This window comes from Ovis canadensis, chromosome X (genome assembly GCF_042477335.2).
Source record: "Ovis canadensis isolate MfBH-ARS-UI-01 breed Bighorn chromosome X, ARS-UI_OviCan_v2, whole genome shotgun sequence".
Taxonomy (NCBI): Eukaryota; Metazoa; Chordata; class Mammalia; order Artiodactyla; family Bovidae; genus Ovis; species Ovis canadensis.
The window spans coordinates 65,959,807-67,113,239 of NC_091727.1; the positions used below are offsets into that span (position 1 = coordinate 65,959,807).

At 40.8% G+C, this 1,153,433-nt stretch overlaps 14 protein-coding genes, 1 long non-coding RNA gene, 5 other non-coding genes and 3 pseudogenes across 43 annotated transcripts; 10 read left to right on the forward strand and 13 right to left on the reverse strand.

Moving 5' to 3' along the window:
* Window positions 1–15,201: 15,201 nt before the first annotated feature.
* Window positions 15,202–92,173, forward strand: LOC138931074 (NHS-like protein 2). 8 transcript variants are annotated; one of them, XM_070291809.1, is made up of 10 exons: window positions 35,915–35,973; window positions 38,711–38,779; window positions 69,737–69,910; window positions 70,882–71,037; window positions 73,911–74,038; window positions 74,345–74,540; window positions 76,332–76,463; window positions 77,825–80,152; window positions 81,885–82,017; window positions 82,882–92,173. In XM_070291809.1, the coding sequence occupies exons 5-10, from the start codon at window positions 74,036–74,038 to the stop codon at window positions 83,204–83,206; spliced, it is 3,117 nt and encodes a 1,038-aa protein (XP_070147910.1). In that variant the 5' UTR covers window positions 35,915–35,973; window positions 38,711–38,779; window positions 69,737–69,910; window positions 70,882–71,037; window positions 73,911–74,035; the 3' UTR covers window positions 83,207–92,173. The 8 variants fall into 8 exon arrangements, with proteins under 8 accessions (XP_070147913.1, XP_070147914.1, XP_070147909.1 ...); XM_070291807.1 differs by lacking the exon at window positions 69,737–69,910 and having other exon boundaries at window positions 35,876–35,973; XM_070291810.1 differs by lacking the exon at window positions 38,711–38,779 and having other exon boundaries at window positions 35,920–35,973; window positions 73,914–74,038.
* RTL5 (retrotransposon Gag like 5) lies at window positions 66,050–70,546 on the reverse strand. Of its 2 annotated transcripts, none has more exons than XM_070291816.1 (2): window positions 67,066–70,546; window positions 66,050–66,621 (listed from the first exon to the last, which is right to left on the reverse strand). In XM_070291816.1, the coding sequence occupies exon 1, from the start codon at window positions 70,394–70,396 to the stop codon at window positions 68,675–68,677; it is 1,722 nt and encodes a 573-aa protein (XP_070147917.1). In that variant the 5' UTR covers window positions 70,397–70,546; the 3' UTR covers window positions 66,050–66,621; window positions 67,066–68,674. The 2 variants fall into 2 exon arrangements, with proteins under 2 accessions (XP_070147917.1, XP_070147916.1); XM_070291815.1 differs by having other exon boundaries at window positions 68,827–70,536.
* A 39,940-nt stretch (window positions 92,174–132,113) lies between the features above and the next one.
* Window positions 132,114–140,779, forward strand: PIN4 (peptidylprolyl cis/trans isomerase, NIMA-interacting 4). Its single transcript, XM_070291818.1, has 4 exons — window positions 132,114–132,289; window positions 134,745–134,818; window positions 139,876–139,995; window positions 140,604–140,779. The coding sequence occupies exons 1-4, from the start codon at window positions 132,247–132,249 to the stop codon at window positions 140,760–140,762; spliced, it is 396 nt and encodes a 131-aa protein (XP_070147919.1). The 5' UTR covers window positions 132,114–132,246; the 3' UTR covers window positions 140,763–140,779.
* On the forward strand, window positions 134,976–135,079 carry LOC138931309 (U6 spliceosomal RNA). The gene has a single exon (XR_011446551.1). It is a non-coding gene; the product is annotated as a U6 spliceosomal RNA (small nuclear RNA).
* A 1,339-nt stretch (window positions 140,780–142,118) lies between the features above and the next one.
* TRNAE-UUC (transfer RNA glutamic acid (anticodon UUC)) lies at window positions 142,119–142,191 on the forward strand. The gene has a single exon. It is a non-coding gene; the product is annotated as a tRNA-Glu (tRNA).
* A 6,424-nt stretch (window positions 142,192–148,615) lies between these two features.
* Window positions 148,616–180,334, reverse strand: ERCC6L (ERCC excision repair 6 like, spindle assembly checkpoint helicase). The gene is made up of 2 exons (XM_070291817.1): window positions 180,212–180,334; window positions 148,616–152,668 (listed from the first exon to the last, which is right to left on the reverse strand). The coding sequence occupies exons 1-2, from the start codon at window positions 180,277–180,279 to the stop codon at window positions 149,008–149,010; spliced, it is 3,729 nt and encodes a 1,242-aa protein (XP_070147918.1). The 5' UTR covers window positions 180,280–180,334; the 3' UTR covers window positions 148,616–149,007.
* On the reverse strand, window positions 165,832–165,904 carry TRNAW-CCA (transfer RNA tryptophan (anticodon CCA)). Its single transcript has one exon. It is a non-coding gene; the product is annotated as a tRNA-Trp (tRNA).
* Window positions 180,335–223,462: 43,128 nt separating the features above from the next.
* RPS4X (ribosomal protein S4 X-linked) lies at window positions 223,463–227,820 on the reverse strand. Its single transcript, XM_070291819.1, has 7 exons — window positions 227,701–227,820; window positions 226,768–226,845; window positions 226,387–226,567; window positions 226,067–226,164; window positions 224,739–224,910; window positions 224,145–224,302; window positions 223,463–223,632 (listed from the first exon to the last, which is right to left on the reverse strand). Exons 1-7 carry the CDS (start codon window positions 227,701–227,703, stop codon window positions 223,531–223,533), a joined length of 792 nt encoding a protein of 263 aa, XP_070147920.1. The 5' UTR covers window positions 227,704–227,820; the 3' UTR covers window positions 223,463–223,530.
* A 31,350-nt stretch (window positions 227,821–259,170) lies between these two features.
* Window positions 259,171–264,840, reverse strand: CITED1 (Cbp/p300 interacting transactivator with Glu/Asp rich carboxy-terminal domain 1). 9 transcript variants are annotated; one of them, XM_070291824.1, is made up of 4 exons: window positions 264,248–264,362; window positions 263,883–263,901; window positions 260,353–260,477; window positions 259,171–259,774 (listed from the first exon to the last, which is right to left on the reverse strand). In XM_070291824.1, exons 3-4 carry the CDS (start codon window positions 260,410–260,412, stop codon window positions 259,247–259,249), a joined length of 588 nt encoding a protein of 195 aa, XP_070147925.1. In that variant the 5' UTR covers window positions 260,413–260,477; window positions 263,883–263,901; window positions 264,248–264,362; the 3' UTR covers window positions 259,171–259,246. The 9 variants fall into 9 exon arrangements, with proteins under 9 accessions (XP_070147925.1, XP_070147923.1, XP_070147922.1 ...); XM_070291822.1 differs by having other exon boundaries at window positions 264,242–264,322; XM_070291821.1 differs by lacking the exon at window positions 263,883–263,901 and adding an exon at window positions 263,227–263,703 and having other exon boundaries at window positions 264,242–264,310.
* Window positions 264,841–285,175: 20,335 nt separating this feature from the next.
* Window positions 285,176–548,066, reverse strand: HDAC8 (histone deacetylase 8). Of its 2 annotated transcripts, XM_070291830.1 has the most exons (11): window positions 545,387–548,066; window positions 544,510–544,562; window positions 541,294–541,424; window positions 538,498–538,639; window positions 473,433–473,545; window positions 469,473–469,550; window positions 468,773–468,881; window positions 438,984–439,156; window positions 436,439–436,533; window positions 317,483–317,588; window positions 285,176–285,734 (listed from the first exon to the last, which is right to left on the reverse strand). In XM_070291830.1, exons 1-11 carry the CDS (start codon window positions 545,495–545,497, stop codon window positions 285,712–285,714), a joined length of 1,134 nt encoding a protein of 377 aa, XP_070147931.1. In that variant the 5' UTR covers window positions 545,498–548,066; the 3' UTR covers window positions 285,176–285,711. The 2 variants fall into 2 exon arrangements, with proteins under 2 accessions (XP_070147931.1, XP_070147930.1); XM_070291829.1 differs by lacking the exon at window positions 544,510–544,562 and having other exon boundaries at window positions 545,387–545,849.
* TRNAC-ACA (transfer RNA cysteine (anticodon ACA)) lies at window positions 413,860–413,931 on the forward strand. Its single transcript has one exon. It is a non-coding gene; the product is annotated as a tRNA-Cys (tRNA).
* TRNAS-GGA (transfer RNA serine (anticodon GGA)) lies at window positions 454,034–454,106 on the reverse strand. Its single transcript has one exon. It is a non-coding gene; the product is annotated as a tRNA-Ser (tRNA).
* Window positions 542,666–542,763, forward strand: LOC138931236 (U6 spliceosomal RNA; annotated as a pseudogene).
* Window positions 548,067–554,953: 6,887 nt separating the features above from the next.
* Window positions 554,954–726,478, reverse strand: PHKA1 (phosphorylase kinase regulatory subunit alpha 1). Of its 6 annotated transcripts, none has more exons than XM_070291832.1 (32): window positions 726,048–726,478; window positions 724,886–725,044; window positions 717,979–718,026; window positions 715,080–715,248; window positions 703,606–703,688; window positions 700,070–700,150; window positions 690,612–690,710; window positions 689,540–689,686; window positions 688,316–688,369; window positions 686,592–686,714; window positions 682,605–682,700; window positions 681,594–681,701; window positions 677,633–677,711; window positions 670,794–670,928; window positions 628,428–628,537; window positions 627,340–627,484; window positions 604,076–604,154; window positions 601,562–601,728; window positions 599,092–599,268; window positions 597,223–597,314; window positions 596,716–596,855; window positions 588,081–588,237; window positions 587,543–587,622; window positions 586,041–586,119; window positions 585,771–585,900; window positions 584,482–584,583; window positions 582,824–582,939; window positions 582,657–582,695; window positions 561,103–561,273; window positions 558,737–558,790; window positions 556,878–557,078; window positions 554,954–555,565 (listed from the first exon to the last, which is right to left on the reverse strand). In XM_070291832.1, exons 1-32 carry the CDS (start codon window positions 726,123–726,125, stop codon window positions 555,392–555,394), a joined length of 3,672 nt encoding a protein of 1,223 aa, XP_070147933.1. In that variant the 5' UTR covers window positions 726,126–726,478; the 3' UTR covers window positions 554,954–555,391. The 6 variants fall into 6 exon arrangements, with proteins under 6 accessions (XP_070147933.1, XP_070147932.1, XP_070147936.1 ...); XM_070291831.1 differs by having other exon boundaries at window positions 582,648–582,695; XM_070291835.1 differs by lacking the exon at window positions 599,092–599,268.
* LOC138930088 (large ribosomal subunit protein eL31-like) lies at window positions 613,931–614,328 on the reverse strand (annotated as a pseudogene).
* Window positions 726,479–726,534: 56 nt separating the features above from the next.
* On the forward strand, window positions 726,535–778,436 carry LOC138931082 (uncharacterized). 2 transcript variants are annotated; one of them, XR_011446351.1, is made up of 4 exons: window positions 726,535–727,014; window positions 727,622–727,733; window positions 746,660–746,788; window positions 776,167–778,436. It is a non-coding gene; the product is annotated as an uncharacterized lncRNA (long non-coding RNA). The 2 variants fall into 2 exon arrangements; XR_011446352.1 differs by lacking the exon at window positions 776,167–778,436 and adding an exon at window positions 746,884–747,800 and having other exon boundaries at window positions 726,577–727,014.
* A 37,203-nt stretch (window positions 778,437–815,639) lies between these two features.
* On the forward strand, window positions 815,640–820,224 carry LOC138930323 (uncharacterized). The gene has a single exon (XM_070290344.1). The coding sequence runs from the start codon at window positions 817,163–817,165 to the stop codon at window positions 818,738–818,740; it is 1,578 nt and encodes a 525-aa protein (XP_070146445.1). The 5' UTR covers window positions 815,640–817,162; the 3' UTR covers window positions 818,741–820,224.
* A 36,711-nt stretch (window positions 820,225–856,935) lies between these two features.
* Window positions 856,936–858,846, reverse strand: LOC138930738 (centromere protein R pseudogene; annotated as a pseudogene).
* A 46,788-nt stretch (window positions 858,847–905,634) lies between these two features.
* On the reverse strand, window positions 905,635–908,438 carry PABPC1L2B (poly(A) binding protein cytoplasmic 1 like 2B). The gene has a single exon (XM_070290345.1). It carries the CDS (start codon window positions 907,924–907,926, stop codon window positions 907,141–907,143), a length of 786 nt encoding a protein of 261 aa, XP_070146446.1. The 5' UTR covers window positions 907,927–908,438; the 3' UTR covers window positions 905,635–907,140.
* A 56,995-nt stretch (window positions 908,439–965,433) lies between these two features.
* DMRTC1B (DMRT like family C1B) lies at window positions 965,434–968,085 on the forward strand. Its single transcript, XM_070289603.1, has 4 exons — window positions 965,434–965,648; window positions 965,732–965,892; window positions 966,547–966,683; window positions 967,984–968,085. The coding sequence occupies exons 1-4, from the start codon at window positions 965,434–965,436 to the stop codon at window positions 968,083–968,085; spliced, it is 615 nt and encodes a 204-aa protein (XP_070145704.1).
* A 13,326-nt stretch (window positions 968,086–981,411) lies between these two features.
* Window positions 981,412–984,063, reverse strand: LOC138929944 (doublesex- and mab-3-related transcription factor C2-like). Its single transcript, XM_070289604.1, has 4 exons — window positions 983,849–984,063; window positions 983,605–983,765; window positions 982,814–982,950; window positions 981,412–981,513 (listed from the first exon to the last, which is right to left on the reverse strand). Exons 1-4 carry the CDS (start codon window positions 984,061–984,063, stop codon window positions 981,412–981,414), a joined length of 615 nt encoding a protein of 204 aa, XP_070145705.1.
* A 118,948-nt stretch (window positions 984,064–1,103,011) lies between these two features.
* NAP1L2 (nucleosome assembly protein 1 like 2) lies at window positions 1,103,012–1,104,391 on the reverse strand. The gene is given in 3 exon segments (XM_070291191.1): window positions 1,103,012–1,103,417; window positions 1,103,419–1,103,614; window positions 1,103,617–1,104,391. Coding segments are annotated over 3 exon segments (1,377 nt in total).
* A 29,263-nt stretch (window positions 1,104,392–1,133,654) lies between these two features.
* CDX4 (caudal type homeobox 4) lies at window positions 1,133,655–1,142,301 on the forward strand. The gene is made up of 3 exons (XM_070289605.1): window positions 1,133,655–1,134,153; window positions 1,140,704–1,140,849; window positions 1,142,095–1,142,301. Exons 1-3 carry the CDS (start codon window positions 1,133,655–1,133,657, stop codon window positions 1,142,299–1,142,301), a joined length of 852 nt encoding a protein of 283 aa, XP_070145706.1.
* Window positions 1,142,302–1,153,433: the final 11,132 nt, after the last annotated feature.

The following is a 1,153,433-nucleotide window of genomic DNA, read 5'->3' on the forward strand; positions in this document are numbered from 1 at the left end:
GAGTGGAACAGGCCAGTGGAGACCTCAGACAAGCTGCCTCCTCTCACTTAGCTTCCATTTAGGCATCTATAAAGAGGATCAAGGGATTTCTTGGGTGACTCAGTGGGTAAAGAATTCACCTGCAGTGCAGGAGATGTGGGTTCGATTCCTGGGTCAGGAAGATCCCCTGGGGGAGGGCATGGCAACCCACTCCAGTATTCTTCCCTGGAGAATCCCATGGACAGAGGAGCCTGGCGGGCTACAGTCCATAGGGTTGCAAAAAGTCAGACATGATTGAAGCGACTGAGCACGCAGTGGGCTGAACTGATATATATTCAGGGCTATTGTGAGATCGCAATGATGATTTAAAAACTGCTTAGAGGGGGGCTTTTGTAGACCAGGTTAGGCTAAACTTGTTGACTTGGGTAGTGTGTACACAGGTGTTTATCATTCACTCATTCCCCAGCAGCTTCCTCCCTCCCCTTACTCCCCAAACGCTTCCAAAGCATGCCTGTTCCTATTCAGACTTCCTCACCTGACCCCTGAGAATATCTTCCGGAGTCCCATGTGCACAGCCCAGTTGAGTTCGATTCTGCTTTGACTCTCGGGGCATCCCATGCATTTTAGGACCATCTCAAGACATCGTGGTTCTGTCTCTTCCAGTCTTCTCTAAGCTTTTTTCAGCCCATATTTACAACTTTGAACCTACCCAAAACTCATATCTTGGACCCAGCATAAGTGAACAAGAGGGCAGGGACCAAACTTTCCCCAAACCTTACTTCCAAGTTTTTGCTATGTTCATAAATCTTTAAGGTTTTTTGCATTAATCTGTTTTCCCAAGATGCTTCACACTTCGTCCTTCACAGTTGTTGTGGGACCTCTATTTCCCAAGACCTCTTTTCTGACCTCCAGTAGGTCCTCTTGGAGGCCTCCTGACACTTTCTATAGTGAGCTGCAAAGCCCAAGCAAGGATCACACCATCCTGTGACTGCTCAGTATAATTATCTATTTCCCCAACAGGGCTTTAGGGAGCCTTAAAGGCAGTGTCTGCCTCCCTCTGTAGCCTTGTTCTGGCACAAAGGTGGAGGTTAAGGGATGTGTGTGGAATTATTAAAGAAAACTGAAGAGATCCTTGATGTCTAGGGGCCTGGCAGAAGATGTTCCTAGCACAGGTACTTGTGTTTAGTTGCTCACACTTGTCTGACTCTGAGACCCTATGGACTGTAGCCTTCCAGGGTCCTCTGTCCATGGGATTTTCCAGGCAAGAATACTGGAGTGGGTTGCCATTTTCTTCTCCAGGGAATCTTCCTGACCCAGGGATCGAACCTGTGTCTCCTGCATTGCAGGCAGATTCTTTACCAGTTGAGCCACCAGGGAAGCCACGCAGGTACTAACTATACCAAATATTTAGCAGTCTAGTAGTGTTGGTTGCTCAGTTGTGTCTGGCTTTTTGCGACTCCATGGACTGTAGCCCACCAGGCTCCTCTGTCCAAGGAATTCTCCAAGCAAGAATACTGGAGTGAGCTGCCATTTCCTTCTCCAATTTAGCAGTCTACCCTTTCCCTTTCTGGGTCTGGCGAATTCTTCTTCATCCTTCTTGGCCCACTCAAAGAGTCACTTCCTCTGGGAAGGTAACTCCATCTCTTCCAGACCAGAGAAGTTTTTCTCTCCGGTGTTCCCTCAACATGTGACCCTTTCCCTGGAATAGCAGTGATCACACTGTACTGTTGTGGTCTGTGGATACGTTGGTCACCCCTCCTAGATGGTGACTTAAACCTCTGTGTCCCCAACACCTAACACGAGGCCTGCCTGGCCAGAGCAGATCCCTGGGGACTGTTGAAAGAATGACTAAAAGACTGAATGGGAGAGTGGGTGAGTAGATGGATGGATGGACAGACAGATGGATCCCATTTTAGACCTCTTGTCCCAAAGTCAGGAAGTTCTGCTTTATGGGTAGTACAGAGCCCTAACTCTGCCAGGCTGAGGCTCTAGTTGGACCTGCACCCACAGTGACCGTGACAGACAGGCCCCCTGTGTCTGTGAGCATAAGTCTGATGACATCAGCCTTGGGCAGTACTACAACTCCGCTAAGTAAGTGAAGTCACTCAAGGCTGTCTGGCTCTGGCAGAGTTGATTCCAGGAGTCATGGCCCTTCCTCTTTGCCAGGCTATTGAGGCTGGAATGAGCTGCCAATCCAGCACAACCTGCCCCGTGTCATTTATCCCATGGGGCTGCAGCACTTGCAGTGAGCAGCTGCATGTGTGTGTGAGAGAGAGAGAGAGAGGATTTACAATGTGACTCATGGACAGAGCCTTCTCATTGGCTGCCAAGGGTCCCGGCACCAGTCTGTGAATCTCTGGGCTGCCAGCACTACCCTCCCCGGGGAAGGCAAGGCAGGAGAAAGAGGGGAGAGTGGAGTGAGACTCCAGGTGTGTCTGACAAGGAGCCAGGTACGCCTAGTGGCCACACTGGGCATGCAAGAGACATCTGGCTGCGTTCGTTCCCAGTCTGCAGCCTGGCAGCCTCATGTTCTGCCTAGATTTTCCCAGGTCTCGGTCAGGACTGGAGCCCAGAGTCCATTGGCAGCTGTCACTTACAGAACTGGATCCGTCCCCCAGCGGAGCGGGGAGCTGTGTCACTTAGAACTCCCGAGTACCACATTCCTTCACTGGTCGCTGTCACACTCCCGGATTAGGCTCTGTTATTGGCCCCTCAGTCCTGCGAGCTTCTGCAGACGGAGCTGTGAGCTAGCGGCAGCAGAAATGACAGCACTGGGGACAGAGGCGGCCAGGGCTGGTGAGGGCTGGCAAGGTGGGTCCCCAAGGGCACCCGTGCTGGCCCCGTCTGCAGAGGCAGGTCTGATGGGGGCTCACTAGGGTTCTCCTGGAACCTGGGCTGCTCGACCTGAGTGGAGCACCAAGCAAGGAGGAGGGGGAGGAAGGGGGAGAGCGAGGAAGGGAGGGAGAGAGAGAGGAAGGGAGGGAGAGAGAGAGGGAGAGGGAGGAAGAGAGAAGAGAGAGGCTGGGAGAAGCTCCTAGCAGGCTCTAGTCCAAGTGAGAGGGTCAGGTCTGGACAAATGTGTGCCAGGAGCACAAGTGGGATTTGGATGAGCCATGTGTGTGAGAAGCAAAGCTGAGGTGATGTAAGCACCTGGGGAGGAGCACAGGCAGAGGAGGAGGAGGAGGAGGTGGGGGGAGGAGGAGGAGGAAAAGGAGGAGGAGGAGGCGGCGGCGGCAGCCACAGGGCGGCTGCCAGTCCAGAACAGAATGATGGGCAACTCTCACCACAAGCAACCGAGGAGTAAGAGCCAAAGCGGGATGCATTCAGCAACAGGTACTCTCTTCCCTTCCCTCCTTTTTCCGGGGCCCCTCCAGCCAGGGCCTCCCCAGCTACAGCCGCGCGGGGGCCCCTGACCCTTGGCGTGACTTTCAGGGGCTGGCTGGGGGCGGGGAGAGCTCGAGGGAGATGCCGGTGAACTCCCAGCTCCCCTGCTCCCGCGCCAGCCTGAATTGCATAAGTCAGAGCTCCCCAAGCTGGTAGGGGCCAGCCTCTTTGCCAGCAACCCCACGTAGCCTCTGGAGGGTAGCTGGAGTGTCAGGGAAGTGAGCAACGTGCCATGGACTGAAGTTTATTGCTAAGACTGTGCTTTCTGTCTGCATCCAGTAGGCAGAGACCTGGAACCATGCATGGCTTATCCTTTACGAGCCTCCTTTGTTATTCCAGCCTTCACCTCCCCAGCTGCCCCCGCCCTGCACTGAACACCTACACCTCTCCTGCCTCTGCCTCCTACGCTGCATGCACGGAATGATCCAGATGAATCTGTTTCTTGCTGTGTAATGCCCTGCCCCCACCTCCTGCCCCAGCCCTGGCAGAGAGCTCTCCTCTCCGCAAGGGCGAGAGGAGCATGTGCCAGCTTTGAGCTTGTTGCCCTCCTACCCTGGGTGTGCCCTGCTTTGCCCCTGGGCCCTCTCCAGACAAGGACTCACTCAAAGGTGCTGGCATAGCTCTCCCTAACAACCCCTTCCTGGATGCTAACAGCGTGGAAATCAGGGAGACGGGATCTGCAGACAACTTTTCCTAGCCCACCATCCCAGACTGTGCAAGAGCAACATGGATGCAACTTCTCTTGTCCTGTTCACTCCCCACCAGCTCTTTTCCTTCCTGCTTTTCCCTTGGTCACTGGGAAGCACCCGATCAGGCAGCAGCAATTAAGCTGAGGGTACCTTTCCTGTCCTCCTCCCTCTGTCTGGATGGTGCCCCCCTCCCTTCTCAGCATCTCTCCTCGCAGAGAAGCCTGTGGTTTTCCTCTTTACCTGTTGGGGAGGCCCTCAGCTACCATTCAGGCCAGTGGGAAGAAAGAAAAAATTTTTGCTAAGTTTAATACCAGTTTACCATCAGAAAGCAGCAAATAGGTGTCTTGCTGAAAGCCTGCTATGTCAGGCCCAGAGGGTTGTCCAGCCTTTTCCTGGGGACTCAGCTGGCCATCAGGTTGAAGGAAGTTGTCCAGAGCCAAGCAGTCCTAGGGGCAGCCCTAGAACGGGAGTCTCATGGGGTATAGTGGGAGGGAAGCTACCAAAAGTGACCTGGGATGTGCTGCCATGCAGGCTGATGGCCATGGGGGCCCACGTGTCAGAGCAGGTTCTGGTTTGGCCTCCTGGATGGGCTGAATTGGGGCCCCTATGGTGGACTGAGGCAGTAGCAAAGGTTCTGGTCATTGGAGTTTCTTTGGAATCTTCCGTGGACACACTCTTCTAAGGCCACCATTAGGTCAATGGCCCAACTGCCAGCTGCTAGCATCCTGCATCTCTGCCACAGAAGCTCAGGACCTGCTGGTGTTAAATAGAGATGCCGTGTACAGGCCACGATGGGAGCTTGAGGGTAACTTTCCATGTAACTGCTGGTGCTACAGCTCAGGACAGTTACTGACTGCCATTTCATCTTTTAAAAACTGCTCTGCATCTTCAATGCCAGCTCCAGTCCAAGGTCATCCTGGAAGCGGTAACTACTGGACCAGCTTCTGGCTGCCTGAGAAGGGAGTCTCATGACCAATTCTCCTTCTCTCTCTCACTCCACCTCCTGCCCTGCTTCACTTCTTAGCCCTTGGCTTCCCCCAGCACTGCACCTGCACACTCAGCATCCCTAGGCAGTCCCAGAAGCCTTGGCTGAACATTCATGCTCACCGGGCTAACTAGAGAAAGGCTGGTTAGCCTCCCAGGCCCAAGCTGCCCACAAACTGGTCAAAGAGAGGAGGGAAGCACGGGAGACAGTCAGCTAGTGGTCTAAGGGAGGGAGTGATGCATTGACCATGGGAGGCAGTCTGTCCTGTGGTTACTAGGAAATGCTTCATGGAGAAAAAACACCTCCTCCATTGCCCACCCTTACATGCAGATTTCTTTCCTCGGAGCACTGTCTCAGACCTGTGTCTCCTCCTACTCTACACCCTCTCCCCTGGTGGTTGAGACCACACCCAGAGACCACCTTCAGAAGCTTGGCCTCTAAACCTCTACCTCCAGCTCAAACTAACATAGTGGATTGCTCCATCTCCATCTGAATAGTACACAAGGCTCTCACACTCAGCCGAGTACATCTTCATGTTCCACCCTCCACCCCTGCAGAGAAGCTCCCCTTTCTGTTTTCCATTTTCACTTGCTGACACCATCATCTGTCCAGGAACCCAAACTAGACACCTGGGAGTCAGCTCCTCTTGCTGCCTCATCTCACACTTACACTCTTCCACCCACCCATCCATCCATTCATTCAACAAGTCTTTATTGTCGAGTCTTCTCTGAGACCTGGAAACCCCTCCTCTTATCACACTGTCAGTGTCTGAGTCCAGGCCTTTATTATCTCTGGCCCATTCCAGAGCTAGGCTCACTGCCTCCACATTTGCCCTTCTCCCGGCCATGCCTAGCAAAGTCCCCAGAATGATCTGCCCCGCACTCCCTTGCTATGAACCCAAAGCTTGCTAATTTCAGGAGGGGAGGTCAGGATTGCTCCCAGCATGTACCCTGCACATCCCAGGGGGCCCAGGAGTTCATTTGCACGTGGTATAGACAAAACATTTTTGCCTTTCAGAGTTCTGGGCATATTTTAATGTGCATTAGGAAAAATATAACTAGTAAATCCAACCCACAGTTACTCATATATTTTTAATTAGGGCAAAATTAAGTGTTTTTAGAGTAAATCTCTTTTAATAAAATGGCCAAGTAAGTAAATAGTAGTATAGGTGGTGCATGAAAAAAGTTGAGAATGCAAAACAGTATTGCCTGAGGTTTGGGAAGCACCAGTTTCTAGCGTAAAATGTATGTTCCTTAGCACAACTTAGAGACCTTCCATAATTAGACCCTGCCTACCTCTCTGGCCTTACCTCCTTTCACTTCCTGTTGAACTTGATGATCCACCCATCTTGAATCACTTGTGGTTTACCAAATACACCATGCCCATTCAACATGTCCATGCTCTTACAAGTGCACTTTCCTCTGCCTGGATCCCTGCCTCTAACCACCTATCTTCTCTTGGCAATTTCCTAGCCATCCTTCAAAACCCTGATTAGGTGTCATCTCTTCTTTAAAACCTTACCTGACCAATCTCCTTCCTCCATACAGAATTAATTAACAGAGTTCATCCTTCGTTCCTCTGTACTGATTTGGGAACTTGTACATAATTTTATCATTGTTGGCATTGTCTTTTTTTTTTCAATGTGCTTTTCTTCTGTCTTTTTAAAAGTAAGGCCTTTTATTTTTAAGAACAGTTTTAGATTCACAGGAAAATTAAAGAGATGGTATAGAGATTTCCCATATGGCTCCTACCCCCACACATGCATAGTTTCCCCCATGGTCTACATCCCCACCAGAGTGGTACATTTGTTGTAATTGATGAACCTACATCGACACATAATAACCCAAAGTCCATAGTTTACATTATGGTTCACTCTTGGTGTGGTACATTCTGTGGGTTTGGGCAAAGGTATAGTGACATATATCTATAGTTACAGTATCATACAGAATATTTTCACTGCCCTAAAAATCCTCTCTGCTTCACCTCCATCTCCCCTCTACCACCACCACCAATCCCTCTAGCAACCACTGATCATTACAATATTAACATAGCTTTGCCTTTTACAGAATATCATATAGCTGGAATCATACAGTATGTAGCCTTTTCAGATGGTTTCCTTCCAACAGTGTCATTTTTATGGTTGTTGTTACATGCTTATATGCCCTAGTAAAATGTGAGCTTTGCTAAGATAAGGCCTAAAATTGAGCTTCCCTGGTAGCTCAGCTGGTAAAGAATCTGCTTGCAATGCGGGAGACCTGAGTTCGGTCCCTAGGTTGGGAAGATCCCCTGGTGGAGGGCATGGCAACCCTCTCCAGTATTCTTGCCTGGAGAATCCCCATGGACAGATAAGCCTGGTGGGCGACAGTCCATGCTGTCTCAAAGAGTTGGACATGACTGAACAACTAAGCTGAGCATAGCACAAAACTTATTTACCAGAGGTTGGAGAAAAACTGTTAACCAGGTCTTGGAAGGCTTGGGTTCTGATCTCTCTTGGCTATGAATCAGCAGTGTGATCTTAGGCAAGTAATTCACCTCTGTTACTCCCATCCTTCAACTATAAAGCTGTAAATCCTTAAGGGGGATTCTTATTACACACACCTCTCCCCAAAACTGCCAAGGGGGCTTGGGAAGATATGATATGAGATGCTAGGAGAGCTTTTAAAAAGTTGAGATTGCTTTTCAAATGAAACAAGTAATTGTAGTTGTAGATAGAAGAATAGCATGGGTCTTGCCCTGAGAATGGAACCAGGAGTGAGCTTGGTATGTTTGGGGGACCATGGGGAGCAGCCAGTAGAGTTGCAAAGCAAATGCAAGTGGAGGGTAGGGGCAGGGAAGTCACAGCATGTGGAAACCCACCATGACCTTAGGGTATAGTTTGCTTTGACTCTGAAAAGACTTGTCTACCAGGCTCGTGAGTTGGAATTGACTTCTCATCAACTTTCACACCCCCTTTCACTTCTTGAGTGAGTGTAGCCATGTTGCCCTATGAATATGCATGGACTTTAGGGGAGATACATGCTAGCGCCACCCTAACTATGCAGCATTTGCATAGCTGTGCACATATGAACCATCTATGTGAACAAGTATCCCACAGAGAAGAGACAGGGAACCAATATCACACACGTACTGTATACCAGCACATCTTTTATTGACGTATAGCTGATTTACAGCATTGTATTCATTACTGCTGTACAGCAAAGTGATTCTGTCTTACATATATATACATTCTTTTTTAATGTTGTTTTCCATTATGGTTTATCATAGGATATTGAATATACTACTCTGTGCTATACAGTAGGATCTTGTCGTTTATCCATTCTGTATATAAATGCCAGCATGTCTCATTTACAACTTTGCTTAACTGTCAGAACAACCTCCAAGCAGGGACTGATTTTTTTTCGGGGGGGGGGTTGTTTTTTGGAAAATGATAGAGAAACATTTTTTATTTTGATAATTCTCACATATTGCATTCAACTTCCCATGTAGTATAGCTCCTATTTGTTCTGTGAAACAGTTTTCAAAAATGGTTCGCCTGAAGGTGAGATGACAAGTCACAGTCTTGGATTTGATCGATCTCTCCTTGTAAATGACCCACACCAAGTTTTACTGCTCCCTCCCCACCCCCATCCCCACTTTCCTCATCCAGGTACCCCTCACCTTTTCCCCCAGAATGCCTCTGACCTGTACCAGCTGGAGCTAGCCTCTGCTCATGGGTAGTCTTGTCTCTGCTGGGCAGGCAGGGACTATTGACACCATTTTACAGAGGAAAACACTGACACTCAGGGGTGAGCTCCCTCATGGTCCAATAAAAAAGAAGTTGTAGAGGCAAGATTGGAAGCCAAGCCTGTTAGACTGTCAAAGCTTGTGCCTACTGCGCCATGCCATGTGCTTTTCAGCATCTTTGCATCTGTGACAGGAGTTAGTAACCCTGGAGGCCGGGTGTGGCGAAGGGTGGATTCTACAGTTCTATGCTGATAAGGCTAGCAGATCTCTATAGCAACAAGGACTGTGATTCCCAGCCTTTAGAAGTCCCACCATATATCTGTCTAATGACATGTTTTGCTTGTTGGAATAACTGAACTGAACTCATTTGAAGTTCCATGTTGGTTCCAGAAGCTAGAGCTGATTCCTGAGCTAGTGAGAAAGTAGGGGAATTCATTGAGAAGGGCTTCCAATGTGGAGATAACTGATATCATACTGGTTTCCACCTCCCTTTCCACCTCACCTTGCTCATTGTCAAGCAGCAAGTTGACCTGTGCTTCAAGATGAAGATGAGCCCACCATTCTCTCCTCTGTACCTAAAAACAATGGAGAAACTATCTCATTGCATTTACCAGGCATTTTGGTAATTGACCTAACCCTTTCATAGTCCACAAGCTTATGGAATCCTCAAAATCTTTGATTTCAGTTTGATGGATGCTGAAGTGGCAGAGACTTATAAGGGAGTCAGGTAGCCTCTATTCCCCTGGGAAACCTTCTTCCCAAAGGCATAATTCCTAATCCAATTTAATGAGCCCATTGGAAGGTATGGAAAAAGTTGAAACTCTAGGCCACCAAACAAAATATTTCCTGGTGCTCCTCACCTCCCACAAATGAGAGACGTGTTGAAGGTATAGGCATGGGCCCTGGGCTTAAGGCCAATGGTGATACTCCCACATTCCTTGGACCAGAACTAGAAGAAAACAAAAAGTGGGTATAAGAAATTACAGTAACCCCCCCCATTGTCAAATAATAGGATAATGGCTAAGTAAATCTGATGCAGCCAACCTCACTGAAGTGCAGTGGAGTGCTAAAGAGCTAATTGTGAAGACAGTTGAGCAACATGGACAGTGCTTATAGTAAAGCATAATGTAACATGCAAATGGCATGATGTAAAATTTTATCGAGGCTGAGCTTTACAAACCCTGTAAAAAAAAGCATGTCTGCACATGAGCGAGGATTGGAAGGGTATTTGTGGAAAAAGCAAAACTTAATTTATTGTGGGTGGCAGGCTTATTGGTGAATTTTTCTTTCTAGACTTCCATTAACGTTGTTATAATGCTTGTGCAAAGAAAAATAAAAACCATTAACATATAGAACAAGCACCCTGGAAAATCATTCTGTCAAGCTGAGAGACCAAATCATATCATGTCCCTGAGCCAACAGACATAGTTGAAAGACATAAATGCAAAAGTCTGCACCTCTTTTTACAGAAAGAAGCAGCCACAGGGAACGGGGAAATGTGTGGATTTAGTGTGGGAAACCTCAGGTTTGAATCCAAGCTCTGACTCTTACTTAGGGTCTTTAGCAGAAGTAATTCACTGCTGTAGCCTCAATTTCTTCATCTGCCACAAGAGGATAATCAATCACCACCACCACTTTACAGGGCCGCGGTAAGGAGCCAATGGTGCAGGATGTTCTAAAGGGCTTTTTGTGAGGTGTAAAAATGCTGCACAGTGTAAGCCTTATCATGGTAGAGATATGAAGACTTGGAAACAAAAGTAATAGGTATTGTTTGTCCCTGTTCCACCTCAGTTGACAACAAAGCCAGGCTGGGCCTGTGCCGCTGGGTGGTTTCAGATGTCTTCTCTGATTATAGAATGCCAGTGAAATGTGGTCAAGCATGTGAAGCTTTCTGGTTTTAGCCATAGTTGGGGAATATTTGGGGCAATGTTATAGGTTTTTCTCATCTAAAATGTTTAAAATTCATGGAGAGATGAGAATCATGGATATAGAACTTGGTGAAGACTTCCACAGCTCCTTGGGTTCTCAGCCAGACTTGGCCACCTACTAGCTGTAGGCCTTTGGGCAAGGGACCTAAGCTCTCAGAGTCTCTGTTGCCTCCTTTATCTGGTAGGATTCATAGTGTCTCCCTCATAGGGTGGTTGTGAGGATGAAATAAGATGCTGCATGCAAAACCCCTGGCACATAATAAGCAAGGAGAGCAGGTGTGCTGCCATCATCACTGTCTGAAATTGTCAGAGGAAGAGAGGTCTCTAGGGATCACTCGATTCCAAGCTTCTCAATGGGTGCTGAGAGGGATGTGAAAGGAGTCTTGTGGGAGCACAGTGTGAACATATTATAATATTTGCGTGTCAATGTTGAAACGTCTTCTGTGGGAAAAGTAGACTTTTTGTGTATCATGGTGAGACCTGGTTATTTTAACCCACTAGACTCCCACAAACCTTGCATTTTATAGACCCACACAAGTGAGGTGATGTGCCCACAGTCACCTAACTACAGAGATGAGATTAATGTGGGCCACAGTCCAGCTGCTCTCTGCCCCTACCCTCACCCCTACTGCTGTTGCCACTGCCCAAGAGATGTCTTCATGGCCTCTGGGATTTCCTCATCACCCTGGTGGAGACACCCTGTGCCACATAGCCACAGCCGTATGACCAAACTAAGAGAAGACAGACAAAGCTTTGACATGGAGAAGAGGCAAGAAGGATGCTTGAGATGATGAAGAAAGATGCCCCTGCAAGGTGGTCCTGCATGCTGACAGGTCAGCTCTGCATCATCCCCAGGTGGTACTTCCAAGCAATCTAGGCTGACATGGCCTCCTAAGTGCCATCTGCATCCCTGTAGAGTAAATGGTCTTTGATGAAACCTTCATCTTTCTCAACAGCAGATTTTCTATTTAAAAAGTCAATCTCCTGTCAAATTCTCCAAGAGCACAGATGGAGGGCTGTGGGATCCCAGAAGTGAGATGAGGCTCCCAGTTGCTCCTTGCCATTCGAGTGGAGCATGTTATCCACATCTGGTTTCTGCCATTGGGGAGGGTAGCACAGAACCACCTCTGTGAATTTCTTTTGTGGAATTTGTAGACTTGGAGGTTGGTGGGGAGTGGGCGCAGTTTACTGATTAGGCCCTTTAGGCTTGACTCAGAGATGTTCCCACCTCCAGTGCCACACAGGAGATAAAAGGCACATACTATGTCTTGCAGAGTGCTCCTTTGAAATAGTCTCACCCACCTAGCAGCCTGGGACCTTACTCCTGCTTCTGAGAACCTAACTTCAGGGGCCTGGCTCCTGGGATTTCTGAGTTACTTTCATTGCAGAACATTGATGCTTCCCCCATCTCTTTTTCCAGACACTTGACTACCCCTGTCCCTGCACCGTGGATGTCTTCCTGGACATCTACTCCCACCTTTGATTCTGTCACCAGCTCCTTCCTCTTCTCTGGATACTTCAGGGCCTGGCCTAGGGGACAGGAGCTGTCTGATTAGGGTAAAGGGCAGAAGGGGGAAGGGCGAGATCTCTTTTGGTGGCCACTCAAGCCAGAGTCCTGATCCAGAGAGCCCAAGGTCACACCGCTTGTTCTGAGGATGAAGACAACCGCCATCCTCGTCATTGTCAGGCTTCCACCACCACCCCCCAAAATGAAGTGTATGTTGTAGAAACTGACACACACCAATCATTTCCCCACCCAGGGGTAATTGTTTGCCCCGAATCCAGCCAAAAGAACACAAAAACCTGAGTTGGGAGACAAAAGGCAGATATCAGCTGAGACTCTAATTGTGGAGTCTTCCCATCCCAAACAATGTGGCTTCAGTTATGCGTGGTAGTGGCCCCCTATCACAGCAACAGCAGCTAGCTCCAGCCTAGAGGAACCCAGGTGAGAAGAAGCTGCCAAGGGGGATGACAGACTCCAGCGTGAGCCACGCAGGCCAGGGATGATAGCTGATGGGAGACCAAACTGACCATGAGACAGTGGAAGACATAAGCCAGCCCCAACATTGCTTCTATCGAACTAGGCAGTATTCTGAGCACTTTGCAGATATTAACTCATTTGATCCACACAACAACCTGATGGTATAGGTACTTTTATTATCTTCTAAAGGGATATATAGTTTAGAAACTGTCAATTATGTAACTAATCTATAGGTTAGAAACTAAGGATCAGAGAAGGTAACTTGCATAAGGGCACACAGGTGAGACTGGGGTTCAGGTGCAGATAGTAGGTATCTCAAGTCTGTCTCTCTAACCACTCCGCTAAGCTGCCAACGTAGGAGAGCTAAGCCAATCAGGCCAATTTGCCTTCAACCCACTAGCTGGGCTAAGGCTGGACTTCAGTGTCTACTAAGAATTAGTGTAATCATTCCCAACCTGAGGAGATTTAGACCATCAATGCCTAGTCTCCACGCCTGAGAAATTCTGGTTTAATTGGTCTGAGGTGAAGTCCAGCACACAGGGGATATGGAGGATAGGGTGAGCGGCAATTTTGGTGAGAGCTCCTCGACTTAAAAACACACAGCACCTCTCCCATCCTGACAAACATCTAACTCCCAGCCAGAGCTCTGTCACTCCCTCCAGCTATGGCTCTCTTTCCTCTCTAACCACAGCCAGACTTCCTGAGAGTTGTGCCCCCTCCCCTCCCATTTCCCTCCTTAACCTGCTGCCGTCTGGCCTCTGCAAGCCGGCCTTGCCAAGGCTACTACCCCTCTTGGTACTGCCACAGTGCACATTCACTGCTTGGTCCTCAGCCTACTTAAGTTCTGGAATGCAATTCCTGATGTCAATTGGTCCTTGCTCCTAGAAGCTAACCTTCTCCCAACCTTGGGGTCACAAACCCATTGTCCTCGTCTGGAAATTTCACATCAGTCTTTTTAGAGGGCTTCCCTGGTGGCTCAGAGGTTAAAGCATCTGCCTGCAATGCGGGAGACCTGGGTTCAATCCCTGGGTCGGGAAGATCCCCTGGAGAAGGCAATGGCAACCCACTCCAGTACTCTTGCCTGGAAAATCCCATGGACAGAGGAGCTTGGTGGGCTACAGTCCACGGGGTCGCAAAGAGTCAGACACGACTGAGCGACTTCACTTGTCTCAAGTCATACAAATATTTTCTGGGGCCAGGGCCTCCAGAGACCCACAACCCTGCCCTTGAGGAGCTAAAAGTGAGCACAGGAGGGATTCAGTATCCTTGTCCTTGAGGTGACAAGGTGGTTCCTCAAGGGGGGCCCCCCAACTCCTTCCCTCAAGTTGCTTCCCTGTCTCTTTGCACTTCTGGCAAAAATAGGAAAGAGAACAAAGCTCTGGCTAGGTCTTTTCACTTTGTGAGCAAGAACTCTCAATACATCTTTTCCAGTTAAAAGCCGGTTACTGGGACAGGGCGCAAGCCAATGCCTGTGCTGTTTTTGCCAGAAGAGTCATGGAGTCCTCTGCAATGAGCTTCTGGCATGCATGGGTTGTTTCCTGGGCCCTTGTGTTTCTAAACACACAGAAACAAATTGAACAAAAATGCATTTTAAGTGTTTTAAAACCAGGGATTCTCTCCTGTTTTGTGTCCTGGGAAAATAGGCTTTGCTAGTATTTGCAGTACTGATTCTAGAATGCTGGAAGGGTGAAGATGGGAGAAGCAGTGAGGGAGGCCAGCAGGGTTCTCCACCCGATGCTATGGAGAGAAAAGGTGGACTCTGAGTCGCACTATTCTCTGGCTGTTGGGCCTTGGGAAAACCCCTTTCCCTCTCAGAGCTTCAGTTTCCTCCGTTGGTACTGGGACCCATCATCATTAGCTCCTCTGTCTGTGGCAAGGATGCTGGGAGATAACTCCTACCTGCTGGAGGCACAATACTCTGCTGGAGTAAGCACTCGCTAGGAGTGGTGGAAGCTGAACTGAATTGTGTTCGGCCATCATGCACAAACTTGTTCTAGGCCAAGAGAGAAAGTGTGTGTGTGCAAGAGAGATTTGCAAAAAACAAGGCCTATCTCTCTGCACGTCTCTCCTCTGGAAAGGAAGGGGCCCACACGGTGACAATAGACCAGGGGCGCTGACTCAGACAGCCAGTTCCTGCTTATTTCCCCTCGCTGCAGGACGGCCACCGAGCGGGAGGTCAGCCCTCCGTGGGGCTCTGATTCAGGCCTTTGGCTGAGAACCTTTCCTAGAGAAAGACGAGACCAACTCACAAACAGGTCTCTCTGTGAGAGGACGGACTGGACCAGTGTGGCTGTGGGCAGGCAAGTGGGGGCAGTGGGGAGTGGAAAAAGAGAGAGAGGAAACTCACTCTTTGAATCCTGCATTGCTTTCCCTGGGCTGGGCAGCCTAGAAACAACTTTACAGGCAACAGAGCATGTGACTGAAGGGGCCAAACTGAGCCGGCCAGGGTGCTGGGAAACAGGGTTCAGGAGGAGTTGCTGGGTGCCCACGGAGGAGCCCAGGAAAGGGATTCAGAACAGCGTGGAGCTCCTTGGCTCCCTGACCCCAGTGTGGAGTTGCCGGATGTGGAGTCTTAGTCGTCCACACCGCTAGGATGGAGAGAGCCGAGGCTATCACCCTCTTCTGGAGCCGGGGAGGTGAGTCGCATGGAGGAGGAGCAGGTTCACGGGCTCAGCAGAGGGGGCATGGGGAGGAATCAGCACTCGCTGAGGGAGAGGGTTGAGCACTCGGAGGTGTCCTGAGGCAGCCTGGACTGTTTGGGGGAACATAGGTCCCTTTTTAGTCCTAGAGGCATATGAGGAGGGACAGGCTAACCACTTGGCAGAGGGGCTATAAGAGGAATTAAAAATTGGGTGGCTTTGGAGGAGGGGAGGGTGGATGTGATCACATCCCAACCCTGATAATCTGGCATTCTAGAGGGATAAGAAAAGTGACTGAAGAATTGTAAGTATGTGTGTAAGAAACACTCTCTCATCTTCTATAAATCGACTTAGCATGCTCTCTGAAGCCTTGTCCCTTGCATGGTGGAAAATGCTGTTTCCGTCACCCTCAGGGCTTTACCCAGCTCCTGGACTGCTGCTAAAATGCTAATTTTTTTCCCACAATACCGACAGGGAGGACAGGGAGGGGCAGGAAAGTGGTGTCTGTCACTAGTCATCCGTCAACACAGGTGACTACTAAGGGACCAAGTGCTTGCTAAGTGCAGGTCAAGCCAGAAGTAGTGGCAGTAGGGTGGAATCAATTTCAGGGTCCTGAGCCACACCAGGGGGCTCCTCTCTGTTTTGTGTGACAAAGATGTTGCCTGCCCTTACCAATGTTCCTGAAGATCCAGTTACAGCTGCAGAGGTAGCTAACAGGAGCAGGAACTGGCCCTCTGTGGCAGACTTAAAGGAGTTTATGAACTGAAGGAGTTTGCAAAGCAGAGTGATGGCGCTGTGTGAGGACTACATGCTGTCTGGCATGGAGAAGAAGCAGAGGAAAGTGGTCTTTGGTATTCAGGTCTTTGAGGGTCTGTCACAGGGTGAAGGGAATTGAGAGGGGCTCAGGAGACAGAGCTGTGTGACCTATGGACAAGGAGAACTTTCTAACAGACTCTTGACTTGCAAAGAAGTAACGAGTCTGAGTGCCTTTGGGAAATCACAGGGTGAGCCCTTGAGAAGACAAGGGCGAGTGAGAGCTGGCCTTCTTCCAAGGAGGAGCGGCGGGGGGGGGGGGGGCGGCACCAGGATTACCTGGGCTCCCTGCTTTCACTCTTGCCCCTCTCCAGCTCATTCTCCACTCAGCGGCCAGAGTGCGACCTTATAAAACAGCCCCAGCTGCTCAAAAATCCTCCAATGGCCGCCCACCACCCACTGATGCAAGTCCAGATTTATTTCTCTTCTCTATTGCCTCCTTTCTACTCTCTAAAAACAGTGCAGAGATAAGATCGTTTCTCACTCTAACGCAGATCTGACATTTCATAAATCTATGTCCTAGACAGCTGGAAAGGGCTATATTTAACCTTCCGCCTTGTAGCTTATAATGGAGGGACTCGCTTCATGCGCTGCCCTCTAAAGCTACTGCAGGAGACCAGTGCCTTTTCTTTGTTCTCTGTAAGACCAAGACCTCAGCCAGCCTCTCCCGCCAGTGGGGGCAGGCCATTTGCCCCAAAGCACCCACCCTCCCCTTTGTCTCTAGGTGAGGGACATTCCTGTCCCACCCCCTGGAGTGTGCCCCCTCAGCCTTCTTATCTGCAAATACCTGAAAGACTCTTTAGGAAACCTATAACCCAATATGTGGGACAGCAGATGAGCTCAAGAATAGGACAGAGGACAGGGCCAGGAGGCATGGGCTGGGCTAGGCAGGGGAACCAGTAGAGAAGAAAACCTCATCAGAGGTCTTGCTGTGGACACAGAAAGGGGGAAGGGAGTAATGCTGAGTAATGTGCTGTGGTCCCTGTATACGATATTTTGTACACATTGCCTGGTTGTGATCCTCCTAGCACTCCTAGGAGGTAGGTACTGATAGTACCCACCATCGTCTCCAGTGAGGAGATGGGCTCAGAGCAGTTGAGTGACTTTACCCAAAGTCAGACATAGCTGGAAAGTGACAGAACCGGCATTGAACCTAGGCCTGTCAAACTCCAAATCCTCCCCGACTGAGTAGGAACTGCCCTTTGGAGCAGCTCTCCCTCATTTCCTTGCGTGTCTGCAAATGCTAGAGCCTCTTGAAGGCTCTGTCCACGCTGCCCATCATGCAGGCCCCAGGCCCACCTCAACCTCCACCCCTAGCTGTGGAACCCAGCCCAGGAGATCCAGTCTTTCGATGGCACCCCCATGCTCTCAGGCCTGACGGGCTGACTTCCCCCATCTCTGCTTCCACAGTCGGTTCTCTTCGGCCTTGCAGGTAGCAGCTACTAGGACCAGGAGTCTCAAACAGTAAGCTTGTTTGAGAAAGAAATATGATTCTTTCTTCCATGTCTGCCCCCTAGACTGCTAACACTAACACCCTCCGTGGCCTTAGACAGATTGTGTCCCTGCTCTGGTCTCAGTTTGCCCAGATGTAAAGTGGGAAGATAGGATGTTCTGTAAAGGTCCTCCCAGTTCTAAGAACTTGTGTTGCCCAAGATCCCGCCCCTCTCCCAGCCCCACCCTGCTGCTTTCTCTCACATAGTGTGGGGAATGACGGTCACCAGAGGCACTGGTTTGGAAATCTTCACTAAGCCAAATGAAAGGACAGCTACATCAAAGTAACTGCCCCAGTGCCAATGGACAAAACAATCAAGTTGTACTAACAACCACATTTGTAGGGCACTTTACTGTTTATACCAACTGCTCTCACAGCCAGCAGAGTGCTAGGTAGGGGGACTCCAAGGTGATTGCGATGGTACATGGTACAGCTTTAAAAAACACTAAATTACATGGTGAGAAAATGATTCTTGCTTCCTTCTCTTTTCCAGCCTTCTGATTACATCAAGGAAAAAAGCTCAGTGTGATGCTATTCTTCACCTTCTGTAATGCTTGCTAATCTTCTTTCAGAACAGAACGAGAGCAGGCCTCAGGCTCAAAGACAGTGACAGGCAATGATATCTACATAGAATTTAATTACTCTGTTCTATTTCTTTGTATTTATTTTTACAGTTACTTTCTATTTCTGGCAAGTATTATTCTTTTTGGTTCTTGGGTGCTATATAAAAAATTAATATACATTTCTTTAAGCAAAAAAAAAATTCACATTGAGAAAAAGATAAATAGTAAATACAGCCAGCAGTGCCTAGATATGGCAACACTTGTGGAGTGGTTCCTAAATGGTGGAAGCTTGGGCAACACTGAAAGGCGGCATTCATTCAACACCAAGATCCTCAGTGTGGCCCATAGGGCCCTGCACAGTTTGCCCCTGCTAGTATCCCAGCTTTTGTTGTCCCTTACTCCCTTTCCTCCCACACCTTACACCCTTTCATGCCTGCCAGCCTTTGCACATGTTGTACCCTGTGCCTAGAGTGCCTCTCCCACATCCCCTGTCCACCCATCAAAGTCTAACTCAGCCTTCAAGACTCAGATTAAATGGCACCTCCTCTAGGGAGCTTTCCTTCAGCTAAGCACTAAGTTCATTTATTTCTCTATTGTAGTGTCTCTCTCGGGGCTATGTTTATTTTCTTCTAGGCTAATATCTTCTACCCTATTGGTTCCAAATGCATTTTATAAGAAAGAGAGAGAGAAAGAAAAATGTAACTGTGAGAGAGGCGTGTGCACAGCTCCTGGGATCACTTGGAATTGAGACTTCCCAAATGCTGATCCAGAGCCTACAGAGGCCACAAAGCCGACCTGCGGGCTACCTCTGAGGGACAGTTGCAGGCCACATGTGGAACGTTCATTGGGGTGCCTTTGAGATCAACACCTGGGATCTAAGAGAAGACAGCAGGATTGGTTCAGGAAGAAGTTGGGCTGGCATAGCTCATGACAGCCTCAGCTGACCATGAGGAGCTCTGGAATCGGGTTGGCCCTTCAAAGTTGTTCTGAGTTAGGGTGAGGGGCTCAGACATTGACATCAGCCAATATGGACCACTTATTCTATGCAGGCTGTCCCCAGGGAGGGAGCACAGTCTTGGGCAAGGCAGCATGGGTCTGAGGAGGTGGCTGGGCAATCCTTGAAGAGGACTGTCAGCCAACAACACTCAGTCCTAGGCAAGTATGTGAAGGAGGGGTATCACTGTGTTCACAACAGGACCTTGTCTTCCCCACGGGACTTCAGTGCTGGGAGGGCAGGGAGAATACTACAGTGGTTTAAAGGGCAGAATGTAGCTGTCAAGAGTTGGAAACTGGAAGAGTCTAATAAATGTTCATTTAAAAATGAATGTCCGAATATGAGGTTCAAGGCAATGTGCTTAGAGGCAAACAAGTCACAGATAACTTCCGGTAGAATTAGGGTGACAGATATGGAAAGAAAAAAAAAACCTATTCCAGAACAACATGTGTAGAACCATGTGTACCAAAGACCATGTTGCCACAGCATCTCGTTCTTGCTTCTGTTGGAGGCTTTAGCTTACCGCCCTTCTGAAAACCCTCTAAGGCATGAATTCTTGTCCTCACTCTACACATGTGGAAATTGAGAGCCCCAGATTTGCTCTAAAACTCACTGCCACTCAGATCCCCCAAGCAAGCAGCCCTAAACCACCCAGCCCCTCTCCAAGCCACGTGCAGTCCTTTACAAAGTGCTTATTACATATATTCTATCTTGTCGCAGCACTGTGAGGGAGCAAAACAAGGCTGCCAGAAAAAAGTTGTTTTTTGCCTTTATTTTCTTAACCTGCCTGGTATGCTTTCAGATATATTCTGATCATATTTAAAACAGTGACATTCTTTTTTATTCTGTTTTTTTCCTACACATTCTTAACCACCTGTGAAATTCTTCCACTACACTCATCTGTTCTTCCATATTTTATCTCAAAAATGAGAAAATTATGATCAAAATCCAGTTCATTCCTTTTTTTAAAAAAAATGTTTATCTTTATTTTACTTTACAATACTGTATTGGTTTTGCCATACATTGACATGAATCTGCCACGGGTGTACATGAGTTCCCAATCCTGAACCCCCCTCCCCCCTCCCATCCCATATCATCTCTCTGGATCATCCCCGTGCACCAGCCCCAAGCTTGCGCTGTGAGGGTGGGAATTATGTGGGTTTTTTTTTTTTTTTTTTTTTTTTACTTTCAGCCTTACTCAGGCAAAACTTTCTTGGTTTGAAACATTAAAAATGTATGAAACCAAGAATATCTCAGATTCTACATGTGATTAATACTCTAGGAGAAATGTTCTGTGGGGGAGATTGTATAGTTTGAATAAAAGACCACTTAGGAGCAACTAAAAATCCCCCTTGTGGAGTTGGGTCTTGGGCAGGGTTGCTGCTCCTTGCTGCCTCTACCACCACCCCAGGCTGTGCCCTCTCCCCACGTTTGTGCCCACCATCCTCCTCAAGCTTCAGGCTAAGGTTTTTCTTCTCTTCATTCACAGCCTTAAAGATTTTCTGTCAAATGATGATGAAGGCAGATTTTAAAGCTGCCTCCCCCAATTCTAGCATCTCTCCCAATAGATTCTGTTGTAGTCTCTCTGGTCCCAGAGTTCATCTAAAGCAAAGCTTTTCTCTAGAGTTTTGCAAGCAGAAGCTGTCACATTGCAGAGAACCGACAGTTGCTCTGTGTTGCGCAGGAGAAAAGTCTCCATATGTTCCCAATGAAAATAAAGATTTACACGATCTGTGTCCATGCCTAGCCCTGTGTGATACTATTTGCCATCACTATTACAGGACCATAATTAAAATTTCCCCTCTCGTTATAACTACTAAAATACCATGCTGGCCTCATGGGCTAAAGAGAGCCGCCTTTCTACTCATTTCCTTGACTTCCTTGTAGGGAGTTTGCAATAGGCAATAGAAGCTGAAGTGAGGTACAGGAGTCAATTTTGTTTTAAAGATTAGCAAGGTAAATAGATCACCCTAATTGAAGTGTAACTTTCAAAAAATTAAAAACATGACTCTCATTGAAATATATAGTGATCACCTATCAAAAATTTATTAAACTCATTGATGAAATAAACAGCGTTATGGTAAAGCTGGTTTTAAAAGAAATGAGATTTTAGCAGTTCCTCGAAAAGTTAAATATAAAATAACCATGTGATGATGTGAAGTTGCTCAGTTGTGTCCAACTCTTTGCGACCCCATGGTCTGTAGCCTACCAGGCTCCTCCGTCCATGGGATTTTCCAGGCAAGAGTACTGGAGTGGGTTACCATTAATTACCATATGAGCTAGCAATTCCACTTCTAGGTATATATCCAAAAGAATTGAGAATAGGGACTTGAACAGATACTTGTACATTAATGTTCATAGCAGCATTATTCACAATAGCCAAAAGGTCCATTGTTCACAACCCAAATGCCCACCAATAGATGAATGAATAAACAAGATGTGGTATATCCATACAATGAAATGTTATCCATCAGTAAAAGGGAGTGCAGTTCTAATCCATACCACAGTACGGATGAACTTGAACACATTATGCTCAGTGAAAGAAGCCAAACACAAAAGAAATATTGTATGATTCCATTTATGTGAAATATCTAGAACAGGCAAATTCATAGGGACAGAAAGTAGACTGGAAGTTACCAGGGGTTGGGAAAAGAGGGAAAGGGAAATTACTGCTTAATGTTCTTGTTTGAGATGATGAAAAATTTTGGAAATGGATAGTGGTAATGGTTGTACAATATAATGAGTATAATTAATGCCACTGAACTATATGCTTGAAATGATCTTAATGACAATTTTGTGCTCTCTCTCTCTCTCTCTCTCTATATATATATATATATAAAACTTCATTAAAATTAGAAAAAAAAAGTGTGAGAGGCCAAAAGATATTGGAATTTTCAAAAGAATGCTGGGATAAGATAAAAAAAGCTGGATACAAAACTAGTTCTACAAGATAATAAAACTGTAATCTTTGGGGCTATTTTTTCTACAAGACAGAAATAATTTTCATTTCTACCAGGCAAAAATCACTTGCAACTTATCAATCTTCTACTAGCTAATGTTTAACTTTACAGAGTGGGCCTTAATTACTACTGAATAGTCAAACAACAAGGATTTAGTGTATAGCACAGGGAATTGTATTCAGTATCTTGTAATAAACCCTAATGGAAAAGAATTGGAAAAAAAGACTATAGATATACACAGATATATGCATAACCAAACCACTTTGCTGTACACATGAAGCTAACACAACGTTGTAAATCAACCATACTTCAATTTAAAAATGTTGAAGTAGTGGATAGTCCAACAATCACATAGACGATGCTCTCCTGTGTTCTTGAAAGGGCATTCAGTAATATTTTTTGCCATGTCAGTTTCAGATAATTCTTCTTGACACTTCAAATAATACATGATGAGCCACAGCTCTCATAGGAGTCTCCATGAAGAGAACTCAACTTTAGTTTCAAGGCCTGACTCTCATGGCATCAACATCTTGGTGGCATCTTCTGGGTGGCACCCAGCAAGTGCAGTCCTTGGCTACTTGTCAGGCTCGCTTCAGTCCATGCTAGATCCAGTATGAATCCACCAGGCTGGTCTTTCAAAACATCACTTTCACTGTGTCCCTCCTACGCACAGAACTGAAATCACTCCTGATGTAGTCCACACTTCCCAGACTGGTTCGCAGAAGCCTCTGGAATCTAGCCTGGCTCGAAATTTGAAAGAAAGCTTTCAAGTTTCATTGCCCTCAGTCCCAGTCAGGTGGGTCTCTCCAAACCCCTTGCTGAGTTTCTGACCTTCCGGTAGGCAGACACTCCCATTTTGTGTCTCTGGCCCATCTCTTATCCTAATGGGCTTATGGCAGTTTCCCAAATTTCAGTCATCCATGTACTGCTGTCACAAATTTTGTTTGCTGTCTGTACTGTTTTCTGATTAAAAAAGAAATGACTCTCTTTTAAAAAGTTACTTGCCCCAAACTGCAGGTTTGATAAGCTGTTTAAAAAAGAAAAATTCACTGGTGTACCACTTCAAATCACATTTATTTCATATGTGATTGTATTCTAATTGTTCAGTGTGTTTGGCCTCACGTGAAGATGGTAAGCTCCTTGACGACAGGTACTATGGTTCTGGTGTCCCTCATCATACAGCACTGGCCTAAGCCCTTGGCATGTACTCACCACAAAACCTTTGGTTGACTGAGTAGCTGTCTTCCTTGATAAACTTCTTCTCAGAACACTGCTGACTTTCCCTCTGTCCCTTTAGTGTGCAGAGAAATGTTGAAAATGTACTCCCGGTCCTCCAGGGACTTATTATATTCTGGCTGGAAAAACAAAATCAGGTGTTCTTGGTGAGTCCAGCAAATGTAGCTTCCCCCTTGTCCATTTTCTACTTATGTTACCTTGAAGAAGAAACCTCTCTGCCCCTCGGTTTCCTCATCAATGAAATGAAAATAGCAATGATCATACCTGCTTTGCCTCCCTCATAGAATGGATGGGAGGCTCCAATGAAGTGATACTCATGTAAGTGCTTTGTAAATAAGAACATGATATCAATATTTTAGTGAAATATTTCCATAAAGTTTCCATAACAATACAAGATGGCCAAATAAAAAATGTCATAAGGCAGTTTTCCAAGCTCCACATGAGTCCCTCTGGTACTCGCTTAGTAATGGGCAGAATGGTTCCAGAAGGCTTCTTGAGATGGGCTGTGAAGCAAGAGCAGAAGGTCAGTAAGGAGTGGAGGTAAGGAAGGGGAGCAGAGATAGGTGTGGAGCAGGAGGAAAGCAAATTGAATAAGGAAGAAAAACAGACACCTGCTTGGGGCTGATGAGGAGTGAGGAGGCCAGGTGGGATACACAGAGCAAAGTGTGAAGGGGCAGTGGGGAAATGGGGAGGTGAGCCACACCCGGAGACCTCCAGTGCCAGGCTAAGGTGCTGAGCCTTCCTGCCATGTCACTGGGCAGCTTTTGAACAGAGGAACAATCTAAATCAAGCTTTAGAATGCAGCTTTCTCTAAGATTGGACTTCTTGTTTTCCTCATGATTTATTTACCATTTGTATATTTTTATTATGAGATAAAATATAGTCATTATACCAAAAAAATCACAAGTAAATCAACAAGTATTTAGGGGGGAAAAAAAGTTCCCCTCTTATCTCTCCTCCCTCTCCCCCTAGCCACTCCCAGTCACTTTCAGACACTACATCTGTTCTTTGTATGTTGTGACTCATTCTAGATCTTTTCCTATGAATACGCCTGTGAATGTGTATCTTTTTACATAAGTGGGGTTCTTTTATACATCTTTTACAGAGCCTTGATATTTTTAGCCTAATATGTCTATGGACAATTTCTGTGGCAGAATCTCTTCTTCTGAATGGCTGTGTAGCATTCCTTAGTAAGACTATATTGCAACTTGTTTAACCAACCCCTGTTGATGAAGACTTCTGCAATTAATGTTGCTTTTTCTTTTTACTCTCATGTCTTTAAGTAACATATGCATGTGGCAAAAGAAACTCAACAGTAAAAAGCAGGAAAAGTAGTTATCCTGACTATCCGTAACCCCCACCCCCACTTTAATAGCTCCCCTTTCAAGAGGCAACCACAGAGACCAGTAGTTTGTGTGTCCTTCCAGAAGTGATCTATGTACCTGGAGATGATTTATGCATATACATAGATCACTTCTATGTATGAGTGTGTATGTGTGTGTGTGTGTTTGTGTATGGAGAAGGAGGGACTTTCCAGGTGGCACTAGTGGTAAAGAACTTGCCTGCCAATGCAGGAAATGTAATAGATGTGGGTTTGATCTTTGGGTCAGGAAGATCCCCTAGAGGAGGAAATGGCACCCCACTCCAGTATTCTTGCCTGGAGAATCCCATGGACTGAGGAGCCTGGCGGGCCACAATCCATAGGGTTGCAAAGAGTCGGACACGACTGAAGTGACTTAGCACATGGAGAAGGAGAGAGGGAGGGGGGCAGAGAAGGAGAGAACATTCTATATCAGCACATATTTTAGCTGCATGATTCTTCTTAATGGCTGCAGAGTGTTTTATCATATGGCTAAACCACTGTTTATCTAGTGTATCTTCTATTGAAGGGGTTATTGCTAGTAGTTTGCTATTGTACATAGTTTTATTTGTTTGTTCTGTCGTTAAGTCATGTCCGACTCTTCACAACCACAAGGACTGCAGCACACCAGGCTCCTCTGCCCTCCACTGTCTTCCAAAGTCTGCTCAAAGTCATGTCCATCGAGTCCCCATCTCATCCTCTGCCGCCCCTTTCTCCTTTTGCCTTCAATCTTTACCTGCATCAGGGTCTTTTCCAATGAATCAGCTCTTCACATCAGCTGGCCAAAGTATTGGAGCTTTAGCATCAGTCCTTCCAATGAATATTCAGGGTTAATTTCCTTTAGGATTGGATGGTTTGATCTCCTTGCTGTCCAAGGGACTCTCAAGACTCCTCCAGCACCACAATTTGAAAGCATCAGTTCTTTGGTGCTCAATCTTGATTTTTGTCCAACTCTCACATCCATACATGACTACTGGAAAAACCATAGTTTTGACTATATGGACCTTTTTGGCAAAGTAATGTCTCTGCTTTTTAATATGCTGTCGAGGTTTATCATAGCTTTCCTTCCAAGGAGCAAATGTCTTTTAATTTCATGGCTATAGTCACTGTCTGCAGTGATTTTGGAGCCCAAGAAAAAAAATCTGTACATAGTAGTATAATTTATGTCTTTGTTCACTTGCCTTCATGTGTACGTTGCCTCTAGTGAAAATTCCTAGAAGTGACATTGTTGGGTAAAGTTCAGTTCAGTTCAGTTCAGTCACTCAGTCATGTCCAACTCTTTGCGACCCCATGGACTGCAGCACACCAGGCCTCCCTGTCCATCACCAACTCCCACAGGTTGCTCAGACTCATGTCCATTGAGTTAGTGATTCCATCCAACCATCTCATCCTCTGTCGTCCCTTTCTCCTTCCACCTTCAATCTCTGGGTACAAGGAACATGTATTTACACTTTTGACAGATAATGCCAAACTGTCCTCCCAAGAAGTTGTTCCAGTTAACCCTTCCACTAGCTGTGTGAATCCTGTCCCCATATACCCTCTCCCCATCACAGTGGGTAATAAAATTTTTTTCATCTGTGCCAGAGGAATAGGATGAAAGCCTGAGATGGTGGGGTGGGGTGGGAGTGTCATCAGGGAAGGCAGAGATGGCCCGGTTGTTGCCCATGTTCCCCATTGGTATGGCTGAGACTCGTAACAGCTCAACAGTGCTTGTAACTCAAAAACATTGTGTCCCCAAGACTTTAGGTGTCTAGTGGCACCCAGAAATTACCCATGATCCACAAATCCATGTAATGCAGCCTTGGATTGCCCAAAGAGATCCTTTTTGGGTCTTGCCAGCCTCTTACAGCTTTACACAGAACCTCTTCTGGACTTCTTCATGTGCATCACCAGCCAGGACCGAGAAGCCTGGATGACGTTCTGCTAGTGAGCAGAATTTTTCACCCACTGTTCCCAAATTCACGCACACACACACAAGGACTAACTACAGAACTCAACACCCAGGTTCAGAATGCAAGCCTAGGTCTTGGGAAGCACAGCTCACGTGCGGTCTGGGTTCCCAGACACTTGAGGTTAATCAGTTGCCAGAACAAGGGTGTGCCTCAGTTTCCTTGGGCAGCAGGCCATGAGTGTGAGGATTCATGCATAAGTGAAGGAGAGGAAGTCATCTCCAGCAGCCGCTGTTCTTCACACCTAACGCATCAGCAGTGCTTTACAAGACAAGCAGTGTCTGCCACTTCTCCCACTCAGTCGCTCTCTGCCATTCCCTCTCCTGCTGCTCCCCGTGGCTGTGCTTTGCCTGCTCCCTGTGGCTTCTGCTTGCTGCTGTCCTCTGGGCTTCTGGACCACCCCCACAGCTTGTGCTCTCCTGTCTGTGTGTATCACATCTCATTCCCCAGGGAAGGAGTCTCACAGGGTCAGTGGTCACTCTGCATTCTGGAGTACCTGTCTGTCTGGGTCCTCACTGCAGAACCCTCCCAGCCCAGTGTGTGCCCTCAGAGCCAGCTGGCAGATGACTTCCCTTGACTCAAGCACAGACTTGCTAAATTATTCAATCACAACCAAAAGAACAGTGCCTGGCACAGAGTAGCCACTCAATAAAATATTTCTTGAAAGAATAAACAATCATCCAGAATCAAGAAATCACTACTGTACACTTTGTTCAGAAGGGGCTATGGGTGAGGCAGGCACACAAAGCATTGTGGGACCCCTCTCTAAGGTCACATTCAACAAATTAGTTACCTGGATTTCTGATATACTTCTGTCTCAAATGTAGAGGTGCAATACTATAAGGAGAAGAATGCAGACAGACCTGAACTCAAATCCTGACTATCACCAACTCTGCAGCTTTGGGCAGATTCCTTGACCTCTTCATGTCCTTACCAATAAAATGAGCCTCATAATATATCTGGGGCTTCTCTGGTGGCTCAAATGGTAAAGAATCTGCTTTCAGTGCAGGAGACATGGGTTTGATCCCTGAGTCAGAAGATCCCCTGGAGAAGGGATTGGCAACCCATTCAGTATTTTTGCCTGGAGAATCCCATGGACAGAGGAGCCTGATGGGCTACAGTCCATGGGTCACAAAGAGTCGGACACGACTGAGCGACTAACATTTTCACTTTCATAATACATTTATCTTATGGTGTTATTAGGAAAACTAGTCTAGACGAAGAATGCAGTGCCTAGTACTTAAAGGTGTTTAAGAGGCGTTATCTATTGTGGTTATTAAAGTCATTTTAAAAAGTTAAACCTTCTGGCTTTATCCATTAAGCTCCCAGTAAATGAGAGCATGCTTGCAATTTTAGAGATATGCTTGAATGTCTCAAGTCAAATACTCCCAGACACCACAAACATTTCCTCTTATTGATGTTTGTTACCAAAAGAAAAAGCCTTTTCTTCCTTTTCTTTCTGTTCGGCATTTAGCTTTGAAACAAGGCAAGTCATCTCATCAATTTGCAAATGTTTCTTTCAAATACTTATGAGTTCTGTCTCCTTCTGATAGTTCTACAACCTGAGTTCTAATTTATTCCTTGGACTACTTCCCTATTTTTTTTTTTAATTGATTTCCAAGAAAGGCACCTTCCCAGCAGACTGGAACTCTAGTCAGGTCTCCATAAGGCAGGAGTGAGGGTATCTCCATCTAATACATCAGCAGTTATGTCACCCCCCTGGTACCTGGCCCTGTGCTATGAGCAACATTATTTCTTCAGTCCAGGAGTTAAGGTAGTAGGTGAGAAAGGGACTGCTTAACATTGCTTTCTTGCAAACTCTATTCCCTAGGGTAGGGGTCCCACAAATTGTTCATCTGCCCCGCTCTACACTGATGGACACTGAGAATGTTTCTAGTTTCACCCAAGTACTAACAACGGGGTGATGAGCATTCTCGTACATAGATCTGTGTATATACTGGGGCTTCCCAGGTGGCGCAGTGGTAAAGAACCTCCTGCCAATGCGGGAGATACAAGAGACTCGGGTTCGATCCCTGGGTCAGGAAGATCCCCTGGAGAAGGAAATGGCAACCCACTCCAGTATTCTTGCCTGGAAAATCCCATGGACAGAGGAGCCTGGCAGGCTACAGTCCATGGGGTTGTAAATTATCAGAAATGACTGAGCAGTTGAGCGTGCACATGTATGAATACTTACCTAGTCTAGCTTGATGAAAGTGCAGTTACTGGGTCAAATACAGTATGAATAGTTACTTTGGATAAATATTAGAATATTGCCTCAAAAAAGCTTTTAAAATGTACACTTCCATCATTTACCTCAACTATTGCATGCCTAGGTATATATCCTAGAGACACTCTCATACAGGTGGACAGTGATACATAATGCCATGAATGTTCATGACAGTGTTGTTTACAAGAGTAAAAGCTTGAGAAACAACAGGAGGACAGATAAATAAAATCATTGATTATTGTGGATTCAAACAGTGGAATACCACACAGCATAAAAATGTCTGAACCAACATCAGTGTGACTATTTCTCACATATCTAATGTTGAACAAAGAAAGCACATTGTAGAGGATATGTACAGTTCAGTAATAATTTGTATAAAGTTTAAGGATGTGAAAAACAATACTGTATATTGTGTATTGTTTATGAGCATATGCAGAGTATATTTTTAAATGTGCATGTGAATCATAGCCTGTCAGTTCAGGGGATGGCTGCCTTTGGGAGGAGGGACACAAGAGGCTTCAACTGACCCTGTAATAGTTTATTTCTTTAAAGGAAATATTCTAGGACAAATACTGGGAAATGTGTTGTTCCTAATACTTTTCTGTATGTTTGAAATAGTTCAACATCTTCAAAACAGAAGGAAAGAAAAGCAGGGCAAAGACTCCCTCTACTCTTTTTGTGAAGATGGGAAAACTGAGGCTGAGACAGGTTCACAGCCCCTCTGGAGTTCACCCTTTTGTCCAGGGGCAACCAGTACACCAGAGAGACCAGTAACCACTATGAGAATGGAGCTCGCACCCTGATTCACTGAGAACCTCCTTCTGTTTCAGACTCCAGTACAAATCCTTGAAGTCATGATGCTTGATTTGCCGACCTAAGAGGGTGACCACTGAATTTTTGCTACTGTCACCCAAATGCTGGAGTCTGCCTGCCCACCCATCTAGGGATTCTAAGTGTACTCAAATCAAGTGTTTGGGGCAAATGTTAGATCCAATCCTGATTTGGTAACACCCTTTACCAACACCCTTTACCCTACCACTGCACCACAGATGCAAGGAAGCAGGAATATTGCCAGGCTTTTCCTAGAACTGAAGTTTTGCCACAATGCCTCCTGCAAGCAGCAGTGCCCTGATTAGGTGACACAATGGAGCCATTAGGCCTTATCAGCAGCACTTGGTCTAAAACAGAAGCTAGGAGGAATAGGAAGGGCAGTCCTCAGTGCTTGGCCCTGTTGCCGTGGCCGCTGTTGCCATGGTTCCCAAGCACTTTTGCTTACTATTTCTTTCAACCATTCATGGCATCCATCAGCAAGCAGGACCTAGAAGCTCTCTGAGGCAGACCAGAGAGAAAGTGATTAACAGAAAAGGTAAGAGTGAGTAGGGAAGTAATTAAACAAATGAAAAGAATTTGGTGTATAGAAACATGAGGCCGAAAACACAGTTTCTTTTAAGGACTCTTCTTGAGATGTGATGGATCGAGGTGGCTGGGTCAGAGTTAGCTGAGAAGTGCCCATTATGCAGCTGCTTTGGGTTTCAAGTATAGCAACTCTGCGCCCTAGATTTTCCAGAAAAGTCCCAGTTTAAAGTATTGGGTTCTGTTTGTCAGACCAAGGATCCTGATTTGAGACTCAGAAAAATAAGGTCACTGTCGTTACAGTAGCTCTCTAAATTATCCAGGAAAAGCTGACTTAGAATTCACTCTGCCCCCACTGGGTGGCAGGGAATCCCCACAGTGCCTGCCCCTGGGCACTAAAGACTTGAGTGAGGTGGCCTTTTATACTGCCAACAAGCATCAGAGTGCCTCCTTGCCCTCCACACCCCTGTAGCTCTCTATGGGGTGTGTAGCCAGAAAGGGATAGGTTTTGACCCCCATAAACCTAGGTTTCAATATTCTCTGCATTAATTCTGTCAGTTTGGGCAGTGCTCTGAGCCCCAATTTCCTCATCTGTAAAATAAGAACAACAATACCAGGTTTATTCCAAGCAAATATCAAATGAGATGTTTACCTTTAAAGCTCAAACAAAAGTTAGTTATTAAAATTAATCCCTTCATTCATCCAATAAGTGTCTACTACATGTCAGGCTCATATGAGGCCAGTCCTGGGGGTACAGACATGAGCAAAACAGACAAGGTCCCTGCTAGCATGGAGCTTTCAGCCCAGGGGAGATGGCAGACATTAGCTAAAGAATCACCTATTCAAAGTTCACACAGAGGAGAGATGAGGTAGAGCTGTTCTTTCTAAAAGCTGGCTCTGGCTGCTTTGTAGAGTGAGGCAGTGAGAGAAGGGGCTGGAGGCCACTGAGGAGGCTTCTGCCAGCCACAGTAGCGTGGGCTAGGGTGGTGGCAGTGGTGGCAGTGATGGTGAGAAGGGGTCAGATTCTGGATCTATTTTTGAAAGTAGAAGCAACAGAACTGGATGATGGACTGACGTTTCGGAGCAAGGAAGAAGCAAGGAGGTGTCTTAGCTAGCTGTGTCCCCAGGGCTGGGGCCACTGGAGCCACAGAGACAGTCCCAAAGCTGCCGAGGGAGCCCATGTGTAGCTTGGGTTTCCTCTCTTCTCTGTAGCTCAGATGGTAAAGAATCCACCTGTAATGCGGGAGACATGGGTTTGATCCCTGGCATGGAAGATCCCCTGAAGGAGGGCATGGCAACCCACTCCAGTATTCTTGCCTGGAGAATCCCCATGGACAGAGGAACCTGGCAGGCTACAGTCCATGAGGTTGCAAAGAGTCGGGGCAACCACAATTGAGCAACTAAGCACAATCACCCTTCTGTAGAATGGTGCAGTTCCCATCAAATCTGTTTGCTAGACTTGATCTTAATCATTTAGTATTTAAAATGTTGCTTTATAGTTGATAACAAAGGCAAATATATGGCATTCTGTCTTTATAATAAAGGCAGATTTCCTCTTATTGGGAAATGCTTTGCTTCCAAATTTCAAATGGAAATTTTATTTCCAAATATTTTTTTTATTTATTTTTAATTGAGGGATAATTGCTTTACAATACTGTGTTGGTTTCTGCCATACATCAACATGAATCAGTCATAGTTACACATATGTCCGCTCCCTCTTGAACATCCCTCCCACCTCCCACTCCATCCCAGCCCTCTAGGTTGTCACAGAGCACTGGTTTGAGCTCCCTGAGTCATACAGCAAGTTCCCACTGGCTATCTGTTTTACAAATGGTAATGTATATGTTTCCACGCTACTCTCTCCATTCGTCCCACTCTCTCCCTACCCTCTGCATCTGCAAGTCTTTTCTCTGTGTCTCCATCAAATGCAATGTTACTTTAAAAACAACATAGTTTCCATTCATTTACGATGCTGAAAAACTTCAATCTAGGTGATCTCAGGGCCAGCATATGTTCTTTAAATTAAATTGCATTCCTTTCAAAGTTCGGCTTGGTATTTTTTGTTCTGAGAGGCTGGGAAAGAAGACGGCCTGAAAGGAGAGGGGGAAACAGGAAGGCCCAAAGACAAGGTTGAGTTTCATAACAATAATGGACCATACTTTATGGTTTTCAAAGGAATTTCATGCCAATTATTTGTTGTCATGTTTTGTAAATTCAGCTATGTCCTGACTCCCAGTCTGGTGATTTTGCTACTTAGAGCGCTGCCAAATCCTTAACTTTGGGGGCTAGGTGGGGGAGGAGCAGAGCTCTCCATGAAAAACAAAAATGTTTCAGTAGACGTACAAGGCCCTTCTTGATCGAAGCAATTTATTTCATTTGCATTGAGAATGATTGTTAAAAGAAAATTTGGTATTTTCCCACACCACTTGTCCCCTACACATATCAACAGGGCTTTCATTTCTCAGTCCTTGCAGGCCCACCCTTCAGAAGCTATTATCTGCTTGACAACTGGCTGAGACCTCTTGTCTCTTTTCCTCTCTCAATTAAACACTAAGGATTGAGGTTCCCATCTGCCCTGGAGCAGACAAATCTTTTGTTATACCTGTTTCCAAGAAGCTGAATAGCTTTATTGCTTTCTCCAACCTCTGTAGTTCTCTTTTCAAAACACTTGACCCTCAACTGCAGATGTACATGAAATTGGTTTCCCAAACTTTGAGCAAGGCTCTCCAAAGCCCACTTGCTTCAACCCTGCCTCCACCTATCCCTGAACCAGGAAAGAAAAAAAACCACACACGTTTTCCTAAGTTGTTTTTTTCTTCTCTTTTCTAAGCAATCTCATCTTAACATGAAGGTGGCAAACTCCTAGGGAGAAACGGTAGGATGTATCTCCACTGAGTAGGTTTTTCTCTCCGTAGTGGATGGGGCTGACCTGGCCGTCTTTGATAATGCTGCGGGTAATCATGCTTTATGCAGGATGGCACCTTCCTCTTCTACGGGAAGACAGAGGGCGCCTCAGGTTCAAGCTGAGCAAGGAGCCAGCAGATGTGGGCTGGCTCCCCATGCACAGGGTTTTGAGGGTGAGAGGAGAGGGCAGGTGAGGAAAGAAAAGGGCAGGAAAGGAGGAATGAGAAAGAGTAAGGTGAGAGGGCTATTTGCAAGTAGAAATAAAGCTATGAAAAAAATAATAGAACCTCTAATTTTTTTGGTTGAAAAATATTAATACTTTTATATAAACTATTATAATAAATTATTTTCCAACATATAAAATTTAAATGAATGTAATGGTTTCATTATTGTAAGAATATCACATTTGTCGTTAAAACTTCAAATAGCACTGAAGAGTTTAAAGTGAAAAATCTGGGTCGGAGTCCTTCCCCTTCCCTCTCAAAGCCCTCCTCACGGCCCCCAGAGGCCTGTTAGTGGTAACAGTTTTTGTGTGTCCTTGGCAGACAGACTAGCTCTGTTCATATGCAAACTTAAGTGTGCTTTCTAGATGCATAAATGAGATCATACTACTTATTATGGCCCATTCCTGGCCCTTTTTTCCTTAAAATTAATAATAACTATCTGGAATTTTCCCATTTCATTTTTAATTTAATGTTTTTGGTAGTTTAACAAAGGTTTTTTTTTTTTAAAATTGAAGTATAGTTGATTTACAATATCGTGTTAGTTTCTGGTGTACAGTAAAGTGATTCCATTATACATATATATATTCTTTTTCATATTTTTTTCATTATAGTTTATTACAAGATATTGAATATGGTTCTCTGTATTATACAGTAGGACCTTGTGGTTTATCTATTTTATATATCCCAAACTCCTAATATATCCCTCCCCTACCATTTCCTCTTTGGTAACCATAAGTTTCTTTTCTATGTTTGTGAGTCTGTTTCTGTTTCATAAATAAGTTCATTTATATCATTTTTTACATTCCACATATAAGTGATATATGATATTTGTCTTTTTCTGACTTACTTCACTTTTTATGATAATCTCTAGATCCATCCATGCTGCTTCAAATGGCATTATTTCATCCTTTTATGGCTGAGTAGAATTCCATTGTACATATGTACCACATCTTCTCATTTATTTTCACTGAAGTATGGTTCATTTACAATATTTGACGTATTCCCATTTCTTCTCATAGAGATCTACTTCATTCTTATTAATGGTTGCATGACATCCCATTGTATATGTGCCCTGTGTTGTGTGGGACCCTGCTGATGGACATTTAAATGAAATAGGGAGCCCAGAGCAGCACCACTCAATAGAAATAAAATGTGAACCACAAATGTGAGCTGCCTATAGAATTTTGACATTTCTAGTAGTAGCCATATTTTCTTCTTGCTGATTGGAGATGCCACTTTTATACATGAAATTGGTTTGGACTATTTTATTTCATTCACCAATTTGCCTATTTCTATACCATTTTCAGTAGCCACATTTAAAAAGTAAAAATAAAAAAAAGAACTTCTAGAAACAATTTTTAGCGTAGTTGGTTTTTTCCATTATATATCTTGCTTCAGTTCATTTCCGTACTCAAAAAAAGCAAAAAGAAAGAGATGAATTTTTTATGAAAATGTTGTAGATACTTTAGTATAATATAAGATTGTTTTTCATTGAAGCATAGTTGATTTACAATGTTGTATGTCAGGTGTACAGCAAAGTGAGTCAGTTACATATATGTGTGTGTGCATGTATATATGTATATTGATTCTTTTTCAGATTCTTTTCCATTATAGGTTATTACAAGAGACTGAATATAGTTCCTTGTGCTATACAGTAGGTCCTCATTTATCTCTTTTATATACATTAATGTGTATCTGTTAATCCTAAACTTCTAATTTATCCTCTCCCCACCCTTTCCTTTTTAGTAATCATAAGTTTATAAGAAAGAGATGGAAGTAATCTTAAGAATATATTTTATTGAATCCCATGTATCAAAAATATTATTTCAACATGAAATCAATATTAAATATTATTAGTAAGATATTTAACACTCTGTTTCATACTCAGTCTTTAAAATCAGGTGTGAATTTTACACTTCTAGCACATTTCAGTTCACACTAGCCAATTTCAAGTGCTCAAAAGCCACACAGGGCTGGTAGCTGTGGTCCTGGGCAATGGAGGTCAACCAGACAGAGGCCCAAAATGTCATGCAAGCTGTGTGTCTCTGTGGTGGTAGGAATGGCTTAGATGGCGGAAGCTGAGGATGAAAACCTCAGTGTCACCACTTGGGATAACTCCTGGGTCCTCTTGGGTCGTTTGCGTGTGGATCCCATAAATTTGCTGTATGCTGCCCTGGTGCAAAGCAAAATAGCTGACCCACGTACAAAAAGCCCAGCTCCTTACCCCTGAAGGGCTCTAGCTCTGCTGGCCACAGAGATAAAGAAAGGACCTTGAGTGCTCAGGAAGTGATTATCTGGGGCCTGTCACAGGTTCCCCTTCCTTTGCTTCCAGAAGTGCATCTGTTTGCTGCTTCTCATTGTACTTAATGAGCATTGTACCCAGTGCTCCATTTCCTTTTTTCAAAAGTAGAGTGATGTGCCAATGGGGCTCTGAGGAAAGTCCTTCACTGGTGTCAGGGAGGGTGTGGTGGGAGGAACCCACACTGTGGCTTACTCAACTGTAAGGTCTTAACCCAGAAGCTCCCAGAGCTACTGTGTTCCCTGGTGGCAGTGGCAACAGCGATGGTGGCCCAGCCTAAAGCATGGAATGGTGAGCATGGGCATGATTTCATACGGCAAGGGGATTTGCAATGGGGTTGGAGGTTGGAGGTTGGCGCCTGGATGGGTGCTGGCAGTATGGGAGGAGGCAGGTGGCTGGAGGACACTGAGGACGGGGAGGCCATCCTTGGCCAGGTTTGGGAAGCATTTGGACTTCCCAGCAGGCTTGAGGGCTTGCCCCCAAGTTGGCAGGAAACTGAGAAATATGATTATCTCCTGCAGCACAGCATGCTGTCCCTGGGCAAAGGCAGTGGCCTCATGCCCACTGCCTGACTGATTTCCAAACCAGCCCTACCCCAGCCTAGCCTTTCCCTGCTGGCCAGCCACAAGAATCTACGCATGGCAGTGAGCTGCTCCAAGGGCTCAGAGTGGGCTCTGAAACAGGAGAAAAGGAGCTCTTCTTCACTGGCCCCACTCCCAGTTTCCAGTGACTGCCTTACATGGGGGTGGCTCAGCCTTTTTTATGATCCAACTCTCACATCCGTACATGACCACTGGAAAAGCCATAGCCTTGACTAAACAGATATTTGTCAGCAAAGTGATGTCTCTGTTTTTTTATATGCTGTTTCTAGGTTTGTCATAGCTTTTCTTTTTTTTAATATAAATTCATTTATTTTAATTGGAGGGGCGTTCAGGATGGGGAACATGTGTCATAGCTTTTCTTCCAAGGAGCAAACATCTTTTAATTTCATGGCTGCAGTCACCATCCTCAGTGATTTTGGCGCCCATTAAAATAAAATCTGTTACTGTTTCCACTTTTTCCCCATCTATTTGCCACAAAGTGGGACCAGATGCCATGATCTTAGTTTTTTGAGTGTTGAGTTTTAAGCCAACTTTTTCACTCCCCTCTTTCACCCTCATCAAGAGGCTCTTTAGTTCCTCTTCACTTTTGGCCATTAGAGTGGTATCATCTGCATACCTGAGGTTATTGATATTTCTCCGGGCAATCTTGATTCCAGCTTGTGATTCATCTAGCCTGGCATTTTGCATGATGTACTCTGCATATAAGTTAAATAAGCAGGATGACAATATACAGCCTTAACGTACTCCTTTCCCAATTTTGAACCAGTCTGTTGTTCCATGTCCGGTTCAAACTGTTGCTTCTTGTCCTGCATACAGTCTTCTCAGGAGACAAGTAAGGTGGTCTGGTATTACCATCTCTTTAAGAATTTTCAACTGTTTGTTGTGATCCACACAGTCAACGGCTTTAGCATAGTCAATGAAGCAGCAGTAGGTGTTTTCTTGGAACTCTCTTGCTTTTTTGATGATCCAGTGGATGTTGACAATTTGATCGCTGGTTCCTCTGCCTTTTCTAAATCCAGCTTGTATATCTGAAAGTTCTCTGTTCACGTACTGTTGAAGCCTAGCTTGAAGGATTTTGAGCATTACCTTGCTAGCATGTTAAATGAGCATAATTATACAGTGATTTGAACATTCTTTAGCATTGTCTTTCTTTGGGATTGGAATGCAAACTGACCTTTTGCAGTCCTGTGGCCACTGCTGAGTTTTCCAAATTTGCTGACATTTTGAGTGTGGCACTTTAACAGCATCTTTTAGAATTTGAAAAAGTTCAGCTGAAATTGCATCACCTCCACTAGCTTTGTTTGTAGCACTGCTTCCTAAGGCCCACTTGACTTCACACTCCAAGATGTCTGGCTCTAGGTGAGTGACCACATCATCATGGTTATCCAGGTTCTTGAGACCTTTTGTGTGCAATTCTTCTGTGTATTCTTGCCACCTCTTTTTAATCTCTTCTGCTTCTGTTAGGTCCTTGCCATTTCTGTCCTTTATTGTGCCCATTTTTGCATGAAATGTTCCCTTGGTATCTCTAATTTTCTTGAAGAGATCTCTAGTCTTTCCTGTTCTATTTTGTTCTTCTATTTCTTTGTATTGTTCACTTAAGAAGGCTTTCTTATGTCTCCTGGCTATTCTCTGGAACTCTGCTTTCAGTTGGGTATATCTTTCCCTTTCTCCTTTGCCTTTTGCTTCTCTTTTCTCAGCTATTTGTAAGATCTCCTCAGACAACCACTTTGGCTTTTTGCATTTCTTTTTCTTGGGGATGTTTTTGGTCAACATCTTCTGTGCAGTGTTATGAACCTCTGTCCATAGTTCTTCAGGCACTCTGTCTATCAGATTTAATTTGAATCCATTTGTCCCCTCCACTGTATAATCATAAGTGATTTGATTTACGTCATACCTGAATGGCCTAGTAGTTTTCCCTACTGTCTTCAATTTGTCTGAATTTTGCAATAAGGAGCTCATGATCAGAGCTACAGTCAGCTCCTGGTCTTGTTTTTACTGACTGTATACAGCTTCTTCATCTTCAGTTGCAAAGAATATAATCAGTTTGATTTTGGTAGCTTTCTGCCTGATCCTCTAAGCTGAGGCCTCCCAACAAGTTGAGCCTGGGCCAGAGTAAAAGTACTAGGAAGACAGAGCAGCTTCACAGCAAATCAAAGTCCCGTATGCACACAGTGGCCTCACCCCAGTTCCACTGTGCCAGTCCCCTTCTCCAGCTGACCACAGGGTGGAACCCTGCTAATTAAGACTCATCCCTGAACGTCAGTAGCTTAGCATAGAGCCTGGCACATACATGGGAGCTACCCAGTAGAGTTTTCTTGGATTGATGGATGAATGATCATGTTCTAGATTTTGTCTTTGCTGTACCACTTTCTCCCAAAGCCCTCAAACTAAAATCTCTCATATCACTTTTGCTCCTTCTACTCCAGGTGCCTCAGCTGCCACTAATCTCTACTAAGAAAAAGTCATGAGTACAGCCAACCCACGGACTCCTGAGGGTAGGCTGGGAGAATGATCTCACTGCACATTATTGCTTCTCTCTCTTCACGTTATTGCTTTTAGGGTCTTCTGGGCTGAATCATCCTACTTTGAGAATCAAAAGCATGGGATTGGATTCTAGTCTCAAGCCTGCTTTTCCCTATTAACATGACCTTAATCAAAAGTTACATAGCCTCTCCAAGACTTAATACTGTGCTTTGTAAAATGGAGCTGAAAATACCTATCTGGGATTGTGGTAAGGAATAAATGAGAAAATGTGTTAGGATGAACCCTAAGAAATTGCCCCAAAACAGTTGAACACCAGCGGTTTTGTACAATTCAACCTAATATATAAAGTGCTTCCTCCTTTTCATCAGAATGCAGGTCAAACTAATAGTAGCAGCTACTCCTCCACCAATCACAGCTGCAGGCATTTCCTGGAGTAGTTTGGCCTGGGAAATCGGGACCAGGTATTTTTAAGAGACTAGACTGGTTCATGGAAAGCAAAGGAGATGAGAAACAGGGTGACTTCTGGCAGCTCCTACCTGGGAATGATTTACCCAGAAGAGCACAGTAGGAGTTGGCAGCTTCTCCTGACCTGGACAGGAATGCCCACTTCATAAGTCAAGTTCCAAGGCAGAAATGGCCTAGGACGGGCTTCCCTTCCCAGGAGCAGAGCCACAGGGGCCCCAGACCATCAGGCATTTGGAAGAAATTGAAAGCAGCTGCCTGCCAGCTTTTTTCTGCCTAGTGGCAGCTGTCAAGCCCAGCTTCTCTTAATCCAGCAAAGATTCAGGCCTGACAAAGCTCCAGTTTGGAACCAACAGCCATGATGATCACAGTAAGGAAAGCCCTCTCACCATTCTACATATCTGCTATTCAATCCCAGCTCTATCTGTAAAATTCATGGGGTTTCAAGTGGGAGGGGGATGGGATAAGTCCAAAATGATGCCCATTGACTGGCTGCACCTTGGATGCCAGTGCTCCAGGCCGATGGAGACGACAGGGGCACTAAGCAGGTATTTATAGAGTGCCTACTCAGTGTTTCCCACTGAGGGCACAATTGTCATTTTGGTCAATACAGTTCATTGTACTGGACTGTCCCATGCATTGCAGGACAAGTAGCATCTGACAGCAAGATAAGGATAGGGCGCACCTTGTAAGCCTAAGAGCCAAATGAGTCCCAGTCACTGAAGCTCAGGAGAATGGCCCCATCAGAGTGGTAGCCTCTCCATCACTCTGAATGGCACCTTGAAGATGACTTTTTCAAGTAGATGCTCCACAACTACGTGTTGGCCTGATGGCCATGAGCTATCCCATGAACCCAGTGACTGGGTGATCTTGACTGGGCCAGTGGAAACGTGTAAAATCAGTCAGATGGGGCCTGGGACCTCAGGGTAGAAAAGCCAGGAAAGATATTCCCCCAGGAGCTGCCCGAATGGGGGTTATACCCCTGGCAGGCAGTGAACCACTCTGCTCAGGGACCCAAGCCCTGGCCAGCCTGTGCCAAAGAGTCCACGCAGAGGGTGGGGCCCACTCAACCCCAGGCCCGGGTGCCAGTTACCCAGCATCAGGCAGGATGGGAGTGGGATGTGTGAAAGTTTTTCAGGGAAGTATGATGAATCTCCAAGCTGAGCTACAGCGTTGACCCCACCAGAGCACAGAGGTGCTTGACCAGGAGTCCATGTACTTGGATGGGAAAAAAATTACAACTTTATCTTCACGAACCTCTAATTGAAATTTCGACTTCCCTTCCATTATGAATGCAGCAACACCCTGCAGTTATATTAGCACTACCAGCGACTTTGTCTCCAATTAAAACTGCGGAGATTTTTATATCCTATTGCTCTTGCTGTGGGCTTCCCAGGTGGCACAGTGGTAACGAATCTGCCCGCTAGTACAGGAGACTCAAGCAACGTGGGTTCGATCCCTGGGTCAGGAAGATCCCCTGGAGTAGGAAATGGCAATTCACTCCAGTATTCTTGCCTGGAGAATCCCATGAATAGAGGAGCCTAGTGGGCTACAGTCCATGGGGTTACAGAGTTGGACATGACTGAGCATACACACACCACCACATCACTCTTGCTGCAGATATCTTGAAATATCATTACACTCATAGCCATGAGTGTGGTAGTTACTGGACCTGCCACTAGATCATATTACTCTATATGCTAATAATGAAACATCTACTACTATATCACAAATTTTAAAGCATACATGTTTATAATAATCTTTAAAAATAATTGACTTCCCTTGGTATCCTATGTATCTTATTTTATACTCATAGAAACATTCCAAGAAAGGGTCCGTAGGTATCATCAGACTCCCCAAATGGTCCAAGCCATAAATGTGTTAAGAAATCCTGGGTTTGAGATTTGGCAGGAAATCAGGCCAATTGTGGTCAACAGGGAAGGCCTGGATGCCGGAAGAGGCAGCTCAGGCTTGTGCTCTGTAGGCACCAAGAGGATACTAAAGGTTTCTAAGCAGGAGACTGCCCAAGATGGTGCTAAGGTTTCCAGCCTGGGATTCCAGAGATGGTGGTAGCATTAACAGAAATAGAGAAGTCAGGAGGAAAGGTCAATTAAGGTAGTGGGAGAGACTTTTGTTTTAAACATATTAAATTCAGGACTAAAAATTGGACATCTATGTGAAATTGTCCACCCAGCTCTGGAAAATGCAAGTGAGCAGACTGGGAGAGTGGCCATTGCAACAGAAAAGACTTGAGGGGGTCATCCTTCAAGATGGTCTTAGAAGAGTTTAGAGTAATTGTAGCCTTCAATAGAAAAAAGACAGTGGGAGAAAAGAGGCCAAGGCAAGAGGCTGTCATAGGCTGGATTCTCTGGGAAACAGATTCTGAGACAGAGATTTGCATGCAGGTATGCAAGGAGAATGGCTTCTAGAACGCACCTATGAAGACGTAATTGAAGCAGGATTAGTCAAAGACAAGAGTTGAACTGCAAAACATAGTCACACTGGAGACCTTAGCTGATTCCATGAGGAGTTCTGAACTGGGATGTCCTTCATAGGGTCCCAAATGTGGCCGGGTAGCTGGGTCTTTCTCTTCCTACCACCCTCGCCCCCATATTTTGACTAGTCTTTGGATATAGGCTGCCCTCCCCCGGGGCATTTCCTTGGATAGGGACTCAACTATGAGCCACCAGCCAACATCCCTAGCAACTAGGGGGATGAGTTCCTTGCTCCTGAATGAGGGAAGGGAAAAACTTCAAGTCTGCTGTCCCAGCCCTGTGGAAAGTGCAGATAACTACCCCCAACCCTGCACAGGCCTTTGAGGAAGTCCCATCCTGCAGTCTACAGCCAATTTTAGGAATCTAGGGACAGGGAACCATGGCCTAAAAGGAATTTGAGTCTTTGGTGCCTGTAATACAGAGTTCTCAGTATTTACTCCAACTTCTCCCATTTAGGGCTAAGCTGGGGGGAAGTTGGAGAGAGCTGAGCCATTGCTATCCTCCACTGTTTGTTTTTAAGAGGTTACCAAACTAAGCAAACCAACCACAGCAGAAACAAGTTCTGTGGCCTCTGGGTCCCTCCCTTCCCTTTGGGGTGACCCACATCTCAAAAAGGGGATGTCACCACAATTGAGGTGAGAACCCTGCTCACAAGGCCTGCAGTCTGTCCAAGAAATGATACTGTTAGAGCTGCCAAGTAAAAGGAGGTTGGGCTTCATTTTGAAAGTGACACATGTACAAACTAGACTTTTGGTTTTGACATTCATGTCCTAAGACCAAAAAAGCAAACTAAATAGCAACCAAACTTATTAGGCACAAGCTCTTCCCAAAATGCAAAATCCAGAAAAATTGATTCATTTGTTCATTCATTCCATAAAAAAAATAACAAGCTTTGAGTTTGCAAAATGATAGGCCCACAGTTGGCCTGAAGGTCAGTTTTTTCTTGTTATTGTACATAGTTTTTAAAATAATTTGTTAGTTGCCAACTCACTTTTTAAAAAATTCTAAAATCTGACCGCAGTGAACCTGTCAGTTAGAACTGAGAAGTCCTGTCCCCTTGTGAATGGGCATACCTCCTATCCCCTAGTTTACCTCCAGCCCCATTCAGCCCCCTGCTCTCCTGAGTAGAGGCCCTGCATGCCAGCATTCATGTTCATGAACACTTGTTCAGTCGCTCAGTCCTGTCTGGCTCTTTGCCACCCGATGGACTGCAGCACGCCAGGCTGCATTTGACTCCTGATTGATGCTGCTTCCCCTACAATACATTGCTCCAAAGTATGCATCCAGACAGGATCTCAACTGAGAAGGTCCAGGTTGTTCCATTTTTTCATTCTTGTTTATTTAAAAAACCTAATTGAGAGAAGGTAGATTTGCCCCTCAGAATGCAAAGCAGAGTTCCCAGTCAGTGAGAAAGTCATCCTGCGCCCGTGGGAGATGCAGCTGAAACCCAAAGGACTGAGCATCCCCTGGAGGATGCAGGAACAGAAGGGCGAAATGCCTCCCTCTGGCCCAGGTATCTTTTCTCAACCAACTTCTTGTTACACAGAGTGTGATATGAGGACCAGCAGCAACAGCAGCACCTGGCTCTCAGTGAGGAACGCAGCATCTCGGCACGCACCCCTCTCCGCCTACTGATTCAAACCCTCATTTTAACAAGATCCTCAGGGGATTCTTATGCATGAAAAGTTGAGAAGCATTGACCTAGGGGGCAACCTTTGAGATTGACCTGACTCCTCACTAGATGGGAGCTCCCTGAGGGCAAAACTGTGTCATCTTGTGCCCCCAGGGTCCTTGCACAGGGCCAGGCACCTAGCAGGTACTCAGTGATGTGTGGTGAATGAGTAAATTTCTGAAGGAATCTAGCCACATACAGCAAGCTTAGGTACAGATAGAATCATGTACCAGGCACATTGTGCAGCCCTGCCTGCACTTGTCACCTGCTCTTGCAAGCTGCCCAAGGCAGAGGGTCCAGCCCTGGGGCTCCCTCCCAGCCGATGGTCCCAAGAGGGAGGCCCACCAACAGGAGGTTTGTCTCTATAGGCCTTAGACTTTGGATAGGATGCCAAATAGGCTTGCTTCCTCCATCCTCCCATCCTGAAAACCCCAAGGAGGAACTTCGGAGGCACCTACACTCTGTTTTTGCTCTCTTCAGAGGGCCTGGCCTCCTCAGCACAAGTGACCACTGCCATCCCCATGTCGTTTCTCAAAGGCATTCCCCTCCTGGAAATCCAGATCCCTTCCAAGGTGCAGAAGGTGCTGCCAGGTGCTGGCTACCAAGCCCTCCATGAGTGTGCAACCAAAATAAACCTCTGTTGATATGGAAACGGGTCGAATTATTTTAAGAAAAAAAAATTGCTCCTTCATTAAGTCACGTTGTTATGGCAACTGGGATTAGGAAAGTTACTTGGCCAAGGAGGTTATGTTCAGTGTTTTGGGACTGAGAGTTTTCGGAAGAGCAGAAAACAATTTGTGAGCTCATCTCTCCGTCTCCTGGCTCTGCCTAGAGTGGGGAGGTGGGGAGGAGGAAGAGGAGGGCCAATTGAGAATCAGGCTGTCCCACCTGGATGGGCTTGTGCAGGGGGACTGGGGGCCACTCTCAGGGCCCTGCCTGTGGTGATGCAGGCTGAGGTCATAAAGGATATGTGGGAAAGGAAACTGCTGGGGAAGAGGATATCCTGACCAGAGGTCCAGCACTGCATGTGCAAGCAAGCCCACTACTCTGCTGCCAGAGGAGTGCTGCAACTTCCTGGAGTAAGGGAAAGGTGGGAGAGTTGAAGAAAAATCACAATAGCTACTCTTGATTGGGTCTTTACTGTGTGCTGGGCACTGAGCTAAGTCCTTGACACTCTCACATTCAATCCTTGCAACAACCCTGCCAGACAGTATTATTACCTCAGTTCTTCAAATAAGGGGATGGAGTATTAGGTCAATGGGGTGACTTGTCGAAGGTCACACAGGAAGTGCAGAGCTGGGATTGGAATCTTAAGTCACTGTTTGCAGCCTCTGCTACAAAGTCAAAGGACTAATCACCTGAAACAAGAAACCAGGTAATATCTTAAGCCCACATTCATTCATTCAGTTAAAAATCATTTATGGAGTACCTACTCTGTGCCAGGCCCTGAGACGAGCATACACATATTGCATCTGCTTCTTGCCTTCAAGGAGTCAGAAACCTTGTGGGGGAAGCCTTGCAATAAGGTGGGCACCAATACAGGTGGCCCCAGGCAAGATGCTAAGCAGTCAGGGAGCCCAACAGCCCTGAACAGAAGAAATGGCAAAATCTGCCCTTCCTCAGAGGGGCCCTGCTCTCCCTTCCTGCTTCCCTCTCCCTTTCAGATATTCCAAAGTGCTCCTTAGACTCAGGAAACACTGTCCTTTGGCATGGAAAGCAGAGAGGTTGAGGGGTTCAGGCCAACAGAAGAGAGGGGCAAGAGCACCTGAGACTCCAAGGGTCAAGAAGGGAGGCCAGTCAGAGGGCCCAGCCTTGGTCACGTTTTCTGCTTCCTTCCCTACAAGTCTGGGGAATGCACCAGAAACCTCACAGTGACAGAGGTTAGGAGGCTGTTGTGAGGTGTCCTGGACCCACTAGAAAAAGCGGGTTTCATCCGGCTAAACCGAGTCATGGCACAACAAAGCTTTTCTTCACACCTAGCGAAATTTGTTGCTGCTTTTTAAATTGCCAGTTAGTATTATGTGAATAGTGCTGAGGCATTTTGCCCTCTTTTCTCTCTAGCCTCAAATAGGCTACTGTTGTGAGATTATCACCAGTGTGTTGTGTGCTAGTTTGCTGTCAGTGTAGGCTGGGGCCTGGCTGAATAACAACTTAACAAGGGCCCCTAACCCAGCCCAAGACAAAGCCTTCAGAGCCTGCCTGGAGGATCACCAACCTGGGACCCAGTGGGTACACCCTTATCCCAGCACAGCTTAGTCAGTGCTCAGCAGGGAATACAAAGGGGTTCCATCTGCACTCCAGAGACTCACTGAGGACCCTCACACACACACACGCTCACACCAGGTCTTGTGCAGTTTTGAGTGGGGGAATAAAATTTGCTAGAAATTAAACATCTCCATTCCCATTTACTCCTCACTGCAAGGTAGATGCTATTTTCCTCATTTTATAGAAGATAAAATGGAGACTCTCAGAAGGCTGGGGAAATGCCCATGGTCACACAGATGGGAAGTCACAGAGCTGGGACTAAGAACCACAGAGGTTCTCATCCCTTACTGCTTCCTGGGCTGAAGAACCCCCCAGAAAACTGCCTTATGACTCTGTTGACTGCCTCAGCAGCCCCAAGGAGTATTTACATTCTGCTCAGCGTTAGCAAAGCCACTGCCCACTGGAATCACTGGGGATATATCTGATTAAGAAGTCATATCTGTTTCTGCAAACTGGATTGGGAAATTAACTGTCAGAGAGACCTGAATTTAAGTGTAGGGCTATTGTTTACTAGCTACGTGATTTACAGAGCCTCTCAATCTCATTTTTAAATGAAAGTTTGTTGTAAGAATTAGAGATAATATATACACAGGGCTTACCTAATGCCTGATATACAATAGGAACCAAATAAAGGGATAAATAAAAGAATCGTCTGGAGAGTTTTTGAAAACAGCCCATGTTGGAGCCCTACTCCAGACCAAGTAAATCAAAATCCCTGAAGGTGGAGCCCAGGGATTAGTATTGTTAAGTTCTGCAGATGGTTCTAAGGTACAAGTGGGGTTCCAGGAATGATGCCCATGGCCCCTGTCCACAAGGAGCTCCCAACAAATGGAAAAGACAGAGGCAAGCAACCACAGCCCATTGAAGCCAGGACTGCAACCCGGTACTGGGACAAGGATTGGGTTGCAGCTGACTACAGGCTATAAGCGCCATCTAAAGCTAAATTAAAGCATTACAGGGAATTCCCTGGTGGTCCAATGGTTAAGACTCTGTGATTCCACTGCCAAGGGTGCAGATTCGATCCCTGATTGGGGAACCAAGGTCCTACAGGCCATACCAGGCGGCCAAAAACAAACAAAAAAATCCAGCAACAAGAAGCAGCTCCACAGTAGCATGTTACCAGTGAGGAGGGGCTGCGCTGACCCTCTGCACACTCACACTCAGCCCCCCTCAGCATCAGGAGTGGATATTTGCAAGGACAGCTGGCTGGAGTGGGCTTCCCTGATAGCTCAGTTGGGAAAGAATCCACCTGCAATTCAGGAGACCCTGGTTTGATTCATGGGTTGGGAAGATCCGCTGGAGAAGGGATAGGCTACCCACTCCAGTATTTTTGGGCTTCCTTTGTGGCTTAGCTGGCTGGAGTGAGATTCTCTCGTTTATTCATTCAGCATGCATTTACCGAGCACCTACTGTATGCTAGGCATTGTGGATACACTGGTGACCAAGACAAAGTCCCTTGCCTTGGGGAGTTTACCTCCAATGAAAGGCAAACAGATAGGAAACAATAAAATCAATAAACCAGAAAAGTTTCAAGTGGCGGAAGTACTATGAAGGAAAGCAAGCAGAGATGTGGCCAGGATGACTAGGATCTGGGCACCATAGGACTGCAGGATCAAAGAAGGTCTACCTAAGAAGGTGATATTCGAGTGAAGACCCAGACAAAAGAAGAAAGCAAACCATGTGACTACCTGGTAGAAGAGTGTTCCCGGGCAGAGGGAGCAACCAGTACCAAGGCCTTGAGATGGGAATGGGCTTGGCATATTTGAGAAGCAGCAAGAAGGCAGCAGTGACCAAAAAAGAGCTTGCAAGGAGAGTGGTAAGTGATGAGGCCAGAGAGGAAGCCAGAGGCCAGATGATGGTAGGGACTTTTCATCTTCATATAATGTGATGAGAAGCAATGGGAAGGTGTGCTGGGGAACAATAAGATATAATAAACTTTTTTCTTTAGTAATAGGTTTATTGAGATATTACTATAATTCATATGCTATACAATTCACCCATTTATTTATTTATATTGAATATAGTTGATTTATTAATACAATGTTGTATTAGTTTCAGGTATACAGTAGAGTGATTCAGTTATATCTATATATGTATGAAAATAGATGCATATATCTTTTCTAGATTCTTTTCCATTATACTTTATTACAAGACATTGACTATAGTTCCCTCTGCTATACAGTAGGTTCTTGTTGTTTGTTTTACACATAGTAGTTTGTATCTGCTCATCCCAAACTCTTAATTTATCCCTCCCCTACCCTTTCCCCTTTGTAACCGTAAATCTGTTTCCTATGTCTGTTTTATAAATAAGTTCATTTGTATCATTTTTTAGATTCCACATATAAGTGACATAATATGATATTTGTCTTTCTCTATCTGACTTCATTTAGTATGATAATCTGTATCTAGGTTCATCCATGTTGCTGAAGTGGCATGATTTCATTCCTTTTTATGGCTGAGTAGTATTCCATTGTGTGTGTGTGTGTGTGTGTGTGTGTGTGTGTGTGTGTGTGTGTGTACCACATCTTTTTATCCATTCATCTGTCAACAGACATCTTCCGTTTCTTGGCTATTGTGAACATTGGGATGCATGTATCTGTTCACCCATTTAAAGCATAAAATTCATTGGTTCTTAGTATATTCCCATATATGTGCAACCATCAACAGTTTAATTCCAGAAAGCTTGCAACCCTTTACCCATTAGCAATCACGTCCTGCTTTCACCGTCACCTACCCTGGCCATTGGTAATCTCTAATCTACTTTCTGTCTCTTGGATTTGCCTAGTCTGGACATGTCACATGAATAGAATCATACAATGTGTTACCTTTTGTGACTAGCTTATTTCACTTAGCATAATGTCAACAAAGTTCATCCATGTTATAACATGTATAAGAACTTCATTCCTTTTTACTGGCAAATAGCATTTCATTGTGCGGATATACCACATTTGGTTTATCCATTCATCCATTGATGGACATTTGGTTTGTTTCTACCTTTTGGCTGTTATGCATAGTATTGCTACAAGCATTCATGTACATGATTTTTTATGAACATATGTTTTCAATTTTCTCGGGTGATAACTATGAGTGGAACTGCTGGATCATGTCATAATTCTACGTTTAATCATTTGAGAAACTGCAGTCTGTTTTCCATTGTGGCTGCATAATTTTATATTTCCTCCAGCAATGTACTTGTGGCCAATTCCTCCACATCCTTGCCAACACTTGTGACTGTCTGATTCTAGCCATCTTAGTGAGTGTGAAGTGGGATCTCACTGTGGTTTCAGTGCGCATTTCCCTGATGACTAAAGATGTCAAGCATCTTTCCATGTGCTTCCTGGCCGTTTATGTATGTTCTTTGGAGAAATGTCTCCCTATTTGCACATTATGTTAGTATTTGTCTTTTTAGTATTGAGTTGTAAGAGTTCTTTATATATTCTATTGATAAATACAAGTTCCTTATCAGGTAGATGATTGGCAAATATTTTCAGTTCTGTGAGTTGTTCTTTTCATTTTCTTGATGGCGTTGTTTGAAGCATAAAAGGGTTTTTTTAATGAAGTACAGTTTATCTTATTTTTTTTTTCTGTTGCTTGTGCTCTTGGTGTCATATCTAAGAACCCATCCCCTTGTCCCTTAACTTCGAGAATGACTCTCCTGGCCACCGTGCTGGGAACAGATGGCAGGCAGGGACGCAGAGTACTGAGCAGAGGCAGAATGAAAGTGGCCCTGAGGGGTCACTCTGAGCACTCAATGCAGAACCTCGACCTCCTGATTGAGGGCTGGGCTCCAAAGCCTGCAAAACAGCCCAGACCCGGACACAAGCATTTACATGCTGTCCTCATTTTCTTGCCTTTCTTTTATGCAAATCCTGCATGCACCTGTTGGAAAACTCAAATGTCTGGAAAATAGGCTCAGATGTGGATGGCCTTGGGTGGCTGGGGAGGAGCCCCTCTCACACTAACTCAGTGTAGGACCTGAGAAGGCACCTTTCCTCTTTCTGGGCCCCAGTTTCCACATCTCTGTTATGTGAGGGGCTGGACTTGGGTCTGCTGTCCACAGGCTTCTGGGTCTTCACTTTCCCAGTCTCACAGGGTAGCTAAATGAGGCTGGCAGAAAAGATTTGTTGTGGGAGTGAGAGCAAACCACAGAGCAATATTTACAATATGAGCCCATGATTTGTTTGGCATAGGAAAACTTCTGGAAAGATACACCCAAAGTATCAGCAGTGCTTGTCTCTGGCATGTGGAAGATGATGCGTTTTTGTTTTTCCTCTTTCAGTGTGCTTGTATGTTCTGATTTTTCACTTTGATAAACGTGTTTTGCTTTTGTAACAAGGAAAAAAAGAAAAGCATAAGAGAAAGAATGTGAAATTGACATTTTAAAATTAAATTTTATTTATTTATTTTTGGCTGTGCTGGGTCTTCGTTGCTATGCGGTCTTTTCTCTAGTCGTGGCAAGCGGGGGCCACTCTCTCATTGTGGTACGCTGGCTTCTCATTGCGATGGCTTCTTGTGGAGCATGGGCTCTAGGAGTGGGGGCTTCAGCAGCTGCTGTGTGTGGGTTCTAGGGCATGGGCTTCAGCAGTGTGGCACACAGACTTGGTTGCTCTGCAGCGTATGGAATCTTCCCATGCCCTCAGCATTGGCAGGTGGATTCTTAATCACTGGACCACCAGGGAAATGCTAAAATTGACATTTTTTAAAGAGAGAAATTGCCTAGAGGTCATCAACAGGGAAAGGGAGCAAAAAAGATAGTCTCTACCAGAGCCAGTAGGAGCACGTGTCAACACACCTTTCAAAACATGAGGTGCGCTCTCCACCAAGGGAGGTTGGGTGTCCCAGAAATTGGACTCTGAGATGGAGATGAGTGTGCAGGAAGTGTATTAGGGAGGATCTCAGGATCTGCAGCTTTGGAAAGAGAGTGAAGAAGCAGGGTTGTGCAGGTGGGACAAAGAGCACTGCTGCCCTAAGGCCTTGCTCAGTCAACCTAAGTGGGAGTCTCTGGCTCTGAGCCAGCAATTCAGAGTTGGCCTGACTGGGGATGAAAGAGCCACCCTAAGAAGAAGGTATGACATTTGACAAGGAATCCGCACAGATTCCCCAAAGCAAAGGGCTCCCCAAGGAAAGCAAAGGAATCCCCAAAGCAGTACAATGCTGCCTAAGGCAGCTCTGTAAACACTTAGGAGACTAAATTGTTTGTCCCTGAGGTGAGACCTGGGCAGCACATCGGTGTCTGCTATCAGGAGATTGCCTGGCAAAGGAGACCTCCATAGGCAGATGTTAGAGGGGTTTTCAAAGAGGAAAGCATCATTTTTAAATTCAGATGCCTGGCTGCCCTCCCATTCTGAGCCCTAATCTCTATTCCAGTTTGTCTCCTCAGGCAGTGACCTTTGAGGGCCACTGATGGGCCAGCCTTTAGTTTAGGTGCTTTCCACGATCCACAACACTACTCCCAACTTTATCTCCTAGGATACTTTCATTGCCCTGGAATACAGACAGAATGGAAATATTCTGAGCACATTTTATCAATGAGGAATCCTAGGTTCAGAGAGAAGACCCAGCTAAGTTGTGATGATGTAGGCTCAGAGCCAGCTCTGTCCAGCCCCAGGTCCCACCCTCTGTGTCCCTGGTAACACAGCTGCCCAGACTTTCAAGTGATTTGTTTTGTGATCAAATGGACAAATCTGTTCCTTCTCATTATTGCTAAACCAGTTTGTTCCCCATGCCCACCAATCAGTTTCCAGATGAGCCCATCTCAATCCTGCAAATCACAAAGTGCACTTTTACTTAGTTGATGCAACATGAAATCGCCCTTCCTCTCCTGGAAAGCTGCTGTCTTTGGAGGGGAGCAGAGCTCTCTTGCACCTGAGCCTCCTCAGTTTGGGGGGACATGGGAGGCTGAAGCCAGTCTGGCTGAGTTAAGCTTGAGTTAATCTTATTAACCTGTGAGATCAATTGGCTGAAGGCACCAGGCAAGTGACGGTACAGGCATTAATTCAGTAGTGACCAGAGCAGCCTGACAGCCAGGGACTGATTTATCAGTCTTTTTAATGGATGGGATTGCATCTAGCTAATTGAGTCTGAGCCTGGCATGAATATGCTCTCTCTTCAGGCAACCCCCTTGTAACAAGGTGCTCCTGCGTGGATGTCCTACAGAGGGAATAGTGAGGGAAGACGAAGCAGGTAGCAAGTAATGCCCCCTTCCTGTCAGCACGCTGTAAGGACTGGTTTGGGGACCCAGGTACCTAACTTGCATGCTGCTCTCAGGAGGCAGTGGTTCCCAAATGTGATCCTCACACCAGCAGGGTCAGCATCCCTTGGCAACTTGTGAGAAATGCAGAATTTTGGACTCTACTCCAAACCTACTCGATTATAAACTCTGGGAGTGGGGCCCAGCGATTTGTGTTTTAAGAGGCCCTCCATGGAATTCTGATTCTCAGTAAAGTCTGAGACTCACTGAAGGAGATGTGAGCACAAACTCTGGCACCAGGCAGCCTGCGTTACTAGCTATGACTTTGAACAAAAGACCTAACGTTTCAGTATCTCAGTTTCTTCATCTGTAAAATGGGGGCTATAATAGTACCTGCCTTACAGGGTTCACAACAATCCTACAAGATTAAACTTGCGAAGTGCCTAGACCAATGTCTGGGACATGTAAGGAGCTATATTTATAAATGTTGTCTTTGTGTTGTTCAGTCACTAAGTCATGTCCAGCTCTTTGTGACCACATGGACTACAGCACACCAGGCCTTCCTGTCCCTCATCATCTCTCAGAGTTTGCCCAAGTTTGTGTCCATTGAATTGGTGATGCCGTCCACCCATCTCATCCTCTGCCACCCTCTTCTCCTTTTGCCTAGTGTAACATTTATGTATGTTAACAACTGTTATTGTTGGAAATAATGGAGCCTAGGGCTTCTGTCTGCTCCTTCAGCATGACAGTGATTCTAAGTAAAAAACAGGGTCGTAAACTTTCTATGATTTGGTAAGTAAAAAAAAAAAGTACAAAGTTGTATCTTTACTGTTATTGCACTTATGTAAAACTGTGTATGCGCATGAACAGGGTAACATCATGGGCGATTTCTTTCTCTAATCACAAACATTTGCATGTGATTAAATATATCTTTGGAATCAAAATATTAAATAAATCAGATTAGACAAGAAAAATGTATCGCATCATAGACAACCAATGGGTGGAGTTGAAGAAAAAACTGCTCTAGAGCACTCAAGGTATAGGACTGCCGTATGTTGTCCCTGTCTCCATTCAGGTACAGGAGGGCAAAACTAAAGTCCCTCAAGGTTAAAATGGAAGAGATGTGAGCCAGAGTCTGGTCCAAATAAAGAACCTCAATAGTGGCACCAAAGTTGGCTGAGAGGTGGGCATGAGGGCTGGACAGTGAACTCATCCTCAGAAAGGGAGAAGCATTCCAGCTGAGACTCAGCATGGTCTTGGGAGCTCAGACCTTGCTGATTTCTTGGAAACATCTGAATATTTGGTGAGAGCTTCAACTAGATCTCCATCTCTAAAGGGAATAAGTCTAACTAGCTGGCACATCTATATCCCCATCTTTCTACCTACATATATATTTAGGTACCAGGGGACTCCTGACTGGACTGTAAAATCCTAGCCTAAGGTCAGAATAGCTGACTTTAGGATCAAGGTCCAGGTCAGATGACTGGGGTAGGTATGTAGTAAGTTTGAAACTTCAGGCATGTGTGCTACTTCCAGCTCTACTTTCCTCTTTTAAACTCTGCTACTTAGAACAACGACTCTCCAGATAGAGTTTACGAAGATCTCTACAAGCAGTATTTCTTTGTACCTTGGTAACCAGTTTACTTTTAAATGGTAGCATATCTGTTGATACATGGTCACTATGGAATCTAAGACATACTAGAATTTCTGCAGTTTATCAATTAGCTACCATGATCTTGGGCTTCCCTCGTGGCTCAAAGGTAAAGAATCCACAAGAGACACAGTTGATCCCTGGGTTGGGAAGATCCCCTGAAGAAGGAAATGGCAACCCACTCCGGTATTCTTGCCTGGAGAATCTCATGGACAGAGGGGCCTGGCACAGAAGGGCTGCAAAGAGTCAGACAAGACGTAGTCACTAAACAACAACGCTGATCTCATCTTGTGGCCTTTGTTTTGACACTTGAGTATGATATTGTGGTACACTTCTGACTTACCAAGGTTCTTTTTCATGTATATAACAGCTTTATTGAGACATAATGCATGCATTTACCATACAGTTCACACATTTTAAAATGTACAATTCAGCGGGTTTTAGTATATTTAAAGAGTTGTACGACTGAACAACAAGAGTTCTGCAGCGATCACCCCAATCTTGGAACATTTTCAGTACCCTGAAAGAAACCTTAAACCCCCTTCCCAGCCCTAGATAACCACTAATCTACTTACTATCTCTATGGATTTGCCTTTCCTGGGCATGCCATGCAAATAGAATCATTCACTATGTGGCCTTTTGTGTCTGGCTTCTTTGGTGTGGCATAATGTTTTCAAGGTTTATTGATGTTGTAGTATGTCTCATTACTTCATTCCCTTTTATGACTGGATCAGTTCAGTTCAATTCGGTTACTCAGTTCTGTCCCACTTTTTGTGATCCCATGGACTGCAACATACCAGGTTTCCCTGTCCTTCACTGTCTCTTGGAGCTTGCTCAAACTCATATCCTTTGAGTCAGTGATGCCATCCAACCGTCTCGTCCTCTGTCGTCCCCTTCTCTTCCAGCCTTCAATCTTTCCTAGCATCAGGATCTTTTCCAATGAGTCAGCTCTTCTCATCAAGTGCCCTAAGTATTAGAGTTTCAGCTTCAGCATCAGTCCTTCCAAATGAATATTCAGGGTTGATTCCCTTTAGGATTAACTGGTTTAATCTCCTTGTTGTCCAAGGGACTCTCAAGAGTCTTCTCCAACACCACAGTTCAAAAACATCAATTCTTCAGTGCTCAGCCTTCTTTTTGGTCCAACTCTCACATCTGTACATGACTACTGGAAAAACCACAGCCCTGGCTATATGGACCTTTGTCAGCAAAGTAATGTCTTTGCTTTTTAATGCACTATTTAGGTTTGTCACAGCTTTTCTTCCAAGGAGCAAGCATCTTTTAATTTCATGGCTGCAGTCACCATCTGCAGTGATTTTGGAGCCTAAGAAAATAAAGTCTCTCACCATTTCCTTCGTTTCCCCGTCCATTTGCCATGAAGTGATGATGCCATGATCTTAGTTTTTTGAATATTGAGTTTTAATCCAGCTTTTTCACTCTCCTCTTTCACCTTCATCAAGAAGCTTTTTAGTTCCTCTTTGCTTTCTGCCATAAAAGTGGTGTCATCTGCATATCTGAGGTTATTGATATTTCTCCTGGCAATCTTGATTCCAGCTTGTGCTTCATCCAGCCTGGCATTTCACGTGGTGTACACTACATATAAGCTAAATAAGCAGAGTGACAATATACAGCCTTGACAACAACAACCAGTCTATTGTTCCATGTCCAGTTCTGTTGATTCTTGACCTATATACAGGTTTCTCAGGAGGCAGGTAAGGTAGTCTGGTATTCCCATCTCTTTAAGAATTTTCTACAGTTTGTGATCCACACAGTCAAAGGCTTTAGCATATGACTGGATAGTATTCCATTGTATGACTACACCATATTTTGTTTATTTTTTTATCTATCCATCAGCAGATGCACACAGGTTGCTTCCTCTTTTGGCTATTGTAAATAATGTGGCTATAAATATTCATTTATAAGTTTTTGTGTGGATGTGTATTTTCATTTCACTTGGGTGTATGCCTAGTAATGCAAGTACTGGATTGTATGATGACCCCGTATTTAACATTTTGAGGGACTGACCATTTTCCAAAGCAGCTGCGCTATGTTACATTCCCACCAGCAATGTGTAAGAGTACCAGTTTTTTCACATGCTCATCAACATTTGTCTGACTTTTTGATTCTAGCCATCCTAGTGGGTGTGGAGTGGGATCTCACTGTGTTTTTTATCTGTAGTCTCCTAATGACTAATGATGTTGAACATCTTTTATGTGCTCATTGGCCATTTGTATATCTTGGAGAAATGTCTAATCAGATCTTTTACCCATTTTTGAATTCAGTTATCTGTCTTTTTATTACTGATTTGTAAGAGATGTTTATATATTCTGGGTACAAGTCTGTTATTAGGTACATGATTTGCGAATATTTTCTGGCTTCTGGAGGCTATTTACTTTCATGTATTTATTTATTTATTTTTGTCTGCCTTAAGTCTTTGTTGCAGTGCATGGGCTTTCTCCAGCTGTGGCAAGTGGGGGCTGCTCTTCCGTTGTGGTGTGTGGGCTTCTCATGGTGGCGGGTTCTCTTTGTTGTGGGGCACAGGCTCTAGAGTGTGTTGGCTTTAGTAGTTGTGGTGTGTGGGGCACACACTTAGCTGCCTCGTGATACGCGGGGTCTTCCTGGACCAGGGATGGAGCCTGCGCCCCCTGAACTGGCATGTGGATTCTTAACCACTGGGTGGCCAGAGAAGGCCAGGGTTCTTACTCACTCAATGGCATTATTTATAACACATTTTTAAAATTTTAATAAATTCCAGTTTATTTTTTCTTTTGTTATTTGTGCAACGTGTCACAACTAAGCAACTGTTGTATAATCCAAGGTCTCAAAAATTTATGTCTATATTTCCTTCTCAGTTTCATAGTTTTAGTTGTTATGTGTAAGTCTTTAATCTAATTTGAGTTTAATTTTGTGTCAGTGTAAGAATTCCCAAGTTCATGCTTCTGCATGTGGAGATCCAGTTGTCCTAATACCACTTGTTGAAAAGACTGTTCTTTCCCCATTGAATGAATTTGGCACCCTTGTCAAAAATCAGTTGGCCATGAGTATTATTTCTGGATTCTCAATTCTGTTCCATTGATCTATATGCTATCCTTATACTGCTACTACTAAGTCACTTCAGTCATGTCTGACTCTGTGCGACCCCACAGACGGCAGCCCACCAGGCTCCCTGGTCCCTGGGATTCTCCAGGCAGGAACACTGGAGTGGGTTGCAAGTGGAAGTGAAGTCGCTCAGTCGTGTCCGACCCTCAGCGACCCCATGGACTGCAGCCTTCCAGGCTCCTCCGTCCATGGGATTGTCCAGGCAAGAGTACTGGAGTGGGGTGCCATCGCCTTCTCCAATCCTTATGCTAGTAGCACATTATTTTAATTACTGTGCATGTGTGCTCAGTTGTATCCAACTCTTTGCAACCCCATGGGTTGCCCACCAGGGTCCTCTGTCCGTGAAATTCTGCGGGCAAGAATGCGGGGGTGGGTTGCCATTTCCTACTCCCAGTAGCTTTGCATAGAGTTTTGAAATTGGTGGGAAGTGTGAGCCCTCCAACTGTGTTCTTTTTTAAGTTTGTTTGGGTCCCTGGAATTTCCATATGAATTTTAACCTCAGCCTGTCAATTTCTACAAGGAATTCAACTGGACTTCTGATCCAAATTGCATTCAATCTGTAGATCATTTTGGAGAGTATTGCCGTCTTAACAATGTTACGTATTTGGTCTTTCCATCTGTTTCAGTCTTCTTTCTTTTGTAAGTTTTCAGTGTACAACTCTGGCACCACTTTTGTTTAATTTTTTCTAAGTGTTTTATTCTTTTGATGATATTGTAAATGGAGTTATTTTCTTAATTTTACTTCAGATTGTTCATTACATGTATATAGCAATACAATTTTTATATTGATTTCATATCCTACAACTTTGTTGAATTCATCCCATTACTTTGAATAGTTTTTAGTGGATTCCTTAGAATGTCTATATACAGGATCATGTCGTCTGTCCTTTTTCCTTTCCAGTCTTTCCAGATCCTTTTATTTCTTTTTCCTATCAAATTGCTCTGGCTAGACCCTCCAGTACAATGTCAAGCAGAAGTGGCAAGAGAGGATACCCTTGTCCATTCCTAGTCTTGAGGGAAAACTTCTAGCATTTCACTACTTTGATGTTCTTGTGGGTTTTTCACAGATGCCCTTTGTCAACTTGGAAAACTTTCTTCCTATTTCCATTGGTTGAGGGTATTTTTTTTTATCATGAAAGGGTGTTGGATTTTGTCAAGTCCTTTCTCTGTGCCTTTTGAAATAATTACGTTTTTGCTTTTTATTCTATTGATATGCTGTATTTCATAAAATGATTTTCAAACATTACAACAACTGTGCATTCCTGGGATAAATCCTACTTGGCCATGGTGTGTGATCCTTCTTTTTTTAATTTATTTATTTTTAATTGAAGGATAATTGCTTTACAATATTCTGTTGGGTTCTGCCATATGTCAACATAAATCAACCATAGATATACATATGTCCCCTCCCTCTTCAACCTCCCTCCCACTTCCCACCCCATCCCACCCCTCTAGGTTGTCACAGAGACGCAGGTTGAGTTTCCTGAGTCATACAGCAAATTCCCACTGGCTATCTATTTTACATATGGTAATGTGTATGTTGCTGGATTTGGTTTGCTCATATCTTGTTGAGGATTTTTGAGTCCATAATAAGAAGAGATGTCAGTCTGTAGTTTTCTTGTTATGTTTTGGGTCTGTTTTTGTTATCAGGATAATACTGGCCTCATAGAATGAGTTGAGAAGTATTACCTCTTCTTCTACATTTTGAAAGAGTTTTTTAAGAATTGACATTAATTCTTCTTTAATTATTTGGTAGAATTCATCAAAGAAGCCATCTGTGTCTGGGCTTTTCTTCATGGGTAGTTTTGATTATTAATTCAGTCTCTTTACTTACAACAAGTTTATTTGGAGCTTTTGTTTCTTCTTTGTGTCTTTTCAATAGTTTGTATCTATCTAAGAATTTATGCATTTCATCTAACTTGTATAATTTATTGTCAAACAATTGTTCATAGTATTCTTTTATAATCTTTTTTATTTCTGTAAGGTGGATTATAATGTCCCCTTTTTAATTTCTGATTCAAGTAACTGGGATCTTCTCACTTTTATTCTTGGTCAATCTAGCTAATCAAAGTTCTTTTGAATTCTCATGTGATCCTCAGTTTCTTTCTGCCTATGTTTGGGAGACTTGGCCAACCTAAGAACATACATATATTTCTTTTATAGTCAAAAGAATAAGTCTTCTTCACATTCCAGCACATGAAGCTCTCAATCTAAACCCCCAAAGCATACTATTCTGTTCCCTTGGCTAACTGAGGCAGATTCATTGTGAACCAGCCTCTTTATTAGCCCCGGCTGTAGTTCATAAGACTGTCACAATCTCAGCCACTCATTTTAGAAAATAAGCTGCAGCCCTTTTAGCACACTGGCCATCAGCCAAGTATTGCTTATTTCTGAATAAATATGGGGACCTGGGGAAGAGCAGAAGGCAGCAGACCCTGGCTAGCTAGAAGCCCCAAGCAAAGCATTGTGAGTAGACCTGAGGCCTGGTCTTGATAAACAGTGCTCTTTGCGTTTTGAATGAGAACAGAGGCAAGTTAGAAAGGCCAGAGGCCTCCTGCTGTTCTGACCATTTGTCTCCTTAGCCATGGCGCCCAGACCGTGCTGCCCTGGTTGGCAGGGATTCAGCTGACAGGTGGCAAAGTCAGGAAGTCAGGAAAAGGCATTTGGTGTTTTGGGAAAGTGCCAATTTTGACTGGTGGTCTGGGGTGCATAGCACAGTTGGTGATCTTTTCCCTCTCTGCAAGCCTTAAGTCTGGCTGGGGTGTTGGGGTTAGAAGCATCTATTATCTCAGAAAATGTCTTTGAGCCAATAAAATGTTCGCTTAAAGATTATTTCCAGACTAATAGGAAATCTGTATGTGCAAGCAAGTCCAAATTTTAAAAGGGAGCAAAACCCACTGAGATTTCACTGGAAAGGAAGTGGCAACAAATCAGCTCTTAGGGATGAGTGTGTGGTGAGCTTGAAATTCAAACCAAGTGTGACAGCCTCAGCCCCACCCTGGGCTGCTGACTCAGGACCAAGAGGAAGAAGGAGCTGCCAGACTTCATGATTTCTGTAAACAGTTCTTGAAAGAGAAACCACACACTTGTCTTTCTGCCAGCCCCTAGCTTCTCCTTAGAGCTTAAAATGCAGCTATTGTCTTTTCTGTGACACTGTAGGGCAGGGCTTCTCAACTTGAGCTCTGTGGACCTCCAAGCAGTTTGTGGAAAGAATTTAGGGGGTCTATGAACTTGGATGGGAAAACTATTTGATCCTTTTCCACTAATCTCTAACAGAAATTTAGCATTTCCTCAAATTTGGAATGTAGGCAGCAAGCCATAATAGTATTAACAGTATCTGTGACTTTATCTGTCTCTCCAAAGTTATTTATGTTCAGCATCACTTCAAAACTCCGAATCTATAGACTTGTCACTCAGTCTTGTAACTTAATGCATTATTAAAGTAATATAACTAGATCATAATTTCTTAAAAGTATTCTTATAACCATTTCAATATGATTCATTTCCTTTGTAATTCTATGCATTATATTTTATGGTCTGAAACCCATATTCTGAGGTCCAGAGGTTTGACCAAACTGCTAGAGGGACCGATGACCAAAAAGAGGCTGAGACCCTTGCCCTATATCCTGGTGCTCTCCTGCTCCGCTGGCTTAATTTCTGATCTACAAAACTTTCCTTATCTTATTGGAGGGCTCAAAAACACTTGTGTGCTAGTGGTGTGACATTAGGCAAATTCAAATTTCCCTGCTGCTTCTCAATCTGCAAAGTGGGGAATAACACTACCAACTTACCTACTTTTATAGGGTTGTTGCAATGACTCAATGAGTTAATACATGTAAAGCACTTGAAAGTGAAAGTGAAGTCACTCAGTCGTGTCCAACTCTTTGCGACCCCATGGACTGTAGCTTATCAGGCTCCTCCGTCCATGGGATTTTCCAGGCAAGAGTGCTGGAGTGGGTTGCCATTTCCTTCTCTAGGGGATCTTAATAGTAGCTGCTCATAAGTATTAGTTATTTTTATTATTGTTGTTCATATCAATTATCTCACTAATATATATCTATATCTCCTAATATATATATATGTGTGTATATATATACTATTACTATCTCTGTTTTTAGAAAAAGGAAACTGGAGCTTAGGGAGGTGAAATGACTGACCCAAGGATACACACAAGGAAATGGCTGAGCCAGAGTTCAAAGCCAGGTCTGTGTGACTCTCAAGGCCAGCAGAGGTCTCTCTTCACCACATGGCTGATTAGAAGCAACTGCCCGTCTCCCCCAAACAGATGGGGACCATCAAGGGGGGAGTCGTTTGGGGATGAACAACTAGCTCTGCACTCTCTTCCCCAACTTGTTCCTACTGTCCACACCTCCAGCTTAATGGGGGGAGAGGGCTGCTCCCAGCTCCACTTATATGCCGTCAGCCCTCAGCCAGATCTCAGGAGGCCAGTCCTCCCATCCTCCCAAAGTCTATTGCCAGTGCAGCCCCTACACGTGAAGGGGACAAATGAATACCAAGCTCATTTGGGGTCATGAACCAGCCTCTCAGTTCAGTTCAGTTGCTCAGTCGTGTCCAACTCTTTGTGACCCCATGAATCCCAGCACGCCAGGCCTCCCTGTCCATCACCAACTCCCAGAGTTCACTCAGACTCGCGTCCATCGAGTCAGTGATGCCATCCAGCCATCTCATCCTCGGTCGTCCCCTTCTTCTCCTGCCCCCAATCCCTCCCAGCATCAAAGTCTTTTCCAATGAGTCAACTCTTCGCATGAGGTGGTCAAAGTACTGGAGTTTCAGCTTTAGCATCATTCCCTCCAAAGAAATCTACTCAAGCCTTATAGAGTATTGGAGTTTGGGGTAGGGGAGCAACTGGGGACTCAGAAATGGATGAGCTTGTCTGGGCAGTGAAAGCGGCATTAAGAAGGAAGTGGTCTGGGAGCAGAGGAGATCACCAGTTGGAGTGGGCCAGGAGTGCTTATGAATTTTTAAGGCAGAGGGAATAGGCCATGCAAAGAGCCAGAGGCATAAAAGAGTCTGGTATGTAAGGAAAGAAGAAAGTAATTCAGGATGTCTGGGGCTTGGATTGAATGGAAGAGGGAAGAAGGTTGGCATGGGCAGATGAGATGGCAGTTTATTTATAACCAGATAGTGAGGAAGGCTGCAGCCATGAAATTAAAAGATGCTTTCTCCTTGGAAGAAAAGTTATGACCAACCTAGTCAGCATATTAAAAAGCAGAGACATTCATTACTTTGCCTAAAAAGGTCCGTATAGTCAAAGCTATGGTTTTTCCAATAGTCATGTATGATGTGAGAGTTGGATGATAAAGAAGGCTAAGTGCTGAAGAACTGATACTTTTGAACTGTGGTGTTGGAGAAGACTCTTGAGAGTCTCTTGGACTACAAGGAGATCAAACCAGTCAATCCTAAAGGAAATCAGTCCTGAATATTCATTGGAAGGACTGATGCTGAAGCTGAAACTCCAATACTTTGGCCACCTGATGTGAAGAGCTGACTCATTGGAAAAGATCCTGATGCTGGGAAAGATTGAAGGCGGGAGGAGAAGGGGATGACAGAAGATGAGATGGTTGGATGGCATCACCGACTCAATGGACATGAGTTTGAGTAAACTCCGGGAGTTGGTGATGGACAGGGAGGCCTGGCGTGCTGCAGTCCATGAGGTCACAAAGAGTTGGACACAACTGAGTGACTGAACTGAACTGAGTGAGGAAGGTCAGAACCTGGTCCACAAATGTTCCAATAGAGGAAGGAGAGCCGTTGAAAAGTTTTTATATAGCAGCAACAGGACCAGATTTGCCTGTTCAAAGAACTATGCCCACCCACCCCACAAGCAAGCTTGCAGAAGGTGGATTGCTTAGAAGGGGTAGAGACTAGAGGCTGGTTAGACCAACAGGTAGTGCTACTATAAAGAACCTGCCTGCCAATGCAGGAGACAAAAGAGACTAGGGTCAGGAATATCCTCTGGAAAAGGAAATGGCAACCCACTCAACTATTCTTGCCTGGAGAATCCCATGGACAGAGGAGCCTGGTGAGCTGTTGTCTATGCAGTTGCAAAAGAGTCGGATATGACTGAGCAACTAAACCACAACAAACAAGCCCAATAGGGAGGCTACTTCAGCAGTGGGCAGAGAGATGAGGAGGGGCTAAACTGGGAAGGGAGGAGCCTGGAGCTTCTGACATTCCCTCTGGCTCAGCCTCTGCACTAAGTGGTGAGGAGGAGGTGGGATCAGGACCACAATTGCTGGGGGTGCTTGCCCTCCTCAAGTTTCATTGTGTTTGGAAAGTCTTCTTTGCGCCAAAAGACAATCGCTGTGAATTCATAGGCTAACACTTCCAAGAGCAGAATAAATAGCCAGGACCCTACTTTCTGGCCCTGCCCTCCTAGGAGAGTAGCTGAGATGAGAGGCCCCAGCTCTACCCCTCTGCGTGGTAGGCAGGAAGGAGAGAGGGGGCCTCAAAGAGCAGGTCAGAGCCTGCCCTCAGTCACAGGAAATATCCACCCTCCTAAGCCTTTCAGAGACTGTTTTCTTCCAAGTAGGTCCTGCTGTTACCAGGGCAACGAAGAACCCTGGGCTTTGTGTTTCTGTCTGTGGAGTCCCTGGAGAGAAGTGATCTGTGGAGCTTTCCCTAGTCTAGGCAGGAAGCAGGAAGTGCTAGCTGGAGGTGGAGCCCCTACTCCTACTTAGAGATAATCTCTTGCCTTGTTAATGCCTTTCTTCATCCCCCGGGAGGGGCCAAGGCCCCAGGAAAGTCAGTTCTGGCAGCCTAGGCTCTGGTGGACCTGGTTTCTCAAGGCCAGGCCCATCTCATGGCACACCTCTCTCAGGAAGGGCAGTCTGAGCAAGTGTCCTGGAGGGGTAAGCTCATACCAGGCCATGCTACATGCTGGGGGATCACTGCACAAATATTTCTTGATCCCATACTACATGCTAGTGCAGGATTTCCAGGCTGGCTCCTGCTCCAGGGAGCTCTATGGGAAGGCTCAGAACCAAACTGGCCACTAAATGTCACCTGAGCTGGTTGGCCTCCAAGGCTCTTTTCTGCACTGGGCTGGGCTAGTCATTAGAATTGCCTAGGGAGCTTTTTAGAAATAGAAATTCCTGGAGATTCTGATTCCACCAGTGTGGGTGTGAGTGGAGGGTGGAGGCTAAGTTCTGGATGTCTAATTGCTAGACCTCACAGTTGAACTCTGCAGACGGAGCAAGTGACCTTAAGCTGCCTCTTTTGGGCTTTTGTTCTATTTCCTTGTTTGGGGCATGCAAATGGGCTTCTGTGAGATACAGCCTGCTCACTTCCATTGGACAGCCAGGATCCCAGGTACGGCCCGCCATCTCCTGAGTCCTGCATGCACTCTGTTGCAGCAGCCCTGAAAGGTATTAGCATTTCTGGCACCCATGGCACTCTGCTGATTAATCCTGAAGCCCGCATCACCTCAGGCCCCCATCAACTTTCAGTTTTTTTTCACAGCTTTCTTCTCATCCACATCTTCCCCACTCAGGCTTCTGCAGATGGTTTTGTGAACGTAACTGCAAGATATCACAGGTGCACCTAGTAAAGGTCATTTCAGCACATCCTTCCAAGTTAGATTGGGAGGGGGTGGTTCCTGACTCCATTTTGGAGGGGGTCGTCTAGTCCTCCAACTTAATGCCATCTTGCTAATGCCCTTGGCAGCCTACCTCTAGGTAGCAGCCCATGTATTCTTTGTTTATGTACTAAACTAGGGTTGTGATCCTACTGTGTGGATCATGAAATGCTAATACCTGTGCTGGATAGCTGTGTGCTGGGTCCAGGGGACTATATGGATGAGGAAACTATGTCCTAAGCAGGATTCGGAGTCACACAGGGTCCCAAATCCAGTCAGTGGTGTGACCAGACTGGAATACAGGGCTCTTTTTCCTATACTTATAGGGCTCCCCACTGCAAGGGTTGGCAAGGCTGAGCCTGCTCTTACTTGCCCCCACCTCCTTTGACAGGCCATCACATACGCAATCTGGGATCACCTAGCTCTCCCTGAAATGGCATGAGAAACGCCATTGGGTGCTGGAGACTTAATCTGATCCCCTAAAGCAGAAAGGGGAGCTCCAGTACTCACTGATGCTTCTCATGGCCCCACAGCCTTGTTCCTCCCCAAAAGGGGGCAGTTGTCAGCCACACACTCATGCATACTCATCTCCATAAAATCAGCCCTGCCACTGGCCTGCCTTGCTCTTCAGGCCCTTCCCTGAAGGACAGAACTGGCTGGTTCTGGAACTTCCAGAGATCGGGCACCTGGTTGCTTTGGCAAAGACCCAGAATCCGGTCAGGTTAAGGCTTGAGCATGTGGCGGGGTTTTCTTGGGAAAAGGCTTGGAGTATCAGAATTGAGAGAGTGTAAATCTGGGAGTCTCAATGACCCGAGTCCACCATGCAACCTAGTATCTCTGAAATTCAGGTCCCTCAGTTCTAAAAGAAGACGCCATTACCTTCTTCACTGAGCGTGGGAATGAAATGTGGTGAAAGTGCCTGGCACACGGTCAGAAACACGCTAGTTTCCGCCCTCTTTTCTCCCTCCTTCCCTTTGTTCCTTCCCCATAAAGAGGCATAGCAAGCGCACATCTGATGCGGGGCTTTGTTTCTCACATGTCTGTACGGTGGTGGGCCGGGCAGGACAGACCCTGTTGGAGGGCCAGTAGAGGGAGGCGGAGAGGGGTGAAGCATCCCTAGAGCTGAGGAATGGGCAGCTGTGGTGCTATGATAGCGCCACTTAGCAGCTGTAAACCTTGGGCCAGGCTTTCTCCTTTCTAAGCCTCAGTTTCCTCATCTGTAAGAGGAGAGTGAGATGAATGAGATAACGGCTGTGAAGTCCCTGGCAGAGCCACTGGTAGGGACTCCATAAGCATTCTCACCCACTGTCCCAGGTGGGGAAAATTCAGCTCATGGCTGGGAAACTTGAGCAAATCCCAGAATGGGATTCAGTTTCTTCTGAGCCCACAGTCTGTGAGGAGCAGTGGATACTTGCTGGACAGTGTCTGCGTGGACTTGCTCTGAGAGTGTATTTGAAAATCTTCACCAGCTTTCTCACTGATGCCCCATAGCGCCATCTAGTGCCAAGAAGTGGAAGGGCCTTCCCCCCTTTCCCTCTCCCTCCCTCCAAAGTCCTGTGTGCGCGTGTGTGTTGTGTTTGGAGGCCAGGGGGACTGCACTGTTACAGGATGGTAAGGCTAGTACGCTTGTATCTTTATATTAGTGGAGAACTAATGCTGTTTTTTAATATGCCTAGTCCCTCCACTTCCCTCCTGATAGCTTCTGCCATTCACAGATTCAGTAGGCTGGAGCCCTTAGTTTGAAGGACTTCAAGGCTTCAGGCTAGGGTTGATCCAGGCGAAGTGCCAGGGAAGTACCTAATGCCTCCTAGGTGGTCTTCTGTGCTTGCTCAATAACCCAGAGAAACACAGTCTTTACACACCCTTTATCTTTTTATTGAGGAGAAAGCTTTAGCATACAGAACAATTTCTCATCTTCACAACACAGTAAAACAATAACACATTGGTTTCAAATGATTTCTCCCCGGGTCTCTGGGAATCCCTGGGCTGCCCTCATACCCCTGCATGCATACGCCCACCCCCACCCACCCCTCTTTAAACCCAAGAAATAGCCCAAAGCCCATAGTTCCTCTTACAACTATTGTGGCTGTTAGATCACAATATTGAAGATCTGGGAAAGGAGGGGAAGAGGGTCAAAGGGGAGCCCAAGCTCCCTTGCCACCAGAGGGCCACAAACCAGCTCACTGCTCAACTGTTCTTTCCCTGACCGAGGCTACATGGGCTCAGGATGAAAAGCACCATGGGAACAGGCAGGGCCTGTGATGAGGGGTCCCTGGAAGCGTGGGTGGAAGGCACCTGTCCTTTGGACTTCTCTGACAGGGACATGGGCAGCAGGGCCAGAATGTTGATTAACCATCAGCAAACAAGAGTCCACAGCTTTGAAGAATGGCAGGCCTCCTTCTGGAACTCTCTCCTGAGAAAATAGCTGAAAAACAGACAAAATTTTCTTTACAAGCTTATTTACTTTTGAACTGGTGGGGATGGGGAAAACCAGGCAATTGACATGTCCAACACATTAGGAGAAAGCTCAAATGTTATTCAGTCTGTGTGATTACATAGGTGGCAGCCATTTTAAGTCCTGCTGATCAAGAGCTCACAGATCTCAGCTTTGAAAAGACATGGCAAGAACACACTAGAAAGAAAGGCAGCAAAGCGTTAAGAGTGTGGCTCATCTGTGTGGTGGGATTCTGAATGTGGCTTTTGGATCCCCATCATTTTCTCTATTTGCCAAATTTTCTATAATGATTATGTATTACTTTTCTATTTGGAGAAGGGAGTAGCTTTTTTAAAAGATAGCAACAGGTTATAGGAACCTGGCTCCACCAATCCCCAGGCTGAGAAATGTGTGAGCAACAGAAGTGCTTCTTACCTCCCACTGATGAATAGAGACCTCACCGGAAACCAGTCGGAGGACTGGGTTTCTGTGACTCCTCTTCCTCCTGCTCCTTTTTCTTGCCTCTGAGCTCAAACTCCTAAGGCTGGGCTGAGGTTATCTGTCAGACTCCAGTGAGGAACAGAGGTTTAATTGACTATGTTTTCTTCCCTCTGGCCACAGACACTTTGGCTGCACTTGCCCAGCCGCCAGGCCCTGTGCAGGAAGGCCAGTGTGGAGGGCAGTCCAGGCCATCAGTGGATCTGGCTGCCATTCTGTGGCCAGAGTAACATAGTATGTACTTTTCACTGCAGAACCGTGTCTTCTGGACCCAAGGCCAGCAGCAGGTCTCTGTGAAGGCCCCTAGGTTAGGACCCAGAAGCCCCAGGAGTTACTAGGAGGCAGTCAACCTCTGAAACCTCACCATCTGCTCAATGCCCAGCATCAGGCTATGGCTTGCCCCTCATGTGAGAGACGTGAGGTCATCCCGGTTGCAAAGCTGCAGGAGGCAGTCTCTGTAGAGAGAACCTTCCTCTCTCCTCTCAGTACTAAGGAGTCCTTCACATTGGAGTTGAAGAGCAAGCTTTGGACCTCTCTCTCTGGCATTCTGGGAAGGAAAGGCCAATTAACCCACCTCTGGAACCCCAAGAATGGCAAATCTTCTGCCAAGACCTGCGGCTGGAGACTGCAGTCCAAGCCCTGGCCAGCGGAGGAGACCACCATCCCTAAGGAAAGAGTCACTCCTTACAGGGTCAAATTGAGTTGTTGCTGCTGCTTTCTCCTCCTCCCTGGCCTAACTGCCTACCCTTTAGGCAATGTCAAGGAAAGGAGTAGGGCATGGGATATTGGGCTGTGTCCACTAGGGATGCCCAGGAGAGCAGTGAAGTAAGAGGAAAGGGTCCCAGATCTGGCAAGCTCTCAGGCCCTAAGCCCATGGTCTGTGGGAAGGTGGAACCAGCTTGCTCAGTCAGTTGAAGACAGGTCTCAGCTGGGTGATCCACTGGACATGTGGCTTTGCATTCTCTCACTGGGCTAATTGGAGGGGCCTCTTCAGGGCCCTCCTGCTGGAGGGGTGACCTGAAGCAAGTGTAGGCTTCCAGGTACGTTTCTTGATAGCATCCTGCTGTCCACCAATTATACCTAGTAAGTGGCTTCAGTGGCTTTAGAAGTTCAGTGGAGCCTGTCCGGGGCAGAGCAGTGAGCCATTGGGTGAAGTCCAGGTTAGCCAGCCAGAGGATGAAACCATAGAATACAGTGTGAATTAACACAGGGGAGGTGAGGGCTTGGAACTAGAGGGGAAATACAAGAGGGTGACCAGTTCATTTATGGGAACAGGCCCATAAACCTGCTCTCTAGATCCTGGCAGGTATGAGCAGAGTGCACACCGAGAGGAGACCTATCACTGCGCCTTCCTTTCCCGAGTGTCACTCCCCAGTCAAGGTCATGGGATGGTCTGGAGTCCTCCAGGTTTTCGGGTTCTGCAGGTCTGGAACTTAAGTTCCCTTAAGTACTGGTCAGTGAATGAGGCAGGTGTGGCAGCGAAAGCAGGGGCAGGGAACACAGTGGAAGGGTGTGTTGTGGGGGAGGGGGCAGCTCACTCCAGCTCTCACACGCGAATACGGCCCCGTGCAGCCCGGTGGCCCCCCTGCCTCGGAGTGAGGCGGAATAGCACTGGGGGACGGCGTCGAATTTGGCGTTGCCCCAGGCGACCTGCGCGGCGAATTAGCGGTGGTGAACTGTAGAATGGTGAATTGATACCTGGAAGGCCCTCCAGAAGTGGGAGTCGATTCTGGTTCCTGCGTCTGCTGGGCTGTATGATGGGAGGCGACACATCTAGGAAGTTTTCATGATAGTAGCCAGAAGTCTGGGATGAAGCGTTGGCATAGGTGGGCTCCATCTCCATCAGCTCATCCAGGTCATCGTCTTGGGTCTCATCCTCTGTCTCCTGCTCCTGCTCGGGCTCTTGCGCGGGCTCCTGCTCTGGTTCCTGGCGGCCACCCTCATGTTCCTCTTCTTTCTTATCCTTACTCTGATCTTCCTCCTCCTTCTTCCTCTTCTTCCTCATCCCCTCCTCTTCCTCCTCTTCTTTCTCCTCCTCTTCTTCCGCCTCCTCTTCTTCCTCCTCCTCCCCGTCCTCCTCCCCTTTCTGTTTCAGCTCCTTCCTCATCTCTTCCTCCCTCTTCCTCCTCTTCTCCTCCTCCTCCCCCCTGGTCTCTTGCTGGATTGCTCTCACGCGCCTCCGCTGGTCCTTGTTGAGAATCCTGCGCCTGCGTGCCTCTTCATCTTGATCCCCACTGTGGCACTCTTCTCCCTCTTCACCTTCGAGATTACGGTCTGCTGCAAAAGGGAAGAAGATATTGCGAACCCCAGGGAGTGGCATTGGCTTGGGGACACGCACTTTTCTTTCTATCTCCACACACTCGAGAATCAGCTCATCCAGGTCGGCCATTTCAGTTGACCATAAGAGCTCCTTGCGGAAGAACTCTGATAAGCCTTTGAGGAACTGGTTTTGAAGGCGGCAGTCATCCCAAGACAAGAATTGAGCCAGGAACTGAAAAGCATCTGCATAGCTGCCCAGGGTACAGTCTCCCTGCTTGAGCTTGCGGATGGCTTTTTTTGCCACGCTTGGGGGAATGGGGCCACAGAATTGCTTACGGATTTCATCTAGGAAGCGCGGAAAGTTGGCATGCAGGGGGCTTCCTTCCTGGGTGACTGAGACGGCCCAGTCCTTGGCTTCACCAGCGAAAAAGGAGATCAGAAAGGCCACCCGCTCAGCGCCCCCGGGGAAATGATCCTCATGGTCGGCTATGAAAGTCTCTAGCTGCATCAAGAATTCAGCCAGGTAGACTGGGTCGCCCGAGAAGGGCTCTATCTCAGGCCGCTCCAGCGGCGGCAGAAGAGGCTGCGGGGGCAGCTCCTTGGCCGGAGACGGGGGCAGCGCCGGCGGGGGTGGACTGGGCATCGGGGGTGGGTCGGTGGGTGCGCCGGAAGTACCGCAATCCTGGATCACGCTAATCAACAGCTCGTCCGGGGCACACTCGGGCTCGGTGCGCGGGGGAGGCCAGCACAGGAAGGGCAGTTCTCCCTCGGGAGCGGCGTCGATCTCACTGAGCGGGAACTCAAAGTTCTCCTCAGAAAGGGCGGGCACCCCGGGGACCGGCCAGCGCATGTAGCTCGAGACATTGCCCCGCAAGGAATTGACCTCGGCCAGGGCTCTGCCGAGCTGAAGGCCCAGATTGGCATTCTCCCCGCGAAGGGCATTTAATTCTTCTCGCAGGGCCACGTTCGCCATGCGGAGGCTATTGAGATTGCCGGCCGCCTCGGACATCAGGACTAGCCGGGGCCCTGGGGCTGCGGGCAGGGGTGGGATGGGGAGATAGGGCCGTGAGAGGAGCCGGGGGCCGCGGCGGGGCGCGCGGGGGGCCGAGCCACACCCACTGGAGCGAGCTCGGAGGGCCTGGCGGCTCCGCCCGGGGCGCGTTACCTCGTCCCGGGGATCGCAAAGGGCGGGCGGCGGCGGGAGCCGGGAGGCGCCAGGCGGAGAAGGCGGGCGGCGAGGCAGCGAGGCGGCAATCGGGCGGGCGGAGGCTGGCGGCGAGGTAGGGAACTGACTGCGGCACGATCTGTCGAGGAAAAATCTTGCGGCTGGCGCGTCCCCGCCTTTTAAGCGCGGCCCGCGCCACCACCCCCCACCCCCGGCAGGGGCGGGTCTTAGGGAACCGCGGGAGCCCACTGGCCGCTGCGTGCCGCCCCCCTCAAGCCCCCCCGCCCCCCCGCCTGGCGGCGCCTCTCACTGCCTCTCTCCTTCCCTAGCTGCAGCTAACTCGGGTCGGGAAAATGCGACAGCGACTGCCCACTCGAGGTCGTCATGGCGACAGCCAGTGAACGTGTTCCTCTCCTCGGGCAGGCCCCCGAGTGTAGAGGAGCTGCTTCGCGAGGCGCAGCTCAATCTCCAGAGCCTGTTGCAAGGTACTGAGAGGGAGGGGGGCTGCGGCCAGAGGCCACGGGCCCAGCAGCGGCTAGAGGGAGGCGACGAAGAAAGGACAGGGACCCGCGAGAGAAAAAGCGAGAATAGTAGAAAACCTATTGAGAAACAAAAGACACACTTGCTCTCTTTCACCTTCCAAACTACTGACTCCAAAAGACCCTAATTTTAAGGCTGTTTACACCCCTTGCTCCCCCCTTACTTTTATTCAGTTCGCTTGTCTCTGAGAGAAAAGGGACAGAGGCCGAGACAGAGCCATGAGTCAAGTCATTTACAAACACTAGATGAGAGACTCCAAAAATGTGGGTCCGCATACCCTCAGGTCTTCTCTTGCCACATCACCCAAGCCTTTGGAATTCTGGCACCGGAAGACAAATGAGGCATCAACAGGGTCTCCCTCTCTGGGCTTCACTCTCTCTGCTTTTGAAATAACCTTGTTCATGTGTCTCCTGGGTCACTCCTGCCTCACCAAGTAAGCCCAATACACAACACTCAGACTTCATCTCATTCCCAATTCCCAACTCAGTGTCTTTGAGGTATTCTGATGAGCACCTTGTACACAAAGCTGGGTCCACACAACCAGAGAAACAGCCCAGTCATAACACCTGAGCAGTCAGACTGCTTGCACCAGGTGGAGTGAGAAAACCCATACTTTGAAATCAGACAGAGCCAGAATCTGGTTTGAATCCTACACCTAACTAGCTGTGTGACCTTATGCATATTACCCAACCTCTCTGAGCTTCAGATTAGTCATCTTCAAAATGGGGATTCCAGTTCCCCACATGGCAGAATTTTGTGAGAACTAAAAATAGGGTGTTCCTAAACCAATTAGCAACAATATCTGGCAGCTGGGTAAAATGATACTGATAAAATGCAATATCAGCTCCTGATTGGTGTCCTTTGGAACACAGGCTGATCTAGACACAATGTTAAAATTAAGGTAAAAGAAAAAAACAATGTGGTCCCTAATAGATCTTACAATATGAAAAACATACACATTGGCCAGTGGGATTTATCCAGTGTAAGTGGCAAGAGGATTAAAACTCAATGCTATGAGAGAAACTCAGGGTGCTGCAAATATCTGGATGGCGATTACAAGGGGCATGCATATATCAGAATTCACTGAACTGCACACTGAAGATTTGTGTACTTTACTGTAGGTAAATTAGATCTCAAGAAAAAAATACAAATAAAACCCCAGTGCTAGTCACAAGCTCCTTATACCCTCCAGGCACTCATTGTCCCACTTGAGGCTCTTTTCCAAGCAGAGAAGCCCTTCCTCCCTCTTTCTCACTCCAATCCTTAGACTTTCTTCCAAGTTCTATGCTTGCTGACTCCAAGAAGACCTTTAACGCTAGTTCTTCACTTTGCATCATTCCCTCCCTAAGCAGTCATACAAGGCCCTTTGTACCATCTAGCTCAAAAGGACTTGTATAGTTCTGAACTGATTTTCCTTTCACTTACTCATTTGTTCATTCACTCATTCTTCTGCTAATCCCAGGTATATATTTTGTCCACCTAACCAGACTGGGCTTCTCAATGTAAAAGATCACATCTCTTAGAACTCTCAGGTTTCTGGGAGCACCTGGCGTAGGGCTGCATCTGCAAGAGCGCATGTGTTGAATGAACATTAAAAGCGAAAAGAGGTCTTATCAGCTGTCATTTATGCATTACCAACAAAGGCTAACTTTTATGGAGAATAGAAAACTTCAGAGTGGCCACCCAACTGGCCAACAGCCATGACCCCCACCTCCCTGCCAGGGCAGTGGCAAGCTTAGAGAAGCAAGATTCCAAGGGATACCGTGAGCCTTGTATTCTGATGAGAGGAGCCGCCATGCAGAAAGAGTCAGTGTGCTCTGTGTTACCGCCATGGGCAGAATGAGGACAGGTGGGTGGAAACCTAGGGGGAGGTGGATTTCACCTCAAGATAAGGAAGAACTTTCCATATGCCTGCCAGCCCCAACTGTCCTTGGATGGAATGAGCCACCTTGGGAGGAAGGCTGCTTCCCTTCTCTGCAGGCAGGTGTGTGCAGAGGCTGAAGAAACACCTGGAAGGGCTGCTGAGGAGGAAACGGGAGCCTAGAATGAAACATTGGGCCAGAGAACCCTCGAGGCCCCTCCTGACTCCAAGTGTTCTATGATTCTTCAAGTCTCTGTTCAAATGTGCAAGCTCTGACTGTTGGTTCTTTAGCCTCACTTCCTTCCTTCATTCATTGAATCCATCACTTAAATAAAACCCATTCAAACCTTCTGCATCCTTCTTATTCCCTGACAATGCCCTAAACTTCTCTTTCTCCTCTGCCACTACCTCTGCCTTCCCTCTCTTTCACCTTAGCCCCACTGGAACTGACATCGCCGCCCACCACAGTGGGGCTAAGGTGCAGGGAACCAAGCCCTTAGAGGCTGAGGTAAGAGTTCTCGGCATCCAAGGGAAACTTCTATATTGGACTTTCCAAGGCATATTTCTTTGTGCTTCACACAGGTCATGTCCCTGGAAGGGTTGCGTAAAAACCTAGAGAGCTGCAGGGCTTCAAAGAGAGGGCCTTGGAGCAAAGAGTGGCCAAAGGCATCTGCATCCTGAGCCTCTTCCCTGAGTTGAACACTTACCATGGGGGCCATGGAGACAAAGGCTTAGTCCCTGAACCAGCACAACTCAAATCCATTGACTCTCTTTTCTCCTCATAGGAAGTAGGCATTTTTCCATTCCTGAATCCAGAGGCTCAGACGCTGGGAACTAACTTAAACAATGCGAGTCAGACCTGGCAGCTAGAGCAGGAGCCCCCAGCTTGTGGTCCTTCCCCAGCCCGGCGCTTGGCCGTGTCTCCCTAGAGTGTGTATCCACTGTGCTGTTTTTCAGAAGACTATGAGGAACAGTACTCGGAGGCCAGACTTCTGGGGCAGACCTTCCGCTCTGCTGATGAGGCCCCTGAGCCCACCCCCAGCCCAAGGCTCCAGTCTGCCAGGCGTCTGGAGTTTATACTGATGGTGAGTTGCCTCTTCCCCGACCTGGGAGAGCCAGCATGCAGAGCTTGCCCCACGCCCTTTGACGGGGGACCTGAAACAACTTTCATTACCCACTGGAAGCTGCTACTTACCTCTGCTCACCAGCAGAGCCATCCTGAGGCCCCACTGAGGTGGGCCCTGCACAGCAGGCATCTGGCCTGGCAGCCTATCCATGCTTTCCTGCCTCCCAGATGAAGCCTCTGACCACCCTGCCTAGACAGCCATCCTGTGGGCACAGCTCATCTCCAGTTGGAAGCACACCCTTCCCATCACCTTCTTTCCCAACAGCCCACAAAATGGCAGCTGAGCGAGGATGAGACTACCATGCAGGGTGTGAGGGCCCCTGAGGCCTCCCCGAGCCTGCCTACCACAGCCGACAAGCAAGCTGCCTGGAATAGCCCCTTTTCTCTGCCCATCCTAGAGGAGAAGCGGTGGCTTCAGTCTTGTCCCACACACTCTGACATCGTGCCCATCAACGTCTCCGGTAGAGTTGCTTAGCATCACCTCTGTTCGCTTCCCTCCATGCCAACTATAGATCATCCTGTCCAAATGCACTGGGTGCTGGGGGAGGGAGCAAGACTTTCTTTGCTACTGGCTCACCCCGCACTGTCAAGGTCGTGGATCTCACCAGGGAATGGAGGCATGCTCTTTCTTCACTTTCTACTGGCCCTGCCATGCTAACTGAGACCATTTGATGGCAAAGGAAACTCTCTTACCAGAAAACTCTAAAACTTTATGAATTTGTGTGCTTTTTGGAGCATTGTGGAAACTTAGAGTGTATGAGTTATGTTTGGTTTGGGGAAAGAAAACTTGTGCCAGAAGCTGGGTTTTGAGCACATAGATAGGAGTTTCAGGGGACGTGTGGGGTTCAGGGTGTTGGTGGTAAATAGTAAGATCAGACACAGAGCACAGACCAAGGGCCTTGCAGCACTTTGAGTGGTCACTCCATCTCCTGGTGGGGGTGGGCCGCCTCCTATTGTGTAAGATCAAAGAGGAACCCGGTACTACCTTGAGATGGGAAAAATACTGTACACAGCTCAGCTGGCTTTTTCTCTGGGGACATGTGGAACCCTCTACCATGCCCATTATTAATTCATTCACCACACTTCACCAGCTATAAGTGGAAGAGGAGGAAGGTCAACCATTTCAGGAGATAGGGCCAACAACTTGATGAGATCAAGACCTCCTAACCCAAGGGGACCGGAGGCACCCTGTGAGCCAGCATTGGCCTGTGGTATGCTGGAAAAAGTTGATGAAGATGGTAAGGACAGCTCTGGCCACAGGTGGTGATACTCCCTGGATATGAGGTCATCTGATGCCACTGGTGACATCTCAGGAAATCAGAGGCAGGAAACAGCTCAGAGCCTCAGGAGATATACTCAGAAGTGTGAGGGCCGAGAGGAAAAGCTCACAAAGTGATGGTGGGCACTTTGTTTTTGAACTTCTACCTTGCCCTCAATGGGGCTGGCCCTGTGTTTTGTCCACAGAGCCACTTACTGGGGAGGGGGGTACCTATGTTTCCATGGGACTGAGAGGGGAGGGTTTGGTTAGCCAGCCGCTGAAAGAGAGACAGTGGTGGGAAGCAGCAAACTTCACTCCACTGCCCTCACCCTGTCCCTGCCCTAGCAACTCCATAGAAGCAAAGACTGAGCCGGTGCTTTGAGAAAAGTAGATCTCAGTCACCACGCAGGGTGAACTTTGATCAAACATGATCAGGGGGCTGGAGGGCAGGTTATCTGACTGCTTCCTGGATGCCGGGATGGGGCAATTTCTTGGAGATACTCACTGGCCCAAGTTAAAGCATTCTCTGAGAAAAGATTGCAATCAAACAACAGCTAGTCTCAACCTGTCTCTCCACTTCAGGGGTTCTCACCCCAGGTTGTACATCTGAACAATCACCTGGGGAGTCTGAGAAAATGCTTCTACCTGGGCCATATTCCCAGAGTGTTAAGTGTTCTGAGATGGGGTCCAGTTGTTAGAGTTTGAAAAGCCACCCAGTTTATTTCAATATAAAACCAGGATTGAAAACCACAGCTCTCCGCCACCTAAGACTCACAGGTGACCCCAGGGTGGACCTCTGAAATTCAGCATGCATGCTTTGGAGCTGCGGGTGCCCAGGGCCTATATGGGAGGGATGGGGAAGAAGGGTCACCTGCCTGAATGCTATTCATTCTCATCGCTACTGCCATCATCCCTTCTGTCTACCTCAGGCCAGTTTCTACCATACTGTGAACAGAAACCAGGATGCACCCAAGTGTCTTTATTTTGGCTACAGGGCAGCAGTTTGATAAACATGCAAGTTTGCGACACTCGTTGTTTAACACAGAGACAGCCGTGAACCCCAAGTCCACCCTGAGGCGGAGGAGGACCATTATTGGATTCTCTAACTATTCCCAGCGAGACCAAGGTGACCCCACCATAGCTGATCCCCCAAACCTTTTCCCTTGCTCACTCTTACCATTTCTGCAACCCAAGTGTTATTGCTGTGACAGAGAACAGGAGTGATTGGGGGAGAGGGGGACTTTGGACATCTTGAAAAAGGCAATATATTAATAGTAATTAAGGATAACCAAAAGCCTTTTGTAAAGGGCAGCAACTGAAAATGGACAGGAGATCTCTAGGCTAATAAATTTGTTATGTTATTGTTTCCCATTATAAGTAGAATATAGCTCTATATGTCAACTTTAGGCGGATAAAGAAGGAAATCATCACTAAAAGTAGCATCTTCACAAAATCATTACTGCCATTAAATGAATGCCATCCAAAGAGCACAGACCAGAGAAATGTGAATACGAATTCTGGCCTCTCCACTTCCTAACTGTGAGGCCTTAGCCAAGTTCCCTAACCTCTTTAAGCCTCGGCTTCTTCATCTGTGAATGGGGATGATGGTTCCAACCCATGGAGTGGTCGTGAGGATTAGAGTTATTGTATGTAATTTTCCTACCATGTGCCCAGTACATAGTATGTGTTCAGCAAACAGTAGCAGTTATTATAAATTATCATAAGAGTAGTCATCTTCATCGTCATCCTCATAACAGTAATAATTGTTATGTATATGAGAAAACCTTTGGGGGTTTTCAACATCTGAATGGTTTCCTCACATTGTAAGTTATCCTCACTTTCTCCTGTTGCCAATCTAAAAAGCCAAGAATGCAACCAAACAACTTTTCAGCTGTGGCGTACTCCCACTGTGCTGCTGGAACTGAAGGTCACACTGCTGTCCTTTATCAGTTTGAAAGCCTCTGCTCTCATCTCTGGGGAGGTGAATGCTGAGGGCTGTGGTGGCTTCCTGAGCCTGGGGTGAAAACCTGGGGGAAAAAAACCATGGCTGTCCCACATGCTACTTCAGCTCTGAAAGGCATATTCAAAGCTGGAAAGTCAGAGATGTACGTATGTCCCCTCAGTCTTGAACCTCCCTCCTATGGCTGATTCATGTTGATGTGTAGCAAAAATCAAACTAATGTTGTAAAGCAATCATCCTTCAATTAAATATATATATATATATATATATATATATATTAAAAAGCTGGAAAGTCTTTGGCAGCCCTCTGGACAATTCAAGGGCACCCTGTGACTCACTGTGTGGTGATGGGTAAGGACTCAACTTCCCCAGCATCCTCAACTATGGAAAGGAAGAACCAAGGAATTCTGACCAAGCTATTGGCAAATGCTTCTTGACGAAAAATCGGTGATTCCGTCTCTTTGGTGACAGCTGCTGCTGTGGGATCCCTAACCACTCCACTAACATTCTGTGTTTGCCTCCTCCAGGTCACAGCAACAGCCCAGCAGGCAGTGTGGCCCGCTCTACCACCTCAGACATCAGGCCCAGCCATTCAGTTCCAGAAAGTGTTCACGGAAGAGTTGCACTCGGTCAGGAAGCTCGGTTCCCAAATCTCACCTCACCAGTACTAAGAAATCCTTCTAGTCATCCGGAAGAACCTCTCCAGGCATGGGGTGCCACAAAACCCCCTGGAATGGAGAGCATGGGGATGGTGTACAGCATTCCTGGTTCTTGCAATGGACCAACAGAATCGACATTCTCTGCTTCCTGGAAGGGGGATGCTTTTACCTATGTGACTCCAAGTGCCACTGCTCAGAGCAGTCAAGTCAATGAAAATGGAAAAAATCCTTCCTCTGGGAATTCTTGGGTCTCTCTGCACACACTGCCACCTCTTGTTCCTAAGGAGGCTGCTACCCTCTTTGTCACTCGTGATAGCCCAGCAGGGTGCAGTGGGCCTGCTGGCTACTCTCAGCATCCTACTCAACGAAGCCAAGTATCAGAACGACCCTCCAAGATTGGCCTTCTGACCGGTGGTACCTCAAGGCTGGAGACAGGCCCAGGTGGGGCCAGCAGGTTCCGGGAGCGGTCACTGTCTGTACCCACAGATACAGGTACCATGGATGTGGACTATGAGGAGCAGCAGAAAGCCAGTGAAGCCTGTGCCCTACCTTATGCCAGTACGAGTTCTGAGGGCAGTAACAGTGCTGACAACATTGCCTCCCTCAGTGCCCAACAGGAGGCCCATCACAGAAGGCAGAGGTCCAAGAGCATCTCACTCAAAAAGGCCAAGAAGAAGCCTTCCCCTCCGACTCGCAGTGTCTCACTGGTCAAAGATGAACCAGTCCTCTTGCCAGAAGGTGGGTCAGTACTACCCAAGGACCAGAGGCCCAGGAGCCTTTGTCTCTCCTTGGAACACCAAGGACATCACTCATCCCACCCAGATACTCAGGGTCACCCAGCTGTGCCAACCTTCAAAGACCCAGAAGGTACACAATTTGCCCATCACTGGTATCTTACTGACTGGAAGTCTGGTGACACCTACCAATCCTTGTCCAGCTCCAGCACTGCCACTGGCACCACAGTCATTGAGTGCACCCAAGTTCAGGGCAGCTCAGAGTCTCTTGCCTCCCCTTCCACTTCCAGAGCCACGACACCTTCTCAACTTTCCATCGAGGTGGAGGCCAGGGAGGTATCCTCTCCAGGAAGGCCTGCTGGGCTGATGTCACCCTCCAGTGGATACTCCAGCCAGTCAGAGACACCAACACCCACTGTCTCCATGTCATTGACCCTGGGCCACTTGCCCCCTCCAAGCAGCAGTGTCCGGGTGCGTCCAGTGGTACCTGAGAGGAAGTCATCACTACCCCCAACATCACCAATGGAGAAAATGTCCAAGTCACGGCTATCGTTTGACCTACCATTGACCTCTTCAACCAACCTGGATCTGTCTGGGATGAGTATCTCAATCCGAAGCAGAAACAAGGTGAGCCAGCATCATTCAGATACAAATTTGGGGGCCAAGCTGGCCCAGAAAACTAGCCCCAACCAGCCAATCATGCCCATGGTTACTCAGTCTGACTTACGTTCTGTTCGCCTGAGGTCAGTCAGCAAGTCTGAGCTGGAAGATGACATTGAGAGCCCTGACTATGCTGAGGAGTCAGGAGCTGAAGTCTTCACCTTGCCAGAGAGAAAGATGAAACCTCCCATAGCTGAGAAGCCCCCTCTGGCCCGAAGGCCTCCAAGCTTAGTCCACAAGCCACCATCTGTCCCCGAGGAGTACCCACTAACTTCGCCTACCTTGGCTATGACTCCTAAGAGCTCAATTCAGCACATAAGGCCACTCCCTCAAGATATCTACACAGTAGTGCGGAAATCAAAGTCCTCCAGCTTCCCTGAGAGCAGAAGCCCAGGGGAGTCCACAGCACCCTCATCTCTTGTTTTCATGCCTTTTTCCAGTTCCTCTGGTGCTTTCTTCTCAGGAACACAGCAACCTCCCCAGGGAAGTATGGAGGATGAGGGCCCTAAGGGGAGAGCCCTGCCTGAAAGAATTAGCCTCCAGAGCCAAGAAGAAGCTGAGAAAAAGAAAGGCAAGATTCCACCTCCTGTACCAAAAAAGCCCAGCGTGCTGTACCTGCCTCTCACTTCACCCATGGCTCAAGCGGAGGCCTATGTGACTGAACCAAGACTGCCCCTCAGCCCCATTATCACCCTGGAGGAAGATGCCAAGTGTCTCCCAACTGATGACCACCTGCCATCTGCTGGTACAAGGATGACCTCAATGCCACAGTCCAACAGTGAAAGGGAAGCAAGTCCTCCAGGTTAGTAAAATGTCTGTGGGCTTTTCCTTTCAATCCCAGAAGAGACAAGAGTGAGGATGGGGTGCCAGAGGCAGAAGCAAATGCCCCCAGATAATGAGCCTGATCCCAGGGCAACCAAATCAAGAGTGGACACTGCTTGAGGTTTGAGTTACTCTAAATTGGTCTCACTGCCCTTGGGGTCAGGATTGATCCGGGGGTTGGGGGGATCTCCACAGCGATCAGTGGAGTATGGGACAGTATGAAACAGTCTACGCTGGAACCCCCAGTGGTGAGCTAATGAAATCAAACTAGGTCTCAGCACCCTAAGACCTTAGGAACCCATCTTCCTCCTCAGGCAGGCATCTCCTGCCCTAGGAACCGCCTCTCCATCTCACTTGACAGCACTTTTCACCAGCTTCCACTAAATTTAGTTTCATGCATGGGACTAAAGTACCCTCCCAGTCTGAGTTCAAGTGCCATGGCAGACTGGCGGGCTTCAAGCAGTGTAATATATTACCACCAGCAGCTTCTCAGTGTTTTCTAGAGGAAAAGGGGCTCACTTTCTTGGATGGTTTGAGCCTATCTCCGCCTGGAACCATAAGACCAAGCTAGATGATATTTCATATCCTTTCAGGTTGTTTTTTTTTTCTTGTCTCTTTGCTTTAACTGTGGTAAAATACATATAATGTAAAATTTACCATCTTAACCATTTTGAGGGCTTCCAGGTGGCACTAATGGTAAAGAACCTGCCTGCCAATGCAGGAGACATAAGAGATATGCGTTCAATGACTGGGTCAGTAAGATCCCCTGGAGGTGGAAATGGCAAGCCACTCCCAGTATTCTTGCCTGGAGAATTCCATGGACAGAGGAGCCTGGTGTGCTCTAGTCCATAGGGTTGCAAACAGTCGGACATGACTGAAGCAACTTAGCATGCATGCAACCATTTTTAAGTGCACAGTTCAGTAGGTGTTAAGCACATGTATAGTGTTGTGCAACCATCACCACCATCCATCTCCAGAACTCTCTACATTTTGCAAAATTGAAGTCAGTACCCACAACAATAACTCCCCATCATCCTCTCCCCCCAACCCCTGGCAGCCACTCTTCTACTTTCTGTCTCTATGAATTTGACTCCTATAGGGACCACATATATGTGGAATTATATAGTATTTGTCTTTTGATGACTGGCTATTTCATTTAACATAATGTCCTCCAGGCTCATCTGTGTTTCTCATCCTTTCTGAAACCCTTAACACAAACATCAAAATCTTATGGCCTTCCTTAAGCTGATTTGGATTTTCAACATAAGTTAAATCATTGTAACTAAAACAAGCAAACAAGTCAAACCACAGGTAATTTTAGAATCTGCTTCCTCAAACTTCACAGGCTCCCTCTGAGATTCAGATAGGTCCCACTTCCACCCACTGGTTGAGTCATTGCTTTAGATTGTTCTCAGTGCCTTGAGTTTTAAAAATGATACATTTAAAACAAGAGAATGCTCAGGCAACCTAAGCATTGTTGTAATGGAAAAGGCATGAGAAAACAGGGAGCCAGGCTGGTCTTCATCATTCCCTCCACATTGTGCAGGCCAAATCACTAACCTTGGGAACATCTTGTTTTCTGCAGAATGGAGACAAGTTTTTGCCCTGTTTCCCTCCCAGAGTTGCTCTGAACATCAGATGAAATACATCTGAGAATGTGCTTTGTCCTAATGATTGTGGTCAAAGTAATTCTTTCTGGTTTTTATGCCTAGGGAGTTCAATGGAACCAAGCACCGAAGAAAAAAGTGTAATCAGTGATAAAACAGCCGAGTGGATTGCAGAAGATGATGATGATGTGTTTGTGGCTTCACGTACAACTGAAGATTTATTTACTGTGATCCACAGGTCTGGACCAATTTCTTTAATTCCCATTATAATTGCCTTCCCTCCTTATACCAGAAGAAAAACTGCTACCTCTAAGCATTAGATTGGAAACTGGAGACTAAGTTCAGATGTCCATGTATGTGAACACAGTCCAGGGCCTCACATCTCTGATTCACTGACATCTTCGGGTGAAGTGGAGGAGGGGCAGGCAGGGAAGGGAGGACCAGGTGCGGAATGAGAGGCCCCTCGTCTCTTAGCAACCACATGGCCTATTGTGGCTCCATCTGCTCTCTCACAGCTCTGCCTACAGTCAGAGACATTTAACCCTTCATAGAATTCCTGTACCAAAAAAAAAAAAAAATCAAAAAGTGAAGTGGGACACCAGGCTGAGCATCAGAGCAGAAACTTAGCCAAAGGATGACCACACGGGGACCCAGTTATAGACAAAGAATGACCACAGGGGGACCCAGTTATTGGACTGGGGCACAAAGCAGGAATTCAACGGTGAGGAAACTGGAAAGAGCCCAGTTATTGGAGTTGGAGCACAAATTCAGAACAGGATCAGCTCCCAGGCTGTCTTGATTCAGTCACTGAGCTACTAGCCTTGACTCCTGAAATTCTTCCTTGGTCCCAGAACCTGGGCAGGACTGAGCCTGCAGGCACAGGCCCAGTGACTCCAGATGTGGGGACTGAAAGGAGTATAGGGACAGGAGACCAGACGAGGAACTCTGAGGACTTAGCAGAGAGAAAGCTGGTAGGTATAACTGCTCGCCAAGCTGTTGCATGGAAGTTCCCAGGTCATGTCACTGACACTCGTGACACTATATGAAGCATTAGGAAATGTTTGCACATGAATTCACTGAAAGCACACTTTCTCTTATTCAGGTCCAAAAGAAAGCTGCTTGGCTGGAAGGAACCTGGTGAGACCTTTGCTGGCAGCAGCAGACCAAGCTCCCACTCACCAGTAAGGAACCCACCTGAGTCTCCAGTCAGTGAGTTGGCTGCCTCTGCAGGGTCAAGCGGCAGTGCCAACCTAGATGCTGGCAGAAATGATGATTTCAAGGCCTTGCTACAGAAGAAGGGAAGCAAGGCAACTCCAAGGTCCCGCCCCTCAGCAGCCGAACTGCTGAAGACCACTAACCCACTGGCTCGGCGAATTATTGCACAATTTTCAAAAGACTACAAAACCCCTGATAACCCCAGTACCTAAGCCCTGGGTTCAGCAAACAAGGTTTAGTTACTAAACTTGAGTAGAGAAGGGGGAAGAGGAAAAGAAGGTTTTGAAAAAGAACATAACAAAAAAGCCTGCATTTCTTTGACATTAACTTACACTCTGGACAGCAGGAGAGAGGCCACATCTAGAACTAAATTTATCAGGCACTTTAATCATCTTCAGACATTTTACATTTTCATACTTAAAATCTTGCCATTACTGAGTACCGATTTTCTCCGTATTTCCCCCAGTGGTATGCACTTAGAAGAAATTCTCAGATGCAAGGGCACATGTGCCATCTTTTCAATCAATCACCAGGCTGCTCCATCCCTGGCTTCTGTCACTGAGGGGCACAGTGAGAGAGCAGTTTGAGGGCTGCCAATCCCAGGGGATATAGGGTGCCAATGGTGATTATTCGCTTTCTCATCAAGGCCCTGATGACCTTGTATGGAGAAACAGAAGGACTCTAATGCCTCTTCAACCACAGTTAACTCTCTCCCATGAGAGGTTTGCAGGTGTGCACTTATTTTGGCATGGGGTTGATTGGATGGCTTTTGTAGTGCAAAATATGAATGTGACTCTGTCCTGAACTTCATGCCTTTTTCAGTTTGATTGTCTACACGGAGATCAGGGTGATGAGTTTCAGTAAACATATAGACCTCCCCCTCCTCACTCCTCTGCTAAAAAAGGTCAGAACTGGCTTGCTTTGGATGAACCAATCTCAGTCAACAAACAAGGCAGCCATTTGTTCACTCACATCTACCCAAGGTAACTCACACATGTGCTTTGAGATCCTTCAAGTGTCTGCCACCAACGATAGCTAGTGTCTGTGCCCAGCTCACGCTGCATTCGAAGAACTCTGGTTTTATTTGCATATAGCATTCATTACAGGAAGTCATTAGCTGAAGGAAGAGCATCCTCAGAGGCTCAAGGAGGAGAGAAATTAAGTGTAACTTGCCCACCACCATTCAGTTCAGATTGTGGTTGGTTTTATTTTGTTTGAAGGAGATCTTCCTCTGTTCCCAAGCGAGAACATACACACTAAAAGGATAGAGCGAAAATCTGACAGGCAGCCTTGCAAGTTACTGTGGTCCATAACCCCCCCAAAAGGGCTACTTTTTGCCATTTAGGTTCTGCTGGTTGACCAGTTTTCAATTAACCATGCTAGGGGAGAAAGTAAGAACTTTGTTAAATGGGATGCTGACAGAGCACCAGAACAATCATTGTGACGCCTTCCCCCCACCCTCTGCCAAAGCTTATAGACACTAACTATTCTTGTCAGTTCAGTTTTCTAAGCAAAGCAAGAGCCATGATTCATTTGATTTTCATATGTCTGGTTTCTGAGAGGTTGAGGGGAAAAACAGACAGCTTTGAACAAAGAAAACTAGCTGACCAATAATGGAAAATTAATTGTCCACCATTCCCAAGAAGGAAAAAAGAAAGTCAAATGAAATTCTCAAAGAGGGTATCCTGACCTCTTCCTCCTTCACCCCCAACCCAACAGATTCATTGGTCAACCTCTTGGAGGATGTGGAAACGTCCCCCCAGAGACAAGCAGATCTTGATTTTGATAGGTCTCAATAAGAAGCAAACCCTTTAGCCCAGCTGCCCACACAGCAGACAGAGCAGCTGGAAGACCACACTAAGCGCTGATGGGACTTGGGCCTCTCGCACAGGGGCCCTAGGCCTGGGCCCTTGGTTGGTTCAGTTTTGAACCCTAGACTTCTGAGTACAGACCAGGCCCATCCACTCCCTTGCCATCAGCACCTCCCCCTGATTTAGACAGAAGCTACTTCAAATAATAGACAGTTACCAAAAGCTCAGTTGCTTTTGAAAGCATTCCAACTAGTTGGTGCAAAGGCCCTGACTAGATTTCAGAGGTTTTGCCTAAAGTAAAAGAAGATTCATTCCTAGCCTTAATTTATATACAAATACCACACTTGTCTGCCCTCAACACAGAATTTCAAAGGACAGAAACATTTTCCTCTGTGGGGAAATGGAGTGTTCATTCTTTTGCCTAACAAAAGTGAAAGACTGCCGGGGCCCTCTACTCTTGAACCATTATGAGCTATAAAACAGAGTATGAGACTCACGTTGTATAAGACTTGTTACTTCTGCTGACCTTTTGGAAGCTTCTTGTTTGCAACTTTTGTCTCTCGCCTCATTTTGCCGCCTCTGGTGGTTTTCCCCAAAGATTCTAAAGCGGAATACCCAGACATCTTGACATTTTTTCCTCTGCAATATTCTGCATGCCTGCAATTTTTAGAAAGTCTTATACATCTTCACTATGGCCCTCCAATACCCAGTGTTGTTCCCATTAGCAGAAAAGGATTCGGGGCAGAGATGGAGTGGTCAGAGGTAACACTGAGGACTGGTAATAATCATTTAATATTGCAACAGGTGGACTTAGTCCTAAACAAACAACCAAACTATAGAATTTCTATCAATCTTTGATGAACATCATACCAGACAGCTCTCTTAGTCCTAGCACTCAACATTTTGCTTCCCCTTGTTTATCGTAACGCCAACTCTGTCTCCCACCTAGGCACAAGCCGCAGTGTTTGCTGCCTTCTGCACCTACTCTGCCAAGATGAGAAGAGAGGCAGAAAGCCCCTTCCAGTCAGACTTTCAGAAAACGCACTGTTGCCACTATTACTAGTGTGAATAAAAATAATAATTTTTGAAGGTGGAATACAGAAGGGATTCAGATGAAATGAAGTTAGCCCCAGGAAATCAACTTCCAATTCAAGTTGTTTCTGTCCCTTTGTTTCCTCTGATTCCAACTAATAGCAGCAGGGTTCTCCGCTGGACTGACTTCTGTCTAGTCAGGAATAGAGGGAGTCATCCCCAGGGGGGAAGGTTAATCGATAGCTAAGAGCACTTTGCCCTTGGTGAGTATTCATTATGTGTTTGTGGTTCAAAGGTTGAGGGTGGAGAGCAAGTCATTTTCAGCACAACAGGAATCTTTGCTGCTGTCTCTTGTCCTTTGCCTGCCTCAGTCTGTCACCTGGGCCTTCCACCTGGCGCCAACATGTCCCTCAGTACGTATTCCTGTGAACTTTTTTTTTTTTTTAAAAAAAAAAGAGGCAAGATCATAGGAAGCAAAAAAGCTCATGCTAGCTTACTGACCACAAATCAACCAGTTGATCTGGAAACATTACCTTGAATGTACAAAGACAGAGGAGAGTCTGCAAGGCTCTTATAACAAGATTGTCACCAAAGACCCATTTTAATTCTCCAGTGACACAGGTCAGATTGTGATCCCACAAGACCCATCAGTTTGAGCAGATCTGTCCATGCACCTGCCCTCTTCCTCATCAACAAACTGTTCCCTAAAAGGACAAGTTCATAGTCAGTGCTCTGTTCCTCCAGTGCAGCCTTCGATTATCACCAAGTATGTAACACAATGGCCAGCCTTCATTTTAATATGATTTGCCAGGGCCAGGGCTAGAGTGGGGTGAGTGAGGCACCTGGGGTGCAGAATTTAAGGAGGCACCCACTCTCAGGGCCATGTAAGTGCCTTACCCTAATCCCGGCCTTGCAATTTGCACTCTGTAAAGTAATATCAATTTAACTTCTTCCTATGGACATGTACGGTTCTTCTGATTTGAAGGGGGACGGTAACTCCCTATCTGTTGTTGCACCAAATGTTTCATTGCCATCAATTTTTCCATGGTTCTAAACCTTTGTATGCCTATACATCAAAGACTCTTCAATATTATCAGAAAACGTGGCTGATTTCTAAGTAACCTGCTCCAAGTGGCAAGTTAGCACTCATTTCAGTAGGAATCCTGACAGAGACAGCCCTTCAGCAAAATAATGAATGAGTTGGAGGTCTGTCATTGGCATCCTCTGTCTCCTCTTTCTGCTCCATTCCCCGCAGACCTTGCTTCTTGGTACCTACTCTCCTGAATGCCTCCTCATTTGTCCTCCTCCTTGCTAAGGAAAGCATACTCTCAGGAAAGGAAGAAATTCCTTTACTTTGAGATTATAAGGCTTATTGAAACCTCTTTGGAGGGCCACTTGCATTTTAACAGGGAAAAAGCCTTAAGCCAAAGGAATGATGTTCTACTTGTAGAATTTTAGGCATCTGTCAGTTACAGAAGTATATTTTTCACCATGGAAAGGTCAAATTCACTGATAACTCATTCCTAAATATAGAAAATACCTTAATCTCCTGGAACTATCTAAGTAAATTGCTGATGGTCAATTAAATTCTCCTGATTCTCAGTGCTGTTCAGTATGGTTTCTACCAAGGGAGTCTCAGAAATGGCTACTCAAGACACTTAGAAGGCCTAGGTAATTCCTGTTGTACCTTAACATTTTTACACAAATGCAATTAGTACTACTTATCATTTGAGTAAAAAACACAAGGATTTGAAGAGTTTGTGAAAATGTGTCTTGTTTATGAAAGGTGAAACTGTCCAGTAAGTGCCAGATCAGTGTCAGCCATCTGGTATCAGTGGTGATTATTAAACTTCTTCAAGGTGCAACTTTACTGCCCGCAGCCTCGGCCCCAACCCTTACCTTTTCTTTGTGCTACCACTTCCTCTTGGTGTGAGAATGAGACCAGATCTATTCCAGAGTACGGTCCCTCCAAAGCCTTTGTGTGTTTTTCAGCTATAAGTGACTAAACTATTATGGATTTAAAATGATGAGAGTGAGAAAAAGATGCAAAGAGCTAACTTTGTAAAAGGGTGGCAAAAATGATAAGGATTTTAACAAGGATACGAAATAAATTTTTTAATAATCTGAAACATTTTGTAGAGGAATACAGTAGGAAATGGTCATAGGCACACATTTGAGGCACTTTTAATAAGTTAAGCAAAAAAATTTGCATAAGTAATGAGTTATGTGAAATAGGTATCTACTTCTGTTCAGTAAAGCCCAAAATCTAGGCCAGTGGTTCTCAAAGCATGGTCCCAGGACCGGCAGCAGCAGTATCCGAATAGTGTGTGTGTGTGTGTGTGTGTGTGTGTGTGTGTGTGTGTGCGCTAGTGCTGTTACTTCTTCAAGCTCCTGAGTCACTATAGCCATGACTCGAAATGATTCTAGCCTTTCCTATCTTTTCTGCTGTCATTGTATTATGTGATCAATCTCCAGCCATGTGACTTATGTTATCATGTTCATCAGATAATATGTTTACTTGGTGTTAAGTAATTATCATATTGAATCAACTACTTGCTCAACCTGCAGAAACTTTTGATTTGACTTAGCCAGCACATCTGGCCTGTTTTTGGTTTAAAAACAATTTTTTAATCCACAAATAGGAAAAAGAAAAGGTGTTACATTTGTTTGATACTGCCAACCCTTAAATGTCTATCTTCCCTGTGGTGGCTATTCTCTAGGGAGGTTCTTATAGAAGTAGATTTAATTTTTAAGATTTTGCATATTTGTGGAATTTGATATCAACAAATCTGCAAAAAAATCTGAACTGCAGCAACTAGTTAACTACTTTTTCTTTATTCCTTATGTGGTGTTGAGCTCTTTTTAATGTCCAATTTTACAAAATGTTCTGCATGCAAACGCAGCATTGTGCTCATTGTACAAGTCACCAGACACTCATCTCCTCCTCCATATGTATGATGGTGAAGAAATAGCAACATGTATGTTCTTACCTCTCCTAATCAATTGTAAATTACAAATCTTTTCATTAATTTTTAAATGAGATATATTTACTCTGGCTAGTAGTTAAAATTTAATTCTTTTTATTATATTTCATTGCTACTTTTTTCTACTGACTCCAGAGCTTACTTTGGGGATTATTTCTTATTTTTAGATTGTTGTATTGATCTTATTTCTATATTTATCTGTAGTCATGGAATGTTAGTGCTGAAAGGGACCAACCTCTCCTCTTACAGATGAGGAAACTGAGGCCCAGAAAGTTAAATAACTTACACAAGGTCATGCAGTGGCAGGGCCCAGCCTCAATCCCAGTTCTCCTGCCTCTGGGCCCAGTGTTTTTTCATCCAAATCACTGCATTTATGGAAGACCCACAGCTGGCTTCTACTATTATGACACATGAATTTCCTAGGTATGTCAGTGAATAATACATATGCTTTAAGGAAAATGTTCATGAATCCAAAGACAAATCTGATTTTCAGTATGGAAACATTCATTTCCCTCCAAATTAAATATATATGCCCTACTCTTTACAGTGGATGTTTTCTCTAAGAGTTATTTGAAAAACTGAATTTTTGTAGGTCAAATTCCATGTTTTAAGAGAGAAGCTTCTTACAGAAGGGCATCTTCTGGTGACTTCTTTTGAAAAATGAAAAATGCTCTTGTCCATATCCCTCACACCTCTATTTTCTTTTTCAGTGTGAACTTTTGTAACTGGTATTTATTTAAAGTATGGCAAAGCAATATAGACTTTCCTAGAATCTACTTTATTCTTCCCTTATTAAACTTTACAAGATAGTTTCAGACTGTTAGATGCTCATGAGATACTTACTTGTGTTCTAGAAACTTCTTGATATTTTATCAATCCCTGGGCTCAAACTCTATCTCAATTTTATCAAACAATAACTGAATTTTCTCATCAGTACTGAGCTCTGCATGCTGTTTGTTTTCCAGAACATGCTTTGCCTAATGTTCCTTATTATGACTCTCTCTTTAGCTATTCTCAGGCTTCCTTCCAAAGCTCATGTGTACCTCACTAGTGTGGTTTAGTGGAGTTGCAGGCAGTACTCATCAGATGGAGTGGTGTTTTCAGTTATCCCACTGTTCCAGTCCTTCTCCTGAACCTGCTCTGGTTTCCCTTTTCAGGAATACTCAGAGTTTGGTGGGATTTTCCTCTTCATCTAGACCAAGGTTTGACAAACTGTTACTATAAAGGTCCAGATAGTAACTCTTTCAGGCTTTGTGGGCAAGGAACAGATGGTCTCTGTAGTATAGTCTTCTTCTTTGTTAGTGTTTGTTTGCTTGCTTTACAACACTTTAAAAATGTAAATACTATTCTTAGCTCTTGGGCGGTACAAAGCTGCAGACTGAAATTGTCATAGTTTCCTGACCCCTGGGTCGGGCATTTCTGTGACCCACGTGATGACTGGGTTGTGTGCTGGGTGATGTGCACACTGCCCTTCCATGTACCACGGTGTCAGACTCAGCTGCACAGAGGTGGCTGGAAAGGCGTTGCACATGCCAACCAGTACTCTCTGACAGATGCCCTTCCTAGACTCTCTCAGTCTGTCTCTGTCTCTGCCCCTCTCCCTCTCTGACTACCTCAGTGTAGAACCCTCATTCTTTTCTCCAGATCTCCTGTACTGGTTATCTAATGTGCCTCTGCTTCCTCGAGTGTGGGTTAAGCTGGCAGGAAAGAATGGTTTTCTGAGTTTTCTTATTTCATTCATTCCAAACTGTGATCAGGGACCCCTGGCCCTGGTCATCAGTCCCACTCTGCCCAGTACTTCCATCACATGTTCAGGGCCATCTCTGGAAAGGCTGGTGGCCCAGGCCATGAGATTCCAGTTCCGTCTACAGTTTCCTAGGAAAATCACCAGCTCTCTTGGTTCCAATGGCTGGTTTTAAAATCTGAAATGTCCATGTGCCCATTTTAATGTGATTTGGACTTGTTCTAGACTCAGCCCCAGCAATGAAACCAATGAGGTATGGAAGGTGTTCTATGTCCACAGTTTTCCCCTGCCTAAACCGCCTGCATCCCTGACCCCCAGCCCCAGGAATAGGCTCCTTGGGATGCCCCACGCAGCACCACAGCCAGCAGGCATTCAGCACACTGCCACCTCCTGTTTTCTGAGCCTCTAGAAGGATTCCTTAAAGCTCCTCCACATCTCTCTTCATCTCACTCCTGTCTCTACCTCTCATGCTGCTTGGGAGTGTAAAGCTCAGTTTCACATTTTCACATTTGCTCATATAAATATTGGAGGATACCAGTGAATATCAAGTTATGTGCCTGTGTGTGAGAACAACATGGTTTCTCCACCTAGACTGTGAAGGTCCCATTTGCTAGTGTATCTTACACGCACACACACACACTATCCAGTTCTCTCATCAGTTCTCTGGTCCAGTTCCAGGTCTGATGGGGCTGGTCAAGGAGTAGGGGATAGTAGGGGCTCCGGAGATATTTCCCTTTTTTTGTCTTTTGAAACCTTCTTTCCGCTGGCTTATGCTCACTTCTCCCAGGAAGCCATTTGAAGATACTCCTCTGGGGCAGTTTTGGACAGCCAACATACAGAGAGCTAGGACTTTAATCCCATATGAATTCTGTCACTTAGACATATTTCTCAGGCTGCAAGATTTTTTAAATCTAAGAACTTTGTTTCTGGGGACCTTTAGTTTGCTTTCTGTCATTTGAGCCCAGGGATTTACCCACTTACTGAAATCCACATTTTTAAAGATCAGAGACACTAGTAATTTTAGGATTTCCCTATTTAAAAACATTCATGAAACAATTCCTTTCTGCATTTTGATTAGGATTTCCAGCCTTGAGGGAACCAGGCTTGTACCCTGGACTCTAAAGCAGCAAAAGTAGCACACTTGCCAAAAACAAAATGATGAAAGAGGATTGGCTAGTCGTACTCTGCAGTCAGGAGGACTTTTGTTAAGTTAGTGCTTACCATTCAGTGCTTACTGAGTGGGTGTGATGCGCTCTAGAAAAATTAGGGAGATAGGAACTTGCAGACCAATATCCTAAACTGAAAGACAGTGATGAGGCAATTCCCCCAGTGATGAGACTGTATCCCTGGATTGAAATTTCAAGAAGCAACATAAACTAGGAGAAGAGTGTCATCCCAGTCTTTTTGGAATTACAACACAGAATGGAAGGGGGCCCTCTGTGGGGTGATATTACAAAGGGTCTTGTTTGTCTTTCTTTCTTTTTATTTTTTCCTTAAAAAAAAAAAAAAAGCATTCCTTACTGGCTTGCTACCAGCGATTGAACTGTATTCTTTATATAGCTAGAGCTGTTTGTGTCTTCTTAAAATAAATTTTTTCTGTTAAAATCATTTTCTGTTTCATCCTCTCGTTCTCATTATAGCAATGATTCGTTTATCCAGATACTAAGCCTAGTTTGTGAGTACCTTTTCCCAACAACACAAGTATGGGGCCCACAAACATGAGCTTTGATTCTCACAGACCCCCGAGAGCCCAAAACAGATATGCAGGACAGTGTCTTACAGAAACATAACCCATCCATCTGTGAATCTACGTTATATGGGCAGGGAATCCATGCTTAAGGACTTTGTCTCAGGGATTCTCATTCAACTACTCCTGGAAGCAACAAGGGGTCTCAGACAAACACAGCTCTGCTGAAGTGGGCAGCAGTCACCAGGCTCCTGAGGGGAGGAGGTTGCCATAGCAACTGTGCTCAGGGCACGCACTCCCTCTTTGTTCTTTGGCTCAATGAAGCCACCCGGCAGGGGCAGATTAGAGTGAGTCAGGACTGGGAGCGAAAAACGCAGACCAGATGTGGCTCAGATTACCTCCTTCCTCGAGAAGGGAATGGTCCCACAATACTAGTGGTGACAGCTATACTCATGGGTCAAGTCCCATCCAAAACTTTGTTCTCATCCCAATCGGCTCAGGCCTCTAAGGGTGAGGCCCTTGCAACCAGCCTTCTTGTCTTCCCAGTCCCCGTGCTAGCTCACCTCCCCTGATACCACTGGACTGATCTTCCAAAAAGACACTGCAGAGCTGGAAACAACCTAGAAAGTTTACAGGGGAAGGGAGAAGGTCCAGGGCTACTCTCAGACAATAGCAGGTATCAAGACTTAAGACCAAGGTCGGAGAAGGAGGTTGTCTTGATGTGGGCCTCACGGCATGCAGTACCTCAATGAGACCCTGTGTTGATTCCAGCAGGGTCTGGGCCCCCTTTCACCCCCAACCATGAGCTGGGGAAGCTTTGAGGGATTGATCCACATTGACCAAAGTCACAAACTACATGTTAAAGGCAAAGAGATATTTTGCCTTCAAATACTTTAAATATACCAGTATATTTAACCAAAGAGAGAGCATACCTTTAAAGCACAGGTCATACAGGTCAACAGGAAGCCCACAGACTGAATTGAGTTCTTATACATTGCCCAGAGTACTTAATGTTGGTTTTTAATTTTTCAAAATGTAGATGGGACACAAAGTCCACTTTACACAGTTCCCCACCACTCCCTGTTATATGAAGTCCAACTAGCTTCATTCATTTATATCACCTGCCAGGCTCCTGAAGGCATTTGAGCCTGTGACACCTTGTTGTAGTTGGGTTCCCTGGGAAGCAGACTCAGAGATGGAGTTTGGTGTATGGGATGTTTGTTAGGAAATGTCCGAGGGATTGACATCTGTGAGAGAGAAGGGAAGGAAACAGGCTTAGGCTGAAGGGGAAAAGAGCAGCAATGCAGGCGCCAGATAGCCTTGGCTGACTCTACAGAGAGCTCCAGCAGTAATATGACCCATCAGAGTTGTCCTGCACCCCTGCTTCAGTCAGTCCCTGGCTACGGGCCATCCCATCAATGGCCTGACTTTGGGTGAGGTGACTTTCTCCAGCAGAGGCAGTCCCCACAGGCGGGGGACAGCTCTAGAAAGTTCTTGGCTGACAGCACTCCCAGCAGCTGGAGCAACATCTGCCCTTGAAGAGGGATCTGGCCAACACAGTTCTGTGTCCATCACAGGTGTCTTTCTCCCAAGCACAGTGCAGGTTAAACACTTACAAATTCTGGGACTTCCCTAGTGGTCCAGTGGTTAAGAATCTACCTGCCAATGCAGGAGACACAGGTTCAATCCCTGGTCCAAGAAGATCCCACATGCCATGGAGCAACTAACCCCCTGTACCAAACCACTGAAGCCTGTGTGCCTATAGCCCATGCACTACAACAAGAGAAGTCACCGCAATGAGAGGCCTGAGCACTAGAGTAGACTCTGCTCACCACAAATAGAGAAAGTCTGCACACAACAGTGAAGACCCTGCACAGCCAAATAAATCTTTAAAAAAACACACACACAAATTCTTATTTTCTGTTACCTCAGACAGATGACAGTTCATTTGATGAGGTGTATAGCTTTCTTAAATTGTTGTCACCATTTCAGGATACATGCCAGTAGCCTTAATTGGCCTTTGGTGTTTCACAAGCCTCATTCATGCCCATTAGCAAACTTTCTCTGAAGGCATGTCATAGATGCAAATGGATAAGTCAATCCATCATAGACACTAGGAATAAAATGGTGTCAGCATCTATCAAGCATGAGAGATGGCTCAGACATTGTGTGCTCCCCCAGCCACTTCTGTTATTCATCCAATCAGCAAAAATGTAACAAGCTCCTTCTACCTAGCTGGCTGAGTGCCGAAGAATTGATGCTTTTGAACTGTGGTGCTGGAGAAGACTCTTGAGAGTCCCTTGGACTGCAAAGAGATCAAACCAGTCAATCCTAAAGGAAATCAACTCTGAATATTCATTGGAAGGACTGATGCTGAAGCTCCAATACTTTGGCCACCAGAGATTGAAGGCAGGAGGATAAGGGGACAACAGAGGATGAGATGGTTAGATGGCATCACCAATTCAATGGACATGAGTCTGAGCAAACTCTGGGAGATAATGAAGGACAGGGAGACCTGGCATGTTGCAGTCCATGGGGTCACAAAGATTTGGACGCAACTGAGCAACTGAACAACAACAGCAATCTGCCTGGCAGGGTGTTAGGTGCTGAGGGTAGAGTAGTGACCAAAACAGATAGTGTGCCCATTCCCCATGGAGTTTACAGTCCACTGGGGCCACTGCTGAGACTAGTTCACTCTACAGCCCTGTTGATGAAGCAGAGCCATTGAAAAGGTGAAGGTGATACTAAGTCAGTCATACAGAGAAAGACAACTATCACATGATATCATTTATATGTGGAATCTAAAAAAATGATACCGAACAGAAATAGACTCATAGACATAGAAAACAAACTTATAGTTAACAAAAGGGAAAGGGGTGTACAAATTAATGGCATTAACAGATACACAGTACTATATATAAAATAGATACTCAACAAGGATCTAACTGTATAGCACAGAGAACCATATTCAATGTCTTGTAATGACCTATAATGGAAAAGAATGTATATGTATATACATGTATATGTAATACATACATATATGTATAATTAAATCACTTTTCTGTACACCTGAAACTAATACTACATTGTAAATCAACCATATGTCAACAAAATTTTTTAAAAAAGAAAGAAAAGGTGAGAGTGAATAATACCCTGAATACAGGAGGAAGGGTTGGCTGGCTTTTTATAAGGAGTGAAGAGAGTTGTTTCATAGTAACAGGACAGAAAGCAGAGTATTTGGGCATAAACACAGGTTTTATGGACTGGTGTGAATATAGGAGCCTGAGGAAGTTCATTTCTGGCTACTTCAAATTTCTCAGTGAAATAGGAAGCAAAGCCATCAGCTGAGATGGTGTGGCCTTTTGGGTGGAGAGGTCACTCTCTGGAAATAACAAGGCAATGTGGAGGTCATACAATAACCTGGGATTCCTTTCTCCTGACTCCTGGATGGAACAGAGACCGCCATATCTCTTCATCCTAAACATGACTCTTCCTGAACCTCACATCACTTCTCAGCCACCATCCCATGTCTCATCTCCTTTCATTAAAATTAACATCATGATAAAAATGAACTTATTTACAAAACAGAAACAGACTCAAAGACATACAAACTTACTTTTGGTTACCAAAGGGAAAGCAGGGGAGGGGATAAATTAGGAGTTTGAGATTAGCAGAAACACCCTGCTATACATAAAAGATAAACAACTAGGCCCTACTGTATAGTACAAAGAATTACATTCATTATCTTATAATAACCTATAATAGAAAAAAAATGTGAAAAAGAATGTATATATGTATGTATGTGTATATATTATATATATGTATATTTTATACACACACACATATATCTGAATCACTGTGCTGTACACCAGAAACTAGCACAATATTGTAAATCAACTATACTTCAACTTAAAAAAAAATCAGGATAGGATAATCTTTAACATTAACTACACTTTAACTAATTTATTTCTTTCAAGAGTTGATGATGAAAACAAATTTTAATTTTTGATCCTTCATGAGTCAAAAGTCTCAACTCTGCACTGCTGTGTGAAATAATATTTTGTGAACATTTGCAATTTATGAAAAGTCATTTTACTTATATATTTTAAAATTATAACACCTCAAATTCTCCTAAGGAAGGTTATCTATTCTTTGGTTTTGCTTAATATCAAACCAACAAATATGAAACCAATAGATATTGAACAAGAAAAAAATTAACATCATGAAAGAATTGTCACCACTGCCCAGCTCTGTTCTTCATGTGTCACCCTTTCACAACTCTCTCTGATCTGAGTTCTACCCTCCTCCTTCCACCATGTCCACATATTGTCCTGAGGACACTGAAGAACTCCATGTCAAAAATTTCCAGTGATGCTTTCAGTTCTGTCTTATACCTTTGAAGCACTTGGTACCATTGAGCACCGTCTTCTTCTCAATAAGCTTCTTCTTAAAAGAGAAGCTTCTTCGTTTGGCCTCCCTGACATTGTACTCTCCTGGCTTCCCACTCACTTACCTGAGCACTCCTTTGCAATTTCCCTTGCTTCTCTCTCCACCATATTTTTTTTTAATTTTTATTTTGTGTTGGAGCATAGTGGATTAATAATGTTGCAATAGTTTCAGGTGAACAACAAAGGGACTCAGACATACATATACATGTATCCATTCTCCCCCAAACTCCCCTCCCATCCAGGCTGCCACATAACATTGAGCAGAGTTTCATGTGCTATACAGTAGGTCTTTGTTGGCTACCCATTTTAAATACAGCAGTGTGTACATGTCTATCCCAAACTCCCTAACTATCCCTTCCCCCATCCTTACCCTGGTAACCATAAGTTCACTCTCTAAGTCTGTGAGTCTCTTTCTGATTTGTAAATAAGTTCATTTGTATCATTTATTTTTAGATTCCACATATAAGGGATGTCATACAATATTTCTTCTTATCTGTCTGACTTAGTTCACTCAGCATGAAAATTTTTCAGTCCATCCATGGTGCTACAAATGGCATTATTTCATTCTTCTTAATGGCTGAGTAATATTCCATTGTACATACATGCCACATCTTCTTTATCCATCCCTTTGTCGATGGATATTTAGGTTGCTTGGCAATTGTAAACAGCATTACAATGAACATTGGAGTGTGTGTTTCCTTTCAGACCAAGTTTTCCTCTGGCTTTATGTCCAGGAGCGGGATTGCAAGATCAAATGGTAGTTATATTTTTAGTTTTTTAAGGAACCTCCATGCTGTTCTCAATAGCCTCCATTCTTGAGTTGATGCCAGGAGCCAGCATGAGGAGTCCCGCCCGTGGCAAAGGTCATGAGGTTAAGGGGTCCAACAGGCAAAGGCGAGTCCGGCCTTAAGGGAGCCTCGCTGAATCTGCTTGTGCATCTGCCCCAAAACCAGAATCTGCCTGCCTTACTGCGTTGTGCTTTTTGCCTACTTTTCTGACATTAACAGGGGGCTGTCCCCCCACCACCTTTTTCTGGAAAAAGTTAATTTAGAGCTTTTAGATGATAAGTCTCCTAGGCATAATAAGAATATTTCAATCCAAAAACCCCTCTGATGGCTTTCTAGCCTGCCTGCAGGACTCTTTCAGCTGCGCATGTGATTGTTTGCGGCCTCCCGACTGCGAGAGGCACAGGAAGCTCAAAACATCCTAGGAATGTAGGGGCTTCCAAGGAGTCAAAATCATTAGAATAGGGCTGATTAAGGGCTTCATTGTTGAGCCAATACTTGCTGCCAAATTTTCATATCTTTTATTTGTTGATATAGTTGGTATACAGAAAAAAAAACAAGTAGCAACATAGATCTTTGAGTTAAGTACCTTCTTTGTTATAACCCATTGCGCCTTTGTTCTATAGAGATGTAACTTTAGTGCTTTGAGGGTGATGCAGATTAAAGAAAAATACTCAGGGGAAATGAGATTAACATTCATTAAAGAAGAGAGCCATAAAGTGTTAACAGGCCTCTTGGCCAGAAGGTAATGTAAATCACCTGAGACCTTTTGTATACAAAAAGATATACAGAAAGGGTTAGGACTGCTGCCCCTGCATGACTCTCTATCTTCCATTATGTAAAGCTTAGGGTATATAAACACCTTTTAAATAATAAAGTTATGGGGGTTTTGCACAAGCTTGGCCTCCCCCGTGTCGACTCTCTCTCTCTCTTTCTCCCTCTCCCTCCCTCTCTTTTTCAGGCTGATCCCTTGGAATGTGAAGGCTCTCCAGTGTCTACTTATTTGCTTGGGCTTCTAAGACCCACGCTAGAGGGAGCCCAAGGTGGGGCACCCTCCGCTATTCAAGTGGGCGTCTATGGCCTAACATAGACGGTGCAAGTTCCTTGTCTTGGAACTTTATTGGTTTTCCACATAAACGAAGTTATTCAGCATCTTTTCTCCACTCATTTTTCTACTACACTATTTCTTTCTAATCTCCCTCCATATCTTTAATTAAGCAATTAATTCCTAAGACACCGACTCCATCCCCCCTTCGAATTACCCTGGATCCACCAGAACTAGACCCTGGCAAGTTGGAGTACTCAGGCCTGTATTTCAGACTTTCTCCTCCTTCTCCTTTACAGATTTTCCTGGGCTGTCTCAGTCACACCTATTACCCTTCTTCTTGTGGTTCATTCCTTAGTGAATCATGTCATCATCCACTCATTTGCATGAGTCAGGGGCCTGGACACCTTCATAGATGTCTCTTCTTACATTCAATAAGCTACATGCAATAAGCTTTGCAGATTCTATCACATAAATATCTCTTGTATTTCTTCATTCTTTATTTTTATTTGTTGCTGTAAGGGCTCAATAAATACTTAGAAGACCATCATTCTGTTATTTATTTCACACAATAAAAAGTGAGCCTTACCCATAGTAGGAAATTGGTTCCAAGTAGACAAAAACCTAAATATGAACAGCAAGGATATAAAGCTTTTGGAAGATAATGAAGGAAAATATATTCATGCCTCAAAGTTGAGAAAGATTTCTGAAATAAGATACAAAACCACTAACCATGAAGGAAAATTGATAAAATTCAACTATTTGAAAACCAATACAATATTGTAGAGTAATTAACCTCCAATTAAAATAAATAAATTAATATTTTAAAAAACCTAGGAAACCATTTAAAGAGTGAAAACAAAAGCCACAGTAAAAGAAAAGATATTTCAACACTTACAACCAACAAAAGATTGGTATTCAGAATACACAAAGAACTCCTACAAATTAGTAATAAAAAGAAAACTCAATAGGAAAAATGGGTAAAGGACTTGTATAGACTCATTATAAAAGAACTCCAAATATCCAATAATCATTAAAATGTGCTTAACCTCATCTAAGAGAGAAATGAAGATTGAGGGGCGACAGATTACCAAGGGGCAGTGGAAGCTTAGGAGGTGATGGATATGTTCATTATATTGATTGTTGTTCTGGTTTCACAGATGTTTACTCATCAAACTGTCACTTTAAATACATATAGTTTGGTTTACATCAGTTATACCTCAATAAAGCTGTAAAACACACATATACACAGTAACATACCATTTCACACCCACCAGACTGAAAAATATATTTTATTTTATTGAAGTGTAGTTGATTTACAATGTTGTGTTAGTTTCTGCTGTACAGCAAACTAAGTTTAATTGTTTATTTTTTTAATTTTTTTTTAGTTGTTTATTTTTAAGTTGGATTTTCACTCTCCTTCTTCACCCTCATCAAGAGGTTCTTTAGTTCCCCTTCACTTTCTGTCATTACAATTGTATCATTCGCATATCTGAGGTTGTTGATATTTCTCCCGGCAATCTTAATTCCAGCTTGTAACTCATCCAGCCCAGCATTTTTCATGATGTGCTCTGCATATAAGTTAAATAAACAGGGTGACAATAAACAACCTTGTTGCACTCCTTTCTCAATCCTGAACCAGTCAGTTGTTCCATACAAGGTTATAACTGTTGCTTCTTGACCAGCATACAGGTTTCTCAGGAGACAGGTAAGATGGTCTGATATTCCCATCTCTGAGTCTTCAACAGCTTGTTATGATCCACACAGTCAAAGTCTTTAGCGTAGTCAATGAAACAAAGATAGATGTTTTTCTGGAATTCCCTTGCTTTCTCTATGATCCAGCAAATGATGGCAATTTGATCTCTGATTCCTCTGCCTTTTCTAAACCCAGTTTGGACATCTGGAAGTTCTCGGTTCATGTAATACTGAAGCCTAGCATGCAGGATTTTGAGCATAACCTTACTAGCATGGGGGATGAGTGCAATTGTTTGGTGGTTTGAACATTCTTTAGTACTGCCCTTCTTGGGAACTGGGATGAGGATTGACCCTTTCCAGTACTGTGGCCACTGCTAGATCTTCCAAATTTGCTGATATATTGAGTGCAGCACTTTGATAGCATCAACTTTTAGGATTTTAAATAGCTCTGCTGAAATTCCATCACCTTCACTAGCTTTATTGACAGCAGTGCTTCTTAAGGTTCACTTGACTTCACATTCCAGAATGTCTGGCTCTGGGTGAGTGACCACATCATGGTTATCCAGGTCATTAAGATCTTTTTTGTACAGTTCTTCTGTGTATTCTTTCCATCTCTTCTTGATCTCCATCTCGAGTTCCAGAGGATAGCAAGGAGAGATAAATAGGCCTTCTTCAATAAACAATGCAAAGAAATAGAGGAAAACAACAGAAGGGGAAAGACTAGAGAGCTCTTCAAGAAAATTGGAAATTTCAAAGAAACATTTCATCCAAAGACAGGCACAATAGTGGACAGAAATGGTAATGATCCAATAGAAGCAGAAAAGATCAAGAAAAGATTCTACGTATAATAGTTTTCTAAATCTTATGGCAAAATATTTTCAAGTCTGACAACAAATAGGGTTGAGGAAGAGGTATAGGAATAGAAACTATTATACACCCTTAGTGGGGATCGGCAGAGAAGGCAATGGCACCCCACTCCAGTACTCTTGCCTGGAGAATCCCATGGACAGAGGAGCCTGGTGGGCTGTGGTCCATGGGGTCACTAAGAGTCAGACAAGACTGAGCGACTTCACTTTCACGCATTGGAGAAGGAAATAGCAACCCACTCCTGTGTTCTTGCCTGGAGAATCCCAGGGACGGGGGAGCCTGGTGGGCTGCTATCTATGGGGTCACACAGAGTCGTACACAACTGAAATGACTTAGCAGCAGCAGCAGCGGGGATTGGAATTGCTTCAACCACTTTGGAAAATAGTTTGTAATTATCTATTTAAGTTGAAGGTACACATCCCCCAGGACCCAGCAATTCCACTCCTAGCTATATATCTTAGAGAAATGTGTGCCTATCTTTCCCAAAATATATACAGAAAATACATAGTAGCATTGCATATACCAGCCCAAACTGGAACCATCATACAGTTCATCAAAAGGAGAATGAATAAACTGTGGAATATTATACAGCAATGACAATTAAACTATAGCCATATGCAAGAACATGTATGGAACATACAGATATAAAGTTGATCAAAAGAAGCAAGGTGCAGGGGAGTTTCCTGGTGGTCCAGTGATTAGGAATTTGTGCTTCCAGTAAAGGAGTTCAGTTCAGTCCAGTACAGGGGGCACAGATTCAATACCTGGTCAGGGAATTAAGATCCCACATGCCATGCACCTTAAAAACAAACAAACAAAAAAGAGTAAGGCAAAAAGGAACACATATAGTATGATTTCATTTAGATAAAGTACAAAAATAAACAAAACTAAACTCTTGTTTAGGGATACATAGATGGTAAAAAAAAAAAAGACTTGTAAAAGAAGCAAGGAAACTGTTATAAAGTTAAGAGAATGGCTCCTTATAAGAGGAAGGGTAAATTGTAATTAACTGTGGAAAATTCTGAAAGAGATGGGAATACCAAACCACCTGACCTGCCCCTTGAGAAACTTGTATGCAGGTCAGGAAGCAACAGTTAGAACTGGACATGGAACAACAGACTGGTTCCAAATAGGAAAAGGAGTACGTCAAGGCTGTATATTGTCACCCTGCTTTTTTAACTTATATGCAGACTACATCATGAGAAATGCTGGGCTGGAAGAAGCACAAGCTGGAATCAAGATTTCCAGGAGAAATATCAATAACCTCAGATATGCAGATGACACCACCCTTATGGCAGAAAGTGAAGAAGAACTAAAGAGCCTCTTGATGAAAGTTAAAGAGGAGAGTGAAAAAGTTGGCTTAAAGCTCAACATTCAGAAAATGAAGATCATGGCATCTGGTCCCCATTACTTCATGGCAAATAGATGGGGAAACAGTGGAAACAGTGGCTGACCTTATTTTTGGGGGCTCCAAAATCACTGCAGATGGTAATTGCAGCCGTGAAATTAAAAGACGCTTACTCCTTGAAAGGAAAGTTATGACCAACCTGGACAGCATATTAAATAGCAGAGACATTACTTCTCCAACAAAGGTCCATCTAGTCAAGGCTATGGTTTTTCCAGTGGTCATATATGGATGTGAGAGTTGGACTATGAAGAAAGCTGAGCGCTGAAGAATTGATGCTTTTGAACTGTGGTGTTGGAGAAGACTCTTGAGAGTCCCTTGGACTGCAAGGACATCCAACCAGTCCATCTTAAAGGAGATCAGTCCTGGATGTTCATTGGAAGGACTGATGTTGATGCTGAAACTCCAATACTTTGGCCACCTGATGCAAAGAGCTGACTCATTGGAAAAGACCCTGATGCTGGGAAAGATTGAGGGCAAGAGAAGGGGATGACAGAGGATGAGATGGTTGGATGGCATCACCAACTCAATGGACATTGGTTTGGGTGGACTCCAGGAGTTGGTGATGGACAAGGAGGCCTGGCATGCTGCGGTTCGTGGGGTCTCAAAGAGTGGGACACGACTGAGCAACTGAACTGAACTGAACTGAAACTGTAATTGGTGAGAACACAGGAGAGGCTTCTAAGGTGCTGGCAAGGTTCTAGTTTTGTATACTGAGTAGTGGTCATACCGGTGTTCGCTTATAGCTGTTATTATAAACATACAAATAAACTATACATTTGTTTTAAACACTTTTCTGTATGCATGTCTGTGTGTTATATTTTACAATAAGAACATTTTTAAAGACTCAGGATACAATTCTGAGTTGCACCAAATTTAAGGCAAAAGCTGCAGGAAAAGGAGTATAGAAAAGAGATAGGGCAAGCAGCAAACCAGAAGAGAAGAAGCTACCAAATTTCCAAAGGGAGTGGATCACAGCACCAACTCCTATTCACCCCTGCTCCACAGGAGGCATTGCAAGCAGGTCTGAGAGCCACCATTCTGGGTCTTTGCACCCATGACAAGAATGTGCTTACATGAAAGGAAAATAAGTGAAGGCACAAACAGATGGGAATACTATTAGAAGGAAAAGTAAAAGTGAAAGTTGCTCAGTGTGTCCGCCTCTTTGCAAGCCCATGGACTATACAGTCGATGGAATTCTTCAGGCCAGAATACTGGAGTGGGTAGCCTTTCCCTTTTCCAGGGGATCTTCCCAACCCAGGGATCAAACCCAGGTCTCCCACATTGCAGGCAGATTCTTTACCAGCTGAGCCACAAGGGAAGCCCAAGAGTACTGGCGTGGGTAGCCTATCCCTTTTCCAGGGCATCTTCCCAAGCCAGGAATTGTACCAGGGTCTCCTGCATTGCAGGCAGATTCTTTACCAACTGAGCTATGAGGGAAGCCCATTAGAAGGCAAACATATGGGGAAACGCATACTCTTTTTTAATGAGGTAAGACATACAAAATTTTAAAAACTGAATGGCCATTTTTTGCCTATCATAGTAGCAAAAATTGAGAGGAAGCAGAAGAAATCACAATATGTCAGGCTGGAAAGAGTACCAAATTGAAGCCTGGAGTTACTGGCTGCTGATGCTATGAATAAACACGATCCCTTTAAAATAAAATCTGGCAATATGCATCAGGAAATTGTAAATGCTCATACCATCTTAGTAATCTTACTTCTGGGAATCTGTGCTAGGAAAATCATGCAAGGAAGGAAAGGTTATATGAACAAATCTGGAAGTGACTCAAGTATCCCTTAACAGGGAAACCACTGAATAAACTTTGTTAAGCACCACTAAGTAAAAATCATAATTATGATAATGGGAAGGAAGGAAACTAACGTTTATTTAGTGATATGTCTTAACATGCATTATACTAAGTGCATTACTTTATCTAGTTTAATGCAGCTACCTCCAAAGTCTTTTATTGTTACTGTCATTAAAATATGAAGAAACTGAATCTCAGAGAAGCAAATTAACTTGCCAAAGACCACACAGGTAGTGAGGTGCAGAACCAAGATTTGAGTACATACCTATCTGATTTGAAAATTCTGTTATTTTCACCCCATTATACTGCAACATTAAAAAAAAATACTTCTAGCATTTCTTGAAGTATTTTTTCCCAAAAGACATAAGACATTACTAATAGGCCTTTTTTGGTGTGTTATTTATTTTTTTAACATTTTTATTTATTTATTCCTAATTGAAGGATAACTTCTTTACAATATTCTATTGGTTTCTGCCAAATATCTACATGAATAACCCATAGGTATACATATGTCCCTTCCGTCTTGAACCTCCCTCCCACGTCTCAGCCTGTCCTACCCCTCTATGTTGTCACAGAGCCCTGATCTGAGATCCCTGAGTCATAGAGCAAATTCCCACTGGCCATCTATTTTACATATAGTTGTTGTTCAGTCGCTCGGTTGTATCCAACTCTGACCCCATGGACTGAAGCTTACCACGCTTCACTGTCCTTCACCATCTCCCAAAGTTTGCTCAAATTCATGTCCATTGAGTCGTTGATGCCATCCAACCATCTCATCCTCTGTCATCCCCTTCTCCTCCTGCCTTCAATCTTTCCCAGCATCAGGGTCTTTTCCAATGAGTTGGCTCTTCACATCAGGTGGCCAAAGTATTGGAACTTCAGCTTCAGCATCAGCCCTTCTAATGAATATTCAGGATTGATTTCCTTTAGGATTGACTGGTTTGATTTCCTTGCAGTCCAAGGGACTCTCAAGAGTCTTCTCCAACACCATAGCTCAAAGGCATCAATTCTCTGGTGCTCAGCCTTTTTTATGATCCAACTCTCACATCCATACATGACTACTGGAAAAACCATAGCTTTGACTATATGGACTTTTGTCTGCAAAGTGATGTCTCTGCTTTTTAATACACTGTCTAGGTTTGTCATAGTTTTTCTTCCAAGGGGCAAGCATCTTTTAATTTCACAGCTGCAGTCACCATCTGCAGTGATTTTGGAGCCCAAGAAAATAAAGTCTCTCACTGTTTCCATTGTTTCCCCACCTATTTGCTGTGAAGGGATGGGACCGAATTCCATGATCTTAGTTTTTTTAATGTTGAGTTTTAAGCCAGCTTTTTCACTCTCCTCTTTCACCCTCATCAAGAGGTTCTTTAGTTCCTCTTCATTTTCTGCCATAAGGGTGGTGTCATCTGCATATCTGAGGTTATTGATATTTCTCCTGGCAATCTTGATTCTGGCTTGTGCTTCATCCAGCCTGGCATTTGGCATGATGTACTATGCATATATGCTTCCCTTGTGGCTCAGCTGGTAAAAAATCTGTCTGCAACACGGGAGACCTGGGTTCGATCCCTGGGTTGGGAAGATCTCCCGGAGAAGGGAAAGGCTACCCACTCCAGTATTCTGACCTGGAGAATTCCATGGACTGTGTAGTCCACAGGGTCGCAAACAGTCAGACACAACTGAGCGACTTTCACTTTCACTCTGCATATAAGCTAAATAAGCAGGGTGACAATATACAGCCTTGATGTATTCCTTTCCCAGTTTAGAACCAGTCCATTGTTCCCTGTCCAGTTCTACCTGTCACTTCTTGACCTGCATACAGATTTCTCAGGAGGCAGGTCATGTGGTCTGCTATTCCCATCTCTTTAAGAATTTTACATATGTTAGTGTATATGTTTCCATGCTACTCTCTCCTTTCATCCCACCCTCTCCTTCCCCTCCCCCGACATCCATAAGTCTGTTCTCTATGTCTATGTCTTCCCTGCTTCCCTGAAAATATGTTCATCATTACCATCTTTCTAGATTCCAAGTATATGTGTTAGTATATGATATTTGTTTTTCTCTTTATGACTTACTTCACTCTGTATAATAGGCTCTAGGTTCATCCACCTTATTAGAACTGACTCAAATGCATTCCTTTTTATGGCTGAGTAATATTCCATTGGGTATGTGTACCACAACTTCCTTATCCATTCATCTGCCAGTGGACATTTAGGTTGCTTCCATTGTCCTAGCTATTGTAAATTGTGCTGCAGTGAACACTGGGGTACATGTGTCTTTTACACTTCTGGTTTCCTCAGGGTATATGCCCAGTAGTGGGATTGTTGAGTGATATGGTAATTTTATTCCTAGTTTTTAAAGGAATATCCACACTGTCCTCCATAGTAGCTATGTCAGTTTACATTCCCACCAACAGTGCAAGAAGGTTCCCTTTGCTCCACACCCTCTCCAGCATTTGTTGTTTGTAATTTTTTGATGATGGCCATTCTGACTGGGGTATGATATTCTGACTGGTACAGTGATATTTCACTGCAGTTTTGATTGGTATTTCCTCAAACAATAAGCGATGTTGAGCATTTTTTCATGCTCAACATGAAAAAATGTATGAGCCATCTGTATGTCTTCTTTGGAGAAATGTTTGTCTAGGCCTTCTGCCCACTTTTTGATTGGGTTTTTTGTTTTTCTGGTATTGAGTTGCATGAACTCCTTGCATATTTTGGAAATTAATCCTTTGTCAGTTGTTTTGTTTGCTATTATTTTCTCCCATCCTGAGGGTTGTCTTTTCACCTTGTTTATAGTTTCCTTTGCTGTGCAAAAGCATTTATGTTTAATTAGGTCCCACTTGTTTATTTTTGTTTTTATTTCCATTACTCTAGGAGGTAGGTCATAGAGGATCTTGCTGTGATTTATATCATAGACTGTTCTGCCTATGTTTTCCTCTAAGAGTTTTATAGTTTCTGGTCTTACATTTAAATCTTTAATCCATTTTTAAGTTTATTTTTGTGTATGGTGTTAGGAAGTGTTCTAATTTCATTCTTTTACACATAGCTGTCCAGTTTTCCCAGCACCACTTACTGAAGAGACTGCCTTTTCTCCTTGTATAGTCTTGCCTCCTTTGTCAAAGATAAGGTGTGCATAGGGGTCTGGGTTTATCTCTGGGCTTGTTATCTTGTTCCATTGGTCTATATTTCTGTTTTTGTGCAAGTACCATACTGTCTTAATGACTGTAGCTTTGTAGTATAGTCTGGAGTCAAGAAGGTTGATTCCTCCAGCTCCGTTCTTCTTTCTTTGGCTATTGAGTTTTTTGTATTTCCATATGAATTGTGAAATTATTTGTTCTTGTTCTGTGAAAAATGCCATTGGCAATTTGATAGGGATTGCATTGAATCTGTGAATTGCATTTGGTAGTATAGTCATTTTCACAATATTAATTCTTCCAACCCAGGAACATGGAATATCCCTCCATCTGTTTATGTCATCATTGATTTCATCAGTGTCATAGTTTTCTATATATAGCTCTTTTATCTCCTTAGGTAGGTTTATTCCTAGGTATTTTATTCTTTTTGTTGCAATAGTAAATGGGGTTGATTTCTTAATTTCTCTTTCTAATTTTTCATTATTAGTGTATAGGAATGCAAGTGATTTCTGTGTATTGATTTTATATCCTGTAATTTACTAAATTCACTGATTAGCTCTAGTAATTTTTTGATAGTATCTTTAGGGTTTTCTATGTATAATATCATGTCATCTGCAAACACTGAGAGTTTTACTTCTTCTTTTTCAATCTGGATTCCTTTTATTTCTGTTTCTTCTCTGATTGCCATAGCTAGGATTTCCAAAACTATGCTGAGTAATACTGGAGAAAGTGGGCATAATAGGTCTTTTTTAATACCAGATTTTAAAGGTTTCTTTAGTAGCAATCTTGGACTTCTCAGGGATTTCATTACACATTTATTCATTCAGCAAGTAATTTTTGGATATGTCAGACACCCAGCTGTTGGGAATATAGCAGTGAACAGAGACACAAGATCCCTGACCTCATGAAGCTTATATTCCAATCAGAAGAGGCACAATATAAGTAAATATGCCAAATTACTTCAGATTTCAGCAAGTGCTGTGCAGGGAATTAACAGGGTGACATGGGAGATGGGAATAGAGAGAAAAGAGCTACTCTAGATGGGCTGGTAACAGAAGGTGCCTTTGGAGTGACCTCAAGGAGCCTGAAAGGAGAATCTTACAGGCAGGAGAACAGCAAATGCAAAGACCTGGATGAAGGAGAGAATTTGTTGTTTTCAAAGAATAGAAAGAAGCCTGGCATGATTGGGAGAGAGTGAGTGAAGCAGAGTGACCAAGCTAAGGAGTTGGGAATCCTAAGAAGAAAGGAAAGCCCTTGGAGGGTTTTAGGAGAGTCACTGACATTATTTGATTTGTTTTCAAAACTGTTCTCACTGCTCTGTGGAGAATAGAGTGGGGTGAAGCAAGAATGAACACAGAGGACCAGAGATTACTGCCACAAGCCGGGCAGAGAGGACAGCAGCTTGGGGCAGGGTAGCAACCAAGGACATGGGGAGAAATGGAAGTATTTGGGTTATATTTTGAATATTGGGTTAACTAGACCTTCTTCTGACATGACTGAGCGACTTCACTTTCAATTTTCACTTTCATGCATTGGAGAAGGACATGGCAACCCACTCCAGTATTCTTGCCTGGAGAATCCCAGGGACGGGGGAGCCTGGTGGGCTGCCGTCTATGGGGTTGCACAGAGTTGGACATGACTGAAGCGACTTAGCAGCAGCAGCAGCAGACTTTCTTCTGGTGACTTGGAAGTGGATGACAAGTGAAAAGGAGAAATCAAGAATGACTCCTAGTTTGGCATTAACATGTACACACTATGATGTATTGGAGAAGGGAATGGTAGTATTCTTGCCTGGAAAATCCCATGGATAGAGGAGGCTGATAGGGTTGGATGGGATTGCAAGGAGTCGGACACAACTAAGCACACACACTACTATATATAAAACAGATAAACAACAAAGTCCTACTGTAGCACAGGGAGCAATATTCAATGTCTTGTAATAATTTATAATGGAAAATAATCTGAAAAACTATATATATATATATGTATGTGTATATATATATATATATATATATATATATATATATAAATTGAATCACTTTGCAGTATACCTGAAGCTAACACAACATTGTAAATGACCTATACTTCAATTTTTAAAAAAATCATTATTAAAAAAACTCCTAGGTTTGAGGCTTCAGCAGCTGCATGGATGTGGTACCATTTATTAGGATGATGAAGATTTGACCAAGAGTGGAGTTGGGAGAGACCAAGATTATGCTTTATATATATTGAATCTGAATTGCCTATTAGACATTCAAGGGGTGATACCAGTGGACAGCTGGATATACAGATAAGCAGTTCAGGGCAGTAGTCAGAGCTTGAAGAAATTTGGGAGTTCTCTTAGGACACTGATGGTTTAATACCTTAAGATTGCATGAGTTCACCTATGGAGCAAAAGAAAATAGAGAAGAGGACCCAGGAAGAGCCATGGGGCTGTCCTGTGTTTAGATACCCAGCAAAGAAGGAACAACCAAGAAAGGAAGCTGAGTTGTGAACTGTCAAGAGAAGAACTCTAGATTGCAGTGTTCCCAAGTCTAATTTTTTTAATTTTAAATTTATTTTTAATTGAAGGATAATTGCTGTACAGAATTGTGTTGGTGCTGTCAAACATCAACATGAATCAATAGGTAAACATATGTCCTGTCCCTCTTGAATCTCCCTCCCACTTCCCTCCCCATCCCACCCCAGGTTATTGATCATGGAAACTTTTTCTCATGGGGTGGCTTGTGCTCAGCAAAACACAGGAGAGAAATCCTGGCTTATGCTACAGTAAATGGAGAGGCAGGCTACAAAATTATGATTGAAACCATGTACAACCATGTATAGAACATGCCTGGCACATGTGTTTGTAAACATTTGTTGAATGAATTAAGAATGAAAAGTAATATACATATGGCATCACAACCACTATAAGGGAATAAACAAAAATGACTGTAGTTGTTACTAGTGAGATATGATTAGAAATAGTTTCTCCAAATTTTCTGCAATGTTTTGTTGCCATTTTTCTCTAACAGTGTTTTGCCAATTCCATGTATCCATCTGTTTCTGATGCGTTCAGGGCCACTGTTCCCAAACACTGTAGGAATCCATTCTGCCTGTTCTCTCCTGCTTGCTTCAGAATCCTTAACACCATTCTTGGCCCATTTAATTTTAATTCCATTTAGTGCCATCAGTAAATATTTACTGAATCATCTTCAGCCTAAAGAGATGATTAATACATGGAGCAACTGCCCTCACATTGCTCACAGCCAAAAGGGAGATAGACACGTAAACCTTGTGCAAACTCCACTTGCCCTGTAGTCCCTCTTTCTCAGCCTGTCTGTGAGCTTTGACCCCTGTTTATTTACACTTTCCTGTTTTCAGTCAATTCCTTCCAGCTTCCAGCTGTGACCCTAGCCCTACCCTCTCCAAATAGCCCATTCACATATCTAATGAGAGTAAATAACCTCCATGGACAAATATCAGGAATAAAAGGTTACAGTGGAGTTTCTACCACAGTGGTGATTTCTGAGTTCCTGCATGAACTGTCTTTTATAGACAATTGTTCATTGCTGTTTAATGTATCTCTATATGTGTGACTTCCTTCTCTTTGCTTTTGGAATAGCTTGTTAGGGTATTTATTTATAGGTTTTGTTAGGAGAAGGCACCTTATACTGTAAAACACCCTACCATCTACCAGGATATAATCTCACAGAACTTTGATTATGTTAATTAACACACTTTGCCCAAAAAAAGAAAAAATACTGGCTCATGCAAACATAATAATTGTTTATCTTTGTTGAGAGTGTACCATGTGTTAAGCATAGTTCTGAATGCTTTATTCAAATTAATTCTTGTAATCCTCCTAATGTCCTATGAGGAAAATACTAATATTACTCTGCTTTGTAGACAAGGCCAGAAAAAGTAACTTACCTGTGATGTTACAGCTGGTAGGTGACAAAACTAGGATTCATACCCAGATAGTCACTATACTCACTATAAACCTACTCCCATATACAGATATACCATACATCAATTTTTGTATTGTTTTAATTCATTCCACATTGATTACTACCTTACTCACACTAACCTCTTACAGCAGACCTAGCATACTTTCACATCATTAAGTTAGAAGGGGCAAAACTTTGAGACACTAGAATGACCCATTAGGCCATCTGAACGTCATATCCTTTTGAGAGAAAAGCATTCTGTTGAGGTTACAAAATAGAAACATGCCTAACTTTGCTAAAAAAATTTACTATCTTGAAATATTTTAGATGTAATCCTAGTCCCAAAGGAGCTAAGCCCCCAAAGGCCTGTAATGAATTTACTTTGCTTACGAAATGTTTCAGCAGAGCAAAGACTACCACATTGGAACCTTGCCATGGCACTGTTCCACATAAAACCACTTTAGTATTAGGCCAGAGGCCTTGGATGGGATGCAAAGGGGGGTAATTTCTGAAGTAATCAGAGATGCTTCCTAGATGGTAACCTCCCTTCCAGAGGTAGTACTATGGCCTGAATACAGAGAAAGTTTTCTAGAATGATCTTGTTAAATTATTAGCTAATTAAGTAACTAAGGCAGCTCTTTTAAGAATAAAAGGTTAGTAGAGAAATAGTTGCCCTTACACATGGTCAGTGGGAATGTTGGCTGGTCTTCTCTCTTTGGAGGGAAATTCAGTTCAGTTCAGTTCAGTCGCTCAGTCGTGTCCAACTCTTTGCGACCCCATGAATCGCAGCACACCAGGCCTCCCTGTCCATCACCATCTCCTGGAGTTCACTCAGACTCACGTCCATCGAGTCCGTGATGCCATCCAGCCATCTCATCCTCTGTCGTCCCCTTCTCCTTCTGCCCCCAATCCCTCCCAGCATCAGAGTCTTTTCCAATGAGTCAAATCTTCGCATGAGGTGGCCAAAGTACTGGAGCTTCAGCTTTAGCATCATTCCTTCCAAAGAAATCCCAGGGCTGATCTCCTTCAGAATGGATTGGTTGGATCTCCTTGCAGTCCAAGGGACTCTCAAGAGTCTTCTCCAACACCACACTTCAAAAGCATCAATTCTTCAGCGCTCAGCCTTCTTCACAGTCCAAATCTCACATCCATACATGACCACTGGAAAAACCATAGCCGTGACTAGATGGACCTTAGTTAGCAAAGTAATGTCTCTGCTTTTGAATATGCTATCTAGGTTGCTCATAACTTTTCTTTCAAGGAGTAAGCGTCTTTTAATTTCATGGCTGCAATTACCATCTGCAGTGATTTTGGAGCCCAAAAAAATAAAGTCTGACACTGTTTCTACTGTTTCCCCATCTATTTCCCATGAAGTGATGTGACCAGATGCCATGATCTTCGTTTTCTGAATGTTGAGCTTTAAGCCAACTTTTTCACTCTCCTCTTTCAGTTTCATCAAGAGGCTTTTTAGCTTCTCTTCACTTTCTGCCATAAGGGTGGTGTCATCTGCATATCTGAGGTTATTGATATTTCTCCTGGCAATCTTGATTCCAGCTTGTGTTTCTTCCAGTCCAGCGTTTCTCATGATGTACTTTGCATATAAGTTAAAAAAGCAGGGTGACAATATACAGCCTTGAAGTACTCCTTTTCCTATTTGGAACCAGTCTGTTGTTCATTTGACAATTACAATTGCAGTGCATGCACAGGACCCTTTGAAGGAGGTCACCATTGTCTTCATTACCTCCACCATAGTTTGGCCTGAGGTCAAACAGCAGGGAGGGAACACAGCCCCACCCATCAACAGAAAATTGGATTAAAAGTTTACTGAGCATCAGTTCAGTTCAGTCCTGTCTGACTCTTTGCAAGCCCATGGACTGCAAAGAGTCCATGGACTTCCCTGTCCATCACCAACTCCCAGAGTTTGTTCAAACTCATGCCCACTGAGCCTGTGCTGCCATCCAAACATCTCATCCTCTGTTCCCCTTCTCCTCCCACCTTCAATTTTTCCCAGCATCAGGATCTTTTCAGATGAGTCAGTTCTTCACATCAGGTGGCCAAAGTATTGGAGTTTCAGCTTCAACATCAGTCCTTTCAGTGAATATTCAGGACTGATTTCCTTTAGGAAAGACTGGTTGGATCTCCTTGTAGTCCAAGGGACTCTCAAGAGTCTTCTCCAACACCACAGTTCAAAAGCATCAATTCTTCAGTGCTCAGCTTTCTTTATAGTCCAACTCTCACATCCATACATGACTACTGGAAAAACCATAGCTTTGACTAGACAGACCTTTGTTGGCAAAGTAACATCTCTGCTTTTTAATATGCTGTCTAGGTTGGTGATAGCTTTTCCTCCAAGGAGCAAGGGTCTTTTAATTTCATGGCTGCAGTCACCATCTACAGTGATTTTGGAGCAAAAAAAAAAAAAAAAAAAAGTCTGTCACTGTTTCCATCGTTTCCCCATCTCTTTGGCATGAAGTGATGGAACCAGATGCCATGATCTTCATTTTCTGAATGTTGAGTTTTAAGCCACCTTTTTCACTCTCCTCTTTTACTTTCATTAAGAGGCTCTTTAGTTCTTCGTTTTCTGCCATAAGGGTGGTGTCATCTGCATATCTGAGGTTATTAATATTTCTCCCAGCAATCTGGATTCCAGCTTGTGCTTCATCCAGCCCAGTGTTTCTCATGATGTACTCTGCATATAATTTCAATAAGCAGGGTGACAATATACAGCCTTGACATACTCCTTTCCCAATTTAGAACCAGTCTGTTGTTTCATATCCAGTTCTAACTGTTGCTTACTGAGCACGGCCCTGCCCATCAGAACAAGACCCAGTTTCCCCCACAGTCAGTCTCTCCTATCAGGAAGCTTCCATAAGTCTCTTATCCTGATTCATCAGAGGGCAGACAGAATGAAAACCACAATCACAGAAAACTAATCAAACTGATCACGTGGACAACAGCCTTGTCTAACTCAATGAAACCATGAGCCATGCCATGTAGGGCCACCCAAGATGCACAGGTCACGGTGGAGAGTTCTGACAAAACATGGTCCACTGGAGAAGGGAATGGCAAAGCACTTCAGTATTCTTGCCTTGAGAACCCAATGAACAGCATGAAAAGGCAAAAAGATGGGACACTGAAAGATGAACTCCCCAGGTCAGTAGCTGCCCAATATGCTACTAGAGAAGAGTAGAGAAATAATTCTAGAAAGAATGAACAGATAGAGCCAAAACAAAAGCAACACCCAGTTGTGGATGTGTCTGGTGATGGAAGTAAAGTTCAATACTGTAAAGAACAATATTGCATAGGAATCTGGAATGTTGAGTCTACGAATCAAGGTAAATTGGAAATGGTCAAACAAGAGATGGCAAGAGGGAACATTGACATTTTAGGAATCAATGAACCAAAATGAACTGGAATGGGTGAATTTAACTCAGATGACCATTATATCTATTACTGTGGGCAAGAATATCTTAGAAGAAATGGAGTAGCCATCATATTCAACAAAAAAGTCCAATATACAGTATTTGGGTGAAATTTCAAAAATGACAGAATGATCTCTGTTTGTTTCCAAGGCAAACCATTCAAGTAATCCAAGTCTATGCCCAAACAAGCAATGCTCAAGAAGTTGAACAGCTCTATGAAGATCTACAAGACCTTCTAGAACTAACACCAAAGAATATAAATCTTTTTCATTATAGCGAACTGGAATGCAAAAGTAGGAAGTCAAGAGATACCTGGAGTAACAGGCAAATGTACAGAATGAAGCAGGGTAAGGGATAACAGAGTTTTGCCAAGAGAACACACTGGTCATAGAAAATACCCTCTTCCAACAACACAAAAGAAGGCTCTACACATGGGCATGAATAGATGGTCAATACTGAAATCAGATTGATTATATTCTTTACAGCCAAAGATGGAGAAACTCTATACAGTCAGCAAAAACAAGACTGGGAGCTGACTGTGGCTCAGATCATGAACTCCTTATTGCCAAATTCAGACTTAAAGAAAGTAAAGAAAACCACTACCGTTCAGGTATGACCGAAATCAAATCCCTTATGATTATACAGTGCAAGTGACAAATAGATTCAAGGGATTAGATCTGATAGAGTGCCTGAAGAACTATGGATGGAAAAAAAAAAAAAGAACTATGGATGGAGGTTCGTGACATTGTACAGGAGGCAGTGATCAAGACCATCCCTAAGAAAAAGAAAGGCAAAATGGTTGTCTGGGGAGGCCTTACAAATAGCTGAGAAAAGAAGAGAAGCTAAAGGCAAAGGAGAAAAGGAAAGTTATACCAATTTGAATGCAGAGTTCCAAAGAATAGCAAGGAGAGATGAGAAAGCCTTCCTTAGCAATCAATGCAGAGAAATAGAGGGAACAATATAATGGGAAAGACTAGAGATCTCTTCAAGAAAATTAGAGATACCAAGGGAACATTTCATGCAAAGATGGGCACAATAAAGAACAGAAATGGTATGGACCTAATAGAAGTAGAACATGTTAAGAGGAGGTGGCAAGAATACACAGAAGAACTGTAAAAAAAAGATCTTCATGACCCAGATAACCACAATGGTGTGATCACTCACCTAGAGCCAGACATCCTGGAATGCAAAGTCAAGTGGGCCTTAGGAAGCATCACTACAAACAAAGCTAGTGGAGGTGATAGAATGCCAGTTGAGCTATTTCAAATCCTAAAAGATTATGCTCTGAAACTGTTGCATTTAATATGCCAGCAAATTTAAAAACTCAGCAGTGGCCACAGGACTGGAAAAGGGCAGTTTTCATTTCAATCCCAAAGAAAGGCAATGCCAAAGAATGTTCAAACTACTGCACAATTGCACTCCTCTCACATGCTAGCAAAGTAATGCTCAAAATTCTCCAAGCCAGGCTTCCACAATACATGAACTGTGAGCTTCCAGATGTTCAAGCTGAATTTAGAAAAGGCAGAGGAACAAGAGATCAAATTGCCAACATCTGTTGGATTATCAAAAAAGCAAGAGAGTTCCAGAAAAACATCTACTTCTGCTTTATTGACTACACCAAAGCCTTTGACTGTATGGATCACAACAAACTGTGGAACATTTAAAGAGATGGGAATACCAGACCATCTGACCTGCCTCCTGAGAAATCTGTATGTAGGTCAACATGCAAGTTAGAACTGGACATGGAACCACAGACTGGCTCCACATCAGGAAAAGAGTTCATGAAGGCTGTATATTGTCACCCTGGTTATTTCACTTATATGCAGAGTACATTATGCGAAATGCCAGGCTGGATGAATCACAAGCTGGAATCAAGATTGCTGAGAGAAATATTAGTAACCTCAGATATGCAGATGACACCACCCTTATGGCAGAAAGTGAAGAACTAAAGAGCCTCTTGATGAAAGTGAAAGAGGAGAGTGAAAAAGGTGGCTTAAAACTCAACATTCAGAAAACTAAGATCATGGCATCCAGTCCCATTACTTCATGGCAAATCAATGGGGAAACAATGGAAAGAGTGAGAGACAGTATTTTGGGGGGCTCCAAAATCACTGCAGATGGTGACTGCAGCCATGAAATAAAAAGACGCTTGCTCCTTGGAAGAAAAGTTATGGCCAACCTAGACAGCATATTAAAAAGCAGAGACATTATTTTGCCAACAAAAGTCCATTCTGTCAAGGCTATGGTTTTTCCAGTAGTCATGTATGGATGTGAGAGTTGGACTATAAAGAAAGCTGAGCACCAAAGTATTGATGCTTTTGAACTGTGGTGTTGGAGAAGACTCTTGAGAGTCCCTTGGACTGCAAGGAGATCCAACCAGTCCATCCTAAAGGAAATCAGTCCTGAATGTTCATTGGAAGGACTGATGTTGAAGCTGAAATTCCAAAACTTTGGCCACCTGATGAGAAGAGCTGACTTATTTTAAAAGACCCTGATGCTGGGAAAGATTGAAGGCAGGAGAAGAAGGGGGTGACAGAGGATGAGATTGTTGGATGGCATCACCGACTCAATGGACATGAGTTTGGGTAAACTCTGGGAGTTGGTGATAGACAGGGAGGCCTGGCATGCTGCAGTCCATGGGGTTGTCAAGAGTCAACACGACTGAGCGACTGAACTGAACTGAACTGAGGGCTTCCCTGGCGGCTCAGTGGTAGAGAATCTGCCTGCCAGTGCAGGAGATATGTATTTGATCCCTGATCTGGGAAGATTCCATGTACCGTGGAGCAACTAAACCCGTGCACCACAACTATTGAGCCTGTGCCCTAGAGCCCAGGAGCCACAACTACTGAAACCTGTGTGCTCTAGAGCCTGTATTCTACAACAGGAGAAGCCAGCCAATGAGAAGCACATGCACTGCAACTAGAGAGTAGCCCTGCTCACCGTAACTAGAGAAAAGCCCATGCAGCAATGAAGACCCAGCACAGCCAAAACAGATTTTTAAAAACCTTTAAAAAATAAAATAAATGTTGACACCTAAATGAAACAGACCGATTCCTATGAAGAAAACTGAATATGTAACTAAAAGTCTGTCCAAAAGAAATATTCAGTTTTGGTGGTTTCATTGGACAGCTCTACCAAATATCTAAAGAAGTATTAATACCAAGTCTATATAATCTTTTTCAGAAAATAGGAGGGAACTTTTCCCAATTCATTTTATGAGGTTAGGCCCTATACAATAACCAAAGGCAATACAAAATAAACTACAGATCAATATCCTCCATGAGTATGGATGTAAAAATCCACAACAAAATATTATCAAATAGAATTCAGCAATATATACTATATGACCCAGCAATCCCACTCCTGGGTATATACCCAGAGAAAACCATAATTCAAAAAGATATATACACATCAATGTTCATTGCAGCACTATTTACAGTAACTAGGACATGGAAGCAACCTAAATGTCTATCAATGGAGGAATGGATGAAAAAGATGTGGTACATATATACAATGGAGTATTAGTCAGCTATAAAAAGGAACAAACGTGTCATTTGCAGAGACATGGATGGACCTAGAGACTGTCATACAGAGTAAAGTAATTCAGAAGGAGAAAAACAAACATTATATATTAATGCATATATGTGGAATCTAGAAAAGTGGTACAGATGGTCTTATCACAAAGCAGAAATAGACACAGATGTAGAGACCAAATGTATGGAGGCCAAGGGGGAGAAAGGTAGTGTAGAATGAATTGGGAGATAGGGATTAACATATATATATACTACTATGCACAAAATAGATAACAAATTATAGCACAGGGAACTCTACTCGGTGCTCTGTGGTGATCTAAACAGAAAGGAAATCCAAGAAAGAGGGGATATACAGGGACTTCCCTGGTGGTCCACTGGCAACACTCCAGGTCATAGCTAGGGGGTCCACATTAGATCCCCTGGTCAGGGAGCTAGATCCCATATGCTGCAACCAAGTATTCGCATGCTGCAACTAAGACTCGGTGCAGCCAAATTAATTAATTTTAAAAAGAGGGGATATACATGTATACAAATGGCTGATTCACATTGCTGTACACCAGAAACTGACACAGCAGTGTAAAGCAACTATACTCCAATTTAAAAAACTTAGAAAGAATTTAGCAATATATAAAAAGAATTATACTCCATAACCAAGTAGGGTTTATTCCAAGGGTTTGCATCAATAAATCCTTGCAGCTGGTTCAACATTTGAAAATCAATCTGTGTAATCCACCATATTAACATACTAAAAAAAATCACATGATTGTATCAATTTATGCAAAAAAAAAGCATTTGACAAAATTAACCACACATTCTTTTTTTTTTTTTTTTTTACTTTATTTTACTTTACAATACTGTATTGGTTTTGCCATACATTGACATGAATCCACCACGGGTGTACATGCGATCCCAAACATGAACCCCCCTCCCACCTCCCTCCCCACAACATCCCTCTGGGTCATCCCTGTGCACCAGCCCCAAGCATGCTATATCCTGCATTGGACATAGACTGGTGATTCGATTCTTACATGATAGTATACATGTTTCAATGCCATTCTCCCAAATCATCCCATCCTCTCCCTCTCCCTCTGAGTCCTAAAGTCCGCTATACACATCTGTGTCTTTTATGCTGTCTTGCATACAGGGTCATCATTGCCATCTTTCTAAATTCCATATATAGGTGTTAGTATACTATATTGGTCTTTTTCTTTCTGGCTTACTTCACTCTGTATAATCAGCTCCAGTTTCATCCATCTCATCAGAACTGATTCAAATGTATTCTTTTTAACGGCTGAGTAATACTCCATTGTGTATATGTACCACAGCTTTCTTATCCATTCATCTACTGATGGACATCTAGGTTGTTTCCATGTCCTGGCTATTATAAACAGTGCTGTGATGAACATTGGGGTACATGTGTCTCTTTCAATTCTGGTTTCCTCTGTGTGTATTTTTAAAAAACTTTTTATTTTGTATTGGGGTATAACTGATTAACAATGTCGTGATAGTTTCAGGTGAATAGCACAAGGACTCAGCCATACATATACATGTATCCATTCTCCCCCAAACTCCCCTCCCACCCAGGCTGCCACATAACATTGAGCACAGAACCGCACATTCATTTAGAAAACTAGGAAAAGAGGGGGAGCTTCCTAAAGTTGGTAAAGAACATCTGTAAAACCCCTACAACTAACATCATCCATACTAAATGCTTTTCTCCACTAAGACTGGGAGCAAGGCAAGGATGTCTCCTTTCACCACTCTTAATTCAACACAGTACTGAAAGCCCTAGCCAGATAAGAAAATGAAATAATAGGCATACAGATGGGAAAGGAAGGGGTGAAAAAAATCCCCTATTTGGAGATAACATGTTGGTCTATATCAGTTCAGTTCAGTTCAGTCGCTCAGTCGTGTCCCACTCTTTGTGACCCCATGGACTACAGCATGCCAGGCCTCCCTGTCCATCACCAACTCCCAGAGTTTACCCAAACTTATGTCCACTGAGTTGGTGATGCCATCCAACCATCTCATCCTCTGTCATCCCCTTCTCCTCCCACCTTCAATCTTTCCCAGCATCAAGGTCTTTTCAAATGAGTCAGCTCTTTGCATCAGGTGGCCAAAGTATTGGAGTTTCAGCTTCAACATCAGTCCTTCCAATGAACATTCAGGAATGATTTCCTTTAGGATGGACTGGTTGGATCTCTTTGCAGTCTAAGGGACTCTCAAGAGTCACCTCCAGCACAACAGTTCAAAAGCATCAATTCTTCAGCACTCAGCTTTCTTTATAGTCCAACTCTCACATCCATACATGACCACTGGAAAAACCATAGCCTTGACTGGACGGACCTTTTTTGGCAAAGTAATGTCTCTGCTTTTTAATATGCTGTCTAGGTTGGTCATAACTTTCCTTCCAAGGAGTAAGCATCTTTTAATTTCATGGCTGCAGTGATTTGGGAGCCCAGAAAAATAAAGTCTGACACTGTTTCCACTGTTTCCCCATCTATTTCCCATGAAGTGATGGGACCGGATGCCATGAGCTTAGTTTTCTGAATGTTGAGTTTTAAGCCAACTTTTTCACTCTCCTCTTTAACTTTCATCAAGAGGCTTTTTAGTTTCTCTTCACTTTCTGCCATAAGGGTGGTGTCATCTGCATATCTGAGGTTATTGATATTTCTCCCAGCAATCTTGATTTCAGCTTGTGCTTCTTCCAGCCCAGCATTTCTCATGAAGTACTCTGCATATAAGTTAAATAAGCAGGATGGCAATATATAGTCTTGATGTACTCCTTTTCCTGTTTGGAACCAGTCTGTTCCGTGTCCAGTTCTAACTGTTGCTTCCTGAATTGCATACAGATTTCTCAAGAGGCAGGTCTATATAGAAAATCACAAAATATCTGTAAAAACAAATATAAAACCCAACCTTCTAGAACAAATAAATGAGTTCAACAAGGTCACAGCTCACAGGATACACGATCAACATATAAAACTCAATTGTACTTCTAAATATCAGCAATGAACATGTGAAAACCAAAGCTTAAATTACAATATTATGTGACTTCATGGTCCAGTGGTTAAGAATCCACCTTGCAGTGTAGGGGGCATGGGTTCAATCCCTGATCGGGGAGCTAAGATCCACATGCCTTGGAATATTTAAGCCCATTCGCCGCAACTAGAGAATCTGTGTATCACAAGGAAAGATCCTGAATAACACAATGAAGATTCCACATGCTGCAACTAAAACCTGATGCAGCCAAATAAAAACAATTTCCATATCATGCACAAATCACTCAAAGAAAATGAAAAGATATATAAATCTAAGAAAACATGTACAGGACTTGTGTGCTGAAACTGCAAAACACTGATGAAAGAACTCAAAGTAGAACTAACTACATGGAGAGACATACTGTGTTCATGAATTGGAGGACTCCACAGAGTAAGGATGTTAATTATCCCCCAAATATTTTACAGTTTTAACAACATTCCTATCAAAATCTTATCAACATTTTTGTAGATATAGACAAGATTATTCTAAAATGTACATGGTAAGGTAAAAAAAAAGAACTAGAATAGCTAAAACAATTTTGCAAAAAAGAATGAAGTGGGAAAAATCACTCTACCCAATTTTAAGACTTAGTGTGCAGCTACAGTAATGAAGGGTGCATGACACAGTGTAATACTGATGAGGGGATAGACACATAGATAAATGGAACAGAACAGAGAATCCAGAACAGATTCACACAAGTACAGTCAACTGATTTTTTAAAAAAATTTATTTATTTGGCTGTGTCAGGTCTTAGCTGTGGCATGTGGGATCTAGTTCCCCCACAAGGGATTGAACTCAGGCCCCCAGCATTGGGAGCATGGAGTCTTAGCCACTGGACCACCAGGAAAGTCCCCAGCCAATTGATTTTTAACAAAAGTACAAAAGCAATTTAATGAAGATCAACATTTCCAACAAATGTTGCTGGAGTAATTGGACATCTATATGCCAGAAGAAAAAAAAATAGACTTCAATATAAACCTCACATCTTCCACAAGATTTGCTCAAATGGATCATACATTTAAGTGTAAAACATACAGCTGTAAAACTTTTAGAGAAAAATATAGGAGAAACCATTTGAGACCTACAGCTTGATAAAGAGTTCTTAGACATGACACCGTAAAAGCATAATCCATAAAAAAAAAAAAGGACTTTTGCTCTGCCAAAAAAACCCTCAAGAAGATGAAAAGACAAGCTAAGAGACTGGGAGAAAATATTTGCAAACCACATAGCTAACAAAGTACTCATATTTAGAATCTATAAAGAGCTCTTGAAACTCAACAACAAAAAAAATTCATTCAGAAACTCCACAAAAGACATGACATTTATTTCACTGAAGAGGATATACAGATAGCAAAATCACATGTGAAAAGATGTTCAGTATCATCAGCCATTGCTGCTGCTGCTGCTGCTAAGTCGCTTCAGTCGTGTCCGACTGACTCTCTGCGACCCCAGAGACAGCAGCCCACCAGGCTTCCCCATCCCTGGGATTCTCCAGGCAAGAACACTGGAGTGGGTTGCCATTTCCTTCTCCAATGCATGAAACTGAAAAGTGAAAGTGAAGTCGTGTCCGACCCTCAGTGACCCCATGGACTGCAGCCTACCAGGCTCCTCCATCCATGGGATTTGCCAGGCAAGACATTAGAGAAGTGCAAATTAAAATCACAATGTGATATTAGTACACATCTATCCAAATGACTAAAATGAAAAATTTTAATGACACAAAATGCTGGCAAGCAGGTAGAGAAAGTGGATTACCCATTCATGACTGGTAGGAATGTGAAATGGTGCAGACACTCTGGCAGTCTCTTACAAAACTAAAATGCAATTACCATACACCTCACAATTACACTCTTGGAAATCATCCTAGGGAAATGAAAACTTGTATTCATGCAGAAACTTGTACACAAATATTAATATTTATAGCCACTTGATTTGTAATAGCCTCAAACTGGAAACAACTCAGATGTTTTTCAATGAGTGAATACTTAAATAAACTATGGGCAATCGTGTTATGGCCTGCTACTTCAAATAATACAAATGGCAATATAAGCATAGGGTGCTTTGGGAGCACAGAGGAGTGCCTAGTCCAACCCGGGAGAAGGTATAGAAGAGGGCAGGGAGGGCTTCCAGGAGGAAGTAACATCTGGTCTTGGGCTTGAAATGTAAACAAGAGTTGTTGTTCAGTCACTCAGTCATGTTCGACTCTGCAGTCCCGAGGACTGCAGCACAACAGGCTTATCTGTCCTTCACCATCTCCTGGAGCTTGCTCAAACTCATATCCATTGAGTCAGTGATGCCATCCAACCATCTCATCCTCTGTCATCCCCTTCTCCTCCTACCTTCAATCTTTCCCAGCATCAAGGTCTTTTCCAGTGAGTCAGTTCTTTGCATCAGGTGGCCAGAGTACTGGAGCTTCCGCTTCAGCATCAATCTTTCCAATGAATATTCAGGAATGATTTCCTTTAGGATTGACTGGTTTGATCTCTTTGAGGGCCAAGGGACTTTGAAGAATTTTCCCTAACACCACAGCTCAAAAAGCATCAATTCTTCAGTGTTCAGCCTTCTTTATGGTCCAACACTCACATCCATAAATGACTACTGGAAAAACCATAGCTTTGACTAGACGGACCTTTGACAGCAAAGTGATGCCCCTCCTTTTTAATATGCTGTCTAGGTTTGTCATAGCTTTTCCTCCAAGGAACTAATGTCTTTTAATTTCATGGATACAGTCACCAACTGCAATGATTTTGGAATCCATTTCTATTGTCTCCCCATCTATTTGCCATGAAGTGATGGGACTGGATACCATGATCTTTGTTTTTCCAATGTTGAGTTTTCAGCCAGCTTTTTCACTCTACTCTTTCATCTTCATTAAGAGGCTCTTTAGTTCCTCTTCACTTTCTGCTGTAAGGGTGGTGTCATCTGCATATCTGAGGTTATTGATATTTCTCCTGGCAATCTTGATTCTGGCTTGTGCTTCATCCTGCCTGGCATTCTGCATAATATACTCTGCATATTAGTTAAATAAGCAGGGTGACAATATACAGCCTTGATGTACACCTTTGTCAATTTTGAACCAGTCTGTTGTTCCATGTCTGGTTTTAACTGTTGCTTTTTGGCCTTCATACAGCTTTCTCAAAGGCAGGTAAGGTGGTCTGCTATTTCATCTCTTTAAGAAAGTTTCACAGTTTATGTGATCCACACAGTCAAAGGCTTTAGTGTAGTCAATGAAGCAGATGTTTTTCTGGAATTCTCTTCCTTTTTCTATGATCCAGTGGATGTTGGCAATTTGATCTCTGGTTCCTCTGCCTTTTCTAAATTCAGCTTGAACAGCTGGAAGTTCTTGGTTCATGTACTATGGAAGCCTAGCTTGGAGAATTTTGAGCATTACTTTGCTAGCATGTGAGATGAATGCAATTGTGCAGTAGTTTGAACATTCTCTGACATTGTGCATCTTTGGGATTGGAATGAAAACTTACCTTTTCCAGTCCTGTGGCCACTGCTGAGTTTTCCAAATTTGCTGGCATATTGAGTGCAGCACTTTCACAGCATCATCTTTTAGGATTTGAAATAGCTCAACTGTCATTCCATCACCTCCACCAGCTTTGTTCGTAGTGATGCTTTCTAAGGCCCACTTGACTTTGCACTCCAAGATGTCTGGCTTTAGGTGAGTGATCACACCATCGTGGTTATCTGAGTCAGTAAGATCTTTTCTGTACAGTTCTTCTGTGTATTCTTGCCACCTCTTCTTAATATCCCCTGCTTCTGTTAGGGTCATACTGTTTCTGTCCATTATTGTGCCCATCTCTACATGAAATGTTCCCTTGGTATCTCTAATTTTCTTGAAGAGATATCAGTCTTTCCCATTCTATTGTTTTCCTCTATTTCTTTACATTGATCACTTAGGAAGGCTCTCTTATCTCTCCTTGCTATTCTTCAGAAGTCTGCATTCAGATCAATATATGTTTCCTTTTCTTCTTTCCCTTTCAATTCTCTTTTCTCAGCTATTTGTAAGGCCTCCTCAGACAACCATTTTGCCTTTTTGTATTTCTTTTTCTTGGGGATGGTTTTGATCACCACCTCCTATACAATGTTACAAACCTCCATCCAGAGTTCTTCAGGCACTCTGTCTATCAGATCTAATCCCTTGTATCTATTTGTCACTTGCACTGTAAGGGATATGATTTAGGTCATACCTGAATGGTCTAGTGGTTTTCCCTACTTTCTTCAATTTAAGTCTGAATTTTGCAATATGGAGTTGATGATCTGAGCCACAGTCAGCTCCTGGTCTTGTTTTTGCAACTGTATAGAGTTTCTCCATCTTTGACTGCAAAGAATATAATCAATCTGATTTCGGTATTGACCATCTGTTCATGTCTATGTGTAGAGTCTTCTCTTGTGTTGTTGGAAAAAGCATATTTGCTATGACCAGTGCTTTCTCTTTGCAAGACTCTGTTAGCCTTTGCCCTGCTTCACTTTGTATTCCAAGGCCAAACTTGCCAGTTACTCCAAGTATCTCTTGACTTCCTACTTTTGTGTTACAGTTCCCTATGATGAGAAGGACATCTTTTTTTTGGTGTTAGTTCTAGAAGGTCTTGTAGGTCTTCATAGAACAATTCAACTTCAGCTTCTTCAGTATTAGTAGTTGGGGCATAGACTTGAATTACTGTGATTTGAATGGTTTGCCTTGGAAATGAACAGAGATAATGCTGTCATTTTTGAGATTGCACCCAAGTTTTGCATTTCAGACTCTTTTGTTGACTATGAGGGCTACTCCATTTCTTCTAAGGTATTCTTGCCCACAGTAGTAGATATAACGGTCATATGAATTAAATTCACCCATTCCAGTCCAGATAATCACGATGGTGTGATCCCTCACCTAGAGCTAGACATCCTGTAATGTGAAGTCAAGTGGGCCTTAGAAAGCATCACTACGAACAAAGCTAGTGGAGGTGATGGAATTCCAGTGGAGCTATTTCAAATCCTGAAAGATGATGCTGTGAAAGTGCTGCACTCAATATGCCAGCACATTTGGAAAACTCAGCAGTGGCCACAGGACTGGAAAAGGGCAGTTTTCATTCCACCCCCAAAGAAAAGCAATGCCAAAGAATGCTCAAACTACCACACAATTGCACTCATCTCACACGCTAGTAAAGCAATGCTCAAAATTCTCCAAGCCAGACTTCAGCAATACGTGAACTGTGAACTTCCAGATGTTCAAGCTGGTTTTAGAAAAGGCAGAGGAACCAGAGATCAAATTGCCAACATCCGCTGGATCATCAAAAAAGCAAGAGAGTTCCAGAAAAACATCTATTTCTGCTTTATTGACTATGCCAAAGCCTTTGACTGTGTGGATCACAATAAACTGTGGAAAATTCTGAGAGATGGGAATACCAGACCACCTGACCTGCCTCTTGAGAAACCTGTATGCAGGTCAGGAAGCAACAGTTAGAACTGGACATGGACCAACAGACTGGTTCCAAATAGAAAAAGGAGTGCGTCAAGGCTGTATATTGTCACTCTGCTTATTTAACTTATATACAGAGTACAGAGAAATGCTGGGTTGGAGGAAGCACAAGGTGGAATCAAGATTTCCGGGAGAAATATCAATAACCTCAGATATGCAGATGACACCACCCTTATGGCAGAAAGTGAAGAAGAACTAAAGAGCCTCTTGACGAAAGTGAAAGAGGAGAGTGAAAAAGTTGGCTTAAAGCTCAACATTCAGAAAACTAAGCTCATGGCATCCAGTCCCATCACTTCATGGCAAGTAGATGGGGAAACAGTGGAAACAGTGTCAGACTTTATTTTTCTGGGCTCCCAAATCACTGCAGCCATGAAATTAAAAGATGCTTACTCCTTGGAAGGAAAGTTATGACCAACCTAGACAGCATATTAAAAAGCAGAGACATTACTTTGCCAAAAAGGTCCGTCCAGTCAAGGCTATGGTTTTTCCAGTGGTCATGTATGGATGTGAGTGTTGGACTATGAAGACAGCTGAGCGCCGAAGAATTGATGCTTTTGAACTGTGGTGTTGGAGAAGACTCTTGAGAGTCCTTTGGACTACAAAGAGATCCAACCAGTCCACCCTAAAGGAGATAAGTCCTGGGTGTTCATTGGAAGGACTGATGTTGAAGCTGAAACTCCAATACTTTGGCAACCTGACGCGAAGACCTGACTCATTTTAAAAGACCCTTATACTTGGAAAGATTGATGGCAGGAGAAGGGGATGACAGAGGATGAGATTTTTGGATGGCATTACCGACTTGATGGACATGGGTTTGGGTGTACTTTGGACAGGGAGGCCTGGCATCCTGCGGTTCATGGGGTCACAAAGAGTCGGACACAACTGAGCAACTGAACTGAACTGAGCCCATCTTAGTTCACTGATTCCTAAAATGTTGATGTTTACTCTTGCCATCTGCTGTTTGACCACTTCAAATTTACCTTGATTCATGGACCTAATATTCCAGATTCCTATGCAATACTGTTCTTTACAGTATCAGACTTTACTTTTATCACCAGACACATCCACAACTGGGTTTTGTTCCCTCTTTGGCTTAGCCTTTACATTTCTTCTAGAACTATTTCTCCCACTATTTCTCCTCTCTTCTCCAGTAGCATATTGGGCACCTACCAACCTGGGAAGTTCATCTTTCAGTGTCATATCTTTGTGCCTCTTCATACCGTTCATGGGCTTCTCAAGGCAAGAATACTGAAGTGGTTTGCCATTCCCTTCTCCAGTGGACCGCATTTTGTCGGAACTCTCCACCATGACCTGTCTGTCTTGGGTGGCCCTACATGGCATGGCTCATAGGTTCATTGAGTTAGACAATAGTTAGCTAGATCAAAAATGGGGGAAGGGTATTCCAGATACAGTATTATGTGCAAAGGCATGGAGTCTTAAGAGAGCCCTGTGTACTTGAGGGCCTGCAGATGGTAACTTGACATGGTTAGAGCCCAGTGTGGACCAGCATGAGATGAGACTGCAGATGCCAGGAGAAAAGCCCTTGGGTCTCTAGGCTAAGTAGCCTCTCAAATAGTCAGAGCCACTGAAGAGTTTTCACTGAAAGAGAGTCAGATCTGTTTCTGAGAGCTCTCTATCAGTCGCTGGAGAGGGTAGATTGGAGGGGTGATGAGACTGGCAGCTGAGAGACCAATGTGGAGGCTGTTCCAGAGGTGATTGCTGAATTCTAGTGAAGTGTTCATTGTTCACTCTAAAATGATGAAGGGTGTAGATAAAGAGGTGTTTAAGTGGCATAATCCATTGCAAATGGAGACCAGTTCCTGAGCACACAGAAGACCTCTTTCCAACTGTCCTCTCCTCTGCCTTGGCCACGGCACTCTGCCCGCTGGCTCCCACCCCACTGTGTTCCTTCTCCTCACTTCTGTGTTTCTGAGCTTGGGATGTCCAGCACTGTAGGTAGAGGTGATCACCTTCTAGATTACTCCAAACCAACACAATGATGCATAAACCAGAGGGAAGTTTATTTCTTTCTTGTGGTGGGGCCATAACTTTGCTCTGGTGCCTCTCAGGCAGAAACACCCCTGGGGAAGCTGATTTGGAGAACAGGCACCCAGAACAAAGGTATTCTTGAATTTCATTTAGAGAATGGCAAAGCCTACAGCAGGGTCATCATACAGAGAGTACCAGCTTGTAAGTTACACAGGCCTAAGTTCTGAGCCCAACCATGCCACAATCCTTAGCTGTGAAACTTTGAACAGATTTCTTAACTTCTCTGAGCCTGTGTCTTCAGTTCTGAAATGGCAATGGTGATTGACCAATAAGACTGTTCTGAAAAATAAAAGAAATAATGAAAAGTGCCCAGTTCATGCCACATATGCCATTTGTGTCCATTGTTTTTCATTGTCTCAACTGAACACTGCCTCAGAAGACAATCTTCTCCCAGTAGATACTGGAATATTAATGTCCTCCAGAAACTGCAGTTCTTTTGCTTAGGCAAGGCTGAACAAACCTAGATGGAATCTTGTTCTCTGACATTCTTTTTAAAAAACCAGTTCTTGAATGCTTCATTATCTCATGTCAGACACGTTACAACAGCATGAAGAAAACAGAAACTTTTCTGGCCACTGACTATGCTCAGGAGACACATACATCCCATTGGCAATGTCCCAGCATCCATTTGCCTTGATGGGCGGTTACTTCTGCAGGTGTACATCCACCGTGTACTGATTTTTCCTGGCTTCAGTGTCCAAAGGTGACCTTTTCCCACCCTCATCCCTAGAGTCTTGGGCCCAGAGCTCCGCATACACTGACCACCTCTGAATGGGATCAACTAGAGCTCTGTGTTTTATAGCTTCAAGGCCCCCTTTCAAAATAAGCTCTGCTGGCACCACAAATGGGAAAGAAGCTGCAGCCCTTTGGTTGTGGAGCAGCTGGGCTGGGTCAGTGAGTTTGGGTCAAGATTTGTGAAACTGTGTCCTGAGAAGCAGGCTGCCAGCTTCCCTTCCTGATTTTCTTCATTTAAGAAATGCATGGAAGAATCAGTCTGAGGAGATACCTAATAGAAAATACAACTGGCAGCCATCCCTGGCTCTGACTCACTGTGCACACTCCCGCAACTGTTACCATGGTTTCAAGGCTGAAGTTTTCTCTGCTTTGCCCCCCTGCCCCTTCTGCTGTTCATTCGTCACTCTGCTCCCACAGATTCCTCCACAGTCGGCCTCCACAGACTGGTGCAGACTTAACCCTGTATAGAGGCTAGCTTTTCTGTTGTTTGTTTTACAAATAACATTCACTGCCTTTTTTCTTGAATTAAAAAAAGAATACATGCCAATTCATATAAACAGAATATAATTTAAACAGAAAAAAAAGAAAGCTAGCCATAAACTTACATCCCAAGACTAACATTTAAGATGCCTGTGATGCATACTGCATAGTTGAGATTGTACATGATTTTATCAGTCCTAAAGCGCTTTTGACCTATGCCCATCATTTTCGCCTTTGAACTACTGGCCTCTAGGCACTGCTTCGGGCAAATTCAGCCACTTACACAGGCTTATTATTGTTGTTGCTGTTATCTGCTGGAACACACAGAACTCTCACAATGTTCCAGACACCAAGCATTTGCAGATACATCAGCCATTTAACGCTGGCTCTTCACTGGGGTCTGAACTTTGCCTCATTCCCACTCTTAAGACTGCCATAGCCAGTGGTCACAGGAAAGGCTGTCCCCTATGAAAAACCAGAAGTAAAGGTGTCCTCTTGGCCTCCTGGCTGTAGATGAACTGTTGAACATGAGGCCATACTATTATTGTCAATCTGCCTCATCTCCAGCAGGACTTTGAAAGTCAATACATAAGTGGGATCCACCTCAGAAGTGAGGGACCAATTATCTCCCCAGCTCTGGATGTGTTTCCCACAGTTGATCACTACCAATCCAAACCAAGGAGTGCCTAAACTGTGCCTGTTCAGAAATGACAGCAGTAAAACAGGGGGCTGCCTGTAACGCATGAGTTCGGGGTGGCAGTCTCAGAAATACCTGATCGCTGGCAAGTAGCATCTGAAGTCCCACAAGACTCAATTCAAAAACTAAGCTCTGAGCTGGAGGACCATTCTGGCTGGCATGGGCAAGCTGAGAGAGCTATCGCATGAAGTGGAGGAAAAGCCCTGATCTTACAAAAGTCGGGAGAAGAGGGGTTGTGGATAAGGGTAAAAAGTTTGAGGATGTAAATTCAAAACTCATTCACCTTAAGCTAACACTCCACAAGCAAGTCATTGTTTTATGTGCTTTACAAACTTGTTTAATTCTCTTTACATCCTATAAAGTCAAGTCAAGTCAAGTTGCTCAGTTGTGTCCGACACGACCTCATGGACCGTAGCCTACCAGGCTCCTCCCAGTACTGGAGTGGGTTGCCATTTCCTTCTCCAGGGGATCTTCCCAACCCAGGGATCGAACCCAGGTCTCCGCATTCCAGGCAGACGGTTTAACCTCTCAGCCACCAGGGAAGCTTACATTTCCTTCTCCAGGAAGGAACCTGGACCCAGGGATTGAACCTGTGTCTCCTACATTGCAGGCAGATTCTTAACCATTTTGAGCCACCAGGGAAGCTGCACAGGTACTAACTACAGCAAATATTTAACAGTAGTAGTGTTAGTCGCTGGAGAAGGACATGGCAACCCACTCGTGTTCTTGCCTGGAGAATCCCAGGGACAGAGGAGCCTGGTAGGAGGCCGTCTATGGGGTCGCACAGAGTCGGACACGACTGAAGCGACTTAGCAGCAGCAGCAGCAGTGTTAGTCGCTCAGTTGTGTCCGCCTCTGCCCATCATTTTCTCCTTTGAACTACTTGAGGCACTGCTTTGGGCAAATTCAGCCACTTATACAGCCTCGCTACAAGCTGTAAAATAACTAAAAGCGAAAACCTAAAACGAAGGGCAGGCCGGTGTGTATGAGTGCGCGAAAGGGGTAGGCGGCCGCCGAGGTTCTTCCGGCTATGCCTTTGTCTAATTGCCCCGCGTGATTGGCTGGAACCCCGCGCCGAGGGACTGCAGAGGCGCCCCCCAACCCCCACCCCTCCGGCTTCCGTTACGCACGCGTGGAGGAAGCGGGTAGGGCAGTCGGGGAAAGGGCGCAAAGAAGGGCGTGTGAAAGAAGCCGCAAAAAGCACAGAGGCGTAACTCCCCCCGCCCCGCCCAACCTTTGGCTCCGCCCCTCTGCCCCGGTCCGAGCTTCAGCCCCATTGGCCCAAGAGTCAAAGGACCGGGCCTGCCCCAAGATATGCCTGCTTCCGGAGCCACGGTAAGGATGGCCAATTGCGATGCCACTTTCTGGCATATGTTTAGGACACACCGGTGGGGCCTGAAGGGGGTTTGTGCGGCAACCTAAGCAGTTGAGAGTTCAACGGCAGATTTTGGAAATGCCCCCGAAAGGAAAAAGCGGTTCTGGAAAAGGGGGAAAAGGTAGAAACCAAGAAGAAATGGGGTTGGGTGAGGAGCAAGGCGGAGGGAGCAGACCGCCGGGGTCCGGGGCGGAGGCAGCGGGTTGCCAGTGACTAGAGGACTGACCAGGAAGTGATGTTAGAAACAATCAATACAGACTTCAGTTTTTATTTAAAAGCATGGGGATTAGATGGTGGATAGAAGAGGAGAAAGGATTACAAGAAAGTTTGATTTTGTTAGTTTCTTCCGAATGGGCAAAACTTGGGAGTGAGGCTGTCATGAAGGATCCATTAGTTAGGTAAAGCTACAGGGTAGTGAAATTTGGGAAAAAAGAGGTAGAGCAGTTAGTTGACTTTGAGAAGGAGAAGGGACATCTTAAGCTTGACGTCACAGAGATGAAGATGGATGTGGTGATAAAAAGTGGAAGGCAAGAGTAGTTTTTAAAACAGCAGGGCAAGTACTGAGTAGGGGTCTTGAGGACAGTGTTAAGCGTTTGGAATAGTCATTGGGGTGGTAAGAGGAGATGAAACACTTAAAAAAGGATTGCCCTTAGGGCTGAGAGCTTAAGATTGAAGGCTATGAATTTCTGTAGGACACAATCTGCTAAGTCATGATTTACCTAGTACCATATAACTGGCACAATACAGGATTGAGACGAGCTAAGTATAACCTGTAGCCAAGGTTGAGGTTTTGTTGGACAATGATAATAGAAGAAAAGCAACACAAGGGAATTACGAATGCCACTAGGGACACGGTTCAGATGATCAAGCATGGGATCCAGACTGGGAAGGGAAGAAGTTTGATAGCATAGGAGAACATAGGAGGATAAAGGAACTGAATGGGGGGAAGGAGGAGGTGTTTCTGTGACATTAAAGAACCTGTGTTGTGGGAGTGAGGCATGAGAAGGCTGGAAGAACAGAAAGTTGTAGCCAGAGATTGAATTAGTTGTGAGTGGCACAGTTTGATCACGTGCCCCTGGGAACAGGTGGCCTGGAGTAAAAGGCATGGGTATTTGGGAGGGAGGTCTAGAAATGTGAGGTTAGGCTGTTGGATGGTTCCTCTGAATAGATAGTGAAGTCACCCAAGATTAGGGCAGTAGTGAGGATGGAAAGGAAGCCTGAAGTTGCTGCCAGAGTTCTCAGTCAGAGGGAGTGAAGGGGCATTCAGAAGATGATAGCATCCATTGGGGCAGGGGGTGGGATGACCAGAAGGCATCTTTGTTCTAGAGAAAATAAGTTTAGTGTAATAAAACTCCTTTGGCAGTAACATTTTCTTAGGCATTTGGTGGTTGGCATTTTGGATATTCAGTTTTGTGGAACATTTATTGAACAACTTTTGGGTGCTCGGCATTGGGGTTCCTAAGACAGGATGGAGTCTCCTGAATAAAATTTCAATGCGTCCCTATTACTTCTAGGATAAATTCCAAGTTCCTTAATGGAGCTCAAAGGCCCTCATGCCCTAACCCTCAGCCACCTCCCCTGGGTTCCTCTCACAGCACTCCCACTTCAGATTTGGCTTCGTCCCTAGTTTCCCCCCACATACTACACTGTTCCCCTACCCTGGAATTCTCCTCACCATTGTCCTGTCTTTGCCTGTTCAGCTCCTACTCATCCAGGAAACCTTCTTTAACTGGCTAAAATGTACCTCTGTGCTTCCACAGCCCCCTATTTATACAGCATAGCTCATCCTCCTGAAATGATCTTTTACATGATTTTACATAACGATATTCCCGAGTAGTATATGAGCCCCCTGAAGGAATGTATTATGCCATTTGGGCTTGTTCATCTTTGTATCTCCAGTGTCTGGAACTTAGTTACTTAGGAAATGTTTATGAACTGAACACTTAAACCAACAATAGTTCTTAGGAACATCAGCCTCTAACAGTAAATATGCTGCCATCAAAACAGAAACTGGCATAGTAGCAAAATGACACAGTAATAAAATGTAAAATACTGCCCATTGTGTTAATCTGAATATTGATAACTTCTTAGGAAGGTTATCAGTAGGCAATGTCATTGACTCCAGGAGTTTGGACATGAATGTATTCTTTACCCAAATATGGGTGGTAGGAAATTTGATCTTTATTTAAAATATATTCTTGGACATTTTACCTCCTATAATTGTGAGTATCCAAGTACATAGCTGCCGTGCTTATTAGAAATCTCACAAGAGCTCCAGGGTTTGCTCTTAGAAGGCAGGATTTCAAACTGGGTCTAGAGAAATCAGGCCAGGTTTTTGGTGCTCCCATTCAACTATTAGCACACTCACTTGTGTATCCATTTTCCATGAAGGGTTTTTGTAAGGCACAAATTTCTTGTTTTAAGAGGTATGTTACAGGTTAATTTAGCTTGATGTAAAGTGTCTGCAGAGTTCCCTTTTGAAGCTTGGTGCTGTGATGGAAGTATCAACTCCTATTGTGTTGAATAATAAGGTGAAAGTGTAGTTTAAATGAGTACTTGTCATGTCTTCTCTAAAGGAAAAGCAGCCTCTGGGAGTGAGAGTTCTGAGAAGAAGGCTCAGGGTCCCAAAGGTGGTGGCAATGCAGTAAAGGTGAGTTACTCTGCTCTTTTCTTTTTTTTTTTTTCATTTTAAATATAAATAACATATACATCTGTTATTTTGGTACACATAAAAGGAAAAGACAGCATGCTTAACTCATCCTAAGGCTAGCCTAATACTGACAGAAGATCAAGATAACACAAAAGTGGTGCTCCCTTCGGCAGCACATATACTAAAATTGGAACGATACAGAGATTAGCATGGCCCCTGCGCAAGGATGACACACAAATTCGTGAAGCGTTCCATATTTTTCAATGTATGGCAAAACCAATACAGTATTGTAAAGTAAAAAAAATAAAAAAGTTAAAAAGTTAAAAAAAAAGATAACACAAAAGTGGAAAATAATAGATCACTCACTTATGAAAATAATTCCTTTTAAATATTTCTTAAATGTTTTCTCAGACATCCAGAAATTCTTCATACTCTAGTATTTTTCCTTAAAATATATTAAGTCTTTGCAAGTAAGTGAATGAGTTATTTCTCAGAATGAAATACTACTTGACAAAACCAAGAGCTGAGATGAGCAGGCAAAGGCACGGGTCTCATTAGACAGCTTCCCCACTGGTGAGCTACAAGCCAGAGCCCTGACCATGAAAATTAAGGTGGGAGACAACTGCAAATAATTACTTGAAGTTCTTGACATAGTGCCAGAGGTATGTCTGCCCTGGGAAAATATAATCTGAAATAGAACTATACTGTTTAACACTACATAAAAAGGCAATTTCCATGTTTCAGTCAGGATGTGGGATTCCATACTTTGATTCATTCATTCCTTAAGGATTTAGTGACATCTGCTCTGTGCCAAGCAGTGTAGTAAATTCTGGATATTAAAAAAAAAACAGGTAAGAGATGGTTCCTGTTATTACAGTCTAGTTGGGAGCAGTTAGGTAAAGAAAGAAATTTCATTGCTATATGAGAAGAGCTATAGTGGAGTTGTAGCATATAAATGCACCTATACGTATGCAGCCAAAAGAAAGAGCGAATGTAAATAGAGAGGGCCATTCTGCCCACTTTTCTACTCAGTGAACCCATAGAAAGATAGAGAGATGGGAGACATGAATTTGCTTTTCATAATAGTTGACCTTCGTTCTCATATGAATATCCCACCATGTGAAGTGGGATTCTGGTATCCAAAGATAATTTTCATAAAACATGGTGCCTAAATGCAAGCCAGCTACTTTGTCCAGGCATCCAGCTGAAGAAGTGGCTTTAAAGAGGCATCTTGCCCTTTCTGGAAACAAAAATAAGTTCAGTGTGGCTATATTTGAGGTATATGGAAAGGTGGTGGTGGTTCAGTCACTCAGTCCTGTCCGACTCTTTGTGACCCCATGGACTGCAGCACGCCAGGCTTCCCTGTCCATCACCATCTCTCAGAGTTTGCTCAAATTCATATCCATTGAGTCTGTGATGGTATTCAACCATTTCATCCTCAGTCACCCCCTCCTCCTCCTGCCGTCAATCTTTCCCAGCATCAGAGTCTTTTCCAATGAGTTGGCTCTTTGCATAAGGTGGCCAAAGTATTGGAGCTTCAGCTTCAGCATCAGTCCTTCCAATGAATATTCAGGGTTGATTTCCTTGAGGACTGATTAGTTTGATCTCCTTGCTGTCCAAGGGACTCTCAAGAGTCTTCTCCAACACAAGTTTGAAAGCATCAGTTAGCTAGGAAAGTCAGTTAAGGTTAAACTCTTTTGTTAAACTCTTCCTTTTGAAATAATTTTAGACTCACATTCAGTTGTAGGATAGATGTACTTTTTGTACATGTACATGTGCCTTTTATCAGGGGCTTTCCAGATGGTGCTAGTGGTAAAGAACCTGCCTGCTAGTGCAGGAGATAAAATAGCATGGGTTCAGTCCCTGGGTTAGGAAGATCCCCTGGAGGAGGGCATGGCAACCCACTCCAGTATTCCTGGATAATCCCATGGACAGAGGAGGCTGGCGGGCCACAGTCCATAGGGTCACAAAGAGTCAGACACAACTGAAATGACTTAGCACTATACCTTTTATCCTGTTTTCCCAATGGTAACATCTTACAAAACCCTAGTACATTAGCACAACCAGGAGATTGACGTTGCTACAATCAAGATCCAGACATTTCCATCATCCCTCCTGTTGCCCTTTTATAGCCATACCCACTTCCCCCCTGGATCCCCTACCCTCCATGACCTCAGAGCAGCAGCTAATCTCTTCTCCATTTCTATAATTTTATAATTTCTATATAAGTGGAACGATACAGTGTGTAGCCTTTTGGCGTTGGCTATTTTCACTCACCATAAACCTCTGGCGATTTCATTCCACTTGTGTGTATCCACAGTCTGTTCTTTGTATTACTGAGTAGTGTTCCATGGACACATGAAAGTAGTGTGTTGAACTTTTCACCTGCTAGGGGACTGGTTTGTCTCCAGTGTTTGTGAAGGACCCAGTAGCAGAGGGACCCCAAACCCTTCAGCCTTTTAGGGTCTAGGCTCCTTCCATACCTGCCATTCTGCTCTAGACCACACTCTTGAACCCAGCTCTGCCCTGTGTCACTAGAGCTGCCCAGATTCTGAAACCTACCTTCCGTTCACAGCTTCCTTCCTTCCTCTTGTTTCCCACCTCCCCCAATCCTGTTCTATTCCTCTCCATGCAGACCTCTAGGCCCTCTAGCCTGCCCTGTTCGCTTCATCTTCTCCCAGGCTTTGTGCCTGTTCTCTGAGCCCTGTATGTCTTATAGGCTGGAAGTTAGATGGATCATGGAGCCCTGACTCCTTTCCTTTTGGTGATCCACTATGTCTATCTGCCAGACCACAACTCAGAATAAATCCAGTGATCTCCTTTCTTTACACTCAAACCCAGAACTGCTGAGGCCCACTGGAGAGTCACACAGCCTCGGGGGTTGGGGCCACTGATTCCTCGTCTCTGCCCTGAGCTGGGCCATCAGAACTGCACGGAGATCCCTTGCCACTCGCCTCAAGCCATCCACCACCCTCCTCCAGTCAATCAGCAGACAGCTTTTTCCAGTGGTTCTCAACCTTGGTATACATCAACTTCACCTGGAGAGCTTCTGAAAGTCTCCATGCCTAGGGGTCTACCCCAGACCAGCTGCCTCACAGTCTCGAGGGGTGGGGACTAGATCTTGGTATATTTTTTAGAAGCTCTTGGGGTGATTCTGACATGTGCCAAGGTTGAGAAACACTGATTCAGTCTCGCAGGGTTGGTGTGAAGATTTCATGAGATCACGCATGTAAAGCACTTAGCACAGTTAGTGTTAAGTACTCAATAACTGAAATATTATTATAATTGTAATAACAATTATCAAGAAAATGTAATTCTTCATTATAAGGTCCTGGATCCTCATCATTCTGCAGCATTTAACCCTGTTGCCCATTTCCTCCTTGAAACTTTCTCTTGCCTTGGTTTCTGTTAACACACCTTTCTCTCTACCTGTCTGGTTTTTTATTATGCTTGTTGAGCTTCTTTCTTTGCTTATTAAACACCAGTATTCTCCACCAATGAGTCTTAAGTGTACTTTGCTCTTCTTCTCATTCTGTGTACTTCTCATTCTGTGTAGCCTCCTTGGGTGATCCATCACCTCCCATAGCATCAGCTGCTACCTCCATGCTCATCACTCCCACATTCTCTCTGGAGCTTGGCTCTTTTTTCTCATCTTTTGTCTGTACCACCAGGCATGAAGGATCTTAGTTCCCCGACCAGGGATCGAACCCAGGCCCCCTGCATTGGCAGCATGGAGTCTTAACCACTGGGCTGCCAGGAAAGACCCTTGGTTCTCGTCTAAGATTTCAGTCTCATACAGTTGCCAATTGGTTAGTCACACTTGCAAACTCCACAGGTACTACAGACTCTGTCAAACTGTGTAAAACCAGAATACTTGCTTATTCATTTGTAAAGTGGTAGATTGGATCCCCTTTCTGTGATCACGAATGCTGTGTGCACTTTCCCAGTCATTGAACCAGGTTTGCTCTGTGAATGTAGAAGCAGAAAGAGGGAAACAGTGGAGAAGCAGTTTTAGCCAGGCTAAGATGAGGTCTGAGGAACCATCCTCATCCCCCAACATGTATCTCTCTAGTGTCCAGATTGTCCCTGTCTCCCCTAGGCAGTGCTGGACACATTCTATAGAAGTTTGCCTCTCTGAGCCCTGCTTTTTGACACATTTTTTTCTTTGCTGTGTCTGTCTTCTGTGTAGCTCCTCCAGTCCAGGATTCTGTCATTCCCAGTTTTACTAACTGAACCCTGAGGACATGGTTTGTCTGTCTCTAAATTTATAAGGGAGACATCTTTAGGCCCTACCCTAGTGTATCACCTATAATAAGAAATGAATAATGGATTCTATTTGAGTGAGAAATGGGAAATCCTACAAAACCTATCTTGACAAAAGCATTTCTAAGGACATAGTGATTTTTTTAAAAACATGACTTTATATAAATATAAGTTACATTTGAATACTTTTTTAGGGTTGAGTATTCTTAATCTTCAACCTATGATTCTTTTTCTAAGTGTTAAATTGTGGAGGGGCTTTATGCAATTGGCCTCTTTTGGTAAAAAGCATTTCTTTGTGGGTTTTTTTCATATCATTCCACCTCTGATAAATTAATAGGTAACCTTTATTGAGTGCTAGCTGCATCATCTCAGTCTTCACAACACAGTTACTGTTATTTCAGTGCACAAATGGGAAAACATTTAGATATTTAAAACATACCTAAGACCATACAGGAGAGTGGGGATTTGACTCCAGCTCTCAACCATTATCATGTTTCCTCCTCTTGTTATCATTGAGGTACATGGTAAAGGATGGGAGCATTCCTCAGCCAGGTGCCCATTTTCCATCTAAATCTGGGTTCTAAGATACTGTCTTATACAGGAAATGGGTTTTTGCCCCATTGGACTATTGCCCAGTTGGGCAGACTTCCAGAATTTTCCATTGCCATGAGTGAATGCGTTTGTTTTTTTTTTTTTCCACTAGTATGGGGGTAATCCTGATGTGACTGGTTTATTGTGAGGAAAGAAATCATTTGGGTCTCCAGCTATTACATGAACATGTTTTTTCCTTGTAGGTCAGACACATTCTGTGTGAAAAACATGGAAAAATCTTGGAAGCCATGGAAAAGTTAAAGTCTGGAATGAAATTCAATGAAGTGGCTGCACAATATAGTGAAGATAAAGCCAGGCAAGGGGTATGGTGCATTCATCATTTAAAATGTCTCTTATGGAGGACACACAGCAGTAGGGATTATTTTTGTTTTGCCATTAGTTTTAGGCATATCTTAAAGATCTTAAAAGCAGAAATGTCCAACTTGTGAACAGTTGAATACAGGTCATCTTTGTCTAAACCTTGGCATAACCAAATTTACACAGCTAACAGATACCTAGGGCTTCCCTGGTGGCTCAGATGGTAAAGAATCCGCCTGCAATGAGAGAGACCTGGATTTGATCACTGGGTTGGGAAGTTCCCCTGAGGAGGGCAGCCAGCAACCCACTCCAGTATTCTTGCCTGGAGAATTCCATGGACAGAGGAGCCTGGAGGGCTACAGTCCATGGGGTCGCAGAGTCAGACACAACTGAGTGACTAAGCAGAGTAGACACCCAGTAACACTGTGAGTGTTTGTGTGTGCAGCCCAGGGTTGGGCCTCTTCCCTATTTTGTGCTCATTGAGTCGTCTTCTCTCCAGCCCAGATGAATAAACCTAGGAACCTTAGCATTCATGTTGTGAAATTTTCAAGCTACAGTAGAACTGTTCCCTCTTCGGGGCCACTTGATATCACGTATCTTTTGGATTTTCCAGGGTGACTTGGGTTGGATGACCAGAGGGTCCATGGTAGGACCATTTCAAGAAGCAGCATTCGCCTTGCCTATAAGTGTGCTGGATAAGCCTGTGTTTACAGACCCTCCAGTAAAGACAAAATTTGGGTATCATATTATAATGGTTGAAGGGAGAAAATAAAATTGTATGAAAGACTACATATGTCTTATACATTATTTCTTTAAAAGGTGTTGAATAATCATTGTATTTTATGAACTCTGTCATTGTGGGTTTGTGGGTACAAAATCAGGTGGGTAAAGGTTGGTGTGCACAACAGTAGGTATTTAGTTGGTAGTTCTCTAAGATAAGTCAAGCAGACTCCTTTTAAACCTGTTAGTCCCTTCCCCAAGAACTGCTTTATCTGATTCTCAGTATATCCCATAAGTTAATTTAGAAAGCTTCTCTAGAAAAGTCAAATATCAGCTCATACAATTCAGACTGAATTGGATATTGAATAGATGGATTAGCATATGAAAATCATAAAATAAGTCTCTAGACACTTGTTTTATAAGGTAGCCAACATTGATCTGCCAGGACAGTTGTTATTAGCTCCACTGTCATAACATAGCACATGGCACATTCAACATTAGGCCATTCAATATTAACTCCTTTCTTTTTAAATAAACGTTTGTTGGAAGAAAAAACACTCAGTTCTTCTGTCAGGTTTTTGTACTAAACAGTAACCGTTGACAGTAACTGCTGATTAAAGGGGAAAATGTTGGAGTTCCCTGGCGATTCAGTGGTTAGGACTCGGAGCTTTCACTGCCAGGGCCTGGGTTTGATCCTTGGTCAGAAAACTAAGATCTCACAAGCCACAGGCCAAAAAAGAAAAAAAAGAAAACAACAGACAGGGAGGGATGTCAGCCTAAAAACGTTCCTTCATCCTCAAATGTATGGGTTACATTATGACAGTCCTCTCCAGGGTCAATGTTCTGGGTATCTACATTTTTTTAATGCCACTTTTATGACATAACAAAAAAGTATATAAATATTATAAATACGATACTACTTCAAAAATCAAAGTTTGCAAGTGCAACTGTGATTATTAATAGTGATTTTTTGAACACACTGTGTTCTCTCTCAGCTGCATTTGACATACCCGCATTATGCCACATAGCAGCAGTTCACCTTAGTTAAGTTTCCCATTTTAGACATTTCTGACCACCTGTGCTTCCATGCAATATTCCCCACTGAGCAGACTAAAGGCTGCCCACTCCCTAGAATACATAGATATGATACAGAGGGATGATCAAAATAGTAGGCATCAGATGAAACTGATGTGATTTAAAACCACATTTAAAACACTCTCTAAATAAGGGCTATAAATTCTGAAAATCGTGAAGAAAAGTCTGAAAAGAATGTTCATTTTAAATGAATACATAGAACTACAAAGAACATCAATTCTACTGAAATTGAGTAATCAAAATATTGTTTTATATATAGCTCTATTAATACATTGAGATGTAGTGGTAGGACTAAAAACCACTGTGAGGGAATTCCCTGGTGGTCCAGTGATTAGGACTCTGCACTTTCACTGCCATGGGCCTGGGTTCAACCCCTAGTCAGGGAATGAAGATCCTCCATGTGACATGGCCAAAATTAAAAAATAAAACCCACCATGATTTTGTGGTGGTGAATATCAATGGTATTTTGAAATTGATGCAATAACTATGGAATCTCTGTGATTTCTGTTAGCAAGAAAGTTGTGGTACTGCTATTTCTGTACTTTGTTGCCAACATTCATAATGAAAGGAAACATTAAATTTCAGATAAGAGTACAGTAGTGGGGGAGGAGGGGGAGATGTAACTCTTCCCATCCAGATTCAGACTCTGAATTCTTCAGTTTAAAAATCCCTGCCTTATATACTGTTTTAACATTTTCCCAATACCTGTATTTCCCCCGCCCCCCCGCCCCCACCAAACTGTCATTATAGGTACTCAAGAAGCACTGTTGTTTTTCAGTGAGAAATACATCTAGGACCTTTAAGTCTTACTCTTCAGATCAAATGGACACAGGCCCTGAAAGCCTCCTGGCAAGCAAATAAATCACGTGGGGGCCTTTTTTTTTTTCATATCAAGTGAGAGAAGAATTTATTAGCTGAATTTTCACAAACATTTGTGTTTGATGGGAGACTTATAAGATGTAGGACACAGCCAATGATGCACTTGCATGACGACAGTCATTCAGTTCTTGTAGGAAAACTGGAACTGGAGTTAGATGCAGACTATGAATTGCTGAATCACAGTATTAACAATGGGATTTTTTTCAATGATACACATTGAATCATATCACCCTCTCTAAAATAAAAGTCGGCCCACTCTTTCCATGGTTCTGCATTAGCAGATTCAACAACTGCAGATCAAAAATATAATTTTCAGAAAGTTCCAAAAAGTAAAACTTGAATTTGCAATGACTTGCAACTATTTACATAGCAGTTATACTGTATTTACAAACTTTGCAATTTACATTTATGTTGTATAAGTGGCGTGGGTGGCTGCAACCAGCTCACTAAGCGTGGGCGAGAAGAGCTACCCCACGTCTGAGGTCAGGGGTAGCGGCCGAGAGTGCCAGGCTGCAATGGCGCCAGAACGGCGGAGAGGAGCTATCCCGCGTCGGAGGTCAGGGGCGGCAGGGAGGAGCCACCCCGCGTCCGGGGTCAGGGGTGGCGGCCTGGAGGAGCAACCCCATGTACAAGGAGTGCTGGCTGCGCAGGCGCAGGAGGGCCTAGAGGAGCTATCCCACGTTGAAGGTCAGGAAGGGCAGTGGTGAGGAGATACCCTTCCTCCAAGGTAAGGAGCAGTGGCTGCACTTTGCTGAAGCAGCCGTGAAGAGATACCCCACGCCCAAGGTAAGAGAAACCCAAGTAAGACGATAGGTATTGCAAGAGGGCATCAGAGGGCAGATACACTGAAATCATACTCACAGAAAACTAGTCAATCTAATCACACTAGGACCACAGCCTTGTCTAACTCAATGAAACTAAGCCATGCCCACGGGGCAACCCAAGATGGGCGGGTCATGGTGGAGAGGTCTGACAGAATGTGGTCCACTAAAGAAGGGAATGGCAAACCACTTCAGTATTCTTGCCTTGAGAACCCCATGAACAGTATGAAAAGGCAAAATGATAGGATACTGAACGAGGAACTCCCCAGGTCGGTAGGTGCCCAACACACTACTGGAGATCAGTGGAGAAATAACTTCAGAAAGAATGAAGGGATGGAGCCAAAGCAAAAACAATACCCAGCTGTGGATGTGACTGGTGATAGAAGCAAGGTCTGATGCTATAAAGAGCAATATTGCATAGGAACCTGGAATGTCAAGTCCATGAATCAAGGCAAATTGGAAATGGTCAAACAAGAGATGCCAAGAGTGAACATCGACATTCTAGGAATCAGTGAACTAAAATGGACTGGAATGGGTGAATTTAACTCAGATGACCATTATATCTACTACTGTGGGCAGGAATCCCTTAGAAGAAATGGAGTAGCCATCATGGTCAACAAAAGAGTCTGAAATGCAGTACTTGGATGCAACCTCAAAAACAACATAATGATCTTTGTCCATTTCCAAGGCAAACCATTCAGTATCACAGTAATCCAAGTCTATGTCCCAACCAGTAACACTGAAGAAGCTGAAGTTGAACGTTTCTATGAAGACCTACAAGACCTTGTAGAACTAACACCCAAAAAAGATGTCCTTTTCATTATAGGGGACTGGAATGCAAAAGTAGGAAGTCAAGAGACACCTGGAGTAACAGGCAAATTTGGCCTTGGAATGTGGAATGAACCAGGGCAAAGGCTAATAGAGTTTTGCCAAGAAAATGCACTGGTCATAGCAAACACCCTCTTCCAACAACACAAGAGAAGACTCTACACATGGACATCACCAGATGGTCAACACCGAAATCAGATTGATTGTATTCTTTGCAGCCAAAGATGGAGACGCGCTATACAGTCAGCAAAAACAAGACCAGGAGCTGACTGTGGCTCAGATCATGAACTCCTTATTACCAAATTCAGACTTAAATTGAAGAAAGTAGGGAAAACCGCTAGACCATTCATGTATGACCTAAATCAAATCCCTTATGATTATACAGTGGAAGTGAGAAATAGATTTAAGGGCCTAGATCCGATAGACAGAGTACCTGATGAACTATGGAATGAGGTTTGTGACATTGTACAGGAGACAGGGCTCAAGACCATCCGCATGGAAAAGAAATGCTAAAAAGCAAAATGGCTGTCTGAGAGGCCTTACAAATAGCTGTGAAAAGAAGAGAGTTGAAAAGCCAAGGAGAAAAGGAAAGATATAAGCATCTGAATGCAGAGTTCCAAAGAATAGCAAGAAGAGATAAGAAAGCCTTCCTCAGCAATCAATGCAAAGAAATAGAGGAAAAGAACAGAATGGGAAAGACTAGAGATCTCTTCAAGAAAATTAGAGATACCAAGGGAACATTTCAGGCAAAGATGGGCTCGACAAAGGACAGAAATGGTATGGACCTAACAGAAGCAGAAGATATTAAGAAGAGGTGGCAAGAATACACGGAAGAACTACACAAAAAAGATCTTCACGACCCAGATAATCACGATGGTGTGATCACTCATCTAGAGCCAGACATCTTGGAATGTGAAGTCAAGTGGGCCTTAGAAAGCATCACTATGAACAAAGCTAGTGGAGGTGATGGAATTCCAGTTGAGCTGTTTCAAATCCTGAAAGATGATGCTGTGAAAGTGCTGCACTCAATATGCCAGCACATTTGGAAAACTCAGCAGTGGCCACAGGACTGGAAAAGTTTGAGCATTCTTTGGCATTGCCTTTCTTTGGGATTGGAATAAGAAAGGCAATGCCAAAGAATGCTCAAACTACTGCACAATTGCACTCATCTCACACGCTAGTAACGTAATGCTCCAAATACTCCAAGCCAGGCTTCAGCAATACGTGAACCGTGAACTTCCTGATGTTCAAGCTGGTTTTAGAAAAGGCAGAGGAACCAGAGATCAAATTGCCAACATCCGCTGGATCATGGAAAAAGCAAGAGAGTTCCAGAAAAACATCTATTTCTGCTTTATTGACTATGCCAAAGCCTTTGACTGTGTGGATCACAATAAACTGTGGAAAATTCTGAAAGAGATGGGAATACCAGACCACCTGACCTGCCTCTTGAGAAATCTGTATGCAGGTCAAGGAAGCAACAGTTAGAACTGGACATGGTCAAGTCTGTATATTGGCACCCTGCTTATTTAACATATGCAGAGTACATCATGAGAAACACTGGACTGGAAGAAACACAAGCTGGAATCAAGATTGCTGGGAGAAATATCAATAACCTCAGATATGCAGATGACACCACCCTTATGGCAGAAAGTGAAGAGGAACTAAAAAGCCTCTTGATGAAAGTGAAAGTGGAGAGTGAAAAAGTTGGCTTAAAGCTCAACATTCAGAAAACAAAGATCATGGCATCCAGTCCCATCACTTCATGGGAAAGAGATGGGGAAACAGTGGAAACAGTGTCAGACTTTATTTTGGGGGGCTCAAAAATCACTGCAGATGGTGATTGCAGCCATGAAATTAAAAGATGCTTACTCCTTGGAAGAAAAGTTATGACAAACCTAGATAGCATATTCAAAAGCAGAGCCATTCCTTTGCCGACTAAAGTCCATCTAGTCAAGGCTATGGTTTTTCCAGTAGTCCTGTATGGATGTGAGTTGGACTGTGAAGAAGGCTGAGCACCGAAGAATTGATGCTTTTGAACTGTGGTGTTGGAGAAGAGTCTTGAGAGTCCCTTGGACTGCAAGGAGATCCAACCAGTCCATTCTGAAGGAGATCAGCCCTGGGATTTCTTTGGAAGGAATGATGCTAAAGCTGAAACTCCAGTACTTTGGCCACCTCATGCGAAGAGCTGACTCATTGGAAAAGACTCTGATGCTGGGAGGGATTGGGGGCAGGAAAAGGGGACGACAGAGGATGAGATGGCTGGATGGCATCACTGACTAGATGGACGTGAATCTGAGTGAACTCCGGGAGTAGGTGATGGACAAGGAAGACCTGGCATGCTGCGATTCATGGTGTTGCAAAGAGTCGGACACGACTCAGCGACTGAACTAAACTGTATAAGTAATCTAGAGGTGATTTAAAATATAATACATGTGAGAATGTATGTAGGATATATGTAAATACTACATCATTTTATATGAGCAAATTGAGCATCTGTGGACTCTAGTATTTGCAGAAAATCCTACAAGCAATCCCCCTTGGATTTGAGGGACACCTGTAATAATTTCTTTTGGTAAGAGCAAAGTTTTGTACTATCAATAGGTAACCTATTATTTAAGCTTCAGCTCATCTTTTTCAAGCTTCTATCTGTATATTTTATAATACGTATAACAGTAACGTGTACTACATGTCATTTACAAGTAGCTTTCATATGTGTGTGTGTTAGTTGCTTAGTCATGTCCAACTCTTTGTAACCCCATAGACCACAGCCCACCAGGCCCCTCCATCCATGGGATTCTCCAGGCAAGAACACTGGAGTGGGTTGCCATTTCCTTCTCCAAAATAAACTAGAGAAATAAAGAAAATTTGCTCAGTCGTGTCCAACTCTGCGACCCCATGGACTGTAGCCTACCAGGCTCCTCCATCCACGGAACATTCATATGTGTGTATGTGATTAAAAGAATCTTTGTCTCTAGTTACCGGCAACATGGCTCCCTTGGAATCTATGTAGTAATTTGGCCTTTTTTATGGTAATGATATGATTGGTGGCTGAGGGCCCCTCAAGAGCTTCAGGATGGGGACTGGTCACCAGAAAGAATTAGTGGCTTGGAACTCTTGGCCCCACCCCCTGGCCTCTAGGGAGAAGAGAGGTGCTAGAAATAGTTATTTACCAATGGCCAGTGATTTAAATGATTTAAACAATCATGCCTACACAATGAAACCTCTGTAAAAATATTCTAAATGACAGGGTTCAGAGAGCTTCAGGCTGGTGAACACATCAAGGTGCTGGAAGTGTGACCATGCCCAGAGAGGACACAGAAGCTCACACACACCTCATTCTCCATATCTTGCCCCATGCATCTCTTTCATTTGGCTGTTTCTGAGTTGTAGTTATTAAAACCAGTAATAATAGGTTTTCCTAAGTTCTATGCACCGCTCAAACAAATTACTGAACCTGAAGAAGCAGCCATCCTCAGGAACACTCCATTTGTAGCCAAGCTGAAGAGAAGTGTGGATAACATGGGACCCTAATACTAGTAACTGGCATCTGACGTGAGGGCAGTCTTATGGGAGTGAGTCCTTAAACCTGTGTGCAGTTTGACTCTAGTCCAGGGAGTGTCAGAATTGAGTTCAATTGTAGAATAGCCAGTTGGTGTCTGCAAAGAAATGGAGAACTGCTAAGGTGTGGAAAAACCCCACATTTGGTGTCAGAAATGTTGTGAGTAAAAGCAGCTCAGTTATTATAGTGGCTTGTTACTAGGTAACACATGGTTAACAATCCATTTCACCCTTTACTGTGTGATCTTGGGCAGGTCACAGTCTCACCAAGCCATTTCAATTAAAAAATGGAAATGCTACCCTTGACCTCAAAGGATTATGGTAAGGATTAAACAAGAAACCTATGTAGAGTACCTAATACACAGATGGTACTTGATAAACTCTCCAGTGATAGAGCACAGAATGCTATGCTGCACTTTTTATTTTTAGGAGGGAACCAGACTCCTTTTCAGTCTACAACCTGAAGATATGATGTGTGGTATGGTGGTGACTGACGGATGGTCAAATGGTCTGCAAAGGGACTCTAGGGTAGGGCACTAGTGATAAAGCAGCCCAGCACCAGGTACCTTACCCCAGGCTGGCTGTAGTAAACCAACAGCCTACATGCTAGTGCATGTTAAGTGGGTCTTAGATCTGGAATACTAATGACAGACTTCTGCCTAAGTGATTTTTACATGCATTTGTCAATATCAACCATCTCAGTGAAAGAAACTGAATGAAAAATGCTTGAGAAAAGTAACTTTAATATTATTAATATCTGGACTATGATGTACAAAATTGACATTCTCAGAGTAAAATTTAAAATGGCCAGAGTAATGTTACAAAAACTTCTCTAGAAATAACATAGTTCTATTAAGTTTACAGAGTATGCCTAAAAGAAAAATATAAGAATACTTGAGTAAAGAAATATTAACCTAGCGCTCAGAATACCAAAATAGATGTATGATGGAAAGCAGGTAAATACAAAATTTGCAAAAAAAGTTAGAACAAAAACTCACTTTTTGAGTTCTCTCACCTTAAGCCTGAAGGCTTCATGCTCCCAAAGAATCCAATTATGGGAACAAATTACCTCATACTCAAGTTTTGCTCTAAAATACTATAAAACAGGTTTTATTCTCAAGTTTTATTAAGTTGTTTATATAAACTTAAAGTCATGAGCATGACTTCAGGATCTGAGCTTTTTATGTCAAGTGCTTTAACTAAGCAGTCTAAGGCCTCCTGTATTTTTCCACACTCTTTCAGTTCTTTTCCATGCAAGACAAGAGTGTCATAGTCATTCACAGCCTCCATTGCCTCATCCTGGGGAGAGTCAACCAACTGTCCACCAGACAAAGGCTCAGGGTCACCTGGAGAGGTCTCCTGAGCCAGAGCACCAGGCTTAGATGTACTTAATTGACTGGATTTATTTTCTGAAGACAGTGTTTCTCTGGAAGGATCTTCTTTTGTGTGCTCTGGGGCTTCGTCACCGCTCTCCTCTGCTCCTTCCTCCAGATTATCTTCAACAACCTTTGCTTCACTGCTGTTGTCAAGTCTTTCCTCCATATCCTCCACGTGGTCTAAAACCACATTAATAAGAGACCTCCTAGAAGCCAGGGATCTTCTAGAGTTTACAGACTTATTTATACTTTCAGATATTTTAGGTGAAAAGAAACTTCCAGGTGGACTGATGTCATTTTTGGGAGTTGAGGCATCAAATTGTTTTACAGATAAAAATGGGAAGGGAGATGTGTTGAATGGATTTGTGCTTGAAGTATCTTTAAAAGTATGTTCACCTTCGTCATCTGAATCAATTCGTCTGGCTTTTCTTCTGATTTTCACATAAACTATTTCTGGCTCATCATCTTCCTCAGAAAGATCCACACTGAGACATGCTTTGCTATGCACTGACTCTGCTCTGGAATTAGCTGCAGAGCCACACAAGCTATTTTCTTTCTCCACGTGCTCCAAAAACTGACTGGAAAGATTTTGTCCATTGTCTGCAGAGTCTTCCAAGAAAAGATTGAAATCACATGCATACTGTGCTGAAGAGGCTAAAGGTTCCTCTTCCAATTTGGCCTCATTTGTTTGAGCATCCTGCAGTGCACTGTGGGCTGCTGCTAAGTCATCATCAGCTATTTTAATAACAGATACATTCGATTCTGGCCTTTGATATTCCTTTGTTTTGGGATTAGCAGGCGAGGGATTGCAGTGATGTAAAATCTCATCATCCTCTAGTTGATCTAGATTTGGTCCAAGATCAACACTGGCTGACTTGCTAGGTAAATAATTAAAACTTCCCAGAGGGCTCTCTTGCTCTGACTCCTGCATAAACCCCTCTTGTGATGCCTCTTTTTGTAGCGCCATCCCTGATAAAGAGTCAGGGAAAATCTCTTCGATATCTCCACACCCCTTGGGTAAACTAGTGACAAAGTCATCATCAAATGTACTTACACATGGGTGCTTACCATCTTGTGGGATGGTATCATTCATCTTTGTCCTGGAGAGATCTTTCTCACCCTCTTTGGGCAGATCATCAATGATTACGCTGGCCATTAGAGAACTGATTTCTTCTTCCTGGGTGTGATAAATAGGTAGACGAGATGAAGGCTGAGGCTGTGGTTTATTTACTTCGGGATGTTTCTTCTTTGTTTGATATACAGGTTCTCTCAGCCAGATGCCCTCATTCCCCGTTTTTTGTCTTTCCATTAAGAGCTCTGTATTTTGAGACTCGCATTCAACAAGGAATTGAGCTTTCTGAACCCTTTGTTGAATATAGTGAGAGTCTTTGATCACATCAAGCTCTTCTTTAACAGACAGGTCACGTGTGTACATCAAGTCATGGTCTGAGATTCCAGCGATCCTCAAAGAGTGCAGGAAGGCAATATGTTCATCTAGGTTCTTATCAGATCTCCTCTGAGCAGCATGCAAAGACTGAAGCTGCAGCTGAGTTGCAGAGTTCTGAAAATCCTCAATTGTAAAGAGCTCTCTCAATTCTTGTTTACTAAAATATCGGAAAGGGTTCTTCTTATCACCAGTAGTTTGTCTTATTAATGAGTCCTTGAAAACCTGTCTTCTGTATATTTTTTCCTCTACAGTTCCACAAGTGATGAGCCTATAAACTACAACATTTTCTTTCTGTCCAATTCGGTAAACCCTATCCACAGCTTGAGCATCAGTTGCAGGATTCCAGCTAGGGTCAAAGATGACCACTCTGCTTGCTGCAGTTAGTGTTAAGCCAACACCACCTACTTGAGTGGTAAGCAGAAAAACAGAGTAATCTTTATTTTGCTGGAATAAACTAATTCTTTTTTCTCGTTCCACAAGATGAGTAATTGTTCCATCGATTCGCAATATCTTAAAGTGCCTATTCTTTAAGAGACGTTCAATGATGTTTAGAATTCGTCTTGACTGGGAAAACACCAGAGTTTGATGCCCTTCATCTCGCAGTTTCTTAAGCAGGTCCATTAGAAATACCATTTTTCCAGATTCTTCCATCAGTGTATCATCACTTATTTGATCAATATGGTCTACATCTGAGGAATCTTCCCCTTCAATTTCATCCTGAACAGAGAATTTGGCAGCTCCTAGATTCAGCAAACCACAAGCTCGTGCAGATAGCAGCCTAGGATGATCACAGAGCTTCTTTAAGACACCCAGCTCAGCCAAAGGTGAGCGTGTCTCCATTAACAACTCCTTGATATGATCTAGAGACACAAATTTCCTGTATATTTCTTCTTGTAAAGGTACAAGACGTATCCAAATAATTAAATCATTTTTCCTGGAAAGGGAAGGCATTTCACATATGGCACCAACATCTGGACTCTTTTCACTAAGCTGGGCCTCTGGGTTGCTTGACTTTTTCTTCTGTACCTCTTCTTTAGTCCTCCTGAGAAAATAGGGCTTTATGATTGCCATTAAGTTTTCAGATATTTTAAATCCCAAAGCTTTTTCCTCTGGGGTAGCATCCTTCTCTCTTGCTCTAGTAATAGGATTTTCATACTCCATTTTAAAAGTTCTTAATGTTCCTAGCAGGGACCCTTGACAAGCAAAATCAAATAGGGACCATAGTTCTTGTAAATTATTCTGGATTGGGGTTCCTGTGAGGAGGATGCGATTACTGGCAGGGATTGCACGAGCACATATTGCTGACTTGGTAGATGAGGTTTTTATTTTATGTGCTTCATCAAGGATGACATAGTCCCACAAAAACTCTTGGCCATTCAAGCTGGAAAGCTGCTGCCAATTATTGATTAACATTTGGTATGTGGTGATAATGACACCATTCCTTTGCTGAATCCGACAGAGGTTTCTGGTACGTTCATCCTTGCTAGGACCATGAAAGGTTTTGACTCTCATTCCTGGAGTCCACTTGACAAATTCTCTTAGCCATATGCTGATAAGACTGGTTGGCATGATCAGAAGCACATGGTTCACAAGTGAAGCATCAAACATACCAGAAAGGAAAGCAATAATTTGAACAGTCTTTCCTAACCCCATATCGTCTGCCAGAATGCCACCTTTCCTTCCATCCCTATACAGGCTATAGAGGAAAGCTACACCTTCCTTCTGGTACTCATATAGTTGGTTGTGCAGTTCTTGATAAAGCAGCAGGCCAGAGTTGCACACATCTATGAATTCATCATCTCCATGTTCTGCCAACTCCTCCAAGGCTTCCTGTATTTTTTGGATTCTGCTCATCACCTTTTCGTTAGGAAAAATGTCCTTTGCCAAGTTGAAAAGTTTAAGTGCTTCTTCCAGATCTCCATTCTTAGTTGCTTCTTTGGCCTCCTTCACATATCTGTAAAAATAAGGTTTAAAAAAGCTATGCATACATAGAGAGAGACTGATAGGTAGAAGATTAGAAAGGAAACAAATTGAACATTCAGTCTAAGAATGCTTTAGAGTCCATTTTGGAACCCAAACCATAGTTGAGCTTTCAATATCCTCAATTCAGGATGGGAAAGATTAGCACAGAAGATACCAATGAAAGCTGGCATCACTTAAGACACAAATATCCACCAAACCCTGCTAGCAACAACTTCAGGTACTAATTGTAGGAAATAACCAACCTATATTGTGGGAGCATGGAAATAAGAACATACATAAGCACTTCTCAGGCCTTATTTTTCTAGATCTCTGTGATACATTTCACACTGTTGATCACTCTGTCCTTGCAAATCCCTCCCTCCACTGGATTCATATAGATTCCTCCTGGTTTCCTCCCCCATCATTAGCCATTTCCTCTTTGTGTCTTTCTTAGGTTCCTATTCTTCCTCCCCAAAGGCTCAGTCCTAGCCCTCTTCTCACTCCTTTTCCTTTCTCCTTATTGTCTCCTAGAGCTTCCACTCCCACCTATGTGTTCCTAACTCCCCAAACACTTTCTCCAACCCAAGGCTTGCCCTCAAGCTCTAGTCTAGACCCATATTCCAACTGCCTTCTGTACATCTCCACTTGAAAGTTTTACAGGCACCTCCAATTCAATTAATTTCAAATTAAACTTATTATTTCCCCTCTTAAGGCGTGCTTCTCTGTTTGTATGGTAATAAATGACAGTAACATCCACTCAGCCATACAAGCTAAAAATCTGAAGATCATCCTTGACTCCAACCCAAACGAGTGATCCTTGACTTCTCTTTCTAACCACCTCATCCCTTAGCCAACAGTCTCCCAAGCCCTCCTAACTTTATTTCCCAAAAATAACCTGTGTCTTGCTCTCTTATCTCTACCACTACTGTGGTTCAAGTCACCATCATCTCTGGATTGGATAACTGCAACTTCCTACTCATCGGTTTCCCTACATCCACTCTTGGCCCCTCCAACATATTCTCTGCATAGGAGCCAGAGATATTGTCTTAAAACATAAAAGAAATTGTGGGTCCTTTGCTTAAAAGTCTTCAGTGGTTTACAGTTGATAGATTTTGAAAGGGTGCCACAACAATTCACTGAGGAAAGAGTAGTCTTTTCAACTAAATATCCATGTGCAAAAGAATGAAACTGGTCCCCTACCTCACAACATACACAAAAATTAATTCAAAATGAATCAAAGACCTAAATATAAATGCTGAAACCACAAAACTCTTAGAAGAAAGTTAGGTGTAATAGGTATAACTCTGTCATGACCTTGGATTTGGCAATGGTTTCTTAGATATGATGCCAAACACATGTGCAACCAAAGTAAAAAATAAATTGGGCTTCATAAAAGCTAAAAACATTTGTGCTTCAAAGGATGCCATGAAGAAAGTGAAAAGACAACCCAAGGAATGAGAGAAAATACTTGCAAATCTTGTACCTGATAAAGGATTTGTACCTAGAATATATAAAGAACTCTTACAACTTAATAATTAAAAGACAAAGAGGGACTTCCCTGGTGGTCCAGTGGTTAGGACTCAACACTTTCACTGCCACAGCCCTGGGTTCAATCCCTCATCAGGGAACTAAGATCTCACCCCCCCCCCCCGAAAAAAAGACAAGTAACCCAATTAAAATGGACAAAGTATCTGACTATTTCTCCAAAGAAGATATACGAATAGCTTACAACCACATGAAAAGATGCTCAACATTATTAGTCATCAGGGAAAATGCAAACCAAAACCACAATAACACTTCATGCCCATTAGGATGACTAGAATCAAAAAGAGAAAATACCAAGGGTTGACAGCAACATGAAAAAGTGGAAAAATTGAAACTCTATAACACTGCTGGTAGGAATGTAAAATGGAGTTGATGCTTCAGAAATTAGTCCATCAGTTCCTTAAAAAGGTACACATAGAGTTACCATGTAATTTAGGAATTCTACTCCCAGGTATATACCCAAGAGAAATGAAAACATTTGGTCACAGAAAATCTTGCACATGAATATTCACAGCAGTATTATATTATTCACTAAACCAAAAGGGGAAATAACACAAATGTCCATCAAATGATGATATACCAGATAAAAAGGTGATATGCCCATATAAGGGAATACTATGCAGCCATAAAAAGGAATGAAATAATGCTACAGCATGAATGAGTCTTAAAAATATTTTGCTACATGAAATAATAAGCCAATCACTCATTGATACAGAGAACAAATTAGTGGTTACCATTGGGGAGAGGAATGGGGGTCATGGTGGGCAACATAGGGGTAAGGGATTAAGAGGTACTATCAAGTATAAAATAAGCTACAAGGGTATACTATACAACACAGGAAATATAACCAAAATTTTATAATAACTATAAATGGATTATAAGCTTTAAAAATTGTGAATCACTAAATCATACACCTGTAACTTACATAATATTGTACATTAACTGTACATAAAAAAGCCAGTCACAAAAGGGCATATATTTTATCATTCTATTTATATGAAATGTCCAGGTTAGGCAAATTCACAGAGAAAGTAGATTAGTGGTTGCCAGGGGCTGGCGGCTGGGGCATTCATGGACTGGAGAGGGTATGATGGCTGAAAGGTAAGGAATTTCTTTTAAGGGTGATGAAAATGTTCATGTTTGGGATCGCATGTACACCCGTGGTGGATTCATGTCAATGTATGGCAAAACCGGTACAGTATTATAAAGTAAAATAAAGTAAAAATAAAAAGTTAAAAAAAAAAACTAACTGTGGTGATGGGGTGCACAACTCTGTGAACATACTAAAAATTATTAAACTGTACTCTTTTACGGTTTGAGAATGGAATGGTACATCAACAAATCTGCTAACAACAACAAAATCTTCAGTGGCTTCCTATGGCCTAAGAATGAAGTTTAAGCTCTGTAGCCTGGCATTCCAGGCCCTGACTGATACAGCCAGGAAATGCTGATCTCTCTGCCTTAACTTCTGCCACTTCCTGCCTCAAACATTTTCTTTTAACCCCTTATGTCCATCATACTACTTTGTCCTCTAAAGCTTAGCCTCATACTACCTTCCTCTTCTGGACTATACTCTTCTCCAAGCTGACCTCACTTATTCTTTAAGACACTGTTTCTCAATGTTCTGCACAATCTCCTGGCTGCTGCTGCTGCTAAGTCGCTTCAGTCGTGTCTGACTCTCTGTGACCCCACAGATGGCAGCCCACCAGGCTCAGCCATCCCTGGGATTCTCCAGGCAAGAACACTGGAGTGGGTTGCCATTTCCTTCTCCAATGCATGAAAGTGAAAAGTGAAAGTGAAGTCGCTCAGTTGTGTCTGACTCTTCACAACCCCATGGACTACAGCCTACCAGGCTCCTCCACCCATGGGATTTTCCAGGCAAGAGTACTGGAGTGGGTTGCCATTGCCTTCTCCACAATCTCCTGGAGGGCTTGTTAAAACACAGATTGCTAGACCCCCAACATCAGATTTTCTGATTCTGTAGTGAGGCCCAAGAATTTGCAGTTCTACAAAGCTGCTTTAAGATCAGGCCTCACCTGTGGTTCCTCTAGGATGCCTTTCATCCCTACCCTCCCCCATCAGTTGTTCCACCTCAATATTCCCCTATATGTTCATCTCTATCAGTACATTTAGCACACTGTATTAAAATCACCATGAAACAATCTAGCTGTATTACAAATGTATGAAACAACCTCACTGAAGAGGTTGGAGGGAAAATGTGCTGACCTAAGTAACCTAGGAAATGAATGAAGTCTGTAAGAGTAAAACCAAAAGAAACATAAGCATGTACTCTAGTGGATACAGTTGTTTCCCATGGGGGTATGAGGTAAAAGTTCTGATATGAAATGCATGTATGCTAGAGTTAAAGAATTAAGTAAATGGATGGCAGATAATGGGAGCTATGTTTCTCATTGTTGGAATGGGAGTTTACAGACTGGTTAAGAGAAGGTTACAATGATCCAGGCGGTAATGGATCAGAATTAGAAACATCACTATAAACCTATGTTCAACATAAATACAGATCAGTTCAGTTCAGTAGCTCAGTCGTGTCCAACTCTTTGTGACCCCACAGACTACAGCACGCCAGGCTTCCCTGTCCACCACCAACTCCCAAAGCTTGCTCAAACTCATGTCCAAGTCGGTGATGCCATCTAGATAGATAAACACAGATAGTTACAGCTAAAAATATTTATAGATGTGGATATACATGGGTTAGTATATATATAAATACACATATTTCCTCGCTCTATCAGCTAAGAGGGCCTAGAAGCAAGGAAACCCCAGCAGTAACAAGCACATCAAGCACCCAGATCTTGATTTCTAGTACCATTTGCCAATAACAGGACCAGACCTCCTTGGAAAAATGGCATTCTAGGGTTATGGCAAGAAATCTATAAGATGAGCCTGGAGCATGCTGTATTGTCAGAAAGTAAGGAAGTGGTCAAATACAAACAACATCCCACAATGATAGGAGTATGTCAGAGACACAAGTGCCAAATGAAAGAGCTCCCAATGGTCAAAGCCAGAACAATTTGAGCAATATAATAAAGTAGTATTGGGTTATAACTCAAAGTATAAAATAAATATTCATGAGTCCACAGATATATTAGTCCAATATAAATGAGTGAATAAGTATAGGAAATGAGGCAAATCTCCTGTGCAGAAGAATTTCAAATAATTTATACAGATACTCTACCCTCAGGAAAATGAAGCATAATTCCTAATCCTTAACTGTGTAGTACACATAGTAACATCCTTCCAAAGAGTACAGTATGGAAAAGTGCAGTACAGAAAAGAGTACCTTTAAAGTGAAGAAACTGGGAATTTCCTGGTGGGCCAGTGGTTAGGACTCCGTGCTTCCACTGCAGGGGGCACGGGTTTGGTCCCTGGTCGGAGAACTAAGATCCCACAAACCATGTAGTGTGGCCAAAAACAAAACAAAAATAAAATGAATAATCTGGCAAACAGTACCTCAGCCAGGTGACTACAGTCAACATCAACAGTGATAAGTCATGTGGGTAATATGTACCCTTTTTTGGTTTCCCTGATAGCTTAGTTGGTAAAGAATCCGCCTGCAATGCAGGACACCCTGGTTCGATTCCTGGGTCAGGAAGATCTGCTGGAGAAGGGATTGGCTACACACTCCAGTATTCCTGGGCTTCCCTTGTGGCTCAGCTGGTAAAGAATCTGCCTGCAATGTGGGAGACCTGGGTTTGATCCCTGGGTTGGGAAGATCCCCTGGAGAAGGGAAGGGCTACCCACTCCAGTATTCTGGCCTGGAGAATTCCATGGACTGTAGAGTCCAAGGGGTCGCAAAGAGTAAGACACGACTAAGTGACTTGTACTTTCACTTTGATATGATTTAATGAAAAGGGTAATTTACCTCTGTAGTCTCCCCACCCCCACCCCAAAACCAAAAGCCCCAGTCTAAACATAAGAAAGTACACTGACAAATCCCAACTAGGGGAACAGTATACAAACTGCCTGATCAGTACTCCTCAAAATGGTCAAGGTCATCAAAAATACTGGCAAGTCTAAGAAACTGTCACAGGCAAGAAGAACCTAAAGAGACAGATGACAAAACGTAATGTGTCCTAGACAGGATACAAAAAGGATATTAGGCAAAACCTAAGGAAATTCAAATAAGTATGGATTTACTGAGTAATAATGTATCAGTATTAGTTTATCATAATGTACCACACAAATGTAAGATGTTAAGAATACAGGAAACTAGGTTCCGGATATATGGGAACTCTCTGTATTATCTTTGTGATATACTTGTAAATCCAAAACTACTCTAGAATTAAAAGTTTTTTTTAAAAAAAAAGAAAAAAAAAAGTCCATTTGTGGACTTGCCTGTTGGTGTGGTGGATAAGAATCCACCTACCAATGCAGGGGACATGGGTTCAATCCCTCATTCAGGAAGAGCCCACATGACGTGGAGCAAATAAGCCTGAATACCACAACTACTGAAGCTGAAGCTTCAATACTTTGGTCACCTGATGCAAAGAGCTGACACATTAGAAAAGATCCTGATGCAGGGAAAGACTGAGGGAGAAAGTGGAGAAGGGGACGACAGAGGATGAGATGGTTGTATGGCATCACTGACTCAATGGACATGAGTTTGAGCAAGCTCTGGGGGATGGTGAAGGACAGGGAAACCTGGGAGCAGAGAGGAGGTGGGGAGGAGGAAGAGAAGGCTGGGCAGGATCAATTCATTCTCCCTAGGAGAACACAGGGAGCAATTTCCAGGCTGGGAACAACAGGGAGGGAACACATTTCTGCCCATCAACAGAATCTGGATTAAAGATTTACTGAGCATGGCCCTGCCCATCAGAACAAGACCCAGTTTCCCCCACAGTCAGTCTTTCTCATCAGGAAGATTCCATAAGCTTCTTATCCTTATCCCTCAGAGGGAAAATGAAAGTGGTGTTGCTCAGTCATGTCCCACTCTTTGCGATCCCGTGGACTGTAGCCTACCAGACTCCTCTGTCCATGGAATTCTCCAGGCAAGAATACTGGAGTGGGTTGCCATTTCCTTCTCCAGAGGATCTTCCCAACCTAGGGATCAAACATGGGTCTCCCGCATTGCAGGCAGACGCTTTACCCTCTGAGCCACCAGGGAAGTATCCTTTAGGGGGAAGACAGAATGAAAACCACAATCACAGAAAACTAATCAAACTGATCACATGGACAACAGCCTCGTTTAACTCAATGAAACTATGAGCCAGGCCGTGTAGGGCCAACCCAAGACAGACAAGTCATGGTGGAGAGTTCTGACAGAATGTGGTCCACTGAAGAAGGGAATGGCAAAGCACTTCAGTATTCTTGCCTTGAAAACCCCATGAACAGCATGAAAAGGCAAAAAGATAGAACACTGAAAGATGAACTCCCCAGGCTGGTAGGTGCCCAATATGCTACTGGAGAAGAGTGGAGAAATAACTCCAGAAAGAATGAAGAGACAGAGTCAAAGCAAAAACAACACCCAGTTGTGGATGTGACTCGTGATGGAAGTAAAGTCTGATAGTGTAAAGAACAATACTGCATAGGAACCTGGAATGTTAGGTCCATGAATCAAGGTAAATTGGAAGTGGTCAAACAAGAGATGGCAAGAGTGAACATCGACATTTTAGCAAACAGTGAACTAAAATGGACTGGAATGGGTAAATTTAACTAAGATGACCATTATATCTACTACTGTAGGCAAGAATCCCTTAGGGAAATGGAGTAGCCCTCATAGTCAACAAGAGTCCGAAATGCAGTACTCGGGTGCAATCTCAAAAACAATGATCTCTGTTAGTTTCCAAGGCAAGCCATTCAATATCACAGTAATCCAAGTCTATGCCCTGATCAGTAATGCTGAAGAAGCTGAAGTTGAATGGTTGTATGAAGAACTACAGGACCTTCCAGAACTAACAACCAAAAAAGATGTCCTTTTATCATAGGGGACTAGAATGCAAAAGTAGGAAGTCAAGAGATACCTGGCTGCTGCTACTAAGTCGCTTCAGTCATGTCTGACTCTGTGCGACCCCATAGACAGCAGCACAACAGGCTCTGCCATCCCTGGGATTCTCCAGGCAAGAACACTGGAGTGGGTTGCCATTTCCTTCTCCAATGCATGAAAGTGAAAAGTGAAAGTGAAGTCGCTCATTCGTGTCCGACTCTTTCAGACCCCATGGACTGCAGCCCACCAGGCTCCTCCGTCTATGGGATTTTCCAGACAAGAGTACTGGAGTGGGGTGCCATTGCCTTCTCCCAGAGATACCTGGAGTAACAGGCAAATTTGGCCTTGGAGTACAGAATGAAGCAGGGCAAAGGATAACAGAGTTTTGCCAAGAGAAAGCACTGGTCATAGCAAACACCCTCTTCCAACAACACGAGAGAAGACTCTACACATGGACATCACCAGATAGCCAACAGCGAAATCAGACTAATTATATTCTTTGTAGCCAAAGATGGAGAAGCTCTATACAGTCAACAAAAACAAGACCAGGAGCTAACTGTGGCTCTGATCATGAGCTCCTTATTGCAAAATTCAGACTTACATTGAAGAAAGTAGGGAAAACCACTAGACCATTCAGGTATGACCTAAATCAAATCCCTTATGATTATACAGTAGAAGTGATAGATAGATTCAAGGGATTAGATCTGATAGATGGAGTGCCTGAAGAACTATGGATGGAGGTTCGTGAAATTGTACAGGAGGCAGTGATCAAGACCATCCCCCAAAAAAGAGATGTGAAAAGGCAAAATGGTTGTCTGAGGAGGCCTTACAAATAGCTGAGAAAAGAACAGAAGCTAAAGGCAAAGGAGAAAATTAAACATGTAACCATTTGAATGCAGACTTCCAAAGAATAGCAAGGAGAGATAAGAAAGCCTTCCTCCATGATCAATGAAAAGAAACAGGAAAACATCAGAATGGGAAAGACTAGAGATCTCTTCAAGAAAATTAGAGATACCAAGGGAACATTTCATGCAAAGATGGGTACAATAAAAGACAGAAATGATATGGACCTAACAGAAGCAGAAGATATTAAGAAGAGGTAGCAAGAATACACAGAAGAACTATACAAAAAAGATCTTAATGACCCAGATAATCACAATGGTGTGATCACTCACCTAGAGCCAGACATCCTGCAATGTGAAGTCAAGTGGGCCTTAGGAAACATCACTACAAACAAAGCTAGTGGAGGTGATGGAATTCGAGTTGAGCTATTTCAGATCCTAAAAGATGATGCTGTGAAAGTGCTTCACTCAACATGCCAGGAAATTTGGAAAACTCAGCAGTGGCCACAGGACTGGAAAAGGTCAGTTGTCATTCCAGTCCCACAGAAAGGCAATGCCAAAGAATGCTCAAACTACTGCACCATTGCACTCATCTCACATGCTAGCAAAGTAATGTTCAAAATTCTCCAAGTCAGGCTTCAACAGTACATAAACCATGAACTTTCAAATGTTCAAGCTGGATTTTAAAAAGGGAGAGGAACCAGAGATCAAATTGCCAACATCCACTGGATCATTGAAAAAGCAAGAGAGCTCCAGAAAAACATCTACTTCTGCTTTATTGACTATGCCAAAGCCTTTGACCATGTGGATCACAATAAACTGTGGAACATTCTTCAAAAGATGGGAATACCAGACTACCTTACCTGCCTCCTGAGAAATCTGTATGCAGGTCAAGAAGCAATTAGAACTGGACATGGAAACACAGAGTGGTTCCAAATTGGGAAAGGAGTATGTCAAGTCTATATACTGTCACCCTGTTTATTTAACTTATATGCAGAGTCCATCATGCAAAATGCCAGGCTGGATGAAGCACAAGTTGGAATCAAGATTGCTGGGAGAAATATCAATAACCTCAGACACGCATATGACACCACCCTTATGGCAGAAAGTGAAGAGGAACTAAAAAGCCTCTTGATGAAAGTGAAACAGGAGAGTGAAAAAGTTGGCTTAAAACTCAACATTTAAAAAACTGTGATCATGGCATCTGGTCACACTATTCATAGCAAATAGATGGGGAAACAGTGAGAGACTTTTGGGGGGCTCCAAAATCACTGCAGATGATAACTGCAGCCATGAAATTAAAAATGCTTACTCTTGGAAGAAAAGCTATGACCAACCTAGACAGCATATTAAAAAGGAGAGATATTACTTTGCAAACAAAGGTCCATCTAGTCAAAACTATGGTTTTTCTAGCAGTCATGTATGGATGTGAGAGTGGGACTACAAAAAAAAGCTGAGCACCGAAGAATTGATGCTTTTGAACTGTGGTGTTGGAGAAGACTCTTGAGAGTCCCTTTGACTGCAAGGAGATCAAACCAGTCAATCCTAAAGGAAATCAGTCCTGAAAAATCACTGGAACAACTAATGCTGAAGCTGAAACTCCAATACTTTGGCAATCTGATAAGAAGAACTGACTCATTGGAAAAGACCCTGATGCTGGGAAAGACTGAAGTCAGGAGGAGAAGGGGACAATAAAGGATGAAATGGCTGGATGGCATAACCAACTCGATGGACATGAGTTTGAGCAAGCTTCAGAAGTTGGTGATGAACAGGAAGGCCTGGCGTGCTGCAGTCCATTGTGTTGCAAAGTCAGGCATGACTGAGTGACTGAACAACCACAACTACTGGAGCCTGTGCACTCTAGGGCCTGCAAGCTGCAACTACAGAGCCCGCGTGCCACAACTACTGAAGCCAGCATGCCTAGAGCCTGTGCTCCACATCAAGAGAAGCCAGAGCAATGAAAAGCCTGCACACCTCAACAAAGAGTAGCCCCCACTGGCTGCAACCAGAAAAAGCCTGTATGTAATAAGGAAGACCCAGTGCAGCCAAATATAAAACAAAATTTTAAATGGTGACTGTCTGCCTAGACTTCTTACCACCAGCCCAAGACTCATACTTCTGGGTTCTTTCTACCCATCCTCTGAAACATCCACATTTGTCAACCTTCTGCCTGAACCACAACTGGAGTTTACAGTATTTGTTGGACAGCACCATTTTCTGGCTGGGTCAAACCCCTGCTGTCAGCCAAATTACCTTCCCAGTCCCTGGAACACCCTAATTAGCAGATCTAACACTGTATCTCAGTTCTTCCCCTCCACCCTGTCTGCTCCAACAATAAAGTTAGACCTAGGACAGTATTCTTTCCCTATAATGGAACTGGGGGAAAAATGAAACCTGCTTTTTGTAGCACTGCTCTGGATATCTTATTATTTACAAAACTACAATGCTTTCTGTAATACAGTTTGGTTTAGCTACTTAACCTCCAATCCTGGGCTTGGAAGGAAAACATGTCATTTTTACTACTACTGCAATCATGTGTCCATCTATAACACATTGTATTCCTAATGATCTGGAGAACTCAGCTAATAGTTTAAGGGCTCAAATATTTTTTTCCAAAATTGCTCCCCTATTCTCCTTGGGCCTGGTTGGGAGAAGCCAGGACTGCTTGGGAGCCAAGAGGACAAGGGAAGAGTAACCAATTCAGCAGAAAGAACATCCTCTCCAGCAGGACAACAAGGAGAAAAAGAGTGCTAGAGTGTGGGGGGAGAGTGTCAGTTTTTATTTTCATTTACCCATTTAATAATTTCCAAAAGATATTTACATATGAAGCTCTAGTATATTAAAGAACTATTCAGATGCAAAACCATCAACCCAAAAGAGATTTTAATTTCATAGCAAGGGATAATAAAACCTTTTACATTTTAATGATTATACCCCAAATTACATGCTTAGAATATGGTTCCCTTTAAGGAATGTTTTGAAGGACACATAGACTGTATACAAACAACTGCCGGAGAAAGACACAACCATTAAACACAGCCTCTACCTGCAAAGCTACCCTTTCATTGGCAGAACTGCCCAGCTACTAATTCCCTGGATCCTAAACCCACCTGAATATCTTTGCCTTAAAGTAGCCACTTAAAACCATTTCTTCCCAAAAGCACTTTCTGTTTCCCCAGATGCAAAAATCTGCCTCAATCACAGCCAACTAACATCTCAACAATCCCATCCCATCTTCCATCCTTCCATTGCTTGCCTGATCCCTCGAGAAGCATTTCATCTCCACAGAGGGAATGCCAGGCTTACATACTGCAATGTTTTCCTACCGAGAGAAACCAATTAGCTATGGTTTCTATACCATAACTATACTCTCAAAAGCTGCTGCTGCTAAGTCACTTCAGTCGTGTCCGACTCTGTGTGACCCCAGAGACGGCAGCCCACCAGGCTCCCCCATCCCTGGGATTCTCCAGGCAAGAACACTGGAGTGGGTTGCCATCTCCTTCTCCAATGCATGAAAGTGAAAAGTGAAAGTGAAGTTGCTCAGTTGTGTCTGACTCTTAGCGATCCCGTGGACTGCAGCCTACCAGGCTCCTCCATCCATGGGATTTCCCAGGCAAGAGTACTGGAGTGGGGTGTCATTGCCTTCTCCTCCCAAAAGCTAAGCCCCACTAAATACAGCAGTGTTTGCAAATCAGCAACTGAAAAGACACAAACTTAAACTGCAGAGACAAGCACTAGGTTTTCCTTAATCTGGAGGGCCCTTTGCAACATGCCCTATGCTGTTCTTCTGGAATGTGACAAGATAAGGAACTAAATGCAAAGACCCTGACCCAGTAAAACTTTATTGATGTCACATGCACACCAACCAGAAGTTGCTCTTTTCTAACCTGACCACCAGCCACAGGGTATAGAAGCCTGGTCTTGCGAATTTCGGTCCATGTGAGTATAATTATGGCTCTCCTTCCCACAAGAACTCAGTTTCCTATAACCTATAATGGAAAAAAAAATCTAAAAAAGAATATATATACACACACACACATGTATATGAATCACTTTGCTGTGATTTGCTATTTAATAACACAACACTGTAATCAACTATACTTCAATACAAAAATTTTTTAAAAAGAACTCAGGAACTTCCCTGGTGATTAAGTGGTTAAGAGTCCACCTGCCAATGCAAGGGATATGGGTTCAATTCCTGATCTGAGAAAATCCCACAGGCCACGGAGCAACTGAGCCCATGGGCCACAACTATTGAAGCCCATGCACCTAGAGCCTGAGCTCTGAACAGGAGAAGCCACTGCAGTGAGAAGCCCGCACACCAAAACAACGAAGCTCTGTTCACAACTAGAGACAGCCCCTGCACGGCAGTGAAGACCCAGCACAGCCAAGAAAAAAAAAAAGAAATCAGTTCCCCTATCCTGATCCAACCCCCTGATAAGGAGCTTCTTGACACATCTCTATATCTACAGCCCCCATGTCAAGATGCATCACATACAATTCTCAATCAGAATCAATAAGTCATGTGTGGCTGACATAAAAATTGCAGATGACCTGAACGCCAGTATTGGAAACTGGCCCATTAAAGCCTGGATCACAGAATTAGCTTGGGAAGATGGCTGCCTTTTGGCCTTACTTCCAGGGTGATCGTTTTAATCAAAGTGGAAAATAATTTATCATAATGTTAAAGTGAAAGTGAAGTCGCTCAGTCATGTCCGACTCTTTGCGACCCCATGGACTGTAGCCTACCAGGCTTCTCCGTCCATGGGATTCTCCAGGCAGGAAGAATACTGGAGTGGGTTACCATTTCCTTCTCCAGGGGATCTCCCTGACCCAGGGATCGAACCGGGGTCTCCTGCACTGGAGGCAGACGCTTTAACCTCTGAGCCACCAGGGAAACCCATCATAATGTTAGGTAGGAAGTTAAGCGTGAGCAACAAGGGGTGACCTAGCTGAAAAGGATGCAAGCTGATCTCTAAACCCCATCCCAGACACACCCAGAAGAGCTCAAAGATATGCTACAAAAATAAACACAGACTTTTCCAACTACTGCACATGCGCCCTAGGCACACAGTGGATACAAACTAACCACAGGGGCTTCCTCAAGTAACCTTAGGCAGCTAGAAGCCCATTCATAAATATTTACACATATATACATCTGATTATAACAGACTGAATTATGGTAAGACATGCACAACAAAGCCTATTGTTATGTAACTTGCAACTGTCAATCGGCCTTGAGCATATGCCTATTTCCATTCCCTTTCTTGATTGGTGGTGGGTATAAGCCCTATTTTGCACAGGGCACAACCAAAAGGAGGAGAGTGAAGTATAAATAGGGAAGCCAAGAGAGATCATCACAATGTTTACACAGGTGTAAACTGGATATAACTGAGCGACTTCACTTTGACTTTTCACTTTCATGCACTGGAGAAGGAAATGGCAACCCACTCCAGTGTTCTTGCCTGGAGAATCCCAGGGACGGGGGAGCCTGGTGGGCTGCCGTCTCTGGGGTCACACAGAGTCGGACACGACTGAAGTGACTTAGCAGCAGCAAGCGTTTCTTGGTATGTAAATTTTACTTCAAAAGAAAAAAACCCTAAAATATTGAAATCTAGTTAATGCTATAGGACTTCCCTGGTGGTCCAATGGTTAAGAATCTACCTGCCAAGGTAGCGGGCAGGGGTTCAATCCCCGGTTCAGAAAGATTCCACATGCTGCAGGGCAACTAAGTCCGTCAGTTTAGTTCAGTCGCTCAGTCGTGTCTGACTCTTTGCGACCCCATGAATCGCAGCACGCCAGGCCTCCCTGTCCATCACCAACTCCTGGAGTTCACTCAGACTCGCGTCCATCGAGTCAGTGATGCCATCCAGCCATCAAATCCTCTGTCGTCCCCTTCTCCTCCTGCCCCCAATCCCTCCCAGCATCAGAGTCTTTTCCAATGAGTCAACTCTTTGCATGAGGTGGCCAAAGTACTGGAGTTTCAGCTTTAGCATCATTCCTTCCAAAGAAATCCCAGGGCTGATCTCCTTGAAGTCCAAGGGACTCTCAAGAGACTTCTCCAACACCACAGTTCAAAAGCATCAATTCTTCTGCGCTCAGCCTTCTGCACAGTCCAACTCTCACATCCATACATGACCACTGGAAAAACCATAGCCTTGACTAGACGGACCTTAGTTGGCAAAGTAATGTCTCTGCTTTTGAATATGCTATCTAGGCTGCTCATAACTTTTCTTCCAAGGAGTAAGCGTCTTTTAATTTCATGGCTGCAGTCACCATCTGCAGTGATTTGGGAGCCCAAAAAAATAAAGTCTGACACTGTTTCTACTGTTTCCCCATCTATTTCCCATGAAGTGATGGGACCAGATGCCATGATCTTCGTTTTCTGAATGCTGAGCTTTAAGCCAACTTTTTCACTCTCCTCTTTCACTTTCATCAAGACTATAACTATTGAGTCCTCGTGCCCTAGAGCCCATGCTTCACAACAGGAGAAGCCACCACAATAAGCCCACACGTTGCAAATAGAGAGTAGCCCCTCCCTGCAACTAGAGAAAGACTGAGCCCAGCAACAAAGACCCAGAGCAGCCAAAAATAATACATAAATTTTTAAAAATAAAAATAGTTAATGGTATTATGCTGAAGTAGGAGGAAATATCCTGATGTCTACAAGTTACTTTGAAATGCATCCAAAAAATAAGATGACTTGGTATAATAGATATGTGATAAAATAAGTACAGTGAAATATTAATAATAGAATCTGGGTAGTGGGTCAAAAAAAAGAAGGGGGCCACTTTGCCCATAGGCTGCTGCCTCTCAGTTCAAAGGCTCACAAAACGGAGACATAATACACGACAATGTGGCTTCTCACCTAAGCACCCTAATGCAGCTGTTTTCACAGGGCACCAACAACCTCCATACTAGCAAATCAAATGGTTATTTCTTGGTCTTTCTTGACCTTTGTGCTGCATTTAAAGCCACTGACCACCATCTCCTTCATTAAGTTTTCCCTTCTCCTTGGGTATAGTGGTATACAACACTTTCTCCTGGATTTCTTCTTACCTCTCTAATCATTCCTTCTCAGTCTGAGTCTTGAATTCCTTCCCCTCTGCCCATCCTCATATAGACGTTGGTATTTCCGAGGATCTTTGTGTTGTCATTGCCCTTCTGACTCTATGTACTTTCCTCCAGAAGATTTTATCCACAGCAGTGGCTTTCTATTGGATCGAACAGTATCCCCCCAAATTTCACGTTGACCTGGAATGTATGAATGACCTTACTTGGGAAAATAGGGTATTGGCAGATGTAATCAAGTTAAGATGCAGTCACCCTGGATTAAGGTGGGTCTTAATCCAACATGACTATTGTCCTTATAAGAGGTATATTGCACACAGAGAGACAAAGTGGAGAACGCCATGTGAAGACAGATGCAGAGAACGCAGCGATGCTTCTACATGCCAAGGAATTCCAAGGATCATCAGCACCACCAGAAGCTAAAAGCAGCACAGAACAGATTCTCTCTCACAGCCTCCAAAAAGACACTAACCCTGCTGACACCTTGATTTCAGACTTCTGGCCTCTGGAACTATGAAAGAATAAATTTCTGGAGAATTTTTTGTTGTGGTGAAATCTATGTAAGATGAAATTTGCCATTTTAACCATTTTAATTGTACTTCAATAGCATTAATTACATTCATCATGTTGTAAAACTATCACCACTATCTATTTCTAAAACTTTTGCATCATCCCAAGCAGAAACTCTCTCCATTCCCTCCTGCCCAGCCCCTAATAATCTCTATTCTACTTTCTGTCTCTATGTGAATTTGCCTATTCTAGGTATCTTATACAAGTGGAATCACACAATATTGGTCCTTTTGTTCCTGGCTTATTTCACTTAGCATAATGTTTTCAAGGTTCATCCATATTGTAACATCTATCACAAGTTTACTCATTTTCAAGTCTGAATACTCCACTGCATGGAAACCTATTTTATCCATTTATCAGTGGACACCTGGGCTGTTTCCACCTTTCAGCTCTTATAAATACTGCTGCAATGAACACTGGTATACAAGTATATGTTTGGGCCCCTGTTTTCAATTCTATTGGGTATACCCCTAAGAGTGGAACTGCTGGTCACATCAAAATTCTATGTTTAACTTTTTGAGGAACTGCCATTTGTTCAAGAGGGTGGGTGTGGGAAGGTGGGAAGTAGAGCAGTCTGGAAAAGATACAATAATTTGGCTAAGAGAAGGAACAGAACAACTGACCCAGGCCCAGATATCCCCATTTTATAACATAAGGAAAGTGAGACTCAGCATATCATGGTCAAATGAATTGTCTGAAGTTACCCAGCTAGCAAAGCAAGTGGTAGAGCTAGAATTTTGACTGAAGCCTGAAAAAGCCAAAGCCACTGCTCTATCTTTCTACCTTGCCTCCATGTTATATTTTTCCCAGACAAGGAAAAGGTCCAAAGATCTGCTACCATCTACCATCAAGGTCCAAAGATCTGCTTTCACTCCTCCAACTTTCACCATATTCCAGCAATCCTAAACTCCTACCCTGCCCTGAAGGGGCCATGCTTCCTCTTGCTTCTAAATCTTTACACATAAAACTGTCTAGTATGCCATGTATGTCTAGTATGCCATCAGCTTTTTCCCCACTGCTTAATTCCCACTAATCTTTAAAAGTCAGTGTTTTTTTCCTTAAGAAGGCTTCTCTGACAACTTCCCCCCTTCACACACACACACACACACACAATCTGGATTGGAGACATATCTTGTGTTTTTTTATCTATCATATGAAATTTTCCATGTCATCTTATGAAACTGGTGGCTCAGACAGTAAAGAATCCGCCCGCAATGCTCGAGACCTGGGTTCAATCCCTAGGTTGGGAAGGTCCTCTGAAGAAGGGATAGGCTACCACTCCAGTATTCTTGCCTGGAGAATTCCATGGACAGAGGAGCCTGGCAGGCTACAGTCCATGGCATCGCAAAGAGTTGGACACAATTGAGCGACTCTCTCTCTCTCTCTCTCTCACACACACACACGATTATAAGGACATGTATGTCTTTCACCACTGCATTCTAAGCAACCAGCAGAGTGAGCTGGTCCACATGAGGCATTTGGTCTATGTTCACCAAAGGTATGCAATGGTGAGATCAAGATACTCAGAAAGTTAAACAACTTTCAGATACAGTGGGCAGTCTATCATCTTTCTAGGAGTTTGCAACTCTCCAAAAACTTCACTAGCAGACTATAATCTGACTGACCATCTAAGACCTGGATGTTTGAAAACCACTGCCTTCAAGACAGGATATAAAGCAGAATTCAGAGACAGTCACTTCAACATTAACACAATTAAAATGCTTTTATAAGCAGCCTTATTTAAAAACAGCCTTGTTCAGGTAGCTGAAACCTCAGGCTACTAGAGATCTTAATGGAGGAACTTGAGCTTAGCTATAAGGTCCAGCAGAAGCTTAGATCCTGAGACACAATTGCTTCTGAATTAGCACAGGTTTTTCCAGTAGTCATGTATGGATGTGAGAGTTGGAAAGAAAGCTGAGCATCGAAGAATTGATGCTTTTGAACTGTGGTGTTGGAGAAGACTCTTGAGAGTCCCTTGGACTGCAAGGAGATCCAACCAGTGCATCCTAAAGGAAATCAGTCCTGTTCATTGGAAGGACTGACGCTGAAGCTGAAACTCCAATACTTTAGCCACCTGATGCGAAGAACTGACTCACTGGAAAAGACCCTCATTGGAAAAGATCGAAGGTGGGAGGAGAAGGGGACGACAGAGGATGGGATGATTGGATGGCATCACTGACGCAATGGACATGAGTGTGAGTAGGTTCTGGGAGTTGGTGATGGGCAGGGAAGCCTGGCGTGCTGTAGTCCATGGGGTTGCAAGGGGTCAGACACGACTGAGCGACACCTGAACTAGCACAGGTAGCACAGAGGCAGCAATCCCCAGTAAGCTGTCTCTCAGAATATTCCCCTATGATAATCACCCAATGTATACGGGTTCTCCACTGGTGAAATTGTAACCACTGTCTTTGGAGGATATTTGACCAACCAAAGTAAGCTACGGAACATTCACTTCATCAAATTTGTATTAAGCATTTGCTGTGCTGTACTTAGTTGCTCTGTCATGTCTGACTCTTTGCAACCCCATGGACTGTAGTCCACCAGGCTCCATGGGATTCTCCAGGCAAGAATACTGGAGTGGGTGGCCATGTCCTCCTCCAGGGGATCTTCCCAACCAAGAGATTGAAATCAGGTCTTCTGCACTGCAGGAAGATTCTTATCATATGTCAAACGTTGTGCTAAACACTGGAGATACAGCTAAGAACAAAACAGGTCTCTGCCTTCATGCAGCTCATGGTACACGAGACTGACATCTATCAAAGAATCACATAAGTAGCTACAAACTGTTGTAATGGCTGTGAAGGAAAAGTATAGAGGGCTATTAAAGCATATAAGAGAGGGGCTCAGGGATGAAGAGCAGTGGGCCTCAAACCTTACAGTATTCTATTTTAACTCGTCAGGTTTGGTCCTTGCCGAATACACCCAACGTATAGAGGTCATAAAGCAAAGACCTATAGGGACAAGGCAAGTAACAGAGGTGTGAAGCTGCTATATTGAAAGCAACACTGAGGAATATGCCCCATGTAAAGGAGACAAGCTGTAATTCATCTTTGGATGGTAATTCCAACACAGGAATAAGAGCCCAGAGTTCTCAGGGCTTGGCGTGGCAGCCCTGCCGCATGTTGGGACCGGGGTCTAATATGGAAAGCCCATCATTCTGGGACACAGGGTGCCGCCCCTCGCCCATCACACACAAGCTCCTGTGGAAACTGGTGTTAAACCATTCATAGAGGACCTGCCTCCAGGTCTGGCTTTCATACACAGCAGAGCAGCTACCTCCCTGCAATCTATTAAAACTAAGCCTTCCAAGGGTTGTAAAAATAAAACAAACCAAAGGGAAAATGAAAAATTAGTTTAAAAAAAAGTAGTAAACTAAGATTTAAAAATTAAAAATTTATTTTAAAAAAATAGAAAAAAAGTAAAAAAAAAAAAAAAAGTCCAGAGTTGCCAAGATTTTCTGATGGTTGAAAGACAGTTGGAAATTCTGATTTTTATGTGAATTCTCCTGATTTTTAAATAGTAACTAATGCATACATGTTTAAAACACTGGGTCAGACAAATAAAATTTATCTGTGAATGTGGCTCATGGACTGCCAGTTCATGACTCCTGGTTTATCTTAGAAAGAAAAAGTACCATCAACTCTGGCTGTATCCCTTCTCCAAGTGCTTTCCCCCACCCCTACCCCAAAATGGTAAGCCTAGGGCTCTGAGGATAAGACCCTACACAAGCTTTTCACATTGTCCATATATGTACTCTGTTTCCCTCTATTGCTTAAAACAGTGTAAGGCTTTCTGTAGTATTTATCTGTGTCACTGGCTTGGGAATCTAGACAAGAACTATCTGGACCAAACCAAATGGACCAAAAGAGATCCAAGGTTCTTAGTGCTCTTTCAGGTCCTCTGAACCCTGTCAGAAAGAGAATATAAGGAGGCAAGAAGAGCAAGGCCTGTTTCAAAGGCAGATAGGGATCTGCCACCCTCTTGTAACTTAAGACCTAACAATTTTGGTTGAACTGGACAAATATTCTACCAGAAAAAAACAGGAAGATAGCATCTCTTACATGTTAACAACATGCCATCAGAAAGCAGATGAATCTGCTAATGACTCCAGAAAAAGCAGCTAATTCATAATTATGCCAAAACCAAAATTCTCTGTTTTTCTTGACATAGAGGATATGCTTTGGCATTCAGATAGATTATACCAACTAATGCTCTTCAGCAGGAAAGTTTCATTATTCAGGGGAGCATTTTGTGGTTAACATCCTGACTGGCCCTTTGGGATAAAGTCTAACTAAAAATGAAAAATTCTCCAGGAACAATATTAAGTTCTTTTATGGTAGAAAAGAACTTTGGTACCTCCAGCCCTCGATATTTCAGCCCAAGGTTATCTGGTTAACTATGGCACTGGAGCGCAAAACTCTGGGGCTTCAAGCAAGCAATTAACCCAGAATCTGAACAAACCTAGGGTTGTTTGGGAAAAAGTCCTAAACCCTCAAGTGTGCCTTCAGTTAACCTTCAAGCCACCTCAGTGTGCAAACAGGTAAGACTTTCCATTAAGACAAGAATACAAATCCAAAAACAAACTATGACCTAGGTAGTAATTATAATGATAATTCATTAAATTGAATATTTACATTTTCTTATATATGTCTTATGTCTTATATTTCAGAAGAAAAATGTTAAAAACTATTATCTTGCCCACCTTAGTGGCCAAAGGATAAGATCACCAGAAGAGGGTAGATGTGAAAGCTTGCTGAACAGATCAAAACAAAACAAAACAAAACAAAACAAAACACTATAGCAACCATAATCCCCTCAGTTCAGTTCAGTCGCTCAGTCGTGTCCGACTCTTTGCGACCCCATGAATCGCAGCACGCCAGGCCTCCCTGTCCATCACCAACTCCCGGAGTTCACTCAGACTCACCTCCATCGAGTCAGTGATGCCATCCAGCCATCTCATCCTCTGTCGTCCCCTTCTCCTCCTGCCCCCATTCCCTCCCAGCATCAGAGTCTTTTCCAATGAGTCAGCTCTTCGCATGATGTGGCCAAAGTACTGGAGTTTCAGCTTTAGCATCATTCCTTCCAAAGAAATCCCAGGGGTGATCTCCTTCAGAATGGATTGGTTGGATCTCCTTGCAGTCCAAGGGACTCTCAAGAGTCTTCTCCAACACCACACTTCAAAAGCATCAATTCTTCGGTGCTCTGCCTTCTTCACAGTCCAACTCTCACATCCATACATGACCACAGAAAAAACCATAGCCTTGACTAGACCCCTATACCTAGTAAATACCTGAAGTATGGGTACTTTAGCTATTCTTGCCTGGGAAAACCATAGCCTTGACTAGACGGATCTTAGTTGGCAAAGTAATGTCTCTGCTTTTGAATATGCTATCTAGGTGGGTCATAACTTTTCTTCCAAGGAGTAAGCGTCTTTTAATTTCATGGCTGCAGTCACCATCTGCAGTGATTTTGGAGCCCCAGAAAATAAAGTCTGACACTGTTTCCACTGTTTCCCCATCTATTTCCCATGAAGTGATGGGACCGGATGCCATGATCTTCATTTTCTGAATGTTGAGCTTTAAGCCAACTTTTTCACTCTCCTCTTTCACTTTCATCAAGAGGCTTTTGAGTTCCTCTTCACTTTCTGCCATAAGTGTGGTGTCATCTGCATATCTGAGGTTATTGATATTTCTCCTGGAAATCTTGATTCCAGCTTCTGTTTCTTCCAGTCCAGCATTTCTCATGATGTACTCTGCATATAAGTTAAATAAGCAGGGTGACAATATACAGCCTTGACGCACTCCTCTTCCTATTTGGAACCAGTTTGTTCTTCCATGTCCAGTTCTAACTGTTGCTTCCTGGCCTGCATACAGATTTCTCAAGAGGCAGGTTAGGTGGTCTGGTATTCCCATCTCTTTCAGAATTTTCCACAGTTTATTGTGATCCACACAGTCAAAGGCTTTGGCATAGTCAATAAAGCAGAAATAGATGTTTTTCTGGAACTCTCTTGCTTTTTTGATGATCCAGCGGATGTTGGCAATTTGATCTCTGGTTCCTCTGCCTTTTCTAAAACCAGCTTGAACATCAGGGAGTTCACAGTTCACGTATTGCTGAAGCCTGGCTTGGAGAATTTTGAGCATTACTTTACTAGCGTGTGAGATGAGTGCAATTATGTGGTAGTTTGAGCATTCTTTGGCATTGCCTTTCTTTGGAATTGGAATGAAAACTGCCCTTTTCCAGTCCTGTGGCCACTGCTGAGTTTTCCAAATGTGCTGGCATATTGAGGGCAGCACTTTCACAGCATCATCTTTCAGGATTTGAAATAGCTCCACTGGAATTCCATCACCTCCACTAGCTTTGTTCGTAGTGATGCTTTCTAAGGCCCACTTGACTTCACTTTCCAAGATGTCTGGCTCTAGATGAGTGATCACATCATCATGATTATCCGGGTTGTGAAGATCTTTTTTGTGTAGTTCTTCCGTGTATTCTTTCCACCTCTTCTTAACATCTTCTGCTTCTGTTAGGTCCAGACCATTTCTGTCCTGTATCGAGCCCATCTTTGCATGATATGTTCCCTTGGTATCTCTAATTTTCTTGAAGAGATCTCTAGTCTTTCCCATTCTGTTCTTTTCCTCTATTTCTTTCATTGATTGCTGAAGAAGTCTTTCTTATCTCTTCTTGCTCTTCTTTGGAACTCTGCATTCAGATGCTTATATCTTTCCTTTTCTCCTTTGCTTTTTGCCTCTCTTCTTTTCACAGCTATTTGTAAGGCCTCTCCAGACAGCCATTTTGCTTTTTTGCATTTCTTTTCCATGGGGATGGTCTTGATCCCTGTCTCCTGTACAATGTCACGAACCTCATTCCATAGTTCATCAGGCACTCTATCTATCAGATCTAGACCCTTAAATCTATTTCTCACTTCCACTGTATAATCATAAGGGATTTGATTTAGGTCATACCTGAATGGTCTAGTGGTCTTAAGCTATGCTAATGTACTATGCATTTACCCCAAACTCTGTCTTCAATTCAGTTCCGCCTTTTTGGGCTCAGAACCTACTTGATAAACCAGTATGTCATACTCCAATATTGTTCCTCTGGGGGCTTCCCTGGTGGCTCAGACGGTAAAGCGTCTGCCCGCAATGTGGGAGACCCGGGTTCGATTCCTGGGTCAGTAAGATCCCCTGGAAAAGGAAATGGCAACCCACTCTAGCACTCTTGCCTGAAAAATCCCATGGACGGAGGAGCCTGATAGGCTAGTCTATGGAGTCTAAAGAGTCACACAGGACTGAGCAACTTCTCTAATCTATGTAAATGACACTATTTGTATGGTGTTCTGCCCTTCTTCAAGATTCAAGTTAATCCTTTTATGGCCCATGATAAACCATTTGGAGCCAAAATTATCCCAAAATACATCTTATGGGTGAGGGGCCTGGTGCCATTCTAAGTTTTGATACATTCCTTTCTTTCATTAACAGACTGCTGGTGACTATATAACATCCAGCTAAAGACTAGCAGGGGGGTACTCTTTCTGGCCCCGTCTGATGCCTATGTCAGAAGCTTTCTCTATCTACTTTATACTTTAATAAAACTTTGTTACACAAAAGCTCTGAGCGAGCAAGCCTCGTCTCTGGCCCTGGATTAAATTCTTCTCCTCCGGGGGCTAAGAATCCCAGCGTCTTAATTCAACAACAACCTTTCAAGTCCGTGGGGTCACAAGAGTCAGACACAACTTAGTGACTAAATGACAACAAAAAATGGGTGCTTTATGTTGTTACAGGAAAGAAGAGTCTAAACTCTTCAGTTCTATTCCATTGATCTCTATGTTTATACTTATATATATAACCTGACTACCACAGCTTTGTAGTTAGTTTTGAAATCAGGTACAGTGAGTCCTCCAATTTTGTTATTTTTCAAGATCTGTCCTCTGCTTTTGACAAGTTTGATATGTCTATTATCAAGTAGAGATACAGAGTAAGTAGCTGGATACAGGAGTCTAGCATTCAGAATAGGTCAGGACTAAAGACAAAAATGTGAAAATTCACAACATAAAGACAGGATTTAGGGACTTCCCTGGTGGTCCAGTGGTTGGGAGTCCGCCTTTCAATGCAGGGGACACAGGTTCAATCCCCAGTCTGGGAAGATCCCACATGCCAAGAGAAACTAAGCACATGAGCCACAACTACTGAGCCCACATGCCACAACTACTGAAATGCCCATGCTGTAGCGTCCATGCTCCCCCAAGAGAAAAGAACAAGAGAAGCCACCACAATGAGAAGTCCATACAAGGCAATGAAGAGTAGCTCCCATCTGCCACAACTAGAGGAGGCCTGTATGTGGCAATGAAGACCCACTGCACCCAAAAATAAGTTTTTTTAAAAGATGAAATTTAAAACCAAGAACCTGAATAGGATCACCAAAGAAAGGAGTATAATTTTTAAAAATGGTATTTCAACATTAACAGAAAGAATTTCAGCTAATTAATACAGAAAGAATGGTGAAATTAGAAAACCATCACTCGTAATACCTAATGAAATAATTGATTTAGGCATTGATAATAATTATATTATTGATAACAATGATTGTCAATGGATGAAAGGCTGATGGGGAAGTGGGTATTCATAGGATGCTAAAGTATCCCTGACATATTATTTATTCATCACAAGGGGGGAAATGCAACTTTGCAAAGGAGTGATCTGCCTACGACTACCTGAACTCACTGATCAACCATAAAATTACTAAAAGTAGAAAAATCAGACAGTGTATACTTCCTGATATGTTGCAATATGAAGTACATGACCTTACCTATGAAGAATTCTTGACAAAAATACTGAATCTTAAATCTTTTTGTTTTGGCTCTAGAATAGTTTTTTAAATTTTTTATTGAGATATAATCAACAAACAGCATTGTATTAGTTTCAGGTGTACAACCTAATGACTTGATATTTATATGTACTGTGAAATGATCACCACAATAGGTCGTTACCATCTGTCACCATACATAATTACAGATTTTTTTGTGATGAGAACTTTAAAAAATTTTTAAGATTTACGCTCTTAGCAACTTTCAAACATGCACTATATATTATATATATGTGTGTGTGTGTGTGTGTGTGTGTGTGTGTGTGTGTGTGTATATACACACACATACATACATATATAGTTTTCCCTAGTGGCTCAGACAGTAAAGAGTCTACCTGCAATGCAGGGGACCTGGGTTCAATCCCTGGGTTGGGAAGATCCCCTGGAGAAGGGAATGGGAACCCACTCCAGTATTCTTGCCTGGAAAATCCCATGGACAGAGGAGCCTGGCGGACCCCAATCCATGAGGTCGCAAAGAGTCAGACATTCTTTGCAACCTCAAGTCAGGAGATTGAGGGGCCCCGGTGGCCAAATGGATCTAGCATTTTGTGGAGAACTGCTCTACTCTGTCAAGTACTACTGGTAGGCAAAGGAAGAGGAGGATTATGAACTGACCATTAGATTTAGCTATATGAAAGTCACTGGTGACCTTGACCAAAGCAATGGGAGTAGAATGAAACAGAAGCAATAAAAACCTGAACCTCAAGCTCTCCCCTGTGTGCTGTGGGACACAGACAAGTCCCTCTTGGGGCCTCTGTCTTCTTATGTATGAAATCAGATTATAATTATATTCACTTCCCACAGCTGTGGTGAATATATTAAATAAAAAGATGTTATGAAATTCATCTCTAAATTCAAGGTACACTTAAAATATTGTTATTTCTAGTTTATGTATAGATAAAAGGAAAGTATATAGAAATATGAAAAGTTACATTGGAATAAATATATCTCATACCCATAAAAAAAAAGAAATTAAATAGAAATTAAATAGCAGAAGAAAGTGGGTGACATAGAGAAAGAGAACAGATGGGTGACAGCAAGAGAGAGTGGACAACATAGAGGACAAGCAAGTGGGTCAAAAAGAGAGTGACAGTGAGTGACATGGCAGAGAGGGTGGATCATAGATAAATAGAGGTCAGATAACTCTGTCAGTCATCATTTATTACATCTCAGTTCCAAATTTACCCCTCAATACCTGCTCTATGATGACAGAATTCCTTTAAGCATCTCTCCTCTACAGCCAGCACAATGCTATGCTTTCTCAGTAAAGGATGCCTGAGGCACACTGAAGGAGGACAGGGCTCTCCTGAAGTTGCCTACTGCTGCTGCACAGTGGATGAGCAGTGACACACGGCCACTCACCCAGAACACACAGTCCTTCATCGACCTTGAAGTCTCTACCTGGCCTCGCAGTAACCTTCTTGCACCCCTCTCTCCATGGAAAGAAGCCACCTTAGTGGCTGCCTGTGCCCTGAGCCCTACCCCTTCTGTGCTCCTACACCACGGGTTTTGGAGTTTGGAATTAGCAGATGCAAGCTATTATATATAGAATGGATAAACAAGGTATATAGCACAGGGAACTATATTCAATATCCTGTGATAAACCATAATGGAAAAGAATATGAAAAAGTATACCTGAAACTATAATAACATGATGTTGTAAATCAACACGATGTTGTAAATCAACATGATGTTGTAAATCAACATGATGTTGTAAATCAACAATACTTGAATTAAAAAAAGTTTTTAAATCCTAAAAATATATATGTATAAATCAATCACTTTCCTGTATATCAGAAATCAACACACTGAAAATCAACTATACTTTCATAAAAAATAAATTAATAAAAAAGAATGGCTAAGATGGTAAATTTTGTTTTATTTTATAACAATTTTTAAAAACATTTAAATGTTCATTCCCCCATCCTTAGCCATCTGGTGAAGGAACATTCCTTTCTCAACACCAAAGTCTCCTCTTGTGAGCCCTTCCCTCAGCCCACTGACCCTTGTAGTTGGCCATTCCCTACACATTTACCTATCTCTTTCCACCGCTAGAGTATAAGCAATCTGGGGGCAGGGACAGTGTTTTACTCCTCTGTATCCCCTAGGCCTGGAGCTTGGTAGACTGGAAAGACCCAAGAAAAGCTTTTTTTGTGGGGGGGGATGTTAAAATTTATGTTTGTGTATTAACGCACAAATGCACAAAAATCGTTGGAAAAATAAAAAGGGAAAATATTTTTACTACATATAATGTGAATTTTATATCTTTAATGTTACTATATTTCAAAAAAATTTTTAACTATTTCCAAACAGAAAGGTGAGTGCTTAACCCTGACTGAAAACGATACATTAAATTATAAAAGGAAAATATTTAAATTTAGTAAGAACAATACCATAATGTATCACCACTTTTTATGTATTGAAAGAAAATGGATTTCAAAATAGTAATTTTGAAAGCTGAAGACCCAAGAAAGCCTGGATCGATTGAAGTTCTGGCTCTTCAATCGAGTTCATACGGGAGAGTTATTTGACCCGGCATCGGAGGCTCCCCAGGATTTAGAAATCTGCAGGTATTCCCACATCCTCTTCGGAGGACAAGGGCGCTCGCCCTTGTCGGCACTTTGGGCCCCTGAGTCCAGGAGACCTTCATCCCCACTCCCGGCCAGGGCCGGTGAACCAGACCCGCCCACCGTCCCAAACATACCTCAGGTAACTGGCAGCCTGCTCCGGGCTTAAGGGCCCAGCTTCCGAAAAACCTCGGGACACCTCCATGACGCCTCAGAGGGCTTCCGGTATCTCGGCCGCGGATTGAATTTCCCTCGTTCCCGCGCTGCACATGCGCCATGCGAATGGAGGCGGGGCCTGGTCAACCGTCGACGTCCCGGCGGCCAATCCGCTGTATCACGCTCTGGCGCCACCGCCTAGGCCCCGCCCATGAAGGTCGCGCGCCTGCGCATACGCTGGCTGGGTGGGCGTAGAGGCAGTCGCCAGCGCAGTGGCGCGGGCTCGATTGCGTCTTTTTGTCTTGCATTTCAGTCCAGTCCAAATCATGCTGCGGCAGATTCGTGTGTGGGTGTGGGTGTGGGTGTGGGTGTGATATCCTTGTGAGTGGGGTAGACTGTCTCAAAGGATCTCAGTCGTTTTAATGGCCCCTAGAAAGCTCCTCAGCGTCCCCAAATATTCTCCTTTCCCAGTTGGGCGATGTCCGACACTGAGCGTACTTTTAATTCAAACACCCCAGGAGGCATAGCGGAGAAGGCAATTGCACCCCACTCCAGGACTCTTGTCTGGAAAATCCCATGGACGGAGGAGCCTGGTGGGCTGCAGTCCATGGGGTCGCGAAGAGTCGGACACGACTGAGCGACTTTACTTTCACTTTTCACTTCCATGCTTTGGAGAAGGAAATGGCAACCCACTCCAGTATTCTTGCCTGGAGAATCCCAGGGACGGGGGAGCTTGGTGGGCTGCCGTCTATGGGGTGGCACAGAGTTGGACACGACTGAAGCGACTAGCAGCAGCGGGAGGAGGCATAGACCTCGTTGTAGGGTAAGGGAGTTAGAGAAGGCGAGGTTTCGAAAAAGGAGGAGACAGGCACTTCTTACAGGAACAATCACCTTTAATGAGGAGAGAAGGGGCAGGAGTCAGATTAGCCAGCTGCTGCACTTATCCAGGAAAAGAGTAAGTATATATGTGCATGTATATGTGGAAAGTTACTGTCTTAAGGCGACCTGTTCTTCTCCAAGGTTGTTCGGAGTAGTTATCTCTTAAACGGCTGGGGCAAGGAATTTTGGAGATCCACCAGCGGATGGACCGGCTGGGAGCTGGGCGTAATCAACCTTAAAGACCATTTTTTTCTTTGGGTGAGAGAGTTCTTTGTTTTGCATAGAATGGTGGGGAGGACCTGGAGGGGAGTTTTAACTCCAGGCTATTTTGAACCGTGTAGCTCCTTCACTCCTAATTTAAATTTACGGTGAAGAGGTGGCTTCAAAAATCTAGCCAAAAGTCTCATTTAAGAAATAAGCAGTGGGATTTCTCTGGTGGTCCAGTGGCTAAGACTCTGTGCTTCCAATGCAGGGGATTCAGTTTCAAACCCTGGTCAGGGAATAAGATCCCACATGATGCAATTAAGACCTCATGCAGCCAAATAAATAAATAAATTTAAAAAGAAAAGAAGTAGTGCTCTGGGGTATTGTTGCTGTTCAATCACTAAGTCGTGTCCAACCATTTGTGACCCCATGGCCTGCAGCACCCCAGGCTTCCCTGTCCTTTACCGTCCCCTGGAGTTTACTCAAACTCATGTTCACTTAACCAGTGATGCCATCCAACTATCTCATCCTCTGTCGCACCCTTTTCCTCCTGCTGTCTATCTTTCCCAGCATCAGGGTCTTTCCCAGTGAGTTGGCTTATCACATCAGGTGGCCAAAGTATTGTAGCTTCAGCATCAGTCCTTCCAATGAAGAATATTCAGGGATGGTTTCCTTTAGGATTGATTAGTTTGAGCTCTTTGCTGTCCAAGGGACTCTCAAGAGCCTTCTCCAGCCTCAGTTTGAAAGCATCAATTCTTTACCACTCAGTTTTCTTTATGTTCCAACTCTCACATCCATACATGACTACTGGAAAAAGCATAGCCTTGACTAGACAGACCTTTGTTGACAAAGTAATGTCTCTGCTTTTAAATATGTTGTCTAGATTGGTCATAGCTTTGCTTCCAAGGAGCAAGCATATTTAAATTTCATGGCTGCAGTCACCATCTGCAGTGATTTTGGAGCCCAAGAAAATAAAACCTGTCACTGTTTCCACGTTTTCCCCATCTATTAACCATGAAGTGATGGGACCAGATGCCATGATCTTTGTTTTTTGAATGTTGAGTTTTAAGCCAACTTTTTCACTCACCTCTTTCACTTTCATCAAGAGGCTCTTTGGTTCTTCTTTGCTTTCTACCATGAGGGTCATGTCATCTGCATATCTGAGGTTATTGATATTTCTTTTGGCAATCTTGATTACAGCTTGTGCTTCGTCCAGCCCAACATTTTGCATGATGTACTCTGCATATAAGTTAAATAAGCAGGGTGACAATATACAGCCTTAAAGTACTCCTTTTCCGATTTGGAACAAGTCTTCTGTTCCATGTCCAGTTCTAACTGTTGCTTCTTGACCTGCATACAGATTTCTTAGGAGGCAGGTCAGATGGTCTGGTATTCCCATCTCTTTAAGAATGTTCCACAGTTGGTTGTGATTCACACAGTCAAAGGCTTTGGTGTAGTCAATAAAGCAAAAGTACATGTTTTTCTGGAACTGTCTTGCTTTTTCAATGATCCAGCGGATGTTGGCAATCTGATCTCTGGTTCCTCTGCCTTTTCTAAATCCAGCTTAAACATCTGGAATATCTACTGTACACGTAACATATACTGTACATATACGTTAAATAAGCAGGGTGACAATATACAGCCTTGACATACTCCTTTCCCAATTTTGAACCAGTCCATTGTTCCATGTCCGGTTCTAACTGTTGCTTCTTGACCTGCATACAAGTTTCTGAGGAGACAAGTAAGGTGGTCTGGTATTACCATCTCTTAAAGAACTTTCCAGTTTGTTGTGATCCACACAGTCAAAGGCTTTAGTATAGTCAATGAAGCAGATGTTTTTCTGAAATTCTCTGGCTTTTTCTATGATCCAGCGGATGTTGGGAATTTGATCTCTGGTTCCTCTGCCTTTTCTAAATCCAGCTTGAACATCTGGAAATTCATGGTTCATGTACTGTTGAAGCCTAGCTTGAAGAATTTTGAGCATTACCTTGCTAGCATGTGAAATGAGCACAATTGTACAATAGTTTGAACATTCTTTGACATTGTCTTTCTTTGGGATTGGAATGAAAACTGACCTTTTCCAGTCCTGTGGCCACAGCTGAGTTTTTAAAAAATTGCTGGCATATTGAGTGCAGCACTTTAACAGCATCATCTTTTAGGATTTGAAATAGCTCCGCTGGCATTCCATCACCTCCACTAGCTTTGTTCATAGTGATGCTTCCTAAGGCCCACTTGACTTTGCACTCCAGTATGTCTGCCTCTAGGTGAGTGACCACACCACTGTGATTATCCAGGTCATTACGACCTTTTCTATATGGCTCTTCTATGTATTCTTGCCATCTCTTAATCTTTTCTGCTTCTGTTAGATCTTTGCCATTTGTTATTTATGGTGCCCATCTTTTCATGAAATGTTCTTTGCTATTTCCAAGTTTCTTGAAGAGAATCTAGTTTTCCCATTCTATTGTTCTCCTCTGTTTCTTGGCATTGTTCACTTAAGAAGGCTTTCTTATCTCTCCTCGCTATTCTCTGGAACTCTGCATTCAGTTGGATGTCTTTACCTTTCTTCTTTGCCTTTTGCTTCTCTTCCATTCTCAGCTATTTTTAAGACCTCCTCAGGCAACCACTTTGCCTTCTTGCATTTCTTTTTGTTTCAGATGGTTTTGGTCACCACCTCCTGTACAAGGTTATGAACCTCCATCCATAGTTCTTCAGGCACTCTTGTCTATCAGATCTCATCTCTTGAATCTAATCATCGCCTCCACTGTATAATCATAAGAGATTTGATTTAGGTCATACCTGAATGGCCTAGTGGTTTCCCCTACTTTCTTCAAGTTTGAATTTTGCAATAAGGAGCTCATGATCTGAGCCACAGTCAGCTCCAGGTCTTGTTGTTGCTGACTGTATACAGCTTCTCCATATGTGGCTGCAAAAAGTATAATCAATCTGATTTCAGTGTTGACCATTTGGTGATGTCCACTTGCAGAGTCATCTCTTGTGTTGTTGGAAGAGTGTTTGCTATGACCAGTGTGTTCTCTCAGCAAAACTTTGTTAGCCTTTCACTGATTCATTTTGTACTCCAAGGCCAAACTTGCTTGTTACCCCAGGTATCAGTGGTGTATGTTCACTACCATTTCTTTGGAAGCTCCAACTTAAATGCAGCATATTTTCAAAAGCAGACCTTAGGGCTTAGGTAATAGGTTTGTGAGCCAACAAAAATTGTTCTTGTTCATATAGTGGTAAGAACATGACATTACAATTCCTCAAGGCACTAATTAACAGTTAGCATTTGAAAACTCACCTATTGCCCCTGTCACATGTCTACCACATGTCCAGAGGATTTTAAACTTTATATAAATTTCGTAGGTCATTCAGAGTTAAAAAGGGAACTGAGAGAAGATGGTCTGCTCTCCTGGTGTATATGACTTTAAATCATATATGCTTTAGGCCCTCTGTCATGAGGGTTTTCCCCATTTTTCAGATGTGAAAATTGAGGTTCAGAGAAAAAAATGACTTGGCCCAAGTTTCCAAAGTTAGGAAATGGGAGAGCCAGAATTCCATACCAGGTAAATATGGACACAAATCTGTGCTCATTCACTATGTCACACTGTCTATTGCTGGAAAGAAGAGGGGAGTGGTGGAAAATGAGGTTCCAAGGGTAGTTGGAAGCCAGTTTGTGAAGGAGTTTGTTTACGCTGCTGAAGTGTTTGAATCACTTCTTTTCCTGGAGCCGTGTTTGTATTGGGATTGGGAGTCGGGGCGGGACGGGTAAAGTGTATAGGTGCCCTGGGTACCCAGAGGATATGTGGTGAGAAGAAAGGCTGGTGGAAAGAATTCCATAGAAAAGAGAGATGGGATCACAAAAATCTTTATCTCAAGTCTGAGGAAAGCCATCTCTAGTTGTGGGAACTCAAGATGAAGCAAAGCAGAACCCTGATTGCTGCCTTAGGCAGCTGCCCGTATGTTGGCTTTAGAGAAACACTCAAAGGAATGCCCTCAGGAGCTGCGCTGCTCCCTCTCTGTTTCCCAGTGACAGTAATATCTTCCCCTGATCCTTAGATGAAAGGACCAACCCTCCTGCTTGCCTGCCTTTAGGTTATTGGATTTTTCTCAGTGCCATTTTCACACAACCACGAGACTCCTCTTTAAACCCACTAAGTCCTCCAGCTCTCCTTCCGTTCCACTCAGTCCAACAGTAGCCACTTCCTTGGGGCTGTTTTCAGTGCCTTCTGGGGTCCCAGTTCCCATTCCAGAGTGCTGATAACCCAGGAAGCTTGCCACCCAGGACTCCTAGTCCTCCTATCACAGGCCAAAAATAAGAGAGAGGTTGGGGAGGATTTAGAGTGGATAAATGGAGAGAATGAAAGAGGATCAAAATAAGAGTTACTACTATATTCCATTTATGTGTCAGGTCCTGTTCAAAGCACTCATATTAACTCTCATGGCTCTTCCTCATTTCACATCTACCCCTAAAGCAAGGGATTGAATTCTCTCAGCTTCTCTCAAGGGAATGGAGTTTTTAAACCTTCCCTAATTATTGTTCATTTGAAAAGTGTGATGATGGTATTGTATGTTTTAAAGCCCTTATCTGCTAGATATACGTAATGGAGTATTCTCAGATAAAATGATATGACATCTGGGATTTACATTAAAATATTCGGTAGAGAAAAAAATGAGAGATAGATGAACATAGATTGGCAAAATGTTGATAATTGTTGAAGCTTGTTACAGAGGTTCATTATCCTCTTCTCTCTGCTTTTCTGTGTGTTTGAAATTTTCCATAACAAAAAAAGACCCTTTGCTTTTTAGTCTGCAAATTACACTGAGTCACCCATACTCACAGACTGGAAATAAGATAATGAGACCATGTGGGAGAGTTCAGAATAGGTAAATGCAGAAATGGATGAGGCAGAATAAGAACAATAGCTATTACTAATGGAGCACTTGAGTGTCAGGCCCTGTTCTACATGCTTAATACACCTATATTAAGTTTAATATAGGTGTATTTAATCCTATATTAATCCTCACAACAACCTTGTTAGGTAGTGTATACTATTGTTAAAGTCACTTTATATTGATAGATAAGGAAACTGAGGCATAAGGAAGATTTAATAAGTTACACAAGTTTGTATAGCTTGTGAGTGGTAAAGTTGAGTTCTAAACCCAAGCAGCCTGGCTTTTGACTTTTTACTCTTAAACATAATGCTAGTTAGGTGTTAAACATGATACAAGCAACTGATACATGAAGAGGAAGGAATCATTCATTTCTTATTCATTTATTTAGTAAATATGTGTTAAGTCTTTACAAGATTGCCAGTCAAGGATCTGTTTGCTGGGGTACAGTGGTGAGCAAAACAGACAGGTTCTTATCAGGAATTTAGTCTGATGTGGGCCTGGGGGTAGGGGTAGGTAGACTTGGAACAATGATTACACAAGCCTGTGGAAAATTGCAAACCATGATGAGGTTTGTAGGCAGGAAAATTCCAGGGACTTCTGAGAGCATCTGATGAGGTACCTGACCCAGTCTGGAAGGCCTGGGAAAGGTTTCTCTGAGAAAGTAGTATTTGAGCTGAGAGCTAAGGATAAAGAGGAGTTAATCAAACAAAAGGGGGAAAGGGAAGAGCACGACTTAAAACGCTGTGACAGGAGAAAGCCTGATGCATGGGAAGAAGTGAAAAAGCTAAGGTGATTGGGGCAAAGCCAGAAACGCCAGAGTTGGAACGGTTTCTGGAGTCTAGCGTAATGTCACAGGTGAGGGAACTGCCACTGGGAAAGAAGGAAGTGATTGTCCAAGGTTACAGCCTGAATCGTTGGCAGAAATGGGATTCAAACCTAAGTTCCTTCATTCCCAGCCAAGTGGTCTTTCCAGCACAAGCCTTGGCTTCCCTGTGTATGAGGAGGAGGAAAGCCAACTGGGTGCCAGCAAAATGCTGCACTTGGGGACTGAGAATAGGAGAGGGTATTTTTAGAGATAGACATAAATAAACAAGTGAAGTTTTCTTGGGCAAGGAGGTCAAGAGTGGGCTTGGGGCACAAAAAAAGAAGAAAGTGATTTGGAAACAGGAAGAATTTAATTTGTGATTCCCAGATACCTAATTAGGCTTTTTGCCCCTATTTCTATCTAGGGTTCTAAAATGAGTGGAGGGTTTGTTTGTTTGTTTTTGGCGGGTGGAGAAGAGGACTGAGGTTAAGGTCTTAATTCCCTGTTTGAGGATGAGAGGGATCTTGTCCCAGTTTGGAACCGGGAGGAAGGGTGCCCTCCAGCTCTGCGCCAGGAGGTGCGTCATCTCCAGCTCTGCCAGCAGGGGGAGCCAGAAACCAAATTTCCTAAGAATGGTAACTGGCCTGGCCCCAGGGTTGGATAAATTCTTATTGGAAACTGGTCAAGTCAGCCTAAGATGCTGTGGAAATGACAGGAACTGAGAGGAAAGAGGGAGCCAAGAGTTAGGATTATCCACAGGGTCTTTGCATTAAATTGCAAAGTGTGATAAGTGCTTTCTAAACTACCTCCTACGGTTTGAGCTGAAGCAGGCACCAAAGTGGAGGGAATCCTTTGACAGGAAGAATGGCACTGCTGCAAAAAACGTGGCATCATCCATTCTCCTCAGGCTACCTCTTTCACTCCCCAAAAGTCAGAATTCTGTCTCTAGCCTCATCCTCCCCCCTGAGTTTCAGACCTAGATGTCCAGATGGCTACAAGACATGTCTTCCTGGAAGATTGAACTCAACATGACACTGACTTCATTTCTCACCCTCCCCTCCTACACCTGTTCCCTCAATACTCCCATCCCCAAGAGCAGCTCTACCAACCCCTCAATTGGTCAAGTCAGAAACTGAGTCCTGTTGACTCCACCTCCAAAATATATCTCAAATCTAAACATTTCTTTCTATTTCCACTGCCACCATTCTGGTCTATGCCACCATCATCTCTAGTGTGGCTCACTGCAATTGCCTCATGACTTTCTTCCAGCTTTTATATTTGTGCCTGTTCCCCACCCTCTCTGCACCCAGAAATCAGAGTGATCTTGCAAAAACACCAATCTGATCATGTCCTGGGCCAGTCTAAACCCTTCAAAGCTTCCTCCTTGCACTCAAAATCAACTCTCCTCCTCACCATGGCTTACAATGCCTCCCTCAGTCTGGTGCTGACCGCTTCTCCCACCTTATGTCCCATCTTCCACCTTCATGGCCCCTACACACACACACACACACACACCACAGTCCTCTCAAACTGAACCACCTCCACTTTCTCAACTCTTGCCTCTAGGCCCCCTCACATGCTGATTCCTCTGTCTGGACTTTCCACTTTGTCTAACTATGCCCCTATCTACTCTATGAGTCTCAGGTCTCCCTCCTTCCAGGGCCCTTCCATGATCCTTCCCAGCAGTGGTTCTCTGTGAGGCAATGTGACACACCCTGCCTTTATCATTGGGTTTGGTCTATGGAATGTGACTGCCTGATTACCTCCCTGGCTTTCCCATGTTCACATGAGCTCTGTGAAGGACAGATCCTTCTTTTGCACAGTTATAGTTTCACAGAGTTTAGCAAGTACCTACACATAGTAGCTGAAAGTAAATATTTGTTGATGGTGAAGGACAGGAAAGCCTGGCGTGCTGCAGTCCATGGGGTCACAAAGAATCGGACATAACTGAGTGACTGAACAACAACAAAATATTTGTTGGAGGGGTGGATGGATGAATTGTCAATTCACTAATCCTAAAGGAGAGCAATGGGTACCATGTTAGAGAGCTCAAATGAGGCTGTGAGTGGGATTGATACATTCAAAGCAATAATGGGGACCAGGAACCAGAGAAGAGGGGAGGTCCAAGCATGTCCATCCCAACCACTCCTCTTGCCAGTATTGCTCCATCTCCTTCCTGAACCTGCCTCAAGAGGGACCTGGAAATAGTGCAGAGGAATCTGAGTTACACCCAGGGACCGGATATTCCTTTTCTATTCCTTTCCCAAATCGTGTGCAGGGATAAAGCCATACATGCTTGGCTGTGAGATGGATGGGCCAAGTGTTGGTAGATTCTCTTGAGCCCTGCACTCACTTGTTTCCCAGGTTAGGGGCATTTCTGGGAGCTCCCTGTGAGTTCCTTTTCAGCATCTTCACCCTCCTGAAGCAGCAGAGAAACCCTCCCTACATGGATGAGTGCCTCTCCCAAAAGCTAGAATCAAGGCTCCTCTCTGGTGCCAGTCCAACAACGGATTGGGGGGAGTACCTAATCTTAACATCTTAACCACTGTGGTCCTTTTTCTTACCTCTTTGGCACTAAAAGAGACAGACAGTAAAAACTACAAGCTCTTGAGTGGGGGATGAGGGTTATGTTTTTCCCTAGTCCTTCGAAGGCCTTGGCCCCCTGCCCAGATCTGAGTCAGGAACTGTATGTCCCAGAGAACTGGCTTTCCAGCCATCTGCTCTGAGCTTAAAGAGCCTAGGGGCCCTCGTGGGATGCTCTGTTCAAATTAGCCAAGAAGGGCAGGGCGAGGACAACAGAGTAGGGGGGACCTTGGCCAGTCTAGGCCCCTGAAGGTGTGGAGAGGAGGAGCAGATACATGACACCGGGGCATGTTGAGGGCATGGCAAATCCCCAAGCAGGGAGCGCCTTTCACAGTACAGCTGCCCTGCTTCTGAAGCCAAGCTTTCCCAGCTTCCCTTTCAAGGGAACTGATGGCTTTGTGTGCACCTACTTTATGCCAGGCATTTCCCCCACAACAAGCAAGAAATGACTGTTCTCCTTCATCAGCCACAGGAATCAAAACTCAGGGAGGTTAATTGCATCATGCAAGGTCATGCAGCAAGTGCACAGCACATTCAGAGAGACCAGAACCAGGCTATCAACTCTCAGCCCGTTGCTGAACGGTTGCCAGGCTGTTAGAAAGTGAGTCTCCCTTTCAGTGAGTAGGTAGGCGGACTGAGGACAATGGGTGGGAGGAGATATACAAATTCACATTCTTTCTGTGCCTGGGATATATCTTGCTCCATTCAGGAGAAAAATTTGTCTTTGTCTCTTTGACACACAGCCATCCCTGATAGCTCACTTGGTAAAGAATCTGCCTGCAATGCAGGAGACCCCTCTTTGATTCCTGGGTCGGGAAGATCCGCTGGAGAAGGGATAGGCTACCCACTCCAGTATTCTTGGGCTTCCCTTCTGGCTTAGCTGGTAAAGAATCCGCCTGCAATGTGGGAGACTTGGGTTTGATCCATGGTTTGGGAAGATCCCCTGGAGAAGGGAAAGGCTACCCACTCCAGTATTCTGGCCTGGAGAATTCCATGGGGTCACAAAGAGTTGGACACAACTGAGTGACTTTCACTTTCACTTTGACACACACCATCTCAAGGTGGTAGGAATGGGTCAAGCAATAAGATCAAGTATCACATGAAGAAAATTTTAGGGTAGACACAAGAAAACTACTCACTTAAGGTCTCACATCAGAGGATAAGAGAACAGTTCAGATGAATAGACCTGTTCAAGAAGCCAGACAGATCCACAGAAGGCTGGCAAGGCACCCCTCACTCCTAAAATCCTCATAACCCTGGATATTCATAGGATTGAAGAATCAGTCCTCAGGCATAGTTGCCAGGAGGCAGATTTGGGGATCCATAAAGTTAGGGCACCTCTGGGGCTGGTCTTTAGTGTACCAGGAGTTCTCAACCCTAGATTCATGATAGAATCACTAGGGATCTTTTAAATGGTGATTTTATTTACAATACATGTATCTGACAAAGGACTAGTATCCAGAATATATAAAGAGTTCCTCCAAATCAATAATAAAATGATTGACTCTAAAATGTCCCTGGTCCAAATGTCCCTGGATGTATGAATGGCTAAACATACTTTGATGTATTTCAAAGATACATCAAGAGAATACCACACAACAATAAAAAGGAAGTTGATTAGTACAACAGTTTGGATGGTATTAGCATTGCAAAGCCATTACGCCAAGTGAAAGAAGCCAATCTCAAAATATTACATACTGCTTGATTCCATTGATATACATTTTTAAGAACAATCAAAATGAATCTATAATAGAAATCAGACTGGTGACTGCCTCTGGCAGAGGTGGGAGCATTGACTGGGACAGAGGAAGTGGTCTATGTTTTTATTGGAGCAGTGGTTACACAAGTGCCTACAATTATCACAATTCATTGAACTATATGCTTAAGACCTATGCATTTTACTGTGTGTTAATCACATCTCAATTTAAAAAATCATGCCCAGGCCCCACCCTTCCCCACCCTTGACTAATTAAATAAAAATTCTCTAGAGATGGGACCTGGGCAAGGGCATTTTTTAAATCTTCTCTGCACTAATGTGCCAGTCTGAGAACCACTGATTAAGATTAGCACCACCTTTCCCTAGCAATAAACCGTCTCAGCCTCCTCGGTCATGGAGGCTTTTCAAAGGTGCCCAGTGGAAAAAAATCCCTCCCACTATTACAGGCAGAGGTGGGAACAGAAGGTGAGTGAGGGTAGGCACTTAACAATATATTTCAGATGGTGTTTAAGATCAAAACATAAAGACACTGAACATTACACTTTAAAATGGTTAAAATAGTGAAGTTAATGTTATGTGAATTTTATCTCAATTAAAAAATAAAATAATAATAAAAACATCAAGAGCTTCCTTTGTTTTAATGGCTGTATATATGCCATTGTAAGAGTGCATTTTAATTTATTTGGCCAGTCCCATTGATGGATATTTTTTCCGATCTTTTGCTATCACAAATATTGTGGCAATAAATATCTTGGTACATACATTTTTGTGAATATATGTGAGTATATCTGTAGGATAATTTCTTAAAAGAGGACTTGTTGGGTCAAAGTGTATATATCTTTCTCATTTTGATAGAACTTGCTAAATTGCCCTCCATGAAGGTGAAAGAGGAGAGTGTAAAAGCTGGCTTAAAACTCAACATTCAAAAAACTAAGATCATGGCATCCAGTCCCATCACTCCATGGCAAATAGATGGGGAAACCATGGAAACAGTGACAGACTTTATTTTCTTGGGTTCCAAAATAACTGTGGATGGTGACTTCAGTGATGACATTAAAAGATGCTTGCTCCTTGGAAGAAAAGTTATGACAAACCTAGATAGTGTATTAAAAAGCAGAGACATTACTTAGCCAACAAAGGTCCGTATAGTCAAAACTATGGTTTTTCCAGTAGTCATTTATGGATGTGAGAGTTGGACTATAAAGAAGGTTGAGCACTGAAGATGCTTTTGAACTGTGGTGTTGGAGAAGACTCTTGAGAGTCCGTTGCACTGCAAGGAGATCCTAAAGGAAATCAGTCCTGAATAATCATTGGAAGGACTGATGCTGAAGCTCCACTTCTTTTTTTTTTTTTTTTTTTTTAATTTTAGTTTTTTATTTTTTAAATTTTAAAATCTTTAATTCTTACATGCATTCCCAAACATGAACCCCCCTCCCACCTCCCTCCCCATAACAACTTTCTGGGTCATCCCCTTGCACCAGCCCCAAGCATGCTGCATCCTGCGTCATGAAGCTCCACTTCTAAAGAGCCGACTCATTAGAAAAGAGCCTGATGCTGGGAAAGACTGAAGACGGGTGGAGAAGGGTGCGACAGAGGATGAGATGGTTTGGATGGCATCACCAACTCGATGGATATGAGTTTGAGCAAGCTTTGGGAGCAGGTGATGGATATGGAAGCCTGGCGTGCTGCAGTCCATGGGGGTGGCAAACAGTTGGACATGACTGAGTGATTGAATAACAACAGCAAAGGGATGGGTAAACTTACATTCCCGTCAACAGTATATGAGGGTGCTGCTTCCCCACATCTTTGCTAACAGTGCTTTCTAACCTTTCGATCTTCACCGTTCTCATTATTAAAAAGGTATACCTCATGGTTTTATTTTGCCTTTCTGAGAGTAAGTCTGCACTGAGACAGATCAAGGGCATTCTTTTGGAGGGCAAGGGTATTGTTTTGGAGGCAGGGAGGGAGGCAGTTATTCCCCTCTAGCCTAGGGTCAGCTTTGAACAAGTCAGCAAAAATTCCAAGAACTCTTAGCTAAATATTAAGGATTTCCAAATGTCTTCCAAACCTCTCAGGTGAACCTCAGGCTCCTATATTAAGGTCTCCCTGACATCTCACATTGAAAACATCAAAAAGATAAGTATCGGTTCCCAACCCTCAAATCTGATCTGCTCCAGTCTTCTCCATCTCTGTACATGACACCACTCGCCACTCAGTTGCTCAAGTCCCAAACCCAGAAACTAGAAACATTCTCTTCTCTGTCTCTCATCTAATCCATCACCGAGCCCAGTGGGCTCTGTCTTCAAAATACATCCTGAATCTCTCCACCTCTCCCCACCCAACTGCAAGTACCCAAGCCTAAGCCACCTGGCATTTACCAATGGCTTCCTAACCACCCCTATACTCCTATTCCTGTCTCTCAGTTCATTTTCTTATTAGGAAAATCTAATCTGCTCTTTAAATAGCAGCCAATAATCTTTTTAAAAAAATATAAACCAGATCACATCACGCCTTTGCTTAAGACCTTTCCGTGAGTTCACAATGCACTGAAAAAAATGAACCAAACTCCTTACTGTGGCTGTAAGTCCCTAGTGACCTGGCTGGTCCAAATCTCATCCTGTTTGTTCAGTTTGCCTTAACCACATTGGCTTTATTTCTCTTCTTTGAACCACCAAGCCCATTTCCACAATCTTTGCATTTGCTATTCCCTCTGCCAGGAACACTTTCCCCTAAAATCTTAGTATGGCTGGCTCCACCTTATCATTCAGATCTCAGCCACCTCTCCCTCAAGACCTTCCTGTTTATATTCTTTGCAGCCCTTACTATTATTTAAAATTATTTCCTTTTTATTTACTTCTATATTATCTGTTCCTCCTCTAGAACATTAGCTGCATATTTGGATCTTCAATACCTGCAATAGTTCTGGTGCATAGTAGGTGCTTAAAAAATGTTTGGAATGAATGAATAGTTCAATAGTACTTTCTTGTTTTCAAAGCTTTGTCCTGGTCAGGATCTCAGATTTAGAGAGAGAGAAGAGGCTATTGCAGAAGGAAGGCCTTCTTGCTTTTCATCTCAAAACTGATTTTTAAAGGACTTAAGGTCTGCATCTATCCAAACAATTAGCAAAAGTGGTATCTGGTATCTATTCACTAATTAAGGCTCTCCTTTGAAACACTCGGGAGCTTCCTTTGAATTATCGCGTGTCGTTGCAGGCAATAAAACGGCATTTCTTTGTCAATATGCTTCAAAGTTGTCACTAATTCCAGCTGGCCTCGTCCCAGCCCAACTGAATGACTGAAAGGCAGAGTAAATACAATTTAATCAGCGGCTCGGCCCCCGCGGGATGAGCTGGCGGTGTCTCTGTGGGCCGCATCACTAAAAGGTGTTCCAGGGCCGTGATTTTTGCACTGAGTAAAGGCTGGCCAGCAGGGCCCCTGCTCCTGAGGCGGCGGGGGAATATGGCAGGCGCTGGTTCCGGGCGGGGGCGAGGGGACCGGGGGGAGTCGCAGAAAGGCAGGGAGAAACAAATGGGAAAGGAGACCATTCCACGCAGAATAGTCATTGTTCTCATAACTAGCCTGCGATTTACACTTTTACAGATTGCTTCAACCATTATCTGGTTTCTGCCCCACAACAGCCCGCATGCGGGTCAGCATAGCATCCGGCGGGAGTTACCGGGAAACGGAGGCTGGGCTGGGAGGGCCTCTGTGGCAGGGAGCCCTACCCGCCGCCCGGAACCCGGCAGCGCCGGGGCCGTTGCTATGGCGTTTCTGGAGTGCCACAAGTGCCCAGGAAGCATACAAATCGACCTGCGTGGGACACAGCCCTGTGCAAAACAACTTCCAATTTACTCGCAATGATTACCATCCTCAGATAATCGCCTGTACCCGGGCGGGCGAGGAGGGCTTGGCTGGGGGAAGGAAAGGGGCAACGGAGGGAGGGAGGTCGAGCAGAGGCGATCGAGGCTGGGGTTTCAAGGAGGAGTGGGGAAAACAGGGCGTCTTCCTGCATTCGGTACTGAGTCCTGTGGAGGACTCAGTCCTGTGCCCTTTGAAGAAAAACACACAGCCTAACAGTTTCAAGTTGTTTTTTGCGGGGAGGCGGACATGGGATGGGGCGGGGAAGAAAACCTTATTGAGGACTATAGCCTGAGAGTCAACCTCTCACATAGCTCTCAGGAACTGCTCCTAAGGAGAAGTCAGGATACACAGGAATTTTTTTTTTCCTGAGAAATAGGTAATGTCAAGCATGCATGTTGGGAATGTATGAGCTTCCCTGGTGGCTCAGAGGATAAAGCCTCTGCCTGCAATGCAGGAGACCCAGGTTCAATCCCTGGGTTGGGAAGATACCCTGGAGAAGGAAATGGCAACCCACTCCAGTATTCTTGCCTGGAGAATCCAATGGACAGAGGTGACTGAGTGACTTCAGTCCACATCTTGGGAAAAGTTACTGCTAGTCATGAGGATCAGATATCTCAGTTAATTGTTTTAGTGATCTTTCTACTTCTGAGAAGATGCAGGAGTCCTAGGTCACTGAAATTCTTCCTTAGATATGCATCTTAACTATCTAAGGCCAGTCAATCTCCAAAGCAAGGGAATGTTTTCTGTTTTTCTCCATCTGAATTCCCCTCAGGGTGCACCGTGTCAGGCGGCCTTGGGGGTGGGATGGGGAGGCTGCAGGGCTTGATGGCGGCAACATTTTATGTTTACTGGAATGGCAGGCCAACATTCTTTGTCCATACCTCTTTGGTTCTGGAAGCATACCTCTTTGGTTCAGCATTCTGGATGGATCGTATCAAGGCATTTTGTTCAATACGTACTGGGAACCTTTGGTGAAAGTTGCTTTGCCTGGCATTGGGGATGCAAAGGCCAGTCTGTAGTGGAGCATGTCACAGACTCCTGGGAGACACACAAAAGACACACAAAGTACAATTATAAGGGCCATCATTCATTCAACATGTTTATTAAGCACCAAGCATTGTGCTGAAGATACAGCAGTGAACAAAACACACAAAAATCTGTGCCTTCGGAAAGTTTACGTTGATGTGATGGGAGACCAACAACTTTTTCCTTAAGTAACAAAGGTGTACTGTTGGTTGGTGTATTTGTCTGGGTTCCCCAGAAAAACAGAACCAATAAAATAGGATGTGTATATATACATAAAAAGATTTATTAAAAGGAATTGGATCGTGCAGTTTTGAAGGCTGAGAAGTCCAAGATATGCAGTGGGTGAGTTGGAGACCCAGGAGAGCCAATGGTATATATAGTTATTGTCCAAGTTCAAAGGCCTGGGCCAGGAAAACCAATAATATAAGTTCCACTACTAGATCAAAGGCAAGAAAGAACTGATAGCACTCAGGCATAGAAAAAGGATTTTTTTCTTCAATCTTTTATCATATTCATGCTTTCAATGGATTGGGTGAGACCCACTCACACTGGAGAGGGCAATCTGCTTTCCTCAGTCAAATCTCATCCAGAAACACTCTCACAGATACACCCAGAGAGATACTGCTTAGCCAAATATCTGGGAACCCTGTGACCCAGTCAAGTTGATACATAAAATGAGCCATAACAGTTAGTTATAAGTGCTAACAAGGGAGAAAAATTAAACAGGCAAATAGGAATAGGAAGTGATGGTGGAGCAGGGGTGGAAAATTTAAACAGGGTAATAGTAAGAGTCTCACTGAGATAATTATCATTTGAATGACAATTTGAAAGAAATGAGGTAGTAAGCTGTGCAAGAATGTTCCAGACAGAAGAAACTAAATACAAAGGCCCTGAGGGACTTCCCTGGTGGTTGAGTGGTTAAAACTTTACCTTATAAGGCAGGGGGTGTGGGTTTGATCCCTGGTTGGGGAGCCAAGATCCCATTTGCCTTGTGGCCAAAAAACCAAAGCATAAAACAGAAACAATATTATAACAAATTCAACAAAGACTTTAAAAACAGTCCACATCAAAAAAGAATAAAAGACTCTGAGACAAGAGCATGTCTAGTGTATCCAGAGGAGCAGCAGTGAGTCCAGAATAGCTGGAGCAGAGTGAGCGAGGGAGAGAGGGCTAGGAGAGAGGCAGAGACAGAGCACGCAGGCCATGAGGGGCAGCATAAGGACAGACACTGTAAGGGAAAGAAGAGCCAGGGCAGGATTTTGAGTTGGGGACATGACATGACTTAACTTGTGTTTTAATAGTTTCCCTCTGTCTTCTGTGTGATGAGTAGACTGTGTGTGTGTTGAGGCAAAGGGTGATAAGAGGTAGGGGTGAAGCAGTTAGGAGCACTGTGGGGAGCAAAAGAGCAGTCAGGATACTACTGAAGTAATCCAGGTGAAAGGTGATGGAAGCTTAGTCCAGGGTGGTGTCTGGGGAGATGGTGAAGTGGTAAATTCTGGATATAACTTTGAAAGTAGAGCCAATGGGATTTGCTGGGACATTGTGGTGGGATAAAAAGAAATTGAAGGCGATCAAGGACGGGCGGTGCCATCTAATCCAGAGAGAGTTCAAGTCCATAGCGCCTTGGGAGTTAAATTGAGCTAGATTTCGTCCCTTCTTAGCTGCGGAAATTTGGGCAGGTTGCTTTCTGTCTCCGAATCTGGGATCCTTTACCTGTAGAATCTCACAGAGTTCCTGTGAAGATTGAATGAAGTGAGGTGTGCAAACCCCCCAGGGCTACAGCTGGCACAGAGTAGGTGCCCCCTGATCACTTGTCCCCTTGCCCTTCCCTTTCTGGGGAAGCTGAAGAAGCTTCGCAGAAGAACCAACATTGGAGGGGACTGTAAGGATGAATGGGGCTTTGTTAGAAGGAAAAGAGGGGCAAAGAGATTCATCTTCACAACAGGCAGAGTGAAATGGAGCCAATAGCCAAGCAGGCCTTAGTGGACATCCTGGGGTGGGGAAAGCTGCAGGAGAACAGGGAGCATCTGGGCTTAGAAAGATGTGAGGGAAGGTCCTGTGCGAGGAAAGGAACCCCAACAGAGCTGCGTGAGGGGCTGGGAGGCCAACCTTTCTCCTCCCTGGCTGTGCCTCTGGCCAGCCTCAGCCCAGAGGATCTTTGAAACCTTCTGAGTTATGGGATGAAGCTGGTTGTAACTATGGCACACAGATTCCAACCTGGTGAGGGGTAGTGAGCTCTGTGCTGTGTGGAGTCACACAACAAACATCTGGCTTGGTCACTGGTCAGGACAGGCCCCCTCACCCCCACCCTTCAGACCAGAGGTGCATATACTGATTGTGAACATAGGCCCCCAAGAAGGGGGCTTTCCAAAAGAGCCATCTTTACCTTCTGGCCTGAATTGGCCTGGCCTGGGTCTGCCACCAGGGCCCTCTTACTCCTTTACTGTTGTATGGAAGTATGAATTACCCTTACTTGGGACTACTTAGGCCGAGGAGCTCTCCTCCAGAACCATGAACACCAAATGTCTACTTCTTGGGAGGCTCTGACAACAGACTGCCTGGGTTTCCATCCAGTCCCATCCCTACTCATTGTGTGAACTTGCATCACGTTCTTGACCTCTCTGAGCCTTATTTTCCATCTCTACAAAGATAGATATAAATGACACCTCCGCAGACTTGAAGAGAGGCTCAAATGGAAATACCTGAGACTATGATCCAGAGGCTCAGGACTGAAAAGATGTAGATTCTTCCTCAACACCCCTCTACCTACCAACTCCACATCAATATTATTGCTATTTGTAGGTAATTCAGAGTAAAACTTGATCACAAAATGTAAAAAGGGGGAGAAAGTCCAGCTAAGTTCTGATCTTTCCTGTGTTGAACCCAAAGCATTTTTATTGAGCAATCAGGCCCTGAAGAATTTGGATTTGGAAACAGTAATCAGATGCTTGGGGCTGGTGCACTGGGATGACCCAGAGAATGGGGAGGGAGGTGGGAGGGGGGGTTCAGGATTGGGAACACATGTATACCCGTGGCAGATTCATGCTGATGTATGGCAAAACCAATACAGTATGGTAAAGTAAAATAAAGTAAATTAAAAAAACAAATTCAATAAAGACTTTAAAATGGTCCACATCAAAAAAAAAAAAAAGGAAACTGTAATGGATCAGATACATTCTTGTTGGCCAGGATCAGCTAACTCAATAGAGTGTGGTACCTGCCACAGAATGTTCTAGTTCATTTTATCCTCACAACAAATGATGTTGGTACAATTATTATCCCCATTTATGGATGGGAAAGCTGAGAATTGGGGCAGGGGCTGAATTTACTTGCCCAACATTGCACAGCTAGTGAACGTTGGTGGGGGTTTTGAAAAGAGACTGTCTCGCTGTAAAGACCATATGTTTAACAACAAGGTCCACTGTGTAGCACGGGGGACTCGACTCAATATCCTATGATAAACCATAATGGAAAAGAATATGAAAAAAAATATATATATATATATAACTGAATCACTTTGTTGTATACCAGAAAGTAACACAACACTGTAAATCAACTACACTTCAACACAGATTTATAAAAACAATGAAACTAAATTTTAAAAAAGAGACCAAGCTATTTCTTTAAACAAAGGCCATATGCTAGACCAATATGCTATACTGTCTCTTTAAACAGTTGGCTCAAACCCTTATCACACAGGTGAGAGCTTTATATGCCAAGGAGGGCTGGGATGGGTCGAGGGAGTGAGAATGGCTCTCAGTAGCCCTCTCCATGGCTGGAGACCCAGTCCCCCAGCCCATGCTCACTACAAAATACATGAGTGCTGAAATTGGCATTTGGGCTGCCCACTGTCCCTCTTTGGGGAGGCATCTATAATTAAGAGGCAGGTTTGAACTAAATACTTTCCAAAGGCGCTTTCAGGTCAAGAAGTCAAAGTCTCAAATGTACCTCAGGCTTGCCAGCTATCTCCTTCCAGAGGAGCAAGCTGACTCTTGGCTGCTCCCTGCAGACCCTCCTCCCTGGACCCTCCCTCAAACGGGTTGGGTACATTCACCCTTGCCTTGCTCTCTGTGTGCACATGGGAGACCTCATCCCTCTATGGCTGGAGTCCCCTTCTTCTTCCTGATGCCTGATCCACACCTCTTCCCTGAGCTCTAGAACCATCTCTCTAGCTGCCTTTTGAGCCTTTCCTCCAAGGACCTGGCACTTGCCCTACAGTGTGAACTCTACAGGTGTCTTCATCCCTAGAACCTTTCTCCTCCCATGATTCTCCTCTTTTTTAAAAAATGTTTTTCCATTTTTATTGAAAATATTTTTCAAACAATAAGTATATCTCTTATTATTAACAGATATTTTCATTTTTCCTAAGCCTGACACAGGCATATATAATTTCTACATAGTAGTAATTCATGTCCATATAACTCTGTATTTTTTTGTTCAGTTGATTGTTTTGTTGTTGTTGTTTGGCTGCACCATGTATTTGCAGAATCTGTTTCCTGACCAGATATTGAACCTGGCACTGTCAGTGAATGCCCAGAATCCTAACCACTAGGCAACCAAGGAACTCGTTGTATATTTTTTTTAAGTGAAAATGAAAGTCACTCAGTCGTGTCCAACTCTGTGCACCCCCATGGACTATACACTCCATGGAACTCTCCAGGCAGAATACTGGAGTGGGTAGCCTTTCCCTTCTCCAGGGGATCTTTCCAACCCAGGGATCAAACCCAAGTCTTCTGCATTGCAGGCGGATTCTTTACCAGTTGAGCCACAAGGGAAACAAAATCAAACATTACATAGGAATGGGCATCCTTTGTCGGTCATACACTTAAAAGTGCCCCGCACAAGTTTGATTTTCTTGATAGCTGCTGTGAAAACTCAAAACACATCTTCTTTCTTAAGAGGCTGCCTTGGGAAGATGTCTGTGTGTCTCACAGGTTTATAGTTCTGCAGACTGGAAATTCATGTAGGACACCTGTTTTTTTGTTTTTGTTTTTTGTTTTTTGCTGTACTGGGTCTAATTGCTGCACACAAGCTTTCTCTGGTTCTGGAGAGAGAGGGCTACTCTTTTGTTGCGGTCGATGGGCTTCTCATTGCATTGGTTTCTCTTGTTGCGGAGCACAGGCTTTAGGCATATGGGCTTCAGTAGTTGCAGCACAGGGGCTCATTAGTTGTTGCTCTCAGGCCCTAGAGCTTGCAGGCATCAGTAGCTGTGGTACGTGGGCTCAGGAGTCGCCACCGTGCTCCTCTTCTTGAGGAATGGTTCCTCCATTTATTCATTCGCTTAAGCCAGAAACCCGGGAGGCATTCTCCAAGTTTTCCTTGCCCTCACTCTCGCAGGCACCAGGGCCTGTCAATATTACCTCTTATGTACCTCATGAATCCACTGCCTTCTCTCCATCCCAGTCACCACCTTCCTAGTCCAAGCCACCACCAACTGAGAGAGGAAGTAGAAAGCAAAGCCTTCCCCTGCCCACTCTGCCTCTATTCTCTTCCTTCCAATTCATCCTCCACCCTGCAGCCAGGATGAGCTTTTGAAAACAAAATTTGAGTGTCTCTCCTCTGCCCAAAACTCTTATATGACTTTCTCTTAAGCTTAAGTCCAAATTCTTATATACATCTGTTGAGGCACTGTGCTATTAGACAAACCATTTTCCAGGAAGGGTTCTGGAGTCTATATATATGTTTTTAATTGAAGTATAGTTGATTTACAATGTTGTGTTAGTTCCTTCTTTTTCAGATTCTTTTCCCTTATAGGTTATTAGAAAATATTGACTATAGTTCTCTGTGCTATACAGTAGGTCCTTGTTGTTTATATGTAGTACTGTGTAATGTTAATCCCAGACTCCTAATTTATCCCTTCTGGAGTTGATACTAAACTTCAATCTTGTAAGAATTAAAGATTTTAAAATTAAAAAACTAAAAAACAAAAACAAAACAAAAAAACCTCAATCTTGATGTCAGACCAGCCACTTAATAGCAAATGTGACTTTCAGTACACTTCTTAACTTCTCTAACCTGCAGTTTTCTCATTTGTAAGGTAGGACAATAGTAACACCTACCTGGTAGGCTTATTGTGAGAGTGACGGAAGATAATGCCTGGAACGCACTGAGCTTCATGCCCTGCCGAGATGCTCTTCATTCATTCAATGCAAGTGAGATCTTGTGATTATAAAGTTAGCAGTGTCAGTCATGTGAACTATTATTGATTGAATCAACTAATGATGAATAATTACAATTAGTAACATCATGGATCTTCTTATATTATATTAGACATTATTATTATGAAATTGTTATTATATTATTTTGGATTTTATGATTATTTATCCAGCCTCACCTCTCACAAGCCCCTGCCCCACATCTTTTCCCTTCTTTTCATTGCCACAAACTTTTGTCCCCCCCCAGCCTTTTCACTCTCTCCTTGGAAAGTTCTTTTTAAAAAAAAAAAAAAAAAGATTTATTGTTTTTGGTGTTTAAATAAAAATTAAAATTAAAAAAGTAAAAATTATTTATTTAACTATAGTTGATTAAGTTTTAGATATACAGCACAGTGATTCAGTTATACATATATATATATATAATATATACTATTTTCAGAATCTTTTGCCTTATACATTATTACATAATATTGAGATTAGTTCCCTGTGCTACACAGTAGATCCTTGTTGATTATCTAACCTTGGAAAGTTCTCTTCTCCTCATCCTCTGATTCCTCCAGCCCCTTTCTTTATTGCTAAGTCCCTTCTGGTATCAACTCAAGCATCAGTTCCCCTGGGAAGCTTTCCCAGACCCTCCCCAGACCACTGTAGATGGCTCTTCTATGGGTTCCCAGAGCACTCCGTGCTTCCCTTCTCAAAGCCTCTGTCACACCATGTTTGTAAACATTTACTTGTCAGACTCCCAGAATTAGGCCCTCAGTTTGGGGAGGAGCTCTGTCTCGTTCACCACTCTAGCCCAAGCTCTTACTGTTGTGCTCATAGTAGTTGTCCAGTAAATGTTTGCTGAATGAACAAAAGACTGGCCTGGTAGCAGTCCTCCCCAGCACCCCTCCCCACTCTCCTTTCAAGGGGCCCAAGGCTGTAAGCTAAAACTTCTTCAAGGCCAAAAGCAGTTAACTGAGCACAGAATCAGACTGAACCCAGCTGGGTGGGTTGACTATCTGGTCATGGCAAGAACTTTCTGTCCCTGCTCTGGAGGTATTTCTGTCCTTGGGTTCATAAACTTCATACTCCTCCAGGTTTAGTGAAGGTGTGGGTGTTAGTGCTAGGGAGCGATTTAGGGCAAGTTGACTCACCTCCCTGAACTTTATTTTTGTTATCTGTAAAACGACAAATAAGACCCACTTAGTGGGATCATCATGGACATTCACTGAGGTAACACACCGGAGGTGCTTTGTAAACTGCAAAGGACTGCGTGAGCACTTGATGACAATCAAACACAGAAAATGTGCCACTCTTTGGCTCAACTCTTCTCAAGACCCCATGTAGACAAGGGCCCTCCTGCCCATATAGCATTATCTACAGGAATTAGGTTACAATTGATTGACATTATCACTTTCTTTGTATTTGGCAGATTCCCAGCCTGTGGCAACATGCTGGTCACCATAGAGATCCAAGAAGCACCCTTGTCGCATTGATACCACATTTTCAAACCAACTCTTAAAGTGGATTATTTTGCAGATGGCTGATCTCTTCTATTCAGTGTCGATTGTATTAGTTCCGATTTGAGAAGGTGACATTTTCTGACCTTGTCCCCTTAAGCACAGGCAAAAGCTGTGGCTTTTTAATTTAGAAAATGAAAAACTACAAGGTGTTCTTGTGGAACAATAGGGAAAGATGGAGGCAAGGGTTTGTAGGGGAACTGCACAATATACCTCTCATTCATTAATTCAGCACTCACAATATGCCAGTTACTGGGCTAGATACTGGGGATACAGCAGTGAGCAAGATTAGCCTTAAGGACCTCTCAGTCTCCTGGGAGGGACAAACAATTAAATACACAATTATGATACAGTGTGCTAAATAAATCCCATGATGAGAAGAACAGGGGAATGGAGGGCCATGGGCCCCTAATCTTTCCAGAGGTTTCCTGGAGGATGCAATATTTCAGCTGAGACTGGAAGGATGGATGAGAGTCTACCAGAAAAAAACAGATAAGGGAGGGCATGCAGAAGAATGGAATGGGGAAAAAAAAATGTTCCTGGAAGAAAAAAGTGTCCAAATAATATTAAGAGAGACAAGAAAAGGGTAAATTTGAGGGCCTAAGTGAAAATCATGGACTATAGGAATAGAAGCACTGTGGGGGTAGGAGGGAGAGGAAAGGATGCGTTCTACTTGGGACATGCTGAGGGAATGTCCAAGAGGAGACTCCGGCTGGCAGGTGATTATGTGGGTCTGACTCCAAGAGTGAAGTTGTGGGGAATTAGAAACCTGGAAGTTGGGAGCTAGTGTGTTGTTCCCTATTGAAAAAACAGCTTAGGATCATATTGTGCAGTGTGGGGGTGGGGAGACTTGCAAGGGTAGTCCAGGCATTTGGACTTGATTCTACAGACAGTGCATTTAAACAAGAAGTTTTGAAGAGGAAGCGACACAACTCAGGTGGGAGCATAGAAAGTTGCCTATGGCAGAGGTGGCCAAAATGATGGAGGAGGGCATATGTGAGAGGTCCTGAGGAGGCACACTCAATAGGACCAGTGCAGCCGGCTGGATCTCAGCATGACCCACTGGGCTGTGCTGAAGTGGGCTCATACCAGCTCACCAGAGCCAACTGACAAATTTTCAGGAATTTCCTGAGCCACTTGTTAAAAATAGCCTTTATTTTAAAAATATAAAAGAGAGGGAGGGGTGACATAAAAATGTAAAAGAGAAGAAAGTAGGGGTGTGGGATTAAGGGATATAAACAACTATGTATAAAATAAATTAGCAGCAAGAATATATTGTACAATGCAGGAAAAGATAGCCATTATTTTGTAATAACTTTAAATGGAGTATAATCTATAAAAACATTGAATCTCTTTTGTACACTTGAAACTAATACAATATTGTAAATCAAGTATAATTTTAAAATATATAAATACTAAAAAATTTCTAAATGTTAATATATAAACTTACAATTAAGTGAATTATATTTAATACAAAGGTAATAAATAAATATTAAAACTCATTTTTAATTATTTTACTACATTTTACTATTACCTATAATCTTGAAGTTATTTGCACCTGTTGTATCTGAGTGGTGGAAATGTGATATAATGGCGTGCTACTTCATACTTCTTCCCAGCTGCCTGATCATGGGGGTAGCTTGAAATTAGCCATGGAAATTGGTAAACATTACAAGCCAGAACTAGGTTAACTATTTTGCTGATTGTCTAGTGTTAAGGAACTGATGGAAAAAAATGTCAAAATGTTGATAAAACTTAGAAATGTGTTGTGTTTTGTAGCTATTATATTGTAAATTGTACAAAAAATTATGGAAACACTCAACATTTGAAAACTGTTACCTGATTCAGCAAATAAGTTGTTCCCATCATTGACAAATGAGTGAAGCCCTAACATAGGTCTTGATTGTTTCACGTTTGTCTTATTTGTCAATACAAACGAAAATATCAACCAACACTCTTTTCAGAACTACATTTGTCAATTGCAACCAAGATGATAGGTTGATATGGATATAAGAGTTTGGCAAAAATCAATGGAAACATTTTGTGAGCATCAACTGACTATATGGAATTCACAGTAAAGAGTCTTGCCTACTTTTATTTTCAAGTTGTGATATACACCCTTTTTATCAGTAAAATTTACAATTAACCTATGTTTATACACACACATATTTTTTTCCAGAGAGCTGGACGTTAAAGATTTACCAGCACATCGCTAATTATACATGTTCATCATTTCTAGAAAAGCTGAGAAAAATACAAGAGCATATCCCTATAAAAGTCACTGGAATAAACTGAAAATCTGTTGGCCATTGAGAAGTTTCTTCTTTCTGTTGTGGTTGCTGTTAAAAGCTATTTGTTGTCTCTAGGGAACATTTGATTTTATTGTTATTATGATAATTATTCATTTATTATCCAGACAGTACCACATCCTCAGAAGGCAAAGTGAAAGAGAAAAAATTTGACTCACAAACTCCTGCCTGAACAACTCAAATCTTTTCATTTTTCATTTTCTCTTTGGACTTTAGAATTGATCTTTGGGTTTAGAGAATTTTCCAGGCTCAACAACCTGGGGCATATGAGTGGATTCACCTGATTTAGGATGGATAAGTCCTCCCTGAAAAGAGAGTGAGAACTGGACCGTAAAGAAAGCTAAGCACTGAAGAATTGATGCTTTTGGACTGTTGTGTTGGAGGAGACTCTTGAGAGTCCCTTGGACTGCAAGAAGATCAAACTAGTCAATCCTAAAGGAAAACCCTGGATATTCATTGGAAGGACAAATGCTGAAGCTGAAGCTCCAATACTTTGATGCAAAGAACTGACTCATTGGAAAAGACCCTGATGCTAGGAAAGATTGAAGGCAGGAGGAGAAGGGTATGACAGAGGAAGAGATGGTTGGATGGCATCACTGATTCAATGGACATGAGTTTGAGCAAGCTCCAGGAGTTGGTGCTGGATAGGAAGACCTGGCATGTTGCAGTCCATGGGTCTCAAAGAGTCAGACACAACTGAGCAACTGAACTGAACTGAACTGAACAGAACTGAAAAGATAGGATCCCTCTTGGGTATATAGTTACCCAAGGTAATATGGAGGCAGTTATCAAGATATACCCATCTGAATGCAAAGCTCCAAAGAATAGCAAGGAGCAATAAGAAAGCCTTCCTCCATGACCAATGCAAAGAAATAGAGGAAAACAATAGAATGGGAAAGACTCATAGAGATCTCTTCAAGAAAATTAGAGATACCAAGGGAACATTTCATGCAAAGATGGGCACAATAAAGGACAGAAATGGTATGGACCTAACAGAAGCAGGAAATATTAAGAAGAAGTGGCAAGAATACACAGAAGAACTTTACAAAAAAGATCTTCATGACCCAGATAACAACAATGGTGTGATCACTCACCTAGAGCCAGACATCCTGGAATGCAAAGTCAAGTGGGCCTTAGGAAGCAGTGCTACAAACAAAGCTAGTGGAGGTGATGGAATTCCAGTTGAGCTACTTCAAATCCTAAAAGATGATGCTGTGAAAGTGCTGCACTCAATATGCCAGCAAATTTGGAAAACTCAGCAGTGGCCACAGGACTGGAAAAGGTCAGTTTTCATTTCAATCCCAAAGAAAGGCAATGCCAAAGAATGCACAATTGCACTCATCTCACACACTAGCAAAGTAATGCTCAAAATTCTCCAAGTCAGGCTTCAACAGTATATGAACCGAGAACTTCCAGATGTTCAAGCTGAATTTAGAAAAGGCAGAGGAACTAGAGATCAAATTGCCACCATCCATTGGGTCATAGAAAAAGCAAAAGAGTTCCAGAAAAACATCTACTTCTGCTTTTGACTACACCAAGCCTTTGACTGTGTGGATCACAACAAACTGTGGAAAATTGTTAAATTTATGGAAATTCCAGACCACCCTACCTGCCTCCTGAGAAATCTGTATGCATGTCAAGAAGCAACAGTTAGAACTGGCACTAATGATCAAGGAAGGGATCAATCCAAGAGGAAGACATAACAATTGTAAATATCTATGCCAAAGCCTTTGACTGTGTGGATCACAATAAACTGTGGGAAATTCTGAAAGAGATGGGAATACCAGACCACCTGACCTGCCTCTTGAGAAACCTATATGCAGGTCAGGAAGCAACAGTTAGAACTGGACATGGAACAACAGACTGGTTCCAAATAGGAAAAGGAGTACGTCAAGGCTGTATATTATCACGCTGCTCATTTAACTTATATGCAGAGTACATCATGAGAAACACTGGGCTGGATGAAGCACAACCTGGAATCAAGATTGCCAGAAGAAATATCAATAACCTCAGATATGCAGATAACACCACCCTTATGGCAGAAAGTGAAGAGGAACTCAAAATCCTCTTGATGAAAGTGAAAGAGGAGAGTGAAAAAGTTGGCTTAAAGTTCAACATTCAGAAAACAAAGATCATGGCATCTGGTCCCATCACTTCATGGGAAATAGATGGGGAAACAGTGGAAACAGTGTCAGACTTTATTGTTTTGGGCTCCAAAATCACTGCAGATGGTGACTGCAGCCATGAAATTAAAAGACTCTTACTCCTTGGAAGGAAAGTTATGACCAACCTAGATAGTATATTCAAAAGCAGAGACATTACTTTGCCAACAAAGGTCCGTCTAGTCAAGGCTATGGTTTTTCCAGTGGTCATGTATGGATGTGAGAGTTGGACTGTGCAGAAAGCTGAGCGCTGAAGAATTGATGCTTTTGAAGTGTGGTGTTGGAGAAGACTCTTGAGAGTCCCTTGAACTACAAGGAGATCCAACCAATCCATTCTGAAGGAGATCAGCCCTGGGATTTCTTTGGAAGGAATGATGCTAAAGCTGAAACTCCAGTACTTTGGCCACCTCATGCGAAGAGCTGACTCATTGAAAAGACTCTGATGCTGGGAGGGATTGGGGGCAGGAGGAGAAGGGGACGACAGAGGATGAGATGGCTGGATGATATCACTGACTTGATGGACGTGAGTCTGAGTGAACTCTGGGAGTTGGTGATGGACAGGGAAGCCTGGCGTGCTGCAATTCATGGGGTCGCAAAGAGTCGGACACGACTGAGCGACTGAACTGAACTGAACTGAAGAAGTTTGTGTAAGCTTCCTGATTGGAGGGACTGGCATGGGAACAACTGCATCTTGCTCTGGTGGGCAGGACCTTGCTCAGTAAAGCTTTAATCCGATTATCTACTAAAAGGTGGGGTTCTGCTCCCTCCCTGGTAGTTGTTTGGCCTGAGGTGATGCAACCCTGGGGTCTACAGGCTCTATGGGGGACAGTAAGGGGGACTTTTTGGGCCTCTTGCTGCCAGTGTTCCTGTCCCTGTGGTGAGCCCCTGCCAACCCATGCATCCACAGGAGGCCCTAGCAGGTAGTTTTGGTTCAGTCTCCTGTGGAGTCACTGCTCCTTTCCTCTGGGTCTTGGTGCTCGGAAGATTTCGTTTGTGCCCTGCAAGACTGGAGTCTCTGTTTCCCTCGGTCCTGTGGAAGTTCTACAATCAAATCTCACTGGCCTTCAAGGTCAGATTCCCTGGGGATTCCCAGCCCCTTTGTTGTATCCCCAGGCTGTGAATCCTGACATGGGGTTCAGAACCTTCACAACAGTGGGAAAACTTTGGTATTATTGTTCTCCAGTTTGTAGGTCACCCATCAATGTGATGTGAAAAGACACATTTCATTTTCACCAAGAACGTTATTGAACAATGCATTCACCATTTTTTCCACTACCTTCTACATTTTCCAGGGAACTTCATAATTCAATCTTTCCAAAACTTTTTATCTTTTTGAGCAAAGAACCATTCCGGGTGCCTTTTACAGTCTTCCAAGGAGTGGAAATATTTTCCATTAAGAGAATTTTGTAAAAACCAAAATAAATGGGCATCTGAAGGTGCAATGTCTTGGTGAATACGGTGGATGAATCAGAACTTCACCACCAAGCTGTAACCATTTTTGCCTTGTCACCAGAGGGAAATGTGGTCTTGAGTTATCCTGATGGAAGATTATGCATTTTCTGTTGACTAATTCCAGATACTTTTCTGGAAAGCAGTTGAATGCTGCTTTCAGTTGGTTTAACTAGGAGCAGTACTTGTTGGAATTATCATTTGGTTTTCCGGAAGGAGCTTATAATAAAGGACTCTTCCAATCCCACCATACACACACCATCACCTTCTTTGGATGAAGACCAGCCTTTGGTGAGCTTAGCAGTTGTTCATTTTGATTGCCCCATGATCTCTTCTACTCCACATTATTGTACAGTATACATTTTTCATTGTCCATCACAGTTTGTTTTTAAAACGGAAAAGAATTTGTTATGTTTAAGTATAGAATTGCATTCGCAAATATGTTTAAGAAGGTTTTTTTTTTTTTTTCGGTTAACTTTTGTGGAATCCAAACATCAAAGCGATTCACATAACCAAGCTGATGTAAATGATTTTCAGCCCTTGGTCTGGGTATTTTGAGTATGCTGGCTGTCTCCCATGTGATATAAACATTGATTGCTCTCAATGAATATCTTGATTTGATCACTATCAACTTCAACTTGTCTACCTGACCATGCAGCACCCGACCATGGGAAATCTTCAACACAAAACTTCACGAATCACTTCTGACGTTTACGAACACTCACAACACCTTCTCCATACGCTGCACAAATCTTTTTCTGTGTGTCTCAGGTGCATTTTTCCCTTTCTTGAATAATAAAGCATTATATGCTGAAAATGTTGCCTTTTTCCTTCCATCTTCAATATTAAAGTGGATACACAAAATGCACCAATTTTGATAAATTTTTAAAAAGTGTTCACTGATATGACAGCTGTCACAATACAAACTGACAAAATTGGTTAAAATGAAGTTAAGTGCTACTAGAGCCATCTTACCAAAAAAAAAAAAAAACCTTAATGAACATCTTGACTAACCCAATATTTGAAAAAGTTTATCATATAAACTAGCTGTATGAAAAAATAGTCTATGTGCTCGCTTTGGCAGCACATAGACTAAAACTGGAATGATAGAGATTAGCATGGTACCAGAGAAGGCAATGGCACCCCACTCCAGTACTCTTGCCTGGAAAATCCCATGGACAGAGGAGCATGGTGGGCTGCAGTCCATGGGTCGCAAAGAGTCAGACACGACTGAGTGACTTCACTTTCACTTTTCACTTTCCTGCATTGGAGAAGGAAATGGCAACCCACTCCATTATTCTTGCCTGGAGAATCCCAGGGATGGGGGAGCCTGGTGGGCTGCCATCTCTGGGGTCGCACAGAGTCGAACACGACTGAAGCAACTTAGCAGCAGCAGCAGCATGGTACAGGGAGGCTTAGTGTGCTGCAGTTCATGGGGTTGCAAAGAGTCAGACGTGACTGAGTGACTGAACTGAACTGAACTGTGCAAGGATGACACAAATTTGTGACACATTCCATATTTTCTCTCATAATAACCTATAATGGAAAATAATCTGAAAAATAATATATGTGTATGTGTATAGCTGAATCACTTTGCTGTAAACTTAAAATATCATAAGTCAACTATATTTCAATAAAATGTATATATATTAAGAAAAAAAAAAAAGAGTCCATGCAAGGTGCTAAGACAGTAGAGTACTTCTCTAGTTCAAGAAACAGTAGCAGAAACAAAACACTAAAAACCAAAACAAACAAGAAAGAGCAGGAGGCCAGTGTAGCTGGCACAGATCAAGCAGGGGGAGAGTAATAGAAAATGAAGTCAGAGGCCAGACTGTGGGAGGCCTCATGGGACCTTGTGTTCACTACAGTTTTTAGTCTGAGTAACATGGGAGCCACTGGGGCCTCTGGGAAAATGAGTGATCTGAGCTGGCTTACTTTAAACAGTATCCCTCTGAGACTTCCCTAGCTATACAGTGGTTAGAACTCTGCACTTCCACTGCAGGGGTTGTGGGTTCAATACCTGGTTGGAGAACTAAGATCCCACAAAGTCAGGAAGCCAGTCTGGGGTTAATGTTATAATCTATAATGTAGGTGAGGGTTGTTGGTGTCTCAGATCAGGGTAGTAGCAATGCAGGTGATGAGAAATGGTCTGATATTGTTCGGGGGGTAGTGTGAATCGGGAGGGCACACACCACAGCATTTATCTATTAGTCTCTTTATAAGTTTACTGTGAAAAATGTCAAACATACACAGAAGTGTTGTGACTGGTGTAGCAAACCCCATGGACCCATTACCAGCTTCAACATTATCAGTACAGTTCAGTTCAGTTGCTCAGTCGTGTCCAACTCTTTGCGACCCCATGAATTGCAGCACGCCAGGCCTCCCTGTCCATCACCAACTCCCGGAGTTCACTCAGACTCACCTCCATCGAGTCAGTGATGCCATCCAGCCATCTCATCCTCTGTCGTCCCCTTCTCCTCCTGCCCCCAATCCCTCCAAGCATCAGAGTCTTTTCCAATGAGTCAACTCTTCGCATGAGGTGGCCAAAGTACTGGAGTTTCAGCTTTAGCATCATTCCTTCCAAAGAAATCCCAGGGCTGATCTCCTTCAGAATGGATTGGTTAGATCTCCTTGCAGTCCAAGGGACTCTCAAGACTCTTCTCCAACACCGCACTTCAAAAGCATCAATTCTTCGGCGCTCAGCCTTCTTCACAGTCCACTCTCACATCCATATATGACCACTGGAAAAACCATAGCCTTGACTAGACGGACCTTTGTTGGCAAAGTAATGTCTCTGCTTTTGAATATGCTATCTAGGTTGGTCATAACTTTTCTTCCAAGGAGTAAGCCTCTTTTAATTTCATGGCTGCAGTCACCATCTGCAGTGATTTTGGAGCCCCCCAAAATAAGCTCTGACACTATTTCCACTGTTTCCCCATCTATTTCCCATGAAGTGATGGGACCGGATGTCATGATCTTCATTTTCTGAATGTTGAGCTTTAAGCCAACTTTTTCGCTATCCTCTTTCACTTTCATCAAGAGGCTTTTGAGTTCCTCTTCACTTTCTGCCATAAGGGTGGTGTCATGTGCATGTCTGAGGTTATTGATATCTCTCCCAGCAATCTTGATTCCAGCTTGTGTTTCTTCCAGCCCAGCGTTTCTCATGATGTACTCTGCATGTAAGTTAAATAAGCAGGGTGACAATATACAGCCTTGTCGGACTCCTTTTCCTATTTGGAACCAGTCTGTTCTTCCATGTCCAGTTCTAGCAGTTGCTTCCTGACCTGCATACAGATTTCTCAAGAGGCAGGTCAGGTGGTCTGGTATTCCCATCTCTTTCAGAATTTTCCACAGTTTATTGTGATCCACACAGTCAAAAGCTTAGGCATAGTCAATAAAGCAGAAATAGATATTTTTCTGGAACTCTCTTGCTTTTTTCCATGATCCAGCAGATGTTGGCAATTTGATCTCTGGTTCCTCTGCCTTTTCTAAAACCAGCTTGAACATCAGGACTTTCATGGTTCACGTATTGCTGAAGCCTGGCTTGGAGAATTTTGAGCATTACTTTACTAGCATGTGAGATGAGTGCAATTGTGCGGTAGTTTGAGCATTCTTTGGCATTGCCTTTCTTTGGGATTGGAATGAAAACTGACCTTTTCCAGTCCTGTGGCCACTGCTGAGTTTTCCAAATGTGCTGGCATATTGAGGGCAGCACTTTCACAGCACCATCTTTCAGGATTTGAAATAGCTCCACTGGAATTCCATCACCTCCACTAGCTTTGTTCATAATGATGCTTCCTGAGGCCCACTTGACTTCACATTCCAGGATGTCTGGCTCTAGATGAGTGATCACATCATCATGATTATCCGGGTCGTGAAGATCTTTTTTGTACAGTTCTTCTGTGTGTTCTTGCCACCTCTTCTTAATATCTTCTGCTTCTGTTAGGTCCATACCATTTCTGTCCTTTATTGTGCCCATCTTTGCATGAAATGTTCCCTTGGTATCTCTAATTTTCTTGAAGAGATCTCTAATCTTTCCCATTCTGTTCTTTTCCTCTATTTCTTTGCATTGATCACTGAAGAAGGCTTTCTTATCTCTTCTTGCTATTCTTTGAAACTCTGCATTCAGATGCTTATATCTTTCCTTTTCTCCTTTGCCTTTCGCTTCTCTTCTTTTCACAGCTATTTGTAAAGCCTGCCCAGACAGCCATTTTGCTTTTCTGCATTTCTTTTCCATGAGGAGGGTCTTGATCCCTGTCTCCTGTACAATGTCATGAACCTCATTCCATAGTTCATCAGGCTCTGTTATCTATCAGATCTAGGCCCTTAAATCTATTTCTCACTTCCACTGTATAATCATAAGGGATTTGATTTAGGTCATACCTGAATGGTCTAGCGGTTTTCCCTACTTTCTTCAATTTAAGTCTTAATTTGGCAATAAGGAGTTCATGATCTGAGCCACAGTCAGCTGAGGAGCTACCCCACCTCCGAGGTCAGGGGCAGCGGCCAAGAGTGCCAGGCTGCGATGGCGCAGGAATGGCTGAGAGGAGTCACCCGGCAACCGAGGTCAGGGGTGGCGGCCAGGAGGAGCAACCACGCGTACGAGGCCAGGAGCTCGGCCAGGAATAGCAACCCACATCCAAGGAGCGGTGGCTGCACTGGCGCAGGAGGGCCTAGAGGAGCCATCCCACGTTGAAGGTCAGGAAGGGCAGCGGTGAGGAGATAGCCTTCGTCCAAGGTAAGGAGCAGCGGCTGCGCTTTTTGGAGCAGTCATGAAGAGATATCCCACACCCAAATTAAGAGAAACCCAAGTAAGATGGTAAGCATTGCAAGAGGGCATCAGAGGGCAGACACACTGAAACCATAATCACAGAAAACTAGTCAATCTAATCACACTACGACCAGAGCCTTGTCTAACTCAATGAAACTAAGCCATGCCCCCGGGGCAACCCAGGATGGGCGGGACATGGTGGAGAGGCCTGACAGAATGTGGTCCACTGGAGAAGGGAATGGCAAACCATTTCAGTATTCTTGCCTTGAGAACCCCACGAACAGTATGAAAACACAAAATAATAGGATACTGAACGAGGAACTCCCCAGGTCAGTAGGTGCCCAATATGTTACTGGAGATCAGTGGAGAAATAACTCCAGAAAGAATGAAGGGATGGAGCCAAAGCAAAAACAATACCCAGCTGTGGGTTTGACTGGTAATAGAAACAAGGTCCGATGCAGTAAAGAGCAATACTGCATAGGAACCTAGAATGTCAAGTCCATGAATCAAGGCAAATTGGAAGTGGTCAAACAAGAGATGTCAAGAGTGAACGTCGACATTCTAGGAATCAGTGAACTAAAATGGACTGGAATGGGTGAATTTAACTCAGATGACCATTATATTTACTACTGTGGGCAGGAATCCCTCAGAAGAAATGGAGTAGCCATCATGGTCAACAAAAGAGTCCAAAATGCAGTACTTGGATGCAATCTCAAAAATGACAGAATGATCTCTGTTTGTTTCCAAGGCAAACCATTCAATATCACCATAACCCAAGTCTATGCCCCAACAAGTAACACTGAAGAAGCTGAAGTTGAACGGTTCTACAAGAAGACCTACAAGACCTTTTAGAACTAACACCCAAAAAAGATGTCCTTTTCATCATAGGGGACTGGAAGGCAAAAGTAGGAAGTCAAGAAACACGTGGAGTAGCAGGCAAATTTGGCCTTGGAATGCGGAATGAAGCAGGGCAAAGACTAATAGAGTTTTGCCAAGGAAATGCACTGGTCATAGCACACACCCTCTTCCAACAACACAAGAGAAGGCTCTACACATGGACATCGCCAGATGGTCAACACCGAAATCAGATTGATTATATTCTTTGCAGCCAAAGATGGAGAAGCTCTATACCGTCAGCAAAAACAAGACCAGGAGCTGACTGGGGCTCAGATCATGAACTTCTTATTGCCAAATTCAACATTATCAGTATGTGGTAAATCTTGTTTCATTGTTATTGCCTACTCACTAGATTATTTTAAAGCAACTTTCAGATTGCTTATAATTTCTTCTGCAGATCCTTCAGTACTTATCACAGAAAGATAAAGACTCATTATGATTATCATACATTTTGAAAGGAGAGCCAACAGAATTTTCTAATAAAATTATGGAAATTATGTGTAGAGCATGAGAAAAGGAATCAAAGAGAGGACACATCTGAAGTGTTTGACTTGAGTAACTGGTAAGATGGAATTTGTTGTGATGTGAGATGGGAAGACTACCCTGGTGGCTCAGACGGTAAAGTGTCTGCCTACAATGTGAGAGACCTGGGTTTGATCCCTGGGTCAGGAAGATCCCCTGGAGAAGGAAGTGGCAACCCACTCCAGTACTCTTGCCTGAAAAATCCTATGGACAGAGGACCCTGGTAGGCTACAGTCCATGGGGTCACAAAAAGTCAGACGTGACTGAGTGACTTCACTTTCACTTTCACTTTGAGATGGGAAAGACTTTGGATAGAACTGACTGACTTGGGTCAGGGACAGTTCAGTTCAGTTCATTTCAGTTCAGTCACTCAGTTGTGTCCGACTCTTTGTGACCCCATGAATTTCAGCACACCAGGCCTCCCTGTCCATCACCAACTCCCAGAGTTCACTCAGACTCACGTCCGTCGAGTCCGTGATGCCATCCAGCCATCTCATCCTGGGTCATCCCCTTCTCCTCCTGCCCCCAATCTCTCCCAGCATCAGAGTCTTTTCCAATAAGTCAACCCTCCGCATGAGGTGTCCAAAGTACTGGAGATTCAGCTTTAGCATCATTGCTTCCAAAGAAATCCCAGGGCTGATCTCCTTGCAGTCCAAGGGACTCTCAAGAGTCTTCTCCAACACCACAGTTCAAAAGCATCAATTCTTTGGCGCTCAGCCTTCTTCACAGTCCAACTCTCACGTCCATACATGACTACTGGAAAAACCATAGCCTTGACTAGATGGAACTTTGTTGGCAAAGTAATGTCTCTGCTTTTCAATATGCTGTCTAGGTTGCTCATAACTTTTATTCCAAGGAGTAAGCATCTTTTAATTTCATGGCTGCAGTCACCATCTGCAGTGATTTTTGAGCCCAAAACAATAAAGTCTGACATTGTTTCCACTGTTTCCGCATCTATTTCCCATGAAGTGATGGGACCGGATGCCATGATCTTCGTTTTCTGAATGTTGAGATTTACGCCAACTTTTTCACTCTCCTCTTACACTTTCATCAAGAGGCTTTTTAGCTCCTCTTCACTTTCTGCCATAAGGGTGGTGTCATCTGCATATCTGAGGTTATTGATATTTCTCCCGGCAATCTTGATTCCAACATGTGCGTCTTCCAGCCCAGCGTTTCTCATGATCTACTCTGCATATAAATTAAATAACAGGGTGACAATATACAGCCTTGACGGACTCCTTTTCCTATTTGGAACCAGTCTGTTCTTCCATGTCCAGTTCTAACTGTTGCTTCCTGACCTGCATACAGGTTTCCCAAGAGGCAGGTCAGGTGGTCTAGTATTCCTATCTGTTTCGAAATTTTCCACAGTTTATTGTGATCCACACAGTCAAAGGGTTTGTCATAGTCAATAAAGCAGAAATAGATGTTTTTCTGGAACTCTCTTGCTTTTTCCATGATCCAGCGGATGTTGGCAATTTGATCTCTGGTTCCTCTGCCTTTTCTAAAACCAGCTTGAACATCAGAATGTTCACAGTTCATGTATTGCTGAAGCCTGGCTTGGAAAATTTTGAGCATTACTTTACTAGCACGTGAGATGAGTGCAATTGTGCGGTAGTTTGAGCATTCTTTGGCATTGCCTTTCTTTGGGATTGGAATGAAAAGTGACCTTTTCCAGTCCTGTGGCCACTGCTGAGTTTTCCAAATGTGCTGGCATATTGAGGGCAGCACTTTCACAGCATCATCTTTCAGGATTTGAAATAGCTCCACTGGAATTCCATCACCTCCACTAGCTTTGTTCATAATGATGCTTCCTGAGGCCCACTTGACTTCACATTCCAGGATGTCTGGCTCTAGATGAGGGATCACACCATCATGATTATCTGGGTTGTAAAGTACTTTTCTGTACAGTTCTTCTGTGTATTCTTGCCCCCTCTTCTTAATATCTTCTGCTTCTGTTAGGTCCATACCATTTCTGTCCTTTATCGAGCCCATCTTTGCATGAAATGTTCCCTTGGTATCTCTAATTTTCTGAAAGAGATCTTTAGTCTTTCCCATTCTGTTCTTTTCCTCCATTTCTTTGCATTGATCGTTGAAGAAGGCTTTCTTATCTCTCCTTGCTATTCTTTGGAACTCTGCATTCAGATGCTTATATCTTTCCTTTTCTCCTTTGCTTTTCGTTTCTCTTCTTTTCACAGCTATTTGTAAGACTTCCCCAGACAGCCATTTTGCTTTTTTGCATTTCTTTAATGTCATGAACCTCCGTCCATAATTCATCAGGCACTCTATCAGATCTCGTTCCTTAAATTTATTTCTCAGTTCCACTGTATAATAAGGGATTTGATTTAGGTCATACCTGAATGGTCTAGCGGTTTTCCCTACTTTCTTCAATTTAAGTCTGAATTTGGCAATAAGGAGTTCATGATCTGAGCCACAGTCAGCTCCCAATCTTGTTTTTGCTGACTGTATAGAGCTTCTCCATCTTTGGCTGCAAAGAATATAATCAATCTGATTTTGGTGTTGACCATCTGGTGATGTTCATATGTAGAGCCTTCTCTTGTGTTGTTGGAAGAGGGTGTTTGCTATGACCAGTGCATTTTCTTGGCAAAACTCTATTAGCCTTTGTCCTGGTTCATTCTGCATTCCAAGGCCAAATTTGCCTGTTACTCCAGGTGTTTCTTGACTTCCTACTTTTGCCTTCCAGTCCCCTATGATGAAAAGGATATCTTTTTTGGGTGTTAGTTCTACAAGGTCTTATAGGTCTTCATAGAACTGTTCATTCTTACTGTCATTGAATGACTGTGTTGCCCTGAGTGGACCACGAGGCCCAGTCTGCTGAATGCACAAGGGAAGTATATCAACCACCCACAAGTTCTGCTCACTGCAGTCATTTTAATCTCAGGACCATTTGCCTTTCTGCTGAGATGATCTCTAAGGTTCTCTTCAGCTCTAAGATTTTATGAATCAAACTGGAAGTCTTAAAAAGCCTACAACGACCCAAGCCATATTATTTGGAAACTGTATCTCATTCCAATGATACAGGCTGCTTTGGGCTAAGTCAAGTGATACAACCTGGTGTGAGGACGGAAATCTGCACATTGGGGCTAGTTGCTTAAAAAAAAAAAAAATAACCCTGTGCTAGTTTAACAAATAAAAAAACCAAAATAAACTTAGGTTGTAAAGGGGACTTCTCTGTGGTCCAGTGGCTAAGACTCTGCTTTCCCAGTGCAGGGGGCCCGGGTTCAACCCCTGCTCAGGAAACTAGATCCCACATGCTACAAGTAAAGATTCCGTGTTCAGTTCAGTCACTCTTTTGTGTCCAATCTCTGTGACCCCATGGACTGCAGCATGCCAGGCTTCCCTGTCCATCACCAACTCCCAGAGCTTGCTCAAACTTGTGTCCATCGAGTCGGTGATGGCATCCAACCATCTCATCCTCTGTTGTCCCCTTCTCCTCCTGCCTTCAATCTTTCCGAGCATCAGGGTCTTTTCCAATGAGTCAATTCTTCGCATCAGGTGGCCAAAGTATTGGAATTTTAGCTTCAGCATCAATCAGTCCTTCCAATGAATATTCAGGACTGATCTCCTTTAGGATTGACTGGTTGGATCTCCTTGCAGTCCAAGGGACCCTTAAGAGTCTTCTCCAACACCACAGTTCAAAAGCGTCAATTCTTTTGGTCTCAGCTTTCTTTGTAGTCCAACTCTTACATCCATACACAACCATAGCTTTGACTAGATTCCGTGTGCTGCAACTAAAACCCAACATAGCCAAAAAAAAAAAAAAAAAAAAAAACCCAACACACAAAACCCTGGTGATGTGAGGAGAATGCAGCCAAGTAACACCAGTTCCTCATTTGGACAAGATGAGTGGTCCAGTGAGCATCTAGGATAGCACTGGACCTGTGGAAAGAACCAACTTGGAGGCCTCTCTTCCTCCATATTTGCTTTGGTTCCTTATCTAAACTTCAACAAATCATTTCTGTCGTCTGCTGAGCTGACACAGGACAAACCTAGAAAGAAATGCACTGAGCAGGGTGGCAGCAAGAGAATCCAGCTGCATTCAGTTCCCCTGCTTTCTCCTCTCCATTTCTCAAGGGGCACCATAAAAATTACTTCTGATCTGGCCCCTCCTAACGGCTTCTGGATGAGCTCTACTCTCGGCAAGAGAAGGCTTAAGTAACATGTGACTGGCAAGCCCTTTTCTGCAGCCCTCTACTTGGCTGGACCCAGTTCTGCAGAAATTCCCTTTAGGCTGCTTAAGCACAGTTCTGTTGGCCCCTTCAGGTATGACCTAAATCAAATCCCTTATGATTATACAGTGGAAGTGAGAAATAAATTTAAGGGTCTAGATCTGATAGATAGAGTGCCTGATGAACTATGGAATGAGGTTCCTGACATTGTATGGCAGACAGGGATCAAGACCATCCCCATGGAAAAGAAATGCAAAAAAGCAAAATGGCTGTCTGGGGAAGTCTTACAAATAGCTATGAAAAGAAGCGAAGCGAAAAACCAAGGAGAAAAGGAAAGATATAAGCATCTGAATGCAGAGTTCAGAGAATAGCAAGAAGAGATAAGAAAGCCTTCTTCAGCGATCAATGCAAAGAAAGAGAGGAAAACAACAGAATGGGAAAGACTAGCGATCTCTTCAAGAAAATTAGAGATACCAAGGGAACATTTCAGGCAAAGATGGGCTCGACAAAGGACAGAAATGGTATGGACCTAAAGAAGCAGAAGATATTAAGAAGAGGTGGCAAGAACACACAGAACTATACAAAAAAGATCTTCACGACCTGGATAATCACGATGGTGTGATCACTCATCTAGAGCCAGACATCCTGGAATGTGAAGTCAAGTGGGCCTTAGAAAGCATCACTATGAACAAAGCTAGTGGAGGTGATGGAATTCCAGTGGAGCTATTTCAAATCCTGAAAGATGATGCTGTGAAAGTGCTGCACTCAATATGCCAGCACATTTGGAAAACTCAGCAGTGGCCACAGGACTGGAAAAGGTCACTTTTCATTCCAATCCCAAAGAAAGGCAATGCCAAAGAATGCTCAAACTACCGCACAATTGCACTCATCTCACATGCTAGTAAAGTAATGCTCAAAATTCTCCAAGCCACGCTTCAGCAATACGTGAACCATGGAAGTCCTGATGTTCAAGCTGGTTTTAGAAAAGGCAGAGGAACCAGAGATCAAATTGCCAACATCCGCTGGATCATGGAAAAAGCAAGAGAGTTCCAGAAAAACATCTATTTCTGCTTTATTGACTATGACAAACCCTTTGACTGTGTGGATCACAATAAACTGTGGAAAATTCTGAAAGAGATGGGAATACCAGACCACCTGACCTGCCTCTTGAGAAACCTATATGCAGGTCAGAAAGCAACAGTTAGAACTGGACATGGAACAACAGACTGGTTCCAAATAGGAAAAGGAGTCTGTCAAGGCTGTATATTGTCACCCTGCTTATTTAACTTATATGCAGAGTACATCATGAGAAATGCTGGACTGGAAGAAACACAAGCTGGAATCAAGATTGCCGGGAGAAATATCAATAACCTCAGATATGCACATGACACCACCCTTATGGCAGAAAGTGAAGAGGAACTAAAAAGCCTCTTGATGAAAGTGAAAGAAGAGACTGAAAAAGTTGGCTTAAAGCTCAACATTCAGAAAACGAAGATCATGGGATCGAGTCCCATCACTTTATGGGAAATAGATGGGGAAACAGTGGAAACAGTGTCAGACTATTTTTTGGGGCTCCAAAATCACTGCAGATGGTGACTGCAGCCATGAAATTAAAAGATGCTTACTCCTTGGAATAAAAGTTATGACCAACCTAGATAGCATATTTAAAAGCAGAGACATGACTTTGCCGACTAAGGTCCGTCTAGTCAAGGCTATGGTTTTTCCAGTGGTCATGTATGGATGTGAGAGTTGGATTGTGAAGAAGGCTGAGTGCCGAAGAATTGATGCTTTTGAAGTGTGGTGTTGGAGAAGAGTCTTGAGAGTCCCTTGGACTGCAAGGAGATCCAACCAGTCCATTCTGAAGATCAGCCCTGGGATTTCTTTGGAAGGACTGATGCTAAAGCTGAAGCTCCAATACTCTGGCCACCTCATGCGAAAAGTTGACTCATTGGAAAAGACTCTGATGCTGGGAGGGATTGGGGGCACGAGAAGTGGACAACAGAGGATGAGATGGCTGGATGGCATCACTGACTCGATGGACATGTATCTCAGTGAACTCCGGGACTGGTGATAGACAGAGGCCTGGCATGCTGCGATTCATGGGGTTGCAGAGTTGGACATGACTGAGTGACTTAACTGAACTTGCAATATGGAAGGCAGGGATGCCCTGTGGAGCCAAATCTGGGTCTGGGAGACCCCTCAGCAGTTTTTGCTAGTATGTTTGTTCAGTTCTTTGGCTTGACTCCAAGCCCAGGACTCATCCTGGGGAAAAGGATGCTGCCCCAAACTACAGCTCCTCAGCAGGCTTCCCGGTCCACTGGACCCATAGGCCCAGGCACCAGGGATAACAGTAGACATGCCCAGTTAAATTTGCAGTGATTTCACACAGGTTCATTTTATCTCAGATGAAGACATCTAAAACAACTGTTTTTCACTCCAAATCCTGCCAGAAGGCAAAAGGGCAATTTAGTTGTTTTTAGCAGTCTGTAGCTAGATGTTATGTGAAGGTGATGGTGATATATACAGGGCAGTGGTTAACACATGGGCATTTTGTTCCTCTGGGGTATCTGGCATTATCTCAAGTCAGTTTCTGATTATCACAACCAGGAAAAACAAAGGGCTGTTCCAGTGGGTTAGGGGCCAGGGATGCTGCCCAACATCCAACACACAGGACAGCCATCCCCTCCCCCACCCTGCTCCCACAGAGATTGAGAAAAGCTCTGCTATGGTAACCCAAGGTGGTTTTAGGTCTTAGCAGCAAGACATGTGGGTTGATATCACAACACAGGGTAACTGACACTTGTAAGAAGCCCAGAGTTTGAAATCAGGAATAGGTCTAACTGCTGGCCCCTTGCCAACAGAGGCACCTCCCAAAACTGGTAAAAACATTATTTTGCAGTCCTGAGAAATGAAGTTGAGGACTGAATGCTATAGTAGCTGGAAAATGTAAGGACAAAGTCCAAGCAAGTGTATTGCCCATACCTTTATGATGATCTGTATTCAAAACTGGCCATTTTTATCCTGCCATTTGGCAAGCTGGGCACAGAAGTGAGAAAAACAAATGAGCCAGGCTTATATATGGTCTTATATAAAGACCAGAGAAAAGAGGGGGATTAAAAAAAAAACAAAACAAAACAAGATACTGTGTATAAAATAATTTACTTGCGTCTCCTTGCCAAGGTTTGATATGTTCTCCTACCATCACTGAAGTCTAGCCTATAGGAGACATCATATCCCAGAATGCCAAGCCTGCCTGAAAATTCAAAGCAAGCAAACAAACCAAAAACCCAAACCACAGCAAATACCAGAGATGCTATTAATCACTTGGTATTATCTTTAATTACAAAGACCTTTCCAATCACATCACATAGCGATTGTTTTATCCACTGCTCTGTTTGGCTGCCAATCTCTTATCTCTCTCCTCAGCAATGGTAAGGCGAATACCCTTTCCACGGGGAAGAGAGATCCATGGTTTGTTGCCCTGAAGGAGAAAACAAGGAGAATCAAAACCTGCTACATACCATTAACAGGCTGGCACATGCTATGTTTACATTTGTCAAGAGGAAGAGAAGCCTGTTTGTGAAAGCACTCAGCAACAGTCAGGCAGTCATTTATCTGAAATGCCCATTGAAAATTTTTTGCCCATGTATGTAAATGCAAACTACAATATCCTTCATAATTAGTCTTAGATATATTGAAATTGTGCCGAAGGCCAAGCATTAGCTTACCACCCCCCACCACAATCTCCCACAGGTACAAATTAAAGAGCCAAACTATAAGGTATATTCATCCCATTACTGGCACTTTTCACCAACCCAGGTGATCCGGTCCGTACCCCCAATCCTGTGATGCTGAAAAAGCACAGGTTTGCCTCAGCCCTGCTGTGAGCCCTATCCCAGAGGAGGCTTTATTTTATAACAGGTTTAGCAGGAACCAGGAGCTACAATCCCAGCATTTCACAGGTTTCCCTGGACTAGAGAAACCCAGACTTACTTTGCCAATAACGAAAATGTTCGAGAGCCGAGTGGCAAAGCTGTTGCCGTTTGCATCTTTCACATGAACTACATCAAAAGAACCTGGATGTCTCTCCCGGTTTGTAATCACACCAATTCTTCCCAGGTTAGCACCTCCAGTCACCATGCACAGGTTACCTATATAGGAAGGAAATGGTAGTCAGTGAGAGAGACAGGTTTCAAACAAAGTTGTTAATCTTTCAAGGTACAATTAATTTTCTGCTACTACTGTGAACAGATTTGGAGGATGAGTCAACTACAAAAGGCTGTATCTCAATTCCCTCATGGCCACCAGAAAACAATGACACAAGGCTTTGCTTTTATACATTCACTGAACATTTCTTAAAAGACTTGCCTTGTTCCCCATCTGTTACTATATCAACAAAAGACATCTAGCTTTGGTTGCCAATTAGGTGTATATTAGACCACGAACCCAAAAAATAAAACCTTGTACCCAGGCCTTGTGCAAGTCCTAGATTCAATCAATTTAAAAAGTAAAAGCAAAGTACAGCTCTTATGCCTGCCTATGAGAATTCTGCCTAAAGAGAATGCCTGCGTAGCAGAGGCTGCTTACCAGTGTCAAATTTGATGAAATCAGTAATCTTGCCAGTCTCCAAGTCAATCTGAATGGTATCATTCACCTTGATGAGGGGATCAGGGTAACGGATGGTACGAGCATCATGGGTTACCAGATGAGGGATTCCTTTTGTCCCCACAAATATCTTTCTTACTTTGCACAATTTATACTAGAAACACACAAGGTTTAGTCACATCAGTCCAGCTTACATGCACTATGCTCCAGAGTACACTGACAGTTCTGTCACCACCTTAAAGATGTAACCAGCAGCTAAAGAGCTACAGCTGAATAATGGTGTTCTTGACTTTTCTTCCCACTCCCCAATAAATTCACCTTGCACACTATCCCCTCTTCTAGATTAATCTTCCTATTTCTTATGTGTTTTCTTTGTAGCACTGCATCAACCCCAAGGCTAAAAGTTCAAGGCACTGGAAGGCCTCACAACCTGGGAACTACCAGGTAGGCTAATCACCACCATTTCCTCCCCCCTCAAATGCAAGTTACAGCCCCTTTCTCAGGTTCAGTCTGGGACAGCTTGAATTCTTCCCTTCTACTCACCCAACTAACAAGTGCCTCTTAATGGCTCCCTCTACATCACAATTGAGTTCTGTCTCACAAACTGCAATTGCATTACCAGTTCATCGAATCAACTATTTCACAAACCATTTCACTTTTGGATTTTTCACTCTCCAAAAGATTCTTTAAATGAATCAAATCACCTTGATTCCATTGGACAGGCTGTCCAGCCTGCTGGTAACAATGCAGGCAGCTAAGGAAATTAGGAGCTCAATCACTCAATTGAATTAACCTTCATTTACAGCCAATAATGGAAGCCGCCATGAACTTATACATATAACCACCACAACAAAGTGGATTAAATAATCAATGTCTGTAACCTTTTGCGTTATCTCAAATTAGTGCCCTGAAGGCTATTGGTCCTTTCCATTAATACCTTTCCCCTCTCCAGAATAAAGCTAGACAAAAGGCCAACTGGACTGGACTAGACATTGGGTTTTCTGGCCCCTTATCCTTTAAAGGACCCACACTTCAGATACTCAAACATTTCTAGAATTCACTCTCCTTGCCTCAAACAAAAAAAACCACCAGCAACAAGAAGTCACTGTTCAGTGCGAATTCATTTCTGTGATAAAAAAGGTAACAATCTGTTGAGGATGCTAACCCGACTAGATGTTTCCAGGTATAAGATTATAAGGAATCCTAATCAACCTACCTCATCACAATGCATCAGCCCATGTACTTAATTCAGGCTGTAACTTAGAATCAACTACTTTAAAACAACAGCCCAGCCTGCTTGCATCACTCACCTTGGCCTCCTCAGGTGTAATACGATGAACAGCAAAACGACCCTTGGTGTCATAGATCAAACGAAAATTCTCTCCAGTCTTATCAATGCTGATGACATCTGATATCAAACAATAACTCAGGTTACTACAGTGAACCCCAGTAGACCATGCTGAGCAACAACCACATGAGGAAAAAAAATCCATATGCTTCCCATTTTGAATACCAACGACGACTCTGACAAAAGTTCACCAGTATTTAATACAACCACCTTTTTAGAGAGCAAGATTTAAAAAAATATATCAAAGGGGCTACCACCAAGTGCCCACCAGTAACCACTTACCCATAAAACCAGCAGGGTAGGTTATATCTGTGCGGACTTTGCCATCGATCTTAATGAAACGCTGCATGCAAATCTTCTTTACTTCATCTCCAGTTAAGGCATACTTAAGTCTATTCCTTAGGAAAATGATTAGGGGGAGACATTCCCTTAGCTTGTGGGGGCCGGTAGATGGACGAGGGGCCTGTAAATGATCAATTTATCATTTTAAAAAATGTACCTCTCAAGTCCCGAGATTCAGACTGCCCTGACCCCAAAATGACTTCTGGCAGGCAGTGAATTTTCCCATCCAGTAATCAGGGATATCCGACACATAAAGAAACAGTACAAAATGTCTCAAACATACAACGTAAAAAAACATGGTTACAATATAATGATACTTACAAACACACCAGTCAGTTTATCCAGCATCCAATGTTTTGGAGCTGCTACGCGTTTCAGGTGCTTCTTGGGACCCCGAGCCTAAAGTTTCAGATTTTAATACTGTTAAATTGCTTCAGGTGTTTTCAAGAACAGCTTACACAATTATTCTCGAAAGAACAGCATCGTTTCCTCTTCAATAAAAACACACACACTACCCAGCAAATACTACAGGTGCTGCAAACTGCAACCAGTTTCCTACTAGTTATGTACATATTACTGCTTAAAAGTGTGTATGCTTCTAGAGGATGTTTTCACTAGGACACTGCTGGTGAAACAGCCAGGGGATGGACTTCAAGGCACACAGCCAGCCAGCAACAGAAATGGACCGGAACTCAATTTGTGCTTCTCTATCAAACAGAAATCTTCTCGAAACATATCTGGCTTTCAAGTGTTAGCTGTTGAGGTACTGGAACAACCACGTGCCAATAGCTGCTTCCTCAAACTCTAAAGTAGCTAAGATCATTTTCCACCTTAAAGTGAGAAAAAAAGCCTTTTTAAGGCCATATACTGAATCTCACCAATCACATTAGCTAAAATCAGAGCGTGCTAAAGACACGACGGAGAGAATCTCTTCTCCTGCCCCGGGCCAGACGTCTATCCTCCGGGCCCACCCGGGGATCCATTCTGGGAAGCAAGCAGCTCCTCCCAGGGCCGCATGATGCGTGGTCGGCCCAGATACCGCGGCCTTCCTGCCAGCGGTACCAATTTCCCCCTACAGCTGAAAGCTGGTGTTCGCTCTCACCATCTACCCTGCCTGTGCCCACCCCACGAGGTCCCTCTCCCTTCGCCTCGGCCTGACCACCCCCCGCGAGAGTCCCGGAGTCCCGGGCAGCCCCAGCCCTGGGAGGATGGAGGCTGATGGATCTTCAAGAGCTCGCAAAGAATCCGCCTTACCATGGCTGCGCTAGGCACGAAAAGAGGCCCGCCTTCTTCCGGCGAGCGGAGAAAACAGGGCCGGCGTCTGCGCGCGCAGGAACCTTGGACCCTCCTACCAGCTCCGCCCTTTTATGGCACGCGAGGAGGCTATCTTGCCACCTACTGGTGGGAGGTCAGAGGTCCGGGGCTTGGAAACCGCCGTGGAAGAGCGGGTATCCCCGAAGGGCGAGTTCCTCCCTCTCCTTTCCCGCCCTCATCCCTCCAGTATTTGCTGAGAACCTCTGGAGCGCTTGATTCTGTGTTAGGTGCTGGACCAAGATGAGTTAGACAAGCTTTCTTGCCTAAAGTGAGGCTATTTTAAGTCCCACATATAAATGACCATATACTCACTAGAATACACTGAAATGAATAAGGTCCTACAGTGTAGCACAGGGAACTACATTTAACATCGTGCAATAAACTGTAGTAGAAAAGAATCTGAAAAATAATATATCTATATACATATGTCCATATGTATATATCTGAATCACTTTTCGGTACAACTTGAAAGTAACAACTTTGTAAATCTACTATACTTCAAATAAATAAATAAATGAAATCTAAAGAATACATTAAAATGAATAACTAATACTGTTCCTTAAACCTATTGTCTGTTCCTTCTCCTGAGTTCCCTGCAGCCAGTCGGCCTGCCCTTACTATAAGTTGGGAAGAATCAATATTTTTTCCCTCTGGCTTCTCTGCAGATTGCCAAAGGGGTGGAGTGTAGGGGGTGGGAAGGGATCTCTGCTTGAACTCTGCCCCTCCATTTCTGTACAGTGCATTCGGCACTTACCATAAAGTTTCAGGGAAGAGAGGAGGCGTTAGAGATCATCTGGTTATCTAACTAAAATGTAGACCTAATCATGTGATTTCCCTACTTCGAAAGTGCCCTTGGGGCTCCTGCCAGGCCCCTCAGGTCCCTCTGCCTTTCACCTCCTGCCTCCTGCACTCATCAGGACACCCATTGCTCCCTTGGTGAAGTGAAGTGAAGTCGCTCAGTCGTGTCCGACTCTTTGTGACCCTGTAGACTATCCCAAACCTCAAAGCGTAAGCCACTCCAAGGTGTCACTGCTCTGACAAAACTGCCTCTTTCAAGCCTCCTGATAGTGGACCTGATGATCCCTCAGTTTGGAACTGCCATGGACAGCCCAGCACTCTTCCTGGGTACCTAATCCCACTTGTCTGCCTTGGAGATGCATACAGCTCAGGTCCTTCTGGCTCTGTGAGCACCCGGTCCCCTCAGGCAAGGTCATGCCACATTCTTCTGCCCCAGAGTCCTCGGTTCAAATTCAACGGCAACACAGTAGCAGATCGGGTTGTAATTAGTTTATTCGTCTGTCTTCCGCTAGACTGTGAGTATCTTCATTCAAGAGCCCGCCTTAATTCATCTAACGGAGAGGTTAGTGCAATGTCCAACACTTGGTAAATCCTTGTTGAATGAACAAATTGAGTCAACATCCCAGTCATTGTGCCAAGTCTCACTATACTCTCCCTGACTCTGCCTGGCCTCCCGCAACCATGAGGTCAAAGTCCTAACCCAGGAGGTTCCATTTTACAAGTCTTTGTCTCTGCCCTCCTTTTCATCCCCCAGTAGTTTGCAGAGGAGCAAGAGAGAGGAAAAAACGGTTGCCTTTTTTCAATCAGACAGTACTCACTAACTAGATGGACAGGAAGTCCTCTTTGTCTAAAATTAGTTCTACAGTAAAGCATGCTATATGCAGTATATATCATGAGAAACGCTGGACTGGAAGAAACACAAGCTGGAATCAAGATTGCTGGGAGAAATATCAATAACCTCAGATATGCACATGACACCCTTATGGCAGAAAGTGAAGAGGAACTAAAAAGCCTCTTGATGAAAGTGAAAGAAGAGACTGAAAAAGTTGGCTTAAAGCTCAACATTCAGAAAACGAAGATCATGGCATCCGGTCCCATCACTTCATGGGAAATAGATGGGGAAACAGTGGAAACAGTGTCAGACTTTATTTTTGGGGGCTCCAAAATCACTTCAGATGGTGACTGCAGCCATGAAATTAAAAGAGGCTTACTCCTTGGAAGAAAAGTTATGACCAACCTAGATAGCATATTCAAAAGCAGAGACATTACTTTGCCAACTAAGGTCCGTCTAGTCAAGGCTATGGTTTTTCCAGTAGTCATGTATGGATGTGAGAGTTGGACTGTGAAGAAGGCTGAGCACCGAAGAATTGATGCTTTTGAAGTGTGGTGTTGGAGAAGAGTCTTGAGAGTCCTTGGACTGCAAGGAGATCCAACCAGTCCATTCTGAAGATCAGCCCTGGGATTTCTTTGGAAGGAATGATGCTAAAGCTGAAACTCCAGTACTTTGGCCACCTCATGCGAAGAGTTGACTCATTGGAAAAGACTCTGATGCTTGGAGGGATTGGGGGCAGGAGGAGAAGGGGACGACAGAGGATGAGATGACTGGATGGCATCACGGACTCGATGGACGTGAGTCTGAGTGAACTCCGGGAGATGGTGATGGACGGGGAGGCCTGGCGTGCTGCGATTCATGGGGTCGCAAAGAGTTGGGCACGACTGAGCGACTGAACTGAACTGAACTGAAAGCATGCTATAGATGATTATTGGCAAGAAGGGGTAATTGATTGGAGATGGGGATTAGAGAGAGAGTGAAGTTGGTGAGACAATAGAAGGTGCATTCTGAGAGTTTCAGTCTGAGGGCGTTGGGAAGATGGTGGTGCAGCCAACAGAAACGATGGGAGTTCACCTGGGGGTGAGGAATTCCATGGGAAGTCCATGGGACCCCTGGCTTGAGAGAATAGGAAAAATGGCTGGTTAGAGCCGCAGATGTTACTTAAGATCACACAGCTGGTTAGGAGTGGGGGATGGGTTAGAGAGGCTGATCTCTTGCCTCCCAGGTCAAGGGTTGGTTTGTTTTTGTACCATAGCTTGTCAAAGGACTTGACGAAATCAAAGCACCTTTTCCAGTATATTTTTTTTCTCTGTCAATTTGTATTTATGCACAAATGACATTCTAACAACAATAAAGGGAATTGGGAAAGAGCTAAGAAAATCACAAAACAGTACCTCCCCAACACCCTAAACACATCATCTGTATTCATTTGTTCTTGTTCCTGTTCTTGTTCTGATCGGTTTGTGTGCATGCATACTTTTACATAATTTCACTCCTAGCATACAGACTATTTTGCATTCTGCTTTTATTATACTAAACACTTTCTGAGTTGCTACATAATCTTCATAATGAGTATTTTAACAACTGTGTCATATTTCATTAAATGGATATCCCATAATTAATAAAAGTTCCTTATTGTTGAACATTTAGTTTTTAGTGCTTTTTCTTTATTATGAATGTTGCTACAGTGAATAGTTTCCTTTATATGGCTTTTTCCTTCAGTGGAACAACTTCCTTAGAATAAATCCATTCCTTCACCCAACAGTTTTAGAGTACCTACTCTGAATCAAATTCTGTATTATGAGCCAGGGAAACAGAGATGATTAAGATCTAGTTCCTGGTCTCAAAGAATTCACATTAGAGTGGAGAGGTAGGGTGGGAGGAGGGGATGGAAAGCTAGAAGAAGCTCTCAGAGGAAAGATGGTGGTGAGGCAGTTTGGAACATGGAGGGCTGTTAAATCTTAAGAATTTGGACTTTAGCCTGTAGGTAGACATTGAGGAGTCACTGAAAGATTTTAAAGAGGAGAGAATCAGCTTTGTGCTTCAGAAAGATAACTGACTGCTTCTTTTAGAATGGTTTGAAGGAAGTGTGACTGGTTTGGGTCAGGGAGGAGATGGGTCAGAGCTGTTTCAACAAGGCAAGCAAGAAACAGAAGGGCGAGACCCAGGTCTGTGACTGTGGGGTGGAGGAGGAGGGGGCAGATTCAAAAGACATTGCAGATGGAGTATTGGCAGAATCTGACTAGGAAATGACATATGTGCAGGGGTGAGGGACAGGGAGGTAATTAGGATGATTCCCAGGTTTCTGGTTTGGTGACTCAGTAGCACATTCACGGGGAACTAGGAGGAAGCATGTTTGGTGTGTGTGCTGTGGGACTGAGGGGGAGGACCAGCTGGAGATGCTTTATAGACACAAACCTTAGCACAGGTGTGTGATATCTGGGCTGGAGACTCCCATTTGGGAGAACTGGTGCATCTGTGCTTAGTCCACGGGAGTGGTTGGCAGTAACTGTTGGAAAGGGAGCACTGTGTTAAGGGTCTGAATACTTTGAGAGTGGTATTGTGTATTGACAAAGACCTTCCTCAGAGCAGCCTTGCAATTTTACTATACTCATGCCAGCCTGGTAATCACTTATTTTTAACTTTTACTAACATAATTGTTTTAATTTGCACTTCAAAAAATCACTAGTGGGGTTGAGCATTTTGTCATATGCTTGTTTACTCATTCCATTTCCCCTTGTGTGAAGCATCTCTGCCTATTAATTTTTGGGGACATGTTTTTCTGATCAATTTGCATGGGTGCTTTACAGAACACAGAAGTTCATCATTTGTCATATTTGAGGCATATATTTTTACCAATTACTTTCCTTTTGATTTTATTTTTCTACGTACAAAATTCAACTTTTTAATATAGCCAAATCTGTTGATCTTTTCTCTTGTAATTTCTTCTTGTCAATCCAAAGATTAGAAGGTTACTCTCAGTTCAAAGATCTGCTAAATACTCAATTCTATTTAATAACATGTATTTAGTTCTTTACCAACTTGGGGTTGATAAAGATAAATGGAATTAAAGATAAACAGAAAACAAATCTATTTTCCCCAAAACGCTTAACCAATTTTCTCATTACAATATGTTGAATGATCTTTGTCTTCGTTGTTTTGTAAGAACTGCTTTAACATATCATAAATGAATCCATGCAGTGCATAGTTCTATTTCTGTAAGTGTGGGCATGGGAGACGATGAGTAGGGAACTGAGATGTACAGACATCCCCAGCATCCTGTCCCAGATTGCCAAAGGTAAAGGATGCGTATGAGTGGTTCATGTTCAAAAGTCACACCATGAGTGGAGTGGTCCAAGCCCCTCAGTCTTCATCTTAAAGAGTAGCCCTTCATGCCTCAGATTCCCTGATCGATTTATTGTCGATGAACCAGCACAGCCTTCTCCTCACTTTCTCACATTCCTGTGAGACAGTGAAGCAGAGGTGAAAGAGCATAGTTTGAATCTATCTCTGTGTGCCTTTGAGTACATGGCTTTACTTCTCTGAATGACAGGTGCTTTATTTGGAAAATAGGGATAACCATACTCAGTTTGAGAGATGATGTATCAAATGCATAGAACATAGAGACTCAGTCAATGAATTAGTGCTCCAATTCCCTTCTGGATGCTTCCTTCTGAAATTTGGGTTTTTTCAACAGCTTTATTGAGGAATAATCAACATACAGTAAATGGCACGTATTTAAAGTATGCAGTTTGACAAATTTTGATGTGTGTATACACCTAGTGAAACCATTTGTCACTAAGATAATGAACATATCCATAAGCCCCAAGTTTTCTCATGTCTGTTTGTAACTCCTCAGTCCAGCTCCTCCCCCTGCACTCCCAGACAACTGCTGATCTGCTTTCTGTCACTACTGATTAATTTGCATTTTTTAACATTTTGCATAAATGGAAATATTCCAGTCTGTACTCTTTTTTTGTTTAGCATCTTTCATTCAGAATAATTATTTTTAGATTCATTCATGTTGTTGCATGTATCAATAGTTTATTCTTTTATTGCTTAGTAGTTCCTCATATACATCATATAGTACATGTATACATATATGCATATACACATGTATGTATGTATGCCTTGTAGCTCAGTCGGTAAAGAATCTGCCTGCAGTGCAGGAGACCCGGGTTCGATCCCTGGGTTGGGAAGATCCCCTGGAGAAGGAAATGGCAACCCACTCCAGTATCCTTGCCTGGAAAATCTTATGGACAGAGGAGCCTGGTGGACTGCAGTCCATGGGGTCACAAAGAGTTGGGCACGACTGAGCGACTAACACTAATACCATAATTAGTTTATCCCAGTCACCCGTGGATAGACATTTGAGTTGTTTCCAGTTTTAAGCAATTACAGATGAAGCTGCTATGAACATTTCTATACAAGTCTTTTTATGAACAAATGTTTATATTTCTCTTGGTGAAAACTTATAAGTGGAAGGCTAGGTTATATGGCAGATGTATGTTTTAATATTTTGAAAAAAATTGCCAAACTGTTTTCCAAAGTGACTGTAATATTTTACATCCCCATTTTCAGTGTTCCAGTTGCACCATGCCCTGGCTAACATATGTTAAATCAGTTGTTGTTTTTTTAACTTAACTTTTAATTGGGGTTCCCTCGTGGCTCAGTGGTAAAAAATATGCCTGCCAATGCAGGACACACAAGAGACCAAGTTCAATCCCTGGGTTGGGAAGATTCCCTGGAGAAAGAAATGGCAACCCACTCCAGAATTCTTGCCTGGGAAATCCCATGGACAGAGGAGCCTGGCAGGCTATAGTCCATGGAGACACGGCTTAGTGACTAAACAACAACAAATACATAATATTAACCATTTTGACCATTTTAGAATGTACATTTAGGGACTTCCCCAGTGGTCCACTGGTTAACAATCCACCTTCCAATGCAGGGGACATGGGTTCGATCCCTCGTAATCCCTGGTCTGGGAACTAAGATCCCATATGCCATGGGGCAACTAAGCCAGCACACCAAAACTACTGAGCCTGCCTGCCACAATGAAAGATCCCTCATGACACAATGAGGATCCTGCATGCGGGACCCGACTCAGCCAGATAAATGAATATTTTAAAATAAATAGATAAATGAAATGTACATTTAGGGGACTTCCTTGGTTGTCCAGTGGCTAAGACTCTGAACTTCCACTGCAGGAGGGAAGAGTTTGATCCCTGGTTAGGGAACTAAAATTCCACATGCCACACAACACTGCCAAAATATTTTTAAAAAACCAAAACCAAAAACAAAATTAAATGTACATTTAAGTGATGTCAAGTACATTCTCATGGAAAAGATAAATGCATCCCAGTGTTTACAACAGTACTATTAACAATAGCCAGAACATAGAAACAACCTGTTTCCATTGACAAATGAATGCATAAAGAAGATGTAGTACACATACACCCACTCCAGTACTCTTGCCTGGAAAATCCCATGGACGGAGGGGCCTGGTGGGCTGCAGCCCATGGGGTTGCAAAGAGCTGGACACGACTGAGTGACTTCACTTTGACTTTTCACTTTCATGCATTGGAGAAGGAAATGGCAACCTACTCCAGTGTTCTTGCCTAGAGAATCCCAGGGACAGGGGAGCCTGGTGGGCTGCCGTCTATGGGGTCGCACAGAGTCGGACACGACTGAAGCGACTTAGCAGCAGCAGTACATATACAATGGAATGCAGAGGTGGTTTAGTGTCTAAGTCATGTCTGACTCTTGTGATCCCATGGACTGTAGCCCACCAAGCGCCAAAAAAGAATGAAACAACACCATTTTCAGCAACATGGATAGACCTAGATAGAGATTAGTATACTAACTGAAATAGTCAGAGGAAGAAAAATAGATGGTATCACTTTAGCTCAGTTGGTAAAGAATCCGCCTGCAATGCAGGAAACCCTGATTCGATCCCTCGGTCGGGAAGGTCTGCTGGAGAAGGGATAGGCTACCCACTCCAGTGTTCTTGGGCTTCCCTTGTGTCTCAGCTGGTAAAGAATCCACCTGCAATGCGGGAGACCTGGGTTCAGTCCCTGGGTTGGGAAGATCCTCTGGAGAAGGGAACGGCTATCTGCTCCAGTATTCTGGCCTGGAGTGTTCCATGGACTGTCCATGGGGTCGCAAAGAGTAGGACACGACTGAGCGACTTTCATTTCACTATACGTGATACAGATCTAAATCTGATACAATCTAAAATAATGATACAAATAAACTTATTTACGAAACAGAAAGAGACTTACAGACATGGAAAAGAAACTTATGGTTAGCAGAGGGGAAAAGGGCAGGGGGAGGGATAAATTAGGAGTTTCAGATTAACAGATAAAAACTCCTATATATAAAACAGATGAACAAGGAGGTCCTACTGTATAGCACAGGGAACTATATTCAAAATCTTGTAATAACCTCTAATGTAAAATCATATGAAAAAAATCTCCATACTGTCTTCCATTCCCACCAACAGTGCAAGCGGATTCCATTTTCTCTGCATCCTCTCTAGCACTATCATTTGTAGAGTGGTTTTTTTTTTTTCTCATTTGTAGAGTTTTTGATGATGGCCATTCTGACTTATGTGAGGTGATACCTCACTGTAGTTTTGATTTGCATTTCTCTAATAGTAACTGATGTTGAGCATCTTTTCATGTGTTTTTTAGCCATCTGTATGTCTTCTTTGAAGAAATTTCTGTTTAGGTCTTGATCAGATTATTTATTTTTCTGGTATTGAGTTGTATGAGCTGCTTGTATATTTTGGAAATGAATCCTTTGTCAGCTGTTTCATTTGCTATTAATTTCTCCCATTCTGTCTTTGCACCTTGTTTATAGTTTCCCTTGCTGTGCAGAAGCTTTTAAGTTTAATTAGGTTCTACTTGTTTATTTTTGTTTTTATTTCCATTACTCTAGGAGGTGGGTCATAGAGTATCTTGCTATGATTTATGGAGAGAGTAGCATGGAAATATACACATTACCATATGTAAAATAGATGCCCAGTGGGAATTTGCTATATGACACAGGGAACTCAAACCAGGGCTCTGGGGTAACCTAGAGGGGTGGGATGTGGTGGGAGGTGGGAGGGAGGCTCAAGAGGGAGGGGACATATGCATATCTATGGCTGATTTATGTTGATGTATGGCAGAAACCAACACAATATTGTAAAGCAATTATCCTTCAATTAAAGACAAATACATTTTTTAAAGTATATATATCTGTGTATATATATATATATATGTATATATATATATATATATAAAATAACTGAATCACTTTACTGTATACCAGAAACTAACATAATATTGTAAATCAACTATATTTGAATAATTTTTTTTAAAAAGTACATTCACCATGTGCACTTATCACCACTCTTCATTTTCAGAGCCTTTTCATCTTAAAGAGTAGACCCCCTTTACCCCTTGGCCCCAGCTCCTGGTAACCTCTATTCTACTTTCTTTCTCTACGTGAATTTGTCAATTCTAGGCATCTTATATAAGTGGAATCATACAATATTTGTCCTTTTGTATCTGGCTTATTTCACTTTGCATGATGTTTTAAAAGTTCACCCATACTGTATTAATAGCATGTTTCAGAGTTTCACTACTTTTAAAATCTGAATAATATTCCATTGTTTGTATACCCTGCAGTTTGTTTATCCATTCTCTGTTGATGGACACAGGTCATTTCCACCTTTTGGGTATTATGAATACTGCTGCAATGAATACTGATGTATAAGTATCTGAGCTGCATTTTTCATTTCTTTTGGGTCTGTACCTAGAAGCACAATTGCTTGATCATATGGTGATTCTATGTTTAAGTTTTTGAGGAATTGCCAAATTATTTTCCATAATGGCATTTACACTCCCATCAACAATGCACAAGCATTCCAGATTTCCCCATATATATATCTTCACCAATGCTTGTTATTTTTCCATTAAAAAAAATAACCACCCTAATGGATGAGAAATTGTACCTCACTGTGATTTTGCTTTTCATTTCTGTAATGATTAGTGATATTCAGCATCTTTTCATGTGCTTATTAGCCATTTGTATACCTTCCTTGGAGAAATATCTATTCAAGTCCTTTGCCTATTTTTGAATTGGGTTGTTTGGTTTTTTAAAAATGTTGAATTTTAGGCATTCTTATATATTCTGTATACTAATTCCTTGTCAGGTACATGATTTGCAAATATTTTCTCCCATTCTGTGGGTTGTTTTTCACTGTTTTGAGTTCTTTGATGCACAAATGTTTTGATCTGATGGAGTGTAATTTATCTGGGCTTCCCTCCTAGCTCAGTTGGAAAAGAATCTATGTGCCTATAATGCAGGAGACCTGGGTTCAATTCCTGGGTCAGGAAGATCCCCTGGAGAAGGAAGTGGTGACCCACTCCAGTATTCTTGCCTGGAGAATCCCATGGGCAGAGGAGCCTGGCAGGCTACAGTCTATGGGATCACAAGAATCAGACATGACTGAGTGACTAAGCACACAATTTATCTACTTTTTTTCTTTTGTTGCCTATGAAGGTCAGTCTTTTTAATTTTAGCCATTCTAATAGATATGTAGTTATATATCATTGTGGATTTATCATGCATTTCCCTGAAAGCTAATGATGCTCAACAGCTTTTCATGTGTGTTTTTTTTTTTCCATCCATATATCTTCTTTGGTGAAATATCTGTTCCAATGATTTGCCCATTAAAAAAAATGGGCTGTTTTTTCTTATTAAGAGTCCTTTATATATTCTGGATGCAAATCCTTTATGATATATGTGATTTGAAAATATCTTTTCCAATCTATTGTTTGTCTTTCATATTTTAATATTGCTTTCAAAAAGCAGGAGTATTTAATTATGATGAAATCTGATTTATCATATTTTTTATTTTATGGACTGTGCTTTTGGTATTGTATCTAAAAAATCTTTGTCTAACTTTAGATCTCACAGATTTTCTCCTATGATTTCTTCTAGAAATTTAATAGATTTAGGTTTTATATTTAGGTCAATGATTCATTTTGTGTTAACTTTTTAATATGAAACAAGATATGGATAGAGGTTATTTTTATGCTTATGGATAGCCAATGCTCCAGAACTATTTGTTGAAAAAATAATTCCTTATGGTCACTTTTTGCTATTTCCTTATTAAACTTTAAAACAACTCTTTTTAATCACACAAGTCACAGATGAATATATTCTCCGTATAAAATATAGACTCATTTTTGATGACACTTATATCCAATCAGACATACCCCAGCATTCACCACTGCTGCTGTTGCTGTTGCTGCTAAGTCGCTTCAGTCTTGTCCAACTCTGTGCGACCGCATAGACGGTAGCCTACCAGGCTCCCCTGTCCCTGGGATTCTCCAGGCAAGAACATTGGATTGGGTTGCCATTTCCTTCACCAATGCATGAAAGTGAAAAGTCAAAGTGAAGTCGCTCAGTTGTGTCTGACTCTTCGCGACCCCATGGACTGCAGCCTACCAGGCTCCTCCGTCCATGGGATTTCCCAGGCAAGAGTACTGGAGTGGGGTGCCATTGCCTTCTCCGAGCATTCATCACTAACAACATCAATTTGAAGAGTATTCTTCCAGGTCTATATATATATATATCAGTTCACTTCAGTTCAGTCGCTCAGTCGTGTCCGACTCTTTGCAACCCCATGATCGCAGTATGCCAGGCCTCCCTATTCATCATCAAATCCCAGAGTTCACTCAGACTCACGTCCATTGAGTCAGTGATGCCATCCAGCCATCTCATCCTCTGTCATCCCCTTCTCCTCCTGCCCCCAATCCCTCCAAGCATCAGAGTCTTTTCCAATGAGTCAACTCTTCGCATGAGGTGGCCAAAGTACTGGAGTTTCAGCTTTAGCATCATTCCTTCCAAAGAAATCCCAGGGCTGATCTCCTTCAGAATGGACTGGTTGGATCTCCTTGCAGTCCAAGGGACTCTCAAGACTCTTCTCCAACACCACACTTCAAAAGCATCAATTCTTCGGTGCTCAGCCTTCTTCACAGTCCAACTCTCACATCCATACATGACCACTGGAAAACCCATAGCCTTGACTAGATGGACCTTAGTCGGCAAAGTAATGTCTCTGCTTTTCAATATGCTATCTAGGTTGGTTATAACTTTTCTTCCAAGGAGTAAGCGTCTTTTAATTTCATGGCTGCAGTCACCATCTGCAGTGATTTTGGAGCCCCCAAAAATAAGGTCTGACACTATTTCCACTGTTTCCCCATCTATTTCCCATGAAGTGATGGGACCGGATGTCATGATCTTCATTTTCTGAATGTTGAGCTTTAAGCCAACTTTTTCGCTCTCCTCTTTCACTTTCATCAAGAGGCTTTTGAGTTCCTCTTCACTTTCTGCCATAAGGGTGGTGTCATGTGCATGTCTGAGGTTATTGATATCTCTCCCAGCAATCTTGATTCCAGCTTGTGTTTCTTCCAGCCCAGCGTTTCTCATGATGTACTCTGCATGTAAGTTAAATAAGCAGGGTGACGATATACAGCCTTGACAGACTCCTTTTCCTATTTGGAACCAGTCTGTTCTTCCATGTCCAGTTCTAGCAGTTGCTTCCTGACCTGCATACAGATTTCTCAAGAGGCAGGTCAGGTGGTCTGGTATTCCCATCTCTTTCAGAATTTTCCACAGTTTATTGTGATCCACACAGTCAAAGGCTTTGGCATAGTCAATAAAGCAGAAATAGGTGTTTTTCTGGAACTCTCTTGCTTTTTTGATGATCCAGCGGATGTTGGCAATTTGATCTCTGGTTCCTCTGCCTTTTCTAAAACCAGCTTGAACATCAGGACGTTCACGGTTCACATATTGCTGAAGCCTGGCTTAGAGAATTTTGAGCATTACTTTACTAGCGTGTGAGATGAGTGCAATTGTGCGGTACTTTGAGCATTCTTTGGCATTGCCTTTCTTTGGAATTGGAATGAAAACCGACCTTTTCTCCTGTGGCCACTGCTGAGTTTTCCAAATGTGCTGGCATATTGAGTGCAGCACTTTCACAGCCTCATCTTTCAAGATTTGAAACAGCTCAACTGGAATTCCATCACCTCTACTATCTTTGTTCGTAGTGATGCTTTCTAAGGCCCACTTGCCTTCACATTCCCGGATATCTGGCTCTAGATTAGTGATCACACCATCATGATTATCTGGGTCGTGAAGATCTTTTTTGTACAGTTCTTCTGTGTATTCTTGCCCCCTCTTCTTAATATCTTCTGCTTCTGTTAGGTCCAGACCATTTCTGTCCTTTATTGAGCCCATCTTTGCATGAAGTGTTCCCTTGGTATCTCTAATTTTCTTGAAGAGATCTGTAGTCTTTCCCATTCTGTTGTTTTCCTCTATTTCTTTGCATTGATCGCTGAAGAAGACTTTCTTATCTCTTCTTGCTGTTCTCTGGAACTCTGCATTCAGATGCTTATATCTTTCCTTTTCTCCTTTGCTTTTCACTTCTCTTCTTTTCACAGCTATTTGTAAGGCCTCCTCAGACAGCCATTTTGCTTTTTAGCATTTCTTTTCCATGGGGAGGGTCTTGATCCCTGTCTCCTGTACAATGTCACGAACCTCATTCCATAGTTCATCAGGCACTCTATCTATCAGATCTAGGCCCTTAAATGTATTTCTCACTTCCACTGTATAATCATAAGGGATTTGATTTAGGTCATACCTGAATGGTCTAGCGGTTTTCCCTACTTTCTTCAATTTAAGTCTGAATTTGGTAATAAGGAGTTCATGATCTGAGCCACAGTCAGCTCTTGGTCTTGTTTTTGCTGACTGTATAGAGCTTCTCCATCTTTGGCTGCAAAGAACATAATCAATCTGATTTTGGTGTTGACCATCTGGTGATGTCCATGTGTAGAGTCTTCTCTTGTGTTGTTGGAAGAGGGTATGTGCTATGACCAGTGCATTTTCTTGGCAAAACTCTATTAGTCTTTGCCCTGCTTCGTTCCGCATTCCAAGGCCAAATTTGCCTGTTATTCCAGGTGTTTCTTGACTTCCTACTTTTGCATTCTAGTCCCCTATAATGAAAAGGACATCTTTTTTTGGTGTTAGTTCTAAAAGATCTTGTAGGTCTTCATAAAACCGTTCAACTTCAGCTTCTTCAGCGTTACTGGTTGGGGCACAGACTTGGATAACTGTGATATTGAATGGTTTGCCTTGGAGACGAACAGAGATCATTCTGTCGTTTTTGAGATTGCATCCAAGTACTGCATTTTGGACCCTTTTGTTAACCATGATGGCTACTCTCTTTCTTCTAAGGGATTCCTGCCCACAGTAGTAGATACAATGGTCATCTGAGTTAAATTCACCCATTCTAGTCCATTTTAGTTCATTGATTCCTAGAATGTCGACGTTCACTCTTGGCATCTCTTGTTTGACCACTTCCAATTTGCCTTGATTCATGGACTTGACATTCCAGGTTCCTATGCAATATTGCTCTTTACTGCATCGAACCTTGCTTCTATCACCAGTCACATCGACAGCTGGGTATTGTTTTTGCTTTGGCTCCATCCCTCCATTCTTTCTGGAGTTATTTCTCCACTGATCTCCAGTAGCATATTGGGCACCTACTGACTAAAACATACTGGATGCTTGGGGCTTGTGCACTGAGATGACCCAGAGGGATGGTACAGGGAGGCAGGAGGGAAGGGGGTTCAGGATGGGGAACACGTGTATACCTGTGGCGGATTCATGTTGATGTATGGCAAAACCAATACAATATTGTAAAGTAATTAACCTCCAATTAAAATAAATAAATTTATATTTAAAAAAAACCATGTTTTGTTTGGATAGGATCATCCTATAGGTATCATTCTGAATTTAGCTTTTTGGTACATAACAACTCCTTTCATAGATCTTTCCATAGCTGAGCATAGCAATTTACTTCATTTTTTTAGCTGTTTCAGATGATTCCCTAGTACCACTATACCTTCCTTTGTTTCTCAATTGCCTTCTATGGAGATGAGTATTTAGGTAGTTTCCATTTTTGTCTAACTGCTACAAACAGTATTGTAGATGAGCATCTGTCAGCCTGATGTGGTGTACATGTGTTTCCCTAGGTAAATATTGAGAAGGGGAATTTATGCACAAATGCATATATAACACTTGTTATTGCTCAGTCGCTAAGTCATCTGACCTCATGAACTGCAGTATGCTAGGCTTCCCTGTTCTTCCTTCACTATCTCCCGGAGCTTGCTCACATTCATGTCCACTGAGTCACTGATATTATCTAACCATTTCATCCTCTGCCGCCGTCTTCTCCTTTTGCCTCCAATCTTTCCCAGAATCAGGGTCTTTTCCAATGAGTCAGCTCTTTGCATCAGGTGGCCAAAGTATTGGAGCTTCAGCTTCAGTATCAGTCCTTCCAATGAATATTCAGGGTTGATATTCTTTAGGATTGACATATAACACTTACTATGTGCTCAATTCTGTTCTAAATGCTTTACATATATGAATTCAGTTAATCCTCACAACAAGCCCATATTTTATCCTTGTTTTACAGATTAGGAAACCAAGGCACAGAGAGGTTAAACAACTTAACAAAGGTCACACAGCTGGTCAATAGCAGGCCCAGGATTTGAACTCAGATAGTTTGGTTTCAGAGTTCAGTTTGCTGGGTCATAGGGCATGAGTATTTTTAATTTTAAAAGATCTGCCAAGTTGTCCTTCAAAGAGGCTGTATGAATTGCCTATCAGCAGTGTATGAGAGTATTCATTTCCCTTCACTCTTGCTAACACTTAAACCTTTAAAAATAACATTTTTACTGATTGTTAATAGCAATGTATAACAATAATTAGTATTTTTTGAACATTAACTATTTCTAGCACTGTGCTAAGCACTGCATATGTTTCTTATTCTTTTACCTCTATGTTCCAGTATTGTACTAAACATTTTATATGCTTTCTCTTTTTTCACCTCACTTTGCTTTACTTTTCCTGATAGTATTAATACCATCTTTGCTGATATGTATTAATTAGTATGTTTATTTATTGCCTCTCTTCTCCCCACTAGAGTGTCACCTCTATGAGAGTAAAGATTTTTGTCTCTCTTGTTCACTGCTATCCTCAACACTTGGAACTAAGCATTTGTTGATTGACTGAATAAATGAATGAAAACCATTTTATGAATGTGGAAATCAAGGCTCAAAGAAATTAAGCAACTCACCCAAATATTTGGTAGTTCACTGTGCAGCTGGATCTAGAAGCCAATCTCATTCCAGGGTTTGTCTATGCTCTTGTTTAGCCTCCCGTGTTCTGTTTTCCATTGCTATATAATTCTTTTATTTCATGGATGTTACATACATGGAATCATGTAGTATGTATCCTTTAAAGATTGGCTGTATTTCACTCAACATAATTTCCTAGATGTTTATCCAAGTTGGTCATTACTCTGTTTTTTTTTTTTCTTGAATAATATTCCATAGTATGGATGTGCCACTGTTTGTTCAACCCAAGGAAGTGTATCTGAGTGGTTCCTGTTCGGGGCTTTTAGGAATAAAACTGCTACGAACATTTGTGTACAGGTTTTTGTGTGAACATAAGTTTTCATATTTCTGACACAAATGCTCAAGACTGCAACTGCTGGGTTGTATGGTGAGTACAACTTTGTATATTTAGTTTACTTTGATTAAAACTGCCGTATTCTATGCGATAGTGGTTGTACCAGTTAACATTCCCACCAGCAATGTGTGAGTGGTTCAGTTTCTCTACATCTTTCTCAGCATCTGGGATTGTCACTACTTTTTAAAATTTTAGCCATTATGACAGGTGTGTAGTAATATCTCACTGTAGTTTTAATTGACATTTCCCTAATGGCTGAATATCTTTTCATGTTCTTATTTGCCATCTGTTTATCCTCTTCAGTGAAATGTCCATGCATGTCTTTTGCCCATTTTCTAACTGGATTTTTTTTTATTGTCACATTTGGAGGATTCTTTACATATGGTAGTTTTCAGAGCGCTTCATGTAGTCTAGATACTAGTTCTTTGTCAGATAGGTGGTTTAGAGTTATTTTCTCCCAGTCTATAGCTTGTCTTTTCATCCTCTTCACACAGGCTTTCATAGAACAAAAGTTTTTGTTTTTGCCAAGATTGAAATGATCAGTGTTTACTTTTATGGATTGTGCTTTAGATGTCAACTAAGAATTCTTCACCTAACCTTAGGCTTTGAAGATTTTCTTCTATTTTTTTTTTTTACCTTTTTTCTAAAAAATATTTATTTATTTGGTCGCACTGGGTCTTAGTTGCAGCATATGGGATATTTGATCTTCATTGTGGCCTGTGAACTCTTAGTTATGACATGTAGGATCTACTTCCCTGACCAGGGATCAAACCTGGGCCTCATAAATTGGGAGTGCAGTCTTAGCCACTGGACCACCAGGAAAGTCCCTGTGTTGTTTTTTTTTTTCCTAAAAGTTCTACAGTTTGTTTCACAATCTAATCAATTTTCAGTTTGAGTTAATTTTTGAATATGATGTTCAATTGCTCCAGTGGCATTCTTTGAAAAAGCTATTCCTTCTCCTTTCAACTGCTTAGCACCTTTGTCAAAAAATCATTTGGTCAGATTCCTGTGAGTCTATTTCTGGGTTCTCTGTTCTGTTTCATTGATCTATCTATTGGTCTCTCTTTCCACCAATATCACAATCTTTTAATTACTGTAGTGATATAGTAAGCCTTAACATTGAAGTGATTCTTTTAACTTTATTATTTTTTATTTATTAATTATTATTGTTACTATTTAGAAGCACCTCCCAAATCCTAGCTCCCTGACCAAGGATGTAAGCCAGGCCCTTGCTAGTGAAAGTGTGGAATCCCAAGCATTGGACTGCCAGGGAATTCCTTACTTTATTCTTCTTTAACAAAATTGTTTTAGCCACTCTGGTTCCTTTTTCCTTCTCTGCACATTTTGAAATAAGTATGATTATGTAAAAAAAAAACCTTGCTGATATTTTGATACAAATTGCATGAAATTTGTAAATCAATTTAGGTCTTCTTTGATTTCTATCATCAATATATTGTTATTTCAGCATGTTACCTAGAGCCAGACATCTTGGAATGTGAAGTCAAGTGGGCCTTAGGAAGCATCACTATGAACAAAGCTAGTGGAGGTGATGGAATGCCAGCTGAACTATTTCAAATCCTAAAAGATGATGCTATTAAAGTGCTGCACTCACTATGCCAGCAAATTTGGAAAACACAGCAGTGGCCACAGGACTGGAAAAGATCAGTTTTCATTCCAATCCCAAAGAAGGACAGTGCCAAAGAATGTTCAGACTACCACATAATTACACTCATTTCATGTACTAGCAAGGTTATGCTCAAAATCCTGCAACCTAGGCTTCTATAGTATGTGAACCGAGAACTCCAAGATATTCAAGCTGAATTTAGAAAAGGCAGAGGAACCAGAGATCAAATTGCCAACATCCATTGGATCATAAAAAAGCAAAAGAATTAAAAAAAAATCTACCTCTGCTTCATTGACTACACTAAAGCCTCTGACTATGTGGATCACAACAAACTGGAAAATTCTTAAAGAGATAAGAATAGCAGACCACCTTACCTGCCTCCTGAAAAACCTGTATGCAGGTCAAGAAGTAACAGTTAGAATTGGACATGGAACAACAGACTGGTTCCAAACTGGGAAAGGAGTATGTCAAGGTTGTATATTGTTATGCTGATTATTTAACTTACATGTAGACTACATCATGCGAAATGCTGGGTTGGATGAAGCACAAGCTGAAGCACAAGATTCAGTACAGTTCAGTCACTCAGTCATGTCCGACTCTTTGTGACCCCATGGACAGTAGCATGCTAGCCTTCCCTGTCCATCACCAACTTCCCAGAGCTTGCTCAAACTCATGTCCATCGAGTCAGTGATGCCATCCAACCATCTCATCCTCTGTTGTCCCCTTCTCCTGCCTTTAATCTTTTCCAGCATCAGGGTTTTTTGTAATGAGTCAGTTCTTTGCATCAGGTGGCCAAAGTATTGGAGCTTCAGCTTTAGCATCAGTCCTTCCAACGAATATTCAGGACTGATTTCCTTTAGGATTGATTGATTTCATCTCCTTGCAGTCCAAGGGACTCTCAAGACTCTTCTCCAACACCACAGTTCAAAAGCACCAATTCTTCAGCACCCAACTTTCTTTATGGTCCAACTCTCACATCCATATATGACCACTGGAAAAATCATAGCTTTGACTAGTTGGACCTTTGTCAGCAAAGTGATGTCTCTGCTTTTTAATATGCTGTCTAGGTTGGTCATAGCTTTTCTTCCAAGGAGCAAGCATCTTTTAATTTCATGGCTGCAGTCACCATCTGCAGTGATTTTGGAGCCCAAGAAAATAAAGTCTGTTACGGTTTCCTTTGTTTCCCCATCTATTTGCCATGAAGTGATGTGACCAAATACCATGATCTCTGTTTTTTGAATGTTGAGTTTTAAACCAGCTTATTCACCCTCCTCTTCACCTTCATCAAGAGGCTCTTTATTCTTCTTCACTTTCTGCCCTAAGGGTGGTGTCATCTGCATGTCTGAGGTTATTGATATTTCTCCCAGCAATCTTGATTCCAGCTTGTGCTTCCTCCAGGCCAACATTTCGCATGATGTACTCTGCATATAAGTTAAATAAGCAGGGTGACAATGCACTCCTTTCCCAATTAGGAACCAGTCCATTGTTCCATGTCCATTTCTAAATGTTGCTTCTTGACCTGCATACAGATTTCTCAGAAGGCAGGTCAGGTGGTCTGGTATTCCTATCTCTTGAAGAATTTTCCACAGTTTTTTGTGATCCACACAGTCAAAGGCTTTAGTGTAGTCAATGAAACAAAAGTAAATGTTTTCCTGAAATTCTCTTGCTTTTTCTATGATCCAACAGATGTTGGCAATTTGATCTCTGGTTCGTTTGACTTTATTGAATCCAGCTTGAACATTTGGAAGTTCATGGTTCACGTACTGTTGAAGCCTAGCTTGGAGATTTTTGAGCATTACTTTGCTAGTGTGTGAGATGAGTGCAATTTTGCAGTAGTTTGAACATTCTTTGGCATTGCCTTTCTTTGGGATTGGAATGAAAACTGACCCTTTCCAGTTCTGTGGTCACTGCTGAGTTTTCCAAATTTGCTGACATAGTGAGTGCAGCACTTTAACAGCATCATCTTTTAGGATTTGGAATAGCTCAGCTGGAATTCCATCTAGCTTTGTTTGTAGTGATGCTTACAAGGCCCACTTGACTTTGCACTCCAGGATGTCTGGCTCTAGGTGAGTGATCATACCATCATGGTTATTTGGGTCATGAAGATCTTTTTTGTATAGTTCTTCTGTGTATTCTTGCCACATCTTCTTAATTACTTCTGCTTCTGTTAGGTCCAGCCCATATTATTTCTGTGTTTATTGTGCCCATCTTTGCATGAAATGTTTTCTTGGTGTCTCTAATTTTCTTGAAGAAATCTCTAGATTGCCAGGAGAAAGATCAATAGCCTCAGATACGCAGATGACACCACCCTTATGGTAGAAAGCAAAGAGGAACTAAAGAGCCTCTTGATGAAGGTGAAAGAGGAGAGTGAAAAAACTGGCTTAAAACTCAACATTCAAAAAAACATCCAGTCCCATCACTTCATGGCAAATAGATGGGGAAACAATGGAAACAGTGTCAGACTTTATTTTCTTGGGCTCTAAAATCACTGCGGATGGTGACTGCAGCCATGAAATTAAAAGACGCTTGCTTCTTGGGAGAAAAGCTATGAGGAACCTAGGCAACATTTTAAACAGCAGAGACATTGCTTTCCCAACAAAGGTCCATCTAGTCAAAGCTATTGTTTTTCCAGCAATCATGTATGGATGTGAGAGTTGGACTATAAAGAAAGGTGAGCACTGAAGAATTGATGCTTTTGAACTGTGGTGTTGAAGTCCCTTGGACTGCAAGGAGTTCAAATTAGTGAATCCGAAAGGAAATCAACTCTGAATATTCATTGGAAGGACTGATGCTGAAACTGAAGCTTCAATACTTTGGCCACCTGATGTGAAGAGCTGACTTATTAGAAAAGACCCTGATGCTGGGAAAGATTGAAGGCAGGAGAAGGGGACGACAGAGGATGAGATGGTTAGATGGCATCATGGACTCAAAGGATATGAGTTTCAGCAAGTTCCAGAAGATGGTGAAGGACAAGGAAGCCTGGCGTGCTGCAGTCCATGAGGCTGCAAACAGCTGGACATGACTGAGTGACTGAACAACAGGAACAACTTTTCAGCATAAAGATCCTGACTAGGTTACAAACATAAGTAGATGTATATTTAGTGATTGTAAATGGTACTATCAAGTCCTAAATTTCAGCTGGTATGTGTTTATTGTTAGTATATAAAAATGTATTTGCTTTTTGTGTGTTAGTGTATCTTTTGAACTTGTTGAGCTCACTTATTAGTTCTAGGAGTTTTTTCTGTAAATTTCTTGGGATTTTCTACATAGCCAATCATGTCATTTGCAAATAGGGAAAGATTTTTTCTTCCTTCCTTCCTTTTTTTCTTTCTTTTCTTCTTTCTATCTGTATGCTTTTTATTTATTTTTTCTTGCTTAACTGCATTTGACTTACTTCCAGTGCTATGTTGGATAAAAACAATGAGTGTGTATTCTTGTCTTGTTCCCTATCTTAGAGAGAAAGCATTTAGTTTTTTTCCATTAAGTGTAAGGCTAGGTGTAGGGTTGTTTTTTTTTTCTAATGCTCTTTGTGAGGTAGAGAAAATTCCCCTCTATTCCCAGTGTTCTGAAAGTTTAGTTTCTGCTTTTAAATAATGACTTGGTGTTGGATTTTTCAGATACTGTTTTGCATTAACTAATATGGTCATATATTTTTTCTTCTTTAGTTTGCTGATATGGTAAATTACATTGATTGAGTTTTGAATGATGCATCAACCTTCAGTTCAGTTCAGTTCAGTTCAGTCCAGTCGCTCAGTCGTGTCCGACTCTCTGCGACCCCATGAATCGCAGCATGCCAGGCCTCCCTGTCCATCACCAACTCCCGGAGTTCACTCAGACTCACATCCATCGAGTCAGTGATGCCATCCAGCCACCTTATCCTCTGTCGTCCCCTTCTCCTCCTGCCCCCAATCCCTCCAAGCATCAGAGTCTTTTCCAATGAGTCAATTCTTCACTTGAGGTGGCCAAAGTACTGGAGTTTCAGCTTTAGCATCATTCCTTCCAAGGAAATCCCAGGGTTGGTCTCCTTCAGAATGGACTGGTTGAATCTTCTTGCAGTCCAAGGGACTCTCAAGACTCTTCTCCAACACCACACTTCAAAAGCATCAATTCTTCGGCGCTCAGCCTTCTTCACAGTCCAACTCTCACATCCATACATGACTACTGGAAAAACCATAGCCTTGACTAGACAGACCTTTGTTGGCAAAGTAATGTCTCTGCTTTTCAATATGCTGTCTAGGTTGGTCATAACTTTTCTTCCAAGGAGTAAGTGTCTTTTAATTTCATGGCTGCAGTCACCATCTGCAGTGAGTTTGGAGCCCAAAACAATAAAGTCTGACACTGTTTCCACTGTTTCCCCATCTATTTCCCATGAAGTGATGAGACTGGATGCCATGATCTTCGTTTTCTGAATGTTGAGCTTTGAGCCAATTTTTTTACTATCCTCTTACACTTTTATCAAGAGGCTTTTTAGTTCCTCTTCACTTTCTGCCATAAGGGTGGTGTCATCTGCATATCTGAGGTTATTGATATTTCTCCTGGCAATCTTGATTCCAGCTTGTGTTTCTTCCAGCCCAGCGTTTCTCGTGATGTATTCTACATATAAGTTAAATAAGCAGGGTGACAATATACAGCCTTGACGGACTCCTTTTCCTATTTGGAACCAGTCTGTTGTTCCATGTCCAGTTCTAACTGTTGCTTCCTGACCTGCATACAGATTTCTCAAGAGGCAAGAGAAAAGAGAGAAAACTCTCTCAGGTGGTCTGGTATTCCCATTTCTCTCAGAATTTTCCACAGTTTATTGTGATCCACACCGTCAAAGGCTTTGGCATAGTCATAGTCATCCTATCTAGAATAAGTTTCACTTGGTCATGGCATATTATATTTATATATTATTAAATTGAATTCGCTAAATTTTTGTTTAGAATTTTAAGTTCAGGAGAGATATTGGTCTTCAGTTTTCTTCTTGTATGTATTGTCCTTGTCTGGTTTTGGGGATCAAGGTAATACTTAGGTATTTCCTCTTATTTTCTGGAAGACATTGTGTAAAATTGGTGTTAATGTTTCTTTACATATTTAATAAATTTGTCCAGTGGAAAAAATATGGGCCTAGAGATTTCTTTTTCAGAAGCTCTTTAATTAATCACATGCAATTGCATTAGTGGTTATAGGACTATTAACATTATCTGTTTTATCTTGGCTGAGTTTTGGTAGCTTTAGGTTTTGAGGAATTAGTCCTTTCCTTCTACACTGAATTCATGAGCATGAAGTTGTTCATAGTATTTCCTTACTATTCCTTTAATAGCTTCAGAATCAGTAGTGATAACCCCTGTTTCATTCTGAAATTAATAATTTATGTTTTCTCTCTTCTCATTGATGTCAGTCTTACTAGAAGTTTGTCAGTTTTATTAATTTTTTCCCCTGAAGAACTAGCTTTTTGTTTCATTGATTTTCTCTATTGTTTTTGTTTTCGGTTTCACTGATTTCTGTTCTTATCTTTATTATTTCCTCTCTTTTCTGCTTAGTTTGGGTTTATTTTGTTCTAACTTTTCTTGGTTCTTGAGGTAGGAATTTAAAGCATTGGTTTGAAACCTTCTTTCTGTTTCTAATGGAGGCATTTAGTGTTTTAAGTTTCCCTCTTGACTTTAGCTATGCTCCACAAATTTTGATATATCATATTCTCATTTTCATTCAGCTCAGTATGTTTTTTTTTAAGTTTTCCTTCAAGACTTACTTTTTGATCCATAGATTATTTAGAAGTATGTTGTTTAGTTTCTATGTATTTGGCGATTTTCCTGTTATATTTGTCATATTTTCTAGATTGATTTTATTAGAGCCAGAGAACATACTCTGTATTATTTCAGTTCTTTCACATTTAATAAGTTTTGTTTTATGACCAGGGTATGGTCTATCTTGGTCAATACTCCATGAGCATTTGAAAATAATATGTATTCCTCTGTTGTTGGGTGAAGAGTTCTATGTCAATTAGATCCTCTTGGTCAGTAGTGTAGTCAAGTTCTATATCTTTGCTGAACTTGTCTAGTTGTTCTATCAGTTGCTGAGAGTGTGTTAAATTCTTCAACTCTTGTTTCAGATCTGTCTCTTGCCTTGTAGAGCTTTTAGTTTTGCTTTATGTATTTTCAAGCTTTGTTGTCAGTACATACACTTGTAGGATTGTTATGTCTTCTTGGTGGATTAATCCTTTTAACATTATGTAGAGTCTCTCTTTGTCCCTAGTAATTTTCTTTGCCCTGAAGTCTACTTTATATGATATTAGTATAGCCCCTTCTGCTTTTAAAAAATTATATTGGGAATTACCTGGTGGTCCAGTGGTTAGGACTCCATGCTCTCACTGCTGAGGATGTTCAATCTCTGGTTGGGCAACTAAGATCTCACAAGATGGGTGGCCAAAAATAATTGATAATAATTAATATTTGCATCATGTATTTTTTTTCATCCTTTTACTTTCAATCTACTTATGTTGTTTTGTTTCTTGTAGACAGTGTATAGTTGGGTTGTGGGGTTGTGGGTTTTTTTTTTTTTTATCCACTCTACTTATTTGTTTCTCTTAATTGGTATAGTTAGTCTACTTACATTGAAATGATTATTGATATGTCAAGGCTTAAGTCAGATGTTTGATTCTTTTCTGTTTCTCATTCTTTTGTTTATTCAAGTAATTTATTTGTTAATTTGAAATTTAGCTGACTTATAATATGTTTTGTTTTCTCTTGCATCCCTGTGAGTTACTTGAATATATTTTACAGTTCCATCTGAATTTACTTATAATGATTCTGAATATATATATTGCTTTTTATCGTTTTCTTAGTACTTGATCTAAATAGTGTCATAAACACATATAACTTATCATAGCTTACTGGTGTTTAAGTGAGTTCAGATTGACTAAGTTCTTTTGATCTGTCTTCAAGGTCACTAATTCTATCCTCTATTTCCTTCTATTCCATTATTGAGTCTGTCTGTGAGTCTTTTTCCTTCAGTTATTTTTCTTTCATTCTATAATTTCTACTTAGTTCTTTTTTAATAACTTGTATTTCTTTGTTGAGACTTTCAATTTTTATTTCAAATAAGTTTGTAATTACTCGTTGAAGCTTTTCTGTGACAGCTTCTTTAAAACCTTGTCAGGTAATTCCAACATCTTGGTATTGGTGTCACTTGACTGTCTTTTCTCATTAAAATTGTGGTTTTCCTGGCTCTTGCCAGGAAATGAGTGATTTTCTATTGTATCCTGGAAATTTTGGTTCTGTTAGGAGACCCCTGATCCCATTTCAATCTTCTATTTTAGTAGGAAGTTACCCTGTTTAGGTTTAGCATGTATGTTCTGGTCTACTTCTGTGGGTTGTAGTTCCAGTGACAGTTTCGTTTTACACACCCTTGCAATGCTGTTTTTGTCTGCTTCATTCTTCTGTTGTCCATGCAGCTCGTTCTCCATCCTTGCTGGTGCTGTCTGCAGCAGCTCATTTTTGCTGGGTGATCTTCTGGGGGAAGAGGAAGTTGCTAAAATCACTGTATCTGGGTCTCCTTTTGCCACTGTGGAAGGTAGGAAGTGGAGGGTAGGATGCTGCTACCAAAAGCAAAGCAGGCTTCCTGTTGGCTTTTCAGTTCTGGAGTGGGGACTGAGACAGCCCAGAACTTTGCTGCTGGCAAGCAGGTCAGACCATCCACTGGAGCCCTGGTTGTGGAGCAGAGTTTAGGTCCCCCCACTAGGTCCTTGTTGGGCTTCTCATTTCCCATTGTGTGTGTGTGTGTGTGTGTGTGTGTGTGTGTGTGTGTGTGTGTAGCTGTTGGCTTGGGGTTGCCCACCTCTTTGGCACCTACTTAGGGGTCTATGAAAGATTAAAAAGAAAACAGGAAACTCACTATGTCATTCCTCAAGTCCTGAAGTTCCTAGCCTGCTTTCCTGCTTTAAGAGTCCTTTCATCATTGACTGTTGAATAGTTTCTAGGGTCTGTAGTTCTATTTGAAGAAGAGGAACACAGAAAGGTAAGACTGCATCATCTTGCTCTGGAACCAGAAGTCCCCTAGTGTAGTTTTAAAATACATTTCTTTTAGTATGAGTGGATTTGAACATCTTTTGATAAGTTTTAAAATAATTTTAATTTTTTTCTGTATTTCATGTTGATATTATTTGCTCATTTGTATGTTGAATTGGTGGTCTTTGATGCTTTGATTTGTAAGAGTTTTTGTTTTCATTATGAGTTGCAGATATTTTCTCAGGTTTATTATCTTTTAATTTACCTTTTAATGTTTCTTTTTTTTTTGCCATACACTTTTTTTTTTTTTTTACAATGTAGGGTTTTGTGTCATTCTTGGAACAGTCTCTTCATATCAAATTTTCTTTTTAAATCCCTTCATATTTTCTTCTAGTATTTTTATAGTTTCATTTTTTTTTTTGTTTTAAATCTTTGGTCTATCTGGAATTCATTGTGGTGTTTAGTATGAGATAGTGTATCCAGTTGTCCCAAAGAATTTATTGAATGTTTCCTCATTTTCTCTCTACTTGGAAATACTAACTTAAAAATTGTGATAAGAAACACAGAAAGATTGACCATTTTAACCCCCCTCCCCGCTTTTTTTTGGCTGCACCATGCGGCTTGTGGGATCTTACTTCCCTTAGTTCCCAAGATTGAATCTGGGTCCACAGCAGTGAAAATGCCAAGTCTGGACCATCAGGGAATTTCCATCTAACCATTTTTAAGTGTGCAGATCAGTAGTGTTATTACAATGTTGTGCAACAGATTTCTAGAACATTTTTTATTTCACAAAAGTGAAGCTCTATACTCATTGAACAACTCCCCATTGAAATGCTACTTTTCATCATAGACTAATTTCCTGTCTGTTACTTTTTTGTTTGGATCATTGTAACAGCTTTCTAGCCTCATCATAATTTCAATCTGTCATGTACCCTTCATTTTCCTCATGCATGCTTTGACCACAACACTCCTTCATTCAAAACCTTCAGAAGCCCTCTTGGATACTGCAGTTAAAATTAAGTTCCCCATTTGCAGCAACATGGATGGACCTAGAAATTATTACACCAAGTGAAGTAAGTCAGACAGATAAAGACAAATATCATATGATATCACTTAAATGTGAAATCTGAAAAAAATTATGCAAATGAACTTATTTACAAAACAGAAACAGACCCACAGACTGTTGAAAACAAACATGATTAACAAAGGGGAAAGAGGGGCAGGGATAAATTAGGAGTTCGGGATTAACATACACACACTACTATGTGTAAAATGGATAACCAACAAAAATCTACAGTATGACACAGGAATTCTACTCAGTATCTTGTAATAACCTTATAGGGGGAAAGAATCTGAAATATATATATATATATATATATACACACACACACAACTGAATTACTTTGCTGTACAACTGAAATTAACAGATTATAAGTCAATTATATTTCAATAAAAATTTTAAAAAAGAAATCAAGTCCTTCATTCTACTCTTTCATAACACCTATACCTTTTCTTGTGTCACTTCTCATAATTCGTGGTTTTAATGATCTGCAAAATTATTTGACTGTTGTTGATCTCCTTGCTAAACTTCAAGCAAGGGCAATGAACTCATTGCCTATTCCCCACTGTTTTGTGTGTGCTGGTACACAGTAGGTGCTCAGTCCATGTTTGTGGAATGATACTTCCCTCACCTGTGGAATAAAGTAGAAACGACTACAAGGTCTGATTCCAACTTACCTTGTCTTTGTCCTCTGCCCTTCAAGGAAGTCAAGCTGCTGAACTTTACTGAAAAAGCTATGGGCTTCCTAACATTTCATTCTGGTTTACACCATGTTCTGATTTTATCTTTTAATTTGAGCTCTAATTGTCCCTTGAGAAATCTGTATGCAGGTTAAGAAGCAACAGTTAGAACTGGACATGGAACAACAGACTGGTTCCAAATCGGGAAAGGAGTACGTCAAAGCTGTATATTGTCACTCTGGTTATTTAACTTATATGCTGCTGCTGCTGCTGCTGCTAAGTTGCTTCAGTCATGTCCGACTCTGTGCAACCCCATAGACGGTAGCCCACCAGGCTCTTCCATCCCTGGGATTCTCCAGGCAACAGCACTGGAGTGGGTTGCCATTTCCTTCTCCAATGCATGAAAGTGAAAAGTGAAAGTGAAGTCGCTCAGTTGTGTCCGACTCGTAGTGACCCCATGGACTGCAGCCTACCAGGCTCCTCTGCCCATGGGGTTTTCTAGGCAAGAGTACTGGAGTGGGTTGTCATTGCCTTCTCCAACTTATATGCAGAGCCCATCATTAGAAATGCTGGACTGGATGAAGCACAAGCTGGAATCAAAATTGCCGGGAGAAATATCAAAATCAGAGAAGAACTAAAGAGCCTCTTGATGAAAGTGAAAGAGGAGAGTGAAAAAGTTGGCTTAAAACTCAGCATTCAGAAAACAAAGATCATGGCATCTGGTCCCATCACTTCATGGGAAATAGATGGGGAAACAATGGAAACAGTGACAGATTTTATTTTTGAGGTCTCCAAAATCACTGCAGATTGTGACTGCAGCCATGAAATTAAAAGATGCTTGCTCCTTGGAAGAAAAGTTATGGCCAACCTAGACAACATATTAGAAGGCAGAGACATTACTTTGCCAACAAAGGTTCATCTACTCAAAGCTATGGTTTTTCCAGTAGTCAGGTATGGATGTGAAAGTTGGACTATAAAGAAAGCTTGAACTGTGGTGTTGGAGAAGAATCTTGAGAGTCCCTTGGACAGCAAGGAGATCCAACCAGTCCATCCTCAAGGAAATCAGTCCTGAATATTCATTGGAAGGACTGATGCTGAAGCTCCAATATTTGGTCACCTGATGCGAAGAACTGACTCGTTGGAAAAGACCCTGATGCTAGGAAAGATTGAAGGTGGGAGGAGAAGGGAACAATAGAGGATGAGATGGTTGGATGGCATCACCAACTCAATGGACATGAGTTTGAGTAAGCTCCGGGAGTTGGTGATGGACAGGGAAGCCTGGCGTGCTGCAGTCCATGGGGTTGCAAAGAGTTGGATACGAGTGAGTGACTGAACTGAACTGAACTGAACTGAACTAACTGTTCCTTGTGCCTGGAGGTCATGCCCTCCCCTTACTCTCCCACCAGAATTGATGCCTTATGGAAATATAGGTCACCCTTTGAGGCCATGCCCACCTCTGGACTGTGAGTTCATTGAGAATAGGAACATAATCCCCCTCATTTGTCCCCAGGGAGCAGCTCAGCTCCTGAACTCTAGGAGGCACTCTTGCTTACACATCTCCATCTGCTCCCAGGCTATAAGCTCCTAGTGGGTAGGCAATGTTGCTTTACCTGTGTGCATCTGGGAGCCTCGTTTTCTAACCCCCGGGGCATGGCCCAGGGTGAGACTTGGTGTTGGCTCTGGAATCTCCTGGAGAGAGAGATGAATGTGCCTGGTCTTGTTGTGAGAGGCAGGGCAGGGGCAGAGGCTTCCCTGCCCTCCCCGACTGTACTCTTTGATGTCCCCTCCCCTGCCCCCATGGACAGAGGAGCCTGGCGGAATATGGTCCATAGGGTTGCAAAGAGTTGGACGTGACTGAAGCGACTTAGTGCACACACACACACATTCCATCATGCCCTTTCTCCAGCAATAAACAATTACCACCCCACACCCTCATCCTGCCCCATCCCCCCGACTCCTAGGACCCCATGTTTCCCTGTTCACAGCCTTAAATGAATCCAGCCATCCACCTTCAGTGGGATCATTCCAAAAATCAAAGTTGGTTAAGTCTTTGCTTTCTTACAAATTTCCAGAGAGACTCCGCAAACCACAGGGATGGTGGTACCAAGGGGAAAGTCACGCTCCCAGCTTGGTCTAGAAGGCCCTTTGAGCCCTGCCTGCTCACAAACCTGCTCTGGCCCTGTGACCCTGCTTGCTGAACTCCTGTTTTGTAGCATGTGCAGCCCCTTTCATAAACATGCACTTACATAACAGCTTTCCCCCTCACTCATTGTTTCCTTGGTTGACTCTGCTCTTGTTTTTAAACCCAATTGTTTCTGTGGGTAAAGTCTCTGTGTAAAGACATACAGCAAGGCCATCGAGGATACACCACAAACAGATAAGCAGTTGCTACCTCTGTGGAGGGCAAGAGGCAATCAGGATTGAGGGAGAGAGCTGGTCAAAGGGTATTTTGGCCTTATCTGTAGAGTTTCTACTTTTCACAAAGAGATTGGATCATGTGTTTATTACTTGTGAGACTTAAAAACAAACAAATGAACTAGTTCAATACTAGGAAGCCTTCCCCAGACTTCCCAGGGAGATGGAGCTGTTTCCTGTTCTGGGATCGAATAGGATGCTCCCCTGTGTTATAGGAAATACTGTTTTATGTAATTTGTTGATGCCTTTCTCCATCTAGATGGGGGACTCCTTCAAAGGTACTAACTTTAACTTATGCTCCTGGTGCCTAGCAGAGTGCCTGAACCAGAGCAGATGCTCAGGGAATGCTGAATCCAATGCCTTGCTTCTCTTGGTGGGCTCCTTTGAAAGCATTTGCTAAGGGACGGGCCCCATGCTAGTCCTAAAAAGCTGATTAGTTTTCACAATGTCCATGGAAGAATGTCTCCGGGAGTATGAAATGTGGGTAGAGGAGTCTCTAGACTCTTGGATTGTGTCCATATGAGGACAGGGCTGGATTGCACACCAGCACCACAGCCCGCCCTCCCCTCCCCGGCAGCTCAAGGCTGGGATCCAGTTCAGTGCTCCGGTTTTGTCACTTGGAATTCTTCTAAAGCCACTGCCTCCTCAGCAGTTAATCTAAGGGCAACAGACATATCCTCAAAGGTTGACCTTGTTGAGCTCAGCGCTGATCTGTGTCTCCAAGATGGAGAAGCCAGCCCACAGAAACAAGCTGTCCCCATACAGTGTGGGCCAGGAAGGCGAGAGTTAGGGGACATTTAGGCCTGCTCAGAGTGTCCCAGGCATGGAAGTGGGGGTTGTGCAACTGTCTGAGGGACTTCAAGTCATCTAGAATCTCAGTTTAATGGTCTGTAGCTTTTGCAATTTTCAAGAGAAATCTGAGCTCCCAGGTCATAGGCTCCTTCTTGGGTCATACCTACTGCCTTGGGCAAAAAGGCAAAGGAGTGGCCTTAATGCATCAACTGGATGGGGGCTAGAGAGTGAGTGGGGTGGCTCTTGAGTTGGTGAAACATGTGCCCTGTGGCTAGGGCAACCTTTTAGCCTTGGATGTACAAGGTGAGGAGGCTGTAGAAGGGTCTGGATCAGTCTTTTTTCCAAGAATGCTCCCAACCAGCCCCTGTCATCAGCCTTGAATAGGACAGTGTTCCTGTGGTCTTAGGGCACTGAGACTAGGTACTTGGGCTCCTGAAGTAGGAATTCAGTGAGTAGCATCCTCCACCACACCCCCGGCATCCCGGTCTTTCCCTTTCCTCCCATTCAACCAAGTTCCCTCCCAGCTATCCACCGACAACCTCATCATGGGTCTCATAATTGTTAAAAGAACATTGGACTGTGCCACACCCATTTAGATCTCAATGAAGAACACCTCCAGTAGGCCCATCTCTTTGTAAGTAACTTTTATTTTTATTTACAACAGAATTGGTGGCTTTATTCCTCCATCTTTAGGAAAAATTGGCATCAGCTGCCAGATGGAAAGTCTGCCGTGAAGTCAAACTCATTCTGCCCCAGCCACAGCTCCGGAAGCTCATTGGCCCGGTCCAGTCCCAGTTCCACCACCAGCGACATCAGCACCTCTTCATCCACCGGGTCTGAATCGATGATGGCAGGGCTCTGGGCACCGGCAGAAGGAGAGAGTGATCCCGCCCCCCCCGCCTGAGCCCCAAAGCCCCAGTTTGGCAGGGGCTCTGCCTCTCCGGGTTGGCCCGGAGTGGCAGCAGCCATCCCATGATACTGGCTATTTAGTTTCTGCAGCTGCATACTGGCCAGCAGGTGAGGGGCGGGGTGCAGGTTGAAGGGTGGGGGTTTAGTGGGAGGGGTGGCAGTAGGAGAGCTTATTGGAGATGGAGATACCGAGGAACTAGTGGGAGCCCCACTGGCCTTGGTTCCATTCGAGGCTACCCCGGGGTAGTGCAGGATGGCCACCGCTTTGCGATCTTTCACCCCCAGGTTAGAGTAGGCCAGAGAGTTCATCTCTGGGCTGGCATTCTAGAAGACAGAGAAAGGCACAGCATGGTACCCCTGCTCTACATTTTGTTCCTCACCATTCATCAGGCTTCAGAAGTGTTTCATCGGGGGATAGTGGTGGGGAGGTAGCAAGAAGGCCCCCTAGAAAGGTAGGCTCCTTTCCTAGTTCAAGTTGGGCTCAAGTATTCTTTTGCCACTGTGGCTCCAAGCACTGTGTTCAGCTCTAAGTCTTCATGCCGGACACCCACCATCTTAAAGGAGTTCACTGCTTTCATCTCCTCTCGACTCTACCTTCAGCTCACCATTCTACAAAAGGGGTCTCATTTTCCCCCTCTTCTCAGTCTCACTTTAATCCATTGAGACAATGGAGTGATCTCTTCCAATTCTGCTTCTCTCTCTGCCATCTTTCAATACCCCTAGTGGGTTCCAAGTGACCATATTTAGGGAAAAGCCATTTTCATTCTCCCCTGAGAAAGCTCTGCTGTCTCCAGTCTACTAAAGGACACCAGACACCACAGCCAGGAGGACCTACCATGTGGCCCCAGACCACGTCATCTTTCCCACTCCAGTGCTTCCATCTGTAAAATGGCAAAAGTTACCTCCTTCGCAGGTGAGGTGCCACCCTTGACATCAAGTGCAGGCCTCGACATAGTTGGCATTTCAGAGTCTTGGCAGAAGTTGGATAAATTGGTGGGAGGAGATGCTGCCAGCTGGAGCTGTTGTGCTGTATGTGAAGGAGAAGTGGTAATAAGGGCAAAGGCTTTATTGACCAAGAAAGTAATAGCAAAGCCTGAAGCTGGGCCATTCCACACAGCTACAAGGCAAGGATGGTGATGGGTTAGAGCCAAGACCAGACACTACCTGAGCAGAGGGTCTCTGCTGGAACTTTTGCCTGAGGTGGGAAAGGTGCTTGATTTGTCCAGGCGCTGCCTGGACCGCCAGCTACCCACATCGCCAAGAGAGGACAGACGTGACTGTTTCCTCATGCAAGTGAGGTCCGTGCCACCAGCGCAGGGGGCACTCTTCTGATTCCAAGGACAACAGTGTCCCTGAGTACACAGCACACTGTCTCAACTGGCCACTGGCACTCGGGCCAAAGAGCTGTGGTCTCCATTGGAACTGGGAGAACGTGGGAAGGAGTCATGGTGAGGACGACTAAAAAGCTGGTGGCTGCCATCCAGAGAAAGAATAGGTCCCCAAAGCAAATGTCATGAGGTCCAAAGTTCTGCCTTAGGCATGGTTTTGTGTGAGAGAACCGGGCTGATTACGGTAGTCTGGGGGTTCTGAAGCAGCCAGAGAGCAGCTAGGGATGTCTCAAGTTCCTCCGCACTGCAAGTCCCCTCCAAGACAGCCCTGGTGGCACTTGGCTTTCCCAGGACACCTGCTCTGAGCCCAGCCACACTCATTTGTAGTGGCAGGTGGATATAATTCTTCCCAGAGGGAAACTGAGGCACAGAGGTTCCATGGATTTCCCATCAGGTGGCGGTGGCTCTGGGAGAAGGATCCAGCACTCCTATGCCCACATGCCTCATGTGACCGCTGGCTAAGATGTCATACCTAGAATGATTCAAATGGCTTCTGAAGAAATTATCCCCTAGTTCAAATGCCAAAGGAATAAGATAAGGGGATGAGGGGAAAAGAATCTCCCCAAACCAGAAAATATTTTTAAAAAATCTCTAAAAGCTCTTAAGTTATTTTCCAAGAAGCTTTTTTTTTAAAGCCCCATATATTCTAGCCTTTATGATGAATTAGAGATGTAAAAATTTACATTTATAAATACCTCTTGGCCCAAAGAATCTTCAGGATCTTAAAAAGTCTCTAATCTTTCCAACAAGGCTAGAGTTCTCTGTGACACTTCCCTCCCCTCGGTGGTCATTAAGAATCTGCTCAGACACTTCTAGAAAGTGGCCACTTATTACCTCTCTCATCTTTGCACCACTTCCTGGTAGGGGAGGGAGGCAAGAAAAATAGAAAAAGGAAGAAGGGGGAGAAGCATGAGAAAACAATCAGTTGCTGGGTCCATCACCACTGCTTGATTGGAGCCCTGTTTCTTCTGTGAGGCAACCCGAAAATATTTCAAGCCAGTGACCACAAGACAAGGAATCTAATTCATGTCGTCTTCAAGAGCCCTGCACCTTCAGTATCAAGCAATTTTCATGTCCTAAGAAAAATGTCTGGGTTGGAGGTGGCTGTCCATCTTTTCTTGTTTCTATCCAGCCTTTCTTCTTTCTTTATGCTACCTGTTACCTGAACTATATATAAGGGGGGAAAAAACCCACAGCAGCAAAAACAAAAGGAAACAGAAGTGGGGCGGGGGAGAAAGAAGAAAAACAGAGAGAGAGAAGGAGAAAAAAAAGTATGTTCCTGGGGAAGACCATTTTACCACGTCTCCCCCTTCAGGCTGTTGCACTCCTTTAGGCAGGACGCTGTTTCCATTCAGATATCTGTTGCCTCCCGTCGCCGCCTTCCCCTCCACCAGCCCTGACCCCCGACCTGGGTCTATGCTCGGTAGGTGCTCAGTAAGTATTGTTGAATCCGTTTAAAGAGGTAACCACATTTCGATCGGAATCCTTACCCTTGCTTCCCCGACTTTCTGTCTCCCCTCTGCCACCCACCCAGCCCATTCGAAGACAAAACTTGGCAGCGAGGAAACGTCCCAGCTCACTCTCCAAGCCGCGAGCTGACCACTGCGAAACGGCTGCGAGAGGCGGCTGGGCAACCTAGAGCAACAAGTGCCTCCTCGCCCGCCGGTGCCTCGCTGGCCCCGGCCACCAGTTCCCGGTCCCGCCGCCCGCTCTTCGTCACAGAGTTTCCCGTGGGCCAGAAGCCCCCTCCCGCCTAGATGGGGGTGGGAAAGGGAGAGGAAGAAGAGAGAGGGCGAGAGGCAGGTAGGGGGGGCCGCGTCTTTGACCTGTTGGGGGACCAAAAGTTAAAATGGCACCAACTGGATGGCTCCATTTCGATTGCTATTTTCTCACTCAGGAGAAATTTAAAAATCCAAACTACTGCGACTTGATTTGGATGCGATCTAACTAGGCTAGTCAATTTCACCACCTGAAAACTAAAGGCCCGATGTTTGTGGACAGCTTGGCCGCCCTCCCCGCCACATCCCAGGTGGAGCCGCGGGAGCTGAGGGCGGCCGGGAGCATCCCTGCACTGTGGAGAGCGAGCACCCGGGCCACCAGGGCCCCGAGCGTCAGTTCCCGCGAGTGCCGTATCAGGAACCGATAGTGAAGACGGGATGGACAGGCGAGGTCTCGGCCTCGCTGGCGAGTTTGGGGCCCCGCAGTGCTGCCGCGCGCGGGGATGCACTCCGGCGGCGCTGGCTGCGGCCACTCCCGCGCCTCACCAACACATGAGCGCCGGCTGAGCACCCGACGCGGCCGCGGGCTGAGCCTACCCCCGAGCGAAGTCGCCTGTGGTCAGTGCTATCACTCAGCTACGAGAAGAGTGAGAGAGGTTCAGTAACTTGCCCAAGGTCACAGCGCTAGAAAGTGGCGAGCCGGGATTCGCAGCCAGATCTGTCTTCCTCCAAGTCCTGAGCTCGCTGAGGCTGGGACTCCGTGAGCGGCCCAGCCCAGCCACTGGCATTTATAGGCAGAGGGGTGTGTGCGTGTGGGGGCGTGTGTGTGGGCGTGAGTGTGGGGGAGAGCAGAGGTCGACTGGGCAGTAAAGGCAAGTTGCCCGAATTCGCTAACTTCCATCCCTCAATTCCGCTGAACTCGGCCCGAAAAGCCCCTCTCGCCTTCAGCCCCTGAAGGAAACCTGAGCTTTGTGCAGCCCTAGAGTCGGAGCGTCCAGATGCGGTCCGGGTGATTAGCAAAGTCGGTGGAAGCCAAGCTGGAGAAAGCGCGGGCGCGGGGAGAAAAGGTGCTGCTGTCTCCGGGGGAGAAGCGGGCGCTCGGCCCGGCTGGCCGGCAGACGGGCGCGCTGGCGAGCGAACCGGCACGCTGGCTGGAGGGCGGGCGGGTGGCGGCCCCTCCGCTCCCAGCAGAGCAGCTTCCAAACAGAAAATAAGTCCCCCAGAGCCCCACAGCCAGCCCGGCCCCCGCTCGCTCCCCGCGCCCCCTCAGCTGGAGTCCCCGGCCCCGCCGCCCAGCCCAGCGCCCTGCCGGGCGGCCCGGCTTACCTCCGCGAAGCCGCCTGCCCTGGAGAGAGGGAAGCGCGGAGCCCGGTGAGCCGCGGGCACAGCGGCGGAGCCCCCAGCCCCTAGCACGCACGCCGCCACCGCCGCCGCGAGCCGGTCGCGCTCAGTGCCACCCGACCCCGGGGCGCCTGGGAAAAGCCCGCACCGCCACGCCGCGCCGCGCCGCCGCCGCACCGCACCGTGCCGCGCCAAGCAGCCCCAGCCAGCGCCCGTGCCCGCCCGCCTGCCCGCCCGCAGCTTCGGCGCCTGACTCCGGGGCGGCGGCGGCCACCGCGCTCCTTTCCCGGCGCGAGGGAACCGGCTCTCAAGCCCCCATTGCTGCCCGGAGAGCCCTGACGCACACGCACACAGCAGCAGGCTGGCCTCGGCTAGGAATCCCAGGAAGGACAGACCCTTTCCCCCCCTTTTCTGTCTCCCCCCAATTTCCACGTCTTTATAACCGGCTCAGGGCATTATTAGCACATGTCCTGGCTCGTGGGCGAGTTGGTGGCAAAATCTGAACTGGATACTCACCCAAGGGCCAGAGCGGGTGCTGCGCCTTCTTCAGCCCTTTTTTTCCCCCTTGCCAGAAACTACCCCTCGCCGGCTGTCTGTGGGCGGGCAGCCGGGCGGAGCGAGCCTCCTCTCGGCAGCTCAGCGGTGCCCCTTCTGCAGCTATGCCGCTGGGACCATTTTATAGCGGCGGCTGGCGTGTGTGGCCCTTTAAAGGCGCTCGAGCTGGTGCAGTCACAGCGGATCGTGTGAAAGCGAAGGGCCGGCTGGGGAACGGAGTCCGAGCGGCCCCGCGGGTCCGCCGGCGCTGGGGACCGGTCACGGCTCCCGGGGTGCAGCTGGCGGGCCCAGGCCGTGGTCGCCCCGAGCCCCGAGCCCCCGGCCGACGCCTGCTTTTCTAAAGCAGGAGGGGGCCCGGGCCCGGGGCACGATCTCTCCCCACCGCCCTGCATGGACTTGCCCAATAAATTGCACTTAGTAATTTCGCTGAGGCGAGGGAGAGCTGTTAGTGTCTGTTTTCTGACCTATATATAGAGGGTGGTCAGAGCGGGCTTCAGGGGGTTTGAAAGGAGAGTTATGGGCTCAGGAAATGACCCGGGTGATGGGGACACACACACACGGGACGGGGCCCAAGGGGCACAATTTGGGTTTTGTGCAGGGCTTTCTAGGAGCCTGTCTGCCCGCTTTGGGCTGCACCATATCCCTGGTTGAAGGGCTGAGGCTGAGGGGTCCCTTTCCCCTTAAAGTCGCCAGATTCCAGACAGAGCTTCATGGAAGCTGGCTGGCAGCAGTGATTTATTTTCCTCGAAGATCTGAGCTGGGATCAGTTTCAAGGGATTCTCTCCTGTGGGCTGAAGGAGGCTGGCAGGTTGCTTCGTGGCGATGGGTCAAGGATCGTGGGGCCAGGTACAGCTCACAAGGCACAGCCAAAAGGCCCAGAATGGAACAGAGTAGGAAGAGCTTGCCTGGGGGCTCGCAGGGATTCCTCTTGCCTTCCCAGTATGCCAGGTTACTTTATGATCATTATATAATCATTCCCAAGTAAAAAGAATAACATTTTCTATTAGGGTCACATCTTTCTTGGGTTGGGATGTTATCTTACAAATCTTTTCGTTTAGGAGGTTCCAGTCTTCTTCATTTTAGTTCGTGCTTCTCTCGCCTCCTCCAGGAAGGCTACCAGGATTATTACCCTTCTAACCGAACTCCCCCCTCCCCTTTTTGGCCCCTTTCAGCAACAACTACTCCATTTACAGTGTTTATAAAACATGCTCCTTTTTACAAGTCCTGATGTTAAGAAAAAAGTGGGGAGGGAATGTCATGAAGTCGTTTTCACTATGTATGTGTTCTGTCTTCTTAATTGGATTTGAAGACCTAAAGGTCTTTTCCTTTCCTTTTCTTTCTTATTCTTTTTTTTTTTTTCTTTAGTACCCCAAAGTGCCCTGCATTCGCTCTTTGAACAAAGTTCTGTTTGTTGATGGACTGACCGGCTCACTGACGTAAAGATGAGGAGCAAACAGAGGGACAGATCAAGGCCCTTCTTTGGCGCCTGGAGGAAACGGGGCGAGTGCTCTGGACGCCAGGTAAACTCATTCCCCAGCCCCCAAAACTACCTTGCCTGTCTCCCTTCCCCTCACCCTGAGTCAACTCAAACCCCAGTAACAACCGCATCCCACACACCATCGTCTCACTTTCTCGCGTTGCACAAAGATCTTAGGTCGCGCCCAGTTTCCTTCTGATAAAAGGCGGTATCTGTCGGGACCCTAAAACCTTATGAAGTTTGCTTGTGAAATACACCCTCAAGCTACCTTGGTATTTGCCTGGCGTAAGCGACCCCGGGCTTTGGAATTGTGTTTTGTTAATTTGGACCTCCGACCTACCCTTCACCTCAGTTCCCGCTCGGGAGCGAGTCTGGAAACCGCGGCAGCGTCTCCGCGGTAGGCTCCGGATCCGGGAGGTTCTGGATCCGCCCTCCATCTATTGGATGGCTCCCAGGTCAATTGTTAGAAAGAGGCATATGTTCATCTCGGCTTCTGGAGTGTCTCCGGAGCAGTTGCTCAACAGCCAGCCCCCTCCCCCATCCGGACCATTGAAGGGCAGAAAAAGGAGCGCCCTCGGCCACATTTCTCTATGCCCACATGCCAAAAAGTGTCTCCCCACTGGTGACTTCCTGTCATCTCCGCTGTCTACCTCCTGGGGAGCAGGATAGAAAAGGGTTTCGAGCACTTAGCTTTGGAGCACAAAAGCCACCCCTTTCCTTTGGGGGGTACATGGAAGGGGAGGTTAGTTGCAGAGGCCGGGAGAGAGCAAAGGAGACATTTGCATTTCTCTGCAAATATGCCCTGGATCACTGACTTCCCAGTCGGCTCCAGCCGAGCTCAGAGCTCTCCACTGAACTCTTATCTTCAACTTGGCAACTAGACTGCGAGCTCGCATGCGGAGGAGAGGACAGGGATAATCACCCAGCAAGAACTTTCTGTGCGCCAGCATTGGACCTGGCCTGTTCCCATCCATTATCTCATTTAATTCCCACGCCCTGTGAGGTCGGGTTTACCAAAGGTGAGAAGGCGTCCCAGAGATTTGCCCAAGTTCACACAGCCAGGAGGCCAGGCATTTGAATCCAGGTTAAGCTAACTGCAGAATCCTCACCTTCACCCTTGCACCTTGTTGTTTGGCAAGGTAAAGGGACATCTAAAATGTGGTCAAGAGTACAGGTTCAGGGGCCAGTCCGCCTGGGTTTAAATCCCTGCTCTGCTATTTACTAACTCTGTAATGAAGCCCGATAGCTTCATTCTTCAGGCCTCAGTTTTTCTCATCTGTTAAATGGGGATTATAATGGTAGCGACTATGAGGGCTTGTTGCAAGGATCAACGGAAAAGCTTAAGTTGATGCCTGCTACGTAGTAAGTTGTCCACAAATGCTGTACCTTCTGATTCTTTTCCTTTTGCCTCCTAGTCCTGCCTCAGCTTACATACTTCAGGTCCAATAATACTTGCTGACTGATAAATTTAAAAACCAGGCTGTGAGGGGATGAAGGAGGTCTATAAACACAGCCAGGGGAGGAAGAGGAAAATGCAGATTTGTTCTCAGAATCCCACTTTTCAGAACCAAGGGCTATCTGAATCTTATGACAGGAGTAAATGGAAGACCAATAGAAGATGATAACTTTTTATAGGACAGTCTGTACGCATAGAGTGGTCTCTAGAAACATATATTCAATAAGTGTGTAGAAAAGTTAAAAAGCACATGTTACCATGTACCTTGCAGGATCTCAGTTCTCCCACCAGGGATGGAACCCAGGCCACAGCAGTGAAAGGCTGGAATCCTAACCACTAGGCAACCAGCTGCTGCTGCTGCTAAGTCACTTCAGTAGTGTCCGACTTTGTGCGACCCCATAGACGGGACTCCCCCAAAAGCAAAAGTCTGCGTTCAAGAATGTTTTGAGCAGAATTGTTTGTAATAATGAAAAATGGAAAGCAATTTAAATGTCCATGATGAGAGAGCATCTTTCAGTACCTTAACACTAACAAAAAAAAATCTTGATTTCAAAAACTTTTATTCATGGAAAAATGTTCACAAAAATATTAAATAAAAAACACTGGGTACAAAGTTGCATAAATATGATGTGCCAAGTTGCAAAGGGCATGAAGAGCAGAAAATTAAATAGTCAGTATGTTTCCAACCATGTATAAATATGGACAATGAAGCAATGGTCAGGAAAACAAACCAACAGTGTCAGTGGTAGGATTGTGAGGTATTTCCCCCCCTCTTTTCTCTGTTATGCAATATGTTTATATTATTCTTATAATTAAATATAAATTTATAGTTAATAGGCTGCATAAACAGTGTGCTTCTACTATTGTTAAAATTATTTGTGCATAGAAAAAATATTGGAAGAAAATATACCAAAATGAGGACTTCCCTAGAGGTCCAGTGGCTAAGATTCAGGGGACATGGGTTTGATCCTTGTCTGGAAACTAAGATCCCATACACTGTAGGGAAAGGCCCCCCTAAAAAAGTATCTAAAGGAAAAAAAACCTAAAAACAAAATCAAAATACCACATTGTTAATAGGGATTAAAACTGAGTGGTGGGATTATGCATGATATTTAAAAAATTTTTTTCTGCCATAAGATTATATTATTTTCTCCCATAATTTGAAAATCTTCATAATTTTAAAAGTGCATAATCAGTACAATCTCACTGGTGTTAAAAGTATGGCTGTAAATTGAAAAAAATGGGAGGGAAATATATTAAAATATGAAGTTTTTATATTAAGTGGTAAAGGATTATGGGTAATTTCTCCTTTTTTCTTGATTTTTTAGTAATGTGATTTTATTACTTTTATAATTAAAATAAAATGAATACGTACAAATGGCATAGGATCCGATTTTTGTTTAAAATGTGTATGTGTGTGTGTGTGTGTGTGTGTGTGTGTGCATGCGCATAAAGTAATAATAAAGTACTCCAAAACGTGGTTGTCTCTGGGTGGTGGGGTTCTGGGGTGATTTATGTTTTCTCTCTCTTTCTTTAAAAACTATACTATATTGACGTATAGTTAATTTACATTGCGTTGGTTTCAGGCACACTGTTTTCTCTTTTATACATGATTTCGACATTTTCCAATTTTTTTTTACATCTCTCATGTATTATTTCTTAATTGTTAAAAATATAAAAAAGAATTCCATACTGAAGTATTTATGGGAAGAAAGAGCATGTCTGGGATTTGCTTTGAAATATTCCAGTGGGGATGGGAGAAAAGTGGGTGGGGATATAGAAAAAATAAGATAATTGTTGAAAAGGGTACATGGGCCTTCATTATAATGTTTATTTGTGATTATAGTTGAAAAGTTCCATAAATACTGTTTAAAAAACATTCTCATATCCATTATTTTTTTAATCTTATGACAACCCTATGGGGTTGATTATCTCCATTTTGTAGAAAACTGAGATTTAACGAGTTGAAGTCACTTGCCCTACGTCTCACACAACTTGAAAGTGAGAGAGTGGTCTTGACTTGGGGCTCCTCACTCCAAGCCCAGGGCTCCCCACCACATCCCAGTTGCTGCTTCTTTTTTTTTTTTTGGCTGCACTGGATCTTTGTTGCTGCTCGTGGGCTTTCTCTGGTTGTGGAGAGCAGGGGCTACTCTCTAGTTGCAGTGTGAGGGCTTCTCATTGCAGTGGTTACTCTTGCTGTGGAGCATGAGCACTAGGGTGTGGTTTTCAGTACTTGCAGAGTGTGAGCTCAGTAATTGTGGTGCACTGGCTTTGTTGCTCTGTGGCATGTGGAATCTTCCTGGACCAGGGTTTGAACCTGTGTCCCCTGCATTGGCAGGTGGATTTTTAACCACTGGACCACCAGGGAAGTCCTGCTTCTTTTTAATAATTAAAAATAGTTAACATTTCATCTGGTGATAAATGTCATAATTGTTCCCTACACACAATTTGGACATAACAGAAAAACACCAGGAGGAAAACAGCATGACCTACTGGCATCATCGTTAACCCTTTGATGTCTGGTCATGCAGGCTTTATCCTGGCTGCCTCTTACCCCAGAGGTAATGAGTGGAGCAAACGTAGTACAAGCAGTGAAAGTGCTGTTATTCCTAATGGGCTAGTGAGGGAAGCTGCAGCTGTCTGGGGATCCCTTTATGTGTGGAGGGCTCAAGAGATGGTGAGTACTAGCCACCTCTTCCCATTCTTCCCTGTTGCCCCCTCCAGATACTGCAATCTGGATCACAGTTCTTCCCTATATTCTTCCTTCTACTGTAAGATCTCAAGAACTGCAAGTCCAATCGAAGAAAGTTGGGGTGGCCCTCCTTCCCTTACTTCATCTGGAGACCCTGCCCAGAAGCCCCCTTTGGGCTCCTGTGAATCTGCAACCACATCGAGTATGATTGTGCCTCCATTTCCCCATCTGGAAGATGCTAGTGAGAATAGCAGACTGGTTGGCCTCTGCCAGGGAGTGATGAGCTAATGTCTGTAGTGCTTTCCAGCCCCTCGGAGCAAGGTGCCGGAGCCTCCCCAGCGCCTTGCCTGCTGCTGCCAGCCTGAGTGAGCGCCTGGGCCTGGCTGCCCTGTGCTGAGGGAGTGGCCGCATTCCTCTGCCCTAGGCCAGTGGGCTTGGACTGGCACTCACTTCTGCTCCTGTGTTAAAAAACAAAGGTGGAGGGAGGATTTAAAAGAAGAGAGGATGAATAAGAAGAGCAGACTAAGGGAACAAGATTAGTTCTGGGGAAAGGGCCTTGAGAAGCAGAACACTGAGAACAGAGCAGAGAGATAACAGAGCATCTTTGGGTACACTCCTATCAGCTTTGAAGACTGTAGCCTTGGTTTCCTGTTTACACAAGTGGATGGGGGAGCTTTGGAAAGGGCCAACAATTGAGGCCAGTTGAATTGATTCCCTACTTGATTTCCTGTTATTTATAGGAAATAAATGGGAAAACTGCAAATATATATGGGCTTCCCTGGTAGCTCAGCTGGTAAAGAATCTGTCTGCAATGTAGAAGACCCTGGTTTGATTTCTGGGTAGGGAATATCCCCTGGAGGAGGGCATGACAACCCACTCCAGTATTCTTGCCTGGAGAATCCCCGTGGACAGAGAAGCCAAGACTAAGCAAGAAAGCACAGCACAAGAAATATATACAGACAGCTTCAGCCACCTAGCCTTTCACATCCTTCATGGCTCTGCCCACTCCAGGCTTTGGAGATGTCATTCCAATACATGCCCCTTTGCTCTACTTCCTCTTGGGATTTAACTGTCTAGGAAGGCAGCATTATCATCCCCATTTTAGAGGGAAGGGCATTGAAACCCAGAGAGGTGAAATAATACCTCCAGATTGCAAAGCTAGTAAGCAGCAGAGCAGGGATGTACAGCCCAGTGGGACTCACTCCTCAAGCCAAACTCTCCTAGTAGGCTCCCTGCTCCTCTGTTATCTGTGTCTATGCTCTTCTTGCTTCCAGAACGGATGCTCAGCCTCACGCATTGCAGTCAGTGGTCAGTGTGTGTGTGGCTAGAAGGTAATCATGGCCCAGGTTGAGGAAGAGACCCTCAACCTGGGATTGAGGGGAGTCCCGTTAGGGGTTGTGGCAGGAGTTTCCAGGGATGAGGTGCCAGGTGAGAGATGGCTGCAGCCCGAGGATGGCAGAGAGGACTCTGAAGAATATTATCTAGGGAAAAGCACAAAGTTCAAAGGGAGGGAGAAAGATGCTGGTATCAGGAACAAAGAAACAGCTGAGCCGGCCAAACCCCGGGCTGTTCGGGTAACAGCAGTGGAGTTGGAGGCCTTGGGAAGGTGTGAGGCTTTTTGCGGAGGAAGAGAAACTCTGCTTTAAACATGTTTAGTTTAAGCCATTGGCAGAACATCCAAGTGGAAATAGCTTGCACACAGCCAGGAATATGGGACTGGAAAGAAAGTGTGAGGTTGTGTCAGAAAGAGCAATCGGCAGGATGACTTTTGGCCAAACTGTGGGGAACTCTCCTCTTCCATCTCCACCAGCACAGAGAGGGGCTTTCTCCCCAGGCCCAGGAGCTGGTGCTTCACTGCAGTGCTCGGTTCCTCTGCCTGTCGCTGCCCCTCTAGCCCAGCACAATTGTGGCCACATGCTTCAAATCCCTAGAGTGGGATGAGGGGATCTCAGTCCGTAAGTTTTCCCAGGCCATCGAGTGACAGGGGTCTCATCTTACTTTGCTAAATACATTTCGCCAGGTCTTCCCTCGTTTAATTTCAGCTTCTAGAGTACAAGTCTTTGGGGTCTTGTATGTTCTCTCTTTTCTGCCACCCGCCATTTTTAGGTCAACGTGGTGTCTCTCAGCTGACTTCATCCTTCTAAAGATGAGGCCATTTTAGTGGCCTTGCTTCCAGCAGCGTCAGGCTGAAACTGCTCCCTTCACCTGAGCCCTGAGGTGATGTGGCAGCCCCTTGGCCCTCAATCTCCTGTCTATGCTAGGAGCACTTCCCTGCCCTCACCTCTCTTGGGCTACGAGGCCCTGCCTTCTCAGCTTCCCAATATCTGATCACACCTGAGACCTCAAACTTCCACTCCTTGCCCATCACAGACCCCAGTTTTTCTCTAATCAGAGCCCCGCTGGCATGGAGAGGTTTCCCATCTTGGATCAGTAGCCCTGATTGCCTCTGGGATGGGCTCAGACAATCATGATGGTGTGAATGGGGTTAGGGTGCATTTCACATGTACAGCTTCAGGGATTGGAGATTTCCCTGGATCCCCACAGCCAAAGACACTTATCCTTCTGGGGATCAGAAATCAGAGCTGGAGATAGATGGAGGATGTAAGGTAGCTCAGGGAGTCAGGGAGCAGACTCTGCCGCCAGCCATGAAAAGAAGACAACAGGCCCAGTGGACCCAAGATCCCTCTGCTGCCTCCATACCAAGACAATGCCCCTCATACCGTCTCCTTGTGCCAATCACAAAAAGGCACTTCCTCTGGGAGGGCCTATTAGAAATAGGTGCTGCTCCCTCTGGTTTTTATATAACCCTTACCCCAGGGCACTTGGCTTTGCAGGAGGAACATAAGGTGAATTTTTAGGGTCCTTGTGTGGATAGACCTGCATAAGCATACTTGGAGGCCCTGCAAAGAAATGACTTTGGATGATCATATGGCTGAGGTTCCTGCAGTGGCCCAGCATAAGAACACCACCTCAGGGGAGTTTTATCTCTGCTAGCTCTGATGAAAAACATCAACGATAATGTTTCCTGGACACTTACTAGGTGACTCGTGTCTGACTCTGCGACCCCATAGACGGCAGCCCACCAGGCTCCCCCGTCCCTGGGATTCTCCAGGCAAGAACACTGGAGTGGGTTGCCATTTCCTTCTCCAATGCATGAAAGTGAAAAGTGAAAGTGAAGTTGCTCAGTCATGTCTGACTTCGCAACCCCATGGACTGCAGCCTATCAGGCTCCTCCATCCATGGGATTTTCCAGGCAAGAGTACTGTTCTTAGCAGTCTGTGTTTATTCTCTCCTAGAATCCCCACAGCAACCTGAGGCGCTAGGTGATTACTATTGCTCAGTTCAGTCGCTCAGTCGTGTCTGATTCTTTGAGATCCCATGAACCGCAGCATGCCAGGCTTCCTGTCCATCACCAACTCCCATAGTCTACCCAAACCCATATCCATCGAGTCGGTGATGCCATCCAACCATCTTATCCTCTGTCGTTCCCTTCTACTCCTGCCCTCAATCTTTCCCAGCATTACTATTGTAGTCATCTCTATTTTGCTGATAGAAAATGTAGGCACAGATGTTAGGCAGCTTGCCGACATCCTACACCTTGCTTGTTTTGCACTGAGGATTCAAATCAGACCCCAGAGCCTCGCTGGTGACCAAAGGGCCTCACTGCCTTCTAAGTCATGCCTGCTGGAACCTGCCCCTTTTCGGTCCTAAAGGCCTCTCCCACCCGTGAGCAAGATCAGTTGATACCCCTCCTCCAGTGTGAGGTTGTGGCTATTATTATCAATCCCCTTTTACAGAAGGAGGCTCAGAGAGGGGAGGCAACCTTACCAAGGTCACACAGCTAGCAAATGAGCATGTCGGAGTTGGAACCCACTTCTGCCTGCTCCCATCTCCCTTCCTTGCTCTCTAGCTACTCCCTCACGCCTAGGTTCTTGCCTTCCTTCAAAACTGAAGATCTGGTGTGGCCTGGGGAGATGGCCTCATCTGCTACAGAGGAGGAAACTAGCACCACTTTGCTACCTTGTTAGAGTCAGAGGGAAAGAGACAGATTGAGCATAAAGAAATGTATTCAATGGAGAGAGCAGGAGGGAGCAAAAGAGCAAGAGGGTGAGTGCCTGGGAAGAAAACAAGGCAAGGAAAAGAAATCAAACGAGAAAGAGAAAGGCCCAAAGTGGGGTAAAGGCCTAAGTGACCAGCCATCTGGAAGCAGCGGTGAGCTTGGCGGGGGCGTGTGTTTGTGAAGCAGGGGAGCCAGACCGACAGGTGCGAGGGCCTAGCTGCTGCCAGGCAAGAACTGTCCGGGCTCCGTGCCCAACCGGAAAGAAGGCACGTCCCCCGCAAAAGACTTCTCCAGGGGGGTTGGGCTAGGGCAAACTCTCAGCCAGCCTGGTGGGGCTTACCCCCAAAGCCTTCCTTGGGGTGAGGAAGCTTTCCACAGCCCCTTTGCATTTGCTTCAGACTGCTCAGACCTGCCTGCTCTGAGGGGATGGATAAATGCCAATTCATGCTGCCACCAGCTTGAAAGGTGGGACAGACAGGTGGGGAAGTGGAAATGCCCATCCAGACCTGACTGGTCACCTTTTCAGTCAGCTTGAGGCCTGACTTAGTTTGATGTCCAGAGTCCAGGTCTTTGCCATCGGACTGACATTTGTTCAAGACCCGAGGCTGTCACTTCCTAGCTGCGTGACATTGGACAAGTGACTTTAGCTTGTTGGGCCTCAGTTTCCTTCCATGTGAAGTGGGAGAAGTAAGAATATCTACCTTATGAGGCTGTGCCAGGGTCGAATGAGATAATGTCTGTGGCTATAAACTCTCAAGTGCTATACACATGTGAGTAATTACTCTTCTCTGACCCCTGTTCCCTGCTGCTTGGGGGATGGAGTCAGCCTTCCAATCTGAGTCCAGTTCCAAGCTTGACTTCACCTCCTTGGCCGTGTTTTCCTCATTGTCACATATGCCTGTGTGGGAAGTCAGGCCTCCTGACCCGTCGGGGTGGGCTAGGGGCTGGTTGCTGTTCCTATGCAGTTGTTCCTTCAGGCCACAGACATGAACTGAGCCCCTGCTCATCCCTGTTTTGGTCACTAAGGCCTCAGAGGGGACCATGGTGCCAATTTGACCCTTAAGGAGTTCCCAATACAGTTGGGGAGATAGAGAAGCAGACTGATCAAACCAAGCGGGAGACAGGAAGAGGTGAAATCTGAGGTGAAGGCCAGCATTCACCAGGTGTTGGGGACAGCATATGCAAAGGCATTAATGGGAACTAGGAGACCAGCACAGGATGGGGTCAGTAAGGTCACATGAGTTGGACTTCAATGCCATGTTAAGAAATTCAGCCTTGATGTGCTCACTGAAGGTGACGTGGGCAGATTATACATGGAGCCTGGTAGAGTTTGTTACTCAGTAAAGTATGTGCATTGCCCCAACCTTCTCCATCCACCCTCCAACCCCACCAGCAGGCAGCTGAGCTGAACCCTAAGCATACAGGAGAGATCTCAGCTCTTTCTCTTGAACTCAGGCCAATAAGGCACTTGATCCCCTGTTTCCCATTCCACCTACCCCACTCCCTGCCAGCTTCCCAAGCTCAGTAAATGGCGCCTCTATTCACTACGTTTCTCAGGTCCCAAACCTTGTCTTTCCCACCGTATGTCCAATTGATCAGCGGATTCTGTCAGCTCTCTCTAAAATATATCCAGTAGTCAAGTCACTTCTGACCACTTCCACAGCCACAACTCTGGTCTAAGTCACTGTCATCTCTCACTCTCTTTAAAAAAATTTTTTTTTAAAAATTGAAGTATAGTAAATTTACAGTGCGGTGTTAATTTCAAGTGCACAGCAAAGTGGTTCAGTTATACATATATAGCCACTGTCATCTCTTACCTAGATCGCTGCCGCAGCTTCCTGACTGGTCTCTTTGCTCCTGCAGTCTGTTCTCTACAAAGCAGCCAAAGGGATCCCTTCCTTCTCTGCTCAGGAGGCTCCAACAGCTCTCCATCTCCCACAGGGCAAAGATCGAAGTCCTAATAGTACCTGTAGTACCTTGGCCCTTCTACTTCTCCACATTTTTCCCTCCTCCCCCCTCCCCATTCCCTTTACTTTAGGCACAGTGGCCTCTATGTTTTCACAGGTGACAAGGTGGTTTCTGTCTCAGGCGCTTTGCATTTTGCTGTTCCCCCTGGTTGGAATACTTTCCAAGAGAGACACATGGCTTGTCACCTCACTGCATTCAGGTCTTGGCTCAATGTTACCTCTTCATATGGGCCTTCTTTGGGCACTCTATCTGAAACAGCAACCCTGTCACTCTCAACTCTCGCCTTGCTTTTTCTCCATAGCACTGATCACTACTTACCATATTATATTTATCTGTCTGTCCAGCTAGAATGCACGCTCTGTCAGGGTAGAGATTTCTGTATTTTGTTCACTTTTGAATCTCTGATGATTAGTATACTACTTGGCACATAGCAGATGTTCAAATATCTGTTGAATGAAGGAATGGCTGAGCCAGAGAGTCTAGCTTCTGGGTGTGGGAGGAAGAAGTTGCAGGAGAATCAGAAGTGACCTGGGGCAGAGATTAGCCAAATAGACTCAGGAGTGGAATATGAAACAGATTCTGCAGAATATTCCTCAAAGGAGAAAACGATATGAATGAAAGTCAGATGGAGGCTGGTAATTCATGGGCAGAGCGGGTAGGGCTGGAAGGATGGCAGTTGCCCCTCTCTCCCGCCTTCTATGCTGGTGACCCCAGAATCATGCCATGGAGCTGACAGGCACCTTCAGAGGAGGAGGTCCAGTCAGCTAGGAAGCTTCTGGGGAGTAGCCAACAGCCCGGCAGAGAAGCAAGCCAGGGAATACTGGAGAAGACCTTGACAAATAATAGTTGTCCCTGTCCCCTTCTCCCCACCCCTGTTCCCAGTATACAGCTGTGATTTTGGTGGTTTCTCTTCCGTTTGTCTGCATTCGCAGATACACATAAACATTTTTTCCACCTCTCAGTTTAATCCTCATTCTTACCCTTATTCTATCTTTATCTCCATTTCCAATACAAACCCATGCCCTCCATGCCACTCACAGTGTGGATTCCAGTTGATAGACATTTGAGTCATCTCCACCTTTTGACTATTATGAAGAGTTCTGCTCTTCATGAATATGAATGCTATGAATACTCATGTACAAATATTTAAATTTAGGTGACTTTCTGGGGGAAGATGTGTTGGAACTGCACTGGATGTTGAGAGTTAGCCGGGGCACCTGGGGGCACCAGGAGGAGCTGACAGTCACTGCTTTCCCTTCAGCTCCTCACCACATTCACCAGAGTCCTACTATGTGCTGGTCAGGCATTCAGGAGTGCTGACATGAATACAGGTAGGAAAGGTCTTGAGTGTAACGGAAGAAACAGATAGTTAAAGAATAACTTACTGCTAAGCATATAAAAACATGTTCAACTCCACTAATAAAATCAGAGCAACCAAAATTCAAACAACAAACACTTCTGGTGATCAAAATCCATCACCGGTTTTGTTTGTTTTTAATGTTCACACCCTTTGATTCAGCAGTTCCATTTTAACAAATGTATCATAAGAAAATAATACAACAAATGTGCAAGGGTGTAAGAGAGGATCTTCATTGCAAAAAATTTTCTTTGAGGCAAAATTCACATAACATAAAATTAGTCATTTTAAAGTCAATAATTTGGTGGCATTTGGTGTCACACAACCACCACCTCTGCCTAGTTTCAAAATACTTTTATTACCTCAAAATAAAATCTGTGCCCATTAAACAGTTACTCATTTCCCCCTCTGTCCAGACAACAACCAATCTGCCTTCTGTCCTTATGCTTTTACTTATTCTCGATGTTTCATATGAATGGAATACACTGTGCGACTTTTGGTGCCTGGCTTCTTTCACTTAGCATGAGGTTTTTGAGTACTGTAACATGTGTCCATACTTCATTCCTTTTTATGGCAGAATAATATTTCACTGGATGCATATGCCACAATTTGTTCATTCATTCATCTATTGGTAGACATTTAAGTCATTTCCACCTTTTGACTATTATGAAGAGTCCTGCTATGAATACTCATGTACAAGTATTTGAATATGTTTTCAATTCTTTTGGGGCATATATCTAGGACTAGAATTGGTGGGTCAAATGGTAATTCTATGTTTAACTTAAGGACTGCCAAACTGTTTTCTACAGTGGCTGCACTGTTTTGCATCCCCATAGCAATATACAAAGGTTCCAATTTCTCCACATCTTCATACCCTCTTGTTATTTTCTGCTTTATTTTTATTATAGCCATTCAAATAGGAATAAACTGGCAACTCATTGTGGTTTTGATTTGCATTTCCCTAATGACTAATTCAGTGTTTTTATTTGTAAGGAAAAATGAGAATATTCTGAATGTTCAGCATTAAAGGACAGGTTAAACAAATTTTGGAGCATCCATATAATATGACCACTTTAAGGGATCAGGTATGCCAGATTTTTTGGTATGTCTGAAATACGTCATAGTAAAAGATAATATGGTAGCTCTTTGTGGATTGATATGGAAAACTGTCCATGGCATATAACGAAGTGAGAAAAATCAGGTTACCAGACAGGATGATTTCATTTGTTAAAAAAAAAAAGTCAAGTGGTCATATATGCATAATGCCAGCTCCCTAGGGTCAGGGATTATTGTCTGCTTTGTCCACAGATATGACCCCAGTGCCTGGTACTCTGCATAGTACATAGTGACTAGTGACTAGTGAATAGTGAAGTCGCTCAGTCGTGTCCGACTCTTTGCGACCCCATGGACTGTAGCCTATCAGGCTCCTCTGTCCATGGGATTTTCCAGGCAAGAGTGCTGGAGGGGATTGCCATTTTCTTCTCCAGGGGATCTTCCCAACCCAGGAATCAAACCCAGGTCTCCCTCATTGCAGGCAGACCCTTTACCGTCTGAGCCACCAGGGAAGCCCATACTACATAGCAGGTAGTCAATATATATTTATGAAAAAAATGAAAAAAGTCTGGAGACAAACACCAAACTGCTAATAGTGGTGTTTGCTGAGGTATGGTATTATGAAGGAACCATTTTCTTATTGTTTGAATGTTTTCCTTGAGTCATCTATTGCAAAAAAAAAAAAAAAATGTCTTTCCATTACTTTCTCTCTCACCAAATAAGAAAGGCTCTGTGGGCCAGTTGAGGGAGGAAAGCATTAGGGCTCCTTCCGTCAGAGGTAAACAGAGGTTTCTCAGCAACTTTGGAGCTGAGCCTCAGCAGGCTCACTTCAGTTATCCCAGTGGCTACAGCGATCTTTTTAAAATACAAATCTGATCAAGCCACTCTTTGGCTTAAAAGTTTCTGATGGCTTCTTACCTGCAGGATCAAGTCTCACCTCCTCTACCTGGCACAGAGGCCCTTTGTGACTGGCCCTTGCTATTTTCCTTCTTGTCACTCACTAATATATATTTCAGTTTTTTCTTATGGAAATTTAAAAGCACATAAAAGTAGAGAGAATAGTACATCCAACTTCCACGTGTCCATCAAACATGAAGCTTCAACAATGATCAACATTTTTCAAATTTTGTTTCATTTATCTCAACCCACACACCCATAGACTGCCACACACCCATACACTTGCCCCTTCTGGAGTAATTTTAAAGAAACCTCAGATATATTATTTCACCTGTAAATAGTTCACTTTGTATTTTTAACAGTTGAGGACTTAGATAAATATGTAACTACTATGTTGTTATCATACTTAACAAAATTATCAACAATTTTTTAACATCACCTAGTCTCTGTCCAAATTTCCCCTATTGTCTGAAAAACATCTTTTCACAGTTGATTTACTTGAATAGCCTAATATTCTGTGTTCTAGCAGCACTGAACTGCTTGTCACTTCCCTAAATTTCACGTGCCTTTGCCTGAAATGTCTGCCCCTGATGCCTGCTCCAAGATCAGCTTAAATATCATAGCCTTCATGGTTGCCCCAGTCTAGATTGCCTGCCCATTTCTGTGTCCTGTAATACCCAGAATGTGAAACATTGCTTTGTTTCACTGTGTAGTTTCACCATCACGTAGGTATGTATGGAGAATTACAGGTGCCAGGTACCATGCCCAGTACTGGGGTACAGCAATGAAACTGCCAAAGTTCCCACCCTTCGAGGGCATGTGTGTGTGTGTGTGTGTGTGTGTGTGTGTGTGTGTATGTATGTATGTGTAGGAATAAAAAAGAATAAGATAATGGTAAATGGTATGAAAATAAATGGTATTTTGGAACAAAGAGAGCAAGGTGGCTACTTTAGATGGCATGGCTAAAAGGAGCCAGTCTGGGGAAGATCTGAGCATTGCAGGTAAAAGTACTAGCCTATGCAGAGACCCTAAGGTGAGGGTCTTGGATTGTCCCCATCTTCAAAGGCACTATTCATGTCTGTCTTTACATTTGCAGCTCTCAAAACCTTTAGTAGGTAGCTTTCAAAACCCTGTTGAGTATTGAGAATCTAGTAATAGCTATGTCTCTTTGCCCCAGAACAATGTACCAATGCACAACCACATTAATTTGCATTCTCTTCCCCTAATTTCTGAAGCCAGAGAATGTCAGGAAGATTCTTTGCCTAGATTCTTTACCTTTTCATTTAGGGCAGGAGCAGTGTCTGATAACTGACATCTAATATGTATGCTAAATGTGTTTTCTTCCATGATCTCTTTGATCCCTCAAAATCAGCCAATAAGGTAGTACAGGGAGTATCTCCATTTGATGGATGAGGAGACTAAGGCTCACAGAGAGCATTTCTTGGCCAAAGTCACACAGCTAGTGAGTAACAGGGAGGGGAGTCAAACTTAGGCAGGTTGAAGCCAAAGTGCATACGTGCTGCTGATCAGCTTGGGGCCCAGCACTGAGCAGGTTTGGGGGCTCGTCCTTGGCCAAGGTTGGGGAGGAAGTGCTGCTGAGTTTTCCATGCAGAGGCTTAGAGATGTCAAAACCTGATTAGCCTTGATGGCTGTTTGCTTTTCTTCTTTTTCTTCCCTCTTTTTGTCCCCCTCTTCTTTCTCCTCCTTCCTTTTTGGTTGAATCACAATATTTGATTTTCTTATAAAGAAGTTTTTCTGCCTTAGAAAGAGTCTTTTAAATATAGAATTGGAAATATACCCCTCTTTCTGTGACAGCTCACAATGGAGGCAGCAGAGGCAGATCCACCCCCTCCCCCCAAAGGGAAACTGGCTTGGGATTTTTCCATTGGCTTTTTATATATATATAAATATATGTATATGTATATATGTATAGATATATGTATATTTACTTTGGCGGGGGGGAACCAGGTAGTACATTCACATGATTCAAAAATCAAAAGATACAAAAAGGAACATAGTGCAAGCCCCCCTTACTCCTCTGCCACATGGTTTTCCTGCCTGAGGTGCAGGAAACTGAGGTGCCCCAGTTTCTTGTCTCTTTCCAGAGGTGTTTTATGCAAATAAAGGCATATCCTATATATATATATATATATATATATATATATATACATATATATATATATACATGCTTTTTAAAGGGTTATTGTCTAAACCTTGAGTTGTGAACACAGCCTAAAGCTCTCTTTTGGTCTCTCTGGCCTCTCTGTGTTCCTTGGTGAGAGATAGTGAAGGCCTGTGGGGCTCCTGGGAGCCCTGGGTTTTCCTCAGAGGTTGGTCTTTCCAGGCTCATTTTTCTGGCAGGCCCTCCTGCACACTAGACTTTAGATTCTTTTCAAAGTCCTTTCATCTAAGATAATTCATCAAGCACTCACAATAGCACATGAAGTGCGGGAATTATTTGCCCCACTTTACAGGGATAAGGAAACAGACCCAGAAAGGTCGAGTAACTTGCTGAAAAGCACACAAGTACTTACTCTTGTTGATGTGAGGGGAGGGTTGCAGAGCAGCATAAGGCTTGGTCCAGCTTGGACTTTGGAAGCAAGAAGAAAGTTGTTTACTCCAAAGTCACAGTTTAAAAATCTTTTAGTGGCACTCAGTGTGGGGTTGAGGGGGAGGGAACGACGGGGAAGTAAGGGAACTTGTAGTTCCAGCTGGGTTGGCTTCCTGGCTCTGCCACTGACAAGGGGCAAGTTACTTCACAGTTTGTGGCCTCAATTTGCTAATCTATAGAATAGAGATGATAATACCCACCCAGCAGGGTGGATAGTGACATAGTATAAATAAAAGTGATTTGTAAAATGGGGTATATTCTAAGCCTTGCTTTGTGTTATTACTATGGTTATGATGGCTGGTCCTTTTGGGCAAAAAGGCGGATGTTTCCTGAAGGGAAGGTAAGCTCAAACTGGGTACAAAGTTGCCCTTCCTTCAAGCCACCTTATCTAAAAAGACCCTCTCTGGCTGAGTGAATCGTAGATCAGCCCTCCAGCCGGACCAGTCTTCCTTGCCAGCTCAGAACCTCCTGGGCTGTTAGAACAGCCCTGGGGCCTAAGCACAAACACTTCCTCAGTGGATGTCTTGAATTTACTTTGATCTGTAACTTCACCTGCAGATCAATTCTTTTTATAAAGAGTTTATGTATTTATTTTTCCTATTACAAAACTAGATCATGCTTATTAAGAAAACTGGGAAAATATTGAAAAGTAGAAGAAACCAAAATTAAACTATCCTTATATCTTCTTCCTCCACAGAAGCCCACCTCAGTTAATATCTTGGTGTATTTCCTTTCAGTCTTTTTTCCTCTAGGCAATTAAGATAATTCTTAGCAAAGAAATACTTTTTTCTTTTTTAAAACAGCTTTACTGAGGGTGTAATGGATAGACAAAAAGTTGCACATATTTAATGTGTATAATTTGATGAGGTTAAACTGAGCGGAATAACTCAATCTGTCTTGTTTGTTTTGAGAATACCACTTTTGTTTGGTATTTTAATTGTAAAAAATGGAAAATGATTCCGAGTTCCATCTATGAGATTTTTTTTTGCCTAACATTTTAACAAGAATGGAATGAAGAGGAATCCTGAAGGCCATTGCTGCTTCTGCTTCTGCTGCTGCTGCTGCTGCGTCGCTTCAGTCATGTCTGACTCTGTGCGACCCCATAGATGGCAGCCCACCAGGCTCCACCATCCCTGGGATTCTCCAGGCAAGAACACTGGAGTGGGTTGCCATTTCCTTCTCCAATGCGTGAAAGTGAAAAGTGAAAGCAAAGTCTCTCAGTCGTGTCAGACTCTTTGCGACCCCATGGACCACAGCCTACCAGGCTCCTCCATCCATGGGATTCTCCAGGCAAGAGTATTGGAGTGGGGTGCCATTGCCTTCTCCTGAAGGACATTGAGGCCACTGAGGTGGTGCCATGTCTCAGAACAGGCCTGGCCTAGGTTCAGCAGCTCACTCTGGGGCTCAGCCAGCAGAGCTGGTGCTGCTGAGAAGGTAGCCCTGGCTGCCCAGTGGGAAAGGGCTCCTTCTGGTTCAGGCTCATTCCTCTTGAGAGGAAAATGAAGCACTAGTATTCACCACTTTACCCTGTAGTTGTGTCTTGTGGCTGAGTCCTTCACAGGAATTTGGGTGATGACTTTGGAAGGTGGGTCCCTTAGGAAGGATTTGGATATCAGACCCAGCAAGCTTTTGAAAGGACAAATCTTGGCAGGTGGTTCTTCACAGGCTGAGAATTCAGAGTTTTTGTCTTTCTTGGCTTCCTCCACACCCCCACCTGCCCCATTCAGTGCCTCTCCCTCTTCTATTTTTTAAAATCTTACATTTTGGTATAAGTAAAATTATCCTTAAGCTGAGTGTATAATTAGAATTGTGGGCATTTGAAGTGACTGGTATTCCTAGCCGTCCAGGTACTCCAATGCTGTTTAATAAAAGTTTGGCTATTCCCATCCAGGGAGGCCTGGCGTGCTGCAGTCCATGGGTCACAAAGACTTAGACACGACTGAGCAACTGCAGTCCATGGGTCACAAAGACTTAGACACGACTGAGCAACTGAACTGAACTGAAATGAACTGATTCCCATCCCAGGACATGTTCAAGGCTTTTTCCACTCCCTTCTGCAGAAGCCCTTCCTCCTCTCAGTAGCCTGGAGAAATACAACATCCTACAAGCCCCAGTTCAAATATCATCCCCTTTGAAATGCTCTGGGATGCTGCCCTGGCCTGGTAGGTTGCTCTCTCCTCAGTGCTCTTAGAGTTCAGGACTCCTGTTTGTTACAGAGCATGAAGCATGTTGGGATCTGGTTCCTTCTCTCCTCCTTTGCCTTGTCTGGGAGTCTCTAGATGGCCAGGATGGGGTTGTGTCCTTGTCTCCCATCCAAGTCCCAGTAGCTGTAGGAGCTGCATACTTGGTGAATCAAATTCCAAAACTGTGACATTTGGCTGTCACTTCTGCTTTCTTATCTCTCTCAAGACCCCCATCTGCATTTTGCCATCTTTTCTTTGCCTTTTCTGCTGCTGCTGCTAAGTTGCTTCAGTCGTGTCTGACTCTGTGTGACGCCATAGATGGCAGCCCACCAGGTTTCCCCGTCCCTGGGATTCTCCAGGCAAGAACACTGGAGTGGGTTGCCATTTCCTTCTCCAATGCATGCAAGTAAAAAGTGCAAGTGAAGTCGCTCAGTCATGTCCGACTCTTCACAACCCCATGAACTGCAGCCTACCAGGCTCCTCTGTCCATGGATTTTCCAGGCAAGAGTACTAGAGTGGGGTGCCATTGCCTTCTCCATCTTTGCCTTTGAGGTTATAGGAAAACCAACACATTACACCTGTATCCCATTTTCATCAAGCGTGCTTGATGGGAAGTAGCCTCTATTCATCAAGATGTCCCTCTTGGATCTGACCTGCCACCTGCTCTTCCCACTGCTGAGTCACTCCCTAGGCAGGATAGATTCTCTCTGGGTAGCCAGCAAGGCCTTCCCCATGGTTGCAGCACCTGTATTTCTGTGAGCTCTGGTCAGGCCCCAGCACAGGTTAGAGCTTGGCTTTCTGTCCCCGGGACTTAGTGGAAGACACATTAGTTTCTCAGAGTCACCCTATCAGGCTGGGGCTGAGCAGAACAGGGAAGCAGCAGGGTTAGTCTTTATACTTCAGTGAGAGGAAATGTTCACAACTATGTGCTGTTAGTGGTACTTCACAATGAGGAAAATGGAAGAGAGGTAGGTTTGCAAAGATTTTATTAAAAAACAAAATAAATTTGTAATCCTGAAAACAACACAGGTGGATTTCTCCCCATCTGTGACCAGATCCCCCTCCCCCAAGGTTCCACCTGGATGATCCTGAGGCCCAAACCCTGACTCTCATCTCCCTACTGCCCCACCAACTGCCAACCAAATCTCCATGCTTTCCTCCAGCTTCTGATCTGTCTCCTTTAAGAAAATAAAAATACCCCCTCCCCAACTTGCCTAAAAATAATTTTCAAAGATTAGAAACGGCATCTGTGTGTTTTTTAAAAATAAACACTTTAAATGTTGGAAATGTTTGTCTTCCCCTAGGTCTAGTTGAGGCCTCTGGGGTGCCTGCCTGCTTCATGTTAGGAGGCCAGCTGCCACTTGGTGCCCCTTGGAAATTTTCAGGAAGTAATTTCTTCCAAATTTCCCCTGCAGTCACAAATTCCACACACTGCTCGCATAAACACGCTGTCTTCATTATAGGCACTGCTCTTTGGCTCTGGAAATTTGATCTCTTTTTGTCAACTAGACCACGTGCTTCAGATTCCCTGCAAATAGGAGAGAAAACAAAATTCAAAGTCAAGTAACATATGTGAACTATACCTCAATAAAGCTGTTAAAAAGGCACTTTCATTTGGGGGCTTGTTCTCTTGCTGTCCTTGGGAACCCTGCCCACCCCCCCCCCCAACATAGGAACAAGCTCAGGCTAGGCTGCTGGATGGTGAGAGACATCTGGTCCAGTTACCCCAGCAACCACCAGCCACCCATCAGGCATGTGAGTGAGGCCTTGGACAGCTGGCCGACTGCAGTGCTAGGTGAACTCAGCCAAAACCAGAAGAACCGCTCAGCTGAACCCAGCCCTATTGCCAACTCACAAAGTCATGAGCTAAACAAATGGTTGTTTTAAGCCACACATACACACATGCACAAATTTGGGTAATACTTTTCAGAGTCTATACTTCACTAATTGCATCAAATCTTTCCGCATCCCCAACATTTCTTCCCCCGCTTAGCAAGGTACAACCCTTTTAGCATTTTCTCTCACGAGCACCTGTGAAAGATGAATTGGGGGATTTCCCCCTACTCTCAGGTCTAAGAATCTTTGAGGGAAAAGCAATCACTTGAAATCCTACAGCACTGGTCCCTCCACAGTCTTCTTCTTGACCTACTTCCCCAAGCCAAAATACTGGGCTCCAAACCCTACTGACCACTTTTACTCTAAAACAGGAAGGATGTTCCATGAGGGCAAGGACCTAGCTGCCTTACTTTTGGTTGATATCTAGCACAGTGCTTCACACATAGTAGGTGCTCAATAAATGGATAAATGGAAGAAAGGAAGGAAAGAAAAATCAGCACCCACTTGCCTATCTAGTTTAATTTTTAATACAGTATTAAATATACACAATGGAATATTACTCAGCCATTAAAAATAATACATTTGAATAAGTTCTAATGAGGTGGATTAAACTGGAGCCTATTATACAGAGTGAAGTAAGCCAGAAAGAAAAACACCAATACAGTATACTAACACATATATATGGAATTTAGAAAGATGGTAACGATAACCCTGTATGCGAGACAGCAAAAGAGACACAGATGTATAGAACAGTCCTTTGGACTCTGTGGGAGAGGGAGAGGGTGGGATGATTTGGGAGAATGGCATTGAAACATGTATAATATCATATATGAAATGAATCGCTAGTCTAGGTTCGGTGCATGATACAGGATGCTTGGGGCTGGTGCACTGGGATGACCCAGAGGGATGGTATGGGGAGGGAGTTGGGAGGGGGATTCAGGATGGAGAACACGTGTATACCTGTGGCAGATTCATGTTGATGTGTGGCAAAACCAATACAATATTGTAAAGTAATTAGTCTCCAATTAAATACATTTATAATAAAAAAATAAAATTTCAATTAATAGAAACTTGGGAAAAAATAAACATACAGTAAAAGTGACTTTCTTTGCTATGTGCAGTTCTATGATTTTTAACACATGTCAAGATTCTTAAGACAGATTGGTCCCATTACTCATCAAAATTTCTTCTGCTTTCTTTTTGCAGTCACATCCTCCCCTCCCCCTCTTACCACCTGGCAATACTGACCTATTCTCCATCACTGTAAGTGTTGTCTTTTTGAGAATGTTATATAAATGGAATCATCAGTATGTAACATTTTAAGACTGGATTCTTTCAAGCAGCATAATGCCTTTAATTTTCATGCAAATTTTTAGGTAAATGCAAATTTTTAGTGTATCAAGTTTATTCCTTTTTTGGGGACAGTACTTAACTTTGTAATTTTAAAATTACTATAGATTTATAGGAAGTCGTAAAAAAAAAAAAGTACCAAGAAGTAGCCTTCACCAAGTTTTTCCAAGTGGCAATATCTTACATAATTATTATTTAATATCCAAACCAGGAAATTGACACTGGTATAATTCACAGACCATATTTAAATTTTGCCAGTTTTATATGCACTTATATGTGTGTGTGTGTGTATATTCTATGAAATTTTTATCACATGTGTAAATTTGTATAACCCCCACCACAAAAGGGCTTCCTTCATAGCTCAGTTGGTAAAGAATCCACCTGCAATGCAGGAGACCCCAGTTTGATTCCTGGGTCAAGAAGATGCCCTGGAGAAGGGATAAGCTACCCACTCTAGTATTCTTGGGCTTCCCTTGTGGCTCAGCTGATTAAGAATCTGCCTGCAATGCAGGAGACCTGGGTTTGATCCCTGGGTTGGGAAGATCCTCTGGAGAAGGGAAAGGCTACCCATTCCAGTATTCTGGCCTGGAGAATTACATGGACTGTGTCCATGGGGTTGCAGAGAGTAGGACACGACTGAATGACTTTCACTTTCATTTTCCACCACAAAAAGATACAGAACTATTCCATCACCAAAAGATCTCCATCAAGCCACCTTGTTAACTCCCTTCCACCCCCTATCTTTAAGCCCTGACAACCATTAATCTGGTCTCTAGGTCTATAACTTTGTAATTTCAAGAATGTTATATAAATGAACTCATACAGTATATAACATTTTGAGATTTTTTTTCCCCTCACTCAGCACAATGCTCTTAAAGATCCATTAAGGCTGTTGTGTGCATTAAGTTAGTTCCTTTTTGTTCGCTGAGTAGTGTTCCATGGTATGTACCCCACCAACACTGTATGAAGGATCTAGTTTCTCAGCATTCTTGTTAACATTTAGTGGTGTCACTAGTTTTTATTTTGACCATTCTGATAGGTGTGTAGGGATCTCTCATTGTGGTCTCAATTTTCATTTTCCTAATGGCTAATTATGTTGAACATCATTTCATGCACTTATTTGCTGTCTGTATATCCTCCTCATGTCTTTTATTAATTGGATTTTTTTTACTGTTGAGTTTGGAGAGTTCTTTATATGTTCTAGATATAAATCTGTTGTTGGATATATGATTTGCAAGCATTTTATCTCAGTATATAATTTGTCTTCACATTCTTCTTTTTTGGTCAAGCCATGTGGCTTGTGGGATCTTAGTTCTCTGACCGGGGATTAAACCCAGGCCCTTGGCAGAGAAAGTGTAGAGTCCTAAACCACCGGACTGCCAGGGAATTCTGATTTTTCATTCTTCTAACTTAAGTTTTTGGATCATGGCTTGGGTGTTTTCAACCCTTAAGTTCATAATCTCTGGATAATCTTTGATTCTTCATCTTTTACTCTCCACATCTTATGAGTTGCCAGATCTAACCTCAAGATGTCTTCCAAATCTGTCCTCTCTTTTCTGTTCCCCTCTCTCCACCTTAGTCATAGCTCTTGTCACTCAGGTCACTGCAACAGCCTTTTAACTGGTGCTCCCACTTCTGGAGCTGTCCCCCACACAATTCTAGCTGTGATCACATGCCTCCTCTGCTCCATAATAACTTTAGCAGCTCCCGAGTACCTATGAATGAAATCTAACACCTTAGCTTACATGTGTCCCATCCATACTTTCCCATCTCCATGTGAGCCTTTGCGTGTGTTGTTGACTCTGCTGAGGAGACCCACAGGGGGTCCTGGTGCTGAAGCGAGGGTGCTTCCATCTGTAAGAATAGCCAGAGCTTGATGAATGAGTGAGTGCACATTTGAACAAAACCCCATGTCTGAGTGTCCCAATGACACATGTTCACAGAAAGGAAAGGTGGGTGCTGTGTTCTCTACTGCTCTGTCTCACTCTCTAGTTACATTTGGAGGCAATTAAGAAAAACAACAGAAATAGTTTCCACCAAAAGTTGATGATGAGCAATATTGAGTTTGGGTAACAATGAAAATGTAAGCTTAAATAATGCCCATTGTTTTCCCCTCACATCTAGCTTTTCCATCAGTGGGTGGCAGCCTGAGAAAATTCTAAAGGCCAGCATGGTCTGCAGCCTGGAGAGACACAGAGTACAGATCAGAGGGGCAAACTCAAATGTCTATAGAGGCCAAGAATATACTGGATGTCAGTAGAACAGACTGGGGGTAAGACAAACGGATCCCTCTGGATCCTTTTCCTTTTCCCTACTTTGCAGAATGGTCTGAATGTAAGAAATAATTTCCTCTTTTCTTAACTCTATTACAAAAGAAAACAGCACCAAAATGGTGTCAGCAAGATGAGAAATGGAAACTCACACTTGGCCTAGAGCAGGAGATACAACAGGGAAAGGTGGAATTTGTGGCAAACAGGAACGTACCTGCTTACAAAAGGGGGCAGCTGCTACGTGGTTCCAGCCATTCACTAGTGAGCAGGAATGTGGGTCAGATCTTTCCACTTTCCAAGAGAAGTCAGACATTCACATCTTTATACAGAGTTTTCATAGTGTTAAATGTGGACAACTGCTTTAAATGTTTAAAGAATATCACGTGGCACATTAATCTGATAGGCTAAACAAAACAATTTTGGAGATAAGATGTGGCTCACAGGCTCCTAGTTTGTGATCTCTGGGATAGTTCTGACTTATACCCATGGCACCCCATTTCACTCTCAAGTATCTTGGTTTTGACAATACATTATATCCTCATCCTACCTCTGATGTACAAGAAGGAGTACTGAACTGGGGCTCAGGAGGCTTGGGTTCTATTGATTCATCGACTGACTAATTCATCTGTTCATTCATTTATTCAATCAACATTTATTGAGTATCTATTCTTTGCCAGTACTAGATGCTTGTGAGCACTCTACTCTTTCTCATTGTTGCTGCTAATTAATAGACTTTATTTTTGGAGCAGTTTTAGGTTTACAGAAAAACTGAGCAGAAAGTGTAGCGATATCTTATATTCCCTGTTCCTCATCTCCCCCCCAGGAGGCAATTTCCCCTAGTATTAACATCTTGCATTAGTATGCACATTTTTTATAGCTGATGAATGAATATTGATACATTATTATTTAGTCCATAGTTTACATTAGGGCTCACTCTTGGTGTTGTACAGGCCTATGAGTTTTGAAAAGTGTATAATATTATGTATCCATCATTACAGTATCACACAGAATAGTTTCACTGCTCTAAAATTCTTATGCTCCACCTATTCATCCCTCCTTCCTTTCCTTAATCCCATCACAGCCACTGATATTTTTACTGTCTTTATAGTTTTGTCTTTTCAAGAATGTCATATGGCTAAAATCATGCAGTATGTAGCCTTTTGAGAATGGCTTCCTTTACTTAGCGATACACATTTAACATTATTCTACGTTTTGTCACTTAATAGCTCATTTCTTTTTAGTGCTGAAAAATATTCCATTGTCTGAATGTACCATAGTTTATCCATTCACCTACTGAAGGACATCTTTGTTGCTTCCAAGCTTTGGCAATTATGAATAAAGCTGCTACAAACACTCATGTGCAGGTTTTTGTGTGGACATGAGTTTTCATCTTATTTGAATAAATAGCAAGGAGCAGGACTGTATGTTAAAACTATGTTTTAGTTTTGTAAGAAACTGCCAAACTGTCTTCCAAAATGGCTGTACTATTTTGCATTCCCACCAGCAATGAATGAGTTCCTGTTGCTCTACATCCTTGTCAGCATTTGGTGGTGTCATTGTTTTGGTTTTAGCTATTCTATTAGGTATGTAGTAGAACTCACTGTTTTAATTTGTAATTCCTTAGTGACATGATAGTGAGCATACCTTAATGTACTTAACTGCCACCTGTGTAGCTTCTTTGGTAAGGTGTGTATTAAGACCTTTGGCCCATTTTTGGATTGGGTTGTTTTCTTATTGTTGAGTTTTAAGAATTCTTTGTATGTTTTGGCTAATTGTCCTTATTGGATATGTGTTTTGCAAGAATTTCTCCCAGTCTGTGGCTTGTCTTTTTGTCCTCATAATTTTTAGTCTTTTTAATGTAGAGCAGTGCTGTCCAATAGAACTTTCTGGGATGATGGAAATGTTCTATATCTATGCTGCCCAATATGAGAGCCATTAATTACCTGTGGCTACTGAGCACTTGAAATATGGCCAGTACAAGTGAGGAACTGAATTTTAAATTTAATTTTAATAACAAATTCAAATGGCCACATGTGGCCAGTGGTGACCATATTGGACAGTACAGATATAGAACAGTTCCCTTTTGCTTTTTTTTTTTTTTTCTTCATGACATTGACTGGGGTCGTTCTTATTTGCTCTTTCATTTATAACCTCCCTTTCAATCCATTAGGAAGTCCTGTCAATTCTACCTCCAAAATATTTTCTAAATCCACCCATTTCCCTCCAATCTTCACTGTGATAACTTTACTCCAAGCCACTGTCACCCCTTGCATGGACAACTCTAATAGCCTCAACATTGGTCTTCTTGCTTCTATCCTTGCCACCTACAACCCTTCCTCTATATAGCAGCATGATTATTTTGTTAAAACTTAGGTCAGATCACATTACTTGTATGCTTAAAGCCCTCTAAGGCTTCCAATCACACCTAGAATAAAATTCAAACTTAGCCACCAAGCTCTGCAGGGTCTGGCCTGTCCCTGGTCTCTTTTCTGCCTCTGCCCTCTTTGCACTCTCTGTTCTGGCCACATGGGACTTCTTTGTGTTATTGGAACACACTAGTCATTTTTCCCTCTTAGGGCTCCCCCTTCTTTGCACATGTTATTCCTTCCACCTAGCATGCTCTGTTCCTGGATATTCTCATTCCTGACTCTTCTTATCACTCAGGTCTCAATCCAAAAATCACCTCTGAGGGGCCTAATGACTACCTAGTCTAAGTTGTCACCCCCAGTCACTCATTTTCTGCCACATGATTCTATTTTCTTCACTGCACTTAGCACACCAAACACATCTTGTGAGGGCTGGGATGTGTTAATCTTGTTCATCACTATTGTTAGCCACTTTGACAGTGCACAGGAATCAATCAATTAGTATTCACTGAAAGATACAGTTCTTGCAATTAAGGAGCTCTCAGTCTAGCAAGGAAAGCATATATGGAGACAAACACATCATAGTCCATAGCAATAAGGCCATATAATACCAATCTGTACAGAGTGCTGAGGGCATTTGAAGAGAGGGCGTGGAAGGCTTCATGGAGGAGGTGTCATCTTAAAGGGCAAATGGAGAGAGAATGTACCAGGCAGCAGGAACAGAGCATGATGTATAAAAGCACCTGCAAAGCTTTTGTGGCCAGAACACAGAATGAGGGTCAGGGACAGGTTTGTTTGTGTGGGTGTGTATGTGTGTGCACGTGCAATGAGGCTGGAGAGATTGTTTGAGGTCAGATCATCAAGGGTCTGGAAGGCCATAGTCTTATCCTAGAGGCCATGTGGAGACTCCAAACAAGTTTAAGATGGGGAGGAGTCTCATCTAGTGTGATCTAGGGCTAGAGTAACTTCCCTAGTAGCTGCCTCATCACATCAGGCTTGAGGGTCTCACTCTTTACCTGGGAACAATGGCAGAACAAAGGATTTCTAGGAAGCCTTAGGTATGTGCTGAAATGGATGGGTGATTTTAGTTTTTAGCTCTTAATTGTTAACTATATTGTTTGTCTTAGAATGTAGATCCCTCTTGTCATCAGAAAGCCTTTCAATGACAATTAGTATAACCGCCAGTTACCACTTGTCTGCCTCTGACCTGAAATAAACCTGAGACTGTGAATTAATCCCACCAGGCTTCTGGCATCTATAGGATATCAGCACTTAAAGGATAGTACCCTGATGTTTTGGGTGCTCTGGTTTTAACTTGCAAGGGACTACTGCAGTCTCAAACTGAATTGAAGCGATTTCTGAAATAGCCTATGATTCATTTTTTCTCCCCCCCGTGCCTAAATCTGCTGGCTCCATGTGGAGGGATAGGCACCAGTAACTGGAGAGGTGACATCACAGGAGTGGGCTGCATGCCTGCCAGCCAGGCAGCTTGTAGAGCTCGGCCTCAAGCAGTCTATCTGCTGGGCCGGGTGATGCCTCCCAGCCACTTTGGAGTCATAGCTCTAGGTTCTTTGGTCCATGAGCTTTCTCCACATTTCTTTTTCAGACAAAAACTCTGGGCTGGGAAATCCAGGATAATGGGAATAGCAGCAGCAGGAAGAATAATACAGCCTTACATCTGTATAATGATTTAGAGTTGTGAAAGCCATTTGCTCCATTTTGCTCTTCCCAAACAGCAGTGGGAAATGGAAGCTGGGGTTTTAGGCCTGAACTGGGGTTGCACAAAAGAACAAAATGCTAACATTCCCTGTTCTCCACAAGGTACACCATGATTGGGCCTTGGATGCCACCAGAAAGTCAGAGAGATTCCTTTCAGCTTCTAGGTGCTTCCTCGAAGAGTAATTCTCCAGGACAAACTGCCTGGCAGGCACAGTCTATGAACCACACTATCCTGATGGAGCCAGCAAGTTGTGCCAGTCCCAGCACTGTCAACTCTTTCTGTGCACCCTGGCTTACAGTCCTCATGGTCCCAAAGCCTTTTACTGGAGCCAAAGTCATGGCCTGTGACTGTGGAGGGCTGAAGGTAGGGTGTGTCTTGAACATCTGGAAATGCCAACAGCTGCCAGGGTAGCTCAAGAGCCCGTGAAACGAAAAAACACCAACATATCAGTCATCGTTGTGGATCCGCAGTGAAGAGCCACTGAGCCTTCCTGTGAACAGCTGAGGAGTAGGGTGAAGGGCGTCTTTTCTTGGAGAAGCCATAAAAATAGTTTAGCAGTGGTCTCGTGTTGGCTTTGTGATTTTCAAGCACCTGGTCTTGGCATAGCTTGGTGTCTCCAGTGCCCCACTGCCATCACTAGCATAAGAAGCCTCCCTGCCTGACTCCCCTCTCCTGCTCCTCCATGCATCATGGCTACCAGGCTGGACACCAAAGGGGTGGCATACTCTTGCTTGGACTTCTTGGTTTTATATTAAATTTCAGTGTCACTTGTGTGTGTGCATGTGTGCTTGTGTGTGTGTGGTGGTGGTGGTGGGGCCTGGCGGGGAGTGGGGTGGACATGACAAACCCACAGATGCTTAACAGTATTGTGAGAGTAGAAGTTGCTGTGGCTGCTGTAGCTGCCATCACCGTTAGCACCACCACTATGTGAATTCAGAAAGACCCACTGAAAGACCACGTGTGCTGGTTAGTGCCATGAAAATGTCATCTTGGTAAACCAAGATGCTATACTCAGGCAATTCTGTCTGTTGGAAACCTTGGCGGGGTATAAAAGTGATCCTTTGGAAATTTGAATCTGTAAACCCATATGTGGCAAGTGACAGGCAAGAGGAGAACATCCTTGCCTCCAAAGCAGAGAGGCCTCCCATAACTTGTTTTCCAGCTCAAGGGAGATATGTGCGCCTATGAAAATAGATTAAGGATCACTGCCTTGGCCTGTTTTAGAGATGTGAATAAAAATCTTGGCTGGGGACTGCCTCCTTTCTGGTTGACTGATTTTTCAATTGATTTGTATTTATTAGCTAATGAAATTAAAGTTGTAAAAATGATAACAGAAACACAATAAATCTCTCCCACAACTGGCTGTTTCTATGTCACTATGGTGCATTCCTCACTTTGATTACTTCAAAGTCTATTATTTTGTTCTCAATTATTCTGTTTTTCTGGCACTGGAGAAAATCAATTTGTTTTATTTTCTCTTATTCATGCACTCAATTATACTCTTCGGGCACATTTAATCACTTTGATGTTTTCATTTTATGGCCCATCTCTAGGCACTTCAGCTGCATTGCTGCCAACGGGCAAGCAGGACTAATTTGCATGTCACAATAGACGTGAAATTCTAACTCAATTTAGAAATCTTTATGAAATCTCCCTCCAAAATATGCTTGGAGCTGCAAAGAGGCAGAAGGATGTTAGTAAACCAGAAGCCTATAAAGACGCTTCCCTTTCTCAAACACTGAGAGCTCTTTGGTGGCCTGACTGTAGATTCTGGATGTCCCTATCCAGGTACAGCAGAGCAGTTCACAGGATGGGATGTTTGCAGAGCTTCCCCTGGAACTTTGTGGTGAGAATCTTGCAAAGGCTGTCCTCAGCAGCAAGGCCAGGGAGATTGGGCCTGCTTACTCTGGCATAAACTGCCCCTCAGCACTGCTGGATTTGGCGGCTGTGCTAAAGACAGCACCTGAATCTCAGTTGGTTAAAGGGCCTCCGGGTAGATAGAGAGAATTGTCAACAGTTAGGCATTCCAGAACCCTGAGTGGTTTAACCTTATTTTCTCTGATAAGCTCCAACTCCCCTTTTGCCCCTTGATTATTTTAGAGCTAAAGGCTGGAGGGGACTAAAGTGATATAATTGCTTTAGGCATGAACTTTGAACAAACAGAAAAAAAGCTTAATTAAACAACTTATAGGTCTCCAACTATTTTTCAAAAGTTTTTGGTTTGTTGTATGCAAAGCCCAGCAGCTCCACCCAGCAGAAGGAAAATTTCACATTTCTTCTTCTAAACGTTGATATGATCTTCATTTTCTCATGTGGAGTCCCAGCTCCCTTGCTTCTTTACTGTGTAAACTTGTGCAAGCTAATCAACCTCCCTAAGTTCTATTTTATGTTAAACAAGGCTAATAACATTATCTACTTCAGAGCTAGGTTTGTTTCCTAAACTTCAGAACTGTCAAGAATTTTGCCCTGTTCACATATCACTTATGTCAAAACCTCTCTTTTCTTTTACAGTCTTTAAACACTTAAATTCATCCAAAGCAAGGTGTCTGTGAAATCAAAGTGTTTGATGTGGTAGTTAGAATTTTTTGAATACACATCAAAACATATTTACATGAAATAAACCAAATTCATTCCTGTTTCAGAATCTTTGCTCTTGCTCTCCTGTTCATCCAGAATGTTCTTCATCCCAATTTTTGAAAAGTTCCTCCCTTTACTGCATTTAGATCTATTCCCAAATGTCACCTCCTCAGGAAGGCCTTTACTGACCATCCTACCTAAAAAAGTACCCTTTCTGAATTTACCAGTAACCAATTACCAAATATTTATTTATTTGCTTACTGTCTTTCTTCTCCATTAGAAAGAAGTAAGCTTCATGATGGGCAAGGCCTTCACCTGTCCTTTTTACATCTCTATCACGTAGAATAATGCCTAGCATATATTAATACCAATTACATATTTGTTGAATGAAAGAAACATGAAAGTAAAATGTCAGCCAAGTGGTAACCAGTCTCTCTTTCCACCCAATGAGGGTGGTGTCAGAGAAGGCAGAGTGGAAAACCAGGACTTTTATCCAAGCTCGATGGCAAGGAGGCCCACCTAGTGGAGGTCACATGAAGAGTAGTAACAAGGTGCCACTGCCATTCTTGGGCAGGGTGGTACCCTGAGGTGGAGTAGGGGGAGCCAGAATTTCCAGTCCTGCCCAGGAGTAACGAAGACCCCTCCTCCCCCAGGCTGTCAATGAGAACTCAGTGGGAAACCTAGATTTTTACCCCCATCCGGAGGTAATGGGGTGGAGCCTCCCTTCCTTGCCACCATGGTATCAGAGGAAGCCTGCTAAAACTGAAGATTTAAATAAGATGCAGGGTTTGGAGATAAGAAAGGCTTCCTAAATGATCAATGCACATAGAGGAAAATAGAGATCTCTTCAAGAAAATTAGAGATACCAAGGGAACATTTCATGCAAAGATGGGCACAATAAAGAACAGAAATGGTATGGACCTAACAGAAGCAGAAGATATTAAGAAGAGGGGGCAAGAATACACAGAACTATACAAAAAAGATCTTCATGACCCAGATAACCACAGTGATGTGATCACTCACCTAAAGCCAGACATCCTGGAATGTGAAGTCAAGTGGGCCTTAGGAAGCATCACTGCAAAAAAAGCTAGTGGAGGTGATGGAATTCCAGCTGAGATATTTCAAATCCTAAAAGATGATGCTGTTAAAGTGCTGCACTCAATATGTCAGCAAATTTGGAAAACTCAGCAGTGGCCACAGGACTGGAAAAGGTCAGGTTTTATTCCAATCCCAAACAAAGGCAATGCCAAAGAATGTTCAAACTACCACACAATTGCACTCATCTCACATGCTAGCAAAGTAATGCTCAAAATTCTCCAAGTCAGGCTTCAGCAGTACATGAATCGAGAAATTCCAGATGTTCAAGCTGGTTTTAGAAAAGGCAGAGGAGCCAGAGATCAAATTGCCAACATCTGTTGGATCATTGAAAAAGCAAGAGAGTTCCAGAAAAACATCTACTTCTGCTCCATTGATTATGCCAAAGACTTTGACTGTGTGGATCACAACAAACTGTGGAAAACTCTTCAAAAGATAGGAATACCAGACCATCTGACCTGCCTCCTAAGAAATCTGTATGCAGGTCAAGAAGCAACAGTTAAGAGTCAGACATGGAACAACGGGCTGCTTCCTAATTGGGAAAGGAGTGTATCAAGGCTGTATATTGTCACCCTGTTTATTTAACTTATATGAAGAGTACATCATGCGAAATGCTGGCCTGGATGAAGCACAGGCTGGAATCAAGATTGCTGGGAGAAATATCAATAACCTCAGATATGACACCATCCTTATGGCAGAAAGTGAAGAGGAACTAAAGAGCCTATTGATGAACTTGCAAGAGAGGATTGAAAAAGGTGGCTTAAAACTCAGCATTCAAAAAACTAAGATCATGGCATCTGGTCTCAATACTTCATGGCAAATAGATGGGGAAACAATGGAAACAGTGACAGACTTTATTTTTTTGGGCTCCAAAATCACTGCAGATGGTGACTGCAGCCATGAAATTAAGACTCTTGCTCCTTGGAAAAAAAGCTATGACCAACCTAGACAGCATATTAAAAAGCAGAGATATTACATTGCTGACAAAGGTCTGTATAGTCAAAGCTATGGTATTTCCAGTAGTCAAGTATGGATGTGAGAGTTGGACTAGAAAGAAAGCTGAGCACCAAAGAATTGGTGCTTTTGAACCGTAGTGTTGGAAAAGACTCTTGAGAGTCCCTTGGACTGCAAGGAGATCAAACCACTCAATCCTAAAGGAAATCAGTCCTGAATATTCATTGGAAGGACTGATGCTGAAGCTGAAGCTCCAGTATTTTGGCCACCTGATGTGAAGAACTGACTCATTGGAAAAGACCCTGATGCTGGAAAAGATTGAAGGCAGGAGGAGAAGGGGACAACAGAGGATGAGATGGTTGGATGGCATCACCAATTCAATGGACACGAGTTTGAGTAAGCTCTGGTAGTTGGTGATGGACAGGGAGGCCTGGTGTGCTGCAGGCCATGGTGTCGCAAATAGTTGGACACAACTGAGCGACTAAATTGAGGATTTATACAAATATCTGAAATGTTCAGGATATAATAGAAAATCACTCATACCAACAACAGAAAACTCTCAACTTGAATGAGAAAAAGGCAATCGAGAGACCAACATAGAATGACAGTGATGTTGGGAATATCCAATAAGCAGTTTAAAGCAGCCATCATAAAAATACCTCAACAGGCAATTATAAACATGTTTGAAACAAATTAAAAATAGTCTCAGCAAAGAAACAGAAGAAATATAGAAAAACTAAATGGAGATTTTAAAATAGAGAAGTACAAATAGTGAAATAAAAAACTCAACAGATGGACTCAATAGCCAAATGGACAGGGCAGAGGAAGAATCAGTAAACTGGAATATATAGAATAGAAATAACCTAATTTGAACAAAAGGGAAAAAAATAGTCAAAAATGAGCAGAACCTCAGTGACCAGATGGGACTATGATAAAAGATCTAATATTCATGTCACCAAAGTTCCATAGGAAGAGGAGAAATAAGGTAGGACTGAAAAAGTATTTGAAGAAATAATGGCTGAAGATTTCCCAAATTTGGCAAACGATAAAACCTTAGAAACAATGTAAATAGTGACAGAGTTCATTTTCCTGGGCTCCAAAGTCACTGTGGATGGTGACTGCAGCCTTGAAATGAACAGACGATTGTTCCTTGGAAGAAAAACTATGAAAAATCTAGACAGTAGATTAAAAAGCAGAGACATTACTTTACCAACAAAGGTACATATAGTCAAAGCTATGGTTTTTCCAGTAGTCAAGTATTGATGTGAGAGTTGGACCATAAAGAAGACTGAGTGCTAAAGAATTGGTGCCTTCAAACTGTGGTACTAGAGGACTCTTGAGAGTCCCCTGGACAGCAAGGAGATCAAAACAAGTTAATCCTAAAGGAAATTAACCCTGAATATTCATTGGAAGGATTGATGCTGAAGCTCCAATACTTTGGGTACCTGGTGGGAAGAACTGACTCGTTGGAAAAGACCTTGATGCTGGGAAAGATTGAAGGCAGGAGCAGAAGGGGATGACAGAGGATGAGATGGTTGGATGGTATCAGCGACTCAATGGACATAAGTCTGAGCAAATTCTGGGAAATAATGAAGGACAGGGGAGCCTAGCGTGCTGCAGTCCATGGGGTCGAAAAGATTTGGATATGACTGAGCAACTGGACAACCACAACAAAAACCTTACAGATTAAAGAAGCTGACTGAATTCCAAACTGCGTAAACTCAAAGATCTATACCAAGATCTGTCATAATCAAATCCCTGAAAACTACAGAAAAAGAAAAATCTGGACAGTAGGAAAACAAAAACAAACACTTTCATATAAGGGAGAGATAGTTCAAATGACAGTGGTTTTCCCATCAAAAACCTTGGAGGCCAGAAGGAGGTGGTACAGCATTTTTTGGGTGCTGAAAGAAAATAACTGTCAACCTTGAATTTTACATCCAGTGAAAATATCCTTCAGGAATGAAGAGGATATGAAAATATTCTCAGAAGAAAGAAAACTAAGAGAATTTGTTGTTACTAGACCCACCCTAAATGACTAGGTAAAGGAAGTTTTTGACAGGGAAAGGAAACGGTGATTGAAGATAGCTTGAACACCAGGAAGGAAGAAAGAACAATGGAAAGGATAAAAATATAGGTAAATATCAAATTTTTATCTCCTCTTGAATTTTTAAAATTATGTTTGATGATTAAAGGAAAAATTATAACATTCTCTGATGTAGTTCTGAATAAACAGAGGAAATATCTATTAGATTATATAATAACACAATAAGGTTACAAGTGGGGAAGAGGAAAGGGACTTAAAAGTAAGGTTTCTACACTTCACTCTAACTGGTACAATGTCAACACCAGTAGACTGTAACAAGTTACATTATGTATAATATATACCTAGCTGCTGCTGCTGTTGCTAAGTTGCTTCAGTCGTGTCTGACTCTGTGCGACCCCATAGACAGCAGCCCACCAGACTCCCTCGTCCCTGGGATTCTCCAGGCAAGAACACTGGAGTGGGTTGCCATTTCCTTCTCCAATGCATGAAAGTGAAAAGTGAAAGTGAAGCTGCTCAGTCGTGCTGACTCTTAGCGACCCCTTGGCCTACAGCCTACCGGGTTCCTCCATCCATGGGATTTTCCAGGCAAGAGTACTGGAGTGGGGTGCCATTGCCTTCTCCAATATATACCTAGAGCAACCACTTAAAAGCCTATACAAAGATAAACAATCAAAAACCAAAGAGGGACTTCCCTGGTGGTGCAGTGGATAAGAATCTGTCTGCCACTGCAGGGGACATGGATTCAATCCCTGCTCTGGGACGATCCCACATGCCGTGGAGCAACCAAGCCCATGTGGCACAACTACTGATCCTGTGCTCTAGAGCCCGTTTGAGCTGCAACTACTAAGGCTGTGTGCTACAACTACTGAAGCCTCTGCACCTAGAGCCTATGTTCTGCAACAAAAGAAGCCACCACAATAAGCCCGTACATCACAACGAAGAGTAGCCCCCATTCACTGCAACTAGAGAGAGCCCATACATCACAGCAAAGAACTGACACAGCCAAAAATAAACAAATAAATATCACTACAGAGAAATCAAAATGGAATTTGAACAAAGGTATAAGTCACCAACAGTAATGGTAAAGAAAACAGAAAACAAAGAACAGAGGGACCAAAGAGAAAACTAAAAATAAAATGGCAGATTTAATTCTTTTTTTTTTTAGATTTAATTTTTACTATCAAAATTACATTGATGTAAATGATCTAAATACACCAATTCTAAGATAAAGATTGGCAGAGTGGCTCAATCCATCTATATGCTGTCTCTAAGAAACTCAGTTTAAATATAAGTAGGTTGAGAGTAAAAGGATAAAATAATATATGCCATGAAAAATTAGTCAAAGGAAAGCAGGAGTGGCTACATTGATATTAGGTAAAGTAGATTTCAGAGGAAAAAAAATTACCATGGACAGAGAAGGACATTACAGAACAGTTAAAGAGTCAATTTGCTGAGAAGATACAGCAATCCTAAATGTGCATGCACCAGATAACAGAGCTTTGGAGTACCTGAAGCAAAACTTGATACAGCTATAAGGAGAAATAGATGGATTAGAGTTTGAGAATTCAACATCCCTCTCTTAGCAATCGGAGAAGGCAATGGCACCCCACTCCAGTACTCTTGCCTGGAAAATCCCATGGACGGAGGAGCCTGGTGGGCTGCAGTCCATGGGGTCGCAAAGAGTTGGACATGACTGAGTGACTTCACTTTCACTTTCATGCATTGGAGAAGGAAATGGCAACCCACTCCAGTGTTCTTGCCTGGAGAATCCCAGGGACAAGGGAGCCTGGTGGGCTGCTGTCTATGGGGTCACACAGAGTCAGACATGACTGAAGTGACTTAGCAGCAGCAGCAGCAGCAGCAGCAGCTCTTAGCAATTGATAATAGAACAACAAGACAGAAAATGAGCAAAGATATAGAAGAACTCAACATTGCTACTAACCAACAGGATGTAAGTGACATTGATAGGATAACCCACCAAACAATGGCAGAATACAAATTCTTTTCAGGGATTCACAGAACACGTGCCAAGATAGACTATATACTGGGTCATAAAACAAACTTCAACAAATTGAAAATATCTGAAATTATACAGAACATGTTTTCTGACCACAATGGTACTAAAGTAGAAATTAAAAAAAAAAAAAAAAAAACCTCCTGAAAAAAATCTTTAGGCCCACATGGTTTCATTGGAGATTTCTACTAAAAAAGGACATTAACACCAATTCTATACTATCTCTTGCAGAAAATACAAGAAAAGGTAACATTTCCAAACTCACTTTTATAGGACTAGTACTGATCTGAAACTGAGAGCAAATGATGGCATTACAAAATATAAAACTACAGACTAATATCCCTCATGGATATTGATGTAAAGTCTTCAATAAAATATCAGCAAATATAATTCTTAGTTTTTAATTCTTAGAATTAACAATTTTTACATATATTAGCTAATTCAAAAAACTACATATGGCAGTCCAAGATGGTGGAACAGAAGGACATATGCTCATCTTCTCCTGCAAGAACTCCAAAATTACAACTTGCTGATGAGCAGCCATCAACGGGAAAATGCTAGATCCCACCAAAAAAAGATACCCCTCGTCCAAGGGCAAAGGAGAAGCCCCCGCAAGACAGTAGGAGGGGTGAAATCACATTTAGAATCAAACCCCATACCCACCAAAGACACTCAAAGGGCTCAATCAAACCTTGTGCGCACCAGGACCCAAAGTTCCCACAGAGGCTGGGCCAGAACTGTGCTTGAGTGTCTCCTGCAGAGGTGTGGGTCACCAGTGGACTGCTGCAGGGGCAGGGGCTCTGGGTGGAGAAACAGACTCTTGGAGGGCACAAACAAAAGCTTGTGTGCACCAGGACCCAGGAAAAAGGAGCAATAACCCCACAAGAGACGGAGCCAGACTTGCACAAGAGTGTCCAGAAGTCTCCCACAGAGGTGTGGGTCGGCAGTGGCCTGCTGCAGGGTCGGGGGCACTGAGTGCAGCAGTGCATGAATGGGACCTTTTGAAGGAGGTCCACATTATCTTCATTACTTCCACCATAGTTTGGCCTCAGGTCAAACAACAGGGAGGGAACACAACCCAGCCCATCAACAGAAAATGGGATTAAACTCAGCAGTGGCCACAGGACTGGAAAAGGTCAGTTTTCATTCCAATCCCAAAGAAAGGCAATGCCAAAGAATGCTCAAACTACTGCACAATTGCACTCATCTCACATGCTAGTAAAGTAATGCTCAAAATTCTCCAAGCCAGACTTCAGCAATACGTGAACCGTGACTCCCTGATGTTCAAGCTGGTTTTAGAAAAGGCAGAGGAACCAGAGATCAAATTGCCAACATCTGCTGGATCATGGAAAAAGCAAGAGAGTTCCAGAAAATCATCTATTTCTACTTTATTGACTATGCCAAAGCCTTTGACTGTGTGGATCACAATAAACTGTGGAAAATTCTGAAAGAGATGGGAATACCAGACCACTTCACCTGCCTCTTGAGAAATCTGTATGCAGGTCAGGAAGCAACAGTTAGAACTGGACATGGAACAACAGACTGGTTCCAAATAGGAAAAGGAGTACATCAAGGCTGTATATTGTCACCCTGCCTATTTAACTTGTATGCAGAGTACATCATGAGAAATGCTGGACTGGAAGAAACACAAGCTGGAATCAAGATTGCCAGAAGAAATATGAACAACCTCAGATATGCAGATGACACCACCCTTATGGCAGAAAGTGAAGAGGAGCTAAAGAGCCTCTTGATGAAAGTGAAAGAGGAAAGTGAAAAGTTGGCTTAAAGCTCAACATTCAGAAAATGAAGATCATGGCATCCGGTCCCATCACTTCATGGGAAATAGATGGGGAAACAGTAGAAGCAGTGTCAGACTTTATTTTTCTGGGCTCCAAAATCACTGCAGATGGTGACTGCAGCCATGAAATTAAAAGATGCTTACTCCTTGGAAGAAAAGTTATGACCAACCTAGATAGCATATTCAAAAGCAGAGACATTACTTTGCTGACTAAGGTCCATCTAGTCAAGGCTATGGTTTTTCCTGTGGTCATATATGGATGTGAGAGTTGGACTGTGAAGAAGGCTGAGCGCCGAAGAATTGATGCTTTTGAACTGTGGTGTTGGAGAAGACTCTTGAGAGTTCCTTGGACTGCAAGGAGATCCAACCAGTCCATTCTGAAGGAGATTAGCCCTGGGATTTCTTTGGAAGGAATGATGCTAAAGCTGAAGCTCCAGTACTTTGGCCACCTCATGCGAAGAGTTGACTCATTGGAAAAGACTCTGATGCTGGGAGGGATTGGGGCCAGGAGGAGAAGGGGACGACTGAGGATGAGATGGCTGGATGGCATCACGGACTCGATGGACGTGAGTCTGAGTGAACTCCGGGAGATGGTGATGGACAGGGAGGCCTGGCGTGCTGCGGTTCATGGGTTCACAAAGAGTCGGACACGACTGAGCGACTGAACTCTAAGCATGGTCCCACCCTTCAGAACAAGACCCAGTTTCCCCTTCAGTCAGTCTCTGCCATCAGAAAGCTTCCATAAGCCTCTTATCCTTCTCCGTGGGAGGGAAGACAAAATGAAAACCACAAACACAGAAAACTAACCAATCTGATCACATGGACCACAGCCTTGTCTAACACAATGAAACTATGAGCTATGCCATGTAGGGCCACCCAAGACGGACAGGTCATGGTGGAGAAGTCTGACAGAATGTGGTGCACTGGAGAAGGGAATGCAAACCACTTCAGTATTCTTGCTTTGAGAACCGCATGAAGAGTATGAAAAGGCAAAAATATATGACACTGAAATATGAACTCCCTAGGTCGGTAGCTGCCGATTTACACTACTGGAGATAAGTGGAGAAATAACTCCATGAAGAATGAAGAGATAGAGCGAAAGTGGAAACAACACCCAGTTGTGGATTGGACTGGCGATGGAAGTAAAGTCCGATGCTGTAAAGAGCAATATTGCATAGGAATCTGGAATGTTACGTCCATAAATCAAGGCAAATTGGCAGTGGTCAAACAGTTGGCAAATTGGCAGATGGCAAGAGTGAACATCGACATTTTAGGAATCAGCAAATTAAATGGACTGGAATGGGTGAATTTAACTCAGATGACCATTATATCTACTACTGTGGGCAAGAATCCCTTAGGGAAATAGAGTAGCCCTCATAGTCAACAAAAGAGTCTGAAATGCAGTACTTGGGTGCAATCTCAAAAATGACCGAACGAGCTCTTCGTTTCCAAGGCAAACAATTCAATATCACAGTAATCCAAGCCTATGCCCCAACCAGTAATGCTGAAGAATCTTAAATTGAATGGTTCTATGAAGACCTACAAGACCTGCTAGAATTAACACCAAAGAAAGATATCCTTTTCATCATAGGGGACTGGAATGCAAAAGTAGGATGTCAAGAGATACCTGGAATAACAGGCAAATTTGGCCTTGAAGTACAAATTGAAGCAGGTCAAAGGATAACAGAGTTTTGCCAAGAGAAAACCCTGGTCATAGCAAACACCCTCTTCCAACAACACAAGAGAAGATTCTATGCATGGACATCACCAGATGGTCAATTCCAAAGTCTGATTATATTCTTTGCAGCCAAAGATGGAGAAGCCCTCTACAGTCAACAAAAACAAGACTTAGAGCTGACTGTGGCTCAGATCATGAACTCCTTATTACAAAATTCAGACTTAAATTGAAGAAAGTAGGGAAAACCACTAGACCATTCAGGTATGACATAAATCAAATCCTTTATTTTTATACAGTAGTAGTGACAAATAGATTCCAGGGATTAGATTTGATAGACAGAGTACCTGAAGAACTATGGACTGAAGTTTGTGACATTGTTCGGGAGGCAGTGATCAAGACCATCCTCAAGAAAATGAAAGGCAAAAAGCCAAAATGGTTGTCTGAGGAGGCCTTACAAATAGCTGAGAAAAGAAAAGATGCAAAAGGGAAAGAAGAAAACGAAAGATATACCCATCTGAATGCAGAGTTCCAAAGAATAGCAAGAAGAAGCCTTCTTCAGAGATCAATGCAAAGAAATAGAGGAAAACAACAGAATGGGAAAGACTAGATATCTCTTCAAGAAAATTAGAGATACCAAAGAACATTTCATGCAAAGATGGGCTCGATAGAGGACAGAAATGGTATGGACCTAACAGAAGCAGAAGATATTAAGAAGAGGTGGCAAGAATACACAGAAGAACTGTACAAAAAAGATCTTCACGACCCGGATAATCACAATGGTGTGATCACTCATCTAGAGCCAGACATCCTGTAATGTGAAGTCAAGTGGGCCTTAGAAAGCATCACTATGAACAAAGCTAGTGGAGGTGATGGAATCCCAGTGGAGCTATTTCAAATCCTGAAAGATGATGCTTTCAAAGTGCTACACTCAATATGCCAGCACATTTGGAAAACTCAGCAGTGGCCACAGGACTGGAAAAGGTCAGTTTTCATTCCAATCCCCAAGAAAGGCAATGCCAAAGAATGTTTAAACTACTGCACAATTGCACTCATCTCACATGCTGGTAAAGTAATGCTCAAAATTCTCCAAGCCAGTCTTCAACAGTATGTGAACCATGAACTTCCAGATGTTCAAGCTGGATTTAGAAAAGGCAGAGGAACCAGAGATCAAAGTTCCAGCATCTGTTGTATCACTGAAAAAGCACAATAGTTCCATAAAAAGATATACTTCTGCTTTATCGACTACGCCAAAGCCTTTGACTGTGTGGATCACAACAAACTGTGGAAAATTCTTCAAGAGGTGGGATTCATGTCGATGTATGGCAAAACCAATACAATATTGTAAAGTAATTAACCTCCAATTAAAATAAATAAATTTATATTTAAAAAAATAAAAGACAGAGCTAAAAAAAAAAACAAAACACCTAAGATCATGGCATCCAGTCTCAATACTTCATGGCAAATAGATGGGGAAACAATGGAAAGAGTGAGAGACTATTTTTGGGGGCTCCAAAATCACTGCAGGTGGTGACTGCAGCCATGAAATTTAAAGATGCTTGCTCCTTGGAAGAAAAGTTATGACCAACCTAGACAGCATATTAAAAAGCAGAGACATTCATTACTTTGTCAACAAAGGTTCGTCCAGTCAAAGCTATGGTTTTTCCAGTGCTCATGTATGGATGTGAGAGTTGAACTGTGAAGAAAGCTGAGGGCCGAAGAATTGATGCTTTTGAACTGTAGTGTTGGAGAAGACTCTTGAGAGTCCCTTCGATGGCAAGGAGATCCAACCAGTTCATCCTAAAGGAAATCAGTCTTGAATATTCATTGGAAGGACTGATGCTGAAGCTGTAACTCCAATACTTTGGCCATCTGATGTGAAGAACTGACTCATTGGAAAAGACCCTGATGCTTGGAAAGATTGAAGGCAGGAGGAGAAGGGGATGACAGAGGATGAAATGGTTGGATGGCATCACTGACTCTATGGACATGAATTTGAGTAAGCTCCAGGAGTTGGTGATGGACAGGGAAGCTTGGCATGCTGCAGTCTGTGGGGTCACAAAGAGTCAGACATGACTGAGAGACTGAACTGAACTGAAATATACATATATTATATATATTTTATATAATATACATATGTATTGTATATACATTATATAATATACCTATGCCATATATATATTCATATATCCTTACTAATATATATAAGATATAGGGGCTTCCCTGATGGTGGTGGTTTAGTCACTAAGTTGTGTTGACTTTTGCGATCCCATGGACCTGCCAGGCTCCTCTGTCCATGGGATTTTCCAGGCGAAAATACTGGGGTGGGTATTTTCTCCTCCTTCTCAGAGGATCTTCCCAACCCAGGAATCAAACCCAGCTCTCCTGCATTGCAGGCAGATTCTTTACTGACTGAGCTATGAGGGAAGCCCTTCCCTGGTGGTGGCTCCGTGGTAAAGAATCTGCCTGTAAAATGCAGGAGACGTGGGTTTGATCCCTGTGTCAGGAGGATCCCTTGGGGAAATAAATGGCAGCCCACTCCAGTATTCTTGTCTGGGAAATCCCATAGACAGGGAAACCTGGTGAGCTACGGTCCTTGGGTTTGCAAAAGAGTCAGACACGACTTAACTACTAAACAAAAGAAAACAAGAAGTAATAAATATATAAAAAATATATATTTATTTCTAGGAATTAAAAACTAAGAATTCTATTTGTTAGTATTTTATTGAAGGCTTTACATTTCGTGAAGGATATTAGTCTGTAGTTTTCTTTTTTGTGATACCATCATTTGTTTTCAGTATCAGGGCAATACTAGTCCTATATGGACTTCCCTAATGGCTCAGATGGTAAAGAATCTGCCTGCAGTGTGGGAGACCCAGGTTTGATCCCCAGGTCGGTAAGATCTCCTGGAGAAGGGAATGGCTATTCACTCCAGTAGTCTTGCCTGAGGAATTCTATGGACAGAGGAGACTGGCAGGCTACAGTCCATGGTGTCACAGAGTTGGACATGACTGAGTGACTAACACAATTAATCACAACATATAATATGGGCTTCCCAGGTGGCACTATTGATAATGAATCCACCTGTCAATGCAGGAGATGTAAAAGACGTGGGTTCAATACCTGGGTAGGGAAGATCCCCTGGAGGAGGGCATGGTAACCCACTCCATTATTCTTGCCTGGAGAATCCCATGGACAGAGGAGCCTGGAGGGCTCCTATGGACTATGACCCCACAGTCCATAGGGTCGCAGAGTTGGACATGACTGAAGTGACTTAGCACATACACAATATATAACATATCTAATCTAATCTAAATATAATCAGATTTCATCTAATCTAATATATAATATACTATATACATTACACCATGAACAAGTGGGATTTATCCCAGGTATATAAAGCTAGTTCAACATTTGATAATCAATCAATGTAACCTACCATGTTAAAAGGCTAAAAAGAAAAATTACATATATGCCAGTATTAGTGTCAACTGATACAGCAAAAACATTAAATAAAATTCAACATCCATTCATGACATAAATTCTCATGAAACCAGAAATATAGAGGGGTACTCTCTCAACTTTTAAGGGAAATCTATAAAACCTAGAGCTGACATCATACTTATTGGTAAAAGAGTGAATGCTTTCCCTCTAAATTCTGGAACAAGGTAAGGATATCTGTTCTCACCACTCTTATCCAACATAATACTCGAAGTCTTAACCAGTGTAATAAGGCAAGAAAAGGAAACAAAAGGCATATAGATCAGACAGACAGAAAGAAAACTGTCTCTATCTGCAGATGGTGATCTATGTAGAAAATCCTAAGGAGTCTACAAGAAAACACCTAGAAATTATAAATGAGTTCAGAAGTGTCACAGGATATAAGCACAATATACAGAAAATATATTTCTATATACCAACAAACACATGGAAACCAGAATGAAAAACATAATAACTCAATAAAAGAAAAACTTTTATAAAACCTGTTAATGATATGTATGCTGAAAATTACAAAATGCTGATGAAGGAAATAAGAGAAGATCTTGATAAATTGAGAAATATACCATGTTCATGGATTGAAATTCTCTCCAAATTGATATACAGATTTAACACAACTCCTAACAAAATCTCAAGGTGTTTTTTTTTTTTTAAGATATAGACAAAGTTATTGTAAAGCTTATATGGAAAGGCAAAGAAACTAGTATAGCTAAAACAACTTTGAAAAGGAAGAAAGAGGAATCACTCTACCTGATTTTAAGATTTATTACATAGCTACAGTAATCAAGACAGGAATAGACACATAGATCAATGGCACAGAAGAGAAAACCCCAAAAGAAAGACAGACAGTTGCCTTGGAGAATGAGACTTTTTGAAAGGGTGGTGGTCCTAGGGAGCTATCTGGATTTTCTGCCCTTCTATTAGATTGAAGAGGTTTTACATCATGATATGCTTTTCAAGACAAAAGGAAGCACCCTAGAATTACTAGAGGTACCTAAGAAAGGAATCAGTACTTCAGACATGTAAAATAGTCCATCTCCAGTCCCTTATTTGCAGCTACAGTGACCAGATTTTATAAACTAAAAATTGGGACATAAGGTATGATAAAAGATTATTGTCTGTTTCTTAAAAAGTTCCAACATGTATTTCTTTTTTCTGACTATAAAAGTAAGACATGTTCATATAGGAATTTTGAAAAATAACAGAAAAAGAATAAAGAACAAGTAAAAAATTACCCATAATTTCAATTCTACTATCAAAGATAACTACTGTTATAATTTTTGGTACGTTTCCCTCTAGTGTTTTGCTATGCATAGCTATACATTCACTCACACACACATTATGTATATTTACAAAGTTGAGACTATATGGTATTAAATCATTTCACACCCTGTTTTTTTCACTTAAGATTGTTACCATGAGCAAATTATTCTCTTGTCATCAAATTAGCTTTAAAAATTTCTTTTTAATTGGCCGCAACAAATTATTCCATGTAGTTATACTAACATTGTATCATATCTCAAATTCAATGTATTAAAAAAGAACACATCAAGTATATGTTTCTGTAAAACTATCCCCTACTCCTGATGGCTCCCCATCCCAGTTGGTATCAAGGCTGGAAACCTCAGAGTCATCTTTACTTCTTCCTTTCTCCTTGATCCCCTATAAATGATATATCTCCAAATGATATACCTCCAAATGCTATTGACACTCTCTTCCTAACAGCTCTCAGTCATTCAGGAGGAATAGGATAGGGAGTATCCTACCACCAGTGTTCTGGTCCAGGTCTTTGAAGGCTCACCCTTGAAATACCACCATGATCCATCCAAATATCACTGGATCATGTCATGCCTTAGTTTCAGAACCTAGAATGGCTCCAACTTTACTGTATTGATATGTACAATTTAGTATGAAATTCAAGGAAACCTGCCATCTCTCCCTGGCCCCCACCTATCCAAGTTTCCCCTGCTTATGAGCACTTCCCTCTTCTATCTATTCAAAACATCCCAACCTTATGAAAGAACTCTCCCTAAAGTTTTACTTCTCTTCTTCTATCTTGCATCAGCCCTTATTAAGTCCTGACCTGTCTAAGGGGGTTAGTTTTGGCTCCTCATCTCAACTTCTCAGCTGTTTTTCAGAGGCAGGATTAATGTCTTAAACTTCTCTTATATGTCTCATGACACTAAGCACATGGGAAGTTCCAAAAAATATTCATTGATTGATTTATCTGGGCTTTAATGTGGAGACACAGTGATACTTCTTAAGATCAACCTGGTTCAGAACCTCACTTTGGGAGACATTGCAAGGTGGGAAGGGGTGACTGGAAAGAGCAGACGTGGGATGATGACTAGACTTGACCGAGCAATAGTGCCAAGGAGAGGAGAGGCACCAGGCCTAGCTTCAAATCCTGATGTCATCACTTACTTGTTATGAGACCGTGGGCATATTATATTACCTCTGCAGGCACCAGTTTCCTACCTTATAAGGTAATAGTGAGAAAAAAATGAGATCACATATGTAAAGAATATAGCATGGTGATGCGTAGTAGGCTTTCAATGATAGGAGTTCCCACCTCCTGGATTTAGGTAGGTATTTCAAGTCTTCAAAAGTAACCTGTCAAGGGTTCTTATGGTTTGTTAAAAGCTGCTGTTGAAATTACTGGAACTTTGGGGAATAGCCTTCATTTTCATTTTAGAATTTCTAAAATACTCAGTATGACATATTGACAACTTTTTCTGTGTAACAATGACAACAACAACAATAACCAAGCTTTCCAATTCTTACACCATTTAGTGAAGCAAGAGAGGTTCCTAGAAGAGACCATAGTGAGCTGGAGAGGGATAAAGAAAAAGGACAGAGGATGGCAAGGGGAGATAAGGGATGGACAGCACGGAGATCCTCACCTGAAGTCATGCAAATTGGCTCATAGTAGGCTCCAAAATCCTGCTCCAAAGTCCTTCCAAGAAGCCCTGAAGCAAATGGTCAATCTGTCTTGGGTCTGGCCCTGCCTTTCAATTTATCCTCATGGCTTCTTAGGGAGCAAGAGAGGGTGTGGAAATAAGCTGAGTTTTCATGCTGTGGAGTCCCACCAGGCAGGAGCACTGCTTCAAGTTGGGGACTCCAGCAGGTCTTGGACATGCCCAGACCTGATGCCCCAATTGCTAGTCCCTAGAAGAATGTCAATCCCAGACATCAGGCTGCCAGAGGAGGTGCTGCTTACACTGAGCACAGTGGTTCCCCCGAGAATATTACCTGTAGATGTGCAAAGGGTCTTGGCTTGGGGCTGTGGAACTGTAAATAGACTGGGACTGGTGATCACAGCACAATTCAGACAGTAGGAGTCAGGTGGACTTGCTTCTTCAACCTGTCCTTCTCTTTTACTTCTCTACTCAGCACAAAATAGAGCTGGAAGGTTCAGTTACAGTGTAGTAAGCGGGGGGGGGGGGGCATGGCTAAAAGGCCTACATCAGGGACAAGAATTTCAAATGCTGCTTATAGATGATTTCTTCCCATTTCCAGAGAGAAATCAGGTTTCAGGTGCTTTGGATCAACCACACAGAAGGAGTCAGGTATGTAGTACAAGGGGGAAGGGGTTTACCAGGGGTGACTGGAAAAAGTAGATGATGAGTAGGCTTGATAGGGCAACACTGCAAAGAGAGGAAAGACTCTGGAAATGACAGACCTGACTCCCAAGCCTCAATTCAGACAGCCCTGGGTTCAAATGTTTGCTCCACTGCCTATTAACACAGTGTGCGGCACAGGGGAGGTGCTTAGTAATTACTTGCTGAATGAATAAAGGTGACCTTGGCCAAGTAACTTATACTCTCTGAGCCTCAGTTTCCTCATCTATAAGATAAATAGTAGCTATTATTCTTATTATTTCTCCTGTGGTGTCTCTCCCAACACCCACATGAGTTTGCTGGTCCATCTCCCCAACCCTGCACCATAGAGGCTGCCATACTAAGTCTCCTTCATTAAGGGTCAGAAAGGGCAGATGTCCATAAGATCTGCTCTTCCCTCTTATTGCCTCCTATTTTTTTCTCTCCTCCTCCTTACTTCCTGGTCCCATTTGTTTCCTTTTCTATCTCTGGCAAATGTAGGGTAGAGTCTGGGAACTCAGAGCAAGTGTAGAAACCTCCAGTTACAACTCCAACACATTCTCACATATGCACAACTCAATCTTTCCTGCCCTTCCCCCACCAGGTCCGGCCTGGACTGCAACATGAAGCTTTTGGCCCCCTAGGGACTTTTACTTGATTCAAATGTCATCAGGACCAGGGATTAGAAAACCTCTACCCCTGTTTCCCCATGCAGAGCTAGGCAGGCTCAAGGAGCTAGCTGCCTCTGGGGATTGATCACATCAGCAGTGTTTCAACTCTGGAAGGTTCTCTGTGAGCTAACTCCTCTGGAGTACGTCAACCAGAGAGGAAAGGCAAACAAGTTTGAGCACATGAAGATGGTTCAAGGGTGATTTTACAGTAGTGGTCATGATCTAGGTTGAATGATCCACGTTCTAACCTATACTTCCTTGTGAACAATCACACAAATCTTCAAGATTCACTGACATGAGAAGAACGATTTGTGGGAACAACACAATAGTTTTTCTCTGTATAAACCTAACAGCTTGAATAGACTCTCCATGGTTTTATTTTTGTCTTTTTTTCCTCTCTCAGAAAGTCTAATAGGGAGTAAAGACAGGATAAAGTGAGGTCCAAATTTGCCAGTCATCCTGTAGCATATGGAATTTATCACTATAAGATAAACCTCCTCAGGTTTGCTCTCCAATATAGGTTAAAAAAAATCCCATTTTTTTGTGCTTCTAAGGGATGTGGTGAGAAAGAGAGAAAACCCAAGCTCAAAGGCTAAATAAATTCAACCAGATATGCTGGTGAAACTCCTTCCCATAGAGTGGAATGTAGTCCATCCACTCCCTCATTGCCATCCACTTCCCCAAATAATCTTTGGCTCTGCCCCACCACCTTTGTTTTGAATGGGGGGAGGTGTGGAGGGGGAGAGGGAGAGACACTGGAAGAAGTGGCCAGCCTCACTGAGGTTTTATATCGAAGAACAGATGATAGTCTTTTACGCAGGTTCAGGAAAATCTTTCAGAATGCAGAAAATTCAGCAGCCTTTCCACACTGACCATTGTCATGGCAACGCACTATCTGATGGCAGCATGTCACCAGGCTGGAGGGGCATGGTCTCAGTATAGCAGGTTAGCCTGGCCATTTTTAACATTTGGGCTTCTTTCTAGCCTCTTCTTGTAGGTTTAACTTCATTTCTTTTCGGTTCTGGATTTATGTGCTCTGCTCATTTGCATGGCTAGAACACAAGACTTTGTCAATATGAAAGGGATGGCTAAATGGAAAAATCTGAAGATTCCTAGTAATCTATAGCCATTGTATTTCCTGTCTGCCCTCCCTGGCTCCTCCCCACCCACTCTTAGCCACTTCGTTTCTTTTCTTCTCCTCATCAGTTCTTTCCTATACACAGTATTACCTCCCCCACAACCCCCCCAACTATGACTCATCAACCAACCCCTGCATTCTCATCTTCTTTTTATTGTTTTTGTATTTTCACATAATTAATGTACAGTATCCTAGAATCTTAGGATTGGAAGGAACCTTAATGATAGCCTAGTACAATCACCCTCCTCCAAATGTAGGACTCCATCTACAATATGACAGCCAATCTTGTCTCTTGTCTCTGTAGGTCTCCAGTAATAGAGACCTCATTCCTTTCTGGGCAGTCTGTTTCACTTTGGATAGCTGTAATCATTGTAAAATTCTTTATCTCAAATGAAAATCTGCTTAATCTGCCTTGTAATAATATCTACCCATGGGTCCCAGCTCTGTGCCCTGTGACCACATAGACTCTGTCTATACCCTCTGCTCTGTGACAGCCTTTCAGAGATATGGGACAACATCTCCCTGAGTTTTCTTTTCTCCAAAATCCCAGATCTTCCTCCAACCAGACCTCTTGGAGCCTGGGCTCCAATCCTCTCCCCATCCTGACCTCCTGAAACATATGTTCCTATTTGTCTCAAGATCTTTTAAAGTAAGGTCAATACTGCATTAACATCTCTGGAGGCTACCTTGCCATGGTGACTCACACTGACTAAAATCCCTAACTCTTGCAGACAAAATCCTGTGAAGCCATGTTTTCCTATCTTGCTTGTGTCCAGTTGCTTTTGAAGACCCAATTCCTGGTCTATACATTAATTTCATGGTATTGCAATCAGAATATTGCTTTAACCTGTTAGGATATTTAAAAAAATCTTGACTTCCATGTAACTTGCATATCCTCTAAAATTTTCTGTTATTATTATTTTTTAACCAATCCTCAAACCAATCTTTCATCTCATTTTTTAAATGAGTATTTTTTTAAAAACATGTATACTTCTTTTGGGTTTCTTATCTTTCCTAATTCTCTTCCCTTTGAATTACCTTCCTTATGTCTTCTCTTGCTTTTCATTTCCATTTCCTCAATAGCACAAGGTCAGCACTCTCTGGAGATATGGGTACGTGTGCAGGAAAGCATGAGGGCATAAAGATATCTGCACATGTGGAGGTGTGAGCAAGTGGCTGCAGAGCCTTGTTTAGTTTCTGTTTCTATTGTTTGTCTCTGCTCTACCAGGATTTAGAGTCTGGATGAGGGGAAAATGTCAAGGTGAAAGGAAACGGGGTATGAGAATTTGGTCCAGGATCTGAGAGGGACAGGAGGAAACAAGGGTTGGGAGCATGTGTTAATCAAGTCTGCAGTGTAGTAAGAAAGGCTAGAGAAAGGCCAGGAAGAGAAGGATTTTAAAGGCCTTAAAGGTTCAAGGAGGGAGGAGGATTTGGTTAGGAAGTGAAGACTTTTGGTAGCCACTGAGACCAGAGGAAGGTGCCTTGAAACAACAGGATCAGGGAAAGGCTGAGGCTGTGTGATACCTGAGAGCTGATAAGCACTGCTATGAGCACATGAGTTTATGACTCATGAGCTTAGAAATCTTTCTCTCGTCAAAGGAGCCTCAGATGTGGAGTCAGTGGCTATGGACTAGGCTGTTGTCACAGACTGGGGCTGTACTAGATGACATGGCCTTAATATCACTTTCGGCAGAGATTCCCCAGGACAACGTGTTCCTCACACTAACGCTGACACAGAACGGGCTTCTCTTTTGTGCTGGATTCTATTCCAATGAGGGAATCAAAGTTAGGAGAACTGGTGCTATCTTGGTTGTTAGTTGAATAAACAGGAATTTCATTCTCCATTATGGGCAATGTGATACCTTTGGCCTTCTAACTCTACAAATAATTAGGACCCCCAAAATATGCACACGTACACACAAATTCAATTAAATAGGAATGTGGGTACCAAAACAACTTAAAAAAAATTATAGATGAAGTGAGTTTAGTTGTGAAACAGCAGTTGGGGTTGGGAGGGGGGTTTCTAATAACAGTGTCTCCAAACAGCTAGCAGACAGTGTGATCAAGTTGGGCAATAACCTGATGACTGTCATTTTCCCTCTGTCCAGAGGCCAGAATAATTGGAGGCCAACCTTAGGGAAAGGAAGAATAGGGAAGCAGCCACATCTCCAGTGCTCTAAGTGAGACTGGGGAACCCACTCCCAGGGCTTCAAAATCTTTGACTACTCACTATGGGCTTACAGTCACTCAAAGCTCTATTGGACCAATGAACCACATTGGAACAGAATGCCTGCGAGCCCTCCTGCCCCCATGTCCATCCCCAAATCTGAATTGACTTGACCTTCTCTTATCTTTGAGAGGGTTTTACTGTTGCCCTTTTCAAAGAGAGTTCTAGGGCACACTTTAGAACTGGCTTTCCACTGGAGGTGCTTAAAGCTGAAACTTTTGTCTCCCTGAAGGTGACATTAGTTGGCCAAATGACAATCCCAACCAGAGTGACCAGTTCAGAATTCCAACTACAAGCTCTTAGGCCAAGAAGAGGTTTCCCTTTCGAGTCAGTGTAAAGTCTAGCCACCAAATGACAAATGGTATTTGGGGAAGCCCCCACTGATGGGTCACCACAAGCTGGGTGGAATGAGGAGAGCTGGATTTGAAGGGTGGTACTCACCTTTGATGTAGTTGAGGATTTGCTGGACTCGGTGGGGCTCATTGCGGTCTGGCCGGCAGCTTGGCGTGATTTCCAGCACGTAATCAGGACCATATGCTGTGAAAAACTGTAAGGAAAGGGAAAGGCCAGAAAACAAACTAAACCACAGAAAACCTCCAAACCAAACCACAGACAATCAGAACAACAACAACCCACTGCTACCGACAAGGCAAGGAAGGCCCAGATGGGCAGGGCAGGAGGGTGCAGCAGGAAACTGGTCCCCTTGTTCAAACCTCCTGTGACAGTCCACTGCAAAATTCTTTCTTTGGCTTGGTGTTCAAGATCCTCTCTGCTCACATCTCAACTTTTCTCTCCAGCCTCAGCTCACTCACTCCCTCTCCCCTAGCCACACTGGCCGGCTCTGGGTTCTCCCAAATGAGACCATGCTTGGTCCCTCACCCTCTTGAGGATCTTTGGCATTGTTTTTTTCCTGGGGCCTGCAAAGTCCCTCCCCCATCCCCTGCTGCCTGTGAAAAACCTCTCCAACCTTCCAGGCACAGCTCAAATGTCACCTCCTTCACAAAGCTGTCCCTCATTCTACACAAGCCCCAGAGCATTCTGTTGATACATCCCTTATGGCCCTTGTTCAACAAATAGACAGTGCTTGCCTGCATATCACATACAGGTCACTGTGCTGGCTGCTGTAGGGGCTGTGAAGATGGACAAGGCCTCCTCTGGGGTCCTCTAGGTGCTCTTCAGTGTGTAGAGAGTTTTCAACAGTGACCTGATCTCCCTATACTGGATTATCAGCTCCTTAAAGGCAGGCAACACCTGTCTTAGTCACCTCCTTGGTCCTCACAGACCAAGGCCTGTTAGTTTTGGTTGCCTTGAATTCCCTGCAACAGGAATGTCAAATGAGCCTAGTTTTTCTATTTTTTCGGTAGTAGAGTTTGTTTTTAAATTCAGAGAATCAAAATAAAGGTTTTTGGTTTCTATTTCTAGCTCACTAGATGATTCCTTGTGACCTTTGGTAAGTCACAATATCTGATTCAGCTTCTCTATTAGGGGCTGCTTGGGGAAAAACACCCTATGACAAAGGGAATCATTCAATTGGGAGAAGTTTTTGAATGGGAAATATGCAAAGCTACTATTTCTGTTTAGTTTTTAACAGAAATAGTATTTGTACACACTTTCTGGAGAGAGAGCATATGGTCCTTAACATTATGTGCTTTCAATAGTGATATTGTTAGGCAGTAAGTAAGCCAGGGAAATTCAAATTCCCTGGAAAAAATGGTACAGAGGGCATGAAAACAAGGGATCTTAGCATGGGTCATGAATTTGATGTCATTCAAAGAGCCTTTTAAAAATAATCCAAGGTGATTGCCATTGCCATCAAATTATCCTTGTTAAGAGTCTGGATATATATCTGGCACCATGGGAGAGGCTGTGGAATAATCTCTAGGGATTCTAACAGCATCTTTGTGGAATCTATGGGAGTAATTTGATGGGAAGATGACTTTTGCACATCTATGACAGAAGACTCCTCATATCTAATTAAAAGAAAAGTGACCAAGACTGTGCCAATGATTATAATGCTTTTTCTTTTATTTATTTATTTATTATCTCTTAAAAAGGAGAGGAGTCTAGTTCCTTCCTGCTGAAGTTATTACTTGCTGATGTCTGAAGTCCCAAGTTCTGGAGATAGAAGATGCCTTGTGTAGAGATCGTCTTTACAGAAACTAACTCCCCCATTCTGATCAAAGAAACCTGAGAGGTTTGTATTTTTAGCCAAAGAGGGGCCCTGAGTCCAAACCTGAGAACCTCATGGGCTTGGCTCTTGAAGAGAAGGCTTCAAACAGGTGTAGCCCTCTCTCCTTAAGTGGCCTCTCCTACTCCAGAGGCTGTCAAGTAGTACACTCATTTCATGGGCAAGGACAGATGGGTTTAGAGAGAGCAATAGAAGAAAGGCAGCTCCACTGAAGAAGTCACTCTGAGACACCCAAACTCCTGGCATCAAATGCTATCAAAATCAGAGGCAAGGGGCCTCGCTGAGGTCTAGGAGAAGGGAATGTTCTGCATCCATCTACAAAGATAACACTGCTGATCCTCTGTCAGCAAGGCGTGTCGTGAGCTATCTGTTTTGCGCTGAGTGTCTGGAACAACATGTCCTCCTTGTGAAGACCTGCTGCATGCTCAGGCCGCTCTCCAGCTTTAGCCCCCTCTTGGGCTGAGAGCACATGGTGGCAAGACGGTCAGCTGGGGCCAGAGCTGACTGGCACATGCTGGAGCTCAGCTTGACTGGGATCGAGGCTCCTGTCCTGGCTGGCTGAGCATCCGGCTTGAACTAACCCATAAATAACCCATTCTTTGCTGAAGAAGTCTGGCTGCAGGTAAGCCTGGGTTCCTAAACATCTCCCCACCTTTGCCAATCAAATATTATTCCTAGGTACTACTTATTACACTATTCTTAGGCTCGGGAACATAGATGATATAAGAAAGTCCCTGCTTTGTGATCTGGTTCCACATGGCAGCCTTGAGCAGCTTTGCTTGGAGCTGAGGGAAGAGACAGGCACGAGGAAGGCAGAGGCTGTATCAAAGGCAAAGGTGGTGCCCTCTTTCCCTCTCTGGCTCTCTCACGGTATTTCTGTTTCTGTGTTTTATTATGTTTTTAGTTTTGTGCTCGTTAACTCTTTTCTATGGGACCATGAACTCTGCAAAGGCAGAAACTTATGTCACATTCTCTTCGTAGAGCCTGTAGAGGTGAACTCAAGGTTCTCCTTCAATCTTTACTTTAAAATTATGCTGAATTACGCTAATTCACAAAAGGTTTAGCTGAATTCAGTTAATTCTGTGGAATAATGCAAAGAGCCAATTGATGGCATGAACAGTTTTCTCAGCTCTCGAGGCAGCATGATGAGGCGGCAAGAGCCCTGACCATAGTCAGGCAGAGCTGGAGTTTCCATACTTGGATTGAGCTGTGTGCCTCGGGCAAGCTGCTTCTCTCATTGCTACCAGAAGAATGATAAATGCTGACCCAACTGGGTTGTTAGGAATCACAGAGATAATATACATTAAAGGGCCGACCACAGAGGCCAGCCTAGCACATGGTAGGATGTCAGTACATGTGAATTCTCTTTTCTTGGGGCAAGAAGCCATTGCCTAACTCGTGCCTCACCAGGACCCCGGGGGATGTTGGGCCAAGCACTGGGACCTTCCCCACCCCCAGATGCAGAAAGAAGAGCCTGTTCCTCCTGCCAGACAAAAGTCCAGAAGCACCAGTGGTTTCCCACTTACTTAAACCATGAGATCCGCCAAGGGCCAGTAGAGAAACTGACTTCTTTCACAGTTTCCTGCCTTCTGCTCCCACCACTTGTTACTGGCGAGGTGGAAAGGAAATCTGATCACACAAAGCGAAGATGTTGGGATGGAGGGATTTGGCCTGCACTAGAAATAGTTCAAGGCCCCACCCTGAAACTGCCCTCCAGTGTTGAAGAGAAAAGGAAATGGGCAAGTGGCAATGCCATTCCCAGACAGGTGGAGTAGGGCATGAAAGAGGCCAGCCGGCCAGCAAGTGCAAATGTAGGCTTTGATCTCAGCAAAGAAGGAGGGAGGTGCTAACCTTCTCCCACTCCTTCCCCCTTTCCCTCAGTGCTCCTTTTGCTTTCTGGGTTTCATTTCTGCATGTTTGAGGGGAACATGGTAGTGGGAAGGAGACAAACGGAAAGGATGAGGTGGGGCTGAAGAATGGGAGTGGAAGGGAATGGTACTTGAGGGAAGTCAATTTCATCTTGACCCAAGAGTCAATGAATAAAAAAAAAAGGAAATAGTTTAGTCTTGTTCAGTTTAGCCCAGCTCAAAGTGCCTTTCTCGCTCACCCCCCTCCAGCTCTTGCTTATACAATGCAAATAACATACACTTAGATACCTGGTCAAGAAGATATTCAGAAGAAGCCTTAAGGTTGTTGTTATTCCTTCATAATCCTATGTGGTCACAGGAAACCAAACCACAAACCTGGAACAGTCAGTCCTCTTATCCTTCCTTCAACATTTATTACATATCTACTATGTGCCTCACTAGGTTAGTCACTGGGATGCAAAGATAGTAAGATATGTTTAGTAGGAAGGGATATTATAGAAAAGTGTGATGAGAGGTATAACTAAAGATATAAGTAATAACAGTTAATATTTTTGTCTTTTAAAAAATTGAAGTATATAGTTGATTTATAATATATATATATTTCAGATTCTTTTCCCCTATAGATTATTACAAGATATTGAGTATAGTTTCCTGTCCTATACAGTAGATCATTGTTGGTTATCTTTTTTATATACAGTAGTGTGTATATGTTAATCCCATCGGTAATAGTTAATATTGGTTAAAGGCTTCTTATGTGTCAGGCACTTAAAGTGTCTCCACACTTTTTATGGACTGACAATTCTCAAACCTATGAGGATCTTAAGCACAGGATTGTCAGATAATTTGAAGAGGTCACACAGCTACCATGTGCAGTGTGAGATTTGAATCCAGGTCATTCTGGAGATCAGCACTAAGTGAAAGTGAAGTCGCTCAGTCGTGCCCGACTCTTAGCGACCCCATGGACTGCAGCCTACCAGGCTCCTCTGTCCATGGGATTTTCCAGGCAATAGTACTGGAGTGGATTGCCATTTCCTTCCTCAGTCATGTCTGACTCTTTGAAACCCCATGGACTGAAACTCACCAGGCTCCTTTGTTCATGGAATTCTCCAGGCAAGAATACTGAAGTGGATAGCCATGACCTTCTCCAGGGGATCTTCTGACCCAGGGATTGAAGCTGGTTCCTTGCATTGCAGGCAGATTCTTTCCCATTTGAGCTACCAGGGAAGCCCTTCTAAACTACTCCAGAGGAAGTGACTGTGTCAGGGGATCTGTAAAAGGGGCCTGGTGGGTGGGAGGGAGGCAATTCCAAGAGAGCCTGGGCAAGGGCAGGGAGTGTGGAATGGAATAGCACATTATAGGCACTGAAATTAATATGATGGGGCTCGAGAATAGGGTATAAGGACAATGAGGACACGAGATTGGGGAGGCAGGATGAGTTTTATGGTAGATACTGCCTGCTCCCCACCCTAAGGCATTTGGTCTGATCCCAGACTAGAAGGTAACAAGGGCAGAACACTATTTTGCTTTCCACTGTCATTATGCCTAGGAGGTGGCAAGTAACTATTTGTGGCGTAGGTGAATGGAAACTGGAGGGAGCTTGGAAATGAGAGGATGAACAGATAAGCTGTGCACTTTAGAGGACTCAATGGCTACAGTGTAGAGAATGGAATGGAATTTGAGGGGAGGAATGCAAGTAGGGAGACCAGTGAGAAGTTTGGTGCTAGAGCCAAGATAAGTGGTAACAGGGCCTGAGCCAGAACAGTTGTGGGAAAACAGAGAGATTGAAAAACTCTTTATGTTATCTTTTATAACATAAATAGGACTAAACAATGAGTTGGACATGTGAAGTAAGGAGAAAGAGAAAGTCAAGGATTTCCTACTGTGTAGGAAGTATAGTAATGGATTGAGGAATACAGGCAGAGGACAAGGGTTCATGGTGGGGTGTAGGTGTGAGGGGGGCTCACTGGGGAGCACGATGAGGTGCTCCCTCAGAATGATGATGATTTAGTGTCTGGAATTTAGGCAACAGGTTAGGCCTAAGATATAGGATATGTGTATAGATTTGGAAGTTATCAATGACATAAAGGAATTGAATGGGAACTGCCAAGGAATTGTCTTAGCTGAAAGGGGAGGCTTATTACAGAGTAAGAGAAGAGAGGCAAGGAAAGAATCATGGGGAAGAGCTAACACTTCAGAAGTGGACAGGGAGAGGAAACAGTTCTGGTGACAATTTGAGATGTTGCAGAGAGGTGAATAAAAGGAGGGTGGTCTTTTGATTTGTCTACGGGAAGGAGATCTTCACTGTAGCAAAGTCAGTGCAGGGTGTGGATAAGGCCTGACTGGAGGGGGCTGAAGAGTTGGTGGGAAGAACTGGAGATAACAATGATGGGTAAGAATACACACATTCTCATTTCTTAGGAGTTTGGTACAGGGGTGGGACTGGAGGAGGGAGGTATTTTAAGAGGGGAGGGTTTTAAGTATATTTGTAGGCTGAGGGGAAGCGCCCATACGATGGGAGTCAGAGACACCCTGACAGGGATTTTGAGTTATTTACATCCATCTTTCCAGCTCCTTAGTCAGAGTGCCACAAGGGAAGAGTACTGTTGTATTCATACTTATATTACCTACAGCTCTTAGCATAGGGCCTGGAAAATAACTGGAACTCAGTTCCTGTTTGTTGAAGGAATGAAATAAAATGTGCTTAGGATTCTGAAGACATTCAAGTCCAGCAGGGAGAATCAGAGTCCTGAAGGATGGGTGACTGCAAATAGGCAGGGGTGGGGCGGGGTGGAGGGTAGGTAGTAGAAGCAGGACAAGTCTGGGGAGTTGGCTAACGTCGTGGAAGGAGAGAGAGCGTGGGGAGCCTTCAGCCTGAGGCTGAGAGACAGGACTTGGTGTGACAGGTGCATCAGGACTGGAGCTGTGCCTTAGGACACCCAGGAGTAGTATGTGAAGCGGTGGGTGGCCAGTGTGGAGGTCACTGCCATAGTTCAAGGGGGAGACAGCAAGGGCTTGAGAAAGAGTTATTGCTGCGGTGACAGGGAAGATAGAAAAGCGGCATTGTGAAGGCAGACTTCTGAGGACTTTGGTAACTGATTGGCTGTGGAGGAAAGAGCAGGGGAGAAGTCAAAGTTGATTCCTAGATTTTGAGTCTGGGCAAGTGGGAGGATCAGTACCCCTGACAGATCTGGGGTAAAGTGGCAGGCAGAGCCAGCCTGGCTCAGGGAAGTGGATGGGCTTGGGTTTGGTGGGCTTGAGATGACAGTAGGATATACGGCTCACTGTGTCTAGCAGACAGCTGGAGAGGTGATGATGGTGTGCGGAAGTGAGGTCATGGCTAAGCGCTAAGGCAGTAAGGGGGTAAAAAGAGCCAGTGACTAGGCAGAAAAACCAGAGAAGAAGAAAGAGAATGGTAAGGTAAAATCTCTTAGCGCCTTAGGGATGAATTTCAGCACAAGGAAGATGCCTAAAGGAATACATTTGCCACACCAGCTACAGACTAAATAGACTAATAGGCTAAACTGGCATCCATCTCTCCTGGTTAATACAAAAAAGCCAGCCCCCTTTTTATAATACTACAAAACGCTGGCAAAAATTTTATTGCTAACTCAAGGTTGACCTTTTCCTATAAATTAGGCTTGATCCTATTAGGGTAAGCCCATGGTTGATGCTAATCTCTCTTTATAGACCACTGAGGCTTTGCTCTTTCATCAGCTGGGGAATTTGTGCTGGTAACTGTGATGTTCGACCAGGAAGAGCATTTCCTATCCTTACTTACCCTGGGAAAAGAACTCATCACAACCAGAATGATAGAGCATCATCACTTTTAACTGTAACATGGTCTTGTAAGACGCTTCTCAACTTTTCCTATGTCACCAATTACTCCATCAAAGAACCTGGCACCAACCATGATGGAAACAAAAAAAAAGCTCTTTTTTTCCCCAGAAAAACGTTTCTGTTTACAGTAAATTCAGTTATTATATATATCATTTATGGTACATTTTAAGAACACAAAATTGCAGTGGTATTATTGGGAGTAAATTTTATTGCCATGGCTTTACAACACAAACAAAAATAATAAACCCATTAGTTGTTGGACTGAACTGGCAGGAAGCAGCATGTCAAAGGCAATTGCTTGTAGGCAGGGGAATGGGGAATTAGGAGTGTACAGAGCACAACTGAGGGGTCAGACACGATGTGATATGTGGAGTCTGCATGAGGATGGAAAACCAGTGCCCCATCTAGACTACATCGGTGTCCCACCTGTGGAGCTCATCTCACAACCTGAACAAGGTCTCTACTTAAGAACTGCTTCATGGTGAGGCTCATACACCAGTACCAAGAACTGTTTGAATGAATAACTGGATGAATGAGTAAGGCACTGAAATAGTTTTATTATCAAGACGTTTTAATGGTATTTTAACTATTCATATAAAAAAGTTTATTAAGCAAAATAATCAGGTAAACCTGGGAACTGTTAGCTTATGTGAGCACTGATTATATTTAAACAAAGAATATGCCAAGTATTAAATAGTATTATTCCATTAGCTAAAGTACTTAGAGAGGCTTCATGAACATACACATGTATATAGCCCTTTAGTGTATTGTGTATTCATTAACATTCCTATGTTAGTTAGCCCACAGTAGTGTGTGTGTGTGTGTGTGTGTGTGTGTGCACACATGCACACATATTCTATTAGGTGCTGAGAATTATTCTAGGTCCTTGGAGGGGAGGTTGAGTATAAAAAAAGAATAAGGTCTGGTGACTGCTCTCAAGGAGATTAAAACCTAAATAGAGAGAGAAAGATAATTACAGGGAGGGCAGAGGAATAAATCCAAGCCTAACTGTGTGGTATTGGCTAGAGTACAGTAAAATGTCCTCACACGTGTGGGGCGCTGGACAACTGAGATGACTTGTCCAAGATCACTGCGTTAAAGTAAGAGATGTGAACCTGAACCCATGGCTTCAGACTTTCAGTCCAGTGGGTTTTCCATTGCATCATGAAGCAAAAAGCACAGTAGTTAAAGAATGATTTCTGGAGTCATAGGGGACAAGCCCTAAATCTCTTCTCCACCATTTACTAGCTGTGTGACCTTAGGCAAGTTACTTAATTGCTCTGTTCCCTGGTTTTCTTTGTAAAATAGGGATAAAAAGAATGTACCCAAGAGTTGTTGTAACAGTAAGTTACTCCATGTAAAGCACATAGAACTGACTCATTGGAAAAGACCCTGATGCTGGGAAAGATTGAAGGCAGGAGGAGAAAGGGACGACAGAGGATGAGATGGTTGGATGGCATCACTGACTCTATGGACATGAGTTTGAGCAAGCTGAGGGAGTTGGTGATGGACAAGGAAGGCTGGCGTGCTGCAGTCCACAGGGTCACAAAGAGTCGGACGCGGCTGAGCGCTGAACTGAACTGAAAGCACATAGAAAAGTGCCTGGAGCAAAGTAGGTGCTCAGTAAATGTTTATCATTGAATGCTAGATATTACTATTTACTGTGCTTTACCAACTGTACAAAGAAACAGGAATTCTACATATAATGGACAGCAGCAAAACAGAATTTCTTTACTAATGTCCATTCAGACCGAATGAGGGTGAACTTGTGAAGACCTTACCCTGTAGTCCAAAACTCAGAAGCTATAAAGAGGGTAGAGAGATCAAGAAGAAGAGGATCCAAATGAATGAGACTAAGAAAAATGGAAGAGATGAGAAGAGAATGAGAACTTGGAAGTGGTAGGAAAGAGGCAAGGGGACAGAAGTGACAGAAAGGAGAGGAGATAAAAATGTGTGTGTGGGCTAAATTGTCAAGGAAGGCAAAGAGGTACAGAGGAGGCGGCAGAGGAGACAAGGGCAGGGTGGCGGCCACTTCCCTAGGGGACCTCCCTGCAGGCCAAGGACACTTCAGGGTGTGGTTTCCAGGGGTTTGGGGGAAGGGCCCTGGCCAAGACTAATACCTTTCCCACATTACAGTAGATCCTCAAAGTTCCACTACTAGAGAGAATTCCTCCTTCATAAACATATGCAGGGCCAACTCTGGTTATACCATATGTCTCTGTTAATCAAATGAATATTTTGGAAACAAGCCTACACATGAAGCTTTTTTACATCAATTTTTCCTTCAGCCAAGGGTGGGATGGAAGAAGTGAGAGTATAGGGATATTGATTTACCTGGCTTACTGTTGGACAAGTGCTAAGATGACTGTAAGGAAATGGATTCTACTGGAGGATTGTAAATGCTGCCTTAGCTTGATCTTTACCCTACTCCAAGCAACTGCCCTCTCTGTTCCTTCACTGCTAAACTTCTTAAGATCTTTTTTCTTCACCATCTTGACCTCTTCATTTCTTAGACACTTCAATGCACTTCTTCTCCACACCTCCACTGAAGAGTTTTCTAGAAGGATGGAAGAGATTTTAGCTTGTTGGCAACTCTGATTGATTGACAGGAGCTACTCGGGGTACTGTGTTGAGAAGGATTTTGAGGCTATATCTAGGTTCAGCAGGAAAATGTGCCCAAACAAGTTCGTCATATAATCCATGGGAATACCTGGTAGGCAGGATGGGGGCTGGAGGGATGTAGTCTTATGTAGCCAATATTTGCTAGTCCTGCCCTAGGACACTTAGGGGCTTCCCAGGGGTGCCCCTGGACACTTAGGGGCTTCACAGGTGGCACTAGTGGTAAAGAACCTGCCTGCCAGTGGAGGAGACTAAGAGACTTGGGTTCAATCCCTGGGTTTGAAAGATCCCCTGGAGGAGGGCATGGCAACCCACTCCAGTATTCTTGCCTGGGAAATTCCATGGATGGGGAGCCTGGTGGCCTACAGTTCATAGGGTTACAAAGAGGTGGAAGTGACTGAAGCGACTTAGCACACATGCCTTAGGACACTAAGCTGTTTAGTCGCTCAGTTGTGTCCCACCCTTTGTGACCTGCTGGACTGTAGCCTGCCAGACCCCTCTGTCCATGGGATTTCCCAGACAAGAAAACCGGAGTGGGTTGCCATGCCCTTCTCCAGGGAATCTTCCCGACCCAAGGATCAAACCCATGTCTCTTAGTTTCCTCCAATGGCAGGCAGATTCTCTACCATTGAGCCATCAGAGAAGCTCCTGACTAAGAGTGATCCCCTAATTACCTAACCTAATGTCTTCTTTTCAGTGATCAGCCACTTTATTTGATCTCTCTCTAGTACCTGTCATCAACCAGTCTCATCTACGGTGATATCTTCTCTCTCATCACCACTCTTCTCTTTGTTCCTTGTCAGTTTCCTTCCCTGGATTGTCTTCCTTCACCTGTCTCATAAATGTAGGTGTACTGTCAGCTCATTTCTCCCTCTCTGAAAGAATTTACACTCTCTGCTGTGGTTTTAGTCACTTTTGTGCAGAGATCCTACATTTCTAGGTTCACTGTTTATCCTTGGCCATTGATGAGTTTATAATTGTCTGTTGGACATTTCTACCTGAAAAACTTGAATTCTTGGTTCTGGATGCTTACTGTGTTCCAAGTTGAGCTAATTCAGTATGTACTTCCAAAGAGAATGTTCATTTTCTCTTTTTCTTCACTTAGCATCATAGGTGAGACCTATTATACAATAAGCTCTTCAGCAAACATGTGAAGTTATGACCCTAAATGGGTCACTATGCTTATGTTTTGTTAGATGCGCTGGATTCTGTGCTTTCAAAATACCCAAAATGATATGGGATAAGGGGATAGAGATTAGGGAATCTCTATCTCTGGGAGATATTCCCAATGTTTGATGAACAATGATTTTTCTTCTTTGCCACTTGTCAGATGAAGAAAAGCATATCTTGCCAGCTGCAAGAAGATAGAGAGAGGCGTAGGGTACTCTCAGGACTGGCATTAACTCTAAGGGGACAGCCAAATAGCACACAATATGCTTAAAGTGTTGTTTGAAAACACTTACTAGTTATCTGCTGGGGCAAGATGCTGGGTGGGAGGTGCTAGGGAAATAATGATGAAGCAGATCATCCCTGGCCTTGAGGAGCCTACAGTCTTATACAAAAGGTGGAGAGGTGCAGGAAGAACTATGATGAGATGAACATTATAGGTGAGTCATTTCTCTGGAGTTACAGGAACTCAAGTGGGAATTCTTAATTCTGAGTGTGGGGGCTGGGTGGTGATGGGAAGCAACTGAACTGGCCTTGAAGAATGAATAAGATTTAAATAGGAAGGGAGAGAAGATAAGAGAGGCAGAAAGAGCAGAATGAAGACAAAGAAGACATATTCTAAACAAGTCATCAAAAATTAATTTATGAGAAAGAACAGAGTACAGGGTCATAACCAGCACCAGCACAGCTTTGTAAGCAACTTTCTTGTCTTCTCTGAATAGTGCATCCTTCTTTTGTGATGGACATTGTTAGGTTGATGGGCTTGGCAGAGGCAGAGGAAAAGTCAAGGATGGACTTGATATTCTGTAACAGTAGGATTTCTCTCTAATATAGCCATCACGGTGGTTACGTGGGAACAAATCAGAGTTGAACTTGCTTGCTGTGTGCTCTGCTGTGCTTAGTCGCTCAGCTTAGATCCTATTGATTCATTTGGTTCCCTCATTCACTTGATACCAATGTCTCCCAAGGACTCCTGTGCACCAGGTTCTGGGGGTGAAGTGATAACTGAGACTCAGACCCTGCCCTCAAGGAGTGGATGGGGAGGCAGATGTGCAAACAAGTAGTCCTAATGCTCTGTGGTAAGTGCTGTAGTAGGCATGTGGGCAAGAGCTCCTGGAGTCCAGAGGGAAGATAAAGCAAAGCTTTGCTCTCTGAGTCAGCCTCTAACTGATTTCCCTCTTTCCCCTCCCTCCCTGAGTTTTCCATCCAAAATTCAGATCTGATCACGTTGTCCCCTCTACTTAAAAACCATGGTTGGCTCCCCACTGACTGCAGTACCCAGTTCAAACTCTCAAGCAGGACACACAAAGGTCTTCACAGTCCGGCCTAGCTGACTCCTCCTGTCTTATCTCACATCACGGGCCAGGCTCTGCCCCCTACATTGTAGCCACATTGCACTGGAACATCTCTCCCTGCTCCTCTTTATCTAGTCAACCCTTCTGCTTCCCTTGTGCCTCTGCTAAATGTTGCTTCTCAGCTACGCTGGCCTCAACTCCCCCTGATGGAGTAAGTTCCTCCTCTGCGTTCCCACAGCTCACTGTTAGGTGTCTATTCTAGCATTTATCACATTATAGCATAATTGTTTGTCTATGTGTCCATCTCCCCCACCAGGCCATGGTCTCCTCAAGGTTGGGAACTGGCGTTATTTTTTTCCTTAGCCTTAAGATTTGGTTTGGGCCTGGCACATAGTAGGTGCTGCACCCATCTTGGCTGAGTGAATGAATGACTCTGGCATGGGACCACTTGGGCCTCATTACTGTCAGCAGCTAGTGTTACTTGAGAGATGCATAAAAAAATGAAGGGCAGCCAGAGTAGCTGAAAAACAGGCAGCTCTAGTCACATCATGAAAAAACAAAACTGGAGATGGTGGAGACGATGTTCCCACTCAGGCTTTAACAAATGACTCTCCCTTCTGAGCAGCCCCTTTTTGTCTGCTTTCCCGTTCACTTTCCAAAACCCAGTCACTGAAATGATTCTAATTATTCATGGTCGGTAGCATATCCAGGAAACATTTAGTTTATAAGCAATTAAAGTACGCTAAAATAGATTTATGCAGGTTGAACCTGATCCTGCTGGTAAGAAGGGAGTAAATGACTTACATCTTAGAGGGGTATTTGCTTCCTGAGGTTACTCTTTATTACTTTTTATCTATTGTACTCTCTTGGTGCTAACATGACAAACATCTGGAGGTCCTTCTTAAGGCGAGTGTGCAGTGAACAGTGCAGCGAGCATGTAGACAGTGTGAGTGACCACGGGCAGCTGTCCTGTAAATGTGGGAGCACTACCTCTGCCCACATTCCCCCTGCAACCCCTACCATGTTGGTGGTGGGGGGATGGCTCAGCAGCAGGAGCTTGGAGTAGTAGGAAAGCTCCCGACACCATGATCATGACTAGAGGCTTGCTTTCCAATAACATTAGAACCACTTGGAATCATTTAACTCCTCAAGGTTCAATCTCCAAGTTGGTAAAATAGGGACACAGACCTCCACCCTCCCAACTTTGAAGGACTGTTTATGAAGATCAATGGAAGAAATGTTGTGAAAAGCTCTAGAGGCTAGATAAATGGGGTAGGGGCATTTTCATTACAAAAATTCTAACCTGTGGGCCCCTCAATGCTTTAGAAATGGTTAATGCTTGTCAGCGGATTAGTAATGCTGTACCAAGGCAAGTACACTAATAGTTTACTTGAGAGTCCACACAAGAACAATTCATTACCTTGCCTTGCTCAAACCAAGTGTTTTAATGTCCCTCTACTGAAGACAACAGTCAGCAGCTAAGCAAACAGGCCATTTGGTTGAGAACAGACACAGGGCAGCAGAGGCCTAGCACACGGAATTCATGCATCTCCAGGGATTTTGTGCCATCGCTGTCCATGGCAAGTGGGCTCTGCTTCCTTGGGATTGACTCTAGGGGAAAAAAATGCCTCCTTTTTCTGCTCCAAGAAACCTAGAACACATACCTAAACCATTCAGCGGGTCAATGTGATTGGTGCGAAATTTAGAATAAACAAACTGAAATGGCATATTTCAGCACCAGCTTTTGAGTTAAGTAGAGAGAGACTGCAGAAAGGCCAAGAGGCTGGCCCCAAAGTGACGAGGGGGTGGGGGGGGAGCAAATGCCATGGGAAATCAGTACACTGGAGTGATAGTTTACCTGGAAGTCTAAGTCTAAATTATTAAGCCTCTGAGATACTTTAATGGAAAGTTATGTAGCTTACATCTGCAAAAGGGTCCTGGGTTCCTTCACGCTCTGTCACACCTCCTGGCCTTTCTGCTTACCATTCCTTATGCAAAGAATTTTCACCCAGCCCTCCCTTCTCAGCCGAGACCATTCTTACTCATCTTTCAAGACCTAGCTCCATTGTAACCTCTTTGAAGTTTTTGCTGACTCCCCCAAAGCGAGATCCTTGCTCCCTCATCTGTACCTTCACAAGGTCTTTTATAGCCCTAAGTCCCACTCTGACATATTTGTTTACATAACTGTCTTCCCCATTCAGCCAGGAGTGTAGCTCTCAGGAGCAAGAACCAGATGGTAGCTTTACTTAGCACAGAGCAAGCACAAAGATGGGTCTCACTCAAGGCCAGCTGAATGAATGAGCATTTGGGCATACGTGCGCCAGCCTCATTCATCAGGTCTGCACAAGACCCAGAGGGAAGGCTCATTAGGCAATGATTTGATATGGTGGACATGATTCTTCCACACTGGTTTACCTGATTAGCGACTGCCTCAGTCCTGGCAAGCAGTAAGAAACCTGCTGGAAGAGGCAGCCTGACAATGTACCAGTGAGGCAAGGCCTGGTCCTGGCGATCAGCTTGGTTCCCACAACTTGTAAATGTGAGCTGGAAAAGTGCTGCCCTCCACTCCCACCCCTCAACTCTCATGTGCCTGCTCTCAGGAAGTTGCCCAGCAGCACAGACAGCATCATCTTGTATATTTGAAAATGCATCTATTACTAGAGAGGAAGGTCTAATGGATGGAGCCTGACCCAGACTTGGTTCCTACAGAAGCTCTGGCTCAGCAGCCACAGCCACTGATTCTCCTTCTGGTTCTGCTAGTGATTAACTCGACTTTGGACACATCGGCTCATCTCACATTCCCCACCCTACCCCTGCCAATGGGGAGAATAATGAAGATGTTGCATGGATTGAGTCAAAAGAAGGTTGACTGAGATCCCTGTGGGTCGGGGAAGCAGCAGTTGATGCTGGCAGAGCCTGCGGGGTTCTGTTTTGGTTGTTTCTGTTTATAAGTGAATCATTCTGCCTTGAGCCCAGATGTGCAGCCCATGGAGAGGAAGAAAGGAAGGTCAGGCAGGTGGGCACCTCTGGGCTAAGCTACAGCAGTCAGAGCACACAGAAGTGGACAGGACTGAATGGGACCAGATGGGAGGGACTGGACAGGATGGGAAGGGATGCTCAGCTGCTGGCTTTCCAACAGCTGGTCCCCTGCTCCCTGGTTGGGAGCAGGAGCAACAAGCTCTGAAGCTGTGTGTACTGAAGCAGTTTCATATTGAAATCAAATAAAACTCATGACAAAGTCAATCTGACACATCTTTAATGATACACATATGATTATTGTGCTGTACTATAATCAGACAGAATGGTACGCAGCTCTCAGGAATGATTGCAATTACGATTACTTTTAGACGGATGAACCAAATATTTCAGAGGTCCGCCAGGATTGGGACAGGGGTGCTCTGGATAGGAGGCAGACCAGAAAGCGAGTTGCAACACATTTCTCTGGTTCTCCCTTCCTTGTCCCACCCTGAGGCAACACTCTTTCTATCCCTTATCGGAAAAAAAAAAAAAAGCTTTGATGAGAGGTTTGGATAGCGAGCTCCTTTCTCTAGCCAGAGAGAGGCCACACTGAGGTTCTAGGGTTAGAGAATTTGGAATGTTTAGATGTGCTTTGAGCTGATTAGTCTCCATTTTCCCATGAGGCTTGAAACTTTACCTAGTGGCCTTAAGCCTAAAAAGTACATGCTTAATGTGTGAATTGTGTTTGGATTCTGGTTTGAACAAGTCCATGCAGAAAGATATTTTTGAGACAATTGGGTAAACTTAATAGTGTCTGATATTAAGGAATCATTAATTTGTCAGTTTTGATAATGGTATTGTGGTTATTTAAGAAAAGGTTCTTATCTGTTGGAGAAACGTACTGAAATATTTACAGGCCAGCAACTGTGGAATCTCTCATTGCTCAGGTGGTAAAGAATCCACCTGCAATGCAGGACACCCCAGTTCAATCTCTCGGTCAGGAAGATCCCCTGGAGAAGGGATAGGCTACTTGCTCCAGTATTCTTGGGCTTCTCTTGTGGCTCAGTTGGTAAAGAATTCACCTGCAATGTGGGAGACCTGGGTTCAATCCCTAGATTGGGAAGATCCCCTGGAGAAGGGAAAGGCTACCCACTCCAGTATTCTGGCCTGGAGAATTCCATGGACTGTATATTCCATGGGGTCGCAAAGAATCGGACACGACCAAGCGAATTTCACTCTCACTTTCAACTGTGGAATGGTATGGTCTCTGGGATTTGCTTTCAAACACTTTAAGAAAAAAAGAGCAATAGAAGAAATATGGCAGAATGTTGGTAATTGTGAAAGCTGGGTGATGGGTACATGGGGTTTCACCATACTCTTCTCTCTGCTATGTATATGTTTGAAAGTTTCCATAACAAAAAAGTTTAAAAAGTCATATAACCTAGACTGCTCTGACAGTGATTCATACATCAGTGAAAATTAGTTTGATCGTGCTAACACCTAGCAGAGGCAGGCAGCTCTCAGGACTGAGATATGGGATGGGCAGAGCCAGGAGGGTGGGCAGATTGGAGCATGGGCCACTGTTGGAGCACGAAGTCCTGGCTGGGGTGGAGAAATGTGTGAGGGGAAGGGAATTTGAATGGTCAGGGGACAATCTGAAAGTTCTGGGAGAGAAGACAGGAAGTGTAGGAAGAGGGGAGGCAGAGTGTAATAGGGACTCATGTCCACCTGTTAGGTCCCCTCTAGTCTGTAATCTGACTAGATGACAGTCAAGTCTGTATTGTAATGCTCTTTGTCTTCCCTAGAGGCCCCAGGTCATGAGTTTCTTTATTTTATTTCACTCATTAATTTATTTGAAAATATTTATTTCATGCCTACAATAGCCAGGCAATACAAACATGTGTCTGTGGTGGTAAAGGAGATGCAGCAGAAAACAAAAGTGAACAAAGCCAAGTCCCTGCCCTCAGGGAGCTCACATTCCAGTGGGAAGAGACAGACAGTAAATACACATCAAAGGTATGATAGGTCAGATGGCGATAAATGCCGGCATAGAAAATAATGTCAGGTATTTGCTGACAAATGCTAGGTACTTGCTCAAGACCGAACTTGCATGGCACCTAGGCTCTTATGAGCTTTTCCAGGTCCCCCCTGCAGCCTGCCTTTTGGTCATGTGGACTCTGCCTGCTGGGTTTCACCAAGAGCTCCTGGGCCTCTTGGCCTCTGTACACACTTTAACCTCATTCTTGACTTGATGGTCCCGTCCTATTCCTGATTACCCCACATTCCTCTCTAGGTAAAGCTTCTTGCAGGAAACTCATAGGTCCTTTCTTCGTCCCACCTCTACACTCTGCCCTTGGTCTTCTCCACTTCCACATAGCCCTACTACAGCCCTTATCATCTTGATTATGATTCTCTTCCCAACTAGACTTTGAGCTCTTTGAGGACAGAGAGTCTGTCTTTTTATGTTTATATGGCACAGGGCCTGGAACATAGTAGAGACCCTGCAAGTGTGTATGCTCAGTCGCTTCAGTCATGTTCAACTCTTTGTGACCCTATGGATTATATCACACCATGCTCCTCAGTCCATGGAATTCTCCAGGCAAGAATACTGGCGTGGGTTGCCACGACCTCCTTCAGGGGCTTTTTCTGACCCAAGGATTGAACTCTTGTCTCCTATGTCTCCTGCACTGCAGGTGGATTCTTTACCCACTGAGATACCTGGGAAGCCCAGTAGGGACCCTATACATGCTTAATAAATGAATGAAGGACAGATAAAAAGATGAACATGCCCCCTAGCAGAACACTGAAGACTTGGGAAGCATCCTCACCCTAAATCAAGTGCTAGGAAATAGAGGTGCTAGTGTGTGCTCAGATATCAAAGAGAGAAATGAAATTGGTATACTTGGATATATGTTAAACTGATGATGATTATAATCATATTCACACTCAACATTTATTGCATGGACTCTGGACCGGACCACTTGGGTTTTAATTTTGACTCTATCACTTCATAGCTGAATGATTTTGGGCAGGTTATCTACACTATCTGTGCCTTAGTTTTCTCATCTGGAAAATGGGGATGATGATAACACTAGGTATTGAAATGAGATAAAGTGCTGCAAAGCACTTAGACTAGTACTTGGCATAGAATAAATGGTATATAAGGGTTTGCTATTATTAATGTTTATGAGATAGTAACTGCTAAATGCTTTACTTATTTATTCATGTACATTGAATACATGTTAGCTCTAGGCTCTGGGAAGAGTGCCTTTGTGGACCTTATATTTGATCTAACTTTATCCTCATACAGTACAAGGGAGTTACTCTACATATCACCATTATGTAAAGAAAAGTGAGGGTTATAGCTGTTAAGTAACTTGTCATGGGTCACAGAGCTCATAAATTGAAAATTAGGATTCTGTCTCTGGTCTATGCAACTCTGAAAACGACTGTCAAACCAGAGATTGACAAACTATGGCCAATGGACCAAATCTGTCCCTCTATTTTTATCCCGTGAGGATTCACCCTTACAGCGTACATGAGTAGTATATTTACAAGGTTGTGCAACTGTCACTACTAATTCCAGAACATTATCATCACTCCAGAAAAGAAAAAAAACCCAAACCCATACATACTAAGCATTAATTTCCCAACCGTCTAGCCCCCTAGCAAACACTAATTTCCTTTCTGTTTTTATGGATTTGCCTCTTCTGGATATTGAGCATAAGTAGAATCATATACTATGTACTCTTTTGTGTCTGGTTTCTTTCACTTAGCATAATGTTTTTAAGATTTATCCATGTTGTAGCATGTATCAGTACTTTATTCCTTTCTATGACTGAATAATATTTCATTATATAGATATACTAGGTTTTGTTTATCCAGTCATCAGTTGATGAATATTTGGGTTGTTTCTACTTTTTTGGTTGCTATGAATAATGCTGCTATGAAATTTTCTGTATAAGATTTTATATGAGCATATGTGGTTATATACCTAGGAGTGGAAGGAATTTCTGAGTCATTTGTTAACTCTATTAACTTTTTGAAGAACTGCCAGACCTTTTTCCAAAGTAGTTGCACCATTTTACATTCCCATAGATCCAACCAGTCCATCCTAAAGGAGATCAGTCCTGGGTGTTCATTGGAAGGACTGATGCTGAAGCTGAAACTCCAATACTTTGGCCACCTCATGCAAGAGTTGACTCATTGGAAAAGACCCTGATGCTGGGAGGGATTGGGGGCAGGAGGAGAAGGGGAAGACAGAGGATGAGACGGCTGGATGGAATCACCGACTTGATGGACATGAGTTTGGGTAAACTCCAGGAGTTGGTGATGGACAGGGAGGCCTGGCATGCTGTGATTCATGGGGTCGCAAAGAGTCGGACATGACTGAGTAAACAGAACTGAATGGGCTGCGATGGCGCATGAGCACGGCCAAGAGGAGCTACCCCCGGGCCGAGGTCAGGGGCGGCGGCCAAGAGGAGCTACCCCACCTCTGAGGTAAGGAGCAGCAGCTGTGCTTTGCTGGAGCAGCCGTGAAGAGACACCCCACGTCCAAGTTGAGAGAAACCCAAGTAAGACGGTAGGTACTGAGAGAGGGGATCAGAGGGCAGACAGACTGAAACTACAATCACAGACAACTACCAATCTAATCACTCGGATCACAGCCTTGTCTAACTCAGTGAAACTAAGCCCTGCCCTGTGGGGCCACCCAAGACGGGCGGGTCATGGTGGAGAGGTCTGACAGAATGTGGTCCACTGGAAGGGAATGGCAAACCACTTCAGTATTCTTGCCTTGAGAACCCCATGAACAGTAGGAAAAGGCAAAATGATAGGATACTGAAAGAGGAACTCCCCAGGTCGGTAGGTGCCCAATATGCTACTGGAGATCAGTGGAGAAATAACTCCAGAAAGAATGAAGGGATGGAGCCAAAGTGAAAACAATACCCAGTTGTGGATGTGACTGGTGATAGAAGCAAGGTCCGATGCTGTAAAGAGCAACACTGCATTGGAACCTGGAATGTTTGGTCCATGAATCAGGGCAAATTGGAAGTGGTCAAATAAGAGATGGCAAGAGTGAACATCAACATTGTAGGAATCAGTGAACTAAGATGGACTGGAATGGGTGAATTTAACTCAGATGACCATTATATCTACTACTGCAGGCAGGAATCCCTCAGAAGAAATGGAGTAGCCATCATAGTCAACAGAAGAGTCTGAAATGCAGTACTTGGATGCAGTCTCAAAAATGACAGAATGATCTCTGTTCGTTTCCAAGGCAAACCATTCAATATCACGGTAATCCAAGTCTATTCCCCGACCAGTAATGCAGAAGAAGCTGAAGTTGAACAGTTCTGTGAAGACCTACAAGACCTTCTAGAACTAACACCCCCAAAAGCTGTCCTTTTCATCATAGGGGACTGGAATGCAAAAGTAGGAAGTCAAGAAACACCTGGAGTAACAGGCAAATTTGGCCTTGGAATACAGAATGAAGCAGGGCAAAGGCTAATAGAGTTCTACCAAGAGAACGCACTGGTCATAGCAAACACCCTCTTCCAACAACACAAGAGAAGACTCTACACATGGACATCACCAGATGGTCGACACCAAAATCAGATTGATTATATTCTTTGCAGCCAAAGATGGAGAAGCTCTATACAGTCAGCAAAAACAAGACCAGGAGCTGACTGTGGCTTGGATCATGAACTCCTTATTGCCAATTCAGAATGAAATTGAAGAAAGTGGAGAAAACCACTAGACCATTCAGGTATGACCTCAATCAAATCCCTTATGATTATACAGTGGAAGTGAGAAATAGATTTAAGGGACTAGATCTGATAGATAGAGTGCCTGATGAACTATGGATGGAGGTATGTGACACTGTACAGGAGACAGGAATCAAGACCATCTGCATGGAAAAGAAATGCAAAAAAGCAAAATGGCTGTCTGAGGAGGCCTTACAAATACCTGTGAAAAGAAGAGAAGCGAAAAGCAAAGGAGAAAAGGAAAGATATAAGCATCTGAATGCAGAGTTCCAAAGAATAGTAAGAAGAGATAAGAAAGCCTTCCTCAGCAATCAATGCAAAGAAATAGAGGAAAACAACAGAATAGGAAAGACTAGAGATCTCTTCAAGAAAATTAGAGATACCAAGGGAACATTTTATGCAAAGACGGGCTCAATAAAGGACAGAAATGGTATGGACCTAACAGAAGCAGAAGATATTAAGAAGAGGTGGCAAGAATACACAGAAGAACTGTACAAAAAAGATCTTCACAACCCAGATAATCATGATGTGTGATCACTCACCTAGAGCCAGACATCCTGGAATGTGAAGTCAAGTGGGCCTTAGGAAGCATCACTATGGACAAAGTTAGTGGAGGTGATGGAATTCCAGTTGAGCTATTTCAAATCCTGAAAGATGATGCTGTGAAAGTGCTGCACTCAATATGCCAGCAAATTTGGAAAACTCAGCAGTGGCCACAGGACTAGAAAAGGTCAGTTTTCATTCCAACCCCAAAGAAAGGCAATGCCAAAGAATGCTCAAACTACTGCACAATTGCACTCATCTCACATGCTAGTAAAGTAATGCTTAACATTCTCCAGGCCAGGCTTCAGCAATACATGAACCGTGAACTTCCAGGATGTTCAAGCTGGTTTTAGAAAAGGCAGAGGAACCAGAGATCAAACTGCCAACATCAGGTGGATCACTGAAAAAGCAACAGAGTTCCAGAAAAACAGCTACTTCTGCTTCACTGACTATGCTAAAGCCTGTGACTTTGTGGATCACAACAAACTGTGGAAAATTCTTCAAGACATAGGAATACCAGACCACCTGATCTGCCTCCTGAGAAATCTGTATGTAGGTCAAGAAGCAACAGTTAGAACTGGACATGGAACAATGGATCAGTTAAAAATTGGGAAAGGAGTATGTCAAGGCTATATATTGTCACCCTGCTTATTTAACTTATATGCAGAGTACATCATGTGAAACGCCAGGCTGGATGAAGCACAAGCTGGAATCAAGATTGCTGGGAAAAATATCAGTAACCTTAGATATACAGATTTCACCACCCTTATGGCAGAAAGTGAAGAGGAACTAAAGAGCCTCTTGATAAAAGTGAAAGAGGACAGTGAAAAAGCTGGCTCAAAATGCAACATTCAAAAAACGAAGACCAGGGCATCTGGTCGCATCATTTCATGGCAAGTAGATGTGGAATAATGGAAACAATGACAGACTTTATTTTCTTGGGCTCCAAAAACGCTGCAGATGGTGACTCAACCATGAAATTTAAAGATGCTTGCTCCTTGGAAGAAAAGCTGTGACCAACATAGACAGCTTATTAAAAAGCAGAGACATTACTTTTTCAACAAAGGTCCATCTAGTCAAAGCTATGGTTTTTCCTGTAGTCATATATGGATGGGAGAGTTGGACTATAAAGAAAGCTGAGCACTGAAGAATTGATGCTTCTGAACTGTGGTGTTGGAGAAGACTCTTGAGAGTCCCTTGGATGGCAAGGAGATCCAGCCAGTCATTCCTAAAGGAAATTAACCCTGAATATTCATTGAAAGGACTGATTTTGAAGCTGAAGCTCCAATACTTTGGCCACCTGATGTGAAGAACTGACTCACTGGAAAAGATGCTAATGCTGGGAAAGACTGAAGGTGGGAGGAGAAGGGGACAACAGAGGATGAGATGGTTGGATGTTGTCCCCAACTCAGTGGACATGAGTTTGAGTAAGCTCCAGGAGATGGTGAAGGGCAGGGAAGCCTGGTGTACTGCAGTCCATGGGGTCACAAAGACTCGTGCACAACTGAGAGACTGAACAACAGCAATGGTTGGACAGAGGTATCTTTATTTGCCTGGAAATAGTAAGTTTCCCAGTCTTTGCCAAGAGGTTTTATGTGCATGTTGAGGGCACATCCTCAGTGTTCAGACAGGCAGCTGATAACTTCTTTACACTTCACTTGGGCACAGCTTGAAGGTCAGTCAGAGGTGAGAGCTTAAGCCTTTCTCAGGTCTCTTCTTTTTTTTTTGGGACTTTTTTTTTTGTTTGTTTGTTTTTTTTTTTATTTTTTAAATTATAAAATCTTTAATTCTTACATGCGTTCCCAAACATGAACCCCCCTCCCACCTCCCTCCCCATAACATCTCTCTGGGTCACCCCCATCTCAGGTCTCTTCTGAGCATGCACGTAGCTCTGGGTATGAACACAGTTCTGTGCATGCATGAACGCCTCTAGAGTCCCCAGAATATGTTGAAGCTTTTGAAAGCCTCTATGGACATCTCATTCTCTAGTTTTTCCTTTTGAGCCTTTTGGTTTGGCTCAGACGTTAAAGTGTCTGCCTGCAATGAGGGAGACCTGGGTTCAATCTCTGGGTCGGGAAGATCCTCTGGAAAAGGAAATGGCAACCCACTCCAGTATTCTTGCCTGGAGAATCCCATGGACGGAGGAGCCTGGTGGGCTACAGTCCACGGGGTTGCAAAGAATCGGACACAACTGAGCGACTTCAGTTTCACTGTTTCCCCCAACTATTATCCACTGCTTCAGATAGCTGTGAAATCAATCATTTGCCTCTAATTGTTTTTAACAAATGCTGCAGGGAGAAATTTTGCATATTGAATGAGTCAGGTCCAATTAAGAGAGCCTTGCAAGTGGGGTCTTCCAGGGAACCAGCAGACAAGTCAAGTAATTCTCTGGGAATTAGGCTTTGAAGGAGCTCCAACACTGTTTGGCTCCCTCTGGTGGCTACTAGGCTGCTGGTTTTTCACCAGGATTGTGGGCTGTCAATTTCCAAGGCTACCATCTCTACCTGTTTTAGTAATAAAGTTTTATTGGAACCCAACCATGTTCATTCATTTATGTATTATGTATGGCTGCTTTGAATGTTCAAACTACTGCAGAACTGCACTCATCTCACACACTAGGAAAGTAATGCTCAAAATCCTCCAAGCCAGGCTTCAATAGCATGTGAATCATGAAATTCCAGATGTTCAAGCTGGATTTAGAAAAGGCAGAGGAACCAGAGATCAAATTGCCAACACCTGTTGGATCATAGAAAAAGCAAGAGACTTCCGGAAAAAACATCTACTTCTGCTTTATTGACTACACCAAAGCCTTTGACTGTGTGGATCACAACAAACTATGGAAAATTCTTCAAGAGATGGAAATACCAGACCACCTGACTTGCCTCCTGAGAAATCTGTATGCAGCTCAAGAAGCAACAGTTAGAACTGGACATGGAAAAACAGACTGGTTCCAAATCGGGAAAGGAGTTACGTCAAGGCTGTATATTGTCACACAGTTTATTTAACTTATATGCAGAGTACATCATGAGAAATGCTGGGCTGGATGAAGGACAAGCTGGAATCAAGATTGCCAGGAGAAATATCAATAACCTCAGATATGCAGATGACACCACCCTCATGGCAGAAAGTGAAGAACTAAAGAGCCTCTTGATGAAAGTAAAAGAGAGTGAAAAAGCTGGCTTAAAGCTCAACATTCAGAAAACTATGATCCTGGCATCTGGTCCCATCACTTCATGGCAAATAGATGGGGAAACAATGGAAACAGTGACAGACATTATTTTGGGGGCCTCCAAAGTCACTGCAGATGTTGACTGCAGCCATGAAATGAAAAGACGCTTGTTCCTTGGAAGAAAAGCTATGACCAACCTAGACATCTTATTAAAAAGCAGAGACATTACTTTTTCAACAAAGGTCCATCTAGTCAAAGCTATGTTTTTTCCAGTAGTCCTGTATGGATGTGAGAGTTGGACTATAAAGGAAGCTGAGCACCGAAGAATTGATGCTTCTGAACTGTGGTGCTGGAGAACACCCTTGAGAGTCCCTTGGATGGCAAGGAGATCCAACCAGTCATTCCTAAAGGAAATCAACCCTGAATATTCATTGAAAGGACTGATTTTGAAACTGAAGCTCCAATATTTTGGCCACCTGATGTGAAAAACTGACTCATTGGAAAAGACCCTAAAGCTGGGATAGATTGAAGGTGGGAAGAGAAGGGGACAACAGAGGATGAGATGGTTAGATGGCATCACCAACTCAATGGACATAAGTTTGAGTAAGCTCTGGGAGTTGGTGATGGACAGGGAAGGCTGGTGTGCTGCAGTCCTTGGGGTCACAAAGAGTCGGAGATGACTAAGTGACTGAACTGATGGCTGTTTTGTGCTTACAACAGTAGAGTTGAATAGTGGGGCAGAGAAAACATATTGTCTAAAAAGTCTAAAATATTTACCACCTGGCACTTTACTGAAAGTTTTCTGATTCGTGCTCTAGACTAGTGCTGGCTAATAGAAATATAATGTGAGCCACCTAGACCTAGACATCCTGGAATGTGAAGTCAAGTGGTCCTTAGGAAGTATCACTACGAACAAAGCTAGTGGAGGTGATGGAATACCAGTTGAGCTATTTCAAATCCTGAAAGATGATGCTGTCAAAGTGCTGCACTCAATATGCCAGTAATTTGGAAAATTCACCAGTGGCCACAGGACTGGAAAAGGTCAGTTTTCATTCCAATCCTAGAGAAAGGCAATGCCAAAGAATGCTCAAACTACCACACAATTGCACTTATCTCACACGCTAGTAAAGTAATGCTCAAAATTTTCCAAGCCAGGCTTCAGCAATACGTGAAGCGTGAACTTCCAGATGTTGGCAGAGGAACCAGAGATCAAATTGCCAACATCTGCTGGATCATCAAAAAAGCAATAAAGTTCCAGAAAAACATCTATTTCTGCTTTATTGACTATGCCAAAGCCTTTGACTGTGTGGATCACAATAAACTGTGGAAAATTCTGAAAGAGATGGGAATACCAGACCACCTGACCTGCCTCTTGAGAAATCGGTATGCAGGCCAGGAAGCAACAGTTAGAACTGGACATGGAACAACAGACTGGTTCCAAATAGGAAAAGGAGTACGTCAAGGCTGTATATTGTCACCCTGCTTATTTAGCTTATACGCAGAGTACATCATGAGAAATGCTAGGCTGGAGGAAGCACAAGCTGGAATCAAGATTGCCGAAAGAAATATCAATAACCTCAGATATGCAGATGACACCACCCTTATGGCAGAAAGTGAAGAGGAACTCAAAAGCCTCTTGATGAAAGTGAAAGAGGAGAGTGAAAAAGTTGGCTTAAAGCTCAACATTCAGAAAACGAAGGTCATGGCATCTGGTCCCATCACTTCATGGGAAATAGATGGGGAAACAGTGGAAACAGTGTCAGACTTTATTTTTTGGGGCTCCAAAATCACTGCAGATGGTGACTGCAGCCATGAAATTAAAAGACGCTTACTCCTTAGAAGGAAAGTTATGACCCACCTAGATAGCATATTCAAAAGCAGAGACATTACTTTGCCAACAAAGGTCTGTCTAGTCAAGGCTGTGGTTTTTCCAGTGGTCATGTACGGATGTGAGAATTAGACTATAAGGAAAGCTGAGCGCAGAAGAATTGATGCTTTTGAACTGTGGTGTTGGAGAAGACTCTTGAGAGTTCCTTGGACTGCAAGGAGACCCAACCAGTCCATCTTAAGTTAGATCAGTCCTGGGTGTTTATTGGAAGGACTGATTTTGAAGCTGAAACTCCAATACTCTGGCCACCTGATGTGAAGAGCTGACTCATTTGAAAAGACCCTGATGCTAGGAGGGATTGGGGGCAGGAGGAGAAGGGGACGACAGAGGATGAGACGGTTGGATGGCATCACTGACACGATGGACATGGGTTTGGGTGGACTCCAGGAGTTGGTGATGGACAGGAAGGCCTGGCATGCTGAGGTTCATGGGGTTGCTAAAAGTCGAACAGGACTGAGTAACTGAACTGAACTGAATGTGAGCCACATATGTAGTATACATAATTAAAATTGTTTTGAGTAGGCACATTAAGAAAGTAAAAAGAAGCAGGTGAAACTAATTTTAAAAACATATTTAACTCTATATATTAAAATACAATCATTTTAATATACAATCAATATAAAATTATTAATGAGGTAGTTTACATTATTTCTTACTAAGTCTTTGAAGTCTGATGTGCATTTTACACTTATAGCTCATTTCAATTTGTACTAGCCACATTTCAGGGGCCAGTGGTTTCCATGTGCTAGTGATTACTATTCTATTGGTTAGCTCTAGGTCCTTTCTACTCAAAGTATGATTTCTGGACAGGCAGCATTGTATCACCTTGGAGCTTGCAAGAAAGGCACAATTTCAGGCGGTACTCTGGATTTACTGAATCAAAATTTGCATTTTAACCCCCCCCGGCAATTCACAAGTATATTAAAATTTGAGAAGTAAAATTTTATACCAATCCACTATACTATACTTCTTTGGGATTAAAAACCCAGTGTACTCAAGGTTGTATTCTAATAGAAAATGTAAGTGTCTGGTTCAATCATCATTCTATTCACTAGATCACGACTGAATTGTCTGAAAATCAGTCACGTAGCATGACTGTGTGTCAGATGCTATACTTGGCACTGTGGGATTTGTCGAGCTGAAGAGGACGTGGTTCCTGCTTACAGGGAACTTACAATTGCCAAAGGATTCCTAGAGAATAATACTCTGCACAAGAAGTCCAGTCTTCTTCCACACTAAATCCTCTAAATAACTTCCCCATCTCAAATGTAAATGTGGCAACTAGGCGCTGGATTATTCAAGCAGGCATTCAACTCAAGAGGTTCATGGGACAGAAACAAAACAGTTTCACTCCATTTGAAATTGGTTCATGGCAACGGTCTGTAGCACTCAGGCTTTAGGACATGAACTCAGTAGGTTCTTCTGAAAGGGTAGCAACCCTGTGTTTGTATAACAGGGAAGTTATAACATTCATCATGCTCAGATTCAGGAACTGTGCACTCAACTCAAGAGAAACCTGACAGTCTGATTTCCAGGTTCCAGTGACTTAGAATAGGAATTCCTATTTAGAGCAAAGAAAATAAGAAATAAGGAAGTGCCAGTCCTTGTTTCTCTGTGTAGGTGTTGACAAGCTATTAAATCATTAGGCTGTCCCTTGCCAGGAGCAGCAGAATAAATCTTGGAAGTTGACAAATGGTCAGCAGCTCTGTGTGCCTGCACACTCAGAGGCACACACAAAGGGCACACTGTTTCCTTTGGTTTATCTTCTGGCTGTGTAAATATTTCATCTGACATTTGGATTGGATTCTGAGCTAGTTTCCCACCAAGCTGATGGTTTTTTAATCTGCTTTCATCAGCCTACAATAAACTGTCTAACCTGTCTGCACAGTGCAGTACTCTCTGCCCACTGGCAAACAGAACAAATGGAACCAGGAGATCCCTGACATATTTTTTCAGATGTTTGAAGATGAGGAATTGCACCCAAGCTCTGCCCAAGCCAGAAACATAAGCTATGAGGCACTTGCCTCATCTCATTACACCAGCACCCATGAGCCCTTCCCAGACTAGACCAGTGCCAATAGGAGGTCACAACACATAACTTGGGCCTGCCATCCTATTAGGACAGATCTTTGGCTCAGCATAATTGTGCCACTGCCAAGGATGAGCATGGCCATAATCTCATTCATTCCGGCTTGTATTCATGCTGGCTTCTCTTCAGTTTCAGATGAATTCCTTCACTTGTTCAAAATGTACCAAATGCTATGATAACCTAAACCACAAATTACTGGCTCAGAAAGCTCCTGTATGGTAATAAAAAGAAAGGAAGTACTGATCTGATACATGCTGCAATGTGATGACCCTTGAAAACATTATGCTAAGTGAAAGGAGCCAGTGATAAAAGACCACATATTATAGAATTTCATTCATATGAATTGTCCAGAATAGGCAAATCTATACAGACAGAAAATAGATTGTCACTAGGGTTGTGAGAAGAGCAATGGAGATTGACTGCTAGTTGGTATGGGGTTTCCTTTAGAGGGGACAAAAATGTTCTGGAATTAGACAGTGGCAATGATTGTACAATTTTGTGAATATACTAAATACCAGAATTGTGTGGCATGAGAATTGTATCTTGATAAAGTCATTAAAAAAAATTAAGGGTCATTAAATGATTTCTTCCCTTTTCCATCCCCCAAGCTCCTATAGAGCAATTTTCTTAGCCTTGCTATTCCATATTCTACTTATAGGAGAAAGAAGCAAAAGCAAAACATGCAAGATGGCACTAGGAAAGCTAGTCTCAGAAGAATCTATCCACTCTACTGCTACAGTTCTCTGCCATCTATCCTCCACCTACCCATCCATTCATTCAGTGAAGTTCTGCTATGTACTAGGCACTTAGGATAGATACAGCATGAGTAAACCCTGCCCCTTCTATTAGGAGCTCATGATAATAACGCTTTTGTTGTTGTTATTGTTTCTGGCTGTGCTTCGAGGCTTGTGGGGTTTTAGTTCCCTGACCAGGGATTGAAACTGGGTCCTTAGCAGTGAGAGTCCTAACTGCTAGACCACAAGGGAATTACTGATAATGATGTTTTCAGCACTGACCCTGAGACACTCTGGATTCATGAATTGTCTATTGAATCATCAAAGATTAAAATATGTAAATTACAATGTTAACATATTAAAATATGTTAATTGCAAAATTATTCCACTTTTTTGAAATTGGAAATTCATGGATGATATCCTTCTCTAAAAGTATCAATATCTGGGCAATTTATACTAATAGTAAAGAAAAGAATATCAAAAGAACAAGGAGAGATGCAAACTTCCTATTTTCCCAAGCGGTTGTAAGCAGAGTAATTAATGAAAATAGCCAAACCAGAAAGGTGACAGCATGTATTTCAAGGTTTCCTCCTCTAAAAGGAATTGTTTTTGTGAATCTATAGAATTTCTGAAGAGGGGGCCTTTTTCTTTTTGTTTCAAGGTAAGTGAAGATGTATCTTTTGGTAATACTTCTGGTGTTAGTGTGGGGAAAGCCAAAAATGAACAAAACTCAGTTGTTCATTTCTTCAAGCAGTGTGTCCTATGGAGAAATAATAGTTGATCTTTGGAGTCAGGCAGGCCAGAGTTCAAATCCTACCTCACACTTAAAAAAAAAATCCACGTTTTTATTGAATGTTATCCATTATGTTCAAGATACTTTAATATGTGCTGTGGGATATACAAGGAGGGATAAATAACAGGTCCTTATCAAAATTTTTTATTTTGTATTAGAGTATAGCCAATTAACAATGTTGTGATAGTTTCAGATGGACAGCAAAGGGACTCAGCCGTATATGTACTATATCCATTCTCCCCTAGATTATACTTTTGATTCAGGGCCTTCATCATCTTTTAGCATTTCAGCTTCTCTTCCTATCTCTCAAAGTAATCCTTTGTACAGCAACCCGTGTAAACTCTAAAATATTGGATCTTGTTACTACTCCTTTACTGTAAACTCTTTAGTGTCACCACATCCATGAGAGGAAGGTCTAAACGTCTTAGCATGATTCATAAAACACTAGCTTCAGAGTCTGGCCTCTAGCTACCTCTCCTACCATTCTCCACCTTACATTTTTTGCATAATTGTTTACAGTTGCACATACACACACGTACCCACTCCTCTATTCAGTCTGTTATGCTCTCCAAGAACCACCGTCCACTTTTTGGTGCCTGGATAACGGGACAATGTTTGTATCGGGAGTAGGGCAGCAGCATAGCTGGTATGAGTACAGGCTCTAAAACTAGATGCCAGGCCAAGTCAGGGCTCTGATCTAGCCTCTTCCCCTTAACTTTGGAAGATAGATTAAAGGCAGCTGAGGAGATATTGACAATAATTGTGAAAATCCCATTAAATTCAAGCATAAGCTACTTAAATTGTTTATTTAAAAAAATCTAAGTATGTGATAGATGCATAAGGTATAAAGTTCCAAAGGTAGGAAAAGGCAGTTACTAAAAGAACAAGTCTCTGCCACGTCTTAGACACCCAGTTACCTTACCAGTGTTCTTGTGATGCTTTCAAAAAATAGACTGCATATGTGAGCATAAAAATATAATTTTAACACAGTATGGTGGTAGTCTATGGGGTTGCAAAGAGTTGGACATGACTAAGCAACTAACACACACACACACACACACACGCATACACACACACGGTAGCACACTTTATACATTAGCCTGAACTTGTCTTTTTTTATTTAACCATATTAGCTTGGAGATCATTTCACAATGACCAAGCCTCTATTGATTAGCATTTAGATTGTTTCTAAACATTTACAAAGCTACTCCTTGAGGCCTCTTTCACTATTCTTGTAGTGCCCCTGTTCACCAGAGGAGAAATTCTAGTTTTTAAAAACATCAATTCCTTTATTTTCATTAAAAATTGCATTTACTGTGATTTTGTTTTCTAATCTCAAAGGTACACTTTTCATTTGTAGAAAACTTGGAAGATACAAAAAAGCAAAAAGAAAAAAGATCACATATTTCTAATATCAGTTATCATTTTAATGAATATCCTTCCAGTATTTTTTTCTATTCACATATCTATAATTTATAAAAGATCTACTCTCACATTTGAGAAAATATGTGATAAAAATAGTAAAAAAGAATACTAGATGACCTTGTTTTAGACACTAAAGCACCTTAAATTTAACACACACGACAAATCTATGAGGTATGTACTATTCTCCTTGTTTTACAGATAGGGAAACTGAGACACAAAGAATTATTCACAGTCACACAGTTTAGGAAGTAACAGAGCCTACTCGGACCCCAGGTCTTGCTCTTACTCACTGCACGCTATTGCCTCTGCCAGTCTGTAGTGTTTAGAAAAATTGAAAACTGATAGATCCTATGACGCAGCAATTCCATTTACAGCTCTGTGCTCTACAGAAACTTGCTCATGTGCCCAAGGAGACAAGTATAAGAATGTTTACTGCAATTGACTGCATTCAGTGGCAAAAAATCAGGACTGATCCAAATGTCTATTCAGATGTGAATGAATAAATAAAACAGAATAATCATACAATGAGATACTATAGAGCAGTTAAATGGACTAACTAGATCTATGTGAATAGATCTCAAAACAACATTGAATGAAAAAAGCAGGTTGCAAAGTGATATGCATGTTATGGTACCCTGTGTGTACAAAATCCCAAACATACCACTCACCCCCACCCCATCCTCCTGATACCATATCTTATTTCTGATTACTGTGAAAATGGACTGGAAAGATACACATCAAATTCATGATGATGGATGCCTTTGGGGAGTCAGGAGTAGAATAGGACTGGGGATGAGGGTCACAGAATATTCAACTTATCTGTAATTATTTTTAAGAAAAGGCAAAAAACTAAGATAAAATCTCAACCAGTTTCAATTCTGAATGGTGGGAATATGTGAATTTGCTATATTCTTCTGTTATCATATATATTTAAAAATAATATTAGCTAATGTTTACTGAACCTTTACAATATACTAGGTATAGTTCTAAGTGTTTCACATAGGTTAGTTCATTATATCCTTCAGTTCAGTTCAGTCGCTCAGTCATGTCTGACTCCTTGTGACCCCATGAACCACAGCACGCCAGGCCTCCCTGTCCATCACTAACTCCTGGAGTTCACCCAAACTTATGTCCATTGATTTGGTGATGCCATCCAACCATCTCATCCTCTGTAGTCCCCTTCTCCTCTGGCCCTCAATCTTTCCCAGCATAGGGGTCTTTTCAAATGAGTCAGCTCTTTGCATCAGGTGGCCAAAGTATTGGAGTTGCAGCTTCAACATCAGTCCCTCCAATGAACACCCAGGACTGATCTCCTTTAGGATGGACTGGTTGGATCTCCTTGCAGTCCAACGGACTCTCAAGAATCTTCTCCAACACCACAGTTCAAAAGCATCAATTCTTTGGCACGCAGCTTTCTTTGTAGTCCAACTCTCACATCCATACATGACTACTGGAAAAACCATAGCCTTGACTAGATGGACATTTGTTGGCAAAGTAATGTCTCTGCTTTTTAATATGCTGTCTAGGTGGGTCATAACTTTCCTTCCAAGGAGTAAGCGTCTTTTAATTTCATGGCTGCAGTCACCATCTGCAGTGATTTTGGAGCCCCCAAAAATAAAGTCTGACACTGTTTCCACTGTTTCCCCATCTAATTGCCATGAAGTGATGGGACCAGATGCCATGATCTTAGTTTCCTGAATGTTGAGCTTTAAGCCAACTTTTCACTCTCTTTCACTTTCATCAAGAGGCTTTTGAGTTCCTCTTCACTTTCTGCCATAAGGGTGGTGTCATCTGCATATCTGAGGTTATTGATATTTCTTTCGGCAATCTTGATTCCAGCTTGTGCTTCCTCCAGCCCAGCATTTCTCATGATGTACTCTGCATATAAGTTAAATAAGCAGGGTGACAATATACATCCTTGACGTACTCCTTTTCCTATTTGGAACCAGTCTGTTGTTCCATGTCCAGTTCTAACTGTTGCTTCCTGACCTTCATACAGGTTTCTCAAGAGCCAGGTCAGGTGGTCTGGTATTTCCATCTCTTTCAGAATTTTCCACAGTTTCTTGTGATCCACACAGTTAAAGGCTTTGGCATAGTCAATAAAGCAGAATAGATGTTTTTTTTGGAACTTTCTTGCTTTTTCAATGATCCTTACAAACACCCTATTAAGTAGGTACTATATTAGCTTCATTTTACAGATCAGGAAATTGAGGCACAGAGAGGTTAATTAACTTCCTTAGGTCACACAATTAGTAAATGGTGGGAGTATCTGGCTTCAGGAGCCATACTTTTACCCTACTATAGCTTTACCCTTCTAAGAATTCTCAAAATCTGGAAAAAAAAAAGTGCACAGGATCCAGTTCCTAAATGCTGAAAGAATGAAAAGTGGGGGAATAAACACAACTGTGCTGTTGTTACTCTACCTGCCACCTTCTGCTTACATCTCATCTGGGGGTGTTGGTGAAGGCTCCACTCTAGCACCAGCTCATAATAGAAAGACAGGGACCTCTTTCTCTCTCTTTTTTTTTTTTTAAAAACCTGGTAAGAAAGACTTTATTCAAGGTGATGCAGGTTATCACTATGAGTACAGGGGCTAAAATGATGAAATTCTGCAGTGGGGGAAGAAACTGAGCTCAACTCCAAATACTGCATGGGCTAATACAACTTCATAGCCATGAAGCAGAGTGGACAGACAAGGTCAGTGGATGGAAAACCGGAAACAAGGGTAAGGGGAGGCTCTGGCTAAACAGACCTAAGTAGATTCTTGCTGAAGACGATCCATGGTGATCAGACATCACCTGAGAGGTGGTAGAAGATGAGAAACCAGATCATAGGTCAAGGGTGATCAGATATCAGGGGTTTATTGCGAAACTGACTTAGCAGGATTCTTGCTACAACTGCATTTTACAAGGACGTATACAGATGAGCCTAGTAGAAGGTGGTTCAGGAGTCCGATAAAAATTTAGTCAAAGAATCTTTGTCAGGCCCCTTTCTGTTCAAGGAAAGGAAAAACATAAGTCTATTTTCTCATTCAGTGGTCTTTTGCTCATTAAGGACCAGGGTAAACCTTCTGTGGAGACTTGGCTTTAGTGGATATTTGCTCAATGGTGCCAGGAGTCAAGCATTTAATAATGGCAGTTTCTGAAGAAGCATCCTGGTTTGCAGTTTGAATGTCTCTGGTGATGGCACTAAGTGTTCAGCAGGCACAGAGGTCGCCCATATGCAAGGTGTCATGGTCTTTTCTTTCAAGTTTATACCGTCATCCAGCTTCATCTTGCACAGTTTCAGGAAAAGGGCAATTGTAGTTCTCAGGGATGCCACGTCAGGAGGGTAGGAGAAAAAAGGCTGACGGCATCGGGGGGCAGCGAGGTGGACAGCGCCCTCCAGCTGGACGCTGGTAGTTTCCTGCGACTGCAGTCCAGCACCGGGATGCGGCAGGAACAGGGCACGGGGCAGAGGCCTGCACGGGCGGCTGGCAGCAGCAGCACCACTGCCTGAGCGAGGAAGAGCAGCCGGGAAAGCAATCTCGACCCACACTCCAGCAGCGGCTCCTCCCGAACGCCTTGGGGCGCTGGCGCCATTTTTCCCTACTCCCCGGCCTGGACCCAGCGGAGAACAGCAGCCAGCCAGGAAAAGCAGCTCCGAGGAGACGTCTGGCGGCTGCGCGACCACCCAGAGAAACGGCTGTCGCCTGTACCCTCTAAAGGCCGACCTCTTTCTCTTGAGGGAATCAAAACTGAAAATTCTACTTGGCCTCAAAACCCAAACTAAATGAAACAAAATATTGGGCAGAACAAAATGAAATAGGCCAGCTGAGGGCATTACAGGGCACACATTCAATTTGAGCCTATGTGTGAACTGGAGTTTGCAGGAGTTAGCTAAGCCTAGTTCCTAGACTACAAAAAGTTGGGCAGGGAGGAGCCAGCAGCTAAGTAGGTTAGAAAAATGCGACAGGGAAGAAAGAAGAAAACCCTTTGTCTTATTCCTAAGGCAGAAGAAAGCAAGCATCTGGTGCTTGAAGAGTGGGGTAATAGGAAAAAGGGGAAGGGTGGATGGGGCAGGGAAAGTTTCTGTAGCTCTATTTCTGCTGTAGCCTCTGGTTTTAGTAGAGAAATTTCTGTGCTCCCTGGTGTTATCATTGAAGCAGCTCCCAGGCTCCAAGTGAATAACCAATTGGGAAGCAGTAGAATGGGAAGAGATAAAGACTGACCTGCTGGAAAGAAAGTCTGGAGACCAGCAGTGAACAACCCAAAACACTGGGATGCTGTGCAGTGCAGTGGGGAAGAGCTTAGACTCCAGAGCCAGCCTGCCTGGGTCTGAGTCCTGGATCTGCCGCTTAGTTCGTTCTGCCAACTTGGGCAAGCCATCTATGAAATGGGACTAATACAAAAAATTGTTGAGGATACAAATGTGTGAATGCATCTAAAGCACTTAGAACAGCTCCAGGCACATACTAATCACTCTATGAATGTTTGCTGTTGTCATTATCGTTGTTATCCCTGAGTACCTACTTCTTTCCAGGCACTGTTATAGGAATTTGGGATGGAGAGAAGCACCAGACACAGTTTCTGCTCTTGTACCTAATTTACTTGGGGGAAAACATGTGAGTAAATGAATTCTAATGCAATATGATAGTTTGAGCAAACTCCTAGAGATAGTGAAGGACAGGGAAGCCTGGTGTGCTGCAGTTCATGGGGTTGCAAAGAGTCGGACATGGCTTAGTGACTGAACAACAATGCAATATGATAAGGTCTCAGACAACTACAGATCTTCCTCAACTTATGATGCAGTTACATCCTGATAAATCCATTGCAAATTGAAAACACTTTAAGTCAAAAATGCATTTAATACACCTAACCTACTGAACACTATAGCTTAACTTCACCTATCTTAACCATGCTCAGAACACTTACATTAGCCTACATTGGGCAAAATAAAGCATATTTTGTAACAAAGTGTCAAATATCTCATGTAATTTATTGAATACTGTACTGAAAAACAGAATGGTGTATGGGTATAGAACGGTTTATAAGTGCATCAGTTATTTACTCTTGTGATCACGTGGCTGACTAGGAGCTATGGCTTGCTGCCATTGCCCAGCATCACCAGAGACTATTGTACCACATGCTGCTAGCCTGAGAAAAGATAAAAATTCAAAATTTGAAGTATGTTTCTATTGATTGTGTATTACATTCACACCATCATAAAGTCAAAAATTGTAAGTTGAACCATCGTAAGTCAGAGACTGTTGTATGAATCAGGTGCTGTAGGATCCCAGAGAAAGAACTGATTGACTATGGAGGGGAGGGCTGGCCAGGGAAGACTTTACAAAAGACATGGGAGTTGGAGCTTGAAGGAAGAGGAGGATTTCATCAGGCAGTCATGTGGGAGGAGGGATATTCATGGTACAGGAATATCTTAGTCAAACACTTGGCTGGAACCATGGTTCAGGGCAGTGGGAAATAAAGACTAGGGTCCAATCTAGAAGGATTCTGTGTGCTCTGCTAAGAATTTTGGATCTGTAAGCTCTGGGAGTGGAGAAGGCAATGGCATCCCACTCCAGTGTTCTTGCCTGGAGAATCCCAGGGACAGGAGAGCCTGGTGGGCTGCAGTCCATGGGATCGCTAGGAGTCGGACGACTGAGCGACTTCACTTTCACTTTTCACTTTCATGCACTGGAGAAGGAAATGGCAACCCACTCCAGTGTTCTTGCCTGGAAAATCCCAGCGACAGGGGAGCCTGGTAGGCTGCAGTCCATGGGGTCACACAAAGTTGGACACGACTGAAGTGACTTAGCAGCAGCAGCAGCAAGCTCTGGGAGGGTGTGTGTGTGGATGCACACGTGTGTGCACACACACATATATTTGAAGCAGGGGATAACATGATTAAAGTTGCATTGCTCAAAAATAATGGATATGATAGATGGATTCTAGATGGAAAAACTGAAGGGAGGGAGACCAGCTGAGCTGTGCTGATACCCCAATCCCCACGCCACACCTCCTCCTTCAGTGTTCCTTTTATCAACTATTCACTAAGTTGTCCAAGAAAGAATCCTGAGGTCCTCCATGACACTTCTCTCTCTTTCATCCCTACATGTAATCCAGCAACAATCTTTGTTGGTTCTACTTCCAAAATGCATTTGGAATCTAAGCTACCACAACAGCCTCTTAACTGGTTTCTCTAGTTTGACTGGTATGCCTCTCTAATCTATTGTCTACACAAATGTCAGAGTGATTAAACACACACACACACACACACACACACACACACGCCCCTGCTATGGACTAAATTCAACATATGTTGTTTCCCTAACTCTCAACGTGACAATATGTAGAAAAAAGGAAGTAATTAAGGTCATAGGGGCAGGGCCCTGATCCCATAGGATTAGTGCCCTCCTAAGAAGTGACATCAGAGCTCATTTATTCCCTTTCTCTTCCTCTTGCAGTCCCCTGCTCTTTTCCTTTCCCCTCTTTGTGTATATACTGAGGAAAGGCCATGTAAGGACACAACAAGAAAGTGGCTATCTGCAAATGAAGAAGAAAGCTCTTTCTGGAACTGACCCTGCTGGATTTTGATCTGAGACAACTAGTCTCGAGAACTGTGAGAAAATAGGTTTCCATTGTTTAAGGTACCCAGCCTGAGGAATTTTGCTGTAGCAGCCAGAGCAGACTAATATACACATGTGCACATCTTGGTTTCCCCTTGCTTAAAGCACTTCAATAGCTGCCCATTACTTGGTGCTCAGAAGTCTTAAGTCTTTGCTATTGCCTACAAAGTCCTATAATAACCAGCCCCATGACTACTTTCCAACCTCACCTTCTATCCTTGGACTTCCCAGCTCTGGCCTTACTGTCTCTCATTCATTTATTCAAAGAAGCACTGCTCTGTTCTCTCCAACAGCTTGCACACAGGGTGCTTTTTCTGCCAAGAAAGCGTTTCTTCCAGGATCTTGCCTAGTTGCCTCCACTTGGTCTTCAGAGCTCAGCTTTAATCTTATTGCAGTTAATCTGATGCTTCCCCAGATTAGAGCACTTTTTCATGTCATATGCTCTCAACTTCCTGTATTTCTACTTGGTAGCACTTATCTCAGTTGGATTTAAATAATTAATTTGGTAAATGCATTTTAAATGTTGTCCCTCTGGCTGAAATGTAAGCACCTATGGGCAGAATTCATGCTAAGTTTCTAAGGCACTGAATCCCCAAGTGTGTAGCACTGAGTGAGCATGCTACTTGCTGAATGAATGAGTGAGTGAATGAGACTATTGCAATGGTCCAGGCAGGAGTTAACAGAGGTATAAACCATAGCAGTAACACTATAATGACTAGAATACATCTTGTTTTTCTTTCTTTTTTTTTTTTAAACCTTAATGCCTACACTGTGTATTAACACTTTAAAATGCTAGTAGTGTTAGTAAAAATTTTAATTAAACAAAGAGAAGTCATGCCCTCACGGTTACAACCCTTACTTAGTGGCTAGACTGAACTATGTCCCTTGCAAATTCACATGTTAAAGTTCTAAACCCCTTGTGTGACTGTACTTGGAGATGGGGTCTTTGGCAGACAATTGGGTTTATGTGAGGTCATGAAGATGGAGGCTTCATGATGGGATTAGTGCCCTTGTAAGAGACACCAGAGAGCTTACTCTCTCTCCCTCGCATGTGAGGACACAGAGAAAAGGAAGCCATCTATGAAACAGGAAGGGAACCCTCATCAGAAATTGACCATGCTGGCACCTTGATCTTGGACTTCTAGCCTCCAGACTGTGAGAAGACAAATTTCTGTTGTTTAAGCTACCCAGTCTATGATATTTTGTTATGGCAGCCCAAGCTGACTGATACACTTAATTTTGGCTATAGTACTGGTTCTTATTTATATACCACCTTATGCAATTTTTCTCTAATGTTTTTATCAGGTATTGCTCCTTCTGCCTTCCCTCTGAGCTATAAGTTCCCACAAGTCATAGATCATGTTTTTTAAATCACCAGAAGTAGCTACAACCAAGTTGAGCAACATGGTAGTAGTCCAAATATGCTTATACAAAAATACAACTGAACAGGGAGACACGCAGAGTGTTCATAGTTAGAGAGATCCTGGGGTTGGTGTCAACTTTGTCACAGGTATCCTAAGTGTCTTTAAACAAATTAGCATATTTCTTCCTTTCTATCCATTTGTTTCTTTAGCTGTGGTGTTTCTTCTCTCCCTTATGGAGTTTTGGTGAAACATATATAAGCCAGTATTTTCAGATCCTTTGTAAGAAAGTGGAGAGACTAGATTTTTGAGTCAGAAAGACTTGAGTTCAAAATCTAGTTTTCTCACTAATGCAGATTGGAACATTGATCTTGCATGAGGTATTTCATACCCACGGACTCATTCAGTCTTCACAACCAAGCTGCATGTACATATGAGGAAACTGAGCTTCTGAGAGTCTGGGTAAGTTACCCAAGGTCCCACTGCTAGTTAGAGGATCAGAATCTCAAACTGGCTTAAAAGCCCACATTCTTTCTACCATGCTACAAGCTCCAAAAGAGGATAAAGGTTAACATCTAGAAAAAATAACCTTCTACACTGGATTTCACAAGACTCCATTCACTAGTGACAAAAGTTCTTGCTTTCCTCTGGGGAAACAGGAAGCTGCCACCCTAATATTTAAGTAATGTAGTCAGTCCAATTGGAATCAGATTTTCTAAAGGACTACGACTCAAAAGAGAATACAAGCCATTTGTCTAGGCTTAGGGCACCATGGGGGCAAGGATGCAGCTATCTTATTTACTTCTGTATTCTTAGAACCCAGAACTCAGCCTGGCTGTAGGAAGCACTCAATAACTATTCGTGGAAAGCATTTACTCAGTGCAGTGGAGGGGCTGAAAGAGAATACATTCTATGGCCTGGTATTGTGACTTCTAGAAAGGTTTAGCTATAGAGATTAAGTCTGAAAGGGCCAGTCACATGGCTGCTAAGGCTTGGAACTGAAGAAGTATTTTTCTGATACATTTTAGATTCACAGTGAGACAAGATTTCCTAGTGGGAATTTTCCTGAAGACTGGATCCAGACACCCAATAAAAGGATTACAAGTGTACTCACATATATAATTTGCAAATGGTTTATGTCTCACTACATTCTCTGTCATCTATTCCCTGGTGGTTTTCAAGGCAAAAATTTATTACTACCCTAAAGGTTATTGTATAATTTATAAAAATAATAATAATTTATCTTCTCTTTCTTAACCAAAAAAGAATAGACAGTACCATGTTATGCTTTCAAGGCTGCTCAGTGCAGATAAGTCATATCTTTATTACTGCCATATATAGTGTTTGATCAATCACATTTAGGTTCTACTATGAAATTTAAAATGTGAGGAGAATCTATCCATATTAGCTAATATCACTACCCTTTGTAGGACGGCAGTCCCCTATTGTTATCAACACGAGCACTCTCCCATTCAAATGGCATTTTGAGGGGATTTCAATTATATAGAGGCCCTCCAAGTAGAAATCTGAGGATTCAAAGCAAGGGCAGTTTTCCTTGCCACTCATCAACACAATTAGGGTTCAGTGGCAGAGACATCTCAAGAGCACAGGAAGCTGGGGTGATAGAGAACATAACTATGAACATTCATTTCTAAGTCACAGGCAGGAAGTTTGCTCTGTAAGCTGATCCCTGATCAAGTAGTAATTTATAAATGGAAAGAGATACAGGACTCATCATTCAGCAAGCATTTACTGAGGGCCTGCTACGTGCAAGATACTAGATAAGCATCACAGCTTAACAAGAACTTTCTAACCTATCAGGTGTTTTCTTATCATAAGGCAATTGTCATCACCTTAAAATATCATGTCCTGTATTTAAAAATGGTGGTGACATAATCATGAGAAAAAAAAATCCAAACTCAACATTTGTATAACTTATACTTGCCTTTTCAATTGATGATAAAAAGAACTGCCCAACATGCTTTAATGAGCTTTTGTACATGCTGTTCCCTCTGCTTGGAATCTCTTTCCCCCTCTCCTGTCTGCTTGGTGAAATTCTACCCATCCTTCAGGATATAGCTCAAATATCATCTCCTTTGTGAGCCCTTCTGATGCCCTGTGAGAGAATTAATCATTCCTTTCTGTATACTCATAAAGTTCTTTGCATGGAACCTCTACTGTCACACTCCACTGTAATTTTTTTCTTTTTTCACACTGTATTCGGAACTCCGTAAGTCAGGGAACACCTTTGATTCATCTTGGTATCTCTAGTACAACACCTGCATGTAGAAGTAGTTAGTTAATTATTGATGAACTTCCCTGACCACTTTGAAAAATAAATCTGGTAACACATTACAGAGTGTTACAGAAACCTAACAAGGCTTTGCACATAGTATGTGCTTTATGAAGGCTTGCTGATGTTGAATATAGTAAAAATGGTGCCTTTATGGCACCACAGAGCAGGTACCAGCACTACACAGATAGACATCCTTGTGATGTTCCAGGCACTGAATGGTACATGTGCCCCTAAACACCACCACCATTGGCTTGCCAGAGGTCATGAAATAGTCCATTATTAGTTACTTCTTGGGGTTAAGGCATTTGCTACAGAAGTTCCCTGCTGGATTGCTTTCAGAGAGAGGAAAAATACATCAGAAGCCACCTGAAAGACTTTGCACCTTTTAGAAGACCTGTAGATCATTCATGCTCCTCTCCTTCTAACTACAATCTGTGGTCCACTGAGAATCCAGAACACAGGAAAGGTCCTAAAGAGTGAAGATTCTACACAACTTAAATTGTACCTTATAATCACAGTAGTGTCACCCTGCTTATTTAACTTATATGCAGAATACAGCATGAGAACGGCTGGGCTGGATGAAGCACAAGCTGGAATCAAGATTGCCAGGAGAAATATCAATAACCTTAGATATGCAGATGACACCACTCTTATGGCAGAAAGTGAAGAGGAACTAAAGAGCCTCTTGATGAAAGTGAAAGAGGAGAGTGAAAAAGTTGGCTTAAAGCTCAACATTCAGAAAACTAAGATCATGGCAGCCAGTTCCATCACTTCATGGCAAATAGATGGGGAAACTGTGGAAACAGTGGCTGACTTTATTTTTCTGGGCTCCAAAATCACTGCAGATGGTGACTGCAGCCATGAAATTAAAAGACGCTTACTCCTTGGAAGGAAAGTTATGACCGACCTAGATAACATATTAAAAAGCAGAGACATTACTTTGCCAACAAAGGTCTGTCTAGTCAAGGCTATGGTTTTTCCAGTAGTCATGTATGGATTTGAGAGCTGGACTATAAAGAAGGCTGTGCACTGAAGAATTGATGCTTTTGAACTGTGATGTTGGAGAAGACTCTTGAGAGTCCGTTGGACTACAAGGAGATCCAACCAGTCCATCCTAAAGGAGAACAGTCCTGGGTGTTCATTGGAAGGACTGATGTTGAAGCTGCAACTCCAATACTTTGGCTGCCTGATGCGAAGAGCTGACTCATTAGAAAAGACCCTGATGCTGGGAAAGATTGAGGGCAGGAGAAGAAGGGGACGACAGAGGAGGAGATGGTTGGATGGCATCACTGACTCAATGGACATAAGTTTGGATAGGCTCTGGGAGTTGGTGATGGACAGGGAGGCCTGGTGTGCTGCAGTTCATGGGGTCGCAAAGAGTCAGACACGACTGAGTGACTGAACTGAACTGAATCACAGTAGACAATCCTTGTCAGCTTAGAGTTATAAATTTTTCTATTTGTAAAGTCCTGTGAAGCACGAATCTAAAGAAGATAAAAACCTCACAAAAACAGAGTCAACATTATTAATGTTTTTTGTATCAAAGCACTGAAATTCTAAACTTTAGCTTTTAATCATAGCCATTTACAAAATCTTACTAGTTTTCTCTGGTTGTTGGAGAGTAAAACCCTTATTCTGTTCTGACGAGGGATGTGTAGAAGGAAACTCATTCTACAGTCTGCAAATTCTACTTTCATGGCAAATACACCTATCTTGTAGACCCTCAGTATATAATCATAAAATATTTTTTTTTTCCAACAAAGGCACAAAATGGTCAATTACTTCTGTGTTAGCTAGACACCAGTTAGACCAACTCTAGATTTTCTGAGCATTCTAGTTAAGAGTAACTGAGGGGACTTCCTCAGCAGTACAGCGGTTAGGGCTCCAAGCTTCCACTGCAGGGGGCATGAGTTCTGTCCCTGGTTGGGGAACTAAGATTCTGCATGCTGCATGGTGCAGCCAGAAAAATGTAACTGAGATCACGTTTCCCTGATTTTTGAAAACCAGGCTGTTTTGTGACTCATCAATTGGTGAGAATTCTTTTTCAGAACGTAGGGTGTTCTTATATAGATAGCATTGGTACTTGAAAGTATTAGGTAGAAGGCCAAAGCTAAACTCTTGTATTTAGCTGGAACAAAGACCAATCTTGCTTTCAAATCATTGTTAGCATTATTTGAACAGTAAAATAATCAAGAGCCCAGAGATAAGCCAAATTTCCCAGCATAATCCTCTTCCACCTCAGTTAGCTTGGGGAGGGATGGGTGAGAGATGGACAATGCCAACACAAATGGAAGTGTACAGTGAAGAAAGAAAAGAGTGCCAGAACAGTGGGTGAAAAGTTAACTTACTTCACTTAGACCACCATATTAAAACCAGATGTGTTGAAATTGTTGGATGAGAAAAACTGGTGTTACTGATATAGCGTGAACAAACCCTTTGTGCTTTCCTCCCAACACAGTATCATTACAGGGTGCCAGAGGTGTCATTTTATTTCATTTCACATGTAGCACATTCTCAACAAGTTAAACCGTTTCTAATCTTGTGTAATTAGATAGGTCTCGCTACATCCCTCAGTTGAAGGATTTTATGAGCTGCCTTGTTCTGTCTCCCTTTTGTGACAGCTTCTTTGGGGCTAGAAACTAACATTTGCTAACATTTCTTCCCTTCTGGCACCTGTCAGCTGGATGGGCTCTGGGAAAAGGAGGATGGGGAGGAAAGGAATGCAACGTTCCCTCCCTCCCCCAACCCTGGTATTAGAGCCATCTTTGTCTCTACATAGGGATTACTCTGTTCTGGAAAGTGCTGTTAAGTACACACTCAAAATAAACAATGGGCAGATGAGTGAATGGAATGATGAAGTTCTTGTTTTTTTCTAATTTAATTTTATAACAAATTTAAAGTTCTTTGACTAAATGTAGAGCCTGGTGAGGAGCTAGCCAGAGATGGAAGTCCTTTTATATGACTCAAGAAGGCCCCAACTCGTGAAGAAGATGGGCCTTAGCTCTTTGATCTTACCATCCGGTCACTGTGGGTAGAGCCTCCCACTGGAGACAGTGACCACAGGATGACTGCCTTCTCCCCACCTCACAGCAAAGTTGTGAGAAGTCATCAGATATTTGACATTGCAATCAAAGGCTATTGTGAACACCAAGGCTTTTACTTCAATGCAGGAGTGATAACAGCAGTTGAAACTGAGAGTTTCAACTCCCCACCAAAAGCTTTCTTAGGGTCATTCCTTGACCATTCTATGATGTCTTTGTAAGACTGTTGGCTAGCAAATGCTCCCCATGTGTAGACTGGGAAATCCAGAATTAAGGCTGATTTATGCTTCTATGCCTTGGGAATTGTGCATGATTGATTATATGCAGGGCCTGACCTCTCATCACAAAATTCTGTGGTTTCCATCCAATAATGAGAAAAGACAACTGAAGGAGTGCAGTATACAACAGAAATGGGTGAGTGACAGGGCCACCTGACATCCCCTGGTACTTTACAGTTTATAAATTGCTTTCAGAGTGGTCCTTTCATGGACAGGCAGTGTACATTCTTATTTCACCAAAGCAACTGGACTGCAGAAATAAGAGCCAGGGTGCTGGCACAGTCCTGGAGGCCCTGGATTTCTCATGCTGGGGGTGGGGCTGCATGTGGGTAAGCACTTTGCCTTCCAGGAATAGTACTGCTCTGAGACTCCTCTGTAGACTGACTGGAACGGAGATTAAGCCCAGGGTTCTCTTTGCATTCCATTTAGCAGTTTGCTCATGCTTTCACTACAGATCAGCCTCAAGAATTCCTCTGCCAGCTGAGAATCTGAATGCTGCCTTGGCTGTAAAACAGTATCTTATTTATTCACATGAATCCCTTCCCCTTCTTGTCTGTGATTATTTTCACCCTAAAATGGAAAGGGGGGCAAATTATGTGAGCATTTGGGTACTGGACTGCAGCCACCCTTGGCGATCTTTGTTACTCTTTGAGATTCTCAACAGCATTGACTAAAGAACAGTGACTCACCCAGAGTAACACATAGTCTCTCTTTCCTTTAGAAAATCATTCCTCAAAAGTGCTACTAAGAAAAACAAAACGAAACAAACTACAGATCAAGGGAAAGAAAAAAGTGCTAAGAGCAGAAGATGGTTTTAAACAAGCCTAGAAGATTTCAAAGGAGAGGGTGATTATCTACAAGGGATGCAAAAGTAGCTTGTGTATTTTCTATTTCCTTTCCAGTTCCAAATTTGAGACCTAAACATCTTTTGTCCAGGGGAAGTTGTGACAGGAGGAAGTTAGGTGACCTTAGCCCCAGCTTACTACTTGAAACTTCCCAGGAGTTCAGAGAGGCTTGCAGTTCAGCACCCCTGGCCAGAGGGGTGGAAGGGAAACAAACAGCAGGAAGGAATAAAAGTAAGAAGCAGCTGGCACAAATGGAGAGGAGCCCTCCCCTCATTCTAGCCAGTTGTATAGACAGCTGTCTCTTTAATTTAACCCTTAGTCCATCCCCCAAATGACAAAGCTCATTTTGCTCATACAAGTCTCTTCTAGTAGAGATGGTGGTTGGTACAAAGAGAGGAAAAATGTAGAGACAAGGGAGGTTATGTGGGGAAAACTTGACCAAGACAAATAGGAGAGTTTCTTTCCCCCCTCAAAACATGCATATGGGGAAGAACTGCCAAAGGAAGACTGAATGAAGAGACACAAACTCTTGTCAAAGGCAGTCTGGAGGAGGGAGAACAGGCTTGCACAGGCTTGGGGACAGTTTTGCTTCTACTTCTATTTATATCCTAAAGGCTAATTGTGTAAATGGGAGTTTCTTATTTATTTGTAGCTGCACGTGGGTTTGTTTCTCCACACTACCAGGGAGCCAACTCAGCACTACTGTCAGCAGCTCTGATCAATAGAGAGGAGCTTAATTATTCACCAATCTGGAGACTAGGAGTGTAAATGTGCAAACAGTTTCCCCTCAGTGGCCTTTGAATTGGAATTCTTGAGTGTTTGGGCTGGAAGCATCGATACAAAGTATGTTCCAGTTAAACCTCAAAGACGACTAGGGAGGAACTGGAGCCTAGAGAAGGGAAGTGAATTGACCAGGGTCACACAAGCCATCGAAGCAGCCTGGCCTCTCTTTTTACCCGCTCCATGTTTCCCATCTACTCTCCCACTCCCACCACCAGAGACCACGCCCCCTACGCTCCCCCTCCCCCACCCCCAACCCCAGTGTAGCTGCCTTGGCAAAGTCTGTGTGTTTTTCTCCTGGCTGTTTCAATTACTATCCCATGACAATGTTGGCAGGCCTAGTGACTGAGCACAGCCTTGATCATGAGAGAGGGAGCGCTTATTCCTGTACTCCTGACCTAGCTGGGGAAGGGCCATCCTGCCATTTACAGCCTGCCTTTGGCTCCAAGACCCACAGGATGAGGAGACCAGGGAACACCGTGCTTCCAAAGGCAACACTGCTGCTGTGAACAGATGCAACTGCTTAAAAGAGGTGTTTTCTTTTTGTCTTCTGCAGCTCCTAGCCTGAGAGTTTCAGAAGAAAGGGAAAATATTCTCCTTCTCCATTCTTCATTTAAAGATATGACACAATTGAGATATATATGTTTAATACAAAATGCTTAATATGTAAATTATACCTATATGTAATTTCTGCCTAAAATATACTTAATATATGTCATGAAACATTATAATAGAATCAAAACCTGTGAGCCCAGCATCTGCCTTAACAGAACATTACCAGCACCACTGCGGCTTCCTGCAGGCTCTTCTGCAGCCCACCACTCTGTCTTTCTCCCAGAGATACCCACAATCATGAACTTAAGTCACTCCCTTGCATTCTTCATCGTCTTCCTACATACACAGGTATCCTCAAGCAACGTGCTTCTTAGTTTTGCTTGGTTTTGAACTGCAAATATTGGTATCACACTAAATTTTTTGCAATTTGTTTTTACTCACAATTGTGCCCGAAAACCTCTCCCATGATTATCTGTAGTGGTGTTATTCCTTTTCATTGTTGCCTAGTATTTCACTGTTAAGTCTACCACAAGAGAAACACGCTACTGTTGAAGAATATCTATTGTTTTTAGGATTTTTTTGACTATTCTGAACATTGCTATAAACTCTCTTTACAGTACAATTGCCCAAGTTTCTCTAAGGTCTGTTTCTACAAGTGAAATCAGTTAGTTGTAAAGTATATAACACGTTCAATTTGTTAGATAATGCCAACTTTTCTCCCAAATTGGTCATCTAATACACACTCCCACCAGAAGTGTTACAGTGTTCCACATCCTCACTAACACTTAGGATTATTTAATTTACATTATTCTTTTTTCAATCTGCTGGATTAAAGTGGAATTTTGTGATTTTGGGGGTCATTCCTTGTGCGCGTGTGTGTGTGTTTTACTAAAGTACAGTTGATTTACAATGTGTTAATTCCTTGTGGTTTTCTTTTGCATTTCCCTGATTACTAATGAGGTTGAGCATCTTTTCATGTCTTTTGGCATTCAGATATCCTCTTCCAAGAGAGGCTTGTTTATATCTTTTGCTCATTTTTCTTCCAGATTTTCTTTGTTTAAAATGTATTTGTTTGCCCGCATCAGGCCTTAGCTGGGGCATGTAGGGTCTTTTTTGTGTTGGGCTCTTTCATTAGTGTGTGGGCTTCTCTTTAGTTGCTGCTCATGGGTTTCTCTCTGGTTGCGGCTTGCAGGCTTTATTTATGCACAGGCTTATTTGACCCATCAAGGATTGAACCTGTATCCCTTGCACTGCAAGGTGGATTCTTAACCACTGGACCACAAAAGAAGCCACACATTTTCTTTCTTATGTATTGGTATATGAGATTTGTGTATTTCAAATACTAATACATTTTCAGTTATATGAGCACTAAATATTTCCCACTTTTTGGCTTGTCCTTTCACTTTATGGGATTTTTGGTGTAAGGAGGCATTTATTTCACTTTAATGTCATTGAATTTAATGATCTCTCTCTTTATGGATGGCGCTTTTTGTATTTCTTTAAAGAAATTCTCCCCGAACCCAACATCAGAGAAATTCTCCTATCTTAGTGTTTCTTTGTGAGCAAGAGGTTACTGGCATTTGGGGCAGGACACATTCTTTGTGTGGGGCTGGGTCTCACATTGCAAGACACTTTAGCATCCCTGGATCCTGCGTAGCAAGTGCCTTTAACACTATTCCTGTCATTATAACAACCCCAAGCACTCCTATACAAATGTTCCCTGGGTTGTTGAGAACCTCTGAATTATATTTTCTTCTAAAAGTTTAAAGTATTTAGTATACCCATTGATTTTTGTGTTTGATGTGAGATGGGAATCTCATTTTATTATTTCTTTATGACTAACCAATTTTCCAAACATTAGTTATTACAGAATTCATCATTTCACCCAACTCATCTGCAGTGTTTCCTGTCATACATCAAAGTTCCAAAGAGGTATAAGTCTATTTTTGAGTTTTTTATGCTGTTCCATTGGCTTACTTGTCAAACCTCTGTTCCAGTATTATACTGTTAAGTACACCAGCTGTATGATAAATCCTAATATCTGATAGAGTAAGTTTTTCTACTTTGTTGTTCTTTAAGAATGCCTTGGTTTTTCTTTGCATTCCCATATACGTTGTAGAACCAGTTTGTCACATTCCATGAAAAAATCTACTGAGATTTTTATTGGAACTACACTGACTATGATTGATTAAGGGAAAAAGTATATTTTTTTACAATATTGAGTAGCTCTACCTGTATAGAACATGCCTGTCAATTTCAGTAAAGTTTTATGACTTCCTCCATAAAGGATCTTGGAACATCTTTTGTTAGATTTTCTTCATAGATATCTTATATTTTTTATTGCTACAGTATCTTTTTTAAAATTATATTTTTGATTCTTGTTGGTTTATAGAAATGACTTATCTTCTTATATTCTCTCTTAAATGTATTCCAGTCAGACTTTTCCACTTAGCTCCATCAAAACTGCTCTTGGCAAGGTCACCCATGACTGCAGAGTTGCTAAGTCCAATGGTCTCGTCTCAGTTCTCATCTCACTTGATTTCTCAGCAGCATATGGCTCAGTTGGTCACTCCCTCCTCCTTAAAACACTTCACTTGGCTTCCAGGAAAGCACACACTGCTGGTTTTCCTCTTACCACAGTGGTTATTTCCTGTCAGTCTTCTTTGCTGTTTCTTCCTCATTTCCCCAACATTTTAATGTTGGACTATCCCAGGAGCCAGTCCTTAGACTTCTTCTTGAGCTATGCATACTTCCTTGGTGATCACATCCATTCTCAAGGTTTTAAATTCTATCAGTATGCTGATACCCTATTTTGCAATGCTAGTTCAGTTCTCGGGATTTATCATTCCTGTGTTTGTGCATGTGTGTGTATGTGTATACACATACACACAAGAATGACAGAAATATTCCTTCCTCCTGCACATCTCCAACTCAGCATGTCCAAATTTAACTCTTACTACCCAAAACTGAGCTTCCCACATTCTTCTCTCAATTGCTCATTCCATCACTCCAGTTGCTCAGAGCAAAATCTTTGAGCCCCTGCTTTCTCTCACACCACTCACAATATGTCAGAAAATCCTCCTTGCTCTACCTTCAAAATATATACAGATTCCTATTACTTCACACAATTGACATCGATACCACACTAGTTTAAGTCACCATTATCTCTTTAAGAAACAGCTTTATTGAAGTGTAATCTACATACCATATAATTTAATTTCACAGTATATAATTCAACATCTTTTAGTATATTCATGGGTGGTGTGACCTTCATCATAATATAATTTTATAAAAAATTTGATCCACTCTAAAAGAATGGTTTCATTAGCAGTCATTAGAAGTCATTCCAGAGAAGGCCATGGCACCCCACTCCTGTACTCTTGCCTGGAAAATCCCATAGATGGAGGAGCCTGGCAGGCTGCAGTCCATGGGGTCGCAAAGAGTTGGACATGACTGAGCGACTTCACTTTCACTTTTCACTTTCATGCATTGGAGAAAGAAATGGCAACCCACTCTAGCGTTTTTGCCTGGAGAATCCCAGGGATGGGGGAGCCTGGTGGGCTGCAGTCTATGGGGTTGCACAGAGTCGGACATGACTGAAGCGACTTAGCAGCAGCAGCAGCAGCAGCAGCAGCATTCTCCATCCCCTCACCTCATGGTGCCTTCAGCGACCACTAATCTACTTTTTGTCTCTATGCTGTGCTGTGCTGTGCTTTGTTGCTCAGTTGTGTCCGACTCTGTGATCTCCTAGATTGTAGTCTGCCAGGCTCCTCTGTCCATGGAATTCTCCAGGCAAGAATACTGGAGTGGGATGCCATTTCCTACTCCAGGGGATCTTCCTGACTCAGGGATCGAACCCATACCTCTCATGTGTCCTGCATTGGCAGGCAGATTCTTTACCACTAGTGTCACCTGGGAAGGGAGGCAGAGGCCCAATTTCATTCTTTTGCATGTAGACAACCAGCTGTCTCAGAACCATTTCTGAAAAGACTATTCCCACTACTGAATTGTCTTGGCACCCCTGTCAAAAATCAATTGACCATAAATATGAGGGTTTATTTTTGGACTCTCAATTCTATTCCACTGATCTATATCTCTACACTTCAGTCATGTCCAACTCTTTGCAACCCTATGGACTGTAGCCCACCTGGCTCCTCTGTCCATGGGATTCTGGAGTGGGTTGCCATGCCTACCTTCAAGGGATCTACCTGACTCAGGGATTGAACTGCATCTCCTGCACTGCAGGTAGATTTTTTATCCACTGAACCACCTCAGCTACAATCCATGGGGTTGCAAAGTCAGACATGACTGAGTGACTAACATACACACACATATCTCTACACTTCTGTCAGCACCACACTGTTTTGTTTAGTTTTGTAAATAGTTTTGAAATCTGAAGTAACTATGACCTCTTGTAATTGTTAGGAAGTGTTTCCTTATTTTTCATTTTTTGGAAGAGTTTGGCAGGATTGCTTTCAATTCTTCTTCAAATATTTGGTAAAATTTACCAATGAAGCCATCTGGTCCTGGATCTCCCTTTGGTGGGAAGTTTTTGATTACTAATTCAATCTGTTTAATCAATATAGGGCTATGCAGATTTTCTTTTTCTTCTTGAAACTGAAGTTTTGGCAGTTTGTGCCTTTCTAGGAATTTTCCTATTTCATCTATGTTATGTAACTTGCTGGCATACAAATATTCATAGTATTCCTGTTATAATCCTTTTTTAAACATAGTTGCAGTTTTTTTTTTCCCTGCAGTGAGGACTTTTAAGACCTACTTTCTTAGCAACTTTCAAATATGCAATACGGTTTTATTAATTTTAGTCACCATGTTATGCTTTACATCCTCATGACTTAAAACTGAAAGTTTGTACCTCTTTACTTTCCGCATCTGTTTGTCTATGCCAAGCCCCTAGTCCCCTCCTCTGGCAAGCACTGATCTGTTCTCTGTATCTTTGAGCTTGGTAATTTTTTGTTTGCTTTTTTTTTTTCTTTTAGATTCCACATATGAGATCATATGGTATTTGTCTTTCTCTGACTTATTCATTTAACATAATGCCCACCAGGTTCATCCAGTGTGTCACAAAATGGTAAGACTTTCTACTTTTCATGGTGGAAAGTATTTAGTATATACAGTCAGCCCTCTGTATCACTGGTTTCCACATCCAGAGAGTCAACCAACTATGGACAAAAAATATCAGAAAAAGAAATTCCATAAAGTTCCAAAAAGCAAGACTTGAGTTTGCTGCATGCTGAAAACATTTACATGGCATTTACTCTGTATTAGGTATTACAAGTAAACTAGAAATGATTTAAAGTATACAGGAGGATGTGCATAGGTTATATGCAAACAGGCTATTTTATATGAAGGATTTAACCATTTGTGAACTTTTGTACCCACAGGGTGTCCTGGAACCAATCCCCTAAGGACATTGATAGATGACTGTATATAGCACATCTTCATCCACTGACGAACACTTAGGTTGTTTCCACATCTTGGCTATGGTAAGTAACGCTGCAGTGGACATGTGCTGTACTGTGCTGTGCTCAGTTGTGTCTGACATTTTGCTGCCTCATGGACTGCAGCCCCTCAGGCTCCTCTGTCCATGGGATTCTCTAGGTAAGAATACTGGAGTGGGTTGCCATGTCTTCCTGGGGATCTTTCTGACCTAGGGGTTGAACTCACATCTCCTTCCTACATTGGCAGGCAGATTCTTTACCACCAAGCCACAGTGGACATAGGGGTGCATATATCTTTCTGAATTAGTTTTCATTTTCTTTGGGTAAATATGTAGAAGTGGAATTGTTGGATCATGTCGTATTTTTAATTTCTTGAGGAATCTCCATACTGGTTTCCATAGTGGCTGCACCAATTTACTTTCCAACCAACAGTGTGGAAGGGTTCCCTTTTCTCCATATGCTCTCAAACAGTTGTCTTTTTTAAAATTTATTTTTAATTGGAGGATAATTGCTTTATAATATTGTGTTGGTTTCTGCCATATATCAACATGAGTCAGTCATAAGTATACATATGTCCCCTCCCATACGTCTTTTTGATAGTAGCCATTCTAACACGTGTGAGATGATATCTCATTGTGGATTTGATTTACATTTCCCTGATGATTAGTAATGCTGAGTACCTTTTCATGTACCTGTTGGACATCTTTATGTCTTCTTTGAAAGTGTTCAGATCCTCTGCCCATTAAATTTTTTTTTTTGCTGTTGAGTTGAAGCATAATTATTCTTATTTCTGTAAAATTGGTAGTGATGCTTCCACTTTCATTTCTGATTTCAACTGAGTTTAGTCTCCTTTTCCTTAGTTACTTAGCTAAAAGTTTGTCAATTTTGTTGACATTTTCAAAGAACAGGTTTTGTTTTCATTGATTTCCTATTTTTCCAATTTACTATTTCATTTATTCCCTCTCTAATCTTTGTTATTTCCTTCCTTATACTTGGTTTGGATATAGCTAGCTCTTAATTTCTCACATATCCTAAGATACAAAGCTGGGTATTGAGTTGATACCTTTCTTTTTAACATAGGTACTTATAGCAACAAATTTCCTTATGACGAGTGCTTTAGCTACATCTCATTTTGTATGCTTGGTATGTTGTTTCTTCATTTTCCTTAATCTCAAAGTATTTTCTATTTTCCTTTTCTTATTACCCATTGGTCATTTTAGGTATACGCTGTTTAATTTCCACATATTTGTGAATTTCCCAAATTTCCTTCTGTTATTAATTTCTACTCACATTCCATTGTGGTCAGAAAACATACTTTGTATGATTTCACTCCTTCTATGCTCTATGGCCTAGCCTATGGTCTGTTCTGGAGACTGTTCCATGTACACTTGAGTAGAATCCTCTTGTTTTCCAGTGGATTATTCCATAGATGTATGTCAGGTTTAGTTTAGGTCAAGTCTTCTATTCTGTTGATCTTCTGCCTAGTTGTTCTATCCATTATTGAAAGTGGGCAGTGAATTCTCAAACTATTATTGTTTAATTGTCTATCTTGATTGGATTGTTTAATTCGTTCACATATTCATATTCATTATTAATATGCCTAGATTTACACTGTCATCTTGCTTTCTGCTTTTTTTGTTTATATATGTCACAAATCTTTTTTGTTTATCTTTCTTTGTATTAGGTAGATATTTTCTCATGTAACATTTTAATTCCTTTCATGATTTTTAAATTATTATTTTTAAGTTATTTTAACTGTGATTTTCTAGGGTTTATAATACATATCTTACTAGAATCTACTTCAGATTTATATTGACTTAGTGATAGTGAAATACAGACATTATATATAGCTTCACTGCCTCCCTCTTTTTTGATGTTATTGTCATACAAATATATTTATATATATAATAAATCTAACAATACATGGCTGTAATTATTACTTTATATAATTCTATGTCTTTTAAAAAGGCTGAGAGGAGTTCCTTGATGGTTTAGTAGTTAGGATTCGGCACTTTCACTGTGGATGCCAAGGTTTGATCCCTGGTCAAGAAAGCATCCCACATGCCACATAGTGCAGCCAAAATACAAAAGTAAATAAATAAAATAATGCTGAGAGAAAAAGGAGAATAAATATATATTTATAGTGTTCACTAACATTCTTACTGTTCTTTCCATTTCTTTCTGTGAGTTGGAGTTCCCATCTAGTGTCATTTCCTTATTTCAATAGAGCTCTCTTCCCATTCCATTCCTTTGTGCTGTTATTGCCAAATATTTTATATTTCTATATATTATACTCCCAACAATAAAATTATATTCACATTGTTTTATGTAATTGATTTTTAAATCAGTCATGAGGGGAAAGGGGAAGAAATATGCAATTATGCTTTCTTTGCTAAATACCCACATATTTACCTCCACCAGCATTGCTTGCTTTTCATGTGGATTCAAATCACTTTCTGACATCACTTACTTCCAGCCTGAAGAACTTCACTTAATATTTCTTTAAGAAAGGTATCCTAGCAATGAATTCTGTTTTTTAAAACATTTATCTGGGAATGTTTTTAATTCCTGTTCATTTTTGTTAGATATATGATTCTTGGTGTTTTTATAAACTGTCAGTAGTTTGACTAGGTCATTCTTCTTAACTCCATTGTTTCCTAAGGGAAGTCAGCTATTAATCTTACAGGGGTTCCCTTGTATGTGATGTATGTTTTTTTTCTCTTCCTGCTTTCAAGATTTTCACCTATTTGTCTTTCAGAATTTTACTATGATGACCCTTGGTATGATCTCTTTGGGTTTCCTTAGAAATAATTTTCTTAGGTGTATAAAGTTTTTTTTTTAAATCATATTTGAGAAATTTTGGGAATTCCTTGGTGGTCCACTGGTTAGGACTCAGTGCTTTCATCGCCAGGGCTTGAATCCCTGATTGGGGAACTAAGTTTCTATAAGCTGCACAGGATGTACCCCTTCCCTCACCAAAAAATCCCACCCCCTAAAAAACAACAAAAAGAAACAAATTTGAGGAGTTTTAAGCAATTTTGTAAACATCTTTTTCTGTCCTTTCACACTCTTTCTTTCCAGTGCTCTTATTATGTATATGTTGTTGCACTTATTTATGTTCCATATTTATCTGAAACTCTCTTCAGCTGCATTTTCTCTGTTCTTCAGATTGATAATAACTTTTAACAATCAATCAAGTTGATTGATTCTTTCTTTTGACAACTCTAATCTACTATAGATCCCCCTCTAGCAAATTTTTCATTTGTTACTATACTTTTCAACTCCAGAATATACATTTGGTTCCTTTTTAATAATTCCATTTCTTTATTGATAATCTATATGCCTCCTGAGAAACCTGTATGCAGGTCAAGAAGCAACATTTAGAACTGGACATGGAACAATGGACTGGTTAAAAATTGGGAAAGGAGTACATTAAGGCTACATATTGTCACCCTTCTTATTTAACTTATATCCAGAGCACATCATGCGAAATGCTGGGCTGGATGAAGCATAAGCCAGAATCAAGATTTCTGGGACAAATATCAATAACCACAGTTTTGCAGATGACACCACCCTTATGGCAGAAAGTGAAGAAGAACTAAAGAGCCTCTAGATGAAAGTGAAAGAGGAGAGTGAAAAAGCTGGCTTAAAACTCAACATTCAAAAAACGAAGATCATAGCATTTGGTCCCATCCCTTCATGGCACATAGGTAGGGAAACAATGGAAATAGTGACAGATCTTATTTTATTGGGGCTCCAAAATCACTGCAAATGGTGACTGTAGCCATGAAATTAAAGACGTTTGCTCCTTGGAAGAAAAACTATGACAAGCCTAGAGAGGTATTGAAAAACAGAAACCTCACTTTGGTGACAAAGGTCCATATAGTCAAAGTCATGGTTTTTCCAGTAGTCATATACAGATATGAGAGTTGGACCATAAAGAAGGCTGAGCACTGAAGAATTGATGCTTTTGAATTGTGGTGCTGGAGAAGACACTTGAGAGTCCTTTGGACAGCAAGGACATCAAATCAGTCAATCCTAAAGGAAATTAGTCCTGAATATTCATTGGAAGGACTGATGCTGAAGCTGAAGCTCTAATACTTTGGCCACCTGATGCAATGAACTGACTGATTGGAAAACACGCTGATGCTAGGAGAGATTGAGTGCAAGAGGATAAGGGGGTGACAGAGGATAAGACGGTTGGCTGGCATCACTGACTCAATGGACATGAGTTTGAGCAAACTCTGGGAGACAGTGAAGGACAGGGAAGCCTGGTGTGCCGCAGTCCATGGGACTGCAAAGAGTTGGACACAACTTAGTGACTGAACAACAACAAAATGTATTGAGACATTGTCATCACACCTTCTTTTACTTCAATAAGCACAGTCGTCTTCTTTGAAAATACTTATAACAATTGTTTTGAAATCTTTGTCTGCTTAGTCTTCCACTTGAGCCTCTTCAGAAAGAGTATTTTTATTGCTTTTCTTTTTTTCCTTCTATGTATGGGTCATGTTTTCAGGTTTTCTGGGGGTGGGGCAGGAAAAATTATTTTTCTCATATTTCTTTTGGTTGAAATCTGGACCTTATAGATAATACATGCTTTGAACTATGGGATACTGATTCCCCACCCCACCCTAGGTGTGGTGGCTTTTAATTTCTTGATTATTTGTTTAATTACTTAAATGAACATTGTGAAGTTTATTCTCCCTACAGAGTGCAGCTTCTAATGTCCCTGCTCTGATTTTTCCCCTTGTTTTTAATCTTTTTACTTGACTACCTAGGGGTTAGCCCTGGTTTGGCACAAGTCACTTATTGCCAAGGTTGTTCTTTAAGTCTCCTAAGTCTGTTAGATTTTAACCATTATCATTTGGATATGTTTCTGGTTTGGAGGCTACTGTCATAATTCAGGGTTTATATTTTTGCCTCCTGTTCAACCAGGGACTAGCAGTTTGAAGGCTCTCTCTGTGATGGCTCCTGAGAGGTCATAGCTTTGGGCAGGAACACAGTCTTCCAGACTCCCAAGGATTAGTATGATGTTACTTTTAAGCCTGGTTTTCTAGGAGTCACTCCTGGATCAAAGTAGCTTATCATGCACTACAGACAGTGTTTAGTTAGAAGCTGTATTTGTAAATCACTTGTGCCAGTGAAACTTCTGCCCTGTATTCATGGCTCTGTGTGCTGCTCAGGGAATGCTTTCAAGTTTGCTCCATGTCCTACTGTGTTCTTGAGTGGGAACAGCCTAGCAATGTGCACAACTTCTCAACTTTCAGAGTTTACTGTGATACCAGGAGATCTCTTCTTTCCTGTTTTTTTCCTCTGGTCCACTATTAAAGTGGCTGTTCTGCTGTTTTAATAGTATCATGGAGCTATCAGCCTCTTAATTGCTTTCTACCCAAATTCCCATGTCTTTTGTTTCTTTACAATGCTCTTAGGCAAGGAATTATCCACTTTTGGTTACATGTAAAGTCAATCTACCCCACGCTGAGAGCAACTACCCCACGCCCGAGGTCAGGGGAGGTGGCTGAGAGGAGCAACCCCATGTCCAAGGAGCAGCTGCTGCACGGGTGCAGGAGGGGCGAGAGGAGTTACTCCATGTGGGTCAGGAGGGGCAGCGGTGAGGAGATAACCCTCGTCCAAGGTAAGAGAAACCAAAGTAAGATAGTAGGTGTTGTGAGAGGGCATCAGAGGGCAGACACACTGAAACCATAATCACAGAAAACTAGTCAATCTGATCACACGGACCACAGCCTTGTCTAACTCAATGAAACTAAGCCATGCCATGTGGGGCCACCCAAGATGGATGGGTCATGGTGGAGAGGTCTGACAGAATGTGGTCCACTGGAGAAAAGAATGGCAAACCACTTCAGTATTCTTGCCTTGAGAACCCTATGAACAGTATGAAAAGGCAAAATGATAGGATACTGAAAAAGGAACTCCCCAGGTCGGTAAGTGCCCAATATGCTACTGGAGATCAGTGGAGAAATAACTCCAGAAAGAATGAAGGGATGGAGCCAAAGCAAAAACAGTACCCAGTTGTGGATGTGACTGGTGATAGAAGCAAGGTCCGATGCTGTAAAGAGCAATATTGCATAGGAACCTGGAATGTCAGGTCCATGAATCAGGGCAAATTGGAAGTGGTCAAACAGGAGATGGCAAGAGTGAACGTTGACATTCTAGGAATCAGCGCACTAAAATGGACAGGAATGGGTGAATTTAACTCAGATGACCATTATATCTACTACTGCGGGCAGGAATCCCTCAGAAGAAATGGAGTAGCCATCATGGTCAACAAAAGAGTCTGAAATGCAGTACTTGGATGAAATCTCAAAAACGACAGAATGACCTCTGTTCGTTCTGAAGGCAAACCATTCGATATCATGGTAACCCAAGCCTATGCTCCAACCAGTAATGCTGAAGAAGCTGAAGTTGAATGGTTCTATGAAGACCTACAAGACCTTTTAGAACTAACACCCCCAAAAGCTGTCCTTTTCATCATAGGGGACTGGAATGCAAAAGTAGGAAGTCAAGAAATATCTGCAGTAACAGGCAAATTTGGCCTTGGAATACGGAATGAAGCAGGGCAAAGACTAATAGAGTTTTGCCAAGAGAACGCACTGGTCATAGCAAACACCCTCTTCCAACAACACAAGAGAAGACTCTACACATGGACATCACCAGATGGTCGACACCAAAATCAGATTGATTATATTCTTTGCAGCCAAAGATGGAGAAGCTCTATACAGTCAGCAAAAATAAGACCAGGAGCTGACTGTGGCTCTGATCATGAACTCCTTATTGCCAAATTCAGACTTAAATTGAAGAAAGTAGGGAAAACCACTAGACCATTCAGGTATGACCTAAATCAAATCCCTTATGATTATACAGTGGAAGTGAGAAATAGATTTAAGGGACTAGATCTGATAAATAGAGTGCCTGATGAACTATGGATGGAGGTTCCTGACGTTGTACAGGAAACAGGGATCAAGACCATCTGCATGGAAAAGAAATGCAAAAAAGCAAAATGGCTGTCTGAGGAGGCCTTACAAATAGCTGTGAAAAGAAGAGAAGCAAAAAGCAAAGGAGAAAAGGAAAGATATAAGCATCTGAATGCAGAGTTCCAAAGAATAGCAAGGAGAGATAAGAAAGCCTTCCTCAGCAATCAATGCAAAGAAATAGAGGAAAAGAACAGAATGGGAAAGACTAGAGATCTCTTCAAGAAAATTAGAGATACCAAGGGAACATTTCATGGAAAGATGGGCTCGATAAAGGGCAGAAATGGTATGGACCTAACAGAAGCAGAAGATATTAAGAAGAGGTGGCAAGAATACACAGAAGAACTGTACAAAAAAGATCTTCATGAACCAGATAATCACGATGGTGTGATCACTCACCTAGAGCCAAGGTGAAGGTGAAGTCAAGTGGGCCTTAGGAAGCATCACTATGAACAAAGCTAGTGGAGGTGATGGAATTCCAGTGGAGCTATTTCAAATCCTGAAAATGATGCTGTGAAAGCACTGCACTTAATATGCCAGCACATTTGGAAAACTCAGCAGTGGCCACAGGACTGGAAAAGGTCAGTTTTCATTCCAATTCCAAAGAAAGGCAATGCCAAAGAATGCTCAAACTATTGCACAATTGCACTCATCTCACACGCTAGTAACGTAATTCTCCAAATACTCCAAGCCTGGCTTCAGCAATACGTGAACCGTGAACTTCCAGATGTTCAAGCTGGTTTTAGAAAAGGCAGAGGAACCAGAGATCAAATTGCCAACATCCACTGGATCATCGAAAAAGCAAGAGAGTTCCAGAAAAACACCTATTTCTGCTTTATTGACTATGCCAAAGCCTTTGACTGTGTGGATCACAATGAACTGTGGGAAATTCTGAAAGAGATGGGCATACCAGACCACCTCACCTGCCTCTTGAGAAACCTATATGCAGGTCAGGAAGCAACAGTTAGAACTGGACATGGAACAACAGACTGGTTCCAAATAGGAAAAGGAGTATGTCAAGGCTGTATATTGTCACCCTGCTTATTTAACTTATATGCAGAGTACAGCATGAGAAATGCTGGGCTGGAAGAAGCACAAGCTGGAATCAAGATTGCCGGGAGAAATATCAATAACCTCAGATATGCAGATGACACCACCCTTATGGCAGAAAGTGAAGAGGAACTAAAAAGCCTCTTGATGAAAGTGAAAGAGAGTGAAAAAGTTGGCTTAAAGCTCAACATTCAGAAAACGAAGATCATGGCATCTGGTCCTATCACGTCATGGGAAATAGATGGGGAAACAGTGGAAACAGTGTCAGACTTTATTTTTTGGGCTCCCAAATCACTGCAGATGGTGACTGCAGCCATGAAATTAAAAGACGCTTACTCCTTGGAAGTAAAGTTATGACCCACCTACATAGCATATTAAAAATCAGAGACATTACTTTGCCAACAAAGGTCCATCTAGTCAAGTCTATGGTTTTTCCTTAGAGTTGGACTGTGAAGAAAGCTGAGCACCGAAGAATTGATGCTTTTGAACTGTGGTGTTGAAATCATAATTGGACTGCAAGGAGATCCAACCAGTCCATTCTAAAGGAGATCAGTCCTGGGTGTTCTTTGAAAGGAGTGATGCTGAAGCTGAAACTCCAATACTTTGGCCACCTCATGCGAAGAGTTGACTCATTGGAAAAGACTCTGATGCTGGAGGGATTGGGGGCAGGAGGAGAAGGGAACAACTAGGATGAGATGGCTGGATGGCATCATCGTCTCGATGGACACGAGTTTGAGTGAACTCCGGGAGTTGGTGATAGACAGGGAGGCTGGTGTGCTGCAATTCATCGGGTTGCAAAGAATCGGACACGACTGAGCGACTGAACTGAACTGAACTGAAAGTCAATCTCTTCAAGCAGCACTGGGAGGTTTTTTTATCCTTATAGCTCACCTATCTTCCCAGCGCAGAACCCCCATGTCACTACTCTGGAGATGGGCATAGGAACTTGTTTTTCCATGAATGACACCCTCCCTTAGTGAACAATGGAGGGTGGTGGCAGCCCCTGTTCTTGTCAGATTGTTTTTCCTGGTGTGGAACCACTGTCCTATGAGTGAGCCAGGCTGCGGGCAATCGGGGCTTCGGTATGCCTTGCACAGGTTAGAATAGGAGCTGGTTGGAGGAAAAGAGACCAGGTCTTCTTGGCCATGCCTGCATGGACATGGAGCTGGGAGAGATGAAAAATTCCAGCAGCCTGCCCTGCCCTGTGTGAAATCATAACCTCAGACTAGAAATTGCAGGGAAAAAGAACATCCATCCTCTTGGCTGCATCTGCCCAGAGTAGTGAGTTTGGGGTAGAGATCCTGCAAGCAGAGCTGGGGAGGGTGGTAAAGTTGTGATAAGAGCATGAGTCATGGCTCAAATGCCATAGACTCCTGCTCATCTTAACTTTGGGCTTCCCTCGTGGCTCAGTGGTAAAGAATCTGCCTGCCGATGCAGGACATGCAAGAGACCTGGGTTCAATCCCTGGGTCAGGAAGTTCCCCTGGAGAAAGAAATGGCAACCCACTCCAGTTCCCCTGGAGAAGGAAATGGCAACCCACTCCAGTATTCTTGCCTGGGAAAATCCCACGGACAGAGGAGCCTGGCAGGCTACAGTCCATGGGGTCACAAAAGAGTCCGACATGACTTAGAGACTAAACAACAACAACATTCTTGGCTTTGGTCGTCTTCTTTATTTATCTTTGTTTTATATTTTAATAATTTTTGCTTTTTGTCTATTATTTCCTTCCTTCTGCTTTTTTTGGATTTATTCTATTATTTATTATCTTAGTTAAGTTGAATGCTTAGCTCATTAACTTTCATTGTTTCTTTCTTTGTTTCTTTCTTGTGGGATCTCAGTTCCCTGACCAGGGATTGAACCCAGGCCACAGCAGTAAAAGCCTGGAATCCTAACCACTAGGCAACCAGGGAACTCCCTCTTCTTTTTTTAACATATTAACTTAAGCCTATAAACAGCCCAGTAACCACCACTATAGGTGCAATATACAAGCTCACTTTTAAATATTTCCTAATTTCCATTAAGATTTCTTCTTTGAAGAAATACATTTTAAAATGTGTTTTAAAATTTCTGAAAGTGTATTTTAACAAAAAACTATACATCTGGATTTATTTATATCATCTTTATGCTATAAATTCCATTTTTGCTGTGTTTTTTCCCTCTTTGAAAAACCAATTGAGGTTTATTTTGCCTCATTCCATTTTTCTACTTCAATTATTTTTGAAGATATTTATTCTTTTCCTACTCGTTTAGTGGCTACCCTTGAAATTCTAACATGCTTACTTAATTCAATAAAATCTAGAGTAAATTAACTTATGTACCATCTTTTCAAAGGGACCTTTAGAATGTTCTGACTCTAATCCTCAACATCAAGTTGCTATTGTGAAGCCTTTAAATTCTGTGTTTTCTGTCTTCTTTTAATCCCACAAATTATAAATTACTAATATTACCCACATGTTTAACTTTTATTTTCTACTTAAAGTTCTTTCATTTATCTCATAACTTCAGTTTTAGATCATTTTTCTTATTTAGTGACACATGTTGGTGGTAAATATTTTAAATTTTTTATATCAAAATGCCTTTATGTTGTCTTTATTCTCTGAAGACAGTTTCACAGTATATATAATTCTAAGATGAAAATTATTTTCTCTAAGCACTTTGAACATTATATTCTACTTTGGTTTGCAGTGTTGCTGTTGAGAAGTCAATTATTGGTCTAGTTGTTGTTCTTTTGTATATGATCAGTCTTTTCCTCCTAGCTTGTTTCAAGATCTTTGTCTCTGGTGTTCTGCAGTTTGACTATGATGTGTGTAGATATCAATTTCTTTTTATTTATTTTGTCTGAAATTTCTTAGGTTTCCTGAACCTGCAGATTTTTGTTTTTTTCAAAATTCTGGAAAACTTCCAGCTAGGATTTAGGTGAATGGCTCCTCCCCTTTTTCTATTCTTTCTAGAATTCTAAAAAGATTAACGTTGGACTGTTCTGTTTTATCCTTCATATCTCTTAAGCACTCATATTTTCCATCTCTGTACCTCTATGCTACATTCTGTGTGATGTTTTCAGATGTATTTTCCAGTTTCCTAATTTCTCTTCAACTGATGTGTTAAACTTCATTGAATTTCTAAAAACAATTATTATATTTCAAAGTATTCTATTTAACTGTTTTTCAAACTTAGCAGGTCATTTTTGACAGTCTCTTGCTCTTTGCTCTGTATTTTTTTATTTCCTTAAATTTATTTAACATATCTATTTTATGTTCTGTATATGATAATTTAAATCTCTAAAATCTTTGTGGTCCTAGTTATGTTTTATCTTTTTTTCCCCTGTTGACTTCTTCCTCCTGGAAGTTGCCTTGTTTATGTAAACTGTGATTTACAATTGTGAACAAATGTTTGTCAGAACTCTCCGTGGGATTTCTGTGTGGCCTAGGAGTGATAGTGCATTTCCCATGAAAGAGTTCAACTTGATTTTCCCTGTTGCTTGAGGCATCACAAACCTAGGTCCACTTTAAAAAAAAATCATGGCTTATGGCTTTTGGGGCCATTTACATAATATATATTCAATCTTTAATCCAGGTATCATAAAATTTCAGGAAGGTATTTTAAAAAAAAATCTACTTAACGTAAAGACTCAGACCAAAAAATTTTTCTTAGCTGTCTGCCTTTCCCAGCACCCCTCCACCCCCAGCTGCAGGCCTTTGCTGTCCAATACTGTAACCACTAGTCGCATGTGGCTATTAAATTTAAATTAATTAAAATGAAAAATTCAGTTCTTCAGTCTCACTAGCCACATTTGAAGCAATCAATAACCACATGCTATTGGGTTATTGGGTACCGTATTGATCAGTGCATATATAGAACATTTACACCATGATGAAAGTTTTACTGAATAGTGCTGCTCTAGAACATTTGAAGCTATACATGTCTCCAGGGTGTGTGTGCCTTCAGAACTAGGTCACACCTTTGAACAAACTTTTGTCAATCTGTGTCTTAGTCTGTATGCTTCCTGAAGATGTCCAAGTCCTAATATCTAGAATCTGTGAATATACTACCTTATATGGCAAAAGGGAACTTTGTAGACATGATTAAGGATCTTGAGATGGGGAGATTATCCTGGATTATATGGGTGAACTCAAAGTAATTACAAGGATTTTCAGAAGGGAACTAGGAAAGCAGGAAATACACAGTTAAAGAGGTTATGTGGTAACAGAAGCAGAGGTAGGAGTGGTGTACTTTGAAGATGGAGGAAGGAACCATGAGCCAAGGAAGGCAGGAGACCTCTAAAGCTGGAAAAAGCAACAAAACAGATTCTTCCCTTGAACTTCCAGAAGGAATGTAGTTCTGTGACCCAGATTTTAGATTTTTGACCTCCAGAACAGTATGAGAATAAATTTATGTTTCTTTAAGCCATTAAGTTTGTGGTAATTTGCTGCAGTAGCAATGAGTCATACAAACTATGAAAGGGGGCAGTTAAGAAAGGTTTTATTTTAATATACTAGAAATGTGTGGCGGCCCAATGGCATTGCTATCATTCTTATATCTACTCATTTCCCCTTCCTATATTTCTATTTGCCTCTGAGGGTACAAGGCCCATGGCAAACAAATTTCAGCAGGGAGACTAATGCAGGAACCTATATTCTCATTCATTTATTCAACAAATACAAATACATACCGAGTGTTTATCATGCTCTGAGCACTGTTTTAGGTGCTTAGCATATATTAGGGAATAAAAGAAAAAGAATCTCTGCCTTTAAGAAGCTTACACTCTAGAGGAGGGAAAGAGTGATAAATAAGTAAATAAAACAGTATGTGATTATATGAGTATGCAGATGATTAGTGCTATGGGTGAAAAAAAGTGTGAGTAGCAAGGGAGGGGGGATGGGCAGCAATAGTATTATATATGATGGTCAGTATATATAATGATGGTCATTATATATGAAGTCTCATTGAAAAAGTGGCAACTGAGCAAAGACTTCTAAGCAGAAGCAGCATCCAGTGCAAAATAGTGAAGTGGGAGTGTGCCTTGTGCCTGGTACCTTCTAAGAACAGCAAGTAGACCACTGTGATGGAGGATAGAGCAATAGGAAATGAAGTCAGAGAGGAAACAGAGGTCAGATCATGTTGGGCTTTGTAGGCTACTGCAAGCACATAAGCTTGATACTGAGGAGGACCCCTGATTCTTAGGGTAGATAAGTATGCAATTAGCATAGTACTGAGGATACATAGGAAGAGATATAGCTCCTAGAGAATGGATGAATTTTTATATGCTCGAGTAGGGAGCTGACTTTCTTCTGAGCACCATACTTTTTTTATATAAAGAAATATGGAAATGCAAATTGTTATTTATGACCACAAAGGAATGATAAATAATACTGATACTATGAAAAGCATCCAGTGTTTACACCGCTTAAATTTGATACCCAGTTTATGATATTTTAAAAATGTTAATAAAAATGTCCCAAAGCATGCTATTGGTATACCTCTAAATTGGAGTTTAGACTGTCAGCACCCTGTGATTTGGGAGGGAATGTTAGGTCATTCTGGGTCCTAGATTTTCACAATCTAGACTATTTTCCCAAAGAGTAGAAGAAAAAAGTACTTTCGCTTTGTGGGCATTCAGTTGGATTATAATACCTAGCTGATGAGAAAGTTCCCCTTTGGTGTATCAGCAGATGGAGAGCAGAAGCTTTATCTTTCATGGACTGTGGCAGAAGCCCTAAGTGGATCTGCGTCCCTGAAGATGAATGTGACTGATGGCTGACAGCTCTGCAAGGCTATAGTCTGTCATACAGAGTGAGAAAGTCAGAAAGAGAAAAATATTGTATATAAATGCATATATGTGGAATCTAGAAAAATGGTACAGACGAACCCCTTTGAGCACCACACTTTTATAACCATTCGCTTCCTGGACGTTTCTACTTATATATTGGTGACTCAAACTCAAATTTTCTAAATAAACTCCTGATCTTCCATCCTAACCCCTTTCTTCTTCTTCTGTCCTCTATCCCACCTACTGGTATCCTGTTAGAAATTTTTGAGTCATCTCCTGATTTTGCTTACTCCCACTCCTCTATGTCCAACTAGACTCCCAATGCTGTCAGTCTTACTTCACATACGTACTGCTCTGTGTTTCCTCTGCCTTCACCTTTGTTGAAGCTTTCATCTGTCATGGGACATCTGTAATCTCCTCCATGGTTCTAAAACCTGTGTGCCAACTTTCCTATAGCTGCCACAACTCCAAAACTGATCATTCTACTCCCTCTTTTAAAGATTTCTCCTGGCTCCGACTCCTTGTAGAATCTTGTCCCAATCTCTCCTTCTATCCTCATTTTCCAATATGCATTTCTACATGTTACATACTGAACCTCTCACTGTAATCCCAGCATATTCAGCCCTATCACAAGCATGTGTGTGTGTGTGTGTGTGTGCTCAGTCGTGTCCACCTCTTTGCGACCCTATGGACTGTAGTCCGCCAGGCTCCTTTGTCCATGGGATTCTCTAGGCAAGAATACTGGAATGGGTTGCCATGCCCTCCTCCAGGGGATGTTCCCAACCCAGGGATCGAACCTGCATCTCTTATGTCTCCTGCATGGCAGGTGGGTTCTTTACCACCAGTGCTACCTGGGAAGCCCATCACAAGTATACATATACCTGAAAAAGCAATATCTACTGGCTATTATGATAACTAAATAACAACAGATTCTTTCTTCCAGAAATGCCCTTACCCTCTTTCTTCACCTGGAAAAATACTTATATATCCTTCTACTCAATGACTTCCCTGGTGGCTCAGACAGTAAAAGTGTTTGCCTACAATGTGGGAGACCTGGGTTCAGTCCCTGGGTCAGGAAGATCCCCTGGAGAAGGAAATGGCAACCCACTCCAGTACTCTTGTCTGGAAAATCTCATGTATGGCGAAGGCTGGTAGGCTACAATCCATGGGGTCGCAAAGAGTCGGACACAACTGAGTGACTTCACTTTCACTTCTACTCAATTCAAAGCTGCTTCCTCAGTGAAGCCTTTCTTGTTTCCCTCAGTAGGGTTTGTTGTTACTTTTTGTATGTACCTTCAGCATTCTGTATCTATAGCCCTGGGGCCACTCAATATAGCACATTGTAATTATCTGATTACAGATCTGCCTTCCCCAACAGACTATAAGCTCCTTGAGGGCAGGTGCCACCTCTACTGATTTTTTCATTCCTAGTAGCTAGTAGCATCCAGCCCAAAGGAGCTACTCAATTTTTGGTGAAATAAATGATGTACTACTGAAATGATTCAGGAAAAATCTATAACTTGCTAGTTAAGGAGAAAGAACAAAAAGGACTTCCCTGGCAGTCCAGTGGTAAGACTCCAAGCTCCCAATGCAGGGAGCACAAGGTTCAAACCCTGGTCAGGGAACTAAGATACCACATGCTGCTTGGCACAGCCAAAAAGCAAAAAGAACAGAAGAAGGGACAGAATTCATACACAAAGCAGCTGGCCAAATAGCTCAGAGGTGGGAGGGATAGCCACAAAAAGGCTAAAATTGAAGATATGGGCTGGGTTATAGTGGGAGGGGGGAGCAAACGGAAGGGTTGGGTGGACCTAGCTGGGGAAGTGCTGTGAATCCATTGCCCAAAGTCTGGATTTTCATTTGAATGAGTACAGAGTTGCTGAAGAGTTATTAGAGACAGTTGAAGCAAAGCTGTGAAAAATGACCTGCACTGCAATGCTGGAAGGAGGTCATGAGGCCAGCTAGAAGGCAGTCACAATAATCAAGAGCAGAATGGCATGGCAAGTATAAGCAGGAGATTTAGGGGGCACAGAAAAGGAGGAGGCTGGATTTGGTGAAAAATTCCATTTTGGAGAAGACACAAAGGTAAAGAGAATTGCTGAAGATTATGAAAAGCAGAGTAGTACAGAGAAAGAACATGAGACCAGCAGATAGAAAATCAGAGTTCAGTTATAGCAGAAAAGTTATTCCGTATCATCTTGGCCTTCCTGTGCCTTACCTTCTTAAACAGTGAAAAACATAAAAATATAAAAAAGAGAGATTTCACATTCAAATTATCATCAAATCCAGAATCTTTCAATTTGACTTCAAAATATCTCTTGAACCACTCCATCTTCACTGCCACCGTCTTTGTCCAGACCCCAGCAGTCCTCAGCTGGAGCACTGTATTAGCCTGGACAGTGGTTTCACCCTTTCTTATCCCTAGACTATCTGGTCTCCACATAACAGTGAGCATCATAATTTAAACATGTCAGTTTGCTTATGTTACTCCTCTGCTTAAAAATCCTTTGACTCCCACTGCAATTGGAGTTAGATCACACTCCTTATCTTGGCCTAAAAGTTGCCTACATAATGTGGCTCCTGCCTATTTCACTGACCTCATCCCACCCTCCTCTCTCCTCACTCAATACACTCTAGTCGCACAAACTTTCTGCTTTTCCTTGAGCACAACCAGTTTTTTCCTACATTTTCACATGCTGTTTTCTGGAATGTAGTTTTGTCTGGCTGGGTTCTTCATGTTTTTGGTACTTCAGACCTAGATTTGATCTGCTCAGAGAAGTCAGTCCTGATCTTGCTATCGCCTATTTATTTTCTTAGCACTTATCACAATCTGTAATTATTTTATTATTTCTTTACTACTGATCTCTCAGGAGATTACAAGTTCTAAAAGGTGGAGTCCCTCTGTCTACTTCACTGTACATTTGTGAGAGTGAACGAGTGAGTGAATGAATGAAAGAGGCAATGGAAGCAGAATTCACCAAAAATGAGGTCATGAAGAAAAATGGAGGAAAAGATTTTGAAAAGAGTTCCATTTAATCTTGAGAATAGCATATCTAGTTTTACCCAACTCAAAGTATAAACTATTACAAAGAATTAGAGATAGAAGACAGAGGGCTCAGGTACCAAACCATGGAAAATCACAGAAGCTAGGGCTAATGAACTCAGTTTAAATTATCAGAAATTTGTTGAGCATTTACTATGTGCACGAGGCTCTGTGCTGGACACTCTTTGTGAGGTGCATAAAGATGAATGAGTGGACACTTCAAAAGTTTATATTGAGAGACCAGAAATAGGAGAGAAGTAAGTGCAAGTGATGATAAAAGGCAAAATTTAATCAAAGGTTGCTGGGGCTCGAGGAAGGATTCAAAGAAAATTACTCTGATGCTGAAGTCAACAAGTTCCAGTCTACAGTGAAATATGAGCACAGACATTCCCCTCTGTTCTTCCCCACAAAATACTTCTGAAAGTTGGATGGAAAGCAAAATATTTTTCAAGATGACATTTGAGGTACTGTGTTAGTGGAGAAACAACTAGGTGAGGGAGTTTTGGCCCTGCCACGCACCATTTGGGAGACCTTGGAGAATTTGCTCATTTCTTTTTACTAACTACTATTGAGGGTCTCGGAGAAGGCAATGATACCCCACTCCAGTACTCTTGCCTGGAAAATCCCATGGATGGAGGAGCCTGGTAGGCTGCAGTCCATGGGGTTGCTAAGAGTCGGGCACGACTGAGCGACTTCACTTTCACGCATTGGAGAAGGAATGGCAACCCACTCTAGTATTCTTGCCTGGAGAATCCCAGGGACGGAGGAGCCTAGAGGGCTGCCGTCTATGGGGTCGCACAGAGTCGGACACAACAGAAGCGACTTAGCAGCAGCAGCATTGAGGGTCTACTAAGTGTCAGGCCCTCTAATAGGCACAATAGGTGCTGGGTACAGACCTTAAGGTATTCCTTTCTGTCCTCAGGTAGCACCCACACTTTTGCACTAAAGCAACAGTGTGGCTTTTGGTAATACTCTAAAGGCACTAAGACTACACTTTGGGTATTTGGCACTTCTCTTGTGGCTCAGCTGGTAAAGAATCCGCCTGCAATGCAGGAGACCTGGGCTCGATCCCTGGTTTGGGAAGATCCCCTGGAGAAGGGAAAGGCTACCCACTCCAGTATTCTGGCCTGGAGAATTCCATGAACTGTATAGTCCATGGGGTCGCAAAGAGGTGGATATGACTGAGCAACTTTGACTTTCACTTTTCACTTTGGGTATTTGGCAGATGGGGAAAAAGAAGAAAAAGTTTAAGAAGTGAAGCATAAGTTTCTTTGTGGCACTGTTGGATGAGAACATTTTGAAATGGGGAACAATGGAGCCTTCCTGCCATGGTAATCCATTGTATATCAATATTAAGGTGTCAAGGAATGACTACCCTAAAAGTTTATTAACATTAGTGACTAAACAACAACAACAAAACTGTCAGAAATTGTAACATGACCATCTCAAGGTGTTTTAGATGACTGGCAAAATGAGATGGGTGGACAAAAGAAAATCTGCCAGTGCATCTCCAGGAATGACCATGGAAAGGAGTGTCTATTTTTAGACAATAGCATCTTTGCGTCTGTAGACAGAACTATTCCTAGAATGGAGAACGCCAATTTCTCAGATACCTAGGCTTCATTAAAAGAAGAACAAAAGTCTGGAGACCGTCCAGTTCCTTTCGTTCTAATTAGGTGTTCATTGAGCAGCTTTCTGGTCTATAACTGGTCTCTTGACTAGGATGACCCACTAGCTAGGAGTGGTGGGTAAAAGTCACATTTATGCTGGTGGCAAAAGTCTTGCCTTGCCTAATATTGCTTATTATAAATGACCACCTTGAGGTCTGCTTTATAAATCAGTCTCTGTGGCTCTGGCAGCATGATTCACTCCTCAGAGATTCATCATTATGTTGTGGGGTTGAAAATGGGAGAGAATGTGAGGTGGAAAAACTTCAGAGCAGACTGGCTGGAGTATCCTCAAGTGCTCCTCTCTTATGAGGTCTTGCCTGCAGTAGCCAGTGGTTTTACTTATCAAATTACAGCAATAATCATCTCTTACATTTGTTCGGTGCTTTTAACTTTCAAAGCACTTTCATATATACATTACCTAATTTCATCATTTCATCTATTATACCTTCTTTAGCTCATACTGCTTGCAAAAATACATTTGTAGAGCAGTGGCAAAGACACCAAAAGAAGCAGTAATACTGTCAACACCTTGGAAAAAAATCTGTCTATGATGGGACCTTAGCAAAATAAATCAAACTAGAGAAATAAGTGTAGTCAGAGTCTAGGCTGCAGTACGGTGACCTGAGAACTTGTAGATAGGCTCAGAATGACTCTGAGAGTGAAATAACATAAAGACATGGTTGTAGATGTGTTGCTGATGGAGACTTGGGTAATATCCAAGTGTAATCAAAGTGATCAGGGCATATCTATAGGACTGGAAGGTACTCAAAGAAAGTTGCAATCAATCAGGTTTACTGTAAAGTCTGAAGAATAATATGCTATAGAAAGGCAGTGTAGAAGTTATTTGAAAAAGAGGAATTAGATGGTGAAGATATGTTATTGTTTGTCTAGCACCTCCAACTCCTCACTCTGCAGAGGGGCAGGATGGGATTGGGGTGAAGGGGAAGTATGTACATTTGTGCAGTGGCTGGAGAGCAGAGGGAGCTGGGCAGACCATGTATATGACAGACATACATACTATGGTCCCTAAGGATGTAGACTCAGTTATGAAACAGCCACTTCTTTCACTCTGGTTCCATGCTCATCAAGTAACCTTCTGACTCACTAATTCAGTTTCCTAGGTCCCTTGATCCTGGGGAAAAAATGGAGTAGATAAGACTATTGTGGTTATGTGACAGGTATATCTTCCACTGTAAGTTATTTGCAATATATTTTACATGTCTAATCTCCAATTTTCTTTATTTTGAAAATCTACAGAGAAGCTGCAAAAACAGTTCAATAGATTTCTACTTTTCCTTAAACTAAATTTACCAGCTTGCTGATGGAAGTTCAACTGGTCTAGCATTATTTATTGAAAAGTCTGTCTTTCCTCCATTGAATTGCTTTTGGACCTTAGTCAAAAATCAGTTGGCTATATTTCTGTGGGTCTGTTTCTGGGATCTCTATTCTGTTCTTTTGATGTTTATTCCTTTGACAATACCACACAGTCTTGATTACTATACCTATAATGTCTTAAAATTGGTAAAGTGATTCCTTCCACTTCATCCTTCTTTTATAAAACTGTTTTAGCTATTCCAGTTCCTGTTTGTTTTCATATATATTTTATAATAATCTTGTCTATACCTTCAAAAACATACTGGCATTTCTATAGTAATTATATTAAATCTGTACATAAATCTGGAAAGAATTGACATCTTTACTATGTGGAATCTTCTAATTCACGAACACGGTATGTCTCTGCATGACTTCAGATTTTTAATTTCTTTCATCAGTGTTTTGCAGTTTTAATATATAAGTTTGGTACATATTTTGTTAGATTTACACCTAAGTATTTCATTTTAAAAAACTGATTGTAAACAGCACTGCATTTAAAATTTTGGTTTCCATGTGATCATGGATAGCATATAGAAATACAATTGACTTTTGTATGTTGATCTTGTATCCTGAGACCTTGTTGAAAACATTTATTAGTTCTAGATTTATGTAGATTCCTTGGGATTGTATTAGAGACAATGTCATTTGCAAATAGGGACAGTTTTATTTTCTCCTTTTTGTTTTGTGTTCTCCTGAGATGCTGCGTGCTATGCCTTTCAGCTATGAAATTCACAGAGCAGAGATATTGGTCTGTAATTTTGCCTTTTTTGGACTGTCTTTGTCTAGTTTTGGTATCAGGATAGCACTGGTTTAATGAAATGAGTTGTGAAGTGTTTCCTCCTCTTCTATTTTCTGGAAAGATTGTACAGATTTATTTTGAATTCTTTAAAAACTTGGTAGGATACTCCAGTGAAACCATCTGGGCCTGGAAAGTTCTTTTTTGGGAGTTTTCAAATACAAATTCAGTTTACTTAATAGTTACAGGCTATTCAAATAATTTCACATTTGGTCACTTACAGTTGTATGTGGTTTTTGAGGAAGCAGTTCATTTCATTTAAGTTGTCAAGTTTATGTGTGTAAAGTTGCTAGATGTTATTATTCTTTTGATGTCTGTAGGGTTTGTGGTGATACCCCCTTCATTCCTGATTTTGGCAATTTATGTCTTCTCTGCTTTTAAATTTTTCAGTCTGGCTAGTGATTTGTCAATTTTATTGATGTTATCAGAGAATCACCTTTCTGTTTCATTTTCTGTATTATTGTTTTGTTTCATTTCATTTGCTCTCTCTACTTTGTAAGGTGGCAACTTAAATTATTGATTTGAGATTATCCTGTTTTTTAAAAGATTTCATACTGTAAATTTCCCTCTTAGCACTGATTTAACTGTGTTCCACACATTTTGACATGTATTTTCATTTCAATTCAGTTTAATGTAATTTTTGATCCTCCATGAGATTTACTTTTTGACAAATGAATTATTCAGGAGTATTTTAAGTGTCTAAGCATTTGGAAATTAGCCTGTTATCTTTTGGACTTCCCTATAGCTCAAACGGTAAAGAATCTGCCTGCAATGCAGGAGACCCAGGTTCAATCCCTGGGTTGGTAAGATCCTCTGGAGAAGGGACTGGCAATCCACTCCTTGCCTGGAGAATCCCATGGACAGAGAAGCCTGGTGGGCTACAGTCTGTTGGGTATGACTGAGTGACTAACACTTCTTCACTTCTATTATCTTTTGTTAATTTGTTTGATTCTATCTGGTCAGAGGACATATCTTATTTGATTTCCTTCTTTTAAATTTGTTGTTGTTGTTGTTGTTTTTGTGGTACATGATATGGTCTATCTTACATAAAACATGCTGTTGTAACCATTTAAAATGTAATATTCAGGGCACAAAGTAAATTCACAATATTGTGCAACCATCACCGCTATCTATTTCCAAAACTTTTCTATCACCCCAAACAGAAATTCTGTACCCAATAAGCAGTAACTCCCTGTTTCCCCTTCCGCCAGCCCCTGGTAATTTCTAACCTATTTTCTGTTTACATAAATTTGCCTGTTGTATATATTTTGTGTTAAATGGAGCTATATAATATTTGTCCTTTTATGTCTGGATCATTTCACTTGGCATAATGCTTTCAAGATTCATCCATATTGTAACATGTATCAAAACATCTTTTTATGGTCAAAGAGTATTTCATTGTATGGATATACCACATTTTGTTTATCTGTTCAGCTAATGATGGACATTTGAGTTATTTCATATTTTGGCTACTGTGAGTAATGGTACAGTAAACACTGGAATACAACTATTTGTTTAAGTCCTTGTTTTCAGTTCTTTTGGGTATATAACTTGGAATGTAATTGTTGGGTCATATGATAATTCTGTACTCAACTTTTTAAGGACTCACCAAACTATTATCCACTGTGGCTATGCCACTTTACATTCCCAGTAGCAATTTACAAGAGTTCTAATTTCTCCATATCCCCACTAATATCTGTTATTTTCATTTTTAAAATTACAGCTATTCTGCTAGGTATAAAGTAATTTCTCATGGAGGTTTTGATTTGCAGCTCCCTAATAACTAATGATTTTAAGCATCTTTTCATGTGCTTATTGGTCATTTGTAAACCTTCTCTGGTGAAATGTCTATTTAGTTTCTTTGCCAATTTTTAAAATGAGTTATTTGTCTTCTTCTTGAGCTTAGGAGTTTTTTTTTTTAATATATTATGGATATTAAACCCTTATCAGATGATTTGCAAATATTTTCTCCCATTTTATAGATTTTCTTTTCACTTTCTTAATAATATTCTTTGATGCAAAATAGTTTTAAATTTTGATAAAGTCAAATTTATCAATATTTTCTCTTGTTGCCATATCTAAGAATTCACTGCCAAATCCAAGGTCATAAAGATTCATGTTTTCTTCTAAGAGTCTTATGGTTTTAGGTCTTACATATAGATTGGTGACCTATTTGGAGTTAATTTTTATACACAGTGTGAGGTGAGGGGTCCAACTTCATTGCCTTGTATGTGGATGTCCAGTTGTCCAAGAGATAATTCTTTCCCCATTAGATGCACTTGGCACCTTTGATGAAAATCAATTGGCTATTGATATATGGGTTTATTTCTGGGCTTATGTCATTTGTCTATATATCTATCCTTATGCCAATACAACATTGTTTTGATTACCATAGCATTGTAGTAAGTTCTGAAATTGAAAAGTGTGAGGCCTCTGTTCTTTTTCAAGATTGTTTTTACTCATACGAGGCCTCTTCAAATTCCATATAAATTTGAGGACTGGACTTTTCGTTTCTACAAAAAAAGGCTATTGGGATTTTGATAGGGATTGCAGTGAATCTATGGGCTGTTTTGGGAGTACTGACATATTAACAATATTAAGTCTTATAATCCTTGAATATAGAATGCTGTTCCACTTATTCAGGATTTAATTTCCTTCAGTGAGTTTTTGTAGTTTTCACTGTACCAGTCTTTCATCTCCTTGGTTAAATTCACTTTTGGGTATTTCTTTGGGATGCTGTATGGAACTACTTCCTTAAATTTTTTTATTCCCTTTTATCTTGTCTAACTGCTCTGGCTAAAATTCTAGTATAACATAGAATAACAGTGGGAAAGTGGGTATTTTGTCTTATTCCTGATCTTAGAGGGAAAACGTTCATCTTTTACTATTGGCTATTTAGCTGTAGGTTTTTTGTAAATGCCTATTATCATGTTGAGGAGTTTCCCTTTATTCTTGAATGTTTTTATAATAAGATAGTGTTGGATTTTGTCAAATGCCTTTTTTGCATCAACTGAGATGATCATGTAGCTTTTCCCCTCTGTTATTAATATATTAATGAGATGTATTATATTGATTTTCTTGTTGAACTACCCTTGCATACCTGGGTTAATTTCCCCTTGGTCATTTTAATATGCAATTGTATTCACTTTTCTAGCATTTTGACAAAGGATTTTTGCATCTGTAATCATAAGATATCTTGATTATTGATAAATAAAGGTATTTTCTTTTGTTATGATGTCTTTATCCAGCTTTGGTATCAGGGCAGTGTTGGCCTCCCAGAATGAATTGGTAAATGTTTAATCTTATTTAATTACCTGGAAGAATTTGAGGAAAATTGGTATTTATTCTTTAAATGTTCTGTAGAAGTTATCAGTGAAGCCATCTGGTTTTGCTGGGAGGTTTTTTATTACTAATTAAATTCATTTTACTTCTTACAGATCTATCGAGATGTTATATTTCTTCCTGAGTCAATTCTGGTAACTATTTCTAGAATTTGTCCATGTCAGCTAGGCTATCTAATTAGTTAGCATACAATTGCTAGTTGCATTTGCTTGTAATCTTAAAAACAGTCTCTGTAAGTTTGGCAGTTAATGTCCTTCCCTTTATTTCTGAGCTTATTTGCATCTTTTCTCTTTTCTTTATCAGTCTAGCTAAAGGCTTGTCAATTTTGTTCTTCTTTTCAAAGAACCAACTTTTGGGTTTGTTCATTCTCTGTATTGTTGTTCTACTCCCTATTTCACTTATCTCTATTCTAATCTTTGTTGTTTCGTTTCTTCTGCTAGCTTTGCTTTTAGTTATCTCTTCTTTTTCTAGTTCTTCAAGATGTAAAGGTAGGTTATTGATTTGAGATTTTTTTTAAATGTAGGCATTTACAAATGCCTGATTATGCCTGATTATGCCTCTTGCTGTATCTTACAAGTTTCATATGTTGTATTTTCATTTTCATTCATTGCAAAGTATTTTCTCATTTCCACTGCATTTTCTTCTATGATCCATTAGTTGTTTTAAGAATGTGTTGCTTAATTTCCACATATTTTTGAACTTCTTGCTTTTCCCTCTGTTGTTTTTTAGCTTTATTCCATTGTGGCTAGAAAAGACAGTTTGTATTTCAATATTGTTAAATTTATTAAAACTTGTTTGTGGAGAGTTCCAGAGGTGGTCCTAAGATGGCAGAGGAATAGGACGAGGAGACCACTTTTCCCCCCACAAATTCATCAAAAGAACACTTAAACCCTGAGTAAATACCACAAAACAACCTCTGAATGCCTGCAGAGGACATCAGGCACCCAGAAAAGCAGCCCAATGTCTTCGAAAGGAGATGTTTTATCAACAGTGTTGTATAGATGGAGAAGTCTTGAGGCTACTGTAAAAAGCAGACTGAAAACCAGAAGCAGGAGGCTTAAGTACAAATCCTGAGAACACCAGAGAACTCCTGACTCCAGGGAACATTAATCGACAGGAGCTCATCAAATGCCTCCATACCTACACTGAAACCAAGTACCACCCAAGGGCCAACAAGTTCCAGAGCAAGACATACCACGTAAATTCTCAGGCAACACAGGAACACAGCCCTGAGCTTCAATATACAGGCTGCTCAAAGTCACTCCAAACCTATTGACATCTCATAACTCATTACTGGACACTTCATTGCACTCCAGAGAGAAGAAATCTAGCTCCACCCACCAGAACACCAACACAAGCTTCCCTAACCAGGAAACCTTGACAAGACACCCATACAACCCCACTCACAGTTAGGAAACTCCACAATAAAGAGAACTCCACAAACTGCCAGAATACAGAAAGGCCACCCCAAACAGAGCAATATAAACAAGATGAAGAGACAGAGGAACACCCAGCAAGTAAAGGAACATGATAAGTGTCCACCAAACTAAACAAAAGAGGAAGAGATAGGGAATCTACCTGATAAAGACTTTCAAATAATAGTGAAAATGATCCAAAATCTTGAAATCAAAATGGAATCACAGATAAATAGCCTGGAGAAAAGGATTGAGAAGATGCAAGAAAGGCTTAACAAGGACCTAGAGGAAATAAAAGAGTCAATATATAATAAATAATGCAATAAATGAGATATAAAACACTCTGGAGGGAACAAATAGTAGAATGAAGGAGGCAGAAGATAGGATTAGTGAAGCAGAAGATAGAATGGTAGAAATAAATGAACTAGAGAGGAAAAAAGAAAAACAAATGAAAAGAAATGAGGACAATCTCAGAGACCTCCAGGACAATGTTAAATGCCCCAACATTCGAATCATAGGAGTTCCAGAAGAAGACAACAAAAAGAAAGACCATGAGAAAATACTTGAGGAGATAATAGTTGAAAACTTCCCTAAAATGGGAAGGAAATATTCACCCAACTCTAAGAAACCCAGAGAGTCCCAAACAGGATAAACTCAAGGTGAAACACCCCAAGACACATATTAATCAAATTAACAGAGATCAAACACAAAGAACAAATATTAAAAGCAGCAAGGGAAAAACAACAAATAACACACAAGGGGAGTCCCATAAGGATAACAGCTGATCTTTCAATAGAAACTCTTCAAGCCAGGAGGGAATGGCAGGACATACTTAACATGATGAAAGAGAAAAACCTACAGCCCAGATTACTGTACCCAGCAAGGATCTCATTCAAATACGAAGGAGAAATCAAAAGCTTTACAGACAAGCAAAAGCTGAGAGAATTCAGCACCACCAAACCAGCTCTTCAACAAGTGCTAAAGGATCTTCTCTAGACAGGAAACACAAAAAGAGTGTATAAACTTGAACCCAAAACTATAAAGTAAATGGCAACGGGATCATACTTATCAATAATTACCTTAAACATAAATGGGTTGAATGCCCCAACCAAAAGACAAAGACTGGCTGAATGGATACAAAAACAAGGCCCCTATATATGCTGTCTACAAGAGACCCACCTCAAAACAGGGGACACATACAGACTGAAAGTGAAGGGCTGGAGAAAGATATTCCACACAAATAGAGACCAAAAGAAAGCAGGAGTACCAATACTCATATCAGACAAAACAGACTTTAAAACAAAGGCTGTGAAAAGAGACAAAGAAGGACACTACATGATGCTCAAAGGATCAATACAAGAAGAAGATATAACAATTATAAATATATACACACCCAACATAGGAGCACCGCAATATGTAAGACAAATGCTAACAAGTATGAAAGGGGAAATTAACAATAACACAATAATAGTGGGAGACTTTAATACCCCACTCACACCTATAGATAGATCAACTAAACAGAAAATTAACAAAGAAACACAAACTTTTTTTTTTTTAAGAAACACAAACTTTAAATGATACAATAGACCATTTAGACCTAATTGATATCTATAGGACATTTCACCCCAAAACAATGAATTTCACCTTTTTCTCAAGCACACACAGAACCTTTTCCAGGATTGATCACATCCTGGGTCATAAATCTAGTCTTGGTAAATTAAAAAAAACTGAAATCATTCCAAGCATCTTTTCTGACCACAATGCAGTAAGATTAGATCTCAATTACAGGAGAAAAACTATTAAAAATTCCAACATATGGAGGCTGAACAACATACTGCTGAATAACCAACAAATCACAGAAGAAATCAAAAAAGAAATCAAAATCTGCATAGCAATGAAAGAAAATGGAAACACAACAACCCAAAACCTGTGGGACACTGTAAAAGCAATGCTAAGGGGAAGGTTCATAGCAATACAGGCATACCTCAAGAAAAAAGAAAAAAGTCAAATAAATAACCTAACTCTACACCTAAAACAACTAGAAAAGGAAGAAATGAAGAACCCCAGGGTTAGTAGAAGGAAAAAAATCTTAAAAATTAGGGCAGAAATAAATGCAAAAGAAACAAAAGAGACCATAGCAAAAATCAACAAAGCCAAAAGCTGGTTCTTTGAAAGGATAAATAAAATTGACAAACCATTAGCCAGACTCATCAAGAAACAAAGGGAGAAAAATCAAATCAATAAAAGTAGAAATGAAAATGGAGAGATCACAACAGACAACACAGAAATACAAAGGATCATAAGAGACTACTATCAGCAATTATATGCCAATAAAATGGACAACTTGGAAGAAATGGACAAATTCCTAGAAAAGTACAACTTTCCAAAACTGAACCAGGAAGAAATGGAAAATCTTAGCAGACCCATCACAAGCACGGAAATTGAAACTGTAATCAGAAATCTTCCAGCAAACAAAAGCCCAGGACCAGACGGCTTCACAGCTGAATTCTACCAAAAATTTAGAGAAGAGCTGACACCTATCCTACTCAAACTCTTCCAGAAAATTGCAGAGGAAGGTAAACTTCCAAACTCATTCTATGAGGCCACTATCACCCTAATACCAAAACCTGACAAAGATACCACAAAAAAGGAAAACTACAGGCCAATATCACTGATGAATATAGATGCCAAAATCCTTAACAAAATTCTAGCAATCAGAATCCAACAACACATTTAAAAGATCATACACCATGACCAAGTGGGCTTTATCCCAGGGATGCAAGGATTCTTAAATATCTGCAAATCAATCAGTGTAATACACCACATTAACAAATTGAAAAATAAAAGCTATATGATTATCTCAAGAGATGCAGAGAAAGCCTTTGACAAAATTCAACATCCATTTATGATAAAAACTCTCCAGAAAGCAGAAATAGAAGGAACATACCTCAACATAATAAAAAGCTATATATGACAAACCCACAGCAAACATTATCCTCAATGGTGAAAAATTGAAAGCATTTCCCCTAAAGTCAGGAACAAGACAAGGGTGCCCATTCTCATCACTACTATTCAACATAGTTTTGGAAGTTTTGGCCACAGCAATCAGAGCAGAAAAAGAAATAAAAGGAATCCAAATTGGAAAAAAAGTAAAACTCTCACTGATGACATGATCCTCTACATAGAAAACCCTAAAGACTCCACCAGAAAATTACTAGAGCTAATCAATGAATATAGTAAAGTTGCAGGATATAAAATCAAAACACTGAAATCCCTTGCATTCCTATATGGTAATAATGAGAAAATAGAAAGAGAAATTAAGGAAACAATTCCATTCACCATTGCAATGAAAAGAATAAAACACTTAGGAATATACCTACCTAAAGAAACTAAAGACCTATATATAGAAAACTATAAAACACTGGTGAAAGAAATCAAAGAGGACACTAATAGATGGAGAAATATACCATGTTCATGGATCAGAAGAAATCAATATAGTGAAAATGAGTATACTACCCAAAGCAATCTATAGATTCAATGCAATCCCTAGCAAGCTACCAACGGTATTTTTCACAGAGCTAGAATAAATAATTTCACAATTAGTATGGAAATACAAAAAACCTCGAATAGCCAAAACAATCTTAAGAAAGAAGAATGGACCTGGAGGAATCAACCTGCTTGACTTTAGGCTCTACTACAAAGCCGCAGTCATCAAGACAGTATGGCACTGGCACAAAGACAGAAATCTAGATCAACGGAACAAAATAGAAAGCCCAGGGATAAACCCATGCACCTATGGACACCTTATCTTTGACAAAGGAGGAAAGAATATACAATGGAGAAAAGACAATCTCTTTAACAAGTGGTGCTGGGAAAACTGGTCAACCACTTGTAAAAGAATGAAACTAGAACACTTTCTAACACCATACACAAAAATAAACTCAAAATGGATTAAAATCTAAATGTAAGACCAGAAACTATAAAACTCCTAGAGGAGAACATAGGCAAAACACTCTCTGATATAAATCATAGCAGGATCCTCTATGACTCACCTCCCAGAATATTGGAAATAAAAGCAAAAATAAACAGATGGGACCTAATTAAAATTAAAAGCTTCTGCACAACAAAGGAAACTATAAGCAAGGTGAAAAGACAGCCTTCAGAATGGGAGAAAATAATAGCAAATGAAGCAACTGACAAACAACTAATCTCAAAAATATACAAGCAACTCATGCAGCTCAATTCCAGAAAAATAAATGACCCAATGAAAAAATGGGCCAAAGAACTTAACAGACATTTCTCCAAAGAAGACATACAGATGGCTAACAAACACATGAAAAGATGCTCAACACCAGTCATTATCAGAGAAATGCAAATCAAAACCACAATAAGGTACTATTTCACGCCAGTCAGAATGGCTGCTATCCAAAAGTCTACAAGCAATAAATGCTGGAGAGGGTGTGGAGAAAAGGGAACCCTCTTACACTGTTGGTGGGAATGCAAACTAGTACAGCCACTATGGAGAACAGTGTGGAGATTCCTTAAAAAGGAAATAGAACTGCCTTATGACCCAGCAATCCCACTACTGGGCATACACACCGAGGAAACCAGAATTGAAAGAGACAGGTGTACCCCAATGTTCATCACAGCACTGTTTATAATAGCCAGAACATGGAAGCAACCTAGATGCCCATCAGCAGATGAATGGATAAGAAAGCTGTGGTACATATATACAATGGAGTATTACTCAGCCATTAAAAAGAATACATTTGAATCAGTTCTAATGAGGTGGATGAAACTGGAGCCTATTATACAGAGTGAAGTAAGCCAAAAAGAAAAACACCAATACAGTATACTAACACATATATATGGAATTTATAAAGATGGTAATGATAACCCTGTATGCGAGAGAGCAAAAGATACACAGATGTATAAAACAGTCTTTTGGACTCTGTGGGAGAGGGAGAGGGTGGGATGATTTGGGAGAATGGCATGGAAACATGTATAATATCGTATATGAAATGAATCACCAGTCCAGATTCGATGCATGATACAGGATGCTTGGGGCTGGTGCACTGGGATGACCCAGAGGGATGGTACAGGGAGGGAGGTGGGAGGGGTTTCAGGATGGGGAACACATGTACACCCATGGCAGATTCATGTTGATGTATGGCAAAACCAATACAATATTGTAAAATTAAAAAAAAAAGATAAGTTTGTGGAAAATAAATAAATAAAGCTTGTTTGTGGTCTGACATATCCTGGAGAATGTTTCATGTCCACTTGAGAATAGGAGTTTTGCTGTTGTTGAGAAGAATGTTCTTTCTATGTATCTTTTTGGTCTAATTGATTCATTATGGTGTTCAAGTTCTCTATTTCCTTATTGCTCTTATGTCTAGATGTTTTTCACATATTATCAAAAGTGATATTTTGCCATTTCCTACTATCATAGTAGAACTGCCTGTTTTGCTTCTCAATTCTATAAATGTTTGCTTTCTATACTTTGGGGCTCTGTTGCATAGCATAAATAGGTTCATAATTGTATATATTCTTGATAAGTCAATTCTCTTATCAATATATAATATCTTTGTTGGTCTCTTGTAACAGTTTTTTTTTTTAACTTAAAAATCTCTTTTGTTTGATAACCAACCACAGCTTTTCATGGTTACCATTTGCATGGAATATTTTTTCCATCCTTTCACTTTCAACTAATTTCTTTGGATCTGAAATAAATTTGTAAAGTAAACAGTTGTGGATGTGACGTGATGGAAGTGAAGTCTGATATAAAGAGCAATATTGCATAGGAAGCTGGAATGTTAGATGCATGAATCAAGGCAAATTGGAAGTGGTCAAACAAGATATGGCAAGAGTGAACATCAATATTTTAGGAATCAGTGAACTAAAATGGATTGGAATGGGTGAATTCAATTCAGATGACCATTATATCTACTACTTCTAAGAATCCCTTAGAAGAAATGGAGTAACCAACATAGTAAACAAAGGAGTCCAAAATACAGTACTTGGATGCAATCTCAAAAATGACAGAATGATCTCTGCTTGTTTACAAGGAAAACCATTCAGTATCACAGTAATCCAAGTCTATGCCCCAACCAATAATGCTGAAGAAGCTGAAGTTGAGTGGTTCTATGAAGACCTACAAGACCTTCTAGAACTAACACCCCCAAAAGATGTCCTTTTCATTACAGGGGGCTGGAATGCAAAAGTAGGAAATCAAGAGATACCTGGAGTAACAGGCAAATTTGGCCTTGGAGTACAGAGTGGTGCAGGTCAAGGGCTAACAGTGTTTTGCCAAGAGAACACACTGGTCATAGCAAACATGCTCTTTCAACAACACAAGAGAAGACTCGACACATGGACGTCACCAGATGGTTAACACCAAAATCAGATTGATTATACTCATTGAAGCTAAGATGGAGAAGCTCTATACAGTCAGCAAAAATAAGACCAGGAGCTGACTGTGGCTCAGATCATGAACTCCTTATTGAAAAATTCAGACTTAAATTGAAGAAAGTAGGGAAAACTACTAGACCATTCAGGTATGACCTAAATCAAATCCCTTATTTTTATACAGTGGAAGTGACAAATATATTCAAGGGATCAGATCTGATAGACAGGGTGCCTGAAGAACTAAGGATGGAGGTTTGTGACATTGTACAGGAGGCAGTGATCAAGACCACCCCCAAGAAAAAGAAATGCAAAAAGGCAAAATGGTTATCTGAGGAGTCCTTACAAATAGCTGAGAAAAGAAGAGATGCTAAAGGCAAAGGAGAAAAGGAAAGATACACTAAATTGAATGCAGAGTTCCAAAGAATAGGAAGGAGAGATAAGAAAGCCTTCCTTAGCAATCAATGCAAAGAAATAGAGGAAAACAATAGAATGGGAAAGACTAGCGATCTCTTCAAGAAAATTAGAGATACCAAGGGAACATTTCACACAAAGATGGGCACAATAAAGAACAGAAATGGTATGGACCTAACGGAAGCAGAAGATATTAAGAAGAGGTGGCAAGAATACACAGAAGAACTGTACAAAAAAGATCTTCATGACCCAGATAACCATGATGGTGTGATCACTCACCTAGAGCCAGACATCCTGGAATGTGAAGTCAAGTGGGCCTTAGGAAGCATCACTACAAACGAAGCTAGTGGAGGTGATGGAATTCCAGTTGAGCTATTTCAAATCCTCAAAGATGATGCTGTGAAAGTGCTGCACTTAATATGTCAGCAAATGTGGAAAACTCAGCAGTGGCCACAGGACTAGAAACAGTCAGTTTTCATTCCAATACCAAAGAAAGGCAATGCCAAAGAATGCTCAAACTACCATACAATTGCATTCATTTCACACACTAGCAAAGTAATGGTCAAAATTCTCCAAGCCAGGCTGCAACAGTACATGAACTGAGAACATCCAGATGTTCAAGCTGGCTTTAGAAAAGGCAGAGGAACCAGAGGAACCAGAGATCAAATTGCCAACATCTACTGGAGAGTTCTATAAAAACATCTACGTCTGCTTTATTGACCACGCCAAAACCTTTGACTGTGTGGATCACAACAAACTGGAAAATTCTTCAAGAGATGGGAATACCAGACCACCTGACCTGCTTCCTGAGAAATCTGTGTGCAGGTCAAGAAGCAATGGTTAGAACTGGACATGGAACAGCCGACTGGTTCCAAATAGGAAAAGGAGTATGTCAAGGCTGTATATTGTCACTCTGCTTATTTAATTTATATTCAGAGTACATCATGAGAAATGCTAGGCTGGATGAAACACAAGCTAGAATCAAGATTGCCAGGAAAAATATCAATAACCTCAGATATGCAGATGACACCACCCTTATGGCAGAAAGTGAAGAAGAACTAAAGAGCCTCTTGATGAAAGTGAAAGAGGGGAGTGAAAAACCTGGTTTAAAACTCAACATTCAGAAAACTAAGATCATGGCATCCAGTGCCATCACTTCATGGCAAATAGATGGGAAACAATGGAAATGGTGAGAGACTTTATTTTCTTGGGCTCCAAGATCACTGCATATGCTGACTACAGCCATGAAATTAAAAGATGCTTGCTCCTTGGAAGAAATGCTATTACCAACCTGGACAGCATATTAAAAAGCAGAGACATTACTTTGTCAACAAAGGTCCATCTAGTCAAGCTATGGTTTTTCCAGTAGTCATGTATGAATGTGAGATGTGGACTATAAAGAAAGCTGAGCACCAAAGAATTAATGCTTTTGAACTATGGTGTTGCAGAAGACTCTTGAGAGTCCTTTGGACTATAAGGAGATCCAACCATTCAATCCTAAAGGAAATCAGTCCTGAATATTCATTGGAAGGAGTGACGCTGAAGCTGAAACTCCAATACTTTGGCCACCTGATACAATGAACTGACCTATTAGAAAAGACCCTGATGTTGGGAAAGATTGAAGGTGGGAAGAGAAAGGGACGACAGAGGATGAGATGGTTGGATGGCATCACCAACATGATGGACATGAGTTTGAGTAGGCTCTGGGAGTTGGTAATGGACAGGGAAGCATGGTGTGCTGCAGTCCAGGTTGTGGCATAGAGTTAGAAATGACTGAGCAACTGAGCTGAACTGAACATTCAGTGTTCAGTTATGGTGACAAGTACTATTCACAGCTGAGTCATGTACTATATACTATGGCCACTTTCTTTCCTTTGAAATTTTTTTCTGGAATTAATAATTACCTCACATTATATATGTTGTTTAGCTTTCTATGTACCTCTCACTAATGTATTAATATATCCACTTCTATATATTTATCACTAACTCTTGTCATACTTTGACAAAACTGTGATATTCTTCTCAGTATTGTCAACCACACCAGGCAATCTGTGAATTCTATCTTCCTTTCACATTTGATTTCTATGCCTTTGGCACAGCTTGTGTGTGGGATCTTCTCCTCAATATCATCCTGAGATATCCCTGCTGTGCTATACTACAGTGGATCCTCAGTTTCCTGGATTGATATGTCTTCTGTTTTCTGGATTTACTGCCCTCATTTTTTGGGGGTACCTACTCCAAGATTTCTGAATGTGCATGTTTGAAAATATCTGTATTCTATCCTTCCAATTGATTGGTAGCATAGAATCCAAGGCCTAATGTCTTCAGGCTTATGGTACTGTTGGTATGAAGTCTAAAGCCATTCTGATTTTGGAACCTTTTTGTATGACCCCAAAATTTTCTCCCTAGAAGCTTTATAGCTTCTAGAATAATCTCTTTTCCTCTTTGTTCTACAGTTTTATAATATGACTTGATACATGTTTTTCCTTTATGGTGCTGGGCAACCAGTGGGCCCTGTCAGTCTAGAAATCTATGTCCTTGGGTTTAGGGGAAATTTTCTTTTATTATTTCTTTGATAATTTCTTCTCCTTAATTTTATTCTCAGGAATTATTCTTACTGGATGTTGGACCTCATGGGCTAATTCTTTAATTTTCTTATTTTTCTCTTTTCCATTTTTTATTTCTCTACTTTTTGCTTTCTTAAGTGACTTCTTCAACTATATTTTCTAACATCTTGTCAAAAAAACTTTTTTGTAAATCATTTTAGCCATTTCTAAGTGTTCAATTCAGTGGCATTAAGTACATTCACAAAGCTGTGTAACCACCACCACTATGCATTTCCAGAACTTTCTCATCACCTTAAACATAACCATGGAATATACCAATTAAACATACCCATTAAACAATAACTCCCTATTCTTCCTTCCCCTTAGCCCCTGGTAAAGTCCAAATCTACTTAATGTCTCTATGATTTTGCCTACTCAAAATACTCATATAAGGGGAATTATACATTGTCTGTCACTTTGTGTCTGGCTTATTTCACTTAGCATACTATTTTTAAGGTTTATCCATATTATAGTATGTATTAGCATTTCATTCCTTTTAAGGCAAAATAATATTCCCTTGTATGTAAATGCCATACTTGCTTTTCATTTATTTTTTTGATGCATATTTGAGTTGTTTCTACCTTTTGGATCTTTAAAATAAAGCTGTAATAACATTGATATACAAGTATATGCTTTCAATTCTTTTGGTAATATACCCAGAGATAGAACTGCTGGGTCATGTGGTAAATTTATGTTTAACTTTTGGGGGAACTGTCAAGCTATTTTCCACAGTAACTACACAATTTTACATTCCAGTCAGTAAGGCACAAGGGTTCCAATTTTTTGACATCCTTTCTAACACTTATCATTTTCCATTTTAAAAATAATAGCCATCTTAATGGAGAAGGGAATGGCAATCCACTCCAGTATTCTTGCCTAGAGAATTCCACTGACAGAGGAGCCTGGCAGGCTACAATCTATGGGGTTGCAAAGAGTTGGATACAACCGAGTGACTAAGACTTTAATGGGTATGAAATGATAATTCACTGGTTTCTTACCATTTTAAAGTTGACTTTTCTTTGATTTGGCATTTGTTTGCTGCAAAGCTTTGACTTTTCCAGAGTTTTGACAAAGTTGTTTCTGACAGTTTCTGTTTGTTTTTCTATGTTTCTGTGGATTGATGAGAGCTTGGTATTGCCTACTCCATCATTTTTATACAGCATATATTGATATATGTTCCATGGGTGCTTGAGAAGAATGTATATTCTACTTTTATTGGGTGAAGTATTCTATAAATATCAATTAGATCCTTTTGGTTGATGGTGTTGAGTTCTTTATCTTTCCAGATTTTCTGTCTAGTTGTTCTATCACATCCATAATAGGAACAGATAAAACTAACTTCTTTCTCCCAATAAAGGTAAGAGAACTTAAGGTAGCTTAGAGAAGAATATAAGCAAGAGTTTCCATAACTTTCCAAGAGCCTGATGTCTTTCAATTGCAGGTCTGCCTCTGCTGCTTCATCTCCCACTGTTTCCTCAGATACCCTACAAACATAGTAAACTATTTATAGTTCCCCAAGACTATGGGTTCTTTTACCTCTCTCTGGTTTCATCCATGCAGTCAGTTTCCCTCAAATGTCCTTCCCCTTGAGTACCTTTAAAGATTCAACTCAAATATTACCTCCTTTGGAGAAGGAAATGACAACTCACTGCAGTATTCTTGCCTGAGAAATCCCATGGACAGAGGAGCCTGGTGGGCTACAGTCCATGGGGTCACAAAGAGTTGGACATGACTGGCACTCAGCACAGCAGCATTATCTTCCAAGTAAAGCTTTTGCTGATCTCCTAGAGCAACATGAATATATCTTTTTTTGGAGGCTAATTTACCATGACACTAATCATAAATCTTCAAAGTCTCTCACTTGGACAGACCCTCTCCAAGGCTGTAGGAGAGGCTCTAAGATTATTTTACAAGAATATATATATATACACACACACACACATGCATGCTCAGTTGCTCAATCATGTCCTACACTCTGTGATCCCATGGACTGTAGCCTGACAGCCTCCTCTGTCCATGGGATTTTTCAGGCAAGAATACTGGAATGGGTTGCTATTTCCTCCTCCAGGGGGATCTTCCTGACCTAGGGATTAAAACTATGTTTCTTGCATCTCCTGCATTGGTAGGAAGATTCTTTACTACTGAGCCACCTGGGAAGCTATATATATGTATATATGAAAAGACCCTGATGTTGGGGAAGATTAAGGGCAGGAGAAGAAGGAGATGACAGAGGATGAGATGGTTGGATGGCATTACCAACTCAATGGACATGAGTTTGAGCAAGCTCCAGGAATTGGTGATGGACAGGGAAGCCTGGTGTGCAGCAGTCCACGGGGTCGCAAAGAGTCAGATACGACTGAGCAACTGAACTGACTGATTTTATATATATATATATATATATATATATATATATATATATAATCTAATTTTCAAAGTAAGATATTTAACCATATTTGGTTACTACTTTTCTCCAGTCTGACTTTTCTTCTATCATAATTCCCCCTTGTGTTGGGTGAAACTGGAGTGGCTAAGAGGAAATTGAGTTGTGGATAGATTTAGTTTGGGTTTAGTGGAATATATTTATGTGGTTTTCAATGACTTATATTCTCATAACCCAATGTCTTGACTCACCCAGCATCTTTATACATACTCACACACACACAGAGTCAGAGTTAGAACTGTTGTTTAGTCACTGAGTCTTGTGTCCAACTCTTTGTGACCACATGGACTATAGCCTGCCAGGCTCCTCTGTCCATGGGATTTCCCAGGCAAGAATACCAGAGTGGATTGAGTTAGTACAGCCATATGAATATATCTTATAGTGCTTTGTCTTAGAGATGTTGGGCAACAGAGGAGAAACAGAGTTTGAAATGTACAAAGTCCAAAGTTAGTCTGGGGAAAATTATTCTAATCATCACATTTAAATTTTAAGTGAAGGATTTGTATTTTTAATGATGTGATGCCTAGCCAAAATGAAAGTTTCCTCCCTTCAAAACTATAGTTGATTCAGCATGTACAACTATAAATAAATAATAATGCTTTTTTTTCCCATGGAAATTATATAAAATGGAATTTATTAAAATTCTTGGTTTTTTTTTTTTTGGCTGCACCCCACAACTTGTGGAATCTTAGTTCCTTTGACCAGGGATTGAACCTGGGCCTTCCAGAGTGAAAGTGCAGAGTCATAACCACTGGACTCCCCCAAATTCCTGTTTTTGAAGAACCCAAACCTCCTCCAAATAGTACTCCAAATAGTGAGTACAGCTATGTGTATAGTCACATGTTTTATGCATTTTATCCACTATGGACTGAAATATGTCCTCCTCAACCCCTGAACTTCATATGCTGAAGCCCTAACACCCAATGTATTTGGACATAGGCCCTTTAAAAGGTTATTAAGGTTAAATGTAAGGAGATCAGTCCTGGGTGTTCATTGGAAGGACTGATGCTGAAGCTGAAACTCCAATACTTTGGCCACCTCATGCGAAGAGCTGACTCATTGGAAAAGACCCTGATGCTGGGAGGGATTGGGGGCAGGAGGAGAAGGGGACAACAGAGGATGATGTGGCTGGATGGCATCACTGACTCAATGGACATGAGTTTGAGTGAACTCCGGGAGTTGGTGATGGACAGGGAGGCCTGGTGTGCTGCGATTCATGGGGTTGCAAAGAGTCGGACACGACTGAGTGACTGAACTGAACTGAAGATTTAATGAGGTCATAAGTGTGGAGCCCAAATCCCTTTTGATCGGTGGCTTTATAAGAAGCAGAAGTGAGATCTTTCTCTGTGTGCACTAAGACAAAAGGTCATGAAAGTCTCTCCTTAGAAACTGAACCCTGCTGGACCTTGATCTGGGACTTCTAGCCTCCAGAATAGTGGGAAATAATTTCTGTTTAAGCCATCCATTTTGTGGTATTTTGTTATGGCAGTCTGGGCAGACTCATACACATTTATGAATAATAAAAAACATGTTTTGACAAAACACACTAGGGAAATGACTGAATTATTTTTCTATTCTTTCTATTGAAAATGACATTACAGAAGCATATGCAGCCAAAAAAATGTAGGGAAAAAAAGTACTATAGCTGCATCATGGATTTAATTAATAAAACATGTTAGAATGGCTTTAGATTTTGTCATGTTTGTTAAGCCTTCAGCTTTTTAAGTTGTTGCAGTGTCTTTTATCATTCCAAATAGTTACTTATACCTAATTTTATATTCATAATTTTATATTCTTCTTCTTAAATAGTGCCACCTCCCAATAAAAGCTCTCAAACCGTGTTAGCTTCAGGCCTACAAAACCTAGTTCCACCTTTTGCCTCTTTAATTGGATTCAAGCCAATGTTTCCAATCATGTGGATTTTGAATCTTCCCAGAGCAGGACTTGGGTCTTCACCTTTGCTTTTCCTAGGTGGTGCTAGTGGTAAAGAATCTGCCTGCAATGTAGGAGACATAAGAGACACAGATTCGATCCCTGGGTCAGGAAGATTCCCTGGAGAAAGGTATGGCAACCCACTCCAGTATTCTTGCTTGGAGAATCCCACAGAAAGAGGAGCCTGGTGGACTACAGTCCATGAGATTGCAAAGAGTCGGACACAACTGAAGGGACTTGGCACACACACATAAGTGCCTAATTAACGGTAGTTTCCTTTCTTTTATGCTTCTTTTCAATGAAGTCTGCTAGTTCTCTTTAAAGAAGCAGAGCCTCTTCACCTTCCTGGGTCCTCATCTCTCTTTCATATTCCTCTGAGAAGAAATTGTTTTCTTCATCACTTTGGAAGAAATTCTATCTCTTTATAAGAATACTCTTCCTACCCTGGAATTTTTTCCTGGTTATAAAAAGTCCTAAAGTTTATAAGCCCAATGTGTGATCTAGCAGGAAATGTAGACATTTTTCATGTCAATAGTAAAAGGACAAGGAGTCCGGTTCCAATTTGTACAGACATTTTGTTACTTTGGCATGTGCTTAGAGCAGAAGCAAGAAAGCAGCAATTAACTGATGGTCTCTACAATGCAGAGTTTAATTAATTCATCTGATTTTATTAAATGGTGTAATCTGAAGAGGTATTAGGGATAAAGCAGCTGGTAAATTCCCAGTGCCGGAGTCTACCCCCTACCATGTTCCTAGTTGGGCTAGGCAGAGACACTAGCTCAATATCACTGCCAGCAAGTCTCATTTCAGAAGGTCTACTTCCTGGAGGTGCATGCCAGGGAAATAACTGTGGGATATTATCCCAGAAAGAGGAAGTTGCTGGCTGCAAAGGTCAGGAGAGAGCGCAATGCAGCCAAATGCTTTTGGGTCTATTAAGTCAGCACAGCTGCCACATGGGCTGCCAATTCTATTCAGAAGTGGGCAAAATTAAGGTTAGAAATTTGCTTCATGTTGTATGCTTGTATGTAAATTGGAGCAAAAGAAGATTAGAGTGGGCAATAGGGCCTCATATAGTAAGCGGTAAGAACTGAAGGTGAAAGCAGGTGAGAGGAGGTGGCCGCTCCCTGTCACTGCCCTTTTCTGCTGCTTGCAGCCCACAGCACCCGCTTTGTCTAGGTGCAGAGGGGAGGGTTTGGAGGCTCTTTATTTCTGTTGCTCCCATTTCACCAACAGTTGACAGCTCTATCCATTGTAGAAATTAGCTTCTCAAATTTGTTGTCACCATATTAAGGAAATATTCTTGGTTTATAAAAACCAAAAAAAAAAATTACATACAGATAGGATGCAATTTCCAGAAATGGACTTCTTTCCTCTTATTAGATATAAATTATCCTTGTCTATTTTTATCTTTTCTTCTTTCCCCTCAATTTTTTTTTTCTGGCTGTGCTGTGCAGCTTGCAGGATCTTAGTTCTCCGAACAGTGATTAAACCTGGGCCACGGCAGTGAAACCATAGAGTCCTAATTACTGGACCGCCAGGCAATTTCTCCATCTTTCCCCTCAATTTTAGAGAAAGGATTATTTTGTATTTTGTTTAGCAGCAAACCCCTAACTTGGGCTCTAGATTTTATCTCCCCCAAAACCTTGAACTCTTAATTACTACCTTTCTTCTCAATCATCTTAAATGCCTCTCACTTGATCCCACACTTCTCTGAAGTTATTAGACCCCCACAGGTTATTTTCCTTAAACAAACACCTTCTCTTGAACCTGTTGCCCCTTGGAACACTGTCTAGGGAAATAAAAGCAAACCCTTCTCAACTGTTTGCCCTTAAGGTGTCATGTCCCCATTTCCTGCTACTTTCTTTCAAGCAGCATTAGAACTAAAAATTGGGCTGTGCATAGCTTTGCAGGGAAGCCTCCCCTCACTCCATTAGGCACTATTAGTCACATCTTCACTGCATTCCCACAGTACTGTGTTCAACCTGCTATTACTGTACTTTGCAACTAGAACTGCAATTTATCTGTTTACACTGTACTGTGGTTTACCTACTTGTATTTGTGCCACTTCTGCGAACCCCTGAGTTCCTAAAAGGAAGTGAAAAGAAAGTGAAAGTGAAAGTGAAAGTCGCACAGTTATGCCTGACTTTTTGCAACCCCATGGACTATACAGTCCATGGAATTCTCCAGTTTAGAATACTGGAGTGGGTAAGCCTTTCCCTTCTCCAGGGGATCTTCCCAACCCAGAGGTCAAAGCCAGGTCTCCCTCATTGCAGGCAGATTCTTTACCAGGTAAGCCACAAGGGAAGCCCCAAAAGAAGTGAAGTGACCTTTATCTTGGTGTCCCCAGAAAAGAATGTTTCATAATCAGTGCCCATTAAGTCTTGAGTGGGAGAGATGGGGGCAGTGCTAACAGCTATCAAACTGTGCCAGTTTTTCTATGAGACAGGGGTCATTAAACTTTCTTTAAACATAAGAAAACTGAAGTGTATAGAGTTCAAGGAGCTTGTCTATAGTTGTATAACTATTCAATATTAGAGCTGTAAATCAGATTTTGGTATGTCTGATTTAAAAATCTATGCCTTTCCTACCATGTGGCCTCCAATATTTTACACTGAGTCCAAGTTATGGTCCTACCAGTTGTCATGTGCTTTTACCCCACTCTCCGTTTTCTGACCTCACAAAGACACCCCAATGCCCTGCTGTTTTCTCCTGGTTTGCCTGCCCCACTTTGGCCCCACATCCCGCCTAGACTACATGATTATACTCTTGAACTCTCTTTCACCATCACCTTAAACCTCTGTCCCCTTGCCTGGAATAATCACCACTTCAGGTCAACCCCTGCAATGTGCCTTCTCTGTTCTGTCACTATTGCAGAAAACAGCACCATGGGACAGACTGGTATTACCATCTGTGGTTTCCAGACATACTTTGTGGGCTTCTTGATGATCCTTTCACTCATTTCTGGTCAGCTCCTTCTCCCAGTCTTCTCAGTTACTGTTCCAATGTTTACCACTTTCCCCATCCCCATCCCTGCTACGGATCTCTTATCTCTTCATTCTTGAACATTTAGGACAGTTCTGTAGTTTTGCTAAGACTTAAAGATTTTAAAATTTAAAAAATAAAAAAACTGAAAAAAAAAAAAAAGCTAAGGTGAGCATCCTTATACAAATTTCTTTCTTCACTTGAGATTTTTTTTTCTTAAATGGCAAGTTTCTTGAAAGACCTCTACCTGATGCTGTTATTTCCTTTACCTTCTATTCACCACTCAACCTACATTGTCCAGCCTCTGTCCCTTCTACTCATTGACATTTTTTCCCCCTGTGCCACACAGCATATGTGATCTTAATCCCCACAAGGTATCAAATCAGGCCCTCTGCAGTGGAAGTACGGGGTTACTTAACCACTAGACCACAAGGGAGGTCTCCCAATTTTTTTTTAACTGAAGTATAGTTGATTTACAATGTTGCATTAGCTTCAGGTATACAGCAAAGTGATTCAGTTATATATATATAGGTTATTATATAGGTTATTACAAGATATTGAACATAGTACCCTGTAGGCCCTGGTTGTTTATTCTATGTTATATATATCTGTTTGTATCTGTTAATCTCAAACTTCTCTAATTTATTTCCCCCTTTCCCCTTTGGTAACCATAGTTTATTTTCTATATATGTGAATCTCTGTTTTGTAAATAAGTTCATTTGTGTCATTTAGATTCTACATATAATTGATGTTCTTTTCATCAAAGTAAACAATAGCCTTCATTTTGCCAAATTTGCCAAATTCTAATTTATACTTGTAAGTCTATAGCTTATTGGCTCTCTCAGCTCATTGGATCTCTACCTGACACATCTTAGAATTCTCTTCAATTTAAACTTTCAACTTCTGTTTTCTGTAATCCTACTCTGGTTTTCTTCCCTATGAGTATTAGCTCATACTTACTATGTGTTTATCAAGCAGTATTCTAAGGGTTTTACATTAATTAATGTACATTTAATTCTCAAACAGGACTTCCCTGGTGGCTCAGATGGTAAAGCGTCTGCCTACAATGCGGGAGACCCGGGTTCAATCCCTGGGTAGGGAAGATCTCCTGGAGATGGAAATGGCAACCCACTCCAGTATTCTTGCCTAGAAAATTCCATGGATGGAAGAGCCTCAATCTAGGCTTAAAGGTGAAGTAACTTGCCTAAAGTCACATAGCTGGTATGAGGCTGAGCCTAGAGGATACAAAATCATACAGACAGAATCCAGAGTCCATGATTTTAAACATTCTGCTATACTGCTTATCCTTAACATACTTTTTCAATCTCCTTTGTGAGCTCATTTTTGCTGGTCCTTTAGACACTGAAATTCCTCAAGATTTCCTCCTTGGCTCTATGATGTCCTTCTTACACACTCTCCACAGGTAATCTGTTTACTCTCATGGTTTTAGTTACATGCTGTTGATACTCAGACCTATATCCAGTTGTGACATTCCTTGAACTTTAGACTCATAAATCCAACTGCATCTTGGTAAGATCCACTTGGATGTTCTAATGGCATCTGATACCCACCGTAAAAACCGGCTTACTTGCCATGCTCTTCTTCCTGTATTCATCATGCAGTAACGTCATCCAGTTATCCAAACCAGAAAACAGTGACGTCCTAGGGTTTTCCTTCTCATTTACCTTCATAATCCAATTAATCTTCAAGTTGTCCTAATTCTGTCTCCTAAAAATTTCCCAAATCTTTCCCTTATCTCCATCCCTACTTCTAACTCCCTTCATGACTTTCCTGATATACTGCAAGTCTCCAGCCTGGCCTCTCTTAAATGTATACTGAGTCATCTCAGCAAAACACAGATTTAACCACGTCACTGCCCTTTCATGATTCAGTACTGCCAAAAGGTACATTTTCAGTTCTTTAGCATGACACAGCTTTCTGTAGTTAAAAGCATGGGCTGCTTTGAATCTCATTCTAATGATGCACCACATTGGGCAAGGTACCCAATCTCCTTTTGTCTCAGTTTCCATATGTATTATAATCATGAGAATTACATGGCATATCCATGTAAGGCACTCAGAACACTGCCTGGCACAAAACAAGTGCACAATAACTGTTAGCTGTTGTCAGTGTTATTATCTAGTCTCATCTCTCATTCCTTGCCTTCAAGTTTATGTTGTGGTAATACTGCACTGTTTATAATTTCCTAAAGGCGTCATGCTGTTTCACAGCTGTGTGCCTTTCTATTGCTGTTTCCTTAACCTCTTTTCACATGCTTATTTACCTGGCTAATTCTTGGCTCGGTCCTTGCCAGACATCATCTTCAGGATATCTTCCCTGTCCCCCATGCCCCTGTCCCACTCCAAGTAATTTGCTTTCTTCTGTGGCCTTGTAGACTGTGCATGCCTCTAACTTAGTGTTTTAACACAGTGAACTGAAGTCGTCTATGTACGTCTGTCTCCCGTGCTGGACTGTAAGTTCTTTGGGCAAAGGGATATCTTTTACTTCTTTGTACCCTCAGCACTTAGCACTGTGCCCAGCACTGTGTCTGGCACCTTGTTGGCATTCAATAAATATTCCTTGAATGACTGAGTGACTTGATAAGTCAGTCATTCAATCATTCAACCAGTAAAGCAGGGCAGCTAAGTCAACTTTCTTTTGGTCTCTTCAGTAAGAAAAACTTTACAACTTCAGGTCACAGTTTAATCTGTGAAATGAATCATTTTGCTTAGCCCAACTGAGAAGTACTGCAGGAGATCTTAAGCAAGCAAGAAAAAGGAAATACTTTTAAAAAGTCTGGATCTTGGGCCGCTTCTACTTGTGAGTGACTCAGGAGTAACGACAGTAATTATTACAAACCAGCAGTTCTCAACAGGGGGTGATTCTGCCAGGGGACATTTGGCAATGTCTGGGTACATTCTTGGTTGTCAAAACAGGGAGATGCAGGGAGTGTGATCCTGGCATCTAATAAGCACAGGGCAGGGATGCTGTTCAGCATCCTATAATACATAGAACAGCATCCCAACACTGCCCAACAAAGAATTATACCTCCAGAAAAGTTAATAATGCCAAGGCTGAAAAACCAAAAGAAAAATAGGACTAATATTGACTTTGTGAAATAGAATGGTCAAATATAGATGTTAGTGTTCCAGAAGACTTGTAAAACTCAATAACTGAAGCATTAATAAGCTCTCTTGTTTCCTAAAATTTATTTCTGTTCCTTAGAGCGGGTTTCTGTTTGTTTGTTTTAAACAAAGAATCCATTGATGGGCTTTAGCAAATTGCTGAATGCTCTGAAATTATATCCAAAATTGTGTAATTGTAAGCATTTATCTCGGAGGAGAGGGCGTCAGATTCTCAAAGGGGTCCATGACCACCAAAAGATTAAAAAGCCACCGGTATGGAAAGACCTTTGTGTTACCTGGACTGTACTTTAAAAGTCATTATTTTGTGGAATACAGGTTCTGCAAAATGCTTGGAAATATGCATCCCAGAGGGGTGTCTTTTAGAGCTGCCTTGGGAGGCAGCCAGATGTGAAGGAAGCTCAGCCTGCTTTCTTCCTAGTTTGGCAGTACAGGTTTCACTGGGCTGTTAGGAGACCATGTGAGGCAACTTATATAAGCCCAACTGAAGTGTTAGGCACACTGCAGGTGCTCAACAAATATTTCTTCATTCTTATAAGGTTACTGTGAGAATTGAATAACATAAGGCTTTTAGAACTAAATGAAATAATGCATGTGGCATGTTGTCTGGTCAGAAGTAGATGTTTTATAAATGCTTATTTTTCTCCCATGTATTCTTTGTACTAAAACCCTGGGTCTTATCCTTGAAAGAGGGATAAAAGGAATAAGCCCCAAATTTGAAAAATTTCAGTTTCAATCTTGGTTATGCTGTTTTATTAGCTGATCCTAGCCAAGTTATTTGGAGAACGCAATGGCACCCCACTCCAGTACTCTTGCCTGGAAAATCCCATGGACGAAGAAGCCTGCTGGGCTGCAGTCCATGGGGTCGCTAAGAGTCTGACACGACTGAGCGACTTCCCTTTCACTTTTCACTTTCATGCATTGGAGAAGGAAATGGCAACCCACTCCAGTATTCTTGCCTGGAGAATCCCAGGGATGGGGGAGCCTGGTGGGCTGCTGTCTATGGGGTTGTACAGAGTCAGACACGACTGAAGCGACTTAGCAGCAGCCAAGTTATTTGGTGAGTCTTATTTTCTCATAGGGGGATAATGCTTACCTCCCAGGTTGCTAAGAGATATAAATGAGATTATTATGTAAAGGATATGGCATATGGATATTCTTACATGGGATATAATTGGTGCTTAATAAATGTTAAGTTCTTTTCTCAAACAGTTCCTAGATTCTATCTCTATGAAGCTTTTTTTCTATAGAAGGATAGTTTGCTGAATGCCTGTACTAACACCTTATCTAAATATAAAACTCAAATATAAAGTTTCTAGTATTTGGCTTTCTTCATACTCACATTTGTTCACATAAAATGATAATATTTCATTTATATATGCTTAAAAAATTTTGTTCCATGAGCTCTGTGTCATCAAGAGCTGTTAGGCTAAATCCACATAGCATCCAGTACACCAGCATCATGTTCAGGTTTTTTAATTTATTAAGCACTTACTGGATACCAAATTCTCAGCACTGAGGGATTAAGAAGAAACATGTTCCTGGTGTGAGGGGTTTTAGTAATATTTCTGATATTAGCCATGATATATAAAGTATAATTTATATTATTTATATATTATATTAGTAATATATTTGTATATTTTATTTATTTATGCCAGCCATTGTTCTCAGCATTTTATCTACCTCAATACACTTAATAGTCACAACGATTCCCATTTTATAGGTGAGGAAACTAAGGTCCAGACTGGTTAAATAATTTGCTCAACTTGTCTAGAATAATTATTATTATGATATGATATGATATGGCTGTCTGAGGAGGCCTTACAAATAGCTGTGAAAAGAAGAGAAGTGAAAAGCAAAGGAGGAAAGGAAAGATATACCCATTTGAATGCAGAGTTCCAAAGAATAGCAAGGAGAGGTAAGAAAGCCTTCTTTAGTGATCAATGCAAAGAAATAGAGGAAAACAATACAATGGGAAAGACTAGAGATCTCTTTAAGAACATTAGAGATACCAAGGGAACATTTCATGCAAAGATGGGCTCGATAAAGGACAGAAATGGTATGAACCTAACAGAAGCAAAGATATTAAGAAGAGGTGGCAAGAATACACAGAAGAACTGTACAAAAAATATCTTCACGACCCAGATAATTACGATGGTGTGATCACTCACCTAGAGCCAGACATCCTGGAATGTGAAGTCAAGTGGGCCTTAGAAAGCATCACTATGAACAAAGCTAATGGAGGTGATGGAATTCCAGTGGAGCTATTTCAAATCCTAAAAGATGATGCTGTGAAAGTGCTGCACTCAATATGTCAGCAAATTTGAAAAACTTAGTGGCCACAGGACTGGAAAAGGTCAGTTTTCATTCCAATCCCAAAGAAAGGCAATGCCAAAGAATGCTCACACTACCACACAATTGCACTCATCTCACATGCTAGTAAAGTAATGCTCAAAATTCTCCAAGCCAGGCTTCAGCAATACGTGAACTGTGAACTTCCAGATGTTCAAGCTGGATTTAGAAAAGGCAGAGGAACCAGAGATCAAATTGCCAACATCTGCTGGATCATGAAAAAAGCAAGAAATTTCCAGAAAAACATCTATTTCTGCTTTATTGACTATGCCAAAGCCTTTGACTGTGTGGATCACAACAAACTGGAAAATTCTGAAAGAGATGGGAATACCAGACCACCTAACATGCCTCTTGAGAAATCTGTATGCAGGTCAGGAAGCAACAGTTAGAACTGGACATGGAACAACACACTGGCTCCAAATAGGGAAAGGAGTACATCAAGGCTGTATATTGTCACCCTGCTTATTTAACTTCTATGCAGAGTACATCATGAGAAATGCTGGGCTGGAGGAAGCACAAGCTGGAATCATGATTGCCAGGAGAAATATCAATAACCTCAGATATGCAGATGACACCACTCTTATGGCAGAGAGTGAAGAAGAACTAAAGAGCCTCTTGAAAGTGAAAGAGGAGAGTTAAAAAGTTGGCTTAAAGCTCAACATTCAGAAAACGAAGATCATGGCATCCGGTCCCATCACTTCATGGGAAATAGATGGGGAAACAGTGGAAACAGTGGCTGACTTTATTTTGGGGGGCTCCAAAATCACTGCAGATGGTGACTGCAGCCACGAAATTAAAAGATGCTTACTCCTTGGAAGGAAAGTTATGACTGATCCAGACAGCATATTAAAAAGCAGAGACATTACTTTGTCAACAAAGGTCCGTCTAGTCAAGGCTATGAGTTTTTCCACTAGTCATGTATGGATGTGAGAGTTGGACTATAAAGAAAGCTGAGCACAGAAGAATTGATGCTTTTGAACTGTGGTGTTGGAGAAGACTCTTGAGAGTCCGTTGGATTGCAAGGAGATCCAACCAGTCCATCCTAAAGGAGATCGGTCCTGGGTGTTCACTGGAAGGACTGATGTTGAAGCTGAAACTTGAATACTTGGGCCACCTGATGTGAAGAGCTGACTCATTTGAAAAAACCCTGATGCTGGAAAAGATTGAGGGCAGGAGAAGAAGGGGACGACAGAGGATGAAATGGTTGGATGGCATCACAGACTCAATGGATATGAGTTTGGGTAAAATCTGGGCATTGGTGATGAACAGCGAGGCCTGGCGTGCTGCAGTTTTTGGGGTCGCAAAGATTCGGACACAACTGAGCAACTGAACTGAACTGATGATCACTTCCTGGAGCTGGTCAATGAAAGCAGGTCTGTCTGATAAACATGTTTATTTAATTTTTATATTTTCAATAATTTAGTTACATTTTTAAAGAAATCATACATACATGGTAAAAACTTCAAAAGAAACCAAAAGGTATACAATGAAAGGTAAGTGTGACTTCTGTATTCTGATAATATCAGAGTAACCATTATGATAAGTTTAAGGTATTAGAGAACATCCTAAACCAGGCAAAAACTAGAGGGAATTCAACTCTTGAAAGAAGGGAACTACGCTGGGTAAGACTCATTAGTTTTATATTTTGTGTGGTATATGGTAAAGCTCAAGAAGAAAGCTATAAGCATCTTAGCCTGAAAAATCAGAGTACAGAATTTTCAGTCTCATGATAAAAGACCCAAAATCTCCAGGTTCAAATAAAAAGTCACTCATCATACCAAGATCAGGAAAGTGTCAATTTGAATGAGAAAAGACAATCAACAGATGTTAACACCAAGATGACACATATATTAGAATTACCTGATAAGTATTTTAAGGCAGCCATCACAACAGTGTTTCCAAAGCAATTACAAGCATTCAGAAGCATGCTAGAAACAAAGTGGTGGGGGGGAGGTGGGTTGGGGGAAACAAAGTATCAACAAGGAAACAGAAAACATAAAAAATGGACATTTTGGAACTGCAAAGTACAATAACCAAAACAAAAACCTTACTGGATAGGCTTATTAGAAAAATGGAGATGACAGAGAAAAGAATTAGTGAATTTGAAAGTAGAAGAATAGAAATTACCCAGTGTGAACAATAGAGAATAGGATGAAAAATAATCAACAGAGACATAGGGTCCTGTTGGACAAGACAGATCAAATATTTGTGTCATCAGAGTCCCAGTAGGTGACGATAAGGAAGATGGCATTTTGAAAATAATCAAAGAAATAATGGCTGAAACATCATCAAGTTAGGTGAAAGATATAATCCTATAGATTCAAGACGCTGAATGAACTAAACAGGATAAACCCAAAGAAGTTCACTCTAAGTCATATCATAATCAAATATCTGAAACATAAAAACAAAAGACCAAAACCAAAATCTTGAAAGCAGATAGAGAGAAATGATGTATCATTTTACATTTTTACCATTATGGAAACAATGATTTGCATGACAGCGAATTTCTCATCAGAAACCATGGAGGCCAGAAGAAAAAGGCACATTTTTTAGGTGCCAAAAGAGAAGAACTGCCAAGTCAGAATTCTATGCCAGTGAAAATATCCATCAGGAGTAAAAGACAAACCAAGACACTCTCAGAGGAAGAAAAACAATAAGAATTTGTCTTCATCTGACATTCTCTAAGAGAATGGCCAAAGGAAGTTTTCCAAACAGAAAGGAAATGATAAAGAAGTCTTGAAAGAAAAGTGAAAGTGAAAGTCACTCAGTTGTGTCTGACTCTTTGTGGCCCCATGGACTATACAGTCCAGGGAATTCTCCAGGCCAGAATACTGGAATGGGTAGCCTTTCCCTTCTCCAGGGAATCTTCCCAACCCAGGGATCAAACCCAGGTCTCTTGCATTGCAGGTGGATTCTTTACTGGCTAAGCCACAAGGGAAGCCCAAGAATACTGGAGTGGGTAGCCTATCCCTCCTTCAGGCGATCTTCCCAACCCAGGAACTGAAATGGGGTGTCCTGCTTTGCAGGCAGAGTCTTTACCAATTGAGTTATCAGGGAGGTCCTGAAAAAAGAAATTTTAGATTCTTCTCCTTTCGAGTTTCAAAAATTTGTTTGATGGTTGAAACAAAAACGATAACATTGATGTGGTTCTCAATGTATACAGAGGGAAAGTTTAAGATATATTAAAGAGGAAAGTAAAGGAACATAAAGGCAGGTAAGGCTTCTATAACTCAATCGAAGTAGCAAAATGTTGATACCAAGGACTTTGATGTTACATATATAAAATGTAATACCTAAAGAAATCACTAAAAAAATCTATATGAAATACTCAAAAACACTATAGATAAATAAAAGTGACATTCCTAAAATATTTTCAAGAAATCCACAGGGAGGTAAGAGGAAAAAACAGAGAACAAACAGAAAACAAACTGGCAGACTTAAGTCCTTGACATACCAATAACTACATTAAAGGCAAATGGTCTAAACACACCAATTAAAATACTGAGATTGGTAGAATGGGTTAAAAATATGACTTAATAATAGCCTGTCTATAAAATAATCACTTTAAATATAATGATAAAGAGAAGTTGAAGTAAAAATGATAGAAAATATATATACTGTGTAAACAGTAGTAGAAAGAAAGCATGAGTGTCAGTTTCTTAAAGGAGCAAAGCTATACACACCATATGATCCAGCAATTGTATTTGTGAGTATTGATCTCAGAGATATAAAAAATTATATTCAAACAAAAACTATACATGAATGCTTAATTTTAATAGTCATAAATTGGAAACAACACAAATGTTCCTCAAGGGATAAATGGTTAAACTATGGTACATCTATACCATGGAATACTATTCAGTAATAAAAGGGAATGAATTATTTACTAATGAAACAACTTGGACAGATCTCAAGACATTATGAGTGAAAAAGCCAATCTCAAGAGGTCACATGTTACATAATTCTATTTATATCACATTTTTTAAATGAAAAAAATATATATGCATGTGAAGAACAGATTAGTTTCTTCCAGGGATTAGAAAGGGGTGGGGGAAGAGAAGAAGGCAGCAGTGGTTATAATAGAGTAGCGCAAGGTTGGGGGGGGGGGGTCTTTCTAGTGATGGAACAGTTTTGTATCTTGACCGTGGTAGTGGTTATATCAATCTATACGTATGATAAAATTGCATAGGACTAAATATACACATACACACACATGAGTGGTCAAACCTGAATCAGGTCTCTGGATTACACCAGTGTCAATTTCCTGGTTTTGATATTTTACCACAGATATATAAGATGTTACTATTGGGAGAAACTGAGTGAATGGTACATGGGACCTTGCTGTACTATGTTCACAATTGTCTCTGGATCTAAAACCATTTCAAAATTAAGAAGCTTAAAAAAATCATTGGATGAGATGGCATAAAACATTCATTGAATGGGATTAATGGCAGACTGAATACTAAAGAAGAAAATTAGTAAGCCTGAAGACAGATCAATGGAAATCAAGCAAACTGAAACATAGAGAAAAAATTTTAGAAGAAAAATGAGAGTTTAAATGACTTGTAGGACATTATCAATTAACCCAACACATGTGTGATGTGTGTCCCAGAAAGACAGGAAAGCAAGAACAGGGCAGGAAAAGTGAAGAAGTATCAGCTCATAATTTTCCAAATTATATCCCAAGCTGCAACTCACATATCCAGGACCTCAGGGAATCCCAAACAGGATAAATACAAACAAAAGTACACACTAAGGCACATGGCCAAAGTTCTGACAATCAAAGATAAACTTATAAAGGCAGCCAACGAAATAAGACATTATATACAGGGAAACATATTATACACACAGAAACAATGGGGGGCAGAAGAAAATGAAAACTGTCAATGTAGAATTTTGTATCTAGCAAAAATATCCTTCAAAAATAAAGGCAGAAAAAAAAATGAGAGCAGATAAGTAAAGGGCTTCTGCTTCTGGCTCTGAGGGGAAAGAGATGTGGATTATTTTCTCTTCAGAAATAACTGGAAAATTGACAAAATATATGAAACATTCATTTTTAGACATTGGTCAAGAGACAACAATAGAAAGTGATCTGAGAGAAAAGGGATGCAAATGAGGTGAGCCCTACCATCACCCTAGCTTTCTGTCTGGAGGTAATCTCTAGACTATGTGGGATCTAAATAGGGCTGAGTGATCTCCAAGTAGAGAAGACAGAGACTAGAGTTCTGAAAAGCCAGGGAAATTAAAAATTGTGGGAACAGAAATAAGCTATCCCCAAAAAAGAGTAATAGAAATATGCATAGAAGTCCCCTTGAGTCTTTTGATGAATACCAATCTGAAGATGTATAGGGTAAAACTTCACAAAGACAGTCTAGAAACTCTTTCAGGGAAACAACTACTGAGAACTTGTAAGATGAACACTTCCTAGAGCTCACACAGGGCCAAAGTGGAGAGACCTCAGTGAATACATGGGGTATAAGCAGGAACTTCAGAGGAGCAGTGCCTTCAAAATGGGCTAAGTTAGCCCTAGAGCAACGGCTATGCAAAATTTACTTTAAATATGCTTAAAAATGAACCTTGAAAGGATCAAATATATCCACAATAACTTGTCTATCAGAAAAAAGTACAATCCTCTCTAAATCAATAAAAAAATCTAGCACTCAACAATACAAAATTCACGATGTTGGATATCCAACTAAAAATTACTAGGATACATGTATATACAGCTGAGTCCCTTTGCTGTCCACCTGAAACTGTCACAACATTGTTAATCTGCTATACTCCAATATAAAATAAAAAGCTAAAAAAATTACCAAACATGCAAGGAAGCAGGAAAATGTGATCTACAACCCAGAGAAAATCAATCAACAGAAACTGCCTCAGAAATGACAGATAATGGAATTTACTAGACAGGGACCTTAAAATAGCCATTAATATGCTCCATATGTTCAAGGATGCTAAGAAAGAAAAGAAAGTATGAACACAATGGGAGAAACAGCAAACTTTTTCTTGGTTGTCTTTTTAAAAAGATTCAATTTCTTTGGAAAGTGTTTTTAGAAATAAAAATTATAGAGATGAAAGGTATAATATTTGAAAGGAAAATTTCACTAGGTGGGATTAACAGCACTTACACGTGGCAGAAAAGATCAATGAGCTTGAAGGCAAAGCAATAGAAATTAACCAAAAAGAATAGTAAAGAGAAAAAAAGACTGAAAAAAATAAAAAGGGTTGCAGTGACTTATGGGATAATAAAACTGGCCTAATAGGTTTAAATGGAGTCCCTGGAGTAGAGGAGAAAAAAAGGGACAGAAAGTAATGGCTTAAATATTTCTAAATTTGATGAAAACTATAAACCCTCAGATCCAAGAAGCTCAATGAATACCAAAATAGGATAAACACAAAAAAAAACCACACCAGGAGAAATTAATCAAGCTGCTGAAAACTAGTCACAAAGACAAAAGTTAAAAGGAGCCAGAGGGGGAAAAAGGCATATATTATACAAAGGAATAAAGCTAAGAATGACTGCTGACTTCTCATGAGGAAACGTGCCAGCAAGAAAACAAGTGAGTGAAGGAAAAAACGAAGGAAACGTTTTGAAGGAAAAAAATTATCAACTTAGAACTCTATACACAGTGAAGATATCCTTCAAAAATTAAAACAAAGATTTCAAACAAAAGCTAAAATAATTTGTTGCTAGAAAACTATACCATGAGAAAACTTAAGTTGCTTTAGTTAAGTTCTTAAGTTCTTTAGAACAATGTACTTTTACTAGATGGAAACCTGCATCTACACACAGGATTGAAAAATGTGGGAAAGGGTTAATCTAGAAGATGGTTTTAAAAATCAACTTTAAATGTCTTTAAATGATAATTTACGGTAGTGTTGAAAGCCGTAGGTCCAATGTGGCTGTATATGTGCTGTCTGCAAAGGAATGTCACTGAAGACTTGGAGCAGTGAGGAAGGCTGTCAGCCTGGTGGCAAAGTGGAGCAACACAGTCCAGTCAAATGTGGTATAGCCCAGCTATGGGTATAGGAGGTGTGGTCCAGAACTGCTAATTGGTGCTTTCTAGACTGAGCATTGCATCTCTTGGTTGGTATGAATAGCTACCTAGTCTCCCTACATCTCCTGCTAGGGCCCATACAACCAGTGCCCCTACTATGAGACCTCTTGCCCAGTTAGGCTCTGGGTCTTTTCCTCCATTCTTCATTTAAGCTTCTCAGTTTTCCCCTCTGAAGTACTGGCACCATGACCAGTACCTGGACTCCTTAACCATAAGAGGGACATGGAAAAAGTATCCTCAGTCATACCTGCTATAATCTATAACTATTCTATTTGTTAAGTCATTATTTGTTGAAATGTTTATTTATTTGGCTGTGCCAGGTCTTTGTTTCAGCATGCAACATGTGAACTCTTAGTTGTGGCACGTGGGATCTAGTTCCCTGACCAGGGATCAAACCCAGGCCCCATGCACTGGAAGTGTGGAATCTTAGCCACTGCATCACCAGGTAAACCCCTTAGTAAATCACTATTTTGAAATCCCAGAATTTTATTTCCATCTAGATAGAACATAACAAGAATATGGATTGCCGGCATAACGAAGGGAGATTAAAAGACTTGCTTTCTCAAATCCAAGCTATAACATCTATGTTTAAAAATGCTGAAAAAGATGAAACTGCAGTATTGGTAAAAGCTCTGACTTGTGGAAGGAAAACATTTACTTCAAAACACATGGGGTGAAATTGTAAGCAATAAATGAAAACATGATTAGAATTATCTTTATATATGTCATTAATTTACTTTGTAGTGTCTTATCCACAGAACATTTTTATATAGTTTCAAAATAATTCACTATTTAAGTTGTGGCCTCATTTTCAGACCATACATAGCTAAAGGGAAAGAAATTGAGTATTTTAAGTGTACTTAAAGTGTAGAAATGGTGTACCACAAGCGTAGAAATGATGAGTTTATTAAAAACCAAAAATTGTTTGTTAGAACTTTTCAAACTAGAAAAGAAAAAGTCACTGGAGCATGTTACACATAAATCATTTCACTGCATGGGCTGAGAAATGCACATGATAGCTTAGAGACCAGTGAAACTTTAGACAGCTGACATTGCTCAGTGCCCACTGGATGAAAAGTTAGTAAAATAACTCATAGCACTGCCTCTTTTTAAATGGCAGAGTAACTTGCTTATTTAAACATTTAGCTCTACATATGGAGACTTAGTTATTTTTTCCTTTATTTTTTATTGGGTTGTTTATTTTCTTAATACTGCATTTGAGAGTCATTTATGTATTATGGATATAAGTCCTTTTTGTTAGGTATGTTACTTATAAGTATTTTATCCTGGTCTGTGGTTTGTTCTTTCATTCTCTGAACATTAATTTCCATTTGTTCATTGCTAGTTTATAGACATACAGTTGATTTTTATATGTTGATCTTGTACCCTTCAACTGTGCTAAATCCATCTTTTGATGGAATGTTTTCTTCTTTGTATTGTCTTCTTACATGACACTTCCCCCATAGGTGACATACTTACAATATTGAATCTACACTATTTACATAGTATGTCTCAATTTATTTAGATCTTATATGATTTCTTTCATTAGTTTTCAGTGAAAGACTTATTATCTTATTTTCAGACTGTAAAACAGACAAGACTATAAATGTGGCTGGATTTGCTATTTTGCTTGTAGTCATATAGTATCAGCACTAATCTTTGAAGAAGACCTTTTTTATGTGAATGGTTAGCAACAATCACAAGTGGTGCTAAAATATTAAGAGTGCTGAATAACTTGTTAGGGTTAGAGTTATATATATTTGTATATTATATGGTTCATCGCAGAGCAACTATATTTGCATAAATATGCAAAAGTAATGGTGGGTAAAACTGCCGAAACCATGGTATATAAATTAAGGCAGTAGTACGAAAGTATACCAGCAGTTATTATATTCTTTATTGCTATATACACACAGCAATACAGACATAGATCATAGAAAACAGACATGGATCATAGAAAAAAACAAGGGAATTCAAAAAAAAAATCTACTTCATTGACTATGCTAAAGCCTTTGACTGCGTGGATTACAACAAATTGTGGAATATTCTTAAAGAGATGGGAATACCAGACCACCTGACCTGCCTCCTGAGAAACCTGTATGCAGGACAATAAGCAACAGTTATAGCTGGACATGGAAAAATGGACTGGTTCCAAATTGGGAAAGGAGTATATCAAGGCTATATATTGTTACCCTGCTTATTTAACTTACATGCTAAGTACATCATATGAAATGCTGGGGTGGATGAATCACAAGCTGGAATTAAGACTGCTGGCAGAAATATCAACAACCTCAGATATGCAGATGACACCACTTTAATGGCAGAAAGCAAAAAGGAACTAGAGCCTCTTGATGAAGGTTAAAGAGGAGTGAAAAAGCTGGCTTAAAGTTCAACATTCAAAAAACAAAGATCATGGCATTCAGTCCTATCACTTCATGTCAAATAGATGGGGAAAAAGTGGAAACGGTATCAGATTTCATCTTCTTGGGCTCCAAAATCACTGTGAACAGAGACTGCAGTCATGAAATTAAAAGATGCTTGTTCCTTGGAAGAAAAGCTATGACAAATCTAGACTGTATAGAAAGCAGAGACATCACTCTGCTGACAAAGGTCCATCTAGTCAAAGCTATGGTTTTTCCAGTAATCATGTACAGATATGAGAGTTGGACCATAAAAAAGGCTGAGCACTGAAAAATTGATGCTTTCAAAATGTGGTGCTGGAGAAGACTCTTGAGAGTCCCTTGGAAGGAGACATGCAAGGAGATCAAACCAGTCCATCCTAAAGGAAATCTGTCCTGAATATTCATTGGAAAGACTGATGCTGAAGCTAAAGCTCCAATACTTTGGCCACCTGATTCAAAGAGCTGACTCACTGGAAAAGACCCTGATGCTAGGATAGATTAGGGCAAGAGGAGAAGGGGGTGAAAAAGGATGATATGGTTGGATGGCATCCCTGACTCAATGGACGTAAGTTTGAGCAAACTCAGGGAGATAGTGAAGGACAGGTAAGCCTGATGTGCTGCAGTTCACAGGGTCGCAAACAGTCAGACATGATTTAGCAACTGAACAACAACACACAGCAAAGAGAAAAAAATCCAGTTTCACTTAAGAATAGCCTTGGTGATCTTGGATTTAACATTCTATGTGACAAAATAGGAGGTAAGGAAAAAGTGTTTCTGTTATAAACTATACTATATTGGTTGTCTTGAGGAAAAGTGCATCTGTGATTAAACTGTGACTCAACTAGCCACTTTTCGTGGAATACCATTTTTGTGTGAAAGAATAACTAATGGAGAAACCATGATTAAATACTTGGATGTTTGGCAGATGTGCTGTGCTTAGTAGCTCAGTCGTGTCTGATTCTTTGTGACCCCATGGACTGTAGCCTGTCAGGATCCTCTGTCCATGGGGATTCTCCAGGCAAGAATACTGGAGTGGGTTGCCATGCCTTCCTCCAGGGGATCTTCCTAACCCAGGGATCGAACCCAGGTCTCCCACAGGTTTGGCAGATACTTTCTCAAAAATGAAGTGAGCCTACCACTTTAGGTTAAATATTAGAAATGACACTATTTGTTGCCAAGGACAATACATATGTTTTTAAAGGAAATTCAGAATTCTGAACATCTTCATTCTGCCACTATAAGATTGACAGTTTCCTAAAACTTAAACTTTGTTCCACTGAGATTAGCATTCATATTAGTTAATGTGATTTCTGATACTGCATAAAATTTTTCAATATTTGTAATATTTGTATAACTTACTGAACTAATATTTTACAAATAATCAATATGAATAAGATTGGTCAAATATTTCTTCAAAGTAGAAGATGACCAATGAATTTTAATGTAACAATACATCAAAAGTTCATTGATAGGTTTTCAGATTCCATACAACATTCCTTTAAGAAACTGCCATTTGTAGAGTTTTTGTTTAGTTTCAAAGAAGACTATCCATAATGACCTGTAAAGGTTATTAAAATACTCCTCCCTTTTCCATCTACAGATCTATGTGATGCTAGATTTTTCTCCATATACTTAAACAAAAATAATGTCAAAACACATTGAATTTAGAAGCAGGTATGAGAAGTCAGCTGTCATCTGTTATATGTTATAGAGATGTGCAAAAATGTATAGCATTGCTATTCTTCTCATGAAGTTTCTTCTTTTGGAAAATACAGTTTTTCAAAACTCACAACATGTTATTTGTGCTAATATGCACAGGAATTATTATTTTTATTTTAAATGAATAAATAATTTAAAATTTAAAATATATAGTTGACAGTTTAAGGAATATAAAGCAATGTATCATGGTATTTATAACATATGCAAAAGTAAAATATATGACTACAATAGCACATGGAAGGAAAAGGGAAAAATGGAAGAATACTGTCACAGGACGGTAGACTATGATAAGTTGAAAATGCATACTGTAAACCCCAGAGCAACCACAAAAAATTAAAACAAAGAGTTATAGCTAATAAGCAAATAAAGAAGGTAAATGGAATCCTAAAAAATATATTTAATTCAAAAGAAGGCAAAATAGAAAACAAGAAATAAAGAACAGAGGGGACTAAAAGAAAACAAATAGAAAGACAGATTTAAACCTGAACATGTAAATACTTAACTTAAAGATAAGTTGTCTAGGTACTCCAACTAAAAGGCAGAGATTGTCAAGCTGGACAAGAAAATCATGACCCAACTATATGCTGTCTATAAGAAATCCATTGTGAATATAAAGATATAAATAGCTCAAAAGCAGGACAGAAAAAGATATACCATACCGATAATCATAATGAAGCATGACAATATTAAAATCAGACAATGTAGACTTTAGAACAAGGAATATTACCAGAAATAAAGAGGGTTATTTCATAATAGTAAAGGGGTCAATTTGTTAAGAAGATATAACAACCCTAACTGTATATACATTTAATAACAAAGCTTCAAAAATAGATAAAGCCAAAAGAGACACAACTAAAAAGAAAGACAGAAAAATCCAAAAACATGGTTGAGATTTCAACTCTCTCAGTAATTGACAGAACATGCAGTCAAAAATTCAGTAAGGATATAGAAAACAATACTCTCAGCCAATCTGACCTAACTGATAATGATAGAAAATGCTATCCAGCAACATCAAAATACACATTCATCACAAACTGCATGACATATTCACCAATATAGATCATATGCTGGACTGTAAAACAAACTGCAATAAATATAAAAGAACTACAATTATGTAAAGTATGTTCTTTAAGCAGAACAACATTAAAGTTAATATAAATATAATAATATCTGGAAAGTCCTCAAAGATTAGAAATTAATTTTTAAAAATAGACAAATAACCCATCAGTCAAAGAAGAAAATCAAAAACTATTTTGAACCAAATGAAGAGATTATATCAAAATTTGTGGGATGCAGCTAAAATAGTGCTTAGATGTAAACTTGCAGCATAAAATATTTATATTAAGAAAGAAGAAAGGCTTGAAATCAATGAACTAAGCTTCTACTGTAAGAAACTAGAACAAGAACTAAAAAGCAATACAAATAAGTATTAATAGAAAGGACATAACAAAGATATGAGCAGAACTAATGAAATATTAAAGAGAAAAATAAAGTCAATTAAATTAAAAGCTTCTTCTTTTAAGAAAATACACCAGTAAATCTATTAAACCGCTAGCTAAAATGATCAAGAAAAATGGGGAAAAAATTAGCAATGCTAAAAATGAAAGAAGGGACATTACTATAGCTCTTATAGATTTAAAAGAACAATAAAGGACAATCATGAGTAAATAAGCAAATTCCTTGAAGATCAATTATCAAAAGAAGAAGAAATAGAAAATCTGACTAGCCATACAACTATTAAAGAAATAGAATTCATAGTTAAAAACATTCCCACAAATAAAACTCTAGGTTCAAATGTTTTCACTGATAAATTCTATCAAACTTTTAAGTAAGACATAGTATCAATTTTACATAAACACAGAAAACAGAGGACTTGGGGATACTTCTCATGTCATTTAATAAGATCAGCATGGCCCTGATATCAAAAACAAAGACATTACAACAACAAAAAAACAGATCAACATTCCTTGTCAACACAGACCAAAAATCCTTGACAAAACTTCAACAAACTGAATTCAGCAATATATAAAAAGGATAATATACTATGACAAAGTAGGGTTTATCCAAGGAATGCTAGGTTAGTTTAACATTAAAAAAAGCAACAATTAATGCAATTTACTGTGTTAACAGAATAAGAGGACACCATATGACCATTTCAATATATGAAGAGAAAGCACCTGACAAAAACCAACACTCATTTGTGAGAAAAATTCTCAGTTAATTAGGAATAGAAGGGAACTTTCTCAATCTAATAGAAGATATTAAAAAAAAAAAATCCCTACCACTAACTTCACACTTCATAGTGAAAGATTAAGTGCTTTCCCCAAATAATCGGGAACAGACAAAGATGTTCATTCTCACCATTCTATTCAACATTTCACTGGAGGTCCCAGCCAGTGTAATAAAGCAAGATAAAGAAAAAAAAATAAATAAAAGGCATGAAGATTGTAAAGGAATAAGTAAAAGTCTCTTTAGTCACAGATGATATGTTTGTATACATGGAACATGCAAAGCAATCTACAAAAAATACTAGAGCTAATGTTTCAGAAATGTTACATTATTCAAGATAAATATAAAAAATCAATTGTATTTGTATTTCTATATTCTAGCAACAAACAATAGGAATTGAAATAAAAATATCATAACAACATCAAAGTCACAAAATACTTAGGAATAAATTTAACAAAATTTGTGTAAGATCTGTTCTCTGAAAAGTATGAATTAAAATTTGAAATTAAAGACTTAGGTAAGTGGAAATAGCAAATCCATAGATTGAAAGAGTAAATATTGTTAAGATATTCTGTCTCCTCAAATCAATCTATGGATTCACTGCAACCTATAGATTGCAATGCAAGACTATTTTATATTAGTAATACATACTTTTATACAAATCAACTTAATTCTTTTCAGTGATTGTATGTATTCCTTGAATTACACATCATATGAATGAGGCGTAACTTAACTAACCAGTCCATCAAAATAAGTTTGTTTAAATAAGTATTTTTTGTTCACTAAATTTTGTTCATAAATCTACTTTATGACTCAAATATGTAAACATACCTGATATACATACATATATATATGAATATAACTGTCTATAATATAACTGTCTTAATCTGGCCTAGATCATAGGATCCAAACTGTATTATTGGCTTATACAACATTCTTCTATATAACAGTCCATAAACCTTACTATATGTACTGGGTGATTTGCTAAATTAGCCATGAACTGGTCTTTTTATGGGATCCCATGTCATCTTTGGGCTTTCTCTATGGTAGAAATACTTGGGCCAATCATATGGGCAGGGTCCACTCCTCTCATTTTTCCCAGCTGGGCCCAACTCTTCTTCCAGCTGAGATTGCCTCTTTATTCCATTCCTGGCTGGCCAACCTGGCACTGCAATTTTTGGGCTGGAACTAGTTCCTTGATCAGTGACTTTGGGCATGACTGGTTTGGTATCTCATGAGGGTTATGATCGAAATTTCACTGCTAATCACTTCTAATATGTACCTTCCCAAATCTCTTCATTGGTGATCTAGTGTTTTCCGACAGATACATCTATTTCCTACTAGGATATCTGGTACTTCTTGCAAAATGGGTAGTTGCTGCTGCTGCTGCTGCTAAGTTGCTTCAGTTGTGTATGACTCTGCGACCCCACAGATGGCAGCCCGTCCCTGGGATTCTCCAGGCAAGAATACTGGAGTGGGTTGATACTGGGGTTAGTTACCAGAAAAAGGCTAGATTATGCTTCCAATTCTTCCATCTTAAAAATATGTTTTCCAGTATGGATGTTCAGACACTTATTATTCAAACACCCATTGATTCAATTGTTCATTCAATGAATACGAACTTGCTGGGTGTTAACACTCTTATGAGCACTGAAAGGGAATGCAGACAACCAAAACCACAGATAACCAAATGAAGGGCACAGACTTGAGTGTTATAGGAGTATCCTTGAACCTCTTAACAAGTTTGACTATTTTTTAGCTCTCTCCCTTTTGCAATCTATCTTCCATACTCTACCAAGTAAGTTTTCTAAAAACCGAGGCTCATCTGTTTTCACAGAAAAAAAAAAAAAAAGTGTAAGCTCTTTGGTGCATCATTCAAGGCTCCTTACAATCTGGCTCCAACTTCCATTCAGACCTTAATCATTCCCACTCTCTTATAAACCCTGTGTTCTACTACTGTATCAAACTTCTCCCTGGTCCCATGAAGCACTAGGTCCTTTCCAATTTCTATTCCTTCTGCCCAGAATGCCTTTCCATCTTCTTCACCTGGCAAACTCCCAATCAACCTTCAATATTCAGTTAAAAGTCTTGGTGAAACATTTCCTCTATGCTCCTCATCTGTCCTGAGTGGAACACATTGTTCTGTTCTCTCTATTAGACGATGAGAGTTTTGAGGACCTTGAGTCTATCTTGTTAATCTCTGTAGTCCTGAATCCAGATTTGAATAGGGCCTGGCAAGTAGTATGGGCCCAATGAATTTTTGGTAAATGGATGAATGAACAAATGAACGTGAAGGAAAAGCTCAAAGGGCCTTGGTATATTTAGGTAAGGGTTTTTTAAAGCATAGGACTTTAAGCTGGACTGAAGAAGACCGTACAGAGGTAGGAAAAGGGCATCTGGAGGAGGAGGATTATTATCCTAGGAGACAGGAGAACAAAAGCCTGAGACTGGGAGGGAAGACACCGAGGGTGTTAGCCAGCGACTGCAGCTGCCTGCTGCACTGTCCTGACCTTTTCACTGATTAGATTTCTCAATTACATTTTCAGCTCATGGAAGGCAGGGTATTTTGTTTACTTCTTTGTATCCCCTTTATATTTGATGCACATCTCCATAGCCATTGTTCCTACAGTCTTGTGGTTCTTATTTTGTCTAGTAATATAACTATTTGTGTATTTACATATCTCCCCAGTACTCACACTCCCCTTTATCTCAGGCTGTTCGAGATAGGGGATGAGGTCTTAGTGTCTTTGTCTCTTTCAAGACACCTAGCATAGTGCCTGGCACACAACGGGTGGTCAGTGAATGTTGTTTTGAGCCACCATTTGTTGATCTGATTATAGAGGACTGAAAGGATATCTGTGTGCAAGTGTGTATTGTGGCAGAAAACTTATATATGCCTTTATACTGTGTGGGCTTTTTTTGGGCAATTTTCATTAAAATGTTATCTTATTGTACCTGGAAGACTGTCATTTCAATTTTCTTCTTTGTTCCCTCTTGGATGACTCACATCTCTTATACCAGAAGGATATGACAGAAGGGATTTGAAAGAGTTTGGACAAATTTATGAATGACAGTCATAAATGTCTGGATATAAGAAGTTGTTAGGAGCATATAAACAGGAAGGAGAAAACTTGCATTTCAAAAATGCCTATTTTGAGCCAAGAACTGTGTTAAGCACTTGACATACATTATATCTCATTTAATCTGGCAGACTATATCAGTATAAAGATAGGACATGTCTATCTAGAAGGCCAAGTCCATTTTCAGCCGGGCATCTCCTAGGTACCAGAGGCAGTATTCATCTTCAGTAAAATTTTATCAACCTTTTAAGAGAGGTGAATCTATAGATTTGCATTTTTTCGTGGGAACAGGACACTCATTCTCAATTCAGGCTTCCACAGCTTAAAACTTTTTTTTTTGACATAACTTGATCAGTTTTTGAAGTTTCAGTGCTTTAAATTACAATGCAATCTGAGATATTCCTACAGCAATAACAGAGATTACACTTGTTCACAAATGTAATTTGTTCACTTACCTTTATCCTTCATAAAGCTTCCAAATACAGAATAAAGGTAAGTCAAGTAACGAAAAGAGACTTCTATTAACCCTGACACCAGTAAATTGTCTCAAATTATAGTGTGCCTTTTTTTGGATTCTAGACACATTGAGTGGTTTTTCTGAGATACATATTATACCTCATCTATGGGTAGAAGAAAATTGGGGGAAAATTAGTTTAACTTGTTTCTAATTTAAAAAAAAAATAGTAACTAAAAAAGCATAATGCCATAATGCTCCCAAGCATACAGCTTCTGCATTGAGCAGGAAGCAAAATGCTATAACCCAAGTACCATCTAGACTCCTTGGGCGATGCCTTGAGAAGGTGGGGTGGCAGCCATTGATTCATTTTTGTAAGTCAGAGTCTAAAGCCTGCAGCTACACATCCTGATCTGTGATAACAAGTTTCTCACCAGGTGATGGAGTGGGTGGGAAGTAAAGGGGTATACTTTCAGATAAAGGGATCAGCACACTCATAGTTCTCAGAGAACTTTCTATTACATATACTTCTTTTGAGAAAACAAGAACAGACATCTGTGCTTGGAAAACATAAAGTCCATCTCATATAACTAAAGAAAATAGCAAAAGTTTAAATGACATGTTTCATATTTTGGATGGTTCTGCCCCAAATTTTGTGTGCCACTAATTGTCAAAAAAATACCAGACCTGTCTTGGTAGTGGTTATGTGTGTGTTTTTTTTTAAATTTTACATCAGCCAAAAAAAGTCGGCGATCAGGACTACCACCAAAGAACAGAGGTGCGACATACTGCCTATAGGACATTTTTAAGATAGAGGAGAACCCAGTTTCTATATTTTAAAAAATTACCTCTTCTGTTTTGAGACTAGGGGATAAAAATATACACATATTCCAAAGATTTCTTTGTATGAACAGGTGACTCCTTCCCACAGTCTCTGTAATTAATTGAGAAATTAAAGTTGGTTGGCCTTTGAGATCTCTTATAAAAAAAAGGCAGAAGGTCTTGGATATTTTGGAACAAGAGCCCACTATTCTGCCAAGACAGTGTGTTATTGTTATTGGAGTGTCTCTCAACAAAACAGTATTGAGTGGTGAGGACGTGATTTTGATTAGGTGGAATGACTCAGCTCTTCCCCTTAAAGAAGAGAAGACTGTCAGAGCCTTACTTACCTCATGATCTGGGATCTCAGAGGACAGTGTTTTCCCTAGGATGACCCCGGTCAAGTATGTCCAGCATCGAGCCGTGTTGGCAAGGTTATAGCCTCCTGTCTCCATCAAGAATTGTGAAGTTAGGAAAGAATAGTCACAAAACAGCAGGAGAGGAAAGGAGGGTAAGGAAGGAGAGAAAAATGTTTTAATAAAAGGGCTAAAAAGATAATTCTAACTTGCAAAATTATACCTATGCATCTTTAATGATATTTTTGAACCACTTGGTAGGCAGACTAAGCAAACCAATCAGACCATGCACAGTGTGGAACTGGGAAGTCCAAAGCCTACAAAGATCAAAAGACTCATCTCTGAATGAATGTGCTCCAGAGGACTCCAAGCTCCTCAATTCCACCAAGAAACCTGGATCTTTTGAGACGACCTACTCAAAGTAAAGGTTTCTGTGATGAATTTTGCAACAATTCTATAAAATGACTGCTAGATGTGATTTGTATATTAAACCTATTGGCAGGTACAGCCCTGGAATCCTCCAGGAAAGAGAAAAGGAAAATGCTGACAGAAATAGACTTCCTTCTTTTCATATCAGCATTCCTTTTCTCCACAAAACACAGGCATAGTGGCAGAGATCAAAGAGAATAAGATGAGGAAGGGAACTATTGATTGACACTCTGACCCACCTCGTCAGGTCCTGTCACAGTCACCCAGCAGCCATATTATACTGGCTAATAATCAGCATAGTTTTGTGCTGAATAGATGTGTTCTGCCATGCAAGGGCTAGAACATTGGCCTTTAGCTAAATTCCAAGAGTGTAAGGATAAAATGGAACAATTTCCTAACCTCAGAGGATTCTGAGGGAAATAGAATCTGGTCTATTTTAGGTAGGGAGACCATATCATTTATCACCCACAATAGTACATTTTTAAGAGTAAAAAGGGACACTATTAATAATTATATTGGAATAACATGTATAAATGGAGACATATGGCCACCCTTCTCTTAAGCCTTTCTATTCCGTGTAAGGTCCGGGATGCTGGGGCTTCTGCAATGTATCTTTTTGGCTTCATTGGAGTCCACTGAAGTTTGAGGATGTGGCCCTCTCTGCCAATTGTCTATGTGTTATTGGGGGTTGAGAATTTAAGTGAAATAATACCGGTATTCCTTTAAACATTCCCAACATGGAAAATCTGAATTTATTAGATCAGCTTATTGGGTATGGTTATTTGATTTCAAAAGGAATCCCTATAGGTTTTAGGTAGCAAGTTCTTTCTGGCATACAATATAATTTGTAAGAATTCCCACTTATGCACTGGTATTTTCAGGAATACACATATTGCATAAGAATAGTTATATATTCTAAAGCTAAGACTTGGGGCTGAGAAAGCAAAGAGGCTTTGAAAGTTCTAAAGTAAAGGCTGTAGCCTCAAACAAAAGTTGAATTCACACAGATGTATGTTGTGGAAAGGGCTTTTTTTTCTTCCCCCCTGGCCCTACCTATATCATAATCACTGTCTTTAGCGCTGTCAAGGAAAGTAATATGTCCACAGTACTTATCAATTTTATCTTTTCCCTGAGTTGAAGTTAATACATTTCTTGCCAGCTTTTCAGAAGAAGTTGGTTCTTGTAAGCACCTTTAATTTAAATCTCTCTAGGGTTTGAGGCTGCCAAAGGACCATGCTTGTGTATTTGTGTTGAATTCTCACTTATTTTCATAAGGCCTCCCCACAATCTCCTTTAATTTGGTTTTTACAACAGGTTGACAAACAACAAACTATTAGCACTTCCATAATACATACACTTTAAGCTCAATCTGCTTGACCATGTTATTTTAACACACTAATCTATTCATTTAACAAAATAAACACTGTGCCAGATAGAAGATTCTAAGCAAAGCACCATCAAAGGTAGTTCAGGTTGTGAAAGGTCCCTTTCACAAATGTGTAAACGCTTCTATTGAATAGACCCAGCTTTCTGTTGGTTAAGTACTACAAAATATAAGTATACTTTGAAGGTAAGAATGCCCAAGAGATGCTTTAGATCTCTCAATTTTGCTTTATTGTAACAAATCCACGCTTTTTTAGTGGGGAAGAAGTTGTTCTTGAATTCAGCTTAGATAGTCAATTAATTCATGTGTTTATTACTTGTATGTGAGTAGGGTTAGAATTTTAGTGGTATGTTTCCAAAAGATAATGATTAGAACTTGGAATCAAAGGTGATCCTGAGAGAAGATGGATCAAAGTCCACTGGGCTCAACATCCTCTATTTTAAATAAGATTTGATGTCACCTTTAACCAAAGCACCTTTGCTTCAGGAACGGAAACTTAGACTTCAGAGTGCCAAGGAGTCAATGCACATGCCAGGCTGAGGAGAATGTGTCAGAGTACTTCCTTATGCTGAACTGTGAAGGTGGCAGAATTCATTGACTCAGGCTTGTGGCCCACGGGCAGCCTGGTATTATTCAGTCTAAGAAAACCAAGTTTTCCTCTGTGTCAATGGACAAAACATGGCAGAAGGTCAACAAATTCTCTTGGTGACCTTCCTTCGTACTTACCTCCTCCCAAGATGAGCGTTGCCAACTCCCACTGAAGGATGTACTTAAGACATTTGCCAATTCCCACTGGAGTCATGTTAAAGGAGCACATGGGATCCCCAGCTATTGTATCAGCTCCCAGCTGTAAGACCACTGCTTTGGGATTAAAGGCTATGTACACTTCCTTTAGTACACTGTGGAAAAGAAAAAGCAGATAAAATGTTAGAAAAAGATAGGTCTGTTTTGTCTAAGGTTGGTCGTGAGGGTAGCTGGAGGTATAGTTGAATCAGCAAATAGTGAAAGGAAAAAACCCAACTTGTCAACTCATCAAACTTTCCATCTAAAAGGGATAAATCAGACTTCATGTAAATTATACCTCAATAAACCTGACATACTAAAAATTTCCCCCACCTCGATCCTCACCAAGGACCAAATTTGCTTTTCTATTTTAGAACTCAGATTTCCTTTAAATATCCATCTTAATTTAATTTCAACAGCCATAGGACATAGTGCACACATTTACGCTATTTTCAATCTGTGAAAATAGGACAATATACTGAATGAATGATTATTTCTGATAATTTAAGATTTTAAAATACTTGGAGTTTATCACCACTTATCAATGAGGGCTGGTGAAGAGAATTACTCTTTTTGAAAGCATAGATGTTATCAGCTTACTTTTTATTAGGCTAAAGGACTTCTGGGTTATGAAATATAGTCCCCCCTCCAATTTGTATGTAACCAGGGTATTATAGGGAAGGAAACTGGAACAACTGATCCAAAACTATAAATCTGAAAGCACTCCAAAGAACAAACTGTAGTGGGTAATAATGAACATAATTTTGGGTAGAATCATTCAATGCTATCAAGTCAACCTAACAGCTTTTTTGGATTTTTTTGACAGAAGCCTTAGAGATGAAAAGGAAGTTATCACTGTGACAGATGACCTTAGTCAGGCTTCTAGCATTATCATTAATTGAATGTTGACAAAGTCCAGAATGCATTCCTAGGAGTTATAAGGTCCCTGTTCTCAAGGGGCTTACAATCTAGCTCCTAGACAAATGCCAGTCCTTGAGGGCTTGAGTAACTCTTACAGAGACATACAAACAAGTGCAAATCAACATACTTCAGAGTTGAGAAAATGCAGAGTCAAAAAGTGATAAAAATGTTGCAGTTAATGACCCATTCATAATCAACATGTCAAATTATACCAGTGGAGTAAAAACAGAAAAATCCCAGATTCTTCTGAAACTGCAAAAAGAATGCAGGGATATGAAATGTTGTCCTCCAAAATTCATATGTAACCAGGGCATTGAAAACTAATGAAAACTGCTCAGCTACAGAGGCATTCTTTGACTCAAAAGACCAGTTTGTTTTGATTTCTCATCTACGTAGACAAATACTCAGTGATTGTGGAGATATAAGAATATTATAAAATTTATGACATATGATCCTTAATACAGAAATACTCAGGCCTATTCTCTCTTTCATGTGCTTATCTCCTGAGTGCAGAGGGAAGATAAGCCACCTGAATAGTTAGCCAACATTTGTTGAGCAGCTACACATACAGAGCACCCTATTAGCTGCTGCCAGGAGATACAGAGGGAGGCATGATTTCTGTTTTTAAAAGGGTTTATAGCTTGATGGGGAGGATGGGGAGGCAAGCAAGACTAATGCTTTTTTTCATTTTCATGCATTCCCTCATTTTGCACACATTTACTGAGTGCCCTCTATGTATCTAGTATGTAACTGTACCAGATGCTGCAGGAAAAGAAAAAGATGAATATGACACAGTTCTTATCTTCATGTAGCTCAGAACAGAGGGGCGACTTGGACTATGTTAATAAATAATTAAAACACAATGAAAAAAGAAGTATCAGAGATGGCACAGAGGAGGTAGAGTAACTCTTGTGAGGTCTCACAAGAGGAGAAGATATACAATAAGCCACCTATCAAAATGGCTAAAATGAAAAACAGTGAAAATATCTATTGCTGGTGAAGATGTGGAGAAACTCGATCACACACACCTTTTGGGTGGGAATATAAAATGGTATAGCCACTCTGGAAAATAGTCTGGCAGTTATTCTCAAAACTAAAAATGGATTTGTGGACTTCCCTCGTGGTGCAGTGGATAAGAATCTGCCTGCCAATGCAGGGTACATGGGTTTGATCTCTGATCCAGGAATGAGAAGATTTCACATGCCGCAGAGCAACCAAGTCTGCAAACTGCAACTATTGAGTCTGTGTGTCACAACTGCTGAAGCCCAAGTGCCCTAGAGCTGCACGCTGCAACTACTGAGCCTGCATGCTGCAACTAGTCTCTGTATCTAGAGCCTGTGGTCTGCAACAAGAGAACCCAAGGAGAAGCCCATGCACCACAAAGAAAAGTAGCCTCTGCTCGCCGCAACTGAAGAAAGCCTGCATGCAGCAATGAAGTATAACAAAAGATATACAAACATAAAATGGCCTTGCCATAAAATCTAAAAATTGCACTCTTGGGCATTTATTCTAGATAAATTAAGACTTATTTTCATATAAGAATTTGTACCTGAATGTTCATAGCAACTTTATTTTTAGCTACCCAAACTGGAAACAACTCAAATGTACTTCAGCCAGTGAATGGTGAACAAACTGTGGCACACTCACAGCACTGGAATATTGTGAATCAACAAAAAGAAATTCTTGATACATACAAAAAACATGGATGGATCTCAAGGGAATGATGCTTGGTGAATAAGACCAATCTCAAAATCTGTATAGCACGATTCCACTTATATACCATTGGTGAAACAACAATTAGAGAGATGAAGAGATTAGTGGTTGCCAGGAGTTAGGGATGAATGTGGCTATAAAAGGGTAGCATGAGAGCCTTGTGGTGATGGTACAGTTCTATACCGTGATTGTGCTAGTGGTTGTGGTTATGCAAAGCTACATGTGATACAACCCCAGAGAGCTACACACACACAAATACATGTATAACTGGTTAAGACTTAATATGCTGTATAGATTGTACCAATGTCAATGTCTTGATTTTGATGTTATACTATAATTGTGCAAGATGGCAACATTGGAGGAGGCAGGAGGAAGAGTGCATGGGACTCGTCTACACATTTTGTTACAACTTCCTATGTATCTATGATTATCTTGAAATAAGTAAAAAAAAAAGACTAGGAAATATTTACAGGCACATGGGGTGAAGGTAGGGGAAGGAAGCAGGGAGGGTTTGGGGATTATGAGTAAGGGACTAGGTTTAGAGGACGAACTGCATGAAGGCTTGGAGCAGGGAGTGGTGGAAGTGAAGCTGTTGAGGTAAACATGATTTAGGGCACAAAGGGCCAGATAGACCACGCAGGCTAATGTTTGGATTTTCACTTAAAGGCTATGAAATGTCTCTAAATTGTACCAATATTTTCTTAGATCAGTCTCCCAAGGCAATAGAAATAAAAGCAAAAATAAAATACAGTATACTAACACATATATATGGAATTTAGGAAGATGGCAATGACGACCCTGTATGCAAGACAGGAAAAAAGACACAGATGTGTATAACGGACTTTTGGACTCAGAGGGAGAGGGAGAGGGTGGGATGATTTGAGAGAATGGGAATTCTAACATGTATACTATCATGTAAGAATTGAATCGCCAGTCCATGTCTGACGCAGGATGCAGCATGCTTGGGGCTGGTGCATGGGGATGACCCAGAGAGATGTTGTGGGGAGGGAGGTGGGAGGGGGGGTCATGTTTGGGAACGCATGTAAGAATTAAAGATTTTAAAAATTAAAAAAATAAATAAATTTAAAAAAAAATAAAAAATAAAATAAAATAAAATAAAAATCCACCTGCCAACATAAAAAAAAAAAATAAACAAATGGAACTGAGTCAAACTTATAAGCTTTTGCATAGCAAAGGAAACCATAAGCAAAATGAAGACGACCTACAGAATGGGAGAAAATATTTGCAAGTTATGGACTGACAGGGGCTTAATTTTCAAAATACACAAATAGCTCATACAATTCAATAATAACAACAAAAAAAATCAACCCAATCAAAAAATAGGCAGAAGACCCAAATACACATTTTTCCAAAGACATACAGATGGCCAATAGGCATGTAAAAAGATGCTCAGCATCACTAATTATAAGATAAATGCAAATCAAAACTACCTTATGCTGGTCAGAATGGCCATCATTAAAAAGTCTACAAATTAAAAAAAAGTCTACAAATAACAAATGCTGGAGAGGGTGTGGAGAAAAGGGAACTCTCCTACATTGTTGGTGGGAATGTAAACTGGTACAGCCACTATGGAAAACAATATGAATATTCCTTAAAAAACTGAAAATAGAGCTACCTTATAATCTAGCAATCCCACTTCTGGGCATATATCCAGAGAAAACTCTATTTAAAAAAAAAAATAAATGCACCCCAATGTTAATAGCAGCACTATTTGCAATAGCCAAGACATAGTAGCAACCTAAATGTCCATTGACAGATGAATGAATAAAGAAAATATGGTATATACTGTGTTTGTGTACACACACACACACACACACACACACACACACACACACAGTGGAATACTACTTGCCCATAAAAAGAATGAAATCATGACATTTGCAGCAACAGGGATGGACCTAGAGATTATCACACTAAGTGAAGTAAGTCAGACAAAGACAAATACCATATAATACCAGTTATATGTAGAATCTAAAATATAACACAGATGAATTTAGTTACAAAATAGTCACAGACATAGAAAATAAACTTATGGTTACCAAAGAGGAAAATGGGTAAGGGAAGGATAAAGTAGGAGTTTGGGATTAGCAGACACACACAAACAAGTATATAACTGAATCACTTTGCTATACATCAGAAAGTAACACAACATTGTAAATCACTATACTTCAATAAAAAATAATTCATTAAAAGGTATGAAATGTCTCAAACATTGTGTGTGTGCATGCACACATGTGCCATATGCACAAGGCATGATTAAATTTACATTTTTAAAAGATCCTCTGATTATAGCGCAGGATAAAGTGAAGGTTATCAGGAGGTTTTTGCCACCATCCAAGTCAGTGGCAGGAAGGCTCAGAGGGAAGAGTTGGATTTGGGAGATACTCCTATGGCAGAATCAATTGGGCAATACACACTGTCACACAGGAAAAGCATATGAATGTTGGTATCAGTCCTGAGTGTTTGGTACTAGGGAAGAAGAAAGGATAAAGGAAGGCAGGTGTTACTGGGAGAGTTGTTTTAATAGCAGCCAGGAAGGGAAAATGAGAATTCTTTTTTAAATGAGTCCTCAGGGCTTTAGATGGGTAGACAAAAGGGTAATTAGAAGCTTTGAAAAAGGTGGGGTATTTTGTTCACAGTGTAAATGTCAAAGCAACTAGAAATGAGGACAGCTCACCTTATGTGAGAGGACTACATGGTGGACACTCAAACTGAAAATTGGAAGTTTTCCTTTGGTTTGATGCTCAAATGGGAAACACTGAAGTCTGAGACCAGTACTGATGCTATTCAAAACTAATGCTTATTAAGAACTTTGATTTTTCCTGTTGCATGCAAGGCCAAAGAGAGGAAGACTGGAGGTAAAGATGTTGGCAAAAAGGGTCTTAAAGCATTCTGGGCACAAGAGCAACCGGAAGCATAGTGAGGTAAATTTGGAAAAAAATTGAAAGGGTTAGGTGACAGATTGGTTGTGGTGGGGGTCAAAGAAGAAAACACATTGCCCATTCTTCCAGAATTCACAGGGAACACAAGGACAGAAATTGGTATATTCCTTATTTTTAACTTCCAAATTGTGTTTTCCTCCCTCTCATCAGTCTCTCCTCTTTTAAGGTCAATGTCATTTGCTTATACTAAGCAAATACTATCAAAGTTCTTATCTACAGACCTATAATGTATTCTTTTCAACTTCCTTGAGGACTTTGGTATCTGGTTCACAATTTTTCTGTCTTTTCATTTCCTTGCTATCATTCTCTGCAGTTCAATATTCATTCACTCACTCAAATCTTGATTCAAGTACCTACTCTTCCCTATTCTGGGCACTAGAGATATAGAAACAAGCAAGACTCTAAGAGTTCCTGGTCCAGTAAGGGAGGAAGACAGGAAAACAAATAACCATGATAAGTGCTACCTTAGTCATTCATTCATTCATTCATTCAAGAAATGTTAATTCAATGCCTATTTGCCACACACTAGGTTGGGCAATGAGTTTACTACATTGAATAAGAGAGAGATGCTGCTTTCCACTGTGAGCCTCCTAGTTCTCTGACATTACAGTTTCTTCATCTTTTGAGTAATAGTGATGTCCTCCTGCACTCTGCTTGACTTATCCCTGGGCATAGTCATGCTTTGGAGCCTGATAAGGAAGCACTTGGAATTGCTTCACATCTAAGACTCTGAACTACCTTTTCTGTGTACAATCTGCCATCCTTCCATGTTTCCTCCATTGAACTTACTCTTTATTCTCATTGTAACTCCTGTGTCCTAGTTTTTCTTATATTTTCAACATCCGTCAGCCCACCTTCTGTCCTCACGCATGCTTCACTACTTGTTTTGGAGAATATTATCTGTCATTTTAAACATACTTAATTCCCTAACATGTTTGTCATTTTAGCCTTATTAATCTTTAGCCTTTGGATAAATCACACTGTCAGAATCTTCAGCTCTGTTCTGCTGGAGAAAGCTGAGAAATCAAACCAATTTCATCTTCTACAGCTTATGTTACAACTCCAACTTAATAAATTCCATAAACATTTATTGAGTGATTAATATGTGCCACTCCCTCTGTGCAGCTTGGCAACTATTTGCTTTACCTCCAATTGGTAAACAACTACATTTCTTGCAGCATCTAGTCTAATTTTTTAAAATACAATTATCCTGAAAGTAAATTCTTCATGTTAAAAAAATCAAACATAAAAGTCTATCAAATAAAAGGGGGAAAAAATCTCTTTTTCCCCATCTTCACTCCCTCTCCAAAGGTAATTCCTGATTGATTACACATAGTTTCAATCACCTAGGTTAAGGATCAGAAAAAGTGATATATATCTTTTCAGATCAAACTTTTTCTGCCTCATGCTTGAGTAAGCTAGTGAAAGCTATGTCTAATAAATGCCTTCTTCTACCTCTTTTCTTTACCTGAAAATGTCTTCCCTCATATTCCTTCTCTTTCTTGAGGCTAATTTCACCAGCTGGGCACTAGATCCTATTTCCAGTTGCTCTAAGAGCCACGTATCACCAATGAGATTTTTCACATCTTTAGTCTCTGCCTTCCTACTGATTCAGTTCCTTTAGGTTACAAGTTGTCCATCTCTTCATCCTGTTTTCTTCATCACTAAATTTGTCTACTTATTGGCTACCTAGATAGCATATTGAAAAGCAGAGACATTATTTTGCCAACAAAGGTCTGTCTAGTCAAGGCTATGGTTTTTCCTGTGGTCATGTATGGATGTGAGTGTTGGACTGTGAAGAAGGCTGAGCGCCGAAGAATTGATGCTTTTGAACTGTGGTGTTGGAGGAGACTCTTGAGAGTCCCTTGGACTGCAAGGAGATCTAACCAGTCCATTCTGAAGGAGATCAACCCTGATTGTTCTTTTGAAGGACTGATGCTAAAGCTGAAACTCCAGTACTTTGGCCACCTCATGCGAAGAGTTGACTCATTGGAAAAGACTCTGATGCTGGGAGGGATTGGGGGCAGGAGGAGAAGGGGACGACAGAGGATGAGATGGCTGGATGGCATCACGGACTCGATGGATGTGAGTGTGAGTGAACTCCAGGAGATGGTGATGGACAGGGAGGCCTGGCGTGCTGCGATTCATGGGGTTGCAAAGAGTTGGACACGACTGAGCGACTGAACTGAACTGACTGGCTACCTATACATATTTCTTGCAATCCCATTTTTTAATCTCACTGCTCTCCTGAAATTGCTCTCCTGAAGGGACAGACTAGAGCTCTGTGTCATGATATCCAAAAGTCTTTTCTCTGTAATCTTTATCAACTTTTCAGGACCAACTGACAGTGTATACTGCTCAAAGATCTGCAGCTGGTCATCATCAATGGCTGTAGCTCCACCAAAAGACTTAAAAAAAATTTTTAAAGCCTTTATTGATATTCACATATCATACAATTCCCTCATTTAAAGTGTACAACTCAACAGCTTTTAGTATACTCACAGAGTTGTGCAACCATCACCACAATAAATTTTAGAACTTTTTTTTATTGATTGCAGCACAAGGCTTGTGGGATCTTAATTCCCCAACTAGGGATTGAACTTGGGCCCTTGGCAGTGAGCGTGTAGAGTCCTAACCAATGGACCACCAGGGAATTCCCTGGAACATTTTTATCATCCCCAAAAGAAACCACATACCCAACAGCAGGTACTACCCACTCCCACCACTCTTCACCCCCCTGCCCTTGGCAACCACAAACCTACTTTCTGTCTCTAAGGATTTGTCTAATTTTGACCTTTCATATGTGGTCTTTTGTGACTGGCTTCTTTCATTTCATTTAGCATACTATCTTCAAGGTTCATCCATGTATTAGTACCTCATTCCTTTTTATGGTCAAATCATACTCCATTATCTGTATACACCACATTTTCTTTATTCACCATTTATCTGTTGATGGACATTTGGGTTATTTCTGTACTTTTTGGCTAATATGAGAAATGTTGCTGTGGACATGTTTTCATGTCTCTGAAATACCTAGGAGTAGAATTGCTGGGTCATATGGTAACTCTATATTTAAGCTTTTGAGGGAGCTGCCAGACTGTTTCCCACAGGGACTGCACCACTTTACATCCCCCCCAGCAATGTATAACAGATGAGGGTTCCAATTCTTCCTCCACATCTTCACCAACACTTGTTATTTTCTGTCCTTGTTTTGTTTTCCAAACAATTGATTGTTTATTCATCAATCCTAGTGGGTATAAAGTGGTATCTCATTGTGGTTTTGCTTTGCATTTCATTGATGACTAATGATGTTGAATATCTTTTCACATGCTTTTTGGTCATTTGTATATTTTCTTTAAAGCAATATCTATGTAATTCCTTTGCCCATCTTAAAATTGAGTCATTTTTCTTTTTAATACTGATTTGTAAGTATTGATATATTATAAATACAAGTCCCTTATCAGATACATGACTTGCAAAATTTTTCTCCCATTCTATGGGTTGTCTATTACTTTCTTAATAGTGTCCTTTGAGGCACAAGCTTTAAATTTTGATGAAATCCAATTTATGTATATTTATTCTGTTGCTTGTGCTTTTGGTGTCATGTCTAAGAGAGCATTATCTAATTCAAGGTCATTAACATCTACATCCATGTTTTCTTCTAAGTGTTTTATAGTTTAAGCTCTTACATTTAGACTTCTCAGGCTATGTGGACTTAATTTTTGTATATGGTGGGAGGTATGGATCCAAATTCACTGTTTTTGCATGTGATTCAGTTGTCCCAGCACCATCTGCTGAAAAGACTATTCTTTCCCCATTGTCTTGGCATTCTTTGAATAAAATCAATTTACTGTAAATATTTCTGAACTCGGAACTCTATTCTACTTCTCTGTATGTCTAGTCTCATTGCCAGTACCACACTGCTTTGATTATAGTAGTTTTGCAGTAAGTTTTAAAGTTGGGAAGGGCTCCAAGATTGTTCTTCCATTTCAAGATATTTTTTGGTTAGTCCAGGTTGAATTTTATATAAATTTTAGGATCAGGTTGTCAATTTTTATCAATTCATCTATGATTTATAGCTCCATTTTCACCATTCTGAACCTATCATCCTGTTTTTTCTATTCCTTGTCTCTGCTAACAACACTTCATCCTTTCAGTAATCCGTGTTCAAAACTCCTAGGCTCTTTGTAATTCGCCCCTTTCCCTGCTCCTCTTCAGTTATCAAACTTGCACCAATATCTCTCCTATTGCCTCCTTTCCACTCTCATGGCAGTACTCTAACACTTATGACCTCCTTGTGGATTGCACCAATAGCTTCCTAATTAATTTCTCTGCCCCAAGTCTCTTCCCTCTCTAATCTATCACACACACACACACACACACACACACACACAAACACACAGACATCAGATAAATTTTCCTTAGGGAAGGTTTTGATCAAGTTACTTCCTTACTCATAAACATTCAATATTTATCCATTGTTTTTGTGTGCATGCATGCTAAGTTGCTTCAGTCATGTACAACTCTTTGCCACCCTATGGACTGCGGCCTGTCAGGCTCACTCTGTAGCGCGCCAGGCTCCTCTGTCCATGGGATTCTCCAGGCAAGAATACTGGAGTGGGTTGCCACGCTCTCCTCCAGGGGATCTTCCCGACCCAGGGATTGAACTCATATCTCTTAGGTCTCCTGCATTAGTAGGCAGGTTCTTTTCACTAGCACCACCTGGAAAGCCCTTCCATTGTCTTTAGATGATGCCTAAAATTCTTAGCCTATGATTCAAAGTCCTTCATGATATGATTCCAGCCTACCTGTTGAATCTTATTTTCCAATAATTCCTTAACCCATATTATTCTGTAGGCAAACTGAACAGTCCATGGTTCACCCCCCTCACCTTGCACTTTCTTTTTGTCATTCACTTCCTTGTGCCTGATGTCTATAGTGTATCTATTCTTTAAAGGCTCATTCAAATCCCATCTCTTTCATGAATAAAAAATGATAATAATAGCAGCTATATCAATAACCTCAGATATGCAGATGACACCACCCTTATGGCAGAAAGTGAAGAGGAGCTAAAGAGCCTCTTGATGAAAGTGAAAGTGGAGAGTGAAAAAGTTGGCTTAAAGCTCAACATTCAGAAAACGAAGATCATGGCATTCAGTCTCATCACTTCATGGGAAATAGATGGGGAAACAGTGGAAACAGTGTCAGACTTTATCCAAAATCACTGCAGATGGTGACTGCAGCCATGAAATTAAAAGACGCTTACTCCGTGGAAGAAAAGTTATGACCAACCTAGATAGCATATTAAAAAGCAGAGACATGACTTTGCCGACTAAGGTCCGTCTAGTCAAGGCTATGGTTTTTCCTGTGGTCATGTATGGATGTGAGAGTTGGACTGTGAAGAAGGCTGAGCACCGAAGAATTGATGCTTTAGAACTGTGGTGTTGGAGAAGAGTCTTGAGAGTCCCTTGGACTGCAAGGAGATCCAACCAGTCCATTCTGAAGGAGATCAGCCCTGGGATTTCTTTGGAAGGAATGATGCTAAAGCTGAAACTCCAGTACTTTGGCCACCTCATGTGAAGAGTTGACTCACTGGAAAAGACTCTGATGCTGGGAGGGATTGGGGGCAGGAGCAGAAGGGGACGACTGAGGATGAGATGGCTGGATGGCATCATGGACTCGATGGACGTGAGTCTGAGGGAACTCCGGGAGATGATGGACAGGGAGGCCTGGCGTGCTGCAATTCATGGGGTCGCAAAGAGTTGGACACGACTGAGCGACTGAACTGAACTGAACCCTTACCAAGTACTTTATTAAAAACTGAGCACTATTCTATGTATTTATATGTATTAGCTCATTTGACTCTCAAAACAATTTATAAAAGCCATTATCATTAATCCTATTCTACAGATGGGGAAACAGCATCATAGAAAGTTTAAGTAATCTGTAGAAGATCCATAGCTATTAAATATCAGAGCTGGCTTTTGAACCCAGGCCTCTTGGCACAAGTCCATGTTCTAAATCTCTGCCATATACTAACTTCCATATTTTACTGTGCTTCACGTGCTCGTGCCAGCCACTTCACACGCTATCTTGTATAACAGCAGTAGCAGGCATTGCATTATTATTTTTTTAGTGTTGGCCTTCCTGAGCAAGTTCTAATTATACTATACCCTCATTCTAAAACCTTTGGCAACTCCCCAAATTCTTACAGAACATGGTACAAATTTTCATTGCTAAGAATTCCAGCTCCTGCACAAAGTGGTTCTCACCCACTTTTCCTATCTTCTTTGCAAATTGTCCCTCTCATGCACTTCACAGCCCAGAAAACTAGACTACTGCTGTTCTGTGTAGAGCTCAGCCTTTTCTGACTTTGATCTTGTTGTACCCTCTGCATAGAGCTCTTCCCTGCAATCTTGTACATTTAAAGTTGACTCAGATTTCATAAACACATACACATTTACACACTTTGTAAAGGTACAGTAATTAGCTACCCTTTAGAAACCAGGTCAAATGTTATCTCTTCAATTAAGCCCTTTCCTGAAGTATTTTCTCCCTTTGAGTACCCATTGCAGTTTATTTCTTATGGTTCTTATAACTTTTCACATTTCATTTTATTAGAATATGTATGAATGTGAATACATATGTATACCTCTCTGTGTATCTATAATTTTCAAATTTCCACCAGCTTCCTTGAGCTTAGACTCAGTACTTTATATATATGGGAGGCATTCAATAAATATTAAATGAATAAATGAATGACATATCATCCCAGATTGCTTTGGGGAAAGTTTACCTAACCACTGTAACAATACTATCTACTACACTGCAAATCATTAATTTTAGGTTTGGGGAAAGTATAAAATCATTACCCAGAAAGGAGGGAGAAGACAGGCATCTCATTATACTACATTAGTTACTTCCCTATAAACACATAAGATATTCACTTAAAATGCAATTTTCTTAATGAGAAACCTGATTCCTCAGTATTGAGCAGTCTGCTTTTTAGACAAAGCTATGCAAATGAGGAAGAGAGGCTGTGGCAGCTGTTTCTACATGCATCAGTCTGGGGAAGGTGGTTGGTGCTGGAGGTTGATAAAAGCCAGAGGTGATGGCATTAATGATGCTTTTAGATAAGAGGAAAAGCCCAAGAACCAAATTGTAGCATTATCCCCTTTTCTTTTGTTCCATCAGGGTAGGTCATAGCTTCTATGGAGTGCCTTTGGGATCATTCACTGGTGCCACTTTACCTCTAATACCAGGGGTGGAACCTGGTTTTGCTTTGTTTGTTTTAAAATACTTAAAGTTCTAAAACATTCCTCTCAGAACAATGGGATGCCAGAGAGATGGTGTGACAGCTACTCTTAATCAATGCTGGTGATAGATTTAGTAATCCAAACTTGGCCCTCTATAGCCAGACCTCTAATGGGTGCACCTTCCCAGTAGATTCGTCTCCTGACTTTTTCGCTTGCAAACCAGCCTAGACCAGCCTTGTCATCTTTATATATTCCAATAAGCATCTTAAGTACCCTCTAGAGACTTCCTCAACAGAAATTAAAGAAATGAGGAATTCAAAGTTGAAAAACCAAGGACAGGAAGTAGAGGGAAAGAAGAGAAAAATATTTGCTATTAACATGATGAGCTTCCAAAGTTCAACAGACTCGTGAGAGTCCCTTGGACTGAAAGGAGATCAAACCAGTCAATCCTAAAGCAAATCAACCCTGAATATTCATTGGAAGGACTGATGCTGAAGATGAAGCTCCAATACTTTGGCTACCTCATACGAAGAGCTGACTCACTGGAAAAAACCCTGATGCTGGGAAAGACAGAAGGCATGAGGAGAAGGGGATCACAGAAGATAAGATGGTTGGATGGTATCACCGACAATGGACATGAGTTTGAGCAAGCTCTGGGAGACGGCGAAGGACAGGGAAGCCTGGCGTGCTGCAGTCCATGGGGTGGCAAAGAGTTGGACATGACTGAGTGACTGAACAACAACAACAGCAACACCCTTTCTATAATAAACATTTTAAACCTATTGCATTGGATGGGATTCAGAGGGGCGATTACATTAAAGAATCACTAAGTGAAGTCGCTCAGTTGTGTCGGACTCTTTGCAATCCCATGGACTGTAGTCTACCAGGCTTCTCTGTCTGTGGGATTTTCCAGGCAAGAGTACTGGAGTGGGGTGCCATTTCCTTCTCCAGGGGATCCTCCTGACCCAGGGATCGAACCCAGGTCTCCTGCATTTCAGGCAGATGCTTTACCCTCTGAGCCACCAGGGAAGAATCACTACTCAGTCCCAAATGGAAGCTAGTCAACTTTTCACAGGTATTGTTTCCTCTAAATTCCCTCAATCCTCTCTCAACTCAGGCACTGCAGACATTCACTCTGCAAAAACTCAACCTGTGGGGGTTGGGGGTGGGGTGGGTAAAGCATCATATGGTAAATGCCTCGATGATTCCTGAATATCTTTTACAAATTGTTCAAGGATGCAGGGAACTGGGGTGGTGGGCTCCCTGTGGTGAGGATGATAAGTCACTTTGTTCGGGGGACATAGGTGCCTCTTAGAAGACATTTAATTTCCTATAAGTCTCTCTGCCTTTAGCATCAGACAAGCTGTACTGATTCTATTAACATCTTCAGCATATAACAAACGGAACACCCAAAGCTACAAAATAAAAACAAACAAGCCAACCTCAAACCTCTAAACCCTTGACCCTTCCCAAACACACAACCTGCACATTGTTTTTGCTTTTTTAATTTTCAAGACGTAGTTTTAAAAAATATTTTATGGGGGTATCTTTTCTCTCATTGCTGAGTCCATTATAGAGAAACACAGATTCTAACTGGCATCTCCTTCTAATATGCCTTGTTCTAAGTAATTCTGCTTATCAATTATATGTCACCTTGGAAACAAAAAGGGCTGTGCACTATTTTTGGTTTATTATTACTTATCTCCTTACCTCTTTGAAGTAAACCATCCTCATTCACATGGCGGGGTGGGGAATGAGTCATCCAGAATTAAAGAGCCTTACCAGCCTAGAGTGACTCCTCAGAGCTAGAATTAGAATACTAATTCTAATTCAAATCTAGTGCTCTTTTCGCTAAACCCCAGTGCTCTTTGGCTTTCCTCATTCTGAAAGGCCTGAGGCCCTAGGAAGCAAAGTATATATTATCTGTGCAGGGGGTGGGGTGGGTGGAGAGGCAGGCTGGTTTGGAAAGCTGACACAAAACAAACAAACCAAGCCAAAACCAAACCAAACCAAACCAAGTGAAGTTGCTCAGTCCTGACTCTTTGCAACCCCATGGACTGTAGCCTACCAGGCTCCTCCCTCCATGGGATTCTCTAGGCAAGGGTACTGGAGTGGGTTGCCATTTCCTTCTTCAGGGGATCTTCCCGCCCCAGGGATCGAACCTGGGTCTCCTGCGTTCCAGGCAGATGCTTTAACCTCTGAGCCACCAGGGAAGCCCAAACCAAACCAAACCAAACCCCAAATCCCCAAATTGAAGAAGGCTTAAAAAATATGAATCCTAAGTCGCTGTACTAACGATTCTTGATTTGACCTGGGGTAGATCATTTTATTGCTCTGTAACCACCAGGACCACTCACACAGCACAGATTACATTCTGCTCTGCATCACATTATTTTGCCATATGTCTCGTCCATCTCATTTGCAGCCTCCACAGCATGGAGGTCAGGGAGAACGCTGCACTTGGGGTCAGACAAAGTTGGAGCTAGTGCTTGCAGGAGCAACTTGAACAAATCATTCTCTGAACCATCTCTGTAAAGCAAGAATATTCTCTCCTCCACAGGGTTATTATGCAGATTAAATGATATAATATTTGCAAAAGTCTTCTCCTAGCACCAGGTACATGGTAAGCACTCCACAATGTTGAATGAATAAATGAATGGCCTTAAGTCAGGCCCTTCAAGTGCTTTGTTAATTCCTTCATCCCACTAGGATACCATTGAGTTCAGCACAGCACACCATAGCAGTGACTTCCTGAATAGTACTCTAATGTTCCCCAAAGGCAGAGAGAAATTTCATAGTGTCACTGCCTGGTTATACCTGTTCTGGGAATACAGTAATTCCTTTTCCAGTGCTGCCAATCTATTACCTTTCACCAAACACAAAATTCACTTTAAGAAGGGGCAGAAACACAAGTGCCTTTCTGTTAGATAGAGGTTGGGAGAATATATTATTAAAATTGAAACCGACTTCTCTGATTTCTTAGCAAAAAAATCAGATTGGAAGCCAAACAGCTATTTGGCCTTTGCAGACCCTGGATAGTGATGCCCTTGGGGGAAAGGGGAGAGTTGGAGTTATTCCAAACTGTAGTTACGACATTTGTGTGTATATTTACTGCCTGTGCGTATGCTCTCTGCATTTAGTTTTTACTCTCTAAGCCTCGAAGAAGTCACAATTTACCAAGAGCACAATTTAATACATATGGGTAGAAATATAGGTACGTATCTCTGTTTCTCATTTCCTAATCATATTTTCTACACTCCCTATATACCTGATACTTCTTCTTTTTCAATCTACTTGCTCTGATTCTTGAACTTAGGTAGACAATAATGATTTGTTAACAATAAACATGCCCCTAGCCCTTCCCTCACCCTTCTTTACCCAGGAGGGCCTCCCTAAGATTCAAAGACAAAATCCTGCCATATAGTTAGCACCTGGTGCAGCTCATCAAAATATAATATCCTTTCCCAGATGATTGGAAATCTCAGCAATGCCGTCACACAATGAGGTGTGCAAGAAAAGAGTTTGTGGATTGATTTTCATCATTAATTTGACATTGCACAGTTTTTGTGGGACTTTAAAAGAAATGCATTTTTATTACTTTTAAGTACTGCACATAGAGTAACTCCAACTCATCATATTTTAGCAGTTATTTTTCGGGGGAAGGATGTATTTTAAACATGCCTATGTTAGAGTGTCTGGTGGATCATTTAGGATCAGTGTCCTGTTGCTTGATGAAATCCAGATCACTCCAATGAAATCCAGATGGGGAAACTGGGTCTCTGGCAATGGCTGCCAGATCTTCTCCATATGAAATCTCTCTAGCCTGTATGCAAATTCAAAACTCCATATCCTGGAAATCCCAAACCAATTAAGTGGCGCTCCACTTCTTAGTTACTGGACTAAACACAGGGAAGCGATTCTTTCTTCCCTGAGGAAATAAGTATGTCTTACATACATCTATCTTGGCACAAAAAGGGCTGGCTAAGCAAATTAATAGTGTAAACAGGACTGCGCTGGGGAATGTTTGTCCTACTTAAGAGAATAAACTTTTTACGCACTTTGTGCACATCTACTTACATACAAATAATTGATATGCTAATTACAAATGATTCTTAAAGCTCTTTCCCTGAGGTACTGTATGATGTTGTTAGTGTAGTTTGAATTACTAGCATGTCCAGTGCTTGAAAGTAATAAAAATGTATTTTAAAATACTCCATTATTCAGACTGGCTTTCCTCTAATTAGGCTGAGTTAGTGAGGCCTGCCTATAATTAAATAGGATAGATATTTTTCTATTTTCATTTCTAATATACTTAAGGTAGCTCTCCCCAATTCCCCATCCCGCCCCAACCCTGGCATCCATCACCTTGTTCTACAGGATTCTCCTGCCCAGAGCAGGCATACACAAACCTCTTAGCATCCAGCTCACTCTTCAGCAGCACTTGCATGGTCTCTAGACAAACATACTGCCTTTAGTGCCTGGCACACATCCATACCCTTTCACTTGTTAACTTAGCTGGATATTTGATATGGCTCTTTTGAGGTGCCTTTTCTTTGGTCTTGCTTTAAGTACCAGTGGGTATGGCTCTTTTTTAAGTGCAGTGGGTAACAGCACACAGAGAGCAAGGCCCAGACAAACTTTGCATCAGGCTTTTTTGTCAGGTAGAGGACACCAGATTTAACTAAATCTCTGTACAGACCACGTCAACAGGATTCAACAAGGCAGCTCATCAGTGCCTGCAGCTGCCGGGTGAATGACTGTCAGGCGCAGTCATTCAGAGCAGAGCCTAAAGGGTAGCTTTTTTAGGCTAGAGGGAGGGGACAGAGCAGTGATGAAAGAACACGGGAGGTGGGAGAATTAGGGTGGGTGAGGGGGTACATGGTAGTGAGCAGCTGAGAGGAATAATATGAATTTTGAAGTTAGAATGTTCCATCAAGCACAGACACAGTCAAATTTAGGATTCTTTTCAGAGCAGCCCTGCATTAGAAGGTGTAATTCTCAAGTTTTCCATTTATGAGCTGGGTCTTCCTGTCTCTGGATAGTTTCAGAGCATGTTCTAGCATCAAAAGCTATTAAACTGCTGTGGAAGAATCAGGTCACTTTTTCCAGAGGGCAGGGATCATTCAGCACTAAAAACAGTGCAGAGAAGGTACACATCATAGTGACAGAACAAACTCACTGAGTCCTAGGAGATAGTCCTCCTGAACTTACATGAAAAACTAAAAACAAATCACCTAGGAAGACTGCTGGGTGAAGGGACTGTCATGGCGTCAGGGCTACTTGATACAGGAGTTTAGGAACTGGTCATGAAAGCCACTGGTCTAGAGGGAAGAAGGATATAAGAACTGTCCCTTTAACCACTGGATTTAAAGCTCAAAGGATCAATCAGGTAAGGGAAAAAACCAGTTCTCCACTAATCCAAGTACTGGTGACAGGCAGGGCAACACAGATAATTAAGCACAGTAGCCCCTCCTCCAAATTATCCTATATTCTTAGGCACTTAATGTCTTTTGAATTTAATATTTTAAAAGACACATGAAACTAGGAACATTAAATGAATGGCCCACTCTGGCATCATTTCCACCTGTGCTTAATGTTAACCGTGAATTTAATTAGTATCTGAGTCATCTATTTTCCAGAAACAACAGGCAATTTGCATCTGCCATACCACAAAGAGGCAGAATAGAAGTTTATAAAACAGAATGAAAACATTGACTACAAATATCTTACTTATGGAGGGCTGAGTTCAAAGTGCAACACATATACAAAGAAGTAGCAGCTTTCATGACCTTTATCACTGGGCCAAAGTGATCTAGTGATGATCAAGGTGGTATAGCTGTGACCCAACTGAAGAGAGAGAGAAATTTTGTAAAGATTTTTTACTAGCTCTCAGATTGTGATGAAAATGGGATGAAGATGGAAGTAAGGCTATATAAATTATTTGTTCTCAAATGCTAATTTCTGGAGAATTCTTCCCTTCTCATCAGATGAAAGAGAATTTTGAAAAAAAATGTATTGCTTAAAACATTTATGTATGAATATGTATTCACATTGCTTTTGCCACATCACCAAGCTCAAAGGAGTAGGCTATAATTGTTGTGTTCTCTTTCACTGAGGATCTATCTATCTGCTTTGGAAATTGAATGATAAGGAATCTGGAGTCTCAGATAGAAGATAAATTCAAGATGACTTATCATTATAATGAAAGAAGAACCTATCATCATTAAAACATCTCTTCTTTAAATATTAACATTAAAAGTCAATAGGGAAAGGAAACATTTCATTTAAATATCCTTTAGTGATGTCCCTTGGCTCTCATTTTACTTTACGTGTACTGGATGAACAGATTATAGCATGGATGGAGAATCTCTACCCTATATGTTGATATGCCTTCTGCCAGGATCAAGAGATGGTATAAATTATGCCTATTGTTGTCTAGTTGCTAAGTCATATCCAACTCTTTCCAACCCATGGACTGTAGCCCACCAGACTCCTTTGTCCATGGGATTTCCCAGGCATGAATACTGGAGTGGGTTGCCATTTCCTTCTCCAGGGGATCTTCCTGACTCATGGATCGAACCCACATCTCCTGCATTGGCAGGTGGATTCTTTACCACTGAGCCATGAGGGAAGCTCAGTTGCAAAAAAGGATAATGTTAAAAGCCTCTGGCAATAGTAGTTCCCTAAAAACCACATGAAAAGAAACTAATTATATGAGGAGACCTCTATATAATGACATGTGACATTATTCACTTTCTAACATAGGAAGTCAGATTTTCTCCGTTGAAAATAAAGGAAAGAGCAGATTTACAGAATCTCCATGTTTCCAAACTTTAATTAGAAATTAAAAACCTAAGCAGTGGGACTTTCCTTGTGCTCCAGTAGTTAGGACTTTGCCTTCCAATGCAAGGACTTCTGATTTAAGCCCTGGTTAGGGAGCTAAAATCCCACATGCCTCATGGCTAAAAATCCACAAACATAAGAGAGAAGCAATATGGTAACAAATTCATAAAAGCTTTTAAAAATGGTCCACATCAAAAAAATTAAAATTAACAAAAAACAAAGAAGTAAAATCTCTCAATATTTATTCTTACTTTTGATGCATAAAATTACAAATTAAATCCTTAGGATTAAGAGGGTGATTTTTTGGCGAAAATCTAAGTAGTACTTTCACAAACATAAACAAATGGACTGTGTACACTACAGATCATGTGGTTCATTTGCATAATCTTAAATGGTTTCTTTTTTTAAGGACTTTCCTACAATTCCTGGAGATAAAAATCTGCAAGAATTCTTGGGGACGGTATTTCGTCCTTGTGATACATTTCATACTTTTAGAATCAATACAGTGAAAGTGACTATACTACCCAAAGCAATTGCAAGATTCAATGCAATCTCTATCAAGTTACCAATGGTATTTTTCACAGAACTAGAAAAATAATTTCATAATTTGTATGGAAACATAAAAGACCCCAATTAGCCAAAGCAATCTTAAGAAGAATGGAACTGAAGGAATCAGCCTTCCTGACTTCAGGCTATACTACAAAGCTACAGCCATATAGTGGTATGCAGATGATACCACTTTAATGGCAGAAAGTACAGAGGAACTAAAGAGCCTTTTGATGAAGGAGAAAGAGGAGAGTGGAAAAGCTGGCTTAAAATTCAACATTCAAAACGAAGATCATGGCATCCGGTCCCATCATTTCATGACAAATAGGTGGGGAAACAATGGAAACAGTATCAGATTTCCTTTTTGGGGGGCTCCAATACCACTGCAGATGGTGACTGCAGCCATGAAATTAAAAGATGCTTGCTCCTTGGAAGAAAAACTATGATAAATCTAGACAGCATATTAAAAAGTAGAGATATTGCTTTGCTGACAAAAGTCCCTATAGTCAAAGCAATAGTTTTTCTAGTAGTCTTGTATGGATGTGAGAGTTGGACTATAAAGGAGGTTGAGCACTGAAGAATTGATGCTTTCAAATTGTGATGCTGGAAAACACTCTTGAGAGTCCCTTGGACAGCAAGGACATCAAACCAGTCCATCCTAAAGGAAATCAATCCTGAATATTCACTGGAAGGATTGAAACTGAAGCTGCAATACTTTGGCCACCTGATGTGAAGAACCGACTCACTGGAAAAGACCCTGATGCTGGGAAAGATTGAGGGCAAGAGGATAAGGGGGTGACAGAGGATGAGACGGTTGGATGGCATCACTGACTCAGTAGAAATGAGTTTGAGCAAGCTCAGGGAGATAGTGAAGGACAGGGAAGCCTGAAGTGCTGCAGTTCATGGGGTCACAAGGAGTCAGACATGACTTAGCAATGGAAAAACACAGTCATCAAGATCGTATGGTACTTGAACCAAAACAGAAATATAGATCAATGGAACAAAATTGAAAGCCCAGAGATAAATCCATGCATCTATGGACACCTTATCCTCGACAAAGAGGTCAAAAATATACAATGGAGAAAAGACAGTCTCTTCAACAAGAGAATGTGCTGGGAAAACTAGTCAACTATGTGTAAAAGAATAAAAGAACACTTTCTAACATCATACACAAAGATAAACTCAAAATGGATTAAAGACCTAAGTGTAAGACTGCTGCTGCTGCTGCTGCTGCTGCTGCTGCGTCGCTTCAGTCGTGTCTGACTCTGTGCAACCCCATAGACGGCAGCCTACCAGGCTCCCCATCCCTGGGATTCTCCAGGCAAGAACACTGGAGTGGGTTGCCATTTCCTTTTCCAATGCATGAAAGTGAAAGGTGAAAGTGAAGTCTCTCAGTCGTGTCCGACTCTTCGCGACCCCATGGACTGCAGCCCACCAGGCTCCTCCGCCCATGGAATTTTCCAGGCAAGAGTACTGGAGTGGGGTGCCATTGCCTTTTCCAAAATGTAAAACTAGAAACTATAAAACTCTTAGAGGAAAACATAGGCAGAACACTCTCTGACATAAATCATAGCAAGATCTTCTATGATCCACCTCCCAGAGTAATAGAAATAAAAACAAAAATAAACAAATGGGACCTAATTAAACTTAAAAACTTTTGCACACTGAAGGAAACTGTAAGCAAGGTAAAAAGACAGCCTTCAGAATGGGAGAAAATAATAGCAAATGAAACAACTGACAAAGAACTAATCTCTGAAATATACAAGCAGCTCATGCAGCTCAATACCAGAAAAATGAACAACCCAATCAAGAAGTGGGCCAAAGAACTAAACAGACATTTCTTCAAAGAAGACACACAGATGGCTAATAAACACATGAAAAGATGCTCAACATCACTCATTATTAGAGAAATGCAAATCAAAACCACAATGAGGTATCATCTCAGGCTGGTCAGAATGGCCACCATCAAAAAGTCTACAAATAATAAATGCTGGAGAGGGTGTGGAGAAAAGAGAATCCTCTTACAGTGTTGTGGGAATGCAAACTGGTACAGCCACTGCGGAGAACAATATGGAGATTCCTTAAAACACTGGAAATAGAACTGCCTTATGATCCAGCAATCCCACTGCTGGGCTTACACACTGAGGAAACCAGAGTTGAAAGACACATGTACCCTAATGTTCATTGCAGTACTGTTACAATAACTAGGACGTGAAAGCAACTTAGATGCCATCGGCAGATGAATGGATAAAGAAGTTGTGGTACATATAAACAATGGAATATTACTCAGCTATGAAAAGGAATACATTTGAGTCAGTTCTAATGAGGTGGATGAAACTAGAGCCTATTATACAGAGTGAATTAAGTCAGATAAACACCAATACAGCATATTAACGTATATATGATCCTATATGCAAGGCAGCTAAAGAGTCACAGATGTAAAGAATAAGCTTTTGGACTATGTGGGAGAAGTATGTATAAATCTACCTCATTCTTTTACATACTGCACTGCTGCTGCTGCTGCTAAGCTGCTTCAGTCATGTCCGACTCTGTGTGACCCCATAGACGGCAGCCCACCAGGCTCTGTTACCCCTGGGATTCTCCAGGCAAGAACACTGGAGTGGGTTGCCATTTCCTTCTCCAGTGCATGAAAGTGAAAAGTGAAAGTGAAGTCGCTCAGTCGTGTCCTACTCCTCGCGACCCCATGGACTGCAGCCTACTAGGCTCCTCCGTCCATGGGGTTTTCCAGGCAAGAGTACTGGAGTGGGGTGCCATCGCCTTCTAGCAGCAGCAGCAAGGAGAAGTCAAGGGTGGGATGATTTGAGAGAATAGTATTGAAACATGTATATTACCATATGTAAAACAGATGGCCAGTGCAAGATCCATGCATGAAGCAGGGCACTCAAAGCTGGTGTCTGGGACAACCCAGAGGGATGGGGTAGGGAGGGAGATGGGGGTTTCAGGATGGGGGGACACATGTGCACCCGTGGCTGACTGATGTAGGTGTATGGCAAAAACCGCCACAATATTGTGAAGAAATTATCCTCCAATTAAAATAAATAAATTATTTTTTTGAAATATTCAGCCTTTACTTTTTATTTTTTTAAATATAAATTTATTTATTTTAATTGGAGGTTAATTACTTTACAATATTGTATTGGTTTTGCCATACATCAACATGAACCTGCCACAAGTATACATGCAGAACACTTAGACATTTTTCCAAAGAAGACATATAGATGGCTAAGAAAAACATGAAAATATGCTCAAATCACTCATTATTAGAGGAATGCAAATCAAAACCACAATGAGGTGTCATCTCATGGCGGCAGAACGGCCATCATCAAAAAGTCTACAAAAAATAAATGCTGGAGAAGGTGTGGAGAAAAGGGAATCCTCTTACACTGTTGGTGGGAATGCAAACTGATACAAGAGCTATGGAGAACAGCATGGAGATTCCTTAAGAAACTAGGAATAAAACTAACACACAACCCAGCAATCCCACTACTGGGCATATACCCTGAGGAAACCAGGATTGAAAAAGACACATGTACTCCAATGTTCCCTGCAGCACTATTTACAATAGCTAGGACATGGAAGCAACCCAGATGTGCATTGGTAGATGAATGGATAAGGAAGTTGTGGTACATATACACAATGGAATATTACTCAGCTAAAAAAGGAATGCATTTGAGTCAATTCTAATGAGGTGGATGAACCTAGAGCCTATTATACAGAGTGAAGTAAGTCGGAAAGAGAAAAACAAAAACCATATATTAATGTATATATATGGAGTCTAAAAAGATGGTGCCTATGATCCTACATTCAGGGCAGCAAAGTAGACACAGATGTAAAGAACAGATTTTTGGACTCAGTGGGAGGAGAGGGTGGGATGATTTGAGAGACTAGCATTGAAACTCATCTATTACCATATGTAAAACAGATAACCAGTGCGAGTTTGATGTATGACGCAGAGCACCCAAAGCTAGTGCTCTGTGACACCCTATTCCTCTGGGAATGCTCAGGATGCAGGGGACACATGTATAACTGTGGCTGATTCATATTAATGTATGGAAAAACCATCACAATATTGTAAAATAATTATCATCCTATTAAAATAAAATATATTTTAAAAATCCCTAAACTTGTTAAACTCATTAAAAAAAATTTCATACCCCCATGTGACAATTTGGGGACAGTGTAACCGATGGTTAATACTCCCTGTGTGACCTTAAGTAAACCAACCTTTTTAAGTTCCAGTTCTCTTATTTGGAGAAAGGAATGGCAACCCACTCCAGTATTCTTGCCTGGAGAATTTCATGGACAGTCCATGCGGTTGCAAAGAGTCAGATATGACTGAGTGACTAATACTTTCACACTTTCTTATTAGTAAGACTGGAATAAGAATACTCCACCTTTGCAGGTATTGTATATTGTTAGAAGTATCAAGTGGAAAAAATCAAATAAATGATCAGTGTAATTCCTGGCACAGGCAAGTCCTCCCTAGGAACTAAGCTCCAGGATGTGGGAGCTCCAGGATGTTTACCACCACTAGTACCTATGTACAGGGTGGGCATGAAGCAGAGACAATAAATATTTGTCGAGTGAATGAATAAAATAGTGCCATTATACTATGTGAAATTGCTCAGTCGTGTCTGACTCTTTGCGACCCGATGGACTATAGCCCGCCAGGCTCCTCTGTCCATGGGATTTTCCAGTCAAGAGTATTGGAGTGGGTTGACATTTCCTTCTCCAGGGGATCTTCCCAACCCAGAGATAGAACCTGGGTCTCCTGCATTACAGTCAGACTCTTTACTGTCTGAGCCACAATGAAAGCTTGTCATTATAATAAAATATAAGCAAATCCCTTAAGTTATTGCATTGGTAGTTCCCTTTTCATTCCTGTTAATTAACATCTTAAAAATTCTATAAGGTGACTTAAGGCAGTCAGTTCTTTTGTAGGAAGGTCAGAGTGGCTTCAGAGAGGTGAATTTTGACTCAAGACCTATAGGAATGAATTCTTGTGCTTCAAACAGTCCTGACTTATATTTCAGAGGCCATGTTAGGATCTAAGGAAAATTCTCATACAATAAATATAAACTGCAGAGTCACTATATGATTTCTTTCCCTTCCTCACTGAATAGCAGTGGAGCTCAGTATAGACGAATGAAGGAATTCCCCACAGAAATAAAAGCTTGAGTTTAAATGAGCTATTCCTTCAATGAGGTTGCTGTGGTCCTAGAGAGCAAGTTCTTTCCAGGTAGGATATCCTGGTTATCCCAAGCATAGTAGAATTAATGTTTGTAAAAACCAGTTTGAAGAGTGATAAAAAATTTACTTAAAATAAAAATGTATAATATTTTTCTCAAAAAAGAAGGGACAAAACTTTTTTTCGTTGTTGCTGCTGCTGCTTTTTTAAACTTCTGGAATCTCTGAATTTTTCTTTAGGTCAGTGGTCTTTGATGGGGAAAAAAAAGGTTTCTTTTAATTTTGGGTTACAGCATATAAGCCATAGGATTCAAGGTAAACAGGCCAAATACAGGAAGATTTTTATTTTAATAATTACTACTGTGAACCCTAGTTCACTAGAATAAGACTATTTCTTTGATCAGGCTGATTGCTCTTACTAGCAAAGTATTGTACATGTGGATATAAAGACTGCTATTGATTGAAAAGCCCTGCTTAATAGGGCCTTTCATTAAGTCCTATTCATTGAGAAGTCTGTTTAACAATGTGTTTTCCTTTTGGCAAAATATTTATGCAGTGTCTCTAATTAATTATTTTACAAAGTTGAATAGTCAAATATTCTTAATAAAATGTAATTTTTTCCCGAAGTGTGTCAATTTCAGTATGCTTTGTATCATACACATTATGTATATATATAGGAAGGCACCATATATTTAACCTTTCCGTGAGATATATCCTAGTAACTGGATGTTTAGTAAAGAATGTTTTCTGGATGTTAGGGCTGTAAAATGATAGGTAGGGTAAAAACTAAGAAGTTTGAACACAACTCTAAAATTCTTCTTCACACTATACATATGTCATGACAGTTCACAGTGGGCAAACAGTTTGGTCATCCTGCAAGATTTAAGGTTTCAGAGCAGTACCTCTCATGAATCAACTGCAAGGAAGTACTTGGTTATTTGTCCTTTTCTTAGATTCCTTAACTATGCTAAGTGTAGCCAGTCAGTCATGTCCGACTCTTTGCGACCCCATGGACTATAGCCCACCAGGCTCCTCTGTCCATGGGATTCTCCGGGCAAGAATACTGGAGTGGGTTCCCATTTCCTTCTCCAGGGGATCTTCCCTTCCCAGGGATCGAATCTGGGTCTTCCGCATCACAGGCAGATGCTTTACCCTCTGAACCACCAGGGAAGCCCCAAAGTCACCAACACAGCCTCTTGGGTAATAGTTTAAACATTATTAAGACTATCTCACATTGCATTTAAATACAATCAGAGAGCAAACGTTAAATAAAGGCAGAACAGTGTTTTTCAGATGACAGAGATTGGCAATTAGGAAATGGTCTCTTTGGCAAAACAGCTTTCCTCTCCCATCAAACTTTGCCTACATATAAATTACGGGAGGCTTTGGGGAATGGTGACCCTTGCCCTTCTAAATTAGCACTGAATGACCTAGGGAGCTCTCACTGTGAAATTGTCTTTTTCATAAAATGGAACTTCTGGTGTTGAAAATCTTCATGTAAAGATTCCATATCTGGTCTATTAAGAAAGAAACCCTAAGACAATTTTTTTTAAAATAAAGAGGGTATGTTTAACCTTAAGATGAAACCATTAAGTTCCTGCCTAGCTGTTAAAGTCAAAAAAAGGCTACAGCAGGGGAAAAAGCCATAAAGAAAAGAAGGAAAAAGCCATAAAGAAAAGAAGGAAGAAAAGGAAAGGAAGAAAGGGAAGGAAAAAGAGCTCCTAAATTCAATATGGAAAGATAGTTCAGAAGCAAACCAGTGGCAAACTAAAATTAGAGCATCTTATAAATGAACCAGCAATAAGAGGCCCTTTGTTTCTTACAGGTAAGGAGTCAGAAAACCAGTAGGCTCATGGAAAAAAAAGGATGAAAAGACTGAAGATGAACTGAATGACTTTTTTACATGGGTAAGCTATTCCTGTCTACTCTGTCTTTTGAGGTAGGCAGATGAACCAGATGTCATAGTGGTAAATGAACAAGATACTCTGATTCTAGGCAACAAACTAGAAGTAATCAAAAGCATAATGACTAAGTGATACAGTTACTAGAGCTGACCCTCTGCAAAACTAGTTGGCAAAGATTGTTTGTGCCCCTTTCGCACTACTGCTCCTCTGAATGCTCAGGGTGCTTATGCTCTAACCCTTTCAAAATCTGCTATTATGAAATGGCAGAGTGTGGATGAGGAGGAGAGGTTGAGCCAGAATTCCATTTAAGGCCTATTTCTCATTGTAGAACAAAAGTATGTTTCCTTTTAAAGGAATTTCATCAGCTATTAGTCCAACAGTTGGGACAGATGTTTGGGTCAGGAAGCGTTCTTGGCACCCTTGGGATCAGAGGTGCCTTCACATAATGCCCCGACCACACTTGACTTCTGAAAGAAATCAAAGGGAAAAATGACTGTCTCTCTAATCTAAACCCGGAGCCTGGGTTTTGATTCTGGGTGATCTCTGTACAGTTTGCTGGTGGAGCTGCAACGGCAAAAGGGGCCCTGGTAACTATAAACTAATGAGTGTCTTGTACTCTGGTACACAAGCTAGAAGAATCTTTAATAAATGCTGGCTTCCTGTATACATTGGGGTAGAGGTGGCAATATGGTAATCATGTGTGATCCTCCATGGATCTTTTCCTCCAGGCGAAATTCACTTTTAAAATGTTTAATTAAGTTTGATACCAAGGCTATTTTTAAACATGAATTACTATGGGATAACAATTTTTAAAAATCATGTAGGAAGAACTGGTTTAGAGAGAAATAGGGGAGAAACAGACATTTTTCTGGCTGAAGAAAGGTAAGTAGTAGACTTGTTTGGGGGTGGGCGCTGGGAAACCCTCAAGTCTGCAGATGATGCTCAGCTTTTCCAGGCAGTGAAATGCCAAGCTGATGGGGAAGAAAGGAAGACTTCAGGAGGTTTCATGACTGACAGATGAGCTTCAATAGGGGCACATGTAAGGTAATCCATTTAGGGAGGGCCAGAGATTACAAGCTACACTTGCAGGATGATGGGTGCTGACCTTTCAATTGAGCCCCAGGAAAAAGCTCTAGGAAACCCTGTAGAGAGAGTACCGAAGAGAACAATCTAGTTTCCTGCTATGGCAAAAGAGGAGCAACAAAATGTTGGATACTGTCAATAAGAGAATTAAAAGAAAAACAAAATAATTCTCCTTTTACACAGAACCACAGGACATCATTGGTAAAGTTACATCAGCAACTCTGATCTGCACACCTCAAGGACGGAACAGAGCCTAAGGGGAACAAAGAAGGGCAATTAAAACCATCAATGGCAGAATGAAAAAAAAAAAAAAAGCCTTTTCAGTTTGACAATACAGAGGTAGTAGCCAGGGGACATGATCAAAATATGAAGAGGCTACTGCTACAGCTGATGACCTGACATGCCAGATCTCTTGAGCTAAGAGGCACCTTTGGACCATGAAGTTTTTATTTTGTAATACTTGTACTTTGTTTATACAACTGCCAGTTGTGACGGCCAGTGCAGGCTCCTTTGGGAAGCCCTTCTTTCCACCAGAATGTTGGGAGACATCTAAGCCAAGTGGGAGAGGGATCAAAAACACCTCAGTCCCCATTACTTACCTTATGTTGACTCGCTGACTTCTAGTCAGACTCACTTTCTCTACTGCCATGTCAGCAATGAATTTGTACCTGAGCGATCCCAGTTTTTTATGAATATGAGTTTAGCCACCCTTTCCCTCATTCTGTAGGGCTTTTTAGCCCCAATGGTCTGGTCTACACACTGGCACTAAACTGTCTGCCTACAAGTGGCTGTAATTTAATCTCTAACCATACTGCAAAAAAAAAACCCCAGAATTTTTGACTCCAATTTTAACACAACTGATAGAACTCAAGAACTCTCTTTAATATTCACACCAGTGGATGGAAGCAGATCTCCATAATGGAAAACCAAAACTGACCCTCCCAGACTAGAGGAGGGTCATACTACATGCAGATTTTACCTAAGAAACTAGCAGACAAGGGATTCCCCGACAGCTGAGAAACTCTGCTCTTGGGAAGGCCTTAGTCATAGGGGGTGGCAGGTAAGATCAAACCGATAGTCTGCCTCTGGTCCAAACACTCTGCCCTCCCAGACAGGGGCTGGCTACCTGATCAAATAAGCATAGTGAGCAGTGTGTAAACGGTATGTGGGTATATAGTAGCTTTAAATTTTTTTTTTTAATGGTTCTTTGAAAACAAGAATTCTGTAAGATTAGAGGCCATTTCATCCAATAGAAATGTAATGCGCTTGTTGCTGGCTCAGCACTGCTGTCATACCTTTCACAGATGTGGTAATACCTCTCATCCTGTATGCCATCCTGAATGGGCACGTTTACACTGTAGTACCGTCCCTTTCCTAGGCCAACATCAGACACGTCACCTGTTCCTGTCAAAGAGGAGTGCCAAGAACAGTTTTAAGAACATGAGAATTAGAAAATATGAAGGCTTCTTTGAGTAGGAATTCAGAAAATCAAAAGGTCAATTAAGAGAACAATCTTGAATGAACGATGGTTTCTAAGGGAATGAAATTAGTGAATAAGAAAAAACTTGTAAATAATGTCAGGGAAGTAGGAAAATCATAAGAAAATAGAATTACTTTAGTCTCCAACTTGCTGGACCAAATGAATGAAAAAAGAGAGAGAGAAACTTCTCTGCTTGACTTCTCATACACCTTAGATTGACATAATATTAATATATCACTGCACTTATCAGGATGTTGGGGGTTATGCAGGCTATCTGATAGTCCGGTAAGTATAAGTGAGCTATAGACAATCAAGGAAAATCATCTGGAAAAAGCAGCAGTGTTACATTCCTTTTATCATTGTCACCTGAAATGACCTCTGTTAAATTTTTGCATGGGGTAGCACCAACAAGGTATTCACAGCATGTAGCTATCCAAATATAAGATATAAGAAATGTGTAGAAGAACTGCAGTATTTATTCCTCAAATGTAACACTGAGCACACATATCACTTGCCTGGGAAAAATCCTGGGGAGAATTTGTGCAGGGACACCGTCATGACTTTGGAGGTGAAACTGAAGGCATCTTCTACACCTACCGGAGAAAGAAATGGCAGAAGAAACACTTCATAAGTGCAACTCCTGTTTTTAACAACCTAAACTCTAAAAAGCAGCTGTAGAAAGGAAGAGAGAGAAGGTAGCAATAATAAAGCTAGCAAGCTGTGGAATAAAAGGAACAAAACTCAGGTCTCAAATCTCTGTCATTATAGGATGAGCTAGAACTTTGGCCCCAAGTGAAGTTAGGGTTCCTTTTCAAATTCATTCAAATTAAAGCTGGACATTTCCAAGCAATGGGGATGCCCAGGCTGTCTTTCACAATGTGTTCTAAAAGGTGGGGAAAGACTAGAGCTCAGAATTGATGTATTATCAACAGAGCTGCATAAAGGAAACTGGCACCATCTTGGAAGTTTTATATTTTGTTTTGTTTCATTGGTTCTAACTTATATTCTTGGGATTTTTTTTTTCAAAGAAGTACAATATGGCAACCCTTTGAAAAATATCATCTATACCAACATTATGCACTACACAGTGTAAATCTAACTTTAAAATGCCTTTCTATAACACAGATTTGGTTATAAATGCAATCCACCCAAAGTTCCATGTATACTAAGTACATGTTTCTGGCTAAAACATGGAAGGCTGAAAGTAGCCCTTAATAGCAGCTTGATGACAGCTTTTTGAAGCCTGGAAAAAGATAGAAGGAAAAACTTCAAGAAAGGAGTCTCCTTTTCATTTTAACAGAGTCAGAAAATGAAGAGAGGCCTGGGAGATAGATGATGTCTCTTATAAGCCACTACTTATTCAGATACACACCCTGCTTACCTCTACACTTTTCCTCCCAGAATCACATAATTGTCATACTGTATTCTGATAATCTGGTTGTAAAATGGGAGGACTATTAGCAAATTCATGTATTACCCTCTTTTATACTTCAAATAAAGAAATTGTCTCTGTTTACTTAATGCTTCAGTCTTCTTTAGAGGCCAACAGAGACCTTAAAAAATATTAACTCTATTTGTATATCACAGGTATGTTTGAATTTCCCAAGCTTTATGCTTTGCCCTAGGGAGGCAGTTAACAGCAGTTAAAGGCTCCAGGCACAAAGCATTAAGTAAACAAAAGAAAATAAATTAAACTAGTATTTTAACTTAGAAATGGAAGTATAAACAAGGACAACTCATGAAAATCCTGATTATTTCTCCATCAAGAAAGGTGGTACCAATTTACACTTCTATCAGTGGTGTATGAGAGTTACCCTTTTCATGACTGACACCAGCTATTATTCTTTTTAATCTTAGGCAGAAAGAATGTTCTTGTTCTAATTTGCATTTCTCTGAGTCTTAGGGTGTTAAGCACCTTTTCATATGTTTAATAGCCATTTGTATCACTTCTCATAGGAAATGCCATTAGGTGTTGTTAGAAAATCATACTTTAAGAAAGGACATGAGAGGAGGGTAAGGGGCTTGGTGTGAAAGGGAAGAGTGGCTAGGTAGCTGAAAGAAAGTGAGGATGGGGTAGGGGTGCTGGTGAAGCCACTGTAAGGTGCTAGTTATGGAATCATGGGAGATTTAAAATAAACCAAATGTGTAAGTGTTTGGAGGTGGGGCAGGGGTCACTGGAAGGGAGGTGCTGAAGAGGGGAAATAAACTGAAATGAAACACACCATAAAAGTTGGCTAAAACAGGAAACTCTAAATGGTGCAGAAATAACATTGCAAATGGAAAGAATGGTTTCAGGTGACAGTCTTATTTCATTCTTACATGGTTCAATAGACTTGATTCTATTCTTGAACTCTGATACAAAGAGTCTGAATTTCATAATCATTCATTCATTCAACAAATATTTTACTGAACCACTACTATTGGCATAGGTCTGTTTGTTCCTGCCACTGTGTAGGACAGAATGAAGTAAATAACTTGATCTGTGCTCTGGAGGAACTGAAAGTTTCTATGGGATGAGAAGACACAGATACATTAAAGAATTCACTAATAATACAATATATAATTAAATATCAAATCAGTGATAGAAACAATATAGGACGTGAGCAGGGAGAGAAACTACTTGGACAGGAGTGGTTAGAGCAGATTTACTATCAACTTGAGCTCTTGGGCAGAACTTGAAGATATAAAAGGGTAAGAGAATGCAAAACTAGGTTAGGAAAAAGTACCACAAAGTCAGGAAGGTGGGAACAGTGAGATGTGCCCGGGCATCACTGAGTACAGTAGCATAGACAGCAAGTAGTGAGAGAGAAGAGAAGGCTGGAGAGAGGAAGTGTGGCTTCTTTGAGGCAGGCCTTGAAAGACAGGGCAAATAATGTGGACTTTACCTCAAAGACTACTGGTTTTCAAAGTGTAGCCTGTGGAACAACTGAGGTGTTATTAATATGGAGACTCCCAGGTTCCATACCAGACCTACTAAATCCAATATCTGGTGAATGTGGCCTAGGGATCTGCATTTTACAATAAGACCCCCACTCACAGGTCATCCTAATCTGCATTCAAGTTTGAGAACCATTGCTGTAGGACAATGGTTAGCAAACCAAGTGGCTACATAGTATTTTAGACTTTGCAAACTACATGGTCTTTATTGCATTTTTTTCTTTACAACATTGTAAAATGTAAAAAACCATTCTTAGCCTGCTGGTCATACAAAGACAAGCCACAGGCCAAATGTTACCCTTGTTATAAGCAATCAGCGTCTCTGAAGGGTTTTGAGCAAAGCTGTGTTTTGCACTGGTTGAGTATTATATTCATTGGACATGGTTCTCGAAGTAGTGTGTTGGTTATTTTAACTCTTCTCTCCTCTGTTACCTTTAATTTTCTGTCACCATTCTATGGAAGCTTCCATCTAGTTGAACTACCTGGGGAGGTATCTCCAACAATTTCTTCCTTCTTTTTCTTTTTTGGCAGTAGAGCTGACCCCAGATTCCATGCTATGGAAGCAAGGCACTCTTATGCCTTGATTATGTTAGTTTGTCTCAAAAGATCCCTGGAAACAGGGAAGCAGCAATCACTGATGTGGGGAGCAGGAAGAGTTTTTTCTTAACTAGTTTTACTGGATAAGTGTTCCTAGATTGATGAAAATATATGTGACACACAGGCTATATTTATAAGAGAAACAGAATGAGGGTAACTGTCACTTAAGCTCTACATTACAGATGAAAGGTACACAGGAGGGCTGCATACAATCTTTTAGTGAAGCTTCTAAGAGAGGATTAATGTGGTTAAGGCAAATTGTTACAGTCTGCTATTACTAAAAGTTAGAGAAGATGCCCCTGGGTTTGTGCAAGATTAAAAATTTTAACAATACAAAAAGCAAGTGGCACAGATCTTGATTACTACATAAGTTGATATCCCTGTTGGTGAAAAATTCAGAGTGTTAGTCCATCATGCATCCCTTCTTTTTTTTTATTTTACTTTATTTTACTTTACAATACTGTATTGGTTTTGCCATACATCAACATGAATCCACCACAGGTGTACATGAGTTCCCAATCCTGAACCCCCCTCCCACCTCCCTCCCCATACCATCTCTCTAGAGCGGCATCAGGACTCTTAGTTCTGACTGCAGGTTTCATTTAGAACCTATGGAAGTGGCCTGATGGAGGTTACTAAGCATTGGAGTAAACACTAAGAAATCTTGCCCTGATTTCCACTGCCTAAAATTCTCTACTGGAGAGCTTCACTACTGGAGGAGAGGGGAGGAGAAATTATAGGAACCTGGAATTTTGAAGCAGCTTGGTCAGCAAAGGAGGAACTGCATCAGTTAAAAGAATCTCTACCTACTTTAGGGTTCTCAATTAGGAAAATTTCAATTGCAAGAGGCATTTCTCCTGTTACCAGCTGCCTAGAAACAGCTTTACTGATAAAAGCCTGCCAGTCCTAGCAGCAAAGCTCCTCTGAAAGTGAAGGCTTACCATCTCCATGGTGCAGATCCAAGTCCACATAGAGAATACGGTCAAATTTCCTTCGCAACCGTAATATTCCCAGGACAGCATCATTGAGATAACAAAAACCAGATGCTTCATCTCTGCAAGAAAACAAGTTGCTTTAGCCAATAGCCACAAGCAATTCAAGGGAGTCTTTATAGCCAAGGATCTAACCCTTGAGATCCATTCCCTTACAATTCCCCCTTCTTTTAAGAAAAACAAAAACATACCTACAAAGATTATATAGTAAATGGCCCAGAATGACCAGGGAATGAAGTGTTTTTATAAACTAAATATTTAGGTGGACTGGTAATATTTTTCATTCAGGATCCCTGAGTTTCAAAGATTTAAAATATAACTATATTGAACAAAACAGAATTTTTTAAAATGATTCAGGAGTCATTTAAAAAAAAACCTGTAGTACCCTGAAGTCATCAGGATGAACACAGATTACTACTTAAAGGAGCTTAAGAAAGCTAGAATCTAGAAGGGGCATTAAAGACTATACTGATCAGCCATTTGTAGAAGGTGTTGGAAATTTGATTTCTCCGTCCTGACCCTATGACATAATCTAGAATTTTTTTTTTTTAGTACATCTTGGACTTGTTGCTCATAAAAGCTGAGTGTAGAATGTACAAATGCATAACCTCCTGGACAGTACAGTGTGGTTGCCTTTCCATAAATGTAACTATTACAATGATGATTGAAGCAGCCTCTTTAAAAGTTTTTCTGGCTCCTACACTTAAGTTTCTTCACTGACTTCACTCATGTCCTTTAATATTTTTGCTATCAGTGATACCATGTCACTTTAACCTCTTGTCAGCATATTAACCTACTCTTTTATTACTCTTCCTTTAAGCCTTGTTGAGTAGATGTAAAAGAACTTCATCATCAAACATGTATTATAATTTGTTCTTTAAGAACTCATTCTAAATGCTTCAGTTTCTTTTGCTTCCACAGACTGAATATTCAGTCCATTTTCCCCTACATTCTCCCTAATATTTTACTTGAAATAGAATTCTAGGCATGAGCATCAGTTAAAATGGCAACTATGAGACTGCGAAAAGTGAAAGTCACTCAGTCGTGTCTGATTCTTTGAGACTCCATGGACTACACAATCCATGGAAATCTCTAGGCAAGAATACTGGAGTGGGTAGTCCATTCCCTTTTCCAGGGGATCTTCCCAACCCAGGAACCAAACCCAGGTCTGCACTGCAGGCAGATTCTTTACCAACTGAGCCACCAGGGAGGCCCAAGAGTGTAAAGTCTTTGTATTGCCTACACAATGCATAAACTTCTTCATGGAATCTCTTCAACAATATTTCATATGCTGCACAATGGCCTGGTTCACAGACTATGTCAATGAGACAGGTAACTAGACAGCAGGAAGTGGGTAAAAATATCACGAGACATTGGCTTTGCTCATGAAGGTGAGCTTGCTGATCATCTAGTGAAAGAAGAGACTGGCATCATACATGCAGCCAGACTGAAACCAGTCAGAGGAAAAGGTTTGTCCAACCTTGAATTCTCTATAAATAAGAATTGAATATGTAAGTACTTGGATGCTATTTTCCAATTATGAAAAGCTTACAATTTTGGAGTCTACCTACCATTTTAGCAGAATGACAGACTGTGGTCCACTGGAGAAGGGAATGGCAAACCACTTCAGTATTCTTGCCTTGAGAACTCCATGAACAGTATGAAAAGGCAAAATGATAGGATACTGAAAGAGGAACTCCCCAGGTCAGTAGGTGCCCAATATGCTACTGGAGATCAGTGGAGAAAGAACTCCAGAAAGAATGAAGGGATGGAGCCAAAGCAAAAACAATACCCAATTGTGGATGTGACTGATGACAGAAGCAAGGTCCAATGCTATAAAGAGCAATATTGCATAGGAACCTGGAATGTCAGGTCCATGAATCAAGGCAAATTGGAAGTGGTCAACCAAGAGATGGCAAGAGTGAACGTTGACATTCTAGGAATCAGCGAACTAAAATGGACAGGAATGGGTGAATTTAACTCAGATAACCATTATATCTACTACTGCCGGCAGGAATCCCTTAAAAGAAATGGAGTAGCCATCATGATCAACAAAAGAGTCCGAAATGCAGTACTTAGATGTAATCTCAAAAATGACAGAATGATCTCTGTTCGTTTTGAAGGCAAACCATTCAATATCACAGTAATCCAACTCTATGCCCCAACCAGTAACACTGAAGAAGCTAAAGCTGAGTGGTTCTATGAAGAACTACAAGACCTTTTAGAACTAACACCCTCAAAAGATGTTCTTTTCATCACAGGGGACTGGAATGCAAAAGTAGGAACTCAAGAAACACCTGGAGTAACAGGCAAATTTTGCCTTGGAATACAGAATGAAGCAGGGCAAAGACTAATAGAGTTTTGTCAAGAAAATGCACTGGTCATAGCAAACACCCTCTTCAAATAACACGAGAAGACTCTACACATGGACATCACCAGATGGTCAACACCGAAATCAGACTGATTATGTTCTTTGCAGCCGAAGATGGAGAAGCTCTATACAGTCAGCAAAAACAAGACCAGGACCTGACTGTGGCTCAGATTATGAACTCCTTATTGCCAAATTCAGACTTAAATTGAAGAAAGTAGGGAAAACCACTAGACCATTCAGGTACGACCTAAATCAAATCCCTTATGATTATACAGTGGAAGTGAGAAATAGATTTAAGGGACTAGATCTGATAGATAGAGTGCCTGATGAACTATGGACGGAGGTTTGTGACATTGTACAGGAAAACAGGGATCAAGACCATCCCCATGGAAAAGAAATGCAAAAAAGCAAAATGGCTGTCTGGGGAGGCCTTACAAATAGCTGTGAAAAGAAGAGAAGCAAAAAGCAAAGGAGAAAAGGAAAGATATATGCATCTGAATGCAGAGTTCCAAAGAATAGCAAGAAGAGATAAGAAAGCCTTCTTCAGCAATCAATGCAAAGAAATAGAGGAAAAGAACAGAATGGGAAAGACTAGAGATCTCTTCAAGAAAATTAGAGATACCAAGGGAACATTCACGCAAAGGGCTCGATACAGGACAGAAATGGTATGGACCTAACAGAAGCAGAAGATATTAAGAAGAGGTGGCAAGAATACACAGAAGAACTGTACAAAAAAGATCTTCACGACCAAGATAATCACAATGGTGTGATCACTCACCTACAGCCAGACATCCTGGAATGTGAAGTCAAGTGGGCCTTAGAAAGCATCACTACGAACAAAGCTAGTGGAGGTGATGGAATTCCAGTTGAGCTATTTCAAATCCTGAAAGATGATTCTGCGAAAGCGCTGCACTCAATATGCCAGCAAATTTGGCAAACTCAGCAGTGGCCACAGGACTGGAAAAGGTCAGTTTTCATTCCAATCCCAAAGAAAGGCAATGTCAAAGAATGCTCAAACTGCTGCACAATTGCACTCATCTCACACGCTAGTAAGGTAATGCTCAAAATTCTCCAAGCCAGGCTTCAGCAATACGTGAACCGTGAAATTCCAGATGTTCAAGCTGGTTTTAGAAAAGGCAGAGGAACCAGCGATCAAATTGCCAACATCCACTGGGTCAACAAAAAAGCAAGAGAGTTCCAGAAAAACATAAACCTATATGCAGGTCAGGAAACAACAGTTAGAACTGGACATGGAAGAACAGACTGGTTCCAAATAGGAAAAGGAGGACGTCAAGGCTGTATACTGTCACCCTGCTTATTTAACTTATATGCAGAGCACATCCTGAGAAACGCTGGGCTGGAAGAAACACCAGCTGGAATCAAGATTTCCGGGAGAAATATTAATAACCTCAGATATGCAGATGACACCACCCTTATGGCAGAAAGTGAAGAAGAACTAAAAAGCTTCTTGATGAAAGTGAAAGTGGAGAGTGAAAAAGTTGGCTTAAAACTCAAGATTCAGAAAACTAAGATCATGGCATCTGGTCCCATCACTTCATGGCAAATAGATGGGGAAACAGTGGGAACAGTGTCAGACTTTATTTTGGGGGGCTCCAAAATCACTGCAGATGGTGACTGCAGCCATGAAATTAAAGACGCTTACTCCTTGGAAGAAAAGTTATGACCAACCTAGATAGCATATTGAAAAGCAGAGACATGACTTTGCCAACTAAGGTCCGTCTAGTCAACGCTATGGTTTTTCCAGTAGTCATGTATGGATGTGAGAGTTGGACTGTGAAGAAAGCTGAGCGCCGAAGAATTGATGCTTTTGAACTGTGGTGTTGGAGGAGACTCTTGAGAGTCCCTTGGGCTGCAAGGAGATCCTACCAGTCCATTCTGAAGGAGATCAGCCCTGGGATTTCTTTGGAAGGAATGATGCTGAAGCTGAAACTCCAGTACTTTGGCCACCTCATGCAAAGAGGTGACTCATTGGAAAAGACTCTAATGCTGGGAGGGATTGGGGGCAGGAGGAGAAGGGGATGACAGAGGATGAGATGGCTGGATGATATCATGGACTCGATGGACGCGAGTCTGAGTGAACTCTGGGAGTTTGTGATGGACAGGGAGGCCTGGTGTGCTGTGATTCATGGGGTCGCAAAAAGTCGGACATGACTGAGCAACTGAACTAAACTAACTGAACCACTTTAGCACATCAAGAAAGAGACAATGTGTCTTTCTACTGAAATCAATAATTTTTAGGTAGTTGGGGAGGAACATTAAGTGTTTTAGGCAAAAAGAGGGAAGGAGGGAAAATACAAATCAATGCAAGACATGCTTTCTTCTCTCAGAGAGCCTAAAATTAAGTTAGGGAGACAGGTCATAGCACAGAAATACAAAAGCGAACACAAAACAAAAAAGGCAAGCAGAAATAGTATGGTATATAAAAGAGAACACAGAGAAATTCTATAGACGAAACTGACAAAGCAGAGTCATCTCATTGACAGTACTGAAATTTATCTGAGCCCTGTGCTTTTAGAAATCAGTGTGAGTAGGAAACCTCTCATCCTTTGTGTTCTGAGAAACAGTTAACTGCAAAAGACCACACTGCCCTGGCATATTCCAAAAAGAACCATTTTCATGCTTCCTCATGACTCTCATAAGACTCACAGATGATTATCTTGTTTACCTGCCTTTATAAAACTACACGTCCCCCTTCCTTTTCTTTGAGATGTTCTTTATTAATGAACATTTCTCCTCTGGCAGTAGCCTGAATATAATAATAATATATGTAATTCAGAAAGGCCTCGTCAGTCTGTAATATTTTCCTAATAATTTTCTCATATTTAAACAACTCTATTCTCATTGGTTTATAGAAATAAGTATTTAGATAAACAGAATATTCCTAAAATTCCCAGAAAATAAGGAAATTGAACTTTCAAGACTTTTAATATTCTGAAAAAGTATTCCTATAAAAATAAGCTGAAATGTTTTAAGAATTTGTTTGCCTAATATAGGTAAATCTTTGGTAAACAAGACTAACTTAATAATTTTGGTTTACTAAAATCAGTTATAGTTTTTCTTTATTATTGTTAGTTCAGTTAAGTCGCTCAGTCATGTCCAACTCTTTGCGACCCCATGAATTGCAGCATGCCGGGCCTCCCTGTCCATCACCATCTCCCGGAGTTCACTCAGACTTACATCCATCGAGTCCGTGATGCCATCCAGCCATCTCATCCTCTGTCGTCCCCTTCTCCTCCTGCCCCCAATCCCTCCCAGCATCAGAGTCTTTTCCAATGAGTCAACTCTTCGCATGAGGTGGCCAAAGTACTGGAGTTTCAGCTTTAGCATCAGTCCTTCCAAAGAAATCCCAGGGCTGATCTCCTTCAGAATGGACTGGTTGGATCTCCTTGCAGTCCAAGGGACTCTCAAGAGTCTCCTCCAACACCACAGTTCAAAAGCATTAATTCTTTGGCGCTCGGCTTTCTTCACAGCCCAACTCTCACATCCACACATGACCAGGGGAAAAACCATAGCCTTAAGTAGATGGACCTTTGTTAAGTATAATATAAATGTGGATTTTTATTTTAGTTGGGTATATTCTTCCTAAATTTGTACAGGTTTACTGATTGAATAAGCTAATGTTACCTGTATAAATGTTTGAGATTATGACAAATGCAAATTTGTTTAACAGAATTGAGTCATTATTCTGAAAAACTTTATTTCAACAGTAATTATGTCAGTCTGATGATAATTTATAAGATCTTTAGGTAACTGAAGACTTTGGGTTGATATTAAATTGAGTTACTTAAAAAAAATAAAAAAAATAAATTGAGTTACTTAATGGATATTCATTATATACTTAATCATTTCTAGGTAAACGAATGCATTAATTACTAAGCATAATATTGGGTTTATATACTTTTCTTCTTATTTTTACAAGCTACAGAGAGGCTAAATGTATTTGGGTCTGTTAATGACTATGTTCTTTTTGCCACTTTGAGTTGTACTACAAGGAATATGTATAGATATAGGAAGTGGTATAAAGTGGTTTTTTTTTTAATGTTTTGAAAATCAATCTGCCAAGATTTATTTAAGTTTTTATTTCACAGAAAATACAAGTATGTAATGTAGACACTGACATGTGAAATCAAGTATAGGGATCAGGAAGACAAATGAAGTGAACAATACTCCTGCTTCAACACTGTACTGCTTCCTGGTTTCACTCATAGCATGAATCATGTTTTTAAATATATATATATATGTTATATATTGGAAAAATTAAAGGCAACAATCATTTAGATTTACCAAAATAGCAGAGAGCCTCTGAAATCTAAAGAGGATTTTATTTGTTGGGGTCAAATTAGGTAAGGTTTGATGGACTTATAAGATTTCCAAGAACTTTAGTATCAAATATTCTGTTCAGTCACTCAGTCATGTCCAACTCTTTGAACCCCATAGACTGTAGCAAGCCAGGCTTCCCTGTCCATTACCAATTCCCGCAGCTTTCTTCAACTCATGTCCATAGAGTCAGTGATGCCATCCAACCATCTCATCCTTTGTCATCCCCTTCTCCTCCTGCCTTCAATCTTTCCCAGCATCAGGGTCTTTTTCAGTGCGTCAATTCTTCGCATCAGGTGGCCAAAGTATTGGAGCTTCAGCTTCAGCATCAGTCCTTCCAATGAATATTTAGGACTGATTTCCTTTAGGATGGAGTGGTTTGATCTCCTTGCAGTCCAAGGAACTCTAAGAGTCTTCTCCAGCACCACAATTCAAGAGCATCAATTCTTTGGCACTCAGCCTTCTTTATGGGTCCAACTCTCATAACCATACATGAAAGTGAAAGTAAGTGAAAGTCACTCAGTTGTGTCCAACTCTTTGCAACCCCATGTACTTATATACAGTCCATGGAATTCTCCAGGCCAGAATGCTGCAGTGGGTAGCCTTTCCCTTCTCCAGGGGATCTTCCCAACTCAGGGATCGAGCACATGTCTCCTGCATTGCAGGCAGATTCTTTACCAGCTGAGCCACAAGGGAAGCCCAAGAATACTGGCGTGGATAGCCTATCCCTTCTCCAGAGGATCTTTCAGACCCAAGAATCAAACTGGGGTCTCCTGCATTGCAGGTGGATTCTTTACCAACTGAGCAATCACGGAAGCCCTGATATACCCATACATGACCACAGCGAAAAAACATAGCTTTGACTCTATGGACCTTTGTCAGCAAAGTAATGTCTCTGCTTTTTAAAACATTGTGTAGGTTGGTCATAGCTTCTCTTCCAAGGAGCTAGCGTCTTAATTTCATGGGTGCAGTCACCATCTGCAGTGATTTTGGAGCCCAAGAAAATAGTCTCTCACTGTTTCCATTGTTTTCCCATCTATTTGCCATGAAGTGATGTGACCGAATGCCATGATCTTCGTTTTTTGAATGTTGAGTTTTAAGCCAGCTTTTCCACTCTCGTGTTTCACCTTCATCAAGAGGCTCTTTAGTTCCTCTTCACTTTCTGCCATAAGGGTGGTGTTATCTGCATACCTGAGGTTATTGATAGTTCTCCTGGCAATCTTAATTCCAGCTTGTGCTTTGTCCAGCCCAGCATTTTGCATGATGTATTCTGCATATAAGTTAAATAAGCAGGGTGACAATATACAGCCTTGATGTACTCCTTTCCCAATTTGGAACTAGTTCGTTGTTCCATGTCTGCTCCTAACTGTTGCTTTTTGACCCACATACAGATTTCTCAGGAGGCAGATCAGGTGGTCTGGTCATCCCATCTGTTGAAGAATTTTCTACAGTTTGTTGTGATCCACATAGTCAAAGGCATAGTCAATAAAGCAGAAGTAGATGTTTTTCTGGAACTCTCTTGCTTTTTCTATGATCTAATGGATGTTGGGAATTTGATCTCTGGTTTCTCTGCCTTTTCTAAACCCAGCTTGAACATCTGTAAGTTCTTGGTTTATGTACTGTTGAAGCCTGCTGTTGCTGCTGCTGTTAAGACACTTCAGTCGTGTCCAACTCTGTGTGACCCCATAGACGGCAGCCCACCAGGCTCCCCTGTCCCTGGGATTCTCCAGGCAAGAACATTGGAGTGGGGTGCCATCGCCTTCTCCACTGTTGAAGCCTAGCTTGGAGAATTTTGAGCATTACTTTGCTAGCATGTAAAGTAAGTAAGTAAGTGTTAGTCGTTCAGTCGTGCCCAACTCTTTGGGATCCCATGGACTGCAGCCTACCAGGCTCCTCTGTCCATGAGATTTTCCAGGCAAGGATACTGGATTGGGTTGCCATTTCCTTCTCCAGGGGATCTTCTCAATCCAGGGATCAAACTCAGGTCTCCTGTACTGCAGGCAGATTCTTTACCTACTGAGCTACAAGGGAAGCCCCTTGTAGCTAGCATGTGAAATGAGCACAATTGTGCAGTAGTTTGAACACTCTTTGACATTGCCTTTCTTTGGAATTGGAATAAAAAATGACCCTTTCCAGTCCTGTGGCAATTGCTGAGTTTTCCAAATTTGCTGGCATATTGAGTGCAGCACTTTCACAGCATCATCTTTCAGGATTTGAAATAGCTCAACTGGAATTCCATCACTTCCAGTAGCTTTGTAGTGATGCTTCCTAAGGCCCACTTGACTTCACATTCCAGGATGTCTGGCTCTAGGTGAGTGATCACATCATCATGGTTATCTGGGTCATGAAGATCTTTTTTGTATAGTTCTTCTGTGTATTCTTGCCACCTCTTCTTAATATCTTCTGCTTCTGCTAGGTCCATATTATCAAAGATTACACTGATGCAAAACTAGATTTTGATTTTCTCTCTGCTAAAATGACAAGTTTTCTGGATTATTTGTCTTCCTTCTTTTAATAACAGGTTGCAAGTGTTCTGCTTCCTCGATAACTAAGATTCTATGTCTTACTGGAATAACCTTCTATGGTTTACACTGACTTTAGTATAACATAATTTAAGAAAGCAAAGTCTTCTCACTTATGAAAGAGATGAGATACTTTACAAGCATATTACCTTCTATGCTCATTTTTAAGATCCTTTATTGTCATTTTGGTTAAAGAGAGAACCAAGTATTATTTTTCAGTAATCACTTATTCTAATCAAGTCCAGAGGGTCCTTGTGAAATCATAAAGGATTTGTTCTTTTACCTTAGAAAATGAGAGGTGCTAGAAATAATTAGGTTTATTTGATACATTACTATTGATGACATGTATGAGAAGAGTTGCCAAACCAGAAAAGATGCTTAGCCTTCCCTAAGCTAAATTTGTATAGGCAAAATGTTATTAATATAAATATTTCAGGAATTATATGCTACATAAGAAGTTCCTAGAGATTCATTAATGCCCTCAGTGGCTATTATATGTTTTTATTTGCCAGAGTCCCCATGCCTGAGCCTTCCAGGATTTGAAAACTTTTACCTTATTTTTATTTTCATAGCAATGTAATTACCTCTATAGGTTCAATGAGAATAGATCTCTTCTGCTTGTTATTAGGACATGATTGGAAACATTGGTTTTATAACCAAGGTCTTGCCTGGAATGTCATATTTGATAAAGATGCTCATTAAATCAGATTTGATCAGACACTTTTTAGGAACTAAGGTTGACTTTATTGAGCCAATATGTGGAAAACTCTCTTGGGAAATCTAGCCTGGTACCTGGTTTATATGGTTCCCAGCCTTACAGGTGAATAAGGAAAGTTGCTTCCTGGCAGGTTCTGGAAACTTAAAAACATTTTGGAGAACTTAAGACGAGAGGAGTTCTTTCAAATTCATAGGTACTGCAGGTAAAATCTTAGCTTGGTTTCCTAGCCTTAATAGACTTCAAAATGAGATTTCTTATGAAAAATTCCAGCAAAGCAAGCTTAAGGTATATATGGTAAATTAGCATTTTTGCAACACCTATATAAATAATCAGGCCAAATCTAATGAGGCCTAATTTTTATTTTTTAATATTTTTAAATTGAGGTAAAAGTCACATAATAAAAAATGATCATGTTAAAGCATACAATTCAGTGGCATTTAGTACATTTATAACGCTATTCAATCTCTACCTCAATCTAGTCCCAGACCATTTTCACACCTCAAAAGAAAATCCTGAACTAATCAGTCATTCCCTATTCTTTCCTCTCATGTCCCTGACAACTACCAATCTGCATTCTGTCTCTACAGATCTACCTATTCTGGATATTTGATATAAGTGGCATCATAGAATAACATGTGATCTTCTGTCTGCTTCTTTTATTTAGCATGTGTTTGAGGGTTATCCATGTTACAGCAATCATCAGTACTTCATTCCTTTATATGAGTAATATTCTGTTCTATGTATATACCACTTTTGTGTATATGTTCATCTGTTGATGGGCATTTGGGTGGTTTCCACTATTTGACTATTGTGAATATTGCTGCTATGAACATTTGTGTACAAGTATTTTTCTGAGTACCTGCTTTTCTTCCTTTTGGATACATACTTAGGGGTGGAATTGCTAGGACATGTGGTAATTCTATATTTAACTTTTGAGGAATAACCAAGCTGTTTTCTACAGGGGCTGCAATTTACATTCTCACCAGCAATGTACAAGGGTTCTAATTTCTCCACATCCTCACCAATACTTGTTATTTCCTGTTTGTTTTTTTTTAAATTCTAGTCATCCTAGTGGGCATGGGGTCTCATAGTGGATTTGATTTACATTTCCATGATGACTGATGATGTCAAACATCATTTTGTGTGTTTATTAGCCATTTGTATGTCTTCTTTGCAGATATCTATTCAAGTCCTTTGTCAATTTTTACATTGGGTTGTTTCTCTTTTTGTTGTTGAGTTGCATGAGTTCTTTACATATCCTGGATACCAGACTCTTACCAGATATATGATTTGCAAACATTTTCCTCCATTCTGTAGGCTGTCTTTTCACTTTCTTGATGATGTCCTTTGATACACAAAAGTTTTAAATTGTTATGAAGTCCAGCTCATCTATTTTTTTCCTTCTGTTGCTTGTGAGACCAACCTTATTTTGAGTTTAAGAACAATCTTACTAGGATTTCCCTGGTGGTTCAGTGGTTAAGACCTCATGCTCCCAATGCAAGGGGCACAGGTTCGATACCTGGTTGAGAAGCTATAATCACACATGCCAAGCAGAATGGCCAAAAAAGAAGAATCTTTATTTGAGATTATCTTTGATCAAAAGGAGAACAATGAATAGAAAGTTTTTTTGGTTTCAAAGGAAAACTAACTCATCTATAGCATACCATTCCAGGTTATCAGAATCTAGTTATTGTCTTTGAACAATTTTGTATATCTTTATAAACTGCAGGTTGCTGATGACTATGCAAACTTTGTCTTCTGTGGTAGATGTAATTGACTTCCATTCCTGTGTAGAAAAACCAGCTTTGGTACCTATTTGGAAACTGGACTGGATCCTATTACCTTGCCCAAATTGTTGATCCTTAGCAACTTTTCAATTCTTCTAGTTTTCTTCAATATCTGGCTAATATTCTCAAATCTAACTTCTCCAAATTTTCTTCCTGCTGCCTGACTTGAAGTCAACAAGAACTAAAACCTGACTGCCCAAATCCCTATTGGGATCCTATATTGCCTTACAGCTTGCTCTCTTCTCTGGGATCTGAAGCAGTCCTGCAAACTAAAGCCACATGTATATGGAAGAACTCATCACTGCAGCAGACAATGCATGACTGGAAACCTCCTTGAATAAGCTGATGCCTGGACCACTAAGGAAGTCTGGAGGAATGCTCAGGTTATATACATCCTTATATAAGAGATAATCTAGACTTTGGACACTGTCACCAAGAGCACCTGCATCCTCCTTCCATAAGTGGTCCTGCAAAATGGGTTTTCCTCCTCTACTTGTCTTGGGCTTCCCTGGTGGCTCAGAGGTTAAAGTGTCTGCCTCCAATGCAGGAGACCCGGGTTCGATCCCTGGGTCAGGAAGATCCCCTGGAGAAGGAAATGGTCACCCACTCCAGTATTCTTGCCTGGAGAATCCCATGGACGGAGAAGCCTGGTAGGCTACAGTCTATGGGGTTGCAAAGAGTCAGACACGACTGAGTGACTTCACTTACTCACTCACTCACTCTACTTGTCTTAGAATACACTTGACCTTTATGGTTTACTTTCTGGCTCTTATTATAATATAAACTTTTCCATTAATTTTTTTTACTGTTTATTTTTCCCTCTTTTAAGATGCCTGATCTCCAAGCCCCTAAAACAATTGATTTTTGCCATCACCTCTCAACCATTGGTTTTACAGGAATAACACCAAGACTCCTCAAGAGACTATTTCTTAGATGCCTGTTCACCCTACTCTGGTGGCTTATGACTAATCACTATCTGGTGGCCTCTGAATTATTCAGTGATGGATGATATTGGTCTTAATCAAAAGGAGGAAATTATGATGTTGAAGTTTATCTGAGCCCTGGTCTCCCCAGAAAGCAGTGATAGTTAAGAACCCTCATCCCTATCATTTTTTTTTTCCAGGAAAAGGTGAACTGCAAGTGACCATCCTACCCTGGCATATTGTTGAGATAAAATCCATCTCCATCTTTCCCAATGATTCCTATAAGACTTGCACATGACCTCCTTATTGCTGCTGCTAAGTTGCTTTAGTCGTGTCCGACTCTGTGTGACCCCATAGACAGCAGCCCACCAGGCTCCTCTGTCCCTGGGATTCTCTAGGCAAGAACACTGGAGTGGGTTGCCATTTCCTTCTCCAATGCATGAAAGTGAAAAGTGAAGTCGCTCAGTTGCGTCCGACTCTTGGCGACCCCATGGACTGCAGCCCACCAGGCTCCTCCATCCATGGGATTTTCCAGGCAAGAGTACTGGAGTGGGGTGCCATTGCCTTCTCTGGACCCCCTTATTAACTTGCCTTTATAACACCAGGCCTCTTTCCTTTCCTTTAATATATTACTCATTAATCAATCTTCTCCCTATTCCAATAGCTGGATAAAATAATTCCTTCAAGTGCATTTTGTCTTTCACATCATCAACACAAATGTATTCGGCAGACAAACCAAGTTCAACATACATATTTCTGAAAACTTTGAGAAATATATCTACAGCTTTGTGGTTAGGTCATTTTTTTTTTCTTTACCAGAAACATATAGTTTCTTACATGACCTGGTGAACTGTAAACCACAAAGTCTATTTTAAAGAAAAAGCACAGGGCTCAGGCAACTGCATTTGCTAATATGCTTTGATGTTTTCATGTCCATGAGGTCAGAGATCAGGGATTCTTGGATCACGACATCAAGAAAGACATTTTATGTCATTTTATGAAAAATGTCAGGTAGCTACCTCACTAGGCAGAGCCAGATACCTGCACTATTCAAAAAACAGCTTAATTGTTACTGGCAAAGATTTTGTAACAATCATCTCTACCCCTCCATCTCCCAGTCCTGGTATCAAAAGTCAGCAATATAAATTTTCAGTATTTTCTTACTTGAACCTCTCTAAGACCCGCTCAGATATATAGTTTCTCTTTTAGTATTAGCATAACTGTTACAATTCTTTTCCTTCATAATAGCTATTTTGGAATTTGCTATTTGGGCTTTTCTCTCTTGTTGGCATATAATAAAAATAATAACCAACACTGAGTGCTTACCTTATGCCAGGAACTGTACTAGATACTTCCTAATGTTAACTCAATTTTCTCAGTAGCCCTGTCAGGTAGGCACTATTATTTCCATTTTTCAAATGAGGAAACTAAACTATAGGAAGATTAGGTATTAGGTTGGTACAAAAGTAATTGCAGTTTTGGACCATGAATTTTAAATCATTATAACTAGGCTCAAACACATCTTTATAAGTCAAAATAGGAACCATTACAATCACACATTTTTGCCAATGAGAAATAAGTTTGTGTATTCCTGTTAGCATAAATATCCATGCTTCAGGATTCCATGAACTCTTGGGAAGCATTTTCTGCATCCTGCTGGTTGTAGAAGCATTTTCGCTGCAGAAAGTTGTCAAGATGCTTGAAGAAGTGATAGTCGATTGGCAAGAGGTCAGGTGAACATGGCAGATGAGGCAACACTTTGCAGCCCAATTCGTTCAACTTTTGAGGTGTTCGTAGTGCAACATGCAGTCTGGTGTGGCTGTGGAGAATAACTGAGTCCATTCTGTTAACCAATGCCAGCTGCAGGCATTGCAGTTTTCAGTGCATCTCATCAATTTGCTGAGCATACTTCTCAGATGTGATGGTTTTGCTGGGATTCAGAAAGTTGTAGTGGATCAGACGGCAGCAGACCACCAAACAGTGCCCATGACCTTTATCTGATGCATGTTTGGCTTTGGGAAGTGTTTTGGAGCTACTTCTCAGTCCAGCAACTGAGCTGGTCATCAGTGGTTGTCCTACAAAATCCACTTTCCAGCACACGTCACAATCGGATCAAGAAATGGTTCATTGTTGTTGTGGAGAATAAGAGAACACAACACTTCAAAACGACAATTTTTTTGATTTGTGGTCAGCTCATGAGGCACCCACTTACTGAGCTTTTTCATCTTTCCTATTTGCTCCAAATGCCAAACGACCATAGATAGTCAACGTTGAGTTCTTTGGCAACTTTTTTAAAAAATATAAATTTATTTATTTTAATTGGAGGTTAATTACTTTACAATATTGTATTGGTTTTCCCATACATCAACATGAATTCACCACAGGTATACACGTGTTCCCCATCCTGAACCCCCCTCCCTCCTCCCTCCCCGTACCATCCCTCTGGGTCATCTCAGTGCACCAGCCCCAAGCATCCAGCATCGAACCTGGACTGGCGATTCGTTTCATATATGATATTATGATGTAGCTATAAGAGGATCAGCTTTAATGATGGCTCTCAATTGGTCACTGTCAACTTCCAATGTCCAGCCACTATGCTCCTCATCATGAAAGATCTCATATTTGCAAAATTTCTTGAACCACCACTGCAGTATATGTTCCTTAGCACTTTCTGGGTCAAATGTGTTATTGATGTTGAGCATTGTCTCTGCTGCTTTGAAACCCATTTTAAACTCGAATAAAAAAATGGCTTGAATTTGCTTTATGTCTATCATCATTTCTATAGTCTAAAAAATATGTATATATATATAATAAACAGCAAGTAATGAGTCACTAGCAAAAAAACATAGTGAGAAATGCACATTAAAATGATGTATAACATACCCACATTTATAAAGAATATATTCCAAAGTTTAATAATGCAAAACCGCAATTACTTTTGCACCAACCTAATAACTCATCAGAACAATTATACAGAAAAGATCTTAATGACCTGGATAACCACAATGGTGTGATCACTCACCTAGAGCCAGACATCCTGGAGTGCAAAATCAAGTGGGCCTTAGGAAGCAGTGCTATAAACAAAGCTAGTGGAGGTGATGGAATTCCAGTTGAGGTACTTCAAATCCTAAAAGATGATGCTGTGAAAGTGCTGCACTCAATACACCAGCCAAGTTTGGAAAACTCAGCAGTGGCCACAGGACTAGAAAAAGTCAGTTTTCACTCCAATTCCAAAGAAGGGCAATGCCAAAAAATGTTCAAACTACCGCACAATTGCACTCATTTCACACACCAGCATGGTAATGCTCAAAATCCTCCAAGCTAACCTTCAACAGTATGTGAACTGAGAACTTTCAGATGTCCAAACTGGATTTATAAAAGGCAGAGGAACCAGAGATCAAATTGGCAACATCTGTTTGAACATTTAGAATTCCAGAAAAACTTCTGCTTCATTGGCTACTCAGAAGCCATTGACTGTGTGTATCACAACAAACTGTGGAAAATTCTAAAAGAGATGGGACTACCAGACTACCTTACCTGCCTCTTGAGAAACCTGTATGCAGGTCAAGAAGCAACAGTTAGAATCGGACATGGAACAGTGAACTGTTTCCAAATTGGGAAAGGAGTATGTCAAGGCTGTACAGTGTCACCCTGTTTATTTAACTTATTTGCAGAGTACAGCATGAGAAATGCTGGGCTGGATGAAGCACAAGCTGGAATCAAGATTGCAGGGAGAAATATTAATAACCTCAGATATGCAGATACTACCCCACTCTGTGGGAGAAGGTGAGGGTGGGATGATTTGAGAGAATAGCATTGAAACATGTATATTATTACCATATGTGAAACAGATCACCAGTGCAAGTTTGATGCATGAAAGAGGGCACTCAAAGCTGGTGTACTGGAACAATCCAGATGGATGGAATGGGGAGGGAGGTGGGTTCGGGATGGGTGATACATGTACACCTGGGGCAGAATCATGTCAATATACGGCAAAAACCACCACAGTATTGTAAAGTACTTAGCCTCCAATTAAAATACATATATTAATTAAAAGAGATGACACCACTCCTGGCAGAAAGCAAAGAGCAACTAAAGAACCTCCTGATGAAGGTGAAAGAGGAGAGTGAAAATGCTGGCTTAAAACTCAACATTCAAAAAATGAAGATCATGGTATCTGGTCACATCCCTTCATGGTAAATAGACGGGGTAATAATGCAAACAGTGACAGACTTTCTTTTTTGGGCTCCAAAATCACATGTGGATAGTGACTGCAGCCATGAAATTAAAAGATGCTTGCTCCTTGGAAGAAAAGCTATGACAAATCTAGACAGCATATTAAAAAGCAGAGATATTACTTTGCTGACATAGGTCTGTATTTTCAGAGTTATGGTTTTTCCAGTAGTCGTGTATGGATGTCAGAGTTGGACCATAAAGAGGGCTGATCATTGAAGAATTGATGCCTTTGAACTGTGGTGTTGGAAACTCTTGAGAATCCCTTGGACTGCAAGATCAAACCAGTCAGTCCTAAGGGAAATCAGTCCTGAATATTCATTCGAAGGACTGATGCTGAAGCTGAAGTTCCAATACTTTGGCCACCTGATGAGAAGACCTGATGAAAAGACCTTGATGTTGGGAAAGATTGAAGACAGGAGGAGAAGGGGACAACAGAAGATGAGATGGCTGGATGGCATCACTGATTCACTGGACATGAGTTTGAGCAAGCTCTGGGAGATGGTGAAGGACAGGGAGGCCTGTGTGGTGCAGTCCATGGGGCTGCAGAGTCGGACATGACTGAGCCACTGAACTGAGTAAGTCATCCAAGGTCTTAAGGTTAGGAAATGGGCTGATCTTGAATTCGAATTTAGACAGCCTCTGGCTCCTCAGCCCACAAGTTTAATCAACTAAACAATTTTCATATCATTCTCTCAACATCTATTGCCTATCATCTTTCTCATAATATCCTCTACTTCTCTTTCATGTCTTTTACCATTTCAGTTTTGTAATGCTGTGAAATGAATCTATTTTGTCAGTTTTATACTACCTCTTTACTTGTCTTTCCCAATTTACCACTTCACTACTTTTTATGGTGGCTTCTATCCCCTTTGCCATTTTCTGATTTGAGGAACTTTTGGTTAAAAAATGAACCACAACAGATCCTTCTAGGAGCAAATTTTCTATCCAGATGTCTCCTATAATAACCCACCAAACTTTAATCATTTTAACTTTCAGGTTATTTGGGATTGGGATAAATGCGTTTTTAAAATCCCCCAAAGGCAAGTAAATGACCCAGGGCCAAATCTGTACAAATTGACTTTGTGGTGGTCCCTTCCTCTATAACCCTAATTTAGCTACTGACCTAGCACCTTTGGATTTAGAATTTATACAGGAATATGTGTGAAAAACGATTAGGTCAAGAAGGCCCTACTTGTTAAAAGAAACAAATCCATTAACTGTGTGACAAAACCGAAAATGTTATCCAAGAAATAAAATAAACGTGACAGCAGCCTAATTCTACACAGTTCTCACTCTCTACACACCATTTGGCATGATAAGCAGCCACTATTGAAGACAAATGAAGGCTTGGGAGAGTAGAAATAAGGTAATATTTACCTGAAAATGGATCAAGAATACTGACTACAAATTCATTATGTTGCAAAGTGCCAGAAGGTTGCTTTTAGAATCTACAGACCATATTTCCTTTTGGATAATTATAGAGTCCAAGGTAAACTAATGGAAAAAGTGCAAAGCAGTTCTATTTACCACCAAGAATCTTAGATAGCTTATAAACAGAACCTAACATCTGCACTACGGAAGAGTCAAAGCGGTGAGCAGGTCCCTGAAGATTGCTGTAAGATTAACTCAGCTAGGGAATAAATTGAATAGACAGGTCACGATGAACTGAATTCACTTGTTTCCTTTGGACGTGCAAGGTCTCATTTCTCTGGATTTAGTTTCTTTAGTACATTTTCCTCAGATGACACAGGTGGAATTTCTTGTTGTAAAATATGTCTTTATTCAGTAAAGTATAGATTAGCAAGTCAAAGTCTTCACTTGGCTAGTGAATTTTTTTCTTTCATATAGTTTACTTTTAGGGAAGAAAGTAAATGAGAAGAAGCCAAACAAGTTTCCAAAAGCAATTTCCCAGCATGCAGCCCAAGTTCAGCCCAGATTTCATCAATATCCACTACCATCAAGGATCTTATCCAGTTAGAATCTAGGGCAGAGGAACACTGAGTAACTAAGTGATAGCAGTAAACTGCAGCCAGCTCCAGTCTACTGTGCTTACTAAGGCAGAAAAGTACAGATAACATTTTTAAAGAGGTTAAAGAATATGTATGAAACAAAAAAAAAGTGTCATGTAACTGTTCCCTGAATAAAAAAATTTAATTAACCAGAATGTTCCCTCCCTGAGCATTCTGGCTAATAAAAAATATCACTTGTTACTTTAAACTCTCATTTAATAAACTTAAAAAACCTCAACTGTTTAGACATCAATATTGGGCTGAGGAATTAAATGTACTTTCTTCTTCCACAAGAAAAATAACATTTTAGGTATGATTGATGGAAATCGTGCCTGCTCAACCTTTTCTAGGTAAACAGAAAAAAACACAAAAGCACTGGCAAAGCAGCTGGCCCAGGCTTAATATATATGTATTTGTATTTCTGCACCTGGTCCTGGCACACAAGATGAGTATCTCAAGAGCCAATGACTTTATGTGCTTGCATCCCCAACCTACGTAATAGATCCCATTTAACTGGCTACAGTTTATATTAGGTGTGGATAGGAGGAAATGCCATTGTGTCCAGTGAACTGATCACAACCTCTTTTGAATCAGGAGAGAGAGGATGGTGCCTGCCTTAAAATTGCAGGGAATGCTTTCAGACTTTCTAGCTTCTGCTGACGCAAATCTAGGGTAACTTCTGACATACAAGAAAAACATATGTATGCTCCTCACATACTGTTTTGGCCATAGGATGAAGCCTCTCTACAACATTTGAGCATGTGTCACTTATATTGTTCAAAACTTGGATTAAAAACATCTAGAGAGTTGTCATGTTATGTCTATGTTAATTATAAATAGACCAAAAGACAGAATATAAAATCTTTAACATTTTTTTACACCTTTTCTGCAAACAAAGGACTAGTTAAATTCTGAAAAAGATTATTCACAATTATTGGGCTTCCCAGGTAGCTCAGTGGTATAGAATCTGCCTGCAAATGCAGGAGATGTGGACGCAGTTCAATCCCTAGGTCTGGAAGGTCCCCTGGAGAAGGAAATGGCAACCCACTCCAGTATTCTTGCCTGGGAAATCCCATGGACAGAGGAGCCTGGCATCTACAGTCCATGGGGTCACAAAGAGTAGAACACAACTTAGCGACTAAATACACACAGACATCCCCAGTTGTTATATACATATATTCTACTCAGTATCTTTCACCTGTAGATTGTGACTTCCTAGTGAAATGGTAATCATTTCTATTTCATACAAAAGGAACTTTTTGTATGAAAAGTAATTTTCATACAATTTTGCAAGAAGTAAATTTTACAGGAAGTAAAGAGCTGTCCTGGCACTCACAGGCCTGGTTGAACAAGGCTTGGAATCTCTGTGTTCACCCCTAGAGGAAGAACCCTGAAATATAACATCACTGTTGGTTCCCAGTAGTCCAGGGGCCTTCTTTGGATGCTTCAGTCTCAGGCAGTCCACCTGAGATAGGACACTGTATGCAATCAAACTGCAGGCAGGTGCTAGGGACTCATTCTGTGCTCTGTCTCTGTAAAAAGGTTTGTAGACAATGCAAAATACTCTTGACCCTGCCCTTGAGGAGCTAATGACTAAGTTGAATTAAGGTGTAAGAAAGACTAATGTTAAAAAAAAAAACCCATAAGATGTGCATGAATAAGTGTCAAAGTATATGTTGCAGACATGCTTGTCTCAACTTCCAACCACCTAACTCCAAACCGGAAGCTTTCTTCTATGAGGCTCAGAGGATTTATGATCTCATTTACTCTCATTAGCTCTATGTGAAGTTGGAAAAAAATGGCTATTCCTCTTCTACAGTTAAGAAACAAGGAAAATGTATGTCCCAGAGTACGTAAGGAATTTGCCACATGTTCCAGAGCCTCTGGCTTGCTGTGTTCCTCGCACAGTTCCCTCCCCTATTGCAGCTTTACATTGCTCATTAGAACATTCTAAAGCACGATTCTGATTTCACTACCCTGCTTAAAAACCCCTCAATGAGTCCCCATGCCCACAGGAAGGAAAGATCCTTTCTTTGGCGTAGGACACAAGGCCCTTCATAATTTTGTCCTTTACTGTTTCTCAGGCCTCATCTCACCATCGCCCTCAAGTACCTAACACTTAACTGCATCAGACTCTTCTCCTTATCTTAAACACAATCTCTGTGGCTTTGCATGTGTGTCATCTTTGCTTGACATCCTTTAAAATCCAGCTGTGAAGATGTCCCTAAAGTTCCACCTTCTTTTTCCAGGCATACAAAATTGATTCTTTTTTGTGTTCCAGTAGTTTATTCAAACCTCCACCACAGTACTTAGCAAACCAGGCTGCAATGATTAGTTCCTATACCTGTCTCCTCTATTAGACTATAAACTCTTTGAGAGCAAGGACTGTACCTTATGCATCTTTATACTGTCAGTACCTAGCACAGTACTTGGCACATGATAGGCTCTGAAGAAAGCTTTTATTTTTAAAGAATTTATAGGAATGGTGAATTGTCTAAAATATGGAAGAAAAGATTTATATTATTTACATTGAATAAAGAGAAAAATTACCTTTGGATTATACATTTACAAATTCAAATGTGATAAACTAGAAAAACAAAGGAACATATCACTAAAAAATAGACTGATCAGTACCCAAATCAGGAAACTTTAAGGGTCCATGACTCACTGACCAATCTCCCTCTCAGAACATACAAACAAACCATGGGTTTTCATAGAGGCTGGTCCTGGATCTAGAGACATGTCATTAGTTTTTTGTTTCTTTCAATGTGTGATAGAATAGGGAGCTTTGTATTAAACATGTCTCCAAATAAACTTAGATGTGGCAGTATTGTTTGGTAGACACACTTAAAACTGAAATGACTTGCACTGATTGGCAAAGTGGATGGATTTCTCTAGGGTGAAGTTTAATATGGAAGGTAATTCACTGATGTGAAACAAATAAAGAGGGCGGAAGATATGCTGGAAGGTCACATCTGAAGCAGTTCTGAGTACTGCAGCATAGCTGCAGGCCTCCAGGAGACTGAATCTAGGAAATAAATAGCTTCTTCAACTCATGGCTACTCCTTCAAACCCATGGTCAGGTTTTAAATGTAGAAAGAATTGTTCAGGGTATGTTTGTCTTTGCAGCGACAAGCACATGCTTAAGTGGTGACTGCTGTCAGTAGCATCACCTGTAAATATCGAAGACAGAGATGTGGAAACAGCATGAAGGAATATCGACAGCAAGTTCCTAATAGGTGTGCATGTTTGGGCAGAGGTCAGATGAGTAGTTTTTAAACTTTTCTTAAGCAGCAGATTTTTTTTTTAAATGAAATTTTATGTGGAATCCCAACATATAAAACAAACAAAATTAGCAATACTCTGGCTAAAGTGTGAGTAGCGGATGGTCACCTGGGGATCAGAACCCTATATATTTAGTAAACCCTTTACCTCCTATAGTAGCTACTGAAGCACCTCTAAAGAATTCCTGGGATCGATGCTGTAGAAAAGGTTTCTACATGGAGAGAGAGGTTAGACTAGGTGACCTCTAGTTCTTTCTGAAAGTCTATAGTACGATAATCCTCCTTATTTGTAATAAGCTATAAGGAAAAAGAATCTGAAAGATATATATGTATCTCTAACTGATCACTTTTCTGTACACCTGAAACACAACATTGTTAATCAACTACACTTTAATAAATTTATAAAATTATTAAAAAATTGATAATCTTCTAATATTCCAGATTAGCCAGGAAATCAAGATTTTATCCCATTTACAGGAGAGTCCAGTAGAGGACAACACAAATAACTAAGAGTTTGAGGAATATATTTTCCCAGAGCTGTATCTAATTCTTAATTTTAATTTTTTCATGAAGACAGTTTTTGTAGTACTTTAAAATTCACAGCAAAAGTGACAGGAAAGTACAAAGATGTTCCCTACAACCCTTTCTCTCATATGCGCATAGCCCACTCCTATCAGCATCTTTCACTAGAGAGATGTGTTTGTTACAACTGATGAACTCACAGACACAGCATGATTACACCAAACCCATAGTTTACATTAAGGTTCATTCCTAATGTTCTACATTCTATGGATTTGGACAACTGTATAATAATAAGCATTCATCATATGGTATCATACAGAGTATTTTCATTGCTCTAAAAATCTTGAATAATAATCTTAATGAAGGATTACTTATTTGGCACAGGTAACAAAAGAGGCTTCTCTCTTCTTCCTCCTTTGACACACGCATCTGTACTGAGCACCCACTCTATTCTATACTCTGGGAATAATGATGAACAGATGATACAGATAAGAGCTTATTCTCAAGGACCTCAGAGTGTGTGTGGGGTGGGGATGTAGAAGCAGATGGAAAAATACAGAAACAAACAAGAAAACAACATATTGTGATAAGCAATATTACAAAAATAGCACATAGTAATGTGATAGAGAGTAATGGGGTGTGGGTGGGGGCTACCTCGTATAGGTTGGTCAGGAAAGCTTCTCTGAATAGGTGATGTTTAAACAGAGACTTGTAAAGTGAAAAGAAACTCACCCATACAGAGATGGAGAAGTCTTCCAGGCGGAGAGAACAGCACTGTAAAAGCTCTGAGCCAAGAAAGAACTCCCGTAGACTATTCAAGAAGCAGAAAGGCCAGTGTGGCTAAGACACAGTTAATGAAGGAGAATGGCACAAAATGAGTTCCAAAGGGACCAAATCACAGGGGCTATCACAAGGAGTATGGACTTGGTTCTCAATGAGATGGGAAGCCATCGGAGGGTTCTGAGCAGAGCAGGTATAGCACCTGATATGAATTCCCTTTTCTTCTATGAAGAGATATTGTATAAGTAATCATTAGAACAAGGTAGAATGGCAAAATTTGGTAGGAAAGAGGAAAATCAGGAGAACTACTGCTGAAGTGTTTTATTTAATGGTACAAAGCGAATTTCTTGGAAAGATTTAACCAAGAAAGATGACTTCTTTAGCCTTCTCATAGCTGGCAGATGTGACAATTTACCCTGGTGTCACAGGCACTGGGAGAGCTGAGGCTCATAGTTAAGTCTCCTGACTCTTAATGTTCTTTTTACTAAATTAATTGCTTCTAATTGCTTACAGCAACTGCCAACAGCAGTTGTGAAAGAAGGCAAAAGGCAGAAATATAGTACTTTCTTCCTCAAGGGCTCCTGAGCATTCAATTTTTCTCTGTAAGAACCTATCTGAGCACTTATTAATACTCATGACTTAGTTCACCATGGTAAACCATGTTATGCAATTTCCTTCTAGCATCTGCACTTTATTTTTTTTTTTTTAGTTTTTTATTTTTTAAATTTTAAAATCTTTAATTCTTACATGCATTCCCAAACATGAACCCCCCTCCCACCTCCCTCCCCATAACATCTTTCTGGGTCATCCCCATGCACCAGCCCCAAGCATGCTGCATCCTGCATCAGACATAGACTGGCGATTCAATTCACATGATAGTATACATGTTAGAATGTCATTCTCCCAAATCATCCCACCCTCTCCCTCTCCCTCTGAGTCCAAAAGTCCGTTATACACATCTGTGTCTCTTTCCCTGTCTTGCATACAGGGTCGTCATTGCCATCTTCCTAAATTCCATATATATGTGTTAGTATACTGTATTGGTGTTTTTCTTTCTGGCTTACTTCACTCTGTATAATCGGCTCCAGTTTCATCCATCTCATCAGAACTGATTCAAATGAATTCTTTTTAACAGCTGAGTAATACTCCATTGTGTATATGTACCACAGCTTTCTTATCCATTCATCTGCTGATGGACATCTAGGTTGTTTCCATGTCCTGGCTATTATAAACAGTGCTGCGATAGCATCTGCACTTTAAATCCCAACTTTAAATCAATCTGACCACTCAAATGTTTATTCTGCTCCCAAAGTGAGGATGACCAAAAGCTGTTGAAATAAATCACATACCTTCATATTCATACCATCACTCAGTAATGGTTCGCAGTCTCAGGTGGGCTTTCAAGGCTGCTTAGTCATCACTGACTTCTAATTGTCTCTTTCTCACTCCTTACAATGGATACCACAAACTCACCAAGTCCCAGTACCCTGCTCAGAAGTCCATCACGTTCATAATAAAAGCCAAAGTCCTATCATGGTCCACAAAGTCTTGCATGATGGAGCCCCTGTCAACTTCTGGGTCCCATCCCTCCACTGTCCCCATTACTCTGCTCCAGACACAGTGGCCTTCTTGTTATTCCTAAGAAACATCAAAAGGATCATGGTGTGCATGCCTGCAGTTACATGGTTTGTTTTTGTTGTTGTTCAGTTGCTCAGTCCTGTCTGACTGTTTGTGACCCCATGGACTGCAGCATGCCAGGCTTCCCTGTCCATCACCAACTCCCACAGCTTGCTTAAACTCATGTCCATTGAATTGATGATAACATCCAACCATCTCATCCTCTGTTGTCCCCTTCTCCTCCTGCCGTCAATCTTTCCCAGCATCAGGGTCTTTCCAATGAGTTGGCCCTTTTCATCAGGTGACCAAAGTATTGGAGCTTCAGCTTCAGCATCAGTCCTTCCAGGGAATATTCAGGGTTGATTTCCTTTAGGATTGACTGGTTTGATCTCCTTGCTGTCTAATGGACTTTCAAGAGTATTTTCTAGCACCACAGTTCAAAGGCATCAGTTCTTTAGTGCTCAGCCTCTTTTATTGTCCAGCTCTCACATCTGTACATGACTACTGGAAAAAACAGCTTTGTCTATATGGAACTTTGTAGGCAAGTAATGCCTCTGTTTTTTAATACACTGTCTAGGTTTATCACAGCTTTTCTTCCAAGGAGCAGGTGTCTTTTAATTTCATGGCTGTAGTCACTGTCTGCAGCAATTTTGGAGCCCAAGAAAACAAAGTCTGTCACTGTTTCTACTGTTTTCCCATCTATTTGCTGTGCAGTGATGGGACTAGATGCCATGATCTTGGCTTTTTGAATGTTGAGTTTTAAGCCAGCTTTTTCACCTTCTTCTTTCACTCTCATCAAGAAATTCTTTAGTTTCCCTTTGCTTTCTGCCATAATGGTGGTGTCATCTGCATACCTGAGGTTATTGATATTTCTCCCTGCAATCTTGATTCCAGCTTGAGCTTCATCCAGCCCAGCATTTCATATGCTGTACACCACATATAAGTTAAATAAGCAGCGTGACAAAATACAGCCTTGACAAACTCCTTTCCCAATTTTGAACCAGTCTGTTGTTCCATGTCTGGTTCTAACTGTTGCTTCTTGACCTGCACAAATGTTTCTCAGAAGGCAGGTCAGGTGGTTTGGTATTCCCATCTCTTTTAGACTTTTGCACAGTTTGTTGTGATCTACACAGTCACCTAGAGCCAGACATCCTGGAAAGTGAAGTCAAGTGGGCCTTAGGAAGCATCACTATGAACAAAGCTAGTGGAGGTGATGGAATTCCAGTTGAGCTATTCCAAATCCCGAAACATGATGCTGTGAAAGTGCTGCACCCAATATGCCAGCAAATTTAGAAAACTCAGCAGTGACCACAGGACTGGAAAAGGTCATTTTCATTCCAATCCCAAAGAAAGGCAATGCCAAAGAATGCTCAAACTACTAGACAATTGCACTCATCTCACATGCTAGTAAAGTAATGCTCAAAATTCTCCAAGCAATACGTGAACTGTGAACTTCCAGATGTTCAAGCTGGTTTTAGAAAAGGCAGAGGAAACTGGAAAATTCTGAAATAGATGGGAATAACAGACCACCTGACCTGACTCTTGAGAAATCTGTATGCAGGTCAGGAAGCAACAGTTAGAACTGGACATGGAACAACAGACTGGTTCCAAATAGGAAAAGGAGTACGTCAAGGCTGTATATTGTCACCCTGCTTATTTAACTTCTATGCAGAGTACATCATGAGAATCGCTGGGCTGGAAGAAGCACAAGCTGGAATCAAGATTTCCGGGAGAAATATCAATAACCTCAGATATGCAGATGACACCACCCTTATGGCAGAAAGTGAAGAGGAACTAAAAAGCCTCTTGATGAAAGTGAAAGTGGAGAGTGAAAAAGTTGGCTTAAAGCTCAACATTCAGAAAACAAAGATCATGGCATCTGGTCCCATCACTTCATGGGAAATAGACGGGCAAACAGTGGAAACAGTGTCAGACTTTATTTTGGGGGGCTCCAAAATGACTGCAGATGGTGACTGCAGCCATGAAATTAAAGACGCTTACTCCTTGGAAGAAAAGTTATGACCCACCTAGATAGCATATTCAAAAGCAGAGACATTACTTTGCCAACAAAGGTCTGTCTAGTCAAGGCCATGGTTTTTCCTGTGGTCATGTATGGATGTGAGAGTTGGACTGTGAAGAAAGCTGAGTGCTGAAGAATTGATGCTTTTGAACTGTGGTGTTGGAGAAGACTCTTGAGAGTCTTTTGGACTGCAAGGAGATCCAACCAGTCCATTCTGAAGATCAGCCCTGGTATTTCTCTGGAGGGAATGATGCTGAAACTGAAATTCCAGTGCTTTGGCCACCTCATGCGAAGAGTTGACTCTCTGGGAGCAGAAGGTGAAGGAGACGATGGAGGATGAGATGGCTGGATGGCATCACTGACTCAATGGACATGAGTCTGAGTGAACTCTGGGAGTTGGTGATGGACAGGGAGGCCTGGCATGCCACGGTTCATGGGGTCGCGAAGAGTCAGACACGACTGAGCGACTGAACTGACTAACTGAACTGAGATGAGTGCAATTCTGCAGTAGTTTGAGCATTTTTTTGGCATTACATTTCTTTGGGATTGGAATGAAAACTGACCTTTTCCAGTCCTGTGGCCACTGCTGAGTTTTTCAAATTGAGGTATAATTTAGATACCATAAAGTTCATCTATGTTAAGTATACAACACAATGAGTTTTAATAAATTTACTGAGCTGGGCAACTATCACTGTAACCCACTTTTAGAACATTTTCATCCCCCAAAGACTCCTCATGCTTATTTATAGTTAATCCCTGTTTCTACCCCTAGATCCAGTCAAGCACTTTTTTGGTTTCTGTCTCTACAGATTAGTCTTTCTGGACATTTCACATAAATGGAATCATACATATGTGGTCTTTTTGATGTGGCTTCTTTTACTTAGCATAATGTGTATTATGAACAGTTTTGGTTTTACAGAAAAATAGAACGGACAGGACAGAGAATTCCCACATATCCTCTCTCCAGAATACAGTTTTCTCTATTAACATCATGTAGTAGCATGCTACATTTGTTACAATATTAAATAAAATAATAGCTTACATTAGGGTTCACTCTTAATGTTGTACAGTTATATGAGTTTTGACAAATGTATGATGTCATGTACCCACTATTACAGAATCACATAGTTTCACTGCCCTAAAAATCTCATTTTTCTACCTAATTATTCCTCCTCTCTCCTCTGGGCTGGTGGCAATCACCTATCATTTTATTTTACCACCTCTTTAGTTTTGCCTTTTCCAGAATGTCATGTAGTTGGAATCATACAGTATACAGTCTTTTCAGACTGGCTTCTGTCACTTAGCAATATGCATTTAAATTTTCTACATGTCTTTTCATGGCTTGATAGGTCGTTAAAAAAAATCAGCTTTACTAAGCTCTAACTGACATAGATATTTAAATTGTACATCATGCTGATTTGATATATGTGTACATTATGAAAGGACTGCTCCCACCTAATTAACACATATATCATCTCACATATTTATTTATTATCTTTTTGTGAGAATATTTAAGTTCTACTCTTAGCTAATTTCAATTCTACAATATAGCTTAGCTCATTTTTTCTTGCTGATAATATTCCATTGTAAAGATGTAAGAGTTTGTTCATCCATTTATCTATTGATGGACTTCTTGGTTGCCTCTAGATTTTGGTAATTATGAATAAAGTTGCTATTAAAAAAAACTGTGTGTGTTTTTGTATGGACACTAAGTTTTCAACTCAACTGGATAAATGTGTTGTGAGCTAACATGATTGCTAAGCATGCTTTTGAGGTTCATTCACACTGTAGTATGTATCAGTTTTTCGTTACTTTTAAAATCCCTGAATATTATTGTTATACAGATATACCACATTTTGTTTATCCATGCACTAGTTGATGAACATTTGAGTTTTTTTCACTTTTTGGTTACTATTAATAACCAAACGGAATAGAACAGAATAGAACTTCTATGAACATTCATGTGTTTTTGTGTAGCTGTATGTTTTTATTTCTACCAGGAGTGGAACTGCTGGGATGTATGATAAATTTATATTTAACTTCTTAAGAAAGTATTAAAATGTTCCCCAAAGTGTCTGTACCACTCTACATTCCCACCAGCAATGTATGAGGTTGCTTATTTCTCAACATTTACTGTCTGTATTTTTGTTATAATCATTCTTGGGGATGTTTAGTAGTATCTCATTATGATTCTAATTTGTACTTCCATAATGATTAGTGATATTGAGCATCTTCTCATGTGTTTATTAACTGTTTATATATATATATATATATTTTGGTAAAATGTCTATTCTAATTTTTGCCCATTTTAAAATTGGGTTGTCTGTCTTACCGAATTATAAGAGTTCTTTGTATATTATACAAAGACCTTTACAGATATGAAAACTTTATCAGATATGTAATTTGCAGGTATTTTTTTTCCCAATTTATGACTTGTCTTTTCATTATTATAATGGTGTCTTTTGAAGTTTTTAATTTTGATGAAGTCCAGTTTATCATGTTTTTGTTTTATGAATCCTGCTTTTGTTGTTGCCTTACCAAAGTCTCAAAGATTTTCTATTTTATTCTAAAAGTTTTCTAGTTTTAGCTCTTACATTTAGGTTTCATTCAGTTTGAAATAATTTTATATACAGTATGAGGTAAGGGTTTAATGTCATCTTTTTATATCTGTGGATCCAATTGTCCCAACACCACTTGTTTAATTTCACCATACATTTTCAGGTTTAAAAAGGAGTGTTTAACTCCTTATTTCAAAAACTTTCAAACCTACAAAACAGTTGAAAGAATAGGACAATGAGTAGTCATGTATCTTTCAGCTAGATTAACAAATTGCTTCTAATTTCCACATTTGTAACCTTTCTAAACAAAACATGCAGGCACATGCACACACGCGTTCCTATGTGTGCGCATGCTCTCTCTCCCTTTCTTTCCTACTTTGCTGAGCCATCTGAAAGTAAGACACAAATATGAAGATACTTCACTCCCAAATACTTCAGCATGCGTGGGACAGTCGATAAGTCAACTGGCTTTGTCTCTTCGAAAAGCCATTATTATGAGAAACAAAAGCAGTTAGATGAATTGTTCTAGAGTAAAAGAATAATTTGGAAATTATCACACCCAAGAAAAAAATCAACATTAATTCAATACAATGTCATCTAAAGTATATTCCATATTCAAATTTACCAAATTATTTCAAAAACATCTTTCATAGCTGTGTGTGACCCTCCATCCCCTCAGTTCAGGCTCCATTCAAGGTTGACAGACTGCCTTTTATTGTTAGAGCTCATTGTCCTCTTTCAATCTAGAACAATTCCTCTGCCTTCTTTTGTTTTTCATAATGGCATTTTGAAGAGTCCAGGCCAGTAGACTTATTGAATGTTCCACATTCTGGGTTTGTCTAAGTATTTCTTCATATTTAGATTCCAGGTTAAACATTTCTGGCAAGGATATTTCATAACTGGTGTTCTGTACTTCTTATTACATCACATCAGGAGGCACAATGTCAGGTTGTCCTGGTATTGACAATGCTGGGTTTAATCACTTGTTTAACCTAGTGACTGCCAGATCTTCCCATTGTAAATGTACATTTCCCCCTTTGTAATTATCAAGGTATCTATGGAGTGATAATTTGAGACTGAGTGAATATCCTGTTCCCCAAGAACTTTTTACCCAATGGTTTTAGCAGCCATTTGATGATCTTTGCCAAAATCAATTATTAAACTGGGGGCTGCAAAACTGTGATTTTCTATTCTATCTTCCTTTTACATTTATTAGCTAATATTCTTCTTGAAGAAAATCCTTCTCCCCCTTCACCTTTCAGAATATTGCTATGGGGTAATAGATTATTATTATCATTATCATTATTATTTTACTGCTATAATCCAATTCCATTAATACTTATACAATTTCTAAAAAATACATTTCCTAGCAGTCTACAGAAAAGGCCTAAAAGCAATGTACATCAGTAGCACTGAGCATACCTAGTGCTTAGCTTGTGGTTCTGAAATATCATTTCCTATTAACAGCAACCAGAGCTCCTGAGAGAGCTGGCTGATTCCAGACCTGGGGCAGGGAAAGTTCAGCGTAAACTGTGGGAACCTTGTACACCAGAAAGCAAAGATGCACTAGAGACCTGATCGGGTCACATAGGAGGTGGCTTGAAGGGGCTCTCACTGGCCAAATTTGGGATAATGTGAGCAGTGCTTTAAAAATTATCCATATTTTACTAAACCTCATCTATAGCTTCCCTTCTCTCTCTCTCTAAACCTGTCTTTTTTCTCTACAGCCTTATTTTTTCATTGTTCATTTGCTCTTCAGTCTGCTCTTTTAACAGCACTGAAAATGATACCCAGTGATTGTTTGATTGCCAATCCCACAGACTCTTCTCAGTCCTCAACAGACTCAACTTCATAGTCACTTAATAACCCTTTGCCCTCCCATGCTACACTTTCCTCCCTTCTCGCAAGCAGGAACAAATAGTCCATATCCAGTTTCATGACCTAACTAAGACGAGCAGAAAAAGAACCTAAAATCATGAGAGAGAAGACCCAGGATGAAGAAGGGTTGGGGTATATGTGCTAGTGGCCACATTTTCTCCATCTTGGTATTTTCAGGGCTTAACCAGTGGGTGGCATCCAACAGGCACACACAAATATGGCTCACTGTCTGTGACACCTGGGGCAAGCCACTTCTCCATTCTGAGACTCAGATTCTCCATATATACAATGGGATGATAATAACACCAAGTTCTAGGGATTCTTTTTTTTTTTTTAGGGATTCTTTCAAGAACATTCGTGTACATGCTGTGAACTCTAAAGGTTATTCAAAGAAAGAAATGAAAAAGTTCTCATTTTTTTCCTGTTTGGTCTTTCTTCCCAAACATCCCCTTACCCTGCTGCCCAATTAAATTTTCCTTGACCATCTTCCTCAAGTGACCATTTCTTTCCTTTGGTTTTCTACAAAATTGCTTGCTTTCTCCACTTCCTTCTTTCCCATTTACTTTGCAACTGTCTGTTCCACTTAAACTCCTTTTACCAGGTTTACCAGTGACAAGTAACCTTTAATATTCATCTTACTTGATCAGCACCTGACACTGGTAAACATACCCTGATTCTCTCTTTTGTTTGAAATACTTATTGCTGGTGTTGTGTTAAAGCCAGCTAGGGAGATCTGAGTGTCCAATATTCAGGAATTTTGGAAGCCCTTGGGATTATTTATATAATTGAAATTATCAAATACTACAAATTTAGGGCTTTATTTTTTTTTCAGAGATCTGATTTATCAGCACAATACTTGTTACTATTTCTATAAATGGCACATGCTCAATAAAATATGCTCAACTATGCAAACTTTAACAAAAAGTACAATGACCTGAAATCCCACTTCCGGGGGGAAAAAAACAAAACCACTGTTTGCTAGGAAGCAAAGTTTTATTTAAAGAAGAAAATGTTACACTGCTGCTTTATAACCTTCCATAATATGTCATGGCCATATTCTATGGATATTTCCATGTCAATAAGTATAGAGCCATGTTATAATTTTTAAAGCCTGAATACTATTCTGTTTTTGTATCTGCCATAATAATTTTCCTACTGTTGAATATTTTAGGTTGTTTTTGCTATCATGATGCTGGGAACAGTGTTGCTACCTGCATTTTAAAAATCCATGTGTACAATTTTCTATCCCCTTTGGGGTAAATTCCCAGAAGTAAGATTGTTGTCTCATAGAATAAGTTTATTTTTATTTTGATACATACTGCTAAACTGTTCTTTGGAAAGTCCAAAAGAATTTACATTCTCACCAGAAAGTACACAAGAATGCCTGTTTCCTTGTAGCCTTGGTAACACTGTTCTACCTTTTATATCTTTGCCAATATCATAGATGAACAAGAAAAATGCATGATTTTGCTTTCATGTCTTTGATTATCAGTGAAGATGAACATCTTTTTATATGTTTACTGCCTTTTTATATGTCTTTTGATAACTGCCTTTTCAATCCTTTACTCATTTTTCTAGTATGGATGGATGACTTTTGCCTCTCATCCGTTTCTTAAAACAGTTTCTTTCCTTAGATTCCTGTACACTACTTCTTTCTGAGGCGCCTTCTACAATGCTATCAGTTCCTTCTCTGGCTTCTTCCTCTCTGTTTGCCCCTTTTCTGCACAACCTACTTTTTCTCAGTGATCTTATCCATTCTTGCGATTTTAACTGAAATCTCTAACAATATGAACAATCCTGATGGTAATAATGCTATGAACAATTGCAAACATTTATTGCACATTTACTATGTGCCAGGTACTGTATTAGTGCTTCTATGGAATGGCTCAGTTATTTCTCACAGGAAGTAAGTAAAACTGGTACTAGCATGAAGCTCCACTTTATGGAGGGAGAAATAGTCAAGAAAGTTTAACTGACTTGTTCAAAGTCACAAAATTACTATGCAGAGCTGGGACTGAAACCTGTCTTGTCTGGTGCTAACTATACTATATGCTGTATATCATCTACATTATAGTCCACAGGCCAAACCCAGCCTGATGTGTTTTTGTTAATAAAGTTTTGTCAGAACACAGTATACCCATTCATTTAAATATTGTCTATGGTAGCTCTGAAACTAAAACCACAAAGTTGAATAGGTACAACAGACACCTTGTGGCCTACAAAGTCTAAAATATTTACTATTTGGACCATTCCAGGAAAAGTTTATCCACCTCTGCTCTGTTCACTGATAATTCCAAAAATCTACCTGTCTTCTGAGCTCTCTATCTACTTATCAATTGAACACCTCTAGCTCATAATGCTTCAATCTCAAGTCTTGAAACTGTACTCTTAAGGTATCACTTCCTGCCATTTCCAGCTTTATACCCTCTAGCCCAGGGATGTGACATGCACACTTGCCATTCCTCTTTTTAATACCCATGGCAGACATTGCCAATTGATCATGTTACTCTTTCCCATTAACCCCAGACAAAACATTTGAATCCTTCTTAATACAACCCTCTCATAAATGAAAGCCTAGCCTGAGACTGTCAGTGGAAGGTACAAAGAAGTGGTTAGAGTAAAAAACCATTTAGGAAGTAGAATCAGCAAGATGTGGGGATAATGGAGGCCTGCCTGTATTTCTAGCTTTGACAGTGATAGGTAGACAATGATACCTTGATTAAGAGCTGCTGCTAATCAAATGCAGATAACAATGAGGTAAACTTATTTGCCATCCCTGTAGTAGAGCCACCACCAGCTTCTCATTCATCCTAGATGACCAGATCGTTTCACACTTCTATATACCTGCACGTGATTATTCACCCCCAATTCCATACTCTCCCTGCTCTGCCTGGCAACAATCTTTTCAATGTCTGACAACCAACTCAAATGTCATGACCATGAAGCCTTTCCCCAAGTGGGTTAGCCATTTCCACATGGTGCTCCCACCTGTCCAGGACTCTATCATAGAACAAACACATAATACATACATTATATCACATCTGTTTTTTCACAGTTTGGTCTGTCGACCCCCCTAAACCAAGAGATTCCTAAGAGCAGGGCATAGATCTTAATTATCTTTGCATTCTTGGCATCTAGAAGTATCCAGGACACAGCAGATTGTCAGTATATTAAATTGAAAGGAGGACAAAATCATTGCTGGTGCCACCATCTACTTAGAACAAAGCTTAATACATAGTTCTTGACTCTAGTACCTTCTTTGCATCTCCCACTGCCAAACTCAGACCAGACCTTCATCATTTACACTCTGGATTATTGTTACAACCTCTCAGCCTTTAATCTTGGTCTCTCATACTGATCAGCACAAAGGTCCGAATAATCAAAGCTATGGTTTTTTCAGTAGTCATGTATGGATGTGAGAGTTGGACCATAAAGAAAGCTGAGTGCCAAAGAATTAATGCTTTTGAACTGTGGTGTTGGAGAAGACTCTTGCGAGTCCCTTGGACTGCAAGGAGATCCAACCAGTCCATCCTAAAGGAAATCAGTCCTATTCATTGGAAGGATTGATGCTGAAGCTGAAGCTCCAATGTTTTGGCCACCTGATGCGAAGAACTGACTCACTGGAAAAGACCCTGATGCTAGGAAAGATTGAAGGCAGGAGTAGAAGAGAATGACAAAGGATGAGAGGGTTGGATGGCATCACCAACTGGATGGGCATGAGTTTGAGCAAGCTACGGGAGTTGGTGATGGACAGGGAAGCCTGGTGTGCTGCAGTCCATGGGGTCACAAAGAGCTGGACACAACTGAGTGTCTGAACTGAACTCCTGTTTTTTAAGATTCAGATGAGATAGCAATTAATCTAGGAGGCCTTCCCTCTTTTCCCTCAGGTTAGGTGCTTTTTGTCTATGCTCCCAAAACAACATCCTGTGCAGACCTCTATAGCTGTCTTATCGTTGTTTGTTTCTACATCTATTTTCCCAAAGAGGCAGGACTCTTGGAAGGCAGAGACTGTCTTATTCGTCTTTATAACTCGAGGGAACTCAGGAACCTCTGCTAGTGTATAACATATTTAGGCACTCAATAAATATTTGTTGAATTAAGGACTGTTGCTTTCTCATGCCATTTTTGTTCAGGGCTGGATCACTCAGCTGCACTCCAGACTCTTAAAACCAACTGCTTACCAGGTGTCTTTCTACCTCTCAGGTACTCCAAAGCAGAGAAGCCATCATCAAAAATGAATTCATCATCATCCCTGAAACCTGGTTTACCTCCTATAATTCTAAAAAATTTCAAACTGGCAACCTTACTGTTAGTTTTTATTATTTTGTCTTCCTCTCCCTGATGATTCTATCTCATAAATCCTCCTCTGGCTCCTCCTTCCTGTTTCCTCTGCCACTGCCCTCATTATTGCCCTCCTGGCCGACTAGACCAGCCTTCTAACCCGTCTTCCTGCCTCTCCTCTCATCCCCTGGATTTAATCCTCCACACTGCAGCCAGGGTTATTTTTGTAAAAGAAATATCTGATTGTGTCACTTCCCTGCTTAATGATCTTTTCTGGCTCCCCACTGCCTTCAGGATAAAGCCCAAACACTTCAGTACAGTACACAAGGTCCTTAAAGATCTGGCCTCATCTGAGTTCCCAGCCTTACCTCTTGCCACTGGCCCATACAAACTCTGCCTCAGCCATACTTTACTCTTAACAATTCTCTTACAAATTTTATTCTTTCATGCCTTTCTACCTTTGCATATTCAGTTCCCTTTTGCTTATCCTTTTCTCTTGTATTTGCCTGGCTTACACTTTCTTGCCTTTGAACACTCTGCTCAAGTATCACAATAGACTTAATACGTCAACAAAGCCTGCTTTGAACACAGTGCCTCGCCTCAGCCCTGTAGAGCTTAGTGTCTTAGTTTCCACTTGTGTGTAAACTATGACTTCCCTGGTGGCTCAGACAGTAGAACGTCAGCCTACAATGTGGGAGACCGGGGTTCAACCCCTAGGTTGGGAAGATTCCCTCAAGAAGGAAATAGCAACCCACTCCAGTACTCTTGCCTGGAAAATCCCATGGATTGGTAGGCTACAGACCATGGGGTCGCAAAGAATTGGACACAACTGAGCGACTTCACTTCACTTCAAACTATGAGTCTGGGGAATGCTAGGCAGTGATGCTGGAGAGGGAATTTCAATAGCAGATAGGAAGGTGAAAGTGGAGTGTTGATTGGGGATGATGATGGTAGTGGTGATAGATGACCCTCAAGGTTCTTGCTGGATGGGGCATCCATTAACCTGCTCCCCTCAAAGGTGCCTGTGGATTGGGACATGGCATCTCCACCAATCAGACTTTTTTAGCCAGCCCAGGCACACTAAGCTCCTCACTATTTCTCCTCAGAGTCAGGATGGCCTTAGTCCCATCTTTATCTTTAATAACTAGCAAGGTAACAGCTCATAGTAGGAGTTCAACAATTGTTTGCTGAATTGTATATGACTACATGTTGGACTGGGCTTCCCTGGTGGCTCAGATGGTAAAGAATCTGTGATGCTAGAGACCTGGGTTCAATCCCTGGATCAGGAAGATCTCTGGTGAAGGGAATGGCTACCCATTCCAGTATTCTTTCCTGGAGAATTTCATGGACAGAGAAGCCTTGTGGGCTGCAGTCCATGGGGTTGCAAAGAGTCGGACATGACTGAGCGACTAACACACACACATACATATGTTGGGCTGGATGAATCATAAGCTGGAATCAAAATTGCTGGGAGAAATACCAACAACCTCATGCAGATGATACCACTCTAATGGCAGAAAGCAAAGAGGAACTAAAGAGTCTTTTGATGAAGGTAAAAGAGGAGAGTGAAAAAGCTGGCTTAAAACTCAACATTCAAAAAACAAAGATCATAACATCTGGTCCCATTATTTCATGGCAAATAGATAGGGAAAAAGTGGAAACAATGACAGATTTTATTTTCTTGGGCTCCAGAATCACTGGATGGTGATTACAGCCATGAAATTAAAAGATGCTTGCTCCTTGGAAGAAAAGCTATGACAAACCTAGATACTGTATTAAAAAGCAGACATCACTTTACTGACAAAGGTCTGTATAGTCAAAGCTATGGCCTCCAGAGGGGACATGGCCCTGCTGACATGTTGATTTTCATCTTGTAAGACTCATTTTGGACTTCTGATCATCAGAACTATAAGGAAATAAATTTCTGTTGTTTTAAGCCACTAAATGAGTGACAGTATTAGAGCAGCAACAGGAAACTAACATAGCATTATAAATATTTAGGAATAAGTGGATTTTTTAATAAAAGTTCTCTAAAAGAGGTAAAGGGACAGAGATTCTTACTATGTGGAAGACAGCCTAAAAGCTTAAAAAGATGCTTCAAGGAGTCATGACTCAATTCTCCCTTGACAGGCCAGCTTGGGGATTATTTGTGCAGTTTACTGCTTGCTCACCATGATACTGGTAGCTGTTAGTTTCCTGAAACCATTTTGGAAATCTACATAGAGGGTACTTCTAAAGCCATCAGTTACCTTAGAGTAGGAACAATATATAGTTTCCTTTTCACTGCACTCTGATAGCAATTATAATCTGCTTTAAATTGTTGAACACTCTATTATATGCTATGTCATGTTGCTTTCTAGCTATATCACACATATAAATGTTTTCTGTTCAATTACATAAGATCCTTAAGGTCAGGGACCACTATATATATATATATATAGGTTCTTCCATGATACTAGACACTTCAGAGAGACTTGGGTAATACCTAGTGCTGATAACCAAGAAGCTGGGTAGGGGAAGAGTGTTATGCTTCCTTTTCCAGACCCCAGCCAGCAAGCTGACTCAATTTGTCTATCTTTTGATCCATCTATCTACCTGTCCATCTATCTATCATTATTTATTTTCTTACTATGGGCCAGGCATATACTTGGTACATTCAGTGGATACAGAAGTAAACACTGGTTTCTATTATTGAAAGCTTAGCTGTCAAAGATTGCTAAACTAATTATAACATGATATGTTAGAGGCAAAAACAAATACCATTAAAATAGAGGCAAGAGCAATTAATTCTATCTATGGGAGTCAGGAAGAACTCCAGGAAGGCAACAATTAAGCTGTATCTTGAAGAAGAAGTAGTTTTCCAGGAAGAGAAGAGGTGTTTAGGGCATTCTAGACAGTGGAAGCACATCAGAAGGCACAGAAGAGTTGTGAAGAAAAGAACTGTCTAGAGCAGGGAGTGGTAGGTGATGAGGCTAGAAAAGAAAGGTAGTCTAAGGCCAGATTTTTAAAGCCATCCTGGGGAGTGTCTGGATTTGTGTTTTACATAGGAAGCATAACCAATGGATCTGATTTCTATTTCATGTGAAAAGTATCCCCAATAGAAAGTCTGTACTGCAGATAGGTTGTTTCAACTGTGGATTGCTATATAAAATCTGTATTATTTAAAGAAGTGAACATTGACCAGAATCTGAGTCCCAGGAATCTCTGAGTTAATCCCTCAGTTTCCTTATCCATTTTTCCATTGAACAGAAAAATAGAATGTCAATTTTTCTGAAACAACAACAACAAAAAAAGTTCTGGTCACTAAAATATATAACAAGTCTACTATAGGCCCCACAAGTTCTGCTTCTTCCTCTTCTTTAAAAAAATAGTTTTAGTGAGCTATAAATCACATGCCATACAATTTACCCATTCAATGGTTTTTAGTATGTTCACAAAATTGTATACCCATGACCACAATCAATTTTGGAACATTTTTATCACACAAAGAAGAAATTCTATGCTCATTAGCAGTCACTACTCCTCATCTTTCTTGAAAGCTCCTGGGCCCTGGCAACCACTAATCTACACTCTATAGATGTACCTACTCTGAATGTTTCATACAAATGGAAGATACAGTATGTGGTCTTTGTGACTAGCTTCTTTAACTTAGCATGTTTTCAAGGTTCATCCATATTGCAGCCTCCATCAGTACTTCCTTTCTTTTTGTTTATGGGTCAAACAATACTCACTGTATGGATTTACCTCATTTTGCATTTATCAATTAGTTAATGGACATTTGATATTTTCCTACCTTTTGGCAATAGTGAATAATACTGCAATGAACATTAGCATACAAATTATTATATGGAGAGACATTTTCAATTCTTTTTGGTATATACCTAGGAGTAGAAGTTCTAGGTCATATGTTTTAAATCTATGTTTAACTATAAGGAACTGCCAAACTATTTTCCAAAGTGACTGTACCATTTTAGAGTCCCACTGGCAGTGTATAAGGGCTCCAATTTCTTTATATCCTCTTGAATACCTCATACTGTTTATCTTCTTAAGGACAGTCATCCTAGTGGGTATGCAGTGGTATCTCATTGCAGATTTGATTTGCATTTCCCTAATGACTAATGGGGGCTTCGCTGGTGGCTCAGTAGTAAAGAATCTGCCTGCCAATGCAGAAGAAGTGGGTTCAGTCCCTGGGTTGAGAAGATCCTCTGGAGAAGGAGATGGCAACCTACTCCAGTATTCTTGCCTGGGAAATCCCATGGAAAGAGGAGCCTGGTGGGCTACAGTCTATGGGATTGCCAGACTTGACTAAACAATAATGACTAATGATGTCAAAAAATTTGTCTTTATTGGCCATTTATACATCTTTGAAGAATTGTCTATTCAAATCTTTTGCACATTTTTCATTTGAGTTATTGGTCTTTCTATTGGTATTGCTAAGTTGTAAGAGTTTGTGTATATTCTGGTCAGATTCTTTTCAGATTTGCAAATATTTTTTCACATTCTGTAGGTTGTCTTTCTACTTACTTGCAGGTATCACTTGCAGCACAAATGTTTTTAACTTTAATGAAGTCCAATTCACTTTTTCTCTTGTCACTTGTGCTTTTAGTATTGTATCTAAGAAACCACTGTCTAACTCAAAGTCATGAAGATTTATTCCTAAGTTTTCTTCAAAGATTTTCATCTTTTACATTTAGCTCTCTGATCTTTTACAAGGTAATATTTTATATAGTATGAGATAAAGCTCCAAATTTATTCTTTTGCATGTGGTTATCCAGTTATCACAGAACCATTTGCTGAAGAGACTATTTTTTCTTCATCGAATGAATGGTCTTGGTATCCTTGTCCAAAACTGACCATGGATATATGGGTTTATTTCTCAACTTTCAATTCTATCCTTTGACCTATATGCCTGTCCTTATGCTAGTAACAGACTGTTTCTATAACTGCAGTTTTGTAATAAGTTTTCAAATTAGGAAACGTTGAGTCCTCCAACTGTGCTCTTTTTACGAACTGTTTTGACTATTTTGGGTCTCTTGCAATTCCATATTAATTTTAGGATCATCAAGTAAATTTTTGTAAGAAAGCCCAGGCCCAGATGGGTTCACCAGTGAACTCTACCAAATATTTAAGGAATAAATAATACCAATTACCTGTAATGTCTTCCAGAAAACAGAAGCAGAGGGAATACTTCTCTCCTTATTTTATGAGATTCAGTTCAGTCACTCAGTCATGTTTGACTCTTTGTGACCCCATGCACTGCAGCACGCCAGGCCTCCCTGTCCATCACCAACTCCTGGAGTTTACTCAAACTCATGTCCATTGAGTCGGTGATGCCATCCAACCATCTCATCCTCTGTCGTCCCCTTCTCCCGCCTTCAATCTTTCCCAGCATCAGGGTCTTTTCAAATGAGTCAGTTCTTCACATCAGGTGGCCAAAGTATTGGAGTTTCAGCTTCAGCATCAATCCTTCCAATGAATATTCAGGACTGATTTCCTTTAGGATGGACTCTCTCTCTCTTTATGAGATTACTATGACATTATCTCAAATAGAGAAAATCCTAAGGGTTCTTCTAAAAACTATTAGAAGTAATAAAAAATTTTAACAAGATTGCAGGTTACAAGATTGAAACACAAAAATCAATTGTATACTAAAGAAATGAGCAATACGAAAGTGGAATTAAGAAAATTATAATTTGGCCACCTGATGTGAAGAGCTGACTCACTGAAAAAAGACCCTTATGCTGAGAATAATTGAGGGCAAGAGGAGAGGGGGTGACAGAGGATGAGATGGTTGGATGACATTACTGATTCAATGGACTTGAGTTTGAGCAAACTCAGGCACATAGCGATGCATGGAGAAACCTGGAGTGCCGCGGTTCATGGCGTCACAAAGTTGGACATGATTTAGTGACTCAACAACAACAACTTATATATTATGGCATCAAAAATAATAAATATCTAGGCATAAATTTAACAAAAGAAGTACAAGAAAAATGTATCTGTCAAAATGTATACTGAAAACTACAAAAACATGTTTGAGGGAAATTAAAGAAGATCTAAAGTAATGGAAATAAGTTACGATTCTTGAAGTACATTAATACATTTTCAAGAGGACTGTCCTAATAGAGCTAGAGATGGTAGTTTCAGAACTTGATATATGCTGATTATTATATGAAAAGATGAAGAAAATAGCTGATGGTTTTTTGGGTGTGGGAAGATACCCTTTAGAAATTTACTTCATATATTTTGGGTATTTGACTGTAATTTTCTAGAAGTTCTGAAATATGTTTTTATAATTTTGTCCATTTTCTACAGTGCTGCAGCTGTTGGAACCTGTGCAAATTTCCATGGTTGTTGGCAATTCAGGGCAAGGGCAGTTTTTCTGGCATTTGGCATTTAAGGGCACCCCATCCAAGCTAATAGCCTTTATGATTCAGGGTTGTGCTTAACAAAGTTGCATTCTTATTTTCAAATAAGGTACCTTTCCCCTTATTTCCAGTACTAGCTGATCAAACCTCTTCTTAATTTCAGGTATGTCACTGGTGCTTCGATCGCTATTGCTTCATTAAACGGTGCTATCTGTACCCTTATGGATAATTTCTATGTTTATGAGTTGAAATGGTTATAGGAGATCAGCAGGAGAGAAAAATTCAACTGATGAGAGGTGAGAGGTATAGCAGAGATGGAAAGAAAGGTGGCTTCCCAGAAATCAGAAATGTTTAGGACTTCCCTGGTGATCCAGTGGCTAAGACTCCATTTTCCCAATGCAGCAGGCCCATGTTTGATCCCTGGTTGGGGAACTAGACCCCACATGCTGCAACTAAGACCTGGTGCAGCCATATAGATAAATAAATAATAAAAAAAGAAATTGGAAATAGCCAAAAATTTTCAGTGGTTTTTTTTTTTCCTTTTTTGTGTATCTCTTGCCCACCTAATTGTAATAATCCTCTCTTGGTGCCATCGTGTCTCTCCCTCTGTTTGAGATAGTACTCATGGTGGTGGTTTTAGTCACTAAGTCCTGTCCGACTGTTGTGATCCCATGGATGGTAACCCGCCAGGCTTCTCTTTCCATGGGATTTCCCAGGCAAGAACACTGGAGTGGGTTGCCATTTCCTTCTCCAGAGGATCTTCCTGACCCAGGGATCAAACCCGTGTTTCCTGCATTGGCAGGCAGATTCTTTACCACTGAGCCACCAGGGAAGGCCCAGACAGTACTTATAATCCTTTTATGCTTTGATCTACCTGTAAATCTACATAGGTCATATGGTACTATGAAAAATCAGGAAAATAAAATTCCTGAAATCTGTTCTTTACATTGGCATACAGACTATCTATTGCAAAATACACATATTTTGCAAGTAGTATTACTAAAGTAAACCTTGTAGCAGACACATTCCTAAAAAGTTTTGTGATAACTGTCTCTTTGCAAATCAAATCTTGAATTCACCCAAGAAGTTAATTTAAGGAACTCAGTGGGTGAATCTTATCATAGTGAAGGCTCCTCCTATAAAATTAATTCTCTATCCAACCTTTGTATCTATCCATTCGGCAACATGTATTTAAAAAAAAAATTTCCTGTGTTTTCTTAAATTGGAGTACACCTGTACTTGGATCTTTAAGACAGTCCTGAAGTCACTATTAGAACACATTAGCTTTCTTTTCCTGTCTGCTGGGTATAATGATCTAGGGAAGGAAAAGTGAACTAACAAATCCTAGCTTGTGTCATTATAGCCTTGACTGGTGAACATATTATATAATCAGATGTTTCCATGCCTAATGTCCACACCTTGTCAGATCTTCTACGGGCTCCCTTGGCTAACACCCTGTTCACGACTCCTGCAGCCAGTTCATGTTGCGGCCTCTTGAGAGAACTGATTCAATGACTTCAACAGATCAAGAGCTTCTGTGTTTATTTACAATACCATTATTTCCTCTGTCAAAGAGGGAGACTGAAAACCCAGAAATCTTCCATAATTTGATTTCATAGTTACATCCAGGAAGTCCTCTTAGAGACTTATGTGTTCCAATGATAGAAACTGGGGTAGGACCTTGATCTCTCTTCTTCAATTTTTCAACTTATCAAAAGGTTCCAACCTTACCCACCTCCTTGGCAGAAATGTTATCATGATAACTTTAAATAAAAGCATTTATACAAAATTCAAAGTACTCACTGTCCTAATTATCTAACTCACATTTTTTCTCTCATTAAGACCCCAGTTTTAACTTAACAGAGCTAAACAAATCAGCTTTATGCACACCTGCTTCTTTCCACATAAAACACACACACAAAATGCATGGACCTGACTGTAGGAAACCAGAAATTAGTCCCACATAACGGATTTTCTTTTAACCACTCACTCTACATTTATAGTCCACTTTAAGGGCTCTGTGCCTAGAGTTGGCAGCTCTAAAAACAGTGAGATCAGTTTGTCTACAGTTGTTCCCAACCTTTTTTGGCTCTGGTACACCTACACTTGCTTCCAAAAATATACCCCACAGTCTGGTGCTCAATGGAATGAAAATCTTTCCTGAGCTAATAGAATATAAAACAGAGAAGGCAATGGACATAGTTCTGCATTTTAGAGTACTCATAACAACACAGTGAGGTAAACCAGTGCAAATGATGCAACTAACCCTGCACTGAGAGAAAGGGAGCTTTGAGCTGTTTTTTCAGAGGTGGTAGAGATTTACACTTCTCGGTCTGCATCTTCCAGCTTGGCCTCCCTTGAGACCAAGGATATGCTTTTGAAGAGATAGCCAGCCAAGGTCATGGTGCAGCCAATAGCATTGGAATCAGCGGAAACTGGCTCGTACAAGGACAAAAATCATGGTCTTGACCCTACTGGCACTATGTTCTAACTAGCCACTTATGTGACAAAACCAACCTTCATCAGAAAGAGAAATTCACTTGAATACTAACACAGATAAATTGTTTAGTCTCCACAACCCGAATTCAACATGAAGCTTATTCCAAAGTTGTCATCTAATATAGTAGAAAAACCCCTTCTTTACCCGTACTATTTCCGAAGTTCCATAATTTATATTATTCCTCCCAACAATTAACTTTATTTCAAGCAAAAGGCTTGAATTCCAACTATTCACACCACATTTCCTACAATTAGCACGTATCTCTGAGAGATTTTTCACAAACATTGATATTATTTATATGAAATAAGCCTTGAAGGGCAAACAGAAGTCTCTCAAATTAATTGGGGTACCTTCTTCATAAGTGTGTGTTTCTCCTACAGGAAATTCAGATAGGAATTCCTGGTCAAGACATTAACAAGAACTTAACAACCTTCAAGATACCTCCTAAGGGAAACTAATAATTTCTTAGATAAGTTTTGTTAGTTGTCTGGAATAAAGTCCATAGTTACTCCTTGACTCAATCCACTTTGTATGATCTATAATTACTGTTATATTAAAGTATATCAGGCAAGATTAGTGATTTCAATTCCTCTCAATTTATACCTTATCTTGATTTCCCCCAGTCTCCAGAAGAGTTTAAAGAGCCAATTTTTTTTAAACTAAATTCCAAAGACAATGTATAAAAGGCACAGAAAAATAAAGATTCTCAGAAGAAAAATCCACCAAATTCTAGCAAAGATGAGGTAGGAAGTGAATGTAGCTGATTAGCACTCCAACTAAGTTCAGTGGTATCAATTGTATATGAATGTGTGTGAGTAGTTGGATTAAATATTTGAAAATGCACTTTAAAAAAGAAAGCTGAAGTTTGGTGGTAATACAGTTCATATTAAAGACAGTTTAGGGTAGAAAATTAAATGAAGGTAAAGTTGTAGAATCACATGTCTCATTCCTTTCTCTTTTCTTTCTTCCACAGAATTCTTGGTTCTTATATTTAAATAGCAAAATTGTTATTCAGTTCAGACATTAGAAAAAACACAAAGTCGGACCAATTAATTGTAGATATACACTTTGGATTTGCACCTTCAATCTTCATTTAAGTTTTCTGAGAAAAGACAATACCAGCATGGGTTTGGTGACTATGGAGAATAAATTGAAAGGTTTACTCAAAGTGCACACTGTTGTAGAAAAATTCACCAATGCTGTAGATATTTGCCTTGCTCTCCCAAGAACTAGCTTCAGGTACTGTTTCTATTTATTAAAAACAGGTACTGGGAAGAACAATAAAGAAAGGTTATATGTCTCAGACTATTTGAAATGATTCCATTAAATAGACTGAAAGAGATGTTAAAATACATAAAATTGACTGAAAAATACATACTGCTGAATATTATGGCTAGCACTTCTCAAAACTGCCCCAGGTCATCAAAAACAAAACAAAACAAAACAAGCCTGAGAAAATGTCAGAGTCTAGAGGAGCCTAAGGAGACATGACAACTAAATGTAATGCAGTATGCTAGATAGGTCCTGGGGCAGAAAAAGGACATTAGGTAAACTAAGGAAGTTAGAATAAACTATAAACAGTATCAATATTGGTTCATTAATTTAACATGTATTTGTATAAGATGTTAATAATAGGAGAAACTGGATATGAGGGACATGGGGACTCTATTATCTGCTCAGCTTTTCTGTAAATCAATAACTATTCTTAAAAAATAAAGTTTATTAAAAGTGGGTTCTGTTTCTCAGGTTGTTTGAAATGATTCCACTAATGAAAAAGATCTAATACTGAGGGCCTAGCTCACAGGCCTGGATCAAGGGCACTCCAGAGACTTCAGCCATCAGATGACAACAGGACAAGGAGTCCATAGTCCCTTAGTAATCCAGCTCAGAAAGCTGCAAATCCAGACACCCAAAACCCTTTCAGAGAATTTCAATGGGAACGGTTGATAATTAAAATCTATTTAACTTTCTTTACCCCCAAACAACCCTACAGCTTGTAAACACATTGTAGGCAGCAACTTTCAAAAGCAGTGAAATTCCTATTTGCTTAAGTTAAACTAACAATTGGGAGGTGGGGTGGAGGACAAGCCATCCCTAGTGACCTGCATCCCCCATCAGCTGCCAGCCCCTCCTAATGGAGAGAGGTGGGGAGGAGAGGCAGCCTGAGCCTTTAGCAGCTCCTAGCTCAGGCACTACAACACTGACGTGGTCTGACACCATTGCTTACATAAATAAAGCACACAAACTCCAAGTCAGACTCTTGCCCTCCTCTTGCTTAAGGATTCTTTAAGCACCAAGGACCATGGGTGCTATATTCGTCAGCTGAGTTATGAATGCTGAAAGGTAGTTTGTTAATGGAAACACTGACCACAGTTAATCAGTAAAACACAAATTTCAAGGTGAAAATCTCTCAATTCTAAATATTCATTCTATATACACACACTTATTAAAGACTTATTATGAACCAGATGCTGGGATGATGGAAAAAATAGCTTGAGAGAATAGTCTGAGCAGATGAAACAGTTTAGATGAACATCAGATCAATAAATAGAAATGTGGATGACGCTAATAAAATCTCATCAAGCAGAGAACATTCTTGATTTAACATCACATGCCCTCTAGTGGTCTTGTGGTTAAAATGCAAAGCTTACATAACCCACAGTTTGAAAGTGAAAGTGCAGTCGCTCAGTTATGTCCCACTCTTTGCGACCCCATGGACTGTAGCCTACGAGGCTCCTCCACCCATGGAATTTTCCAGGCAAGAGTGCTGGAATGGGTTGCCATTTTCTTCTCCAGGGGATCTTCCCGACCCAGGCATCGAACCAGGGTCTCCCATATTGCAAGCAGATGTCTGAGCCACCAGGGAAGCTCCTGTTCAATATGCTGCAACTCTGACGTGCTGACTGCTCATTGGACTTTGCGAACACTCAAATCTCTGACTGCTGTGTGGAATCTCTTTTCTTTCTTTCTCTCCCTCCCTTCCTCTTCCCCTCCTCTCTCCCTCTTTCTAATTTCATAATACCTGTTACAGTATTACCATTGATTCAGTCAACAAATATCTATTGAGGTCCTACCTTAGAAAGCACTAACTCATATTTCCAATGTAAATAACATTATTATTTAATTTCCAAACATTTTGATATTGCATACATCAACTGGTGTACCATGAGGGACACTCCCTGAAAAGGTTGGGAATCAGTGTTTTCCACTCATCTCTCTCCACCCTCCCATTCCAACTTTCACACTCGATCACTCACTCAAAATTTTTTTGAGTTTGCTATTTGCCAGGTAGAGTTCTAGGCAGTGAGGCTATAGTAGTGAACAAAAACAAATGAAAATCCCTACTCCCTATGAAGTTTATAGTCTAGTGGAAGGGGGTATAAGGCGTGAAATAAATAATGAATAAATAAATATTTTGACAATCAATAGCTGAAGCTCCAATACTTCGGCCACATGATGTGAAGAGCCAACTCGTTGGAAAAGACCCTGATGGGGTCTGATTAGGAAAGGTTGAAGGCAAAAGAACGGGGCAGCAGATGAGATAGTTAGATAGCATCACTGACTCAATGGACATGAACGTGATCAAACTCCAAGAGATAGTGAAGGACGGGGAAGCCTGGCATATTGCAATCCATGGGGTCACAAAGAGTTGGACATGGCTTAGCAACTGAACAACAACAACAAAAATATGGAGGACAATAGAACAGGGAAAGGGCAATTGGAGGCTTTTATGTGAATGTAAGACACGTGGTCAGGGAAGGCCTGAGAAAGTGATATTTGAGCACAGACTTGAAGGAGGGGAAGGGGCATTAACTGGGAGAAGAATATTTCAGGTAGTGGGAACAGGAAGGGCAAAGGCCTAGGGGGGGAACACATCTGGTATGTTCAAGGGAAATGAGGAGCCTGGTGGAGAAATAACAGCAAGGAAAAGAAGAGAACAGTAGTTCTACAGGAGGTGGGGAGAAAAGGGGGGTGACACAGGGCTCTGTAGGCTGTGGTGGGGACTTTGGCTTTTACTCTGAGTGAAACAGGGCACCAAGGTAGTGTTTTGAGCAGAGGAGTAATAAGATCTTACTTCTGTTTTCAAAGGATCACTGTATCTGCTGTGTGGAGAGTAGACCAAATAAAAACAAGGCCAGAAGCAGGAACATTAGTTGGGAGGTGATCGCAGTAATGCAAGAGAGATGGCAGCTTGGACTAGGGTTATAGTGCTGGAGGGAGTGAGAAGTGGTTAGATTCTGGATATATTTTAAAGATGGAGTTCGGGTTTTTTTACAGACTGATTGCGGGGTATGATGATTCCAACATGTTTGGTTTCAAAAACTGGAAGAGTAGGGCTGCCATATGAGTGGGGGTGGGGGCTAAGTCCAAAAGGAGTTAGCTTTTAGACATATATTAAGTCTGGGATATAAACCAGACACCCAGCAATCAATCTATTCTCTACCATCTCCTACCTAGCTATCCATTTATCCACTAAGATTTCTCTATGTCACAAATCCCTTGACATTTCTGTATGTCTTTTGGTGTGCCACTTCCAATGTTACTAACAATACTGCCTCCTACTTAGGCAAGAAACTAGGTGTTTCTGATGCCTCCCTTCGCTTACTCCCAACCCCAAGTTCTGTCAGTTATGCCCCTAAAATCACTCTCCCGTGCTCTCCTTCCTTTTCACATTCATTGTCACCTCCTGTGTTCATATTTTCAAGATCTCTTCCCTGGGTTCTGAGCATAGCAGTTTGATCTTTTTCTTTACTAGTGAGACTGGGTAGACGGGTCCACTGGATCTGGGGTTAGAAGGTACAAGTGGAGGCAAGGGGCAGGGCATAAGTAAGAGTGTTATTTACTCCTGTCCTGGTGCCTGGACCTGAAGACAAATGTCAGAATTACATTTAAGAGAGAATGCTGACACTGAGCTGGGAAAGCATACCTATAATAGGATTTGATCAAGGTCCCCCCACCTGCTCAATATTTCCTGATCAACACCCTTCCAGTGAATCAGACAAAAGACCAACCATGATGCTGCTGGAAAGCTAACATCTCTTTCATGATGAAACTGGTTTCTCAGTCTTAGGCTGCTGGGGCTAACTGCAGGGTACAAGCTAGACAAGTGCATCGGGGAGCAGCAAGACTGGAATGAGAGATCACTGAGTAGGAAAGGCATGAAGTTCCAGGGGCTGCTGATGTGTGGAGGCATGTGGGTGGATGACTGAATTCACTTCAAAGGTTTCTGGCTAAGAGTCCTTCAATTTCTGGCATGGGCAGATAGGGCCGTGCCAAAAGGAAATCACACTTGAATGACCCAATTAGTGTAATTCATATACCACTCAATAGCAAACACTTCCTGGTGCTTAGTACAGGCCAAGTATTACTCTATGTACTTTACTAACATTACTTCATGTAATACAACTGCTTTGTGGTAGTAGCTACTTTTATCTCCATTTTATAGGTGAGGAAATTAAGGAAGAGTTTAAGTAACTTGTTCAAGATTACACAGGAAGGTGCAGTGTTGGGATTCAAACCCAAGCAGTGTGCCTTAGAGTCACTACTCTTGGCCCCTCTGCTGTATGGTGAAAGCTAACAGACTGTGCCCTTGGCTAGTCCATACTTGGTGATCAACATAATGACCAGACTCAGGGATGTCAGTGGTTCCAGGAACTAGTCAGGGCAAGAGTGGACTGAAAATAATTAATGCCATGAAGGGAAGAGGTCTGAATGGAAGGGTGCATGGATTACAAATGAATTCTGAGGAGGCTGGGGGCAGAGAATCAATTGTATTATGTATCCGAGGTAAGCTGTACTGCTGCTCTGCCAGGACCTGGTCAATCCATATGGCCTGGAAGATTGTCTGCCAGTAGCGGTATGGTGAAGGGGTAAATGTGGGAGAGGAGGATTTTTGAATGGCATTCTCCAAAACTAGTTATTTGAACTGTAGGCTGTGGTCAGAGAACAGATGGCTATGGAACTTGTGTAAGTGGAATGCCTTTCAGATGCATGGGCAGTAGTGGTTGGTGTAAACTGCCTAATAGGGAAAAACGGATCCACCAGGAAGAAGGTGTTACAAATGCTGGAGAAGGAAAAATCTGCCCTGAAGTTCATTACGATGATGTCCCAAGAAGCTGAAAGTTACCTTGGTCTCTGTCTCAACTGTAGGAATCAGAACTATACCAAAAGTTAGGTCAGATATGGGGTAATTAGAAGAGCCCTTTGACCAGGAGTTCTCAAACTGTATTGTGCATCAGAATCACCTTAGGGAGGTGCTGGTTTAAAAATTTTTTTTCTTGGGCTTTATCCGTAGAGGGTCTGATTTAGATATCTTCATTTTAGAATTAAGGTGCAAGTGGTCTACAGGCCACAGTATGAAACATATTCCATGAGATTATATTCAAGTTTGAATAGGCTATGTTGGTCTGTTGGAGGGGTGCCCACAGGCACAGGCAACCCCTGATCCTAATAGAATGGGGCAGCTTAGATAATAAACTTCTGGACTGCCCCAGGATGGACCTGATCTTTATATTCTATACATGTACCTGCCGGTTCCCCAGGCAGTGACTGGGGTAAATGGCTATGACATTCTCAGGCTAGAATCCATTTCCACTGTCCCCTGATATTCTGAATTCTGCAACTGGGCATGTTTAGCGAAGGATCTATTTGGCCTGTTACAGGCTGGGTTTACAAGTCTGCCCTGGCTACTCTGGGCTACAATTTGAGCTCATGATCACAAACTGCTTGGTCCTCTCAAAGAAAGTGTTTCCCTATCTTAAAGGTGGCCTTGATCATTAAGAGCTCTCATTCTCACTTGGGGTAATTGACTTTGTTTAGGACCAACTTCCTGGAGATGTGGATTTAAGGGAGAGGTCAAAAGTACCCAAGTCCTCCTGTGGCAGGATAATACTCCCCATCCATCACCCCTCCTGCCCATCACCCTCTCCCCACCCATACCCCTGTACCTGAATGCTGAAGGCATTAGTCAGTGGTATAGACCAGGGCCATTTTTGTGTTTGGGGACCAAATTCCTTTCTCTTAAAGAGAAAGGATACTGGGGAAATAAAGATGCAGAGATAGTAGATGAATTGCTGGTTGTATAAAGGGGTTGCTGATGCCTTCACTCATTAAAAAATATATATATATCTTATCTTGCACTATGTAAACTCTGTCCAGAAATATCACTTTCACACTTTGGGGCTTGGCTTGGGTGTAGTGCTACTGTAATCATTCAACTATCACACAGCTCAGACATTCTGTGATGTCTCATTAAGTGAATTTATCAAAATATTGCCCAGGTAAATATTCTAGGAGGTGGTAGTGAAAGTGTAAGTCTCTCAATCATGTCCAACTCTTTGTGACCTGAATTCTCTAGGCCAGCATACTGGAGTGGGTAGCCTTTCCCTTCTCCAGGGGATCTTCCCAACCCAGGGATCAAACCCAGGTCTCCCGCATTGCAGGCAGATTCTTTTACCAGCTAAGCCACAAGGGAAGCCCCTTACCAATTAGGGATGGTCCCTCTGTCTCTTGATAATGAGGATTCTTATTTGCCTTATGGGTAGAAGTTGAACCTAGCAGTGGAAAGGTGGGTCAAACAGTAGATTCTGTGTGATGTTTGGGAGGAGTAGGGGTTTAGGGAATGCCAGCAGTGAAACTCTGACAAAGCAAATGGCCTGAGTCTTGAAACCAGTAGTGAATAGTCTACTCTCAGCCAGGAGCAGCTTATAGGCAAAGGGGAAGTGGAAGCGCAGTGAGTGACAGACAATATCAGGGCTGACTTTAGCTCAGCAGGCAGTGGGGCCCACTGGATCAGTGACTTGCCTGAGCAGCCACCTAAGACACCCTGAGTGTAACCCAGTCTGGATATAATGTGACTTCTATCAGATATTTACTATGCACCAGGCTCTTTGGTAGACTCTTTAATGCAATGATAAGATTTAAACTCCATCACCCTAAAAGGTATGTACCATTATTATCTCCAATTTACAACTCTGGACACTGAGGCAGAGAGAGGCTTTGTAGCTAGTAATTGATGGGGATGGAATTCCCTGTGCAACACTGAACCACTGTAACAGACTATCTTCCCTAGATCTCATCTGATCTGGGGTACTATGGAAAAGGTTTATTTTGTTTCATGATAGGTCTGTTTTGCCAGTGCCAGGATGGAATGGGTGTAAAGAGGAAATAATAAGAATATGCTTTCCATGGCTGAAGGAGGAGTCTGCCTTGGTGCTGAGGCAATGTGGCCAACACTGAATCTAGGCTTCCATTTTCATGCGGTGATTTGTTGGTTTGGAAAGGCTGCAGGTGGGGTGGTGTCAGCAGAGGAGGTGGTTCTGCCTGCTTGGTTAATGAGATATAGTGCACATAAAACACTTCGGAGAACTGGAACTGGGATGCAGTCCGCTGTCATTCACTCTGTGCATAAGGAATCAGAGCTCTTGAGAACAGAGCTCCGGTAGCTTTGACCCCCACCATCAGCTAAGAGCTGAAGGTTTTGTTCTACATTCTTCTTGTCGAGTTTGCCAAGACACAAATGGCTCTACCATTCACTGTCCCCATGTGGAAGTCCCAGAAACCCATGGCATTCTAAGGTAATAATCTCTCCTCTCCTAGAAGGGAAGCAGGCAGATGGGGCCCAGCTGGCACAGATCCTGTGTTGCCAAGTGGAAGGCTGAAATGTCATAGGATAAGATGGCAAATAAACAGAATTGTGGGAGGAAGAAGGGGAGGTTGAGCTAGAGATAGATGTGGGTCTTAAATGGATTAGCAAAAAGGTAAAGGAAAACACTGGGAGCTGTAATGCAGTCAAACTGAAAGAGGTGAGGATGAGGAAGAGCCTGTCAAAATAGACAAAGATGTGATCTCAGCAAATTCTGAAGATTAGGAGTCACTGTCCTGTGTTGGGTTTTAATACCTCCTCCTGCTGCTACTGCTGCTGCTAAGTTGCTTCAGTCATGTCCGACTCTGTGCGACCCCACAGACGGCAGCCCACCAGGCTCCCCCATCCCTGAGATTCTCCAGGCAAGAACACTGGAGTGGGTTGCCATTTCCTTCTCCAATGCATGAAAGTGAAAAGTGAAAGTCAAGTCGCTCAGTCGTGTCCGACTCTTAGCGACCCCATGGACTGCAGCCTACCAGGCTCCTCCATCCATGGGATTTTCCAGACAAGAGTACTGGAGTGGGGTGCCATTGCCTTCTCCATAATACCTCCTAGTATATGCTAACACGGAAAGAGTGAGTTCCATTTAATGGGATCTGGATGGGACAAGATGGCTTCCTAAGAGACTAACTATAAAAAGCAGAATCAGAGAATTCAAAGAGGCCTGTGAGCAAGTGATAGAAGTGGGCAAGAGTCATTTCACAAAAAAAAAGCAGAGAACTTGGGGCTGGCACTCATTAGTAGGCAACCCAAATACTTCTCTGTTATTTCCTCCTTGACTCCTTTGCTCTGGCTTCAAAAGAGGTATGTCTCCTCCTCCCAAAGCCACTCATTCCATCCTCTCCTGCCTCCTCCATTTCTTATCCTTCTCATATTTCCATTATTTTCCTTTCAGTCTATAAATGTTCTTAAAGTTCTTAGAACAAACCCAACAAATCAGCCCTCAGCCATTACTTTCCCTTGGCCACTGCCTTCCTCTTTCCTTCTCATCTGAACTTTTGGAAAGATCAATGTTCCTTTCTTATCCATTTCTTTAGTTCCTGCTCAGCCCTCAACACTTTGTATTCCCATCACTCTCCAGAAAGTTCTGTTACCAAGGTCATTAAAGGCTATATTAATTGCCAAATATGACTGACACTTTAGCTGCTCTGGATCTTGAGAGCTGTTTTCTTCTTTAAACTCTTCTGCTCCCTTGGGATTCTATGTCATGCTTCAGTCATGTCTGAGTCTTTGCAACCGCATGGACTGTAGCCCGGGAGGCTCCTCTGTCCATGGGATTCTCCAGGCAAAGATACTGGAGTAGGTTGCCATTTCTTCCTCCAGGGGATCTTCTCAACTCAGGGATAGAACCCAAGTGTTTTATGTCTGCTGCTTTGGCAGGCAGCTTCTTTACCACTAGCACCACCTGGGAAGCCCTAGAATTCATGGTCCCTTTCTATTTTGATTATCTGGCCAGCCCTGATTTCTGCTTTTCAGCTGAATTCACTGGGGCTTCTTCTTATACTTGCCTGTTACAAATTGGTATTTCCTGGGGTTCTAGGCTCTATTTTCTTTTCCCCTCATTCTCTGCTAGTTCGGTAAGTAATCCAACCCATTTTCCTGGTTTGCAACACCATTTCATATACTGGCAACACATCTGCTTCTAGTTCCAACTTTCATTACATTTCTAAATCTGGGGATCCAATTTTTAAAAAATTATTTATTTTAATCAGAGGCTAATTACCTTACAATATTGGAGTGGTTTTTGCCATACATTGACATGAATCAGCCATGGGTGTACCTGTGTCCCCCGTCCTGAACCACCCCCCCCACCTCCCTCCCCATCCCATCCCTCAGGGTTGTTCCCGTGCACTGACCTTGAGTGTCCTGTTCATGCATTGAACTTGGACTGGTGATCTATTTCACATATGGTAATATACATGTTTCAATGCTACTCTCTCATATCCAATTTTCTCGGGCACTACTTCTGCTGCATACCACCATCTACTCCTGTTTATTGAGGTAGTATACTTCAGGGGTTAAGTACCCAGGTTGAAGAATTAGGTTGCCTAGGTTTGACTCTCATTGCCCTGCCCTAGTTCAGGTCTTCATCATTTATCAGTGAGAGTGTTGATACGCTATTCAGTCCCTTGACCTCTAGTCTACACCTCCTTCAATCCATCCTCTATAACACTGTCAGTTATTTTCCTAAAACACAAATCTAACCACATTACTTCCTAATATAATATTTCAGTGCTCCCCACCCCATTTCCTATTGCAGAGTTTCTCAAAATGTGTGCATCAGAATCACTGCTAGATTTTGAAAGTGCAGGCTCCAATGTCCCAGTCCAAACCTATCTGATCAAGAGAAATATGATCTTTGAGAAATCTAAAAATCTGCATTTTCAATTTTGATTCTGATATATGTGAAGCCCTTCATGAGCCATGTCCTGCTTTTCTAGCTCATCTACTGTCATTATCCACTTTGTACTTTAACCCTCCAACAATTTGTGCGGTTCCCCCATCTGCCAAGAAATTTCACATTGCTGCTTCTGCAAAGGCGGTTGTGACCTTCTGCAAGGTCCTTCATCTCTTTGTCTCCCTGGCACACTCCTTTTTATCCTTTGGAGTCTTCTTCACCAGAACCTCCTTACTGAGAAATTTTACTTACTTTTCTTCTCTATAGCTGTTTCTCAACCAGTTTTTCATTATCACTCCTTCACTCAAGGAGCCTTTCTAGATACCTTTTCCTAATCGACCCATCCACAAAATTTTAATATCACAGATGTACTGTACACGTACTGTGACCCTTTGGAAAATCATAAACTATGTAGCATCTAAGTTTTTTTGCTGCCCCTACTCCCCTACCACCTGCCCCATCAAAAATCAATGCTTTTTCCCTTGGGAGCAGTATCACCCCTGTTGGGAACACATACTGTGCAGCAGCAGACACTGTTAACCAAACTAGTCTTCTTGAAGTTTACCTTTGATTTCTCTGATAAGTCTTTTCTGATTCTTCTCCTATCTCTCTGACCAGTCCTTCTCAAGACTCGACTTTGTAGTCCTTTCTTTTCTTGCCTGCCTTGTAAACACTGAATTCCACAAGGCTCAGTATTTGCGTTTTTCCCCCTGCATTATCCTATACATGTTTCCCAGGTTATTTTGCCTAGTTTTAATTACCACCTAGCATGCTATTGAAAAAGCATGAAAAGACCCTGATGCTAGGAAAGATTGAAGGCAGGAGAAAGGGACGACAGAGGATGAGATGGTTGGATGGCATCACCAACTCAATGGACATGAGTTTGAGCAAACTCCGGGAGATGGTGAAGGACAGGGAAGCCTGATGTTCTGCACTCCATGGGGTCACAAAGAGTAGGAGATGACTGAGTGACTGAACAACAATGCTATTGACTCCTGACTCCTGAATTTTGCATCTTTAGTGAAGATGATTGTCCTGAGCTCCAGCTTCTTGCTAGTTTAAGTACAGGTCACAAATTGGCAGCACCTGGGAGTTTGTTATGAATGCAGATTCCCAGGGTTGCCCCTCCCCCAAGACCTGAATCAGAATCTGCATTTTAATAAGATCCCTGAATATTCTGTATGCAGATTAAAGTTAAGACATCATAGGCTGGACCCCATTTCCAGCTTTCTAATAGACATCTTTAATTGGATGCTCCATAGGCACAGCAGTTCCCATCCCCTATTCTTCTTGGTTAAAGATAACACATTTACTCAGTCATCTATACAAGAAATCCAAATCACTCTTTTCTTATCATTTGTATCAAACTGGTTATCATTCCTACCTAGTCTAGCTACTAAATGGCTGTTGAATTTATTCCTTCATCTATGCTCATCACCAAAGCTTGCATCTCCTTTTGGAAAGATTATTATAACTGTAAGGTCCTAACAGATTTCTCTAGCAATATTCCACACTGTACCCCAACCAATTTACATACCAACTACTGCCAGAATCATATTCATAAAATGCAAATCTGATCATGTTACTCTTCCTGACTAAAAATTCCTTTGGTGATTCCTTATTGTTTAAAACCAAGATTCCTAACCAGGGATCCACACATGGGCTGTAGGAGATCCTTAGACTTTCTGAAACTATAATAAAAAATTTGTGTATGTACACTTCTAATGGAGAAGGAAATGGCACCCCACTCCAGTACTCTTGCCTGGAGAATCCCATGGAGGGAGGAGCCTGGTAGGCTACAGTCCATGGCGTTGCAAAGAGTCAGACATGACTGAGCAACAGACTACTATACTTTTCTAAGGAGAATCAGATTTTTAGAGTGGTCCATGACCAAAATAGGTCAAGAACTACTGACTTGAAGGATCAAGTCAAAGCTATCTGCTTGGCATACAATGACCCTTCATACCTCTCCCACCTTACCTCTAGCTACTTGCCTATAGGAACCATTGGTTTCAGCTTTACTTATGGACTTGGAAATGCCCTCAGCTTTCACACCTCTGTGCCTCTGTACATGCTGTTCTTAGAATAACCCCAAGGTCACATACACAACTAGTAAGATTGCAGTCTGGATTTGCACCTAGGTCTTTCTTCAAAGTTCATAGTCATTCCACTTGACAGTGGTTTGATATTTTATATTGTGACCTGTGCTGTGCTTAGTCGCTCAGTTGTGTCCAACTCTTTGCAACTCCATGGACTATAGTCCACCAGGCTCCTCTGTCCATGGGAATTCTCCAGACAAGAATACTGGAGTGGGTTGCCATGTCCTCCTCCAGGGGATCTTCACAACCCAGGGACTGAACCCAGGTCTCCTGCATTGCAGGCGGATTCTTTACCATCTGAGCACCAAAGAAGCCCAAGAATGCTGGAGTGAGTAGCCTATCCTGTCTCCAGGGGACCTTCCCAACCCAGGAATCGAACCAGGTCTCTGCATTGCAGGTGGATTCTTTACAAGCTGAGCTACCAGGGAAGCCCTATTGTGGCCTAGTATACACAAATATTAATACATACAACATATACTAGAATAAGTTTCATGAACTCCACCTTGATATATTAAAAAAAAAGGTGGTTGCCACCCACTAAATTGATATTATATTCCTGTTACAAGTTACTACCCTTAGTCCTTGGGAAAAAAGCTATGACAAATCTAGATAGCGTATTAAAAGGCAGAGACATTACTTTCCCTACAAAGGTCCATATAGTCAAAGTTATGGTTTTTCCAGTAGTCATATATAGATGAGAGAATTGGACCCATAAGAGTGCTGAAGAATTGATGCTTTTGAAGAATTTTAGTTTTGGAGAAGACTCTTGAGAGTCCCTTGCACTGCAAGGAGATCAAATCAGTCAATCCTAAAGGAAATGAACCCTGAATATTCATTGGAAGGACTGATGCTGAAGCTGAAGCTCCAATAGTTTGGCCACCTGATGCAAAGAGCTGACTCACTGGCAAAGATCCTGATGCTGGGAAAGATTGAAGGCAGGAGGAGAAGGGTACAACAGAGGATGAGATGGTTGGATGGCATCACCAACTCAATGGACATGAGTTTGAGCAACTCTGGGAGATGGTGAAGGACAGGGAAGCCTGGTGTGCCGCAGCCCATGGGTTGCAAAGAGTTGGACACGACTGAGTGACTGAAAACAACAACAATCCTCAGTTGAAAAACACTGCACCAGCGCTTCACTGAGATTCAGGGAGTTCTCACTACTGAGAATTTATTACCTTAGCCCCAGCAGTACCAAGGTTTTGAGGCTTCCTAGGGTTACAAGTTTTCTTGACAGGAAAGCATTTGCCAGTGAATTGACCATTTATATCAGTCCCCATTCAACCTACTCCTTTAAACACTAGCACAATCCCCATGCAGCTAGCTGTCCAATCTTTGTGTCTCATGGATTGTCAAATATGTCAGCAAGCGATTCCATGCAAATCTAACACAAAGTGAAATTACAAAGCTTATAAAAAAAATGCAGGCTATTGTGAAAACTGACATGAAACTGACAGCAAGGATGTGGTAGACTAGTTTACAACTGAAGAGGAGAAAAATAAATAAGGATAATGATCTTAAAAGTGGTTCAAAAGAGAGCAATTTAAATATCAAATGACTATGGAGAAGCCCTCAGGAAAACTGATGAAGCCCTTGAATATTTTGGCAAAATCAACCCTCTTAATGATCATGCTGCAAAAGTCTCACAGAAGTGAAACATACCATCTTGAAATATCATGCAATTTTTGTTAGAAAATGAGGTCCTGAACGAAAACAATCAATCCCGCAATACATTCTTGGTTTGTTATAAGAATTATTTAGCATTCAATTTTTATTAAATGAAACGAAATACATTTTAATAGTTTTTAGTTAGTCAGGTTAGCATACTAATCAAACCCTGCCCCCTCCACTATTTACTCTAAAATTTTAGTCCCTCTTTTAAATATATCCACTAAGTAGCTTTTTGTTTTGGAGAAGGCAATGGCACCCCACTCCAGTACTCTTGCCTGGAAAATCCCATGGACGGAGGAGCCTGGAAGGCTGAAGTCCATGGGGTCGCTAGGAGTCGGGCACGACTGAAGCGACTTAGCAGCAGCAGCAGGTTTTTGTTTGGTATCTGCTGCTGCTAAGTTGCTGCTAAGTCACTTCAGTCGTGTCCGACTCCGTGCGACCCCATAGACGGCAGCCCACCAGGCTCCCCTGTCCCTTGGATTCTCCAGGCAAGAACACTGGAGTGGGTTGCCATTTCCTTCTCCAATGCGTGAAAGTGAAAAGTGAAAGTGAAGTCGCTCAGTCGTGTCCGACTCTTAGCGACCCCATGGACTGTAGCCTACCAGGCTTCTCCGCCCATGGGATTTTCCAGGCAAGAGTACTGGAGTGGGTTGCCATTGCCTTCTCCAATACATGTATATGTAATGTTTCAATTTCTCATCCTTTAATCATTAGTGATAGTGTTTTTTCATGTTTGTTTACTGTTTCCTCTTTTGTGAATTGTCTGTTCATGTCTTTTGCTCATTTATCTGAATTAGTGTTTTTAAAAAATCAATTAGAATAGTTAATAATTTCAGCCCTTTGTTTATATTTGCTGTAAATATCAATATTTTTTGCCTATTTTTATTTTCATAAAATTTTAGCTGCAAAAGTTAGAAAACATCTCATTACACAGAATTTGAAAACTAGAGAAACATATAAAAAAAGTATCATTTAATTCTGCCACCCTAACATAACCACTATTATCATTTCCAGTATTTTTTTAAATATGCACGTGCTTTACAAAGTTGTAACAGCAGTGTGCATACATTTTTAAAACCTGTTTTTTTCATTAACCCATAAGTATTTTTCTGAAATGCCCCCTTAGTCTTCATAATCATCATTTAAAATAATAGTATAATATTCTATGAAATAGATATACAATTTATTTATTGCTAGATATTCATGTTATTTCAATTTTTTTCAATTAAATAATAGGAAGATGCCCTGGAGAAGGGATAGGCTACCCACGTATCCTTGGGCTTCCCTGGTGGCTCAGCTGGTAAAGAATCCACCTGCAATGTGGGAGACCTGGGTTCGATCCCTGGGTTGGGAAGATCCCCTGGAGAAGGGAAAGGCTACCCACTCCAGTATTCTGGCCTGGAGAAATCCATGGACTGTATTCCATGTAAAGATAAATATCTTTAGGTAAACAGTTTTTCCCCCATTATTTTGAATTATTTTGTTAGGAAACATTCTCAAAAGTAGATTACGAGATAAAAAGGGCATTAATACATGCTGGCTACCAAACTGCTTTCTTAAGGGATTGATCAAAATCACAGTATTACTACCAAACTGAGTACCACTTTTTAAAAATTCTGTTACAGACAGGCTTAAAAAGAGGCCACCTACTTACTTGCATTTCTTTGATTAGTAGTGATGAACATTGACCCATATTTCCCAGTTATACTTAAAACTCCTTTGTAAATTATCTATTCAGGTTTTTTCCCCACATATCTTCTTATACATCATACTGTATGAATGTCTGAGAAAATGCAAATATGACACATTTTGTCATATTTATGTCAACTATGCCTTTCTAGTCTGTGTTTAGATTTTGTTTGTGAAATGACCACAAAAGTTATTTTGGTTTTAAAATTTCATACAAATATGTTGATCTTTTCCTTCATAAGTTTTTTTTTCTATTCTTTCCTAAGCTTAGAAAACGATTCCCCTTTAGAAGCTTGATAATTCATTCATTCTAGTTTTTTTTTTCTAATTTGGCTTTTTAATATTTAACTCTTCAATCTAGCTGCCACTTAGTTTACTACAGGAGATGAGGGTGTAAATGTTACAAGCTGTCACAACATCATTTACTGAACAACCCTTTCCAAATCGTTTCCAACGCATCCTTTATAAAAGATTGAATTTTTATGTGAAACAGTCTCTTTGGGAAGTGTACTATAATATCATCTGTCTAATCTTGTACCAGTGGTACCAGTGTTTTCATTATTCTTGTTTTGTATGTTTAATAGCTAGTAATATTACTCTCTCGTTACTCTTCTTTTGCAGAATTTTCTTTGAAAATCACTCTTGTTTAGCTTTCAAATAAGATTACTTGCTGTCTTACCTCTAAGAGACAAACTTCTTGAGGGCAGAACTGGTTTATTTCCTTCGAATAGATTGCTAAGAATAATAGTACTGGCTCAATAGGTACAAACATCTTCCCCACTCTTAACACTTATTTCTAAAATTTTCAAAAAGAGTGTGCCAATTTCACTGTAATCCTGCCAGCACCTGGATATTTTGAAATTTTTTTTTTCAAATTTTGTGGAGAAAAATGTAGTATGCTTTAATTTCTGTATCTCTGCTTATTAGTGGTGATAAAAATATGCTTGACACTATGTAGGTGCTTAATCAATACATGTTGAATGAATATATGGCATGTATGAATGTACATGCATCGGGGGATGAGGAGATTACAACAAATATCGTGGTTATAAATGATAAATGCTGGCTAGATGGAAGTTTGTGGACTAAATGCCTATAATCCATTTGCAGAAAGATTCTAGAGGGGCCAAGAAGCCCCTGGAATTTGGACCTGAATTGGAGCAAGCCCTAGAGACTCTTCACTTCAGATGTGTGTTTCCAGGTAGGATCAGTTGAAAGCTGTCTGAAACAGCTAAAATAATGGTGCATAGGTATGCCCACGCCTACATGTAGCCCAGAAGCCACCATAATTGGCTGGAAATAGAGTGTGCTTCTTTTGACAGCAAAACAGTGATAAGAAGTGGCAGGTACCTGGGTATTCCACTGCACACTGATCCAGGCCCCAGGAGGCCTGAAGCAGTGTATTTAAATATGTAAGCTTCTCCAGTGCTATACACAGAAACTAGATCTGACTTGTAGGACTGGGCATTTCCCATGAAATCACACTGCTTTTCTTCTCAACTTGCTAAGTATGAGAAGGCATAGAAGTCCTTGGTTCAGAGGTGCTCGGTTTTATTCCTTTGATCTATAGCTTGAAGGAGATAGGGTCATTTTTTTCCTTCTAGAGATCACTGTCTTGACTTTGAACTTTTTAACAGGGCAAAAACTAACAAAAAGCAGGTTATTTCTGTTTTTAAGGGCATATAAAACTGATTACTAAACACTGCTTCTCTTTGTTCCATTGCCTCAGTAGTGGATTCTAGCAGTAAACTTACTCAAGAATTTCCTTGGTCATGAAATCTATTCACTTGATGAAAAGAATTCCATATTATTACCTTAACCTGCATATGCTGAATCTGTGCTCAAGGTTTTATTCTGAAAGATGAAGTGTTGTCTCTAGACTCAAGAGCCCTGGAGCAGCAAGGTCATGGCAGATGGTATGAACAATTGGTGTGTGAAAGATGCATTGGCAGTTAACTACTACTGCTGCTTCATTTCACTCAAACAGCACATTGATAAGTTCAGTTTTTAAAATCTTTCTCCTGCCTGGGGCAGGGGGGTAATTAGGAGTTTGGGATTAACAGATACACATACTACATACTCTACATAGAATAGGTAAACAGGCAGGATCTACTCTATAGCAGTATCTTGCAATACCGTATACTCAGTATCTTGTAATAACCTATAATGGAAAGGAATCTGGAAAGTGTAACTGAATCACTTTGCTGTACACTTGAAATTAACACAACATTGTAAATTAACTATACTTCAATAAAAATAAATAAATAAAATCTTTCTTCTCCAACATGTACTACAGACATTTTAAGTGACATGCCAAATGCTAAATCATACTCAGAAGTCCTTGTTAGACACAGAGTACAACTGTTTGAAATGTTAAATTCCAAAAGGACTTTTCCTGTAACTCCAAGTAGCACCCAATAGTTGTTTCATAAGCCCTTTCTCCTTAGAAAAAAATCTAGCTCCAGCTGCCGCTTTGCTTAGAGATAGCAGCATAAATCTCCTTTTTGATTCCTCAGCCATTTGTTTTAAATCTATTCTCATCCATTCTTAACCTATTCAAAAATCTGCTTTCTGCTCCTTTCTAGAAGTAGCTCTATAATTCACCTCTTCCAAAACTTCCATGATTAATTGCTCCTTATTACTGAATACAGCTCATACACATATTCAACTGGTACCAAAATTGATGTTGCTCCCTAATTATTCTAGTTTTATTAATGTTTCTAGAGTTCCTTGGAGATAGGGCAATTTCTAGAAAGCTTAGAAGGAATTTAGGGATTGTCTAGATACACTTATCTACTATTATAAATCTGCTATTGATACCCTTTGTTCTCCCTATTTTCCTGAAGAAGAGACTGATAGTGAAAGAGACGAATCTATCCAGGTCAGTCAGCCAAGTTCATAGAGAAACTAGGCATAAAGCCCAGGTATCCTGACTTTCTTTTTTTTTTTTTATTTTTTATTTTTTTATTTTTTTAGTTTTTTATTTTTTAAATTTTAAAATCTTTAATTCTTACATGCATTCCCAAACATGAACCCCTATCCCACCTCCCTCCCCATAACATCTTTCTGGGTCATCCCCATGCACCAGCCCCAAGCATGCTGCATCCTGCGTCAAACATAGACTGGCGATTCAATTCACATGATAGTATACATGTTAGAATGCCATTCTCCCAAATCATCCCACCCTCTCCCTCTCCCTCTGAGTCCAAAAGTCCGTTATACACATCTGTGTCTCTTTCCCTGTCTTGCATACAGGGTCGTCATTGCCATCTTCCTAAATTCCATATATATGTGTTAGTATACTGTATTGGTGTTTTTCTTTCTGGCTTACTTCACTCTGTATAATCGGCTCCAGTTTCATCCATCTCATCAGAACTGATTCAAATGAATTCTTTTTAACGGCTGAGTAATACTCCATTGTGTATATGTACCACAGCTTTCTTATCCATTCATCTGCTGATGGACATCTAGGTTGTTTCCATGTCCTGGCTATTATAAACAGTGCTGCGATGAACATTGGGGTACATGTGTCTCTTTCAATTCTGGTTTCCTCGGTGTGTATGCCCAGCAGTAGTACACTTTCCACTATATTATGTCATCTTTTTTAAATTTTACTTGTATCTCTTCAGAATACCTAGCTAAGTGCCACACACACACACACACACACACACACACACACACACACACACACACACACACACACGTCTCTCAATAAATACCAATACAATAAACATAAGACTTTACATAAATGAAAAGCTGATTCAAGGAAAGAAGTAGAAAGCAAAAAGGTCGTTATCTTACTTCTTTGCATGATGCCACCCTCCAGACCAGTTGATTGCTACTTTGCACATTCCATCAATCAGGCACTGGGCAGCTGTGATTGTAGCCCCTCCTACAGCTGCTGCATAGTCGAATATTCCTTCAGTGGCTGGGCAGTCATAACCTTCAGGCAAACATCAGAAGAGCTCATTAAAAGATAAACTGGAAAAAGAGGGGTATAATATTATGATTTATAATAAGGAATATATAGTTAGCTCTTGAACAACATGGGATTGAACAATGCAGACCCACTTATAGGTGGACTTGTTTTTTCAATAGAAAATACTACAGTACTACACCATCACTGGTAGGTTGAATCCCTGGATGCAGAACAGCAGATATGGAGGGCCAATTATAAGTTATACTAAGATTTTCAACTGTGCAGAGGGTGGCTACCCCTAATCCATGGGTTGTTTAAGGGTCAACTGCATAATTGGTCTTACTCCCAGTTTCTGGCACAGAACTCTTAAAATTCTTGGAATTCCTAAATGATGAAATCAGCGACATATCTTGGTTATATTGATGAGGTGACTTGTGGACCACAACTAAGGATGGGGGTTGGTTGCCAGCAGAACCAGGCATACGAGGGTTGGAACTATCAGTTCTACCTCCTGATCTCCTGTGTGAGCGAAGAGAAACTGGAGATTGAGTTTGTAAGAAATTAATAAACAGAAACTTCAATTAAACAGAGTCAGGAGACCAGAAGGGGGAGCTCTCACACTCTGAAATAATAACCAAGTTTAACAAGAAAGACTTCTTTCCTGGCAAGGACTCAAGTCAATGAAAAGCCAGGGACTCTCTTTCCCACTCTCTTTCCTTTCCTTTTTTTTTTTTTTTTTTGTGGTTACTATAGCCCTTCCAGCTTCCTTTCCTTCTCCATAAGAGTGTTCTTCCCTAGCGATGCAAGAAATTGCACATGGCTTGCTATGGTTGCAGACCCCAAATTCTAATTCTCTGCTGATCCCAAACCAACCCATGGTTGATGGAGAAATATCTGGCAGCCTATTTGTTTAGGTCAACAAGTTCAATCACCAATTGGCCAATGTCTTTAATCAATCATGCCTATGTAATGAAGCCTCCATAAAAACCCCAAAGAAGAGGGTTTGGAGAGTTTCTGGGTTGGTGAACACATAGAGATTTGGGGAGAGTGGCATGCTTGGCAAGGGCATGGAAACTCTGTGCCCCTTTCTCATACCTTGACTTCCTGCATCTCTTTCATCTGGCTATTCCTGAGTTATATCCTTTTATCATTAACTAGTAATCTAGTGACTATATGGGTTTCCTAGGTTCTGTGAGCTGCTCTATAAAATTAATTAAATCCAAGGGTTGGGGAGAGGTCATGCAAATTTCTGATTTACAGTTGTTTAGAAGCAGAGTTAACAACTCGGACTTATGCTTGGCATCTTGAGTTGGTGAGATTGTTAGAACCTCTGATTTGCAGCCTGTCAGTCAGAGCACAGGTAGCAGCTTGGGTTTGCAATTGGTGTCTGATGTGGAGTGAAGTCTTGTGGGACTGAGCACTTCACCTGTGGAATCTGATGCTATCTCCAGGTAGATAGTGTCAGAACTGGGTTGAATTGGAGGACACCAAGCTGGTGTCCTGAGCATTGTTTGGTAATGTGGAGGCAAATTCCTTCCTCCATACATTGGAATTGGGTCTGGCGCCACCCACTCCAGTGTTCTTGCCTGGAGAATCCCAGGGACGGGGGAGCCTCGTGGGCTGAGGTCTATGGGGTCGCAGAGTCAGACACGACTGAAGTGTCTTAGCAGTAGCAGCAACTCTATTAGAAAGACTAGGTTGAGGTACAACAATATATCCTACCAAAAAGCTACTGTGCTAACATCAGCTCCAAATGAGAGATAAATGTCTTCAATGTGTTAGAGTTAGAAAGGCTAAACTTTCAAGATTAACTAGTCACATCTTATAGATGAGGAAACTGAGGACTGAGAGGTGATATGTCATATCAGTGATGACAGAGCCAGGTATGGGACCCTCTGGTGTTTTAAGCTCCCACTTCCACCTTCCACACATACCTCCAGTCTAGCGTTTTTCTACTAAATCATACTGTTTCTCTAGACTATCCTATTGGCCACTTATGGTTCTTTAAAAATGCAGCTGTTTAATGAGAAATAAGGTATCAAACTTACCCAGAACATAAATCTATATTGAAGTTAAAATACAAGGTCACAGGACAGTTAAATCAGTGTACATATAGACTGACCCAATCTGGGCACTGCTATTAGGGCCTAAGCAACTAAAAGGTTTTTCTCTATTTGATCCATCATTAATTTTGCTCAATTCATATGGGAGTGTAGTTAAACTAAGAGATTAATATTGTGGTTAACACATTAGTTGTTACTTTGAAAGTTTTAAAGACCATCACTCAAGTTATAAGCGTAGCTCAGCTGGTAAAAAATCTGCCTACAATGCAAGAGACCCCGGTTTGGTTCCTGGGTTGGGAAGATCCCCCGGAGAAGGGATAGGCTACCCACTCCAGTATTCTTGCGCTTCCCTGGTGGCTCAACCAGTAAAGAATTCGCCTGCAATGCAGGAGACCTGGGTTTGATCCCTAGGTTGGGAAGATCCCCTGGAGAAAGGAATGGCAACCCACTCCAGTATTTGGGCCTGGAGAATTCCATGGACTGTATAATCCATGGGGTTGCAAAGAGTTGGACACAACTGAACGGCTTTCACTTTGCAAGTTATAAAAGATGAAGTAGTTATGATCTATAGATGGAGGTTGTCCATCTCCCATCATTGCCTGGTGATGACTTTACCTAGTCCATATTCTATGGAGTCTGGATGATCATCATCTCCATCTTGGCTGACCTTCTGGAGATGCTGCAGATAGGCATCGGTGTGGAAGCTGGCCATCTCCTCCATGGAGGCCACTTTGGGCTTAACTATCCTAATAATAACAGAGAACAAAGAGAGGTGGGTGAGTCAGATCCAGAGTATGCCAAAACCTGGAAGCAGGAGCCAAACCTTCCAGCTTCTGGTTCCAGGGTGCTGAAACAATAAACATGTTCCTCCACTGCACTGCAGTCTTCATTTTCTCACATCCACTGCATTAAACAGGGGTGACAGGATAGATATGTCCCTTAAGTTTAAAGGTAGGTTAAAAACAAAGAGTAATTATATTAAAATTAAATAATCAGGTATCACACAAACTTTGCTCTGTGAGTTACAACTTTCATGACAAACCAGTAGGAAGTAATACTTTCATTTGAATCAGTTTTCCTAACTGGGCAAATACAATTCTTTCAACTAAAATTTTACTTCACTAGGCAGCTGAATTGTCATGAATTTTGAATTTGGAGTCAGAGAACTGGGTTCCCATCATGATTACCAGCTCTATAACCTCAGATAAGATGGCCATTGTGTTGTTCAGTTTCCTCATCTATAAAGTGGGGGTATCTTAAGGAACTTATGTGAAGATTAAATGATAACATACATGAAAATGCTTTGTGGGTAACTCTCATTATTATTAATAGTAAAGGATAAAGACATAGGCAACCAAAAATGTAGAAATTTCTGTATCTGGTCACTCACATCTGCTTCTGAGAGGAAGGAGAAAATAGGCTGACTAGACTTTACTCAGAAGCTCTCAACCAACTGTTCACAAGAAGTGAAAAATAGGAGTAATGGAGAGAACACAGGGCACTAACCTAACAACAAGGACTTAACCACCTCTAACTTCCGCTGCCTAGTCCCTATATCCTCTTCCTGACTCTCCCACTGCCACTACTGCTCTCTGGGGTGGTCTATGGACCAGCAGCAGCAGCACCTGGGAGCTTGTCAGAAAAGCAGAATTTCAGCCTCCCATCAGACTTATTGAATCAGAATTTGTACTTTAGCGCTTGCTTCAGCCGGAGAAGGCAATGGCACCCCACTCCAGTACTCTTGCCTGGAAAATCCCATGGGCGGAGGAGCCTGGTAGGCTACAGTCCATGGGGTCGCTAAGAGTCGGACACGACTGAGCAACTTCACTTTCACTTTCCTGCATTGAAGAAGGAAATGGCAACCCACTCCAGTGTTCTTGCCTGGAGAATCCCAGGGAAGGGGGAGCCTGATGGGCTGCCGTCTATGGGGTCGCACAGAGTCGGACACGACTGAAGCGACTTAGCAGCAGTAGCAGCAGCAGCAGCAGCTTGCTTCAGCAACACATATACTAAAATTTGAACGACATAGAGAAGATTAGCATTGTCCCTGCACAAGGATGACACTCAAATTTCTGAACCATTTTTGGATTGGAAGTTTTGGATTAGCAGATGCAAAGTATTATACATACTCCTCCCAGGTAGCTCAGTGGTAAAGAATCTGTCTACCAATGCAGGAGTTACAGAAAATGAGGGTTCGATCCCTCGGTTGGGAAAAATCCCCTGGAGGAGGAAATGGCAACCCACTCCAGTATTCTTGCCTGGAGAATCCCCATGGACAAAGGAGCCTGGTGGGCTACTACTGTCCATAGGGTCATAAAGAGTCAGACATGACTGAGCAACTAAGCACAGCATATCTGAATCACTTTGCTGTACATCAGAAACCAAACAGTATTGTAAATCAACTATAATTTAATAAAATAAAATTTTAAAAAAATCTGTATTTTAACAAGGTGATTCCTATGCACATTCAAGTTGAAAATGCATGACCTAGGCCACAGGGAGGCAGTAGTGGGTGTTTTTTGTTGCTGAAAGGAATTAATATGGTTATGTAGGCTACTACCATTATCAAGCAGTCTCAGCCTTAAAAATTAAATACACATAGCCAAGATCCAAGGAGTCTTGCTTCTTCTTCAAGAATACATATCCACACGAGGTGACAACTCTGTTTATTAAAATAAAAATTTTATGGTTTCTTGTACCATGTTTCCCAGCCCTCATTGCTCCCTCTTCTAATACTCTTCCTCTTGTGTATGGTAGTTGCTCAGTCGTGTCTGACTCTTTGCGACCCCATGGACTGTAGCCCACCAGGCTCCTCTGTCCATGGTATTCTCCAGGCAAGAATACTAGAGAGGCTTGCCATTTCCTTCTCCAGGGGAACTTCCCAACATAGAGATCAAACCTGGGTCTGTTTTTGTTTGTTTGTTTGCACTGCAGGCAGATTCTTTACCACCTGAGCCACCAGGGAAGCCACCACTCTTCCTCTTAACAAATCATTACTAAAAGCCTCCCTACTTAACAAGAAAGACAGTTTTATTTTTCTTTGATTTCTTAATTTTTTAAATGCTAAATAACTTGGTTTTGACTATATGCTAAAAAACTTTGGTTTTGACTGTCTAGGCTCATGGCACCCCACTCCAGTACTCTTGCCTGGAAAATCCCATGGATGGAGGAGCCTGGTGGGCTGCAGTCCATGGGGTCGCTAAGAGTCGGACACAACTGAGCGACTTGACTTTCACTTTTCACTTTCATGCATTGGAGAAGGAAATGGCAACCCACTCCAGTATTCTTGCCTGGAGAATTCCAGGGACTGGGGAGCCCGGTGGGCTGCTGTCTATGGGGTCGCACAGAGTCGGACACGACTGAAGCGACTTAGCAGCAGCAGCAGCAGGCTCATCATTTAAGTTTGGTGGTGGTAATGGTATGCCTAAAAGTCTTAAATAGAATCCATACTCTCAGACCTGGCTTAGGAGAAAAAAAAAAAACAAGCAAACCAGAACACCTCCCAGCTGAAGGTATTTTTTATCAGATAGGTTTTAGTACCCATATGTTCTAACCCCAAAACCTCCACAAAATACCTATTCCTAGGATATTTCCCTCCCAGCAATAAAGCCCTATTTCTTAACTGCTTCAAGCACTTTTTTCGAGTTTTCTTAATTCTTCAAGAGCTTTCATTAGGCTACAGGCCGATTACCAACACTATGTATCACACACACAAAAAAAGAGAAAACTTTAAAAAAAGTACCATTCTCTCACTAATTAGCCCCACCTGTGAAGCAGGACAGTAAGGGTATGAACACTTGGGTTCAGGGTTCTGTTCAAAACACAACTTACCTCATTTGCTTATGCAGTGCATATGCTTCAATCAAGGAATGTACCATACTGGCCTAAAAACATCAGCATAAAAAGGGGATAAAGGCAGAAATGAATGGTCTCTTACATGTTTTAATTCAGAGAAATCCCATCGACTTAATCATCCTGAACAAAGAAACTTTTAACTCCCCTCCCTTCTTTTAACAGTTTACAAACCACTTTAGACAATACATAGTATTTAAATCACTAAGGCGAAAGCTACCAGGTTTTACGGAGGTGATGGAACACTTTTCTCCCTCAGCTTCTTTTCCCCTTTGGGGATCCCTGGCAGTAGAAACACCGTCCCCTCCGCGCGATCCCCTCCCCCGCACCTCCATCCCACCCCCACCTTTCCGTTGGACGCCCAGCTGCGCTCTCAGGAAACTCTCAAAGGGAACACTTCCTCTGTCACCTGGTACAACTGTTCAAATTTCTGCTGAAGATTTCCCCTAGCCCTGTGTCCCCTTCGCTTCCTAATGCCCTCACGTTCACTGCCCCCCCCCCCACCCCCCAAACTCAGATCACTAAGGCGAAAGCTATCGGGCCTTATGGAGGTGATAGAACACTTCTCCCTCAGCTTCTTCTCCCCTTTGGGGATCCCTGGCAGTAGAGATACCATCCCCTCCGCGCGATCCCCTCCCCCGCACCTCCACCTCACCCCCACCTGTCCGTTGGACGCCCAGCTGCGCTCTTAGGAAACTCTCTAAGGGAACACTTCCTCCATCATCTGGTACAACTGTTCAAATTTCTGCTGAAGATTTTTCCCAGCCCTGTATCCTCTTCGCTTCCTAATGCCCTCTAGTCCACCGGCCCCTTACCCCACCCCCAAACTCACGGCGATCACCCCAATCTTTCTTACCCGTTTGGGCACTTTGGCCAGGGAGTCGCACACGCTAACATACTCGGGACTGTAAATGTAAACTGGGGGCAGCGACTGCCCAGCGTCCGCCGCTTCCTCCGACCCCTCCATCTTCCACTTACAGCCGTTTCGGAACCACCGTCGGGATCCGGCTTTTTTTCGGACTCAGCCTGGGCTCGGGTTCCTGCTCCACCGATCGGCCGCAGCGGTGCTCCTTGGTCAACATTCCCTCCGAGTCTCGAGATCGCCAGCAACACTGTTCTCGCTCCCCATCCAATTGAAGGCATACATGGGCCTCCTCAGGCCAGAACCCCTTCATTTAGTGACTACAGTTCAAAAACGGGAGGTCGGGAGAAATAAAAGTCCAAATAGCTGCCAACTAGGGCAGATATTTTATGGTACAATTTAGCACAGTCAAAATTAACCATCCTTGTTCCCCTACGGGGCCATTTGAGATGAGGTCAAACCAGCTTCCGAGCATGATGGGAGATGTAGTTTTGAGAGATTTGAGTAGCGGAAGAGCGGGGGCTAATTAGTAAAATAGCCGCGAATTTGAGTTTTAGCACTTAAAAAGAAAAAAAGAAAAAGAAAGAAAAACCCCCAAACAGTCTCAACGCTTTATGAATTGCCTCAATCTGCGAATACACCGACATTAATATCTAAAGACAGACACAATGTGGCCACTAAGAGCCCGGGACCACCCAACTGCCTCAGACGGACATTTTTTGTTGCGGGACTAATTAACGGTACCAACGGTTTACACAGAAAATTCTGTGCGGCAACTTGGTTTACTGCTTTTCATTATTATCTGTCCCTGTCCATGTAAAAGTTAACAATCCCAATAATTTACTCTGGCAAAGATGGTACTACTTTCTCAAGAGGCTGCCTGGTATTCTGTAAATTGCTTGGTAGATTCCAATCAAGCAATAATGTCAAATCACTCTTTGAAAATTGATGTAGAATAAGATACTCTAGGTGACGTTGGAAACTGTAGCTCCTCTTCCTTCCTTCCTTTTGTCTTTGCAGCTATACAAGGGTTAGGGAAATATTTTATGTTTGGTGTGAGGGTTCATAAAAACTATTTTATGCTGAAGCAGTTTTAGAATTACCACCAGTATTTCCAGGTTCCTGGGGGTTCCTATTATCTGATGGAAACTAGCCAATGTCCAAGTCCCCAACTCTCATATCAACATGAACTGACTTTACTAACACCTCTCAGACAATCCAATATACTTACTTCTTTAAGGATATTAAACATTTATCAAGTATTGTGATATACACTTGGACATATTATCTCATTTCATCCTTGCAACAGTCCTATAAGAGGTTGTAATACACCCATTTTACAAATGTAGTTTAGAGAGAGAAAATACCTTAAAATTTATACACTTCCAAGTAACTATTCAAAATCACACACTTTCAAGCAGAAAAGCAGGAAATTTGGATTTTTTTAATCTCTTGCTATGTATTCTTTAGCTAGAATGTAAGCTCTTATGCTTCTTTTGTATCTTCCCATAGAAACTACTTCAAACTTCTGCAATCATTCTATCATTCATTAAACTTTATCTGACATCAACTAGGTGTACAGTATAGCTGAGGATTCAACCTTCAGGATGAATTACAATCTGATCTCTTGTCTCAGGGATTTGCATTTTTGTAGAGGTGAGACAGATACACAAGAAACCATAAGCAGTACAGAGTCAGATAATGAATGTAGGATGCTTAGGTTATTTAATTAATAAGCATTAAGTACTTAAAATCTGGTGCTTAATAAATGGCAAACTAGGGTTCTTACTCAGTGGCATCTGAGAGGGTCCTAGAGAATAGATGAGATTTTACTTGGTGAAGAAGGGAGCCAGGGGAGGGGCAGGCTGACTAGAATCAACAGAATATGCAAAAACAAAAAGGAAAACATTTCTAAATTAGTTAAGCTGAAGGGGCTGGCTCATGAAGTGTTTTGAATACCAAGCTAAAGAAAATAAACTTCACCCTGTGGGAAATAGCGAGACATTTAAACAGAAAACTTAAAATGAAGGATTTCTATGGGGTCGCACAGAGTCGGACATGACTGAAGCGACTTAGCAGCAGCAGTATGTAGGGAAGATTAGACACTGATTAGATATCCTACAGGCAGTGGGAGTGCTGCAATGGTTCCGATAACAAGTAACAGTGACTTATATTTTGTTTTGCTTTTTGTTTGGCTGCACCATGTGACATGTGGGCTTTCATTCCCTGACCAGGGCTGAAACCTGTGCCCCCTGCAGTGGAAGGGTGGACTGCCAGGGAACTCCTAAGTAATGATAATTTAAACTTGGGAAGGGTTAATGGAAACAGAGAGAAAGAAATAATGCATAGGGTAGGTTCAACAGGACTTCCTTACAACTATTTGGATATTGGTGTGAGAAGGAGATGGAGGAGAGTCACTGAAAATTCTTAAAAGTCTGTATGAAGAGAATGTCAGTAAATATCAATATAAGGAACAGGGAAATTAGGAGGAGAACTCAGATGCGAGGGCAGGTGCTTAACCCATTTTATTTTCCCTCATACATAAAGCGAAGTAAAGTGGCTCAGTCGTGTCTGACTCTTTGTGATCCCATGGACTGTAGCCTACCGGGCTCCTCCATCCATGGGATTTTCGAGGCAAGAATACTGGAGTGGGTTGCTATTTCCTTCTCCAGGGGAACTTCCTGACCCAGGGATCGAACCCAGGTCTCCTGCATTGTAGGCAGATGCTTTACCACCTGAGCCACAAGGGAAGCCTCTACATAAGAGATAGATAAGCCTCTACACAAGACTCCCTCATACATAAGAGATAGCTAAAGTCATAATAGTGGCTGAGATAGCCAAGGGAACATGGCTTTCTCCAGTATCTAACTGTCATATTGTCTATCAATGTCTAAATGTCATATTTAACTTAACATTTTCAAACCAAACTCCCGATTTTCCTATCCAAGTCTTTGCCACCCCTTCCCCATTTTTCATAGCTCAGTAAAGATACCAACATCTATCCAGCTGCCTAAGCCAGAAACCTGGGAGTTATTTGTATTCCCTCCTTTTCTCTCACTCCTAAATCCAGTCTATCAATATCCATTGGCTTTACCTTCAAGACACGGCTTCCCTGGTAGCTTGGATGGTAAAGTGTCTGCCTACAATGCGGGAGACCCAGGTTCAATCCCTGGGTCGGGAAGACCCCCTGGAGAAGGAAATGGCAACCCACTCCAGTATTCATGCCTGGAGAATACCATGGACAGAGGAGACTGGTGGGCTACAGTCCATGGGATTGCAAAGAGTCGGACACGCCTGAGCGACTTCTCTTCTTCAAGACACATCCTAACTATATCCACTTCTCTCCTCTGCGCTGCCACCATCCCAGACCTGGCACTGTCATCTCTCACTTGGACTTCCTGCAATATCTAATTGGTTTCAACTTCCACTCTTGTTGACTTCTAGTCTATTCTTTGTCTGGATGAGCTTCATAAAACATGCAAAGCAGATTATGTTACTTTTTGAAACTTGCCCCACACCATGATGAAAATCTTTGAGCTAAGAAGAAGAGAATAATTTGGGAAATACCTGTTTTGGGGAGTTAGGAGAGAAAGATGCCAAAAAGGAAACAAAAATGTTGAGTGAGAACTAGTACAGTTTTATAGAAATCAAGGGATGAGAGAGTTACAAGGGAGATGTAGTAACAATGTCATGTATCACAAAAGGGTAAAAAAAAAAAAAAAACAACCCTTTTTGCCATTAAGGGTTCACTGATGCTCTATGAGAAATACACGAGGTAGGGAAGGAAGCCAGATAGCAAGGGGTTAATGAGTGAAGCCAATGTGGTCAAGTGTAGCTTCCTTTTAGAAGAATTTTGACTGTGAAAGGAAGGAATTAGTATTTCTAACTAGGGAGATATTAGGGCCTAGTATTTTTTTTTAGGGTAAGAGAAATGCACGTGTTTACAAGGAGAAAGGAGCCTATGGGACTGTAGGAGCTGACTAAAAGGTGAGATCATGACAGGTTGGAAGTACAAAAAGGAAATGGAACTTGTCTAGTGCTTTTATGGGTAGGAAGTGGAAGGATGATGGCAGAATACAGACTGGCTATGTGAGAATCTAAAATCTGGACTCTATTTGAGGTGAAAATGGATTGTTCCATGTGTTCTTTAAGTTCTAGCAACAGGCAGCTGAACATGTCAACAAGGGGGAGCATTGCTTCTAAACTGGAAACAGTATCCTTGTTTGGCATACAATGTTGCAAGATGGAAAAAATAAATTGTTGCTTAGGGATCTGAAACTGGTAGCATATTCCTGCAGCAAATCTTACAGGGAGGCTGCATCCTTATTCATGGTTAGGATAGAGCACAAATCATGCCACAGGTTCCAACCTCAACTTTCCATATGCTTAATACTTCTATGATCCTTAAGAAGAAAACCTTTTCCAAAGCACCAGATTTGTAGTCAAAGGACTTGAAGTCAGAGGAAATAGGTTGAATCTTGGCTCTACAGTTAACTTAGTGTGGTGACCCTGGGTAAGTTCCTTGATTCCCTTTTCTTAGGCATTTTTGCTAAAGGTAGTTTTTGAACTAGCAAGGTCATGATAGGCTGTGCCACTTCTTTTGATGATCTTCTCTGCCTTTACTTGCTGGCAGAAGCAGGGAGAAGGGAAAGCAAATACATTAAGAAGTTACTACCCCTCTGGCCATTCTCTTTGTGCATTTTATCATATGCCCACTGATGCCTCAACTGTACTGAACCAAATGACCCTAGTTTTCACACCATTTCCTCATGTCTTTTCTTTGGAAAGGGCCATTGTTGAGAATGCGAATTCTAGAGTCAGACTGCTTGGGCTTAGATCCCAGTTCTACTACTTCCTGGCTGCTTGATCTTCAACAACTTGCTTATAATGCTCAGTGCTTCAGTTCCATCGTATGTAAGATGGGGATGACAACAATTTCTATCTTACATGGTAATTATGAAGACAGAATAAGATGGTTCATGCCAATAGAGATGCAGACAGAGAGCAGACTCGTGGACACAGTGGGTGAAGGAGAGTGTAGGGCAAATTGAGAGAATAGCATTGAAACATATATATTACCATATGTTAAATATATACCTAGTGGGAAGTTGCTGTAGAACACAGGGAGCTCAACCTGGTACTCTGTGACAACCTAGAGGAGTGGGATAGGGGGGTGGGAAGGACATTCAAGTGGGAGGGGATATATGTATAACTATGGCTGATTCGTGTGGTTGTACAGCAGAAACCAATACAACATTGTAAAGCAATTGCTCTCCAATTAAAAAAAAGATGGTCCATGCCAAATGCCTGTATAACAATGTCTGGCATTTGGTAAGCACTCAAATAATGATCATTATTTGCTTTAAGAGCTATTGTGCCAAATATTCCTTAATTTGGGGGAAGTCTCCACCCCACTGTTATCTTTACCTACATACCACTACTGCATGAGTACCATTACTAGTTTGAGAACAGGTCTTTGGCTTTTAGGCCTAGCCTTAAGAGAAATCAGACTTCTGCTAAATATAGGGTGACCATACCATCCAAACTGGGACACATTTAATGACAGAGAGTGCTATTAATAATTATACCAGGACAACAGGCATAAATGGGGACTGTCCTGAGCAAACCAAGACCTAAGGCCACTCAAGTTTAATAGGAAATGAATACTAAATATGGAAAAACACTGTATTTATCTCCATTCCATTAGTACAGGTACTAGGTATTTGGTAAGTACAAAAAGGGTTTTTTTTAAGAGTAATAACAACTTTTGACCCATCAGCTGCATAAAATTCTCAGAATGTCGTATAACCTAACTAACCAGGATGGGACTGCAGAGATAGTTCATCCTTGCTGGATAAACCCTCTCTTGTTATACAAAAGGCTAATGAGTAGCAGAAACAAGATTCTGCCGAATATTCATAACATTTAGGAGAGCGAACAGTTTTTAGTTATCTTCTAGTAGTGCAGGGGCACCATCTGCACACAAATGTACTGCTGAGCAAAAATTAGTCTTATTCATTCATCAGAACAGGTTCCCTGATGATATCAATAAGCTAGTTTAAATTTAGTGAGCATAGTTTAAGTAGCTGTGCATGTGAATAATAAAACTGCATTTCTTTACATATATTACATATTATATAATTTATAATATGATTTATGTATTAATATTATCCTACTTTGACCCAATTAATGAGCTTTGACTGTACTGCATACCTAGAGTATGTAAAATAGAGCCATGAAATAAACTCCAGTCACAGAAACACATGAGGCTTTGCACATTGGCACCAGACATAATTTAATTGGAAATTCTAATTTTTTATTCTATTTTCAAAATGTAAGTGCTTTAAAAAGTCTAATGTGTTTTTTAGTGTTGCATACTTAAAAATGAACAAAATATGAATCAAGTTTTCTAAACAGTTGCTTTAAAAGTGAAGTAGCTCTGTATGGGAGGCGTAGTGATAGATAATCTCATATACCCAGAGAAGTATAGCCATCATGTCAGTTCAGGTAAATTTGTGTGGGAGCTAGTGGTGACGCTCAAATGTGCCACTGCAGATGTACTCCCCATGGCTGGGGTACATTTGCAGCCAGTGAAAAGATAAAGAGTTTCAGATCAGTTCAGTTCAGTTGCTCAGTTGTGTCCGACTCTGCGACTCCATGGACTGCAGCACGCCAGACCTCCCTGTCCATCACTAGCTCCCAGAGTTTACTCAAACTCATGTCCATTGAGTCGGTGATGCCGTCCAAGCATATCATCCTTTCTCCTGCTTTCAATCTTTCCCAGCATCAGGGGCTTTTCAAATGAGTCAGCTCTTCACATCAGGTGGCCAAAGTATTGGAGTTTCAGCTTCAACATCAGTCCTTCCAATGAATATTCAGGACTGATTTCCCTTAGGATGGACTGGTTGGATCTCCTTGCAGTCCAAGGGACTCTCAATACCACAATTCAAAAGCATCAGTTTTTCGTTGCTCAACTTTCTTTATAGTCCAACTCTCACATCCATACATGACCACAGGAAAAACCATAGCCTTGGCTAGACAGACCTTTGTTGGCAAAGTAATGTCTCTGCTTTTTAATATGCTGTCTAGGTTGGTCATAACTTCTCTTCCAAGGAGTAAACATCTTTTAATTTCATGGTTGCAGTCACCATCTGCAGTGATTTTGGAGCCCCCCAAAATAAAGTCTGTCACTGTTTCCACTGTTCCCCCATCTATTTGCCATGAAGTGATGGGACCTGATGCCACGATCTTAGTTTTCTGAATGTTGAGCTTTAAGCCACCTTTTTCACTCTCCTCTTTCACTTTCATCAAGAGTCTCTTTAGTTCTTTTTCACTTTCTGCCATAAGGGTGCTGTCATCTGCATATCTGAGATTATTGCTATTTCTCCTGGCAATCTTGATTCCAGCTTGTGCCTTTATCCAGCCCAGTGTTTCTCATGATGTACTCTGCATATAAGTTAAATAAACAGGGTGACAATATACAGCCTTGACATATTCCTTTTTGGAACCAGTCTGTGGCTTCCTGACCTGCATACAGATTTCTTAAGAGGCAGGTAAGGTGGTCTGGTATTCCCATCTCTTTCAGAATTTTCCATGGTTTGTGGTGATCCTCACAGTCAAAGGCTTTGGCATAGTCAATAAAGCAGAAATAGATGTTTGTTCTGGAACTCTCTTGCTGTTTTGATAATCCAACGGATGTTGGCAATTTGATCTCTGATTCCTCTGCCTTTTCTATAACCAGCTTGAACATCTGGAAGTTCACGGTTCACGTACTATTGAAGCCTGGCTTGGAGAATTTTGAGCATTACTTTACTAGCATGTGAGATGAATGCAATTGTGCGGTAGTTTGAGCATTCTTTGGCATTGCCAAAAGTATAGTTTCAGAACAGGGTGTAAATTTTCTTTATATGTGACCAGAAAATTGTGTAATCAGAAATATACTTACCATGTGTTTCCATTTCCTATAAGAGAAATACTGAAAATGTTGGACATCCTTTCTTTGTTTCCACTATCTGTTTTACTATCACCCTACTATGTTCATTTATTCATGTGTACTCATAACATTGTCACTGGTAATGTTACAATTATTTAGAGAGCCCACCATCCCCATTCTTGGAGACAGACCTGAAAAAAACTGACGGAAAATAGAGGATTGAAGTAGGAAGTTATCTGAATGCAAATAGGGAAATTAGTAGAGTCTTTACAGGAGAAGGAAAATGCTATGGACTGAATGTCTGCATCCCTTCAAAATTCCTATCTTGAAGCCTCAGTCCCCACCATGTGATGGTATTTGGAGGTGGGAGCCTTTGAGAGGTCATCAGGTAGAGTCTGCATGGCAGGCCTGGTGCCCTTACACAAAGAGGAAGAGACCAGAGCTTACTCTCTCTGTGCCATGTGAGGATACAGCAAGAAGGCAGCCAGCTGCAAACCAGAAGGAGGGCCCTCCTCAGACACTGAATCTGCTGGTACTTTGGTCTTGAACCTCTCAGCACTCAGAACCATCAGAAGTAAATGTTTGTTATTTAAGCCACCCTGTCTATGGTATTTTGTTATGGTAGCCTTGAACTAAAACAGAAAGTTAGGAGAAACATTCTTCAATGGCTACCTAAATGTGAGACTAAGGAAGAGGACTCAAGGAGTCCTCCATTATCTTTTGTGTGTCAGCCTGAGACCACAGTCACACACCTCTCCCACACACAGCACTCATATTTACATACGTACACAGTTTGTCAAACATGCATAAAGATATTAATAGATATACAGAGATATCAAAACTACTTACATTAAGAAAAAGTTCCCATGTATGCTTAGACATACATACAAATGTAGGTGTTTTCAAGAGACAGATATATGCCCACAGATATCAAGATGTACATAGATAGGAACAATAGAACCAGAAAGTAAAAATGCAAGTAAATGAGTTTAAAAGCATATAGGAGGTCAGGGAGTTGGAGGGGGTGGATGCTGTAGAAAGTGAGTATGTGAGTGAGACAAAGACCAGGTGAGCACAGAGAAAGAGTACTCAGTAAAGCAGCTATAGATTGGACTGCTGGATCCCTGTTCACCAAAGATAGAGGCTTCAATTATTCTCTGTGTTGTGTGCTGGCCCACTCTTCAAAGGCATGGATTAGTGTACAAGGCTTTCTTCAAGACACTAACCCATCTGATTCCTTCTCCATTCCCTACGTGTAAGACTCTACCCAAACATCTTCTCTTCTTCCACTCTCCTTTCTGAAATTGGGCCCCCAGCTCCATTTCTCTGGATTATTCTGCATTTTCTGCTACACATACATCTTTGAGTACCAGCAATCTTTGTTAAACGTGATTTCAAGTGTTAATACTGAAATTCTTAAATATATACACTAAACTTGCAGTTTCTCGATATTTCACCAAGAGGAGAATAAGAATAAGTATATAGATACAGAGAAGGCAAAAGCAGAGGCTAAGTCTGCATAGAAAGGAATTCATCATTCAACATGAGGCAGCATGTGAGTGAAGAAGAAAATTATGATCTGGTACTCTTTTCCCAAGAAAAGGCACTTAGAATAGATAATTTCCAACTTATAGGAGCATAAAATCCAACAATTGAGGATTTATTCACTGGAAATAATGTCCCAACGCACCCACCACTCATTTACACAATGAAACCACACATAAGAAAAATCAAACTTCAGGAATAAGTTATTATTAACATCTGCGCCCCAAACAGGAGTTAGAAAACTAAGTTTGTAACAGATCTAGAGAATAAAAACACACACTTTTATGAACCACGAAAGAATGAAGGCTCGCAGTGAAGAGCCTGGGTGAGCAGATGCCTCCAAGCAAGGGTTCACATCTTCTAAAGCAGTTATTTTATCAGAAAAGTTTGCTCTTCTTGGGAGAGATGGGTTGGCAAGGGACAGGGTAGGAGTGATCAGGTCATCATATTTCAGTTCCATGCATAATCAACGAGGCAGGAACCAGCTGTCAAAAGGCTCCCGGCAGCCAGGCCTAGAGGCCTCACTGCATGGCACAGATGCTGTGGGGCAGAAACTCCTGCACATAGGTGGCCGCTGCTTTGGAGAGGTAGGTCATGGTGCCAAACCTGCCACTGGGTGCACTGTCATACAGAAGAGTACAGATGCCAGACGCAGGATCCTTTGCCAACATGATATCATCTGCACCGAGGGTTTTCTGTTTGGTTTTTAAGGATGGGAAAACACAGGGGAAAGGAAAAATTACTAATCCTACTAATTAAAGCCCTGATTAGAATAACTCAGAGCCTCCTCCCCATCACCAACTAGTTGGATCTTAGGCTGTTTAGACAGCAAGGGATCAGAGTTATACTCAAAATGGTGGCTATGAATTTCTATACATTCATTTTTCACTAGATCCCCAATGATATGAATTATTTTAAAAGTACTAATTGTTTAGAAATTTTGAAAGTTCAATATAATAGGTTAATTAGAGTTTTGTTCGTTAAAAGTCAAAAGTTAAAACTTACAAATCACCCTAGATGAACTTTGGTCTGCATCCTTCTAGTACTACTGATTCAGCATGTATTATTATTATTATTGTTTGGTCATGCTGTGTGGGGTCTTAGTTCCCTAAGCAGGGATTGAACAAGTGCTCCCTGCATTGGGAGCATGGAGTCTTAACCACTGGACCATCAGGGAAGCCACTCAGCATGTATTATTTTATCTTGTATTTGACCATTATTTCTTCTTTCTAAGTTGATTTAATTCAAATGGATCACAAGCTTTCCAAGCTAGAGTCAATACCTAAAAAGGATCACATTTTCTGATATAATAAAGAGCAGTCAGAGTATTTAAAATTAGGACTGTCTTGTGAAATCTTTGAAAAGTCCTAGAGAAGCTTTTAATTTCCTTTGCATGCCCATCCCCAGGGCCTAAAAGAATGAAACACTGATTGCATGTTTTGGAAACTTCTATTGACAAGAGCAGATGCCCTTCACTTTATGTGTGTTCCTACTTTTAATCTAGGAGACATCTGGAAAGCTCTTAGTAGTTTGCATTTTTAAAATGTGGTTAATTTTCTGAAGTAAGATTTAATAAGAAAAATAAGAAAATGTAGAATTAAACATGTTACTTTAATATTTTCTTATAGGTAAGAAAGAGCAAAAACGAAACAAACCTAAATCAAATCTTCTCTTTTCCTTAATAGTCCAGAAAGGATACACTACCCAATAGTTTCTTATTAAGTCCTTATCACTACAAAAAGTAGTGTGATAAAAGTAGTATGAAATATGACAAAAAGCATAAAAGCCTCCTGAGTTCCAGGCAACTTTACCATCTAACACAACCACAAAACATGGTAAAAGACAGAGGTCATCCCACAGCCTAGTTCTTGAACAGATGGGGTCAGAGCCACTACAAAGGAGGCCTAGAAAATAGCTGTGAGGCAGATGGCACAAGAAAGTGACCTTGGCTTCTTAAAGAGTTAATATCAGTTAATTTCCCTTTGAGAAAGTAACAGGTTTGCCTACCTGTTCTTGAAGAAACAAGTCATTGGCAATATGCACTATTTTCTCCACAGCAATGATGCTTCCAATACTATGAATTTCAATGTCTGCCATCATGGTGAGGACAAGGATGGCTTCAACCAGAAGCTGACGGTACTCTGGCTGAGGTACACGATTCAGGACAGACTCCACATGAACAGAGAATTTAATCTCGCCTGGAGTCATCTGTGATAGAAGGGGGAAAAAAAATCAGTTCTTAAGAGCCCATTGTGCTGGGAGGCATCAATTACCTATTCTGAAATGCAGAAGAAATACTGTAGCCAAGAGCACTGTTTCAGTCTCCTTTAACGTAATTGAGTGAGTAAATAGGTTCAATCTTTCTGGAAGGCAATCTGGCAAGTATAACAAGCACCATAAAAGTGTCAATGCCTTCTAACCCATAATTCTGCTTCTGGAAGTTCATCCTAAGGAAATAATTCAAGAGAGGATAAAAGCCCTATATGCAAGAGTGTTTTACAGCAGCCTTAGTCACAAGTATAAAACTAGAAGTAATCTAAACATGGGAATGGTTGTGCAAATAATGGCATATCATGGTATGCCATTATGAGTTTCTGTAGAATCATTAAAAGAATAAATAAGATGACTGTGGATAAAGGAAAAATTTAAGTAGAATCTAAAACTGTATATACATGACAGTTTGAGAATAAGGTAAAATATTTATATACTATTAGATTTAAAAAGGCATGAAGAAATATAAAGTTATTTTAGGGTAAAATGGATTAACAAATAATTTTTGGTAAAACTGTATTAAGCATACACTTTAGGATGGCAATGTAAATTTGGAGTCTAAAGGACTCAAGCTCTGCCTTTGCCACCTTGGAAGCCCCAATTCTATGACCTTGGAGAATTTACTTTTCTAAATTTATATGCTTGTCTGTGAACTAGGAACTACAACCCCTTTCTTAGCTATCTCACATAGTTGTGCTGAAGATCAAATTAAAGACGATATAAAGGTGTTTTGAAGACTCATAAAGGTACATTCAGGTATGTATTATTATTAATTTGTTAACATTTTAATCTGGCTTAAAGGCAGAGAGAAGATCAAGAAAGGACACAGTGTTCTTTACTAGAGAAAAAGCCTCTAGGCAGGAGTGGAGCCCTGAAGCACAGCATTAGCTTTCTGTACCCAGCCCTCCAGTCATGATCTACAATTCCAGGGTGGGGACTGTAGCAGAAAATTCTGCTATCTGGTCTTACTAATTTGAGTTCCTTTGTTGATTTTATTTGCAAGCTATTTCTTCATAATTTTAGTCTGATTGGGCAAAAAGCAAAATATGAAAGCACCATCTAATCTATGTCTGTGGTTTATGGCAATGTTTTCCAACCAGGATTATATTATCAGCATTATTCTAAGGATTTTTTTAAAGTACAGGTGCTCATGTTCCATCCCTGGAGAGCTGGAGATAGTTTGGGTTACTGTGATATATAGTTAGAGCTAAGGACCACTGGTTTATGATCACTGGTTTATAGTTTACAAGCATCTTGGTAGAGAAAGGTAGGGATGAGCAGGATGGGGGCATGAGAAGTCATTCATTCATTCTTAGATTCATTCTCATCTGCCATTTCCAACTCTGGCAATATTCACATAAATCAGTCTAACTTAACCATTAAAAGAAGCTGTCTTTATATAATTAATGTAATACATAATTATTCTCTAATATTCCCATTCTATTTTTTAAAAAAAATATTCTCTCCTTTCTTCCAATGCATTTCATGTTCAGTTGATTTATGAAAGCACAGATTTGTTATTTTGAAAAGTGATCACTGAAATACTTTAGCCAGACAAGCTATCAATCACATAAATGTGAAAGACAGAATCTTACCTCTCTAGTGGTTGAAGAAGGAAGAACAAAACCTTCCACAGAAAGTCCGTGACACTGCAAAACAGCAAAAACCTGTCACCAAGGATATGCTGACAACTAGAAGACTGTAAGGAGACACTTAGATGCTGAGTAATCACAGGCCAGTGAAAGGCCCTGCAGCCCACGCGTCTTTGCCAAGGAGTTGCAATTGAATGTGTGGCAAGAAGCAGGGTTGGACTTAGGGTACTCAAGGTTCATCCTCTACTTAGGGGAGTAAAAGGCTCAGGAGGATCTACCTGTTGGATAGCCTAGTCCTAAAGATTCAGAGACTATCTAGGAGGATACCATGGTAGGTTCCAGAGCCATCACAACTAGACTTCAGAAAGATTTTTTAGGCTAAAGAGAAAAATTAAATATATGCATGTACTGATATGCATAATTACTACATTTTCTAGTTAAGCATCCCCCATCAGCACTCCTGATCCCCTCACCCTGCTCTACTTTCTCTACAGTACCTGTCATCATTCAACATTCTGTATAATTTATGTGTTTTATTTATTGTTTATCTCTCTCTAGTAGAATATAAGTTCTACACAGGACAGAGATTGTTGTCTGTTTTGTTTTCTGTTGTATACCTGTGAGCACCTAGGACATTGCTTAGTGCACGGTAGATGCTCAAGAAATACTATATGAATGAATGATGGTCTATATCCCTCTCACCATCAATTCAGTTATTAAAAAGCAATGGGAATTAATAACTTGCCATTTTATATTTTAAAGAAATCTAAAACATCATATTTTAAATCACAGATAAATATTCCAATTCAACAGGTTTATCAACTCTACCAGACACTCCCATCCCATGTCTCATATGCCAAATAACAATCCTTATACAGACAATTACCAGCCTAGAAACATATGTACACAGTGATTATGTTACATTCATACTCTGAAAGGAATGGAATGAAAAATACAGACGGCATTTGTTTTTCCTCTTTATATTAGGAGTTTAAGTTCGTGTTTCGATTCTGCCACAAAATACCCAATTTTCCCAGTTAGATTTGAATGTTCCTTCCCTTGTATTCTCATAGCCTTCTGGGTTTGTACTTCTATCATAACACTTTTGGACTTTCATTATAGCTGCTATGCAAAAAGATGGTATCTGGGTAGAAGAGCACCTAGTACCTGTAGTCTGTGAAACTGAATTGCCACAAGCCAGGTATAAATGGAAAGATAAAGCACATATCTGTTAACACTGTGCTGTAGTTGTTTTAGGGCTTCCCTGGTAGCTCAGATGGTAAAACGTCTGCCTACAATGTGGGGAGGCCTGGGTTCAATCCCTGGGTCAGGAAGATTCCCTGGAGAAGGAAATGGCACCCCACTCCAGTACTCTTGCCTGGAAAATCCCATGGACTGAGGAGCCTGGTAGGCTACAGTCCATGGGGTCGCAAAGAGTCGGGCATGACTGAGTGAAAAAAAAAAGAAAAAGAAAAATAGTTGTTTTATGGAAGGAAAACAGCTGATAGGTACTTTTTGAAAGAAAGATTACCAGAGCTGATAGCTTAAGGAATCCATTTTCACTTTTCCAAAGGATCGCCTGATTCTGTCCCTGGAAGCACATCAGTGTGCAAAAGGGAGAAACATAACTAAAGATTTTGAAGTCCTGGTTGAAGTGTTCTTCAGGTCATTATCAAGGGCAATGAAGCAAAAAACAGCACCTATGAGACTATGAATGAGACCCATGAATGAGAACTACAGTCTTCTTGGTCTTACAAATCTGTCACAATCATAATGGTGTGATGTCTCCTGGAATGTCTTTGGCAAACTAGGCCTTTGACAGAAAAACAAAAATTGGTCACACCAGTAGAGTCTTTGGACTATTGGCATCACTATGACTGTGTTTATTTAGTAGTTTTCATCCAAGAAAGAATATAGATAAGAGTTTCTCATAAAACTTCCCATACGCCACAGTTGTTTTACTACAGTAACATTTGGTTATTAACAGCACATTGTTACAATAACATTTCTACTCTGCAATAGCTACAAAGAACGTGTCTTTATCACTGCATCCATTCAATTGGCAGTAAGTATATCACAATGTTTCACAATGTCCAACTATGGGCAAAACGATGAGCAGTGATGTTTCTGAAATGTCTTTATAAACCCCACAATGGCAACAGTAATGGAGAGAGACTAAATTATCAATAATATCAAAATAACAAATCAACTATTTCATTTTAATGTTTTCTTCTAGGTTTTATCCATAAGAGCATATGTCTTTTATATAATTGCAATGATATCACAGTCATGTCATATCTCAGACAAGAAAACTGATAATTTCATGAGGAGGGTAAAATAAAGAGATACCTATGGTGTATTATGCTTACCTTCTGCAAAACTTTCCATACTTTTTGATAAAATCCAACTGGGACTCTGTTCAATGCGCCATCCAGCCTTCTTCGGCGTTGCCATTGACCTTGACGACTATCTTTAGATGTCTGTTGACCAAATGCACTAGGGAAGGACCCACTACTTAGACTCATAGAGGTTCCAGGTGGCTTGAGAGAAAAACAGAGAAAAGAACATAAATCAAAAGTCACCTCTGTTTTTATGACTAATGTATGATAGCACAATGAATAATACACACACTCAGCAGAATTATAAACCACAAATTTAAGTGTAACAGCCAAGACACAGAGGTTATAGTGAAGCTAGCAGATTTATGAGTAGCTAGCAGCAATGTAAACAGATACAATCCTTTTAGAAACCATCTAGTGATACATAAGAAGAGCCATAAAAATACTGATGACATGGGAGGTTCTTCACTGTCTCTTTCCAAGGTTATTTCTGTTAAACTTTTAACTGGTCTATGGCTTAGTTTGTTGCTCTCATAGGCTATAACACAAGCTTCAATTTAAAAGAATTGAAATAAGACACAAAGTATGGTATCTTACTACAATGAAATTAAATTAGAAGTCAGTAGCAAAAGGAAATTTGGAAAATTTACAAATATGTGGAAATTAGACAACATATCCCTAACTAACCAGTGGGGTAAGAAAGAAATCACAAGGAAAATTAGAAAACACTTTAAGATGAATGAAGTTGAAAACAACATACCAAAACTTATGGGATGCAGCTAAAGAGAACTTTATTTTATAAATGTTTGTACTAAAAAAGAAGAAATATCTCAAATTAATAACTAAACCTTCTACCTTAAGACAATGTAAAACAGAAGAAATGAAGAGCAAACTAAAATGAAAGCAAGAAGAAGAAAAAATTAAGATTATAACAGAAAGAAAAATAAAATAGAAAACAAAAATAACTGAGGAAAAGCCAATGAAACCATAGTTTGTTTCTTTGAAAATCAACATCAACAAAATTGAAAAAGATTTATCTAGACATACTGAAAGAGGGAAATGTATTAAAAATCAGGATAGAAAGCGAGGACTCACTTCCAGCCTTAAAGAAAAGATTATAAGGATATACCATTGGTAGCCATATTCCCAAGATGGCAGTGTAGAAGGAAGTGCGCTCATTTCTCCTGTGAGAATTCCAAACTTGTAACTAACCAATGAACAGTCATCAACAGGAGAATATTGGATCCCACCAAAAGAAAAAAAAAATCCCCATGTTCAAGGGCAAAGGAGAAACCCCAACAAGACAGTAGGAGGAGTGAAATCGCATTTAGACTCAAACTTCATACTGGCCAGAGATGCTCAGAGGGCTCAAACCAAACCTTGTGCACACCAGGACCCAAGTACCCCAAAGAGACTGAGCCAGACCTGCCTTTGAGTGTTTAGGTGTCTCCTGCAGAGGCACAGACCATCAGTGGCCTGCTGTGGGGACAGGGGCTCTGGCTGCAGAAGACCTGGGAGGCGCAGGGTGTGAACCCCACATAGAGCCACCGAGCAGACAACCCACAAACTGGAGAACAATTATACCAAAGAAGGTCTCGCACTGTTGCAAAATTTGAGGGCCCACAGCAGATTTCCCAACCTGGGGATCCGGCAAAGGGACTGAGAACCCACAGGGAATTTGACTTTGGGGGCCAGTGGTATTTCACTATAGAACTTCCACAGGACTGGGGGAAAACGCCCTAGGAGGGTGCACATTGTGTGCACCAGGACCCAGGAGAAAGGAGCAGTGACCCTACAAGAAACTAAGCCAGATGTGCTGTGAGAGTCCTGGAGTCTCCAGATGGGTCAACAGTGGCTGCCGTGGGGTCAGGGGCACTGAGTACAACAGTCTTGGCATAAACCCCTTTGAAGGAGTTCACCATTATTGCCATTACCCTTACTATCAGTTCAGTTCAGTCGCTCAGTCGTGTCCGACTCTTTGTGACCCCATGAATTGCAGCACGCCAGGCTTCCCTGTTCATCCCCATCTCCCGGAGTTCACTCAGACTCACGTCCATCGAGTCAGTGATGCCATCCAGCCATCTCATCCTCTGTCGTCCCCTTCTCCTCCTGCCCCCAACCCCTCCCAGCATCAGAGTCTTTTCCAATGAGTCAACTCTTCCCATGAGGTGGCCAAAGTACTGGAGTTTCAGCTTTAGCATCATTCCTTCCAAAGAAATCCCAGGGCTGATCTTCAGAATGGACTGGTTGGATCTCCTTGCAGTCCAAGGGACTCTCAAGAGTCTTCTCCAAAACTACAGTTCAAAAGCATCAATTCTTCGGCCTTCTTCACAGTCCAACTCTCACATCCATACATGACCACAGGAGAAATCATAGCCTTGACTAGACGGACCTTAGTCGGCAAAGTAATGTCTCTGCTTTTGAATATACTATCTAAGTTGGTCATAACTTTCTTCCAAGGAGTAAGCGTTTTTTAATTTCATGGCTGCAATCACCATCTGCAGTGATTTTGGAGCCCCCAAAAATAAAGTCTGACACTGTTTCCACTGTTTCCCCATCTATTTCCCATGAAGTGATGGGATCGGATGCCATGATCTTCATTTTCTGAATGTTGAGCTTTAAGCCAACTTTTTCGCTCTCCTCTTTCACTTTCATCAAGAGGCTTTTTAGTTCCTCTTCACTTTCTGCCATAAGGGTGGTGTCATCTGCATATCTGAGGTTATTGATATTTCTCCCGGCAATCTTGATTCCAGCTTGTGTTTCTTCCAGTCCAACGTTTCTCATGATGTACTCTGTATATATGTAGCTCAGTCGGTAAAGAATTTGCCTGCAGTGCAGGAGACCTGGGTTCGATCCCTGGGTTGGGAAGATCCCCTGGAGAAGGAAATGGCAACCCACTCCAGTATCCTTGCCTGGAAAATCTCATGGACAGAGGAACTTGGTGGACTGCAGTCCATGGGGTCACAAAGAGTCGGGCACGACTGAGCGACTAACACATAACACAACACTCTGCATATAAGTTAAATAAGCAGGGTGACAATATACAGCCTTGAACTACTCCTTTTCCTATTTGGAACCAGTCTGTTGTTTCATGTCCAGTTCTAACTGCTGCTTCCTGACCTGCATACAGATTTCTCAAGAGGCAGGTCAGGTGGTCCATTATTCCCATCTCTTTCAGAATTTTCCACAGTTTATTGTGATCCACACAGGTATGCCAAACTACAGGGAGGGAACACAGCCCTGCCCATCAACAGAAAACTGGATTAAGATTTACTGAGCATGGCCCCACCCATCAGAGTAAGACCCAGATTCCTCCCATCATGAAGCTTCCACAAGCCTCTTATCCTTATCTATCAGAGGGCATATAGAATGGAAACCACAATTACAGAAAGCTAACCAAACTGATCACTGCATCACAGCCTTGTCTAGCTCAGTGAACTATGAGCCATGCCATGTAGGGCCACCCAAGATGGACGGGGCATGGTGGAGAGTTCTGACAAAACATGGTCCCCTGGAGAAAGAAATGGCAAACCACTTCAGTATTCTTGCCTTGAGAACCCCATGAACAGTATGAAAGGCAAAAAGATATGACACTGAGATGAACTCCCCAGGTCAGTAGGTACCCAATATGCTTCTGGAGAAGAATGGAAAAATAGCTCCAGAAAGTATGAAGAGGCTGAGCCAAAGCAAAAACAACCAGTTGTGGATGTGACTGGTGATGAAAACAAAGTCTGATGCTGTAAAGAACAATACTGCATAGGAACCTGGAATGTTAGGTCCATGAATCAAGGTAAATTGGAAGTGGTCAAACGGGGGATGGAAAGAGTGAACATCGACATTTTAGGAATCAGTGAACTAAAATAGATGGGAATGGGCGAATTTCATTCAGATGACCATTATATCTACTACTGCAGGCAAGAATTCTGTAGAAGAAATGGAGTAGCCCTCACAGTAAACAAAATAATCTGAAATACAGTATTTGGGTACAATCTCAAAAACAACAGAATGATCTCTGTTTCCAAGGCAAACTATTAAACATCAGAGTAACCAAGTCTATGCCCTATCCACTAATGCCAAAAAAGCTGAAGTGGAACTGTTCTATGAAGACCTACAATAACTTCTAGAGCTAACACCAAAAAAAGATGTTCTTTTCATCATAGGAGACTGGAGTTTGAAAGTATGAAATCAAGAGATAACCTGGAGTAACAGGCAAATTTGGCCTTGGAGTAAAAACGAAGCAGAGGAAAGGCTAACAGAGTTTTGCCAAGAAAATGCACTGTCATATCAAACACCCACTTACAACAACACAAGAGACAACTCTACACATGGACATCACCAGATGGTCAATACTAAAATCAGATTGATTATATTCTTTGCCGTATAAGATGGAGAAACTCTATACAGTCAGCAAAAACAAGACTGGGAGCCGACTGTGGCTCAGATCATGAACTCCATATTGCAAAATTCAGACTTAAATTGAAGAAAGTAGGGAAAACCACTAGGCCATTCAGCTATGACCTAAATCAAATCCTCTATGATTATATAGTAGAAGTTACAAATAGATTCAAGGGATTAGATCTGATAGACAAAGTGCCTGAAAAATTACGGACAGAGGTTTGTAACATTGTACAGGAGGTGCTGATCAAAACTTTCCCCCAAAAGAAGAAATGCAAAAGGGCAAAACGGTTGTCTGAGGCCTAACAAATAGCTGAGAAAACAAGAGAAGTGAAAGGAGAAAAGGAAAGATATACCTATCTGAATGCAGAGTTCCAAAGAACAAGGAGGGACAAGAAAGCCTTCCTAAGTGATCAATGCAAAGAAATAGAGGAAAACAATAGAATGGGAAAGACTAGAGATCTCTTCAAGAAAATTAGAGAGAAAGGGTCCCAAGATAGCAGAGGAATAGGATGGGGAGACCACTTTCTCCCCCACAAATTCATCAAAAGATCATTTGAACTTTGAGCAACTTCCACCAAACAACTTCTGAATGCTGGTGGAGTACACCAGGAACCCACCAAGGCAGCCTAATCTCTTCAAAAGAAGGCTCAGTTAAGTTCAGTCGCTCAGTCATTGTGAACCCATGGACTCCAGCATGTCAGGCTTCCCTGTCCATCACCAACTCCTGGAGCTTGCTCAAACTCATGTCCAAGGAGTCAGTGATGCCAACCAACTATCTCATTCTCTGTCATCCCCTTCTCCTCCTGACTTCAATCTTTCCCAGCATCAGGGTTTTTTCCAATGAGTCAGTTCTTCAAATCAGGTGGCCAAAGGATTGGAGTTTCAGCTTCAGAATCAGTTCTTCCAATGAGAATTCAGGACTGATTTCTTTAGGACTGACTGGTTTGATCTCCTTGCAATCCAAGGGACTCTCAAGAGTCTTCTCCAACACCAGTTCAAAAGCATCAATTCCCTGGCACTCAGCTGTCTTAATAGTCCAACTATCACATCCATACATGACCACTGGAAAAACCATAGCTTTGATTAGACAGACTTCTGTCAGCAAAGTAATGTCTCTGCTTTTTAATATGCTGCCTAAGTTGGTCATAGCTTTTCTTCCAAGGAGCAAGCGTCTTTTAATTTCATGGTTACAGTCACCATCTGCAGTGATTTTGGAGCCCCTCAAAATAAAGTCTTTCACTGTTTCCATTGTTTCCCCATCTATTTGCCATGAAGTGATGGGACTAGATGCCATGATCTTAGTTTTTTGAATGTTGAGTTTTAAGTCAACTTTTTCACTCTCCTCTTTCACTTTCATCAAGAGGCTCTTTAGTTCTTCTTCACTTTTTGCCATAAGGGTGGTGTCATCTGCATATCTGAGGTTATTAATATTTCTCCCAGAAATCTTGATTCCAGCTTGTCCTTCATCCAGCCCAGCATTTCACATGATGTACTTTGGACATGAGTTAAATAAGCAGTATGACAATATACAGCCTTGATGTACTCCTTTCCCTATTTGGAACCAGTCTGTTGTTCCATGTCCAGTTCTAACTGTTGCTTCTTGAGCTGCATACAGATTTCTCAGGAGGCAGGTAAGCTGGTCTGGTATTCCCATCTCTTGAGTAATTTTCCAGTTTGTTGTGATCCACAGTCAAAGTCTTTGGTGTAGTCAATGAAGTAGAAGCAGATGTTTTTCTGGAATTATCTTGCCTTTTCTATGATCCAAAGGATGTTGGCAATTTGATCTCTGGCTCCTCTGCCTTTTCTAAATCCAGCTTGAACATCTGGAAGTTCACAGTTCATGGACTGTTGAATCCTGGCTTGGAGAATTTTGAGCATTACTTTGCTAGTGTGTGAGATGAGTGCAATTGTGCAGTAGTTTGAACATTCTTTGGCATTGCTTTCTTTGGGATTGGAATAAAAACTGACCTTTTCCAGTCCTGTGGCCACTGCTTAGTTTTCCAAATTTGCTGGCATATTGAGTGCAGCAGTTTTACAGCATCATCTTTTAGGATCTGAAATAGCTCAATTGGAATTCCATCACCTCCACTAGCTTTGTTTGTAGTGATGCGTCCTAAGGCCCACTTGACTTCGCATTTCAGGATGTCTGGCTCTAGGTGAGTGATTATAGCATCATAATTATCTGAGTAATGAAGATCATTTTTTTGTATATTTCTTCTGTGTATTATTGCCACCTCTTAATATCTTCTGCTTCTGTTAACTTCATATCATTTCTGTCCTTTATTGCGCCTATCTTTGTATGAAATGTTCCCTTGGTATCTCTAATTTTCTTGAAGAAGAGATCTAGTCTTTCCCATTCTATTGTTTTCCTCTATTTCTTTGCATTGATCACTTAGGAAGGCTTTCTTATCTCTCCTTGCTATTCTTTGGAACTCTGCATTCAAATGGGTATATCTTTCCCTTTATCCTTTGCCTTTAGTTTTCTCAGCTATTTGCAAGGCCTCCTCAGACAACTATTTTGCCTTTTTGCATTTCTTTTTCTTGGAGATGGTCAAAAGAAGGTAGGACAAAATATTAAAGACAAAAACAGAGACAAAGGATTTAGGGTCAGAGATCCATCCTGGGAAGAGAGTGTTGAAAGAGGATAAGTTTCCACACAATAGGAAACTCTCTTACAGTTGTGACAGTGGGGACCTTTGGAATCTCAGAGGTCAACATCATCATCATCATCATCATCATCATCATCATAATAATAAAAACCCCAAACACACACACAGAATATGTGCCTAAGTGAAACTACTTGCAGAGAAGTGGCTCAGACACTTGTGTCCGCCAGCAGCAAGTGGGAGCTGGGTAAGTAGGCATGGGCTGCATCATTGTTCCTTAGGGTAAGGACTGGGCTTGAATGCCTGAGGACAATCTGAATGGGCTAATGTGAGATAGTAACCCAAACCCAGAGAGACAAACATAGAAAAAAAAGGACCCTTCCTGTGAAAGGCTCTTACTCCCCATGGTCACCCCTGGCATGCTCAACAAAGGAGTCACCTTTGTTGAGAACGAAGGATTGTGCCCTAGCGAATACCAAAGGAGAGCAAGTTGGCTGCATTCAGGGCCCTCCCTCCCCTGAGGCAGAGAGGCAGTGGGACAGCCAGAGCTGTAAGGCAAGGGGCTGCTATAATCTTGGCCCCAGAGACTGTATCTTTCACCAAACTGTGAGCAGGTTGCCAGTTGCAAACCATGTCTTCCTGGGATCCTGGGTGGTTCACATGTACCAGGAGTGTCACAGAGAAGCTGAGATCAGCTTCCCAGAGGAGACACACAGCATACCTGAGACTGTACCCTCTGACACACCCAGGAGACCGAGTGGCCAGGACCAGGGAGGTGCATAAGTTACACAGTCCACCGGGACAGTGCGTTTACCAAGCACCCAGTCGCCTGAGCAGCTTGGACCTGGGAAGGGCACAAAATGCACAGCCTATCTGGGTCTGTGCCCATATGGAGCACCCAAGAACCTGAGTGGCTTAAATGTGGGAAGTGCAAGAAACGCAAGACTCACTGGAGCCTAAGCAGTGTGGAAGTACATGCTGCCTTGGGCTGTGACAAACCCAGTGTGGTCCATCCACTGCACACACCCCACACACATGCCAGCAGTATTTGTTTGAAGTGTCTGTCTCTCCCCACAGCACAGCTGGACAAGTGAGCCTAAATAAGTGGCCACCTTCACCACCTTGTGTCAGGGCAGAAATTAGACACTATAGACTTGGAAACAGAGGAAGCTAAAATAAAGAAGGAGGAAACCACCCTGGAAGTGACAGGTGCAACAGATTAAAACCCTGTAGTTAATGTTGAGATGGTGTATTTGAGGGGTAACTATAGGCCATGAGAACAAGTATAAGTCAAAACAACAGACTATCTGACACTGAACTGACCCCACACTGCCCACAATAGCTCCAGAGCTACTCCTAGATATATTTTTACTATTATCACTTTGTATTTTTTAAAAAATATTAGTTCTTAATTACTACTTTAACTTTCATTTTTATACCTACTATTACCTTTCTAAAAAAACCCTATTTAAAAAAAAACAAACTCCATATATTTCTTTAATTTTCACGATTTTTTTGTATTTTTTATATTGTATTTTTGAGAGTCTAACTTCTATTCTAGGTTTTTAATCTTTGCTTTTTGATATTTGTTATCAATGTTCTACCTTTAAAAATCTAATTTTCACTATCCGTTTTCACTTAGAGATTTGATTACTGGCTTGATCGCTTTCTCCCTTTTTGACTTTCCCTTTTCTCCTCTGGGTCACCTCTACCTCCTTTCTCCCTCTTTTCTTCTCTATATAACTCTGCGAATCTGTTTGGGTGTTCCTGGCTGTGGAGAACACTTAGGGATTTGATTACTGGCTTGATTGCTCTCTCCCCTTTGACTCTCCCTTTTCTCCCCCAGGTCACCTCTATCTCCCCTCTCCCTCGTATCTTCCCTATATAACTCTGTGAATCTCTCTCAGTATTCATGGCTCTGGAGAGTTGTTTCACCATTAGCCAAAGGGTTTTATCTTCTGTGTGGCATGGATGGAGAAGTCTTGAGGCTACTGCAAGAAGAGGACTGAAACCCAGAGGCAGGAGGCTCAACTCCAGAACTTTAGAACACTAGAGAACTCCTGACTCCATGGAACATTGATAGACAAGAGCCCATCCCAAAGTCTCCATATATACATTGAAACCAAGCTCCACACAATAGCCAACAAGTTCCAGTGCAACACACAGCACATTAATTCTCCAGAAAAATGGGAACAGAATCCTGAACATTAAAAGGTGGGCTGCCCAAAGCCATACCAAACCCATAGATATCACAAAACTCACTACTGGACACTTCATTGCACTCCAGAGAGAAGAGATCCAGCTCCACCCACCAGAACACAGACAGAAGTTCCCCCAACCAGGAAATCTTGACAAGTCAATGGTCCACCCCGCCTCCAACCCACTACAGGGAGCAGACTCCACAGTTAAGAGGAACCACAGTCTTCCAGCTTGCAGAAAGGGCACTCCAAACACAGTAAAGTAAACAAAATGAAAAGGCAGAGAAATACTCAGCAGGTGAACAAATATGATAAAACCCTACCAATCCAAACAAAAGAGGAAGAGATAGGGAGTCTACCTGAAAAAAGAATTCAGAATAATGATAGTAAAGATGATCTAAAATCCTGAAAACAAAATGTAATTACAGATAAACAGACTAGAGACAAGGACTGAGAAGATGCAAGAAATGTTTAACAAGGACCTAGAAGAAATAAAGAAGAGTCAATAAATAAAGAACAGTGCAACAACTGCAATTAGAAACACTCTGGAGGGAACCAATAGTAGAATAACTGAGGCAGAAGAGAGGATAAGTGAGGTGGAAGATAGAATGGTGGAAATAAATGAAGCAGAGAGGAAAAACAAACAAATAATTAAAAGAAATAAGGACAACCCCAGAGACCTCTGGGACAATGTTAAAGGCCCCAATCTTCAAATCATAGGTGTCCCAGAAAAAGAAGACAAAAAGAAAGGGACTGAGAGAATACTTGAGGAGATAATAGTTGAAAACTTCCCTAATATGGGGAAGGAAATAGTCACCCAAGTCCAAGAAACCTAGAGAATCCAAACAGGATCAACCCAAGGTGAAACACCTCAAGACAAATATTAATCAAAATAACAAAAATTAAACACAAAGACCAAATATTAAAAGCAGCAAGGGAAAAGCAACTAACAACACACAAGGTGATCCCCATAAGAATAACAGCTGATCTTTCAATACAAACTCTTCAGACCAGAAGGGAATGGCAGGGCATACTTAAAGTAATGGAAAAGAAAAACCTACACCCAAAATTGCTCTACCCAGCAAGGATCTCATTCAGATTCTAAGGAGAAATCAAAAGCTTTACAGACAAGCAAAAGCTGAGAGAATTCAGCACCACCAAACCAGCTCTTCAACAAATACTAAAGGATCTTCTCTAGACAAGAAACACAGAAAAGGCTTACAAAAACGAACCCAAACAACAAAGTAAATGGGAATGAGATCATATTTATCAATAATTACCTTAAATGTAAATGGGTTAAATGCTCCAACCAAAAGACAAAGACTGGCCAAATGGATACAAAAAGACCCCTATATACGCTGTCTACAAGAGCCCCACCTCAAACCTAGGGACACATACACTGAAAGTGAGGGGCTGGAAAAAGATATTTCATGCAAATGGAGACTAAAAGAAAGCAGGAGTAGCAATACTCATATCAGATAAAATAGACGTTGAAATAAAGACCATGATAAGAGACAAAGAAGGACACTACATAATGATCAAGGGATCAATTCAAGAAGAAAATATAACAATTATAAATATATATGTACCCAATATAAGAGCACTCAAGGCAAATGCTAACAAGTATGATAGGGGAAATCAGCAGTAACACAATAATAGTGGGGGATTTTTATATCCCATTCACTCCTATGGATAGATCAACCAAACAGAAAACTAGCAAGGAAACATAAGCTTTAAATGATACAATGGACCAGTTAGACCTAATTGATACATACATACATACATACATATATATATATATATATATATATATATATAGAGAGAGAGAGAGAGAGAGAGAGAGGACTTCATTGCCCCCCCCCCCAAAAAAAAATGGATTTCACCTTTTTTCTCAAGAGCAAACGGAACATTCTCCAGGATAGATCACATCCTGGGCCACAAATATAGCCTTGACAAATTTTAAAAAACTGAAATTATTTCAAGCATCTTTTCTGATCACAATGTGGTAAGATTAGATATCAACTACAGGGAAAAACTATAAAAACATACACATATGGAGGATAAACAACATGCTTCTGAATAACTAACAGAGCATGGAAGAAATCAAAAAGGAAATAAAAATATGCATAAAACAAATGAAAATGAAAACACAACAACCCTAAACCTATGGGGTTCAGTAAAAGCAGTGCTAACAGGGTGATTCATAGCAATACAAGCCTACCTCGAGAAACAAGAGAAACATCAAATAAACAACCTAAGTTTACACCTAAAGCAAACAGAAAAAGAAGAACAGAAAAACCTCAAAGTTAGTAGAAGGAAAAAAATAGTAGAAATCAGAGCAGAAATGAATGAAAAAGAAATGAAGGGGACTACAGCAGAGATCAACAAAACTAAAAGCTGGTTCTTTGAGAAGATAAAGAAAATAGAAAAACCATTAGCCTGACTCATCAAGAAAAACAGGGAGAAGAATCAAATGAATAAAATTAGGAATGAAAATGGATAAATTACAACAGACAACACAGAAGTACAAAATATCATAAGAGACTACTATGAGCAATTATATGCCAATGAAATGCACAACTTGGAAGAAATGGAGAAATTCTTAGAAAAGTATAACCTTCCAAAACTGAACCTGGAAGAAATAGAAAATCTTAACAGAAACATCACAAGCATGGAAATTGAAACGGTAATCAAAAATCTTCCAAGAAACAAAAGCCCAGGACAAGCTGGCTTCACAGGTGAATTCTACCAAAAATTTAGAGAAGAGCTAACACCTATCCTACTCAAACTCTTCCAGAAAATTGCAGAGAAAGGTAAACTCCCAAACTCATCCTATGAGGCCACCACCACCCTAATACCAAAACCAAACAAAGATGCCACCAAAAAAGAAAACCACAGGCCAATATTACTGATGAACATAGATGCAAAAATCCTCAATAAAATTCTAGCAAACAGAATCCAACAAACATATTAAAAAGAACATACATCGTGACCAAGTGGGCTTTATCCCAGTGTTGCAAGGATCCTTCAATATTTGCAAATCAGTCAATGTGATACACCACACTGACAAATTGAAAGATAAAAACCATATGATTATCTCAATAGATGTAGAGAAAGCCTCTGACAGACTTGAATACCCATTTATAAAAACTCTCCAGAAAGCAGGCATAGAAGGAACATACCTCAACATAATAAAAGCCATATATGATAAACCCACAGGAAACATTATCCTCAATGGTGAAAAATTGAAAGCATTTCCTCTAAAATCAGGAACAAGACAAGGATGCATACTCTCACCACTACTATTCAATGTAGTTTTGGAAGTCCTAGCCACAACAATCACAGAAGAAAAGGAAATAAAAGGAATCCAGATTGGAAAAGAAGAATAAAAACTCTGTTTGCAGATGACAAGATCATGGCATCTGGTCTCATCACTTTATGACAAGTAGATGGGGAAAGAATGGAAACAGTGACTGACTTTATTTTCTTAGGCTCCAAACTCACTGTAGATGGTGACTGCAGCCATGAAATTAAAAATACTTGCTCCTTGGATGAAAAGCTATGGCAAACCTAGACAGCATATTAAAATGTAGAGACATTACTTTGCTGACAAAGGTACATACAGTCTAAACTATGGTTTTTCTGGTAGTCATGTATGGATGTGAGAGCTGGACCATAGAGAAAGTTGAGTGCTGAAGATTTGATGCTTTTGAACTGTGATATTGAAGAAGACTCTTGAGAGTCCCTTGCTCTGCAAGGAGATCAAACCAGTCAATCCTAAATGAAATCAACCCTGAATATTCATTGGAAGGACTGATGCTGAAGCTGAATCTCCAATTCTTTGGCCACATCATAGGAAGGCCGACTCATCAGAAAAGACCCTGAAGCTAGGAAGATTGAAGGCAGGAGGAGAAGGGGACAACAGAGGATGAGATGGTTGGATGGCATCACCAACTCAAAGGATATTAGTTTGAGCAAGCTCTGAGAGATGGTGAAGGACAGGGAAGCCTGGCATGCTGCAGTACATGGGGTCTAAAAGAATCAGAGATGACCGAGTGACTGGACGATAACAACAACATCATATCAGTAGAATAAAACATAAAACCCACATCATCCTAATAGATACAGGAAAGCATTTAATAAATTCTAACACTCCTGTGACTGTGTGGATCACAACAAACTATGGAAAATTCTTAAAGAGATACAAATACCAGATCACCTTACCTGTCTTCTGATAAATCTGTAGGCAGTTTAACAAGCAATAGCTAGAACCAGACACAGAACAACTGACTGGTTCAAAATTGAAAAAGGAGTGTGACAAGGCTGTATGTTGTCATCATGTTTACTTAGCTTATGTGCAGAGTGCATCATAAGCTAATGAAATGAAGAGTGTGGATAAATCACAAGCTGGAATCAAGACTGCTTCTAAAATATCAACAACCTCAGATTTGAAGATGATATCAGTCTAATGGCAGTAAGTGAAGAGGAACTAAAAGAGCCTCTTGATCGGGGTGAAACAGGAGAGTGAAAAAGCTGGCTTGAAACTAAACATTAAAAAAAAACCTAAGATCATGACATCTGGTCCCATCTCTTCATGTCAAATAGAAGGGGAAAAAGTAGAAGCAGTGACAGATTTTATTTTCTTGGGCTCCAAAATCATTGTGGATGGTGACTGTAGCCATGAAATTAAAAGAGGTCTGTTCCTTGGAAAGAAAACTATGACAAACCTAGACAGTGTATTAAAAAGCAGAGACATCACTTTGACCACAAAGGTCCATATATCCGAAGCTATGGTTTTTCCTGAAGTCATATATGGATGTGAGAGTTGGACCCATAAAGAAGGCTGAGGGCCAAGGAATTGATGCTTTTGAATTGTGATGCTGGAGAAGACTCTTGAGAGTCCCTTGGCCTGCAAGAAGATCAAACCAGTCAATTCTAAAGAAAATAAATTCTGAATACTCAATGGAAGGACTGTTGCTTAAGCTGAAGCTCCAATAATTTGGCCACCTGATGCAAAGAGCTGGCTCATCGAAAAAGACCCTGATGCTAGGAAAGATTGAAGGTAAAAGGAGAAGGTGGCAGCAGAGGATGAGGTGATTAGATGGCATCACCAACGCAATACACATGAATTTGAGCAAACTCCAGGTGATAGTGGAGACCAGAGGAGCCTGGCATTCTATAGTTTATGGGGTTGCAAGGAGTCAAGCATGACTTAGTGATTGAAAAGCAACCCTCCCCTTCATGATAAAAACATTCAACAAACTGGAAACAAACGGGTTCTTCCTAAATCTCATAAAGGGCATCTACAAAAAACCCACTGCTGACATTATAATGAACGGTTGGTAACTGAATGTTTTCCCTCCTAAGATAGAAGAAGACAAAGATGTTTAATCTTGCTACTTCTATTCAACATCGTACTGGAGGCTCTAGCCAGGGCTATTGAACAAGAAAGAAAATAGAAGTCATTGAGAGTGTAAAGTCATTTGCAGATGACATGGTCTTGTACATAGGGAATTCACTAAAAATCAATTAAAACTAATAAGTGAGATCATTAAAGCTGCTTGATATAAGATCAATATACAAAAATCAATTGCATTTCTAAACAGTAGCAGTCAACAATCTGAAAATGAAATTAAGAAAATAACTCCATTTAAAACAGCATTAAAATAATAAAATACTTAGGAATAAATTTAACAAAAGAACTGTAAAATCTATACTCTGAAATCTATAAAACATGTTGAAAGAAATTAAAGACCTAAATAAATAGAAATCCTATTTTAATGGATCAGAAGGTGTAATACTGTTAAAATTTCAATACTCTCAAAATTGATCTATAGGCTGAATACAATCTTTATCAAAATCCTACAGAGTTCTTTACAAAAATTGATAAGCCTATTCTAACCTTCATGTGGAAATTCAAGAGACCCATGATAGCTAACACAATCTTAAAAAAGAAGATCAAATTTGGAGAACTCACAATTCCTAATTTCAAAATTTATTATAAAGCTATAATTATTAAAAATGTGTTGGGAGACACTGCTTTGGGAGCAAGTGTTCTCCTTACTTGCTGCAAATCCTTCCTTCTCTGGAAAAAAAAAAAAAGACTGTAATACATGCATAGGCTAGGTATGTAGATCAGTGAAGTAGAATTGGGAGTTCAGAAATAAGCCATTACATTTGCCAATTTTTAACCAGGGTGTCAAGAAAAGCAAATGCAGGAAAGGTAGTCTTTTCAAAAATAGTGCTGAAACAACTGGATAGTCACATTCAAAAGAGTGAAGTTGGACCCCCCTACTTCACTCCATACACAAAAAATAAGTCCAGATGGGTTACTACACAGAAAAGAATTAACACAGCAGGCCAGAAGTGCTATTCTTGCAAGGCCTGATTACAAGATTGACCTTTGGTTGGTATTGGGAAAGCTGGATTTTGGGAGGGTTCCCGTCATTCTCAGAATTCAGTAACAGTGGCTTATTGGGCCTAAACTGTTTGTGAAAACACTAGAGTTTATATTGAACACTTTCTTTCTGGGAGTCTAGAGTTTCGGTACATGCCAGACAGAGGCTGTTTATGTGACCAGCCTTCAACAAAAAGCCCTGGGTGCTGAGTCTTAAGTGAGCTTCCCTGGTTGGCAATATTTCATACATGTTGTCACAACTGACTGAACTGGGAATTGCATCCTGCCTGTGTGACTCCACTGAGAGAGTACTGTGGAAACTGGTGCCTATTTCCCCTGGACTTTGTCTAATGCACCTTTTCTCTTTGCTAATTTTGCTTTGTATCCTTTTGCTGTAATCACAACTTTCCGTATGACTATACACATAGTCATGTGAATCCTCTTAGTGAATCACTGAATTGGGGGGGGGTGGTCTTTTGGGCGCCCATAAACATAATCACAGACCTAACTGTAAAAGCTAAAATGATAAAACTAAAAAATAGGAATAAATCTTTGTGACTTTGGGCTAGGCAAAGCCTTATTAGATAGGAAACTAAAAGTAAAATTAGATAAGTTGGGCTTCAGTTCAGTTCAGTTCAGTCAGTCATATCTGACTCTTTGTGACCCCATGAATCACAGCATGCCAGGCCTCCCTGTCCATCATCAACTCCCAGAGTTCACTCAGACTCACGTGCATCAAGTCAGTGATGCCATCCAGCCATCTCATCCTCTGTCATCCCCTTCTCCTCCTGCCCCCAATCCCTCCCAGCATCAGAGTCTTTTCCAATGAGTCAACTCTTCGCATGAGGTGGCCAAAGTACTGGAGTTTCAGCTTTAGCATCATTCCTTCCAAAGAAATCCCAGGGCTGATCTTCAGAATGGACTGGTTGGATCTCCTTGCAGTCCAAGGGACTCTCAAGAGTCTTCTCCAACACCACAGTTCAAAAGCATCAATTCTTTGGTGCTCAGCTTTCTTCACAATCCAGCTCTCACATCCATACATGACCACTGGAAAAACCATAGCCTTGACTAGACAGACCTTTGTTGGCAAAGTAACATCTTTGCTTTTGAATATACTATCTAGGTGGGTCATAACTTTTCTTCCAAGGAGTAAGCGTCTTTTAATTTTATGGCTGCAGTCACCATCTGCAGTGATTTTGGAGCCCCCCAAAATAAAGTCTGACACTGTTTCCACTGTTTCCCCATCTATTTCCCATGAAGTGATGGGACCAGATGCCATAATCTTAGTTTTCTGAATGTTGAGCTTTAAGCCAACTTTTTCACTCTCTTCTTTCACTTTTATCAAGAGGCTCTTTAGTTCTTCTTCACTTTCTGCCATAAGGGTGGTGTCATCTGGCTTAACCAAAACTAAAAACTTCAAATGACACTATCAAGAAAGTAAATCCAGTGGTTGATATTGTTCAGAGGAAAAAAAAAGTAAGTGAAAAGAAAATCCATAGAATGGGAGAAACTATTTGCCAATCACATATCTGAAAAGGGATTTGTATCCAGAATACATAAAGAACCTTTAGGGACCTATATCCAGGTGGTGCTTATCCAGGAGACATAAGAGATGTGGGTTCAATCCCTGGGTTGGGAAGGTCCACTGGAGGAGGAAATGGCAACCCACTCCAACATTCTTGCCTGGAGAATCCCCTTGGACAGAAGAGTCTGGCAGGCTACAGTCCATAGGATTGCAAAGAGTTGGAAACGACTGTAGTGACTTAGCACACACACATATCTAGAATATATAAAGAATCTTTACAACTCAACAATAAAAAGACAACCCAATTAACAAATGGGCAAAGGATCTGAATGGACATTTCTCCAAAAGAAGGTAAACAGTCAATTGGCACATGATTAATGATAAATAATAATTAATAATTATGATGATTAATATCATAAGCCATTAGGGAAATGCGAAATCAAAACCACAATGAGATACCACTTCATACCCACTAAAATGGCTAGAATTAAAAATATGGTCAATAGTAAGGAAAAGACCCTGATGCTGGGAAAGACCCTGATGCAGGAAGAGAAAGGGATGACAGAGGATGAGATGGTTGGATGGCATCACTGACTCAATGGACATGAGTTTGAGCAAGTTCTGGGACTTGGTGATGGACAGGGAAGCCTGGCGTGCTGCTATCCACAGGATCACAAACAGCTGGACACAACTGAGCAACTGAACAACAACCAAGGATTGGTAAGGATATGAAGAAACTGGAACCCTCAGACATTGCTGGTGGGAATGTAAAATGGTACTGTCCCCTTTGGAAAACAATGCGGTAGTTCCTCATAATGCTAAACAGTCACCAAATGACCCAGTACTTCCTCTTGTAGATGTATATCCAAGAGGAAAAAAAACATATGCTCAAATAAAAACTTGTACATGAAGGTTCATAGCAGCATTATTCATTAACAGTAAAAAAGCAGAAATAACCCAGATGTTTGTCACCTGGTGAATGGATAACCAAAATGTGCTACATATCAATACAATAAGGTATTGTTTAGCAATATAAAGGAATGAAGTGTTGATACATGCCACAACATAATGAACTTTGAAAAACTTAGATAAGTAAAGGATAAAATACATTGGGGAAAATGGCTCTTTGCTAGCTTAGATTCAGAAATAAACATAAAATGAAAAGAATATAATATAAATATTTCCCGAGAACAGAGCTTCTTACATATTATTTTGGGTCAAATGCCCATATCACCATTGCTATGTAAAAGAGAAAAGCATCATAAGGCATTTCTATTGGCACAGTGATGTACCAAGAAGATGAACTCCATTTGATTTATCTTCAATGTCCTCATCTCTACCATCAAGATCCTAGGCTCTTAAGTGGAGTCAAACATTAAGGTTATTCAGATTATTTCCCAAAACCAAATATCAATAGTTCTGAGATTTTAGATTAACTTCTCCTCTATGCATCTGTCTTTCTTTATTAATGTGAATATGACAAAGTTGGCCAAGTCATACTATGCTAATTCAGTTCAGTTCAGTTTAGTTCAGTTGCTCAGTTGTGTCCCACTCTCTACAACCCCATGGATTGCAGCACGCCAGGCTTCCTGTCCATCACCAACTCCCAGAGTTTACTCAAAGTCATGTCCATTGAGTCGGTGGTGCCATCCAACCATCTCATCCTCTGTCATCCCCTTCTCCTCCTGCCTTCAATCTTTCCCAGCATCAGGGTCTTTTCAAATGAGTCAGTTCTTCGTATCAGGTGGCCAAAGTATTGGAGTTTCAGCTTCAGCATCAGAGCTTCCAATGAATATTCAGGACTGATTTCCTTTAGGATTGGCTATACTAATTGAGGTCAAGAGAAATACTAATACCGTTTCCAATAGTTTTCCATATTTTATTTGGTTGCTATCTGGCCTTAATCTCTTCAGTCTAGGAATTGAAATCATACACCATTATGGATCATTGATTTAAACCAAGGAAACTAAATCAAAGGTCAGTTTTCCTAAACTGTAAGCTTCATGAGGGCAAGGACTACATCTGTTTTGTGCTTCCCTGATGGCTCATGTGGTAAAGAATCTGCCTGCAATGAAAGATAGCTGGGTTCAATCCCTGGGTCAGGAAGATCTCCTGGAGAAGGGAATGGCAACTCATTCCAGAAATTCTGGAGAATTTCATGGAGAGAGGAGCCTGGCAGGCTACAGGCCATGGGGCCACAAAGGGTCAGACATGACTGAGCAACTAACACTTTCAACATTAATATTTCCAGTGCCTGGCACAAAATTGATACTCAGTTAATACTTACAAATAAATTAACAATCAGAAGAACAAGTCACCCAGTGGTTTTCAAACTTAAAAGTACATCTGAATCACCTGGAAAACTTATTAAAACACAGACTGCCAGGCCTCACTCCAGCCTTTCTGATTTAGTAGGCCTAGGATAGGAACCAATATTTTACATCTCTAACAAGTTCCCAGTGGATACCAATGTTTTCTGGGACAGTGCCTGGCACATAGCAGGCATGTAATTTTAACTATATTAGTTGAAAGAATAAGTGACTAAACAGATTTTAACAAGTACTTATTAAATTGAATTTTGTTTTCTGAAATGGAAAAAAAGGTTGGAGTTGAACCTGCTCCCCTGCCTTTTTGGAAAAGAAATGGAAAGATTTCGCCCTACATGAAGCTGATTTATAAATATAAGTACATGAAGTCGATTTATAAGTACACATATATGAAGTTGATTTATAAGTAAAAATTTAACTTTTTGACTCATTTTGCTTTTCTTTTCAGTCAATCTGTATATGTCATACTTTATATAACAGCATATTCAAAGCATTTATGAATGGTATATAATAAAAGTATCAGCAATTACAAGAAAAGACGGTGACATCAAATCCTTACCCAGGGGATGGCCACCATTGGGCTATGAAAAAAATTTGAGAAAATAAACTTTTAAAAGGGAAAAGGCAAGGTAGCCATTATGTGTTTTTAAAAGTTTTTAGTAGAGTAAAATTACAGACTATTCAAGTAACTAACCAGCATGCTATCATTAAAAAAGTGGATGAAATAGCTTAACTCAGGAAGTCATGGTAAAGGGTTAAATAAATAAAACTATTTTTAAATGTATTTTTTCCATAATCAGAAAAGAGGACATTGTTGAGCAGAGACAAAGGCTTAGAACAGTACAAAATATCAGATAGGCAGGTGAGAGTGGAAATCAATATTTAGAAATAAGGTAATGAAAATTCAAAGCTCTCAGTCTTCTAAATTATAGTCCTAATGATTTTGGTTTTCTTGAAGTCCTATAGACAGTGAATGTATAACATTGAATTAAATGATATAGTTTTGTGGGTAGGTCAAGTCCTTAACATCATATTAGTCTAGCTGGGAACATGGACTTCGAGTTCTAAATATATAATGAGCTTGTAAGTAATACTGTATGACTATAAACAACTATGAAGTATTTAGCCAATCACTCTCAACCAAAACAAGGACTGTTTACCAAGAACATCAGTTTTAACTCAGTATGAAATGTAGTTCTTTAACCTTTCAGATAGGAAAATGTTCAGATTATCCAAATTGTCTAGAAAAAAACCCTGTAAACACTTTTCTATCAAAAGACCCTTTCTTATTCCATCCTGTTCTTTCACTTGCATAATATAAACGTGAAAGGGTATCTGATAAGTATATCTAAATTAAGTTTACTTCAAATTAAACTTCAAGCTTTCGGTCTCTATTTTTCTAAATAGTTTCTGACTCCTAAAGCAAGCAAGCAAACAAACAAACATATAAACAAGCAAAATTTCCATTTTGCCTATCCTTTTTGGATGTGCTCCAGTATCATAAGATAGTGTACATTTATTTTGAAGGCAGGAGGGGTAGTTTTAAGCTTTTCATTAAAAGACTTTGAAATCACATGATTTTCTAAAGTTTTAAGAGAAACTATGAAAGTTTGTGTTATTTTTTTTAATAACACACTAACTCATCTATTCTCATCTCCAGGGGCAAAAATGAGTAAGAGGCTACAGTCTGATATTTGGTGACTCTCACCAACACCCAGATTGATTTACATGTTTTTTCCTCTATGTGTCCACAATGCGTTTCATATAGCTCTATCATGACAATGACAAAAATCTGAAAATAGATTTTAAAAAAGCCCTCACCTAGTCTGGTTCTTAAAAGTAAGAAATTTAAGTCTAAAATTACATGTTAATTAATTAATTAATTCCAAAATTACATTTAACCTTAACAAGAGGAATTCAAGGTTTTAATTTCTTGCTATCAGGAACAAATTACTTTCATCTTAAAATTAGCAAAAGAGTTTGGTCCAGAAAAATGAAAGCTTAATTGCTAGAAAGGAGAATCAAACAAGCTACTGTGTGGCTTATCTTATTTTTAAAAAGTCATGAGCTCATGCATGTTTTGTAGAGCTAAAGGCAGGTTAATTTATATTAAAGGATCCCTACTTGTTTCACCTGACTTTCAGTTGAGATAGACAGTCTACGAAAGTCCACCTGAAAAATAAATGGCTCAAATTAAACTTAGGATACGAAGCAAAATACATGATCTTACAAAATCTGATTCCAAAATAATGTTCTTAAACATGAAAATATCCCAGTTCATTTCCCAAGTAGTATCTTACCTGCTTTATCTCACTTTTTAACTGCATGATCCCAGTTCGTTCTGTTTTGGTTGCTCCAACAGCTCCAACCTCACGGATTGAAATAGCAGGGCTGATATTTGAATCAGTAGGACGAACTATATAGCATGACAGATTAAAGAGAAAGAGGGAGGATAATCAGGTTCAAACTTTTTCTCCACCACTTTTAAAAGACTCAGATGTATGACCTCCTTTTATGTTAATAATAATGAAAAACTCAACAGCTATAACGTTTCTATTCAAAGTGTGGTCCAGAGACCTGCAGCATTGCCATCACCTAGAAGCTTGCTACAATTTTAGGCCCAACTGTAGACCTATTGAATCAAAGTCTGCAGTTTAGCAAGATACCCAGGTAATTCTTATGAACAGTAAGGCTTGAGGAATACTGCTTTATAACTTTCTCTTACCATTCTAAGCTATCCATCCATCTGATATTATATATTTATTTATTCTAACTCTGAAAGTTAAGCATGGGAGATGACTCTTTTCATTTGCTCTGATGTTTTAGGTTCAGTTCAGTTCAGTTCAGTTCAGTCGCTCAGTCGTGTCCGACTCCTTGCGATCCCATGAATTGCAGCACGCCAGGTCTCCCTGTCCATCACCAACTCCCAGAGTTCACCCAAACCCACGTTCATTCAGTCAGCGATGCCATCCAGCCATCTCATCCTCTGTTGTCCCCTTCTCCTCCTGCCCCCAATCCCTCCCAGCATCAGAGTCTTTTCCAATGAGTCAACTCTTCGCATGAGGTGGCCAAAGTACTGGAGTTTCAGCTTTAGCATCATTCTTTCCAAAGAACACCCAGGGCTGATCTCCTTCAGAATGGCCTGGGTGGATCTCCTTGCAGTCCAAGGGACTCTCAAGAGTCTTCTCCAACACCACATTTCAAACGCATCAATTCTTCGGGGCTCGGCTTTCTTCACAGTCCAACTCTCACATCCATACATGACTACTGGAAAAACTATAGCCTTGGCTAGACGGACCTTTGTTGGGAAAGTAATGTCTCTGCTTTTGAATATGCTATCTAGGTTGGTCATAACTTTCCTTCCAAGGAGTAAGTGTCTTAATTTCATGGCTGCAGTCACCATCTGCAGTGCTTTTGGAGCCCCCCAAAATAAAGTCTGATACTGTTTCCACTGTTTCCCCATCTATTTCCCATGAAGTGATGGGACCAGACTTGATATCAAATACCACCGCCAAACCACCAAGTACAGGTATAAGGTTAATTTGTGATAGAACCCAAATGTATTTGAATTTAAAGGTGAAAGGATACATCCAATGTATTATAGCAGCTACACACACATACACATCACCATAAATGCTACTGAATTATTGTCAATTGGAATACAAGAAAGTTTTAGATGATATAGATTGCTATTTGTGCTAGAGACTTAATGTAAAGGAATATATAAGACAGTCCAAAACAAAATATGATAGTAATGTACTTAATTTAAGGGGGAAAAAAAGACACACAGTGGTTTCCAAATCTTGTTCCAGAAGAGAGCTTTGGTTTAAACTCTTCCATATATAGGGGTTCTATTTATTTGGAGGAACAGTTTCTCTGATAAAAGAACAGCATTTTAAAATCAATGAAATATTTAAAATAAGTACTGCAAAATAGAAATGCAGTTATTCAACCTTACCACTTCGTTCCACTCCAAACTCCTTGCCACTGAGTATGTGATGCAAGAGGTTCTTCATGGCTGAAGGACTGAGATTCATCAGGCCATCTGTGGCTTCCTCAGCTAGTCAGCAGAAATGTTAGGACAGAGGTATTTCTAATTGGCCTGCCATTCCCACCCCACTTTTTCTGTTACACAATACATCCTTGAGCCTATCTTATATCCAATAGTTTGTTGAGCTTCAATTTCTTTTTCAGTAAAAGCGAGATTAAAAATACCTCCACCATTGGGTTGTTGTAAGGATTAAATGAGATAATGTATAAAAGTAGTGTCTGGCATATGGTAGGTACAGAATAATCACTAGCTTTATTTCTCTAAATGGTTATTTAAATATATATTATATCATGTAATTTAGGTTGGATTCAAATCAATAAATTTAGCTACTTGCTAACAGTGCAATTAAAAGTCTTTTGGGGAAATTTAATTGAAACAATGTTTAACATTGAGTTTTACAACTATGGTTTTATTTTTGTATGCAATCCCTATCTCTATTATTCTGTCATTCTTGTTGAAATCAAACAAATATGAAAGTCATGCCATGGGGTCCCCCCATAATTCTGTGCTACAGCTTCCAAAGGCCCCATTTATTTTTCTAAAACTACCACCTTGCCAAATATACCTTTAGCTAATATCAAAAGGTTTTGTCAGATAAATATTAACAGAAATATTGCCTTCCTTTATTTGATCCTGATGGTAACTAGACACAATACTGACACTATAATCAAACTGATGTGGTGACTCAATCTGACAGCCAGAGGTGGCATGCCTGAATCAGAATCAAACCCAGTCTGTCATACTTAGTTTGATGTATGCAGAAGACCCAGGTTCAACCACTGGGTTGGGAAGATCCCCTGGAGAAGGAAATGGCAGCCTACTCCAATATTCTTGCCTGGAGAATTCCATGGACAGAGGAGCCTGGTGAGCTGTAGTCCATGGGGTTGCCAAGAGTTGGACATGACTGAGCAGCTAACACTTTCACTTTTCACATGCCCTGGATCATTCTAGGAGTTAGTAGGAAGGTAATTTGGAGTGCAGAGCTACAAAAAAGATGGAATTTTGAAATTGAAAAGTGATATATAAACTTGTTATAGCAATCCCTTGACTTGCATAGAGACAAACATGGGAACAATACTGCTATATTCAGGATCAGAGCTACTGATAGAAATCTTTTAGCTTCCTTTCTCTCCTGGTTCAAAACTTAATAGACCTCTAATAAAAGTGAATTCTGCTTCAGTTACTTAATTGAATACCTGAGCATCGAAGGGAGTGGGCCAGTTCTGTTGCCATAACTTGTATGATCAGACCAATTCGAAGTCGAAACATTTCAGCAAAGAGGCCAGGCTGAGTTCGCATGTACATGGCTAGATATACCATTATTTCCTGTGCATGGAATGAATACAGACAAAAATTATACCATGGATCTCACAAGGCCTATTTTGAGGTCTTCAGAAATTGCCAGATCAACTGAAAACAAATTTTTAAATATCAGTCATCAGATTAGGCTTTATAATTCTGCTCACCTGTGTAAGAATTGAAATGCTCATATCCCCTTCACTGGCTTCATCTATCAGTTGAGTGAGTACTTCATAGGGCAGAGGTCTAAGGAAGAAGACAGTGAATAAAGACAAAATTCTGCAACTACTTAACCTAAATATATTGAGAAAATGAAAAAGCTCCTCCTAAGTCCAAGTCAGTGTCTCAACATCTCATCATTACTGGTATCATTTTGTTTCTTTCAGTTTTCAAAGTTTACTGCCTCCCCAAAGCACTCTGGCCTGTATGAACTCAGCAGAGCTCTGCTCCCTCCTCTCTAAGCCTGGATTGCCTTTCTCCCTCACAATTGTACTTAAAACTCACCCCATGATGTCCATCCAGACCAGGTTTTCATGGTTAATTCTTAACATTTGATAAGTAACTATTATGGCTGGAAAGTAACAAACTAAATTTAAGCTGTGCCTTTTGGAAGCCATTTTATTGCTTTACAATAATACTTTATAGTCTTATACTAATTTTTATAGATCCATCAGATTACATATATATATATATATATATATATATATGCACACATGCTCCCTCCCACATTTCTGACTCTCCTGTTGATACTAAGCACTCTGGGGGCATGGGGGATGTCATCTTCTTTTGGATTACCCACAGTAGTCACAGAATTGATCTAATTTGTAATAAAAGGTTCTGCTTGGCAGGAGTAAGGTGTTATGGACTGAATTGTGTTCCAAGTTCCTATGTTGAAATCCTAACTCCTAGGACCTCAGAGTGTAACCTTGTTTGGAGATGGGGTCTATAAAGTGACTCTATAAAGAGGTAAGCTAAAGTGAGGTCATTGAGTGGGCCCTAATCTACTATGACTGGTGTCTTTTATAAGTGAGAAATTTGGACAGAGAGAAGAAATGTGAAGAGACATAAGGAAAAAATAGCCATCTATAAGCATAGGAGAGAGGTCTGAAATGAAATCTATAGAATAGCTCATTTTGTGTGTTTGTGTGGGGTAATTCCAGTTGCCTTGTTTGTTGATTTTTTGAAGGAAAGTTTGGGGAAAGTCAATAGGTAAAAACAAACAAAAAACCTCCAAAAGAGCAAAATACATTTGAGTACTACTCCCTGTGAGTTTTCTCTTTCATTTACTCATGTCCTATCACTGCTTCCTGGTGGCTTAGATGGTAAAGAATCTGCTTGCAATGTGGGAGATGTGGGTTCGATCCCTGGGTTGGGAAGATCCCTTGGAGAAGGAAATGGCAACCCACTCCAGTATTCTTGCCTGGAGAGTCCCATGGGCAGAGGAGTCTGGCGGGCTCCAGTTCATGGAGTCACAAAGAGTTGGATACAACTAAACACAGCAAAGAAATATCACTACAAACATTCTCACATCGAGAGTCCCTGATAGAAGGTCACACACATAGGACATTATCATCCATTTGTAGATTAGGACAACAGAATTGTGGCCAGTCCTCACAGCTCCTTAAAATTTCAGAGAAGCTTGATCAAACCCAAACAAAACCATACTAACGCAGAGATGGTCTTCTCTCGAGGTTCTGGAGGGAGTCCCACTGTCAAATGTTTCTGATGGGAGAGAAGGTCTGTGCAGGCCTACAAATAAACAGCGTAACAGTATTACCCTTCACAGAATACCTCAGATTTCCATGAAAATTCCTCTTTACAGTCTAGAAACCTTTGCTCCTCCCTTAATTTAATGACACATCAGTCTTTTTCTTAGGAAATGCCATGAACATCAGAAAAGAGAGATTTCTATGAAGGTATTTTTATTTCCTAAGAGGTAGGATCTTTTAGTCTAGTGTAAATTCCTTCTTAAGATCTATGATTTTTTATAGATTTTAACACCTCTATATGTCTACAGTTTATATGCTTTGGTATTAAATATTTGACACTCATAAAAGAAAGGTTAACTGATATCAGAAATTTTATGTGGGAAAAACAACAGTTTAAATGATTAGATGCTGTGGTGATTTCCTTAAAAAACTTCAGAAACAATTTTTTTAAAAAGCACCTCCATTTAGATTTGATATAAATTTAAGAATTGATAGTACCTCATCGAGTGCTTCTACCTTCTTCCTTAAGATTCCGGAGATGTATCTGATCAGGCCCCAGTGACGAATTTCTCCAACTTTGCCATATAGCTCAGTAAGCAGCTCTCTGACTGTCATGCTCCCTTCATCATACAATCCAGTGTCCCAGTCAGGTCCTCTGAAATGTTAAAGGGAGGTGTATATTAATTATAAATAAAGCTACAGGCAACAATCTTTCATTTGTGTTATAATGAGTGTACCTGTGTTTGATAGGTCTCTCTCATTAGGAAATGAAAGTTATTTACTGTGAATTCTTATTAAAAAAACTATTTTAATAGTCAGTACTGAAAGCCAAATATCTAGATAAGAATAAGTCTTAGTTTCAGTTGTGTTTTGACAAAATGCATTCTTTTACCCTCTCAATGGGCTTCAAGGTAGCTGAAATTAAAGTCAAAGGTTTAATTTAACTATTGCAAGTTCAGAAAGTATGGTGCACTTAGGGAAGTAATGAAGAAGAAAAAATTTGCTTAGTTTTAAAAGATATACATCATATACATTATTGCTGTAAAAATTTATATAATGTAAGTCAACTGTAAAATACCATAAATGATATATAAAGTGTTATAAAATTGGGAATTTAATATATGATAAAAGGTAGATTATTTATTAAATGATGTTAAGACAAGTAGCCACTGGGGAAAAAGTTGAATCCATGCTTCGCACTGTACACCAAAATTCCAAATGTATTAAATTTAAATGTTAAAGTACTAAAAGAGATAGGGGAGAACTACTTTATTATTTTAGAAGCAAGAGGACTTTTAAACTGTGTACTTCATACCAGAAACCATAAAAGAAAGGTTGATACATTTATATATCACACATAAATATATATTTATATAAATACCAAAAACTTATTGCAAAAACCACTATAAGAAAAGTCATAGAACAAATTACAAACTGAGAAAAATATTTCCAATTCATAGGCCAGTTCTCTAATATATAAAGAATTCCACTAAAAAACTACTAGAACTCATCGATGAATTCAGTAAAGTTGCAGGATACAAAATTAATATACATAAATCTACTGCATTTCTACAAACTGACAATAAAGTATCAGAAAGAGAAATTAAGATCAATCTCATTTAAAATCATATCAAAAGAATAAAATAAAAATAAATCTAAGTAAGGAGATAAAAGACCTGTACTTGGAAAACTATAAGACACTGATGAAAGAAATTGAAGGTGACAAAAACGAATGAAAAGATATACTGTGTTCATGGATTGAAAGAATTAATATTGCTAATGTCACCATACTACCCAAGGCAATCTATAGATTCAATGCAATCCTTATCAAAATATCAATGGCATTTTTCACAGAACTAGGACAAATAATCCTAAAATTTGTATGGAAATACTAAAGACACTGAATGGCCAAAATAATTTTAAAAAGAAAAAGCTGGAGGAATCATGCTCCCTGTCTTTGAACTATACCATAAAGCTATACTCTTCAAAGAAGTATGGTACTGGCACAAAAGCAGACACACAGACCAATGGAACAGAGTAGAGACCTCAGAAATAAATTCACACTTATAATAATCAATAAATGTTCAACAAAGGAGATAAGAATATACAATGGGAAAATACAGTCTCTTTAAACAAATGGTGTTGGGAAAACTGGACAGCTACTAATACATGCAAGAGAATCAAATTGTATTACTTTCCTATACCATATACAAAAGTAAATTCAAAATGGATTAAAGACTTAAATGTAAGACATGAAACCATAAAAATTCTAGAAGAAAACATAGGCAGTATGCTCTTTTGACACTGGTTTTAGCAATTTTTTTAAATTTTACTTTATTTTACTTTACAATACTGTATTGGTTTTGCCATACATCAACATGAATCTGCCATGGGTATACATGAGTTCCCAATCCTGAACCCCCTTTTTATTAGAGAATAGTTGCTTTTCAATGTTGTGTTAGTTTTTGCTGTACAGCAAAGTGAATCAGCTATATGTGTATGTGTATATATATATATATATATATATATATATATATATATATATATATATATATATACAGACTTCCCTGGTGGCTCAGATGATAAAGCGTCTGTCTACAATGCGGGAGACCTGGTTCGATCCCTAGGTTGGGAAGATCCCCTGGAGAACGAAATAGCAATCTACTCCAGGACTATTGCCTGGAAAATCCCATGGACAGAGGAGCCTGGTAGGCTACAGTCCATGGGGTCACAAAGAGTTGGACACGACTGAGTGACTTCACTCCACTTCACTTCATATATATATATATATATATATATATATATATATATATATATATATATATATATATATCCTGTCTTGGATTTCCTTCCCATTTAGGTCACCACAGAGCACTGAGTAGAGTTTCCTGAGCTATACATTAGGTTCTCAATAGTTATATCTTTTATACACAGTAGTGTATATATATCAACCCCAATCTCCCAATTCATCCCACCATCCCTTCCCCTGTTGCCATCTCCTATTCAAGTGTGGATAAATAAGCAAATAAGACTACCTCAAAGGAAAAGTTTTGCACAGAGACAGAAACTGTCAAGAAAAAGTCTGTCTACTAAATAGAAGATTATTGTAAATGATATACACACGTCTCCTGTGTCTCCTGCATTGGCAAGTGGATTCTTTACCACTGAGCCACCTAGGAAGACCCACTTCAGTAGTATTCTTGTCTAAAATGTATAACCTAAATTTAATTATGAAGAAACATCAGATCAACCAAACTTTAGGGATATTCGGCAAAAAAAAATTGTCTGTATCCTTTAAAAATGTTAACAACAGCCATATCATCTTTTCTTTCTTCTCTGCTTCCACCACCATATCAACTCCTCTCTTATAAGGACCCTTACGATTATATCAGGCCCACCTTGATCAACCAGGATAATCTCCCCCAACTCAAGATTCTTTTTGAAAAAATTTATTTTAACTGGAAGGATAATTGTTAGTCTTCTGACCTCTGGGACTAAGATAATAAATCTACATTGTTTTAAATTTTAAAAAGTCAATAACATTAAAGATAGACGTAGGAACTGTTCCACATTAAAGGAGACAGGTGACATATGAGAACTAAATGAAATTCATCATTTAGATTTTCTTTTGCTATAAAGACATTATTGGGACAGCCAACAAGTCTTAGATATTTGTTGGACAACCAACAAAGCTGTACATTAGATAGTGGTATTATCTTAACATTAATTTTCTGATTTTGGCAATTGTACTGTGCTTATTAAGTGAATCCCTAGTCTTTAGGAAATACTCACTGAAGTATTAATATTTGGGGATAGAGAGGGATCATGTTTGCACTTACTGTGAATGGTTCAGGAAAAATATGTGTGTGGTGGTGACAGTGATGAGATGATGATGAAGAAGACAGGGAAGGATGAAAGGAGGGAGGGAGAGAGAGAGAAAGACAGAGATAGAGAAATATTAAAGCTCAGTGTGAACATTTGAGGGATCTGAGTGATGGATATCCAGAAATTCTTTTTTTGTATTATCTTTACAAGTTTTCTAAGTTTGTAATGGTCAGAATGAAAATAAATAATATGAAAATAAGTGTTGTGATATCTCACAATCAGGGAAGATTCTTTTTATTCCTAGAGATCAGAGAAAGTTTCATGGAGGTGACAGATAATTCAGGCCTTGATATATGGCTAGAATTCCAACAAGGAGAGATGGGATGTGGTAAAGAAGAGTAGGCCAGACAGAGGAAAAAACATGAACCAAGGTCTGAAAGTAGGCATGTACAGGCTTTGGATATGATAAGCAATGGGCTGTTTTGGTGGGAGAATTCACATTCTGATGGGGGAGCAATGGTAGATAAAGGTTGAAAGTTATAGTATAGAGGATATAGGTTTGATCACTGATTCCCAACTATAGTTGTGATCATGTAGGGAGAGGCAGGGGGTGAGAAAGACTTGAAGATGATGACACAATTTCACATCTGGGTGACTGAAGCAACGATAATACCATGAAAAGCCAGACAGCAGTATATTTCTGGTAAAGACAGTGAATTTGACTTTAGACATGTTGAGTAAGAAGATATATAAAACTAAATTCCAAGTAGATCAAGAACTTAAATTTTTAAAAATTCTTGGAAGGAGATTCTCCCCATGTATGACAAGACATCCAGAAACCAAAAAAGAAAATACTGATGTAGATTTGACTATATAAAATGAAATTTTTGCACAGAGAAAGGCATATGAACAAAGTTAAAAAGCAAATTATTTGGACAATATATCTGCAACAAGTATAGCAAAGAAAATACTAATATATGCTATCAATAAGAAAAATATAAATAACGCAATAGAAAGCAAAGTTTATGAACAGACAATTCACAGAAGGAATACTAGTTAATAGCCATAGGAGACCCCATCTCCCAGTTTCTACTCAAATTCACAAAGGGATATTGGGCAGAATTCCAAGTGTATTAAAAGCCACACAGTACATCATACACAATCTACTCAAAAGGTTTGATATCACCTAGTTTTAGGGAGATTACAAGTTTCAATCAGATATTATGGTAAAGTTAGTATATACCAGATTAGATGAAGAAAATTCATGTGTTGGCAGCAGAAAAGTTGACAGTCAACCATGGATCATCTGACCTGACAGGAAAGCAGGAGTTTTTCAAGTCTTTGTTTGCCCAGCCCAACTACCCTGCTGAATCATCAGTTTTCATTCAAGCTACAGTCATTCTGTCCTTACCCCTTATCTCTTTTCATTTTCTCTATCTTTTCATTACTCTGCATTTAGTATTGTGCCTGGCACATAAGTACTCAGCTGATACTTTGTGAACAGAGTGCCTTACCTTAAAGGAAAAAGAAAGGAACAAAGTATCAAAGTAATAATTCTCACGTGTTTTTCTGGTAGTAGCATATAACAAGTTTTAACAGTTGGTACATGGATAGCTTGTATGAAAGGGGTAGTCCCTCACAGCATCAGACTGTCAGGAGGCTTATGTAAGGCATAAGTTCTACCATCCACAACAGGAGGAGGGAAAGGAAACTCCCAGGAAAGAGAGGAGGGGGTTACATGTCTAGGTATATACCTTAGTAGCACCACGAGGAGTTGCTAGGTTAGAAAGCTCTGAATGCAGCAGTGGTTTGGGATACTCATGGCCCAGGGTTTATCTCTTGTTAGCAGATGCAGGATGAATTTTGAGGAGGATGCAAAGCAGATAGGCCCTAAATGGTTTAAAATATGTTTGGGCTATTTTTAATAAAATTGGGTATGTAAAAATTCAACTTTGGTGCTGATGGGCTTTTTAGCTTCCTTGTTTACTCATTAAACACTATAATCTGATGGAAACAGCATAGGCACTGGAGTCAGACAGATCAAGGGCACTTCATTATCAACTAGAGAGGCTGAAAGTCCCAGATCCTTACCTAGCCTTCTCTGACACTCTCTGCCAGTGGGGAAGGTGGAGCAGAAGTTGGAGCTTCCCATTCAGCCTTTGTTGACAGGAGTAGCACCACAGATTTTTCTCTGGGGCTTGGGTGGATTAAAGTGGTATTGTCTCAAAGATGTCTGTCTTGCTAGGGTGCCTTTTCTCTGGTCCTTTGTCTGGGAAAAATGGGTTTTCCTTAGGGTTTTTGTTGTCTGTGATCACTGGTTGTCCTTTTTAGGCTGATGGCTTCTTCAGCACCCAATGAGGAACCAAAGAAAACCCGGGGATGTTACTACCCTGTCACTCTTCAATCTTGAGGTCCTTAGCCAATGTGCCTTCTTCTCTCTACCTTTCAACATCTTGTTACATTTGTTTTATAAATAATGTCCTCCTGTACTTAGCAGGAGGAACAGAGAGAAATGCATTTACTCTATTTTGTCTAGAACCAGCAATTTCACTGTGGTTACATTTAAAGAGATTCTTAAAGGCTACCCACTCCAGTATTCTGGCCTGGAGAATTCCAATGACTGTATGGTCCATGGGGTCACAAACAGTCAGACACGACTGAGTGACTTTCACTTTCACATTTTTTAGAAATAATACTGAAATATTTAGGGATAAAAAATCAGGAACAGAGTACGCCAAGGCTGTATTTTGTCACCATGCTTATTTAACTTCTATGCAGAGTACATCATGAGAAATGCTGGACTGGATGAAACAGAAGCTGGAATCAAGATTGCTGGGAGAAATACCAATAACCTCAGATGTGTAGATGACACTACCCTTATGGCAGAAAGTGAAGAAGAACTAAAGAGCTTCCTGATGAAAGTGAAAGAGGACAGTGAAAAAGTTGGCTTAAAGCTCAACATTCAGAAAACGAAGATCATGGCATCTGGTCCCATCACTTCATGGCAAATAGATGGGGAAACAATGGAAACAGAGAGAGACTTTATTTTGGGGGGCTCCAAAATCACTGCAGATGGTGACTGCAGCCATGAAATTAAAAGACGCTTGCTCCTTGGAAGGAAAGTTCTGACCAACCTAGACAGCATATTCAAAAGCAGAGACATTACTTTGCCAACAAAGGTCCATCTAGTCAAAGCTATGATTTTTCCAGTAGTCATGTATGGATGTGAGAGTTGGACTATAAAGAGAGCTGAGTACCAAAGGATTGATGCTTTCGAACTGTGGTGTTGGAGAAGCCTGTTGAGAGTCCCTTGGACAGCAAGGAGATCCAACCAGTCACTCCTAAAGGAAATCAGTCCTGAATATTCATTGGAAGAACTGATGCTAAAGCTGAAACTCCAATACTTTGACCACCTGATGTGAAGAACTGACTCATTGGGAAGACCCTGATGCTGGGAAAGATTGAAGGTGGGAGGAGAAGGGGACGACAGAGGATTAGATGGTTGGATGGCATCATTGACTCAATGGACATGAGTTTGAGTAGGCTCTGGGACAGGAAATCCTGGCGTGCTGCAGTCCATGTGTCACAAAGAGTCAGACAAGACTGAGTGACTGAATTGAACTGACTTAGGGATAAAATGATAAAATGTTTGGTATCCTCTTTAAAATAATCCAGGAAGAGAGAATGAGAATATAGATGGAATAAGATTAATCATGTGTTTATAGTTGTTCAGGATAGGAGATAGGTCTAAAAGTATTCATCACACTATTCTCTCTACTTTTGTATAAGTTTCAGCATTTCTAGCATCAAAGTTACTCTCCCTCCTCTGTTAAGGATGGGTTGGAAGAGAACTAGATCAAAGCAGAAAGTTGTTAGGAAGCTGTAGCAACAGTCCTAGGGAAAGACAAAGGCCTGAATGAAGACAGCAACATTTAGAGATAAAACTGGACAGACTTGATGATTAACTGGATATGCGGAGAAGACTTGATGATTAGGTAAGTGTTAGTTCCAACAACAGAGATGGAGAATTGACTAATTGAATGGAGTCATAGAAGTGAATCCATTTTTTTTATAATAAAGTGTTTAATATCGCATGTGATTTATTGTACATTGTTCTTTTTTTTAATTTTTATTTTTTTTAGTTTTTTATTTTTTAAATTTTAAAATCTTTAATTCTTACATGCGTTCCCAAACATGAACCCCCCTCCCACCTCCCTCCCCACAACATCTCTCTGGGTCAGCCCCATGTACCAGCCCCAAGCATGCTGCACCCTGCGTCAGACATAGACTGGTGATTCAATTCTTACATGATAGTATACATGTTAGAATGCCATTCTCCCAAATCATCCCACCCTCTCCCTCTCCCTCTGAGTCCAAAAGTCCATTATACACATCTATGTCTTTTTTCCTGTCTTGCATACAGGGTCGTCATTGCCATCTTCCTAAATTCCATACATATGTGTTAGTATACTGTATTGATGTTCAATTGTTGACTGCTTTCAAATTGTACAACTTCCCTTTCCTTTCCAGCCTCCATCTGGGCAAGTTGATAAGAAAATCTGAGTGTTATCTCTTTGGTGCCAAAGCCTCACCTCCGTATCAAAATAAAATTCCAAATCCAGCCTCATTCTTGCTTTATAAGGGCCAACTTGACAGCCTGTTCCTCTGTCCCCAGAAAGTTTCATTATGTAGGTAATAAACATTTCACACCCTTCTGGTATGTGTGTGGCATCATCAGTCTCGATATCCAAACCAAATTAGGGGAGGGTGGGGGTCAATCCTCCCTCTTCAGGGTGTCAACAACATGAATAAATGAGGAAGAACAGGTTATTTTGTTGGGGGTTCTGGGAGGACAGGAGAAAGGAGTTCAATTTGGGCATACTGAGTTAGAGGTACCTAGATAAGATGTACTTCGCAGAGGGTGCCTGATACATAGCAAACACTCACTAATGCTAGTTTCATTTTCCTGTAAGCCTCCATATTCTTACTTCTTACTTACAAATTTATTTACCTGTAGATTTTTTTTAAATAATGGAGGCTTATGTGATTAGTGACTTACTATGGACCAGGCATTGTATTAGAGACTGTAGATATTTTATTTTGTTTTAATCTTTATAACAATTCTATGAGGTATGTATAATCTAAATTTCAAAAATGAGGACAATTGAGACTTTGAAGTTGTACAGCAACTAGGTTGCAAAACTACTCAAATCTGCATCAGTGAGACTCCAAAGCTGTGCTGTATTTACTATACTATAATTCCTTTCTACACAAACATGAAAGTAGATTGATAATTTCCACAACTTACTTCATAGTATATAGCATGTAGAGGATATCAGCTTGCTCTTGTAAGCTGGAGGTCTCTTTTAACTGTAAAACCAGTGCTTTGAAGTCTACTTCCCCAGACTGGTCTCTAGGAAGATGTATTTCTACACGAACAGAGGGAACCTTTAGTTTGAGAAAAGACAAACAAACAAACAAAAATTCCACAAGTGCTTACCTTAAGTAATGCCCTAGAGTGTTGATCTTTTCACCTCTAAAACTTTCCCATAAGAGTTCCCTAAATTTTGACAAAAAGTAAAGCAAAAACAATGACACCTTCAGAATGTATGCTATAGCAATCTAGTTTTCTTAACTCTGACTAGAAATACTTACCATTTAAAAAGTGAACTAAAAAGGACATATATCTTCACCATGGTGGCATTTTCCTTACTGCTAGTTACTAGCAGAAACCATAATGGCTAGTTCTATCATTTTCTGTAAGAATGGTAGTTTTGCAAAAAAGGTGATAGAAATATCTCCTGTGTAAATTTACCTGGTCCTCTTGTTGGGGATGAGATGAATCAAGTAAGTTGAGTGAAGGCCGGGAAGCCTGAAATATCTTTGTAGGAAGATACATATGGACATCTGCAAGAGGTTGACATTTATGGAAAAGCTTAGATAATTGAGAGATTAATAAAAATGCACAGTTGATCTCAACAGTGAAGTTACATATGGTTAGTTCCTTATGGAACAAGAAAGGGAAATTTACTCTTTCTTGGTAATTGCAAAGAAAAGATACATGAAGGTCAGATAAATCAATGGATATTTGATCAATTAATAAACATATTTTGAATAGAATATCTAGAATTATTGCATCAGCTGGACATATAAGATGTTAAATCCTATGAAGGTAATCAATACCACAATGGAGCTATTACTGATACTTTAAAAGAATACAGATATAACAGAAAGAACCCAGTTACATTTTATATTTTCCAGATTCTCCTAGGAGAATATCTGGCAGCTAGCAGTTAGAATTCCTTGAGAATAGATAAATGAATGACCCTATCTAGGAAATAAAAAAATGTAGTGGCTGATCAACTTTGAGATATTTTAAGATTTTTACTTACAGTTCATTGTTGAAATACTTACCATAACCTCTAAGGAGAGATTTTCTTGCCATTTTTGCCATTTTACAGATACAGAAAGAGAGATATAGAGCCCAAACAACTGTTTAAGCAAGTAAGTAGCAGAGCTGGGAATTAAGCTCAAGTTTCCTAATTCACAATCTAGAAGTATAACTTAATAAAGCTGAAGTCTTTGCATAAGCCCTTTGTCAAGGAAGCATAGACAAATGCTATATATGCTAAGTTTTTCCCTTTTCTAATTGTTAAATGATTCTCCAGTGATCATGTTTAATACTTTTGGTTAGTATTGGTCAATAAAATTTTAGACAGTAAAAGCATGCATCTTTTTCTTGTCATCTGTGAAATGTTAATATTTAGGTCCTCTAGGTGTGGCCAGTGAACCCTTCTGTTCCTTCACATGCAGCTACCAGACAGGTACTGAACACTCTTAGGAGCTATGACTACTTCTGGCAATGTGTACTAGAAAAGACATCCTCCACTGCAGACACTACTGAGGAAGGGTAGTGATCCGGGGAGAAGAATGGCAAAGTTGTCAAATAATGATAATGTAGTTGACAAACAGCTCTATACTGCTGAAACAACTGACTGTATAAAGTTACAGCTGGCTTGAGGAGCCAGATGTAGCTTACTAAAGGCAGAATATTTCCCTTTCATTGCAAGACTATCTTGTAATAGTCTGTAATGCTTTCTCTTTAAATAAAATTATTTCCAACTAGTAAATTTTCCAAAGGATGAAAAAATTCTTTTCACATTTTAATACTTAGATGTTAAAACTGAATATGCTCCACACCTCTTGTTCTGTCTCTTCCTTCTATGTAACTGGATAAACCAGACTACCTAGCACTATACTATAGCAAAAAGTGAAAAAGTGAGTGTTGGTCACTCAATCATGTCTGACTCTTTGCAACCCCATGGACTATAGCCTGTCAAGCTCTGCTGTCCATGGAATTCTCCAGGCAAGAACACTGGAGTGGGTAGCCATTCCCTTCTCCAGGAGATCTTCCTGGCCCAGGGACTGAACTGGGCTCACCTCTGTCCAGGTGGATTTTTTACCATCTGAGCCACTAGGGAAGCCCTATCTATAGCAAAAGGATACCCAATTATTAATTTCACAAATATTTGAGCATCTAATATATTCTAGGTGCTGTTTGAGATGCTGAGGATAACGCAGTGAACAAAATAAAGTTCCTGCTTACACTGTAATAAACACCCACTCCCATCCTGGGCTCAACATCATCCTGTTCCTGACTCCAGTGAGTCATGGCATTACTCACTCTGTACATGCAGCTCCTTGGCCTTGGTCACCAAGGACATTAAATCGCAGGTTGTTTGCACAGCAGTTCGGAACCGATTTAGCCCTCCCTTCTGTGAGGTAGGGGCTAGTTTAGGATGGGCAGCAGTGTGTGCCAAAAGGTGATCTAAATAACGAGCAACTTCATCACCAGAGTGAGCTGCAAGGTTAGTGGGGATAGAGGGGAGAGAAAAATAAATATTTTAGTAACTTCACAGTCTACACCACCAAACAGAATGACTGGCTCCTGTGCCCACACTACAGCACCAGAAACATGTTGTTTTAGCTCACGGGGTAAGAAAAAGTTTGTGATCATTTCACAGTCTTTACTATTCAGAAACCATGACCCCTTACCAGGTTCCACCTATTCCTCAACCTTGTTGAGATAATACTACTTTTAGGTCCTGTGAAAGTAGTATGAGCTTATTATAGGCAAGGTGGAGCATTTCATGATCTGTGTATGTGTATGTGATGGTAATGTTGGTGGCAGTGGAGGAGGAGGAGAAGGAGGAGTAGAACAGGGCCCTTTGAATCTCACTGGTATGAGGAAACTTGTGGAGAAGGGCAAAAATCTTCCACTTAACATGGAGCCTAGCTGAAAACAGATTCCACAAATGGCAGCTACTATGGCTAAAAAAAAAAAAGGAAAAAACCCACCAATCTCCATGTGGCACTGGTACCAAAAGAACTACTGACCACATGTTGGTCTTTTTAGTCACTGCCTTCATTTATTAATCCAATATTTATTGTCCACAATGGACCAGGTGGTGTACTAGGTGCTGAGGTTTCAGTGGTGAAGAAGACAAATATGGTCATTATTCTCTGGGGTTCTCCCTCTGCCCTACACCTTCTGTAACATTATCTCTGATTATGGATAATAGGAACAAAAAAACTATATTCTGTGGATGTTTAACATTTTGGATTTTACATGAACATTTATAGTTGGAAAAGTCCAGTGTTTGGATCAATACTGAAGTTTGCTATATCAATCATGCATCATCTGGATTTTGGTCATCTTTGGGGATTTCTCCAGTTGTATTTCTGTTCTCTGACATGACTAATGGGAACTAGCAAAGCTGCATGAGCGGAACTCACACTCAATGACATCTTAATGACAAATAATATAACCTTGATTACAATCTAGACACTTGAATGGAGGATTATGAAGAATATGGTAGGGATGGCAGGCAATAGACATGCCCACTGTGAGGCCACCAATGAGTAAACCCAGACAGAAGAAAGTGATTAAGACTGCATAATATCAAACTTAATAAAACATATCATTAAAGAGATATATTTAAGAAAGTAATCTGAGAGAATGGGTGTTACAGATATAAATTACAACTACCTATGGAATAGCAAACAACATCAGTATATGATCAAAATAATGATTTTCAAAATATATGGTTTTCAAATATCTCAATTTATGCCAAGATAGATATCATGACTTTGGATATTACTGATAACATGAAATAACCTTGTATTTAATGTACTCTTCAAACAAAGAAATTCATACTATTTAGATCTTATGAAAACAGTGAATTAAATGGTACTTAGGTGAGTATATGCTGAACCCAAGTGAGAAAACAGTCCTTCTGACTACTAGTGTGATGGTTTATTGTATATAAGATTATGCTTGCTAGCTCATTGAGGAAAGCTAATTTATTTATTTATTTTCTTCTTTTCAACATACCACTATTAAGATGAAGAAATTGGCTACCTTAACATACAAGTTAACAGGCAAATATCCAGACAAAGAAAGTAGGCAGACCATGTTTTACATAATTAAAACAATAATTCATTCCCATCAGCCCTTTCTCTCTTTGGGATTCAAAATAATGTAATGCTTGCTCTGCCTAGGTCAGCATTTTAATACTTACAGTGTTTTTCAGGCATTTTAAATTTATTCCCTCACGATACTATCTCACTATATCATCTTTGTATGCCTGGAAGGCAATTAGGTTTTATTCTGCTTTATGCAATAGGCATACAAAATCAGTTTTTTCAAACTATAGAGACCTTCCCAGAGTTTCTGATGTGTCCCTGTAATATTCTATATAACCCTAATGGAATTTCATATTTTTGTGCTTTTTAATGTCAAAAAGCAGTATGTGTATGTCTAGTTTTCCTACTATATGCTTGATTAAATATCTCTCACGCACCACTGCTTCCATCTATTTTTAAAGCACCAGTCATTTTATGTACCTGGGAGAGAAGTCTCTCCTAACCTTAATAAGGGATAGGCCAACTCTATACTCCACAATCACCACAGGGATATTAGACCAGAAACCAAAGGTAAGTATAAGTATGAAAAGTGAAGCCAAACAATAGTAGAAATCTAGGTGTATTAAACAGGAATGAGACTGCTGGCAGTGAGAAATATTAAGGAGGATGCTCAATAATATTTTGTGTTCTTGTCCAGCAAAGCCAGTGACTTTATGAAGCCTCCTTACCATTACGGGATAAACCGTAGCCATTAATCCAGTCACCAGATTCCAGCTCATTATCATAGTCATCATAATCTTCACTGTACAGTTTACCCTCAGGTCCAGGGTCCATGAAGCTCAAATGTGTGCAACAAGATGTTGTCAAAAACTCTGACAATTTACCTGTTTGAATCCTGAAAAGAGGGTAAATAAAACACAGAAAATCGAGGAAATTCTTTTTAAAACAACACAGTTTAGCAGGAAAAAAAAAAAAAAGATACCTGAAATGTTTTGTTGGGGGATTACTAACGTTTATTCATTAGTACAAACTTTTTAAAGTGAAAATTTACAGCCCTCCTATACATTGTGTAGTATAGGTTAGGGTACCATGTTAATAAAGACTACAATTATGGGTTCACAATCCACCAGCAGATCAGTTTTTCTGTCTTACACTGCCACACACTATGTTGTTAACTATGCTGAACATGTGGCCAAAATTTCCATTAGCTACAAGATAAGCTAGGACAAAATGAAGATAAAATATCTCAAATTTGTCATATCATTTCAAAAAATACTCAAAAAGGCCATTTTGAAAAGAAAAAACTGTATCTGACAATTTTAAGAATTATAGTAGATTATAAATTATATTCCTCCCTACTTATAAAGCCAATTGCAAAACTCAAACCCAAAGGGAAACCCAATAGTACTGATTTTTAAAAGACGTCCAACTTGAGGGGGCTCCCAATGACCAGGTCTTAATATGAACATTGAAATAAACAATGGAATGGAGCATGACATAAGAATAAACTAAGAATCTATGACTATGCTGACAATAAAACTACAAAATAAATGGGGTATGGGGAGCTTTTAAAAAAATTTATTTTTAACAGAAAGATTCCAATTAGTACATGTGCAAAGAATGATAGAAACACAGAATTTTACAACCACATTTTACAAAACACAGTCATTTTACAACCACATTAATAATAACTGATTCATCAATGGAAGCTAAAGTCATTTAGTCAAAGACTGTTAGAGAAAGGATAATGGAGTCTTGAGTGGAAGATTATGAAGAATATGGAGAGAAGCACTCTCCTCATGGAAGGGCTGGCAAACAACAGACACATCAATTGTGAGGTCACCAATGAGTAAACCTAGACAGAGGAAAGTGACTCAAGATACCATCTTAACCAAATCAAGAGGCATTCTGCAAAATAACTGACCTTTCTTCAAAACTACAGTGAAAATTGTCATGAAATATTAATAAAAGGCTGAGGGATTGTTCTAGATAGTGAGTGACTTTTCATTGGATCTGGAGCAGGAACAAAGCTATGGGAAAACATTATTGAGACAACTGGGTAATTTTGAATATGAACTCTATAATAGATTCATATCAATATCAAAAGTTCTGAGTGTGCTGATTATATTGTCATCATTTATGAGAATGCCCTCTTTCTTAGAAGACAGAGACAAGTATTTAGGGTTGAAGAGTCATGATATCTCTAATTCTCACACACTTTAGCAAAAGAATGTGTGTGTGCACAGATGTATGTGTGAGACAGGGAGAAGGATAAGGAACAAGGGAGTAAGGGAGGGAGTGTAGGAAGGAAGGGAGAGAGACAACACACAAATGGGACAGATGTTAATAACAGGTGAGTCGAGGGAGGGTATATAGTATTCAATAAGATTCTTGCACATCTGTTTCTACTTAAAAATTTTCAAAATAAAAACTTAGGGGAAAAAAAGAAAAACAGAATTGAATAGTCCAACAACCTTCTTTTCTCCCTCCTTCCTTCCATTTTTCCTTCCTTCCAGAGTAAGTTTCCTGGCCCACTGAATTTATGGGGTATAGGCAAGGAACAGGGTGAGGAAAAATTCCAACTCTTCTCTGTAATATTAAATTCCTTGATTCAATCTATCAAATACCAGGCCTTTGGCATATGATGGGTACATGTTGTTAAAAGACACAGAGTCATCATTGCCATCTTTCTAAATTCCATATATATGTGTTAGTATACTGTATTGGTGTTTTTCTTTCTGGCTTACTTCACTCTGTATAATTGGCTCGAGTTTCATCCATCTCATTAGAACTGATTCAAATGTATTCTTTTTAATGGCTGAGTAATACTCCATTGTGTATATGTACCACAGCTTTCTTATCCATTCATCTGAGGGAGAGGGAGAGGATGGGATGATTTGGGAGAATGGCATTGAAACATGTATACTATCATGTAGGAAACGAATTGCCAGTCTATGTCCGATGCAGGATACAGCATGCCTGGGGCTGGTGCACGGGGATGACCCGGGAAAATGTTATGGGGAGGGAGGTGGGAGGGGGGTTCATGTTTGGGAACGCATGTACACCCGTGGTGGATTCATGTCAATGTATGGCAAAACCAATACAGTATTGTAAAGTAAAATAAAGTAAAAATAAAAATTAAAAAAAAAAGACACAGAGAAAGGCATCACCAGTTTACCATTACTATACCCAGCATTCAAACTTCATTACATTTCACTAAAGAGTGCATAGAGGTCACATACCTTGCCCCACCAAAATATCCATCCTGCATTTTTCGGAGTGCTGCCAGGATACTTGAATTCAAGCTGGTTCCATCTTCATCTTAAAGAGAATTTTAAAACAATCTTTGTGGTCTTAACTTTGAAATAAAGGAAATCCTTCAATTATTTCAAACCAACTTTCTGGTGGTAATGGTACAAATGAGACAATCCTCATTGACCATTCTCTATTTCAACAATTCATCTGAGAGCCAATAAAGCTGCAGAATGGGAAATGGTAAAGGATGATGACCAAGAGATGAGACTTCCTCAAAATAGACAACATCTTATTTATTATAAGTACTTAGCACATTGCCTGATTGCAGAGCATGGAATGACTACTGAATGCTGACAAAAATAACAGCAACAATTTGTTGAATGCTATGTGCCAAGTCGGAGAAGGCACTGGCACCCTACTCCAGTACTCTTGCCTGGAAAATCCCAAGGACGGCGGAGCTTGGTAGGCTGTAGTCCATGGGGTTGTGAAGAGTCAGACACGACTGAGCGACTTCACTTTCACTTTTCACTTTCATGCATTGGAGAAGGAAATGGCAACCCACTCCAGTGTTCTTGCCTGGAGAATCCCAGGGACAGAGGAGCCTGGTGGGCTTCTGTCTATGGGGTCGCACAGAGTCGGACACGACTGATGCGACTTAGCAGCAGGAGCAGCAGCATGTGCCAAGTACTGCACTGAACATTTTATGTATTATCTCGTCCAATGAGCCTTAGTTTATGAGTGTGTATGTGTGTTGGCATAAAAAATATTTAGAAGGCTAACAATTATCTGATTTTATGTGAAGGGATTATACTACATATATTCTTTTGTGATCCAATTTTTCTAACTTATTCTTTGTAAAAGCTAAAAATGATTCCATAAGAGACACTTAGACTGTTGTGTTATAAGCAACACTGTGATGCAATTTTTCTATTGTTTCCTCAGGATAAACTCTTACAAGTAGAACTGTTAGAGCAAGGAAACACAAAAACTTTTATAGATTGCCAAATTACACAATAAAAAGTTGTGCCAATATTGCCACCATCAGTATATAAAGTGATTGTATCCCCATATCTATAACAATAATGGCACTGATGATCTTTTTAATTCTTGCTTATCTGATACATTAAAATGACATTGTTTCAATTTTATTACTAATAAGATTAAGCATGTTTTCATATATATACTGGTCATTTGTATTTCTTTTATGAATAGCTGTGCATGTTCTCTTCCCTTTTTTTGTTATTTGGAAACTTTAAAAAAATTATTTATTTTTTTAATTTGTGGAAAATTGCTTTACAATTCTGTGGTTTCTGCCATACAACAATACGAATCAGTTATAATTATATATATATCCTTTCCCTTCTGAGCCTGCTTCCCCTCCCCCGACCCCACTCCTTTAGGTCATTACAGAGTGGCCGGCTGGGCTCCTTGTGTTATATAGCAACTTCCCACTTGCTATCTGTTTTACACATGGTAGTGTGTATATCGGAGAAGGCAATGGCACCCCACTCCAGTACTCTTGCCTGGAACATCCCATGGACGGAGGAGCCTGGTAGGCTACAGTTCATGGGGTCGCTACTAGTCGGACACAACTGAGCGATTTCACTTTCACTTTTCACTTTCATGCATTGGAGAAGGAAATGGCAACCCACTCCAGTGTTCTTGCCTGGAGAATCCCAGGGACAGGGGAGCCTGGTGGGCTGCCGTCTGTGGGGTCGCACAGAGTTGGACACGACTGAAGCGACTTAGCAGCAGCAGCAGCAGCAGTGTGTATATGTCAATGCTACTTTCTCAATTCGTCCCACCTTCACCTTCTCCCACTGTGTCCACATGTCCGTTCTCGACTAGGTAACTCAGTACCATTTTTCTATATTCCATATATAGGTGATAATATATGATGCTTGTTTTTCTCTGAATTACTTCACTCTGTATAAGAGGTTCAAGGTTCATCCACTTCACTACAACTGACTCAAATTTGTTCCTTTCTATGGCTGATTAATATTCCATAGTATAAATGTATCACAACTTCATTATCCATTCATCTATCGATGGACATCTAGGTTGCTTCCATGTCTTGGCTATTGTAAATAGTGCTGCAATGAACACTGGGGTGGGTACATGAGCCTTTTAGAATTGTGGTTTTCTCAGTGTATATGCCCAGTAGTGGGATTACTGGGTCATATGGTAGATTTATTCCTACTTTAAAAAACGAATCTCTATATTGTTTGCCATAATGACTGTATCCATTTACATTCGAGGGTTCCCTTTTCTCCACATCCTCTCTAGCATTTATTGTTTGTAGATGTTTGATGATGGCCATTCTGACTGGTGTGAGGTGATAGCTCATTGTAGTTTTGATGTGCATTTCTCTAATAATGAGCAATGTTGAGCATCTTTTCATGTGTTTGTTAGCTATCTGTATGTCTTCTTCAGAGAAATGTCTGTTTAGGTCCTCTGCTCATTTTTTGACTGTGTTGTTTGTTTTACTGATATTGAGCTGTATGTACTGTTTATATATTTTAGAGATTAACTCTTTGTCAGTTGCTTCATTTCCAGTTATTTTCTCCCATTCTGAGAGTTATCATTTCATTGTGTTCATAGTCTCATTTTCTGTGCAAAAACTTTTAAGTTTAATTAGGTCCCATTTGTTCATTTTTGTTTTTATTTCCATTAATCTAGGAGGTGGGTCAGAGAGAATCTTGCTGTGATTTATGTCAAAGGGGTGTACTACCTATGTTTTCCTCTGAGAGCTTTATAGTTTCTGGCCTTACATTTAAGTCTTTAATCCATTTTGAGTTTATTTTTGTGTATGGTGTTAGTAAGTATTCTAATTTTATTATTTTACCTGTTGATGTCCAGTTTTCCCAGTATCAATGATTAAAGAGACTGTCTTTTCTCCATCGTATATTCTTGCCTCCTTTGTCAAAGATAAGGTGTGTCCAAAGGTGTTTGGGTTTATCTCTGGGCTATCTAGCTTGTTCCATTGGTCTATAGTTCTCTTTTTGTGCAAGTATATACATATTGTCTTGATGAGTGTAGCTTTGTAGTATAGTCTGATGTCAGGAATGTTGATTTCTCCAGCTCCATTTTTCTTTCTCGATTGCTTAGGCTCTGCAGGGTCTTTTGTGTTTCCATACAAACTGTGAATTTTTTTCTGTTCTAGTTCTGTGAAAAATGCCGTGGTAATTTGATAGGGATTGCACTGAATCTGTGGATTGCTTTGGTAAGTATAGTCATTTTGAGAATATTGATTCTTCCAATCCAAGAACATGATATATCTCTCCATCTGTTTGTGTCATCTTTGATTTCTTTCATCAGTGTCTTATAGTGTGCTGCATACAGGTCTTTTGTCTGCTTAGGTAGGTTTATTGGTAGGTATTTTACTCTTTTTGTTGCAGTGGTGAATTCAATTGTTTCTTTAATTTCTCTTTCCCATTTTTCATTGTTAGTGCATAGGAATGCAAGGACTTTCTGTGTATTAATTTTATATCTTGTAACTATTAAATTCATTGATTAGCTCTAGTAGTTTTTTGGTGGTGTTTTTAGGGTTTTCTATGTATACAACCAGTGCATCTGCAAACAGTGAGGGTTTTACCTCTTTTTCAATCTGGATTCCTTTTATTTCTTTTTCTTCTCTGATTGCCATGGCTATGACTTCCAAAACCATGTTGAATAATAGTGGTAAGAGTGGGTACCCTTGTTTGTTCCTGGTTTTAGAGGAAATGCTTCTTTCTTTTTTTTTTTTTTGCCACTGAGAATAGTGCTTGCTGTGTGTTTGTCATATATGGACTTTATCATGCTGAGGTAGGCTCCTTCTGTGCCAGTTTTCTAGAGAGTTTTTTTAAAAATCATAAATGGGTGTTGTATTTTGTTGAAAGCATTCTCTGCACCGAGATGATCATATGGTTTTTATCTTTCACTTTGTTAACATGGTATATCACATTGATTGATTTGCATACATGGAAGAACCCTTGCATCCCTGGGATAAATCCCAGTTGATCATGGTGTGCAATTCTTTTCATGTGTTCTTGGATTCTGTTTGTAGAACTATACTGAGGATTTTTGCATCTATGTTCATTGGTGATATTGGCTTGTAATTTTCCTTTTTTTGTGGAATCTTTGTCTGGTTTTGGTATTAGCATGAGGGTGGCCTTGTAGAATGAGTTTGGGAGTTTCCCTCCCTGTGCAGGTTTTTGGAACAGTTTGAGCAGGATAGGTGTTAGCTCTTCTCTGAACTTCTGGTAGAATTTTCCTGTGAAGACATCTGGCTCTATGCTTTTATTTGTTGAAGATTTTGATCCCAGTTTCAATTTCAGTGCTTGTGATTGACCTGTTCATATTTTCTACTTTTTCCTGGTTCAGTCGTCAAAGGCTGTACTTCTCTAAGAACTTGTCCATTTCTTCCAGGTTGCCCATTTTGTTTGCATATAGTTGTTCATAGTAGTTTCTTACGATCCTTTGTATTTCTGTGTTACCTGTTGTAGCTTCTTTTTTTTCATTTCTAATTTTATTGATCTGAGTTTTCTCCCCATTTTTCTTGATGAGTCAGGCTAATAGCTTGTAAATTTTGTTTATCTTCTCAAAGAACCAGTTTTATTGGTCTTTGCTCTTGCTTCTTTTTCATTTATTTCTGCTCTGTTCTTTATGATTTTTTTTTCTTCTACTAACTTTGGGGTTTATTTGTTCTTTTCCTAACTGCTTTAGGGGTAAGGGTAGATTATTCGATGTTACTTTGTTTTTATGAGGTAGGCTTGTATTGCTATAAACTTACCTTTTAGCACTGCTTTTATTGCATCCCACAGGTTTTAAGTTGTCATGTTTTCATTGTCTTTTAGTTCTAGGCATTTTTTGATTTCCTCTTTGGTTTCTTCATTGACCTCTTGGCTATTTAGAAGCATATTGCTTAGCCTTCATGTGTTTGTATGTTTACATTTTCCTCTTTGTAATTGATATCTAATCTTATAGCATTGTGGTGAGAAAAAAATGCATGATACAATTTTCTTAAATTTACTAAGGCTTGATTTGTGACCCAAGATGTGATCTATCCTGGAGAGTATTCCAAATGCACTTGAGAAAAATTTATATTCTGCCATTTTTGGATGGAATGTCCATAGATATCAATTAGTTCTATCTCGTTCAATGTGTCATTTAAAGCTTGCATATCCTTATTAATTTTCTGTCTTGATGATATGTCCATTGGTGTGAGTGGGATATTAAAGTCCCCCACTATTATTGTGTTACTGTTGATTTCCCCTTTTATAGTTAGCATTTGCCGTACCTATCAAGGTGCTCCTATGCTGGGTTCATACACATTTGTAATTGTTGTATCTTATTCTTGGATTGATCCCTTGATCATTATATCTTATCCTTCCTCATTTCTTGTAATGGTCTTTATTTTAAAGTCTATTTAATCTGATATGAGTAATGCTACTGTTGCTTTGATTTCCATTTGCATGGAATATCTTTTTCCAACCCCTCACTTTCAGTCTGTACGTGCCCTTGGGGTCTGAAGTGGGTCTCTTTTAGACAGCATACATAGAGGTCTTGTTTTGGTATCCATTCAGCCAACCTGTGTTTTTTGTTGGAACATTTAATCTATTTAAATTTAAGGTAATTATTTATATGTATGATCCTATTACCATTTTCTTAATTGTTTTGGGTTTGATTTTGTAGGTCTTTTCTTTCTCTTGTGTTTCCTGTCTAGAGAAGTTCCTTTAGTATTTGTTGTAGAGCTGGTTTAGTGGTGGTCAATTTTCTTAACTTTTGTTTATCTGTTAAGTTTTTCATTTCTTCATCAAATATGAATGAGATTCTTGCTGGGTAGGATAACCTTGGTTGTAGGTTTTTCCCTTTCATCATTTTAAGTATATACTGCCACTCCCTCTGTCCTGCAGAGTTTCTGCTGAAAGATTGTTAACCTTATGGGGATCCCCTTGTATGTTACTTGTTGCTTTTCTGTTGCTCCTTTATATATTTTCTTTGTGTTTGATTTTATTAGTTTGGTTAATATGTGTCTTGGTATGATTCTTTTTGGGTTTATCCTATATGGGACTCTCTGGGTTTCCTGGACTTGGGTGGCTATGTCCTTTCTCATGCTAGGGAAGTTTCCAACTATAATCTCAAATATTTTCTCATATCCTTTCTTTTTCTCTTCTTCTTCTGGGACCCCTATAATTTGCATGTTGGTGTACTTAATGTCCAAGAGGTTTTTGAGACTGTCCCCATTTCTTTTCATTCTTCTTTCTGTATTCCATTCTATTTTGGTTATTTCTATGGTTCTATATTCCAACTTACTTATTCTTCTTCTGCTTCAGTTATTCTGCTATTGGTTCCCTCTAGTTATTTTTTATTTCAGTTATTATGTTGTTAATGGTTGATTCTCTGCTCTTTATTTCTTTTACACTTTTGCTAAATGTTTCTTGTATCTTCTCAATTCATGCCTCCATCCTATTTATCTGTGCTTTCATTTTATTTCTGAAGTTTTGAGTCATCTGTACTATCATTACTATGAATTCTGATGTTCCTTGATCTGTTGCATGTTTCTCTGTCTTTTCATTGTGTTTAATTTTCTGTGTTTTAGGTCTCCTTTATATAGGCTGCAAGATCATAGTTCCTCTTACTTGTGGAGTCTGCTCCCATTGTGTGGGTTTGGACCAGTACTTTGTGAAGGTTTCTTGGAGTGGGGGACTGGTTCCTGTGTTCTGGTGGGTAGAGCTTGATGTTGTCCCTGTAAAGGGCAGTTTTGTGCCCAGTGATGTGTTATGGGACTTGGTATAACTTTGGGCAGCCTGTCTGCTAATGGGTAGGGTTGTATTCCTGTTTTGCTAGTTTTTTGGTGTGGGGTGTCTGGTGCTGGAGCTTGCTGGTCTTTGGGTGGGGCCAGATCTTAGTGTCGTGATGCAGGCCTTTGGGAGAGTTTTCACTGATTAGTATTCCATGGGGTTGGGAGTTCTCTGGTGGCCCAACGTCTTGGACTTGGGTCTTCTGTCTCAGAAATTCAGGCCTGACCCGTTGCTGGAGGAGCAAGACTTCACAAGCCACAGAACACAGAAGGGATAAAGAAAGAAATAAATAGCAGAAAAAATAAAACCAACCTACAAACAAAAAAGAACAGATAGACAAAATTCCAACACAAATCGTAAAAGCAACATTAATCAGACAGGAACACACAAAGAAACTCACAAACTCACACTCACAAAAAGAAAATAAATGAAAGAGTAAAGAGAGGAACCAAAAAATAAGAGAGAAGTCAAACCAATAAATGAATCCATAAATGAAAACAAAGACTAAAAACTAGAGTAGCAAAAATACAAAACCAAAAACACAGAAAAAACACAATATAATTAAAAGATGTAAAAATAAGAGGAAAATAAAATGAATTAAAAAAACTTTAAAAAAGGAAAAAGTAAGTAAAAAATAAAAAGTAAAGGATTAATAAAAAAGGAACAATGATAGAACTAATGAAAAAAATATATACATACATACACGTAGAGAGAGAGAGATAGTAAGAAGAACATTATTCTGTGATGTCAGTTGTCCTTATCACCCAATGTGTTCCATCTGCCTACTCAGGAAATCCTCCAATATTTCTAGGAAGGTCTCTGGACCTGCAGTGGGCACTGTGGGGTCAGCTCCTACTTAGATCTGGCCTTATTCTAGCTTGTTCTTGCTTCCAAAGTCCCCAGAAGCCCACAGTCTCAAGTTAATTGCAGAGATTTAATTCACTGCACCTGCTGTTGCAGGAATGAATTCCTTCCTCTTCTTTGGTCACATAGTCCCTGGTGCTCTGTTTTGGTTTTGGCCCTGCCTTTGCTTGTAGGCCACCCCCCAGAGTCTTTCCTACCCAGACAAGAAAGGGCAAAGGCCCCAGTTTATTAAAGCTCACTTGTTCAGTCAGGCTGGGGAGAGAGAGGGGTATGGCAACTACAATTGGGATGAACAGGGAGTGCCTGTAGTGGTAGAGATCTGCTGGATGTTGCTATATTCTGAGGAGGTCATGTGCTCCCCCAGTAGAACTGGCCCCAGGCTGTGGGTCCCTAGGAAGAGCCAAGCTGCATAGGCTCCCAGGAAGTTGTGGGTAGTGACCTGTGCCTGTTCTTAGCTTGGCAGCTGATGCGGCAGCCATCATGCCTACCTCTGGGGTCGCAGACCTCAGCCATGTCTTGCCCCTCACCTCTGGCACTCATGCCAGCCGTGGCAGTGGCAGGTCTGTAGGCATGGCCCACCTCTGAGGTCTCAGATTGCACCTGGCTTGTCCCACCTATGGCATTCATGAGGGCGGGGTCCTGCAGTCTGGGAGCTTGTGGAGTTGGAGGTTCTGTGGAATTAAAGGGTCCCTGCAACAATAATCAAGTCTTGCATCTCTGGCAGACCCAGGTTTTTCACTGGACTCGTTCAGCTGTGTTATACTAGCTACCTCAGAGTATCTTCATGGCAGTCAACCTCAGTCCTCTCTCTGGGGTCTGACCCCTGAACCCTGAGCCTCAGCACCCAGCCCTCAATTGCTGCGGTGGGCATGCAAACAACTTCTTGGCTGGGAAGTGTTGGCCGGCACTGATCTCTGTGCCAAATTCTCTGTTTTGTCTTCCATGAACTTGTTTCTGTGCTCCCCTCTGAGGTTCTGAAGCTCCCCCTGACCCTGCCCATGAAGGGGTTTCTGAGTGTAAGAAACTTTTCCTCCTTCACAGCTCCCTCCCCAAGGTGCAATTTTCCAATTTTCTTTGTCTCTTTATTTTCCTATTGCCTTTTTCCTGTTACTTTATGTGGAGTCTAGCTTGCCTTTTTGGAAGTCTGAGGTCTTCCACCAGGCTTCAGCAGGTGTTATATAGGTGTTCCAGATGTAGATATATTGCTGATGTATTTCTGGGGAGGAAGATGATCTCCATGTCTTCAGTTCAGTCACTCAGTCGTGTCCGACTCTTTGTGACCCCATGAATCACAGCACACGAGGCCTTCCTGTCCATCACCAACTCCCGGAGTCTACCCAAACCTGTGTCCATTGACTTGGTGATGCCATCCAACCATCTTATCCTCTGTCGTCCCCTTCTCCTCCTGCCCTCAATCTTTCCCAGCATCAGGGTCTTTTCAAATGAGTCAGCTCTTTGCATCAGGTGGCCAAAGTATTGGAGTTTCAGCTTCTGCATCAGTCCTTCCAATGAACACCCAGGACTGATCTCCTTTAGGATGGACTGGTTGGATCTCCTTGCAGTCCAAAGGACTCTCAAGAGTCTTCTCCAACACCAGAGTTCAAAAGCATCAATTCTTCAGCGCTCAGCTTTCTTTATAGTCCAACTCTCACATCCATACATGACCACTGGAAAAACCATAGCCTTTACTAGATGGACCTTTGTTGCAAAGTAATGTCTCTGTTTTTGAATATGCTGTCTAGGTTGGTCATAACTTTCCAAGGAGTAAGCGTCTTTTAATTTCATGGCTGCAGTCACCATCTGCAGTGATTTTGGAGCCCAGAAAAATAAAGTCAGCTGCTGTTTCCACTGTTTCCCCATCTATTTCCCATGAAGTGATGGGACCGGATGCCATGATCTTCGTTTTCTGAATGTTGAGTTTTAAGCCAACCTTTTCACTTTCATCAAGAGGCTCTTAAGTTCTTCTTCACTTTCTGCCATAAGTGTGGTGTCATCTGCATATCTGAGGTTATTGATATTTCTCCCAGCAATCTTGATTCCAGCTTGTGCTTCATCCAGGCAGGCATTTCTCATGATGTACTCTGCATATAAGTTAATAAGCAGGGTAACAATATACAGCCTTGACATACTCCTTTTCCTATTTGGAACCAGCCTGTTGTTCCATGTCCATGTCTTACTCTTCTGATATCTTCACCCTCACCTCTCGAAAACATTATTTGACAAGCAATGGTTAGTTCTCATCCATATAAACTGTAGATTTTTGAAAGTGGTGACAGGTACATAGGTAATCAATGCATAGAAGTTATTTGGTGAATCTTCATTGCATTTTCTGGAAAAGTGCACATGGATATGATACTGGACATTCCTTATTCCTCTGGTCGAGACAGCTTTGTTGAGCCTGGTGTCAGTGCCTACATCTGGAGTTACCATCTCCTTCATGGCAAATTTCCAGGTTTCTTTGAGTGCCTGTGGAGCATGCTTCTTGAAATACACTCCATGAATGTGCTAGTGAATGCTGATAGTGTATTCTCTGGTCACCACCTTTTGATGGTGGATTGGCCCTTCTTCTCACCACCCTTCTTTGCAGGAGCCATTCTTCTGGGCTTGGGTTGGGAAGCTCTTTTCATATGTTTTAAAGAATCTTTTCTTTTTCTCAGTTGATGTTCAAGGGCTGTTTATGCTTTGTGATTATTACCCTTTTCTCCATCATATGAATGGCACATACTTCACCTACTTTATTATTTGCCTTTCAACCTCAACCACACTTCAGTTTTGTATAAAATGTTTAGAAAAAAAAGATTTAGATTTTCATGTTTTAAAATTTGTCAGTTTTTCCTTTTTGTGTCTTGCAAAGTATAGCCTTCTTCAGTCCAAAATCTCAAAAACATTCTTCCATACTTTCTCCTAATACTTTTATAGTTTATTCTTGTTGCTTAGCTTTTTAATCTAGTAAGAACCTAATTTTGGATAAAGTGTAAGGTACAAGGCTAAGTGAATGATTTTCTCAAATGTATTTATTTATATTTTTGCCTCTATTTGGATTGCTATCTTTACCATTATTGTAATGCTAATGGATTTATTTTCTCTCATTATTTTTAGTTTTTTTAAGATCCAGTTATTCTTGTACACTTTCTCTTCCATATGCAATACAGATTCAACCTGTTCATAAAAACTTGTCTCTTTATTTTAATTTGGAATTCACTGAACTGATAGAGTAATTAATTAATTAACTTTTTTGGTGCTGTTAGAAAAAAAATTTAATTGGAAGATAATTGTTCTACAATGTTATAGATTAATTTAATAAGAATTGACATCTTCTAAAAAAAGAACAGATATCTTTTCAATATTAACTATTTCCATCTAGCAACATGGTATGTCTCACTAGTAATTAAAATCTTCTTTTATGCTTTTCACTAGCTTTATAATTTTTTTACATAATTTTATGCATATTTCTTATTAAGCTTACTCTTATTTACTTTTTCAGAAAACTTGTCAATTTTTTCTAGATTTATAAAATTGTACTTGATATTCTTTTATAATTTTTAAAACCGGTTCCATTTGTTTCTATACCCCCTTTCTCATTCTTAATATAATTTTACTATCTATGTTTTTCTCATTATTGTGAAGTCTACTTTATTACATATTAATATGGCCACCTCTAATTTTTATAATTAATTTTACATGGTATATTTTCCACTGTTTTTATTCTAGTCTCTACCTATATTGTTACATATGAAGTGAATTTCATGGAGACAGATATATGTGGGTCATTTTAAAATCTACTCTGTCAATCTCAGTCTTTTAATGGGTATATTTAGGTTATTTACAGTAAATGTAATTATTGATATGTTAGGAATAAGTATGCCATTTTTACTTACTGTTTTTTTGTTTGTTCCTCTGTTCTATTTTCTTCTTCCTGCCTTCTAAAACAAAAGAACTTCATTTTGATTTATCTATAGTGTTTTTACCTTATTGCCTTGTATAGACTTCTATAGTGGCTCAGCTGGTAAAGAATCTGCCTGCATTGTGGGAGACCTGGGTTCAATTCTTGGGTTGGGAAGATCCCAGGGATAAGGGAAAGGCTACACAGTCCAGTATTCTGGCCTGGAGAATTCCATGGACGATAGAGTCAGACATGACTGAGCGACTTTCATTTTCACTTTCATAGACTTCTTAGTGGTTACTCTAGCTATTAAATAATATATAAAAACAGCTCAGTTCAGTCACTCGGTCTTATCCGACTCTTTGCAACCTCCTGGACTGCAGCACACCAGGCTTCCCTATTCAACACCAACTCCTAGAGTCTACCCAAACTCATGTATATTGAGTTGGTGATTCCATTCAACCATCTCATCCTCTGTCGTCCCCTTCTCCTCCCACCTTCAATCATTTCCAGCATAAGGGTCTTTTCAAATAAGTCAGTTCTTCCCATCAAGTGGCCAAAGTATTGGAGTTTCAGTTTCAATATCGGTCTTTCCAGTGAATATTCGGGACTGATTTCCTTTAGGATGGACTGGTTGGATCTCCTTGCAGTCCAAGGGACTCTCAAGAGTCTTCTCCAACACCACAGTTCAAAGCATCAATTCTTTGGCACTCAGCTTTCTTTATAGTGGGACTTCCCTGGTGGCTCAGATGGTAAAGCATCTCTCTACAATGCAGGAGACCCGGGTTCGAGCCCTGGGTTGGTAAGATCCCCTGGAAAAGGAAATGGCAATCCATTCCAGTACTATTGCCTAGAAAATCCCATGGACAGAGGAGCCTAGTAGGCCCCAGTCTATGGGGTCACAAAGAGTCAGACATGACTGAGCGACTTCACTTCACTTCACTTTCTTTATAGTCTAACTCACATCCATACATGACTACTAGAAAAACCAATGCTTTGACTAGATGGACCTTTGTGGGCAAAGTAATGTCTCTGCTTTTTAATATGCTGTCTAGGTTGGTCAGAACTTTTCTTCCGAGGAGCAAGCGTCTTTAAATTTTGTGGCTGCAATCACCAACTGCAGTGATTTTGGAGCCCCAAAATATAAAGTCTCTCACTGTTTCCATTGTTTCTCCATCTGTTTGCCATGACGTGATGGGGCCGGATCCCATGATCTTTGTTTTTTGGATGTTGAGTTTTAAGACAGCTTTTTCACTCTCCTCTTTCACTTTCATCAAGAGGCTCTTTAGAGACACAGATGTATAGAACAGTCTATTGGACTCTGTGGGAGAGGGCGAGGGTGGAATGATATGGGAAAATGGCGTTGAAACATGTATATTATCGTATGAGAAATGGATCTCCAGTCCAGGTTCAATGCATGAGACAAGGTGCTCGCGGGTGGTACATTGGGATGACCCAGAAGAATGGGGTAGGGAGGGAGGTGGGAGGGAGATTCAGGATGGGGAACACATGTACACCCGTGGCAGATTCATGTCAATGTATGGCAAAACCACTACAATATTGTAAAGTAATTAGCCTCCAATTAAATAAATTTATATTAAAAAAATTAAACATAAAAAAGAGGCTCTTTAGTTATTCTTCATTTTCTGCCATAAGGGTGGTGTTATCTGCGTATCTAAGGTTATTGATATTTCTCCTGGCAATCTTGATTCCAGCTTGTGCTTCATCCAGGCAGGCATTTCTCATGATGTACTCTGCATAAAAGTTAAATAAGCAGAGTGACAATATACAGCCTTGACATACTCCTTTCCTGATTTGGAACCAGTCTGTTGTTCCATGTCCAGTTATAACTATTGCTTCTTGACCTGCATACAGATTTCTCAGGAGGCAGGTCAGATGGTCTGGTATTCCCATCTCTTTCAGAATTTTCCACAGTTTATTGTGATCCACACAGTCAAAGGGTTTGGCATAGTCAATAAAGCAGAAGTAGATGTTTTTCTGGAACTCTCTTGCTGTTTCAGTGATCCAACAGATGTTGGCAATTTGATCTCTGATTCCTTTGCCTTTTCTAAATCCAATGTGAACATCTGGAAGTTAACATTCACATACTGTTGAAGCCTGGCTTGGAGAATTTTGATCATTACCTTGCTAGCATGTGAGATGAGTGCAATTGTGTTTTGAATATTCTTTGGGATTGGAAAGAAAACTGACCTTCTCCAGTCCTGTGGCCACTGCTGAGTTTTCCAAATTTGCTGTCATATTGAGAGCAGCACTTTCACAGCATCATCTTTTAGGATTTGAAATAGCTCAACTGGAATTCCATCATGTCCACTAGTTTTGTTCACAGTGATGCTTCCTAAGACCCACTTGACTTTGCATTCCAGGATGTGTGGCTCTAGGTAAGTGATCACACAATTGTGATTATCTGGGTCATGAAGATCTTTTTTTGTATAGTTCTTCTGTGTATTCTTGCCAACTCTTCTTAATATCTTCTGTTTCTGTTAGGTCCATACTATTTCTGAGCTTTATTGTGCCCATTTTTGCATGAAATGTTCCCTTGGTATCTCTAATTTTCTCATTCTATTGTTTTCCTCTATTTCTTTGCACTGATACTTAGGAAGGCTTTCTTATCTCTCCTTGCTACTCTTTGGAACTCTGCATTCAAATGGGTATATCTTTTCTTTTCTCCTTTGCCTTTCATTTCTCTTCTTTTCACAGCTATTTGTAAGGCCTCCTAAGACAACCATCTTTACTTTCTGTATTTATTTTTCTTGGGGATGCTCAGGATCACTGCCTCCTGTATAATGTCATGAACCTCCATCGACAGTTCTTCAGGTACTCTGTCTATCAGATGTAATCCCTTGAATCTACATGTCACTATCACTGTATAATCATAAGGGATTTCATTTAGGTCATATCTGAATGGTCTAGTGGTTTTCCCTACTTTCTTCAATTTAAGTCTGAATTTGGCTATGAGGACTTCATGATCTGAGCCACAGTCAGCTCCCAGTCTTACTTTTGCTGACTGTATAGAGCTTCTGCAGCTTTGGCTGCAAAGAATATAATCAATCTGATTTTGGTATTGACCATCTGGTGATGTCCATGTGTAGAGTCTTCTCTTGTGTTGTTGGAAGAGGGTGTGTGCTATGACCAGTGCATTCTCCTGGCAAAACTCTGTTATCCTTTATGCTGCTTCATTTCGTATTCCAAGGCCAAATCTGCCTGTTACTCCAGGTATTTCTTGACTTCCTACATTTGCATTCTAGTCCCCTATATTGAAAAGGACATCTTTGGGGGGTGTTAATTCTAGAAGGTCTTGTAGGTCTTCATCAGTTCAGTTGAGTCACTCAGTCGTGTCTGACTCTTTGCAATTGTATGAATTGCAGCATGCCAGGCCTCCCTGTCCATCACCAACTCCCAGAATTCACTCAGACTCAAGTCCATCGAGTCAGTGATGCCATCCAGCCAACTCATCCTCTGTCGTCCCCTTCTCCTCCTGCCCCCAATCCCTCCCAGCATCAGAGTCTTTTCCAGTGAGTCAACACTTCGCATGAGATGGCTAAAGTACTGGAGTTTCAGCTTTAGCATCATTCCTTCCAAAGAAATCCCAGGGTTGATCTCCTTCAGAATGGACTGGTTGGATCTCCTTGCAGTCCAAGGGACTCTCAAGAGTCTTCTCTAACACCACACTTCAAAAGCATCAATTCTTCAGCGCTCAGACTTCTTCACAGTCCAACTCTCACATCCATACATGACCACAGGAAAAACCATAGACTTGACTAGACGGACCTTAGAAGCAAAGTAATGTCTCTGCTTTTGAATATACTATCAAAGTTGGTCATAACTTTCTTCCAAGGAGTAAGCGTCTTTTAATTTATTGGCTGCAATCACCATCTGCAGTGATTTTGGAGCCCCCAAAAATAAAGTCTGACACTGTTTCCACTGTTTCCCCATCTATTTCCCATGAAGTGATGGGACTGGATGCCATGATCTTCATTTTCTGAATGTTGAGCTTGAAGCCAACCTTTTTACTCTCCTCTTTCACTTTCATCAAGAGGCTTTTTAGCTCCTCTTCACTTTCTGCCATAAGGGTGGTGTCATCTGCATATCTGAGGTTATTGATATTTCTCCTGGCAATCTTGATTCCAGCTTGTGTTTCTTCCAGTCCAGCATTTCTCATGATGTACTCTGCATAGAAGTTAAATAAGCAGGGTGACAATATATAGCCTTGACGTACTCCTTTTCCTATTTGGAACCAGTCTGTTCTTCCATGTCCATTTCTAACTGTTGCTTCCTGACCTGCATACAGATTTCTCAAGAGGCAGGTCAGGTGGTCTGGTATTCCCATCTCTTTCAGAATTTTCCACAGTTTATTGTGATCCACACAGTCAAAGGGTTTGGCATAGTCCATAAAGCAGAAATAGATGTTTTTCTGGAACTCTCTTGCTTTTTCCATGATCCAGCAGATGTTGGCAATTTGATCTCTGGTTCCTCTGCCTTTTCTAAAACCAGCTTGAACATCAGGAAGTTCACGGTTCACGTATTGCTGAAGCCTGGCTTGGAGAATTTTGAGCATTACTTTACTAGTGTGTGAGATGAGTGCAATTGTGTGGTAGTTTGAGCATTCTTTGGCATTGACTTTCTTTGGGATTGGAATGAAAACTGACCTTTTCCAGTCCTGTGGCCACTGTTGAGTTTACCAAATTTGCTGGCATATTGAGTGCAGCACCTTCACAGCATCATCTTTCAGGATTTGAAACAGCTCAACTGGAATTCCATCACCTCCACTAGCTTTGTTTGTAGTGATGCTTTCTAAGGCCCACTTGACTTCACATTCCAGGATGTCTGGCTCTAGATGAGTGATCACACCTTCATGATTATCTGGGTCGTGAAGATCTTGTTTGTACAGTTGTTCTGTGTATTCTTGCCACCTCTTCTTAATATCTTCTGCTTCTGTTAGGTCCATACCATTTCTGTCCTTTATCGAGCCCATCTTTGCATGAAATGTTCCCTTGGTATCTCTAATTTTGTTGAAGAGATCTCTAGTCTTTCCCATTCTGTTCTTTTCCTCTATTTGTTTGCATTGATCACTGAAGAAGGCTTTCTTATCTCTTCTTGCTGTTCTCTGGAACTCTGCATTCAGATGCTTATATCTTTCCTTTTCTCCTTTGCTTTTCTCCTCTCTTCTTTTCACAGCTATTTGTAAGGCCTCCCAAGACAGCCATTTGTTTTTTTGCATTTCTTTTCCATGGGGATGGTCTTGATCCCTGTCTCCTGTACAGTGTCATGAACCTCAGCCCAAAGTTCATCAGGCACTCTATCTATCTGATCTAGGACCTTAAATCTATTTCTCACTTCCACTGTATAATCATAAGGGATTTGATTTATGTCATACCTGAATGGTCTAGTGGTTTTCTCCACTTTCTTCAATTTCATTCTGAATTTGCAATAAGGAGTTCATGATCCGAGCCACAGTCAGCTCCTGGTCTTGTTTTTGTTGACTGTATAGAGCTTCTCCATCTTTGGCTGCAAAGAATATAATCAATCTGATTTCGGTGTTGACCATCTGGTGATGTCCATGTGTAGGGTCTTCTCTTTTGTGGTTGGAAGAGGGTGTTTGCTATGACCAGTGCATTTTCTTGCAAAACTGTATTAGTTTTTGTCCTGCTTCATTCTGCATTCCAAGGCCAATTTTGCCTGTTACTCCAGGTATTTCTTGACTTCCTACTTTTGCATTCCAGTCCCCTATAATGAAAAGGATATCTTTTTCGGGTGTTAGTTCTAAAAGGTCTTGTAGGTTTTCATAAAACCGTTCAATTTCAGCTGCTTAAGTGTTACTGGTTGGGGCATAGACTTGGATAACTGTGATATTGAATGGTTTGCCTTGGAAAGAACAGAGATCATTCTTTTGTTTTTGAGATTGCACCAAGTACTGCATTTTGAACTCTTTTGTTGACCATGATGGCTACTGCATTTCTTCTGAGGGATTCCTGCCCGCAGTAGTAGATATAATGGTCATCTGAGTTAAATTCACCCATTCCAGTCCATTTTAGTTCGCTGACTCCTAAAATGTCAATGTTTACTCTTGCCATCTCCTGTTTGACCACTTCCAATTTGCCTTGTTTCATGGACCTAACATTCCAGGTTCCTATGCAATATTGCTCTTTACCGCATCTGACTTTACTTCCATCACCAGTCACATCCACAACTGGATGTTGTTTTTGCTTTGGCTCCATCTCTTCATTCTTTCTGGAGTTAGTTCTCCACTGATCTCCAGTAGCATATTGGGCACTACTGACCTGGGGACTTCATCTTTCAGCCTCCTATTTTCTTGCTGTTTCATACTGTTATGGGGTTCTCAATACAAGAATACTGAAGTAGTTTGCCATTCCCTTCTCCAGTGGACCACATTTTGTCAGAACTCTCCGCCATGATGACCCGTCCCTCTTGGGTGGCCCTACATGGCATGGTTCACAGTTCATTGAGTTAGACAAGGCTTTGGTCCATGTGATCAGATTGGTTATTTTTCTGTGATTGTGGTTTTCATTCAAATATACATTATATATGTATATACAAACATAGATTATATATATATATATCTCACTATTAGTGTAAACATTTTACTAGTTAAAATGATGTGTAAAAACTTTTTTTCCTTTTCAGTCCCTTACCTCCCCCAATCTATAATATAATTGCATTAGAGCCTGGCACTCTGTGATAATCTAGAGGGATGGAATGGGGGAGGGAGGGAAGTTTAAGAGGGAAGGGATATATATATATATTTATTGATATATAAATATATATATATAAAATCAGGGATATATATATATATGTATATATATATATATATATAATTATGACTGATTTGCATTGATGTACAGCAGAGAGGACCACAACACTGTAAACCAATTATCCTCCAGAAAATAAATTAAAAGAAAAGAAGAAATAGAAACAATATATAATTTCATTGAAGATCTCCTCTGCAACTCTGAGAACCACATCAGTGTTATATTTTTTGCTTCAAATGTCAAACATAATTTAGAATACTGAAGGGGAGAAACTTTATTGTATTTATCTGTATTCTTACTCTTTCCGCTGTTCTTTTTCTTGCTTGATGTTCCAATATTTTATCTTGTATTATTTCCTTTTCATTTCAAGAACTTCCTTTAAGCCTTTCTTTTAAAGCAGATCCCCTTCAAAGAAATTCATTTAGTTTTGTTTCATCTGAGAGTGTCTATTTTTCCCCTTTATTCTTCAAGTACATTTTTATTGGATACAGAATTCTTAGTTTATAATTCTTTCCTTTAAGCACTTGAAAAAATATTATGTCAGTTCCCTCTGTTCTCCATGGATTTTGGTGAAATCTGCTGTCATTCTCATTGTTTTTCCATATAGGTGAGGTATCATTTGTCTTACTGCTTTCCAGTTTTTTTCTGTTTCTTTAATTTTCAGGAGTTTGATCATTATGTTTTGGCATCGATTTCTTTGAGTTTATACTGTTTGGGACTCTCTCAGCTTTTTAAATTTGCAGGTTTATGCCTTTTGCATTTTTTTTCAGCCATATTAGCTGGGATACTTTTTTTCAGCCTTATATTCTTTTTCCTTTCCTTCTGAAACTCATAACATGAATGTTAGATCTTTCATAATATGAATGTTAGTCCCATAGGTCTCTGAGGCTCTGTTACATTTCTTCAGTTTAATTTTACTCTTGTTCACTTCTGTCTTCAACTTCAATCTATTCATTCTTCTACTAAGCCTATCCAGTGAGCTTTTCATTTCAGTTGTAGTTTTCAGTTCTAAACTTTCATTTGGTTATCTCTTCAATTTCTTTACTGAGCATTTCTATTTCTTTGCTGAGACTTTCTACTTTCAGGTTTAAAGTGTGGTTGCAATTGCTTGGTTGGAGAAGGAAATGACAACCCACTCTAGTATTCTTGCCTGGAGAATCCCATGGACAGAGAAGCCTGGAGGGTTATAGTCCATAGGGTCGCAAGAGTCAGATATGACTTAGTGACTAACCACCACCACCGATTGCTTGGTAAATTTTTTTATGATGACTGCCTTAAAATATTTCTCATAATTCTAACATCTTTGTGATCTTGGTATTGGTGTCTGTTGATCATCTTTTCTCATTGAAGTTGAGATTTTCCTGGGCATTGGTATGAATGATTTTCTATTGTATTCTGGAATTTTGGGGTATCATCTTATAAGATTCTGGATCTTATTGAATCTTCAGATTCAGCAAGTCTTCTCTGATACTGGGCAGCAGTTAAGGAAGCATTGCCTTGTTACTGCTAGGTGGGTGTGGAAGAGGTTCCTCTACTGTTCACTAATGATGAAAGTCTGAGCTCCCCACAAGTACATCTCAGATACAGTCCTTAAGGAGGGAGGTGTGCCTCTTCACAGCTGTGTGAAGGCAATAGTCTAGGTTCTCCACCTAGCCTTGCTGACAGTGATGGGAATGGGGTGTAGTTTTTTTTGCTTGTCATTTGGATGGATTAGAACATTTAATTGTCTAGAAGCTTTCTGTCTGGCTAGGCTGCCCTTTCCCTGTTCTTTGGGCTAAAGGGAGAAAGTTTTTCCTGGAACTTTTAAAATTTGTACCCATTTGTGTTTCTGGGATGATAACTTTTCCAGCATCCAATCCACAATATATGAGGCAGAAGGAAAACCCAGGAAATTCACTGTTGTGTCATTTCTTAAGTTCAAAGTCTTCTTTCTTTTTTCCAACTTTCCAAGTCTTCTTATGTTTGTATTATAGTAATATCCTGAATTTTAGCTATACATAGCAGGAAGAATAGGGAAAAGTATGTCTATTCCTTTTCATCTGGAAACAGAACTTTTTTTTCCCAAAGTGAAAATATTCAAGAAAATGAAAATTTCTAAATATTACTTTGACCAAATCTCAAGTTTTGATAAGTAGTGGTACCATTTTTCATTTTAAAACACTAAATAATTTTAACTTGGATTTCCTCTTTATTTCTTTTTCTTTTTTTAAAATTTCCTCTTTAATTGAAGAATTATTTGCAAAAATTTTAATTCCTTCATGGTCAGGTTTTTTAGAAATTGTTTTGTTTTAATTAGTTTTATGGCCTATGTCTGGCAAAATCATCTATATTATTTATACTTTAAAAAATAAACATTCTTTGTATGTTCTGATTTCTGGATTTCTTTCTGTTTCATATAAACACAGAGTTTGTTAATTTTCTATATCTTTAATTATTTTTGTGTAATTGATCTGTGACATTATGATTCAGTTCAGTTCAGTCCAGTCATGCAGTCATGTCCGACTCTTTGCAACCCCATGGACCACAGCACGCCAGGCCTCCCTGTCCATCACCAACTCCCGGAGCTTATTCAAACTCATGTCCACTGAGTCAGTGATGCCATCCAACCATCTATCCTTTGTTGTCCCCTTATCCTCCCACCTTCAATCTTTCCCAGCATCAGGGTCTTTTCAAATGAGTCAGTTCTTCCCATCAGGTGGCCAACGTATTGGAGTTTCAGCTTCAACATCAGTCCTTCCAATGAATATTCAGGACTGATTTCCCTTAAGATGGACTGGTTGGATCTCCTTGCTGTCTAAGCGACTCTCCAGAGTCTTCTCCAACAGCACAGTTCAAAACCATCAATTCTTCAGTGCTCAGCTTTCTTTATGATCCAACTCTCACATCCAGACATGACTACTGGAGAAACAAAGGGCTTGACTATACAGATCTTTGTCAGTAAAGAAATGTCTCTGCTTTTTAATATGTTGTCTAGGTTTGTCATAGTTTTTCTTCCAAGGAGCAAGCATCTTTTAATTTCATGGCTGCAGCCACCATATGCAGTGATTTTGGAGCCCAAGAAAATAATGTCTGCCACTGTTTCTATTGTTTCCTCATCTATTTGTCATGAAATGATGGGACCTGATGCCAAAATCTTAGCTTTTTGAATGTTGAGTTTTAAGCTGGCTTTTTCACTCTCCTCTTTCACTTTCATTAAGAGGCTCTTTAGTTCCCCTTCACTTTCTGCCATAAGGGTGGTGTATCTGCATATCTGAGGTTATTGATATTTTTCCCTGCAATCTTGATTCCAGCTTGTGCTTCATCCAGGCAGGCTTTTTGCATGATGTACTCTGCATATAAGTTAAATAAGCAGCACGACAATGTACAGCCTTGCTGTACTCCTTTCCCAATTTGGAACCAGTCTGTTGTTCCACATCTGGTTCTAACTGTTGCTTCTTGACCTGCATACAGATTTCTCAGGAGGCAGGTCTGGTGGTCTGGTATTCCCATCTCTTTAAGGTCTTCATAATCTGACCCTACCTTACTTGCCCAATTTTGTTGATACTTATACTCCAACATGGGCTACCCTTGTGGCTCAGTAAATATTCCACTTGCAATGCAGGAGACCTGGCCTCAATCACTGGGTTGGGAAGATCCCCTGGAGAAAGGAAAGGCTACCCACGCCAATATTTTGGCCTGGAGAATTCCATGGACTGTATAGTCCATGCAGTTGCAAAGAGTCGGATACGACTGAGTGACTTTCACTTCACATATTCCAATATGCAAGCTCCTCTCTATTCATCTTGGCTTCTTCACTGTCCACTCACAAGTCACGTGCATCCCTGCCTCTCAGCTTCACCCATGGTATTTTTCTTCCTTCACCTAAAGTGGCTTTACTTCTTTTCTCCTTTCATATGAATACCACGCATCCCAAAAAGCCTGAATAAGTCCCACCTAGTAAATAAATTTTTATTAACAATGTGATCACTGTCAGTATACAATACTAATCTAATGGTTTAGTAATTCTTTATATACTGTCTTGAATTGTTTTCTATTATTTTTGTGAATTAGCTTTGCCTCTCCAATTAGACTTTATACTTTTCTGAAGATAGTTCTGCAAACACAGTAATTATTAACTGGGTATTTGATAATTGTCTTATATAAAGAAGAAAGACTACCCTACTTCCTCAACTCCAGTGCTTTTGAAGCACTTTAGAGATGTGATCAAAATCCCTAAGTCTGCCTGGACTTTGAATGACTTATGACAAAGGATTCTTCTCTAATGAAAAGAAATTCTATGTACTTTGGCAGTACAAACAGGCTTTTGGAAGCAATAGCAGAGATACAGAAAGGAAACAGTGCTTCAGTATTGGCTCTAGTCCTTCAGGAACTTAGAGAACAATAAACCTCTCACTCAGTTTCAAGTAAGCAATGCCAGGAAGCCCAGCTAATAAAGAAAAGATAAACTGAAAGCCTTTTTCTTTTCTCTGCTAGATTTATTTCTTCAGTTAGACAAGCCTTGGAAAGAAAAGTCTGGGAATTTATCTATAAAGCCTTGATGCTCCACTAGAGTGAGATTGTCTTTAAAATGAGTTTTATTAATAAACTTTCTGTAAACTGGCCTAGAAACCAATTATCTAAAGTAGCCCCAAACAAGTTATTCTATTACATATCTTGGATTATAGCTCTCAAACCACCTGAAATATTCTTGTGAATTGGTTTTCTGTTACATATTTATTCAAAAACATAAGCTCCATAAGAGCAGAAACCTCATCTACCTTATTCACCCCATGTATGCCTAGTGCTTTGAAAAGTGCCTGGTACAAAACAAAAGCTTAATAAACTGCTGAAAGAATAAATGACAAAAAGCAGCTTTCCAGTGACTATGATTTTGAAGGGCTAATCACACAACTTATTCCAAGAAGACATTCATTCCTTGCCTCATACAACCTTACCAAGCATGCTGTGTGAGATGGGGAAGGTGATGGTGGGCTGGCCTGTCATTCTCCAGCGGCTACAGAGATAGGAGAGGTCTGTTCTAAGCATTTCCACTATCATCTTGTTGTCAAGAGCCAGATAGAATTGTTGCTGGTCTATAAACTAAGAAAAAGAAAAATAATGGTTTAGAATAATTAATCTCATAACTATCAAATAATATTTTAAAATACTCATATATTCATAATGGTGTATAAGATATCACAGAGGCAACAATACCTCCAAATTTAATGCCTAATTCTTCCCAAAGTATCTGGTGGCCTATTAGTACATATAGTTGTCTTGGACATTTTTAGTGTGCTATAGTTAACAAATTGTTTTCAAGCACATGATTTTATTTAGTTCTAACAACCCAGTGAGGGCTTTTCTCCTTTTTAATAGACAAAAAGTAAGGCCAAGAGACACTGAGTAGATTAGCAAAGTTATATGACTAGCAAATGGCAAAATCAGAGATAGAATTTCTGGTCCATTATTCTTTCATCTGTACTTCAGTGCACTATTTCAGATGTAAGATAACAAATGGGGAACTGAATCTTTCTTTCCAGAAAATAGTTTCTACTCCTATACACATATATAATAAGGCTTGCTACTATAATATGGGTAATAAACATCATGCTAATAAACAATGTATCTCATGGCTAAAATAGTACTGACATTTTTGTTTAGAAGAGGATATGAAAAATTTCTAAGCATGTAAAAAGGGCCCATCTCAGAAAGAAATAGAAGATCTAATTTAGTAGCTGAATATTACCAAAAAAGACTATATTTTGTTTATAAAGGATACAGTATTATATTTAATCTTTAATAAAGAGTACTCACTGCTTCTGCAATACCAAGGATTACTCTCGGTAGCCACAGTTACTTGGCATAGCTCTTTGCTGCAACATCAATTCAGCCCAACTCAACAAATATTTACTAAGCAGCTTAATATGTACAAGGTCCCATGGAACTCTGACACTTCTCCCAACTCCAGTAAATGCTTTATTTCTATAGTGTTTCTCTTTTATTTTCATTCATCTCAATGCACATCAAAGCTCATTCCACCCACCTGTGGAGTGAAGGTAAAGATAGTTTTCCGAATGTCATAGAGTTTTGAAGTTCCAAGGACACCCATGTGTCTGTAGGGTCTTCCACTGAGTTTCATTCTACTGTTGCATCCTGATATAGAATTGACAAATGGTTAAGATATTTTCAGTGCACAAATTCTACCAGCAAATATTTTTTTGCATTAATTTATGCTTCCTTATTGAACAAAAAAGTTCTGTGTCTCAAAGTTAATGTCCATGTCATGTACAGGGCCAATATAAGCACCATGGGCTTTCCAAGAGAAAGAATAGGTAGTTATCTGTGTTCTTAAAACAAATTATGCTCTTATAAAAAAGTCAAATCATCTACATGAGATAAGAATGCATATAAAAATTAATAGTTCTAAGAACGATAGAATGCTATTACCAACATTCATACATTGAATTTCCTTAAAGCTCATGAAAAGTACAAAAGCTATTCTTTTTTTAAAAATATAAATTTATTTATTTTAATTGGAGGTTAATTACTTTACAATATTGTATTGGTTTTACCATACATCAACATGAATCTGCCACAGGTATACACGTGTTCCCCATCCTGAACCCCCCTCCCTCCTCCCTCCCCATACCATCCCTCTGGGTCCTCCCAGTGCACCAGCCCCAAGCATCTAGTATCATGCATCAAACCTGGACTGGCGATGCATTTCATATATGATATTATACATGTTTCAATGCCATTCTCCCAAATCATTCCACCCTCTCCCTCTCCCACAGAGTCCAAAAGACTATCCTATACATCTGTGTCTCTTTTGCTGTCTCGCATACAGGGTTATCATTACCATCTTTCTAAATTTCATATATATGCGTTAGTATACTGTATTGGTGTTTTTCTTTCTGGCTTACTTCACTCTGTATAATAGGCTCCAGTTTCATCCACCTCATTAGAACTGATTCAAATGTATTCTTTTTAATGGCTGAGTAATACTCCATTGTGTATATGTACCACAGCTTTCTTATCCATTCATTTGCTGATGGACATCTAGGTTGTTTCCATGTCCTGGCTATTATAAACAGTGCTGTGATGAACATTGGGGTGCACGTGTCTCTTTCAATTCTGGTTTCCTCAGTGTGTAGGCCCAGAAGTGGGATTGCTGGGTCATAAGGCAATTCTATTTCCAGGTTTTAAAGGAACCTCCAAACTGTTCTCCATAGTGGCTGTACTAGTTTGCATTCCCACCAACAGTAAGATGGTTCCCTTTTCTCCACACCCTCTCCAGCATTTATTGCTTGTAGACTTTTGGATCGCAGCCATCCTGACTGGCGTGATATGGTACCTCATTGTGGTTTTGATTTGCAATTCTCTGATAATGAGTGATGTTGAGCATCTTTTCATGTGTTTGTTACCCATCTGTATGTCTTCTTTGGAGAAATGTCTGTTTAGTTCTTTGGCCCATTTTTTGACTGGGTCGTTTATTTTTCTAGAATTGAGCAGCAGGAATTGCTTGTATATTTTTGAGATTAATTCTTTGTCAGTTGCCTCATTTGCTGTTATTTTCTCCCATTCTGAAGGCTGTCTTTTCACCTTGCTTATAGTTTCCTTTGTTGTGCAGAAGAAGCTTTTAAGTTTAATTAGGTCCCATTTGTTTATTTTTGCTTTTATTTCCAATATTCTGGGGGGTGAGTCATAGAGGATCCTGCTGTGATTTATGTCAGAGAGTGTTTTGCCTATATTCTCCTTTAGGAGTTTTATAGTTTCTGTTTATAGTTTATAGTTTTCTTTTTTTCCTCTCTGATTCATTTATTTCTACCATTCTATCTTCTACTTCACTAATCCCATCTTCTGCCTCTGTTATTCTACTATTTGTTACCTCCAGAGTGTTTTTGATTTCCTTTATTGCATTATTCATTATATATTGACTCTTTTTTAATTCTTCTATGTCCTTGTTAAACCTTTCTTGCATCTTCTCAATCCTTGTCTCCAGGCTATTTATCTGTGATTCCATTTTGTTTTCAAGATTTTGGATCATTTTCACTATCATTATTTGGAATTCTTTATCAGGTAGATCCCCTCTCTCTTCCTCTTTTGTTTGGTTTGGTGGGCATTTATCCTGTTCCTTTACCTGTTGGGTATTCCTCTGTCTCTTCATCTTCTTTATATTGCTGAGTTTGGGGTGGCCTTTCTGTATTCTGGCAGTTTGTGGAGCTCTCTTTATTGTGGAGTTTCCTTGCTGTTGGTGGGGTTGTACAGGTGGCTTGTCAAGGTTTCTTGGCTAGGGAAGCTTGTGTTGGTGTTCTGGTGGGTGGAGCTGGATTTATTCTCTCTGGAGTGCAATGAAGTGTCCAGTAATGAGTTATGAGATGTCAGTGGTTTTGGAGTAACTTGGGCAGCCTGTATATTGGAGCTCAGGGCTGTGTTCCTGTGTTGCTGGAGAATTTGCCTGGTATGTCTTGCTCTGGAACTTGTTGGCCCTTGGGTGGTGCTTGGTTTCAGTGTAGGTATGGAGGCGTTTGATGAGCTCCTGTTGATTAATGTTCCCTGGAGTCAGAAGTTCTCTGGTGTTCTCAGGGTTTGGAGTTAAGCCTCCTGCTTCTGGTTTTCAGTCTTATTTTTACAGTAGTCTCAAGACTTCTCCTTCTATACAGCACCATTGATAAAACATCTTTTGAAGACAATGGGCTGCTTTTCTGGGTGCCTGATGTCCTCTGCTGGCATTCAGAAGTTGTTTTGTGGAATTTACTCAGCGTTCAAATGTTCTTTTGATGAATTTGTGGGGGAGAAAGTGGTCTCCCCTTCCTATTCCCCCACCATCTTAGCACCGCCCCCCAAAAGCTATTCTGATTATCGGACTTACCAGTATAAACTATGCTTCAAGAAAGCTGAACAAAAACCTCATCAGTTTAAAGATGGCAAACTAAACTGGAAAAAGTGAAATAAGAGTGCATCTTGATCTCCTTCAATAGCATACTACTGACACATTTTATTCAATGGGAGAACACATTTTATCCAAAAAAATCAAGATATTTTAATATTCTTATATCTGATAGGAAATTTTGTGGACTGTTAGAGTAAAATTTACTTTCAGAGGAGCTATTTTGAAAACTGGAAAAATAGGGAAGACTTTAACTATCAGCTACAAAAGTAAGGCACAATTTTAATGAAAATATAAATATATACATGTGTGTCTCAATGTCTTGTATGTATATATATACACATATGTATGTGTGTACACACACTGTGCACATTCACAAACACATCCATCTTACTTCCTTGAATATAAGATGTTGTTTTTTTAATAGTTTAGCATTCTGAAATTAGAATATATCTGATAATTGATGTCTATGTTAAATGCATGCATTTCTTTTTGTCTTTCAAAAGGCAATTATAACACCAATAACTCTTATGAGGAAATATTTCACTTATTCACACACAATTTTCCCTTTTATAATAAAGGACAGCACAATACACATAGCTCTCAAACCCTTTTTTCCCAGAATATATATTAAATATCCTTCATATCAGTACTAACAGAATTAGTACCACTTTTTTGGGGGGTGGGGGGCTATAACCCATTCTTCTTAGGGATTTCACTTTTGTCTCCTCTTTATCCTACGTATGATACCTAACAAATATGCCACTTTTTAAGTGTTGCTTCACTCTTAGGGACAGAACCAGAGAGCTATCAACACCTTTGGCCATATTCCAGGGTCCACTCTATACAGCACACATTTTACCTGAGATTGACATCACAAGTAGGTTTATCTACTGTTCCTTCCATTTTATTTATTTTTATTGTATTATGGTAAAATATACATAAAATTTACCATTTTAACTGTTCAGTGACATTAAATACATTTGCAATGTTGTACAACTATCACTTCCACCCATCTTTAGAAATTTTTCATTTTCCCAAACTGAAACTATAACCATTAAACAATAACTCCCCAGGCTCCCTTCCTCCCAGTCCCTGGCAATCACCATTCTTTCTGTCTTAATGAATTTGCTTACTCTAGATACCTCATATATGTAGAGTCATACAATATCTTTTTGTGACTGGCCTATTCCACTTAGAACAATGTCTGAAGGTTCATCTATTTTATAGTGTCAGAATTTTATCCTTTTTTAAGGCTGAATAAAACTTCATTGTATGCATATAACACATTTTGTTTATCTTTTCATCCATCAATGGATGCTAGGTTCTTTTATTCAAAATTGCTTATAGTATAATATACATGCAGTTAAACACATGAACCTTAAATATAAAATTTGATGAATTTTTACACAGAAACACACAACCCAAATCAGGATATAGAACAGTACTAGCCCTGCATTAGCCTCTTTTATGCCCCTTCCTAGGTATTAATATCCTATAGGCCTCAAAGTTAACCACCATTAAAACTTCAAATACAAGTAAGTATGATTCGTCCATTTTTTAGCTTTATACTAATAGCATCATACATTATCTAGTTTTTGTATCTGGTTTCTTTCACTCAACATTGTGTCCATAAGATTCATCCATATTGTTGTACTTAGAATTAGTTCATTCTTTTTCATTGCTATATACATTCAATGTATGAATGCATTGTTATTTATCCATTCACTTGTTGACAGACATTTGATTTTTTCCTCCAGTTTTTTGTTTTCATTTAAAGTTCCTATGAACATTCTTGTTGTGTGGGAATTCCCAAAGATCACTTCTATGTTTGTGATTCACAGGATTCAGCATCAGTTCAGTTCAGTCACTCAGTCATGTCTGACTCTTTGCAACCCCGTGGACTGTAGCACACCAGGCTTCCCTGTCCATCACCAACGCCTGGAGCTTGCTCAAACTCATGTTCATCGAGTTTGTGATGCCTCCCAACCATCTCATCCTCTGTCGTCCCCTTCTCCTCCTGCCCTCAATCCTTCCCAGCACCAGGATCTTTTCCAATGAGTCAGCTCTTCACATCAGGTGGCCAAATATTGGGGTTTCGGCTTCAGGATCAGTCCTTCCAATGAATATTCAGGACTGATTTACTTTAGGATCGATTTTGGTTTGATCTCCCTGCAGTCCAAGGAACTCTCAAGAGTCTTCTCCAACACAACAGTTCAAAACCATCAATTCTTTGGCACTCAGCTTTCTTTATAGTCCGACTCACATCCATACATGACTACTGGAAAAACCATAGCTTTGAGTAGATAGACTTTTGTTGGCAAAGGACTCAGTATAGATCTATTCTAATGGTAAGGTTTATTACAGCAAAGGGATACAAAGCAAAATCAGCAAAGAAAAAAGGTGCATGGTCAAAGTCCAGAGGAAAACAGGCACAAACTTGTAAGAGTCCTCTTCCTAGTGGAGTTACGCAGTGATGTTTAATTTCTCCAGCATCATATTTTGACAAAATGTATGAAATGTCTACTAAGGAAGCTCATTAGAGACTCACTGTCCAGTGTTTGTTTTTATTAGGGGCTGGTAGCATAGGCACCCTCTGCCTAGCATGTACCAAAACTCCAAACTCCACCTTCTGGTCTCTTGTCCAAGGTGTCTTTTTCATAAGGACTTGACACAGCAAAGTGAGACCAACCTGCCATATTGTTCTCAGTTATGTCTTCAGGGGTCTTATACTGAGCAGACAAAACAAATTCATCACCATAAACAAGTACCTTCAAAAGCCAGATGGTTTTCTCCTTAAGTTTCCATTAAAGATTTAAAAAAAAAAAATACTTGAAGCATCAATTCAGGCACAACACAAGCCTGGGCAGTAAACTGAAAGTAAAGTAAAGTAAAGTAAAGTCGCTCAGTCGTGTCCGACTCTTTGCGACCCCATGGACTGTAGCCTACCAGGCTCCTCCCTCCATAGGATTCTCCAGGCAAGAGTACTGGAGTGGGTTGCCATTTCCTTCTCCAGGGGATCTTCCCAACCCAGGGATCAAACCCAGGTCTCCCGCATTCCAGGCAGACGCTTTAACCTCTCAGCCTGACCTGAATGCCTTCTAGAGCTGAGGCAGTGCCAGGATAGTCAAGGCTCACTGACAAGTACAATGCAAGAGGGAACATGCAGTATCATTGGACAAAAATAATTTATAATCATTAGGGCATCCCAAGCAGGACACACATTAATTAGGCAGTTTAGGTTAACAGAATCCCTAATGCGGCTAACCTCTTACTGTGAGGCTTCCTGCCTTAATGTTTCCAATCCAGTCCAAAAAATGCAGTTTAGAATTTGGTTTCAATGGGACTGTTTTCTGAAGGTAACTGGATCCAAACAATTTTGTTTTTTCAGGGCACCAGTTCATCTGCCTTGCAAGTGTGGATGACACGCGGAGGTGCTGAGTGGAAGGTAGAGGAGCAAGAGTCATCCCCTGCTGTCTCATAGTTAGCTGTCAGATCTGACTCTGGGATTAGCAGTCAATTTGAATTCAAAGCACCCTCAGCAGCAGGGAAGACAACCCATGCTTTTATTAAGGAGAAGAGGAAAGCTTCCAGGAATTTCAAAATTTCCATTTCTAAAAATCAAAGATCATTAACGCCCTCATCCTTCACTCATGCTTCCTCAGGTGTTTTTTCTCCACTGTTAGAAAATCTGTGTGTCCCATTTAGCAGTTATAATTGTACAATCATCCTCTCCTCTCATACACACCTTTTGTCTAGAAGAGTTGTATGTAAGAAGTTTAAAAGCATTTTCAAAGGCAAACATGTTAAAATAACTTAATCGGAAAGATGTATCGTGTCCAGGAATTGGTTGTGGCAGATTCATGTTGATGTATGGCAAAACCAATACAATATTGTAAAGTAAAGATAAAATAAAATAAAGAATCCCTTTATGAAAGGAAAAAAAAGATGAAATTCTCAATTTTCAAATGTTTTAAAATTGGGTTTTCATACTTCCCATTCCTTTCACCCTGATCAATTATCCAGTGAACAGCCTAGAAAAGATCATTCTTTTTATGTGGACAGCTACATTTAATAAACATACTGCCTTATTTAGGTTTATGTATTAGGGAGGAGAAGGAAGTAGAGTCAGGCTGTTTATGTATTAGGGGGAAGGAGAAGGAAGTAGAGTCAGGCTAACAGTCTATTTTAAGCTGTAACTAATCTAGAAAGTCAAACATGATCATCAACAGCAGGAACGCAGGCTCAGGAAGGATCAAGAGTTTGATCTGAGAGGAATGGTGGAGCATGTCACATTCCCTATCATATGCCCTCCTTCAATTTGCAGCTTTCACAGAAATCACATTAGGAATGTAACCAGCTTTTGTATTAGAAATATAGAGCCAATCAGAGGATCAATTTCAGATAGTCCCATCAGAAAATAAGACTTTTCCCTTGGCCATCTGCAACTCAACTGACTCAAATGGTCCAGCCAGCATCAGGGGTGGTTTTACAATTTAGGATCATAAGAAGGGTGATTCAAATCTGCAACAATCCAAGTGTGAATTTATTTAAACCTCACATAGTTCATTTAGAGTTCATTTAGCCTGTGCCTGTTTTCAGTTCAGCACATCTGGTGCTGATGTGGGAATAGTCTATAGCAGACCTTATCAGGTTTCAGCTGAGAGTCAGATCCACGGAATTAGAATCTGTAAATTTAGGATGCCAAGAGAACTTTTCTTAGGTAGCAGCAAAGCTGAGATGGTACAGGACTGGTCAACCATGGTTTAGGTCCAAGTCCAAGCCCAAGTGACAAACAATACTCTCACAGGCTCTTCTTATTGTGCCTTACATTCCAAATTAACAGTCAAAAATGTGCACAAGAGGATGAAAAAGAAATATCAGCCTAAGAATAACACATTTGATTTCACAACTAAAAACTGCATTTTAAACTCAAAAAGTGTATTTTCATCTGAAGACTGCCTCTCTTTTCATGTTGTCTTCCTTTTTCTTGAAACTCCAATAGTAAAAAAAAAAAAAGATAGCAAAAATCATAGTTACAGAGACTAGTTTTATTTCCAATACTCAAAGAGTTTGGATTCCAATCTGCTCATTGGCAGCAAAAAGCAAAGTAGTTGTATCCCACTATTTTCTTTTTGCAACTTTTCCTGATAGAAATGATCCCTCTAGCTTTATGAGACTACAATATAACATTTTATATCAGTGTCTATTATACGCCAAGATGCAATAGCCACAAAATACAAAGTCATTTTTAAAAGTTCCTCCTTTCTACCCTTTGCTCAAGTTTTCTCAAACTTTGAGCAGAAAATCCAGCATTTACAGGCTTACTGTTGTAGCTGCAGGGAGATCCCTGTTGAAATGTAGGAGTGAGGGTAGAAGGCTGTGGTAGCAATGGCTAGAGTGTTTTTCTCCCTTTGATTTTTTATTTATAACATTTTGCTCCAGCTCTGGGAAGTGATGGGGCAATAGATGGGGAAACAATGGAAACAGTGACAGACTTAATTTTGTTGTGCTCCAAAATCACTGCAGATGGTGACTGCAGCCACAAAATTTAAAGACACTTGCTCCTTGGAAGAAAAGCTATGACAAACCTAGACAGCATATTAAAAAGCAGAGACATTATTTTGCCTACAAAGGTCCATATAGTCAAAGCTATGGTTTTTCCAGTAGTCATGTATAGATGTGAGAGTTGGACCATAAAGAAGTCTGAGCACCAAAGAACTGATGCTTTTGAACTGTGGTTTTGGAAAAGATTCTTGAGAGTCCCTTAGACTGCAAGGAAATCAAACCAGTCAATCCTAAGGAAAATCAATCCTGAATATTCATTGGAAGGACTGATGCTGAAGCTAAAGCTCCAATACTTTGGCCACCTGATGCCAAGAGCCGACTCATTAGAAAAGACCCTGATGCTGGGAAAGATTGAAGCCAGGAGAAGGAGACGACAGAGGATGAGATGGTTGGATGGCATCACTAACTCAACGGACATGAGATTGAGCAAGCTCCGGGAGATGGTGAAGGACAGGGAAGCCTGGCATGCTGTGGTCTATGGGGTCACAAAGAGTTGGACATGTCTGAGGGACTGAACAACAAGAACAACAACTGGGAAGTGATTTAACCTCCACCCCCAGCCCAGCTCGCACTCCCCTCACCTGCGCCCCCACCACACACACATGAACAAAAAGAACACAAACTTTTCAAGACTTTGGCCCATTCTAAGTTCACCTTTGGGAATGTTTGGACCCTTTTCCTCCAGCCCGGAGGAGAAAATAAAAACAAAAGGCACCCAGGTTGCACTTTTCCCTCTCACTTTAGCCATTGTGTCCAAAAGTAGCCAGAGGATGCTTCGAGCCAACTCTCTTGGAGTTGGATCTAACATTTTAAAATTCCATAGGGTAACTTTTACCTCCTACAACAGATAGCAGCTCAACCACTTTTTTATACCACAGATAATTCCACAGATGCCCAGTACCACAGGTTTGTCATCCTCTACCATCCTTTTCTCAAACAATGTTTTTGCCATATTTAAGTGAGTTAAGGTCATGCCAGACAATCCCACCACTGTCAGCAGTATGTGGGGAGTCCTGAAAATCACCCCAGATTTGGTGATGATGTGACTCATAGGCAGAGGATTCGTGGGACTCAGCAAATAGTCATACTTGAGGTTAATATTTATTACAGCAAAAAGATACAAGGCAAAATCAGTAAAGGGAAAAATGTGCATGGGGCAAAGTCTAAAGGAAACCAGAAATAAGCTTTCAACATCCTGTCCCAGTAGTCACACACCACATGCTTAATTCTTCCAGCATCACACATGTGCTGTGACAACATGTGTGAAGTGCTGCCTATCAGTAGTAGAGACTCAGTACCCAATGTTTTTTTAAAGTGCTGGTCACATGAGCACACTCTGCCTGGCCTGCACCAAAATTCTAGACTCTTAGAAGAAAATCCGGTGTTCAGTATAAGCCATGTTGTTTGCTCAACTTAGAGCAAATTATCCTTATCAGTTAGGGGATGGTGGAAAACCTTCGTAAATGAGTCTTCAGATGCCAGCCAAGGGCCAACTTTGCAAGCAGGCTTTTCTAAGGATAGCATTTCTGACCTGTCATGTTAACTCTTTGCTGCACATGTCCATGTCTTTCAGAGCATATATGTATGCATTTCTGTAGAGTATATACCCAGTAGTGGGAGTGATAGGTCCAGGGAATGTGTATGTTCAGTTTTTTTAATAGCTGCCTGTTAAACTGATACCTTACCACCATAAAATGCTATCCATTATTTCTATTAATTTTTTTTTGCCTTTAGTATACTTTGTCTGATATTAGTACAGTTACACCAGCTTCAGTTTGTTTATTATTACATGGCATATTGTTTTCTATACTTTTGTTTTCAACCTGGGTCCTTTTCAGGTGAAACTCCTTTCTGTAGTATGTTGCTGGATTTTGCTTTATTATGCAACTTGACAATATCTGTCTTTTAATTGAAACACTTAGCCCATTTATATTAATATATTTACTGGATATTTGGATTTAAATCTTATATATTACTTCTTGATCTCCATTTGCCTAATTTATTAGTCCTTATTTCTCTTTTTTTGCCTTGCTTTGGATTAAATGAGAATTTTATTGTATCATTTCCCCTACATCAAATTGTTAGACATTCTTTTGCTATTCTTTAATAGTTACTACAGAGAAGCTCTTCTCAACTGGATTCCACCAGAGATTTAATTATCTAAACATTCATTGAATATATTAACTTATCTTCCTTGTATTTAAATTGGAACTAGGGTCTACCATCCTTGGGAGAATGGAAAAAAATTTTTCTGTAGGGCTTAATTATGCCATGAACTCCTGCTTGAGTAAAATTGCCCTAGAGAATGAAGCATACATCCTTGACTGATTAGAGTCTATGTTAAATTAGTGCTTTTACCACTTCTTGAACAATGCAAGAATCTTATAACACACTTCATTCACATACTACCTTTTATTTATTTATTACTATTTCTGTCATTTATTTATACTTTTATTTTATCCATAAAGTATTATTAGTATTGTTTCAAACAGTCCATTTTTTAAAAAGTTGCTCAGTCATGTCCGACTCTTTGAGACTCCATGGACTATACAGTCCGTGAAACTCTCCAGACCAGAATACTGCAGTGGGTAGCCTTTCTCTTTTCCAGGGGATCTTCCCAACCCAGGGATCGAATCCAGGTCTCCCACATTGCGGGTAGTTTCTTTACCAGCTGAGCCACAAGGGAAGCCCAAGAACATAGGAGTGGGTAGCCTATCCTTTCTCCAGGGGATCTTCCCAACCCAGGAATTGAACTGAGGTCTCCTGCATTGTAGGTGGATTATTTACCAGCTGAGCTATCAGGGAAGCCCAATGCAAGAATCTTACAACAGACTTCATTCACATCCTGCCTTTTATTTATTTATTACTATTTCTGTCATTTACTTCATTTCTACTTTTATTTTATCCATAAAGTATTGTTATTAGTGTTGTTTTAGACATTCAACAGTCTTATATTTACACTTTCCATTTCTCTTTCTGTCTGTGATCACTTTTCTCCTGCCAGAGTTCCCTTTAATGTTTCTTTTAGTGTGAGTCCACTAATAATACATTGTCAGTTTTTACTTATCTGAACATGCCTTTACTGCCAAATTCAGACTCAAATTGAAGAAAGCAGGGAAAACCACTAGACCATTCAGGTATGACCTAAGTCAAATCCCTTACAATTAACAGTGGAAGTGACAAATAGATTCAAGGGATTGGATCTGATAGACAGAGTGCCTGAAGAACTATGGATGGAGGTTTATGACATTGTACAGGAGGCAGTGATCAAGACCATCCCCAAGAAAAAGAAATGCAAAAAGGCAAAATGGTTGTCTGAGGAGGCCTTATAAATAGCCGAGAAAAGAAGAGAAGTGAAAGGCAAAGGAGAAAAGGAAAGATATACCCATTTGAATGCAGAGTTCCAAAGAATAGCAAGGAGAGATAAGAAAGTCTTCCTCAGTGATCAATGCAAAGAAATAGAGGAAAAACAATAGAATGGGAAAGACTAGAGATCTCTTCAAGAAAACTAGAGATACAAAGGGAACATTTCATGTAAAGACGGGCTCAATAAAGCACAGAAATAAAAAAAAAAAAAAATAAAAAAAAAAAAAATAAAGCACAGAAATGGTATGGACCTAACGGAAGCAGAAGATATTAAGAAGAGGTGGCAAGAATACACAGAAGAACTATACAAAAAAGATCTTCATGACCTAGATAATCATGATGGTGTGATCACTCACCTAGAGCCAGACATCCTGGAATGCAAAGTCAAGTGGGCCTTAGGAAGCATCACTACAAACAAAGCTAGTGGAGGTGATGGAATTGCATCTGAGCTATTTCAAATCCTAAAATATGATGCTGCTAAAGTGCCGTGCTTAATATGCCAACAAATTTGGAAAACTCAGCAGTGGCCACAGGAATGCAAAAGGTCAGTTTTCATTCCAATCCCAAAGAAAGGCAATGCCAAAGAATATTCAAAGCACAACTGCACTCATCTCACACACTAGCAAAGTAATGCTCAAAATTCTCCAAGCCAGACTTCAACAGTACATGAAATGTGAAATTCCAGATGTTTAAGTTGGATTTAGAAAAGGCAAAGGAACCAGAGGTCAAATTGCCAACATGTTGGATCACTGAAGAAAGCAAGAGAGTTCCACAAAAACATCTACTTCTGCTTTATTGACTATGCCAAACCCTTTGACTGTGTGGATCACAATAAACTGTGGAAAATTCTGAAAGAGATGGGAATACCAGATCACCTGACCTGCCTCCTGAGAAATCTGTATGCAGGTCAGGAAGCAACAGTTAGAACTGGACATGGAACAACAGACTGGTTCCAAATCAGAAAAGGAGTATGTCAAGGCTGTATAATGTCACTCTGCTTATTTAACTTATATGCAGGGTACATCATGAGAAATGCTGGACTGGATGAAGCACAAGCTGGAATCAAGATTGCCAGGAGAAATATCAATAACCTCAGATATGCAGATGACACCACACTTATGGCAGAAATAGAAGAAGAACTAAACAGCCCCTTGATGAAAGTGAAAGAAGGGAGTGAAAAAGTTGGCTTAAAGCCCAACATTCAGAAAAGTAAGATCATGGTATCTGGTCCCATCACTTCATGGCAAATAGACGGGGAAACAGTGGCAACAGTGGCAGACTTTATTTTCTTGGGCTCCAAAATCACTGCAGATGGTGACTGCAGCCATGAAATTAAAAGACACTTGTTCCTTGGAAGAAAAGCTATGACCAAACTAGACAGCATATTAAAAAGAAGGCATTACTTTGCCAACAAAGGTCTATCTAGTCAAAGCTATGGTTTTTCCAGTAGTCATGTATGGATGGGAGAGTCAAACTATAAAGAAAGCTGAGCACTGAAGAATTGATGCTTTTGAACTGTGATGTTGGAGAAGACTCTTGAGAGTCCCTTAGATAGCAAGGATCCAACCAGTCCATCCTAAAGGAATCATTCCTGAATATTCATTGGAAGGACTGATGCTGTTACTGAAGCTCCAATACTTTGGCTACCTGATGCGAAGAACTGACTCATTGGAAAAGACCTTGATGCTGGGAATGATTGAATGCAGGAGGAGAAGGGGACCAGAGAGGATGAGATGGTTGGATGGCGTCACTGACTCAATGGACATGAGTTTAAGTAGGCTCCGGGATTTGGTGATGGACAGGGAAGCCTGGCGTGCTGCAGTCCATGGGGTTGCAAAGAGTTGGACACGACTGAGCAATTAAACTGAACTGTACTTAACTCAACATGCCTTAGCATCACCTTTATTTATGAAGGATATTTTCACTGGATATAGAATTATAGTATGGCAGTTATTTTCTCTCAGTAATTTATAAGTGACCTTCAGTTGTTCTGTGGAGTTCATTGGTTTTGTTGAACAGTCAGCTGTACCCTTGATCATTGTTCCTTTGAAACCAATGTATGTTTTCTTAACTCTAGCTCTTGTAAGATTTTCTCTTTGTCTTGGTTTCCAGTTTGATTATTAAATTTAGGTTTGTATTTATCTTGTCCACAGATTTTTAGCCCTTTTGGATGTTTAACTTGATATTTTTAGTAATATTTGAAAAACTTCTATCTCTTCAAACAGTTCCTGTTCCATTCTTTTCCTTGTTCTTGAACTCCAGAACTTTTCACTGATCCTTAATACTGTTTTGATTTTCCATCCTTTTTCTATCCTTTTTCTTATGTGCTTTAATGTGGCTATTTTATACTGATTTACTTCTTGGTTCATTAACCCTCTCTTCTACTGTCTCTTATGGTATTAATCTCATATATTACATTCTAATTTCATTTACTGTATTTTCTAGTTTTGAAATTCTATTTGATTTTTAATAGATTCTAGTTTTCTAGTGAAATTCATCTTCTAAATCTATTTTTGGAATGAATGAATGGTTTATGAGTCCTGTCTGATTGTTCCCAAAATGTGAATTATATGTTTCAAAAATGTATTAAAACTTTAATTGACTTTTACTGTAGTAATATATATATATATATATACAACATTAAGTTTACCATTTTAAACATATAGTTCAGTGGCATTAAGTGTATTCACATTGTTCTGCAATCATCACCACATCCATCTCCAGGAGTTTTTCATTATCCCAAACAGAAACTTTTTATCCACTGAATAATAACTCCTCATTATGGTCTTCTGTCAACCACCCTTTGATTCTTTGATAGCAGTCACCATTCTACGTTTTGTCTCTATATTCTATATTTTGTCTGACTCCACTAAGTACCTCATACAGGTGGAATCATACATATTTATCCATTTTTATCTTGCTTACTTCATTTAGTATAATATCTTTACGGTTCTATGTTGTGGCATGTGTTAGGATTTCCATCCTTTAAATAAAAAGATGAATGATATTCCTATATATGTTATGTGTATACACACACACACACACAAGTTTATCTATTTACCTGTCAATGAACATTTGAGCATTTTCTACATCTTGGTTATTGTGACTAATGCTGCTTTGAACATTAGTGAACAAACATCTATTTGAGTTCCTGTTTTCCCTTCCTTTGGGTAGTATATGCAGAAGTATTGGAGAAGGCTATGGGAACCCACTTCAGTACTCTTGCCTGGAGAATCCCATGGACAGAGGAGCCTGGTAGGCTGCAGTCCATGGGGTTGCTAGGAGTTGGACACGATCGAGCGACTTCACTTTCACTTTTCACTTTCATGCATTGGAGAAGGAAATGGCAATCCACTCCAGTTTTCTTGCCTGGAGGATCCCAGGGATGGGGGAGCCTGGTGAGCTGCCATCTATGGGGTTGCACAGAGTCAGACATGACTGAAGCGACTTAGCAGTAGCAGTAGCATGCAGAAGTATATATAGAAGTACAATTGATTGATCAATTCTATGTTTAATTTTTATGAGGAACTTGCCATACTGTTTTCCACAATGGCTGCACCATTTCAGATTCCTACCAATAGACCATAAAGGGTCCAACTCCTCTACTGTCTCAATACTCGTGGCTTTTTGGTTTTATTATTTATTTTATAATAGTTATACCAGTGAGTGTGTAGTGACTCATTACTGGGATTTTGATTGGCATTTCCCTAATGATTAGTGTTGTTGAGCCTCTTTTCATGTGTTTATAGACCACTTGTATATTTTCTTTGGAAAAATGTCTACTCAAGTCCTTTGCCTTTAAAATTTTTTAAATTTAAAAACTCCCCCCAGCTTTACTGAGATATAATTAACATATACCATTGTGTAAGTTTAAGGTGTACAATGTGATGATTTGATATGCAGATATATTGTGAATGTGTACTATAATAAGGTTAGTTAATACATCCTTCGCCTCAAATAGTTGCAATTTTGTTGTTGTTATGGTGAGAACATTAAACTCTACTATCATAGCAACTTTCAAGTATACAATATGCTATTTTTAACTATAGTCATCACATTGTACATTACATCTCAGGAAATTATTCATCTTAAAACTGAAAGTTAGTACCCTTTGACCAATACTTCCCCATTATTTTCACCTCAGCTCCTGGCAACCATCATTTTACTCTGTTTCTATGAGTTTGATGTTTTTAACTTCCATACATAAGAGAGATCATACAGTATTTGTCTTTCTCTGTCTGATTTTTTTCAACTTAGTAAAATGTTCTTAAGATTCATGGATATTGGTGCATATGGTAGGATTTCCTTTTTCTCATGGCTGAATAATATTCCATTGTTACATACATACACACACACACACACACACACTACATTTTCTTTATCCATTTATCTGTTGATGTACATTTAGATTGCTTCCATATCTTGGCTATTGTGAATAATACTTCAATAAACCTGGGAATGCCAATATCTAATCTCCCTCAGATATATACCCAGATGTGGGATTGCTGGATCATATGCTCATTTTTTGAGGAACCTCCATACTGTTTTCCACAGTAGCTGTACTTATTTATTAGGTTGGTGCAAACATAATTGCTATTTTGGACCATGAATCTTAAATCATTATAACTAGGCTCAAACACATCTTTATTAATCAAAATAGGAACCATCACAATCAATACATTTTTACCAACAAGAAATAAATTTGTTTATTCTTATAGCATAAAATCTGTGCTTTAGGATATGACAAACTCTTGGAAAGCATTTTCTACCTCCTGCTGGTTGTGGAAGTGTTTTCCCTGCAAAAAGTTGTTGAGATGCTTGAAGAAGTGGTAGTTGGGTGGCGAGAGGTCAGATGAATATGGAGGATGAGGCAAAACTTCATAGCCCAATTCATTCAACTTTTGAAGCCTTGGTTGTGCGATGTGTAGTCGGGTATTGCGGTGGAAAAGAATTGGGCCCTTTTTGTTGACCAATGCTGGCTGCGGGCATTGCAGTTTTCAGTGCATCTTATAGCATACTTCTCAGATTTAATGGTTTTGCAGAGATTCAGAAAGCTGTAGTGGATCAGACTGGCAGCAGACCACCAAACAGTGACTATGACTTTTTTGGTGCAAGTTTGGCTTTGGGAAGTGATTTGGAGCTTCTTCTTGGTCCAGACACTGAGCTGGTCATCACCACGTGTCATATAAAATCCACTTTTCATTGCACATCACATTCTGATTGAGAAATGGTTTACTGTTGCACAGAATAAGAGAAGATGACAGTTCAAAATAATGATATTTTTTATTTTCAGTCAGCTCAAGAGGTCACTCACTTATCAAGGTTTTTCACCTTTTCAGTTTGCTTCAAATGCCAAACAACTGTAGAATGGTCGACACTGAGTTCTTCGGCAACTTCTCATGTAGTTGTAAGAGGATCAGCTTTGATGATTGCTCTCAGTTGGTCATTGTCAACTTCTGATGGCTGGCCACTCCACTTCTAATCTTCAAGGCTCTCGTCTCCTTTGCAAAACTTTTTGAACCACAACTGCACTATATGTTTATTAGCAGTTCCCAGGCCAAATGCACTGTTGATATTGTGAGTTGTCTCCACTGCTTTATGACACATTTTGAACTTGAATAAAAAATTGCTCTAATTGGCTTTTTATCTAACATCATTTCTATAGTCTAAAATAAATACAAGACAAACAGCAAGTAATAAGTCATTAGCAGAAAAACATAAAGTGAGAGATGGGCATTAAAGTGATGTATAATATAAACCACATTTAAGAATGTATTCCAATATTAAATGGCAAAGTTGAACAATGTAAAACCACAATTACTTTTGCAGCAACCCAATACATTCCTACCAATAGTGTACAAGGGTTCCCTTTTCTCTACATCCTTCCTTCCTAGCATTTATTTTGTGTTTTTGATAATAGCTATTCTAACAGACGTGAGGTAGCATCACACTGTGGTTTTGATTTGCGTTTCCCTGATAGTGATGTTGAGTGCCTTTTCATGTACTAATTAGTTATCTGAACGTCTTCTTTGAAGAAACGTCTGTTCAAGTCCTCTCCTCATTCTTTACAAATCCTTTGCCTTTTTCCTACTGAATTATATTAGTACTTTATATATTTTGGGTATTAACTCCTTATCAGATATATGATTTGGAAATATTTTCTCCCAGTCCATAGGTTGCCTTTAGACTTGATTGTTTATTTGGGCAAAAGCTTTTTAGTGTAACGTGGTCCTACTTACTGCCTTTTGTATTTTTTCTTGTGCTTTTCATGCCAAATTGGAAAAAAAAAATCATTGCCAAGACTGATGTCAAAGAACTTTTTCCTTCTAGAAGTTTTACAGTTTTGGGTCTTACATTTAAGTGCTTAATCTATTTTGAGTTAATTTTTGTGGGTCCAATTTCATTCATTCTTTTGTGTGTGGATGTCCACTTTTCCCAGCATCATTTGTCAGACATCATCTTTTCCCCATTTAGCATCCTTGGCTCCCTTGTCACATACCAGTTGACCATATATGTATGGGTTTATTTCTGGGTTTGATTCTGTTCCATTTGTGCATGTGTCTATTTTTAATGTCAGAATCATACTCTTTTGATTATTATAGTTTTATAATAAAGTTTGAAACCAGAAAATGTAAAGCCTTCAGCCTTGTTCTTCTTTATCAGGATTGCTTTGGATATTTAGAATCTTTCATGTTTCCATATGAACCTCAGAATTGTTATTTCTATTTTTTGTGAAAAATGCTATTGGAATTTTGATAGGATTGCATTGGATCTATAGATGGTTTTGAAGGGTTGCTTAGGTTTTTGTTGTTGAGTTGTATGAGTTCTTTATACATTTTGGATATTAACCCCTTATCAGATTTATGACTGCAAATATTTTCTCTCATTATACAGATTGTCTTTTTACTCTTTTGATGGTGTCCTTTGATGCACATGAGTTTTAGATTTTGATGAAGTCTAATTTATATTTTGTTGCCTGTGCTTTTGGTGTTATAGCCAGGAAATCATTGCCAAATCCAATACTATGAAGTTTCACCTCTATTCTCTTCTAAGACCTTTATAATTTTAGCTCTTAGATCTAGGGCTTTGATCCACTTTGAGTTAATTTTTTATATGGTGTAAATCAAGGATCCAACTTCATTCTTTTGCACCTGGATATCCAGTTTTCCTAGCACCATGTCTGAAAAGACTGTCCCTTCCCCTACTGAATGGACTTGACATCTTTGTCAAAAATCATTTGACCATATCTGTAAGGGTTCATTTCTTGGATTTCTATTTTATTCCACTTTTCCAGAGATTTCCTTATGCTAATACTGAAGAGGAAAAGTTAAAATTTTACATAACCTCCTGCCTGTTCTGCTTCTGTAACTCAGCTTGCTTCTTGCAAAGTCTGGATTATGTGGGTCTTGTAGTCTCAGAAAGTGGGGACTTAAAAAACTAGGAAATGGAGTTTATCTCACTCACCCTTGTCCTGCTCTTTGCAATTGCCCAGCCCCTGCAAACCTGCTTATTCATGCTTGTCCATGTAAAGGTCAGGCATCCCCCTCCCCATCTTGACCACTGTTCCTGCATGCATGAAACCCCTTAGTTTAAACCAGCCTATTAGCAGCTAGTGTTGCCTGTTACAGTCTGTCTACAAAAACTCTGCAATCCCTTTGTTCAGGGCTCAGAGCTTGGAGTGTTAATTCCTCTGGGCCCGCCAGCATAATAAACCAGAGTTCTCCAACTCTCCTAGTATGGTGCTTGGTTTGTTGAGTACTGTTTCTACAACATTTCAACACCTTAGATTATTATAGTTAAGTTATGAAATCAGAGTATATCAGGTTTCCATCTATGTTATTTTTCTAGATTGTTTTGGATTCCCTTGAGATTCTACATGAATTTTAAGATGAATATTTTCTATTTTTGCTAAAAATATCATTTGGGTTTTGATAGGGATTGTATTGAATCTGTCCATCATTCTGGATAATATTGATGTCTTAACAATATTAACTCTTCCAATCTATGAACATGGGCATATTTCCATTTATTTGTGTTTTAGACTTTGTGTTTCAGAATTTCTGAGAGATGGCCTGTTTTTGATTTGCCTTTACTTTAGTGTGCAGCCTATCCTTCAGGTATTCAACTGACAGCCTCAGGTGTTTATCATAGTCCCTTTCACACACACACACACACACAAATGTCCTGAAATGGAGCTTCTGTCTTCCCAGCAGTGAGACTTTATACTTGCTTTCTTGGCCCCTCACTCCATGCAAGCATAGCTTAAGAATCAGCAAATGCCTCAAAAGGAAAGTGCACAGAGAATGGTGACCTTACTTCTCTGAGGTCCTCTTTTCTCCAGGGTTTTGGTTTCTCATGTCTTGGCTGTCTTAATTACTTTCTGATGCCTTCATTCACTTTTATTTTTAAAACCCAACCAGGATAGTTGTTCTTACTATGAAGGTTAGTCTAATAAAAGCTATTTCAACACAGCTAAAAGCTGAAAATCTACCTTATTCTTTTAAACTGTGGCAAAACATATCATAATTCAACCATTCTTGTTCATACACATTAGGTTGCTTCTAATTGTTGTTTTGCCATAGAACAAATTATATTGTAATGAACATCTTTATATATATATATATATAAAATTATGCATTCATGTGAGTGTTATTAAATAGGGTAGATTCCTAGAAGCAAGGTTGTTGGACAAAGGTATGCATATTAAAACTGTTTACAGGTGATCAAACTGCCTGTGATTTACACTACCACCAGGAGTCCTGAGAGAGTTCATTTATCCACATAATCACCAGCACTGGATATTATTAATCTTAACTTTTATAAAATTGATGGGCAAAACCTTATATTTCACTGTTGTTTTACCTTACACTTCTCCAATCACTGGTGAGTTGAAGCTAAGATAACTTAAAAAGTGTGGTACTAGAAAAGGAGAAACTGATCAATAGCCCCACAAAGGAAGACCAGAATACATACACATACATGTGTGATTCTATATATGTATGTCAAGGCTGTAGTCACCCACTTATTTAACTTACATGCAGAGTACATCATGTGAAATCCTGGGCTGGATGAGGCACAAGCTGGAATCAAGATTGCTGGGAAATATCAATAACCTAAGATATGCAGATGACACCACCCTCATGGTAGAAAGCGAAGAACTAAAGAGCCTCTTGGAGAAGGCAATGGCACCCCACTCCAGTACTCCTGCCTGGAAAATCCCATGGATGGAGGAGCCTGGTGGGCTGCAGTCCATGGGGTCGCTGAGGGTCGGACACAACTGAATGACTTCACTTTCAATTTTCACTTTCATGCATTGGAGAAGGAAATGGCAACCCACTCCAGTGTTCTTGCCTGGAGAATCCCAGGGACAGGGGAGCCTGGTGGGCTGCCGTCTATGGGGTCACACAGAGTTAGACACGGCTGAAGTAACTTAGCAGCAAAGAGCCTCTTGATGAAAGTAAAAGAAAAGAGTGAAAAAGCTGGCTTAAAAACTCAACATTCAGAAAACTAAGATCATGGCAAATAGATGGGGAAACAATGGAAACAGTGACAGTCTTTATTTTGGGGGGCTCCAAAATCACTGCAGATGGTGACTGCAGCCATGAAATTTAAAGACACTTTCCTTGGAAGAAAAGCTATGACCAACCTAAACAGCATATTAAAAAGCAGAGACATTACTTTACCAACAAAGGTCCATCTAGTCAAGGCTATGGTTTTTCCAGTAGTCATGTATGGATGGGAGGGTTGAACTATAAAGAAAGCTGAGCACCGAAGAATTGATGCTTTTGAATTGTGGTGTTGGCGAAGACTCTTGAGAGTCCCTTGGACAGCAAGGAGATCAAGCCAGTCAATCCTAAAGGAAATCATTCCTGAATATTCACTGGAAGGACTGATGCTGTTACTGAAGCTCCAATAATTTGGCCACCTGATGCGAAGAACTGACTCATTGCAAAAGACCCTGATGCTGGGAGTGATTGAAGGCAGGAGGAGAAGGGGACCAGAGAGGATGAGATGGTTGAATGGCATCACCGACTCAATGGACATGAGTGTGAGTAGGCTCCAGGAGTTGGTGATGGACAGAGAAGACTGGCATGCTGCAGTCTATGGGGTTGCAAAGAGTCACACATGACTGAGTGAACTGAACTGAACTGATGAACTAGTCAGTCAATAGTGCTGGAAAGATGGGCTAAGTATTTTGCAAACAACTTATAATTCTTAACTCATAAGATAAATTAAAATTCTAGACCAAGAATTAAATGTAAAATGGTAACCATAAAAAACTAACAGAATATGCAATGAAAATGTAAACAATTGATCTAGGGATGGATCTATCTTTCTGAGCATAAGAGCAAAAAAGAAATCAATAAGGAGAAAATTTCACTATATAAAAATATAAAACGCCTATATATCAAAATGAAATCCAAAATTAAAGGGATGGTAATGATAACCCTGTATGCGAGATAGCAAAAGAGACACAGATGTAAAGAACAGACTTTTGGACTCTGTGGGAGAGGGAGAGGGTGGGATGATTCGGGAGAATGGCATTGAAACATGTATACTATCATGTAAGAAATGAATCGCTAGTCTAGGTTTGATACAGGATACAGGATGCTTGGGGCTGATGCACTGGATGACCCAGAGAGATGATATGGGGAGGGTGGCGAGAGAGGGGTTCAGGGTTGGGAACTCACATACACCTGTGGTGGATTCATGTCAATGTATGGCAAACCCAATACAGTATTGCAAAGTAAAAAAATAAAATTAAAAATAAAATAAAATAGCAACACATTACAGTAACATGTGGAAGACAGAGTGTCAGCATCCCAATACACAATAAATCTTGTAGAAACCAATAAGCAATAGACAATTTTACAGCAGAAAAATGGTAAAAAAAAGTAAGTAGAAAATTTGCAAAGTAAATATATAAAAAGCTATTTATTTTGTGAAAATAAGTATATCATTCATATGATCAAAAAACAATTGAAAATATTAAGCTTAACATAGATATTAAAATAGTGTTTTAGGGAGCTATTTAAGAAAATGTAATGGAGTTCGTCATATATTATGTTACAAAGAACAGATTCCAGACTGTTCTTTTATGACATCATTTTTCTGAAAACAAGTGGGTATTTATTTTACAAAAAAATGGTTGGAAGCAAATATTGCAAAATTGAAACAGTGGCTTCGTGAGACTGGAGAATTCTAGGTAATTTTTATCTTATACTTTTCCCTATCTTCCAGTTCCATGCAGTCAACATGTATATAGGAATTTTGAATCAGATAACCTGCTACTTGTGAAAACTGGAGAGAATGAGAACAGTAGTATATCTATTCAAATGAAGTTAGGAGATAAATTCACAATTCTTGAAGAAATGAAAGACATAACTTATAAAATGGAGGTATCTGATCCCAAAAAAGTTGAACAAAGGAAAGAAAACAATTATCTAAAAGGAAGTTATAGAATAAGGAATATATACATTAAAAATCTCATTGATAAAAGCATATATAAAATGTTAAGAATTGATAAATATATACAAAAATGTACAGATCCTGCTAGATGTGAAAGCAGTAAGAGACACAATTTTTTTTAAAAAGTAAAGCAAAAATGAAAAAATACATACTCTTACTGGGAATTAAAGAAAGAAACTAGCATAACTTTATGTATATTAAAGCTATTAATCTAACAAAAGAAAATGATAAAAACTCAACATTGATGGGGCCATAGAATCAAAAAGGTATATTTTATATTTATTGATGTCACTAAAAATTGATTTGTTTTTCTTAAGAATTAATCTGGTAGCATGTAACAAGGGCTAAAAAGTTGTTCATACTCTTATCCAGAATCTTTTTTCTGAAAATATACTCTAGGAAAATAGGACTATATTTATGAATGCCTATGAAAAGGTATTTATAGAAAGATAAAAATTTTGGAAAACAATTCAAGTATCCAATAATAAGAATACAATTACTTTAATTTGATGGAATAATATATAGTTCTTTCAACATGTGGAAATACTTACATGAAAGAATAAGTGAAAAAACCAGCACAAGTTAACATGTACACATTGAGTATGACTATGAAAATATATCTGTATGTACTAATAGATTAGAATTCATATTACATAAAGATTTGAGTTTAACATTTATAAAGCTCTTTTTATTGAGGAAACATTGATTTCACCTCCTTCTCCTCTACCCTGTTCTCTGTACCTACATGTTTGCTTTTATTAGTTTTCTTATATTCCACATGTGATAGAAATCATACAGTGTTCATCTTTGTCTGACTTATTTCACTTAGCCTAACACACTCAAGGCCCATCCATGATTTTGCAAATGGCATGATTTCATCTTTTTTATGGCTAAGCAGTATTCTATTTCTGTCTTTCTGACAACAGCCAATCTTAAAGGTATGAGGTATTATCTCTTTGTGGTTTTTCACTTAATAATTAGTGATATTAACATCTTTTCATGTGCCTGTTGGCCATTTGTAAGTCTTCTTTAGAAAAATGTATATTCAGCTCCTCTGTTCAATTTAATCAGATTGTTTTTTGTTGTTGAGTTGTATGAGTTCTTTATCTATTTTGGATATTAACCTCTCATCAGATATATGATTTGTAAATATCTTCTCCCATTTGGCAGACTGTCTTCTCATTTTATTGATGGCTTCCTTTGCTGTGCAGAAGCATTTTAGTTTGATGTTAATCCCATTTGTTTATTTTTATTTTTGTTTCCCTTGCTTGAGGAAACAGGTAGAAAGAATTAGTAAGACTGATGCCAAACAGTGTACTGCCAATGTTTTCTTCAAGGAGTTTTATGATTTCAGGTATTATATTCAAGTCTTCAATCCATTTTGAGTTAATTTTTTTGTATAGTGTGAGATTAGGATCTGGTTCATATTTATTTTGCATGTGACTCTCCAGTTTTCCTATTTATTGAAGATACTATCCTTTATCCATTGTATGTTCTTTGCTCTTTTGTCATAAATTACTTACCCATATATGCATCGGTGTATTTCTGGGCTCCCAATACTGTTTCATTGATCTATCTGTTTTTCTGCCAATAGCATGGTGTTCTGATTACTGTGGTTTTGCTGTTTGAAATCAGGAAGTGAGATACTTCCAGCTTTGTTCTTTTTTTTCTCAGAATTACTTTGGTTACTTGGGGTCTTTTGTGATTCCATATAAATTTAAGAATTTTTTCTTCTATTTCTGTGAAAAATGTCCTTGGGATTTTGCTAAAGGATTACATTGAATCTGCAGATTGCTTTAGGCAATAAGGACATCTTGACAATGCTAATTCTTTCAATCCTGAGTATGGACTCCGTTTCCATTTATTTGTTTCTTTTTCAGTTTCTTGCAACAAGGTGTTATAGTTTTCAGTATATAGGTCTTTCACCTCCTTGATTAAATTTGTTACTATATACTGTTATTTTGCTATTGATGTTGAATATTTTGCTCATGTATTTTCTAAAGGGATGATTGTAGATGTCTAGTTAGCAGAGTACAGTATTTAGATTTTAGTCGGTTATTTTAAATGGTGATATGATAGTTTTTAAAATGTCAATATTATCAATATACCAGAAACCTTGTTTCTAAATTTTATTTATTGAGGTATAGTTGATGTAAAATATTATGTTTCAGATGTACAACACGATAACTCACAATTTTAAAGATTATATTCCATTTATACCTATTATTAATATTGGCTATATTTGCTTGTAGTTTATTTATTTTATAGATAGTAGTCTGTACTCCTTAATCCCCTACCCCTGTCTTGCCCCTTTCCCCTTCCCTCTTCCTACTGGTGATTGATCACTAGCTAGTTCTCTATGTCTTTGAGTCTGCTTCTTTTTTATTACAATCAGTAAATGTTTGTTCAATTTTTAGATTCCTCATATAAGTGATATCATACAGCGTTTCTCTTTCTCTGACTTATTTCACTTAGTACAATACCATCCATGTTGTCGCAAATGATAACATTTCATTCTTTTTATGGCTGAGTAGTATTTCATTGTGTGTATACATTTTCTTTATTCATTTGTTGATGGACTGTATCTTGACTATTGTAAACAGTCTGCTGTGGATGTGAACATTGTGGCGCATGTATGGTTTCAAGTTAGCATTTTCATTATTTTTGGATATATAGCCAGGAGTACAATTGCTGAGTCATATGGTAGTTCTATTTTTAGCTTTTTGAGTAATCTCTATACTGTTTTCCACATGGCTGCATCAGTATATTACATTCCCATCAACAATGTAGAAGGGTCCTTTTTTCTCCAGTATGTTATATGTGTTCTTTTTGATGATAGTCATTCTGACAGGTATGAGGTGATTTCTCATTGTGATTTTAATTTGCATTCCTCTGATGATTATAATGTTGAGCATATCCCTAGACAGTTTCTTAATTTCTCTTTCTTCTAGCTCACTGTTAGCATATAGAAATGTAACAGACATTTATATTTTGATTTTGTATCCTGAAATTTTACTGTATTTGTTTATTATTTCTAATAGTTTTTCAGTGGAGTCTTTAGAGTATTTTAATATATAAAATAATGTCATTTGCAAATAGTGACAGTTTTACTTCTTCTTTTCCAATTTGGATCCCTTTTATTTCTTTTTCTCATCTAATTGCTCAGGTTAGAACCTCTAATACTATGTTGAATAGGAGTTGCAAGAGTGAGCATCCTTGTCTTGTTCCTAATCTTAGAGAAACAGCTTTCAATTTTTCACCATTGAATATAATGTTAGATGCGGGTTTATCATATTTGACCTTTATTTTGTCCCTTCCATTCCACTTCATTGAGAGTTTTTATCATAAATGAGTGTTGCTGCTGCTGCTGCTGCTGCTGCTAAGTCGCTTCAGTCATGTCCAACTCTGTGTGACCCCATAGACAGCAGCCCACCAAGCTCCTCCATCCCTGGGATTCTCCAGGCAAGAACACTGGAGTGGGGTGCCATTGTTTTACATTTTGTCAAATGCTTTTTAATTCTTCATTTTCTTAATATGGTGTATCACATTGATCTGCAGATGTTGAGCCATCCTTGCATCCCTGGAATAAATCCCACTTAATCATGGATGGTATATGATCCTCCTGATGTATTGTTGAATTCAGTTTGCTAATATTTTGTTCAGAATTTTTGCTTCTATGTTTATCAGAGATACTGGTCTGCAATTTTCTTTTTGTGTGTGTCTTTATCTGGTTTTGACATTAGAGTGATGTTGGTCTTGTAAAATGAGTTAGGAAGTGTTCCCTAACTTCCCTAATTTCCTAAAATGGAAATTCAATTTTTGGGGAATAGTTTGAGAAGAAAAAGTATAAAGTCTTTCAATGTTTGGTAGAACTCACCTGTGAAACTGTCTAGTACTGGACTTTTGTTATTTGGGAGCGTTTTTGATTACTGTTTTAATCTCTGTAATAGTAGTAGGTCTACTCAAGTTTTTTATTTCCTCATGATTTGGTCTTGGAAGGCTATAATTCTAAGAATTTGTCCATTTCTTCTAGGTTGTCAAATTTGTTGGTGTATGGCTATTTATAATATTCTCTTACAATTCTTTGTACTTCTGTGGCATCCATTGTTATTTATCCTCTTTCACTTCTGATTTGTTTATGAGGGCCTTCTCTCTTCTTTATTTTCTTATAACTCTGTACTATGGTATCCATGTTAGTTATCCTCTTTCACTTCTGGGGGGCTCTCTTTTTTTTCTTAGTGAGTCTAGCTAATGGTTTGTTGATATTGTTTATCTTTTTAAAGGATCACCTCTTAGTTTAATTGATCTTTTCTATTGTCTTTTTCTATTTCATTTATTTCAACTCCAATCTTTATTATTTCCTTCCATTAACTTGAGTTTTGCTTGTTCTTCTTTTTCTAGTCCCTTTAGGTGTAAGGTAAGGTAAGATTGTTTATCTGAGTTTTCTTTTTTTAAAAAATATTCTTCTCTTCCCGGAGGCAGGGAATGGAGTTTCCAGTGTCAAGCTCCACCTCAGAGCTGACCAGGTTATGGTAGAATGGAACATCCAAATTCCAGTGGTTCCCCTGGCAGGGGACCTAAGGGTCCTATGAGTCTGTGGAGGTTCAGCTTCCAGCCCAGACCAACATCTGGTTTCTGATGCTGCTCAGTTTCCTTGTTTCTTGAGGTAGGCCTGTATTGTTATAAACTTCCCTCCCAGGTTTTGCTGCATCTAATAGATTTTGGTATGTTGTATTTTCATTTGTCTTCAAGTAACTTTTCATTTCTCCTTTGATTTCTTCATTGACCTAATAGTTGTTAATTGGATGTTGTTAAGTCTCCATATATCTGTGATTCTTTCAGTTTTCTTCTTATAGGTAATTTCTAGTTTCATTCCACTGTGATTGGAAAAGATGCTTGCTACAATTTCAATCTCCTTAAATTTATTGAGACTTATTTTGTGTCCCAAAATATGGTCTATCCTGGAGAAAGTTCCACATGCACTTGAGAAGAATGTGTATTCTGCTGCATTTCGATGGAATGTTCTATACAAATCTATCTAATCCATCTGGTTGAAAGTTTCACAAAGACTTATTTCCTTGTTGACTTTCTGTCTGATTTAACCACTGATGTAACTGGGGCATTTAAAGTCTCCTACTATTATTGTGTTGCTGCTGTCAGTTTCTCCCTTTAGGCCTGTTAATAATTGTTTTATATATTGTGATGCTCCTATGTTAGGTATATATATTAATACTAATCACTGTTATATCTTTTGATGAATTGTCCCTTTTGTCATTATATACTTTCATTTTTGTATGTTACCTTTTTTGGCTTTAAATCTATTTTATCTGATATGAATATGACTACATCTGCTTTCATTTGAATGCTATTTGCTTGGAGTATCATTTGATATATCTCCCCTTTTAACCCATGTTTGTCTTTAGAGTTGAGATGTATCTCCTGGAAGCAGAAAATAGTTGGGTCTTATTTTTTATTCCATTTAGCCATCATGTGTCTTTTGATTGATGAATTCAATTTATTTATATTTAGGTTAATTATAGATAGATGAAGACAATACTGCCATTTTATCTTTCGTTTTCTGGTTGCTCTATTATCTCCACTGTTTCTTTTTTATAATTATTTTTAAATTTATTTTAAATTGAAAGATAATTGCTTTATAATATTGTATTGGTTTCTGCTATACATCAAGATGAATTAACCATAGGTATACATATGTCTGGGTTTCGCTGGTGGCTCAGTAATAAAGAATCTGCCTCCAATGCAAGAGACCCAGGTTTGATCCCTGGGTTGGGAAGACCCCCTGGAGGAGGGCATGGAAACCCACTCTAATACTCTTGCCTAGAGAACTGCATGGACAGAGGAGCCTGGTGGGCTGCAGTCCATAGGGTCACACAGAGTCAGACATGACTGAAGTGACTAAGCAGCAGCAGCAGCATACATATGTCCCCTCCCTCCCACCTCCCACCCCTTCCTACTCCTCTAGGTTGTTAGAATCCTGGTTTGAAGTCCCTGAGTCGCAGCAAATTCCCATTGGCTATCTATTTCACATGTGGTAGTGTGTGAAATTAAATGAAATTTTAATTTTAATGAAATTAAAAGACACTTACTCCTTGGAAGGAAAGTTATGACCAACCTAGACAGCATATTAAAAAGCAGAGACATTACTTTGCCAACAAAGGCCCGTCTAGTCAAAGCTATGGTTTTTCCAGTGGTCATGTATGGATGTGAGAGTTGGACTGTGAAGAAAGCAGAGTGCCAAAGAATTGATGCTTTTGAACTGTGGTGTTGGCAAAGACGCTTGAGAGTCCCTTGGACTGCAAGGAGATCCAACCAGTCCATTCTAAAGAAGATCAGTCCTGGGTGTTCATTGGAAGGACTGATGCTAAAGCTGAAACTCTAGTACTTTGGCCACCTCATGCAGAGTTGACTCATTGGAAAAGACCCTGATGCTGGGAGGGATTGGGGGCAGGAGAAGGGGACGACAGAGGATGAGATGGCTGGATGGCATCACTGACTCGATGGACATGAGTTTGAGTAAACTCTGGGAGTTGGTGATGCACAGGGAGGCCTGGCGTGCTGCAATTCATGGGGTCGCAAACAGTTGGACAGGACTGAGCGACTGAACTGAACTGAACTGAGTGTGTTTATTTCCATGCTACTCTCTCCATTCATCCCACTCTCTCCTTCCTACCTTCCACTCATGTCCACAAGTCTGTTCTCTATGTCTGCGTCTCCACTGTTGCCCTGCAAAAAGGTTCATCAGTACCATCCTTCTAGACTCCATATATATGTATTAATAAATGATATTTGTTTTTCTATTTCTGACTTCACTCTGTATAATAGGCTCTAGGTTCATCCACCGCATTAGAACTGACTCAAATGCTTTCCTTTTTATGGCTGAGTAATATTCCATTGTATATATGTACCACAGCTTCTTTATCCATTCATCTGTCAGTGGATATCTAGGTTGCTTCCATGTCCATATCTCTACTTTCTTTTTCCTTTTGTTTTCGTCTGCCATTTTGGCTTAATGGTTTTCTGTGATATGTTCCTCAGTTTATTCTTTGTGTGTGTGTGTCTACTTTATTTTCACAGTTACCCTGAGGTTTGTATAAAATTTCTTATAGATAAAATAGTCTTTTTTATGCTGATAACATCTTATGTTCACTCACCTACATGAGTTCTGTTCTTTTCCTTCTCTCCTTTTATGATTGTGTCATCTCAAATTATCCCTTTTAATGTTATCAGCTTGTTACCAATATAAGATAGGTATAATTATTTTTTGGCTTTCTTTTTTCCCTTTAGCTTTTAATAAGTGTTTATAAATCTATTCTGACAAAGAGTTGCAATTTTATGATTCTATTTACCACCTTGCTTAAAGTTTTGTATGTTTTTCATATTTTGTTTCTGGTAGAAAAGTTCCTTTCAATATCTCTTGTAAGGCAGATCTAGTGTTGATGAATTCCTTCAGCTTTTGTCTAGGAAAGCCTTTATTTTTCCTTCATATCTGAATGATAGTTTTATACATAAAAGTATTCTGGGGTGACAGTTTTGTCTGTATTTTGAGAATGTCATTTCACTCTCCCCTGGCTGTAAGGGTTTCTGCTGAGAAATCTGCTGATAGCTCAATAGGGATTCCTTTGTAGGTTACCATCTCCCCCCCCCCCCCCCCCCGGCTGCCTTTAAAATTCTTTGTCATTCAGTTCAGTTCAGTTCAGTTCAGTTCAGTCCAGTCGTTCAGTGTGTCCGACTCTTTGCGACCCCATGAATTGCAGCACGCCAGGCCTCCCTGTCCATCACCAACTCCTGGAGTTTACTCAAACTCATGTCCATCGAGTCGGTGATGCCATCCAGCCATCTCATCCTCTGTTGTCCCCTTCTCCTCCTGTCCCCAATCCCTCCCAGCATCAGAGTCTTTTCCAATGAGTCAACTCTTTGTCATTAACTTCTGATAATTTTAATATATGATCTTAGAAAAGGTCTTTTTTGCAATTAGCTTTAGGTGTTCTCATTGCTTCATAGACTTGATTGTCCAGCTTCTTCCCCAAGTTTGGGAAGATACCACCTATAGTTTTTTAAAATAATTTCTCTGTTCTCCTCTTCTCCTTCTGGGATACCCATTATTCTAGTGCTGTCTTTCCTAAAAGAGTTGTGTAGCTCCCATATGATTTCTTCTTTTTATATGTATCTTACTTTTCTTTGCTCTTCTATTTGTATCATTTCTAGGTTTCTATCTTTGTGCTCACTAATGCTGTCTTTCATATCATCTGCTCCATTTCCAATACTTTCTAATACATTCTTCGTCTTGTTTATCGTGTTCTTCAGCTCAAGAATTTCTGTTTGGTTAATTTTTAGAGTTTCAATCTGGTTGGCAAAGTATTCCTTTTGTTCACTAATTTTATTCCTGACCTCATTAAACTGTCTTTCTAAGTCTTCTTGTATTTCATTGAGCTTCTTCATGATGTCTATTTTGAATTCTTTATCAGTTAGATCTCAAAATTCCATGAATTTAAGTTTGGTTTCTAGAGAATTGTCATTTTGCTTGATGGATTGTTCCTCTGCTGGCACATTTGGAATTAAATGACAGGTCGGGAGTTAGTTTTCTTTTGTCTTCCAGTAGGTGGCGGTATTAGGTAGTTTTTGGTTTTGCTTACCTGAGTTACCTCTGGTTATATTTGAAAGTTGGCAGTTTCCAGCCTCTACGAGATGTTTCCTCTGTGTCTTTGCTTTTGCTTCCTGTTCCTCTATGGTCATTGCTTCAATGCTTCTGCCAGAGCTGCTGTCATTACTGGGATGGTGGGGTCTTCTCTGGTGTGGGAGATCCCCTGAGACACAGGCTCTGCTTTGGGGAAAGGGGAACAATGTGGGAGGGGAAGCTGGGTGCACAGGCGCCTCTACTGTGTCCGGTGCTATCAGGTTCACTGAATTTCCCAGTGCAAATAAGGAGGGGCCGGAGTATAGGATCACAGGTGCCTCAGTGGCAGGAAAGATATGGTCCCAGGCCCCAATGCTGCTGCTGCCGTCAAGTTACCTGTGGTGGTGGGCGCCAGTGCGGTCACTTCCTAAAGTCAGGGTCATGTGTGCTGCTTCCCCTGCTGCTACTGGGCTCTCTGAAGCTGTGGGCTCAGCTGCCACAGTCAGACAACTGGGACTGCAGGCATCAACTCCGTTGTCCCCTCGTTCCATCTCCTCTATGTGTTCCAGTCCACCATCTTTGGATGTACAGAGGTGTGGAATTTTTCAGCATCCTGTCATGTTAGGCAGAGGCACCTTCACTGTATTGTGAATGTTTTACTGGTTGAAGGTGTGAGACAAAGGTAGCTTTTCACTCCACTGTGTTTCTGACAGCACTCACCTATAACGTTCTTATGTTCCCAAAGTTGATTAACCACATAATATTTAAAAATTAAAAACAAACATATTATGGAACTGAAATAACAGTATTTGAGGTGAGGCATATCTTCCCTGGTGGCTCAGAGTGCCTGCCTCCAATGTGGGAGACCCGGGTTCAATCCCTGGGTTGGGAAGATCCTCTGGAGAAGGAAATGGTAACCCACCCCAGTATTCTTGCCTGGAGAATCCCATGGACGGAGAAGCCTGGTAGGCTACAGTCCATGGGGTCGCAAAGAGTCGGACATGACTGAGCGACTTCACTTATAGAATCCCACTTAATTAACATATATAAATGTACATATCCTGTTTTCCTTGGTGGAATCACAGCTGTCATTCAATGAATCCTTAAAGCAATTTTGTTATTGTGAAATCATTAAAATAATGGAACTATGAAGAAACATGTGGTTCAGACAGTAAAGAATCCGCCTGTAATGAGGGAGACCTGAGTTTGATCCCTGGGTTGGGAAGATCCGCTGGAGGAGGGCATAGCAACCCACTCCAGTATTCTTGCCTGGAGAATCCCCATGGCAGAGGAGCCTGGCGGGCTACAGTCCATGGGGTTGCAGAGCCGAACACAACTGAGTGACTAAGCATACACACACTCATTTTATAAGGCAAATCTATTTACTTCCTCCTATATTCTGTATATAATGCCATTTTAATAGCATTTATAACACTGTACTATAATTATTTGGTTATATGTCTATGTCTCTCACAGCATCAAGCCCAGTGCCTGGTACAGAAACGTGAACAACAGATCCTTATGAAAAAAAGAATGAAGGAAGCAAATGAAGGAGCACATTTGGAAAATAAATATAACTTGCTACTTGAGTCCCTGAAATGTTTGATTATTCATTAAACTGAAGTCCTGGAGACATAGCAGCCCTCATTTCCTTTGGCTAGGAAATAATAAATTAGCAACAGGCCCAAAACAGTGTATAGACTTTGAAAAAGTAATCAGTAAGGAGTTTGTTTTTGTTTGTTGGAAAGATCTGATGTGATGAAGGTAGATTTCAAGAATGAAGGCCCAGAACTTGCAAGTTACCTATAGCCTAGTAAGATTATGCTGAGTTTAGAACAATAGATGTGAAGAAAAGGGTAAAATGTATCAACTTCTAAGTGAAAGCCAGAGAGAATCATATTAAAGGCACCAATAGGACTTGCACAAACTCCAAACCACAGAGACTTCTAAGAAGGACAAAGAAGACAGTGACTACAAGATCAACTATATTCATGGAGTAAGATTTGGGTTAGGGCACTAGGGCTTCCTAGTGGTTCAGGGGTAAAGAATCTGCCTGCTATGCAGGAGATGTGGGTTTGATTCCTGGGTCAGGAAGATATCCTGGAGAAGAAAATGGCAACCCACTCCAGTATTCTTGCCTAGAAAATCCCATGGTCAGAGGAGCCTGGAAGGCTACAGTCCATGGGGTCTCAAGAGTCAGACATGACTTAGCAACTAACCCACCACAACCACCAAGATTTGGGTTAGACAGAGACATACTTTTCTTATTTCAAAAGATTTAGTGCTAGTGGATTGGTATCTGGAGACTGGTATCTAGCCTCAGACTAGAGTGAATGGCCAAGGAGGTTTAAAAAAAAACCAGAAAGCAGGTTCTGGGAAGGACTGAGGTACCCCATCTCACCTAGAAAAGCATCAGTGCAAGTTAATCTCAGATGTTTCAGAGACTTGACTTGTCATTTACCACAAATAGGGTTGAGTATGTAGAAGGAATAGAGGGATCAGTAATTTGCAATATTCAAGGTAATCTGTGGCTAGATTTCAAAAATTAATTAGGCCCTGAGACTTAATTAGGATCTGAGACCTATATTCAATAAACTTGATAATTTCTATGTGTTTATATTTTAGTTTTCCATTTTTTTCTAATAAATTTCTTTAGGAACTTCCAAACTTATATTTAATTTAAAAAGAAAAGGGATTTCCTACATTATAGCTAGAATGGAAAGGTGAGAGAAATCCATATATTCATAAAGCCAGATGCAATATTAGTAGCTCTGGGAGTTCAGGCCCTGCTGGCATAAAATATGAGTTCTAGGAGTGAGATGGGGGAGGGGAGGGAGGCTCAAGAGAGAGGAGATATAATTAGGGCTGATTTTCATTGTTGTATGGCGCAAACCAACACAACACTGCAAAAGCATGTTTCCTCCAATTAAAAAATAAATTAAAAATATGGATGCTAAGAAAGACAAAGAACAGTAAGCTTTGACTGCTAGTCCTTTCCTCTTTGGTTGATTCCCTCTTGATTTAGATCTACATAACTGTATGGAAATTGAGTGTCTGGAGTAGGTTTGGTAACAAGGGAAGGAGGCTGGTTTGGGGCTGGACAAAATTTGGCTTGGCTTTAATTATTATTATTATTTTTAACATAAATTTATTTATTTTAATTGGAGGCTAATTACTCTACAATATTGTATTGGTTTTGCCATACATTGACATGAATCTGCCATGGATGTACATGTGTTCCTCATCCTGAAGCCCCCTCCCACCTACCTCCCATACGATCCCTCTGGGTCATCCCAGTGCACCAGCCCAGAGCATCCAGTATCATGCATCGAGCCTGGTCTGGTAATTCATTTCACATATGATATTATACATGTTTCAATGCCATTCTCCCAAGTCATCCCACCCTCGTCCTCTCCCACAGAGTCCAAAAGACTGTTCTATATATCTGTGTCTCTTTTGCTGTCTCGCACACAGGGTTATCGTTACCATCTTTCTGAATTCCATATATATGCATTAGTATACTGTATTGGTGGAGAAGGCAATGGCACCCCACTCCAGTACTCTTGCCTGGAAAATCCCATGGATGAAGGAGCCTGGTAGGCTGCAGTCCATGGGGGCGCCAAGAGTCGGACACGACTGAATGACTTCACTTTCACTTTTCACTTCCATGCATTGGAGAAGGAAATGGCAACCCACTCTGGTGTTCTTGCCTGGAGAATCCCAGGGACGGGGGAGCCTGGTGGGCTGCTGTCTATGGGGTCACACAGAGTCGGACACAACTGAAGTGACTTAGCAGCAGCAGCAGCAGCAGCAGCAGCATACTGTATTGGTGTTTTTCTTTCTGGCTTACTTCACTCTGTATAATAGGCTCCAGTTTCATCCACCTCATTAGAACTGATTCAAATGTATTCTTTTTAATGGCTGAGTAATACTCCATTGTGTATATGTAACACGGCTTTCTTATCCATTCGTCTGCTGATGGACATCTAGGTTGCTTCCATGTCCTGGCTATTATAAACAGTGCTGCAATGAACATTGGGGTACATGTGTCTCTTTCAATTCTGGTTTCCTCAATGTGTATGCCCAGCAGTGGGATTGCTGGGTTGTATGGAAGTTCTATTTCCAGTTATTTAAGGAATCTCCACAATGTTCTCCATAGTGGCTGTACTAGTTTGCATTACCATCAACAGTAAGAGGATTCCATTTCCTCCACACCCTCTCCAGCATTTATTGCTTGTAGACTTTTGTATCACAGCCATTCTGACTGATGTGAAATGCTACCTCATTGTGGTCTTGATTTGCATTTCTCTGATAATGAGTGATGCTGAGTATCTTTTCATGTGTTTGTTACCCATCTGTATGTCTTCTTTGGAGAAATGTCTGTTTAGTTCTTTGGCCCAGTTTTTGATTGGGTTGTTTATTTTTCTGGAATTGAGCAGCAGAGTTGCTTGTATATTTTTGAGATTAATTCTTTGTCAGTTGCTTCATTTGCTATTATTTCCCCCCATTCTGAAGGCTGTCTTTTCACCTTGTTTATAGTTTTTTGTTGTGCAGAAGCTTTTAAGTTTAATTAGGTCCCATTTGTTTATTTTTGCTTTTATTTCCAATATTCTGGGAGATGGGTCATAGAGGATCCTGCTGTGATTTATGTCGGAGAGTGTTTTGCCTATATGCTCCTCTAGGAGTTTTATAGTTTCTGGTCTTATGTTTAGATCTTTAATCCATTTTGAGTTTATTTTTGTGTATGGTGTTAGAAAGTGTTCTAGTTTCATTCTTTTACAAATGGTTGACAGTTTTCACAGCACCACTTGTTAAAGAGATTGTCTTTAATCCATTGTATATTCTTGCCTCTTTTGTCAAAGATAAGGTGTCCATAGGTGTGTGGGTTTATCTCTGGGCTTTCTATTTTGTTCCATTGATCTATATTTCTGTCTTTGTGCCAGTACCTTACTGTCTTGATGACTGTGGCTTTGTAGTAGAGCCTGAAGTCAGGCATGTTGATTCCTCCAGGTTCATTCTTCTTTCTCAAGATTGCTTTGGCTATTCGAGGTGTTTTGCATTTCCATACAAATTTTGAAATTATTTGTTCTAGCTCTGTGAAAAATACCATTGGTAGCTTGCTAGGGATTGCATTGAATCTATAGATTGCTTTGGGTAGTATACTCATTTTCAATATATTGATTCTTCCAATCCAGGAACACAGCATATTTCTCCATCTATTAGTATCCTCTTTGATTTCTTTCACCAGCATTTTATAGTTTTCTATATATAGGTCTTTAGTTTCTTTAGGTAGATATATTCCTAAGTATTTTTTCTTTTCATTACAATGGTGAATGAATTGTTTCCTTAATTTCTCTTTCTATTTTCTCATTATTAGTGTATAGGAATGCAAGGGATTTCTGTGTGTTGATTTTATATCCTGCAACATTACTATGTTCATTGATTAGCTCTAGTAATTTTCTGGTGGAGTCTTTAGGGTTTCCTATGTAGAAGATCATGTCATCTGCAAACAGTGAGAGTTTTACTTCTTCTTTTCCAATTTGGATTCCTTTTATTTCTTTTTCTGCTCTGCTTGCTGTGGCCAAAACTTCCAAAACTATGTTGACTAGTAGTGGTGAAAGTGGGCACTCTTGTCTTGTTCCTGACTTTAGGGGAAATGCTTTCAAGTTTTCACCATTGAGGATAATGTTTGCTGTGGGTTTGTCATATATAGCTTTTATTATGTTGAGGTATGTTCTTTCTATTCCTGCTTTGTGGAGAGTTTTTTTTTATAAACGGATGTTGAATTTTGTCAAAGGCTTTCTCTGCATCTATTGAGATAATCATATGGCTTTTATTTTTCAATTTGTTAATGTGGTGAGTTACATTGATTAATTTGCGGATATTGAAGAATCCTTGCATCCCTGGGATAAAGCCCACTTGGTCATGGTGTATGATCTTTTTAATGTGTTGTTGGATTCTGATTGCTAGAATTTTGTTAAGGATTTTTGAATCTATGTTCATCAGTGATATTGGCCTGTAGTTTTCTTTTTTTGTGGCATCTTTGTCAGGTTTTGGTATTAGGGTGATGGCAGCCTCATAGAATGAGTTTGGAAGTTTACCTTCCTCTGCAATATTCTGGAAGAGTTTGAGTAGGATAGGTGTCAGCTCTTCTCTAAATTTTTGGTAGGATTCAGCCGTGAAGCTGTCTGGCCCTGGGCTTTTGTTTGCTGGAAGATTTCTGATTACAGTTTCAATTTCCGTGCTTGTGATGGGTCTGTTAAGATTTTCTATTTCTTCCTGGTTCAGTTTTGGAAAGTTGTATTTTTCTAAGAATTTGTCCATTTCTTCCAAGTTATCCATTTTATTGGCATATAATTACTGATGGTAGTCTCTTACGATCCTTTGTATTTCTGTGTTGTCTTTTGTGATCTCTCCATTTTCATTTCTAATTTTATTGATTTGATTTTTCTCCCTTTGTTTCTTGATGAGTCTGGCTAATGGTTTGTCAATTTTATTTATCCTTTCAAAGAACCAGCTTTTGGCTTTGTTGATTTTTGCTATGGTCTCTTTTGTTTCTTTTGCATTTATTTCTGCCCTAATTTTTAAGATTTCTTTCCTTCTACTAACCCTGGGGTTCTCCATTTCTTCCTTTTCTAGTTGCTTTAGGTGTAGAGTTAGGTTATTTGACATTTTTTCTTGTTTCTTGAGGTATGCTGGTATTGCTATGAACCTTCTCCTGCTTTTACAGTGTCCCACAGGTTTGGGGTTGTTGTGTTTTCATTTTCATTCATTTCTACGCATATTTTGATTTCTTCTGTGATTTGTTGGTTATTCAGCAGTGTGTTGTTCAGCCTCTATATGTTGGAAGTTTTAATAGTTTTTCTCCTGTAATTGAGATCTAATCTTACTGCATTGTGGTCAGAAAAGATGCTTGGAATGATTTCAATTTTTTTGAATTTATCAAATTTAGATTTATGGCCCAGGATGTGATCAATCCTGGAGAAGGTTCTGTGTGTGCTTGAGAAAAAGGTGAAATTCATTGTTTTGGGGTGAAATGTCCTATAGATATCAATTAGGTCTAACCAGTCTATTGTATCATTTAAAGGTTGTGTTTCCTTGCTAATTTTCCTGTTTAGTTGATCTATCCATAGGTGAGAGTGGGGTATTAAAGTCTCCCACTATAATTGCATTATTGTTAATTTCCCCTTCCATGCTTGTTAGCATTTGTCTTACATATTGTGGTGCTCCTATGGTGGGTGCATATATATTGATAATAGTTATATCTTCTTCTTGGATTGATCCTTTGATCATTATGTAGTGTCCTTTGTCTCTTTTCACAGCCTTTGTTTTAAAGTCTATTTTGTCTAATATGAGTACTGCTACTCCTGCTTTCTTTTGGTCTCTATTTGCGTGGAATATCTTTTTCCAGCCCTTCACTTTCAGTCTGTATGTGTCCCTTGTTTTCAGGTGGGTCTCTTGTAGACAACATATATAGGGGTCTTGTTTTTGTATCCATTCAGCCAGTCTTTGTCTTTTGGTTGGGGCATTCAACCCATTTACGTTTAATCAAATTATTGATAAGTATGATCCTGTTGTCATTTACTTTTTTGTTTTGGGTTTGAGTTTATACATCCTTTCTGTGCTTCCTGTCTAGAGAAGATCCTTTAGTGATTGTTGGAGAGCTGGTTTGGTGGTGCTGAATTCTCTCAGCTTTTGCTCATCTGTAAAGCTTTTGATTTCTCCTTCATATTTGAATGAGATCCTTGCTGGGTAGAGTAATTAATCTGGGCTGTAGGTTATTTTCTTTCATCACTTTAAGTATGTCCTGCCATTCCCTCCTGGCTTGAAGAGTTTCTATTGAAAGATCAGCTGTTATCCTTATGTGAATCCTCTTGTGTGTTATTTGTTGTTTTTCCCTTGCTGCTTTTAATATCTGTTCTTTGTGTTTGATCTTTGTTAATTTGATTAATATGTGTCTGTGGGTGTTTTGCCTTGGGTTTATCCTGTTTGGGACTCTCTGGATTTCTTGGACTTAGGTGATTATTTCCTTCCCCATTTTAGGGAAGTTTTCAACTATTATCTTCTCAAGTATTTTCTCATGGTCTTTCTTTTTGTCTTCTTCTTCTGGGACTCCTATGATTCGAATGTTGGGGCATTTAACATTGTCCCAGAGGTCTCTGAGATTGTCCTCATTTCTTTTAATTCATTTTTCTTTTTTTCCTCTCTGATTCATTTATTTCTACCATTCTATCTTCTACTTCACTAATCCCATCTTCTGCCTCTGTTATTCTACTGTTGGTTCCCTCCAGAGTGTTTTTTTTTTATCTCATTTAATGCATTATTCATTATTGATTGACTCTTTTTTATTTCTTCTAGGTCCTTGTTAAACCTTTCTTGCATCATCTCAATCCTTGTCTCCAGGCTATTTATCTGTGATTCCATTTTGTTTTCAAGATTTTGGATCATTTTCACTATCATTATTTGGAATTCTTTATCAGGTAGATTCCCTATCTCTTCCTCTTTTGTTTGGTTTGGTGGGCATTTATCCTGTTCTTTTACCTGTTGGGTATTCCTCTGTCTCTTCATCTTGTTTATATTGCTGTGTTTGGGGTGGCCTTTCTATATTCTGGCAGTTTGTGGAGTTCTCTTTATTGTGAAGTTTCCTTGCTGTTGGTGGGGTTGTACAGGTGGCTTGTCAAGGTTTCCTGGTTAGGGAAGCTTGTGTTGGTGTTCTGGTGGGTGGAGGTGGATTTATTCTCTCTGGAGTGCAACGAAGTGTCCAGTAATGAGTTATGAGATGTCAATTGGTTTGGAGTGACTTTGGGCAGCCTGTATATTGGAGCTCAGGGCTGTGTTCCTGTGTTGCTGGAGAATTTGCCTGGTATGTCTTGCTCTGGAACTTGTTGGCCCTTGGGTGGTGCTTTGTTTCAGTGTAGGTATGGAGACATTTGATGAGCTCCTGTTGATTAATGTTCCCTGGAGTCAGGAGTTCTCTGGTGTTCTCAGGATTTGGACTTAAGCCTCTTGCTTCTGGTTGTCAGTCTTATTTTTACAGTAGCCTCAAGCCTTCTCCATCTATACAGTACTGTTGATAAATCATCTCCTTTTGAAGACAATGGGCTGCTTTTCTGGGTGCCTGATGTCCTCTGCCGGCATTCAGAAGTTGTTTTGTGGAATTTACTCAGCGTTCAAATGTTCTTTTGATGAATTTGTGGGGGAGATTGTGGTCTCCCTGGCCTATTTCTCTGCCATCTTCAGCTTTCATTATTAAAAGACCACTCTTGGTGAAGGAAAAAAGTACACACACAGACACACACAGACACACACACACACTATAGGCTTTGGATTTGTAAGTGGGAATCTACTATCTAGGCTATATTCTTTATTTATATATTTACTCATTTGTGGCTTGATTTAAGATTGCATTATTTTCCATTTGGTGCTATAACAAATTAACATAAACTTAGTAGCTTAAAACAACATAAAAGTATACTCTTACAGTTCTAGAGGTCAGAAGTCCAAAATGAGCGTTATGGCTATTATAGGGTAAAATAAAAATCAAGGTGTCAAGCATAACTGGTTCCTTCTGGAGACTCCAGGGGGAGAATCTGATCTTTGACTCTTCCAGCTTCTTAGAGGATAAGGCCAGTAGCCTTATCACTCTAATCTCTTGCTTCTGTCATCACATGTCCTACTTCTATAGTCTGATCTCCCTCTGGGTACCTCTTATAAGAAGACTTATGACTATATTTAGTGCCCACCTGTATAACCCAGAATAATCCCCTCCACCAATCTCAGTTTCCTTTACCTAATAACACCCACAAAAATCCTTTTTGCCATATAAGGTAATGTTCACAGGTTCCAGGGATTAGGATCTGAATATCTTTCAGGGCCACTACTGAGCTTTCCACAAAGATAGTTTAGAAATTTTGCACATCCTTTTTTTTTTTTTAAAGTTAACATCATAGTAATTTGTTTAATGTGAAATTTGTAATATCTTGCATAAATTTTTAATTTGTAGCAATTTGTTTAATGTGTTTATCACCAAATTTAATATATACATTGAATAAAAAATAAGTACTAATTAAAAATAAGTATTAGATATCAACTAATTCATTACATGACAAAGTATAAATGACCTAGACACAAGCTCCTTGGCTATTAATCTACATAGAATTCCTATTTTTCAAAACAGAAATATAGGTCCCAAGAAAGAGAAGAAGAACATATTGGTTAAGCACACACTTGGAACGAAGATACAACATTGCCTGGTAACAATCATGCCCTTTGTACCAAAGAGTTCATAAAACACACTGAAAATTATCGACCCTGTTCAGGGTATATAGGGTTAGAAACTTTGATTCCAGAGACTCTAAATTCCATTTCAGATCTAGTTTAATAAAGCAATAAAAATAAAACATCAAGAAAATATAAAATGGAAGGAAACAAGCCTGCATTGAATAATACTTTGATTCTAGCAGGTTAGCCAATCTCCTTACCTAGGCTGGAATAAATGTGGCTGAGAATACGAGCTGGTTGTACTCTGATGGGGTATACCTCAGCAATGGTCTCCACATCAATTCCCTTGTTCTTCAAAATGGATTTGATTTCTTCTGTTTCAGCTAGAATGGAAACTGTAGGAAAGAAAAAAAAAAGATGAGGTTAACAGAAAATTTTATTTCAACAGGAACCTAAAGATCTCTCAAGAAAGAAAGTGAAGTAGCTCAGTTGTGTCTGACTTTTTGTGACCCCATGGACTGTAACGTATCAGGCTCCTCTGACCATGGGATTTTCCAGGCAAGAGTACTGGAGTGGGTTGCCATCTCCTTCTCCAGGAGATCTTCCCAACCCAGGGATTGAACCCAGGAAGTCCAAAAGATCTCTCTCAAGCTACACAATATTTTTTGAAGGGAAGATAAAAAGAAGAGAAGGAAATTAACAGTTATTACAAACTTAGGAAACAAGCATCATGCTAGGTACATAACGATATCTAAATGGAAAAGGAACTAAGACCTTGTGACTAGAATATTCAATTCTGTTTTTTGTCTATATACCTATGTGCCTCTAGAGAACACCACGCTTGCTTTGTATCTGGGTTTCTATGTTTAAATAGAAAAAAAGAGGCCAGGGACAGCATTATGAAGATAATAAAGAATAACCTAATGATACAAATCACTCTATAGCTAGAGAATGATAGAAGGCAAGGTAAATTCAGGATAAAGAATTGAGGTGCCCTATTTGAAATTGTGTGTGGTTGTTCTGGGGGATGGGGATAACACTTTTCTAGACTCAGAGCCTACCAAGCCTGGCAGCTCCCTTTTCATCCTCTTACACTCACATCTCAGAAGTGCTCATCATACTCACAAGGGAGAAGAAGTCCAGGCCAGCTCAGTGACTCTTCCATTTATTTTCCCTTTATGGGACTGATACCTGTCTGGGGGCCAATAATCTGAATGGGACCTCAACTGGCTTAATGCTAAGCAATAGGGGCAAACATGAGCCCTACTCCTGCTTCTCTAGTGCCACTGTGTTGTGTTAGTTGCTCAGTCATGTCCGACTCTTTATGACGCCGCGGACCCCACCAGGCTCTTCTGTCCATGGAATTCTCACGGCAAGAACACCAGAGTGTGTTGCCATTCCCTTCCCTAGCTAGTGCCACAAGGTGTGTTGAATTGGGTTTATGAGAAAATTAAGGTGCCATTTGGTTCATGCCAGCTTACTAGTATTGTCTATGTTGAGTTTGGGGGGCAAAAGCCTAGTTAACAAAGTGCTACTCTGCATTCCTTTTCCATTATCTTTTGTGTATTTTTCTGTCTTGGGGAGCTCATGGTGTTGTGTTGCTGTGATCTGGGGCAGGATATGCAGGGTATTGTGATTACAGGGTCCTCTGGATATAACACCACCTTGATTACTTCTAACTGAAAAATGACAAAGATTCTCTAGGGAAAATAAACAAAGGTAGAATAATGGTGGGATGACAAAATCCAGGGAAACACATGTGGTTATCCTTTCATTCACTAATAAACATTTACTAAGCACTTTAATGGATAAGGCATTATGCTAAAAACTAGGGATTTAGAGATGAATAAGTTAGTTTCTCCTTCAAGGAGCTCACAGTGTAATAATATTGTCACATACATAAACTAATTATAAAACAAATTGCAAAGTATATATACATATATGTGTGTATATCTATCTATCTATCTATCTATATATATATATGAACATTATGAGACCACCCAAGAGTGACACCTATCTAGTCTGAAGTTGGTAGAGGGAAGTTTCAGAAAAGACTTCCTGAAGGAGTTGATGTCTAAGCTGAATTTGAAAGAATGAATAAGTTAGCCAGGAGAAAGAAGGGAATAGGAATGAGGAAATTAATTTTAGGTTGAAGATTGAGAATGATCATAAAACATGAAAATAGAAAAGAGTATGTGTGTGTGTATGTGAGAGAGAGAGCAGCGGTGTGGGGACAACATATATTTCAATACTGCTGTAGCATGAAATATTTGAACAGTGGCAAAAATAAAAATAAACAACCCCTCACCAGCAACAAAATGAATCTGGAAAGGCAAATAGTGGTTAGATCATTATGGAGAGCACTTTAAGGATTTTGCATTTTATCCTCGAGTACTGATTTCCAAATTGCATTCTCCTAAGTCCTAGGGTTCTGCAGAGAGCAATGCAGTTGGAAGCAGGAGTAGAGGGGACTAAAGGAAAGGTAAGTGAACCACGTTCTGGGGCCCCAGGAATACTTTCAACCCAACAACTCAGCATTTTATGTTTTATCAAATATTTAGAAAATGCTTACTTGGTACCACTTATGCGCTAGATACTACCATATGCTAGAGATACAAAGATAGATATGATCCTTGGAGAAAATGACATTTGACATTGAGTCTTGCTAGAAGGCTGAATAGGAGTTACTCTGGCAAGCTGAAGGTAAAGGTAAGGAAGAAGTTGTTCCAGACAAAAAATAGCATAGAAAAAGACTCATGGGCAACAGAAAACCAGGTAGATCTAGGAATAATAAAAAGTCCTTTATAGCAGGAGCATGGGGTGTAAAAGGACAATGATGAGAAATGACACTGAAGACAAGGTCAGGGACCAGATCATAAAGAGCCTTGTAAGTCTTGTTAAGAAAGTTGGTAATGGGAAGCCCTTGCAGAGTTGTAATCGGGGGAATAATACATCCATATCTTTATCTTAAAAAGAACATATTTGAGTTGCTGAAAGAATAAACCGATATACTATAGTTGACCTACACTGAAGACGAGGAGAGCACTTAAAAAGTAACGCAAGAAAGAGATGCTGATTACTTAGATTAGGATCATGACATTGGTACTAGATAAACTTGATGGATTTCTGAATTATTTAGAGGGTAAAGAAATCAGAACTTGTTAACTGACTGAATGTAGGAGATGAGAGAGGGGGAGATATTGAGAATGTTATTTGTGTAACTGTGAGAAAAGTGTACCATTTACTGACATAGGCAAATAGGGAGAAAAGCAGGCATGAGTGATGTAGAACTAGGAGGGTACAACTGATTACTTTTAAACATTCTGAATTTAAAGTGCAGAAGTCATTAGCATAGAAAGAGATGAGATGGGTCAAGGAGAATGTATAGAAAATAAGAAAAAAGGACCTAGAATATAACCTTCAGAAATTTTAACCTATAAGAAATGGGCAGGTGAAGAAAAACCTGGGGGTGGGAGTAAGGGGTTCTTGTCTTATAGCTTATATTTCCTCTATGGTATAGGAGGTGAGGTCATCTACTGAGAGGGGAGAAGTGAGGAGGCAGGAAAAGGGAAAAGGTTAGCAATGAGAGGTGGCTGAGATACAGTAACAAATATTCTGAGTAAGAAGAGCAGTGGCCTATGGACAAAACTCCCAGGAACACCAACAGTTAAGAGGCAAACAGAAGAGAAAGCTCAGAAAGAGAAATAATAAAATTTAGGTTGAAGGAGATCTAAAAATGTATTCACAGAAGACACAGGAGTTAAGAGTTTCAGGAACAAACAATAAGTAAAACAGAAAGACCCACTAAGAAGTGGATTGAAAAATATTTACTGAGTTTGGCAATAACTTAAGCAAAAGCACTTTCAAAGGAATAATAAGCTAGTTGTAAAGGACATCAGAATGAATGGAATATAAATAAGTGGAAGTTTGGATAAGAAAGGAAGAGTAGGATAACTAGAGGATGATGAAGATGTCAATTTACTAAAAATCAGAACCAACAGAGAAGAGTTTAAAGATGACAGGAAAGAGCAGGTTTCTAGGAAGGGTGGGGAAAAGGATAGGATCAACCATCAGAAGGGAGAGTTGGTGCTGAAGAGGAGAAAAAGCAACTGCTCTGAGACTAAAGAAAAAGAGGTAAAAATGGGTTGAAGATATAAATAAGAATGTAGTTGGGGTTTGGGAAATTGACAAAGATCAGAACATTAAGATTATCCAGCATGAAATAGCAGGCCAAAAATGAGGCTGAAAATAAGCAGTAGGGTTGTTGAGAAAAATGAAAATGCTGACTAATAATAAGAACAAGGACTAACAGGAAGCAGTGTGGGCCTAGTTGAGTTGGAAACTGTGGATTTACAGCACTACTGCTATGCTCACTTGTTTGATTTTTTTTTTTCCTAGAAAATTTTAGCAAGGCAGGTATAGGATCAGAAAATAAGAAAGGTGATCTGGAGCTATGATTTTCCTGTGTGGGTGTAGCAGAAGTATGGTGCACTGGTGATTAAGATATTTAGATGACCAACTGAAAGGTAAGGAAGGATATTGTCATTGCTCAGTTGCTAAGTTGTGTCCAACTCTTTTGTGACCCATGGACTGTAGCCCATCACGCTCCACTGTCCGTAGTATTTCCCAGGCAAGAATACTGGAGTCAGTTGCCATTTCCTTCTCCAAGGAATCTTCGTGACCCAGGGATTGAACCTGTGCCTTCTGCATTGGCAGGCGGATTCTTTACCACTGAGCCAACAGGGAAGCCAGGGAAGGACAGACTAGGAGAAAATAGACAAAAGTGTAACTGGGGGATGGGGCGGGGAGAGAAAACTGAAACAGTATGTAATTATGACTGGAGATGGGGACTTTTGGCACTGGAATATCTGAGGTAAAATAATTCTAATGTTTGGTCCTCAAAGTGAGTAGAGTAGTGGTAGAAGGAAAGGTCACTAGGGTTATGGATATCCAAGAATTCTGAGGCTAAAATATTAGATGGCACTTACTCTGATGTTGAAATCTATCACTATGGCAGGAACTGAGGAAGAAGAGGAGGCTTTAAGCCAAGTCTCAAAGTCTCGAATGAATGAACAAGAGTAACCAGGAGACTAATATAGCCAGATGGCACAAGCTTCAAAGGGGAGCAAGTTTTCTCATGGAAGGAGAGTAATGGTCTTTTATATAATGTTCGTTATGTACTAAATACCTCAGAGATATCGCAGGTTTGGTTCCAGACCACTGAAATAAAGTGAATATCATGATAAAGCAAGTCACACAAATTTTTAGCTTCCTAGTCTATATGTAAAAGTTATGCTTATACAAAACACACTTATGGTTACCAAAAGGGATGACAGGGTAGAGGGGGGGGATAAACTATTAGGAGTATGAGATCAATATATACACATTACTATATATGAAATAGGTAAACAAGGGAACTACACTCAATATCTTATAGCAACCTATAATGGAAAAGAACCTGAAAAAGAATATACCTGTATGTGTGTGTGTATATATATATATACACACATATATACGACTGAATCACTTTGGTGTACATTTGAAACTAACATAACATTGCAAATTAACTATACCTCAATTAAAAAATAAATAAAATTAAAAAAGAGTTACATTTACACTATGCTTTAATTTATTGTGTGCAACAGTATTGTATCTAAAAACACAATGTGAATGCCTCAGTTAAAAATACTTTATTATTATTAAAAATGCTAACCATCATCTGAGCCTTCAACAAGTCATAGTAGTAACATCAAAGATCACTGATCCCAGATTGCTATAACAAATACAGTAATAACGAAAAGCTTGAAGTTTTGCTAGAATTATAAAATGTGACAGACACATGAAGAGAGCAAAGGCTCTTGGAAAAATGGTACCAATAGACTTGCTTGACATAAGGTTGCCAGAGACCTTCAATTTGTAAAAAAAAAAACAACAAAAAACACAGAATCTGCAAAGAACAATAAAGTGAAGCACAATAAAATGAAGTATGCATATATGTTGATAAAAAAGACTATCTTTATGACCACATAGGATGTCAAGTATAAGAAGGTTTAGAAAATACAAAGGATTATTTTTCTATATAGAATCAGTTCCAACGGAGGTTGGGATTGAAATGGAGACATATTGGAGGAGCTTCACAGGAGGCTGTGCTGCTGTGCTGTGCTAAATGACTTCAGTCGTGTCTGACTCTTTGCGACTGCATGGCCTGTAGTCCACAAGGCTCCTCTGTCCATGGGATTTCCCAGGCAAGAATACTGGGGTGGGTTGCCATTTCCTCCTCCAGGCGATCTTCCCGACCCAGGGATTAAACCCGTGTCTCCTACATTAGCTGGCGGATTCTTTACCACAGAGCCACCTGGGAAACCCTTCACAGGAAGAACTAGTATCATATTGGATAGCGTTTTAGGGGAGTCAAAAGTCACCTGGAGTTTTCTACTCTAGGAGACTAGTATAATAGTGATATCATTGAGAGAGTTGGGAGAGGTAAAAGGGTGGAAAGGAGACAAAAAAGGTCAGTTTTGCATTTAAAGCATAAGCTACAAAGATCCTTTATATATATTAGGGCTAGAATTCTTAACATGTTTATAGAACTTAGCCCAGTGTTTTGCATAAAGCAGATAACCTCAAAATTTAAGTTAATTTCTAGGAGAAAAAAAAAAAAAGGTTTTGAACATTCTCTAAAGAAGTAATAGTTGGAGCCATGAAAGAAATTTATTATGAAGGAGGCAGCCCTAGTGAACACATGCAGGGTATAAATACAGAAATAACAAGTGTACAAGACTAAGTATACAACCATTAGGAGGATATGAGAAGAAAGAAATATTAGCAGAAAAAGCATAGAAGGAATACTCAGAACAAAAACAGAGATAATCAGGAGGCTATAATATATCATGGTGAAAAGAAATGAGTTTCCAGAAATAAGAAGTGGTTAAGAGTGGTTAAACATTTGCTCATAAGTAAGATTAATAGCAGAACCAAGTTTATAACATACATTTTTAAGCCTAACAAAATACTTCATAAAGAATAAAGTCATCACTTACTGGCCCAAATCAGACCTTTTAATATAAAGTTTTTAGATGTTGGGAATAAGAATACATACCTTGAACCACAACATCTGGCTTTGGTACAGTAGAAAACCTACGATTTAGGGGATCAATTTCTCCAGGAGCTAAAAATCCCTAAAGAAAATCCATAAAAAAGACAGATTATTATATCTCCAAAGAAAGCTAATATTGGAGGAGAAATAACATACCAGTGGCAGAAATGCGTACCATAACATGTGAGAGGCAAGTACGGAAAGAAAGCAAATACCTTTACTGTATGAAAGTGTTTAAACTCCTGAATTCACATCCAAATTAAATTTGTCTGGAGTTAATTTCTAGTGGCTGCCACAAATTCTTTTTTGGAAATAGATGGGGTATAAAAGATAAACAGAAAGTTTTCTAGTTATAACTTCATTTTCTCTGCATGCACATGATTATACAATCAGACCACAATGCTTATAATCAATAATTTCAGTCATCAGTCCTGTTGCTTTCACATTTACTCATATGCACTCTATGCTTTCTTTTCAGCAGATATCTTTTGACTTGACCTGAGTCTGTCTTTGATGAAATAGGATGAACTCATCCACTTAGCCCTTAAGAATATCATTTATCTCCTCATTTTTAATAGCATTTAATTTATTCTAATTGAATGAGAAAGTCACCAAGTAAAGATTTTAAACAAATCATTCTGCCCATTATTGCTACATTTATAATAATGTCAACCAAAGATAAACCTTTATGCTGTACACCTGAAACTCATAGTGATCTATGTCAATTATACCTCAAACCTGGGACAAACAAAACAAAAACAGCTGTAGAAAATACACAAGTTACTTATAAATAAGTCAAAGAGTCTGGCTCAGAAAGGAAAGCTAAGTCCCACCCTAGATCCTCTAGGAGAGTGGTCCCCAACCTTTTTGGTACCAGGGACTGGTTTCATGGAAGACAGTTTTTCTACAGACTAGGGTGAGGGGCATGGTTTTAGGATGACTCAAACGCATTACATTTATTGGGGCTTCCCTTGTGGCTCAGCTTGTTAAGAATCTGCCTGCAATGTGGGAAACCTCGGTTTGATCCCTGGGTTGGGAAGATTCCCCTGGAGAAGGGAAAGGCTACCCACTCCAGTATTCTGTCCTGGAGAATTCCATTGACTATATAGTCCATGGGGTTGCAAAGAGTCAGACACAACTTTTACTTTCACTTATTTCTATTGGTATTACATCAGTTTCACCTCAGATCATCAGGCATTAGATCTTGGAGGTACAGGATCCCTGCTCTAGGATTATAGGGTTATAAGAAGAGGTGGCAAGAATACACAGAAGAACTGTACAAAAAAGATCTTCATGACCCAGATAATCACGATGGTGTGATCACTCATCTAGAGCCAGACATCCTGGATGTAAAGTCAAGTGGGCCTTAGAAAGCATCACTACGAACAAAGCTAGTGGAGGTGATGGAATTCCAGTGGAGCTATTTCAAATCCTGAAAGATGATGCTGTGAAAGTGCTGCACTCAATATGCCAGCAAATTTGGAAAACTCAGCAGTGGCCACAGGACTGGAAAAGGTCAATTTTCATTCCAATCCCAAAGAAAGGCAAGGCCAAAGAATGCTTAAACTACTGCACAATTGCACTCATCCCACATCCTAGTAAAGTAATGCTCAAAATTCTCCAAGCCACGCTTCAGCAATACATGAACTGTGAACTTCCTGATGTTCAAGCTGGTTTTAGAAAAGGCAGAGGAACCAGAGATCAAATTGACAACATCCGCTGGATCATGGAAAAAGCAAGAGAGTTCCAGAAAAACATCTATTTCTGCTTTATTGACTATGCCAAAGCCTTTGACTGTGTGGATCACGATAAACTGTGGAAGATTCTGAAAGAGATGGGAATACCAGACCACCTGATCAGCCTCTAGAGAAATCTGTATGCAGGTCAGGAAGCAACAGTTAGAACTGGACATGGAAGAACAGACTGGTTCCAAATGGGAAAAGGAGGACGTCAAGGCTGTATATTGTCAAACTGCTTATTTAACTTCTATGCCGAGACATCATGAGAAATGCTGGACTGGAAGAAACACAAGCTGGAATCAAGATTGCCAGGAGAAATATCAATAACCTCAGATATGCAGATGACACCACCCTTATGGCAGAAAGTGAAGAGGAACTAAAAAGCCTCTTGATGAAAGTGAAAGAGGAGAGTGAAAAAGTTGGCTTAAGGCTCAACATTCAGAAAACAAAGATATGGCATCCAGTCCCATCACTTCATGGGAAATAGATGGGGAAACAGTGTAAACAGTGTCAGACTTTATTTTTTGGGGCTCCAAAATCACTGCAGATGGTGACTGCAGCCATGAAATTAAAAGATGCTTACTCCTTGGAAGAAAAGTTATGACCAACCTAGATAGCATATTCAAAAGCAGAGACATTACTTTGCCAACTAAGGTCCGTCTAGTCAAGGCTATGGTTTTTCCTGTGGTCATGTATGGTTGTGAGAGCTGGACTGTGAAGAAGGCTGAGCACCAAAGAATTCATGCTTTTGAACTGTGGTGTTGGAGAAGACTCTCGAGAGTCCCTTGGACTGCAAGGAGATCCAACCAGGCCATTCTGAAGATCAACCCTGGGATTTTTTTGGAAGGAATGATGCTAAAGCTGAAACTCCAGTACTTTGGCCACCTCATGTGAAGAGTTGACTCATTGGAAAAGACTCTGATGCTGGGAGGGATTGGGGGCAGGAGGAGAAGGGGACGACAGAGGATGAGATGGCTGGATGGCATCACTGACTCGATGGACGTGAGTCTGAGTGAGCTCTGGGAGTTGGTGATGGACAGGGAGGCCTGGCGTGCTGCGATTCATGGGGTTGCAGAGAGTTGGACATGACTGGGCGACTGAACTGCAGTGAATCCTATAATGCCTGGGTTATAGCTTATATGATAACCTTTAATGGGGAAGTAGATTTGTCAACAATTCTGGAAGACTCTGAGAAAGGGAAAGCTTCTTATGGCTCAAAATATCACAAATAAGCTGAACATAAAGTAAGAAATTCCTAAGTGCTTCGTTAAGAACTGTATCAGCAGAGTTTAATGTAAAGAACTTATAAAGGGCCCCTTATCAACAAACAAACAAAACACTATGATGCTCATAAACACTTGTCATGGTACCTAAAATTTTCTCATCAGTTTATTCAATTAAAGAATGAAACATGTTGCTTGGAAAAGTTAGCACTTAACTCCATTAAGTCATTACAGAAAAAAAGTGAAAGTGTTAGTCACGCAGTTGTGTCTGACTTTTTGTGACCCCATGGACTATAGCCCACCAGGCTTCTCTGTCCATGAAATTCTCCAGGCAAGAATACTCGAGTGGGCAGCCATTCCCTTCTCCAGGGGATCTTTGTAACCCAGGAACTGAATCCGGGTCTCTTGTATCGCAGGCAGATTCTTTACCATCTGAGCCACCAGGGATAAATCATTACTATCCAAGAACAATTACGTTCACAGTCACCAGACAAGGCACCACGGGGCATTTCCAGCCTGATCTCAGAGCAACTTCAAGTACAGTACCAGGGTAGGAAGCCCTGGGCAAGCATAAGGGACATGGTTACCAGGGGGAAAGATTTTTTTTTTTAGGGGGAAAGATTTTTGCCAAGGATTGGCCATGTTCCCACTCTGGAAGTGGAGGAAATTTTGTAATTAAGGCAGAACACAAAAGGTTATTCACAAATATTGTTGTTGTTTAGTCGCTGAGGCGTGTCTGACTCTTTTGCAACCCATGGATTGTAGCCTGCCAGGCTCCTCTGTCCATGGCTTTTCCCAGGCAAGAATACTGGAGTGGGTTGCATTTCCTTCTCCAGGGAACCTTCCTGACCCAGGAATTGAACCTCAGTCTCCTGCACTGGCAGGCAGATTCTTATGACTGAGCCACCAGGGAAACTTGCACTCACTAATGAGTTCCTGACAAATCTGTTTGTTATGGTGACTGAAGCAGAAAAGTAGAAGAGCCTTGAAGTTTCCCCTTACCTCTGCCATCAAGCTTCCTAAAATGTATAGAGACTGTCCCCACATATGAGGCAGTTTGCCCATGGGGACTCGGTCCACAGTGTGAGGATTTTTATATTCTTCATCAACCTAAATTACAAAAGATAACAAGATAACGCAAAAGAAGGTTTAAGATACTAGACAACAAAAAGGGCGAGTCTAGACTGTGATTCATATTCTATAAAACAGTCACATATGCAATACACTACAAAGTCAAGCACTATGATAGCAGTCTAGGACAGTACTTCTCTAACTGTATGCACCACCTGAGGTCTGGTCCAAAGGCAGATTCTGACTGAGTAGATGTGGGGGAAGGCCTGAAATCTGCATTTATAACAAGCTCTCAGGTGATGCTGCTGATGTTTCTAGGAGCTTAGTCCATTCAACCCCACTAGCATGGAAGACTGCATCTCTCCCCCAGCTAATGTTCTGCAATGGGAGACAAGGAACAATGGTAATCACAACTGGCATTTTGAGAAAATGGAGACATACTTCATTTTCCAAGCCTGATCTACTCTATTAATCACAGATGACTATATCACAGCAGAAAATATAAAATACTGAGCGTTTACACAGAACTTCACTCTAGTTCAGCCTACTGATCTCCATGCCATTCTCAACTTTAAAGTTTGATTAAAAAAATAATCTCTGAATAATTTATTTAAAAAACTGAGATATAGCTGACATATAAAAAGGCCATATGTATTTAGCATATGCATCTTGATGAGTTTGAGGATAAATATACATCCATGAAACTACCATTGAAAGGTTTGGTCTTGCCCTCATCTCACTCAGCAACGGTACCATAAACAGGCCTGCTTTAAAACTTTATTTTCAAAGGAATAAAATAATATTTTTATTGTCCTATACCTAAAGACAGACTCTAGAACATTAAAATCAAAAGATTAAAATTCATTTGAGTCAGACAAGGCAGTCCTTTTGAGGTACTGCTTCTCTTCCCCCAGCTCCATATTAGGGCACTGTCCAGCTCACCTTGTCAGGAGGAACACTGTACAACTCTGGCAGAAGTGGGACTCCATTTTTGCCCTTGATGAGGACTGCTTCAAGAGCCTCTCTGTATTCTTGAACCTGTAGATAAAAGAAAAGAACAAAGTTTATAGAGAATTACCTTTGGGGAGCTAGAAGAGGGTTGTAGCCAAAGAAGATTCTATTGTAAAGGAATGTATTCACCCAGAGAAAGGGAGAAGAAAGGGAAGTAGCATTTACTAAATGCTTATTAGAGGTCAGATATTATGCTAGGAGTTTTGCATATGTTAATGGATTTAATAACCATCCAGGTATGTGTAATTAAAGCCTATTTACAGGGAAATTAAGGCTCAAGGAAGTTATGAGCTTGTGGAAGATGACACAGCCAGTGCAAGTTTGAGTCCAGATTTGAGTCCAAGTCAACCTGCCTCCATGGGTCTACTTTTATCCACTATGTACTAACCTAAGTACAGCTTATTGACTGTACATGTAATTGCTTTTAAAACTGTTTTGTTTCTGCTAAATTAAGTTTCTATTATGATCAAGTTTACATTTTTTGCTTAACAATTTGCTGTAGATTAGTAATACATAAAAAGTAAAAAAACCCACTATAATTTATGGTGGAAAAAATATACAGTCAGTTCTGCTGTAATAGTTGTTTTGAAAGCACAAATGTGTTCCAATGCATTTGATATATTAGTGAACGATTTGAGCATAACATAAATTTCATATCTGCTTATGCACAATTTCAACCTGAGAATGCACTCAGCTGAAAGGAGTCTTGTAAGAATACACAACACACACACACATATACACACCTCAGGAGAACCGTGAAACACAATCCACATGTGGTGTTATAACTTTCCATCCAATTTTAAGTAACTCTCCTTCTACAACTCTCCAGCTGCGCTTATGGTCACTTTGGCTACATGGCTCTATGCCTTTCCTTCTACTTAATTTCCCCGTCTGTTCCCTCCTCGGCTTATTTTTATTCTTCTTCTCTGCTTAATATTCTTTTTTTCCCCTCTTAAACTATCTCTTGACCTATGGCTCAGTTGGTAAAGAATCCGCCTGCAATGCAGGAGACCCTGGTTCGATTCCTGGGTTGGGAAGATGCCCTGGAAAAGGAATAGGCTACCAACTCCAGTGTTCTTGGGCTTCCCTTGTGGCTCAGCTGGTAAAGAATCTGCCTGCAATGCAGGAGACCTGGGTTTGATCCCTGGGTTGGGAAGATCCCCTGGAGAAGGGAAAGGCTACCCACTCCAGTATTCTGGCCTGGAGTATAGTCCATGGGGTGGCAGAGTCAGACACAACTGTGTGACTTTCACTTTCACGCTCTCTCTCTTTTCTTCTCTTCCTCTGGCACATGGAGTAGCAAGCGTGGGAGCCCTGTGAGGTGCACATACTCACAAGCAAACTTCAGCTGTTTTTCAAGTACAAGGGCTATATCTTTGTGGTATTTATGTATTTCTTAAACATTTAACATGTATAAAGCTGTGGTACTGCTTTTTCAATTATGAGAAAACCAAACACTAAAAATTATATTTGAAATATGAAACAAGTTAATCCAAAATTTTAATAATAATATTAAATTTAATAAATATTTTAATAGTAGCATAATATTTTATATGCATGATCTCTAACTTAACATTTCCTTCTTGTTGAACATTTAAATTATCACCAGACTTAATTTGTATGAATGTAATAGTGATGAGCAGAATTGTATGTAAATGTATGCTATTTGCAAAATAGTTTTCTCAGAATATAATTTTTGAAATAGGAATGAATGAATGCTTTAAAGCCACTAATGTCTATTTGTGGTACTGTTTTTATTAGGTTCCTATCATTTTGTATATATTTCTGAGAAACTTTTTAAGTGTTGTTCCCAGACCACATTTTCCCACAAACCCTATAGTTTTTACTTCTTGAATATGCAGAGCATGGTAATTTTTAGGTTACATATGTGTCTCATTATAGCCAAACTGACTGTACCTTGCACTTATCACGTTTTCATCTGTGGAATTCAAAGAATTTTAGTGCTGTACAGTTCTTCAATGAAGAGAGAAAAATTATTCTCATCATATGTACAGACATATCTTGTTTTATTATACTTTATTATGCTTCACAGATACTGCGTTTTTTTGTTGTGTTTGTTTTTACAAACTGAAGGTTTGTAGCAACCCTGCATTGCTCAAGTCTACTGGCACCATTTTTTCAACAGCATTTGCTCATTTTGTGTCTGTGTGTCATATTTTTTGGGATTCTCACAGTATCTCAAAGCATGTAAAAGCAAAAGATTATGACCTATAGAAGGCTCAGATGATGCTTATTATTTTTTAGCAATAACCTATTTCTAATTAAGGTATATACATTGTTTTTTCTTCCTCCCAAGAGTTTAAAAAACCTAAATGTGTTTATACTCAGTTGGCACATTTAACAAATAAATCTTTCTTTGAGCAAGTACAGTTTTTGATAAGTTATTTTGTAGAATTTGAAAAGGACTGAAAAAAATGGTAGAATCAAAATAGGGTGGTCAAGATAAGGCAGGTATTTCTATTATTGTTTTTCTTGCTCAAAAAAATATACTCTATAATTTACTAAAGCTTAGAGAAATAACCCTTTGTGCCCCTGAAACTTTGGTGTAACTCTATTATTTAAACTCACATTGGTAGTTGCAGACTACTATTGGCCAAAACATTCAAATTACACAAAGCTGTATTTTATGTAACTGAGTAAAATGAATTCCAAATGTGTTGTTTTTACATCCAAGTTTAGAAAACAGCCAATTTGCAGAATGCCTGACATTAAGGTTACTTGATTAAATTGTCTGGTCTCACTGTTTTCTAACAATGGTTTCTGAACTTCTTTATTTGTGTAGCTAAAAAAAGCAATGATGACTGTGTTTTGGGGGGTGAGGACAGGGTATAACTGGGTTGCTGTTTTGTTTTGTTTGCTTAAGTCAGAACATCATTTCCAAGATTTGTTTTTTAAAAAGACATATAAAGTCAGGAGGTAAATTCAAGTATTTCTGATGACTAAGGCAAATAGACAAGGCTTGCTATTCTGCTTTCTATATTTACTAAAAGTCAAGTCTGAGTCATAGCAATATCTAGGTCTTCTAACTCTTGTTTTTAAACACTATTTTGTATTGGGGTATACAGCTGGTTAACAATATTGTGATATTTCAGGTGAACAGTGAAAGGACTCAGCCATACATATACATGTACCCATTCTTCCCCAAACTATCTCCCATCCAGGCTTCCACATAACATTGAGCAGATTTCCCTGTGCTATACAGTAGGACCTTGGTTATCCATTTTAAAATATAGCAGTGTTTTTCTAGGTCTTTTAACTCTTTTTGTTGGGGGAGGAATGTAGTCAAAATTTCACTTTTTTCGATTACTTAATTTAATTGGAGGATAATTACTTTACAATATTATGATGGTTTTTGCCATACATCAATGTGAATTTGCCACAGATATTTATGTTCCCCCCATCCTGAACTCCCCTTTCACCTCCCTTCCTGCTCTGTCCCTCTGGGTTGTCCCAGAGCACTGGTTTTTGGTGCCCTGCTTCATGCATCAAACTTGCACTGTTCATCTGTTTTACATATGGTAATGTACATGTTTCAGTTCTATTCTCTAACATAGTACCCTCAACTACTAGTCTCTAGGAAAGTGGTACTTAACCTTTTTGGAACCAGGGACCAGTTTTGTGGAAAAGAATTTTTCCACAGACCTAGGGGCATGTGGTGGTTTCGGGATGATTCAAGTGCATTACATTTGTTGCATACTTTATTTCTAGTATTATTACATCAGCTTTACCTTGGCTCATCAGGCATTGGATCCTGGAGGTCAGGGACCCCTGTGAAGACAACTGTGTGTCCTCCCTATTAGGAAGACTTCCATTTGGGCATAAGGTCAGCACAGTCATTAACTGAAAGAGGAAGACGTAATAACAATCTGCTGAAAAGCCCTTTCCCCAGCGCATTACCTGTTCTGCATTGCCACTAAAGACCCCATCAAGGATAAAGTATGTCCAGAACAACGGCCATTCACACTCAATGTTTTCAAATAACTTCAGCTCAGCTGGTTCATAGTACAGACGATTGGGATCCTAGTAAAGACAAGAAACAAAGTCTGTCTTATTACTCCAAGATCAGACTATATCTTTAGTTCAGAGGTATTACAACACAGTCTTTCATCACTAATAGTTTGTTTCAGAGAAGGCAGCTCACATACACACTCTCCTTCTTTAGCAAATACTGGTGGCTCAGACAGTAGAGTCCGTCTGCAATGCAAGAGACCTGGCTTCAATCCCTGGGTTGGGAAGATCTCCTGGAAAAGGAAATGGCTACCCAATCCAGCATTCTTGCTTGGAGAATTCCATGGACAGAAGAGCGTGGCGGCCAACAGTTCATGGGGTCACAAAGAGTTGGACATGACTGAGTGACTAACACTTTGTCATATGGTTCTAACTAGTAGAACTAGGATAAAAATGATACTACAGGCAGAAATATGAGGAAGTGAGACTAATTTGTAATAAACTTGAGTCTGGTTTTGTACTTGTTAACTTTGAGTTAGTAGCAGAACATACAAATAAAAATGTTTAGAAGGACAGCAAGTTGGGAATCATCCTTGAAGATGTGACTCATGAAACACAAGTTATAGCTGCAGTACCTATATGCAATGAATAAGCAGCCCAAGAACAGAAACTCACTAAATCCTCAGTTTGGTGAAGGAGAACAGAAAGAGGAGAAAAATTAGGGTGGCACTGAGTTGGGGAAATTAAAATAGGAAAATAATTTCAAGAAAATGTAGTGGTAGGTAACATCAAACCTATTTTTATTGTGTTTTTTTCATGTCTATAGTGAAATCAGTAAAATCTAGTTATAGTCCATAAAACTATATAAAACTATCTATCATCCATTGTAATTTGGATTATGATTTGAATAAAATTAAATTCATCTAAAAAAAGAGAGTAAGGACTGAGAAAATGCTACTAGATTGGTTACTCAGGAGATTATGATGATTTTTCAGAGTACAATTTTAATAGATTAGTAGGGGCAGAAGTCAAAAGGCCTAAAGTATAACGTGGAAGAGAGGAAGTAAGCCAGAAGAATTTGAGCTCAGTAATTTAAAAAATTATAATGGCTCTCAACCAGCTGACCTGAGCTACATTGCCAATGAAAGTAATTAACAATCACTCATTCTCTTTTTAATAATACTTAATTTTCTTCATTGATATTTCCAAGGAAAATTTTTGACAAGTGGAACAAAAGAAAGTTAACTTTTCAAGATCAAGTACTGTTTAGAATTAATCAACTGCAAAAGGTGGAAGGGATCCAAAAGGATCTACTGACAAAGAGTTTTCCTTTGTAATTATTGAATATTTCAGGAGGAATACTTTGAGGCTATGTAAATATTCTGTTTCTGCTAAAATTTTCATCCAGTGATTTAAGCATCCATCAGTAGCTCTCTCCTGAAACTAAACAAGAGGTGGAAGGATGTACACTTTCCTCTATTTTATTTAATATGGAACAGCTCACAGAGAAAACCTGGCAACTAATTCCCCAAAAGGCAGCAAGCATCAGTCATTGTTACCCTGTTTAGTAATTATTTGAAGTAATATTGATGAGATACATATTTTCTCTGAATGAAGCTGCAGTTAGTAGTGACCATTCTATCTTGGACTCATTTGGGGGAAAACAAACCTACCTCTTTAGGAGTTTTATATCCATCTCGTAGAAAGCGACAACAACCATAACGACCCTGGAAATGCAGAGGAAACAAGTAAGAAGCACGTACATTGGTACAGCAATATAATGAATCAGAAATGCATCCTCTACAACAGCTACATGTGCCAACCTTTCAACCACATAGAAATTATACCTAAAAAACAATTTTAAAAAACTCTGATATCAGTCCAGAAACAGAAACCAATTTCAGCAATGTGATTTCAAGTGAGGGCTAAGTTATAGGCTCTTCCCCAAAGCAAAGTTCTTATTTTATCTTCTCCATGGCTTTCTACCATTGGATAAGTCTATGACAGCCCAATTACGAACCTATGTGGTTCTGCTCACACAGTTCTTACAAGACCGCAGTTTTTTTGTTTTTAAAGGAAACACATTTAAAAATTTTTTGAGATCATTTGAGACTTACAGAAGAGTTCCAAAAACAGTACAGAGTCCCCATATTTCCTTCAACCATGGTCCCCTAATGTTAATATCTTATATAACCACAGAACATTTTGATGTTTCTGTTGTTTAGTCGCCAAGTCATGTCCCACTCTTTTGTGGCCCAACAGGCTCCTCTGTCCATGGGATTTCCCAGGCAAGAATACTGGAGTGGGTTGCCATTTGCTTCTCCAGGGGATCTTCCTGACCCAGGAATTAAACCTGCATCTCCTGCATTGGCAGGCATATTCTTTCCCACTGAGTCATCTGGGAAGCCCATAGGACATTCACCAAGACTAAAAAACTAACCTTGGTACAACACTACTAACCAAAGTACATAACTTATTTGGATTTCACCAGACTTTTCATTAAGGCTTTTTTTCTGTTCCAGTATCCAGTTTAGGGTCCCACTGCATTTAGCTGTCATGTTTCCTTAGTCTCTTCTAATTTGTGACCATTCTTCAGTCTTTCCTTGTTTTTCATCATCTCAGTGTTCTTGAAGAGCATCTGCCAGTTATTTTGTAGCATGTCCCTGAATTTGACTTGAGGTACTGCATTCTTGGGAAGGATATCACAGAGGTGCTAGGCACTTCTCAGTGCACTGTATCACGGCATATACATGATATTACTATTACTTATTACTGGTGATGTTAACTCTGATTGCTTGGTTAAATCACTGACACAGGCCACATTCAAGGCCCACAAAGATACTAATTTTGCCTTAAAATTAGAGCCTTAAAGAAAAGAAAGGCACATATGGACATACTTGAAGCTTGGTGATGATTTCCTGTTTTGTGAGCTCCACCAACTGGTTATCCTCTACTGCAAAGGCTGGGAAGGAAATAACTGAAAGTAAACTAGCATCAACTTCTTTAGATGTTGAAGCCCGGGGGAGTATTGAATTAAGGATAGACTGAAAGAAAGGAAAGAAAGGAAGTCAAATGTAGCGCATTAGTAAGTGGCCTGGGATTATAAAACTAATAGCTTTAATTTCAAAAGATTTATGTTGAAGAAAATAATTTAAATGAAAATCTAAAAATGATTCAATAGTGAGAGCTTAGAAGACTAGCTACTTCTATAAATCATTCCTGTCTTAATCATTCTCTCAGTGTTTCCTAATCTTGATTTTTAAGTAGCTGCCAATGGATAAAGAATATTCTAACCATCATTTTTCTACCCATAATCCTGCTGCTCCATTAACAACTATTTAAGCATAAATATAGCTACTGGGAAGCAGAATATAGAGAGCTTAGCTCCTATATCCCCAAAATTTATCTTCTCATTTGAAAATTTTGCATTTTTAAAATTAGAAAGTAAGATTATATTCACTAGAACACCATGGGGGTCCAGTCAGGGTTTGAAGAAGATGGGAATAGCCATACTGTCAATGACAAGAACCTTTATCTTTCAATATATGAAGTAATCGTAAACAAAACTGAAGATATGCATTTACCATGTAAACAATCTAATTTCCAAACATCTAACCCTAATGCCAATGGGAACAAGAGAAATTCAGAACCACTATCAAGAAGAACACTCAAAATCTATCACCTCTTGTTCTCTTGGTATATTTAGAAAAGGAGATACAATAGAGGATAATTTCATACACTGTGAGGGATCCCTTTATAATGTTGGGTGAGAGAACAGGACTATGATCTCTGCTATAGCTCATGCCACATCAGGTTTATCTCTATAGGATGCTTAATAAGACATTTTTGGCACATGATAATAAATCATATTATGTATTCTCATTCAGTTCTCCTTATTCTAAAGCTCATGCTAAATTTGAGTCTGAGTAAAAATATATTTTTCTATAATATGGTCCATTATCCTCTTACCTGGCAGTGTTGTACTTCATCAGCTAGGACATGGATAACTGACTGAGGCCCACCTTTCACACCAAACAGGTCCAGTTCATCTAATGCTTCCAGGGCTGCCTTTGAAGAACAAAGGAGGAAAGGACAACTTTAGCATTATAAAGACGTATATTTCTTATCTGTCTATCCCGGTATCATATCAATGCACATGATGTCATATTAAATACGTTTAGCAGAACAGAAACTATAATAACATTCTTTATTCACAGGGGTCTCTTAGTTTTTTTTTTTTTTGGTCTCCCAAATTGTCCCAGAGACATTTGAGATGGAGGTTGTAGTCATACTTTCATGATTAAAAACCCTCAACAAATTCAGTATAGAAGGAACACCTGTCAACATAATAAAGGCCATATACAACAAACCCACAGCAAATTCAATGGTGAAAAATGGAAAGTTTTCCTGTAAGATAAAAGCAAGGCAAGGGTGCCCACTCTCAGCACTCTGAAGTACTACTTCAACATAGTACTGGAAGGCCTAGCTAAAGCAATTAGCCAAGAAAAAGAAATAAAAGATAGCCAAATCAGAAAGAAAGCACTGAAATTGTCATTATTTGTGGGTGATATGATCTCATATATAGAAAACCCTAGACTCAACCAACAATCTATCAGAATTAATCAACAAATTCAGTAAATTTTCATGATATAAAACAAAAATACAGAAATCAGTGGTGTTTTCTGTACAGTAATGACAAAATATCCAAAAAATAAATAAAAATATCACATTCACAACAGCATCACCAGCAATAAAATACTTAAGAATAGATTTAACTGAAGAGGTGAAAGATCTGTACAATGAAAACTACAATACTTTGATAAAAGAAATTGAAGACAAAAACAAATGAAGATATCGCCATGTACATGGATCAGAAGAATTAATATTATTAAACTGTTTATACTACCCCGTCATCTATAGATCCAATGTAATCTGTATAAAAATTCCAATGGCATTTTTCACAGGAAAAAAAAAAACCCTAAAATTTCTAAGGAATTACAAAAGACACCATATAGCCAAGGTAATTATCAAAAAGAAAAACAATGCTGAAGGCATCATACATCCTGATTTCAAACTATGCTACCAAGCTATAGTTATTAAAACAGTATGATATAGGCATTAAAGTAGACACACAACCGATAAAACAGAATAGAGAGCCCAGAAATAAATCTCTGTATTTATAGTCAGTTAATATTTTATAAGGGAACCAGGAACACTCAATGAGAAAAGGATAGTCTCTTCAACAAATGGTTTTGGAAAATTGGATAATCACACACAGAACAATGAAACTGGACCCCTATCTTACACCACACACACAAATTAACTCAAAATGGATTAACATAAGACCTGATAAACATAAAACTCCTTCACATTGGTCTTGGCAGTGATTTTTTTAGATATGACACCAAAACTATAAGCAACAAAAGCAAAAATCAATACAAGGGACCACATCAAACTAAAAAGCTTCTATACAACAAAAGAAACAGTCAAAAAGATGAAAAAGAACTGCTAAAGACAGACCCTCTAGTCACCTGTTGCAATCCAAGGTCTGTCCATGTGGTAGGCGATACCGAGGTTTTGCTGAGTCAGAGATCTTTGTTGTGTTCTTATGCACTGGCTTTTGGAACTCAAGGAAAGGCCCTTTCATTTTGGGTGAAATTCCTGTTGGTAGATTGGACCTAGACTGGTCTTTGGAGAGAGATCAAGCCCTGAGTCTTCAGAGTGGGAGCACTGACTCCAAGACCCTAGCCAACCAGAGAACTAACCCTTCAGTTCAGTTCAGTCACTCAGTTGTGTCCAACTCTTTGTGACCCCATGAATTGCAGCAGGCCAGGCTTCCCTGTCCGTCACCAACTCCTGCAGTTCATCCAAACTCATGTCCATTGAGTTGGTGATACCATCCAACCATCTCATCCTCTGTCGTCCCCTTCTCCTGCCCTCAATCTTTCCCAGCATCAGGGGCTTTCCCAATGAGTCAGTTCTTCCCATCAGGTGGCCAAAGTATTGGAGTTTCAGCTTCAACATCAGTCCTTCCAAAGAACACTCAGGACTGATCTCCTTTAGGATGGACTGGTTGGATCTCCTTGAAGTCCAAGGGATTCTCAAGAGTTTTCTCCAACACCACAGTTCAAAGGCATCAATTATTCAGTGCTCAGCTTTCTTTATAGTCCAACTCTCACATCCATACATGACCACTGGAAAAACCATAGCTTTGACTAGATGGAACTCTGTTGAAAAAGTAATGTCTCTGCTTTTTAATATGCTGTCTAGGTTGGTCATAACTTTCCTTCCAAGCAGTAAGCATCTTTTAATTTCATGGCTACAGTCATCATCTGCAGTGATTTTGGAGCCCCCAAAATAAAGTCAGCTACTGTTTCCACTGTTTCCCCATCTATTTGCCATGAAGTGATGGGACTGGATGCCATGATCTTCGTTTTCTGAATGTTGAACTTTAAGCCAACTTTTTCACTCTCCTCTTTCACTTTCATCAAGAGGCTCTTTAGCTCCTCTTCACTTTCTGCCATAAGGGTGGTGTCATCTGCATATCTGAGGTTATTGACACTTCTCCCAGCAATCTTGATTCCAGCTTGTGTTTCTTCCAGTCCCGCTTTTCTCATAATGTACTCTGCATATCAATTAAATAACCAGGATGACAATATACAGCCTTGACCTACTCCTTTTCCTATTTGGAACCAGTCTGTTGTTCCATGTCCAGTTCTAACTGTTGCTTCCTGACCTGCATATAGGTTTCTCAAGAGGCAGGTCAGGTGGTCTGATATTCCCATCTTTTTCAGAATTTTCCATAGTTTATTGTGATCTACACAGTCAAGGTTTTGGCATAGTCAATAAAGCAGAAATAGATGTTTTTCTGGAACTCTCTCACTTTTTTGATGATCCAGTGGATGTTGGCAATTTGATGTCTGGTTCCTCTGCCTTTTCTAAAACCAGTTTGAACATCTGGAATTTCACAGTTCATGTATTGCTAAAGTCTGGCTTGGAGAATTTTGAGCGTTACTTTACTAGTGTGTGAGATGAGCGCAATTGTAGAGGAAGGGACAATTCCAAACTCATTCTACAAGGCCACCATCACCCTGATACCAAGATCAGATGAAGACAACATACAAAAAAGAAAACTACAGGCCAATATTACTGATGAAGATTGATGCAAAAATCTTCAACAAAATTTTAGCAAACAGGATTCAGCAACACATCAAAAAGCTCATATACCATGATCAAGTTGGGTTTATTCCAGGAATGCAAGGATTTTTCAATATATGCAAATCAATCAATGTGATATACTATATTAACAAATTGAAAGATAAAAACCATATGATAATCTCAATTTGATGCAGAAAAATCCTTTGACAAAATTCAGCACCCATTTATGATTAAAACTCTTCAAAAAACGGGCATAGAAGGAACCTACCTCAACATAGTAAAGGCCTTATATGCTAAGCCCACAACAAACATTATTCTCAATGGTGAAAACTGAAAGCATTTTCCCTAAGATCAGGAACAAGACAAGGGTGTCCACTTTCACCACTATTATTCAACATAGTTCTGGAAGTCCTAGGAACAGCAATCAGAGAAGAAAAAGAAATAAAAGGAATCCAAATTGGAAAAGAAGAAGTAAAACTCTCACTGTTTGCAGATGACATGATACTGAACATAGAAAACCCTAAAGATAATATCAGAAAATTACTAGAGCTAATTAGTGAATTTAGCAAAGTTGCAGGATACAAAATCAATACACAGGAATCACTTGCATTTCTATATACTAACAATGAAAAATCAGAAAGAGAAATTAAGGAATCAATCCCATTCACCACTGCAACAAAAAGAATTAAATATCTAGGAACACACTTGCCTAATGAGACAAAAGAACTGTACACAGAAAATTATAAGACACTAATGAAAGAAATCAAAGATGACATAAACAGATGGAGAGATATTCCATGTTCCTGGGTAGGAAAATCAATATTGTGAAAATGACTATACTACCAAATGCAATCTACAGATTCAATGTGATCCCTATAAAATTACCAATGGCATTTTTCACAGAACTAGAACAAAAAATTTCATAATTCATATGGAAACACAAAAGACCCCAAATAGCCAAAGCAGTCTTGAGAAAGAAGAATGGAGCTGGAGGAATCAACCTCCCTGACTTCAGATTATACTACAAAGCTATGGTCATCAAGACAGTATGGTACTGGCACAAAAACAGAAATATTGACCAATGGAACAAGATAGAAAGCTCAGAAATAAACCCATGCACATATGGGTACCTTATTTTTGACAAAGGATCCAAGAATATACAGTGGGGCAGAGACAGTCTCTTCAATAAATGGTGCTGGGAAAACTACAGCTATGTGTAAAAGAATGGAATTAGAACACTTCCTAACACCATACAGAAAGATAAACTCAAAATGGATTAAAGGCCTAAATATAAGACCAGAAGCTATAAAACTCTTAGAGGAAAACAGGCAGAACCCTCGATGACATAAATCAAAGCAAGATTCTCTGTGACCCACTTCCTAGAGTAACAGAAATAAAACCAAAATTAAACAAGTGGGGCCTGATGAAAGTTAAAAGCTTTTGCATAGTAAAGGAAACTGTAAGCAAGGTGAAAAGACAACCCTTAGAATGGGAGAAAATAATAGCAAATGAAACAACTGACAAAGGATTAATTTCCAAAATATACAAGCAGTTCATACAACTCAATGCCAGAAAAAACAAACAGCTCAATCAAAAAGTGGGAAAAAGACCTAAATAGACATTTCTCCAAAGAAGACATACAGGCGGCTAACAAACACATGAAAGATGCTCAACATCACTCATTATTAGAGAAATGCAAATCAAAACCACAGTGAGCTATCACCTCACACCGGTCAGAATGGCCATCATCAAAAAGTCTACAAACAATAAATGCTGGAGAAGGTGTGGAGAAAATGGAATGCTCTTGCACTCTTGGTGGGAACGTAAATTGATACAGCCACTATGGAAGACAGCATGGAGATTCCTTTAAAAAAAACTAGGAACAAAACCACCATATGACCCAGCAATCCCACTCCCAGGCATGTACCCTGAGGAAACCAAAATTGAAAAAGACACATGTATCCTATTGTTCATTTAAGCACTGTTTACAATAGCTAGCACACGGAAGCAACCTAGATGTCCATTGACAGATGAATGGATAAAGAAGTTGTGGTACATATACACAATGGAATATTACTCAGCCATAAAAAGAAATGCATTTGAGTCAGTTCTGAAGAGGTCGATGAACCTAGAATCTATTATACAGAGTGAAGTCAGTCAGAAAGAGAAAGATAAATACCATATTCTAACTCATATATATGGAATCTAGAAAAATGGTACTGAAGAATTTATTTCCAGGGCAGCAATGGAGAAACAGACATAGAGAATAGACTTATAGACATGGGGAGAGGGACAGAAAGGGTGAGATGTATGGAAAGAGAACATGGAAACTTACATTACCATATGTAAAATAGATATCCAACAGGGAATTTTCTGTATGGCTCAGAAAACTCAAACAGGGGCTCTGTATCAATCTAGAGGGAGGTTCAAAAGATAGGGGATATATGTATACCTATGGCTGATTCATGTTGAGGTTTGACAGAAAACAAGAAAATTCTGTGAAGTAATTATCCTTAAATAAAAAAAAAATATTAAAAAAAGAAAAGGAAAAACAAAAGATATAAGGCAGCCCACAGCATGGGAGAGACTTTTTGTGAAACACATATCTAATAAGAAGTTTATGTCAAAAATATATAAAGAACTCATACAATTCAATAACATAAAAACAAATAATTCAATTAAAAATGGGCAAAGGAATTGACTACACAGTTTTTCCAAAAGGAACACAGAAATGGCCAGCAGGATCATGAAAAGATGCTCAACATGACTAATCAAAAGGGAAACACAAGTCAAAACCACAATCACCTCACATCTTTCAGAATGGTTATCATAAAAAAATATAAATATTGGTGAAGATGTAGATAAAAGAGAGCCTTGTATACACTTGATGGGAATAGAAGTTGTTTCAGCAACTATAGAAAATAATAACTATGGATGTTAGTCAAAAAATAAAAAATAGAACTCCCATATGATCCAGCAATTTCTCTGTTGGGTATATATCCAAGGGAAATAAAAACAGGATATCGAAATATATACACTCCTATGTTTACTGCAGCATCATTGACAATATAGAGAAATGATTTGTTTCCATCAACAGATGAATGGATAAAGAAGATGTGAAGTATATGTGTATGCACCTGCCTGTGTGTGTGTGTGATGGATTATCATTCAACCATAAGAAAGGAGGAAATCCTACCATTTATGACAACTTGGATGTACCCTGAGGGCTTTATACTAAATGAGATGTCAGGCAAATATTATATCACTTATGTGTGGAACCTAAAAAAGTTAAACTCATAAAAACAGAGTAGAATGAGTTATCATTTAAGCATTAATTCCCTGTAATAGAATCACTGGGTCAAAGGGTATAAACAATTTTTAAGACATAATGCTACATTCCCTTCCATGCAGTTTGTACTAATGTAACTAACACCAGCTGTGTACTAACTTCTTTAACGCAAACCAAGAATTACCTCTGAAATTTTTCCTAATTTGATAGAAAAATGGTGAGTCAGTTGCATTAATTCGCTAACAAGGTTGAATATTCTTTCAAATATTTATTAGTTATTTGTAGCTTCTCAATTATGAGACAAAACTGACTTAATCTTTGGGATACAGGTAATTCCGGAAAGCTTCCTTGGAGAAATCATGTCTAACTGACACCTAATGGGTTGTGCAGATATCATCCAGGAACAAAATACTTAACAATTACAGGGGGAAAATAGGAAATTTACAGCAGAGAAATATGGCAGATACCACCTTAATGAAGTCATCAAACTTATCATAAACAGTAATGAGATAAATCCACAGCTATACTTCCTGATGATGTACTGAGGACACGTCATTATCTCTATGGTATTATTGTCAAAAATGCATAGCTTGAATCAAATCATGAGGAAATATCGCACAAAATCAAACTGAAGGACATCCTATAAAACAACTGGCCTATAATCTTTAAAAATGCCAAGATCATAAAAAGGTAAGTCAAGTCTGAAGTATTATTCCAAGTTAAAGAAATCCAAAGAGATATTACAACTAAATGTAACATATTATCCTGGATTGGATTCTGAATCATAAGGGTCTTTGTTTGTTTTTGATTTTGGCTATAAACGATATTACTGGAACAATTAAAGAAATTTGAATGGGATCTTTGGATTACGTGGTAGTATGATGCTAGTGTTCATTTCCTGATTTTGATGATTGGACCATAGTGATGGGACTGTCTTTGAAGAAATTTATACTGAAATATTTAGGAGGCATGAAGCACCATGTCTGCAATTTACTCTCAACTGGTTCAGGAAAAAATAATGTGCATGTGTAAACAGAAAGAACAAACAAATGTTAACAAGTAGGGAACTTGAATGAAGGGTATATGGGAATTCTTTGCACAGTCCTTACAAGTTTCCCAAAGTCTGAAATGATTTCAAAATAAAATGTAGAAAAACGTTTCAGTGGTTAAATTTTTTTTAATCAAATTATTCAGAAATATTGATAATATTCAGAGTTAGTGAGGGTTTGCGGAAAATGATACAGATGGCACATGATGGCATATATCCATCATATAAAGTTGCTCAGTCATGTCTGACTCTTTGTGATCCCATGGACTGTAGCCTATCAGGCTCCTCCGTCCATGGAATTCTCCAAGCAAGATTACTGGAGTGGGTTGCCATTTCCTTCTCCAAGGGATGCTTCCTACCCAGAGATCAAACCCAGATCTCCTGCATTGCAGGCAGATGCTTTACTGTCTGAGCCACCAGGGAAGCCCATATCCATCATATATGAATGGGGAAAATGTAAACTGGTGGAAATTGTTTTGGAGGGCAGTTTTAAAGTGTACATCCCTTAACTATTGGTAGTTTCACTTTTAGGAATCTATCCTACAAAAATATTCATGCAGGTTCACCAGGATGTATGTACAAAGATCCTCACTAAAGCATTATCATCAATAGAGTAATTATTAAATTTGTATGGCAACTGAAAACATTGAATTAGATTATTTGTATGAAAGAAGATGTTTGGTTATGTTGTTCAGTAAAATTTGAGGCTGCTGTATTTAAAAAATCAGGTTTCATAGAGGTAAATTAGAGTATGATTTAATTTTTAAAAATAAGCTCAATATCTGTATCATTTTGGTAATCAAAAATACATTAAAAAGAAAAACATTTACCCAGGGAATGCATATTTTATAAGGACAAAATTACATATAAATTTATTAAACCACATTAATTATATAGTTTAAATTTTCTATAATCTTATTTTTGGTTTTATCTTATCTGTCATTGCCTCTTAGTGTTAAGCTGTCCCCTTATAACTGTTTCTATTTTGCCTTGTATTTTTAATATATTTTGCTCTGTATTAATTGAAACTACATTCCAGGCCAGACTTTCTCATTTTATCTTGACCCTCTTTGTCCCCTTTGTTCCATGTAATACTTTTGGCTTTAAATTGTACTTCATTTGAATTCATAGTCACCTGTACTCTTGTTTATTTTGGCCAGACTTTGTCCATCTTTCTGATTTAAATTTTTCTGTGGCAATTTGCTGTCTTAGAGCTCTTAGAAGTGGTATAGGTATAGACTGAATTTCCTTTCTTTGTTTTTTAAATCAACCTGTGTCTTTGCTTTTAGGTAGGGGAAACAAATTAAGTCATGTATATTTATCATTATAATGGATATGTTTGATCCTATTCCTGCTATCCAGTTTTATGCCTTCTTGCTGTTTTCAGAGATAAAAGCTAAGGCAGTAGCAGTAGGAAGGAAATGATGAAGCCAACTGGAAGATAATAATGATGATGAAGATAACAGTATGGGGATGCAGGAGAGTGAGTGGGGTGGAGAATTGAGAGATGGTTTCCTGATATCAAGCTTTGTCAACTTGGTGTGTGGAATGGAAAATAAGCCTCCTTTTGTTTGTTTTTGTTGTGGTAGAGATGATTTTAGTTTAAGACATGTTTTCTGAGGTCCTTGTGGGATATGTAAATAGAGATATGCTACAAAAGGCAGAACCAATACAATATTGTAAAGTAATTAGCCTCCAATTAAAATAAATACATTTATATTTAAAAAAGCAGTTGTACATACAAATCTAGAGCTTATGAAAGAAGTCTTTACCTACATGCCCATAATTATATGGGAGACTCTGGACACTGCCTATGGTTTAAAAGATCAATTAATTTGATGACAGTCCACATTCATGTTAAGGCTTTATCTATGGCAAAAGTGTATGAGACTTATCCTACGCTTGGTAAAAGCAGAGTGAGGAAAATTTTACCTTTGCCATTCCAACTGAACTGGCATTCAATTCTGAGATTCCTTGATTGGTCTTGTCTCCACGTTCCCATATCCCGAAGTCCTGGCATAAAATAACCAACACACCATTAGCAAGTCACCACTACTAAATGCTTACTAGATATACAACTCTTGAATAAAAGGCATAAATATTAGCTAACTTGCCATACATATGTTTGCCCACAATGCTTATTAAGGAGAGGCCAAGGAGTTGAGTTCCCCCTATAACTATTTCTACAGTAGCTTTCAGTTCTACTGGGGACTCCAAGAAGTTAGAAGATATCTTGATGGCTAAGAACTGTAACTTAGTTCATCTAAAGAGGTGCTTATCAAAATTTTTCATCAAAGCAGATATCTAGGGGATCTAAGAAACAGAGCCTAAACATCATCCCAAATATTTTATCTTAAATATCCATTCTAATTTTATTATCTATTGGCAATGACAATGTACCAAGAACTTACTTATGCACTTTACACTATTATCATCCTTAATCCTTATATTTTATAAATGGCAAAACTGAGGTGCAAAGAGAAGTTAAGCAACTCACTCAAGGTCACATAGTTCATGAATGACAGGGCTAAAATTAGAGTCCAAGTTCTCCAAACCATAGTGCTATACAGCTCCTCGATAATATAAAGATAACATTTAAAATTACTTTTTAAAAACTTTTCATTTCCAAATAACTTTAGATTAACAGAGAAGTTTCAAAAATAGTAGTGAGTTCCTATACACTTTTCACTCAGCTTCCCTTAATGTTAACACTTGACATAACCATAGTACAATTGTCAAAGTGAAATTTACATGAGTAAAATATTAGTAACCGAATTATGGGCTTTCATAGGATTTCACCAGTTTTTCCACCGATAGCCTTACTATATTACAGGATGCAATCCAGAATACCATGCTGCATTTGTCATGCCTCCTTAAATCTCTTCCAGTTACAGTTTCTCAAGCCTTGTCTTTTATACCTTGACACTTTCTGAAGATTAATGGTCATATATTTAATAGATTTCCCTCAGTTTGGGTTTCCTTGATGTCTTCTCTTGATTAGATTGAGGTTATGCATTTTTGGCAAGAATACCAGAATTCTACAAACATTATGCTCCTTCTTAGTGCATCATATCAGGGGTACACAATGTTGATGTCTTATTACTTGTAACATTAACCTTCATCACTTGGTTAAGGTAGTGTCTACAGAGTTTCTCCATTCTACTGTTACCATTTTCCTATTCTATTATTATACTAATTGCAAGCATCCTTTGGAGATATTGTGGATTCAGTTATAGACTACAGTGATAAAGCAAATATTGCACATGCTTGGGGCTGGTGCATGGGGATGACCCAGAAAGATGTTATGGGGAGGGAGGTGGGAGGGGGGGTTCATGTTTGGGAATGCATGTAAGAATTAAAGATTTTAAAATTTAAAAAATAAAAAACTAAAAAAAAAAAAAAAAAAAGCAAATCATATGACTTTTTGGTTTCCCAGTACATATAAAAGTTATATTGTAAAGTAATTAACCTCCAATTAAAATAAATAAGTTTACATTAAGAATAAAAAAAAGTCATATTTATACTACACTGTAGTCTATTAAGTGTGCAATAGTATTAAGTCTAAAAAAATAATGTATATACCTTAATTTAAAAATATCTTATTGCTAGAAAATGCTAACAATTATCTGAGACTTGGGTGAGTCAAAATCTTTTTGCTTGTGGAGGATTTGACATACTGCAAGAATTACCAGAATGTGACAGAGACATGAAATGAGCAAATGTTGTTCAAAAAATTGCACCAGTAGGCTTGCTTGACATAGGGTTGTCACAAACCTTCAATTTGTAAACATCACAAGTAACTGCTAAGTGCAAGAGAGTGAAACAGTGAAATGAGATATGCCTGTAATTAATATATATCTTCAGAGATACACTTTATGACTGTGCAAATATCTTGTTTCTCCTTGAATATCCATCCACTAACTTAGCATCCATCAGTGAATTATCCCTGCAACAATTATAGTGGTGTTTCAATGGTGATTTTCTAGTTCCTTTATTACCTATACACTCATTAATTGCAGTCCTTCTCTAAGGAAGTGCTATTCTTTCTCCCTCATTTTTTTACTCAGCTATTTATTTATATCAGTATAACTTATAGATATTTAGGTTATCCCCTGGGTTGTAATAAAATGTTACCATTATTTATTTTGCTCAAATTGTTCCAGCCCTGGCCATTGGGAGTTCTTCTAGATTGGCTCCTGTGTTCTTTTAACATGCTCCATTTTTAAAAACACTTCCTTGCTTTCTGTCATTATAAGATGCTCAAGTATAATCTCATCTTATATTTTCCCTGCCCCAGTCCTGGAATCAACCACTTTTACAAGGAGTTCTCATTCTTTTTATTAGAGAATGAGTTATAGTCAAAACCTGAGTACCAGTGCTCATTGCCACTGTGGTGTCAGGGTTCTATGCTCTCTCATTGAACAGAACTTGGAAATACTCACATGCACACACATGCTTGCACATGCACAAACACACTTGTATTTATTTTGGTGTTTACCTTAAGTTACTTTTAATGTCAAATCTCTGAGTCAAAAGATGAAGTTTCAGAAAGGTAAGCCATATTTATCCCATAGTGAGTCTCATCTGCCCCTAAACCCAGCTCTACCCTAGTCTGTGCAGCAGATATTAGAGTAGGAGAAGGCACAAATATCATTAATTCTACTGCTGCAACCTTGGCTGCAACAGAGGTCAGAAAACCCTGGTTTTTACCCTGCATCACAGCAGACTTATGGTATCAGAAAACAAAAATCTGTCAACAAATAATATCTGCTTGCACCACATATATCTACATTAGAATTACTCTTCCCTGGAGAAGGGAATGGCTACCCACTCCAGTATTCTTGCCTGGAGAATTCCATGGACAGAGGAGCCTGGTGAGCTATAGTCCATGGGGTCGCAAAGAGTCAGACACGACTGAGCGACTTTCACTTCACTTCTGGTAAATAAGGAGGGACAGGCTCCAGATTTTCCCTCACACCTGAAAAAACAACTAATCAAACCAAAACAATTAAACAAGTAAAACACTGAACTATATATAACAGCCATTTTCAACACAATGAGCATCGTGCAATGAAGAATAGTAATTTCTGAGAGAAATGTTAAATATATTATGACCTCATTAAAAATGACTTGATTAAAAACCTATCTCATACTGTAGTTGTAAAAAAGATTAATTATTTTTGTATAGTAAGCACTGAATCAATGTCTACAGATGATATTAAACACACGACTAAACTTTATTTCTAAGTAGCTAACTGACCAGTAATACTCCTTAGCTATCCTACTCCCATTTAACCATAAACACTAGAAGGATGACAGAGCTTAGTAACGAAAGAGGCTGAAGGCAACTTCTGCCAGAAGCGTTACAGATTGGTTCTCTATGAGGAGCAGCCTTAGGAGAAGGAATAGGTTGTTCAGTATATTTAAAACATCACATGTTTAAAATTCATTCCAAAATGAGTACTTACAGCAGTTTTATATGCAGCTTCAATGTAAAACACAAGGTTCTGTATGAAATTAACTTCATCTAGGCTGTGGATAATATGAAGTCCTGAGGAAAAAGGGAATAAAGGTATAGAGCTAGTTAATTATCACTACAGGCTTTAAAGGCAGCCATAGTGACTTAACTGACCCCCTTACTCCCAAAGAGTCCTACTCCTGCTTAGGAATCAAGAAGCACTTTGATTTCTAAAACATAAAAATAATACCACAAATCAGTCCTAGGCTAGTTTTCAACTAAGTGAGACACCAGCATGTTTTAAAATGGAAGAATTTTGATTGATATTTGTTTTAATGAAAGTTCTCAGACTTCTAATTCTATAGGTAACTAATTGGTGTTTAAATGTATAAACCTAGGCATCTGGAAAAAGAAAGATAAACATTTTAAAGAAGGCTTGGAGGGAGACTAAATAATAAGAAGTGGGTGAAGATTATGATTTTAAGAACCCAAAACCATATTATGGAGAGTAAAAATGATAATCTAAATTTGAACTATACAAAAAGAGCTTATAAATTAAATATTTTACATGAATTATACATTCAATTTTCACAACAACTCTAAGAGGTGGTTACCTCTGTTTTCTGCCTGAGGCTTACAGAAGTTAAATGTCTGCCTAAAGTCATGAAACTGATACCTAGTGGAAATAGGACTCAACTGACTGTCAACTTTTGTTTCATTTCAGAGACTGAGTTCCTAACCAAGATACTATACTGCTTCCAAGTGTGTACAACATGATCCATTTTTGTTTAAAAACTAACTCCTTTCCTTTCCTGGCCATCAAGGGAAATACCAACAATTACACAGTTTTTCTCCCAATCAGGATCACATTACTCCCACCCTGCCAAGTTTCCTCTCTAGAAGAAACCAATCTTAACCAGTTTCCTCTGTATCCTATCAGAAATACATTATGCATATATAAAAATTATGCAAAGAGTAGTATATTATGCTGCACCTTGCTTTTTTAACATACAACTTGAAGACAAATACATCTGCTTCATTAAAAAAAAATGACTACATAGCATTCCACTGAAAAGCTATTTGTATAACCAGTTCCGTAATGAAAGACATTTGGGTTGTATCTAGTCTTTCATCACTACTATCAATGCTGCAATGAATATCTGTGTGTTTATATATCTTTGTGCATATGCACCAGTATATCAAGGTAAATTCCTAACTACTGAGTCATATATTCATGCATATTACTTTTTCTAACATTTTATTTTGAATATTTTCAAACAAAAAAGGAAAGAATTTTATAGTGGCACCTGTAGATTTTACACATCATCTGGACTCAACCATTAACATTTTACTATACTTTTAAATCATTTTATATCCATCTAACAGTCCTTCCAATTTTGGATACATTTCTAAGTAAGCTACAAACATTGGTACTCCTCTCTCGAAACATTTCACCACATGTACATTAAATGATGATAGTCATCCCCATGTTATTCTGCAAAGAAATTCCACGGTTTACATACCAACCAGCACTGCCTGCCTATTTCCAACATGTTTGTAAACACAGGCTTTAATAAAAGTTTTTGATCTTTACTACTCTAACGGATCAGAGATAGAATATCCTTGCATTTTAATTTGTAGCTCTTTTATTTTGAGTAAGGTTGTGAGTCTTATGTTTATAAATCAGCTGTATTTCTTTTCCTATGAACTTTTTGTATTTTCATATACTTCAATTTATATTGAATTGCCCATCTTTCTGTTATTAATATGTTAATAAATATTAAAGAAATTGGACTTTTGCCCATTATATGTGTTGCAAGTATTTTTCCCAGTTTGTCTGAAGTTCCATTTTGCTTACAGTATATTTTTTTCTCAGAAGCTTTTATTAAAAAGCTTTATCCCATGAATGCTTCTAGTGCTTTCAGTTTCTTTTTTTTCACATTTAAATCTTTGATCTATTGACAAATATTTTAAATCACAGAACTCTTAAATTTAAAATTAAAAATGAATATATGATTCAGATCATCAGATTGCAAACTCCTCCTGATCCATGGCTCTGTCAGAACAGTAACCACAGCACAGGGCAGCATGGGGAGCAAAGGGTCTTTCTTGTAGCAATATTGACCCACCTTAACCTATTGGATAGAGAGGAAAAAAAGAGAGGCAGTAATATTTGATATCAGCTTCATAGCTTTATTTTGTCAGCTTTGTGTGCCAAGGTACTTGAACATAAATTGAGATAAGGCAGTAAGTGTGAAACCGGTTTTGACAATTTCTTAGACTCATGTCACACTAACTAGTCACTATACCATATAAATGACACACATCTACCATTGGTCCTTTTGTTCATGATATTCTGTTTACACAGCTTTCTCCATATCTTGAAATCCTAACTGTTCTTTCAAGGCCCAGTTCAAATGCTGTCTCCTCTTGTGATGTTCTCATTGATTCCCCTCTTCTGTGTTTCACAGAATTTTATTTTTTCTTGCTCTTATGAACTTAGTTTTTACTTTGTACCACAGATAAATCTACCTGAATTTGAAGAAATCTTATTCATATTTGTAGTCCCCCAAAACATCTCATATAGCCCCTAAAAGTATCTCACAGTCTAATTTGAATGATATTAAATAATATTTTGAATAGTAGATGTTCAATAATTATTTATTGAATGATCTTAAACAACCCTGTTAAGCACAGGAGAGGACCTGTCTCTTGAAACAAGACCACACATAACATCTGGTTCCTGTCCCTTCTATGGAGCCAAGGCACTGCTTGTAGAAAAGAGGGTGCAGAGGTGAGATATACAGGTGAAATGAAGTAGGGCTTGGGTAAGGCCAAAGATGTCAGTGCTGCGTAAAGCATACTAAAGTATTTAGAAACGAGGCTGACCCTGTGGTCTACTCCACAGACTGATTTGTACTTGCCTAAAATTAAGCCCCTCTCTCTCTTATTTTTAAAAACAGTAACATTGAGATCTTCTTCACATACCATATAATTTACCCAATTTCAAGTAAATAATTTAGTGGTTTTTAGGGTTTGCAGAGTTCTGCAACCATTACCATAATCAATTTTAGAACATTTTCACCATTCCCCCGAAGAAATCTTATATCCATAGTAGTCACTCCCCATTTCCCTTCAACACTTGTCCCATCATTCCGTACCCACCCCCGGCCAAGCAATCACTCATGTATGTTATATCTCTATAGATTTGTCATACTATTCTTATAAAATGATTTGCAAATATTTCCTATCATATTGTGGGTATTTTTTCACTTTATTGAAAGGGTCCTTTGAAGCCCAACAGTTGTTAAACACAAGTTTATCTTAAGTTGACAAATTCCAATTTATTTTCCTTTATTTGCTTATACCTTTGGTGTCATATCTAACAGGGCCTAACCCAAGGTGAGGAAGGTTTAATCCTATATTTTTCTCTAAATGTTTGTTATAAACTCAAAATTTCCCCCATAAAATTCATATGTTGAAGCTCTAACCCCCAATGTGACTGTATTTAGAAGTGAGGCTTTTAAGGAGGTGAAGTGAAGTTGCTCAGTCGCCTCTGACTCTTTGCGACCCCATGGACTATACATTGTACAGCCACTTTGTAAAAGAGTCTGGCAACTCTCATAAGGTTAAACAGAGTTACCATATGATCTAGCAGTTTCATTCTTAGGTATATATTCAGGAAAAATGAAAACATGTTCACTCAAAAGCTTGTGCACATGCATGAATGTTCATAGCAGCATGGATGTTCCTCCATCCACGGATTTTCCAGGCAAGAATACTGGAGTGGGTTGCCATTTCCTTCTCCAGGAGATCTTCCCAACCCAGGGATTGAACCCAGTCTCTGACATTGTAGGCAGACACTTTACCGTCTGAGCCACCAGGGAAGTCTAAGGTTTAAGGAGGTAATTCATGTTAAATGAAGTCATAAGGGTGGGGCCCTCATACAATAGGGATTGGTATACTTATGAAAGGAGACATCAGGAGTGCACACACAGAGAGAAAAGGCCATATGAAGACATAGCACAGAAGGTAGCTGTCTGCAAGCCAAGGTGAGAGGATTCATTGAAACCAGCACTGCTGACACCTTGATCTTGGACTTTTAGCCTCCAGAATTCTGAGAAAATAAATTCCTGTTCTTTATGCCACCCATTCTGTAGTATTCTGCAGTATTCTACTGGATTAAAGCCTTTTACAGTTTTCCTTCCTACATTTAAGTCTATGATTCATTTTGTGTTAGTTTTTGTCTATGGTAGAGAAGAAGTCCAATTTCATTCTTTTGCATGTGGATATTCAGTTTTCCTAGCATCATTCTTTCCCCATTGAACTATCTTGGCATCCTTGTCAAAAATCAACTGACCATGTGTTGCTTCTGGACTCTCAGTTTTATTCTGTTATTCTATGTGTCTATCCTTATGCCAGTATCACAATATTTGGAAGTAAGTTTTTTGCTTAACAAGAGCTCAGTTTATTGATGTTTCTGTTACTATGTTTTGGAGGGGGTTCAGGATGGGGAACACGTGTATACCTGTGGAAGTAAGTTTTGAAATCAGAAAGTGTGAGTCCTCTAACTTTGTTCTTCTTTTTCAAAATTCTTTTGACCATTCTGGGTCCTTTGGATTTCCATATACATTTTAGAAAGAGCTTGTCATTTTTTACAAAGAAGACAGATGGAATGTGCACAAGAATTGCATTGAATCTATAGATCAATTTGGGGAATGTTGCTATCTTAACTGGAGAAGGCAATGGCACCCCACTCCAGTACTCTTGCCTGGAAAATCCCACAGATGGAGGAGCCTGGTAGGCTGCAGTCCATGGGGTCGCTAAGAGTCGGACATGACTGAGCGACTTCACTTTCACTTTTCATTTTCATGCATTGGAGAGGAAATGGCAACCCACTCCAGCGTTCTTGCCTGGAGAATCCCAGGGATGGGGGAGCCTGGTGGGCTGCCGTCTATGGGGTCGCACAGAGTTGGACACGACTGAAGTGACTTAGCAGTAGTAGCAGTAGCAGCTATCTTAACAGTAAGTGTTCTAATCCATGAACATAGGATGTCTTTCTAATTTACCATCTCTCATTCTCTTCATTTGTTCCTGTGGAGTTGAGTTATGATTTGGTTATCTTTTTCTTAGTTCACTATAGCTTTGCTCCCACCCACCTCCTTGGTTCTGATATTATCAAATATATTTACATTTTTATACGATATAAGCACAACAATACAAGTTATTGTATAAAGTAAGTTTTATACAATTGATTTTTAGGTCAGTTCAGTTCAGTCGCTCAGTCATGTCTGACTCTTTGCGACCCCTTGGACTGCAGCACACCAGGCTTCCCTGTCCATTACCAACTTCCAGAGCTTGCTTAAACTCATTTAGGTCAGTTAAGATAAGAAAAAAGAAATATGTAATTATACCATATTTTATAATTATTTTTACCAGTGGTCTGGTTTTGTGTGTGTGTGTGTGTGTGTGTGTGTGTGTGTGTGTAGATTCCAGCTACTGCTTTTGGTCACCTGATTTTAATATAAAGAACTTCTTTTAGTATTTCTTGTAAAGTAGGTCTGGGCTTCCCAGGCAGTGCTAGTGGTAAAGAACCCGCCTGCCAATGCAGGAGACATGAGTGTTTTCAATCCCTGGGTCGGGAAGATCTCCTGGGGAGGATATGGCAACCCACTCCAGTATTCTTGCTTAGAGAATTCCATGGACAGAGGAGCCTGGCAGGCTACAGCCCTTAAGTTTGCAAAGAGTTGGACACGACTGAAGCAACTAAGCACCTAACATAGGTCTATTAGCAACAAATTCTTTCACTATTTATCTGGGAATGTCTTTATCTCAGTTTGTTTTTTTGAAAGATAGTTATAAGATTCTTGGTATACTTCCTTTCTTTAGCCTTTTGAACATATCATTCCACTGTCTTCTGGCCTCTACTTTTTTTCAGAAAAGAAGTCAGCAGATAATCTTATTTGGGTTCCCTTTATGGTGGCTCAGATGGTAAAGAATCTGCTTGCAATGTGGGATACTTGGGTTTGATCTCTGGGTTGGGAAGATCCCCTGGAGAAGGGAATGCTCCAGTATTCTTGGCCTGGAGAATTCCATGGACAGAGGAGCCTGGCAGGCTACAGTCATGGGGTCGCAAAGAGTCAGACACAACTGAGTGACTTTCACATACGTAACAAGTCATTTTTCTCATATTGCTCTCAAGATGTTTGTTTTCAGCTTTTAACTTTTACTATGATGTTTCTGGATATGAATCTTGGTTTATTCTACCTGGAAATATTTGAGCTTCTTGGATATGTAGATTAATGTTTTGCACTAAATTTGGGGTGTTTTCATCCATTCTTTCTTTTATTTCAATAATGATTGATTTTATTTTTTTGGCTATGCTGGGTCTTCATTGCTGTGTGTGGGCTTTCTCTAGTTGCAGAAAGCAGGGGCTACCCCATAGTTGTGGTGCCTGGGCTTCTCATTGTGGTGGCCTCTCTTGTTGCAGAACATGGGCTCTAGGCCCATGGGCTCAGTACTTGTGGCTCTCAGGCTCTAGAACATGGGCTCTGTAGTTGCAGTACATGGGCCTAGTTGCCCCACAGCATGTAGAAACTTCGCGGATTGAACCTGCGTACCTTGCATTGGCAGGCAGATTCTTAACCAGGGAAGTCCCATTATTTCTTTAAACATGTTTTCTGCTCCTTACTCTTTTCTTATTACACATGAGTTGGTAGCGGTTGGTGTCCTACATTTCTCTGGGGTTTTATTCATTTTGCTTTATTGTTTTTTCCTGCTCTTCAAACAGCATAATCTCTGTTGATCTGTCTTCAAGTATGTTGATTTTTCCCTCTGCCAGCTCAAATCGATTGAGTCTCTCTACTGAGGTCCATATAGTCAAAGCTATGATTTTTCCAGTAGTCATGTATGGATGTGAGAGTTGGACTATAAAGAAAGCTGAGTGCCAAAGAATTGATGCTTTTGAATTGTGGTGTTGGAGAAGACTCTTGAGAGTCCCTTGGACAGCAAGGAGATCCAACCAGTCAATCCTAAAAGAAATCAGTCTTGAATATTCATTGGAAGGACTGATGCTGAAGCTGAAGCTCCAATACTTTGGCCACCTGACATGAAGAACTGACACACTGGAAAAGACCCTGATGCTGGGAAAGATTGAAAGTGGGAGGAAAAGGGGATGACAGAGGATGAGATGGTTGGATGGCATCAATGACTTGATGGATATGAGTTTAAGCAAGCTCTGGGAGTTGGTGATGGACAGGAAAGCCTGGCATGCTGCAGTCCATGGGGTTTCAAAGAGTCAGAGATGACTGAACGACTGAACGGAACTGAACTGAGTTAGTCTTTTGGGCTTCCCAGGTAGCTCAGTGGCAAAAATCCGCCTGCCAAGCAGGAGATGTGGGTTCAATCCCTGGGTCAGGAAGACCCCTAGAGTAGGAAACGGCAACCCACTCCAGTATTCTTGCCTGGGAAATTCCATGGACAGAGGAATCTGGTGGGCTACAGTCAATGGGGTTGAAAAGAGTTGGACATGACTTAGTGACTAAACAACAAAATGAGTCTTTCATTTCAGTTACTATATTTTTCAACTTTCCATTTGGTTCATTTTTATCTCTTTATTGAAATTTTCTATTTGATGAAATGCAATAATCATATATTCCTTTATTTCTTTAAGCATGGTGTTCTTCAGCTTTCTGAACACTTTTATAGTAACTGCTTTGAAGTCTTTTTCCCCTAAATTCAACATATGCTTCCTCTCAAAGGAGCTTTTATCACCTGCTTTTTCTTCTGTTGCCAGGCTTTCCTGGTTCTTTGCATGCCTCATAAATTTTTACTGAAAACCAGATATTATAGATAATATATAGATATTGATACTTTCCCTTATGGGAATTGTTTACCTGTTTATTTGTTTAGTGACATGGATTATTTCAGTGAAAGTTATTTACCCCATAGTATGCAGCCCCTGTTGTTCCTCAGAGGGTGCTGCCCTGGATATGTACACTGTCACCCCAGGAAGATAGTGGTTTTAGCTTTAGCAACTTGTCTCTTTCTGTGATTCATTACACTTGATCTTAGCCATAAAGCTGAGAAGGGATCTGTGATCTGTCTCTGTTGGTATCAGATATTAATCTCCACTAACTGTCAATTAATTGTTCTATTATATTGTACAAGGCCCTGAGGCATAAATTGTTGACCGTTTCATTCAATTTATTTTAGGTCCCATTTGATGTAGTCATTGATGCCAGTCTTTGACAGTTGTTCTAATCCTAGGAAGGCTTGTTTTAGCTCTCTCTTTCCTTGGTTCTCTGTTAAAATGGCTAGCTAGTCTACAGGATAGTTTATTGCTTGTATTATTGAGTTATTAGACTCCTCTTAATTTCTTAGAACCAAAATCTTCATTGTTTCCTAGAGTGCCCTTAGTCTTGAACTTCTCCACATTCTGTTCCCAAAATCAGTTCTCTTGGGAGGAGCTATGGAGTTTTCTGTTCTTATGGCCTGCCCTACCATCCATGCTACTAGAAAGGTGGGTCAGGCCTAGTATTCTTGGTCTGCTCTGCCTGTGGTTAAGCATCCACTCCATTAGTGGGACTAGAGGGTTGGAAGGGAGCTCTAAACCTCTAAGTCATTCTTGACTGGATTAGAAATTTTGCAACACAGAGCTGGGGAGAGTAAGAAGTGCTGGTAATCTGAGATATCACAGCCTTAGACTGAGAGCTGGGGTGGGGAGCGGGGAGGGAGCCTTGTATTCCTGGCTGCATTCACTTCAAATAGTGCTTCTGTCATGGTGAGTTTGGGGCAGGGGAAGGAATAGATTGTGGCCCAAATGCTATACTTTCTTACTGCTAAGATTTAGATATCTTTGAATAAATGTTTCTCCACTTGCTGTGTACCCTTAGGACAATTTCCAGTGACTTTAAATGTTTGGTTTTCTAAAATTAATTTTCACCATTTATGGTTATTTTGCTGGGGAGAGGGTCTGTGGAGCTCCTCTGCTACTGTCCTCTAAGTTGCAATCAGCTTCTGTCTAAGCCTCTCTTTTAATCAAAGTTGAGATTTTTAAGAATTCAAAAATGTTCAGAGAATTGCTAAATTTTACATAAAGATCTTTCATATTTTACTTCTCAATTATCTCTCACAACTCTTTTTTTTATCCTCAAGACAACTGCCTTACATAAATTCTACATCATTTCTTGCCTAAAGTATTTTTACTAAACTTCTAATTAGTCCTCTATCTTTAAAAAAAATAATTTTTATTTGTTTATTTTTGGCTGTGCTGGGTCTTTGCTGCTGTGCAGGCTTTTCTCTTCTTGCAGAGAATGGGGGCTTCTTTCTAGTTGCAGTGCACAGACTTCTCATTGCAGTGGCTTCTCTTGTTACAGAGCATGGGCTCTAGGGTGCGAGGGCTGCAGCAGTTGTGGCTCCTAGGTTCTACTGCACAGGCTCAATAGTTGTGGCACATGGGCTTAGCTGCTCTGCAGCATGTGGGATCTTCCTGGCCCAGGTAGCAAACCTGTGTCTCCTGCATTGGTAGGTGGATTCTTTACCAATGAGCCACAGGGGAAGCCCCATCTTAATTTTCTCCTCCATCCAATCTATCTTCCTGCTATTTGAAACTTTCTTTATTATTTATCTTGAATGGCTTTCTATTGACTATAGACTAAACTCCAAACTCCAAACTACTTAGCATGGTATGTTCATGTGTGCTCAATCGCTAAGTCGTGTCTGACTTTTGTGACCCCATGGGCTGTAGCCCACCAGGCTCCTCTTTCCATGGAATTTTCAAGCAAGAATATAGAGTGAGTTGCCATCTCTTTCTCTAGGGGATCTTCCTGATCCAGGGGTTCAACCCACATCTCCTGGGTCTCTTGCATTGGCAGGCAGATTCTTTACCACTGAGCAACTTGGGAAACCAAAGCATGGTACACAGGGCCTTCAACAGTTAACCCCAAGTTTTTTAGTTCCATCGCTTGCCATTTTTCCAGACCTATCTTACACTCTAACCAAGGAAGATATCTAGCTTTACCTTGATGGCCAGTACATTTCAAACTTCTATGCTATAGTCATTGCTATTCCCTTCCCTTTTTTGGATTGTGAATTTCTACTTATTTCAATTTATTCCTCAAAGACTTGCTTGATAAAATATCTACTTTATTCCAAGTACCTATTAAAATCAGCTCATGGTGTTGAAAATCAAACGTTAAGTCAGGAATCAACAAACTTTTGTTGAATGAATGGTCTCTTATAAACCTCTTCAGTCTATTTCTGCTTTCCTTTGGGGCTCAAAATGAAAAACCACAAGGGATATTTAGACACTGCTTTGTAGAAAAACACTCCAGAGTTGGTATTAGAATATTAGGTATGGAATTATAGTTACCATTCTACTTAAATAAATTAAATAAAATCTACCTAAGTGAAAAGTGAAAGTGTTAGTCACTCAGTCATGTCCAGCTCTTTGCAACACCATGGACTATAGCCTACCAGGCTTCTCCAGGGGATCTTCCTGACCCAGGCATCGAAACCAGGTCGCCTGCATTGCTGGCAAATTCTTTACTGCCTGAGCCACTCGAACCTACCTAAAAGATACATTTATTCAGGGAGGAATTTCCCCTCCAAAAAAAAAGGAGTATGTGAGTAGACGTAATTTTAAGAAAAGGTTATTCAATCTCTGGGATGTGTGTTGTTCTAGAGGGGAGAAAAAAAGGAGGCTTTATCACAAAGTATTTATTTCTGCAAGAAAAGAGAAAAGTATTCTGGGGTAATTCTCACCCTGAATGCCCTTAGTACGAAGGAGCTCTGTAATTAGATAGAAGGATAAAGAAATTGAAATGTCAAAGATGTGGTACTGTCAGAAGTACATGCATTTACTCAGGAAGATCTTGTAAAGTCCTATTTAATTTATAAACTGAATGTAATCAGATTCTTAGTCCTCCCTAATTTAAGAGAAATAAAAGGAAATTATGTTGGTTGTTATAATTTCCTTTTCTAGTAAAACATCTAAAATGATTTTAAAAAGCCATCTGAATAGGGTGTGTTATTCAATAATAGAAAACATTGAATTCTGATTCCAAAGTTAATTCTCTTAATGTAAATTAGATGCCTACAGACAGATGCCTTGTATATAATATATTCATAAAGAGTAGTACAAAGTAGGTGATGTTAATACTAACAAGCAATAAACCTTAGTCCTTCTTTCCCATTTTATAATATCTGGGGATTAATAAAAGATGTAAAAATACCTGTCTAAAGAAAATCCCAGATTTCCTGGTTCTCAATTAAAAATATATATTAATGAGTAGTCCATACTTGTGCTAACTACACTTTAGAGAGTTTCTCTGTATAAAATTTGCAAAATATATTTCCAATGTGTATCTTTGAGCAGTGTAAACATCTATGTTGTTTTCTGGACAACACCTTTGGAGAAGCCACATGTACCAGGGCAAGTGCTCCACACTACAGTGATTCCCATATTTCTGTCCTTGTACTGACCTGAGGCAGTCATTTGTGCTAAGAAGAGCAGGTATACAGAGGTAGCATCCAACTGCAGGTGTCCCCACTGATCATCACCCACTACAGTGGCACAGGTTTTGGTGTTGTACTTGGCATGGAGGCTATCCTTGGTACTCTGACTATACTTGAAGGATTCTACTTTATCCACCTGAAGAAAACAGAAACAGTAAAAAGAAGGGTATACAGGAAAATCAACCCATATGCCATACTTCAATAGTACTCTGACATATATCACTCCATTCGGCCTTCAGGCAACTGTGAATATTTAAAATGCATTGTTACCCCTTTCCCCCTGCTATCATTATTTTTCAAATTAAACAATTTAATTAGAAGATAATATCCATTGAACTCAGCTATTTCCTATTCATCACCTCTCTTTCACTCTTCAGATGGTTGTTTTGCCGTTTTGTAGATAAAAACTGAGATGGAGAGAGATTGAGTGAGAACAGCTTAGTAAGAGATAATTGAGTTGTAAAAAAGATACATTTGTTCCTGAAACAGAAGTAGATATTTTGAGGGAAAGTAGAACCAAGAAGATATATTTTGAAGGAATAATAAAAGGAGCTAGGGAGAGACTCATGGAATGACAAAGAAAAGACATGAAAGAAAGCTGGAACCAAGGTCAGAAAAGAAACATTGTGCAAGGGACAAATGAAAGACTTAGTTCCTGAAATTTCAATTTGATTATGTGTGCATCTGATATATGATGTAACTGTCATATCTTTAAATATAGTTCAAGAAATTAGTGACTTTAAACCTATTTGGTAAGGTGGAAAATACAAATATCTAAAATACAAAAAAAATTAAAAAGTAGCAAAGAATGAAAAAAATCATGGGTGTGAAACAATCCAGTAGAGAGATCACTGATCAAGTTCAGAAGTCTGGACTTGATTTCTTTTTACTTTAGACTTTTTGTGTGCCTCAGGATGGTCATTTTATTAATCTGGGCCTCAATTTCTCCTTATAATAAAATGTATTCTTAGGCTCAAGAAAATCAGTTCAGAGTCAATGAGTATAACATGTGTAAAGAACTCCTAGGATAAAAATAAAATACTTTCTTTTAGTGAGACACTTTTGAATGGGAAAAATATCATAAGCAAATCCAAAAGATAAACCAGACACTGCTAAAAATATTTGCAGTGCATGTGACAAAGGATTAATATCCATCATGGAGAGGAACTCCTCAAATAGGCAAGATAGAGACAGCCTGAAAGAGAAAGAGGCAAAGGACCTAAAAGGCAATTAATAGAAGATGAAATACAAATTTTCAACCCCCACATGAAAGGATGTTCAACTTGACTCAAGATTAGGAAAATGCAAATTAATTCTAGAAGATATAAATTCTTGGCCCCTTATCTCCAATTCTAAAATCTAAAACATTTCCAAAAGGTTTTTTCCCCCTAAGTTTTGTACCAAAATTCATTTGGTGGCAACATCTGATTCAAACTAACATGGGGCTATTTGGAGTTTTTATTTATTCCATTTATTGTGAAAAATGCATGTTTTCCTATAGTCTAATGTTTCTGATTGTAGAGTGATATCTGGATTTTTTGAGGGCATAACATAATATATGGTATATATACTGTTCAGTTCAGTCACTCAGTCGTGTCCGACTCTTTGCAACCCCATGAATTGCAGCACACCAGGCCTCCTTGTCCATCACCAACTCCTGGAGTTCACTCAAACTCACGTCCATCGAGTCGGTGATGCCATCCAGCCATCTCATCCTCTGTTGTCCCCTTCTCCTCCTGCCCCCAATTCCTCCTAGCATCAGAGTCTTTTCCAATGAGTCAACTTTTTGCATGAGGTGGCCAAAGTACTGGAATTTCAGCTTTAGCATCATTCCTTCCAAAGAATACCCAGGACTGATCTCCTTCAGAATGGACTGCAGTCCAAGGGACTCTCAAGAGTCTTCTCCAACACCACAGTTCAAAAGCATCAATTCTTCGGTGCTCAGCTTTCTTCACAGTCCAACTCTCACATCCATGCATGACTACTGGAAAAACCATAGCCTTGACTAGATAGACCTTTGTTGGCAAAGTAATGTCTCTGCTTTTTAATATGCTATCTAGGTGGGTCATAATTTTCCTTCCAAGGGGTAAGCGTCTTTTAATTTCATGGCTGCAGTCACCATCTGCAGTGATTTTGGAGCCCAAAAAAATGAAGTCTGACACTGTTTCCACTGTTTCCCCATCTATTTCCCATGGAGTGATGGGACCGGATGCCATGATCTTAGTTTCCTGAATGTTGAGCCTTAAGCCAACATTTTCACTCTCCTCTTTCACTATCATCAAGAGGCTTTTTAGTTCCTCTTCACTTTCTGCCATAAGGGTGGTGTCATCTGCATATCTGAGGTTATTGATATTTCTCCCAGCAATCTTGATTCCAGCTTGTGCTTCTTCCAGCCCAGCGTTTCTCATGATGTACTCTGCATATAAGTTAAATAAGCAGGGTGACAATATACAGCCTTGACGTACTCCTTTTCCTATTTGAAACCAGTCTGTTGTTCCATGCCCAGAACTACCTTTTAAAATTTGAAAAATTCTGAATTGTAAAATTTATTTGGTCCCAAGGGTTTCAGAGGAGTTTAGAGACCTGCATCACTTTTTACTCAATATACATAATTGCATGTACAGTAATGATGAAATATATAAAAGAAATCATTTGTAGAGGAGGGGGAAAAGACTGGAAGGCAATACTTCAGTGGTAACTTGATGGTGAGATCAGTGACATCTCCCTTCTCAATTATACAGATTTTCTAAAATTAGTATGTACTATTTGTGAAATTGAAAAAAAAAAACAAACCATGTATACATGTGTATATATATATAAATTACCATGTGCTTTTATTGGAGAGGGTGCATTAACAGTGACATACCTGCCTGATCATGCAGTGCAGCAGTCCCCTCATCAGCTTCACTACACTCTGCAGAAATAAATGGAAACAAGCTGTTATAAACATCCCTAGATGCAGGAACACTTACTCAGCAACTGCAGTTGGTACATGACCTTTTGAGAACAAGTAACCTTATCCTGGGTTCCTATTTACATGGCATTTACTTTATAGGCACACAGAAGAGCAGATTGCAGCTAAAAGTGGAACTAAAACCTGCAGTTGGTGACTCCTTCAAGTTAAAAAAAAATACAAGCTCCAACAGGTTTGTGTAAAACTAAGTCAACTATCCTATTAGAGGACATTCCACCTGGAAAAAAGTGGTCAAGCTAGCTCAAAAATCACAATGCTATGAGGATATTTAAAATATATCCTATGTCCTAGAAAAGCCAATATCATCACTTTAATTTTTTTTCTAAACTAGCCAAGACTTATCTTCAAGAGTCCATAGAAATATTATCTAGATATTTCTCTTAAAGAATAAATGAACTTCAGAATAACTGTAAATGAGAATTGTTAGTGCAACTCGACCCTCTTGCCCTGAAAAAAAGCCCAAACTTAAGTCTCAAGTCATCACTATTTCTCTTACTAGGGCTTGACAATTTCTAAAGTAGTTAGTGTTCTAATCATAACACTCCAAAATTCTGATTACCAATTATATACTATGTTAGTTGGTATAATATAGTAATAATTGTATTTATTTATAATATAGTATAGTAATAATATGTGATATTAGTTATACTATACTAGTTAGTATAATAAATACAATAATAATATAATAAGTATATTTAATTATAGTATAGTAACAATATACTTGTTATACTACATGACACTAGAAGGGCCCATCAACACTGGCATGGGTAGGCAGTATGTTTTGGAAGAATACAGCATCAGAGAGCTTCTCCATTTCTCTAAGCTTTCTGTTCCACAGTCCAGAAGAAATACAAGCAGGTTACTCCAAGGAAGGTTGTCTCAGAGGTGGCTTCAGGACACCTCTGAAAACTAACCTAATATTTAGGAGCTGCACTATTCTGCTATTCCTTAAAAATATTCAAATGGGACTACAAGCTGTGGGCATGAAAAAGATAAGAACCTATTAAGTTATGTTTCAATTCTTTTTAAAATCTTTTACTGAGGGTAAAATAAAGTGTTTCCTTGGGAGAGTTCCTTTCCTTAAGTAATTTCTGTCTACCAGTCGTCCAAGGGAAGAAATAAAGAGAATGATAGAGAGAACAAATAGGCAGTGTGTGATCTTGTCACCCTTTAAAGCATGAAGCATTTGTTACAAAGTAGTGAAACAATGCAACCTCTACCAGAAAATCTCTATCATTACTTTGATCCTAATGGAAGAGATTATCCTTTATTATACTGTTTTAGACAGTATTAAACACAGCCTGCTTACTCTGTGGGGTGACTTTGATTCTGAATTCTCTTCTACAGGTCACTACATACTCACAGATTTTTTACCCCATTCTTTCAACTCTCTTTACTATCCAATCCTGCTACTACCATCGATATTTTCTTTAATTTAAATAAGTCTGGGGAATTATAGATGCAGTGGAGGAGTCCTGACTGTCATCCACTTTTGTCCTCCTGAAATGGCCACTGTCAGCCATTTTTGTCCTCAAGTTCCAAATTCCAAGTCAGGATAAAATTAATAAGAAGCATGGAATGGTTAAGAATGAAGGGAAGTATCTATATTTTGTATTCCCTTAAACTGCCCATTTCCTGATTCAGGTGCACTAGCTGGCATTAATTATACATGTTTATACGTACACCAGGGCTTCTAACCAGACCAAATGACATCTTCTAATCTATCTTTTTTGAGGATATGGATCTATGTGCTTGTGAACTGACTGATATAAATACAATCAGATACACATGAGCCTCTATCAGGCTTTGTAAAACATAAAGAAAAGGGAGACAGGACAGATATGTTTTTTTAAAATACAAAACTACAAAAAGAAAAACCATAAACTACAAATATAGTCTACATAACAATTCTGGCTTATCCTTAAAAATCCAACTCCTCTATGAATCCTTTCTTGCCTTGTTCAAGGGAAATTAGACTTTCCAGCCTGTGTGTTCTCACAGAACTTTGTACTTATCTCCTATATACAGTACCTACATTATCTGTCCTAATGTGTTGTAAATATGTTTATACATCTCCCCGCCTCCAATTAGGCTATGGACTTCTTAAGAAAAAGAGGAAGACAGATTCAGAAATAAACTTTTAAATTAATGGATTAAGCAGACTATATTTTAAAAAATACATATTTCATGTCTGCAAGTAACTCTCAAATGGCCCACCAAAAAAAAAAAAAAAAAAAAGCTGTGCACCTGTATGTGCACATGTGTATAGAGGGGATGCAAGTATGACAAAATGGTAAAAACTAGTGAATCTTAGATAGAGTACATACAAATATGTTTATTTTATAATTTCTAATATTTTTTGTAAATTTATAAGTTAAAAAATAAAAAAGCTGAGATTTAAATATAAACATTTCATTCCATTTAATTTTTATATCTATTGCAGGGCTTGGCACATAATAATTATACAAGGTTTGCTGAATGAAAAACTGAACATGTTGAATGGCACTGACCATAAGTGATTTAGAAGTTCCAAGAAAACAGTCCTGAGAAAGAAGTGATCACTGTAAAATTGAGAAGTCTATGAATACAGGAGCCATAGAAAATGTAGGATTGACATCAAGCTTCACAGGTGAAGAAACAGCTCATAAAACAATTTGGAGATGGAAATGTCTATGGCTTCCCTGAAGGAGGGAGGAAAAATTCAAAAGGACTGAATCTGAAGTCATAAGACCCAGGTAGTATTCATGGTACCACCAAATGCCAACTTCATCTCCCTATGTCAGTCCCTTCCCCTGTAAATTAGGGAAAATGATACTTAACTCACAGGATGTTATGGGAATAAAATACTAGTAATTATGGGAAAGCATGGCTTCCTTGGTGGCTCAGACGGTGAAGAATCTGCCCACAATGCAGGAAAATTGGATTTGATCCCTGGGTTGAAAAGAGCTCCTGGAGAAGGGAATGGCTACCCACTCCAGAATTCATGCCTGGAAAATTCCATGGACAGAGGAGCCTGGCATGCTAAAGTCCATGGGATTGCAAAGAGCCATACACGGCTGAGCGACTAACACACACACACACAGTACAATGAAAAGTTTTTACACATATGTCAGACATTTTCAGCAAGGGACTGGTAGAAGGGTAATGAAGATACCAACCTGGCTGGAACTGGGGGTAGAATACAGGGGACCAGCATGATATAATATTGAAAAAGCAGCCTAGGACCAAACCCTAAAGAGTCTTGACTATCAATCCAAAACATTCAGATTTTACTTGTAGGGAAATGAGAGCTACAGAAAGATTGCTGAGAATGAAAATAGACAATTTATGCGTTGTTTTCACAAAAGTGTTAAGTGATCAAGGTTTAAACTAAGGCTGAGGCAGCAGGGAATAGAAAGGAGGGGATGGAGTCAAGAAAAATGCAAGAATTAACAGACTTTGGTCTTCATGTATCAAAAGGCAAAAGAGACAAGTCAAAAATCACCATAAGGGAAGCACTTTACAAACACTATAGAACACTGTGCTGTGCTTAGTCGCTCAGTCATGTCCAACTCTTTGTGACCCCATGGACTGTAGCCCGCCAGGCTCCTCTGTCCATGGGGATTCTCCAGGCAAGAATACTGGAGTGGGTTGCCATGTCCTCCTCCAGGGGATCTTCCCAACCCAGGGATCGAACCCAGGTCTCCCACACTGCAGGTGGATTCTTTACCGTCTGAGCCACCAGGGAAGCCCAAGAATACTAGACTGGGTAGCCTATCCCTTCTCCTCTCAACCTAGGAATCAAACCAGCACTAGTCCAGGAAATTCTGGAAAGACTGTAAATATATATCCCTGTCTTAGATTCAAAATGCACATCAGTATATTAAAGGCTCAGGGAAATTACAGAGAAAGAAACCTGTTGTTTAACATAGCTCCAAACTTAGTCGATCTAGTGTTCCATGGAACACACTATGGAAATGTTCGAAGTAAGGTTGTCCAGGTGACTGGTTGAATGAGGACACCAATAAGAAAAAAAGGACATTTGGTGAGTTTCTGTAGTTTAGTAGTCTATTTTGTTTGTTTTTAGTAGGGAAGCTGAGGTATCAGACCTGCTGATTTTGAGAAACCATGATATATTCAGGTGTAACTGACCAGAAGACAAATGAAAATCTGGTATTGAAACTGAAATGAGGTTAAAGTTAAAGAGGAAGCTTTGGAAGTCATTCTCATAAAGGCAACAGTTAAAGCCATGAGAAAAAATGAGACTACACAAAGAGAATAAAACTGAGGAAGAAGTTTTTCAGTTGGGGGCAGCCAAAGAGCTAACTCTATTTGTGTGCCTATTTATTTTTATGGGTGTGAATTTATATCTGTATGATTAAGAGAAACAGCATTTGTAAAAACATATATGTACATACTTCTACTCTCAATCTAGGATAGGATAGTCACCTAAATTCTTGTCCCCTTTTCATCCAGAATTTTCCTTAGTTCTTTGATATTATTTCTCAGAGAGAAACCTAGGTAAGAGTTAGAAGGGTAGAAATGATTAACAATCATTGTGGTTTGGGAAAATCCACACAGTAATGGAAAGTTGACAGTAGATGTGAATTTAATCTATGAATTTACTGTATTTGATTTCACTTATGCTCATTTATTAGCCATAGATCAGTGATTATCCCTGGCTGCACTTTAGAATTGACAAGGCAGTTTTTTCTCTAATAGTGATTCCCCTGGGGCTACACTTGCAGATATTTATCTAAGTTGTTCTAGGGTGAGGTCCAGTAAGGGTATTTCTTAAAAGCTTCTCAAGTCATTCCAATTCACAGCCAGAGTTTAAAACCATCCATGCGTAGTTGGGGAAAATCTAGCTCATGGCCTGCTTTTGTAAATAGAACTTTTTGGAACATAATCATGCTTATTCATTTATGTATTGTCTCTGGTTGCTTTTGCATAGTGGTGGAAGAGCTGAGTAGTTGGGTTGAGACTACACATGACCCACAATGCCAAAAATATTTACTATCTGGCCTTTACAGAGATGGTTTTTCTGATCCCCAGTCTAAATTAACTGAGTCAGGTTTGAGGAAAAAAAATTAATGAGACTTAATAATACAATCTGTTTTAATTCATAATAAGTTTGTAGAAATTTTAGAATTCTCAGAGAAATGTTTCTTTTTAAAAGATGCTTCCTATTACTATAATGTTTTTTAGTTATTCCAAGGTTATCATTGTGGTGGTATAGAAAATATTTTGGTGTTATGTGAAAAACTGCTTAACAGAATATTAAAATTTTAGAATGAACAATTTCTTGTTCATTTTTCCCTCTCCCTCTGTTAAATATTTTCTTCCTGGGACACATGAGGAAAAACATCAGCTTTGCAGAATGACTGGTCAGACACAGATTTCTTCCAACAGTATTGAAAAAGAAATCTGTCAAATCATACTGGGTATAAAATCTTATTGTTCCACTAATATAAAATTCTAGCAAAACATAAACAAAGTACTGAGATCAAAATAGCAAAACAGAGTAGGACATAGGCTCGGGGAGGGCAGTAGCATTACAGATTTTTTATAACACCCCATATTTTCTAAATTCTCACAATGGTTATGTATGTTTTCTGTAAGTCACAGAAATATTCATCTGTACTTCCTGGGTTAGAGAAAAAACTCCAAGAGCTTTTTTCAGTGGACCGAAGTACTTCTCAATTATGGCTTGAGGGAATAAGAGGTACTTGCTATTGTAGAGGACTACACAGTGACTCTTTCCTACTGCCAAGGACTATAACCCCACAATATGTTAGTGTCCTTAAAAACAACCAAATCTCAATATTCTGATTTACAGATGAAGACCAGAGTTCAGATTGCCTAACTTTAGGGAGACCTCTTGAGAAAATGGCTGATGTGGAGAGAATCTTTTCCCCTAATGGAAAAGAATTCACATATATCTTACAACTGACAGCAGAGTATCTTAACATTAAGTAAGATGTAGTCCAGGATATTACTTTCTTGGTCATTCAAGAGGACACAGCATCCTGTCTCTAAATATTAATAGTTCTATAGAGGATTCTTTTTTAACTGAGGGGAAGGCCTTAAAAGTTGGCTTAAAAGCATCTGCTGAATCTGACCTTATTTTACCCCAAAGGGTTGGGGTGGATATGGGGGTGAGGACACACAACCGACTCTGAAACAGTAGCTTAAGGTATAAAAATCAACAAAGTCTTTACTTGTGTCTAGTTGGGAAAGTCTGCTAATTTATATCAGTTACCCTCATATGGTGGTGGTGGTGGTGGTGGCTAAGTTGTGTCTGACTCTTGCGAGCCCATGAACTGTAGCCTGCTAGGCTCCTCTGTCCATGGGATTCTCTAAGCAAGAATACTGGAGTGGGTTGCCATTTCCTTCTCCACACCCTCATACAAATGCCACCTACCTTTTTCAGAAAAGGAGGTAAAATAGTAGATACCTGCCTCCAAATATTCCTCTCAATGAGAATAAATATGCTAGAGACTACAAAATACATTTACTTGGAAAGAGGATTACAAATTTTAGCAAAGATTTGAGGATAGGATTTGCCACTGTAACAGAACAGACTGCCCTCTCTCCCTGAATCAGCAAGTTTCAAGTTTCCACTACAAAAACAAAACAAAACAAAACAAAACAAAACAAAACAGTACAATACAGGAAAGCTTTATGGAGTGCAATTTCAGCAAGGTGAAGAAGGAGGGAGAAAAGCAAAACACTTCTCTAAGTTCCTGTGGACTATAATTACTTCTGTCTCTGCCACTCCTGCCCCCCAGTTCCAGAGTTTTGTATTTTTATTGAGTACCTGTTCCAGTTCATAGGCTTTTGCCTTATCCTCATCCCGGTCTGCATTCTTCCGATAGGCCAGGCCCAAACCCCACACAGCCAAGATGCTGTACACATTATCCCGGACCCAGGCATCTTTCTGGTCATAGCTGGCTGGAAGTAAGCCAGTCACTGGGTTCTGTAAGGGCAAGAAAAAGGGGATGGGCAGGTAACCATAGGGTGTTAATATGAGGAAACAGAGTGTATCAAATGGGTACTGAGGGACTTCGGTTTTTATTCTATGTCCCCACTCCCGAGTTTTATAATCTCTTCAGACCAAGTACAAGCAAATGCTGTCTTGAATAAGGGGAAAGAGCTGGCTGAAGCCTTACCAGTCTGAAATGTTGGAATTCTTAAAAGAAAGGAGATGTTTTAACTTTTCAGTTAGAAAGAATGACCTATCAATGAAAAAGCAGCATTAAAAGAGTAGAAAAACTGTAATGAAGTACACTGGTACTTCACAACAGATCTTCACAACAGTCTGCTGCTGCTAAGTAGGTTAAGTCGTGTCCGACTCTGTGCGACCCCATAGACGGCAGCCCACCAGGCTCCCCCGTCCCTGGGATTCTCCAGGCAAGAACACTGGAGTGGGTTGCCATTTCCTTCTCCAATGCATGAAAGCGAAAAGGGAAAGTGAAGTCGTTCAGTCGTGTCCAACTCTTCGCGACCCCATGGACTGCAGCCTACCAGGCTCCTCCGCCCATGGGATTTTCCAGGCAAGAACACTGGAGTGGGTTGCCATTGCCTTCTCCTTCACAACAGTCTAAAGATGGCTAAAAATTCCTCTACTTCTTTTTTCTTGGTCGGAGGGGAAGGAGAGGACGCCCAAGCCTGGGGCCTGGTCGGGGTCGGTGTCCATAAACAAGCTTCAAAGCATCATACAACTCTGACCCCATGAAACCTATCTGTGATATGGGGGACGCGGGGGCACGGGGAGGGGAGCTTAGAAGCTCTAACTCAGGACTCCTGGCTAATGGTCCCTGATTCGGGTTCTGTTCTGGTCCCAACACCTCTTTGCTTCAGGGCCCTTTACGGCACACACACACACACACACACACACACACACACGCCCACCCAGCGTCTCCATTCAGGTTATCACACTGCACATCCTCGGTGATCACAGGCGACACCCATTCACCTACCTGATGGCACAGGATAGTCTGATGCACCAGCCTAGCATAGCCGTCTAGCCGGACCCCGGAGTTACTCCGACTCCTCATCGCGCTGGGTTTCCAGTCCCCTCAGAGGACTGGCCAGAATGCCACAGGAGCCCACGATCTTCCAAGAAAGGAGGTGCCAACGCAGCTCCGCCCTCAGTGTGGGAAGCCCGAGTGCCAGGCCACTGCGGCCTCCGGGGGGCCGCCACTCCTCCGCGCCCGCGCGTGCCTCCAGCACTGTAGCGCCCAGCCGAAGTGCCTCCGGCGCCGCTCGCCGCCTCCCTTAAGCGGGTCTGGCCTCCGCGGATGGCTCCTGCATCCTCCGCTCCACTCAGCGAGACTGAAGACCGCAGCGGCCCAGAGCTGCCGGTCGCCGGCCGCGGCTCCGCCTCCACCGTTCGCGAGACGCAAGCGGGAGGCGGGGCTGCGCCGCAGGGTCCCAGCAGCTGCGCGCGGCGCCCGGGCTCGCCCCGCCCCCCGGCGACCCTGTCCGCCCCGCAGCGGAGAATGTGTCACCGTAGGCAATGTGCTATCATGAGTTTATTTTCGAAACACCTCAGATGACTATTTCAGTTGTCCACACTTGCTGCGCACGCAGGATATCAGGGAGGCTGTTTTTCTGCCCGCCTAGCTTTCGAAACCCACGGTAACTTCAAACCTGAAAGGAAAGAACGATCATTTGCGTTCAAGATCTAAAAAATTGGAATTTCCGGGTCTTTATTATATTTTATCCTTTTGACTCGAAGCTCAGATTAAACTCTTTACTCCGATCCAAACCCCAAAAGAAACAACTCTCTAAGGTACTTTATTCCTCAGAAAGCGGCGAATCGGCGCGCTGGGGAAGGAGAGGGCAGTAGTGTGCTTTGAGGAAGCGAGTGCCCCAGGCGGGAATTGGCCTGAGAGGAGCGGGAGGAGATTGTATAACGGCTTTGGAAGGCTCCCTCCTGCGAAAGTAAGTCACAAGGCGGAGGCAACAGACTCAGCTGAAAATAAAGGCAGAAAGGGAAGCTAGAAAAGAAACCTGTAGGTAATGCAGATCACTGGCCGAAGGGTAATCGGTCCGCATCCGGCTCAGGGTTCCGGCCCCAGGACTTTTGCTCCCTTTGTTTACTGACCAACCTCCACATCTTGATCCCTGACCCAGACCCTGCAAGTCTTTAAAGTCAAGGCTTAAGTACCACCTGCTCTTTGAATCGCGGGCTAAGAGAATTAGACCAATTGACCTTTCAGGTCCAACTCTGAAAATCTGTGATTCTAACCTTCCCTAGCCACCTCACTTAGGCCACAGTGATTTTGCATTTTCGTTTTTTAAATTTAATTTTTATTTTATATTGGAACATAGTCTTTCCTAGTAAGCTCTCTCCGACCTTCACCCATGGCCAAATTAGCGTAAAATCAGGCACCTAGGAGGTGGCTAGCAAATATTTGGTAATGATGAAGAAGGAGGGAGGAAATGCTCAGGAACTCAGGTCTGAAACTTTCAGGTTCAACGCCAGTCAGTGATATAGTTAGTCGCAGTGATAGAATTCTCAAGCAAATACTTTCCATTGCATTCACAGGCTAATCAAACCCCCCGTGACTGGAAAATAACAGCTACATCATAGCTCAGGTACACGTGGGAAGAAAAAGTCTTTTCCAGGGAGAGCTACTTCATTTTGGAAGAAAGAATAGGTAGGTCCTACTGCCCTGGTCTGGTCCTAACTCCCTGACATCTTACTCTTGGTCTGTCGCTTCAAAAGCCCTTTCTCTACCCTTGTCTCCTTGAAGCTACTACCCTCTGTTTTTCTTCACCTCATCATCCCTTAAAAAATATTTTTAAAATATTAAAGTAATATATGTTCACTAAAGAAAATTTGGAAAGTATAGAAAAGTAAAGCAAATCACCCACAATTCCTTCACACAACCACCTGTTAATATTTAGCTTGTTTTTTTCTAGTCTTTTTATTCTTTCTGCATAGACCACCCTCCCCACCAAGTTTTGCAGAAGTATGAGTAAATTAGAAAAGCCAAAGGTAGTGTGTAACCAAGAAAGGTAACTGTCTAGTTACCAAGATGCCTTGTTGAATGGCATTTACCTTGGTGCTTTCAACCATTACCTTGGTGCTTTCCAGGGTGGGCCTTTCCGTCTGGGAAACTTGATCTCAGTGTCCCTGAACAGGTCAGACTCAGGAGGCTGATCATGCCGATTACCTCATGAGAGACTCATGTGTTAAAATCGGGATCCTAATTGTTAATAGAACAGTGACAGTACATATTAGCCTGACCGCATTTCCTCCCTTTCATAATGTATAAGCCTCACTCCTTGCAAGTGCTATTTTGTGTTATACAATAACCCTATGAAGTAAATACTATGATTAACCTGGTTTTAGAGATGGAGAAACTAAGGCACATGAAGATTAATAATTAACAAGTCTGGTCTATGTTGGCTTCACTGACTCTCCCTTTTCTGTGCTTCTGTGGTTCACTGACATATTCTTCCAATCAATTTATAGTCAAGTCTTGCTTATCTGGAAGCCATGTTTCTAGAAGGTGATTTTTTCCATTTGATTCACTGTACGTTAAAAATATTTATTTATATACTTAATTTCATTAGCTCTTAGTGGTACCATGTGGAATCTAGCTCCCTGACCAGGGATCAAACCCAGTCCCTCTGTATTTAGAGTGCAGAGTCTTAGCCACTGGACCACCAGGGAAATCCTTATAGTTTAATGCTTGAAAAACATTTATTTTCAAGTTCCTGGGAATATTTTATTGTTGCTCCCTTATATTACCTGAAAGTTTTAATCACTAATTTTCAAAAATCCAAACTTTTTTCAACTTCACATTTTATAAATGTTTTTCATTTTTAATTTAATATTAATTGTCTACTTTAATCTTCCCTCCGGTAGATGTTCCAGTTTGCTTAGTTATTCTCTTATTATTAACAATAAACCTTTTGTTATTAAATTTCTTGAAAAAAGTAGTTCACACACTGCCTTCTTTTTATTGTTTCCCATTCACTCTCTTTAAATCTTTTAAAAAATATGAACACACTCTTTGTGAAAAAAATTTAAATATTACAGATAAGGTTCCCCATGTCTATCACCCATAATCACAGTCCTCTTTATCTCCCTCCTCGAAGGTAACCACTGTTATAGGTTTGGTTTGTATTATTTCAGATTTTTCCCTATGGATTTACACACACACACACGCACGCACAGGAATGCATATAAAATATTGTTTTCGGTGTATTCTTTTAATACAGTATAGTATTGTACATACTGTTGTGCAGAATACCTTATTCATCCAAAGTTATGTCATGAAGATCTAGTTATGTTGTTACATAGAGCTCTATTTCATATACCATGGTTTATGTAGGCCTTCCTCTGAGGATGAACATTCAGTTTGCTTCCAGGTTAGAGTTCTTGAAAACAATACTTCAGTGAACATACATATATGTCTTTTTGTGAATGCATGCAGGTGTTTTGGAAATAGGCATTTAAAATTTTGATATAACCAAAAAGCAATTTAAATGATCTGCACCTACCGGTAGTATATGAAAGCCTCCATTTCCCCCATCCTCACCAATATAAGATATTACTAAATTTTAATTTTGGGCAATCAGATGGATGTAAAATGGTATCTTACCTTAAGTCTAATTTATCTGAATAGCAATGTCATTGAACATCTTTTTATGCTTATTTAATTTATGTGATATTATGTTTATTTATTTTATTTCATCTGGATAATAACTATTCATATACTTGGCCATTTCTCTATTTGTGCTGTTTTGTAAAAAATTGCATATTCTGTATTTTAACTTAAAAAAAGAAATCCAAAAGAGATAAGGCACATGTATTCCCATAAGTGGTATTCTGTTAACATTATTTATGGTATCTTTTTATTCATATAGCTTTTAGTTTTAATGAAGTCAAATTTATGAGTCTTCCTTTTTGTCTTAAAATATTGGCCCAACAAAAGATATGTTTACCCAGAACTTGTGAATGAGACCTTTATTTGGATAAAGGGCCTTTGCAGATGTATTTAACGATCTGGAGATGAGATCATGCTCAAATTTCCTACTGAGCATTAAATCCAATGACACGTGTCCTTCTAAGAAAAGAAGACACATATGGAAGAGAAGGCCTTGTGAAGACAGAGGCAGAGATGGAAATGATGCATTTACAAACCAAGGATTACCAAGGATTTCTAGTGACAGCAAGAAGCCAGGAGGGAAGCATAGACCAGTTCCTCCTTCAGAGCTTCCAGAATAAACCAACCTTGCTGAGATCTTGATATTGGATTTCTGACTTCCAAACAAGGAGAATAAATTGCTATTGTTTTAAACCACCCATTTGTGGTAATTGTTATGCCAGAACTAAAAAACTGATAAAACTTTCCTGCCCTCAAAATCATCAACACATTATTGTTTTTTGTAATACCTAATTGTATTGTAATTTTTGTAATTATTTTGCTTTTTATCCATAGCTCTCTTAATTCCTCTATAATTTATTTTTACAAATGGGTTCAGATTGAAATTTTATAATGTTTTCCTAAATGTTAGTGCCAAGTGCACTAATACTACTTAATGAGTATTCCTTTCTCATTGAGTTGAAAGGCTATGTCAAGTACCCCAGAGTCTGTTTCTGGATCACTAGTCTGTTCGTTAATCTATTTCTCTATTCCTTCACCAGTGTTGAATGCCTTGGCTATCCCTGAGCTTTGGTCTTTCCTAAGAACTTTAGATTAATCTGGTCAGGTTCTAAGAAAAATCCTGACTTATTGAGATAGTACTGAATTTATGATTCATTTGGGGAGCATGAATATATTGAGAATATTTAGCTTTCATGTCTACAAACAATGTATATTTATTCAGACCTTTTCTTTCTTTCAGTAAACTTTATAGTTTTCTCCATGAAAGGCTTGTACTTTTTTGTAACCTTATTTTTCAGTAGTTTATAGTTTTTGTTGCTATTAAGATTTTTGCCTATTTTATTTTAAGAGTTATTATCATATATAGGAAAATGATTTTGTATGTTTACCTTAAATCTACTTTCTATCTTAGCTTACTCTGTGTACTGGTTTAAAGGTTATGTTTATGGATTTTCTAAATACAAAGTCATATATTTTGCAAATAGTAACAGTTGTGAGTTCATCTTTCAAATCTTTATAACTCTTATGGTGGAGATTGTTGTTGTTAAGTCACTCAGTTGTGTCTGACTCTTTGCAACCCCATGAACTGCAGCATGTCAGGCTTCCCTGTCCTTCATCAACTCCCAGAGTTTTCTCAAACTCATGTCCATTGAGTCAGTGATGCCATCCAACCATCTCATCCTCTGTCATTCCCTTCTCCTCTTGCCTTCAATCTTCCCCAGCATCAGGGTCTTTTCCAATGAGTCCATTCTTCCCATCAGGTGGCCTAAGTATTGGAGCTTCAGTGTCAGTCCTTCCAGTGAATATTCAGGGTTGATTTCCTTGAGGATTGACTGGTTTGATCTCTTTGCAGTCCAAGGGACTCTCAAGAGTCTTCTCCAGCACCACAGTTCAAAGGCACCAATTCTTCAGCACTCAGCCTTTTTTATTCTCCAGTTCTCACATTGGTACATGACTACTGGAAAAACCAGAGCTTTGACTATACAGACCTTTGTAGGCAAAGTAATGTCTTTGTTTTCAATGTGCTGTCTAGGTTTGTCATTTATTTTCTTCCAAGAAGCAAATATCTTTTAATTTCATGGCTACAGTCACCATCTGCAGTGATTTTGGAGCCCAAGAAAATTAAGTCTGTCACTGTTTCCATTGTTTCTCCGTCTATTTGCCATAAAGTGATGGGACCGGATGCCATGATGTTAGTTTTCTGAATATTGAGTTTTAAGCCAGCTATTTCACTCTCCTCTTTCACTTTCATCAAGAGGCTCTTTAATTCCTCTTCACTTTCTGCCTTAACGGTGGTGTCATCTGCATATATAAGATTATTCATATTTCTCCCGGCAATCTTGATTCCAGCTTGTGCTTCATCTAGCCCGAAATTTTGCATGATGTACTCTGCATATAAGGTAAATAAGCAGGGTGACAATATCCAACCTTAATGTACTCCTTTCCCAATTTTGAACCAGCCCATTTTTTTCATGTCTGGTTCTACCTGTTGCTTCTTGACCTGCATATAGATTTTTCAGGAAGCAGGTCAGGTGGTCTGGTATTCCCATCTCTTTAAGAATTTTCCACAGTTTGTTGTGATCCACACAGTCAAAGGCTTTAGTATAGTCAATGAAACAGAAGATTTATTTTTTTAATTCTCTAGCTTTTTCTATGATCCAACAGATGTTGGCAATTTGGCCTCTGGTTCCTCTGTCTTTTCTAAATCCAGCTTGTACATCTGGAAGTTCTCAGTTCACATACTGTTGAAGCCTAGCTTGAAGGATTTTGAGCATTACTTTGCTAGCATGTGAAATGAGTGCAGTTGTGTGGTAGTTTGAGCATTCTTTGGCATTGCCTTTCTTTGGGATTGAAATGAAAACTGACCTTTTCCAGTCCTGTAGCCACCACTGAGTTTTCCAAACTTACTGGCATATTGAGTGCAGCACTTTCACAACATCATTTTTTAGGATTTGAAATAGCTCACCTGAAATACCATCACCTCCGCTAGCTTTGTTCGTTGGGATGCTTTCTAAGGCCCACTTGACTTCACATTCCAGGATGTCTGGCTTTAGGTGAGTGATCACACCATTGTGGTTATCCAGGTCATTAAGATCTTTTTTGTATAGTTCTTCTGTATTCTTGCCACCTCTTCTTAATATCTTCTGCTTCTGTTAGGTCCATACCATTTCTGTCCTTTATTGAGCCCATCTTTCCATGAAATGTTCCCTTGGTATCTCTAATTTTCATGAAGAAATCTCTAGTCTTTCTCATTCTATTGTTTTCCTTTATTTCTTTGCATTGTTCATTGAAAAAGGCTTTCTTATCTCTCCTTGCTGTTCTCTGGAATGCTGCATTCAGATGGGTATATCTTTCCTTTTCTCCTTTGCCTTTTGATTCTATTCTTTTCTCAGCTATTTGTAAGGCCTCCACAGACAACCATTTTGACTTTCTTTTTCTTGGGTATAGTTTTGATCACTGCCTCCTGCACAATGTTACAGACCTCTGGTGGTGGTGGTGGTTCATCTTTCAGTGTCATAATTTTTTGCTTTGCCTTTTCACTCTGTTCATGGAGTTATCAAGGCAAGAATGCTGATGTGGTTTGCCATTCCCTTCTCTAGTGGATCACATTTTGTTAGAACACCATAACCTGTCTATCTTGGGTGGCCTTACATGGCATGGTTCATAGTTTCATTGAATTAGACAAGGTTGTGGTTCATGTGATCAGTTTGTTTAGTTTTCTGTGATGGTGGTTTTCATTCTGTCTGCCCTCTGATAGAGGAGCTTAAGAGGCTTGTGGAAGCTTCCTAATAGGAGGGATTGGCTGTTGAGAAAACTGGGTCTTGTTCTGGTTGAAAAGGCCATGCTCACTAAGTCTTTAATGCAATTTTTTGCTGGTGGGTGGGGCTGTGTTCCCTCCCTATACTATGGCCTGAGGCTAAACTATGGTGGGGTAATGGCACTAATGGCAACTTCCTTCAAAAGGACTTATTCCAGCATGCTGCAGCTCCCAGGACTGTTGTAGTCAGTGCCCCTGACTCCACGGCAGGCCACTGTTGACCCATGCCTCTGCTGGAGACTCCTGGACACTCACGGACAAGTCTGGCTCAGTCTCTTGTGGGGTCACTGCTCCTTTCTCCTGGGTCCTGGTGCACCCAAGGTTTTATTTGTGCCCTCCAAGAGTCTCTGTTTCCTCAGTCCTGTGAAAGTTTTGTAATCAAATCCCGCTGACCTTCAAAGTCAGATTCCCTGGGGATACTCAGTCCCTTTGTCAGAACCCCAGATTGGGAAGTCTGTTGTGGGGCCTAGAATTTTAACAAAACCATGAGAACTTCTTTTGTATAATTGTTCTCCATTTTGTGTATTGCCAACCCAGTGGCTCTGTGGTGGAGCTAATGGCGACCTCCTTCAAGAGGCCTTATTAGGGTTTAGTAGTGGGGATGGTGGTTATCATTTCTTGTTCCTGACTTTAATGGACTGATTCTAATATTTCACCATTAAGTATATCTGCAGTAGGTTTCTGGAAGATACCATTTATCTCTTTAAAATAATTTCTTTCTCTCTTTGGTTTCCTAGAATTTTATCATTAATATTCTTATGAATGAAAGTTAAATTTCATTGGCTGCTTTTCCTGCATGTATTGAAAAAGTTATGTAGTTTATTCCTCTACTTGGTTGGTGTGTGAATTACATCAATAGATTTCCTTTTGATGATCCATATTTTTATTCATAAGGTAAACCACAGTTTGTCATGACAAACTGTTCTTATAATATGCACTAGATTCAATTTACTAATGTATTTCTAGGATTTCTGCACTTTTGTTTTTAAATTATATCAGCCTATAATCTTTCATTTTTATAGTGTTCTTGTTTGGTTTCAGCAACCAGATTTTGCTTGTTTGTGAAATGAATTTGGTAATTTCCCACCTTTCCTGTTCTCTAAAACTGTTTATGTGAAAGAAAAGCATGTGTTCCTTGAAGTCTTGGTAGAACTCATCTGGCAGAACTTGGTGACTTGGTGACTTTTGGAAACAGGTAGGTTTATGGAAAGATTTCAATTTCTTCTTCAGTCAGTGTTGATAATGAATACTTTCCTAGAAGCCTGCCAATTTAATCCAAGTCAGGGTTTCTCTTGGCACTGTTGACATTTGGGGCTGGATGATTCTTGGTTGTGGGGGCTGTCTTCTACATTTTGTATGTTTAGCAGGATTCCTGGCCTTTAGATGTCAGTAGTGCTCCCCCTGCCCAACCCCCCTGCCTCACACCACCACCTAGGTTGTGACAACCACTCTACAGATATTGCCAAGTATCTTTTGGGAGTCAAACCTTATTAGTAGAAAGTTGTGTGAAACTTTGCTTTTGACTTTTTAGTCTTCTAAATCTGAATCATAACTACCTTTGCACTCCTGATGTACTTTATTTGTGTCTTCTCTCTTTTTTATATAATGAGTAGGCCCAGAAGTTTGTCCATTTTATTATTCTTTCCCAGAGTCAGCTCTTAGCTTTATTGACTGATTATATCTTTAATTTTGTATACCTCTGTGACCTAATGGACAAAATTTTAAAGCATTTATTACAAAAACGGAATGTATAATACAATAAAACCCACTGCCTGTATTCAACAATTATCAACTAATAGTTAATCTTGTTTCTGTCACATATACTCCCATTTTCTCTTTCTCTCATAATATTCTGAAGCAAATCTCAGATTCATATACTTTCTTCCATAAATATTATATACTTGTAAAAGATATGAAGGCTTTATTCAATATAACCACAGTACCATTTTTATACTTAAAATTACAATTCCTTAATATCATCAAATATCCTTTCTTTGGTCAAATTCTCAACTGTTTCATAAATGTGTGTGTGTGTGTGTGTGTGTATGTGTGTGAGACATAGAGAGAGAGAGAGAGAGAGAGAGAGAGAGAGAGAGAGAGAGAGAAAATGAATCAGGATCCAAATAAGGTCCATGCATTGCATTTGGTTTATGTGTCTCTTAGGTGTTTGATTCTCTTTTAAGCACATAGGTTTTTCCCTCTTATCTCTCCTTTTCCCCTGTGATTTGTTGAAGAAATCTAGTTGTCTTGTAGAGTTTCTCTACATGATTACATTCCCACGGTGTTTTTTAAATATATTCTCTGTCTTCTGTATTTCCTACAGATTAGTGCTTCACTCTAGAGGTTAATCAGATTTAAGTTCAATTTTCTTGGCTAGACCTCTCACATGGAGTTCTTCCATCAGGAGACACATAATGTTTGGCTGTCTGTCTATGGTTAGATCCACTTATTCGTTAAGAGTTGCAAAATAAAGATATTCTATCATTCCATATTCATTTATTAGCTGAAATTCTTTTATAAAAGAAACTTCCCCTCATCTACTATTTGGTACCTAGTGTTACAGTTTGAATAGGAGAAGCAGGATAAATGCCTTTATTTATCAGCTTTCAGAATAAATAGTTTATTATTTATCATTTTTCAAATGTGACCTTTTTTTCATATTATCATAAACATGTGGATTTAAATGGGCTTCCCAGTTGGCTCAGGGGTAAAGAATCTGCCTGCCAAAGCAGGAGATGCAGGTTCAGTTCCTTGTCTGGGAAGATCCCCTGGAAAAGGAAATGGCAACCCACTTCAGTATTCTTGCCTGGGAAATCCCATGGACAGAGGGGCCAGTGGGCTACAGTCCATGGGGTCACAAAGAGTGAGACACAACTTAGTGAGTGAACAACAACAACATGGATTAAAACATTTGATATATTTTAATCCATTACAGTTATTCTCCTTACTGATGCTAAGATTGTCCCATCTTTAGTTCCCATGTCCTTTTGACACAACCCTAGTGGTCTGTGATAACCTCCTTGTTTTCTGAGAATTCGAGGTATTGGAGGTTCTACTTGTATATTTCCTTTCTCAAACTAGAAATCAACCATTCCTTTCAGAAGTCTTGTTCTTTTTGATGTGCAACAGTGTCTGGAAATAAAAATATGGGCCCTGGACATTATGATCCTTCAAATTTAAATTCAGAACTAGAGGATGTTTACTGCTCCTCAATAATCTATATCTCCCTTCTCCCACAATAAATATCTTCATTCTCAAAACAATAACATAATAATTTATTTGCTTTATTCTACAGTATACAGGTCACAGTTTCAGAATAACAATACCAGTACCATACCACCAAAAATATAATTGCTTACAAAGAGTTTTTGACTCTTTTGTAGATATTTTTGTCTTTATCTTAAGATGTATCTTGTTAGGGATATACATTAATGTTCCTGTGTTTTAAAGTCCCTTTCTATTATTATGTCACCATTTGGATACACAGATTCATTTGTTTCATTTTGCTTTTGATTTTTAGGGGCTGCTTTTTTCTAAGAAAAAATAATTTCACAATTTTCTAACATATTTACATGGTTTCAAAGTCAAATCTATGAAACAGAGTAGTATACTCAAAGAAGTCTAGTTTTAATCCCTGTGTCTTTATGCTATCCCTTTCTACTCCTTTTGGGTGAACAATTTCTTTATTTTATGGTTTATCTTTCCCTTTTATATGAAGAAGTATATATATAGGTATTTCTGTCTCTTCCTTTCTTATGTGGGTGGTATCATATTATGCAGACATTTTTCCATCTTGCTTCTTTTAAAAAATGAATATTATGTCTTGTAGATCACTCCATCAGAATATATAGAAATATTCTTAGTTCTTTTTCAAGCTTTATAGTACAGTACTTCATTTTGTAAGTGTACCAGCCCTCTATTGATGGACCATTTGGATTGTTTCTAGTCTTTTCATATTGTAAATAATGCTGCAAGAAATAGCCTTGTGTGTGTCTCATTCATTTTGAAAACCTGATTTTTAATTGGTTAATTATTCCTGTTTAAATGTATTATGATAGTCATATGTGCAGAGTTGTTTCCACCATTTGTTTTGTATTTTCTTTTTGCCACCTTTTTTTTTTTTTACTGTTTTCCTACTTTTGGATTGATAACTCTTTCTGTATTCCTTTTTGTTTCCTGTGATGGCTTAGAAACTATTGTATGTGTATATATTCTTTTAGTAGCTGCCCTTAATTTTTAAAATTTTATTTATTTTTGGCTGTGCTTGGTCTTTGTTGCTGTGCATGGGCTTTCTCTGGTAGTGGCAAGTCGGAGCTACTCTTTGCTGTGGTACACAGGCTTCTCATTGTGGTGGCTTCTCTTGTTGAAGAGCATGGGCCCTAGGGCATACAAGCTTTCAGCAGCTGTGGTACATAGGCTTAGTTGCCTTGAAGCATGTGGTATCTTCCCAGACCAGGGGTCTAACTAGTGTCCCCTGCATTAGAAGGCAGATTATTAACCCCTGGACCACCAGTGAAGTCCCTGCTCTTAATTTTTAATGTGTACATTTAACTATAAAATGTTTTAACATATCCAAAATAATTTGGTATTTCTGTTCTTTGAAACATGACAAAGTTTGTAGCTTGTTACTGACCCAGTGAAGAAACTTTTTTTTTTCATCTTGTTATTATTATCTGGAATTTTATATTTATCTATAATTGTAATTTGCCATTTCTTGAATAAGTAATACACTCGTATGATTCAAAACCCAAACAACGATAAGTGAAAATTCTTGATCCTACCTCTCTCCCATCTTTTCCATTCATCCTATTTCCCCAGTCAGTTAATCTCAATAGATATATATTTTCCAGAGTTTCTCTATGTAACTATGAATATATACTCTTATTTTATCTCCTTCTTACATAGTATAGCATACTACACATTCTGTTTGGCACCTTTATTTTCTTCACTTATCTTGAATATCTTTCCATATCAGTGCACACAGATCTTCCTCATTCTTTTGTATGTCATAATATCCCCTTGTAAGATTGATCCTTAACTTATTTAATCAGTACCCTGTTGATAGATACTTGGATTGTTTCCAATCTTTTGCTATTATAAAAAGATGAAATTAATGATCTTGTACATGTTTTATTTTATATATGTTCAGGTATATTGGTAAACACTGAGAAGTTGGATTGCTGATTCAATGAAAAATGTACTTTTTGTTTCAATAGATGTAGACAAATAGCCTTTTATTAGGGCAGTATCAATTTGCATTCCCATATGAAATGTATGAGAGTGTATAATTTCCCACACGTTGCTAATAAAGTGTGTTCTCAATTGCGGGGGTGATTACAAATCTCAGTAATTATATTTTGCATTTCTTATATAAGATAGGACAAGAATCTTTGAGGGCTATTTATATTTTCTTTCCTGTTATTTGTCTGTTAATGAATTTTCCCCATATTCTATTGGGTTGTTGGTGTTTTATCAGATGCAAGGATGTCTTCTATGGCATTTAGATCTTGAATCATAGAAAGGCTTTCCTTGAAACTCCAAAGTTATAAAGAGATTCTCCCAAGTTTTCTTCTAGTGCTCTTTTATTATTTAACTTTTTATGTTCAAATCATTTTTTCATTTGCAGTTTGCCCTGGTGTACAGTGTTAAGTATAAAACTATTTTACTTTTTCAGATGGCTACCTGATGGTCCCAACCATTAATTATTAATATATAGTCTATTTTTTCTATACTAATTTAACATATCATTTTTTTCAGATCCTAAATTTCAATATTTCTTTGTTTCTACTTATGAACTGTCTGTTTGTCACTTATAATCCTAAGGGATTTGATTTAGGTTGTACCTGAGTGGTCTACTGGTTTAAATTGAAGAAAATAGAGAAAACCACTAGACCATTTAGGTATGACCTAAATCAAATCCCTTACGATTATATAGTGAAAGTGACAAATAGATTCAAGAGATTAGATCTGATAGACAGAATCACTGAAGAACTATGGAGAAAGGTTTGTAATGTTGTACAGGAGGTGGTGATCAAAACCATCTCCAAGAAAAAGAAATGCAAAAAGGTAAAATGGTTGTCTGAGGAGGCCTTACAAATAGCTGAGAATGGAACAGAGGCAAAAGGCAAAGGAGAAAAGGAAAGCTATACCCATCTGGATGCAGAGTTCCAAAGAGTAGCAAGGAGAGATAAGAAAGCCTTCCAAAGTGATCAATGCAAAGAAATAAAGGAAAACAATAGAACGGGAAAGACTAGAGATCTCTTCAAGAAAATTAAAGATACCAAGGGAACATTTCATGTAAAGATGTGCCCAATAAAGGACAGAAATGATATGGTCCTAACAGAAGCAGAGAAGATTAAGAGGTGGCAAGAATACACAGAAGAATTATACAAAAAGATCTTCATGACCCAGATAACCATGATGGTGCGATCACTTACCTAGAGCCAGGTCAAGTGGGCCTTAGGAAGCATCACGACGAACAAAGCTAGTGGAGGTGATGGAATTTCAGCGAAGCTATTTTAAATCCTAAAAGATGATGCTGCGAAAGTGCTGCACTCAATATGCGAGCAAATATGGAAAACTCAACAGTGGCCACAGGACTGGAAAAGGTCAGTTTTCATTCCAATCCCAAAAAAGGCAAGGCTAAAGAATATTCAAACTACTGCACAATTGCACTCATTTCACATGCTAGTAAAGTAATGCTCAAAATTCTCCAAGTCAGAGTTCAACAGTATGTGAACTGAGAACTTCCAGATGTTCAAGCTGGATTTAGAAAAGGCAAAAGAACCAGAGATCAAATTGCCAATATCCGTTGGATCATGGAGAAAGGAAGAGAATTCCAGAAAAACATCTACTTCTGCTTCATTGACTATGCGCAAGTCTTTGACTTTGTGGCTCACAACAAACTGTGGAAAATTCTTCAAGAGATGGGAATACCAGACCACCTTACATATCTCCAGATAAATCGGTATGCAGGTTAAGAAGCAGCAGTTAGAACCGAACGTGGAACAATGAACTGGTTCCAAATTGAGAAAGGAGTACGTCAAGACTGTATATTGTCACCCTGCCTATTTAACTTCTATGCAGAGTACATCAAGTGAAATGTCAGGCTGGATGAAGCACAGGTTGGAATTAAGATTGCAAGGAGAAATATAATAACCTCAGATATGCAGATGTGACTATCCTTATGGCAGGAAGCGAAGAGGAACTAAACAGCCTCTTGATGAAAGTGAAAGACGAGAAGGAAAAAACGACTTAAAACTCAACATCCAAACAACTAAGATCATGGTATTTGGTTCCATCACTTCATGGCAAATAGATGGAGAAACAGTGGAAAGAGTGACAGACTTTATTTTCTTGGGCTCCAATATCATTGCAGATGATGACTGCAGCCATGAAATTTAAAGACGCTTGCTCCTTGGAAGAAAAGCTATAACCAACCTAGACAGTTTTTTTAAAAGTACAGACACTACTTTGCTGACAAGGTCCATATAGTCAAAGCTCTGGTTTTTCCAGTAGTCTTGTATGGATGTGAGATTTGGACTATAAAGAAAGCTGAGCACCAAAGAATTGATGCTTTTGAACTTTGGTGGTGGAGAAGACTCTTGAGAGTCCCTTGGACTGCAAGGAGATCAAACCAGTCAATCCTAAAGGAAATCAATCCTGAATAATCATTGGAAAGACTGATGCTGAAGCTGAAGATCCAATCCTTTGGCCACCTGATGCGAAAAACTCATTCATTAGAAAAGACCCTGATGCTGGGAAAGATAAAAGCAGGACAGAGGATGAGGTGATTGGATGGCATCACCAAATCAATGGATGTGAGTTTGAGCAAGCTCTGGGAGTTGGTGATGGACAGGGAACCTGGTGTGCTGCAGACCATGGGATCACCAAGAGTCAGACATGACTGAGTGACTGAACTGAACTGATGAACTTTCTGTTTTTAAATTGGTCTGTATGTCTATTTATGTGGCAGTACCCTTTGTTTATAACTATTGAAAGTTTAAAATATTTTAATATCTGGTAAGACGAATGATGCTAAAGCTGAAACTCCAGTACTTTGGCCACCTCATGCAAAGAGTTGACTCATTGTAAAAGACTCTGATGTTGGGAGGGATTGGGGGCAGGAGGAAAAGGGGACAACAGAGGATGAGATGGCTGGATGGCATCACTGACTCGATGGACGTGAGTTTGGGTAAACTCTGGGAGATGGTGATGGATAGGGAGGCCTGGGGTTGCAAAGAGTCAGACACGACTGAGTGACTGAACTGAACTGAACTGAAAACTGACTCTCACTATTCTTCTTTATTAGAATTTCCTGCTTATTTTTGCTTATTTATTTTTCCATAGGAACTTATTTTATTTTTATTTTGACTGCACTGGGTCTTTGTTGCTACACACAGACTTTCACTAGCTGAAACGATCAGGGGCTACTGTTCATGGTGGTGTGAAGGTTTCTCATTGCAGTGACTTCCCTTGTTGTGGAGCTTCAGCTCTAGGCTTGCAGGCTTCAGTAGTTATCGTGCGTGGGCTCAGCAGTTGTGGTGCATGGCTTAGTTGCCCCACAGCATATGATATCTTCCTGGATGAGAGATCGAACCCCTGTCCCCTCCATTGGCAGGTAGATTCTTAACCACTGAACTACCAGGGAAGTCCTCCATGTGAAGTTATAATTAGATTGCCTAATTAAACAGTTAACTGTCTATATTTTTATTGGGATGATGTTAAATTTACAAATTACTGCTTTGTACAGAGTTGCAATAAAATTCAGAGACATGGGTAAATACTCATAATAATTACAATACATGATGTGTTCAATATTTAGTCCCCATTGGCAAAACACAGCTCAATGCACTGTGCAAAACTGCTGTGAATACAGTGCAATTGGAACCTATGCAGCAATCTTTGCACAATGTATCTTTGATGCATTTCCTCTGATGTTTCACATCTTTGATTTTCACTGAATAAGCTTGGGCCTTTAGCATGTCTCAGCAAAAGGTAATCAAGAGGGTTCAGTCTGTAAAATATATGTATATGAAATATGCTATACAGTAAGCCCTCTACATATGAACCTTCAAATTGCAAATTTTCAAAGATGCTAACATGCCTTCACATGTCCAATCACCGTAAGTTAGTTCAGGTGCCTGGTGTACATTGTCACAACATCTTCTACCAGTGGTTGTGCTTTTGTGTACTTTACTGTGCAGCACTGTTTAGAGTACTGTGTGCTCAGGTGCTCAGTCATGTCTGATTCTTTTCCTGTGTAGGGTATAGTAGTATGGTATCTTTAATTCAGGCCCAGGATGTCCAGAAGCAAGTGTGAAAGCAGTGATGATGTAGCTGGTACTGCTAAGAAGTGCCAAGCAATGACAATGGAAACAAAAGTGAAAATAACTGAAAGAGGGGACCGAGGCAAAAAGATGATAGACATCGCTCATTCTTATAACATGAATTGTTCAACCATCAGCATGATTCTAAAGAACAAGGACCAGATCATGGAATATTTGAAGTCTGCTATGCCAATAACGTCAACATTAATATTGAAGAAGCATGAGAAAGTGATAGAGGAGATGGAGAAATTTCTCAGTGTGTGGATCCAGGATCAGCATCAGTGTTAAGTCCTGGTCAGCTTAATGCTGATTCAAGAGAAAGCTAAAAGCCTTTATGAAGACTTGAAGAAGAAACAGTGAAGAATCAGAGGGCTGGTTTCATTGGTTCAAGGCCAGAGTCAGCCTTTGTAACATAAAAGTAAGTGGTGAGGCAGTGAATACAGATATGGTAGCTGCCCTGGAATTTCCTGAAACACTGAGAAATTATTTATGAAGGTGCATATTTCCTCAAGCAGTTTTTAAAAATTAATTAATTTTAATTGGAAGATAATTATTTTACAATATTGTGATGATTTTTGCCATACAGCAACATGAATTGGCCATAAGTATTTATGTGTCACCTATATCCTGAACCCCCCTCCAACTGCCTTCCCCACCCTATCCCTCTAGGTTGTCACAGAGCACCAGCTTTGGGTGCCCTGCTTCAGGCATTGAACTCGCACTGGTCCTCTGTTTTACATATGGTAATGCACGTGTTTCAATGCTATTCTCTCAAATCATCCCACCCTTGCCTTATCCTACTGAGTCCAAAAGTCTGTTCTTTATGTCTGTGTCTCCTTTGCTGTCCTGCCTGTAGGATCATCAGTACTATCTTTCTAAATTCCATATGTGTTTGTTAATATATAGTATTTGTCTTTCTGACTTACTTCAATCTGTATAATAGGCTCCAGGTTCATCCAATTCATTAGAACTGACTCAAATGCATTCCTTTTTATAAGCTGAGTAATATTCCATTGTGTATATGTACCACAACTTCCTTATCCATTCATCTGTCAGTCAATGGACATCTAGGTTGCTTCCATGTCCTCAGTTCAGTTCAGTCGCTCAGTCATGTCCGACTCTTTGTGACCCCATGAATCGCAGCACGCCAGGCCTCCCTGTGTATCACCAACTCCTGGAGTTCACTCAAACTCACGTCCATTGAGTTGGTGATGCCATACAGTCATCTCATCCTCTGTCGTCCTCTTTTCCTCCTACCCCCAATCCCTCCCAGCATCAGAGTCTTTTCCAATGAGTCAACTCTTCGCATGAGGTGGCCAAAGTACTGGAGTTTCAGCTTTAGCATCATTCCTTCCAAAGAACACCCAGGACTGATCTTCTTTAGAATGGATTGGTTGGATCTCCTTGCAGTCCAAGGGACTCTCAAGCGTCTTCTCCACCACCAAAGTTCAAAAGAATCAGTTCTTCGGCACTCAGCTTTCTTCACAGTCCAACTCTCACATCCATACATGACTACTGGAAAAACCATAGCCTTAACTAGACGGAACTTTGTTGACAAAATAATGTCTCTGCTTTTGAATATACTATCTAGGTTGGTCATAACTTTTCTTCCAAAGAGTAAGCGTCTTTTAATTTCATGGCTGCAGTCACCATCTGCAGTGATTTTGGAGCCCAAAAAATAAAGTCTGACACTGTTTCCCCATCTATTTCCTGTGAAGTGATAGGACCAGATGCCATGATCTTCGTTTTCTGAATGTTGAGCTCTAAGTCAACTTTTTCAGTCTCCTCTTTCACTTTTATCAAGATATTGTAAATAGTGGTGCAATGAACACTGGGGTACATGCATCTTTTTCAATTCTGGTTTCCTCAGGGTATAGGCCCAGCAGTGGGATTCTAAGCAGGTTTTTAATGTGGGTGAGACAAACTGTACTGGAAGAGGATGCCAGATCAAAGTCATATCAGTAAGGAGGAAAAGTTGATGCCAGGCTGTTGTTTGGTGGCAATGCTTCTGGTGATATGAAGCTAAAGCCTCTCTTAGTTTATCATTCAGAGAACCCAAGAGCTCTTAAAAACATAGCCAAGGGCTCTCTTCCTGTTGTGTGGAAGAGTAACCCGAAAGCCTGGGTTACACAGGCATTTTCCAGGACTGAGTTTTCTACCACTTTATCCCACAGGTAGAGAAATATTGCTTGGAGAAGGACATCTCATTCAACATTCTTTTTGCTGCACAACAGTGCTCTGGGCCATACCCCCATTCATGGGCAACTTTCATCCCAATGTCAAAGTAGTGCATCTGCTACCAAATACTATGTCACTCATCCAACTGATGGACCAGGGAGTCAGAGCAACTTTCAAGAAATATTATTTAGGTCACACTTTTCATCAGGCAGTAAAGGTGAATGACAAATCAGAAACAACCTTGAAACAATTTTTGAAGGACTATAGCATATGGAAGGCTATTTTTGCATGGTGTGAGATTATGGCCATCACCATGAATGGGGTTTGAAAGAATCTTTGTCCACATTCTTTTTTTTTAATGATTTTTGTGGATTTGAGAAGGTGGATGAGGAATCCAAAGAGGGCTTCAGCAACTTAATGACTCTCAGTGAGAAGCTGAAGCTAAATCTGCAAGAAGATGGCTTCATTGAACTCCTTGCTGTTCAACATGAGGAGCTTACTAATGAAGAATTGATGGAATTGAAGGCCCAGAGAAATGATAAAGAGAGACAAAAGGAAGAAGTAATTGAAGAAACAAAGAGATTCGTGATACAGGAAATGGCAAGGGGATTTTCTTTACTTGAGGAGGCACTATTAGTTTTTGAGGCATAGGACCTGAACATAGAATGGTACACAAAGGTTGTAGCAGCTGTTCAGAACGCATCCAGTGCTACTGTGTCATCTATGACAAGAAAATAAGAGCTACTACCCAGACATCACTGGATCATTTTTTTTCTTCAAGAGGGTAGATAGAATTGAAACCAGTAAGGAACCAGAACTTGTGGCATTAATGTCAGGTATGTGTGAAATTGCAGCTTGCCCTCCATATCCTATTGCTGATGATCCTTTAGCTCTCTACCATCTCCCACCTCCTCTCCCTTCTCCAGTCAGTAACTCTCCTTGCCTGTTCACATGGTGTCAGCCCATATATGTCAGCTGTTGTACTGTATTACTGTATAGTATGTGTACAGTACCAAAGGATACTGCACTGTAAGATTTAACATGTTTTCTTTTTGTATCTGTTTTTTATGTATTATTTGTGAGAAAAGTATAAACCTACTACAGAATGGTGCTATATAGCCAATTGTGTAGTTGGGTACCCAGGCTAAGCTTGTTGGACTTATGAACAAATTGGACTTATGAACACACTTTTGGAATGAACTCATCTGTATGTAAGGGACTTACTGTATATTATATGTAATGTTTTAAAATATTTATGTTTTCAGAAGAACTAGGAAAGTCAGAAACTACCACAGATCAGAGGAAGCTAAGGAATCATGACAACTGAAAGTGCAACAGGGAACACCAGATTGGCTCCTAGAACAGAAAAGTGATATAAATGAAAAGCTGGTGAAATCCAAAGTCTAGGGTTTAGTAATAGTAATAGTAATGTATGAATGTCATTTTCTCAATTTTGATAGATGTGGTATAAAATGTTATCATTTTATGGGCTAATGATGTCTAATAGTTCTCTGTGCTATCTTTGAAACAGCTCTTCTGTGAATCTGAAATTATTCCAAGATAAAGTTTATATTTAAAATTCTGTCTCTAGATTTTATGGTTACTTTGTATTATAATTGTGTGTTTATCTTCCTCTGTAGACTGCGAGAACTACTAGAGCCTGGGCCATTCAGCACTATTCCTGTGTTCATCGATAGTTATTGGGGACAACCTTAGGATGATGAAAATAAGCCAAGAAGACACTGAGAGGCTGTGGAAAAAATACCAAGGTATTGTCTTCCTTACTTTACATTATGTATTATTCAATTTAATGAGCCAAATGTGTTGCTGATAAACATTTTTATTTTCTCTATCATCCATCCAGGAAGACTTAAAGAAAAAGATACTTGGGAAACCTGCTCTCAAAAGCTGAGAACCCCCTTCTTTTTCCACTTGCTCACCTTTACTCATTTTTAAAGTGCTCCTTCTCCTTGCCTCAAAATCTTTGGCACAGTAGCTTTGAAGAAGTGGGAGAACAGTGAGCTTGGGTTCTAGTCTACACTCTCACATCCTGGCTGTGTAAGCTTGGGTAAATTACTTAATCTCTATGAGCCTGCTTCTCATCTCCCTAATTAACAAGATTAAATGAGAAAGTATATGTGATACAGTGTATAGGTCCAAGATACTAGGTGGCTTTCTGCACTTCTTTGTGTGTGATTTTTTTTTTTTTACTGCCAAACTTACTCTTTGTCTAGTGTTCTCTCTGTGAATGGTTAGCCTAACCTACTCGTCCAGAACATAAGTCCAGAACCTAAATCATCCTTGACTCATTCCTCTCGTTAATACCTCCTTCCTGAATTTTAAAATCACCACCAAGTCCTACTAATTCCTAATTATCTGCTCCATCCTCTCATTTTGATCCCACTGCCATTGCCTTAGTTTCTCCCTGGGCTATAGTAATAGCCCCTTAACTGATCTCCTTGCCTTCAGATTTGTTTTCCATTTTTCATACAGATTTCATATTGATTTTAAAAATGTTTGTCTGTGTTACTCCCCAACTTAAAATTATCCTGTCAATTCTTATAACCTTTAACATAAATCCAAAATTTTTAGGGTAACATTGTGATCTAGCCTGTGTGTATCCATCCAGCTATGTTGCTCTCTAGTTTCTGCTATATCCCTAAGCTTTAGTTATCTTGAATTATTTGCAGTTGCCTGAAATCACTGTACATTCTCTCACAGTTACGTACACTGTTCCCTCTGTTGGAAGACTTCCTCTCATCCATTAAAAAATGTGCTAAATCTTGTGGCCAATTCTCATTTCCCATCTTACTTGACCTATCAGCAGCAGTTTATGCAGTTGATCACTCCCTCCTTGATTTATTTACCCAACTTTTATTTATTTTTAGGAATATATTGGAATTTGCTGTGATTTTTAAACAGTCAATTAATTACTCACATTTGAGATCCAAAGGGTTGACCAGACTAGTATATAAAGGTACATAGTAGAAACACATCAATGTAGATATTAAAGCAATCAGAATGATGAAGAGACGAAATTCACTGTGTAGGAGGATATTGGAATAATTAAGGGGTAGTAAATATTTTTTGCTCAAAAGTAATTTATTAAGTGCCCTCTGTTCTAGAGACTGTACCCGGGGCTCATGGCCAAGGCGTAGGGAAGAAAGAAGGAAAAGAGGAAATAAGATATAAAGATGAGTAAGATCTTGGATCCTTCAAGGCATTCAAATGGGAAGATAGGGCTACAATAGGTAATATTAATTAAGCACTGCTGCTGCTGCTGCTAAGTCACTTCAGTCGTGTCTGACTCTGTGCGACCCCATAGACGGCAGCCCACCAGGCTCCCCCGTTCCTGGGATTCTCCAGGCAAGAACACTGGAGTGGGTTGCCATTTCTTTCTCCAATGCATGAAAGGGAAAAGGGAAAGTGAAGTCGCTAAGTCGTGTCCGACCCTCAGTGACCCCATGGACTGCAGCCTTCCAGGCTTCTCTGTCCATGGGATTTTCCAGGCAAGAGTACTGGAGTGGGGTGCTATTGCCTTCTCCAAGGATTGTATTGCTATAAACTCCTTTTAGAACTGCTTTTGCTGCATTCCATAGGGTTTGGGTCATTGTGTTTTTGTTGTCATTTATTCTAGAAATTTTTTTATTTCATCAATAACCTGTTTTATCTCCATGTTTTTGTGTTTTTTTTTTCTAACACTTTCTCCCCCTATAATTGATATCTAGTCTCATAGCATTGTGATCAGAAAATATGCTTGATATGATTTCAATTTTCTTAAATTTACTGAGGCTTGATTTGTGAGCTAAGAAGTAGTCTATCCTGGAGAATGTTCCATTTGCACTTGAGAAGGGCAATTGTCTTCTGCATTTGGAGAGAATGTCTTGAAGATATCAATTAGGTCCTTATTAATTTTCTTTTTGATGATCCATCCATTGGTGTAAGTGGAGTGTTAAAGTCCCCTACCATTATTGTGTAACTCCCAATTTCCCCTTTTATATCTGTTATTGTTTGCCCTATGTATTGATGTTCTCCTATGTTGAGTATATAAATATTTACACTTGTTATGTCTTCTTCTTGGATTGATCCCTTGATAATTATGTAGTGTCCTTCCTTATCTCTTGCAATATTCTTTATAGTTGTCTATTTTGTCTGAGATGACAATTGCTACTCCAGCTTTCTTTTGATTTCCATTTGTGTGGAATATCTTTTTCCATCCTCTCACTTTCAGTCTGTATGTGTCTCTAGGTCTGAAGTCGGTGTCTTGTAGACAGCATATATGTAGGTCTTGTTTTGTATCCATTCAACCAGATTGCATCTTTTGGTGGAGTATTTAATCCATTTACATTTAAAGTAATTATTGATATATATACTCCCATTGGCATTGTCTTAATTGTTTTGAATTTGTTTTTGTAAGTCTTTTCTTTTTCTTGTGTTTCCTGTCTATAGAAGTCCCTTTAACATTTGTTGTAAAGCTGGTTTTATGGTGTTAAGTTCTTGTAATTTTTGCTTGCCTGTAATGCTTTTGATTTCTCCATCAATTTTGAATGAAATCCTTGCCAGGTAGAGTAATCTTTGTTGTAAATTTTATCCTTTTAGTACATAAATATATCCTAACCTTCCTTCCTGGCCTGCAGAGTTTCTGCTGAAAGATCAGCTGTTAATCATACAGGATTTCCCTTGTATGTTACTTGTTGCTTTTCCCTTGCTGCTTTTAATAGTCTTTCTTTGTGTTTAATCTTTGTTAGTTTGAGTAATATGTGTCTCAGCATGTTTCTCCTTGGGTTTATCATGTATGGAACTCTCTGTACTTCCTGGAGTTGGTTGACTATTTCCTTTCCCATGTTAGGGAAGTTTTCTCCTATAAGCTCTTCAAAATTTTTCTTAGACCCTTCCTTTTTCTTCTTCTGGGACCCATATAAATCAAATGTTGGTGCCTTTAGTATTGTCCCAGAAGTCTCTGAGACTATCCTCAATTCTTTTCATTCTTTTTCCTTTATTCTGCTCTTTAGCATTTGTTTCCACCATTCTATCTTCCAACTCATTTATTCATTCTTCTGCCTCAGTTTTTCTGCTACTGATTCCTTTAGAGTACTTTTAATTTCAGTAATTGTGTTGTTCAACTCTGTTTGCTTATTCATTATTTCTTCTAGGTCCTTGTTAAATGTGTTATTTGATTCTTGCATTTTCTCCAATCTATTTTTGAGATTTTGTATCATTTTTATTCTGAATTGTTTTTCAGATAGTTTGTCTATTTCCTCTTCATTTATTTGGTCCTGTGAGTTTTTACCTTGTTCCTTCATTTGCACAATATTTCTCTGTCTTTTCACTTTTTTCTAACTTATTGTGTTTGAGGTCTCCTTTTCCCAGGCTTTAGGATCATATTCATTCTTCCTTTCAGTTTCTGCCCTTGGTAGGTAAGGTTGGTCCAGTGGTTTGTGTAGGCTTTGTGTTGGGAAGGACGCATGTCTGCATTCTGATGGGAGAGTTGAGTTTTTTCCCCCTCTGATGGGCAGGGCTGTGTGACATGATATGCTTTGGGTGTCTGTGGGAAGCCTGTCTATTGATGATTGTTTTTGTTGTTGTTGTTGTCTTGTTTATTGTTTCTGTGAGGCGTCTTGTACTGGGTGCTGTTGGTAGTTGGGTGACACCAGGTCTAGGATACAGGTAGAGGCCTTTGTGAGAGTTTTCATGAACATAGGGTTAGGAGTTCTCTGGCAGTCTAGGGTCCTGGACTCAATGCTTCCACTCCAAGGGCTCAGGCCTGATCTCTGGCCAGGGAACCGAGATTCCACAGTTGGTAATGGCACTAGGGGGATTAAAATAAGCACACAAAACCCTAAAGCAAACCAATTCAACAAACAAAAGATGAATCCCAGACAAATGGTAAATACAAAATCAGACAAATGATAAAAATGAAGGAACATACACACACACCCATACACACACACAAACAAAACCAAAACAATCCAAAGAAAAGATTATATGAGAAATTGAGCTGGTGAGCAAAGGAAACCAAAATTGATATTCAGCAATTAAAAATAACACTAACTAAAACACAAACTGGAAAACAAAACTAACATAGAGTGCCAACTGGAGAATAAAGCAAAGCAAAGCAAACAAACTAACAAACATGGTGAAATAAAGAAAGAAAAGAAAAAGCTAGAAAAGCAAAGTTAAATAGAAATATGTAAGAAAGATAATAACTACAGCCAGAAAAGAACAATAAGAAAAACAAAAACCAAAACCAGAACAAAATTTAAGAAAGATAAAGAAAAGCTCACAGAACAACACAATGTCAATGCAGAGGTAGAAGTATATAAAGGAAATAAAAAATGTGATTTAAAAGAAAAGTTCTCAAAAGCTTAAATGGAGTTAGTAGTAATAATAAAATCAATAACCACAGCAACAGAGAATAAAAAAAGAAGAGAACAAAATCCAGAACCAATTACAGAACAAATCAAAAGATACAAATAATAATAAATATTTTTCTTGGATCTCAGCTGTCAGCATCCTTTCCCTCATTGTGAGTCACAGTCTGCCTCCACCTCCCTAGGATGCCTTTCAATACTGGGCTGGTCTCTGCACCTGCTGTAGGTGCTGCTCAGACTCTAATCTGGCTCTTCTCCTGCATGTTCTTGCCTCCAATGTCCACAGGTGTCAGAACTAGGGCATTTTCCTTTATGGGAACTCTCTTTGCCCTTTTATATATTCCATAAACAGAATCTGCCTAGTTTATCAGGTGGATTTAATCTCCAGCTTGTACAGTTGTGGGGAAGTTTTTGATCCTCTTCCTTAGCCACACTGTCCCTAGGGTTCAACTGTGGTTGTATTTCCACTTCTGGATGTGAGTCACCCACAGGAGTTTGCTCCTGAGACTGCCCTGGAGGACCTAGGTCTGCCCCAGTGAGGACAAGGTGTGGAGGTGGCACAGCTGCTTGGATTGCAGGGATCCTGTCAGCGCCAGGTAAACAAGGGGCTGACAGCCAGGGAAGCAGGAGATATGGTGCTCTTAAGGTTTTTCAGCCTCTGGGAGCTCTGCCCCAATAGGGATCAAGTGTGGAAGTGGTGTGGCTTTTTGGATCATGGAGACCCTGGCAGAGCCGTGTACCTAGGGGAGCCAGCCACTGTCTGCACAGGAGATATGGTACTATTAAGGTTTTTTCTAGCCTCTGGCAGCTCTGCCTCAGTGAGGATTGAGCATGGAGGTGGTGCAGCTGCTTGGATTGCAGGGACCTTGGTAGCACCAAGTATGCAGGGATGCTGGTGACCTCAGGTGCAGGAGCTATGGCACTGTTAGAGTATTTTTCTAGTCTCTGGAAGCTGGCATTCAAAGGCTGGTCCTCCATGGCTGGTCCTTTTCTGTTACTTGGCACAGCAGATGCTCAAAGGCCTCCCTGGCTAGGGTTCTTCTCTATTCCTTTGTGCATCAGGCACTTAAAGGGCTACTCTCTCTGGGGTCTTTCTTTATTGGTAAGCTGCCAAAACTAGCATGTAGGGAGAGAGAGGCTACAGTGATGTTTCCATGACCTCTGTGTGACTCAGCAGTATCACCTTGCCTTCATGACTGCCTGACCTTCCTCCGAAGGCAATCCCCACTGCGATCTCCTCCCGCATGTCCCCTCAGGCTGTCTCCTCGCAGTCTAACCCTGGGATTTCTGTCCAATCTCTACACTCCAGCTCCTATCCACCATGCGTTCCAGGGAATTGGATCCCTGTCCAGGGTACATAGTGTTGCGGCAAGGATGGTCTCTGTGGTTCTCACTCCATTTGGAGTGTTACAGATCTGCAGCTGCACTCTCCAATAGCCTCAAATGCTTTTCCTCTGTCCCAAACAATTGCCCCATTGTGGGGAGCTGACCTCTGTTTCAGTTCCCTCACCTCCCAGGTGCAGGTCCAGTCCTGCTCATTCTTCTTCCCCGCCCCCTTCCTTTGTCCTACCAAGTTTTGCGTGGACTTAAATATTCCTTTCCGGTGGTCAGGGACTCCTGTCTGTCATCAGTTGTTCTGCAAGATCTTCTGCATATAAAGGTATATTCTTGATGCATCTGTGGAGAGAGATGTATTCCACATCCACCTACTCCTCCACCATCTTAGTTCTCAACAATGTTTTCTTAATGACTTAAGTCTTTCAAAGCAGAAATAAATAAAAACAAAAGTAAACAAATGGGACCTAATCAAACTTAAAAACTTTTTCACAGCAATGGACACCATAAACAAAATGAAAAGACAGTGTATGGAATTGAAGAAAATATTCACAAATGATGCAACAGATAAGGGCTGAATTCCCAAAATATACAAACAGTTCATATAGCTCAATATCAATAAAATGAACAATCCGGTTAAAAAATGGGCAGAAGACCTAAAAAGACATTTCTCCAAAGAAGACATAGATAAGCCAACAGGCACATGAAAAGATGCTCAGCATTGCTAATTATTAGAGAAATGCAAATCAAACAATGAGGTATCAGCTCATACCAATCAGAATGACCATCATCAAAAAGTCTATAATAATAAATGCTGGAGAGGGTGTGGATAAAAGGGAACCCTCATATACTGTTGGTGGGAGTGCAAATTGGTAAAGCCACTATGGAAAACAGCATGGTAATTCCTTCAAAACTAAAAACAGTGCTACCATACAATCCAGCCATCCCACTCCTGAGCATTTATCTGGAGAAAAATATAATTTTGCAGTGCATAAAAATACATGCACCCCAATATTCATTGCAGTACTATTTACAATATCCAAGACATGGAAGCAACCTAAGTGTCCATCAACAGAGTAATGGATAAAGAAGATATGGTACATAGATACAATAGAATATTACTCAAATATAAAAAAGAACGAGTAATGCCATTTGCAGCACCATGGATGGACCTAGAGATTATCATACTAAGTGAAGTAAGTCAGACAGAAAGACAAATATCATATGATATCAATTATATCTGGAATCTGAAAAATGATACAAATGAACTTATGCACAATACAGAAACAGACTCACAGACATAGAAAACAAACCTATGATTACCAATGGGGAAAGTGGGGAGAGGGATAAATTAGGAACTTGGGGTTAACAGATACACATTACTATATATAAAATAGATAAACAACAAGGCCCTACTGTATAGTACAGGAAACTATATTAAATCTTATTATAACCTATAATGGAAAAGAATCTGAAAAATAATACATATATATGAATTAATTTTCTGTACAGCAGAAACTAACACAACAGTGTAAGTCAACTATAATTGATAAAAAGAATATAAAAAAAGAATATGGTAATTCAAATATCAGCAATAAACACACAAAATGCACATCTGCATGGTTGAATTCTGAGTAAGGATGCAGAATTCATTTTCCTGATAATGCTTCAATATTGTAAATAAAAATGTCATAATGGTCAATAAGACCAAGCCTTGCAAATGAGTTATTCTGAGATATGACAATAAATGTCAAGAATTTTCTTGTGATTTTCTGAATTATTTGTAATTATATCAAACTTCTTAATTCTCAGATTGTTTCATTTTCTTCCAAAAACATTCAATCCATTCAAAATTTCTCTCATGTTTCTTATTTTTTATTGAGGTATAGTTGATGTACAATATTATATGTTTCAGGTATACCTCATAGTGATTCAATGAAATTATTTTAATAGATTATACTCTAAATGTTATAAAATATTGACCATATTCCATGTTACACGATGTGTCTTTATAGTTCACTTATTTTATATGTAGTAGTTTTTACCTCTTATTCCTTTATGCCTATTATGCCCCTCCCCCTTCCTTCTCCCCACTAGTTTGTTCTCCATATCTCTTTGTCTCTTGGAGCCTCTTGGTTTCCCACATTTTTGCGACATTACCCAGCTATTCTTAATAAATATGAAAGCCTAGTGTCAATGCTGGAGAAGGCAATGGCACCCCACTCCAGTACTCTTGCCTGGAAAATCCCATGGACGGAGGAGCCTGGTAGGCTGCAGTCCATGGGGTCGCTAAGAGTCGGACATGACTGAGCGACCTCACTTTCCCTTTTCACTTTCATGCATTGGAGAAGGAAATGCAGAATCCCAGGGACGGGGGAGCCTGGTGGGCTGCCGTCTATGGGGTCGCACCGAGTCAGACACGATTGAAGTGACTTAGCAGCAGCAGCAGTGGCAGTGTCAATGCATTTCCCTAGTACTGGTGCTACAAAAGACTTTCTCCCCAGAAGTCTCTTTTGCAGGAGGCAAAGATCTCCAAAGGACATAAACAGTTTTTTTCTGGGCCATCAGGCCTGGGCTTAGGCCTTTGAAGAAGGAGACTGGCAGCTATTTTCTTATTTCTAAGTGAATCATTGAGTGAAAAAATGCTTTCTCCATCTCTGTTTTCAAGTGCTGCAGTGGACTAAAACCTCTAAGAAGCTTCTCTCTTCAGCAGTTATATGTCTTAGAAAATGTGCTGTCATTCTGTTTCCCCTTCCCACATCTAGCCACAGCCTCACCTCAGAAGTCAGTCACCTGATTTGATTTGCTTTCTCATTACCTTCTCCCCAACCAAGTAAATACATTTTTATAATCCCTGTGTGGTTACATCCTCCCTACTCTCTTGTGGAAAGACAGATTGCCTCTTGCAAACATTTAAAATGGAGCAATTCTGATCAATTTTTTGTTTTTTATTCCCAGGGACACCTGAAATAAGAATGTTCCCTCCGTATAGTATTTTCCTAAGTCATGTCAGGAACAGTTTATCAGTCATATCAGGAACAATAGGAGCACAGGATAGAGTCTGTGCCCTTACTTTTATGAAGTAGTCTCCTATGACGTGGCTGCCCCTTTGACAGAGGACACTATCACAATTTTCCACTGATGCTTTCTCTTGATCTCTGAGCGATGTCCTTTGCTGCTGCCATTCACCTTCAGTCACCAGGCTGTCAGCATCTTCCAGAATATTGCTGCACCAGCAGAGATTGATTTTAGCCAGAGTTTCTTCTGCATGGTATCTTGAAGCCCACAGGTGCCACCAAGACTCATGTCTCTGTCATTCTCAGACACCGCCCCAAATGCAGGAATTTCTCATCGTTTTTTTCTTCTCCATATCTGACTCTTTTTAACCCTTTCTTGAATGCCCTCTGGCTTTTTTTGTTTCATGGTTAAAAAAAGATTACCTTACCTTCCACTTTGTTTTTCAGCGTTTACTCCAACTCTTTGTCTTAACTGTAGCAATAGAAAACTGCAACAAAAATAACTAGTTGTCATTTTTAATTTTTTGTTTAATTTACTTAAAGACACCATTGCCTTGCAGCAATTTTCCAGTAGAGGATTCTCTTGTCATATCCCACTACTATATAGACTTGGGGGGTAGAAACATCATTATCTTAGTTATCCCAAAATAATATAACACAGCAGTTAAGAGCTCCAATTTTATAGTAACAGATTCAGGTTCAAATCCTGTTTTCACTTACTAGCTGTGTGACTTTCGTCAAGTGAATTCACTTTTCTAAGCCTGTTTCCTTAATTATAACAAAGGTAATAAACCTGGTCTTTTAGGATTGTTAATCCTAAAATTGAGGATGATGCTTAAGTGAGAAAATTAAAATGCCTAACATTGATCCTTCAAGATGGGAACTCTTCATAAATATTGTTATTCAAATATTACTTCAAATTAAGCCTCCTTCCTCTTACAAGCTCTTCCTACTCTGAGGTCCATGACTTATGACAGCTACCAAGAGCCTGAATAGAGGCTCTTCCTGAATCACCAAGGAACTATTAATATCATAAAATGCAGAAGACAAAGTGGGATATGGCTAGAGCATCCAGAGCTTTAATAGAAAAAGAGAGCCCACGGTTCTCTCTTCTTGAGCACCACCATGTGGTACAACCAGAAATACAGGATTGCAGCCTGGGGAAGAGTATGAGTTTGGAGGAAGTAAACTGGAAGGCTTCTACTGAAAATTAGTAAGGGATGCCATGTAAATGGATAAGACAAACAAGGGAGGAAGAATACAAAGAAAAAAGAGCAAAGGCAGAAAATTGGAGTAATATAAGTCAAGGCTGCTTACAAAATAAAATACCTATCAGACATGTAGTGACTATGGATCCTGTAGGAAACAAGATAGAGTGTAAAGATAAGTGAATATATACTTGGGCCAAGAAATAGAGCAGGAAAACTCTGTTTACTTCTCCTCTCATTCCATTCTCCCTCCTTATTTTATTCCTTTTTTCCCTTCTTCCCTTTCTCCTTTTACACTATGCATTTGCTTATCCATTCATCCTTCCACCCATTTAGCCATTCATCATATATCCATCCAGCACTGGAACAGGAGAAAAAAAAGTAAGTAAACTACAGGCCCTTTCCTACAGAAAGACACCATCTGGAAGATGGAGGAGAGTAGGTGGCAAGTAAACACATGCTTATATGTCAATACCCATCAGCCAAAGATCCCAGAAACAGACCTGTAGTTGAACAAAGTTGGATTTTTTGTTTACTGTAACAGGAGAGAATGCATGAATGTGGAGTATATCAGTAAAAAGGAATTAGAAAGGATTTATAGGATTTGCACAGTGTTGGACTTTGCTTTGGATTAGATGCTGTTAGGGAGCAGGGGCAATCCTCTGATTGGAAATTTTAATAACTCTTATCTAGAAGGAGAGAAGAATAACCCACGCCTTAGAGCTATAAGTGGTAAAGCAGCAGCAGCCACTAGAATTGGCTGGGAGAAGGGATGTTTTGTATTTTGGTGCCTTGACATAGTGACCTTAAGAAGTAGTCTTGTTTCTTATGTCTCACTTTACCATAGTCACATATATTACTTGGTGATAGTGTTCTGTGAAGTTGTTTAGCTTCAAAAAGAAAATATCATGGCCTAGCTGCAAGTGTCAGGCCAGCTCCTAATAAATAACACCAAGACCTTGTTGGAAGTATCAGGTCACTTCCCAGATGTTAGAGTCTGCTTTTCTCTTTCTTGGTGCCCCCAGCTTGGCAAGGAAAGATAAAGTTAAGCCTCTGGACATTAATTCAAAATATCTAGATCCCTGGTGGCTCAGATGATAAAAGAATCTGCCTGCAATGTGGGAGACCTGGGTTCGATCCCCAGATTGGAGAGATTCACTGGAGAAGGGCATGGCAATCCACTCTAGTATCCTTGCCTAGAGAATCCTATGGACAGAGGGACCTGGAAGGCTATAGTCCATGGACTCACAAAGAGTCAGACACAATTGAGTGACTAACACACACACACACACACACACACACAGATTTAAATTATTGTTGGTATTTCATAAACCAAGATCAGGAGGGTGTTTGGAGAATGCAATCTGTGGTTAGACTAGATTAATCCTTCTTGTTTCTTTTGTTAGGATGAGCTATAGAATCATTTGATGTGATATTGGCTGTGCAGTAGCATCTTAGACTCTAGACAGGACGCATTCATCAGTGGCAGCATAAGCGATTAATGAAAGTGAAATCATTCTTAGTCTTTGTAACGTAAATCAAAACTGGTGGAGATGGGAGTCTAGATTACAAAACCATGACAATGAAAATATGTTCCAGAATCCAGCTGGGTATGTTTTAGAGTTCCAGGGTTTTTTAAGCCTAGAAGCAGACTGTTCTGCTTATCCTGTAATATTTATATGAGTGCAGCAAGTATTTTAGTTCAGTTCAGTTCATTTCAGTCGCTCAGTTGTGTCCGACTCTTTGCAACCCCATGAATCGCAGCATGCCAGGCCTCCCTGTCCATCACCAACTCCCGGAGTTTATCCAAACTCACATCCATTGAGTCGGTGATGCCATCCAGCCATCTGATCCTCTGTTGTCCCCTTCTCCTCCTGCCCCCAATCCCTCCCAGCATCAGGGTCTTTTCCAATGAGTCGACTCTTTGCATGAGGTGCCCAAAGTATTGGAGTTGCAGCTTCAGCATCAGTCCTTCCAATGAACACCCAGGACTGATCTCCTTTAGGATGGACTGGTTGGATCTCCTTGCAGTCCAAGGAACTCTCAAGAGTCTTTTCCAACACTACAGTTCAAAAGAATCAATCCTTTGGCACTCAGCTTTCTTCACAGTCCAACTCTCACATCCATACATGACCACTGGAAAAACCATAACCTTGACTAGATGGACCTTTGTTGGCAAAGTAATGTCTCTGCTTTTCAATATGCTATCTAGGTTGGTCATAACTTTCCTTCCAAGGAGTAAGAGTCTTTTAATTTCATGGCTGCAATCACCATCTGCAGTGATTTTGGAGCCCCCCAAAAATAAAGTCTGACACTGTTTCCACTGTTTCCCCATCTATTTCCCGTGAAGTGATGGGACCAGATGCCATGAGCTTCATTTTCTGAATGGTGAGCTTTAAGCCAACTTTTTCACTCTCCTCTTTCACTTTCATCAAGAGGCTTTTTAGTTCCTCTTCACTTTCTGCCATAAGGGTGGTGTCATCTGCATATCTGAGGTTATTGATATTTCTCCCAGGAATCTTGATTCCAGCTTGTGCTTAATCCAGCCCAGCGTTTCTCATGATGTACTCTGCATAGAACAGCCTTGATGTCCTCCTTTTCCTATTTGGAACCAGTCTGTTGTCCCATGTCCAGTTCTAACTGTTGCTTCCTGACCTGCATACAGGTTTCTCAAGAGGCAGGTCAGGTGGTCTGCTATTCCCATCTCCTTCAGAATTTTCCACAGTTGATTGTGATCCACACAGTCAAAGTATTTACTCTTACACAAACTCTCTTTTGGGTAGCTAAGAGAAAATCAAGGGCTACACAATTGTCCATGACAATGTTAACTAATGAATTTAGAGTAGTTTCTGGGCCTCTAGAGCAAAAGTCATGTCATTTATAACTTCTGCTAGTGTCAGAGAAAAAAGTTTTGGACTGCTTTGAGTGGTATTATTTATGTTATGGGAATTGTAAATTGCACACTATGCAAAAAGTCAGTTATTGGGAATTCTGCCAGGTAGCTTCTGGTCACCTCATTTTAGAGGTTTTTGTCTGTTGTATTTTTCCAGGCTAAGTTAGTGGCAGATAAGGGTAAGCCTAATAGCCGCATGATTAGTATTCTAGTTGGTTATAGGCTGTATTGGAAGGGTAAGTACCACTTGGCCATTTTTTGTCCTTTGAGGTGGGCAAATTCCTTGAGTGGAGTGAAATAGTTCCTGCAAATGAGCTGTAGTGTCTCTGAAAAGAACAAGTATTTATTCCTATTCTTGAGAGTTTGTTTATAAGGTTATGATGACCACAGCAGAAGCATTTAAAAAAAAATTGAAAGCATAGCTGATTTACAATATTGTGTTAGTTTTGGGTATACAGGATAGTGATTCAGTAATTTTGTAGTTTATATTGCATTATAGGCTATTACAAGATATTGTGTATAATTTCCTGTGTTATACAGTAAATCCTTTTTGCTTATCTATTTTATATATGGTAGTTTGTATCTGTTAACATCATACCCTTAATTTATCCCACCCCTTTGGTAATCACATTTGTTTTCTATGACTGTTCCTATTTGAATATACAGTCATTTGTATTATTTTTTAGATGACATGTATAAGTAATATCATATAGTATTTGTATTTCACTGTCTGATATTTCACTGAGCATACTATTCTCTAGGTATATTCATATTGCTGCAAATGGCAATATTGCATTCTTTTTTATGACTAATATATACGTATATTCATATATACATATAACTTACATCTTCTTGATCCAATTGTCTGTTGATGAGCACTTGGGTTACTACAATTTCTTGGATATTGTAAAGAGTTCCATTGTGAATATTAAAGTGCACATGTCTTTTTGAATTCAGTTCACTTCAGTTCAGTTGCTCAGTCATGTCTGACTCTGAATTTGATGGACGGCAGCATACCAGGCTTCTCTGTCCATCACCAACTCCTGGAGCTTAATCAAATGCATGTCCATTGAGTTGGTGATGCCATCCAACCATATCATCTTTTCTCCTCCACTTCTCCTCCTGCCTTCAATCTTTCCCAGCATCAGGGTCTTTCCCAATGAGTCAGTTTTTCACATCAGGTGGCCAAAGTATTGGAGCTTCAGCTTCAGCTTCAGCATCAGTCCTTCCAATGAATATTCAGGGCTGATTTCCTTTAGGATTGATTTGTTTGATCTCCTTACAGTCCAAGGGACTCTCAAGAGTCTTCTCCAATACCACAGTTCAAAAGCATCAATTATTTGGTGCTCAGCTCTCACATCCATACATGACTACTGAAAAAACAAGAGGTTTGACTATACAGACCTTTGTCAATAAAGTAATGTCTCTGCTTTTTAGCATTCTGTCTAGGTTGGTCATAAGTTTTGTTTCAAGGAGCAAACGTCTTTTAATTTCATGTCAGCTGTCACCAACTGCAGTGGTTTTGGAGCCCAAGAAAATAAAGTCTGCGTTTCCATTGTTTCCCCATCTATTTGCCATGAAGTGGTGGGACCAGATGCCATGATCTTAGTTTTTCTGAATGTTGAGTTTTAAGCCAGCTTTTTCACTCTCCTCTTTCACCTTCATCAAGAGGCTCTTTAGTTCCTGACCTTCATCAAGAGAACTCTTTAGTTCCTCTTCACTTTCTGCCATAAGTGTGGTGTCATCAGCATATCTGAGGTTCTTGATACTTCTGCTGGCAATCTTGATTCCAGCTTGTGCTTCATCCAGTCTGGCATTTTGTGTGATGTACTCTGCATATAAGGTAAGTAAGCAGGGTGACAATATACAGCCTTGACATACTCCTTTCCCAATTTTGAATCAGTCCATTGTTTCATGTCTGGTTCTACCTGTTGCTTCTTGACCTGCATACAGATTTCTCAGGAGGCATGTCAGGTAGTCTGGTATTCCCATCTCTTGAAGAATTTTCCACAGTTGTTGTGAGCCACATAGTCAAAGGCTTTAACATAGTCAATGAAGCAGAAGTAGATGTTTTTCTGAAATTCTCTTGCTTTTTCAATGATACAACAGATGTTGGCAATTTGATCTCTGGTTCCTCTGCCTTTTCTAAGTCCAGTTTGAACATCTGGAATTTCTCAGTTCACTTACTGTTGATGGCTAGCATGTGAAATGAGTGCAATTGTGCAGTAGTTTGAACACTCTTTGGCATTGCCCTTCTTTGGGATTGGAACAAAAACTGATCTTTTCCAGTCCTGTGGCCATTTTTGAGTTTTCCAAATTTGCCAGCATATTGAGTGCAGCACTTTCACAGCATCAACTTTTAGGATTTGAAATAGCTCAGCTGGAATTTCATCACCTCCACTAGCTTTGTATGTCGTGATGCTTCCTCGGGCCCATTTGACATTGCACTCCAGGATGTCTGGCTCTAGGTGAGTGATCACACCATCATGCTTATCTGTGTCATGAAGATCTTTTTTGTATAGTTCTTCTGTGTATTCTTGCCATCTCTTTTTAATATCTTCTTCTTCTGTTAGGTCCATGCTGTTTCTGTCTTTTTGTGCCCATATTTGCATTAAGTATTCCTTTGGTATCTCTAATCTTCTTGAAGAGATCTCTAGTTTTTCGCATTCTATAGTTTTCCTCTATTTCTTTGCATTGATCACTTAGGAAGGCTTTCTTATCTCTCCTTGCTATTCCTTGGAACTCTGCATTCAGATGGCTATATCTTTCTTTTTCTCATTTGCCTTTTGCTTCTCTTTTTTTCTCAGCTATCTGTGAGGCCTCCTCAGGCAACCATTTTGCCTTTTTGTATTTCTCTTTCTTGGGTATGATTAAGATTGCTGCACAATGTTACAAATCTCTGCCCATAGTTTTTCAGGCACTCTATCAGATCTAATCCCTTGAATCTATTTGCCACTTCCATGTATACTCATAAAGGATTTGATTTAGGTCATACCTGAATGGTCTAGTGGTTTTCCCTACTTTCTTTAATTTAAGTCTGAATTTGGCAATAAGGAGTTCATGATCTGAGCCACAGTCAGCTCCTGGTCTTGTTTTGCTGACTGTATATAGTTTCTCCATCTTTGGCTACAAAGAATATAGCCAATCTGTTTTCCGTATTGACCATCTGATGATGTCCATTTGTAGAGTTTTCTCTTATGTTGTTGGAAGAGGGTGTTTGCTATGACCAGTGTGTTCTTTTAGCAAAACTCTATTAGCCTGTGCCCTGCTTCATTTTGTACTCCAAGGCCAAACTCGCCTGTTACTTCAGGTGTCTCTTGACTTCCTACATTTGCATTCCAGTCCCCTATGATTAAAAGAACATCTTTTCTGGGTCTTAGTTCTAGAAGGTCTTGTAGGTCTTAATAGACCTGTTCAACTTCAGCTTCTTCAGCATTAATGGTTGGGACATATACTTGGATTACTGTTATATTGAATGGTTTGCCTTGAAAATGAACAGAGATTATTCTGTTGGGATACTGGTTACCTAACCAGATGTTGGACCTGTGTCTCTGTGGAGGGAGTGCTGAGTCCAGGACACTAGACCACCATATAACTCCTTACCCCTGGGAGTATTAATCAGTGAGAACTCCCATGATGACCTCCACCTGTATCTAAAACCTGCCAGTACACGACTACCTGCATCACCCAAAACAGGATGCCTCACACAAGCAACAAGCAGGACAAGAACACAAACACAATCATCAGCAGACAGGCTTCCCAAATACACCCCAAAACACAACACCTCTCATGGCCCTGCTCATCAGAGGGTAAAATCTCACCTCCTCCCTCCAGAATGCAGGCACAAATCCTTCCAAACAAGAAGTTACACAAGCCACTGAACCAACCTCACCCACTGGGGCCAGGGATCAAAAGCAAGAAGAGCTATGACTCTATAGCGTCAAGAGAGAGGACCACAAACACAGTAAATTAGATAAAGTGAAAAGACAGAGAAATACTATACAAATGAAGGAATAAGGTAAAAATTCACAAGGCCAAATACATGAAGAGAAAATAGGGAAACTACCTGAAAAATAATGCAGAGTAATGATAGCAAAGATGATCCTAAATCTCAAAAATAGAGTGGAAAAAATTCAAGAATCATTTAACACATTTAATAAGGACCTAGCATTGGAGAAGGAAATGGCAACCCACTCCAGTGTTCTTGCCTGGAGAATCCCAGGGATGGCAGAGCCTGGTGGGCTGCCATCTCTGGGGTTGCACAGGGTCAGACACAACTGAAGCAACTTAGCAGCAGCAGCAGAAATAAAGAATAAACAGAGATGAACAACACAATTACTGAAATTAAAAATACTCCAGAATGAGAAGTAATTAGCAGCAGAATACCTGAACCAGAAGAATGTGTAAAGGCCTTGGCATAGTCAATAAAGCAGAAATAAAGGTTTTTCTGAAACTCTTTCTTTTTTGATGATCCAACGGATGTTGGCAATTTGATATCTGGTTCCTCTGCCTTTTCTAAATCTAGCATGAACATCTGGAAGTTCATGGTTCACGCACCGTTGAAGCCTGGCTTGGAGCATTCTGAACATTATTTTACCAGCGTATGAGATCAGTGCAATTGTGTGGTAGTTTGAGCATTCTTTGACATTGCCTTTCTTTGGGACTGGAATGAAAACTGACCTTTTCCAGTCCTGTGGCCACTGCTGAGTATTCCAAATATGCTGGCATATTGAGTGCAGCACTTTCACAGCATCATCTTTTATGATTTGAAATAGATCAACTGGAGTTCCATCACCTCCTCTAGCTTTGTTCGTTGTGATGCTTCCTAAGGCCCACTTGACTTCACATTCCAGGATGTCTGGCTCTAGATGAGTGATCACACCATCGTGATTATCTGGGTCGTGAAGATCTCTTTTGTACAGTTCTTCTGTGTATTCTTGCCAACTCTTCTTAATATCTTCTGCTTCTGTTAGGTCCAGACCATTTCTCTCCTTTATCGAGCCCATCTTTGCATGAAATGTTCCCTTGGTATCTCTAATTTTCTTGAAGAGATCTCTAGTCTTTCCCATTCTATTGTCCACCTCATTAGAAATGACTCAAATGTATTTTTTTCTATAGCTGAGTAGTATTCCATTGTGTATATTTACCATGACTTCCTTATCCATTCATCAGCCAACATATAGGTTGCTTCCATGTCCTAGCTATTATAAACAGTGCTGTAATGAATATTGGGTACATATGTCTCTTTCAATTCTGGTTTCCTCAGTGTGTATGCCCAGCAGTGGGATTGCTGGGTCATATGGCATTTCTATTTCCAGTTTTTGCAGGAGTGTCCATACTGTTCTCCATAGAGGCTCTACCAGTTTGTGTTCCCACCAACAGTGTAAGAGGGTTCCCTTTTCTTTACACCTTTTCCAGCATTTGTTGTTTGTAGACTTTTTAATGGCAGCCATTCTGGCATGCAGAGGTGATACCTCATTGTGGTTTTGATTTGCATTTCTCTAATAATGAGTAATGTTGGACATCTTTTCATGTGTTAATTAACCATCTGTAAATCTTCTTTGGATAAATGTCTGTTTAGTTCTTTGGCCCACTTTTTGATTGGGTCATTAATTTTTCTGTTATTGAGCTGCATGAGCTGCTTGTATATTCTGGAGATTAATTCTTTGTCAGTTGTTTCATTTGCTATTATTTTCTCCCATTCTGAAGGTTGCCTTTTCAGCTTGCTTATAGTTTCCTTCATTGTGCAAAAGCTTTTAAGTTTAATTAGTTTATTATAATTAATTTGTTTATACATAGTTTATTTATAAATTCCATATATATGGGTTAATATACTGTATTGGTGTTTTTCTTTCTGACTCACTTCAGTCTGTATAATAGGCTCCAGTTTCATCCACCTCATTAAAACTGACTCAAATGCATTCTTTTTTATAGCTGGGTAATATTCCATTGTGTATATGTACCACAACTTACTTGGATCAGCTGACATCTAGGTTGCTTCCATGTCCTAGCTATTGTAAATGGTGTCACAATGAACAGCACTTTCATCTGTTTATTTTTGCTTTTATTTCCATTACTCTGGGAGGTAGGTCATAGAGGATCTTGCTGTGATTTATGTCAGAGAATGTTTTGCTTATGTTTTCCCCTAAGAGTTTTATAGTTTCTGGTCTTACATTTAGGTCTTTAATCCATTTTGAGTTTATTTTTGTGTATGGTATTAGAAAGTGTTCTAGTTTTATTCTTTTACAGGTGGTTGACCAGTTTTCCCAGCACCACTTGTTAAAGAAATTGTCTCTTCTCCATTGCATATTTTTGCCCCTTTGTCAAAGATAAAGTGTCCAAGGTGCATGGATTTATCTTTGGGCTTTCTGTTTTGTTCCACTGATCTATATTTCTGCCTCTATGCCACTATCATACTGTCTTGATGACTGTAGCTTTGTAGCATAGTCTGAAGTCAAGAAAGTTGATGCCTCCAGTTCCATTCTTTCTCAAGATTGCTTTGGCTATTCGAGGTTTTTTGTGTTTCCATGCAAACTTTGAAATTATTTGTTCTAGTCCTGTGAAAAATACTGTTGGTAGCTTGATAGGGCATTGAATCTATAGATTGCTTTGGGTACTGTACTCATTTTCACTATATTGATTCTTCCAATTCACAAACATGGTATATTTCTCCACCTATTTATGTCATCTTTGATTTATTTCATCAGGGTTTTATAGTTTTCTGTATATAGGGCTTTTGTTTCTTTAGGTAAATTTATTCCTAAGTATTTTATTCTTTTTGTTGCAATGGTGAATGGGATTGTTTCCTTAATTTCTCTTTCTGTTTTTTCATTGTTAGTGTATAGGAATACAAGGGATTTCTGTATATTAATTTTATATTCTGCAACTTTACTATATTCATTGATTAGCTCTAATAATTTTCTGGTGGTATATTTAGGGTTTTCTATGTAGAGGATCATGTCATCTGCAAATAGTGAGAGTTTTATTTCTTCATTTCCAATCTGGAATCCTTTTATTCCTTTTTCTTCTCTGATTGCCGTGGCTAGGACTTCCAAAATTAATAGTGGTGGTGAGAGTGGGCATGCTTGTCTTGTTCCTGATTTTAGAGGAAATGCTTTCAAATTTTGGCATTGAGGATGATGTTTGCTGTGGGTTTGCCATATATGGCTTTCATTATGTTGAGGTATGTTCCTTCTATACTTGTTTTCTGGAGAGTTTTTGTCATAAATGGATGTCAGATTTTGTCAAAGACTTTCTCTGTATCTATTGAGATAATCATATGGTTTTTATCTTTCAGTTTGTTAATGTGGTGTATCACATTGATTGGTTTGTGAATATTGAAGAATCCTTGCATCCCTGGAATATAGCCAACTTGGCCATGATGTGTGATCTTTTTAATATGTTGTTGGATTCTGTTTGCTTGAATTTTTTGAGGATTTTTGCATGTATGTTCATCAGTGATATTGGCCTGTAGTTTTCTTTCCTTGTGGCATCTTTATCTGGTTTTGGTATTAGGGTGATGGTGGCCTCATAGAATGAGTTTGGGAGTTTACTTTCCTCTGAAAATTTCTGGAAGAGTTTGAGTAGGATAGATGTTAGCTCTTCTCTAAATTGTTGGTAGAATTCACCTATGAATCCATCTGGTCTTGGGCTTTTGTTTCTTGGAACATTTCTTACTACAATTTTTATTTCCATGCTCATGATGGGTCTGTTAGGTTTTCTATATCTTCCTGGTTCAGTTTTGGAAGGTTATACTTTTCTAAGAATTTGTCCATTTCTTCCAAGTTGTCTGTTTTATTGGCATATAGTTGCTGATAGCAGTCTTTTATGATCTTTTGCATTTCTGTGTTTTCTGTTGTGATTTTTTCATTTTCATTTCTAATTATTGATATGATTCTTCTTTTTTTCTTTAACAGTCTGACTAATGGTTTGTCTATTTTATTTATCTCTCAAATAAACAGCTTTTAGTTTTGTTGATATTTTCTGTAGTCTCGTTCATTTCTTTTTCATTCATTTCTGCTCTGATTATTATGATTTCTTTCCTTCTAACTTTGGGATTCTTCCATTCTTCTTTTTATAAATGCTTAACACGTAAGTTAGGTTGTTTATTTGAGTTTCTCTTGTTTCTTAAGGTAGGCTTCTATTGCTATGAACCTCTCTCTTAACACTTCTTTTACTGAATCCCACAGGTTTTCTGTTGTCGTGTTTTCATTTTCATTCATTTCTATGCATATTTTGATTTCCTTTTTGATTTTTTCCTTGATCTGTTGGTTATTCAGAAATGTGTTGTTTAGACTCCATATGTTTGTGTTTTTTATAGTTTTCTCCTGTAGTTGATATCTGATCTTAACGCATTGTGATCAGAAATGATGCTTGAAATGATTTCAATTTTTAAAAATTTACCAAGGCTAGATTTACTGCCCAGGATGTGATCTATTTTGGAGACTGTTCCATGTGCACTTGAGAAAAAGGTGAAATCCATTGTTTTTGGTTGAAGTGTTCTGTAGATATCAATTAGCTCTAACTGGTCCATTGCATTATTTAAAGCTTGTGTTTCCTTGCTAATTTTCTGTTTGGTTGATCTATCCATAGGTGTGAGTGGGGTATTAGTGTCTCCTGCTATTATTGTGTTACTGTTAATTTCCCCTTTCATACTTGTTAGCATTTGTGTTACATGTTGAAGTGCTCCTATGTTGGATGCATATGTATTTATAATTGTTAAATTTTCTTCTTGGATTGACCTTTGATCATTATGAAGTGTCCTTCTTTGTCTCTTATCATGGTCTTTATTTCAAAGTCTATTTTATCTGAGATGAGTATTGGTAGTTCTGTTTTCTTTTGGTCTCCATTTGCATGAAATATCTTTTTCCAGCCCCTCATTTTCAGCCTCTCTATGTCCCTATGTTTGAGGTGAGTCTCTAATAGACAGCATACGTAGGAGTCTTGTTTTTGTATCCATTCAGCCAGTCTTTGTCTTTTAGTTGGAGCATTTAACCCATTTACATTTAAGGCCATTATTGATAACTATGACCCCATTGGGGTTTCCTGCTGCCTCAGGTGGTAAAGAATCTGCCTGCAGTGTTGGTCCCTGTGTTGTGAAGATCTCCTGGAGAACTGAATGGTTACCCCTCCAGTATTCTGGCCTGGAGAATTCCATGGATTGTATAAGTTAGTTCAGTTCAATTCAATCACTCAGTCATGTCTGACTCTTTGCAAACCCATGAACTGCCACACATCAGTACCTTCCTGTCCTTCACCAACTCCTGGAGCTTGCTCATGTCCATTGAGTCAGTGATGCCATCCAACCATCTCATCCTCTGTCCTCCCCTTCTCCTCCTGCCTTGAATCTTTCCCAGCATCAGGGTCTTTTCCAATGAGTCAGTTCTTCGCATCAGGCATATAAGTCAATGGGGTCTCAAAGAGTCAGATACAATGTAGTGACTTTCACTTTCACTTCCATAATCCCATTACCATTTACTTTGTTGCTATTGGTTAGTTTTTATACACCTTTTCTGTGTTTCCTGTCTAGAGAAGTTTCTTTAGCATTTGTTGAAGAACTGTTTTGGTGGTGCTGAATTCTCTCAGCTTTTGCTTGTCTGCAAAGCCTTTGATTTCTCCTTCATATGTGAATGAGATCCTTGCTGGCTAGAGTAATCATGGTTGTAGGTTTATCTCTTTCATCACTTTAAGTATGTCCCGCCATTCCCTTTTTGTCTGAAGGGTTTCTATTGAAAGATTGGCTGTTATCCTTATGGGGATCCCTTGTGTATTATTTGTTACTTTTCTCTTGCTGCTTTTAATATTTTATCTTTGTGTTTAATTTTTGTTAGTTTGGTTAGTATGTGTAGTGGGTTTTTTTCACTGCGGGTTGATTCTGTTTGTGACTCTCTGGGCTTTTTGGACTTTCATGACATTTCCTTCCCCATTTTAGGAAAGTTTTTGACTCCTATCATCTCAAGTATTTTCTCATGCCCTTTCTTTTTGTCTTCTTCTTCTGGGACATCTATGTTCAAATGTTGGGGCATTTAACATTGTCCCAGAGGTCTCTAAGGTTGTCCTCATTTCTTTTAATTCTTTTTTCTTCTCTGTTTCATTTGCTTCCACCATTCTATCTTCCACCTCACTTATCCTCTCTCCTGCCTCAGTTATTCTATTGTTGGTTCCCCCCAGAGTTCTTTTTATCTCAGCTATTGCATTGTTCATTTTTGATCGGCTCTTCTTTGTTTCTTCTAGGTCCTTGTTAAACATTTCTTGCATCTTCTCAATCCTTGTCTCTAGTCTATTTATCTGTAACTCCATTTTGTTTTCATGGCTTTGGATCATCTTGATTATCATTATTCTGAATTTCTTTTTCTCCTCGTCTTGTGTTTGGTTTGCTGTTTTTTTTTTTTTTAATCATATTCCTTCACCTGCTGAATATTTCTCTGCCTTTTCATTTTGTTTATATTGCTATATTTGGGGTGCCCTTTCTGAAGGCTGGATGTTCTTGGTTCCTCTTAATTGTGGTGTCTTCTCCCTGTGGGTGGGGTTGGACCAGTGGCTTATCAAGGTTTTCTGGTTAGGAGAACTTGTGTCTGTGTTCAGGTGGGTGGAGCTGGGTCTCTTGTCTCTGGAGTGCAATGTAGTTCAGTAGTGAATTTTGGGATGTCTGTGGGTGTGCCATGGCTTTGGACAGCCTGTCTTTTTATGTTCAGGGTTGTGTTCCTGTTTTGCTGAAGAATTAGCGTGGGTGTCTTGCACTGGAACTTGTTGGCTCTTGGGTGGAAGTCGATTTCAGTATATGCATGGAAACTTTTGGGTGAGGCAGAGGAAACAGAGATCGAATTGCCAACATCCACTGGATCATCGAAAAAGCAAGAGAGTTCCAGAAAAATATCTATTTCTGCCTTATTGACTATGCCAAAGGCTTTGACGGTGTGGATCACAATAAACTGTGGAAAATTCTGAAAGAGATGGGAATGCCAGACCACCTGACCTGCCTCTTGAGAAACCTGTATGCAGGTCAGGAAGCAATAGTTAGAACTGGACATGGAACAACAGACTGGTTCCAAATAGGAAAAGGAGTACATCAAGGCTGTATATTGTCACCCTGCTTATTTAACTTATATGCAGAGTACATCATGAGAAATGCTGGGCGGGAAGAAGCACAGGCTGGAATCAAGATTGCTGGGAGAAATATCAATAACCCTGAGGTTATTGATGACCCTGAGGTTATACAGATGACACCACCCTTATGGCAGAAAGTGAAGAGGAACTAAAGAGCCTCTTGATGAAAGTGAAAGAGGAGAGTGAAAAAATTGGCTTAAAGCTCAACATTCAGAAAACTAAGATCATGGCCTCTGGCCCCATCACTTCATGGGAAATAGATGGAGAAACAGTGGAAACAGTGACTGACGTTATTTTTCTGGGCCCCAAAATCAGTGCAGATAGTGACTGCACTGAAATTAAAAGATGATTACTCCTTGGAAGGAAAGTTCTGACCAACCTAGACAGCATATTCAAAAGCAGAGACATTACTTTGCCAACAAAGGTCAATGCTATGGTTTTTCCAGTGGTCCTGTATGGATGCGAGAGTTGGACTGTGAAGAAAGCTGAGTGCCAAAGAATTGATTCTTTTGAACTGTGGTGTTGGAGAAGACTCTTGAGAGTCCCTTGGACTGCAATGAGATCCAACCAGTCCATCCTAAAGGAGATCAGTCCTGGATGTTCATTGGAAGCACTGATGTTGAAGCTGAAACTCCAATAGTTTGGCCACCTCATGTGAAGAGCTGACTCATTGGAAAAGACCCTGATGCTGGGAGGGATTAGGGGCAGGAGGAAAAGGGGATGACAGAGGATGAGAAGGTTGGATGGCATCACCGACTCAATGGACTAGGGTTTGGGAGGACTCTGGGAGTTGGTGACGGACAGGGAGGCCTGGCATGCTGTGGTTCATTGGGTCTCAAAGAGTCAGAGACGACTGAGCGACTGAACTGACTGACTTGTCTATTAATGTTCCCTGAAATCAGGTGTTCTCTGATGTTCTAATATTCTGGAGTTTATCTTCCTGCCTCTGAATTTCAGTGATTCTCTCACAATAGCCTCAAGTCTTCTTCATCTATACAGCACAGAAGATAAAACCCCTGAGTTAATGATGAAACAGTTCTCCTCAACCAGGAACACCCAGAGAGATTCAGAGAATTATATAGAGAAGAGGGAGGAGGGAAACAGAGGTGACCAGAAGGAGAAAAGGGAGAGTCAAAAGGGGAGAGAGCAATCAAACCAGTAGTCAAATCCCTAAGTGAAAATGAATACTGATGATTAAATTCTTAAAAGTACAAAATTGATAACAAATATCAAAAAGCAAAGTTTAAAAATGTAGAATAGAGGTTAGACTCTCAAAAATGCAATATAAAAAATACAAAAAAAATCGACCACATAAATTAAAAAATATATATATATAGGTAATTTCTTTTTAAAAAATAGGGTTTCTTTTTTTTTTTGGTAAAGGTAATAGTAGGCCATAAAAATGTAAGTTAAAGGAGTAATAAAGAACTACATTAAAAAATTTTTTTAAACTGATAATAGTAAAAAATATATCTAGGAGCTGTTGTTGATAGTGTGGAGTCAGTTCAGTGTCAGATAGTCCCTTGTTCCAGTTTGTACTTGTTCTCAAGGTCTATAGTTGCCCCTGAAATGCACAGTCTCAGAACCGACTACAGGGTTTTAATCTGTTGCACCTATTACTTCCAGAGCAGTACCCCCTTCTTTGTTTATTTTGACTTCTTCTGTTTGTAAGTCTCTTCCATGTCTAATTTCTGCCCTGACACAAGAGGGTGAAGGTGGCCACTTATTTAGTCTCACTGGTTCAGTTGTGCTGTGGGGAAAGGGTCACTGCAAACAAATACCACTGGCATGTGTGGGAAGTGCTTGCAGTGAATGGACCACACTGGGTTTTCTACAGCCCAAGGTGGTGTGTAATTCCCTGGGTCCACACTGCTTAGGCTCCAAGGTGCTCTGCAAGGGTACTGTCCCAAGTGGGCCCTGCATTTCATGCACTTCCCAGGTCTAAGCCACTTAGGTTCTTGGGTGCTCTGCAAGGGCACAGACCCAGATGGGCTGTAGTTTTATGCCTTTCCCAGGTACAAGCAGCTCAGCCAACTGGGTGCTTGGTGAGCACACTGTACCAGGTGGGCCATATGCCTTATGCACCTCCCTTGTCCTGGCCACTTGGTTTCCCTGTTGTGCCCCAAGGACATAATCCCAGGTGTGCTGTATGTCTCCTCTGGAGTGTTGATCTTAGGCTGTGACACTCCTGACAGATATTTACCACCCACGATCCCAGGAAGATGTGGTTAGTACCTGGCAGCCTGCTTACAGTTTGGTGGAAGATGCAATCTATGAGGCTGAGATTGCAGCATCCCCTTGCTTTTTAACTCTGGCTGTCACACACCTGCTTCTCTGCTTGAGGGAAGGGAGGGTCCTAAATGGCTTGTTCTCCTTTGTTATTTGCTAGAGCACAATCCTTTGTTCTGTGAACACGCCAGGGGTCACCATGTGGTGTTAGAGTCTTTCGCTGGAAAGGTACTTTTTTTCATCTCTCTGGTGATCCCATGGTTTGGGTTTCTATGTTACATTAGCTCCCTTCCCTCAGATTGTCCTCAGGGCATTCAAGCCCGGTCCTTACCCTTAGGACCAACGATGCAGCCTGGGCCCTCTGCCCAGCCCCCACTCACTGGTGGTGGACTCAAGCATCTGAGCTACTTCTCCACTGATGGTTGTGGTTAGGCATGTATTTGTGGGTTCCCCCCCCCCACTGGTTAGGTTGCCCTCTGAGATTCCAAAGCTCCCCACAGACACTCCTGTGAGAAGATTCCCTATCTTATGGAAACTTCTCCTCCTTCACAACTCCCTTCCCAGGATGGGTCTCCATTCCTTAATCTTTTGCCTCTGTTTTCATTTTATATTTTATCCTACCTCCTTTAGAAGAGTTTGGGTTGCCTTTCTGCATGTCTGGTGTCCTCTTCCAGCGTTCAGAAGTTGTTTTGTGGAAGTTGCTCAATATTCAAATGATCTTTTGATGAATTTGTGGGGGAGAAAGTGGTCTCCCATCCTATTCCTCTGCCATCTTGAGACTGCCTCCTCAAAATAGACTTTAATAAAGAATATAAGAGATAAGGAAGGCCACTTCATAATGATAAAGGAATCAGACTAAGAGAACATAACAATTGCAAATAATTTATTCCTCCAACATGGGAGTACCTCAATACATAAGGCAGGCACTAAGATACATAAAAGGAAAAATCAACAGTAACACAATAATAGTAGGAGACTTTAATGCCCCACTTACACCAATGAACAGATCATCCAGAGAGAAAATTGATGTGGAAACACAAGCCTAAAAGGACACGTTAGACCATATATATCTAACTGATACCTTCAGGACGTTCCATCCAAATGCAGAAGGATACACTTTTTTCTCAAGTACACGTGGAGCACTCTCCAGGATAGATCTCATCCTGACTCACATACAAGCCTTGATACATTTAAGAGAATTTAAATTATATCAATAATCTTTCTGACCACAATGCTATGAGACTAGATATCACTTAAAGATATCACAACTAAAAACCACAGACACATGGGGGCTCAACAATATGCTTCTAAATAATCAACAGGTTACTGAAGAAATAAGAGAGTAAATTTTAAAAGTACCTAGAAACAAATGAAAATGAAAAAAAGCACCCAAATCCTATGTGATGCAGCAAAAGCAGTTCTAAGGGGAAAGTATATAGCAATATAATCCTACCTCAAGAAACAGGAAAAATATCAAATAGACAAGATAACCTTAAACCTAAAGCAATTGGGAAAAAAAGAACAACTCCCTCTGAAGTTAGTAGAAGGAAAGAAAACATAAAAATCAGAGCAGAAATAAGTAAAACAGAAATGAAGGCAACAAAAGCAAAATTAGTTTTGCTATTGTTTTACAATAGCAAAATTAGTTTTACAATTAGTAAAACTAAAAGTTGGTTCTTTGAGAAGACAAACAAAATTAACAGATCGTTAGCTAAACTCATTAAGAAAAAAAGGGAGACAACTCAAATCAATAAACTTGCAAGTGAAAAAAGAGAGGTTACAACAGACAATGCAGAAATGCAAAGGATTGTAAGAGACTTCTATGTGCAACTATATGCCAGTAAAATGGAAGACCTGGAATACATGGATAAATTATTAGGAAAGTACAACTTTCCAGGACTGAATCAGGAAGAAATAGAAATCATGAGCGGACCAGTCACAAGCCCTGAAATCAAAACTATGATTAAAAAAACAAAAACGAAAAACTCCTAAGAAAAAGAAGTTCAGAGAAAGATCGCTTCACAGGCAAATTCTATCAAACCTTTAGAGAAGAGCTAATGTCTATCATTCTCAAATTCTTCCAAAAAATTACAGAAGGAGGAACACTTCCAGACTTATTCTTTGAGGTAACATATCAAAATAAAACAAACATCACACAAAAAAGAAATTTGCACCAATGTCACTGAAGAGCATAGATGCAAAAATTGTCAACAAAATACTAGCAAACAGAATCCAACAACACATTAAAAGGATCATACACCATGATCAAGTGGAATTTATCCCAGGGATGCAAAGATTCTTCAATATATGCAAATCAATCAATGTGATACACCATATTAACAAACTGAATTAAAAAATGATAATTTCAATAGATGCAAAAAAGCCTTTGACAAAATTCAGCTCTCATTTTTTAGTAAAGTCTTTCACAAATGGGCATGGAAGGAACCGACCTCAACATAGTAAAGGCCATATATGACAAACCCATAGCAAACATTATTCTCAATGGTTAAAAACTGAAAGTGTTTCTTCTCAAGTCAGTAACAAGACAAGGGTCCTCACTATCACCATTATACTATATTATTCAACATAGTTTTGGAAGTCCTAGCTATGGCAATCAGAGAAGAAAAAGAAATAAAAGCAATCCAGATTGGAAAAGAAGACATAAATCTCTGTTTGCTATACAAATGATGCTATACATTTCTGTTGTTGTTCAGTTGCTAAGTTGTGTATAACGCTTTGTGACATCATGGACTGTAGCATGCCAGGCTCCTCTGTCCCCCACTGTTTGCTCAAATTCATGTCCATTGAGTGAGGGATGCTATCTAATCATCTCATCCTCTGCCAACCACTTCTCTTTTTGCCTTCAAATTTTCCCAACACCAGGGTCTTTTCCAATGAGTCAGCTCTTTGAATCAAGTGCCCAAAGTACTGGAGCTTCAGCTTTAGCATCAGTCCTTCTAATGAATATTCAAAATTGATTTCCTTTAGGATTGGCTGGTTTGATCTCCTTGCAGTCCAAAGAAGTCTCAAGAGTCTTCTCCAGCACCACAATTTGAAAATATCAATTCTCTGACACAGCTTTCTTCGTGGTCTAACCCTTATATCTGTACATGACTACTGTAAAACCATGGCTTTGATTATATGGACCTTTGTTGGCAAAGTGATGTCTCTGCTTTTTAATACACTGTTTGGGTTTGTCATAGTTTTCCTTCAAAGAAGCAAGCGTCTTTTAATTTCTTGGCTGCAGTCACTGTCCACAGTGATTTTGCTGCTAAGTCACTTCAGTCGTGTCTGACTTTGTGCGACCCCATAGACGGCAGCCCGCCAGGCTCCCCTGTCCCTGGGATTCTCCAGGCAAGAACACTGGAGTGGGTTGCCATTTCCTTCTCCAATGCATGAAAGTGAAAAGTGAAAGTGAAGTCACTCAGTCGTATCCGACCCTCAGCGATCCCATGGACTGCAGACTTCCAGGCTCCTCCGTCCATGAAATTTTCCAGACAAGAGTACTGGAGTGGGTTGCCATTGCCTTCTCTGACAGTGATTTTGGAGGCCAAGAAAATAAAATTTGTCACTGTTTCCACTTTTCCCATTTCTATTTGCCATGAAGTGATGGGACCAGATGCCGTGATCTTGGTTTTTTGAATGTTGAGTTTCAAGCCAGCTGTTTTTACTCTCTTCTTTCACCCTCATCAAGAGGCTCTTTACTTCCTCTTTACTTTCTGCCATTAAAGTGGTATCATCTGCTTATCTGAGGTTGTTTATATTTCTCCTGGCAATCTTGATTCCAACTTGGGATTCATCCAGCCCTGCACTTCACATGATGTACTCTGCATGTAAGTTAAATAAGCAGGGTGACAATATACAGCCTTGTAATACTCCTTTCCCAATTTTGATCCAGTCAGTTGTTCCATGTAAGATTTAACTGTTGCTTCTTGAGTCACACACAGGTTTCTCAGGAGACAAGTAAGGTGGTCTGGTACTCCCATCTCTATAAGAACTATCCACAGTTTGTTGTGCACACAAAGACTTTAGTGTAGTCAATGGAGCAGAAGTAGATGTTTTTCTGGAACTCCCTTCCTTTCTACCATGATCCATTGAATTTTGGCAACTTTGTGTGTGGTTCCTCTGCCTCACAAACCTGTAAATCAAGCTTGTGCATCTGGAAGTATTTGGTTCACATACTCCTGTAGCCTAGCTTGAAAGATTTTGAGCAATCTTGCTAGCATGTGAAATGAGTGCAATTGTATGGTAGTTTGAACATTCTTTGGCATCGCCCTTCTTTGGGATTGAAATGAAAACTGACCGTTTCTTGCACTCACTATGTCAGCAATTTGGAGAATAGTATGGAGATTCCTTTAAAAACTAAAAATACAGCTAATATATGACCCTACAATCCCACTCTTGGTCATATATTTGGGGGAAAATATGGTCCAAAAGGATACATGCTCCCCAATGTATGTCATAGCACTGTTTAAAGTTGCCAAGATATGGAAGTGAATTAATTCCTCTGACAGAGGAATGGATAAAGAATATGTGGTACATATATACAATGGAACATTACTCAGGTATTAAAATAATGAAATATTGCCATTGCAGCAAAATGAATGGACCTAGAGATTGTCATACTGAGTGAAGTAAGCCAGAGGAGAAATTTCTTATGACATCCCTTATATGGAGAATCTAAAAAGAAATGACACAAATGAAGTTACTTACAAAACAGAAAGAGACTCACAGACTTAGAGAAAGAACTTATGGTTGCCAGGGGTAGGGATAGGAGGAAGGGATAGTTAGGGAGCTTGGGATCGACATGCACACACTGCTTATATGCTTTACAATGGTTAACCAACAAGTACCTACTGTATAGTACAGGGAACTCTGCTCAGTGTTATGGGGCAAACTGAGTAGGAGGGGAGTTTGAGGAAGAATGGATACATGTATATGTATGGCTGAGTCCCTTTTCTGTCCAGCTGAAACTATCACAACATTGTTAATCAACTATACTCCAATACAAGATAAAAAGTTAAAGAAAAGAAATATGAAGTGCTACTGTATAGTTCTGCATGCTAGGTTTACAATAGTGAGCAGATCAAATATAGTCCCTTCTTGCCATTGCTCAAAATCTGGAAGGAAAAATAACTGATGGGTAAATTTTTTTGCAAGTATATTGAGTGAAAAATTATAGTTGTTGTTTTAATGAGCATTTCCTTGACTACTAGTGTGGAACAAAATAAACAAAAAAAATGTTATTGGCCATTTCACTTTCTGACTCTGGGAACAATGTGTTCATATGTTTTGTCCATTTTCTATTTTTCATTTATCTTTTTAGACCAGGCTAGTGTGGGCATAGTGTGGTATACATCAGTTCAGTTCAGTTCAGTTCTAATCCCTTGAATGTATGTCACTTCCACTGTATAGGCGGCAGCTGCACAGCACTCGAGTGACTGTGAGGCGATAACCCATGTCCAAGGGCAGAGAAGCACCAGCAAGATGGTAGGCACTGGAGGGGTGGCTGAATAGCGTTAGAGTAGTGGCTGCGCTATGCTGGAGTGACTTTGAGGAGATATCCCACGTCCAAGGACAAAGGAGAAGACCCAGGAAGATGGTAGGAGGGGTGAAATTGCATTTAGAATGAAACCCCATACCTGCCAGAGATGCTCAGAGGGCTCAGGGTAAATTAGAAGTGGTCAAACAGGTGATGCCAAGAGCGAACATTGACATTTTAGGAACCAGTGAACTAAAATAAGTGCAGGCAGCTGTGCCCGGCACACTAAGTGGAGGTGGCTGCACCTGGCACACTAAGCGCGGCCGAGAGGAGCTACCCCATGTCCGAGGTCAAGGGCAGCGGCCTAGAGTGCCAGGCTGCGATGGTGCAGGAATGGCCGAGAGGAGCTACTCCACGTCCGAGGCCAGAGGTGGCGCCCGGGAGGAGCTACACGGCATCCAAGGCCAGGGACGGCGCCCGGAAGGAGCTACCCCACGTCCGAGGCCAGGGACAGTGGCCAAGAGGAGCCACCCCGCATCTGAGGTCAGGGACAGCGCCCGAGGCCAGGGGTGGCAGCCAGGAGGAGCAACCCCACGCCCGAGGCCAGGGGTGGTGGCCGGGAGGAGCAACCCCATGTCCAAAGAGCGGTGGCTGCGTGGGCGCAGGAGGGTCTAGAGGAGCCATCCCAGGTTGAAGTTCAGGAAGGGTGACGGTGAGGAGATACCCCTCATCCAAGGAAAGGAGCAGCAGCTGTGCTTTGCTGGAGCAGCCGTGAAGAGATACCCCAGGCCCAAGGTAGGAAATACCCAAGTAAGATGGTAGGTATTGCAAGAGGGCATCAGAGGGCAGACACACTGAAACCATACTTACAGAAAACTAGTCAATCTAATCACACTAGGACCACAGCCTTGTCTAAATGAAACTAAGCCATGCCCTGTGGGGCCACCCAAGATGGGCTGGTCATGGTGGAGAGGTCTGACAGAATGTGGTCCACTGGAGAAAAGAATGGCAAACCACTTCAGTATTCTTGCCTTGAGAACCCCATGAACAGTATGAAAAGGCAAAATGATAGGATACTGAAAGAGGAAATCCCCAGGTCAGTAGGTGCCCAATATGCTACTGGAGATCAGTGGAGAAATAACTCCAGAAAGAATGAAGGGATGGAGCCAAAGCAAAAACAATACCCAGCTGTGGATGTGACTGGTGATAGAAGCAAGGTCCGATGCTGTAAAGAGCAATATTGCATAGGAACCTAGAATGTCAGGTCCATGAATCAAGGCAAATTGAAAGTGGTCAAACAAGAGACGGCAAGAGTGAACGTCGACATTCTAGGAATCAGTGAACTAAAATGGACTGGAATGGGTGAATTTAACTCAGATGACCATTATATCTACTACTGTGGGCAGGAATCCCTCAGAAGAAATGGAGTAGCCATCGTGGTCAACAAGAGAGTCCAAAATGCAGTACTTGGATGCAATCTCAAAAATGACAGAATGATCTCTGTTCGTCTCCAAGGCAAACCATTCAATATCATGGTAATCTAAGTCTATGCCCCAACCAGTAACGCTGAAGAAGCTGAAGTTGAATGGTTCTATGAAGACCTACAAGACCTTTTAGAACTAACACCTAAAAAAGATATCCTTTTCAATATAGGGGACTGGAAAGCAAAAGTAGGAAGTCAAGAAACACTTGGAGTAACAGGCAAATTTGGCCCTGGAATGTGGAATGAAGCAGGGCAAAGGCTAATAGAGTTTTGCCAAGAAAATGCACTGGTCATAGCAAACACCCTCTTCCAACCACACAAAAGAAGACTCTACACATGGACATCACCAGATGGTCAACACCAAAATCAGATTGATTATATTCTTTGCGGCCAAAGATGGAGAAGCTCTATACAGTCAGCAAAAACAAGACCAGGAGCTGACTGTGGCTCAGATCATGAACTCCTTATTACCAAATTCAGACTCAAATTGAAGAAAGTAGGGAAAACAGCTAGACCATTCAGGTATGACATAAATCAAATCCCTTATGATTATGCAGTGGAAGTGAGAAATAGATTTAAGGGCCTAGATCTGATAGATAGAGTGCCTGATGAACTATGGAATGAGGTTCGTGACATTGTACAGGAGACAGGGATCAAGACCATCCCCATGGAAAAGAAATGCAAAAAAGCAAAATGGCTGTCTGGGGAGGCCTTACAAATAGCTGTGAAAAGAAGAGAAGTGAAAAGCCAAGGAGAAAAGGAAAGATATAAGCATCTGAATGCAGAATTCCAAAGAATAGCAAGGAGAGACAAGAAAGCCTTCCTCAGTGATCAATGCAAAGAAATAGAGGAAAACAACAGAATGGGAAAGACTAGAGATCTCTTCCAGAAAATTAGAGATACCAAGGGAACATTTCATGCAAAGATGGGCTTGATAAAGGACAGAAATGGTCTGGACCTAACAGAAGCAGAAGATATTAAGAAGAGTTGGCAAGAATACACAGAAGAACTGTACAAAAAAGATCTTCATGACCCAGAGAATCATGATGGAGTGATCACTCATCTAGAGCCAGACATCCTGGAATGTGAAGTCAAGTGGGCCTTAGGAAGCATCACTACGAACAAAGCTAGTGGAGGTGATGACATTCCAGTAGAGCTATTTTAAATCCTGCAAGATGATGCTGTGAAAGTGCTGCAGTCATTATGCCAGCAAATTTGGAAAACTCAGCAGTGGCCGCAGGACTGGAAAAGGTCAGTTTTCATTCCAATCCCAAAGCAATGCCAAAGAATGATCAAACTACCGCACAATTGCACTCATCTCACACGCTAGTAAACTAATGCTCAAAATTCTCCAAGCTAGGCTTCAGCAATACATGAACCATGAACTTCCTGCTGTTCAAGCTGGTTTTAGAAAAGGCAGAGAAACCAGAGATCAAATTGCCAACATCCGCTGGATAATGGAAAAAGCAAGAGAGTTCCAGAAAAACATCTATTTCTGCTTTATTGACTATGCCAAAGCCTTTGACTGTATGGATCACAATAAACTGTGGAAAATTCTGAAAGAGATGGGAATACCAGACCACCTGACCTGCCTCTTGAGAAATCTGTATGCAGGTCAGGAAGCAACAGTTAGAACTGGATATGGAACAACAGACTGGTTCCAAATAGGAAAAGGAGGACGTCAAGGCTGTATATTGTCACCCTGCTTATTTAACTTCTATGCAGAGTACATCATGAGAAACGCTGGACTGGAAGAAACACAAGCTGGAAGCAAGATTGCCGGGAGAAATATCAATAACCTCAGATATGCAGATGACACCACCCTTATGGCAGAAAATGAAGAGGAACTAAAAAAGCCTCTTGATGAAAGTGAAAGAAGAGAGTGAAAAAGTTGGCTTAAAGTTCAACATTCAGAAAACGAAGATCATGGCATCCGGTCCCATCACTTCATGGGAAATAGATGGGAAAACAGTGGAAACAGTGTCAGACTTTATTTTGGGGGGCTCCAAAATCACTGCAGATGGTGACTGCAGCCATGAAATTAAAAGACACTTACTCCTTGGAAGGATAGTTATGACCAACCTAGATAGCATATTGAAAAGCAGAGACATTACTTTGCCGACTAAGGTCCTTCTAGTCAAGGCTATGGTTTTTCCAGTAGTCATGTATGGATGTGAGAGTTGGATTGTGAAGAAGGCAGAGCGCCGAAGAATTGATTCTTTTGAACTGTGGTGCTGGACTCTTGAGAGTCCCTTGGACTGCAAGGAGATCCAACCAGTCTATTCTGAAGAAGATCAGCCCTGGGATTTCTTCGCAAGGAATGATGCTAAAGCTGAAACTCCAGTACTTTGGCCACCTCATGCGAAGAGTTGACTCATTGGAAAAGACTCTGATGCTGGGAGGGTTTAGCGGCTGGAGGAAAAGAGGACGACAGAGGATGAGATGGCTGGTTGGCATCACTGAGTTGATGAACGTGAATCTAAGTGAACTCCGGGAGTTGGTGATGGACAGGGAGGCCTGGCATGCTGCGATTCATGGGGTCACAAAGAGTCGGACACGACTGAGGGACTGAACTGAATTGAACTAAAATAGACTGCAATGGCAAATTTAATTCAGATGACCATTATATCTACCACTGTCAGCAAGAATCCCTTAGAAAAAATGAAGTAGCCCTCATAGTCAACAAAAGAGTCCAAAATGCAGTACTTGGATGCAATCTCAAAAACAACAGAGTGATCTCTGTTCATTTCCAAGGCAAGCAGTTCAATATCACAGTAATCCAAGTATAGGCCCCAACCAGTAATGCTGAAGAAGTTGAAGTTGAATGGTTCTATGAAAATTTACAAGACCTTTTAGAACTAACACCAAAAGGAGATGTCCTTTTCATCACAGGAGACTGGAATGCAAAAGTATGAAGTAAAGAGATAGCTGGAGTAACAGGCACATTTGGCCTTGGAGTACAAAATGAAGCAGGACAAAGGCTAACAGAGTTTTGCCAAGAGAACTCACTGGTCAGAGCAACCACCCTCTTCCAACAACACAAGAGACAACTCTATACACAGACATCACCATATGGTCACTAAAGAAATCAGATTGATTACATTCTTTTCAGCCAAAGATGGAGAAGCTCTATACATTCAGCAAAAACAAGACTGGGAGCTGACTGTGGCTCAGATCATGAACTCTCTATTGTAAAATTCAGACTTAAATAGAAGAAAGTAGGATAAACCACTAGACCATTCAGGTATGACCTAAATCAAATCCCTTATGATTATACAGTAGAAGTGACAGATAGATTCAAGGCACTATATCTGATAGACAGATTGCCTGAAGAACTATGGACAAAGGTTTGTGACATTGTACAGGAGGCAGTAATCAAGACCATATCCTGGAAAACGAAATGCAAAAAGATAAAACAGTTGTCTGAGGAGCCCTTACAGATAGCTGAGAAAAAAAGAGAGGCAAAAGACAAAGGATACAAGGAAAGATATAGCCATCTGAATGCAGATTTCCAAAGAATAGAAAGAAAGAGATAAGAAAGTCTTCCTCAGTGATCAATGCAATGAAAAAGAGAAAAACAATGGAAATGGAGAGACTAGAGATCTATTCAAGAAAATTAGAGATACCAAGGGATCGTTTATACAAAGATGGGCACAATAAAAGACAGAAATGTTAGGGACTTAACAGAAGCTGAAGATATTAAGAATAGGTGGCAAGAATACACAGAAGAACTATAAAAAAAGATCTTAATGACATGGATAACCATCGTGATGTATCACTCACCTAGAGCCAGACATCCTGGAATGTGAAATCAAGTGGGCCTTAGGAAGCATCACTAGGAACAAAGCTACTAGGGTGATGGAATTCCAGTAGAGCTATTTCAAATCCTGCAAGATGATGCTGTGAAAGTGCTGAGCTCAATATGCCAGCAAATTTGGAAAACGCAGCAGTGGCCACAGGACTGGAAAAGTCAGTTTTCATTTCAATCCCCAAAAAGGCTATGCCAAAGAATGTTCAATCTACCACACAACTGTACTCCTGTCACACACTAGCAATGTAGTGCTCAAAATTCTCCAAGCTAGGCTTCAATAGACCGTGAACTGATAACTTCCAGATGTTTAAGCAAGATTTAGAAGAGGCAGAGGAACCAGAGATCAGTTTGCCAACATCCACTGAATCATAGAAAAAGCAAGAGAGTTCCAGAAAAACATCTTCTGCTTTATGGACTATGCCAAAGCCTTTGTCTGTGTGGATAACAACAAACTTTGGAAAATTCTGAAAGAGATGGGAATAGCAGACCACCTGACCTGCCTCCTGAGAAATCTGTATGCAGGTCAAGAAGCAATAGTTAGAACTGGACATGGAACAAGAGACAGATTCCAAATTGGAAAAGGAGTACACTAAGGTTGTATATTGTCACCCTACTTATTTAACTTATATGTAGAGTACATCATGAGAAAGGCTGGGCTGAAAGAAGCACAAGCTGGAATCAAGATTGCCAGGAGAAATAGCAATAACCTCAGATATGCAGATGACACCATCCTTATGGCAGAAAGTGAAAAGAACTAAAGAACCTCTTGGTGAAAATGAAAGAAGAGAGTGAAAAATTTGGCTTAAAACTCAACATTCAAAAAACTAAGATCATGGCATCTGGTCCCATCACTTCATGGCAAATAGGGAAACAATGGAAATAGTGACAGACTTTATTTTCTTGGGTTCCAAAATCACTGCAGATGGTGATTGCAGCCATGAAATTAAAAGATGCATGCACCTTGGAAGAAGAACTATGACCAACTTGGACAGCATATTAAAAACCAGAGACATCACTTTGCCAACAAAGGTTCGTCTAGTCAAAGCTATGGTTTTTCCAGTAGTCATGTATGGATGTGAGAGTTGTACCATAAAGAAAGCTGAACATTGAATAATTGGTGTTTTTGAACTGTGGTATTGGAGAAGACTCTCGAGAGTCCCTTGGAATGCAAGCAGATCCAACCAGTCCATTCTGAAGGAGATCAGTCCTGAATGTTCATTGGAAGAACTGATGCTGAAGCTGAAACTCCAATCCTTTGGCCACTTGATGCAAAGAACTGACTCATTGGAAATGACTCAGATGCTGGGAAAGATTGAAGGCAGGAGGAGAAGCGGATGACAGAAGATGACATGGTTGGGTGGTATCAACAACTCAAAGGACATGAGTTTGAGCAAGCTCCAGGAGTTCATAATGGACAGGGAAGCCTGGCATGCTGCAAACATGGGGTCACAAAGAGTCAGACATGACTGAGCAACTGAACTGAACCAATGTGAACCAATGTATTTAACTAAAATCAGTATAGTCCCTCCTATTAAAAGCAGTAATAGAAAAGGTAATTTCATTCCACTGCTATTAATTAATACCATGGTCCTAGCTAATGTGAAAAAGAAAACTGAGTCATAATTATAATATGCAGGAAATGTGACTCTTTACCTATAAAATGCAAAAGAATCCACTAAAGAGTAGTATAATAAAAGAAAGTTGTTATTAAGATGTCCATATATCAGATAAAATATACAAAACACGCTAGGTTTTCTATATATTAGCAACAGTTAATTAGAAGATATAATATTCTTATTGAGATAAGAATACCATACCATATTACCTGCCTCCTGAAAAACCTGTATGCAGGTCAAGAAGCAACAGTTATAACTGGATATGGAACAATGGACTGGTTGCAAATTAGGAAAGGATTACATCAAGGCTGTATAATGTCACTCTGCTTATTTAATTTATATGCAGACTACATCATGCTAAGTGCTGGGCTGGATGAATCACAAGCTGGAATCAAGATTGCCTGGAGAAATATCAACAACCTCAGATATGCAGATGATACCACTTTAATGGCAGAAAATAAAACAACAACAACAACAACAAAAGAGCCTGTTTATGAGGGTGAAAAAGGGGAATGAGAAGCCTGGCTTAAAACTCAGCGTTCAAGAAATTGATCACGGCATCTAGTCCGTGGCAAAGAGATGGGCAAAGAGATGGGCAAAATGTGGGAACTGTCAGCTTTCATTTTGTGGGCTCCAAATAAACACAGACAATGACTTCAGCCGTGAAATTAAAAGATGATTGCTCCTTCGAAGAACAGCTATGACAAACCTAGTGAAGTAAAAGTCGCTCAGTCGTGTCTGACTCTGTGACCCCATGGACTGTAGACTGCCAGGCTCCTCTGTCCATGGAATTCTCCAGGCCAAAAATACTCGAGTGGGCAGCAGTTCCCTTATCCAGGGCATCTTCCCAACCCAGAGGTCAAACCCAGGTCTCCTGCATTGTAGGTGGATTCTTTACCGTCTGAGCCACCAGGGAAGCTCATGACAAAGCTAGACAGTGTATTACAAAGCAGGGACATCACTTTGCTAACAAAGGTCTTTATAGTCAAAGCTATGGTTTTTCCAGTAGTCATGTATGGATGTGGGAGTTGGACCATACAGAAGGCTGAATGACAAAGAATTGCTGCTTTCAAACTGTAGTGCTGAAGAAGGCTCTTGAGAGTCCATTGGAGAGCAAGGAAATCAAACCATTTAATCCTAAAAGAAATCAGTACTGAATATTCATTGCAAGGACTGGTGTTAATGCTGAAACACCAATACTTGGCCACCTGCTGTGAAGAGCTGACTCATCAGAAAAGACCTTGATACTTGAAAGATTGAGGGCAAGAGGAGAAGGGAGTGACAGAGGATGAGATGATTGGATGGCATCACTGACTCAATGGACATAAGTTTGAGCAAACTCCAGAAGATAATGAAGGACAGGGAAGCCAGGCATGCTGCAGTCTATGGAGTCACAAAGAGTCAAACATGACTTAGAGGCTGAACAAGAACAAACGGAAAAATATCCAACTCGTGGCAGCATTAATCAAAAAATAAACAAACAAACAAAAAACTTCATGGAAAAACTTGAGAAGTATATAGGAGCCATATAAAGCAAACTATAAAAGATAATTATAGTACTTTGATTAAAAACTAAAATCAATGAAAGATCATACTATGTTTTTTCAGTCAGAGCCTTCCTCATTCCAAAGATGTTAATTCTTCTCATAGTAAACCATAACTAAGCAATGTGAGTGAAATTACAACACAGGGATTTTTTTTTGAACTTGAAAAATTTTATCCTGAAGTTCTTATAGAGCTGCATTTTTCAAAACAGTTAAAGAATTTTTGAAATAGAAGAATACTGAGGGGAAAACTTGTTCAATTCAGATAATAAAACAATTTCTGAATCTATTTAGAGGTAGTAGCAATGGGATTTAGATCAGTGGAAGAATTTGAAAGCCCCAAAGCAGAAACATGGAAGCTATATGGAAATTTAATAAATGTTATAGTGAGGTCAAGAAGCAACAGTTAGAACTGAACATGGAGCAATGGACTGGTTCCAAATTGGGATAGGAGTACATTAAGGCTGTATATTGTCACTCTGCTCATTCAACTTATATGCAGAATACATCATTCAAACTGCCAGACTATATAAAGCACAAGCTGCAATCAAGATTGCTGGGAGAAATATCAAGAACCTCAGATATGCATATGGCACCACTCTTATGGCAGAAAGTGAAGAGGACCTAAAGAGCCTCAATGAAAGTGAAAGGGGAGAGTTAAAAAGCTGGCTTAAAATTCAATATTAAAAAAAAAAAAACAAAAACGAAGATCATGGCACCCAGTCCCACCACTTCATGGCAAATAGATGGGGAAACAACGGAAACAGTAACAGACTTTATTTTCTTGGGCTCCAAAATCACTGCAGATGGTGACCGCAGCCATGAAATTAAAAGGTGCTTACTCCTTGGAAGAAAAGTTCTGACCAACATAGACAGTATATTAAAAAGCAGAGACATTACTTTGCCAACAAAGGTCCATCTAGTCAAAGCTATGGTTTTTCCAATTGTCATGTATGAATGTTGGGGTATAAAGCTGGACTATAAAGAAAGCTGAGCACTGAAGACTTGATGCTTTTGAACTGTGGTGTTGGAGAAGACTCTTGAGAGTCCCTTGGACTGCAAGGAGATCAAACCAGTCAATCTTAAAGGAAATCAGTCGTGAATGTTCATTGGAAGGTCTGATGCTGAAGCTGAAGCTCCAATACTTTGGTCACTTGATAGGAAGAACTGACTTATTTGGAAATTACCCTGAAGCTGGGAAAGATTGAAGGCAGGAGGAAAAAGGGATGACAGAGGATGAGATGGTTGAATGGCACTACTGACTTGATGGAGATGAGTTTGAGCAAGCTCCAGGAGTTAGTGATGGACAGGGAAGCCTGACGTGCTGCAATGCATGGGGTCACAAAGAGTCGGACAGGACTGAGTGACTGGACTGACTGATAGTGAGAAAAAAATTGTTGTTGAAAATAGACAATGTTTTGCCCTCCAGATTCACTGATCATAAAGAAAAAGAAAAAATGTCTGCAATTTTCCATTGAGATTACTAATACTTCCATATTTAGATGATGGCCACAGTGTGCAAACAATGTAGATACAACATATAATATTAAACCTAATACAACATGATATTCACTTGGTGCTTACTTTGCCCAAGGCACTAAGCCAAATTCAGTTCAGTTGCTCAGTCCTGTTTTTCTTAGAGGAAAACAGGCAGACCACTCTTAGATCACAGCAAGATCCTTTTGACCCACCTCCTAGAGTAATGAAAATAAAAACAAAAATAAACAAATGGGATCAAATTAAACATAAAAGCTTTTGCACAGTAAAGGAAGGCATAAACAAGACTAAAATGTAAACCTCAGAATAAGAGAAAATAATTACAGATGAATCAGCTGACAAAGGATTAATCTCCAAAAATATAAGCCGCTCATGCAGCTCAATATTAAAATAACAACCCCATCAAAAAATGGATAGAAGACTTAAACAGACATTCCTCCAAAGAAAATATACAGATGGCCAACAAACACATGAAAAGATGCTCAACATCACTAATTATTAGAGAAATGCAAATAAAAACTGCAATGAGATATGACCTTGCACTCATCAAAATACCTATCATAAAGCAATCAACAAACAGTAAATACTGGAGAGAGTGTGGAGAAAAGGGAACCCTGCTGCACTGTTGGTGGAAATGTAAATTGATACAATCACTATGGAGAACAGTATGGAGGTTTCTTAAAAAACTAAAAAATGAAACTACCATATGACCCAGCAATCTCACTACTAAGCATACACCTTGAGAAAATCATAATTCAAAAAGATACATGTACAACGATTTTCACTGCAGCACTATTTACAATAGCCAAGACATGGAAGCAACGTAAATATCCATCAACAAATGAATGGATAAAGAAGTTGTGGTACATGTATACAATGGAATATTATTCAACCATTAAAAGGAATGAAATTGGATCATTTGTAGTGATGTGGATGAACCTAGAGTCTGCCACACAGAGTGAAGTTATGTCAGAAAGAGAAAAACAAATATTGTATATTAACATATATATATATATATAAAATCTAAAAAATGGCACTGATGAATTTATTTGCAGGGTAATAATAGAGACAAAGACTTAGAGAACAGATTTGTGGATACAGGGGAAGGGGGGAGATGGGCGGCTGGAATGAACTGAGAGAATAGCATTTACATATATATACTACCATGTTTAGAATAGATAGCTAGTGGGAGGCTGCCATATAGCACAGAGAGCTCAGCTTGGTGTTCTGTGATGTCCTAGAGGGATGAGATGGGGGTGGGGTGGGAGGAAGAAGCTCAAGAGGGAGAGGATATATGTATACATATTGTTGATTCACATTGTTGTACAGCAGAAACTAACACAACACTGTAAAGCAATTATATTCCAATTAAAAAATAAATAATTTGCAGTTTTGTAAAAAAATCTTTAAAATTTTCTTTAAAGGCTTAGAAAGAATGAAATGAAGAACAACAACAACAACAACAAATCCCGAAATTAGTAGAAAGAAAAATATCTTAAAGATCTGAGCAGAAATAAATGAAAAAGAAATGAAAGAAACAATAGTAAAGATTAATAGAACTAAAAGCTGGTTCTTTGAGAAGATAAACAAAATTGACAAGCCTATAGCCAGACTCATCAAGAAAAAGAGAGAGAAGAATCAAATCAACAAAATTAGAAATGAAAAAGGAGAGCTTACAACAGACAATGCAGAAATACAAAGGATTATAAGAGACTATTATGAACAACTATATGGCAATAAAATGGATAACCTGGAAGAAATGGAAAGAATCTTAGAAAAGTTCAATCTTCCAAGACTGAACCATGAAGAAATAGAAATTATGGACAACCCAATTACAAGCACTGAAATTGAAGCTATGATCAAAAATCTCCCCAAAAACAAAAGTCCAGGACCAGATGGCTTCACAGGAGTATTCTATCAAACATTTAGAGAAGAGTTAATGCCTATCCTTCTAAAACTCTTTCAGAAAATTGCAGAGGAAGGAACAATTCCAAACTTATTCTATGAGGTATCACCCTCATACCAAAACCAGACAAAGACAACACACAAAAATAAAACTACAAGCCAATATCACTGATGAACATTGATGCAAATATCCTCAACAAAATTTTAGCAAACAGAATGCAGCAACATATCAAAAAGCTCATACACCATAATCAAGTTGGGTTTATTCCAGGGACACAAGGATATGCAAATATGCAATATGTATGCACTATATGCAAATCAATCAATGTGATACACCATGTTAACAAATTGAAAGATAAAAACAATATGATAATCTCAGCAGATGCAGAAAAAGCCTTTGACAAAATTCAGCACCCATTTATGATTAAAACTCTTAAAAAAATGGGCATAGAGGGAACCTACCTCAACATAGTAAAGGCCATATATAATAAGCCTATAGCAAACACTATTCTCAATGGTGAAAAACTGAAAGCATTTGTCCTAAGATCAGGAACAAGACAAGGGTGTCCACTTTCACCTCTATTATTCAACATAACTTTGGGAGTCCTAGCTACAGCAATCAGAGAAGAAAAATAACTAAAAGGAATCCAGATCAGAAAAGAAGTAAAGTTCTCACTATTTGCAGATGACATGATACTGAACATAGAAAACACTAAAGATAGTATCAGAAAACTACTAGAGCTAATCAGTGAATTTAGCAAAGTTGCAGGATACAAAATCAATACACAGAAATCACTTGCATTTCTATACACCAACAATGAAAAATCAGAAAGAGAAATTAAGGAATCAATCCCATTCACCACTGCAACAAACAGAATTAAATATCTAGGAATACACTTACCTAAGGAGACAAAAGAACTGTACACAGAAAATTATAAGACACTGATTAAAAAAAATCAAAGATGACATAAACAGATGGAGAGATATTCCATGTTCCTGGGTAGGAAGAATCGATATTGTGAAAATGACTATACTACCAAATGCAATCTACAGATTCAATGTGATCCCTATTAAATTACCAATGACATTTTTCACAGAACCAGAACAAAAAATTTCACAATTCATATGGAAACACAAAAGACCCCAAATAGCCAAAGCAGTCTTGAGAAAGAAGAATGGAGCTGGAGTAATCAACCTTCCTGATTTCAGATTATACTACAAAGCTACCGTCATCAAGACAATATGGTACTGGCACAAGAACAGAAACATACACCAATGGAACATGATAGAAAGCCCAGAAATAAACCCATGCACCTATGGGTACCTTATTTTTTAGAAAGACTCCAAGAATATACAATGAGGAAAAGACAGCCTCTTTAATAAATGGTTCTGGGAAAACTGGACAGCTACATGTACAAGAATGAAATTAGAACACTTCCTAACACCATACACAAAGATAAACTCTAAATGGATTAGAGACCTAAATGTAAGACCAGAAATTATAAAACTCTTAGAGGAAAACATAGGCAGAACCCTCAATGACATAAATCAAAGCAAGATCCTCTATGACCCACCTCCTAGAGTAACAGAAATAAAAACAAATGTAAACAAGTGGGACCTGATTAAACTTAAAAGCTTTTGCACAGTAAGGGAAACTGTAAGCAAGGTAAAAAGACAACCCTCAGAATGGGAGAAAATAATAACAAATGAAACAACTGACAAAGGATTGATTTCCAAAATATACAATCAGCTGATACAACTCAATGCCAGAAAAACAGACAACCCAATCAAAATTGGGAAAAAAGACCTAAACAGATATTTCTCCAAAGAAGACATACAGATGGCTAACAAACACATGAAAAGATGCTCAACATCACTCATTATTAGAAAAATGCAAATCAAAATCACAATAAGAATAACACCAATACAGTATACTAACGCATATATTGGAGAAGGCAATGGCACCCCACTCCAGTACTCTTGCCTGGAAAATCTTGTGGACGAAGGAGCCTGGTAGGCTGCAGTCCATGGAGTTGTGAAGAGTCGGATACGACTGAGCGACTTCACTTTCCCTTTTCACTTTCATGCATTGGAGAAGGAAATGGCAACCCACTCCAGTGTTCTTGCCTGGAGAATCCCAGGGACGGGGGAGCCTGGTGGGCTGCTGTCTATGGGGTCGCACAGAGTTGGACACGACTGAAGCGACTTAGCAGCAGCAGCAGCAGCAACACATATATATGGAATTTAGAAAGATGATAATGATAACCCTGTATATGAGACAGCAAAAGAGACTCAGATGTATAGAACAGTCTTTTGGACTCTGTGGGAGAGGGAGAAGGTGGGATGATTTGGGAGAATGGCATTGAAACATGATACTTGATGCTTGGGGCTGGTGCACTGAGACGACCCAGAGGGATGGTACGGGGAGGGAGGAGGGAGGGGGGTTCAGGATGGGGAACACATGTATACCTATGGCGGATTCATGCTGATGTATGGCAAAACCAATACAATATTGTAAAGTAATTAGCCTCCAATTAAAATAAATAAATTTATATTTAAAAAAAAAAAACACAGAAACGAATCACCAGTCCAGGTTCGATGCTGGATACAGGATGCTTGGAGCTGGTGCATTGGGATGACCCAGAGGGATGGTATGGGGAGGGAGGTGGGAGGGGGGTTCAGGATGGGGAACACATGTACACCTGTGGAGGATTCATGTTGATGTATGGCAAAACCAATACAATATTGTAAAGTAATTAGCCTCCAATTAAAATAAATAAATTTATAAAAAATAAATAAATCACAATGAGATATCACCTCACACCAGTTAGAATGGCGATCATCAAAAAGTCTACAAATAATAAATGCTGGAGAGGGTGTGGAGAAAAGGGAGCGCTTTTGCACTCTAGGTGGGAATGTAAATTGATATGGCCACTATGGAAGACAGTATGGAGATTCCTTTAAAAACTAGGAATAAAACCACCATATGACCCAGAAATTCCACTCCTAGGCATATTCATTGAGGAAACCAAGATTGAAAAAGACACATGTATCCCATTGTTCATTTCAGCACTATTCACAAGAGCTAGTACATAGAAGCAACCTAGATGTCCATCGACAGATGAATGGATAAAGAAGTTGTGGTACATATACACAATAGGATATCACTCAGCCATAAAAAGGAATGCATTTGAGTCAGTTCTAATGAGATGGATGGACCTGTAACCTATTATACAGAGTGAAGTGAGTCAGAAAGAGAAAGATAAATACCATATTCTAACACACATATAAGGAATTTAGATAAATGGTACTGAAGAATTCATTTATAGGGTAGCAATGGAGAAACCGACAGAGAATAGACTTATGGACATGGGGAGAGGGGAGGAGAAGGTGAGATGTGGAAAATTCTTAAAGAGATGGAAATACCAGACTACCTGACCTGCCTCTTGAGAAATCTATATGCAGGTCAGGAAGCAACAGTTAGAACTGGACATGGAACAACAGACTGGTTCCAAATTGGGAAAGGAGTATGTCAAGGCTATATATTGTCACCCTATTTATTTAACTTATATACAGAGTACATCATGAGAAACACTGAGCTGGATGAAACACAAGCTGGAACAAGATTGCCAGGAGAAATATAAATTACCTCAGATATGCAGATGACACCACCCTTATGGCAGAATGTGAAGAAGAACTACAGAGCCTCTTGATGAAAGTGAAAGAGGAGAGTGAAAAAGTTGGCTTAAAGCTCAACATTCAGAAAACTAGGATCATGGCATCCAGCCCCATCACTTCATGGGAAATACAAAGAGGAAACAGTGAGAGACTTTATTTTGGGGGGCTCTAAAATCACTGAAGATGGTGACTGCAGCCATGAAATTAAAAGACACTTACTCCTTGGATGAAAAGTTCCAGCCAACCTAGACAGCATATTAAAAAGCATTTAAAAACATTTGTCAACAAGTATCCATCTAGTCAAGGTTATGGTTTTTCCAGTAGTCATGTATGGATATGAGAGTTGGACTATAAAGAAAGCCGAACACTGAAAAACTAATGCTTTTGAACTGTGGTGTTGGAGAAGACTCTTGAGAGCCCCTTGGGCAGCAACGAGATGCAACCAGTCCATCCTAAAGGAAATCAGTCTTGAATATTCATTGGAAGGACTCATGCTGAAGCTGAAACTCCAATACTTTGGCCACCTGATGCGAAGAGCTGACTCATTTGAAAAGATCCTGATGCTGGGAAAGATTGAAAGCAGGAGGAGGGGACGACAGAGGATGAGATGGTTGGATGGCATTATTACTCAATGGGCATGAGTTTGAGTAAACTCCGGGAGTTGGTGATGGACAGGGAGGCCTGGCATGCTGTAGTCCATGGGGTCACAAAGAGTCAGACACGACTGAGCGACTGAACTGAACTGAACTGAACTGAATGGAGAAACAGACATAGAGAATAGAATAATGGACATGGGGAGAGTGGAGGAGAGGGTGAGATGTATGGAAAGGGTAACATGGAAACTTATATTACCATATGTAAAATAGATAGCCAATGGGAATTTGCTGTATGGCTTAGGAAACTCAAACAGGGGCTCTGTATCAATCTATAGGGATGGGCTGGGAAAGGAGATGGGAGGAAGGTTCAAAAAGGAGGGGATATATGTATACCTATGGCTGATTCATGTTGAGGTTTGACAGAAAACAACAAAATTCTGTAAAGCAATTTTCCTTCAATAAATAATGAATACATTTTTTAAAAAATGGATTTTCCACAGCAGAGAGCTCTGACCCTGATGGGGGAAGGACGAAGTCAGGAATGAGAAAGGAATAACATCTCTCTTCTTTCAACACCACATGGAGTCTTCATATCTGAGAAGAATTGCACAGTGGTTATCTGGAAGCAGGTGGTGGAGGTATACGTGAAAAAAAAAATCTCAAGATCCAAAGAAAAACTCTTAGCCTCACATACATGGAGTCAACTCCCAAGCATACCCACATCACCACAAGACAGCCCCTCCAACAGGCACCTTTGTCTCTGACTGCAGATTATTCATTTTCATATGATGAGTGTTTTATTTTTTTCCCATATCAGCAGGCAAGTCTATCCCAGGGATTGGAATATATTTGTCCCTTTCAACCCAACAACATATGAAGGCCTTGTAAGATGTTGAAACACCAAAAATCAGCAGGCCCATGAACAAACTGCGGGTTTTTCAGACACAGAATGCATGAGTGGATCTCATAGAGGCATCCATCAAAACACATTCATAGCTTCCCTTAATGTACAAGGAGTTGAATCCCCCTGGAACCTTCAGAGTATGGCCTTTAGTTTTGCATGGAGGGAAGCTCTAATGTCTCAGCCTGCCCAGGGACGAATACACTCTGTAGAATCCACTTCTACAAAACGCTGAACCATTCTCCCTGCTGCCACTTTCCTTTGCCTTCTCTCGTTCCTTTCTCATTAAGACAAAAATTAATCTAGAAATGTTTGGTTTTTTTAATATCAATATCTTTCTTATATCTTCTCAGAAAGATATTAATTTTATTGGGTTAGGGTTGGCTGTTGGAGATAGGGAGGTGTTTAAGATATACCCATAGACTTGTACCCACATACTGAGTCCTAGACATAGGACAGTATTTCTTGTTCATAAATACCTGTTAGGACTATGGCCTATAGACAGTGATTTTTCAGTTCCTTGTTATGCCTTTTGAAGGAGGCAATTCAATGTAAGGATGAAGAAAACATATCATTTCTCCCTACCCAAAATTATACACCCTTCATACCTGATAATAAACATGAGCTTCAAATAGGGAGGAGATAGCTTGGGATCCTAAAGGTAGGCCTTAGATTGATGTACATATACTCAGCCTCCAACTATCCCCACTCAGATTAAGACAGAGCCCTTCAAAAATGCTTCTTCTTTTCCCCTCAGATTGCACAGTCCCATATTATATTATTTTCCCCACTACCTCCCAGGCTTTTCTTGAAATCAGTAGAAGAAACAAAGGTAAGTGAGAAGTTACAGTGGAATGTTCTCTGGGCCCTACACATCCTAGAGTAGGCTCTGAGAGAACTGATGCCAGTAATACATGGTGTTTGTATTTAGAGGCAAAAAACAGGCATTCCAAGGTCAACAGGCAGGGAACTAAAATGGGCATTCAGTTCAGTTCAGTTCATTTCAGTTGCTCAGTCGTGTCTGACTCTCTGCGACCCCATGAATTGCAGCACGCCAGGCCTCCCTGTCCATCACCAACTCCTGGAGTTCACTCAAACTCACATCCATCGAGTCAGTGATGCCATCCAGCCATCGCATCCTCGGTCGTCCCCTTCTTCTCCTGCCACTAATCCCTCCCAGCATCAAAGTCTTTTCCAATGAGTCAACTCTTCGCATGAGGTGGCCAAAGTACTGGAGTTTCAGCTTTAGCATCAGTCCTTCCAAAGAAATCCCAGGGCTGATCTCCTTCAGAATGGACTGGTTAGATCTCCTTGCAGTCCAAGGGACTCTCAAGACTCCAACACTACAGTTCAAAAGCATCAATACTTTGGCGCTCAGCCTTCTTCACAGTCCAACTCTCACATCCATACATGACCACAGGAAAAACCATAGCCTCGACTACACGGACCTTAGTCGGCAAAGTAATGTCTCTGCTTTTGAATATGCTGTCTAGGTTGGTCATAACTTTTCTTCCAAGGAGTAAGCGTCTTTTAATTTCATGGCTGCAGTCACCATCTGCAGTGATTTGGGAGCCCCCCAAAATAAAGTCTGACACTGTTTCCACTGTTTTCCCATCTATTTCCCATGAACTGATGGGACCGGATGCCATGATCTTCGTTTTCTGAATGTTGAACTTTAAGCCAACTTTTTCACTCTCCCCTTTCACTTTCATCAAGAGGCTTTTTAGTTCCTCTTCACTTTCTGCCATAAGGGTGGTGTCATCTGCATATCTGAGGTTATTGATATTTCTCCCGGCAATCTTGATTCCAGATTGTGTTTCTTCCAGTCCAGTGTTTCTCATGATATACTCTGCATAGAAGTTAAATAAGCACGGTGACAATATACAGCCTTGATGTACTCCTTTTCTTATTTGGAACCAGTCTGTTGTTCTATGTCCAGTTCTAACTGTTGCTTCCTGGCCTGCATACAGATTTCTCAAGAGGCAGGTCAGGTGGTCTGGTATGCCCATCTCTCTCAGAATTTTCCACAGTTTTTTGTGATCCACACAGTCAAAGGGTTTGTCATAGTCAATAAAGCAGAAATAGATGTTTTTTTGGGAACTCTCTTGCTTTTTCCATGATCCAGCGGATGTTGCCAATTTGATCTCTGGTTCCTCTGCCTTTTCTATAACCAGCTTGAACATCAGGGAGTTCATGGTTCATGTATTGCTGAAGCCTAGCTTGGAGAATTTTGAGCATTAGTTTACTAGCGTGTGAGATGAGTGCAATTGTGTGGTAGTTTGAGCATTCTTTGGCATTGCCTTTCTTTGGGATTGGAATGAAAACTGACCTTTTCCAGTCCTGTGGCCACTGCTGAGTTTTCCAAATTTGCTGGCATAATGAGTACAGCACTTTCACAGCATCATCTTTCAGGAATTGAAATAGCTCCACTGGAATGCCATCACCTCCACTAGCTTTGTTCGTAGTGATGCTTCCTAAGGCCCACTTGACTTCACATTCCAAGATGTCTGGTTCTAGATGAGTGATCAAACCATCGTGATTATCCGGGTCATGAAGATCCTTTTTGTACGGTTCTTTTGTGTATTCTTGCCATCTCTTCTTAATATCTTCTGCTTCTGTTAGGTCCAGACCATTTCTGTCCTTTATTGAGCCCATCTTTGCATGAAATGTTCCCTTGGTAGCTCTAATTTTCTTGAAGAGATCTCTAGTCTTTCCCATTCTGTTGTTTCCCTCTATTTCTTTGCATTAATCACTGAAGAAGGCTTTCTTATCTCTTCTTGCTATTCTTTGGAACTCTGCGTTCAGATGCTTATATCTTTCCTTTTCTCCTTGGCTTTTCACTTCTCTTCTTTTCTCAGCTATTTGTAAGGCTTCCCCAAACAGCCATCGGGCATATCAGCCTCTAAAACCAAGTGATTTTAGGCAAATTATTATCATCATTATCCTCACTAGGACAGTATAAAGCATGGAGAATACTGATCTTTTAAGGAAACAAGATAGTTCTGGCCCTTGTAATTTTGGTAAGGTTGTATTTTCATCAGATCCTTCCCCTGCTCAAAAAATCTGTCACCCAAATCCAGTTGGTTGAAGGCTCTTCCGGGCTTGACTCCAAGCTAATTTAGCTTTCTCTCTCACCTCTAGAAACAGATTTACCTCTGCACAAATACTTGTACATTCTAATGTATTAAGTCTTTGCTGTTTTGAAACCTAACTGTAATCATGTCAGTGCCTTTATATTAATAACAATAAGCTCTGACTCTCTCATGCTACAGAGGAGAATGTCTGCTCAGTGACTTCTGGGAATCAGCTCCAGTGAATGAAACACTTACCCACTCCTCCATCACTCCTTAAACGTGATGAATATAAGGCACTGTGGCTACACAGTAGTTCAGGACAGCTTCCAGATCTTCCACAGATGGAGCCTACTCTGTCTCATCCAAAACCCAAGAGCAGCTGTTTGCAAAGAGTCATTTTCCGCCTCAAGGTTTAATCTCTCAGCTCTAAAGTCCATCAACTCACGATGCTGGTTACTGCTCATGTCCCCACACCCACACTATATCTCTAAACTTAATGACAGACACCAAAACATGGATCTAAGAAGCTCAGAAAACACCAAGCAATATAAATACCAAAAAATTAGAATATCATATTCAAGCTGCAGAAAAACAGACAATAGATGAAATCTTCAAAGAAACCATGGGAAGCAGGGAAGTGCCGTAAGTATAGAGGAACAATAAGAGTCACATTGGGCTTCTTGTCAGGATCCACACACACAAGAAGAGAGTGGAGTGAAACAGTTAAAATGTTGAAAGAAAAAAATCAATCAAGCAAGCAATCTACATACAGTGAAATTACCCTTTGAAAGTGAAGGCAAAGACTTTCTCAGACAAAGCCAAACTGAGGGAATGTCCTAAAAGAAGTTCCTCTGAGAAAAGGAAAATGATAAAAGCCAAAAACTTAGATCTACATAGAGAAAGGCAGGACACAAGAAGGAATCAATAATAGTAAAATAAAACCACTTGCCATTCTTACTCTTAGCTGATCTAAAGCAACAATGGTAACAACGTATTCAATAACTATATCACACAGATAAATGAAATGAATGGCAGTATTGCCATTAGGAACAGGAGGGAGGAATGGAGAAGACACTGTATTTTAAGGTGCTTGTACTACATGTGAGGTGGTATAATGCTACTTGAAGATGGACTTTGAGTAGCTATAAATATATATTGCAAACTCTAAAGTAACCACTTAAATTTATTTAAAATCATAATCAATTTGCTAAGGGAGAAGATAAAATGGAATCATATATAATGTTCTATTGAACCCAGAGAAGGCAGAGAAAGAAGGAAAGAAAAAAAAAAGAACAAGTGTAATGAATAGAAAACAGTTACAGATATAGGCAGACATTAATTCAACTATATCAATAATGACTTTAAATGTGAATGGCCTAAATATACAAATTCAAAGACATATTGTCAGGGTGGTCTAAAAGACAAAAGCCAACCATACATTGTCTACAAGAAACACTCTTGATATATAAAGAAAAGAAGAAATGTCTCAAATCAGTGACTGTAGATGCCATTTTAAGAACGGAAGGAGAATACAAGACAAAGAAAGGCCAAATTCAAGCCAAAGTAAAGAAGAAAGGAAATAGTAAGGATCAGTTAAGGAGCAAACATCAGTAAAACAGAAACAGGAAAACAATAGGGAAAATGAATCAAACCAAAGCTATTCCCTTGGAGAGATCAATGTACCTGATAAGCCTTCAGGTTAACAGTTCAGGGAAAACAGTGAGAAGACACAAATTGTCAACCTCACCATGAGGCAGATGTCATCATGACAGAACCTGTAGGTATTAAAATGATAATAAGGAAACATTGCAAACAACTTTATGCCAATAAATTTGATGGCTTAGATGAAATGGACCCATTTCTTGAAATGCACAAATTACCAATGTTCATTCAGTAAGAAATAGATAACTTGAAGAGTCTTCTATCTACGAAGGAAACTGAATTTATAAGTAAAAATATTCCTATGAAGAAAATTCCATAGAGCTCTATTTAGTGAAGGGTACCAAACCCTCAAGGATGAAATAATACCACTTTAACATAAGCTGCTTCAGATAACTTCATGTTAATTCTAATTTTATTTTCATATGCACTCTGTCAGAGAAGGCAATGGCACCTCACTCCAGTATTCTTGCCTGGCAAATCCCACAGATGGAGGAGCCTGGTAGGCTGCAGTCCATGGGGTCGCTAAGAGTCGGACACGACTGAGAGACTTCACTTTCACTTTTCACTTTCATGCATTGGAGAAGGAAATGGCAACCCACTCCCGTGATCTTGCCTGGAGAATCCCAGGGATGAGGGAGCCTGGTGGGCTGCCATCTATGGGGTCGCACAGAATCGGACATGACTGAAACCACTTAGCAGCAGCAGCAGAGAAAACTCAATTGTAACTTTATATACTCATACCAGCAGTAAGAAATTAAAATAAATTTAAAACCACATCAGAAAATATGAAGTACTTAGGGATAATACTTTCAAGCTACATATCCCAAAACTACTGTTGAGAGAAATCAAAGACTTAAATACACAGAAGGATATTCCATGCTCATTGGTCAGAAGGTGCAATAAAGTTACCATGTCAGTTCTTCCCAAATCGACCTGTAGAATCAACACAAGCTCACTGAAAATTCCAGAAGAGATTTTTGAGAGTAGACGTTGACAAGAATACTTTAAACTCCACATGGGATTACAAAGGACCAGGACCAGCAAAGGTAACCTTAAGAAAGATGAACAAATTTGGAGCGTCAACACTACCTCAAGACTTACTGTAAAGCAACAGGCATCAAGACACTGTGATACTGACATCAAGATAGACAAGTGGACCATTGGAACAGAATAGATAACCCACAAATAGACCCAACCACATAAGTAGAACTAATTTTCGATATAGAGAGGCAATTCATAGATAGAAAGGATAGTCTTTTCAAAGGTGGTGCTAGCACAATTGGATATTCCTATCCATTGAATGTGGGCCTTAGTACCTCTCACTACATATCAGCAAAAATTGACTCAAAATAGATGACAGGCCTAAAAGTAAGCCTAAGAAAAATCTAGAAGAAAATCTGTTCTGACCTTGTGTTTGGCCAAATTTTCTCAGAAACAACATAAATAAATCTGATCAAGGGCAGTTATCCAGAATATAGAGAGAGAGCTTTCAAACCCCAATATTAAGAACACAAACAACTGAGTTAAAAGTGGACAAAAGACTAGAGCAGATACTCACTGTTCATACGTGGATGGGAAATAAGCACATGAAGACATGTTCAACATCCCTGGTCATTAGAGAAATACTACTAACAACCACAATATGATAGCACTATGCAACTGTTAGAATGTGCTCAGTGACTCAGTTGTGTCAGACTCTTTGCAACCCCATGGACTGTAGCCCGCCAGGCTCTTCTGTCCATGGGGATTCTCCAGGCAAGAATACTTTAGTGGGTTGTCATGCCCTCCTCCAAGGGATCATCCCAACCCAGGGGTCGAACCTAGGTCTCCCTCATTGCAGGCAGATTCTTTGCCGTCTTAGCCATCAGGGAAGCCCACACAACTATTAGAATAGCTAAAATTTAAAACGACTCTCCATAGCTAGTGTGAGCTAGGATTTGAAGGAACTGGAACCATCACATACCACTGATGGAAATGTAAAATGCAAAACTACATTGGAAAACTATTTTTGTAGTTCGTCGTAAAATTGAATACACACCTACCATACTGTTCAGCCTTTCCACTCCTAGGTATTTACCCAAGCCACACAAAACTTGTACATGAATGTTCATGGCAGCTTTATTTGCAATAACTAAAAATTAGAAACATCCCAAATGTCTGGTGGTAGGTGAAGGCACAAAGAAATGACTGTACCTCAGAGAATGGAATACTGGTTTGCAATAAATTGTAATGAACTACTGATGCATGGATGAACTTCAAAATAATTACTCTGACTGAAAGAAGTCAGATCAAGAAAAGATCATATCATCATGCATGTGCATGCATGCGTGTGTGTGTGACAATAAATCATGTGCAATTCTAGAAAATGCAAAGCAATCTAATAGTGTTTGTTCCTAGTGATTGGGAGGGAAGTGTCAGGGAGAACTGGGGGTAGGGGTTGAAAGGGGCATGAAGAAATGTTTCTTAACTGTGGAGATGATTTCATGGGTCATGTGTCAGAACATATCAAGTTGTACACTTTAAATGTGCATTTTGTTGTATGTGAGTTATACCTCAATAAAGCTTTTTAAAAATGAGACGAACCAAAAGTGCCTCATTGACCTGTGGGACAATATCAAGTCACCAAACCTACATGGGATTGTCGTCACTGAAGAAAAATGAGGAAGTGAGGAAGGGACAGAAAAATATCTGAGCATTTAATAGTAGAAAATGCTCCAAATATGAGGCAAAACTATTAACTCACAGCTCCAAGAAGGTCTATGAATTCCAAGCAGAAAACAATAAAAGGCTCACTAAGGCTCACCATTACTTAATTCATTTTGAAACAAAAATAAGCTGAAATACTTAAAAGCAGGCTGAGAATAAAAAGACATGTTACAGAAAGGAGAGCAAAGGCAAGCGTGACTTTTCTGCAAAAATTAAAAACAAAACATCTGAAACAATCAGGGCATTGTTGCATAAATTCCAGTTTGTTCCCTAGAGCAGATTTTAATAAAACAGAATTAATTTAATCTACATGTGTTAACCTGTTCTCTGAATGTAGAAAGTTACAGAAAATTGTAACCTTTTTTACAAAATAAAAGAATATCTACTCAGGGAAATGTCAGTCTGTTTTTATAGATTTGTATGAACTTGAGGGCTTCCCTGGTGGCTCAGATGGTAAAGCATCTGCCTGCAATGCGGGAGACCCAGGTTCGATTCCTGGGTCGGGAAGATCCCCTGGAGGAGGAAATGGCAATCCACTCCAGCACTCTTGCTTGGAGAATCCCATAGACAGAGGGGCCTGATAGGTTCCAGTCCATGGGGTCGCAAAGAGTCAGACACGACTGAGTGACTTCACTCTTTCACTATGAACTTGAGAAAAGTATAAATAAAATCAAAGAGATAATTTTGTTCTCTGTAACCTGTGATGTCTGGGATTGATGGAGGTTTTGAAAGTAGGTGATTGTAAACCATTATTCATACATTTGTGAGCTGTTGCACCTGTCTTAACAGCATGGATTAATTTGGCAATAGTTATAGATTCTGGTAAACTGAGAGACACATGTTGTAGAATAACATATTGGTCACCGGGACCAATCCTGGAATAAGACTGCCTTTCTTTGAATCAATTCCAGGCTCTGCCACTTACACTATATAAAACCTTGCCTGATATTTAAGTCCTTGTTACGAAACTTTTCCTAGGTGTAAAACAGAGGTTATAAAAACAGCCATTTTATAAACTATCACAAGATTAAATGGCTTAATGATCAATTGCCCAGCAACCATTTCAGTGTGTGTGTGTGTGTGTGTGTGTGTGTATGTGAGAGAGAGAGAGAGAGAGAGAGAGAGAGAGAGAGAGAGAGAGAGACAGAGAGACAGAGAGAGAGACAGAGAGAGAGACAGAGAGAGAGACAGAGAGAGAGAGAGTTTGATGCATAGATCAAACACAAGTCAAATTCAAATGCGACAGAACTTTCAGAAATTAGTGGTATAAAGACAAAAAGAGCATTTGGATTTGACACCAGGATTAATCTCCTTCTCTGGTCTAGCCTACGCTCAGTGAAGAACTGTGGACATATGATCAAAATTATTAGAGATTCATTAAAAGGTAAAAGACTTGTATTGCTTTTCAAAGCAGAACATGTTTTTTTAGGTTTCCAAAAGTTGATGTAAATAATTATAAATCTGGCTAGAGTGGGATGTAGAAATGAGGAAGAGAGGTTGAAGGAAGGGAAGGACAGACGTGGTAATAAGAAAAAGAAAAGCTAAAGTGGCTGAGAAGAAGAAACTGAGGGTTAAGTACATTATTTGAAGCTACTAGAGTCTCTAGTCGAGGAACTAAAAATCTAAAGAAAGTATAAAATCCGAAAGAAAGAAAGCGAGGGCACATTGAAGACACTTGTGAATGAGTTAAATTCTCTTCTGTAAGAAGAACGTGGTCACTTGGTGATGTCTGTAGCTGATGAATTATTGAAATCGCAGACTGAGCACTTTATCTGCATATAACACAGCAACTGCCAAAGCAGTGCAAGCAGGGACTGTTAAAGTGAGCTACCGGGAGAAGCACAACTGGGGAGTGGGAAGTGATGGAGTTGCAGACCTTCCCTTTTTATCACAAGCTCCTTTGTACTTTCTGATCATCACTACTTTATTTACCCATGTGCATGACTTCCTTTCAGTAAGAGCAATTTTTATTTTTAAGCATGGTTTCTAAAAGACTATGTGTCTGGGAGGAGACTCCAAAGCTAATTGGCATGACTTTATCAAGGCTTTACCATACGAAAGGAGATTTTATCTTGCATATATTATGCACAGTGAAAACTTAACTTGCTCAGCAACTCATGGTAATGAAGATCGGCCATTCACATGCCAATAACCCATGACTGTGTCTTAGCACAATGTTGGTAGTAAGGTTCAAGAGACACATCCTGAAGACATCAAAATGCATTCAGCACCCTACAGGAAGGAAGCTGAAGGAACATATTGCCTTATAGTAATTTATCTATGAAATGGTCCCCAAAAGGGTGCTCAAAGGGCTCAGTAGCAGTTGAAAGAAAATTCAGCTCCTGACTCAACACCCCATTCTATGAGATAGTATTATCAAATCTACTGGGTGGTTTTCTTGAGTACAGAAAATGGCATTCTTTCATGTGTTGACTTGCAAAGTCCTTGGACCTCAAGGAAAATAAATTCATGGATCATAAAAAGGTCCTAAGTTCAGGGAATGAAGGAAAACCTGAATGAGAGTGTAAGTTAGGTGAGTTCAGGCCAGAGAATCAGGCACTTGCCTGGAGTAAAGTCCAGCCACAACCTGGGATGTAACCCAGGGGATCAGGTTCCTGGCTAGGGAGAAAGTGCCAAGCTTCTTTGGGCACCAGAAAGGAGAGACACTGGGCCTTCAAAAACCAGCCGAACAAGGATCTCCTCAGGACACAGGGAACTGACATTAATAAGGAGTCCCTTGTGTTGGGCATTGAATGCATGCCAAGCACCCTGAAAAACATTTTCCAAACATTATCACGTCTTTTCTCCCTTACAAATATCCATCCTTTTGTACAGATGAGGAATCCAAAGCTGAAGAAACAAACAAAAAAGGGAAAGCAAGTTGGCCAAGGTAAGCACAGCTCGTAAGGCATGGACTGGGAGTGTACCTACAGGTATACTGTTTATAGGATCATGCCTGCAAACTGCCTAAGATCATGACAAAGAAGGGCATGAAAGTTTTAAGCATACACTGGAAGGAGAATTGGTTCCCAGAGAGAAAAGTATCTGAAATTCTATGTAAAAACCATCAGTCAGCCCTTCATTGTTGGTTCCTAAGTAAACTTGGTCAAAACAGCTTGTTATTAAAAAACACTCCCAAGAACCTTAATTAGGGTTTCTGAAATTCGAACTCAAAGCACACACTGAGGCTGAGAGTGGTTATGTGTTTTGCTCTGGAACTCTGTCTACAAGAGAGTCCATTTGACTCCAAGGACCACGTTCTTTGAAGAATTTAGGACCAGGAATTCAGGAACATACAAGGACTGCTAGGAGTATAGGATTCTTCATTTCTCATGACCATCCTGAGCCCAAATATCACCAATCATGTTCCCTTTTGTGGACCCTGTCTGTTTCTGAGAGACAAATCGCAAAGGGTCAGAGAAATTCTCAACATCATGAAAGGAGTAAGGGGAAAGAGACAGAGAGAGAAAAAGAAATTAGAGGAGAAACTGAGGATTTGCCTATTTCCTGCCTTCATTCACACCCAGAAGTGACGTAGGTATGCGCCCTATGAGGGGTGGCAAGGAGAATGGGGTTTGGGGGGGGGAAGGGGGGCTGCAAAGCCATATTTTGTATTTTGATTACCCTTAAAATCTAAACATCCAAAAGGAAAAATAGGACAAATGTCTTATCTTTGGTATTTGTTTGAAAACCTGTTAGTGATTTTAAAAGGCTGGAGAAAGACAGCTTGGGGTAGGTGGAAGCCCTCGTGAAGGATGGGGGCTTAGAATAGTGGAGTAGTCAGTATTCTAAGAAGGCCTACAACGACCAGGATAGGGAAAGGAGAGTGAGAATGGGGAGGTTGGCAAGGACCAGGTCATGCAGCTCATTATGTTTGAGTCATGTTGAGGAGTTTGCATTTTAGTCCCAGTGACACAGGAAACACTTCTGGGGTTTTGTTCAGTTCAGTTCAGTTCAGTCACTCAGTCATGTCCGACTCTTTGCAATCCCATGGAGCACAGCACGCCAGGCCTCCCTGTGCATCACCAACTTCCAGAGTCTACTCAAACTCATGTGCATTGAGTCGGTGATGCCATCCAACCATCTCATCATCAGTCGTCAACTTCTCCTCCTGCAGTCAATCTTTCCCAGCACCAGGGTCTTTTCCAATGAGTCAGCTCTTCCCATCAGGTGGCCAAAGTATTGGAGTTTCAGCTTCAACATCAGTGCTTCCAATGAACACCCAGGACTGATCACCTTTAGGATGGACAGGTTGTATCTCCTTGCAGTCCAAGACTCTCAAGAGTCTTCTCCAACACCACAGTTAAAATCATCAATTCTTCAGCACTCAGCTTTCTTTATAGTCGAACTCTGACATCCATACATGACTTCTGGAAAAGCCATAGCCTTGATAGATGGAACTCTGTTGACAAAATAATGTCTCTGCTTTTTAATATGCTGTAGGTCGGTCAGAACTTTTCTTCCAAGGAGTAAGAGTCTTTTAATTTCATGGCTGCAGTCACCATCTGCACTGATGTTGAAGCCCAGAAAAATAAAGTCAGCCACTGTTTCCCCTGATTCCCCATCTATTTGCCATGAAGTGATGGCATCGTATGCCATGATCTTAGTTGAGCTCTAAGCCAACATTTTCACTCTCCTCTTTCACTTTCATCAAGAGACCCTTTAGTTCTTCTTCACTTTCTGACATAAGGGTGATGTCATCTGCTTATCTGAGGTTATTGATATTTCTCCCGGCAATCTTGATCCAGCTTGTGCTTCTTCCAGCCCAGCGTTTCTCATGATGTACTCTGCATAGAAGTTAAATAAGCACGGTGACAATATACAGCCTTGATGTACTCCTTTTCCTATTTGGACACAGTCTGTTGCTCCATGTCCAGTTCTAACTGTGTTGCGTCCTGGGCTGCATACAGATTTCTCAACAGGCAGGTCAGAGGGTCTGGTATTCTCATCTCTTTCAGAATTTTCCAGTTTATTGTGATCCACACAGTCAAAGGCTTTGGCATAGTCAATAAAGCAGAAATAGATGTTTTTCTGGAGCTCTCTTGCTTTTTCAATCATCCAGTGGATGTTGGCAATTTCATTTCTGGTTCCTTTGCCTTTTCTAAAACCAGCTTGTACATCTGAAAGTTGACGGTTCACATATTGCTGAAGTTTGGCTTGGAGCATTTTGAGCATTACCTTATTAGCGTGTGAGATGAATGCAATTGTGCAGTAGTTTGAGGATTCTTTGGCATTGCCTTTTTTTGGGATTGGAATGAAAACTGAACTTTTCCAGTCCTGTGGCCACTGCTGAGTTTTTCAAATTTGCTGGCAAATTGAATGCAGCAGTTTCACAGCATCATCTTTTAGCATTTGTTATAGCTCAACTGGAATTCCATCACCTCCACTAGCTTTGTTCGTAGTGATGCTTACTAAGGCCCACTTGAATTCACATTCGAGGATGTCTGGCTCCAGGTGACTGATCATACCATCATGATTATCTGGGTCATGAAGAATTCCTTTGTACAGTTTTTCAGTGTGCAGAAAGCGAAGAAGAACTAAACAGCCTCTTGATCAAAGTGAAAGGAGAGTGAAAAAGTTGGCTTAAAGCTCAACATTTAGAAAACTAAGATCATGGCATCCGGGCTCATCACTTCATGGCAAATAGATGGGGAAACTTTGGAAACAGTGGCTGACTTTATTTTGGGGGGCTCCAAAATCACTGCAGATGGTGATTGCAGCCATGAAATTAAAAGACGCTTACTCCTTGGAAGGAAAGTTATGACCAACTTAGACAGCATATTAAAAAGCAGAGACATTACTTTGTCAACAAAGGTCTGTTTAGTTCAGGGTATGATTTTTCCAGTAGTCATGTATGGATGTGAGAGTTGGAGTATAAAGAAAGTTGAGAGCCGAAGAACTGATGCTTTTGAACTGTGGTGTTGGAGAAGACTCTTGAGAGTCCCTTGGACTGCAAGGAGATCCAACCCGTCCATACTAAAGGAAATCCGTGTTCATTGGAAGGACTGATGTTGAAGCTGAAACTCCAATATTTTGGCCACCTGATGCGAAGAGCTGACTCATTGGAAAAGACCCTGATGTTGGGAAAGATTGAAGGTGGGAGGAGAAGGGGACGACAGAGGATGAGAAGGTTGGATGGCATCACCAACTCAATGGACATGAGTTTGGGTAAACTCCAGGAGTTGGTGATGGACAGGGAGGCCTAGTGTGCTGTGGTTCATGCTGTCGCAAAGAGTCGGACACGACTGAGCAACTGAACTGAACTGAACTCTGGATTCTTGCCACCTCTTCTTAATATCTTCTGCTTCTGTTAGGTCCAGACCATTTCTGTCCTTTATTGAGCCCATCTTTGCATGAAATGTTCCCTTGGTATCTCTAATTTTCTTGAAAATATCTCTAGTCTTTCCCTAATCTATTATTTCCTCTATTTCTTTGCACTGATCACTGAGGAAGGCTTTCTTATCTCTCCTTGCTATTCTTTGGAACTCTGCATTCCGATGCTTATATCTTTCCTTTTCTCCTTTGCTTTTCACTTCTCTTCTCTTCAGAGCTATGTAAGGCCTCCCCAAACAGCCATTTTGCTTTTTTGTATTTATTTTTCTTGGGGATGGTCTTGATCCCTGTCTCCTGCACGATGTCACGAACCTCTGTCCATAGTCCATCGGGCACTCTGTCTATCAGATCTAGTCCTTTAAATCTATTTCTCCTTTCACTGTATAATTGTAAAGGATTTGATTTAGGTCATACCTAAATGGTCAAGTGGTTTTCCCTACTTTCTTCAATTTATGTCTAAATTTGGCAATAAGGAGCTCATGATCTGTGCCACAGTCAGCTCCTGATCTTGTTTTGGCTGACTGTATAGAGCTTCTCCATCTTTGGCTGCAAAGAATATAATTAATCTGATTTTGGTGTTGACCATCTGATGATGTCCATGTGTAGAATGTTCTCTTGTGTTGTTGGAAGAGGGTGTTTGCTATGACCAGTGCATTCTCTTGGCAAAATTCTATTAGCCTTTGCCCTGCTTCATTCTGTACTTCAAGGCCAAATTTGCCTGTCACTCCAGGTGTTTGTTGACTTCCTACTTTTGCATTCCAGTCCCCTATAATGAAAAGGACATCCTTTTTGGATGTTAGTTCTAAAAGGTCTTGTAGGTCTTTATAGACCCCTTCAATTTCAGCTTCTTCAGCTTTACTGGCCAGGGGATAGACTTGGATTACCATGATATTGAATGGCTTGCCTTGGAAATGAACAGAGATCATTCTGTCATTTTTGAGGCTGCATCCAAGTACTGCATTTCAGACTCCTTTGTTGACTATGATGGCTACTCCATTTCTTCTAAGGGATTCTTGCCCACAGTAGTAGATATAATGGTCATCTGAGTTAAATTCACCCATTCCAGTCCATTTTAGTTCGCTGATTCCTAAAACGCTGACGTTCCCTCTTGCCTTCTCCTCTTTGACCACTTCCAGTTGCCTTGATTCATGGACCTAACATTCCAGGTTCCTATGCAATATTGCTCTTTACAGCATTGGATCTTGCTTCTATCACCAGTCCCATCCACAACTGGGTGTTGCTTTTGCTTTGGCTCCATCTCTGCATTCTTTCTGGAGTTGTTTCTCCACTGATCTCCAGTAGCATATTGGGCACCTACCAACCTGGGGAGTTCATCTTTCAGTGTTCTATCTTTTTGCCTTTTCATACTGTTCATGGGGTTCTCAAGGCAAGAACAATGAAGTGCTTTGCCATTCCCTTCTCCAGTGGACCACATTCTGTCAGAACTCTCCACCATGACCCATCCATTTTGGGTGGCCCTACACAGCATGCCTTAGTTTCACTGAGTTAGACAAGGCTGTGGTCCATGTGATTAGATTAGTTAATTTTCTGTGATTGTGGTTTCGGTCTGTCTGCCTTCTGATGTCCTCTCTCCACGCCTACCATCTTACTGGGGTTTCTCTTACCTTGGACGTGGAGTATCTCTTCACAGCTGCTCCAGCAAAGGGCAGCCACTGCTCCTTACCGTGGAAGTGGGGTATCTCCTCAAAGCCACCGCCACTGACCTGGGATGTCAGGTATCTCCTTGCTGCTCCAGTGCCGCGCAGCCCTGGGGTTTTGAGTGGGGGAGGCAAAAAGCACCATTTCTTTTTCAGAAAGATCAGTCTGGCTACTGGATGGAGAAGGAAGTTTGGTGGAAGTGGGGGACCAGTTAGGAGGCTTGGCAGGACCCCATGAGAGGCACAATGGTGGACTCCCAGTGAAGTTGGAGAGGTTCAAGTGGTGTTTGGGTGGTAGAGGTGTTAAGAATGGCTGAAGGATGAGATAATGACCAGAGGAAGATGTGGGTGTGGGAGAGAGAAGAAATAAGGGTGCTCTCCATTTTTATTTCACTTCAATACCTGAGTGGATGGTGGTGTTATTCATCAAGAAGGGGAAGGCTTCTGTGGGAGAAGCCAAGTTAGGGAGAGTTGGGGACAGGAGATAAAAGAAACTCAGGTGTTCCATTTTTGCCATTTAAGGCTCCCTCTTGAGAAACCTATATGCAGGGCAGGGAGCAACAGTTAGAATTGGACATGGAACAAGAGACTGGTTCCAAATAGGAAAAGGAGTATGTCAAGGCTGCATAATGTCACCTTGCTTATTTCATTTATATGCAGAGTACTTCATGTGAAATGCTGTGCTGGAGAAGCACAATCTGGAATCAAGATTGCTGGGAGAAATATCAATAACCTCAGATATGCAAATGAAACTACCCTTGTGGCACAAAGTGAAGAAGAACTAAAAAGCCTCTTGATGAAAATGAAAGAGGAGAGTGAAAAAGTTGGCTTAAAGCTCAACATTCAGAACTAAGATGATGGCATCTGGTCCCATCACTTCATGGGAAATAGATGGGGAAACAGTGGAAACAGTGTCAGACTTTATTTTTGGGGGCTGCAAAATCACTGCAGATGGTGATTGCAGCTATGAAATTAAAAGATGCTTACTCATTGGAAGGAAAGTTATGACCCACCTAGATAGCATATTCAAAAGCAGAGACATTACATTGTCCGTCTAGTCAAGGCTATGGTTTTTCCAGTGGTCATGTATGGATGTGAGAGTTGGACTGTGAAGAAAGCTGAGCACTGAAGAATTGATGCTTTTGAACTGTGGTGTCAGTGAAGACTCTTGAGAGTCCCTTGGACTGCAAGGAGATCCAACCAGTCCATTCTAAAGGAGATCAGACCTGGGCGTTCTTTGGAAGGACTGATGCTAAAGCTGAAACTCCAATACTTTGGCCACCTCATGCAAAGAGTGACTCATTGCTAAAGACTCTGATGCTGGGAGGGATTAGGGGCAGGAGGAGAAGGGGACGACAGAGGTTGAGATGGCTGGATGGCATCACTGACTCAATGGCAATCAGTTTGAGTGAACTCCAGGAGTTGGTGATGGACAGGGAAGCCTGGCATGCTGCGATTCATGGGGTCACAAAGTGTCGGACACGACTGAGTGACTGAACTGAACTGAACTAAGCTGAACTGAAGGATGAAATGCCTATGAAATATCCAGGTGGAGATTCAAATGGGCATACAAATAAGTGTGAGATCACTACCTCTTATCTTCCCTCCCGTGCCCCAACCCCCAACACACAAATGGGACCATATACTGTCCCCTCTCTGCAGTTTGCTTTCTTCCATATTTTGAAGGGGCCCCTAAATCAGATCCTATAGACATAACTCGTTCTTGTTAACGATTGCATAAGAATCCATAGAATGGCTATACCACAATGTTTTCAGTCATTCCCCAATTGATGAGTGCTTACTCTGTATCCTAGTTTGCCCCAACTTGCAGTGAACAGGAAGAGAAGTCTAAACCTTAGTAACCAAAGTTCTTATTGTCCCGCTTTAAACCAACTCCCATGCATATACAGCCTGGAACACTGAAAGCAGGACCTGACTGAGGACATTGAGGCTGGATCATGCACGGCCTTGGAGAGAAATCAGGTTTAGGCCCAGCCCATTTACTGTCCAGTTCCTCTCAGTCTATTCTGTGGGCTTGTCATCCTCAACCCAACTTCCACATATTGGCATGTCTCAGTGAATAGCCATGCACATTCCTCTCCTAACAGTACCCTCTCGAGGTGATTCTTCCCAGTCTTGTGGCTTTAAACACTATCTGTGTCCTGTTGTCTTGATAATTCTGCTTTTGCAGTCTACGCGGAGACTGTACTTCTCCAAACCTCAGACACTTAACAAGTGCAAATAGGAACTCTTGACACACATGCCCAACTGCCTTTCTTCCTTCTCCAAACCTATCACATCCACTCCCTGTATTCTCTGCAACTATACATAACACCTTCATTAGCAAGACTTGCAAGAAAATACTCTCTTAGTAATCGTCCATGTCTTAAGTTTGTTCACCAACTGCCTTCAATCCACCAGCAAGTGATGTCTGTTCTCCTTCCAAAGTATCATGAGAACCCATGAGCTACTCTCTAAATTCATGTTGCCTTTCTGGGCCAAGCCACTGCCATCTCCCAAGTGGGCTACTGCAGGAGGGTTCAAATCAGTCTCCCTGCTTTGCTTTCTGCCCTGCCCACTTATGGTATTTCCCACAGAGAGCAGTGAGAGAGAAATTACTGAATTAGATCATGGCACTCCCTTGATTCAGTTCTCGCTCAGGCTCCCCAGGGCTCTTTGAGTGAAAACGAAACTCCATCATGGCTCCTTCCCACCACTGCACTGTCCTCTGGTCCCCCCATCCCCTCTCTCACTGGGCTCCAGCCACACTGGCATCCTTTCTGCCCCTCCAGTGCCCCTCTTTTCTGCTACAAGGCCAGAGGAATTGCAGTTCTCCCTGCTGGGCAGGCTTTCCCCCTGTTTCCCAGCAGAACTGACTACATGTCACTGTCCTCAGAAAGGCCATCCCTGACCTCTGCCACTTCTCTTGGGTTCTAGGTGATATGTACCAAATCATTTCATTTATTTCCCTGAGGGCATTTGTAGCAACCTTTAAGTGCTTTTATATTTTCTGCCATGTTTATATTTCCCACTAGAAAATAAGTTCCTTGGATGCAGGGGCTCTCTGTCTAGAAGAATTGCTGGTACAGGGTAGCCCTCCATAAATACTTACTGAAGGGACCTCTCCCTCCCTCTACCGACACTCCACAGGGCCCTTCACTTTTGCCTCAGTTACAGCAGCCAGTAGTCAGAACACTTTTGATTGCAGATGTGACCAGGAACTGAAAAGAAGGAGAAGGGGATGTCATAGAAGCCTCTGTGAGACAGGATTTGGAGAGTATTCCCCAGCTGCTCTCCTTGTCACTGGAGTAGCCCAGTTCCTGCTGCTGGAGGGTCAAGGGCCTAGCAATTGTCTTCTGACAAGTTTGTGGATTCAGTGACCAAGCATGACTTGACTTTACCTCTTTCTCCTATTGTTTCGATTTCTGTTGGCTCTGTGCGCTGGAAGTCAAAGCCAGAGAAAGAGAACTTCTTGAGTTCTGGTCCTTGAATTGGTCCCTCTTGTCCCTTCTGCCTCCAAACAATGGGCTGAGAAGTTCTTGTCATCTCCTGACCCCCTACCCACCAGCAATCGTGGCTTCCTCCTTGACCTCTGCCTCCTTGGGTCCCTCTTGGCGGCCACCTGGAATGGCGAGGCACAGCTCATCTGCTTCCTGCCTACAAGCAATCTAAGATTCTCAGGAGGTGGCTCCTAAGAGTGGTGACAGTGACCACCTTGGTCAAGGCACCAGCTGCACAGCGGGCTCTTCCTAAGTCTATGTCCCTGCCCTTTGCTGGCACTAGCCCTGTCTAGGGGTAGAGGGCTAGACTTTGCATGCTGGCGAGGTACATGTCTGCTCAGTCTTCTTGGGATGCTTTCCAGGCAGCGATGAGAAAGTTCTCACTGCTTCACATCCCATGGTGACCCAGTCAGTTCTGAAGGTGCAGGGTTGTTCAGGTCAAGGCTATGCTGCCACCACAGAAAACAGCTTTATATACCCATGGAAGGTGGATGGACTGGAGTGAGGGGGAGGAGAGAATATGTGCTGGGCAGATGAAACTCCATGGCCACCACAGTCCAATCACATAGCGCATCTAGCCCTCTGCTGGCATTTCTCTTATTTGTATGGGCAGCCCAAGCTTTAGTGGAGTGAGACATGCTGAGGAAAGGCTCTATGGTTTGATCAGTTTTCATATTTGACCCCGAAGTTCACAGTTCAACGCCTGGCTCATGGTAACTGTGAAACCCCTATTTATGAAGGGGAAGGGGGAAAGGAGGGAAGAGTTGTTCTTGGAACTGGTCACATCTGACTGTCTTTTTAAAAATTCCATCAGCTCTGTCTCAGTGCCGACTGTGTGTGTGTGTGTGTGTGTGTGTGTGTTCGTGTGTGTGTGTGTGTGTGTTCGTGTGTGCGTACATTTATATGTATATTGACAGGTTCCCCCCCAAGTTTTATTGAGATATAATTGACATATAACACTATGAGTGTAAAGTGTACAACAAAATGACTTGACACATGTACATATCACTAACATGATTACCACAAGAAGTTTACTAAACATCCATCACCTCAGTTACACTTTATTTTCCCCTTTTAATGAGAACTTTTAACATCTACTCTTAGCTACTTTCTGTGTTGATATTTAGTTTGTATTAAAGATCTGATCATACCAAGTCCCTCTGTGAATGTGTTGAGTGGGCCCCATGAGCTTGGGTATAGAGTTCAAGCATCTTAGCTTTCTTTTCAGGGCCCCCACGCCTTCCAACCCCATCTTCTACCATATACTCTTGGAGATCATGAGCTCTGTCCACATCAGATGATTAGGCATGACGAGAAGTGACTATGCATGTGCTAGCATGCTATAGGGCCTTGGACACAGACTAATCCCTCTGTCTGTGGGAATGGAATGCCTTCCATTCTGCCTCAACATGCTGGACTGCTACTCATCTTTCAGAGGTCACCTTGGAGGTTTAGTCTTCTGTGCAGTTTTGCTTGATTCCCACCAGAAAAAGGTTATTGGGTGGGTCCTCCTTTCTGGAAGAAGTAGGACTCTAGCCTCTGTTGCACTCTACTCTAATGGTTGCTTGCTTGCCTATCCTCTCAGCATTTGGCCTTGTGTGGCCTCTGCTCCAATACACACTGCTCACCTTTCCTCACCTTGCCCCACACCTCCAACACATCAACATTCACTACTCAAGTATCACACTGCCTGTCTCTAAGCCCCCAGTGCCAAGTGGTGGGTAAGGCTCCCCTAAATATTAACTGGTGAACTGGAAAGAGACACCTCATCCTAGAGAGATTTCCGGTTTTGTTTTTGTTTTGAACATGGATGTGCCCTTTGTGGTTCACACTGGGAATGTCAGCAAGTCGAGGGCACAAACAAGAAGGAACAAATGCCTGGCTCTGGACCAGGTCCTGTTCCCGGCTCTTGATTTGACTTTCCTCACTTGTCATGGAGGATGGCACTAAGAACAGAGTGCTCTTGATTTCTCCCCTGCTTCCAGGCTGCATGAATTGAGGCTGAGTGGGTGGGAGGAGTTGGGGGCTGAGGAACCCCTAGGCCCTTAGTTCTCCCATAATCTGGAGCAGGGACAGGGTTTCCAGCCCACACTGTCTGCTCCCAAGGTCAATCTCAAAACCGGTCCATCTCCTCTGGCTTCAGACTCCTGTGTATCCCTAGGCTCCATAAATATTTGTGGCATGGCATTATGAATAAATGACTACGTGTTCTTGTGTTCTTTATTTCTTCCGCAAGTGTTGTAGAGGAAGGAAAGAGCTGGAAAAGGGGGAAGAATCTCTGATTAAAAAAAAATGGGTCAGCGGGCTGCAGGGCTGGAGGGGGAGAGTGTCCCATTAGCCCCAGCTCCAATTCAGAGTAGGAGTTGTTGCCTTGGTAGTGGTAATGTTTGGGAGTGTGTGTGCGTTGAGGTGGGGAAGACCCAACACCTTAACTGGAGAAAACCATTTTTGCTTCGCTTTGTTTAGGCCAGGCAAATGTTTTCTCAATGCCGCCCACCTTCTCTTGCAAGGTGTTTGCTTTAATCATTTAAATGTTCTATGGGGAGAGGAAAGATAAAACAAAACTCCCTAAATCTATGTCAGATTCCCTTGGTCCACATGGTACCCTTTCCCCATCTTCCTCTTCTTACACATCCAGTTGATCGAGAGGCTGAGAACCCACACTTCTTCCCGCCAACACCAAGCTCCCGCCCCCTCCCACCGCCCGCTGCCCCGAAGCCCCGCAGCAGCCACAGGGGGAACCAAAGAGACAGAAGCCTTCCCAGCTGCCCGGACCACAGACGCCAACACCCCCCGCCCCCCACCACACGCCGCCCGCCGGCGCCCCGCACGCTAACCCACGACCAAGCGGCGGCGGCAGCAGCGGGCTGCGGGCTGCAGGCTGCGGTGACTCGCACCGGCGCGCTCCTGGCAGCGCTAGCCATCCCAGGTGACTGGGACTCGCTGGATCGGCTGGCCCGGGGTCCTCCGCCCCAGCTCGTGCCCCCGGCCCGGGTTCCGGCGCCCACCTGCTCTCCAGCCTCTCACTCCCCCGCGCAGGCTCGCGGGAAGGGAGGTCGCGGCAGCGGCCCGGCGGCACCGGCGACCGTGGCGACAGCGGTGACAGTGGCGGCGGCGGTGGCGGCTGCAGCGGCGGCGGAGGCTGCGGCGGCGACCGTGGCAGAGGCGGTGGCAGAGGCCTCCGTGGCGGAGGCGGAAGCAGAGGTGGAGGCCGAGGCCTCAGTAGAGGAGGCAGTGGCGGAGGCCACCCTGGGGGAGGCGGTGGCAGCCCTGGCGGAGGAGGAGGCGGAGGCTGCACTGGCGGCGGCGGCCGTGGCGGTGATGGAGGCCAGCGAGGCCGAAGCCGCCGCCGCCGTAGCGGAGGCTGCGGCGCCCGCCCTGGGGGAGGCGGATGAGGATGCCGCTGCGGAGGTGGAGGCAGCGGTGGCAGCGGCGGCGGCGGCGGCCGCTGCTGCCGCCGCGGATGCAGATGCGGAAACCGGCGGGGGCTCCGAGGGGAACCCGGACTTTCCTATGGCCTCGCTGTACGTGGGCGACCTGCACCCTGAGGTGACGGAGGCAATGCTGTACGAGAAGTTCAGCCCGGCCGGGCCCATCCTCTCCATCCGCCTTTGCAGGGACAAGATCACCCGCCGCTCGTTGGGCTATGCGTATGTCAACTACCAGCAACCGGTGGACGCCAAGCGGGCCCTGGAGACCCTGAACTTTGATGTCATCAAGGGCAGGCCGGTGCGCATCATGTGGTCCCAGCGGGACCCCTCGCTCCGCAAGAGCGGAGTGGGCAACGTCTTCATCAAGAACCTGGGCAAGACCATCGACAACAAGGCTCTGTACAACATCTTCTCTGCGTTCGGTAACATCCTGTCCTGCAAAGTGGCCTGCGACGAAAAGGGGCCCAAGGGCTATGGGTTCGTGCACTTCCAGAAGCAGGAGTCCGCCGAGCGGGCCATAGATGCGATGAATGGCATGTTCCTGAACTACCGCAAAATTTTCGTTGGGAGATTCAAGTCGCATAAAGAACGAGAGGCCGAAAGGGGAGCCTGGGCCAGGCAGTCCACCAGTGCTGACGTCAAGGATTTTGAGGAAGACACCGATGAGGAGGCCACCTTGCGATGAAAACATCCCAGGAGCGAGCCAGCCAGCAGAGCCAAACCTTGGCTCCCACCCGGTTTACAAACCCCCCACCCTTTTTCCCCCCAACCCACCAGCAGTGTATTGTATTGGGAGTGCAGGTCTCTCTCTCACCCCTTCCTTCCTCCTTCCTTCCCTCCACCTGTGCCTTCCTGTTTGTCCCTCACTCTCTCTCTCTGTCCTTGTCTCTCTCTGTCGACTTCCCCCTTCCCTCTCCTCCCCTCCCGCCACACCCACGTTGGGTGTTGTGAATAATCTTGCTAATCTGTGCCACTTGATAGTTAAGGCTGCCTCTTCTCCTTGTGGTTTGGTTTAAAAAGCACTTTCTCTCTTTGTTCATTGCACAGGTGATGCAATGTCATGATAGAAACATCAGGAAGAAGGAAATCAGATGAGGGAAAACCAAGAGAGTAATTGCTCCCCATGACCCTACTACCCGGAGACAACCACTTTTACCATTTTGGTGTGCTGTTTTTCAGGCTCTCTTCTCTCCTTCTCTCTCTCTCACCCTTCTCCTCCACCCCACCTTCCCTTTTAACACAGTGTTATAGAATGGTTCATGTATGTGGTGTTTCTTAACCTGCTTTTTCAAAAACTAAAACCAAACAAACGTCAACCCATTGAACTTTCCATGATATTCAACAGGCTTGAGAAAGGTCATCTTCTGTGCCTGCAGAGTGTATCTATGGACCCTAACATTTCTGTAATCATTGCCGCATTGTTGGACATTCAGGTGGTGCCTAGCTCTTTCCCTGTGTTTAAACCCAGCACTGTGTATACTCTGATGAGTGAATTCTTCCTTGTCAAGCCAAATCTTTGCTAGCGTACAGGATGTTCTTAATTGTGGACTTGCAGGATCCACATGTGGACATTTTAAAGACTGTTCCTTTGTGTTGCCCAATGGCCCCTTCATAAGCATTGTACCAATTTACATTCATGCCAGCCACCTCAGCTAGTAAAAACAGTATGCCCATTTCCCCTACATAGTCTCCTGGTCACTGTAATTGGTGTGTGTGTGTGTGTGTGTGTGTGTGTGCGCGCATGCATGTGACTGTGTCTTGGCCCACTTGATGATTGTTATGCTGAATTTAAATACTGTTTATCACCTCTTTTCCCTGAGCCCACTTTCTGCTCTTTCCCTCATTCTCAGAAAAATAATCCAGCTTCATTGTAGGGAAAAAAAAATCACACAGCAGACAAGTCAACAGAAGAAAATTAATTTCACAAGTAATCAGTCCTAATAACCTCCCTGAATCATTTTCTTCTGCATCTATCTAATAGCTGCTGTGAAGTACATGAAACATATTAAGCTGTATCTCTCTAGTATTTTTCTGATTCATTTGTCATGTATGTATATCATAATGTACATATTGTTTTTATACTTGCTTTTTGACACCTAAATATGTGTGTGTATATTTATACACACAATACTCTTTAACTTCATTCCATTAAAGATAATTTTAAAATATTATTTCTGGTTGTTAATATTTTATTGAATTAATAATAAGTAGATACATATATAATAGTTTACTGCCCTTTCTCCTTTGGTCAGAAAAATTATTCAGCTTCATTGAAGCAAAAAAATTATGAAGCATACAAGTTATCCATGTCTATCTCTGCATTCATGTTTATACATGTTTTAACTGTTTCCTCATTGTTGCACTTCTAGGTTGTTGCTCATTTTTCCTCATACAAAGCTATCAAATGAATTATAGTACACACATCTTGCTCACTTTCCAGATCATTTCCTAAACAAATATTGCAGAGAGAAAAATTTAAGTATCAAACTATTCAGGCAGTTTGGTGGGGAAGTGCATTAGCAAATGATCATCTGTAAAGATAGTATTTTATATTTGTAAGATGCACCAAATATTGTAAGGGACCTAGATTACTTATATTATTTTCTGCAGTTGGTATTGCAATCATTTCTGTATTTTCTCAATATTTTATCAGGGAAACAGGAGCTTTTTTGTTTTTATTTTAAGCATATTTTATACTGTCTGTACACGAGTATAGTAGAAAGTATTTTTGTTTATATAGCAAAAGTCACTCCTAATACCACTGCTTGACAAAATACATTTTAAATACATAAATACCTGTATGTTGTTGTTGTTCAGTCACTAAGTTGTGTCCAACTCTTTGTGACCCCATGGACTGTAGCACCACTGTCTCCTCTGTTCTCCATCATCTCCCAGAGTTGCTCAAATTCATGTCAGAGTTGATGATGCTATCTAACCACCTCATCCTCTGCTGCCCCCTTCTGCTTTTTCCTTCAGTCTTTCCCAGCATCAGGGTCTTTCCCAATGAGTCATCTCTTTGAATCAGGTGGCCAGAGTATTGGAACTTCAGCTTCAGCATCAGTCCTTCCAATGGATATTCAGGTTTGATTTCCTTTAGAATGATTTATTTAATCTCCTTGTAGTCCAAGGGACTCTCAAGAGTCTTCTCTAGCACCACAAATAGACATCTACATAACTTTATATTTTAAATAAAATATGCGTTTTTTCATTGAAAGTTATTTTTACTGTAATAATTCTCTGGGACCATATTTCTAAATAAATGTTCTCCTTTTGTTCTCTTGTTATATATAATATGCATTCATAGAGATGAGCTATAATTTCTACAACCAAGCTTCCTTGGGCTAAGTTTAAAATAATTCTGAAATTTTACTTGTAAGATCAGTTCTATGATGAGCACCTTTGTACCTGAATGTCTTGAAATATTTTATTATTTTCTATTCCTTACTATTTGAATTGTGGTTTGAATAATATGGACATGTCAAATTTTTTTTTTGGTCTTTTGCCCACATTTCGCTCTTAAAGCCTGTATCAACTGGTAGTGTAGGAGAGTGCACATACCCCTGCTCAGCTTCTTAAATTGGCCAAAGTATTTTTTTTTAAGTTTTGTGAAATGAAAATGATTTGTACATTTTGTTACTTCATTTAAAAGTGCATTTAAAAATGAGATAAAGCACATCAAAGTATACATAAGAACCACCTCATACATTTATTTCCTATATATTTACAATTTTTCATGATCCATCTATAAGCAGTTTTAACAATTATGGACATATTTTATCCCATAATTTGCCTTTCAATATATTGTGAAGATACTTAAGGCATCTAAGCCTCTTCAGTTTTATTCTAAACCTCACCATTTTACAAGACTGGACTTTTTTTGGAAATATAAATGACTTGCAATATTATATTAGTTGTGGGTGTACACCATAGTGCATAATACATAGTAACTTGATATTTTTATCAATTTAAATTATGCATCATAAAAATTATAAATAGTGACTATACATGCTAGGTTGTACATTACATCTTTGTAACGTTTTTTATTTTGTACCTAGTACTTTGCATGTCTCAATTTCCTTCACCTGTGTGCCTGTCCCCCACCTCTGTCTCCTTTGGTAACCACTAATTTGTCATCTATATCTATGAAGTTGTTTCTGTGTTGTTATATTTATTCATTTGTGTTATATTTTAGATTCTACATATAAATGAAAGCATATAGTATTTATCTTTCTCTGAGTTATTTCACTGAGCACAAAACCCTCAAGGTCCATTATATTGTTGAAAAATGGCAAAATTTCATTTTTATGGTCAAATAATACTCCATTATATATATAAATATGTGTGTGTCTGTATCACATCTTTAGCCAGTCATCTGTTGATGGACTCATAGGTTGCTACCACATCTTGCCTATTATAAATGTATTGTAGGTAAGGTTAGAGCACACATACCTTTTGAATTGCTTTCTTTGGATAAATGATCATGAGTAGAATTGCTGGATTATATGGTGAAAGTAAAAGTGAAGTTGCTCAGTTGTGTCCCACTCTTTGCAACCCCATGGACTGTAGCCTACCAGGCTCCTCCCTCCATGGAATTTTCCAGGCAAGAATACTGGAGTGGGGTGCCATTTCCTTCTCCAGGGGATCTTCCCAACCCAGGGATCGAACCTGAGTCTCCCGCACTGTGTTGCTGCTGCTGCTGCTAAGTCACTTCAGTCATGTCTGACTCTGTGCGACCCCACAGACACCAGCCCACCAGGCTCCCCCGTCCCTGGGATTCTCCAAGCAAGAACACTGGAGTGGGGTGCCATTTCCTTCTCCAGGGGATCTTCCCAACCCAGGGATCGAACCTGGGTCTCCTGCACTGTAGGCAGATGCTTTACCATCTGAGCCTTTTTGAAGAACCATTGTAGTTGCACCAATTTAGATTCCCACCAATGGTGCATGAAGGTTCTCTTATCCATATCCTTGCCAACACTTGTTATTTTTTGTCTTTCTGATGGTAGACATTCTGATAGCTGTGAGGTGATATCTCATTATGTTTTTGCATTTCCCAGATGATTTTTGAGACTTGTTTTGTGGCCTAGTTTGTGATCTATCATGGAGAAAGTTCCATGTACAGAACTGGAATATTTTTAAGAGTGTCCTCATTTTGAATATTCAAGTAATTCCTATGTTTTCCCCATTAAATCCAACACTATGCTGAATAATTTTTCAGTTGAATTGCTTTTCCTCCCTATTAAAAGGCATTTACTAGTCCTTTGTCTAGTCCAGGCTGTGAGCTAACACTTAAAAATTTAGACAAAGTTCAGAACTGTTGATTTTAAAGGAAGAAACAGAATCATATTTAATGAATAATTTAGAATTTAGATATTGTTTTTACAAGCTTTATAAAAGCTAGGAAAAAAGTCCCTGCCTGGGAGAAGAAATAAACTTATTTATGCTATTTAATTCTATCAAAGACTCTCCAAGTCAAGATAGCTTTGAAAATTTGACAAAGACTGCAGAACGAAGAAACCATTGCTTTTAGGATTTATGCTTGTAGGGCATGGATTGCTGTTATTTATTCACAGAAATTATATTTTAAAATTGATTATATTTGTATATCCTATTATATAAGGGGGTTCAGAAATACCACCGCCTTCCCCAGTGCAGTGGTGTAGATATCTATTTGTAGTTCATGTTGAGCACAAGGAGGAATCTAGCTTCTGCTTTGATCTAATCAGTGTAAAATCTGTCTCATCACCACTGAGAAAATAAGCTGAAAGTAATGAGGTGACAGGGGATAGAGGAAAGAAGAAAGGAGAGAGGAGAGAGACAGCCAGCTAAATAACTACAAGGAAAAACCATTGCCAGGGTGGTAGCATAGTAATATGTGGGAAAAGCCACTTGACGACTATCAATGCAAGAATCCAACTATGAATACAGTGAGGATTCTTTTAAGATATATAAGAATGATTTCAGTTTAAATGGAAAAAAATGTTATATTATTACAAAAAATATCCTTGTACAGAGTATATAAAATAGTACAGAGTATACATTATTAGAAAAGTGCAAATCAAAACTACAATGAGGTATCATCTCACACTGGTCAGAATGGCCATCATCAAAAAGGCTACAAACAAAAATGCTGGAGAAGGTATGGAGAAAAGGGAACCCTCTTACACTGTTGGTGGGAATGCAAACTGATACAGTCACTATGGAGAACAGTATGGAAATTCCTTAAAAAACTGGGAATAGAAGTGCCATAAGATCCAGCAATATCACTGCTGGGTATGCTCCCCAAGGAAACCAGAATTGAAAGAAACACATGTACCCCAGTCTTCATTGCAGCACTGTTTACAATAGCTAAGACATGGGAGCAACCAAGGTGTCCATCATCAAAGATGAATTAATAAGGAAGTTGTGGTATATATACACAATGGAATATTACTCAGCTATAAAAACGAATGCATCTGAGTCAGTTCTAATGAGGTGGATGAACCTGGAGCCTATTATCAGTTCAGTTCAGTTCAGTTCAGTCGCTCAGTCCTGTCCAACTCTTTGTGACCCCATGAATCCCAGCATGCCAGGCCTCCTTGTCCATCACCAACTCCCGGAGTTCACTCAGACTCACATACATCAAGTCACTGATGCCATCCAGCCATCTCATCCTCGGTTGTCCCCTTCTCCTCCTGCCCTCAATCCCTCCCAGCATCAGAGTCTTTTCCAATGAGTCAACTCTTCGCATGAGATGGCCAAAGTATTGGAGTTTCAGCTTCAGCATCATTCCCTCCAAAGAAATCCCAGGTCTGATCTCCTTCAGAATGGACTGGTTGGATCTCCTTGCAGTCCAAGGGACTCTCAAGAGTCTTCTCCAACACCACAGTTCAAAAGCATCAATTCTTTGGTGCTCAGCTTTCTTCACAGTCCAACTCTCACATCCATACGTGACCACTGGAAAAACCATAGCCTTGACTAGATGGACCTTAGTCGGCAAAGTAATGTCTCTGCTTTTCAATATACTATATAGATTGGTCATAAGTTTTCTTCCAAGGAGTAAGCGTCTTTTAATTTCATGGCTGCAATCACCATCTGCAGTGATTTTGGAGCCCCCCAAAATAAAGTCTGACACTGTTTCCACTGTTTCCCCATCTATTTCCCATGAAGTGATGGGACCAGATGCCATGATCTTCGTTTTCTGAATGTTGAGCTTTAAGCCAACTTTTTCACTCTCCTCTTTCACTTTCCTCAAGAGGCTTTTGAGTTCCTCTTCACTTTCTGCCATAAGGGTTGTGTCATCTGCATATCTGAGGTTATTGATATTTCTCCTGCCAATCTTGATTCCAGCTTGTGTTTCTTCCAGCCCAGCATTTCTCATGATGTACTCTGCATATAAGTTAAATAAGCAGGGTGACAATATACAGCCTTGACGTACTCCTTTTCCTATTTGGAACCAGTCTGTTGTTCCATGTCCAGTTCTAACTTGCTTCCTGACCTGCATATAGGTTTCTCAAGAGGCAGGTCAGGTGGTCTGGTATTCCCATCTCTTTCAGAATTGTCCACAGTTTATTGTGATCCACACAGTCAAAGGCTTTGGCATAGTCAATAAAGCAGAAATAGATGTTTGTTTTTTTTTTTTCTGGAACTCTCTTGCTTTTACGATGATCCAGCGGATGTTGGCAGTTTGATCTCTGGTTCCTCTTCCTTTTCTAAAACCTGCTTGAACATCTGGAAGTTCACAGTTCATGTATTGCTGAAGCCTGGCTTGGAGAATTTTGAGCACTACTTTACTAGTGTGTGAGATGAGTGCAATTGTGCAGTAGTTTGAGCATTCTTTGGAATTGGAATGAAAACTGACCTTTTCCAGTCCTGTGGCCACTGCTGAGTTTTCCAAACTTGCTGGCATAATGACTGCAGCACTTTCACAGCATCATCTTTCAGGATTTAAAATAGCTCAACTGGAATTCCATCACCTCCACTAGCTTTGTTTGTAGTGATGCTTTCTAAGGCCCACCTGACTTCACATTCCAAGATGTCTCGCTCTAGGTGAGTGATCACACCATCGTGATTATCTGGGTCATGAAGACTTTTTTGTACAGTTCTTCTGTGTATTCTTGCCACCTCTTCTTAATATCTTCTGCTTCTGTTAGGTCCAGACCATTTCTGTCCTTTATTGAGCGCATCTTGGCATGTAATGTTCCCTTGGTGTCTCTAATTTTCTTGAAGAGATCTCTAGTCTTTCCCATTCTGTTCTTTTCCTCTATTTCTTTGCATTGATCACTGAGGAAGGCTTTCTTGTCTCTCCTTGCTATTCTTTGGAACCCCGCATTCAGATGCTTGTATCTTTCTTTTTCTCCTTTGCTTTTCACTTCTCTTCTTTTCACAGCTATTTGTAAGGCCTCCTCAGACAGCCATTTTGCTTTTTTGCATTTCCTTTCCTTGGGGATGGTCTTGATCCCTGTCTCCCGTACAATGTCATGAACCTCAGTCCATAGTTCATCAGGCCTTCTATCTATCAGATCTAGGCCCTTAAATCTATTTCTCATTTCCACTGTATAATCATAAGGGATTTGATTTAGGTCATACCTGAATGGTCTAGTGGTTTTCTCCGCTTTCTTCAATTTAAGTCTGAATTTGGCAATAGGAAGTTCATGATCTGAGCCACAGTCAGCTCCTGATCTTGTTTTTGTTGACTGTATAGAACTTCTCCATCTTTGACTGCAAAGAACATAATCAATCTGATTTCAGTGTTGACCTTGACCATCTGGTGATGTCCATATGTAGAATCTTCTCTTGTGTTTTTGGAAGAGGGTGTTTGCTATGACCAGTGCATTTTCTTGGCAAAACTGTATTAGTCTTTGCCCTGCTTCATTCCGTATTCCAAGGCCAAATTTGCCTGTTACTCCAGGTGTTTCTTGACTTCCTACTTTTGCATTCCAGTCCCCTATGATGAAAAGGACATCTTTTTGGGGTGTTAGTTCTAAAAGGTCTTGTAGGTCTTCATAGAACCGTTCAACTTCAGCTTCTTCAGCGTTACTGGTTGGGGCATAGACTGGATTACTGTGATATTGAGTGGTTTGCCTTGGAAACGAACATAGATCATTCTGTCGTTTTTGAGGCTGCATCCAAGTAGTGCATTTTGGACTCTTTTGTTGACCATTATGGCTACTCCATTTCTTCTGAGGGATTCCTGCCCGCAGTAGTAGATATAATGGTCATCTGAGTTAAATTCACCTATTCCAGTCCATTTTAGTTCGCTGATTCCTAGAATGTCAATGTTCACTCTTACCGTCTCCTGTTTGACCACTTCCAATTTGCCTTGATTCATGGACTTGACATTCCAGGTTCCTATGCAATATTGCTCTTTACAGAATTGGACCTTGCTTCTATCACCAGTCACATCCACAGCTGGGTATTGTTTTTGCTTTGGCTCCATCCCTTCATTCTTTCTGGAGTTATTTCTCCACTGATCCCCAGTAGCATATTGCACACCTACTGACCTGGGGAGTTCCTCTTTCAGTATCTTATCATTTTGCCTTTTCATACTGTTCATGGGGTTCTCAAGGCAAGAATACTGAAGTGGTTTGCCATTCCCTTCTCCAGTGGACCACATTGTGTTATTCCACATTCAAGGTCGGGAGGGGCGGCAGTGAGAAGATACCCCTCGTCCAAGGTAAGGAGCAGCGGCTGTGCTTTGCTGGAGCAGCCGTGAAGAGATACGCCACGTCCAAGGTAAGAGAAACCCAAGTAAGACGGTAGGTGTTGCAAGAGGGCAGACACACTGAAACCATACTTACAGAAAACTAGTCAATCTAATCACACTAGGACCACAGCCTTGTCTAACTCAATGAAACTAAGCCATGCCCTGTGGGGCCACTCAAGCCGGGCGGGCATGATGGAGAGGTCTGACATAATGTGGAGCTTATTATAGAGTGAAGTAAATCAGAAAAAGAAAGACAAATACTGTATATTAATGCGTATCTATGGAATTTAGAAAGATGGTATTGATGATCCTAAATGCAGGGCTGCAAAGGAGACACAGATGTAAATTACAGATTTTTAGGCTCAGTGGGAGAAGGCAAGGGTGGGATGATTTGAGAAAATGGCATTGAAACATGTACATTACCGTATGCAAAATAGATGACCAGTGCAAGTTCAATGGATAGGGAAGCCTGGGGTGCTGCAGTCCATGGGGTTGCAAACAGTTGGACATGACTGAGAAACTGAAGTGAACTGAACTGCAAGTTGGATGCATGAAGCAGAGTACCCAAATCCAATGCTCTGGGACAACCCAGAGGGATAGGGTGAGGGGGGATGTCGGAGGGGGTTTCAGGATGAGAGGAACACATGTATACCTGTGGCCAATTGATGTTGATGTATGGAAAAAACATCACAATATTGTAAAGTAATTATCCTCTAAAATAATTAATTTTAAAAAATTAATAAATTATGTGCAGAATATATAAAAGTACTGAATGTATAAAATATTATGGTATAAACAGAATTAAAATAATGAACTAAGTATACCTATTTCTTAGGTATTTCTTAGGCTGATTCATTTGATGTATGGCAAAACCATCACAAGATTGTCAAGTAATTGTCCTCCAATTAAAATAGATAATTTTTTAAAAAAATATAAACTAAGATTTTTTCAGCACCTACATGCCAAATAATTACATGTATTATGCTTCTAAATTCTTGCAGAAGTAGGTGTTATTTTCTATCAATCCTCACGTCTAATTAAGCACAAAAATTCTGTTGGTTTTATCTCCATAATATCTTAGGAATGTCCCTCCTCTCCATCCCCACTTCCTTGTTTCTAGTTCAGGCCTCTGTAATCTCTCACTCAGAATATTGTGATATGTTCTAACTGAACTCTGTTCATAGTCTTGATCACTCCTAATTTATCCTGTGCACTGCAGCTAGAAAAAAGCATCTAGAACTCTGTATCTTTTCATGAAATACCTATGCTTAAACTTTTCAGTGAAATTCTTTTATCTTCAGTATGGAGAAGACAGGGGCTTTCCAGGTGGCTCAGTGGTAAAGAACACAACTGCCAATTCAGGAAACATAGGTTCAGTCCCTGGGTGGGGAAAATCCCCTGGGGAAGGAAATGGCAACCCACTCCAGTATTCTTGCCTGGGAAATCCCATTGACAGAGGAGCCTTGAGGGCCACAGTCCATGAAATCACAAGAGTCAGATATCACTTAGTGACTAAACAACAACATGGAGGTGGCAATTTATGGCCTGGAATCCAGGACTTTTCCTTATTAAACACTTGATTACCTTTCCAGCCTCATTCCCAATCCCATAGTCCATTCCAGATCCACAGTTCCATATGCCATTGTTGCCAAGTCACCTACAGTTCTTGCACAGCCCTAAGCTCTTTCTCCTCCAAACTGCCTATTTGCAGCTACATTTTGCCTAGATAATTCCTACTTATCATTCTGAATATTTCTCCTCCTCTAGGAAGTCTTCCATACTGATTCCCAGTTTGGACTTGCTATTTACTAGAGAGCTTTATAATTCTATTCTGTTCAATTACTTAAAACACAGAAGTATTGCAATGGTCTTGTACTACAAGTCATTGAAGTCATGAACATAATTGAATGATCAGGAATGAGGAGGACACTGAGGACCCAAAGGTGTATTAAAAGTACTCACAATTTTCCAGATGAAAAAAATCTCTGCTTACATTACCTTTTTATAAAAGCTTTTATAATACCATAAATTCATCTATTTAAAGTATACAATTAAATGTTTTTTAGTATTTTCACAGAGTTGCACAATTATCTCCACAATCAATTTTATAACATTTTCATCACCCAGTAAATGAAACATATCCATTAGCAGTTACTCTTCATTTCTCCCCTATCCACTCAGTCCTACTCTACCACTATTATATTTTTGATCTCTACAGGTTTGCCAGTGATCATATGGATGAGATGGAACTCATATAATACGTAGTCTTTTGTTACTGGCTTTTAAAACTTTGCATATTTTCAAGATCCACCTATACTGTAGCAAGCACTACTAATTCATTACTTTTTTAAAGGTTTTCATATAAATTTTTTCTTTTATTGAGGTATAGTTGTACCGCATTATGTAAGTTTCAGGTGTACAACATAGTTCACAATTTTTAAAGGTTATATTCCATTTATAGTTATTTTAAGGTATTGGTTATATTATCTGTCTTGTATTTATACAGCATATACTTTTAGCTTATTTATTTTGCACATACTAGTTTTCACCTCTTAATCCTCTACCCCTATCTTGGCCTTCTTCTTCTCTCTCCCACTGGTAACCACTAGCTTTTTCTCTATATCTGTGAGTCTATTTCTGTTTTGCTATATTTACATTTGTTTTAGTTTTATATTCCACATATAAGTGATAGCATACAATATTTGTTTTTCTCTGTCTGACTTATTTCACTTATCATAATGCACTCCAAATATACCCATGTTGTTACAAATAGCATAAATTTATTCTTTTTATGGCTGAGTACTATTCTGTTGTGTGTGTGTACATATAAAACATATATACCACATCTTTCTTTGTCCATTCAACTGTTGATGGACAGTTATGTTGCTATTGTTTAGCAGAGTGTTCTCCAGGTGTCTGTTAGATCTAGTTGGTTTATGACATTCTAGTTTTCTATTTTAATATTGATCTCTCTCTGATAGTTCTATACATTATTGAAAATGACTCATTGAAGTCTCCTACCATTATTTTAAATTATGTATTTCTCTATTTCTTTTACTTTTTGCTTCATTTATTTTAGGGCTCTATTTTTACATATATGTTTATAATTTTTATTTTTCCCTGAGGGGTTGAAACATAATCATTTTATCAAACACTATCATTATTTGCCCTGTTCCTCCCTGGTGGCTCAGACAGTAAAGAATTTGCCTGCAATGCAGGAGACCCAGATTCGATTCTCAGGTTGGGAAGATTCCCTGGAGAGAGAATGGCTACCCACTCCAGTGTTCTTGCCTGGAGAATTCCATGGACAGAGAAGCCTGGAGGGCTAGAGTCTACAGAGTTGCAAAAGGGTCAAACACAACTGAGTGACTAACACAACTAACATCCTTATCTTAGCATTACTATTTAACAACTTTTAAAAAAGTCTACTTTGTACAATATTGGTATAGCCACTTTACACCTTTTAAGCTTTCTTTAAACCCTTTTATATCTTTGACTCTGAAGTGTCACTCAGGTAGACAACATATACTTGCATCTTGATTTTTAGTCCAGTCTGAGAGTTTCTGCCTTTGATTGGATTATTTGATCCATTCAGGTTTAATATTATTATTGATAGAGTTGGATTCACATCTGCCATTTTATTTTTTATTTTCAATGTATTTCATAACATGTTTTGGCCTTTTATACATACTTTACTGCTGTCTTTGGTATTATGTGAATATTTTCTAGTGTAACATTTTAATATGCTTAATGATTTTTTTGCTTTAGCTGTTAGGAACTTTTGCATTGTTTACTCTGGGGCTTAAAATATATATCTTAATTTCTCAGAAACTTCTTCAGATTTATACTAACAATTCATATGAGACATAGTTTTAAATACTTTTTCTTTCTTGGTGCTATTATTACTATATATATTACATTCATTTTATGTTAAATATCCAAGATTACATCATTCTAATTATTATCAAGTGACCATTATATCTACTACTGTGGGCAAGAATACCTTAGAAGAAGGATGAAGGATGAAGAAGAAGGATTATCTCAGTTCATTTCCAAGGCAAACCATTCAATATCACAGTAATCCAAGTCTATGCTCCCACCATTAATGATGAAGAAGCTGAAGTTGAGTGGTTCTATGAAGACCTACAAGAACTTCTGGAGTTAACACCAAAAAAAAAAAAAAAAAAAAAGATGTCCTTTTCATCATAGGGGATTGGAATGCAAAAGCAGGAAGTCAAGAGATACCTGGAGTAACAGGCAAATTTGGCCTTGGAGTACAAAATGAAGCAGGGCAAAGGTTAGCAGAGTTTTGGCAAGAGAACACACTGATAGCAAATACCTTCTTCCAACAATGCAAGAAAAGACTCTACATATGGACATCACCAGATGGTCAATACCAAAATCAGATTGATCATATTCTTTGCAGCTGAAGAGAGAGAAGCTCTACACAGTCAGGAAAAACAAGACCAGGAGCTGACTGTGGCTCAGATCATCAGCTCCTTATTGCAAAATTCAGACTCAAATTGAAGTAGGGAAAACCACTAGGCCATTCAGGTATGATCTAAATCAAATCCCTTATGATTATAGAGTGGAAGTGACAAATAGATTCAAGAGACTAGATCTGATAGAGTGCCTGAAGAACTACAGACAGAGGTTCATAACATTGTACAGGAGATAGTGACCAAAGCCATCCCTAGAAAAACAAATGCAAGAAGACAAAGTGGTTGTCTGAGGAGGCCTTACAAATAGTTGAGAAAACAAGAGAAACAAAAGGCAAGGGAGAAAGGAAAAGATATACTTGCTGAATGCAGAGTTCCAAAGAATAGCAAGGAGAGATAAGAAAGTCTTTAGAAGTGAAAAATACAAGGAAATATAAGAAAACAATAGAATGAGAAAGACTAGAAATCTCAAGAAAATTAAAATGCCAAGGGAACATTTCTTGCACAGATGGGCACAATGAAAGAAAGAGCAGGACCTAACGGAAGCAGAAGAGATGAAGAAGAGGTGACAAGAATACACAAAAGAACTTTACAAAAAACTGTTAATTACTCGAATAACTGTGACGGTGTGGTCACTAACCTAGAGCTAGACATCTTGGAGTGGGAAATCAAGTGGGCCTTAGAAAGCAGTACTACAAGCAAATGTAATGAAGGTGATGAAATTCCATCTGGGCTATTTCAAATCCTGAAAAAATGATGCTGTTAAAGTGTTGCACTCAATATGCCAGCAAATTTGGATAACTCAGCAGTAGCCAAAGGACTGGAAAAGGTCAGTTTTCACTCCAATCTCAAAGAAGGGCAATGCCAAGGAGTGTTCAAACTACCATTTAATTGCACTCATTTCCCAAGATAGCAAGATAATGTTCAAAATCCTTCAAGCTAGGCTTCAACAATACATGAACCAAGAACTTGCAGATGCACAAGCTAGAGTTAGAAAAGGCAGAGGAACCAGAGATCAAATTGCCAGCACCTGTTGGATCATAGAAAAGCAAGAGAATTCCAGAAAAAAATCTACTTCTGCTTCACTGACTATGCTAAACCCTTTGACTCTGTGAATCACAACAAACTGTGGAAAATTCTTAAAGAGATGGGAATAGCAGACCAACTTACCTATCTTCCAAGAAACCTGTATGCAAGCCAAGAGGCAACAGTTAGAACAAGACATGGAACAATGGGTTGGTTCAAAACTGGGAAAGAAGTACATCAAGGCTGTATATTGTCACCTTGCTCATTTATCGTCTATGCAGAGTACATCATGTGAAATGTTGTGATGGATGAATCACAAACTGGAATCAAGATTGCTGGGAGAAATATCAACAACCTCAGATATACAGATGATATCATCCTAATGGCAGGTAGCGAAGAGGAGCTAAAGAAAGAGCCTCTTGATGAAAGTGAAAGATGAGAATGAGAAAGCTGGCTTAAAGCTGAACATTCAAGAAACTAGGATCATGGCATCCAGTCCCTTGCTTCATGGCAAATAGATGGGAAAAAATGGAAACAGTGACAGATTTTATTTTCTTGTGCTCCAAAATCACTGCACTTGCTCTTTGGGAGGAAAACTGTGACAAACCTGGACAGCATATTAAGAGTAGAGACATCATTTTGCCCACAAAGGTCCATCTAGTCAAAGCTTTGATTTTTCCAGTAGTCATGAGCGGATGTGAGAGCTAGACCATAAAGAAGGCTGAATGTTGAAGAATGGATGCATTTGAACTGTGGTTCTGGAGAAGACTCTTAAAAGCCACTTGGAAAATGAGGAGATCCAATCAGTTAATCCTAAAGGAAATCAGTCCTGAATATTCATTGGAAGGACTTATGTTGAAGCAGCAATACTTTGACCCCCTGATGTGAAGAGTCCACTAATTGGAAAAGACCCTGATGCTGGGAAAGACTAGGGGCAGAAGAAGAAGGGAGCAGCAAGAATGATATGGTTGAATGGCATCACTGAGTCACTGGACATGAGTTTGGGCAAACTCCAGGAGATAGTAAAGGACAAGGAAACCTGGCATGCTGCATTGTATGGGGTTGCAAAGAGTTGGACATGATTTAGTGATCAAATAACAAAAATTATTAGCTTATATAATTTTATGTCTTTTGAAGAAGCTGAGAGAAGAAAGGGGATCAAGTACAAATTTACTGAGATTATTATATTGACTTTTTTTTCCCATTTTGCATTCCCTTTGTTTCTGTCTGTGGATTTAAGTTACCATCTACTGTCTTTTCCAGTCCATCTATATGTTCAGCTATATAGCTATACTACATTCTTTGCGCTGCTTCTGTCAAATATTGTCCAGCAACAGTTGGACAACAACAGTTAGAACTAATTGTCAAGCAGCAGTTAGAACTGGACATGGAACAACAGACTGATTTCAAATTGGGAAAGGAGTACGTCAAGGCTGTATATTGTCACCCCACTTACTTAATTTATACGCAGAGTACATCATGTGAAATGCTGGGCTAGATGAAGCACAAGCTGAAATCAAGATTACCAGGAGAATTCAGATGACACTACCCTCATGGCAGGAAGTGAAGAACTAAAGAGCTTCTTGACAAAAGTGAAAGAAGAGAGTGAAAGAGTTGGCTTAAAGCTCAACATTCAGAAAACTAAGATCATGGCATCCAGTCCCATCACCTCATGGGAAATAGACGGGGAAACAATGGAAACAGTGGCTGACTTTATATTTCTGGGCTCCAAAATCACTGCAGATGGTGACTGCAGCCATGAAATTAAAAGACGCTTGCTCCTTTGAAGAAAAGCTATGACCAACCTAGACAACATATTAAAAAGCAGGGACATTACTTTGCTGACAAAGGTCTGTCTAGTCAAAGCTGTTTTTTTCCAGTAGTCATGTATGGATGTGAGAGTTGGATTATAAAGAAAGCTGAGTGCCCAAGAATTAATGCTTTTGAACTGTGGTGTTGGAGAAGATTCTTGAGAGTCCCTTGGACTGCAAGGAGATCCAACTGGTCAATCCTAAAGGAAATCAGTCCTGAATATTCATTGGAAGGACTGATGCTGAAGCTGAAGCTCCAATACTTTGGCCACCTGATGCAAAGAACTGACTCATTGGAAAAGATGGGAAAGATTGAAGGCGGGAGGAGAAGGGGACGGCAGAGGATGAGATGGTTGCGTGGTACCACTGACTCAATGGACAGGAGTTTGATTAAGCTCCTGGAGTTAGTGATGGACAGGGAAGCCTGGTGTGCTGCAGTCCATGGGGTCATAAAAGAGTCAGAGACAACTGAGAGACTGAACTGACTATCAAATATATTACATTTCTATGCTGTAGAACCTACAATACAATTGCATGGACACTGTATTATAAAATTTTTCTTTTTAAATCAATTAAGAAAGGAGATAAAACATGCATTTATACTAGATTTTATTTTTAAATATAAATTTATTTTAATTAGAGGTTAATTACATTACAATATTGTATTGGTTTTGCCATACATCAACATGAATCCACCACAGGTATACATGTGTTCCCCATCCTGAACCCCCCTCCCTCCTCCCTCACCATACCACCCCTCTGGGTTATCTCAGTGCATCAGCCCCAAGCTTGATTGGGTCATTTATTTTTCTGGAATTGAGCTGCAGGAGGTGCTTGTATATTTTTGGGATTAGTTGTTTGTCAGTTGCTTCATTTGCTATTATTTTCTCCCATTCTGAAGGCTGTCTTTTCACCTTCCTTATAGTTTTCTTTGTTGTGTAGAAGCTTTTAAGTTTAATTAGATCCCATTTGTTTAGTTTTGCTTTATTTCCAATATTCTGGGAGGTGGGTCATAGAGGATCCTGCTATGATTTATGTCGGAGAGTGTTTTGCCTATGTTCTCTAGGAGTTTTATAGTTTCTGGTCTTATGTTTAGATCTTTAATCCATTTTGAGTTTATTTTTGTGTATGGTGTCAGAAAGTGTTCTAGTTTCATTCTTTTACAAGTGGTTGACAGTTTTCGGAGCACCACTTGTTAAAGAGATTGTCTTTAATCCATTGTGTATTCTTGCCTCCTTTGTCAAAGATAAGATGTCCATAGGTGCGTGGATTTATTTCTGGGCTTTCTATTTTGCCCCATTGATCTATATTTCTGTCTTTGTGCCAGTACCATACTGTCTTGATGACTGTGGCTTTGTAGTAGAGCCTGAAGTCAGGCAGGTTGATTCCTCCAGTTCTGTTCTTCTTTCTCAAGACTGCTTTGGCTATTCGAGGTTTTTTTGTATTTCCATACAAATTGTGAAATTATTTGTGTTCTGTGAAAAATACCGTTGGTAGCTTGCTAGGGATTGCATTGAATCTATAGATTGCTTTGGGTAGTATACTCATTTTCACCATATTGAGTCTTCCGATCCATGAACATGGTATATTTCTCCATCTATTAGTGTCCTCTTTGATTTCTTTCACCAGTGTTTTATAGTTTTCTATATATAGGTCTTTAGTTTCTTTAGGTAGATAAATTCCTAAGTATTTTATTCTTTTCGTTGCAATGGTGAATGGAATTGTTTCCTTAATTTCTCTTTCTATTTTCTCATTATTAGTGTATAGGAATGCAAGGGATTTCTATGTGTTGATTTTATATCCTGCAACTTTACTATATTCATTGATTAGCTCTATATACTAGATTTTTATAATTAAATAATTGCCTTTAGTTGTGCTCTTGTTTTTTTAATGTGTATATGAATTGCTGTCTGGTGTCACTTCGTTTCAGCCTGAAAAACATTATCCCCTTTATGGATTGTCCGGTGGTAAGAAATTCTGTTTCTGTTTACCTTGCAAGGACATTGTTTTGCCTACATTTTTCCAGTTTCATTGAGAAATAATTGATATGTCACTGTATATGTTTAAGGCAAACAGCTTGAAAATTTGATTTACATATATTGCAAAGTGATTACTACAATAGGTTCAGCTAACATCCATCTTCACATATAGATACAATAAAAAGAAAAAAAAAGAAGAAAAGAGGAAATAGTTTTATTCACCTTGTGATCAGAACTGATAGGATTTACTTTCTTAACAATGTCCCTGCATATCATACATCAGTGTTAGCTATAGTCATCATGTTATATATTACATCACTAGAACTTACTTATCCTATAAGTGGAAGTTTGTATTTTTTGATCAACTTCCTCCAATTTCCCCTATCACCACCTCCCATACCTCTGGCAACCATAATCTGATTTATTTTCCTTCAAATTTGGTTTTATTTCATTTTAGATTCCACATATCAGAAAGATCATACAGTATTTTTCTTTCTCTTTCTTAGCAAAATGGCTTCAAGGTCCAAAAAATGTGGTCACAGATGCTAAGATTTCTTCCTTTTCTATGGATGAATTATATTTCACTGTATTTGGTTGGCCAAAAAGCTGTTTTCATTTTTTTGTTGTTGTTGTTATAATCCAATATATATATATATAGCAGCGTTATTTACAATACTGAAGACATGAAAGCAACCTAAGTGTTTACTGATGGATGAATGTATAAAGAAGTTTTGTAAATAACGCTGCTCTGAACATGAGAGTGCAGATATCTTTGGTGTTTTTGTTTCTTCTGAATATATTCCTAGAAGTGGAATTGTAGGATCATATGGGAACTCTATATTTAATTTTTTTTAAAGTATCCTCAGTACTGTTTTCCATAGTGGTTGTACCAATTTGCAATCACACCAACAGTGCTAAGGGTTCTCTTTTCTCTGAATCTATGCCAGCATTTGTTATCTCTTTCTGATGATGGCCATTCTAACAGATGTGAGATGATGTCTCATTGTAGTTTTGATTTGCATTTCCCTAGTGACTAGTGAAATGGTAGGGACCTAACAGAAGCAGAAGATATTAAGAAGAGGTGGCAAGAATACACAAAAGAACTGTACAAAAAAGATCTTCATGACCCAGATAAGCATGATGATGTGATCACTCATCTAGAGCCAGACATCCTGGAATGTGAAATCAAGTGGGCCTTAAGAAGCATCACTATGAACAAAGCTAGTGGAGGTGATGGAATTCCAGTTGAGCTATTTCAAATCCTGGAAGATGATGCTGTGAAAGTGCTGCACTCATTATGCCAGCAAATTTGGAAAACTCAGCAGTGGCCACAGGACTGGAAAAGGTCAATTTTCATTCCAATTCCAAAGAAAGGCAATGCCAAAGAATGCTCCAACTACTGCTCAATTGCACTCATCTCACATGCTAGTAAAGTAATGCTCAAAATTCTCCAAGCCAGGTTCAGCAATACATGATCTGTGAACCTCCAGATGTTCAAGCTGGTTTTAGAAAAGGCAGAGGAACCAGAAATCAAATTGCCAACATCCACTGGATCATCAAAAAAGCAAGAGAGTTCCAGAAAAACATCTATTTCTGCTTTATGGGCTATGCCAAAGCCTTTGACTCTGTGAATCACAATAAACTGGAAAATTCTTCAAGAGATGGGAATACCAGACCACCTGACCTGCCTCTTGAGAAACCTGTATGCAGGTCAGGAAGCAACAATTAGAACTGGACATGGAACAACAGACTGGTTCAAAATAGGAAAAGGAGTACGTCAAGGCTATATATTGTCACCCTGCTTATTTAACTTCTATGCAGAGTACATCATGAGAAACGCTGGGCTGGAAGAAGCACAAGCTGGAATCAAGATTGCCGGGAGAAATATCAATAACCTCAGATATGCAGATGACACCATCCTTATGCCAGAAAGTGAAGAACTAAAGAGCCTCTTGATGAAAGTGAAAGAGGAGAGTGAAAAAGTTGGCTTAAAGCTCAACATTCAGAAAACGAAGATCATCACTTCATGGGAAATAGATGGGGAAACAGTGGAAACAGTGGCTGACTTTATTTTTCTGGGCTCCAAAATCGCTGCGGATGGTGACTGCAGCCATGAAATTAAAAGACGCTTACTCCTTGGAAGAAAAGTTCTGACCAACCTAGACAGCATATTAAAAAGCTTAGACATTACTTTGCCAACAAAGGTCTGTCTAGTCAAGGCTATTGTTTTTCCAGTGGTCATGTATGGATGTGAGAGTTGGACTGTGAAGATAGCTGAGCGCTGAAGAATTGATGCTTTTGAACTGTGGTGTTGGAGAAGACTCTTGAGAATCCCTTGGACTGCAAGGAGATCCAACCAGTCCATCCTAAAGGAGATCAGTCCTCGGTGTTCATTGGAAGGACTGATGTTGAAGCTGAAACTGCAATACTTTGGCCACCTGATGCAAAGAGCTGACTCATTTGAACAGACCCTGATGCTGGGAAAGATCGAGGGCAGGAGGAGAAGTGGATCACAGAGGATGAGATGGTTGGATGGCATCACTGACTCGATGGACATGGGTTTGGGTGAACTCCGGGAATTGGTGATGGACAGGGAGGCCTGGTGTGATGCAGTTCATGAGGTTGCAGAGTCGGACACGACTGAGTGACTGAACTGAACTGAACTGAATGACAAGTGATGTTAAGTATATTTTCATGTTTTTTGGCTGTTTCTGTAACTAGTTTGGAAAAATGTCTATTTAGGTCTTCTGCCAATTTTTCAATTGGAAATTTTTTGCTGTAGAGTTGTACGAGTACTTTGTATGTTAACCTCTTACAAGATACATGACCTGCACATATTTTCCCCATTTGGTAAGATGTCTTTGCACTATGTTGATTGCTTCTTTTGCTGTACAGAATCTTTCTAGTTTGATATAGTCCCATTTGTTTATTTTGTTTAATTTTTTGCCCTCAGGTTCTTTTTACATTAGAGAATAATCGCATTACACTGTTGTATTAGTTTCTGCTGTACAAAACGTGAAACAGTTGTAAGTATACATATATACTCTCCCTCTTGAAGCTCCCTTACACTCTACACCCCAATACCAACCCTCTAGGTCATCACAGAGCCCCAAGTTGAGCTCCCTGTGCTATACAGCAGCTTCCCACTAGCTATCTATTTTACACACTGTAAATATGTCAATGCTGCTCTCCCAGTTCGTCCCACTGTCCCCTTCACCTCTGAGTCCACATGTCCATTCTCTACATCTGTATCTCCATTTCTGCCCAGCAAATACTTTCTACTGACTTATAGAATCACCATTGGATCATACTTGAGCTAATAATATGCTTATCTTTAATAATATAAGTACAGATAAACCTTCTATAAAACAGAATTTTTAATTGTTTACAGCTTCCTTTGCTATGTAAAAACTTTTAAGTTCAATTAAGTCCCATTTATTTTCATTTCTATTTTCATTACTCTAAAAGGTCGATCCAAAAAGATATTCTGACATTTATCTCAGAAAATGTTCTTCCTATCTTTTCTTTTCAGGCTTAGTATAAGTACTATTGTATTATAAGAATTTGGTTTTACATTTAGGTCTTTAATCCATTTTGACTTTCTCTCTGTGTATGTTGTTAGAGAATGTTCTAATTTCATTCCTTTACATGTAGCTGTTCAGTTTTCCCAACACTACTTATTGAAGAGACTATCTTTTCTCTATTGTATATTCTTGCCTCCTTTGTCAAAGAAAAGGTGACCATAGGTGCATGGGTTTATCTTTGGGCTGTCTAACCTGTTTTATTGATCTATATTTCTGTTTTTATGCCAGTACCATCCTCTCTCCTGTTTGATCACATCCAATTTACCTTGATTTATGAACCAAACATTCCAGGTTCCTATGAAATATTGTTCTTCTTTGTTTTTTAATTAATTTATCTTAATAGAAGGTTAATTACTTTGCAGTATTGTGGTGGTTTTTGCCATACATCGACATGAATCATCCACAGGTACACATGTATCCCCCCATCCTGAACACCCCTCCCTCCTGCCTCCCCACAATCCCTCTGGGTTGTCCAAGAGCACTGACTTTGAGTGCCTGCTTCATGCATTGAACTTGCAACAGTCATCTCTTTTACATTTGATAATATACATGTTTCAATGCTATTTTCTCAAACCATTCCACCCTTGCTTTCTCCCACATAGTCCAAAAGTCTGTTCTTTACATCTGTGTGTCTTTTGCTGTCTTGCATATAGGGTTATTGTTACCATCTTTCTAAACTCCACATATATGCATTAATATACTGCATTGGTGTTTCTCTTTCTGACTTATTTCACTCTGTATAATAGGCTCCAGTTTTGTCAACCTCATCACAACTGGCTCAAATGCATTCTTTTTTATAGATGAGTAATAGTTCATTGTGTATATGTACCATGATTTCCTTATCCATTTGTCTGCCAATGGACATCTAGGTTGTTTCCATGTTCTAGCTATTATAAACACTAATGGAATGAACATTGGGGTACATGTGTCTCTTTCAATTCTGGTATCCTCAGTATGTATGTCCAGCGGTGGGATTGCTGGGTTGCATGATATTTCTATTTCCAGTTAAGGAATTTGCACACTGTTCTCCATAGTGGCTGTACCAGTTTGCATTCCCACCAACAGTGTAGGAGGGTTCCCTTTTCTCCACACCCTCTCCAACACTTATTTTTTGTAGACTTTGATGGCAGCCATTCTGACCAGGGTGAGATGGTACATCATTGTGGTTTTGATTTGTGTTTCTCTGACAATGAGTGATGCTGAGCATCTTTTCGTGTGTTTCTTAGTCATCTGTATGTCTTTGAAGAAATGTCTGTTTAGTTCTTTGGCTCACTTTTTAATTGGGTCATTTATTTTTCTGGTATTGAGCTGCATGAGCTGCTTGTATATTTTGGAGATTCTTTATCAGTTGTTTCATTTGCTATTATTTTCTCTCATTCTAGAGGCTGCCTTTTCACCTTGCTTATAGTTTCCTTCATTTTGTAAAAGTTTTTAAGCTTAATTAGGTCCCATTTGTTTATTTTGTTTTTATTTCCATTACTCTGGGAGGTGGGTCATAGAGGATCCTGCTGTGATTTATGTCAGAGAGTGTTTTGTCTATGCTTTCCTCTAAGAGTTTTTTAGTTTCTGGTCTTACATTTAGATCTTTAATCCATTTTGAATTTATTTTTGTGTATGGTGTTACAAAGTGTTCTAGTTTCATTCTTATACATGTAGGTGACCAGTTTTCCAAGCACCACTTATTAAAGATATTGTCTTTTCTTCATTGTATATTTTTGCCTCCTTTGTCAAAGATAAAGTATCTTTAGGTGCATGGATTTATCTCTGAGTTTTCATTTTCATTGCATTGATCTATATGTCTGTCTTTGTCAGTACCATACTGTCTTGATGACTGTAGCTTTGTAGTATAGTCTGATGTCAGGAAGGTTGATTCCTCCAGTTTCATTCTTCTTTCTCAGGATTGCTTTGGCTATTCGAGGTTTTTTATGTTTCCATACAAATTGTGAAATTATTTGTTCTAGTTCTGTGAAAAACACTATAGATTCTTCATCTATTTGTGTCATCTTTGATTTCTTTCATCAGCATTTTATTGTTTTCTATATATAGGTCTTTTGTTTTTTTTTTTAGGTAAATTTATTCCTAAGTATTTTATTCTTTTCGTTGCAATAGTGTTAGGATTATTAGGATTCCATACAAATTGTGAATCAAATGACACAAATAGATGGACAAATATACCATGCTCGTGGATTGAAAGAATCAATATATTGAAAATGAGTATACTACCCCAAGTCATCTATAGGTTCAACACAATCCCTATGAAGCTACCAACAGTATTTTTCACAGAACTGAAATAAATAATTTCACATTTTGTATGAAAACATTCTACAAAATCCTTACAATCTGAATTGTAAGGATTGTTTCCTTAATTTCTCTTTCTGTATCATCTTTTTTACTAGTGTGTAGGAATAAAAAGGATATCTGTTTATTCATTTTATGTCCTGTAACTTTACTATATTCATTGATTAGCTCTAGTAATTTTCTGGTGGTATCTTTAGGGTTTTCTATGTAGAGGATCATGTCATTTGCAAACAGTAAGAGTTTTACTTCTTTTTTTACCAATCTGAATTTCTTTTATTTCTTTTTTTTCTCTGATTGCTGTGGCTAAGACTTTCAAAGCTATGTTGAATCATAGTGGTGAGAGTGGGCACCCTTATCTTGTTCCTGATTTTAGAGGAAATTCTTTCAATTTTTTGCCATTGAGGATAATGTTTCCTGTGGGTTTGTTGTATATGGCTTTTATTATATTGAGGTATGTTCCTTCTATGCCTACTTTTTGGAGAGTTTTTATTTTTTATCATAAATGGGTGTTCAGTTTTGTCAAAGGCTTTCTCTGCATCCATTGAAATGATCATATGGTTTTTAATCTTTCAATTTGTTAATATTGATTGATTTGCAAATATTGAAGAATCCTTGCATCCTTGGGATAAAGCCCACTTGGTCATGATGTATGAAATTTTTAATATGTTGTTGGGTTCTGTTAGCTAGAATTTTGTTGAGGATTTTCACATCTGTGTTCATCAGTGGTACTGGCCTGTTCAGTTCAGTTCAGTTCAGTTCAGTCGCTCAGTCATGTCTGACTCTTTGCAACCCCATGAACCCCAGCACGCCATGCCTCCCTGTCCATCACCAATTGGCCTGTAGTTTTCTTTTTTGTGTGGCAACTTTGTCTGGTTTTGGTATTATGGTGATGGTGGCCTCATAGAATGAGTTTGGAAGTTTCCCTTCCTCTGCAATTTTCTGGAAGAGTTTGAGTAAGATAGGTGATAGCTCTTCTCTAAATGTTTGATAGAATACATCTGTGATGTCATCTTGTCCTGGGCTTTTGTTTGTTGAAATATAACCTCGCTCTTATCACTACTTTTACTGAATCCCATAGGTTTGAGGTTGTCATGTTTTCATTTTTATTTGTTTCTCTGCATATTTTGATTTCCTTTTTGATTTTTCCTGTGAGGAGAAATCCAGTACTCTTGCCTGGAAAATCCCATGGGCCAAGGAGCCTGGTAGGCTGCAGTCCATGGGGTCACGAAGAGTCGGACACGACTGAGCGACTTGACTTTCACTTTTCACTTTCACGCATTGGAGAAGGAAATGGCAACCCACTCCAGTGTTCTTGCCTGGAGAATCCCAGGGACAGAGGAGCCTGGTGGGCTGCCGTCTATGGGGTCGCACAGAGTCGGACACGACTGAAGTGACTTAGCAGTAGCAGCTGCAGCAGCAGCAGCAGTGATCTGTTGGCTATTCAGGAGCACGTTGTTTAGCCTCCATATGTCTGTGTTTTTCACATTTTTTTTTTCCTGTAGTTGACATTTAATCTTACCACGTTGTGATCATAAAAGATGCTTGAAATGATTTCAATTTTTAAAAAATTTACCAAGGCTAGATTTATGGCCCAGTACGTGATCTATCCTGGAGAACATTCCATATGCACTTGAGGAAAAGGTGAAATCTATTGTTTTTGGGTGAAATGCCCTGTAAATATCAGTTAGGTCTAACTTGTCCATTGTATCATTCAAAGCTTGTGTTTCCTTGTTTGGTTATCTATCCATAGGTGTGAGTGGGGTATTAAAGTACCCCACTATTATTGTGTTACTGTTTATTTCCCCGTTCATACTTGTTAACATCTGTCTTATGTATCGAGGTGCTCCTATAATTGTTATATCTTCTTCTTGGATTAATCCTTTGATCATTATGTAGTGTCCTTCTTTGTCTCTTATCATGGTCTTTACTTCAAAGTCTATTTAATCTGTTGTGAGTATTGCTACTCCTGCATTTTTTTTTTGTCTCCATTTGCATGAAGTACCTTTTCCAGCCCCTCACTTTCAGTCTGTATGTGTCCCTAGGTTTGAGGTGGGTCTCTTGTAGCCAGCATATATATGGGTTTTGGTTTTATATCCATTTGGCCAGTGTTTGTCTTTTGGTTGGAGCACTTAGCACATTTATGTTTAAGATAATTATTCATAAATATGATTCTGTTACCACTTACTTTGTTGTTTTGGGTTTGCTTTTATAAACCTTTTCTGTTTTTCCTCTCTAAAGAAGATCCTTTAGCATTCGTTGGAGAGCTGGTTTAGTGGTACTGAATTCTCTCAGCATTTGCTTGTCTATAAAGCTTTTGATTAATTGAATCTGAATGAGATCCTTGCTGGGTAGAGTAATCTTGGCTGTAGGTTTTTCTCTTTCATCACTTTAAGTATGTCCTGCCATTCCCTTCTGGCCTGAAGAGTTTCCATTGAAAGATCAGCTTTTATCCTTCTGGGGATCATTTTGTGTGTTATTTGTTGCTTTTCCCTTGCAGTTTTTAATATTTGCTCTTTGTGTTTAATTTTTGTTAGTTTGATTAATATGTGTCTTGGGGTGTTTTCCCTTGGGTTTATCCTGTTTGGGACTCTGTGGATTTCTTGGACTTGGGTGGCTATTTCCTCCTCCATTTTAGGGAAGTTTTCAACTATTATCTCCTCAAATATTTTCTCATGCCCTGTCTTTTCATCTTCTGGGAAACCTATGATTCGAATGTTGGGGCATTTAGCATTGTCCCAGAGGTCTCTAAGGTTGTCCTCATTTCTTTTAATTGTTTTTTCTTTCTTTTTCTACTTCATTTATTTCCACCATTCTGTATTCCATCTCACTTATCCTCTCTTCTGCCTCAGTTATTCTACTGTTGGTTCCCTCCAGAGTGCTTTTAATCTCAGTCATCACATTGTTCATTATTGATTGACTCTTCTTTATTTCTTCTAGGTCCTTGTTAAACATTTCTTGCATCTTCTCAATCCTTGTCCCTAGTCTATATATCTGTAATTCTATTTTGTTTTCAAGATTTTGGATCATTAATATCATTATTCTGAATTCTTTTTCAGGTTGACTCCCTATGTCCTCCTCTTTTGTTTGGTTTGGTGGGTTTTAATCATGTTCCTTCACCTGCTGAGTATTTCTCTTTTGTTTAGATTGCTGCGTTTGGGGTACCCTTTCTTCAGGCTGGAATTTCATGGTTCCTCTTTATTGTGGAGTCTGCTCCCTATGGGTGGGGTTGGACCAGTGGCTTGTCAAGGTTTCCTGGTTGGAGGAACTAGTGTCTGTGTTCTGGTGGGTGAAGCTGGATCTGTTTTTTTTCTGAAGTGCAATTAATTATTCAGTAGTGGGTTTTGGGGTGTCTATCCGTTTGGCATGGCTTTGGGCAGTCTGTCTCTTAATGTTCAGTGTTGTGTTCCTGTTTTGCTGGAGAATTAGTGTGGTGTGTCTTTCACTGGAATTTCTTGGTTCTTGGGTGGAGTTTCATTTCAGTGTGGGGACTTTTGGATGAGCTCTTGTCTACTAATATTCCCTGCAATCAGGAGTTCTCTGATGTTCTAAAGTTCTGGAGTTAAGCCTCCTGCCTCTGGGCGTTGGTCCTTCTCTTATAGTAGCCTCAAGACTTTTCCATCCAGAAGGGCGGTCCTATGATGGCAGAGGAATAGGATGGGGAGACCACATTCTCCCCCACAAATTCATCGAAAGAACACTTGAACGCTGAGTAAATTCCACAAAACTACATCTGAATGCTGGCAGAGGACATCAGGCACCCAGAAAGGCAGCCCATTGTCTTAGAAAGGAGGTAGGAAAAATATAAAAGATGAAAAGAGAGACAAAAGAGGTAGGGATGGAGATTCATCCTGGGAAGGGAGTCTTAAAAAAGAGAGAAGTTTCCAAACACCAGGAAACACTCTGGCGAGTCTGTGGCGAGCCTTGGAACCTCAGAGGGCAACATAACCAGGAGGAAAAATAAATAAATAATCAAAACCCACAGATTATGTGCCTAACAGCAACTCCCAGTGGAGAAGCAGTGCAGACATTCACATCCACCACTAGCAAGCAGAGGCTGGACAGGGAGGTGCGGGCTGCATTGCTTAGGGTAAGGACAGGCCCAAATGCCACAAGGGCAATCTGAGGGAACTAACTTGAGATAGTAACCCAGACTGTGGGATAGCTATCCTGCGAAAAGCCCTAACCTAAGACACCACTGGCTTCTCTGGTAGCTCAGATGGTAAAGCGTCTGAATTCAATGCAGGAGACCCGGGTTCGATCTCTGGCTCAGGAAGATCCCCTGGAGAAGGAAATGGCAACCCACTACAGTATTCTTGCCTGGAGAGTTCCATGGACTGAGGAGCCTGGTAGGCTACAGTCCATGGGGTCAAGGAGTCGGACATGACTGAGCAACTTCACTTCACTTCACTTCAAGACACTGCTAGGCCAGCTCACAGAACAAAGGACTGAGCAGAGCTAGCTGGCTGCGGACCAGCCCAACCCCCGCTGGAGACAGGCAGGCAAGGGCAGCCAGAGCTGGAAGAGGGCAATCGTGGCCCCAGAGAGGCATCCTCTACCAAACTGCAAGCAAACTTCATTGCTAACCAAGACTTCTTGGGATTCTGGACGGTCGACATCTGCCAGGAGGGTTGCAGCCAGAGATCAGCTCCCCGGAAGAGACACACAGCACACCTGAGAAGGCACACCAGTTGTACACCCAGAAAACTGGACGGCAGGGATGGGGGAGGCGATAAGTTGCAGCCCCCACCTGGAGGCGACCGAGCTCTCCAGGCACCTGGTCACCTGAGCTGCTCGGATCTGGGACGGGCACAAAACTCAGGCCCAACCAAGTCTGCACCTCTGTGGAGTACCCAAGAACCTGAACCTGAGCAGCTTAGACCTGGGAAGTGCATACAACTCAGGGCACACCTTAGAGAGTTCCCGGCAAAGCAACCTAGAGCCTAAGCAGTGTAGACTGGGAAAGCACACATGCCGTGAGCGGGGGCAAACCCAGTGTGGCCGAGACACTGTGAGCACATGCCAGCGTTATTTGTTTGCAGTGTTCCTCCCTCCCCACAGCACGACTGAACAAGTAAGACTAAAAAAGTGACCCCCACCCCCCACCCCCCCCGTGTCAGGGTGGAAATTAGACACTGAAGAGAAGAGCAAACAGAAGAAGATAAAACAGAGGGAAGTGCCTTGGAAGTGACAGGTGCAATAGATTAAAACTCTGTAGTTAGCACCGACTACATAGGAAGGGGCCTATAGATCTTGAGAAGTATAAGCCAGATCAAGGAACTATCTGAAAATGAACGGACCCCACACTGTCCACAACAACACCAGAGAAAGTCCTAGATATATTTTTACTAATATCATTTTTTAAATTAAAAAAAACTTTTTTATTTTAAGTCCTCTATTATGCCTTTAATTTTCATTTTTATAACCTACTATTACTTTGCAAAAAAAAGACCCTATTATTTAAAGCAAAATTCATATATATACATTTTATAATTTTCGTGACTTTGCTTCTTTCTTTAATATTGTATTTTTGAGAATCCAACACCTACTCTAGATTTTTAATCTTTGCTTTTTGGCATTTGTTATAAATTTTGTACCTGTACGAACCCAATCTTCAGTACCCATTTTTCCTTGGGAGCAAGATTACTGGCTTGACTGCTCTCTCCCCCTTTGGCCTCTTGTTTTGCTCCACCAGGTCGCCTCTATCTCCTCCCTCCCCCTTCTCTTCTCTACCCAACTCTGAATCTCTTTGTGTGTTCCAGGCTGTGGAGAACATTCAGGGAACTGATTACTGGCTGGATCTGTCTCTCTCTTTTTGATTCCCTCTTTTATCCTCCTAGCCACCTCTTTCTCCTTCCTCCCTCTTCTCTTCCCTGTGTAACACCGTGAACATCTCGGAGGGATCCAGACTGTGGCGAGCACATAGGGAAGTGATTACTGGCTAGGATGCTCTCTCCTCTTTTGATTCCCCCTCTTTTCCTCCTGGTCACCTCTATCTCCCTCTTCCTCTTCTCTTCTCCATGTAACTCTGCGAACCTCTCTGGGTGTCCCTCACTGTGGAGAAACTTTTCATCATTAACCTAGATGTTTTATCATTGGTGCTGTATCGGTGGAGAAGACTTGAGGCTACTGTAAGAATAAGACTGAAAACCAGAGGCAGGAGGCTTAAGTCCAAATCCTGAGAACACCAGAGAACTCCTGACTCCAGGGAACATTCATCAATAGGAGCTCATCAAACGCCTCCATACCTACACTGAAACCAAGCACCACCCAAGGGCCAACAAGTTCCAGAGAAAGACATACCATGCAAATTCTCCAGCAACACAGGAACATAGCCCTGAACTTCAATATACAGGCTGCCCAAAGTCACACGAAACCCACTGACATCTCAAAGTTCATTACTGGACACTCCATTGCACTCCAGAGAGAAGAAATCTAGCTCCACCCACCAGAACACCAATACAAGCTTCCCTAACCAGGAAACCTTGACAAGCCACCCTTCCAACCCCACCCACAGTGAGGAACCTCCACAATAAAGAGGAACCACAAACTGTCAGAATACAGAAAGGCCACCCCATACACAGCCATATAAACAAGATGGAAAGGCAGAGGAATACCCAGCAGGTAAAGGAACAGGATAAATGTACACCAAACCAAACAAAAGAGAAAGAGATAGGAAATCTACCTGATAAAGAATTCCAAATGATCATAGTGAAAATGATCCAAAATCTTGAAAACAAAATGGAGTTATGGATAAATAGCCTGGAGACAAGGATTGAGATGATACAAGAAAGGTTTAACAAGGACCTAGAAGAAATAAAAAAGAATCAATCAATAATGAATAATGCAATAAATGAGATAAAAAACACTCTGGAGGGAACTGACAGTAGAATAACGGAAGTAGAAGATAGGATAAGTGAGGTAGAAGATAGAATGGTAGAAATAAATGAAACAGAGAGGAAAAAAGAAAAATGAATTAAAAGAAATGAGGACAATCTCAGAGAACTCTGGGAAAATGTTAAACACCCAACATTCGAATCATGGGACTCCCAGAAGAAGAAGATAAAAAAAAAAAAAAGACCATGAGAAAATACTTGAGGAGATAATAGTTGAAAACTTCCCTAAAATGGGGAAGGAAATAATCACCCAAGTCCAAGAAATCCAGAGAGTCCTAAACAGGATAAACCCAAGGCAAAACACCCCAAGACACATAATCAAATTAACAAAGGTTAAGCACAAAGAACAAATATTAAAAGCAGCAAGGGAAAAACAACAAATAACACACAAGGGGATTCCCATAAGAATAACAGCTGATCTTTCAATAGAAACTCTTCAGGCCAGAAGGGAATGGCAGGACATACTTAACGTGATGAAAGAGAAAAACCTACAACCCAGATTACTGTACCCAGCAAGGAACTCATTCAAATATGAAGGAGAAATCAAAAGCTTTACAGACAAGCAAAAGCTAAGAGAATTCAGCACCACCTTGCCAACATCTGCTGGATCATCAAAAAAGCAAGAGAGTTCCAGAAAAATATCTATTTCTGCTTTATTGACTATGCCAAAGCCTTTGACTGTGTGGATCACAATAAACTGTGGGAAATTCTGAAAGAGATGGGAATACTAGACCACCTGACCTGCCTCCTGAGAAATCTGTATGCAGGTCAGGAAGCAACAATTAGAACTGGACATGGAACAACAGACTGGTTCCAAATTGGGAAAGGAGTACGTCAAGGCTGTATATTGTCACCCTGCTTATTTAACTTATATGCAGAGTACATCATGTGAAATGCCAGGCTGGATGAAGCACAAGCTGGAATCAAGATTGCTGGGAGAAATATCAATAACTTCAGATATTTAGATGACACCACCCTCATGGCAGAAAGAGAAGAAGAACTAAAGAGGCTCTTGGTTAAAGTGGAAGAGGAGAGTGAAAAAGTTGGCTTAAAGCTCAACATTCAGAAAACTAAGATCATGACATCTGGTCCCTTCACTTCATGACAAATGGATGGGGAAACAATGGAAACAGTGAGAGATTTTCTTTTTGGGGGGGCTCCAAAATCACTGCAGATGGTGACTGTAGCTATGAAATTAAATGACACTTGCTCCTTGGAAGAAAAACTATGACTAACCTAGATAGCATATTAAAAAGCAGAGACATTACTTTGCTGACAAAAGTCCATCTAGTCAAAGCTATGGCTTTTCCAGTAGTCATGTATGGATGTGAGAGTTGGACTATAAAGAAAGCTGAGTGCTGGAGAATTGATGCTTTTGAGCTGTGGTCTTAGAGAAGACTCGAGAGTCCCTTGGACTGCAAGATCAAACCAGTCAATCCTAAAGGAAATCAGTCCTGAATATTCATTGGAAGGACTCGTACTGAAGCTGAAACTCCAATATTTTGGCCACCTGATGTGAAGAACCGACTCACTGGTTAAGACCCTCATGCTGGGAAAGATTGAAGGCGGGAGGAGAAGGGGATGACAGAGGATGAGATGGTTGGATGGCATCACCAACTCGATGGACGTGAGTTTGATTAAGCTCCAGGAGTTGGTGATGGATGGGGAAGCTTGTCATGCTGCAATCCATGAGGTCACAAAGAGACAAGACTGAGTGACTGAACTGAAGCCTCCATGTGGGTTGTTTTGTACATTTTTTTCCCCCTATAAGTGAGTTCTAATGTCATAGTGTTGTGTTTGGAAAAGATGCTTGATACAATTTCAGTTTTCTTAAATTTACTAACACGTGATTTGTACCCCAAGGTGTGCTCTGTCCTGTAGAATGTTCTGCCTCCATTTAAGAAGAATGTGTATTCTGCCATTTTAGGGTAGTAACTTAGTCATTCAGTCATGTCTGAATTTTTGTGGCCCTATGGACTGTAGCTTGCCAGGCTCTTCTGTTCATGGGATTCTCCAGGCAAGAATATTGGAGAGGGTTGCCATTTTCTTCTCCAGGGGATCTTCCCGACCCAGGTGACTAAACCCAGGTCTCCTGCATTTCTGGAAGATTCTTTACCATATGAGAACTAGAGAGAGTGGGTTTTGTGTGGGATGTCCTATAAATTTCAATTAAGTCCATCTGGTCTAGTGTGTAATTTAAGACTTGTGTTTCCCTATTAATTTTCTATCTGGATGACCTATCAATTCGTGTAAGTGAGGTGTCTAAATCCCCCACTACTATTATGTTACTGTTGATTTCCTCTTTCATGGGTGTTCAGTTCAGTTCAGTCGCTCAGTCGTGTCTGACTCTTTGCGACCCCATGAATCACAGAACGCCAGGCCTCCCTGTCTATCCCCAACTCCTGGAGTTCACTCAGACTCACGTCCATCGAGTCCGTGATGCCATCCAGCCATCTCATCCTCAGTCGTCCCCTTCTCCTCTTGCCCTGAATCCCTCCCAGCATCAGAGTCTTTTCCAATGAGTCAACTCTTCCCATGAGGTGGCCAAAGTACTGGAGCTTCAGCCTCAGCATCATTCCTTCCAAAGAAATCCCAGGGTTGATCTCCTTCAGAATGGACTGGTTGGATCTGCTTGCAGTCCAAGGGACTCTCAAGGGTCTTCTCCAACACCACAGTTGAAAAGCATCAATTCTTCGGTGCTCAGCCTTCTTCACAGTCCAACTCTCACATCCATACATGACCACATGTACTTCTGTGTTGGTTGTGTATATGTTTATAATTGCGATATCTTCTTCTTAGGCTGATCCTGTGATGTTTATGTAGCGTCCTTCCCTGTTTCTTGTAATAATATTTATTTTAAAGTCTATCTTGTCAAATGATTATTGGTGTTCCAGCTTTCTTTTAATTTCCATTTGCCTGGAGTATCTTTTTCCATCCCCTCACTTTAAGCCTGAATGTACCCCCAAGGTTTGAAGTGGGTCTTTTTTAGACAGCATGTATATGGTTCTTGTTTTTGTATCCATTCAGCCAGCCTTTAGGTTGGAGCATTTAATCTGTTTACATTTAAGGTAATTACTGATATGTATGCTCCTATTGCCATTTTCTTAACTGTTTTGGGTTTGTTTTTGTAGGTCATTTTTTTTTTCTTTTGTGTTTCCTGTCTAGAGAAGTTCCTTTAGCATTTTTTGTAAAGCTGGTTTCCTGATGCTGAGTTGTCTTATCTTTTACTTGTCAGTGAAACTTCTGTTTTCTCTGTCAAATCTAAATGAGAGCCATGAATCAAGATTATTCTTGGTTATAGGTTTTTTCCTTTCATCACTTCAAATAAATCATGCCATTCCCTTCCAGCCTTCTCAGTTTCTGCTGAAAAATTAGCTGATTACCTTATGGGAATTCCCTTTATGTTATTTGGTAGTTTTCCCTTACTGTTTCTTTCAAACATTTTATGTATTTAATTTTGGTTACTTCAATTAATATATGTCTCAGCATGTTTCTCCTTGCATTTATCCTGGATGGTACCCTCCAATCCTCCTGGACTTGGATAATTATTTCCTTTTCTGTATTAGGGAAACTTTGGACTATAATCTCCATTTCTTTTTGTTCTTTTTTCTTTATTCTCTCTGGAGCAGTTATTTCCAGTATTTATTTCAGCTCACTTACCCATTCTTCTGCCTCAGTTATTCGGCTATTGATTCCTTCTAGAGTATTTTTAATTTTAGTTATTGTTTTGTTTGTCACTGTTTGTTCTTTAGTCCTAATTTGTTGTTGTTTAGTCCCTAGGTTGTGTCTGATTCTTTGTGACCCCATGGACTACAGCACATCAGCCTTCCTTGACCTTCACTATCTCCAGGAGTTTGTTCAAACATATGCCCATTTAGTCAGTGATGCTATCTAACCATCTCATCCTCTGCCACCCCCTTCTCCTTTTGCCTTCAATCTTTCCAAGTATCAGGTTCTTTTCCAATGAGTCGGCTCTTTACATCAGGTTAGGTCCTTGTTAAACATTCCTTGTATTTTTTCCAGTCTATTTCTGATATTTTGGGTCATCTTTGCTATCACTACTCTGAATTTTTTTCAGGTGGATCGAAGAGGTCTATTGCTTCTTCGTTTATTTGTTCTTGTGGGTTTTTACCTTGTTCCTTCATCTGCAACATAGTTCTCTGTGTTTGCATTTTGTTTAATTTACTATGTTTGAAATCTCTTTTCTGTGGGCTGCAGAGTCATTCTTCTTCTTGCTTCTGGTGTCTGCCCCTAGTGGTTGAGTTTGGTCCAGGGGCTTGGGTAGGCTTCCTGGTATTCTGGTGGGCTAATCTGAATCTTGCCCCTCTGATGACAGGGCTGCATCAGGTGGTATATTCTGGGGTGTCTTTGAGATTATTATGACTTTGGGCAACCTGTCTGCTAATGAGTGGTCTGTGTTCCTGTCTTGCTAGTTGTTTGCCATGAGGTGTGCAACACTGGAGTTTGCTAGCCATTGAGTGGAGCCATGTCTTGGTATTGAGATGGAGACCTTTGGGGAAGCTCTTGCTGATTAGTATTTCCTGAGGCTGGGAGCTCTCTGACAGTCCAGTATCCTGGACTTGGCTGTCCTACCTCAGAGATTGAGACCTCACCCTTTCCAGAGAAACAGCATCCTGCAAGTTTCATGGTGCAGAAGAGGAAAAAAAAAAGGAAATGAACAAATTAAACCCCTAAGACAAAAACAGACAAAAACAGACAAATAAACACACAGAGAGAAAAACAGAGAAAATAAGAGAGAAGAGAGCAATCAAAGATATAAATGAACCCACAATGTAAACCAACAATAAAAACTAAACTAACAAAAACAAAACAAATCAAAAGCATAAAGCTAATTTTAAAAGGCAAAAAATGAATAAAATAAGCTCACAAAATTATAAAAAAGAAATAAAGTATAAGGAAATAACACAAAACTATGAGTAAAAATATAGTTAAACAGAGATTAAAAGAGAGCAAAAGAAAAAAATAAGGAAGTAATGCATTATAACAAAAAAGTGAAGTAAAAATAGAAAAAATATATTAAAAGTAAAAAAAAAAGAGAAGAAAAAATTAGGAAAAAATAAAATATAATAAAAAAGAACAATAGAACAAAACAAAAATTAGTAGTAATAATTATATTTTCCCAGAACCTCAGCTGTCAGTGTCCTTCCTTGCTAAGTGAGTCAGAGCCAATCCCTGCCTTCCCCTCCAGTCCTTCAGTACTGTCTTTGGACCTGCTGTGGGCACTGTGGAGTAGGCTCAGACTTTGGCTCAGAACTGAACAGCAGACCCAGTTCTCGTGTGTATTTGTCCCCAGTGTCCACAGTTGTTAAACCTAGAACAGCTTCAATTGTGAGAACATTCATTATCTATTCAGATATTCCACAGATGCAGGTTTACCAGTCTGATTGAGGGGATTTAATCCACAGCTCCTGCAGCTGCAGGAGAGGTTTCCATTCCTCTTCTTTGGTTGTGCCACTTCTGGAGTCCAGCTTTGGTTTTGGCCCCACCACACTTTGGTGTCTGTTTCCTGCCCAGGTGAGAGGGGGTGAAAGCAGCAGATGATTAGGGCATACTCACTCAAGCCGAAGAGTGGGAGAGATATGACAGCCACATTTGGGACATGTGGGTAATGCCTGCAGTGGCAGAGACCAGCAGGAAGTTTGCAATAGCACAGGGCATGCCATGCACTTTCCTGAGTAAGTTGGTCCAGGATCATAGGACCTTTGGCAGTGGCAGGCTTCATAGTCTTCTGTAAAGGTGTGGGCAGTGACCTACACTTACTCACAGGAACTTTGTGGCAGTGATAGCAGCAGTAGCAGTCCATGTCTGCCTCTAGGGTTTGAGATAGTAGTCATGGCTGAAGTCTGCACCTGGAGCTCATGCAGGCAGTGCCCTGCTGCCTGTGAGCAGGCAAACCTCTCTCCTTGTACACCCCCTAACCATGGTCCCTTGTCTCTTTGATGGGCCAAGCCTTCTTTTTTGGACTCCTCAGGCTGTCTTCACTCAGCCAACTCCCTCCTCTCCCTGGAGTCTGACCTCCAAAGCTCAAGCTTCAGCACTCAGTTCCTACCTGCCCTGGTGGGCAAGCAAACAAATATCTCAGGCTAGAGAGTGCCAATAGGCACTGACTCTCTGTGCAGGACTTTCCATTTTGCCCCCTGAACACTGCACTCTCTTCTGAAGCTCCAAAGCTCGCTGCCTCCTGTCTCTGCCAGTGAGGGGACTTCATAGTATTAGAAACTTTTCTTCCTTCACAGCTCCCTCCCAGAGGCTCAAGTTCCTTTGTATATATATTTTTTTCTTTTTTCTTTTGCCCTACTCAGTTACGTTGAAGTATTCTTGCCTTTTTGGAAGTCTGAGGTCTTCTGCCAGCATTCAGTAGATGTTCTGTGGGAGTTATGCCACATGTAGATGTAATTTTGTAGTATCTCTGGGAAGAAGGTGAGCTCCATGTCTTATTCTTCTGTCATCTTGGAGGTTCTTTCCACTTGTTTATTTTTTATTGTGTTGCTTGGGGTTAGGTGGGGCTTCCCTGATTAGGTGTCCAAAAATCATTACTAAATTTACATCAAGGAGCATTATTGCTGTTTTCTTCCAAGAGTTTCATGATTTCATTTCTTACATTTAAGTCTTTAATCCATTTTGAGTTAATTTTTGTAAGTGGTGTAAGTTATGGGTCCGATTTTATTTTTTGCATGTGAAAATGCAATTATTCCAGCACCATTGATTGAAAAAGCTGTCTTTTCTCCATTGGTTCCTTTGTTAAATGTTAGTTGACCATATATTATTGAGTTTATTTCTGGGCTGTCAATTGTGTTCTATTGGTATATGTGTCTGCTTTTATGTTAGTACATACTGTTTTGAAGTGTGATGACTCTTGCTTTATTCTCTTTTTTTGTCATTTTCATTCATGATTTATTAAGTCTATTCACAAATGCTCAAACTATACAGAAGCATATGAGATACAGCATATAAGTCAAGATCCTCTTCTATATGCTGGCTTACTTTAAAGGGTCAAGAAGAAACATATTATTTACATTGAGATTATCTATTAGTGTGTACAGAAAGTTTAAATTAGCTGCAAGAAAATTTATATAGACATGCACCTGCCCATGCTATGATCTGATATTTACTGGGAAAATTATTTACAAGCATCTCTTCTGTTTCTTTAAACATGATTATCCAGATACAGAAGTTGGCATTCACAGTTAGTGTATTTCTCCTAAATACCTTTGTTGTGAAGTCCTGAATTTTTCTTTTCAAATGTTTTTTGTTTTGTTACTTTTGTCATTAGTCCTTTATTTTATGCATTTCTTTTTTTTTTAGACACATTATGCAAGGGAGATGCCAATGAGGTTTTCAAGCTCTTTAATGCTTTCCAAAACCTGTATACTACTTAGATTTTACATTATTTCCGTTATTTCTCAACTTTTTAGGTAGCAACACCATGAATTTGTCATTGTTTTGTGTGGTAGATTCATTTTATTGGTTATACTGAAATGATTCCAGTTTTTCCTCGTTTCATTTGATGGATTATTTTTACTGTCTTCCTCTTTAGAGCTTGTGGAAGAAGCAAATGGGTTCATTTGGCAGGTTCCAGCTGTTGGAGACGGAGAAGGCAATGGCAACCCTCTCCAGTACTTTTGCCTGGAGAATCCCATGGATGGAGGAGCCTGGTAGGCTATAGTCCATGGGGTCGCACAGAATCGGACATGACTGACACGACTTAGCAGCAGCAGTAGCTTTTGGAGAACAGGCTGCAGCACTTTTCTTTCTTGTGATTTTTGAAGGATCAAATGCATTTGCTTTTAATAGACCATCCAATTTCAGTGATCTTTTAAAAGGCACTTCGTCATTCTGGGACACACTGTTGTCACTGGATAAAATCACTGAACAACCTTTTCCAAAAACAGAGAAACTTCTGAGAGAAACACTCTTGCTTTGTTCTTATTTCTAAAGGATTTCTTTGGCTATTTAGGGTCTTTTGAAGTTCCATATAAATTTTAGTAGTGCTTTTCCTATATCTTAAAAAATGCCTTCAGAATCTTAATAAAAATTGCCTTGAATATATGGATAGCTTTTTGTAGTATTGACATTTTAACAATATTGATTTTTCTAATTCATAAACAAGGGATTCCTTTCCATTTATTTGTATCTTCTTCACTTTATTTCAATTTCTTGTAGTTTTTAGAGATCTTTCATCTCTTTAGTTAGATTTATTCCTTGGGTTTTTTTTGATGCTATTATAAATGGAATCAAGTTCTTTATTTTTAAAAAAATAATGTTCTAGAGTAAATAAATGTTGCTAATTTTTGTGTGTTGATTTTGTATCGTGCTTTTCATTTGGTTGAATATTTAGCATTTATATATATATATATATATATATATGTATAATCATGTCATCTTCCAATAAAGACACTTTTACTTCTTTCTATCCAATTCTGATACATTTTATGTTTATCTTGCTTGATTGCTGTAGCTAAGATTTCCAGTACTATGTCAAATAGGAGTGGTAAGAGTGGGCACTCTTGTCTTGTTCCTGATCTTAGAGAAAAAGCTTTCAACCATTTAACACCAAGTATATGGTATTAGCATGGGCTTCTCATAAATAACCTTTATTATGGTGAGACACATTCCTCCTATGCTAAATTTTTATGAATTTTTAAATCATAAATGTATGTTGAATTTTGTTAAATGCTTTGTCTATTGAGATGATTATATATTATTTTTTCATTCTATGAATGTGATGTATCATATCAATTGACACTTTTTTCTAGTAGTGTCCTTGTATCTTGAAAAAATTATTTATTTTTTAATTGAAGGATAATTACTTTACAGAATTTTCTTCTTTTCTTTCAAACCTCAACATGAATCAGCCATAGGTATACATATCTTCCCTCCCTCTTAAACCTCCCTCCCATCTTCCTCCTTATCCCACCCCCTAGGTTGATACAGAGCACCTGTTTTGGTTTCCTGAGACATATAACAAATTCCCATTGGCTATCTATTTTACATATGGTGATGTAAGTTTCCGTGTTACTCTATCCTTACATCTCACTCTCTCCTCCCCTCTCCCCATATCCATAAGTCTGTTGTATGTGTCTGTTTCTCCACTGATGCCCTGCAAACAAATTCTTTGGTACCATCTTTCTAGATTCCATATATATGCATTCAATTCAGTTCAGTTGCTCAGTCGTGTCTAACTCTTTGTGACCCCATGGACTGTAGCCCGTCAGTTTTCCCTGTCCATCACTAACTCATGGAGCTTTCTCAAACTCATGTCCATCACATTGGTGATGCCATCCAACCATCTCATCCTCTGTTGTCCCCTTCTCCTTCTGCCTTCAATCTTTCCCAGCATCAAGGTCTTTTCCAATGAGTCAGTACTTTGCTTCAGGTGGCCAAACAATTGGAGTTTCAGCTTCAGCACGTGTCCTTCCAATGAATATTCAGGACTGATTTCCTTTAGGATTGACTGGTTTAATTTCCTTGCAGACCAAGGGATTCTCAAGAGTTTTCTCCAACACCACAGTTCAAAAGCATCAATTATTCTGTGCTTGGCTTTCTTTATGGTCCAACTCTCACATCCACACATAACTACTAGAAAAACCAGAGCTTTAACTATATGGACCATTGTCAGAAAAGTAATGTCTCTGCTTTTTAATATGCTGTCTAGGTTGTTCATAGCTTTTCTTCCAAGGAGCAAGTGTCATTGAACTTTATGGCTGCAGTCACCATCTGCAGTGATTTTGGAGAGTAAATAAAGTCTCTCACTGTTTCTGTTGTTTCCCCATCTATTTGCCATGAAGTGATGGGAACGGATGCCATGATCTTAGTTTTCTGAATGTTGAGTTTTAAGCCAACTTTTCCACTCTCTTCTTTCACTTGCACCAAGAAACTCTATAGTTTCTCTTCATTTTCTGTCATGAGGGTTGTGTCATCGGTATATCTGAAGTTATTGATATTTCTCCCAGCAATCTTGGTTCCAGCTTGTGCTTCATCCAGCCTGGCATTTCGCATGATATACTCTGCATTTAAGTTAAATAAGCAGGGTGACAATATAAAGCCTCGACGTACTCCTTTCCCAGTTTGGAACCGGTCTGTTGTTCCATGACCAGTTTTAACTGTTGCTTCTTGACCTGCACGCAGATTTTTCAATAGGCAAGTAAGGTGGTCCGGTATTCCCATCTCGTCAAGAATTTTCCAGTTTGTTTTGATTCACACAGTCAAAGGCTTTGGCATAGTCAATAAAGCAGAAATAGATATTTTTCTGGAACTCTCTTGCTTTTTCGATAATCCAGCTGATGTTGGCAATTTGATATCTGGTTCCTCTGCCTTTTCTGAAACCAGGTTGAATTCTAGAACTTCACGGTTCATGTACTGTTGAAGCCTGGCTAGGAGAATTTTGAGTATTACTTTGTAACGTGAGATAAGTGCAACAGTGTAGTAGTTTGAACATTCTTTGGCATTGCCTTTCTTTGGGATTGGAATGAAAACTGACCTTTTCCAGTCCTATGCCTTATATATATATATATGCATTATATATATATATACATATATATATGCATTATATATATACACATATATATATATGTATATATATATATATATATATATATATATATATATATGCATTCAGTTCAGTTCAGTCACTCAGTTTTGTCCAACTCTTTGCCTAACCCATGAATCGCAACATGCCAGGCCTCCCTGTCCATCACCGACTACTGGAGTTCACTCAAACTGATGTCCTTCAAGTCAGTGATGCCATCCAGCCATCTCATCCTCTGTCTTCCCCTTCTCCTACTGCCCCCAATCCCTCCCAGCATCAGAGTCTTTTCCAATGAGTCAACTCTTCGCATGAGGTGGCCAAAGTACTGGAGTTTCAGCTTTAGCATCATTCCTTGTGAAGAAATCCCAGGGCTGATCTCCTTCAGAATGGACTGGTTGGATCTCCTTGCAGTCCAAGGGACTCTCAAGAGTCTTCTCCAATACCACAGTTCAAAAGCATCAATTTTTCGATGCCCAGCTTTCTTCACAGTCCAGCTCTCACATCCATACATGACCACTGGAAAGATGATAGCCTTGACTAAATGGACCTTTGTTGGCAAAGTAATGTCTCTGCTTTTGAATATGCTATCTAGGTTGGTCATAACTTTCCTTCCAAGGAGTAAGAGTCTTTTAATTTCATGGCTGCAGTCACTATCTGCAGTGATTTTGGAGCCCCCCGAAATAAAGTCTGACACTGTTTCCACTGTTTCCCCATCTATTTCCCATGAAGTGATGGGACCAGTTGCCATGATCTTCGTTTTCTGAATGTTGAGCTTTAAGCCAACTTTTTCGCTCTCCTCTTTCCCTTTCATCAAGAGGCTTTTTAGTTCCTCTTCACTTTCTGCCATAAGGGTGGTGTCATCTGCATATATGAGGTTATTGATATTTCTCCCAGCAAACTTGATTTCAGTTTGTGCTTCTTCCAGCCCAGCGTTTCTCATGATGTACTCTGCATATAAGCTAAATAAGCAGGGTGACAGTATACAGCCTTGATGTACTCCTTTTCCTATTTGGAACCAGTCTGTTGTTCCATGTCCAGTTCTAACTGTTGCTTCCTGACCTGCATACAGGTTTCTCAAGAGGCAGGTCAGGTGGTCTGGTATTCCTATCTGTTTCAGAATTTTCCACAGTTTATTGTGATCCACACAGTCAAAGAATTTGGCATAGTCAATAAAGCAGAAATAGATGTTTTTCTGGAACTCCCTTGTGTTTTTGATGATCCAGCAGATGTTGGCAGTTTGATCTCTGGTTCCTCTGCCTTTTCTAAAACCAGCTTGAACATCTGGAAGTTCACAGTTCACATATTGCTGAAGCCTGGCTTGGAGAATTTTGAGCATTACTTTACTAGCATGTGAGATGAGTGCAATTGTGCTGTAGTTTGAGCATTCTTTGGCATTGCCCTACTTTGTGATTGGAATGAAAACTGCCCTTTTCCAGTCCTGTGGCCACTGCTGAATTTTCCAAATTTGCTGGCATATTGAGTGCAGCACTTTCACAGCACTGTCTTTCAGGATTTGAAACAGCTCAACTGGAATTCCATCACCTCCACTAGCTTTGTTCATAGTGATGCTTTCTAAGGCGCATGTGACTTCACATTCCAGGATGTCTGGCTTTAGGTGAGTGATCACACCTTCGTGATTATCTTGGTCGTGAAGATCTTTTTTGTACAGTTCTTTTGTGTATTCTTGCCACCTCTTCTTAATAGCTTCTGCTTCTGTTAGGCCCATACCATTTCTTTCCTTTATTGAGCCCATCTTTGCATGAAATGTTCCCTTGGTATCTCTAATTTTCTTGAAGAGATCTCTAGTCTTTCCCATTCTGTTGTTTTCCTCTATTTCTTTGCATTGATCACTGAGGAAGGCTTTCTTATCTCTTCTTGCTATTCTTTGGAACTCTGCATTCAGATGCTTATATCTTTCCTTTTCTCCTTTGCTTTTCGCTTCTTCACTTTTCACAGCTATTTGTAAGGCCTCCAAGCAAATTTGACCTTGGAATATGGAATGAAACAAGGCAAAGGCTAATAGAGTTTTGCCAAGGGAACGCACTGATCATAGCAAACAGCCTCTTCCAACAACACAAGAGAAGACTCTACACATGGACATCATCAGATGGTCAACACCAAAATCAGATTGATTATATTCTTTGCAGCCAAAGATGGAGAAGCTCTATACAGTCAGCAAAAACAAGACCAGGAGCTGACTGTGGCTCAGATCATGAACTCCTGATGGCCAAATTCAGACTTAAATTGAAGAAAGTAGGGAAAACCACTAGACCATTCAGCTATGACCTAAATCAAATCCCTTATAATTATACAATGGAAGTGAGAAATAGATTTAAGAATCTAGGTCTGATAGATAGAGTGCCTGATGAACTATGGATGGACGTTCGTGACATTGTAGAGGAGAGAGGGATCAAGACCATCCCCATGGAAAAGAAATATGTTGAGGTATGTTCCTTCTATTCCTGCTTTCTGGGTTTTTTTTTTTTTAATCATAAATGGAAGTTGAATTTTGTCAAAGGCTTTCTCTGCATCTATTGAGATAATCATATGGTTTTTATCTTTCAATTTGTTAATGTGGTGTATTAAGTTGATAGATTTGCAGATATTGAAGAAGCCTTGCATCCCTGGGATAAAGCCCACTTGGTCAGGATGTATGATCTTTTTAATATGTTCTTGGATTCTGTTTGCAAGAATTTTGTTAAGGAATTTTGCACCTATGTAACACATCAGTGATATTGGCCTGTAGTTTTCTTTTTTTGTGGCATCTTTGTCTGGTTTTGGTATTAGGGTGATGGTGGCTTTATAGAATGAGTTTGAAAGTTTATCTTCTGTAATTTTCTGGAAGAGTTTGAGTAGGATAGGTGTTCGCTCTTCTCTAAATTTTTGGTAGAATTCAGCTGTGAAGCCGTCTGGTCCTGGGCTTTCGTTTGCTGGAAGATTTCTGATTACACTTTCAATTTCTGTGTTTGTGATGGGTCTCTTAAGATTTTCTATTTCTTCCTGGTTCAGTTTTGGAAAGATATACTTTTCTAGGAATTTGTCTATTTCTTCTAAATTGTCCGTTTCATTGACATACAGTTTCTGATAGTATTCTCTTATGATCCTTTGTATTTCTGTGTTGTCTGTTTTGATTTCTCCATTTTCATTTCTAATTTTGTTGACTTGATTCTTCTCCCTTTGTTTCTTGATGAGTCTGGCTAATGGTTTGTCTATTTTTTTTTTTTTTTGTCTTCTCAAAGAACCAGCTTTTAGCTTTGTTGATTTTTGCTATGATCTCTTTTGTTTCTTTTGCATTTATTTCTGCCCTATTTTTAAGATTTCTTTCCTTCTACTAACCCTGGGTTTCTCCATTTCTTCCTCTTCTATTGCTTTAGGTGTAGAGTTAGGTTATTTATTTGACTTTTTTCTTGTTTCTTGAGGTAAGCCTGTATTGCTATGAACCTTCCCCTTAGCCCTGCTTTTACAGTGTCCCACAGGTTTGGGGTTGCTGTGTTTTCATTTTCATTCATTTCTATGCATATTTTGCTTTTTTAAATTTTTTCTATGCTTTGTTGGTTATTCAAGAGCATGCTGTTTAGCCTCCATATGTTGGAATTTTTAATAGTTTTTTTTTCCCCTGTAATGGACATCTAATCTTACTGTATTGTGGTCAGAAAAGATGATTGGAATAATTTCAATTTTTTTGAATTTACCAAGGCTAGATTTATGGCCCAGGATGTGATCTATCCTGGAGAAGTTTCCATGTGCACTTGAGAAAAAGGTGAAATTCATTGTTCTGTGGTGAAATGTCCTATAGATATCAACTAGGTCTAAGTGGTCCATTGTGTCATTTAAAGTTTGTGTTTCCTTGTTAATTTTCTGTTTAGTTGATCTATCCATAGGTATGAGTGGGGTATTAAAGTCTCCCACTATTATTGTGTTATTGTTATTTTCCCCTTTCATACTTGTTAGCATTTGCCTTACATATTGCGGTGCTCCTATGTTGGGTGCATATATATTTATAATTGTTATATCTTCTTCTTGGGTTGATCCTTTGATCATTATGTAGTGTCCTTCTTTGTCTCTTTTCACAGCCTTTATTTTAAAGTCTATTTTATCTGATATGAGTATTGCTACTCTTGCTTTTTTTTTGGTCTCCATTTGCGTGAAGTATCTTTTTCCAGTCGTTCACTTTCAGTCTGTACATGTCCCTTGTTTCAAGGTGAGTCTCTTGTAGATAACATATATAAGGGTCTTGTTTTTGTATCCATTCAGCCAGTCTTTGTCTTTTGGTTGGGGCATTCAACCCATTTACATTTAAGATTATTATTGATAAGTATAATCCCATTGCCATTTACTTTGTTGTTTTGAGTTCGAGTTTATACACCCTTTCTGTGCTTCCTGTCTAAAGAAGATCCTTTAGCATTTGTTGGAGAGCTGGTTTGGTGGTGCTGAATTCTCTCAGCTTTTGCTTGTCTGTAAAGCTTTTGATTTCTCCTTCATATTTGAATGAGATCCTTGCTGGATACAGTAATCTGGGTTGTAGGTTTTCCTCTTTCATCACGTTAAGTATGTCCTGCCATTCTCTTCTGGCCTGAAGAGTTTCTATTGAAAGATCAGCTGTTATCCTTATGGGAATCCCCTTGTGTGTTATTTGTTGTTTTCCCCTTGCTGCTTTTAATATTTGTTCTTTGTGCTTAACCTTTGGTAATTTGATTAATATGTGTCTTGAAGTGTTTTGCCTTGGGTTTATCTTGTTTGGGACTCTCTGGATTTCTTGGACTTGGGTGATTATTTCCTTCCCCATTTTAGGGAAGTTTTCAACTATTATCATGTATTTTCTCATGGCCTTTCTTTTTGTTTTCTTCTTCTGGGACTCCTATGATTTGAATGTTGGAGCATTTAACATTGTCTCAGAGGTCCCTGAGGTAGTCCTCATTTCTTTTAATCTTTTTTCTTTTTTCCTCTCTGCTTCATTTATTTCTACCATTCTATCTTCTACCTCACTTATCCTATTTTCTGCCTCCGTTATTCTACTGTTGTTTCCCTCCAGAGTGTTTTTTATCTCATTTATTGCATTATTCATTATTGATTGACTTTTTTTATTTCTTCTAGGTCCTTGCTAAATCTTTCTTATATTTTCTCAATCTGTGTCTCCAGGCTATTTATCTGTAACTCCATTTTGTTTTCAAGATTTTGGATGATTTTTACTATCATTACTTGGAATTCTTTTTCAGGTAGACTCCCTATCTCCCCCTCTTTTATTTGGGTTGGTGGGCATTTATCCTGTTCCTTTACCTGCTGAGTGCTTCTCTGCCTTTTCATCTTGTTTATATTGCTGTGTTTGGGCTGGCCTTTCTGGATTCTGGCAGTTTGTCGTTCCTCTTTATTGTGGAGGTTCCTACCTGTGGGTGGGGTTGGACGAGCGGCTTGTCAAGGTTTCCTGGTTAGGGAAGCTTGTGTTGGTCTTCTGGTGGATGGAGCTGGATTTCTTCTCTTTGGCATGCAATAAAGTTCCAGCAGTGAGTTTTGAGATGTCTATGGGTTTGGTTTGTCTTTGGGCAGCCTGTATATTGAAGCTCAGGGCTATGTTCCTGCTTTGCTGGAGAATTTGCATGGTATGTCTTGCTTTGGAACTTTTTGGCTCTTGGGTGGTGCTTGGTTTCAGTGTAGGTATGGAAGTTTTTGAATGTGCTCTTATCAATGAATGTTCCCTGGAGGCAGGTGTTTTCAGGTTTTGAACTTAAGCCTCCTGCCTCTGGTTTGCAATCTTATTATTACAGTAGCCTCAAGAGTTCTCCATCCATACAGTACTGATGATAAAACATCTAGGTTAATGGTGAAAAGATCCTCCGCACTGAGGGACACCCAGAGAGGTTCACAGAATTACATGGAGAAGAGAAGAGGGAGGAGGGAGATAGAGGTGACCAGGAGGAGAAGAGGGGAAATCAAAAGGGGAGAGAGCAGTCTAGCCAGTAATCACTTCCCTGTATGCTCTCTATGGTTGGGAACCCTCGGAGAGACTCATGGAGTTCCATAGAGGAGAGAAGAGGGAGGAAGGAGATAGAGGTGACCAGGAGGAGAAAAGGGGATCAAAAGGAGAGAGACAGATCTAGGCAGTAATCTGTTCCCTAAGTGTTCTCCATAGCACGGAACACACACAGAGTTTCACAAGGTTGGGTAGAGAAGATAAAGGGGAGGGAGGAGATAGAGGTGACCTGGGGGAGGAAAAAAGAGTAAAAGGGGGGAGAGATCAATAAAGCTGGTAATCACACTCCTAAGTAAAAATGGGTACTGAAGATTGGATTTTTAAAGGTACAAATTTGATAACAAATACCAAAAAGCCAAGATTAAAAATCTAAATTAGAGGTTACACTCTCACAAATACAATATTAAAAAATCAAAACAAGATCACAGAAGTTATAAAAAATATATATGAAGTTTGGTTTAAAATAGGGTCTTTTTTTAACAAGGTAATAGTAGGTTATAAAAATGAAAATTAAAGGAGTAATAGAGGATTAAAAATTTTTTTAAAATGATAATAGTAAAAATATATCTAAAAGTTTATCTGGAGTTGTTGTGGGCAGTGTGGTGTCAGTTCAGTTTCAAATAGTTCCTTGTTTCAGCTTATACTTTTCAAGATCTATAGCCCCCTTCCAATGTAGTCAGTGTTAACTACAGGGTTTTAATCTGTTGCTCCTGTCACTTCCAAGGCAGTTCCTCTGTTTATTTTGGCTTCTTCTGTTTGCAGTTCTCTTCAGTGTCTAATTTCTGCACTGACACAAGGGGGCGAAGGTGGTCACTTATTTAGGCTTACTTGTTCAGTCATGCTGTGTGGAGGGAGGAACACTGCAAACAAATATCACTGGCATGTGTGGGGAGTGATTGCAGTGTCTTGGCCACACTGGGTTTGCGCCTGCTCACAGTGTGTGTGATTTTCCAGTCTACACTGCTCAGGCTTCAGATCGCTCTGCAGTGGAACTGTCTAAAGCGGCCCCTGGATTGTGTGCACTTCTCAGGTATAAGCCATTCAGGTTCAGGTTCTCGGGTACTCCACAAAGACACAGACTCGATTGGGCCTGCATTTTGTGTCCTTCCCAGGTCCGAGCAGCTCAGGCGACCAGGTGCTTGGCGAGTGCACTCTCCCCAGGTATGGTGCGTCTTATCACCTCCCCGGTCCCAGCTGCTTGATTTCCTGGGTAGCAGTGGGCACGCCCTCTCAGGTGTGCCCTGTGTCTCTTCTGGGGAGCTGATCTCTGGCTGCCACCCTCCTGGCTGATGTCAATTGTCCAGAATCCCAGGGAGTCTTGGTTAGGAACTGGAAGCCTGTTTGAAGTTTGGTAGAGGATGCCATCTCTGGGGCCAAGTTTGCCCCTTCCCGGCTCTGGCTGCTGCCCACCTGTTTCCCTGCCTCTGGTGAGGGGAAGAGCCAGTCTGCAGCTGGCTAGCTCTCTTCTGGTATTCGCTGAGTCCTTTGTTCTGTGAGAGGGCCCAGCAGTGCCTTAGGTTAGGGCTTTTTGCAGGATAGTTCTCTCTCTCTCTCTTTTTTTCTCTCTCTCTGGCTATCCCACAGTTTGGGTTGCTATCTCATGTTAGCTCCCTCAGATTGCCCTCAGGGCATTCAGGCCTGGTCCTTACCCTAAACAGTACAGCCCGCTCCTCCCTACTCAGCCCCCCACTTGCTGGTGGTGGATGTGAGTGTCTGGGCTACTTCTCTGCTGGGAGTTGCCATTAGGCACGTAATCTGTGAGCTTTATTTATTTATTTTTCCTCCCAGTTATGTTGCCCTCTGACATTCCAAAACTTCCCACAGACCCGCCGGTGAGAGGGTTTCCTGGTGTTTGGAAACTTCTCCTCTTTTAAGACTCCCTCCTCAGGATGGGTCTCTGCCCCTAACTCTTTTGTCTCTCTTTTTATCTTTTATATTTTGTCCTACCTCCTTTCGAAGACAATGGGCTGCCTTTCTGGGAGCCTGGTGTCCTCTGCCAGCGTTCAGAGGTTGTTTTGTGGAATTTACTCAGTGTTCAAATGATCTTTCGATGAATTTGTTGGGGAGAAAGTGGTCTCCCCGTCCTATTATGCCACCATCTTAGGACCACCCCCTTGAGTATATCTTTTTGTATGGTGTTAGGAAGTGTTCTAATTTCATTCTTTTGCATGTAGCTGTTCAGTTTTCCCAGCATCACTTATTGAAGAGGCTGCTTTGTCCCATTATATATTCTTGCCTCCTTTGTCAAAAATAAGGTAACCATAGATGCATGAACTTATCTCTGGGCTCCCTATCTTGTTTCATTGGTCTATATTTCTGTTTTTGTGCCAGTACCATACTGTCTTGATGACTGTAGCTTTGTAGTATCATCTGAAGTCAGGAAGATTGATTCCTCCAGCTCCATTCTTCTTTTCAAGACAGCTTTGGCTATTTGGGGTCTTTTGTGCTTCCATATGAATTGTGAAACTTTTTGGTCTAGTTTTGTAAAAAGTGCCATTGGTAATTTGATAGAGATCACATTGAATTTGCAGGTTGCATTTTATATTATAGTGATTTTCATGATATTGATTCTTCCTCCCCAGGAACATGGAATCTCTCCACTTGTTTATGTCATCTTTGATATCTTTCATCAGTGTCTTATAATTTTCTGTGTACAGTTCTTTTGTCTCCTTAGGTAGGTTTATTCCTAGATATTTTATTCTTTTTGTTGCAATGATGAATGGGATTGATTCCTTAATTTCTCTTTCTGATTTTTCATTGTTAGTATATAGGAATGCAGGTGATTTCTGTGTATTGACCTTGTATCCTGCAACTTTGCTGAATTCACTGATTAGCTCTAGTAATTTTCTGATAGTTTCTTTTGGGTTTTCTATGTATAATATCATGTCATGTACAAAGAGTGAGGGTTTTACTTCTTTTCTGATCTTGATTACTCTTATTTCTTTTTCTTCTCTAATTGCCATAGCTAGGACTTCCAAAACCATGCTGAATAATAGTCATGAGAGTGTTACTTGTCTTGTTACTTGTCTTGTTACTGGCCTTAGAGGGAATGCTTTTAGTTTTTCACCACTGAGAATAATGTCTGCTGTGTACTTGTCATATATGGTGTTTATTATGTTGAGGTAGGTTCCTTCTATGCCCATTTTTGAAGGACTTTAATAAAAAATGGGTGCTGAATTTTATCAAAGGCCTTTTCTGCATCTATTGAAATTATCATATGGTTTTATCTTTCAGTTTGTTAATTCGGTGTATCACATTGATTGATTTGCATATATAGAAGAATCCTAGCATCCCTGGAATAAACCCAACTTGATCATGGTGTATGAGCTTTTTAATGTGTTGCTGAATTCTGTTTGCTAAAATTTTGTTGAGGATTTTTGTATCTGTGTTCATCAGGGATATTGGTCTGTAATTTTCTTTTTTGTGTTGTCTTTGCCTGGTATCAGGATGATTGTGGTCTTTTAGAATGAGTTTGGAAGTGCTTCTTCCTCTGCAATATTTTGGATGAGTTTTAGAAAAGTAGCCATTAAGTCTTCTATAAATGTCCGATAGAATTCACCTGTGAAGCCATCTGGCCCTGGACCTTTGTTTTTTGGGAGATTTTTTAAAATCACAATTTCAATTTCAGTGTTTGTAGCTGGCTTGCTCATAATTTTTATTTCTTCCTGGTTCAGTCTGGGGAAGTTGAACTTTTCTAAGAATCTGTCCATTTCCTGCAGGTTGTCCCTTTTATTAACATATAGTTGCTCATAATATTATCTTATAATCCTTTGTATTTTTGTGTTGTCTGTTGTAAATTCTCCTTTTTCATTTCTAATTTTGTTGATTTGATTCCCCCCCCCACTTTTTTTCTTGATGAGTCTGGCTAGTGGTTTGTCAATTTTGTTTATTTTCTCAAAGAAACAGCTTTCAGTTTTATTAATCTTTGCCATTGCTTCCTTTGTTTCTTTTTATTTGTTTCTGCTCTGATCTTTATGATTTTTTTCTTCTGCTAACTTTGTTTTTTTTTTTGTTCTTTTCCAGCTGCTTTAGATGTAGAATTAGGTTGTCTGTTTGATGCTTTTCTTGTTTCTTGAGGTAGGATTGTATTGCTATAAACTTCCCTCATAGAACTGCTTTTGCTGCATCTCATAGGTGTGAGTTGTCATGCTTTCATTGTCATTTGTTTTTAGGAATCTTTTGATTTCCCTTCAATTTCTTCAGTAACCTCTTAATTATTTAGTAATGCATTATTTAATCTCCATGAGATTGTGTTTGTTGCAGTTTTTTTTCCTGTAGTTGATATTTAGTCTCATAGCATCGTGGTTCAGAGAAGATACTTGATATGATTTCAATTTTCTTAAATTTACTGATGCTTTATTTGTGGCCCAAGATGTGGTCTATCCTGGAGAATATTCCATGTGCACTTGAGAAGAAAGTGTATTCTTCTGCATTTGGATGTAAAGTCCTGAAGATATCAATTAGGTCCATTTGGTCTAGTATTTCATTTAAAGTTTGTGTTTCATTATTGATTCTCTGTTTTGATTCTCTGTCCATTGGTGCAAGTGGGTTGTTAAAGTCCCCAACTACTATTGTTTTACTGTTGATTTCCCCTCATATGCCATTTAGTGTCTGCTTATGTATTGAGGTACTCCTTTGTTGGGTGCATAAATAGCTACAATTGTTATGTCTTCTTTTTGGATTGATCCTTTGATCATTATGTAGTGGCCTTATTTGTCTCTTACAATATTCTTTATTTTAAAATCTATTTTGTATGAAATAAGGATTGCCACTACAGCTTTCTTTTGGTTTCCATTCGCATGGAATATCTTTTCCCATCCTTTTACTTGCAGTTTGTATGTGTCTCTAGGTCTGAAGTGGGTCTCTTGTAGGCAGCAAAGATATGGGACTTGCTTTTGTATCCATTCATTCAGTCTGTATCTTTTGATTGGTGCATTTAATCCATTTACATGGCAACCCACTCCAGTATTCTTGCCTCGAAAATCCCAAGGATGCAGAAGCCTGGTGGGCTACAGTCACAAAGAGTCAGACATGACTAAGTGACTAACACAACACACATTGATATATATATGCTCCTATTGGCATTTTCTTAATTGTTTTCGGTTTGTTTTTGTAGGTCTTTCCTTTCTGTTGTGTTTACTATGTAAAGTCCCTTTAATATTTGTTGTAAGGCTGGTTTGGTGGTGCTAAATTCTCTTAACTTTTGCTTGTCTGTAAAGCTTTTGATTTCTCCATCAATTTTGAATGAGATCTTTGTTGGGTATAGTAATCTTAATTGCAGATATTCTTCTTTTTAAAATTTTTTTTATACTAAATATATAATATTTTTTTTATTTTTTAAATATATCCTGCCATTCCCTTCTGGCCTGCAGAGTTTCTGCTGAAAGATCCATTGATAATCATATGGGTTTTCCCTTGTATTTTACTTGTTGCTTTTTCCTTACTGCTTTTAGTATTCTTTCTTTGTGCTTAATCTCTGTTAGCTTGATTAATATGTGTCTCAACATGTTTCTCCTTGGGTTTATCCTGTAAGGGACTCTGTGCTTCTTCAACTTGATTGACTATTTCCTTTTCCATGTTGGGTAAGTTTTCAACTATAATTTTTTCAAAAATTTTCTCCATTCATTTCTTTTTTTTTCTTCCTCTGGGACCCTTATGACTTGAATGTTGGTACATTTAATATTATCCCAAAGGTCTCTGAAGCTATCCTCAATTCTTTTCATTCTTTTTCCTTTATTCTGCTCTTCACCGATTATTTATACCATTCTATCTTCCAGCTCACTCATCCAGTTTTCTGCCTTAGTTATTCTACTGTTAGTTCCTTCTGGAGTATCCTTAATTTCAGTAATTGTGTTATTCACCTTTGTTTGTTTATTCTTTGTTTCTTCTATGTCCTTGGTGATTGTATTAACATTGTCAATTGTTTCCTTCATTTTCTCCATTTTATTTTCAAGTCTTTGGAGCATCTTTACTATCATTAATCTGAATTCTCTTTTAGGTATATTGCTTATTTCCTGTTTGTTTATTTGGTCTTGTGAGTTTCTACCTTTTCCTTTCATTTGTGTTGTATTTCTCTGTCTTTTCTTTTTTTCTAACTTGCTCAACTTCAGGTCTCCTTTTCTCAGGCTTTAGGGTTGGATTTCTCCTTTTTGGTTTTTGCTTTTGGATGGAAAGGTTGGTTGAGTGGTTTGTGTTAACTGCTTGTTAGGGGTGACTTGTGCCTTTGTTCTAGTGGGAGGTGGTCAAGCAGATCAAGCAGGTAATCACTGAAATAATGGGACATATACACACATGTAAACACACACAGTTATAACCAAAGTATTCTAAAGAAAGAGTATGGGAAATTGACTTGGTGAACAAGGGAAATCAACAGTGATATTAACCAATTAAAAGCAGAACTAACTAATGCTCAATCTGGAAAACTGAGTCTGAGCAGAGTGCCAGCTGGGGGATATAGCAAAGAGACGTCAACAATTTAACTTACTTGATGGGAAAAGAAAGAATGAAGGAAACGAGGGAGAAGAAGGGAGAGAAAAGAGAAAAGGAAGGGGTGGAAAGAGGCCAAAAAAAGAAATAAAAGAAAAAATAGAAAAGTAAAGCTAAAGACATATGTGGAAAAGATTTTTATATATTCAGGAATAGCTACAGCTGGTAAAGAAATATAAGAAAATAAGTCAAATATATAAAAAAACAAAATCAAAAAAATCACAAAAAGAGGTGAAAAAAAAGAAAAATCTTAAATGATTTTTTTTTTAAACAGGGAAAACAAAGAGGAAAACTCCACTGCACTGCAAAAGGCTAATGTGAAGGTAGAAATATGTAGGGGGAATAAAGTGTGATTTATAAGAAAAAAAGTCTTCAAAGTCGTAGTTCTTCTTGGTTGTGGAGTCTGCCCCCATGGATGGGGTTGGATTAGTGTCCTGTGATGTTTTCCTGGTTGGGAGAGCTTGTTCCTGTATTCTGGTTGATGGAACTGGATCTCATCTCTCTGAAGGGCAATGCAGTGTCCAGTAGTAGCTTTGGGGGTGTCTATGGTTTCAGTATGTCTTTGGGCAGTCCTTCTGGCTTTGACAGTGTCAGACACATCTATTTCCACAGCCACTTCAAAGTGGTCCTTTTAGAATATCTTCACTGCTGCCAATCCCCTACTTGTCCCTGGAATCTTTGCCAGTGCTTCTGCTCGCTGGGCCTGCCCTGCACTGCACGCCAAAGCTTGCTAGGCAGGGGCTTGTGTGGACCTTTTCTTGGCTCCCCTGACCATGCCCTCTGCATCAGAGGGACTTGTGTGGGCTTCCCTCAGCCCTCTGAACTCTCCCTCTGTGTCATGGGGCCTGTTTACACTTGTATTGGCCCCCAGGCCCTCCCTCTGAGTCACGGGGCTTCTGTGCATTTGTCTCAGCTCCCTGTGCCCTCCCTCTGCATCATGGGGCTTGTATGCACTTGTCTCAGATCACCAGACCCAGGGTCTATGTCACGGGGCTCGTGTGCTTGTTATATTAGCTTGCCAGCCTACCCTGTATGTTGTCGGGGTGGGGAGGGGAAGGGAGGGCTGGTGTGTTCTTTTTTCATCTCCCTGGGCTTGCCCTCTGCACCCTAAGGTTTGTGTGCACTGCAGAGGTTTGTATGCCACGGCTGTCTTGGGCCCACCCTCTGTGCCACAAGGGCTGTGTGTGCTGGAGAGGTTTGTATGCTGTGCCACTCCTGGCACCCCGGGCCCTCCAATCAACTGCAGGGCTTCTGTGGGTTTCTCTCAGTTCCCCAAGCCTGCCATTTCATCGGGGCCACAGTCCATGAGCTCTTTACAGGCTGAGAAGTGCAGCTTTCTCTGTTTTCTACCCTCGAAGTCCCTGCTTTGCCTGGTTTTGCAAGATTCCACAGCTCCCCTTTGGGCCCAGCTGTGAGGGAGCTTCCCAGTGCATGGGAACCCTTCCTGTTTCAGGACTCCATCCTTCCCTTGGGGCACAAGCTCCCATCCAGAAGTTCTCCATCTTCTCCCTTTTTATGGTTCCATCTTCTCTCCTACCTCATTCCAGGGAGCTTAGCCTACACCCCCTGGAGGCCTGGGGTCTTCTGCTATCATCTAGAAGTTGCTTTGTAGGAGTTGTTCCATATCTTGATGAGCTTTTGATGTATTTGTAGGGAGGCTGGTGATCTCATCTTAATCCTCCACCATCTTCTTCTCTCCTTGATAAGAATTATTTTTAAGTCTTTAAATCTTTTCAAAATTCACCAGTGAAGCCATCTAGTTCTGGACTTTTCTTCATTGGAAGATTTTTGATTACTGTTTCAATTTTTATACTAGTAATTCATATATTCAGATTTTCTGACTAAGTCTTGGTATGTTGTGTATTTTTAAGAGTTTTCCCATTTCTTTTAGGTTGTCTAGTTCCTTGCTGTAAAGCTGTTCATGTTAGATTTTTTTGAAAGGCATTTTCTTAATGGTTTACTAAAGTTTTCTTTTACTGACATAATCACTTTAAATATATCATCCTTCTGTTTTCTGAATTTCACTGTTTCTTATGAGAAGTCAGATCACATCTTGTTGGGTTTCCCTTGTAGATAACAAGTAACTTTTCTTTTCCTGCTTCCAATATTTCGTCTTTGTTTCTCTCTTTCAATATTTTAAATATGATGTGCCTAATTGGAGATCTAGAATAGTCACTATTATGTGTCAAGTTTGCTAGGCTACAATTTAATCAATAATAATCTAGGTGTTGAAGATATTTTGTGATTGTGATTAAGGCCAATATCAATTAATTTTAAGTAAGGGAACATATCCTAGATGGTCTGAGTTGACATGCTTCAATGAGTTGAAGGACGTTCCTGGTGGTCCAGTGGTTAAGACTCTGTGCTTCCACGGTGAGTGCATGGATTTTATTCTTGGAAGGAGAATTAATATCCCACATGCCATAAGGAGCAGCAAGAAAAAAAAATTATTTGAAACATCTTAAGAGCTGCAAGTTCCCTGAAGAAGAAATTCCATCTGTGAGTAGCAACTTTATCTTATACCTGAGATGTCCAGTCTTCTCTTTTAATGTCTTATTCTGTAGATTTTGGACTTGCCTAGCCAGCCTCACAATCATGTAAGTTGATTACTTATAATGCATTTATTAATGTATTACTGGTTCTGTTTTTCTGATTATTCATGGGTGATATGTATTTTGCTACTGAAGTAGTTCTAGAGGAACAGAATGTTAAAGAAGTGTTTTCTGAATTGGTTCTGGGTTTTCTGGAATTGATTCTCTAAACTGATTAGGCATAACTTTTCTCTTTTTTTTTCTTTTTTTTCTTTTACTTTCTTTTACTTTACAATACTGTATTGGTTTTACCATACATCAACATGAATCTGCCACGGGTGTACACGTGTTCCCAATCCTGAACCCCCCTCCCACCTCCCTCCCCATACCATCTCTCTGGGTCATCCCAGTGCACCAGCTCCAAGCATCCTGTATCCTGCATCGAACCTAGACTGGCAATTCGTTTCTTATGATTAGGTATAACTTTAAAACATTGTATTCAAACCAAGAAATATAACAGAACTGACTTGTTGTTCCTTGTACTAGAGAAAGTTGAGAAATAGAAGGATGAACCAGGGCTTTACATTACTCGCTCAAATTTTGCATAAATGGCCAAAAAGATTTTGTATATACTCCACAAGAAGCCCTTATTCCTTGTATCCACAGAGTCAAGATTTATGAAAACCAAACACAGAGTGTTTCATTTTGGGAGTGACTGAATTACAATATAAATTGAAATCACAACTTCTCATGATGTATTCTGTTAAAATGATGCATTCATTAGGAAGGAAATGAAACAGGAATGTATGAGTACTTCGGTCATGTTGGAGACATCAAATCCCTAAATCCTGCAGGCTCTTTTTTGCTAGTAGAAGCAGCCATTTCACCTCTGCCTAAGGCAATTGCCTTGCTTTTACCTGAAAATTTTATAATGGTTTCTTCTCAAGTAAATACTTTGAAAAGAACAGATTATTTTTCTCAGTGCCTATCCTTGACTCTCTTTGGTTTGAGACCTGTAACTAGTTTCAAGTCCCAGCAGGCTCCAAAGAATGAGATACAAATATGACCTGTGAAGACCTGTACTACATACCAAAAGAACTACATAACTTTCCCAATTCTTACAGACAGAAATCCAAGGACTAAGAATTGAAATGGGTTTTAATGTTGTGGGATTGTAATGGAAGGTATACAGAGTTATATACGGAAGAATTTGTCAATATGGCCCTTTAAGTAGAACACTGGATTGGGTATTTTACTTAAAAGATTAGAAAAGTCTCTAGTAGCTTGTTTGGTTGGTAGGATAAAACATGGTTCCAAAAGTGCCTATATTAAATAAACTTGAAATGTCAGAACTGCCTTAGAATACTGTAGAGAAAGTATCAAAAAGGCTTAGGAGGATTGGAATGTTAGAGTGGATTGATTATGTAAGACCTGCTCACCCACTCCTGGTGAGTCCAGATGGAGGTTTCTATACACTATGACTGATAAATTTGTGAAGGGATTCCCAGTATCCTTGAGAAGGTGTTGTGACTGTCCTTTGTAGGTCAGAAATCACAGCTTGAAGAGCTATGATTGAACTGGAATCCTTAAGTGCAATAAGGATAATGAGATAGAAGGGTAGTGGGGCCAAGTGGTAGTACTTAGTTGCTAAATACAAGATAGACATAGTATAAAGGACACTGGAGCCAAAAGAATAATCAAAATATAATGTCACACAAAGACCTACAGCATTGGCTAGTTGATGATGTGCCCACAGAATAGAAGTAGGTGAGTATACTACTAAATTCTTACTTTATTTGCATAAATGGAAGAGTTCTAGGTCAAGTTAACAGAAGTCTAATGTGAATCACCAAAATGAGGTTCAAATCTCCTCAGTTTCCAAGCTTAAGCCTATTTACAGATTCAGAATCCCTTGAATTAAAGGGAAGCTAGGCACCTTAAGGAGGGACCCATCTACTTTGCTGAGAATTTATGCTGCTAATCTTTCTCCACATGTTCCTCAAAAGACTCTATAGCTTTTTACCATGGTGATGGTACATCAGGGAAAAATGATTTTATGTTCTGTTTATTACTGTATACTGACACTGTATCACCTAAGTTTTCCATTATGACCTGGATGTTGTCTGCTCCACAAAGCCCTACAGTTGAGTGTGCACATTAGTACTTCATCTTCAAATGAAAGTGGTGTACATGAGATCAGAATAGAGACCTCCTTGAAAGCACAAGTAAGTCACATGAAAATGTGGTTCAAATACCTATTGTCTTCACTCATTCTACATTACCTTCTTTCTCCCAACTCACACCTGTGGATTCATGAATAGTTAGATCAGTCGACTGAAGAAAACTCAAACCTGTATTACAAATGGCTCTATATGTTATGTAGATACCATCTAGAAGTGGAGAGCTGTAAAACTACAGTTCATTTTGGGGATATCCCTGAAGAAATGAAGTGAAGGGAAATTATTTCAGTAGGAAAAACCCTTCAATCAGTATGCTTAATTGTTTACTATGGTTAAAGGTCCAAGTCTATATCTATTCATGAGCTATGACAAATGGTATAGTTGGATGGTCAAGTATCAGAAGGAACACAATAAGAAAACTGGTGACAAGGAAGTCTAGGGGGAAAGTCTGTGGCTAAAGTGTGAAAATATTTGTGTCCCATGTGAAAGTTCACCAAAGGATGACGTTAGAAGGAAGGATTTTAATAATTAAGTGCATTGGAAAACCCATTCTGTGGATATAAGTCAGTTTTTCTCTAGCTACCCTTATCATTGCCTGATGGATTCATGAACAAAGTGGCCATGCTGGAAGGAATGGAGATTGTGCATGGGCTCAGAAGCATGGACTTCCACACACCAAGGTTGAACAATAGACTAGACTAAATGGAAGAAAGTATCTGTGAATTCAAAGGCAGGGCTGTGGAGTTAATCCAATCAGAGGAGCAAAAAGAAAAATAATGAAAAATAATAATGAAGATAGCTTAAGAGACTTGTGGGAAACAATCAAGGGGACCAATATATGCAATATAGAGATCCCAAAAGGAGAAGAGAGGGATAAAGGGGTAGAAAGCTTATTCAAAGAAATAATGATTGAAAACTTCCCTATCACTGGGAAAGAAACAGACATGCAGATCAAGAAATTCCAGAGGTTTCAAATAAGATAAATCCAAAGAGACACAGGCCAAGACACATTATAATTAAATTATCAAAAGTTAAATACAAGGATAGTATCTTAAAATCAGCAAGAGAAAAACAACTTGTTATATACTAGGGAATCCCCAGAAGACTATAATTACATTTTCATCACACATAGCATTTATATATTTATGTCTTAAAAATTGTATACAAGACCCTTCAATATACTACCTATAAAGAGACTCAAGTCAAGGCTAAAGACACACACAGACTGAAAGTGAGAGTATGAAAAAATATATTTCATGCAAACAGAAATGACAAGAAAACAGGAGTAGCAATACTCATACCAGAAAAAAAAGACTTTAAAACAAAGTTTATTAACAAAAGACAAAAAAGGCATTATATGAGATCAATACAAGAAGAGAATATTATGCTCATAAGCATACAAATTCCCAATATAGAAATACCTAAATATATAAAACAAATATTAACAAACATGAATAAATTGACAATATTACAACAATATTAAGAGACTTTAACACCCCACTGACACCAATGGACAGACCATTCAGACAGAAAATCAATAAGGCAACAGATATCCTAAATGATACAATAGCAATAGTTGGTTGCTCAAGTTTTTCTGTGGACATACACTTTTATTTTACTTCTCTAAGTGACTTGGAGTAAAATTCTGTGGTTATATGGTAAGTATATGCTTAACTGGGTTTTAAAAGAACCTGCAAAAAAGTTTCCAGAGCTACCATATTATTTTGTGTTCCCAGCAGCAATGTATGAACATTTCATTTGCTGTGCATCCTCACCAGCATTTGAAGTTGCCAGTTTCATTTTGTTTTTAAATTTAAACCATTCTACTTGAATGTGAAGTTATGTCACACTGTGGTGTTAATTCGGAGAAGGCAATGGCACCCCACTCCAGTACTCTTGCCTGGAAAATCCCATGGGTGGAGGAGCCTGGTAGGCTGCAGTCCATGGAGTCTCTAAGAGTCGGACATGACTGAGTGACTTCACTTTTGCTTTTCACTTTCATGCATTGGAGAAGGAAATGGCAACCCACTCCAGTGTTCTTGCCTGGAGAATCCCAGGGACCGGGGAGCCTGGTGGGCTGCCGTCTATGGGGTCACACAGAGTCGGACACGACTGAAGCGACTTAGCAGCAGCAGCAGTGGTGTTAATTTGCATCTCCCTAATAACTGATTTTGAGCGTTTTCTAAAAATATTATTTATTTATTTATTAGGCTATGCTGGGTCTTGGTTGAGACATGCAGGATCTTTATTTGTGGCATGCAAACTCTTAGTTGCAGTATATGGAGTCTAGTTCCCTGACCAGGGATTGAACCTGGGCCCCTTCACTAGGAGTGCAGAATCCCAGCCACTGAACCACCAGGGAAGTTCTTAAGCATCTTTTCATACACTTTCTTTTTGGTGGAGTATTTGTTCTAATATTTTCCCATTGTTTTATTTTTTTTTCTTATAATTAATGCTTAAGAGTATATATTAATACCTCCTAAACAGGAGTGTATGCTTTCTAGTTATGATTATCTCTTTATTAGATATTTGTTTATAAATATTTTCCCCCAGTAATTTCATCAAACACACTTTAGAGGGCTTTGTCACTTCTTCTGGGATCCCTATAACACAAATGTTGCTATGCTTGATGTTGTCTGAGAGGTCCTTACACTGTTACAATTTTTTAAATTTGTTTTTCTTTTTGATGTTCTGATTTGGTGATTTCTATCATTCTATCTTCCAGATTATTTATGCATTTTTCTATATCACCTAGTCTGCTGTTCTTACTTTCTAGTGTGTTTTTCATTTCAGTGATTGTGTTCTTTATTTTTGACTGGTTATTTTATGTAATTTCTAGTTCCTTGTTAAAATTCCCACTGGGCTCATCTACTCTCTTCTCTAGTTCAATTAGTATTTTTATTACTAATGCTTTGAATTCTTTATCTGGTAAATTATTTATTCCTGTTTCATCAGGTGCCTTTTCAGGTTTTTCTCTTATTATTTTATTTAAAGTAAATTCCTGTATCTTCCCATTTTGCTTAACTTTCTCTAAAAAATTAGGTGAAATTGTTACCTATTCTAGTCTTGAAAGGGCGTCTTTGTATGGGAAGAGCCCTATACATTCTGCATGTGCCTAGTGCTTTGGTGGGAGAGCTGGATCTCAAGTGAGCATGAGTCATATCTTCTCCCAAGGTGTGCTTGTAGCTATCGCCTTGGTAGGAAGTGGGCCTGGCGATGGGGATGCTAAATACAGAACCTGATGTGACCTGGGACTTCTCTTCTGCTCTGGGGCTATTATCATACTACTGGGGGTGAGACAGATCCCAAGTTGCTGGAGTAGAAGGCCAAAGGACTCAACTAGGTTGAACATGAAAAGGGCTACAATGAAACACATTATATTTAATTTGTCAAAAGGCAAAGGCATAGAATTTTATGAGCAGAAAAAGAAAAGAGAATTTACATATAAGGAAAAGTCCATAAGGTAATTGACAGATTTCTGAACAGAAACTTTTCAGGCCAGGAGAGAATAAGATGACATATTCTTAATAATGAGAGAAAATAAACCAAGGATTCTACACTGGACAGAACTGTCCTTCAGAAACAAAGTTGGGATAAAGACTTTTCAGCAAGCAAACTAAGGGAATTTAGTTTACTACCAGAGATGCCTTACAATAAAGGCTAAAAGGATTTCTTTGAGTGTGAGTAAAATAAGGCTAGTTAAAAACAAACAAAAAAAGATAGTTAACAGGTAAACTTTGCAAAAGCTAAATTTTGCAATGTGGTAACGATGCTGCATACTTAACTTACATCTATAGCTTAAAAGAACTCATAGCAAAAATAGCTAAGAGTACAATAAGCTATTATTAGTTATACAACATTAAAAAACAGGTAAATTGGAATAATAACCTAAAATGTGAGGGGAAGGAGAAGTGAAAGTGTAAAAATTTTCCAAATTCTATTGAAGTTAAATAGTGATCAGCTTAACATAGAATCTTGTTGTTTAAGGTAAGCCTCATGGTAACCAAAAGGGGAAATCCTGTAGTAATTACATAAAAAAACATGACAAAAAAGACATCAGCACACACAAAAAGAAAACAGAATGAGAAATAACAATGAATCTACTAAAATCCCCCAAAACAATGAATAAAATAGTAATAGCAAAACCTTACCTATCACTAATTCCTTTAAACTTAAGTGGATAAAGTTCTCTAATCAAAAGACATAAAAAGGTAGAATATATTTAAAAAAAAACCAAAATCCAACAACATTCTACTTACAAGAGACTCACTTCAGCCTGAAAGCCACACATAGATTGAGAAATAAAAGATGGAAAAAGTTATTTCAAGCAAATGATAACCAAGGGAAAAAAGAAAACAGGGGTAGCTATACCTATATTGGACAAGAAAGATTTTCACTAAAAATGATAAAAAGAGAAAAACCCATTATATAATGATAAAAGGGTCAATACATCAAGAAGATATAACAATTTAAAATATTTATGTACCCCAAATTGTAGCACCTAAGTATATGTTAAAAACGAACAGAATTTAAAGCGAGAAATAAACAGTAATTTAATAATACATGGAGACTATACATCACTCTCAAAAATGGATAAATCACCAAGATATAAGGAAACAGTAGATCTGAATAAATCTAAATAAAATAAGAACCTAACAGACATATACAGAACATTTGATCCAACAAGAGTGGACTACATATTCTTTTCAAATGCACGTGGAACATCTTCTAGGAGAGATCATATGTTAGCTCACAAAACAAGTATTAGAAAATTTAAGACTGAAATCATACCAAATAACTTCTCTGAGTACAATGGCATGCAATTAGAAATAAATAAGAAGAAAACTACTGAAAAATTCATGAATACATGGAAATAAAACAACAGTCCCCTGAAAAACCAATGGATCAAAGAAGAAGTTAAAAGGAACATTTTTAAATTTTTCAAACAAACAAAAATGGAAACACAACATACTAAAACTTGTGGGATACAGCAAATGCAGTACTAATTGTGACATTCCTAGTAATAAAAACTTATGATACATTAAGAAGAAAAACATTTCCAAATGAACAATTTAATTCTACACCTTAAGAAACTAGAAAAGAAAAAAACTGAACTAAAATTTAGTAGAGGCAAGGAAATAATAGAGATTAGAGCAGAACTAAATAAAATGATAACAGAAAAATAATACAAAAGACTAACCAAGCTAAGAGTTGATTCTTTGAGGAGATATATAAGTGACACAGCTAGACAAACCAAAGGAAAAAGATAAAGAACACAAAATTTTTTTTTAAAGTGAAAAAGAAGACATTAGGAATGACATAGAAATGCAAATGGTAAGAGGTTTTTTCAAGATAATCACACAAGGTACGATTAACTCTTTCAATGATAGCTTGCCCTTGACTATTATAAGGAATACCAAAAGTATGAGTTATATGGTATTGAGATAAAAAGTGAGCTAATTTTGCGGATTGGTAAGCAGGTGCATTATCAGTTTTCAATTCAATTGGTAATCCCATAACTGCAAAACAAGATAACAAATGAGTAATAACAGCGTCAGCCTTTTCAGAATGTAATGCAGTGGCCCATTGAAAATGTGTGCAAGTATCTATAGTATGATGCACACATTTTTGTTGTTCGAAGGAAGAAATGTAAATTACATCCATTTGCCATATCTGATTTGCTTGTAGTCCTCTTACGTTGACACCTGGTGGGGTAAATGGCAAAGCAAAGGGTGCACATATGGAACAAGAACGAACAATATTTTGAGCCTGTTTTCGAGTAATAGCATGAGATTTTTGTAACCCTTTGGAGTTGGTATGTTGTAAGAGATGTTTTTGCTTTGTTGCTTTTATAGGCTAAAGTAAGGCATCAATTGTAGCATTTCCGGATAATAAGGGTCCAGGAAGGGCAGAATGTGCATGGATGTGAGTAAAGAAAATTAATTTTGAACGTTGCAAGAGCAATTGTTGTACTTGGTAAAACAATTTATCAATAGCTGTTTTAAGGGTCAGTGGAAGGGAGACATGGGGAAGCTGTAGGCAAGAGAGAACAGCATATCGAGAATCTGAAACAATGTTAATAGGCAGTTGGGGAAAATCTTGCAAAACTAAATAGATAGCCCACAATTCAATGGGCTGTACAGAAGAAAATGAATGGGGGAGAACCTTGGAATTTTCCGGGGTCCAATATCCAGCAGTATTTTTTTATTTGCATCTGTAAAAATAGTGGGTCCTTTAACTGGAACATCTGAAATTGGGGAATGAGATATCATAGTGTTAGTCCGGAGAAAATCAATCAATTTAGATGATGGATAATGATTAGAAAACGAACCAGGATATGAGGCAAGAGAAATTTGCCAGTTTTCATTAAATTGTAAACATCGAGATATTTGAGCAGTTGTTAACTGAGTAACAATCTGGTGTGGTTCACATCCTGATAATTGTAAAATGCGATGGCGACCTTTCTGTATAAGAAAGGCTAATTTATCCATATATTTAGTCAATTTTTTGGAAAAACTGTTAGGTAAAAAAACCCATTCTATTAATCTTTTTTCTTGAGCAATTACACCAGATGGGGAATAAGGGGTATGAAATATTATAAAAGAAATAGGTTGAGATACATGTAAGTAAGTAAAAAAGCCATCATTTAGTCATTGCTCAACAAATTGAAGTTTCTGTAAAGCCAATGAGGTTAAGGTCTGGGGGCTATCCAGAGTTGTATCTCCTTCTAAAGTAGAAAACAAATGTCGTAATTGATAAGTAAGAATTCCAAGTACTGGGCGTAGCCAATTAATATCTCCCAATAACTTTTAAAAATCATTTAAGATTTTGAGATGGTCTCTTTTAATTTGCAACTTTTGGGCCCTAATTCTATGTTGTTCTAATATTGTCCCTAAATATGAAATAGGAAAGTCCTTTTGAATTTTTTCCAGGCTATTTGCAAATTGTATAGTCTTAAAGCCTCCTGTACTTTTAAAAAGAATTTGTCACATTCAGCAATACTAGGAGCTGCCAATGGGAGATCATCCATATAATGATATAGAATATAATTGGGGCATTCTTGACGAAGGGATTGTAAAGAGTGAGCTATGAATTCTTGGCATAAGGTAGGACTATTTATCATTCCTTGTGGTAGGACTGTCCATTGATAACACTTAACAGGCTAAGCATGATTAAGAACAGGAACTGTAAAAGCAAATTTATCTCTATCTTGCAATTGTAGGGGAATGGTAAAAAAAAAAAAAAAAAAAACAGTCTTTAAGATCTAACACCATTAAGGACCAATTCTGAGGAATAAGAGCTGGAGAGGGGAGTCCCAATTGCAATGCTCCCATAGGTTCAATACATTTATTAACTTCTCGTAAATCAGTTAACATTTTCCATTTTCTAGATTTTTTTAAAATAACAAAAATAGGAGAATTCCAGGGTGAGGTAGAGGGCTCTATATGACCAAGTTGGAGTTGTTCTTGTACTAATTGTTCTAACGCCTCGAGCTTTATTTGTGGTAATGGCCACTGCTCAACCCATTTTGGAGTATTAGTTAACAATTTTAATGGGAGTGCTCGAGGAATTTGAGCAGTGGCTACTAGTTTTCTGATGGAATGGTTACAGAAGCCCCCAAGGGAGAAAGAAGATCTCTTCCCCATATATTAATAGGTATATTTACAATATAAAAGGTAACAAACATTGATCTTCCATTATGGAATTGACATTGCAAAGGATGGGTACTCTTCCAGACATCTGTAATGGAGCCCAATCCTGTCAGCATTAAAGGGCTTTTTTCTTTTTTTCAGTCTTGGGGCCATTGTTGAGAATAAATGACTGAAACATCCGCCCCTGTATCTACTAGTCCCTCAAAGTTGTTTCCTTGTATAATCAAGGAGAGAATAGGGCGAGAATCTTTGATAAGCATTTCCCAAAATATATGTCTCCCAGTACTTCCAAATCCTCCTGTTCGTTCATTAGGAAGAGCCAAAAAGGGGTGATAAGGTAGGAGAAGTATTTGAGCAATATGTTCTCCAGCTAACAATGAAAGTGTGGTAGAAGTAGAGACCATAATTAAAATTTCCCCAACATAGTTAGAGTCTATTACCCCAGGAATTATGGTTAAACCTCTCAAAGCCGCGCTGCTACTGCCTAATATCAAGCCAAAAGTGCCTTTAGGCAGTGGTCCAAATACATTTGTTTTTAATTTATAAATGCCTCCCCCTGGTGACAAAAGAACATTATCAGCTAGTGGCAAATCAGCAGCAGCACTCCCTGAAGTAGCAGACCGTAAGTCCGAAATCATCATCTGAGGTCCTTTTAACGGGGCATTGACTCGTAATGGTTGTTGGAAGAGAATAGGGTTGGGGCAGATGGGATGGGAGGAGGGCAAGGAGGAGAAGTCCCCAGTATTGTTCCTGGGCCCCAAGGATTTAGGCCCGCAGGATAGTTTCCCGGTATAGGGTTTCCCATTTTGTCTGTTTTAGATCTGCATTCATTAGTCCAATGAAACCCCTTCCCGCACCGTTGGCAAAGTCCAGGAGGAGTCTTATTCTTCCCAGCAAGAGATCTGTCTTTAGGAATTGCACCTTGATCAGCTTTTAATTTCTGACACTCTCTTTTCATATGACCAGGTTTTTTACAATGAAAGCAGTTATCTCCCTTTGGTGGTCTCATAACTTTGGCCAAGGCTGTAGCAAAGACATTAGCCTGATGCTCAGCTCCTCCTACTCCCGAGCAGGTTCTGATATAGTCAGCTATAGATGCACCCTGTCTATTTAAAGGTCCCAGTATATGCTTGCATTCAGGATTTGCATTTTCAAATGCTAACGTTTGTAATAATATCTCTGAAATTTTATCTTTTTTCTAATTTGCCTTTCCCCAATGAATCCAGCATAGCCAAAATAAAGGGAGATTGAGGACCATACTGTGCTACTGCAGCTTTAAGATCTTTAAAAAATTTATATTCCAAAGGAGCATATTGAACATTTATCACATTGCCATCCTGCTGTCTCTGGATGGGAAACAATTGTGGAGGATCGATAAACCCACCAGGGGGAGCAAGCAAGTCATCATCATGAAGCATAGACAAAGGAAAGGAGAACTGACAATGTTCCCTGCCCACATCGGGCTGATTAACCGCAGTGGGGAAAAGAGAAGCACAAGGAGGAGCAGAAGGTGTAGATTTTTTTCTCCTCTTTACAGGATTTTTACCATTTCTGGAATAGATGGGTCATTTCTTTAATCTCTTTGCCCTCCTCTGATTAAACTGAAGAAGCCTCCGAATCTGATTCTGAACTATCCGATGTTTCACCGTTTACAGGAGGAGGCTCATTTTTATCCTTGCCTTCAGGCAATGCAGAAGCCCCACCAACGTCTGACACATCTTCATAAATTATTTTTCCCCTCCTTGAAGCATTAGATTTAGTTTTATTATCAGTAGAGAGCAAGGTCAAAGCCTGTGTTATAGCACTACACAAAGCCCATAACTTCAAAGGGATCACATTACTTTTCTGATGTTGCTTTTTCAATTCCTTTTGAATTATTTTCCATTCCTTCAAGTTTAACTGTAACTTAGTTTGATATTGAAACCATTGAAAATATTGCTCCACCAAGCGAAAGAGCTCACTCAACCGATGAGTTGAGGCTTTAACGCCTATGGAGTGGAGAAGTCCTTTGACTAACTCCATGTACATGAATTCCCCTAGCAGTTCTCCATGATTTTCTGAAAGTTCCCCTGCTAGGGTGAGGAATTCCCCATGATTTTCCCGAAAGTTCCCCTGCTATGGATTTAAAATCCCCCCAGAGTTACTCACCCTTTCGGTTTCACTCGAGTCCCACGTTGGGCGCCAGATGTAGGAGATTTCTGGAGATTACGAGTGAAATGACGTAAAACATACAAGACATACAAGAGACAGACAGGACACCACTCTGGCCAGAGGAACAACTGGGCAAACTAATTGCCATTTATTATTATAAAGCCCCCTAGGCAGAATTCCAGACTGTATGAATAAGCCTTTTCAGTACAGTGCAGGTGCATACATGTTATCGTACAGCAAAGGGGAGTGAAATCCCTGTCTACTGCAAAGTCTGTCCAGAGCCCTTATCACAAGAAGGAAAGGTTCCCTTGTTATCAAGGGACCATTAATCTCAAGGCTATGTCTGTCTCCGTGGCAGAACATCTTGTTTGTAAGCAGCACATCACCACTTTCCCTATTGTGGCCACATTAACCCTTCAATATCCTGTTCTTAGACTGGAAGAATAAATATGAAAATGACCATACTGCCCAAAGCAATTTATACATTTAGTGCAATTCCTATCAAATTCCAATGGTATTTTTCACAGAATTAGAACCAAAAATTTTACAATTTATATGGAAATACAAGAGACCCTGAATAACCAAAGCAATCTTTAGAAAGAAAAAAGGAGCTGGGGGAGTCAGGCTCCCTGACTTCAGACTATACTACAAAGCTACAGTCATCAAATAAGTATGGTATGGAAACAAAAACAGTATAGATCAATGGAACAGGGTAGAAAGCCCAGAGATAAACTCATGCAACCATGGTCACCCATTCTATGACAAAGGAGGCAAGAATATACAATGCAGAAAAGATAGTGGTGCTGTGAAAACTGGACTGTTATATGTAAATGAATGAAATTAGAATACTCCCTAACACCATACACAAAAATAAATTCAAAATGCATTAAAAACCTAAGTGTAAGTCCAGATACTATAAAACTTTTGGAAGAAAACAGACAAAACACTCTGACATAAATTGCATGAAGTTCTTTTTCAGTCTATCTCCTCTTTCAATCTAGAATAATGAAAATAAAAACAAACAAACAAAAAACAAGTAGAACCTAACTAAACTTATAAACTTTTACACAGCAAAAGAAAACACTTTTGAAAAATGAAAAGACAACCCTCAGAAAGGGAGAAGGGCTTCTCAGGTGGTGCAGTGGTAAAGAATCTGCTTTCCAATGCAGGAGATTCAGGAAACTCAGGTTTGACCCCTGGGTTGGGAAGATCCGCCTGGAGTTGGAAATACCAACCCACTCCAATATTCTTGCCTGGAAAATTCTATGGACAGAGGAGCCTGGTGGGCTACAGTCCATGGGGTCACAAACAGACACAACTGAGCACACATGCACTCAGGCAGAAAGGGAGAAAGTGTTTGCTAAAGAAGCAACCAACACAAGGATTAATCTCCAGAATATACAACAACACATGAAGCTTAATATCAAAAAAGTGGACAACCCAATCATAAAATGGACAGAAGATCTAAATAGATATTTCCCCAAGAAAAACATACAGATGGCCAAAAAGCAAATGAAAAGGTGCTCAATATCACTAATTATTAGAGAAATGTGAATCAAAACTATTGACACAATGAGGTATCACTACACACCAGTCAGAATGGTCATTATCAAGAAGTCTATAAGCAATAAATAATAGAGAAAATGTGGAGAAAAGTGAACCCTCCTATAGTGTAGCTGGAAATGTAAACTATTACAACCACTATGGAGAACAGTATGGAGGATCCTTAAAGAACTGAAAAAACAGCTACTGTGTGATTCAGCAATCCTAATCCTGAGCATATATCCAGAGAAATTCTTAATTTGAAAAGATACATGCATCCCATTATTCATTGCAGTACTATTTACAATAGCCAAGATATGGAAGCAACCTAAAAATCTATTAACAGAGGAATGGATAAAGATATGGTGCATACATACAATGTAATATTACTCAGTCATAAACCAGAACTAAATAAAGTCATTTGTAGCAATATGGATGGACCTAGAGATTGTCTTACTGACTGAAGTAAGTCAGAGAAAGACAAATATGATATCGCTTATATATGGAAACTAAAAAAAAAAAAGGTAGAAATTAACATGTACAAAACAGAGAGCAACAGATATAGAAGATAAATTTATGGTTACTAAGGGATAAGGATATGATTAATTGGAAGACTAGGATTTACATGTACACACCCAGGTGGCTCAAGTGATAAAGAAGCTTTCTTTCTATATAGGATGCAGGATACATGGGTTCAGTCCCTAGGATGGGAAGATCCTCTGGGGGAGGAAATAGCAACCCACACCAGTATTCTTGCCTGGGAGATCTCATAGGCTGGCTACAGTCTGCCAAGAGGTCTCAAAGAGTTGGACATGACTGAGCACACACACACATACTAATATATATATATAATAGTCAAATGGGCCTTAGGAAGCATAACTACGAATAAAGCTAGTGGAGGTGATGGAATTCCAGTTGAGCTAATCCCTAAAGATGATGCTGTGAAAGTGCAAAACTCAATATGCCAGCAAATTTGGAAAACTCAGCAGTGGCCACAGGATTGGAAAAGCTCAATTTTCATTCCAATCCCAAAGAAAGGCAATGCCAAAGAATGTGCAAACTACTGCACAGTTGCACTAATCTCACACACTAGCAATTTAATGCTCCAAATTCTCCAAGCTAGGCTTCAGCAGTATATGAACCAAGAATTTCTAGATGTTCCAGCTGGATTTAGAAAAGGGAGAGAAATCAGAGATCAAATTGCCAACATCTGTTGGATCATAGAAAAAGTAAGAGAATTCCAGAAGAACATTTACTTCTGCTTCATTGATTATGCTAAGCCTTTGACTGTGTGGATCACAACAAACTGGAAAATTCTTCAAGATGGGAATATCAGACCACCTTACCTGCCTCCTGAAAACTCTGTATGCAGGTCAAGAAGCAACGGGTAGAACCAGACTTGGAACAATGGACTGGTTCCAAATTGGGAAAGAAGTACATTAAGACTGTATATTGTCACCTTGCTTATTTAATTTGTGTGCAGAATATATCATGTGAAATGCCAGGCTGGATGAAGCACAAGTTGGAGTCAAGATTTAAGGGAGAAATATCAATAACCTCAGATGACAACACCCTTATGGCAGAAAGTGAAAAGGAGCTGGAGAACCTCTTGATGAAAGTGAAAAAGGATAGTGAAAAAGCTGGCTTAAAACTCAACGTTCAAAAAACAAAGATCATGGCATCCTGTCCCATCTCTTCATGGCAAATAGATGGGGAAACAATGGAAACAGTGACAGACTTAATTTTCTTGGGCTCCAAAATCACTGTAGATGGTGACTGCAGCCATGAAATTAAAAGACGTTTGATTCTTGGAAGAAAAGCTATGACAAACCAAGACAGTGTATTAAAAAGCAGAGATACTACTTTACCAACAAAGGTCAATCAGGTCAAAGCTATGGTATTTCCAGTAGTCATGTATGGATGTGAGAGTTGGACTATAAAGAAATCTGAGTGCTGAAGAATTGAGGCCTTTGAACTATGGTGTTGGAGAAGACTCTTGAGAGTCCCTTGGACTGCAAGGAGATCAAACCAGTCAATCCTAAAGGAAATCAGTCCTAAATATTCATTGGAAGGACTGATGCTGAAGCTGAACCTCCAGGTACTTTGGCCACATGATATGAAGAGCTGACTCATTGGAAATGACCCTTATGATGGGAAAGATTGAAGGCTGGAGGAGAAGGGGATGATAGAGGATGAGATGGTTGGATGACATCACCAACTCAATGGACAAGAGTTTGAGCAAGCTCTGGGAGTTGGTGATGGACAGGGAAGCCTGGTGTGCTTCAGTCTATAGGGTCACAAAGAGTTGGACATGACTGAGTGACTGAACTATACTGAGATAATAAATAAGGACCTGTTGTATAGCATAGGGAACACTACTCAATACTCTGCAATAGCATATATGGGAAAAAAATCTAAAAAAGAGTGAATATGGATAACTGATTCACTTTGCTGTATATTTGAAACTAACACAGCATTGTAAATAACTATGCTCCAATTAAAATTAAATAAAAAAGTGTATTCAATAAAAAGGAAAACTATGAATATACTTAATACTAATGAACTGTACACTTAAAAATAATTAATAATTAATTAATTTTATGTTATGTGTTTTTACCACAGTTAAGGTCAAGTGCCAGAAGCAAAAGTTGCTTAAGAGATACAAAATTTACAGGTTTAAGGCATAGTAAGTAAAAACCAAAGAAGCTGCAAATTGATAATTAAAATCAGAATTGAAAGTAAAGACAACATAAGGAAATGCAATAAATAAAATATATAAGAAAATATTATGAACAATGTTATGGAAATTAAGTAGGTGCAATGCCCAAACTCTTCAAAAGATACAAATTACTGAAACTGACTTAAAACAAAAAAGAATTTGAATAAGCCTATAACAACTAAAGAAATGATAGCAATAATACAAAAGTGCCCAACAGAGAAAAGCCTAGGGCCAGATAGAATCACTAGTGAATTCTACCAATCATTGAAAGAAAAATTAACACTAATTCTTCTTAAACATTTCAAAAACTTATTATGCAACGTAAAGCATTCAGTTTAGTTCAGTCACTCAGTCATGTCCAACTCTTTTTGACCCCATGGACTGCAGCATGCTAGGCTTCCTTGTCCATCACCAATTCCCAGAGCCTGCTCAAAATCATATCCATCGAGTTGGTGATGACATCCAAACATATCATCCTCTGTCGTCCTGTTCTCCTCCTGCCTTCCATATCTCCCAGCTCATTGTCTTTTCCAATACTTTTCCAGTATTTTGCATGAGGTGGTCAAAGTAATGGCACTTCTGCTTCAGCATCACTCCTTCCAATGAATATTCAGGACTGATTTCCTTTAGGGTTGATTGATTTGATCTCCTGGCAGTTGAAGGGACTCTCAAGAGTCTTCTCAAACACCACAGTTCAAATAATTAATTCTTCAGCACTCAACTTTCTTCATGGTCCAACTCTCACATCCATACATGACTACTGTAAAAACCATAGATTTGACTATACGGATCTTTGTTGGTAAAATAATGTCTCTGCTTTTTAATATGCTGTCTAGGTTTGAAGAATATGCTGTCTAGCAATATGAAGAGACAGTGCCAAAGTGAAAACATCACCCAATTGTGGATTTGACTGGTGATGGAAGTAAAGCCCAATGGTGTAAAGAGCAATATCACATAGGAACCTGGAATGTTAGGTCCATGAATCAAGGTAAGATGGAAATGGTCAAACAAGAAGATGGCAAGGGGGAACATCAACGAACCAGAATGGGCAAACTTAATTCAGATGACCATTTTATCTACTACTGTCAGCAGGAATCCCCTAGAAGAAATGGAGTAGCCCTTACAGTCAACAAAAGAGTCTGAAATGCAGTACTTGGGTGCAATCTCAAAATGACAGAATGATCTCTGTTCATTTCCAAGGCAAACCATTCAATATCACAGTTATCCAAGTCTATGCCCCAACCATTAATGCCAGAGAAGCTGAAGTTGAACAATTCTATGATGACCTACAAAATGTTCTAGAATTAACATAAAAAAGATGTCCTTTTCATCACAGGGGACTGGAATGCAAAAGTATGAAGTCAAGAGATACCTGGAGTAACAGGCAAGTTTGGCTTTGGAGTACAAAATGAAACAGGGCAAAGGCTAACTGAGTTTTGCCAAGAGAATGCACTGGTCATAGCAAACACCCTCTTCCAACAGCACAAGAGAAGACTTTACACATGGACATCACCATATGGTCAATACTGAAATCAGATTGATTCTGAATTCAGTATTCTTGGCATCTGAAGATGAAGAAGCTCTCTACAGTCAGCAAAAACAAGACTGGGAGCTGACTGTGGCACAGATCATGAACTCCTTACTGCCAAATTCAGACTTAAAAAAAAAGTAGGAAAGTAGGGAAAACCACTAGACCATTCAGGTATGACTTAAATCAAATCCCTTATACAGTGGAAGTGACAAATAGATTCAAGGGATTAGATATGATAGAGTGACTGAAGAACTATGGATGGAGGTTCATGACATTGTACAAGAGGCAGTGATCAAAACCATCCCAAAGAAAAAGGAATGGAAAAAGGCAAATTGTTGTCTGAGAAGGCTTTACAAATAGCTGGGAAAAGAAGAGAAGTGAAAGGCAGAGGAGAAAAGGAAAGATGTATCAATCTGAATGCAGAGTTCCGAAGAATAGCAAAGAAAGATAAGAAAGTCTTCCTAAGTGATCAATGCAAAGAAATAGAGGAAAATAATAGAATGGGAAAGACTAGCGATCTATTCAAGAAAATTAGAGATACCAAGGGAACATTTCATGCAAAGATGGACACATTAAAAGACAGAAACCATATGGACCTAACAGAAACACAAGATATTAAGAAAAGGTGGCAAGAATACACAGAACTGTACAAAAAAGATCTTCATGACCCAGATAACCATGATGGTGTGATCAGACATCCTGGAGTGCAAAGTCAAGTGGGTCTTAGTAAGCATCACCATGAACAATGCTAGTGGAGGTGATGGAACTGCATCTGAGCTATTTCAAATCCTAAAAGATGATGCTGTGAAAGTGCTTCACGCAATATGCCAGCAAATTTGGAAAACTCGGCTGTGACCACAGGACTGGAAAAGTTCAGCTTTCATTCCAATCCCAAAGAAAGGCAATGCCAAAGAATGTTCAAGCATTACACAGATATAAATGTTAGTCAAAAAAAATAGAAAAACCCAAATTATAAAATATTTTATCTTGTAATTATAGTGAAATATACAGGATGAAGGATGCTTGGGGCTGGTGCACTAGGATGACCTAGAGAGATGATATGGGGATGGTGGTGGGAGGGGGGTTCAGGGTTGGGAACTCATGTACACCTGTGGTGGATTCATGTCAATGTATGGCAAAACCAATACAGTATTATAAAGTAAAAAAAATAATAAAAAAACTACTCAGAAATAAATGAAACACATATTAAAATAATGTTATGTTCAAGTGAGACTTATACCAAGAATGAAGTCCAACTTCTGTAAAAATAAATAAATAAAATAAAAACAAATAAAATTTTGTACTTTAATAATTAAAAAAATATGAAAATCAATCCTTGTAATATATTTCATTAATAGAATAAAGGGGAAAACCACAAGGTCATTTCAATATATGTGAAAAAAGCATTCTATTTGACAGAATCTAACTACTCCTTGGAAGAAAAGTTATGACCAACCTAGATAGCATATTCAAAAGCAGAGACATTACTTTGCTGACTAAGGTCTGTCTAGTCAAGGCTATGGTTTTTCCTGTGGTCATGTATGGATGTGAGAGTTGGACTGTGAAGAAGGCTGAGCACCAAAGAATTGATGCTTTTGAACTGTGGTGTTGGAGAAGACTCTCGAGAGTCCCTTGGACTGCAAGGAGATCCAACCAGTCCATTCTGAAGGAGATCAGCCCTGGGATTTCTTTGGAAGGAATGATGCTAAAGCTGAAGCTCCAGTACTTTGGCCACCTCATGCGAAGAGTTGACTCATTGGAAAAGACTCTGATGCTGGGAGGGATTGGGGGCAGGAGGAGAAGGGGACGACAGAGGATGAGATGGCTCGATGGCATCATTGACTCGATGGGTGTGAGTCTGAGTGAACTCCGGGAGTTGGTGATGGACAGGGAGGCCTGGCGTGCTGTGATTCATGGGGTCGCAAAGACTCGGACACGATTGAGCGACTGAACTGAACTGAACTGAACACCCCTCTGCTGTTCTCTGGTGGTTCAGATGGTAAAGAATCCGCCTGCAATATAGGAGACCTGAGTTTGATCCCTGGGTTGGGAAGATTTCCTGGAGGAGGGCATGGCCACTCACTCCAATACTCTTGCCTGGAGAATTCCATGGACAGAGGAGCCTGGTGGGCTACACAGGTTACACAGTCCATAGGATCACACAAAGTTAGACACGACTGATGTGACTAAGCAGCAGCAGCAACACCCTTCCATGATAAGACAAACATTCAGCAAAATGAAAACTACAGGGAAATTCCTCATGATGATAAAGGACATTTATGAAAAACTACCAGCTAATACTGGTCTTCCCTATTGGCTCAGTTTTAAAGAACCTGACTGCCAATTCAGGGGATGCAGGTTTGATTCCTATGTCAGGAAGATACCCTGAGGAGGGCATTGTAATCCACTTCAGTGTTCTTGCCTGGAGAAATCCCATGGACAGAGGAGCCTGGTAAGCCATGGTCCATATGGTCTCAAAGACTTGAAAATGTCTGAATCAACTTAGCATACATGCAAATTAGAACAGGACCAATAAAATTATCTCTATTTGCTGATGACATTTTTCTATATATAGAAAGTCCCAAGTAATCCACAAAAATTATTAGAGCTAATATATGAAGTCAGAAAATTTCAGGATACAAAATCAATACAAAAATAATTTGTATTCTATATATCAGTAATAAATAATATGAGAACTGATTAAGAAAACAATTCCATTTACAACAGAATTAAAACTAAATTTTTACCAATAAATTTAAATAAGGAAGTATAAGACTTGTACACTGAAAACGGCAACACTTTGCTGAAAGAAAATTGTAAAGTCCTAAACAAGTGAAAAAAAACTTTATTTATCGATTTGAAGACTTATTAAAATGGAAATACTCTTAAAGAGATCTACAGAGTCAGTACAATTCTTATCAAAATATCAGTGGACTTTTTTTCAGAAATGGAAAAACATCACAACATTCATGTGGTTGTAAAACACTGTTAATGAATTGAATGTCACTCAATTTTATAATTTAAAATGGTTAATATATGATTTTTACCTCAATAAAATAAAAGAAACATTATAAACTTAGGAAACATCAAAATGATGACACACTTTTCATTAGAAACTAAACAAACAGAAAACTGAAGACATTATTGTTGTTGTTTTTCAGTTGCTAAGTCCTGTCCAATCCTCTGTGACCTCATGAACTGCAGCATGCCAGACTTCTCTGTCCTTCACCATCTTCTGAGGTTTGCTCAACGTATGTCCACTGAGTCAGAGATGTTATCTAACTTGTCTCATCCTCTGCTGCACCCTTCACCTCTTGCCCTTAATTTTTCCCAGCATCAGGGTCTTTTCTGAGTTGGTTCTTTGCATCAGGTGACCAAAGTACTGGAGCTTCAGCTTTAGCATCAGTCCTTCCAATGAATATTCAAGACTGACTGGTTTGTTATCCTTGCTGTCCAAGGGACTTTCAAGAGTCTTCTCCAGCATCACAGTTTGAAAGCATTGATTCTTCAGCACCCAAACTTCTTTATGGTCCAACTCTCACATCCATACATGACTACTGGAAACACCATAGCTTTCACTATAGAGATCTTTGTCAGCAAAGTAATGTCTCTGCTTTTTAATATGCTTTCTAGGTTTGTCATAGCTTTTCTTCCAAGAAGCAAGTGTCTTTTAATTTCATGGCTGCAGCAGTCACCATCCAGAGTGATTTTGGAGCCCAAGAACATAGTCTGTCACTTTGTCCATTGCTTCCCCATCTATTTACCATGAAGTGATGGGACCGGGTGCCATGATCTTAGTTATCTGAATGCTGAGTTTTAAGCCAACTTTTTCACTCTCCCCTTTCACTTTCATCAAGAGGCTCTTTAGTTTCTCTTCACGTTCTGGCATAAGGGTGGTGTCATCTGCATATCTGAGGTTATTGATTTTTCTCCCTATATTTAGTTTTTACAAAACTGCCAAATAATCTTGCAAAGTGACTGTTACATTTTGTATTACCAGCAGCTATGATGGCAGCATCTGTTTCTCTTCATCACTGTCACTATTTGGTGTTATGTTTCAATTTGCAATTCCCTAATGACCTCATGGGAAATAGATGGGGAAACAGTGTCAGACTTTATTTTTCGGGCCTCCAAAATCACTGCAGATGGTGACTGCAGCCATGAAATTAAAAGACGCTTACTCCTTGGAAGAAAAGTTATGACCTACCTAGATAGCATGTTGAAAAGCAGAGACATTACTTTGCCAACAAAGTCTGTCTAGTCAAGGCTATGGTTTTTCCAGTGGTCATGTATGGATGTGAGAGTTGGACTGTGAAGAAAGCTGAGCACTGAAGAATTTATGCTCTTGAACTGTGGCATTGGAGAAGACTCTTGAGAGTCCCTTGGACTGCAAGGAGATCCAACCAGTCCATTCTAAAGGAGATCAGTCCTGGAATTTTGTTGGAAGGAATGATGCTAAAGCTGAAACTCCAGTACTTTGGCCACCTCATGCGAAGAGTTGACTCATTGGAAAAGACTCTGATGCTGGGAGGGATTGGGGGCAGGAGGAGAAGGGGACGACCAAGGATGAGATGGCTGGATGGCATCACCGACTTGATGGACGTGAGTTTGAGTGAACTCTGGGAGATGGTGATGGACAGGGAGGCCTGGTGTGCTGCAGTTCATGGGATCGCAAGGAGTCGGACACGACTGGGTGACTGAACTGAACTGAACTGAATGATCCGTGATGCCGAGCATCTTCTCGTGCTTTTTTGCTGCTGTGTGTGCTCAGTTGTGTCCAATAACCCCACGGACTGCAGCCTGCCAGTCTCCTCTCTCCATGGGATTTTCTTAGGAAGAATACTGGAATGGGCTACCATTTCCTTCTCCAGGTGCTTATTTGCTATCTGTGTATATTAGATGAAGTTTCTGTTCAAATATTTTGTCCATTTTTAAGTTGGAACATTTGCTTTCTTATTGTTCCATTTCAAAAGTTCTTTGAATATTTTGGATACAAATCTCTTACCAGATATGTGTTTTGCAAGTATTTTATCCTAGACTCTGGCTTGCCTTTCCATTCTCTTAACAGTGACCTTCGTAGAGGACAAGTTTAAAATATTTTATTTTATTTGTATTTGTATTTTCCTAGCATTCAGTTCAGTTCAGTGCAGTCACTCAGTCGTGTCTGACTCTTTGTGACCCCATGAACTGCAGCATGCCAGGCCTCCCTGTCCATCACCAGCTCCCGGAATTTACCCAAACTCACGTCCATTGAGTCAGTGATCCCATCCAACCATCTCATCCTCTGTCATCTCCTTCTCCTCCTGCCTTCAATCTTTCTCAGCATCAGGGTCTTTTCAAATGAGTCAGCTCTTTGCATCAGGTGGCTAAAATATTGGAGTTTCAGCTTCAACATCAGTCCTTCCAATGAATATTCAGGACTAATTTCCTTTAGGATGGACTGGTTGGATCTCCTTGCAGTCCAAGGGACTCTCAAGAATCTTCTCCAACACCACAGATCAAAAGCATCGATTCTTTGGCGCTCAGCTTTCTTTATGGTCCAACTCTCACATCCATACCTGACTACTGGAAAAACCATAGCCTTGACTAGATGGACCATTTAGGTATAATTGACAAATAAAGTAGTAAACATGAAAAGTTTACAACTTGATGGTTTAATATACATAGTGAAATTACCCCAACCTAATTAATTAACTCATCCATTACCTTACATAAGTACCCTTTTTGTATGGCAAAAATGATTAAGATCTACTCTTTGAGCAAATTTCAAATGTACAATAAAATATTATTAACTATATTTGCTGTGCTGTACATTATATCCCCAGAACATATTCATATTATCAGTGAAATTTTGTACCCTTTAACCAATATTTCCCCATTTCTCCCAAGCCCCACTCCTCATTCACTACCATTCTACTTTGTTTCAATTAGCTTGTCCTTTAGGAAAAAAAAAAGATTCCACATAAAAGTAAGATCATACATATTTGTCTTTCCCTGCTTGGCTTATTTCATTTAGCCTAGTGCCCTTCAGATTCATCAATGTTGTTTCAAATGTCAGGATTTCCTTCTTTTATGGTTCAAAAATATTCCATTGTTTGTGTGTGTGTGTATGTGTGTATCACATATTCTTAATCTATTCATCCATTGACAGACATTGGTTATGCCCTGTTTGGGTTATTGAGAATGATGCTGAAATAAACAAAGGAATGTAGGTGTCTCTCAGAAACTAATTTTGTCTTTGGATTTACAGGTATATCTTGTTTTATTGCATGTCACTTTATTGCTTCAAAGATATTGTGTATTTGAGGAGAAATCAAATGGAGCAATAGGAGGATGGAAGTTCACCTCCTTCCACCCATAAATACATTTAAAATGCATGTACATGTGGAATTGTTCTCACTGGAAAGTAACATCCACTTCAAATTAGTCACCCACCAAAGGCATTGGGCACACATAGTCAGTATAGGGACATTCTCACATAAGAACATCTGCTCAAGACCACAATAGGTAAATGTTTCACCTAAATTCATAGAGGCAGATAAAGTTCAGTAAAATGAAAAGGCAGAGGAACTACTCTCAATTGAAAGAGCAAGAGAAAAACCCTGAAAAAAATAATGAAACAGAAATATACAATTTACCTGATAAAGAACATTGATGGTAAAAATTTTAACTGAGTTAGGACAAAGAATTAATATTAATATGAACAGAAGTCACTTTAACAAGGAACTAGAAAACATTAAAAAGGCCCAACCAAAAATAGATAATTTCATATCTGAAATTTTTAAAAATGACTCTAATAGAAATAAATAGCAGACTAAGCAACATAGAAGATAGAATGTTGAAAATCACCTAATCAGAACAGCAGAAATAAAAACAAATTTTAAAATAACTAAATAAACATTAAATATAGCAGCATTCACATTATAGGGGTTCTAGAAGGAGAAGAAAGAGAAGGGAACAAAAATGTATTTGAAGAAATTATGACTGAAAATTTCCCAAACCTGAAGAAGGGAATAGATATCTAGGTACTTGAAGCACAGAAGGTCTCATACAAGATGAACCCCCCCCCAAAAAAAAACCAACATCAAGATACATAATAATTAAAATGGCAAAAGTTAGAGATAGATAATTTGAAAGGCAGCAAGGGAAATACCAAAAGTTATATATAAGGGAACCCCCATAAAGCTATCAGCTAATTTCTCTGCAGAAACTTTGTAGGCAAGAATGGAATGGCATGATATATAAAAAATGCTAAATGGGAAAACCTGAAACCTAGAATACTCTACCTAGCAAGATTATAATTTAGAATACAAGAAGAGATAAAGAACTGCTCAGACAAGCAAAAACTAAAATAATTCATCAATATTTGTTTTTGGTCAATTGCTAAGTTGTGGGTGACTCTTTGTGACCCCATGGACAGGCCAGGTTCCTCTGTCCTCCACTATCTCCCGAATTTGCTCAAATTCATGTCCATTGAGTCAGTGATGCTACCTAACCACCTCTTCTTCTGCTGCCCCCTTCTCCCTTTGCCTTCAATCTTTCCCAACATCAGGGTCTTTTCCAATGAGTCAGCTTTTTGCATTAGATGGCCAAAGTATTTGAGCTTCAGCTTCATCAACAGTCCTTCCAATGAATATTAAGGGTTAATTTCCTTTAGGATTGACTAATTTGGGACTCTCAAAGGGACTCTCAAGGGTCTTCTGCAGCAAAGTTTACCTTAAAAGAAATGTTGAAGGATCTTCTCTAAATGGAAAAAAATAAGAATCTATAGGAAAAAGAAAATTGCACTAGGAAAGGCAGATATACAGTAAGGCTTAAAGATTACTTAAATGAGAGAGTGTGTAGATTAAAAGAAAAAAAGTAAAAGCAACTAAAACTACAAGGAACAGTTAAAGGGTAATGTAAAATATGACTTAAAAATCACAAAGTGTGGGGGAGAGGAGAAAATGTAGATCTTTCAGAATATATTTGAACTTAAATGACTACTAGTTTAAAACAAGTAGATATGATTATAGGTCAACATATATGAACCCTATGATAACCACAAATCAAAAACAAATAATAGAACCATAAAAACCAAAAAGAAAGAAATCCAAACGTAATACTACTAAAGAAAATCATCAAGCTACAATAGAAGAGACAAAAAGAAGAAAATGAACAGAAAACTGCAAAAACAACTTGAAAAAAGTAATAAAATGGTAATAAGTACATGTGGTTTGTTGTTTAGCAGCTAAGTTGTGTCCGACTCTTGCAACCCCATTGACTGTAGCCCTCCAGACTCCTTTGTCCATGGGATTCTCCAGGCAAGAACACATGAGTGAGTTGTCATTTCCTTCTCCAGTGGATATTCCCAAATGAGGGATCATACCCCAGTCTTGTGCACTGGCAGGCTGATTCTTTACCGACTGAGCTATCAGGGAAGCCCTAATAAGTACATACCTATCAACAATTGCTTTAAATGTCAATGGACTAAATGCTCTGACCAAAAACCATAAAGTAGTTGATGATTAAAAAACAAGACCTTTCAATATGCTACCTACAGAAGACTCACTTCAGGCCTAAAGACATGATTGAAAAAGAAGGGATGGGAAAAGATATTTCATGCAAATGGGAATGTCAAGAAATCAGGGGTAACAATATTCATATCAGACAAAATAGACTTTAAAACAAAGGCTACAACAGGAGACAAAGAAGGGTAATATATAATACTTCAATTTTTTAAATGTTTTTTTTAAGTTGAAGATTTTGTAGCGACCCTGCACTGAGCAAGTCTACCAACATTATTTTTCCAAGAGCATTTGCTCACTTCATATCTCTGTCACATTTTTGTGATTCTTGCAACATTTCAAATGTTTTCATTTTTATTATATTGATTATGGGTGATATGTGATCAGGGACTTATAATGTTACTATTACAAGAAGATTGATACTAGCTGAAGGCTCAGATGATGTTCTTTATATCTGTGAGTGTGTTTCCTTTTGTTGTTGCTATTATGTTCATTCTTTTATTTTCAGATTTTACACATAAGCAATAACCAAGAATTGTTTTTCTCTGTCTCACATATTTCATTACATGTCCATCTATATTGTTGCAAATGGCAAATTGTTATTCTTTTTGTGGCTGAGTAATATTCCAGTAAATACACTACATTTTCTTTATCCATTCATTTGTTGGTGGAATCTTGGGTTGCTACCATATCTTGACTATTGCAAATAACATTACTATGAGCATTGGAGTACATGTATCTTTTCTTGAATTCGTGTTTTTGTTTTCTTTGAATATATATCCAGGAATAGATACATTGCTGGATCATACAGTAGTTCTATTTTCCCGAGGAATCTGTATACTGATTTTCATAGTTTTTGCACCAATGTACATTCCTGCCAATGCTGTACAGGGTTCCCTTTCCTCACATCCTCAGAACATTTGTTATTTGTGGTCTTTTTGATGATGGCCATTCTGAGATATGTGAGTTTAGGGTAGCTATCTTATCATGGTTTTGATTTGCATTTCTCTGATGATTAATGATGTTGAACATCTTTTCATATGCCTGTTAGCCATCTATATATCTTCTTTGGAAAAATGTGTGTTTAGGACTTCTGTGCTTTATAAATTGTTTTTGTTTAATATTGAGTTATATGAGCTGTTCCTATAGTTTGGAAATTAACACCTTATTGTTCATACCATTTGCAAATACTTTTCTACCATTACATAGGTTGTCTTCATTTTGTTAATGGTCTCATTTGCTGTGCAGCAGCTTTTAAGTTTAATTAGGTTCTTTTAAAAATGTTTTCTTTTGTTTCCTTTGCCTTAGGAGGCATATCAAAGGGATATTTCTATGGCATGTCAAAGATTGTTCTGCCAATGTCCTCTTCTAGGAGTTTCATGGTTTATTGAAATTTAGGGCTTCAATCCATTTTTGTATATGACATGAGTGTGTGTGTGTGTGTGTGTGTGTGTGTGAGCATGCCCTCAGTCATGTCTGACTGTGCAACCTTTTAGACTGTAGCCCACCAGGCTCCTCTATCCATAGGATTTTTCAGGCAAGAATAGCTGGAGTGGGTTGCCAATCCCTTCTCCAGGGGATTTTCCCAACCTAAGGATTGAACCCATGTCTTCATTTCCTGCATTGGCAGGTGGATTCTTTACCATTGAACCATTGGGGAAGCTCTTTCTCCTAGGAAAAAGAGTCCTAATTTATTCTTTTACTTGTACCTGTTCAGTTTTTCCAGCACCTCTTATTGAAGAACTGCCTTTTCCTCATTTTACGTTCTTACCTCCTTTGTTGTAGATTAATTGATTATATATTCATGAGTTTATTTCTGACCTTACTGCTCCATCAATAGATGAGTCAGTTTTTGTACTGGTACCATGCTGTTTTGATTACTATAGCTTTGTATTCTAATCTGAGGCCAGAGTTATAATTTCAGCTTAGTTTTTTTTTTAATTGAGGTTGGTTTGGCTATTCAGTATTTTTGGGTTACACAGACATTTTAGGGTTGTTTATTTCTGTAAAAAATATTATGGGTATTTTCATATGAACTGCATTAAATCTGTAGATTTCTTTGACCATTGTAACAATATTAATTCTTCCAATCCATGAACAAGTTATATAAGTCAATTAAATATCTCCACATGTCAGCAAATATTCAGCTACAAATGTGTTCCCTGTAAAGTATCTGGGGAAACCCCAGAAAAATGTAAGCATAATAAAGGGACTAAGCTTAAGAAATTATAGCTCATTCATAATATAGAATATAAACTGAAAACAAAATTAGAAAATATTGAATAATTTGGAAATATATTATGAAAGACCAATTATAGTGAAATTATCCCATAGTGAAACAATACATATTACATTTTGAAGGTACTATTTATTTATGTACATGTTTCATGTGGTTCAAAGTTTTTCTTTGTGTCAAGTGGTAGAATTAGGAGTGATTTTTACTTTTTCTTATCAATTAAACAAGGCTTCTATTATGTTTTATTTTTTGACTCAGCCAACGATTATTGAGAATCTTTTATGCACTAGGTTCATGAAAAGTTCTGGGAATGCAAGACATGGACACTGTTAAAATCTGTCTGCTTGTTAATCTCTCAGAAAGCAGAGATTTAGTGAGAATCAAATATTAAAATATGATTATGCTCATATATAAATTATTTATAATATAGCATATTTGGGCTTAAACCTCAACCAGTGCATTCATTGAATACCCAATGAGAGAGAGAATTTAAACTGAAGTCACAAAGTTTGCTCCCAGATGACCCAAGTGAATTCTGTTATCAACTTAGAATTATTAATAATTTTGTATTCTTTTAAAATTTATTTTTAATTGGAAGATAATTCTTTACAATATTGTGTTAGTTTCTGCTGTACAACAACATGAATCAGTCATAAGTATACATATACCCTCTCCCTCTAGAGCCTTCCTCCCACTCCTCATCCCACCCCTCTATGTTGTCACAGACTACCAAGCTGAGTTCCCTCTATTATACAGCAACTTCCCACTGTCTATTTTACACATGGTAGTGTATATGTCAGTACTACACTCCCAATTCATTGCACCCTCCCCTTACACTCCTGTGTCCACATATGTGTCCCTATTCCTGCCTTGCAAATAGGTTCATCAGTGGCCATTATCAAAAACTCTACAAATAAATGCTGGAGAGGATGTGGAGAAAAGGGAACTCTCTTGCACTGCTGGTGGGAATGTAAATTGATATAACCACTATGGAGATTCCTTAAAAAAGTAAGAATAAAAATACCACATGAACCAGCAGTCCCACTAATGAGCCACACTCTGAGAATACTATAATTCAAAAAAACACATGTTCTCTGATATTCATTGCAGCACTATTTATAGTATGCAGGACATGGAAGCAACCTAGATGTCCATCAACAGATGAATGGATAAAGAAGTTGTGGTACATATATACAATGGACTATTACTCAGTCATAAAAAGGAACGAATTTGAGTCCATTGAAGTGAGGTGTATGAAACTAGAGCCTGTTATACAGAGTTAAGTAAGTCAGAAAGAGGAAAACAAATACTGTATATTAACACATACATACAGAATCTAAAAATGATGCTGTGTTATCTGTATAAAAATAAATGTTAAAAAAAAAACTACAGCTACCCTGATAAAATATTGGAAGAGTACAGAAATGATTGTAATAGCAAGTCCAGAAAATTGTCCAGATTTCCAGTCCCCCTCACAATGTTGTACTTGATGAGGGTAAAATGATAACTATATTTGTGAATAGCCACTTAATAATGACCCCCCAAAAAATATTTCAAAACTTGAACATTTCTTCTTTTGACAATGTTTGTTCAGGAAAAAAAATCTAAAATGTAACGAAGTTTTGTGCACTATGCTCTAAGCAACTTGGATTTGAATAAGAAAACAAAAAACAAAGAAGCCATCCAGATGTTCAGTGATGACGAACTAGTGAAAACAAATATGCCCATATCTATATCTACATATGGATACAGATGTATACACCTATCTGTTCCTCTATCTAGCCCATTCCCTGGAATACTAAACAGCCATGGAAACTATTTTAGAAGAATATTTAATGACATGAAAAGAAGTTCAATAATATCTATCTATACATCTATATCTATCTATATATTTATTGTGAAAAAGCAGATAATGAAACAGTATATACATTACAATTCACATATATATCACAGGAAAAATACTGGGCAGGTGTAGATGCATGATTCAGGGAGGTATGGGTGATCATTAAGATTGATTACTTGTGACATTAATTTTCTTCTGTTGACTTGTCTGCTTTGTGATTTTTTCTTCATACAATGAAGCTGGATTATTTTTCTGAGAATGGGGAAAAGGGCAGGAAGTGGGCTCAGGGGAAGGAGGTCATAAACAGTATTTAAATTCAGCAAAACAACTAAGGACAGAAAAATACCATTTGCAGCCCATCAAGCTGGCCAAGACACACGCACACGCATGCAGCGTGCACGCGCACACACAGCCCCCCCCTCCCCCCCACACACACACCAATTACAGTGACCAGGAGACTATGTAGGGGAAATGGGCATACTGTTTTTACTAGTTGAGGTGGCTGGCATGAATGTAAATTGGTACAATGCTTATGAAGGGGCCATTGGGCAACACAAAGGAACAGTCTTTAAAATGTCCACATGTGGATCCTGCAAGTCCACAATTAAGAACATCCTGTACGCTAGCAAAGATTTGGCTTGACAAGGAAGAATTCACTCATCAGAGTATACACAGTGCTGGGTTTAAACACAGGGAAAGAGCTAGGCACCACCTGAATGTCCAACAATGCGGCAATGATTACAGAAATGTTAGGGTCCATAGATACACTCTGCAGGCACAGAAGATGACCTTTCTCAAGCCTGTTGAATATCATGGAAAGAAGTTCAATGGGTTGACGTTTGTTTGGTTTTAGTTTTTGAAAAAGCAGGTTAAGAAACACCACATACATGAACCATTCTATAACACTGTGTTAAAAGGGAAGGTGGGGTGGAGGAGAGGAAGGGTGAGAGAGAGAGAGAGAGAGAGAGACAGACAGAGAGAGAGAGAGAGAGAGAGAGAGAGAGAGAGAGAGAGAGAGAGAGAGAGAAGGAAATGAGAGCCTTGAAAACAGCACACCAAAATGGTAAAAGTGGTTGTCTCCGGGTAGTAGGGTCATGGGGAGCAATTACTCTCTTGTTTTCCCTCATCTGATTTCCTTTTCCTTCCTGATGTTTCTACCATGATATTGCATCACCTGTGCAATAAACAAAGAGAGAAAGTGCTTTTTAAACCAAACCACAAGGAGAAGAGGCAGCTTTAACTATCAAGTGGCACAGATTAGCAAGATTATTCACAACACCCAAGGTGGGTGTGGCAGGAGGGGAGGAAAGGGAAGGGGTAAGTAGAGAGAGAGAGAGAGGGAAGGGGTGAAAGAGAGACCTGCACTCCCAATACAATACACTGCTGGTGGGTTGGGGGGAATGGGATGGGTGGGGGGTTTGTAAACCGGGTGGGAGCCAAGGTTTGGCTCTGCTGGCTGGCTCGCTCCTGGGATGTTTTCATCGCAAGGTGGCCTCCTCATCGGTGTCTTCCTCAAAATCCTTGACGTCAGCACTGGTGGACTGCCTGGCCCAGGCTCCCCTTTCGGCCTCTCGTTCTTTATGCGACTTGAATCTCCCAACGAAAATTTTGCGGTAGTTCAGGAACATGCCATTCATCGCATCTATGGCCCGCTCGGCGGACTCCTGCTTCTGGAAGTGCACGAACCCATAGCCCTTGGGCCCCTTTTCGTCGCAGGCCACTTTGCAGGACAGGATGTTACCGAACGCAGAGAAGATGTTGTACAGAGCCTTGTTGTCGATGGTCTTGCCCAGGTTCTTGATGAAGACGTTGCCCACTCCGCTCTTGCGGAGCGAGGGGTCCCGCTGGGACCACATGATGCGCACCGGCCTGCCCTTGATGACATCAAAGTTCAGGGTCTCCAGGGCCCGCTTGGCGTCCACCGGTTGCTGGTAGTTGACATACGCATAGCCCAACGAGCGGCGGGTGATCTTGTCCCTGCAAAGGCGGATGGAGAGGATGGGCCCGGCCGGGCTGAACTTCTCGTACAGCATTGCCTCCGTCACCTCAGGGTGCAGGTCGCCCACGTACAGCGAGGCCATAGGAAAGTCCGGGTTCCCCTCGGAGCCCCCGCCGGTTTCCGCATCTGCATCCGCGGCGGCAGCAGCCGCCGCCGCCGCTACCGCTGCCTCCACCTCCGCAGCGGCATCCGCATCCGCCTCCCCCAGGGCGGGCGCCGCAGCCTCCGCTACGGCGGCGGCGGCTTCGGCCTCGCTGGCCTCCATCACCGCCACGGCCGCCGCCGCCAGTGCAGCCTCCGCCTCCTCCTCCGCCAGGGCTGCCACCGCCTCCCCCAGGGTGGCCTCCGCCACTGCCTCCTCTACTGAGGCCTCGGCCTCCACCTCTGCTTCCGCCTCCGCCACGGAGGCCTCTGCCACCGCCTCTGCCACGGTCGCCGCCGCAGCCTCCGCCGCCGCCGCAGCCGCAGCCGCCACCGCCGCCGCCACTGTCGCCGCTGTCGCCACGGTCGCCGGTGCCGCCGGGCCGCTGCCGCGACCTTCCTTCCCGCGAGCCTGGGGGGTGGAGGGGGAGGAAGGTGAGAGGGTGGAGAGGGCAAGAAGGCAGGTGGCGCCGGAACCCGGGCCGGGGGCGCGAGCTGGGGCGGAGGACCCCGGGCCAGCCGATCCAGCGAGTCCCAGTCACCTGGGATGGCTAGCGCTGCCAGGAGCGCGCCGGTGCGAGTCACCGCAGCCTGCAGCCCGCAGCCCGCTGCTGCCGCCACCGCTCGGTCGTGGGTTAGCGTGCGGGGCGCCGGCGGGCGGCGTGTGGTGGGGGGCGGGGGGTGTTGGCGTCTGTGGTCCGGGCAGCTGGGAAGGCTTCTGTCTCTTTGGTTCCCCCTGTGGCTGCTGCGGGGCTTCGGGGCAGCGGGCGGTGGGAGGGGGCGGGAGCTTGGTGTTGGCGGGAAGAAGTGTGGGTTCTCAGCCTCTCGATCAACTGGATGTGTAAGAAGAGGAAGATGGGGAAAGGGTTCCATGTGGACCAAGGGAATCTGACATAGATTTAGGGAGTTTTGTTTTATTCTTCCTCTCCCCATAGAATATTTAAATGATTAAATCAAGCACCTTGCAAGAGAAGGTGGGGGGCATTGAGAAAACTTGCCCGGCCTAAACAAAGCGAAGCAAAAATGGTTTTCTCGCGTTTAGGGGTTGGTTCTTACCCACCTCAACGCACACACACTCCCAAACATTACCACCACCAAGGCAACAACTCCTACTCTGAATTGGAGCTGGGGCTAAAGGGACACTCTCCCCCTCCAGCCCTGCAGCCCGCTGACCCATTTTTTTTTTTAAATCAGAGATTCTTCCCCCTTTTCCAGCTCTTTCCTTCCTCTACAACACTTGCGGAAGAAATAAAGAACACAAGAACACGTACTCATTTATTCATAATGCCATGCCACAAATATTTATGGAGCCTAGAGATATACAGGAGTCTGAAGCCAGAGGAGATGGACCGGTTTTGAGATCGACCTTGGGAGCAGACAGTGTGGGCTGGAAACCCTGTCCCTGCTCCAGATTATGGGAGAACTAAGGACCTGGGGGTTCCTCAGCCCCTAACTCCTCCCACCCACTCAGCCTCAATTCATGCAGCCTGGAAGCAGGGGAGAATCAAGAGCACTCTGTTCTTAGTGCCATCCTCCATGACAAGTGAGGAAAGCCAAATCAAGAGCCGGGAACAGGACCTGGTCCAGAGCCAGGCATTTGTTCCTTCTTGTCTCTGCCCTCAACTTGCTGACATTCCCAGTGTGAACCACGAACGGCACATCCATGTTCAAAACAAAACCAGAAATCTCTCTAGGATGGGGTGTCTCTTTCCAGTTCACCAGTTAATATTTAGGGGAGCCTTACCCACCACTTGGCACTGGGGGCTTAGAGACAGGCAGTGTGATACTTGAGTAGTGAATGTTGATGTGTTGGAGGTGTGGGGCAAGGTGAGGAAAGGTGAGCAGTGTGTATTGGAGCAGAGGCCACACAAGGCCAAATGCTGAGAGGATAGGCAAGCAAGCAACCATTAGAGTAGAGTGCAACAGAGGCTAGAGTCCTACTTCTTCCAGAAAGGAGGACCCACCCAATAACCTTTTCTGGTGGGAATCAAGCAAAACTGCACAGAAGACTAAACCTCCAAGGTGACCTCTGAAAGATGAGTAGCAGTCCAGCATGTTGAGGCAGAATGGAAGGCATTCCATTCCCACAGACAGAGGGATTAGTCTGTGTCCAAGGCCCTATAGCATGCTAGCACATGCATAGTCACTTCTCGTCATGCCTAATCATCTGATGTGGACAGAGCTCATGATCTCCAAGAGTATATGGTAGAAGATGGGGTTGGAAGGCGTGGGGGCCCTGAAAAGAAAGCTAAGATGCTTGAACTCTATACCCAAGCTCATGGGGCCCACTCAACACATTCACAGAGGGACTTGGTATGATCAGATCTTTAATACAAACTGAATATCAACACAGAAAATAGCTAAGAGTAGATGTTAAAAGTTCTCATTAAAAGGGGAAAACAAAGTGTAACTGAGGTGATGGATGTTTAGTAAACTTCTTGTGGTAATCATGTTAGTGATATGTACATGTGTCAAGTCATTTTGTTGTACACTTTACACTCATAGTGTTATATGTCAATTATATCTCAATAAAACTTGGAGGGGATCCCGTCAATATACGTATAAATGTACGCACACCCGAACACACACACAGTCGGCACTGAGACAGAGCTGATAGAATTTTTAAAAAGACAGTCAGATGTGACCAGTTCCAAGAACAACTCTTCCCTCCTTTCCCCCTTCCCCTCCATAAATAGGGGTTTCACAGTTACCATGAACCAGGCGTTGAACTGTGGACTTCGGGGTCAAATATGAAAACTGATCAAACCATAGAGCCTTTCCTCAGCATGTCTCACTCCACTAAAGCTTGGGCTGCCCATACAAATAAGAGAAATGCCAGCAGAGGGCTAGATGCGCTATGTGATTGGACTGTGGTGGCCATGGAGTTTCATCTGCCCAGCACATATTCTCTCCTCCCCCTCACTCCAGTCCATCCACCTTCCATGGGTATATAAAGCTGTTTTCTGTGGTGGCAGCATAGCCTTAACCTGAACAACCCTGCACCTTCAGAACTGACTGGGTCACCATGGGATGTGAAGCAGTGAGAACTTTCTCATCGCTGCCTGGAAAGCATCCCAAGAAGACTGAGCAGACATGTACCTCGCCAGCATGCAAAGTCTAGCCCTCTACCCCTAGACAGGGCTAGTGCCAGCAAAGGGCAGGGACATAGACTTAGGAAGAGCCCGCTGTGCACCTGGTGCCTTGACCAAGGTGGTCACTGTCACCACTCTTAGGAGCCACCTCCTGAGAATCTTAGATTGCTTGTAGGCAGGAAGCAGATGAGCTGTGCCTCGCCATTCCAGATGGCCGCCAAGAGGGACCCAAGGAGGCAGAGGCCAAGGAGGAAGCCACGATTGCTGGTGGGTAGGGGGTCAGGAGATGACAAGAACTTCTCAGCCCATTGTTTGGAGGCAGAAGGGACAAGGGGGACCAATTCAAGGACCAGAACTCAAGAAGTTCTCTTTCTCTGGCTTTGACTTCCAGCGCACAGAGCCAACAGAAATCGAAACAATAGGAGAAAGAGGTGAAGTAAAGTCATGCTTGGTCACTGAATCCACAAACTTGTCAGAAGACAATTGCTAGGCCCTTGACCCTCCAGCAGCAGGAACTGGGCTACTCCAGTGACAAGGAGAGCAGCTGGGGAATACTCTCCAAATCCTGTCTCACAGAGGCTTCTATGACATCCCCTTCTCCTTCTTTTCAGTTCCTGGTCACATCTGCAATCAAAAGTGTTCTGACTACTGGCTGCTGTAACTGAGGCAAAAGTGAAGGGCCCTGTGGAGTGTCAGTAGAGGGAGGGAGAGGTCCCTTCAGTAAGTATTTATGGAGGGCTACCCTGTACCAGCAATTCTTCTAGACAGAGAGCCCCTGCATCCAAGGAACTTATTTTCTAGCGGGAAATACAAACATGGCAGAAAATATAAAAGCACTTACGACCCAGATAATCATGATGATGTGATCACTCATCTAGAGCCAGACATCTTGGAATGTGAAGTCAAGTGGGCCTTAGAAAGCATCACTACAAACAAAGCTAATGGAGGTGATGGAATTCCAGTTGAGCTATTTCAAATCCTGAAAGATGATGCTGTGAAAGTGCTGTACTCAATATGCCAGCAGATTTGGAAAACTCAGCAGTGGCCACAGGACTGGAAAAGATCAGTTTTCATTCCAATTCCAAAGAAAGGCAATGCCAAAGAATGCTCAACTACTGCACAATTGCACTCATCTCACACGCTAGTAAAGTAATGCTCAAAATTCTCCAAGCCAAACTTTAGAAATACATGAACCGTGAACTCCCTGATGTTCAAGCTAGTTTTAGAAAAGGCAGAGGAACCAGAGATCAAATTGGCAACATCCGCTGGATCATGGAAAAAGCAAGAGAGTTCCAGAAAAACATCTATTTCTGCTTTATTGACTATGCCAAAGCCTTTGACTGTGTGGATCACAATAAACTGTGGAAAATTCTGAGAGAGATGGGAATACCAGACCACCTAACCTGCCTCTTGAGAAATCTGTATGCAGGTCAGGAAGCAACAGTTAGAAATGGACATGGAACAACAGACTGGTTCCAAATAGGAAGAGGAGTACATCAAGGCCGTATATTGTCACCCTGCTTATTTAACTTCTATGCAGAGTACATCATGAGAAACGCTGGGCTGGAAGAAACACAAGCTGGAATCAAGATTGCCGGGAGAAATATCAATAACTTCAGATATGCAGATGACACCACCCTTATGGCAGAAAGTGAAGAGGAGCTAAAAAGCCTCTTGATGAAAGTGAAAGAGGAGAGTGAAAAAGTTGGCTTAAAGCTCAACATTCAGAAAATGAAGATCATGGCATCTGGTCCCATCTCTTCATGGGAAATAGATGGGGAAACAGTGTTAGACTTTATTTTGGGGGGCTCCAAAATCACTGCAGATGGTGACTGCAGCCATGAAATTAAAAGACACTTACTCCTTGGAAGAAAAGTTAATGACCAACCTAGATAGTATATTCAAAAACAGAGGCATTACTTTGCCGACTAAGGTCCATCTAGTCAAGGCTATGGTTTTTCCTGTGGTCATGTATGGTTGTGAGAGTTGGACTGTGAAGAAGGCTGAGCACCAAAGAATTGATGCTTTTGAACTGTGGTGTTGGAGAAGACTCTTGAGAGTCCCTTGGACTGCAAGGAGATCTAACCAGTCCATTCTGAAGGAGATCAACCCTGGGATTTCCTTGGAAGGAATGATGCTAAAGCTGAAGTTCCAGTACCTCGGACACCTCATGCGAAGAGTTGACTCATTGGAAAAGACTCTGATGCTGGGAGGGATTGGGGGCAGGAGGAGAAGGGGACGACAGAGGATGAGATGGCTGGATGGCATCACGGACTCGATGGACGTGAGTCTGAGTGAACTCTGGGAGATGGTGATGGACAGGGAGGCCTGGTGTGCTGCGATTCATGGGGTAGCAAAGAGTCGGACACGAATGAGCGACTGAACTGAACTAAACTGAAAGGTTGCTACAAATGCCCTCAGGGAAATAATGAAATGATTTGGTACATATCACCTAGAATCCAAGAGAAGTGGCAGAGGTCAGGGATGGCCTTTCTGAGGACAGTGACATGTGGTCAGTTCTGCTGGGAAACAGGGGGAAAGCCTGCCCAGCAGGGAGAACTGCAATTCCTCTGGCCTTGTAGCAGAAAAGAGGGGCGCTGGAGGGGCAGAAAGGATGCCAGTGTGGCTGGAGCCCAGTGAGAGAGGGGATGGGGGCACCAGAGGACACTGCAGTGGTGGGAAGGAGCCATGATGGAGTTTCGTTTTCACTCAAAGAGCCCTGGGGAGCCTGAGCGAGAACTGAATCAAGGGAGTGCCATGATCTAATTCAGTAATTTCTCTCTCACCGCTCTCTGTGGGAAATACCATAAGTGGGCAGGGCAGAAAGCAAAGCAGGGAGACTGATTTGAACCCTCCTGCAGTAGCCCACTTGGGAGATGGCAGTGGCTTGGCCCAGAAAGGCAACATGAATTTAGAGAATAGTGCATGGGTTCTCATGATACTTTGGAAGGAGAACAGACGTCACTTGCTGGTGGATTGAAGGCAGTTGGTGAACAAACTTAAGACATGAATGATTACTATGAGAGTATTTTCTTGCAAGTCTTGCTAATGAAGGTGTTATGTATAGTCGCAGAGAATACAGGGAGTGGATGTGATAGGTTTGGAGAAGGAAGAAAGGCAGTTGGGCATGTGTGTCAAGAGTTCCTATTTGCACTTGTTAAGTGTCTGAGGTTTGGAGAAGTACAGTCTCCATGTAGGCTGCAAAAGCAGAATTATCAAGACAACAGGACACAGATAGTGTTTAAAGCCACAAGACTGGGAAGAATCACCTCGAGAGGGTACTGTTAGGAGAGGAATGTGCATGGGTATTCACTGAGACATGCCAATATGTGGAAGTTGGGTTGAGGATGACAAGCCCACAGAATAGACTGAGAAGGACAGGACAGTAAATGGGCTGGGCCTAAACCTGATTTCTCTCCAAGGCCATGCATGATCCAGCCTCAATGTCCTCAGTCAGGTCCTGCTTTCAGTGTTCCAGGCTGTATATGCATGGGAGTTGGTTTAAAGCGGGACAATAAGAACTTTGGTTGCTAAGGTTTAGACTTCCTGTTCACTGCAAGTTGGGGCAAACTAGGATACAGAGTAAGCACTCATCAATTGGGGAATGACTGAAAACATTGTGGTATAGCCATTCTATGGATTCTTATGCAATCATTAACAAGAACGAGTTATGTCTATAGGATCTGATTTAGGGGCCCCTTCAAAATATGGAAGAAAGCAAACTGCAGAGAGGGGACAGTATATGGTCCCATTTGTGTGTTGGGGGTTGGGGCACGGGAGGGAAGATAAGAGGTAGTGATTTCACACTTATTTGTATGCTCATTTGAATCTCCACCTGGATATTTCATAGGCATTTCATCCTTCAGTTCAGTTTAGTTCAGTTAAGTTCAGTCGCTCAGTCGTGTCTGAATCTTTGCGACCCCTTGAATCGCAGCATGCCAGGCCTCCCTGTCCATCACCAACTCCCGGAGTTCACCCCAACTCATGTCCATCGAGTTGGTGATGCCATCCAGCCATCTCATCCTCTGTCGTCCCCTTCTCCTCCTGCCCCCAATCCCTCCCAGCATCAGAGTCTTTTCCAATGAGTCAACTCTTCACATGAGGTGGCCAAAGTATTGGAGTTTCAGCTTTAGCATAAGTCCTTCCAAAGAACACCCAGGACTGATATCCTTTAGAATGGACTGGTTGGATATCCTTGCAGTCCAAGGGACTCTCAAGAGTATTCTCCAACACCACAGTTCAAAAGCATCAGTTCTTTGGCACTCAGCTTTTTTCACAGTCCAACTCTCACATCCATACATGAACACTGGAAAAACCATAGCCTTGACTAGATGGACAAAGTAATGTCTCTGCTTTTGAATATGCTATCTAGGTTGGTCATAACTTTCCTTCCAAGAGTAAGCATCTTTTAATTTCATGGCTGCAATCACCATCTGCAGTGATTTTGGAGCCCCCCCAAAATAAAGTCTGACACTGTTTCCACTGTTTCCCCATCATTTTCCCATGAAGTGATGGGACCAGATGCCATGCTCTTAGTTCTGAATGTTGAGCTTTAAGCCAACTTTTTCACTCTCCTCTTTCATTTTCATCAAGAGGCTTTTTAGTTCTTCTTCACTTTCTGCCACAAGGGTAGTTTCATCTGCATAGAATTGAAGTTGCTCAGTCATGTCTGACTCTTTGCTACCCCGTGGACTGTAGCCCACCAGGCTCCTCTGTTCATGAGATTCTCCAGGAAAGAATACTGGAGTGGGTTGCCATTTCCTTCTCCAGGGGATCTTCCTGACCCAGGGATCAAACCCGGGTCTCCTGCATTGGAGTCAGACGCTTTAACCTCTGAGCCACCAGGGAAGCCCTTCTGCATATCTGAGGCTATTGATATTTCCCCCAGCAATCTTGATTCCAGCTTGAGTTTCTTCCAGCACAACGTTTCTCATGGTGTACTCTGCATATAAGTTAAATAAGCAGGGTGACAATATGCAGCCTTGACGTACTCCTTTTCCTATTTGGAACCAGTCTCTTGTTCCATGTCCAGTTCTAACTGTTGCTTCCTGGCCTGCATATAGGTTTCTCAAGAGGGAACGTTAAATGGCAAAAATGGAACACCTGAGTTTCCTTTATCTCCTGTCCCCAACTCTCCCTAACTTGGCTTCTCCCACAGAAGCCTTCCCCTTCTTGATGAATAACACCACCATCCACTCAGGTATTGAAGTGAAATAAAAATGGAGAGCACCCTTATTTCTTCTCTCTCCCACACCCACATCTTCCTCTGGTCATTATCTCATCCTTCAGCCATTCTTAACACCTCTACCACCCAAACACCACTTGAACCTCTCCAACTTCACTGGGAGTCCACCATTGTGCCTCTCATGGGGTCCTGCCAAGCCTCCTAACTGGTCCCCCACTTCCACCAAACTTCCTTCTCCATCCAGTAGCCAGACTGATCTTTCTGAAAAAGAAATGGTGCTTTTTGCCTCCCCTATCAAAACCCCAGGGCTGCGTGGCACTGGAGCAGTGAGGAGATACCTGATGTCCCAGGTCAGTGGCAGTGGCTGTGAGGACATACCCCACGTTTAAGGTAAGGAGCAGTGGCTGCCCTTTGCTGGAGCAGCCGTGAAGAGATACTCCATGTCCAAGGTAAGAGAAACCCCAGTAAGATGGTAGGCGTGGAGAGAGGACATCAAAAGGCAGACAGACTGTGAAACCACAATCACAGAAAATTAACCAATCTAATCACATGGACCACAGCCTTGTCTAACTCAGTGAAACTAAGCCATGCCGTGTAGGGCAGCCCCAAAGGGACAGGTATGGTGGAGAGTTCTGACAAAATGTGGTCTACTGGAGAAGGGAATGGCAAAGCACTTCATTGTTCTTGCCTTGAGAACCCCATGAACAGTATGAAAAGGCAAAAAGATAGAACACTGAAAGATGAACTCCCCAGGTTGGTAGGTGCCCAATATGCTACTGGAGATCAGTGGAGAAACAACTCCAGAAAGAATGCAGAGATGGAGCCAAAGCAAAAGCAACACCCAGTTGTGGATGGGACTGGTGATAGAAGCAAGATCCAATGCTGTAAAGAGCAATATTGCATAGGAACCTGGAATGTTAGGTCCATGAATCAAGGCAAACTGGAAGTGGTCAAAGAGGAGATGGCAAGAGGAAATGTCAGCATTTTAGGAATCAGTGAACAAAAATGGATTGGAATGGGTGAATTTAACTCAGATGACCATTATATCTACTACTGTGGGCAAGAATCCCTTAGAAGAAATGGAGTAGCCATCATAGTCAACAAAGGAGTCTGAAATGCAGTACTTGGATGCAATCTCAAAAATGACAGAATGATCTCTGTTCATTTCCAAGGCAAGCCATTCAATGTCACGGTAACCCAAGTCTATCCCCTGGCCAGTAAAGCTGAAGAAGCTGAAGTTGAAGGGGTTTATGAAGACCTACAAGACCTTTTAGAACTAACACCCCAAAAGGATGTCCTTTACATTGTAGGGGACTGGAATGCAAAAGTACGAAGTCAAGAAACACCTGGGGTAACATGCAAATTTGGCCTTGAAATACAGAATGAAGCAGGGCAAAGGCTAATAGAATTTGGCAAGAGAATGTACTGGTCATAGCAAACAGTCTCTTCCAACAACACAAGAGAAGACTCTACACATGGACATCACCAGATGGCCAACACTGCAATCAAATTGATTCTATTCTTTGCAGCCAAAGATGGAGAAGCTCTATACAGTCAGCAAAAACAAGAATGGGAGCTGACTGTGGCACAGGTCATGAACTCCTTATTGCCAAATTCAGAGTTAAAGAAAGTAGGGAAAACCACTAGACCATTCAGGTATGACCTAAATCAAATCCCTTACAATTATACAGTGGAAGGGAGAGATAGATTTAAGGGACTAGATCTGATAGACAGAGTGCCTGATGGACTATGGACAGAGGTTCGTGACATCGTGCAGGAGACAGGGATCAAGACCATCCCTAAGAAAAAGAAATGCAAAAAAACCAAAATGGCTGTCTGAGGAGGCCTTACAAATAGCTGTGAAAAGAAGAGAAGCAAAAAGCAAAGGAGAAAAGGAAAGATATAAGCCTCAGAATGCAGAGTTCCAAAGAATAGCAAGGAGAGATAAGAAAGCCTTCCTCAGTGATCAGTGCAAAGAAATAGAGGAAATAATAGATTGGGAAAAACTAGAAATATTTTCAAGAAAATTAGAGATACCAAGGGAACATTTCATGCAAAGATGGGCTCAATAAAGGACAGAAATGGTATGGACCTAACAGAAACAGAAGAAGAGGTGGCAAGAATCCACAGAGTTCAGTTCAGTTCAGTTGTGCAGTCGTGTCTGACTCTTTGCAACACCATGAACCACAGCACACCAGGCCTCCCTGTCCATCACCAACTCCTGGAGTTTACCCAAACTCATGCCCATTGAGTTGGTGATGCCATCCAACCTTCTCATCCTCTGTCGTCCCCTTCTCCTCCTACCTTCAATCTTTCCCAACATCAGGGTCTTTTCCAATGAGTCAGCTCCTCGCATCAGGTGGCCAAAATATTGGAGTTTCAGCTTCAACATCAGTCCTTCCAATGAACACTGATTTCCTTTAGTATGGACGGGTTGGATCTCCTTACAGTTCAAGGGACTCTCAAGAGTCTTCTCAAAAACCACAATTCAAAAGCATCAATTCTTCAGCTCTCAACTTCCTTTATACTCCAACTCTCACATCCATACATGACTACTGGAAAAATCATACCCTGAACTAAACAGACCTTTGTTGACAAAGTAATGTCTCTGCTTTTTAATATGCTGTCTAAGTTGGTCATAACTTTCCTTTCAAGGAGTAAGCATCTTTTAATTTCATGACTGCAATCACCATCTGCAGTGATTTTCGAGACCCCCAAAATAAAGTCAGCCACTGTTTCCACAGTTTCCCCATCTATTTGCCATGAAGTGATGGGACGGGATGCCATGATCTTAGTTTTCTGAATGTTGAGCGTTAAGCCAACTTTTTCACTCTCCTCTTTCACTTTAATCAAGAGGTTCTTTAGTTCTTCTTCACTTTCTGCACACTGAAAAACTGTACAAAAAAGATCTTCATGACCCAGATAATCATGATTGTGTGATCACTCTCCTGGAGCCAGACATCCTCAAATGTGAATTCAAGTGGGCCTTAGGAAGCATCACTATGAACAAAGCTAGTGGAGGTGATGGAATTCCAGTGGAGCTATAACAAATGCTAAAAGATGATGTTGTGAAAGTGCTGCATTCGATTTGCCAGCAGATTTGGAAAACTCAGCAGTGGCCACAGGACTGGAAAAGGTCAGTTTTCATTCCAATTCCAAAAAAAGGCAATGCCAAAGAATGCTCAAACTACTGCACAATTGCACTCATCTCACAAGCTAGTAAGGTAATGCTCAAAACGCTCCAAGCCAGACTTCAGCAGTATGTGACCTGTGACCTTTCAGATGTTCAAGCTGGTTTTAAAAAAGGCATAGGAACCAGAAATGAAATTGCCAACGTCGACTGGATCATGGAAAAAGCAAGAGAGTTCCAGAAAAATATCTATTTCTGCTTTATTGACTATGCCAAAGCCTTTGACTGTGTGGATCACAATAAACTGGAAAATTCTGAAAGAGATGAGAATACCAGACCCTCTGACCTGCCTGTTGAGAAATCTGTATGCAGCTCAGGACGCAACACAGTTAGAACTGGACATGGAGCAACAGACTGTGTCCAAATAGGAAAAGGAGTACATCAAGGCTGTATATTGTCACCCTGCTTATTTAACTTCTATGCAGAGTACATCATGAGAAACGCTGGGCTGGAAGAAGCACAAGCTGGATCAAGATTGCCGGGAGAAATATCAATAACCTCAGATAAGCAGATGACATCACCCTTATGTCAGAAAGTGAAGAAGAACTAAAGGGTCTCTTGATGAAAGTGAAAGAGGAGAGTGAAAATGTTGGCTTAGAGCTCAACTAAGATCATGGCATACGATGCCATCACTTCATGGCAAATAGATGGGGAATCAGGGGAAACAGTGGCTGACTTTATTTTTCTGGGCTTCAACATCAGTGCAGATGGTGACTGCAGCCATGAAATTAAAAGACTCTTACTCCTTGGAAGAAAAGTTCTGACCGACCTACAGCATATTAAAAAGCAGAGACATTATTTTGTCAACAGAGTTCCATCTATCAAGGCTATGGCTTTTCCAGAAGTCATGTATGGATGTCAGAGTTCGACTATAAAGAAAGCTGAGTGCTGAAGAATTGATGATTTTAACTGTGGTGTTGGAGAAGACTCTTGAGAGTCTTGGATTGCAAGGAGATACAACCTGTCCATCCTAAAGGTGATCAGTCCTGGGTGTTCATTGGAAGCACTGATGTTGAAGCTGAAACTCCAACACTTTGGCCACCTGATGGGAAGAGCTGACTCATTGGAAAAGACCCTGGTGCTGGGAAAGATTGACTGCAGGAGGAGAAGTTGACGACTGATGATGAGATGGTTGGATGGCATCACTGACTCAATGCACATGAGTTTGAGTAGACTCTGGAAGTTGGTGATGCACAGGGAGGCCTGGCGTGCTGTGCTCCATGGGATTGCAAAGAGTTGGACACGACTGAGTGACTGAACTGAACTGAACTGAACAAAACCCCAGAAGTGTTTCCTGTGTCACTGGGACTAAAATGCAAACTCCTCAACATGACTCAAACATAATGAGCTGCATGACCTGGTCCTTGCCAACCTCCCCAGTCTCACTCACCTTTCCCTATCATGGTCGTTGTGGGCCTTCTTAGAATACTGACTACTCCACTATTCTAAGCCCCCATCCTTCACGAGGGCTTCCACCTACCCCAAGCTGTCTTTCTCCAGCCTTTTAAAATCACTAACAGGTTTTCAAACAAATACCAAAGATAAGACATTTGTCCTATTTTTTCTTTTGGATGTTTAGATTTTAAGGGTAATCAAAATACAAAATATGGCTTTGCAGCCCCCCTTCCCCCCCCAAACCCCATTCTCCTTGCCACCCCTCATAGGGCGCATACCTACGTCACTTCTGGGTGTGAATGAAGGCAGGAAATAGGCAAATCCTCAGTTTCTCCTCTAATTTCTTTTTCTCTCTCTGTCTCTTTCCCCTTACTCCTTTCATGATGTTGAGAATTTCTCTGACCCTTTGCGATTTGTCTCTCAGAAACAGACAGGGTCCACAAAAGGGAACATGATTGGTGATATTTGGGCTCAGGATGGTCATGAGAAATGAAGAATCCTATACTCCTAGCAGTCCTTGTATGTTCCTGAATTCTTGGTCCTAAATTCTTCAAAGAACGTGGTCCTTGGAGTCAAATGGACTCTCTTGTAGACAGAGTTCCAGAGCAAAACACATAACCACTCTCAGCCTCAGTGTGTGCTTTGAGTTTGAATTTCAGAAACCCTAATTAAGGTTCTTGGGAATGTTTTTTAATAACAAGCTGTTTTGCCCAAGTTTACTTAGGAACCAACAATGAAGGGCTGACTGATGGTTTTTACATAGAATTTCAGATACTTTTCTCTCTGGGAACCAATTCTCCTTCCAGTGTAAGCTTAAAACTTTCATGCCCTTCTTTGTCATGATCTTAGGCAGTTTGCAGGCATGATCCTATAAACAGTATACCTGTAGGTACACTCCCAGTCCATGCCTTGCTTTCCCTTTTGCCATGCCAACTTGCTTTCCCTTTTTTGTTTGTTTCTTTAGCTTTGGAGTCCTCATCTGTACAAAAGGATGGATATTTGTAAGGGAGAAAAGACGTGATAATGTTTGGAAAATGTTTTTCAGGGTGCTTGGCATGCATTCAATGCCCAACACAAGGGACTCCTTACTAATGTCAGTTCCCTGTGTCCTGAGGAGATCCTTGTTCGGCTGGATTTTGAAGGCCCAGTGTCTCTCCTTTCTGGTGCCCAAAGAAGCTTGGCACTTTCTCCCTAGCCAGGAACCTGATCCCCTGGGTTACATCCCAGGTTGTGGCTGGACTTTACTCCAGGCAAGTGCCTGATTCTCTGGCCTGAACTCACCTAACTTACACTCTCATTCAGGTTTTCCTTCATTCCCTGAACTTAGGACCTTTTTATGATCCATGTATTTATTTTCCTTGAGGTCCAAGGACTTTGCAAGTCAACACATGAAAGAATGCCATTTTCTGTACTCAAGAAAACCACCCAGTAGATTTGATAATACTATCTCATAGAATGGGGTGTTGAGTCAGGAGCTGAATTTTCTTTCAACTGCTACTGAGCCCTTTGAGCACCCTTTTGGGGACCATTTCATAGATAAATTACTATAAGGCAATATGTTCTTTCAGCTTCCTTCCTGTAGGGTGCTGAATGCATTTTGATGTCTTCAGGATGTGTCTCTTGAACCTTACTACCAACATTGTGCTAAGACACAGTCATGGGTTATTGGCATGTGAATGGCCGATCTTCATTACCATGAGTTGCTGAGCAAGTTAAGTTTTCACTGTGCATAATATATGCAAGATAAAATCTCCTTTCGTATGGTAAAACCTTGATAAATTCATGCCAATTAGCTTTGGAATCTCCTCCCAGACACATCGTCTTTTAGAAACCATGCTTAAAAATAAAAATTGTTCTTACTGAAAGGAAGTCATGCACGTGGGTAAATAAAGTAGTGATGATCAGAAAGTACAAAGGAGCTTGTGATAAAAAGGGAAGGTCTGCAACTCCATCACTTCCCACTCCCCAGTTGTGCTTCTCCTGGTAGCTCACTTTAACAGTCCCTGCTTGCACTGCTTTGGCAGTTGCTGTGTTATATGCAGATAAAGTGCTCAGTCTTCGATTTCAATAATTCATCAGCTACAGACATCACCAAGTGACCACGTTCTTCTTACAGAAGAGAATTTAACTCGTTCACAAGTGTCTTCAGTGTGCCCTCGCTTTCAGATTTTATATTTTCTTTAGATTTTTAGTTCCTCGACTGAAGACTCTAGTAGCTTCAAATAATGTACTTAACCCTCAGTTTCTTCTCAGCCACTTTAGCTTTTCTCTTTCTTATTACCACGTCTATCCTTCCCTTCCTTCAACCTCTCTTCCTCATTTCTACATCCCACTCTAGCCAGATTTATAATTATTTACATCAACTTTTGGAAACCTAAAAAAACATGCTCTGCTTTGAAAAGCGATACAAGTCTTTTACCTTTTAATGAATCTCTAATAATTTTGATCATATGTCCACAGTTCTTCACTGAGCGTAGGCTAGACCAGAGAAGGAGATTAATCCTGGTGTCAAGTCCAAATGCTCTTTTTGTCTTTATATCACTAATTTCTGAAAGTTCTGTCACATTCGAATTTGACTTGTGTTTGATCTATGCATCAAACTCTCTTCTCTCTCTCTCTCTCTCTCTCTCTCTCTCTCTCTCTCTCTCACACACACACACACACACACACACACACACACACACTGAAATGGTTGCTGGGCAATTGATCATTAAACCATTTAATCTTGTGATAATTTATAAAATGGCTGTTCTTAGAACCTCTATTTTACACCTAGGAAAAGTTTCGTAACAAGGACTTAAATATCAGGCAAGGTTTCATATAGTATAAGTGGCAGAGCCTGGAATTGATGCAAAGAAAGGCAGTCTTATTCCAGGATTGGTCCCGGTGACCAATATGTTATTCTACAACATGTGTCTCTCTTTCAGTTTACCAGAATCTATAACTATTGCCAAATTAATCCATGCTGTTAAGACAGGTGCAATAGCTCACAAATATATGAATAATGGTTTACAATCACCTTACTTTCAAAACCTTCATCAATCCCTGACATCACAGGTTACAGAGACAAAATTATCTCTTTGATTTTATTTACACTTTCCTCAAGTTCATACAAATCTATAAAAACAGACTGACATTTCCCATTCTTTTATTTTGTAAAAAATGGTTACAATTTTCTGTGACTTTCTACATTCACAGAACAGGTTAACACATGTAGATTAAATTAATTCTGTTTTATTAAAATCTGCTCTAGGGAACAAACTGGAATTTATGCAACAATGCCCTGATTGTTTCAGATGTTTTGTTTTTAATTTTGGCAGAAAAGTCATTCTTAACTTTGCTCTCCTTTCTGTAACGTGTCTTTTTATTCTCAGCCTGCTTCTAAGTATTTCAGCTTATTTTTGTTTTCAAAATGAATTAAGTAATGGTGAGCCTTCAGTTCAGTTGAGTTGCTCAGTCGTGTCTGACTCTTTGTGACCCCATGAATCGCAGCACGCCAGGCCTCCCTGTCCATCACCATCTCCCGGAGTTCACTCAGACTCACGTCCATCGAGTCCGTGATACCATCCAGCCATCTCATTCTCCGTCATCCCCTTCTGCCTCTGCCCCTAATCCCTCTCAGCATCAGAGTCTTTTCCAATGAGTCAACTCTTCGCATGAGGTGGCCAAAGTACTGGAGCTTTAGCATCATTCCTTCCAAGGAAATCCCAGGGCTGATCTCCTTCAGAATGGACTGATTGGATCTCCTGGCAGTCCAAGGGACTCTCAAGAGTCTTCTCCAACACCACAGTTCAAAAGCATCAATTCTTCAGTGCTCAGCCTTCTTCACAGACCAACTCTCACATCCATACATGACCACAGGAAAAACCATAGCCTTGACTAGACGGACCTTAGTTGTCAAAGTAGTGTCTCTGCTTTTGAATACACTATCTAGGTTGGTCATAACTTTTCTTCCAAGGAGTAAGTGTCTTTTAATTTCATGGCTGCAGTCACCATCTGCAGTGATTTTGGAGACCAAAAAGATAAAGTCTGACACTGTTTCCACTGTTTTTCCCCATCTATTTCCCATGGTGAGCCTTTTATTGTTTTCTGCTTGGAATTCATAGACCTTCTTGGAGCTGTGAATTAATAGTTTTGCCTCATATTTGGAGCATTTTCTACTATTAAATGCTCAGATATTTTTCTGCCCCTTCCTCACTTCCTCCTTTTTCTTCAGTGACGACAATCCCATGTAGGTTTGGTGACTTGATATTGTCCCACAGGTCAATGAGGCACTTTCCGTTTGTCTCATTTTTTAAAAGCTTTATTGAGGTATAACTCACATACAACAAAATGCACATTTAACGTGTACAACTTGATATGTTCTGACACATGACCCATGAAATCATCTCCACAGTTAAGAAACATTTCTTCATGCCCCTTGCAACCCCTACCCCCAGTTCTCCCTGACACTTCCCTCCCAATCACTAGGAACAAACACTATTAGATTGCTTTGCATTTTCTAGAATTGTACATGATTTATTGTCACACACACACACGCATGCATGCACATGCATGATGATATGATCTTTTCTTGATCTGACTTCTTTCAGTCAGAGTAATTATTTTGAAGTTCATCCATGCATCAGTAGTTCATTACAATTTATTGCAAACCAGTATTCCATTCTCTGATGTACAGTCATTTCTTTGTACCTTCACCTACCACCAGACATTTGGGATGTTTCTAATTTTTAGTTATTGCAAATAAAACTGCCATGAACATTCATGTACAAGTTTTGTGTGGCTTGGGTAAATACCTAGGAGTGGAAAGGCTGAACAGTATGGTAGGTGTGTATTCAATTTTACGATGAACTACAAAAATAGTTTTTCAATGTAGTTGTGCATTTTACATTTCCATCAGTGGTATGTGATGGTTCCAGTTCCTTCAAATCCTAGCTCACACTAGCTATGGAGAGTCGTTTTAAATTTTAGCTATTCTAATAGTTGCGTGGGCTTCCCTGATGGCTCAGAGAGCAAAGAATCTGCCTGCAATGAGGGAGACCTGGGTTCAACCCCTGGGTTGGGACGATCCCCTGGAGGAAGGCATGACAACCCACTAAAGTATTCTTGCCTGGAGAATCCCCATGGACAGAAGAGCCTGGCGGGCTACAGTCCATGGGGTTGCAAAGAGTCTGACACAACTGAGTGACCGAGCACATTCTAACAGTTGCGTAGTGCTATCAAATTGTGGTTGTTAGTAGTATTTCTCTAATGACCAGGGATGTTGAACATGTCTTCATGTGCTTATTTCCCATCCACATATGAACACTGAGTATCTGCTCTAGTCTTTTGTCCACTTTTAACTCAGTTGTTTGTGTTCTTAATATTGGGGTTTGAAAGCTCTCTCTCTATATTCTGGATAACTGCCCTTGATCAGATTTATTGATGTTGTTTCTGAGAAAATTTGGCCAAACACAAGGTCAGAACAGATTTTCTTCTAGATTTTTCTTAGGCTTACTTTTAGGCCTGTCATCTATTTTGAGTCAATTTTTGCTGATATGTAGTGAGAGGTACTAAGGCCCACATTCAATGGATAGGAATATCCAATTGTGCTAGCACCACCTTTGAAAAGACTATCCTTTCTATCTATGAATTACCTCTCTACGTCGAAAATTAGTTCTACTTATGTGGTTGGGTTTATTTGTGAGTTATCTATTCTGTTCCAATGGTCCACTTGTCTATCTTGATACTAGTATCACAGTGTCTTGATGCCTGTTGCTTTACAGTAAGTCTTGAGGTAGTGTTGATGCTCCAAATTTGTTCATCTTTCTTAAGGTTACCTTTGCTGGTCCTGGTCTTTTGTAATCCCATGTGGAGTTTAAAATATTCTTGTCAACGTCTACCCCCAAAAATCCCTTCTGGAATTTTCAGTGAGCTTGAGTTGATTCTACAGGTCGATTTGGGAAGAACTGACATGGTAACTTTATTGCACCTTCTGACCAATGAGCGTGGAATATCTCTCTGTTTATTTAAGTCTTTGATTTCTCTCAACAGTAGTTTTGGGATATGTAGCTTGAAAGTATTATCCCTAAGTACTTCACATTTTCTGATGCAGTTTTACATTTATTTTAATTTCTTACTGCCTGGTACGAGTATATAAAGATACAATTGAGTTTCCTCTACTGATACTGTATTATATCCTGCCACCTGGCAAAACTAACTTGTGAGTCCAGTACCTTTTTCTGTGCATTTCTTAAGATTTTCTGTATATAAGACCATGACATCTTCAAAGAGAGATTGTCTTACCTATTTGTTTCCTACCTGGGTGCCTTTTATTCCTCTTTTCATCTTTTTGCCCTAGATAAACCCTCCATAAATGTGGTGAGTGTGGACATCAGTGCCTTGATCTCAGCACATTGGGGAGGAGGAAATCATTCAGTGTGTCACCATTTAGTACGGTCTTGTGTGAATAGTGAAACCTTTAGCCTCTTAGTTGAGTCCAACTCTTTGAGGCCCATGGACTCTAGCCTGCCAAGGCTCCTCTGTCATGGAATTCTCCAGGCAAGAATACCAAAGTGGGTAGCCATTCCCTCCTTGAGGGGATCTTCCTGACCCAGGGATTGAACCAGGGTCTCCTGCATCACAGATTTATTCTTTACCATCTGAGCCACTAGGGAAGTCCCAAGTATGGTCTTCAGTTCAGTTCAGTTCAGTTGAGTGTTTCAGTCATGTCTGACTCTTTGCAATCCCATGGACTGCAGCACACCAGGCTTCCCTGTCCATCACCAACTCCCAGAGCTTGTTCAAACTCATGTCTGTCAAGTTGGTGATGCTATCCAACCATCTCATCCTCTGTCATCCCTTTCTTCTCTCACCTTCCATCTTTCCCAGCATCAGGATTTTTTCCAAAGTGTCAGTTCACATCTGGTGGCCAAAGTACTGGAGTTTCAGCTTCAGCATCAGTCATTCCAATGAATATTCAGGAGTCATTTCATTTAGGATGAACTGGTTGGATCTCTTTGCAGTCCAAAGGACTCTCAAGAGTCTTCTCCAACACCACAGTTCAAAAACACTCAGCTTTCCTTATAGTCCAACTTCTTCGGTGCTCAGCTTTATTTATGATTCAAATCTCACATCCATACATGACTGATGGAAAAAAACATAGCTTTGACTAGATGGACCATTGTTGACAAAGTAATGTCTCTGCTTTTTACTATGATGTCTAGATTTGTCATTGGTTTTCTTTCAAGGAGCAAGTGTCTTAATTTCATGGGTGCAGTTACCATCCAGAGATTTTTGAGCTGAAGGAAATAAATTCTGTCACTGTTTCCATTGTTTCCCCATTTATTTGCCATGAAATGATGGAACCAGAAACCATGATCTTGGTTTTTTGAATGTTGAGTTTTAAGCCAGGTTTTTCACTCTCCTCTTCATCAAGAGGTTCTTTAGGTCTTCTTCACTTTCTGCCAGTAGAGTGGTGTCATCTGCATATCTGAGGTTATTGATATTTCTTCTGGTAATCTTGATTCCAGCTTGTGCTTCATCAAGACCAGCCTTTTGCATGATACACTCTGCCTAGAAGTTAAATAAGCAAAGTGACAATATACAGTCTTAACATAGTCTTTTCCTAATTTGGAAGCAGTCTGTTGTTCCATGTCCAATTCTAACTGTTGCTTCTTCTCCTGTATACAGATTTCTCAGAAAACAGGTAAGGTGATCTGGTATTTCCATCTCTTTAACAATTTTCCACAATTTGTTGTGATCTAGAAAGTAAAAGGCTTTAGCATAGTCAATGAAGCAGAAATTGATGCTTTTTTGGGAATCCCCTTGCTTTTTCTATCATCCAAGAGATGTTGGCAATTTCATCTCTGGTTTCTCTGTCTTTTCTAAATCCAGCTTGTACATGTGAAAGTTCTCAGTACAATATGGATATACCACACTTATTTACTGTGCCATTTACCTACCATAGGACATTTTGGTTGTTCCCAACTTGGGCTATTACAAATAAAGTTACTATAAATAAATGTGTTCTGATTTTTGCATGAACATAAACTTCCATTTATTGAGGATAAATGCCCAGGAGTGCATTTGCTGGGCTGTATAGTATCAACATCTTTTTTAAAGAAGCTGCTGAAATATTTCCAAGAATAACTGCTACACTTTACATTCCCACCATCAATGTATGACTAATTCAGCTTCTCTGCATCTTTGTTAGCATTTGTTTTCATCACTATTTTTTTTTATTTTAGCCATTCAGAAAACTGCATAGTAATATTGTGGTTTTAATTTTCATTTCCCTAATAGCTAATGAAGTTGAACAGCTTGTCATTTGTTTGTCATTCCTGTATCTTCTTCAGTGAAATGTCTGTTCATGTCCTTTGTCCATTGTAAAAAATATTTATTTATTTAGCTATGCAGTGTCTTAGTTGAGGCATGTAGGATCTTTAGTTGCAGCATGTGGGATAAGTTCCCTGGCTGGGATCCAGCCTAAGCCCCCTGCATTGGGAGCATGGAGTCTTAGCCACTGGACTATGAGGAAATTCCCTGACCATTTTCTAATTGGAGGGTTTTCTTTTCCTGTTGATTTTGTGACATAAAAAATATATATTCTAGATACATATTTTGTATCATACATATGCATGTCAGATATATGTTTTGCAAATCTTTTCTCTTAGCATGTAGCTTTCTATTATCTTCATAACAGAGTGCTTATAAGAGTTAGTTTTCAATTTTGATTTTCAGTGTTAAACCAGTCTTCTATTCTGAGCTACTTCACTTGCTCATGATGGATTATCCTCTTTTATGTAACAGTAGATTAAAATCAATAGTATTTTATTAAGGTATTTGGATTTATGCTAATGAATAATATTGATCTGTAGTTTTCTTTTTAATGTCTTTGTGAATTTTAGTAGCAAGGTAATGCTGGCCTCATTAAATGAGTTAAGATGTGTTCCCTCCTTCTGCTCAATGATAAGTGGCATCCTGGATGGGTGGGGCGTTTGGGGGAGAATGGATACATGTATACTTATGACTGAGTAGCTTTGCTGTCTGCCTGAAACTAAAGTAACATTGTTAATCAGCTATACTCCAATATAAGATAAAAAGTTATAAAAAAATATGTGTTCCCTCCTTTATTTTCTTATAAAGTTTGTGTATGTTTTGTATTTTTGCTATGTATTGGTTGAATTCACCAGTGAAATTGTGCAAAATATTGAGGACTGCCTAAGAATTTTTAATGATGAGAGTTCATCATTTACATCAGATCTTTCAATGGGTTTCTTCTGTGTTCTCCAAATTGTAAAGAACTACCACTCATTTACAGATTTATAAGTGGATGATTGTGGCATGTGTTTTTGGATTGTTAATTTTATCTAGTAAGTAATATATGTGTTCACTCTGAAATATGTATTTTGAAAATTCCTAAGACAAATTCTCTGGAGGTCCCCTCAAGGTGTGTGGGAGTTAAGTTCAGTCATTCTCTGTTTTCTTTACTCTTTCTTGAAAAACACTATGTTTCAATTTCTGTCAAGGGCAGCTGAAGAAGGGGAAAATCATCCTAATGTGAGAAAAAACACCCTGAGGTTGGGGGTGGTGTGCTATGTTGGTGAGGTTATCTTTAAGCTATGTACTTAGTCACTCAGTTGTGTCCAACTATTTGCAACCCTGTGGACTGTAGCCAGCCCTGTCTCCTGCATTGAAGGTGGATTCTTTACTGTCTGTGCCATCAGGGAAGCCCAAGAATACTGGAGAGGGTAGACTATCCCTTCTACAGGGGAACATCCTGACCCAGGGATTGAACCTGGATCTCCTGCATTGCAGGCAGATTATTTACCAGTTGAACTACCAGGGAAGCCCAACCTAGCATATACTTGTATCCAAAACAATTGGTAATAGAAAATTTTCATAGGCTGTGATGAAATACATAGGACCATAAGATGGTTAATTTAATGTGTCAACTTGGTTAGGCCATGGTATCTAAATATTTGTTTGAACAGTATTCTAGATGTTTCTGTGAAGGTATATTTTAGAGAGATTAATGTTTAAATCAGTAGACTTTGAGTAAAGTAGATTACCTTCCATAGTGTGTGCCTCATCCAATCAGCTAAAGACTTTAATACAAAAAAGACTGACCTTCCTAAGGAAGATAGAATTCTGCCAGAAGACTGCCTTTGAACTCAAATTGCAACTCTTCCTCAGGTCTCCAACCTGCCAGCCTACCCTGCAAATTTTGGACTTGCCTGGTCTCATAATAGCATAAGTCAGTTCCTTAAAATCAATGTCAATGTAAATATAGAAAGATACTGATATTGATTATATATAGAATATCAATATATATTATTTATATACAACCAGTATCAATATATATAATATATAAATAGTATATTTTATATATAATAGCTATATATATCATGTATATATAATTAATACCAGTATACAATATACATCAATATATATTATATATAATACAATATATTATATATAATCAATAACAATATATAATCTATATCATTATGTATTATATATATCAATGTATATTTTATATATAATCAATATGAATATGTATTACATATAAATATATTATATATTGATATATATCAATATATTACATTATGGTATGTAATATCAATATATATATTACATATTTTGATTTCAAGACACTGATGTATGTGATTATCAGGCCAGCAAGTCCAAAATTTGTAGGGTAGGCTGGCACGTTGGAGCCCTAGGGAAGAGTTGCAGTTTGAGTTCAAAGGCAGTCAGTCTCCTGGCAGAATTCCATCTTCCCCAGGAAGGTCAGTCTGAGGTGCACACTACAGAAGGTACTCTACTTTACTCAAAGTCTACTGATTCAAACATTAATCTCTCTAAAAAATACCTTCACAGAATCTTGTAGCTCAATCAGTAAAGAATCTGCCTGCAATGCAGGAGACTTGGGTTCGATTCATGGCTTGGGATGGTACCCTGGAGAAGGAAATGGCAACCCATTCTAGTATTCTCACCTGGAGAATCCCATGGACAGAGGAGCCTGGCAGGCTAGAGTCCAAGGGTCGTAAAAGTTGGATACGACTTAATAACTAAACCACTATATATATATAATATATATATATAAATATATATATGTATGTGTATATATATATCAGGGCTTCTTAGCTATTAAAGAATCTGCCTGGAATACAGGAGACTCAGGTTCGATCCCTGGAGAGGGAAGATCCCCTGGAGAGGGAAGTGGCAACCCTCCAGTATTCTTGCCTGGGAAATCCCATGGACAGATGAGCCTGGTAGACTATAGTCCATGGGATCGCAAAGAGTTAGACACGACAAACCACCACCATGTATATGTCAATCAACTAAATCAATCTATATAGATAGATACATATTTAAACCTGCCTATTTATTTTGGGGGGCTCCAAAATTACTGCAGATGGTGATTGCAGCCATGAAATTAAAAGACACTTACTCCTTTGAAGGAAAGTCTGACCAACCTAGATAGCATATTAAAAAGCAGAGACATTACTTTGTCTGTCTAGTCAAGGCTATGGTTTTTCCGGTAGTCATGTATGGATGTGAGAGTTGGACTATAAAGAAAGCTGAGCGCAGAAGAATTGATGCTTTTGAACTGTGGTGTTGGAGAGGACTCTTGAGAGTCCCTTGGACTGCAAGGAGGTCCAACCAGTCCATCCTAAAGGAGATCAGTCCTGGATGTTCATTGGAAGGACTGATGTTGAAGCTGAACTCTGGTACTTTGGCCACCTGATGGGAAGAGCTGACTCATTGGAAAAGAACCCGATGCTGGGAAAGGTTGAGGGCAGGAGGAGAAGGGGATGACAGAGGATGACATGGTTGGATGGTTGGATGGTTGGATACGACTTAATAACTAAACCACTGTGTGTATATATATGGACAGATGAGCCTGGTAGACTATAGTCGGATGGCATCACTGACTCAATGGAAATGGGTTTGGGTAAACTCCCGGAGTTGGTGATGGACAGGGAAGCCTGGCATGCTGCAGTTCATGGGGTCACAAAGAGTTGGACATGATTGAGTGACTGAACTGAACTGATTCCTATATCTATCTATGTCTAATATCTATCTATATCGGTATATCTATATCTATATCTCTCTATATATATATAAAGAGAGAGAGAGAAATTATTGGTTTTATTTCTCTGGAGATCCCTAATACAGACCTCAACTCCTGGTTATCACAAATGAGCTGTTAAATACACTTCTTGGTATTTCATTCATACTAATTGTCCCTCAGCAGCTTTCCCAATGGAAGTAAATCCCATGATAATATGAATTTTTAATGATCAGCTCTCTATACAGGTGATAGATTCTTGGAGCTAGTATCACACACACACACACACACACACACACACACATATAATATCTTCTGTTTGGTTTAACATGTATATTCTCATTCTGTTGTGACTGTAACAATCAAGTGTTCTTAGACTCAACAGCCATTGATCATTCCAGAGCAGATGAGTCTGAATTAGGAATATCTATAGTTTCCCTCCAAAAAAATCATAGACATGCACAGGAACTCATATATTCCCATTCTTTAAAAAAATTCAAAACTATACCAATGGTCAACAAATACAGAGTGACAATTCCCCCTATAATTGACCTGTTGGTTATTGCAATCTCTGTTTCTTTTCAAGGTATTGCTGTCTAAAATGTCTGGCACATAGCAACCCTTCAGGAAATGGCATTGCTTCCAGCCCTGTCTTGCACCTCCCACAAAAGACATAGCTGTTGTCTGAACTAAATATCAGAGTTAGCAAAGCAAGAACTTGAAAATATAAGCACAAGAAATCAAATAAACATATGCTAACATTATACCTGTCCCTCTGGCAGGCACTAAGGTGAAGCCCCAAGATACACCTGTTTTAGATAAATCCACAACTTGATCAGTTTTCTGAATTCCTGCCTTATGTCCCAGCTCTCCTCTCAAGGCAGTTACATGACAGTCAGAATGACTATGTAGAATATAACTTCGTTTTTCCCAGATAAAAGGCAGCCAGACCCAGACAGTCTGCCCCAACTCTCTTGTAAAATCAGGACTCATCTGTAGATGGAAGTATGCACCCAAACTATTTACAGGTTAAGTCAGCAGCAGGTCCCCAAACTTTGGTTATATATTGCACAAATTTGAAAAGAAAGAGTAAAGCACATTACATGGTATTTTGTGGAGGAAATAGATTCCATCTACTCTGACATTATTATCTCAAACCACCAATTCTATATTGGGTACCCACAATGTTTCAGGCACTGTGTGATCTCTTTTTCCTGCATGACCTCAATTACTCCTCACAACAACCCAGTCTACTGGGTTTTACTATCCTTATTCTCCTAATGAGGAAGCTGAGGTTTGTGGTGATGAAGCAGTTTGCCTAAATTTATCCAGAGCTAGGCAATGCCCGAGCCAAGAATTATCTAAGGTATTTTCTGCATGCATATTTGATGCACTTTTCTCTAAGATGTTCTTTCTGAAGGGCATATGGGTCCTATAGTAACCAAATGAGATCTCTCAGTCCACAGAGACATATGGGGCCTCCATTATCACCATCGGCAAGAAGTGGTGTTGGGTGGAAGTCACACATGTATGCACGGCACACCATGGTCAAAGGAAAGATAATGTAACTGGGGACTGGCAATAGACTCTGAGGCTATCTATTCAAGGAAAGAGCTAGTGTTTTGTTTTGTTTTGTTTTGTTTTTTCTTTCTTTCTTTCTTGACTTTTGATGTCAAGATGCCTTAAACAAAGAGTATTCTTCTCACTTGAAATTTTTTTTAACAGAAATGGATTCAGTATTTTGTCATTTGAAAGGCAGTTAACTCATGGATTCTGATATTTCCATCCAGGTAACCTAACTGACCACTTGAAGATTTCTTTAGGATTGTTGTGTTTTAGCCGCTGAGTTGTGTCTGGCTCTTTTGCGACTCCATGGACTGTAGCCTGCGAGGCTCCTCTGCCCATTGTCTCCTGCCTTGGCAGCTGGATTCTTTACCACTGAGCCACCAAGGAAGGTCTCCTTTAGGATTAGCCGTTGGTATATTTCCAGAGAGGCAGCACAGTGTAGTGTTTAGGTAGGTAGGTTTAGTCGCTCAGTTGTGTCTGACTCTTTGTGACCCCATGGACTGTAGCCTGCCACGCTCCTCTGCCCATGGGATCATCCAGGCAAGAATACTGAAGTGGGTTGCCATTCCCTTCTCCAGGGGATCTTCCCAACCCAGGGTTCAAGCCCAGATCTCCTGCATTGCAGGCAGACTCCTTACTGACTGAGCCACCAGGGAAGCTGCAGTGTAGTGTTAAGAGGCACAAATGCTAGAGCTGAGGGGCCCGTGCTGAAATATCAGGGTCTGCCACTTACTAGCTGTGTAGATCGTCTACTTATTCCTCCTCCACGCTTCTGTTTCCACATCTCCAAAATAGGGCTAACAATACTACCAACACCATAGGATTTCTGTGGGGATGAAGTTAATAAATACATATAGCAAAGTTGGCACTCTTGAACGTTGGCCTTTTGGAGCATCCAGGCGAAGGGATCAGTGGCGAGTCTTTAATGGAGGATAGCCTCAGGTGTCAGCATATATCAGTCCAGCTCAATACAGCAGATGCCTTTTGAGGTCTTCTGTGTTTTAGGCATTCTTCTAACCATTTGAGTAGAGCACAAAACAAAACAGACACAAATCACTTGAGCTTACATCCTAGTGGAGTGAGAGGGAAGCCATAAACCAACTAAATCACTAAGATGAAAAGATCGCTTTCTCACAACATTTTTGCCACCAGGACACAGGTGTTGTGAAAACCACCGCTAAACCTAAGCAAAAATGGGAAAGGAGAAGACCCACATCAACATCGTTGTCGTCGGGCACGTGGAAAGTCTACCACTACTGGCCATTCGATCTACAAATGTGGTGGGGTCGACAAGAGAACCATTGAAAAGTTTGAGGAGGCTGCCGAGATGGGAAAGGGCTCCTTCAAGCATGCCTGGGTCTTGGGCAAACTGAAAGCTGAACATGAGTGTGGTATCACCATTAATATCTCCCTGTGGGAATTCAAGACCAGTAAGGGCTATGTGACCATCATTGATGCCCCAGGACACAGAGACTTCATCTGTGTCATTACACGCGTGTCCCAGGCTGACTGTGCTGTTCTGAGGACTGCTGCTGCTGGTGGTGAATTTGAAGCGGGTGTCTCCAAGAATGGGCAGATCCACGAGCATGCCCTTCTGGCTTACACTCTGGGTGTGAAACAACTAATTGTTGGAACTAACAAAATAGATTCCACTGAGCCACCCTATAGCTGAAAGAGAAATGAGGAAATTGTTGAGGAAGTCAGCACCTACAGTAAGAAAACTGGCTACAACCCTGACACAGTAGCATTTGTGCCGATTTCTGACTGGAATGGTGACAAGATGCTAGAGCCAAGAGTTAACATGCCTTGATTCAAGGGATGGAAAGTCACCAGTAAAGATGACAATGCCAAAGGAACCACACTGCTTGAAGCTCTGGATTGCATCCTGCCACCAACTCTCCTGACAAACTTGTGTTCGATCCCCCAGGACATCTACAAAATTGGCGGTACTGATACTGTCACCGTGGATCAAGTGGAGATTGGTGTTCTCAAACCTGGCATGGTGGTCACCTTTGCTCCAGTCAGCATAACAACTGAAATCTACTGAAATGCACCATGAAGCACTGAGTAAAGGCCTTCCTGGGGACAACGTGGGCTTCAGTGTCAAGAACGTGTCTGTCAAAGACGTTTGTCATAGCAATGTGGCTGGTGACAGCAAAAATTATCTTGAACCATCCATCCCAAATCAGTGCTGGATATGCACCTGTGCTGGACTGTCAAACAAATCACATTGCTTGCAGTTTTGCTGAGCTGAACGAGAAGACTGATCGTCATTCTGAAGATGGCCCCCAAATTCTTAATGCCACCAATCATGGACATGGGTCCTGGCAAGCCCATCTGTTGAGAGCTTCTCAGACTATCCTCCTCTGGGCCATTATGCTGTTCGTGACATGAGACAGGTGATTGCCGTGGGTGTCATCAAAGCAGTGAACAAGAAGGCAGCTAGAGCTTGCAAGGTCACCAAGTCTGCCAAACAAGCTCAGAAGCCTAGATGAATATTATCACGAACACCTGCCAACCCAGTCTTAGTGGGGGAAGAATGGTCTCAGAACTGTATGCCTCAACTGGCCATGTGAGGTTAATGTAAAAAACTGGTTGATTATAACCATGCATCACAAAACCTTCAGAAGGTGAGGTGAATGTTTCGTGGACCATGTGTTTTGTGTGTGGCAGTTTTAAGTAATTAGTTTTTAAAATCAGCGCTTTTCCATAGAAACAATTTGACCAAAAATCTGTCACAGACTTGGAGACCTATTAAAAACAATGGTTGAAAAACTTGTGTCTCCTTTTGGTCAACACTGTAACTTCCTATAGTACTACTTAGGTAAGATTTGCCCATAATCTATCTCTGGTGAAACAAAAGAATTTTATATTTCTCGGTTGGAGCTTCAGGTTTCTTAAACTTGTATAAGGAGAACTCATCTGTTTAAGTACATCTTAAAAAGTGTTGGTGGGACAGTTCATAGGTTAGGATAGATGAGCAAAGAGTTACTATGTTTTATATGAAAGCAAGTTTGTAAGAAGGTAAAATTTTATAATGCGAAAGCTCATGTTGCATATAAAATCTTTTATGGTTATGTAAATATTGAGTAAATCAGTTACATCAAGTTTTCGTTTCCCGGTTTTGAGAATGTGCATTCTGTTGATGATATTTAAGTAATTAATCTCAAATGTGAGGCTTAAACAGAATTGAGCACTGCCCTGCTAGAATTAATTGTATCTAGAGTCCAGTAAAAATAAAAGATGCTAGGAGCTAAAAAATAAAACAGATATTAGATGAAAGTGCTATAGAGAAAAGAAAACGTCTAGCTCTCTGGACATAAAAAATGGTACCTTCATAAAGCCCTTCAGGATCCATGCCAGGTTGGTCAGAGAGTGTTATGCTTCTTATAATGAGACAATGAAGAGAACCATAAATGTGAGAAGTGTGCATCTGCTGAGACCTATGCTTTGCATTTTGTAAAGAAAATAACATTTGGATGACTTCTGAACTATTTGTTGATCCATCAGAAAAGATCACTCTATCATTTCCAAGAAGTCAGTATAAACCTCATGACACAGCTCGTCTCTTATTCAAAACTACTTGCAGTGAAAAAGCAAATGGATTTAACTAGGGCTCTTGAAATGAGATGTTCCTGAAAGAAGGATGTCAACAAGAGGACAGGACTAGGAAAATCTAGGCCATCGCTTCCATATAGAAATATAAAGTAAACAACAATATACAGACCAAAGTATCTTGGAAAGTACTCCAAAAACAAAGAGTTACAACAACAAGGTGAACCTCCTCAGAAAAGATTCCGCTAAAGATGATAGGAAAGTCCATGGCATTTTGTCTTACACTTGCGTAACCACCTTCCCAACAGAGCGAACCATGATCAGGGGGTAGCCTCCTAAATTCTCACTAAAAGATAACAAGGCATATGAAGATACAGGGATACCTGGCCCTTTCAAGGGAATAACAAAAATATCTGGTAAATCACCATGAAAACTATATGCCTAAGTCTTTCTTACTTGACAAAGAATTCAAAGCTATCATCTTAAATGCTGGATGAGCTAAAGCGGGAACACATATAGTAGGTTAAAATAAACCGGGGCACTAGAATTCCTAGTGCTGCTTGCCAAGTTATGCCCTTGTCTGTCCACTGGATCAGTTGGCAAAGACAGCATCACAGCCAGGGGGTCCCCTTTCAAAAACTCTCCTGAAATGAAAGAGGGAGAGAGGAAGCCTCAGCACCTTGGCCCTTGGGCCTGGGATCTGTCATCTGTGGTGGCACTGACACCCATCTCTGTACCCCTTGTGGCCTCACACCACTTGCCCTACCTATATTTGGCCAGACCAGTTTCATATCAGGAAAGCCGTTGGCACCGCCAGGAAGATTTTTCTCAGCCCAGACTTGGAAAACATGCAACTCCTGTTGGGCGGGAGGCTTTGGACTCCCTGCTGGAAGAAATAAAAGGATACTGCTCACCATTGTCCTAGATCAGAGGTACGTGCGTGTCTGCTCAGTTGCTAAGTTGTGTCTGACTCTTTGTGACCCAATGGACTGTAGCCTGGGCATTCCAGAACCAATAAAGCACACTTCCTGCCCCAGAGATGGGAGTCTGGGTGGGACAGTCATGCAAATTAACTTACCAGAGGTGACAGTTCAGTTATGCAAAATGCTGTGATGCAGAAAAGTCCCTGGCATGTTTCTGTGCACAGCAGAGAGGGGACAGGTGACCAAGGGCTGGGGTGATCCTGGAGCAAGAAAGGGCTCCTTACGGAGGTAGGGATATCAAAGACTAGAAGGACAAGTGCAAGATGAAAATGGGAAATAGTGGTTTCAGAGGAGAGCTGTAAGTGCAAAGGCCTTGAGACAGGGCAGGACTGAAAGTGAGTGTGTGTGTGTGTGTGTGTGTGTGTGTGTGTGTGTGTGAATGGGGAGGGTGACTGAAGGCAAATTTGAGACATACTGTAGAGAGAGATGAGGTTGTAGGAGAAAAACAGAGTTCAGATGTTCAGGTGGAAGGTCTGGGCGATGAGAGACAAAATCCTGGCTGAAAAGGGACTCTTACCAAATCATCTCATTGGGGTATGAGGGATCCAGAACGAAGTCTCCACTCCACTCGTCTGGAATGTGTCTTGAGCTGCTGTCCTGTACAGATGTCTATCCTGTGTAAATGGGGCCCTCTAGATGCACCATCTCTAGGGAATAATGAGAATGTCAAGGTGATTCCCACCTCAGCTGTTTCACAGAAGCCAGTGACCAGGGACTTTCCTCTGTGGCCTGAGGGAGCCAGAGACCAGTGCATAGTGAGAGTGTTGATGTGAGTTTCTCCAGACTACAACAAGGAAAGCAGAAGAAAGTTTTGCATGTTTAGTAGACATGACATCAGGGGAAAGAGGCAGAATTGCAAAGACAGGACCTTGAAAACGGGCAACTGAGAAGAAGGAATGGAATGAGGGAGGGAGGGAGAAATGAGAGTGTTTGTGCCTTTGTATCCCTTGATGTTGCTTCAGAATTGCATCTAACTGGGCCTGCCTCCCTCACATCAGAAGTTCTATAAAAGTATCTGTTCAGATAAGCCTCCCTTCCTGAAGAACAAATGCTTTTGTACTACTTGATAGGGAACTACTTTTCCCTGGATTGGTTTTTTGAGTACTGGACCCTCCAGGATGACTGGGGAGCTTCTGCGAGGTGGGTGCAAGGTCTTAAATCAACTATGTTAATACTCCTGGCTGCCATTCACTGAGGGTCTAGTATGTATCAGACATCCTGTCATGTGAGTTACAAATAAACTGGCAGTTATCTTTCCAACAGTCTTATAAGTTGAGTATCAGTTAAGTGTTACAGAAGAGCAAAACTGAGCCAGGGACTTCAAGTGATTTGCCCAAGGTGACACAGATGATTACTGCCAAAGCGGGAAAAGTGCCCAAGGTGTGGGCACATCCTTCACCACCCTGGCCCCTGAGAAGCTCTCCCAGGCTGGGTCAGGCCTCTGTCTCCTCTCCCCAGCCCCTAGAGGTTCCTGCTCTCTTCATTATTACTTACTACTGCATAACAAGTTACCCCCAAACGTGGTAGCCTAAAATGATACCGTTATTTTCTCCAGCCTTTGTGCAGCAGGGACCCAAGTATGATTTAACCAGGTCCTCCTTTTTCTATCTCTCACAAGGCCATGATTAAGGTGTTAGTTCAACTATGGTCTCGTCTGAGGGTGTGACTGGGGGAGGGTCGACTTCCAAGCTCACTCATGTGGCTATCGGTAGGATCCAGGTCCTTGTGCGTTATTGGACTGGGGGCCTCAGCTCCTCTCTGGTCTGTCGTTGGCCAGAGACTATCATCAGATCCTTGCTACATGGCCCTCTCCATCAGAGCAAGAATGCAAAATGCAAACTGAACCAGAGGGGGGGGGAGGGAGAGGGAGAATGAGTGCCAACAAGACAGAAGTCACAGTCTTGGTATAATCTAACCTCAGAAATGACATGTCATCACTTTTGCCAAATTCTGTTGATTAGAAGCAAGTTACTAAGTCCAGTCCACACTCAAAGGGAAGGATTATACAGGGACAGGAGTGCCAGGATGCAAGGGTCTGCAAAGCCATTTTCGAAGGCTGTCTACCACGCTTGCTCTCTGTATCCACCTCAGTATAGTGAGCCCCTGCAGGTATCAGCGGCTTTGATGTGGGAAATGGTTGATGGGTCACCTTGGAGAGTGCTGTGTGGTCTGGTGATCCTAGCCGGCTCCCAGTAGACCCATTGGATGAGTCTCATCAGGACTCAGTTCTGCATCATCTTGCCTTCCTCCCCATCCCCATCAGTCATACCTGGTCACTGAGCCCAGGGGGTGTGATAGCAGCTGACAAGGGACCAGCCCTCTGTGTGAATGGAACACTCCTATCCCTTAAGCAAGGCTGGGAATCAGGGTGGTGCTCTTGGCCTCTCCTGGTAGGACAAAAGAAGAGCTCAGCTCTACCGCTGAGACAGGGCCCACTTCAAGAGAAGAAATTTATAGATGGGAGAGGGCTGAGTGCTGAGTTATCTGGAAAAGCTGCTGAGATGTCCTTGTTTTTGCCCTCTGAGTTCGGATTTAGGGTTGTAGAATCCTCCAAGTTCACCAGGAGGCATCAGGGGACCCTTCCCAAGGCAATATGGAGTCACCCATAGAGGAGGCAGAACGGCGGTGAAGCTGCATAAAGACATAGGGTTATTCAAACACCCGGGAGGGGGACCTACTTCAGGGAGGACATGAGTGAGTATGAGTCAGGAATGTGTGTTCACGGTATTTAATTCAAAACTAGAGAGAGTTGTAAAGCACTTATGGCAAAGTGTTATTAAATAGGGGTGGTAGCTGTTATACTAGTCTCTCTGTTTTTCTGCAGATTTGAAATATTATAATAGAAAATACTCCAAAAGGTGGAAAACAGCTGAGGAGAAACTCTCAGAGCCCCTGCATCCCACATTTCCTTGATGTGGCTCAGAGCCAAGCACAGCAAGTGGAAGGGGCCTGGAGGACTTGGGAGTTTCCAAGGAAGCAAATGGTTCTCTTAGGCCATGGGAGTATGGAAGCCTTAGGGCTGGACTTCCCTAGCAGAGACTAAGCCAGGAGCAGAACAGTCCTCGAAGAGCCCAGGCTCTTCTCAGTTCTGGGAAGCACTCACCAAACACAGCTCTTCCCCTACGGCTGTTTTCCTGCAATACATACCAAGAGCAGCTTACAAAAGGACAAGGCATCATAGTATGTGATCAACAACCCGAGGTTATAGATGAGATTGTGTGCTGGAGGGATTCTTCCTAAGGGTGGGGTGAGGGTCTTTGGGATCAGTGGCTCTAGTGTCTCTAGAAGCTTTGAGTTCTGTGACATCTTCTATCCTTTGGTCCCAGCCACCCTGCCCGTTTACTCATGATCCTTGCGGTCCCACCACGCCCCCGCCCCCACCCCAATGGCTATCACTCAGTCACACCCAACAGCCGCCCTTTTGGAAATGTTTGAAACTAGTAGAACGATTACTGTCCATCAAACACATTCCTATCCCAACAGTGACTGAGAACCAAGCAGTTCTGCTCTGGTACAGGAGTACTGATCTTATGGCTAAGGAATGGGCTAGCTCCCTCCTCCAACATGTCCCCTCCGCCCCCCACCAACAGAGACAAGCCATATAACCACAGGAGGTGGATATCGATGTGGAAAGGGACAATAAATATCATGGAGCCAAAAAATCAAGAGTGCTGCATTCATTTTAAGCCCAGGGACAGAGAAACTGGGAAGATGGGGCAAGTGGCAGCTTGATCACCAGGCATGGGTCTGTGTCTCTGTGTCCCGAGGTCTCAGCTTCCCAATGTCTGACGTCCTCCCCTACAAAGGAAAGCAGAGTGACAGCTGAAGCCTTGGGAACCCGGGGGAAGGCAGGCCAGGCCTGGGGGCTCTCTGGGCCAGGCAGGAAGGGGCAGCATGTTGGCTTGGCTGTGAGCAGCAAGAGAGGCAGAGGCTGGCTCTGAGCCTCTCACCTGAAGGACTTGGTGAAACAGGCCAGGGCTCTCTGGAACTGGCTCCTCTAGCAGGCTCCCTAGGTAAACTTGTGCCCAGGTTTGGATGGATTCTCCGTGGTGCTGACAAAACACATGAAGGGCTCAGTGCCTTTAGCTCAGCCAGTCCTGTCCTAGAAAAGAGAGAAAAAACATCCTGGCCAGCGCTAACATTCATTCCTTCTTTCAGCAAGCGTTTGGGGAGGGCCTACTGCGTGCACACCAGGGTCACTTCTAGGCACTGGGGATACAACAGTGAATTCTAGAGACCTAGATCCCAGTCTTCCTGGAGCTGATGATCCGGGGTGCTGGAGAAAACTCACAGTCACCAGGTTGGATGCCAGTGAAGTTCACATTTTCTGTGACGTGCAGTAGGCACGTCATGTCTGAAAGGGCTTCTTGTCAGAGGCCAACAGAGCTCTTCATCATTTTGCTGGGTGGAAAGAGGCTAAGGGTCTGTCCCCTCCTTGACATCCCATCCCTGCCTCCCTGGCCTGGATTCCCACTACCCCACTCTGGAGAGAAGTACACTGTGTTCAAGCAGTTGAAACATTCTCCGGCACTCCTCCCGAGTACTGAGATGCCTCATTGACTAAGATCATTGTTTCCCTTCCTGCTCCCTCACTCTCCCTTTGCCCTGCTGCTGCTAGGTCGCTTCAGTCGTGTCCGACAGTCTTCAGTCTGTGCGACCCCATAGATGGCAGCCCACCAGGCTCCCCCATCCCTGGGATTCTCCAGGCAAGAACACTGGAGCGGGTTGCCATCTCCTTCTCCAATGTGTGAAAGTGAAAAGTGAAACTGAAGTCGCTCAGTCGTGTCCGAGTCTTCGTGACCCCATGGACTGCAGCCTACCAGGCTCCGCTGCCCATGGGATTTTCCAGGCAAGAGTACTGGAGTGGGGTGCGTCCTCTTAAACCCACTCTAAACAGGCTTCCAGCCCCACCATTCCACTGTAACACAGATGCTTACATGCCTAATTGAGAGTGATGGCCCCCATTTTTTTCGTTACTCTATACATGAATATATAAGCCTGAAGACTTCTAGAAAGACTAACTTGCACATTGTTTATTTTCATTCAAACCCAGGTAATTGTCGATCATACTTCCCTTCACCAGCCCCATCCTCGTATCGAGAAACTCAGTTTGTCAATGAGAAGGCACTGCCAAATCCCTGAAACTGCCCTTGAATTTGCAGAGAGTAGAGCCACAGCTTTGCTGGGGATGCACAGTCAAACTCCAGATTTCTCTTCCCCGAGGCAGTGGAAGCCAAGGTGGGGCAGTTGAGGGAAGCACGGATCTAGAAACCGGTGTTCCTCAGGCTGCTTGCTCGGGTAAGGCTCAGGATCAGCCCTTGGGACCCTCGCAAGGTCCAGACCTTGAGGATGCCCAAGGGTGTGTCCAGGGCTTGAAAGAGGTTTTGTAGAACACTGTGATGGGTCTTCTGGCGGTGACACCTGAGCCCCTAGGGCTCTAGTCTAGGAAGCATCAGTTGTCCCAGACTCTTTCTATTTCTCGTCTGTGGCAGGAGGAAGAAGGAAAATGTGGAGATGCATAGTAGGGCCAAGAGATTATGGTTGATCAGTCCCTGCTAAAGGGCGCTTCAAACAACCTGCACCAATTCACACACCCAACATCAGTGTATGTTACACTTTTGATATCATTAACTTTTCTCAATTTGCAGTTTGAATAGTAGAACCCCATTGTTATTTTGTTTCCATTATTTCTTCTGGTGTTGAGCCCCTATTTCTTTTGTATTGACATGTGTATTTCTGTAAACAACTTGTTCAGGTTCTCTGCAAACTTTCCTATTGTTATTTGTTTGTGGGTATGTGTTTCTTGAGTTGTTTCATCAGAGATCTCTGTATAATGTAACTATGATTCTTTAGCGTGTTATACCTGAAGAGTGTGTTTACTCCCAGCCTCTCACCTCTCTTTTCATTTTGTTTCCTGTGTCTTCTCACATGGCTTTTCATTTGGGGTATACATACTGGCTGCTTTATTTAGTCCTCACGACAGCCATGCAAGGTTGGTAAGACTCACCCCAACTGTCAATAACTGAAAACAAGTCCTTGAGAAGGTGCAGCGATTTGCTCCCTGATGCCAACCTGAGATCCTCACCTACGTGTGTGCAAGAATCACAAGCTGTGTAATGAGTTGGGCCCATGACAGGTTGTCAGCCAACACTAAAGCCCCTTCACCTCTGCCTCCTCCCAGGCACAGAAGGAACAAAGCACATAGCAAAACTAGAGCCTTTGACCCGTAGAGGAGCATGCCTGCTTTTTAACCTCCGAGACAAGGTATCTCAGAAGAATGGGACATGATAACAGGTCCGCTGAACAGAAGGAGATATGGGGGCCAGGACCAGACCCATCCCTGACTGTGCCTTTGGCTAAGTAACTGATTCTCTCCTGGTCACTTCCCTAAAACCAAAGTGATAGTTCTGGCCCTCATTTCACAGAGTTGGGTTGGGGGGAGATCTTTGACCTTAGCTGGGTTAAAAGGGAAGGAGATGTGTTATGTCTGCAGCAGTCGTTTCGGCAGCCCATAGCTTTCCTCATTGCAAGCTCTCGGCTGTTGCGTGTAGTCGTGATTTTCACGCAGATGGCTTCTGGGACAGGTTGGGGGCGGGGAATGGGGGTACGAATGAGATCCAAAGCCTGCCCAAAGTGCCTGACCCCAAAGAAACTGCTCTGTGGGCCCCGGGCCTGGTTCAACACCTACTGCTCTGTGGAAAGGGCATCCCACTGAATCCTCACAGCCTCTCTGTGAGACAGAAGCTGTTGTTCCAGTAAGTCCCTGGACTCATCCTTCCCCCCCCCCCCCACCCAAAGTCCCTCTCAACCCTCCAGGAATGTTGTGGATACTGACGAGGTAAATCCAACAGCACTGGGAGATATTAGAAAGCACCGAGTGTGGTACGCGTCCACCCGAGTTCAGTCAATGGCAGAAGAAATGGAGCTGCTTTTAGTCCATTGCAATGGATGGTAACTGCTGCAAGTCTTCATTATTAAATGCCCACTGGTGATCCTATGCCTGGTAGTGTTACCGCTGAGTTTGAACCCCACCTTCACACCATACACCAAAACATAACACGCTTATTATGTGCATTATCATGTATGTAGAAAAATAAAGGAGTGAAGCAGCATATGTATCCACTCCCAAGTGGCATGGAATTTAGTTGATCTCCTCTGTCATTGCAAGCGTATTTAAGGTAGCTTTCCACCATCCCTTCAGCTCTTGAATTTTAGTAAGAGTCTAAGTCTAGACCTGATGTCTTCAGCCTCTCACTTGAGATCCCTCGCTTTGGTGAATGGCAACCCCAGGCCACAGGTCACTCAAGCTGGAGACCTGGGTATCAGCCCTGGCCCCTCTTTGTCCCTCCACTCTGGTCCACCTAAGACTACCTGTCCTGTGTAAAACATATCTCAAATCATGTCACTTCCCTCCACTCCCTTGTCCACTACTTTCAGCACACACTTAAAAACCAACAAGTGAGTAGGGGCAGTTTCTCTGTCTGCCTGGCTTTTGTCTGTGGTTGAGACCAGGAGTGTCTGAGGATGGGCAGTGAAGAACAAAATCGACTGGTAGGGTTGTGGATATAAGTAAGTCCCACCTTGGCCCCCAGTGGCAGGATGTCAGTACATTTCCTCACACCGGAGTCACGGAAAAAGAGAGTCCCTCTTTATGCTTGGCGCAGGGAGGATGGGCCAGCCTTTTGTGGTTGTGGTCCTCAAGAGTGTGCTCTCAGGGAGGTGGGAGGGGGCTTCAGGATGGAGGGGAGACATGTACACCTGTGGCCAGTTCATGTTGATGTATGGCAAAAGACCATGACAATATTCTGAAGTAAGTATCCTCCAATTAAAGTAAATTAATTAATTTAAAAACAGAAAAAGAGCGTGCTCTCCATTGAATGATTGAACTCCCTGCCTTGGGAAACTGAGGACCGCACACTGGGGGGTCTCAGTGAGATGCAGCTTTCCCCATACTGTAAGAAAATGGAAGACTAATATGCTTTGATGGGGACCTCAAAGAGGTCCACCCTCTTATTATTCTGTGCTTGAAAGGCCCACCATTAGACTGCAAATTTTGCATGAGATCTGTGGTTTTCAGAGCACTCTGAGGTGTGCCTCAGAGGTCTGTGGAACTGCCTCAGGGAGCAACAGGTAAAGGGTACAGCAGATGTTGTTTCTTTTTCCATTGGATTACCACCATCATTCTATTAACATAAATAATCCCCCAGTGTGGTGTGATGTGGTGTGGTATGGTATGAGATTGGACCTTGAGTAGTGGCAACTGTCTCCAGGTGATCCAGTCACCTAGGAGTGCTGGCCGTCTGGTGTTTTAGCTCTGTTGGGTGTAGGACTGCAAGTACAGAATCGCTGTCCCCGAGAGAATGAACCGTGATACAGAGCAGACTGGCAACCCAGGGCTCCTAGCTGGGGACAGTGGCACCTAGACTGCATTGCTGTAACGGAAGGGCCTTTGCCCCAGATCAGCCAGGGACAGAATTCTGACTCTGCCCCTTGCTGGTGATGTGATCTCAGAATGCAGTTCACACAACTCCCCTTGTTTTGGAAGACCGGAGAATAAACTGAATACCTAGGAAGCCCCTGTAACGCAGCAGGCTGTGTAATGCTTGGCAGAACTGAAGAAGAATGTTGCCCCCTTCCTAAGGTTGACTAGGATCCACTGGGGTATAGCACCAGAGGGAAAGAGGGTGGCTGGGTAGAAAAAGGAAGAAAAAGAAAAAACTCAAATAAACCATGCTTAATCTCGTGCTCACTCATAGGCTCCAATGGTCATCTGTTCACCATAAGAGCCAGGCGGTCCCGCTGAGCCCACACTGTCTCTTGAGGAACCGCCCACTTTCTTCACCTACCTGAGCTATCCCTAGGGTTCAGGGACTGTGTCATGATGCATTTGGGGCTCAGAGGGATGAATGCAAAGGAGGAGAGCTCAGAACTTGAGCTCAGTCATGGTTCAGAAACAAAGATGGAAAACTGATGACCCACACCTCTCCCTAATGCTGACCTGTCTGTCCACTTCCTCCACGCAGTTGTCCTGTGTGTTCTGATGGTTCATCTGACTGTTCAAGGGGTAACAGGGCCCCTCTTGAGATGCACAAGTTCACTCATTCCTAGTCATGGCTGACAGGAGGAAGAGTTGTATTTGATGCTTTCCAGTTGATTCTGAGCCCTCCACAAACAGAGAAGGACGGACCAGAAGCCTTAAGGATGCACACAGCTAGGAGAACACGACTTAGTGAAAACCCAGGCAAACATTTCTTTAAGTGCCAAGCGCAAACGAGAGGAAGGACTTGCCCAAGGACTGGCAAGAGAGATTATGGTCCTCCCAGGTAGGGAGAACAGGGATGCTAATGGGGAGGCATATGGGGCAACAGCCTGTGAGTCTGGGGCCAGCAGAGGAAACGATCTCCTGCTGTGAGGCTGCAGAATCCAAAGGCCTGTACAAAGTGGGAGGCAGGTAGGGCCACATGGTGCATCAAAGCCAAGAGGGGCTGAGAGGGGTGATGGCAGCCTGAGGTAAAATCAACAGCAGAGGTGTTCCTTTCAGGAGATGATGTATATAGTGTTGCATATGGGTGTCAGTCGGTGTCTGGCCAGGAGTCGGCAGATGGCTCTGGGCCTAGAGGGCTTGGAAAATGTTCGGGTCAGATTTGAGAAACCCAGCCAGGGTGGGGTTGTGCCAAGGGTGAGGAAGAGAGGTGAGGACTCCTTGGTGCCACGTCCCGCTATATAAAATCTCATCTCTGTTGCTTGGGTTTCAAGTGGGGCTTCCGAGCCCTGCCCCATGTTTATCCACCAGATTTCACCATATAATTCCTTGTTTCCACAAATATTCACAGCTTAAACACACACACACACACACACACACACACACGGACACGGACACAGACACACACTGTAAGCCTCAGTGGTATCCAGTGACTGACGTGAGAAGTAACAGCAGCTACAAAGGAGCAAAAGCCCAGCAGGCTCCCCAGACCCTGGGAGTCGGAGCTTCTCACGTCTTTTGGACAGGATAGAGCCTCAGGATATGAGATCTCAGCTCCTTTGGGAGAAGCAGTGATAGGGAACTGAGCACCCCCATGAGTTAGGGCCCAGCCCAGGAGAACAGAGCCAGGTGGGGAAAGGGGTGGATCCTAGGCCACCAGGAATAGCTGCTGAGCTACCAGACCTAAAGCCAACCAATCACACTATGCTTCTATACCTGTGGGTTCCATCTTTGCTGCCCCCCAGGGATGTAGGAAAAGGGCTGTACAGCAGCTATCTATCAGACTCCCAAATGTTGTTTCCTACCAGAGCCTTATACCACCTGGGATTCATTCGTGCTCAAAGGCATTGGGCCTCTAAATAACTAAAGGACAATTACTTCACATAGCAGGTGCTGTTCAAGCACTTTTCTCCCCACTCCTGGCCTTGAATAGGGGACTACGTGAGTTAAGAGAAAAGAATATTTGGCTTGTGCCAGTTATCCTCTTTGATATTGAAGAGCTCGTCCTATATGTTTATCTGCTGCCTGGTGATTTTTGGTGTTGCAACACCTAACAGGGCCTTCATATGTTGTTGAGTTGCTGCTGCTGCTGCTGCTAAGTCGCTTCAGTCATGTCCGACTCTGTGCGACCCCATAGATGGCAGCCCACCAGACTTCCCCACCCCTGGGATTCTCCAGGCAAGAACACTGGAGTGGGTTGCCATTTCCTTCTCCAAAGCATGAAAGTGAAAAGTGAAAGTGAAGTCACTCAGTCGTGCCCGACTCTTCGCGACCCCATGGACTGCAGCCCACCAGGCTCCTCTGTCCATGGATTTTCCAGGCAAGAGTACTGGAGTGGGTGCCATTGCTTCTCTGTGTTGTTGGGTTAAAAGGGACAAATATGTCCCTGGGACAGACTTGCCTTACTGATATTATGTTGCAATACATATCAAGGTCACCTTAGGAAGGAAGAAAAAAAACCCTCATCATATGAAAATGAATAATCTGCAGATAGGGACGAAGTTGCCTGTTGAAGGGGCTGTCTTGTGGTGGAGTGTGTGTGCTTGGGAGTTGACTCTATGTATGTGGGGCTAAGAGTTTTTCTTTGGATCTAGAGATTTTTCTCACCAGTACCTCCCCCATCCCCTTCCATATAACCACTGTGCAGTTGTTCTCAGACATGAAGACTCCCTGTGGTGTCAAGAGAAGAGAGATGTTATTCCTTTCTTATTCCTGGCTTAGTCCTTCCCCATGACGGTCAGAGCTCTCTGCTGTGGAAAATTCACTCTTTATTGGCTGAAGTCTATTGCAACCATGACCGAGGAATCAGTGGCACTGCCCCAAGAAGGAGCTAGTACAGCCTTAAAGGGCTAAGCGAAATGCCATCTCCCACCCTTCACCACCCCACCACCACCACTGACAACCCCCAATGCACCTGAGGCTGGAGCCAGTGTTGAAAGCTTCATAGTCGTAAAGGTGAAGTGAAAACAGTCCAGTGTGCCAGTATTAATGTCAGGCCCAGTGATCGAGAAACTGGGGAAAGTAGGGATAGGTGGCAGCGGAGGGAGCTTGGTCACTGTTCACGGGTCTGTGTCTGTGGGTCCTGAGGTCTCAGCTTCCCAGTGTCTGACATCCTCCACTGCAAAGGAAGGCAGAGTGACAGTTGAACCCCTGGGAACCCTGGGGGAAGGCAGGCCTGGCCTGGGGGCTCTCTGGGCCAGGCAGGAAGGGGCAGCATGTTGGCTTGGCTATGAGCAGCGAGAGAGGCAGAGGCTGGCTCTGAGCCTCTCACCTGAAGGACTTGGTGAAACAGGCCAGGGCTCTCTGGAACTGGCTCCTCCAACACCCTTGAGGACCAGCAGGCTCCCTGAGCAAGCTTGTGCCACTGGATGGGTTCTACATGGTGTCAGACAAAACCACAAATTCCTCAGTGTCTTTAAGCTGGCTCTTCGTGTTCTGTAGGAAAAGTGACAGAGAGACAGAGAGGGTGAGAGGGAACGGCCTCATCCTAATCTCCCTGCCTTCCCTGATATTCATTACCTCATTCCACAAGTAGCATGTACACTGCAACACTGTTCCAGATGCTGGGGATACAACAGTGGCCTCTACAGACCACATCCCAGCCCCAGGGGCTGACATTCCATGACACCAGAGGGAAAGCAGACTTGCCAGACCAGGAGGTGGAAGGAAGGGAATGAAGAGCCTGCTTCTAGGAAGGTGTGATGTGTGTGTGGTGACCAACGGGACTTCTTTGAAGAGACCAGCTAAGCTCTTGACTCTGCTGTGTGCTAAGAGGCTGAGGAGCTGGCTCCTCCACATCCTTCCAGCCCCTCTGGCCCCGCCCTGTCTTTCCTCCCTCCTGCAACCCAGTGCAATGTGCTCAAGAAGCAGTGGATACATTTCTGGTATGTGACATCCCTTCTGTTGTTGTGTGTCTTACTCCCACCCTTCCCTTCTCTCTGTCTCTCTTTTTCTCCTTTCCACTGAACCTCCCAGCAAGCTCAAGCCAGGTTTCTGATTGCTGAAGAAAAAAAGCAGATGGTGAGTTGTCATTTGGTGGGGATGTGATAGACGGGGGTGTGTGTGTGGACCCTCCCCACATTTAGATTCATAGGGTTGTGTACCTGAAAGCTCCAGGGAGCTATATGGGTCCAAATGGGTTATCAAAGAAAGGAAGGTAAACTTGTTGATGGCATCCACCGCCCAAATCAAGAGCAGAGTTTTTCCTCTCGGGTGGCGGGGGTCGGGGCGGGTTATATGAGATGCCATGTCTGTGAGACAGTCAGCTTCTGGTGGGTGGTGGACAGGTGATTTGGGGCCTGGTGGGTGGGGGCAGGTCTTAGAAAATGTGAGGGACAGAGGGGAAGGGGAAGGGCCTGGCCTGGACTAAGCTGAAAGCAGAACAACTGAGGTGAGAGCTCCTTGTTACCTAGTCCTATGTTATATGAGATTCTATCGTTGACACTTGGATTTTAAGAGAAGCTGCCTAGTTGTGGCCCCTGTTTATCACCTAGAACTATGAGGCTCTGCTCCACCGACTTCAAGGGAGCCCCCTACAAACAGTAACTAGAAGGAAAAGAGGATATAGGTGGCCTAAGAGTCTTTATCTGGTTTTTGAAACAATGGTGTTGCTTAGGAAGACATCTTTTATATACATGTGAGGATATAGGACTGATTGATTGTCTCCAGGAGCCTACCACAGGTCATGGTCTGAGGTGACAGAAATGGATGAGGTTCTGTTACTGCTTCAAGTCATTCAGTGGGAGAGAAGCCAAAAAAAAAAAAAAAAAAAAAGAAGAAGAAGAAGAAGAAGAAGGCAAAAAGGCAGAAAACCCAGGATGATAACAATAGAGGGAGATGGCTATGAGAAGATGGAGGAGGGGCAGCCACCAGCCTTGAGAGCTGGAATGGAGTCTTAGAGATTGCCCAGAGAAGGCATGCCTGAAATGAGTGAAGAAAGAAGTTGGCAAGGAAATAGAGAAAGGGGAGAGCTTTGCAAGCAGTCGCCCGAGACAATAAAGTGCAGATTTTGCAACTGAACAGAAGTAGACTCAGGTTGCTCTTCTAGAGTTTCAGTAGAAGGTCAGTCATGTGGCTTAAGAATAGGGGTAAAAAGTGGTGCCACACAGAGATACAGAGCTTTTGGCTTTTGGCTTTTGAGAAGCAAAAGATTTTGAGTATTGTTAACTTTCATGATGATCCGTTGATTATTTATCCTTTACGATTCAGTTTTGGAATGAATGTTCTACCTAAGATATCTTTGCCTAACCTCATGGCACAAAGGTTTTCTCCCATTATTGTCTTGTAGCTTTACAACTTACACTTAGCTCTATTATTTATTTTGAGGGTTTTTTGCATGCAGTGTGAGGTATTGACGTTTATTGGCGGTTTCCATACAGAGATTCCCTTTCTCCAGCTCTATTAGTTAACAGAGTTATTATCAGTTAAGTTAATTATCTTAGCACCTTTGGTCACAAATCAACGGACCATATTTTTGTGTACATCTGTTTCTGCACTTTCTATTTTATCCACTGATTCATACATCTAGTTTTACGGTAATACCACACTGTCACGACTACTACAGGTTCACATTAAGTCAGGGAATTTGGTACCGTAAGTCCTCCATCTTTGTCCTTTTCCAAATGGCTTTGGCTATTCTCTCTCCTCTGCATTTCCATATAAGTTTTAGAAATAACTTTTCATTCTAATTATGATTATGGCAAATCGATAAATGAATTACTAAAGACTTGACATCTTAAACCTTCTGGAGTCTTCTGATCCACAAACACAGTATATTTCCATTTAATTTGCATCTTCTTTCACTTTCCTCAGCAATATTTAATAGGTACCTGTATACGAGTCTTGCACATACTACATTAAGCTTCTTAATTGGCATTTCATTTATTTTAGTGCTATTGTAAGGGATATTTAATTTTCTTCCATCTCCAATCATTTGTTCCTGGTATGCTGAAATAGTGAGCCGGCTCTCGCAGCCGCCCGAACTCCCTGACGTTCAAGCTGGTTTTAGAAAAGGCAGAGGAACCAGAGATCAAATTGCCAACATCCGCTGGATCATGGAAAAAGCAAGAGAGTTCCAGAAAAACATCTATTTCTGCTTTATTGACTGTGCCAAAGCCTTTGACTGTGTGGATCCCAATAAACTGTGGAAAATTCTGAAAGAGATGGGAATACCAGACCACCTGACCCGCCTCTTGAGAAATCTGTATGCAGGTGAGGAAGCAACAGTTAGAACTGGACATGGAACAACAGACTGGTTCCAAATAGGAAAAGGAGTACATCAAGGCTGTATATTGTCACCCTGCTTATTTAACTTCTATGCAGAGTACATCATGAGAAACGCTGGGCTGGGAGAAACACAAGCTGGAATCAAGATTGCCGGGAGAAATATCAATCACCTCAGATATGCAGATGACACCACCCTTATGGCAGAAAGTGAAGAGGAGCTAAAAAGCCTCTTGATGAAAGTGAAAGAGGAGAGCAAAAATGTTGGCCTAAAGCTAGACATTCAGAAAACGAAGATCGTGGCATCCAGTCCCACCACGTCATGGGAAATAGATGGGGAAACAGTGGAAACAGTGTCAGACTTTATTATGGGGGGCTCCAAAATCACTGCAGATGGTGACTGCAGCCACGAAATTAAAAGACGCTTACTCCTTGGAAGAAAAGTTATGACCAACCTAGACAGCACATTAAAAAGCAGAGACATGACTTTGCCGACTAAGGTCTGTCTAGTCAAGGCTATGGCTTTTCCTGTGGTCATGTATGGATGTGAGAGTTGGACTGTGAAGAAGGCTGAGCGCCGAAGAATTGATGCTTTTGAAGTGTGGTGTTGGAGAAGACTCTTGAGAGTCCCTTGGACTGCAAGGAGATCCAACCAGTCCATTCTGAAGGAGATCAACCCTGGGATTTCTTTGGAAGGAGTGATGCTAAAGCTGAAACTCCAGTACTTTGGCCACCTCATGTGAAGAGTTGACTCATTGGAAAAGACTCTGATGCTGGGAGGGATTGGGGGCAGGAGGAGAAGGAGACGACCGAGGATGAGATGGCTGGATGGCATCACGGACTCGATGGACGTGAGTCTGAGTGAACTCCGGGAGATGGTGATGAACAGGGAGGCCTGGCAGGCTGCGATTCATGGGGTCGCAAAGAGTCGGACACCACTGAGCGACTGAACTGAACTGATGCTGAAATTGAGAGGACTTTTTTTCCCATTGAGCTTCTGTCCTGTAACCAGGTTAAATTGCATATCAGATCTGAGAGATGATTTTGTTTTCTGTAGACCACTAAGTATTTTCTAAGTATTACTAAGTATGATCCCTTTAATATATTGTTGGATTCGGTTTGTGCCTCTAGGTGTTCTTGACAAATGCCATGAGGGGAAAAGGATTTCAAACTGGGTAAGCTCTGAGTCGGAGAAAGCCACCCAAGTGGGGTCTTCTAGGGAACTACCAGACAGGACAAATAGTGACCTGGGAACGTTATCCGGGAACAAGTCTCTGCAGGAGGCCTGTCCCATCTCTGCTCCCTCTGGTGGCTGTCAGGCTGCCGGTTTTCACCATGATTGCAGGCTGTTAGCATTCCAAGCTGAGCTTCCCTTGTGGCTCAGCTGGTAAAGAATCCGCCTGCAATGCAGGAGACCTGGGTTCGATCCCTGGGTCGGGAAGATTCCCTGGAGAAGGGAAAGGCTACCCACTCCAGTATTCTGGCCTGGAGAGTTCCATGGGCTATAGAGTCCACAGGGTCGCAAAGAGTCGGACGTGACTGGGCGACTTTCACTTTCAGCATTCAAAGCTACCTCAGGGTTGGATAGAGTGGCATGAGAATGGGACTACTTCAAATGCCACCTAGTTCACTCTTCCTACTGAGCTTAGGCTGTTTTTCTAGAATAAACACCTGAGGTTGTTGCATACTTTTGGTGAATTTTTAGAGTTCTGCCAACATTGATTCTGAACCTCTTTTCCAGTTTTCTCATGGCTTTAAGAGAGGAGAGAATCGTCAGCAGTCCTTCTGACATTTTGGTTGACTTCCTGTACACTCTTTCACTGTGCTTGCCTATCAGCATGTTTGCTGCTGTGCAGTACACTGCTTGTACTTACATGTCTCTCAAGAAATAACTTTTCGGGTCACCAACCATGTGAAAGGCTCCACAACAGAAGGTCAAAGCAAAGATGTATAAGACACCATCTTTGATTTCAAAGCTGTCACTCTCAAATAGATTCCATTTAAATGGAACATTTGAAGCATAATGATTGCCAAGCCTATGTCTGAGCACCAAATTATATCCTAGTTCAGTTGAACGGGGATTATTTTTGGCCAACATGCCTTAACTATAACCAGGCTTTCACCTAGATATTTGACAGCAAGCCTGACTAATATCTTTGGTCACTGTTAATTTCACCTCTAGTCACTACAGGAAGCTGAGAGCTTCAAGGGAATAAGAGTGCAGATGGGGAGGGGAGTGACTGCCGCTATTAGCCATATGAAGAGTTAGAAACAGAGATTCATTTGAACAACCAGTCTTGGTTTTCATAATTCCATAGCATCAAGTTAGTATTTTCCACTGAAATGGCTTGTTTTTATATTGATGCAGCCCACTGCCCTTTTGGTTATCGATCAGAGTTTTGGGTGAAAAGTAGGAAGGACCCAAGAGACCACTCTCTTCACACCATGGTATGAAAATATAGCTCCATCCTTCTCCTTTTGAATCAGTCTCTGCATATCTGACGTGGTCATCAATCAAAGATCCTCAATGGCAGTCAAAAACCCCAGTTTACATGCAACATGTGTGTCTGTAAAACCCTTTGAACCATGGGAGGTGCCTGCTAATTTATTCACAGCCAGTTTGTTCAGGGCTTGATTTCTGAAGATATCCTGGTGCCTTTGATAAATATGTCTGGAAAGAGCACGCCCCCCCCCCCGCCCCCCGCCCGCCACAATGAAAATATAATATTTAAGAGAGACAATTTTTAATTGAAAACTTGGCCCTGCCACTTCTTAGCTTTGGGCAAAGTACTTAGTCTCTCTCAGCCTCAGAGTCCCAACTGGCCAAACTGAGAATAATAACAGGGGGGTTGCAGGGATTAAACGTGGCAAAGTTTGTAAAGCATTTAGTTTACTATCTACACTAAATAGCAATTAGCTAATGCCCCCTCCTCCCACAAATGTGAGCTTTAATTACCACTGATCAACCTCTGAAATGCCATGAACACACAAAATCTGTAAGAGTGACCCACCTTAAGAGGTTCAGAATCCATTTGTCTCGTTTGGCCAACCATGAGCTCCTCCCGCCATGTGTTTTTACAGATGAACAGTGGCCTGGAGAGAGAGAGAGAGAGACAGAGAGAGAGAGAGAGAGAGAATCCCTTTGTTTAGGACTTTCCCTGTTATGCTTTGTGATGGTGGTGACCACAAAATTTGCATCTCTCCTAAAATTAGTGGAGAGGGGGCTTCTCCACTAAAGCCCCTAGTATAGCGCAGTTGGTAAAGTATCCGCCTGCAGTGTGGGAGACCCTGGTTTGAGTCCTGGGTCGGGAAGATCCTTGAGAGAAGGGCTAGGTTACCCACTCCAACATTCTTGCACTTCCCTTGTGGCTCAGCTGGTAAAGAATCTGCCCGCAATGCGGGAGACCTGGGTTCGATCCCTGGGCTGGGAAGATCCCCTGGAGAAGGGAAAGGCTACTCACTCCAGTATTCGGGCCTAGAGAATTCCATAGTCTGAATTCTCAAGGGACTGAAAACTTTCCCCATAGTCCGTGGGGTCGCAAAGAGTCGGACACGACTTTCACTAAAATTAGTGAGTTTACCGAGTGACCAATTTGCCACATTTACTGGATTTCTTGATTGTCACGTTAGCAACCTTTACGGGAATAGCTGGGCTTCCCAGGTGGTGTTAGTGGTAAGGAACCTGCCTGCCAATGCAGGACGCATAAGAGACATGGGTTCAATCCCCAGGTGGAGAAGATCTGCTGTGGGAGGGTGTGGCAACCCACTGCAGTATTCTTGTCTGGAGAATCCCATGGACAAAGGAGCCTGGTGAGCCACAAGTCTATAGGGTCACAAAGAGTCAGACGCGACTGAAGTGACTTAGAAACAATCATTTTTATTTTAAAGATGAATAATATGTTTCTGAATATTAACTCAACAAAGTAGATATACCGTAGACATTTGGAAAAATACCCAAAATTAGGGACTGAAAACTTTCCCCATGAAAGTATCATTCTAACCCAAGAGTTGGGTTTTACCTATGATGAAACTTTTTTAATTATTCCTGATTTATCTGGGAATATTCTGAATGTTATTTTCTATCTTTTCAAGCCACATGGATTGTGTGTGTGTGTGTGTGTGTGTGTGTGTGTGTGTGTGTCCGTATTTTCAAATGGGTTATCAGATAGAACTGCTTGTTTCTTGCATTGATAATTTTTAATCAAAGATAGGTATGCTAAACTCAAAAACTATATTTAATTTTAAATTTAAACACTGTTATTTTAAGTTGGACTAAAATTAATTAACTGAAATTGAATTTAAATTGAATTTTAAACTTGAACATGAGCTAAAAGTCAGAATTTATGATTAAGTTCATATGGACAAGTCTGCTTCTGGGAAGACAGAGTGGATGAACGTTTCCTCTTCTTCCCACCAAGTACAATGTGGGGAGGAGAAGGTGGATCAACTAAGGATCTCAGAACCAGAGAAAGGACACGGTGGTGAGTTCCCTGGGTTTTCTTTCTGCATCATATATCCCAGGCTTGGAGCTGAAGAAGCCAGCTACTGAGAGAAATGCCGAAAGGTGGATACAAAACAACAGTGACAACTACAGCAGCCGCAGCAATGAAACCCAGCTGAAACAGAAAGAAAAGTCTGCGCTCTCTAATGTAAGGATCAAGAATGACAAGATAGAAAAGGTTTTGTGCATGAATGCTCTACTCCAGCCAAGCAATATGGAAAGAAAAAAAAAAAAAAAAAAGGATTGTGGCCTGCCTGCCCCTCGCCGCCCCTCTCCCCCGCCCCTCCCCCACGCCAAGCCAAGAAGATCTAGCAGGGAAGCTAGAATTCCACGTTTTACTGGCGGAAACAGGAGCCACCTTCCCCTCTTCACCACATCCATGGAAATCAAACGCATGGAGATTCTGGAATTATGCCTCCACTAGGCAGTAAGATAGCCGTCCTCCCCATCCCTGCTGGGATGATTTCAGTACTTTCACCACCACTCAGTAGTAAGGAGGCCGCTCAATCTGCGGGCTAAAGTTTTCCAGCACATTAAGAAATGGCTTGAACTGAATGGAGATGATTACAAACCATACCCAAATTTGTGGGATGAAGCTAAAGCGTTGCTGGAAGGGAAATTTACATCAGTAAAGGCTTACATTATGGAAAGGGAAATGCACCAAGTCAATAATCTAAGTTCTCACCTCAGGAAACTAGAAGAAGAAGCAAAATCAATGCAAAGCAAACAGAAGGAAGGGGATACAGAAGATGACCCCAGTAATCAATGAAACTGGAAACAGTAAAACAACAGAGAAAATCAATGAAACAAAAATCTCGTTCTTTGAAAAGATCAATAAAACTTACCAACCTCCAGCGAGTCTGACAAAATAAACCCACAGTGATTCACTGCATTTACTGAATGACTTCAGTGACTATGTTCGTGAAATACTCTACTTTAGAAACCATGTGTAAAATAGATAAACCAGTGCAAGTTTGATGCATGAAGCAGGGCACCCAAAGCCACTGTTCTGTGACAACCTAGAGGGATGAGGTGGCGGGGGGGAGATTGTGTTGGGGGACAGAGGTGGGAAGGGTGTTCAGGATGGAGGGGACACACTTATGGCTGATTCATATTGATGTATGACAAAACCCGTCACAATACTGTAAAGTAAATTTCCAACGTAACAGCTGGATTGATGTCCTTCATACAGAAACTATTCTGGGGTAACATTTTTTTGCAATTAGCTCAAATTCTTTTCTAAGTGATAGAAATGATTCCCTGATATCTACTCTACAAGTTCAAAAAATTTTAGGCTATAATCATATCTTTGCAGATTGCAAAGTCCTTGGAGAAAAAAAAATGTACCTAAAATATTAAGCGGCCAAGATTTCATGCAGCATGACTCATGAGGAGAAGGTATTTGAAAAGTAAGCTGTTTGAAATTTTTCCTTCTCCACGGGGTCTTCCCAACCCAGGGATCGAACTCGTGTCTCCAGGGTCTCCTGCATTGCAGGTGGATTGTTTACCTGCTGAGCCATTGGGGAAGCCCTATTTCCGTATTCATTCATTCATTTATTTATTTTTTTTACTATATCTCCATTTAAAATGTCTGTGTGAGAGAGAGAGAGAGTGAGTGCATATGTGTGAGCGTGTGCCCAAGATCCAAGCTACTTTATAACTGGCCAAATTTATAACCCAGGTTCTCTTAATAATTGTTAAAAACTGTTTCTAGTTAATGCTGAACAGTTACTTCTGATTTCAGGCAACAGATTTTGTCATTCTCTTTGGACTGTTAGAGGAAATTCTTTTTGAATTCGTCTTATATTTGCTTACATTTCTCTTCATACTGCTCACTTTGTTTTCTTCATATTTCTTTGAACACAGCAAATAGATAGCTTTTCCTCTTTACTTGTTGTTGCAAACACAGCAGCCGCAGCAACAACAACAATGGAAGGGGTTGGGAGGCTGAGGTGCTCAACTTTACAGCAAAATGCCCGCTAATTAAAAATTGAAAGGAATTTCTAGACAACAGAAATAGAGAATCGCCATGTTTCCAACCACCAAAGCAATAATCAAACCAGACCCAGAGCCCTGAATAAAAGCTAAGGCCGAGAGGTGAGGACGTTTTTGGAGAACAGACTACCCACATGGGATCAGAATATCATGCCACAGACTGCTTATAAAATCAAAAAGGTACCTTTACCATGAAACGATCTCTACAACAACACCTTAAATAAGTGATCAGACTCAGTAATGCCAACTGTAGCAATGACAGCTAGACAAACTGAACTTGGGGGCCTACAGATGTGAGGCTCACGACCTAGTTAATATCCTTGCCAAGAATATTAAATCTGAAGACATAAACCTAAACAAGAGGAAAATATCAGGCAAACGCATACTGTGGACACTTGACAAGCAAACGAGCCCAGGCTCCATGACGCGAAACTGTCATTGCCGTGGAAGATTTAAGTTGAGGGACTGCTTGGGACTGCAGGATACTAAAGAGACATGACAACTGAATGCAGTGTGTGATACTTGATTGAACTGTGGATCCTCAAAAGGATATTATTGGGACAATTGGGGAAATTTGACTATGGCCTCTATATGGACTTAGATAACACTATCACCTCATTGTTAAATTCTTCGACATGATAACAGTACTGTGGTCAGACGGGAGAGTATCCTAGTTCTTAGGAGACAGATTCTGAAGTAATTGGATGAAGTGTTTGGAACCGTTACGTGGTGAAGCAAAAAAGAAGAAGAAAAAGAGAGCGAGAAAGCGATGGGATAGTAGGAATCTAGGTAAAAGAATGCTTACTCTTTATGCATTTTCAAAATAAAAAGCTGAGGAAAATGGATCACTCGTGTTTTAGAGTTATGCATTGAAATATTTTCCAATAAAATAAGAAAATTTCTGATGTTTTCTTGAAAATAGTCTGGGAGAGGGGTAGGGGAGAAGATATGTGCGAATCGGGTTTGGCTATAAGTTGTTGCTGGTGGCAGTTGGGTGATGGGATAATCGGAGCTTCCTTCACTCTTCTCTCGTGTACAATGGTTCTCAGAGTGTGGTTCCCTTCCAACAGCATCTGCATCACCAGGGAACTTGTCAGAAAAGGACACTCTGGGTCTCACTCCAGAACTTTTAATCTGAGACTATAGATGTGGAGCTCAGCAATCTGTGCTTTAACAAGCTCTCTGTGTGATTCTGCCGCAAGCTCACATTTCAGGACCACAGCCCTACTGCCATGAACTTGGAGACTGAAAATCTGTATACAAGCTCTATTTGCAAGGGTTTGAAATAATCCACAGTATAATTTTTTTAATTAACTTATTTTTTACTGAGGGATATTTGCTTTACAGAATTTTGCTGTTTTCTGTCAAACCTCAACATGAATCAGCCATAGGTATACATATATCCCTTCCCTTTTGAAACTCCCTCCCATCTCCCTCCCCACCCCACCCCTCTAGGCTGATACAGAGCCCCTGTTTGACTGTCCTGAGCCATACCGCAAATTCTCGCTGGCTATCTATTTTATATATGGTAATGTAAGTTTCATGTTACTCTTTCCATACATCTACCCTTTCCTCCCCTCTCCCCATCACAGTAAAATTTTTTTAAAGTAAATAAAACAGGCCTCCGAGCTTAGTGGTCAACCTAGTTTAGTGGTCAAGTTTTAATGAAAAGTTTCAAGACAGATAATACTAATCTTACGTGAACACTGCCAGAGGATAGCAAAGAGGGCAACTAAGTTGCTCCACTTAGTAGTCTATGAGACTAGAAAACCTTGACCCTGGAACCAGCAATTATGCTCTGAGGAGAGAAACATCAAGTCAATCTTGCTCATGAACAGAAGACAGGCAAATTCCAGGCAAAACTTTAGCAAAGGGAGCCCACCAGTGTACGCAAAAGATGATACACTGTGATGTATAGCTACGTCTATCCTAGGAGAGCGAATCTGGTGGGAGGGGGCACGAGAGAGGCTTGGGTGTTGCTAATATATTCTGCTGCTTGCTCCAGGTGCTAACTGAATGCATATGTTTAATGTTTGAAAACTCACTAAGATGCACACACATGACTTTGATTCTTTTTTGATTATAAGATACACTTCACTAAAAAATTTGAAAGCAATCTTATAAATAACCCTCATTATATTAACAGGTCCGAATGAATAGAGTCCTGATCATTTCAATAGAGGCCCCCCAATTAAAATCCAATTGTCTATTCATGATTTTTAAGACAAACTTATTAAACTAGAAATATAAGGGATGCTCCTTAATCTGATAAAGGGAAAGAAGGAAAGAAAAAGAAAGAGGAGGGAGAGAGAGAGAGGAAGAAAAAAGAAACAAAAGTGAGAAGGAAAAAATTAAAGAGGAAGGGAGGAAAGACAGTAAAAGGAGAAAGAGAATGAAAGAAAGAAAGCAAACAATGAAACAAACACAGAAAGCCCATTTTAATATGGACATGTTGGCAACATTCTGTTTAATATTAGGAACAACCCAAAGATGCCCAGTTTTGCCATCTCCATTTGACCTTGTAGTGGATGTCCTAGCCAGCCAGTAAGGAACTTGTAAACTGATTATCTTACTTCTGTTACTCACAGATTCACAGAAAACTGCAGACCACCTCTAGACACATGATAAACTGTCACAGAGTTTAGCATGGTGGCTGACTTTGAGATCAATATATATATTTTTTAAGTCAAATGGATTTCTATAAATTAGATAGAGATAGAAAATGTCATTTTGAACCGATATCAAGCACCAGAGCAACGAGATTCCAGAGAATCTTGAAAGTGCAAGTCGCTCAGATCATGTCTGACTCTTTGCGACCCCATGGACTGTAGCCCACCAGGCTTCTCTGTCCTTGGGATTCTCCAGGCAAGAATACAGGAGTGGTTTGCCATTTCCTTCTCCAGGAGATCTTCCCGACCCAGGGACTGAACCCGGGTCTCCTGCATTGCAGGCAGATTCTTTACTGTCTGAGCCACCAGGGAGTATCTTGGGATAAATACAAAAAGGATGTACAAAATCTGAAGGTAAAAAAGATAAAACACTAAGCTGAAGGATTCCAACGTTAAAGAAGACCTACAAAAATAGAGAGCCATTCCATGTTGGTGACTAGGAAGGCTGAATATCATAAAGATAGTCAATTGTCCCTTGACTGATCCACAGATTCAATGAAAATGTAATCCAAATCTACCGCAGATGAGTTTTCAGGGAACATGACATGCTGATCCTGACATTTACATTTTTGAGTTTAGGAAGGACAAAAGGCAAAGAATAGCAAAGATATGCCTGGAAATGATGAATAAGGTGTGAGGACTTGTCCCACCAGAGATCAAGATGTCCTACTAACAGACAAAAAGGAAGAGAGCATAGTACTGGCCCAGGAATAGATCGACTTATCTGTGGAACAGAACAGGGAACTCAGAGACACGAATGAAGACCAGAATGACTCCACACACTGCCAATTGTTCCCTGGGGCTGCGATATCGGATTTCGAATTGAGAATCCCCGACATAGGAATACGGAGGGATCTTAAAAACACAGGCCAAACTTTGTACAAGTAATTTACAGAATACCAAGGATGCCTGTTTAAAATGCTTGCATATACAGTATTTCACGGGGCTTCCCAGGTGGCGCTAGTGGCAAAGAATCCTCCTGTCAACGCAGGAGACTTAAGAGACATAGGTTGGATCCCTGGATCGGGAAGATCCCATGGAGAAGGAAATGGCAACCCACTCCAGTATTCTCGCCTGGAGAACGTCATGGACAGAGGAGCCTGGCGGGCTATAGTCCATAGGCTCGCAAAAGAGGCGGACACGACTGAAGCAACTTAGCACACAGTATTTCACATTCAGAAAGCAAAGAGTCTGGGAAACAAGGTTTGGGGAGCACAAAGCTCCACTTCATTTCTGGAGTCGAATGGCAGGCCGGGTAAAGCCACCCAGCAGGCGGAAAAGTGTGAGGGAGGTGAAGAGAGCGGGCGGGGCTTTAGTCGTGACCTTCAGACGAACCTGAAGCTCATTGGTCACTGACCACAGCGGTGGGAGGTGAAAAGCAGAGCTGGAAGCTCATTTGTCTTTCGAAGGAAGGGCGGGAAAGGGACTGAGAGCTGGGTCTTCCTTCCGGCCTCCCGTCCCAGTAGATTGATCCTGACCTGCTGGAGGCTGAGGTAACCATAGACTGGCATCAGGAATAGGACCCTCATTCTCCGCACCTCTTCCTTCCTCCCTCCCTCCCACTCTGGATCCCCAATCCCTCTTCTCTCCTCCACCTCCGCAGGGTACCTGTATCCCACCCCGCCCCACCCCTCCCCCCACTCCACACCCCACACCCCCACCCTTCCTTGGCTGAAGTCCCGTGAGATGATCGCTTGCTCCAGACGCCTGACCCCTGGCCTCTGGCCGCTGGGGCAGGGCTTATGTCCCCCCACCCCCACCGCCGCCCACCTCATGATTCTGAGGTGGGGGTGACAGGGAACGGTTGGGTAACCCGAGCGGAGGGAGGTGGCGAACTCTGGGTTTGGGAGGAGGGGATGCTGTGCTCAAGCATAACTGTTGACGTTGCTGGAGAGGAGCAGGGAAGATTGTTGGGAGGCTGTGGAGGGAATGGATGGGTTTGCATGAAAGCAGAGAGGGTGTGCTGCTGCAAGAGAACAATTAGTGCAGGGAGGAGTTGGCTGTTGACTAGATCAGGGTCTGGCGTTCAACAGGGGACTCAGCAAACATCTACTTGGTACGTCGATGAGGGGAGGAATGAAAGTAATCATTGACAGAAGGGCTTGAGATGCAGCAGAAGTATAAGATTTCATGATATGATATGATTTCAGGGTGTCACTTTAGAGAGGGAGCAAGAAAGTAATTAAGATTTTGATAGAGTACAAGAAAAAATTGGAATGGAAGATGAAAGGAAAATTGAATGTAGGGCATACATGAGACCAATAAAATAGAATTGAGTGCAGGACATAAGAATCATGAGTAGGGAGTGGATGAATGCAGGAGGTGAGGAAGACAATTGTGGAAAGGGATGCCAGGAATAGTAGTTGGGCATAGCAGAGTGCAGGATGATAAACATGAGACAGGGAAGTAGTATTTGTTGAAGGAGGCACGAGAGTGCATGTGTATGCCTGACGGGGTCAGGGGTCCGTGCGAACTGAAGGTGAGCAGGGGCAGTAATAATTGGATTGGAAGTATACAGGACCCATGCCCAGAGTTTCTTGGAACTGGCCTATATGTGAGTGGGGCTTCCTGGGAAGGAGGCTACATGAGCAAGAAGGGAGGGTGCAATCTCATTTCAGCAGTGAGCTGGATGGAGAAGAATCCAGCCACCTCAGATGGGGTTTTCCAGGGGCAGAGGAAGTACGTAGAGGGTAGGGGATCATGTGGCCACCCTGACCCCCACTCCTTGCCCTAGAACCATGGATCCCAATGAAATGCCTGCTATGCCCTGCTACCTCCCCGACTCCACCACTGGACTTGAGACCAGAGCCCCATGTGGGATTGAACTTGGCCCCAGAAGATCTATAGGTCGCTGTGCCCGCTGCCACAACCACGGCATCACTGACCAAATCAAGGACGAGGAGCACCGCTGCCTCTTCCAGGCCTGCAAGTGTGACAAGTGTGTTCCCTTCTCGTGAGTATGGCATCTGACAAGGGGAGGGGAGTAGGCCTCCTCTAAAGGTGACTGACCTTAGACCCGCAATCCTCCCACTTTAGGGAACACTACAGCATCTTGCCTGCTGAACGTGACTTGAAGATGGAGCAGGGGCCATACGTAAGGAGGCGCCCGACTCGAGGACGGATACGGAGCAGCGGGACTACCTCTCCCAGAGCTCACAGCCGTGCCAAGAAGTTGGGCACTCGAGCAAGAGTCCCCAGTGAGTGTCTCTGGCCAGGGAGGCAGTTGGAGTTTCGGGTGTAGGGAGCATGCGTAGTTCTGTCACCAGGCGTATCACCCAGTTTCTGTGTGGCTTTACTCCTTGGGAAAGTTACTCTTCAGGCCTTAGCTTCCCCAACTATAAAAATGCCATCAGTATTATCTACCAAGTGTTGGTGGGAAGGAGAGATCTGGGAAATCAAAAAGGGCCTAGAGTGGGACAGGTTGGGGGTGAGGTAGAGTGGGATGGGATCAGAGGGTAAGGCTCACCTAAGCCGTCCCCAGCGTCTCACAGTTGGGAAGGAGAACATCACGCCTCAGCTCGAGGCTCACCCCTGTGCAATCCCCGAGGAGGAGTCCGGGGCCAGTGTGGGAAGCTCTGACCTCAGCCACTGCTCAGAGCCCTTCCTGTGTCCTGAAGACCTGGGTACCATCTCTAACCCTACTACAACTTGCCATATGACCCTGAGGGAACACTACTTCTCTACGGGTCTCATAGTCCTCAGTCCCAAAACGAAGACGAGGACTAGGTGGTCTTGTTAGTCTTCTCAGCTCTGGCATTCTGGGCTCCTATCCTCGTCCCAAAATATGCCCACATCTCCTCTCCATGGCCGGCTTGGTTCCTGACTGCAACCTGTGCTCTCTGTTCCCGCAGACAATCTTCCAAGGCGCTCTGCTGCTCGGTCAAGTCTTGGACTCTTTGTCTCTGTCCTGGACTCCAGCACCCTTGAAGAAGCAACTAACAATTTCTCTTTTGAGGAAGTCACACAGATCCCCTGCCCTGCCCAGCAGGTGAGTAGAGTGAGAAAGACCACGGGGCTACTTGTATATTGTGTTACTGAGTGTCCAAACCTTCTGCTTAAGGCTCTGGAGCTAGAAGGAGGAGATGGAGGCAGTACAGGGCAACTGGGGGTGGGGGGCGAGGTAGAGGAAGGGGAGGAGGAGCAGGCATCTCAGACTTAGGGGCAACGACAGGGCTCTCCCAGCTTTGCCTTTCCCAATTTGCGAGACTTTGGACAAGAGACTTTACATATCCGAGCCTCTATTTCCTACCAGTGTGCTGAGAGGGGACAGTGTTCTACACCTATAGAGAACTGCCGAGTCATTGGGAAAGACCCTGATGCTGGGAAAGATTGAGGGCAGGAGAAGGGGGTGACAGAGGATGAGATGGTTGGATGGCATCACCGACTCAGTGGACATAAGCTTGAGCAAACTCGGCGAGATAGTGAAGGACAGGGAAGCCTGCCATGCTGCAGTCCGTGGGGTCACAAAGAGTCAGACATGATTTAGCAACTGAACAACAGCAACAACATAGCATTGAAAAGAGGACCAGCACAAGGCCTGCCACATCGCAGGCCTTTGACAACTGGAGGCTGTTATTCCACATGAAACAAATAGATGGAATAGAAGCTTCTGCTGAGAAGGGGAGCCGTGATGGTGAGGGACACCATCTTGCCCAGGCCAGAGTCTAATAACCATCAGAGAAAGTGTCCTGGAGAGGAGTCAAGCTGGCCCTTCAAGCCCCTTGGGGATTGGGGAATATAAGGGCAAGAACCAGTCCCCGGACAGGAACAGTAATCACGTCTCTCCAGGTGCCTTGCAGATTAAAATGCAGACACCTCTGATTTCCCGTAAACTTTACTGTTGCTCCAGGAGTTTTAAAAAAGCTGAGAGGAATTAGTGTCCCTGGAAAGATACAGGAGAAAGAAAAAATGGAAAAGAAGACAGGCCAGGCAGGGGAAGCGACTTGTCTAAGCCACAACACCTAATGGCCATTCAGATTCCCACATGCAGATATTGTAAAATCTTGGCCCCCTCCCCACTAGTAGTACGTGCCTGCCAAAGGGATAAATCCCCTGGTCTCTCCTTTCCTTGTCCCTAGACACTCAACTCTGATCCTCCAGCCCCACGCCACCCTTAACCCCCTTCTACTGCAGCCACAGATTCTGGGAAGATTGTGGGCTCCAGAACCCTGGCAGGGGCCAAGCTTAGTCAGGAGAAGAGCAGAAGGCCTCAGGGTAGCTGGGGACTGAAGGGGCATGGAGGGAGTGTGGGTTCCCAGCTCCCATTCTCTGACATCCTTTGTTTTCAGGCTCCCGAAGCTTCCAACCAGGCCTCGGTTTCTGCCTCCTCAGAGTGGCAGCGAAAACTGGAAGCAGCCGAGGCTCTGCTGGCTCTGAGAGAATCTTCCTAGGCCCCTTCTGGCTCCATCTCTCTGCTCCAGCCCTGCGTTGCTCCAGGTAGCCTGGTCTTTGAAAGGAGAACAAGGGGTTGGGGACAGTTGGGAAATGGGAGGCTGTTGTGGTAAGCAGGGGCTAACTGGGAAGTCAGAGTTAGAGGGAGGTAGGGGGGTTGAACTTCTTTGGACCCAGGCTGCCAAGCTCCTCTGTCGAAGTGGCAGTAGGTGGTTGTTCAGAGAATCACTGAGCCTTTATTGAGCACTGTCCTCCAAAGCAAATGTTCACTGCCCTGATGTCAAGAAATAAGGAAACTGAGTCCCTGAGAATGGCAGGGACTTACCAAGGGCATGCAGCATATCAAGTGGAAGAATCAGGTCTCCTGACTCCCAGTCCAGAGTTTTCTACCCAGACTCCTGCAGTCTGCTGTGATCTGGGGAGGACACGTATAGGTGATAAGTGTCTAGTCGAGAAGGAGATCTAGTTCCTGCCTTCAGGGAGCTTCCAGTCTTGATGTGGAGCCTGGATGCCTCCACAAGTCATGTTTTGGGGCTGAATCTCAAATGATGAGCCTGGAGAAGAAGGGCAGAGGAGAGCTAGACACCTGGGAAGGCTGAGGGGGAAGGCTGGGCACTACCAGATCAAAATGGACTGTGATATGGAGTGTGAGTGAAGCAGGCAACCCTGGAGGAACTGCTAGAACATGATGGAAGAGATGAGCGGGGAGAGGCTACCAGTCACGGAGGTCTGCATGCCAGGCTTAAGAGGTTCGGCCAGCAACTGTGGGTGGTGAGGGACCAAGGACTGTCTGAACCAGAGAGGAGCATGTGTGGAGACCCTAGGCTTGACAAAAAGAGATGTGGTTGCTGTGATGGAGGGATTGGAGGAAGCAAGAATTGAGATGGGCAAATCAAGGAAGAGTTCTGTGCAATATAGTCCAAGGTGACACAGCTTTGACTGGGTGGAACAAAAAGAGGGGAGAGCTGGGAGGACAAATGGATGTGACCTGGCCCTGACCCTTTTTTTTGTGTGTTGACAGCTCCTGATGGAGATAAAGGACTTCAGCCTTCTAGCCCCTCTCTTTGACCCAGGCCGGCCAGCTCCATTTCTCTGCCTCTTGGTCACCTGGGGTGCATCTCCCTCTTGAACTAGAAGCCCAGAAGTGGGGAACTCACTAGAATGCTGTCTATTTATGCATTTGCAAAATGCTTAATGTCCAAAATTCTTACTGCATTTTTATTTTAAAAAGCGTTTAGGCTCTTTTATAAGCTTTTAGATGGTTTTTATTATATGGGACAATTCCTTGACTGAGGGTGGATATTCCTGTACCTCCATCCTTTACTCTCTTGGATCCCTGGGTCTTATAATGTCTCTTATGAAAACAGGGTTTTGCCATCTAAGCTGATCAGTCTCTAAGTAGGGTTCTGTGTGAGTTCATCTGTTCATCTGCCAGAGGTTATTTTGATTCATGATTGCAAACTTACCAGCATGCTCATGTACTTATCCATGCATGTGAAAATCTGAGGATGTTTTCATTTTGTGTCTAGGTTTGTGTATGTGAGCAAATAATAAACCTTCATTGTAAGGCACTGAAATATAGGTGTTGCCTGTTACCACAGTATAACCTAGAGTACCCTGAGTTTACCATGTTCAAGTCACTTTTCAAAGGGACAATCACTTTTCTCAATAACTGGGATTTCATAACATGGCTCGATAAGGAAATGGTAGAGAGAAGAATGGGCAGGAGATTTACTCATTCAGCAAGTAAGTGCCTACACCCTGCCTGGCATTGACTGCTTCCAGTTGTCCAGAAGGCCACAAATTCAGATGTCCACAGGATCAAGCAGGTTATATAAATGAGTAGAGCAAGCCAGATGGGGTCTGGCCAATAGAGAGTGCATGCTCTACCTAAGGGGGCAGCTGTCACTTGGCCCTAGCCAACTGTTGCCATGCAGGAATGCAGACTCATTGTGCCACATCTCTTGATTTTTAAAGATAAGATGAAACTCTAGATTTCTATGCAAAATATCTCAATTTTGAAATGCTGGCTCTGGTTTCCTCTAAACTCTTTAAATGGGCCAAACAAAAACTTCCAAGCAGGCCAACTTTGGCCAATAGAATGCTGGTTTGATTCTAGTCCAATACGTATTTTACAGTGGGGAGAAACTAAAGCCAATCTGGACAAGAAGACTCAAAGAGGGGAAATTAATTAGATCTGGGACCTATTTTGAAGGACCCAAGAGATACAAAGAAGAATCATTATCATTTGGTTAGTCTGTGTTCACTGAACACTAAGCTCATATAACCTCACAGTAGTTCTGTAAGCTCAGCATTATTATTACCCTTTTACACATCAGGAAATGTACTCAAAGAGGAAAAGTAACTTGCACAAGTGCTTGAAGGGAAATTTTAAGGCAAAGGTGGTTGGTGAGGGGGAGACTCCTTTCTCTTTGATTTGCCTTAAATTAGCTAATAAGTTTAGTTTTCTTTTTCTTTTTTTTCTTTTTTCTTTTTTTTTTTTTTTGCAAAATGTCCAGTGAGAGGTTCGAAACTTGAAGCGGCAGACACCCAGCTAGGAGGGTCTTTCAAAAACCATCCCTTTATTTTGTACTCAAAGTAACATTCTGTGGTAATCAATCAAATCTTACTTTCACCTGTTTCTCAGTCCTCTGCTGATGTTCAAGATCCTGCCCACCCACCCTCACCATGCCCCCACACGTGTTGAGCTATACCTTTCTTTTTAAAGTCTCTGAATGGCATAGTATAGGCATCTTAGGATATTGTTGTACATGTTAGACATCAAACATCTTTTGTGAACTATCCTTTGGTCACTACTCCAGTTCACGCGTTTAAAATATCACTTTACATAACAGTGTGAGTTAGCTCTTGACTCTGATATGTTGTATGACAGCATTGATTAGGTCTGAGGATATCCATCGCACCAGAGCATCTGCAGAGTGGATTAGTCTCAACCAGTGCTACGCAGGTAAATGATTAACAACAGGGGCTGGGGGAAGAAGGAGGGTCGCATGAACCGCCCTGTGTTGTAGCATTTGCCAATTTCAAGCTACCAACGAGATGTCCTTTGATGCAGAGTTGGGAAGAGATGGATTTCCATCATTCAATTACAATAAATATACATAATCTCAAGAGCACAGATAATAGTAAAACGTAGGAAAGTAATTAGAAATCGATGACTTTTGATCATGTAGCATGTTCATTTTCAATATAACGCATATGTAATACATTTGTTACTTTATACATTTTGGAGAAGGCGATGGCACCCCACTCCAGTACTCTTGCCTGGGAAATCCCATGGACGGAGGCGCCTGGTGGGCTGCAGTCCATGGGGTCACGAAGAGTCGGACACAACTGAGCGACTTGACTTTCCCTTTTCACTTTCATGCATTGGAGAAGGAAATGGCAACCCGCTCCAGCGTTCTTGCCTGGAGAATCCCAGGGACGGGGGAGCCTGGTGGGCTGCCGTCTATGGGGTCGCACAGAGTCGGACACGGCTGAAGCGACTCAGCAGCTTAGCAGTACATTTAGTTTTAAAAACAGCTGTGTTTAACAGCTGGCTCACGAAATTCCTGACAATGTGATACTCGCCTTTTATGTTCCAGTAAGAGTCCTCTCCAGCACTCTACTGCTTTCAGCTCTTGCCCAGAAAGGCATCTCTTTCAACTTAGGTCACACTAACACTGCAGGGCTGCTGCCACTGGTTTCTGACCAAGAACAGCCTAAAGTGTGGGGAAAGTACTCGTTATTGATTTTTAAAAATCGAATGATCTGGAACAAATATTGAGCAAAATGAGTTGTCAGCATTGTTTATGAGCAAACATGCCTTGTCTGGTAAAGGCCAGAATAAGCAAGACTCATGCAGGGATGTTGTTAACAGATTTCTTAAAGGTTAAAGGGATGGGGCAACTGATGTTCCCTGGCCATGGGATCTGTGTCTCTCATCAAGAGACAGACATTCACTACCCTCCCTCGTCTTTCTCAGACGAATGCTGCATAATCTACACAAACTTCTCCACCTTGCCTTTTTTCACTTAAAAATATGCCCTTTGTCGTTGAATACAGGCACCATGTTACACAGCAGATCTCCAGAACATACTCATCTTGTACAACCCTAACTTTATATTCGCTGAACAACTACTCTCCATAGCCCCCTTCTCCCATCCCCTGGAAACCACCATCCTATTGTCTGCTTCTGTACACTTGACTATTTTCGAGGCTTCGTGTAAGATGTATTGTGGGCTTCCCAGGTGGCACAGTTTTAAAGAATCCGCCTGCCAATGCAGGAGACACAAGAGACACATGTTCCATCGCTGGGTTGGGGAGATCCCCTGGAGAAGGGAATGCCAACCCACTCCAGTATTCTTGCCTGGAAAATCCTATGGACAGAGAAGCCTCTCAGGCTACAGTCTAGGAGGCTGCTGAATCAGACAAGACTGTGACTAAGCATGTATGCAATCTTACTATTAGAAGTATATCTACAGTGAATAGACTTGTGACATCATCTCATGCAGTTTTTATCAGTTTGTCTTTGAGTTTGATCCTGAGATATACTATTGAAGTAATAATCTTGCTCATTACTGCCAAATTCTCCTGCAGAAATGCCGTACCTTTTGCCTTTTCTTCATCAGTATGAGTGCCAATTTCCCCAAGTTTCATCAGTACTCTTGCCAGAGTTTTGAATTTTGCCAATCAGATAGCAGATAAATGATATATCAATGTATGTTTTAACTTACAGTTCCCTTAATGTGGACAAGTTTGCATGTCTTTTTCATATGGTTAAAACCCACTCGTTTTTTTCTTCCTTCTGTACTATTAATTGTCATTTGGGGCCCAATTTCTATAAGGTTTTTGACTTTTTATTCTTTTCAAAAAAGGTTTGCAACCCTATGGACTGTAGCCTGCCAGGTTTTCCTGTCTGTGGGATTCCCTAGGCAAGAATACTGGAGTGGGTTGCCATGCCCTCCTCCAGGGGATCTTCCTGACCAAGAGATTAAACCCACATCTCTTATGTCTCCTGCATTAGCTGGTGGGTTCTTTACCACTAGCACCTCCCGGAAGCCCTCTTTGTATCTTAGGGATATGCTACAATCTTGCCCTTTTTGTCTCTGATAGAAGTCGAAAACATTTTTCCCAGTTGTTATGCACTTTTTCTTTTTTTTTTTTTTTTTGCTGAGTTTATGGTATCTTTAGGGAAATTTTGCCATGAAGATGTAGTTAATGCTTAATAGCCAAATTTATCCATATTTTGCCTTATTTCTTCTGTATTTTCATCCATAGGTGGATTTTCCTCATTCTTAATGTATAGAGGATTTTTTTTGGTAGTACTGAAATAACTTTGAATTTTATGTTCTAAACTCTGTTCCATTTGGAGTGTATCCTCATATACAGTGGAAGAAAGATGCAGTTATGCAAACATCACCTGTTAAAAAGTGCATCTTGGGAGTGACTTCGTGAAGATGGCAGGGTGGGAAACTGCAGGCTCTCCTCCCCCCCACAGAGATATTGAGTTACCAACAATGTATGTATGGAATAGAATAACTCTGTGAGAATGCTAGACACTAGTTCAGAAGCTATAGCACTCAGGACATTGTAAACCATAGAAAGCGGTAGGAATTTTCACTGTGTTTGGTGACCTGCTTGATTTCCTTTCCTTATGCTGCATGGAGTGGAGTAACCAGAAGGAAATGCCCCATATGGGGGCCTCAGTATGGGGAGGAAACAAAAAAAGTGGACTGTGTGCCCGATGTCTGGCTTGTTCAGGGGCTTCCTGAGAGACTGATTCCTGTCTTGCCTGACTCAGAGCACAGAGGGGACTGGTGCTATTAAGAGAATTTGGAAGTTGCTGAAAACAGAGGCCAGTAGCACATTAGAGCTACAACTCCATAGGCAAACTCCAGGGGGAGCAGGAGATGCGAAAAGGTTTGGAAGACCCTAGAACCTCTAGCTGGGCTGATTGGCAATGGCCTTCCCATGTACAAAGTCAGTATGTAAAGGCGGGGAGAGGTGAAATGCCCGAATTCCAGCAAAACGTTACAAGACATACAAAGGAAAAGACAAACATGGCCCAATCAAAGGAATAAAATAAAACTCCAGAAACCAACCCTAATGAAACTCAGATCTATAAGCTGTCAAAGAAAGAATTTTAACTGACTGGCATAGAGATACTCAAAGAGCTAAAAGAAAACACACATAAACAACTAAACAATAATCATGTAAAGGATGCCTGAACAAAATGAAAATAGCAATAAAAACAGAAACTACAAAAAGGAACCAACTAGAAATTCTTGGGGGTGAAAAATACAATAATTGAACTGAAAATTTTGTAAGAGCAATTCAACAGCAGACTTGAGTAGAGAGAAGAAAGAATCAATGAAATTGAAGACAATTCATCGGAAATCATTGAGTCAGAGGAAGAAATAGAAAAAAAAAAGAATGAAGACAAGTGAAAAAAGTGAGGAAAGCCTATGGGGAGCTATCAAAAAGATTGTTATAAACACGATGGGATTCCAAGAAGAAGAGAGAGACAGGGATATAAACACAAGGACTGGAGACCAATCCCAGGGCAAGGATTTCTGCTGACTGCAGGGAGATGGCCCAGGTGGATGGGGTGGGGAATACATTTGGAGGATCTCTGGGCAGCCATGGAGGCAGGGTGCTACTGTTGAATTATGTGCAGGGGGTGGAGCCATCACTGTGTGGTCCCCACACACTGGAACCAGCAGCTGACCAATAGAGAAAGACCACAGAGAGAGTGGCCCTTTGAGTGCCTGATGCACCAAGCAATAGAGAAGGACCCTAGCCAGGGGGGTCCTTTGAATGCCTGCTGTGCCAAGCAATAGAGAAGGACAAGCCAGGGAGGCACTTTGAGTGTCAGTTGCCAGAAGCTAGAAAAGGATTATAATAGCACCATATCTTCTGTGCCCATGGCCACTGGCTTCACTACACACCTGATGCCACTGGGATCTTCACTATCCAAGCAGCCATACTGCCTCCATGCTCAGTTCTCATGGGGCAGAGACGCCAGAAGCAAGGAAAAAAGCCTAATAGCACCATATCACCTGAGCCCATGATGGCTGGCTTCTCTGAACACCTAGTGCTGCCAAGGTCCCTGCAGTCCAAGTAGCCATGCCTCCTCCACACCTGGTCCTCACTGGGGCAGACCCAAGTCCTCCAGGGCAGCCTCAGGAGCAAACTCCTGTGGATGACCCACATGTAGAGGTGGGGATAAAACCACAGTTGAGCTCCAGGGGTGGAATAGTTAAGTAAGAGGAATGAAAATCTTTTTGCCAGCTGTACAATCTGCAGTTTAAATCCATATGATCAACTAGGTAAACTTTGTGTCTATGCAATGTATAAAAGGAAGCTGCATGTTTCCACAAAAGAAAATGCCCTAATTCTGACAGCTGTGGACACTGGAGTCAAGAATACACAGGAGTAGGGCCAGATTAGAGTCTGAGCTATCCCCACAGCAGGTCCAGAGACCAGCAGCCCCCAGTATTGGAGGGCTTCCTAGGGAGGTGGAGGTGGGCTGTGGCTCACAGCAGGGAAAGGACACTGACAGCTAAGACCTGAGAAAAACATTTGTAATTATTTTTATATTTTTTAAAATATAAATCTATTTATTTTATTTGGAGGTTAATTACTTTACAACATTGTATTGGTTTTGCCATACGTCAACATGAATCTGCCACAGGTATACACGTGTTCCCCATCCTGAACCCCCCTCCCTCCTCCCTCCCCGTGCCATCCCTCTGGGTCATCTCAGTGCACCAGCCCCAAGCATCTAGTATCATGCATTGAACCTGGACTGGCAATTCGTTTCATATACAATATTATACATGTTTCATTCTATAATTTGTTTTGGATTTTCTTCCTCTGTTGCTGTGGTTGTGTTATTATTAACTCTATCTAAGATTTTAGAACTTTTTAAGTCACACTTTTTATTTCCTTTATGTACTTCTAAAGTTGGCTTTCTGTGGTTCTGTGGTCTTTTTTTGTTGTTTTGTTTTGTTTTGAGTTTTGTTCTTTTCTTCTTGTAGTCATTCTTTGATATGTAAATTTTTATATGCTTCTATTTAACTTTGCTTCTCTGTTTCTTTTCTTCTTTTTTTCACCATGTTTGTCAATTTGTTTTGTTTTGTTTGCTTTATTCCTCAGTTGGCATTCTACTTCGGTCTTGTTTTGTGTTTTAGTTAGTTTTGTTTGTAATTTGTTGTATCATTTTGGTTTCCTTTGCTTGCCAGATGACTCCTTGTACTTTGTTTTCTTTAGATTGTTTTGGTTTTATGTGTGTGTGTATTTCTTCGTTTTTGTTTCTGTTTGAATGATTTTGCATTTGCCGTTGGTAAAAGGTTCATTTTTGTTTCTTGTTTTTTGTTTAGTTTTGTTTTGTTTGATTGTTTTAATACCCTTTATTGCCATAACAAATGGCTTGTGGAAACTTAGTTCCTCAACCAGAGATGGGGCTTGAGCTTCTGAGGTTGTAGTGCTGAGTCTAGGACACTAAATTGCCAGAGGATTCCTGACCGAGGGAGTGTTAATTAAAAAGAATTCCCAAGAAAGACTCCAACTGTATTGAAGACCTGGCACCACCCAATAGCTGGCAGCACCTAGCACAGGATACCTCAACCAAACAACAAGCAAGACAAGAACACAAATCCAGTTATCAGCAGATAGGACTCCCACAGACATCCCAAAACACACCAACTCACACAGCCCTGACCAAAAGAGGAAAAAGCTCACCTCCTCCCACCAGAACTCAGGCACAATGCCTTCCAAACAAAAGAGCCTGAACAAGCCACTGTACCAACCTCAACCAACCAGGGCAGAGACCAAAAGTAAGAGAGACTAAGACCCTAGAACCTGGCAAAGTGCTCAGTTGCTGCATAGTGTCTGATTCAGCAGCCTCCTAGACTGTAGCCTGAGAGGCTTCTCTGTCCATAGGATTTTCCAGGCAAGAATACTGGAGTGGGTTGGCATTCCCTTCTCCAGGGGATCTCCCCAACCCAGCGATGGAACATGTGTCTCTTGTGTCTCCTGCATTGGCAGGCGGATTCTTTAAAACTGTGCCACCTGGGAAGCCCACAATACATCTTACACGAAGCCTCGAAAATAGTCAAGTGTACAGAAGCAGACAATAGGATGGTGGTTTCCAGGGGATGGGAGAAGGGGGCTATGGAGAGTAGTTGTTCAGCGAATATAAAGTTAGGGTTGTACAAGATGAGTATGTTCTGGAGATCTGCTGTGTAACATGGTGCCTGTATTCAACGACAAAGGGCATATTTTTAAGTGAAAAAAGGCAAGGTGGAGAAGTTTGTGTAGATTATGCAGCATTCGTCTGAGAAAGACGAGGGAGGGTAGTGAATGTCTGTCTCTTGATGAGAGACACAGATCCCATGGCCAGGGAACATCAGTTGCCCCATCCCTTTAACCTTTAAGAAATCTGTTAACAACATCCCTGCATGAGTCTTGCTTATTCTGGCCTTTACCAGACAAGGCATGTTTGCTCATAAACAATGCTGACAACTCATTTTGCTCAATATTTGTTCCAGATCATTCGATTTTTAAAAATCAATAACGAGTACTTTCCCCACACTTTAGGCTGTTCTTGGTCAGAAACCAGTGGCAGCAGCCCTGCAGTGTTAGTGTGACCTAAGTTGAAAGAGATGCCTTTCTGGGCAAGAGCTGAAAGCAGTAGAGTGCTGGAGAGGACTCTTACTGGAACATAAAAGGCGAGTATCACATTGTCAGGAATTTCGTGAGCCAGCTGTTAAACACAGCTGTTTTTAAAACTAAATGTACTGCTAAGCTGCTGAGTCGCTTCAGCCGTGTCCGACTCTGTGCGACCCCATAGACGGCAGCCCACCAGGCTCCCCCGTCCCTGGGATTCTCCAGGCAAGAACGCTGGAGCGGGTTGCCATTTCCTTCTCCAATGCATGAAAGTGAAAAGGGAAAGTCAAGTCGCTCAGTTGTGTCCGACTCTTCGTGACCCCATGGACTGCAGCCCACCAGGCGCCTCCGTCCATGGGATTTCCCAGGCAAGAGTACTGGAGTGGGGTGCCATCGCCTTCTCCAAAATGTATAAAGTAACAAATGTATTACATATGCGTTATATTGAAAATGAACATGCTACATGATCAAAAGTCATCGATTTCTAATTACTTTCCTACGTTTTACTATTATCTGTGCTCTTGAGATTATGTATATTTATTGTAATTGAATGATGGAAATCCATCTCTTCCCAACTCTGCATCAAAGGACATCTCGTTGGTAGCTTGAAATTGGCAAATGCTACAACACAGGGCGGTTCATGCGACCCTCCTTCTTCCCCCAGCCCCTGTTGTTAATCATTTACCTGCGTAGCACTGGTTGAGACTAATCCACTCTGCAGATGCTCTGGTGCGATGGATATCCTCAGACCTAATCAATGCTGTCATACAACATATCAGAGTCAAGAGCTAACTCACACTGTTATGTAAAGTGATATTTTAAACGCGTGAACTGGAGTAGTGACCAAAGGATAGTTCACAAAAGATGTTTGATGTCTAACATGTACAACAATATCCTAAGATGCCTATACTATGCCATTCAGAGACTTTAAAAAGAAAGGTATAGCTCAACACGTGTGGGGGCATGGTGAGGGTGGGTGGGCAGGATCTTGAACATCAGCAGAGGACTGAGAAACAGGTGAAAGTAAGATTTGATTGATTACCACAGAATGTTACTTTGAGTACAAAATAAAGGGATGGTTTTTGAAAGACCCTCCTAGCTGGGTGTCTGCCGCTTCAAGTTTCGAACCTCTCACTGGACATTTTGCAAAAAAAAAAAAAAGAAAAAAGAAAAAAAAGAAAAAGAAAACTAAACTTATTAGCTAATTTAAGGCAAATCAAAGAGAAAGGAGTCTCCCCCTCACCAACCACCTTTGCCTTAAAATTTCCCTTCAAGCACTTGTGCAAGTTACTTTTCCTCTTTGAGTACATTTCCTGATGTGTAAAAGGGTAATAATAATGCTGAGCTTACAGAACTACTGTGAGGTTATATGAGCTTAGTGTTCAGTGAACACAGACTAACCAAATGATAATGATTCTTCTTTGTATCTCTTGGGTCCTTCAAAATAGGTCCCAGATCTAATTAATTTCCCCTCTTTGAGTCTTCTTGTCCAGATTGGCTTTAGTTTCTCCCCACTGTAAAATACGTATTGGACTAGAATCAAACCAGCATTCTATTGGCCAAAGTTGGCCTGCTTGGAAGTTTTTGTTTGGCCCATTTAAAGAGTTTAGAGGAAACCAGAGCCAGCATTTCAAAATTGAGATATTTTGCATAGAAATCTAGAGTTTCATCTTATCTTTAAAAATCAAGAGATGTGGCACAATGAGTCTGCATTCCTGCATGGCAACAGTTGGCTAGGGCCAAGTGACAGCTGCCCCCTTAGGTAGAGCATGCACTCTCTATTGGCCAGACCCCATCTGGCTTGCTCTACTCATTTATATAACCTGCTTGATCCTGTGGACATCTGAATTTGTGGCCTTCTGGACAACTGGAAGCAGTCAATGCCAGGCAGGGTGTAGGCACTTACTTGCTGAATGAGTAAATCTCCTGCCCATTCTTCTCTCTACCATTTCCTTATCGAGCCATGTTATGAAATCCCAGTTATTGAGAAAAGTGATTGTCCCTTTGAAAAGTGACTTGAACATGGTAAACTCAGGGTACTCTAGGTTATACTGTGGTAACAGGCAACACCTATATTTCAGTGCCTTACAATGAAGGTTTATTATTTGCTCACATACACAAACCTAGACACAAAATGAAAACATCCTCAGATTTTCACATGCATGGATAAGTACATGAGCATGCTGGTAAGTTTGCAATCATGAATCAAAATAACCTCTGGCAGATGAACAGATGAACTCACACAGAACCCTACTTAGAGACTGATCAGCTTAGATGGCAAAACCCTGTTTTCATAAGAGACATTATAAGACCCAGGGATCCAAGAGAGTAAAGGATGGAGGTACAGGAATATCCACCCTCAGTCAAGGAATTGTCCCATATAATAAAAACCATCTAAAAGCTTATAAAAGAGCCTAAACGCTTTTTAAAATAAAAATGCAGTAAGAATTTTGGACATTAAGCATTTTGCAAATGCATAAATAGACAGCATTCTAGTGAGTTCCCCACTTCTGGGCTTCTAGTTCAAGAGGGAGATGCACCCCAGGTGACCAAGAGGCAGAGAAATGGAGCTGGCCGGCCTGGGTCAAAGAGAGGGGCTAGAAGGCTGAAGTCCTTTATCTCCATCAGGAGCTGTCAACACACAAAAAAAAGGGTCAGGGCCAGGTCACATCCATTTGTCCTCCCAGCTCTCCCCTCTTTTTGTTCCACCCAGTCAAAGCTGTGTCACCTTGGACTATATTGCACAGAACTCTTCCTTGATTTGCCCATCTCAATTCTTGCTTCCTCCAATCCCTCCATCACAGCAACCACATCTCTTTTTGTCAAGCCTAGGGTCTCCACACATGCTCCTCTCTGGTTCAGACAGTCCTTGGTCCCTCACCACCCACAGTTGCTGGCCGAACCTCTTAAGCCTGGCATGCAGACCTCCGTGACTGGTAGCCTCTCCCCGCTCATCTCTTCCATCATGTTCTAGCAGTTCCTCCAGGGTTGCCTGCTTCACTCACACTCCATATCACAGTCCATTTTGATCTGGTAGTGCCCAGCCTTCCCCCTCAGCCTTCCCAGGTGTCTAGCTCTCCTCTGCCCTTCTTCTCCAGGCTCATCATTTGAGATTCAGCCCCAAAACATGACTTGTGGAGGCATCCAGGCTCCACATCAAGACTGGAAGCTCCCTGAAGGCAGGAACTAGATCTCCTTCTCGACTAGACACTTATCACCTATACGTGTCCTCCCCAGATCACAGCAGACTGCAGGAGTCTGGGTAGAAAACTCTGGACTGGGAGTCAGGAGACCTGATTCTTCCACTTGATATGCTGCATGCCCTTGGTAAGTCCCTGCCATTCTCAGGGACTCAGTTTCCTTATTTCTTGACATCAGGGCAGTGAACATTTGCTTTGGAGGACAGTGCTCAATAAAGGCTCAGTGATTCTCTGAACAACCACCTACTGCCACTTCGACAGAGGAGCTTGGCAGCCTGGGTCCAAAGAAGTTCAACCCCCCTACCTCCCTCTAACTCTGACTTCCCAGTTAGCCCCTGCTTACCACAACAGCCTCCCATTTCCCAACTGTCCCCAACCCCTTGTTCTCCTTTCAAAGACCAGGCTACCTGGAGCAACGCAGGGCTGGAGCAGAGAGATGGAGCCAGAAGGGGCCTAGGAAGATTCTCTCAGAGCCAGCAGAGCCTCGGCTGCTTCCAGTTTTCGCTGCCACTCTGAGGAGGCAGAAACCGAGGCCTGGTTGGAAGCTTCGGGAGCCTGAAAACAAAGGATGTCAGAGAATGGGAGCTGGGAACCCACACTCCCTCCATGCCCCTTCAGTCCCCAGCTACCCTGAGGCCTTCTGCTCTTCTCCTGACTAAGCTTGGCCCCTGCCAGGGTTCTGGAGCCCACAATCTTCCCAGAATCTGTGGCTGCAGTAGAAGGGGGTTAAGGGTGGCGTGGGGCTGGAGGATCAGAGTTGAGTGTCTAGGGACAAGGAAAGGAGAGACCAGGGGATTTATCCCTTTGGCAGGCACGTACTACTAGTGGGGAGGGGGCCAAGATTTTACAATATCTGCATGTGGGAATCTGAATGGCCATTAGGTGTTGTGGCTTAGACAAGTCGCTTCCCCTGCCTGGCCTGTCTTCTTTTCCATTTTTTCTTTCTCCTGTATCTTTCCAGGGACACTAATTCCTCTCAGCTTTTTTAAAACTCCTGGAGCAACAGTAAAGTTTACGGGAAATCAGAGGTGTCTGCATTTTAATCTGCAAGGCACCTGGAGAGACGTGATTACTGTTCCTGTCCGGGGACTGGTTCTTGCCCTTATATTCCCCAATCCCCAAGGGGCTTGAAGGGCCAGCTTGACTCCTCTCCAGGACACTTTCTCTGATGGTTATTAGACTCTGGCCTGGGCAAGATGGTGTCCCTCACCATCACGGCTCCCCTTCTCAGCAGAAGCTTCTATTCCATCTATTTGTTTCATGTGGAATAACAGCCTCCAGTTGTCAAAGGCCTGCGATGTGGCAGGCCTTGTGCTGGTCCTCTTTTCAATGCTATGTTGTTGCTGTTGTTCAGTTGCTAAATCATGTCTGACTCTTTGTGACCCCACGGACTGCAGCATGGCAGGCTTCCCTGTCCTTCACTATCTCGCCGAGTTTGCTCAAGCTTATGTCCACTGAGTCGGTGATGCCATCCAACCATCTCATCCTCTGTCACCCCCTTCTCCTGCCCTCAATCTTTCCCAGCATCAGGGTCTTTCCCAATGACTCGGCAGTTCTCTATAGGTGTAGAACACTGTCCCCTCTCAGCACACTGGTAGGAAATAGAGGCTCGGATATGTAAAGTCTCTTGTCCAAAGTCTCGCAAATTGGGAAAGGCAAAGCTGGGAGAGCCCTGTCGTTGCCCCTAAGTCTGAGATGCCTGCTCCTCCTCCCCTTCCTCTACCTCGCCCCCCACCCCCAGTTGCCCTGTACTGCCTCCATCTCCTCCTTCTAGCTCCAGAGCCTTAAGCAGAAGGTTTGGACACTCAGTAACACAATATACAAGTAGCCCCGTGGTCTTTCTCACTCTACTCACCTGCTGGGCAGGGCAGGGGATCTGTGTGACTTCCTCAAAAGAGAAATTGTTAGTTGCTTCTTCAAGGGTGCTGGAGTCCAGGACAGAGACAAAGAGTCCAAGACTTGACCGAGCAGCAGAGCGCCTTGGAAGATTGTCTGCGGGAACAGAGAGCACAGGTTGCAGTCAGGAACCAAGCCGGCCATGGAGAGGAGATGTGGGCATATTTTGGGACGAGGATAGGAGCCCAGAATGCCAGAGCTGAGAAGACTAACAAGACCACCTAGTCCTCGTCTTCGTTTTGGGACTGAGGACTATGAGACCCGTAGAGAAGTAGTGTTCCCTCAGGGTCATATGGCAAGTTGTAGTAGGGTTAGAGATGGTACCCAGGTCTTCAGGACACAGGAAGGGCTCTGAGCAGTGGCTGAGGTCAGAGCTTCCCACACTGGCCCCGGACTCCTCCTCGGGGATTGCACAGGGGTGAGCCTCGAGCTGAGGCGTGATGTTCTCCTTCCCAACTGTGAGACGCTGGGGACGGCTTAGGTGAGCCTTACCCTCTGATCCCATCCCACTCTACCTCACCCCCAACCTGTCCCACTCTAGGCCCTTTTTGATTTCCCAGATCTCTCCTTCCCACCAACACTTGGTAGATAATACTGATGGCATTTTTATAGTTGGGGAAGCTAAGGCCTGAAGAGTAACTTTCCCAAGGAGTAAAGCCACACAGAAACTGGGTGATACGCCTGGTGACAGAACTACGCATGCTCCCTACACCCGAAACTCCAACTGCCTCCCTGGCCAGAGACACTCACTGGGGACTCTTGCTCGAGTGCCCAACTTCTTGGCACGGCTGTGAGCTCTGGGAGAGGTAGTCCCGCTGCTCCGTATCCGTCCTCGAGTCGGGCGCCTCCTTACGTATGGCCCCTGCTCCATCTTCAAGTCACGTTCAGCAGGCAAGATGCTGTAGTGTTCCCTAAAGTGGGAGGATTGCGGGTCTAAGGTCAGTCACCTTTAGAGGAGGCCTACTCCCCTCCCCTTGTCAGATGCCATACTCACGAGAAGGGAACACACTTGTCACACTTGCAGGCCTGGAAGAGGCAGCGGTGCTCCTCGTCCTTGATTTGGTCAGTGATGCCGTGGTTGTGGCAGCGGGCACAGCGACCTATAGATCTTCTGGGGCCAAGTTCAATCCCACATGGGGCTCTGGTCTCAAGTCCAGTGGTGGAGTCGGGGAGGTAGCAGGGCATAGCAGGCATTTCATTGGGATCCATGGTTCTAGGGCAAGGAGTGGGGGTCAGGGTGGCCACATGATCCCCTACCCTCTACGTACTTCCTCTGCCCCTGGAAAACCCCATCTGAGGTGGCTGGATTCTTCTCCATCCAGCTCACTGCTGAAATGAGATTGCACCCTCCCTTCTTGCTCATGTAGCCTCCTTCCCAGGAAGCCCCACTCACATATAGGCCAGTTCCAAGAAACTCTGGGCATGGGTCCTGTATACTTCCAATCCAATTATTACTGCCCCTGCTCACCTTCAGTTCGCACGGACCCCTGACCCCGTCAGGCATACACATGCACTCTCGTGCCTCCTTCAACAAATACTACTTCCCTGTCTCATGTTTATCATCCTGCACTCTGCTATGCCCAACTACTATTCCTGGCATCCCTTTCCACAATTGTCTTCCTCACCTCCTGCATTCATCCACTCCCTACTCATGATTCTTATGTCCTGCACTCAATTCTATTTTATTGGTCTCATGTATGCCCTACATTCAATTTTCCTTTCATCTTCCATTCCAATTTTTTCTTGTACTCTATCAAAATCTTAATTACTTTCTTGCTCCCTCTCTAAAGTGACACCCTGAAATCATATCATATCATGAAATCTTATACTTCTGCTGCATCTCAAGCCCTTCTGTCAATGATTACTTTCATTCCTCCCCTCATCGACGTACCAAGTAGATGTTTGCTGAGTCCCCTGTTGAACGCCAGACCCTGATCTAGTCAACAGCCAACTCCTCCCTGCACTAATTGTTCTCTTGCAGCAGCACACCCTCTCTGCTTTCATGCAAACCCATCCATTCCCTCCACAGCCTCCCAACAATCTTCCCTGCTCCTCTCCAGCAACGTCAACAGTTATGCTTGAGCACAGCATCCCCTCCTCCCAAACCCAGAGTTCGCCACCTCCCTCCGCTCGGGTTACCCAACCGTTCCCTGTCACCCCCACCTCAGAATCATGAGGTGGGCGGCGGTGGGGGTGGGGGGACATAAGCCCTGCCCCAGCGGCCAGAGGCCAGGGGTCAGGCGTCTGGAGCAAGCGATCATCTCACGGGACTTCAGCCAAGGAAGGGTGGGGGTGTGGGGTGTGGAGTGGGGGGAGGGGTGGGGCGGGGTGGGATACAGGTACCCTGCGGAGGTGGAGGAGAGAAGAGGGATTGGGGATCCAGAGTGGGAGGGAGGGAGGAAGGAAGAGGTGCGGAGAATGAGGGTCCTATTCCTGATGCCAGTCTATGGTTACCTCAGCCTCCAGCAGGTCAGGATCAATCTACTGGGACGGGAGGCCGGAAGGAAGACCCAGCTCTCAGTCCCTTTCCCGCCCTTCCTTCGAAAGACAAATGAGCTTCCAGCTCTGCTTTTCACCTCCCACCGCTGTGGTCAGTGACCAATGAGCTTCAGGTTCGTCTGAAGGTCACGACTAAAGCCCCGCCCGCTCTCTTCACCTCCCTCACACTTTTCCGCCTGCTGGGTGGCTTTACCCGGCCTGCCATTCGACTCCAGAAATGAAGTGGAGCTTTGTGCTCCCCAAACCTTGTTTCCCAGACTCTTTGCTTTCTGAATGTGAAATACTGTGTGCTAAGTTGCTTCAGTCGTGTCTGCCTCTTTTGCGAGCCTATGGACTATAGCCCGCCAGGCTCCTCTGTCCATGACGTTCTCCAGGCGAGAATACTGGAGTGGGTTGCCATTTCCTTCTCCATGGGATCTTCCCGATCCAGGGATCCAACCTATGTCTCTTAAGTCTCCTGCGTTGACAGGAGGATTCTTTGCCACTAGCGCCACCTGGGAAGCCCCGTGAAATACTGTATATGCAAGCATTTTAAACAGGCATCCTTGGTATTCTGTAAATTACTTGTACAAAGTTTGGCCTGTGTTTTTAAGATCCCTCCGTATTCCTATGTCGGGGATTCTCAATTCGAAATCCGATATCGCAGCCCCAGGGAACAATTGGCAGTGTGTGGAGTCATTCTGGTCTTCATTCGTGTCTCTGAGTTCCCTGTTCTGTTCCACAGATAAGTCGATCTATTCCTGGGCCAGTACTATGCTCTCTTCCTTTTTGTCTGTTAGTAGGACATCTTGATCTCTGGTGGGACAAGTCCTCACACCTTATTCATCATTTCCAGGCATATCTTTGCTATTCTTTGCCTTTTGTCCTTCCTAAACTCAAAAATGTAAATGTCAGGATCAGCATGTCATGTTCCCTGAAAACTCATCTGCGGTAGATTTGGATTACATTTTCATTGAATCTGTGGATCAGTCAAGGGACAATTGACTATCTTTATGATATTCAGCCTTCCTAGTCACCAACATGGAATGGCTCTCTATTTTTGTAGGTCTTCTTTAACGTTGGAATCCTTCAGCTTAGTGTTTTATCTTTTTTACCTTCAGATTTTGTACATCCTTTTTGTATTTATCCCAAGATACTCCCTGGTGGCTCAGACAGTAAAGAATCTGCCTGCAATGCAGGAGACCCGGGTTCAGTCCCTGGGTCGGGAAGATCTCCTGGAGAAGGAAATGGCAAACCACTCCTGTATTCTTGCCTGGAGAATCCCAAGGACAGAGAAGCCTGGTGGGCTACAGTCCATGGGGTCGCAAAGAGTCAGACATGATCTGAGCGACTTGCACTTTCAAGATTCTCTGGAATCTCGTTGCTCTGGTGCTTGATATCGGTTCAAAATGACATTTTCTATCTCTATCTAATTTATAGAAATCCATTTGACTTAAAAAATATATATATTGATCTCAAAGTCAGCCACCATGCTAAACTCTGTGACAGTTTATCATGTGTCTAGAGGTGGTCTGCAGTTTTCTGTGAATCTGTGAGTAACAGAAGTAAGATAATCAGTTTACAAGTTCCTTACTGGCTGGCTAGGACATCCACTACAAGGTCAAATGGAGATGGCAAAACTGGGCATCTTTGGGTTGTTCCTAATATTAAACAGAATGTTGCCAACATGTCCATATTAAAATGGGCTTTCTGTGTTTGTTTCATTGTTTGCTTTCTTTCTTTCATTCTCTTTCTCCTTTTACTGTCTTTCCTCCCTTCCTCTTTAATTTTTTCCTTCTCACTTTTGTTTCTTTTTTCTTCCTCTCTCTCTCTCCCTCCTCTTTCTTTTTCTTTCCTTCTTTCCCTTTATCAGATTAAGGAGCATCCCTTATATTTCTAGTTTAATAAGTTTGTCTTAAAAATCATGAATAGACAATTGGATTTTAATTGGGGGGCCTCTATTGAAATGATCAGGACTCTATTCATTCGGACCTGTTAATATAATGAGGGTTATTTATAAGATTGCTTTCAAATTTTTTAGTGAAGTGTATCTTATAATCAAAAAAGAATCAAAGTCATGTGTGTGCATCTTAGTGAGTTTTCAAACATTAAACATATGCATTCAGTTAGCACCTGGAGCAAGCAGCAGAATATATTAGCAACACCCAAGCCTCTCTCGTGCCCCCTCCCACCAGATTCGCTCTCCTAGGATAGACGTAGCTATACATCACAGTGTATCATCTTTTGCGTACACTGGTGGGCTCCCTTTGCTAAAGTTTTGCCTGGAATTTGCCTGTCTTCTGTTCATGAGCAAGATTGACTTGATGTTTCTCTCCTCAGAGCATAATTGCTGGTTCCAGGGTCAAGGTTTTCTAGTCTCATAGACTACTAAGTGGAGCAACTTAGTTGCCCTCTTTGCTATCCTCTGGCAGTGTTCACGTAAGATTAGTATTATCTGTCTTGAAACTTTTCATTAAAACTTGACCACTAAACTAGGTTGACCACTAAGCTCGGAGGCCTGTTTTATTTACTTTAAAAAAATTTTACTGTGATGGGGAGAGGGGAGGAAAGGGTAGATGTATGGAAAGAGTAACATGAAACTTACATTACCATATATAAAATAGATAGCCAGCGAGAATTTGCGGTATGGCTCAGGACAGTCAAACAGGGGCTCTGTATCAGCCTAGAGGGGTGGGGTGGGGAGGGAGATGGGAGGGAGTTTCAAAAGGGAAGGGATATATGTATACCTATGGCTGATTCATGTTGAGGTTTGACAGAAAACAGCAAAATTCTGTAAAGCAAATATCCCTCAGTAAAAAATAAGTTAATTAAAAAAATTATACTGTGGATTATTTCAAACCCTTGCAAATAGAGCTTGTATACAGATTTTCAGTCTCCAAGTTCATGGCAGTAGGGCTGTGGTCCTGAAATGTGAGCTTGCGGCAGAATCACACAGAGAGCTTGTTAAAGCACAGATTGCTGAGCTCCACATCTATAGTCTCAGATTAAAAGTTCTGGAGTGAGACCCAGAGTGTCCTTTTCTGACAAGTTCCCTGGTGATGCAGATGCTGTTGGAAGGGAACCACACTCTGAGAACCATTGTACACGAGAGAAGAGTGAAGGAAGCTCCGATTATCCCATCACCCAACTGCCACCAGCAACAACTTATAGCCAAACCCGATTCGCACATATCTTCTCCCCTACCCCTCTCCCAGACTATTTTCAAGAAAACATCAGAAATTTTCTTATTTTATTGGAAAATATTTCAATGCATAACTCTAAAACACGAGTGATCCATTTTCCTCAGCTTTTTATTTTGAAAATGCATAAAGAGTAAGCATTCTTTTACCTAGATTCCTACTATCCCATCGCTTTCTCGCTCTCTTTTTCTTCTTCTTTTTTGCTTCACCACGTAACGGTTCCAAACACTTCATCCAATTACTTCAGAATCTGTCTCCTAAGAACTAGGATACTCTCCCGTCTGACCACAGTACTGTTATCATGTCGAAGAATTTAACAATGAGGTGATAGTGTTATCTAAGTCCATATAGAGGCCATAGTCAAATTTCCCCAATTGTCCCAATAATATCCTTTTGAGGATCCACAGTTCAATCAAGTATCACACACTGCATTCAGTTGTCATGTCTCTTTAGTATCCTGCAGTCCCAAGCAGTCCCTCAACTTAAATCTTCCACGGCAATGACAGTTTCGCGTCATGGAGCCTGGGCTCGTTTGCTTGTCAAGTGTCCACAGTATGCGTTTGCCTGATATTTTCCTCTTGTTTAGGTTTATGTCTTCAGATTTAATATTCTTGGCAAGGATATTAACTAGGTCGTGAGCCTCACATCTGTAGGCCCCCAAGTTCAGTTTGTCTAGCTGTCATTGCTACAGTTGGCATTACTGAGTCTGATCACTTATTTAAGGTGTTGTTGTAGAGATCGTTTCATGGTAAAGGTACCTTTTTGATTTTATAAGCAGTCTGTGGCATGATATTCTGATCCCATGTGGGTAGTCTGTTCTCCAAAAACGTCCTCACCTCTCGGCCTTAGCTTTTATTCAGGGCTCTGGGTCTGGTTTGATTATTGCTTTGGTGGTTGGAAACATGGCGATTCTCTATTTCTGTTGTCTAGAAATTCCTTTCAATTTTTAATTAGCGGGCATTTTGCTGTAAAGTTGAGCACCTCAGCCTCCCAACCCCTTCCATTGTTGTTGTTGCTGCGGCTGCTGTGTTTGCAACAACAAGTAAAGAGGAAAAGCTATCTATTTGCTGTGTTCAAAGAAATATGAAGAAAACAAAGTGAGCAGTATGAAGAGAAATGTAAGCAAATATAAGACGAATTCAAAAAGAATTTCCTCTAACAGTCCAAAGAGAATGACAAAATCTGTTGCCTGAAATCAGAAGTAACTGTTCAGCATTAACTAGAAACAGTTTTTAACAATTATTAAGAGAACCTGGGTTATAAATTTGGCCAGTTATAAAGTAGCTTGGATCTTGGGCACACGCTCACACATATGCACTCACTCTCTCTCTCTCTCACACAGACATTTTAAATGGAGATATAGTAAAAAAAATAAATAAATGAATGAATGAATACGGAAATAGGGCTTCCCCAATGGCTCAGCAGGTAAACAATCCACCTGCAATGCAGGAGACCCTGGAGACACGAGTTCGATCCCTGGGTTGGGAAGACCCCGTGGAGAAGGAAAAATTTCAAACAGCTTACTTTTCAAATACCTTCTCCTCATGAGTCATGCTGCATGAAATCTTGGCCGCTTAATATTTTAGGTACATTTTTTTTTCTCCAAGGACTTTGCAATCTGCAAAGATATGATTATAGCCTAAAATTTTTTGAACTTGTAGAGTAGATATCAGGGAATCATTTCTATCACTTAGAAAAGAATTTGAGCTAATTGCAAAAAAATGTTACCCCAGAATAGTTTCTGTATGAAGGACATCAATCCAGCTGTTACGTTGGAAATTTACTTTACAGTATTGTGACGGGTTTTGTCATACATCAATATGAATCAGCCATAAGTGTGTCCCCTCCATCCTGAACACCCTTCCCACCTCTGTCCCCCAACACAATCTCCCCCCCGCCACCTCATCCCTCTAGGTTGTCACAGAACAGTGGCTTTGGGTGCCCTGCTTCATGCATCAAACTTGCACTGGTTTATCTATTTTACACATGGTTTCTAAAGTAGAGTATTTCACGAACATAGTCACTGAAGTCATTCAGTAAATGCAGTGAATCACTGTGGGTTTATTTTGTCAGACTCGCTGGAGGTTGGTAAGTTTTATTGATCTTTTCAAAGAACGAGATTTTTGTTTCATTGATTTTCTCTGTTGTTTTACTGTTTCCAGTTTCATTGATTACTGGGGTCATCTTCTGTATCCCCTTCCTTCTGTTTGCTTTGCATTGATTTTGCTTCTTCTTCTAGTTTCCTGAGGTGAGAACTTAGATTATTGACTTGGTGCATTTCCCTTTCCATAATGTAAGCCTTTACTGATGTAAATTTCCCTTCCAGCAACGCTTTAGCTTCATCCCACAAATTTGGGTATGGTTTGTAATCATCTCCATTCAGTTCAAGCCATTTCTTAATGTGCTGGAAAACTTTAGCCCGCAGATTGAGCGGCCTCCTTACTACTGAGTGGTGGTGAAAGTACTGAAATCATCCCAGCAGGGATGGGGAGGACGGCTATCTTACTGCCTAGTGGAGGCATAATTCCAGAATCTCCATGCGTTTGATTTCCATGGATGTGGTGAAGAGGGGAAGGTGGCTCCTGTTTCCGCCAGTAAAACGTGGAATTCTAGCTTCCCTGCTAGATCTTCTTGGCTTGGCGTGGGGGAGGGGCGGGGGAGAGGGGCGGCGAGGGGCAGGCAGGCCACAATCCTTTTTTTTTTTTTTTTTTCTTTCCATATTGCTTGGCTGGAGTAGAGCATTCATGCACAAAACCTTTTCTATCTTGTCATTCTTGATCCTTACATTAGAGAGCGCAGACTTTTCTTTCTGTTTCAGCTGGGTTTCATTGCTGCGGCTGCTGTAGTTGTCACTGTTGTTTTGTATCCACCTTTCGGCATTTCTCTCAGTAGCTGGCTTCTTCAGCTCCAAGCCTGGGATATATGATGCAGAAAGAAAACCCAGGGAACTCACCACCGTGTCCTTTCTCTGGTTCTGAGATCCTTAGTTGATCCACCTTCTCCTCCCCACATTGTACTTGGTGGGAAGAAGAGGAAACGTTCATCCACTCTGTCTTCCCAGAAGCAGACTTGTCCATATGAACTTAATCATAAATTCTGACTTTTAGCTCATGTTCAAGTTTAAAATTCAATTTAAATTCAATTTCAGTTAATTAATTTTAGTCCAACTTAAAATAACAGTGTTTAAATTTAAAATTAAATATAGTTTTTGAGTTTAGCATACCTATCTTTGATTAAAAATTATCAATGCAAGAAACAAGCAGTTCTATCTGATAACCCATTTGAAAATACGGACACACACACACACACACACACACACACACACACACACACAATCCATGTGGCTTGAAAAGATAGAAAATAACATTCAGAATATTCCCAGATAAATCAGGAATAATTAAAAAAGTTTCATCATAGGTAAAACCCAACTCTTGGGTTAGAATGATACTTTCATGGGGAAAGTTTTCAGTCCCTAATTTTGGGTATTTTTCCAAATGTCTACGGTATATCTACTTTGTTGAGTTAATATTCAGAAACATATTATTCATCTTTAAAATAAAAATGATTGTTTCTAAGTCACTTCAGTCGCGTCTGACTCTTTGTGACCCTATAGACTTGTGGCTCACCAGGCTCCTTTGTCCATGGGATTCTCCAGACAAGAATACTGCAGTGGGTTGCCACACCCTCCCACAGCAGATCTTCTCCACCTGGGGATTGAACCCATGTCTCTTATGCGTCCTGCATTGGCAGGCAGGTTCCTTACCACTAACACCACCTGGGAAGCCCAGCTATTCCCGTAAAGGTTGCTAACGTGACAATCAAGAAATCCAGTAAATGTGGCAAATTGGTCACTCGGTAAACTCACTAATTTTAGTGAAAGTCGTGTCCGACTCTTTGCGACCCCACGGACTATGGGGAAAGTTTTCAGTCCCTTGAGAATTCAGACTATGGAATTCTCTAGGCCCGAATACTGGAGTGAGTAGCCTTTCCCTTCTCCAGGGGATCTTCCCAGCCCAGGGATCGAACCCAGGTCTCCCGCATTGCGGGCAGATTCTTTACCAGCTGAGCCACAAGGGAAGTGCAAGAATGTTGGAGTGGGTAACCTAGCCCTTCTCTCAAGGATCTTCCCGACCCAGGACTCAAACCAGGGTCTCCCACACTGCAGGCGGATACTTTACCAACTGCGCTATACTAGGGGCTTTAGTGGAGAAGCCCCCTCTCCACTAATTTTAGGAGAGATGCAAATTTTGTGGTCACCACCATCACAAAGCATAACAGGGAAAGTCCTAAACAAAGGGATTCTCTCTCTCTCTCTCTCTCTGTCTCTCTCTCTCTCTCTCCAGGCCACTGTTCATCTGTAAAAACACATGGCGGGAGGAGCTCATGGTTGGCCAAACGAGACAAATGGATTCTGAACCTCTTAAGGTGGGTCACTCTTACAGATTTTGTGTGTTCATGGCATTTCAGAGGTTGATCAGTGGTAATTAAAGCTCACATTTGTGGGAGGAGGGGGCATTAGCTAATTGCTATTTAGTGTAGATAGTAAACTAAATGCTTTACAAACTTTGCCACGTTTAATCCCTGCAACCCCCCTGTTATTATTCTCAGTTTGGCCAGTTGGGACTCTGAGGCTGAGAGAGACTAAGTACTTTGCCCAAAGCTAAGAAGTGGCAGGGCCAAGTTTTCAATTAAAAATTGTCTCTCTTAAATATTATATTTTCATTGTGGCGGGCGGGGGGCGGGGGGGGGGCGTGCTCTTTCCAGACATATTTATCAAAGGCACCAGGATATCTTCAGAAATCAAGCCCTGAACAAACTGGCTGTGAATAAATTAGCAGGCACCTCCCATGGTTCAAAGGGTTTTACAGACACACATGTTGCATGTAAACTGGGGTTTTTGACTGCCATTGAGGATCTTTGATTGATGACCACGTCAGATATGCAGAGACTGATTCAAAAGGAGAAGGATGGAGCTATATTTTCATACCATGGTGTGAAGAGAGTGGTCTCTTGGGTCCTTCCTACTTTTCACCCAAAACTCTGATCGATAACCAAAAGGGCAGTGGGCTGCATCAATATAAAAACAAGCCATTTCAGTGGAAAATACTAACTTGATGCTATGGAATTATGAAAACCAAGACTGGTTGTTCAAATGAATCTCTGTTTCTAACTCTTCATATGGCTAATAGCGGCAGTCACTCCCCTCCCCATCTGCACTCTTATTCCCTTGAAGCTCTCAGCTTCCTGTAGTGACTAGAGGTGAAATTAACAGTGACCAAAGATATTAGTCAGGCTTGCTGTCAAATATCTAGGTGAAAGCCTGGTTATAGTTAAGGCATGTTGGCCAAAAATAATCCCCGTTCAACTGAACTAGGATATAATTTGGTGCTCAGACATAGGCTTGGCAATCATTATGCTTCAAATGTTCCATTTAAATGGAATCTATTTGAGAGTGACAGCTTTGAAATCAAAGATGGTGTCTTATACATCTTTGCTTTGACCTTCTGTTGTGGAGCCTTTCACATGGTTGGTGACCCGAAAAGTTATTTCTTGAGAGACATGTAAGTACAAGCAGTGTACTGCACAGCAGCAAACATGCTGATAGGCAAGCACAGTGAAAGAGTGTACAGGAAGTCAACCAAAATGTCAGAAGGACTGCTGACGATTCTCTCCTCTCTTAAAGCCATGAGAAAACTGGAAAAGAGGTTCAGAATCAATGTTGGCAGAACTCTAAAAATTCACCAAAAGTATGCAACAACCTCAGGTGTTTATTCTAGAAAAACAGCCTAAGCTCAGTAGGAAGAGTGAACTAGGTGGCATTTGAAGTAGTCCCATTCTCATGCCACTCTATCCAACCCTGAGGTAGCTTTGAATGCTGAAAGTGAAAGTCGCCCAGTCACGTCCGACTCTTTGCGACCCTGTGGACTCTATAGCCCATGGAATTCTCCAGGCCAGAATACTGGAGTGGGTAGCCTTTCCCTTCTCCAGGGAATCTTCCCGACCCAGGGATCGAACCCAGGTCTCCTGCATTGCAGGCGGATTCTTTACCAGCTGAGCCACAAGGGAAGCTCAGCTTGGAATGCTAACAGCCTGCAATCATGGTGAAAACCGGCAGCCTGACAGCCACCAGAGGGAGCAGAGATGGGACAGGCCTCCTGCAGAGACTTGTTCCCGGATAACGTTCCCAGGTCACTATTTGTCCTGTCTGGTAGTTCCCTAGAAGACCCCACTTGGGTGGCTTTCTCCGACTCAGAGCTTACCCAGTTTGAAATCCTTTTCCCCTCATGGCATTTGTCAAGAACACCTAGAGGCACAAACCGAATCCAACAATATATTAAAGGGATCATACTTAGTAATACTTAGAAAATACTTAGTGGTCTACAGAAAACAAAATCATCTCTCAGATCTGATATGCAATTTAACCTGGTTACAGGACAGAAGCTCAATGGGAAAAAAAGTCCTCTCAATTTCAGCATCAGTTCAGTTCAGTCGCTCAGTGGTGTCCGACTCTTTGCGACCCCATGAATCGCAGCCTGCCAGGCCTCCCTGTTCATCACCATCTCCCGGAGTTCACTCAGACTCACGTCCATCGAGTCCGTGATGCCATCCAGCCATCTCATCCTCGGTCGTCTCCTTCTCCTCCTGCCCCCAATCCCTCCCAGCATCAGAGTCTTTTCCAATGAGTCAACTCTTCACATGAGGTGGCCAAAGTACTGGAGTTTCAGCTTTAGCATCACTCCTTCCAAAGAAATCCCAGGGTTGATCTCCTTCAGAATGGACTGGTTGGATCTCCTTGCAGTCCAAGGGACTCTCAAGAGTCTTCTCCAACACCACACTTCAAAAGCATCAATTCTTCGGCGCTCAGCCTTCTTCACAGTCCAACTCTCACATCCATACATGACCACAGGAAAAGCCATAGCCTTGACTAGACAGACCTTAGTCGGCAAAGTCATGTCTCTGCTTTTTAATGTGCTGTCTAGGTTGGTCATAACTTTTCTTCCAAGGAGTAAGCGTCTTTTAATTTCGTGGCTGCAGTCACCATCTGCAGTGATTTTGGAGCCCCCCATAATAAAGTCTGACACTGTTTCCACTGTTTCCCCATCTATTTCCCATGACGTGGTGGGACTGGATGCCACGATCTTCGTTTTCTGAATGTCTAGCTTTAGGCCAACATTTTTGCTCTCCTCTTTCACTTTCATCAAGAGGCTTTTTAGCTCCTCTTCACTTTCTGCCATAAGGGTGGTGTCATCTGCATATCTGAGGTGATTGATATTTCTCCCGGCAATCTTGATTCCAGCTTGTGTTTCTCCCAGCCCAGCGTTTCTCATGATGTACTCTGCATAGAAGTTAAATAAGCAGGGTGACAATATACAGCCTTGATGTACTCCTTTTCCTATTTGGAACCAGTCTGTTGTTCCATGTCCAGTTCTAACTGTTGCTTCCTCACCTGCATACAGATTTCTCAAGAGGCGGGTCAGGTGGTCTGGTATTCCCATCTCTTTCAGAATTTTCCACAGTTTATTGGGATCCACACAGTCAAAGGCTTTGGCACAGTCAATAAAGCAGAAATAGATGTTTTTCTGGAACTCTCTTGCTTTTTCCATGATCCAGCGGATGTTGGCAATTTGATCTCTGGTTCCTCTGCCTTTTCTAAAACCAGCTTGAACGTCAGGGAGTTCGGGCGGCTGCGAGAGCCGGCTCACTATTTCAGCATACCAGGAACAAATGATTGGAGATGGAAGAAAATTAAATATCCCTTACAATAGCACTAAAATAAATGAAATGCCAATTAAGAAGCTTAATGTAGTATGTGCAAGACTCGTATACAGGTACCTATTAAATATTGCTGAGGAAAGTGAAAGAAGATGCAAATTAAATGGAAATATACTGTGTTTGTGGATCAGAAGACTCCAGAAGGTTTAAGATGTCAAGTCTTTAGTAATTCATTTATCGATTTGCCATAATCATAATTAGAATGAAAAGTTATTTCTAAAACTTATATGGAAATGCAGAGGAGAGAGAATAGCCAAAGCCATTTGGAAAAGGACAAAGATGGAGGACTTACGGTACCAAATTCCCTGACTTAATGTGAACCTGTAGTAGTCGTGACAGTGTGGTATTACCGTAAAACTAGATGTATGAATCAGTGGATAAAATAGAAAGTGCAGAAACAGATGTACACAAAAATATGGTCCGTTGATTTGTGACCAAAGGTGCTAAGATAATTAACTTAACTGATAATAACTCTGTTAACTAATAGAGCTGGAGAAAGGGAATCTCTGTATGGAAACCGCCAATAAACGTCAATACCTCACACTGCATGCAAAAAACCCTCAAAATAAATAATAGAGCTAAGTGTAAGTTGTAAAGCTACAAGACAATAATGGGAGAAAACCTTTGTGCCATGAGGTTAGGCAAAGATATCTTAGGTAGAACATTCATTCCAAAACTGAATCGTAAAGGATAAATAATCAACGGATCATCATGAAAGTTAACAATACTCAAAATCTTTTGCTTCTCAAAAGCCAAAAGCCAAAAGCTCTGTATCTCTGTGTGGCACCACTTTTTACCCCTATTCTTAAGCCACATGACTGACCTTCTACTGAAACTCTAGAAGAGCAACCTGAGTCTACTTCTGTTCAGTTGCAAAATCTGCACTTTATTGTCTCGGGCGACTGCTTGCAAAGCTCTCCCCTTTCTCTATTTCCTTGCCAACTTCTTTCTTCACTCATTTCAGGCATGCCTTCTCTGGGCAATCTCTAAGACTCCATTCCAGCTCTCAAGGCTGGTGGCTGCCCCTCCTCCATCTTCTCATAGCCATCTCCCTCTATTGTTATCATCCTGGGTTTTCTGCCTTTTTGCCTTCTTCTTCTTCTTCTTCTTCTTTTTTTTTTTTTTTTTTTTGGCTTCTCTCCCACTGAATGACTTGAAGCAGTAACAGAACCTCATCCATTTCTGTCACCTCAGACCATGACCTGTGGTAGGCTCCTGGAGACAATCAATCAGTCCTATATCCTCACATGTATATAAAAGATGTCTTCCTAAGCAACACCATTGTTTCAAAAACCAGATAAAGACTCTTAGGCCACCTATATCCTCTTTTCCTTCTAGTTACTGTTTGTAGGGGGCTCCCTTGAAGTCGGTGGAGCAGAGCCTCATAGTTCTAGGTGATAAACAGGGGCCACAACTAGGCAGCTTCTCTTAAAATCCAAGTGTCAACGATAGAATCTCATATAACATAGGACTAGGTAACAAGGAGCTCTCACCTCAGTTGTTCTGCTTTCAGCTTAGTCCAGGCCAGGCCCTTCCCCTTCCCCTCTGTCCCTCACATTTTCTAAGACCTGCCCCCACCCACCAGGCCCCAAATCACCTGTCCACCACCCACCAGAAGCTGACTGTCTCACAGACATGGCATCTCATATAACCCGCCCCGACCCCCGCCACCCGAGAGGAAAAACTCTGCTCTTGATTTGGGCGGTGGATGCCATCAACAAGTTTACCTTCCTTTCTTTGATAACCCATTTGGACCCATATAGCTCCCTGGAGCTTTCAGGTACACAACCCTATGAATCTAAATGTGGGGAGGGTCCACACACACACCCCCGTCTATCACATCCCCACCAAATGACAACTCACCATCTGCTTTTTTTCTTCAGCAATCAGAAACCTGGCTTGAGCTTGCTGGGAGGTTCAGTGGAAAGGAGAAAAAGAGAGACAGAGAGAAGGGAAGGGTGGGAGTAAGACACACAACAACAGAAGGGATGTCACATACCAGAAATGTATCCACTGCTTCTTGAGCACATTGCACTGGGTTGCAGGAGGGAGGAAAGACAGGGCGGGGCCAGAGGGGCTGGAAGGATGTGGAGGAGCCAGCTCCTCAGCCTCTTAGCACACAGCAGAGTCAAGAGCTTAGCTGGTCTCTTCAAAGAAGTCCCGTTGGTCACCACACACACATCACACCTTCCTAGAAGCAGGCTCTTCATTCCCTTCCTTCCACCTCCTGGTCTGGCAAGTCTGCTTTCCCTCTGGTGTCATGGAATGTCAGCCCCTGGGGCTGGGATGTGGTCTGTAGAGGCCACTGTTGTATCCCCAGCATCTGGAACAGTGTTGCAGTGTACATGCTACTTGTGGAATGAGGTAATGAATATCAGGGAAGGCAGGGAGATTAGGATGAGGCCGTTCCCTCTCACCCTCTCTGTCTCTCTGTCACTTTTCCTACAGAACACGAAGAGCCAGCTTAAAGACACTGAGGAATTTGTGGTTTTGTCTGACACCATGTAGAACCCATCCAGTGGCACAAGCTTGCTCAGGGAGCCTGCTGGTCCTCAAGGGTGTTGGAGGAGCCAGTTCCAGAGAGCCCTGGCCTGTTTCACCAAGTCCTTCAGGTGAGAGGCTCAGAGCCAGCCTCTGCCTCTCTCGCTGCTCATAGCCAAGCCAACATGCTGCCCCTTCCTGCCTGGCCCAGAGAGCCCCCAGGCCAGGCCTGCCTTCCCCCAGGGTTCCCAGGGGTTCAACTGTCACTCTGCCTTCCTTTGCAGTGGAGGATGTCAGACACTGGGAAGCTGAGACCTCAGGACCCACAGACACAGACCCGTGAACGGTGACCAAGCTCCCTCCGCTGCCACCTATCCCTACTTTCCCCAGTTTCTCGATCACTGGGCCTGACATTAATACTGGCACACTGGACTGTTTTCACTTCACCTTTACGACTATGAAGCTTTCAACACTGGCTCCAGCCTCAGGTGCATTGGGGGTTGTCAGTGGTGGTGGTGGGGTGGTGAAGGGTGGGAGATGGCATTTCGCTTAGCCCTTTAAGGCTGTACTAGCTCCTTCTTGGGGCAGTGCCACTGATTCCTCGGTCATGGTTGCAATAGACTTCAGCCAATAAAGAGTGAATTTTCCACAGCAGAGAGCTCTGACCGTCATGGGGAAGGACTAAGCCAGGAATAAGAAAGGAATAACATCTCTCTTCTCTTGACACCACAGGGAGTCTTCATGTCTGAGAACAACTGCACAGTGGTTATATGGAAGGGGATGGGGGAGGTACTGGTGAGAAAAATCTCTAGATCCAAAGAAAAACTCTTAGCCCCACATACATAGAGTCAACTCCCAAGCACACACACTCCACCACAAGACAGCCCCTTCAACAGGCAACTTCGTCCCTATCTGCAGATTATTCATTTTCATATGATGAGGGTTTTTTTTCTTCCTTCCTAAGGTGACCTTGATATGTATTGCAACATAATATCAGTAAGGCAAGTCTGTCCCAGGGACATATTTGTCCCTTTTAACCCAACAACACAGAGAAGCAATGGCACCCACTCCAGTACTCTTGCCTGGAAAATCCATGGACAGAGGAGCCTGGTGGGCTGCAGTCCATGGGGTCGCGAAGAGTCGGGCACGACTGAGTGACTTCACTTTCACTTTTCACTTTCATGCTTTGGAGAAGGAAATGGCAACCCACTCCAGTGTTCTTGCCTGGAGAATCCCAGGGGTGGGGAAGTCTGGTGGGCTGCCATCTATGGGGTCGCACAGAGTCGGACATGACTGAAGCGACTTAGCAGCAGCAGCAGCAGCAACTCAACAACATATGAAGGCCCTGTTAGGTGTTGCAACACCAAAAATCACCAGGCAGCAGATAAACATATAGGACGAGCTCTTCAATATCAAAGAGGATAACTGGCACAAGCCAAATATTCTTTTCTCTTAACTCACGTAGTCCCCTATTCAAGGCCAGGAGTGGGGAGAAAAGTGCTTGAACAGCACCTGCTATGTGAAGTAATTGTCCTTTAGTTATTTAGAGGCCCAATGCCTTTGAGCACGAATGAATCCCAGGTGGTATAAGGCTCTGGTAGGAAACAACATTTGGGAGTCTGATAGATAGCTGCTGTACAGCCCTTTTCCTACATCCCTGGGGGGCAGCAAAGATGGAACCCACAGGTATAGAAGCATAGTGTGATTGGTTGGCTTTAGGTCTGGTAGCTCAGCAGCTATTCCTGGTGGCCTAGGATCCACCCCTTTCCCCACCTGGCTCTGTTCTCCTGGGCTGGGCCCTAACTCATGGGGGTGCTCAGTTCCCTATCACTGCTTCTCCCAAAGGAGCTGAGATCTCATATCCTGAGGCTCTATCCTGTCCAAAAGACGTGAGAAGCTCCGACTCCCAGGGTCTGGGGAGCCTGCTGGGCTTTTGCTCCTTTGTAGCTGCTGTTACTTCTCACGTCAGTCACTGGATACCACTGAGGCTTACAGTGTGTGTCTGTGTCCGTGTCCGTGTGTGTGTGTGTGTGTGTGTGTGTGTGTTTAAGCTGTGAATATTTGTGGAAACAAGGAATTATATGGTGAAATCTGGTGGATAAACATGGGGCAGGGCTCGGAAGCCCCACTTGAAACCCAAGCAACAGAGATGAGATTTTATATAGCGGGACGTGGCACCAAGGAGTCCTCACCTCTCTTCCTCACCCTTGGCACAACCCCACCCTGGCTGGGTTTCTCAAATCTGACCCGAACATTTTCCAAGCCCTCTAGGCCCAGAGCCATCTGCCGACTCCTGGCCAGACACCGACTGACACCCATATGCAACACTATATACATCATCTCCTGAAAGGAACACCTCTGCTGTTGATTTTACCTCAGGCTGCCATCACCCCTCTCAGCCCCTCTTGGCTTTGATGCACCATGTGGCCCTACCTGCCTCCCACTTTGTACAGGCCTTTGGATTCTGCAGCCTCACAGCAGGAGATCGTTTCCTCTGCTGGCCCCAGACTCACAGGCTGTTGCCCCATATGCCTCCCCATTAGCATCCCTGTTCTCCCTACCTGGGAGGACCATAATCTCTCTTGCCAGTCCTTGGGCAAGTCCTTCCTCTCGTTTGCGCTTGGCACTTAAAGAAATGTTTGCCTGGGTTTTCACTAAGTCGTGTTCTCCTAGCTGTGTGCATCCTTAAGGCTTCTGGTCCGTCCTTCTCTGTTTGTGGAGGGCTCAGAATCAACTGGAAAGCATCAAATACAACTCTTCCTCCTGTCAGCCATGACTAGGAATGAGTGAACTTGTGCATCTCAAGAGGGGCCCTGTTACCCCTTGAACAGTCAGATGAACCATCAGAACACACAGGACAACTGCGTGGAGGAAGTGGACAGACAGGTCAGCATTAGGGAGAGGTGTGGGTCATCAGTTTTCCATCTTTGTTTCTGAACCATGACTGAGCTCAAGTTCTGAGCTCTCCTCCTTTGCATTCATCCCTCTGAGCCCCAAATGCATCATGACACAGTCCCTGAACCCTAGGGATAGCTCAGGTAGGTGAAGAAAGTGGGCGGTTCCTCAAGAGACAGTGTGGGCTCAGCGGGACCGCCTGGCTCTTATGGTGAACAGATGACCATTGGAGCCTATGAGTGAGCACGAGATTAAGCATGGTTTATTTGAGTTTTTTCTTTTTCTTCCTTTTTCTACCCAGCCACCCTCTTTCCCTCTGGTGCTATACCCCAGTGGATCCTAGTCAACCTTAGGAAGGGGGCAACATTCTTCTTCAGTTCTGCCAAGCATTACACAGCCTGCTGCGTTACAGGGGCTTCCTAGGTATTCAGTTTATTCTCCGGTCTTCCAAAACAAGGGGAGTTGTGTGAACTGCATTCTGAGATCACATCACCAGCAAGGGGCAGAGTCAGAATTCTGTCCCTGGCTGATCTGGGGCAAAGGCCCTTCCGTTACAGCAATGCAGTCTAGGTGCCACTGTCCCCAGCTAGGAGCCCTGGGTTGCCAGTCTGCTCTGTATCACGGTTCATTCTCTCGGGGACAGCGATTCTGTACTTGCAGTCCTACACCCAACAGAGCTAAAACACCAGACGGTCAGCACTCCTAGGTGACTGGATCACCTGGAGACAGTTGCCACTACTCAAGGTCCAATCTCATACCATACCACACCACATCACACCACACTGGGGGATTATTTATGTTAATAGAATGATGGTGGTAATCCAATGGAAAAAGAAACAACATCTGCTGTACCCTTTACCTGTTGCTCCCTGAGGCAGTTCCACAGACCTCTGAGGCACACCTCAGAGTGCTCTGAAAACCACAGATCTCATGCAAAATTTGCAGTCTAATGGTGGGCCTTTCAAGCACAGAATAATAAGAGGGTGGACCTCTTTGAGGTCCCCATCAAAGCATATTAGTCTTCCATTTTCTTACAGTATGGGGAAAGCTGCATCTCACTGAGACCCCCCAGTGTGCGGTCCTCAGTTTCCCAAGGCAGGGAGTTCAATCATTCAATGGAGAGCACGCTCTTTTTCTGTTTTTAAATTAATTAATTTACTTTAATTGGAGGATACTTACTTCAGAATATTGTCATGGTCTTTTGCCATACATCAACATGAACTGGCCACAGGTGTACATGTCTCCCCTCCATCCTGAAGCCCCCTCCCACCTCCCTGAGAGCACACTCTTGAGGACCACAACCACAAAAGGCTGGCCCATCCTCCCTGCGCCAAGCATAAAGAGGGACTCTCTTTTTCCGTGACTCCGGTGTGAGGAAATGTACTGACATCCTGCCACTGGGGGCCAAGGTGGGACTTACTTATATCCACAACCCTACCAGTCGATTTTGTTCTTCACTGCCCATCCTCAGACACTCCTGGTCTCAACCACAGACAAAAGCCAGGCAGACAGAGAAACTGCCCCTACTCACTTGTTGGTTTTTAAGTGTGTGCTGAAAGTAGTGGACAAGGGAGTGGAGGGAAGTGACATGATTTGAGATATGTTTTACACAGGACAGGTAGTCTTAGGTGGACCAGAGTGGAGGGACAAAGAGGGGCCAGGGCTGATACCCAGGTCTCCAGCTTGAGTGACCTGTGGCCTGGGGTTGCCATTCACCAAAGCGAGGGATCTCAAGTGAGAGGCTGAAGACATCAGGTCTAGACTTAGACTCTTACTAAAATTCAAGAGCTGAAGGGATGGTGGAAAGCTACCTTAAATACGCTTGCAATGACAGAGGAGATCAACTAAATTCCATGCCACTTGGGAGTGGATACATATGCTGCTTCACTCCTTTATTTTTCTACATACATGATAATGCACATAATAAGCGTGTTATGTTTTGGTGTATGGTGTGAAGGTGGGGTTCAAACTCAGCGGTAACACTACCAGGCATAGGATCACCAGTGGGCATTTAATAATGAAGACTTGCAGCAGTTACCATCCATTGCAATGGACTAAAAGCAGCTCCATTTCTTCTGCCATTGACTGAACTCGGGTGGACGCGTACCACTCTCGGTGCTTTCTAATATCTCCCAGTGCTGTTGGATTTACCTCGTCAGTATCCACAACATTCCTGGAGGGTTGAGAGGGACTTTGGGTGGGGGCGGGGAAGGATGAGTCCAGGGACTTACTGGAACAACAGCTTCTGTCTCACAGAGAGGCTGTGAGGATTCAGTGGGATGCCCTTTCCACAGAGCAGTAGGTGTTGAACCAGGCCCGGGGCCCACAGAGCAGTTTCTTTGGGGTCAGGCACTTTGGGCAGGCTTTGGATCTCATTCGTACCCCCATTCCCCGCCCCCAACCTGTCCCAGAAGCCATCTGCGTGAAAATCACGACTACACGCAACAGCCGAGAGCTTGCAATGAGGAAAGCTATGGGCTGCCGAAACGACTGCTGCAGACATAACACATCTCCTTCCCTTTTAACCCAGCTAAGGTCAAAGATCTCCCCCCAACCCAACTCTGTGAAATGAGGGCCAGAACTATCACTTTGGTTTTAGGGAAGTGACCAGGAGAGAATCAGTTACTTAGCCAAAGGCACAGTCAGGGATGGGTCTGGTCCTGGCCCCCATATCTCCTTCTGTTCAGCGGACCTGTTATCATGTCCCATTCTTCTGAGATACCTTGTCTCGGAGGTTAAAAAGCAGGCATGCTCCTCTACGGGTCAAAGGCTCTAGTTTTGCTATGTGCTTTGTTCCTTCTGTGCCTGGGAGGAGGCAGAGGTGAAGGGGCTTTAGTGTTGGCTGACAACCTGTCATGGGCCCAACTCATTACACAGCTTGTGATTCTTGCACACACGTAGGTGAGGATCTCAGGTTGGCATCAGGGAGCAAATCGCTGCACCTTCTCAAGGACTTGTTTTCAGTTATTGACAGTTGGGGTGAGTCTTACCAACCTTGCATGGCTGTCGTGAGGACTAAATAAAGCAGCCAGTATGTATACCCCAAATGAAAAGCCATGTGAGAAGACACAGGAAACAAAATGAAAAGAGAGGTGAGAGGCTGGGAGTAAACACACTCTTCAGGTATAACACGCTAAAGAATCATAGTTACATTATACAGAGATCTCTGATGAAACAACTCAAGAAACACATACCCACAAACAAATAACAATAGGAAAGTTTGCAGAGAACCTGAACAAGTTGTTTACAGAAATACACATGTCAATACAAAAGAAATAGGGGCTCAACACCAGAAGAAATAATGGAAACAAAATAACAATGGGGTTCTACTATTCAAACTGCAAATTGAGAAAAGTTAATGATATCAAAAGTGTAACATACACTGATGTTGGGTGTGTGAATTGGTGCAGGTTGTTTGAAGCGCCCTTTAGCAGGGACTGATCAACCATAATCTCTTGGCCCTACTATGCATCTCCACATTTTCCTTCTTCCTCCTGCCACAGACGAGAAATAGAAAGAGTCTGGGACAACTGATGCTTCCTAGACTAGAGCCCTAGGGGCTCAGGTGTCACCGCCAGAAGACCCATCACAGTGTTCTACAAAACCTCTTTCAAGCCCTGGACACACCCTTGGGCATCCTCAAGGTCTGGACCTTGCGAGGGTCCCAAGGGCTGATCCTGAGCCTTACCCGAGCAAGCAGCCTGAGGAACACCGGTTTCTAGATCCGTGCTTCCCTCAACTGCCCCACCTTGGCTTCCACTGCCTCGGGGAAGAGAAATCTGGAGTTTGACTGTGCATCCCCAGCAAAGCTGTGGCTCTACTCTCTGCAAATTCAAGGGCAGTTTCAGGGATTTGGCAGTGCCTTCTCATTGACAAACTGAGTTTCTCGATACGAGGATGGGGCTGGTGAAGGGAAGTATGATCGACAATTACCTGGGTTTGAATGAAAATAAACAATGTGCAAGTTAGTCTTTCTAGAAGTCTTCAGGCTTATATATTCATGTATAGAGTAACGAAAAAAATGGGGGCCATCACTCTCAATTAGGCATGTAAGCATCTGTGTTACAGTGGAATGGTGGGGCTGGAAGCCTGTTTAGAGTGGGTTTAAGAGGACGCACCCCACTCCAGTACTCTTGCCTGGAAAATCCCATGGGCAGCGGAGCCTGGTAGGCTGCAGTCCATGGGGTCACGAAGACTCGGACACGACTGAGTGACTTCAGTTTCACTTTTCACTTTCACACATTGGAGAAGGAGATGGCAACCCGCTCCAGTGTTCTTGCCTGGAGAATCCCAGGGATGGGGGAGCCTGGTGGGCTGCCATCTATGGGGTCGCACAGAGTCGGACACGACTGAAGCGACCTAGCAGCAGCAGGGCAAAGGGAGAGTGAGGGAGCAGGAAGGGAAACAATGATCTTAGTCAATGAGGCATCTCAGTACTCGGGAGGAGTGCCGGAGAATGTTTCAACTGCTTGAACACAGTGTACTTCTCTCCAGAGTGGGGTAGTGGGAATCCAGGCCAGGGAGGCAGGGATGGGATGTCAAGGAGGGGACAGACCCTTAGCCTCTTTCCACCCAGCAAAATGATGAAGAGCTCTGTTGGCCTCTGACAAGAAGCCCTTTCAGACATGACGTGCCTACTGCACGTCACAGAAAATGTGAACTTCACTGGCATCCAACCTGGTGACTGTGAGTTTTCTCCAGCACCCCGAATCATCAGCTCCAGGAAGACTGGGATCTAGGTCTCTAGAGTTCACTGTTGTATCCCCATTGCCTTGAAGTGACCCTGGTGTGCACGCAGTAGGCCCTCCCCAAACGCTTGCTGAAAGAAGGAATGAATGTTAGCGCTGGCCAGGATGTTTTTTCTCTCTTTTCTAGGACAGGACTGGCTGAGCTAAAGGCACTGAGCCCTTCATGTGTTTTGTCAGCACCACGGAGAATCCATCCAAACCTGGGCACAAGTTTACCTAGGGAGCCTGCTAGAGGAGCCAGTTCCAGAGAGCCCTGGCCTGTTTCACCAAGTCCTTCAGGTGAGAGGCTCAGAGCCAGCCTCTGCCTCTCTCGCTGCTCACAGCCAAGCCAACATGCTGCCCCTTCCTGCCTGGCCCAGAGAACCCCCAGGCCTGGCCTGCCTTCCCCCGGGTTCCCAAGGCTTCAGCTGTCACTCTGCTTTCCTTTGTAGGGGAGGACGTCAGACATTGGGAAGCTGAGACCTCGGGACACAGAGACACAGACCCATGCCTGGTGATCAAGCTGCCACTTGCCCCATCTTCCCAGTTTCTCTGTCCCTGGGCTTAAAATGAATGCAGCACGCTTGATTTTTTGGCTCCGTGATATTTATTGTCCCTTTCCACATCGATATCCACCTCCTGTGGTTATATGGCTTGTCTCTGTTGGTGGGGGGAGGGGGGGACATGTTGGAGGAGGGAGCTAGCCCATTCCTTAGCCATAAGATCAGTACTCCTGTACCAGAGCAGAACTGCTTGGTTCTCAGTCACTGTTGGGATAGGAATGTGTTTGATGGACAGTAATCGTTCTACTAGTTTCAAACATTTCCAAAAGGGCGGCTGTTGGGTGTGACTGAGTGATAGCCATTGGGGTGGGGGTGGGGGCGTGGTGAGACCGCAAGGATCATGAGTAAACGGGCAGGGTGGCTGGGACCAAAGGATAGAAGATGTCACAGAACTCAAAGCTTCTAGAGACACTAGAGCCACTGATCCCAAAGACCCTCACCCCACCCTTAGGAAGAATCCCTCCAGCACACAATCTCATCTATAACCTCGGGTTGTTGATCACATACTATGATGCCTTGTGCTTTTGTAAGCTGCTCTTGGTATGTATTGCAGGAAAACAGCCGTAGGGGAAGAGCTGTGTTTGGTGAGTGCTTCCCAGAACTGAGAAGAGCCTGGGCTCTTCGAGGACTGTTCTGCTCCTGGCTTAGTCTCTGCTAGGGAAGTCCAGCCCTAAGGCTTCCATACTCCCATGGCCTAAGAGAACCATTTGCTTCCTTGGAATCTCCCAAGTCCTCCAGGCCCCTTCCACTTGCTGTGCTTGGCTCTGAGCCACATCAAGGAAATGTGGGATGCAGGGGCTCTGAGAGTTTCTCCTCAGCTGTTTTCCACCTTTTGGAGTATTTTCTATTATAATATTTCAAATCTGCAGAAAAACAGAGAGACTAGTATAACAGCTACCACCCCTATTTAATAACACTTTGCCATAAGTGCTTTACAACTCTCTCTAGTTTTGAATTAAATACCGTGAACACACATCCCTGACTCATACTCACTCATGTCCTCCCTGAAGTAGGTCCCCTTCCCGGGTGTTTGAATAACCCTATGTCTTTATGCAGCTTCACCGCCGTTCTGCCTCCTCTATGGGTGACTCCACATCGCCTTGGGAAGGGTCCCCTGATGCCTCCTGGTGAACTTGGAGGATTCTACAACCCTAAATCCGAACTCAGAGGGCAAAAACAAGGACATCTCAGCAGCTTTTCCAGATAACTCAGCACTCAGCCCTCTCCCATCTATAAATTTCTTCTCTTGAAGTGGGCCCTGTCTCAGCGGTAGAGCTGAGCTCTTCTTTTGTCCTACCAGGAGAGGCCAAGAGCACCACCCTGGGTCCCAGCCTTGCTTAAGGGATAGGAGTGTTCCATTCACACAGAGGGCTGGTCCCTTGTCAGCTGCTATCACACCCCCTGGGCTCAGTGACCAGGTATGACTGATGGGGTTGGGGAGGAAGGCAAGATGATGCAGAACTGACTCCTGATGAGACCCATCCAATGGGTCTACTGGGAGCCGGCTAGGATCACCAGACCACACAGCACTCTCCAAGGTGACCCATCAACCATTTCCCACATCAAAGCCGCTGATACCTGCAGGGGCTCACTATACTGAGGTGGATACAGAGAGCAAGCGTGGTAGACAGCCTTTGAAAATGACTTTGCAGACCCTTGCATCCTGGCACTCCTGTCCCTGTATAATCCTTCCCTTTGAGTGTGGACTGGACTTAGTAACTTGCTTCTAATCAACAGAATTTGGCAAAAGTGATGACATGTCATTTCTGAGGTTAGATTATACCAAGACTGACTTCTGTCTTGTTGGCATTCATTCTCCCTCTCCCTCCCTCCCTCCCTCCCTCCCTCCCTCCCTCTCTCTCTCTCTCTCTCTCTCTCTCTCTGGTTCAGTTTGCATTTTGCATTCTTGCTCTGATGGAGAGGGCCATGTAGCAAGGATCTGATGATAGTCTCTGGCCAATGACAGACCAGAGAGGAGCTGAGGCCCCCGGTCCAATAACGCACAAGGACCTGGATCCTACCGATAGCCACATGAGTGAGCTTGGAAGTCGACCTTCCCCCAGTCACACCCTCAGACGAGACCATAGTTGAACTAACACCTTAATCATGGCCTTGTGAGAGATAGAAAAAGGAGGACCTGGTTAAATCATACTTGGGTCCCTGCTGCACAAAGGCTGGAGAAAATAACGGTATCATTTTAGGCTACCACGTTTGGGGGTAACTTGTTATGCAGTAGTAAATAATAATGAAGAGAGCAGGAACCTCTAGGGGCTGGGGAGAGGAGACAGAGGCCTGACCCAGCCTGGGAGAGCTTCTCAGGGGCCAGGGTGGTGAAGGATGTGCCCACACCTTGGGCACTTTTCCCGCTTTGGCAGTAATCATCTGTGCCACCTTGGGCAAATCACTTGAAGTCCCTGGCTCAGTTTTGCTCTTCTGTAACACTTAACTGATACTCAACTTATAAGACTGTTGGAAAGATAACTGCCAGTTTATTTGTAACTCACATGACAGGATGTCTGATACATACTAGGCCCTCAGTGAATGGCAGCCAGGAGTATTAACATAGTTGATTTAAGACCTTGCACCCACCTCGCAGAAGCTCCCCAGTCATCCTGGAGGGTCCAGTACTCAAAAAACCAATCCAGGGAAAAGTAGTTCCCTATCAAGTAGTACAAAAGCATTTGTTCTTCAGGAAGGGAGGCTTATCTGAACAGATACTTTTATAGAACTTCTGATGTGAGGGAGGCAGGCCCAGTTAGATGCAATTCTGAAGCAACATCAAGGGATACAAAGGCACAAACACTCTCATTTCTCCCTCCCTCCCTCATTCCATTCCTTCTTCTCAGTTGCCCGTTTTCAAGGTCCTGTCTTTGCAATTCTGCCTCTTTCCCCTGATGTCATGTCTACTAAACATGCAAAACTTTCTTCTGCTTTCCTTGTTGTAGTCTGGAGAAACTCACATCAACACTCTCACTATGCACTGGTCTCTGGCTCCCTCAGGCCACAGAGGAAAGTCCCTGGTCACTGGCTTCTGTGAAACAGCTGAGGTGGGAATCACCTTGACATTCTCATTATTCCCTAGAGATGGTGCATCTAGAGGGCCCCATTTACACAGGATAGACATCTGTACAGGACAGCAGCTCAAGACACATTCCAGACGAGTGGAGTGGAGACTTCGTTCTGGATCCCTCATACCCCAATGAGATGATTTGGTAAGAGTCCCTTTTCAGCCAGGATTTTGTCTCTCATCGCCCAGACCTTCCACCTGAACATCTGAACTCTGTTTTTCTCCTACAACCTCATCTCTCTCTACAGTATGTCTCAAATTTGCCTTCAGTCACCCTCCCCATTCACACACACACACACACACACACACACACACACACACACACTCACTTTCAGTCCTGCCCTGTCTCAAGGCCTTTGCACTTACAGCTCTCCTCTGAAACCACTATTTCCCATTTTCATCTTGCACTTGTCCTTCTAGTCTTTGATATCCCTACCTCCGTAAGGAGCCCTTTCTTGCTCCAGGATCACCCCAGCCCTTGGTCACCTGTCCCCTCTCTGCTGTGCACAGAAACATGCCAGGGACTTTTCTGCATCACAGCATTTTGCATAACTGAACTGTCACCTCTGGTAAGTTAATTTGCATGACTGTCCCACCCAGACTCCCATCTCTGGGGCAGGAAGTGTGCTTTATTGGTTCTGGAATGCCCAGGCTACAGTCCATTGGGTCACAAAGAGTCAGACACAACTTAGCAACTGAGCAGACACGCACGTACCTCTGATCTAGGACAATGGTGAGCAGTATCCTTTTATTTCTTCCAGCAGGGAGTCCAAAGCCTCCCGCCCAACAGGAGTTGCATGTTTTCCAAGTCTGGGCTGAGAAAAATCTTCCTGGCGGTGCCAACGGCTTTCCTGATATGAAACTGGTCTGGCCAAATATAGGTAGGGCAAGTGGTGTGAGGCCACAAGGGGTACAGAGATGGGTGTCAGTGCCACCACAGATGACAGATCCCAGGCCCAAGGGCCAAGGTGCTGAGGCTTCCTCTCTCCCTCTTTCATTTCAGGAGAGTTTTTGAAAGGGGACCCCCTGGCTGTGATGCTGTCTTTGCCAACTGATCCAGTGGACAGACAAGGGCATAACTTGGCAAGCAGCACTAGGAATTCTAGTGCCCCGGTTTATTTTAACCTACTATATGTGTTCCCGCTTTAGCTCATCCAGCATTTAAGATGATAGCTTTGAATTCTTTGTCAAGTAAGACTTAGGCATATAGTTTTCATGGTGATTTACCAGATATTTTTGTTATTCCCTTGAAAGGGCCAGGTATCCCTGTATCTTCATATGCCTTGTTATCTTTTAGTGAGAATTTAGGAGGCTACCCCCCGATCATGGTTCGCTCTGTTGGGAAGGTGGTTACGCAAGTATAAGACAAAATGCCACGGGCTTTCCTATCATCTTTAGTGGAGTCTTTTCTGAGGAGGTTCACCTTGTTGTTGTAACTCTTTGTTTTTGGAGTACTTTCCAAGATACTTTGGTCTGTATATTGTTGTTTACTTTATATTTCTATATGGAAGCGATGGCCTAGATTTTCCTAGTCCTGTCCTCTTGTTGACATCCTTCTTTCAGGAACATCTCATTTCAAGAGCCCTAGTTAAATCCACTTGCTTTTTCACTGCAAGTAGTTTTGAATAAGAGACGAGCTGTGTCATGAGGTTTATACTGACTTCTTGGAAATGATAGAGTGATCTTTTCTGATGGATCAACAAATAGTTCAGAAGTCATCCAAATGTTATTTTCTTTACAAAATGCAAAGCATAGGTCTCAGCAGATGCACACTTCTCACATTTATGGTTCTCTTCATTGTCTCGTTATAAGAAGCATAACACTCTCTGACCAACCTGGCATGGATCCTGAAGGGCTTTATGAAGGTACCATTTTTTATGTCCAGAGAGCTAGACATTTTCTTTTCTCTATAGCACTTTCATCTAATATCTGTTTTATTTTTTAGCTCCTAGCATCTTTTATTTTTACTGGACTCTAGATACAATTAATTCTAGCAGGGCAGTGCTCAATTCTGTTTAAGCCTCACATTTGAGATTAATTACTTAAATATCATCAACGGAATGCACATTCTCAAAACCGGGAAACTAAAACTTGACGTAACTGATTTACTCAATATTTACATAACCATAAAAGATTTTATATGCAACATGAGCTTTCGCATTATAAAATTTTACCTTCTTACAAACTTGCTTTCATATAAAACATAGTAACTCTTTGCTCATCTATCCTAACCTATGAATTGTCACACCAACACTTTTTAAGATGTACTTAAACAGATGAGTTCTCCTTATACAAGGTTAAGAAACCTGAAGCTCCAACCGAGAAATATAAAATTCTTTTGTTTCACCAGAGATAGATTATGGGCAAATCTTACCTAAGTAGTACTATAGGAAGTTACAGTGTTGACCAAAAGGAGACACAAGTTTTTCAACCATTGTTTTTAATAGGTCTCCAAGTCTGTGACAGATTTTTGGTCAAATTGTTTCTATGGAAAAGCACTGATTTTAAAAACTAATTACTTAAAACTGCCACACACAAAACACATGGTCCACAAAACATTCACCTCACCTTCTGAAGGTTTTGTGATGCATGGTTATAATTAACCAGTTTTTTACATTAACCTCACATGGCCAGTTGAGGCATACAGTTCTGAGACCATTCTTCCCCCACTAAGACTGGGTTGGCAGGTGTTCGTGATAATATTCATCTAGGCTTCTGAGCTTGTTTGGCAGACTTGGTGACCTTGCAAGCTCTAGCTGCCTTCTTGTTCACTGCTTTGATGACACCCACGGCAATCACCTGTCTCATGTCACGAACAGCATAATGGCCCAGAGGAGGATAGTCTGAGAAGCTCTCAACAGATGGGCTTGCCAGGACCCATGTCCATGATTGGTGGCATCAAGAATTTGGGGGCCATCTTCAGAATGATGATCAGTCTTCTCGTTCAGCTCAGCAAAACTGCAAGCAATGTGATTTGTTTGACAGTCCAGCACAGGTGCATACCCAGCACTGATTTGGGATGGATGGTTCAAGATAATTTTTGCTGTCACCAGCCACATTGCTATGACAAACGTCTTTGACAGACACGTTCTTGACACTGAAGCCCACGTTGTCCCCAGGAAGGCCTTTACTCAGTGCTTCATGGTGCATTTCAGTAGACTTCAGTTGTTACGCTGACTGGAGCAAAGGTGACCACCATGCCAGGTTTGAGAACACCAATCTCCACTTGATCCACGGTGACAGTATCAGTACCACCAATTTTGTAGATGTCCTGGGGGTTCGAACACAAGTTTGTCAGGAGAGTTGGTGGCAGGATGCAATCCAGAGCTTCAAGCAGTGTGATTCCTTTGGCATTGTCATCTTTACTGGTGACTTTCCATCCCTTGAATCAAGGCATGTTAGCTCTTGGCTCTAGCATCTTGTCACCATTCCAGTCAGAAATCGGCACAAATGCTACTGTGTCAGGGTTGTAGCCAGTTTTCTCACTGTAGGTGCTGACTTCCTCAAGAATTTCCTCATTTCTCTTCCGGCTATAGGGTGGCTCAGTGGAATCTATTTTGTTAGTTCCAACAATTAGTTGTTTCACACCCAGAGTGTAAGCCAGAAGGGCATGCTCGTGGATCTGCCCATTCTTGGAGACACCCGCTTCAAATTCACCACCAGCAGCAGCAGTCCTCAGAACAGCACAGTCAGCCTGGGACATGCCTGTAATGACACAGATGAAGTCTCTGTGTCCTGGGGCATCAATGATGGTCACATAGCCCTTACTGGTCTTGAATTCCCACAGGGAGATATCAATGGTGATACCACATTCATGTTCAGCTTTCAGTTTGCCCAAGACCCAGGCATGCTTGAAGGAGCCCTTTCCCATCTCGGCAGCCTCCTCAAACTTTTCAATGGTTCTCTTGTCGACCCCACCACATTTGTAGATCGAATGGCCAGTAGTGGTAGACTTTCCACGTGCCCGATGACAACGATGTTGATGTGGGTCTTCTTTCCCATTTTTGCTTAGGTTTAGCGGTGGTTTTCACAACACCTATGTCCTGGTGGCAAAAATGTTGTGAGAAAGCGATCTTTTCATCTTAGTGATTTAGTTGGTTTATGGCTTCCCTCTCACTCCACTAGGATGTAAGCTCAAGTGATTTGTGTCTGTTTTGTTTTGTGCTCTACTCAAATGGTTAGAAGAATGCCTAAAACACAGAAGACCTCAAAAGGCATCTGCTGTATTGAGCTGGACTGATATATGCTGACACCTGAGGCTATCCTCCATTAAAGACTCGCCACTGATCCCTTCGCCTGGATGCTCCAAAAGGCCAACGTTCAAGAGTGCCAACTTTGCTATATGTATTTATTAACTTCATCCCCACAGAAATCCTATGGTGTTGGTAGTATTGTTAGCCCTATTTTGGAGATGTGGAAACAGAAGCGTGGAGGAGGAATAAGTAGACGATCTACACAGCTAGTAAGTGGCAGACCCTGATATTTCAGCACGGGCCCCTCAGCTCTAGCATTTGTGCCTCTTAACACTACACTGCAGCTTCCCTGGTGGCTCAGTCAGTAAGGAGTCTGCCTGCAATGCAGGAGATCTGGGCTTGAACTCTGGGTTGGGAAGATCCCCTGGAGAAGGGAATGGCAACCCACTTCAGTATTCTTGCCTGGATGATCCCATGGGCAGAGGAGCGTGGCAGGCTACAGTCCATGGGGTCACAAAGAGTCAGACACAACTGAGCGACTAAACCTACCTACCTAAACACTACACTGTGCTGCCTCTCTGGAAATATACCAACGGCTAATCCTAAAGGAGACCTTCCTTGGTGGCTCAGTGGTAAAGAATCCAGCTGCCAAGGCAGGAGACAATGGGCAGAGGAGCCTCGCAGGCTACAGTCCATGGAGTCGCAAAAGAGCCAGACACAACTCAGCGGCTAAAACACAACAATCCTAAAGAAATCTTCAAGTGGTCAGTTAGGTTACCTGGATGGAAATATCAGAATCCATGAGTTAACTGCCTTTCAAATGACAAAATACTGAATCCATTTCTGTTAAAAAAAATTTCAAGTGAGAAGAATACTCTTTGTTTAAGGCATCTTGACATCAAAAGTCAAGAAAGAAAGAAAGAAAAAACAAAACAAAACAAAACAAAACACTAGCTCTTTCCTTGAATAGATAGCCTCAGAGTCTATTGCCAGTCCCCAGTTACATTATCTTTCCTTTGACCATGGTGTGCCGTGCATACATGTGTGACTTCCACCCAACACCACTTCTTGCCGATGGTGATAATGGAGGCCCCATATGTCTCTGTGGACTGAGAGATCTCATTTGGTTACTATAGGACCCATATGCCCTTCAGAAAGAACATCTTAGAGAAAAGTGCATCAAACATGCATGCAGAAAATACCTTAGATAATTCTTGGCTCCGGCATTGCCTAGCTCTGGATAAATTTAGGCAAACTGCTTCATCATCACAAACCTCAGCTTCCTCATTAGGAGAATAAGGATAGTAAAACCCAGTAGACTGGGTTGTTGTGAGGAGTAATTGAGGTCATGCAGGAAAAAGAGATCACACAGTGCCTGAAACATTGTAGGTACCCAATATAGAGTTGGTGGTTTGAAATAATAATGTCAGAGTAGACGGAATCTATTTCCTCCACAAAATACCATGTAATGTGCTTTACTCTTTCTTTTCAAATTTGTGCAATATATAACCAAAGTTTGGGGACCTGCTGCTGACTTAATCTGTAAATAGTTTGGGTGCATACTTCCGTCTACAGATGAGTCCTGATTTTACAAGAGAGTTGGGGCAGGCTGTCTGGGTCTGGCTGCCTTTTATCTGGGAAAAACGAAGTTATGTTCTACATAGTCATTCTGACTGTCATGTAACTGTCTTGAGAGGAGAGCTGGGACATAAGGCAGGAATTCAGAAAACTGATCAAGTTGTGGATTTATCTTAACAGGTATATCTTGGGCTTCACCTTAGTGCCTGCCAGAGAGACAGGTATAATGTTGGCATACGTTTATTTCATTTCTTGTGCTTATATTTTCAAGTTCTTGCTTTGCTAACTCTGATATTTAGTTCAGACAACAGCTATGTCTTTTGTGGGAGGTGCAAGACAGGGCTGGAAGCAATGCCATTTCCTGAAGGGTTGCTATGTGCCAGACATTTTAGACAGCAATACCTTGAAAAGAAACAGAGATTGCAATAACCAACAGGTCAATTATAGGGGGAATTGTCACTCTGTATTTGTTGACCATTGGTATAGTTTTGAATTTTTTTAAAGAATGGGAATATATGAGTTCCTGTGCATGTCTATGATTTTTTTGGAGGGAAAATATAGATATTCCTAATTCAGACTCATCTGCTCTGGAATGATCAATGGCTGTTGAGTCTAGGAACACTTGATTGTTACAGTCACAACAGAATGAGAATATACATGTTAAACCAAACAGAAGATATTATTTATATATATGTGTGTGTGTATGTGTGTGTGTGATACTAGCTCCAATAATCTATCACCTGTATAGAGAGCTGATCATTAAAAATTCATATTATCATGGGATTTACTTCCATTGGGAAAGCTGCTGAGGGACAATTAGTATGAATGAAATACCAAGAAGTGTATTTAACAGTTTATTTGTGATAACCAGGAATTGAGGTCTGTATTAGGGATCTCCAGAGAAATAAAACCAATAATTTCTCTCTCTCTCTTTATAGATATAGATACAGATATACAGATATAGATAGATATTAGACATAGATAGATATAGGTATCAGTTCAGTTCAGTCGCTCAGTCTTGTCCGACTCATTGTGACCCCATGAACCGCAGCATGCCAGGCCTCCCTGTCCATCACCAACTCCTGGAGTTTACCCAGACTCATGTCCATTGAGTTGATGATGCCATCCAACCATTTCATCCTCTGTCGTCCCCTTCTCCTCCCATTAGGCACACCAGCTGAAGGCTTTAATATGAAAAAGACTGACCTCCCTGGCGAAGATGGAATTCTGCCAGGAGACTGACTGTCTTTGAACTCAAATTGCAACTCTTCCCTAGGGCTCCAAACTGCCAGCCTACCCTACAAATTTTGGAATTGCCAGCCTCATAATCACATATGTCACAGCCTTGAAATCAATCAGTCAGGGATTGAACCTGAGTCTCCTGCATTGCAGGCAGATTCTTTAACAACTGAGAAGCCCTGATATATATACATAAATATATATACATATAGACAGTTATTGATTATATATGTAATATATATAATATCATATATTATGTTTACAATGTATATTGTAAAATATATTATATATGCAAAATATTTGTTGATATTATATATTAAAATATAATATATCTATATGCTCAATATATAATATATTGGGGCTTCCCTGATAGCTCAGTTGGTAAAGAATCTGCCTAAAATTCAAGAGACCCTGGTTCGATTCCTGGGTCGGGAAGATACCCTGGAGAAGGGATAGGCTACCCACTCCAGTGTTCTTGGGCTTCCCTTGTGGCTCAGCTGGTAAAGAATTGATATGTAATATATATTGATGCTGATTATATATATAATATATATTGACATTATATATAATATATAATGACATGTATTATATATTGTTTTTGATTATATAATATTATATAATATCAATATATAGTATATATTATATAATATCAGCATATTATATATTGATATTGATTGAATAGACATAATATATATTGATATTATATATAATGTATTATTTCAGTTCAGTTCAGTTGCTCAGTCACGTCCAACCTTTTTCGACCACATGGACAGCAGCACTCCAGGCCTCACTGTTCATCACCAACTCCTGGAGTTTACTCAAACTCATGTCCATTGAGTCAGTGATGCCATCCAACCATCTCATCCTCTGTCATTCCCTTCTCCTCCTGGCTTCCATCTTTCCCAGCATCAGGGTCTTTTCAAATGAGTCAGTTATTTGCATCAGGTGGCCAGAGTATTGGAGCTTCAGCTTCAGCATCAGTCCCTCCAATTAACACCCAGGACTGATCTCTTTTAGGATGGACTGGTTGGATCTCTTTGCTGTCCAAGGTACTCTCAAGAGTTTTTTCCAAAACCACAGTTCAAAAGCATCAATTCTTTGGCACTCAGCTTTCTTTATATTCCAACTCTCACATCCATACATGACCACTGGAAAAGCATAGCCTTGACTAGACAGACCTTTGTTGGCAAAGTAATGTCTCTGCTTTTTAATGTGCTGTCTAGGTTGGTCAGAACTTTTCTTCCAAGGAGTAAGCGTCTTTAAATTTCATAGCTGCAGTCACCATCTGCAGTGATTTTGGAGCCTGAAAAAATAAAGTCAGCCACTGTTTCCCCATGTATTTGCCATGAAGTGATGGGACCAGATGCCATGATCTTCGTTTTCTGAACATTGAGCTTTAAGCCAACTTTTTCATTCTCCTCTTTCACCTTCATCAAGAGGCTCTTTATTTCTTCTTTGCTTTCTGCCATAGGGGTGTATCATCTGCATAGCTAAGGTTATTGATATTTCTCCTGGCAAACTTGTGCTTCATCCAGCCCAGTGTTTCTCATGATGTACTCTGCATGTAAGTACAATAAGCAGGGTGACAATATACAGCCTTGATTTACTCCTTTTCCTATTTGGAACCAGTCTGTTTTTCCATGTCCAGCCTAACTGCTACTTCTTGACCTGCATACAGATTTTGCAACAGGCAGGTCAGGTGGTCTGATATACCCATCTCTTTCAGAATTTTCCACAGTCTGTGGTGATTCACACAGTCAAAGGCTTTGGCATAGTCCATAAAGCAGAAATAGATGTTTTTCTGGAACTCTTGCTTTTTCAACGATCCAACGGATGTTGGCAATTTGATCTCTGGTTCCTCTGCCTTTTCTAAAACCAGCTTAAACATCTGGAATTTCACAGTTCACATACTGTTGAATCCTGTTTTGGAGAATTTTGAGAATTACTTTACTGGAGTGTGAGATGAGTGCAAATGTGCAGCAGTTTGAGCATGCTTTGGCATTTCCTTTCTTTGGAATTGGAATGAAAACTCACCTTTTACAGTCTTGTGGCAACTACTGAGTTTTCCAAATATGCTGGCATATTGAGTGCAGCACTTTTACAGCATCATCTTGCAGGATTTGAAATAGCTCAACTGGAATTCCATCACTTCTACTAGCTTTGTTCATAGTGATGCTTCCTAAGGCCCACTTGACTTTACATTCCAGGATGTCTGGCTCTAGGTGAGTGATCACACCATCGTGATTATCTGAGTAATGAAGATCTTTTTGGTATAGTTCTTCTTTGTATTCTTGCCACCTCTTCTTAATATCTTCTGCTTCTGGTAGGTCCATATCATTTCTGTCCTTTATTGAGCCCATCTTTGCATGAAATGTTCCCTTGGTATCTCTAATTTTCTTAAAAGAGATCTCTAGTCTTTCCCATTCTATTGTTCTCCTCTATTTCTTTGCACAGATCACTGATGAAGGCTTTCTTATCTCTCCTTGCTATTCTTTGGAAATCTGCATTCAAATGGGTATATCTTTCCTTTCCTCCTTTGCTTTTCCCTTTTCTTCTTTTCACAGCAGTTAGTAAAGCCTCCTCAGACAGCCGTTTTGCTTTTTTTGAATTTCTTATTCTTGGGGATTGTCTTGATCCCTGTCTCCTCTACAATGTCATAAACCTTCGTCCATAGTTCATCAGGCACTCTGTCTATCATATCTAGTCCCTTAAATCTATTTCTCATTTCCACTGTATAATCGTAAGGGATTTGATTTATGTCATACCTGAATGGTCTAGTGGTCATTGCTACTTTCTTCAATTTAAGTCTGAATTTTGCAATAAGGAGTTCATGATCTGAGCCACAGTAAGCTCCAGGTCATGTTTTTGCTGATTGTATAGAGATTCTCCATTTTTGGCTGCAAAGAATACAATCAATCTGATTTCAGTGTTGACCATCTGGTTATGTCCATTGGCAGAGTCTTCTCTTGGTTTGTTTGCTATGACCAGTGCGTTTTCTTGGCAAAACCCTGTTAGCCTTTGCCCTGCTTCATTCTGTACTTCAAGATCAAATTTGCCTGTTACTCCAGGTGTTTCTTGACTTCCAACTTTTTCATTCTAGTCCCCTACAATGAAAAGGACATCTTTTTTGTGTGTTAGTTCTAGAAGGTCTTGTAGGTCTTCATAGAACCATTCAAATTCAGCTTCTTCAGCATTATTGGTCAGGACAAAGACTTGCATTACCATGATATTGAATGGTTTGCCTTGGAACTGAAAGAGATAATTCTGTTGTTTGAGACTGCATCCAAGTACTGCATTTCAAACTCTCTTGTTGACTATGGTGGCTACTTCATTTCTTCTAAGGGATTCTTGCCCACAGTAGTAGATATAATGGTCATCTGAGTTAAATTCATGCATTCCGGTCCATTTTAGTTTACTGATTCCTAAAATGTCTACATTCACTCTTGCCATCTCATGTTTGACCACTTCCAGCTTGCTTTGATTCATGGACCTAACATTCCAGGTTGCTATACAATATTGCTCTTTACAGCATTGGACCTTGCTTCCATTATATATATATATAATGTATACTATTTGTATATGTATATATAATGTATATGTATACATATATATGTATATATAATGCACATATATATCATATATATTGATATTGGTTATATAAACTTATAATATATTGATTTTATATATATAATCAATATCAATATCTGTCTATCTATATGTAGATTGAGTGATTGATTTTAAGGAATGATTTATGCGATTATCAGGCCAGGCAAGTCCAAAATTTGCAGGGTAGGCTGGCAGGTTGGAGACCTAAGGAAGAATTACAATTTAAGTTCAAAACCAGTCTTCCAGCAGAATTCCATCTCCCCTAGGAAGGTCAATCTTTTTTCTACTGTAGTCTTCAACTGATTGGATGAGGCACACACTATGGAAGGTAATCTACTTTACTCAAAGTCTACTGATTTAAACATTAATCTCTCTAAAATATACCTTCACAGAAACATCTAGAATACTGTTCAAACAAATATTTGGATACCATGGCCTAACCAAGTTGACACATTAAATTAACCATCCTATGGTCCTATGTATTTTATCATAGCCTATGAAAATTTTCTTTCTATTAACAATTGTTTTGGATATGAGTATATGCTAGGTTGGGCTTCCCTTGTAGCTCAGCTGGTAAAGAATCCACCTGTAATGCGGAATACCTGGGTTCGATCCCTGGGTTGGGAAGATCCCCTGGAGGAGTGCATGGCAATCCATTCCAGTATTCTTGGCTGGAGAATCCCCGGATAGAAAAGCCTGGTGGGCTACAGTCCATGGGGTTGCAAATAGACACAATTGAGCAACTAAGCACATATCTTTAAACAGAACCTCACCAACATAGCACACCACCTGCAACCTCAGGTTGTTCTTTTTCACATTAGAATGATTTTCCACTTCCTCAGCTGCCCTTGATAGAAATTGAAACATAGTATTTTCCAAGAAAGAGTAAAGAATTTGAAAGAGAATAAAGACCTCCAGAGAATTTAAGGAATTTTCAATTTATATATTTCAGAGTGATCATGCATATTACTTACTAGATAAAATTAACAAGCCAAAAATACATGCCACAATCATCCACTTATAAATCTATAAATGAGTAGCATTTATTTACAATTTGGAGAACACAGAAGAAACCCATTGAACGATCTGATATAAATGATGAACTGTCATTAAACAATTTTTAGGCAGTCCTCAATATTTTACACTGGTGAACCCAATCAATACATAGCAAAAATTAATACCAAACATACACAAATTTTATAAGAAAATAAAGAAGGGAACACATCTTTTTTATAACTTTTTATTTTATATTGGAATATAACTGATTAACAGTGCTATTCTAGTTTCAGGCAGACAGCAAAGCTATTCAGCCATACATATACATGTATCTGTTCTCCCCCAAATGCCCCTGCCATCCAGGATATCATTGAGCAAAATGAGGGGACACATCTTAACTCACTTCATGAGGTCAGCTACTAAAATTCACAAAGACATTAAAAAGAAAACTACAGATCAATATTATTCATTAGCATAAATCCAAATACCTTAATAAAATACTATCTATTTTAATCTACTGTTACATAAAAGAGGATAATCCATCATGAGCAAGTGAAGGTTCACTTAGAATGGAAGACTGGTTTAACACTGAAAATAAAAATTGATAACTAGCTCTTTTAAGCACTCTTGGTGGAGGGGCCTGGTAGGCTGCAGTCCATGAGGTCACTAGGAGTCAGACACAACTGAGCGACTTCACTTTCATTTTTCACTTTCATGCATTGGAGAGGGAAATGGCACCCCACTCCAGTGTTCTTGCCTGGAGAATCCCAGGGAAGGGGGAGCCTGGTGGGCTGCCGTCTCTGGGGTCACACAGAGTCGGACACTACTGAAGCGACTTAGTAGCAGCAGCAGCAGCATGAAGATAATAGAAAGCTACATGCTAAGAGAAAAGATTTGCAAAGCACATATCATATGACACAACTAAAGATCCTGCATGCCTCAACTAAGACACTGCATAGCTAAATAAATAAATATTTTTTACAATGGGCAAAGGACATGAGCAGACATTTCACTGAAAAGGATATAGGAATGACAAATAAACACGACAAGCTGTTCAACTTCATTAGCTGTTAAGGAAATGAAAATTAAAATCACAATATTACTACACAGCTTTCTGAATGGCTAAATAAAAAAAAATAGTGACTAAAACAAATGCTAACAAAGATGCAGAGAAGCTGAATTAGTCATACATTGATGGTTAGAATGTAAAGTGTAGCATTTATTATTGGAAATAGTTCGGCATTTTCTTTAAAAAAAATTGTAGCTATGATATGACCCAGCAAAATCACTCTTGGGCATTTATCCTAGATAAATGGAAGTTCATGTTCACGCAAAAATCAGAACACATTTATTTATAGTAACTTTATTTGTAATAGCACAAGTTGGGAAAAACCAAAATATACTATGGTAGGTAAATGGCACAGTAAATAGGTGTGGTATATTCATATCATACTGAGAAATTTTACATGTACAAGGTGGATTTAGAAAAGGCAGAGGACCCAGAGATGAAATTGCCAGCATCTGTTGGATTATAGAAAAAGCAAGGGAATTCAAAAAAAAAAAAAAAAGCATCAATCTCTGCTTCATTGACTATGTAAAACCTTTGACTTTCTAGATCACAACAAATTGTGGAAAATTGTTAAAGAGGTGGAAATACTAGACCACCTTACCTGTTTCTTGAAAAACCTGTATTCAGGTCAAGAAGCAACAGTTAGAACTGGACATGGAACAACAGATTGGTTCCAAATTGAGAAAGGAGTATGTCAAGGCTGTATATTGTCACCCTGCTTATTTAACTTCTATGCAGATTATATCATGCAAAATGCTGGGCTTGATGAACCTCAAGCTGGAATCAAGATTGCTGGGAGAAATATCAATAATCTCAGATATGCAGACGACACCACCCTACTGGCACAAAGTGAAGAGGAACTAAAGAACCTCTTGATAAAGTTGAAAGAGGAGAATGAAAACACTGGCTTAAAACTCAATTTTCAAGAACAGACTTTTGGACTCTGTGGGAGAAGGTGAGGGTGGGATGATTTGAGAGAATAGCATTGAAACATGTATATTATCATATGTGAAATAGATTGCCAGTCCAGGTTCAATGCATGAGACAAGGTGCTCAGGGCTGGTGCACTGGGATGACCCTGAGGGATGGGATGGGGAGGGAGGTGGGAGAGGGTTTCAGATCGGGAACACATGTACACCCATGGCTGATTCTTGTCAATGTATGGCAAAAACCACTACAATAATGTAAAGTAATTAGCCTCCAATTAGAATAAATAAATAAAAAACGAAGATCATGGTATCTGGTCCCATTACTTCATAGCAAATAGATGGGGAAAAAACGGAAACAGCAACAGATTTTATTTTCTTGGGCTCCAAAATCACTGCAGATGGTGACTGCAGCAATGAAATTAAAAGATGCTTGCTCCTTGGAAGAAAAGCTATGACAAACCTAGACAGCATATTAAAAAGCAGAGACATCATTGTGTCGACAATGGTCCATCTAGTCAAAGCTATGGTTTTTCCAGTAGCCATGAATGGATATGAAAGTTGGACCATAAAGAAGGCTGAGCACCAAAGAATTGTTGCTTTCAAAGTGTGATGTTGGAGAAGACTCTTGAGGGTCCCTTGGACTGCAAGGAGATCAAACCAGTCAATCCTGTAGGAAATCAGTCCTGAATATTCACTGGAAGGACTGATGCTGAAGCTGAACCTCCAGGTACTTTGTCCACATGATATGAAGAGCTGACTCACTGGAAATGAGACTGATGCTGGGAAAGATTGGAGGCAGGAGGAGAAGGGGCCGACAGAGGATGAGATGGTTAGATGGCATCATCGACTCAAGGGACATGAGTTTGAGCAAACCATCGACTCAATGGACATGAGTTTAAGAGTGAAGAATGGGGAAACCTGGCATGCTGCAGTCCATGGTGTCACAAAGAGTTGGACATGACTTAGCAACTGAAGAATAACAATGTTTTTACACTGCATTTTTTGATATCATTAACATATGATTTTCCTTTTTGTGTATGATACATTTTTTCCCCCTGCTGCCTCAATTATGGGTTTTAAATCTGTTCCATTTTACTTTACCTGCCACTGAACTGATGAAGAAACTCTGGTTGGAAGATTAAAGGAAATTTTACAAGGGTGCACCCCTGTAACACAGTTGAAGTAGGAATCAAACTCAGATATGTCTAACTCTAAAGTTGATACCTTGTACCACAGCGGTCTTCTGAATAGCTGGTTGATAAACAGGGAAGTAAGTCAGTGCCCGTGTCACTCCTTAAATTTATAGTTAAAACTTTCAAGTAGAAATTGGAGATGAGGTTATTTTAAAATCTGACAGCCTGGTGACTGTGGCAAAGTGGACACATAGCTTACATGAAGATTCGTACTGGAAGGTTAGGCACTTAAACATTATCTGCCTCTTAGAATGAAGAAGGAAGGAATCTTTTTACTGTCCCTTGCTATAGCAATGCACCAATTCCCATAAATAAGGGCCCCTCACCAGGCTGGGGCCAACGCAGATTTTAACATGTGAATCACAAAAGGATAGACTATATGGATAGAATTAGATAGCTCATTGGATAGCCCTATTTTCCTCCTTCTTGCTTCCATCATTGATACTCAAAAATATGACCTTTGCATCTCACCCTATCCTTGATTTCCCTCCTATTGGTTTAGCTCTCTATCTCATTCTAGGTTCCGAGGCACTGTTATATACTGAATGCCTGTATCCTCCCCATATTCTTGCATTAAAGCCATAATCTCTAGTGTGATATTTTGGTTGGTGCAAATGTAATTGCGATTTTTGCATTGTTGAAATTTGCCACTTGATATTAGAATACATTCTTAATAAATATAGTCATGTTATACATCATTTTAATGCATAGCTCTCACTTTATATTTTTGGTTAAGGACTTATTACTTGTTTATTTTATATTTCTTTTAGACAATGGAAATGATGTTAGACAAAAAGCAAATCTGAGCGATTTTCTTGTCCAAAATAAGTTGTAAAGCAGCAGAGACAACTCACAACATCAGCAATGCATTTGGACGAGGAATTATTAATGAATGTACAACACAGTGGTGGTTCAAGAAGTTTTGCAAAGGAGATGAGAGCCTTGAAGATGAAGAGTGTAGTGGCTGGGCAAGTGAAGTTGACAACAACCAACTGTGAGCAATCACCTAAGCTGATGATCTTACAACTACACTAGAAGTTGCTGTAGAACTCAACGTCAAACATTCTACAGTGGTTTGACATTTGAAGCAAATTGGAAAGGTGAAAAAGCTAAATACGTGGTGCCTCCTGAGCAGACTGAAAAACAAACAAACAAAAAAAAGTTGTGAAATGTCATTTTCTTTTATTCTATGCAACTACAGCAAACCATTTCTTGATTGGATTGTGACATGTGATGAAAAGTGGATTTCATATGACAACCACTGATGACCAACTTAGTGTTTGGACCAAGAAGAAACTCCAAGCACTTCCCAAAGCCAAATTTGCACCAAAAACGGGGTGTGTGTGTGTGTGTGTCATGCTCACTGGTGGTATGCTGCTTGTCTGATCCACTACAGCTTTCTGAATCCTGGCGAAACCATTACATCTGAGAAGTATGCTTAGCAAATCAGTGAGATGCATGAAAAACTGCATGCCTGCAGCCAGCATTGATCAACAGAAAGAGCCCATGGCCCATTTCTTTCCTATGACAGCATTCAACCACATGTTACACAACCAAGACTTCAAAACTTGAACGAATGGGGCTATAAAATTCTGTCTCATCCTCCACATTCACCTTACCTCTCGCCAACCAACTATCAATTCCTCAAGCATCTTGACAACTTTTTGCAGGGGAAATGCTTCTACAACCAGGAGGATGCAGAAAATGCTTTCCAAGAGTTCATCAAATCCTGAAGCATGGTTTTTATGCTACAGGAATAAGCAAACTTATTTCTTGTTGGCAAAAATATGTTGATTGCAATGGTTCCTATTTTGATTAATAAAGATGTCTTTGAGCCTAGTTATAATGATTTAAAGTTTATGGTCCAAAAGTGCAATTACTTTTGCGCCAACCTAATAGTATTCGGAGGTAGAGCCTTTGGGAGATAACTGATTCAACTTTTATGAAGTCATGAGGATGGAGTGCTCATGAATTTGATAGTATCCTTACAAGAAGAGGAAGATAGAAATGATCTATGCACACAGACACACACACACACACACACTGAAGAAACTCTATCTGAACACACATCAAAGAAGGCGCCTGTTGGAAACTGACTCACAGATATAGAAACCAAAATTATAGTTACCAAAGGGTAAGTGGGGGAGGGATAAATTGGGAGTATGGGATTAACAGATGCATACAACCACATACAAAATAGATAAACAATAAAGGTTTACTGTATAGCTCATGGCAAATAGATGGGAAAACAATGAAAACAGTGAGAGTCTTTATATTCTTGGGCTCCAAAATCACTACAGGTGGTGACTGCAGCCATGAAATTAAAAGACACTTGCTCGTTGGAAGAAAAGCTATGACCAACTTACACAGCATATTAAAAAGCAGAGATATTACTTTTCCAACAAAGGTCCATCTAGTCAAAGGTATGATTTTTCCAGTAGTCATGTATGGATGTGAGAGTTGGACCATAAAGAAAGCTGAGCACCAAAGAATTGATGCTTTTGAACTGTGGTGTTGGAGAAGACTCTTGAGAGTCCCTTGGACTGCAAGGAGATCCAACCAGTCAGTCCTAAAGGAAATCAGTCCTGAATATTCATTGGAAGGACTGAAGTTGAAGCTGAAGCTCCAATACTTTGGTCACCTGATGTGAAGAATTGACTCACTGGAAAAGAACCTGATGCTGGGAAAGATGGAAGGCAGGAGGAGAAGGGAATGACAGATGATGAGATGGTTGGATGGCATCACCGACTCGATGGACATGAGTTTGACCAAGCTCTGGGAGTTGGTGAAGGACAAGGGAAACCTGGCATGCTACAGTCCATGGGGTCGCAGAGTCAGACATGACTGAGTGACTGAACTGAATTGTATAGCACAGGGAACTAGATCCAATATCTTGCAATAAACTATGATTGAAAAGTATGGAAAATACATATATTCAGTTATATGTATATATATGTATATAACTGAATCACATTGCTGTACACATGAAGTTAACACAATAACTATATTTCAATCAATCAATTAGTCAATAAAAAAGACAATGGCTGTACACGAGCCAGGAAGTGGACCATCACCAAGAACTGAAGTAAAAGGAAGAAGAATCCTAAAAACAATTCAGAGATCATCAGGGCTACTACTCCCACCAAAGGCCCAGAGTGCACAGGCCTGGAGTAGAAACCAATCTCTACCTTAGTTTCAAGAGGCAGAATCACTGCAGAGAGCTGCAGCATGGGCTAGGCCTTCATAGAGAGCCATGTGGGCTTTTTTTCTGCCTAGCTGGAGGAGTGGAGCTCCCCCAGTGAGTCATAGTTGCCTCCCCAGTGGCCCTGGAGGGTGGAGCATTGAATCAAAGAGGATTATTCCCCTGCCTTAAGACCTTTTATTTAAATATAAAATTATTTATTTTGATTGGAGGTATAGTAGTCATGTATGGATGTAAGAGTTGGACTGTGAAGAAAGCTGAGTGCCAAAGAATTGATGCTTTTAAACTGTAGTGTTGGAGAAGACTCTTGACAGTCCCTTGGACTGCAAGGAGATCCAACCAGTCCATTCTAAAGGAGATCAGCCCTGGGTGTTCTTTGGAAGAAATGATGCTAAAGCTGAAACTCCAGTACTTTGGCCACCTCATGTGAAGAGTTGACTCATTGGAAAAGACTCTGATGCTGGGAGGGATTGGGGGCAGGAGGAGAAGAGGATGACAGAGGATGAGATGGCTGGATGGCATCACCGACTCAATGGACATGAGTCTGAGTGAACTCCGGGAGTTGGTGATGGACAGGGAGGCCTGGCGTGCTGCAATTCATGGTGTCACAAAGAATTGGACATGACTGAGCGACTGAACTGAACTGAACTGAACTGAACTGAATTACTTTACAATATTGTATTGGTTTTGCCAAACATCAACATGAATCCACCACGGGTGTACACGTATTCCCCATTCTGAACACCCCCTCCCACCTCCCTCTCCATACCATCCCTCTGGGTTATCCCAGTGCAAGGCCCTGAGCATCCTGTACCATGCATTGAACCTGGGCTGGCGATTCATTTCACATATGATATTATACATGTTTCAAAGCCATTCTCCCAAATCATCCCATCCTTGCCCTCTTCCACAGAGTCCAAAAGACTGTTCTATCCATCTGTGTCTCTTTTGCTATCTTGCATACAGCGTTATCATTACCATCTCTCTAAATTCCATATATACGCATTAGTATACTGTATTGGTGTTTTCCTTTCTGGCTTACTTCACTCTGTATAATAGGCTCCAGTTTCATCCACCTCATTAGAACTGATTCAAATGTATTCTTTTTAATGGCTGAGTAATAATCCATTGTGTATATGTACCACCGCTTTCTTATCCATTCATCTGCTGATGGACATCTAGGTTGCTTCCATGTCCTGGCTATTATAAACAGTGCTGTGATGAACATTGGGGTACACGTGTCTCTTTCAATGCTGGTTTCCTTGGTGTGTATGCCCAGCAGTGAGATTGCTGGGTTATATGGCAGTTCTATTTCCAGTTTTTTACTATTCTCCATAGTGTTTGTACTAGTTTGCATTCCCACCAACAGTGTAAGAGGGTTCCCTTTTCTCCACACCCTCTCCAGCATTTATTGCTTGTAGACTTTTGGATAGCAGCCATTCTGGCATGAAATGGTACCTCATTGTGGTTTCATTTGCATTTTTCTGATAATGAGTGATGTTGAGCATCTTTTCATGTGTTTGTTAGCCATCTGTATGTCATCTTTGGAGAAATATCTGTTTAGTTCTTTGGCCCATTTTTTGATTGGGTCATTTGTTTTTCTGGAGTTGAGCTGCAGGTGTTGCTTGTTTATTTGAGATTAATTCTTTGTCCGTTGCTTCATTTGCTATTATTTTCTCCCATTCAGAAGGCTGTCTTTGCACCTTGCTTATAGTTTCCTTTGTTGTGCAGAAGCTTTTAAGTTTAATTAGATCCCATTTGTTTATTTTTGCTTTTATTTCCAATATTCTGGGAGGTGGGTCACAGAGGATCCTGCTGTGATTTATGTCTGAGAGTGTTTTGCCTATGTTCTCCTCTAGGAGTTTTATAGTTTCTTGTCTTACGTTTAGATTTTTAATCCACTTTGAGTTTATTTTTGTGTATGGTGTTAGAAAGTATTCTAGTTTCATTCTTTTACAAGTTGTTGACTAGTTTTCCTAGCACCACTTGTTAAAGAGATTGTCTTTTCTCCATTGTATATTCTTGCCTCCTTTGTCAAAGATAAGGTGTCCATAGGTGTGTGGATTTATCTCTGGGCTTTCTATTTTGTTCCATTGATCTATATGTCTGTCTTTGTGCCAGTACCATATTGTCTTGATGACTGTGGCTTTGTAGTAGAGCCTGAAGTCAGGCAGGTTGTTTCCTTCAGTTCCATTCTTCTTTCTCAAGATTGCTTTGGTTATTCAAGGTTTTTTGTATTTCCATACAAATTGTGAAATTATTTGTTCTAGCTCTGTGAAAAATACTGTTGGTAGCTTGCTAGAGATTGCATTGAATCTATAGATTGCTTTGGGTAGTATACTAATTTTCGATATATTGATTCTTCCAATCCAGGAACACAGTATATTTCTCCATCTATTAGTGTCCTCTTTGATTTCTTTCACCAGTGTTTTATAGTTTTCTATATATAGGTCTTTAGTTTCTTTAGGTAGATATATTCCTAAGTATTTTATTCTTTTCATTGCAATGGTGAATGGAATTGTTTCCTTAATTTCTCTATTTTCTCATTATTAGTGGATAGGAATGCAAGGGATTTCTGTGTGTTGATTTTAAATCCTGCAACTTTATTATATTCATTGATTAGCTCTAGTAATTTTCTGGTGGTGTCTTTAGGGTTTTCTATGTAGAGGATCATGTCATCTGCAAACAGTGAGAGTTTTACTTCTTCTTTTCCAATCTGGATTCCTTTTATTTCTTTTTCTGCTCTGATTGCTGTGGCCAAAACTTCCAAAACTATGTTGAATAGTAGTGGTGAAAGTGGGGACACTTGTCTTGTTCCTGACGTTAGGGGAAATGCTTTCAATTTTTCACCATTGAGGACAATGTTTGCTGTGGGTTTGTCATATATAGCTTTTATTATGTTGAGGTATGTTCCTTCTTCTCATGCTTTGTAGAGAGTTTTTATTATAAATGGATGTTGAATACTGTCAAAGGCTTTCACTGTGTCTATTGAGATAATCATATGGCTTTTTTCAATTTGTTAATGTGGTGAATTACATTGATTGATTGTGGATACTGAAGAAGCCATGCAACCCTGGGATAAAGCCCACTTGGTCATGATGTATGATCTTTTTAATGTGTTGTTGGATTCTGATTGCTAGAATTTTGTTAAGGATTTTTGCATCTAAGTTCATCAGTGATATTGGCCTGTGGTTTTCTTTTTTTGTGGCGTCTTTGTCAGGTTTTGGTATTAGGATGATGGTGGCCTCATAGAATGAATTGGAAGTTTACCTTCCTTTGCAATTTTCTGGAAGAGTTTGAGTAGGATAGGTGTTAGCTCTTCTTTAAATTTTTGGTAGAGTTCAGCTGTGAAGCTGTCTGGACCTGGGGTTTTGTTTGCTGAAAGATTTCTGATTACAGTTTCAATTTCTGTGCTTGTGGTGGGTCTGTTAAGATTTTCTATTTCTTCTTGGCTCAGTTTTGGAAAGTTGTACTTTTCTAAGAATTTGTCCATTTCTTTCAAGTTGTCCATTGTATTGGCATATAATTGCTGATAGTAGTCTCTTATGATTCTTTGTATTTTTGTGTTGTCTGTTGTGATCTCTCCATTTTCATTTCCAATTTTATTGATTTGTTTTTTCTCTCTTTGCTTCTTGATGAGTCTGGCTAATGGCTTGTCAATTTTATTTATCCTCTCAAAGAACCAGCTTTTCGCTTTGTTGACTTTTGCTATGGTCTGTTTTCTATCTTTTGCATTGATTTCTGCCCGAATGTTTAAGATTTCTTTCCTTCTACTAACCCTGGGGTTCTTCATTTCTTCATTTTCTAGTTGCTTTAGGTGTAGAGTTAGGTTATTTATTTGACTTTTTTCTTGTTTCTTGAGGTACACCTGTATTGCTATGAACCTTCCTCCTAGCACTGCTTTTACAGTGTCCCACAGGTTTGGGGTTGTTGTGTTTTCATTTTCATTCATTTCTATGCATATTTTGATTTCTTTTTTTGATTTCTTCTGTGATTTGTTGGTTATTCAGCAGTGTGTTGTTCAGCCTCCATATGATGGAATTTTTAATAGTTTTTCTCCTGTAATTGAGATCTAATCTTACTGCCTTGTGGTCAGAAAAGATGCTTGGAATGATTTCAGGTTTTTTTGAATTTACCAAGGCTAGATTTATGGCCCAGGATGTGATCTATCCTGGAGAAGGTTCCATGTATGCTTGACAAAAAGGTTAAATTCATTGTTTTGGGGTGAAATGTCCTATAGATATCAGTTGTGTCTAACTGGTCTATTGTATCATTTAAAGTTTGTTTTTCCTGATAATTTTCTGTTTAGTTGATCTATCCATAGGTGTCAGTGGGGTGTTAAAGTCTCCCACTATTATTGTGTTATTGTTCATTTCCCCTTTCATACTTGTTAGCATTTGTCTTCCATATTGCGGTGCTCCTATGTTGGGTGCATATATATTTATAATTGTTATATCTTCTACTTGGATTGCTCCTTTGAGCATTATATAGTGTCCTTCTTTGTTTCTTTTCATAGCCTTTGTTTTAAAGTCTATTTTATCTGATAAGAGTATTGCTACTCCTGCTTTCTTTTGGTCTCTATTTGAGTGGAATATCTTTTTCCAGCCCTTCACTTTCAGTCTGTATGTGTCCCTTGTTTTGAGGTGGGTCTCTTGTAGACAACATATATCAGTTCAGTTCAGTTGTTCAGTCGTGTCCGACTCTTTGCAACCCCATGAATCACAGCACACCAGGCCTCCCTGTCCGTCACTAACTCCTGGAGTCCACTCAGACTCACGTCCATCGAGTCCGTGACGCCATCCAGCCATCTCATCCTCGGTCGTCCCCTTCTCCTCCTGCCCCCAATCCCTCCCAGTATCCGAGTAGAATAAAAGAGGCAGAAGATAGGATTAGTGAGGTAGAAGATAGAATGGTAGAATTAAATGTATCAGAGAGGAAAAAGAAAACGAATTAAAAGAAATGAGGACAATCTCAGAGACTTCTGCGACAATGTTAAATGCCCCAACATTCGAATCATGGGAGACCTATATTGTCACCCTGCTTATTTAACTTATATGCAGAGTACATCATGAGAAACGCTGGGCTGGAAGAAACACAAGCTGGAATCAAGATTGCCAGGAGAAATATCAATAGCCTCAGATATGCAGATGACACCACCCTTATGGCAGAAAGTGAAGAGCTAAAAAGTCTCTTGATGAAAGTGAAAGAGGTGAGTAAAAAGTTGGCCTAAAGCTCAACATTCAGAAAACAAAGATCATAGCAACCGGTCCCATCACTTCATGGGAAATAGATGGGGAAACAGTGGAAACAGTGTCAGACTTTATTTTTGGGGGCTCCAAAATCTCTCAAGACTCTCTCAAGAGTCTTCTACAACACCACAGTTCAAAAGCATCAATTCTTCGGTGCTCAGCCTTCTTCACAGTCCAAATCTCACATCCATACATGACCACTGGAAAAACCATAGCCTTGACTAGACAGACCTTAGTTGGCAAAGTAATGTCTCTGCTTTTCAATATGCTGTCTAGGTTGGTCATAACTTTTCTTCCAAGGAGTAAGCGTCTTTTAATTTCATGGCTGCAATCACCATCTGCAGTGATTTTGGAGCCCCCAAAAATAAAGTCTGACACTGTTTCCACTGTTTCCCCATCTATTTCCCATGAAGAGATGGGACCGGTTGCTATGATCTTTGTTTTCTGAATGTTGAGCTTTAGGCCAACTTTTTACTCACCTCTTTCACTTTCATCAAGAGACTTTTTAGCTCTTCACTTTCTGCCATAAGGGTGGTGTCATCTGCATATCTGAGGCTATTGATATTTCTCCTGGCAATCTTGATTCCAGCTTGTGTTTCTTCCAGCCCAGCGTTTCTCATGATGTACTCTGCATATAAGTTAAATAAGCAGGGTGACAATATAGGTCTCCCATGATTCGAATGTTGGGGCATTTAACATTGTCGCAGAAGTCTCTGAGATTGTCCTCATTTCTTTTAATTCGTTTTTCTTTTTCCTCTCTGATACATTTAATTCTACCATTCTATCTTCTACCTCACTAATCCTATCTTCTGCCTCTTTTATTCTACTATTTGTTCCCTCCAGAGTGTTTTTGATCTCATTTATTGCATTATTCATTATATATTGACTCTTTTATTTCTTCTAGGTCCTTGATAAACCTTTCTTGCATCTTCTCAATCCTTGTCTCTAGGCTATTTATCTGTGATTCCATTTTGTTTTAAAGATTTTGGATAAGTTTCACTATCATTATTCGGAATTTTTTATCAGGTAGATTCCTTATCTCTTTCTCTTTGGTTCGGTTTGGTGGGCATTTATCCTGTTCCTTTACCTGCTGGGTATTCCTCTGTCTGTTCATCTTGTTTATATTGCTGTTTTTTGGGGTGGCCTTTCTGTATTCTGGCAGTTTGTGAAGTTCTTTTTATTGTGGAGTTTCCTTGCTGTGGGTGGGGTTGTACGGGTGGCTTGTCAAGGTTTCCTGGTTAGGGAAGCTTGTGTCGGTGTTCTGGTGGGTGGAGCTGGATTTCTTCTCTCTGGAGTGCAATGAAGTGTCCAGTAATGACTTATGAGATGTCAATGGGTTTGGAGTGATTTTGGGCAGCCTTTATATTGAAGCTCAGGGCTGTGTTTCTGTGTTGCTGGAGAATTTGTGCAGTATGTCTTGCTCTGGAATTTGTTGGCTCTTGCTTGGTGCTTGGTTTCAGTGTAGGTATGGAGGCATTTGATGAGCTCCTATCAATTAATGTTCCCTGGAGTCAGGAGCTCTCTGGTGTTCTCAGGATTTGGACTTAAGCCTCTTGCTTCAGGTTTTCAGTCTTATTTTTACAGTAGCCTCAAGTCTTCTCCATCTATACAGCACCATTGATAAAACATCTAGGTTAAAGATGAAAAGTTTCTCCACAGTGAGGGACACCAGAGAGGTACACAGAGTTACATGGAGACGAGAAGATGGAGGAGGGAGATAGAGGTGACAAGGAGGAGAGGAGGGGGAATCAAAAGGGGAGAGAGCAAGCTAGCCAGTAATCACTTCCTTATGTGTGCTTCACAATCTGGACCACTCAGAAATGTTCATGGAGTTATGCATAGAAAAGAAGAGGGAGGAAGGAGACAGAGGTGGCCAGGAGGATAAAGGGGGGACTCAAAAGAAGAGAGACAGATCCAGCCAATATTCAGTTCCCTAAGTGTTCTTCACAGCCCAGAACACACAAAGAGATTCATAGAGTTGGGTAGAGAAAAGAAGGGGGAGGGAGGAGATAATGGCGACCTGGTGGAGAAAAAGGAGGGTCCAAAGGAGGAGAGAGCAGTCAAGCCAGTAATCTCGCTCCCAAGTAAAAATGGGTACTGAAGATTGGGTTCTTACAGGTACAAAATTGATAACAAATACCAAAAAGCAAAGATTAAAGAGTAGAAGTTTGATTTTCAAAAATACAATATTAAAGAAAAAATAACAAAGTCACAAATATTATAAAATATATATATATGAAGTTTGCTGTAAAAAATAGGGTCTCTTTTTTGCAAAGTAATAGTAGGTTATAAAAATGAAAATTAAAGGAGTAATAGAGGACTTAAAAATTAAAAAAAATTAAAAAATACAGAATGATAGTAAAAATATATCTAGGATTTTCTCTGGTATTATTGTGTGCAGTGTGGGGTCAGTTAATTTTTGGATAGTTCTTTGATTCGGCTTATATTTCTCAAGATCTATAGGCCTGTTCCTATGTAGTCAGTACTAACTACAGAGTTTTAATCTATTGCACCTGTCACTTCCAAGGAGGTTCCCTCTGTTTTAGCTTCTTCTGTTTGCTGGTCTCTTCAGTGTCTACTTTCCTCCCTGACACAAGGGGGCGGTGGTGGACACTTTTTTAGGCTCACTTGTTTAGTCATGCTGTGGGGAGGGAGGGATGCTGCAAACAAATAACACTGGCATGTGTTCGCAGTGTCTCAGCCACACTGGGCCTGCCCTGCTCACAGTATGTGTGCTTTCCCTGTCAACACTGCTTAGGCTCTAGGTTGCTCTGCCGGGAACTGTCTGAGTCTTGGCCCTGGGTTGTATGCACTTCCCAGGTCTAAGCCACTCTGATTTAGGTACTTGGGTAGTCCTCAGAGGTGCAGACTCGGTTGGGCCTGCATTTTGTGCTCTTCCCAGGTCCAAGCAGCTCAGGTGACCAGGTGTTTGGCAAGTGCAGTCGCTGTGACTTATCGCCTCCCCTGTCCATGCCACTCGGTTTTCTGGGTGTACAACTGGCACACCTTCTCAGGCGGATGTTGACCGTCCAGAATCCCAAGAAGTCTCAATTAGCAATGAAGCCTGCTTGCAGTTTGGTAGATAATGCCTCTCTGGGGGCATGATTGCCCCCTTCTGGCTTCTGCTGCCTGTCACCGGAGGGGGATAGTCTGTAGCCGGCTAGCTCTGCTCAGTCCTTTGTTCTGTGAGCGGGCCTGATGGTGTCTTAGGTTAGGGCTTTTCGTGTGGTAGCTATCCCACAGTCTGGCTTGCTAGCCCAAATTAGTTCCCTCAAATTGACCTCGGGGCATTCAGGTCTGGTCCTTACTCTAAGCAATGCAGCCCACGCCTCCCTTCCCAACCCCGGCTTGCTAGTGGCAGATGCAGGCGTCTGAACTGCTTCTCTGCTGGAGGAGTTACCATTGGGCATGTAATCAGTGGGTTTTAATTATTTATTTATTTATGTTTCCTCCCAGTTATGTCGCCCTCCTTGGTTCCAAGGCTCATCACAGACTTGGCAGTGAGAGTGTTTCCTCGTGTTTGGAAACTTCTCTCTTTTTTAAGACTCCCTTCCCAGGATGGAGTTCTGTCCCTACCTCTTTTGTCCCTCTTTTTGTCTTTTATATTTTCTCCTACCTCCTTTTGAAGGCAATGGGCCGCTTTTCTGGGTGCTTGATGTCCTCTGCCGGCATTCAGAAGTTGTTTTGTGGAATTTACTCAGCGTTCAAATGTTCTTTTGATGAATTTGTGGGGGAGAAAGTGATCTCCCCATCCTATTCCTCTGCCATCTTAGGACCGCCTCTTAAGATCTAATTATATTTGTCATGCTGAGTTTTGGACTTGCTTGGGAACTATCACCCCTTCCTTCTTTCCTGTTTTTTCTCCTTTTTGAAACAGAAATGTCTATCCTATGTTCATGACACAATTATATTTTGGAAGCACAAAACGTGGTTTCAGTTTCACAGCCAGAGGAGAATTTTCATCAATATGAATCATACCTTGAGTCTCATCTATATTTAATTTAAATAATATTTAGATGAGCCTTTGGACTTTAGACTTAAGAGTTGATGCTGGAATGGATTATGACATTGAATCCATTGGGATGGAATGAAAGTATTTTATATGTGAGAAGGACATGAATCTTGGGAGGCCAGGGATAAAATGTTATGAGCTAAATATACTCTGCCTCCCAAGTTCATGTCTTGCACTAAACCACAATGTGATGGTATTTAGAGTGGAACCTTTGGGAGGTAATTAGGCTTAGATGAGGTCATGAGGGTTGGGGCCCTTATAATAAGATTAGTGTCATTGTAAGAAGAGAAAGAGACACTCCTTCTAAGACAATGGGCTGCTTTTCTGGACGACCCAGAGGGATGGTACAGGGAGGGAGGAGGGAAGGGGGTTCAGGATGGGGAACACGTGTATACCTGTGGCAGATTCATGTTGATGTATGGTAAAACCAATACAATATTGCAAATAATTAACCTCCAATTAAAATAAATAAATGTATATTAAAAAATTAAAAATAAATAAAGTTCAGATGGAAAGACAAAAAAAAAAAAAGAAGAGAAAGAGAGATGAGATCTCTCCCTCTATATCCACATGCATGTGGCTAAGGAAACAATGTCAGCATAATCAAGAAGGCAGCTGCCTACAAACCAGGAAGTGGGCTCTCATCCACTGAGTTGGCCAGCATCTCAACCTTGTACTTCCCAGTCTCCAGAACTATGAGAAAGAAATATCTGTTGTTTATGTCACTACTCTATGGTATTTTATTATAGCAGCCCAAACTTTTACAAGTGTCTTTATACATTTAACATGAGTCTTCTTTGTCCTTCCTTTGTTGCATAGACCAAAAGAAGCCTCTTTCTTCAGATGTCTTTCTTATTCCCCCTTTTTCCTTAAGATTGACTAACTTCCACCTTCCAGGTTGGCACCTCTTTTATCTTTTCCTCGTTCGAAGCCTGATGAAAGCTACAGATACTAAAAACTTGTGTAATCTTGAGCACAGCTATGGGTAGTAGTAGAATGTGTGGTGGTGATTCTATGAATCCCCTTTTTATTCCAAGGTTCTTGGGTCTCTTCAGAAGGCCAAAGACTCTACAACGTTGATTTGAATTAAATAATCATATTCTTTTTGAATGACTTGTTTAGCTTCAACCACTTGTTAATGTGTCAATTCAAGTACAGCAAGTTAGGGAGACTCATAAGCAAGATGTGGAAGGAACAATTTACATTGTTTGTGGCAGAATGTCAAGCTTTACACACACATGCAGAAATACACAAACATATGCCCAAACACACATCTATATTCTCATAAATATTAGATAAGTAGAAATAATTCCTTTGACTACCTACCTTGAGAAGTATCATATAACTCAAGCAAACAACTATCACCATCAGGTCATGTGACTATATAACAAAGTTGATCTCAAATAAGTCAGACTTCCAAAAGCTAAGATGAAAATATAATATGCTTACTATGAGGAAGATTCTGATGTTTGACTGCTTACAACTTTCAAACTTTACCGTTACCTCTTCCTCTCTTGCCCTAAATCTGGGCAAGGTGCTCAGAAAACCTAGAAGCTCCCTACTTTTGTGCCAGTTGGAAGTTTAAACCATTAAAGGGGACCATCACTCCAGTCTCACCCTTTTACCATAATAAAAGCCAAAACCAGTCTCTTATATTAGCTTCCTCAAGATTTTTTTTCAGATCGGAGTTTCTAGATATTTATTTTATTCCATTGAATGGGCCAGGTGTCTCTGTATCTTCATATGCCTTGTTATCTTCAGTGAGAATTAAGGAGGCTACCTTCTGATCATGTTTCACTCTGTTGGGAAGGTGGTTATGCAAGTATAGGAAAAAATGCCAAAAGGGGGCATAACTCAGCAAGCAGCACTAGACATTCTAGTGACAATGGTGGGATTTAATGGAGCAGGACTTGGTAACGAGACTTCACTTGTATTCCTTACCTCCACCCTACACATACAGACAGCTCAGGCACACAGTGCCCTATTCACCACTCAGCAGAGACTGACTTAAACACACACACACACACACACACACACAGAGAATCACACATTATACCCTTTCAATAATACCACTGCTATGACTTGGATCCTGGTTATCCTTGCCATGATGACCTATCTGGATCCATCTACCACCCTCTTTGCTCAGGCCCTTTGTTTCTGGATTTCTCAGCTCAAGGGAAAGACGTGTTTCATCTGTCAGTCCTAGCACAGTGTTCTCACTTCACTGTTTCATCAAGTAATGCATTTTCTCTCTGTGTTACCTTGAACAAGTTCCTATATCTTTATGAGCTTCCAATGAGCTTCCAATTCCCTATCTATAAAATGAAATATTTTACTATGTGATCTCCAAATTTCTATTCATTTTGGACTTTCATGATCCTATAGTTAGGTAACTGGAGTGCTTCCAGCAATCTGTTATGCCACCCAGACTGCACTGCTGCATTGAGGGCTATTCCTTCCATTGATCTCCACTGGCTCCATCCCTTAAGATGTTGCCTGACACAATTGGCCTCTTGTCCTGCCTAAAGTTCCCTCCTTTCACAGCCCAGAGCTACAAAATATGTAAGGTGAATAAAGTTTTAACTGATAGACTGTCAGATAGACATATGTCTCTACCGTAAGTTCCATTACAGACTTCAGGAACTCTAGACTGAGGCCTGAACACAACCTGAAATATCCTACAGGGCAGGAACTTAGAACTCAGTCTAGCCCCTAACTGAACATACCCATTCTACAAAACTGTAGCTAAAGAACTCAGTATTTCTGTGTGACACAATTTTCTAAGTTTCTGTTGTTTCCTGGTAGCTAATTTTGACTTATACAAATGTACAGAATAGAAACCTGAGCTTGGTTATTTGCAATTTCATGAAATCACTTCAGTGATCACCTTTGGGAAAAGTTTATTGACTCCATTACAACCTGTAGTGCTGGATGGGTACTATGTCTGAGCCTTCCCATGCTCCCCTAAACTTCTTCCCTTCTTTTCTTCTTAAACTACTTTATTGGGTTATGACTGACATGTAAAACGCTGTACATATTTAATGTATACAACTTGGTAAGTGTACCATCAAGACCACAAATATATGTGTCAACTTCCAAACTTTATTCCTGCTCGCTCTTTAATATTATCATTTTTTTGTAGTATGAACACTTAAATAAGGTCTAGCCTCTTAGGAAATTTTAAGTGTACAATACAGTTTTGTTAGCTATGCACAGTATGGTGTATAGATCTCCAGAATTGATTTTTTTTCTTATGTAAAACTTTGTACCCTTTGACCATCATCTCCCCATCCTCTCTGCTAAGTCTCAGCTAACTAGAGCTCTACTCTCTGCTTCTATGAATTTGATCATTTTAGGTAAGTGAAATAATGAAGTATTTGTCTTTCTGTGTCTGGCCTATTTCATTTAGGAAAACATCCTCCAAGTCCATCCATGTTTTCACAAATAGCAGGATTTCCATTATAAAGCTGAATATCATATATAGTATGTGTGTGTGTGTGTGTGTGTGTGTGTATTCTTTATCCACTCATCTATTGTTGGACATTTGTTTCCATATCTTGGCAACTGTCAAATAATGCAATGAATGGAGGAGTACAGGTATCTCATTGAGATTCATATTAATATTTCCTCAAAAAAATACCCAGAAATAGATAATCTGATAGCTCTGTTCATAGTTTTTAAAGAAAATTCCATACTATTTTCCATAATGGCTGTGCAATTTACTTTCCCATGAACAGTGTACTAAGGTACTCTTACTCTGCATCCTCACCAACACTCATCTTTTTTGTTAATCATAGCCATCTTAACAGGCATGAGGTGATACCACATTGTAGTTTTGACTTGGATTTCCCTGATGATTAGTAATGTTGAACACATTAATATACTTGTTGGCCATTTGTATGTTTGCCTTGAAGAAGTGTCTCTTCAAGTCCTTTGTCTATTTTGATTACATTATTTGTTATTTTGCTACTAAGTTCTATGAGTTCCTTATATATTTTGCATATTAACTCTTTATTAGATATATGGTTTGAAAATATTTGTCCCATTCCCTGCCTTATCTTTTCATTTTGTTGGTTGTTTCCTTCATTGTGCTGTTTTTATTTTGATATAATGCCACTTGTTTAATTTTGCACTTATCAATTTTGCACTGTGCTTTTGGTGTCATACCTCTAAAGTTCATTGCCAAGACAAAATTCAAGGTGCTTTTCCCTTATATTTTCTCCAAGGAGGTTTCTGGTTTCAAGTCCTACATTTAATCCACTCTGAGTTAATTTTTGTGTATAATATAAGGTAAGGGCCCAATTTCATTCTTTGGGACATGGAAATCCAGTTTTCCCAACAGAATTTATTGAACTGCTTACACTTTCTCAAGTTTATATTTTTGGCATCCTAACTAAAGATTACTTGACCATATGTGCATGGGTTTATTCATATTTCTGGACTTTCTACGCTGTTCCACTGGTCTAAAGGTGTGTTATTATGCCAGTAACATACTGGTTTGATTACTATAGCTTTGTAGCATAGTGGGTTTTCTTTTAAAGTTTTTTTTCTTCCAGTTTTATTAAGATATAACTGACATCAGTTCAGTTCAGTTCAGTTCAGTTGCTCAGTCATGTCCGACTCTTTGCAACCCCATGAATCACAGCAAGCCAGGCTCCGTGTCCATCACCAACTCCCGAGGTTCACTCAGATTCACATCCATCGAGTCATTGATGCCATCCAGCCATCTCATCCTCTGTCGTCCCCTTTACAACACTGTATAAGTTTAAGGTGTACAGCATAATGACTTGACATATATTTTGTGAAATGAGTAATACAAATTTAGTTAATATCTATCACTTCATACATTTTTTCACATCAGTAAGTGATGTTTCAGCTATGTTCTTGGTCAAGATTGCTTTTGCTATTCAGGGTCTTTTGTGGTACCATATGAAATTTAAGATTCTTTTTATGACTACTGTGAAAAATATCCCTGCAATTTTGATATTTACTACATTGAATCTGGATATTGCTTTGGGTAGTATGAACATTTTAACAATGATAACTCTTCTAATGTGTGAACAGGCATATCTTTCCATTTACCTGTTCTTTCATCAAAGTCTTAGACTTTTCAGTGTACAGGTTTTTTACCTCTTTGGTTACATTTACTCCTAAGTTTGTTTTATACTTTTGACACTATTAAGAAGGAAATTGTTTTATTAATTTTTTTGGATACTTTATCTTTAGCATATATTGCTTTTGTATCCTACAACTTTACTGAATTTGTTTATTAGTTTTAACAGTTTCTGGCAAAGTATTTAGGGTTTTCTATATATAACATCATGCCATCCGCAAATAGGGCAGTTTTGCTTCTTCCTTTCCAATATGGATGCCTTTTATTTCTTTTTCTGGCTAACTCCTCCAGTGAAAACTTCCAGTATTATGTTGGATAGAAGTGATGAGAATGAGCTTTTTTTTTTTCTTATTTCTGATCTTAGAGGAAAATATTTGAGATTTTCACTGTTAAGCATGATGTTAGCTGTAGATTTATCATATATAGCCTTTATTATGTCAAGTACATTTCTTCTATACTTAATTTGTTGACAATTTTTATTACAAAAGCATATTAACTTTTTTCTGCTTTTGTTGAGATAATCATATAATTTTTATCCTTCATTCTGTTAATGTGGCATATTACATTTATTGATTAGCATATATTGAGCTATCCTTGTATCTAAGGATAAATCACACTTGGCCATGATGTATAATCCCCTTAATTTGCTCTTGAATTTGGTTTGCTAATGTTTGTAGGGGATTTTTGCATCTATGTTCATCAAGGATTTTGGGCTGTGATTTCTTTTCTTGAAACGTCTATTTGTCTTTGGTATGAAGATAATGCTGGCCTCTCAAAAGAAATTGGAAATTTCCTCTTCTTCAACATTTTGGAAGAGTTAGAAAACAATCAATAGATTGATAGGTATATCAGCAATATAAAGTTGGATAGTGACTGGTTGTTTATCAGGCTCTGAACAAGACAATACCATAGTGCTTTGTTTTAGTCTTTGTGCCTGTCCCAGACCTACAATAGACATTGGAGCAGGCCTAGTTGGCCATGCTTTAGGCCAGTGTTGAGAACTGATGATAGAAACATCAGCTCTAGTATCTATTAAACTCTGAAAGTTTTTGCCACTTATATTGACTTGACAAGTGGGTCTGGATTTCAAAATATTTTCAGTGAGAAAAATACGGGCCTGGCCTGTGTGTCCAAATCCTCCAGAGCCCCATTTTTTGTTTGAATGTCTATACCCACATATAAGGTAGAATTAAAAGCTTAGCAATTCTATCCCTTTTAGAAACCTTCCAGGGAAGAGTATTAGAGACCATAACTTTCAATTCTCCTTCTGTAATTCCGGTATGAATTTGAACTTCCTGGGAAGTTAGTCTTGATCTTCCTAGCAATAATCCAACTGTCCCTTGTGGAAGCAGTCCAAATATTCCTGTTGAAATAATAGTTGGTGTCTCTCCATGATTAACAACAATATCCTGACTACTACTTATATCAAGGGCTGTGTTTCCTTGGGTTGCTGGGGATAATTCCACGACAAGGCGTGGTAATTCTGACTGTTGTTGTTGCTGGCAGGAGTAATTGGGAAAGATATTTGTGGAGTCTGAACAGGATAGGCTCCCTCGTTTGACAGGGCTGGGAGCTTGCCCCGGAGGCTGTTTCCCCAAAGGAGGGAGCCATCCTTATGAAATTTAGAACAGAATTGACTTGCCCAGTGGTTTCCTTTTTTATATTTTGGGCAAAGGCCAGGGACATTCCCTTTTTGTGGATTACCTTTTTGAAAGTTCCCTTTTTTGAACTTACATTCAACTCTAGTATGTCCAGGTTTCCCACAATAAAAATAAGTGCTGGGGAATTTAGGAAGTCATAATCCTGCCATAGCCTGAGCTTATAAATCAGCTTTAAAGGATTCAGTTCCCACTCCCTGGCATAGCTTAACATAATCATTCAAACTAGCTTTTCCTTTAAATGGGTTCATTACTTTCTTGCAATCAGTGTTAGCATTATCATAAGCCAACAATTGTAATATGACATCTGTGGCCTTGGCATTTGTAACTTGTCGGCAGATTGTCTCTTGTAATTGGGCAATAAATTCAGTATAGGGCTCCTTAGGCCCCTGGACAACTTTTTGAAAGGAAACAGAAGTCTGGCCTTTTGACTCTATGTTCTCCTAGGCCCTCAAGCAACACCTTCACAATAGTTCTATGGCTTGATCATTCATACATATTTGGTCTTGCACTCTCCCCCATGGACCTGTCCCCCATAAGTTGTTCTAACAAAATAGGAATATTATGAGTCTGATTATGTGTAGCCAGAGTCTCAGCATGATACTGCCACCAAGTTCTAAATTGAAGAAATTCCCCTGGGGCTAAGACTGCTTTTGCTAATGTCAACCAATCTGCTGGAATGAGGCAATTGCCCTCTGCCACACTCTGAACTATTCCCACCATAAACAGGGAATTTACACCATAGTTTTGTACTGCTTGTTTTAATTCCTTTAGGATTTTAAAAGGAAAAGGTTCTTGAACAGCCTCATAGACTCCATTAGGGTTATTAGGATTGACACCCGGAGCTATCCTCTCATGAATAGCCATGGGAAAGGCAACACAAAAAGCCTCTAAATCTCTTTCCCCTTGTTCTTGTAAAATTCCTTTCTGTATGGATGAAAGATGAGGAGTGGGCATAGACTCTGGACTGAAGATGTTCCGCAAAAGCAGGTATGGAGGTGGAAGGAGGTGGAGGAAAAACTCCTTCATCATCCTCCTCGAGTGCCAAGAGAGCAGGTTTTGCAGATGGTTTGCCCTTTCCCTCAGACTTCACATACTCTGAATGTTGAGGTTTATCAAGAGAATTCATCAAAAGATTCAGAAGTCTGCAAAGGTTCCAGTACTGACTTAATTAATGCCCACATACTCCAAATAGAAAGAGGGAGCGGAGTTCCTTTTGCATGCTCTTTCTTTAACTCAGCTCCAACCTTTTCCCAGACTTTTTCCCCCAGACTTTTAAATCTAAGGTTCCTATCAACAGGAACCAGCAGCAGTATTTATTCACTTCTTGCAACAATTCTAATAATCACCCTTCATGAATAGAAGCTCCTCCTGCCTTCAGGAGCTGTCTTAATAAACAAAAATATGGGTGATAGTGTCCTGCACTGTCAACATTTCTCATTTTAACCCTAATTAAATCCCTGAGGACTTACCAGCAGGAATTTTCAGAGGCCTCTCAACCATCTCAGGTTCTGCACCACTGTAGTTTCACTTTTGCTCATAGTGGTCTTTCTCTCCAGCCCCACATTGGGTGCCAATTGTTGCCCTAATGGTCTGGGAGTGAGCAACAAGAATGAAGACAGAACACAAAATTGAGTGCAATGGCTCAGAGGACCTGCAGCCTCTATTGGACTGAAGGGCAGAGTACAGTCTAAGTCCAGTTTTTATTCCTAATTGCAGACTACAAGACTTTCTCAAGTCTTATCTTTTTCAAGACACATACTGTGTTAATCACCTACTCCTAAATGTCATGGACTACACTGACATAGTCCAGATCTCCTTGTGTTTAGGCTGTTCCCTTTTGGGCTAGTCTCAGGAACAATTAGACAGCATTCATGCCTGATGCCGACCCGGCGTTTCAAGGTCCATGCTTTTATGATTCCAGTCATACTCCCTTCTGGATCTGACCCTGGAGTTTGCAAAAAAGCTATTATTCTAAGAAAGACATGAAAAATAATCCTATCAACACAGTTTCTTAATATATTCTGTTTTTCCAGTGCTATTTCTGTGAAATTTCTCAAGGCTGTGAAATTACATTATCAGAAATTCCCACTACACAAAGTATTGGAGTTTCAGCTTCAGCATCAGTTCTTCCAATGAATATTAAGGATAGATTTCCTTTAGGATTGACTGGTTTGTTCTCCTTACAGTCCAAGGGACTCTCAAGAGTCTTCTCCAACACCACAGCACAAAAGAGTCAATTCTTCAGCATTCAGCCTTCCTTGCGGTCTGAATCTCATATCCATACATGACTATTGGAAAAGCCATAGCTTTGACTAGATGGGCCTTTGTCGGTAAAGTAATGTCTCTGCTTTTTAATAGGCTGTCTGAGCTTGTCATAGCTTTTCTTCCAAGGAGCAAGCATCTTTTAATTTCGTGGCTGCACTCACCATCTGCAGTGGTTTTGGAGCCCAAGAAAACAAAATCTGTCACAGTTTTTGTTGCTTCCCCATCTATTTGCCATGAAGTGATGGGACTGGATGTCATGATCTTCATTTTTTGAATGTTTAGTTTTAAATTAGTTTTTCACTCTCCTCTTTCACCTTCATCAACAGGATCTTTAGTTCCTCTTTGCTTTCTGCCATTAGAGTTGTATCATCTGCATATCTGAGGTTATTGATATTTCTCCTGGCAATCTGGATTCCAGCCTGTGCTTCATCCAACCTGACATTTAGCATGATGTACTCTGAATATAAGTTAAATAAGCAGGGTGACAATATACAGCCTTGACATACTCCTTTCTTAATTTAGAACCAGTCCATTGTTCCATGGCCAGTTCTAGCTGCTGCTTCTTGACTTGCATACACGTTTCTCAGAAGGCAGTAAGGTGGTCTGGTATTTCCATCTCTTTAAGAAATTTCTGCAGTTTGTTGTGATCCACAAAGCCAAAAATTTTAGCATAGTCAATAAAGCAGAAATAAATGTTTTTCTGGAATTCTCTTATTTTTTCTATGATTCAATGGATGTTGGCAATTTGATTTCTTGTTCTTCTGCCTTTTCTAAACCCAGCTTGAACAGCTGGAAGTTCACAGTTCATGTATTGTTGAAGTCTGGCTTGGAGAATTTTGAGCATTACTTTGCTAACATGTGAAATGAGTGCAATTGTGTGGTAGTTTGAACATTCTATGGCATTGCCTTTCTTTGGATTGGAATGAAAACTGACCTTTTCCAGTCCTGTGGCCACTGCTGAGTTTTCCATATTTACTTGTATATTGAGTGCAGAACTTTTACAGCATCATATTTTAGGATTTGGAATAGCTCAACTGGAGTTTCATCACCCCCACTATCTTTGTTTGTAGTGATGCTTCCTAAGGCCCTCTTATTTCACACTCCAGGATATCTGGCTCTAGCTGAGTGATCACATCATCATGGTTATCTGGGCCTTGAAGATCTTTTTGTACAGTTCTGTGTATTCTTGCCACCTCTTCTTAATATCTTCAGCTTCTGTTAGGTCCATACTGTTTATGTTCTTTATTGTCCCCATCTTTGCATGAAGTGTTCCCTTGGTATCTCTAATTTTCTTGAAGAGATCTCTAGTTTTTCCCTTTCTATTGTTTTCCTTTATTTCTTTGTATTGATCGCTGAGGAAGGCTTTCTTATATCTCCTTGGTATTCTTTAGAACTCTGCATTCAGATGAATATATCTTTCCTTTTCTCCTTTTCCTTTCACTTCTCTTTTTTTTTTTCTCAGCTATTTGTAGGGCCTCATTGGACAACCGTTTTGCCTTTTTGCATTTGTTTTTCTTGGGGATGGTTTTGATCACTGCCTCCTTACAAGATCACCAACGTCCATCCATAGTTTTTCAGACAATCTGCTCATCTATCATATAATTCAAATGCTAAAAGGAGAAAACCTAAAACCCAGGCTACACTACCCAACAAGTTAAGCATTTAGAACTGAAGGAAAGATAAAGAGTTCTTCAGACCAGCAAAAACTAAAAAAAAGTTCATTATACTAAACAAACCTTCCACGAAGTGTTAAAGGGTCTTCTTTAAGCAAAAAAAAAAAAATTGCAAAAATAAATAAGAAATTTCAGGAAGGGAAAAATCACACTGTTAAAGCAAATATATACTAAAAGTTGAAGATCAATAAATTTAATGAGCAAATACAAAGATTAAAATTTGTAAATCACCTATAACTGCAGTAGACACTTAAGGCGGAGACATGAAGATATAAAATATGACATCAGAATCAAGAAAGAGAGAGATTAAAAAATGTAAATCTTTGGAATATGTTTGAACTATCAGTTTAATACAAGCAAACATAGTTATGTCAACAAATATGAATTCCATGGTATGCACAAATCAAAAACGTAAAATAGGTACACAACATCTAGAGTGAAAGGAATACAGATATATAACTCAAGAAAATCAGGAAACCACAAGGGAAGAAACTAAGAGAAGAAGGAAAGAATAGAGAATTGCAAAACCACCAGAAAACAAGTAACAAAGTGGCAATAAGTACATACCTATCAATAATCACTCTAAATGTCAACGGATTGAATGCTCCAATCAAAAGATATAAAGTGGCTGATTGGATTTTTAAAAAGACTCATTTATAACAGCCTACAAGAGGCTCATTTTAGAGCTAAAAGCATACACAAATGGGAAGTGAAAGGATGGAAAATGATACTCTGTGCTAATGGAAACAAAATGAAATCTAGGTAATAATATTCATATCAGACCATGTAAACTTTAAAATAAAGTATATAATAAAATGCAAGACAGGACATTATTTAATGATAAGGGGATAAATACTAGAAGAGGATATAACATGTGTAAACATATGCACCTAATATAAGAGCATCTGAATATAAAAGGCAAATATTAATAGAATATAAATTGACAATACTGCAATAATATTAATAGAAGGTGACTTTAACACTTCCATTACATCAATGAACAAATCATACAAACAGGAAATCAATAAAGAAGGAGCCTTAATAACACATTAGACCAGTTAGACCTAATAGACATCTACAGGACAATCCTGGAGTAGGAAATGGCAACCTACTCCAGTATTCTTGCCTGTAAAATTCCATGGACAGAATAGCTTGGCAGACTACAGTTAGTCCACTTGGTCAGAAAGAGTCAGACACAATTGAGCATGCACACACACACACATACACAGGACATTACATTAAAATATCAGAATACAAGTTTTCAATAACACATGGAATATAAAAGACTACATGAAGTGAAGTGAAAGTGTTAAGTCACTCATGTTCAACTCTTTGCAAACCCATGGATTGTAGCCTGCCAGGCTCCTCTTTCCATGGGATTCTCCAGGCAAGAATACTGGAATAGGTAGCCATTCCCTTCTTCAAAGGATCTTCCTGGCTCAGGGATTGAAATCAGATCTCCCACATTGCAGGCAGATCTGTACCTGGTGACAGATCTGAGCCACCAGGGAAGCACAAAACAAGTCTCAGTAACTTTCATAACATTGAAATGATGTCAGCATCTTTTCCAGCCACAATGCTATGAAACTAGAAATTAACTACAGAAAAAAAAAAACTCCAAAAAACACAAGCAAGTGTAAGTCCAACAGTATGCTACTAAAGAGCCAATGGATCATGGAAGATATCAAAGAATAAATTTTTAAAATGCCAAAAAAAAAAGAGAAAAGAAAACAGAAATAGAATATCCCTATGGGATACAGCAAAAGAAATTATAAGAAGTAAGTTTCTATTGATACAAACCTACCTCAGGAAACAAATATCTCAAATAAACAAAAAGAATAAACAAAACACAAATTAAGGACAAGAAATAAATCATAAAGATCAGAGCAGAAATAAATGAAATATAGACTAAAAACAGTAGAAAAGATATATGAAACTATGATGTGATTTTTTGAATAGGCAAAATTAATAGACCTTTATCAGACTCAACTAGAAAAAGAGAGGAATGAAATCAATAAAATCAGAATGAGAAGATTTACAACTAGTATCACAAAAATACAATCAGAAGAATTACTATGAACAATTATATGCTAATAAAATATACAACCTAGAAGAACTGGGAAAATTCCTAGAAATACAATCTCTCAGGATTGAAATAGGAAGAGATATAAAATATGAACACATGAATAACCAGCAATGAAAAAAATCAGTAACTTAAAAAAAAATTCCCAATAAATACAAGTCCAAACCCATATGACTTCAGAGGTGAATTCTACCAAATTTAAAGAAGTGTCAACAACCATCTTTTTCAAACCATTCCAAAAATTTGCAGAGGAAGAAACATTTCCAAACTCATTCTACAAGGTCAGCACTACCATGATATCAAAACCAGGCAAAGATACCACAAGGTCAATTTCACTGATGAACATAGATGTAAAATTATTTAACAAAATATTAGCAAACCAAAGTCAACAATACATTAAAAGGATCATACACCACGATCAAGCAGGATCTATCCCAAGGATGCAAGGAGGTTCAATATATGCAAACCAATTAATGTGATATTCTACATTAATAGATTAAAGAATAAAAATAATGTGATCAACACAGTAGATGGAGAAAATGCTTTTGACAAAATTTAACATCTAGTTAAGATAAAACTTTCAACAAAGTGGGTAAAGGGAACATAACTCAGCATAATAAAGGCCATATATAACAAGTCTGTAACTAACATCATACTCAACTATGAAAAGCTGAAAGCATTTCCTCTAGAATCAGTAACAAGAAAATGATACTCACTCCCACCACTTTTATTCAACATGCTATTGGAAAAGTTCTAGCCATAGCAACAAGACTAGGAAAAGAAATAAAGGGAATCTAATTTGGAAGAGAAGAAATAAAACTATCAATTTGCAGATGATGGCATGATACTGTACATAGAAACTCCTTAAAATGTCAACAACAACAAAAAAACACATAGATCTCACCAATGAATTGCATAAAGTTGCAGAATAAAAATTAATATAAAAAAACTTGGTACATTTCTATAAGCTGATAATGAAATACCAGAAAGAGAAAACAACAAGATGACCCCACTTAAAATTGCATCAAAAAATACCTAGAATAAACTTAATGAAGTAAAACATCTGTACTCAGAAACTATATGACATTGATGAAAGAAGCTGAAAAAGATACAAACAGGTGGAAAGATATAACACACTCATGGGTTAGAAGAACTAATATTGTTAAAATGACCATACTACCCAAGGCAATCTACAAATTCAATGAAAACCTTATCAAAATAACAATGACATTTTTCACAGAACTAAAAATAATTCTAAAATTTGCATGGAAGCACAAAAGATCCCAAATAGCTAAAACAATCATGATAAAGAACAAAGTTGTTCTTATCACTCTCCCTGATTTCAAAATGTACTACAGAGCTTTAGTAGTCAAAACAGTATGGCACTGGCACAAAAATATACACCATAGATCAACGGAAGAGAATAAACAACTCAGAAATTAACTCAAACTTCTATGAGCAGTAAACTTATATCAAAGGAGGCAAGACTATTTAATGGAGAAAAGACAACGTCTTCAATAAATGGTGTTGGGAAAATTGAAAAGCTACATGCAAAAGAATCAAACTGGATATGCTTTCATACCCTTTACAAAACTAAACTGAAAATAAAAACTTAAGCATAAGATTTGAAACCATAAAACTTCTAGAAGAAAATAAACAAAATATACGCTTTGGCATTGGTCTTGGTCATATTTTTTTTGGTATGTCTCTAAGACAAGGGAAACAAAGCCAAATAATAAACAATGGAACTGTATCAAACTAAAAAGAGTTTGCACAGTGAAGGGAACTATCAACAAAATGAAAATGACACTTAACAAATGGGAGAAGATATTTCCAAATAATATATATATCTTATAAGGGGTTAGTATCCAAAATACATAAAGAACACATAAAACTCAACATTAAAAAAGGCAATTAAAAATGGACAGAGGATATGAATAGACATCTTTCTAAGGAAGACATAGCAATTTTCCACAGGCACATGAAAAGATGATAAGCATCAGGGAAATGCAAATCAAAGTCACAAAGCAATCACCTAACACCTTTCAGAATGGCTATCATCAAAAAGACTACAAACAACAACTGTTGGTGGGGATGTAGAGAAAAGGGAATTCTTATGTATTGTTGATGAGAATGTAAATTGGAGCGCTATGGAAATGATATGGAGGTCCCTGAGAAACTAAAAATATAATTAATATATGATCCAACCATTCCACTCCTAGATTTTTACCAAAATGAAACACTAATTAGAAAAGCTATGTGTACCCCTATGTTCATTGCATAGCCAAGATATGAAAGCAATATAAGTGCCAGTCAACAGGTGAATGGATAAACAAGAAGAAGATGTGTGTATATAGTATTATTCATTAATAAAAAGGATGAAATCTTGCCATTTGCAACAACATGGATGGATGAATCTAGCAAAAGTTATGCTGAGTGGAATAGGTCACAGAGAAATAGATATATACTGTATGATTTCACTTACATGTGGAATTTAAAAAAGCAAACAAATGAGCAAACACAACAAAACAGAGCCAAAGTTATAGAAACAGAGTACAAATAGATTCAGACAAACAGAACAAAAAGGTTCAGAACAAATAGGCCAGAGGGGAGAAATGTTGGGGCAAGGAAGCACATAGGTGAGGAAGACAAAGAAGTACAAATTTTCAATTGTGACACAGATGAGTTATGGATGTGAAATGTACAGTGCAGGGAAAGCAGTGAATAATTATGTACTATCTTTATATGATGACATATTGTAACTACAAAAATCTTGGTGATCAGTTTGAAATGTTTACAAATATTGAACCACTGTGTTGTGTAACAGGAAATATCAGAGTGTCCCAGGTCAATTATACTTCAAAAACAAACAAACTTAGAACAAGAAAATTTACAATTTGTATGGAAACACAAAAAAACCCAAATGGCCAAAACAATCCTGGGGAAAATAGATGAAGCTGGAGGAACTGGGTTCCTTGACATCAGGCAATACTACAAAGCTACAGTAATCAAAACAGTATGGTAAAGCTGGTGGAAGAGTAAGACAGAAAAATCACTTTCCTCCCCACAAATACATCAAAAATAAATCTGGACGTGGAACAACTCCTACAGAATACCTTCTCAACACCAGAAAAAGACCCCAAATTTCCTAAAAGGCAAGCCAATCTCCACAGAATGAGGTAGGGCAAAAGAGAGACAAAGAATTTTGGGATGGGGATCTATGCCCCTGGGAGGAAGCCAAAAAGGGGGAAAAGTTTCTGCACACTCTCAGGAATGCCTTCATGGGAGGGGTCAAGAGGAAGGCTTCAGAACCTCAGAAGGGAATGAAGCAACAGGTGCTTGAAAGGCAAAATGAAGAGAGTTCACCACAGAGATCATTGCCAAACAGCAATTCCCAGCCTAGAAGCAGATTGCATGTCCACCACAACAAGTGGGAGCTGGGTGCCAAGGCTCAAGGTAGGGGGTCAGGGCCCAGGGAGAAGACCAGGCTTGACTGCTGTGAAGATACTTTGAAGGAGCTAGTACAACACAGCTGAGAGATTCCAGAGAAAAACCTGGGCTTCCCAGAAAGGCAAGAGGTCAATGCCACAGGGACCCTCTAAATCTATGTGCTTATAGACCACAGAAACCTGGCTTCAAGAATGCCGTAAGTGGGATGAGCAGTGTCTATAAACTGTGCAATGCCAAAGGTAGAAAAACCCAGCCTACACCACAGCCAGCAAGAATGCCAAAGGCAGAACTAGATGCAACTGCAGTTTACAATCCCAGAAGGTGTGGCAAATGCAAGCAGACTCAGCTCAGTTCAGTGGCTCAGTCATGTCTGACACTTTGTGACACCATGGACTGCAGCACGCCAGGCTTCCCTGTCCATCACCAACTCCTGGAGCTTGCTCAAACTCATGTCTATTGAGTTAGTGATGCCATCCAACTATCTTATCTTCTGTCATCCCCTTCTCCTCCTGCCTTCAATTGTTCCCAGCATCACAGTCCTTTCCAATGAGTCAGTTCTTCCCATCACGTGGCCAAAGTATTGGAGCTTCAGCTTCAGTATCAGCCATTCCAATGAATATTCAGGACTGATTTCCTTTGGGATTGACTGGTTTGATCTCCTTCCAGTCCAAGGGACTCTCAAGAGTCTTTTCCAGCACCACAGTTCAAAAGCGCCAATTATTCGGCACTCAGCTTTTTTATAGCCCAACTCTCACATTCATACATGACTACTGGAAAAACCATAGCTTTGACTAGACAGACTTTTGTCAGCAAAGTAATGTCTTTGCTTTTCAATATGCTGTCTAGATTGGTCATAGATGTTTTTCCAAGGAGCAAGCTTTTTTTTTTTTTTTTAAATTTCATGGCTGCAGTCACCATCTGCAGTGACTTTTGAGGCCAAGAAAATAAAGTCTTTCATTGTTTCCACTGTTTCCCCATCTATTTTCCATGAAGTGATGAGACCAGATGCCATGATCTTTATTTTTTCAATGTTGAGTTTTAAGCCAGCCTTTTGACTCTCCTCTTGCATTTTCATCAAGAGGCTCTTTAGTTCTTCTTCACTTTCTGTCATAAGGGTGGTGTCATTTGTATATCTGAGGTTCTTGATATTTCTCCTGGCAATCTTGATTCCAGCATGTGCTTCATCCTACCTGACATTTTGCATGATGTACTCTGCACAGAAGTTAAATAAGCAAGGTGACAATATACAGTCTTGACATACTCCTTTCCAAATTTGGAACCAGTCTGTTGTTCCATGTCCTTTTCTAACTGTTGCTTTTTGACCTGCATACAGATTTCTCAGGAGGCAGGTAAGGTAGTCTGGTACTTCCATCTCTTTAAGAATTTTCCACAGTTTGCTGTGATCCACAGAGTCAAAGGTTTTGGTGTAGTCCATAAAGCAAAAGTATGTTTTCTGGAACTCTCTTGCTTTTTCAATGATCTAATGGATGTTGGCAATTTGGTCTCTGTTCCTCTGTCTTTTGTAAATCCAGCTTGAACATGTGGAATTTCATGGTTCACATATTGCTGAAGTCTGCTTGGAGAATTTTGAACATTGCTTTGTTAGCATGTGACATGAGTACAATTTTGTGGAAGTCTGAGCATTCTTTGGCATTGCCTTTTTTGGGATTGGAATGAAAACTGACCTTTTCCAGTCCTGTGGCCACTGCTGAGTTTTCCATATTTACTGGCATACTGAGGGCATTACTCTCACAGCATCATCTTTTAAGATTTGAAATAGATCAACTGGAGTTCCATCACCTCCTCTAGCTTTGTTTGCAGTGATGCTTCCTAAGGCCTTCTTGACTTCACACTCCAGGATGCCTGGCTCTAGGTGAGTGATGACACCACTGTGGCTATCTAGGTCATGAAGATCTTTTTTGTATAGTTCTGTGTATTCTTGCCACCTCTTCCTAATATCTTCAGCTTCTGTTAGGTCCATATCATTTCTGTCCTTTATTGTGCCCATCTTTGTATGAAATACTCCCTTGGTACCCCTAATTTTCTTGAATAGATATCATCTTTCCAATTCCATTGTTTTCCTCTATTTCTTTGCACTGTTCACTGAAGAAAGCTTTCTTATCTCTCCTTGCTATTCTTTGAAACTCTGTTTTCAAATGGATATATCTTTCCTTTCCTGCTTTACCTTTTGCTTCTCTTCTTTTCTCAGCACTTTGTAGGGCCTCCTCAGACAACCATTTTGCCTTTTTGCATTTTTTTTCTTGGGGATCATCTTGATCCCCACCTCCTCTACAGTGTCACCAACCTCAATCCATAGTTCTCAGGCACTCTGTCTACCAGATATAGTCCCTTGAATTTATTTGTCACTTTCAGTGACAAAAGGGATTTGATTTATGTCATACCTGAATGGTCTAGTGGTTTTCCCTACTTTCTTCAATTTAAGTCTGAATTTTGCAATAAGGAGTTCATGATCTGAGCCAGAGTCAGCTTCTGGTCTTGTTTATGCTGACTGTAGAGAGCTTCTCCATCTTTGGCTCCAAAGAATATAATCAATCTGATTTTGGTATTGACCATCTGGTTATATCCATATGTAGAGTCTTCTCTTGTGTTGTTGAAAGAGGGTGTTTGCTATGACCAGTGCATTCTCTTGGAAAAACTCTGTTAAACTTTGCCCTCCTCAATTTTGTACTCCAAGGCCAAATTTGCCTATTACTCCAGGTATCTCTTGGCTCCCTACTTTAGCATTCCAGTCCCCTATGATGAAAATGACATATTTTGGGGGTGATAATTCTAGAAGGTCTTGTAGATCATCATATAACCATTCAACTTCAGCTTGTTCAACATTATTGGTTGGGGCATAGACTTGGATTACCATAATGTTGAATGGTTTGCCCTGGAAACGAACAGAGGTCTTTCTGTCATTTTTGAAATTGCACACAAGTCCTGCATTTTGGACTCTTTTGTTGACTATGAGGGCTACTCCAATTTTTCTAAAGGATTCTTGCCCACAGTAGTGGATATAATGGTCATCTGAATTAAATTTGCCCATTTCAGTCCATTTCAGTTCACTGATTCCTAAAATGTCGATGTTTACTGTTGCCATCTCCTGCTTCACCACTTCCAATTTACCTTGATTCATGGACCTAACCTTTTAGGCCCTATGCAGTATTGTTCTTTACAGCATCAGACTTTACTTCCATTACCAGTCACATCCACAACATGGCGCTGTTTTTGCTTTGGCTCTCTCTCTTCATTTCTTTCTGGAGTTATTTCTCCACTCTTCTCCAGTACCATATTGGGCGCCTAACAACCTGGGAGTTCATCTTTCAGTGTGCTATCATTTTTCTTTTTCATACTGTTCATGGGATTCTCAAGGCAATAATACTGAACTATTTTGCTATTCCCTTCTCCAGTGGACCACGTTTTGTCAGAACTCCCCACCATGACCCATCCATCTTTGGTGGCTCTACTCAGCATAGCTCATAGTTTAATTGACTTAGACAAGGCTGTGGTCCATGTGATCAGTTTGATGAAAGTGAAGTTGCTCAGTCATGTCTGACTCTTTGCGACCCCATGGACTGTAGCCTACCAGGTTTCTCCATCCATGGGATTTTCCAGGCAAGAATACTGGAGTGGGTTACCATTTCCTTCTCCAGTGCATGAAAGTGAAAAGTGAAAGTGAAGTTGCTCAGTCGTGTCTGACTCTTCACGACCCCATGGACTGTAGCCTACCAGGATCCTCCATCCATGGGATTTTCCAGGCAAGAGTACTGGAGTGGGTTGCCATTGCCTTCTCCGCCCTGTTGTTTGACCTGAGACCAAGCTATGGTGGAGGTAATGAAGATAATGGCAACCTCTTTCAAAAGGTCTTATGCACCCACTGTTGTATTCAGTGCCCCTGACCCTGCAACAGGTCACTATCAACCCATGCCTTAGCTGGAGACTCCTGGACTCTCAAAGGCAAGTCTGGGTCAGTCTCTTGTGGGGTCACTGCTCCTTTCTCCTGAGTCCTGGTGTGCACAAGGTAGGAAATAGCCACCTAAGTCCAGGAAGACCAGAGAGTCCCATACAGGATAAACCCAAAGAGAAACACATCTAGGCACATGTTAGTCAAACTAATGAAAATTAAATCCAAAGGCAAAATATTAAAAGCAGCAATGGAAAAGCAACAAATAACATATAAGGGGATCCCCATAGGGCTAACAGGTGATCTTTCAACAGAAACACTGCAAATATGAAGAGAGTGGCAGGATATACTTAAAGTGGTGGGAAAAAAAAAAAAACCTATAATAAAGAAATACCTCTACCCAGCAAGGATATCATTCAGATTTGACAAAGAAATCAAAAGCTTTACAGATAAGCAAAACTTAAGAGAATTCAGCACCACCTTTACAACAAATTCTAAAGGGACCACTCTAGACAGAAAACACAACGGAAGAAAAAAACTACAAAAAAGGACCCGAAACTATAAATGATAATAGATCATAAAGTAAAAGTAAAGTGGAAGTCACTTAGTAGTGTACCACTCTTTGCAACCCCATGGACTGCAGCCTGCCAGGCTTCTCTGTCCATAGGGTTCTCCAGGAAAGATACATATCAATAATTCCCTGAAATGTAAATGGATTAAATGATCCAACCAAAAGACAAAGGTGGGCTGAATGGATACAAAAATAAAACCCCTACACATGCTGTCTAAAAGAGACCCACTTCAGACCTAGGGACACATACAGACTGAAAGTGAGAGACAGGAAAAAGATATTCTATGCAAACAGAAATCAAAATAAAGCAGGAGTATAAATACTCATATCATATAAAATAGACTTTAAAATAAAGTCTATTACAAGAGACAAGGAAGGACACTCCATAATGATCAAGAGATAAACCCCCCCCAAAAGATATAACAAATATAAATATATAGGCACTCAACATAGGAGCAGTTCAATACATAAGGCAAATGCTAATACCTATAAAAAAGGGAAATAGACAGTAACACAATAACAGTGGGGCACATTATCACATTACACACACTAATGGACAGATCATCCCAACAAAAAATTAATGAGGAAACACAAGCTGTAAATGATACATTGGACCAGATGGACCTAATTGATACCAACGGGGCATTTAATTTTAACAAAACAGATTTCTTTTCAACTGCACATGGAACATTCTCCAGGGTAGATCACATCTTCAGTCACAACTCAAGCCTTAATAAATTTAAAAATTTGAAGTCATTTCAAGCTTCTTTTCTGACCATAATACTATAAGATTAGGTATCAACTACAGGGGAAATGACTATAAAAAAACACAAACAGATGAAGGCTAAACAACATCTTCTGAATAACCAAGAGGTCTCTGAAGAAATCAAAGAGAAAATAAAAAAATACTTAGAAGAAAATGACAAGGAAAACATGACAACTCAAAACTGATGGGATACTGTAAAAGAAGAGCTAAGAAGGCAGTATATACCAATACAAGCCTACTTCAAGAAATAAGAGAAACATCAAATAAACAATGTAATCTTACACCTAAAGGAATTAGAAAAAGAAGAACAAAAACCCCAAAGTCAGTAGGAGGAAAGAAATCATAAAAATCAGAGTAGAAATAAATGAGAAGTAAATGAAGGAGACAGTAGCAAAGATCAATAAAACAAAAAATGTGTGTGTGTGTGTTTTTTAGATGATAAGCACTATTAGCCAGACTCATCGAGAAAAAAAGAGAGAAGACTCAGATCAATAAGATTAGAAATGGAAAAGGAGAAGTTACAACAAATAACACAGAAATATAAGAGACTACTACAAGCAACTATTTGCAAATAAAGCAGAAAATCTGGAAGAAATGGATAAATTCTTAGAAAAGAACAACCTTACAAAACTGGATCAGGAAGAAATAGAAAATATGAACATACCAATCACAAACATGGAAATCAAAACTGTAGTCAAAAATCTTCCAACAAAGAAAAATCTAGGGCCAGATGGCTTCATGGATATTAAAAGTTAAAGTGTTAGTCCCTCAGTAGTGTCTGACTCTTTGCAACCCCATGGACTATAGTCTGCCAGGCTGTTCTGTCCTTGGGCTTTTTCCTGGCAAGAATACTGGAATGGGTTGCAATTTCCTTCTCCAGGGGATCATTCCAACCCAGGGATCGAACCTGGGTCTCCTGCATTGCAGGTGGATACTTTACTGTCTGAGCCAACAGGGAAGCCTCGCTTTACAGATGAATTCTACCAAAAGCTTAGAGAAGCTAAGCTACCCAGATCAAACTCTTCCAGAAAAATTGCAGAGGAAGGAAACCTCCCAAACTCATGAGGCCACTATGAGGCCACTATCACCCCAATACCAGACAAAGATACCCAAACCAGACAAAGATACCACAAAAAAAGAAAATTATTGGCCAATATCACTGAGAAAAATACATATAAAAATCCTCAACAACATTCTAGCAAACAGAATCCAAAAACACATTGAAAGGATCATACATCATGATCGAGGGATCGTTATCTCAGAGATGGAATGACTCTTCATTATATGCAATCAATCAATGTGATACACATTAACAAATTGGAAGATAACAACCATATGATCATCTAATAGATGCAGAAAAAGCCTTTGACAAAATTCAGCACCCATTTATGATAAAAACTCTCCAAAAGTAGGCATAGAAGGAACCTACCTCAGCATGATAAAGGCCATATATGACAAATCCACGGCAGACATTATCCTCCATGGGGAAAAATTAAAAGCATTTCCTCTAGAATCAGGAATAAGACAAGGGTGCCCACTCCCACCACTACTATTAACATAGTATTGGAACTCCTACTCACAGCAATCAGAGAAGAAAACGAAATAAAAGAAATACAGATTGAAAAAGAAGAAGTAAAACTCTGTTTGCAGATGACATAATACTATACATAAAAAAACCCTCAAGGTGCCATCAGAATAGTACTAGAGCTAATTAACGAGTATAGTAAAATGGCAGGATATAAAATTAACACAGAGAAATCCCTTGCATTCTTATACACTAAGAAAGAAAAATCAGAATGAGAAATTAAGGAAATAATCCCATTCATCACTGCAACAAAAGAATAAAATACCTAGGAATAGACCCACCTATGATAGTGTACAGGAGACAGGGATCAAGATAATCCATGGAAAAGAAATGCAAAAAAAGCAAAATGGCTGTCTGAGGAGGCCTCACAAATAGCTGTGAAAAGAAGAGAAGTGAAAAGCAAAGGAGAAAAGGAAAGATATAAGCATCTGAATGCAGAGTTCCAAAGAATACCAAAGAGAGATGAAAAAGCCTTCCTCAGCGATGAATGCAAAGAAATAGAGGAAAACAACAGAATGGGAAAGACTAGAGATCTCTTCAAGAAAATTAGAGATACCAAGGGAACATTTCATGCAAAGATGGGCTCGATAAAGGACAGAAATGGTATGGACCTAACAGAAGCAGAAGATATTAAGAAGAAGTGGCAGGAATACACAGAAGAACTGTACAAAAAAGATCTTCACGACCCAGATAATCACAATGGTGTGATCACTCAGCTAGAACCAGACATCCTGGAATGTGAAGTCAAGTGGGCCTTAGGAAGCATCACTACAAACAAAGCTAGTGGGGGTTATGGAATACCAGTTGAGCTCTTTCAAATCCTGAAAGATGATGCTGTGGAAATGCTGCACTCAATATGCTAGCAAATTTGGAAAACTCAGCAGTGGCCACAGGACTGGAAAAGATCAATTTTCACTCCAATCCCAAAGAAAGGCAATGCCAAAGAATGCTCAAACTACCACACAACTGCACTCATCTCACACGCTACTAAAGTAATGCTCAAAATTCTCCAAGCCAGGCTTCAGCAATATGTCAACAGTGAACTTCCAGATGTTCAAGCTGGTTTTAGAAAAGACAGAGGAACCAGAGATCAAATTGCCAACATCCACCGGATCATTGAAAAATCAAGAGAGTTCCAGAAAAACATCTATTTTTGCTTTATTGACTATGCCAAAGCCTTTAACTGTATGGATCATAATAAACTGGAAAATTCTGAAAGAGATGGGAATACCAGACCACCTGACCTGCCTCTTGAGAAACCTATATGCAGGTCAGGAAACAACAGACATGGAACAACAAACTGGACATGGAACAACAGACTGGTTCAAAATTGGAAAAGGAGTACATCAAGGCTGTATATTGTCACCCTGTTTATTTAACTTCTATGCAGAGTACATCATGAGAAATGCTGGGCTGGAAGAAGCACAAGTTGGAATCAAGATTGCTGGGAGAAATATCAATAACCTCAGATATGCAGATGACACCACCCTTATGGCAGAAAGTGAAGAGGAACTAAAAAGCCTCTTGTTGAAAATGAAAGAGGAGAGTGAAAAAGTTGGCTTAAAGCTCAACCTTCAGAAAACGAAAATCATGGCATCCGGGCCCATCACTTCATGGGAAATAGATGGGGAAACAGTGGAAACAGTGTCAGACTTTATTTTTTGGGGCTCCAAAATCATTGCAGATGGTGACTGCAGCCATGAAATTAAAAGACGCTTACTCCTTGGAAGGAAAGTTATGACCAACCTAGACAGCATATTAAAAAGCAAAGACATTACTTTGCCAACAAAGGTTCATCTAGTCTAGGCTATGATTTTTCCAGTGGTCATGTATGGATGTGAGAGTTGGACTGTGAAGAAAGCTGAGTGCCAAAGAACTGATGCTTTTGAAGTGTGGTGTTGGAGAAGACTCTTGAGAGTCCCTTGGACTGCAAGGAGATCCAACCAGTCCATTCTAAAGGAGATCAGTCCTGGGTGTTCATTGGAAGGACTGAGGCTAAAGCTGAAGCTCCAGTACTTTGGCCACTTCATGCGATGAGTTGACTCATTGGAAAAGACCCTGATGCTTGGAGGGATTGGGGGCAGGAGGAGAAGGGGACGACCGAGGATGAGAGGGCTGGATGGCATCACCGACTCGATGGACATGAGTTTGAGTGAACTCTGGGAGTTGGTGATGGATAGGGAGGCCTGGCATGCTGCAATTCATGGGGTTGTGAAGTCAGACAAGACTGAGCGACTGAAATGAACTGAACTGAACTGAAAGCCACCAAAGAGACAAAAGACCTATATGCTGAAAACTATAAGACATGATGAAAGAAATCGAGGACTACATAAAGAGATGGGAAAATATATCATGTTCTTCAATTGGATGAATCAATAGTGTGAAAATGACTATACTACCCAAAGAAATCTACAGATTCAATGCAATCTCTATCAAATTACTAAGGGCATTTTTCAGAGAAATAAAACAAAAAATTTCACAGTTTAAAAAAGACCCTGAATAGCTGAAGCAAACTTTGAAAGAAAACTGGAGTTGGAGCAATCAACCCTCCTGACTTCAGACTATACTTTAAAGCTACAGTCATCAAGATAGTATGGTGCTGGCACAAAGGCAGAAATAAAGACCAAAGGAACAAGATAGAAAGCCCAGAGATAAACCCACACACCTATGGGTACATTATCTTTGACAAATTAGGCAAGAATATACAGTAGAGAAAATATAGTCGCTTCAATAAGTGATCCTCGTAAAACTAGACAGCTACATGTAAAAGAATGAAACTAGAACACTTCTTAACACCATACTCAAAAATAAACTAAAAATGGCCTAAGGACTTAAATGTAAGGCCAAAAACTATAAAACTCTTAGAGGAAATCATAGGCAGTATACTCTTTGTCATAAATCACAGGAAGATCCTCTTTGACCCACCTCCTAGAGTAATGGAAATAAAAACAAAAATTTTAAAATGAGACCAATTAAACTTAAATGCTTTTGTACAGCAAAGGAAACAACAAACGAAATTAAAAGACAACCCTCAGAATGAGAGAAAAGAATAGCAAATGAAACAACTGACAAAGGATTAATCTGCAAAATATATAAGCAGGTCATACAACTCAATATCAGGAAAACAAACAGCCCAATCCAAAAATGGGCAGAATACGTAAACAGACATTTCTCCAAAGAAGACATATAGATGACCATAAAACACATAAAAAGATGCTCAGCATCATTAATTATTAGATAAATGCAAATCAAAACTACAATAATGTATCACTTCACACCACTCAGAATGGCATCATTTAAAAAAATCTACAAACAATAAAAGCTGTAGAGGATATGGAGAAAAATAAATGCTCTTACACTGTTGGTGGGAAAGTAAACTGATAAAGACATTATGGAGAACAGTATGAAGATTTCTTTAAAAGCTAGGAGTAAATCTATGATACAATCCATCAGTCTCACTATTGGACACATACAAATTCTAAAAGACACATGTACCCAATATTCACTGTAGTACTATTTATAACAGCCAGGGCATGGAAGCAACCTAGATGTTCATTGACAGATGAATGGATAAACAATATGAGGTACATATACACAATGGAATACTATACAGACATAATAAAGAATGAATTTGAGTCAGTTGTAGTGAGGTGGATGAATGTAGAGCCTGTTATACTAAGTGAAGTAAGTGAGCAAAAGAAAAGGAAATATTGTATATTAATGCATATATATGTAATTTAGAAAATGATATTGAACCTATTTGCTGGGAAAGAATGGAGACACAGCTATAGAGAACAAACCTGTGGGAACAGTGAGGGAAGGGAAATTGGGAAGAATGGAGAGAGAATATCAATATCTATACAACATCATGTGTAAAATAGATAGCTGATGAGAAGTTGCTATATAACACAGGGAACCCAGCCTGGAGATCTGTGAAAACATAGAGGAGTGGGATAAAGGGAGGGAAGAGGGGGCTCATAAGAGATGGGATATATGTATAATTATGGCTGATTTGCATTATTGTCCAGCAGAAACAAACACAACATTGTAAAGCAATTTTCCTCCAATTAAAATATGTTAAAAAAATTTAAATCTGCCAAATTCAAGTGTGTCAGAATAAAGATAAGAAATGAGACTGACCCTTCAATACCTTGTCAACAAATACTCCATGTCATTATACATTCTTCCACTTTTCACAATATTGTATAATTTTCAAGTCTTAAACAATTCTCCTAACTTTATTTTTCACCTATAGTTCTTTTAATGGGTTCCCACATAGAGTAAATGTTTTATCAATACAAACATGAAGAATTTATTTCTGGACACTAAACGCCTATGGCCAGGTTGTGTTTATTTTGCTTATTTGTCTATAGTATGGCAATAAATAGAATAAGAAAGACTAAAGTTCTCTTCAAGAAAATTAGAGATGCCAAGAGAACATTTCATGAAAAGATGAGTACCACAAAGAAAAGAATCAGCAAGGACCTAACAGAAGCAGAAGAGATTAAGAAGAGGTGGCAAGTAGATCTGTACAACAAAGATCTTAATGACTTAGATAACCAAGACAGTGTGATCACTCACCTAAAGCCAGACATCCTGGAGTGTGAAGTCAAGTAGGCCTTAGGAAGCATTACTACAAACAAAGCGAGCAGAGGTGATGGGATTCCAGTTGAGCTATTACAAATCCTAAAGGATGCTGTTAAAATGCTGCACTTAGTTCAGTTCAGTTCAGTCACTCAGTTGTGTCTGACTTTTTGCGACCCCAAGAACAGCAGCGCACCAGGCCTCCCTGTCCATCAACAACTCCAGGAGTCCACCCAAACTCATGTCCATTGAGTTGGTGATGCCATCCAACCATCTCATTCTCTGTCGTCCCCTTCTTCTCCTGTCCTCAATCTTTCCCAGCATCAGGGTCTTTTCAAGTGAGTCAGCTTTTCGTATCAGGTGGCCAAAGTATTGGAGTTTCAGCTTCAACATCAGTCCTTCCAATGAACACCCAGGACTGATCTCCTTTAGGATGGACTGGTTGGACCTCCTTGCAGTCCAAGGGACTCTCAAGAGTCTTCTCCAACACCACAATTCAAAAGCATCAATTCTTCGGCACTCAGCTTTCTTCACAGTCCAACTCTCACATCCATACATGACCACTGGAAAAACCATAGCCTTGACTAGATGGACCTTTGCTGGCAAAGTAATGTCTCTGCTTTTGAATATGCTATCTAGGTTGGTCATAACTTTCCTTCCAAGGAGTAAACATCCTTTAATTTCATGGTTGCAATCACCATCTGCAGTGATTTTGGAGCCCCCCCAAAATAAAGTCAGCCACTGTTTCCCCATCTACTTGCCATGAAGTGATGGGACCGGAGGCCATGATCTTAGTTTTCTGAATGTTGAGCTTTAAGCCAACTTTTTCACTCTCCTCTTTCACTTTCATCAAGAGGTTCTTCAGTTCTTCTGCAGTTTCTGCCATAAGAGTGGTGTCATCTGCATATCTGAGGTTATTGATATTTCTCCCAGCAATCTTGATTCCAGCTAGTGCTTCATCCAACCCAGCGTTTCTCATGATGTACTCTGCATATAAGTTAATTTAGCAGGGGAACCAGTCTGTTGTTCCATGTCAAGTTCTAACTGTTGCTTCTTGTCTTGCATACAGGTATCTCAAGAGGCAGGTCAGGTGGTCTGGTATGCCCATCTCTTTCAGAATTTTCGACAGTTTATTGCGATCCACACAGTCAAAGGCTTTGGCATAGTCAATAAAACAGAAATAAATGTTTTTCCGGAACTCTCTTGATTTTTTGATGATCCAGTGGATGTTGGCAATTTGATCTCTGGTTCCCCTGCCTTTTCTAAAACCAGCTGAACATCTGGAAGATCACAGTTCACGTATTGCTGAAGCCTGGCTTGGAGACGTTTAAGCATTACTTTACTAGTGTGTGAGATGAGTGCAGTTGTGCTGTAGTTTGAGCATTCTTTGGTATTCTTTGGAGCTACCCCATGTTCGAGGTAAGGAGCAGTGGCTGCACTTTGCTGGAGCAGCCATGAAGAGAAACCCCACGTCCAAGTTAAGTGAAACCCAATTAAGACAGTAGGCACTGAGAGAGGGGATAAGAAGGCAGACAGACTGAAACTACAATCACAGATAACTAGGCAATCTGATCACATGGACCACAGTCTTGTCTAACTTAATGAAACTAAGCCATGCCATAAGGGGCCACCCAAGATGGACGGGTCATGGTGAAGAGGTCTGACAGAATGTGGTCCACTGGAGAAGGGAATGGCAAACCACTTCAGTATTCTTGCCTTGAGAACCCCATGAACAGTATGAAAAGGCAAAATGATGGGACACTGAAATATGAACTCCCCAGGTCGCTGGGTGCCCAATATGCTACTGGAAATGAGTGGAGAAATAACTCCAGAAAGAATGAAGGGATGGAGCTGAAGCAAAAACAACACCCAATTGTGAATGCGACTGGTGGTAGAAGCAGGGTTTGATGCTGTAAAGAGCAATATTGCATAGGAACCTGGAATGTTAGGTCCATGAATCAAGGCAATTGGAAATGGTCAAACAAGAGATGATGAGTGAACATCGACATTCTAGGAATCAGTGAACTAAGATGGACTGGAATGGGTGAATTTGACTCAGATGACCATTATATCTAATACTGTGGGCAGGAATCCCTTAGAAGAAATGGAATAGCCATCATAGTTCAACAAAAGAGTCCAAAATGCAGTACTTGGATATAATCTCAAAAACAACAGAATGATCTCTGCTCGTTTCCGAGGCAACCATTCAATATCACAGTAATCCAAGTCTATGCCCCAACTAGTAATGCTGAAGAAGCTGAAGTTGAATGGTTTTATGAAGACCTACAAGACCTTCTAGAACTAACACACAAAAAAGATGTCCTTTTCATTATAGGGGACTGGAATGAAAAAGTAGGAAGTCACGAAACACCTGGAATAACAGGCAAATTTGGCCTCAGAGTACAGAATGAAGCAGGGCAACGCTAATAGAGTTCTGCCAAGAGAACACACTGGTCATAGCAAACACACTCTTCCATCAACACAGGAGAAAACTCTACACATGGACATCACCAGATGGTCAACACTGAAATCAGATTGATTATATTCTTTGCAGCCAAAGATGGAGAAGCTCTATACAATCAGCAAAAACAAGACTGGGAGCTGACTGTGGCTTGGATCATGAACTCCTTATTGCCAAATTCATAGTTAAATTGAAGAAAGTGGAGAAAACCACTAGACCATTCAGGTATGACCTAAATCAAATCCCTTATGACTATACAGTGGAAGTGAGAAATAGATTAAGGGACTAGATCTGATAGAGTGCCTGATGAAATATGGATGGAGGTTTGTGACATTGTACAGGAGATAGGAATCAAGACCATCCACAAGAAGAAGAAATGCAAAAAAGCAAAATGGTTGTCTGAGGAGGCCTTAAAAATAGCTGTGAAAAGAAGGGATGTGAAAAGCAAAGAGAAAAGGAAAGATATAAGCATCTGAATGCAGAGTTCCAAAAAATAGCAAGGAGAGATAAGAAAGCCTTCCTCAGTGATCAGTGCAAAGAAATAGAGGAAAAGAATAGAATGAGAAAGACTAGAGATCTCGTCAAGAAAATTAGAGATACCAAGGGAACATATCATGCAAAGATGGGCTCAATAAAGGAAAAAAATTATAGGGACCTAACAGAAGCAGAAGATATTAAGAAGAGGTGGCAAGAATACATAGAAGAACTGTACAAAAAAGATCTTCACAAGCCAGGTAATCACGATGGTGTGATCACTCACCTAGAGCCAGACATCCTGGAATGTGAAGTCAAGTGGGCCTTAGGAAGCATCACTATGAACAAAGCTAGTGGAGGTGATGGAATTCCAGTTGAGCTAATTCAAATCCTGAAAGAAGATGGTGTGAAAGTGCTGCACTCAATATTCCAGCAAATTTGGAAAACTCAGCAGTGGCCACAGGACTCGAAAAACTCAGTTTTCATTCCAGATAAAAAGAAAGGCATGGGGTGGGAGGTGGGAGGGGGATTCAGGATTGGGAGCTTGTATACACCCGTGGTGGATTCATGTCAATGTATGGCAAAACCAATACAGTATTGTAAAGTAAAATAAAATAAAAATAATAATAATAATAATAAATAGAATTTTTTTAAAAAAAGAAAGGCAATGCCAAAGAATTTCCAAACTACCACGCAATTGTACACATTTCACATGCTAGCAAAATAATGTTCAAAACCCTTCATGCTAGGCTTCAGGTATATGTAAACCAAGAACTTCCAGAAGTACAAGATGTATTTAGAAAAGTAAGAGGAATTGGAGGTCAAATCACCAACATCCATTAGATCACAGAAAAAGCAAGTAGAGAAACATCTACTTCTGCTTCATTGATTATGCTAAAGCTTTTGACTGTGTGGATTACAAGAAACTGTGGAGAATTCTTAAAAGAGATGGGAATACCAGACCACTTTACTTGCCTCCTGAGAAACCTGTATGCATGCCAAGGAGCAACAGTTAGAACCAGACATGGAACAACAGACAGATTCCAAATTGGAAAAGGAATACATCAAGGCTGTATATTGTCACCCTGCTTATTTAACTTCTGTGCAGAGTACATCATGAGAAATGCCAGGCTGGATGAAGCACAAGCTAGAATCAAGATTGCCAGGAGAAATATCAATAACCTCAGATATGCAGATGACACCACCATAATGGTAAAAAGTGAAGAGTAACTAAAAAGCCTATTGATGAAGGTGAAAGAAGAGAGTGAAAAAGCTGGCTTAAAACTCAACATTCAAAAGACAAAGATCATGGCATCCAGTCCCATCACTTCATGGCAAATAGATGGGGAAACAATGGAAACAGTGACAGAATTTATTTCCTTGGATTTCAAAATCACTATGGATGGTGCAGGCATGAAATTAAAGGATGCTTGTTCCTTAGAAGAAAAGTTTTGACAAACCTAGGCAGCATTTTAAGAAGCAGAGACATCACTTTGTGACAAAGTTCTGTGTAGTCAAAGCTATGCTTTTTCCAGTAGTCATGTATGGATATAAGAGTTGGACCATAAGGCTGAGCATCAAAGAATTGATGCTTTTGAACTGTGATGCTGGAAAAGACTCTTGAAAGTCCCTTGGACAGGATGGAGATCAAACCAGTCAATTCTAAAGGAAATCAACCCTGAATATTCATTGGAAGGACTGATGCTGAAGCTGAAGTGCCAATACTTTTGCCACCTGATGCGAAGAGCCTACTCATTGGAAAAGACTTTGATGCTGAGAAAGATTGAGGGCAGGAGGAGAAGGGGACAACAGAGGATGAGATGGTTGGGTGGCATCACTGACTCAATGGACATGAGTTTGAGTAAGCTCTAAGAGTTGATGATGGACAGAGAGGCCTGGCATGCTGCAGTCCATTGCATTGCAAAGAGTTGGACACGACTCAGCAACTGAACTGAACTGACAGTAATGAAAATAGTATGGTATTGACAAAACAACAGGCATATAGATCAATGGAACATAATAAAAAGTCCAGATGTAACCTATGCACCTATTGTTGTCGTTTAGTCGCTCAGTCGTGTCTGACTCTTTGCGACGCCATGGACTGCAGCCAGGTTTCCCTATCCTTCATCTCCCAGAGCTATCTCACACTCATGTCCATTCGGTCAGTGATGCCATCCAACCGTCTTGTCCTCTGTTGTCCCCTTGTCCTCCTGCCTTCAATCTTTCCCAGCATCAGGGTCTTTTCTAAAGAGTCAGCTCTTTGCATCAGATGGCCAAAGTATTGGAGCTTCAGCTTCATCATCAGTCCTTCCAATGAATATTCAGAATTGATTTCCTTTAGGATCGATTTAAGTATGTGCATAGTTGACCATGCACCTATGGTCAACTAATAAATGACAAAAAGAAGTAGGAATATATAATGGATAAAAGAGTCTCTTCAACAAGTGGTATTAAGATTGTAAAAGAATGAAATTAGAATATTTTCTCATGTCATATACAGATAAATAAATAAATAAACTAAAAATCAATTAAAGACCTAAATGTAAGATTTGGAATCATAAAACTTCTAGAAGAAAACATAGGCAGTACATACTTTGATGTGTCTTACGAATTTTTTGAATCTGTCTCCTAAAGTATGGAGGACCAAATGAAATTAAAAATTTTTTGCACAGTGAAAGAAACCATCAACAAAATGAAAAGACAACCTACTGAATGAAAGATGATATTTGCAAATAATAAGTCTGATCAGGAGTCAATATTCAAAATATATAAACAGCTCTTCCAATACTATGTTGAACAGAAGAGGCAAGAGTAGGCATGTTTGTCTTGCTCCTAAATTTAGAGGGAAGGTTTCCAGCTTTTCACTATTTAGTAATGATGAAAGCTATGTGTTTGTCAAAAATTGCCTTCACTAGGTTGAGATATATTCCTTGTATACCCAATCTAGACAGAGTTTTTATCATGAATGGATGTTGAATTTTTGTCAAATGCTTTTTTCTGCTTTTGGTGAGATGATGTAATTTTTATCCTTTTTTTCGTTGTGTAGTACCTCACATTAAATGTTTTGCAAATGTTGACATATCCTTGTGACCCTGGAATAAACCTAATTTGATCATGGTTATACATTGATATATAATCCTTGTTATATATATGGTATATGATCCTTGTTGTATATTGTTGGATTCAATTTGCTTATATTTTGTTGATTTTTGCATCTAAATTCATCAATTTAGATGAATTTTGAATTTAGATGAATTACTGGCCTGTAGTTTTCTTTTTGCAGTGTCTTGTCTGGTTTTGGTACCACAGTCATTTTTGTTTTGTAGAATGTTCCATCCTCTTTAAATTATTGCAACATTTTGAAAAGGATAGGTACTAATGCTTCTTTATATTTTTTCATAGAATTATCTTGTGAAGTCTTCCAGTCCGGACTTTTGTTTTCTGGGAGTTTTTTTTTTTTCTTTTATTACAAAATCATTTTCACTATCAGAGATTAGTCTTTCAAATTGTCTGTTTCTTCTTGATTCACTTTTGGCAGGTTGTACACTTCTATAAATTTATACATTTCTAAAATCAACAAAGCCAAAAGCTGGTTCTTTGAAAGGATAAATAAAATTGACAAACCATTAGCCAGACTCATCTAGAAGCAAAGAGAGAAAAATCAAATCAATAAAATTAGAAATGAAAATGGAGAGATCACAACAGACAACACAGAAATACAAAGGATCATAAGAGACTACTATCAGCAATTATATGCCAATGAAATGGACAATGTGGAAGATATGGACAAATTCTTAGAAAAGTACAATATTCCAAAACTGAACCAGAAAGAAATAGAAAATCTTAACAGACCCATCACAAGCATGGAAATTGAAACTGTAATCAGAAATCTTTCAGCAAACAAAAGCCCAGGTCCAGACGGCTTCACAGCTGAATTCTACCAAAAATTTCAAGAAGAGCTAACACCTATCCTACTCAAACTCTTCCAGAAAATTGCAGAGGAAAGTAAACTTCCAATTCATTCTATGAGGCCACCATCACCCTAATACCAAAACCTGACAAAGATACTACAAAAAAAAAAAGAAAACTATAGGCCAATATCACTGATGAACATAGATGCAAAAATCCTCAACAAAATTCTAGCAATCAGAATCCAACAACACATTAAAAAGATCATACACCATGACCAAATGGGCTTTATCCCAGGGATGCAAGGATTCTTCAATATCCGCAAATCAATCAATGTAATTCACCACATTAACAAATTGAAAAATAAAAGCCATATGATTATCTCAATAGATGCAGAGAAGGCCTTTGACAAAATCCAACATCCATTTATAATAAAAACTCTTCAGAAAGCAGAAATAGAAGGAACATACCTCAACATAATAAAAGCTATATATGACAAACCCACAGCAAACATTATCCTCAATGGTGAAAAATTGAAAGCATTTCCCCTAAAGTCAGAAACAAGACAAGGGTGCCCACTTTCACCGCTACTATTCAACATAGTTCTGGAAGTTTTGGCCACAGCAATCAGAGCAGAAAAAGAAATAAAAGGAATCCAAATTGGAAAAGAAGAAGTAAAACACTCACTCTTTGCAGATGACATGATCCTCTACATAGAAAACCCTAAAGACTCCACCAGAAAATTACTAGAGCTAATCAATGAATATAGTAAAGTTGCAGGATATAAAATCAACACACAGAAATCCCTTGCATTCCTACACACTAATAATGAGAAAGTAGAAAAAGAAATTAAGGAAACAATTCCATTCACCATTGCAATGAAAAGAATAAAATACTTAGGAATATATCTACCTAAAGAAACTAAAGACCTATATAACACTGACGAAAGAAATCAAAGAGGACACTAATAGATGGAGAAATATACCATGTTCATGGATCGGAAGAATCAATATAGTGAAAATCAGTATACTACCAATCAAGCTACCAGCGATATTTTTCACAGAACTAGAACAAATAATTTTAAGATTTGTATGGAAATACAAAAAACCTTGAATAGCCAAAGCAATCTTGAGAAAGAATGGAACTGGAGGAATCAACCTGCCTGACTTCAGGCTCTACTACAAAGCCACAGTCATCAAGACAGTATGGTACTGGCACAAAGACCAAAATATAGATCAATGGAACAAAATAGAAAGCCCAGCGATAAATCCACACACCTATGGACACCTTATCTTTGACAAAGGAGGCAAGAATATACAATGGAGTAAAGACAATCTCTTTAACAAGTGGTGCTAGGAAAACTGGCCAACCACTTGTAAAAGAATGAAACTAGATCACTTTCTAACACCGCACACGAAAATAAACACAAAATGGATTAAAGATCTAAATGTAAGACCAGAAACTATAAAACTCCTAGAGGAGAACATAGGCAAAACACTCTCTGACATAAATCACAGCAGGATCCTCTATGATCCACCTCCCAGAATTCTGGAAATAAAAGCAAAAATAGACAAATGGGATCTAATTAAAATTTAAAGCTTCTGCACAACAAAGGAAAATATAAGCAAGGTGAAAAGACAGCCTTCTGAATGGGAGAAAATAATAGCAAATGAAACAACTGACAAACAACTAATCTCAAAAATATACAAGCAACTTATGCAACTCAATTCCAGAAAAATAAACGACCCAATCAAAAAATGGGCCAAAGAACTAAATAGACATTTCTCCAAAGAAGACATATGGATGGCTAACAAACACATGAAAAGATGCTCAACATCACTCATTATTAGAGAAATGCAAATCAAAACCACAATGAGGTACCACTTCACACCAGTCAGAATGTCTGCGATCCAAAAATCTGCAAGCAGTAAATGCTGGAGAGGGTGTGGAGAAAAGGGAACCCTCGTACACTGTTGGTGGGAATGCAAACTAGTACAGCCACTATGGAGAACAGTGTGGAGAGTCCTTAAAAAATTGCAAATAGAACTGCCAAGTGACCCAGCAATCCCACTGCTGGGCATATACACCAAGGAAACCAGAATTGAAAGAGACACATGTACCCCAATGTTCATCACAGCACTGTTTATAATAGCCAGGACATGGAAACAACCTAGATGTCAATCAGCAGATGAATGGATAAGAAAGCTGTGGTACATATACACAACGGAGTATTACTCAGCCGTTAAAAAGAATACATTTGAATCAGTTCTGATGAGATGGATGAAACTGGAGCCGATTATACAGAGTGAAGTAAGCCAGAAAGAAAAACACCAATACAGTATACTAACACATATATATGGAATTTAGAAAGATGGCAATGATGACCCTGTATGCAAGACAGCAAAAAAGACACAGATGTGTATAGAGGACTTTTGGACTCAGAGGGAGAAGGAGAGGGAGGGATGATTTGGGAGAATGGCATTGAAACATGCATACTATCATGTAAGAATCGAATCGCCAGTCTATGTCTGATGCAGGATACAGCATGCTTGGGGCTTGTGCACGGGGATGACCCAGAGGGATGTTGTGGGGAGGGAGGTGGGAGGGGGGTTCATGTTTGGGATCGCATGTACACCCATAGTGGATTCATGTCAATGTATGGCAAAACCAATACAGTATTGTAAAGTAAAATAAAGTAAAAATAAAAAGTTAAAAAAAATTTATACATTTCTTCTATGTTGTCGAATTTATTGGCCTATAACTGATATAACTGATTATAGTATTCCCATAAATTTTTTGTACCTCAGTGTTATAAAGAATGCCGTTTCTTAACAGTAAGCTATCTAAATGTAAATGGTTTAAACTTTTGAATTAAAAGGCAGAAGTTTGCAGGATAGGTTAAAAAATTATCCATCAATATATTGTCTATAAATGACTCATTTTATTTTTTTTCCTATATCATTCTTTTATTTTTATTTTTTTCCTTTATTTTAATTTACAATACTGTATTGGTTTTGCCATACATTGACATGAATCAACCATGGGTGTACATGCATTCCCAAACATGAACCCCCCACCCACCTCCCTCCCCATAACGTCTCTCTGGGTCATCACTGTGCACCAGCCCCAGGCATGCTGTATCTTGCATAAATGGCTCATTTTAGATCCAATGATACAAACAAGTTGAAGTGAAAGGACTGAAAAATGTGTAATATGCAAAAGCTATTTCAAAGAGAACTGAGATGACATCAGTTCAGTTCAGTTCAGTCGCTCAGTTGTGTCTGACTCTTTGTGACCCAATGAATCGCAGCACGCCAGGCCTCCCTGTCCATCACCAACTCCCAGAGTTCACTCAGACTCATGTCCATTGAGTCAGTGATGCCATCCAGCCATCTCATCCTCCGTCATCCCCTTCTCCTCCTGCCCCCAATCCCTCCCAGCATCAGAGTCTTTTCCAATGAGTCAACTCTTCACATGAGGTGGCCAAAGTACTGGAGTTTTGGCTTTAGCATCATTCCTTGTAAAGAAATCCCAGGGCTGATCTCCTTCAGAATGGACTGGTTGGATCTCCTTGCAGTCCAAGGGACTCTCAAGAGTCTTCTCCAACACCACAGTTCAAAAGCATCAATTCTTCGGTGCTCAGCCTTCTTCACAGTCCAACTCTCACATCCATACATGACTACTGGAAAAACCATAGCCTTGACTAGATGGACCTTAGTCGGCAAAGTAATGTCTCTGCTTTTGAATATGCTATCTAGGTTGGTCATAACTTTTCTTCCAAGGAGAAAGTGTCTTTTAATTTCATGGCTCTAGTCACCATCTGCAGTGACTTAGTTAGATATATGTAACAGACTTTAGTCATTCCCTTCTCCAATGGTCCAGTGGACCACAGTTAGAACTGGACACAGAACAACAGACTGGTTCCAAATCGGGAAGGGGGTATGTCAAGGCTGCATATTATCATCCTGCTTATTTAACTTACTTGCAGAGTACATCATGAGAAATGCTGGGCTGGATGAAGATTGTCTTGATTCCACAAGCTGGAATCAAGATTGTCAGGAGAAATATCAATAACCTCAGACATGCAGATGACACCACCCTTATGGCAGAATGCAAAGAAGAACTAAAGAGCCTCTTGATGCAAGTGAAAGAGGAGAGTGAAAAAGTTGGCTTAAAACTCAATATTAAAACTAAGATCATGGCATCTAGTCCAATCACTTCATGGCAAATAGATGGGGAAACAGTGGAAACAGTGGCAGACTTTTTTTTTTGGGGGGGGGGCGCTCCAAAATCACTGCAGATGGTGTCTGCAGCCATGAAATTAAAAGACGCTTGCTCCTTGGAAGGAAAGCTATGACCAACCTAGACAGTATATTAAAACACATGTATACCCGTGGCAGATTCATGTTGATGTATGGCAAAACCAATACAATATTGTAAAGTAATTACCCTCCAATTAAAATAAATAAATTTATATTTTTAAAAAAGAATGGGCATAAAATTTTAATAGACATTTTTCCAAAGTAGACATACAGATGGCTAATGGGCACATGAAAAGATGTTCCACATCATTAAGCAACAGAGTAATGCAAATCAAAACCATAATGAGATATGTCAGACCTGTCAGAATGGCTATCACCAAAAAGTCTACAAATAAATGTTACACAGGATATAGAGGAAAGGGAATTCTTGTACACTGTTGTTGGGAATGTAAATTGGTGTAGTCATTATGAAAAACGGGTATGGAGGTTCATAAAAAAAGAATACAACTAAAATTAAACCCAGTGTATGATTCAGCAGTTCCACTACTGGGTATATATCTGGAATAAAATAAAAACTCATACTTTGAAAAGATACATGTACACCAAAGTTCATAGCAGAATTATTTACAATAGACATGATGTGGAAGCTACTCAAGTGTCCTTCAACAGATGAATGGATAAGGAAATGTGGTATATATGTACAGTGGAATATTACTCAGCCTTGAAAAAGAATGAAATTTGCAGCAACATGAATGGACCTAGACCAGAATTATGCTTAGTGATATCGGTCAGAAAAAGAAAGGCATTTACTATATGATATCACTTATGGTGGAATCTAAAAAGAAATTAGAAATGAATGTATAATATAAAACAGAAACAGACTCATAGATATAGAAAACAAAAATAGGTTACCAAAGGGTAACAGGGAGGGAGGGATAAATTAGGAATATAGGATTAACAGGTACAAACTAATATTTATAAAATAGAGAAGCAACAAGGATATAATGATAGCACAGGGAATTGTAGCCATTATCCTGTTATAACTTTTGATGGAATATAATCTGTAAAAACACTGAATCACTGTGCTATACACTTGAAACTAATATAAATCAACTATACAGTAATAAAAAAAACTAAAATGTATTCTTTCTGGTGATCTATCCATTGTTTACAGTAAGGTATTTAAATTACCTACAGTTAATATATTGCTATCTATTTCTACCTTTACCTCTGTTAATCCTTGCTTTATATATTTAGGTGCTCCAATGTTGAGTGCATATGTATTTAAAATTGTTATTTCCTCTTGAGTGATGAACACTTTATCCTTATATAATAACCTACTTTGTCTCTTGTGACAGTTTTTTACTTAAAAGTTTACTTTGTGTTATATAAGAATAGCCACAACTACCCTCTGTTAGTTACCATATGCATGGGGTTTCTTTTTATCCTTTCACTTTATAGCTAAAGTGAGTCTCTGGCAGGCATCATATAATTGGATCTTGGTGTGGTTGTTTTTTATCCAGTCACTATATATTTTGATTGTAAAATTTAAGTCATATATATTTAAGAGAATTATGCATATGTGAGTACTTCAGTTCAGTTCAGTTCAGTCGCTCAGTAGTGTCCGACTCTTTGCGACCCCATGAATCCCAGCACGCCAGGCCTCCCTGTCCATCACCAACTCCCGGAGTTCACTCAGACTCACGTCCATCTAGTCAGTGATGCCATCCAGCCATCTCATCCTCTGTCGTCCCCTTCTCCTCCTGCCCCCAATCCCTCCCAGCATCAAAGTCTTTTCCAATGAGTCAACTCTCCGCATGAGGTGGCCAAAGTACTGGAGCTTCAGCTTTAGCATCATTCCTTCCAAAGAACACCCAGGGCTGATCTCCTTCATATCACCCTAATAACAAAACCAGACAGAGATGCCACAATAAAAGAAAACCAGAGGCCAATATCACTGATGAACATAGATGCAAAAATCCTCAACAAAATTCTAGCAAACAGAATCCAACAACATATTAAAAAGATTATACATCATAACCAAGTGGGTTTTATCCCAGGGATGCAAGGATTCTTCATATTCACAAATCAATAAATGTGATACATGACTTTAACAAATTGAAAGATTAAAAACCATATGATTATCTCGATAGATGCAGAGAAAGCCTTTCACAAAAATTCAACATCCATTTATGATTTAAAAAATCCTGCAGAAAGCAGGCATAGAAGGAACATACCTCAACATAATAAAAGCCATATGTGATAAACCCACAGCAAACATTATCCTCAATGGTTAAAAATTGAAAGCATTTCCCCTAAAGTCAGGAGGAGCAAGACAAGGGTGCTCACTCTCACCACTACTATTCAACATAGTTTTGGAAGTTTTAGTCACATCATTCAGAGCAGAAAAAGAAATAAAAGGAATCGAGATTGGAAAAGAAGAAGTAAAACACTCACTGTTTGCAGATGACATGATCCTCTACATAGAAAACCCTAAAGACACCACCAGAAAATTACTAGAGCTGATCAATGAATATAGTAAAGTTGCAGGATATAAAATTAATGCACAGAAATTCCTTGCATTTCTAAACACTAACAATGAGAAAACAGAAAGAGAAATTAAGGAAACAATTCCATTTACCATTGCAACAAAAAATAAAATAAAATACTTAGGAATAAATCTACCTAAAGAAACAAAAGACCTATATATAGAAAACTATAAAACACTGATGAAAGAAATCAAAGATGACCTGAATAGATGGAGAAATATACTGTGTTCATGAGTGGGAAGAATCAATATAATGAAAATGAGTATATTTCCCAGAGCAATCCATAGATTCAATGCAATCCCTATCGAGCTACCAACGGTATTTTTCAGAGAACTAGAACAAATAATTTCACAATTTGTATGGAAATACAAAAACCTCGAATAGCCAAAGAAATCTTGAGAAAGAAGAATGGAACTGGAGGAATCAACCTGCCTGACTTCAGGCTCTACTACAAAGCCACAGTCATCAAGACAGTATGGTACTGGCACAAAAACAGAAACATAGATCAATGGAACAAAATAGAAAGCCCAGAGATAAATCCACGCACCTATGGACACCTTATTTTTGACAAAGGAGGCAAGACTATACAATGGAAAAAAGACAATCCCTTTAACAAGTGGTGCTGGGAGAACTGGCCAACCACCTGTAAAAGAATGAAACTATAACACTTTCTAACACCATACACAAAAATAAACTCAAATGCATTAAAGATCTAAATGTAAGACCAGAAACTTTAAAACTCCCAGAGGAAAACATAGGCAAAACAGTCTCTGACATAAATCACAGCAGGATCCTCTATGACCCACCTCCCAGAGTAATGGAAATAAAAGCAAAATAAATAAATGGGATCTAATTAAACTTAAAAGATTTTGTACAACGAAGGAAACTATAAGCAAGGTGAAAAGATAGCCTTCAGAATGGGAGAAAATAATAGCAAACGAAGCAACTGACAGAGAATTAATCTCCAAAATATACAAACAGCTCATGCAGCTCAATTCCAGAAAAATAAACGACCCAATCAAAAAATGGGCCAAAGAACTAGTCAGATATTTCTCCAAAGAAGACATAGAGAAGGCAAACAAACCCATGAAAAGATGCTAACATCACTCATTATCAGAGATGTGCAAATCAAAACCACATAGAGGTATCATCTCACGTCGATCAGAATGGCTGCTATGAAAAAGTCTACAAACAATAAATGCTGGAGAGGGTGTGGAGAAAAGGAACCCTCTTACACTGTTGATGGGAATGCAAACTAGTACAGCCACTATGGAGACCGTGTGGAAATTCTTTAAAAATTGGAAGTAGTACTGCCATACAACCCAGAAATCCCAATGTTGGGCATACACACCGAGGAAACCAGAACTGAAAGAGACATGTGTACCCCAGTGTTTATCATAGCACTGTTTACAATAACTAGGACATGGAAGCAGCCTAGATGTCCATTGGCAGACAAATGGATAAGAAAGCTGTGGTACATATACACAATGGAATATTACTCAGCCATTAAAAAGAACATATTTAAATCAGTTCTAATGAGGTGGATGAAACTGGAGCCTGTTATACAGAGTGAAGTAAGTCAGAAAGAAAACCACCAATACAGTATATTAATGCATATATATGGAATTTAGAAAGATAGTAATGATAGTAATGATAGCAACAGAGACACAGATATAAATAACAGACTTTTGGGTCTGTGGGAGAAGGCGAGGGTGGATGATTTGAGAGAATAGCAATGAAATAGGTATATTACCATATGTAAGACTTAACTAACTAACTAACTAATTAAAATAGATCACCAGTCCAAGTTTGATGCATAAAACAAGACACTCAAAGCCAATGTACTGGGACAACTCTGACGGAGGGGATGGGGAGGGAGGTGGAAGGGAGGTTCAGGATGGGGGACACATGTAGTGTACAACCATGGATGATTCATGTCAATGAATGGCAAAAACCACTATAATATTGCAAAGTAATTAGCCTCCAATTAAAATAAAAAAAAATTTTTAAAGAAAAGTCTAGGACTGGATATCTTCACTGGTGAATTCTATCAAACATTTAAAGAAGTAATACCAATCCTACTCAAACTCTTCTAAAAATCTGAAGAGGAGGGAACAGTTACTAACTCATTTTAGCAGGACAGATTTACTCTGATACCAAAGGAAGACAAAAACACTATGAGAAGAGAAAACTACAGACCATTATCCCTTATAAGTATTGATGCAAAAATCCTCAACAAAGTACTAGCAAAATGAATTCAGCAATATTAAAATTATTATATACCATGACCCAGTGGGATTTATTCCTCAAACACAAGTGTTGATGTGAAACAAAAACAAAGACTATCAGATACTTCTCCAGTAAGTATGGGTTTATTCAGAATCAGCAGAGAATTGCAATTCAGGACCTGGAACCATGGTGAACCACGTGCAAATCTCCATATGGCAAGGAAAGGAGATGGCATTAATAAAGACAAAAAAGTTTGGGAGGGCTACAGTAAACAGAGTCTATTGCTTTTCACTGGCTGATACCTTGTCAGGAAAAGAAAAAGAGTCTTTCTTTTCACTACTGGACTCCATTATTGTCACAAGGCATGAGAAATCCCCTTCTGGTCTCCAAATATGTTTCATTGAAGTTTCTCTTCATTAATTTCACACTAGGATGGTTCAACATATGAAAACCAATCAATGTTATATACCAGTCAATGTTATATACTGTTGCTGCTGCTGCTGCTGCTAAGTTGCTTCAGTCATGTCTGACTCTGTGTGACCCCAGAGACGGCAGCCCACCAGGCTCCCTCATCCCTGGGATTCTCCAGGCAAGAACACTGGAGTGGGTTGCCATTTCCTTCTCCAATGCATGAAAGTGAAAAGTCAAAGTGAAGTCACTCAGTTGTGTTTGACTCCTGGCAACCCCATGGACTGCAGCCCACCAGGCTCCCCTGTCCGTGGGATTTGCCAGGCAAGAGTACTGGAGTGGGTTGCCATTGCCTTCTCCAATGTTATATACTACTTTAACAGAAAAAGGGAAAAGCCCACATGATCAATTTAAGAATAAGTGTTTGACAAAATTCAATACATACTCAGGGGCTTCCCTGATAGCTCAGTTGGTAAAGAATCCATCTGCAATGCAGGAGACCCCGGTTCAATTCCTGGGTCAGGAAGATCCTCTGGAGAAGGGATAGACTATCCACTCCAATATTCTTGGGCTTCCCTTGTGGCTCAGCTGGTAAAGAGTCCTCCTGTAATGTGGGAGACCTGGGTTCAATCCCTGAGTTGGGAAGATCCCCTGGAGAAGGGAAAGGCTACCCACTCCAATATTCTGGCCTGGAGAATTCCAATGAACTGTATAGTCCATGGGGTCACAAAGAGTCGAACACGACTGAGCAACTTCGCTTTCACTTTCAATACACACTCATGTTAAATAAACACTCAACAAGTAGGAATAGAAGAAAATGACTGGAATATGTATTAAGGGTATAACAAAAAGCCCACAGTAAACATCATACTCAATGTTGGAAGACTGAAAGTTTTTCATATCAAGAATCAGATAAGGATTCTCATTTTCATCACTTCAATTCAACAAGTTTCATTCAGATCAACTAATAAGAAAGTGAAGAAAAATGTGGTATTCAAATTAGAAAGAAGTAAAATCATCTCTATTCACAGATGACATGATCATATTTGCAGAAACCCCTAAAGATCCCACAATTTTGTTAGAACTAATAATAAAGTTCAGCAATGTTCCAGGATACAAAATCAATTAAAAAAACAATTATTTTTTATACATTAACAGTGAATAATTCAAAAAGGAAATTAAGACAGCATTTCATAATTCTATTTACAGTAGCATTAAAAAGAATAAAGTATTAAAGAATAAACCTAACCAAGGAGGTGAGAGACTTAGACACTGTAAACTATGTGAGATATTGCTGACAGAAATAAACATAAGGACACCTCATATTCATGGAGTGGAAGAATTAATATTGTTAAAATGTCAATATTACCCAAAGCAATCTACAAATTTAATGTAATCCCTATGAAATCCCAATTATAATTTTTTGAAAATAGAAAAACTCATCATAAAATTCATACGGAATCTCAAGGGACCTTGAATAGCCCAAATAATCCTGAAAAGGAAGAACACTGTTAGATGACGCATATTTCTTGTTATCAAAACTTACTACAAGGTTACATGAATCAAAACACTTTGAACTGGTGTAAAGACAGAATTATAGACCAAAGGAATACAACAGACTCAAGAAATACATCCTCGGGCGGTGGGCCTAAAGATGGCGGAGGAATAGGACAGGGAGACCACTTTCTCCCACACGAATTCATCAAAAGAACATTTGAAAGCTGAGTAAATTCCACAAAAAATCTTCTGAATGCTGGCAGAGGACATCAGACACCCAGAAAGGCAACCCATTGTCTCTGAAAGGAGGTAGGAAAAAATATAAAAGATAAAAAGAGAGGCAAAAGAGGTAGGGACAGAGATCCGTCTAGGGAAGGGAGTCTTAAAAAAGAGAGAAGTTTCCAAAAACCAGGAAACACTCTCACTGGCCCATCTGTGGCGAGCCTTGGAACCTCAGTGGGCAACATAACCTGGAGGAAAAATAAATAAATAATTAAAACCCACAGATTACATGCCTAATGGCAACTTCCAATGGAGAAGCAGCCCAGACGCTCACATCCACGATTTGCAAGTGGGGGCTGGACAGCAGGTGCAGGCTGCATCACTTAGGGTAAGGACCAGGCCTGAATGCCCCGAGGGCAATCTGAGGGAACTAACTAGAGATAGCAACCTGGACTGTGGGATATCTATCCCATGAAAAGCCCTAACCTCCAAGAAAAAGAAATGCAAAAAGGCAAAATGGCTGTCTAAAGAGGCCTTACAAATAGCTGTGAAAAGAAGACAAGTGAAAAGCAAAGGAGAAAAGGAAAGATATAAGCATCTGAATGCAGAGTTCCAAAGAATAGCAAGGGGAGATAAGAAAGCCTTCCTCAGTGAGGAATGCAAAGATATAGAGGAAAACAACAGAATGGGAAAGACTAGAGACCACTTCAAGAAAATTAGAGATACCAAGGGAACATTTCATGCAAAGATGGGCTTGATAAAGGACAGAAATGGTATGGACCTAACAGAAGCAGAAGATATTAAGAAGAGGTGGCAAGAATACACAGAAGAACTGTACAAAAAAGATCTTCACGACCCAGATGATCACGATGGTGTGATCACTCACTCAAAGCCAGACAAGTCAAATGGGCCTTAGAAAGCATCACTACGAACAAAGCTAGTGGAGGGGATGGAATTCCAGTTGAGCTATTTCAAATCCTGAAACACGATGCTGTGAAAGTGCTGCACTCAATATGCCAGCAAATTTGAAAAACTCAGCAGGGGCCACAGGACTGGAAAAGGTGAGTTTTCATTCCAATCCCAAAGAAAAGCAATGCCAAAGAATGCACAAAACACCACACAATTGCACTCATCTCACATGCTAGTAAAGTAATGCTCAAAATTCTCCAAGCCAAGCTTCAGCAATACGTGAACCATGAACTTCCAGATGTTCAAGCTGGTTTTAGAAAAAGGCAGAAGAACCAGAGATCAAATTGCCAACATCCGCTGGATCACGGAAAAGGCAAGAGAGTTCCAGAAAAACATCTATTTCTGCTTTATGGGCTATGCCAAAGCGTTTGACTGTGTGGATCACAATAAACTGTGGAAAATTCTAAAAGAGATGGGAATACAAGACCACCTAACCTGCCTCTTGAGAAACCTATATGCAGGTCAGGAAGCAACAGTTAGAACTGGACATGGAACAACAGACTGATTCCAAATTGGAAAAGGAGTAGATCAAGGCTGTATATTGTCACCCTGCTTATTTAACTTATATGCAGAGTACATCATGAGAAACGCTGGGCTGGAAGAAGCACAAGCTGGAATCAAGATTTCCAGGAGAAATATCAATAACCTCAGATATGCAGATGACACCACCCTTATGGCAGAAAGTGAAGAGGAACTAAAAAGCCTCTTGATGAAAGTGAAAGAGGAGAGTGAAAAAGTTGGCTTAAAGCTCAACCTTCAGAAAACGAAGATCATGGCATCTGGTCCCATCACTTCGTGGCAAATAGATGGGGAAACAGTGGAAACAGTGTCAGACTTTATTTTGGGGGGCTCCAAAATCACTGCAGATGGTGATTGCAACCATGAAATTAAAAGACACTTACTCCTTAGAAGGAAAGTTATGACCAACCTAGATAGCATATTCAAAAGCAGAGACATTACTTTGTCAACAAAGGTCTGTCTAATTAAGGCTATGGTTTCTCCAGTGGTCATGTATGGATGTGAGAGTTGGACTGTGAAGAAAGCTGAGTGCCAAAGAACTGATGCTTTTGAAGTGTGGTGTTTGAGAAGACTCTTGAGAGTCCCTTGGACTGTAAGGAGGTCCAACCAGTCCATCCTAAAGGAAATCAGTCCTGGGTGTTCATTGGAAGGACTGATGTTGAAGCTGAAACTCCAATACTTTGGCCACCTCATGCGAAGAGTTGACTCATTGGAAAAGACCCTGATGCTTGGAGGGATTGGGGGCAGGAGGAGAAGGGGACGACAGAGGATGAGATGGCTGGATGGCATCACCGACTCGATGGACATGAGTCTGAGCGAACTCTGGGAGTTGGTGATGGACAGGGATGCCAGGCGTGCTGCGATTCATGGGGTCACAAAGAGTCGGACACGACTGATCAACTGAACTGAACTGAACTGAAGACACCACCAGGCCGGACAAAGTACTGAGCAGAGCTAGCCGGCTGAGGATCAGCCATCCCCCGCCGGAAACAGGCATGCGGGGGCAGCCAAAGCCAGAAGGGAGCAATCGCATCCCCAGAGAGGCATCATCTACCAAACTGCAAGCAGGCTTTGTTGCTAATCAGACTCCTTGGAATTGGATGGTTGACATCTGCTGGGAGGGTCGCAGCCATCACGGCACACCTGAGAAGGCATGCTGGTTTTAAACTCAGAAAACTGAGTGGCAGGGATGGAGGATGTTATAAGTCACAGCCCCAATTCGGGGCGACTGTGCTAACCAAGCACCTGGTCACCTGAGCTGCTTGGACCGTGGAAGGGCGCAAAAAGCAGGCCCAATCAAGTCTGCACTTTTTTGGAGTACCCGAGAACCTGAACCTGAACGGGTTAGACCTAGGAAGTGCACTCAACCCAGGGCCTGCCTCAGACAGTACCCAGCAGAGCAACCTAGAGCCTGAACAGGGTAGACTGGAAAAGCACACACACCTTGAGTGGGGGCAAATCCAGTGTGGTTGAAACACTGGGAGCACTCCCCACAGACGTCAGTGATATTTGTTTGCAGTGTTCCTCCCCTCCCCACCACAGCACGACTGAACAAGTGAGCCTAAAAAAAGTGACCACCACTGCCCCCTTGTGTCAGGGTGGAATTAGACACTGAAGAGGCCAGCAAACAGAAGAAGCTAAAATAAACAGAGGAAACCACTTTGGAAGTGACAGGTGCAATAGACTAAAACCCTGCAGTTAGTACCAAATACATAGGAAGGGGCTTATAGATCTTGAGAAGTGTAAGCCAGATCAAGGAACTATCTGAAAATGAACTGACCCCACACTGTCCAAAACAACACCAGAGAAAGTTCTAGATATATTTTTACTATGATCATTTTTAAATTTTAAAATTTTTAAAATTTTTAAGTCCTCTATTACTCCTTTAATTTTCATTTTCATAACCTAATATTACTTTGCAAAAAAAGACCCTATTTTTAAAGACAAATTCATATATATCTATATATAATAATTGTGTGACTTTGTTTCTTTCTTTAATATTGTATTTTTGGGAATCTAACCTCTACTCTAGATTTTTAATCTTTGCTTTTTGATACTTGTTATCAATTTTGTATCTGTAAGAACCCAATCTTCAGTACCCATTTTTACTTGGGAGTGAGATTACTGGCTGGACTGCTATCTTCCCCTTTGGACTCCCTCCCCCTTCTCTTCTTTACCCAACTCTGTGAATCTCTTTGTGTGTTTTGGGCTGTGGAGAACACTTAGGGAACTGATTACTGGCTGGATCTGTCTCTCTTCTTTTGACTCCCCCTTTTATCCTCCTGGCAATTTCTGTCTCCTTCCTCCCTCTTCTCTTCTCTGTGTAACTCCATGAACATCTCTGAGGGATCCAGACTGTGGAGAGCACATAAGGAAGTGATTACTGGCTAGCTTGCTCTCTCCCCTTTTGATTCCCCCTCCTCTCCTCCTTGTCACCTCTATCTCCCTCCTCCATCTTCTCGTCTCCATGTAACTCTGTGTACCTCTCTGGTGTCCCTCACTGTGGAGAAACTTTTCATCATTAACCTAGATGTTATATCATCAGTGCTGTACAGATGGAGATGTCTTGAGGCTATTGTAAGAATAAGACTGAAAACCAGAAGCAGGAGGCTTAAGTCCAAATCTTGAGAACACCACAGAACTCCTGACTCCAGGGAACATTAATTGACAGGAGCTCATCAAACGCTTCCATACCTACACTGAAACCAACCACCACCCAAGGGCCAACAAGTTCCAGAAAAAGACATACTATGTAAATTCTCCAACAACACAGGAACATAGCCCTGAGCTTCAATATATAGGCTGCCCAAAGTCACACCAAACCCACTGACATCTCAAACCTCATTACTGGACATCCCACTGCACTCCAGAGAGAAGAAATCCAGCTCCACCCGCCAGAACACCGACACAAGCTTCCCTAACCAGGAAACCTTGACAAGCCACCCGTCCAACCCCACCCACAGCAAGGAACCTCCATAAAAAGAGGAACCACAAACTGCCAGAATACAGAAAGGCCATCCCAAACACAGCAATATAAACAAGATGAAAAGGCAGAGAAATACCCAGCAGGTAAAATAACAGGAAAAATGCCAATCAAACCAAACAAAAGAGGAAGAGATAGGGAATCTACCTGATAAAGAATTCCAAATAATGATAGTGAAAATGATCCAAAATCGTGAAAAAAAAAATAGAGTTACAGATAAATAGCCTGGAGACAATGATCGAGAAGATGCAAGAAATGTTTAACAAGGACCTAGAAGAAATAAAAAAAGAGTCAATATATAATGAATAATGCCATAAATGAGACCAGGAAGAAATGGAAAGTCTTAACAGACACATCACAAGCATGGAAATTGAAACTGTAATCAGAAATCTTCCAGCAAACAAAAGCCCAGAACCAGACAGCTTCATAGCTAAATTCTACCAAAACTTTAGAGAAGAGCTAACTCTTATCCTACTCAAACTCTTCTGGAAAACTGTAGAGGAAGGTAAACATCCAAATTCATTCTATGAGGCCAGCATCACCCTAATACCAAAACCAGACAAAGATGCCACACAAAAAAAAAAGAAAACTACAGGCCAATATCACTGATGAGTATAGATGCAAAAATCCTTAACAAAATTCTAGTGAACAGAATCCAACAACATATTTATAAGGTCATACATAATGACCAAGTAGGCTTTATCCCCAGGATGCAAGGATTCTTCAATATTCGCAAATCAATAAACATAATACACCACATTAACAAATTGAAAAATAAAAACCATAGGATTATCTCAATAGATGCAGAGAATGCCTTTGACAAAATTCAACATCCTTTTATGATAAAAAAAAAAAACCCTCCAGAAAGCAGGCATAGAAGGAACATTCCTCAACACAATAAAAGCTATATATGACAAACCCACAGCAAACATTATCCTCAATGGTGAAAAATTGAAAGCATTTCCCCTAAAGTCAGGAACAAGAAAAGGGTGCCCACTTTTACCATTACTATTCAACATAGTTTTGGAAGTTTTGGCCACAGCAATCAGAGCAGAAAAAGAAATAAAAGGAATCCAAATTGGAAAAGGAGAAGTAAAACTCTCACTGTTTGCAGATGACATGATCCTCTACATAGAAAACCTTAAAGACACCACCAGAAAATTACTAAGGCTAATCAATGAATATAGTAAAGTTGCAAGATATAAAATCAACACACAGAAATCCCTTGCATTCCTAACACTAACCATGAGAAAACAGAAAGAGAAATTAAGGAAACAGTTCCATTCACCATTGCAAAGAAAAGAATAAAATACTTAGGAATATATCTACCTAAAGAAACAAAAGACCTATATATAGAAAACTATAAAACACTAGTGAAAGAAATCAAAAAGGACACAAATAGATGGAGACATATACCGTGTTCATGGATTGAAGAATCAATATAGTGAAAATGAGTATACTACCCAAAGCAATCTATAGATTCAATGCGATCCCTATCAAGCTACCAATGGTATTTTTCAGAGAACTAGAACAAATAATTTCACAATTTGTATGGAAATACAAAAAACCTTGAATAGTCAAAGCAATATTGAGAAAGAAGAATGGACCTGGAGGAATCAACCTGCCTGACTTCAGGCTCTAACACAAAGCCACAGTCATCAAGACAGTATGGTACTGGCACAAAGACAGAAATATAGATCATTGGAACAAAATATCAAGCCCAGAGATAAATCCACGCATCTATGGACACGAAGGAGGCAAGAATATACAATGGATTAAAGACAATCTCTTTAACAAGTGGTGCTGGGAAAACTAGTGAACCACTTGTAAAAGAATGAAACTAGAACACTTTCTAACATCATACACAAAAATAAATTCAAAAAGGATTAAAGGTCTAAACGTAAAGCCAAAAACTATAAAACTCCTAGAGGAGAACATAGGCAAAACACTCTCTGACATAAATCACAGCAGGATCCTCTATGACCCACCTACCAGAATATTAGAAATAAAAGCAAAAATAAACAAATGGAATCTAATTAAAATTAAAAGCTTCTGCACAACAAAGGAAACTATAAGCAAGGTGCAAAGACAGCCTTCAGAATGGGAGAAAATAATAGTAAATGATACAACTGACAGAGAATTAATCTCAAAAATATACAAGCAACTCCTGCAGCTCAATTCCAGAAAAATAAACTACCCAATCAAAAAATGGGCCAAAGAACTAAACAGACATTTCTCCAAAGATGACATACAGATGGCTAACAAACACATGAAAAAATGCTCAGCATCACTCCTTATCAGAGAAATGCAAATCAAAACCACAATGAGGTACCATTTCACACCAGTCAGAGAGGCTGCTATCAGAAAGTCTACAAGCAATAAATGCTGGAGAGGGTGTGGAGAAAAGGGAACCCTCTTACACTGGGTGGGAATGCAAACTAGTACAGCCTCTTACAATTGGTGGGAATGCAAACTAGTACAGCCACTATGGAGAACAGTGTGGAGATTCCTTCAAAAACTGGAAATAGAACTGCCATATGACCCAGCAATCCCACTGCTGGGCATACACACTGAGGAAACCAGAATTGAAAGAGACACGTGTACCCCAGTCTTCATCACAGCCCTGTTATAATAGCTAGGACATGGAAGCAACCTAGATGTCCATCAGCAGATGAATGGATAAGAAAGCAGTGGTACATATACACAATGGAGTATTACTCAGCCATTAAAAAGAATGCATTTGAATCAGTTCTAATGAGGTGGATGAAACTGGAGCCTATTATACAGAGTGAAGTAAGCCAGAAAGAAAAACACCAATACTAACGCATATATATAGGATTTAGAAAGATGGTAACGATAACCCTGTATGCGAGACAGCAAAAGAGACACATGTATAGAACAGTCTTTTGGACTCTGTGGGAGAGGGCAACGGTGGGATGATTTGGGAGAATGGCTTTGAAACATGTATAATATCATGTATGAAAGGAATCGCCAGTCCAGGTTTGATGCATGATACTGGATGCTTGGGGCTGGTGCACTGGGATGACCCAGAGGGATGGTACAGGGAGGGAGGAAGGAGGGGGTTCAGAATGGGGAACACATGTATACCTGTGGTGGATTCATGTTGATGTATAGCAAAACCAATATAATATTGTAAAGTAATTAACCTCCAATTAAAATAAATAAATTTATATTAAAAAAATAAAATAAAATAAATTACTTTACATTAGCAGAAAAATTAACCCTTTTTAGTAATTTTTAGACATTGATTACATTACTATTATTAATGTACATTTATATAAATTACTAACTTGGATATGAAATGTGATACTTTGCAATTTACATAAACAGTTCAGTTCAGTCGCCCAGTCGTGTCAAAGTTAAAAAAAAAAAAGAAAAGAAATACGGGTGGGATTCCCCATGCTGGCTCCCAGCATCCTCACATATATGGTCAAATGATTTTTGACAAGGTTGCTAAAATAATTCAATGCAGGAAAGGAGAATCTTCAACAAATGATGCTGTAAAAACTGGATATCCACATGCAAAAGAATGAAGTTGGACCCTTGCTTTCATCATATGCAAATATTAAAACAAGATAGATCAAATATCTAAATGTAAGAGCTAAAACCATAACACTTAAAAGAAAACAGGGGCAAAGCTCCATAACACTGGCATTGGTAATGATTTCTTGGATATGACACCAAAAGCACAGGCAGCAAAAGAAAATATAAATTGGATTTCATCAAAATCAAAAAAGTTTCTTGCAGCAAGGATATGATCAACAGAGTTAAAAGGCAACCTTAGAATGGGAGAAAATATTTTCGAATAATAAACCTGATTAATATACAGACTATACAATGAATTTTTACGATTCAACAACAAAAATGTCAATTTAAAAATTGGTAAAGGACTTGAATAGACATTTTTCCAGGAAGATATAATACAGCCATGAAGCTCATGAAAAGATGTTCAACATCACTAATTATTAGGGAAATTCATATCAAAACCACAATGAAATACCACTTTACATTCATTATGATGCTTGTTATCAAAGAAAATCACGGAAGATGGTATATATTGCCAAAGATGTCAAGAAATTGGACCCCTTGTAAAATGGCAGAGCCACAGTGGAAAACAGCATGACAGTTCCTCAGAAAATTAAACATTGAATTATCATATAATCCAGCAAATACACTTCTGCATATATACCCAAAAGCAGGGTCTCAAACATATTTGTATAACCATGTTCATAGCAGCGTTATTCACAATAGCCAAATGGTGGGGTGGTGGGGAAACAAATGTCTATTGATGGCTGAAAAGATAAAATGCATTTTACACATACAATCTAATATTTTTCAGTCTTAAAAGGGAAGGAAACCTTATACATGCTATAATATGGATGAATCTTGAAGACATTGTGCTAATTATTCAGAGACAAAAAGACAAACATTGTATGATTCCACTTAAACGACTTACCTGGAGTAGTCAAATTCATGGATACAGATAGCAAAATGATAGTTTCCAGAGGCTGGAGGCTGGGGGAATAGGGAGTTATTGTATAATGAATATATAGTTTCAGTTTGGAAAGATAACAGGTTCTAGAATGAATGGTGGTGATGTGAATGTACTAACACCACTGAACTGTACACTTAAAATGGTTATAATTCTTTAAAAGTCTCCTGTAATTTAGAAGCCCCAAAGGCAATCATTTTTTTTTCATTTAAATTTATTTTTACTTTACAATATTGTATTGGTTTTGCCATACATCAACATGAATCCGCCACAGGTGTACATGTGTTCCCAATCCTGAACCCCCCTCCCACCTCCCTCCCTACAAAGACCATCTTATTACCAAAAAAAAAAAAAAAGAAGAAGAAGAAGAAAACAGTAGTACTCTCAATGACTATCAGATTCCACTCCCTGTATTTCATTTTTCACATTTTATATTTTCCAGTACCTCTAAGACTCTTGGGATATGCCCTCAATAGGTCAGTCATTTTAATTCTTTGATCTACGAGTTCCTAATGACAGAAATACAATTTCATTGCTCTTTATATGACCACACTAAGACCACAGTAGACACATCCAAGTCTGAATGAATGAACGAACTATCTAAAGGTAAAACATATAAATGAGTTGTGATTTGGAAAAGATGGAAGTATCAGTATTACAAATATACACTCAAGTTCTGAAAACTCATGACATAACTCTGAATTGCACAGGTTGCTCAAATTACAAAAATAGTCTTCATTGAAATATGATTTTCAAGACTGTACATAAGCAATATACTGTAATCAGTTAAGTTGTTTCTCTTGGGGATATGGGTTAACAATTCTGAAACATTTATGATGGGATTAAGCAAATAAGTAAATGGATAATGGATGGTGAGAATCAGATTTTTCACTGTTGGAGTGAGAGGTTACAGAAAAGCAAGGGGATGAGTCTAGAATGACCCATGTGGTAACAGATTAAGGCCAGAGAAATCAATATGAAAACATGTTTACCTTAATATAGATACTGATGAATAGATGTGGGAATAATTATAGAGATGTGAATACACTAGCTCTGTTTACTGAAAAGGTGCAGAATCAATGACATCACAGTAGCACCAAGCCTACCAGTGCTCAGATACTGATTTCTGACACCATTCTCCAAAAACAAGAATAAAGTATCCTTGGAGAAATGGCTGGTTCTTGGACTGAAATAGGAACATATAAAATTAGTCAGTAGCATTTTGTAGTACCAGGCACATACAAATATGGGGGTATACCTAGGGACATAGGGACCAACTCAAAGAGCTACCAATGGCCAAAGATGGAACAATCTATGTAACAAAAGAAATAATGGACTACTAGACTATAACCCAAATCATAAATATGTATCTATGAATACATACATACATATGTACATGTATAGAAGAAATAAACCTCTTGCAAAGAAGAATTCTAAAAAAATTATGTGGATACTCCTCTAGGAGATGTAGCACAAGTCCTCAACACTTAAGTGTATACTATGTTTAGTAAAACTTGCTTCCAAAGAGTAACATTATGGAAAGTGGAGAGGGAGAGGTAGTGTAAATTTACAGTGGAGAAATGTAGCTAACATTATCTTAGGTGATTAAGGTTTATATCATCAGGTATGTCATTTTGATGGCAATTTTCCTCAATGTGATGTGATAAGAAAAGCACTTTACCTCTTTACTCTTCTGCCCGAAAATCCATAAGCCCAGTTTAAGCATGAGAGAAACATTAAACAAATCTGAATTGAGGTCCCTATGTATCCTACAAAGTACCTGATTGATTCTCCTCAAAACTGTTAAGGTCATCAAAAACAAAAACACTCACCCAGTAAACCTAACCAGGGTGACAGCCTGCTAAAATGTAAGATTTAAATAGGATCCAGTATAATACTAAAAAAGTCCAGGATATAATTTTTAAAATCACTCATATCAAAAACCAGAAAATCACAACTTTAATGAGCAAAACTGATTAACAGATGTCACTCAGATATTGTAGTTACTTGATAAGGATTTTAAAGAAACCATCATTAAATGCTTCAGGAAGCAGTTATGAACACTCTTGAAACAAATGAATAATAGAACATCTCAGAAAAGAAACAGAACAACGAATCAAATAGAAATGATAACATTGAAAAATAAAATAACTTTAAATTAAAAACTCACTGGCTGGGTTCAGTTGCTGAATGAAGATGGCAGGAAAGAATTAATGAACTTGAACACATACAAATAGCACTGACCCAATCTGAACAAAAAGAAAACACACTGAAAAACATGAGCAAAACCACAACGCCTGTGACAATAATAAAAGATCTAAAATTCACGTCATCCAGGTCACATAAAGAAAGGAGCAGGAGTGTGGAGCAGAAAAAATACTCAAGGAAATAAAAGCTGAAAAATTCCAAAATCTGGCAAAAAGCATAAGCTTATAGGGCTCACATGATTTTGTATTATATTTTTGTACCTGCCAATTATTTCAAATAAAAAGAACAAAAAGGAAAAAAATGACATTTAACCACCTCAACCCTCTTCTCTTTGGGATTACCTCAGGGATATATAGCTATAAAAGAGAAGCTATAATTTAACTCCTTAATATGTTTGAAGCTAATTATATTATAATTTGATGCCCATAAAAATTCTAAGACGTGATGATGATAATTATAATAATAATCACCTAATGTTTTAGGACTTGCTACATGCCAGGAGTTGTACTAAGTGCTTGACAGTCTTTATCACAATGAATTATCAAAACAATCTTATGACCTAGGTACAGATATGAAAACTGCTGACAAGTGGAATTTATTAGTTTGACCCAGGTCATATAATATACAAGTTTCACAATAGGGAAAAGAACCCAGATTAAAAAACAAAAACAAAAACAAAAACTCTGAGGTTTCAAAAAAGCAAAAATTTAAATTATATCTATGATTAACGATAAGTAGGTCATATTACCAAAGTATAAATTATAGAATATTTAAGAGGAAATGAGATTTAATTCCTATAATACTTTTACACTGTTAAGCTGCATTTGGAATTTTTCTTAAAAAGCTTCAGCCTAGCTGTTTCCATATATTAAGTCAATGAATTAAGTTAATATCTATCTAAGTTAATATCGGTAGAGACATTTTACCATAACTAAACTAGCAGTATCATTCAGGCTCATTAAGGCAGCATGATGTGATGAGAAGAGTGCAAGCAATGAGATCAGGTCTGAATTTTGGCTCACTAGTTAAATGATACTGGAAAATTACAATGAAAATATCTCAGATTTCTCATCTGAAAAACTGAGACAATCACTTTTACCCAAATTTACTGGGAACTTAATGCTGGAATGTTCTGCAAACAAGATATAGTACAAGTATGTAAGTTTAATGCTTGACCACATGGATATCACCAGATGGTCAACACCAAAATCAGACTGATTATATTCTTTGCAGCCAAAGATGGAGAAGCTCTAAACAGCCAGCAAAAAAAGACTGGGAGCTGACTGTGGCTCAGATCATGAACTCCTTATTGCCAAATTCAGACTTAAATTGAAGAAACTAGGGAAACCCACTAGACCATTCAGGTATGACCTAAGTCAAATCCCTTATGATTATACAGTGGAAGTGAGAAATAGATTTAAGGGACTAGATCTGATAGAGTGAGTGATGAACTATGGATGGAAGTTCATGACATTGTACAGGAGACAGGGATCAAGACCATCCCCATGAAAAAGAAATGCAAAAAAAAGCAAAATGGCTGTCTGAGGAGGCCTTACAAATAGCTGTGAAAAGAAGAGAAGTGAAAAGCAAAGGAGAAAAGAAAAGATATACACATCTGAATGCAGAGTTGCAGAGAATAGCAAGGAAAGATAAGAAAGCCTTCCTCAGTGATCATTGCAAAGAATAGAGGAAAACAACAGAATGCAAAAGACTAGAGATCTCTTCAAGAAAATTAGAGACACTAAGGGAACATTTCATGCAAAGATGGGCTTGATAAAGGACAGAAATGGTATGGACTTAACAGAAGCAGAAGGTATTAAGAAGAGGTGGCAGGAATGCACAGAAGACTGTACAAAAAAGATCTTCATGACCCAGATAACCACGATGGTGTGATCACTCACCTAGAGCCAGACATCCTTGAAGGTGAAGTCAAGTGGGCCTTAAAAAGCATCACTATGAACAAAGCTAGTGGAAGTGATGGAATTCCAGTTGAGCTATTTCAAATCCTGAAAGATGATGCTGTGAAAGTACTGCACTCAATATGCCAGCAAATTTGGAAAACTCAGCAGTGGCCACAGGACTGGAAACGGTGAGTTTTCTTTCCAATCCCAAAGAAAGGCAATGCCAAAGAATGCACAAACTACCACACAATTGCACTCATCTCACATACTAGCAAAGTAATTCTCAAAATTCTCCAAGCCAGGCTTCAGCAATACATGAACCGTGAACTTCCAGATGTTCAAGCTGGTTTTAGAAAAGGCAGAGGAACCAGAGATCAAATTGCCAACATCCGCTGGATCATGGAAAAAGCAAGAGAGTTCCAGAAAAACATCTATTTCTGCTTTATGGACTATGTCAAAGCCTTTGACTATGTGGATCAGGAAGCAATAGTTAAAACTGGACATGGAACAACAGACTGGTTCTAAATAGGAAAAGGAGTACATCAAGGCTGTATATTGTCACTCTGCTTATTTAACTTATATGCAGAGTACATCATGAGAAATGCTGGACTAGAGGAAGCACAAGCTGGAATCAAGATTGCTGGGAGAAACATCAATAACCTCAGATATGCAGATTACACGTCCCTATGGCAGAAAGTGAAGAGGAACTAAAAAGCCTCTTGATAAAAGTGAAAGAGGAGAGTGAAAAAGTTGGCTTAAAGCTCAACATTCAGAAAATGAAGATCATGGCATCTGGTCCCATCACTTCATAGGAAATAGATGGGGAAACAGTGGAAACAGTGTCAGACTTTATTTTGGGGGGCTCCTAAATCACTGCAGATGGTGATTGCAACCATGAAATTAAAAGACTCCTTGGAAGGAAAGTTATGACTAACCTAGGTAGCATATTCAAAAGCAGAGACATTACTTTGTCAACAAAGGTTCATCCAGTCAAGGCTATGGTTTTTCCAGTAGTCATGTATGGATGTGAGAGTTGGACTGTGAAGAAAGCTGAGCATCGAAGAATTGATGCTTTTGAAGTGTGGTGTTGGAGAAGACTCTTGAGAGTCGCTTGGACTGCAAGGAGATCCAACCAGTCCATTCTGAAGGAGATCAGCCCTGGGATTTCTTTACAAGGAATGATGCTAAAGCCAAAACTCCAGTACTTTGGCCACCTCATGTGAAGAGTTGACTCACTGGGAAAGACTCTGATGCTGGGAGGGATTGGGGGCAGGAGGAGAAGGGGATGACTGAGGATGAGATGGCTGGATGGCATCACTGACTCAATGGACGTGAGTCTGAGTGAACTCCGGGAGTTGGTGATGGACAGGGAGGCCTGGCGTGCTGCAATTCATGGGGTCACAAAGAGTTGGACACGACTGAGAGACTGAACTGAACTGCAGAAATGTAAATGTCTTAAACTGCCTAGTATGAGTCTTGACAAGTAAAAGCACTTTTTTTTCAATTCCTCTACATTGTAAAATGAAACATGTCTCATCATATTGAGGAAGAGATCTCATTGCAAATCATTCACTCTTTCCTTTTCCATAGGATTCCTCATAAATTCTGGGTGATATTTTGGACAACAAAGATTATTGCCTATGTATCATTTCCAATTGTTACTAGCATATTCTGCATTAAATCATGTACATATATGCACAGATGTGAGCATGAACACACACACAGTATCAATTTTATTATCTCCTTTCACTTTGATAGATTATGGAGAAGTATCAAATGATAAAGCACTTCATATTGGTTCTTCCTGTTGTCAGTCTCTCTGACCACAAGCTTCCACTCATTCTGGATTATCCTGCTGTGTTGTGTGTGTGTGTGTGTGTGTGTGTGTGTGTGTGTGTGTGTATGACAGAGTATGTGTTTGTGTGTATCTGAGGGCATAAATGTGAAATAGAAAATTTAATTAAAATAGTCATTTTTTTTCCCTAGAAGTTTCTTTGTGAAATTTTTATTTTAACACCAATCTTACCAAATAAGATTACTTGGAAAGCTTTATCCCCATGGCCCAGTGATACATTCCATTGGAATGTAGAAGCTTTTGTATGAGGTTTAAATCAATAAATGGATTCTCTATTTTACAGGGATAGTAAATTACAACCAGGGATGATAAAGGACCCCAGATCTTTATAAAACTCCTTTCTTAGGGCATGTACAAGCGTGGGGCACTTGATGTTTTATGAAACCATATTCTATGTATAAGAGTACCTGTGGCCTGTAAGAAGAAAGGCAGTTCTATCCGAGGCATATAGGGGTCGGGTGCCATAAGCGGTTTTGAAAGAAGCTAGGAGTGGAGACATATTCACACATGTTAAAGTGTTCCATGTGAAGGTTATCTGCTTTCCAATAGTCAGCCATATGTTGTACACTGCTGTGTGGTAACTGAAAAACCAAATCAGTTATATATCTATGGATGATACACAATTTCATAGGATTTTCATTTTCTGTATTCTCTTTCTGCCTGGTTTCCAAATATTTTAATTTAATGATTCATTTGTTAACCAGTTAACAAAATGGCCTGTGATCAGTGTTGCACCTAGTGTACAAAGCTACAAGGCTAAATCAATGCACTTAGCAGTGAGGAACGGCAGAGTTGGTCACTTTATTTTCCTTTTCATTAATCAGACTTGCTAATAACATAAGTACTACTAGTAAACTAGCCCTTCTTATTACTTGCAGAAATCTTGAAGATTCTGTCATTTAAATACAAAGTATATGCTTCCACTTTTTGTAAATTAGAAACAATTTAGGGGACAATTATTAATAATGTAATAAGAATTTACTGTATCCTTATTGTTTACCAAACAATTTTGAGTGTTCTAGATATAAACTTAATAATAAAAATATTAAAGATAGATATGCCTAGATAGCACTTTTTATTTGCCATATATATTTCAAGAACTTTGCATAAATCAATTAAATCTTCATAATAATCTATGAGATAATTGTACAATTATCACCATATTTTTACAGGTATGAAAACTGAGATACATAAGTAACTTGCACAAGGTCACTCAGCTAATTTGAATCTAAGCAGCCTGGCTTCAAAGACTAATCACTCTGCCATATGCTATATAATACTAAATATCATAATTTATAAATTATGCACCCCCAAATGGAATTTTGTTGTATTTATATACTTCAGTATTTTCCTTCAGAATGCCAAGCTTCTAACAATGCCCAACAGCCAGCTCAACAATCCCTCCAGGACAATATAAATAATATAGTTTTAAAGAATGATTATTTTAAAAAATTGAGATAAATTCCTATTTTTAGTCACACAAGCCCTAAATCCTGATACAGGTCTCTCTGGCATGTGGACTAAAGTTGATGGCCTATCCTCAAGGCCTAAAGGGCCTCTGTGAGTGCTCAGTGACTCATCCGTGTCCAACTCTTTGCAACCCTATGGACTGTAGCCTGCCAGGCTCCTCTGTCCATGAGATTTCCGAGACAAGAATACTAAAGTGGGTTGCCACTTCCTTCTCCAGAGGATCTTCCCTACCTAGGGATTAAACCCACATCACCTGCATTGGCAGGTGGATTCTTTACCACTGTGCCACCTAGGAAGCCCCAAAGGGCCTCTACACTAGTCTAAACCCAACTCAAACGAACCTCCATCCCATCGCAAGCTATGGGAATGATTATAGTATCAAATTGCATCCTTGAGAAGAGGCAAAAAAGAAAGAAATGTAAAAAGCAGTCCCTGACATCAGGAAGTTGGCCTGATACTCAGAGCTAGGCCATCTTATTCTAGTGCACATAAACCATATTATAGAATATCAACCTCAGACAAGGTTACTCTGGGACCACAATAAAGTGATTCAAAGCAAAACCTCTTAATTTTTTCGAAGTACAGACAAAAATAAAGTCACTTTGCCATCCACCAACCATCCCTGCCATGATAGCTTTAATGAATAGCTAAACCTTTTAATCAATTACTGCCTTATCCTTTTTCTAGTTTCTCTTCCTTATAGGTAAGATTTATTGAACTACCAATATCCCCACTTCCTTAGACCATCCACCAAATCATGCAACCAAAGCTCAAATCCTGAAGTATGTTTTTTTTTTAACACCCACTTACTGATAACATACAATGGTTCTCTCTCACAGCAATGAGTAAACCCAACTTGTTCAACTATGGGTATGTCCCTGGTGGTCTTAAGCTGAAGGTCACTGACAAGAGATACAGCAAAGGGGGCAGGCCTGCCCTTATAGAAAGCCCAGAAGCAGATTCACTACTCTGTTTCATAGAGATAAGAGAAAAGGACAGGATTGATAGTCACTCAGTTGTGTCCAACCCTTTGTGACCCCATGGACTGTAGCCTGTGGGGCTCCCCTTGTCCATGGAATTCTCCAGGCAAGAATACTGGAGTAGACTGCCAAGGAGGGACTTCAAAATGTCTGATATTCCTCCATGAAACAGCAAGAAAGATACACCCATTTTCCTTACTTTTATTACACAGTAACAGCAACCACTCTTGAAAGGGGACCAATTTTCATATGTGGGAGGGGTTTTGAGGGAGTCAGAAATTTAACAAAGGTCATAATTATTGGTGATGAAAAGCGTGAAAAAGTCTACATTTATCAAGTATACATTGGAAGCATTTCCTGATTTGAGGTTCCCCTATCATAGTTGTCGATTTCCCAATATCTTGTCAACTATCGCAACCCCAGAGAAAATCAGGTGAGTGTTTACCATTGTCCCTAGGAGAAAGATATTATATTTTTCTCTGAGCAGAGGGGAGTAGAAGTACTAGTTAGGAAACCATTTTAAATGCAAGAAGTATATTTGGCAGATGTCACCACTCTCCTGTGAAGGAAGGAGTGGAGTGCAGGGAGCACATTTTAATTTTGTCACTAGGATCGTCAGCCAAGCCCAGGGAAAAGGAAGCCTGCCTGCTGATACATAGTGGTGTTTCAAAATGATGAGCAAGAAAGCCCTGTTCATTCTGGGGTGCAGTTCTCTTATCTCTATTATATTAGAGGAGGGTCCTGGTCAGACAGAAAAGGAGAAAAAAACCCATACCTTCCTCCTCAGTTGATTGTAGAAAAGAGACGGTGGTAAGAAAAGCAAGTCGTGTTCAAAACTTACCTCTTTGAGCCAAAATCCGAAGGAGGAATGTTCAATAGTGGAAGAAAAAAGTCACAAGCAGAGGAGCTTTAGTTCCACTTTAATTTTATAATTTTGTGGGATCACACCACAATCACTTGGGATGGAAGAGTGGATAGGCAACAATAACAAGATACAGTTAGCACTTCCAAGCCACTCCCAGCTCTAATATGGCATGGAAGGGGTTAAGAAGTTCGCTGTTATCCCAGAGAGATAGATGTGGCCTTCACTGAGTATACTAAGGGGGGCAGCCAAACTTCTGTGTTTCCACACTTGAGGCAGGCAAAATTAGCTCTGGGACAAAGTCAGCTCTCTGACCAACCACATCCCATGGTTCTCAATCAGTGCACTCCCAACCAATGTCATAAAGCAATATAAGTCCCTTTACCCCCTTTACATTCAGGTAATGATGTGGAAGAGTATTCTGAAATATAGACTAACACACATGAGCCTGTTATTTTTAGAGTATTTAAATTATTAAATGGCAATGAATTTACTGTTGCTGATGTTTAGTCTCTAAGTCATATCTGACTCCTTTGCAATCCCATGGATGGTAGCCAGCCAGGCTCCTCCATCCATGGGATTCTTCAGGCAAGAATGAATACAGCAGTGGATTGCCATTTCCTTCTCCAGGGGATTTTCCTGACCCAGGGATCAAACCCGTTTGTCCTGCATTAGCAGGCAGATTCTCTAACCTAGATACATTAAAACTGAGATTTTTGTTTTCCTACAGTCTTGGGAGGTGGAGATGGACTCCTGATTAAGATTAAATCAATTATAAACCATAAAAAGATACACTTTCTTTGCACATCTAAGGATATTTTTAGCAAATTTGCATGAATATATAAACACACAGAAAAAGAACAGTAGGCAATAAATCAAAACATACACAATGTTTATCTTTGAGGATTGGGTATATGGATTTTGGTCCTGCAATAAACATATTACTTTTACAATTAAAAAAGGTCAGTTTTATAACATGAAACAATGAAATTTCTATTCATTTTGTGGTGAAGGAACATTAAAAATTTTTTCAAAATGATAAAGTGATCACTTTCAATGAATGATTAAAAGTACTGTAGGAAAAGAGAATTATACATTCTAATTACAGTTTACACAATTACACAGAACAATACATGGCAATCTTTGGAATATACTTTGATTAACACTTCACTGACAAATAAATTTAATACAACTAAGTTTCATTATTTATCATGGTCACATAAAATACAATAGCCTATGAACAAGCTGTTATTAACAAATGTGAAATGTGATTTTGCCTGAAATTGTTAACCATATGCAGGTGTTTTCTTAAGGATTTAAGTTTTAAGTTCTATTGCATTTTTATTGCAAAATGAAGCAGGCACAGCAAAATTAAACACAGTAGCTAAAGAAAACACAAATACAAAAAACAGCAAAAGAACCTTGAGTTGGTTCTCCAGAATTTTCTTTTAGAATAAATATTGATCTCATTTAGTAGTTCTGATAATGTTCATAGCTACAGATTAATACTTACATGACAAAAGGACTTCAGAAGGATTAAACTACACAATACTATATTAATATATCTTAAATCATTTACCACAGTCCACATTTCTTGAAAGTATTCTATGCTAAAATGCAAGGTCAAATGAGCTAGTATTTGAACTTCTCATATTTCTGAGACATATATTTTTAACTTACACTACAAGAAAAATTAACAATACAAGACTGTAATTAATTATTATATTTTGAGTAACTAGATCTAGGACAATTAATTTCAGGGCCATGTACACTCTGCTTTAGCAATCAATGTTTTCTACTATTGCTTCAGGATTTTTGCAACAAGCTTTAACTTCCTCAATTGCAACCATCCGATTATCACAAATAATTTTGTCATAAATTTCATCATTAACTTCCCTAACTACCCCTTCTTGCTGAGATTAAAGCGCATCATCTGAGAAAAATAATACTGATCTTGGGATTATGTAAGTACATAAATTGTGCCCAGGTAGAAAATCATCCTTTCCATCCTTTCCATTTGAGTTGATTCCTTGAGGAGTAAAGAAATTGAAGAATGAATCCTTAGGAAAATCTTCAGTCACAATCTGGATTGTTCCCTAGACGCGGTGCTTCTGCTTTTTCTTGACTGTTTTCAAAGTGACATTCTTTCCTTCATTCCAATCTATTTTATAGCCTATGCAATACAATCGCGGTTCCCCTATAGGGATGGGGATCATAATATGCTAGCCTTGACTTCAGCATATAGGTCTTTGTCAACAGCTCATTTTTGAAATATTCATTTGGTTTGAAGTGAAACTCTAGTGTGAAACTGAGAGGTTCACCAGGATCTGAAAGCTTCACTTTAATATCTGTCGGGAGCTTCAGAATAGGCTCATCATAGTTTTAATCAAAGGAGTCAGTGTGTCAACGTTTTTTAAGACAGTCAGCCAAAAATCAGGAATTCCTTTAGGATCCTCTTCTTTATTCTCATCTCCAGCTGCCTTGGTGTTGTCGTCATTGTCATCATCATTGCCATCCTCCTCCTCCTCTTCAACAGCATAATCATCATAATCTTCACAATCGTCATCCTCATCCATGTAGTCATGTAGCAGATCCTCCTCATTACCACACATCTCTTCCTCATCATACATCTCATCATCACAGTCCTCAGAATCTGATTTATATTCACATTCCTCTTTTGTAGGCTCATAGATTGCATTGATTATCTGACGTCTTTTTTCCAATAAAGGCTGATACATTTCAGCAAACTTTCTTTCAATACCATGAAATTCCCTCAGGAATTTGGACTCTAGATTGGCCACTCTAGTTTGAAGCTTTTCGAGGGCTAACACACGGTATTTAACTTTCACAAGTAGACTTTCAACAAAGTCTGTATCTAAAAGATAACCGATAAGTCCTTTTGGATGGTCTGGGTCTGAATCCTCATCAGTTTCTTCACCTTTTTCCCCGCCTTCCCCGGACCCAGCAGCATCCTCTTCACCTTTTCCCCCTTCTTCCCCAGGACCCACGGCAGCTTCTTCACCGCGGTCCCCATCATCTCCAGGCCCAGCCGAGGCATCTTCACTGCTCTCCGGCTGCTCCCCGGACCCCTCCATCATTACCTTATCACCAGACTCTTCTTGACTGAACAGTTCCTTGTGGTCGGCTGACTCGGCCATTTTTCCAAGGACCTCACACGCCTAATTGGCTACCGTCAAGTTCAGGAGATCTGACCTCCACAAGGAAAGACTCATCGGAATATCAGACGCGGCGCTGACTGGGACAGAGGTGAAATGAAAGGTAGTGGTCTGACTGTGTTGAGGGAGCCTAGAGCTACGGTTGAGGCTGCTGCCGGGATGAAGGCGGTGCGGAGGCTGTGAGAACCAGAGGCAGCGGTGTCCTGGCTGGGGTACAGAGAGCAGCGATGGCCGCAGTGACCTGCAGGAGCAGGCCAGAGACTGCAGAGAGCCGCAGTGAGCTGATCTCCGCAAGCATCAGCTGCTACAAGAAAAAACCGGTGCCGCTATGATTATGCAGCTGTCTCTTGCCTAGATTTTTTTGGTGGAAATAGCTTGCTGCGTCACTCCCTCCCTTTCCCACAACTCTACTCTAATTTCATTTGCTGGGCTGCAGTGATCGACAAACCATGAGCCAATAAATTATTAGATCTATCAAGTTTCCAACTCGTCTCACCTTCCCAGGTTCTCTAATATGGCTGCTTCATCCCCCTCCCGCTAGTCCCACAGCACCACCCGGGTTTTCTAGAAACCAGGTTTTACTAGCTTATTCTTTCCGTTTTCAACTGGTGTTATATTTTTATAATTTCAAAAGAGAAAATAGCAACTAAAATGTCAGATAAAGCATTCACCCATCCTAAATCTGTCCCTTTGATTTTAGCCCTGGGCTTTGGGAAGGAAAGAGGTGAGAGAGGGAGAAGAACTTACAGAGAGGTTAGAAGGGAAAACACTAAAAAAATTAGCAAATGCTGGTCTCAGGGTGGTGTAACTGCCAGTGATTTAAATATTCTGTATTCTGTTTTTCTGTATTTTCCACAAGCTATATGATAAGTGACCAGTAATTTTAGATTGGAAAATCTCCCTTAACATTTCCTGGGGTAGTGGGTGGGGACAGGAAGGAGAAGTTTAGATGGTTAGGAGGAGGTTGGGTTAAAGAGAACTTGCGATGAAGAGCCAAAATGCTGTATCCCACTATATGAGTATCCCACTATATAAAACCTCTGTATATTTATCCCACTATATAAAACCAACTGTCTGTCTTATAGTCAATGGGTGAATGAAGTCGCTCAGTCATGTCCGACTCTTTGCAACCCCATGGACTGTAGCCTAACCAGGTTCCTTCGTCCATGGGATTTTCCAGCAAGAATACTGGAGTGGGTTGCCATTTCCTTCTCTAGCTTATAGCCAATAACCCAGTCCTAATACTGATAGGACTTGCCCCTCCCTCTCTCTTGATTCTGGCTTTAAAGCCATTGGGACTGTTTAAAAGAAATGTTCAATTGTAAAGTGATCTATATTGTAAAAATCTTAACATTTGCTTGACAGCTGTTATTTAAAATAATCTAAATCTCAGTATTAAAGACATGGTTAGATATATGATAGAGTATTTATAGGATGGAACACCATGCAGCCATTAAATTTTTCCTTTGGGTAGGCTCATGGGTGAAGTTTACTTTGTCCATATTGCCAATGCTGATAATCTGTTAAGTAAACAATTTTTAAAAAATTAACTGTCTTTTCTTTTCCATATTTGAACTCTGATTTTTATCATGCTACTACCACAGAGATAAACACTGTTTACATATTGTTGTATTTCTTTACAGATTCTTTCAGTATGTAGATAAAATTCTTTTTTACTTATTTTATCACTCTGTACTGTATATGATTACATTATTTACAAAATTCAATTCTCAGGTTCGTGTATCAATCTGGATAGATCCATAGTTAAAAGTCCTACACTTAAGATTTTCTTTTCCTGGTTCTGTAGTTGCAACATTCCTTATATGTTTTATATATATCTTAAGGCTAGGAAGTTTATATATATATATATATATATATATATATATACACTTTAAAAGGAATGAAGTTCTGATACAACAATATGGATGAACCTTGAAAATATTATGCTAAGTGATATAAGCCACATGCAAAAGGACAAATACTGTATGATTCCACTTATACAAGGTGACATAAAATAGGCAAATTCAAGGAGACAAAGTATAATAGATATTATCAGAGGCTGGGGGAATAAGGAACAGAGAGTTATAGTTTAAGGGGTACAGAGTTTCAGTTTGGGATGATAAAGTTGTGGAACTGAGTACTGATGATAAATGTACAACATTGTGAATGTACCTAATGCAACTGAATTGAACACTTAATACATGGTTAAAATGGTAAATTTTATTTTATGTATATTTTACCACAATAAAAATTCTCAATCATAAAAGAATATATAGAGTTAGGTTTAACATAAGAAGGACAAGATTTATTCACTGAAAATTACAAAACACTGCAGACAGTAATTAGAGAAGACAAATAAATGGAGCAAATACAGGCCTTCCCTGATAGCTCAGTTGGTAAAGAATCCATCTGTAATGCAGGAGACCCCGGTTCAATTTCTGGGTCAGGAAGATCCACTGGAGAAGGGGTAGGCTACCCACTCCAGTATTCTTGGGCTTCCCTTGTGGCTCAGCTGTTAAAGAACCTGCCTGCAATACAGGAGACCTGGGTTGCGAAGATCCCCTGGAGAAGGGAAAGACTACCCATTCCAGTATTCTGGCCTGGAGAATTTCATGGACTTTATAGTCCATGGGGTCACAAAAAGTCGGACACGACTGAGCGATTCACACATGTATCTTAAAATGTTGATGGACATTTGGATTGATTCCAATGTGAACTATTGTGAATAATGCTGCTATGAAGTTTGATGTGCAAGTATTCTTTTGAGTCTCTGCTTTCAATTCTTTGAGAAAATACATGGTGTTAATAGAATTACTAGATCACGTGGTAATTCTATGTGCCCATTTTTGAGGAAAGATCAAACTATTTTCCATGGCTGTAAAATTTTACATTCCCAGTAGCAATGCATAAAGGTTGCAATTTCTCCCAATTCTCACTAAAGCATTTTTTTTTCATTTTTTTAAAGACATCATAATGAGTATGAAGTTGTATTTCTTTCTGGTTTTGAATTTACTTTCCCAAACAACTAGTTCTGTTGAGTATCTTTCCAAGTACTTATTACTCATTTGTGTACATTATTTGGGGCTTCCCCAATGACTCAGTGGTAAAGAATCTGCATGCAATGCAAGAGACATGGATTTGATCCCTGGGTCAGGAAGATCCTATAAAGGAGGAAACAGCAACCCACTCCAGTACTCTTGGCTGGAGAATCCCATGGACAAAGGAGCCTGGCCAGCTACAACCCATAGGGTTGCAAAGAGTTGGACACAACTGAAGTGACTTAGCATGCATGCCCACATGCCTTATTTAGAGAAAATGTCTTTTCAAGCTGTTTGTCCATTTTGAATTGGTTTGATTTTTGTTGTTGTTGAGATGTATAATTTTTGTGTATTCTGGGTATTAAGCCATTATCAAATACATGATTTGCAAATTATTTTCTCTCATTCTGGGGGTTATCTTTTCACTCTCTTGATGGTGCCCTTTGATGCAAAAACATTATTAATTCTGATGAAGTCTGCATTATTTATGCTGCTTTTGTTGCCCATACTTTTGGCATCATATCCAAGAAACCATTGCCAAACCAATGTCATGAAGTTTTCCTTCTATGTCTTCTATGTCACTTAGTTTTCCTTCTAAGTGTTTTACATATAAAACATATGTCTTTTTCTTTGATCCATTTTGCATTAATATTTGTATATGGTATAAGGTAAGTGTCTGACTTTGTTCCCTTGTATGCAAATATCCAGTTTTATCAGCACTATCCATTGAAAGAAAATCAATCTTTTCTCCATTTAATAGTCTTGGCACACTTGTTGAAAATCAATTGAAAATAAATATGAGAATTTATTTCTGAGCTGTCTGTTCTATTTCATTTGTCTATATGTCTGTCTTTATGCCAGTTTCACACTGTTTTGATTACTGTAGCTTTGTTGTAAATTTTAAAATTAGAAAGTATAAGTCCCCCAACTTTGTTCTTCATTTTTAAGTATTGTTTTAGATACTGGGAATCAACTGAGATTTCATAAGCAATTTCAGGATGAATTTTGTGTTGTTGCTCAGTTGCTAAGTTGTGTGGACTCCTTGTGACCCCACAGACTGCAGCACTCCAGGCTTCTCTATCCTCCACCATCTTCCAGAGTTTGTTCATATTCATGTCCATCGAGTTGGTGATGCTATCTATCTATTTCATTCTCTGTTGCCCCTTTTCCTTTTGCTTTCAATCTTCCCCAGAATCAGGGTCTTTTCCAATGGTTTGGCTCTTCTCATCAGGTAGCCAAAGTATTGGAGCTTACTATTTTTCAAAAAAAAAAAAATCTTTGGGAATTTGATAGGGGTTGCATTGATTCTGTAGATCTCCTTGGGTAATATTATCATTTTAAAAATATTAAGTCTTCCAATTCATGAGCATAGAATGTTTCTCTATGTACGTATGTCTTCTTTAATTTCTTTCAGCACTGTTTTGTAGTTTTCGGTGTACGAGTATTCTATCTCTTTGGTTTAATTACTCCTAAGTACTTCATTTTATTCATGGCTCTATAAATTGAATGGTTTTCTTAATTTCCTTTTCAGCATATTCATTGTTAGCATATAGAAATACAACTAATTTTTGCAAGTTGATTTTTTTTTCCCTTCATGTTACTGAATTAGTTTATTTTCTCTAACATATTTGTTTTAATCTTTAGGCTTTTCTATATGACATCTATAAACAGAGATAATTTCACTTTTTCATTTAAAATTTGGATGTCTTATTATTTTTTTCTTACCTGATTCTGCCTAGAACTTCCAATACTCTGCTGGATTGTTCAGACACTAAGTTGTATCTGACTTCTTGGTATCCATAAACTGCAGCATGCCAGGTTTCCCTGTCCTTTACTATCTCCCAGAGTTTGCTCAAACTCATGTCCACTGAGTTGGTGATGCCATCCAACCATCTCATCTTCTGTCAGGCCCTTCTCCTCACGCACTCAATCTTTCCCAGCATCAGGGTCTTTTCCAATGAGTCAGCTAATCGCATCAGATGACCAAAATATTGGAGCTTCAGCTTCACCATCAGTACTTCCAATGAATATCCAGGGTTGATTTCCTTTAGGATTGAATGGTTTGATCTCCTTGTTGTCCAGGGGACTCTCAAGAGTCTTCTCCAGCACCACACTTAGACAGTATCAATTCTTTGGCACTCAGCCTTCTTTATGGTTCAACTCTCACATCCATACATGACTACTGGAAAAAACATAGCTTTGACTATACAGACCTTTGTTAGCAAAGTGATGTCTCTGCTTTTTAATATGCTAAACTTGTCATAGTGTTACTTTCAAAGAGCAAGCATCTTTAAATTTCATGCCTGCAGCCATCGTCTGCAGTGATATTGGAGCCCCCCAAAATAAAATCTTCCGGTTTACACATTTTCCCCATCTACTTGCCATGAAGCTATGGGACCATATGCCATGACCCTAGTTTTCTGAATGTTGAGTTTTAAGCCAGCTTTTGTCACTCGCCTCTTTTACTCTCATACAGAGGCTCTTTGGTTCCTCTTCACTTTCTTCCATTAGAGTGGTATCATTTGCATATGTGAAGTTGTTGATATTTCTCCTGGCTATCTTGATTCTAGCTTGTGATTCATCTAGCGCAGCATTTTGCATGACATACTCTGTATATAAGCTAAATAAGCAGGGTGAAAGTATACAGCCTTGACATACTCATTTCCCAGTTTTCAGCCAGTCCATTGTTCCATGTCTGGGACTAACTATTGCTTCTTGATCTGTATATATGTTACTCAGGAGACAGATAAGGTGGTCTGGTATCCCCATCTCTTTAAGAATTTTCCACAGTTTATGACCCACACAGTCAAAGGCTTTAGCATAGCCAAAGAAGAAGAAGTATATTTTTTTTCTGGAATTCTCTTGCCTTTTGTATGATCGAACAAATGTTAGAAATTTGGTCTCTGGTTCCTCTGCCTTTTCTGAATCCAGGTTACACATCTAGAAGTACGTGGTTCATGTACTGTTGAAGCTTATTTTGAGCATTACCTTGCTAGAATGTGAAATGAGTGCAATTTTATGGTAGTTTGAATTTTCCTTGGCATTGCCCTTCTTTGGGATTGGAATGAAACCTGACTTTTTCAAGTCCTGTGACCACTGCTGAGTTTTCCAAATTTGTTGGCATATTGAGTGCAGCACTTTAACAGCATCATATTTTAGGATTTGAAACAGCTCAGCTGGAATTCCATAATCTCCAGTAGCTTTGTTCATATTAATGCTTCCTAAGGCCCACTTGACTTCCCACTCCAGGATAGCTCCAATCTAGCTTAAAGTGTGCAAATTTGGTATTTTTAAGCAATAAACTTTTGCTTTCTTTGATTTTCTCTGTTTTCATATTCTCTCTTTTATTTAGCTCTCCTCTAATCTTTATTGTTTCCTTTTTCTAACTTTAGATTTCGTTTGTTCTCTTTCTAGTTTCTTAAGGCTTCAGACTTAAGTTGAAGAAAGTAGGGAAAACCACTAGACCATTCAGATATGGCCTAAACCAAATCTTTTATGATTATACAGTAGAAGTGACAAATAGATTCAAGGTATTAGATCTGATAGACAGAGTGCCTGAAGAACTATAGAGAGAGGTTTGTGACATTGTACAGGAGATAGGGATCAAAATCATCCCCAACATACCTCAAGAAACAAGAAAAAAGTCAAATAAATAACCTAACTCTACACCTAAAGCAACTAGAAAAGGAAGAAATGAAGAACCCCAGGGTTAGTAGAAAGAAAGAAATTTTAAAAATTAGGGCAGGAATAAATGCAAAGGAAACAAAAGAGACCATAGCAAAAATCAACAAAGCCAAAAGCTAGTTCTTTGAAAGGATAAATAAAATTGACAAACTATTAGCCAGACTCATCAAGAAACAAAGGGAGAAAAATCAAATCAATAAAATTAGAAATGAAAATGGAGAGATCACAACAGACAACACAGAAATACAAAGGATCAAAAGAGACTACTATCAGCAATTATATGCCAATACAATGGACAACTTGGAAGAAATGGACAAATTCTTAGAAAAGTATAACTTTCCAAAACTGAACGAGGAGGAAATAGAAAATGTTAAGAGACACATCACAAGCACGGAAAATGAAACTGTAATCAGAAATCTTCCAGCAAACAAAAGCCCAGGTCCAGACGACTTCACAGCTGAATTCTACCAAAAATTTACAGAAGAGCTAACACCTATCCTACTCAAACTCTTCCAGAAAATTGCAGAGGAAGGTAAACTTCTAAACTCATTCTATGAGGCCACCATCACCCTAATACCAAAACCTGACAAAAATGCCACCAAAAAAAAAAAAAAAACCAACCAAACAAACAAACAAAAACACTACAGGCCAATGTCACTGATGAACATAGATGCAAAAATCCTTAACAAAATTCTAGCAATCAGAATCCAACAACACATTAAAAAGATCATACACCATGACCAAGTGGGCTTTATTCTAGGGATGCAAAGATTCTTCAATATCCGTAAATCAATCAATGTAATACACCACATTAACAAATTGAAAAATAAAAACCATATGATTATCTCAATAGATGCAGAGAAAGCCTTTGACAAAATTCAACATCCATTTATGATAAAAACTCTCCAGAAAGCAGGAATAGAAGGAATATTCCTCAACACAATAAAAGCTATATATGACAAACTCACAGCAAACATTATCCTCAATGGTGAAAAATTGAAAGCATTTCCCCTAAAGTCAGGAACAAGGCAAGGGTGCCCACTTTCACCATTACTATTCAACATAGTTTTGGAAGTTTTGGCCACAGCAATCAGAGCAGAAAAAGAAATAAACGGAATCCAAATTGGAAAAGAAGAAGTAAAACTCTCACTGTTTGCAGATGACATGATCCTCTACATAGAAAACCCTAAATTACTAGAAAATTACTAGAAAACCAGCAAATTACTAGAGCTAATCAATGAATATAGTAAAGTTGCAGGATATAAAATCAAGACACAGAAATCACTTGCATTCCTATACACTAATAATGAGAAAATAGAAAGAGAAATTAAGGAAACAATTCCATTCACCATTCCGACGAAAAGAATAAAATACTTAGGAATATATCTACCTGAAGAAACTAAAGACCTATATATGGAAAACTATAAAACACTGGTGAAAGAAATCAAAGAGGACACTAATAGGTGGAGAAATGTATTATGTTCATGGATCAGAAGATTCAATATAATGAAAATGAGTATACTACCCAAAGCAATTTATAGATTCCATGTAATCCCTATCAAGCTACCAACAGTATTTTTCACAGAGCTAGAACAAATAGTTTCACAATTTGTATGGAAATACAAAAAAACTTCGAATAGCCAAAGCAATCTTGAGAAAGAAGAATGGACCTGGAGGAATCAACCTGCCTGACTTCAGGCTCTACTACAAAGCCACAGTCATCAAGACAGTATGGTACTGGCACAAAGACCGAAATATAGATCAATGGAACAGAATAGATAGCCCAGAGATAAATCCACGCACCTATGGACACCTTATCTTTGACAAAGGAGGCAAGAATATACAATGGAGTAAAGACAATCTCTTTAACAAGTGGTGCTGGGAAAACTGGTCAGTCACTGGTAAAAGAATGAAACTAGAATACTTTCTAACACCATACACAAAAATAAACTCAAAATGGATTAAAGATCTAAACATAAGACCAGAAACTATAAAACTCCTAGAGGAGAACATAGGCAAAACACTCTCCGACATACATCACAGCAGGATCCTCTGTGACCCACCTCCCAGAATATTGGAAATAAAAGCAAAAATAAACAAATGGGACCTAATTAAATTTAAAAGCTTCTGCACAACAAAGGAAACTATAAGCAAGGTGAAAAGACAGCCTTCAGAATGGTTGAAAATAATAGCAAATGAAGCAGCTGACAAAGGACTAATTAAAAAATATACAAGCAACTCCTACAGCTCAATTCCAGAAAAATAAATGACCCAGTCAAAAGATGGGCCAAAGAAGTAATCAGACATTTTTCCAAAGAAGACATACAGATGGCTAACAAACACATGAAAAGATGTTCAACATCACTCATTATCAGAAAAATGCAAATCAAAACCACAATGGGGTACCATTTCATGCCAGTCAGAATGGCTGCGATCCGAAAGTCTGCAAACAATAACTGCTGGAGAGAGTGTGGAGAAAAGGGAACCCTCTTCCACTGTTGGTGGGAATGGAAACTAGTACAGCCACTATGGAGAACAGTATGGAGATTCCTTAAAAAACTGGAAATAGAACTGCCATATGACCCAACAATGCCATTGCTGGGCATACACACCGAGGAAACCAGAATTGAAAGAGACACGTGTACCCCAATGTTCATCACAGCACTGTTTATAATAGCCAGCACATGGAAGCAACCTAGATGTCCATCAGCAGATGAATGGATAAGAAAGCGGTGGTACATATACACAATGGAATATTACTCATCCATTAAAAAGAATACATTTGAATCAGTTCTAATGAGGTGGATGAAACTGGAAGCTATTATACAGAGTGAAGTAAGCCAGAAAGAAAAACACCAATACAGTATACTAATGCATATATATGGAATTTAGAAAGATGGTAATGATAACCCTGTATGCGAGACAGCAAAAGAGACACAGATGTATAGAACAGTCTATTGGACTCTGTGGGAGAGGGCAAGGGTAGGATGATTTGGGAGAATAGCATTGAAACATGTATAATATCATATATGAAATGAATCACCAGTCCAGGTTCGATGCATGATACTGGATGCTTGGGGCTGGGGCACTGAGGTGACCTAGAGGGATGGTACAGGGAGGGACGTGGGAGGGGGGTCCAGGATGGGGAACACGTGTATACTTGTTGCAGATTCATGTTGATGTATGGCAAAACCAATACAATATTGTAAAGTAATTAACCTCCAATTAAAATAAATCAATGTATATTAAAAAAATAAATTTTTTTTAATCCTCGGAGTGTGAACTCTATGAAAAAAAAAAAAGGCCATCCCCAAGGGGGAAAAAAAGCAAATAAGCAAAATGGCTGTCTGAGGAGGCCTTACAAATAGCTGTGAAAAGAGAAGAAATGAAAAGAAAAGAAGTGAAAAGGAAAGGAGAAAAGGAAAGATATACTCCAAAGAATAGCAAGGAGAGAAAAGAAAGACTTCTTAAGTGATCAGTTCAAAGAAATAGAGGAAAACAATAGAATGGGAAAGACTAGAGATCTCTTCAAGAAAATTAGGAACACCAAGGGAACTTTTCAGGCAAAGATGGACACAATAAAGGACAGAAATGGTATGGACCTAACAGAAGCAGAAGATATTAAGAAGAGCTGGCAAGAATACACAGAACAACTATACAAAAAAGCTCTTCATGACTCAGATAATCATGATGGTATGATCACTCACCAAGAGCCAGACATTCTGGAATGTGAAGTTAAGTGGGCCTTAGGAAGCATCACTATGATCAAAGCTAGTGGAGGTGATGGAATACCAGTTGAGCTATTTCAAATCCTAAAAGATGATGCTATGAAAGTACTGCACTCAATATGCCAGCAAATTTGGAAAACTTAGCAGTGGCCACAGGACTGGAAAAGATCAGTTTTCATTCCAATCTGAAAGAAGGGCAGTGCCAAAGAATGCTCAAACTACGACATAACTGTACACATTTCACACTCTAGTAAAGTAATGCTCAAAATTCTCCAAGCCAGACTTCAACAACATGTGAACCATGAACTTCCAGATGTTCAAGCTGGATTTAGAAAAGGCAGAGAAACCAGAGATCAAATTGCCAACATCCGCTGGATCATGGAAAAAGCAAGAGAGTTCCAGAAAAACATCTATTTCTGCTTTATTGACTATGCCAAATTTTTTGACTGTGTGGACCACTACAAACTGTGGAAAATTCTGAAAGAGATGGGAATATCAGACCAGCTGACCTGCCTCCTGAGAAATATGTATGCAGGTCAGGAAGCAACTGCTAGAACTGTACATGAAACAACAGACTTGTTCCAAATAGGGAAAGGAGTACATGAAGGCTGTATATTGTCACCCTGCTTATTTAACTTATGTGCAGAGTACATCATGAGAAACGCTGGGCTGGAAGAAGCACAAGCTGGAATTAAGATTGCTGGGAGAAATATCAATAACCTCAGATATGCAGATGACACCACCCTTATGGCAGAAAGTGAAGAAGAACTAAAGAGCCTCTTGGTGAAAGTGAAAGAGGAGAGTGAAAAAGTTGGCTTAAAGCTCAGCATTCAGAAAACTAAGATCATGGCATCTGGTCCTATCACTTCATGGGAAAATAGATGGGGAAGCAGTGGAAATAGTGTCAGACTTTATTTTGGGGGGCTCCAAAATCACTGCAGATGGTGATTACAGCCATGAAATTAAAAGACGCTTACTCCTTGGAAGAATTATGATCAACTTAGAGAGCATATTGAAAAGTAGAAACATTACCGACAAAGTTCCATCTAGTCAAGGCTATGGTTTTCCAGTAGTCATGTATGGATATGAGAGTTGGACTATAATGAAACCTGAGCACCGAAGAATTGATGCTTTTGAAGTGTGGTGTTGGAGAAGAATCTTGAGAGTCCCTTGGACAGCAAAGAAATCGAACCAGTCCATCCTAAAGGAAATCATTGGAAGGACTGATGTTGAACTGAAACTCCAGTACTTTGCCCACCCAATGCGAAGAACTGACTCATTTGAAAAGACCCTGGTGGGAGGCGGTCCTAAGATGGTGGAGGAATAGGATGGGGAGACCACTTTCTCCCCCACAAATTCATCAAAAGAACATTTGAACTTTGAGTAAATTCCACAAACAACTTCTGAATGCCCGCAGAGGACATCAGGAACCCAGAAAAGCAGCCCATTGTCTTTGAAAGGAGGTAGGAAAAAATATAAAAGATAAAAAGAGTGACAAAAGAGATAGGGATGGAGCTCCATCCCAGGAAGGGAGGCTTAGAGAGAAGTTTCCAAACACCAAGAAATACTCTCACTGGCGTGTCTGTGTCGAGCCTTGGAAATGGGAGGGCAATATAACTGGGAGGAGAAATAAATAAATAATTAAAACCCACAGATTACGTGCCCAACGGTAACTCCCCCAGCGGAGAAGCAGTGCAGATGCCTGCATCTGGCACTAGCAAGTGGGGGCTGGGCAGGGAGGCGCAGGCTGCATTGCTTAGAGTAAGGACCGGGCCTGAATGCCCCGAGAGCAATCTGAGGGAACTAATTTGGGCTAGCAAACCAGACTGTTGGATAGCTACCACGTGAAAAGCCCTAACCTAAGACACCACCAGGCCCGCTTACAGAACAAAGGACTGACTAGAGCTACTCAAAAAGTAATGCTCAAAATTCGCCAAGCCAAGCTTCAGCAATACGTGAACTATGAACTTCCTGATGTTCAAGCTGGCTTTAGAAAAGGCAGAGGAAACAGAGATCAAATTGCCAACATCTGCTGGATCATGGAAAAAGCAAGAGAGTTCCAGAAAAACATCTATTTATGCTTTATTGACTATGCCAAAGCCTTTGACTGTGTGGATCACAATAAACTGTGGAAAATTCTGAGAGAGATGGGAATCCCAGACCACCTGACCTGCCTCTTGAGAAATCTATATGCAGGTCAGGAAGCAACAGTTAGAACTGGACATGGAACAACAGACTGGTTCCAAATAGGAAAAGGAGTACATCAAGGCTGTATACTGTCACCCTGCTTATTTAACTTATATGCAGAGTACATCATGAGAAACGCTGGACTGGAAGAAACACAAGCTGGAATCAAGATTGGCAGGAGAAATATCAATAACCTCAGATATGCAGATGACACCACCCTTATGGCAGAAAGTGAAGAGGAACTAAAAAGCCTCTTGATGAAAGTGAAAGAGGAGAGTGAAAAAGTTGGCTTAAAGCTCAACATTCAGAAAACGAAGATCATGGCATCTGGTCCCATCACTTCATGAGAAATAGATGGGGAAACAGTGGAAACAGTGTCAGACTTTAGTTTTTTGGGCTCCAAAATCACTGCAGATGGTGACTGCAGCCATGAAATTAAAAGACGCTTACTCCTTGGAAGAAAAGTTATGACCAACCTAGATAGCATATTCAAAAGCAGAGACATTACTTTGCTGATTAAGGTCCATCTAGTCAAGGCTATGGTTTTTCCAGTAGTCATGTATGGATGTGAGAGTTGGACTGTGAAGAAAGCTGAGCAGCGAAGTATTGATGCTTTTGAAGTGTGGTAGTCTACGGCCATACCACCCTGAACGCGCCTGATCTCGTCTGATCTTGGAAGCTAAGCAGGGTCGGGCCCGGTTAGTACTTGAAGGGGAAAAAAATCCCATTTTCAATAGCATTAAAAACAATAAAATGCTCAGGAATAAATTTATTCAAGACAGCGAGAAATCTGTACAATAAAAACTATAGCATTGATGATAGAAATTGAAGAAGACACAAAGGGAAAGATAATCTGAGTTCATAGAATAAAAGTTAATATTTTTATAATGCTCACATTATCCATGGCCATCTACATTTTCAAAGCAATCCCTAACAAAATTCCAAAGGCATTTTTCCCAGAAATAGAAAAAACAAAGATAAAATTTGTATGCAACCACAGAAGACCTCAAACATCCAAAGCAATGCTGAGAAAGAAAACTGGAGGCATCACACTTTCTGATTTCAAATTATGTTATAAAGCTACATGACTGTATAAACTACATAACTGATCAAAACTGTATAATACTGGCAAAAAAAAAAACAACCCAGCTTTAGAGACCAATGACGAAGAACTGAGATCCCATATATAAACCCATGAATATAGAGTCAGTATATTTAGGGATAAGGGATAAATTAGGAGGTTGGGATTAACATATACACACTACTATATATGAAATAGAAAATCAACAAGGATCTACTATATAGTACAGGGAACTCACTCAGTATTCTATGGGAGGGGGGTTCAAGATTGGGAACACGAGTACACCTGTGGTGGATTCATTTTGATGTATGGCAAGACCAATACAGTATTCTAAAGTAAAATAAAGTAAAATTTTTTTTAAAAAAATCCTATATGGGAAAAGAATCTAATAAAGAATATATATATGTACATGTAAAACTGAATCACTTTGCTATGTGCATCTGAAACTAATACAATATTGTAAATCAAATATACTTCAATATAAAATAAAAATTTAATTTAAAAAACTGTATTTGGAAAGGGAGCCAGTAACACAAAAAAAGAATAGTCTCTTCAATAAATGCTGAGGGAAAATCTGGATATTTACATGCAAAAAATGAAACTGGCCCCTATTTTACACCACTCACAGAAATTAACTCAAAATAGATGAAATGCTAAAATATAATACTTGAAACCATACAACTCCTTTAAAAAAGTCAAGAAAAAAATTCTCCTTGACATTGTTTCACAATTATTTATTAGATATGACAACAAAAATGCAAACAACTAAAGCAAAAATCAAGTGGAACTACATCAAACTAAAAATCTTCTGTACAGAGAAAGAAACAATCAAACCAGGGGAAAAAGCAAAGTATAGAATGGGAAAAAAAAATGCTTGCAAACCGTATATTGGATAAGGAGTTATGTTCAAAATATATAAAGAACTCATACAACTCAATATAAAAAATGCAAATTATCTTATTTTTAAATGGACAGAGAAATTAAAGAAATATTTTTTCAAAGAAGACATAAAGATGATCATATATATGGCCAATAGATACATGAAAAAGTGTTCAACATCATTAATCATCAAGGAAATGCAAACAAAAAATCACAATGGGATAACACCTCATACCTGTTACAGTGGCTATTATCAAAATGACAAGAGATAAATGTTGGCATGGACAGGAAGAAGAAGGAATTCTTGTGTACTATTGGTGTTACAGCCATTATGGGAAACAGTATGGCAGTTCCTCAAAAAAAAAACTACCATATGATTCAGCAATTCCACTTCTGAGTTTATACCCACAGGAAAAAAATCATGATCTCAAAGAGATATCTGTACCCCCATGTTCACTGCAGCATTATTCGCAATAACCAAGGCATGGATACATCCTAATTGTCCACTGATGAAAAATGGATAAAGATATATGTGGTGTATATATACAATGTAATATTATTTGAACACAAAAATGAAAGAAATTTTGCTATTTGCTACAACATAGATGAATTTGGTGGGTATTATGCTAAGTGAAATAAGCCAGATTTCAGATAGACTAATACTGTATAGTACCACTTAGTTGTGGAATCTAAAACAAAAGCCAATTTCATAGAAACAGAGAAAAGAAAGGTGATTGCCAGGGCCTCAGGTAAGGGGAAAATGGAATATTGTAGGTCAAAAGATAAAAATAGTCAGTTGTATTAAGAAAGTTCTAGGGAGCTAATGTACAGCATTGTGACTATAGTTAATAATATGGCAATGTACACTTGAAAGTTGATCTTAAGCATTCTCACAATACACACACAAAATTTCACTATTGTAACTATGTGGGGTAATAAGTGTGTAATTATCTTGATCTTGGTAATCACTCTACATTTTACATGTATATTAAATCATCACATTATTTTATATTAGAGCATAGTTGATTAACAACATTGTATTAGTTTCAGGTGTAGAGAAAAGATTTTCAGTTATACATATACATTGTACATTTTAAATATATGCAATTATATTTGCTAACTATTCTTCAATAAAGTTAATAGAAACAAAATAAGCAGAAGAAGTGATAAATGTTTGAGTAGAAATCAAGGAAATTGAAAAAAAGAAAACAATATAGAAAATAAATGAAACAAATATCTGGTTTTTTGGAAAGATCAATAAAATCAATGAGCCTCCAGCTAGACTAGTGAAGAAAAAAGAGAGAACACAAATTACTAAGATTAAAAATGAATGAGGGGACATAACAATAGATCACATGGATGGCAAAGAATAATAAGGGAATATTATGAATAACTCTATGCCCACAAATTTGATAGCCTAGAATAAATGGACCAATTTTTTGAAAGACACAAAAACTCACCCAAGAAGGAAGAGACAATCTGAATAGGCATTTATCTATTAAAGAAATTAAATGAATAATTAACAACCTTCCAAAACAGAAAGCACCAGGCCCAGATGAATTCAGTGATGAAATCTACCAAGCATTTAAGAAATTACATCAATTCACTATAATCTCTTCCATCAGCAAGTGCAAAGGCAACACTTCTTAAATCATTCTATGTTAGCATTATCTTAAAACCAACACCAAAGACATTATAAGAAAAGAAAACTACACACCAATATCTCTCATGAACATACAGGCAAAATCCTTCAACAAAATATTAGTCAACTGGGGACTTCACTGGTACCCCTTGCAAGTCTACCTTGTAATGCAGGGGATGCAGGTTTGATTCCCGGTTGGGAAACTAAGATCCCACATGTGTGTATGTTCAGTCACTAAGCTGTGTCAGACTCTTTGTGATTCCATGGACTGTGGCTTGCCAGGCTCCTCTGTCCATGGGATTTTCCAAGCAAAAATACTGGAGTGGGTTGCCATTTCCTCCTCCAGGGGATCTTCCCAACCCAGGGACTGACCCAACCATGTTTCTTGCATCTCTTGCACTGGCAGGCAGATTCTTTACCACTGAGCCACCTGGAAAGCCCACATACCACAGAGCAACTAAGTCCATGTACTGCAACTACTGTGCCTATGCACTCCAGAGACTGGGAGCCACAACTTAGAGAGTCCGTGTGCCACAGGGAAAGATCTACATGATGCAACAAAGACCCCACGTGCCACAGTTAAGCCTCAGTGCAGCCAAATAAATACATGACATAAATATTAACATATATTACCAAGTTGAACCCAACAATGTATACAAAAAGGTAATAATAAACCATTGCTGCTGCTGCTGCTGCTAAGTCCCTTCAGCCGTGTCCGACTCCGTGCGACCCCATAGACTGCAGCCCACCAGGCTCCTCTGCCCTGGGATTCTCCAGGCAAGAACACTGGAGTGGGTTGCCATTTCCTTCTCCAATGCATGAAAGTGAAAAGTGAAAGTGAAGTCGCTCAGTCATGTCCGATTCTTAGCGACCCCATGGACCGCAGCCCACCAGGCTCCTCTGCCCATGGGATTTTCTGGGCAAGAGTACTGGAGTGGGGTGCCACTGCCTTCTCCGAATAATAAACCATTACCAAGTGGAATTTACTTTAGGTATTCAAGGCTGGTTCAATACTGGAAAATCAATTACTGTAATTCATTACATCAACAGACTGAAGGAGGAAAATCACATGATTTTCCTAAAGAGGTACAGAAAAAGCATTTGACAAAATTCAACACCCATTCATGGAAAAGAAAAACTATAAACAAACTAGGAATAGAGGGGAATATCCTCAAATAGATTAAGAAGAAATCTACAAAATCCCTACAGCTAACATCATGCTTAATTTAAAGAAACTAGAAGCTTTCCCACTAAGATCAAGAATAAGGCACAGATATAAGCTTACATCACTGGTATTCAACATCATACTGTAAGCTAACACAGTAAGACATATAAAGGGGACATATAAAAATTGGGCACAAAGAAATAAAAATTTTTTGCAGACAAATGATTCTCTATGTAGAAAAGTCAAAATAATAATAACTCCTGAAACCGAGTGATTGCAGCAAGAGTGCAGGATATAAGATTAGTGTACAAAACTCAGTCACTGTTGTATACACCAGCAGTAAGCAAGTAGAATTAGAAATTGAAAAGTGCATTGCCATTTACATTATCATCCAACAAATTAAATTGTCAAGTGCAAATCTAACATAGTATGCATGAGATCTCTATGAGAACAACTAAAGAACTCTGATTAAATATAACAAAGAAGAAGTAAATAAATGGTGATGTAGTCCATATTCATGTATAGGAATATTCAATATTGACATGTCACTTATTCCCAACTTGATCTGTAGATTCAAAACAAACCCAGTCAAAATCCCAGAAAGTTATTCTGTGGGTAGCAAAAAACCGATTGTAAATCTTACATGCCGAGAAAAAAAAAAAAAAAGACCCTGAATAGCCAATAAAATATTGAAGAGCAATAGTTGGAGGACTGACACTCTTTGATTTAAAAACTTAGTAAAAGCTATAGAAATCAGGATAGTATTTGTTGTTATTCAGTCCTTAAGTCTAGTCCCAGACTTTGTGACCCCATGGACTGAAGCAGCCAGACTTCCTTATCCTTCACTATCTCCTGGAGTTTGCCAAAACTCATTTCCATTGAGTCAGTGATGCCACCCAATCATCTCATCCTGTGCCGTCCCCTTCTCTTTCTGCCTTCAATTTTCCCAGCATCAGGGAAAGATTTACCAATTAGTTGGCTCTTCAAATCAGGTGGGCAAAGTATTGGAACTTCAGCTTCAGCATCAGTCCTTCCAATGAATATTCAAGACTGATTTCCTTTAAGATTGATTGGTTTGATCTCCTTGCAGTCCAAGGGGCTCTCAAGAGTCTTTTCCAGCACCACACTTTGAAAGCATCAATTCTTCAGGGTCCTTCTTTATGGTCCAACTCACATCTACACATGACTACTGAAAAAGTCGTAGCTTTGACTATACAGACCTTTTTCGGCAAAGTGATGTCTCTGCTTTTTAATATGCTGTCTAGGTTGGTCATAGCTTTTCTTCCAAGGAGCAAGCATCATTTAATTTCATGGCTGCAGTCACCATCTGCAGTGATTTTGGAGTCCAAGAAAATAAAGTATCTCACTGTTTCCAGTTTTTACCCATCTGTTTGCCATAAAGTGATGGGACCAGATGCCTTGATCTTATTTTTTGAATGCTGAGTTTTAAGCCAGCTTTTCCACTCTCCTCTTTCACCCTCATCAACAGAATCTTTAGTTCCTCTTCATTTTCTGCCATTATGGTGGTATCATCTGCATATCTGGAGAAGGAAATGGCAACCCACTCCAGTAGCCTTGCCTGGAAAATCCCATGGATGGAGGAGCCTGGTAGGCTGCAATGAATGGGGTTGCTAAGAGTTGGACACAACTGAGCGACTTCACTTTTACTTTTCACTTTCACTTTTCACTTTCATGCATTGGAGAAGGAAATGGCAACCCACTCCAGTATTCTTGCCTGGAGAATCCCAGGGACGGGGGAGCCTGGTGGGCTGCCGTCTATGGGGTCACACAGAGTCGGACACGACTGAAGTGACTTAGCAGCAGCATCTGCATATCTGAGATTATTGATATTTCTCCTGAAAATCTTGATTGAAGCTTGTGATTCATCCACCCTGGCATTTTGCATGATGTACTCTGAAATAAGTTAAATAAACAGGGTGACAATATACAGCCTTGACGTGCTCCTTTCCCAATTTGGAACCAGTTCGTTGTTCCATGTCTGGTTCTAACTGTTGCTTCTTGACCTACATATAGGTTTCTCAGGAGGCAGGTAAAGTGGTCTGATATTCCCATTGTTTAACAATTTTCCACAGCTTGTTGTGATCCACACAGTCAAACATCATTTGGCTTTGCCTTTCTTTGGGGTTGGAATAAAAACTGATCTTTTCCAGTCCTGTGGTCACTACTGCATTTTCCAAATTTGCTGGCATTTTGAGTGCAGCACTTTAGCAGCAGCATCTTCAAGGATTTGAAATAGCTCAACTGGAATTCTATCACCTCCACTAGCTTTTTCATAGTAATGCTTCCTAAGGCCCACTTCACTTCACACACCAGACTGTCTGGCTATAGATGAATGACCACACTATTGTGGTTATCCTGGTCATTAAGAGCTTTTTTGTACAGTTCTGTGTATTCTTAAAACCTCTTCTTAATATCCTCTGCTTCTGTTAAGTCCTTACAGTTTCTGTCCTTTATTGTGCCTATCTTTGCACAAATGTTCCTTTGGTATGTCTAATTTTCTTGAAGAGATCTCTAGTATTTCCCATTCTATTTTTTCTATTTATTTATTTATTTATTTTTGCATTGCTCACTTAAGAAGGCTTTCTTATCTCTCCTTGCTATTCTTTGGAACTCTGCATTCAGTTAGGTATATCTTTCCCTTTTTCCTCTGCTTTTCATTTCTCCTCTTTTCTCAGCTATTTGTGAGACCTCCTCAGACAACCATTTTGCCTTCTTGCATTTCTTTTTCTTTGGGATGCCTTTGGTCACTGCCTCCTGTACAATGTTATGAATCTCCATCCATAGTTCTTCAGGCACTCTGTCTATCATATCTAATCCCTTGAATCTATTTGTCACTTCCACTGTATCATAAATCATAAGGATTTGATCTAGGTGATACCTGAATGGCCTAGGGGTTTCCCCTACTTTCTTCAATTTAAGTCTGAATTTTACAATAAGGACATCTTGATCTGAGCCACAGTCAGCTTCCAGTCTTGTTTTTGCTGACTGTATAAAGCTTCTCCATCTTTGGCTGCAAAAAATTTAATCAACCTGATTTCAGTATTGACCATCTGGTGATAGACAAATGTAGACTCGTGTTGTTAGAAGAGAGTGTTTGCTATGGTCAGTTTGTTCTCTTGGCAAAACTCTGTTAGCCTTTGCCCTGCTTCATTTTGTACTCAAAGGCCAAACTTGTCTGTTATTCCAGGAATCTCTTAACTTCCTACTTTTGCATTCCAGGCCCCTATGATGAAAAGGACATCTTTATTTATTTATTTATTTTGGGGGGGGTGGTTTAATTCTAGAAGGTCTTGTAGGTCTTCACAGAACCATTTGACTTCAACTTCTTCAGCATTAGTGGTTGGGGCATAGACTTGGATTACTGTGATGTTGAATGGTTTGCTTGGGAAACAAACTGAGATCTTTCTGTCATTTTTGAGATCACACCCAAATACTGCATTTCAGACTCTTTTGTTGACTATGAGGGCTACTTCATTCCTTCTAAGGGATTCTTGCCCACAATAGTAGATATGATGGTCATTTGAATTATATTTGCTTATTCTTGTCCATTTTAGTTCACTGATTCCTAAAATGTCAATGTTCACTCTTGCCATCTCCTATTTGAGCACATCCAATTTCCCTGATTCATGAATCAAGATAGTATGGTTTTGGTGAAACAATGGACAAGTAGATCAATGGAACTGAACACAGAGCCCAGAAATAGAGCCACATTAATATAGCCAACCAATTTTTGAAAAGAAGCAATGCAGTGGTGCAAAGACAGGCTTTTGGACAAATGGTACTGGAACAACTGAAGAGTCACATGTAAAAGAAAGAAAGAGATGTTATGGGGAGGGAGGTAAGAGGGGGGTTCATGTTTGGGAACGCATGTAAAAAAAAATAATAAAAGAAAGAAAGAAAGAAACACTCTTTACACCCCTCACAAAAATTGACTCAGGATGGATAATAAACCTAAATGTAAAATTTAAACTATAAACCACGTGGAAGAGAATATAGGAGAATACCTATTTGACCTTGGGTATGGCAATGACGCTTTAGATGCAATACCAAAGGTAGGATCTATGAAAGAAAATCTTACAAAAGTCTATGTCAAGAGAATGAGGAGACAAGCCACAGACTTGGAGAAAATATTTGCAAAAGACACCATTTATAAAGGACTTTCATCCAGAATATACAAAGAACTCAACAATAAGTAAATAAACAATACAATTTTTTTCATGATCAAAAGATCTGAACAAATTCAACAGAGAAATTCAGATGCCAAGTAAGCATATGAAGGATGTACAACATCATGTGCCATTAGGGAATTGCAAATTAAAACAAAAATGAGTTACCACTACCTACCTATTAGAATGGCTAAAATGCAAAACACTGACACCAAATGCTAGCAAGGATGTGTAGCAGCTAGAACTCTCATTCACTAGTGGTAGGAATGCAAAATGGTACAGCCACTTTGAAAGACAGTTTGGCAGTTTCTTTTGAAACACCATGTTCTTATCATGTGATCCAACAGACACTTCTTGGTATTTACCCAAATTGATTAACTTTTATCTATACAAAACCTGCACACAGATATTTACAGCAGTTTTATTCATAATTTCCAAAACTTGGAAACAACTAAGATATTTTTCAGTAGGTGAATGGGTAAATAAAGCATGGTACACCCAAGGGACAGAATATTATTCAGCGATGAAAAAAAACAAAGAGCTATCCAGCTTTGAAAGACATGGAGGAAACTTTAAATGTATTAGGATGAAAAAAGAAAATCTAGAAAGGCTACATAATATATGATTCCAGCTATATGACAGTCTGGAAAAGGCAAAACTATGGAGACAGCAAAAATATCAGTGATTGCCAGAGTTTACGTGCAGGGTGGGATGAATGGGCAGAGCACAAAGGATATTTAGGGTGGTAAAAGTATTTTGTATGATACTGCAATAGTGGATATACGTCAAAACCCATAAAATGTATAACACCAAGAGTGAACCCTAATGGAAGCTTGAACTTAAGTGATGATGATGCATCAAAGTAGGTTCATTGACTGTAATAAATGTACCACTGTGTAGTGAGAAAGGTTGTGGGTAGGAGGGAACAGAGGATATTTACCCTCTGTACTATCAGTTTTGCTGTGAACCTAAAACTGATTTTAAAACAAATTTTATTATTTTGTAAATCATATATAATTCATAAAGTTATATAATTATGCAATTGATATATATATGATTTATATATACCAAATATATATATACCATTATGAACTCAAAGCTCACAATTTGGATAGGTGAAGGATAATGAAGTTTGGGTGTTTAGGAAAGAATGAAAATTCAGTGGAGAAATTATTCAGTGAGAGAATGAGCAAAAAGTAGTAAGATAGGAAGTTCCTTGGGGGTCTAGTGGCTAAGACTCCACACTCCCAGTGCAGGAGGTCCAGGTTTGATCCCTAGTCAGAAAACTAGATCCCACATGCTGCAATTAAAGAGTCCACATGCCACAGTGAAGATCAGAGATCTTGTGTGTCACAACTAAGATCAAAGCAGACAAATAAATAAATATTTTTTAAAAATAATAAGATTATATGATGCTAGAGGTATTTTTAAGTGGGAGAGAATAAGGAAACTGAACTGGAAATGAGTCAAATTAAAAGCAAAACTTTTAGAATAAAAATGCTCATTATAAAATCAAACATCAATCACATCAATCACTATATTGGCTTCAAAGCTAAACTGTTCTGAAACAATCCCTCACAGAATGCCACTTTGACTTCTAAAAAGACCATACATCATGTTTCTTTCATCAACTTGTTCACCCGCCACAGTGCTTCCTGGCCCTCATAGTGTACATGCTCTTCTTTGGAACTAATCTAAATCTTTACCATTATAGCTTATGTCAATTTTTTGGTTCCTGTGTTCAGTAAGTATGGGCATAACAACTAGGCTTGTTGTTATAGAATTGCCAGGAATTCTCCAAGTCCTGATCCCCAGACCCTGCGTGAACATTATGGCCATAGTGATTTACTGGCTGCTTCTTACTAGATGTTTGTCCTTGGGCCTGTCACTAAACCTCATTGAATCTTCATTCTCACCTCTATCCCCCCACCACTATAAACCAGGGCTGATACCATCTACTTCCTTTGATTGTAATGACCCTAATGGAAGTTCACATTGGAAAGGAACCAGCACTGGTCCTGACCTGGAGTACATGCTCTGTGAACTGGGATTCTGGTTCTATTTCCCTAAGAAGAGAGCAGACATTTGCATTTTTCTTTTTCTTTCAGAGAATCAGCCTACCTTAATCCTCTCAGACTCAGTCTGAATCTCCTTTAATTTCACTGTGGAGTTTGTAGTCTCCTCATGTATGAGTGGCCTCTCTGTCTTCCTCCTCTCTCTTCTGTAAACCCTTCCCCTGACCTATCCTTCTTAAATTTGGGATCTTGGCATTAAACAATAGCTCTTGCTTGCTTCCTTATACATACCTTCTCTCTTCCAGAGTTGATACCTTTTGATGGTCACGAAGCCTATTTTTCCACTATATTGTCTTTTTGCCTCCATCTCAAAGCCCAGATTTTCCTCATTCTTTTTGTTCTTCTAACCCAGATCTAAGCCTTTGAGTGTGTGGATCACAATAAACTGTGGAAAATTCTGAAAGAGATGGGAATACCAGACCACCTGACCTGCCTCTTGAGAAATCTATATGCAGGTCAGGAAGCAACAGTTAGAACTGGACATGGAACAACAGACTGGTTCCAAATAGGAAAAGGAGTACGTCAAGGCTGTATATTGTCACCCTGCTTATTTAACTTATATGCAGAGTACATCATGAGAAATGCTGGGCTGGAAGAAGCACAAGCTGGAATCAAGATTGCTGGGAGAAATATCAATAACCCCAGATACACAGGTGACACCACCTTTATGGCAGAAAGTGAAGAGGAACTAAAAAGCCTCTTGATGAAAGTGAAAGAGGAGAGTGAAAAGGTTGGCTTAAAGCTCAACATTCAGAAAACGAAGATCATGGCATCTTGTCCCATCACTTCATGGGAAATAGATGGGGAAACAGTGGAAATAGTGGCTGTCTTTATTTTTTTGGAGTCCAAAATCACTGCAGATGGTGACTGCAGCCATGAAATTAAAAGACACTTACTCCTTGGAAGGAAAGTTATGACCAACCTAGATAGCATATTAAGAAGCAGAGACATTACTTTGCCAACAAAGGTCTGTCTAGTCAAGGCTATGGTTTTTCCAGTAGTCATGTATGGATGTGAGAGTTGGACTGTGAAGAAGCTGAGCACCGAAGAACTGATGCTTTTGAACTGTGGTGTTGGAGAAGACTCTTGAGAGTCCCTTGGACTGCAAGGAGATCCAACCAGTCCATTCTAAAGGAGCTCAGTCCTGGGTGTTCTTTGGAAGAAATGATGTTAAAGCTGAAACTCCAGTACTTTGGCCACCTCATGCGAAGAGTTGACTCATTGGAAAAGACTCTGATGCTGGGAGGGATTGGGGGCAGGAGGAGAAGGGGACGACCGAGGATGAGATGGCTGGATGGCATCACTGACTTGATGAACATACGTTTGACTGAACTCCAGGAGTTGGTGATGGACAAGGAGGCCCAGCATGCTGCAATTCATGGGGTCGCAAAGAGTCAGACATGACTGAGCGGCTGAACTGAACTGAACCCAGATCTGGTAATTTGCCCTGGGGGTAGGGTGGTTACAGATTCCTGGCCCTCCACCACTCCAAGGAGTACTTACCCTGACTATTCACATTCCTGTGAAAGAATATTAATCTTTCTCCAAACACTCCTTGGTCTTGACCCCACTGCAATACTTTGGAGTAGGCCAGAGCCCTGGTGGCTCAGTGGTAAAGAACTAACCTGCAATGCAGAAGACTCAGTTTCAATCCGTGGGTCAGGAAGATCCCCTGGAGTAGGAAATGGCAGCCCACTCCCATATCCTTGCCTGGAAAACCCCATGGACAGAGGAACCTGGTGGGCTACAGTCCATGGGGTCGCAAAAGAGTCCGACATGACTTAACAACTAAACAACAACAACAGAGCCCAGTAGTGCTCATTCTTGAGGGTGTCTGGCCTTGCAATTACAAAAGCCCATTACAGTGATAAAGATGGATGGAAAGGCTACAAGGCTTCTTTCTTGTCCCAAGACACATCACTAAGTTTCCAAGTAGCTCAGGGAGGTAGGTAAGAATTGGTACATGGAAGGATGCTGTTTACAGAGCCCAAAGTGCAAAACTTGACCTGAGAGACACCAGTCAGGGATGTCCAAATTGCTCTGATAATCCTTGTATAGCCTGAGCCCTGATCCTCAGCCTGTGGGTTTTGACTTTTGCTGCTGGCCACTCTGCTTCCTGGAGTGCTACAGTCCATGGGGTCACAAAGAGTTGGACATGACTTGGTGACTGAACAACAACAACTCTGTTTTCTGCAGTGAGGTTCCCTGATTAATTTCCAGGTTAAAAAAATAAATAAATAAAAATTTCAAGTCAAATAAACTAGATTGAACCTTCCTGCCACTCCACCTCTCTCTCCCACCTCCCTACCCCCACAGTATACTCCCATCCCCAGAAACAAACAAACAAAAACACAAAACTAAAGTAATCTTGAAGCCAAGTTCCACTAAGCACTGGACAACTTACTGGTTTCTCTTCAAGACATCCCTAGAGTTGAGTCAGAATGGTGATTTAAAATCTACATTTCCAAGGTCACTATTGATTCAGCATACAAATGTTTCTTGAGATCCTATCATGTGCATGACACTCCATTCTACAGGGCTCAAACATGCCCCCTGACACCTTTTCAATGTGTTCAAATTCCAAAATATTCAGATAAGACCCCAAATAACACTAAGATGGACAAGAATAGTATTAGTTAGTGGGGGAGTTGCTAAGGGGATTCAGACAAGAGGAAGTACACTCTCTGAGAGAAGGATCATAACATAAGACTTTTGGGAGGAGGTGACATTTAAGCTGAATCTTTAGGTAGAATTGAAACAGTTTTTATGCATAAAAACTGTCTAGGCATAAGCAAACATACTTTTTTTTAGTGAAAGAGTGTTGCAGTCAACAGACCTGAGTTAGAATATCAGTTCTATCATTCACTGCCTTAAAGACTACCTTCCCCACTCAGACCCTCTGTTTCCCCATAGATAAAATCACAATATTCAGTTAGCTTAGTCTTAAAGGTCCTGAATATGCTTCCATCTTGATATAGCTTTTCAAATGTCAGATAGACCAGTTTGCCTCAAGATAGAATAGATAAAAAAGAGAATAATGCAAGGGTATTGGGTCTATGTTATGAAAAGGATTGAATATAGGGCCTGGGAGCCTGAGCAGAGAAAGAAAGTAGAAGCCAAGTCCCAGGCTTAAGCCCTAAGGTTGTATATTTTGCCTGGTTCCAATTTAAGAACGTGAACTTTGCAATCTGAGCTGCCTAGATTGGGAACCTAGCTCTACTACATACCAGTAGTTCATTTAAAAAGTCATGCCACCTCTCTGAGCCTTGGTTTCTTTGTCTCTAAAATGGGAATGATAGTAAGTAAAGTTGTGAAGATTGAATGAGGTCATGTACACAAAGTGCCTATAAATACGTGATTTTCCTGCGCCTTAGTCCCTTCTCCCCAGTGCCGGGTTCTAATTAGTCTTTGATGACCAATTACTTTTGTTCCTTCTCATTTTCCAACGCAGGCTTCAAAATATATCCAGAATTCAACCACTCCTCTCCATCCCCAATGCCATTCACCTGGATTATTGCAATAGCCTTTTACTTAACCAGCCTGATTTTATTTTGCCCACTTACCGTCTATTCTTAATCCAATGGCCAAAGCAATCTTTTCAAAAGTTAAGTCATGTCACTTATCTGTTCAAAATCCTACAATGTCTCCCTATCTCACTTAGAGTAAAAGTTTAGAAATTAAAAATGACCCACACTATTAATGTTTGGACCTCATCTACCTGTTAGCCACACTTTCCTTCTTGCTATTTCTCCAATAAAAAACAGGCTTTTCTTTTTACTTGCTGTTCCCTCTGTCTGGATCCTCACCTCATAGCTCAATCCATCACTTCTTCTATATCTTACTTAAATATTATTTTTAAGTAAGGTCTTCCCAGACCACCATATATTAAATTGAAACATCCTCTAACATTCCTTATTTTCTTTGCTGCTTTCTTTTTCTTTACAATGTTGATTATTACTATCTGACATACCATAAAATTTAATTACTTACTAGTATATCTCCCTTGAGAATATAAGTTTAATAAGTGCTTTGTTCACTATTGATGTCTCCATACATAGAATAGTATATAGCACTCAATAAATATTGGTTGAGTAAATTAATGAATACAGTGGTCATGTGCTGTGTGCCAAGTGTTGTTAAACAGTTTGCATATATCATCTCAGGAAATCCTGCCTTCAAAATACAGACACTGTTAGTATCCCTATTACACAGGGGGAAACCCTGAAACTCCCAGAAGTAATGTGATATTTCTGAAGCCAAACAGGGATTAGTTAATGAAGGTGCTAGGTTGTGTTAGACTTTATGGAGAAGCATATTCTCTGAATAGGAACACATCTTGAATTAAAGGTTGTGGTAGGCTTTGGGAGGGGGCAGGAGTGAGGGAGAAGGAATGTGCATGCATGCTAAGTCACTTCAGTCGTGGAGGGAGAGGGAATATTGGAATATAAACTGGTTTTGTCATCAAGAGTTGATCTGATTTCTTGAAGTAAAATCTTGAGTTCTTTGGCATCTACTGACAACTCCATGTCTTTTTCAACAATTTTAACTTTACAAAGGAAATTGCAAGTGTGAAAGCAAGTTGGAAGCTTCAGCTGCCCTGGATTTGAGCCTGCAGGAATTTGGCTCCTTGTGAGTACTGGCAGAAAGAGACACCCAAGGAAGACTAGTGAACTGACAGGAAAATAAGAAAGCCCACTATCCACAAGCGTCTTCTCCTTCTTTCCTTCCTTTTTTCATAACGTCCTCTCTTTATCTTTCTTTAATTTGTACACATTTGTAAAACATTCAATTAATCCAGCCTGTCGTCTACAGGAATATAACCTCAGGAAGGCAGAGCAGGAATGATTGTCTTGTTCACTGCTCTATCCCCTGAGTCTACAACAGCCTATCACCTAGTAGGCACACGATATATAGTTGTGAAATGAATCTTTGTCCTCAGAAACAAAGCTCTCCTCCTATTGGGGGGAGGGCAATGAAGAGAAGGGAGAGCCCCTTTTAGTACTATCATGGGCCAGTGCCATGTGGAGTGCCTGTGCCAGGGACCATGGGCAGAGAAGATACCAAGAATGCAGACTAGGTGCAGGAGATCAGCGTAAAGGGAAGAAGCCACAGGGTAGGGATCAAAGAACAGGATTTTGCCCTGATTCTACACCTCTCTATCTCACTTTGCGGGGAACTGGTCAGAAACCTCTGGAGGAGCTCCTGCTTCCAAAAGCTCAAAGTTAGTGCTATGGAATCAGGTGGACAAAAGCGAGAAAGATGAGATTGAAAGGCACAGGATCTCTTGGAGAGGGTGTAGAGTGAACAAGTCCTTGTGAAAGTGAAATGGCCGTTCATTTGAATGCAAATGCTATGTAAAAGCCTAAAGCCCCTTGACGTCAGCCCAGCAATTGGGGGCCCGTCTATACAGGCTACCAGTCACCTGGAAACCGTCAGGGTAGGAAACGCCTATGGAGTAGTCAGGAGGGGCGTGCAGCACAGCTAAACTTCTGGTTCCCTACTGCTTCTCAAAGTCGGGTTGGGACCTTATAGGGACTTCAGGATGCCTTAGGGAGCTCCTTTCTCATATCCAAGCCATTATGTACAGAAGCTGCCTTTTGGAAAAAGAAGCGGACATGTACTCGAGCACTCTCAGGAGCCCCGCAGGAGGTGGCACCGCCGGGGCTGGTGCCACTGGGGATGGTGGGAGTCCTCTGCCAGCCTCCAACTTCGCAGCAGCCCCTTCTTATGCGCACTACATGGGATATCCACATATGCCCGGTATGGACACTCACGGGCCACCGCTGGGAGCCTGGGGGTCACCCTATAGTCCCCCTCGTGAAGACTGGAGCGTGTACCCCGGGCCATCCAGTACTATGGGTACGGTCCCCATGAACGACATGAGCTCGAGCCCCGCCGCTTTCAGCTCACCGGAATATAGCAACCTGGGCCCCGCAGGGGGTGGAAACAGCGGCAGCAGCCTGCCAACACCAGCCGGAGGATCACTGTTCCCCATCGACGCCGGCATCGCAGATGAGAGTTCTAGCAGAAGCCGTCACAGCCCCTATGCATGGATGCGCAAGACAGTGCAGGTGACTGGTGAGTAACCGATACCAATGCTCTGATCCTTTTCCTTCCTTTGCTTCTTCTTTACTTCTCTTGGCCTTCTGGTCCTCCTACTTCTCAGACTTCTCTCCGGACAGCTTAGCTAAGGAGACCACTACGTGGCTTACTGCCCAGGGCCCCAGACCACAAGTGACCTCCCTCGCTTGTGCCTCTGCTCAAAAACAGAGTGTAGTGCTTGGAACTAAGCTGACAGTAGAGGACTTTTTTATCATTTTCTGATCAGCCAAAGGAGCAACCATGGTGACGATGGACATACTGAGCCACAAAGATCAAGATCCAACCCTACCGTTGCCCAGATAGGAAAACATTTGCACGGGGAAGGTAGGTGGGTGAATGAGGAGAGGACAACTACGTTTCTCTATGCTCAGTCACTGCTGTTTGCCTGTTCCATTTCAAAGCCTTGTTTATCTGAGCAGGTTGGCTTCTCCCCCAGATCTGGTGATGGTCAACTTAGATTCAGTGCTTGATTGGCAATAGGAGGTCCAGTTTAGCCACAAAGGCCCTGATGGCAAAATGGCCTCCTCACCATGAACTCTCAAGGAAATTCCAGTTTCCTTTGCCCAAGCTGGCAGGAGCCAGCTGAATTCAAACCAAATGCCTTGGTACAACTTTCCTTCCACCAATGGAAAGTTACAGCACACCACTGGGACATAATAAGCTGCTCAACCCTTAACATCTCTGGGGTGTGCACCAGTATCAGCCCCAGCATCAATAAAGTTAAAGGGATTAAGCCCTCCTAACAGTACAGGCAGGCATTTTGAGGTGCAGGGACTAGATACAGGCTTGTCAGGACACATAGGAAAGCCCAGAGATCTCAGCCTAATGCCAACTCACACTCCTACCAGCAAGCTACTGGTTGGTGGCTACTGGGAGGAGGGTGTGCACAGGGGTGTGGGGTGTGTGTGTGGGGTATTCTGCATACTCTGCTTTAATCTTGGACAGGGGCTGGAGGAGGGAGGTGGGGAGATGTTTGTTTTCAGCTATAGTTGTGCTTTTATCACATTCTTATTATTCCAACTCACCAATCCCTTTCATTAGAGAAAATTAGTAAAATTCAGCTAACACTTTCATCCCTCTGGGGAAGAAATGACATTCCAATAGTATTTGCCCATAATGATTATGCTTCTGCTCACAATTCTGCACTTTTTCTCTGCTTAAAAATAGCAAAAGCAAGAGGGTGGGTAGGGGACCAAATTTTATCATTGAGAGTACTCAGCCTGGAGGAGGCAGTTCCAATTGATTAGGACACTACTAGGGTAGCAATCCCAAATTAAGAGTAGAGCTTAAATACTTAGCTCTAAAGTGTTTGTAAGTAAGTCTGCATATTGCTTTTTGAAATAAGAGTGAGTCGGTGGGCTAAAAAGAACAGAAAGTAAGCTTAGGGTGGGGCACTGTCAGGGCTGTTATTATATCTAATCTTAGGGTTGTAATTAACACCTATTCACTAAGACCTAACCATCAGCAAAAGACACAAAAGCCAGAAAAGTGGCTGCTCCAGTTTAGGATTATGTTTTGAAATACTTTAAAAGAGGAAAGTCACTAGTATGTTGTTCGGAAGACAAAACAATGGGAAGAAAAGAACAAGATAAAATAATTATCTTGAATCATGAATTTTCTGTTTAAAAGAGAAAATATGATGGGTTTCTCTGCTTAATAGTCTTCATTTGCATTTGTCAGAGTGTCTCTTTTGTATAATTCTGGTGCCAGGAAAAGTTTAGAAAGGGACTCTAAATTACTCTATGGAGTCTTCATCATTAGCTCAGTCTTCAAACCTTGCTGTACAATACCCTGTTCACAAGATTTTCTCTCCAACTTCTATGAGAAATTCTAAATTGAATGATTTTAGAACCTCACTAACTTGTGGCAGCCTATCCTATAGATGAGGCTTTATTAAATTCAATCACCATTTCATTGTAATGTCTTATAAAAATACCCCTTTGTTATATTCTTGCAGCCTAAGTACATATTTAGCAATGATTTAAGAATATGATGAAAAGTATGGACCCTCTTCCAGAAAAATGCACATGTACACACTTCATTTTTTCCACCAGATTTTTAAAATTTTTATCTATTTTTTGGTCTTGCCAAGCAGCATGCAAGATCTTAGTTCCCTGACCAAGGACCAAACTCATACTTTCTGCAGTGGAAACACAGAGTCTTAACCACTGGACTGCCAGGGAAGTCCCACATATGTCATTTATTTGAATAATTTTGGGAGACTCATGGATCCACTGAAATCCCTTCCATAGATCTCAGGTTATGAACTGATAACCTGAGAAAAAATTAAACTGATCACCTGTCTGTATCACTCCAAACCAAAAGGTACACATTTGTATACTTAGTACATAATGAGTGTTAAACAAATATCTGTTAAGTGAATAAGTCAGATCCTCCTAAATTTTATACTTCACTCTGTAGTATTATAGGACATTTGACTTATGGCTGAGAACAAAACAGATGATTTACAAAATGGAAGTAACCCTTCCTTGATTATGGTAGTCAAATTAAAGCTCTTTATGTTATTTAAGAATGTTTTAACTAGCCTTAAGTTAAACAGAAGTATGCATATTAGGGGACAATTGGAAAACATTTCATAGTGATTATCATGGCATTTGATTTTTGAATGACAGAAAGGGGACTGACATACAGAATAAATGACTGTCCACTAAGTGATTTGATTTAAAAGTGAGATTATTTTTTTTCCACTTTGTTCCCTAAGTAGTTTGTTTGAAAATATACCTTGTTTTAAAAATTATGTGAAAATGAACCTGATAGAGATATTCCATGAAAAGTTCATCATTTTTTTAGCTTTTTATTTTTTTAAATTTTAATATCTTTAATTCTTACATGCGTTCCCAAACATGAATGCAAGTTCATCATTTTAATATCTTAAACATTGTCAGTTTAAAAGTTCAGTATTTTCATATTTTAAACATTGACAGCACTACTCTAAGAATTTTTTCATTTTGTTTTTATTTTACCCAGAGTTATAGCCTTGTATGAGTATTGGAAAGGCAGTAACCCTAACAGGGCTAGAGAGGGGCTTTGTTTTTAGGCTTGGGAAAGAAGAGGAGAGAAGGAAGTGACTTTGAATAATTCTGATTAGCCCACCGGACAAAAGACAGAAAACCAAAGAAGTTAAAAGGCTTTCTTCAGTTAGGACATTTCAGAAAATGAATTACTTAGTAATTCCTAATATCGTTATCTTTCTTGGTTTTGACCATTTTAATTGGACAGTTTTTATAAGTGAATTTATATGCAATTTTTAACTAAAAGCAGCAAAAGATTACCATCGCATGGAAACTCATTATGATGGTGTTAATTACACTCTGTTCCCTATGGAAAGGGATTGCTGTGAATCATCTTTACCCTTGCTGTCACCATCATCATAATCCTTAGGTCTGGAGAGTGCTTTTCTGCCTGTCACAGCCAGTCTCTCAAATGAGCACATTTAGGTGATGATAAGTCATCATATATAATGACATTTGTTTGCAAACCCTGTAGGGATCCTGTCTCCTTTTTGGAACTACAGAAGTTTGTCAAAGTCTTTGGTCAGGGCAAGTAATGAAATCCCACCACAGAGCTCTGAAGCAGCCCTGTAGATTAACTACAATAGTGCTGGAGAAGGGGAATCCCTCACCCTCGGCACTGTCATAGTCTCTGGGAGAAGAGAATGGCTTGAACAATAAAAGCTACTGCTTTTAGCACTTTGTTAGTGTTTTAGTATGGAAATATGGTTCTATGCTCCACTAGAAAATGTCCAAAACCCAGTCAATCAGATTTCATCATTTAAGGGAAGAGACAATGGAGTAAGTGGAAAAAAAATAGCTTGGGAGGAGGGACACAAGAGGAGCACCAGGAAATGAGAATTCACTTCTCTTCATTAAACGTGCAGTCAGTATTTCCAACTAATCTAGTCTTCTTGAGGTCTGAGGTCTTATCCATAAGATTGGGGCAACAGACTCTTTTTTTAACACTTTGCATGGCTTTGATATGCAGCCTGGCTCTTCCTCATCCCTCCTTTCTTTAGGGGTTATATTGCCGGAAAGGGTGAGGATTTTCATGGCAAATAAAGAGGGCTGGTATTGACTTTATTGTCCTCAGAAGAAACTGCAAGAGGGGAATTTATGACCAATGGGGGTGGGAAAGAATTGCAACCTTCCAGAATTCTTGAAGTCTGCTTATATTTACTGATTATCAAAGAGTTGAAAACAGACACACACACATTAAATTGTAACTTCTGCCTCAAGTTAGAATTTAAACACTCAGTCACTTTGGTATTAGGAATGGCTTTAGGGAACATCTCTTCAAAGATATACTTTGATTCTAAGATTTGAGGTTCTAGAAATAAATTAAACCTCAATGTTTTCATTGTGGCCTCAAATATACATTCTGCCTTTGTAACATACCAAATGCCAGAACTTTGGTTTCCTAGATTCAGAAAAGCAGTTGAAGTTTGTTTTTTGTATCTGAGAGTCTGTTTCTGCTTTGCATACACATTCATTTGTATTATATTTTAGATTCCACATAAAAGTGATGGCATATAGTATTTGTCTTTCTCTGTCTGACATTTCACTGAGCATAATGTTCTCTTGGTCTTTCCAGGTTGTTGCAAATGAACCTAACACAATATTGTGAATCAACTATACTTCAATTTAAAACGTTGATATAAAAAAATCCCATGAAAAACAAGCAAAGAGAAAACCAGCTCATTGTTTGGGCCTTTGAGATAGATTAACTGACTGGAGCTCATCATTTTCCATTTTCAAGAAGGAAAGTTTTGTTTCGTTCTCTAGTCCATGAGTTAATCCTAAAACATATCTCTCATCTAGAATTTGTTTCTACATTCACGTCCCCCCTTTTTTTTCTTTCCTGGAGATGAAAGGGTGTCTGACATTTGTTTAGGGCTTGTAAATTCCAAACCAATTGGCTGGTGTTCCTGAATGTAAAGAGGGTTCAAGATGGGATCTGATGCTATGTAGCTCCTTTGTTAAGCTTGTGCTGCATCTTAACACCTCAATGGAGTTTAGGGAAACACTTTAAAGAAACCTTTGTCTTACAGATTGCTCCCCAAAACTTCACATCAAAAACAAGCAGGGAAGATCAGAAGGGGTTTGCCAAAAGCTATAGAGAAAAGGAGGAAGATCCTGGAGGGGGTTAGAAAAATTGAAAAGAAAAAGAAACTTCCTAATCACCTTTGGAAAATTTAAAAGGAGGAATAAAACTCTATTTGAAAGAAGGCATGAGAAATTAGTTAAACGTTGTAACACAAAGCAAATGTTTGGATATCCTTTCAAAGAGTACTAGAACACCAATTTTATTCAGGTAAAGTCAACGCCCCCTACTTCCCCCTCTCATTTTCCATTAGGAAATAAGAATTTGTTTAAAACTCCCCCCAAAAATCCCTGGAGAAGGAAATGGCAACCCACTTCAGTATTCTTGCCCGGGAAATCCCATGGACAGAGGAGCCTGGAGGGCTACAGTCCATGGGGTTGCAAGAGTTAGATACAACTGAGTGACTAAACAACATCAACAACAAAAAAAAAACTAAACTATTTTTTCTAATAGGTGAAAAGAAAGTGAAAGTGAAGTAGCTCAGCCGTGTCTGACTGTAGTCTTCCAGGCTCCTCCATCAATGGGATTCTCCAGGCAAGAGTACTGGAGTGGGTTGCCATGTCCTTCTCCAGGGGATCTTCCTGACCCAGGGATTGAACCCAGGTCTCCCACATTGCAGGCAGACGCTTTAGAGTCTGAGCCACCAGGGAAGCCCATAGAGCTATTGGAGAACAGAATTCAAGTGACAATATATGCTTTCTTTTTAAATGACTATCCAAATGAAATTCTCTCTAGAATGTGCATGTAATAAGAACGTCAGTATCACAAAATAGTTTGCTGCACTTGGGCCGTTCTTGTGCTGCCCAGCATATTTAAACTAGGAATAACATTTGGCACACTGGACTTGGAGTCAGAGGTATGTGTTTGGGTCCCCATTCCTAAGCCCACTAGCACAAAGCCGCTTACCTACACTGAGCCTTGGTTTCCTTATCTGTACAATGGGAATAAGACACATTGTGCATAAGTTGAAAGGGTAGGTGAGAGAGAGGTTCAATAGGAGACAACATATAAGAACTGTATACAATATAAATGGAAGTGCATGTATAATGGATGGTGCTACTATTGCCAATACTGTTCTCATATGTGAGTGGGAAGGGAATGAAAATCATGGCTAAAGTGTTTGCTTTAAAATGCTTTGGTGTAACAGTATGTCGGTGGTGCTGTGATGGGTGTGTTGAATATGTGTGTGTGTGTGTGTGTGTGTGTGTGTGTGTGTGTGTAAAATAGCCACAGATGACAAAGTACTTAGTGAAGAAATGGACTTATGACATATTTGGTGCAAAAAATGTACTTGTTTTATATTTGAAAGTAATAGCTAAGGGTAGGAACAGTGGCTCGGATTCCTCCAACCAAAATAATCTCCAAAGAAAAAAAATATGATTAAATACACTCCTTTCTCCCCTAACAGGGAAAACCAGGACAAAAGAAAAGTACCGTGTAGTTTACACAGATCATCAAAGGTTGGAGCTGGAGAAAGAATTCCACTGCAATAGATATATCACCATTCGGAGAAAATCAGAGCTTGCAGTCAACTTGGGCCTTTCTGAGAGACAGGTACACCCAAAGTACATTTAACATTTTTCATATAAGCATTTCAATAGGCTAAGATTTTAAGGACATCTGTAAGCAGGAGGGAAGCAAAAGAAGACTAAGCCATTCTCCAAGTTTTCCTAAAGCCCATATGTTTCCTATTGAACCTCCTAGTGTGGTGGGCACTATATAGGTGTGGAAACAAGGGTGGGGACATAGTGGATGGAGAAGGATTAAAATCACCATACAGTTGGTCAGCCAAGTCAAAACCTTGATATAATTTCCCAAGTAGTTATAATCTATGTGTGAAGTTGAAATCTGTCAATCATGGCAATTATCTGGCTTATATCAGTCAAACTGTAACAGTAAATGAACACCAATGCTCATACTTGAACCAAGTTTTTCTATTATTCAGGCTAGGAGATTTAATTTTCTGTGGTCTATGTAATCAATCCTATGATTCCTGCCTCAGATTTAGTTTACTGTGGATACTCAGTGAAAATTAAATCTTGGCAAGAATCAGTGGTTTCCACTCACCCAGATTTTGACATGATGTAACTACTTGATGTTCTTTTTTTTTCCGCTAAGGCCTAAGAGTAATCCTGGATATCATAGAATTCTAGAACTGTAAAGTCCATTAATGTCTTATCCCAAGTAATCTACATTTCAACCATTTATAAAGGCACACAGCAAGAGATATCGTACTTCCTCACCCTTGTTCACCCAGTTCTGTTTCATTAACCTTACTTAAAAAAAAAAAATTACATGGCATGTAGGATCTTAGTTCTCAGACCAAGGGTCAAACCTGTGCCCCGTGCATTGGAAGTGCAGAGTCTTAACCTCTGGACTGCCAGAGAAGTCCCTAACCTTAGTCTTTTAATGACAGATCATAATCACCTTTGCTCTTTAAATCCCTCCCTTTTCATCACCGTGCCTCAGAATCTGCCATTTTTTCATTATTTATTTTTACCTGTGCAACAAAGATGGTGAGTGAGGTATAATGTAAAGACTACTGCATTCAGAGTCTGAGGCCCTGGGCTTGATTTCAATTTCATCTCATGAAAGATATTTTCCCTCTCCAAGTCTCAGATTTTTTAAAAACCTCTTGCCAAATGGGCATACTTCACAAGGTCATTGTGAGGCTCAAGTGATACATGTGAAAGGGCTTTGTAAATATTAATACTAAAGCCCCAGAACAATATCAGCAATAACTTTGAAAAACGCATTCAGTATGTTGTCCCATTAAATCCAAAGCATTTTTTGTTTCAGGTGAAAATCTGGTTTCAAAATCGCAGAGCCAAGGAGAGAAAGATGATCAAAAAGAAAATATCCCAGTTTGAGAACAGTGGAGGCTCAGTGCAAAGTGACTCTGGCTCCATCAGCCCTGGGGAACTACCTAATATTTTTTTCACCACTCCATCTGCTGTCCGTGGATTTCAGCCTATCGAGATTCAGCAGGTCATAGTCTCTGAATGAAATCTGAATGAAAGAAAGGCAAAGAGAAATGGAAAATGCCCTTCCTTTAGCCTTGTCTTTTCGGTCCCTTAAGATATCAGCAGGGGAGTTGCAACATTAGGTAATAATTCCTTGTAAAACAGTATTCAGAATAAGTGGATGCACCATGGATTGAAGATAATTCAAGAATCACTTACTGTTAGGAACTATATCTAGAAAACTCCTGTGTGTGATGCTATGTCAGTCTCTCAGGGAACTTGGTGGTAAGCTGTATAATTGAAAGCTACAGTCACAAGCCCTTGAAACTCTATTCACAATTTTAGAAATTTGCTTGTAATAGACCATAAAAAACAGTTCTGCCACGATGCACATTTGTATATGTACACTTGTGTTCATCATTTGATGCTGAGTGTGCCTTTTGACGCTCTTTTTGGGCTGGGGAGAAGGTAAGCAGAAAGGTATCTATCTCTAGCTACCTTTTCAAGTGTCTGATTCAAAAGCTAACAGAATTTTCATAACAAGACAAAGGTTTATTCAAACATCAGGAGGTGATTTTGAATCTGCTGTCACTTGTTATTAAAAATAATAAATATTAAAAGGTTTTGTCCCTTGCTCATACTTGTCTAGCATCAGTTATCTCAGAACTTCCAATCTGCAGTGTCAATTTCAAATCCTGCTAAAACAATGAAATCAGACTAGAACAACACAGTCAGCTTGGTTGAGTCATTAGAAAAGGCAGCCCTCCAACACTCAAAGTAAACTCTTCCCCTATTCTGCCTCTCTATTCCATTTACTGTTAGAATGTGAAACAGCAGTGAGATTGAACATTGAGTACAAGGATAGTATATGTTCTATAGTTTCTCTCATTGCTATCATCTCTAGTCTGTTCCATTTTACCTACCTATCATGTCAATGCAATGTGGTCCAAGAAGCTGCAGTTTACAGGTTACAAACACATGACTTAGGCTATAGTGAGCAGAGTCGTCTGGAGTTTGTTGGTCTAGTTTATTGTTTGCATATCCAAGTGGTCAGAAGCTGAACTCTGAATCATTTTAAATTGAGGTGGTTTAAAAGAAAATGTGATTAAAATAGAAAATCAGAGCACAACTTTCCTTTTCAAAAACCATCTTTGGGTTTGGAGTGAGAAGTTTATCCTCCCCATCGTTATGAAAATCTCAGAAAGAGGGTGCCACTTCATTGCCTCCAATAAATATGGGCCAGACAAAAGGTCATCTAAATTGCTGATCACAGACAATCAGCATTAAAATAAGTCCTTCCAATCTAATAAAGGGAAGGTGGGAATCACAAAGGTGAAGAAGCTAACTTCTGAGTGTATTTGTCTATTTACACCAGAAGTTAGCTTCCTCACCCATAATATCCCCCAACAAATGTATACCTTTGGCAATAGCAGTTGGATTCCCCCAAGGATTGTTCTTTCCTGCTGTAAACTTTTTGTTCCACAAGGAAGAAACATTTCTCTATTTTTATAGATTTTAATTTTATAGAACCTGTTAGCAAAGCCACAATATAAAGCTTTTTTTCTTAGTAGTACATTGCAGCCACTTCCTCTAAGAAGACATGTTGATTCTTTCTCTGAAACCTGAGAAAAATATATACCCCCTTCTTTTATGGTTATATTATGGTGGTGTGGAGAAGGAGGCAACAGAGGATGAGATGGTTGGATAGCATCACCAATTCAATGGACATGAACTTGGGCAAACTCCAAGAGATGGTGAGAGATGGGAAAGCCTGGCATGTTGCACTCCATGGGGTCACAAAGAATCAGACACAATGTGGCGACTGAACAACAACAATGGTGGTATGTGCTGGAGGTATATAGACAAAAAGTTAAACACAAAAAAGTAGGTTTCAATAAAGAGTTTTTTCTGCTGTTGGGGGGTGAGATTCAGAAATGAAAACATGACAAATGACTGACAGTGTTCAGCTAGGGTAGCAGGATTACGAAGATTTTCTTCTTTTCATTGCATTTCAAATGTATGCTGTTTTGTAATAGAAGTTTCCTTAAGAAACATGCTTTCTCCTCAGATCTTTAGTTGATCTTCAAGTAATTTGCAACTTTAGTGTCTACTTATAATTTATAGAAGAGTTTCAACCTCCTAGTTCCTTACTTAAGGAAGGCCTTTGATCTAGTCTTAGAGTTGTTCATGTACAGCTACAAAGAAAAGTCTTTGGGAGGGTCTGACTTCTTTTCTTTCTTTCTTTTTTTTGTTTTTTTCTGACTTCTTTTCAAAGGAGAAATGAAGCAAGACGCAAGGGATGTTTTCTACTCTTGCTTTAGATCCAGAGACTCTAGCTGTTTTCTTCAGTTGGAACATTTCAACATTATCAAACAAAGCCAAGAAGGGCAGGAGGAGCTAGCAAGGGAGTTGGATGGTAGGAGGAAGGGGTATATTATAACAGGATATGAGGAACATTTGGGGGGGTAGCAGACATGTTTATTCGGAGAAGGCAATGGCACCCCACTCCAGTACTCTTGCCTAGAAAATCCCATGGACGGAGGAGCCTGGTAGGCTACAGTCCATGGGGTTGCGAGGAGTCCGACATGACTGAGCGACTTCAATTTCACTTTTCACTTTCATGCATTGGTGAAGGAAATGGTAACCCACTCCAATGTTCTTGCCTGGAGAATCCCAGGAACAGGGGAGCCTGGTGGGCTGCTGTCTGTGGGGTCGCACAGAGTCAGACATGACTGAAGCGACTTAGCAGCAGCAGCAGCAGCAGCAGCAGCAGCAACAGCAGCAGCAGACATGTTTATTATCTTAATTCTGGTGATGGTTTCATGAGTTTATACATATATCAAAAAATCAACTTTTATACTTCAAATATATGCAATTTCTTGTATGCCAGCTATACCTTAAGAAAGGGGCAAGCAAATGTAACAATGTGTTTCCAACTGTAATAATAATACAGCAGGGAGGAGTTAGTCTATGGAGATAGTCATCTTAGATAACTTAGATTCAGCCCCCAGGTAGGATCACTTCCTTGTATACTCATGTCTGAGTGTGCTGTTGAGGAAGGACACCAATAATTCATCATTGATGATTCTTTCATAAAATGATGGTGGGTTTGGAGGGTAGGGAGAGACCAAGATATGTTGACATTGAGTCTTGAAGTATGAGTGTCAATGCAAAGCAAAGAAGTCCCCACTGTGTTCTTCCAGAACCAGTACTGTGAGTTGGAAGTAAAAGTAGCTATTCACATCTAATAGAAAGAGAAGCACTTGTCAGAGGTGGGATCAAGATGGCAGACTAGAAAGACCCTGAGCTCACCTTCCCCCCACAAACACATCAAAACTACAACTACATAAACAGCAACTCTCACTGAGAATGACCTAAAGATTAGAAGACTGGCTCTCCTACAACCAAGGCTGTAAAGAAAGATCCACACACAGTTTGGTAGGGAGGCAGGAGAAGTGATCAACTCAGGGCCTACATCCCTAGTGGGTGACCCAGCAGGCTCAGGGATCCTCCTTAGGGAGCAAGGGGTTTAAGCCACATATTAGGCACCCCAGCCATAAGGTCCAACATTCAGAAATCAAGCTCCCTTATATGATTCGAAAATCAGTGGAGCATAACGGAGAGATGTAAGAAACCAAGCCTTCACTCTTGAAGAGCTCACACACAGACTTGTTGGCTTCCAGTCGCAGAATGGATGTTGCAGATTGAAAAAATGAATGGTGCTCTGGCCAACCTGCCAAGACTGCCGCAGCATGCCCCACAGCCTGTACCAGGCTACCACCCCAGCTCCTCTTGCTTTAGAACTGCTCCCTACTAAGATGGAGGCCACTATTGCCAATGCACATGTTCTCATTGGGGAAGGGACAGAGACAGCTTGGGCCACAGTCTTACCCTTAGCCAGGGGGTAGATTGCCTTTGCCAGTGTGTACATACACCAGGGAAGGAGTAGAGCCTGCTCAATAGTGTGGCTCCAACTCCTCTGGCCCCAACTCTGCCTTTCACAATGATACACACACCAGGGAAAAAATGAAACCAGCTCAGAAGTGCAGCCCCAAGACCTCAGGCCCCAGACACAATTCCAATGGGGCAGCAACTACTACTGTGCTTAGGAGAATCCCCAATTCACACTTGGCTCTGTCTCTAGTACCTCTGATTCCAGCCCTATCTCCAGCCCAGCGTACCCAGAGAGAATATGTAACTCACGAACACTTCAAATCCAGCACTCCCAACAAGCCACTAGGCATATGCAGACTGCACAGTGATGCCTTCACACAAGGACATGGCTTCAAGATCAGAATAGGTAACCATCTCCCCTAATTTCATAGAAACACAGAAAGTTAAACAAAATGAGAAAATGGAGAAATAGGTTTCAAATGAAAGAACAAGATAAAGTCTCAGGAAAAAACCCTAATGTAACAGAGAAAATTAATTTACCTGAAAAAGAATTCCAAGTAGTAGTAATAAAAATGTTAAATGAACTGAGGAAAAAAATAGGTGAACAGAAACAGAACTTTAACAAAGAATTAGAAAATACAAAAAAGAACCAATGAATGCAGAAAAATACAACTGAAAAGAAAAATATACTAGAAGATATTAGCAGCAGATTAGGTGATACAGAAGAAATATAAACTATCCAAAAGATGTAAAAGTGGAAATCACCCAATCAGAACAGCAAAAAAGAAAAGCAATTAAAAGAATGAGGATAATTTAAAGGATCTCTAGTACAGCATACTAGCATTCATATTATAAGGGTACCAGAAGGAGAAGAGAGCAAAAGGGGCAGAAAATGCATTTTATGAAATTATGACTGAAAAATTCCTGAAGAAAAAAACAGAAATCCGGTTATAAGAAACATAGAAAGTCCCACAAAATGAACCCAAACAGACCCACACAATATATGTCCAAATTAAAATGGCAAAAGTTTTTTTTTTTTAAGGCATCATATACAAGGGAACCTTCATAAAACTATTAGCTGATTTTTCTGCAGGAGGTTTGCAGGCAAGAAGGGAGTGCCATGATATATTTAAAGTGCTGAAAGAGAAAAACCTATGAACTAGAATACTCTATCTAGCAGAGTTATCATTCAGAATTTAAAGAGATAAAGAGCTTCTCAGAGAAGCAAAAATTAAAAGCACTCATCCGTACTAAACCAATCTTACAAGAAATGTTAAAGGGTTTTCTTTAAATGAAAAAGAGAAAGCTACAACAAGAAATAAGAAGTTACAGGAAAGGAAAAATTCAACAGATAAAAGCAAATATGCAGTAAATACAGTGGATCAATTACCTAAATAAACCAGGACAATGGCTAAAATACAAAAATTATAAAATCAAATGTAACCACAATAAATAGTTAAGGAACAGATATGGATTTTTAAAATATGACAACAAAAACACAAAACATGAAGGAAGGCAGTAAAAGATGTAGATTTTTTTAGAATACATTTGAACTTAAATGAAAGTGAAAGTGAAGTAGCTCAGTCGTGTCCAACTCTTTGTGACCCTGTGGACTGTAGTCCACCAGGCTCCTCCATCCATGGGATTCTCCAGGCAAGAGTACTGGGGTGGATTGCCATGTCCATCTCCAGGCGATCTTCCTGACCCAGGGATTGAACCCAGGTCTCCCGCATTGCGGACAGACGCTTTACTGTCTGAGCCACCAGGGAGTAAATATACTTACAGGTCAACTATATGAACTCCATGATAGCAAAAAATAAAAAACCTACATTAGAAACACCAAAATTAGCAAGAAAGGAATCCAAACATAACAGTAAAGAGAAGCATTAGCTTCCAGTTCAATATGGTGGTGCTCGTCTCCCCCTGTAACAGCACCAAAAGTGCAACTATCAGCTGAGCAACAATCCACAGGAGGATGCTGGAACCCACCAGAAATAAGATACCCCACATCCAAAGACAAAGAAGGAGGCACAGCAAGATGGTAGGAGGGGCACAATCATGATAAAATGAAATCTCATACCCACTGGGTGGGTGACTCAAAAACTGGAGAACAATAAGACCAAAGAAATTCTCCCACTGTTGTGAAGGTTCTGAAGACCACTTCAGGCTTCCCAGCCTGGGATCTAACAAAGGGACTGGGAATCCCCAGGGAATCTGACCTTGAAGGCCAGAGGGGTTTGATTATAGGACTTCCACAGGACTGGGGAAAACAGAGACTTCAGTCTTGGAGGGCACAAACTAAATTTTGCACACACCAGACCCAGAAGGAAGGAGCAGTGACCCCATAGAAGATTGAATCAAAATTACCTGCTAGTGTTAGAGGGTCTCCTATGGAGGCATGGTTCTGCAGGGGCTCGCCACAGGCACAGGGGCACTGGCAGCAGCAGTCCAGGAAGATCCCCCTTCATGTAAGTCATCTTGTAGGTCACTGTTTACCCTACCACAGAGCCAGTAGACCACAGGGCTAGGTTGCCTCAGGCTAAGCAACTACCAGAGAGGGAATGTAAACTCACCCATCAGCAGATAATTTACTGAGCAAGGGCCTGCCCACCAGAGCAAGACCCAGTTTTTCCCACAGCCAGTCCCTCCTATCTGTAAGCTTACACAAGCCTTGTAGCCTCCTCCATTGGAGGGCAGACTAAAGAAGCAAAAGAACCACAGTCCCACAGCACCTAAACAAAAAACAAAAACAAAAAACCACATTACAGAAAGTTAATTAGGATGAAAAGCAAAAAGTTATGTCCCAGATGAAAGGACAAAGTAAAACTCCAGAAAAACAAATAAATGAAGTAGAGATAGGCAACCTCCCAGAAAAATAATTCAGAATAATGATAATGAAGATGATGTGGGATCTCAGGAAAACAATGGAGAGATGCAAAAAAATGTTTACCAGAGACCTAGAAGAACTAAAGAACAAACAGAGATGAATAATACACTAGAAGGAATCAATAGCAGAATAATTGGGGCAAAAGGATGGGTAAATGACCTGGAGGACAGAATGATGGAAATCACTGTTGCAGAACAGAATATAGAAAAACAAATGAAAAGAAATGAAGACAGTCTAAGAGACCTCTGGGACAACATTAAATGCACCAACATTCTCATTATAGGGTTTCCAGAAGGAGAAGAGAAAGAGAAAGGACCTGAGAAAATATTTGAAGAAATAATAGCTGAAAACATCCTTAACATGGGAAAGGAAATAGTCAACCAAGTCCAGGAAGCACAGAGAGGTCCAGGAAGCACAGAGAGTTCCAGGCAAGACAAACCCAAGGAGGTTGAGACACACAGTAATCAAACTGACAAAAATTAAAGACAAAGATAAAATACTAAAAGCAACAAGGAAAAAAACGACAAATAGCATACAAGGGAATTCCCATCAGGCTATCAGCTGATTTCTCAACAGAAACTCTACAAGCCAGAAGGGAATGGCACTACGCATTTAAAGTGGTGAAAGGGAAAAAACTATGACCAAGAATACTCTACACAGCAAGACTCTCCTTTTGATGGAGAAATCAAAAGCTCCCAGCCAAGCAAAAGTTAAGAGAATTCAGCACTATCAAACTAGCTTTACAACAAATGCCAGAGGAACTTCTCTAGGTAGAAGACACAAGAGAAGGAAGAAAGCTACACAAAATAAATCCAAAACAATTAAGAAAACAGTAATAGGATCATATATATCGATAATTACCTTAAGTGTAAATGGATTAAGTGTGCCAACCAAAAGACATAGACTGGCTGGGCAGATGAAAACATAAACACATATGCATTTACACTTACCACATCACTCTGCTTGACACCTCCCCCCTCCCCCCCCCCCCCCGCCACAAATTGTATGCAGTTATTTATATTGTTAGGTTAGTCATGTTCCCATTGTGGCTTGCAATTACAATTATCTTTCATTTTTTGTCTGGCTATTGATTGTGAAAACTAATAAACATCTTTTATTATTGTGATTAACTGTTAATCTCTTAATAGACATGTATCATGATTGGTCAACAGAAAAATAATAGAATTCTGTGTCACCAAAACTACAATTTAATAGAAAAACATATAATCACTTTTTGAAATCCATATGCCTATCAGAATTATCTTGGAATTTTTTGAAAAATACAAATACCTAGGTATTGCTATTCTTCTCCAGAGCTCCAGATATGTTTCTAATGAGCAGACGTGTTTAAAAAAGATGGACTATATGATGATCTTTTAGTTTTATCTAGTTTGTTTCACTTTTTCTATTTCATATTCAGTGCTCCCATTTCATTTAGTTTGTTTTCCAATTTCTCCATCTTTTCTCTTTTTTATTATGTTTTTTCTCAACCCTTTATTGCAAGCATAGTAGAAAAGCTTTTGTATATATATATATATATATATATATATATAATGTGTATAATATGTATATTTTAGAAAACATGAAATTTGCCTAAGAAATTTATGACACTTTGATTCCACTTGTTTAACTTAGTATAAGTAGAATACTAGATTTCTAATTTAAAATAGATATGCAATAAGAATGAAAATTTACTATATACCACAGGGCACTATAGTCAATATCTTGTAATAACCTATAATGGAAAATAATTTCAAAACTAATATGTGTGTATATGTATAACAATCACCTTGCTGTGCACCTGAAACACTGGTTTTGTCATTCAGTCATGTCCAACTCTTTGCCACCCCATGGACTGTAGCCTACCAGACTTTTCAATCCGTGGGATTCTCCAGGCAAGAATACTAGAGTGGATTGCCATTCCCTTTTGCAGAGGATCTTCCCAACTCAGGGATCGAACCCTGGACTCCTGCATTGCAGGCAGATTCTTTACCATTTGAGCTACAGGGAAGTCCTCCTGAAACATTGTATGCCAACTATTCTTCAAATATATATATATATATATAGAAAAAAAAAGAAAAGAAAATCATCAAACCACAAAGGAAGAAAGTAAATGAAAAAGAACAGAAAACAAGTAACAAATCTGCAATAAGTATGTACCTATTAATAATCACTTTAAATATCAATGCTCCAGTCAAAAACAGAGTGATTGAAAGTGAGGGCTAGAAAGAGATATTCCATGCAAATGGCAATGAAAAGAAAGCTGGGAGTAGCAAAGCTCACATCAAACAAAGTAGATTTTAAAATAAAATCTATAATAATAGACAAAAGAATTATATTATGCTTGCAAGATTAATACAAGAAGAGGATATTATAATCATAATATATATATATATCTAATACAGGAGAAACTAAATAAAGTAAATATTAACAGGCATAAACAGAGAAATTGACAACAATGTAATAATAGTAGGGGATTTTAACACTCCATTCACATCAATGAACAGTTCATCTAGACAGAAATCAATAAGGAAGCAGTCGCCTTAAATGACACATTAGATCACTTGTACTTAAAATATATCTACAGAACCTCCCAATTGAAATAGCAGAATACACATTCATTTTAAGTGGACATGGAATGGTCTCCTTCTCCAGGACAGGTCACATATTAAGACACAAAATAACTTTCAACAAATCTAAGAGGATTGAAATTATGTCAAGCATCATTTCCAACCACAATGGTATGAGACTACAAAAAATTACAGGAGGAAATATGGGAAAACAAAAACATGTGTAGATTAAACAACATGGCCACTAAAAAACCAATGAAGAAATCAAAGAGGAAATTTAAAAATATCTTGAGACAAATGACAATAAAAACATAACTTTCCAAAATTAATGGGACACAGCAAAAGCAGTACTAGTAAGGAAGTTTATAGTGATACAGACCCGTACCAAGAAACAAGAAATATCTCAAATAAACATGTAATCTACCATCTAAAGGATATAGAAAAAGAAGAACAAGCAAAGCCCAAAGCCATCAGAAGGAAGGAAACAATAAATGTCAGAGCAAAAATAAATACAATAAAGATAAAAAATTAAAAAATTAGAAAGATCAAAGAAATCAAAAGCTAGTTTTTTTTTAAAGATAAAATTGATAAATTCTTAACTAGGCTTATTAAGGAAAACGTGAGAGGACCAAAATAAACAAAATTAGAAATGAAAGAGGGGAAATTACAGGAATACAAGCAATCACAGGAGAATATTACACATAGCTATATTCCAAAAAATTGGAAAACTGAGAAAAAAAGGAAACATTCCTAGAAACATACAATTTTCCAAGACTGAATCAGGAAGACACAAAAAATATGAAGAGGCCAATTGCTAATACTGAAGTTGAATCAGTAATCAACAAATAAAATTCAGGAGCAGACAGCTTCACAGAAAATCTACCAAAAACATAGAGAAGAGTAAATATAATTATTTTCAATTTCCAAAAAAATGAAGATAAGAGAACACTCCCAAACTCATTCTATTAGGCCTCAGTTCAGGTCAATTGCTCAGTGGTGTCCGACTCTTTGCGACCCCATGAATTGCAGCACGCCAGATCTCCCTGTCCATCACCAACTCCCGGAGTTCACTCAGACTCATGTCCATCAAGTCAGTGATGCCATCCAGCCATCTCATCCTCGGTCGTCCCCTTCTCCTCCTGCCCCCAATCCCTCCCAGCATCAGAGTCTTTTCCAGTGAGTCAACTCTTCGCATGAGGTGGCCAAAGTACTGGAGTTTCAGCTTCAGCATCATTCCCTCCAAAGAAATCCCAGGGCTGATCTTCCTCAGAATGGACTGGTTGGATCTCCTTGCAGTCCAAGGGACTCTCAAGAGTCTTCTCCAACACCACAGTTCAAAAGCATCAGTTCTTCGGTGCTCAGCCTTCTTCACAGTCCAACTCTCACATCCATACATGACTACTGGAAAAACCATAGCCTTGACTAGATGCACCTTAGTCAGCAAAGTAATGTCTCTGCTTTTGAATGTGCTATCAAGGTTGGTCATAACTTTCCTTCCAAGGAGTAAGTGTCTTTTAATTTCATGGCTGCAGTCACCAATCTGCAGTGATTTTGGAGCCCCAAAAATAAAGTCTGACACTGTTTCCACTGTTTCCCCATCTATTTCCCATGACGTGATGGGACCGGATGCCATGATCTTAGTTTCTGAATGTTCAGCTTTAAGCCAACTTTTTCACTCTCCTCTTTCACTTTCATCAAGAGGCTTTTTAGTTCCTCTTCACTTTCTGCCATAAGGGTGGTGTCATCTGCATATCTGAGGTTATTGATATTTCTCCTGCCAATCTTGATTCCAGCTTGTGTTTCTTCCAGTCCAGCATTTCTCAC

What these genes read in the sequence shown, in the direction of transcription:
- LOC138931074 (XM_070291807.1), top strand. Translation starts at nt 38,749, where the DNA reads ATGAGTACAGCCAACCCACGGACTCCTGAGG. An exon ending in TCTCCAGAGCCTGTTGCAAG is followed by an intron (nt 71,038 to 73,910) that starts GTACTGAGAGGG and finishes GCTGTTTTTCAG; the next exon opens with AAGACTATGAGGAACAGTAC. An exon ending in CGTGCCCATCAACGTCTCCG is followed by an intron (nt 74,541 to 76,331) that starts GTAGAGTTGCTT and finishes TTTTGGCTACAG; the next exon opens with GGCAGCAGTTTGATAAACAT.
- RTL5 (XM_070291816.1), bottom strand. Translation starts at nt 70,396, where the DNA reads ATGTCCGAGGCGGCCGGCAATCTCAATAGCCTCCGCATGGCGAACGTG.
- PIN4 (XM_070291818.1), top strand. Translation starts at nt 132,247, where the DNA reads ATGCCCCCGAAAGGAAAAAGCGGTTCTGGAAAAGGGGGAAAAG. An exon ending in TTCTGGAAAAGGGGGAAAAG is followed by an intron (nt 132,290 to 134,744) that starts GTAGAAACCAAG and finishes TCTTCTCTAAAG; the next exon opens with GAAAAGCAGCCTCTGGGAGT. An exon ending in AAGATAAAGCCAGGCAAGGG is followed by an intron (nt 139,996 to 140,603) that starts GTATGGTGCATT and finishes TGGATTTTCCAG; the next exon opens with GGTGACTTGGGTTGGATGAC.
- ERCC6L (XM_070291817.1), bottom strand. Translation starts at nt 180,279, where the DNA reads ATGGAGGTGTCCCGAGGTTTTTCGGAAGCTGGGCCCTTAAGCCCGGAG. An exon ending in CAGGCTGCCAGTTACCTGAG is followed by an intron (nt 152,669 to 180,211) that starts GTATGTTTGGGA and finishes TTATTTTTACAG; the next exon opens with ATATGTGAAGGAGGCCAAAG.
- RPS4X (XM_070291819.1), bottom strand. An exon ending in ATAAACTGACTGGTGTGTTT is followed by an intron (nt 226,568 to 226,767) that starts GTAAGTATCATT and finishes GATCATTTACAG; the next exon opens with GCCCCTCGTCCATCTACCGG. An exon ending in TTACACCTGAGGAGGCCAAG is followed by an intron (nt 224,911 to 226,066) that starts GTGAGTGATGCA and finishes GTGTGTTTCTAG; the next exon opens with TATAAATTGTGCAAAGTAAG.
- CITED1 (XM_070291821.1), bottom strand. Translation starts at nt 263,344, where the DNA reads ATGCCAGTGGCTGGGCTGGGCCGCTCACGGAGTCCCAGCCTCAGCGAG. An exon ending in TTCTAGCGCTGTGACCTTGG is followed by an intron (nt 260,478 to 263,226) that starts GCAAGTTACTGA and finishes CTTCACATACAG; the next exon opens with CACAACAGCTCCAGCTGGCA. An exon ending in GCACCTCACCTGCGAAGGAG is followed by an intron (nt 259,775 to 260,352) that starts GTAACTTTTGCC and finishes TCTGTCTTCTAG; the next exon opens with AATGCCAGCCCAGAGATGAA.
- HDAC8 (XM_070291829.1), bottom strand. Translation starts at nt 545,673, where the DNA reads ATGCCTTCAATTGGATGGGGAGCGAGAACAGTGTTGCTGGCGATCTCG. An exon ending in GGGTGGCATCATGCAAAGAA is followed by an intron (nt 473,546 to 538,497) that starts GTAAGATAACGA and finishes GTTTTCTTGCAG; the next exon opens with AGATGAAGCATCTGGTTTTT. An exon ending in CTCCCCAGGATTTTTCCCAG is followed by an intron (nt 468,882 to 469,472) that starts GCAAGTGATATG and finishes CCTCTTTGACAG; the next exon opens with GAACAGGTGACGTGTCTGAT.
- PHKA1 (XM_070291831.1), bottom strand. Translation starts at nt 726,125, where the DNA reads ATGAGGAGTCGGAGTAACTCCGGGGTCCGGCTAGACGGCTATGCTAGG. An exon ending in ATCCCCAACAAGAGGACCAG is followed by an intron (nt 596,856 to 597,222) that starts GTAAATTTACAC and finishes CTCAAACTAAAG; the next exon opens with GTTCCCTCTGTTCGTGTAGA. An exon ending in TATGGAAAGTTTTGCAGAAG is followed by an intron (nt 558,791 to 561,102) that starts GTAAGCATAATA and finishes GCTGTTTTGCAG; the next exon opens with TGTCACGGACTTTCTGTGGA.
- LOC138930323 (XM_070290344.1), top strand. Translation starts at nt 817,163, where the DNA reads ATGGGGAGAGGAAAGATAAAACAAAACTCCCTAAATCTATGTCAGATT.
- PABPC1L2B (XM_070290345.1), bottom strand. Translation starts at nt 907,926, where the DNA reads ATGGAGGCCAGCGAGGCCGAAGCCGCCGCCGCCGTAGCGGAGGCTGCG.
- DMRTC1B (XM_070289603.1), top strand. Translation starts at nt 965,434, where the DNA reads ATGGATCCCAATGAAATGCCTGCTATGCCCTGCTACCTCCCCGACTCC. An exon ending in CACTCGAGCAAGAGTCCCCA is followed by an intron (nt 965,893 to 966,546) that starts GTGAGTGTCTCT and finishes CTGTTCCCGCAG; the next exon opens with ACAATCTTCCAAGGCGCTCT. An exon ending in TCCCCTGCCCTGCCCAGCAG is followed by an intron (nt 966,684 to 967,983) that starts GTGAGTAGAGTG and finishes CTTTGTTTTCAG; the next exon opens with GCTCCCGAAGCTTCCAACCA.
- LOC138929944 (XM_070289604.1), bottom strand. Translation starts at nt 984,063, where the DNA reads ATGGATCCCAATGAAATGCCTGCTATGCCCTGCTACCTCCCCGACTCC. An exon ending in GACAAGTGTGTTCCCTTCTC is followed by an intron (nt 983,766 to 983,848) that starts GTGAGTATGGCA and finishes CTCCCACTTTAG; the next exon opens with GGAACACTACAGCATCTTGC. An exon ending in CACTCGAGCAAGAGTCCCCA is followed by an intron (nt 982,951 to 983,604) that starts GTGAGTGTCTCT and finishes CTGTTCCCGCAG; the next exon opens with ACAATCTTCCAAGGCGCTCT.
- CDX4 (XM_070289605.1), top strand. Translation starts at nt 1,133,655, where the DNA reads ATGTACAGAAGCTGCCTTTTGGAAAAAGAAGCGGACATGTACTCGAGC. An exon ending in CAAGACAGTGCAGGTGACTG is followed by an intron (nt 1,134,154 to 1,140,703) that starts GTGAGTAACCGA and finishes CTCCCCTAACAG; the next exon opens with GGAAAACCAGGACAAAAGAA. An exon ending in TGGGCCTTTCTGAGAGACAG is followed by an intron (nt 1,140,850 to 1,142,094) that starts GTACACCCAAAG and finishes TTTTTGTTTCAG; the next exon opens with GTGAAAATCTGGTTTCAAAA.